General features: G+C 42.1%; 22 protein-coding genes, 6 long non-coding RNA genes and 1 pseudogene across 111 annotated transcripts; 12 read left to right on the top strand and 17 right to left on the bottom strand.

Annotated features, from left to right (window-relative positions):
* Window positions 1-29,196: 29,196 nt before the first annotated feature.
* On the bottom strand, window positions 29,197-31,254 carry LOC146543635 (cytoskeleton-associated protein 5-like; annotated as a pseudogene).
* Window positions 31,255-85,780: 54,526 nt separating this feature from the next.
* Window positions 85,781-87,361, top strand: HES1 (hes family bHLH transcription factor 1). Its single transcript, XM_085233109.1, has 4 exons — window positions 85,781-85,976; window positions 86,047-86,142; window positions 86,227-86,314; window positions 86,635-87,361. Exons 1-4 carry the CDS (start codon window positions 85,869-85,871, stop codon window positions 87,114-87,116), a joined length of 774 nt encoding a protein of 257 aa, XP_085089235.1. The 5' UTR covers window positions 85,781-85,868; the 3' UTR covers window positions 87,117-87,361.
* An 11,322-nt stretch (window positions 87,362-98,683) lies between these two features.
* LOC109369362 (uncharacterized) lies at window positions 98,684-104,558 on the bottom strand. The gene is given in 1 exon segment (XM_019618851.2): window positions 98,684-104,558. A coding segment is annotated over 1 exon segment (2,340 nt). The 5' UTR covers window positions 104,289-104,558; the 3' UTR covers window positions 98,684-101,948.
* Window positions 104,559-105,636: 1,078 nt separating this feature from the next.
* LOC104912532 (uncharacterized) lies at window positions 105,637-108,028 on the bottom strand. The gene is made up of 2 exons (XM_010716365.4): window positions 107,859-108,028; window positions 105,637-107,459 (listed from the first exon to the last, which is right to left on the bottom strand). Exons 1-2 carry the CDS (start codon window positions 107,973-107,975, stop codon window positions 105,834-105,836), a joined length of 1,743 nt encoding a protein of 580 aa, XP_010714667.3. The 5' UTR covers window positions 107,976-108,028; the 3' UTR covers window positions 105,637-105,833.
* A 654-nt stretch (window positions 108,029-108,682) lies between these two features.
* LRRC15 (leucine rich repeat containing 15) lies at window positions 108,683-112,870 on the bottom strand. The gene is made up of 2 exons (XM_010716364.4): window positions 112,547-112,870; window positions 108,683-111,465 (listed from the first exon to the last, which is right to left on the bottom strand). Exons 1-2 carry the CDS (start codon window positions 112,548-112,550, stop codon window positions 109,763-109,765), a joined length of 1,707 nt encoding a protein of 568 aa, XP_010714666.1. The 5' UTR covers window positions 112,551-112,870; the 3' UTR covers window positions 108,683-109,762.
* Window positions 112,871-120,853: 7,983 nt separating this feature from the next.
* On the bottom strand, window positions 120,854-125,611 carry GP5 (glycoprotein V platelet). The gene has a single exon (XM_085233107.1). The coding sequence runs from the start codon at window positions 122,825-122,827 to the stop codon at window positions 120,902-120,904; it is 1,926 nt and encodes a 641-aa protein (XP_085089233.1). The 5' UTR covers window positions 122,828-125,611; the 3' UTR covers window positions 120,854-120,901.
* Window positions 125,612-125,748: 137 nt separating this feature from the next.
* ATP13A3 (ATPase 13A3) lies at window positions 125,749-179,547 on the bottom strand. Of its 10 annotated transcripts, none has more exons than XM_085233074.1 (34): window positions 179,414-179,547; window positions 178,224-178,280; window positions 160,822-160,915; window positions 158,802-158,975; window positions 157,844-158,014; window positions 157,454-157,524; window positions 154,503-154,583; window positions 153,289-153,358; window positions 152,316-152,450; window positions 151,211-151,283; window positions 150,346-150,477; window positions 149,237-149,416; window positions 147,546-147,703; window positions 146,721-146,909; window positions 145,790-145,851; window positions 145,070-145,220; window positions 144,521-144,637; window positions 143,723-143,740; window positions 143,457-143,610; window positions 143,251-143,371; window positions 142,356-142,480; window positions 141,361-141,539; window positions 140,787-140,909; window positions 140,634-140,713; window positions 139,801-139,843; window positions 139,598-139,707; window positions 138,658-138,754; window positions 138,072-138,144; window positions 136,999-137,176; window positions 136,165-136,352; window positions 135,035-135,123; window positions 134,544-134,624; window positions 131,518-131,607; window positions 125,749-130,021 (listed from the first exon to the last, which is right to left on the bottom strand). In XM_085233074.1, exons 3-34 carry the CDS (start codon window positions 160,870-160,872, stop codon window positions 129,824-129,826), a joined length of 3,762 nt encoding a protein of 1,253 aa, XP_085089200.1. In that variant the 5' UTR covers window positions 160,873-160,915; window positions 178,224-178,280; window positions 179,414-179,547; the 3' UTR covers window positions 125,749-129,823. The 10 variants fall into 10 exon arrangements, with proteins under 10 accessions (XP_085089200.1, XP_085089191.1, XP_085089199.1 ...); XM_085233065.1 differs by having other exon boundaries at window positions 178,144-178,280; window positions 179,414-179,506; XM_085233073.1 differs by having other exon boundaries at window positions 179,346-179,483.
* A 122-nt stretch (window positions 179,548-179,669) lies between these two features.
* On the top strand, window positions 179,670-182,666 carry LOC146543634 (uncharacterized). The gene is made up of 2 exons (XR_014885541.1): window positions 179,670-181,063; window positions 182,337-182,666. It is a non-coding gene; the product is annotated as an uncharacterized LOC146543634 (long non-coding RNA).
* On the bottom strand, window positions 180,814-182,384 carry LOC104912533 (uncharacterized). Its single transcript, XR_014885540.1, has 2 exons — window positions 182,239-182,384; window positions 180,814-181,566 (listed from the first exon to the last, which is right to left on the bottom strand). It is a non-coding gene; the product is annotated as an uncharacterized LOC104912533 (long non-coding RNA).
* Window positions 182,667-194,360: 11,694 nt separating the features above from the next.
* LSG1 (large 60S subunit nuclear export GTPase 1) lies at window positions 194,361-206,014 on the bottom strand. Of its 2 annotated transcripts, none has more exons than XM_085233106.1 (14): window positions 205,662-206,014; window positions 205,470-205,587; window positions 205,183-205,271; window positions 203,939-204,025; window positions 202,921-203,007; window positions 201,363-201,423; window positions 200,668-200,844; window positions 199,229-199,654; window positions 198,849-198,950; window positions 197,924-198,067; window positions 197,490-197,613; window positions 196,966-197,045; window positions 196,204-196,377; window positions 194,361-194,884 (listed from the first exon to the last, which is right to left on the bottom strand). In XM_085233106.1, exons 1-14 carry the CDS (start codon window positions 205,997-205,999, stop codon window positions 194,705-194,707), a joined length of 2,187 nt encoding a protein of 728 aa, XP_085089232.1. In that variant the 5' UTR covers window positions 206,000-206,014; the 3' UTR covers window positions 194,361-194,704. The 2 variants fall into 2 exon arrangements, with proteins under 2 accessions (XP_085089232.1, XP_085089231.1); XM_085233105.1 differs by having other exon boundaries at window positions 205,183-205,303; window positions 205,662-205,817.
* A 3,115-nt stretch (window positions 206,015-209,129) lies between these two features.
* FAM43A (family with sequence similarity 43 member A) lies at window positions 209,130-211,352 on the top strand. Its single transcript, XM_085233108.1, has one exon. The coding sequence runs from the start codon at window positions 209,449-209,451 to the stop codon at window positions 210,535-210,537; it is 1,089 nt and encodes a 362-aa protein (XP_085089234.1). The 5' UTR covers window positions 209,130-209,448; the 3' UTR covers window positions 210,538-211,352.
* A 23,727-nt stretch (window positions 211,353-235,079) lies between these two features.
* Window positions 235,080-271,457, bottom strand: XXYLT1 (xyloside xylosyltransferase 1). Its single transcript, XM_085233272.1, has 4 exons — window positions 270,958-271,457; window positions 266,823-266,970; window positions 250,618-250,750; window positions 235,080-236,226 (listed from the first exon to the last, which is right to left on the bottom strand). Exons 1-4 carry the CDS (start codon window positions 271,369-271,371, stop codon window positions 235,830-235,832), a joined length of 1,092 nt encoding a protein of 363 aa, XP_085089398.1. The 5' UTR covers window positions 271,372-271,457; the 3' UTR covers window positions 235,080-235,829.
* A 2,629-nt stretch (window positions 271,458-274,086) lies between these two features.
* ACAP2 (ArfGAP with coiled-coil, ankyrin repeat and PH domains 2) lies at window positions 274,087-331,054 on the bottom strand. 4 transcript variants are annotated; one of them, XM_085233267.1, is made up of 24 exons: window positions 330,798-331,054; window positions 316,348-316,405; window positions 314,605-314,724; window positions 313,205-313,258; window positions 310,246-310,304; window positions 309,563-309,746; window positions 308,062-308,106; window positions 306,967-307,062; window positions 303,967-304,041; window positions 297,461-297,573; window positions 294,118-294,138; window positions 291,438-291,489; window positions 289,966-290,066; window positions 289,038-289,143; window positions 288,411-288,619; window positions 288,139-288,208; window positions 286,874-286,968; window positions 285,250-285,437; window positions 284,343-284,435; window positions 283,193-283,380; window positions 282,733-282,842; window positions 281,615-281,725; window positions 279,844-279,905; window positions 274,087-275,001 (listed from the first exon to the last, which is right to left on the bottom strand). In XM_085233267.1, the coding sequence occupies exons 1-24, from the start codon at window positions 330,848-330,850 to the stop codon at window positions 274,898-274,900; spliced, it is 2,367 nt and encodes a 788-aa protein (XP_085089393.1). In that variant the 5' UTR covers window positions 330,851-331,054; the 3' UTR covers window positions 274,087-274,897. The 4 variants fall into 4 exon arrangements, with proteins under 4 accessions (XP_085089393.1, XP_085089394.1, XP_085089396.1 ...); XM_085233268.1 differs by having other exon boundaries at window positions 285,268-285,437; XM_085233270.1 differs by lacking the exon at window positions 330,798-331,054 and adding an exon at window positions 316,925-317,063.
* Window positions 331,055-331,165: 111 nt separating this feature from the next.
* LOC146543633 (uncharacterized) lies at window positions 331,166-332,293 on the top strand. The gene is made up of 2 exons (XR_014885648.1): window positions 331,166-331,303; window positions 331,442-332,293. It is a non-coding gene; the product is annotated as an uncharacterized LOC146543633 (long non-coding RNA).
* PPP1R2 (protein phosphatase 1 regulatory inhibitor subunit 2) lies at window positions 331,682-344,014 on the bottom strand. Of its 4 annotated transcripts, XR_014885647.1 has the most exons (8): window positions 343,795-344,013; window positions 339,745-339,852; window positions 339,222-339,302; window positions 338,821-338,924; window positions 337,346-337,528; window positions 335,963-336,171; window positions 334,374-334,424; window positions 331,682-333,052 (listed from the first exon to the last, which is right to left on the bottom strand). XR_014885647.1 is itself a non-coding variant. In XM_085233276.1 (7 exons), exons 1-6 carry the CDS (start codon window positions 344,004-344,006, stop codon window positions 334,420-334,422), a joined length of 693 nt encoding a protein of 230 aa, XP_085089402.1. In that variant the 5' UTR covers window positions 344,007-344,013; the 3' UTR covers window positions 331,682-333,052; window positions 334,374-334,419. The 4 variants fall into 4 exon arrangements, 3 of the variants coding, with proteins under 3 accessions (XP_085089402.1, XP_085089400.1, XP_085089399.1); XM_085233276.1 differs by lacking the exon at window positions 335,963-336,171; XM_085233274.1 differs by lacking the exons at window positions 334,374-334,424; window positions 335,963-336,171.
* Window positions 344,015-344,772: 758 nt separating this feature from the next.
* Window positions 344,773-348,204, bottom strand: APOD (apolipoprotein D). The gene is made up of 5 exons (XM_003209101.4): window positions 348,052-348,204; window positions 347,481-347,626; window positions 347,091-347,212; window positions 346,118-346,206; window positions 344,773-345,709 (listed from the first exon to the last, which is right to left on the bottom strand). Exons 2-5 carry the CDS (start codon window positions 347,601-347,603, stop codon window positions 345,474-345,476), a joined length of 570 nt encoding a protein of 189 aa, XP_003209149.1. The 5' UTR covers window positions 347,604-347,626; window positions 348,052-348,204; the 3' UTR covers window positions 344,773-345,473.
* Window positions 348,205-355,790: 7,586 nt separating this feature from the next.
* On the bottom strand, window positions 355,791-374,252 carry LOC100545437 (D-beta-hydroxybutyrate dehydrogenase, mitochondrial-like). 5 transcript variants are annotated; one of them, XM_085232601.1, is made up of 5 exons: window positions 374,031-374,252; window positions 369,211-369,321; window positions 362,887-363,028; window positions 359,318-359,470; window positions 355,791-357,830 (listed from the first exon to the last, which is right to left on the bottom strand). In XM_085232601.1, exons 1-5 carry the CDS (start codon window positions 374,235-374,237, stop codon window positions 357,349-357,351), a joined length of 1,095 nt encoding a protein of 364 aa, XP_085088727.1. In that variant the 5' UTR covers window positions 374,238-374,252; the 3' UTR covers window positions 355,791-357,348. The 5 variants fall into 5 exon arrangements, with proteins under 5 accessions (XP_085088727.1, XP_085088728.1, XP_010714679.2 ...); XM_085232602.1 differs by lacking the exon at window positions 374,031-374,252 and adding an exon at window positions 373,764-373,901; XM_010716377.4 differs by lacking the exon at window positions 374,031-374,252 and adding an exon at window positions 373,161-373,730.
* BDH1 (3-hydroxybutyrate dehydrogenase 1) lies at window positions 373,870-387,720 on the top strand. Its single transcript, XM_085232606.1, has 7 exons — window positions 373,870-374,011; window positions 375,062-375,193; window positions 377,086-377,158; window positions 378,582-378,692; window positions 383,953-384,094; window positions 384,886-385,038; window positions 385,871-387,720. The coding sequence occupies exons 2-7, from the start codon at window positions 375,111-375,113 to the stop codon at window positions 386,338-386,340; spliced, it is 1,032 nt and encodes a 343-aa protein (XP_085088732.1). The 5' UTR covers window positions 373,870-374,011; window positions 375,062-375,110; the 3' UTR covers window positions 386,341-387,720.
* A 22,740-nt stretch (window positions 387,721-410,460) lies between these two features.
* Window positions 410,461-541,010, top strand: DLG1 (discs large MAGUK scaffold protein 1). 15 transcript variants are annotated; one of them, XM_085233211.1, is made up of 25 exons: window positions 410,461-410,803; window positions 410,965-411,096; window positions 424,353-424,519; window positions 457,842-458,006; window positions 488,409-488,507; window positions 492,532-492,585; window positions 496,137-496,187; window positions 496,397-496,521; window positions 497,663-497,832; window positions 498,463-498,602; window positions 499,338-499,482; window positions 503,414-503,540; window positions 505,483-505,639; window positions 506,810-506,912; window positions 516,319-516,433; window positions 522,002-522,178; window positions 522,650-522,719; window positions 527,918-527,951; window positions 529,284-529,325; window positions 532,467-532,517; window positions 534,047-534,148; window positions 534,397-534,569; window positions 536,248-536,357; window positions 536,746-536,837; window positions 539,274-541,010. In XM_085233211.1, the coding sequence occupies exons 1-25, from the start codon at window positions 410,785-410,787 to the stop codon at window positions 539,378-539,380; spliced, it is 2,727 nt and encodes a 908-aa protein (XP_085089337.1). In that variant the 5' UTR covers window positions 410,461-410,784; the 3' UTR covers window positions 539,381-541,010. The 15 variants fall into 15 exon arrangements, with proteins under 15 accessions (XP_085089337.1, XP_085089334.1, XP_085089332.1 ...); XM_085233208.1 differs by lacking the exon at window positions 527,918-527,951 and adding an exon at window positions 527,107-527,203; XM_085233206.1 differs by lacking the exon at window positions 527,918-527,951 and adding an exon at window positions 527,104-527,203.
* A 482-nt stretch (window positions 541,011-541,492) lies between these two features.
* MELTF (melanotransferrin) lies at window positions 541,493-559,105 on the top strand. Of its 2 annotated transcripts, XM_010716380.4 has the most exons (16): window positions 541,493-541,786; window positions 544,885-545,039; window positions 547,489-547,588; window positions 548,254-548,436; window positions 548,739-548,895; window positions 549,826-549,893; window positions 550,656-550,843; window positions 551,242-551,422; window positions 552,290-552,441; window positions 552,915-553,011; window positions 553,822-554,016; window positions 555,150-555,306; window positions 556,923-556,990; window positions 557,094-557,281; window positions 557,697-557,895; window positions 558,930-559,105. In XM_010716380.4, the coding sequence occupies exons 1-16, from the start codon at window positions 541,741-541,743 to the stop codon at window positions 558,998-559,000; spliced, it is 2,205 nt and encodes a 734-aa protein (XP_010714682.1). In that variant the 5' UTR covers window positions 541,493-541,740; the 3' UTR covers window positions 559,001-559,105. The 2 variants fall into 2 exon arrangements, with proteins under 2 accessions (XP_010714682.1, XP_003209160.1); XM_003209112.5 differs by lacking the exon at window positions 558,930-559,105 and having other exon boundaries at window positions 541,498-541,786; window positions 557,697-558,380.
* A 1-nt stretch (window position 559,106) lies between these two features.
* PIGZ (phosphatidylinositol glycan anchor biosynthesis class Z (Gwada blood group)) lies at window positions 559,107-562,414 on the top strand. 3 transcript variants are annotated; one of them, XM_085233222.1, is made up of 3 exons: window positions 559,116-559,376; window positions 559,698-561,022; window positions 562,278-562,414. In XM_085233222.1, the coding sequence occupies exons 1-3, from the start codon at window positions 559,259-559,261 to the stop codon at window positions 562,332-562,334; spliced, it is 1,500 nt and encodes a 499-aa protein (XP_085089348.1). In that variant the 5' UTR covers window positions 559,116-559,258; the 3' UTR covers window positions 562,335-562,414. The 3 variants fall into 3 exon arrangements, with proteins under 3 accessions (XP_085089349.1, XP_085089348.1, XP_085089347.1); XM_085233223.1 differs by having other exon boundaries at window positions 559,107-559,376; window positions 559,747-562,350; XM_085233221.1 differs by having other exon boundaries at window positions 559,698-562,350.
* An 823-nt stretch (window positions 562,415-563,237) lies between these two features.
* LOC100544974 (nuclear cap-binding protein subunit 2) lies at window positions 563,238-565,967 on the top strand. The gene is made up of 4 exons (XM_010716382.4): window positions 563,238-563,730; window positions 563,820-564,001; window positions 564,213-564,351; window positions 564,925-565,967. The coding sequence occupies exons 1-4, from the start codon at window positions 563,383-563,385 to the stop codon at window positions 564,994-564,996; spliced, it is 741 nt and encodes a 246-aa protein (XP_010714684.2). The 5' UTR covers window positions 563,238-563,382; the 3' UTR covers window positions 564,997-565,967.
* A 10,383-nt stretch (window positions 565,968-576,350) lies between these two features.
* On the top strand, window positions 576,351-953,086 carry LOC104912536 (uncharacterized). Of its 44 annotated transcripts, XR_014885658.1 has the most exons (37): window positions 576,351-576,681; window positions 577,064-577,242; window positions 737,176-737,309; window positions 749,589-749,753; window positions 751,004-751,157; window positions 773,096-773,225; window positions 773,734-773,954; window positions 775,765-775,922; window positions 778,357-778,549; window positions 798,747-798,872; window positions 809,885-809,957; window positions 812,335-812,437; window positions 812,690-812,778; window positions 817,120-817,276; window positions 821,756-821,879; window positions 829,284-829,450; window positions 834,200-834,258; window positions 834,979-835,137; window positions 836,572-836,655; window positions 847,685-847,904; window positions 866,077-866,193; window positions 867,142-867,331; window positions 867,424-867,672; window positions 869,651-869,804; window positions 871,489-871,549; window positions 876,414-876,498; window positions 878,223-878,312; window positions 885,779-885,934; window positions 889,671-889,788; window positions 896,094-896,182; window positions 902,427-902,558; window positions 908,065-908,221; window positions 933,692-936,263; window positions 940,952-941,121; window positions 942,124-942,312; window positions 947,686-947,749; window positions 948,840-953,086. It is a non-coding gene; the product is annotated as an uncharacterized LOC104912536 (long non-coding RNA). The 44 variants fall into 44 exon arrangements; XR_014885657.1 differs by lacking the exon at window positions 809,885-809,957; XR_014885659.1 differs by lacking the exon at window positions 809,885-809,957 and having other exon boundaries at window positions 829,281-829,450.
* Window positions 578,260-594,786, bottom strand: LOC100544821 (carboxypeptidase B). Its single transcript, XM_003209102.4, has 11 exons — window positions 594,716-594,786; window positions 594,537-594,612; window positions 592,476-592,600; window positions 590,747-590,846; window positions 589,911-590,012; window positions 589,070-589,171; window positions 587,538-587,648; window positions 587,352-587,442; window positions 586,535-586,737; window positions 578,726-578,810; window positions 578,260-578,539 (listed from the first exon to the last, which is right to left on the bottom strand). The coding sequence occupies exons 1-11, from the start codon at window positions 594,784-594,786 to the stop codon at window positions 578,352-578,354; spliced, it is 1,254 nt and encodes a 417-aa protein (XP_003209150.1). The 3' UTR covers window positions 578,260-578,351.
* On the bottom strand, window positions 614,988-639,279 carry AGTR1 (angiotensin II receptor type 1). 3 transcript variants are annotated; one of them, XM_085232420.1, is made up of 4 exons: window positions 639,073-639,279; window positions 634,266-634,370; window positions 633,486-633,537; window positions 614,988-619,876 (listed from the first exon to the last, which is right to left on the bottom strand). In XM_085232420.1, the coding sequence occupies exon 4, from the start codon at window positions 619,821-619,823 to the stop codon at window positions 618,744-618,746; it is 1,080 nt and encodes a 359-aa protein (XP_085088546.1). In that variant the 5' UTR covers window positions 619,824-619,876; window positions 633,486-633,537; window positions 634,266-634,370; window positions 639,073-639,279; the 3' UTR covers window positions 614,988-618,743.
* Window positions 908,708-963,040, bottom strand: LOC146543632 (uncharacterized). The gene is made up of 4 exons (XR_014885702.1): window positions 962,824-963,040; window positions 915,219-915,328; window positions 914,271-914,353; window positions 908,708-909,963 (listed from the first exon to the last, which is right to left on the bottom strand). It is a non-coding gene; the product is annotated as an uncharacterized LOC146543632 (long non-coding RNA).
* A 31,271-nt stretch (window positions 963,041-994,311) lies between these two features.
* On the top strand, window positions 994,312-1,028,725 carry LOC146543631 (uncharacterized). Its single transcript, XR_014885546.1, has 3 exons — window positions 994,312-994,635; window positions 995,223-995,287; window positions 1,025,186-1,028,725. It is a non-coding gene; the product is annotated as an uncharacterized LOC146543631 (long non-coding RNA).
* A 69,718-nt stretch (window positions 1,028,726-1,098,443) lies between these two features.
* ZIC1 (Zic family zinc finger 1) lies at window positions 1,098,444-1,101,901 on the bottom strand. Of its 2 annotated transcripts, none has more exons than XM_085232784.1 (3): window positions 1,100,128-1,101,901; window positions 1,099,155-1,099,318; window positions 1,098,444-1,098,743 (listed from the first exon to the last, which is right to left on the bottom strand). In XM_085232784.1, exons 1-3 carry the CDS (start codon window positions 1,101,350-1,101,352, stop codon window positions 1,098,546-1,098,548), a joined length of 1,587 nt encoding a protein of 528 aa, XP_085088910.1. In that variant the 5' UTR covers window positions 1,101,353-1,101,901; the 3' UTR covers window positions 1,098,444-1,098,545. The 2 variants fall into 2 exon arrangements, with proteins under 2 accessions (XP_085088910.1, XP_085088911.1); XM_085232785.1 differs by having other exon boundaries at window positions 1,100,380-1,101,901.
* A 9,943-nt stretch (window positions 1,101,902-1,111,844) lies between these two features.
* On the top strand, window positions 1,111,845-1,117,558 carry ZIC4 (Zic family zinc finger 4). Its single transcript, XM_085233122.1, has 2 exons — window positions 1,111,845-1,112,907; window positions 1,117,152-1,117,558. The coding sequence occupies exons 1-2, from the start codon at window positions 1,111,866-1,111,868 to the stop codon at window positions 1,117,556-1,117,558; spliced, it is 1,449 nt and encodes a 482-aa protein (XP_085089248.1). The 5' UTR covers window positions 1,111,845-1,111,865.
* Window positions 1,117,559-1,153,433: the final 35,875 nt, after the last annotated feature.

Below are 1,153,433 nucleotides of genomic sequence, written 5' to 3'. Positions count from 1 at the left end.
ATGGCTGTTAGTGTGTTTACTGGTTGGTAAACATCCAACTAACAGAGTCCTGCCTGGACACGGTGGGGAAAAACAGTTCTACAGAGTCTCCAAAGTGAAAACAAAGACACTGTGAATAGCAGATTTCACAAATGAAGCATTTGTCAAATTGTCTCACTTTCTGACTGAGATGTGGGCTAAGAAGGTTTCTGATGACCTTGTCCTGAGTCTGACGCTTCACCTGCAGGCATGAGCTGGCACACTCAGCACAGCAGGGGAGGGATGGCAGTGGGCTCTGTAGGTTGCAGTCTGGTTGTTGCCAGCCCTTTGAAGCTGAATCGGTAGAATATGCTCGATTTTGGTTTTAATTCACTGTTGTTCCATGCTTTGCAAAAGTGTGTCTGTACTGTTCACTTTGCCCTGTGACCTAGCATATAGAAGACTGCAGAAAGTCTGTCAATGAAACTACAGTGATCATTCTGCATTAAAGGGAAGGTAACTTTTTAGAAAGTTTTTCGGCCTTTTTTTGGAAAGGATATTTAAGGTATTTTAAATCCCCCTTGAAATTTCAGTCTGCAAGAATAGTAGTGCCTGCCTGACAAAACTGCTGCTACGTTTAGTTTGGAAGTGTCTCAACATAAGGGCACTTGTCTTTTGCATCCTGGTGACAACCAGGACAAGATTTCAACAGTTTTCTTGTAAATCTGACTGTAACTCAATAGCACTTACCTCCTTGGATGTGAGTCCCTAGCTATTGAAACTGACCTGCTGTCTGCTCAATATAGTTTTTCTGTAACAGATGCATCTAGGTCAACAAACTGACAGGCATTGCTCATTTTACTGCTTGGCAAATATTGAACTAAAGTCTTCAGCACTGTAACACTGTTGACAAAAGCAAGATAATGGCATTGTTCTCTTTTGTCACTGTGAAGTGCATCTTTGCATCTGATTCTGGCATAACACACTTTGTAAACAGCAAAGGATGTTGTGATTTGGAGCTGCAAGTGTTTGCTCTGACAATATAAACTTACTGCCTGCTCTCTGAAACCAAACATCCTGTCTCTGCCATGGTTACTTCCAACCGATAGTGAAACAAGCCACTCTCTTCCTGAAAACACTGGAGGGCAACGGCAAGGCTGCTGCTGAAGGAGCTTTCTTTTTTTTTTTTTTGTCTTTTCTATCCTCCTTTATTATGTTGCAAGTCTACATTGAGGAGTCCAGATTGGGCTTCAAGAGCCTGAAAGTAGAAAAAAATACTTGGCAGGAAGATGAATAAAACCAACAACCACTGTGAATTACTGCAGTTAACGTTATCCCCTCTGGTAAGGCAATACTTTGTTGTAAGCCCACCATTCGTTTTTCTTTTCCACGATAATGCATTAGAAGAAACAAAATGCAGCTGACACAGAAATCCATCACATGTGTACATACATGCCTTCAGCTGAGCAGGGCACCACGCCTCACCTCTTCCTTGTCCTCTCAAAAATCAGACTTTGCTCCTGCTTCCATGAAGGCCCAGAGTTGTTTTAATCCCAGCCTCCATAGTTTCACTTCATCACTTCTCCCTTCTGCTTCACTGAGCACCTCCGGCTCTTTTGCTAACGTGAGGCACCGCTCTGAATCAGACTGGAGTAATTCTGCTGCAAGCGTTTTAGTGGGAGCATGCCTCAGAGAATGGAGACACTGACACAGATTTTCTTCTGTGCTAGCTTTGGCCTTTGATCATAGCTTTATTATTTATTTTGTATGTATGTCCAGGGTGAAAATTAAAGCAGATCTGCTTTCCCTCTGCTTCACACCTGTGCTTTCACCCAGCGTTTTGTTTTGCATGTGAAGTTGTTCGATCTTTGTTTAGGCAATGACTTGAAAATGGTAGAGACCTTTATCAAAATGAGTCTTTTCAAAAAGTGCCTTGTTATGTTGTTAAGTATGAAGCATTAACACAAACAGTGTTAGGTGAATCTGCAAAGAAAGGGATCCTTTGTGAGTGATGGACCTTGCTATTCCATACAGATGCCCACCAGCTCTGTAACCGTAAGGGACACAGAGGGAGGTTGGCCTGTGCTGCTCACTGCCTTTTGGGGTTGAACTAATGATGCTTCCTTTTTCTTCTCTGTCTCAGAGAATAAGACAAAAAGAACAACAGCTCTGTCTTTGAGGTTAATGTAGTCACATATTAAAAAGAAGTCCAAGGTCAAAGAACAAGGAAGAAGCCAGCACACAGCACACAGCCAGGTGCTGAGATGGGACAAGTCCTGTCATCAGTCTTGTCTCCAGTAATTCACAGGCTGAGGGGAGGGGAGCTAGGATTGTAATTGTGTTCCCAGCAAAAAAGAGAGGAAAAGCTCCACACTTCAGGAAAGCACCACTGTAATTCTTCCTATATCAGTGCAGGGAGACTCGTTGATCATGAGGCTGGAAGCTTTTGTGTCTGATGTCAAGTGACTGCTTTTGGGAATGATTCACCTATTGTCTATTAGGTTCTTTTTTATTATAAAGCAGCTGCTGAAGCCTCTATTTACCCTAAACAAAACTGTCTTGAACTTCCAGGGAGGAACAAGGCCTTCACTGTGCCAGCTTTGACTGATATCAAAGCCAGGAGAGAGCAGTAAGACAAGTTTTCTTGCTCTTGCAAAAACAAACTTTTTTTTTTTCTTTTTTTCAGCAATAGTTTTGAAGCAGACAAAGCAAATGAGCAGCCATGAGCTATGTGAGAGAAAAGAGCCCATCCATCTTGCAAAGCTGCTGTGTTTTTCTGTCCACCTGCAAACATGCACAGCTGAAGTGGCTGCTGTTGTGGCTGAGCCTACTAATAGTGGGTACAGCACAAGCTCCCTTCCCAGCAGCTGTCCAGTTCAGGTATCTGTTGGGTATTGTTTTTTCACATATTCGAAGCTGATATTATCCCTTCTTCCAAGTGAGGCAGAGCCCAGCCTCACCTCGAGCACTGGGTGCATGGAAGGAAGCCTTAAAACTATTAGGAGCATCCAAAAGAGGGCTGCAGAGATGGGGAAGGGCGTGGAGGGCGAGGTGTGTGCTCATGTGCAGCAAGGCAAAACCACTGCCCCTTTCTAATGGCTGAAGAGAAACAGGCTGGCAAGGAGCTGTATTGATCGGACCTGCAGAGAAAAGAAGAAAGGCACAGTTTGCAATGTGGAGCACTGAAAACCCTGGAAGATACTACTGAGTTTTAATTGTACAAATCCGCATGGCTGATGAGAAATTCAGCGGTGGCTTTTCCACTCATTTAGAATTCTACAGTCAGCACTTTGGCACAGCCTTTCCCCCTGGAAATGCCTCACTGTAGAGTTATGCTGTGTTGGAAATCTGCTTTCTCAGAGTCCTCCTGGAAACAGCACTCTTGTATGAAAAGCTTAATTTGGAGTCAAGGGACAAAAGGATTCCCATGGAATCGCATCATGTTAGGTGACAGAGGACTGAGGGGATATGTTAAGTCTTCTGTAAAAACATTCTGGGAAAACTCTGGCATGAATTTCCACTTGGTTGTGAATTCCTCTCTAGTAATTTTGCCAGTATTCAGGTTTTCAGGTCCCTCAATGTCATTCCCATTAGTTAAGGTCATCGCTGTGATTCCACAATGCCGTGCAGTTTGCTTGCAATTACTGCAATGAACAATTGAGGCAAGGATTAATTCAGAAAAGACAGTCCCAGACAAACACCCACACAGAAAACTGCTTTTTTAGGTGATAATAAAGAGAACAGGGTTGGCCAGCTAGCTGTGTAACTTTTCAAGCCAACGTTTACAAGTTAGTACACATTGATTTGATTTATAATAATCTGAAAACCTGTGAGGTCTAAAATACACCTGGGGTGATGCATTTTCTTGGTCTAAAAGAGAGATCAACAGTGTAATGCATACGAATGGTCAGCTGGGTTTGTTTTGCCAAGACTGATCTTGGGTTTTAAGGTTTGCTCAGTGTTGCTTGGGTCCTCAGACTTATGTGCAGGTTTTCCTGCTGCTTGCTTCCACTGACACTGGAAATCAAAGGGGTTTGGTCATTCTTGGCAGGAAATATTTGATCCAATCACAGTTTTTTTCTTTATCTTCTTATTTTCTTGGGTAATTTAGAGACATCTGGGAAGAAATAAAAATCCCTTACCTGTTTGCATGCAATTTGTTATTTCTATTCCTACCATTTGATATTTACTGTGATCATCTGCACCAAGCTTCTAACTTCTGTCTTGGCTAAGAGATCTGTAAGAAAGAAACACTGAGGCTGATATAACAATTCTCTATGATGGATCTTGTCAACAGGTAAGTTTGCTAGGCTTATTACCCTCACTGATAAACGTTACCACTCTGCTCTAAGTTTGTGCTGTAGTTTCCAGTGTTGAGGTTTCATTCTGCTTTTTATCTGCTGAATTAGGAACCATCTTGAATTGAGCGTTTCCTCAGAGCATTAATTATGACTGCATGTTCAACTTAGAGGTTAGTAATTCAGTTCCCTGTGTGCATAAGCAAAGTTACTGAAGCTTGGTTTCTAAGTAGACTCTCTCAGCTTCAGCCATAATGTTCTGTACTGCTGCTTTTCAATAGTCTGGCTACTCTGTGCTTGGAGAGGGAGGGGTACTCTGCCTTGCTGAATGAGCCAAGCATACAAGCACAGCATAGGAATCCTTCCCCTGCCTGACTTCAGGCCCAAGATCCTGATCTGGAACTGAATCATGCTTTACACCCATAGAGGACAATCCCAGCCTGCTACTGTCCTCTGTGGAACAGAGCGTGCCGTGAGCTTTCCCAATGGCTGATGTCAAAATAAAAAGTGCAGTCAAAATAAAATCCTTGCTCCGAGCTAATGATTGCCCAGAGCCCCACCCTGCCCATCTGAGGGGACTGACTGGCAGGTGCACCCCTTTCATCTTCGACTTTTTCAACTCAACTTGCAGGACCTGGCCAAACTTTTCATTTGGCACTAACACAGTCAAAGCAAGAAAGTTTGCGTCTGGAAGAGCTGGTTGAGGTCTGAATGTGGAGAATATTAAGTCCAGGCGTGGAGAATTTTTTTTTAAAGAGCAGGAATTTCACGGAAATAAAAACAGTCTAGTCCGTTAAGTTCCTCTCGTGGACTTTTATGAGGACAATTATTAATACTGTTGAAAATTATACTCATGAAACCTGTTAATGTGAGCTGTGCTGGCTGCTGCCAGAACAACTGCGCCTTTTACGGCTCATTCGGAGACAGAAATATTCGACAAAGTAGCTTACAGGGTGCAAAGGTTTGCGCGGTGCAGGCTTAGACTAACTTAACATATGCCCTCTGTAGCTTTGGTATTGTCCAAAGCCTAATGCCCATAATAAAAGAGAGAAAAATTGGACCCCAAGTGGCAAGAATGGTAAACCCTGGGAATTCTCCTAATCAGAGATATTCAGCTATTTTTAGTTTATAATGTTTGGTCAAATAGCAACAATGATTTTTCTTCTTTTTTGCAACTCAGCTGCACGGTATGTTGGAGGGGGTCTAGATGGCCTGTGACCTTGCCTTTATCTGTCGGCCTGTCACCACCGGCCTTCAAAGCACAGCTTAAAGGATCTGAGGCTTCTGTGTGGCCTTGATGTGATCTGCTTTCCTGGTAAAGTTTTTCATTAGTGGGTGCTTTTTTAAGCAGGCTGGAGCTTTCTTGGCTTGCACTGTGGGTTGCTGCTGTCTCTCTCCCGACCCCACAACCAGGTTTAATAACTCTGTACAGCCTGCATTTGCAAGCTTTGTATGTGTGGTGGATGCTGCTTCTGCATGGCAGATACTGCTTCCTGCCCCGTTGAACGGGCTCTTTCTTCTCTCCTCTTGCCTCCAATATATCCACCAAAGACTCCTCAAAAGAGCAATTATTGTTGAAGTACAGTTGGTTAGATCTAATGACTGAGCAATGCCGCCATCGCTGTGCACAGTGCTTACCCACCTGTTCACGGTACTGCCCTTCCTTTCTACTGCTGCTGTTTCAGTCGTGCATTTCTTTTCCTCTAAATCTTGAGAGAGAGAACAAACCTAACAAAAGAGCAGTCATTTTGCTTCAGACCAGCGGTCTGGGTAGCCCAGTATCCTGTCTTTAATAGCTGCCAGCAGCACATGCCTGGGATATAGTGAAAAACAGGACAAGTATGCATGATACTTCAGTGTAGTCTGCCAGCAACACACAGTTCAGGAATTTCTTAAGCCAGAGCTCTTGTCTCTCTATTTAATAAAACGTAGCAAGGTTTTCTTTTATGGATTTGTTCAGAGGCTTTTCCTAGCGGAATTAACTTCCCTGCTGTCTTTTATATTTAACAAAGGACAAAAATCTGTTCCGGGAACATGTGGTTTCCTTGCATGAGCCCTGCATTAGCTTTTTATAGATACCTGAAAGCAACTGATGGTGAGGCTAAAGTACCTGTCCCAAGCAACAAGAGAGAACTATTTGCTTATGCATACATGTCTAGGTGCCCTGTGTAAAATGACTGGTGGGGCTAAGTGTAAAAAACAGAACAGAGATGTGACTGGGTGTGGGTGATGGCGACCTTTCACTGACAAGGCAGATGGGACAGGTTAGTTCTGAAGGGAACCACACTATTCCCACAGTGTGTTCCTGCAAAAAGACTTTTCCCACTTTGGTTTTACTCACTCTGATTTTGCTGCAGCACCAAGATGGACAACCAGTTCTGAGTATTTTGTCCATAATAAACACGTGGGACAGCAGGGACTGACTGATTGGTGTTCCTGCTCAGCTGAATAGGATTCAGCTTCTTCACTTAACACTGTGTTCAGTCTCTGCCAGCTGACTATCCCATGGAGCACTTCTGGAGAAGTTCCGAATGGTTACTGTGCGTTGGTGTGAGGAGACAGCCCCTACCTGTGAAAGAAAAATGCTGGGCTCCTCCTTATTGCAAACCAAACCATTGACACACAACAGCTCTTCTTCCTCGCTTCCAGCAGAAGGGGTACAACAAAAACTAACTGTAAATGCAAGGCATGGAAAGAAGGACACCCCTAAAATTGTTTTCTTTGCTTTAGTGAGGTTTGTGTGAGGGGTAGGCCGGAGCAATTACCAGCATGCAACAAGATGCCTGCTATGTTCATTGGAGTGTGTTTCTTTACTATGTGTCAATACAAACGTAGAGCCATTTTTCAGAGTTTGCTGATGGCTATAATTGAAAAGGCACGAATTGCCCTCAAGAGATTCCCCGTTGCTCTACGTTATTATCTGCTGGATGGCAGCTCTATAGGCCATGTATCATTTTTTTCAAATAACCAGTTAATTACTAAATAAAACAACCCAGCTTTCAAGCTGATTAGCCTAGATTAATGACCAGCAGCACGTTTCACTCTCCTCAACAATTTATCATGGAAAAGAACTACGTCTTTAATGATTTAGGTACCTGGTCTATTGAGGCTTGCTCCAATCTGTGCAGCCTCCAATTTGATTTAATTGCTCTTCTTAGTTTGTGACCTGGAAAAAACCAAGTGACAGCTCCCATTAGTGAAGCCCAGCTTGCAACTCGCTTGCAGTGTTACAAAGGCTCGCTGGGTGTCTTTCTATGCTGACTTCATTAAGAAGATATATAGAGGTCAAGTGTCACTTTGGCACAGAGCGAGTACCACGCTGTTTATCAGCTGAAACAGATTGAATCAACCTATGTATTTTATCTATATTCTTTTTTTTTTTTTTTAATTGTACGGTTTTTAAAAGATGTTTTCAGAAGTTTCTTATTTTCTTTAATATTGAATTTACAGACCGGTCCTAAAGGCATTAACTGCAGTTCATTTATTGCTACTTTGGCACGAAAACTTTGGCATTGCACTCCTCTACAGTTATTCAATAAAAGATCTTTTGTTATGAGCACCTATTCACAGCCCTTGAATTTGCTTCCTAATTAATATTAGACTTCCTCACAGTTGTGCTCTGGAGTACAAATGCTCTCTTCTCAAGGATGTTGCTGCAAAGGCACACTGAATGTGTCTTTAAGTGCATCCTGAATTACTGACTTATTATTGGGTAAATCCCTGAAGTCTTCACTTAGCCAAAATTTCCTCTTAAGACAATGGATCTATGGGACTTGTCTCATCATTAACTGAACTCCAGCAGTTGTCTGGCACTCAGTGGACTAAGTCATGGTCACTGCCCCTGAGAGTGTACCATCTACACGAGAGACAAAGACTAAACAAGGCTGAGACGATAATGAGGCAGCATGAGCTGGGCTCCTGGCCTCAGCACTGCATTTTGTTCTCGAGGTGTTTGTGAAGGGAGAGGGGGACCTCTGGAACAACACCAGTTGCTGTATTGGCATTAAAGGCGTATTTTGGCATGCACTGTTGCTGACTGGCTCCTTCATTGTGCTTTTCAGCAGAGAGGCCGAGACAGCTGAAATCCAGCTCTGCTGCAAGGAACAGACCCAACCACCATGTGAAGAGCTGTGGGTCACGTGACACGAGCATGCCCTGCCCTGCCTCCATGCTGCTGCTGACCCACAGGAGCCACGAGGAGAAGCCTGGAGGGAGCAGGAGCTGTGATTTGCACCTCAGGAAAAGCAAGGTGGGAAGTGTTCCGTGCTTTCACAGGTCAATCGTTACCTTGCTGCGGGGTGTAGCTGTCACTGCTGGAGAGGGAGCTCATCTCCATGCAGAAACCCTTTGCAAAGAAATGCATATTTTGTTTTGTGTAGTCCTCCCCTCTACTCCCAGTGTCTGACGCAGTGCAGAGACACATAGGTCTGTTCCCACAGACAGCCCTTGCCCTCGGGGTGTTGGTGCAGGAACCTCGAGCAGGCTCTGCTCCCGAGGGCTGTGCATGGGACATGGGACGGGTGCCTTGGGGTGAGATGCCCGCAGGGGATGCAGGGCATGGCCGCTTGTTGTGGGCCTGACACGCAGTCGCAGGGCTTCTCACCATACCCCCTGCCCTCTCCCTGTCCCTCCACCTCCTGAACTATTTGGTGTGTGTAAGAATCCAGCTGTGAGTGAATGCAGGCAGGTGTAAAGCCCAGTCCTAATCCCCTAGCTGCGTACCGGGGTTCCTGTGGTATACTTTGAACATGTGCTTCAGATCATTGTTTCAGTAGGTAAGACCTGCTTCTCATCTGTGTGAGCCAGTGTCTTATACGTGCTTTGTGGGTTTTCCTAAAGCAGCCTAAAATCTCTTAATCCTGCCTTTCTGCCTCATATCTCTTGCTGATTGCAATTCTGAGCCCTGGGGCCCAATGATGGCTCCTTTCTGTCACGAGAGAGGGGTTTGGGTTTTTGTTGTTGGTTTTTTTTTGCTTTGACAGTTGCTGCCAGCTGGAAAAAGGATGTGTGACAGAAGCAGCACGGGTCCCAGCTGCTGGAGTGGGCGGCATTGGGGGGAGGTCTGACACATGGGTGCACCAGCACAGCGAGTCAGCCAGAGCTGCCTCTGTGGCCTGCAAGCAGCCATTAGTGCTGAGCAGTGCAGGACTCTCAAGGGGGAAAGAGGAGAAGGGGAGGTTTCTCCTGTTTCAAATCCTCTCCTCTTACTAATGGGGACAGGTCATGACCATGGGAATAAGGCACGAGGTGTTGATTCATTGAGCTTTTTCTTGTAATGCTGTAGATCTTCATTAATGTTCCCAATTGTGCTTTCTGCTGTTCCCAGTGGGGCCACTTAATGACGTAAAGAGCTTAATAAGGAGAAGCTGCGGTCACAGCTGAGGGGAAGGGTCTGGAGTACTGCTGCCAAGGGCTGGGCTGTTTATCACATGTAGCATCAGCCTCTAAATATTTCCTACCACTGGGACTGAGAGAATCACTTTGCTGAGGTTATCCTGTAAATTTGGCAGGGCAGAAAGTGAGACCAAGGAGTGACCGTACTGCGCTGTAAAAGTATCTGGCAGGAATCTGGAGAGGGCTGTTTGTTGTTATGAGCTGTGATACGCGTTGTCTGTGGATGTGAAGTCTTAGATGGAATGCAGTTGGAGTTTCTCTTAGAATTTTTTTTTTTTTTTTCATGTCCCTTTCTCATTCATGAGGGATCCTGGAGCAAAGAACTTGCTGATGCTGATCCCAATTGTAATAGAGCTATGGGAGCCCGGAGTCCTGGCAAGCATGGAAGACTGAGGAGAGAGAGAGGAATCTGTTGAGTCTGTGAGAGCTGTGTGCCCAAGAGAAGTACAGATAGAGGAGGCTAGAACCCAGGAGATTGAGCAGCCATGCAGGCATAGGCAGGAGTCTTCTGGTAGTTCATTAAATGGCAGATACGGGGGGCTGACACTGGAACTTGAGAGTCGCCCTTGTGGTGTGTTGGAGTGCTGGATATGCCTTGGGCTTGACTTGCAGGTGTTTTGGTGACTTTAGATCTGCTTTTTAGCTATATGAATGTGCCATTATCCTCAGACGGAGATCTCTACATGTGACTATTCTGCAGTAACTGCAGTTGCTTTGCTTTGAAACTCCTTATGCAAGTTTACGAGGGATGAAAGGCTGTATCTGTAGTGATGCAGAGTCACTTGTTCTATGTCTGTTGGAAAAGCATTTTTACTTTCCAGCCAGAGCTTGGACAGGCAGGGCAAGCTCAGGCAGGTTAGCACAGTTCATACCTGGAGGTATTACTTTAGCAAAAAGTCTCTGTGTGAGGGCACAGCTCCAGAGCATGCTTTAGGCTCTTTCCTTCAAATGCCCACCCAAGAGTTACTCTAGCAGAGCTTGTTGAGTGTTCCCTATTATTCAGGATGCTTTCGCTAGCATATTGGTGTGTAGGTGGACAAGTTGCAGCCAGGGCAGCAGTAAGACACTGAGTGCTCTGGTTTATTAAGGGTAGCTACATGCCGAGCTCTGGTGTGAATTGATGTTCAGCATTCAGTGCAGAGCAGATGTTAATGGAAGGTCAGCAGAGGCTGCTCTGCAGCATAATTATGGGACTATTTTGAGCTTTCTTCTTTGGTTTTAATGCAGATCAATGCTGTAAATTGTCAAGAATCATGAAGTGAAAGTGTCTGTGAGGCATCTAGACAAGCTGCCTTCCAGAAATGATTCTCGCATACTGAACTTAGAAATTCAGCACCTGACACGCCGATTTCTAGGTGCTTGGAATACTTTCCCAGGACTGAAAGCTTTACCAGATTCCAAAGGCTGGGTCATGCCACTAGCATAGAAGCATCCTCCTCCCTGTTCAACCTCTTTGATGTCCAGGCTCAATAAATAGAGCAGTGCCCAGCCAGCCAGCTGTGCTGCCCCATGTCTTCTAGGAATAACGCTGCAATGCAGAGATTGTGAAGGATTGGTGCATTTCTCCCAGCTGAGGAATTCCAGGGAAAAAGAGGGACTGCCAGTGTCAGATGTGCAGGGGCTCAGTGCTTCCCTGCTGGCTCCTGTATGCAGCACAAGGGCAGGCAGCTCAGCCTGCAGGAGCCCACCTGGTGAGCTGAGATCGGGCTGCAGTCAACAAGTCAGCTGGACTCCATTCTTAGGACAGAGTTATAAATGGGGGTTCTGGTTTCTTGTACTGTCTGCCTCTTATTAATTCAGTCCCTAGAGTGATAGCTGTCCTGGCCCTTCTCATCTCCATTTCTTTGTTCACAGCCTGCCTGTGTGAGTAATATACCCAGGAATATCCCTTCTGTTTCCTACTGAGTGTCCAGGGGTCTGCAGAAACTCCTCCTGTTGCACCCTATGCACGTGGTTATCAGTTTTGTCTTTCCCCAGTCCTTGTAACCGTCTGATTCTCTTGTCTTCTGTCTCACCCGAGTCTCTTTCCCTCTCGAGAATGCTCCAAAACTTTTGTCCCTGTCCTAACATTTCATTAGGACCACCCTCCACACTGAGGTTATCAGTGATAACGCTGAAGAAAGACATGCCTTAGTCCTATTGATGAGATGCTCCATTAATTCCCTATCTCAGCCTCACATTGACCTCCATTCCCTCCAGTCACTTGCAGCCAACTCCTTTTCGTACCCACCTACAACTCTTACACCAGTCCCGTCTTCTGCAGTTCAGCAAGAACACTTCCCATTTGGTGTAGTATGAAGGTACTGTAACATACGCAGAAGAAACCTCATGCTCACCTACCTTGTCAGAGAAAGGTGATTGGCACTGACTGCTTTGGGCAAATTACGTAATACTATGTTTTCATATGCAGGGATTTCCTTAGATTGTTGTCTGAGGAGATCAGATCTCCTTTAATGCTTTGGGGAAGGGTTTCACAGGAGGTGTACCAATGCTTGCAGAATGACCATTTCTTCTTCGCTTTGTATCTTGTTCCTGCGTGCTTCATTCCACCCCATGTGCTGTGATGGAAGAGACCTGCCAGCCAGTCCTCCTGCATTTGCCCTAAAACATATCCATACCGTTCAAGTTAAACAAATGACACAAACTGCAGCTGTCCAGCTTTCCCCTTTGCTCTTGAACTTACTGCATGAGAACAGAAACCTTGTGACAAGGCAGATGGAGGTGCTGCTGCCTTTGCAATCAGTGAAACTGAGATGGAGGTTGCATTGGTTGATTTTCCAGAATGATGCTCTACCCTGTGCTTGGTTCCATTATCCACGCAATCTCTTCTCTCATGCTTACATCTCTGTATTCAAAAACCGGGGCACTGTGCTTCACTAGTTTGAGGCATACCTCAATTCTCAGTTTCCTACACAGTATACAGCAGATCAGCACTCTTGATTTAAATAATTAAGGGATATTTTGCAAGATCTACTTTAATATCCTCTATTCTACACAGCTCTCATTGCAGTGACTCTACTTTTTTCCTGCAGCTTTTGCTGATAGCTTTCTTTGCTTCTCTTACCATTCTTTTCCCCAGTACTTAAACACTTTATTTAATTTCAGTAACTTTTTCTGGAGGAGAAATAGGTGATTTGTGATTCTGTGAAAACTGGAACTCTTATCTATGCTTTTCCTCCTTGTTTTCAGGTGCAGCATCTGGATATCTTTTGCGCCCTGGGCTTTGCTGTGTGTGTAACAGCACCAGAACAGCTCTCCCTGTCCAGAGGCCTTCTCTTTGCTAGGGCAGCCATAAATTTTTGGCGGTGACGTTGCTATAGCGATGGTGTCCGATCTCTCTCTGTTAATATTGCCCTTTTGGAAGGGCCCTGAATAGGCACTGAGGTAGGTAAATGTATGCGGTGACACCGAGCGGGTGATTCTATTCTGACAGATTCCTGCTCCGTTTGTTTCCAGGCTTGTCTGAGGGCCGGGACGCGGTGTTGGGCTTTTTGTCCCACGTGCTGCCCTCGCGGGGACGGAGTTAATGGAAGCCTTGTTCGGAGCCGCTGGGGCAGAAATTTTTTTGCTGAAGGAGACAAAAGCGGGACGGGCCACCTCAGAAGTTGCTTTGGGAAGGCCGTCTCTTGTGGGCTCTCAAAGGAAATGGAAGATAACACTCAGCCCAGGAGACTCATCCCGTGTTTTCCGGCACCCTCCTACCCACCCCACCGTCTTGTTCTTGCACATCTGCCTCCTACGGCATCACATTGCACGAAGGCCAGATCCCCTCTGTGCTTCTAACCAGGCCCTTTGCTGTAACGTTTTACCCAGCTCTGCTTCTTATAGCCCTTGGATCTGGGAATGCAATAACAGCCACATGTGGTAGGGCAGCAGAACAACACCAGCAGACAGAGACAGGTTGTTCTCCTGTGGAAGACCTCCAAGGCAGAGATTTAAACCTGCAGTTATGCTGGTAGTGCTGAACGTCTGCTCTCTGGGGACAGCAACATTTCATCCAAAGGGAAATGCAGTCAGCATAAATTTATCAGTGTGGGCTCTTTAGAAGTGCTTCATCACAATAAAGTATGGCCTTTCGATTCTACCAATTTCTAAAACAGGAAATAATTTCTAATGAATAAATTACTGGATTTAGCCTATTTCTGCTCTGTAAGGGTTCTAGTTTTTCAGGGTACTGTGTAAGTCTGGGGGGTTATTTGCTAGAGTGCATAGAAGGGAGAGTGTTTATTGGCGAGTGGAATGTGGAATAACTGTTTTCCTAATTAGTCATATCAATTACTCTTATTGCTGTGCTTCTGACTAGGGCTGAACGTGTCCTGTAGTACAAATAACTGGATCCACACAGTTGGGTGGTAGCATTTTTGGCATTATATCAGTTGAGTACTGATGCAGAGATTATTAATCAAAGGCCATCCATGGGCTCTGATCAATAGAAGACCGCAGGCCAGGGGTTTTTTTCTTCTTTTTCAGGAGCCTCTTTTGTTTGTTTGTTTGTTTTTTGATTTCCTCCTTAAGTTTTCCTCTCATCCAAATCCTTTTCAGTGCTGCTTTTGTTTTTTCAAAGAGAGGAGCCATTTCTTCAGAGACAGCAGCACATAACTCGTATTCACCCAAGAAATGAGGGTTACCTCAGTTGGACAGGCAGGATGCTCAAATGGTGGCTGTGCTTTATGAAATGCTCTGAGCTGTGTCAGGAAGAACATGCTGTGGAATTGTAGAACATGGCTCTTGCTAAGATGTTATCTGGGGAAAGCAAGACCCCTCCTGTTGTTGATATCAACCTATCAGGAGCAAACCGGAAATTAGAAGAGAGGAATGTATCTGCTTATGTATTTGAAATGGCTGCTGATACAGAGTGGGAAACAAAGCCATCTTGAGTGTCAGCTAATCTCCACTGGACCGTGTTTTGTCAGCTGGATGCTGGTTTGGCAAACACTTGGGTCTGCGACGTGGCATGTATTCATGTGAGCGGTGCCATTGAACGCAGCGACACTTCTCACGTGCGGATGCTTTAGTGGGACGGAGACACTAATCCAAGGGATTTTGTCAGGGTTAAATAAGGACTTTCCCTGAGCCCAGTGTTAGGTGCCTACCTTAGTGGGCAAGGGGGTTCTTCTTACCTCAAATCCTCGCTGATTTGAGAGGGCTGTTGGTTTACTTGTTCCTTTTGGTTTTGTGAAAGGGTTCTTTCTCTCTAAATACACATTCATAACTTCCCTTTGCTCTCCTGGGACTGGTGGTCCACAGAAGCCTGCAGGGCCTTGTTTCTGCTGCAAAATGAAAGATTCTTTTGTCATGCAGAATCGGAGTTAAAACTCCAAACACAGATCATTTACAACCATATAGCTAAGAAAGAAACTTCTCTCAATAGCACACAGCAACACTGTCAGACCCTGTAAATAATCCCCTACACCCTACAGCACTCTTACCAAATAAGTCTGCCTGAATGAGTTGGGATGCTGTGCTTTATGGATGCCACTGCCCATTCTACAGCCTGGACGTTTTTAAAAAAACCCAGAAACCTTCTGATATAATACTGCCATTTAAGAGAAATCAGAACTGAAAAGCAGCTGTCAAACTTTAATTTCCTGGCTAATGAATGGCCACGATTCCATTCTTCAGTGATTCTTGACCCTAGAAACAAAATGTATTAGCACTCTCAGATTTTGCACAGTAGTGCTAAATGGGGCATGTAATGTACTAATTTAGTGCCTCTTTAGCATAATCACAACCTACGTGCACAGCTACATTTCCTTGGCAGGCAGCTTTCCTAAGACCTGCAAAGAACTTACGTAGGACATTTCACCCTATTATTCATTTCAGTGATGCTTGGGAATCAATATATGTGATTTTTTTCCCCTGTCTTGTCCTCCACAAAAAAGCATGAAATCATCCATTGATCTTCCTGGGGTGATTAAAATGCCAAGAATTCTGTGCTTTTCTCTGCCTGCAATGGGGAGCTATGTTTTTGCTCTGCGTCCAGCCTTTGAGTCTAAAAGCTTACAAAAAGGCTGAGTTGGTGTATAAATAGTACTTTCCAGAAGAAATACAGGGTCTGTGGGAGCCAAAGGCTGTATTTAGCTCAGTGCTTGGAACAAGTCATATATGACCAGTGTTCCTGGTAAGCACCTGTGACTCTGTGGCGTGCCTCGTTCAACAGCTGCTTCCAATTGTTTGTGATATTTTTGTTTTCTATTGTTTCTAATTGTCACCTTTACCCACAGAACGCAGGATGGCTGAGGTCAGGGACATTTCTGCAGGTTTTCAGTTCCAACTTGCTGCCTGAAGCTGTGTCAGGCATGGCGTGTTGCCCAGTACATTCAGTTTTGAGTATCTATAAAACAGAGATTCTTTGGGCAACTTGTTCTGGTGTCTGGGCACACTCTCAATTAATTAATTAATAAGTAAAAGCAAAACCACCACATTTTCTTGTGTTTAAGCGCAACCTGTGTTTCAGTTTGTGCAAGTGCCTCTTGTGCTTTCTCTGGGAATCACTCAAAAAAAGTCTGTTAGGTATTTATACACATTGAGCCTTCTCTTTTCCAGGCTGATCAACCACAGCTCTCTCAGCCTCTGAAAGTGCCTGAAAGTTCAGACAAACCAGAGAGCAGCTTTGACCATAAAATAGCAAATTTGAGTCTTGTTTTGCACTGTTCTAGCAAGGTACTGCTCTGCTCTGTCATCTTCCCTCTATAAATTAGTGCAAATGAGGGGACGTTTACAATACACTTTCAGAGGACTGTGATCCAGATGGAGATACAAAAAGAGAGATCCTGAATACATTATTGCGATGCCACCCCAGGATCTCTATGGTGGTTTGCCTGTTCTTGCCTGGTTTACACAGATGTGCAGGGGATATCTGCCCTGATTCTGTTACAGAGGCAGCCTCTCCACTTCCACAATGCAGTTGAACTACTTCTTACTTACTACTTCAGCATTTACTGGGTCTAAATGGTACTGCAGCCTCTGTGAGGAGTTCTGCTTATCTGTGTGATGTACAGTGAGCAGAGAGCTGTGTGTGCCATGCTCCTGCTTGGGATCTGTCATGGAATCAATCCTTTATGCGTGTGCAGCTCAGACAGAACTGCACACAGCACCGTGGGGGTTCGACACAAACTGACTGGGACAAGGCATCTCCCCAGCAGACCTGCCTTGTGCTGGAAACAGGCTGTCTTTGTGGTTACAGGAGAAGGTGTGAAGCTCCGCACCTCTTTCTACTCTTTGAACAGTCTCAGAGCTGCTGGAGGTGCTCAGCCAATTAGTGCAGCCAGTCCCTTTCTACATGTTTTTATTTCCATGTATAGGCTGCACTATAGAGAGAAAAAGCTGGAGACATGCCAGTCTCTTTCCAGAAATTCAGGAAAAGGAAATGGGATTGTTAACTGAAATGGACTGTGCTGGTGCCGCAGTTCCTTGGGCAGGCATTGTGTGCCGCAGCAGTGTCGTCCCAGCAGATCAGGTCTGCTGCTGCTCCTGCAGGACGGGGGTGTGCCACAACAGCTGGCATTGTAAATGTGGGACACAGGACTGCTTGGTTATCCAGGTGAGAACCTGGGGAACAGGCCAGATTGCTGTGTTACCCTGCATTTTGTGTGTGACTGAGTCTTCCTGCAGCAATGCAGTTTAAGCATCATTTGTGCTTAGGGCTCTGCACTGTGGAGCATCTGATTGATGTAGCAATTTTTCTTTCATCTCCGGTAATAATTAACTTTAATACTTAATTACAGACACGTTTTAGACTATAAGGATATTCTTTGTGATAGGTGCCAAATAAGTTACTATTAAAATAGTAATTAACTGCAAAAAAAAAATTCTTTTCCTTAGAATTGCTGCGTGACATGCACACAACTTGCTGCTGCCCCTTACTGTGGAGACAGAAACCTGCCACTTCCTACTGATGTCTGTTCTGCTCTGAATAGAATCATATCTGTCTGCTCAGTTCAGAAGCTGTTTTTCATACATTACTTTTGAAGATGGTTATCTTAAAATGCTATATTATCACATCTGCAGGCCTTAAAATGCGGCTGAGCCTGAGGACTCTTCGAGACAGCAGGTGTCTGTTCAGCAGGGTTGGGTTGCTGTGAGTAGGGAGCCCAGCTTCTCTGCAAACCTGGGAATGGGTGGGAGGTGCGAAGCCTTGTGTGAGAGGCCCTGCTGTTGTTTGGAGGCTGGCATGAGGCGTGCTGCCCCTTGAAAAGATGGGGAAGAGGCGGTGCTGTAAGGTAGGCTGTCAGATGTGTCGTTTGGGGTCACAGGTTGCAGAGTCCAAAACTGTAGGTCTCAGGACCATAAGAAAGTCACAGACTGTGCATTTAAGGTCAGGTTTTCTAGGTATACTCTTCCTCTTGTAGCTCTCTGTGTTGGATGTTTCAGAAAAGTTCTGCTCTTTAAGTAGCTGACTTGGCCCCACCACCCTAACTCCAACTATTTGCCTGCCAGTATTCCCCTTATAGCAGCTAACCCAGCTGACAGTTAATGAATCTAACTCTTGCCAGAGGTGAAAAAGTGCACTGAGGTGTGGTGGACCAGGAAGGCGTGCTGAATTCTCAGCCATTAGTGCAGCAAAACGCTGCCTGTGCCAGTGGCTGCGGGGTGAAGGTGGGAGCAGAGTTAGAGCAATGCCAGGGCTGTGGGTGAGGTTTCCTGCTAGTAGCACTGACAGCAGTTATTCTGTATGAGCCTGGGCACAATCCAGGGCAGTGCTCAGAGCAGCCAGGCACTGCTGCTGGAACACGTGAGCGTTCTGCTCTATGGAAAACGATGTGTGAATGGCAGCTGAGCTGGGCAGCAGAGGCTGAACCTTTTTCTCAGTAGAGATTACTCAGTGCCGCCCACATCATCAGAGCTCACCCACAGCAATGCTGCTTCTCCTTTTTCAAAGAAAACGTGGGTTGTTTTGCACACGTTGCACGTGGTTAGCAAACCTGGTCGTGGTTTGCAGAGACTGTTTCAGCTGCCCAGCACCTGCAAGCCGCAGAGCTGCTCTGCACCCAACCCTGGGTGGCATATCCCACTCGTGCTCTCAGCAGCTCCGTTATTTCTTTGCGACAACAGAGGGCACCAGCGGCCCTTGCTTAGGACAGGGCTCTGCCCTCCCGGGCTCCCCGGGACATGCAGGGCGGCTCCTACGCCTTCGGACTCGTGGGAGAAAGCAGCCCTAACACCATGCACATCCTGCTCCTCAGGTCTGGGAAGATGCGTGCAGTGAAGCCGGTGGTTTGTTCCCACTGAGCCTGCGTGGGTGTTTGTGAAAATGTGCAAGTCTGCAAAGAGCAGAGGTTTGGATACAGCTGGCAAAGCATGTTTTATTCTTCCAGTGGTCATTCTGCATCTCCAGTTCAGCGGGGTTCAATCCGGATGTCTGCACCCAAGCAGAAGCTACTGAAATGTCAGGAATCAGTTAATCTGCAATGAAACAGTTTGGATCTGAGGCGAGGTCTGAATCTGTGCTGCATTACATCAGTTTGGCCTCACTGACAGCTGTATAGCACGTGAGAGTTGCCTGCAGGGATGACCCTGAGCTAGCTCCAAGCTATTCCCTGCCAGCTTTCCCACCAGAGCTGGGAGGAACGCAGTGCAGACTAGCTGTTTGAGCCCGAGATCCCCAGCAAACCTGTCAGCCCTCAGAGCTGATAGGCGGTCCATCTAGAGGTAATCCCAGCAAAGTGCCCCAGGCTGCCCCAAGGGTGATCCAGGTATGTTCATTCCCCATGCAGTAGGAACGGGTCTGCTTCCAGACTGCTCTTCCACTGATGTGCAGATCCTCTCTCCTCCCACTTACCCCCTTATGTTTATCACTTCTGCAGGTGCATTCTGGTGTAGGCTGCCTGTGGAGAGATGCAGAGAAGTTCAAGCTGTATTTGTTATTCTCCTGAAGCACAGCGAAGCAGGTAAGCAACAGGCACTGTTAGTTAGGAGACAGATCCTGACAGTGTCAGGTCACAGAGCTGTACGTGTGAACCATAACCTAGAGTCCATACTGGGGCCCCATCCTATTCAGTCCTGCAAATCTGATATATCTTACTTTTTGCAGAAGGACCATTTGCATACCAGAAGGTTTACTCACATGAGCATGGGATGTTGGATGGTCTTTTTATTCGCAGCCTAGAAAAACGGAGGTCCCAAGCTTCTTCTACTGCCAGGGGACATGTGAAAGCTTTGAGCACGTGCTACAGAGATAAGTAGAGACATATGCTTTATGCCAGGCCAAGATGTTTTTATATAGAGCTTCTGGCCACGTCTGGTAAAACATTTAATAACATTTCTGCCAGCAGCCAAAAGGCAGTCATATATTTAAAAGCAGCAATAAAAGTTCCTATGTGAGTCAGAGTCCTACAGAAATCCTGCTAGTGAATTTCCCCATGGTAGCCTGCAGGACTAGCTGGAAAAAAATACCACAGAATTCTACTGGTATTAAGTATTTTTTAACAAGTCTTTGGAAGTGGCATGGAATGTCTCTGCAAAGCCCCTGAAACCAGATTCCAGGCTATGTGCAGCCTAAACAGCAATGCTGGTACTTTTTACTATAGCCACAAATCCTATTTCACTCCCAAGGGATCACAGAGAGGCTAGTTTCAGTGTGACCTTTAAGTGGCATCTCACTGGCTTACAGCAGACTATGCATTAGTGCATATTCCTTTAACCTGCAATCCAGTGTGCTCAAATGTCCCTACCGCAGATGGAACAAAGTGCTACCCTGACATGTGCTGTGGCCTGGCCTCAACTCTCCCTTCTCCTTTCCTGCTGAGCTCTGCTCTTGTAGTGCTAATGAAGTACATCTTCTTTTCCTTTCAAAGACCTCAGGTGATCCCTTTCTGCAATGAGACCCTGGGCTTTTTTGGAAATGAATCTCATTAAGATCCAAGGCCATGAAAGCTTCTCTGCTAATTCTTCCTGCTGCTAAAGCCTTGTCAATAGCCAGCATGCCCTGGTTTGGCTCTGCTGCAGGCAGCGGTGCTGGAGGCCCAGCCCTGAGCAGGCACTGGTATCTCAGAGCAGCTCCTTCTGACTCCTGTCACATGTGGTCAGGGATGCAAGCATTTGCCCTACTGCTGCTCTCCTGCCTGTGCAGGAGTGGTGCTAACAGAGGGAGAGGAGGGGTGATGCATGTATCTTTCGGTACTCCTCCATCACTGTGCTGAAGTAGTGCAAGTTGCTCTCTGATAGTATTTTGCAAGTTGCTTCCACACAGCAGTGCAGGTCTGGTTTAGATGCCAATCTTTGCAGCATGTGGAGCTGATCTGGGAGCACTGCTTGGCCAGAATTCCCCCCTCACCACCCCAGGACTCCGGCCTCCCTTTCCTGGGGCCTCGTCCCAGACAAAGATTCTACTTGGTGCTCCTGCAGTGTGGCTGCTTGGTGAACAACCGTCTTCTGACGGTGTCTGACCTCTGTGCAGCTGTGCCCTTGGCTGCACACAGGAAAGAGACAGCGACACGCTATCTGGTTACCAGCCTCAGCCATCGCCTTTCCTCCTCCAGGGCACAGGATCTCCTTCCTGAGTGTCAGGAGAGACTCATCCAGGAGAGCGTTTGACAGGGCAAATTTAATACCAGCCTGTTATGACTTGTTGTAGATTTGGGTAACACGTGGAGCAAACACTCTCTACAACGGCACACTTCTCTCCTTGGAAGCTCTGGAGAACCCTTCTGGTCTCAGCTTACTGTCCCAATTTGTCGTTCCCAGAGGCTGGGGGAGGAACTGGGTGTGAGCAGCAGATCCCATGGCAGCACACTGCCTGCATACAGCATGCCTCGGGGTCACTCCCACGAGGATAGCTGCAGTGCCCTGAGCGGCTGCAACCAGTTCATGTCAGCGCGGATTTACTCACTGTGGGTGTGATTATCCAGCAGGACAGCAAACGAAAGCAAGATCCCTCCAGCTTTGGATCATCATAGGGTCTGTTGAGCAATTCAGTGTGTTTATCTCATAATGATAGTGCAACCCTGAGGCTTGTCTCTTTTAGGGCCTCACCAGTGTGGTGCCTGGCTATTACATCAGAATTGATGTTTGGACCCGTGGGGTCATGCTCCCAGGAGGAGGGGAGGTGACAGTGCACATTGTCCTTTGCGTTTGTCTCCCTCTGTGATCGCATTTTTGACCAGAAAAGTGCCAGAGCTCTGGGCTACACAGAGGAATTCAGGCTAAACAGAATGCACGGAGCAGCTCTGTGCTTATCTTCTGTTAAAATCCTACAGATCTGGGATGGCACTGGTGACGTCTGCGCTTGCCTGTGTCTGTACATGCATTGCATCTTATGAATCAATGAGCATTTTCCAGCATGGGTAGCATGGAGCAAAACATAATTATTTTTTTCTCTGCCTAATGATAAGCGAAGAAAAACACTCCATTTGCCCATCAGATGCTGATGTACCCTGGCTGAGGCATAAGCAGTGGATCTGCTTGCAGCACTGAGAAAACAGCATCCATTCCCTGTGCTGGTTCTCATCCTCGGCCTCAGTGTCCAACCTGGGAGCACCAGCAGGAGGGGATGGTGTCCTGGGTGGCTGCGCAGCTGCTCCGGTCACTTTTTGTTGATGGGATGTACAGATGCTGGCATTACCTACGCAGTGGTGAATTCACATTGCACAGCAGTCCACGCAGTTGTGGTGATTCATGGGGAGCAGGAAAACCTACTCTTATCTTCAGGGAGAAAACTGCAGAGCTTCGGGTTTCAAAGCCCTCGCTTCAGTGGAATTACAGGTTCAAATCCTGAGAGGGTCAAACAAGGTCTTTCTTCCTTTGAGACAGATGGAGTGTCACGCAGTAAATTGCCTATGATTCTCTTTGTTAGATGCTGTGTTACTTTGAAAACGGCATCATGACAAATCTTGGCTTTCTGCAAAATAAATAACCGCATCATTTATCAAAAACGTTTGCTTTCAGAAATGTCGCCACTCTTTTAAGGCTTTAGAGACTCCTGGGAATGAGAGAGACCAGAAGAGCACAAGATGCCACTTTTCTTTTCTTACTCCATTGTATTTGACATTTCACTTTTTTCTGCTTATTTGAAAAAGCCCCGGCGAGGAGTGATCCCTGGCTGTGGCATGTTCCAGCAAACGTGGTGGAATGTGACAGCAAGGAACGCATGCTGCCTGAGCCTCCCTGGAGAGATGGGAGCAACAGTCGTGCTCACTTGGTGTCCTTGCTGCCTGCAGTCACCCTGCACAGGAGGAGCCCAGTGGTCACACTTGTCCCCACAGCTGCAGACATCACCCATCAATGCTGCTCCCAGGTCTCTGGTAATGGAAGGTTCAGCTCCCTGGGACTGGCGGAGTCACGGCATCGGGACTGGTAAGTGGAGAATAACTAGCATGTTTCTGCCCCCTTAGCTGATAGGAAACATCCAAAGCAGCACTGCTAGCTGGAGGTCCTGTGCTCATTTCATACAAACCATCGCTGAGGAGCAGCATGCTTGGCTTTGCAGTAGGTGTGTTGCACACAACACAGGTATGCTGTTCCAACAAGGAGGCTGTCAGATATGAAAGCTATCGCAGCCAAATTCCTTCTTCAGAGTTCCTCAGGAGTAGCTGTCTGCAAAAAGTCTGGCAAGGCTGGGGAACAGCTTTGAAACTTGGTATTTTTCTTCTTCTAAAGATACCTCTGATGTTCAGCTATTTCCCCACACTTATTCTTTGCCTAGGGTAGAATATAACATACCAAATGAAATGTTAAAAACAAATAAGCAGCAAGTGTATTCAGCAAAATCAGCTGTAGTTTATTTTATAGGATGTGTAACAGTATCTTATTTTGTGCTTGACACTGCAAAGGCTCCTAAAGTCCAGCTAGCACCTTAGAAATGTTTTTAAAGAGACAGATGAGGCAAGAGGCATTGCAAGCTGCTGCTGTGTCTTCTGCTGGATGCCCTCAGTGCTTTTCGAACAGGCAGGGATTGGCATCCCCTGTTTACACACGGGAAAACAGAAATAAAAGAGTTTATGGCTCCTATTTCCAAAAGCAGTCACTAGCTTTGTGTCTGTCTTTTTGGTGCCAAACTGTGAGAGTTTTTAAAGTTCTGGCATGTGTGCAGAACAAAGACCAACTGTTCGCTGGTTTAACTGGTTTGACTTGTACACTGCTCTGCTGAAAAGGTGCCTTAGTGTGAAGTTTGCGTAGCACAGTGGAGAAGCAGATGTTCCCTTCATCCCTGTTGCCCATCAGGGCTGGATTTTAGAAGTGCCCCAGTCGAAGCCAACAGTGTTTGCACTGTCCAGCACTGCTGAGAGCTGGGCCAGGTGTTAGATCAAATGTCTGGAGCTGAGAGTGTAACATTTTTTCAGATGTGCTTCTCAGTGATTTTTTTCCAGACAGATGCGGGAAGTCTGTGGTAGAGCTGGGAACAGAGCCTGTTCCTGTGCTGCAGGAGGCTGTGTGTCTGACAAGACACAGGCATAGCCCTGCAAAGTAAATGTGATTTCATGGTGGGAGCTGCACGGCACCTGGCAGTTGCACCAGGGGATTTTTCCTGGTTCCCAGGTTCATAGGGGTTTGCACCATGGCTAAAATCTCAAAACCTCTGAAATTCAGCAGGGAGAAGGTTGGTGCTTCATTTTGGGCCTATTGTCACAGTGCATCTTTCAAGAGAGTACTTGTATGTTTGTGTGTGGTGTGGGCTGGGTGGGCAGCTCCCTGCTGCTCTGTCTTTTCCTTATTGGATGTGTGCACTTGCACAGCACAGGTTTTCTGTCCTGCAGCTCTTATGAGTTCACATTCAAAGATTACTTTCTCAAGACGTTCTTTTCGTTAAAATGTGCTGTTTCCATAGTTGCACCTGTTCTCAAGGATACCACCCAAGGGTAAGCTCTTAGAGGGCGCAAAGCCAGCATCGCAAGTGCAGTTTCCATGGGAAATGCAGGCAGGTATATCTTTACCTGCAGCTCAGAGTATCTGCTCCCTTCTCCTCTTCTGCAGTGTGCCAAGGAACAACCAGTTCCTGCAGCAGACAAGGGCTGTGGTCTCCAGAGCAGTGAGACTGCAGCTGAGCTCCCTACAAAGAGGATTTAAAACCACATCTCAAACCCCCCTCTGCCAGAACAGGTCAGAAGTTGCAGATTTTCTTGTGTAACAGTCAGGCTTAATTTTCTCTTCACTTGTTTTTAAAAATGCTTATATTGTGCTGCCATTAGGTAAAGAGTGGAATTTTGGACTTAAAAGCAGGTTTTATACTCTTTATTTAGTGGAAGACCTGGAGCTTTTTTGTTGAAAATACATCCATGGAAAGAGTTCACTGAAGAACGTTCTGCTTAAAAGTATTTCAGCCATCTGCCATAGGAAGGAGTTGAAAACCTCTCAGGCCTTTCCTGCTGTGAACACGCAGGATTTTCTCTAGCCAAAGGCTGAATCTTTCACCTGTGGATGAAGGCTCCATTTTTTGATCGATGTCACTGTCACTGAAACATGTAAATGCAAAGGAGTTTGGATGAAACCCTAACCGATATGCGGCAGGGAGCAATCGTGGGCTGGCAACAGGATGGAATCACTGACCTAATCAACCATTTCCCCCTCTAATTGCAGTGATTCTATGGTTTAAAGAATTACACAATGTGTATTTTAGTTGGAATAAGACACTATTATTGAGTAAAGTGCATAATAATTGTGTTTCGGGAGGTGAAATAAATGTCGATCAGTAGGCACTTTAATCCATCATTGTACTTTGCTAAATTACTTAAATTGCACTACATTCAATACTAAAATTACTTGTAATAAAGTGATTGCCGAACTGACACTCACAAAAAGATGTCTAGCACCTACATTTGTTTTCCTAATTGACAATTTTAGGCTTCAGTCGAGGGAGGGAGGAGAGCCCACAGCCTGCACTTCAGTTGATAGGAATGGAGGGCACGTAGACCCGTGCAGAAGCAGTCTTTTAGCAGTGAAGAATCCTGCCTGCATGAAGTAATTCCAACTGCTGTTAGCTTTCAAGCCTTGCTTTGGTCACTGGGTAGGTCCATTTTGCCTGCATTTCCAGAAACATTACATTTTGGCACAAGGCTTCCTTGTAGTGATACTCCGCTTGTTTATATTGCTCTGCAACTTCTTCCCAAGCCATTCACTAATTAATATCCAATTTATAGACTGAGATGGGTGATTTGGTTGAGAATCTATAACATGATCCTTAACCAAATGATCCAAACTTGCTCCTGAGTGGGGAGAAAGATGCATTCCTCCTGCTCAATCTCCAGAGGCACTTTGGAGGCGACTGTGACTTTTGTTGATTCTTCTTCCTACAGTCCTTCCGCTCTGCAGGATTTTAGTTGATAAAAGGTAAACATAAAAGGAATCTTGGTTTTAGTTCCTAATATGACATTTAGATTCAGCCTACCTAGGGCTGTTTTTTTAATTCATGTATTACTCCAAAGATGTTAACAAGCTGTATAATTAACTGATGCTGAGCTAAAGTAGGTTTTTGGTTTTTTTTTAAACTTTAGCTAATGTCTGTGGTTACAAGCTTGGGAGAAAACACAGATTGTTTTTTTCTACAGACAAAGCAATACCCTTCTGCAAAGGTATGTAACTCCTTTCTCATGAGATTGAATGAGAAGCTGAGGATATACCTGTTCTGTACAAGGAAAAACATTTTATGGTAATGAATTTAATGGAAATGAAAATTCAGTTATAGCTTACAATAATTTTATTGCTGACCCTTACCTTTGGAAAACTGCTTTGCTTTCTGAAGACCAAAGTCTTTTTTTCTTTCTCATGGCTTTTCTCAGGCTTGGTTGGAACAGATCTTCAAGAAATGTAATTGAAACATGTTAGAACTTCTTTTTGGAGGAGAAACATGCACTACATCCAAGAACACTGGATTTCAGCCCTCTCTTGATGTTTCGATGGCCTCAGTTAGTGGGATGAAGCCTTTCTTCATGGCAGGTGATTTAATTTGTAGGGATGCTGATTGTCTTAACAAAGTAACAAACACTCATCTGATATTTTTTTCTGCCTTTCCTTTGCGTGAAAGGAGATGTGAATTTTTCCTTCATCAGCAGTCACTATATAACATATTCACATACTGTGCAGTCTATTAAAAAGTTTCAGTAAGTTAAGCAAATATGAGGAATTCTGATGGGAAGGAATTAAAACTGTCCAATTTTTTCTTCCAAAATAAATATGAATGTTAATCTGAAAAAGTGAAGAGTGCCAAATATTCATCCTATGTGCTAAAGTGACTCATGGTGAAGGCAGACAGTTTTATAGTGCAATTTCTTGTGCTGGAAATGGATAGCTTCCAAATGATACTTATGAAACAATTAGCTGTTCATGGATAATCAGATTTGTATGGAAATGTAAAGATAAGTGATTTAGCTATGATCTCAGCTGCAGAGTGACTGAGGGTGGTGGGCCATACTCCACACAAAAATCTTTTGCTGAAACCTCCCGGATTCAAGCACCTAACAGCTCCCTTGACTTTCTTTTCTAGAATGACACATGACAGATTTGCATCTTTAAAGATCCTTCCTGATTTTGCATATAAACAAAACCTGACTTAAACGGTTCATCTGGTGATTGTGAAGGGTTTACATTGATGGATCAGGTCTCCACCACCAACCTCAAAGGGAATTCTGCTGTGGGCTGCTAGAACACAGGTAATTCTTACACCTATTTATGTGAAGCTTAGGAAGGGGCAGAGGCTGAGTGACCAAATGACCAAAAAATGTCATGAAGTCTTTTTGTATTTTAAAGCTAAAGTACTTTTCAGTCTTACCCTTTTTCTTGAAGTTATCCTGTATGTGATGGAAGTGATGAGCTTTTTTACTTTCCACGTGTTGCACAGATCAGGGAAGTGATGCTGTTTCTAAGAGACGAGCTGCAGCACAAAGGACCCAGCCAGCCTGACTCCATCCTGTCCAGGACAGCCAGGTTTTGACCGCCAGTGTTCTGTGGCCCTGTGGATTTGCAGCTCATATATACAGCTCTGAAAATGCATGCACGTCTCCTATGGACCATACAGCACCAGATTGGTTGCATGGAGGGTGATAGTACTGACAGTGCAGAAGAGGTCTGTCCTGCATCTTAAGACACCGCCTGTGATACCTCAGCAGAGCTCTCCTCTCACTTCCATGACCTGTTTGTCTCCAAATTGCCAAGGGAGAGAAAGGCAGCAGACAGCCAGATGAGTCTGGCTGGTCTCCAATGCCTGTCAGTATCGGTCCATGGATAGTCTTCCATGGAGATGTTTGATGTTTGTCCTTGTATTCTTTTCACACTGGGCTTCTCTGTCTGGTTGGCCACATTTCTTCTTGAAGTGGGCTCTTTCTGCCCTGCCTTTGCCAGTGTGCTTTGTTGAGTAAGTGGAAGAAATTGTGATGAGGGCTTGCTGACCCCAGCCTTGAGCTATATGGGAAGGCCCCTTAGGAAAAGTTTTTTTGTGTGATATTTTCAGCTTAAGTTTCCAATTCCAAAGGCCTGGAAAAGACTGGTTGGCAGCCAAGCTTTGAGTGTGTATTAATCTGCCTGTATCCTCCCTGTAGGTTTGCCTGTCCATGAAACAAACCACAAGGGCATTGTTAATGATGCTGCAGAGATAAGAGAAGTTCTCAACCCAGAGGGAGATGCCAGGAGCCTTGAAACAGTTTGGATCCTTGTCTAAACCGTGAGAGAAGCCTGTTTTTCTAAAGCAGATGTGGCTGTGTCTTGAAATCCAATGACCAGAAAAATACTTGCATTCTATTTAATCTCTAAGGTATCACGGATTCAGAAAAATACTTAGAGGTCTTCCAAGAAAGCATTTGTAGATTTGAGTGTGCAAGCCTGTAAAAGTGTTTAGTTGTCTAGCAATGGTAGCATATGCAGGTAAAGCATCTTTATCTGCTTTAATAGTTGTTATTCCTCCACTGAAGCTGGAAGAAAAGGGAATGAGTGCTGTGATCCTATAATCTGTTCAAATAAGTTCCTGATGACACAAAGGCTCTGGGGTAACATCCTGCACTCTGCAGCAGGTGTTAAGTGCAGAGCTACTGATGGTAAAATGCTTTTGATGCTGCTTATTGTGGAGGCAGAACCCAACCCAAAACATCCTCCTTTCTTGAGTTGGGTTTGTTTTAGCTCTTGGTGATTTCTTAGGTAGCTAGTTAATTTTTTGAGTTCTGCTGTGACCCTGCAGCAGCATCAGAGAGAATTACAGTCTGCAGCAAACAAGTCATTTTGGCCTTTCAGAGAGGTTAATGACACTTTGAGATCCCTCAGTTGTATTTTTCTCAGATAATCGGACCAGGTATTTCTTTCTTTCTTTATTTTAATTAAAAATACAGATCTACATGCTCACCAGGAAGTTCGCTCACTCAGATGCTTAACAGCACTTTGCAATTGGCTGAAATATCTCTTTTCTCTTCTGGAAAACAGCAGTAGAGACATTGATCAGAAACTCAGACTAACTTTGGGGGTCTGAGTGCCAGCAGTGCCAGCTCACAGGTACCCCCTGTTACGCATGCTAAAGTTGTCCTTTATTGGCTAGCGCTTCTTACCTACCCACTGATGTGTGTGAGGAAGAGGGCTGACTCATTCTGATGCTGCTGACGAGACACCCACCTTGGCTTCTGGTCCTGCTCCTGTTTCTACCAGTTGCTCTTGGTGTTGTTGGTGACCTTGCTGTTGTGCATCCCCAGAATGGGAGGAGGAGGAGAACCTTTGTAAAAAAAGCTGGGTAACTGAAATGGCTCTGTACAGCACTGCTCAGCAACAACTAGAAACATAGGTGTGTTTTCAATATTTTTTTTCTCCTAATGCCTAAACATAGCATTATGCCAGACACTAGGAAAGAAAAATTGGCTCTATCCTCCTTCAAAAAACAGGAAACCTTGGAACACGTATTTTGGAAAATGCTCTCTAAGACATCACCCACTGTGTCCTTTGCTACCCTTCCTGCTTCCCTGGGGCCCAGTCTCCCTTGCCCCTTTCTTGGTAGTAGGACTGTCCATCTTTTGGAGGTACACTTCCACTTTGGAGCCCATTGCATCCTCCGTCAGGCCAAGGTGGTCCAGGACCCTCAGCCCTTTCAACTTGCACAAAGTGTTCAGCAGAGTCTTCAGGGACTGCACTGGGAGTTCACTTGCATACTGACTTAGTTTCTCCTTTGGGATAGACTTCAGGACTGGGTGGACATCCAGTAGAATTTTGTCCAGGTTAACAGTACTGATGGTGCCTGGGAGAAGACGTGGTCCTTGGAGCAGCTTGAGCAAAGTACAGAAGATGCTTGTCTTGTCAGATTTTATCAGGACCCTTCTCATGAGGGTGTTGATGGACCGTGTGGGTTTCTCATCTTTCTCTTGGTCCTGCTCTAGGCAGTCCTCCTTACCTTCTGCCTGAAGGTAAGAATGCTGTGCATGACATCCTTCAGTATATCCATCAAGGCCTGCTAAGCCAGTTTTATCTCGAAGAGAAGCATCCAGGTCTGGATGACACAGTTGTGTCGCAGGATGATTTCATCCTTCCACCTTTTCTCATCTCTTCGCTTTTGCTGTTGGATAAGCTTGAGAGGTTGTAAGCTGGGTACAAGTAACTCATTTATTGTGTCCAGGCACGGCTTCTGCCTTGTGCTTTTGTCTCAGCATCTTCTCCATGCCTGAATGCTGGTATCAGGATCACTACTGCTAATACAACAAATGAGGGAATTAATTGTGGATTTCATGCCACCATCTTTTGAGTAGACTTCATCTGTGTTTTTGGCTTGGCATCACCCTTGTCTTGCACCCCTTGTTCTCTGAGGGGCTCCTTGGAAGTCTGCTCCTCTTCTCTGCTGGTTTTGGGTGCTGGCTCTTTAGCCAACACTTATGAAGACATCTGCTTTCTGTTGCAGGTGCTGTGGTTGCAGTGGGAAAGGGTGTACTGTTGACTACAGAATGTCTGGAATGTAGGTCAGCAGAGGCTGGATGGGTCTGACAGTCTGGCATTGGCCTTCTTCAGTTTGTGGCCCTTTGCAGCACCCTTCAGCTCACTGGTGGCTTCTGCCATCTCCTGAAAGCCAGGGAGCTTAGGAAGGAAGGCTGAGCTGCCTGTGAGGCTATTCACACAGCCTCATTGCTATCCTGCAGGCAGGAGCAGAGGTGAGGCACACACGGAAACAGATCTGAGAGAGTTCAGTGAAGTTTATGGCTTATGTCCTCCTGGGACCCTTTGGGTCCTCCTGGGTCCTGTCACTGGGGCTTGACTTGGGGCTGGCACAGCTGGGGACTGGTGGGATCTGCTTGTGCACCTCCTTCAGCTCAGCCTCTATCAGAGGACTAAGGGGCAGCCTTTCACTCTCCATCAGTGCTCTGAGTCTCCCATGTACAGGTAAATAACTCTCAGCAAAGTGACGGCCAGGAGCCATCTTCAGGGTATTTACCAGTGTCTTGGTGTCCATTTCAGCAAAGCCAAACTCCAATGGCCTTTGATAGTCCAAGATCTTGGTTTGGATGCTGGAATTCTAAGGAGAAAAGACCAGTAACATGGCTGTCTTTGCAATCCATGCCAATGAACACAATTCTGCTATAGTTGTAAGGGCTTCTTGAGCACTCTTGCTGCATAGCACATCTCCTACCATTTCCACAATGTTGCTGATGACGATTTGTGCAGTTGTTTGGGAGAAATCCCCTTTTTGAGCTAAGAGGGTGATGGTGTCAAGCTTCATCTTGCCTGGGTAAGAAGCATAAAATCATAAAGTTTATAAAAGACCACGAAGGTCTCCTGATCAAGGCACAGCCAAGCCACAGCTTGGCCCAGCCAGTCCTGCAGCCAACCCCGTGCCATCATGGCAGCACCTCTGCCCTGCCAGGTGGCCCAGTGCCAGTCACACATCCATCACTCACAACAACCACACATCGATGTGCAATGGGCACTGTCTGGGTTGAAACCAGGGCATGGGGAGGGCACAGTGCAGTGCTAACTCAAGTGATGGCAAGTAGTTGTATGCATTTGGATACTTCGGCGAAACATAGTTCTGGGAACGGCGAAAAATACGCACCTTGCTTTCTGTTTTGATAGAGGAATGTGAGAACGGGGTTTCAAGATTTTGGTATATTTTCTATTCCATTTTCAGTCAACATAAATGCATTCATCTTCAAATTTTCAAATTGAATGTATAGAATTGCAATCAGATATTCAACTCAGAAATGTGACTGTATCTCTTTACCAAACTTTCATAACACCTCTCTCACCAGAGAAAGATATCCCGTGTTTCACAGTCGCACCTCATTCATGTCACTGCTTTTTGGCAGTACGTGCATTTGTGAGCAACTGTTGTCAGAGATGAAGCACAGGAGTAAAATTTCATCAGGAATCTCTGATGAAAACCTTGAGAACTCACTAAGAGCTGCTGCCACCACCGCCAAACTGGACTGATGCATCAGTTTCACAGAAACAAGGTCAAACATCCCAATAATTCTACGTTTTTGTTGCTCTATTTTGTGTATGTTTTAATAAAAAACATTAAAAAATAAAATCAGTTTTGTTACTTACATACATTAAACATGTTATGTATTTTATAAGGGCTGCTCCAAAAGTACTGCCTGCTATTTTATTATATTGGCCCAAAACACCAGAGGTGGAAGTTGGTGGTATGGCAGTAGAGGCTGAACTTTCCCACCAGTATCCTGGTACATGTTCTTGCCATGTGACAGATGGCAGCAGAGGGGTAGTCTGACAGAACAATGTCTGACATGGAAGTGCATATGGAGCAAAGGTGTATCATCGAATTCCTCTGTGTGCTCTCTCAGCACAGGAGAACTGCTTTTTGAAGGCTAAGTGGATCCTCAGGACCGCAGTGCATGGCCAGGGATGGGGTGATCTCTGCTTTGCTGAGGCCCTAGGAACCTGCTCCCTTTGAGATACACAGCAGCAAAGGAATGGGGTGGGACCTGGACACTTTCCAAGGGTGCCCTCTTCACGTCGTGTCTGCTTTTTGGGTTGGGAGCCCCACCGCATCACCTGCCCATACCTCTTCCCAAAGTCCTCCCCATGGCTGCCACCGTTTTTCCCCTCCCAGAGGCATGCTCGTGCCACACGCTGCCCAGCTGCACTAGTTGAGGTCGCAAATGGAAGAGGAAGCTATTTGGCTTTCAGAGCTTTGTTTACTTATAGGAGGCCTAACAAACATGGATGTTAAGGCCCCCTAGGGGGCCTTTCTTATGATGCTGGGGCCTGTTGGATTAGGCAAATGAGAGCCAGAGATTTGCCTAATAGCTTGACAGGCCATGAGGGATTAGACTTGTGGGCTGGTGTAAACGTGTGGTGCAGAGGTGCTGTGATGTGGATCTCTTCTTAGCCATGGCTAAATGCCTTGTCAATGTGGGTTAATCTTGTTTGCCTTGTCTTCCATAATGCTGCCTTACAGGACACAGCCTCTGTCGATTTAATCACTGCGGAATGGAGCGGTAGGCTTTGTTTTGTGAGTGCACCTCCTGCATTACACAGCACTTTCAGTATTACAGGAATAAGTAATTAACAGCAATTTTTAACTGGCATTGGTTCCAGCTCCCGACCTAGTTCCTCCTTCAGGACCAAAGGTTCCGTTCTGTTGGTTGAAGGCAGCTCCCTCTGTGGAGGTCCCACCGCTATCCCTGCACTGATCTGCTCCACACTCCTGTATCAAACATTTGCATGAACCGTGTCCATGCCCCCAGGTAACCCAACAGCTCCTTCCCCTGAGCAGGAATCCCACTGTGCCACATTGCTGTGCTCGGGAGCTCTGTGATGCCTGAGGGATGCACCCAGAGCACCCAACCCACACTGGAGCACATAACAAACTGGGAGTGGCTGGTGCCCATCCCCAAAAGCAGTGGGCAGTTAGCTGCTAAACTGCCAGGGCTGTGAAAGGGTTGTAAAGGTAACGCAGGTGGGATGCCTCTGTTCCTTGGCCCCCTTTGGTCCCTGATTCCTTTTTCTTGGTCTGATGGGGTACAGTGCTGTCAGTGCTCAGGGTTCACAGAGCACTAAGGCTTTTGCAGGACCTGCCACGAATGGAAGACTTCTGCTCTCAGCCAACTCGGAGAAGATCAGGCACCTCTGCTGCGCTAGGTTTGCCCCTCTCTGCACCAGGGCACAAGCCTTGATTGTCTCATTAAGGTGCAGGGTCCATCCCAACTAGCCCTAGATTTTTCAATTTTTGTTTTCACATTCCCCTGCTCCACATCTTCTGCCCTGACTTCCTTATACCTACACCAAAAGCCTGGCAGAACTGGATCCAGCACAAGAGCTGGGCTCCAAACGTTTATATCCACTGGCATGTGCAGCCACAAGTCTTCCTTGCCAAATGCTTTTTGGAGCTGTGGGAGCCAGGGAAGCTCACTGCAGGTGTCCCCCAGCACAGAGGCAGCCTACTCCGAGGTGATTAGCATCTGCAAGGCACTGGCAGGAACAGTGCAGATGGGAGGAAACGAAAAGCTCGCGCCAGTCCCGTTTGCCCCACAGTGGGCAGCCTCTAGCTCAGTTGTGCAAATTACCCATGCGCTCTGGCACCCTCAACCCTGGAGCTCAAACTGCTCCCCGAAAAGCCCGGCAACTACTAACCCTGCTCAGCCCTTCGCTGGGTGGGTGGCAGAGCCACAAGGAGCAGGCAGAGGAACAGCACCTGTCAGCAGCGCCAGGTGGCAGCTTCCCATCTGCTGCCTGTGCTCATGTGCTAATGGCAAGCACCTGGGCTCAAGACCAGCTGAGACGGTGGGGTGAAAAAGGGCTCCGGGTTTGGCTCTGTTACCTTCAGTCAGCCACTAGAGAAAAGCTGCAGGTGAGATAGCATCCAGACTTCCTGCATGAACAAAAAGGGGCTGCAAAACTGTGGGGGTAATACTGAGGCTTGCCAGCTAGCTGCATGCAGCATGGTCTTCTTCCCATTCAAGGGGGAGCTGAGGCAGGTAAAGCCCTGGGGCTTTCTTGGTTGTTCCTCCATGTGAAGCATCATCTGTCTCCCACCCAATTATCTGTGCCTTCCTTTCCTTACAGGTAGCGGGAAGTTTAAAACCATCATGTGAGTGCAAAGGAAAGCTTGCATTTTGGCCTGGGAGCTCCAGTAGCAGCCCCTGCTTTGCAAGGTAGGCCCAAGAGACTTTGGGGTTAGGGCATGGGTGTCCAGCTTTGCGGCTTGCCTGGGCAATTGACGCTGATGGATGTCAATGGGTGCAATTGTTTTTGTGGAATTGAACGCTGTGGGGAAGACTGCCTGGATATCATCTGCGACTTTAGCATATCCTTCCTCAAGAGTTTGAGTTTACCAATTGCTCTGTCCTGGAGTAGCCTTACTGTCTAACGGAGAGCTGCTGAGATAAAACTCCAAATTCCCAGTACATTGGGAAGAGAATCTATCACTTGTCCTTCATGGAATTCTGTGGGCTCTTACCTCTTGCTGTGCCTTCGGAGACCTATTTATTTTCTGATTCCCTTTCTTTATGGCTCAATCCAAACTTGTTGGAGTCCTTGTACTTAGGCAACATGCAAGTTTTGCATCATAAAGAGGTTTCTTAATAGCCAGCAGTGCATCCTACTGCTCCATGTCTCACCTTGCTGAAAATTAAACAGCTGTAAAATTAGGAGCTGAATGTCTCTGCATCTGGGGGTCCTTGTGCATGGCTGGAGATTGGAGTTTCTGCCTTCTGAAATAGTGATGTAAGGGTTTGAGAAAAAGACAATCTCTAACAAATATTTCCCCAGTCTCTTTTGCTTTGAATAGTTCAAGTCACAGTGGATGTGTACATTTTTGCTCATAGCTTTCCTTGCTTTTCATGCCTGCACGCTTCTGTGGTATCTCAGATCCACTACTGAGAAAGGTTTTCAGGTGCTCCATTCCCACCTGTACTTTTGGACCCTTAAAGGAGGGGACAAGAAAACAGAAGTGAAGGTTTGCTGCAGAGAGGATAGCCGTTTTCCTTTGCTGTAGGAAATTTGATGCAGGTCCTAGTGCTGCATTGCCTTGAGTATTTAATTGGTATAAATAGGATCTCCAGGCAGAACCCAGTCCCGCACCAAAGCGGTGCTCACCACTGTTTTCTTGGCATCCTTTAGTCCATCCCTTCACAACAGACTTCCCACTGCCAGGCTTTGTCTTAGGGTGGTGATTACAGCAACAGGCTATAGAAAGGGAATTTCTCCCCTGGTCTGGCAGCAGACCCTCCTGGGTGAATCGTCAGAACTCACACTTTAAAGCTCCCTGCAGAAGGTAGCATCCTTGGCCAACTGAGCTCATGGCATACCCTGTAAATCTGCACTTCCTGGCTGCACGTGAGCATGCTGGGTGTTGGGAAACCTTCAGAACTGTAAGCAGAGAAGGAGCCCCATTAATTCCTGTCTAGACTGGCTTCTGAGCCCAGGTTCCAGGGATGAAAGGGCACTTTATTAAGACAGGGCATAAATCCACCCTGCCAACAAGTCCGCACTCCTCTGGATTATTTACACCTCTCTCCCTCCTCCTGGTCAGTGCCTGTCCCTATATAATCTCCATTAAAGTTCTGACAGGATTAAGCCAATATATCTTAACCTTAACCTATCAGGCTCTGTGTGCTTTCGTTTCTACCGTGTCACAAGGAAGACTTCATGTTTTTACAGAGAGCCTGGAAAAAAAGTAGGTGTCTAAGGAAAAGGAGCTCATTGTCTGGGATGGGGTGCGGAGGGCATGGGTGTTCCAGGATGGAGCCTCTGAGGAGGGCATTTTGAATTCAGAGATCTGAGCATTATAACTGCTGTTGTGGCTTTGCTCCTTTCTTTCCTGTCATTGGAAAGTTTCTACTGATAGTCTGTGGTTTGTGTCGTGCTTATGGCAAGAGCCGCAGCCCTGCAGGAGCTGGGCAGATCCTGTGTCAGCTTGTGTCTGTATGAGCTTCCCCTCCTTCCCTTACAGCAGTGCAGCAAGGAGCAAACGGTCCTTGTGGCCACCAACCTCAAAGGGACTTTGGCACAAATGTATTTTTAGTCTGGATAAATAAAATACATTCAGTGTCTGTGCAAACGGTTTGTTTCAGATGTGCTGCTCCCATCCTGTGGCAGGCCTGGTTCATTGTCACTGCTGCTTAAAGGTGCAGTGTGCTAACAGCATGTGATGACAGAGCTGTGCAGTTGTCAGAGCTGCATGACTTGAAGAGCTGCTGTAGCTTTCAGCACACTGTGGCAGTGACAGGCTGTGGGAATGACCAGGCCTGTTGAAAGGACACACTTGAATTTTTGTGCACCCAGACAGAGACCTCAAGAAGGCATAAGCATTGAAGTCTGCTCAGGTCAGCGTTTCGCCTGACTGCAGTGTTTGCAGTCCTTTTGTATTTGCTTTTTTGTTGCAGTTTTTAGCATATGAGCTTATTGGCGTGGTCAGTTCTGAAGTCGTTAGCAAATATTTGCCTAAAATGAGTTTGAAACCTATAAAAAGGACCATTTGAAGTGTTTCCAAGGTTCGCCTTCATTTGGCCAAAGAAATCATGATCCCTGGCTCGTGTGTCCAATCCAAAATAACCAGGCTGCTCCAATTTTGAATACTGGGTGCTCTCATGTTAGCCTCTTATTATTACCAGCACTTCAGAGAGAGAGACTTGCAACAAAATGAAGAGATTTTATAAGGACCGAGTCATTATTTACCTGCATCACTCTCACCTGATGAGCAGTGAGATGAAACCCTTATGCTCTGTGCTGTAGGCAGCACTGTGATGGCAGGGTGCGTGCGCTCAGTGGGCAGGGGATTCAACAAGAAATAGATAGAAAAGTAATCCTTTCCCACAAAATAAATGTTGCTTTCTAATCAGTCATCCTCCATCAGATAATCTGGCTGAAGGAAGCGCTGTGCCAGCTGGCACCCATCCCACCTCTGATTTCCACCAGGAAGTCAGGAGGGGAGGAATCGGCTGTGATCCTATATGAGCTGCCAGCACGGGAAACCCCGGCACCTCTGTGCTGGAGTGATGCTGCCAGCACTCTACAATGCTAAATAAGAGGTGGACAAAGTCATCCGAAAGGCAGAGAATTCTTGAATACTTTTGCTATCTAGCAATGCAGAGAGATGTTGTTCTCCTCTGTTTAACTTACCTGTTGTTTCCTCCTTCTGGCATTTATTAATCTGGCTGGTTAAGCATTGGGTCCAGCCTGCAAACAGATCTCATCACAAATCCTGTTCTCCACGGTGTACTCGGAAATGGCTCTGCCTGAGCAAACTCGCTTCTATGTCTTCATTCTGAGGGCAGAACTAAAGGATGGAGGCAGATGTTTACCATGAAATTTGCACTGCAGGTTCCCACTTCAGAGCAGCTCATAGTGCTAGCAACACCAGCGCTTCCATACGTAGACAAGCTGCATTCGGACAGAGCCCTCTGCAATTCATCCACAGTTTGGGTGCATTCATGGCACCCATCCCAGTCCTGATAAGCCAAATCAGGAGCCCTAATCACAGGGGTAGTGTGTTCCATAACCATTGCTCTGTAATTGTTTCTGATCTTTATCTCCAACTCTCTCTCCCCAGAGGGTGTTTTTTTCCCATGTGGGAGGATCAGTGCTTCTCTTTGAACTGGGTTTTCCTTTCAGCATTTATCAGTTCAGGGCTGCACTCTTTGTAGCAGCTGCTTTTTTGGAGGTTTGTGATTTGCACTCAGTTCATCCTTGATGTTGGTAGCTGACAGAATTGCTTGTGTTTGAGGAGTCAAGACTGCTGTCCCTGTCCCTATCCTGCACACTCTGCAGCCCCTGTTGTTTAATCCCCATCCATCCCCACCTGAATGCTTCCAGAGGGGAACCCTGCACACCTGGGAGTGCTGGTGAGGCAGGATGCACCAGGGCAACTCAGTCAATATTGACTTTACTGCAGGCTTTGGTGCATGGCGATGGTTATCTTTCTCCCAAGGTAGGATTTAGCCTGTAAGCACTAGTGTCTTTGAAGCCATTAAATATACAAAGTGGGTGGACTTGAAAAGGGGGGTCCTTTCAAATGGAGGTATGTTACCATCCCATGCAGGTCATACAGACTAAGGCTGGCCCTTTGGACTGCACACCGGGTAAAAACCATAACTAGGACTCTAACAGAGTGATCTCTGTCCACCACATTTGTTTGCTTGTCGTATAACTGTTTCCTCTCCCTTGCACCGTGTGCACAGTGCTTTGCAGGGATTTCTTTCCTGGTGCAGCTGCGCAGCCCTACTTTCCCACTCTGGCATTTGGATGAAAACTTTCCAGCCCTACGTGTTTGCTTTATGGGAAGGAACTTTTTGCACAGCACGAAACTTTCCACTGTCTTCATGATTGGTTTGGTTTGGGGCAAACTCATTCAAGTTTAAAAAAAAAAAAAAAAAAATCCTGTCTGTGAGAGCTGAGCCCATAGGGCACAGCCTGCCCTGCTCAGAGGAGTGCTGCCAGCAAGGGTGGCACAGCCTGGCCTTGCCAGTCTGCCTGCAGGGACACGCTGCTCTGGGTTGGCTTGGGTTGTGCCAGCTGGAAATTCAGGAGGGAGCCCAGTGCTCTGCTGGCCTGCTGTGTGCAAAGCCGGTTGCCATCCCCAGCTGTGAGCAGAAAGCTGCAGGTAGCAGGATTTCTTCCCTGTACACACAAATGTTTGGCATCCCCTGGGCTGCCAGAGGGCTAGGTGCTTATTTCCTAAGTGAGTCCTGGTTCCTTGGAGGGTTCCTTTGCTCCTCTGGTGCTCCCTGAGCTTTTCTCTGGATCCATGGTGCTCACAAGGTTGTTGGCTAGAAGGGCTGTGTATTCACTGTGTTCACCCTCTATATGCTGAAATGAAGGTGGGGTTGGTCCACACGCATCTCTGGAGATGCAGAGCCTCACTATCCTCTCTCATACTGCAAATAGTCCTGTTCTCCTAGATAAAAGGCCTGGAGCAGGGGATGTGCTTGGGTGTAAATAAGAGCAGAAAACTCTTGTTTTCTCTGAGATGATCTGCACTCTGGTGGGCACACACAGTTCTGAACTACCCTGTAAGATGGTGGCATGGCAAATACTACAGTCTTCATTGCTATTCAACTGAAAGTCAGAATTGTTTGAGCTGGAAGGGCCCCTTAAGGGCCATCTGGTCCAGCTCCCCATAGTGAGCAGGGACACCCCCAGCTCCATCAGAGCCCCATCCAACCTGACCTTGGGTGTCTCCAGAGAATGGGTACCCACCCCCTCTCTGGGTAATCTGTGCCAGTGCCTCACCACCCTTATTATAAGGAACTTCTTCCTATATCCAATATACACCTCCCCTCCTTTAGTTTGAACCTGTTTCCCCTTTCCTATCACCACAGACCCTGCTAAAGAGTCTGTTCCCTTCTTTCTTATAGCCTCCTTTGGGTACTGAGAGGCTGCTCTCGGTCTCCCCGTAGCCTCTTCTCCATGCTGCACGGCCCCAGCTCTCTCAGCTTGTCCTCACGGGGAGGCATTCCATTCCTTGAAGCATTTTTGTGGCCCTCCTCTGGACGTGCTCCAACAAGTCCATGTCTCTCCTGTACTGAGTAGTCCACATCTGGAAATGAATTCTGATAGCTTTATGTTGCTTCCCTATATTATAAAGCAATCTTAAATTCATGTTAATAGCTTGATATGAGACTTAAATGCTCTAAATCAGAATAAGATACCAGTGCCTCTGTTATTAGGAGGTCTTTAGCAACCAGGACAGGTTTAATCTGAGTGGATAAATCTGCAGTTGGATTAAAGCCTAATTACCCTGCGATGAATCACTCTGCAATATTTCATATAAAGCACTTGGTTTACAACCAAGTCTAAGTGGGGAAGTCTGCAGTGCCTATTGTTGCACTCAGGACACTGATGCAAATTCCTGTTTTAATGCTATTCTAGTGCTTTAAAGGAAAGTAGAGAAAAGAAATAACTCACCAGTTCTGTCAAAGCAGCTCAAAGGTATTTCACTCTAGTTTTTTGGGTTTTTTTTTCCCCCAAGTAAAACTAAGCCCCTGTGTTTTACCCTCTCTGCCCACAGTGGGCCAGAGGCCGTTCCAGGACTGCTTTTACACTGCTTTCTGAAAGATTGGCTGCAAATCTGCTTGGCAAAGGCTGGAGCAGCACCAGGCAAACCAGCTTATGTGGTGACCTTAGTGCTGTGGCCGCCCTTGCCAGAGGTAGTTAATTTCCCCAAATGCTGTTGATAAAGGTATTTCTGAGGGGGTTGTTGCTAACGACCTGCTGGCTGTGAAGCCTGCCTCCAGCCACAGGATCAGAGGTTTCTCAGCAGTGTCCAAGTGTAATGCTGGGGGTTATGTCCTTGTTCAAGTTTTGAGAAGGAAATGTGGCCCTGGACTTGTCCTGTTTGCTAGGAGAGGCAGATTATGTTTTTCTGGGTTTTCCCATTAACTCCCTATCTCCTAATAAAATACTGCAAGGAAAAAAAAAATTCATTGGTCCTGCCAATTTTAACAGGAAATAGAGAATTTTACTTTAGCCAACTTAATTTTTAGTGGCCCAAACTTTTCCTGGAGGCAGGCAGGAGCCTGCTCCATCTGTCCTTGAAGCCAGCAGAGCAAGTTGCTGCAGGGCTGGGTACTGCTGCAGGCCATGCTGGGGTCGTGGAATCATTTCACAGACCCATAGAATGGCTGAGGTTGGAGGAGACCTTAGAGCCCACCCAGCCCCAATCCATGCCATAGGCTGGCTGTACCCACCAGCTCAGGCTGCCCATGGCCCATCCAGCCTGGCCTTGAGTACCTCCGAGGATGGGGCACCATAGCTCTCTGGGCAGCCTGTGCAGAGGCTTAAATAGGACAAGGAGATAAATCCCAGTTTTGCTTCCAAATGTGCAAGCAGCTTTATGTAACATCAGTTTGGGGCAAAAAGGGAAGGTTTTTAGGCCTAATTATATCAGTGCTGTAGGAAGAGGTCTGGGCAACAAGAGGGGGGTAAATGAGCTGAGACAGTAGCAGTCTCTGTATGGGTACAGCTCTGGGAGCAGCATCTCTGCTGGGATGTGGAGCTGCTCAGAATACAGCAGCGTTCCTGTTGTGCAGAGAAAAAGAATGGCCATTAAAACTGATAAACAGTCCTAGCAGCAAATAGAAAGCCCAGATAATAGAGAGGGAACAAAATGCAGTTTTTCTGCATCTATCATGGAGGGGGGGGGGGGAAAAAAAACACAACTTTGTAATCCAGAGGGAGAAAAATTACTAATGCAGCCCAAAAGCAAGGGAAAAGGCAAATGGTGCATAATGAAGTAAATAAGCTATTCTGTAATAGCCTCATTAAAGCAGCAAAAGATGTACTTTCCATGTGGATTTTGTTTTGTGCAGGTGGCAGGGTGGCTGTTCTGGTGGGGTGATTAGTGCCTGGGAGGGCAGGGAGAGGAGTTGCTCTGCTCCCCATCCAGCCCAGCTGGTGGAACAAAAGCTGCCCCTCCCTCCCCCTGGGAAATAGGAAATAAGGTCCCCAAGCCTCCATGGGCTCATCCAGCTGCTTCTGTGAGGGGAGCGGAGGCTGTGGAAGCAGCTAAGATATGGTGCAGGGCACAGAAGCTGGCTGTTTGCACACAGGGTGAGCGGGCTGGAGGAGGGGTGCCAATCCCCTGCAACAGCTGTATGTTCTGGTGATCAGGGCTGAGCCTGGGCTGTAGAAGTCATGTTTTTTTCCAGCTGAAAGGAAACTTCTGCCATGCATTCACCTGCATCTCAGTGCCTGCCAGCTCTTTTGCTAGATAGCCCATGCACAGGATTTTCACCAGCTGAGCAGAAGTCTTCACAGCAGCATTTCGGGACTCTCTAAGAAAGCTTCATTCTGGGGGAAAAAAAAAGAAACTGTAGTTTGCCTTGTTTTTGTTTCCTTGTCTGATCATTGCGGACCTGAGTCTGCTGTTGAGTTTCAGGGTGAAGTTTGAGGAGTCATCTCGAGTCAGCAGGCCTTCTGCAGGGCAGCATTTCATTTGCAGCCCCAGCCCAGGGCTCTCTGAGCCCACAGGATGAACCCCAGGAGTGAAGCCCTGTCTTTGAGCTGTGCTGCTGCCACCCAGCCCAGAAAGCCCGATTCTGTTTGGCCCAGGCTCCGGGTTAATTCTGCCCAAACTTCTGGAGGTGACCTTGGGCGCTCTGTGAGCACAAGAGATCTGTGAAACCTGAGTTTCTGCAGGTTGAAGTACATTCAGATTAAGGCTTTGGGGTTTTTTACATGAAGCTCATCTAGTCTGGATGTCCTTCAGATGGGTCAGCATTCCCTTCAGGGCATGAGGCTCTGCTGAGCGCTGAATATCTAACAAAGTCTCAGACCAGACTTGTCCTCAGTCAGTACCACATTTGCCATTTGCTCAGTTGTAAGAGAAGTGTTTGCAGTGGGAATGCTTTCAGCTCCAGTGAAAATCAAGCAGGTTTTCCATAGGATTTTTAAAACAACCTATAAATTCATCCACGGAGGCGAAATTCTGTGTTAAATGTGTAGCTTCTTTCTAAAACCTACCAGAAAATGCTTTGTTTTCTTTTCAGTTCTTTAGGCAGCTAAAATTATTCCTGCATGACCTGCAGGTTTTGTCCTGCTGCGTTCCAGGGGGACTTTTCCCAGACCAAAGGTTAGGATAGATAAACAGTTTCATATGGACACAAGAGAGGTGTCATTATAGCTATAAATGAAATGGTATTTCTCTTGTGTTCAACAGCAGTAAAATGCAAAAGAATGATTGAAAACCAAAGGGGAAGAATATCAGAGGGAATGAAAAGTGAGGAATTTAAACAAATGTACCTTCCTCTGGGGGTTCTGGAAATGCAACCAAGTTTATTCAGGGAGAATACAGAAAAGAAATACTGCAGTCTATAAAGGCCTGGATTTTTTTATCCCTAACCTCACATCAAGGATGATTCAGGCATCCTCCCCAAAGAGAGAAAATCCATTGGTGAATGTTGGTGAAATCCTGGATTTATGATACACAGCTCCGTAAATCTCCTTTTTCTGGCCAAGCCATCCTTCAGCTTGGCTATATGAAGAACATCGGGAATGGTGAGGAAAGCTGCTTGTAAAGTTTTTCATGTGGTTTCCATGGCTGGAAAAGCGTGGCTGGGTTCCCTGCCTCCTTGTAAGTGGTCAAAAGAGCTCTTTCAATTAAAGTGAGGTTTGAAGTCTCAGGTATGTTCCAGGAAACCAGTGTGGCAGGGAGGGAGACCAGACTGCATGCAGCGTACAGCTCTGGAAGCTTGCTTGTGTTGTTTGAGGGCCTTTGCAATGGACTGGCTGAGAAATCCTGATGCTGGCAGCCTATTGCTCACTACAAGCCCCGAGGTGCAAGTAAGAGGCTGTATGGATGCCTCGGTGATGCACACACCTGCTGAGATGCTTTTGTCTGCTCTGGTTTAGTTCTGCTGCCAAATGCAGCAGGCGTTGATTTGCTTCCAACAGGCAGAGTTCATTCCTCTGGTTCCTCATTAAGGCACTTCAATGCAAGCCCCCACCAAGATGCCCATAGAGCTGATCAGTGTTTTCTTGTCCTTGGAGAACAGCGCTCTCCATTTGTGGGCAATAAGTGGAATCCATGAGCTGAAACAGCGTGCATGGCTAGATATGTGGGGAGAGGGAAGTCCAAAAGCACATCGGTTCAGGAAACGTGAGCAGCTCTACAGAAACAAAAGCGGCATCCTCCAGAGTGTCCCTGCCTCTGGCAGCTACAGGCAGCCAAGGGAGTTGTGCTTATCCCCTTCTGCTTGCACCCCATGCTGGACACATCCAAGTGCCAACACCAGTGATAGCTCCTGCAGCCCTGTGCTGTCCCTGCTCTGCCAATAGGTAGAGCTATTCCAGTTCACTTGCTGCTCTCAATGTTTTTGGATTTTTTTCTTCTGATCACTCTTATTTCCCCATGCCCATGGCTGGCCCTGCTGGTGAGCGGGTCAACCCCAGCAGTTTTTCTGCTGACCTCAGGCTGGGGCTGTTCTTTGCCATGCTCCTCTAACTTTGCGTTCTTTCCTGCTCCTCGTGGCCATGCATGCAGTCTGATTTGTTCCAAGTGCCTTCCATGAAGAGCAGGAAGGGAGGGGAGGCAGGGAGATGTGTTCTATCCAGCTCTCAGACACGAAGTCAACAGGTTACTTGGCCGTCCAAGTCCAGCTTTCTTGAACTCCCTAGCAGCACAGGACAGACTGGACATGCCATTTCTTAAGCAGAGCACAATGCCCTTTTGTGCAGTGTTCCCTGGCTGGCCAGGTTAGGTTTTGTTTCACAAAGCCTCTTTAAATTCAATTTTTCCACCATGGAATTATGAAGAAAAAGATTTCTTTCTTCCTTCATCAAACCTTAGCCCAGGTTTGTTTGTAACAGGTCTGTGATCCTAGAGCTAGGTTTCAGCTTTGCAAACAAACCTGTAACCCTGGCATCCCAGGCATTTTGCAATCAAATTTGTGCATAACAGAGACGCTATAATTTCAGACCTAGAGAGAAAAGATGAGGCTGGGAGGCCAGAGGATTACCTTTTATCCCAGCATCATCTTCAAGCTGTGTGTAGAAAATTACTTCATTGCTCTGTTTGCAGCTTCCCCGTTTGTCAAGTGGCACCAAGCAGTTGAGAGATGTCTCAGGAATGGTGTAAACCTCTCCCCACATTTCCAGAGTGCCTGAGGTCCTTTCATAAAGAGGATGAGAGAAGTGAGTGGGATGGAGGGAGTTTCCTCTGGAAAGGGGAATCCAGAATGAGAAACACATTCAGCCACTGCGAACAGCAAAAAAACATACGCTTTGACTGCAGGAGCCAGACCATGCGTGCCTCACATGTGCAGCTGCCCAGATTTATGGCCTGTTATCCTCCTGGCAATTACTGGATTGTACCGTGGGGATCTGCATGGGCGATGTGCAGGTTGCCCACACAGCCTGGCCTTCTGAGAAATGACACGGCGTGCGCCATGTGCTGCGGCCAGCAGCAGCTGTGCTGGAAAACCACCACGGAGGAAATCACAAGTTAGTGAGTCACTGAGACCGCTGCCAGCCTGTCAGGAGACTCTCCATAACTCAGCTTTCATGTGCTTGTGCTTCTGCTCTAAAGCAGGCTCAGATGCCACCTTGAACAGCAGAACAGCCGCTAGCAGGTGGGAAGAAAGACCTGGTTTTCATTCTCCCATCCCAAATTTAGGTGAGTGCTGTAAAGTGAGCAGGCTCCCAGGGCTGCAGCATAGTCAGCACAACCCTGAAAGTCAGTAGAGATGCTGCACATTGCCCCTAGCCCTGCCCGGTGCTGCCTGGGACGTGGCTGGGAGCACACCACTGCCACAGCACTTCTGGCCCAACATCAATACTGAGGTCCTCCCAGAGCTGTTTATAGCTCCAATCCGACTGTGAGATCCAAGTGATTCAGGCTTTATCTGTGCACAGGGAGATCGTTTGCAGCTGCTCTGGCCCAAGAGCACACTCCTGTGCTTAGGACTTGCTTTCGTTTACATCATTTGTATCAATGAGAAGAGAGAGAAAAGCTGTTGACTAACAGGTTTGTTAAGCAGGCAGCAGATCTGTAGCATAAAATGCAGGCTCTTGTGCATCCAAACAAACCCCTGGGGAAAGGGCAGTGTTGTGCTGTGGGACACAGAGCTGGCGGGGTAGTGCTGCTGTCCCCACACGGAGCTGGGGCTGCTTCCTGGGCCCCCCTGAAGCCTCCCTTGCCTGCCCCCAGCCCACAGCTTTAAATGCCTCTCTTCCCTAATCCCAAACAAGTGGGAGCAGGATGCAGAGCAAACCAGTTCCAAACGCATGTGCTGGGGGTTCTTGGCTGGGTCTTGTTCCCCTTAAAGCCAGAGGCAAAATCCACAGGAGACGGAGGTGCTAAGATACTCTCTGGCTGAGTTTCAGATGCTATTTTCCTTGGAAATGCAAGGGGGTCCGTGAGGTGCAATTCTGTCAGTGAGTGAGACCAGGTATTTTCAACTTCAAAACAGACAAGAAAGTAGGAGCGTTTTCTATGGAAACATAGTTGGATAAAGACTACATCTGGGATTTGTGCGTATAAATGCTTTTACTGCTTTCTTTAACAAAAACGGAGCAATAATTCTTGCTTCAGGACTAGAAGATTTTCAAGCAATGAAAATACTCCCTTAAAAATCTCCATTTTAAAAGCAGTGTGTTCTGAGCTGAGTTTTTGGATGACTTCTCACCACATTTTTTCAGCCGGGTCTGCACAGCACATGTTCCCTCACAGCAGCAGGCGGAGTGCAGGCACTCAGGGCTGCCTGCTCTGCCCAGCGCTGCTGTCTCCATCTCCAGACGTGCTCCCACCCGGAGCAGTGCTGCACGCTGTGCTCGTCTTCAGCAGGAGATCCCCTGTGCTCTGCCTCTGGACTGGTGACAAGCTCCAGCAGATCACAGTGCCGGGAGAGGTGCTTGGGAGGCAGCTTGACAGCAGGGCAAATCCTTAGCTAGCAATAATGCATTCTTGCGTTTTTGTTCTTTGATCAACCGCTCTTTGCATTGACACTTGGACTTAACTTGCTTTAACTTCCACGTGCAAACTAGCTCAGAGCAGACATATCCCTCGGACTGTTTAAGGATGCTTCCAGATGAGTGTTGGTGTGTGGTGATGAGGCAAATCCCCCATTCTCTAGCAGCCGTAACAGGGCAGCAGCATGCTTGTCTTGGCTCCTCCAGCACCCTCTCTGCAGGACAGCCCAAAGCTGCCCAAAACTCTGCAGAATCCCAGCTTGAGCCCTCAAGTGTGAAATGTTTGCTCTCTTCTTGGCGCAGCAATGGGCAAACTTCCCTAGTGGTGTCCAGAATGCTCATGAAGTATAAGGTGATACGTTCTCTAAGCAGCAAGAGCGATGCTGGGTGGTACTGAGGTTGTAGTTTGTTCAGTGAAGGAGCAGCATGGCCAATGCTGATGGCAGCTGACACTGTTCATGAACTGGGATTGCATTCCAGTGGTAATCTGGGAGGAAAAGAGACAGAGAATGAATGCAAAAAAGCCAGATTCTAGCAGATGGATTTTGAATTGAAAAAGTTCCCTGCATTGTTTGGAGCTAGTGTTCCAACATGATATTTGCTATTTCTGAATGAATGAATTAGTTTACTATTTTTAAAAAATATATAAGTGAAAACAAGTTCTTTTCTCTTGGATTAAAGCAAATGTTCTGTTTGACCAGGTGCGGTTGAGGTTTTCTTACTTTAGCTTGATGCTGTGTTTTGGAAAGGGGAGAGGAAGAGGGAATGTTAAAAACATTTATGCTCAATCCAGAAGAAAGGAATGTTTTCCAAGCTAAAAAATGACTATTTCCCATCAGTCCTGGCTGTGACCTCTGATCAGACATAGGGATGTAGGACTCCTGTATGCATAGTTGGTAGAAAGGGAGCTGGCTGCTACACGTGATCTCTGTGGCAGTCTCACCGTAGCCTACGTTGAGCCTTGAAACATCTCCCAGTTCTGTGTAGCCATCATTAATGTGCACACTGCTCTGCCTGCATGGGAGTTTGTGCTGTTCCTGCAAATTAGGGCTCCCTCTCTGCAGTGCTTGTGCTGCTCAGAAGTGCCACCGACTGCTCGGGAGTGGCTGCCTGTTGGCAGAGGTGGCATCTGGAAACATCTCAGGAAACAAGCTGTTCTCTATGTGGGTTCGGAGGAAGCTGGGTGCCCTGGCACCCTGAGTCCTCCTCCTGCGTGGCTGCAGCCAGCAGTACAGGTGATGCCGGTTAAGCACATGACTTCTTGGTGTGAGTTAGGCTTGATCTTCTTACTGAATGCTTACACAGATGTCCTCTGGGTTTCATGAACACATGTCTTCAATTAATTTTCATCAGCAGAGCTGAAGTTAAGCACTTTTCCAGTTGGAAAATGAGATGTCTGATATACTCCAAAGTGGCAGATTTTCAGCCCTGCGCCCATTCAGACTCCTAAGGGCAAATTTTCCAGCATGCTGAGAGGCAGCTGTTGGGATGGCCAGCGTGGGGTTGTTTGCATTTAGCACCCAGAGGGCAGGGCAGGATGGGAAATGTGCATCCTGCTGGAGGATTGCTCTCCTGGAGCATCTGTGCCTGAAAACTGGCTTGACACAAATGTCTGAAAAGAAGAATTTCTCACTACAAGATGCCTTGAAAATGTATGAAGCAATGCGCCTCACACCTTGAGCCAGTCACTGTCACTAATCAGAGTGGTGTCTGTGGAGGTAGGTTACCTCACCTCCTTATTTTCTGAGGCTTCTTTCCCCTTCCAAAAAAGCTGAGCTGTTCTCTCAGGGGCAGGATGCTGGCTAGGAGGGCTGGGGGTCTGACCCACCTGGGAGATATTTGCAGGAGGCAGTAAAACTCATAGTTCAGGAAGGAGAGGGCGTGGAAGTAAGATTAGGACATTTTTGCCTAAAATGTAACAAAAGAACAAACCACCAACAGATTCAGGGCACCATGTTTTTATCAGAAGTGACAAATTCTGGAAGGATTTGCTCCCAGAGCGTCTCTAGCATTGTATTTTTCTTATCTTTCTCTTTCAAGCTAGAAATCAATGCAAAGTTTGGGAACTGTGGTTTTAACGACACCAAAGGCAAAAGAGCAGTGGAGATCTGGTGAAAATATAAACAACCTAAATCTCTCTCCAACGTGCATAGAGACAGTGTTAGCAATGAATAGATAGGAAGTGACCCCTCATTGTTCCCACTGTAATTTTTACTGTTGGAAATCATTGAGATCCATGTGGGCAGGTTAGATTTGCATGGCTGCTATTGCTCATTGCTGTCATTGCTCTGATTTCTAATGGCTGTTCCTGAAGCGCTGGATTCCCTTCAGCAGGGCAGACAGGAGGCTTTATAAATTAGGAATTAAGAACAAGCCAACCCAGGTTGGCAGCCTGTTAATCAGCATTTTTAAGCTGAAATAGGAAAGTTGCATAAAAATCAAAGTAGCCTCGGTGATTTGAAGTCTGTGCTCATTCCAAACACATCAAATCTGTATTTTATTTTCTTCCATTTACCTGAAGAATAGAAATCTTCCTCTGAGTAGTTTGTTTTCCTCCAACCAGGCCATGTAAGATGCTGTCTCTGGACTCTCCTGTGTGATGGCCTGGCTTTGCTCCCCAGAGCTGCCTGGCAAAGCTGAAGCTGGTGGGAATCAAAGTCAAAAGCTGCTCCTTCACAACTTTCTTCTTACAAAATTTTTTCTCCCTTCTTTTCTTCCATAATCAAAGATTTGATTTCCTTTTTGGTCCTATTCAGGCTTGGGATCAAACAGGCCAGGATCTGCTGTGGTTACTTTTTAATCACTTTAATGATTTAATAATTTGTAGTGGGGGGAGAGAGAAGATGGAAATGCAAATAATGACAATGCCAAGAAATTACACCATTTCTTTAATTCAAGCATAGTTGGGATAGCCTGTCCTTCTTCTTTCCTTTTTTTTTTTTTTTCAATCTTGAGAAAATAATCACACTGATAGTAGCCATTGTATGCTGGCAAAACATTTAAGTGCCTGTAAACATGAATCACATCTCTTTTCCTTTTCTTTTAGGAAGTTCACTGATTAAGGCTTCTTCATCAGAAAATGCAAACAAACTGTTGCAAACCCCTTATCCTTGTAGAGCAGGTAGACCTTGTGTGCTGGATGAGTAAGCAGAGGTGGAGACTTTGGGCAGCTTTTCCAGTGGGATGCAGGGACTGACAAACCTGGATCATATTTTTCACTAAAATTCCATTCATTTCTTCCACAGGCATCTTATCTAGGGGTGAATTACTACCAGAGCCTCAGGCACTCCATCAGAGGTATGGTCTCATACCAGACTCACCCTCTCTAAGCTGCACGATGTCAGGAAATGCCCACATGGGGCCTTTTCCCCTTTACTGTATCTACAAATTCATCTGTGTTTGTGAAGTAAGGAGATGGGACATGAAAGCTTTGTGAGCTGAGACTCATCTCAGGACACATGCAGCACCCAGAACAGTGGCAAATGTGGTTGTTCCACTCATCCTGTCCAGGTAACCAACGCAGGTACTTGAAGTCCTCCCAGTCTTTGTGAATCAGTAGGGCTGGGTGTGGGAGGCTGGCATGGGGCAAAGAGTACATGGGCCAAAGAGTACATGGGCCGTGTGCAGGATGCAGTCCCAAAGCAGTGATGCTGGCTTTGGTTGCAAATTTGTGCTTCTGTGCCATGGGGAGCCTGAGCTTACCATGAGGTCTCATTTTTCCATCAACATGAATGTTACATGTACCTGTGGGTTACATACCAGCACCAGGCCAAAAGATTATGTGCAAGGTCACCCATGCTGCTTGTTTTCAAAGAGCAGGGGTTCAGCATGCCAGCCGTCTCTGGGAAGAGCTCCTTCAGCAAAGAGTGATGGATGGTGGGAATTTAGGCTGTCATTGTGCTTACCTTATTTAAATTTAAATGCACGCTAAATGTATTCTCATTACAGAGAGGTCACTTTAACGTATGCACCATACACTGTCACCTTGCTTTTCATTTTCTTGCGTAAAAGTTAAAACTTCAGGCAGAAAAGTGGATGCAAACCATGTATCCAAATGTGGCATGTAATTCCCCTTATCTGCATGCCGTGCTCAAAACAAATGCACTAATGTATTCTATGTTTCATGGTTCTGAGCTGCCCTGGGGATAATCAAACCTACCAGCATGAGATAAGGCCACTGGCACTCCCTTCCCACCCTTCTCCATTTTAGCTGCAAGTTTCACTGCAGCCACGTTTACCAGTTTATTACTCTCTTAGTTTCATTGCTGTTTCCTTAAAGACTGCTTTTCCATATGGATAGATTAAGTAGAAGGTGTTTTTTTAAAGCTATATGCTCTGGAGAAATATGACTGACTGGAAAACCCAGCAGAGGTAGATGTGTAAAATGCTGTGAGTGAGAAGCAGCGCGGGGAGGTGTGCTGAGGTGCCTGCTGCTCCCCACGCCACCTGTCCCAGCCTTAATCAAGATCTTGTATCAGCTTGTGTGCTGTGGCCCCCCGGCTGATTTCAATGAGGGGAAATTTGCAGACAAATTCCTGCCAGCAGGACACTGCACGGTGGGATAAAGATCCCTGCAGCCCCGCGCGGGCCTGAATCTCAGCATCCCCGTCAGGACATGAAATAGGGCCGAGCTCCCAGTGGCTCTGCAGGCTGAGTGACCAAGGCAAACAAGTGTGTAAGTGGTCCCATATGCCGGGGGTGCCTCGAGAGGACATAAATTGTGCTTTGTGCTCCTGGTCGTGGCATTTTGCCCTGCTCCGGAATTACTCTCTTCTCGTGTTTATTTAGAGGGGAGCTGCTTCCCAGAAGCCGCGCAGCTCTGAGCAGAGAGCCGTCCCCAGCTGTTCACCTGGAGAGTATCTGAGCGGCCCTCGTGCAGGGGAGATGGGCAAGGTTTGGGGCATCGCTGCAGGTTGTAGCTCAGCCCTTGCAGCTGCCGTCTCCAAATGAAGACTGTAAGTGCAGGATAAACAAAGGATCTGTTCATACGAAGCAAGTTTTGGAGGCAGAAAGGACTGAAAGGCTCAAGATACGGCAAGGCTTAATGCCGTAAATCTGATTAATCTACCTTGTGACAATCGTAACAAAACAGTGAGGCCCGGAGCCTGGCTGCGGCCTGACCTTTAGCTCGTGCTGAAAGGCAGCACAACGGGGCCCGGGGCTGCTCAGGGGAATGCCCCAGCCTTTCGCTGCTACCTGCTGCTTCCAACAATGCCGCCGAACACAGCTCTCGGGGCGATGAAAAACGCCTTCGTAAGGAAGGCCCCTTTTTCTCCTGGCGCTGGATGGGGCCAGCCCCAGGGCGTTGGGCTGGGGCTGAGCCAGCAGTGCTCTTGGTGTCTGAATGGGCACGGAGCAGCCGGCCCCTCTGTCATCACTGTCAGCTTGCAGGGAACCTTGTCTAAGCTGCCCAGCACGGATCTGGAACATCCCCTGTGCATCCCATGAGAAGCACCTTCCTTGGTGAGCCAAAGAGCACAGGAGCTGGCTGGTACAGCAGGCTGAGCTGTAGTTTGTTGAGCTTCTTCAATGTTATGGTGAATCACTGAATGCCCCACGTCCTCATCCTAGAGACTGCTTGAGCTTGAGAAATGCTACGAGGAAAGGTTCCCCTGTGTTCTGTGCTCGTTGGAGGGGGATCACTGGAATCTGATAGATAGTGAATTCACTTCTTGACTGCTGCATGCAGACCCAGACCCTGCCCCTTGGCCATGCTGGAGGCAAGCACTCATGTTAGGAGGTGCTGCCTGCTCTTACCTGTAGTCTGCCCACCCTTCTGGGCAGGACTAACCACATGGAAGAGTCCTTTAAAGCCTGCCTCTAAATGCGTTGGCTGGTATCTCCTGATATGCATCAAAAATAGTTAATAAAGATATTTTGACTGGGACATCATCTGCAATTCTTGGTTGGTGAGACCTAATTGCTGACTAGAGCTTCAAACTTTTGAGTCAGTCTGGGGACAGAGATTGATTGGGGTCACTAGGTTATTCTGAATAAAATCCCAGCCCTTATCTCTGAAATGCAGTGTCCAATTGATTTTCTCTGGGCCATTACACAGCACACACAGTGCTGAGGAGCCCAGGCAGGGAGTGGCCAAGTATCCCACTTCTCAAAATCCTCTCGAAGTGAATCCTGTGTCTCTTTAGGGCTTTTTGGAAGTATGGCTCTTCCTGGTAAGGACAGAGGATGATGAAACCAGTGGGGCTGAGTCTCAGCCATTTTCCAAATCTGAGCTGTATCCAGAAGTCTTGCTACCTGCAAGACTACATTTGCAAGGCACCCAGCCACATGGGGCTATGATTAAAAATGCCAATTGTTTCTCAGACATATCAAGCATTTCCATGCAAATTACTGAATTCCATTAATTCCAGCATTCTGGAAAACTGGGAAAGGTTTCAGTCTGTGAGCAGAGGTGGCAGAGATGGGATGAGTGTGGTGGAATGCACTTAACACGAAAATAAAGTTGAAGGAAGCTCTTTGCACTAAAGCTGTAGCTCATGCTGATTACTCACCAACTCCCAGACAGCTAGGATTTGCCAATCAAATCATTTTTAACGAAATGTGCCAACACCAGCCCTGGCTGCCCTCTCCCACACCACCCAGGGTTTTGTCATCTATGGGGAAAGCTTCCTTTGGTGTCTCAGCTGCCTCCCACTGCTAAAACTTGGGGACATCCTGGCATCCTGCTCTGATGGACAAGTCATCCCTCTCATCCCTCTCTCCCTTACCTCCCATTGGGACAGCCTCCATGGGGACAGTTTGATGCAGATTGGGGCTGGGAAAGGCTGGAGCCCCTCCTCCCCCCGCCCCAGTGTGTTTTGTTCTGCAGCCCCTAATCCATCCTTGTGTGCTCCTTGCTTTTATGGTCTTCCATGCACTTCACTTTTGGGAAAAGCAGCCTTCCCTTGTGCCTCCATTGATTTACCAGCTTCAGGGTCTGGCTGTTGCCCTGGGTAATTGGCAGCAACGACATATTTGGGCTGAACTTTATTGTATGCATTAGGAAAAGTCAGCAAACAGAGTTGAGTGTGCTGTCAAGTATTGCCTTTGACTTTCTATTGCAGCCGTTTGGGGTCTGTTTTGTCCTTGGACTGAGAAGGCTTCTATTCTGGTCTGGGCTTTGTCTAAGATAGTGGAGGTTAGTCTGAGGAGGGACGTCTGAGAGACCCTGCTAATCCCTTTTTACTTTTTGAACAAGAAAGTCAAGTGTTTTTTTATAAAAATAATAATTTGAGCTAATAAGTAACATGCTGGCTGGAGCTGCAGCTGCCTGGGGTAGAGCAGATTTGTTTTCTCCATCTAATTAGGAAGCCTTAGCTAATGTCACACGTCTCCATTTGCAGTCTTTCTGGAGAGGTTTGGTGTCCTGCAGCTCAATCTAGGCTCATGGTGCAAGCACCATGCTGCCTTGCACCAGCCCAGAGCTTCACCCACTTTTTCTGTTCAGGTCGTGCCCTCACTAGGCAAAATAGGAGGATGAGGCTCTGGCATGGCCCTGAGGCAGGACCCCCACCCAAGAACCAGCCCCATGGCAGCTGGCAAGGGCAGGCTCCTCCTTTTGTGGGTAGAAATGATCGTTTCATTATTCCTTTAATTCCTCCTCACTGCGTTTCTGCTTCATCAAAATGCATTAGCAAGCTAAATCTCTGTCAGGTGGGTACGTTGCACTTCCTCTCTGGGGTAACCACTCTTTGAGTCTGTGGGAACATTCAAAGTGTGGTGAAAAATCATACAGCCAGGGAAGGCAAATTCCCCTAACTGTGTCCATTAGCAATATTGTGCATCACCTAAATGAAAGAAAAGCTTACAGGCACAATGGTTTCCTCCTCGCTGATGGGCGCAGCTCAGTGCCAGCTCAGACGATGAAGCCTAACCTGTTCTGCTCGTGCTCTGCTTTGACGGTTGTTTTGCCAACACTTTAGGAAAGTGTTCAAATTCCCATAAAATTGATTTTCAGTGGAAGTTGAAGGAAAAAGGTATTTCCTATTGAGTAATTTTTTCAATAAGATTAACTTCACGAGACCTCAACTTTGGCCCTAACTGGCCTTGACAATGCCTCCCTTTTATGAAGGTGATGCAGCTATCTATAATTAGCCACGGCTAGTTAATAACTCATCTGTTAATGTCCAAGCCCACAAATAGAAGGTTTCAATGTACAAGAAACCAAGGTTAGGCCAATGAGGATAAAATCACGTCTGTTTAAGTTTAATGAATTCCATTTCCATTGTTGCTGCATTTTATTTGGACAGTCAGATGGATTGCTCAGCGCTGGGCCCGGTTTCCAAAGGGCTCTGGTTGCCTACAGCTCAGGAGTTTCCTCTCCCTCCACTAGCCTCACTGAAAAGAACATAACTGTGGGAAATGGTGAACAAAATTCTGCATTCAAGCTTAACCACCAAACTGTTCGCAGGTCTATAGGTTATAGCTTGTTTAAACTTCATCTGACTGCTTTTTGTAACATGGGAAACAGTTGAACAACAAAACCCTACTGAATACAGTCCTAAGAGTCTTATTAAGAGATGCAGTGCCCTGCATATTACTGCCTTTCAAACATAATACCAAGGTCTTAGCACTGGTGCATCTTGGCCCTTGGTTGAGTGATGACATTCATTCTTTTTTAAATACTTCCAGACCTCTGAGGTCTTTGACACAGGATGGCTGAATGTTTATTGGCTTTGAATAATTATGATTCTTTTGTGTATATAACCCATAGCAAGCACCTGGCTTCATTCCTTGTGAAAACCAGCATGTGAGCCAGGTGATGGCATCACAAACAGTCCCAGCTAGTGCTAGCACTGCTTCTAGCTAGCAGAGAGCAAAGGACCTTTCTCCTGGTAAAGCTTTCGTGGCCAGACCCATTTCTGATCATCAGTTTCTTGAACTATCTCAAACTATTACATTCAAAATGAATGTTTAGCATAGATAGCATTTTAAATGTTTATATTTTTGACCATGATATTTTTAAACTATGTTCCTATTTGTGTTACAATCATTTGACACTAGACGTATGCCTTTTCCCATCTAAAAAACTGAAAGAAAAATTACATTTCAAATTGTACCCAAACTGACCCTTCCCTCCAAAACTTTCTGCTTCGGCGTTTTGTTGAAAAATTCCCACTCGACTTTAGTCATGGGAAAGAATTTTCTCCTTAATGTTGTTTTGGTAAGAAAAAAATAAATCTTTGTTTGCATGACTAGGTCTCAGTCATGAAAAACTGACCCCAAGAAATGCAGCTAAGAGTTTCCTCTGACTGTAGAGAATCATAGTGACGAGATGAGCTATTTGAGATGCATGTTTGAGCTGAGTGGGACACAGGGAGAGGTGGGGGAGAAGAAACCCCTTGGAAGAACCTTATGTCTTGTAGGTATGTTGTTTAATGTCGAGCACTTGAACCATGCAAGACCCAAGGGCCAGTGCTGTTTGCATGCTGCCCACATGCACACATGCTCTGTGATGCTGCTGAGCAGGAACTTTCCAAAACAAAACCTCTCCCAGCAGGAGCCAAGACTGCCTCTGTACAGGCAGTTTGGGGTTCTCTGCGAAGAATGTGCCACGTTTGTCCCACATCCCCAGTGTCCAACCCATTCCCAAGCCAGGCAGGCACTTATCAATAGTTTGGATGATTCCTTGGTATTACTCCGAGCTCTTGGGTTTGCAAAGCCAGACAGGAAATCTTGTAGAAATGGTTTTTCCTATCTGAGTTGCAGCCAGGCCCTTTCTGAGGGCTACCTGGAAATAGCTGGAAGACAGTCCTGGCAGGAAAATTCCCACAGCTTGAGCCCTGGGTAGGAACTGGAAGTTGGGCAAAGATCAAACCTGGCCTTCTCAAATCTTAGGAAGTTGTGGGTTAGGCAACAGAGGATAGAAGCACAAGTACTGCCCCACTGCTTTAAGCTGGCTTTTCCAGTGAACCTGAGTGACATACTAACCCAGCTCCCCTTCTAACTGGGACATAAGCCTGAGCCCCATTCACCTCCTCTGGAACCCCCACCACAACCTGGGGTTTGGCCACTCCTGCCTTTCCTACTCCTGCGGGAAACCAATTTAATTTCCTCATGTAATTGTTCTTCCTCCATCCTGAACTCAGGCTTTTCAGCAGTTTTTTGTTCAGCTTCCCTTTCAGCTCCTCTCTCTGGATGTGAAGGTTTGTCTTTTTGCCCAATAAAACCAAAGCAGCCTTCAAATTGCTCCCCAAACTCCTGCCTATGGTCTGACAGCAAAAGGTAAATCTTGTTCCAGTCACAGTCAGCCCTATGGAGGCTGCTGGTTGTTGCTGGCTTTCCCGCTGGAAAATGTTGCATGACTGATGAACAAAAGTCTTGGAGGTTTCAGCTGTTTGGCTCCAGTACCGTACCAAGCACGCAAAATAACCCACAGCACTAAGTCCAACCTAAGCAAAGCAAACTGCAGCCTCCGTGATTAATATTTGAAGCCACAGAAAGGAAGGAAAAAACAAGAGTTCCGACCTAAATGGTATCTGAACTTGAAAAACGCCCAGCATTCAAGAGCACTTTTGAAGCCGCCTGTAGAGAAAATAATTAAAGAGATGAAAGATACAGTGACTGATAGTAATAAATCACATGCGGCTGTCTTTGCCCTCTCAGCAAACGTAAATCACTTTTGCCTTTAAAATATGGCAGCAAGCATTCTTCCCAGATTGCTCTGAATTTATTAGACAAGGTCATTAGAAATGTATTAGGGCAAAATCTGAATTTATTAACTGAGTTACTTAATAGCTTAATTGCTTGGCCAGTGCCAGCTCTGCGCTGCCTGGTTGAGAGCAGGAGGGAAGTGGGAAGGTGTGTCACCCATCACTGCACCCCGCTGCCCAGCCCCGCAGAGACCCTGTGTGCTCCACGGGGTCTGGTTTGACAGTTCCTAATTAGCAGCAGGCAGATGTGCTTGCCTCCACAGTAATTGGCTTAACATTGGCCAGGATGTCTTTTGAGAAGGAAAAATGTTGCAGGGGCTGCAGCTGGGCCATACCAGAGCTTGACATGGGCTTTTGTGTTCATGAGTCTGCAGGGGTGGTCATGAAGAATCATGGACTCATAGAACCGCTTGGGTTGGAAGGGACCCTTAAAGGCCATCTGGTCCAACCCCATGCACTGAACAGGGACACCTGCAGCTCCATCAGGTCCTCAGAGCCCCGTCCAGCCTGACCTTGGGTGTCTCCGTGGTTGGGGCACCCACTGCCTCTCTGGGAAACCTGTGCCAGTGCCACCCTTGTTGTAAACAGCTTCTTCCTTACATCTAGTCTAAATCTCCCTTCTTTTAGTTTGAAACCATTTCCTCTTGTCCTATCACAACAGACCCTGCTAAAGAGTCCGTCCCCTTCTTTCTTATAGTCTCCCATTGGATATTGGAGGACCAGGCACGTTCAGCTCTGCTCTGATCCCTGCCAGCAGCACGCATGTCCCTGCACTGTAGAGTTGTCTTCTACAGACTGAAAAGTTTGAATTCATCTGAATTAGTGTGTGTGCAGGCAGGAGGCCGTGCTAGACTTCTGTGGAAATGGGGCTGAAACTGCTCTGCAAGGAGTTCTCATCGCATTGTTGGGATCCTGTCCCCACTGGGACTATCCACCAGGAGAGGCATTTCTGTTGGTAGCCAAACCCAGCGCAGTCACTGCACCTCTGAGTAGAACCAGGGAACAAACACAGCGAGACTGAGTTCCAAGGCTCTGGCAGTGATGGCACCACTGAGATTTTGGGTTCACAAACCATTGGAGGGTGAGGACAGGGCATGCAGCACCCATCCATGGGTGCCCAGGACAAGTACCCCAGGTGTTAATGCAAGAAGAATGGAGATGACTCCTGCTGAAATCACTAGGTATTTTGCATTGACGCAGATGCCGTTAGACCCCCAGATGTTTCACTGAGGCATGCTTTCTCTCTCTCCCTGATGACAGGTAGCTCCAGAGTAAGGAAGAAAGTGAGAGGAGAAAACATGAAGTTAATGACTGCAATGACAAACTTTATTGCAGCAACTTTATGGGGGGAAAAAAGTCTCGCAATTTTTGCTGCACAACAATGTCCCAACAGACATGATGTCATTGCAGCTTAAAAGGTGTTTGAGTTGGAAAATCTTTTTTGCAGTGTTTTAAGGAGCTGTTTAAATGATTAATAAGGTTTATGCGTGTGATTTATTATCTCAGAATAGAAAAGTACAGTAGGTATAAAATGTATTTGAAAGGGATGACTGTGTTTATTAATGGTACAGGTGTTATATTCCCAGACACATATCAAAATAAACATGCTTAGCTGGAAGAGAAACATGAGGCATCTGGACACATATGCCTGCATGTGCCCTGTCAGCTTGTGGCAGGAGGACGGAGTGGATATGCAGAATGTTGGTTTGGACCTTGCATCGTGAACTCATGCAAACATAAGCTTTCACCTGCGCTTCCCGCTCACTGGAGTATCACCCAGAGTGTGTTCAACGTGTCTTGTGATTAAGCTCATGAATTAAAGCTATGTAAGTGGTGTTTATTATTGCACATCTGAGAACAGTTATCTAATGGGCAGTATCTAAATTTCCTCCAAACATGGCTTGTTAAAGTTGAATTCTTGAGTCCTGTGAGTGTTTTGTTTGAAATACTCTAAGAGAAAGCACGGCTTCCTTAATTTCCAGTGGAAGTTTTGCTTGTGTAGAAGTCTTCAATGGCAGAACAGACCTGCTCAAACATGGCTTATTTTGTACATCTCTGAATGGCAGGAAATTAGTGGAGATGATTAGCAGTGAGATCAGGACCTCACACGCCAGCTGCGAGATGACTCCGTTGGCTCTTCCCTCACTGAGGCTGCAGTCCCCTGCAGCTATATGGATGCTCAGACATTGCTGGATCCTGCTGCTGCCACCATCTCTCGGGGTTCCACTTGCCCATCTCCTCCCCAGGACATACACATGACCCTCAGTGGCATGCTTCCTGCCCTCCCCTCCATCCCTCATGCCCCAGCCCTGCTCACCGCAAAGCACCATGCAGCGAGTCCTGCACATAACAGCTGCCAGAGCAGCAGAGACTGTAACAGAGGCTGTATTTCTATGGAACCATTCCCCTCTGATATTTTCCATCCCGTCCCTTGGGCATGCACAGCGAGCAGAAGAGTGGGTGTCCTGGGGGCCACGGTGCCTCCCTGTGCCCCAGCACTGCTCTGCCCCGGCACCGCTGTTTGGGCATCCCCTGGCATTTCCAACTCTTAATAAAATAAGCCCAATGGAAATTGCATTCTGCCTCCTCTGGGGTTTCCATGGAGCAGATCTAATTATCTTTCTCTAATAGCGCTAATTGGTGGGCTTAGAGCTGGCTGCTCACCCGCTCCTCTTTCCCTTTATCCCTCGCACTGCCACGGCCCCTCACGCCGCCTGGGATTTACGCATGGTCTGATGGTTTGAGAAACCACTTTGACTTCTTGCCCTCAATTCGCTCGTGCTACCTGAGCTCCCCAACCTGTTGACAGAGGAGCTTTCCTTTGTCTTTACAAATTGACACAGCTGCACACTGGGCAAATAGATTCAGATGTTGAGCTTTGGGCTGAATGGATCCTCCAGATTAGCACGGGGCAGAATCAGCTTTAGAAGGGCTAAGCTGGAGCCAGCAGCAGGAGAATGGAGTGAAGCTCTTTATCAGGATTCACTGCCATAGAAAGGGGCTCCCCGCTCTCCCGGAGATATTTACTTCCCTTCGGGGGATGGCATTCCTGGAGCAGATAGCTCATCGTGACCCTGTCCCGGAGTTAATTAGACTACTGTATAATGGGGAGATTCACCCGGAGATTACATGCGGCGATCTTTCACCACACACGCTGTTTGCCGAGCGCTTTGGGGCTCTTGGCAAGCACAAAAGCACAAATGCAAGCAGTGGTGAATTGGGCAGGGGGTGGGGGCTGAGTCCTCCTGCATCCCAGCCGTGCACACACCAGAGAGAGCAAATTTGGCCACGGAGGTGAAATTGGAAAAACTGGAACAAGGAGGCAGAACAGACAGGTGATGGTCACTGGTGTTAGCCGCAAACTGGTGTTTCAGCTCAACGCATGGCACAAAGATCAGGCACCCGCCATCACCCGGTGTCTTGTAGGGCTAATTCTGGTGTACCCCAGAGCACATCCTTGGCCTTTTCCCAGTACCAGAGGTCCAAGCTCCGCCATGAATTAAAGCCAGACTTTGCGTGCAAGGGGGAAGGCATCCCTGCCAGGCTGGGGGGCCATCTGCCTGCCCTGTACACTGGGATGGGATCCCCAGGAGGCAATTAATGCTGAACAACTTGTTAATGATTTTATAGCAGGTTAAAGAAAATGCCCCAAATAAAACTACGGGAGACCCTCTATAACTCTACATGGCTGTAAATATGTATTAACTTAATTACTATCAGCAATTACAACTCAGTTTGGGAACATTTAAAGTAGGTGCACACAAAAAGGGGTTATTATCCTTAGAAAATGAGTGTGGAGATGAAAGGGATTTATTTCTCACTAGCTAATGAGCAGAGGCAGAGGCGCAGGGCAGCATCCCTCTCCGCTTGGTGGTGCTCACAGGGGGGCTCACAAAGCAGATGGGGGTGAGAAGAGCGTGAGGGGTCAGGGCGAGGTGCACTTGTGCTCAGGGCCCCCCTGCTCACACTTCCTCTGCCATCAGGGCATCCATCCCAGGGTGTTCAGCCACCACGTCAGCTAAAGCCTTCCAAGTTGGTGCTTTTACACCACGTACTTTGCTTGCACTCTTTCTTCCCAGACAAGTAACATGGATGGAGAGGTTTCAAAGTTCACCTCCACTGTCTGCCCAGCTCTGTGCCACACATGGCTCCCTCTCCAAGCCCAGAGCTGCCTTCTAGGGTGGCATCGAGGGTCTCCAGGGCACCCTAGGCTGAGTCTGAAGCTGCTCCTGCTCTTTGGAGATGCAAAGTGCTAACAGCCTTTGAGACCGGGGAACATAGTGGGAGACCTGGTGAGATAAGGTTCTTTGTGATTTCCAGCGCTTTTGTCATGCACCGAGGCTGCCAGTACAATTGCAATATCCTTTATGGAGCACTCAGGCCAGCCTCAAGCTGAGGGGCAAGAGACAGATCAGGAAAGCACGGGGAGGTGGGATAAGGCTAACAGCAGCCCCAAAATGGAAAAGCACAAGCAAGGACACCTTCTTATTGCTTTGCAAAACACATTTATTTCCAGAGAATATGACTTTTTCACATATGATCTGCTTTAATTTTCTGATCTACTCGTGAGCGCTGAACTCACACAAATGCAGCCCAGCTTTGCTCTTCAATATTCCTGCAAACCACAACCTCTCCTAAGGCTCCTGCATCACCTCTGGTAAGAAACCCATTTGAGGAGGAGCCCAGGCTCTGGAATGGGCTTTGGAGCAGTAGCAACGTATGAATGTGATGGCATTTCCTTCTGAGCCAAAAGAAAAAGGACCCTTTGCATTGTTTTCTCTCCTCCACACCCCCCTCCCGGAGGAGATATTGGCTAAGACACACAGATGGGATCGTTTACAGTTTATTTTGGAGCTGCCCTGGCCCTTTCAGGTTTTGTTTATATGAGCTGGGCTGTCGGAAAGGCCAGGAGGGGACAGAGGGGACATCTCTCCACCATCCCATCCCATCCCCACCAGGACCGAGCTGCTGGAGCTCCCAACTGCAGAGCTGATGGATGGAATGGGACCAACAGCCTTTATGCCCCATTGGCAGGCCAGTGGGGCACAGCACCCTGAGCACAAAGTGGCAGTGGGAAAGTCCCATTGGAAGTGTGGGATGTCTGGAGGGACATTTTGATTGTTGCGCTTTGTTTGTATAAACACATGCCCATAGACATGAGCTGAGTCAAACTGTGCTTAAAAATGAAGGTTTGGAGAGGATGGAGAGACCTGCAGTAGGAAACAGCCTGGAAAGCTGCTGAGATAGGGGGCACAATCTAGGAAGAAGCCATTTCTATCTGCAGGGTTTTGGTAACTCTCCCAGCAATAAGCGCTGATGGAGAGCATGAAAGCAGCTGGCAACCATGCAGATCTCTGCTGCTATCTGAAAGCTCTGTTATTCTGCAGTGGGGTGCCAGCCTGGGGTGCCAGGAGGGGCGTGTAAGGGGTGAGGAGCTGCAAGGTTGTGCCAGGAAGGGATGCCCATACCCACACTGTAGCTATGAGGTCACCAGCTTCTCCTTTTCTAACAGAGCCTGACTGGCACCAACTAGCACTGCTTGTTGTTGCTGCCACCAAGCAGAGCCATCCGGGCATCATCCCTGTTGAGCTGTTGAGTACATAGCCTAGGCTGGGCCCCCAGAGCCTCTAAACTGGGGATCTAACCAAACTGTGAGATCGAGCTAAGAGAAAGCAGCCAGGGGTGAAGCAGGGCCGAGAACTGGGTGCACAGGAGGAGCTGCTCTGTCAGACTGGCTATCTGTGGGGCCGCAATGAGGAGGGGATTTCCCCTCCCTCTGCCTGCTCTGCTGGTCTCAATCCAAGCACAACAGAGCAGCAGATACGCATTCCCACCTAGCAGCTGCTGGCTGACCTGTGCACAGTGAATTGAGGAGCCCTGGCCACACAGCCCGCACGCAGGGCAGTGCGGGGTCCTGGGCTGGGTTCTGCTTCGGGGATGCACTGGGATGTGAGTGAGCTCTGCAGCACTCTGCACAGCCTGGGTTGCAGTGCTGGCAGCCGGCTCTCCAGCTCCAAGGAGCACTTAAACAAAAAGAAACCCACACTGGAGGAGCAGCAGCCTTGCAGCCCTCCATCTGGTGAAGAAGTGCAGACAAGGCTATGTTCCCTCTGCATTGGCTGCACAGCGAGAGCAGCTTAGATGAACTCTCCTGGCTGGTAATAAAATGATTTTACATATGTAGGAAGCAGGATGTGCAAAGCCCAGGAGTCTGATCTTGTTTCTGAGATCAAACAGAGTCTTATTGTACAGGGGTGTGGAGCTGATGTAACTGTCTGCTGTGCCGGACACAATCGCCGTGGTTACGCAGCTGGACCGGAATAAAGCAAGTCTGTATCTGAACTCATTAATTTTTACAACCAACTGAACAGCTCTGCCTTTCTCTTTGGGCTTTCGGTGGCTGTGGGCAGAGGGGTGCCCTGCTACACGGGATGGGGCTGGACCCCACAGCCCGGGATGTTCCGCAGCCACACGCCCATCTGTGGTCGGCTGGGAGTGACGGTGTTGGTGTGAGCATGTGGAGCTGCGGTTCTGCCAGCCAAGGGTTATATCAATGTTTCCATTGGAAACCCCCGTTTTTCAGGTTTATAGCTTGGCTGTGAATTTGCCCTCCAGGCTGGGCTCTAGCAAGCAAGGAAAACCCATGGTTTCCTGGTGCAGTATTCCATCTGACTGGTTGCACACTGCTTCCCAACCAGGTTTGCACAGTGCCCTTCACCCACAGGCACACCAGGGCACTTACTGGGCACACCACACGGGTGGCAGTGCTCAGTGGCAGACCTTGCAGCACACAGCACTGTGAATTAACCGGGAGGGTAAATTCTGCCCTAAGAGCTGCCTCTGCCTCCTAATGCAGTAATTGGTGCCATCATCCCATTAAGAATGCACCCCCTGGAAAGATTTCAATTAAGCAAGCTAAATAAAATGATTTACATTCCCTCCCTCGGCCGGGGCCCTGACCCCAACCTGGCAGTGCTTTGCAGAACATCTCTGCAGCCTCTGCATCCATATCTGAGTGCCCCTGCAGGACAGGTGCCTGAAGCCTTAGGGGCTCTGAGGCCAGCCCGGCCCAATGGGGCTCTTTAATGCCCCAAACCGCTCCTCGGCAGCCCTCAGGGATTGAAAGAGAAGCAGCCCAGCTCCACACTGCCTTCCCGGCATGCTGGAGTTACCATGGTTAGCTTTCCACTGTTCCCCTTGACCCCTGCAGATTTCCCTTATGAGTTAGTGTCCTGGAATGCCTCTTTATTAGGTGTCTCGAGAAGGAAAGCTGACCTGATGCCAGTGCCCCCACACTGAGGACTTTATTAGTTTTTTAATTTTCTGTCTGGGTGCTCTTGCTGCCTCAAACTTTCCACAGCTGTGAGGATTTATTAACGAAGGAGGCTCATTTGTGTCTTGCCTCCCCTTTCCCTGCTACTTCAGAAACCCACAACTCTGAGGCTCAGAGGGGACTTTGTCCTGCAGGGCACAGTGCTGCCCACAAAAAGGGACCTTTGTGCAGCTCTGCGGGGAACAGAGCCCTGCTCATCCCCACTGCCACTCTGTAGGAGGTGCTGCAGGACCTGGGTGCCACATGGCTCCCACCAGGAGACAAGAGCAGGTACAGTGGGAAAAGCAGAGTGGGACAAGCATTTGTCCATTAATTCAGGGGGTAAGGACAATTTAGACCCAATTGCACTCCTCAGCTGCACCTGGAAGCAGTGGAGGAGGACGCAGCAGGGAGGATGCCTTTAACCCTCCCCACCCGAAACCTAAAATGCACCAACCTGGGAACATGACAGCAGGCTGGTGGGGAGAAGGGGCTGAGAAGAAAGATGTGGGGAGTGCAGACATGTTGCATGGGTAGGATTGAGTGAGGCTGAAGGAATATAGACCCTGCAATATAAACATGCACAGGGATGCAGGAGGAGAGGGGATGGACATTTATGGCAAGAGCAAAAAGCACCAAATATTTATTTGTCTGTAGAACAAATCTCCATGGCAATGACGTGCCTCCCAGCAGCTTCCTAAACACACACAGCCATGCAGTTCGGGTTGTGCTGGGGGCAACATTTCCACGCATGGTGGCATGTCCCAGGGTGCACACGGTAGGGGTGGGCCCTGGCACACAGAGTGTCCGACCCAACACCTCTAAGGGAAAGTCACCCACATCGGGTCCCTCAGACAAATGTCACCGCAGCTAATCTGGCTCTGAACCTTCAGGGCCATAAATCCCATTCTTTTGCTGCCAGATGAAGGATTTGTTCCTGTAACAAGGTGCTTTAACCTCGCTGCGCGCTCATTGTTCTGCCCTCTTTGATTTTACTGTAAATGACTGAATGGGCTTTTGATGCTCTGCCAGTACTCATCGATCGTGGCACTGCGCAGGCCGTGCCGTGCGTGCCCTGCTGGGGAGAGCTGAACCCCAAACCCCTCTGAGCCCTGCAGCACTGGGGGGCTGCCCCTTCCCATTAACTCCATCAGCAGCCGGACCCCACTCCTGTTTTCCAGCCCGTACCACCACCCACTTTTTGTGGAGCACTTCCTGATGCCCAGCAGCGAGTTGTGCCCTGCCGGACAGCTTTATTCCTACAGCCACCTGCCCTGGAAGCGCACGGGACACTTGGGCTCGTGACCGGGAGGAAACTGCAGCCCCACCGCCAGCAAACAATGGGTGGAAACGCACCCCGCGTCCCAGGCTAACACGAAGCAGGCACAGACCTCCGCAGGGACAGAGCAGCCCTGCCCTGGCGTGTGCTGCTCCTGCGGTGGGCAGAGCCGTGGCTGTTGGCTCGGAAGAGTGGGGGGAACGCGGGGAAGTGCGCGCGATGCGCGTCGTGTGCCCGGCGAGGTGCGCAGTGCCTCACGTGCACGGCGTAGTGCACAGCGTGGTGCGTGGCACGCGGTGCTCGGCGCCGCACAGCGTGCCGCGCGGTGCTGTGCGTGCGTGAAGCCGTGCGCTCGGCGTGGTGCACGGCGTGCAGCATGCTTTGCAGAGCGCGCGCTGCGTGTGTGCGGCGCCGTGACCTCTTGCTGCCTCTGGCCCCGAGCGGGGGCCGGGAAGGGAAGCGCTGCCGGTCACGCTGCTTTCATCAGAGATCTGGAGCGCAGGAGCCTGCCCAGATCCTAATCAGTGTGGGAAAGAAGCGGCCGGGCCCGTTCTGGCTGCAGCCTGCTGGAGACGCCTTTTATTTCCATAAACTTTATCGCAGCCCGCAGCCCCTGATACACCGCCCTCCATCCGCGGAGGGCAGCGTGGCGGGCGGCCAGCAGCCGCTCACAGCCGCACGCGCTGCCGGTGCTCCCGGGGGACGCGCGGCCGCACGCCAGCAGCCCCGTCCCCGTGGGAAGGGCCGTGTTGGGCTCTGTGCCTCCCCCGGGGCAGCGCTGCTGCTGGGTTTGAGGCCTGCTGGGCTTTGCCACAAATGAGCGGTTTGGGCTGCTTTCAGTTTTCTTGTTTCTTTCTTTCTTTTTTTTTTTTTTTTTCTCTTTGCTAAAAAAGTTTGGGTTTTGTTTCAAAAGGTTTACATTCTTCTCGGAGTACGGAAAAACCAGGATCTGGGGGGTTGTTTGCACGCTCGTTCTGCAGACTGGGAAAGATAATTTTCCATTTCTGTTTTGCAGTGCCTGTGAGTGAGATGTGTCCCTGTGCCACATCCCCCCAGCATCCTCCCGCTGTGTGCAGGCCTGGGGGCATGCATTGCCTTTGTGCCATCTTGCAGTGATTTATGGCAGCTGTCGTAGCGGTGGCCGCCCATCACCTGGGCTTGATCAGGGCTGGGGACATCTCCCCTTCTGTGCCCAGCTGTGCTGAGGATACCCGGCCACACACTGTCCCTGCTCCCCTCCAGCCTGTCCCCAGCCCCTCCTGATGGCTTTTCACCCCATCCCTCCTGCTGCCACAATCCCTGTTCTGTCTGCAGCCTCGTGGCATGCCAACATGATAAATGCGTTCTCTGTTCTCCGGCACTGGCTGCTCATCAGAGCACTGGGAAGCAGCTCACAGAGAGCCATTGAATGCTGTCACCCTCAGTGCTGTCACCCATCCCACAGCACCACTGCTGCCAGCATGGGCAGAGCCCTGAGGCCGCCTAGCACTGCCGTGTGCCGCTGCCGGAGTGGACGAGGTTGGCCCAACGTGTTCATTCTTGACAAATACAAGTCAGATTGAGTCATCTCTGCTTGTTCCCTGCTCCCAACTCCACCTGGGCACAGCTTCTGCTGCAGCAAAGTCCTGCCCTGGTTGCTGCTAAGCGCTGGTGAAAGCTGCTCACCTGTTGGCTGTGTGCAGCCATGGTATAAGTAATTTTTAAAATAACATTTTGTAGCAATAAATGTTAGAATCATAGAATTGTTTGAGTTGGAAGGGATCCTCAAGGGCCATCAGGTTCAACTCCCCTGCAATGGAGAGGAACACCTACAGCTCCATCAGGTGCTCAGAGCCCCATCCAGCCTAACCTTGGGTATTGAGGGGCTGTTTCTCCTACTTCCACTCTACTTTTCCTCTTGTAGAACTGTGTTGGGTCGGGAGTGAACCCCTCAGCTATTACAGTTGAGAACCATTTTCTCTTCCAGGCTCAGCAAAAGAGAAGCTCGCAAAGACAAGCCATGACTTCCTGCCCCAGCTCCTGGAAGAGCACCCATTTCTTTCAGCAGGAATGCTTTGGTGTTGGATGGTCCAGTAGTGTTCCATACCACCTTTCACACGCAGATCTCTGGGTGCTCTGCTCCTCCTTGTGCAAGACCTTGGCTCTGGGTCCTCGCTGTGTTGAAACTGACAGAGTTGAAGGGCCCTTTTGGCTGGGAGGATCAGGCCAATGGGAGAGCAAAGGGAAACACCCAGATTTGGGACTGTGATTGTGCAAGTCCTTGGAGGGATGCCCAATGGCTGTGTTACTTACGTTGGGTTGCTGGGACATCAGCAGGAGGGACTGATGTCTCAATGCAGAGCTGAAGGCTCACCCCTCAGAGCCCTTTTGGGGTGGTGGGTGCCCCACTGCAGTGATAGGGCTTGCCAAGGTTGTGCCTGTGGCAGGAGCTACCTCCATGTCCCCACCCCGTGGGACATCTCCGGTGTCCTGCTGGCCTCAGGGAACTCCATGGTTTATAGCCGCGTGACCAAGGAGCGTCCTTGAGCCTTCCTCCTGAGGGTTGTATTCCTTAAGATGCTGGCAATGAGAAAACGTTCTCTGTGCCCTTCCCCCAGCTTAAAGCATCCTGTACAAAAATAAAGTGCCCAAAATAGCCCTAGACAGTGCTTGACATTTGCCAGACAGCTGCTCGCAGGAGTGCTGCAAAGATTATGGATTGCTGTGAGCTTCCCTCCTGCCGCCTGCATGTGCCTTGCAACAGAGCCAGCTTCCACCAGACTCTCATGGCCTAAAAAAGGCAGCGCAGGGACAGGGGGTGCAGGGGCAGGCACCCACAGAGGTGTGGACTTGCTTCTCCAAGGGCTGGAGCACAGCAGCCCCGGTGCAGTCAGGACATGTCACCTTATTGTGGGCCACCAAAAAGTCATCAGGTCAGCCCAGGAGTCCTGCAGGGAAGTTATGGCTCAGAGGGGACCTGGGAGATGCCTCAGGTCAGAGCCTTGGCTTGAGCCCTCAGGAGCAGGGCAGAGAGTAGGGGGTGGGGGGAAGCAGCGAGGACATGCCAAAATCAGCACCTGGGATAGGATATGACACAGTGGAGTGAGGCCATGGGGAGGGCATGGCATGGCAAGGGTGGGAGAAAGGGGCACATCATAGCAGAAGGAGGCCTGGAGGCAATTCCAACACCTGCAATTCAGGAGGACCAACCTTCAGCAGAGTCTGATCCTGAAAAGGAAGAGCACAAGGCATGAGATGAGGTGAAACACGTAGGGGCTTCGTGGTCTGAAAGTGAGATTTCAACAAGGCGTGACCCAGTGGTTTTATCAGTAACTTCTTAAGTGTACGCATGTATTCACAGCCAATGACTCAGTGGCCTTTAAATAGGAAAAAACGCATACATGCAAGCAGGAAATGTACTGCTTAGGACAGAGCATGGTCCTTGAAATACTAATGCAGTAAAATCTGTAAGTGAGAGACAGAGGCACCTGAGGAGCCTTGTGAGCCCCAGCAGCACTGTGGGAGGACAGGTGTGGAGGTGCTGCTGGCTGCCAGAGGCACACCAGGAACAGCTGCAGATTTTCCAGTGGATTTTATGACCAAAACTAACCATCAGCTCAGCCCAGCTCATCCATGGAGCACACAGGACATTTACCAGAAGTGTTCTGAAGCCAGTGACGTTTCCCCAACTCAAGGGATCGATCTCCACTCACAGCCTTGAGCCTCACACACAACCTCATTATTTTTTCTCCATTTTCATGTTGACCAAATCAAGGTTTCCATGGAAGTGCTGGGAGTTCTCTGCAGGATCTGTCTCATTCCCTGGGCCATGAGACTAAAGGCTCTTCAGATCTTTGAGGCACTTTCAAGCTGTTTTCCCGTGCCTGCTGATCCAGTCTGTGCACGGACCTGTCCCTGCTGCTCCACCAGCCCACAGCTTTGATGTCGGCAGCCCGGCGTGCTCACCTCCGAAGCATTTCCCAGCACATGTCTGGCTGTTTATACCTTCGAGGCACACAGCCGTTCTCTTCTGTTTAAGGACCGTCTTGACCACATCAGTAGAGTAAGAATCGCTAAAAATAGATGAGCTGGCAACCTTCACGATATGGAAAATGACTTGCTTTTGAAATCTCTGGAAAAGAATAGATTCCTTAAAGGATAGTTTACAAATACTGATTTCATTATTTATGGTAGCTGTAAAACACAGTGCATGCGGAAAGCATCGTCCCATTGAAGCCGAGTGTTACTCATTACAGTGGAGTTCGCGTTCCAGTGGGTTCCTCTGCTTTCTCCCCTTGCCCTGCCAACAGGTTGCCCCTCACCCTCTCCAGTTTTTTCATTCCTGAAGTCTCCGGTAGCCAAGGGAACGTGCTCCTTTCTGTGCCAGCTGTCCTGGTCTTATTGTTTCTTTTAAAAGATTTATTGCATCATTGCTCCCTGCTCCTCTCACTCTTTCCATTGGGGTATTTGTGGACACGGGTCCTGCACCTGTTCCCCATTCCTGCTCTCCTCCTGCCCTGCCCTTCCGTGGGGCTCTCCTGCAGGAACACCGTGGGTTTGTGTTTCACCCCCAGGCCGTACCTTGGGAACATTGAAGCCGTGCCCTGCAGTCTTGGCACGGAAAAAGCAAGAGGTTTCTCAGGAATGTTCTCTAGGGCTCTGGGATCTGCTTCAACTGTTACAGACATGTATAGATGTAGGGCTGTATGTACCCAGACGAAACGTCTGTCTGACACCTCGCTGCGATGGCAAGCAAGCTTTGCTCCATTCAAGGCAGACCTCTCCGTGGACAGGGCTGCAGCCTGTGTCTTCTGTGACATTTGCTCCATTCCAGCTGCCTTGGGTTCGGCCCGCTGGGGTTAAGCAGCGCTCCTGGTGCAGGGTTAAGGCTGTGCTCATGCGCTGCCCAATGTATTTATAACTTTTACATCCCTCTGACATTTTATGGCCAGACAGCATTACAAGGGACGAGTGCTTTCCATTACGCATTGGGATGAGCTCCCACTCGCGCCTCGCAGCTCCTATGACATAATGCACAGCCTGGTAGGGCACAGCTTGGGATGCCCCAGCATCAGCATGGTGTGCAGCCAGCCGGCCCCAGCTCGTCCTTGGCCTTGTTGTGAGAAATGCCACCTGGATTAAAATGTCCATGGGAGGAAAGGTGCACGTGGCACTGTGGCTGCCCTAGCTTCAATTTCAGCCCCAGGCTGCCCCTGGCTCAGCTGACACAGAGACAGCAAAGACTTTGCTCCATCTGGGCAGGAGGAAGGTGTGACCAAGGGACAAATGCCACCTGTGTGCACGCAGACGGCCAGACTGCTGCCCTGGCATAGGTGAAGGAGGTAAAAAGAGGTAAAAGGACAGCGCTTGCAGCTCCGCACGGGTCACTGCCTTGGCAGCTGCCCCTTGGGAAACATTTTACTCCCATCTTGTTCCTGCCGGACAGGGAACAGAGGTGGAAGCAGGGCAGGCCCAGTGGCCACCGGGACAGGCAGCCATGAGGACGCACGCTGCTGAGCGCACGCAGCCCGAGACACTGTACCCCACTCCTCTTTGCAAAGGCTTTTGCAAGCAATACCCTGGAGCAGAATGAATTAAAGCCTAATAAAGCAGTGGTAATTTGCAAACTGGAAATGCTCCAGAGTGCCCAGGACTAATTCATTAAAGCCTTCCTCTGCCCCTCCCCTCCCCTGGCAGACTCTGGGCGAAGGCTCCGAGCTCTGGCCCCACTGCCCTGCACTTCCTTGAGCCTCAGCCCCATCCTGTGTGTGGTGGTGCAGGGACTGACCCCACGGCTGGGACCAAACCACGCACTGCTTGGCTGAGCTCCTCTGGAGGCAGCAGGTGCCATGAATTTGAGCCTGGTGTCTGAGGGCTCGGGGCAGCTCTGCCATCCCAGCAATGTGCCCACTAAGCAGGGATCGGCAGTGAGCAGAAACGCTATCCAGAGCCATCCAAGGTGGGTGGACAGGGGCTGCCCAAGTCCAGCCCAGCTCTGAGTCCCATTGGCATTTTTTGTGCATTGCCAGCCAGGCTGTCTGCCTCCCAGCTGGCTTCTGCCACAGCTCAGATTGAGGGAGAGGCTAGGCTTCCATTTCCTCGCCCCTAATTTCCAAGCCTGCAGCTCCTTGCAGGCTTCTCCCTGCAAAACACAAACACTTGGCCCTCGTTGCCTTTCTCATGAGAGTGCAGAGCTAATTCGCCTTCCCCACATTTACATCCCACAAATGATGCCCAGCAGATACATCCAGCATGTAAACACAGTCATTAGCATTTAGGTACATGTACACCTGCACACACACACATCAAGATGAGGGGTTCTTCCAGTGCAGCTCAACCTCTGCAAAGTGTCCATTAGGCCAACTCTCATTTGAAACTGAGCCTCAAAATCTTGGAAGGATTTGGCTGATCCTCATTGAAAATTTTACTGATGTGTTTGGAAAGTGTAACGAAACCCAAATCAGAGGACGGCTGCACGAGCTGTTTGCTTTTCTTGTTCATTTCTTGCAAGCAGGAGCTGCTGACCCTGAGCTCCTAAGCTTGATTCCTCCTCTAAAGGAAATCCAGCATTAGCTGCAGGACCGCCTCTCTAATGCCAAAGCACCAGGCAGCACCTATTGCTGAGCTGCAGTGGGATGGCCGCACACCTCGGGGGACCTCAGGACTGTCCGCACCCTTCTCTGCACGGCCGTGCTCATGGAGAGCTGGAAGCGCTGCAGCAAAGGGCAGGGAACCTAAGAAGCTTTATTTTAATTGATCTGAGTTCACTGAGCCTGCCAAGTTAATGAGTCCCCAGCAAGCAGCTTTAACGAGAGCCCGTGGCAGGCTTAAAGGAACAAGATGAAAATGAGGGCAGAAATAGATGCTTGTCTGCAGAGCCTGATCTGCTGGGGCCAGCGAGGCGAGGAGGAGCCGGCGAGGGCTGGCGGCAGACGCGGGGGCACAAGGCGAATGTGCTGCTTCAGCGCTTTGCGTTTCTGCCCTCCCGCCAAGCACAAACCCTGTTCTGCCGGTCCCCTGCCGGCCATCAATCCTCAGGGCAGAGAGAAGCGTTGCTCCCACCCTCCGTACCCTTCACTCTTGCCCAAGTGAGAGTTCAGTATTGGGGGCTGTGGAGAATCCCCCCTGCAGCACTTGTACCCATGGGTGGTGAGCAACAGGGATGCTGCTGACCCATTTTCCTTCCGCCTACCATCATCTTTCTCCTGCCCATATTCATTGTGCTTTTCCTGCCCACCAATTACCCTCCTCCTGCCCACCTGTGACCCTTCTCCTGCCCGTCCATCGCTCTTTTCCTTGCCACCCGTTGCCCTTCTCCAGCCCACATCTCAGCCCAGCTGAGCACAAGGCTCAGCCCAAGCCGGGCTGACCAGGGCCGGCTCCAGGCACTGAAAGGAACCATTGTCTGCCTGAGGCTTTGAAGATGAAGGCTCTTGTACAAGTGCCAGGTGGCGGTGGGGTGGCCGCGAACAGTGCTGGGACAGCTCTTGGCTTGTGGGATCCTGCTGTCAGCACCCCACACCCAGAAAAAAAAAAAAAAAAAAGAGAAAAAAGCGAGAGGGAGACTGTGTTTTCTCAAACCAAATAGGACTGCAGCCCCCACCCTTCCCGCAGGGCCGTGGTCCCCGTGAGCCCAGCAGGGCTGCAGGCACCGGGGGTGCGGATGTCCCGTGCCACCCGCAGGGCCGGGGCTGGCAGCGGGGCTGTGCGGAAGCGCTGGGAGAAAACACATCGGGGAGGGCGGTGAGTCCCGGCTGCTGTTCCTCCCGCCGCACGGCCGGGCCGGGGCAGGGCAGCTGCTGTGAGTTCACTGGAGCAGCACTTTCCCACAGTCTGGAGGAGTGACACATGGCTCTCACACATTCCTGTGCCGGCAGGCTCGGCCGCGCTTGGCGAGGAGTCAAGGCAGACGGAGGGCTGCCGCTGGGAGCTGCTGATTAGCAGGTTCCGACTTTGGCACCGGCCCGGCCCTTGGAGCTCCGGGCGGCTTCGTGCGAGCTCTTAACCCTTCCAACGGCCGGGAGCGATGCCTCCCTCCTGATAGCATCGATTTCCCAACCCTAAGGAGGCTGCTGAGCTCATTCCCAGCGAGCACCCGCAGCCGCAGGTGGGGGTTGTGGGTGCACCGCGAGCAATGGTTACGTGTTTCCCATTCGTCCTCCAGATAGAGGAGCTGGTTTCGTGCCTTCCTCGCTGCCTGCTGGCTGCGCCTGCTTCCAGCCCAACCATGACCTCCTCTAAGGCTGCAAAGAGCTTTCTGCCAAACAGCCGGAGGCGAGCCCGGGATGTCTGGGGGAATGCAGACAATGCAAACGCTCTCTTTTATCTCACCTAGGTTTTTTCCGCTCCTTGCAATTAGCTGCCTGCTCTGTCTGCTCCCCATTTCCCTGCGGTTCCTCCCAGCAGCCCTGCCTCTGAATGTGTGGAAGGAAAGCCACATTCCCGTGTGCCCTTCAGCTCTTTCAACAGCTCTCCGGTGGCCGTAGGCACTATGTTGGCTGCTGTGGGCTAGGTGAGGCTCAGCAGCACCAGGACCACCCGCACCCTTCCTCCTGCCCCTGTCCCCAGGTGGGGAAACCACGATGCCTGGGATCACAGTTTCAGTCCTCCTGAAACAGCGCAGGAAGCAGCGCAGCCTAAAACCCTTAAGATATTTGCTTTGACAAGAAACCAGATAGCTGGATCCGTACAGTGCAAGTACTGCTGACCCGCCCTCTTCCCGCACTCAGCCGGTACGCGGCCATCCCAAATATTATTTTTTGGAAACCACTTCCATAGATCAACAGAGGCGTTGCGGCAGAGCCGTGCAGCCGGGGAACCAGAGTGCTGCCACTCACTGGAGCAGAACAAGCCAGTGAGTCCGCACAGAACGGGATTAATGAAAGCCAGACCACAAAGCCCATAAAAACATATTTCTTGCTTTTATTAGACCAATGCAGTTGTATGGAAAGAGCAGACAGCCCTGAGATGCCTAGACCCAGTAGCACAGACGTTGCCACCACCAAAGCTGCAGCGTGTCCCTGCTACACACCAGGGCATGGGGACACTGCTGCTCATCCCCATTGGTTTGGCCTCACTGGGACAAGCTGAAAATAAAATGTCCCCATGGGGTGAGAAAATGCTTTTCATGTTGTAGGAGATATGATCTCCTGAGTTAGCACTGGCAAAGAAAGACATTTTGTTTGGTGGGCTCTGCAAGGCAAGATGAAAGGGGAAACCTACATTTTTCAGCCCAGCCTGCTCCTGACATGGGAAAATAGCACAGACAAGAATAGATAGCTTGTTGGCTCATTTTTTTCCTTAACAGATTATCTGTGTGAATGTGCCATGCTAAGCTGGGAGTGAGGCTGGGATTCCCCCACCCAGCCGTGTCCCTGGCCACCCCCGGGCACCCTGAGCTGCAGGAGCTCAGCACACTGAAACCATGGAGGTGGCTTTGCTGTGTGCACGGCCCCACACACACAAAACTGGGCTGTGAAAGTGCTGTGCTGAGTTTTTCTCCCTGGAGACATGGGACCACTGCCTGCTGCGGGTCACTGCGTTGGTGACAGACACAGTGCCACATGTGGGACAGCAGCAGGGCCGTGGCAGCGCCTGCATAGGAGTGGATCCCTGCCAAAGGGCAGAATTAGGTGCTGGATTGCCCAACCCCAGGCGTGTGCATCAAAAGGAGGCCAGGAGCAGCATGCTGCTTTCAAACAATGCAATTACAGCGCAGTGTCTTTGGGGTCACTTTTGTCCCTTTTTGAACCATTTGGGGCACGTTGTCAGGTCGGAGGCCGAAAGACCCAAAAATGTGCTTAAGTGACCACTCCCCATTTTCACAGAGCCTCAATGTGACCGTGAGCCCCATCACCCCCTCCCCCCACATCCCAACCCCCACAGCAGGGTCTGCAGGTCAGCCCCATCGCCGCCCTCCTGGAGCCACCAGGTGAGGTGCGGCCGCGCGTGTGCATGCACCGGGAGCTGTTTGCATATGAAAGTGGCCGTGCGCTCGGCGGGGCTGTATCATTTATTGTATGATCTTATCTGGCGCGTGCCTCAGCCGCCCTTTCCCACACTCTGCATGCTCGGCTGCCAAGGCCCCGGGCTTAGCCTGTCAGCATTACCCAGGCTCAGCAGGCAGGCAGTAATTCCCTGAATAAAGAAAACATTTTAAGGTTTGACAAGTCCAGCATTTGCATGTCTGTTTTCAGAGAAATAACCATCTCGGGGGATTAAGCCCTTTTTTTTTTTTTCCCATCCAGCCCAAAGTATGAAAACATTCTTGACATAGTTGCCTGAAAAAAGGATTTCTATAGAGCAAAATACCTTGCGTCCTGTGTGAGCGCAGCGATTTGCTTTGAAAAAAATAAAAGAAAGGAAAAAAGAAAGAAAAGAGCCGCTGCAGCTCAGTGCCGTGTTGGTTTAGGGAGGGTGAAACAGCACTGGCGAGAGGGAGGGTTTGTGCCCCCACCCCAAAGGGAATCCAGGACTTGGGATTTACTCTGGGATGTGCCCCATGCCACACATTTCCAGTGGGATGGGGCTGGAGCTCCAGTACTGGGCACCCCCAGCAGCGCTGCCCTCGGGTGCCAGCCACGTGCCCGTAGTGCCCAGCTGCCCCCCCAGATAAATGGGGCTTTATACTGGAGGATAATGCAGCCTGAGCGCAGGGAGGCTTAAAAAGCAAAAGTGAATCATTTCTCAGTTCTCCTTCCCATAATCTCTCCTGGTAACATTAATTATGAGTTTGCGCAGTGTGCCCTAAGGCAAGCACCGCTTTCCCAGGACAATTAAAGTTACTTAATTATTAAAAACCGTGTGCGCTGTTCCTGTGCTCCCCCAGCCCCGCGAGGCGGGCGGGCCGGCTGGCTCACACGCTTTCTCAGAGCGGCGATTGGAGCGTCTGTGGGAAAGTCTGCTCCATTGTAATCCCTCTGGCATAATCCCACAAATCCCAGCCCGGCCCCAAGGGGTGAGCACAGCCCCGGACAACGGCTCGGACACTCCCCTGGCCTCTCACCCTATCCCCCGGTACACAATCCGCTGCTTTGGCCTTCCCTTCCCAAAGCTGAACCCGAAACCAAGCTCTACTCCAGCGCTGCGGGCGGTCGGTTGGACTCCTTGAAGTGATGGCTGTAACTGACCCTTGCAGGCGCTGAGCACCAAGGGACCGCAGCCATCCATCAGCCTGACGGGGCGTGAAAGCCATAAACTCTTTGGTGGAGCTGCTCCGGCCCTGTTGGGCTGCACTGCGCTCCTGAAATGAGCCCTGCGTTTGGGCGCTGGGATGAGTGCACACATAGGCATGGTGGCCCTGGGGTGCTGAGGGTCCCTATGTTGTGTAGCATGCCGGGCAGCCAATGTTTCCCCCAAAGCAGCTGTGTGTGTGTGTGTAAGGCCTTGTGGTGTGGCTCCTGCAGCCCCCAGCACACGAGGATGGATTCTAAGCTCTGATCCCAGCACCACATTTCACTATCCCTTCTGTGTCATCCGCACCCAGCCTCGGATAGCTGCCCTTCAGCATCCTGGGCGTGGGGCACATAGGTGGCATGTCCTTAGGTGAGGAGCTTCCTCAGGGCATGGGCTGATGTATGAGGTGACAAACACAACACAAACCACACACAAGTCTGGCTGTCCCTCCCTGCTGTGCCTAGGAGTCATACACTTGCAGCAAGGCACTGAGCAAGCCGTGTTGAAAGGGGCCCACAGGGACATGGCACACGCAATGCCCATCCCTCGCCATCCCTCCCCTTGCAGCCCCACAGCCCGTCCCCACCATACGTGGCTCTGGCTGCAGCTGTGCAACCTTCTGCCCATCCCACACCCCTGTGCCATGGTTTACACTGAGCACCCGAGCACATGTGCTGCCTCTGCTACCCTTTGCCAAAGATGTGGGCTCGGTGCTCTGTCCCCAAGAGGCCTCTGTCCCTGTCCTCTAGAGGCCGTTTGCTTTATGATCTGTGAACATCAGGAAGAAATGAAGCAGTGGTGGAGAATTCCCTTCAGCAAAGCTTTGATGGTGAAAAATGTACTGCTGGGCTGTCTGTTCCACAGCAAGGGAAAAAAAGAGAAGAAAGGAGGGGAAGGAGGAGGAAGGAGGGAAAGAAACCATCTGCTTTTTTTAGAAGCTCCTCACCCCGGCTCCAGACCTGCCCTAGGAAAGCTGCTCCTCTCCCAGCACTCCCGTGCAACTGGATAGTGCCTGCTGCTCTCAGGTTAACTGGGACCAGGCACCGTGCTCACGTCCAACATTACCGGCACAGAGGACTGTAGGAGTTCTGCAGAGGGCACTGTGCACAGAATGGGCAGTGAACGCATTGCGGACAGCCACAGCAATGCCCGCAGTCCCTGCTCCACGGGGAAAAAAGAGGGATTTTGTCAAGAAGCCATCGGAGCACAACGTGGCTGAGCGTGTCCCCATGGGAAGCAGCAGGTGATGCCGTGTGCCATGCCTGCCTTGGAAGTGCAGACGACTCATCTCGCCCCAGTGAGCCCACTTGTGCCACGGCTATCAGCGGCCCCGTGCGCTTTCATGTCACTGGCACAGCCCCAGTGCAGTGCAGGGGTTATCCGGGCTGTGGTGCGTTCCCACAGGAATGGCAGCGTGTGCTCCCTGCCCTGGTGCCCGTGGGGTTGCACAGGGCACACGTCACCATGCCACCACAACTGATGCTGTGCTTCAAATTGCTGGGCTGGCATGCAGAGCCCACACTGCTGAATATGCCGGGTGAGTTGCAGTCAGATGCTGCCCCAGCTCCGCCGCAGGGACACCTCTCCCATTGGCGTCAAGGGCAACCCTGGAGGAGCTGCTGTGATTTAAGACGTGAGAAGGTCAAAAGTTTTCTCAAGCGGAGCTGCTATCGTGGAGCCGAACACTTCATCCCCCCTTTTTATCTGCCCCAGTATTTATTGTCCATGAGCAAATACTTGTGTTTTTATAAATTCCTTCAGAATGAATCACCCTCCTGTTTAAACCAACAAAGACCACATCAAACACTATCACTCCGTTTAGAATTAATCATTAATTTGAAGCATTTAACAACATTTTGCCAGCATGATTTTGCTCTCTCCCCAATTAATAAGGGCTACATTTTGGTGCTAACACCTCTGTGGGAAACCCTGGGCATCACTTCACCTCTCGCCTTGCCCAGAGCTGCCCATGTGTAGGCTCACATTGCTGCCCACCCTATGCCCAGGCTGGAGTGGTTGTGACATGGCCATGCTCAGCTTCCTCAGCCCCCAGCCCAGGGGTTTCCCTCTGGGGAAGCACCATGCTGCTCAGGGCCCTCCGCTCTCATTGCAGCCTCTGCAGTGTTTACAATCAGGCCAGAATCTGATCCCAGATGCATGCACATGGCTTCTACACACTTTAGACTCCATCCAGCCTCTAAACGCCACGTTTTGTACTTTGGTTTTGTTTTATGCATGAGGCATGTGTTTCGCTAGGACACTGCATTTCATTTAAAAATCATTTCTGACAGCCCTTCTGTTTCCTGAATTCTTGCACGCCAGGTCCTGCAACGCAGCTTCCAGATCTGCAGCCTCTTTGTAGTCAACAGATTGGTGTGGTTTTGCTTCCTTCTCACAAACAAGCCATGAAATGACCTTGATTTTTCCTATGGCTGTGGTTGGACATTTCCTAGATTCTTTCTCTTGCGTCTGCTTTGCACCCAGTGATACTTTGTGATCCCACTCATTATTGCTGCCTTGCGATCCCACTTGCTGTTGCTGCTTTGCGTTTTATGGCAGGGCAATAGTGGGGGGAGCGGGACAATCACACTCCGTAACAATGTGCCGGGACACCCACATCCCCACTGCGAGCATCCATGCCCATTCTGCTGGCACCTCTCCACCGCCTTTATCACCTTATCAGCCCCTTGAATACACCTTCTTTATGGCGTGTGCCTTTCAGTGGCCCTTCTGCAAGACAATGATGTGCCTTTGATGCTCTGGCCGATCCTGTTTCCTGTATGCTTCGGAGCCTTGTATACATTTAAATTCGACTTGTTAACTTTATAAGGATACTTCAGGCTCGTATTGTACTGAAATTGGCTGGGATCTCTGCATCTCCCTTATTCCCACGTACCTTTTCTTAGAAACGCTTTGTAGTGGTGTTATTGCTGTTGGGATGTTTGCCTTTAACAGCCTCCAATAAAGATATGAGGCTGCGTGCGGGCAGCAGCTCAGCAACAGTACAGGTGCCTGCAGCATGCCGGGCTGCGGTGGCAGCGGGTGGCCTGGATGTCCCCCAGGTGCATCCCTACATGATCTCAGTGCATTTTCTAGCAGAGTGCTGCCCCATGGCTGGGCTCGCCGCTTGGCTCTCAGTGCTGTTAGTAGGAGGTTTCTGCCTTCTCCCTGTGTTCCCACGCTACAGCAGCAAAAAAGCGTTTTGAAGGTGACTGATGAGCACAGAGCCCTTCACTGCCCCGCAGGATGGTGCCCTTGGAGCCCGATTTCAGGATGTTTCAGGGTTTGGACTGGATGTCATTCCATACGACGCTCTAGATTACTTATCAAAAACTGCCTCTTGCTGCTGGAATCGCTGCAAAGTAAACATTGTACTTGCAAATGTATTTATTCATTATGCTCAGCAATTAACTCTTGATGTAGGTAATTAAGCTGTCAATTATCCCTTGTTTATAAAATAACAACATCCTTCGAGGGATAATATTTCTATTACAGTAATTAGTAACACATCTGTTCTGTACCAGCATGTAAAGGATTCTCACCTTTTTCTCCTGGCATTGGCTGCCTTGAGTAAAGCAGTTCTGCAGCACAGTGTCACACGTTTGGGGATATACACACACACGCACAGAGATGGGGCCACCAACCTACACAGCATGCGGCCATCCTGATGTTGGCATGGCTGAAGGGCTGGTTTCAGTCCTGTTGTCACCTTGAATAGTTTATATTGATTTTGGGAGTGCAGCACTCCCATTATGCACACATGCACATATTAGTTAGATAGGCTTATTCTCTTCACGATAGTGCCAAGTTCAAACAAAATTGCTGCTGAAGCTTTATGCCCACATGCAGCTCACACACTAACTCACCCCTGTGCTGACTCACAGCGTCGTAAATAAGAGAGGAGGACCAGCAGGTGGGTGCAGCGGGAGCTGCGGGCAGAGTGAGTTCAGCCTCCTTTCTTGGGCTGATTGATGGCAAGTAGAGGGAAGTGTGCTGGAAAGCAGAATTGATGGCTGCAGAGGAGCATGGAGCTGTGGGCAGGAGGATTTCAGTGCCCAGGGGAAAGCTGTGTTGCCCAGGGCAGGCCCGGGGCAGAGGCTGTGTGCAGCACATGGGGCCATGCTGGCATGCTGGGGGCAGTTCCCCACCACACTCCCTCCCTCCTCCTCCCAGCCCAGCGCTGTGGATCCAGCTGCTCGCAGCTGGCTGCAAACTGCACTGCGTGCTGGGAGTGCTCCTGGGACTTGGCCCTCTGGGACAGCTTCACAGCTCAGAAACACAGTGAACAATCTCCAGGAAGCGGTGCTTGACATGCAGCCTCCCCCCCACAGCAGATCTGCCCCACAGGCACCGTGACAGCAGCCTCAGGCAGCAGCACAGCGGGATCCCTATAAATAAATACATTGGCTCTTGCTGCCAACACCTTCCACCCACATGGGGAGGACAACAACCGAGAGATGCTCCTCCATGCTTTTATTTCTGGTTCTCGGAGCGACACGGGTTAACATAGACGTGCTGCCAGCTGGGGCTGCTATGTCTTGCAAAAGCACTGACTTGTGCTGGAGCAGGGCTGCCCTGGCACGGCCAGCAGGCTGCAAAGTCACGCTCCAGTGAATTCAGGTCATGTCCCAAGGAAAGAGCATCATGGAGTGAAGGATATAAGGCAGCTCACAGATTCTGGCTGGCAATGGCAGTGATAGAGATTCAAGCCTGGCAAATAGGCTAGGGACAAGGGGAAAAGCTGGAGCTGCACCATCTGGTGCCCATTAACATGTGCGGCTGCTCCAGCACAACCAGCATTGCGGATATCATGATGGTTATCGGGGCAGGAAGGGAATTCCCATCCACATGGGTGGCATTTCACAGCTGCCAAAATGCCACCCCCAGCTCCCAGGGCAGCATTTCTCTGGTTCAGCAGGATAGGAGCCTGCCAAGAGGAATCGGCTTGGAAAGAGATCCAGGTACCCTGGCTCTTGTCCCAGAGCCCTCCCTAGGGGAGAGCCATGCAGCAGCCTGTGCCGAGATGGGGAGATGAGAATTGTTTGCTCCCTGTCTGTAAAGACAGAGGAATTTCTCATGAAGAAGCCTGGGGAATGGGCCCCAGTGTCCAGGAGGGCAGGATCTGCTGTGAAACCGGACTGCCATCTGCCCAGGGAGCTGCTCCTGCAGCGATGCTTCTGATGAAAGTGGCTCTGCCCTTTTCACCTTGAGTACCTGCAGCAACACCCCTGAAAGCTTTGCTTTGTCTGGGAGGCTCCATCATGAAGTCAGCTGGAACATTACCTTGTCCCAGAGATCTGGAGGTGAAAAAATCTCTGAAACGTTCCCCAAAGCTACCAGAGAGCGCTTCTCTCTATGGACTGCTGCTGTGAAGTCCCACACAGCTCGTGGGCTGGGACCCTGGCATGTGTGTGGGGCTGCCCAGAGGAGAAATCTGCACCAGTGGCAGCTGTCCCCAAGCTGCAGCACTTGTTTTCCAGCCTTCAGAGTGGTGACAACTTGCAATTGTGACCGGGCTAGAATTTCAGCCCACGACCCGAAGGTGAAAGGCTTGGTATTCCTGGGCTACAACTTGTGTCAGGGCTCTTCCTGTAATACCCCAGCTCTTAAAAGCAATTTGCTTTCTATACTTCTTGCGAGCTTTGGATATTAGAGCTTTGGATCTTCAGACACCCACTTTGTTCTGGTCTGGGTTACACCTAAAGGACAAGCACAGCCAGCTCTGCCACCTTCTCACCTCCCATGTGCCACGCCAGCAGGAGCACCCTGCTTTGTTCCACCTCCCTGCCCCTGGGCCCAGGACCAGCCTAAATTTTCTTGCCAATGCCTTATCCCTTCAAGATGTTCTGTGAGTCAGTAATGTCCCAACGAGCTGTCCAAAGGTTCTTCCCAAAGCTGCTTTGGACAATTCCCAGTTTGTAACCCAAGATTACTGCTTGAGCAAAGAATATCAGTGCCAGAGAATCAGAAAACAGGGAACACCCTGTTGCACAGGCAGCCCCTTATCAGGGAATATCTTTCCCCGCTTGATAGCCTTCAAGCAGAGCTGGAGAAGCCCGGAGGAGCTGTTCCAGATCCCCCAGCAGTTTCAAGCCTCTTCACAACCTCCTTCCAGCTGGAGCCTGGCCTTGGCCACTTCATTTCCAGAAACATCCTCCCATGTAAATCCTCCCCTTCCTCTCCTGATCCTTGGGGAATTCACACGCAGGCACACTTCCGCTGCGGGATCACAGCCCTCGCACGTGCACGGCATTTCGCAGCAGGCAGGCAGAGACAGGGACACAGAGCAGGAACGCCCAACAGGATGCCCCATAGGATGCTACCCTTTCCAAGGCCTCAGCTGGGCTTCCAACAAACTAAAGCCTCCCCTGGGCCTGTGGCAGGTGGGGACATAGCCCCACAGCTCCCACTTGCAGATTGGGAGCTATTGCCGATGACCAGGGTGCTTCCCAGCTGCCCGACCGGACAAGATTTGGCCTCCCGTAATTACAGCCTGTGATCCCTTCCTGCCCTGCTCCATCCCCATGAGAAACCAACCTGCTGCCAGCAATTAGAGGTGGTTAGCAGCTCCTGGGCTGCCATAAACATGGAGGTAATTGCAGCCTGTTCTCACTCCCAGCCCAGGAGGGACTGGGCTGCCCGGCTTCACATTTCCTTTGCAAATCCCCATAGGAGGGAGAGCACTAGCTCGAGAACCCCATCATTCTATTTTTTTCCCCAAGTATTAAAAAATATTATCCCATCAGAGAACACCTTAGGCACTTCAAAAACACTGCAGCTTTCACACTAAGCAGTTGTCTCACATGGAGAGATGACCAAGAGGTGGTTCCCCAGTGCAGTCCCCACCTTTTCCTCACTTGAGTTTGCCTGCAGCTCCGGCTAATGGAAGCTTACATCAAATATTGCTCATCTGAAGTTAAATCCTACCCACTGAAGGCTGCTCTTTGTTTTTAAATCAAAAGACTTGTGACTCGACCAAGGAGCTGAAAGAAAGCCTGGATTTGTGCTTTTTTGTAGTTTTAAACATGACACTCTTTTATTTATTTCCCTTTTTTAAAACTCCGGTGGCAGGCAAGCCTCTGCGGAGATGAGGGCTTTGCGCTGGTGAGATCTGCAAACATATCTCTTCTTTCCTGAACTTTATTTTTCTCACGGTCTCTGAAAAGGCGAGATCAGGTGATACGTGTGGGATTGGCCCCGTACAGGTGCAGATCAGGTCCTGGAGGAGGTGGAAAAACATCGCTGTGTATACTCAAAGAAAAAAAAAAAGAAAGAAAAGAAAGAGAGACAGAGAGAAAGAGCGAGCGAGCACATTTCTGAATAGGCCAGGTCTAGTTCTTGGCAGGATGACTCAGGCTTAGCTGGCAGGCTATGGGAATAGGAGTGTGAGAAAGTCAGTCAAGCGGAGGGAAAAGAAAGATTCAAGTCCCCAGGCAAAATAATTTTTTTTTTTTTTAATTTTAAAGTAACCCCACGAACCGTCCAGCCCAGCCGGGGAGGCACAGGCACAGCTGCGCCCGGGCTGAGCAGCAGGCACTGCACTGTGGTTTTGTGCCTGGGTGCCGGGAGCAGGGCACACACCTGCAGCCACAGCGCCAGTCAGGCGTGTGCGCGGAGCTGTGTGAGCGCAGTGCTGTGAGCGCAGTGCACTGCAGTCCACAGACCGCAGCGCCGCTGCCGAGACCAGCCTCGGGGCGCCCGGCAGCGAGGGCCCACGGCTGGCAAGTGGGCACAGCACTACAGTTTCCTGACTGTAGCGACAGAGCCCAGGCGCCATTCATGGTTACGGGCCGCTGTGACAGGGACCGGACACCGGCACAGGGCAGCGCGACGAGCCCCAAAGCGTAGAGCACGCTGATAGGACCCGGGCCACCGCGACGGGGCCCCCGCACAGCAGCCGTGCGCGGGCAGCCGCAGCCGCGCCCGTGTCCCCGCAGCCAGCCCCGGGACGCCGCAGTCGGACGCCGCAGTCGGGCCCCGCGCCAGGCGCGCCGCCCCGCACCTCACCCCGCCTGCCGCGGCCCCCCACCGCGCGACTCCCCCACTTCCCCTCCCCGCTGCCGGCGGCCCCCCGAGGGGAGCGGGCGGGGCCGTGCCTGCCACGGGCGCCAATTAACTCGGTAATTAGCGCGGCGCTCCCGGCGGGAACCGGCCCTGCCCTCCCCTCCCGCGGGCGGCGCCCGAGGGGTTAACCGCGGCCGCCCGCCCGCCGCCCTCCCGCCCGCCATTGGCCGCCGGCCGCCGCGCGGCGCGCAGCCAATGGGCGGGCGCCGTCCACGAGCAGGGCCGCGTGCGGGCGGCGCCCATTGGCTGGGCGCGAGTGTGGGAACGGCGGCGGGGGACGTTTCACACGAGCCGCGCGCGTGCGGCGCGCGCTATAAGTAAGGGCGGCCAAAGGCGCGCGGCAGCCGCGCCGCGCCGCCTCCCGCCCGCCGCCCGCACGGGGCTCCGCGCCCGCCCGCCCCCGCGGGGCCGCCTCCCGCTGCCGCCCTCCCGCTGCCGCCCTCCCGCTGCCGCCCTCCCGCTGCTGTGCCGCGTTGCGCCGCGGCGGCTGGCGCTGCTGCACCATGCCTGCCGACCTGATGGAGAAGAGCAGCGCCTCGCCGGTGGCCGCCACCCCCGCCAGCATCAACGCGACGCCCGATAAGCCCAAAACGGCGGCGGAACACCGGAAGGTAAGGGCGGGGCGGGCCGTGCTGCGCCGCGCCGGGCCGGGCCGGGCGCTGACCGCCGCCTCTCTTGCAGTCCTCCAAGCCCATCATGGAGAAGCGGCGGCGGGCGCGCATCAACGAGAGCCTGGGGCAGCTGAAGACGCTGATCCTGGACGCGCTGAAGAAGGATGTAAGCGGCGGGGGGGGTACGGGGCGGGGGGCGCGGGGCCGTCCGGCGGAGCCGTGCCGGTGTGAGCCCCGCCTGTGCCCGCAGAGCTCGCGGCACTCCAAGCTGGAGAAGGCCGACATCCTGGAGATGACCGTCAAGCACCTGCGGAGCCTGCAGCGGGCGCAGATGACCGGTGAGCGGCAGGGGGGCGGCGGTGGTACTGGGGCTCCATGCTCTGTTCTGTAGTCCCGGGTGCAGGCAAGCACCGTGCTTCCCACCTGCGTCCGTGGCGCTGGGTCGGAGCCCTCAGTCAGTGGGCATGGGGGGTGGCGGCCCGGAGGTCCGCGAGGTCTCTGCTGCCTGCCTGAGACTTCGGTGTTGGGATGCAGGGTGCTCTCAGCCCAGATCCTCAGCACCCAGGAGCATCCTCCCTGCTCTCAGGGCTGTGGGAGGTGCCACCAGTGGGCAGCTCGCTGTGTCCCTGCTGACCGCCCTGTGACTCTTACCCCACAGCTGCGCTGAGCACAGATCCTACAGTGCTGGGCAAGTACCGCGCCGGCTTCAGCGAGTGCATGAACGAAGTGACACGGTTCCTCTCCACCTGTGAAGGTGTCAACACTGAGGTGCGCACCCGGCTCTTGGGCCACCTGGCCAGCTGCATGACCCAGATCAACGCCATCAACTACCCCGTGCCGCCCCCACCGCTGCCACCGCCACCCGCAGCCTTCGGGCCACCCCTGGTGCCGCCAGGCGGAGGTGCAGGGCCGCTCCCAGCTGTACCCTGCAAGCCAGGTTCTGATGCAGCCAAGGTGTACGGTGGCTTCCAGTTGCTGCCTGCCTCTGACGGGCAGTTCGCCTTCCTCATCCCCAGCGCTGCCTTTGCTCCTGGTGGGGCTGTGCTGCCCCTCTATGGCGGTCCACCCACGGCTGCCACCGCCGCCTCGCCCCCTGGCCCCTCACCCGGCACTGCTGACTCAGTCTGGAGGCCCTGGTGAGGGTGCCAGACACCGGACTGGACTGAGCACCGCGCCCCGTGCTGCTGGCACGGCTGTACATAGGTTATACGTTCATATTGGATTGTGCCTTTGTACCATAGCACTCCCTGCGACTGTGTTTCGTGTTTTACACGAGATCTTTTTTTCTCTTCCTTTCCCTTCCTTATGTGACACCAAAGATCGGGATTTTTTTTTTTTTTTTTTTTGAATGCTCTTAAAATAAAAGAGTCTCTTCTGTTTTGGAAGGCTTTTGGAGATACCTGGAGTGCTGGCTGTGTGCTCAGAGGGAGCCCAAGGATTGTGCTGCTGTGGGGCTGGAGCTGTATGGTAGACCCTGTCCCCTTTGTGTGTTGGGAAATTGCCTGGCCCTTTCCCCCCCTGAGCAGATGTAATTCCCGCTTCCCTGGGAGCAGCCCAGCTGATCTGACCTGCTAAAAGTGTTGTGTTTGCAGACTTACTGTGTGTGCTGGGGAAGGCACCTCAGCTGCTCACATGCAGTGAGGCAGATTGAGCACGGAGCCTCCTGCTCAGACCCCAGGTGCCTGTCCCTGGTGTAAATCACCAATGCCTGCAGCCCGGTGATTTACAGGAGAGTGCCTGCCAGCGTCTCGTGTTACAACTGTGGGACAGGCCGGACGCAGTGCTGTGTCTCTGGGCTGACAGGCTGCAGCAGGCGGTGCTGGGTACCACCTCCACCTGGAGCTGGAGGCACGGAGCGCGAGTCAGGCTGTGCCGGATGATTAATGCTCTGCATGTGGTTTTGATAAAGTTGGGCATTTCCTCTGCTTTAATATGGAAAACACATGTCGGGGGGAGCGAAGTGGGGCTGTGTGGGCTGCCTGCCTCTCTAACTGTGAGCTGCAGCTGACCCTCCTGACTTGGTCATGTCCCATTTCCAGGCAAGATGTGAGCCTAGATAGGGGCAAGTGGTGGTCTCAGGTTACAGCTCACATCGCCCTTCCTAACAAGTCCGAACTCAGAACGGGCAGCTTTAAATCGTGCCAGGATCCATCAGGGATTTCTTCCAGATCCCCTACAGAAGCGTGTCAGGTTCTGCCTGGCTCAGCCAGGTGCTTGGCTGCATCCAGGTGCTGGGGAAATGCAAGCTGTAGAGTGTGAGAGCAGGCAGGGTCTGAGGCCTCCCCTCTCTGCAGCTTCCTGATCTGAGAGCACTTCTTGGGGTGAATTTTGGAGGGGGAGAGGAGGAGATGTCTGCAATCCGTCTCCGCAGGGCTTGCAGATGAGGATGTGCTTGGTGATGGCTGTCTTCTGAAAGCTGCAGATGATCTCCCAAGCATCCGGGTGATGACCAGCATTCTTCTCTCCTTTTTGTATGTAGATTTCCCTGTATCTCCCAATGCCTTTGCTTTTACTACTGCTTTCACTGTGGCATCCAGCAGCCGGGCTTTGTGTGCCAGCTCTGTGTATCTGGGGCTGCGTGCCCTGGTGTCACCTCTTCACTGCTGTTGGTGACATGGCAGGACCAAGCCTGCTGTGCTCTCAAGGGGCCACTTGCAGGGCCTGCCTGCTCGGGATCCGTGTTGCCTGGTGCTGGTGGGAGCTGCATGCACCACCTGTAGGAGCTGTGGCTACTCCAGCTGAGCAAAGCCCTCCTGCTGGGGAAGCACATAAAGAGGAAACTCTGATGGGACAGCCCATTAGTATAGATCTGGGAGTGAAAGAAAAGACTACTGATCTGCTAATGGGAGTTCAGATTGCATATAGTGTATTTGCTGTATGCTGGGCTCTGGCTGGTCCCACAGCCTGTTGACATGAGAGATCTGCTTGATGTGCGATTTGAAGGGATCTGAGCTATTCCCAGGAGCTGTGCTCTTGGTGCTACTTCACTTAAACTGTGACAAATTTGGATGACAAATGTGGGCTGGGGGGTCTGTGGGCCTTTACACGTAGGAGCTGCCCTTTGGGTACAGCCAACGCTTTCACCCCGGGGATGAAGTGTGTAGGAAGCCCCGTGCGTGGCTCCATCCTGCACTGACGATGGCATGTGGGCCGCTGGTGTTGCACACCTGCCTATGGCCCCTGCCGTGCCCCGCTCACCTCCCTGCCTGCCGCAGCCCTGTGTTCCACCGGGCGCTACCGCCCGCCCGGGAAACCTGTCATTAAAGTCAATTAACTTTTCCCACACTCCTCGCAAGCGGTGCGCAACCCCTCCTCGCTTCCTCCTTGGCTCTTAAGTGCTACCATATGGCACGGGCCCCGGCCCCCCCGCGCCCGCCCTGCCTTTGATTCCAGTCAGACAGCCAGAGCTTTATGATTTAAGCCGAGAGAGCCCTCGTACCAAGCCCTGGGCCGCGCTGCGGCCAAGGTGGTTTTTTTAGCAGGCAAGGCTGTTTTCTGGCAGGAAATGAATAGCTCCCAGATGAGCTCAGGAACCTGAGAGGTCGTGAGAAAGGAGCGAACCCCCGGCGCGGTGGCGGGCTGCCAGGCGGCAGGGAGGGAGGGAGCACACCCGCGGCACACGAACCCGCTCCGGCCCCTGCTGCCAGCAGCCGCCACGGCCCCATGCCGGCCGCCCGCCTTCTTGCACTGCTGGATGGCCCCGGGCCTCGGCCACACTCATGCCAGGGACCGCCGGCTCTGGGTCTTGGGCTGGAGTCCAGGCCTACGGCCCCAGGGGTGGCAGAGTGGCGACCTGGCCTGGCAGCATGGTGAGGGTTGAGGGGATGAGGGATGGTGGGGGGGGGGGTGCACCTGGCTGCTGGGATCCACCCTGAGGGAGTGGGTGTTCAGGGCTGGGACGTGGCAGCCCCGTGGATCCCAGCTGGGGTGCACAGCCCTATGGAGCGGCTGGCATCTGGGACTGCCCAGCCCCACACGGCAGCCTGCTCCTTCCCAGCCCCCTTGCCATCACTCAGGAAACCTGCAGTTTTGGCTTACCCCAGCACCTGCCCTTGGTTGGTGGGTGCCCTAGGGTAGGGTGGGAAATGGGACCTGTGATTTACAGGGGTGACATGTGTTTTACTTAAAACAACTCAAACAAAAGCATGGTTTGTTTTGTGGAGCACAGACTTCCTGGTGGGGTCAGCCCAGACAAATGACTCCACTCTGTTTCATTAAACATTTGTGGCCAGCCACACCATCAGCTGGTGCTGGGAGCTATGTTCTCACCTGAACTGGGACATGGGGGAAGCCATGCAGCTGGAGGTAAGGGTGCATGTCCTCATAGCCCCTGCAGCAGGGAGTCAGGTCAGAATGGGGCTTCGGGAGGATGAAGCTGCCCCTCTGAACTGTCCTGTACTCGAATGAGGCTGGGACTGCTTGGCTGTGTGACAGGGACACACAGTGCCCTGGTGCTGGAACAGGGCTGCCCCGTAGGTCTCCCACCCCCAACAAACACCATCTGACTCTGATGCTGCTGCCAGAACCTTACGCAAAGTCAGCCCTAGGCCAGCCCCAGAGCAGGAGCTCTGCAGGGTCTTTCCACCCAGTAGGACTTGGGACAGAGCTACCAGGTCTCATCTCAGGGTAAATACTGCCTTGTTATGCGTAGGGTGCACTCATAGTCTTTCTGAAGACAACCAGCATTTGTTTGGTGCTTTTGGCTGCCATGAGCTGACAAACTTGGAGGATTGTCGGCAATGACCTGGGGCTGCAGAAGCTTTTCCTGCTCCAGAAGATGGGCTGCAGTCCTACTCTCTGGAAAACATTATGGGTTCTTGAAACTGTAAAACAATCTGGCTGGTCTCTCTCCTGCTGACGTTGGAAATCTGGACAGTGTTTGTACCAAGAGAGGCAGCAGGATGTGAGGACGCATGCTGAATCCTGCAGCTATGTGCCGTGCCTGGCTCTGCTCCACAGCCTTGCTGCAGCCCCGGTTCCTTGGCAGCGCCGACACACACTGGTGCCAGAGGGGAGGCCCGTGTGGGCCAGAGCCCGCTGCCGCTTCACACCATCTTCCTTTCTCCCACAGACAAGCTCACTCCTTGCTGTGGAGTTCTGCACATCCCTTCCCCCAGGGCTGCCTGCTCCCGGCTCCCCCTGAGCTGTCATTGTGCTGGGAGCAGCAGGGCTGGCAGCCGCACAGCCCAGGCTGGTGTTTCTGAGCAGGCTCCAAGCAGCTGTTAGCACTCGCAGGCGGTGCTGGCATGGACTGGCTCCCTGCTGGGCCCAGCTGTGTGGGCAGGGGATGCAGGGACAGCCCCAGCAGGACTGGGTCCCCATGGCCTCTGGAAGCTGAGTGCATCCCATGCTGCATGGAGCTGCCAGCGCTGGATTGTTGTCTTTTCAGGAGCACAATGAGGTTTATCTGGAGGTGCCTCGGCCCCGGCAGGCTGCGCACATTGTGTTTGCTCAGCCAGCGGCACGGCCGGAGCGAGGCCGGGTCACTGTGCGCCGCTCCCTGCCCAGCAGCCCCCTCCTCGCAGGAGGCCTTGTGCAGTGAGTGAGGGCTCCTCAAAGCTCTGGAGGAGCCCACAAGCTGGGTCACCACCACCTGCTGCTCCCCAACATCTTGCCAAGGGATGGTTTGCGGCCAGCCCCTCATGGCCACCCACATCCCTGTCCATAGTGGCCATATGTGGGTCACTGGTGCCAGGCTTCAGACAGACGTGTGGTAACCTGTTCCTTGCCCATCCCTCCCAGCTGCCTGCAGCATTCCCATGCAGGGAGGCTGAGCACACAGCAGTGTGTTCCGCTTATCAAGAAGATCAAGAGGCAGCTTGATTACAGCCAGAAGGGCCTGGCTGCATGAGTACCATGGCAGAAATAACAGGGCAGGTACTTCAGAGCACTTTAATCTAGCAGGGAGAAGCAAAACACGAGCTGGTTGCTGCACATCTCTCACAGCCTGGGTGATTAGCTCCCCAAGGAGAGGCAGGAAAGCAGAATGCCCTCCCATGGGCACCGTATTCTCCTCTGGAGCATCACCTGCAGCAGTGTATTTTACCTTAAATGTTCACCTTGCTCCAAAATGCTCTGTTTTATGAGCACACACTGCCCGATGTGATCACCGCTGTCTTAGGGGTCAAACTGGCCCCATTGTCCCCCCACACCTGGCTGCAGGAATCTTTATCCCGCTGTGCAGCAGAGCTCCAGTGTCCTGCTGGCAGAAATTTGTCTGCAAATTTCCTCTCATTGAGAGCAGCTGGGGGGGCTGTGGGACATGGACTGATATGAGAACTTGATTAGGGTCGGGGCAAGCAGGGTAGGGAGACGGAGGTGGCTGGCAGGGAGCAATGCTCCAGCCCTTAACCTCTCCTCAGGAGCCCGCAAATTATATCTGTTAATGGATCAGCCCCCTGGTATCCTACAAATAAGTCATCTGGCTAAGTGCGTGGCAGGCATTTGTTACATTTTCATCACATTTAATTTATCTTGTGATGAGTGTTAACTCAACGAGTCCCAGGAACAGCAGGTAAAGAGCCACACCGGCATAGCTGGGCGGAAGACTCCGGCTACAGAACAGTTTTGAAGAGCACAGAGAAGCATTTTTTCCTGCTTCCCTATGGAAATGGAAAACCCCGTATGGAATGAGGCTGGGAGCCTTTGTGTGTGAGACAAAACACCCCACAGCACTGTGATATAGTCCTAAACCTGAGGCTGCAAAGTCCCTTCCCAAAGCCCCATGGCTCTGTGAAGGACGTGTCAGCCTTTCCTGCTGCCTCTGGGCACTCACAGAACTGTGCCTTCATACCATAGCACTGCTCTGGTCACCGCACCATGACACTGCAGTGTCACTGTGCCTGCCCTGCAGGCAGTGGCCAGGAAGGCAATGCTGCCATGGGGCTGGGGCACGCCAGGCAGCTCCCTGGGTGCCAGGAGTGATTTACGCAGTGCACCCGGCAGCAGAGTCAATTAAGGTCACATTTCTGTGTCGCTAAACAACAGGCGGCTCTGGGTTCGGTCCCACTGAAAAGAAAACAAAAGCCACCCCTTGAAATGGGGTCTTTGAGGAGGTTCAAAGGAGCACAGCACAAAGGGCGGGCTTTGTGGTCACCCCTCATCCTGTGCCGCTTCCAGGGCCCTTCCCGACCAGAGACACTGCTAATGTGGCAAGTGGGAGTTTTTAATTGTCCGGCACAAACAATGCTGGCATATTTAGGCCGGCCTCATTACAGAACCATCCAAAATGCTTGAGAAGCATTCCCACCACTTAGCATAAATAGCAGAAACGCTCTTTCACAAACGGAGCAGGTCCCATCTGCTCCCAGTCCAACCTCACCTTGACTCCCAGTGGCACATCCTTGCCCACCACCACTGCTGGCCCCGCTGCTGACACTATTGCCGGTCCCATTGCTTCTGCCTCTTCTGGTCCCACTGCTGATCTCACTGTTGGTCTTCTTGCAGACCCACTGCTGACCCCATTGTTGGCCCCATTGTTGTCCCACTGCAATCCTACTGCAGCCCAAGCAGCACGCAGTCCGTGCCCCCAGCCCTGCCAGGCTCCCTGCAGTGCCTCCACCCTGCACACATCCCTAGGACACAGGCACGGGGGGGATCCTGTTTACCTGGGGTGGGCCCTGGCAAGGAGCCCCATCAGCACACAAGGATCAAAGCGTGGTGGCTCCTGGTTGATACCTGATCCTGGAGCTGGACGGGAGCTGGGAGGCTGCCGAGTGCCTCCTGCTTGCATGACGGTGTTCGGCTCTCCCTCTTCCCCTCTGCCTCCCTCCGCTTGGAGCCAGCACACTCCCCACGCCTCACAGTTTATTAAAAATCTGAGGTACCTTGGAAGAGACAACACAATGGTGAACTCAATACAGCTGCCTTGTATTAATGGACTGCCCCTTTTGATTTTCGAGTGGAACTTTTGGCAGAACACCAGTGTCAAAAAGGGAAAATGGCTGTAAAACTCAGCAAAAGGGGGGGGGATAAAAAAGGGCTTTGATCAGAAGGGCTTGAAGGTGAACGGCGGCGGTGCTGGCGGTGTGCTGGAGGCGAAGCGCAGTGCTGCAGAGGGAGCAGGGCTGAGGGCTGAACGGGTTCAAAGGGCTCCGAGTTGAGGAGCAGCACCGGAGGATTATTCACTTTCTATATTTTCACTCCTGCAGCACACATGGGAATCTAATTGGCCGGGACGAGAAATATAGCCAGACAGCTTACAAGCAGGCTGGAGAAGACAGAAAAATATTTGCAGCTGCAAGCCATTAAAGGCAAACCCAGCCTCGCTCCTCCACTTTAATTACCCTTCTGTACGCTTTCCTCTGCGTACCAGTGCTAACGTCAGTTCAAAAACCTTTCTGATCTTAAAAGGCCGAGCGCAGCACCTCGCTGCTCCCAGTGCTGGGCTGAACACAGCAGCATGGCACAGCACCACATGGCACAGCACGGCATTCCCTGTGCCAAAGCCACTGCATGGGGTGTTCTGGGCTCCATGGGTGCCTGGTGCACTGATGCCAGCATGGCCAGAGTTGCCTGCATTGAGCAGCAAAGAGGGATTTTCTGTTCTTGAATAGCAGTGTGCTGCTCCCAGCCCCGTTGCTGCTCATTTCCCTTTCCGCCTGCAGCAGTGGCACCGCAGCTGTTATTGCAGGTGCCTGCTTGTGGCTCAGCACCACTCTGCTGTAACCCAAGAATGGGACTCACTCTGTGCTGCTCCTTGTCAGTGCTGTGAGCTGACTTTGCAGCATTTTTAATCCAACTACAAACATGGGAGAGGTGCAAGTTGACTGAATGGGGCAGTTCTCCGTGGTTATTCTCAACCTTTGGTGCAACCCCTCTGCAAATGCACCAACAGGGGAAAGGGATGCTTGGGTCTGGGGAGATTTTACAATCAGGCTTAAAGCCCAACTGCATCCCTATAGATGAGGGACACAGTGCAGGGATCTGCAGGAGCAGTGGAGCTCACCCGGCTCAGCCACACTCAGCCACTTCCCAGCCCCGCTGAGCCCAGGGCTGAGGATCCAGATTGGAACCACATTGAAGCACATTTGCAACGAATTAGGCCGGCAGCCAGCAGTGCTTGCTTGGCCGTGTGTGCAGCCAATCTTTGGGGATTGTCAGCTCCTCCCAGGTTTCCACAGCGGATGTTCCCCGGCCAGAGTGCAGCTGGGCTTTGTGCAGAGCCCAGGAGGAGGGAAGTGTGGGTGGGGATGCACTGAGCTGCAGGGAGGCATGAAATGGGGGTGTCACCTCTCCCCTCAAGGTGCATCCATTGTGAAATAGCTTCCGGGGGTACCTGAGAGCAGGGCTGCCAGGAGGCGGTGGGTCAGGGGCAGTGGGTCTGGGCACAGGACTGCTGCGAGTGTCCAAGGCAAGGAGCAGTGCTGGCAACTTGCGTGACAACCTGCCAGGAAAACTGTTCAGATCCTAATTCACATTGTGTTTGTATCGTGTTCTCTTCCAGCTTAAAGAGGCAATATGGGAACCTTGTGAGGGGTTGTGTGCTGGTTTGCTGGTTGCTTTCCTGGTCACGCACATCCCCTTAGGAAGTGATGCCACAGTGACAGACACTAGTTCTAAAAATAGCTCCACCCCATCTCCAGTGCCATTTTTTCTAATAACATATTCCCACTTAAGTAATAATGCTTAGTGATTAGTGGTGGGTGCATATTAAGCTAATGGCAGAGCAGGAAATTGGGCAGTTTCCTAAACACTGCAGTGTCACGTTCCTGCCTGCTGTGCTATGCTGTGCCATGCCTTGTCGTACCATGCCATGCCATGCTATGCTGACAGCAGGCACATGGAGGGGACACCACTTGCCCTCCCCAGCTCGGCCGCCGCAGCCCTCAGACCAGAAGCTTTTCACCAATCCAGCCCCAGCCATGCCCAAGGGATACCCTGAGTGCAGCTGGAGCCCTGATGCACGCACAGCCATGACATGGTGCTCAGCCACGGCTGCATGCCGGGGGCCCCAGCAGCACTGTGGCTCTGTGATAAGGCCATGTCTGCTGTGAAATGACCTCGTGTTTCATGAGCAGGGATATTTATGAAATGACAGACAGCTGTGCTAATCTCTCTCTGGCAAGCAAGGCTCGCCCTGCTCTCTGGGGAGCATGCCAGCAGGGCAGTGCCTGGGCATAGCCAGGGCAGGCAGGCAGTAGGGGCAGCTGGCAGACTCTTTTGCTGCACTGGGGCTCAGTGCCCAGACCCGAAACCCACGTGCTCAGTGGTGAGGCTGCAACACAGCACCAGCACTGGGCACAGCCCCACTCTGATGCCCACACATTACTGCTGCACAGAAGGAATGGGGGGGGCTGCAGCCGCCTGAGCAGTTCCATCTGGGGGGTCTGAGCCACCCCTGGCGTGGCACAGCCCCCGGCTCGCTGCCACTCACAGCCACTCAGCAGCAGCCTTCCCAACACAGCTCCCCTAGGGTTTTTATCACCCGCATAGCGCTGGCGAGGGGAGGGAGGCCACCACCGGGGAACATCTGGGCTCCATTGCTCATTGTCTGGCAATTAATGTCAGCGCTGAAGACAGAAGGGACGTCAGATATTAAATAAACACGACCGCACTCTGCAGACCAAAACAATCCCACCGGGGGGAAGCGCACATGCGCACGCACCAGTGCTGCTGCGGCACAGCACGACCGGACTGCTGGCTGCACACGTGTGTGCACAGCCCTGCACGCTCACAGACTCCCACACAGCTCGGGTTTCACCTTGAGTAGGGCCAGCGGGACAAAAAAAACTCTCCTTTTCCTTTCTTTTTTTAACTTTGTGTTATTTTTTGTTTTCCAGCAGGCAAATTGCAGCTGCAAGTGCAGAGACCTTAGAGCTGCGCCTGTGGGGGGTTCTGTGCATCCAGCCAGTAAATGATGGGGATGGGATGGTTCCCCCAATCCACCAGGCTGCCTAAAAGCTGCACCCCGTGCTGCTCCCCACATTCTGCTCCTGCATGGATGTGGATGCTTTAGCTCAGAGTTGGACTGGTTTGGGCTCTGGGAGCTTTTGTTTCCCTGCAGAAGCCCCTCTCTCCTCTGCCCTCAGCCCCTTTTCATATGAAGGTCAATGGGCTGATGATTAAGCAGGAAAAGGGCATGAAGAATCAACCAAATTAAATCTTGTGTGCAAACAGGTGGGTGTGAAATTTCACTCAATGGATGGTGTTAGCGGGGACCCCTAGGATCCCGATTTCCCAGGGGAAGGCTGGGCAGCCTGAGGGGGATTTGCTACAAAAACCCCAGACATGGGAGAATAGAAAAAGCCTTCTCAAAAACCAATATTGACAAGGTCCCTGTGTTTGCACCCCGGCTTTCCCTGGGAGCACAATGGGAGGTGATTGTTCCGGGCACAGCGGGGAGGGGACGCGGGGAGCTCAAAGGTGAGCAGCCCCCTCAACCCCCCAGCCCTAGCCCCTCTGCTTAATCCCCTGCTCACCAGAGCTTTGAAGTTGCCAGAGGTCGAATATGGGATGGAAATCACGTTAGCCGCGCTGGGTGATCACAACGCACTGTGACACAATGCTGCGTCCCCCCGGCGCCGCGCACCCAGTGAGCACCAGGATGACCAGGATCCGCAGGGACAGGTTGGGACACACTGGGACTCATTGGGGCACGGCGGTTCAGCCCACCCCTATCGCACTGAGCATAGTGCCTCCAGCACCAGCACATAAGGAATGACAAGGAGCAGTCTGATAGCAGGAGGCTCATCCCTGGGGTTAATTAGCCAAGGCTGCAGTGCAGAGCGATGTAAAACATGAGGCCTTTTCTGTGGTGTGGGGCACAGGGGCAGTCCCGCAGCGCTGCACATCTTGTAGGCATTAGCGTCACGTCATAGCAGCCTGCACAGAAGGATGTGGGGTTTATGGGGTTGTAAAGTGCCTTGTTCCTGGTGTATGAACGGCACTGCTGTGTAGAAACGCTCTCTTGGTGCATGAGGCTCAGGGAGGAAACACGGGGCTTGGAGGTTCTGCTGTCACTCATAGGATGGCGTGTTTGTAGTTGTCCTTTTGCACCCCAGCACATGACACCCAGCATTGCATCGCTATTGCCTGTTTGAGGCCAGAAGAAAGATGGGGAATGTGATTTTGTGGTAGAACAGAAATGTTTAACCATAGGTTTGGAAAGCTGATCTGGTTGTGTCATTGAGTCTTCTTCCCATGTAGCTGGTGTCTCATGACGTGAAATATCAACGTGGCACATGGCAAATAACCTAGCACAGTTCTGTCAGCTGATACGGCTGTATGGTATCAACGTGCTTAGAGATCTCAGTCAGACCCAAACCTGCCCTTTAGTCTATCATTCTATGATTATTCAATAGAAGTGAACCTGTTACCTCCAACTCTTTGCCTTCAGTGGATCAGCTTTCCAAATGGAGAACCCCCAGGAAGGTGGTCCTGTCTGGGAAGGCATTTCCCACTGCAGTCCCAACAAGCCTCCTTATGAGAAAACATTGCCATGGTGCAGAATGTTCCCCAGCTGCAGTTCCTGGGCATCTGTGGGCACTCCTTGCCTGGGGTTAGTGAGGTGGGCACCCATGGCATGGCATGGCATGATGCAGCATGGCACAGCACAGCATGACATGGCATGGCACAGCACGGCATGATGCAGCATGGCACGGCACAGCCGCTGCACAGCCATATTCTGCATGGCTTTTCTCTTCCAAGCAGCCTTCTGAGAATGCATCTGCTGTGCCCCCATCCTGCATTGGAGCTGAAGATCTAAATAAAGAACTTTTGTCTTTTTATTAAGCATTTTAGGAAACGTGACTATTACATTCATATTATATTTCCCTGTTTTGTACAAACACATTGAAGTCAGCACTAAGAGGATTATGTTTATGGCGCACCAATCTCTGCCCAAATGGGCTGACTAAAGAAACTCTTGTTAAACAGTATTTTCTCTAATGCCTGTTGCTTTTCTTCCCTGCCACAGTGCTCTGACATCCATGCAGGCTTTCTAAATCCACCCTCCTTGTGAGCTTTCAGATCAGGACTCTTCCTCCCTCCACCCCCTCCGGATCCTTTAATACAGCTGTAGATGAACATTAGCGCTTGGTTCAACTGCACTGGAAAGGGAAAGGGCAGATTCATCAAAATCTTTATACCTCCATAGAAAAATGTAGCCTTTTGCCTTCCTCGAGTGAATGCCTTTTCTAGAGGGTATTCATTAGGGCTTGGGTCTGTTTTTGCAGACAGCTCCACAGATGTTGACATTTTTTTTCTTCACTGGGTTAAGACGCCTTCTATAGGCTTTCATTCTTCATTTGTTACTTCTTTATTATCGGGGGGGGGGGGTTACCCTTTTTTTTTTTCCTTCTTCCTTTCTTCCCGAGGAGTTGACTCTGCTCTCTGAAGAGAGCAGTGCTCGCAGCCTCATTATGTTCCCGGCCCTTTCTCAGTGCTGCGGGGCCATTGTGGTGAGCAGCAGGTAGCGGTGGCACTGCAGGGTCAGTGCTGCTTTGTGTGCCCACAATGGGAAGAGTCGGGCGCATGGCCGTACCTGGGCTCCTGTGCCCAGATGCTGGGGAAGGGTTTGGTGGAGGGCCATTGCTCAGCATAGGGGAGGAAATAATGCTGGAATAAAATAAAGGAGGGAATGATGTGTTGGGACTGCTGGGTATGGCGGGTTCCTGTGGTGACACCATTGCCTGCAAACTGAGCTGGGAGGTGCCTGCATCACAGTTCCCAAAGGAAGCGTGCTGTGTTTCTGGAGATATTTGCCCCAAAATATTGCCAGGAGTGACGCAAGCATTGGTAAAGGCATCACAGTCCAAGTGGCACTTCAGGGCCAGAGCTAAGGAGCTCAGAGGTAATGGTCCCAGCCACTCACAGATGGGCTCATTGTGTCACTGTGCATTATCTTGGGGAAAAGAATAGCTCCAGCTCTGAGAGCCTCCTGCCCCTTCCCACACTGTCCCAAATGACAACCGCAGGTCTGCGGAGCTGCATGAGGCAGCAGTGATCTTTATCCTGCCACGCAGCAGAGCCCCAGCATCCTGCTGGCAGAAATTTGTCTGCAAATTCCCCCACATTGAAAGCAGCCTCAGACATGGGCCGGGGCGAGGACTTGATTAGGGCCGGGGCAAGCAGCGTGGGGAGCAGTGCTCCAGCCCTTAACCTCTCCTTGGGAGCCCACGGAGCTGATGCTGTCACTGCTTCTGGGGCTCTGTTCAGAGCACAGCAGCTTAGCTCTCGTCGCACTGGAGCAGAGCTGTGAGCATTGGGGTTTACGGCCCAGAAAATCCGGGCTCCAAAGGGCTCACCCCCATGGGGGAAGGAGGCGTTCCGCCCTGCCCAGGGCCACTTTTATGCCATTGTGCCTTTTCAGCATTGCATTAAGGCAGCCAAAGAAGGGGGATTTTTAATGGTTCCGCGGGAACAAAGCGGGAACATTGGACCCAACTTCATTACAGAATCATCTGAAACGCTTGAGGAGCGTTTCCCACTAATTATCATAAATAGCCGAAAAAAATCTTTCACTCCCAAAGCAGGTTCCATCTGCCCCGCCGTGTTTTCTCACCTCCACTTCAAACAGCGCGGCTGTGCCCCCGCACAAAGGGGAGACCCCATCCCTGCTCCCCTCACACACGGGCACTCTGAAGAAATACAAACAGGCCGGAGATTAACATCGCTCCTTTGCACCTTAAACAAACAGGCAGCTTCCGCCCCTCTGGGAGAGCCTCAAGAAGATGTGCTGAGCTCGCCATCCCCAAAGCGCACACGCAGCTCCTGGTGCCCAGCCATCAGAGCTATGCTGGGTGCCTGGGAAGGCACGGTCCTGCTGGGATGTTATAGGGCACAGGAGGGTGGCTGTAGGGGTGCTGCTGTCGGACCCACGGACCTGTGGGCAAACACCTTCAGCTTGACCCTATCTTCATGGATAACAATAATGAATAGGGGAGCAGACATGTCTTGTGTCTCTGAAGAGCTTTTAAGATGTGATTATGTTGTGCTAATCTCACCTCCAAGCACTTCCATGTTTAGACTGCACCAGGCCATTAAATATCACCAAACCTAGGGAGCCCCCCTGCCATCTCCAGCAACCAGCCCTGCTTTCAAACCCTCTAAATCAAGCACAGAGCAGAGCCCATATGGGCTGCCAGGAAATACGCTCCCTTCCCTCATCTGCGTCTCATTAGCACAGTGCCAGGCTCCGGGGCTGCGCGCTCTGTCCCACACAGATGTGCTGCCCCGCACTTGCCTCCTCTATTTCACAGCTGTCGTCAGGACTTCAAGGAGCAGCTGAGGAGCAGTAACACTGCACAGGCTCAGCAAAGCGGATATCCAAGTCCCTAGTGCACAGCCACAGGTATGTGCCCTAATGCAAAGCGCCATCCCCTGCTTTGCTCTGGCACGGTGTCAGCAAGAAGCTGCCCCAGGGACTGGAAAACAAAATTTACAATTGCATCTCCATTTTCTCCCCATGCTGCTGCCTGCAGGACAATGTGCAGTCCTGTTGCTGCCCCATCCTGTGACCTCTGGCACTGGTTGTTTACCCTGTGCTGCTGGTGGGTGATGGAAAATCTCCACTGAAGTGACAGTGAGGACAGCCCTGGCATGAAAACATCACTTTGGCTGCGCGCAGTAGAGCTGCTGAGGAGGCTTTAATATTTGTGAGGTTGAAACTGAGAGTGCAGGGAAGAGGTCAGAGCGTTGTGTACCACTGTTGGCACGTCCCATGGCGCTGGGCAGGGAAGCAGTTGGGATGCCTCGCACCACACAGGCACTTGCCAGCAATGGAGAGATTCAACAGGATCCGCACCGGCCTCCAGCCCGTGCCCCGAAGTGGGCACCCCGTGGCAGACCCATGGAGGGCCCCAGCTGGCCCTGGGGCAGGGTCTGCAGCATCTCGGTGCGTTGTTTTCTGGCCCTAGCGGTCCCGGACGGCAATGGACAAGTTGTGGCAGCCACTGCCTGTGTCGGGATGCCACCTAGTGTCGCTTGGCAGAAGGTCTCATCGGGCCGTGACACCGCGCTGATTCCCCAGGCTCACAGCATCTCCAGGCGCCTCCTGGGAGGGACTCTAAAACCTCTTGGATCCTGCGATGCCCGCCCCTGGGGGACTGTACCGCTGCGATGCGCCTCTGCAGCCCGGCCTGGGTGTGCGGCATCCAGCACTTGGACACTCAGCAGCCTCACTGGTGGCACTGGGTGATCGTGGCCATGGGCAGCACGGTAGAGAAGAAGAGTGAGCTTCACCTCCAGCAGCATTGCACACACCTGCAGCACCAGCACTGCCAGCCCGAGGGCAAAGGAGATGCAGCAGTGCCATGGGTTGGCCCGCAGGGAGAAATCTCTGTGGTGGTGCCCACCTGGAGCCGTGGATGGGGAGGCTGGCTGGGGACTCGTGTGGCCTTGCAGTGGAGGAACATGGGATGCTGGTCTCTCTGTGAGTGCTGGAAGAGCAGGAGGCACTTGCTGTGTGATCGCTGCCCACGTGGTGGTTGGAATTGGTGAGGTGGTGTGAGCTAGAGTGGATAGTGCACGCTCTGGGTTGGTGATGGAGGTCTTGGGCAGCACTGCTGGTGAGACTATAGACATCTTGGGTAGCATGGATGGTAGTGAGGAAATAACGGAGGTCTTGGGAAGCCCAGTTGGTGATGAGATGGTAATGGAGATTTTGGGCAGCACAGATGGTGACGGGGTGGTGTTGGAGGCCTTGTACAGTGATGGAGCAGTGGTAGAAATCTTGAGTAGTGTGGTTGATGGTGATACAGTGATGGAGGCTTTTGAGAGCATGGTTGGTGAAGGAGCAGTGATGAAGCTCTCTGTTGGCATGGTTGGCAACATGAAGGAGGTGGCCACAGGCAATGGCATGGTTGGCAGTGCCATAATGGGAAAGGCCACTGATGACAGTGTAGTCTGTGCTGCAGTGGGCACGTCTTCAGGTGGCAGCAAGGATGGCATCCCTTGGGATGATGTGGAAGTGAGTAATAGAGATGGGATGAAAGAAACCGAAGGAGGCAGAGTAGCTGGGCAAATTAGCTGGTTTTCCCTCAGTGATATCACTGCTTGCCCTGCCAGGTGAGGTGGAGTCTTACAGGACACCTGGGAGGACAGTTTAACTTTCTCACTGTTGCCCTGGATCCAGCTGTGCAGGTAACAGAGATTACAGTCACATCTCCATGGGTTCCCACTCAGATACAGTGAGCTGAGCCTCTTCAGGGGGTCTGAGAGTCCTCAGGGGATACTCTCTAGCTGGTTCATTCGGAGATTGAGAGTTTTCAGATTTGGGAGAGGAGCAAAGACCTCATCATCCAGAGCAGAGAGCTGGTTTGTGTCCAGCTGGAGGTCCAAGAGCTTGTTGAGCCCAGTGAAGACCCCCCTTGGCAGGGCTGCTAGCTGGTTGTGGGACAAGATGAGTTTGCCAAGAGACGTGAGGTTGACAAAGATGCCATCTGGAAGTGTGGCTAAACTGTTCCTGCCCAGGTCCAGCTCCCAGAGGTGTGGCATGGTGTCAAAAAGGCAGCAGGGGAGCTGTGTAATGTGGTTTGAACCTAAAGTCAGCAGCTTCAATCTGTTTAAACCAAAGAAGCTCTGGGGTGGGAGAACCCTGATGAGATTGTTGTCCAGGAGGAGTTTTTCCAGGTAGGTCAGGTTCCTCAGGAGCGTAGGTGGCAGCACTCTGAGCCTGTTCCTCTGCAGGCTGAGCTCCAGTAGCCCTCGCTGAGCATCCAGCAGCCCCTCTGGCAGGTCCTGCAGCTCGTTCTCATACAGCCGGAGGACTTGCAGCTGGGGCAGTTTGCTGAAGACATCTCCAGGCAGAAATGTGATCCTGTTTCTAGCCAGATCCAAAAATGTTAGATTGGCAAGAGAATCAAAAATACCTTCTGGAAGAGAAGGGATCACATTGATGTGCAGGGACAGCTCTCCCAGATTCTTCAGCCCTTCAAACAGGCCTTTGGGGATGCATCTGATGTGGCTGTCCCTCAGCTCCAGCCTCTGCAAGTTTGGAAGGTTCTGGAAAGTGCCCACAGCTAGTTCTTCTAAGGAGGCACCAGAGATCTCCAAATCCCTCAGTTTCTCCAAACCATCAAAGGCCCCAGATTCAACTGTCTTGATATTGTTGCCAATGAATAAAATCTTGGTCAGGTTGGGCATGTACCTGAAGGCGCCTTTCCTTATGGCAGTGATGCTGGTTTGCACAAAGATCATCTCAGAAATGAAGGATTTCGCAATCTTTGGGATCTCCTTGACATCATTTTTGGACCCTCTGTAGACCTCCTGGTAATCTTTAGGCGTTTCATACGGATCTGCACCCAGGGTTTGACTTTGGCATTTATGGGGATGGAAGCAAAGGAAGAAAAGGAAAAGAAATTGCTGCTTCATCGTCCTGAAAAAAGGGTTCCAAAAGTTGGTTATGAAGAACAACAAAATGCGAGTCCACAGTTCATGAGCTGTGGCACCACACTGTTGTTCAGCAATCAGGACCCTTCTATTCACATATCACAGCAGTAGAAGGAAGAGGCCAATGCTTAGCAGGGCAATAGCTCACCCACACAACAGCAGCAAACACTTGCAAACCTTCACAAGCAAAGCTTCAGAGATCAGAAATGGTCCTAGGATGAGGGACACAGGGAAATAGATCCCCAGAACCGCCCTTCCCAGCACATTTTCAAGCATTTCATGTCATTTACCTGAGCGCTTCCAGACAAGTCCAGCTGTCAGCACTGCGCTATGCAGGGAGTGAGGCACAGGACAAAGGGTCCCATCACCTGGGGGGAGCTCCTTATCCGTGGCCAGGCACGGGGCTTGGCTTTGGGGCTGCCGGGGGAGATAACGCCCAGCACAGCATGGGGAGCAGCCCAGGCACCCCTGGCGAGGATGCAGCGTGCTCCCAGCGTTATCTGCCTGCACCACTTGGCCATTCACATCCAGGGAAAGCCAAACCTCTCCAGACCGGCAAGGTTTTCCTTCCTCAAGAAGCAGCTGATGTAGCTTAAAGGCGCTGCTCCAAAGCCTTTTGTTTCAGCCAATAGCAACGATGAGAGCTGTGGCCCTGCCGGGCGGATACACAAACAGCCAGCACTGGGTGTCCTGGCGGCTGGCCGTGGGGCTGGTGCTGGCCGGGAGCACGAGGAGGGGCCCTGCTGGGGACACCTGGGGCTGCTGGCAGGTGCGGGGGAACTTGTGGAGAAAATGCCCTGTTTGATTCGGGGAATCGCTTGAAATGACAAGCAACGAGATGCTTCCTAGGATGAACTGCAGTTAAACATTTCTTTTTTCGTTTTCGCTTGCTCTTATTTAGGTTCAGCTGTGCTTTGCCTGGCTCTGTTTCCAGGCAAATGGCAAAGCACTGCACGTTCTCCCACGCGCCCCACCGCGTTCCAGTGCCGACGCCGTGAGGCTCCCGCTCCGCGCACGGTTCCGGGACCGGGACGCGAGCAGCCTGCAGAGCCGGGCTGAGCGCCGCCGTTCCCGGGCCGTCCCCTCGCTGCCTGTGCCCGGACCGCCCCGGCCCGTCCGTCTGCCACGAGGTGGAGCCGCAGCACCGCACGGCACGGTACGGCCGCAGCGCCGTCGGGGCGAAGGGCTCAGCTGGGACCGGGCACCCGGCCGCCGCCGGCAGCAGCATCCGGCAGCAGCGCCCGCGTGTGTTCAGGCAGCGGGACATGTCCTCACGCGACCGCAACCGCTTTACTTGCGTCTTCCCACCCTCTGCTGCGGGAAATGGCTGCACACGGGTAATTAATATCTACTTTTTAATGATAGTTGAAATACACGAGGAGTGCACGGCTGGGCGAATAAATACCGGCAGTCCCGCTCCTGACACTGGTGACCTCGGTGGGGACATCAGAGCAGAACACGTCGTCATTCCCCAGGCTGAAGTCGCTGCACCGGGCCGGTGCTGACCCCGAAGCAGAGTGCCGTGCCCTAGGGCGCAGCAGGGTCACCAGGTGACACGTCCTTCTCTCCATCCCGCACCGTGACCAGGATGCTGACCCGCAGCGTGCCGCAGGAGGAGCGCAGCACCCAGTCACCCTGGTACTCGGGCCCCAGCCGTGCTGTCTCCCCAGGAGGAGGAGGAGGGAGGCGAAGGCTGAGCTGCTGACAGCCCGTGGCGTTGCAGGATATATGTAGGGTGCCCTCGGGGTCGCTGTAGATGCACTGCCCTGGTGTGCCCTCCCCAGGCGTCTCGTCCCAGCCCTGGTGGCGAGAACACATCTGCGGCCGGAGGGTCACCTCCAGGAGGGGCCGTCCCATGAGGGCAGCGGGGCCGGTGCAGGAGGCCTGCAGGTGGATTAGGGGCTCGGCAAACACCTGCAGCCAGCTCAGCAGGTAGGCGAGGCGGCAGTCACACACCCAGGGGTTGCTCTCCAGCCCCACGCGCACCAGCTCCTCATTGGCACCGAAGAAGCCCGTGGGCAGGTGGGACAGGCGGTTGTGCTCCAGTCCCAGTGATGTCAGGCGGGGCAGCTCATCCAGCAGCCCAGAGGGCAGCACAGAGAGGTTGTTGCGGCCCAGCTGCAGTGCCGTCAGCTCTGCCAGCCCATGGAAAGCCTCAGCAGGAAGGTGGGACAGGGCGTTGTGCTCCAACGCCAGGCTCTGCAATGCCGATAGGTTGGCAAAGAGGCCTCTGGGCAGTGTCTGCAGGTGGTTGCGGGCCAGCGAGAGGTGCAGGAGGTACGGGGTGCCCTGGAGGAGGGCGGCAGGCAGCTGGGCCAGGCGGTTCCCCTCCAGACTGAGGGAGGTGAGGTTGGTGAGGCCAGAGAAAGTGGCAGGGGCCAGGCTGCCCAGGGCGTTGTGCTGCAGCTGCAGCCGCCGCAGACCCACCAGCCCAGTAAAGGCACCAGGTGGCAGCTCCACCAGCTGGTTGCCATCCAGGTGCAGCTCAGCCAGCTGGGTTAGTGTTACAAAGGCACGGGGTAGCAGCCGTGCCAGCATGTTGTTGCTCAGTTTCAGGACGCGCAGAGCAGTGAGTGGGGCCAGCAGCCCCTTGGGCAGCTCAGCCAGCACGTTCTGCGAGAGGTCCAAGGCCTGGAGATGTTGCAGGGGGTGGAAGATATCATGGGGCAGTGCCTCAATCCTGTTTCCCTGCAGGCGTAGGTCCTGCAGGTTGCCCACAGCGGTGAAAAGCTCCGGGTGCAGAGAGCGGAGGGCATTGGAGCTGAGGGACAGCACGGTGAGACTGGGCAGCCCCTTCAGCAACTCTGGGCTGACAAATGGCAGCGGGTTGCCCGACAGCTCCAGCTCAGCCAAGCCGGGCAGCATGCGGAAGGCGCCGGGCTCCAGCTCCTGGATGTGGTTGTTGATGAACACCAGTTTGGTGAGAGCAGTGCTGGGGCCCAGCACACCGCTCCGGATGTGGCTCAGGGCCGTCTCCACAAAGATGAGCTGTGTGGCATTGCCAGGCAGGCCTGCTGGGATCTCCCTCATCCTCTCCTCTGAGCAGAAGACGCTGGCACGGCCATAGCACTGGCAGGGCGGGGGGCAGGGCGAGGGCAGCCCCCAGACCAGCAAGGCCCCCAGTCCCAGCACGGCAGGGAGCAGCATGCTGCACTGCAGGAGGAGTGTGGCCTCAGCCCCTGCTGCAGGGCAGCTGGGCCTGCTGCCCTCAGCTGAGTGGTAGTGTTCCTAATTGCTCATCCAACACTTCCTTTTGCAATAACGTTTTGGATCCTGAGCTCCTGCTAAGGCCACATGCCTGCACACGTGCAAGGGCTGAGCTTGAACACCCCATGGTGCTGTGCTCATGGTGAGCAGCACAGTGCTGCAATGGGGACTCTGCCACACCACGGTGATATATCCACGTGGAAATGCCTACAGCTGGGGGGGTTCTGGCCTCATGGCAGTGCTGCAGGGCAGTGTTGGGCCCAGCCTTCCCTCCCAACACCCAACGTGGTTCCCACTTGCCCTACACCCTTGTCTTCAGTCCCACAGCCTACAGCTGCCACTTACCGAGAGCGGCATCACAGGGACCACCACCGCAGGGAACACACAGCCTGCTGCCAGGAGTGAAACTCTCCGAGAAGGGAAGATGTGTCCTGGGGCGGATGTGGAGGCAGCTGACAACATGTTCCTGCTGGGGTGGAGCTGCCCCTTTCCGCTTATCAGCAACAACAACCCGTGTCCTTGGAGCACTCCAAAAAACAGCCCAACCCCTGGAGCAGAGGTGAATCCACACGGGGCGCAAGGGCAGCAGCCACAGGCAGGCATCCCAGTGGGGAATCATGGCCATGGCTCCAGCCATGCCCTGGGGTGATGGCACTGGGCCCACATCAAACGCAGTGTGCTTGCATGCAGCAGCCCAATAGGAGTGTCCTTGGGCTCTATTGGTCTCATTGAGGCATGAGACTGGCAAGAGTTCCTTGCCCAGGAGAGAGGACCAGCACAGCACGGTGAAGAATAGCAACACCCCGGTGAAGGGGAACACCTCAGGGCCATTATGGTACGGTTCAGAGGTCAGGGCCACTGGTGAAGGCACCCTTGGAAGACCTGCTCTGTGCAGAGAGCTGCAAGACTCCCAGCATTGTGTCAGGAAGCTTGCCAAGGTCTCAATGAGCCCTCCAAGAGCTGTCATGCTGCAGTGGAATGGCTAAGCCCTCCCTCACCCCAGCCCAGCTGGGCTGTGCAGCCACAACACGCTCCCCTGTCCCAGTAGCCTGCATGGGCTTATTCTCACTGTGAAGGAATCACTTCAGAGAGGCAATAAATGAAAGCTCCTCTCCCTGCTGGCTTGTACCAAGGGTGCTTCTCACCACAGAGAAGCAGACAAACAGCTCTTTTATTTGGACAACCGTGCTTTAATGGTCACAGAGCAGTACCGAACGGTCCCGAGGCACAGTCCTGTTTGCAGCTGTCATCAGGTCTCAGCCCAGAAGAGCATCCATCCCATCACATACACACAACTGCACTGTTGCTTGTGCCGGCACTGGCTCCTGGAGCACCACGAGCAGCACCACCCATTGAGACTCTTGTCCCATAGTACCGTACCCCATACAGCCCAGTGCCACACATGGAGCTGTGCCTGTGCCTTGCTCGCTGGAAGAAGCACAGTAGCTGCTGGGGCAGTGCAGTCCCACCTGCCCACAGCTGGACCTCAGGGATTTGCCCTCCTCCCCTGTGCCACCAGCAGCATTCAGGCTGGGAGCAGGCAGCAGGAGCAGGTACAGAGCGGGCACTCTCAGGGCTGGGAACAGTGAGAAGAGAGGGTGCAGCTGTGCTGGGCAGGGCTGCAGTTGGTGGATGCCCAGGGCACATGTAGTCCCACAGTGCTGTTGCCATGGGAAACACAAGCGTGTGAGGACAAGGACTCTGCTGGAGGCAGAGGAAGATGCTCCGCTCTCGCCACGCTGCCTGCAGGCAGGGAGGGCAGCGTGGACGCGGCCGAGTCACTGGGGTGTGCCACCACGGAGCACACCAGGCTCAGAGCCAAGCAGAGGCAGCCCAGCCCTGCAGGGCTAAGCTGCAAAGGCACACACAGCCCTGCTTGGGAGGAGGGTGTGTGCTTAGATCCTGGCCCCTCACACTTCAGCACAGGCTGTGGCTGAAGGCATGGGGTTTGGGGCAGCTCAAGGGGATCATGTGAGCTGAGGGTGGGGGAGTCCCAGTGCTCTGTGGCCAGGCTGCTGCTCCCTGCTCTGCTACTTGGCACCCTGTACTCTGGCTGCTGGTCCCAGGAAGGGATTGAGCACAGAAGCAGGAGGGGCTGGGGACAGGGCAGCCAAGGGGGCACCCGTAGTTGACACCCTGCTTGCAGAACAGGGGCACGGTGAAGCAGAGCAGCACAGGGGACTTGGGCACATGGTGTGATGATGTCCATCCAGCTCTGGGTCACCACTGCCCCCGGGGCTCATGGGGGATCAGGCTTCATTGGGTGCTTTCATCCTCATCAGCACCACATGGCTCTTCTTTCTACAGCTGTACACCACCAGTGCCACGAGGGCACAGAGCAGAGCCACGCACACCAGCACGATGACAGCCCCAACCACCGCGCTCTGCGTGCGCGTCAGCCCCCACCACCCTCTGCCTTCCTCCTCCTCTTCCTCCTCCCGAGACACAGGGGTGACCGGCAGCGTGGTGGGGAACCCCGACGGCAATGCTTCCTGGGAAGGGCGGGCAGGCAGCGGGCTGCTGGGCCGGGCAGTGGGTGGCTGGTCCTGCCACAGCTTGGCAATGGGTGTTCCCCGCAGCGGGGCCGGCTGGGCGCACACCGGGGGGGTCTCACCCACCTTGCTGGGGTTCGCCTCCAGCCAGGCACGCAGGGGCAGGATGGCCTGATCGCAACGCCACGAGTTGTTGTGCAGCTTCACCTCCCGCACGGCAGACAGCGGGGAGAAGATGCCTGCGGGCAGGCTCTCCAAGGTATTGGCTTGCAGCTGGATGTGCTGCAGCCTCGGAGTGGCAGCGAAGAGGCCACGAGGCAGCGTCTGCAGGCGGTTGTTCTGCAGGGAGATGTTCTGCAGCTTGGGCATTCCCCCCAGCGCCCCAGCGTCCAGCCGATGCAGGGCGTTGGAGTGCAGTGAGAGCTCCAGCAGCTCACCCAGCCCACGGAAAGCCCCCGGAGCCAGGGATCGGAGCTGGTTCTTGCTGAGCACCAGGAGCTGCAGCTGGGTGAGGTTGCTGAAGACAGCGGCGGGGAGAGCAGCCAGCTCGTTCTCATAGAGCCACAGCTCCCGCAGGTTGGGCATGGGGCCGAAGGCAGCCGGGGAGATGTCGCGCAGGCGGTTGACGTGCAGGGTGATCTTGGAGAGGGCACGCAGCGGCAGGAAGATACCGGCAGGCAGGGCAGTGAGGAGGTTGTTGGAGAGGTAGAGCTTCTGCAGGTTCCCGTTGTGCACAAAGAGCTCCGGGGACAGCATCTCCAGCTGGTTCTGGTGCAGGCCCAGCTCCTGCAGCTCGGGTAGCGCATCAAAGGCACCTGCCGGGATGTGCCGCAGCCGGTTCTCGTAGAGCCGCAGCACCTGCAGCTGGGGCAGCCGCTCAAAGGCGCGGGGCGGCAGGCGGTCGAGGTTGTTGCGGGCCAGGTTGAGCTTGGTGAGGCTGGCGAGCTGGTCAAACAACCCCTCCGTCAGCTCCCGCAGGTTGTTCCCGTGCAGCTGCAGCTCCTTCAGGTTGCTCAGGTGGGCGAAGTGGTCAGGCTCCACACGGAGCAGCTGGTTGCTGGAGAGGAGCAGCGACTCCAGCTTGCCCAGGGGCTGAAAGACCTGCACCGGGAGCTCCTGCAGCTTGTTGCTGGCCAGGCTGAGGTAGCGCAGGTCGGGCAGGTGCTGGAAGGCGTCGGGGCTGACGTGCTGCAGGTCGTTCTTCTCGATGCGCAGCCCGATGAGCAGGGAGGCGTTGCCGAAGGATGCCTCGCCCAGCACAGTGATGCGAGTGTTGACGATCTGCAGGGTCACTGTATTGGCGGGGATGGGGCTGGGGACAGCGGTGATGCCGGCGCCCGAGCACTCCACCTGGGCGGTGCGGACGCACTGGCACTGCTCCGGGCACTGCCCGCGGACCGGGTGGAAGCCCAGCAGCAGCAGCAGCAGCAGCAGCCACCAAATTCCCTGCTCCATGGGGCCTGCAGTGAAAAGAAAGTAGGAGGCTACCGCCCACCTTGGGATGGGTGCTGCCTTCCCAGGGCCGGACACACTCCTCTCCAGGAGTTCTGGGCCAGGCAGGGCAGAGCCGGCTGCGGTGTCTCACTGTCACACCACAGCTATTAGTGGCATCCCTGGCGTGTCCCGCTCCTCCAGCAGCTGGGAACATGGTTTCCTGTTTTGCAGTGAGCTTGGTGAGCTGGTCCTGGTGCTGCTAGCCTGCCAGCATCCCCAAAAGGTGGAGAGCCCCAAACCAGCAGTCACCAGCACCAGAAGAGCCCAGGGCTGCCACAGGAGCTACTGGAGGAAAAGGGCTTTGCTATGCCATCGTCTATCTGCGCACACCAAGGACATTCTCCCCTCCATCCTGCTCTGGGAGCCCACCCATGGGTCCAGCAGCAGTCTGTGCCTAGCTGGCAGCTCCCAGTGGCACATGGCAGGAGGAAACCTGCGCTTCCCAGGCACAAAGCAGGGCTTAGCAGGGCACGGCTGAGAGCACACAGGAGAGCAGGGAAGTGCCTGTTGCTGGAGGGGAGGGAGGAGTCCTCTGCAACCAGCACGGCTTATGGCTCACATATGGAAACAATCTGCATCCCAGAACAGTTTTGTTTATAGCAAGCAGCTTATAAACTCCACCAAACGCTTTGCACATCAAAAGCACAGCTCATGTCACTCCCTGTAAGTGAGCTCATGGAGCATCCAACTGGAGGGCAGTTCAGGAAAGACAGCTGAAAGCAATTTACCTCCCTTTCTCTTTTAAGGGACGAAAGCTTGCAGACCAAGGGGTTGAACACCCAACCCCTCAGCATCCAAGCAATTCTAACCTCAGCCCCCCTAAATTTCTGCCCCTCCTTTCACATTCTTTATGGGTTATCATTTAAGAAACTTTGCCCACCTAACTCAGTTTGTTGAAGAACCCTTGTGGGACAAATACCTCCAACTCACCAAAAGGTGCTCAGTGCGCACACCAGCTAACCATGCTCCCACCCCTCGGTGATGTTCTGGGGGCTCCCGGGGGCCTGAGGGCCACGTTGGGGAGATTACAGCAGAAGGGAGACTTACCCATGTCCTGCAGCCGTGAGCGCTGAGCGAGCACAGCTCCGTGCTGGCAGGAGCGCCGAGTGCGGTTCACGCTTCCCCTCCCAGTATATAACCCGTCCAAATCAATGAATCAGCACAGGGGCAGCGGCGGGGTTACGGAAATCACTGCAGTAGAGCGGCTTCCAGCTCGCACTTCCTTAGCAAACAGAGTGATTGACTGGGAAATGGAGTGGCTGGTTTCTTGCTTGTGAACCCTCTCACTTGAAGACAAACAGTCGGCCCTGAGAACACGCTGTGCACGTCAGCCAGCACGCTGCGTGCAGCTCAGCCCTGCAGCCCCCTGCACACAGCCAGGGACCGTGACTCATTGGGGCACCAGCCCTGTCCTTCTTTTGGCCCCACCACCCGCCTGGTTGCCCCGTGCCCACCTCTCCCCAGCAGCCTTGTCCAGGAGCAGCCACAAGCAGAGGTTTAGGAGATGTGACCATGGGAAAACCAACACGTGTGAGCCTTGTTCTGAGCCAGCAGCAGCCCTGTGCTAACCACGGGACAGCGGGACTTCCCAACTGCCTTTAATCCCATCTCAGCCCACCCACGTTTCCGCAGCAGCTCAGGTCCCAACACCCTAATGAGCTGCCTGAGATGGGAACAGCACAGTGTTGCCTCCGAACACACTCCTCAGCACAGCACGGGTGCTGGGTGCAGCATCACTTGTTCTTTGCCACTCTGTGCAGCGTGCCATGCTGGTAGGGCTGATGGCACGCAGGGAAAGGGGACCCTGCAGGCTGCAGAGATGGAAAGGGCAGTTTGCAGTTGGACTTGGACCGTGAGAAGAGTGTGGGAGCGAGACCTTTCCGGCAGCTACTGCCACATCACATCTAGAGGGTGTTCCCAGGGGGATGAGCGTGGGGCCTGGCTGCTGTGGGATGTGATGGGGGGTGTGGGTCCCCTCCATGCCAGGGGAAGCACTCAGCCTGACTCTGCCCTCGCAGCATCCCCTGCTGCTTGGCTGCCCATGCCCAGGAGAAAAGCTGGGATGGAAAATAGGCATTTTGAAAACACTGTCCGCAACTGCTTTACTTCACATGCTGTTGATGCAGCAGTTTTTTCCCAGTGATGCCATTCCCAAAATAGACTCCCTGCTTCCATGAGTGATGCACTGGGAGGTCAGGCAGCAGCTGGGAACTGCCCTGCACCCTGGTACTGAGTGGGGCTGGCCCAGGCTTATCACCCCTTGTCTGCCAGATCTGGCTGCCCACTGCTGGGCTGCTGCCCATTCTGAGTCACCCTCCAGGCACACAGCTTTCAGTGAAGCACATAGAAATCAAAATCCAGTGTGGCTGGAAAAGCACCACTCCAGACCGGGGCCGACAGAGGAATGTCACACTCAGCATCTTCCAAGCAGCGTGGCCCCAGCAGGGGCAGATGCAGCACATGGGGCTGGGGCAGAATGAGACCGCAGCCCTCAAACAATTTTGGCAGGAAGGCTGCTGCAGGGCATGGTGCACAGGGAGCAGCCCTAGGGCATTCCTGCAGGGACAGCATGGGCAGGGGCTGGCATCACTGTGCATTCCCTGGCTACAGGCAAGGGAGAGGAGCAGAGACAGGAAGGGAAGGGGTGCTCACACCCTGGCACCCCCAAGTCCCAATGATGTGGTGTCACCATGTTTTGCCTCATGGCCCAGAAATGGGACAGTCCCGGCTGCATCCGTGCTGGCCTCATCCCAACACATTCACACAGCTGGGGCTGCTGGGGTAGCGAAGCTGGTCGGCTCTGAATCACCAAGGGACTCGAGACAGCTTGGAAAAACACAAATCACTGCTAAACTTAGCAGCTTGTGGGCTTGGCCAGAGGAGAGCATTACTCATCTCCCTACCAGCTGAGTGCACCGCGCTCACCCACACAGCACTGGCAGCCCCACCACCATGCCCCCCCCAGCCCTGGGGTCCCCCTGGGCTGCAGAGGGATGTAGGGATGTGCTCCTGACAAGCAGAACCCATAGGAACCTCCTGCTCTGAGATGCATTTGCTGGAGGGAGTGGACACCTCCACACTCCCTGCTGTCTACAATGCAGGTCTGGGACAATCCCAGGTATTTTTGATGCCTGCAAACTGCCCTCCCTGCTGTGAGAAGCACCCGTTCCTCCCAGGGGCTTGGAGTGGGGCCAAACCCAGCTGTGCGAAAGAAGGGGGAGCAGGGTGGAGAGAAGCAGAGATCACAGAATCATAGAACCATTTGAGTTGGAAAGGACTCTTAAATGCTATCTGGTCCAACTCCCTGCACTGAACAGGAACACCCACAGCTCCATCAGATGCTCAGAGCCCCATCCAGCCTGACCTTGGCTGTCTCCAGGGATGGGGCACCCACTGCCTCTCTGGGCAACCTGTGCCAGTGCCTCACCACCCTTAGTGTAAACAGCTTCTTCCTTACATCTAGTCTAAACTTCCCCTCTTTTAGTTTGAAACCATTTCTTCTTGTCCTATTCAGACAGCAGCCCTGCTAACAGTGCATCATGCCAGGAGGAATGCTCTCTTGATGCAGAGAACCGCAGGTCCTCAACACACGGGAGCAGGTAGATATAAAGGAGCAGGAGAAGAGCAGTGGGGATGAAGAATATTTCTGCAGAGTGGGATTTTTTAGGTGCAAGGTGGAAGAAACTGGGCATTAAAGCTGTTGCCTGAAAACAGAGTTCTTGAAAAGCCAGCAGGAATAGGAGGTGCTGGAACAAAAACCACACAGGTTACTGCCAAGTTAAGCTGCAGGAGCTGAAAATAAAGCTGGGAAAGTCCACAGAGGAGAAAGCTAAACTGATAGTGTAGTGGAAATGCTGAGTCACGGCCTGCAGCACTGATTGAGCACCTGTGGGAAGGCAGGGCCAACCCAGGGAGCTCAGGTGCATGCAGTGTACCTGGGTGATGGAAGGGGTGGAGTCAGGATGCACCCCTTCCCAGGCCTCATTTAAGGGTTGGCAGTGGAGGTAAGAGCTTCTCTTACTTGGGATTCCTTCCTACCTGATGCTTTCCAGAGGTAAGCAGCTCTTTTCCTCCAGTTCTGTGTCTGCTGTATTTGGGCTTGTTCTTATTTGCTGTAGCTAAAGACTTTCCTGCTCTGCTCTTATTGTGGTACTTTCCATCCCAGTATAGCATTATATATATAATAATGGGCTCCAGGATATAGAGACTCAGAGATGCTCTGGGAGGCAAAGAATTCTGGTAGGGGGCCAAAAGGAGATACAACTAGCATTACAGAGAAAATTAAAAACCTGTGCATAAATGTCAGCCAGCTTATTTCACTCATCATCCCCAACCTAGAACTCCAGCATATCTACTTTGAGTTGAATCAGGTGGATGATGTCTTGCAGATGATACTGAGAAAGAACATATGTTACAACAGTCCTCTCTCTCCTGCCTGTGTCTTTTGCACGGTATCATTGAAAAATAACTAGTATCTAAAAGAATTGTTTTTTTAAATATCTAAAAAAGAGAAAATATCCTACCCTGGATCTGTCTTGGGTCTGGTGCTCTTCAAAGACCTGAACTGGGGAACTGAGTGTACCCTTAGCCAGTTTGTTGATGGCAGCAAGCTGAGTGGTGCAGAGGACACAGTAAAAGGAAGGGATGCCATCCAGAGGGAGCCAGAGGAGCGCCATGAAAATGACCAAAGGGCTGGAGCGTCTTCCCCTGTGCAGAGAGGAGGCGGGAGCTGGGGGGGTTCAGCTTGGAGAAGAAAAGGCTACAGGGAGATCTCACTACAGCCTTCTAATACTTGAGAGGAGTTTGTAAGCAGGAGGAGTATCAACTTATTACACTTTTGAAAGTGACTGGACAAGAGGGAATGTCTTTGTTTTTTTTTTTTTCTTCTTAAACTAGAAGAGGGGAGATTCAAATTAAATATTAGGAAGAAATTCATTACTCAGAGGGTGGTGAGGCTGTTGGTGCTCCATTCTGGAGCTGCTGAGGCCAGGGTGGGTGGGACAACCAGCCCATGGGAGTTGTTGGGGTTGGATGGGCTTGAAGGTCCCTTCCATCCCAAGTCATCCTGATACTGAGGGCTGGGCAGCAGGGTATGTAGGCTGGAGTGTGGCCAAGGAGTGGCCTCCTGCTTGAGAGGCACCTGCAGCCCTCTCCCTAACCCCCACCTGCCCTTTCTGAGAGCTCTTACCCAGGGCCAGGCACTCAGACCCCACAACCAGTTCAGCTCAAGCATGGAGGACCAGGGCTGCTCACAGGTAGGGGGACAGCCTATCTGCGTCTGCCCCAGGGGTTGGGGTCCTGTCTCCAGAGAACTCATGGGCACTGCAGTGAGGGTATAGCCAGGAAACAGATTCCTCCAGGACAGTACACAGCAGGGCTGCCCTCAGAGCAGGACTTAAAGCCAACATTTCTGCATACAAACTCCAGTGGGGCTGGCTGAGCTGGTAGAGGTGCACAGCACTGTTGCCGGCTGCTCTGAATGATAGCAGCAGGGCTTGGCCTGGGCCCAGGGCAGTGCTAGCCTGGAAGGAATGCAGGGACTGCAGCCAAATCCGCTGTGAGCAGCAACAACCAAAGCGGAAAGAACTTGTCCGATGGGGTGCGGGTGCTGCAAGCTGGGGCAGGACAGGCTGGAGCAGGGCTGAGGGGAAAGCTCGTTCTGCACCAGCCCCTTCCCCAACCCAACCTGGGAAGAAGGCTGTGGAGCTACTCCCTGGCTCCAGGCTCTTATCTTCTGAGAGAAACAAAGGCACAAAACACAAGGATCCTGCAGCAGCAATTGCTCAAGGGGGGCCCAACCTGGTGGTAGCATCCCCAGGTGCAGCTGAGATCGCCCTTCTCTGCTGCAAAGAAGGGCTGTGGTAGTGCATCCCACAGTGAGGCTGTGTGAAGGCTCATCTGAACATCCAGCAAGGGGATGCAAGTCCAGGTTTTAGTTGAGAAAATTGAGATAATTTGCCCATCTCTTAGATGCAGCCTAGGCCTCTTGGAGTTCGTAAATATTTGCAACCCCAGCACTTGTCCCGTGTGTGTGTGGGTAGGGGAGGGGGGGTTAGCTCCATCTCTCCCTCTGTTCTGAAATCCCTAGGAAATGCTGCATGCTGATAGCACAGCTGCTGAATCAGCTGCCCTGGGTGAGATGTGCTATCCCTGGGCTGGGGGAGACACTTGGCCAACTCCCCATAACATCAGCAAGAGGATCCCACGCTTCTGCCTCTCAGCCAGCTCCCACACCAGACCACTCCGCCGGAGGTCCTGTGGTCAAAGCCTCTCAGCATGTTTGCCACCACCCAGCTGCTCCTTGCCCCTGGGACAGGGAGGAGCAGGATGTGAGATGCAGCTCCTGAGGGTGCCAGAGGGCTGGGATGGGAGAGGTACAACTGTGCTCCAAGTTAGCAGTGATGATGGTAATGCATTAAGCTTCCAAACAAGCTGCAGTGAGACTCAGTCAGTCACTGCTGCAAGTGGTAACAAAGGTCCTCAAATGCCCCTAGCTCAAGTGGCTGAGGTGAGGTGGAAAGGGCAGAGGACACTAAGGGTCACAGGTGCAGCACACAGGGTTGGTGGCTTGCAAGGTGCAGGAAGGGACCTAGCAGGAGGAAAAAGCAATATGCAGGCAGACGCAGCTTGCACCTACCCCCAGTCCAGGACATGTTCAGCCACCCCACCACCTCCCAGGGGAGGTTTAAATGGGATGTAAGGAAGAAGCAGCAGGGCTGGGGAAAAACCTTGCCATGTGCTTTTCCTGAGGAGCCCTCGCTGCTGGGAAGACTTGTCGTGTTTTTCCCTAGTAGCTCTTATTGCTGCCTGCCACCTGCTGCATCTGTGTGACACTGACCCGGAGAACCCCTTTGTCAGGGTGAACAGAGGTGAGATCTAAATAAGGGTTTCCTCTGATTTTCCAGGTCGGAGATTTCCAGAAAGGACTGAGCCTGGGCAACAAGCGATGAATCAGAGGCAGAACAAAACATGACATCTCCATCAGAGGGAAGAAAGGAAGACTCGATGAAACATCCCATGCTCACATTGCTCCAGCCTTTTGTTGTCTGCTGACTTCACTTCCCCCGTCTGGCTCAGGAGTGGGGAAAGCCCGATGACAGCATGCAGAGACAGATCATCGTCCTCCTTATGCCTCACTGTATGCAGCAATGTGGCAAAGCCCCCACGTGCCAGAGTGCAGCAAGTGCAGCTAGTGAGCCATGGGAGACACGGCAAGGCAGAGCTGGCCTGGTTTGGGGCTGCGACAGCCAATGGAAGGTTCAACAGATAGCAGCTGCTACTTAGCTGCTGTTCTGCACCCTGCCCGCACAGCAGACCGGACACGCAGAGAGCCAGCTGTAAGTCAATACTACTGCTATATGCCAACCAAACTGTTGCTTTCTTAGAAATCAGCGTGCATTCATGTGTGAGCCCATTTGCTCAATGCCACACCAAGGGAGGCAATGACCAGTGCAGCCATACTGTGTCCTCGCTCACCCATCGCCTACTCATCCCGTGCTGTACACAGATGTGTGCGTGGCACTTACATGATAGCCCTGCAGCTGGCAGACACTGAGTGGTCAGTACGATTGTCCAACCAGAACTAAATTTGTACTAAGTGCCTCCTTGCAAGTGCTAACAATAACCCAGAGCCACCACTTGTAAAGCATTCATGTTGTTTCTGTGCTTCTCATTTAACTACACTGCAATAAACCGGTGCTTCTGTTCATGAATCCCATCCAGCTTGCTCCACGCATTGCTCCTCCTTTAGAGATGGCTCTAGCTACTGCCTGGCTCACTGAAGTTTAGTAGACCTCCCAAGCAAGATGGTGGTTATTTAACTCTACAGAGGTCCACTGCCTTCTTTCACAGCCTACAAGAGGAATTCCACACCAGCAGCAGTTTATTCTCATTGCCTGGAACAGCATACAACAGAGGACAAGCTACAAACTTGCTGTGAATGCCAATGTTCTTAACCTCAGGCCTGTTGAGCACCTTCTTCAGGCTACCCAGGAATATCCCTGTTTCAAAAAAACAGGTTCCAAAAGGACTCTGAGAGTACTGGGTCTCACACCCAGGAAGCCACATGGAGAGGCTCATTAATCCAGTCCCAGCTTCTGAGCAAAAGGAAAGAGCTTTCAAGAACAAGTCACACAGTTAAGAACTAAAAAGTGAGAGCTACCAAATGAGTACTGTCTCCAAATGAGTCTACCTGCAAGCTAGAATATTCATCTCACTCAAAGTATTTGTAAGTACTAAGACCAAAAGTCTCGCTATTACCTAGTATCTGCCTTTGCATATCAAAGGCTTGAAAGGGCTGGCAGCTGGGGAGCAAGCGTAGGTAATGAGAACAACATACTAACACTGAATATGCTGTTCTCACACCTGCATGCTGGAGTCTTCAGTGAAGCACAGCTCAGTTCCATGCTGAAACTGAGGACAAGGCCAGCAGCTGCCTGGCCAGCTTCTAAACAGGCGGTGGCACCTGCTGACCCTCAGCCACCATGCTGCAGAGCCCTGGGTATCTGCATGGCACACCAGTTTCGAGCCACACTGCAACACACAGCAAGTTGTCCCATGCTTTTCACATCACTGTCAAAGCTTAGGGATGAAAGCATTTACTACGAAGCTGAATCTTCAGGAATGTGACAAAGTCTTAAAAATAAGCAGTAGAATTCATCACAAGTGTACATTTCAACCAGCATCTATCTTACTTTCCTCTAAAATAGAGGAAGACTATCAGCTTCGTATGGTAGATATTACTTTCTTCCTCACACATCCTGCACTGGGGCTGAGAATAGAAACCAAAAACAAAGACATTTGCATCATACCATTTCCCCCTGTCACTTCCACCCCTCCTCCCTCTCCTGCCCTTTTTAAAAGCTATTTTCCAGCATGTTCTCCCGAAAATACCATTTTGTTTTCTCACAAAACACTGCTGGCAATGTGAGGCTTAATATTTGGAGTACTCCAGGCAACCTTTAAACAACAGTTAAAGCTGTGCTCCTGTGTAAACCTCCCCATGCTGTTTGCATTTTTCCTCGCCCACGGAGAGCTCTCTCTCCCAAGCCAGTCATACAGAGTGGTGTGAGCACAGCAGCCAGCAGTGCCCTCCCCAGGGCAGGGCAGCAGCCCAATGCACGCTGACCGAAGTGCAGAGCTGTGTGTGGAGGTGGACACGGATTTTCTTTCAGCTTCCCATCTGTGTTGTGTACACCGAGTGCCATCGCAATGTGCAGTGACTACAGTCACTTTGGGCAAACGCTAAGGTGGATAAAAGCACATTTTCGTTATACTGTAGAGAAAAGGTGTGGTCCTTGCTGCGGAGATTCGTAAGCTGTATCTGAACCAAGCCAACTGTCCAAACGCTCAAAATGCTTTCATTGCAACGTTTCTAATCCTTTCTTTGACTGGTAATCTCTACTATTTTACAAATTTTATGAGAACTACAGGCTGAGCAGGAATATGTCTGGAGTGCAAGAGTTGCCTGGCTTTAACCACCACATACAGACTGAGCACAACAATGACAGTCTGGAGTGCTAAAACCAAACTGTGAAGGCACAAGAATAGCTGACAACAAACAATTCTGGTACTAAAATAGGGCTGGGTACTCCTGTAAACAGGTAATTCGTCCCACTGGGCAAGAGTAGTCAGAACAGTTCCTCTGACGCTGTTGGTTTCTAAGATGTTGGGAGAAGTTTGGGTTGGAACATCTAAGAAATGAGAGCCGGAACCTTCAACATCTTGAATGTGTGAATAGGTAAAACCTGGAGTTGCTCTTACAACTGGAACTGATGTAGATGTGCTGGTATCTATGTCAGACACTGCTGTTACAGTCGTCTCCCAGGATGATTTCAAGTGCTCCATCATAAGAGAAGTCGAAGTCTGGAAATAAGTGGACTTGAACATCTGGTATGTAATGGCTGTGGTTGGCAGGCACTTCAAGTGGTGATCTGTTAGAGCCAGAAGAGAGATGTTCCTTAATGAGAGTGGGCTGTCACACATTAGAGATTGTGCTTCTTTTACGACCTCTGTGCTCTTCTGGAGCCACTCTCGGAAGCCAAGAATTTGGCAATCACATTTCCAAGGGTTGTCATTAAGGTAGACTTCTTGCAGCTCAGGTAAAGTGGTAAATAGATCTTCAGGAAGAGACTGCAGCTTAGTACTATTGAGGTAAACTTTCTGGAGGTGCTTGAGATTGTGGAAGAGGCTTCTTGGAAGAACTTGAAGCCTGGAACTGAAAAGGGAAACGTTCTGCAGCTTCTGAAGGCTCTGGAAGATGCCCTCTGGCAGACTGGAAATATTATTTGTATGCAGAGAAAGGCCCTGCAGTTCTTTCAGACCGCTGAACACATTCTCAGGAAGAACACTAAGCTCCGGATTAAAACTCAGCACAAGAAGCTCCAAATTTGTCAAGTTACTGAATACAAAATCTGGTATCGTTGAGAGCTTTGTGTGATACAGCCACAGGCTACCAAGATTCCTCATTTCTCCAAACAACACTTCTGGAAGAGACTTGAGTGGGTTCCCATATAAGGTCAATTTAGACAGATCATGCAAGTGCAGAAAGAGCCCAGGGGGCAAAATCTCAAGCTTGTTTCTGGAGAGCGTTAGGCTTCTAAGTTTATGAAGGTGATGAAATACATCAGGGGCAATAGACTGAATGTCATTGGAATGCAGAAAGAGTTCCAGCAGCTCCCTCAGGCTATCAAATATACCAGACTCTATTGAAGAGAGCCTGTTAAAGTACAACATCAGCTTCTCAAGCTTAGTTAATGCACTAAATATATTTCTAGGCAGCACTGCCAAAGAATTTCTTGACAAATTCAGTACTTTGAGTTTGGCAAGTTTCTTCAGCACACCACTGGGAAGTGATCTTAGTTGGTTTTTGTTCAAGAAAAGCTCCTCCAAACTGCCTAGTCTGTCAAACAGATTCTCTTGGATGGATTTCAGCCTGTTATTTTCAATGATCAGTTGCTGAAGTTGTACCGTGTCATTGAACACATCTGGAGGAAGTTCAACCAGATTGTTATCTAGCAGTTTGAGGGCTTTCAGCCTTCTCAAGCCTTTAAATGCCACCGGTGAAATCAGAGCGATATTGTTTGAAGACAAGATGAGATGCTGCAGTTCTCCCATCCCAGCGAAAACATCTTGCACATATGTTACATTAGTGTTTGTTATGTGAATTTTTGTCATATTGCAAGGAAGATTTAATGATTCCAGGTCTTTTATGCGAGGACCAGAGCAATGAATCGCATTTTTGAAAGAGCAGTCGCATTTCTCAGGACAAACAGATGCCTCCAGCTGGAAGAAAAGCTTGATCACCACTGACAAACGAATCACCAACATTCTTGCTGAAACACCAGAAACATTAGCTGTTACAAGAGATGAGAGAGTGTCAGAATTTGATCACAGGTAGCTAGTAACATAGCAGACAAAGCTGTATGAATATACCATAATATCTGAAATTTCTCTTGGCTTGAAAACCAACTTCAAAATCTATTGCTGCTGACTGCAAATATTTTGAAGGAGTTCAGCTTATACTGAGAAGTACAGATAAAGCTCTTCTGTAAATCAAGTACCCCTTATTACTATTTGTAGCAGCCAAGGATGACTAAAGCATGTGACAATCACAATGAAACCGCTTAAATCGTCAAAAGATGTATTTATTTGAACTGAAAGGTATCATTGCTAAGTTATATGGAAAAAGTCTTAAAAGATCAGACAGCCCTGAGCCAATAATATTTTTATTGTAGGTTACCTAAAAGTATAGTTTTAGCATGCAAAAATAGATAACAGAGGTAAAAAGGGCATCCTACAACTCTTGCAATATTATATGGCCAAATTCAACACACCTCAGAGCTCTGTAAAACCATTTCTCAGCACTTGGAAGCGATCACTTCTTGGAAAAGCTCAAGAACACACAAGAAGCAACAGGCTATTTTTGAAAAAAATACACAAGAGCTTATCTAACAAAGGATGGCCATAAGCGTCTGATAATCAGCAAGTCTCACTTCAACAACTTAACACTACTCCACATTACTGAAGTATTAAAAATAATGAAAGGGAAGGAATGAAGTGTTGTGACCTCAGCTAGAAAGCTGGACGAATAAAGGTAGATCTGCATGAAACATACTCAAAACTGCAAGTTGCATCAATTCCCAAACAGGAAAGCAATCATTAAACCATTGTAGCTGTAATGATAATATTTGAAAGACCAAGTCAAACAGAAACCCTTCACAGTTTACATTTATTTCCTTAGCAAAATCAACAAGTCCAAGTACATCAGAAACCTGAACATCAAGGAACTGGCTGAAGCACAGGAGAAGCAGCAGCTGAGATTGCCACAGACATGACTGGAATTGCTGTAACTGTGTCAGTCTTCAGCACCAGGAGCACTGAGATGGGAGAACACCATCCCAGCATACCCACATCTTATTTTTGTTTTTTAAGGGATATGGATGAAGCTCACCCAAACCAGCCTGACAAACAGATGTGGGTACAAACCTGATCACTTAAAAGGGAGTAAGTAGGGCTGAAAGAGGATAGCGGTCTCAAATTCTCATGTGCTTCTCTTGTGCCTGAACTGATGACAAGAGCATAAAACTATCGATCAAAACCAGCTGCTGCATCAAAGTAAAATTAACAGGGACAATTAAAAAAAAAAAAAAATTCTTGGTTTAGTTTGGGGAACTGAAGACTGGTAAAATTAGCATCTCTTCCTAGAGAAGGAAAGCAAATGGCACGTGGTGTTATCAACCGGCAATGTGTGCTGCAAAGCTCGCTCCCACTGGGCTTTGCAGACCTCTTGGAATGACACAGTAAGGCAGGAAAAAAAAAGCCTCAAGATACCAAACTTCCAAAGTTCTTTTTGTCAAACAAGAAGCTTCCATACAATCTGGGAATCTTATCTCACCTGGTAACTGCCATCATTCGTAACTGTTTATCATGGTTGCTAACTTTTTGTTCATCCTCAAATTAATTTGGAAACTTGCAAGAACGCAGTTTTGAACAGTGCCTTAGAAACTTCTCTGCTTTTTAGAGAAACTTCTTAGAAGCACAGCAGGCAATCAGGCTTCACCATGACTCTGCTCTTGAAATGGAAAGTAAAACAGCAAAATGCATCCTCTAGATAACAGTACTTCACTCACATCTGCTAACTGCTGTGAACAGCAAATGAACATTTCAAGCTTCAGAGCCTTTTTTTTTGCCTACACCAAGCTGTGGAAGCAACTAGTTTCCACAGGTTGTATGAAACTCCTAAAGAAGTCTGAGGTCATTCAGGAAACAGGAGAAAATTTGAAGTCTCAACAAATCCAACAACACAAGATACCTTTGACAGCAGAATGTGTACCCAAACAAGCACAAAACAAATTTGGTTAGTCAGAAATCTGAATTTCAACATGAATTATGATTGGAAAGAAATTTCAAACTTGTTAGACACTTCACAGAAGTCTACTAAACAGATCCATTAGATTCTGTAGGAATAAATGCAGGCATTTCAAACAATCGAGTGCAATTGATAAGTACCTTCACAAGGCTGCTCTTTTACCTTCACACAGGATTGGAGTCAAAGCAATGAGAGGAATGCTTTGGCTAAGCAGACCAGAGCTGATCCACTTGGCTTCCGTTCTTCCTTCAGGTCTTCTACAGTCATAGACCAACAAAACCTAAAGCCTGAAAGATTCTGAAGAGAAAAAAGGTGTTAGTTACCAAAATCTTCGTTTGAAATTTTTTGTAATTAAGTCCTTTGTTAACCAGGCATTTGAAACACCTTGTTTTCAACCTGGAAATAACATGCACTGTCAATAAATGTTTAAACAGAGCATGAGCTGCTGGATGGAAAAGATACCTTCACTTCAGCATGGTTTCTCTGAAGATGACTGTGACAACGGCAACAGCTCAGAGCTAGGAGCATTCATGCAAGAATCTCTTTAAGATAATGCGTCTCACACTGCAAAGGTCAGGAAGACCATTTGGATAGAGAGAGTGGGAAAGAATCTCTCACCTCTAGGTCTGGCTTTTAAATGGCTTTTATACGCCGCCAGGTGAAACAGATCACCGTTACCCTAACACAGATAGCAGCACTGTCACACGCAGCGCCAGCACGTGGCACGCTCACTGCACTGCTCCCAGCTTCAAGAACATGAAGGATCTGAACAGGATAATTCCTGACGTCAGTAGGAGTTAAGCCTACATTCTTCGCCACCCCCTGCATTAGATCTAATTGTATAATGAGTGATTAAAAAGAATTTCATGAAACTAATGAAAAGAGTTAAAAATATCTGTTTGTTTTAATTTTATTTTCAAAGAGTTTCAGTCACAAAAATGATTTACAAGACTATTTACAATTCTATTATACAATTATTTATGTATGCCTCTTGACAGGGTACCATTCTAGAGCAGCAATACATATTTTAAATACAAAGATGCAGAATCATTTCAGGTTTAAAAATAAAAAGGAGGCTGAGCTTCTAGAGAGTGCTGTCATGATGATTCTTTTAATCTGTATTAGGATTGAGGAATTCATGATGAATTGAGTAATTTCCAGCTCACATAATTATCAAAGAAGATGCAGTTTGTTGAAAATAGATCTAAAAACCTGAAGCTTTACTGTATAAAATCAACATATTCAAGACTTAAAAACTGTCAAAACCCCACAGCTTTCCCTTAGACATACAAAAACCTAAGTTTTACAATTCAGAATTTCATGGGAGAAATCCTACAGAACTTCAGCTCTTGCAATGATGACCAACATAAGCAGTAAACATTTGCAGCATAAAAAAAGGACTCCACATCTGCTTAGTATGATGCTGTATACACATACGCAGTACAGGAGTATTTACCCAATTTGGGATGTCTGCTCAGCACAACCTTCACAAAGGAAAAAAAATAAATAGAATTAAAAATTCAACAACTTCTTAAAAGTGCAACAGTAAAAGTTCCCAATTTAAAGTTACAATGAATGTGGAGAGTCAGTTCTGTAGGAGTTTGAGCTGCTTCTACTCAAACGTTGATCGCAGCATTTTCTTTCTACAGTAGATTTAGCTCTATATTATGTGAAACTAGTTACTGCTAATTAAATCCAAAGGGAAGAAAAAAAACCTTTAAAAATAACCCTGAGGGATATACAATTTAATGATCTTGCGATTTAATTCTAAAAAGTAACATTTATTACTCAGCAATTGCTTGTCTGGGTAGACCAGTCCTTTAAGTATGTGTATAAATAATATTCAAAAATCAGTTTATTTACAAATCCTAATACATTAAAGTAAAATACGTACAGATTAAAGTCTGCATACACAAATAATTTAATAATAAATCAAACTCCTCAACATAAGGCCCAAATATACAGCAGGAAGAAAATGTCTACTAAATATCTATTGGAGCTCACTAAATTGGTCTGTTCGTCCAAATTTAGACTTCCAAGATGAACACTAGAAGAGATTTTGCACTACAACATGAATTTCATCTTACATCAGAGCAGTTGCTTGCATTTCTGTAAACCAGAAAAATTAAACTGCTCAAAATGAGAAAAATTATAGGTGGCCAAATTCAGCTCTTGGGCAGAAAGGCATCGAACCCAGTAATTGTAGAGGATGCAAAAGCTTATTTTGTGGCTGCCGTTACAACAAGAGAAGTTTTAGGAAAAGCTGATTTATTAACCTTGACTAGATGGCAGAAGCAAATAGGTCAGAGCTCAAGCATGCAACCTCAAGACCATTCAGTGATTCCGAACGCAAACCTTGAAGAAACCTAGCTTCCGTTTGCAAAATGTTCAAGTGCAATAGGTTCGTGACCCATCAGCCACTCAATTAAGTAGAGAACACTTGGCAATTTTGGTTTTATTAATAAGAGCTCCTTAGCACGTTCTCTGGAAACAAGAATAAGTCATTCCCTCCTCACTCCCTACGTACATCTAACAAATTAGAATAATGATTGAAATACTAGCTTCATAAACCAAATAAGCTGAGAGAAATCAGTAGATCAGAGAAAGCATGAAGCAAATGCATATCAAAGGGAAAGACTTCTTTATCTTTCACTTCTGATGGAACAACCAATCTAAAGTGATCAAGGAAACGGAGCACAGAAGCTTATGCGTTGAATGGCTCCCAGGTCCAAGATGCATAGCTTCACAACAGTTGTAAGCTAAAATGGATTTCTTTAAATTTGAATACTACTTACGCAGCTTAGAATTATTCTTCGTCGATTACTCCATGCTACAGAGATTTCATAAAATCAGCACTGACAAAAATTGGCCAACTGACTCAGGTTCATGATTAATGAGCTTATCCATGTTCATGATCTCAGACCCCTTAAAGCTACCAATGCTGTCCGATGTTTGTGACACTGAGAAGCCAGGAAAATAAGACTTTTACATCGCTCTGCTGAATGAACGCTAAGAAAACCACTTCCCCTTATTCTTACTCCACCCCCAAAACCAAACAAAAATATCAGGAAAAGAGTTGACAGCTGGACAGGAGGATAGCACATAAGCATATTTATGACCAGTAAGTGCTAATAGCTTAAACCCCCAAGTTCCAGCAGAAGTCTTCCAAACCATTTAGCACCACTATAAATTCCCCATTGGCACAGTACATTCAACACTGCAGAAACTGTAATGTGAGCAGTGGGGGGATGCTGCCTATACTGCCCTACAGCACAGCGCGGGGAAATTAGGCACAACCTGAATAAAAAAATCAATTTATTAGAATAATTCTGGAATCATCTCCACAGGAATTTTAAAAAATCAAATCAGAATACACACAGCTCAAACTAATGCCAGTCAGTCAGGGATATTCAGGGCCCTCCTTCCATTTTTCACACTAGTCCTCTAAAGGACACAAGTTCCTTCTCTAAAGGATTATGACTTCTCTGGATCTGAGATCCCTTCTCAGAGGAAGGAGTATGAATCAGTCAGTTTCACCTGGCCAGAACATACTGATCAAAGTCAGTATTTTTATCATCTTCTCAAAGACACCATAGATTTCTCTGAAAGTTCAGCAAGCTGAAGATGGTTTGGAGATAAGTACTTTGTCCATTATTAAAAACAACAACAACAAAAAACCCATGCCTACCTCTACATTCTCGCAGATCTATTTTTCTAGTGGTCTTGTGTTGTGACACCACCTACTGGCAAAAAGATGCATCGCTATACCAAGTGCTTAAGCAGCATCATTAGTGACACAAGGTTTAGTTTTTTTGGTGGTTTTTTTTTTTTTTTTTTAATGATATCCATTATAAGCTTCATAGCTCTGCAGCAAGACAGAATTTAGCTCACCTATTTTCTCTTAATTTTGTTTCATACAGCTACGTATAGTGCTTAAGTTACTTTAAGTCACTAGCAGCCTCTTTGAAATGCATATGTTCTTAACATGCACAAATCCAAGCATGGGCATGTGAAAATATTCCTCCCTCCCACTACATCCATTGCAGCAACAGCTCTGGCCTTACTACTTCAAGATAATAGGAAAACTACTTTAAGATTTACAAATAAAACATGGTCCACAAAGTGATAATCTAGCCCATCTGCTGGAAAAAAGCAAGGTCTGTGGAGAAATGCATAGCTAAAGACACTAAAATATGAGACAGCAGTGTTAGATTCTCTGAAAACTTTGAGAGTATGGCCAAATGCCTCCTCCTCTGAAGTCCACTGAAGTCCTTCTCAAGGGTTAGCGAGGAAAGCAGCTAAGAACCCACTCAAAAGCAACACGCTTTCTTCTTGAAGACAGAGCATATTGCTTGTGTAGCATCCCCAGTTCCCGCTGTGGTAGACTAAAGAACTAAACTTCAAATCCAAACATTTACAGCTGGAAACACTCCTTACCAGCAGGGACAAACTTAGAGGTACACACACCAATACTTTAGTACCCTTTGGGGCACAAAGCTTTTCAGCAGTGAATATTAGAAAACAAAACAAATAAGGGTATGACAAAGTTATTACATGCCTCTAGTACTATCATGAAACCATTACATCATAGACCTTACAATTAACACGTGTCCCTGTAAGGAAATCAGAACAATGATTGAGATACTTCAGGCAAACAAAATGAACCTCTTCAACTGCCCTGCAGTTTAACTCTTCAAATACATCTCATTAAGGAATAATGAAGTTTGAAAGAAGGTGGAAGGAAACAATCATTTTTCTTCTGCCTAAGGTAGCCGCCTACATTTTTAAAATGTACAGCCATAAAATGTCAGGCTCTGAACTTTGTATTCAGAGAGATGAAAGAGCTGGAAAAAAATCGGCATTAGAACTTAAAGTTTAGGATGCTGCAATTTCAAATAAAGCCTAAAAGTTACATTCTTCTCAGTTCTAAAGACACATGCCACTAAGATCCACTGTTACGTTAAAGTGATGATTTGATATGAGCCGTTTTCTTGGGATGGTACTTTAGCTTCTGTTGTTGTTCTGGGTTTTGGTGGCCATTCTGGATCAACCAGCAGTTCCTGAGCTAGATGCATATACTTGGCTTTTGGTGTCTTCTCTCTATAACCAAACAGGGAAGAAAGGAAACAGACTCCACGACGATCCACAGCCTCCTGCAGAAGTGAACAGATTTTAAAATTAGAATACCATACAAAAAATTAATGTAACAATACAGTAGATCACTAAACAAAAAGCTGCGAGTTTACTGTGTGATTGCTAGACCTAGAAAGTACAGAACAGAAGCTCTTCTGTCAAGTCATCTCTTCTACACTACAGAAGCAATGACATGTTAAGCACGTTAAGAAATAACAATTGTTCTACATTATAGTAACATTTAAGGTCCACAGCAGCTTTCTGCATATTTTATAACAGTTTTAATAAACAGGGGTATAACAGTAACTGTTTAATGATGTCACCATTGAAGAATAAGAGAATAAGAGTCTATAAAATTTAGTAAAATTACTAAAGATTCTCCAGACACTTTCTGACAATTACTTGTTTAATTGAAGGCATCCAGCCAGCCACAAGAGGCAGAATTTAACTTGCTGATACTGTGAGACCTAACAGTGCATTCAGTAGTAGAAAAAAAGTCCTGCCAACAGGTAAAACAGCTGTAGAAACAGACACAAATTACTGAACTTAAGTTTTCTGTCCTGTTTTTCACCTCCCAGTCCTAAACATACATAACTTAAGTAGTTGGAGAAAAGAAATTCCACATTCTCAGGGCTCAATTCCTCTCACTTCTCAGCATCTAGAGTCTGTATGGATTACTCTTCTATGGAGATATATTCTAGATGGTTTTCTTCATGCTCTCAATGACTATAAATTGGTGAACTGAATCTGAGTCTTAAGGCACAACCTCCATTCTTCAGTGAGCACACAGCAATTTGTTCTTGAAGAGCCCCAGAAGGGCAAATGTACTCCTGAAGTGAATTCTTTAAATAAAATTTAATGCTGAAAATAAACCCCTAATTCTTAGCAAGTACACCCAGTTAAAAGCAGTCAGAAGCTTAAAACAGAAAAAGCTAGTTTCTACAGGATTCACACACATTTCCTTTTTGTATTAACAACAAAAGGGCAGACTTGACTAAAACTCACAGCCAACTGAAAAGCAGAAGCTTTTTTTCCTCTCAAGCCTATTAAACCATCTGTAGTAGTAATAATGGACTTCTATCTACTATTTTTTCTTCAATTTTTGCATGCTATAAATTACTGCTCTAAAGTCCTAAAACAAACTAGTAAAGAACTGGATTACACTCAGAGTCAGCAGCGCTGCTTCCAAGCAAATCAAGACACTGCCAGACCTATCATGCTAATCTATGACAATGCCAGTGAAATTTGCTAATAAGCAAACTGAAGATAAAATAGGAATAGTCTTAAAAGCAATTCCTCGGGTTTGCTTCTCAGTTCTTGCACAAAGAGCTAAGTTCTGTGTCAACAAGGACAGAAATGCAAAACCAGAAGCCTTTCCTTCTAAAATTCGAGTTAGAGCAATCTAAACAGTCTTAAGCTTAAGATAAGGCAACAGACACTTATAGATCATAAAAAAGACAAAACTGAGTTAATCTGCATGCACCCAAATGAAGACAGCAAAATACTCGTCTCCAACCTGAGGCGGCTGGGGTATGGTGAGGCGATATTCTCCTTGTTTGTCTCGATTGAACACAACCTTCCAAAGGATCATATCAAGGAGGACATTCTGTGAGACATTGCAGTGAGTAGGAAGAGTTAAGAAACTGATGACCACTGGTTATTAGTGTGCATATTACAAATAAAACCTGAAATACTGTGTTAGACATCATTCAGTGCCAGGCAAAACGGAGAGCTTATGTTATCTGTCAGTACTTAAGTGAGAAACATTTTCATTTCTGTGCTCAGAGGAAATTTAAGACTATGAACACATACTTTAAATCATCAATAAGTAGTAACGACCAAAACTGCATGCACTGATACAAACAAAAATACACATTCTTTATGTGTTTCAACACTAAAAAAAAAACAAAACACAACCTGTGAAGCACCACAGACTTTACTGCTTGAAGCCATTTTGCTTCAAACCATCTAAAACACTGGAACATCTTAGCACTGTAACAGGCTGCCCAGGGTGGTTGTGGATTCTCCTTCTCTGCAGATATTTAAGACCCACCTGACACCTACCTGTGCAGTCTGCTTAGGGGGCCTGCTTTGCAGGGGGGTTGGAGTAGATCTCTAGAGATCCCTTCCAGCCCCTACAATTCTGAGATTCTGTAAACATTATAGCATTCTTCACGCTGTAGCTGTGCTTTGTCTGTCTGTTTGAAACACCAGTGGCATGCATAGAAAAGCTTCCAGAGGATGCCAAATCTGAGCCACCAGCAGGAGCTGTTTCAGATTTTGGAACAGAGGGCAGAAGCTGAGCACTCTATTCTGTACATCTAATTATTCCCATATGACCAAACTCAGCTATGAAGGTGTGAACCCATGGCATTCAAAGCCTTCAGTCTATGACTCTCTCATCTCTAAACCGAATCTGTGTTTAACAGTTGCCTAAGTTCTGCCATTGAAAAAAGGGAGCTGACTAATTGGACTTTTATAACGGATATTAATGCCTGGTACAAAGAATGTGCAATGCTTTGCACATCTAGTCGGGCATCCACGTGGAAGAAGCATTTCAGAAAACAAGTTTGGTACAAGCACATTTGGAAATCAGTCCTGATTTAGAATCAGTTAAACTACACAGGATCAGAGAGAAGAGCATCAAATAGGAAGCGTGATAAGAGAAGACAGATACAGTCTTTCCCTGTACCTCATCATTATGAAGCATTTACTGGGCAGTTACCAAGGAATTAGTCTTAGCAGAACAAGAAACAGGTGTCTAAAGAAACTATTCAGCTAACAGTGAAAGTGGGATAAATAGGCTTAGAAAGTCAGATGCAACACATCCAAATAATGTCAAGAAAACTACATTTCATGATTCTATTCCACTACTAAGCACGTGCAACAAGAAAAACAGAAAAGTCAATTTTAAAGGAATGTGACACATCATCTTAAGAAGTTCTGCTAAGAGTAGTAATTAGAAAATACACCAACTAAAACTTGCAGAGGAAGAAGAGGATATGGGTTTCAGAATACTTGGTGAAAGCAAATGCTTTACACTACTTAGGTCGTGTTTACTAGAAACTCAGAGGTTTACAGACTGATGTGGCAACTGACAAAGACCAGGAGAGGAACCTTATGAACGTTTTTCCTCAAGAGACACATACAATGTGGAGGAACACACTGTGATAAATCAGTCTTTCTACCTGAACTCTTGTGAAACATCTACAGACTATACAGAAGTTGGAAAGATCTTCTGCAGAACAAAGCTTTTTTCAGCTGCAAGGTAAGTTTAACTTATTTCCTTCCATTAAGTTTATCATTGGGCTGAAAACTAACTAAGTTATTTCTATCTATCAACACAAAGCTCAGGTTATTACCACCTATGTGAAAACAATGAAACCTACATTCCAATAGGAGGGAATATAATAATATACCTTGCAATTTATATTTGGAAGAACATCCTGAACTCAAAGCCTTGATAAAGTATTCCAAGATATTCAATGTTACCTTTAATGTTGTGATACTTTTAATGTTGTGAATAGAAGGGAAAACTTAGTCAACCAGAAAGAATATTAATGCTGTAGTCATCTTCAAAGGCCAAAGCAGTATGATCCTAGCAAACATCATTCTAGTTACTCCTAGCAATCCCTCACATAGTAATGGAAAAACTGACTAGAAGCTGCAGAAAATGCTTTACAGTAAAAATGGATAATTGTAGTGAGTAAGATGATGTTTAAAGGTTTTTTCATCTTGCAGAAGAAAAATAGTAAGTACTGGCTGCAACCAAAAACCAAATGTGTTCAGGTTGGAAATAATGCGTCATTTCAACAGGAAGAACTAACCACAGGAGTAAATGACTGGCTAAGAATTCAGGCTATCTAGTAAATGTGCCTCTGTTAACACAGATTCTTAGAAACTACAGAAGGGTACCTGGATGAAAAACAAGGCGATTTTCTGATCACATTAACTATAGAATCAGGGCAGAGGAGGTAAAAAATCTCCAGAACTACTGATGCTGGACAAGCTCGGGACTGAAAAGGGCAGATCTGCTCAAACATCTCTACTTTTGCACTTAGATCAGATTATACAGTTAAACAGACAGACCTGCATTATTCTGAGCAGTAAGATGCATGTTTGATGCAACTGAATGAAGATGGGCTTCCTGAAGGATTTTATACAGCAATGATATGTTATTCTGAGTTCCTTTATCACAGCAAATATGGAGCATACTGTCCTACGAAATAGTTGAAATAATTTTTTCAACTTTTCACTCTCCCCTCCTCACTACTCTTTTTTTTTAATCTCCTTTTTTTTTTTTTTTTTTTTTCTTTTTTCTTTTTTTTGAATCACACGGGTTTTAAAGTTATGCTTTTAACACAGAGGACATTTGACACATGAAGTCCAGCCTGGAAGGACATTTTTAGAAATGCAAATTTAAAAATCATTGCTCCATTTCCACTGGCATGCTGTGGAACCTAAACAAACCTAAACCAAAAGACAAACCTACAGCCTAGGAGAAACACTTAACAGTAAGTATTTTCCATTTGAGTTTCTTACCTCCATCAGCACGGATACAATTGCATTGACAATAACAATGATGAGAATTCTCAGGCGCCACTCATATGGCACACACACGAGCTGTGAGAAGAATTTGCAGGACATTAACACCACATACATGAAGTAGTTAAAACGTGAACAAAACTGACTCCAAGTTATAAATTCATACATACATGCAAACAAATACACAAGTGCGTATGCACATGAAATTGGATGTAATAAATATTAATACTTATTGCAGAATCCTGCTTCTCATGCTTGTTATCTCTCTGAGAACATTTTAAGGTCTTTCATCACTCAACCGGTTGAACATTCAACATAAAGTTTTAACAAGAAAGAAGGACACTAGCATTTCACTTGTGCCTCTATACAGAGGTTTCAAGAAACAACCTCCCCTGTCCACTATCATAAGTTAAAACTCTGAAGGGTCAAGTTTCCCCAAGAGGCAGCCAGCTGTCCCAGGAAGTACAGACAAGTCTGCTGAATCTTACCTCAAAAGACGTGTCAATAAGTTCAGAGGGATGCAACATGATGAAAAATAAGAAGACATAAAGAACTACCACAGAAGTAACAAACAGAACTGTAAAAGAAAAAAAAGTATTGTAAGTATTTTAATCAGACCATCCCTCAAGCAGAGTTTTAGAGAGGTCTTGCGTATATCACAGGTTTATTAATCTCTGGAAATATTATTGACCTATAATCATCTACCAGGTATATTTTTGCAGAACAAGCTGTGCTATGAGTCATAAAGAGATAGAGCAAGAAGACGGAAGTATTTACTTGCTGGAGTTGGGTTGATTTAGAAACCTTAAGTCTACCAAGCCAGAAGGATTTAAAAGGAAATATACAGCAAGCTTTCAACTGAGCAACGTTACTTTATCTTCTCCTTATTTTTGGAATATTCACACATAGGTGTACAGACATACAGAGCCTTATATCTGTGTCTATACTTATAAACTCAGAGCCACAGGCAAATAAAAACTCTTCTTGCTAGATCACAAATAAGCACCCAACTTTCTACTGAGCATTCTTTCACAGTTTTCTACTACTGAGTTTAAAACAGAGTTATGACTTCAAATTTCTGCAGACTAATCAAGTAACAATCTACTACAATATACCAGGTACATTTTTGAAAATATTTTAACAGTACCAAATAAATACAGCAAACATACATGCCAACAAATTTAAGATTAGGTTAGGGCAAAAAGCAAGGAGTTCAGTCATAACAACTCATCAGAAATGCCACGAGTCAATGAGAAAACTTCACACAGTGCCATAGCTGACTGAAGTAAACTGGATTTTTCAATCACATCCTCTTTTGAAGTATATTTTACATAATTTACTTTGAAGACATAGATATTCTAGTCCTATGGAAACAAAATAATTATTAACACAAATTTCTCCATACACAGCTTGATACTTCCCTATTTCTGTCTGTGATTATCAGAGGATAATTGTACTATGTTCTCCTAGCAACCCTACTGCTGCTGAACTGGCATGTAGAATTGTAAGCAAGCCATGGATGAGTACGTGCAAAGAAAGTGACATGGATTTTTTTTCTCGACTACATACAATGTGATACCTTAAAATATATAACTGTATATAGTAAGAAAGGACTTACAATTTTTGTAGCACGGTTGTCTAAAGGGCTTTCCTTTTGAAAAGACAATTGCAACTATGAGGTACTGAAAGCTGGATATAAAAAACAAAGTTGTGTTTTCATAATTTTTAATGTTATGTTCATCATCAAGAGTCTCGTTCCCACCATGTGCAGAGCTGATGTTTGTGGCATCCAATATATTACACGCACTGCAACATAAACATTTAAGACTGAGTTAAGAAGAAAAGCCAAACAAGGCTGAATCCTATTTATTATCAAGAATAATGAAAGAAATCACTACAGTAGGTTAAAAAAAGCATATCCTGAAAACCTACTATAGATACTAAAAATTAGCTCAAGTCTGAGGCAGGGAGGTAGCAATTGTGAATTCTGTGCTTCAATTTCTTCTGTGCTTTCAGCAAGTAAAATGCCTTCATGAACTGCTTAGGGCCTGTCACTTTATACAAACTTGGGAGACAGGTAAGAAAATACTGCAAAGAAACAAAATATGAAATCGCTTTCATTTTCAGAAATATAACTTACTGGAACTCTAACAGGAAAACAAAACTTTATAAGTATAAATGAGTCAAAATAGGCCTCAACCATGAACTTCAAATTTTGATCTCAGACATCCCAGACCTGAAGAATCTTCAGACCCTGCAGTCTGGCTCTGACCCAAATGTGCATTTCAGTCATTGGACAGCACCTATATATTAGGAACATGCTTTTAGGTACAGACTAATGAGTAGCAATAGAAAAGCTACAGTTACAAAATGGTGGATAAAAGCAACAGCATTAGGGGTGATTCCTTTCTGATTGATACTGTATCCTTTAAAATATCACTGAAACACTTACTCAGATTCTGGTGTCCAACGTTCAAACCAGGGCTGCTGCTTGACCCAAAGAAACCCAACTGTTTGGAAAACAAGGCAGATGATGATCTGAGACAAAACGGAGCACAGAAGTGGACCTGAGATAAGACCTGACGGAGGCCTTCGCGCAACTAGCTCCTTCCAAGCAGGGTTCAGGCTCACTGCAAAAGGGAAAAAAATATACACCATCTATTGCATCATTATGATTACCAAGAGTTATCCTGTTTATACTGTGGAACTGAAATGGCTTCCTCATGACATCTCACACTTCACACTTAGAAAATTCACCTCCGTAGTCCCAAACTGCAAACGTGAAACCACCCAACAAAGGTTGTACCACCCTACATGAATGCCACAGTGCCATTTATAAGCTGGTTGCCCCTTGCAGCACAGGGCAGCTGGGGACAACACAGAAACCATGCGACAAGTAACTGGCAGTGTGCCCAGACCAATTCTGGATAGGGCAATTGTAAAGTTCTACAGCAAATTTCCCATTTATCTGGTGCAAGCAGTTGCTAACTAGCTTCCTCAGTTGCAGTCCTCCATTACTTCAAAGAAGCAGCTCCACTGAGCTTGAAAAATAGAATTCTATTGTTAATCAGTAAACTGAGAGCTAGGGTCATAAGTGAAATTAAGTACTTCACTAGATGATAATTTGCAAGCCTAACACTTTCTGGATAGAAGAAGTTCAACTAATAAGGCAAGAAGTCAAAACATTTGAGAAAGATCATGCTGGAACAAATACTGTTTTGATTCCAACAACACCTTCCTCACATCAGGCCAGATTTCTGACTTCCTGTACTGTAAAGAACTGCCTTTCTAAGCTTATGCCCATGACCTGCTTCTTGCATGAGGACATATCACAAACTGCAGGTGAATCTGATTCAGTACAACGGTTATTGTTGTTTTTCCAATACAAATACTGCAATAGTTGTAACTACTTAACTTTGCACATCACAGTGCTTATTCCAACGAGCAGTAAGTGGTTAAAGAAAATCTGACAATACAAAAACTGCTTCACAGAAGCCACCAACAGCAGTTCAGCATAATACTTACTAGTGAATACAACCACCAAAATGATTGCCAAATCAATGAAGAGAAATTGGTGGTCCCCCAAATTGCTCAGGATCTAGAAAGAAATCACAACTGAAACATCAGTAACTGCTTCAACACCAAGAAGCATCTTATAGTGAAACCTACTCTATAACAAATCAGTCTCTTTCCACTCTGGCTTCCTTTACCTGCAGATCTCAAGTACTGTACAATCCACAGATCAATTCCCAAAGTACGAATATATGAAAAATCCAGTTTCAAGAAACCTAAGGTGATTTTTTTTTGTAATTTAAAGCTGATCCTTTTTAAAATAATGTATTTTTATTCTTTAATGCATTTTTAGGCAACTTATTTGGATTTCCAACTGTAGATATTTTCAGAGACATTAACTATAGCTTTTTTAAAATACACACAGCATGTTTTCCAAACAGTTAGCTAACAGTTAGTTAAAATCTAACAGTACTTTTAATCTAAAGAAAGATTTTTGAATGTGATTGTTGTGTACTCAAAGAGACTTGCAACAGTTTCTAAGTATGAGCTTTCAAATCTGAATTACATTGACAATGCTTAATCACAACTAAGTACTTACAGAATATAGCAGAGTAACGCTGATGTACTGGATAATGCTGTATAATGCCATGAATTTAAATACACAGAAGGAAGTTATTAAAGCAGCACGGCCTTCCCTGTCAAAACAAATGCAGTCGTGACTAGAAAGCTTTACAAGCAAGCAGAAACTTCAGTTTAATTAACTGCAATTAAATACGTCAGCAAGCCTTTTGAGAAACGCTAGCATGAAGACGGAGTGCTCAGACACATGGAGAGAAAAGCAGGGTCAGAATGGTACACTTTCAGGTGCAGAGTTGTGAGTACACCCTCTGAAATGAGCCACCACCACACCACAGCATTCTTTGACTTCACGTGGTTTTCCAATAAAGTTTTTAAAATGAAAGTCTGCTGGCAAACGCTTCTATATAGCACAAGTTTACTATGTGCACTGAGTGAAAACGCATTCACAATTGCCAACCACAGACATGGTTCTGCATATGCATGACTTCGTCAGTTCCATGCAGATTAAAATAGATTTTTCTCTGGCTGACCTCTATCCAAAACTACTAAGTGGATTCCAATTCTAGAATCAAAAATTGGTCAAACTCCACAGAGGAAACCTATTTTCTACTTAATATGGCGCTGAGAAGCAAGGCTATCTCAAGAATTTTACCACTTGCAATTATACACGCCCTTCATACTTCACACGCCCTTACTACTACTCAGTGGTAACTAAGACATCAAAAGTACTAAACTGTACAACCCTCTCTTGAAATGAACTTTACATAGACAGGATTTAAAACAAAATAATCGTGCTATTGCAATTCCTTATTCAAATCACTTTCAGTAAAGAAATAACTACTAAAAATGTATGGCTTGTCCTTTAATTCAGCTGGGCCTACTATAACATCAAGCATGTTATTAACACAGAACATATAGAATGAGTTGCATGGATACATTTACGTTCATGGTGGCATTACCTGATCAGCTTTGGCACGCAGGAAATACTTGGTGTCCTGGAAGTGAATGGTGATGCCACAGAAGCCTCAAGTTCAGACAAAGATATACCACCATGTGCCCTCTTTAGTGCCTGCCAATTCATATTGAAATAGAGAACATTTTAAAACATGCTTTCAACTATAAAACCTGAGCAGTACCATATGCAAAATAAAAATGTACTTACACCACAGTCATTTGCACCATCTCCACACATGCCCACATAGTAACTACAGAAAACAAATACATGTTAGGGTTCTGGACTGCTCCCCAGTCACAGTTCATTTAACTGATTTCATTAAATGCTTTTATATGATTTGATATATTCAGTGTTTGTACAAACCTAAGCGATCCTAGATGCTAAAAGCACTTACTATTTACATTATACATATAAGGAAGCAGGTAAAAGTCATGTGACTTAGCCAGTTCAATAAATCAATAATAGTTATCAGCTATCATCCCAAAAAAGTCTAAAGCATCTTTATCTTAGTAAGTTGATACTTCTCTACTATTTTATACAGATACAACGTTTTCATAAGGATAACCCTAAAAGTGTCTATGAAAAAAACCACTAAACTTCTGAAAAAACACAAAGGTAAGAAACAATTACATAAGCAACAGCCTCAAAGTTTATAGTTTGAGCCTTGACACTGATTAACAACATAGCGACAGTAAGTGAACACAAGGCATCACCCTAGTACTTCTTCAGTACCTACAGGTCACTCAATAGACTTGTTCACTAAGCCAAGAAATCAGGTGTATAGATATGCTATTCAGTTTAGCTACTCATCACTTACAATTTCACGAAGTTTGTACAACATACATATTCACAACTAACCAGCAGATGGCTGTACTCTCATTCAGCTCAGCTAATGGGCTTATTCACCAACCCTAGGAAGTTATCTCAGCCCAATCTTTTTCATCTGGTGTAACAGCTATTAGCACACATCAGGTTTTTTTCTCATCACACAAAACATCCTGTTAGGCTGCCACCTCTTCTATACTTAAAGAAATACTTACTCTACATTTTGTAAAGCTTCCACCAACTGAGTTTTCTGATCAGGAGCCATGCGAGCAAACACAGTGCCATGTAATACAAGCTGAAAGAGAGACATTTCTTAGTGCCAAGCCTGCTCTTCATTAAAAATACCCAAATTCAAGTAAAATGCTCACCTTGGGTACCAGGTCCTGAAAATGCTCCAAAATAACTGCAAATGACTTTCCATTCATTGCAAAATGGTATTTGGTCATCTGAAGATCCTCAAGACTTTCATGGACCAATTTAACTGGAATATCCTATCAAAAGTAGTTTAATATTCTAGCTGTAGTGCATCAACACAGTATAATAATAATAATCTTGAGGATTATTCACTCTAGCAAAGGCTTCTATGAGCTTCACTTGAAAGAAAATCTCATTCTATTACAGCATTTATTTAATAACAAGAACATACGGTTTAATGTTTCCATAATGTAGCTAAAGCAGACTCAAATTGAAAACTAGAAAAACAACCATATCTGCACATCTAAAATGTCAAATCTTGCAAAGAAGTTAAAAACAAGTTACAAACTAGCTCCTCGAGTTGTTTTACCACTTTTCAATACTTTAAGGTCTGCAAGTTAAATAGTACAGCAGTTTAGAGTTGCCACTTAATGGCAGACATACTATTCAACAGAATAATAAAAAGTTGGGAGACAAACAGCAAAACTAAGACTTTAAACTCTAAGGGCACAACGACACTCAAATTACCTCTGAGTTTATGGCTGGTGATGAACTAGTGCATCTTGCGAGGGTATCTGCATAATGCCAGTTGATTCTGGCAGCCTGCCCATCCTTTGGAGGTAGTGCTTCAGCAATAATGACCTTATCCTGAGGTAGAATCATTCCACAATCTCTGGCCACAGAGATAGCAGTTAACATGTTATCTCCTATGAAAGAATTGCATTTTGAAAGATTTGAGTTAAATTATCAATACATCCATATTCAACACAAAAGAAAAAGCTAATGAAGCCAGTTTAAAAGCAGGAGGAAGGCTGTTTAATAAACCAGTGACATCCTTAGAGCCAAACAAGTCCACAGGCAGATGTCATATTATATCCCTTACGTTCGTCCACTCACTAGCATCACTCCCAGCTAAAAATGGTACATACAAGACAAACTCAGAGTTCTACTGCCACCCAATTACAACACTGTATTTGTCCTGTATATTACAGGTTGTAATACTTGTGACTTACAGAAGACCAACGTTACACAGAAAACACAGCACAGACAAACCCAAAGCCACAAGCAGGTTAAGAAGCCATTCTTCCAAAATAAATAAATAAAAATGAAGTAATATACTATATATATTAAATTGAAATGGTAGGGTAGGGATGGACTCTCAAGAGGGCAGGCAGTAAGAACTCCTGCTAAAACCTAGTTATGAGATTAGACCTGAACTTATGCCTGGTCCAAAGACGTTCAAGGTTTTTCATCCTTCAGTTCAATAAGAAGTAACATGTTGATATGTTAACTCTACGAAGTAGAATTAACCCCTTACTGGTTTCAGACCTCTGACTTACCAAAGCACCTCTTAACCAAAATGATGTGTAGTTTCATAACAGCTTCTGAACTTCATTCTTGTATAAACATAGCATAATCCCAGTGTATCAACAAGAAATTTTTTACTTCATACACTACATTCAAAATAAATCTGTTCAAAAATAACTTTTTCTTCTTCGTTATATGAATGTTTATGTGCTAACCTGTAACCATGACAGTGCGAATGTTGGCTTTATGCAAATCTTCAAGTACAGCAGGGGTTTCTTGCTTTAACTTGTTTTGCATTATAATTAACCCCATAAAATCCATGTTACTTTCAATAGCATCTCTGTATGAAAGGAGGCAAGGAAAAGAACATTGGAAGAATTACAATTATTTGATGTAGTTTAAAGAACCTGACTTTATGCCTACCAATAAAAGAGACATTTATTTTTACTGTGCAAAGTGTGAAGAATTCACTTTTTAAAAGCGATCCAAGAGAATACCACCATCTCCATTCATTTATGCTCATTCCCCCTGTTTACACTTAAAATAACAAAAGAAAAAGAAAAGTAAGTGTTGTTTCTTCTCATACACAACTGTATAGTTCTTCAAACAGAACTCTTTCTAAAAGACCTTACATTCCCAAAGAAAGGTTGCTCTTGGAAAAAATGCTCTGACACAGCATTCACAGTCAAATTTTAAATTGTTTAGAATGGAGGTCTAATTTCTTTTCAGGATTAGCTGAATCAGAACATACAAACTACCACACTAAATTGCCAAAGGGAGATTAACAGCCATTAGCTTATTAAGTGACTCCTTAACTTCATTTCATATGAAACTTAGTGCATTTACAGGTCTTGTGTATGCTACTGCCACTCTAAATTTTTGTAATGCTATTAGAGGAAGACCTTAAGTTCCTATGTATTGCTCAGGGTTCAATTAATGAACATATAGAACTGCATAGCAAGACAAAAACAAGCTAAGGAAGAAGAGTAATCGGATTTAAACCAAAGTAAGCATAACAGGATTACTCCAAAGCGTGCAGTTTTTAAAGCCTGCTGTTATTTAGCTAAAAGGGAAAGAAAAAAAAAAAAAAAAAAGCAAAGCCACTCTTACCTATTAATAGTCTGAACTTTGTGCCATGTAAGTTTAGACTCCAATTTTCTGTGAGCGAGAGCAATAACTCGGAAGCCTTGCTTAGTGTATTCTTCCAGGACACTCTCAAAGTCAACAGGAACTTCAAAAAGGTCAAGTTAAGAATTATTAAAATTAGTCTTACCACAGCTGAACTGCACAAGAGAAAAATCAGGTTGTTCCTTTACCTGTTTCCTGCTTACACAAGCTTGCAATCACTTCAGGGGCACCTTTCATATAAGCATCCATTCTCTTCTCCCCAAGAATTCTCGCTATCACACACATGCGTTGCAAAACTGAAGAAAATGGAAACTGGCGCACAATCCCAATTTCATAAGTGGTCTGTGTAACATGGAACAGAAGAACAAAAGGGTTACACCCACAAGTTCTGAGAAATACAAAAAAAAAAAAAAAGGGAGATGATTTATTGAAGAAGAAAACCAATAGCACTTACCGAAAGCTCAAATAATTCCTAAAGAAAAAAAAAAAAAAAAGAATTCCTGTAAATATTTAAATATTTTTCCAAATAAAAACTATTTAAGCATAATATTGGTAACATAAACTGGTAAACCAATTTATACAGCACCCTCAGTCACATTACATTTGCAATGGATTCCACAAACGATGAATATGGATATACTGTACTTGTTTAGTACCTTTTACTTTAATTGAGATACACAGTAATAACTGCTGTGTGTGTGCACTGAGATCTGAACAACAAAAAAGCTTCTAGCCACTGCAGAAGACTAACAAAGCAACCAACTTGCTGTACATCCTCCTGCTACCTTACTCTGATATTCTGGGTAGAGTTCTTGCTTGCATTCCTTGTGTATAATAACATCCCAAGTACATTTTATTTAACTCAGCACTGACATTCAAACACGTATCTCTAAAGGTACAACGTTGGCAAGAACCACGGTAAGCTCACATAAGCACTTTATAGCACACTAAAAATTTGGTAATTACACTAATATTTAAATGTCTGAACTCAAAAAGTGTTATGGCACTCTATAACCAGTCTATTGGGGTAACAATGCTGGCAGTCAGTCTGCTTATCTACTACAGTATCTTATGCTGAGCTACTTTTTGTAACAACATTAAAACACGGCTTCTCTATTTTTGCCATCAAGAAAAATCACCAAACAATTCCATAACTGTCTGAATAATATCTGCCAGATCAGCATGTACTAAAACATACTTGTGTAACTTAGAGGATTAGTTTAATTTGACAAAATGCTTTGAATCTGCATACCATTTCTTGATTAGTTGCTTGCTTGGATTCTGGAAATAGTTGTTTTGAAGGTCGCACCACCGTTGGCATGATTCTATTATGAAGTGCTGTTTCCTCTTCTGTTGCTTCTTCTAAAATCTGTATGAATTAGTAGATCATTTTTAATGCATTCATTAACTTCTATTTTTTCATAATTTTCAGGAAACAGTCTTGGAAATGAGCCCAAAGTGCAATGATTTGCTGTGAAAGTTCGATGTCTTAATTTAGCAGTTAACCTAAGGCTCATTTAGCTATTTTACAAGTTAATTGTATTCAGTAAAACTTTGCTGCAATCCTGACATCACCAAAAGCAATAAATGAGCTGCTCGCATATTTTTCATTTCTATGAATTGCTGCACAGTGTACATTTTAGAAACACTTAACACTTTAAGACCTCCTTTCCACGTTGACAGATAAGCATTATCAAAAGCCTACTTTTCCATTACAATGTCACATAATACCACAGCCTGTATTTGACACTTAAAAATGAATATAAAATGGTGACTTATTCTGAATCAAAGAAACACTTACCCAACCTATTGCTTCAAACATCTTCAAATCAAGTGGATCCCCAGAAAGCACCCCTTCAATTTTAGTAAGGGAATGACAAGTTGCCATGCAAGCAATAAACTCAGACTTCAGCAAGCTCTCACTGCAAGCCCTCTCTTCCGGCAAAAGGAAACTGAAACAATGAAGTTATAACATACTTAGCACTATAATTATTTACTATGAGCCAATTCAAAAGGTTTGTTTAGATTAACAGAGGATAATTGACTGCACAAGTTTCTTCACTTCTGTTTTCACACATCACAGAAGACGGATCTAGTCTCTGGGCTGGAACCTTTAGAAATAGTCAAAACTCCCAACTGATTCAAAAATATTAGTTCATACTCTAGCTTCACTCCCCTTCTACAGAGGCTTTGTCACTTTAAATGTAATTCAATTAGCTAAGCCAATTCATCTCAGCAGCCCAAAAAGTCATCACTAGGAGGGCAGGGTTAAAGAAACACGCTGTATTTTAACTACGTTGTTTCTGCAGTACAAAGCTAATGAGACGTCAGATTTTAACTGATTAAATTCTCCTTCATCCTCTTCTGATTTATAACTTTCAGTACATCTAAAACATTTTTTCAGTTGCATTCTTACAGCTTGTAACAGAAATGCAAACTTAGGAGCTCAAATTAAATCTTCCTCTGCTGAAGATGCTACAGAACAACTAAATATCAAATCTGCTATCACTGTTATCCTTACCGAGCATTTTCCACCCGCTGAATTCCCCAAAGGTCCAAGCCATCCTCAGTGAGCGTGCCAGTCTGCAAAATGAACCAATGGGAGGTGTAAGAAAAAATTCAGAATGAAGTTATCCTCAAGTAAAGAAAAAATTTAGAGTTAATGAGCTATATCACACCTGAAAAATACATTTTATTTCATCTTCACTTAAAAACTGAAACTACAAATAGCTACCTATTAGCTTTTTGCTAATAACTAGGCTCCAGTTTTGTTACGAAACCTTAAAAAGCATTGAAAGCAACCGGGCACTGGCTTGAGGACCAAAGTAACAGATCTTTAAAATCCTGAGATGATAGCTAAGTATTCTCTATATTTGGAGAGCAATGGCAGCAGAAAACAGATACTGAACTCTCAAGTACTACACTCCTACATGATTGAAACAGCAGCTGAAACACATTCACAACAAATATTTTCCCTGTAAATATTTTTGTAATAGTAAGTTCAGTGTGGATTCTTAAGATTTCAGGTAAAAATCTAAGAAGAAAATCAGAGGATTCTGGCTACACTTATTATTGTCTTTCAACTGTGCTTCTGTTAAAAAAAGAACAAAACATTGGTTTGACTCTTCATTTAAGTAACTTCATATCAGAAACAAGCTTGACTTCACAGTTCAATTTTCGAGAAGCCTTTGTGCAAAACAGAACCCCCATAATTTTGGTGTGTCAGTCAGGACTTGGAAGCCTTTAGATGAGACAAAATTTATGTATTATATAAACTTTTTAGAGCAAATCCTAAATTGAGTGAGGTAACTGGTGGTAAGCATTGAATACCTGACAGTTAACAGGTGACCTACACTCATATGGAAGTTATGCATTTCTCAGTAGTTGCTAGTCCATACAAATTCCCTCTTATTATACATTGCCTCCTCCTAGCAACACTAAGTTCAACCAACCTTATCAAAACACACAAGATTCAGCTGGCCACAAATATTTATCCTTTGAGGGCTGATGCAGAAGATGCCAATTTTTTTCAACCGTCTTTGTGCATAAACGATGCCAGCAGTCATGGCAGCAGGGAGTGCTGGAGGCACCGTGATGGTGATAATGTCAAGAGATTCAATGATGATGGTATGAGCTGGAACCTGCAATAGAGGTCAAAGTTAATGAACAAGAACTCAGTCAATATCTCATCGAAGTGTCCTCTCATTCTCAGAAAAGCAAAATTTGTGCTGTGCTTTCCCTAGAATAACAGGATCTGGAGTGCCTAGAAACCTGGCATAATCTCCACCCACCATAAATTAAACAGCCATGATAATCCAGTCCTAATATATCCTCAAGCCACAACTTCAAGTTTTCACTTTCCCCTGCTAAACTTTAAAGCACTGATGGAATAATGCAAAAATTTGAAAGAAAATAATTAGAGCTGTTGCTAGCAACTTCTTAATAGGGATTTTTCACACATAGCACATTTTAAATTTGTTGTATGAAATTTCTTTGAAATGAGAATCAAACAGATAGCAATTTTATGTCCAAAAGGCAAAAGAAGATTGGCTTGATAACCCACTCAAATTACATCATAAGAGATTCATACTCTGCTTTTTTACTGAATCTTATTCTCAGTAGGCTTGTTTTTCTTGTTCCTTTGACAGAAAATAAAGCAAAGATATTTTCATTTAAAATCTCATTGTTTTTCATCATCCAAAGTGCTGGAAATGATAATCAACGCTTTTCTAAAATAAAGTTGTTCTGGACACAAATACAGTGAGATGACAACATACCTCATTTAAGATGCTATTGACAATTGTGTAAATAAACCCAATGCCTGCCACCACCACCAGAGACAGGAGAAACCAGTAGGCATCTCTGTAGAGTTTAAAATCAGTTGGCTTTGGATACAGTATGGAACGAACAAGCTGTCCTTTAGCAGTATTAAAGCCTAGAAACAAAAAGGAGTGACTTATTAGATGCATACACAAGAACAAAGCTTTTCAAATAGATTAAAAACCTCAATGAAACCCTTAAGCTACTCATTTAATTAAGACTGTTTCTCAATAGACAGTAGCAGATGTTTTGCAATACTTAAATTACAGTGCTCATACTAAGTGCTTCACTCCTATGGCAAGAGCATAGAGCTGATTTAAATCTATCCCTCTTCTACAAGGGCAGTAAACACTCAAATGTTTTGGCCTGAAAGAGTTTGTTGTACTGTATTTTGTGCCTCAAAGTGCAGACTTAAGGGGGGTGTATATATTAGCTGGAAGTGTCAGTCCTTGTAAAAAGAAAATGAACTTATTCGTAAAGTCCAAATTTAAGTACTTAAATGGTAAGTCTCCATAAACTCCTTTAACAGTCAGAAAAAAAAGAGATTCACAAGAAAACTGCAGAGCACTGAGTTATCTTTTAGAGAAATCAACCACTCGATCACATTTAGATGCTTACGTTAGGAGACCAGACTTGTGGCTTAGAGTCAGATGACCAGACACCCTGAGATTTTCTTTGATCTTTTGCCTCAATACAAGGGAAGGCCAAAGTGGTGTCAAGTCTTGTATGCCTGAACCATTTTGTATATGCTTAGACTTCAAAGTCTACTACTAAAACCTCAATATAACTGTTGGGTCTACTGGCTCCTGAGAGCTTCTCTTAAGTCTCTGAGCATTACAGGAAACACTAAGCTTACCAAGCCAACATTTGGCATACAAAATTCTACCAAAACGAAGGAGCTATTTCAACAGTCCTGAAGAGGATGATGAGTTCATTACAAAACGAACAAGACTTGAAGCATCTGGGCTTTGAATTTGTTACTGCAGGAGAGAAATCATGCACCTGTTCAGAGTTCAGCATGCCATTATGTAACGGAGTATTTAATCACAAATGCTTTGTAATTCAAGACCACCTTCATAAACCAGAATCCCCAACTACTACAGTCGGTGTAGATGTTTGAATAGAAGAAGCTATCAATCAAAAGCCAAAGTTTTAAAATATTAGTATAAATAATCACTTCTGTAAACAAGCAAACAAACAAACAAATAAATAAATAAAGCTCAAGTTTCTTAGCCAAGTGTTAAGTGCATTGACAAACTGGGCAAGAAAAGCATTTGCATTGCCAAAATAGCTCCCTAAAATAAGTGATTCCCCACCATCAACCCAATCCAACACTATCCTAAATCTCTGAAAAGAGGCATACGTAGTGCAACATATTGTAAAAATATACATAAAGGGTTTGAAAATGCATACAGCCAGGTTTTAAATTAATGTTGAAGATTGATTCATTCTCTTGTCTGCCAACAGATTCTCACCACACCATTATCTAGCTTTCTTAGCATTGTAACAGGCATTTATCAAATCAGTTGGGGTATAATCATTTATCCATGTTTTAGCAACATTCAATGCAATGAAATGAAATATCACTTCATGTGCAGCTATAAAACTGAGTGTTATACTGATAAGTGACAAACTTAAAAGTCTATACCTGTTCTCACTACCAGAGCTTTAACTAATTCTCCAGTATAGAAACGGGTTTGGATCACATTGGTTCCACAAAACAAAGTATGTCGCTTATGAGCTTCTGGACTGTATATTTCATCTCCCGTTGCTTTCGGATATTCTGAAGGATTTGGTAGATTAATCTTCGTGACAGGAACGCTTTCACCTTAAATGGATAAACAGTATCTAAGCAAAATCAAAGAATAGACATTTTCCCTTCATGATATCAAGTGGAAAAGTACAATCTCACTTCAACACAGGTATTAGGCAGTCTTTCACCTATTAATCCCTGCTCACCAGGTTCCTTATCAAAATTCTACTTAATCTTATTCTCTATTTTCCAATACAGAATTTGTCCCTCTTACTTGAAGTCAGAGGAATGAAAAATACAGTTCACAAAGAAAACAGGACGAGCTTCCTTTCCTGCTGCAATGCATTTCCTCATCTTTACTCAGAAAAACTAAAAGCTGAAGGAAATTATTCTGATCTCCTTTAGTGACCGAGCATATTCAGATCAGGATAGCAAGCAATTTTATCCGTTGCTAGCAGCAGCAAGAGGCTTGGATATATTCAAGGAACCGAACATGATTAAATGCACCATCTCTGAACTGCCATTTTCTAAATGCTGCCAGCCTGCCATAATATCCTAGGAACAACAAGAAGGCCATTCTATTCATTGAAGCTGTCTGACAATGACATCAGGTTGCTGGTTTCAGAACATGCAGGCACAAACTTACTGAGGTAATCATCTCTTTAAGAAACAGAGTAGAACAGTCTACTCACTAACATCTGGAAGCAGTTAAAAAGTTTGTGCTAAATTCAGTCCACACTGAGAACACCAAGTCAAGAGGCAGGAGGACTCACTATTAAGAAGAAAACTTTTCAACAAGAAACTATTAATAATTTTTGGAGTTGCCAAGCTGTACCAGGTATCTGTTGCATTACGTACATAAGCACTGATGAGCAATTAATGGCAGGAACATACACATTTGAAGCAAAATAAATATACTCACTTCTGTAGAGCAAGCTGCAAGATAAGCATGCACACAGGTAAAAAATCTCTTCAGCCATACAAGCACAATAAGTTTATTTTACCTGTTAACATGCTTTCATTCACGATACAAGTACCACTGAGAAGTACTGCATCACAGGGCATAATTGTCCCATTAGATGGAATCAACATGATATCTCCAGGCACAAGATTGGTAGAAAGGATTTCTTCAATTTCTAAGTGAAAGAACACAAACAAGTTTACCTGAAAACAGTCACCACAGATCCACACAGCTCGTATCCAGTTGGTGATATTTAACACTGCATTCCATTTTACTAGTAGCATTTTGTAAATTCTTCAAAAAGAGGCAAAAAAATCCCAAACACGTTGATAAAATCAGTGCCATTATAGATTAGGTTCTACAGCATATGGGTATAGTTTATCTAACAAATGAAAATAGTCAAGCTCATACAGAAGATTAAATAAAGTTCATTAAAAAGACAGAAGTACAACAGAAAGGCATGTCTTACAAAACAGTATCACACACTGTAACCTAATAGTCCTCAGCTATTGTGGTATCCAAATGAGCAGAAGTCCAGAGATCAATTGCAGCCCCTGCTGGTTAATAAAATGCAATGTAAATCCAATGCATGCACCTCTTTAGACCAAGAAAGATATTACAATGATAACCACATACCTGATAAGGCAGCAGATATGAATGGTAGGTATTACAAAGAAAAGTACCCTACAAAACACAAATCTGACACTTGCTAAAAATGCTTTCTAGAATAATCCTGAACAGATGACTACCATATCTCAATTCCACTTTGCAACTTCTCCTCTTCTCATGCAATTTTGCTACAAAATGCAAACATCACAAGCAGGTGAAAGAACAAATGTGCATCAAGTTTAAGCTCATATTTAATAAGCTACTTAAATTCAACTGTCCAAAGAGCATGTGAAATTTACCTTGATTTCTTCTGCAGACAGAAACCCTTACAATGCTGTGAGCTGCTACCATGTCATGTAACATAACATATTGCTGCAAAGAGGAGAAAACAGTTCAAAATTTCAAAACACAGCTTCTCCTCCTCTAAATGCATACTGTACTTCTACAAGCAAAAATTATAAGATTCTTCTACAGCAAAATATTACTTTAAGCATTTGTATCAAAATAGTTTAGGAAATTTCTAGGCAAATAAAGTTCAAGTAAATCAGCCTGTACAGATTCCTACTCTTAATAGCACTCTTGGAAGAAAATACACACTGCCAAGCAAATTATAAAAACATTTGCTCAGTAAGATACATAGCAATAAGACTAGAGTGAATGGACTCAAACTGTGCTAAGTTCAGGTTTGCTAGGAAAAATTTATTCTCAGAAAGAGCAGTCAGGCACTGGAATGGGCTGCTGAGGGAGGTGGCTGAGTCACCATCCCTGGAGGTGTTCAAGAAACATTTAGATGTTGTTCTAAGAGACGGAGTTAAGTGGGAAAATATTGATGGTAGGTGGACAGTTGGACTGGATGATCTTGGAGGTGATTCTATGATTCTATACAAAAAACTGCAGTATTTATATAAACTTTGGTAAAGACTTTATTATTATTATTATTATTTATTTTCCCATCTCTGGTATTTATTAAGAGACTGCAATTTAAAGATAGTTACTACTTCATTTTCCATTCACTATAGCTAAGTCTACACAGAAAATTTAATAATCCACAAGTCTGGGTGGTCCTCAGTTACACTGGACTTTTTCAAAGAGGAACAATGCAAGAAAGAATCAATATTGTCACTACAGTCCAATACACGTGGTTGCATCTGAGTTTTATGTGAGGTAAAATTTCTGTTATCTGAGATGGAGGCAGGTCAATGTGACTCAAGAGTGTGGGAAGTCAGCAGAAAACCTTCTCAAAAAGAACTGTAGATCCAAATTCTTCCAACTCAAAGAGGGAACATCCGTAACAAGATTTTATGTGTATAGTTCTGAAAAATTCTAAAAGATACATAGAATTTCCACATAAAAATAATCTGGTAAATAAAAAGTTGAGAAGATACGTGTTTACTTTGAACTTACCTTTCTAACAGTGTAGAGTGAGCTAACAATGGATATTACAGACATGATCACAATTGCTAATGCATAGTAGTGATATTCATCAGTGATCCACAATATCACACTGAACAACTGAAAAATGTAAAAAGGATTGAGAACCTAGAAGAGTGAAAGAACGTTAAAGTTAAACCAAATGGCCAAATGCATTCTCGTTCAGAAGAGTCAGAATAATTCTCCTCTACAGAGGAGATAACACTTTCAAATGTTGTTTTCTTTTTTAATGTGGATTTTGCTTGTTTTGTCAAATTGCTCCCTCATTTTCAAATTCAATCCTCCAAAAGTAGCTCTCATTAAAATAACATGCAAGTATATGTATTTAAGATTGTATGCACTTTCCCCTACACCTCAAAGCAAAAATGATAAGTATATCTGTTGCATAATAAATTAGAATTCTTATTTTCAAAGCTATCATCTCTTAATTATTAATAAACACTCTTATCCGTTAGCTCAGTTTTGAGAATTTCATTGTTCAAAATGTTCTACCACCTATTATCACATGGATAACAAATTAGCTACTCAAATTCATACTATAAAAGGGAAATGGAACAAGCAAATCAAGTGTACATGCAAGAACACATTAGATTTTATGAGTATGTTGTAATGTATAACACCCAGGCCGATAAAGCCACTGACTGTGTTCACCATCAAGTTAGAAGTGAACCATAAAAACAAGATGCATAGCCACTCAAAAATTTCTGGCATGTTTTTTTCATGTCCTTACTAGGGCACCACACTGTGAACTCCAAAGAGTTTGTAGCAAAGGCCTTGTAGATTTGGAGCTCTTAAAAATAAAATTCCCTATCATTTTTCATTATAAGTGCTGAGCTCTCTGAGGTTTTCATTTCACATTAGTATTTGAATACTAGTCTAAGAATCACTGTACTTAAAATAACTTTTAATGATATACATTTTTATTCATTAAAAAAAATGATCTTACCTCCTTAATCAGAAGCTTAAAAATGGAAGGCACTTTCACAGCAATTTCATTTATTCCAAAGAACATTTTCCTGCATTAAAACCAACCAAAAGATATACTTAAAATTTTTAAAGATCTTATTCATTTTGAATTAATTCCATTAGTACCAGAAAATATAAAATATCATTTAGTCCATGGACCCTTTTATCACATTTACTGTTTCAAAAGGCATTTACCATTATGCCTGTCCAATAAGATGTTACATACATCTAATATGAAAATAATTACTTTTTATTTCAATTTAAACTGCATTTTAATTTTTAGGTTCTTTCACAGATTTCTCTAAGAACTGTATTTAGGTCCACTTTTAATAATCATATAATTCTGAAACCCTATACGTGGTTTTCACCAACTTAAGCTCTAACTTTAATTCTTACCCTTGCAGTAAGATGCTGTTTTCATGGTTCAGTATCTTAGTTTTAAGCACAGCACAAAGAATGGCAAATCACGAGAATGAAAGCAAAGAACTAATCTCTGATGGGATCTGATCTGGTTTAATAAGATTGACATGATTGACATTAATCCTGAAGAAAAAGCCACAAATCAATAGAAAAGGGATGGAGCAAGAATATGCTTCCGTATTTTAAACTGAGAAGGTCTGATACGGAGAAAAAAAAAAAAAAAAAAAAAAAAGCCAGAAATGCAACAAAATGCAAAGCTGTTCTAGTTTAGGTAATGTAGCAACAAATTCGAACAGCAAAGCTTATGTACATATGAACGTTTTGAAAATATATACTCCAGCTGGTTGGATTCAGATTCTACATTTCAGATTCTCTTCTCACTGGGCATCCAAAGCTTTGTTCCCTGACAGGATGCTTACACATTTAGTCTAAAATAGCATGCTACAAATCAAATACTTTTTCCAGTTACTTCTTGCTAACTCGAACTTTAAGAAGTGGAAATGTGTTTAGCTCCAACCAACCATAGGTAGATCCATGCAAACTACGGGACAAACCTCTGATACTAACTAAACTTTTAAAATGAAAGCCAAAACCTGGGAAGCTTCATTCGTATCTTTCTAAATTAAGAAACTAGATAACAGTTTAGGCCATGCCACTCTCTACTAATATTCCTCATTAGCTACGTAACAATCTGTTGTCTTCTAAATTTTGTTAACTTTATGAGGAGAGACAACTGGATCAAAGCAGTTCTTCCCTCAAATATTGTAACATTACCTATAATCGTGCATCTCCTTTGTCAGTCCTCTGCTGTGTTCATTATGAATTGAAGAACAGAATGTAGAGTCATCTAATCCTCTAAGTAGAGGAAAAAGTCAGTGAGTTATTTCAGAAACTTGATATTTAAAACATCAAGTATTCAGCAACGCAAGAGAGTCACACCCTTAATGCTTTTCTAGTTACTGTGTCACATAACTGTAGCTACAAATGCAATATTAAAAGCCTTCTTGTTGACATGTCTTACTCCAGAGGACAGTCATACCTTTATTTCAATAGCAGTAGGGACACATTTGAAAAATGAACTCAAATACTAGCGTAACTAATATTCAAATCCTCTGAAGTGTGAACAAGTTTTTTAAGACATTGTACGAAGTAAATCAGGCCTAGGTAAAATACAGTCTACATTCCAAGTGCTTCTCAACACTGTAAGATTCATCTTCATAGGACTCCTACGTGCTGTGAAAAGAAATGCTGTAAATTAGATGACCCTCAGATAAGAAAGAATTTGTGAAATATCATTGTTTATAGCTACAGGATTGTTTGGATTGTTTGAACTAACAAACTCACTTAACTGAACGTATCACATCCCATGTTCACATGTTTTTCTAGTGGACATAATTTGGATGCATAGGAAAGCATCATTATCTTTTAAAAGGCTTTCACAGATGACACGAAAAAAGAGCACTTCTTAACACAAGTCTTTTACTATATCGGAAAACTTAAGTTATCTACAAAAAGGATTCAGAGCTGTGTCCCAGTGAAGAAATACCCCTTCTACTGTGCATACACACAGTAAGAATTACTTCCATTCTCTAGAACACGGGGAAAAAAGTTTAATACCCTCACTGTTGCAAAGGCTGAAACTATGCTTCTACCAGCTTCAGGTGAAATCATTATGAGAATGTAAAAATGCTAATAAATAAACTTCATCACAGGTTTACAAGTTTTCCCTAAATTTTATCAGGTTCAAAGATTTTAAAGCATGATTTTTAGATCAGTATATAATTCTCTTCTAGTAACTGTGCCTTTCTCCCCTCTCTCCCAGTTCTCCCCCTTCTCTCCCAGTTTTGCTCAGAAAAGAAACTCATTTTAGTTTTCAGTCCACAATGAGAGAAATTAGCCTCACTCCACTTAAGTGTTGCAGTGCTGAATTCCCAAGACATTAAGAAAATCCCAGTATGCACATACTTTATTACATGAACTACTCATTAACTCACTCAAAGTTTCATTTGACACTAGCTAAAACAAAACAGATATACAGGGTCAAAGGTGCATCCTCTTTGGCTACACAGCCAGGTCTGATTTAGTTTAAGAACAATTGCACTTGCATTTCCTGTGTTTAAACTAGGGTTCTTAATGCTACATTATTATAAGAACAATGATAACGAAACTCAAGCTCTCACAACTGAATTAATTGCCCAAGAAATCTTTATTTGCTTCCCTTCTGAACTGTGATTAGTGTTTATGTAATCAAACCATTCTGTCTTCTGGATACTTGCATTACTGCCTGTGCAGACTGACTTATCTTCATTATACAGTATTATACTTAGAACACAACTACAGCTGTATTGCTTACCTTGGGATCTTACTACAAAGCCTTCAGTCTAAAGTCCCATCTCTTTGCAAATTGATTTTCTACCATGTTACTATAGAAGAAACTGAACAGCAGCTTAAGAAATGCATCCCAGTGAAGGCAACCAGTATGAATGTTTAAGAATTCTTTTCAGGATGTTTATATTCTTAAGTTCAATTACTATTTCCCAGGTGATATCGAGAACTTCCCTACATGATCATAACTAATTCACTGTACAGAGTAACTACACCATACTCTTGCTCTTACTTGACTTTGCCCAAAAGTGACTCTGTACTTTGCTAGTCTCACATGAGGCTCTTTCCCCACTTCAGCACCCAGCTGTTAAGTAGTGGATTCTAGATCAGGTACAGTACCTGACTAAATAAGTGGTTGGTCAGGCTGAGTGATTCCTAACACATCACAGCAGTGAAAATTTGGCATATTAGCAAGAATGCGACTGAATAAATGCTCACAACTTCACAGGCATATCTGAGATTTTTCAGGGGATTATAACTTAGCCGAGCTACCACAAGAACATCAAAAGGCACAGTCAAACAGCAAATGCCAAATTTCGAGTCGTCGCTTTCATGCTGAGGCACGACACTTATTTCTAACCATGTGGAGTTGTACAAATTTTCCCTGTACCTGTACCATTGTAACTCAAGAGACTTAACATACAAAATGTTAAAAATTGAAGCTTTTAATTATTTACAAATGAAATGAGATATCTCCATCTTCCCAGAGGAGTTCCGAATTTCATAACTGCCTGTATGATGATCACTTCTTCTAACTGTTGTCACTGCTGATAACTTTCCATGTTATTCATATGTCTGCAGGATAGGTTTCACAGAAATTTTTAGTTATTTTTCCTCCAGTCACTGGTCATGATTTTTTTTCTATATGTAATCCTTGTAACTTTTAATGAAACTTTGAATTATCACGTGGAAAAGTACGTTTCTCATTCACACTTCCTGTTTTAAAAAGTAGTCAAAAAATCAAAGCTTCTATCTTCAACCTTGACGCCACGGAACTGTGCTGCTGGGTAAGAGGAATTACAGCACATCACCTTCAGCACATAGCTTGTATGGTCCACTAAAAGGTGTTTTCCATCACTGCAAGAGACTTGATGTTACTAAGAGCCACTGCTTCCAGTTCAACTTGGCTAAATCAGCTGCACAAACCTAGGTGGATTAAACAAAAACTCTCTTTCCAGAAGTCACACTGTGTTAAAATCTCCCTGTTCTCACAGTGGTTCAAAGGCTCATTGAGCTAAAACAGCTGGTCAGAATACGATATTATTTTTCACCATGCTTTCAGGTATGTGATAGTTACAAAAAATGCAGTTTTAAGTAAAATAAGAAAAAAATATTCCTACCGTACAACATCAAAACTTTGAGCTGAATCATTCCAGAAATACTTCACGCTGTGATGTGTGAAATAACGAATCTGCAAGGGCAACAGACCAGGTATTAAACTGGCACCACTCGGCACCTCTCTCCCCACTGACTTTGTTGTGAACAGCGACAGAAAATGAACTTAGCAAAGCTACTGAAAACTGAGTGGTTTTCTTTCAAAATAATATTTCAAACATCCCACAGTGCCCAGTAGTGAGCTACTGTGGAAGAGATGTTTTCTACCCGAGAAGTCTGTGAGGCTTTTAGACAAATGAAATAACTGATGCGTTACTGCACTGTGCGTGTTTGCACCAGACACTACTTGCAGATGCTCTGAAAGTCAGCAAGTGAAGCACTGCAGCTCTACTTACAGGCAAATATTTTTTCAAATAATTTTTATTCTCTTCTGCAGCAGATTCACAGAAATGGACAGCGTGGCCATTTGAAACCTTGTGTACAATAGGGTCAGGATTCTGTAAAGGACTGGCTCCCAAAGAAGGCATAACGCGAACCTTTGCACAAAACCATATCTTGAACTCATCCTTATGAAAAAAAGAAAAGAAGGAAGCTATTACAACATTTCAACAGCATTTTACTACAGTAGCTGTAGCAACGAGTCAACAGATAACAGTCTAAACATAATTATAGAAGATAACTTCAAATTAAAGTCAGATGCCTTAAGAATGCATTTAATTCCACAATTCTGAAATAATGTTTTCCACACTAAAAGAATTTGTTATTGTTTGTTTCTTAAGCAATGAAACCTGGCACTTGAATTGTGACACATTTAGTCCTTCAGAAAATACTACATTTGTTCTGTAGCAGGAAGAACAATGAGATTTCTATGTGTGCAGCTTCACCCACTCTGCTACTTAGAAGAATTGAAGATGTACCACAAAATCAGAACGGGATATCACAAACAACAATTGAAGAGTAAAAATATAATTTGATATCACACCCTTGGATCTACACTTTCACCTTAATTCAGCAAACATAAAATGATGAAGAGTCAAAAAACTGAAAACTGTGTATCAGGTTATAAGAACAAGGTGTCTGATCTGCAGCTTTCAATGATAATGTAGTTCATGTATTTAATTCTTAAAATCCAAAAGCAAAGACTCTGTTTTCACTATGTCCTCTGCAAACAGCTCTCACTCTTCCCATACAGGCAGCAAAGCTAAACACAGTACTAAGGAGCACAGTACTTCAGCACTACAAAACAAAATTGTGTCTACCAGACAAACAAGGATCTATAATTCAGCAAACAGCAAGGGAGATGAGAAACAACTCCTAACTTGCATAAGCACACCCTCCTGTCTACAGACTTACAGTTGTTCTCAGCAGAACCACTTCACAGTCTTTAAGCGTAGTCCTTTTGCACGTTGCTTTCACACGCCACTGAGGCATCCAGTAGAGGAGGAGGAGGAGGAAGCCACCAGAACAGATCACTCCTACAGTAACTAGCACCAGCTTCCAACGACATAATTCATAACCATAGATCTCCTGCGTGGAAACAGAGAAACAAACAACAACCAATGAGCCCCTTAATGCCTCTGGCTTGGAAAACTGACATTAATTTTTCATAAAATGCAATACTTTAATGGAAATACATCTGAAATCTATTTTCTTTCTTTTACTTTTCTGGAGGAGGAAAAGATTTTGTAAAAAATGATGCGGAAGTAACAAAAAGGACTGTCTAGCTCAGACAGAAATACAAAGATCAGTTAAAGCCTCACAAAGGCAGCACGTACATATTGTTCAAAGCATTTCATTACAGAACCTGTCTCCTTTGCTGGACTTGTCCATGAAGACTTAGGCTGTAACACAACCTGCCTTAAGTCTCATCACATCTATGATCAGCATACAGCACAAGCCAACCAAGCATTTAAGAGAAAAAGCAAGTATTTATTTTAGTCAGGTGTCAGTTTTACCAAATAAGCATTTGATAAGATTACACACACAGTTTCAAATTATTGGTGCTAACATATTTCATACTATTTTCTAAACAGCTGTATAAAAATACTTGTAAAATACTACTACTAAATAAAGGAACCTGATTATTTTGTCTGCCAATTAACAAGAAATGCTATTGTGAAAAATTAGAGACTACAAGGAGCACTCTCAAGATTTTGCACCTTGCACCAGCTGGAAAAATCTTCTCAGTAAAAAACCCACGAAGTATCAAGTGTGCCTTAGTCAAAGGCATCGACCAACTTAACCTGATGAGAGCTGGGAACAGAACATAATTCAGTGGCTTACCAGATGCAGTGTTACATTCCTGAGTTTCACATTACATCATATTATATTTCCTGCTACAAAATGGCAGTGATGTTTCCCATTGAGTCCCACTGGCACTGTTCACATTAACACCAACTTTCTGCACAATTCTGGGGATTTTCATTAAGCAATACCACCTTTACTAAGAAAAGGTTTTTCAAGAGGTTTATTTTGTAGACTTCTCAGCTTACAAAAAACCAGACCAAACCCATTCTGTTATCCCTAAAACACTGGAGCCAATACTCCTCCTTAACAAGAAAAACAAAGAGGTGAAGAATAGAAGGAAATACTACTGCCTCTTTTGAAGAAAAAAAAAAGAAAAAAAAAAAGTGATCCCCTTCAAAAAGGACTTTTAATGATGAGGCCATATGCAGTGAAGTTTGACTTTTTGTTTTAGGTGCATTTTGCCTACTCTTCATATCTAAGGTGGTCTAACGAAGAGCAGGTTTTCCTAGCAGTGTGCTTAAAGAAAGAACAAGGAATTCAACATGCAAAACTTCACCATTAAAGAAAAGTCCCAAGTATTTTCTGCAGTCTGTAAGGAAGACTTGAAAAGTAAAGATCAGCTGACACTACTGTCAAATCTAGCTGCTGACTCTTCCCGGATGAACAGTAAGAGATATGTTTGCTTTAGTCAGAAGCAAAGTTTAAATGCTACCAAACACCCACAAAGATGCTCTCCTTGTTTTGGAAATGGAGTCTTAACTACATAAACATGAATATGAAGGAGTACGCAGAGCCAAATTTGTAATTAAACTGTTTTAACAGGGATTGGAGAAAAGAAAAAATAACCTTGTTCCACTTCCATTTTCCTTCAAAATATTGTTGAATATCAGCTTTGCTATCTGATTGCTGACCTCAACCAAGCACCTCTGCAAAGGCTTTCAGCAAAAAACACTACCTATCCCAAGACATTTCATAATTACAGAGAGAATGATGAAGTACAACTATATAAAAATCTTGTTTTAAATTGAGACAGGGCACTTCCTGATGGAATATGCCCCATATATAGACCAAAATTACAAAAACACATTTCTTTCACAGTATAAAAACAGAATACACAATTAATTACCATCTCTTCCTCCTCTGCCTTATTGACAAATTTCTTTTCTTCCTTCTCCATGTTTAGTATGATATGGAACTTCTCAACGTGAGATATGGAAGACCTTTAAAACAAAATAATAAAAATTTGAAGCAACATAACTGATAAGTATTAGGTTGTCTAGAGACTTGTTTTTAACTTTAAGTGTATACACATGAAACACAATGACAACATATTAACATAGATCTTGAATTTGCACCACAGTAGTTTCCTGTAGTGATTTACCTTGATCTACCTTGGTTACCCTCTACATGCAGCAAACCATGTTTTTTGTACATTCTAAAAACTTTATGAGAGAAAGCACAATTTAAAACTGTAAAAAAGCTTAGAAGTAAGTAAAGATTACACACTCTTATCATTATATACTGTAATGGCTTCAATGCTTTCAGAAGCTAAGCTATCCTCCTGAAGGAAAGGCACTGTAGCCCTGGGATGTGCACTTCTCAACTAAGCAGAAAAATTCATGTGTAAAAAAAAAAGAAAAAGCAAAAGCAGAAAAGAAGGGTAACATTAGAAAAATCAGTCTTCATGTACCCAGTCTAATGTTTCTAAATCGAGTCATGCTTAATGGTTAGTTAAGGCTTTTGTCTTCTTTACAATTCTTTTACTGCTACTCTGCAGCCTTACCTAGTGCAGGTGTCCCTACACACTGCAGGGGCACTGGAATTAGGGCACCTTCAAGGCCCTCTTAACCCAAGCCATTCTATCATTCTCTAACTTACATTAACACCTTTGCCTCTTACAGTAAATTCATTGTAATTACAAATCTTTGGGGTGCTCTAAGGACAGATTAGAAACATAAGTTACATGAGCACGGAAAAGCAAGAGAATGCCTAGATGTCTATGTGATAAATGTAATTCAATAGATTCCTATTCCAATAGGGAAGAACCACAGACATAAGGTTATCACCACTTACTACGAGGCTAGCCAGAACGTTCAGCATCACAAAGAAAATAAGAAATACCAAGTCCAAAAGCTAAATTTTGGAAATTAAAACTGCATCTAACTTTCATGTTAGCACCCCTGTACAAGTTAACTATATATAATTTATAATTCATGAGCCCCTATCTTTTTTCACAGGACCACTTACCACCAAAAAACACCAAATAGCTACTGCTTACCCGCCAATGCATGGATTAGATATCATTCTCTGTATTGTCATTAACCTTGTTTTCATTTACTGCACATACATCCATCTCTCTGAAGACTGCACTTATTACCATAGCATATAAGTAGTCCTAAGAATTCACTCTCATAGCATAGCTAATATAAAGGTTATTGAAACTGTTATTTTTCATACAAAAAGTGGTTCCAAAAAAAACCCAAAAAGTCACAGTAAAAGCCATCCACCTAACCTCACCTCAGCTACTTAAGGAAGACTAGGAGACAACTACTGAAAATACTTACATTTAGTAGCATTATGACAGAAGCACAACTGTTACTGAGTTCCTTGCTATCATTAAGTCCTCAGCACTTGTACAAATCACATCACCAGACTTCAAGTCAGCTCCTCTCAAATCCACCTCCTGGACTGAGACAGTTACATCCACCGACATCAACTTCAAAAGCCCTTTCCAATCCACTCCCCCAGTTTATCAGCGTATCCTTGCACAGCTTTTGCAAGCTGCTGTCACCTCTCTAGCTAAGCCAACAAGTGACACAGGAATCCAACAACCTTTTTTTTTTTTTGCCGTTCAAATCCAGGCCTCCTCAGAAATCTATTCTCACTCCTGAGAAAGGTTCTAGTGGAAGAAATGCACACTCAGTGCTAAGGACTGCACAACACACAGCTCTGCCACAGATGAGAAATGCAGCATTTCAGGAATTCAGTGCTTGATCAAGCTTTTATTTTGTTCTGTATCAAAGGAAGCTTACTGGTTACCAGCAGTCCCCCTTGATTCAAACACCAGCTCACAACTGTTGTACTCTTAAGCTAAAAATTTTCTATTACGGTCCAATACTGAACTCAATCTTTCTCAGTGCAGATTTATCTGGAATTAAAGCTGTAAGATATGCACAACTGATACTTCCTTAATTGTTAGGTATGCAATGCAAGTTCTGAAACACGTTTTTTTTTTCTTAAAACTGACACTTTTATTCACTAAGCAGCTTTTAATCAGGGAAAAAACACCCAAGGAAATCAAATAATGAAGACTGTCCAAAGTTACAACAGCTCACAAAACCCTAACACTGCATTCAACAGCGAAGAAAATGTTGCACCTTTTCCTGAGGTACTACACTGATAACTATTAGTTGATCTCTGCTGACTGAGCAAGCAGAATGCCAGGCACTTTTACCAAAATGTTTATAAGCAATAAACATTTGTAGCAACAATGTAAAGATGGTAAAGGTGAATTTGTGGCACATGTATTGAGAAAAATGATGTTAAAAAACTACAGTAAGTTTCAATGAAGGTGTAAGGCCTACAAGCTTATCTGAAGTCACCTTTCCAATAGGTGGCATAATTAATAAAATTAATAAAATCAATAAAAATCAATCAGTTCAAATGTCACCCTTCAAGTTTGCTTTGTAAGGAAAGAAGTAGAGAGGTTTTCCCAGTGTTCTCCACACACTTGTCCTAGTCCATAATCCTTAAAAAACTAACTCAGCTCTAGCATATGTAACTGCTATCAGTTTATTCTTCCAGGTATTTTCCGTTTCAACTGGAAAATTCACAATAGCAAGAGAAAAAAACATCCAGGTCTATAAAGACTGCAGATACAAAAACAGAAGTCTGAGACCTCCTGCAGTTGCTGGGAAACTTAAAATAAGTTTTGGGGATAAAAATAAAACTTACTGACAACTCAAGTACAATGCATACACATATATGAAAACACTAACTTCTTACACACACATTTACAGTCTGTGATCATTCACCAATTTAAAAGTCACCAGTAACTGAGCTTAAAGACTTGCTTCTTACATATCCCCTATTGTACTGTTTTCAGAGATCTGTACGAAACCCCGAGACAAAGGAAAATTTCCCTTACCACCAGGCAGTCCAGCAGCCGTCCCCTGCACTTGCATTTGCCATCATGAGTTACGAGGCCGTTCTTAATAACTGCGACCCTATCTAGAAGGGAAGTCCTGACAAATGAACTATTTTGTCTAAAATCTAAAAAAAGTCTCCAAGGGCTTTTCAAACTGTTATCAAAAGATTAACATATCAAAGAAAATTTGGCACTGCTTGGATTGTGCTTTTTTTTTTTCCCTCTGCTATGCACGAACAATTGCAATCCTGTAATTGGGCTCACAGACAGGCAGTACTTCCAGGCATCAGCCTGCCAGTACAGCTCATTCTATTCAAACCACAATTGCCTCACAAGGATCCTACAGGCAGTTTCAGGTCTGTGCATGAGCCCTGATACTATCTGCATAGCTGAAAGCATATGTGCTTCTGACCAAACAGTTCCTTGTATTTACAGCTGTCTTGAGTAAAGACAACAAAAGTCATTTCAAGCTGAAAAACAGAGATAAAGAATGCAGTTGGAAATACACACACGCTTCTCACCTTAAACATTTTGCAGTTTATCACAGTGCGTAACAAAGTGATTGCACATACCAAGCAAGAAGAGCTTTAGGAATCAAGCTCTAGAAAGCTGAATCAGGTAACCTGGTCACCACCTGAACGCTGCAGAAATCAGCAATGGTGCTGCACAACGATCAAGCAGCACTTGCCTTGGGAAGATGCCAAAGGGCAAACCCAGCCACCTAGCACAGCAGGCATGGAAAGCCACAGACACACATGAAAAAGGCCAAATGTAAGAAATGCACGTGCAGAGCTGAGTGCACATTATCTTCCTCATCTGCCTGCATAATCTGTCACTGAATAAGCCTAGAACCCACATTTCTACAAGATAAGAATTAGGACCAAAAAAAAATCACCTGAACAACCGACTCATCTAGAAGAACACGATGATAAAGTTCAAACATGAATCATTTAAGTGAAACTTAACCTAGTGTCTTAATAAGCAACCCATCGAGTTTTCCTGAGGCCAAAAGGATCAATTATGGTATCGTTAGGGGCCACTGAAAGACTAAACATTCCTTTCCAGAACTTAGTAACAACAAATACATCCTCCATTAAGAGATCATTTTCAAGTCCATAGCTGTGAAGCAAGTTTCTACTTAGCTTTATGTCGGTACAGGTCTTTCAGATCTCTAACTTTAAAAAGTTCCTTGACCAGTCCCTAACTGTAGGCAGTACCTGTTGAGAGCAGGCATTCAACTGTACCCTGACTAGCTGTGACAGCACAGAAAAACCCTGTATTGTTCTGAAAATAGGAAGCCAAAGGCTCAGAAATTAAGAGTTTCTGCACTTTACGGACATTCTCCCAAATCCTTTATCAAGAGAAGGAATCACCCTACCAACGTGGCAGACCTTACAAAGGCAGTGTTCATTACCAGGCATTATCCTTGCTCCAGCAGCATGCCATTTGCACACATTTACAGTAGTTACAAAACAGCTCTTTGGGCATTATGGCAAAGGCTTTCAGCATCCATCTGATGGACCTACAAGTGGTAGCAACTGCCTTACATACCCAAGACACCAGCTGATGCTCCATCTCTGCCATACTGGTAGCCATAAAATCAAAACTGAAGAGGTCCTCAAACTAGAATAGTAACAACAGGCCAGAAGAGGCAATTCTCTGAGAACACATTCAATTCCAAATACATCCAACTTCTTCGGAAAGATGAAAAAACCTGGACCGTGGCTGACCATTAGCAGTAGAGAACGGCAATAAGTTTTCCAAACCAGAAGAGAAGTGCATTCTTTCAGTCTTCCACTGAAGTCAGCAATTTCAAAATTTGAATCTTATAGTATGCTCATATGCATACCTCTTTTGCAGCTACTTGCAGTAAAAACAATCAAAATGTTCCTTCGAAGTTATTCCAGGAAGATTACGAACTTTCACAACAGTCCACAAAAATATTTCTTCACTGGAAAAAAAAGCTGGTTCTCATCCCAAGGTCCCCTTTGCCATCCTGCTCCGAGACTGCCAGGTCTACACAGCACTTGGCAGCCCTCCCCACACAAGTTGCATTCAGCAAGTTGTTGTTTCCAATGTGTGCGTAATATTTAACCTGATGTCAGAATTGCTAGAAGTAGAGGAAAGAAGTTCTAGGTATAATTTAAAAGGCCATGCTCGAGAAAAAGCACACTAATAAATGGGTCCACAAAAATAGAAGGAAAAGTCTTATCAGCTATTACTGCTAGAGCTTGCAGCTCCTGCCTATGCCAATTGCCAGTGAGTTCCTCAAACAATATCCAAAAAGCTGAGTCTGAAACACTCAATTCAGTCAGTTCATTCAAAATGTGCTGTATGAATAAATAAATGGACAAGTACACCAGGTTAAAGGTAAGAAAACAAACAAAGAATTTAGGAGCACATTTCTCAAACTGCAACACATAGCATACTGCACACTAAAATAACTGAATAAAGAAAGCTTAAAGGGAACATCTCAAGCTCTCAAGGGCTAAACCCAAGCCTCAGCTCAGTGTCTTGGAGAATAGTCCCATACTTACTCTCCAGTCCTCTCCATTAAGTAAGAGGTACTATTTTAATGTATATGAAAATAATGTATTATTTCCTAAAATTTCTCCACTGGCTGCTTTTGGAAAGACTGACATAACCTGCAAGCCCTGAAAATGAATGAACAAAGGACAATTTTTTTTTTTTTTTGACAGACCTGGAATTACAAATGCTCAGAGTTGTTTCTAAAGGCTATAAAACTGCCCAGCTAAAATCCATATTATACCTCCTTGCCTCTAAACCCTAAGTTTCACCAGGACGCATCCATCCTTCACTCAAGGCATCTCCTCTAAGGAAAGTTTCCAGAGCTCCTTGCTACAGCTTCTCAGACTCTAAGGAACTTCTGAACACAGATGTACCCACAGTAGGCATTCTTGCATCTCTGATGTGCACCATGATTGTCCTACCAACAGTGACAACTTCCACTCGGTTTCCACCACATTCTGCTCCCAGAGGGATCCACATCTGAGCAGCAAGGCTAAAGGCTTCTCACACCAGCTGGCAAGAACAACAGCATGCACAAAATCCTGTCTTTGCCTGCCCCTGGAACATAAAGCCATGTCACTTGATACCATTTCAAAACTGAAACAGATCACACACTTTATACCTGTTATACAACTTGCTCAAAACCTGGGGATATGGCATTTTTATGACCATAAAAAACAAAGCTTACAACATTCTAAACTCAACATATACTATTACATCTTAATTTAAAGTAATACCAAAAGCTTTAGAAATAAATTTAACATTTATTGTAGATTTGGAACACAAATTATAGAAGCAAAAGATGCTCTTTTGAAAGGCACCTTCAACCCGAGGAATGCACCTCATATGAAAGGAAGCTCCTGCCATTTACAGATCTCTCATAGCTTGTGGTTGCACCTGTAAATATGGAATTAACCACATCATGTATAATAAATAATTGGGTAAAACATTAGCTCAAAGAACTATGGAATACCAAAAATCCTCCAGCTATATTTTGAAGTAAGACTATAATTCGTACCACAAACAAAGCTTAACACTTTAGTCAACTAACCCAGCTCTAACAATAAGAATGACATAATAGTTTCATGAATACATGGAAATTTTACAAGTACACGAGCTAAATTTTAACAAAGCCCTCCACTCAATACCTATTTTATCACTTCCCATCTTGGGTTTTCTGTTATAATACAAGCTTTTGTTTCTGTGTTTAGGCTTAAGGAAGACCATTGTATCCAACAATCACCAAACCAAAACTGTATTTACATTTGTAGAGTGTATTCTTTGTGAAGTATACTTTCTGCAGGCTGTAATAGCAATTGCAATGTTTACAGTAAAATACATGCTACATTAAGGAAAGATAATTCTACAAGTAACAATAAACTCAGTATAATAATACATCATAATAACAAAGTGCCACAGCCAATACCATACTGAAAACTTACTTTCTAACCAGTCTTCAAATCCTTCTGGTACTCATTTTCAGATCACATAAAAATTTCTACCACTGTAGCACATGCAGAAGTTGAAGAGTTTGTAAGAAGAATTAGGAAAACAGTCAGTCATATAAAGGACAATAAAGGACATATAAAGTCAAGCACTTCATTTCATCTTTGTGTAATCTCATCTTACTTCAAGCAGCAGCTACTCCCATTAACGAAAATTTCCATCTCATAAATCAAGCACCAAAAGTCAACATTCTCCAGAGCTTGCTCCCACTCACAGAGACATAGAAATATAATTTTTCCTTGTTTCCTTTTTAAATTTCAGGATCTCTTACCTGGTTGCCATATGGGAAAGAGGGTCTGTTTCACAGTTCAGAAATCCAATAGAGCACACACTTATTTTAGATACTTACTCTTTCCTTCCTACTTTGGAAGAATGCACTAGATGTTAAGATAGTAATTTAGAGATTTTGACAACAGGGACAAAAAAAAAGTTTTATTTGTTCTTGGAAAAGAAAGCTGAAACTGTTTAAAATGCCTTGGGTAAGGCATGGTGCCATTACACACAGTGTTAGCCTTCAATAGCTGGGCACTGAAGCTGCTTCCAAAAAGACACTCCACTTTCAACAGGCATGAACTTGCCAGTCCTCCTAATTGGTTGTACAGCCAAGACTAGTATGGCTAGATAACAGAGATGGCAATGATGCCCTATCCGAGCACCAGAAGAACCACAAGCTCCAGAGGAGAACTAGGAGCCCAAAGACCCCAGTCCAGCAACAATGGGTCCTTTCAAGGAAGCATTTCCCCTCAGGGGCTGTGCCAAGAGCCCAGCCTTTCCTGTGTGGCTGCAGCCTTATTGTGCCGCATGGAGTATCTGCTTCCTGGGATATATTTGCTTTTGTGGTATGGATCCTCAGTAAAAGGAGGCAATGACTTTTTTTCCGCTTCCTCTGAATTCTTGGAAAATATTTTCGAGGTTAACATCAGAGCATTTGAATAAAATTACAAGGAGATCACCAAATAAAACCAGATCTATTACAAGGGTTGAACTTGCTGCTAGAAGTTTAGACATTTAACCTTCGTTTCTTTCAAGGTGCATCTAGCTGGCATAGTCATGACGATGGTATATTTAGAGAACCAGCCATACTCATTATTATCAAGCAAACTGCTTTGGTGCCTTTATTTTCTCCCTCGTCATAACACAGCCCAGTACCACCTGTTGTTTTCTGCTGATCATTCTGAGCAAGACAGAGCCGTTGTTCTTCACACTTTTCTAAAGCCATGATGTAAAAGTTAGTACTTTTGAAGTACAGCTATGCAACTGCTAAATGCAATCTTCCAAATTAATAAAAAACAACAAATTATACTTACTTCTAAAATTATTTTTATATAAAAATATATCCATACAAGCATGCTATATTTCAGCACTTAAACCTGTATTATCTGACGTTTACTGAAATTACAATCCTTCTAAGAAAAGCCATAAATCGATACAAAGCATTGAGCTTGCACCACATTCACTTCAGCTGAAATGCTTCAGCAGAAAGAGCTCTTGTTGTATGCAACAGGAATACATCAATGACACCACTGAAAGTGTAAATATCATATAACAGTGCTACAAATTAAAGTTAAAAGGTGTATCAAAACATAATTCAAGATGTCAAGCAGAAAACTTGCTTGTCTTGTTTGAATTCTAATAACTAAAATAATAAATAACAAAAAACTGCAAACAAGTTTTGTTCAGAGGCTAAACTGCTGTGGATCAGTATTTTCTCACGCACACCAGTTTATATAACTTGACAGTTTAGCTCCTGAAAATGATTAATTTACTCTCAAAACTACCATATGAGGTAAGATGAGAAAACAAAGGGAGGCTACACTCTCTGTCCATGAGCTTAATGACAAAAGCAAGAAGAGAACAGGAGTTCAGGACTGTAACTTAGAACTTGAATCTCTGGCCAACATTTATCTAGCTACTGTGATGTCCCGGGCAATCAGAAGAGTCCTAATAACCCAGAGGAGCTTTAGCTATTTAGTGAACAGTCATCCCCTCAAACAAGAACTGCTATAATCAGTGAAATTAACTGAATTCACAAAAAGCTATTACAGTACATTTTGTAGCTGTCCTTAAATAGCACTGTCTAAATGATACTCGTGTACCTCTTAGGAACATTTGGAAATTTCTACAGCATTAGCAGTGGGAGACCTCTCCTGTAGAACAGAAACAGACTGCAAACATCTGACACTTGATCTCCCTTCAACTGCTGCAGTCTCTCAGCACTGATTCTGACACTCAGTGAAGATCCTCTTCCACTAAGCAATAACTTCTGGCCATGACTCCACATACATGTAACTTTCAAGCTGCATAACTATCCAAAAGTAGAAAGTCTCCTTAAACACAGTACAATACTGATGTCAGTATTTGAGTTACCTTTCTCAGATTTCTTTTCCTTCCCAATCTATAAACATTTTTTAAAAGTTACTAGAAGATACAATAGAATCAGTCTTCTGTGTAGTAAGGAGAACAGCTTATTTTCTTTATGATAACTTTTCAGGCTTGGTTTTAAGTACATTAAATGTACCACTCAGCACTCTTCCTTCCTTAAACACTGACCTTTCTGACTGGAATATCACTGCTGCCTAGACAAATACTCAGAAGCAGCCCTGGCAGATTAACTCTGGTCCAGATGCTTTACTCAGATCTTCCCCATCAGCTTTCATTTTCCAGAAATGTTATATCAAAATAGAAGTCAGCTTTTTAAAGCACAGTAACGACTGCCACTATCCTCTGTAAACATTAAATACATAAACAGATTTCACTCTACGTGCTGTATTTAATCAGCACACGATAAGGCTTTCAAATTAAGAAATATAAACTTAGGTATCTAAAGCATAAATACAAAAGACCACACTTCAGGAATCTAGAATAGGTAAGAGGTGAGGACATGGAATGCTAAGATGATACACCGTAAAAATACCGTCACACAAATTTACCAACCAGCTGCCAAGGTGTGGCTTGCTGTCCACAATATCGAACCATATCCAGGGAAAATGAGCTTTAAAAAGAGATGGCAACCATTCAGCAACAAGCCAACAGAAAGCTCTTTCACAGGCTATGCACCAACATATTCCCAACCTGATACAGGCAGCTTCTCTTGACAGCTGTTGGCACACCAGCACAGTCACTGCCCAACTACCTAAGTCCTCCTAGCATATCTGTGTTACAGCCAAGCGTTACTTGGCTTCAGCTGGACAGTGGACCACAGCACTTAAAACACCACTGCCTCCCACAGTTCTGTGCTGTATGGTAACAGGAAGCAGAAGAAACTGAGGCATTCTATATTTGTCTGTTGATGCAGGCAAAGCCAAACAAAGTTACTTAACACTGAAAGATGAGAAAAATACTACTGTGATCCCATTCTGCCAATGGAGTTATATAAGCGAATGACTTCCAGCAGAGGCAGCAGCCACTTAATACATCAGATAATCACTACTGAAAGGAGCACATACCAAAAACTGGTAGCAAAAATGCTACTAGCATAGCAGGAATGGCTTGGGGCACCAAAATTCTTCATAATGCATGCACAGAATGCAATTATGCCAACAGTCCCACTGCTGACAACAGCTCTCTCTCAGGGGAAGCAATTAGCTGGATAGAAGAATGAGTGCAACGTCCAAACTCTCCCACAAAGGACAGGCAAATTTGTGGTGAAACATTACTATAGCAAAGACATTTCTACTGGAAAAGACATGGCCATAGGCAATCCATACTGCAAATGAAAAACAACATTTGTAGATAAAGTAACAAAACTCACCGAGGCAGGAGCCCGACTACGGCTTCAGACAAAGGAGACTGCACAACAGTGGTTTTCAAAGTGCTTCTGTTCACTCATAGACACTCCACCTGTCCCTGCTCCAGACTGGAGCCCTCTATCCACAGACTGAGCTTGCCCAAGCACTAGTTAGCTCTCACTGCAGTACAATCATACGGGACAACCAACAGGGTGAAGCCATGCTTCACACATTCACTGCTGGACACCCAGACTTTAAAAGCCAAACTGGAGTCAAAACCATTACAGCCTTTTCACATCACAGACCTTCAATATTGCCAGTTCTGAGGCTCAATAGTTTGCCTCTGGCAATGAAACATGCCTACGATGCAGGAAAGTAATGTCAAAACCCTCTCTTGAAAGAGTACCCAACCTTTTTGTAGCCCTTGCCAAATGGACCAACTGAAGATAGTGTTAATCCAAGGAATGCACTCTGCGAGACTGCACATTTGACAGCCCTTTTATGTACCTGTTTGAATTACCAGCTGGCCTTAAAAGAACTTTTTGCAGGCTTGTCAGACCTGAATGACTGCTACAGGGACAGAAGTACCAGTTTTAGACAGCAGCCAAAGACTGCTCAATCCAAGGGAACAAACCTTTTGAATTTACTGGGCTTTTGATCAAGCCTTTAATGTTATTTGCCATTGCCACAAAGTTGTAAGGTTCCTCTGCTTTCTATTATACAAATAGTTTTTCTATTTGAGAAGCAGAGATCAGAAAAACCATCCTTCAGCTCGAAGAAAATATTAAAGCAATTCAAAATAGGACATAAGGAAATTCATCTGCACCTAAAATATTCACAGCTCAATAAATACTGTTTTGGGGTGAAGGAAAAGTCACATAGGTGATGCAATGTAACTGCAAGGTACTGTACAACCTCTCTTATTGGAAGCCAACCCTTATCTACATCACTGAACTTCCAGGTCCTGCTATCTACTGCTGCTTTAAACGTATCCTCCCAAAGATAAGCTCCTGCTATTGTTGATTCTAATCGCTGTGGCAGATCTAAAGGACAGAGTTGCAACAGTAATCGTACTGTTCTTCACTGATTTGGAAGCACAGGATGACACCAAAATGTATAGAATCAAACTAATTTTTTTCACACATCCCAGTTACTGGAAGAATCAATCACTGAAAGAGAAGGAATACTCAGATCCTTTGTTTTGACAGACAATCTACTGCAGGCACTTGAAAGCAACTGTAAGAGTGCATGAAAATAACGATACATAAAACAGGTTGGCTACACTGTCAATTGGACTTTCCACTTTGGAACCTCTCTGTGCTCATTCAGGCTACCTGAACTGGTACATGTACAAAAGAACACGCCCTTCAATGATCTTCCAGCCAACAGTGGAACACAGTATTTCCAGACTAACTCAAGAAGCACAGTCCAGCCAACTGAGCTTCCGCAAGGTCTACACTCACTCAGTACACCCAGATGATGGAAAAAAAAGAATCTTGTGCATTTTCTCCTCCTCGTCCTGACACAAACTAAAACAAGTATCCACCAATTTGGGAGAAAAGGTACAGCAAAACAGAGCTTAGTCTTTTGCCCAAACTAAACCAACTGTACTTGCCTTTCACAACATACTAACTTTTTCTTAATGGCCACCAATAAAAAGACATCTTAAAATACTATTTTTGCTATAACAAAGTTGAAAGCACAACCAGTGCTTTCCTTAAGGAAATCTAATTCCATGTCAATCTGCCCGTAATCGTAATGGAAAAAAACATTTCCTTCTTACACATCTTAAATATTTTAAACCTCTGACATTCTCCTTAACCTCATCTCTTGCCAAAACAACTTGGATTTTCTTCCATGTTTATGTAGTTGTTTCCTCAATCTCCAATCATCTGCATTTCTCTTCTCTGAACAATTTCCTAATGGTCCAAATTCCTCGTCAATTTTGGCACTCAGATGCTGTCTGCACACTAAAACTATACCAACGGTAAACTTTACATCTCACAAACACTGCTCCAGTTTAAACATCCCAGCAAGATATTTGCCTTTTCTGAAAACAGCATGACAGTGACTCATGTTCAACTTGTGATCCAGTACACCCCCTGGTCCTTTTTCCAGCACCTAATCAGTCATTCCTCACTCCACATTTGCACAGCTATTAATTCCTGCCTAATGCAGTACTCCACATCTGCCTCCAGCATTTCAGTGTATTTTCAGGTCATTTTGAACTCTCATCGTGTCTTCCAATACTGCATTTAATAAGCACATTTAATCAGCCATTTGACCAGTGCTTTCATGAAAGGTTAGTACAACCAGGACAGAAATGGTCAGTATAATCTCATTTCAACACTGAATCATTAATTGCTGTTCTCTGACCAGGATCACCTGCCCAATTTTACGTTTCTCAAAGTCCACTTTCCTCCAGACTTTGTGTCCCTATACTTATGAGTCCATTAAAATGTAAAAAATCTCAGTTTAAAAAAAAGAGACAGCACCACTACTGCCTCACCATATCCACAAAGTCCTCTACTCTGAAATAAAACAGTATTAGACTTTTGATGCAATTAGCTCCCGCACACATCAGTTCATGCTGCTGTTATGCTGCCACTTATCTTCCAAGCACTTGAAAATACAATATTTGCCTGTTTATCTCAGTTTTTTCCATCCACTGGGATTGTCCACTGTCAGACATCAAGCTTATCTTCTTTAGCTCTCTTCCATCACAACTCTCTTAAGGGATGTCCTTTATCAGTTTTCTAGTACTTTGGTGTACTTCTAGTAACCTTTCAGCATTTTTTGAGCTTTTTAAAGCCATTCTGAGAATTTTACATTGAAGCTTACCAGGGCCAGCTGATGAGGAAACATTTCATGTCATTACACTCCAGTGCAAAATCACAGGTATTCACACAAGCCTTAAGATTAACCACCTGCACGGAGCTACATTAGAGGGGACAAGTAAATTAGGTAACAAGCATTTTAAATGGTCTGCATCTTCTGCAGATACATACTTTCTCCACTGAATCAAGAATGCATTTTTCAATCTTCCTTCTCCTATTAATGGACTTTCACAGGAACCTTGTTGCTTCTGTGCCCCCTTGCTAGTTGCTACTTCATTCGCATTTCGACCACGGATGCCCTGCCAACCTCACACACAAGGCTCCGCGCAGACGGTGCTGAACTTCCTTGCTTAAATCACAAAAGAGACAGTCTTCAAATTCTTGTGTGGACCACATTCATTAATATCAAGCAATAACTACAAACCACCTATCCTTTGCTACTTAAGGCTGCCTTTCAGCTACCAAACAGTGAAGTTTGCTGTGCTGTTTCACTGAGGAATAAGGGTGTCAGACATGAGGCTATAATACAGCTACAGTTTACTACAAACTGAGCTTTTGTTCTTTGCTTAGCAGATTACTTAAGAAAGGAAATAGCTTTTTTTAATGAATGAAAAACTATTTTTAGTATAGTATTGTATAACAGTGAAAGGGAAACACTTCAGTATTACCGTAACTTCAAATGTTCTCTAAAACATCCAATTAGGAAATTAGGATTCTTGAATTAGGATTTGTGTTGTATGGACTCCTCTACCATGCAAAACATAATCACACTGAAGCACTAATCAAACCACTGGGTTTCACTTCCTCACTGAAAAGCACCAAACAGACTCAACAGCACTGTGCCTACTACATTCCATGCTGTGATAATCTCAAACAAAAGCACACTGAAGTACCTACTCAATTCTCCTATGCCAATCTTTAAGCAATCCAAAGGATGAGTCCACCCAAATCAACGATGAAGAAGTACTCATGCATTATGCCAATGCTGTTTGCTTAAAGAGGAAATGAAATCTGAAAGTCCTTTTTTCTGGTTCCCAAGACGTAAAAATTTTACAAGAATTACTTAAAGAACATTCTTCCGCTGTGTCTTACAGGAATGCAATCTCTTCCTTTCATGCCAACTATCACCAAGCTCTTAACAAACAGACATCTAATGAGGAACGTGTTCTCCCCAGTCACTGACGAAGCTACTGGAGTGCACCTCTCAACCCAGAGCTAGAAGTCCCGGTTCCTACAAGAGATCCTAGACAAATCAAAATAATCCTTCGCTGGTATTCTTCAGAAATACGCTTAACAGTATCAGAACATGGAAAAAAGTTAATGATGAACATGCATGATGAACAGCTGGCCTTTCCGTGTCATTTCCCAGTTCTAGTACAAATTTCCTCTATGACATGGGCAACCACTGCAACATGACTTTGACAATAAAAACTCATTTCCATAGAATGTCCGTGGAATAACTGGAATTTGGCTCCTTGTTGCTAAGAATATGGGTTGTATTGACTGCTCTGTACTCCACACAGAAGACAGCCATGATGCTATAACCTCAAGGCAAATGATAGAAATTAATCTTAGGGGCCCATGTCAATAGTTTTTTTGTTTGCTTTTGTTTTTTAAATGTTTCTTAAGGATTCCTCAGATTCATAAGGATTCATAGAAGAGTTCGCCTGATGCACTACGCCTGTCACATGCTGTGCTAGCAGAAGAAGACTGAATAACAGTTTCTCAATCTCACTCAGCTACTGTGATGTAACTTCCCTCCGTGCTACATGCCCTTCCTCCAACACTAGGCATTGCATGCAGCTGACCCAGCATAGTTTGTGCTCTTCCCTCCTCTCTCTTCAGCTAGGGATGAATTAGTGTGTGCCCCAGACATCAAACTCTCTTGAGGGGAAAAGATCAAACAAAAAAAAAGAACTACAGAAACAAACACATACTCTGGAGGACAGCTAACAAAAAGAAAGACAGGATGAGAGCACGAGCTCAAGAAGTTTGCAAGACACTATTCAAGAAACCAAACAAAACACCTAGAATAATACTACTTCCAGAAGGCACTGAGGAAGTGAAAGCTGCTGTCCAGCAGCTCCACTGGAGTCTGAGTCTGCAGAGTTGCTTGCAGTCCTTTCACTAAGCTTCTTTCTCCTCCTGGCATAGAGCTTTAACCAAAATCAACATCAACAGGATCTCAGAGCTTTGTGGGATCTTAAATGGAGAAGGTATAAATGGAAAGGTGAAGAAACATGGACAGCCAGAACCCTAGCAAGTGATTCTGAGATGGAGGAGCAAAAAAAGATCTAGAAAGAGATATGCACAGCTCACCATGCTAAAATCAGATGTGATACCCTATATGCACATGAAGTCGGACAGAGTTGCTCTAAAAGACTGAGACACTCAGTTACCATGGTAATAGTAGCACTGTAGGGATGCAAGCAATGTCAAAATCAAAAGGAGTAACTTGTAATAGCAATGCACAGAGTGCAATAAAAACACACTGTTTAACAGTTCAGCCTACAAACTCTTTTTAAATCAACAGACACTAACCTAGACTGGAGATATATTGAAAAAGAGATATAAGTAGCAGCACATTACACACTAAATAGGTGGTTTTGATGACATGACTTCATTTGCAAGTTACCTGTGGCAATGCGAGTCTTCCTACTTTGTGTCTGGGCTGCACAATGCCCCAAGCTACAGAACACTTAAGCTGGCAGAGCACAGAGGCACAAAAGCTGTCAGGGCAAGAGTTCATTACTAGCCGCAGCACCAGCCTGAACAATAACTTGGGAGAAGGCCTTCAGTCTGCCCTCAGTTGTGTCACATTAGACACAGTCTTCTGAATCACTTATTTCACCGTATCTGAAATGTTTACCCATTTTCTGAAAGGTTTCAAAAGCTGAGTTCTTTCAATGACATCAGATTTCCCTAGCTGATCAAGGTTCTCACTCTGCAATGCCCCATGCTGCCAAAAGTCAAAGTTGTTCCTCACAGTTTTTCCTCAACAATGGTGTTCCACCAAGCCATCTTACCAATATGTTTCTCAGAAGTCAGGAGAGCTAGACTAGTAGCAATAAATCTTCAAAGCGATTTCACAGTTTCAAAGTTTACACAGTACATGTTCATCAAACACTGTAAAGTCTTATTTGTAGTTAACTAAAAGAAAAAGCAGTTTACAGAAACAGCATGTATGGGAACTGTTGATCACGGCCTGAACCTCTGATTGACCACCTGAGGCAAGCAATGACTCAGCCATGGGAGCACAGGTGAAGGGAATTCACCCGTGCTACCAGAAAGGGTGAAGCCTGGCTGCACCTCTCCTGGACTCCATTTAAGTGCTGACTGCCACTGAGGAAGGATTTCTTTCTGGAGATTGCTCCTTGTGGATTTCACTGTGAGCCTACGATACTGGTGAGCATTTCCATTTATTATGATTATCTTTCCACCATGATAATCTATACTGAGGCCTAACCTCTGTATACCTATTGATTGTACACAGCAGTATCCTTACTGCCACACCACACACAAAGACAAAAATCTCCTCATTGTACATGCAATTAAAGGTCCATTGCAGTTGCCTATGACAGCAGTACATGCGGACACTAGGTTCAGCAGTCTTGTAACATGCACTGTATTAAAATAACACCAAAAAGGCTCTTTATCTACAGGTTTAAGAAGTTCAGTGTTCAGCTGTGGAAACGTAGTACCTTGTAACAGATTTATTTTAATGAAAAGCAGCAACTCCTCCAAATATGGTGAAAACCGATGGCAGAAAAATACAGCTAACCTGTCTGAAGAGCCAGTGTGTGGACAAATCTCATACAATGGCTGAGTCACCTGCAAACTGGGGGGGAAAAAAAAAAAAGCAGTCAGAGGAATGAACAAGCCATGCAACATTTGATCTTAATTGCATTAGCAAAGAAAATACTACAGGGTTCTAGTGAGGGCACACAGCAAAGAAAACATTCTGAAGAATTCTAAATCCAGAACAAAATTCTAAACCACCACTCATGAAGAGAAAGCAGCCTCTTGAACTGCTCCAGGAGTGGAGCAGCCAACCACAACCAGGTACGTGGTGCTCACCCTGCCAGCTCTTCCAGAGCCAGAACAGCAGATATTAAAGTTCTGCCTCTTCATCTGAAGTATTTCAAAGAAATCCTACCATTGTAAAGAAGGGAGTTGTGCTTTCTATAGTTAACATTGCTTTGGAACTGCTCTAAGTTCTAAAGCAAAGAAATCCTCATTTCAGGTGCCAACATGACTGTGGAGGTAGCTGAAGCTGGAAGCGTTATGGCCGATTATGGAAAATACACAGCACAACAACGGGCCAATAAACCACACCAAACTTCACCGGGCAGGAGAACACAAAGCCAGCGTGTGCCTTTATACAGCAAAGCAAGCCCCTGGTATTTTCCGGAACCCGGCAATGCCGCCCGATCGATGCCTCCGCTTTAAGAATCGCCCCGTCAACGCTTCCAGCTCCGGCTCTCAACGCAGGCGGCAGTTTCCCAGAGCTCAGGCTCAAGGACGCATCGGCGGCTGTCAGGGGCCGCTGCCCGGGCCCAGCAGACAGAATCGCTCCGCTGACAGCAGCACGGCAGCGCCTCGGCCGCTCACACGCGGAGGGCCCACCCCGCGCGCCCGGCCGGGAACTTTCCCTCGGCGCACGACCGCCACAGCACCAAAGGCGAACCGCAGCCGCGCGGCACGGACACGGCGCCCTGCGCTGTCCGGGGGGCCGGGCGGTAGCCAGAGCCGAACGCAGGTTCCTCCCCGGGGCGGCCGGCGCCGGAAGGCCCCGCACGTGCCGCGGCCCCTCCCGCCGCAGAAGCGCGCCGCGGGCCCGTCATCGCTGGCGGCGGCCCCCGGGCTCCGCCGTGACCTCAGCGCCCGCCCCGCGGAGCCGCACCTGTCGGCGGAGAGGCCCTTCCGCACCTGCCGGGCCGCGCCCGCCGCCACCTGCGCGGCCCCACTCACCGGCGGCGCCTCAGCTGAGCCCCATGCCGGCGGGCGGGCGCGGGACCGGCGCGGGACCGGCTCTCCCCCGCCCCACCCCCGCCCGCTCGCCCGGCGGCGCGCGCGCGGCTGCCTCGCCAGGCACGACCGGATCCGCCGCCAACCGGCTCCACGCGCCGGCCGCGCTGGGCGGGGGCAGGGAGGGGCACGGAAGTGACGTCGTCGCCGCCGGAAGAGGGGTACAGGGCGGGGCTTGGGTGGGGGAATGCTGGGGTTGGAAGGTGGTGGGGGCGGCTGAGGGCTGTTCCGAAGCTGCGGCCCTTTAGGGACTGCTGAAACCTATGAGCAGCCAGGGCCGCATCAGGGACGTTGCGGCCTGAGCCTCAGTGGAGTCTTCTTTGGGATACTGGCTGCTGGGGTAGCGGGATGGGTTCTGCGTGAGCTGGGCTGCGATGCTTTGGGGCTGGGCTGAAGGAATTGCGGTGCCGTTTTCCAGATGTTTTTCCACAAAGGCAGCTGTTGCTGCAAGGATGTTATGTAGCGGTGAGATAGAGGGGTGGGGAAACGGCTCATGGAAACCTCCATGTAAAAGGCAATTGTCCTTTGGGAGAGTGTTGGGAAACTGCAGCAGAAGCACCACCTGCAAAGGGCTGTGTTGGCTCGGGCACAGCCAAAACAAACGGCCACATGTTGCCCAGGGCCTGCTGGCCCCAGCCCAATAGGAGGGCAAAGGGCTAGGGCAGCATGGCTGACTTTTCCTGCTGTTAATTACTACCCCATCACTGTATCCACCTTTCCAAGCACTTTACTAGAAATTACTTTAAAATATTCCAGGTAGTATATAAAATCCCTGTGGCTCCACTACACATACCTTCAGGTAACTGACAGGCTCATTTTCCAGATCATAGAATCATTAAGGTTGGAAAAGATCTCTAAAATGATAAAGTCCAGCTATCTAACCACCCCACCACACCCATTAATCCACATCCCTCTGTACCACACCTCTATGCTTCTTGAACGCCTCCAGGGACAGTGACTCCACAGCCTCCCTGGACAGCCTGTGCCAGTGCACCACTGTGACTCTCCTGCCACGCACCAACACTTTTGAAGAAGACATGTTTCCTAATATCTGATCTAAAGCTTCTCTGGTGCAATTTGAGGCCATTACTTCTCATCCTAAATGCGACACCTTTCCTCCCAGGGAATGGGGTAGGACTGAGACCACAGCACAGGCATTCAAGTTTCTGTTCTGTCTGCCCTGCAGAACTTCAAGCAGGAGAAGTACTGCTAGGCAAATGAAGCAATATTAACCTGGCGCAACTTGCCACATTTTCATTGTGCTGGCCTCTGAAGACTTCCTGAGACACAGGCATCTATGTTGGGATGCATCACATAAAGATTTTGAAGAGCACCGTAAGCCATTTAAGGGTCTGTAAGCCATAACAGAATTGTATTTATTTTCATATAATACTGTTTTCTTTTTAATAGTTCTCCTTCCTTCCAGATTAAGGGAATTGGTCACGGTTAAGTCCTACCACTTGGAACTGCAGCAGGTGCAGGAAGGGGAATAGGCTGAGCACACTATGGCCACTGCCCCAGCTGCATGCTCACAGTTCTTCCTCGGCACCAGCTCCAGTAATCACACATCCCCAGGATGAATCAGTCAGCAAGGTGAGCCAACAGGAAGCTGTGCCAATGTAATGTAGAAAAAGATTAGTTTTCTCTTGGCCCAATGAGTTGAAGTGATTCACCATGCAGGCTCATGACTCCTGTATCAGGGAACAAGAGAAAAAGAAAAGGAGAAACAAATCTGCCACTTCTGGAAGCCACGCACAGATTAGGTGTAGTGTTGAGCTTGCTTAAATCAGAATGATCCCCTTCCTCAACACAGTATGTGTTCTTACCAAAAAAACTTTTAAAACGCCATTTTCGGTTAATGTGTTAACTCTTTTTATGTCACAGTTTAATTACGTCTTGGCAGCATGCTTCATCAACTTCCTTACTGCTTTTGCCAAAGGTTGGAGTCAGATTAGCCATGTTTTGGTAACTGCTTACCTGGGACATAGCAGGTACTGTTCCAGGATAAAGACTCAACAGTTATTCCCATAGTTCTGTGTGCAAGCTTTCCAGCTCTAGTTTTAAAGATGGTTATTAACCAGTGTTTTTCATTCATCCTTGTTATACACGGAAGAGGAAAAAAAATATATCCATTAAATATAGGTAAATCATTCTGTCCATTTTCCACATGAAGAAAAATTCACTGAATAATTTTTTTTTTTTTTTCTCACTGGCGTGTTGCTGTCTGTGTCTGACAGCTAAATTACTACTGTGTTTTTCTTTCTGCCTTGTGGAAACACCACTGGGTGGAGATCTATCATATTGGCTATGTATATTTTCACTACATTTCCCTAATTAATTATCCCTCTTTACAAATTGTTGATTTACCCATTGCTGTCAGCTTTCCAAATTTTCATTTATATGCAATTCTTTATTGTTGCCTATGCCTCCCTTTCTGAGGAGCATGTTTTATCTTAAAACCAGAAAAATCTCCTTTCGTGACACTGAAATTGTGTCACAAAATAACACATTTGTAAAGAACTCTGCCAGTTTCCATTCAGATTGCACTGAAGCATTTCCTCAGTCTTTCTTACTCATAATTTTAGCAGTTTGGCACTTTTATTGCATTAAATGCCCAAACCCATTGCCTGGTGGAACTCATCACTCAGTGCATTGCACTGGATGAGGCTGCAGTAATTTCCAGAGAGTGACACACAGCGCAGTGCTGCCCTAAGCTTCTTGTTGGCTTTTCTATATGTGCAGTTGGTTGCATTACCTTTATAACTTACCTTAAAACTATTGCACAGCTGTCATTGCATCTCAGCACACTCAGATCACTTCTTGAGTTGGTTGGCAAAACAGGCTAAAAACTGCACTTCCTTCACAGACTGTGCAACGAGCAACAGAATTACATGGAAGATGCAGTGGAGAGCACAGGAAAAGAGGCAGCTACGTGGCAGTGTCCAGAACAGGCATATGAAAGCAGGAGGGCTGAAGTAGGCATTGTTCTGCCTGGCTTTTGAAAGAAAAGCAGAGGTAACTCATGTAAATGGGAGCAACAGACATCCATATGTACCCACACATAACTGTGATGAGGAAAAGTCAAAGATATCCTTCGAATTAAGTTCTGGCTGGTGAAAGAGTTTATCGTCTATTTCAAAGGAGAAATATTATGAAGTTACTTCTGTTCACCAGAAGCTCTTATTCTGTCATTCCCTGTTAAATAAGAGAAACAAGGTTTGCTTTGATACACACTTACATATGTTCATCAAAATTATTTTAGTCATTCTCAATTAAAGATTAACTTCTCACAATATTTTTCAACCCATTGCATATTCCAGGGTATTATCCTTATCTACCCTCAAAGTTTTCCCTTACACCTAATTGCTTTTCTTTTTCAGTCTCCAGCAAATTTGAACATGTTTATTGCTTCACAAACTTCAAACCACGCAAGCTTTTATTAATTCAAAAAATTAATTTTGTGGTTGGCATGTTCCCTCCACCCATCTCCTTAAGCTGTTTCAGCTGCTTTCCAGTTCTCTTGGCACGGCTCTGGTTTGTAGCACAGGAGATGACTGGCAGCCCTGGCACTCTGACAGCATTGCTAGCTATGCCTTTTCTAGGAAAGGGACAGGTCACAAGATGTAATGAATTATGTCTTACCAATAAATCCCTCTGTTCAGTTCTTTTAAAGCATCAGGTCTTCAACCTGCTTAGAAATAATAAATAAATAAATAAATAAATATAAATAGCAGTTTTTTCTCTGTTCTCCTTTGTGAGATTTGTTAACAAGGAAATGAGCCAGGGCACACACTCCAGTTCTGTCACTGCTTTTGGAAATGTTACAGCCATTTACAGCCAGCATAATTAAAAATTGTGGGAACACACCAGCAGCTTGTGGCTGGAGGACAGAAGTGGCTCTAACTGTATGCTCAAATCAAGTCCGGCAGCCTTTCTTAACGGGCTTCCCAGGAATATTTTGATTTCATAGCCATATGTATTCCACCTGAATGTACTCTCTGGTGGATCTGAACTGAGTACAGGTCCCAATAAAGCTGGGTGTTACCGACACCTTTATGACTTCCTTTAAGTAGAACAGTTTTCGCGTGTGACACTGAGTGCTCCCTTCCACAGCCTTTTCCTGGTACAGCAGGTTTGCACTCCTTTGTGACCTACAAAGTGACCCTACACTTTCCCCTTGGAGGCACAGATGTGCTGAATGATGCCAATTAGGTATGTAGCATTTAGTGAGTGCCATTTCTCAAGCTGACTAACTGTATTTTATATGTTTTTCCACTGTTATCTTTCATCTTCAGCTGTAGATTCTTGAGGTCTGTGTTACCTGCTGTGTAGTACCTAACTGCCAGGACCAAGGATTGTACATGCTTCTGCAGTACAGAGCACAAAAATCTTTTTGCTTTAAGAACATTTGCAAGGCTTTCCTCCTTTGTACATGATTTCTAAATCAGCAAACACAAAAGCCTAACTGGAGATCACATTTGTGTACAAAATCCATTTTGTGCCAAAACTAAGATATCCAAGTAGCAGAGAAAATGAATCAAAACCCACCGTTTATTTATTCGGTCTCCTTAATATGTATACATTAGTGTGTTCCACCCTGCTTTTTCTGGTAGGACTGTATAAATATGAGCCTTATCTCAGAGTAGATTCAGAGACCCACCTCTGTAATGCACAGGCAGACAGCTGGCCGCATCTCGTCCTCAAAGCTGGAAACACACCTTTACCAGCACTGTGCCACCCAGTCCTCCCCATGGATGACCACAAGGATTCCTGTGGGACGCATCCAGCCCCGTTTGTTTGACTTTCCTGGCAAGGAGAGTCTCTTCCTACCTTTCCTACCTTTGTTTTTCCTGACCTCAGCTACTTGTAGGCTGGGGCTCACTGCCAGCAAGGGGTCAGCGGGGCTGGCAAGAGCACCAGCATCGGGGCCATGCACTGGGTGCTCCCACACATACCTGGCACCTGGATGGAACAGGGGCTCCTGAGCCAAGTGCCCGAGCTTCTGAGGGCACAGCCAGATGTATAGGGTGCCCTGTGAAATGGTGGTGAGCAATCTGCAATTGCAGTTTTAGTCTTCTAGATGAGTCATAAACAGCCACAAACCTTTAAATGTCTCCTTTTAAAGCTTCTTAAACTACACTGGCAAGTCCAAGTCGTTAAACAATTTATGATCACTTCTCTGCCAGAGGATCTTGTGAAACAGCTTAAAGAGCAGATTGTACACAGTACCCAAGACTGTCACAGCTGAAGCCTTTCTTTACTCATGTCACCCTATCCCTTTTCTCCTTCTTCCAGACATTCAGTTCTTCCTGATTTTAAATATTTTTTCCGGATATTTTCATTACAACAGCAGCATATCTAGTAAGTCACCTCTTTACCAGCAGTCGCAGTGGAAGGGGAATTCATTACTCCATTTATTGGAGCAAGATCTTAAATAGTCACATTTACAGTAGATAAATATCACGCTTTCCCATTCCTGTTGCTAGCCCCATGATGCCATGCAAAGCAGCAAGGAGGCTGTGCCTGCTTCCAGCTTACTGCTCAGGTACGTACTGGTACAGCTACTGACTTCACTAAGAAGTATTCCAGTAAAACCCAAGCCAGCACAGACATACCATAATAAACAAATAAATAAAATGCAGGCAAATCTCAAGCACAAGAGTTGAGAAACATCACTTTTGCCTAAAGAGGTAAATTTTCTTGCATGTATTATTTGGCTGCAAGCGAAGAGACGGTTAAATGAGTCTGCCTCTGCCCAGCCACCACAGAGGAAAGATTCAAATTATCGAGCAGCTTTCATAACTGGAAAACCAGATATCCTCTCAAGTTGGAGAATGCACACATGCACTGCTAATGGACCTCACCATCTAGCAGCATGATGTTTTTATTTTATATTAGAATTGCTTGAAAGTGGGGCCTTTAATACCTCTATTGTTGTACATTTCTCCCTGAAAGTATGTTTAAAGGACTTTGATAATCAGACTCATTTCCTTAATTTCAAGCATATGTCTGAAAATGTATTATCCCAAGCTGATGGCATCAAAGAATGAATTAGGAATAAAGCCAAGTGAATAAAAACAAAGATATTTCCTTTCAGTTACTGTGCTGCCTTCACAGGCTGCAGAGCATTAGATTACTGAAATACCACTGGCACATTCTTCAAGATCTGCAAAGATCAGTGCCTTGCTTTCATATCCTCAGCATGGAACAAGAATGCAATCTTTGTTACACTCAGTCCAGCAAAGGCTCTTCTGTGATGAGCGGCTTTAGATACGCAACACCGGAAAAAAGTCTTTGAACTAGTGTTGTCTGCATTCCCGGTTTCCAAGACATATTTATCATAGCGAAGTTCCACTACTGAACTGAAAAATAAAAACAGCACCCTGGCTTTGATGACCTTTTTAAGGAAAGATCAGACAGCACATGCAACACTTGCATTCACCTTCTGTCCTTCTACATTGGTTGTGGAGAAGCTACTGCAGCTACCCCGCGTCCAGCTGAGGGCCTGCACACACCTGTCTGCTTCTGATGGGACCTGGCCCAGAGGGGACAGCAAGACTCGGGCAAGAATCATAGCATGGCTTGGGTTGGAAGGGACCTGAAAGCCCATCCAGTCCAAACTGCTGTTGTGGGCTGGCTGTCCCCCACCAGCCCACCAGGGCCCATTCAACTTGGCCTTTAACTATGATTTGAAACATCACCCTCACCTTCTGTGCAACCAACTGTTCTTATGATAGCATTCCTATAGCATATTTTCATCATCTCCTACTACTCCCGCCTGAAGCCTCTTCTGAGTGGGACCTGACAGCCTCACAGCCCTTCTTTGCACACACCCTAACTGCAAGGCCCACCCAGCTCCAAAGGCCAGCCACAGTATCAGGGAAAATGGCCATGGTGGGCAGGGCTGCAGCACAGCCAGCACCAGGCACTGCATAACACATGTGGACTTCGCATAGGGAGGAGGCACAGCCACAGGGACAGTGCTCTGAAGTGCAAGACAAAGCCCCGTCTCCAGCACAAATAACTCTCTCAAGCCACACCAGCTCGACTTTGTCCCCAAAGTCCCCATACCCAAAAGTTTCTGACATGCTTCTGAAGACAAAAGGAGGATTTAAGGCACCACTTCACAGCCCTTCAGCTGCAGGATGAGGAATTCTTGCCTGTGGGATACCTACAGTGTTTCCACAGTTCTGCCAACAGTAAATGTGTGATGTCTGAGTTGGGATGAAAACAAGCCTCTGGCAAGAAGGCAGTGTTCCTGCATTGGCAATAATTAAGCTGAAACCACAAAAGCACACAAGCTCATCTCACCAGCTAAGATTTGTTGCGGCTTTACTCAGACTAAATTCTCCATCCAACCTTAAGTTAAACCCTGTTATAGCAGAGCAGGAAGAGAGGGCTTGGAGAACATAAGCACAAGCTGTTAGCTGGGAGCTCAGGCCCACCTTCTGGCTCCAGCTCTGCTCCCATGCCTTAGCTTTGCCTAACTATGAGATGGGGGAGCACCTCCTATGAGGCTGGGAGGCAGCCCCTTTCCTTCCCAAGCACTCAAGTGAGGGATTCACTACAGCCCAACAGAAACCTCCCAAACTCTCTCCTTGCCTAAGCCTATGCCAGAAGGCAGCCTCCCCGGTGCTCTTCCTCCCAGGGTTCAGCAGCAACCTCAAAGCCTCCACTTCCAAGCAACAGTTCTTGCTGAATAAGTAACCCCCAGATCCCTTCTGTCATCCCTTGCTCCCTGAGGTCCTGTCTCTTGCAACTGTAAAGTATTAGTGGAAGAAATGACTCTTTGCAGCCCCACCCTGATGAGGCAAGCTCACCTGCATCCTCAGGATAGGTCATGCCCTGACAACCATCTGACTGCTCAACCGCTCCAGACATAGCAAGGGCTGTCCAGACAGCACAGGCCTCAGGGCAGGAGGAGACAAGTGGCTGGAGAACAGCAGTGAAGCAGCTGCTCCCTGTGGCTTTCAACCCCATGCATTTGGGCAAGCAAGTGGAAGCATGCTCACAGTAGCTAGGTAGGAATGTGCAAGAGCAGAGCTTGCGTGAGAGTGCTTCTCACCACGCACATGCATGTGCAAAGGTGTGCACCCACCTACACATTACTCCAGGTTCTTCCTGCCGAGAGGAAGAAATGCTGACGTAGAAGGCTAATGGAGAGCTTACCCAAAGGGCCTTGTTTCCAGATAATTTGTCCTTGCAACCATGGTGGTGCCAGCCTTTGGCCGTGCCAGAGTCCTTGGCTCACGCACCTCCTGCACCATCCCAGAGCAGCAAGATGCAGCAGCAGCCGCACAGGAAAAACCTTCTTCCCAGCTCTGCCTGCTCACAGCCATTCCCACCCTCACCATTGTTTTGGGAATAGGTGGAAAATGTCAACAGGGCGATGGGTGCGGGGGGAGGGGTCAGGAAAAAGGAAAAACAGATGATTAGATTTTTTAAATCAGCCAATAAGTTATATTAACTTTTCCACTGACCTTCTGTTGGGTCACATTATCAAGCTAGTGAATATGGTTCATGAAGATAGCATTATGCTCAGATTTCAAGCTGTGTAGAAAGTGCATCCCAAGCAGTTTGCCAAAATGGAAACGTCAGCTCTGCCAGAGGGCTGTGCTGCTGGGAGGCAGTGCTGCACGTTGCCCTGTGAGGGAAGCAGGATCCAGCCCCTACCAAATATCCCACTCCAATTCTTTGCGGCACTCTCTCCATGCTTACTTAAAAGGCCCAGATCCCAGGGAGGGTGAGGTCAGATTTTGCCAACTGTGCCTTTTACTGCTTTTTCCTTGACACTGCCTGCAGCTGTGACGGCACTAGGTGAAGGCACAGCTGCAGGTGCTGGGCACATACATGGAGTGGGCAGCACTGCATCCCCAAGCAGCATGACACCTTCTGCATGCCCACAAAGCTACCTGCATCGGCTTCTTGTGCAGCTGCAGTGCTGGAGCACCAGCAGGGAGGCTGGGGATGTTGGTATCTCCCAAAAGGCACAGATTGGTGCTGCGCTCAGTGAGGACAAAGGCGACCGTGCCTTGGCAGTTGGGGCAATAGAAAAGGGCAGGGGGAAAGTGTTCCCCAAGCTGCTAGGGCAGAGCTTGCCAAAGGCCTACGCTCATCATTGCAGTGGCACAGCTAGTACCATAAGCCTGTCCTGGTCTCCATGGAGAGCTGCTTGGCCTCTCTCACCCCTGCTAGCCTAGTGAGGCCAAAATTAGCTTCCCCTCCGCGTGCGCTGAGTAGAAGAGTCACAATTGTATCTCAGGAAGACATTATTGTACTCCGTGAGCCCTATCTTATCAGTGAGAGGAAAATAGGACTTTGACAAATTGCCTCTGCTGCAGCTAGGGTAAGCACATGATTCTCAGGAGTCGCCCACCCGCCAGCACCGCCATGGCCACTATTGTTCCCATTGCAGCACTGCGCGGGGCCTGGGCTGCGCGACCCTCCTGCTGGGAAGGAGCACGCAGGGCCCCGTGCATTGTGTTTGCAGCCGGCGCTGTGGTGGGGAGGCGGCTGGGCTTCGATTGATCCCTTTATCATCAGCTCTGAGTGCTGATAAGGTGACATCACCCGCCAGAGCGGGGACTTGAACCCTTTTGCAAGGAGATTGTTATCAGTGGACTCTGGCAGGGCTGTGCTCGTGCTTCAGCCAGCAGCTGAAAGCAGGGCCACCCCATGAGCCTTTGACACGATAGGAAGGGTTTGTTTTGCCTCACACAATGGCTGCTCAGATCCTGCCCAACAATGCTGCAGAGCGGCATGGGGAAGCCTCACAGCACATCAAAGGCATGACTTCTCCACCGCAGGGGCCTGGGGTCCCTGTAGGCATGAAGCACCCACTGAGGGAAGATGCGTGCCATTCCCTGCCTTCGGTCTGCTCTCACTTTGAATCAATTCCTCCTTTTGGCCCTTCTTCATTGTGGCAATGGCCATACTCCTGCTGTGTTGCACTCACCACCCACCACCACACTGGCTATGGTGCTCACTGTGGTGCCCCCACCTCCACTGCAAGCTGCTCCACTGCGTGGGGATGTTCCTGCACAGCCCCAGTTCAAGTGAGGATGAGGGAGCTATGCCCAAAGCACAGAATCATTAAGGTTGGAAAAGAGCTCGAAGATGAAGTCCAACCATCAACCCGTGTCCCTCAGTGCCACATGTCCATGGTACTTGAACTCTTCCATGGACAGTGACCCCACCACCTCTCTGAGCAGCCTGTGCCAGTGCAACACCAGTCTTTCCAAGAATTTTTCCTAATATCCAACCTGAAACAATTACTTCTTGCCAGAGTGCTGACAGGTTCCTCGGAAACATCCACAAGAGAGGACCTGGCCCTGCCCCACGAAGCACAGCCACTATCCAAAATTTGATTTATAATGGTGGAACACAAAAACAGTCACTGGAGCAGATCAGGGTCCACCTCATCCTGGCAAACCTGGGCCAGGCCACAGGCAGAGCAGGAGCTGTGTGGACAAAGCGGAGACAGCAGCACAGTGACCTTCTTTCACCCACCCTTCTGCTCCCTGCGGCACAGCCCTGGGACTTCCCAAGCCAGAGGTGGCAGCCCCAGCTTCTTGCTGTCCCCATATCATTCATCTGAGCTCTGCTGCCCAAAATATCCCACAATGATTTCCGCAGCTAATCTGGGCTGCCTCCGAATGTGCCTCCAGCCAGATCAATGTCAGACCTGCCTGTCTCTGTGCTCTGAGGCACAGTAATGCTGCTCCAACAGCACCAAATCCATCACATCCCCTTCTCAAAACTCACCCCACTCCCTGAGCAGACCCCAATCACACTGCCCCAGGACCACCCGCCAGACATTGCAGGGGCCCCAGCAGACATCTTCCTGCCACTCCAGGGAGCAGCTGGGGTGCCCACCACTTGTTTCACTTTGTGTTATCTTATCGCCATAGGAAAGGCAATACAGCAGAAGAATTTCCTCTCCTTTATCTTTCCAGCCTTTCCATTGTCTGGCCTCTGGAGTTCTGAGCCTCGCCACTCAGCAATTCACACGGGCCCTTGGAAAACTGGTTGCAGAGTTTTTATCAGCCTGAACTCTGCGAAGTCTCCTTCTGCCATGGCAGGGTCTGGCCTCCCAGTGCCCCATCCTCACCCTGCAGACATTTTCCACTGCCCAAGGGAAGTGCCAGCTCTGCTCCTCACTTGTGCAGTGCAAAGCAGCACAGAGCTACCCAGGTCCCCATCTCGGACCCTTTGCAGCTCTGACACAGCTCAGGCCAAGCACCCACCGCCTCCCACCCAGCTGCAGGGCCAGGGCAGCAGAGCACAGCCCGTGGCTTTGAAAGCTTCAGACAAAGCAGCACTTTGTGTGTCACAAATACATCAGCGTGGGCTGCGAGGTCCCCGGGATGCCACACACTGCAGCTGCAGCTTCAGCAGCATGCAGATGGCCCATGGCACTTGCACATGCCCAGTGCTGTAATGCAGTCTGGCTGCTCCCTCCCCATGATTGCACCCACAATCCTTCTGGTCCACACCACACATCTTATGAGGCACCAAGTCACCCTAGAGAGGAAGGTGCCCAGGCACAGTCCCTTTTTCAAATCCCAACTGATAAGGGAAGGCCTTTCCACGCCCACATTCAAGGGAGGGCACGGGCAGTCAATGCTGGACAAGAGCTACTTCTTCCCATAAAAAAACAGGAACAGGCTGGAATTGAAACTAAAACTTTCAGATTTCTCCTTAGCAATGCAAGCAAAGCTCAAAGCAGAACAAAATTAGGTTTCAATCCTCCTTGTGCACTCCCTCCCCCTTGGGCAATGTGAGGGAAGGGCTGAGGAGCCCAGGAAATGCTGGCTGAGTGACACTTAGGGTGTTTAACAGAGGGACCGCCTGGTTTCCCTGGGACCCATGGAGTGGCATTTCATGAGCATCATCTGTACTGCCAGAAGCACAGCCACTGAGCCAGGACAGTCAGTGCTCAGTGCTCATCCCTTGGGGACCTGTCACCTTTTGGAGTGGCCCATCACAGAAGACCCTCCCCACCCACCAGACCCTGGCAGTGATCATGGCCTCGATCATGGCCTCATGCTGAGGACACACTCAGCTGCTGTCCCTGAATGCCTAAGTTAGCATATCCCCAAAGCTGCCTGGGCCAGGAGCTGCTGCCAGGAGTACGAGGACAACCAGCTCCGAGGCAGCTGAGGGCTGCTCTGCAGGGACTTCCAGTTGCCCTTTTCTTGCAGCACCAGAAGCCTGGCTGGGCTGTGGCAGTTGCCCACTGGGACATAACGTTTCTTTTTCTTTGTCACAACTGTTACAACACCAAAGTGACAAAAGTGCAGGGGGACAGGGCTAGCTATATGCAACAGCCCAAAGCCAGGTTTGCTCCCCACAGCAAGCACAGGCCTCCCACACCAACACCATCCCAGGGACAGGCCCTTTTGCACAGTCACAGAGAATCAGTGGGACAGAGTTCCTCTGACTCAGGAGCAGCCTTTCTTTTCCTCATCCTCACAGTGACCTCCTTTCGTGTCCCAGGATGAGTGGGGCACTTCTTTTCTCTGGCTGGGCAAGGTTGTCCCCTAACGGCAGCAAAGGGGATTTCAGCATCCTCCAGAGAAATACTAAGCATTAATGGGCAGTGCTATGACCATACAGCTGTACAGCACTCGTGGGCACAGCACTCAGCACCACATCCCAGGGGTCCCAACTTCTGGTCCTCTCATCTAGGAGCAAACAGGTACTGAAGTGTTGGCACACCTCCTGTGCTTTCTCTCTATACCTTGAGCTCTCCACCACACCCCAAACCAACCCTCCAAGTAGCAGCACAACAGGCAATATTCGCAAGCAAAATGAGCCACTTCTACAGCAAAGCCAGCCCCTAGGAGGGGAGAGAGAGCTCTGGGTGCTGATATGCTGCAAACTCGCAGAACGAGCCGTAGCTGGTTACAGCCTGCATGCTCCCTCCATGTGAGCAAATGGCACTCAAAAATGGAAATTTGATGCCTACAGAAAGTACTGAGAGGCACAAGAGGCTCACCCAGCAGGTGGCTGCAGCAAGGCACAATGCCTGCTTTGTGTAGTCTCGTGGCAGCAGCAGATTTTGTGTTGCCTCATGCCTGGCAGCTGCTCGGCGATGCTATGCTGAGCTGTCAGCACTGCTGGCCCAGCATTCCCCAGCAAGGGTAAGGCAGGGCAGATGTGGCTCATCAACAGACCAAACCACCACAGGAAAGCATTAAAGCACTAACTGAGCCACAGTCCTTGCCTATTATTTAGTTTGCCCACTGCTCAATAGCAGCATAAAACATTAACAAGCTTTTGGGTCCAGAACTCTTGTTTATGATCCTTCCTCTATTGAAGTAAAAGCCTTTTAGCACAGCAAGCTGTCTGCATGTAATACACTTCAGCAAACACTGCTGGCTCAGATTTATGCTGTCCTCCATTCACTCATGCAAACACCACAAGTGGCTCAGCAGCTTCTGCAGCAAAAGGTTTCTGTGAGCAAAAAGCAGAATTTCTCAGGGCCTGCTGCTTTGGATGTCAGTCATTCAACAAGATTTGGGATGGCTCATCCAGCAGGGAAGCTCACAGAGACCTAAGTGTATCTTGCTGACAATGCAATAGGAACTCCAAGTACATGCAGCGTGAGCTAAGATTTCAAAATGATTTGACAAGAGAGAAGTGGAACAGAAAAAAATATGAAGGGTGCTCCAACGTTAGCATGATGGATAAATATGACAAGTAATAGCTTAAGATAAGGCAAAAAGAAAGGGGCATTTCCAGGCAACTAGGTCCCTGGAATAGCACTGGCCACAAAAGCACAACCCACTCCTACAAGGGTGGGAAAGTCTGGTAGGAGACCAATTTAGCTGAGGCACATTCTCTTCAGGAATGAAAGGCAAAAATGTTCTCCAGAACAGCCAGACATAATAATGTCTTCTGAGAATCCAATGTCCTTTATGGGACATTGACTTAAAATACCATCAACTGTATTTGTTCAGTGTAATTATGGCTGGCAGGGAAGTATCTTCCCTTCAAATTATGTAATTAAGAACTTGAATGCAGAGACTCGAGGGAAAGCAGGAGCCAAGGTGAGAGCTCTGCTATCGGGATCCTTTGCACATACAGTGCAGTGAAATCAGTTACAGAGGACCAGCGCACAAAGGGTCACAAAGGCAAAAGCAGTTTGGTTTCATGACTCACATCTGCTGTGGCTCTACTCAGCAACTGCTTTTGTATCTCCATCCGTGCTTAAGGCGAAGGAAAAAATTACAAGACAGCATTCCCTTTTTTAGTATCAGAGACCAGCATCCACATCTGTTACTGTGCTCCACCACCTAAAAGCAAAGCCCAAATTGACTTTGTGAGCCTTTCCAGTCCTATCATTACTCCGTGCTGTAGGAGGAATGAAAAGCACTGACCACATACACAAATATTTTCTCAGCAGGGAAAACAAGGAATATGTCCTGCTTAAGTCCAACCCCAAGTAAGCAGAATCTTTTTAGCATCAAATACTAAAGTACATGCTGAAATCTGCTGTTAATTATACTTCTGAGATCAGATAATGTATAACAACAGGCAGCAAGACAATATACACAACAATATGCAAAGTAAAATCCTCACCATGTTTTAGGATAAATGAGCACCAGCATATTTTTTGACAGCCACATGGAAAAGAGTGTTTTAAATTACCAACAGGAAATCACAAAAACAACTGATGCCAGCTCAGTGTGAAGGAAAGGCTGGTTTCACAGTAGGACTACATAAAATAGGGCTGAGTAGAAAAGGAAGATGGCAATAAAAATCTTTGAAGTAATTTTTCAGCACACTCAAGTGTCCTGTCAAATCAACAAGCAAGCTTTAAAAAAACAAACAAACAAACCAGGAGATGAGCAATACCATCTCAGAAGGTAACAAACATCACTCATTAAGATTCAATGGTTTATAAAGATTTTAGTCAGTTTTACAGGGCTTGCTTAAGGAAAAAACACTCCTGCACAGCTCCATCTGCTTCCGTTGAAAGGACATCTCAGCAGTGCCCAAATGCCTGGGCTGGCTTCCAAGTAATACAAGTGGCCAGGCCCAATTTTTTTCTCTCAGAAAAGATGAGCTCCAAAGTATCAGAACCCATTCTTATCCCCTGCCCAGGCCAACCCACAGCGCAGAGTTCCAAAAGTGAGCTAGTGATGCCCACTTAAAATTCTTCCCATAGTCCACGCCTGCAGGACAGTGATGAGCCTGCCCTGGCAAGGCAGGGTACTGGGGCCATGGCTAATTCTCCAGATGCTTAGTGATCCTGCGAACTTTCTCCTTCTTGTTCCTGTTGCCGTGTTTTTTCCAGGGCTTTCCTACCACACTCCCAGCATTGTGTGCAGGCACAGACACAAGGCCACTGCCAGGCCGGTATCCCATCGTAGCCCGGACGCCTTTCATCAGAGCACGAACGTTCTCCTGGAAGGGGGGACACAGTCACCAGTGACTGATGAGAAGATATGCAATCACGAGGATCTGTGATACATTAATAAAACCAGACACAGGCGAGCTCAAACCCTACAAGACTTGCTCAGTCCCCAGCTCCAGAGCTGCAGGAAAGGTCAAGTCACGCGGCTGAGTGAAGTCTGCCAGTGCTTTCCAGTTCTGCCTGCAGCCGTGCCTCACTGAGCCAGGTCCTCAGTGCTCAGCACCACGAGCAGAGGTGGAATGTTTAGCAGACACAGAGCTCCAACAGACATGAGCTACGGCGCTAAGATCGATTCTCACAGCCCCTGCTTTGCACACAACACATTGTCTTTACAAACAAATCTGGCGTCTGTGAAAGCCAGAGACTAAAATAACTTGCTCAAGTCTGTAGTGTGGGTAGCACTGCTGGGGCTCACAGCCAGACGTGCCAGCACTTTGGCCAGACAGAGGAAGAGTCTGGTAATCCTAAAAATTCTTTTCAGGTCACAGCCTTCTGAAAAGCTGTCTTTGAAAAAAGTCTTAAGTTCTTGGTTTCAAAATGCATGACTATCATTAGCTGTGCTGCAACAAACACTGTTCATACCCAGCTAATAAGCAGAACGGATCACACTGTCTGATACATCCTCATCACTGCTAAACACTCCACTCTGATCTTTTAGGTATGCAGACTTCATCAGTTATGGATTTGACATTTAATGCCAAGTCATTAATAATTCTTTTCAGTAATGTAGGGGCAAAATGGACCCCTGTGGGACCTAACAAGAAGCACACCAGAGAAATTTCCGTCTCCCACCTCACTTTCAGATTTCTTATCTAGATTTTAAGTCAGATTCCATGTTCTATTCTTTTCATCCGATCTCAGGTTCTGAATCAAAACAACCACATAGTACTAAGTCAATTTGCCTTAAAGAAGCCTATTATGTCCCCTAAATAAGGGATCTCAAGAAAGTAAAGTTAGCTTGGAGGACCAGATTGTCCGAAACCACATTGTTGGTTACTGCGTCCTTTCTTTGTCCTTCTCGTTTGCTCAAGATTGATGTTAGGCCCATAACAACAAGGGCAACCCTGCTGCCCTTTTAAAACAAACTTTTGTGTACCTCATTAGCTATCTTTCAGTCACCTGCGACATTCCTAGTGATTTACGAGATAATAAAAAGAACAAAGAGATATTGGGTAGAAGTTATGTGCATAGTATGAAAGAGCATCAACTTAACTCAGTAAGCCTTTGCTCTCAAAGCCATGTTTTTCCAGTATCTGTGACATATCAATGCTACTGTAATAACTCCTAAAAAATCCCCCCCCAGGTTTACCTGGTGGAAAAATGATTTGTCCACCACATTTTCAATTTGTTTTGCTTTGGTATTCTTTGTAGGCTTCTCTGGTCCACTGGCTTGGACAGTTCTGCTCCCTGGACACCTTTCATGCTGGTGCTGAAAACCATCTGGGTCAATGCCAGGAGGTGGATGGCAGTATAACAGCTTCCCCTGTGGAAATAATGGTACAGAGTTAACAAAAAAATCAGAGACCTATAGAAGAAAGAGAACAACTCCACAGCTAAGAAGGGCCCTGGAACTTCAGGGGACTTGTGCTGGCAGACTGTCTGGTCTCTTTTCCCAGGCATCTTCTGGCTCAAGTTTTAAGTTAAAGCATCATTGTAATCCAAAGCATGACCTTCAGCTGTTGCAGCTACAAAACCCAGTTCAGACAATACAGTACAGGATTCTCTGAGGAGTACTGCAGGATCCTATTAAAAAATACTCAACAATAAGTTGCTGACAGGTGCTATAAAAGCATGCAGTACTACAACACTCAGAATAGCAGTCCTCTGATATAAAAATACTGACTCAAATAAACAAAATGGTTCCATTTCCTGAAAAGATTCTATCTGCTTTAAAAAGATGATGATTCCATTTATTTAGAACATAAAAATGGCCTGATTTAAAGCATATTTTGATGTACATCAATTTTATCCAAAGGAATGGAATTCATTTTATTGTGATCCTTCACGCTCCAGTAAAAGTTTCAGTTCACCTCCCAGCAGGAAAGAAAACCCAAACGTAGTAAGAACTTACACTGACATAGTCTTTTAGCACATATCGAGCTGATCTCGGTTGGTCTGGCTGTCCATGGGCTGTCATAAAGCCTCTCATATCTGTAAGACAGAAAAATGCCACTAGGGAACCTGCTATTTCATCATTTTTTTTTTAGGCCCAGAGAAGATTAACTGCATCAAAGAATCAGACAAGGGAGATAAGCCTTCACTGCATTCTTCAATCTAATTCGAGATGCAGCTGATGGGAAGTATCTAAAACAATAGAGTACCAAAGAACAATTTGAAGGATACAGCATCGTACTGCAGACTGGCAGGACGTTTCATGAACCAATGCAACACAATCACTACATCTGTTGGATGAAATTGGCAAAGCACCATTATAACACATGAAACTAGCTGTTAAGAGAGGCTCTTTGTGGGAGGAGGGTAAGTCCTTTTGGGAAGCTCAATGCATAACAAACCTGACATTAAAATCTTCTAAGGCTGTTTTTCAGGACCACGCACATAGTACAGGAGATAGGTTTTAAAGGGATCATCACTCACATCCATATGCTGTTAGAAGCTCTTCAGCTGTTGGTTTTCGATCTGGATCCTCATCTTCCCTTGGCCTGATGATACTTATTCCATAGGTCGCTTCCAAAATGTTTCGTGGGATATGCTGGCAAACATAAACTAGTGAAGGAAACCACCTCGTGATTTTCAGCTACAAAAGTAATCTCTGCCCATGTCACTTAAGAGCACAGGTTAAAAATTGTTTGGGATCTTGTTGCAAACCAGAAAAGCAATGCAAGTCTGATAAAAGGATAAACTTAAAATGAGACAACAAAAGACAAACACAGCAGGGCTGTTTTACACAACATACACCCCCACTGCTCTCAATGCATAAGCACACATACGCCTAAAAGGGCTGTAACATGCTACATCCCATATTCCAGATCCTCTTGCAGCCATTCACACAAACCTCATGCAAAGGATATTAAAGAAATGGGTGGAACATGATCCCTCATCTGGTCTATAGGCAGAATTCCAGAACAAATCATCTCTGCTTTGGTGGAGACGAACGATGGCATCACCAGACCAGGGCAATCACAGAGGCACAGGCCAGGCTCCACATACAGAGTCTACACAACAAATAAGCAATGAGTTCACCAAGGCAAGTCAGTGTCCATGGAGGAAAAAGGAACAAGAGATCAAATGCACTCATGAAACAGAGATGCAAATGAGAATAAGCAGAAACTTTACTAACACAGACGTCTGCCCTGCTGGCCCCAGCCAGTGAATTAAGAAAATCCTATGCAGAACACAGCAGCACTTCCAAGGTTCCTAAACAAGGTGCCCAAATCTGGGTAGACAGATCTCCAGCTCTCCAGTCTGATGGGCCACTGTCAGAGGAGAAAGCAATCCAGAAATCTTTAACTGTGTTGGACATTTTGACATCGGTGGCAGACTGCAGAAGTACAAATGTCACAATGTCTACTATATCACTGGAGCTGCCAATTCAAAATTATGTGCTTGGTTAATATGAAGAAGGCAGCATAACTCAGCATGCTCACAGCAGTAAGAAAGGACAAGAAGGGATGGTTTGAAGCTTGACATTCAGCTACTTACAGGCGCATTTAGTTTTAGGAGGTTAAGCTACCTAAATAAGACGTGGAAAATATCTCCATGGCACAGCTGCTCTCTTGAGACACTCTCAAAGCATAGCAAGAGTTTGGAAACAAGGCCTGAAGTTGCAAAATGATATAAATTGAGACCACCCTCCCTAACCTAAACTCTGCTGGGCAGAGATCAGACTGGCAAAAAGAGTTCTCAGTAAGTTCATGTGGTAATTAATATTTCATTATGATGTTCTCTTCTACCATAGAACTAAACAAATACAGCAAAGCTCTTTGTCAGCAGTACCTGGAAGTGCTTCGTGTGGCCTGGTGTTGCAGACACCGACACCTTCTTATCTCCAAGAATTGTGTTGATTGTTGAACTTTTGCCAACATTAGGGTAACCCACCTAGATGACAAGTGAAGGATAACAGTGATACTAGGCAGGATCGTGCTCTGACACAAAAGCATTTTAATAAGTACTGAAAATATAGGCAAGCAGTGTGGAATACTGCATTCCAGCAACTCCAGAATTAATCTTTCCACAAAACCCTTAGTGATTTGCACTTGCTAGTTTTTCACTTTTACATGGAGACAGGCTACAGCATGACTGCTCCCCTTGAAAGTTGTATGGATTTAAAAACTTAGATTTAGCCAGTCCCACTTTAAGCACGAGTCCCAACTCACCAGTCCAACATTTACTTCCCCATCCTTCACCCTTGGTCCACTGTGCAGGGTTTTGAATATCTCCAGTAGCTCATTTCTCTGTACCAGATGGCTAAAGTTCTTGACATTCCTGTTCTGCTCTTGCACTACATGCTGCACTGCAACAATATCAGTTGTGCTTTCCATGCACTTTGGGGCAATAGCATTTACTTTGTCCCCACCTTCATCTTCAGAACAGGTTTGCCAGTTATCCTCTTCATCATCTTCACAGTCTTCATATTCATCACTACTGTCATCGTCAAAAAGCAAACACTGGTTTTCACTTTGCAAAGCACTGCCTGTGGATATGCTTTCTGCACTATCTTCTGCAGTGACATCTTCTTCTTGACTGGAACTTTCCTCCTCAGAATCACTCAGGTCATCTGCTACACTGTCAGCATCCAGTTCCTGTGTAAACAGTATTTCATAGGTGAAAGTTAAATACTGCACACAGAGTGCAGCTGTTTACTGCACTTGCTGCAGTGTAAGTCAATCATCTTTTTGTCATTCAGATCCCAAGGACTAGCAGTTAACTCTTAATGTTGCACTAGGGGATTTAGGGGACTGAAGAAGGACGTACCAACAACCAGTTCATTTTAGGAGACTGAAAAAAATATTCCAAGGGGTACTGTTAGCATTGTTGTGAAGTTATCAGAGATCTCCATTCTCAGGAGCACAACTGTGTTGTGTCTGCTTGTTGCTCATGCTGTATCTTTACATACAACAGCAGCAGAGCCCAGAAAATGTTTTTTTGAAAATTATCAAATGCTCCAGGCATTAGAATAAAGAATATTTTCAAAATATTCTAAACACAAAAACATTTTGTTTCAGATCTAAATATTTCAAAAAAAAATTTTCAAGATGCCTTATTCTCAGTCCAATCCTTTATATTTTTTCCCTGCAAGTAATTCACATTTAAAAATCAAGAGTTCTCCATAACAATAGTATTTTGACCTTTAAACTAGAAAGATTAAAAGATTTAGATTAGATATTAGGAGGAACTTTTTTATTCAGAAGTGATGAGGCTCTGACACTGCCTCCCAGAGGGGTTGTGGATGCTCCATCGCTGCAGGCATTCAAGACCAGGATGAACAGAGCTCTGGGCAGCCTGAGCTGGAGGGGGGTAGCCAGCCCATGGCAGGGGTGTAACTAGGTGATCTTTATGATCTCTTCCAACTCGAGCCATTTCATGACGGTTACGATGACTAAAAGGTGCACCAGTTCATTCTCCATTTTACCCTCCCCACTTTTGCCCCCAAATCAATTATTAAAATGCTGTTTTATAGCCACACAGCTTATGAGAGAAATCCTACCTTGAGACGTGCCTTTCCTAGAGAGGAGCTTAGATATACCAGAGATGTAACTGCAAAACAAGTTACTGGTGGCAGCCAGCACACGCCCAGTTTGAACTGGTCACCCACCTTTACTTCTCCAGAGAGCCGCCTGCTCTCTGCCAACGCCGACCAGAACACCACTTTAACACCCTCCTTCTCAAAGAACTGCGCCCAGGCAGCCCGCTGCTCTTCACTCAGCAAATCTGCTTTGTTTATCAGGATCATGTTCTCCTTGTCATTGCTGACTTCCTTAACATAACTTTCCTGGAGAAAAGGGAAAAATAAGCTCTCACCAAGGTTTCAACTCCTCACCCAGGGTAATAGAAAAGCAGCAGGAAAGTTACACCATCCAGCTCCATGTGAGTGTAGTTAGGTTTACTGTCTCTCTTGGGCTAGATGGATCTGGTGTTGTGCAGACAGCTACAAGCACAATATTGAAGCACTCAACTACTCAATACATGCTGTTCCTGGCCACAAGCACGAACATCTTGTCTGCTTAGACTGGTGGCAAGACATTAGCCAGAACATCAAGCAGGGATTCCTAAGAGCAGTTGTTTGAGCAATCTTATATTGCAGCGATGTGGTATTGTACAGATTTTCATTACAAAGTTGTCCCTTCAATAATTTTTAATCCTTTTTACATTACAAAGATAACTACCGTTTTTATTCCATCTCAGTGCTCATTCCATCATGTTACATGGCTTAACGTATACAAAAAATAAATCACACGCATAAGCTCTCAGAAATAAAAATGAAAACGATCACGAAGATGGTTTACTTACCAGATCTTGGCATCTAAACAGAAGGGGGTTTCTAGCATCCACAATCTGGACAACAATATCACTAAAAAAAATGAAAAGAACACTGTGAAATACTGCTCCTTATACTGTCACAAAGAAAGAAATAATGCTTTACTCGCTTTTCAGACTTTGTTATGAATTTCACTTATTTGAATTGCATTAACCTATTAAGTACCTTTACTGAAATAAGAAAGCATCTTAGCATTCCACATGCCCCAAAAGGATGTTTATGCTACTAGCCAATATTGCTGTACACTGCTTGTCTCACTCAGCCAGTTCCCCTTGTAAGCAAAGGGAAAGCAAGTACGCCGACTCTATTTGCCTCATGATTCTTCTTGCTCATTTCTGTTATCTCAGGACAGCTTCAGAACACAGCTGGTTGAATGGAGGAATTAAGTCACTAATCACTATGCAGTTGGATAAAAAAAATAAAACAATCCCTCCAACCCCAAGGGAGTCATCAAATAAGTTACATGGGTACAAAGGAGTACTGAAGAGAGACTGAAAGAAAGCTGGCACTAGGTACTCTGATAGGATACAGAAAATTGTTCAATCACACAGCTGGGTGACAAGAAAAGGCTGACAAGCAATCATATTTAGCCAGCAAGGTAAGGGATTGGAAGACTTTCCCCCCCACTAAGTTTTAAGACAGCATACATACTCACCCTACCCTAAACAAAAAGACACAATATGAGCAGAAAGGCATTAACAACACACTGCAGCCACCTCACAATACACACTCACAGTGCACACGGTGATACACTGCAGCAGATGCTCTCAACCCAGCTCTCACACACTTAGAGCCCCAGTGGAACCCAGTACAAAGCCACTTCTGTGAAAGAATAAGCACATCATGACCTCACTGCTGAAGTATTTTTCAATTTTAAGAAAATCAGAAGAGATGCTCTCAAACTTAATTACTAGTGAAATTAAATGCCTCCATCAGATTAACTTAGGAGATAGCACTCCTATTGTATTCCAGCTCTGCAGAGCAAACAAAGCTATTTCTGTGATGACAGGCTGTTCTCTTTTGTGCACTGTTGCAACTTCTCTGCATGACAAGAAGCCAAAGAGCAAAAGGCTCTTTCTTTCCAAATGCTACTTAGTTGTTCTTCCTTGTCTCTCGGCCCTGGGAGTCGGGATTTAGCTGTGTGGTTGAGGGGGGGGGGGGCAAGGGTTAATCTTGGCAAGAGACCTCAAAGAAACATCCTCAAAAGATGCTTCCCACGTGGTTACCGGAAGAGGCCAAGGGCAGCAGCATCTGAATAACCCTCAGAGACTCACAACAAACAGACTGCAGAGTTGCCATGCTGAGACCCAACACGCACTACAATCAGCTGCTCCTCCTGCCATCAACTTTTGATCACTTCAAAGCAAAATCACTTCAGAGCTGACAATGAAATATTACTTACTGTAATTGCATTTCCTGTGCTCAGACACTTGATATTTGATTCAAAGGCTTCAATTCAGGGGGGAAAAAAAAGAACAATACACAATAATTTTAAAAAGCAAATAATTTATATATATATATTTTTTTTACCTTCTTTCAATGACTCTCCAAAGCTGACGCCAAAATTCCAGATTTCTTTCAAATGGGGTTAGAATTAACTTTTTTTCTTCCTCAAGGCTATGGCAAAACAGAGAAAAGACATCATATTTCTTATCCTATGTATTATGTCTTATGTCTTATGACATATTTCTTGTGTTATGGCAGGCAAAGAGCACAACACCAATTCCTCCTTAGACCCAGGAAGCTTTAGCTGCAGAGAGAGCGATAATAATCAGACTCAAGCAGTGGGTACTATTTCTGTTAGCAGAACACTGGTTCAACAGGTACACAATGGCTCCAGACTGTAAGAAGGGAGAAGCAGTAAACTATGGAAAGCACAAAAACATGCAAAAAGAACACTTGTGAAATCTCAGAGCCACCAAGTTTCACCTTTGTGAAAATAATGTATTTTGGGACAGTACTTGAAACTGGCCTATGCAATCTTTAACTCACTGTTACTAGAGCATGAGTGACTTTGCTCAGGGTAAAGTGGATTCATTGTGTGCATGCAGTAACACAACCTAACCTGCCAAGCCAGCCAAGGCAGCATGGGAGCAGCACAATCTGCTCTAGACAGGGCTGGCAGCACCATGCTATAGAAATTCAGGGCAGCACTGCTGCTCTTAAACAAGATGTTCTTCACTCTGCAGGCAAGAGCAGAACGCTCCATTGTGAACATCAGGGAATCACAGGGACAAAGTTTAATGAAGCATTTTAACAAACCAGATAACAGAATCTGGAAAACAGGAAGCAGTGCCTATGGGTAGGCACTACAAGAATCTTGGCTATACTCAGTACAAGAACGTGCATACAGAAGAGAACTACACAGAACTCATGATAAAGACGTGCCTGAACTGTGGCTGGGATGTCCAGACTTCAAGAATAAGTGCAGAATACCACTGAGAATAAGTAATTTTTAGAAGTCTAGCAAGGATAAACACAATCCACCTCTGCCTGTATCTCAGATTCCAGCCAGCTCGTTTGCCACAGGCACAAGCAGCATACTCACTGGGCAAGCTGTCGCCTCCACTCAAGAAAGCTCTCTCTCTCAGCTTGCTTCAAGTCTTCAGAACTGGTTGTCCTATCCCAATATGGCCTGCAACAAGCACATTTTGGAGTGAATGGTCACTTTTAGCAGTTATACTACATACATTACTGCAATACACATTCATGAAGAATACAGGTACCACACACTCACCTACACTGACATGGCTGCAGTTCACACATGCACACACCTCTTTTCTGCAGCTTCAAGTACTCCTCCATTTCTTTCTTCGCTCTAAATCCCACCAGCTCACACAACAGGCTGCTGTCCCACACACAACAGACCTCACAAGACTGGTTTTTGCAGCTAACATTTGCAGGGTTTAATTAGGGTCCACCACACAGAGAGAATCATAGAATCATCTGAGTTGGAAGTGACTTCTGAAGGTCACCTACTCCAACCCCCTGCAATGAACAAGGACACCTACATCTCCATAGGTGCTCAGAGCCCCATCCAGCCTGACCTTGAGTGTCTCCAGGGATGGGGCACCACCACCTCTCTAGGCAACCTGGGCCAGTACTTCACTAACCTTAACACAAAAAAACTTTTTCTTACACCCAGCATAAATCTTTTCACCCCTATTTTGCGACTATTATCCCTTGTCCTATTCACAACAGACCCTGCTGAAGTCTATCCTCTTCCTTCTTACAGCCCCCCTCCAGATACTGAAAGGCCACTCTCAGGTCTCCCCGTAGTCTTCTCTTCACCAGGCTGCACAGCCCCAGCTCTCTCAGCCTGTCCTCGCAGGGAAGTGTTCCATCCTCTGGATCATTTTTGTGGCTCTTTTCTCTGTGGATGCCCTCCAACAGGTTCATGTTATTTCCTACACTGAAGACTCCACATCTGGACACAGTACTCCAGGTGAGGTTTCACCAGCACAGAACAGAAGGGCAGAACCTCCCTTGACCTGCTGGCCACAATTCTTTTGATGCAGTCCAGGATACAGTGGGCATTCTGGACTGCAAGAGCTCTGGAAAGGTTTGCTAGGTGGGAACAGCCTGCACCTCCAGCAGTGCCAGGCTTTGAGCTGTAAACACATCCAATCAGGGCAGATGTGCTGGGATTGGCAGCATTTGCACTGCCACTTACAGCAGGTTCGTGTAGGTGAGGCAATAACTTCACAGTACAGGTGAAACAACGTGCCATCCCCAGGCCTTCAGCTCAGCCTACCGCACAGCATAGTGTTGGCCCAACCCTGCAGGACCCACCTCCGAGGGATGCGCAGGAACTGCCGGTTCTCCTCATGCAGCTGCCGGACGTGCTGGGCCTCCTGGGCCGTGAGCAGGCCAGTGCGGCTCTGGGCAGACACAAACTGGATGTTCAGGCGCTCTGCGTAGCCGGTGGGAGAGACCATGGCAGCGTCACCCCGAGCCAGCCGCCCGCCGCCGCCACTCCCGCCCCTTCTGACCCTTCTCCGGCTCCGGACCCCACGGCCCACCCCGCGCCCAGCCCCGCTCCCCTCCCCGGCCACCTCCCGGGCTCCCGAGCCCCTCACCGGCCACGAAGCGAGTGCCGGCGAGCTCCGCCGTGGCCAGGAACTCCTCCAGCGGACTCTGCTCCACCGCCGAGCGCCGCTCCGGGCCGCTCTCGCCCACCACCTCGCTGGCGTGCAGCTGCCGAGACAGACGCCACCGTTACCCCGTGAATCCCGGCTCTCCCCGACTCCCCCCCGCACCCCGGTCCGTACCCATGACGCGGCCCCGCGCCGCTCCGAGCCGCGATGCCGCTGCAGAGAGCGGCCCAACCCCGAGCCCCGCTTCCTGCCCATGCGGCCCAATGGAACCGGAAGCGCGGCCGCCCCGCTTCCTGCGCCCCGCCCGCAGCGCTCCGCCGCTCCCCGCCGCCTCGGAGCCGCGTTCCGGGCGCTGAGGTTCCGGGCGACCTCGCACCTCCGCCGGGGGGCGCGGAGACTCTGAGCCCGGCGGTGTGCGCGGCGCTCCGCCTCGAGAAGTTCGCTTCTGCTCGCGCCTGGCCGCCCTGCCGGCCGCTCTGCCCCGGAGCGAAACCGCTGTTCGGGTTCTTCATGCAAATCCCGGGAGTCGTTCAGCAGCAGCAGGTCGTTTGCAAACGCGGTGACACCAGCGCGTTTTGCCTCAAGGGAACATTGTTCTTTCTGGACAGCTTCTCCTCCATTTTGCTCCCAGGCAACCCTGGGAGAGCTCAGGACTGTGTCCGAAACATTCATGTGACGGCCATTCATTATTCATGCAGTTTCACAACGCTCCTTTCAGCGGTGTCACCAGCCCCAGCCCCACGAGCAGATATGACACCAACCCCCCCAGTGACACAAGGACAATTCCGCTCTGTGCAAGGCTGCATCTGCCAGCCCCCCTTGTCCTCAGCTGCATCCCAGCCTGAGCACTGCGGCGGGGTGGGAGCCTCACCCAGCCGGTCCAGAGACAGCTGGGACAGAGAGGCCTGGTGTCGGCAGAGGAACCACACGATGTGCATCTGCCCAACGCCTGGGGTCACAGCGCTCAGGGAGCCTTCGGGAACGGGCTCGCTCCTCTCTGGAGCAGCAGCAGCACCGCAGGGAGCTGTGTGCTGCAGGCTGGGCCCCGGGATGCCAGTGGCCCAGCTGCAGCCTTCGGGTGAGTTGTTTAGACTGCACTTATTCTACAGCCGCAGAGACAATCGCCCTCCTGCCTGGTGCAGTGCGTGAAGGCCAACCACACAGCTGTGTGTTGCTGCGGGCAGGAAGCTGGTAGGGTGGCTGCAGCTCCCCACTGCAGCCCGCTGAACGTCGGGCAGAGGACGCTGCCCGGAGGCCACTCTGCCCCTCGGCTGCAGCGGGAGGACGGTAGCCCCATGATCATCCCCAAAGACATGGGGAGGGTTTGCACCCCGTCCCCCACTGCCTAATTATAGCAGCAGGAAGCGCCGGGGCCGCCCGTGCAGGAAGTAGGGTGTGCCCGCCCTGGGTGGCTGAAAAACAACTGCAGCAAGAGGTGTGCCTCAGCGCCGGTAGCAGCCCTCGGTGTGCGAGGGGACACAGGGCTGTCACTGCATGGTCCTCACTCCCTCCAGGCATGGCTCACTCCATACTCCGGTCCATCGGGATGGGTGATGCTGTCCTTTGGCGCTCATGCAGGTTGGCAGGAGGTGTCAGTTAAAGGCATTAAAGACCTTTTCCTTGAAAGCAGAGCATACCTCATTCTGTCTGTCCCCTGCTCAGCTGGCACACCTCATGCTGCCTGAGCACCCAGCAGATAGACAAGGCCAGAGGAGCAGTGTTGGCACAGGGAATGCAGCACCCATCCTGCCCCTGGGCCTGGTACCCCCTCTGGCTTTCCATTTAATGGGAAATCCTGACACTTCCTTTGTCTTACTTTGGAACAAAGAGCTGAAACTTCAGTTTATCACAATTACAGATCCACTAAACCACTTTGTTTTGGAAAAATACCAAAATGCCTGTTTGAAATGCTTCATTCTGTCTGTCTGTCTGCTGCTGCAACAAGATGACAAACACTGCTACCCAGGCTGTGCTCATAGCTCACACACTGACACAATCAAAATATCCCCATGCATATGGCATCATTGCATTTACTTTTCCCACAGGTGCACTGCCTTGGCAGAAGCATCACATTTCTGCTCCTCTCCCCAAAGCCATGCAGACCCTCACCCCAGCTCCAGCAGTGGGGCACCAATGCCAGGAACGTGGTCCAGCAGCAGTGAGGAGGAGGAGGTGGAGCAGGGCAGGAAGGGGGAGCGCTGCCAAGAGCCATGCGCAGCACTGCGTGCAGGGAAAGCCGGGTTGCTCAGGAGAGATTGTATCTCACAGACTTTCCCACGCCACCAAAAAGCTCTCCGGGCAGGTGCACAGAGGCAGGTGATGCTCAGTAGCTGCTGGTGTGTGACACAAGTAGGAAGCAGGCTGCTCTCCTCCCCGTGGGTGACATGGCCGTGCATGCCCTGCAGAATGCTGTGCTGCTGTCCTCGCAGCATCAGCTCCAGGCTGGGAGATGAAGCAGAAAGAGACTGCCATTGGGAGCATTAACAGAGCAAGGCGGGCTGCAGTGTTGTGGCACAGCAAGTGGAGAGGAAGTCTAGTGAGGAATTGAGCGGAGATACTTTCCATCCCCAGGTGGCCCTTAACCACAAGGCACCAACCTGCAGCTGTGCCTGCAGCTGGGCCATGGGCAGCTGTGCTTGGGCTGCTCTCTGCCCAGCACTGGCTGTAACCAAACCCCCAGCCCAAGCAGGCAGTGCAGAGCGGAGTTGCCAAGCACAGTGTCACGTGTCATCCTGTGCCCTCGGATGTGCAGTGTTTTCAGGAGGACTCCTGCTGTGCTCATGCATGTGGCAGCACCCAGCTGCTTGCAGCCCTGAGATTGCGGTTGTCCCACGCACTGCTCACAGCCAGACATGGATTTTCTAATGCTGCAAGTTCTACACCAGGCCTCCCTAAGACAGGAAATGCCCCGCACTGCGGGCACACATCCAGCAGTTTTCTGGAAGCACAGACACAGGTGTCCCCTACAGTGCTCTGGGGCCGTGCTCACAGAGCTGCTCCTGGTGCAGGGTTGTGTCTGGGATGGAAGCAAACAGCAACGCTGTGGCTAATGTGGCACCGGGTGCTGTGGAGACGTGCAGTTCCCGAAGAACCTGCTAGATGGCATAATGTCATGATAATAAATAATATCGCTTTATTGCAATTGATCCAGACTTTATAAATGACGTGGGAAACAAGTAAGTGTACTTTTGTACCTCTTATTGCACTCAGAAGCACTGCTCCCATTCTGCAAAGCATTCATTCAAATGTGACGAAGTGCCACTTTCTGCAGCTCCAGAATGGGCACCTTTTCTGACACAGGATGCGATACCCGCCCCGAGGAGCTCCACCACGACCCAGAGAGTGGCTTCCCACAGCACTCATAACGTACGTGAGCGCGTTCACATAACCTCAGCCAGAAGCTGCCAGGGAGCTGCTCGTGTTCTGCCGCTGCACACCAACAGCGCGAAGCATTACTCATCCGTAACAGCCGGGCTTCGCTGCAGGCACCGCAGCCGGACTCACCGAACCGGAGGGAACGCGGTGTCGCAAGAGCGGGGCCGGCAGCGCACGCTCACGCGTGGACGGGCGGCAGGGCGGGACGCGGCGGAACGGCCCCGGCTCCCCCCGGCTCCCGCCCCGGCTCCGGGCGGGGCCGACGCCGCCCTCCGCCCGCCTCTCGGCGGGGCCAGGCCCGGGGCTCCGCGGCGGGCGGCGCAGAGCGGCGGCGGCGGGCGGGCGACGAGCAGCGCGGCGGCAGCTCCGCGGGCCGCGGGCAGCGGGCGCTCCGCCCTCGGTGCGCGGGGCCTCCCCTCTCCGCGCCCGCGGAGCGCCGGCGCCCGCCTATATCTACGGCGCTGCGGCCCGACGCCCGCAAGGATGTGAGGCGGGCGGGCAGCGCAGCCGCCGCAGCCGCCGCCGTGGCATGCGCTCCCCCGGCAGGAGCCGTCGGCGCGGCGCGTAGCCGCGGCTTCGCAGGGCGATGCTGCCCTGGAAGAGGAGCAAGGTGGAGCTGGTCGCGGGCGAGGCGCGGCGGCAGAGCAAGCCTAAGGGCTACGCGGTGAGCGTGCACTACTCGGCGCTCACCTCCCTGGCCCGCGCCTGCCCCGAGAGCGCGCTGCACCGCGTGGGCAGCATGTTCCGCTCCAAGCGGCGGAAATTCCGCGTGACCAGCGAGGACCCCACGTACACCGTGCTCTACCTGGGCAACGCCACCACCATCCAGTCCAAAGGCGAGGGCTGCACCGACCTGGCCGTTTGCAAGATCTGGAGCAAGAGCGAGGCGGGTCGCCAGGGCACCAAGATGAAGCTGACCATCAGCGCGCAGGGCATCCGCATGGCCCACGCTGAGGACAAGGGGCTGCGGCGGCCCGGCCACCTCTACCTGCTGCACCGCGTCACCTACTGCGTGGCCGACCCGCGCCTGCCGCGCGTCTTCGCCTGGATCTACCGGCACGAGCTGAAGCACAAGGCGGTGATGCTGCGCTGCCACGCCGTGCTCGTCTCCAAGCCCGAGAAGGCGAAAGCCATGGCCCTGCTGCTCTACCAGACCTCGGCCACGGCGCTGGCCGAGTTCCGCCGCCTGAAAAAGCGGGACGACGCGCGGCACCAGCAGCAGCAGCTGGTGGGCGAGCAGAGCATCCCGCTGGTGCCGCTGCGCAAGCTTCTTAACGGGCAGTGCTGCTACAAGCCGCCGGTAGAGCGGAGCCGCAGCGCACCCAAGCTGGGCTCCATCACGGAGGACCTTCTGGGCGAGGAGCAGGAGGAGCGCGCCATGCACTGCGACTGCGAGGACATCCTGGAGGCGCTGGGCGAGCCCGAGGGCGAGCTGCTCCGTGCCGGCGCCGGCCGCGAGGAGGGCCCGGAGCTGGGCCGGCTGCTGCGCGACCTGGGCGAGCTCAGCCTGGGCAACGATCTGCGCTCGCTGCGCGCCGACCTCGGCGTCCGGCGGCTGCTCTCGGGGGAGAGCACGGGCAGCGAGTCCTCTTTGGAGAGCAACGGCCCCGACGGCGCCGCCCCGCCCTGCAACGGCGCCGAGCAGCCGGCACCGGGCGACCCGGAGAGCGGATGAGCTCCGGGGAGGGGACACGGCTCGGCAGCGCTCGGGCCCTTCCTGGAGCGCGCGGTTCCGCCGGGGCGCACCGGCTCCACCCCAGGAGCTCGCAGCCTCACCGGGGAGCTCCGGGCCCCCTCCGCCGGCGGCGCGCGGTCCCTACCGGCAGCCCGCAGCCTCACCGGGGGGGCATCGGATCCCCTCTGCCGGCAGCGCGCGGCGCTCCCCGGGAGCGTCCGGTTCCGCTGGGGAGCGCCGGGGGCCCTCCGCCAGCATCGCGCGGCCTCACCGGGGAACGTCGGATCCGTTCCTCCGGCAGCGCACGGTCCCTCCGGCCCCTCCCGGTCCCTCCGAGCGCGCCGTGGCCCCGCGGCGCCGCCGTGGCCCGCGGACAGGAGGTGTCTGCGGGCTGTTTACCTCCTTCCCGGCCCTTGAAGATCTGCCAAATTCCTGGAATAGCTTTCCCTGGGGAGGGAGGGAGGGAGGTGTTGCGCCTTGTTTACAGTTAGAAATCTCACATCCGAGGGGGGGGGTGCCGTTTTCTACATTAAAGTCACTCCATCGTGCTGTCGTGTCCGAGAGGTTTGCACTGTCGTGAATTTATTTTTTATGACCGTTTTTAATTTAGACCCTTTTTTTGGGCCCCGGTCCTGCCCCCAGTCTCAGTGCTCTAGATCTTTTGCTGTGCAAAAGAAAACTCTACTCGTGGCTGTTCACCTGTACATAGGGAAATGTATGCAAATACATTTGGTTATTTTTAAGAACACCACCATCGCGATCTCCTCTGTTTGCACATACGTGATGAAAATAAAGATGACAATAATTTAAAAGAAGCGGGGTGGCTGCGGCCGTGTGACCTTATTTGTGTGCGTTGCTGGAAGGAGCTGGGGGGACAGGAGCTGGGGGGCAGAGCAACGTGTCCTGCACGGGGTGGAGATGTTACAGTGGGGAAACTCACCGGGGGAATACCTAAGGTCAGCTCTGAGACACACGGCTGAGATTGCCTCTAACAATAGGGACGGCAACGTGCGCGAGGCCTCGTGTCTGCTGCACCCTGTCGCTGGGTCACAGCTCTTGTGCCATTGCCGTTGCTGTTAACACCACTGAGGCTCTCCAGGAGGAATCCCTGAGGCTGCCCGCACCTGTGCCGTCCCCACTGCAGGGTTTGCAGCCGGGCAGTGCCACGAATGGCAGCGCCGGACCTTTGCTGCCCACACCTGAGAATTTCATAACCTGCCCAGGGTAAGCAGTGCAATAGATTGACCACGGGGCCACCAGGGTATTTTTAGCTGTAAATCTGTTTGCAAGCAGCAGCTCCCAGAGCAGTAGAGATGTTTCGGTTTCATCCCCAAGTGGAGGTATCAATTAAGAGATAATTAATGTGGCACTTGTGACGTCTACGTGTTTTCCCCAGTGCTGCAATCGGGCACACTGCAGGAATGTTGCCCAGGAGCCCAACCACTGGGGCCAGTGTGAGTGCCTTGTGCAAGTTGTAAATATCTCATTAAAACACTGCAGAACTGCCACTGCACCAGCGAGCAGCTGCGGGAACTGCCTCGGTGTGAGGAGGGCAGTGCAGTGCAGTGGTCCGCAGGGAGGAGATCACAGGAGTTGGAGGTGGAGGCAAAGAGGGAGAAAGTGGCAGGGAAAGTGCTGCCGTGCTGCCCCTGGACTGAGCTGCAGACAGCCCTTCCCTCTGGGGACCTCGTGCACCCCTGCCTGTCCCAGCTCCCCCAGAGTACAGGTCATGTCCCAGCTGCAGCAGTGCAGTGCAGAGCCCTGCAGGCTGCTCTGAGCACACCGCGGTGTTTGCTTTTACACCCTCTGTGTGTGCTTAAGGGCAGTTAATGGCATTAGCTCAGTCAGTGCCTTTCCCCTCTCCAGAACAGCCTCTGTGCCGGCAAAAGTGAGGAAACATTCATTCAGCACACTGCACTGAGAGCAGAACTCCCTGAGCGACCACCTCCCTGAGCTCCAGCCAGGCCTGGAGCATTTCTCCCTGGAGCCATTAGCAGCCCCTGGGCAGCCTCATGGGAGGAAGAGGCCGGTACAGCTCATGAGCTGCAAATGCGGAGTGCAACCCCCTATGTCATATTTTCACACTGGAACCACTGAGAAAATGCAAGCAGCTTTCTGCAGAGCTGATGTGTGAGGTTCTTCGTGTGTGCTGTGCCCTGCCCCGAGCAGCATGCATGGACCGGCACTGCAGCACAAACGTACATGGGCAGAGAAAGAGCCTTGTGCATTCTGCACAGCAAGGTTGGGAGAGTATCTCCTCCCCTGATAAAGAGGGGGCCCAGCCCAACCCTGCAGCTGCCTGCTTTCCTCTGCTCTTAGCACACACTTCTCCAATCCTTCCTCATTCCCAACAGGAGAAAATATTATTTACAACCAGAAAAATCAGCCAATGGCTGAGCTGTGTGAGCCAGGCCATGGGACCCTTGCCAAAATCTTGGCCATCACACCAAACTCACCAAAGCATAGGGCCAGAATGCTGTGAGAGTGCACCCCCCCACACTCTGCTAGCAGGGGGGGATGTGTGAGACAGGAATGTGAGGGCAGTTCAATCCACGGTGACGTGGGGTTTGCTGTCAGTGGGTTCGCAGCAGGAGGAAAGGGGCTGCAGCTCAGGTCATGCCCCACAAGGCAGGGGAGCTGCGGGTGTGCTAAGTGTTGCTACAAGCCAGTGTGAAATCTGACTTATGCATGCATAAAAACATGACATCCCCTCTGCCGGTGGGAGCTCTGCCCAGCAGGCGGACATGAAAACACCAGGAAAAGGGTTACATAAGGAAGGACTCGGCTCCATCTTGCCCTCAGTGCAGAGCTCCTGCAGGTGCTGCAGCTGCCCAGCACCTCCAGGATCGGCCCCAGCCATGAGCTGGGCTGTGCTTTGTGCCAAGGACAGGAGAAAAGCTGCAGGATGCTTTGTCCTGGCCTTGGTTAGGGAAAGCCCAGCACCCACTGCATGGGTTTGGGCACAGGGGAGTCCCACAGGGCCAGGTTTCCACCAGGCAGGAGCTGGGTGAGGTCTTGGATGGGCACTGCTCCAGGAAACCGAGGGGTAGAGGCTGAGTGCTGTGAGCATCTCTCACGCTGCTGCCTTCGGCTCCGTCTCATGGGTTCCGGCCAGAGTAGCGGCACATTTTGGTGCCTCCTTATGTCTATCCCCTTGTCTCAGCGTATCCCCGGCTCAGGATGTGAGCTCTGCCCTGGGGAGCTGCCCCCACCAAAGCGCTATGTCGCTCTTCCTGTGCTGTTCCAAAGCGGGACTGTGACAGCCTGCCTTCTGCAGCCACCTCTGCACAGAGGGGGACACGCTACACGTCACGTCCACCTCCGGAAAGCCCCCATCCCAGGGGGTTGAGAATCGTGGCTCTTCCCGCAGAGCTGCTGGGATTCATGAGCCAGCAGAGCGGTGACACTGATTGCAGTTGACAGTGCTTCTGGGGGGAGCAGTGGTGCCAAAGCTGCTGCTGCTCAGGGACGGCGAGCATCCACACTGCGCAGAGCTGGGCTGCAGACACACGTGCTGAGCTCTGTGCGCTGGTCCCGGCATGGAGGCAGCTCCCTGCACAGGGCTGCAAGGGCTCCTGCGAGCAGCAAATGGTTAAGGGAATTAGGATGGAAAGTTGATAAGAATAGTTCAGTAGCTCCTGTAGGAAGATTGCAATTTAGCTTAATTATCATCATTACATTTTCAATCTCTCTGCTAATAATTACGAGACAATAGAGCATGATGTGAACACAGCCGCCTGCTCTTCCTCTCACCCTGAGGACAGCTGGCAGTGAGGGGATGTAGGGCTGGGGAATGCTTTCCTCCTCTGCAGCCCTGGCTCCCATCCGGAGTCCCAAGAGAGCCCCCAGGCAGGTACCATACCCAGGAGGCAACATGAGTAAGGGGGGATGTGCTGCGTTCCCATGGTGCACAGATCCCAGAGAGTAGCCAGAGCTGTGGGAAGCCTTTCCCCAACACACCACCTGCCTTTGGCTGGTCACAGTGTGACCCTATCACCCTGGCTCAGCTTCAGTAGTACAACTTGGCCCTGCCCTGTGGACCCCAGCACTCACATGGATCCAGCTCTGGTCCGTGTAGGTCTGGGGCAGCTTTATGAGCTCAGTGGATGCTGACACTCGCTCTTCCTCGTGGCACCTCTGTGTGCAGAAAGCTATTTCAGGATCCAACACAATGCTCCCCGATGTCAGCTCCAATTAGCTCTATCCCATAAGGGTGAAGTCCCCTGACACCTGGCTCCAGTGGGGCAATGACATTAAAACATCCCAAGTGATCACATGGTTTCCCCAGACAAAGCATGAGCATCATCCCAGCACACTTCCCAGCTGCTCCCCCCACAGCCACAACAATGAGAGATGGAGAATTTGAGGCATTTAATCTTTGCATTGTCCTCCCCCACAAAGGCATTCTCCTTCTCCAAATAACCACAAGCTGAAGACACAACAACACGTTGCTTCCCCCCAAATAGCTCCGAAGAAACAAATGGAGGAAGTACGGAGGGGTTGGAGCACAGCCTGCTGCTGGCTGCGGGACATAGAGGGGACCCTGCCAGGAACCCACAGCCCCTGCAGGCACCGGTGGGAGCCCCAGGACAGGAGAGGTGCTGGGAGGTGCTCACAGACCCCATGACAGCCCGGTAGCAGCCTGCACAGCAGTGCTTTCCCTCCCTGAGGAAAACTGTCTGCTAAAAGCAGAGGCAGGGAAATTGCACGACGGAATCATTTAGTAATTGTTAAAAAGAACAACTTGTTTTCTTTGTCTTGCAACCCACAATTGTACAATGCAGCTTGCACTATCTGCATGTTTGCAAGTAGAAGGCTTTGGGAAAATTTAAAATTCAGCCTGTAAGAGAGGGAATAGTTCTGCAGCCACTACAGACCATGTGCTGCCCATAAAGGGCTGGGATTGTTGTGCAGGTGCAAGGCAATGTGGCAGCAGAGGGAGATACATGGAGCAAGGAGGGCATTTAGGAGCTCATTTTTGCTGTGTTGCCATAAGAACAGTTATGACTCGGAGCTGTTTAACACACAGCCACCCTTTAGCACGGCACAGAAGGGAGCACAGGTCATGGAGCTGGCTGTGCGACAGTCCGTGCTCAGGGTTTATCACTGGCCTTGGTGCAACCCCTCTGGACCTCACGTATGGACTTGGGACATAGAAAAAGAAGAGGAGAAAATCCCAGCAGTGCTGGAGCAAGAACAACTGGCTACAACAGTGTTTCATTCCACTCATAAAAGGCTATTGATATTAAAAAGAAAATGGGGATTAAAAAAAAAGGAACCCATAAAAACCTTCAAGCCCAGTTTTGTCCCAGTTTTAAATGGTAAAATCTTTACTTTGTTCTCAGCTGTTGTTGCAAAATCGAACCACTCTCAGCCTCTCACCTTACTTAACCACAGGCTACCTCCATGCAGAGTGCTGCTCAGAACCAACGCCTGTGGCTGGCCCAGAAACCCGAGCCACCTGAACCTTGCCAAAGGGCACACAAAGAGCTTCAGAGCCAGTGAGCCTCCAAGGGACTGCTGGTGTGTGTCGTGCCATGCTGTGCTGCTGTGCCAAGGGGTGCCAAGGGATCTCAGCCCCCAGCTGAGACACGCAGCACCACAGACACATCCCAATGGCTGCCCCCACTCCCTGGGCTCTGTTTTATCTGAGGCACAGAATTGCAGCATCATAGAATGGCTGGGGTGGGATGGGACCTCTCCAGCCCACTGCTGGAGCTGGGAGCTAAGTGAGTTGCCACTTGATCTGCTGCCTCCTTTCCCAGACTGCATGCCGTGCCCGGTTGCAGCTTCCATAGCTTCATTATGGATGACGTATCTCATACCACAGGAGATGATATTCACACAGCAGCTCTTGCTGTCTGACATCTGCATTTAGATGACAGCGTGGTGAAGCCCCTGCGCTCTGCATGCCCAGGGCCCAGTGCGTTCCCTTAACCTCTGTCCCCTCACCCTGTTTGCAGGTGGGGATCCACAACCCCACATAGCCATAGGCAGGGATTTGTGCTTGAGTGTCCCCAGCCAGGGCAGTGCCACCTTCTCCCACCCCTTTCCTTGAGATGCCCCGGCATGGCAAACAGTAGTGGCTGTAGGTAGCCAGCCACAGGCTGGACTTGAAACCAGGCATGATGAGTTATTTATGAGCGGCGGGAGGGAAATGGCAATAAATAATACATCGGCACTCTCACATTCTGTGTGCGTGTGTCTGTGGATAAATATTTCATTCAGCAGGAATACGTGTAGATGCTTGTTGATAAATAAAAATTGGAAAATGTTCCATTGGATGGCTTTAAATGCGACTCCAAACTTGCATCCTAAGAACAGCGTGTACCCTGCTACAGCACAAAGATTCTAATTTCCCTCAGCAGAGGCTGCCTCAACCGTATCATTGCACAGCGCCTGGTGCAGCACGTACCCCAGAAACGTATGGCCCAGCTCTCCTTCCACACCGCTATTTTAGCATCACTTTCCTAGCAGTGGTATTCAGGCAGCTCCTCTAATTATACCTTGTACCGACTGGGCTGGGGACGCAGCTGTCAGGTTCTAAACACACGCAGAGACCCAGAAAGCAGCACGCTGCCTTTTTCTGCATGCCATTGAAGCTCAGTGCGCTCAGGCATGGCTGACGATGCAGACCTCGTTAGTGCCATTTAATTAGGCAAGTGGTTCTTCCCATAGGAAGAACATGAGATATGGGAAGGGACAACAACAAACCCATGGGCTTCACTGAGCCTGTTCTGCAGGCTTAGGCTGATATGCACAGCTCCTGGGCTCCCATTTCCTAATTTCTGTGTGTTTGCAGAGCTCTCTGCTGGCTCCATTTACAAGTGCTGAAGGTGGAAAGGTTGAGCGTTCCTAGTCTGACCTGTTCCCCACATTGCAGGGCTCCTCTTCTTCTAGCCTCTTAGCAGTGCTCAGGCTCCATTATATGTCATAAAGTAAATTCAGAAGGAAGATAGGCGCTCTCAAGCCTCATCTTCACTTTTCATACCAGTTTATCACCCCAAATAAACTGGAGTAATTGTGCAGAAAATTACTCAATCCTCATTATGCCCATGAGGAATTTCTGCTCTGAGTAAGTAGCAGCGGTGCCCCAGCACAGGGGGCCAGGTGAGGGGCTCCCCACTTCTGCACCAGGGGGGCACAGTGCGGTGCCCTCCACTGCTCTGGGATGAACCTGAGGAGGGGCAAAAGCACCATCCCTGGCAACACAGCTCGCCTCCAGGCTGGTCTCTGCAGGTGGGTGCCAACATGGTTGTTCCCTGCGAGCACAAAGCCCACATCCTTGTCCTGCACATTTGGGTGTGAGGACAGGCAGAAGCAGGGCACAGGGACAAGTGACTGAACTGTCCTACATAACAGCACAAGGATAGCCTCCACCCTGCAGAGTTGTGTGCTGCCTGCAACAAGCAGAAAGGCTGTAAAAATAGTGCCTATTGTGCAGCGTGCTGCAGGAGGGTTGTGTAACACGGCTCCATACAGGTGGCAGGAGGGCAGTGGGGATATGGAGCAGCTGGGCACCGGCCTCGTTCTGCATCTGTGCTCCTCTGGATGGCCCTGCTCTGTGCATTCCCAGATACTGAATGTCTTAGGGTTGCTAAATCCATCATAAGTCAACTTACAGATTTATTTATCCAGCAGTATCACCTCACCACGAGGGAGGTGGAGGCAGCCCAGCCACGGCTCCACATACCCCAGCTTTGCTGTGCCAGTGCTGCCTCTGCTTGGCAGGCACAGTGCAGGGCTTGGCCGTATCTCACAGGGCGAGGGCCAGGACGTAACCTGCCATTTTTCCAAAGGAAAGGAAGGCTCCAAGCAGATCCTCCTCCGGGTTTCCTTCCCCCGAGCTTTTTCTCACCCTCTGCCTCTCCCCTGAGATAACAATCAGTGATACTGTGGTTTAATTAATGTTTTTGACTTCCAGCACACGGATGGGATTTCTCCTCTGTACCATTGCCAGAAACCTTCTGCTCCTGCCAGGCAACCTGGGCCAGTGAGAGCAGCTCCATAGTGTTCCTGCAGCTGCCAGCCAGGCAAGGGGCTGTGTGCTGGTGGCTGTGACCCAGAGCAGCCCCACTTCACCTGGATAAGAAAAGAGGGAGCGACCCACGGGCAGCTGTCCCCTGCTGGCTGTGGGCTCGTGGACCACCGGCTCCATCCCTGCCATGCAGCCCTGGCCCCGCTGCGCCAAAATAACCACTCAGCTGTCGGCTTTGCTGCCCTGAAGCACCAAAATAGCCCTGCTAGCAGCCAGCACGTTGCTGTCATCCAGGGCCTTTCTGCTTTTGTCAAAGATGCTCAGACGATGTAAAATTAGATTTCCTTTAAAATGCAGCCCTACTGTTAAAAGAAATGCTAATAACACGTAGCCTCAGGGCTAAAGATGGAGCCAGGCCCACTGACGCCTTCACTGTCCAAAGCGGCACTCGCGAGCCAAGGAGAGCTGCTCCAGAGCCAGCTCCTGCCACAGCTCTTATCCCTGCACGCAGTGCAGGTGGCTGCCTCTAATTACAGGGAGGGCTTCTTCCCAGGCTGTTTAATTAGCGCCACAGGGCAGAGATGTGCTGTGAGAGCCAAGGCAGCCTCAGCACAGTCTGGTATGCAGTGTGGCCATGCCAAGGAGCTCAGTGTATGGCACCACAGGGAGCTCCAGCCCTCACAAGATGTGGTGTTGAGGCATCCCACTGGGACAGGCAGGAGCTGAGCCACACCGCGCAGCACAAATCCCCTGCAGGGCTCCAGCACCTTGAGGCTCCCCAGGGAGCATGAGGCTCTCACAGCACCCTGAGCTGCTCAGCAGATAACTCCTCGAGGCCACCAAAGAAGTCTTAAGAGCTTACATCAGGTAAAGGTCTAACCTGCACTAAGCCCTGCAGACAGGCCAGAGGGACGGCCCTGCAAGACAGCTGCACCGCACCCCTCTCCCCCACCACCAGTTTGATTTTTTGTCTAAACACAGTGGATTTGCCCTCCACACTTCAGCCACGCTTCTGTGCCATCTCACCAAGAGAGCAATAAAAGAAGTGGCTTTTTGTGGGCAGTTGCACAGTTAATTCCAGCTCTGCCCACTGAGAAGCCTGAGAGAAATTTCACAGAGCAGAACCGGTGCCCCAGGAGTGTTTTTATAAATAAATTGGGAGGTTTCAGTGGGATCTTTAATACACACTAAGCAGGAGCCTGTCACAGATGCAGCCTCTTGCTAAGGGACAGCAGAATCTATCTTGTTTGCAACAGCAGATCAATCCATGCAGATTTTTCCCAAGCAGTTTCTCAGTGCCATTAATGACTCGCCCCTCCCAGTTACACAGAACTCCATTTGCAGACGCTGGATACCACAAATTACTTCACTCGCTTTCAAGATGCCGAAGCTGACCTTAAGCTCAGTACTGCAAGTTACTGCAAGCATCTGCCATGCTTTCCTCTGAGGTGCCATGAGGAAAACCGTGCTGCCTGGCTCCCTCCCAAGTTCCTGCATTCCTACACTTTGTGGGATCATGGAGCTGCCCTGTGACAGCCACCGGAGCTCACTGCTGAGGCTTCCACGGGCTTTATCTCTGCATGCAACTGTAGAGGGGGAAGGTGGGCAGGCACTTTGGCGTGGGTCAGCACAGAACTCCCAGCATCCAGGCAGTCACCTCAGGCTCCAGGTGATCAGGAGACAGCTGCCTCCTCCAGCTGAAGGCCCAAGCTATGAGAAACTCCCTAAGAACCCAGCCACCGGTGAACAAGCATGAACGGACAGAGCATTTCCATGTGAAAGGAGGACTCCTCCATATGGAAGAGGAAGGACCAGGGAGACTGCAGTGTAAGAGCCAACGTGAAAAGCAAGCTCATGCTTATGGACCTGGTGTGAGAGCCTACGAACACCCATCTGTGAACAGTCTTTGTGCTGAAGGATTCCCACGTGTGCTTTACAGCTTCTTTACACACAAAAACCCAGTCCTGGACAGCAAATGGAGTCCTTTACCATCGTGCTACATTTTCCACAAATTTCAAACCCTAAAAAAAAGCAATTGATTACGAAACTATTTAGATAATAACCATGCAATTATATCATGAGAGAGGAAAATAGCAAGAGAATTTATGAAAAGCCAGGCTTACTCAGCTTTCAACACAGCACAAGTTTTCACTCAGGCATTTTTGAAATGATTTTAAATTAAGGTTGATGATAGCTTGAAATAATAAGCTCCATACTGTCTACAAGGCTTTTATTCTATTAACTCCTGCATCGCAAACTGGATGATAAATTCACTCGGTGCTGGCCGTAAGCACCCATAAGAGCTCAGATACAGCCATGCACATGCCCTTGCTGTCAGCTCCCTGCAGCATCCCGCAGGCTGTGGAGGCTCAGATCCATGTGACCACAGCTGGCTGATGCTTCAACAGCCTGGCTTTGCAAGCATTCTAAATTCCTTATGCTGGATATGTAACTGGGAAGCACAATGGCAGCAGCACCTCTGCAACAGCACAGAAAATTCAAGTCCCCGTTCCCTGCCTGGTGTTTTTCCATGGCCTGGTTACCCTTTGGACACCTCCCAAGTTCCTTCCTGCGGTGGTCTCTGAAATTCATTTAAACCAGGAAATTACCCTGCCTGTTTTTCTCCACCGACTCCATGTGTCCAGGCTGACAAATGACAGCAGGACAGGATGCCAGCCACCACTTAACTATTCACCACCAGTGTGAGACCTTCTCCACGACACCTGGCCTCCGGGCCCACGTGAGTGCCACAGGGACACAGCAGCAAGTATTCAATGGGACCAAAGTACCAAGGGGTGGTACCAAGGAGCTGGGCTGCAGTCAGGCCAGGCTGAGCCTGGATGGCCACACAGAGATGGCTGCTAGAACAAGAGTTGGAAAAGATGATTAATTGAGGCTGGGAAACAAAGCCAGCTTGATTTCTTTTGAAATGGAGAGCAGCTCCTCAGACAGCAGCAAGTATGAGCCTGTACAGCCTGCAGTGGGGAGGAAGATAAGAGCTTGCCTGGCCCCAGTCCAAGCAGCACGAGAGACACGCACCGAGGCAGCCAGGAGCTCCAAGCCCTACAGCACCAGGATGGGCTTTGCTGGGCATAGCCAGAGGCCTCACGGCTGTCCTGGGCTGCAGCATTCCTTGCTTTGTACCATGCAGGGTGACACAGTCACAGTCAAGTCCTGCAGCAGGGCCAGACAGGGACCCACACCTCCAGCAGAACCAGAGAGATGGGAATGATTCACAGCCGCTGGCAGGAGCTGGGCAGAGGGACAAGAAGAGCTGCTGGTTATTTCACAGCCTGCATCGCACTAGCCCTGTAAATCAGATGAGGAAGACATAGCAGACTCATCGCTGTGGGATTAAATGCTATTTTCTCTCTCTCTCTTTTTTTTTTTTTTTTTTTCCTCTTTCTTCTCTTTTTCACTGGTGTTATGCCAACACCATCAAGCATTGCTTCATCTCCCTCTCATTTCCAGGGGCTTTAAATAAAAGCTTCTTCCCTGTGCTGTTTGTAATGTGGGTAAACAAAGCACCAGCTCCTGGCCAGGGGGCTGGGGAAGGAGCACCACAAGCCAGCAGCTGCATGGGGACAGGATAGCTGAGTGCCACCAGCAGAGCTCCGGTCCCCAGCTCAAATGGCCCACAGCTGTCTGTAGCAGGTGGCCCATGTACAGACCACACCAGCTAAAGGAAGGATGGCTTTAGCTAGAAGCAAGCCTCCCCTGTTATATAGCCTGAACATTTAAACTGTTATCATTACAGAAAATGTTCTATTTCCAGGGAAATGGATCACTTATGTGACAGCTGTAAAACCCCATTAATGAGAAGATAAGAGCTCTGAAGCTGCTACAAAATCCACTTTTTTTTTTTTCTTTGCCTTTAGTATAGCTTACAATTCAGTTTACACTCACAAATATTTGTTCAGCATGGCAAAGTCAAGTTATGGACAGACACTCCAGCCCCAAGCAGGTAGGAAACACCTGGGGCAGGAGGGCTGCTGGCAGCACCCAGCACCTCCCATCAGGGCTGCATTTTGGATGCTCAGACAAGTGCATTTCGTGTTGACTGTTGCACAGAACTGCAGTGCAGTGTCTCCATTTATTTGATTTGTATCGCCTGAAGGAAAAGGCTTTTGCTGTCTTCATGCACTCTAAGCATTTGGCTTCAAAATAAAAGCTCCAGGGACCTGTCATCACATGTGTTCTTTCCCATAAAGGAAGGGCAAGATGCAGCCTTTTCAAGCTGAATTGCAGAAAAGTGCTCAAGCTCTGTGCTGCTGCTTTGTGTTGCTCAGAGACGACCTTGCAAAGGTTGCTTTTTAAAGCAGCTGTCTCCTCTTCCTACAGTTTTACATTAGAGCTGCCATGTCCTGACTTCCTTGCTTTACCTGGAGGACTTTGATGCCCTTTGAAGGAGTTAGAAAAGGAGTAACATCACTCAGGCTCTTTCACCCTGAAGAAATGCTCTCAGGACTTGATCCAACACAACCAACAGAGTGACCTCTTTCACCACAGGCATCACGAGCACTCACATGCACAGCACTCATGTGTAGCAGCCCAGTGCACCTCTGCAAAATGGAAACATGTTCTGTCTGCTGGGCTCTGGGCAATTCCCTGAGTGTCCAGTGAGCTTGGGCAGGACTTCCTCCTCCCAGCTGTGTGAAAGGCTGTGGCAGGTATGCGATGTGTGTAACACACTGTGGTCAGCCCTGCTCCTCCGGCCTCAGGACTGCGAGCACAACCCAGTGCTGCTGGGAAAGAACACCAGCTCCCCAGTTTCTCCCAGCACAGGTACTTGTTTCTATCTCTGGTATCTCAGTTCTGTGCAGTGTGCTTCCTGCAGCGTTTGCCCCAGGCACCTGTCCTGGAGCAGTGGGGGGGATGCTACTGCCTGTGGGGACCATGGCACTGCTACTGCAGCAACCCCTGCAGCAGGACAGCCTTAGCCAGCCAGACAGCTCCTTCCTCACTATTAAAGGGGACAAAAAGGTATCCCAACCATTTACTGTACAATATAACAGAAAGATTCAAGAGCCACTTCCAGTTCTGCACCACTCCCAAGCACTGTTTCGCTCCAGAAGCTTAAGCTTGCTCCAACAGCACTGCTCATTCTGTACCAGATCTCTCACTCTCTCCCCTCTCACTCTCCACCTCCTCTCCCTCCTCCTCCTGTTTTTTCCATTTCTGCTTGGAGGAGCAGCAGAGATAAAGCACAGCCTTCCCTGGCTCTTCCTGCAGGCTCTGAATTGCCCAAACCAGTCAATTTGCTTCATCCCCTACACCTCTTTTGCACACTGCTGACAGTCTGCAGAAATCATGAATCTTTACTCTTCTCCTGGCACAGTGAGAGTGATGGGATACAAGTGCTTGGTGCACTCCTATAGAAACCACCAGGAGAAGCTTTGCAGCTGGAGGATGCAGAAAGTCTGACCTGACCCATACACCGTCCAGTGGCTGATGCTGCCCACAGCAATCACCCACCAGCTCTCTGCCACCTTCTTCTACCACCTCTAAGGAACACATAAGCCTTAAAGGCACCCACAGGTACTGCAGGGAACTCTGGCATTCTGGGCACACGCAGAGGCAGCCTGCAGCAATCACAGCTCAGCCAGCAGCAGGGCCATAGGGCTGCTGACCCAGGAGCACTTGCTTTCTCCAGCAGCTCCCTGCCCTACTTCCCTTTCATAAACATGTAATTGTGACACAGCATTACATAATTCATCATGTTACATCGACATCGGGGCCGTGCTCACGCAGTTTATTCCATGGAGCACTGGAGCTGACACAGAGGGGACAAACTGTACTGCAGGAGGCTCTCATTCAGGGCCCAATTCCCAGAGGCCCTACACCACAGGGGCTGTGACCCTCATACAGCCCCATGAGACAGGGCAAGAACATCCAGGTGCCACCAATTTCTCCCCACAGCCAAACAGACAAGTCTAAATCTACAAAATGGTGTCCCAACATTATCACACTCTGCCACCCAGAGAGATGTGTAAACCAGCTGTCATTCCTGGATTTGTTTTTTTGGAAGGTTTGCAGACCTGCCTGACAAGTTGGTCTGATGCCTTATAATCCATTTTCCTCCAGGTTTTTAATGCCACCTAACATTCTGAGGAAAAACATTGCATGCAAACAGATTCTTGCACCAAATTTGAAGTGCGGGAAAAAATTAAAGATGCTATTTGGTTGTTATGAGCTGCTCCAAGGGATCAGTTCCTGGTATTGTATAATTTTGATCTTCAACCAATAACTAAGTGGCTAGAAAAATCTTTCCTGGTAAGACAAGCAGATGACAGAGTTAACAGTGCTATATACAGCAAAGAGCACGTGTTGCTAAAGTCAACAATCTGAGTCACACAAGGGGTGGCCTTGGCCCCAAAAGCACCTTTAAGCACAATGAGGGCAGGGTCAGGCTGAGAGCACAAGGATGCAGAGGATGAGAGGTTTGGTACAGGGAAGTAGCGACTGAAGACATGATACAGGGCCATCACTCACAGAAACCTCTTAGTTCTCAAAACTGGGCTGTCCTGCAGCATGATGCCATGAGCACTGCTAAATCACTGTCCTTCCAGACAACAATGAAAATACAGGCTGGAAAGGACTTCTGGAGGGCTTTGGTCCAGCCTCCTGCTCTCTGCAGGGCTATCACAAACACTGGAACAAGTCACTTGAGTTGTGGAGATCCTTAAGCATGTGGACCCCCACAAACACTTCTTTGGTGACCTGTTCCAACGCTACACCAGCCCCTGGAACAGAAAGATGAGGGAAGGGGGAGATGTCCAAAAGGAAAGCTGCCTTGCTGATACAGTAAGCCTTCAACAGCAAAGGGGAGGATGTTGTGGGTGCAGTCAGAGAACACAGGCACACAAGGTGGGGTTATAAACTCTTCAACAACATGCCTTGCAGATTTTCCCAAAATGAAATGAGTCAAAGGTCAAACAGCTTACCAGCAACTAGGGTCCTATTGCCACTGCAGGTCTTTAGCATCTCCCTAAAAAAGGAAGGTGGAATGATAAGCTATAAGTACTTGTGAACTAGCATGGCCCAGCCTCAGAGTCTGCAATGGAAGTCTCAGATCTCCCATCCTTACCTTACGAAGGCAAAGAAGGTTCTTATCTCCCCCCCCAGCACTGCTGCCCTGCCCCGGAGCTTCCCCCCTGCTCCTCAAATGCCCCAGAGATTTCTGGCCCCCTAAACCCAAGTTACTGATGCTTCTCCCAGTGAGCCAACTGCAGACAAGCATTATGGTAGCACCCACCCTGCCACATACCTGGGCACAGCCAGGAGCAGGTCATGGCCACCAAGCACAGGGTGATGCAATAAACAGAAAATCCTTCACTTCCTCACAGGCAAAGCAGCACTTGTGACCACTGGCATCACCTAAGTAGCCTAGCCAGAACCAGCTGGGTGAATCACAGAACAAAGCCCCTGGATGCCCAATAAAAAAGCCAGCAGGGCAATGCACAGGTGAGTTGTGTTAGGGTTGGGTGTTAGGGTAGCTGTCAGCTATACTTGCTTGTTAGCAGCTGCCTGGGGTAGAAAAGCTCTTGTGATAGCCGGATTTCCTTTCCATCACCTTAGCATTAGCTGATTTTGTGCTGTTCATACCTACAGACCTTCATCATCACAGCTTAATAGGGCACGGGGCTGTAGCCAGGAAGCAGCACCATATGCTCTGGGATGTGCTCTTCTCCTGGGTGTCTTCCTATTTCCTTCTTCACACTGAGTGAGCCCCTGTATAAGCCCAGTGAGATAGCAGCAAATGCAGCATAGGAGCTCTTGCTTAGTCCTGCTGGAGGCACCTCAGGGCCTAATGAGGACAAGGGGCAAACCAGACCTATCTGATGATGGGCAGCCCTGGCTTTACTGCTCCCTGCATGTGGCCTGGGATGTGCTGGTGGACGTGGAGGAGCTGGCACGTGTGGTTGGGGTATGAGGCAGCCTGTGAATCTGCTGGAGTGAGTGTGGCCACAGAGCTCACTGTTCCCCAGCCTCTCCAAATAGCTGCCAGCACAGCTCTCAGGTGACACACAAACTGCCCCACGTCCCAGCTATGCAGTGGCATCCTTCAAAGAGCGTGCAATTAAAAAGCAAGTTTCCTATTTGATCATTTGCAGAGAAGGAATTAAGTGATGCATGCATCTTGCCTCAGCTCACCCGCTCCGATGGCAGCTGCTCAGGTGCACCAGCAGTGGTTCTGCTGGAACCAAGGCAAGGAGATGTCCCTGCCTGCACCCTGCCCTGTGGGCTGTGCGTGGAGAGTGATTTTGCAAACACAAACTTACCAAGCTGTCATTGCTTGTGCTTGGATAAAAGGTCCGCGCCTCCATTAGGGTGCACGTGAGCTAGCAATGACCAAGTTGTAATGCTGCTCCCCGCAGCTGGGGTGATGACTCCTACATTCTTTGTGCGCTCTTCCTGCTGCTGGAAGCTGAATGTGTTTCCTGGTGGTGTCCCAGCGGGGTGTGGGGGGGCACTGACCTCAGCTCGGGCTCTGCAGGGAGCAGAGCATCATGTTGTTCTTGTGCTGAACAAAAGGAAACGGCCACGGCGGGCTGGTAGTGTGGGGCTGTGGTTGTGTCCATCCAAGCATGAGATCCATGCGGTAAGGCAGCTGCCCAAATAGAACAGGGTGAAGTGCTTGAGTTCACAACACAGGGGAGCACACTGCGCTGAGGGAAGGAGCGGTGCGCACAAGAAAAAGCCTCTGCCTGCCCATCCAGGAGATGACAAATCCCCTAAAAGAGAGGTACTCAATAAGTATTTCTGTTCAGTGTTTGGAGGGCAAAAGCCAAACAATACAGCGCGTTATAAAATATAATAGCTATAAAACACTTCCCACCCTACGAGGGCTTCAGGAAGATGTTAAACAATAGCTGCCGAGCTCAGATTTTCAAATCAGCAGCTCTGACACATGGCAGAGTGTAAAGGAGTGGGTGAGGAGCCGACTAATGGGCGTCCCCAGGTGCTGGGATGATGACCTGCCATTACCGCCTGCAAGTAAACAGGATGTCCCACATCGGTGCAGCCCCACTGGCACCCAGCTGCACTGAGGGATGGGACGGCAGCCGCCAGGGCTAATGGATGCGGTCCTGAAGTGAGGAAATGTAATCAGTGTCAATTAGTGCAGCTTTATGGAAAAGAGATCTTGGCTCCTGTGTTGTTAATATTACCCATAGTGGTCAAACTTGTGATGGTGCTGATGGAGGGAGTGTGTGTGTGCACGGTGCTTGGCAGTGTGAGCTGGGAGGGAGCACTGGAGCTGACACAGCTGAGGACTGATCCTCTCTCCTCACAGTCACAGTATCACTAAGGTTGGAAAAGATCTCTAAGATCATCCAGTCCAACCGTCCTCTTACCACCAATACTGCCCACATCCCTCAGTGCCACGTCTCCATAATTGAACACCTCCAGGGATGGTGACCCCACCACGTCTGTGGGCAGTCTGTGCCAGTGCATCACCACTCTTCAGGAAAAAGCAGATTTTTTTAAAATCCAACCTGAAATTTCACACCACTGCAGCTCGCAGAGAGCGCTGCAAGTGTCTGGGCCCTAGCAGAGTAGCTCTGGTTGCCGGGGAGAAAATAAATCATAAGGAGCAATAAGGAATACCTGGTTGATGAATATCCTGTCATCTTTGACATGCATGCCAGAAATAGAAGGGTGGTTAAGAAGGTGATTGTCAGGAGCATGATGAAAGACCCACCAAAGGAAATGAACGTGAGCTCCCAATGGGAAGTAGCTGAGCTCACATTTAAAGGCGATTGCAGGTGGGTGATGAACACGGCCTGGCACTGGCCACTGCCCTCTCTGTCATCTGTGTGTGACTGCAGGCTCTACATGCTGGTGCTGCAGCAGCTCTCTGTACGGCTTCAGGTACGGGCTGGGCTGTCTGCTGGCAGACCCCACATCGCTGCTACCACTCACCATCATAGCTCCACCATGACACCTCACACCACAGCCTCCCGGGCAGCCAGGCAGAGGCGGCTGGTGGTATGGAGGACAGCAGCAGGACACCGGGGACACAGGGATGGCCTTCTGCCGCCCACCTGGGGCACAGCACATTGCCCTCTTCTCCCTGCCCTGCAGGGGCCCACTTGGCGAGCACCCATGGTGTTTCCCAGCACCAGCTGATGCGTGGGCCCTTCCTGGCGGCAGGTCGGCCCTGCAGTGCTAATTAGCCCGGCTGGCTGCTGATTGCCAGGAAGCGCTGCTGCCGAGGTCACAGCCACTGCGCTCCAAGAGGGGGGCCAGGCCAGACTGTGGGGCTGACCTTGGGTGTGAGAAGCCTGGGCACAGCAAAGGGAAAGGCGTACATGAGAGATGTGCTCTCACCTTCCCACACTTGCTCACATCCCAAAGCTGCCTGTTCACTGCAGGGCAGGCAGGAAGACACCCAACACTATGTACTGTGTGCTGAATGAAGACAGTCCCCAAGAAATGGTGGGACTGTTTAAAGCCTTTTTCTTATGAAGTCTAATAATGATAAACCTCCCAAAAAGATGGCATACACCTCTTGGTACACTTAGGAAGCAAGAGTAAGGCAGGAACAAACACCAGCCTTAAATTACTGTGAAAGCTGATCCTGCCTTTAACATTTAATGTGTAAAAAACCTGTGTCCCACCCCATCTTGAGTGAAGCCTCTGCATCGTAAGCATGGCCAGTAACTACTGGAGACAATTCATGCCTCCTTCCGGCTGGTCCAAAAGCTGCCAGCAGCTATTATCTTTCATGCTATCATTTTTCCCTCCGGAGCAGTAGGTTCAGAGATGGTGAGCATAAATCCATGCTGCAGGCGCAACTAATGCTCTCCTCATGCAGCATGCACTGTGCTGAGTAGGACACGGCTGTGGCATGGCCTGGAAAACAGGAGCAAATGCTTGAACTTGCAGCAGAAGATGCCGAGATCCCAAAACACCCAAGTACAGGGGTTAAAGATGATAATTATCTAATCTACCTAATCAAGAAGGTGCTCCAGGCCAGTATGGCGTCACCTCGGATCTGCCCAGGTGCAGCCCATGCATTGGCCAGCAATGGGCTCTGCACCACTCCTTGCTTGGGTGACTTAGTTTTGTTTTGCTCTTTGAAAAGACTCTTGATGCACAGACTCCCAGACAAGAGAAGAGTTTCTTTGGTGCTGAAATTGCTCACAGGCATCAGCACAGACAGCACCAAGTCCTTGGTTCGCTCTCCAGCTCTCAGGATTGAACAGTGGAGGTGCTGGCAGGTAATTTCACTTCCCCTCATTCGGAAGGGGGGAAAATAGTGGAGGCCTCTGGGATTAGCTGCCCTTTCTGTGAGAAGCACTTATCACAGCTCACATGGCTCTCCGCAATCTTTTTGTCTATCATGAAATGTGTGTTGACTGAAGATCTCTGGCCTATCCAAATTTCTTCCCCAGTGAGCACAGGTCATGCAGTGAGCCTCTGCTCACACCAGTTATGTTTTGCTGGGAGCCAGCTGCTGTGTGCAAGGGCCTATCCTGAAGACATGGCTCTTATATAAGCTGCCTTGTTTGAACAGGAGAAAGCCAATGCAATCTGAGAAACCACTGGGGAGCAACGCTGAGCAGCATGGAAGGGGACCTGGTGCTCCGCTTAGGAGGCGGGATGGGAACAACGCAGCTTGGCATGAAAGCCTGCATGAAGCTTTCCTTCCGTGTTGTCCTAGCACTGCACTGAGCCGCGCTCCAGAGTGCTTCCAGCAGCTGTTTGTTACAGCAGTTTGAGAGGAGAAGGAACCTCTGCCTGGTTTCTTTCCCAGGCACAGCGAGACTGCATTAAGAATGCTTCAGCATATAAAAACAGACCACAGGCGAATGGTTTGAGCTTCAACTACGCTTGCAGCTGATAATGTTAATGCTAAACTTGTGGGACACCGCTCGAACTATACTCGAGCAAAACGAGGAGGAATATTTGCTTCCAGCTAATTGCCAAGCCTGTATGTTGTGCAAGGAAACAAAGAGCATTCTAAATAAATTACCATTTGATCTTGAACGTTGTGCAACAAAACTTCTCAGTTGCCTTCTCTCATCATCAAAAGAATTCGGGATGACAGGGGAGATTTCATGTTTTCGGCTCTGGAAAAGCAGAAGCGTGCCACAACAAGCCAGCTGTCTGTGTGCCCTACCATCTGCAGAGCTCTTCTCGCAGTTCCCAGCTCGGAGGTGTTTCCTGGTCTGCAGTGTGGGGCTGCGGGCTGGGCAGTGAGCTGGGACGTGGGGAGCACAGCCTCACCCCGACCTGGGACAGCCACCCTGAGCCAGAGTGAGCAGGCGGGATGGCACTGCGCTCCGGAGCTGACATCCACCGCTGCACACACAACCGTGGTGATTAATTACTCCTGTGCTCCCAACCTTGGAATTTGCTCGTTTATCATTTGCAGCCTCGTTTATCATTTCAGCAGAACTGCTGCCCCGTGTGCCGCTGCTGCTGCTGTGCCATGCAGGCCAGGCTGTGCTCACACCCTGTGCCGCCCTGCAGTCAGCTCTGCTCAGCTCTTCGTCATGGCCCTCATGCTCTTCCTCTTTATGACACCTGCTTAAAAATAATACAGTTTGATCTTCAGTGTGCAAAAGGCTGCGACATCTGTTCTCTGAGGGAGAAATTAGACAGAAGCAAATGAGCTGGGACCACAAGGGCCTTACTGCTGCAGCACAGGGGGATGCCTAGCTGTAGGATTTCTGCAGGCAGCACGAGCCCATCGCTTCATGCTCCTCAAATCTGGAGCTTGGGGGAACAAACATGCCTGTGACTGTTTGAGCTTGGACCGTGTGCGTGAGGAGCTGTGCCCAAGTCCCCTTGCACTGCCCAAGGTCTGCTCCCAGCTGCAGAGCAGCAGCGCTGGACAGACATTTCCTCGGCGGGGGCAGAACAGACAGAGCCTTCCTTGCCTCCATCCCATCGCTGTGCTGAGCCCCGGGCACCTCCGGTCGGGCTCACGCCTGCTCTTGCATCTCCACAAGGCTGTATTTTACAGGCAACTATAAAGGGCGCAGAGGGTATCAATTATGGTTTTCAAACAACTGATCCACAAGAAGCCAAGTTATTTCAAGAAGGATAAACGCAGCTGAGACCATCACGTATAATTCACATCTGCCCACAGCATTCCTGCCCTGCTGATTTGAGAGCCCGGTGGTGGCTTCAGCTCCCGTCCTGCCTCAGATGTGACTCAGGGGACAGCAGAGTTTGCATTCTAGTGTTGCTGCTTCCCCAGCACAGGCTGCAGGGACCCTTGGGCAGCAGGGGCTGCAGGATGGCACACAGCAGCACCCCCGTTCCCGGGGGAGCGATTTCCAGGTGATGCTGCAGGCACACACCTGCCCGGCGCTGCTCCTGCCCAGATTTAGCTGACACACGTATTCATTAACACTCTGGTGCTTGGTTTTTGTGACAAGCATATGACAGCCTTGGTGCTCCCTCCTCACCCCGGTGCTATTTAAATGTTCTCCCTATTATTATTCGATAATGCATCCTACTACATATAGCTCCTGAGGGAAGAGGAAGATCAAACACTGTGCATTTTTTATCACCTTTGTTCTTTGCTGAAAAAACTTCACCGCAGTGATGACTGGCAAAAGAAATTTAGCGGCATCTGCTGAAAAATATTTGAGGATTACAAGTAAATGTCTCAAGATAACCTATATCATTGCATTTGCTTTAATAGTGCTGACTTCTGGTATTTCCCGCTTTGCAGTCTGTGCTGCTCTGAGAGCATGCAGCAGCGGTGTGTTGGGGCAGGCACAGCATGCTGGCCCCCAGTGGCCATTTCTCCATCTGTGTTTCCTTCTAGGCCAGCTCTGCTTGGGAGCAGCATCCCCACCTGCTCAGTGCTCCCACCTGGGCTGCGGGGCTCCTTCCTAGCACCGCTGCCAGGCTCTGCCCTCAGAGCACAGCACCAGCACTTCTCCTCACCTTACTCCAGCCATCTCCCCGTTCCCAGTGAGCACCCCCCAAGCCCGCAGGCCTTTGAGCACTGCTGTTCTGTTTCTGCTCTGGTGCTGTGTGCGTTGAGCAGTGTTTGGCAAGCACATCTTTTCCAATGACCAAACAAAAGTTGCTGCTGGACAGCTTTGCCTTTTCTACAGCACTAACAGCTTCCAGAACTACCAAGCAGAAATGCTACATAATGACAGAATTTCTTTTGTTCCTGGGAGACTGTGAAACACTGCTTATTCTCCTCAATTGCATCTCCCAAATTGCACCATCCTTGTGTGAGCAAAGCTGCTTTAACCCTTGCAGTGTGGTGCTGCTCTCTGACCCAGGGCTCTGCAGCACTCTGAGGATCCCTGCCCATGGCTGTCAGCTGTCCTGAGTGCCCTGGGCATTTCCTCCAGGGACTGTGCTGGATGTCCCAGACATTCCCAGCACCAGCTGATCTGAGGGGCTCCATCCCATGTGCCTTTTTTTCTGTATATTTTTTCTCTACTGCTGCTGGTGTTTATAAGTGCTCAGAATACAGCTCCCCTTTCTCCTCAGCACATACCTGGAGGTATATGTCTTTGCTGTGTTACTGACCAGCTCCAAGGGAGGGATATGTTCTGAAGAAGGCCCCAAGCCTTTCCATATCAGCAAAACACACTCAGAGGAAGTGCTCTGCAGGAGATAAAGGCAGATTCTCCACGTGGTACCCCATGAGCATGTCTCTGTGTGCAGCCCATGCCTTGTCTGGTTTTAGGACCATCACCATCAGGTGACAAATCACTGCTGTATGATAGCCAAGCCTCTGATCTCAGGCAGAAACCCTTCGCAGCACAGCAGCTCTGAATTCCACTTTGTCTTGGTTTTCCTTTTATTTTTTGCTTCCCAACAGGCAAAGTGCCTCAATTAACTTTGAAATTTTAGGTACAATGAAGCTAATTCCCGTGAAATATCTCCATGATGTAATTTGCTCAAAGTGCTTCCCCCATTAACAGCTGCTTGGCAAATAAATAAGTTCCAGAGCAAGTGAATTTCACAAAGCCAACCCTGACAGCATTGAAAAGAATAACAGGACCAGGCAGCAATTTGTCAGAAGTTAGTAATTAAGCCATGGAGGCTCATGATGGTAAGGGATGGAGCTGCTACATAGCCTGGTTGAAATATCCCCAAGCCAGGTGCTTCTCTGAGGGGAAAAAAGTGTTAAGGGAAACCTCACAAAGCAGTGCAGAGACCTGGCAAAAACCCATGTGAAAAGGAAAAACGCCACATGCCAGCCTTACTGCCCCAAATACCTCTTTCCTCTCTCTGCTGCCTCTTGGGGCAGAGTTAAGGTTACCCACTGCTCTCCTAACGGTGGAAAAGAGGGTAAGAGCCCCTCTCTGCTGCGCTGCAGAGGGCATTGCGGGCATTGCTGAGAAAGGAGAAATAATAGGTTGGCTTTTTTGTTTTGCAAAGTCAGAAACTACATCTTAAGGCTGAAGCCCGTTGTTATGTTTTCTGTTATTCTTGGCATGCTGACCGAAGTGCGCTCAGTAGGAATAGCAAAGAGCTGAAAAGTAAATATTGTATCCTCTGGGAGCAGCGAGCAGGGGAGGGCTGTTATATTGCTTAATGGATCACCCCCAGCGCCTGTTTGGGTTAGGCTTACAGTAATTGCTCCCTAGGTGAGTTTATACCAACAATTGATCATTTCAAATGGGAAAGAAGTACAAATGAGTAAGAGAATAAACACTGACAGCGTTACGAAACGCAGAAGAGGCGAGCAACAATCCCATGCAGCTCGAGCACGACTCTGAAAGCAAAGCCGACCGGACAACAGGGGATACTGTTTGCTCTATGCGCAACTCCTCATGCATGCTGAACAACACCAAGTACAGAGAGACAAAATGCAGCGCTCTCAGCACTCCCTGGTTCCAACCCAACGGCACAGCCCTGTCTCTGCATGTGAGGCAGTGTGATGGGCTGGGGCTCTGCCCTGTGCTCCAACCCTCTCCCCAGGGCACTACACGGAAGAAGGGCTGCAGAGCTCTGCAGAATGCAACAGGAACCTGGTGGCATTTCCACCAAACCAGGACGCAGGGTTAGGGCTGCAGCCCAGCTCAGCCTGCTGCCCTCGTCACATTAGTTAGAGGGGAGAGAGCCTCTCCCTCATTAAACAAAAATACCTGTTCATTCACAGCACAGGTGGAGGAAGCCAGGAGCCCCCTAAGCACGCTGCACATGCTGTTAGTAGGTTCAGCTGTAACTACGGCCATGTCCCTCTCTTCCACACATATATGTCGCACACATGCACATGGCAGCTCAGTGACCATCCCTTGGGCACACAGACTCAGGACTAGTGGGTTTCAGCCTGGAAAGAGCTTTCTCACACACATGGCTGTAACACTGTCACCCTGGCACCACCATCCCTGCTGGCAACCGCCGCGCTCACACACACATGCTGGGCTAAGCACAGAGCCCGAGCAGGGTACAATTTATTGCACCACTCATTCAGAACAGACTGGTGATTAAGCACGGTGATAAGCTACTAGGGCACCATTTTCATCTGCCCAACAGATACATATCAGCTACTTATTAATCATGATAAAAAGAACACAAAACCTCCCATGGCACAGGACTTCAGTTGTGCCACAGAAAAACAGCAAAGTGTGTTTTATATTTGCAGCTTTATTACAGTACAAAAGGTTAAAGGCAAAGCTAGAAAAATGAACCAATTTGTACACGCTTGCTGAATGCTTTTAAGACAAGATACGGCAGTAAAGCTTTTATTGCTAAGAAGAACAAGTGGAAGGCTTTAAAGTTCATCTAGCATTCAATTTTTTGTTCATAAGTAACACAAATTTAAAGCAGCTTTTCAGTCGTTAAAGCCTTCTTGCCTTTCTGGAATGCTGAAAAAAAAGATGACCTGAGGACAGTGTCTGCTCTTGATGCACTGCGTAAGTTGCAGAAATGGGCCACCAAGGAATGCCTAAGCAAAACCCAACTGCCTGGCTCTGAAATCTGGCTAACAACATAGTGCTGCACAGCACCCATGGAGCCAGCACTCCCTGCAAGGTGCCAAAGCAAGGTCACCCAAAGGCTTGCCAGCTGTCCCTGTGCTCGGGGGCTGCAGCACAGAGGGGCACCATGCACTTGTTCCAAGCTGAGCCATGGAGCCAAGCCTAGGCATCTTGTATGTCCTGTGCCAGCTACTGGACTGTACCTTCTTCTGGACGGGTGGGACTACAGATGGTGGGAAACTGAATGCTTTGGGGATTGCCAGGGATCAGGGGCGTCCCTGGAACATAACTGACCGGGCTGGCCGTGCTTCAGGAGGGACCGCTGGTGCGGCCACTGCAGCCTGTGCAGCCTTATAGGGACCACTGCAGTCACAGCTGGTCCTGGAGAAAGGGGTGCCCTAGTCCTCAGGGATAGGGGTGTTGCAGTTCCCATGGTAAATTTTGACCTCACCATCGCACCGAAAGTACTGATCAAACACATCGCTGTATCCGTGGTCCTTCCACCACGTGCAAAGCTGACGGTTCCATGTGCAGTCGAGCACGTGGAACAGTTCTGGATGCTCCATCCCCACCATGGTGAAGAAATCCTGGTCCCCAAGGTGACCCTTGAAGTGGTACTTCTCCGTGAGCTTCTGCACCATGCCAGGTTCCAGCAGCTGGTTGTAGAGCTTGGAGCGCCTCATGGCTTCCAGGTTGAGGAGCAGCACACCGCTGTTGAAGCCAGGCAGCCCATCAGGAGGGGGCTCCCCCACTCTGGTCTGGGGGTTCTCGCGGCGGTACTGCCAGAACGTGTGCCTGGGGACAGAGGGAAAGTCATTAGTTGGAAGGTCATTAGTAGGGAGGTCATTAGAGTGGAGTCAGTGAGCACAGCTGAAGAGCAGCTACCACCAAAAGTCTGGGCAGGCTGGGAATGAGCCCTCCCCCGCCCAGCCTGGTGCCTCGTGGCTGCTGCTCTCTGCCTTCCTACATGGGATATTGTCCAGACCTCAAATTGTTCTTCCTGCTCTCTCCTAAAGCTTCTTTTGTGTGCATCAGCATCCTATTCTGAGTGAACTGGGCATGGGATTGTGTGGCTGCTCACATGGCTGTTCATGGAGAGGAAATCACATCCTTCTTTCTTAGGTCAAATGACCTCATGTGCTCCACTGCTGCTTAGCACCAGGTTTCACAGCCCCTCCTGGGCCACAGCCCTCTGGGATGCACACTGCAAATGCATGGCAAGGGAGGTGATCCCTGGTCCTGGCATTCTGCTGCAACACAAGGTGTTCGAGTGAGCTGCACAAAGTAGGTCAGCTCTGTCTGCAGGACAGTCTCAGGCACTGATGTGCAAGCTGCAAATCTTATCAGCACTTTTTGTTTCTCTCCAGAGCACTTGTAAAAATATTGAACAAAAGTGGGCAGAGTACAACAAAAAGAAGCCAGTGGTGTCAGGAGAGCTGCTCTCACCTCATCTACTGCACCTGTTACATCCACTACTCTCCTTGTAGCCCTGCTGCCCAACAACCTGGCAATGCTCTGGTTAGTGGAGTGTGACTGCAGCCCTGCCTGACGACATCCATGTGCTTCACAAATGTCACAGCAGAGCCAGTCCCTCTGCGTCTCTCACTAGCGAGACCAGCAGATGGGAAACGTCAGGAACAGAGTTAAACCCGACACTGAGCCAGGGGTTTTTGGTGTCTCTTAAGTATGCATACAGTGTGTATTTTCCACATTATCTGGTCTTATATATTGAGGTTCAGCCTCCTGGAGACAGTCGTCCTTATCTCTGTCACCCATCAACAGTGCCTGAGCAGGCTGGGGCTGTTGCTGCACAGGGAGGTGAGGACGGGGAAGGCCTCGCCTTGCCCTGGCATTCACTGTCTCGCCACAGCGTCAGCCGCAGCCCCTCCACATGAGCCCTGTGTGCAGTGCAGGAACCGCTCCCTACCGCTTCACACGGCAAGGAGCCATTAAAGCATCCCTCCAGCTCCAGGAAGGAACCGCAGGATAGGAGCTCCCTGCGGAATGAGCTCAGCCCCTTCTTGCTCCTGCCAAAAACGGTCTTGGAGGCCCAAGCTAACACCGTTCCCATGGAGACCTTCAAAGCAGCATCCCCCGAGTGCGGCCAGCAGCCTCGTCCTTCCCAGCAGCACGCTTTGAAGGTGGCAGAGCGCAGCCCCATGAGCGGCCCAGCCCGACTGCCCGGCTTCCTGCAGGGACATTGTTTGCAGCACATACAATGCAGGGCTTTGCGAGCGGCGACATCGCGGGCTCTGCTCAAACAAAGGCTCCAATCAGGACAAACACAGAGCAAACCCAGCCGCGGTGGTGCGGGGATGGTCAGCTCGGCCCGGCCCAGATCATGTGCCAGTATCACCATGCTGAGCTGCGGCTGGGGACAAGCTGCATCCACCTGGCAGCACTGTGATTTGGGAGGGCAGCAGCTGGGACAGGAGGGTCAGGGAGCCCAGGGACCACAGGGGAATGAGATTGCTGGGGACACCCAAACACCGCTCACCTGCCCAGTCTTGCTGCTGGCAGAGCAGCACACGGCAGCAAGGTGGGCAGCCTCCGCTCCGTAACAGCCTAACACTAACTGCAGGTAGTGGGGTCTTGGCACCATCGTTGTTATTATTTGATTACAGGGAAACTCCAGATCAAAACTGGGCCTGGGTTTGGGGCCGTGCAATAAGGTTTGAAATAAATCTCCCCAGGCAGTAGAAATATTTCTTCTCCAAAATGAGACACCCAATGGCAACATTTCGTTAGCTAAATAAGCACTGCCTTCAGCTTCTGCAGCCCTGGGAAGGCTCAGATGCAGCAGCTCTGGCAGGCATGATCTCCACTAGCTAATTTCCAGCTGCCACGGAGAACAGAGTGCTGCGAGTTTAGGAACACACAGAATTAACTTAAGAGGGTGATTCAATTGGGAAAAAATCAGACTACCTCAGTAAGCAGCACAAATATGTCTTTGGCTCCTTCCACAGCCCTGGGGCAGCGAGCACACCCCACCATATACAAGCTGTTCCCACTTGCAAGAATTGAATCCATCCCATGCTGTTACCCAAGCAGCTTCTGCTGGGGGTGTATCCGCCCCACAAATCACTGCCATTCAGAAGTACTGCTGCCCCCGAACAGCATCCTCTGTTAAAAGCCAGACAGAGAGCTCTTCTCTCACTCTGGCTCTAACACCTTAGGCGAAGCTACACCACCTTGCTGTGAAGCTGTCAGGGAGAAACACTGCTGAGGATACAAAGAATACATCAAGCATGTCTGATACCTCTCTGAATTTGTCAGGCACTGACCAAAGCCTCCATGCACCTACACAGAAAACAAGAATTTGATGGTACGTGGTTGGATTTAGTACCCAAAGGTTTAATATGCTTGCAGGCTTGGAAGCTGAACTAATTCAGCTGTAAGAAGATGCAAGGAAATCAGCTTCTGGAACACCTTAGGGCCCTGCTGGGTACTTCTGCACTGGAAAAAAATTAAATCAAAACTTTTCTTGTACTGAGCCGTGCTCAGCTCTAACGCTCAGAAAATCCCAGGGCTGTGCAGAGAGCAGACAAGCAAACCTCCTCTGGCCTCTCCCTGGGTGCCCAGGATCTGGAGCCCTGATCAGGTGTCACCATGGGGGCTGGAAGGCAGCAGTGTGCAGGTGAGTGATCCCAGTGGAAAAAGTGGTTCTATTAGTGATGTCAGCTGTGTACACAGTTTTAATTTTCTGAGAAATAAAGGCAGGAGAACCACAGCTGTAACATGCCATTCCTTCCTTACCATCTTCCATTCAGATGCTTCAGATTCAGAACTCTGAAATCTCTCATTTCATTCAGGGCGTTTATACCATTCCCTTTCATCTGATTCAGGATGGAATGGGTTTTTGAGAGTGCCAATTTCCCCTGGAAGGAAGGCTCAGCTTTGAACAGCTGTCTCCAGTCCTCCTGGGGAGAGGGAGCAGAGCACTTGCTGTGGGCTCACTGCTTCACTGGAAGAGCGCAGGCAGCACCTAGATCTGATGGGGAGAGAAGAGCTCTGCCTGTGCAGAGAGCAGCTACGTCCTGCAAAGCTGACTTGTGGGCACTCCTGGGAAAAGGAAGCAATATCTCTAGATGTAGCATTAGAGGGAATCTTAATGTGCAAAAGCAAGACCCAGCCTTGCACTCACGAGCTGCTCAGATCCAGGCTGGAGTGGTGTACAGAGGACTTGAGTGCAGTCCCAGGCTCTGAGCAGAGGTTGGCTCAAGCTCATCTCTGCATATTCTGCTCTCTCTCCTCACCACCAGTAATTCCCTGAAAGTAACTGTCAGTCCCAACAAAAAGTGACTGGCAGAGTGCGGTGCAGAGCCTGAGAGGGATTCCAGCTCCAGAGCACTGGAACAGATCATTTGCTGTGCATTCTCAATTCCAAAAACACACACTGTCCAAGCTGTTATCAGGCTGCCTGCAAAGGGACAAAATTACATCCTCTGCAAGTTGCTGGCTGTAATAGGGAAAAGGAGAGAGCTGTGGCCCCCAGCACCATCCTGCTGCAAACTGCAGCTTCCCAGCCTAGAGCAGGAGAGCAGATCTGTATCAAATGACTCAAGTTTTGAGCAACACCATTCCCCAGTGGATTACCCCGTGATGGCTAATCCAGGTAACAACGCGGGGAGAGGAGACAGACAAACAAGCAGCAATTGTTCCAGTGCTTCCTCCAGACCCCAGCCAGGCTGACACAAAAGCTGTGCTCTGCCTCACAGCACGCAGGCAGCACGGCACGATGCGATGGGGAGCTCGGGGCCCCTGGGAAGTGGACATGCAGGATGTGAGGAGCACAGCACGGCACCGACAGACACTGCCTGCAGCACCGTGCTGTCCTTCCCTGTGCTGGGGCCAAGGGAGTGAAAGGTGTTCTGGCAGGGCTGCTGTGAGCATTCCTTCAGCCTGAATTCACTCAGCTTTTGTCCTTCTAAGGATGGCTTTCCGTTGTCTCCTCCAGGGACCGGGGTAGAGAAGAACAAGGTTGAAAAATGCCTCCACCCACCTGGAAGCGGATCATGAGATCACAACTTTCCCTTAAGGAACCAGGCCCCAGACTGCCACATCCATCCCCAGCTCCCACAGCATGGCAGCAGCCTGGGCACAGGCCAGGACATTCCTGGGGGCACAGGGCTTGGGCAGCACCTGTTCTGTGCAAAGAACCCCTGTGAGAAAGGGCTGCCTCTGCTGTCTCCTGCGGGCACTGCTGGCTGCTACAACCTGTCCCCTGCTGGCATTGGGGACCACCTATGATTTTCCTTGGGCTATACTCTGCATGATGTTCCCTGTGGGAAATGAGTCTGCAGGTGCTTTTCAATGGGGAAAGCACACATGGAAACATCTTGATGCTTCTGGAAAAAAATGTATTAGCAGGTGCTCTGCAACAATAAGACAAGCTGTGTAAAACACACAGTTCCCCTAACACACAGGAAAGGCAGCTGGTAGCACATCACGAGGCCCATGTGGCGGGATGGTACCTGCCCAGGGCAGAGCTGGCACTGCAGCAGGACAGATGGTGCATGAGGGATGGGACTTGCAGGGCTGCTCTGTGGGAAGCCCCCAATCCAGCACAAAGCAGAGTTGGGGCCATCAGTGAGCACAAAGCTACCCATGGTGCTGGTGCTCCATGTGCCCACCCAGCAGCAACACTGCTGGTCTTGGCAATTTGTTGCTCGTGCCCCCTGCAGAAAAAGCTACCTCCAGCTAAGGCAGGAAGGCAGCCCAGAGACCCCAGCCACCGTGGGGATGAAAAGCAGCAGGAAACTGCTTGCAGGAGGAGGGGAGGAAAAAGGAAGAGAAGGCATTTTAGGCTTTTGTTAACCACTGAGCTGACCGTGGCCCCTTCAGACAAATTCTTCCAAATGTGACCCTGTGCCCCTGACACAGGGTCTGTGGCTGCCAGCGTCCATCTGCAGCCCGATGCCCTGGGCTGTGCGGAGGGGCCGTGCTTTGAGGCGCTTTTTATAAACAGAGCCTGCATGTGCTAGGAAACATCTGGAGAGCAGCACTTCCAAGCATTCAAACATGGGGCCCAGATAAAAAACACTTCCACCAGGACTTCCCCTGCTGGCCCAGCACATGCTCCTGCAGCCAGCCCCCCTGTGCAGACAGCCTCCCCTGCCACCAGCCCTGACAAGGCAGCCTCCATAACAAGGTCACAAAAAAGTAACACTGCCATGGCCCAGCCTGGGGGCCCAAGGTGCTGGCTCCTTTGGTTATGGGAATGCTGTGAAGTGACTAAAGGCCTCCTGACCAAATGTGAGGAGATTTCATCTGCATCAAGCATGGCTGCAACAGCCACCTACAGCATGCTGTGCTGCAAGACAGGGCCCTGGTTCTGTCCCCAAGCAGTAGCAGAGCTGGTCCAAAGCCACAGGGCACCGGAACAGACCCTGCTGCCAGGGGCTCTGTACCATGCTGTGGGAAGGCTCTTCCCTGGCTCACACAGCCCACAGACAGTGCCTGTCAGAAGGGAGATGCTCACAGAGCTGCAGACTTGCCACACCACCTAAAAAAACAAGCGTGAAATCTTACTACTTCTAACTATGCAAAACACTGCAAGAGTAAGAGGTCAAGCCTTCCTAAAGGAGCCCAGTTTTTGCCATTTCAGCTCCAAACTGGGTGACACCATGTACAAATGCCAATGCTGTTTGATTAGAGCCAGCCCTTTGAATACTATTTGTTCCTGAGCAGACAGATGTGCCTTTAACCCATCCCCAGTTCTGCACAGAATTGCCATCTCCCTTCTGGTTGGTGGTGCTGCTGTCCCTACTGCCAATCAGAGGCAGCTTTCCCAAATCATCCTCCACAAGAAGCAAGAGCGTGGCCAAGAAACCTCTCCATGACCTCCTCCTGCTCTTTGCTGCATGGAGCAGCCCCACAGCCCCTCCTGCACCAAAGGATGCTCCCCTTTCCTTTGGGGCACCGCCAGCACAAGCAGTCCTTCTGGAGAAGGTTTTGTAACAAAGTCCCTTTGTTGCTAATTGCTGATTTCCCATGTGCAAATGCTAAACCCTTTAAGGAGCTGAGGAGACAGGTTCAGTACCAGCCTGGTCCAGAGCGCCTTAGCTAAAGCTGAGCAGCTTGTGTAACCAGGAAATCCCAGCTTCACTGCCATGCAACACGGCTCATGCAGGGATGTGCCACAGGGTCCAGCACTCGGGGTACTGCCTGGGCGCTCCTCGCCCTCTGTCCAGTCCATGCCTCTCCATCACCTGGAAACAATGACAAAATTAAGGACTGAGTCCCTCAGTGAGACTTCAGTAATTTCCTGATAAATCCCTCATGTAGCGCACAAATGATGTCTGTACAGCAGCGGCCTCTATCAGAATGCAGTCAGCATGCTGAGCGTCTACAAGGCTGTATTTGGAGCAGGAAATCAATGCTGGGTGATTACACTCCCGCATGGACTCAGCAGTCTGAAAATGGCCTTGCTTAAATGGCTGATTAGTAACAACTTGCAAACATGGATCATTATTTAGTGATTAATAGAGGCAAGTGCAATGCTTTTTGCTACCAACATGTAAAGCACACGCTGCCCTGCTTGGAGGACTGCTGACCAGAAACAGCTCACTGCGGCCTGCTTGCATGGAGAGGGGCTGCCTCTGAGCCCCGGGGAGCAGCGGGCACTGAGGGACCCTCGAGAAGACACTGCCAAGCAGACTGCCTGGAGCTGGCCCTGTGCACCATTCCAGAAACATCTCAGCTATGCAGCAGAGCCTCTCAATTTCCTGCTTTTTGTTTGTTTGTTCCTCTATCAAAGGGCTTCAGTTCTTTGGAAATTCCTTCTGCACCAAGCACCGGTAAGGAGCCTGTAGATGCGATCTGGCACCAGGCCCTGGCAGCCAGAACAACCACATCTGCTTCACCATCTGCTGAGACCCTGCAGGCATCATGGCCCTGCTCCCTGCAGCACTGCAAAGCCTTTCTTGGGGTGCACAGAATCACAAATACCTGTACCATGCAAACCTGCTCTGCTACACTCCACTATGGAAAGAAATGCCTGTGCTTGCAGCAAACAACAGAGCTGCCCTCAGCCAATGGAGCTCCGAACAGTGCCCTGCTCCCTTCCAAGTCCTCAGCACAGGACTGAGCTGCACCCAAAAACCCCATTCATAACAAGTGGCACCAACAGATGCCCATGGGAGAAACGGGCAGCATGGGGGTGTCTTTGTGCTGGATGGTGGCAGCTACTGCACCTAAAAAGAAGAGCTGGAAGGCTGAAGGAGCGTGGAGCTGCAGGGACACTCCGGGAAAGTCTCAGAGACCATTTTTGAAGGTCCGATGGCAAGTGCAGGAAGCTTCTGCAGCAGGACGCTTTGTCTCCAGAAGGAGCAAGCTGCTCCCACCCTGGCTAAGGGAGTACAAGCAATCACTGCAGACCATGCTGGGGGGGTGGCCCTTCCTTGTCCTTCCTGATCCTTGCTCAGCCCAGTGCTCCTGCAGGTGGGCACTTCTGTGGGAAAGGACAGATGCGAGCAGTGTGATACCTCTAGACACTGAACTTGAGACATTCAGGAGCAGAAACTGAGAAACTCAGGAGCTGAAGACAAGCACAGGTAAAGTAACCACTATACTCTCACCTGACACACTCTGGTCTTGTGTGTGATGACCAACAAAGAATCCTACAGCAAAACCACAGCAAAGTTCTCAGCCAGGGAAGAATGAGAAGCATGGCCCCAGCCTTGGAGAATCCCAGCTGCCTTACCCACACACACAAGTATTGTAGTTGTTAAAAAAAAAAGGTAAGACTCAGTATCTCGAAAGAGACTATCATAGTGCTGATGTTATTAATAGCATTCATGCTAATTGATGCACATTTGTGGTTGTTAGATCTCGCCAAATTTATTCATTGTTTATAAGTGACATTGCAAGTTCAGTTGGCAATGGGAGTAAGTGAAACAGGTGCTACATATTCATGATGTGCACAGATGTATGCAATGAAAACCTTTGCCTTCTTGGATTTCAGATATCAGAAAGTAATGCTGAATTCCTTAAATCAGTTCTGCTGCCAATTCCTTACAGGTTCTGCATGTTCCGTAATTTTGGCTTTTTCTTGGTAGCAATTGCCAAAGAATTCCTAGAATCGTTTCCTCCTCACATCAAGCAGCAGCACTTGCTACAGATCAATTCAATCCTCTAAATGGTTTAAAACCCAAAGTGCAGCGGGTTCTTGGCTCTGCCTCCCAGCTGTGAGCAGGCTGTCGGCAGCACAGGCGTCACTGTGCCTGGCAGAACACAGAAAGGCAAACTGCTGCCGTCTCCAACAGGACTGAGAAAGGCAGAGCTCCCTGCTCCCCAGGGGAAAAGCAGCTGGAAAAGAGCAAAGCCTCCAGTTTGGGGCAGCCTGCCTGTATGAGGGGCCCGTGGAGCCAGGAGAGAATGCAGGCAGAAGGAGCTGCCCTCTGGAGATGATTATTTCCTTATTCAGAAAGCTTGATCCAAAGCAACACTCCTGCACTCTGCTACAGCTCCTCTCTGGCTTTACTTGGTGACTGCTTTTACGCAGCTGCAAAGCCCTAAATATCACAAACACCACCACCACTTTAATTGATAGGTAGGGAATTCAGCAGCTCCACCTTGCTGGCAGCTGTCAACTCTGCTTTTTCTTTTTAAATCCAGAGAGAAGGTACAGGATGTACTGTCTCAGCGTAGACATCTATCAGCCCAGTTTGACTGCAGGATCGGCATTAGAGTGCTCACAGCCCAGACTAACTCTTTTTCTCTAAACATTTGACAAACTGACTTAATCCAGCTGTCACTAAGCTTCTAGTAAACACTAAACACCAGAGGTGATGGGCTCCAAGGTAATGAATGTCTGAGGGCTATTTTACCCCTTGTGGCTTTTGGCTGAGCCCTGGTTACCTTCTTGGTTATTCGTGTGGCTGTAAGCCCACCTGGCTTGTAGGAGTGACAGGCTTTCCCTCTCTCCAGCAGCAGAAGGGGCTGCAGGAAGGGCAGTGTGGTCTGACTCCAGTAGGTGCAAGCACATGCAGAAGAACACAACCAAGACCTGTGAGACTGAGCACACAACGCAGCTACAGCAGCTCCCGCATGACCACAGTAAGAAAAAAACAAAGAAAAAGTGCTTCTCACCCCTTTGACTCCTATGAGAAACACCCTATTTGCTCTCCCTAGGTTTTAGGCAGAAGGAAAGACAAATGGCCTTGCAGCTATAAAAGGATTCAAGTGTCAGTCCTTTGTAGTCAGTAGGTGTCCTTTGATGTAGACATTCTTTCCTGCAAGAAAAACTTCTTTAATTTCCAGCACTGCTGATTTCTAAGATGCTTTCGTCTTTAATATCTTTTTGTTATCAGGGCCAGCAATGATAATCCCACCAAGGAGGAGAAATGGAGACAGCAGTGATCTCTTCAGCCCCAGTGGCACCTCGGACTTGGGAAGGTCTGAGACCTCTCGAGAGGCAGCAGAACCCAATACTCCCTCCCAGGCTATGCCAAGTGGGGACCTCAGCATCTTGGCTACTGGGGCATTTGCAGCACCAGTTCCAGAAGACAAGCCCTACTCTACCCTGCAGACCCTACCACCTTCTCAGGGGTCTCATGTGTGCTGCCAGGCTGCTCTTCAGACCACAAACACATTCAGTACATGTCCTGGGAACAGTGGCTTGCTTGTCTATCTGACAACCTGCTGGCAGGATGCATATGTAACATCTGCCTGCATGTTTCTTAGCAGGGCTGCCAACACCAGAGCACAAGAGAGTCTGGGCTTCAAAATTTGTTCAGAATCTGGCATTGAAGCCCCAGCGCAACATAAATATTTAAGAAGAGCATCATCACCTGCCCTTTGCAGTCTGGTGAGCAGGTCGCTGCCAGCATGCTTCAGTAGCTGAAATGCTGCAGGGGACAACAGGATTTTAAATTAAGATTATGATGTGCAGAAGCACTTCCTTGCACAGAAAGCCTTTTGGATTACACAAACATCAGATGCAGATTTTAATCTTTCCATCAAAACCTCTCTCACTGAAGCATGAGGTCCCAGTCCTGGCCATGGCCTGGATCCCATGCAGGCAGGCACAAGAGCTGAGGTTTGTTAGAGGCTGTGAAGAGGCTCTGTCTGCATCCTGAGAGGGAGCAGGAGCTTGCAGACATCCAAGAGCCTAGAACACCAGACCACCACACTCGATGTGCTATACTCCTTTGGAGCAGTGCACAATTGCAGGTGCTCAGCCCTTTGCAGGCTGAAGCTCTGCCTCTGCAACAACTAAATCCTAGCATGTGCATTGCAGGAGGGCCAGGAGATCTCTTTGCTCACAGAAACACATTTGTCCAAGACAAACAGCACCCGGGCATTGTTTCAGCATGAGTCAACCGAATGGAAACACTCCAGTGCCATCCTGTTTTGCTGTCTGGAGGTTTCCCCTACCTCCAGGATGTGCTGGCAGGCTCTGGGACATTTCCTATCTGCTGTTCTCTTACTGCCCTGTTTCCTGTAAGCATTTGCATCCCGTGCTTCGTGGAGCCCAATCCCAGAAGCAAAGCAGTGTGCAGTCCCAGCCACTGCCTGGAAAGCACAGCCTGCACTGGCAGCAAGCAGGCAGCTGGATAAAAAAAATTGCTTCTCAGAAGGTGCTGTATCATTCACAAAAAATGCCTCTGTGCACACATCTACATCCTCCGGTGGGCCAAACACGTAACAAGCATTAGGACTAAGCACCAACCAGTGACCCAATTGATCTCCATCCATCTTCCCATCACCATGTAAGGCTGGGGAAGAAGGCAGACAGACCTTTCACAGGCAGCAAATGGCTCCCCAGGCCTAGAGGTGTCAGTCCAATGCTCTGTCAGCAGAAACAGCTCAGGGAAGCTCTGAGCTCTTGCATAGGCAGGGGAAAGCGGCACACAGGCAGAGCTGAGTGCACAGAAAACTGCATAAATGGGGAGGGAAAGACAAGATAGTCCCAAGGACTCCCAGCTGCCCTGCAGTGCTCCCCCACATCCCGGCTGATGCTCCCAGCCTGTATGGTAAATCACAGGGCTGGAGCTGGCACCTCTGCCTCATACCTAGGGCACGTTTTTATCTTGCTAGAAGTGTAAAAATAGCAGTTTTACAGAGACATTCACGCCTTGTCAGCTTGCTTTGCTTTCTGGAAGCTCTTGGAAGAAAGAGGTGTGAGCCCCCAGTGCAGAGGACCTGTGGGGGAGGCTCACCCCTCCCAGGGCGACCTACTGACACGAAATACCAGGGACTTGTTTGCACATGAAGAACAAAACAGCACAACAAGGAAAACACAACAAACTGACCCAGAACATCAAAACTGTGCCGACAGAATGTTCAGTCGCAAAACATAGCCTGGGAGGGCTGTTGTTCCTGGGCTCATTTGTACCCCCTGCTTGCAGCAGGGGTCGGGGAGCACGGGGTCAGCTCAGGTCAGGTATTTGCTAACAGCATGGCTCAGCCCTGCATTGTCTGTGCTGTGTTGCTGACCCCCTCCTCAGCTGAGCACCCTGCAGCTTAACTCGGCACCCCCAGGGTTACCCTTTGTACATCCCAGGAGCTGGCCACCATCCCCACTCAATAACATACAGAAATAACACAAGGCTCATCTGTACACAGGCAGAAACGTGGAGCAATAACACCTCAAACTAATTGCAGGCAAACAGATGCTTACTTTACCCTGCTTGCTTAACTCTTACAAGCTGTGCTACTAACAAAAGGGACCTGCCCTGTTGGGCAAGGCAGGCTTAAGCTCACAATCCAACGCAGCCCCACTGTAGTGCTCAGCTGTAGCTGTTCTCTGTATTCTACTTTAAGCTCTAACAATTGGATGTAATTAGCTGGGACTGGATTTACCATTCTGGGCACCAAAATCCTACCAGGGCACCCAAAGCGGATACAGGAGCCCTCTGTGCTCTGGGTGTGGTGTTGCACTGTGGAGCACTCAGCACCTGCAGTTCACTGGTTCTAGCTCGCTGCCAAGCCCACAAGCAAGGAGGAGCACAGAGATGTCTTCTTTCTGAAGTAGAAGCAACCAGAAATGCACTTGTGAGTATGCTGATCATTTGGCTTGGGCTTCTAGGAAATGACTGCTGGTGATGAATGGCTACACGGGACGCCAGCAGCTGAGCAAGGCTCTCAGAATGGAGATGCTAGGATCAAACTCATATCCCAATAACAGTCTCCCACAGGGCCCCAGCTTCCTCCATTCTGCGCAGCTCAGTGCAGAGGGATGGCTTTCTGTTTTGCAAGCAGGCTGTCCCACACCAGGCCTACAGAGCACACTGCATCTTCTGCTAAATCACATTTGCTCCAAGCTCAGCCCTTGCCCAAGAGCGATGCTGGACATGTCTTAGGAGGTTCACTTGTTGATCTCATTACTGGGGCTTCCAGTAAGGAAAGAAAAGTCAGAGGGAGCTCTTAAGCTTTTTTATCTTTCTCTGAGAACATTTCCATTAGGATTAGCAAATCTAGCTGAGCCATCTCAGACACTCAAACTCAGCTCAGCTGAAAAGTCATTAAGGCACCCTGAGTTCAAGATCTGACTCACTCTGGACTGAAATAAAACTGAGGTTCATCCTTGGAACAACACATATTAAGTTAAATCAACTTCTTTAAGTACCAGCCTAGAAATACCCACAAGGAAAACACAAAGTAGCCCAAACTGACCCAGAACATCAAAACTGCACCAACAGAATGTTCAGCCCCAAAACATAGCCTGGGAGGGCTGTTGTTCCTGGGTTTATTTGTACCCCCTGCTTGCAGCAGAGGTCGGGGATCCCACTCAGCACAGCATCTGCGCAAATATGAACCTCTCTCCTGTCTGGTCTGAGTACCAGAACATCCCGTGATGTTTGAAGATGACTCCACATTCACCCACTCCTCTAACTCAGTCTGACTGTGCTGCATGTGGCTCTGTGGGGGACAAGTTGAGTGGCAGCAGGTGGGGTTAATAAGAGGCACCATGCTGGGGCAGAAGGCTGTGCCTGAATTCTGCTGCAGATGTGCTCTGGCAGCAAAATGCAGTGTGAGCCATCAGGAGCCACACCAGTCCGTGCAGGGCACTGGAGCTCCTAGCAGACCTAGGAGAGCCCCTTCACCTCTGACTGCCAACTATCTGTGTGTGAACAGAAATTCCCCCTCCAGAACTCCTAGTTGGGATTTTGTCTAGCGCACGTCTCACACCAGACACAGACAGCACTAAATAAACCCTCAAACACAGCTGGAACAAATCCACTGTGAGCACGCTCAGAAAGCAGCCTGCCTCTGCCAGGCAGCTCCGGAGCTGTGCATGAACTATGGAGCAGCACCAGAACACTGCAAATAGCTGAGCCAGAATTGGCTACTGCTTCTGAGAGGCTGAAGGTCTCTTCTGGGAGTGATGAAGTCCTAAAGCCTCCTACAGCTCTGAGAGAAATCTCAACATTTGCACAGCACAACATGTGGCTATCTGCATGCTCACAAGCCCAGGTCATCAAGAATTATCCCCCCTAGGCTTCTCTGGGTGAACAACTCTTAAATAAAATGTGCACTTCAAATGAAAACAGGGTCAAACACTGAAGGACCTACAGACCTACAGCTGCACCATTTGCTATCTACGTGGCAGGACCCATCTCTCCATTGTGCAAGTCATTTTTGGCACTTCCCAGAAGGTTTCTCATAGGTAGCTCAAAACATTGTAAAGGACTTCATGATAGAAAAATGCAGGCTGCTCCACCTAAACCTCACACCAGAGGGATTCCCCAAACGCTATTTCAGATATTTTGTGGAAAACGTGTGCGGAAATCTAAGAGTATGGCTGAAACGTGCTGGTGCTGGGTCTGCCTGCAACAAGAGGTGTCCCTGCTGGTTGGGCAGGGCAGCAGTACTCACAACCCAAACCTCTGAGTCCCAACACACAGACTAATGTGCCAAGCTTCAGACAGAGCACCCGAACAGGAATAGCTGGCCAAACACACCTCTAACAGGTATGTGATGAATCTATTTATGGATTAGACACTTGTTATCAGGAACTTGGCTCTGAAAGCCTTGTGACAGTGTGGGAGAACAAGGAAATCACACCACATTGCACAGTTTGTTCAGACTGGCCTACAAGATTCAAATTAAATTCCCCTGCAGGGATTACAGCAGAAAGACTGTTTCACCCCAGATTTTGTTCCAAAGACTGATCAGAGTTGAACAGAAAATGCGAAAACCCCCCTCCCCACAGTCGTGCCCTTGGGCACACGGCTGTACCTGTACACTGGCTGCATTTCCCTGGCAATCCCAATGACAGCTCCCTCCTGGAAGTTGTCAAACTCCTCAAACAGGTCGCGGATGTTGGCCTTGTACTTCAGGTCCAAGTCTACCTGGATGATCTGTGTTATTTCTGAAAGCACAAAGAGGAAAAATGAGTAATGTGAGACAAAACCTTAACCAGCAATTACCAATGGTGGTGCAATGAACTGCACCCGATGAGGATTTGGTGAACTCAGCACAGACTCAGCTGATTCAGGGCAGCAGTAATCCAGCCATAACCTCTACCTCAAGTTACCAACCTTCTGCCATCACGGATGCCATGGCATTTACTGCATTGTACTGTAGGTACGTCTTACTTCAGAAACACTTCTGGTGACTTTCTGCTTCTAACAACTCCTTCCTTTTTTCCAGAAAAGCAGTTTTCCACATGACTGAGAAAAGCAAGAGGTAACTTTAACAGTTATTGTCTCCTTTTCTAGAAGTGCTCCTGCAGACAGCCATGCCAGATCCCACGCACACCTTACACTACAAACACAGTGAGTGTTTCCCAGCTCCAACCCACACAGCCACCCCAGCTCAAAGTATTGGAGTGATTCCCATGGCAGATAGTAACACTAACTCAGAGATCCTCAGTGCACCTCAGGGACACCTGCACAGTTAGCTCCTCTGGTTTGGCATGGGCATCCCCACAAGCACCACCCCGTCAAAACTGTCTGCCATTGAGTCTGGGTTTATGGAACAGGCTGCAGCAGGCCACTTGAAATGCACCAAATGCAAAGGCTGTGAGAAGTCAGAGCCTGGGACAGGCTCCTCCAGCCCTGGGCAAAGCCATGGTCACTCTTTGAGCCGCAGAGCTCAGCACTGCCTGGAATCGCCAAGGGCAGCAGCAAGGTGTGCACAGTAATGGGAGCAGGCTGCTAGGTGGTAGGTAACAGCAAGCTATTTCTGTGTTGTGACAGCCAGGAAAACCTTGGTCAGGATGCTCTGCACTCAGCGTTAACTGGATTACAGCCTGTCAGCATTTCTCAGCCCCACTTACCATGCAGAGGTGCCACAACAGCTTTCTGCAGGCCAGATGGGCCTTTTACCACTGTTTTCCTAGTAATTAGAAAATAAAGGCCTCATTCTTCCTCCTGCCAAGTACTTCCAGATAGGAGGATGTCACCCTGTGTGTCACCATGTCAAACGCCCTCCCCCCACCAGGCTTGTGGGTCTGCACCATCTGTGAGCATCCCCCAGGCCAGGGCAGCTGGTGCTCTGGGAGAGCAGAGCACAGACATCTCCACGAATCTTGTGGCTCTGCCCATGCTTAGCTTCACACAATGTGGTTCTTCTCCCGCTGCCTCCCAGTGTGGGGGACAGGCTGCCTGCTATCACTGTGCTGCTGGCAGCACCATGAAATGGCTCTGTCTTCAGCCTCCAAAGCAAATGTTGGGACTGGAGACTGGAGACCATGAGAGCAACCAGGCATCCACTGCTATCTTCCAGCACAGGAATGTAACTCTTCCATCTCAAATGCATTCATCACTTCATGTTTGTGTTTCAGCCAAACACTGGGCTGTACAGCAGCTCTGAATTTTTTGCAAATCCTGCATTAATCCCAAGCTCTCAGCAATTGGCCTATCTAACACACTGTCTGCATTTAAGATGGAAAAAGCCCATGAGGTTAAGGAAGAAATATACTGCCTAGTCTGTGAAGTATCAAAGCAGAAATATAAATCAAGGAGAAACAGTATCTAAGCTACAATCCAGGCTGTATCTCAATTCACTTTTTTAACCATTCATCATTTGCTATTTGTTGAAGGGGAAGGCCATGCTCACTTCATCCCACAGAATGGCAATCCCCAGGCCTACCTCATGTTTACCACCACCATAATCCTCTGTTTGCAAAGATTTAAAACCCAGGCATAGTAATTCACCACAAGCTAAAGCAGGTCTTGACCCGAAAGCAATTTCCCTCAGCCTTCCTAACTGCCTTAGAAATTGCTAGCACAATTTGAGCAGATGAATAGGCAGAGCAGAGGATTTCTGAGACAGGGAACGAGATGTGGATCCCAAATACTCCAATCTAATTCCCTGGTAAAGCTTTTTCCAAGCTAAGCACGAACTTTCTGAGCAGTCCATAGCACAGCAGTGCAAAACCTCAAATCCATGACACCGCTGCCCTCAAGTACATCCAGACCAGGTCACAAAGCCACAGCTTGCAACTTGTTCTCACGTGAGGGGCAAAGACAGAACTGCTGGATGGAGCAGGAGCCCCCAGATCTCACCTCAAAGCTATCAAACCCGTGGCTCGAGACCAGGAGAAAGACATCTCCAGCACGATATGGCACAAGTTCAGCCTGAAGAGGGAGGAGAGCCGAAGATGTCCAAGCACTGCAGGGCTGAGGGAATGCTCTGGGCACCATTCCCAGCCCTGGCTGTGGCAGGGAGCGTTCCAACACAGCTCACCCCAGTGCGCAGCAGCCTTCAGCTGGCTCATCGGGTTTCAATTAAACCAACCACAAGGCACGTCATCTGATTGTTCTCCAAAATTACAGATGAGCACTAACTGCAATTAATCACAACCGAGAATGAAAGCTAAGCTCGGGGGGAAACTCTCAGTCCCTGTCTCCTCCATTTTCCCATCCCTGCCTGCTAAAGCACCAGCACCCTGCTCTGGTCCCCATGCTGGGCTGGCAGAACCCCGCAGGGAAAAACTAACAAATTAGACAGAGAGCACAGAGTACTTTTCCTTCTTTTTCTTCCTCACCTTTTTTTTTTTTTTTTTATTTTAAGCAAGCATTAACTGAGCATTAACTGCAACCGAGACAAAGATGAACGTAGGCAACACTAACCGCTGCGTTGCCAGATGCAGCTTGCACGAACAGATTAATGGCTGAGATGAGTTCTCTGCGAGTGCTGCCTGTGACTGGCAAGGGGCCAGGCACTAATATTCATGATTTATCACTGTGTTTTGTCCTTACACCAAGCACTTCACCCTGACTGCTACACGGGGGTGGAGGAATCACATGCTCTCCCTCTCTTTGGCACAAATTGCGTGGAGGGGTCCAGCTGGAAATGTGCAAAAACACTGACAGTGTTTTGCTCGGAAACTGAGTTTTCTAACTTCGCCACAATATATTTTACCCTTTGCTCCATTCAACTGTGGCTCTTCCAGCCCCTGTGCATAAAGGGGAGTTAAGCTACTCACAGCAGAGATCTCCATTAGCAGAGACAGTTTTATGATACAGGCTGGCCTCAGTTAAAGCTTGTAATATTTTACTGCAGCCTCCTAACAGTAGCCACAGAGGGCTGCAGCCTGCAGGCTTGCTCACACTCCCACCAAGCCATGGCCTTGCAGGTTGGGACGCACCGCCCCAGAGGATGGCTGCAGAGCTGACTCAGCACTGACGCCTGACTTTGCCATGCCGACTGGAACCTTCCAGCTCAGAGCCTCTCTCCAGTTGCTGGAAGACTGGCTTAAGGAATGCGTGATCCCAGAGCAGGGCCTGCTGTACTGGAAGCTGCTGCTCTCCTGCTGTGCAGCAGTGAGAGCCAGCAGCAGTGCCCAGGACATCTCATACTGGAGCTTGGCTGACAGAGGAGAGCGGGAATCAGTGCTATTCCAAAGCAGAAGAGATGTTGGTACAGAGCCTCTCTCATGTGTGCGCTCCCTCTTTCCCCTGTGAGCCTCAGTCCAGCAAAGGGACACAGATAGAGGTCACTTCCAGGTCTGCTGGCATCCAGAATGCTTCCCCAGGACCTGGCAGAGGGGTGTAGGCATGAGGACAAGTGCTGGGTGTGTACAAAGGCTGGGTGAGTTGCTCTGAGCAGTGTCAGGAGCACCTCTGGCAGAAAGCAGCTTCTGGAACAAGTCTGATGCAATGCATCCCTCAAGAGCAAATCACTCTCCTCAAAAAAAGGCAATTTACCCTGAGTAATTGAGTGAACGTGCCTGGCAGCTGAGGTGCACAGGAGGAGGAGCTGCTCTGGCTGATCTAGATGGAGCCTGAAGGATGCTCCTTGGCTGTGCCAGTCCAGCAACACACGCTGCACACGAGGGCAATGCACCCTCCCAAGCTGCCTGCCCAGCTTTGCACATAAGCCTGTGAGCCCCTTTCCCTTGGCTCCTCTGGGAGCACCAGCAGTGGGCAGGAAGCCTGATGGCACAGGAGCTCTGTTCGGCAGCACTTTGCCTTTTCCTGCCCCTGTGCCTCTGCTACCAGTAAGTGCTGTCTGCCCAGCGCTGCAGCATCCAGTCCGGTAGCAGGCAGCCACTGTGGTCACTCCAAACTTGTCTTCCACCCCAAAAAAACCAGATCTGGAACAAGGGCACACCACTCCTGCAATCACCTTAATCACGTCACTCTGCAAAAAGGGGAAATGAGTGAAAGGAACAACAAGTCGTGTCAAGTAACAGATAATGGAGAGCTGCCACATCACAGCACAAAATCCAGCAGTGCCTTATGACAGCTTCAAACTAGAAGACACAAGAAGACTGAAGCAGCCTGGAATTGGTGCTGCTCTTCAGCTATCGATGGTCTCTTTGCACGATTCCAGCTCCCTCACTGCAGTACAACATCCCAGCAGGATGCAGGGGTGAATGCTCTCCACACTCCATTGCAGTAGTGTGCCTGAGCAGGACCATGTGGCTACAAAGTCTGTTTATTCTGAAAAATCTGTTTGGGACTGAGCCTTATTATTCACAACCCCAACTGCTCACAGACAAGACCATGGCTCCACCAGGCTGTGGATGATGACTTCTAGTGATATACAGGTCAGGCTCACAAGGGAATAATCCTCACTGTGCAGTGATGCAGGGCACTGCCTGTAACATACCAGATACTACCAGCCAAGCACATAACCATGGCAGCCTGGGGCATGGGCTCTCATCTGAAAAGCCTGGTCTGAGTACTCCCAGATCTGCCCAAACAACCATGTCCTCCACTCTCCTTTCCAATACCAGCAGCATCACCAATAGCACACAGCCCCAGCTGGTACTAGCCAGGTACTCCTAATATATGCTGTAGGGCCTAAGACATGCTAACCAAGAGATAAATGTGCAGAAGGGGCACAAAGCAGCAGCACACAACAGTCTCCCTGCACCTTTTCTGTATCATAGCAGCAACTTATAGTCAGAGACTGATGCCCTGTCCTGCTGCTGCAAAGCAGATGTGAGATCAAGCTGACATCCTCGATTCCCAATGGTGCCCTGCCAACCAGCCCTGGCTGGTTGCACAACCCAAGCGGATATAGTGATGGGCAGGGATAGACAGTGCTGGCTGCAAACAGCTCAGACCTCTCCACAGTGAGAGCAGTGGCTGCAGCCAGTAGTGACAACACCCAGTCAGGGGACAGGAGTGTCCCCTGCTGGCTGCCCTCGTTCTCAGAGTAGGGGTCTGCAAATGCTGGACACACCGGGACAGATTCCTCTTCACTATTTCCCACTGCTTTGAGTTCATCTCTGACTCTGCTGATGATTTTTGTCAGCCAGAAGTTACTCTCCAAACAGACAAAAGCTCCCTGTTCCTGTGCAGCTCCGGGCACACAGTTCCGCACACTACCTGCAGGCACTGCACTGTGCCTGCACACTTGGTTCAGGCCCTGGCATGCTCAGATGCAAAGGCAGACCTTGGCTCTGGATGGGTTGGATGAGCCTGTCAGCCCAGCAAAGCCAAACCTTGGGCCCAGCCTCAAATGAGTGCAAGCCCTGCCTAGGCTGGCTGCACACTGAGCGGCAACACCAGCTGCTGCCAAGAGTGTCCTGTCATAGCTGCTGCAGGGTACAAGGGCAATGCAGTCCCAAGCAGAGCCACAGTCAGCCAGATGTGGCCACACACTGCTTGCTTACACAGCCACGCTCCACTCCTCTGCCCACCTTTTGTTAGAAGCTTCCTTTGTTTTGCTCACCCTGCACTCCCGCCTGCTCCCAGCAGCTTTCCCTCTTCTGTCACAGAGCCGTGAGCGCTTCCTGTTTTGTTGTGTGTTCCCCTTCCAGGCCTTGTTTTCTTGGCAGATGAAGTCTGCTCCTCCGCTTCCAGTCTTCATCACTGCTGCCGCCCCGATGACCCCCAGCGACCCTCACCCTGGGGCAGGCGGTGAGGTTGGGGTGAGTGTATGTGTGTGGAGACGTGACCTGCTGCCATCCCCATCGCATCTGGGGTACGAGTGCACCGAGTGCTGCTCTGCAGCTCGTCTCCCCCAGAAATACACAGCCCAGAAAACTTGCTTCAGTGGGGCTGGTCAGCTTGGCTTCTGACCTTCTGGTTCAAGGCTGGACCCCCAGCCATGCCAAGAGCAGGAGCACCTCTTCGCCTTGCAGCATCCTTCCAGTCTGCTCTGCCTGCCAATCTCCCTGGGGCCCTGTCTCTCAACAGCCTGGCAGCAGCTCCCAGCCACATCCCTGCCTCCCTTGGCTCAGAGAGCAGCAGGAGGACGAGGGGCAGATGCACACCTGCAGGTATAGAGCCACGAGCCTGCAAGTGTCAAAGGAGGACATTTCCAGGCAGGCAGAAGAGCCCCGGCTGGCTAACAATGTCATTTAGCAGATTTCTCTAACACCTATTATGCACCCAGCGGAGCAGAACAGCAGCTCCTTCACAGCAATTCCTGCCTATCAGCTAATTAAAAAATTAGGCTGTCTGCCAGCGAGATGATAAACCTCTGCTACACAAACGGCAGCACTGGCACGGCACAGCAGCTCAGCAGCTCCAGCCAGCAGCCCCAGTGCCAGGGCAGGTAGCAGCTTGGCTCAGCAGCCTGCAGCTTACTGTGAAAGTTCTGGGGCAGCACATACATGAGCTGAAGTGTTGGGTACAGCAGCAAGGACTCCAGCAGCATTGCTCCACTTGCCCAGTGCCTCCGTCCCTGCTCCTGCATCCTGCCTGGCTCCAACTCAAGGGACAGCATTTACGTCCCCCAGATGGGCAGCAGGGCCAGGGGCACCCCGCAGCTCTCAGGGTGCAGCCGTCACACTGCATGCTGTGTATTTATTACACAGTGCCACTGGAGGAGGAGCGTGAAGACATTTCTTGGAGCCAGAGTTAGAGCAGCAGGAAACCTTATAATCAGACAAAATAAGGTTTAATTCCAGGTTGCCATAGATTATAAAGCAGCGCGGATGGCAAGCTGTAAAGTAATGGGCGGGTGAGATGGAAAAGGAAACCAAAAAGATACAAGAAAATAAATGCAGTAAGATAAATGATCTCACATCTTAACGGTGGGGGAAGGGGCTGCAGAGCCACAGGTATTATCTGCGTCTCCTTGCAAAACCCTAAAAATCTGAGGCAGAGCCACCAGTGAGATGTGAGGGCCAGCAGTGCCCTCTCCCCAGCTGGCCCAGTTCTGAGCAGGGCAGGGATTTCAGCACAGGTGAGTTCCAAGCTTGCGTGCTCTTTCCCTGCATATCCGTCTCTCATACCGACCAGGAGGAAGCTTCCAGCACCCCCCCACCACTCACCAAAACAGCTGCCCCAGCCAGGCCAACACAAGCCCCTGTCTCTCCACAGGAGGTGAAATCACCACACACTCCTGCCCTGGCCTGACAGATCTAGGACAGCCCAAATAATGGATGCTGGCACTACAGCGAGGGGCAGCCGATGGAAGTAACGAGAAGTGACACTCCCTGAGGGACTGTGCTTGTGCTGGGCTGAGCGGGGATGGTGCTGTGGGACACAGGCACTGGGGCTGCCCTGCACCGCTGTCCCAACGCCAAACCATCCCCAGGGCAGCCTCCCTGTGAGCAGCAGCATGCTGCCAGCATGGCCCCAGCAGTGCCAAGCACCCCATAACACTTAGAGCAGATGGGCCCTGCAGCCAGGTGCATGTCCTGCAGGGTTAGCACTGCCTGCCTTTGCCACACTTGGGCCTCCAGCCTTTACCTGAGAAGGTCATTGGAGGCGTGCTGATGCCTGCTCCCCAAATGCAACACACAAACAACTGCCAAATCGCAACAGGGTTACCTCAATAGGGAACAATGGTTGGCACTGCCTCCCTACTGCTTCTAAATCCATTTCTTCACTCTCTTTTCCTCACTAGCACAGTCACACACAAGTTCATGCAGAGACCGAAGGAATCTGACTCTTCCACACATGGCTGAGATGTGAAGCAGGGAGAGAGGCTGTGAGCACACCAGAAACCATCAGCTCTCCCTCTATGTCTGTATAAATTGAAACATTTTGCCAGAAAACAAACCCTTCTGCTACTTCAGCACCCCATGGGAACTGCGGTTTGGGAGCATAGGGCTGTGGAGCCATGGAGATGGCTCCAACATAGACCAACACTTTCTATGCCTCTTACCAACATCTCCACTCCCAAAAACCATTGTCAGGCCCAGAGCATCTGGGACGCAAGCACTCCAGTGCTGCTCCCTCACTGAATGCCCTGACACAGCACAGCTCAGCAGAGATAGCAGCTCTCCCAGTAGCAAAAGACCAGTAGTGAAGTGCTCTGAAAACAGTGATTTATTAAAATTTAATAACCACTGAATTATGCAGGTGACTGGACAGCATACAAGGCATTGCTGCACAGCTGACAGAAGGAAGAGAAGTTCATAATGCTGTCTGCCAGCCTCTATGTTACAGACTTTTGATGCTTATCGCTGTGTGTGACGCAGATTATCACTCCATAACTCCCTGCAAACAGGTGCTTGAGCGAGGAACCAGCACCTGCATGGAGTTATCTGCATTCCAGAGACAAAGAAAGACCTGCAGACCCACTTGGGCACTCCTGTATTGCAGCTGCGATTGCAAATCCTCACACATGTACAAATCTATTTTTTACAAATGCAAAAAATACCTTTTACAAAGGTATAACATTTTCAGGACACTATATCCCTGCTTTCACAGAAGTGCATTAACAGAAGACAACTGTGTTTGCTATTCCTGATGTTCTTGCTTAGAACATTCCTCCTGGTCCCTGTCCTCCATGGCTTGATGGAAAGGCTGCTCACATTGCCCACTGTCTCTCACTAACTGCAGGGAGTGCTCTGAGCACCTGGCCAGGCTTGTGCCTTACTCTGGGCACTGAAATGCTACCAGTGCAGCTGCAGGATCCTCTTGCTGCCTATCTTCCTGCAGGGGTTGCGGTCACTGCTGCCACCAGATGATGCAGCACAGCTTGGTGCAGCATTCCCACCTTGCCCTTTGCCCTCCCCCCAACTCAGCTCTGTGGGAAAAGCACAAGCTGCAGCTCACAAAGGCTGTGGTGTCCAGTCTGAGACTCCCAGAGTACTCGCAAGGCAGAGAGCAGTTTCGTGGGAGACTGTCCCCTCCACTGAGCTGCAGCCAGCAGCTGGAGCCTGTTCCAAGCCACACCAAGTCCCAAGCGATTTGTGGCTTTGTCATTAACAGGCAGTTTGGACAAACATCGTTGCAATCTGGTCTGCGTTTAATAAGCAGGATGACTGTAGATAATGAGCTGGAGAGATGATCTGCTTCAGAGTCCAAGCCCAGGGGAGACCACTGGCTCTTCTACTTCCAACCTGAGCTCCCAGGCCACCACAGGTGCCCGGCACCCACTGCAAAGCCAGCAGCACAGCTCCCTGCTGGGGCCATTTCCCCACACTGAGCAGTTTGCTCACCTGCCAGCGCTGGCTCTGCGTCACCCCGAGATACACGGCCCTGTTCCCCATGACAACATCTATCACACAGCAGCCTCCAGTGATTTTCTTTCACGAGAGATCTCCATACGCCCAGATAAATTTTAGCACCTACAGCATGTGGCGGCAAGGAGCTCCACACATCACTACACCACTGTGAACTAACAGCCCATTCTGTCTGCCTGCCTCTTGCTAACCTGATGCCTCTGGTTACAACTCTGCTTCTGCAGCTCGTGGCTGTGCAGCCCCAGCTGTGAGCCCTCAACCAGCCTGTCTGCAGAGCAGAGGGGCCCCTCCATCACTCCTTCCTGCACAAAGCCACTGCTTTCCTCAGAACTTCTCCCAGCACACCACATTGCGTGCCATAAATTTAGGCAGTGCATAATGGCCAGCTCACTTTGTTCTTCCCCAGAATTTCCTCACTTAATTTAGCCATATGAAAACTTACCAACCTTTCCCACTGCTGCTTGGTTTCCTTATGAGCCTTTGATTAACAGACTTTATCAGATGCACCTGGAAATCAGGCTCCTGGGTGTGCATCCAGCAAGCATCTCCTTGTGTCTTCCCTGCAGAGCACCACCCAGCTCCTGCTTCCATCCACATTTCTTAAACAAATGCTGCAACTGGTGATTTCAATAGTTTTGTCAGAAGCATCACCCCACCAATTTCAGTAGTAATAATTATGTCAGGTGTTTTCTCACCATATATTTCCTCTCAACTATTTCCCAACACATCTAGCCTCTTACTCAGATTTCTACCACTTGATTAAAGGAAGCGATTTAGCCTCTTCCCCTCCTTGGCCCCCTGCTTTCCAAGTACATAAAACTGAGTGAGTTGAATGGTGTTCATCCCCTGGCTGCTACTTTGACACCCTTTATCACAGCTCTCACACCTGATGCCTGCTCTCAGAGCCTCCCATATGCACATGGGTCATGTCTGGGATGCAGCAGACATCAAAGCAGTAAAGAGGCTGGGCACAAGGAGGAAGGAACTATCCTGTTGAGCTACTTTTCCGGAGATCTCCAAGTCTGATACATGCTTGTAAGAGATTCTGTTAACTGAATTAAACAACATATTCACATTCCATCCTGCTCTGAACTGTCCTTGTGACAGAGCCTCATTAGCAGAGCAAGGACCCATCCTCTGTGGCACCCTGCTCTCCATGCAGAAATCCTAGCCACAGCTCTGCTCAGCTGCATTCTATCAGCTTCGGAGAAACAGTGCTGCCCTCCTCCCTTGCCCACCCAGAACACCAAGATTAATGAGTCAGGGCTTCACCAGTGCCTGGAAGATGCCACACGAGGGATAACCTCTTGCACTGCAGAAACAGCATAGCCCAGGGGCCCTTTCCACTCCATGCTCACCTCTCAGCCTTTGTCAGGGCTTCCGCTCCATGCTGAGCTGTCAGTGGGAGAGGAACCCTGAGGGCTTCCCACACCCTGCTGGGCAGGGAGGAGGGAGCTAACTTACAGAGATGATGCTAACCCCCTCAGGAGGACCGCCAGCTGTTCTTAAAGCCAGGAAACCCTGCTGTCTCCAATTTGTCAAATGCCATCTTCAGTCAAGTTCTGCTAAATACCCTAACTGCACATGACACATTACCTCCAAGCTGAGTTTCAGAGATTTCCTGCAGCCAACAGACACAGCTCCTTTGGTCCAGTCAACAGAGATAAGCCACAGGGATGCTTCATTGGGAACATTAACCAGATAACTGCAGAAGCTTCAGACAAAATTAACTTGGATTTCACTTTTTCATCCAGTCCTATTTCCTCTTTGCTCCTTCCCCTCTCGTCCAACACAGTGATTCTGTTGCCAAACAGCCAGCAAAACCAAGGCAAACAGGCTCTGCCTATGGCTTCTTCCACTACATCATCCTTTCTGGCTCCCAAATTAATTGCTGTCTTCTTGTTATTTGGACATTCCAGCTCAGCTGTGGAGTGCTGGCAGCACCATGCAGAAAGCCTTGGGTAGCTTAGCAAGGATCAGTTCTGCCATGGAACAGCACCTCCTCTTGTTGGGAGGCTCACTGCCAGGCACCTGTGCCTAAAAACCCTCCCCAGAACACAGCTGAAGCAAGAGCCAGCAGCTCTGAATGGCAGAGCCTATGTGATCACTCAACAAAGAAGAAAGCTGCTTTTTCACTGGGGACAGCAGGGAAGAGGTTTCCTGGACGACACTACGAGAGAGCTGAGCAGGTAGAGAGAATGCAACACCAGAGAGAAGCAATACTTCTCGTGCTGTGCTACCTCCAGTGGCTGTGTGCCCACAGAAATCACAAAGCACACATGCTGCCTCAGCTCTGATTGCTCTCCCCAGACGTTCTCCTCAGCCACATGGCACTTCGGCATGAGATGATCTCATCCGACGCCAGAAAACCTGAATGGAAATGCAGTGGGGCAATGAAACAGAAGGACTGACATCTCTTTCTCACACACAGCCAGGATGTGGCTGCAGCTTAACATGTATGAGTTGAAGAGAGGCAGCATGAGGAAGGTAGATGCTACTAAGACAGCTCTCCCTGAGAGCTCTGGGGCCAAGGGCTGGGGTCCTGCTCTAAGGCTCATCGAGACCAAGCCCTGTAGTATCAGGATTACAGAGACATCAACCTAAGCTGGGCCACAAAAGGGCTGCTCGACTGTGGATTGCTTGTCTGCCTTACTCCCTGCCAGTCCAGTTTCTCCTTCTAGCTCAGAGACAGCCTCACCAGCCTGAGCTCTGCAAATCCCAGGACCATTTCATTCTGGCATAGTCTTCGCCTTAGCAGCTCCTCCCAAGACTGAACCCTGCTTGTCCTCTCGGTAACTTTCCCACCACTTCTCCATCTCAGAATCACTGAAATGCACCAGCCCCTCCCCCAGCCCCTCAGGCCTGGCCACGCCGCATTAAAACAGGATTTATGAGTCGCAGGCACAGATGAGAGTTATGCAGTCTGCACTTCTGCACGCTGCATACCAGCTCCCCAGCTGGTTTAAATCAGGTTAACTCCACCGATGTAAGACGTTTAAGGCGAGAGAGTTACATGATTTACAGCAGCTAAGAGGCTGTTATATTATACTTTGGCAGCTGCAAGTTTTAGATGCGAAGTTTTGTGGGCAAGGATCCAAAGCAGCAGTGAAAACCAGAACAGCTGAGTGGCACAAAACATTTACTCTCATTGCAATACACACACTGCCATGCATATGTTCTACAAAGATCTTTACAAATAAAACAACTGCTGTTCAGCTTTTGAGCGCCATCAATCTGCAAAGTCACTGCACCATCACAAACCTGCAGCTTCAAACAAAGCACTAAGTTATGGTAGGCCAGAAATGCCATGTCATCTCAAAATGATGAACCTGGGAACCTAAAGCCAGGCAACTTACATACAAACGTTCTGAGCTCTCATAAAAACGTTCAGACATTGACACAAATGCAAAGAAACACACAAGAGAGAATTTAATATTAAAATCACAGCTTTCATTTCTGCTGGAGCATGTTTAAGCTTGCAATTAAGTCCAGCTCCCACAAAAACTGGTGCTGAAGCTCAGGAGCCAGCCACGCCTGCAAAGACGCAGGGTGAGGTGGAACCAAAATGCACCAGAATAAATAAATGCTAGTGCTGCAGGAAAATGAGCTTCGAACACTTACCCTCCACCTTAGCAAAGCGGCTTCTACCAGGGATTGGTTCCCCAATTTTCCAGAGAAATGAGGCAAGGCCAGGAGAGAAGTTGGGAGCACAGCACCATTCCTACACCATGCATGAGTTTTCAGGGTATGCCCCTGCGTAGCCCTCCCTGTCCCCAGTCAGAAGGCTCTTACATTTGCACATAAAAACGGGGGTAAAAATACAGACACAGTAGAATTGCCAGAAGCACCAACCTTCACGCAGTTCACATCTAAGGTGGCTGAGCTGCAGTGGAGATGAAGAAGCAGACACCCAGCCCAGCCTGCAGACACAGAGCAGCAGGAGCAGCCCTGGGGCACTGCCAGCCCTCTGTACGCCTGCTGCCTCCTGCCAAGCCCCACTGCACAGCCAGGAAGCAGGGAGCAGGATGGGAAGCCCTGCCAGGCCGTAAATCACTCAGTGCTTCAGGCACCCCGCTCTGCATCTGACCTCCCTTGCAAGGGAAATATAAATCAGCTTTACTAGCAGCTTCTGAAACAAAAACTAAACTCATGAAACTGTAAAATGCCTCTTTATACATCCTGTGTGCCAAAGAGGCCATTGCAAGCCCCTGTCAAAATGACAGACAGCAAGCAAGCTTTTCAGGAGACAAAACTGCCCACAGTTGGTGAACCAAGGGAAGACATCTCAGTATGTCTGAACAGCTTTTGGCTGGCAGACTGTATAATATGGGTGTCTTCAGCACACAGTAAAGATGCAGCAGAGGTACAGGGCAAGTGAACTAGACAGAACTAATACTGTCATTTGTATTCAACAGACTTCAAAGCACTCATGATGCAGACATCACTAGACAAAAAAATTACCAACGGCTAATAAAGAGCTGGGTACAGCACATTCACTTAAAACCAGAGAATAACAGCACAGCCAAGGTTGGATGGGACCTCTTGAGGTTGCCCAGTCCTACCCCTGCCCAAAGCAGGTCACCCAGAGGCCAGGTCATTGCCCACTTCAGCTCTAAGGACCTCCAAGGAAGAAAACACAGCACTCCCTGGGCCTGGTCCTTCATTATCTTCACTGAAAAGTAATTTTTTCTTATGAGTAAGCAGAATTTCTCATGTTTCAGTTTGTCCCCTATGCTCCATGCCACGAGTGACACATGGCCACAAAGTCGGCGTCCTCCACATTTAGCTCACAGCTTAGCAAGAGAAGGGCTTTGCCTGAAATTTGTGGTGGCAAGATTGCAGGAAATGTTATGCCTGGGCAGCAGCCAGCACAAACTTCTGCTCCGGCTGCGGAGGAAGTGGTGGGTGCCAGCTGAGAGAGTCGAGGGAAGAGAGATGCCACCGGCATGCAGCAGGAGCAGGCCGCTGCCACGTGCCCAGCTGCACTGCTCGTAGGCTGCTTCAAGTGCCTGCAGCACAATGCAGCCTGCAGCTGTACCTGCAGCGTGCCAGGCGTGGGGGCTGGGTCACCTGGGGGCTGCTAGGGTGGCCAGAAGCAATCTGCTGCCTTCAGTACATGCTCAGCAGATGTTTGGGAAGCTGCTGCTGGATCCTGGAGACAAGGAACGTGGGTGAGCACGAGGCCTCCCAGGACTCCAGAGAGAAGGGTATCTGTCTGCTTCTTGGATGGACACCACGCAACTCAGGAAGGAATGTGATGAATGGGGAGCACATCTACAGAGAGAGAACTTGACTCCCATTCTCAGCAGCAGTGAACCTCTGAACTCAGTGGCTGTTCTACCCCAGTCTGTGCTAGTGCTGTGCCTTCCCCAGCACAGTGGGCAGCCTGCTTTAGCAGCAGGGTGCCGTGGGGAACACTGACACCAGAGAGCCCTCAGCACCCACCTGCCTGTGCCCCCACAGCAGCAGGGCAGTGGGCTGCAGGCCTCGCAGTGGGGTGACCCAGGCCTCTGCCAGTGCCTCTGCAGTGCAAGATTGGCAAAGTGACCCTCCTCAAAAGGATGGTCTGGGAACACAGGAAGGAAAGGAGCGTCTGCTCCGCTTCCTCGTCTGACAAGCAAACAGTGTTTGTGAAACCACAGTGGCTAAAGGACATACCAGGGCCCCAAGAAGGCCCTCTGTTTTTAACTCTCATGGGGAAGACTTCCCAAATGGCTCCCTCTCAGACCAGACTCCACGCGGAGGCGGCTCAGTGAACACAAACCACGTGCACCATGCTGGGAGGAGCTGTGCTCCACATAAGGGCTCGGCTGTGCGACCCATCCTGCTGAGCAGAGTGCACAGACCCCTCACGCTGTGCCCCAGAGCTCAACCCTTGCTGCACTGATGCGTGACTGCTCACATTCAGCACTCTGCTTCTAAGGGAATAAACGCCAATAGCAACGTGACCGTTGGCCACCGGTCTTAAGGAAAAGCCTCCAACCTTTCTCCCAGCCCTGACCTCAGTATAAGAAAAACAATCCTGACCTACAAAATGGGAGAGACGGGGAAGGCAGCAGAACTGCTGACTGATCCAAGGCTACAGAGCACGTAGGTCCTGGGAGAAATAACTGCACACAGCTGGGGAGGAAAGTGGGGCAACTGAGCCGAGCTCCCTTTGCCAGGTGCCTCATTTTCTTGCAGATTTATTGTTGTTTCCTCACTCAATAACAGTGAAGACACAATAAGGAAAGTAAGTGATCAGTGGCTGTTAACCAGCAAAGCCTCCTAAGAGCTCATCAAAGCCACAGGAACGGAAGGTGCGCGCAGTAACCGCACTGCTGACACTGGCGAGCAGGCAGCACCCTCACTGTGCTGCAGCACATGGCACCTCTTTCTGCTGACACACCAAGGGGAAGGGAGGTTGTAAAAACACACATATAAATACACAGCTGCATGTAGCCAGGTCAGCTCCAGTCCTGCTTCTCTAGCACCTTGAGGTGTGAGGGTAGTAATAGCCTGCTGTATGGCACAGAAACCTCCTGCCACCCCCCAGTGACTTAGCCTCTTTTCATAGATGTCTGTTAACTCTGCATTTCACCACACAGGCTGTGCTTGCAGCTCAGCTGGGCTTTACCTTTGGGCATGATCCGATGCATTGCGACAGACAAGAAGAAAATCGAGTCGCTGTAGTAGGTTCCTGATCCAGCACTGAAGTGTTTCTGCATGGCTTCAACGATTGGAAACAGCTTCTCAGTCAGCTCGCTGACATCGTGGATTATCACCTAGGAGAGACAGCAGGAGCACGGCTCAGCTACGACACCCAGCCACCCCCAGCAGCCTCAGCTCAGCACACAGGTGGGAGGCTGCAAAGCCCCGGTGCAGCTCGCTGCCGTTCCAGCTGCACAGTGTGCACACTTGCCACAGCAGGCAGCTAGGTGCAGCAAGGACAGGAGGGGAGGATTTTTACGGCCACACCGTAAATGTGAGGCAGGCGTGGAGGGGCTCCATCAAATCTGTTGGACTGATATTTTCTCACAGCCTCTGGTCCCAGCTGCTGACTCCGCAGAAATGTAACCACATAGCTGGCCTCCATATGGAGTCAATCAGGGAGGTGACAGCTCACCCCAGGCTCTGGCATCCTGCAGCTCTGAGGCGAGCCAGCCCACGTCACGCACCCTGAGGACCGAGACTTGCTCCCTGCCATAAAGGCAGGCTGTGACACGGCCAGGAACCGAGCCCGGATTTCCTGAAACTCAGCCCAGCAGTGAAGAAAGCTGCACAGCACGTCTCCATTGGGTCTGGGAGGAACAGGAGGGCAAGACATGGCAAGCTGGGAAAAATCCAAACATTGAGCAGTTCTGCAGAGCTGAACATCTCTTCTAGCTGGAGCTCATGCCCTGTGCCATGCTGGAGCCAGGCGGGTAGCAGTGCTATGGCCAGAACCAGGACCCCAGGGCACACGGACGTCTGGCGCTCCATTACAGCCTGTGTTGTGTTAGCACACTCGACAGAATACAGACCAACTTCTAAAACAAAACCAAACCTTTGCACTCTGGCTACAAATGACCAAACCAAAAACCTCGGCAGCCCACTGCACTTAGTTTTCAGGAGTCACTTGAAAGCTCAGCAGTGAGGCAAACCACATCTGTTCCAACCAGGATCAACTGTAAATAAACTGTCAGCTAATGACATTTTACAAGCTCATAATTAATTTCAGCCCAAGTCAGATAAATGGGAACTTTCTTGCGGGCCGATGCTCATTATTACACACACAGAATGATGCAGGTCACTGAATCACACCAGATAACTGGAAGAACTTTCAGTGTAATGAACAGACCCAAGTGACCATGGTGCAGATTAGAGAGTTCAGCAACTCTGAGTTGGAGACATGAGGTCATGCTGCCTTCTTCAGGCAGTAGAAAGCAGGAAAATTCCAGCAGGAACTGAACACCAGTGAGGACACAACACAGCACCGGTCTTTTATTTCCGTTGAGGGATGCTGAGATATTTCCCCTACCTGGCCCTGCCAGCCCTATGATCCACACAGCTCTCTTCCAAACTAAATTATTCAGTGATTCTATGGTTTCGCTCCTTTTCCCTAATAAAACTTCATCTGACAAAAAGCTAGGAAGAGTGCACTATACATGCAAATACATAGGTTAGAGTATTGCTTTTTTCTTTTATTTCAAATTCTCAAAGTCAACCACTGCAGCCTGAGCTGGTGTGGCAGCCATGCTGTGCGTGGGATGCAGCAGGGGATGTTCTGATACCAAGAGGCTGGTGCAGCAGCAGAAAGCTGCCCAGAGCTTTGTGCTTCCACACTTCATTGCTGAAATTTTGCCCCGATCACAGCTGTTACCAGGAGCATCTCACCCAGGACACAGTGCCTTGGCAGAGAAAACCAGCTGTTCCCTCAGCAGCAGCACCGGGATCTCTGCAGAAACACACAGCACAATGGCACAGCTGCAGTGCCATGGTGCTGGCTTCCCATGGAAGCTGCCAGGCTTCAATCTTCTCCCACCTGAGGAAATGACAAACAGCATAGCAGGGGTGAAAAAAGTGAGTTCAATCCAATTCTAGTCATCTCTGAGATGAGCACAGTGCCAAGCACCAGGGGACAAAGCTGTGGGAAAAGCACTCCTGAAACTCCAGACACAGCAATGTCTCTTCCCTCTGCTTCCAAAGAAAACAATGGAAAATGTGTTCCTCTTGCCCATCCTTCGGTGAAGCATTTCTGCAAAGCAAACTCCTGACACAAGGAATCTTCCTTCCGCAGCACTGCAGAGGGCTCTCCTCTCCCCTCACTTGAGTACAGCCTGTTTATCTGTTACTAATTTTGTGCTTCACTATTTATTTGTGGAGCAGCTTTCAGTAAACCTCTGTAGCTAAATCTGAGTGAGTTCACTGAGGACATCAAGAAAACTGAGTTCTGCGGGTTTCCTATGGGTTTCCTACACAAACACATTTTATAAACACATCTCACACCGACAAAGGACCTTTTCAATTGGTTCTCCAGTAAACAACTGCCATACACTCAGTTTCTCTTTTTGCTTCCCTCCTTCTGGTGCGAGGCACCTTTGCAGCAATCCCATAAGAGCAGGGCGACAGCAGCTTGGTGGTGTGTGCCAGACCCACAGAGGAGGAGAGCTCAGGCTTCCCCCACAGCCACACTGCGGTTCCCACAGGCCCTCACTGAGGTGGCTGATAACCACATCCCACAGAGGGGATGGAGCTGTGAACACAGGGCTGGGCCTGCCCCAGTGAGAAGCACTGACTTGTAGAAACCAGAGCGAGGCTTCCTGAAAACCAGCCCTCAGGACTGTGCTGTAGGGCTCCAGCCTCCTTCTAGAGCAGCTGCTGCTTGCTGCAGGACACCTCTGCTCTGTGACCAGAGGCAGCTGCAAACCAGATCTCCTGCCACTGAATTGCATAGGCAGAAAAGCAGCGGTCCCAGGAGAGGGCTCTAAAAATTAGCTTGGGAAGGGTGTGGGTTGGCACTGTGTGGTACCCATGGAAGTAACCACCTAAACAAGTCGCTGAGTGTAGCAAACCCTGAGAGCAGACACCGCTCGGGGCACACAGGGCATGGCACAGGCCAATGCTGTTGGCAGAGCCCAGTCAGGCAGGCTGCAGGCTCTTCGTGCAGCAGTGCTGCTCGCTTGCCACTCGTGGCTCCATGCAGCGCCGTGCTGTGTAGCTCCGGCTCCATCTGCTGGCACGGCTCGCATCTGGGACACATCTGCATGCTCTCAAGGCAATTCAGACCGCAGACCCGGTCCCTGACGATTTGGGACAGCTGAGGCCTGCCCTCAGTGCAACACAAAGAGTCCTGTGCAGATGCTGTCCAGTGCACACTGCTATGTGCACCCCAAAGCACCCCTGCTCTCGCTGTCTGCACACTGTGGGGAGGCTGCAGCCTGCTGCTGTACTCTCCAGAAAGCTTTGTAAGTGCCTGAAGTTGCAAATGTGCCCAGGGAGTGATGAGAGCTGATGATTCCTTCACTTTATCAGAGATTCTACCTGATCCCACCTCTGCTGGGAGGGCTGGGCCAAGACAGCTCCAAAACCGCAGTGCTCCCCACGAAGTAGAAGCACAGCTTGGGGCTCAGCAGCCCTGCCCTGAGGCTCCAGCTGCTCTCCAGGCACTCAGCAGGCCTCAGCTCTGCACCTGCTCTGGGAAAGCTGCATGAAGGTCAGGAAAGCACCCTGCGAGCACCTGAGGGAAGCCAGGAGAGGCCTGAGGGCAGAGATGGTTACTGCTGGAGCCAGCAGAGTGCACTGAGAGTCTGACTTCTTCAGAATTGCAGCAGCACAAGAGCTGCAAGCTACACTGGTGCTTCCTGCTATTTTCTACCAGCTTGTCACTGCGAGCCGCTGGCACTGAGGGCACAGCTGCACGTATAGGAGCTGACATGGAGACTGTCTGTGCCAGTACCTACAGCCGGGTAACGGACCCACAGCCCGCTGCCGGCCACAGCGACTGCACCGCAGTGCTAAGCACCTGACTGAGCGCTGTCAAGAGACGGGATTATTTTCCGAGAAATACTTTGTACGAACAACACCGAGGTTACGTCTGCGGACACACACCCGGCTCTTCCAGCAGAGTTCAGCCATCATCAAAGGAAACGCTCCGTTAGGGCCGCAGGAGGGCTCCAAACAGCGCAAGCCCGGCAGGCGCACAGCTGCAGCGGGGCGGGCACGCACAGAGCTCGGGAACGGGGCGTGAACGCGGCCGCCCCTCCCCTCCCCCGCCTTCCCCCCCGCCGCACCTGGTGCCGGAAGGCGGCGCCGCGCATCGCGTCCCGCAGCAGCTCCTCGCCGACGGCTCTGCTGGCGCTGTCGGTGACGAGGTGGAGGTGCAGCCCGTCCCCGCGGCGCAGCCGCCCGTGGCGCAGCAGGGAGCGCAGCGCGGCCTGGCCCTTAGCGCGCAGCGCGGGGCTGCGCTCCGCTTTGGTGAACATCATCAGGAGGTGCAGCGCCCGGCCCGCTTCTCCTCCTGCCGCCGTCCTCTCGCGGCGGGCCGGGCCGGGCGGCGTGGCGGGCGGCGCGGCGGCCCGGGTGGCGCGGAGGCGGCGGGTGGCGCTGGAGAAGGTCTCTCCGCCGCCGCCCAGGTAGTAGAAGGCGCACACGGCCAGGGCCGCCGCCAGCGCCAGCGCGCACGGCTGCGAGCGCGCCCAGCCCATCCCGCCGCTACCCGCCGCCCGCCGCCATGCTGCGGCCCCGCCCCGCCCCGGGAGGCGGCGCCGGGGGCGCGGAACGGCCGCTAACAAAGCGCGGCGCGGTGCCGGCTGCGGAGATCGGGTCCCCTGCTGGGCTGATTCCCCTTCTCCCTTTTTTCCTTGGGTGATGCCAAGTTATCCTTGGTAGAGCAGTAATTCAGGTAACGTGCACTGATGTCGCTGCAAGGCAGGGGAGTCCTCCTTTCCTAGGGGGAGGTGCTGGCGTGTGGAAGGTCAGGTTACATTTTCTGAAACTACTTCAGCTCAGCGTATAAATGGGTCGAACACACAACTCCGGGGAGTGAAAAAAGCACCGTTAATACAGGATCCCTTAACACAGCTAAGGGATGACACGTGGCATTGAAGCCCTGAAGGCTACAAGCCAAAGCCTCTGAAATGAGGGCAAAGCCCACCCCAACGAAATGAGGGCACCTGGGTTAGGCCCCAACGGGAAGGAGGCTGAAGGCTTCCAAGGCACCAGCCAGCAACCGAAATGTGCTCAGACTGCAGTAGGGCAGCCTGCACAAGCAGGCAGGATGTCTGCAACCCTGCGCCTTCACCCGAAGTTAAGGGAGCAAAGCCCAGTATGTCTAATACCATTCAGTAGCATTGTGCAGAAAGAGGATTTATAAGTTTGTTTACATGCATTGTACCAACATTAACAAAACACGAAACCTTATGAACAATCAAAACAATAGGAGACACCAAAGATACCATCTTCACATGCAACGTAAGGAAATTATACCCCTGAAATTAAGATGCATTAGAATATGTGCTCATTCTTAGAGAGAAACATGAACTGAAATTGAAGTTTTCCATTATCTGGTGTAAGGTACAACGTGCTAACCAGCAGGGGAACCCTACTGCCTACCACTGAAGTTCTGCTCAGATTTATATTGTTATAAAAATAGAAGTTTCCTAGAATTACTGAACAGAACACTCAAGCCAGAACTCAAGGAAAGCCAGATCTGAGCACAGGAGTTAATCACGCTTTCTCTTAGTGAGGGCTGAATCCTGCAAGGCAGAGCGCTGAGCCTACCAGCATCTGCTGGGACACCCTCACTGCACTGCATGCAGCTTAATGACACATTCATTTTTGCTGATGAGCAAGACCTTATTGTATGTATTGCACCTGACCTGAAAAGTGTCACTTATACTGGACTTCCTAGTGTACCTAAAAAGATCAGGGATCAAGGCTGCGGGGTCGGAAGTGCTGCACCTAATCCCTGATCCACTGAAACTTCAAATCTCCTGAAAAAGTGTCGTATGACCTAAAGATCAGGTATATTTCTAGCTCTTTAGCACGAACAGTCTGATATTGCTTTCCAGAGTCAGAATGCAAATTGATCTGCAGAGCTACCAGGAAGAAGCTTTTGTTGACAGGAAATTATCCTGCAAAGTTTGACAGATTTTTGTGGCTGGGAAGAAAGATACCCATGTGCCTTGGGTATCTCAGTAGCAAGGAGCGAGACAGAGATTATGCCACTAAGCTGTAGGGAGCTTTGCTTTACAAGCAATCACACTGCACACTGCCTGTCCTGTAGGCAGCAGAGGACACACATCTTTAGAAAAAAGAAATCTATGTGTAAAGTGTACACTATACATAGCCATATCTTACATGGTCTGTCTGTACATGGGGCATTTAACTTCCTCTAAGATCTACTAACAAAACATCCATCGCTGTTAAATACAGATTAGAAAGTACATTATCATTTCATAGGCGATTATTTAAAAAGGTTATGAATTATCTATAAGTGGTAATTTCTATTAAGTTGCTTATTATTCAACTAAACTCACCCTTGAAGTGGGCAGAATCTGCTTTTCCTAGCATAATTACACCACACATGAAGCAAGAACTGTTTTTAAGATTCTTTTGCTTGGAAAACTTACTGCTCACTTTTCAGATGTTATTAACTTTGCATCAAGAATCATTCAGATTAAATGCATGGCTATACATTTTCTGCAAAATAATATATATGTGAAAAGGTTCGTTAGATATTAACATGCTAGAAAGTTTAACTTTACCATAACCTACAAAAATTCTTTGCCTGATTTTGGTTATTAAGCAACTTGGAGAAAACCCCATTCATTTCCTACGTATACAGAAGGTTAGCATAGTGCTGTGGCTAACAGAATCACAAAAACCACACAAGGATCTAACTAAAAATTCTCCTGAAGTTTTCCTTGGGGCAAATACAGCATAAAGAACTGCACTGACTGCTTTATGGCTTCAGGTGACGATGATCTAAGCACTACCTAACCTGAGACATAAGCACATACCTACAGACACCATTTATGCATGCACATCAGCAGAGTGGAGCTCACTGAAAAAAGCAGTTTGTGTAGCTGCCATCAATCCAGCAGCAGACTGCACTCATTTGTTATTTTGCAAGAACGTGCAGCAAAATTCCTAGATTTCCTTCTGCAAATGTTAGCTTAGACATGTAAATAAAATCTGCAAAGACATGTATATTACACCATGCTTGATTGACCTGAATTTAGGATGGCTGTATTACAATATGGAGTTTTATATACACAGCTTAGGGCTAGCAGTGAGAACAGCAGAGGTGACAAACAGCCTTTGCATGATTGTTCTGCACAAACACTTTCAGCTTTCCATTTTTTACTTTAATGTTTCAATTTTCATGTCCAGATATCAAAATACTGACAAAACCCAGATAATGTCCAGCAGGATTACATTTATTTTTCCTCATGAAAGGTTCCAAGTGCTCATTTGAAAGTTACTTCCTTCACAGCAAGTCTTAATTTTAGAAAGGGAAATAAAAAGAAAAAAGAAAAACATAAACTACTCTTAGAAATTTGGTCCTTCGGGATATACACCTACTGTGACTGACCTGCAGTCACCAGCATAAAGGCCAGCCTGGTGTTAAAGCTTCTACTGCCAAAGAGCTTGAAAAAAGAGAAAAGCTCCCACACCTTGTTATTAACAGCCTGCCTCTAACCAGTTTCAGCGCAGGAACAAGAGAATGCTGTAAGTTACAGGCCCACAGGCAGAAGGACGATTCAGCAATTCATTACCTGATTTCCCTTCCAAACAGTCCAAGAAAATGCAACCTAGACCTTCTTGTCAGAGGTGCATCTTTATGGCAATAGTGAGACAGGTGACAGCAGAGGATACCGACGAGCAAAGCTGATCCGAACCCTCGGTCACCATCTGCAACACACACAGCTGTGCTCTGCTAACTTCACATACGAGTCACAGATGAACGTGGTACTTGCTAACAGGTACTATTTCTATACAGAGCTAGCAGGTATTCCTTTTTTTTTTTTAATAATAAACATATTTTTCAGCTGCTGAGGTATATGTACTGTACAACATAAAAACTTGTATACAATTCCTCAGCTACCGCAATCTACAGCTACATTTAGAGTGGTCATTTTATCCAAACTAACAAAACACATATAACTCATTCTGTTAACATAAAGATGACTTGCACTATAAGGAGCAGGTTCTTTTCCTTCTTGACACTTAAGGCTTCTGGGAATCTGACTGCTGGAAACGGTTTAGCTTCTCTGGATTATTTGATGCCATTTGAGAAAAGTCACGAAAAATGTCCTGATAAATTTCATCTCCTAAAAGAAGAGAAGAAAGGAAACAGTTCATTATCACAAATGTTTGTAACATCATCCATCACTACACAAATGCCCTACCATGCTACCAATCACTGTAAAAACATATATTAATGGTGTAAGGACTGCTTATAGATGGAATGATGCTGATGTGAACTCTGAGATTGTTTAATTGCATGCACGTTCTGTAAAAGCAAATTAAACAAAGCCAAACTATACCTGAAATTGTACCTCAAAGGCAGCCGCACAGAGGAAAGTCCAGAGTTAGAAAGGAAAAGTGCAAGCATTTTAAAGCAAAGTAAAACAAAAAATGTTTATTAGCTATCGAAGAACAAAAGTCATTTTTGGAAGGACGTGTTAACCAAGCCTCTGCTCAGGAAGTTGGAATTACGGCATAAATGAAGCTTTGCTGGGAAACGGAGGCCAGAAGTCTAACAGCCAGACAGAACTCCCCATGAAAGAAACAATTAGCAAGCAGTTCTATAAAAAGCAATCCTAAATACTTAGTTGTTGGTCATAAAAGCTTTTCAACTACTACTTAAGCAAGTATAAATTTTTACTGCATCACTGGACGTCCATTATATCCTCTAGGTTTATCTCTAAGAGTAACAATACCTTCCTTAAACATTTTTCAGTGTTTCTTATCTTCACCCTTTGTGTTTAAGAACAGCCTGACAACAAGAACAGCTCTATTCCAGAGTAAGGCAAGGCAGTGATTTGCACTGCTCTGTCTCCCCATCTCTCTCCAAACTGGAAAATCACATTCAAGAGAAATTACTTCTTGAGCCATTGCCAGGTCATACTTCTACCATTTTAAAGTGGTTTGTTTTCAATCTGCTGCAACATTTTGGGCCTTGAGTTCTCATTTCATTTTAAAAGATTAACCACACCCCACTGACTTCAAAGGGAAGTAAATGCGTAAGGCATTCAGCCCAGTCAGGAAATATTCAGCCATCCAGATTTTCCTGTCTTCCCACAGCAGATGACTGCATCGGACAAGATCTCAGCATTACTGCTCCCTGTTGACAACTTGATTAATATTATGACAAAGAACTCAACCTAACAGTATCTATTATCACGTAGGTTGAATGCAATTCTCAGCCCCTCCTTTTCCCCTCCCCTCCCATCCCACAACAACAGGACTGCACAGAAATCACAATTCCACCTCTCCTTTCAAAAGGACAGTTTTAAAAAGGATTTATTGTGTGAGAAGTTACACTGCTCTGTTTTCCATCTTTTTAAAGCACATTTCCAATATCAGAACCATTCTAGGTTTCAAATATTGGAGATGAGGCTGCATTCACTTGAAAACACTTTCAGAAGTGATAACTGACCTTCTGCAAATACTTCACACGGTACGTGGGGCTACACAGAAGGGCAGTGACAATTCTGTGCAGACTTTAAAGGACAATTAAATTCTGCACTACTGTGCTAGGAAGCTCTCATTCTAGTGAAATCTCTTTTGGTATTCAGGTTTAGTTTCAAGTACATTCTAGAGATGAAACGGGCACACAACACACTTTATCACAAGTTTCTGGTAACTGCTTGCAATGGAGAATAAACACAGAACAAAAAGTTGCAAGATCCATCCCAAGACTAGGTTTGAGGAGCACAAATCAGAATCAAACTAGTATGATGCAAGAAATGAGGCTTTTAATACAGACACAGGTTCCATTTGTGAACTACTACTGCAGTTCAAGTTGCCATATTTAGTTCTCTTAAATAAGCTTGAAAGAAAAAAGCTATTTTTGTAAGATACGTTGTGGCTCTGATTTTTACTATATTACATAACAAAAATATTACATACAAAAATAGAATAAAATAAAGTGCCCCTTTAGTTTGTATGTTGCATTAAAATATTTAATGCTGTAAACCTTATTCTTTTAAAATCTTACATTAAAGTTCAATTCTGGAAATCCTCTTTCCAAGCAATGTTTTCACTAAAGTGCAGTTTTATGTACAAAAATACTGAAACACTGCTTTACCAGTTAACACCAGAATAAATTAAAAGGCACACATGATACATTCAAGAAGAGACAGGAAGAAAGAGTAGCAGTTCTAATATCAAATAGTTAGCAGACATACTGCAGCACCAGAAGATGAGCACTCAAGTATCTTATGAGAATCAGTACAATGGTGTGTATGGCTTCTACCACTAGAAATGAGCCAAGCTCACTTGGCTCATTTCAGCTAGTTCCCACTCTAAGAATATTATTCTGGAAGACCAACTGTACCTTGCAAAGCAACACAGACATTCCCTAAGTAGCTCAAACCAGCCAAGCATATTAAAATCTGAAATGCTGACACTATCAGCTACGTTAGTAATTGCTTATCAACTGCTGAAGCAGAGGAATATGCAGTCTGCTTCACTGTGATGCAAACTCTTACAGCGATGTTTACCCTCCCATGCATGAGATGTGTCCATCCCATCCATGAGACGTGTCCCAGCAAATGTACAATTACCTTGAAAATCCTTATCTTTTAGGAACACAATTTTGGAAAAGAGGAGTTCTAAAATAAGCGTAGCGCAGGTACTTAAGCATGTCTGTGCAGTGAAAAAGAGCTGCTTTGTCTATGGCCAAATGAGGGGAACATCCATCAGAAAGATTCAACTAGATGACTCTGGAAGGTCCTTCCAACTGAACTACTCTATTCTAACAGCAGAGAGGGGTTTTGTGCTTACACTTGCACAGTTTCACAATCCTAGCAGCCTAGCAGACGTTAACATTTAAAACACTCAAATACTTATTCAGCTTTCTAGGAGACTTCAGCAAGTAAAGAACTGCTGAATCCAAAGAGACAGTCAGATCTTCTGGCCAGGACACTGCCCTGTACAGCTCCTGGTCAGAGTTATAACAGCTACTCTAATGCTACCCTCCCTCTGATCTGGGGCAAGCTTTATGCCTTGTGCTGGCTCCACTTCCCATGATCAATCTCGCCCCTTTACAGTTATCAGAAATTGTCTACACAAAAATGTCTGGTGCAGACTGCATTGGCTGCAGTCTCCAGCTTCTACTGTAACTGTTAAGAAGGCCCAGGTACCTTTGATAAAAGATGTACCAAGCTTTTTGTTTTCTCTACTTATTTGAAGAATCTGTCTAGACCACTTTTAAACAATATAACACAGAAAACAGACTCCCTTCATCTTCAGTTTAAAGACATGGACATTCATACTTGCATGTGACAGAACTTCTTATGAATTCAGTCAAAGTAAGCCTTATAATATTTAGGAACCAACTTAGGCTTTTATACAAACTACAGAAATACATTTTCTGTTTTATAATAGCTTTAGATTTTTTCATGTCAATTAAGTGATCCAGAGTGTTCATTTACGACCTAAAGCATAACTTTCGAATCAAAGTTATCACCTCCCCTAAAAGAAATGCATTTCACTATTTGAAACCAGTAGTTATTATTTTTAACACTTAAAAAAAGAACTAGGAAAATCAGAACTACTCCAGTAATTGTTACCTCCAGCCTGTCAGTGAAGTAGCATGCATTATATCAAAAAACAGCCTCAAATTCAATGTGAGCAAACAGGCAACAGATTCTTTCTTTCACATATGTAACCTGCTGCATTTTGGGTGGAGGATTCTTCCATATTATGCTCATAATTGAGTACTTATTTCTAATTTATTTGTTGCTACTCCAGAGAGAGCAAGTAAATGTCTGAGTGATCTTTGATACTTATTTTAATTTGAATTTCCTAGGAGTTGTGTTTAAAAGATAAATTTGTAACACAACCATTCTTCAGGAGAAGCTTTATGAAATATGGAAGTTCTGTTCATTTGATACCATCCATCTGGGATGCTGGACACTCAACACGGCCCCTTGAGTATATCCCAGCCCCAAGCTGGTAAGAGGCGTAAGCACACAGTCCTTATGAATCAATGACAAATACAAAGGTTTGATGGGCAGTGTGCCAAGATTACCTGGCACTCAGCCTTAAAAAGGTTTTTCTTTCACTACTGCCTGGGATAGCATATTTTTATGATTGCCTTGAATAACCTGACAATTAACCATACATTCATTATTGATATTTGCATGAAATTAAATTAGCTTTCTATGGAAGCATATTGTAACGGAGGAAATGGCTGGCATAAATGTCATATCAGAACACGTTATAAAACGGGATAAATGCCTGAGAATAAGTTGCACATACTCATTAAATAATGTTATTTTCTGGGATGAGTGGACTCAAATGCCTGATCCATATAACTTCTTTAAAAATCGAATGGTGAGATACTATGCCTACAAAAATACATAATCAAGAATGACTGTCTTGTTTAAGATATTAACTAAAAATATTTTTTAAAAGGAAGAAATAATACTTTCAGAATTGTCTGGAGATATTTTGAAATATCTGATACACATTTTTACATTGGTGTAGATTTTTTTTTCCTAAAAAAATTAAGAAAAAAAAAGAGGTCCATTCTGAAGGAAGAAGAATGGTATCTTGTACTAAGATGAACTTCTCAAGTGTCTCTGAGCAACCTGGCCTATAAGGCTGCCAGTCAGTGTCAGATAAATCCTAACATTACATTCAGTTTCAGAGAAATGTCAGTAGGAGAAAACCAAACAACCAGCAGCAAAAAAGATTGGCAAGAGTTGTACTAACAAACTACCATAACTATGTGCTTTAAACACTCTCCTGTTGGGTCTCCTAAATAATCTGACAAAGCTGCACCATAATGAAGCTTTAACGTGTAAATACTGTTTAAAAAAAATGCTGTGTGAAGTTATCTTAAATTTTCTTCAGACCCTAAGAATCTAGCTGTAAACTGATAAATTCCTGAATACATTTCTTGTACTGCATCTCAGTATGGTTATTAGTAGAGTATTGACCTGGCTGTCCATAGAGCCCTTCTGATTCACGCATTTCTTCATTCATCCTTGCTAAACGCAACCTGTGATGTGGGAAACAGAAAAAGAACAATGTCACCTTTAAAGCAGTGAAAAAAGGCTGCCACTCCAAGACCTACAGCATGCTCTTGAACTTCACAGCAAGGTCATCTATGTTCAGTGCACTCAGTTTTATTTTGCTCTCCCTGTTTGTATGTATATTTGACATAACATGTATTTTGACACGTAATTTTCACAGAATCACAGAATCACAGAATTGTAGGGGTTGGAAGGGACCTCTAGAGATCATCGAGACCAACCCCCCTGCCAAAGCAGGTTCCCTACACCAGGTCGCACAGGTAGGCGTCCAGGCGAGACTTGAATATCTCCAGAGAAGGAGACTCCACAACCTCCCTGGGCAGCCTGTTCCAGTGCTCCGTCACCTCACCGTGAAGAAGTTCTTACGCACATTCGTGCGAAACTTCCTGTGCTGCAGCTGATGTCCGTTTCCCCTCATCCTGTCTCCACGTACCACTGAAAAGAGACTGGCCTCACCGCTATGGCCGCCACACCTCAGATATTTATAAACCTGGATCAGGTCCCCTCTCAGTCTTCTTTTCTCAAGGCTAAACAGACCCAGTTCACTTAGCCTTTCTTCATAGGGGAGATGCTCCAGGCCCTTCACCATCTTTGTGGCCCTCCGCTGGACTCTTTCCAAGAGATCCCTGTCTTTTTTGTACTGGGGAGCCCAGAACTGGACACAGTACTCCAGATGAGGCCTTACCAGGGCAGAGTAGAGGGGGAGGATCACCTCCCTCGACCTGCTGGACACGCTCTTCTTAATGCACCCCAGAATGCCATTGGCCTTTTTGGCCACGAGGGCACACTGCTGGCTCACGGCCAACCTGTCGTCCACCAGGACGCCCAGGTCCCTCTCTGCAGAGCTCCTCTCCAGCAGCTCATCCCCCAGCCTGTATTGGTGCATGCAATTATTCCTCCCTAGGTGTAAGACCCTACACTTGCTTGTGTTGAACCTCATCCGGTTTCTTACTGCCCAGCTCTCCAGCCTGTCCAGGTCTCGCTGAATGGCAGCACAGCCTTCAGGCGTGTCAGCCAATCCTCCCAGCTTCGTATCATCAGCAAACTTGCTGAGGGTGGCCACTATCCCCTCATCAAGGTCATTGATGAAGATGTTGAACAAGACCGGACCCAGCACAGACCCCTGGGAGACACCACTGGTTACAGATCTCCAGCCAGACTCTGCACCACCAATGACGACCCTCTGCGCTCTGCCAGTCAGCCAGTTCTCAACCCACCTCACTGTCCACTCGTCTATCCCACACTTCCTCAGCTTTGTTATAAGGATGTCGTGGGAGACAGTATCAAACGCCTTTCTAAAATCAAGGTAGATTACATCTACCGCTCTTCCCCCATCCACCCAGCATGTGACAGCATCATAGAAGGCCACCAAGTTGGTCGAGCACGACCTCCCCTTGGTGAACCCATGCTGACTACTCCTGATAACCTCCTTTTCTCCCAGTTGTCTGGAGATGGTATCCAGCACAAGCTGTTCCATCACCTTTCCAGGGACGGAGGTGAGGCTGACAGGCCTATAATTACCCGGATCTTCCTTCTTGCCCTTTTTGAAGACTGGAGTGACATTGGCTATCCTCCAGTCTTAATTAATTAATTAATTTTGATATAACATGCATTTTAAAATAGAAACAGTATGAAAAACTTAGACACCTAATTAGAAATGAAACATAGAACTTACAATGTTACAATATCTGCATTTGCAGCCTCTACAGCTATACTCAGTGGATCTTTCCCATCTTCATCAGTAGCATGCTGGTTTGCTCCTCGTTTTAGGAATAAACACACTTGCCTGTTTAGAGATATAATTTAAGAATAATTTCCATCACAATAAAGGAAAAAAAGAATAAAAAAAACAAGCAGGACACAATATATTTTACTTAAATCACCAAAAGCCTCTTGAATACCAGTGTTCACCTATAATAATATATTAACAGATAATCAAGCAAAGCTTTTAGCTAGCTTTCCAAAAAGTATTGAACAGTATTTAAACTGCCAAATCATGCTAATGCAGCTATGAGTTGAACCCTTCAGAAGGCAAACCTTTTCTTTCCTGTGTCATCTGAGGTCACAGAACCATAAAACTTCACCTCTTTTACTATGATAGAAGAGAAATACTGAGCAGGATAAATTAATACAGTACAGAATCCCTAGGCACAGATGCATGTTTTACCAAGTAGAAGCTGTCCTCATTTTTCTTGGCTATTTTTCATCTGCATACCTGTCTATATGCACATGTGTGTACGTAAATCACCTACACAAGCAGGGCATGATGACTAAGCTTAGACTTTAAACTCTCTCAAGCTGTCAACTTAGCACTCTATTCAGAATTCATGTACGTAAAGACAATGGGTGCCACAAAACAGATTATGTCCTCATTTGAATTAAGCTGGCACATGGCTGCAGTTTAAAGCTCTGATTCCAAAATTCAAAATGTGATGTAGTACATTTCATTTCAACATGAAATACCTGTGTGAGATGAACCAGAAACAGCTCTGGTCCACACTCACCACTATTTCTCTTACTTGCATTTCATGAATCTTCACCAGAAACCCACATTATTTCAAAAGTATTATCAAACATTTTTCCAACATGGACTGAAGTTTACAGGCATGTGTTCTGCTAGGAGATGAGTGGGGAAATAATGTTTTAAGTGCTCTCATCACAAAAGTTTAAAGGAAAAAACTCTATGATCTGAAATAAATTAAAATGTCCGAATATGTAGGGGAAATGAAGAAGCTTTGCATCAATAAAGGCAGTAACCAGTGACTACTGTCAAATTCTGGAACAGTGAGGTACCCCGTGTGTCCTAGAACTGTGGCGTGGTGTAGGGGTCCTCTTCCTTTCATGTCCCTGATGTTTACGTTGGCACCATTCTGCAGCAGGAATTCACAAGTAACCAACGAACCCTATGGAAGAAGAGCAAAAGAAACAATTTAGCACCAGATCTCTAGAATCAGAGTGAAAACCATCCTGCCTTATTACTGCTGAGTGTTATGGTAAAGGAAAGGGATTGCTTCCATATCACTACTATACACTACCAGGTTGTATAACCACCAAAAAAAAAAAGTAACCAACCATAATACCAGGGGAAAATAGTTCAGAAATAACTTTGAAAGAACTTTGTAAAGACAATTTCAGTACCACATTATCATTCAGGAGCAAAGCAAGTAGTTCAAAAGAAGCAGTGACACAGAAATATCCCTATTATTCCCCCTCCCCTCCTCCCACATCAGTGAGGGTGCTGTATATCACATACCCCTCGCACTGCCTGAATGAGTGGAGTTGCTTTGTTTTCTTCCATATTGACCCAATTTACTTCAGCTCCATGGGCCAATGCTTCTGCCATATCTGGAAGATTCTTCTCAAAGGCAGCTCGATAAAGATGCAATCCTGGATTAAGCTGTCTGGAGTCATAGAACACGGAAGATTCTTGCTTTTCTCCTTCTGAAAGAAGTTTTTAAAAGAAAAAGCTTATTTGTAATCTCTGTTTTTGTAAGGTACATCTTTGGCATAAGGTAGCTCAGACTTCACAGAAAGGTCTGCATTGGTGCCCCATTCTACCAGAAATCTTCACACGTCTTTAGCTTATTCCAGCACTCGAGTATGGACACTTCAGAATTCTGCCCAGAAAACCTTCTCTTCATGTTACTGGCATTTGTGAATATCCTTCAACCTACCTAACCTTCAACCTATATACCATATAAGTGCTAAAAAAATAAATAAATAAGAAGCAGCAGCAGTAGCTTGGCTGGTTGCAAACAAGATATGAATAAAACTAATTTCCTGCTGAGATGTAATCATACAAATATATCTAACTGCAACAGTTTAATACAGCTGAATATAACAAGGCTAATTCAAGGCTATAACAAGGCTCTTAGAGTTTTCATTTAAAGATATCATTCTTACATATAAATTACTTGCTGGGGCTGTAATCCTTTGGACTAAACCAAATCCTTTTATCTCAACAATAGTTACATAAAGTGTGGGAAGATATTTTATACATAGGCTTTCATGAGTTACTTCATAACTGCTTCTACAGTGCAGTCAGAAGATCTAAGGCACATACTGCTTGCCTACAAACCACAGCTGTGAAATACTGTACTTGAAACGTACCTCAGAAGTGTGCTATGGTGTAGAAGTAAAAGCTTGCTTTGCTAAATAGAAGTTCTGGCTCAATATCATGGACTAAAAAATTCTCTGAACTTATTTAGGAGGATTCTATGACATTCTTGTTACCAGGCATGGAGGAGAGAAAGACAACCCAAGCAATTATTACCCTTATTAAAATGTTTCAGCATATTGGGATAAAAGACACGAACTTTACCATTAAGTACTAAACTCTTTGATGGAATGTGCAAGCAAAAAAAAGATTAAATTTTTGTCTTGAAACACAAAGCCAAACGCACCTGGTTCATACAAGCTGTTAGCTGATATAGTAGAGGCAAGATGTTCTCTGCTGTCATCAACACTCTGCTGGATCCCACTGTCACTGCTTCTTACTGTTTTGGGGAGAAATTAACATTATTATGCAGACTACAAGTTACCTACTCTTCACAGACACCATGATAATAAAGCAAGCTCTTATACTTGGTCCTGAATTTTTTTTTTCTTCCCAGTAACAAGTACTTATTATTTTTCTCACAAACCCACTAAAATAAATCTGAAGTCACACACTTCAACTACAGAATTCATAACAATAGCATCAAAGATTATCATAAAGGTGGAAAATCAGGATAAGTAAAAAAGCTTAAATTATTTCATGAAAACACTAAGCAATGCAGTAGCCCGGAGACAATGGATTAAAGGCAGGGAGATGGCCACAACACACAATGGATCACTAGTGCAAATACTGAACATGCCACTGCTGTAGTACTTACTACTACGTAGCTTTGAAGAGGTATCAAAGTAGGAGAAGAGTGAATCTAGTTCATCAGGACAGAACAGAGACTCCCGCCTCGCCTCGTCGCTACTTACAGCAACCGCTGGGACATGCAAGTTAGCAAAGCACAAAGCAGGCAGTAAGGAAGGAATAGGGCAGGAAAGAACATTATTGGAAAAATTAAGGATGAAATTACGGAGGAAAGAAGGTGGTTAATATGTTTCTGAACGGTAAGCATCCCCAGTCCACAAACTTCCCACCTAAGAAATGCACATTTCTCAACAAGCCTTTTCTCCCCTATACCTCTGAACCAGGCTATGACCCACTGCTAGGACTACTCTGCTTGGGGCAGGAAATCAGTAAATACAGAAAGCTTTAAAAATACTTTAAAAAGAACACGTGTAAGGTAGCTAAGGAGAGAAATGTGTAGATACCTCTTGGAGATGCCACACCTTGTTCTACTGCCAAAAGGGATTTTTCAGGAGCACTGTGCCTTTTCTCTTCCTGACTTTGAGGTAAAACTTTTGTTCTGGATTCAAGTGGAGATACTGCTGCTGCAGGCTGCTTTTCTACAAATTTTCTTTCCACGTATTTTGCTTTGATGTACGCCTCCTTCTCTTGTCTGTCATGTACAAAATGCCTGGAGTTAGTAAGCTCAGATTTTATTATCTTTTCTACAAGAACATCCACTTCATACTAATGCCAGTAATCAAACTGCACTTTGGCACTGCACATAGGATACTCAATGACATTTTCAGAATGATGCAGAGGACATTATCCAACTCTCTCTGGATTCCTGATGAAATTTTATATAAGCTTCAAAAGAATGCAACTTATGAAAATTTTAGGAAGTTAAAAGAAAATGCTATGATTGTATAGGTACATTTTCTGTCAGGCAGATGCTTTAGAAAGTAGTATGTGGAAGAAAAAAATTAGATACTCTACATAACTTCTACATAACTCTACATAACTCTTGATATAAATCCCTTAGGCACATTTTCTATATTGCCAATATCCAACTAATATCACACATTTAGATTCTTCAGTAAAAACATTTGTTAAAGGAACACCAAGACTGTGTGAAAGAACAAAAATGAAAGCCCCAAGTAGGCACAACCACCAGCTGCAGAATGCATGCTATGTTTTTTTTTTCCTGAAGCCCAGTATTATCTTCATGTGACAAGCCAACTGGGACAAAATGATGAAAGAGCTTAAAAAAGTGCTGCTATTGAAATTGCTGAAAAGCAGTTATCACTAGAAGGAATATCTAGCAAATCCCCTACAGTATTAATGATATTACTACATCACCAAACTGTCAGTATCTTACGAATCATAGTTTTCTACTGCATGAAACTCTGACAGCAAGCAGCACAGAATTGGAAAGCCACTAAAAATGTTTTAAAAGACTTATACGTTATGGTGGAACAAAATGTTAGGAAATATCTTCAAACACATTAACAAACAGAAATTGTAGGTAGCAGGAAGAGAGAGAAAACACCATGCCAGGGGATTAGGGAACAAAAATAAAAGAACAAAGTCACTGTAAACACAAGTCAGAACCACAGGTTCCTTTCAGGGCACCTTACACAAGAGCTGGCTGAGATGGTGCAAAACAAACAAGAAACAAAACAACCTGCCCACACTGATGTGGCAGAGCAGGATGCTATAGGGTTGTCATCAGGAGGAAGTGAGATCAGAAAAAGAAGTGTGTTATAGAAGCCAAAGGAGACTAACAAAAGGAATACCCATAAGAAGCAGGAGAAATATACTGCTTATATGGAGAAAAGAAGAGGAAAGTGTTAAATACAGTTAAGTGACAGCACCTTTTTCCAGGCTGAAGGCAGAAGAAAGTAACAAGACAAAGGAAATAAGCACAGCTATTAGTTCATTGGAGTTGAAGTCATTCAAAGAAAGACTCAGAGGAAATGAAAAAAATCAGATACTAGGAAGGGGAAGTTTAGTTACATTGGTATTAAATGATGACACAAGTTGTTTAATTTAATATAATTTATAGCTATAATGAAAGGATGAACAAATGAAAGTGAAGCACATTACTACCTTTGGCTTCCAGGCTGAGGCTTCTTTACTCCCACTTTTTCCAACTTTGCTTCATATATTCTATTTATAACATCATTTCCTAATTCACACATAAGCTATGAAGAAAAATAAATAAATTCAAGTACGATTGCAAATGGCTTTATCTCCTTATTTAGTAGTTTTATCTTAGACTATTTTTAAAGCTCAGTATTTTCACTAAGTTTTGTGAGTTCCCTTAGAAAAATATGCATGGGTTTATTTCATGATAAAGAAATATCAGTAAATAAAGGGACCAAACAGTGTAAGATTACATACAATAATTGTATTTTTGTTAAGTACAATTCCCTTTCGAAACAGGATTAAGCAAATGAATATAAAGAATCTTGTTTTCCTGCAATCATAATGACAGCTGTGAGCCTCAAAAGCATTACTTTCCACCAGCCTTGCTGTTAGTTCCTCTTATGCCATCTGGCAAGACAATTCACTTAACTCTGATCCATCTTGTACAAGACAAGAGTGGAAAGATTACTTGCTCCTACTACCACATAGAACATTAAGGTCTTATGTACGTGAACACAGCAAGTATTTTTCTGTTGATTTTCTTTCTACCCCCTCATTATCAACACATTAGTACTAAAATTATTTTGGGTCAAACAACATCCCTGTTCATATTGTCTTCCTGTTCTTCAGAATAGAAACGTAATACGCACGTATGAGAACGTGAGCTACAAACAAGTGGAGTGCATCAACTATCCAACTGCACAGGTGCAATGATTCCTATTTCTGTATTTCAATGTCATATGACTTTCATTTTTAAACTAGAATTCTGGCACATATACAGCACGCAGTAGCAGTTACACATAAGTCTCCCAGAAGCGTTTGAAATCAGGATCTCATTCTAACAGGTGGCATTCAAATTTTCAAAAATACTCAAGCTTTACTCTGACATAGAATTTTTTCAGCCCACTATACTATTTATCTGTATCATTTTCGTATGTTGAAAGTATCAGATCAAACTTAGTACTTAAAAATGCATTTGTGCACCTAAAAGTGTCACAAAGTGTTCTTTGTATCAAGTTTGTATCAAGAATGACTACTAATCCAGCAAGTTGTTTAAAAGCAGTGTGAGCTAACAAATGCATCACCGTAAATATTTTCTACTCAAAAGCAGAAGAGATACACTGAGTACAAATGCAATTTTTTCCTGCATGAACATTCAGATGCCTTGGCTTTAGACAAATAACCTACGTAGCAGACAGAAACTCGTTTCAAAAATAACATCCTACCTTCAGAAGTTCAGGTTCCCATGAATCCAGGGTCAGAGATCTTACTTTTGAGAAGTGGACTCCTAAGCTCCTAACCAGCAAAAGAAACAGTAGCCTGTAACAGTGTGCTCTGTCTTATTTCAGATCACTTTACATTGGTTTATGCAAATAAAGCACGTTACTTTCACTCTGTTTACTAAAAGGAGTCTCTAACCTTGCCTCAATGTCCATTTTAAGAGGCAAACACCGCATTTCCTATTTGAATCAATTATACTTCTGAAGAGCCCACCAACCTGTGTATCCCAGAGCACTCGATGCACAGCGTGATTCCAAGGTTGATACTGGCCCAGCGAGGATCTGCCAGGCCACAGTCACAGCAGGCAGCATTACCAGGAATGCACTGAACTCGCTGTAGAGCACTTTCTCCCTTTAACAACTTCTCTTTTGTCTCGCTGCCAGATTCCAGGCTTCCAGTAGAAGGGGACGATTTCTTTTCCTGTTTCTGAAAAAGAAACAAAAAATGCACCACGTTAAAGAAGATCCTGTGAATAACGAAATACTGACAGTACGCTAGAATTCTAGAAAAAAAGCTTCTGCATTTACAGCCAAAGAAAGCCACTGAACTGGAAAATATCTTCAGCTTTTTAGAAATAGTACAGAATGGAGTGTGGAGTATCCAATAATCCTACAAATTATGATGACACTACAGAAAAACTTCAAAAACAGGCCAAAGCAATGCTAGTAAGATGGAAGGAAAGACAAATTAGACGATTGGAGCCTTCAAAATTTCATTGCATTTCCACCGGAAGACAAATAATGGATTTTATTTTATTTTTAGTTCCCTTTTCTCCAGAAGTTCTTGCTATTTTTACTCCTTAAGATCTAAAGGTAGTTGCTGTTTGGTTGATCTTTAAACTCACCTCAGATTCGTCCCCTTTCTCTCTGTATGCTGTAGCAATACTGGTCTGAACAGCCTTAATCCACGCCTGCCGCAGCTTTTCTGAATCAGCTTGGAGCATGCAGCTTCTGTGAAGAACCACACAATGCCCTCAGAGACAAGGCCAAAGAAGCAGCTTACATCAAACAACACGCTGTTCAACCAAACATAGAGCCTTGTCAAAGTTTGTTGCTGTCAACATATGTTTATTGCTTATTACGCACCCTGTAATAAATCCATTTGTTTCCAGATAATAAGGCAGCTGACTTTATGAACTACAAACTCTTGGTTTCAAAACTATTTATAGGTAACCTTAAAACACAGATATGACTCTTCAAATAACCCAGAGAATTGCTTAATCTCCTATTTCTGATTTTTTTTTTCTTATTCCAAGTCTCTCATTCTCATATACGATGATTTACCTCCATGACTGTCTACACAAGGGGCAGCCATCAGTCCCTAAAAGCTTAATTCATTCACCAAAAACAAGAGAAAATGACTTGAAAGCTCTGAGGAAAACAAAAAAAAACTATTTTTCCATATGGAGTCAAAGGAAAACTTATTCTTTCTTTGTTTCTGATTAGCTACTTTCTAGGCTACTAAGCAGCTTGATAATTAATACCAGCTACTACTACTAAACCACAACAGCTCCATGACTACAAGACATTTATACATAAAGCATAGGAACACATGTTTATTTTAATGCCAGAAGTAAATTAAATACTAGGAATACTTCTCACAGCATCACTTTCTCCCAGCCAAAGTTTCAGAGAACAGAATTGCTCAGATATTTTTCCTGTTTTGATTTCTCCCCAGAGACACATTCATCCTGCGTTTCAAGGCAACTGAAGCTAACAATGTTATTTATCCATTTAATTTTTAAATAGACACGCTCCATCACTTCTCCTTACTTTGTTGGAGAAACCACCTCAAAACAGAAACGCCTTTCTATGTCTTCGCAGTGTTTAACTGTGCAAAGCCGCAAGTCTTCAACAACTACTGTGGGATTATCCTAGGAGAGAAAACATAAAAGGCAGAGATGAAAGGAAGTAGCTGATACCCTCAAATTATTTCTCATTTAATTTCACTGCTTCACATATATTTTTCCTTCAGAAATGAAATTTGAAATAAGTGATATTGGACATACTTGGCAGGAAATATTTATTTCAATTTCCGTGCTCAGTCATATTCTGTGAGAATTATGAGGTCGTCTTGCCATCTAGAATCCAATCAACTAAATAATCAATGGCTTAAAGAACAGCATTAAAGGAGCTCAAAGACACTAAAACAGCATTTAAAGGAGATCAAAGATACTTTCTGAGAAGATGTGCTATTAACTCATACAGAAATCAGACAGCTTACACCTAAATAAGCCACACTTTAAGTGCCAAGTACAAAATTCAGGAACCACGATGGAGTGGTTTTGAAAACTTGATTCACCTCCAAAGATATCCATTCTAAAATAATGCAATTTTAAAGGTGCTTTTTGTAATATAAAAATGTATCAAAACACAACTGCAATTCACAATCAGAAAGTGCCCAAAATGTACTAACATGAATTTCACCACTTGCCTCCTATCCAACCACAAAAACAAAGACCATACTGTCTGATAGCGTATCAGTTAACAAGCAGTAGGCTCTGAACCTGGGCTGTTAATGCTGAAGAACAATGAATAACCATAAATTTCCCTTTATTGACTTATTGCCTTCTCCATTCACTTCTCTACTTTTATTTTCTTTTTCCACTAAGAGCAGTTACAGCCATGTGGTGCACAAGCTGATTCTAGAAGAGTAAATCAGAGGAACACTTGCCCAAATGCTAGCTGACAAAGCTGACTTCTGGGCTTGGGGTAGAGCTGCTCTAGCTGCTGTCACAGCAGATGTGAAAAATTGTACTTTGCCACAACAAACACCAACAGCTGAGTTGCCTTACACTTTCAATATTAGGTATGTGCACATAGCATCTGTAACAAATACTTTCAACGTCATTTTCTCCTCTCTACGATTGCAAAACTGGGTTTGTGAGTCCAGCCAGTAACGGGAAAGAGCAAATCCTTATGGACTTGTCCAAAGAACACTACGTAGCACTCAGTCTGCCAGCAAGTGTATACAAGCCTTTTGTTATCAGCAGCTCTCAATGCTCCTTGTGAGTCTTCTCTGCAACAAGGTAACAAAAGCACAACAAATAAAGCACTGCTTACAAGACTCTACATCTTTAAGTACAACCTTTATCTCATTTTACAAAGGGAAAAACTAATTTAGAAAATGAAGTAGGTTGTTCAAGACCATGTAGGACATCCATGCCAACTCTATGCTTCTCCCACCCTTATGAGGAAGACAACATTCACATCCAACTTATCCCAAGACAGCTTTCCATACCTACCTTAAATTTCTTCTGGTATACGAGTTGGTTGTTCTGTATGGAGAACCAGCGCCTGTTCAAACAAAGAGACATCCAAACAATGTGAAACTGATCTTGCAGTTTCACATTTGACTGAAATATACTATGATACAGTCTACAGAGAGACTGTAAATGAAAAAGAAATCATGGTATTAATTCTGCAGTCAGTTTGGACAAGTATTTCATGAGAAAAAGGGAGAGCAGAGACAAAACAAAAAAAGAAAGCAAGGTTCAAATAATTTGAATCCTGAACAAATACATTCATGTTATGACATTAGTAAAGCTAAGATACAAAACATTTTCATTTCAAAGAACATTTACATCTGTATTTCAGCAGCAAACTACGACTTCAAGTAATTCAATAATAATAGTTTAAATAATGAAAGTATTAAAACATTTTAACTACTCACTCCTGAAATATTTTCAGGAATAGAGCTATCAAATAACTTACCTAGCCCTTAGACAAAACTAGGCTATTGCTGTGCCTATAGGTCTCTCTACATTGGCATTTCTTAAAATTTTAGATAGAAAATATTGCATATAAACACAAAGCAACAATTAAGTAGGATCTTACTCATTAGTTTTATAGGAAACTATTAAAAAAAGAAATTAAGGCATCCAATAAAATCCAAAAGATAACACTTAAAGGAAAAAAAAAATCCCCCTTCCTTGTCCAAATTCTGCTCAGGTGGGATACAATTCACAGCAAATGGAAGAATAGTTCATGTTTTGGAAAAAATTCTGAGCATCTCGGATCTAGAACTGCATCTATCAGGTCACCAAATATGAAAATAGAAGCAAACATGGCCATCTGCCTCTGGCTCTCCTGGGGATGCACAAAAGAAAAGGGAACCAATCCTCACTGGTTTTGAACTGCACAAAAATTCGATAATACAAAAATTAATTCAGTCCTGCAGTGAAGTCTGTATACATTGGTTCTGTACAGGTTTGTAATACGAACCTGTGCTCACTGTAACACAGCAGCTCAGTTACCACAAATAAGCCATTTATACACACTGCACATCCCTGTTTTCTGCACGGCCAACTAGTTTGAGTGCCAGCAGTGCACAAAATACTGTGAAGAACAAGATATGCTGCAGTACAAACTTGTGAATATCAAGCTACGGTTCACTAAAATTAGTAACAAGAGGGCTCCATAAATGTGTTTGATCACCACAAGCCATTCATAGAAAGAAGCACACAAAAATTGTTAAGAAAATAGAAAAGGAAAAAGTAAGATATATGAGACAATTAGATTCCAATCAGGAAAGCTAGTATTTGTTAGAAAAGTTAATATTTAGTAGACAGATGAGATTCTACCTTTTTACAAGTATTCTTTCAAATGCTGTGCAGATGTATTTCATTTTAAAAACAACAAAAGAATCTCCTCTCAATATTGGATTTTCACCATAACAGCCATTAACTTTTGCATTAAGGTAATGGAGCAGAATAGTGCGTAACAGGGACCTGCATCAGGAAAATGCAGTCTCTAATGGACCTTGCCAAGTTCAGTCAAAAAGCATTTGGGGATGAGGCGTGGGGGAGATTTTTGTTTTTTTTTAAGAAACTTTCACTGAACGGGATCTATAATTTAGAGCATAGTATGACTTGTAGCTCCCATTTTTTGAGGGTGAGAAGCTAATATATTTTACTGTATGCTTTAAAAAACAAAGGTGGCAGCTTCCTTTCTGACATATCAGCACCACAGTCATTTTATTCAGGTCAAAAATTTGGTGTTGTTTTGTAAATTCAAAATAATTTGTTAATAAACTACTGTAGCAAATAGAGTGCTGGGAGTTTGCAGCATTAACAGGCAGGAACTTTTGAGCTATAACATAGGGACTGAAGGGGCTGTTGTAGGCTGTATCTATTTGTAGGGCGTATCTATCTCCTCTTTGTGCACCTTTGGGCAACAGGTGCTGTCAGGCTGAAAGTCACCAAAGTTTCTTCAAATGTGACCTTCTGTAAAAAGGCAGGAGAAAAGCACAGTGAAGCAGAAAAGACTCTTCTGGGGAAATCTTACAGCAGTTGGTACTGCCCCATGGAGTTTATAGGAGTACTTCAATACAGCTGTTTGGGTTTAGAAACTAAATGGGTTCCAATCATTCTCACCCATGCAATCAAAAAAAGAAGTGTTTCATAAATAGAAAACAACACCATTAATTGAAAAGCATTTCAAATTTCTGAGAGCTACAAGAAGTACTAAAAAATAATGTTAAATTATTTGAATGTTACATTGGATTGCGCTTATTCATTTTCAGAAGGAAATCATTTTCTTAATTGGTTGCCATCAGCATTCACATAAAACAGTGATTAAGAATGCACAACATTCAAAAGTTACATTTCTATTTCCAATGTAGTTGGTGAGAGAAAAACCATCAATCTACAGAGGAAAAAGTCAAAACATTGATCTCATATGCTCAGAAGTCTGAGTGCATAAACTTTGCTTTAATTCCTTTGTAGCTAAAACTAGCTCCATCTTACTAATTCTTTTACAAGTGTTGAGCAGCAGGTTGGCATCCCAGGCAGAATCCTTCTGTTATTTTCTTAGACTGAGCCACTTTACATCCATTGCAAGTAATCAAAATTAAATGCAGGGTTAATTAGAGCTTTTTGCGTGCCAAAGAAACATTGGGAAGGTATAAAAGAAGCTGGTTGGTACCTGATGTGATCTGGCTTTTTCCTGTCATGTGAAAAAATGGGGTAGGATTAAAACATAAGGGAAAGGAGGAACAGGAATGAAAAATGCAAAATGAGCAAAATAAGCAAAGAATTAGCATGATCTGAAAATACAGCCGAATTAAAAAGGAAACACCTACCTAATGCATCCAACCTAAAAATTATTCAGAACGTACTGTTTCATAAAGGCTTTTCTTACTCACACATACATTTCTTAACACAGACCCATTTTAAATCTGAATTTCTAAGAACCAAAGGCCTTCTATCTATTGTTGCACAATAAATTCAATCGATTTCATTTCCTGATACCCCCAGAAAAATCTGTGTGCTAAAAGATATGATCTAAATATCTATACATTCCAAAACCAGGTCTCCATGCCAGTTGCTGTGAGACTTCCCAGTACTGAATCTGGCTTCCACTAAAGCATCCACACATACATGCAGATACAGTATAAAGATTCCCAAATCTTAAGCTCTTTCAGAACAAAGCAATGCCAAACAACAAACAGCTCTTATAGTTTACTTCATAACCTGCTCACAAACTATTTCTCAGGTGAGCACCATGCAGAATTATCCCAAATCATTTTGCACGCTTGATACAGAAGTGCAAATTAACTGCAGTCTTTGGACAAGTAAACCAAGATGCCAACTGCCAAGGAACAAACTACACCATCCTAGCAAAAACAAATTGGGATTTGAAATTTTTCCCTCCGGGGCAACTGGAATTGTCCAAGGATAATCCACAACAGAGTCCATAGATGCACAGAAGCATCACAACATTATCTGATGGAATCATAGCAATGTGTACAAGCCAAGACCATTCCCTGATCCATGTTTTTAACACTGGCAAATGCAGTGATTTTTATGCCTTTTCATAATATTGTTGTCAAGGAATACTTTAAAAACTCTCAAACCATCAAAACACTGATACTGACAGAGAAGAAAAGTGAAACAGCCATATTACAGCTGGCATTACAGACAGCAGTTAGCTGGGATAAGCGACATCGCCATCAGTTCAGATCACCAGGAAACTCCAGTATTTCCCTCTCGAAGAGTTTTGTGTGGTTTCTTTTCAGCTTCTCCATCCCTTGCCTTCTCACAAAAGACAGGCACGTCATGAAGAAGCAAACTACCTACCTGACAGGGAGTCTGAAAATAGCCTGACACAAGGGCCTCAGATTTCTGCTCTGAATTCCCTCGTATAAAATACATCATTCTCTACATGTTTCCTCCTCCAATATTTCTTTGTACATTTTTATGCTCAGAACTATTTAAACTGGAGACAGTCCCTTCCTGTGGCTGGAAGCACACTCCAGCCTTTAACAAATGTTTGGATTTCAGTCAGTATTGCCTCTGTGAAGGTGAAACTGCAATAATATGGAAGTAAAGCACTCCGTCAGTGGAAACCAGCAACAGAAAGGCAAAAGCTCCTTCAGCGCCTACAACACAGCAAGCGGTAACAAATCTATTCAGAAATAAAAACAGGATAAAACTTTTCTGTTTTATTAAAATGTGAAGAATGGGGATAGATCAAATAACTAACAGTTGTCTTCATTAAGAGGGTTTTTATTTTATGTAGCTTAATAGTAATAGTTTCACAGCAGACAATAATGGTTTGTGACTGTATGAAGTACAAAATTAAAATCATGGCTTCAATTTCTAAGCCACATTTATAGATGGCTTATCAAATGCTGCTCACTGCCTCTGACACATCCAACTAGCCTAGGATGATAAGTTATGAACTTCAGATTAAAAAGGATTAAAGGCTTAGTTTTATTGAATACTCTTGTGACAAATGAAAAATTGCAAGCAAATACGAACTATGTATTAAAGTAGGTTAGCTCTGACTCGCTACTGAGCTGCTTACCTTGGCTCTCTTAAATGACATTGTTTAAACATCTTAATTGAATATGCTCAAACATGTAAACTTACACTATGACTTTTGTTAATTATGACTTCTCTGTTACATTCCCAGTGAGCAAAGCCTTTATAACACACAACAGAAGAACCTGAAGCAGGAGTTTTGCTTTCAGTCACTTATCAAGAGCTGCAGATAACCCTGCAAAACACCCCACAAGAAGGACTCTCTGAACCTGTTGTAAATTCAGTGAAAGACAGTTTCCTGCCCTGTTACTGTTGAGTTTTCTCAAAGTGTGCTTACACTACTTACACTATCATTCTACCTCTGACCATGAATGTGCTTTTGAAACATATCTGCTAGTTTTGTCCTTCTTCATTCTTAGGCCTCACAGAGTTGTCTTGGAGAACCCTAGATTCATGTGGGTGAAACTAACACAGAAAGTACATCACAATTACAAATAATCAGACCACAGGACTAGAGGTAGTCCAAGGCAAGCCCCTTAGAGGAACTGCACAACACTTGCTAACATAAACACGGTCTCATCAACTGCAGCAGACCTTACATCAGTTTATGGACTTAGGTGAAGCAATGCCAATTTCCTATCGACTTGTGAAATTCCAAAATGCTCAAAGAATTAGAGAATTAAGGTTGAAAGTGGTCACGGATCCAAATGCAGATTCTGTCCTTCAAAGCACAGCAAACTGCTTAACAGAAGTGCTTCTGGAAAACTGCGGAGTGATAGACAGTAAGAGCAGCTTAATATCAAACTATCTTTACAATTTAAGAACTGCATTCAACTATATTGTAAATGCTCAAGAATACATTTCCTTGAAAAAAAGTGCACACCACTGGAAATGCAAAAGAAATTCTGTTCACTAATAAAAACATTCAAACAATAGTAAGATAAACATCTTTAAATACACAAGACTGACAGTGAACTTTGAATTCCCAACAGGACCATCAAAACTACTACGCAGAAGTTACTGCTCTGCACAGGAATTGTAAAGAACAACAATGCTTATCTTTCAGGAAAAATAACAGCCCTCGAGTTCTCTGCTATGTTCCCCTGCTTCCAATAGCTGTGCAGCTTCTATTCTACATCATCACTTAACACTTATTTTTCCAGCATATATGTTCAAATAGCAAACTACATATAATAATAATTGCTCTGTTTCAAAATAAAAGATCAAAACACAATTACAGAACCAGACCACAGACAATAAAGCAAGCCTTCCATACCTAGGACTTCTCCAGACTTCAAGATACATTCTTACAAAGGGCCTGCGAAATTCTAGGAGAGACAGTAAGGAGAAATGGCTAAGAAGCGTTCTCTACATAAACTCACAGAGTGGTACAAAGGTTTTGGTGGATCTGTGGAATCAGTAAGCTGCACAGGTTCCAAGTCAGACCAGAACTGAGCTTAACAAGCAGTCTCTTAAAAAGCCAGAGGATCTGAGTAAATTACCTGTTCCACGTCTTGAAGGCATTGCTGGCTCGCTTGAACAGATAGCCTTCCATGACAATACCATTGGCTGCATCTACGTTGTATTCTAGCTTCGTATCATCACCAGAGTAATCCTAATACAAAGGAACGAGACAAGAAAAAAAAAAACACATTGTAGATTCAATGAGAAGTTCAGGTACTGACCACGTCAAAAAGAGTAATTATTTAGGATTAGTGTTTAGCTTGTAACACTCACGAGTCATGTCGTGACTCTAAGCCCCACCAACTTTTTCGGAAAGTATTTTTAGGAGATCAGATGCTGGAGATTATTTTAAGAGGTCAGAAATCTTTATTTATTTTACTAACCATCTTCTCAAAGTGCATGAAAGAACAAGGGAGGACAAGGAAAGTCTTTGAATCAGCAAGGCTGCATTTCAAAGAAGAGGTGCACACTTACCTATGTTCTAGAGAACAAAACTAACATTTTCTAGAAGCTAATTATGTTAAGAGTTATCATTTGATTAATATCTAACATATGTTGTTAATACCTAATAAATGTTGACAGCTACTAGAAACCTACAATGAGCACTTTGTAGATAATGATCACCTACATTTTAAATTTTTGTCCTCGTATCTTTCCTGAGCTTTGCATACATAAGTTATGAGTGTGGGATTTCCAATACTGTCAGATTTTCTTTTTTTCCCCCACAATCATCTGCTCAACACTTACACATGCAGATTTTGAAGAGACAAAGGAGGAATGGTTTTAAACCAGGAGGGGAGTTTTATATTAGTTGTTTGGAAAAAATTCTTCGCTCAGAGGGTGGTGAGACACTGGCACTACTGCCCAGAGAGCTGTGGGTGCCCCATCCCAGGAAATATTCAAGGCCAGTTTGCACGGAGCTTAATGGGTGGCAACCCTGCCCTTGGCAGAGAATTGGAACTGCTCTATTCTGTGACTCATTCTATCATCCTGTGATCTCATTCATATCAGGACAGGCAGTAAGTAGACATTCAAATGCATTAAACTTCCAGTATCTCCCTAAAGTTCTGTGCAAATGAAAGCTCAGAAATAAATGCATGGGAGAACGAACAGTGATCTTCTCATTTACTGAAAGGTTACAGTATGAGACTATGAAGTTTACTATTTATTATTTATTTACACCCCACAAATAAATAAATAAATACATTTCAGTGCAAGATTAAGAGAAGAAAACTCACCAACTTGAAGTGGTGGAGCTCTGCCAAGAACAGAAACAATGCTGCTAAAGTATATATCTCCCTATAGATTTGGGTTTTAAGCAAGTATCTCCAAGACTTATTTCTGTAGCTCCTTAGATAAGAGAAGAAATACACCAATTTTCCACTTTTTTCTTACATGCATTTAGACTTGTCTAATTAAGACAAGGTGATCTCAGCTGTTCATTGAGCAAGGAGCTAACTGCTGCTAGGGACAGAAGAAGCACACATGGAATTATATCATTTGCTACAAACTATTTCCAGAGGTCAAAACAATGTTCATGCTATTACTAAATCTGGTGGTTAGTAAAATATGTCCTTAAGATAGAGGAGCAACATATGGCTTCTCCTCAATGAGGGCATAAGAGGCATCACTGAGAATAGTCTCATAACTTAAAAATCCTTTCAATATTAGGGAGGCAGAATATTTCATAAACTTTTTTGAAAAAGCAGGCGCTTTTCCACGTAAACTGCACAGCAGCAGATTTCATGTCGTGACTCTCATAAGTATCTTACTACCCATCTTTATAGAGGGACCAAATTTGAAATGTAAAATTTAGATTTTTATTAATTCACTGGTAGAAGATCACTGCAAAAATTCTGAAAGACAGGTTATAAACAAAAGCTTCATAAAAATTACAAATTTGTGCATTATTCAGTATCTCATGACCTTGATTTTCTGCCTGTTTTCTAGATCAGAACACACTGAGCATTAAAGACTTCACAAAGCCCTTATCGTGGTAGTTTTAACGTAGCATTACAGCTTATATAATATACAAAAACATTCTCAAACTGCTTTAAGTTCTTTTCGGAAAAAGAAATCCTTTCCTTTCCAGGGAGAAGAGGGGGGGGAAAAAAAAAAAAAAAAAAAAAAGCAACAAGGCAACCCTCTCCCCCATCCCCACCCAAATCACAAATTCCTCCAACTTACCAGCTCCCAAACATAATGAAACCTGCTAAAGATTTGCATCTTCCTGCCTCAGTGACTCCTGGACTCCTTGACTAGTGAAAGATAATATGCATTCTCTCAGTCTTTTCTACCCAAAATACCGTGTAATCACATTTTCCTTCAAGTATGGAAAACTTCTGCAGAAAATGCAACTGTCTCTTCCAACAAAGAGACTTCAGATTTAACCTCTGAAGACACACACCATCTTAACAGGATCATTTATCTTGCTACCTTCTCAGCCTAAGTAGTCTAAAATAATAAGCCTTCCATGAAATGCATCTGGCGTTATTTTTAATGGCTTTCCTGAACGACTCGCACCTTCACAGAGCAGATAAAGACACACAAGTATGCAGACATACAGCTCTAACACTGCACACACACCAGCTTGGGGGAGGGGGTTAAAGCTCCCCCGTGCTTTATGCATAAAGCTTCACTGAAAGTTGTAGTCGGTAAAACATTTAACTGCCTTCATTCCAAGTAAAGAGATTAAAGTAGAAAAACTAGATAACCTTAGTCTGATCTTAATGTCTCTTAATTCGTAATTAAACAACAGGGAAAAGAGGTCGCATCATAATTTATTTTTATCTTGGATCATGGAAAAGCTTAATGAATCACAAAAAATAATCAGGGGTGGAGAGAAATACATCCTTCTCTTTCCAGTAACCCGCATACGAGAATCACATGTTAATAAATCCAGTCGCTTTGTGTGACTCAGAATCTAATATTCCCTAAACAAACACACAGCCAACAAGGAGCGTTTTAAATATCATTTGTTTGTTCATTTCACTTACTGAGGACTAGAGTACGCTTCATCTGATTGGAATTTAAAAAATTAAACTAGTATTATGAAGCTTACACTGTAGTGTGATACCACACATTTAATTAAGATTAAAGGAATGAACATCTGTGGTTTATATTCTGGTATCAATTTTTCAAGGCTGGTCACCTACTGGAAGACATAAAAGTGAGTTACACAAATGAAATATACAGCATGCTTTTATGGCAGTTTTTGTTGTTGATGTTTGTTTTAATTTAAAAAACAAATAAACAAAAAAAGTGTCCACCAGGAGTAGGAAATCAGTTGGCAATGGAAAAACTTTCCGCATTTACAGTCAACCTGGTGGGTCCCAGCATGCTGCACTTGACAGTGGTTCAGTGAATGCATTTTTATACCAACTTCGAAATTTATCACATACACTGGAGTCATTTCACAGCTCATGTTTTCTTTGTTTCTCTACACATTATTTTCCTGTGAGTAAAACATCACCAACCCTAGATTTCAGAGGCAGAGGTGACTGCCAGCACATCACAAAAGCCACGTGAGTCATTTTACTCAGAAAACATCAGGAACATATCAGTATTCTAAACTTGAATTTGTAAGCAAAGATATTATTTGACATTTTGTATACTGCTTCTTTAAAGAAAAGCAAAGTCTTCTTCTTATAAGGCAGTAAATAATGGAGAACAAATACCAAAGAAAAGAATAATCTGAAAAGTTGCTCCAGTATATACCAAAGCAGAAGACATTCACCATGCAAATCCCCCCCTTTTGGGAAGTTGCTTCCATTCCCATCCCATCACACAGGCAAACTGAAAGAGAAGGTTGTTATTATGCTCAAGATGAAAGTCCCTTGAGGAAGAGCTCAGAACAACACCACATTCAAGTAACAAAGTTTGCAATCCAAGACAAAGGGCCAGAAGTCACGATCATTACTGAACATACAAGCCACTTGAATTACTGGCACATCTTCACTTTTGCAAAAAGCATTAGTCTGTCTCAACAGCAGTTCTGGTTAACGACTGCTTTAAAACTCTGGTAGCAACTGGTTTCCTATTACCTTGTTTACTCAAATCACTCTCACTACAGCTGTTTCCTGAACACTTCTTTACAGGTAGGGTTTTTTGTTTGTCTTTCAAGTGAAAGTGGGATTTGAATAGAACAGAAACACTACTTGGGGTTTGATGCAAATGCTTCCTGTACCATTTCCCTGGTTTTAGAACAAAATGTTACTGTCACAGAACCAAAAGGTCATAATGCTGCTCACAAGTGATTTTTAAATCTCATAAGTCAACAGTAGTAGGTAATCCCTAGTATGTGTTGCTTCAAATAATGAGGAGCAAAAAAGCATTTCTAACACTAAAATAATGGCTTCTTGCATAGCTGCTGAGTAAATACAGCACAAATTTAAAATAAAAATCAAACATCAATTATCTTAAGAAAACAAATTATAGTAGTGACCAAACTCTTCCATGACCATTAGCTACTCTAGTAACAGTCTATTTAAACGATGATTATAAGGATGTGATGGATTATTTAATTAGTGCAATTATTCTGCATGCATATGCACACGTATGCAAACACAGGTAGTGAGTGGGTAGGTGTGCACACATGCACTTACCTATAGATTTCAGAAAAGGAACTGCTGTCTATCCACACAATGAAGAAAAGGCATCATTCTGAAGCATCAGATTAAAACTTCAGTACATTAAATCCATAAACACTTCATGAGATATTCAACTCAAGAAGTTTCAGTAGTTATAAAACACATACGGATTTGGTACTGGAAGATTTGGGAACATATGCCTAAGGGGAAGCATAATAGCCCAGTGGAAAGCAACATGACAAGAAAATAGAAACAGGTTGACATCCTGGTCAGGTCAAATGGATGACAAAATGCTGTAAAGAACAAGATCTGAGGTCTAAGGTAGTTTAACATTCTGAACTCCTGATGCACTGGAAACAAACTTGGTGGGAAGGCTGGGAAAAGCAAGTGGGAGATAAAATAGACAGCATGGTTTAAATAAAAAATGAAAAAAAATAAAAATGTAGGAGCTGCAAGAGGAATTTCCAAGGCATGCCTTCCAAAGCCTAGTTGCATTAATCTATGCATTATTATAAAACATATCAGTAACTCGACTGATGATAACAAAAGGCAACATTTATAACACGAAACACAAAACTTTAGAAGACAACATCGATACAACTGAATATACTGAATCTATTTTGGTGACAGCACAAAATGGTCATTCCATTAAAATATTTAATAAATTAATAATCTGATATTGAATGCTGTTTGCAATATATATATTTATATATACACACACACTGCTATAGCTTATCAAGTTTTACAAAACTTGAAAAATTCAAGAACTGCTAATACAATCAGAAACACTTTACCTGTAAAGCAGCCTTAAGCAGCATTTGAGGAAAAAAAGAACATAAACACTACTGCCAACAACAACCATAATGCATGGTAACAAGTTATTACTTCTTTGGTCAATTAAATATAACTGTCCATAACTAAATTCCTTCACCAAGCACTGCTCTCTAAGAGCAAAAACCCCAACCATCGCCCACTCCTAGAAGTAGCAAATTTGAACACAAGCATTGACTTCACCTGTTCCCCATTTCCCAGTGACATTTATACTGACTCCTACTAATGATACCTAAAATAGGAATACAAGCATGTTTCCATTACTGAATTTCTTTATTCAGATTTCACTTCCACTTTTTAAAATTTATGACACTTGAACAGACGAGAGTAAGAAGTGCTCCATTACCTTTAAACTGGTATCTAATTCATTTCAAAAGCACCTGCACTATTAGCTCACTATCAGAGTTCAGTAGAAAAATATATATACAATACATATTTAACTTCTAGCACTATACCTACAAAATCAATACTTATCTAGAGCTTCTGAATCATCCAACCAACAGTTATTTCCCCCCTAATGTGAACAATCTACATTTTGTCAGTAAGCAAAAATAAGAGCTACCATACATACAAATAGGTTCAAAACAACCTCATGTTACCACTTTCATATTTGCACATAAGAGAAGACCCTATGTGAGAAAGTCTATACAAAAGTTTACTTTGCCTCTTTATAGGCAACAGCAGCTGCCAGACTATAAGAAAGTGCTGTACTCATTTGGCACAGTTCAGGGGGAGAGCAATACATAAGACTGTATGACTGTGCAGTGTATCTCTCACTCCTACAGCATACAGGAGAAAGAGATAGCTACTTTTTACAGACATACTGAATCCAAGATGTGATTGGAATTAAGAACTCTAGTGAAAAGTTTAGGGATCCCTAAAAAAACCCCAAACCAACCCTAATATTCTATTTATGTTCCAGTCAAAACTAAATATAATACTATATTCTGTTGCATAAAAATGAATAACTACAATTCCATCTTATAGTTAATGACGTGCAAGTCTAATTCTCTGTGCTGAAGATAACATCTTTCACAGTTCCAATGCAGAGATGAACCCTTGGGCACAGATGTCAGAGACATGAAAATGGATGTGCAGTGTACCCTTTACATTCTCTGAAGTACCTTTTGTTGAATAGTGGAGTGCTTTTGCTCCATATCTCTCTTCTCCTTCGCAGCATCTACAGCCAACTGATCCAGCTGTAAAGAGAAACAGAAAACGGGATCTTTAGATTTCAGAAGAAATTTGGTTCTGTAGATTTCATAACACTGACAAAAAAAATAGAACACATTACGTCTAGACATTGCATGATTTGTTTTATTTGCATAGTAAAAAAAAATCACCTCTCTGGTTCAAGTGTTTACCTTTAATAACCACTGAAGCCTTGTTTAAAGCACCGCACCTATCATCTTGAATTAACATCTATGAAAGGTGTACATTTCTGTAAGCCCTAGGAGAAATGTTTCAAAGAACAGCATGGTGCCAAGCATATGCGACTCCTATACCGCATTGGTGCTCAGTCTCTGAAGAGAATGACTCATGCTTTAGCTGCTCCTGCTGGCTGACTGGCCTATGCAGCAGCATTGGATTCAGCAGCCAAAACTAGAAAGAGCAAATGATAGTGATTTTTCCCTTTCAGAAAGAGGAGGGAATTGCCCCAACCAGGCTTTTGTATTGGTGGTTTTGATTGAGTCACCAGAACTACTTGAGCAAGGCTTCATAGCATCTTACATAGGACCATTCAAACTGCTTCTTGTTTCAGAAACAACTGATTTTGCAGAGGGACTATCACAATAGAGAGGATTTGATTGAAGTTAGTATCCTTACCAAATCAGTGATTTAAAAAAAAAAAGAAAACTAACGAAAGCTTGCTATATCCATGTCTATAATGTCACCATAAAAAATAAAAGTTTTGAAACCATAAGGGAAAAATAAGGCAGGAAATTTAAGATACCCTCTTAGGCAGTAAGTTTGTTTGTTCAGGTCTTGATGTTTAAACAAGGAATAAGGTGAAGAAACAGGCGTTGCTTGACATTTCAGCTACAGTGGTAGTTCTACAAAATGCTACAGAGCCCGATGAGCTCCTGTTTTATCCAGCTGTTAACACAACTCCACGATCCCCAGTCACAGTGATACTGAACAGTGACACAGCCACACTACTTATGGAGCACTGCAGCCTGCAGCTCTGCATCTGAGGGGCAGACACTGTTCCATTCCAGGTCTAAATGCAGGAAACTGGACAGCGTGCAACAGAAATCAGTCACATGGCAGAGGGCACCCTGTAACTAACAGAGCCCCTAATTTACACACCACTTACATCACCTCCATCCAATCCCATAACCACAAACAGAAACCTCTGACAAATCTGGTCATGTCCCCCACTGCTCTCTTTCCCTTGCTTGAAATGATAGAAATGAGAGCAAAAGGAAAAAAAAAAAATAAGGGACGCCACAGGGTCTCACACCCTTACATGGGACAGCCCAACAGTTACGAACCATCACACAGCTGGGACGTGTTTCTAAGTCCAGGCTCTGCCAGTTTTTCAGATTCTCAACCACATCTCTTTCCATCTCCTGCTTTTCACTACAAAAACAGCACTGCATCATTCCAGTTCCAAAGCTCAGACAAGAACTTATTCTTCTCACTGCAGTCAGAAGCACAACAACCAAACAGCAACTACTGAGAACTGTGGCAATCACATCACTCAATCAAAATCCCAGTCCTTCTACCCATGACTGGTTAGCCTTAAAAAATCAGATTTCTCAAAATACTGCATTTACTGGTGAATGTATACCATACCAATTCAATGTTTTAAGTGGTATTCTATGCAGAACTAAGAGTAAGATGTTTTGCTTTTTGCATCTTTACCCTAGAATGAAAATTTAAGTCAGTTCTGTTTTCAAACTAATACCACATTTCATGTGAGAAGTGTCAAAATTTCCATGCAAAAGCATATATCACTCTCGTGTGTCATTAAAGCTTCTCTTACAACGATCTGATCCATGAGTGATACTGCACTGACTTAAAATATTCAGAACACAGAAGATGCTCAGTTCTGTCATATAAACCAGTAGTTTTGAAAACATAAAAGAATTACACACAACTGTACGTCTTAAGATGGCTTAAATTTTACTATTTCATGTGCTATTAAATGTCATATGAACACAGGATTCATCTGAGAATGAGAATTTATTTACTAACAAAAACAGCCAAGAGTATTTTCAGAAAAATCTAACAAATGCCCATTTCGTGTCTCACCACACCTCCTTTGTCTCACCATACCTCCTTCACTACCTGTCAAACACAGATAATTCAACTAAAACAAACTGCAAAATCATTTACAGTTACATTCTCATGAGCTATTTACAAGTTTGTATCTCTTAAAAGCCAATGTCTGCCACAGGAAAATTCAAGAAATTGTACAATTTCAAGGATGTCAATCCAGCTTTGTTCCATTTGCAAAAAAAATTAAACACTCTCAGCTTTGGGTTTTCTATATTTAACTCCTTTAGTTGCTATGATACCAGCACCAACGTGAGTGTTACAGAAAACTGTGCGAGATAGATAAAAAATGGATGATCAGCCATTCAAAAATAACCCTGTATTCCTAACCCCAATGATATCAACAAAAAAGAAACACGAAACCTAACTGGCAGCATAAAGCGCCACCAACTGTACAGCTTTTGTTTGCTTTCCTCATCTACTCTTCTAAACAGGCACAGAACACACTCTATACTATCGAAGCACTATAGTTCAACAACTACAACTCAAAATGGATGGATGTGAAAGAATGAAAGACACACAGCCAGAGCTGAGGACAGTCACACACACCTGAACCTTTAGCTTGCTGCTAGTGCACCAAAAGCCAAGGGCTGCAGCTGAAGCAGCTCTTCCTTTCTTGGTGGCAGGACAGAACAAGGAAATTTCATAAACACTGCACTCCATCTGCTTGAGACGAATGCATCTGTTTGCTCTCATTTATTTGCTTTCATACATGGATAGACATTTAGAATTTGGGCTGGTTTTATAAATCTACAATATGCCTCACATGTGTACATAGATGACCGTTCTTCCACACCAGCATATGGTTGTTTATTTATAAGGCATTATTTTTGAAGTCTTACCTGTGCACCCAGATCTTTCATGTAGGGCCCAAGCTCACTGAACAGATCGTAGCCTTGATGGAAAAAGGTCAAATGGGCATACATAAATGACAACATCTAGAGGGGAAAAAAAAGTAGATATTTTAAAAAGGCTCAATGTTTATCAGATATTGCATAAATGTCCCTTAATTAATCCATGTGAACAGAAGTTACAGGAAAAAAAAAAAGTAAAGCAAAAAACCTGGAGTTATTTTCTGCTGTGTTGTTCCCTGCAATTCTACATCAATAGCTTGTGCAGCTTTCAATGTTGTAAGCAAACATGCAAGGTAAAGGTAGCAAAGAGCCACACAAAATATTTCAGAAGATGTTTGTATTAAGGACAGAAAATTACAATAATTCCTGTCATCTAAAAATTTGTTAGTGCCTGTTTAACTAGCACATCTACAATAGAGAGACTACATGATATATTTACCAACTATCCAAAACAATAACTTTTATGAACACAGCTGAGATAAGACTGTCCAGTCATAAAGGAAACAATCTGGGAAGATTTAGAGCACAATGACAAGCAGCTATACTGCTGTGATCCAACAGAACTTTGTGCTATTTAAAGAAAGTAAGGAAAACACAGATTTAGAGCTTTGAAAGAAAGGCACCATTTAATTTTGTGGTCTATTTAGCAGACAGCATACTAAAACATATCGTATATTAGCTGACTCTAAGCTATTTATATAAAAAAATACCATTTTTGTACAATTAGCTTAATCCATCTTAGAATAGACTATGAAAAGTATTCATTGTTTATAAATGAATATAGCAGACTTAAATAGCAGAATTCTTGGCAAACAAAGTTCAATTTTTAACCATGAAGCACATCCCAAGGAACAATGAAAACCTTGTTAAAGTGTTCAACTCTGAACCAAGAGATTGCTAAAAGTAACTAAGTTTCTATGCCAGGTTATAGTAAAGATCAAGCTGACTACCATCAAAGTGCCAACTGTACTTGTAATGTTTAATGAGTAAAAGGACAAATTCATTTTTAATGTACTGCTTTGCAGTCATTTATCATTTTGATGTATTCAAATATATCCATACAGAAATCAAAGCATATCTTACCGATTTTAAGATTTCTGATCTTCTTTTAGATTGAAGAACATTGATCTAAAGAAAAAAGAAAAAGTTGCTGATAGCTGCTGATTTTATTCAGCTTACAAATTTTCCCCATAGAGGTAAACTTCAAATTACTTCCAAATAATCATATCAAAGCTTAAGACAACAAAAAAGCGTAACTCAATATCTAATTTCACATGGCACTTCTAAAATTGCAGAAGCTGTGAGTTTTTTAATGATTTTAAAGTGATGCAATCATAGAAAGCTTGCAACTATTGATTTCTACACTAACAGTCACAACTTTCTTAGGCAAGAAGAGAAAATTAAGACACTAACACATTGTCCAGAAGAAATACAATAAGCCTCTGAAACAAGGAAAATTTGTACCCATTTTCAAGAAACTGAATTGAATATTTCAAATCCTCTTTTTGACAGCATGAGCTAGTCCTGCTCACCAATCTCTTAAAAATGCTGCTGGCAGCATCACTGCCTTCAGTGCTTAGAGACAAAGAATAGACTGGGCCATACTTATTTTTCCTTTCAGCTGACACTTTCTAAAGTGTTCCAGAACTGGGAGACACCTCCAGTCACTGAAACAAAAAGATCACAATAACTTCAGTCACATTTTGCATATAGTTCTACTTTTAAGCTGGCTGAAGTAATTGGCCAATGGTGTTGCCCTAGAACTTGAGATATTTCACTTTATATAAATAAAAGGATGGATTTAATTTTTGACATTCACTTAATTTTATCTTCTTTGTCTCCTAATCCTCAAAGTTGCCATCCAGATGTGCCTTGGCTTTAAAGGCCCCATACAGCAGGAAAAAAATGTGTAATTTTGTAATTTAACACCTCTGTATCAGTTCAAAGATTCCAGCAGCAGGAAAGCTTAGTGAAGCTATAATCAAAACCAGGCTGTAATTCTACACCAAAACCAGAATGTAGTTCTATAGTTCCACAGTTGGTATTTTGGAAAACTGTCTGCAGTGAAAATAATTAAATTTATACAGAACAAACCCCCAGCTCAAGGGAGAAAATAAGAGGAAAGCAAGGGATTTGAAATGCAGTTCAAAGTCAATACAGCTGCAAAGAGACTGTTATTGTGAAGCCACTCTTCCAGCAGAAAAGAGTCATCCAAGCAGAAGGGATTCCTAAGGGTGAATTCATTTTTTGCCTGCATTAATTAAGAGATGCTGAAACTTTGCCTTGCTACTATAAAGGCACCTTTATCATAGGAACTGTACGACGTTAGAACACACAAATTCCAAAAGACAAATGAGCTGCAGGTCAATGGGCACAAGGACCCAGTCTACAGCAGTGGCTGCCAATCTCCGTACACCTCTCTAATAGGTTGCACTGCCACACTAGAACGATTCATGTCATTTGTATTTGCTAGGCTAGGCTACAGTTTATACTTTAAATATTTAAGGAACTACAGCATAGCCAACTTATAAAATACACTTAGGTCAGAAATATCAAGTTTGAAAAGCATTATTCCTGCACTTACCTGAAGAACGTAATCCAGAGCTATGTGCCGAAAACATTTCCGTGTTGCAGTCAAAATATTGGTTGCTTCCTCTACTTCATGTTGCTTATTTCTTTGAACTTGGGCATTTTTTACTAGAGCATTCTCTTTTTCTTCGCTAACTTTTTCAAACTGCTTCTTTGCATCTTTAAATTTCTTAATATCTCTGCAACAAAGGAAAGATAGACGGCAAGTGAATTCCAAAGCACAAAGTAAGTGTTAAAAGATTCATTGAACAGCCTGTGTTGTGACTGTTACACCTAGCTTCTTTGCTTTCACATTCTTTAACAAATGCTGAGATCAAATAAAGAAATCAAAGGATTACTGCAGCCTCTCTGTCCTCTTCTGAAGACAGGAAAAAATTGAAATTTACATCAGTGTATCTCCTACTTAGTGGGAAAAGCTTTAGTAAGCACTTTTCTTCCAAACTTGGAGAATGACAACACATAATTTATGGTTAGTAATTTGAATCATTTCCATTTAAACGCTTCTGCAAGCTGAAACAAAAGCCTCTCAGATTTTGAGTGATTTTTGACAAACTCAAATACGCTCTTCTCAACTTACGGCTGGTGAGTTTCAGGAAAGATGTTTCACCAACTCACTCACATCAGATGCTTTTAATTCAGTTTTATCTATGGTTTTCCCATGAGTGCAAATTAACTTACTCTTTAACAAAAGTCTGAAGCTGTGCTTTAATTGATCTTTGAGTCTGGTCAAACAGGATCTGAAAGAAAAGCATTAATACGTAGTTCAGTAACTGCAGGATATTCATAGCTTTCCATTTTTGAGATGCACACCGACAGTGTTTAGGAATCCCTACAGCCTGCAATCCATTCTAAGCCACTGCTTTCCTCAACATGTTGAGAATCTAAGACAAGAGTTTCTGAATTTATTCTGTGTGTCAAACTGAATACTTTTTCACGTTATATATCACTTCTGGAGTTAAAAACATCTTGCTTGAGAAATCTTTGCCAAACTTCACTGTGTAGAAAGAAAAAAAAAAAAAAAGAAAGAAAAAAGAAAAAAGCAGTATAGCAATAAACACAGGCTGATGACATTGGTCCATACTCACATAAACGTTTATACAGGAAGGTATAAAGATAATCAAATTAATTTGCACAAGTTGTTGTTTGATGTAGCACCCACGTAAAACAATAACTTTCTAAATTCCTCTGAAAGAGGCATCACTGGATTTTCAGTGATTGGGCACCTTTGGAAAAGAGGTTTGAGTCAGTGTGCCAGAACTAGCATTGCTGCATGTCTACCTGCAGTAATACACTGTTGGCATGGCACAGAGATGTTGAGATGTATGCTTAAGATTTTCAACATACAAAGTCAAAAAGTAGACTGGAATCACATTCACCAAAACAACAGCAAAAAATCTAGCAAGTGATGTCAGAGCAGAAGTGTACCTCGTGTTCCAGCCTGTTCTGATGGAACTTGGGCTCAAGTCCAAGTGCAGCACCGATGGCATTACAATCTCTTCACACAGTGTCACTAACACAACTTAGCTTTGACCCACATTTTAACTGAAATCCAGTTTTTGCCTTTTAAAGATGACTAGCAGACTCTGTTTTGCTGCTATGCTGAGCTATATCCTTGATTGTGACATCATGATTAAGTCAAAAGAATACAGGAAAGAAGTGGTTGTCCCAGCTGAACACAACCTGTTCCAAAATGTAATGATTTAAGTGTGAAATAATCTTAGTGAAAGAACAAGTCAAAAATTCAGTTTGAGTCTTTGTCTCCCTATACACAAAATCTAGGATTAAAAACAAACAAACAAATGCAATACCAAGTACTGCAGAGCAAACCCCTTAGCAGCTTGTTTTTTCCTCTTTCGAGAAAATGCTGAAGGACAGAAAATACAACTGAGTTCAAGCCACCCATTAACAGTGGTACTACACTCACTGTTCAGTCTCCATTTTTGATGGTTTTCAAGACCAAACAGGATAAAAACACTCAGTAGCCTCACAGCTGACCTCGCCTGAGGCAGGCAGACAGACAGACCAGCAATTCCTGAGGCCTCATCCAACCTGAATTATCCTACATTTAACAGTAAGACAAGGAGCATCTAGAAGATAGCGTTTGAGTTTTCACTATGGAAAAAGCCAAAAAAAAACCCCACCAGATAACAAGAACAGATAAAGTGCTTCTTTACAAGCTGGAAATCACAGTGGGACTACTCCCACTGCTGACATTTAAGTGTGCCAATGCCTGAGGAGTGCACCAACCAAGATCAATACACAAAGAACGCAACCAGATGGCAACTCCACTGATGACTGCACTCCCAGAAGCATCAGCCTTGCAATTCCACTTGCAGTAACAAAGAAGCAGGAGGAAAAAAATGTTAGGAGAAAAAATAATAAGTGAATGTTTTTCCCAAATGAACAGAAAACACTGCCCAGACCATCATTTCACTAGGCTTACAGCCTTCCCAACACATTACCTTTACCACATTACATCAGTCTGGGTCTCAGCCTTTTTTGTAGCAAAGACACATATTGAAAAACTGGCAGTATATACATCTCAGTGGGACCCTCTCCTACCCCTTCCCTCCTTTCTCTGGACAGTGCCTGCTTCTCCTCTTCTTTTCTCCTCCTGCTTCCCCCTCACTCACAAGAGCTCTCCTGCCAACTTGGTCAGCAGCAGAGCTGGCACTGAGCTCATAAGTCCTGATAAACTAAGTAGATTCACACAAAGCTAAGCAGGGCTACAGAGTAAATCTGGCAAAGCTCTACTTTAAAATCCTATGCCATGCCTCACTTCTTATGTTTGTGCCTTTTGACAAGAGCCACTGCTCTACTCAGCATGCTTGAGCACAGCAAGGAAACAGAGGGGAAAAGCAGGACAGAACACACAGGTAGCTCTACTTCCATCTGCAAAGCCTTCTTATGTCTCCATGTTTGCTATCTGCACTCAAACTGCCCCAGAGGAAGAGCTGGGATATGCACGATTTAGCTAAAGTACTGCAAGTCACAATCATGTAGAACAAGAATAAAAGTAGGAGCATGGGCATGTAGGCCTAGGGCATGTGTGTCAAAAGAAACATACCATAGAGCAAAGACATGGCTAAGAGGGCAACCAGCAGCAAGAACAATGGATTAAGAGTCAACTGGATTCACCTGTTCTAATCTGAAGAAATTGCTGACATGAAAGGAATCCTTTCCTATGTCTGCTGCTTTGAACCTTTGCATTGCTTCTCTCTGCCAAAATGTCACTGTCCACTTATTCTCCTTCTCAAACTATCATTTTATTTCATTATACAAGATAAAGACATTCAACTTCCATTGTTTCTCTTCCCTTCTAAGCTTGCATCTCAAACAAAACACACACACACACACACACACACACCACAGCTTCATAGAACAACTTTAGGTTGATGCTAACAAGGTGAATTTCAGCTAAAACTATTTAAATTGCATTTTAAGTTCCTAGTGCCATAAAGAAAATCCTACATATCTTCAGCACTTGGAGATACTTCAGTTGCTTTCCACCATGTTTCTGGAAAATAGAAGAGAAGCAGTAGGGGCCAAAGGAAGAAGAAGAAAACAGAAAAAAAAAGAACACCAGTGTAACTGGAGTTGAGCCATCAGGGTTATGTTCCAGCCAAAAATCACTTACATTGTGATAATTGATCATCTCCTGTAAGGTGTCAGAGAACTTTGACAAGTTAGCCTGTAGAAAGTGAAAAAACAAAGTGGTTTTAAGTTCAGTCCTACTAAATGTACAACACAAGAGCAATGCTTGCAGCTTTAAAGTAAAGAACTTAGGAAAAGGTTTCCCTTCACATGATCATTCAAACTAAAACCATTTTGTTAGAAGGAGAACACGGGGATATCACAAAGTAAATCTATTGAAGCTACAAACAATCAAAACAAAATGTTTTTGCTACCTACCTATATATAAAGGACCAAACTGAAGCAAAGCAGGAAAAATTCAAGTTAAGCTGACTAAACTGTGCAAAGTCTACATAATTTAACACAATATAAACCTAATATAACTTATAAACACAACATAAAAACTTAATATTACACCACTTCATATTTTTTAAAGCTTATAAGTAATCCCAAAAGCTTGGTTAGTATGTTGCAATCATCCAAACGTACACATTTACTGCATGAAGAGCTGCCTCACAGCTGGTATGGTTAGCACTACCAAAATGAATATGTAGAAATTAAGTATCAACTAGAAACAGAAAATAATGCTCTCTAACATCCTTGGCTAACAGCTTTTCTAACAATAAAGAAGAACCACCTAGCTGGAATAAAAAAATGTAACAACTGATTAGAAGTAAAACTGGGCCAAATTTAGGGGATTTTGTCACTGTACATCTTAAACAAGTAAGCTTCAAGACAAGTCTTCAGCAACTCAAAGCTATACAGGAGCCCACAGGCATTACATATAATCAGTGTGAAGATGCATACTTGCAATCAATGCTGTTACATAATATGCACTAAACATGCATGATGTACAGAGATGTGCACATAATTATAGCTGCACATTACATAACTTCATACTCACTTCACACCAGTACATGGGAAATATTAAGTTTCCCAAATTAGCTTGACAAGACATCAGTCTGAGGTTACAACTTCATCAGTGTGAGCTTTGTACATTTAAAATCTAAGTGTCTATGGATCAGAACATGTGAGGCCCAGCTCCCCAGAGATCAACTCGAGGAATTCAGCTGTACAGAACTGGCTTTTACACTTTGTAGCTGGAACAACTACAACAAAATAAACAGGGCACACCTGTTCACTGCTCCACTCCTCCCAAGATGACTATTGCTGTCTTAAGATGTTCTGGAGTTTGAAAAACCCTCATCATTACAGGGTAATGCTGAAGTGAAACATGCATTTGCAATGCACCACAGCTCAGAAAGCTCACTCTTAAGGCATACTCCAAAGAAAAATGAGCAGCAGTTCAGTAGCATAAGCCTCAGCTACCTCTCTTGCTGAATGTTACACTATATGCCCTTTTAAAGTCACATTTTTCTACACGCATTTTGACCACTAACTTACCTCCACCAATGCATCTTTACAGGAATATTGCGCGAGGTCTCGAATCCCATTCATAAACTGCTTGTTGGCCAAACAGAAAGCTTTCCCAGTATCAATCATTGCAATACAAAGCTTTACCAGCTAAAAAGAGGAAAAGTGATACAGTAAGACGTTTGTTTTTATGAGGTTTTGCTTGTTTTGTTTTTACTTTCTCTAAATACCATCAACATAATCTTTCTTTTCCTTTCACTTTTTTACTTATGGCTCCTTATCCTGACTACAGTGTCCATCTTCCAGGGAAGAGGAAGAAGCAGATAATTTAGTCCAGCAATCTGTGGGACAGTAAGGCTGAGCGTAATGTGACTAACCAAGCAACAAAGTTGCCATCCAAGTATAGACAAACCATCACCTTCAGGCCATAGTTACTTAGCTCACAAACAAGGAGCTGGCTTTAGATTAAAGCATTAGACTAAATCACTAAAGCTTCACATTACAATTATGCTGCTTAAATACTTACCTTGTGTACTAGCTCTCTTGCCAGGAGAGTAAAAGGGTTTTTTTTGGTTGTTTCTGTTTTAAAACGCTAGGACACTGTCCCAGGGTAAAGAGTGAAGGGATTTTGCATGAAAAACAAAAAAACAAAACAATTGTATTTTTGGCACAGAACTCCTGCACGAAATCTGGAGGAGCAAGGCAAGATCCTGGAGAACTCTCCTCTAGCCCTCCAAAGGAGCCTTCTACACTGGTGCGAAACACAAACTTCCAAGACTGATGCTGGTAGTCTTTAAATACTTGTGTGCCTCATCACCCCTATGGCAACAATGTCCCTTGCAGCCATCAGCATCACTATCACTGGCACTGGACAGCTGAAATTAAGTATCCTTGATTTATTTTGAAAAGCAAATGGTTACACTATTAACCACAAACCTAAAAACAGTGTTACAAGAAAAGGAAAAGCCTCTGGAGTTACCACACCTAACACGGACTTCATTTATTTGCCAGCAGCCAACTCGCAAGTGCTGGACAAAGGTTCATATGCCAAAAGTTGCTGATCTCCTCAGCTGATGGCACCTGCCTGCCATACCAGATCACTGGCAGAAAATAAATTCAGACACTTAGCAAAAAATGAAGAAACAGTTTTCTTATAGATGTGAAAGTAAAGCAAGCCACGCAAAATGCTGCAAAGAAAGAAAAAAGCCTCTACATACTGCTGTTTATAGAGAAAAAATAACACAAATGGATTGTAACGCGCTGAAGGGGTGCTGCACAACGTACATTTTACATACGTGCACAAAGCAGGACAAATCTTTCAGCATGAAGTCCCCTAGGCTGCAGGCTGGATGGATGCATACACACACAGCGCCTATCAAGCTATAACCCTGCCTGCAGACTACGAGGGATCCCCAGACGTGATCAGCACGCAGTTCTCATAAAACCCAAGTTCTCAGATCAGAGATAGCAAAGCCTGGGGAAGCTGATGGAGCTCTCCTGCAGCTCACGGGGCTGTCACATGCAAGCAAGGGTCCTGGCCAGAGGGCGGGCAGGGATTGCACAAGCCCAGCCCCAGCTGCAGGATGCAGCCGCGCTGCCTGCTGCCGCCTTACCCAAGCTGGGGTCCCCGGGGTCCCGCTGTGTGCTCGGCCCACATCCATCCCCTCTGCAGCAGCTGCTGCCACTTCCCAGCTGCAGACTTCAATTACACAAACCTAAACAAGGATCCTGTGTTTTCCTCCAAAGCAGATACTGTTGAATTAAAAAGCTTACCTTGTCAAGTTTCAGTTCCAGTTCTGTCACATCTCCTTCTACTTCTTCTAAAGCTGCCCTGCATGGTTAAAATTGCATGGTCAAAAAACTTGATTGAAAAAAAAGAAAAAAAATACTCTGGGAGGTGGGGGAAGGGATAAGGACACATTCAGTTAACCCATTTATTGGCATTGCAGTTTCACTGAAATCTGTGCTGTCTTACACCTGAAACTTAAAAGAACTACCAAAAATGCAGGGAAAGAAAAGACAGTAAGAAAAGGGAAAAAACACATTACAGAAAAACAGTAACAAGTCAGATGGCTTACTAAGAAGGGTTTGAGATCCAATTGTGTTATACCTTTATGATTGCCACATCTAAATGTTTCCTCTACTGCTCAACAGCCAATGACCCATTATAATAATAACATAGGAAAGAAACTAACTCTGAGTGAAATTCTGTAATCCCTTGGTGACACTCCTGGTGCCAACAGTCCTCTCACCCCTTTTTCTACAAAACTACAGCAATAGGAGTACGAAAAATACCACACTCACTATCAGCTGGCCTTACAATACAGCTCACGACAGTTACAGCCCTTACCTCTAAGTCAAGGCTGATCCCATCTTCTGGGCCAGCCAAACTCGAGCTTCCACCAAATGCTGCATTCATAAAGCATTTCTAAACAATAACTTTCTTTGGTTTGAAGGCTGAATTTTCCTTTGACACTCCCTCCCTTGCTACCTGGATAAAAACCAACCGGAGACCAAGAAAGGAGGGCACTTTGTTAGAGGTCACGAGGTAAGTTTCATCGGGCTGTACTGCCTGGAGGATTTGCATGTATTCATTTCTGGCAATGACTGCTACACAACAAAAGCTACCCAGTGGAGCTGTGCTCTCGAGTTACAGAACACTCGGTAAGAACAGCTGTATTCCCAGCCCTTGTCCCATCCCCGGGCAGCTCTGTCAGCTTCTCCCCCCTAACAGCCCACAGAGGCACACTGCTCACCCGCTGCAGCGAGTCCTGGGGAAAGCATGAGGGCACAGGAAGCTTTCTGCATTGGTTTTTGGAAAACTGGATTGGATTAATCTCACATTTCAGTCGTCTTCCCCTCTGCTCCCCCCAAAAACCTCCTCCTGGAAAAAGTGAGACGGGCAGAGAGCTACAATTTGGAGCAGGAATTCCTTCAGCCAGCTTTAAACTGAGGAGAGAGCACACGGGACCACAGCTTTACTGTCTCTTCTTGCTAATTCCATTCCAGTTCACATGAGTTCAAGCCAAGAATTAAAAAAAAATTTAAAAAACTGGCTCAGCCCCAAACTAAGGGAAAGCAATTTTATTTATTTATTTTAAAAGAACAGATCTGAAAAACATAACCAGTTGCCTGCAGTGCTCCAATACTATGCTTGACATTCCCAGCCTTTTGCAGGTCACCCCAATAGAGAATTACATTCCTGTCCAGTATCCAAAGGCATTCCCACAGTGACATCCTCCTCCTATAGCCAAGCACATTCCCCAGCAGTTACATTCTGGCTTCTGCTGTTCTCTAGCTTCACACATAAAAAGATTCCAGGCAATTTTACTTTCTTCTCTTTCTTCCATAAACAGTTAACTTGCATTTCAGTCTACAAAACAGAATTTTGTTTCTGAAAGAACTACGGAATGGAACACAAACAAACAAGCAAAAACTTCAAGAAAGGGGAGAAAAATGATAAACATCTCAATATTTAAAATATTAGCTTGCTTACAACCGGTGCAACCAATTTTATTTGTCTCTCTGGCATTGACATGAAAAGCATGATTAAGTCGTTTGTTTACAGAATCGCTGCAAGATCTGATAAGAAAAATGTTTTGTGTGTGCTTAACTAGCAGGGAATTCTAGCTCCACAGGACTTAATGAGCTAAAAAGTTTGAGAGAGATTTGAGATTAAGAGGGGAGATAAGGGCAGTTAGAGCAGCAGAATGAAGACAGCACATCTGCTCAGCAATTACAGTTGTGCTCAGGGGTGGGCAGACACACAGCCCTTCCACCACCCCGTTCCCTGCAGATGGGACACTGCAGCCCCCAGCTCAGGCTGGTCCATCCCACAGCCACAGGACAGAGGGACAGGACAGTACATCTGGGCACGGATCGGAGGGCTCCAGAACCCCGCTCTCTATTTCTCCCTGTTTCTCTGCACTGAACTGGCATCTTTCACCATTTCCATCACATTAAAACAAGTAGAAGAGTTACTTTCATGCTTGCACACACACTAGATTGTGATCTTAAGAATGGAGAGCATGCCCTCCTATCAGAATAGAGATACAGACATCTAATAACGCACTAACGTGAAAGTACCCATCTATCCAGACAAATTAACTTCATGCTGGGTTAGGGAACACATTAAAAACCCTTTATCCGAGCTGTGCTACATCAACATTCTTTTTTCTTAATTTAATAGCTCATGAAGCCACAAAACACAAAGGTGCAGATCCTTCTCTAAAACATCTGCGTCAAGGATCCAAATTCACTGAAAACTGTTATGATTGAGTAAACCCCACGTCTTCAGCCGAGACAAAACCTCCAGCTATAAACACAGGAAACGGCCACAAAACAACACTGAGGACCCAGTGCCAATTGTGACATGTACCAGGAATGCTGCTGCTTCAAAGTGGGAGCTGGGACCAGGGTTTGCGTCAGGCTAATCTTGGCCAAAAGGCTCTGGCATCAGGATTAAGGATCAGCTCCTCAAATCTGCCTGAGCATACGAACCAAAGGCAAACATCTGCGGCTGTGGGATGTTCAAACACTGCATGGCAAAGCACAAAAGCAGAACAGCTGCTTAAGGGTGGGGGACAGCTCTGTAAATGAGCAGTCTCCCGATTTCTTCATGCTCCATAAGAAGGACTCCCAGGAATGTGTTTCTCTCCACTGCTGTTCCTCCTCTCCTTGCCTCTCCTAAAACACAGCCATTTGTTAGAATACAGCTTCCTGCACAGCCATATTGCAATGTGGAAGGAACATGAGAGACAAGGGAAGGAAACTCAAAACCCAACTTGGTGGCTCTGGGCAGCAGGACGGTATCACAGGATGGTGTCACTGGATACCTGGCTCTGCAGGTGATGAAGGACAGGCTCAGGAATTGGGGGGGGACGACACCAAAAACCCCAGGAACCAAAGGAAGATGACAGCTGAGCTCTGCTCCAGGAGAATCAGTCACCCGCAGGCCACGAGCTGCAGGCACATCTTAAGGAATTAACTTAGCCCAGATGTGAACACCATGCACTGCTGAGCACAAGGCCGAGCAATCCACAGACACACTGCTATGACCCCTCCTTATCCTTACAGTGGAAAAGATGGCAATGGTCAAGGCTCATAAATGCAGCTGTTCTTCAAATATCTGTGTGGCATCAAAGCCACAGCTAGCCTTGTGCCTTCCACTCATTCATCCCATCCACTCATTCTATCTTTTATTTTAGCATTTTAATACTGCATTCCTGGAAGCAAGGAGGCAGGATACTCATTATATGTCAGATGCTGAACGCTAGGCAACAAATTGGAGAAATCAAATGTGCTGTGGATGATTAATGATCACTGTTAATTCAAGAATTAACGCAGCCCAGTATCACAAATTATTCAAAAGAATAACAGCCTATTAATAATTTCCCATGGGTTCCCCCCCTCCCTTTTATTTAAAGAAAGTTGAAAGCCTAAATCTTAATTCAATATTCACCTCCTAAATGCACTTTAAGAAGAACAGAAACACACAAAAGTAAATGCTATTCAGACTGAGATTTCTGCATACCTTCATGTATAAGGGTTTGTGGTGGAAACAGCAGATTCTCACCATTATAATTCCAACAGTATTAGCTGCAAGGTTATCCATGCATCCCACTGCTCTAGGTGTGCACAGAAATGCATCAAAATTACCAAGCACTCATGCTAACATTTTATGATATCAAACTGAGGTTTCAACCTGTGCTGCCCTGATCTGCAGTGCCCACTGAGATTCACATTTAAAGGTCATGAAGACAATGACTCCTGACCCCAGTTATCCAACTGGAACAAAATCAGCCATGGAGTTGTTTATGAATCACTGGTAACAGTGACCGCATTCTGCATTCTTAAAGACAAAGGAAATAGAAGCAAATAAGTCCCTACATTTTTCCAAGACAGGGTAATTCACACCGAGAGAACTTCAAAACATCTTAAGGACAACTTGAAGAGAACTCCTACTGACTGTGAAAAGTGTGGCAACAGGATAAGATGCAGAAGGGCAAGATAAGGGTACGCACCTGATGATTTCAGCAACATCTCCTCTCTGACCTCCCTGTCAGAGTCCACCATAACAGCAGAGAGGCCAGCAGACATTAATCAGAGGGCAAACTGCAAGCTGCAAGTACGAGCAGTTGCACCTTGCTATCACACTTGAAAAGCTAAGCAACTGTTTGCACACAGATTTAGAAAAAGCTACACAATAATTGCTGGAGGTAAAAATCAGGCCTGGGGAAACACGCTTCACAGGGCTTAGTGCCACTGCACAGAGAAATGGGAGGCTTCCACCAGTTCTTTTCTTCACCTCATCCCTCTGAATGGCAGATCACAGAATGGTTTGGGTTGGAAGGGACCTTTAAGACCTAGCCTCAGGTTCATCAACTGTTCCCTCCTTCCACTGTGTATTTAATTTGACCTCTTTCATCTATAACTGGCTATTAAAAGGTACATAGAATTAACTTACTCAGCAAGGTAACATGGAATACTCCTGGTGAAATGGTATAAGAAAATCACAGATTAAAAAGAAGCATGTTACACTGAGGGACAGAAGTCACACAATGACCATCAGGCCCAAAAACATGAGTAACCAAGATGCACACAGAAGTGGCTGAATGACTTCTGGCATGACCCTCAACCATGAGTGTGGGCTGAAGAAAGCAGGCTGTAGCAGCCTGTCACTGAGCCCATTGAAGCTCTGGTTTGGCACCACAAAGATTTTTCCCTGCTGGCATGGGGCCTCTCCATGCAGGACAGATGATGAATGCTCCAAGACATGCTGAGATGAGCTGCCTCAGCCACACCAGTATGCCTCGCATTATTAACTCTTCAGTTGTTACCACAAAACGTTTTATCAATAGCTCAGAAAAGCTTCACAACCCGAACCAGAATCAGAAACAATGTTCACTCTATTTCCACTGAAATCCCAGGGATTTTCTATCAGCTTGCAACAAAACAGGACAAACCCCTTTAAGATGCATGCTTCACCTGATTTATTCTTTACTGCAGGACTACACATGATTCAAAGGATAATGAATATGATAAAGTAATTGTCCAAAAGGAGGAAATTTTCTTGCACTCAAAGTACACATCACAATCTCTGTCCTGCACAGCTTTGACTGGTAACACCAACACCAAGAATGAGTCCAAAGCTTTCTAGGAGGCCTTACTATGAGATAAGGAGGCAGTTCTACCATTTCAAAATAGTAAAACAACAAAAAAGGCAGAAACAAGCTCCAGATACTGAGGTGCCGAACAAAAACTTCCCATTGCTAAAATCTGCAAACATCACAGGGCTGCTCCCATCTTTTAAATCTCAGCAGCTCAGAGCTCGTACACAGAAGCAGCAGAAGAAATGAGGGTCTTCAGCATTGAAAGCACAGCTATGCAGAAAGGTGAGCAAGAGATAACACAAGCATTACCATTGAGCAGCCAACTGCCAAGGAGAAAAGATAGGACAGCTCACCATCTATGTACTATTGGCCTCAAGTTCTGGAGTTCCAAGTCAGATGCTGGAACTGACATGACTCTAAAGTCAGAAGTAATAAAGTCAGCGGAACAATAGAGGAATTAATTCCTGATTCGTAAAGGTACCCCTTATGCAGCTCAGGTGCAGCTAATGTAAAAGACAAGTTACCAGTGCCTGAAGAACAGAAAAAGGAAATACCACCAGGTCCCCTTGGTCTAAGATCCTCAGTGCCAAGACATTCAGAACTGCTCACAGCATGACTTACACCCCCGCACACAACACCTCCTGAAGATCAGAGAGCTCTGAGGTTACTGAAAGGCCACTACTTTCAGATTTCCTATAATCTCCGTACGGGTGTTGCATTATCTTAGATTTCAGGTGAATAAGGCAATATCTGTCCCTTTCACCTTTAATTTCCCCAGCTACTAGCTTATACACAAGCACAGTTGGAAAAGTACTGTTGTGTTCAAACCACCATAAGAGGCCAATGCCTTCATAACAGAGCTTATGGGGTATTAAAAGGGCTAAGGAGCATTAGCTCTGTAGAATTTAGTTAAATCAGGTGGATCTTCTGTACTGAAACCAGAGGAAAGTTTTAGCTGCGTCGTGCAGACAGTTCTCAGCAAGTCAAAAATACACATATTTTGCAGTGTGTTTCCTCAAAATCGAGATGTCTTGTTTAGGTCAGATGGGAGGTTGCAGCAGTTTTGCAGTAGATGAGCTCTAACCTGAAACTTTTGTTCAGCTCTTAGGTGCTGACACATACAGACTTCACACACACATACAGTAACCACATTTGACATGCAAATGAGTGTTTTTATTGTGGTTTTATCAGATACCATTACTCCAAAGTGATGATCTTTGTTTGCCCTTTAAGGCTCAGCATTTGCACTAAAGAACACAATTGAATCCAATCTCAAGATGACAGAAAGCACAAGCATGAGGAGAATAAACATACATGATGGATGGGTGCTTTCCTCAAGTTTACTGTCTTCACAGTCAGAAAAGTGAGTCTCTTGATTCCTCTCATTGACAAGGGGCAATAGATTCAAGGAGAATAAACATCTGGAATGTTGTAAAACAAAAACTACAAAATGCATATGGCACACCTGCAGCCTTGGGAAAGGTTTAAATATACTTTGGGTACATTTAGTTATCTCTTCCCCCACAGCTTTCAGTTACCAGGAGATTAGAGACCCCGGGCCCTCACTCCTCCACTGAAGCTGATTGCAGGTATGCTGTTTCTCAGTAAAACAGGAGTTTCCATACTCTTTATAAACGACACATTAAAGCTTTCTCATCTCACATCATCTGTAAATATTTTCAGGCAGAATCCTGTGAGATCAATATTTATAACGCAGTGGATATTCTGCAATAGAGGATGCATTCAGTCCTTCAACTGATGAATTTTCATCATTCAGTTATAGAGACCGACCAAGTAGGACAGAACAAACAGGCTGACAAATTCACAGTCAGTCTCCTAAGAAGAAGGTATTCCAGGAATTTAAATGAGTACTTGTAAAAGCAATTCTACCCAAAATTGGAGAACCTGCTGGAGAGGAATCCCAGAGAGAGGGTATCCATGCATACTTACACTTCCTAAATAGACACCTACCTCACACAACACACACATCTGGCTGCCATTTGCATCCTCAGTGATACATCAGAGACTCCTCAGCCCCTTAAGCAGGTTTTATCCTCGGTGGCCCTGACCAGCGAGGCCAATACTTCTGGCCTGCTCTCACAGCACGCCTTACCCAACCAGAGCAGGCTATCTGCACACAGACACCCAGGTTAGTCACCTAAACCTCCTCGGGAAACAATGGCATAGAACACATCATTACCAGGGTGCAGTTCACCTTATCTTGACATGCTTGGCTAAAACAAATCAGGAGACACTCAAGATACACCTCTTGTCTTCATTAAGAATTCCAGGAGCATAGCTTACGTTTTCCCTTAGTAAAGCAATGGCTATGCTGAGATGAGATTAAATCCACATTTTTTTCTTCAAGGAAATGAAGAAAGAAGGGGTCTATTTCACTCATTAATAAATTATTGAGGAAGACAGGAGCTCCAACAACCTCACACGAGCACTACAGAGACTGTAGATACTGCCCACATTGCCAGGTGAGCACAGTGGGTCTTGAATGCCTTTTGACAGCCCCAGCTCAGATCATATGGCCCAGAACCTTTCCATTTACAGTTCATTATTTTTCCTTCTTCATCCACTCAGTTCTTATTTAGGTGGTCTCACACTTAAAGCATGTTAGAAAATACTACTAAAAATCCAATAGAAAACAATACGGTAATGCTCAATACATTCCTCACATTGAATTTTGCAGAAGAATCCAGCAACATGCTTCCAGAAAGTACTCTAAGCAAAAGCCAAAACCACACACAAACCACATCTTTCTGCCCCAACACACAGCATTCTCTGCCATTGCCACTGGCTGAAGAAGGGAGATGGTGACGGGGGGCCCTGGGAGACGTGGTCTGGCCGGGCACAGGGCAGTCGAGGACACTGCAGGCAGCAGGAGGGGGCTGGAGAGCTCTGGCCACCCAGGACCCCACTGGGCAGAAAGCGCAGCCCAGCTCCCAGCCACATTCCTCAGCCCTCTGCCAGGCAGAATGGATAACGCTCAAGGCCAGAAGCCTGGAACAAAGGAGAAGCATGGCTCGTCTCCCTTTGTGCTAGGTGGGGAGCTGGAAGCAAACTTCAATTCACAAAACGTCATTCTAAACATCACTGCACAAATTTGTGATTTATTCAGTGTTACCTGAGCTGCAAGTCTTTTTCCAAATAGGTACAAGCTCACCAGTGATTGGAAATTAGGATATTTGAAAAGCACAGAAATGTGTGTTTGATATCCTTAAACAAACATCTGGCACTCAGAAAGATGGAAATCTGGAGTTCTCTGAACAGAACCCTTTTTTAATTCCACAGATGGGATACATTTCACTGCATGTGGCTTCTCCAATTTCTCTCTATATTATATCCAGCATACAATACAAAAATACACTTTGGAGGTTCAGAAACTTCAAAATTGCATCATGCAAATGGATCGCTCGCTCCACTTCATGTTTATGCACACGAAAACGTCAGCAACCAGGGCAGGATTTGCACTGCCCCACAGACAGCTGAGGGAAAACTACAGATATTAAAATAAACACCACAGACCGTGTGCTGTTAATCTCTATTTCCTCCAAGATCTCCCATTATGGGCAACAAACAGCAGCAAATGGAGCTGCCCGATCTGCCACTGTCCAAAAAAAGTTTCTTGTAGTGACTACTGAGCACATATTATTCTCTCGTAAGAAAATCAAGAGCTCTCTGCATGTGCACTGAACGCCTCTGGGCTGCATATCCTGTGCAGAGCCACATGCGACTATTTTAAATCCCCATTACTATTAATACTTTAACTCTAAAAATTATTCAACAGCACCGTGCTCGCACACTGCAGCATCCAGCCACGTGAATGTCAAGCAGCAAGCCTCAATCCCAGAAAAAGCCCTGCCACATCAGCAGGCACCCAGGCACCTCTGACAGGCCTCTGCTCCGCTCAGATCATCCTCTCGGGCATAAAACACCCAAAGAGAACGCTTTGCAGCAAATTATTTTCTTAGTCTATGCTGGCGTTCAATTTGAAAACAGAGAGGGCTCCGTTCCATAAACGAGGCAGCTCTTGCCCTGCAGGGGAACACTTGGCAGTGTAACAAACAGTACGTTTACCCCAGATCTGAGGCCTGGCTGCTTTCAGTTTTCACAGATTTATTTTCTGGATAGCATTCACTGTTCTACTGAATATGTGAGGACTCCTCCTGAAGAGATCACGAGGCAAACCAGCGTTTAATCTGTGTTACTGCACTCCTTAAAACTGCATGCTTTACGATCACAATGACACTACCTGCTATTTGCTTTGCTCTCCACTTCATCCTTCAGCCACATAAAGGAGTGGCAACCAGGGCAGGATTTGCACTGCCCCACAGACAGCTGAGGGAAAACTCCTACAGATATTAAAATAAGCACCACAGACCGTGTGCTGTTAATCTCTATTTCCTCCAAGATCTCCCATTATGAGCAACAAACAGCAGCAAATGGAGCTGCCCATACCACTACCCAAGCTCAGAGGGACCCCAGCACACAGCACGCTGTCGGCTCAAGACTACTTCTGCAGTCACCACATTTTAACTTCTGGTCACACTTTAACATTGAGTTCTGCATAGACAAGTGAGTTAAAACAAAAGTCTATCAGAGTTGATCTTCTGCTTCCTGCCCACATAAACATAAGGCTGTGAGACATCGCATTTAAATAACCACACGTCTGTATTTTTGGACTCCCCGGTGACACTGCTGCACTCACAGCTCCTCACAGCACTACAGCAAGAACCTGACCTCTTCTGTGCATAAAGCTGACTGACTGACCCTCCTGCATACAGTAATGGGCTGTTACTGCCTCCACTCGAAGCTCACTTCTTTGTTTCTTTAGGGAAAAAGACACAAACCAACCCTCCCAGAACAAACAGCCACCAACCAACAACAACAACCCCACCACTGCATTCCCAGATGAGAACGCCAAACCAAAACTAGGAAAACATCTAAAGTTCCTATCAGCAATTTGAGATACGGTTAAGTAAAATCAAATGGAAAAATCTTAGTAATTACAATCAAACAAAACAGAATTGTAATTACCACAGCAAAACTAACATTTGTAATACATAATTATAACGGGCTCTTTAAAAATAAACAACCAAACAACAACAACAAAACAGAACTATTTAGATGTCCTACCTAACCCCTGCAACCTGACTTCCAGACACAGATTTCTCCAGTCTCCATTGGGAAGGACTGCAAGAACTTAGCAGTAATGATTTCAGTGTGAGATATTTAAAAGAAATGTATTTGAAAAGGTGGTCTGATAAAAATCTATTGCTCTGCTATGACTGCCCTGGATGAAAATGCTATTTGCTGGATCCCCTATTCCAATATATATATTTTGTATCAATTATTTTCTTTGTGCACATTTGAAAGATGCAGTCCTACCTGAAATACACACAGATGGCTGGCAGGTAGCTGAGAGTAGCATTCACACAAACAAAAGATGAGCGGCTGGAGGCACTGCTAAGTAACTCCAACAGGCCGTGAACAGCACCATTCTGCTGGGCTGCTGCCATTCACCAGGTATTACAATCACAAAAACAACTGCATGAGTTTGCTATTACCTGCCTTATATTTACAAAGAAATTTTCTATTTTGAGTTACCGCATCTTTCTTTCTTCCTTATCTGCAATATTTTCCAGACTGCCCTGCCAAGTTAGTCACAACATGCTTTCCAGTCCTAACAGTGAGAGCAGAGAGCTCAGAGAGAGAATTTCTTTCAAAATTGCTTTTGGAAGAGCTAGGTGGGATGTGAATCTGCTCAGCCCTTCCCTCCCATGATGGGGGAGCTGGACACCACCCTGCTCAGTGCCTGGAGGCAGCGTGCCCTGCACAGCAGCCCTAATGAGAGGCAGGCTACGTTCTGTGGCAGGTCAATGTGAGTTGAGCTCAGCAAGGCACTCTGCTCTGCTCCACATCCCCATGTGACAGAGCACTTCCGTCACGTGGGCAACAGATGCTTGTTGACTAAACTTCGGTTATACACTACAAAGTAGAGAAAAATGATCCTACATTTGGTAATCCCTACGTGGCACAAGTGACCTATTCAGATACCCACCCTAAATCAGCCTCTCGAAGCAGGATGCGCAGTGAGCTGGTCTCCCAATAAGAATTAAGTGATAATTTCATGCAAAACGGAAAGCTACTGAATTTAGAGATTATTTCTTTCAAGCTATTGCCTTTTAAGCATTATGAGCTCGTACCTAAAAGGTCCATTGATCTAGTGGCAGAAGTGATCAAATGCAACACCTAAAAACAAAGCTCATGGGGCAGATTTACAGCAACAACAAAAATCAACGGTTCTAAAAGCGTTCATTCACATTTGAACGTGACACATTTACAAACATAAGATACACTAAAAACAAACTCAAGTGAATCACGTCCTTCATCCTAGAGACGGAAAGCAATCTTGTCATCTACACACCCCATTCTTCCTGTTCTGCATGCGAGACAAGGGATTCAATCTTATCTGAAAGCAAATGAGCTGCATCAGATGCTGCTGGAGGTGAAAGCAGATCTTTATTTCTGCAGCAGGAGCAATCTGACCTCCCCACCCTGTGCTGCTCTCACAGAGAGGCCCAGCCTGGCAGAGCCACCCTCACCCACAGCTTCAGTTTCATCTCACCCAGGGCCCGTTGAAGAGGATACGCCATAGCCACCCCTTCTCCTCGAACTGCCCATCACGTATTTTCTCTAAGAATGAGAATTGGCAACAGTTTCATTTACATCCTTTCATCTACCTCCTAGATCCATCCTCTGCTCTTCAGCTGGGTCTCAGGAACTCAACTTTCCCCTAAGAGCACGTGCTCACCAAAAGAAAAACAAAAACAGAACCTTAAAATTCAGTAACACTGATAGAGTAACAGATAAGGAGTGAAAATTATCTTAAAACTTCGAACACTTCCCTGATGTATTGAAGAGACTGGAGTAGAAAAAGCTTTGGTTTCTTTCTAACAAGTTCTAACAATTGCACACATCACAAGGAATAGAACTGAGCTGTTTCTATTATTTATCAAGACTGTTAACTGCCACAGCAGATCCACTCCCATGTCACCCAACCATACTTGGCCTTTCTAGAAATTTTACGTTCAAATCAATCAAAGTGGCTGCATGCTTCATTTATCAAGAGATCTGATAATTGTAGTAGCAAGAGCTCGAAAGACTGTTCCAATAAACTCTGAAATTCTCGTTGTTTAATGATAAGGAGAGCATATTATTTCACAACACTATTTGCGTATTAAAAAGCACTCCAGGAATTCCTGCTTATACACAAGGAACTTGTCAGCACAGCTAAGATCTTGCTGCCCAAAGGCTGCTCCACGGCCCCTCCCTCAGCAACTTCTTCATCTGATGGGAAGTCACCACCATGCTGCAGAACTGCAAGCACATTTCCTTGCTAACTCAGTGGTTTGTCCACACTTTGAGAAAGGGAGTCGTGGAGGAAAAGCACATGACTTCTGTGAGATTATTTTCAGAGCTCCAAAGGAAGAGTGCAAAACAAATACGATTGCCAGTTTGCAAAGATGAGCTTCAATTCACAGCCTTTTCTACTGTCCTCTCAGAAATCAGTTTCTCAACCCCAAATTCCCAAACACAAACAGATTTGGTATGACTCAGCTCACAAACAGCAATAAGCTGTCCTTGCTTCAGGTTTTATCACTCACAGATACCTTTATCCACTGGGAAAAAAAAACACGCCTTCCCAAGACACAATACACCACGCATCCAATGCGAATCCTCACACTCGTTATCCATCATTGCATCAGCCACAACTCATGTTATTTTATATGCATCTGATGTAAACTAATCGACCTCCCTTTGATTCAAGCAACTACAGCATTCCCAATTAATAAGTCAAAGCCAATGAGAGAGCAGCACGACATTTGTGAGAAGCTTATCTAAGCAAGGAAGCTGGACATCCCCAGCTGTAGGTTGTAGTATGATTTAAGAGACTCAAGTTGTGCCCTGCAAAAAGAGGGATTTGGTGACTCACCAACACTGATTCACCCACTTCCTTCCAGTTGTCTCTACAGCTACAGATGTCAGTATGCTGTGACACCTCCGTGCCCTGTTCGCCTCCTGACAGCTTCATTTAACCGCTCCAACAGGTGTAGCGGTGTCAAGGAGTGGGACTGCACCCACCTGTTCAGCAGGGCCAGGAGACAGCCGCAGCTCTGCTTTGCTATGAGGAACACAGCGCGGGGACGCTGCTCCCTGCAGCAGCACTAAGGCTCCTGCTGGCCTTTCCTATGTCAGCGCACACACCGACACTCACCGCAACTCCACAGCCAATGTGCAGGGAGGGTTTCTGAGCACTCGTTAGGTGAGCCACAGGAACGCTGAGAACGACCAAAGTTATAACATAAACACTAATTAATAACGAAAGATACAAATGTTCTTCCCCATGTGAAATACTGCAGGATTGCTGCCCCGTGGTTTTAAGCACATGGCTCAAAGGTTGGAAGAACATTTTGGTGGCATCAAACAATTTCATCATAAGGTTGTCCTCAGTTTCTCCAAAGGCAGCAGCGTCTGAGGCTCTCAGAAGGAGCACAAGACTGATAAAAGGGGCTTCCCACAGTTTCTCTCCTCTAAAGAAAAGGATCAAGAGCAGAGAAAAGGAGAATTGAGGAGAGAGTATGATGAGAACCCAAGATAACCTGAAGAGACAGCACGCTTCTGCTCACAAATCACAGCCTTAGTTTCCTGCTTTCTTAAGTGTGTTCTATACCTAAGAGCTATCAGTAACTAAACAGTATTACGGCCAATCATGCAGTTCCATGATTCAATCAAGTTGCTCTGCGATCGCATCGCCACCAGATGGGACCCGGACAGGAAACATCAGCAGCACGGAGCGCACAGCCGTCACGGAGCAGCGGTCAACCGAGAGGAGATAACAGGGGAGGGCACGCCCGGGCCCGACGGCGGTTAGGGTCAGCGGAGCCGCGGCACGGGGTGGGCTGCTGCTGCGGGCAGGGGCAGCACGGGCAGGGGCAGCGGAGCCGGGCGCGGCCGAGAATCCGGGGCCGCCCGGCGGGAGCCGCACCCCGCCCCGCCGCCCCTCCGCGTGCCCCCCGCTCGCCCCCCGGCCCCGCACACCTGAAGCGCGGCGAGTCCTTCAGGCACTCCTCGAAGTCCACGGTCACCTTCATGCTGCCCGGCGGCGAGGCTGCGCTGCGGAGTGCGGGGCGAGGCCGCGCCGAGGCCGGCGGCCGGGCGGGGCGGGGCGGGGCTGGGCTACGCGGGGGCGGTGCCGGCTGTGGCACTCATGGCGGCGCGCGGGGTCCCGGCGGCTGTAGCGGGGACGCCTCAGCGAGAGCCCCTCGGCCCGCCTCTCCCGGCCGGAACTGACGGCCCGGCCGGCCGAGAGGAGGCAGCCGTCCCCAGGGGGCCAATCGCGGCCCGAGGTGGGCGGGGATTCGCCGCATCGGCGTACGGCGGGAGAGCGGCGACCCGCAGGAACGGGAGCGGCTCGGCCAATCGCAGAACGGAAGAGGAGGGCACAGCAGCCAGAGCGGCCAATGACCGCTGTGCGGGAGGAAGGCGCCAACCACTGCGGTGCCGCAGGGATCGCTTCCGCATCGGGCTCCAGAAGTGACGGCCATGTAAGCCAATGGGAGAACGGCCAGCAGCGCTTGGCACGGCTCGTTGCCGCGACGACCCGAAAGGCCAATGGCAGCTCTCACAAGTAAGGAGGGGAGGGCCGCCACGCTGCCATAGGCTGAGCCGCCTGTCACTCACAGCAGCCGGCGGGAAGGGAGCGGCCACCCCTAGGAGCCTAAACATCCCACAGCTGGCAACTCTGTCACCTGCTAAGAGGAAATCCTTGGGAAAGGCACGCTGCAACACCCACTCGGCACAGCTCCGTATCTCGGCAATACATCCGTTCTCATCGTTCCTGTATCAGGGTCACCTGAGGCAGCGCTCGCTGCTTTATTCACTCAGTCTGGGGTTTCCAGAAAGCTCACACGTGAGAATGTGGGTATCTGTAAAATAACTTTCATTCCTTTATTCAAACGTCACATATACAGTGGACAAAAACATTTTAAAATAGATCCATATTTAATTATATGGATTTTTGCAACATATCAAATTCGGACTAAAATTAAGATATACACTGTATTTCATAACCAAGCTTAAGCTTAAGTGTATACTTCGTGTAATAAAGCCCAGGAACTATTCTGAGTACTAGAACATTCACCAGTCAAATTCCGTCGCTGCTTACAGCAATATGGAGGTTCAGAGCCACTCTTTGCAAAGGCTCTACGACTGCACTGTAAACAAGTATCTGAATTAGGCAGTTTCCCTTCTGTATCCTTTCAAACACCCTTCACTGTACAAAAGCAGCTGCTCTACATCTCACCGGATGCAGAAAGATGTAGACCAGTGGTTTTCAGTATTCAGGTTACAAACCCCAAGTAAGATAGATCACCAGCAGTTATCCTGATATAGAGAACAGAGTCTAAACACAGCCCAACTTCGGTCCTGATGTGGATTTCCCTCCATGGCTGTTTCTTCACAGGTGCTAGCAGCACAGGCACTCTCCATGCAACTGGAAAAGACTAAAAGCGTGAAACGAGCCCAAAGAATAACAGTTGGTGTGGTTTTAAGAAAAGAAAACATCCAGTGGAAGAGAAAGTGACAGTAAAGTTCAAGTTAGCACATTTCCAGTGTAAAACACTCCCTCCACCAGATGTTAGTACTGCCTCAGTCAAAAGCAAAAAACCGATTCCAAACACTGCTCTGAAAAATTACACAACTCTTCTTCTAGAGTCTAGGAAAATACAAGTAACAATACACTGAAGTCTAGTTTAAGAGGTCAATATTTTATAAAAAAGCCGTAAAACTTGAATCCCTTTCTCAACTGCTTAACAAACCTGATAAATAGCTTGCGTGTCAATTTGATATATGCTGTACCGTTAAGCTCTTGAATCCCAAACTCTTCCATAAGAGATACCACACTTAGAGCACTGTCAAATAAATAGTGAAAAAACAGAGACACTGTCTGTGTTTCAAAGCATGAAGAGTAACAGTACATTACGCAAGATAATCAGCATTATACATACAGGGAACGCCATTCTGGTTGAACAGATTATGAAGCAGTATTCTCCATGAAATACTAGGCACAGGAATAAATCAATTAGACAGCTTTTCCTGCCTAATGGACAAGTCTAAAATTAACAACCTTGGCAACACAACATTGTAACTGATATGCTTCTTAATATTTAAGAGCCTTATTTGCGAAAGTCATGAAGCAGTGCTTATGTTCGTGTCTCTGACAAGCAGTTACAGTTCTGGACAGATTTCTTCTATGCTGCGTGCTCTGCTTTCCAGCTGGTCATGAGTAGCATGTGCTGCATAAGAAAGATTACAAAAACAGTTAACTATTCACACTTGTTGTATATTTAAAAAGCAAACCCAAAGTTAGCACTGAAATATACTTCGGAAGTCACTTTTGCTTCCTCAAAGGTAATGTTTGCAACCTATTTTAGCAACTTTCAGTTTCAGAGTGCAGAAACCTTCAGAGTAATTATTTCACCCTCACATTCTGAAGAAATAGCGCTGCATACCAAACACCGACTGCTTGCCATCCCTGAAATTGAGATGATTTAACCCAAGACTTGAGAGATCAATTTGCAGAACTAACATACAAGGTTCCTGAAACACCAGTAAGCACAGCACCTTTCAGGTCAAGTTTCATTTCCAGATGAGACATTTCAAAACAAGACAAGCTAATAAATGAGGTAGCACAGTCTGATGCATCCTTCCACTCACAGTTTTGAACCAAAGAACATTAATAAGTCAGAGAAAAAATTCCTTTTCCTTACCAATTTTAAAATGAAAAAGCCTACTGACTTCAGCTATTATTTATAAATAAATTTGCTGCATAATGCACAGATCAGAGAAAGCCATGTCTGGTCCTTCTTAAAGAAGGCCAGTTAGGTTTATGCATAGAATTAGACTTGGTTCCAAGTGCAATTTAACAAGCAAATAGCATGTCTGACAAGCAGAAATAATTTGCATATGTTCCCAGTCTTCTGACATAAGTCATTTTTATGGTGATGCTCACTATAGTTAAGAAAACACAATGTATCTGCCCAAGTCCAGCAGAACACACCCAGTCAGATGACAGCTAAGTGGGTCAGCAGTATCTGAGTGAGGTTATCACAGCAATGAATGCTAAATGAACCACAAGCAGAGAACAAGGGCTGTACTGCTTGTCAGTGGATCTACTAAAGATCACACCCTTGTACTTCCTGAAGAGAGATACTGTTGTGTAGTAGAAAACTTGTCTGCACTGAAATCCTTATGCTTAATCAATCTACACGTGGAACCTTTCCCTTCAGTGATTTCAAACAGAATTTTTAAAGGAAAGGTGTTTCTGGAGAGGAACAAAAGCCACTGTTTTGCTGGCAAAGTCCATCATATTGTTCGTGGAGTCTTAAATAAGGAGCAGCCAGAGAAATGCCACAGAGAAATGCCAGAGAAATGCTGAAGCAAGCAACCTTAACAGTCTACTTTAACCTTCCTGCTCTCCAAAAAGCGTGGCTGGCGGAATGCACACGTATGAGATAAAGTACAGCTACTTAAGGCAAGAAAGGAACGACCCATCTATTTAAAATACTTGGTAGCCTGAGATGAAAACAGCGGCATAAATGTACAAACAGTTCTCACCATTACTGACTGGACTGGCCATCTTCATTTCAATCAGCAAGAAATCTCAGTCTGTAATCAAGAAGCGCAACTTAAATTAGCAGATTCTGTGGTACCTGACAGAAAGCTTCTTAAAATCCCATCTCAAGTCTGTAGCCCCTTCCTCAGCACAGATATAGCAAAAAGGAAAATTTGCAGTCATCAGGACAGTACTGTTAGTTTTACTGGAAACCAAAAAAGGGACGAGTTAGAGGGCAGTCAGGAGCATTGGATAAGAGATGCAAAGAACCGTAAAGGGATCTTCATTGATTAAAACCTTCCAAGTGACAAGGGGGTCCCAAATTGCCCCCAAAACTTCTCAGGAGCCAGCAGAGCCCTAGAGTCCAGCAGTTTCCAAGAAACGCCTCGTGTCACATTGCTGGAGTTATCTTTGGTACAAGGGAAGCCATGCTATTCTACTGGAATAAACAGACATTGCATGCCAGCTCTAAGAAATGGTAGCCATATCACCAGATGATCTCTGCAAATTCAGAAGTCAATGGGAAAAAAAATTATTAAACTGTATCTACAATACGACATGCAGCATAAAACAGATGTTTCCTCTGCAGTTAAAAGAAATGTGAGAGCTGTTAGTTTAACAGAAGGAAGCCAAAACAAGCCATTACAAGAGTCATTGCCTGCAACACCCAACACACTGAGTGATGGAAACTCTCTTCTGCTCTATAAGAAAGCATTTTAAGACACAATTTTAAGTCAAAGAACTTTTTAAAAGTCATCCAAATGAATTAAAAACTTCCCACGTAGCTTCAGAAAGATCCAAAAACATCCTGACATGCTTACAGTCCTAGGGAGGGAACTTCAGGAACAAGAACATTACTGGCATTTGATTCTCTTCCATGAAGGAAGCAATGAACCTGCAACAGTGTTTAAATATCCAATTGCCTAGCATGATCAAAAGTACAGATTAGCAGTGAATCCAAGTAGCTAGTTTTAAAATTTGCTATTTGAGAAATGCTCCATAGCCAAAATAAATAAATAAACAGTAACTAACTTTTGAGAGATCCTTTAGATTCTTTTGCACACCTTGAATAAAAGTCAGAAAATAATCAAAAAGTTACCATCTCAGAAAAAGTGATTCCAGTAAATTTTGCCATTACTTTAACAATTACGTTGCTGAACACTTATCAGCTCAATGTAGGAATTTCTTAAAGCATGGGCAGTGGCAGAAAACAGTTGTTTATTAACAACTTTTACCAGATTCCACTGTCCTTAGAGCAACCTTGCCACAGAGAAATGGCATGTAATCAGTTTGAGGGCATACAGTTTACCAGCCATTACAAAAGCCCAGTACTTGACCTGTGAAGACCTGATCAAATACAGAGACCAGAAGTTATGATAGCTGATGTAGAGATTAGGAGATAACAAAACACCAGGGCCTGTTAATCAGAGTATCACAAAACAGAAGTGAAGAATTGAGAACCACATCAAATTAGAGTATTTCTATATGCCATGTTACTGAGGTGAACCAGTTAGTTAACAGATTGATAAACTGGTGTGCAGTCATACTTATAGAATCTATTGGCCACAAGTAGCCTAAAATTGATAGTTACCAGTTGTGGCTCAGAAGCTGCTTATGAGCCAGGATGGAATGGACTTCAACAATAGAGATGGAAAAATACTGCAAAGGTGTGCCTTCTGTTCCCTGGAGAATGCAGCTGGAGAGCGGAGTTGCCTCTGTTTTACAGCACAGTGCAGACAGATGGCAGCTTCAAGCCACGGAGAAAGGTCATAATGTTGCCTACTGGAGTACTCCTTTCCCCTGGAGAGTGAAGTTCTAGTAAATAGCCATTATAAGGCGTATGATAAATTACCATAGAACTTTGGTCCATGAATGGGTCTCAGACTCACGTACCAAAAGACCCTCTCCAAACCACTATGAAGGCGTGAGCCTTCCTGTAAGATACAGTGAGAGCAAACTGTGCAATCCACAGAGCTTAAAATATAAAAAGTCAACCTGGCAAATCACCTTTCTATTTGGTGAAATTTAAACTTATTTTGGAAGAATTTCTAGTTCACATGGTTATGGAAAGCAAATGTGAGCAAAGCTAAACACATGCAGCATCTTCCCAAGTCTGCATACTGTTCTAATATCTCAAAGCCTTGCCAAGCAACAGATGAATGAGGTTTACAGATTTCAGATTCATCATCACTAGTCTCATAAACAAGAGATATCTGTTTTTTTAATGCCAAGAAACATGGTTCAATATGCTGCTCCAAACAGATGTGGGTACTCAACAGATGTAGTTATTCACCAGAAGGCCACCACAAAAACCAAACTTCTGTTACATAGTCCCAGAGAAAAGCTTAAAGATGGCAGAAAAGGCTCCAGAAACAGCTCCCAACCAAGGTCCCAGACTTTCTTCCAGCAGCTGTGCTAAAAGGTTCACATCCCATATAGAAATTAATATTACTTTTTAAGGACAAAAGCACACCAAACTCTTAAACAGTTTTAAGTTATAGCAAGACAGGTAAAAGCTCATTAGATACACTGCTCTCAACAGGAAGCATTCAAGCTAGTTTCCCAGTGCTGATTACAGCATGGCTTGGGAGGGGAGAGGGAAGTGCACCATGACACAAGGACAGGCTCTCTCACGTGGCCACAGCTTTAAGCATCCTCTAGAGGACAACTGCCTCTTTAAAAAGGATGCTGGCAACTTCACTACCAAGAGTCAATTATACTGTGGAGACAGTACTGGCCTGAAGCAGAGGTGTCTGTTTTTCTGCTGTGCTATAACAAACAAAAGCCCAGATAATTAACAATACTGCTTGTTTTGGTATCACACTACAAATCAAGATAGCAGGCAGCACTGCACATCAAGCATTACATACATACTTCACTCTTTCTGTTTGTTCTCACACTTCAATGTATTCACCCCAACAGATGAAAGGACAACCAACACTTATACGTGGTATTTGATCAATCAGCACCTCACCATGTTCAATAGCTTCTGTATTCATTGTTTCTACATCTGGAGCATCACGCATCTCTTCATCTTCTTCCTCCTCCTCTTCATCCTCACCATGTAGTTCTTTTGCAATTAGCTGTCTTGCAAGTTTGATGTTTCGTCCTTCATTGTAGTGCATTTTCCTCTTCATTTCAAACTGTTTCTTTTTTTCTGTGGATAATAAAAACCGAAAGCCAATATATAAATTTATTTCTAGTTCTACTATCATGTTTTTTTGTTCAGAGAGGTACCAGTATCAAGTGCTTTGTAGGCCTGTTTTATTCCTACCACGAAAATGTACTGTTTATATGACCAAGAAATCCTTGTTCATAAGTGAGTTTGACTTTCAAAAAATGTAGTAATTAATGGACTGGAATGACTGAAGGGCTCTTAAAAGAACAGCCTGCAAGCACGAGGAAGTCTGAATCAAGAGAAGCAAGTAGTAACGGTGTAAAAAATTCTGAAGTTTCACAAACCTTGTATCTAAGGAAACTGAAGGGCAAACCAAGACATACTGGTAGAACAGAAAATCAACTTCTGCACACGTCCAACATGGCTCCTGGCCAGCTATCAAAAGCTAGTTCTAAGAGATACATCTAACACAGGTAGAAGAATATATTCTTCTCTACCCTGTAGTCTGAAGTTTATCTTTGCTTCGTACATCCAACATTCCCAAAGTAGATTTTATAATTAAACTTTGTTTATTGGTTACCCCAACACTGTTTTTGTCTTCCTCTAGAATTGTAAGGTTATCTACTCAAAGTTGACAGGGGCCAGGAAAGGTGAGAAGCAACAGCTAAATGACACGCAGCCGAAACTTTAGAAGCTTTCTTGTTTAACTTAGCTTTATTGCTTTCTAAACTAATGTAGCATTACTGCTCTGTTGAAGATGAGAGAATTTTATTAGGAATAATTGTTGATACCCTGCTGGATCCATCTACTAGCAGCTTTGAAAATAATAATTGATTTAAAAAAAAAAAACAAACCAACCAACCCAAACCTGTATATTTGCAAGCAATTAGTAGAGTCTTAATTGGAGCAGTACTCATTAAATCTACCTGAAGTACATTAAGTAGTAATATATATATTATATATACGAAGAAGTAATACAATTAAGAAGTATTTCCTCAGTCCCAAAAGAGAAAAGCTTTCCATTTGAGAAGTCCAGGTTTCAGGAGGAATTCCTATACATTATGCTTGTTACATTCAACTCCTCTTCACGTGTAAATCCCAAACCAAACAATTCTGACTGAGCAACAGATCACTTGTTTCTAATCTTTTCCTTAGCCTTCAAAGACTACGTACCTCCATTTTCAAATCATAAAATCTTTCTTAGTACTTTTTATTCAATAATCCTTCCAACTGAATGGCAGAAACTGCATGTATAAAAAAAGAATCCAACAAAAACCAACCAAAAAATATAAATAAAGCCACCCAAAAAAACCCCTCTGACTTATGCCTACCTCGTTCTTCAGGTGTTAATTCTTCTTCCTCTTCCTCCTCCTCACTGCTTTCCTCTTGCCTCGCTATAACCTTGGGTCCTTTACCCTCAGCTGCAGCAGCCAGCCTAATGAAGATAAAAATACAACGTCATGAACCATCAAGTTTTTCATTGTATAAAACACATGACATTTCAGAACACTCATACAAACTCGTTTCAGTATTTTTGGTACACTTGCTTAGATTAACAATCTGCAAGAGATTTTAAGTACCAGTGGGACTATCAACCCAGAATACTATTTTGTTTGACAACAGCCAAAATTTGGCATCTAGATAAAAGGGAAATACCTTTCCAAAAAGCAAACCAACCCATAAAAAAGAACGTGATCCCAACATTTAGTCAATTTTCTATGACAATACTTACTTCTTACTCAACACATCTGCTCTTAAGGGCTCATTTGATTCCGAATCACTCACTGCATCTTCATCATCATCACCTACCATGCTTGGAACGCAAACAAAGAGAGCAGCCTCTATCAATTATTTGTTGTATAAATTCAATTGATAAAGCAGTCAAAGTGTTATAGTGCTCCATTAAAAGACTCCTGTAAAACTTTAAAAGCTTTCCAAATCTATTTAAATATTGATGAGTGACAATTTATATTCTAGAACATAGATGCTAACTATAAAAAACAGTACAAATGAGACATCAATTACATGAGTGAAACCTGAGAGGTATCTATACCTTCCAGTACTCACAGAACTCCAAAATTTTACTCTGATGGTCCTTCTTGATAGCCTTTACTTAAGAGCTTTGTAAACTAAAATATGTTGCATATATTTAATAGGATAGCACAGTAAGTAATATATCATGCAGAAAGTCTACTTCACTGCAGAACTACGCTGTCACCTGCCTCATGTCATTGTGTGGCAACTCAGAAACCTACCTGTGATAAGGAGTACTCGGCTCATCTATTTTCATCAAGCCATAATCTTTGCCTGCAGGGTGGTACGTCGCTATGATGTTCATTTCATCCCACTTCTGAGATTTTTTACTGAAACAAGAAAGCAAAGTGGTTATGTTTTAATCTCCTAAAATCAGTTCATTCTGTTTGGCCACAGAAAATGAATGCTGAGAATGAGCTGTCCTCAATTCTGCACTATGGAAAAAAAGCACTGTTAAGGCACAGAGGCACGTTCGAAATATAAAGGTGGTTATTAAGCACCGCCTCATACACACTTCTGTTGGGTCATGACAAATGACCACTGCGACTTACCTTTCCCTAACAAGTCACACTATTTAAATGAACCAGTGCTCACAAATACGTTCATATACCCGTGCATATCTTCAAGAGACTGCCAGTCATGCCCACTCACTGCCCCATTAACCAGCTGCTCGTTACAAGTTACTGCAACAATCATTCTTCCTGTCATTACAGCCCACAACACCTGATGCAAAGAAATAACCAACTTCCACTTCAGCACAGCTCGGTGAGCTGCCAGCACTGTTTGCAGAACCGCCGCACAAACAATAGCAACCAACAGATAACTTCCTGCAGTAAAACTAATTGGGCTGAACAAGGTGGTTATTAATACTGCTTTTGTCATCTTAAATTGAAATCATAAAACAGAACTGACTCACTGCTGTAACTAAGCACAGAGAGTTTCGTGTTTTATTCAGCCAGCCACCAGCCATGCTGCTTAATTTAGAATTTCCTCAATTAGTCACAGAACGTATCATTTTATGTATATTTGCAGGAACAAAAGCCTACCCAGACTGACACAACATGGAAGCCACAAGGGAAGCAACTGCCTTGTGGAGAAGTCCCCACTCTGCTGGTCTAGAAGCCACTGAAAGGTTCCCTGGGCAACCTGATCCAGTGCCTGATTTAGTGACTGGCAACCAGCCTGCTGCAGGCGTTGGATCTTTGAGGTCCCTCCCAACCAAAGCCATTCTATGAAAGATTTAGTCAACAGAACCTACCAAGTTCCACATTTTACCTAAAGCATTAATGCAGCCTTCCCAAGAGGTGGCCTTCTCTTAGATTAAACCAAGAAACGTAAACCTAGAACACCACTAAATTCCACTATAGATTTCTTTTCCCTGTAGAGGGACAGTTGGCTGAAAGAACTTAGCTCACGTACTCTTATTTAGGTACAGACTGCTCCAATAACAAATTGCCAGACTTGAAATCTGAACTCAGTCTCAGTAATACTACTGCTTTTAAGCAGAATGCCATCCGTAAAACAAAATTGATAATGCAAAATTCGAAATACAAGCCAAGCTTAGCCTTCATGGAGAGCTCTCCATAATACAGTGGAAAGAAATGGAAGGGATAAAAGAAATAGAAGTGGCAGCTGATGCAGAATCCTATGAGCCACAGACCTGTACTCTAGAACTGCAGACAAGTGAGCTGAATAACTTCAGCATAAACTAACCAATGCCATAAGGTTCCATTTGAAGTTCCCTATCTATTTAATCACTTGTGCAAACTGCAACACCAGGACTGCAAGCTGAGCAGACAAAACACGAGTCAGAGTGCCTGCTTTTGTGGAGAGTCGTGAGCTCCACGATGACAAAGCAAAAGCTCTAGTGTAGGAATGTCCACTACTCAAACCTACCTCGTTAAGGTTCTAAAAATCACTGTTTCAACAGCAGCTGAACAGCTGCTTCAAGCTCCCGTGACTAACGTACCACAAGCACGTGGTTACAGGGAGTGCATGACAATTTTTACTAGCCATAGCAGTTGGATGACAGTACAAAGGGCAAGCTCAGGCAGAGAGGAAATATGACAGATGGGAGATAGTCCCACCACACACCTTAGTGCTCACTGCACTGCCCAGAGGACATCCAGGTGTAACCTGCACGAGTTCACAACACAATCCCCAATCTGTCTCATATACCAGTCTGGAAATTAGGTGGTCCACAGCTAGCAATTCAGTAACTCGCAAATATAACACGGAAAGAGAATTCAGTGGCCTTGTTTTTCACATTCACATATTTAAACTTACATTTCAACACAAAAAGCCTTGGCTGTGGAACCCCAGAACACAACTTAAAATTCAGCTGGGAAAAAAGTGATCATGAGTGACAAAGAGACAAGCATGTCATCTCACCCTTTGGTGGAAAACAGCATCGCAGGAGGGTGACTAAGTGCTCTAAAAACACACACACCTCCCTTGGCTGCCTCCCATTCAGCATGCTTAAGCACACCATAGCAGCCTAGCATTAACAACAGAGCTTAGGACCATCACCACAAAACACTTCCTGACATCCCTTCAGAGGACCAGGTTCATATTCCTATACGTGAAACACATTCTTCCTTAGCAAAATCAAATTTAAAAGATGAAGCATTCCACAAGTGCTCATTTGTATTTTTTCACATCTTCAAATGTCCGAATCATTTATTTTAATACCACAAGCCAACAGGTCAGAGGCTGCAGCATTACTCAAAGGAATACATCTCCTCGCTCCCTCACTCCTGCCAGTTCCAACACAGCTGCCTGCAGGACTACCCAGCAAACAAGGCCAAGGAACAGCTAAAGACAGCCAGCTACTTTGTACAATGCCATGTCATGTCCTACAGAAACTCTAACGGAAGTGTGAAGGCAAAAAATACTTTATATCTGGTTTGCTAAGAACGTATCTACCATTAAGCCATAGTCTCAGCTCTTCAGATGCTGTGCCACTGATGTCTCAATTTCACCAATTTCTCTCTTGAATCATATCTTCATTAAGGATATTACCATCGCTAACAATAGCACAAGGCTGACGATGATGAAAGTATGAGAGCTCTTCTGAACACGGTACTTTGAAAGATGACAGCTGACACAATGAGCTCCTTTATCTACAGCTATTTTTAAAGGCGTTCAGATTTGAATTTCAATGTTAGAAAGAAGCAGGGAGGCTGCTGACAGATGTGCACTAAGAAAACAGAGGCGTTAATTTATAAACCCATTTTTTAGTCTTAAAGGAAAATAACTGCAGTACTGCTTGCCATTCTTTCAGAGTACAAAATGGTGCTACTTCTGACCAAATAAAATCACTTTAATGAAGAACTACCATCCAGAAAATAATAGCTGCACACAGCCTAACTATAAATATCCTATTCTGATCTTTCCAGGAGATTTTCTAATGCAACGTGCCAGGTCTAGACAGCGTACTCTAACTTGCAAGGCAATTTCAGAATTAATCTAACAATGCATTTCTTGACTCTCATCAAAAAACAAGTAACAGAAAATGGAGTCCTGCTCACTTAACTGCAATACCAGCTACCCCACATACTCAGCTCGGCAGCCTGTATTCTAACTTCTGCTCATCCTGCAGGGTGGTGGAAAAAAGACTCCAGAAAAATGAAGTTGAGGCTCCTAACAGCCAGTTTTACTTTATGCCTGCTGTCAATCAGTTCCTTGTCCTTATATTAAAACCAGAGAACAGAAGAAAAAAAAAAATTAAAAAAAGAGACAACTTGTGTGCAGCACATCCCTACTTACATCTGATTCCACTCCCAAAGCCATCACATCACTGCTTCCATGCAATACTTTCTCCCTGGAAAGCAGGAGCCCTTAACACAGGCAATAAGGCAAACCAAAGGCTTTCTGTCCTACCTCACAGACTCGGACTGTATTAATGACTGACCAGCCAAAGGGAAAAGGAATTACTATGATATAGAGAAGACTACGCGCCCACTTTATTTTATTATTATTCCTCTCCTCGCAACACCGGAGTCTCAGATGTAGAAAACTGCCTGAATCCACGTTATAAATACGGCAGCCTGGGAGCGGTGCCGGCGCTCAGACTAACGCGGCGTTACGGCATCTCCAGGCTGCTCTGCTGAGCGCCAGGACCTCCTCTGCGCTTCGGCCCTCAACGCCCTCATTGCCCTCAATGCCATCACTGCCCTCAACGCCCCGCGCTCCCCGCAGCGCCGCGCTCCGACCCGCCTCACGGCACAGCGCGCCCGGCCCCGCGCCGCCACCCCGGGCGCGGCCCTCACCCGTGCTCGTCGTCGTCGCGGGCCGGGCTGGCCTGCCGGGCCCCGGGCCCCGAGCCTCCTGCGGGCTGCTTGCCGCCGCCCTTCTTCAGGATGCCTTTGATGGGCGCCCGGCCCGACGCTCCCGCCGCCGAAGCGGCCGGCACCGAGGGCGCCTCCATGGCCGCGCCGCCCGCCGACTTCCGGTCCCTGCCTCGCCCCGCCCCGAGCCGCATCGCGTCAAATCCGCCGGCGCCGGACAGGTAGCTCTCCGCCTTCGTTGCCGCGCCCCCTGGTGGTCGGAGGACTGCCGCCCTCCTGCCTGCAGTGCTCCCGCGCTACCGCGGTGGGGCGCCGTGCGCCGACGGCGACCTCTTCCGCGTGCACGGAGCTCCGTGCGCGCGTCGGGCTCTGGCACGCGCATGGGGCCTCGCGCACGTGCCCTGTCGCTGGCGGCGATCGGTGTCACGTGGGGACCGTGTGCGATTTCTCGCAGGAGCGGCTCACAGTCATCCCTTCTCTGTCCCCGTTGCTGTCCCCGTCCATCTCAGAGCTCGGCAGGGAGACGCCACGCCAGGCTGGGTGAATGCTGCCTTAGGAACTGGGAAGATTGAACCCCTGGGGAGAAACGAAGTGATCTGCCCCCGAAATGTCACCAGTGGGAAGCGGCCGTGCGGCTGTCTGCATCCCCACGTGTCCCCGTGTTACCCCGAGGCTGCAGGGAGAGCCTGGGCTGGCCGTGGGGTTATGGTGGAAGCACTGAGAGTTGTGAAAGGATGATGGCATGAGCACGGCAGCTGCATGCAGCCCTACACGGCTGTGGGGTGCAGCCCTACACGGCTGTGGGGTGCAGCCCTACACGGCTGTGGGGTGCAGCCCAGGGCTCCCAATGTCAGGGGCGGAGGTGGGAGGCGGGGGCTGGCCGAGCCCCTCACAGTCCAGAGGCTGTGGGAGGGCTGCACTGGGCTGGGAAGCGCCGCAGAGAGGCACAGAGGGCTGGGAGCAGGTGCTTGGTTTTGTTTTTAATGAGTTGCTTCAGTGCTATGCAAGCAGAGCTGCAGCGGGAGTGAGGTGCTGAGCAGGGCAGGCTGTGGAAGCAGGACAAGGCACATCCCAGGCGGGACCTGGGCTGGCCCTGGGGCTCTGCAAGGCCTCGCTGGGGCAGCTGGGGGCACATGCAGATAGTGGGAAGGAGCTGTGGTGAGGTTCCGGGCATTTGGAGACTTCTCAGGCTTTAAATACAAAAGACCAAATCTGAATTCTAGGGTGGAGATCAGATGTGGCAGCAACCTGCAGAGAAAGCACACTCAAAATGCCTGGCCCCAGCTGCAGCACTGTCCCCTGTGTTTCCAGCAGGCCTAGAAGCATCAGAACCAAAACTGGGTTCATGATGAGTCTCCCCTGCATCTCACAGCTTTTTGCATCCACATGCTGTGGGACCTGTGGCAGCAGCAGAGCCCCATGCCTGCACATCAGGGCTGGTTGTCTTCCCCCATCAGCTTGCAGTCAGCCACACTGCAGAAGTCAGGTGGGGTGAGATGGACTGGGAGGAACAGCGACAGCGGGAGTGACACACAGAGTGCCCAGGGCTGGCAGACTACTGTGAGCAAAGGGATCATTGCTTTGCTCTCTTTCACAGAAACACTACTGGCTAATAAGGGAAGCGACCCAGTTCAGAGCTGGCCTGCTGTGCGTGGCAGCAGTTACATCTCGGCGGGGCAGTTGAGCTGATCCGTGGGCATCATCTTGTCGGTGTCGATCTTGTAGGACTGGAGCATGCTCTTCAGGTGCTCTACTGTGTCTGGGTGCATGTCGGGAGCTCGAGACATAATCCAGGCGTAGTCAAAGTGGAAAAGCCAGAGGATGTTGGTGCAGGAGTACACCAGCGAGTAGTTCTCGTAGTCAGTGGAGATGACCCAGTATGGGGCAGAAGGCATAACTGGGGGAGAGAGGCTCGGTTATGCTGGGGGCAGCCACTCCTGCACCGTGGGTGGCCACAGCTCAGACTTCGAGCTGCCCCCGCTTTTGCTGCTGCCGAGCTGTGAAACTGCAGATCTTGTTGACAAAACCCCATCAGGATTCCCCACTCTGCCCAGAGGGACCGAAAATTGCCACAAAGCCCTGCATGGGAAGCTGTAGCAGGGGAGTTAACGCCATGACCCAGCTTGCTTGCCCAGTCCTCTGGCAGAGCGCTATCCATACTCATGTGCCTCAGGCCCTGCCTGCTCTGAGCCCCGTGCCCTCGCCCCACTGTGCTGCCAGGCCCCAGGGCAGGCCTGGCCCTTACTCTGTGGCTCTGCCCCTCTGCTGCGAGGGAGCTCAGCCCACTCACACCAGCAGTACTTACACCAGTTGAAGCGGACACCCAGCTTGGCCGGCTCCTTCACATCTGTGTGCATGATTTCTCCTTCAATTTCGTTTATTTTGCCACTGGAACTAAGGGCAGAAGGATACAGGGAAGAAATCATATCAGCCGTGCTTGAAATCACATTTCAATTTCCTGACTTTGTGGGCAGGACGTTACCCCTCCAGATACCCTTGCCTACCAACAGGGGCAGACCCCTCCTACCGCCTGTGGGAGCTGCTGGCCTCCCTGTGCAGGACAGGCAGAGCCCAGCACCTTACGCAGTATGCCAGGGCTTGCCAGACCCTGCTGCTTGTGCGTGTGTTCACCTCTGTTTAATCACCTGTGTTTTTTCCAGGTCAGCACACTCTTCCCGTCCCTGCTTGGTGAGCTGGGGTTTGTTCCACTGCAGGTGCTGAGTACGGCCCTGCTGGCAGCAGGCTCTGCCACTTGGCCACCCATCTGATAATTGCCTTTATCCACCACATGCCTCAAGACCTCCACGCTGCCCGTGGGGCAGGAAAGTTTCACTGTTTCTTGTGAAACAGGAACGTCCAGGACAGCAGTGCACAGCCCCATTGGCACGCCGCCTGCATCTCACAAACAGCACACAGCTGTTCGCCAGCGTGGGAACTGCAGGGACAATGTGGCGCAGCCAGAGAGCGGCATGGGCACAGCTCCCCACCAGCCATAAGGTGCCTGGTGCCACGCTGTTGTTCTCGTGAGGCAGAACAAAGTCCCCATGCCATGCCAGGGAGCGCGGGGACGGCGCATCCCCCCTGCTTGCTCACGCGCTCCTCCTGCCACTGGCACCCCATGGCACCAGGGCTAGCACAGAGCCTGATACATCAACATCTGTGTTTGTGCCTCCCCCAGCAGCCAGAAATGGGATGTTGAGAAAAATTACCCCCTGGGATAGGAGGAAGGGCGGTGGAAGCCCCAGAAATACAGGCACAGCCTTCACACTGGTACTTACAGCATCTCCTTGTTGATCACTTTAAACTTCCCATTCTCCTTCAGAGAGTAGTTTGCCTGGACACAGCTTCCTTTCTCGAAATTGGAGGGCAGCTTTTCTATCTCGTACCATTTTCCCAAATACTGAGAAAAGAAAGTCAAGAGAGAAGCTTGGAGCACAGGGACTGGAGGTGGAACGACTGAGCCCACTGGGTTTATGTGAGCCACGGGCACTGCAGCAGGGTGGCTGCTCCTGCACAGGGCTGGGTTGGACCTAGAGCAGGGCACCTGTATCACTGCTGCCATTGGGCATCCAGGTCACCACCGACCCACATCTGAGCACTGGGCTACTGCTCCTGTGCTACCCAAACCCTCTCACTGCCTGCTGTGAGGCTTTAGAATCACTTCACACCTTGTTGATATCGAAGTTCTGCTGCACTGGTGGGTCTGGACATGGTCCCATGTGGAACATCTGTGCGTTCCCCAAGCCGAGGAGACCAAGCAGGACTGAGAGCTGCACTGCCGTGCCCAACATGGCTGTGCTGGTGGGAAACAGACCTGGGAAGGAGGAAAAAAGCTGCATTTGGCCCTGAGAGGTGACAGGAAGGACAGCACAGCTTCAGGTGCTGGGGTGCTCGCAACTTCATCAACACCAAATGAAGCGTGATCTGACCCCTGCGGGGTGTGCTATGAGGAGGCAGAGGGCATGTTTCCTGCAGCACAGCCCCCAGCCTCTTGCCCCAGGCACGATGCAGCATCCTTCGTGATGTGCTGACCAGTGCAGAGCTGGGTGAGACCTGTGCCTCCCATCCCACATAGTCCCAGCACCAGGACCCTGCCCACACGCTCCGGGCATGGAGCTGCTCTGCATCCAGAAAGGAGCAGCAGCAGCATTTCCCCAAGTTTTGAAGACGAGCCCAGCCTGCCTCCAGGGCATGGCTTCTCTGTGGACAAACACAGCATCTCCTAGCTCATACACATACCTTGGCTGACGAGACACAGCGATGCTCCGTGGAGGACCAGGTCTGTAAGGACAGCTCTGCAGGGAGATCTCCACCCCTCTTTTTATAAGCGTGCCGGGGTTCTCATTATTCAGCACCGGCACAAGCCACTCCCTGGCCTTGGACGTGTTTTGCTTTGCGGAGGGCCAGTCGGCTGCCTTGGATCTGCAGCTGGTATGGGGCCAGGGATGGGCCGTGCCTTGGCTGCTCACCCATGCAAACAGCACCCCTCATCTCTGCGCTCCGCTCCCTGCTGCTGGGCAGCCTGGGCCGGCTGCTCACACAGCCGTGGCTGCACACAGCGGGAGGGAGAACCCGCAGCCCTGCCCTATTGCACTGGCCCATCACTGTGCTCCTGGGTGAGATGTGACCGTGTCTCGCACAGAGCCTGTCCCCTGCCCCCTGCCCCACGTCCCACGTCCCACAGACCCACAGTGTGCTCAAGGGCACTGAATGGGGTCTGGGTTATGGCGTGGTGCCGCCCCATGGCCGACCCACAGAGGGGCCTCCTGCTGGGGGGCTGCTCACAGCCACCTCTGCGCAGGGTCTGCCCAGTGACACAGGCTGGCAGTGCGTGCAGCGCTTGTGCAAGGCAGCTCCCAGTCATCCCGGTCAGACCCAGCGCATGGGAGGATGAAATGCAGGAAGCACTGCAGGAATGCTGAGGAGCCGCAGGGTCTTTTGGCACTTTGTTTTCCAGACTTGTCTCATCCCGAATGAAAGGTGTCAGTGTAATTAGCTGTGTGCTGATCTGACAGCCCTTCCAACAGTGCCCGGCAAATGGCTCTGACAGCAGCGCAGTCATCTGTGAGTCCGCCGGGCCCGTGTGTTATGCAAGGAGCTGGGTGGCAGCCAGTTGCCCCGTGCGGTTAATTGCTGTCTTTAAAACCTTATCTCTGCTGAGACTTTCACTCTGTGTGCCCTTATATGTGTGTGCACATCCTAGAGAGCCCCTGGCTGCCCACATGATGCACCAAGAGCCACCGATATCCCTCCCAAAAAGCCCATGCAGGGACAGTCAGGCCATGATGGGTCCCCCCCAGGTGCACTAAGACAGAACCTAGGTGAGCTGACAGCCGGGTCCTGGCTGTTGGTCTGCCTGGTGCCTGGGCTGTTCCTCTGTTTCTACCTGGCCACACAGAGCCAAGAGTCAGGGGGAAGCCGAGCCTCTCGTGCAGCTCAATTGCAGGGTGCCGAGAGCTCATCTCCAACTGGCAGGTGGCTCCTGGCCCCGGGCAGAGGAGGGAGGCACATCAAAGGGCAGGAAGCTGAGGCAGGGCTGGGAGCACAGGAAGGAGGAGAGGTGGGGGGAAGCTGAGCCAAGGGAGAGCAGGAGGTGCCCGGAGCGCTGCTGCAGGAACGGGGCCTCCACCCGTGTCAGGGTGACAAAGCACGCTGACCAGATGCTGCTGCCCGCTCTTCACTGTGCACTCCAGCAGAACCCCTCCTTGCACTGAGACCCTGAGGCAGGGAGGGGTCTCCTTCAAAATGCATCTACCCCGTCCACCTCTGCCATGGAGAGCACCGCAGTGTGCATACTGACTGTGGTACAGGTTAGAAGCTCCATGTGAAAGCGCTTCTCAGGGAGCGCAGGCTGCGGTGGATGCAGGGCTGGATGGCTCCTGGGGCTGCTGCTTGTGGCAGGGTGGTGGAGCTGCTCTAGGATTTCAGCACTCCAGCTGCAAAGGATGGGAGAACAGCTGGAAAAGCCTCATTGGAGGCACTACAGTGACCAGGAGCTCAACCTCTGGTGTGGGACACCAGCAGCTCTTGCCTCAGTGCTGGAGCAAGAATGTCCCAGGGCCAGGGCTGAGATCCAGCACAGGGACAACACTGTGCGAGGATGGCTCTTCCTCATACAGAATGTTCCTTCCTTCCCTTTCTCTGTCTTTGCCCCTGCAAGTTCATCTGGAGTGTTTTTCTGCCTCCTCTAAAGGAAACGTGGCTTTGGAAAGGCCAAACAGGCCAAAACATGCATAGAGACAAAAATGAGCCCAGAGGGGAAAAGGCAGAGAAAAGAAGGGCAGGTGGGAATTCTCTGTTTCTAGGAGTGGCAGAAAGTGCTTTGAAATCTGTTTGTGCAAAATGGTGTAAAAATTCCAATTGCAGCTACAGAACCAAAGGAAGTAAACAAGCTCTGGAAGCAAGTAGTGGCCTCTGGGATGGAGGAACGTGGTCCAAGGTGACTGCATGAAAGATGTTTGTGATTCATGTGTGTACATTAGTGAGTAATTTTCCACCTCGGAAATTATCCAATTACATATTCAAAACACAAGAAGGCAGAGAGAGATTTAAGGAGTTGTGAAACTGAACAAGATGTTATTACGCCAAAGCAATCCTGGTGGTGAAGGCTGCAAGGGAGGCTGCCCTGGTTCGGGTGGACAAATCCCTGGGGAGAGAAGTCAGTGGGGTCCCTGCCTGCCTGATAGAAGAAAAAATGAAATAGAGCAAATTAAAATAAGGACAGAGAGGTATAGCCAGGCAGTCTCCTCAGACAGGACTACATTGCTGAGGTGGCAGCACTTCACCCCTGTGGACTGGAGCTCAGGCACCGCTTGATCCTGGCCTTCCAGCCTGACCCAGAGGTGCCCCACACCACGCTGTAACTGCTAAATAAGGGTAGAAAAATTTTATTTTGCATTTCACTGCTGCGTTATCACTCCCTGTGCTGGGTACCAGGCACAGCATGTGTTCAGTCCCACTTGGAGAAGCAAGGAGGAGTGCTGTGGAAGACTCCTCCAGGGCTGTGCAGCAGCTTCCATGTGCCATGCCACATCGTGTCACAGGGGTCAGCGCTGCAGCCTGGTCCAGGCACTCCTTCCCACACACATCCAATTTTGTCAGAGTCCTTAAGTGTTCCCAGCAAACTGAAGCGTTTATCAAATGCTTGTTGAGCACTCTTAGAGCTGTGGTGGGACTTTGCACAAGCTGCAGATCATTGCAGCAGAGGCGAAGGCTGTGCTGTATGTGAGTGGCTGCGGTGAGGCTGCTGGGCTGGAACTCATCTGCTGCAGTGCAACACAGGCCTGAGTGTTCCCTGGCTGGATCTTACACTGTACAGAAAATAAATAGCATACATTCTGCACCCAGTGCTCTGACTTTGTTTCAGTCCACAGTTAGGCTTTGAAATAGCACAGAGATGCCATTCATGGTGAGCTCTGTACTAGTCAGGGGATTTCAGGAATGATTAATTCACTTCTGCAGCGTTGACACATAAGTCTGGAGCAATGTCTTCTGCTACAAAAAGTGATTCAGCTAATGGAAGAAGTAACAGTGATTTGGACATCAGTTGTAACAACAAAGTAGATTTGGATTTCCACTTTCTAACACCTTCCAGACAGCAGCAGAGGTGTGAGGAAGCTGAGCACAGGCAGAGGGAGCTGCTCGGACGCCTCACACACCAGCAGCAGTGCCAGGAGCAGAGCTGCTGCATCTCAATCTGTGTTACAGTATTAAAATGGAGCAGCTCTCACTCGGTTGCATGCCTAAATGCTCACTTTACAATCAAAGCAGCTATTTTCGTCAAACTCACCTGTTTCTACTTTCATCAATGTCTTCACACACGGTGAAGGAAGATGGGTCAGGCTGCTCCAGATCACTCTGCTGCTCTGGCTGTGTGCTGGAGCTGCCAAGCACTGGGGAAATGCCTGGTTCTGCAAGAGAACCTGGCACAGCACTTGGGAGTGGACAACCTTGCAGGTGCAAAGCAGTGCTGCAAACCCATAGGTGGTGGGAGACAGAGACCCGCTCTGCAACTGTTCTGCTTGCAGTCAGTACTGGGAGATGAACCCCTCGAGGGAAGTGAAACTATCCACCCTGAGAGAAATGAATCACTGCACAGCAGACATGACAACCACACCTGACCATCGGTGCCTGAAGCTGCCCCCTCCCAGGTGATGCTGTCGTGGCTCTGAGCAGGGGATGTGCACGCAGGGGTGGTCAGACTGAAGAACAATGTGAAAAACCATTCGCTATATCATGCTGCCAGAGAAGCATTGCACCATTGTGCCTCTGGAGCTCCTATCAGGGAAGAACTGTTATTCCACATCACTGTTCTAGGTGAAGGCACAGCTGTGCTATGTCCTCGAACACATGCCAGGGGAGAATATGATCTGGCCATGTTGGTAACATCCCTGAGGCTCTTCCAGCTCTGCTGAGAATTAATGCACTCCGCCTGGCTCTGGGCCAGGCCCCAGAGGTGGCACTGGCTCTGTTACAAGCTCTCATGCTATTTGTAGCATCTCTGTCATCCCCAGCACTCAGGCAGCTGGCTGAGAAACATGCTGGTATTGGTTTTGGTTTGTTAAAAAAGCATTTCTCAGCATTGTGGTTACGGAAGAAGCTGAAGACTTACTTTTGAAACCCTAGCCAGAAAGACAGGTGCTCCTGCTGCTGGTGTCTTGCTATTTACAGCGTCATTGTGTCCAGAGCAGCCCCCAGGCTAGGAAGATCAAGCCCTAGGAATGGTTTTGAATTTGTAAAGCACAAAATGAGCCTCCAACTGAGACGCGCTGGGTGGCACTGTTGCAGTGGATGCAGCTGGGCCAGCAGCAGTCAGTGCAGGGCAGGGCTCAGCAGCCTCACAGAGCTGATGTAGCTGTTGTAGTAATCTTGAGTACAGCCTTCTAACCTTCATTTAACATGTTGAATACTTTTTTCTTTTCCAGATGATAATGCTGATGTTCATCTTTGATCTTTTCTCAAGGGCAAGATCCAACTGAATTTCTGTGTGGTGGTTTAACTCAGTGGCTCCAGCTAGCAGAAGTGGGTAGGGATAGCACGTGAATTTACAGCTTCTGCACCTGAAACCCTCAGCCTTATCTCCTTGCCAGACCACATGAATTTATTTGTCTAACCTCAGTCTTTCAAACTGAACTTCACTCATCACATAAATGGGAGGCCACAGCTGCCTGCACAGCGCTGCACTTCAACGCTCAAAAATGACGTGGATGAAAAGGTTTAAAGATGGAGGTTCTTTAGTCAAGATTCAGTACAGTCTTCAGATATGTAAAAGGCAGTTATGAATGGAACAGGCTCCTTTCTGTGTCTCCCACTAGTGGAGGAGATGTTTGAGGGTTGAAGTCAGAAGCCCTGGCTACCCCATATAGACCTTTGAAAACAGGACTGCACTACAGCAACAGATGTATGGTGCTGAGGAGAGCAGCCTTGGGCAATGTCCCATGCTGGTTTCAAGAACATTGCTGTGTGTGAGAATACTGCCATCACTGGCCTCCTTCCCAGTAATGTTTCCGGCAGAAATACGGCTCCCCGGCTACAAGTTCAAAGCCAGATATGCACAAAGGGCATCTTAAATCCAACACCCAGCCACCTCCATCCCAGGTATCAAAGCAATAGGCTCCACAGACTGTTGCCAACACAACATGGGTTGGTCAGATGCACCCTTTGGCCAGGAAAAAGAGTATCTGTTAATTTGGGCCTGCTTGGCAGAGCAGAGCAGCTCACATCCCTTGCCTTTTTTTTTTTTTTTTTTTTTTTTTTTGCCAGTGCTCAGTAACCAGACAGTGCCTATGAGGCCATCATTTGGAAAAAAAAGTGGCACATAGAAATATTCCAATTGCTAACATTATCTAAGAGAAATTACACACCATTGCCTATGAACACTTCTCCAGATGCTGGCTTTTCTCTCAGCCAAGCAGACTGCAGATTACCATTCCAGTGCAGCAGTTAACATTTGGTATCGCTCAGCTCCTGGCCAATTCTGCAATTGTTTGAACTCTCCCAGACATACATGAACAGCAGACCTAGAGTGTCATTCATTCACAGCTGTGGTAACAACTTCTGAAGCCCAGAGGAAGAAGCATGCGTTCTTATTCTCTGTGTGTCTCCCTGTACAGCGAAACACGTACAAGACCATCAGTGAGGGATCTCCATAGCAACTTCTCACCCCTGCCTGAGATGAACCGCTTCCTCTGCAGCTCTTGCTGCTTAGAAGAGCTTTCTGGTTTCTCTGGACTTTTAGAGATGATCTTTATTTACTCCACCCCCAATGAACCTCACCCTGTAAACTTCCCTGTGCTGCCAGTTGAGGATTCATGTTGGGTGTAAGCCAAATACCACGGGTGCTCTGAGGTTAGGGACACACACTGAGACTTGTCACTATTCTGGGTCTTGCTTTGTGGTTCAGACAGAGATCGTGGAGCTATTTGGAGCACCCAGACAGATTCACAGAGTTCATATGGGAGGCTGCAGAAGTTCCCTTGCTGTGTTAAGTTGGACCAGAGCAAACACAACATGTAGACAACCAGTCCTCGGCTCCCAGAGGCATCATAGAGAACTAACCCAATGTGAACAGGAAAACAGAACTATTTTGCAAAGACTGAAGGAGCTGTATGTCTTAAAGCGTCATGAAGAACACGCAGGAAAAGGCAGGACTGCCATGGTCTTAGCAGCTGGCCATTTGTAGGAAAGCCACAGCCTAACTCCTCACAGCAGAAATGAGCAAGGATTTCCATGGGATATCACTTAACTTCTGGCTTATCTGTCCTTCAGACTTGAAGGTCATTCTCAAAAGGAATTAAGCTTTCTTCCCTGTTATTCATTAGCAAGACAACGATCTCCCTCAATGACTGCATAATGCAACATGCTACAGTGATCTAACTGCCTCGGGGAGCAGATTTTAAAACTGTGTTTTCTCTGGACAGCAAACAGCTGCTGGAAGATGGGAAGGGACCCACTCAGTCAGCTTGGCTCTCCCCTGCTGGATCAGAGCTCACGTACTGTACAGAAACATCTGATGCTGCTCTTCCACGTCAGCACTCTCACCCCCAGCCATCATGCAGAGCTCCCAGCAAGGCAGAAATCAGACTGGGCTGTGGCAGCTCACCCAAGCACTTCTCAGAGGGACAGACGAAGGGACTGGGGCTCACATGCTGTGAAATCCTAATACCAGCTCTGGCATGAGGTCCTCGCATGGCCTTGGGCACTTTTTGACTTGCAAGTCTCAGTTCTGCCTGTAAGAAGAGCTAATCCTTATTACCTGACAGCTGTAGCATTTGGATTAATTACATGGAGAATGCTGAGGCAATGAATAACTTGCATCAACACTCTCTCACCAATGTCACTTGAGGGAAACCACATAAAATACAAACAGTGGTAATGTGTGTGTTTGCAGAGGCCTTTCTCTGGCTGCTTTCTGCTAATGAAACACAGGACCTGTGAAACTGTAAGTGCACCGTTGGTCTGGAAACGGCCTTTGCAGCACAGGCAGTGTGCTTGTTGAGACCTCCCGGAACTTAATAGCTGAGAAGACCTAAGCAAATGCAGCACAAGTTAAGAGGCTTTTTGCTTTACAGCCAAGAATGAACACAAACAGCCACCAGACACAGCTCCAAAATAGGGATCTTCTGGGGAACTTTTCTCCAATTGCTTCTTCCCTTCCACTCGTTCCTACCAGCAGTCCAGACTGGGAACTGCTAGAGGAAGGATCTCATTCCTGTCACTGCCTTAGTACAAAGCCACTTTGCAGAGAAGAGCCGGCCTGGTAACTGAAGCCATTAACTTGAATAGCAGCTCAAACTTCTCACAGCCCATTCGTCCAAGTAAACCCAAGCAATTCCATTGCCTCTCCTTCTCCTAGCCCCATTTTTTACTTCAGTGCTAAAAAAAATGGGTATAATCAACGAACACAAAACTGCTCAGGACACTGAGATGTTCAGAGGGGGAAAGAAACGTTGTAGAAATGAGCACTGGAGACACAGACATGTGCTTTACAAATCTCACAGTTTATTTTCCTCTGTGCAAATTAGTGCTACTTAACATTACTCACATTTCACAGTGCAAGGGGCAGAAGTGTTTTCAACACTGCTTAAACAAGCTGCAGTTCAGTAGGACTGTGGAATCATTCTGGGTACTGGATCCCAGACAGCCTCCATGTGATTATGGTCTGAAATAAAAAAAGAACTGCATAGCCAGCATTTTCAGAAATTATTTGTAATACAAGCTACCTCCACAGCATATCCAAAGGAAGCCTGCTGCCTCCTTTGGCATCACAGCATTCACAGCTGCATCCAGTCTCCAAGCAGTTACAAAGAGCAGCATATAAAAGTTTAAGGCACAGCTTCAAAGTCATAGCTACCCGAGATAGATGAGGAAAGAGCAAATTATAAGCTCTTTTCATATTCATTTAATCTCACATAAGACAAAACAGAACAAAATTTAGCAGCGGAATGGGAAGCTGATCCCCTAGAATGACAGGGCAGATCACCACTAGCTGCTTTGCTGGTGTTCACCACTTGGAAAGAGGACATAAGGTGTGAGGCTTGGCAGCCTCAGCACTTGGAAAAACTATTGAATGCTCCAGATATGGCCAACAGGAGAGATCCTCAGGGGTATTTTGCAAAAGTAGCTCGTATCAGTTGTCATGAAATTCTGAGGAGACAATCATGTGTGACGTAGAAATTTCATTGTGCAGTATTAATTAAAAAGAAATGCATCACCTGAAACATCCTTCCAGAGCTCGTAGTCAGGCCGAACTGACCGCACACTGCCCTTTTTCACCTGGTACCTGACACAGCAGTTAAAGGAGCCTATCTCACACAGCTCATCAGCAGTGGGTGGAGAGACCACTGGCTGAGGGGCAGCTCAGGTACCACGAGTTATTACAAGGGCTTTTCCCTGCCCAGTCTGTCTCTGGTTGCTGGTCACAGTGCTGGGAGGGAAGAACCTTTCTTTGCAATTAGGTAATGAGGCTGTTTAGAGGCAGTGCTGCTGTTTATGTGGAAAGAGCAAACAGTTACGGAGCAGCAGAGCTTCCTACCAGTACTGTGAAAACAAAATAAGGCTGTGACTGACCCATTTTTAATCAAATAGAAAACTGTTTTTGTTTCCCATTTTAGCTTCTTCCCTTTGAGACATCTCACAGCAACAGCTTCACTCTGCTATTACCGGCCTATCCTTGTAAGGAAAACCAAGAGCCCAGTAATGAGTCCAATTTATCACTAGGGGAGCTCAGCTGACCTAGTTACACTAGCCACATATCTGATCCGTTATGTTAACCTTCCTCTGTCTTCTCCACAGTTAAAAGCAAAACACCTTTCAACTTTAATCAGGGCAGCAGGGGATACACAGACCAAGTTAGGAAAGAGACAGTAAAGACAACTTTCCTCAGCATCCCATAACACAAGATGCGAAGCCATAACCCAACCAAACTGAAGACACAAACATCTAAAGAGGAGATGCACCAGCAATTAGTATAGGACTAAGACAGCTCTAAACTGTCCGTACATACAAGCACTGGAAGGATGTTTGAAGGATGGCCATTTACAGAGTGGCTCCAGGAATGTAAAGCCAGTCAGCAATGGCAGTGGGCAGATGAGTCATGACTTGCAGTCTCATCCACCAGTAGGTCTCCATGGGATTGTAGCGGTTGTTTGGGTGTGCAGAGATGAGCGCGTTGGTGATGTCATTCAAGACAAGAGACATGTCCTTCAGGCCACTATTAACGAAGGACTTCATGAGGGCCACGTGGCGAGTGAAGTACTCCCTCCCATAGTCCTCCCGCACGGTGTTGCTGGTTCCACTCCACAGCACCTCGGCCTGCTTGTCGATGCCGTCCTCTGTCAGGATGCCGGTCGCTGCCACGAAGTTACTGGGCTCAATGAGGATGACTTTGACCCCCCAGCGATACATCTCCTGCCGGAGGCAGTCGGAGAAGGCTGCCACCCCAAACTTGGAAATGCAGTAGCAGGAGCGAGATGGACTCACCATCCGTCCTAACATGCTTGTGATATTCACTACACGGCCTGGAGAGGAAAGAGCAATGAAAAATGACTGACTGGTTGTTCCTAGTGAGGTCAGCATGGGCTGCAGAAGCAGCAGTGACAACATTCTGGTAAAAAGGTGCTTTGTTGGGTGGCACTGATTTGTGAAATCTGCATCTTGAAGTAGTGTCCAAATCCTCAGGAGTCTCTCTAGACTCAAGCAGGCCAGCCTCAGCTCTGACCTCTTCAGTGGGTGGTCCACATACCTGCCTCTGTACAGATAAGGATGTAGAAAGCATACAAGACATCTTCTTCCTTCTAATTTCCAAGTAAGTCTGTATCTGTATCTTCTCAGGTTACTAGCTGTATGTTCTTAACCAGCGTGCACCAGCAGAACCAGTGGAAGAACCTGCAGCACGAGAGCTGTAATTTTCTCACCCCACTGGCTGGTCAGGACTGCCTACAGCATAACATGCATTGGATAAACAGAGAAGAGACTTGATGTGCTTCTGTCTATGGAGCAGCAAAGAGCATTTGTTCAAACTCCTATGAGCAGCCCATGTCAGCCTAATGGCAGAGCCCTGCAGCTTGTGCTAGATCACTGTCTGAGGGCAGTGGTAATAGCAGTCACCCCTCCGTGGGGAACTGTCCTTCCTCAACAAGTGTGGGATTACAGCTTTGGCTACGCTTACAAAACAGGCCCTTGAAATCTCATCAGCTATTCCCACAAAGAGGATTTTCACGGCCATGGAGTACGACACCTTTCTGCAGCTTGAAATTTTAGCTGAGGAACAAAGGTGGCTCTGCTCTCTCATTACAGAGCAAGGCAAAGTTAGGAGGGACTGTGAGAACCACTTACTGACCTGATGGATAAGTGGCATTCTGTAGTTAGATGGGGCTTGCTAATGGGTACTTTCTGGAAATGGATCTGAGCAATCTGCTCAATATAGCCTCTTTCTGTCCTCACAGAACACATAGCTGTACCAGCATTCTCCCACACACACTAAATAAAGAAGTTCTTCAAAGCTTTGCTCATAGGTATCGTCCCCCCTCCATAAAATAGAATTCTGATGGTAACCACCTTCTTGTATGCTATCTAAAATGGCTGTTATGGAACTCATTTATTCCATGACTACTCCTCTGCAATCATCTGTGAGCTGAGTAACAGGAAGGGAAAGATTCAGCCGTCTAAACTTAAGCACTCATTGTGACTTTGGAAACCAGAAGCATCTTTTTTATGGCCTCCAGACACTTTTTCTAAAGGTGGCCCAAGTTCTCCAGTCATCTCTGCCAGCAATGCTTGGAGGTCTTTGATATCCCAGAACGTTTAAGATCACACCTGCTGTGTAGTGCTTAGACACACCCCCTGTTTGGAACACAACACATCAAACAGTGCTGCCTATTTTGCCTGCATGCCACAGACATCCTTCTTGGTATTCTTCGAAGCAATTTGGTTCATACATTTTAGCTATGCTTCTTTGCTGTGTGGCAAAATATCCACGAACCTTGCCACACTACCCAGCATATACCTTTAGCTCTGCGAATGAGGGGCAGAAAAGCCTTCGTCACCCTCACGGTGCCCCACAGGTTGATATCTGTCACCTCCTTGTAGTTGTCCAAACTTGTAAATTCCACCTCTCCAAAAGTTGAGACACCAGCATTGTTCACCAGGCCCCACAGACCTGCCAACAACAACAAAAAAACAACGTTAAAGAATGGAACACAGAAGAATGTCAGAGAGAAGCAGCTCTCTTCACAGTAACTCAACATCTTGACAAAGAACTGGACACTTTCATAGAAAAAAAGTTATAGACAAAAACCCAGCAAGGAGAAAAAATACCCTAAAGATACCAGATATGAAGCCTGTAGGGCTTATTTGAAGCTTCTGGGACTGTGAGAGGGGTCCACAAGCATAGCAATCCTGAATGTCTCCTCTAAGGCCAGAGGCTGTGCTTTGTCTCTGTATGGTTGGATCCTGGTGGCTCTCTTTTATGCCTCTTCTAAGTCCCAGGTTTGTCTTCTCTCATGGACTTTATCACGCCCTCCTGCATTCTGAAGACGGTTGAACTTTCCCTCAATTAAGCAAACAAAAAAAAACAAAAAGAAAACAACTATCTTAGATTTCTAAGTCTACTTCACAAGTCTGGGATGAGATGCACTACCTGGGAAAGCGTGCAGTATTGATATGCAGGATCATGGCCCAGTTACCAGCTCCTGTACTTCAGTCCAGATATTCGGACTTCCTCAATCCCAACTATTGCAGTACATGGCAAATTTACAACCAACCCTTAAACTACTAGAATTAAAAAATGAGCTTCTATTGTGCATGCAGTCCCATCAAGATTAAATAGACTGCACGTACCACGAGCTCCTGCACTCAGCCCCTTACATGCCCAAGATTTAGCAGGTCACTGAGCATTTGACCCTTTGAAGTTATTACTGTAGGAATTCCCATGGCAAATACTTTAGGGCGGAGCCCACACTTTGTGAAATTGCTGAAGCACAGGACTACGCAGCCATAAACTGCAGTAAGAACAAACAGAAAAGCTGGAACAAGATAAGAGTTGTCCTAATTAGCTCTCCTGATGTTGTTATTTTTTTGTGTAATAGCAAGCTTGAATTGGGGCTCCATTCTACTTTCTGACCCTCTTCTTAGTACTAAGAACACACTTAGAAATCAGAAACAATATTTGTGTACAGGGAGCTCAGACACTGCTATCGCAAGTACCCATGCCATACCACTCTGACATAAGCTTACCAAACTCTGAAAAAAATTTGGGCAGTTTGCCCAGCCTCTGTTCAACACCTCCTCTGCTCTCATGTATGAAAATCTTCCAGCCTAGATTTATTTGTGGTGAGATAGTAACCACATCTTTTACTAAATACAGTCTAAGCAAATTGCAACATTCCCCTATTCACCCAATAGAATGTATTCTCCTGGTTCATTTTAAAAGCCCAACCTGCCCTTGCTAGGTTAGCTTTCATGATGGTGATGGTAGGCCTCCCTGTCCTGGTCCCAGCTGAGTTTACTTCCTCTGAAAGCTTCCGGCCAGCCCATGTAGAAGGGAGGAGAGGAAGGCATCTCCTACCCAGTGATAACCACGCATTCCCTCTAAGACTATCCCAGTCAGGCCACACAGAACAAAGAGCTAATACTTAAATGGTCACAAGGCTGTTTGCAGGACAGTGGTGTGTTTATAGAGCATAGCCTTATCGCTATTACTTCTTTAATGTCAATAATACAGTGGGAACTACATAACTCCAAAGACAAACAGTGGCACTCCCAACATCAGAATGAGTTTAGCCTTATGTACACAGTGGAAGGAGGTAGAGAAGTCTAACACAAGAACTGTTCTGTGCTACCTCCTGCAGGGCCACACTTGCTGTGCAACACACCTCAGTCTGAATACAGACTATATTCCAGTACGTTACTGAGCACTATTTATAAGTAAGCTCCCAGCCTCAGTCACATGCCGCCTAAAAAGAGGTCTTTACTGCTTTGCAGTCTGTGCTGCAGCAACCAACGACAAGGTAAGGCTCTCAAGAGCAGGAGGAACCGGTCCAACTTGCTGATCAAGGGCACAAGCTCTCGCTGTTCATTCTGCACACAAGATTTTGTGAACAGTGCTGCATTTATAGGAGCAACAGAGCTGCCCCCTTACAAGTTATCTCACAGTGGGAAATGGCACCATGCCACCACTGCTGTTGCTGGGTTCTTCAGGAAAAGCTTAAGAAGCTATGAAATGTGTGACGAGGGCTGGATGATTGCGTAGGAAGAAAAATCATGCAAAGCATGTGTGGGAACAGAGCCTGTATGTAACTCAGTTTCATATGCTTCTTTTAGGAGGAAGGGTGTGCTACATAATTTGCAAGAAGATTAGAGCTGTTATTTACTATTTATGCATTTATATGAATTAGGGCAGGCTCACGGTAGCCTCATCCAAGCCTCAGGAGCAATCACCATCCAGCCACACAACCCATTAATGCTGGAGACACAGATGTGAAACTTCACTCTCAGCCAGGCACTGTAGCTGCTGCCCAGCTTGTTATTCACACAGAGGCTGCACAGAAACCCAGAAAGGGCAAGAAAGCCTCACAGCCTCATTATGTGGGAAGAGGTGAGGTGTCACACAGGCTCTGGCTGTAAGCTCATATCCCATTGCCAAACCACTCACAGAAGCTGTCTGAAGCCCAATCCAGGAACCAAGCTGTGCTGCAGCAGCAGTGCAGTCAGTCACCCTTACCCAGGTACTTCTCCTCCATTCAAGCCCAATGCAAGGTTAGACATGGAGCATGTCTAACACATCCTGCCACCTGTATCTTGAGCTGTTTGTGCTGTCTGTGCTCTCATGGGCTACTCTTCTCCTGCCTTCCCAGCCCCACACACATTCCCAAGAAAGAAACATGAAAGAAGAAACATGAAAGAATTATCTTCTTTCGCATGCTCCTAAGGCCCCTGAATTGGACTCATGTTCGAGGCTGCGTGCAGATTAAGGTGGTCTGTGCTGAGCCCATCCTGAATTCTGTCTCACATCACAGCTAGAGTGTTGCATGGCAAACTGAAAGCATGGACTGGCACAGCTGAAAAACAATCTAGATTTGGGTCCAAGTCAGTTTTATGGACCAGATCAGCACCTGATTACACAAGCAGGTTGTATGAATATAGCAATAAGCAGCCAGGGGCCATGGCCTCTCCACCTCTCCACAAGCAGGATTGCTACAGAAACATCTGTGAAGCTGTAACAGGAGCATCAGAAGGGAATCAAGGTCTTGCCATCGTATGTCATTATGGTCACTCAGAGAAATAAGTTCTTAGGGACAGGCTGCTACTCATCACTTTTTACAAGATGTAAGGTTAGAGTCTTAACATCTAAGCCAGTCTTGCTCTCTTGTTCTGGCACTGATGTGCTGGCCACATGGGAATTCCCACTGACCCAAATACAGCTCTGCCTGATCGTCAGGCCTTCAAGCTTGTTAATCATGTTTTGGCATTGCAGTACAGGAACAACCTGGCCAGAGTTGGGCTTGATCCATAGGAAGAATTCTGTGAGTGCACCAGAGAATCATCTGGCCCGGAAAAGCAAAGATTCCCACACACCTTCCTCTGGGTCTTTCAGGGTCATCTTCACATAATCCACAGCCTCAGCCACCTCCTGGTCGCTGCACACATTCATCTGTAGCACTTTCATGCGATCTGACTTCATGTCCTTCAGCTCCCTGGCTCCGTCTCCATTCTTATCCTGCTCAGCAGAAAAGAAAGACGCCTTGCTAATGCAGGCATATTCACAGAGACAGAAAATACCACCTATTGAAACTGCATGCAGAGGTGTAAACCTGGTACAGAACCAGGCACACAAGACACATGACCCACTGTGCAACCCATGGCTATAATCTGTTCCCTGCAGCACAGGGAGGGAACATCTACATCACGACCCACTGCTCTGAAGGGCCAAAGCCCTTCGTGTTTGCTCCTCATGTGAAGGGTTTCACAATCATAACAATGTCAAATACTGCGTCAGCTCAGGATAACTGCAGGTGGCTCCCTGCTGCCCCAATCCCCATGCTCCATAGGTAACTCAGCAAACATTCATACACAAATCAGAGGCTGCTTTTCTAGGCTTAACAGCAAAAGGCTTATTAGGTACCTTACTCATCTAATTCCAAAATATTGTTTAGCTTCTAATGAGATAGTACTGTCACAAGGCAAGACACTAAGGTCACCTCTGGCATGCCTACCAACAAACAGTTTGATGCTACAGGATACAGCAGAAAGCCTATAACCTATATAATAGTAATATTTTGCACTAAATATGCAGCAGAACAGGATACACAGGAAAGCATGAGCAATGAAGATGTCTATAATTTTGTCTTGTGTGGCTGAAGCATAAAAGGAGGAAGGTCTGTCCAAAGAAACAAGAACAAGGCTCTACCAGTAATATGATGGCTTCCTTTCTCTCCTTTTCCTTTCTTTTGCCTTTTCTACAAGGTACTTCTCACCTTCTCAAGACTTCATTATTGAAGAATGATATGAAAATGTTTGAGAAAAGTAACGTACAATTAACTTAGAATAATGAAGATAGTTTTATGAGTCCTTAATTTCTTAACAGCTTACTGCTGTTACCATCAGACATTGTTACTACTTGTTGGTTTGTTGTGTTGTTGGCTTTTTTTTTTGTATACCAAACCTAAACGTGGTTTGCGTTTCAAATTTTATCTGGTCATTTCCAGACAAGATAGGCAGCCAAGTTCAGCTATTATACAAAAAAATGAAACTGAATAGAGCACAGATTAGCCACGCAGTTCCTCGGCAGGCTCGAGATATAGTTCACCAAACTACTCCCTGAATTACAGGATCTGCCTTGTTAGGGAGGAAAAAGTTATGAATAGGTGAGTCACATGCCTGGCTGCCACTCTTCCTTTAGAACTTGATACCAACACCCACCCACAGCACAAGGGCAAACAAGGAGAGCAACATGCTGCCTCCACAGCAAAAAACTGTAACCACTTGTTTTTCTACATGCATCTCAAGCTACCTATTCAATGAGCACAGCATAAACCACCCTGCCTCTACCTTCAGTTCGGTGAACAGTGACATGTTATGAAGGAAAAGAGCTGAAATTCCATCCAGGCATTGAGAAAAACAGGGTGCCCCTGTTAATATGAGCATGTAATTACTCCAGATTTATGGCAATAGTAGGAATCTGCTTCTGTCCCTATGGCTGCAGATCACATCACAGCTATTTCAAGGTATCACAAAAAGAAAGACTTGAAGTTTTCCAGCGCACAGTGACTCTTATCCAGCCATGAAAGGATTCTCTAGAAGTGACATTACAGGTAGTTAACAACGCAGTCATCAAAATATTATATTCCCTTTGAAATGAGTGAAGGTTGTGTGATGTCTCACTGTATTTCTGGAAGATGCTCTTGTATGTCAGCTCTGAATTACACAAAGTTCTGAAGTTTATTGTATCTCACTGCAAACAAACAACCACAGCTGTAATCACAGAGCACAGAACACACCTTTCCCTGTGTTGTTTTTCTTTTTTCTTTTTTTTAATCTTTCATAATCTTCATGATATAAAGAAATAGTTCCACTGTTTGGTTGATTAGTTGTTTTTTTTTGAGAAAAAAACTTGCAGATCGTGAACTTAAAAATCCAATATAAGTTGTATTATTCACACTGAAACATATTTTCCCCTATTCCACTGCAAAGTTACCTTCCCAGATACAAGTTAATCGCTGTTGACAAAATACAATGATCTTGGCAGACTGATTTCAGCAAGAAGACACCATTCCAGACACTATTTAGCTATAAAACCAATAGTTCAGGGCACCTCAGGGACAGCGAGCACACTGTACAGTTCATATGCTCCCATAGTTCCTCCTCATTTTTTGAAGGCTGGTTTTGAACCTGGCATTTGTTCTTCACACACTGCCTGGTTCCTCTATCCTTGCAAGCAATCCTATCCAAGCTGCCACCAGAATGGGGGGGGGACAACATCTTGGTCCCAATGGCAGCTCTGACCCTGGCAAGGCTTTGGGCGCTTGCAGTCATTTCTGGGAATCGAGAAGCAACAAACCCAGCGCTGAGCACAATCCCTGAGCTGCCACCTATCCCTCTGGCAGCCCTCCCACACCTCATCACTGCGCTCCTTCTCCTCAGATGTGCCTCAGACCTACCCACATCACACAGCAACTCAGGCACAGCTTTGCTGTGATTGCTTCCCAGAGCGAGATGTGACACGGCACAGCAGGACATGGGCTGACTCATGGGGTTTGCATCCTTCTGTCACCTTCAGTTCCCTCACTGCTGCCTACCCACCCATTCCTTCTCCACATTTCCTCAGGAAAAAATGCTTGTATTTGTCATTACCAGATTCCAGCTATTTGTTTTCAGACTGCAACTGATTTGTTGGCATCATTTTGAATACTACTCCCTCAGGGACCTGCAATCCTCCCTGCTTGGCACTACACACATATTTATTTTTCCTCTATGTGAACTCTGTTCCAGGGCACTTCCAAGAAAATTTCACTGGGGCTGAACAGCAGTCACAGGCTTAGAGTGTAAGTTTGCTCGTCAGACTACGAGGGACTGCATCAGAAGCCTTATTCGAGGTGTATTTATTCCTTCCCCTTGAACCACGCTGCTGCTTAGCCAGAATGAGATTAGGCTGACATGGCACAACCTGTTCCCAGTGAACTCGTACAGCACACATGACACTATGATCTAGGCATTTATCACATTGACAGTTCTGTGTGTTGCAGCTTCATCTCGTGTTGGAAGGTAAGCTGCCTGGTTGATAACCTCACAGGTCTGCCTCCTTTTGAGAGACAAGTACAGCATCTGCCCTTTTTCAGCCATCTGGAAATTCCCTACCTTCAAGAGTTCCTGAAGATATCACCCACGGTAGAAACCACTTTGGCTCACCTTCTCAATGCTCTTTTGGTACATTTATTACACTAAGAAAAACTTACTTCCCCATGAGGGTGGTCAAACACTGGAACAGGCTCCTATGAGGTAACTGATGCCCCAGACCTGTGAGTGTTCAAAAGGAATTTGGATCACATCCTCAATAATGTTAACTTCTGATTAGGACTGAAGCAACCAGGCAGTTGGACTAGATGATCTCTGAAGGTCCTTTCCAGCTGAACTATTCTATTCTATTTAATCAGGCCTTTCTGTGACTGGTAGTACATCAGGGAACCTTTATTTCTCAGCACAAAAGGAAGTAAGCAATGGTGGAGTACTACATGTGAACTAACAGGCTGCCATCTACTTTGTGACAACTGCCCCCATACCCGCTCTGACCCTGCAGTGAACCTACAACAGCTCAGGTGTTCTTTGATGACAGGGTAAGTTGCTTTGCATCTGCCATAAGCAGTTATGTGTACGCTGCCAATTCTCACAGGGTGGCTGCATCCTTAACCACACTGCATACGCACAGCTTGACTTACTAATAATCACTCACATGCTCCTATCTTACTCTTTACTAGTGATCTTACCTAACAGCTCTCCGCCTTCACCACTGTCTCTTACTTCATTTGGATCCATCACCCTTTTCTGCTCTGTGCTTCCTTTTCTTGGAAGAGTCAGCTCTAGATTTCATCCCAAACACAGTCTACCGTTAGGTTTTCAGCAACCTCCTGCTCAAACCTCTGAGGACATTTTCCCCCATCAACCATCTAAAACCCAAAGCTGTTCCCACTCTCTACCTCTTCAGGATCAAAGCACTCAGTTAACATCTTAAAAGTCACCTGCAGACCAGCCATGATTGCTGATGAATTTTCCACTTACACAGTTCAAGCAGAGATCACAACAATTTTGGCTGTGAGTACAAAGCTGCCAGAACCAGATCAGAGAGGATGCCAGCAGCTGCCAGGCCACTCTGGGAACAAGTAATAGTCTATCAGAAATATATATAATTTTTAGTGTCAATAAAGTGAGCAAACAAGACTCAGATTGGGTGCACTTCATTTCTTTATGTGTCTTCAAATCCAGTCTGTTCCTCTCTGCTGTGCAAAAGCGTGCAGCCTTCTGAAAGAGCCTCCTCAGAACCCCTCTGTCACCTCTTTTCTGTTTCCTACATCTGCTCTTGTAGAAAGTGAGCGCCTGACTTGCTATCACTGCAAAGATAGACACCCCAAAGTAGCAAATGACATGATTACTGAAGGATTTACAGAGCCTCTGCATGGAAATTTCCAAACAATGGCAGCTTTCCAAGAGGACTCGTTTGTTCTCGAGTTACACAATATGTCAGCTGATAACTTTCCCTGCTGGTTCAGAGGAAGAACGTAACCTCCGCTGAAATCACACAGCCAAGGATGGCCACACTGCTTTTCTATTGTTCTTGCCCTTCACAATTTTCATCAACCTGTGGTCATCACTCTGACCATCTGGACTGGAACAGAAATATTCAAATAGCATCTATTCCACTGAGAAGTAGTAAGAGAGCAAAAATAAAGAATTCCACTATCTATTTAATGTCATCTATTAGCACTAGAAGTGATGATTGGTACATTGCCAACTGAATTTACTTATTACACTTGATTTATCCCTCTTATTTTGGCTTAGTGAAACAGGTAAGTCAGTTTTCCTCTCTAACTCTCCGGTGTGTGTACTGATGTGTAAGAAGGAGCACCTGCACCAAAAGAAAATAAAACATCTAAAAAATGACTGAAATAAGGACATAAAGTACCCATTAAGAGAGATGGCAATTGACAGTACTGGACAATACTGGAATTAAAATGCTCTTTCTGGTTAAGTGTCACCAGCAGAGTTCCCAAAGGACAAACCTCATTCACTATTTTTCATCAGTGACTTTCATCCATAACACAGGAGTGTGCATGACAAAAAATCAGAAGTACAGAAAAACACGGCATAACGTGGATGGCCATGAAGAACAAAGTAGAAGAACAGGACAAAAATTAGAGCATGAAATAAACCATAGAAAAGCCAGTTATGAGCCTGACATTCATTTTGATTGGTGTGTTTAAGGCAGTGGAGGATACTTAAGAGAAATTATATGGGCAACTTTGTTTAGACTAGAAAACAAATGTTGAGAGAAGCTTTGAGCACACTGTCGTTCAATCCAGTGAAGAGATAAGAAATTAAAGATCATTTGATAGACAACCGAGAGGTCATGAAATGATTTTAAACAATTAATGCTGGAAATTACATAAGTTTTGATAATCTAAAGAGGAAAAGAAAAAAAAAAAAAAGGATAAAACTTCAGATGGAAGTGGACCATGCCCAATTTATAGAGGATTACACAACATGATTACCTGCAGGAGCAGGGACTGGACTGACAGCTCTGCAGCCCCTTCTGATTCAGTGTGCCTAAACTGATCTCTTACAATTGATACTACCTACCAAGTAAAATGACAGAAGGTGAGACCTACAGGTATCAGAAGGGTACAGTTAGTTGGTTTGCTCATCTATCTAAAAAGCAGACAGCTTCCAGAGAAACTGGAGAAGCACTTTGGAGATAAACCCAACCAAGGCGCATAGAGAGAAGTTTGGGTAAAATGTCCTTAGAGGACTGTGATAGAATGAGGAATAGCAACAGAGATGACTGAAAAGACAGAAAAGCATGGTGCCATAGCAATTTTGAATCACCAGATTTATTGTGTATTTTGCAGCATTGCTGAGACGTTCCAGAAGCAACCTCAAACCCTGCACACTATTGTGCAAGCTACTGTACAGACATGCAGCTGACAGACAGTCCCTGCCCTAAAGAGCTCAGAATTACAGGAACAAGATTCAACAGGTGGATGAAGCAACACAAGATACATAGAATCTCTCCCCACCTTACCTCCCACGGGTTTTGGATTAGGACAAATGGAGGCTGCAGATAAAAAGGCTGTTACTTGAGAAAAATTTTTCTCCAGTCCCAGAAGAATTTTGATCAATATTATTACTCACCGCTAGCAAGCATCCAGCAAAAACAGTAAATCCCCTTGCATGAAGCTGTTTTGCCAAGGCATGTCCAAAACCTTTGTCACAGCCTGTTATGAGCACCGCCTTCCCTTCAGCCTGTATGGGGAAAGATAATATGTTATCATCAGACACTGCAATCCTGCAGGTACCAGCAGCATTGAGCTACACAGCAAAAGAGCAGCTTGCAGACCTGCAGCCAGTGTTTAGAAGGTACAGTTAGCAACTAAGAGGCTGTATGGCTGATATGTGGACTCTGTGTGGGGCTGAGCTCACCTGATCTAAGCTACCTGAAAGATGGCCGTTCATGTTAGCAGTCAAACACAACTGTGAAATCCACAGAGAAGGAAAGGCAGCCCCTACAGAACACCTCAGCACATATCCAGAAGAGCTGGGATAACTTCCCTCCAGACCAGAGGGAGCTCAGATAACCATCTGAGATCTGGTGCACCATTCTGGACAAGCATCACTCTGAAAGCAGCAATAACCTAAATGCAACAAAGCATTGTTTGGTCATATTTCTCTGCAGCTCAGCTCTCTTTCCCTGTGCATGGCGGTGGGCACAGACTCCAGTCACAATGACCACTGACCTGTTTCACTGCAAACTAGATCCAGCGATTTTATGGAACTCCTGCTGGAGCAACCAGCGTAAAGGTGTAGACAAGATTTCTGCGTAGAAAAATAACCAGCTCCCAACTACCATGAAATCCTAAGTTTATTTTATCACTGGTCTGTAACAACTTGTGTTATCTTGATACCCTAGCTAAAACTGCAGCTATCAAGTATCAGTGGCCAAAACTGCACAGAGGTATTTTAAAATAAACGAGTGACCTATCAGCTCATAGGCTTATAAGAAAGAACAGCATAGAAAAAGTTACAATGACAGTATGTCACCTGTCCAATCAGCACCGCAGCTCTTTTAACTGCAGTGACTATTGTCTGTACCCTTCTGACTCCCACTCTATGCAGTACTTTTCATGCTGTATTTTAGCACGCAGGAGTGTGACTACAGCTTAGGGCTTCCTTTTGAAGCACTGAACTCTTAACAGGAACCATTTATCAAATCCCGCAGTTCTCTCCTACATTATTAACTTCTGACTGACAGCTAAATTGAGAGAGAAGATTTGATACTACATCTGCTTTGACATAACAGGCTTGTGATAGTTCTGAAAACAGAACTCAAAATCCCGAATAGAATTCCATACCAAAACATTGCACATTCATCCTCTTTCTTTGCTTGAAAGCCATCTTACCCTCTCTTTGGCACTGCTGTGAAGCAGCGAACTCTTAAGATGTATCTCAACCAGCAGCCACCCAAATGCAGTGCTCCAGACTGCTCCAAACAGAAACTCTATCTGTCAGGTGATAACGTGACATGGCAATAAATGCCTGGAGAATGCAGTAAGGAAGTTTGGGCAGTAAGAAACCGGATGAGGTTCAACAAAAGCAAGTGTAGGGTCTTACACCTAGGGAGGAATAATTGCATGCACCAATACAGGCTGGGGGATGAGCTGCTGGAGAGGAGCTCTGCAGAGAGGGACCTGGGCGTCCTGGTGGATGACAGGTTGGCCATGAGCCAGAAGTGTGCCCTCGTGGCCAAAAAGGCCAATGGCATTCTGGGGTGCATTAAGAAGAGCGTGTCCAGCAGGTCGAGGGAGGTGATCCTCCCCCTCTACTCTGCCCTGGTAAGGCCTCATCTGGAGCACTGTGTCCAGTTCTGGGCTCCCCAGTACAAAAAAGACAGGGATCTCTTGGAAAGAGTCCAGCGGAGGGCCACAAAGATGGTGAAGGGCCTGGAGCATCTCCCCTATGAAGAAAGGCTGAGTGAACTGGGTCTGTTTAGCCTTGAGAAAAGACGACTGAGAGGGGACCTGATCCAGGTTTATAAATATCTGAGGTGTGGCGGCCATAGCGGTGAGGCCAGTCTCTTTTCAGTGGTACGTGGAGACAGGACGAGGGGAAACGGACATAAGCTGCAGCACAGGAAGTTTTGCACGAATGTGCGTAAGAACTTCTTCATGGTGAGGGTCACGGAGCACTGGAACAGGCTGCCCAGGGAGGTTGTGGAGTCTCCTTCTCTGGAGATATTCAAGTCTCGCCTGGATGCCTACCTGTGCGACCTGGTGTAGGGAACCTGCTTTGGCAGGGGGGTTGGTCTCGATGATCTCTGGAGGTCCCTTCCAACCCCTACAATTCCGTGATTCTGTGATTCTGTGAAGTGAGGTCATTTCTATCTCAGCAGAAGCATTTACAACTAATATGCCCCACTACCATATTAATGGCATCTGGAATACAAACATTTGTATTTTATACTCCCTATGTAGGAATTTCACCATCTTGCCCAGCCACTGTTTCAGACAGAAATCAGGCAACCCCCAGTGCTCTGACCCCTTGTTCTGCTGATATGTGGTAGTGAAATGGCAATAAGGGATAATTGCAGGGTGATAGTGATCAGTTACTGCACATACCTAAATGAGCCTAAGCAAACAGCAATAGGCAAACGAGCAACGCCCTCTCCCATCCACAACTTATTGTTTCAAAGGACAGTCAAGACGTGAAACTGAAGTGAGAACTGATGAAAAGTCTGTCCTGCATTTATCACATCAACACCCACACGAACACTGACTCCTATAGTCAGACAAAAATGCATCCAGCTACAGGCTAGTTCTACTGAACTGTTAAATATAGCTACAGCTAAAGGACAAAGGCTGAGTGAGAACCAGATGTAGTGCTCAGTCTTAACCTACAGTGACACAATTTTAAGAAAAACAAGGATGAATAACTAACCAGATCACAGGTCTGCCAAGGTTACTTCCCACATTAATTCAGCAAACTGACCCTTAAAGAACACACCTTTCTTCTTTTTACTCTGTCTTACCATTTGCTTTTGAGACCTGAACACAAAGAACTTCCAGAAAGCAGAGGAAATGAGCAGGACATAAAGAGCTCTGATCACATCCAAAGACCAGAACAGGCAAAAGGAAAAGTGCATCCCTCAGCCAGAGGCAGCTGCCTCCTCAGTCAGCTTGGTAAGGGCAGCTCAGGTACATGAAATAAAGGAAGACCCATCTATAAATGGCTGGGCTGTGTTCTATCTCCATCAAGTTTAACTCACAGCAGCTGTTTGTTTTCTCTGGTTAAAACAAACAAACAAACAACAACACAACAAACCAACCACCAAGATGTATGCAAAAAACAAGGATGGGAAAAAATCCTCCCAGCAGCCTACAGTGACCAGAGAGGTTAGAAACAATTTACAGTACAGAAGGCTCCTGTGATTGTTAATTATTTGCTATTATACTCAGAGGCACACAAACTCCATAAGCTTTTCCTACAGGGATACGAGTGCTTTGTTAAACAGTAGAAGCTTTTACCTACATAGGTGATCTATCCAAAGTGTACACATTTATTGCAATAGAAATTAAATTACGCAAAGCTTAATTAGAAATGAAATTAAGCAAAGCTACTTTGTCAGCCCCAGTCTTCCCACAGTTTCAGAGCTTGCCCTCTTTCCTTTTCTACTTTGTGATGTTATTTTCTGCATGCTGTTGCCTTGGATGACCTCCCTGATCATTTCCTTGTATCAGGTACGTTAATTTGAAGATAAGAACAAGCAGTTACATTGTAAACTTTCCTTGTTCCTTATTTCCAGAGTTAGGAGCTTGGAGCTTTCAAACCCAGGAAGAGAAACTGAAGATGTTCTCTAAAGGGATCTTTTTCCCAACATGCAGAAACCCCTACCTGCAGAACAGCCACCAGACACAAGATTCCTTTGCTAGAGGAATTTCAGAATTATTAACTTTCCTGCAGTTCTGGCTAGCACGGATCGCCTGGTTACGATGCACAGGCACTGCCACTGCTTCAGTACAATAAACATTCACGGGTCAAAGTTGTATAGGCACGTTAAAGCACAAGAAGCCAGGCACAAGTCATCACACCTGGAAGGCCTCCAAAGGCAAAGGCTGGAGGCCAACTCGTGCACCATCCATCACCTTCGTGATGGACAGACACCGAACTGCTCCTTGGCTCTCTGGAGAAGGCCGCGGTGCTGCCTCTACTCAGGTACTGCCGTGGCCAGGGGTTCCTCGTGGCACAGAAGGCAGAGGATGGCGGTGGGAAGCGCCACGTGGAAGGCAGTGAAGCAGGAGAACGGAGCTGAATCCCGGCTGCCTCAGAGCGGCAGGATCTGCGGATCCGTCCTGCAGCACAACCGGGAGCCGAGCTCACCGCGACCCACCGAGAGCACCCGGCTGGTTTCTGAAAGCACGCTAAAGGAGGCCGGTCATGCAGTTATTCTATTCACGGGGCTTTTTTCTGCGTTACGTTCACTTCCTAACGTCAAAGGCCGTACGAACATCCGCGCATTCAGCACTCGCGGCGCAGCCGAACGGCCGACAACGGCCCGGGAGCTACGGCACGTGCCGGGCTTCGGCTCTCAGCAGCCCGGCTCCCCCTCGCAGCGCCGACGCTACGCCTCCCTCAGCCCCGCACAGCGGCGAGAGGAGCGAGGCCGGCCCCCCGGCCCCCGCCGCGGTACTCACGGGCAGGGCGCGGCGGAGCCGCCGCAGGAGGCGGGGAACCAGGCACAGAGCGGCGCCCAGCGCCAGCAGCACGGCGGGGCCGCGCATGGCCGCGGCGGTTCGGCCTCAGCCTATGGCCGCCGCCTATCGCCGCCGCCGCCCGCGCCCGCCCCGGCCCTTCCCCCGGCCCGCCCCCAGCCGCGCCCCAGCAGCCGGGTTGCGGCCCAGCCTCATTCAAACGCAGCGCCCGGGACGCCCGCCGGCCGCAGGTAAGGGGTTGCCGAGGACCTCGCGTGCCCGCGGGGAGGGAGCGGGCGAGCCGCGCCGCTTCTCCTCTTCCTTCTCTTCTTCCTCCTCCTCCTCCGGGCCCCGCAGGCCGCGCGGGTAGCGGCTCCGCCGACATCTTCCCTCGCCCCCCTCGCGGGGCCGGGCCGCCGAATGACAGCCGCCCGCCGTGCCGCTTCGCCCCGCGCCGCCGCCCAGGGACGCGTCCATCGCCCTTGTGGCGGCAGCGTTTCGGGGGTTCCCGGAGCCGCCCGGTGCCTCCCGAACGTGGGGCGACGTAGGCGTCTTTAATGCACGCTTTCTAGACCTTTCTTTGCTGAGTTGCGGCCAACAGCAGCTCTTTCATAGCAATTTCAAGTTTAGGCCCGTTTCCAGCAGGCCCTAAAACTGCGGAATTCACCAGAGACATACATAAAGCCTAACAGTTAGACACCATTTTTCAGCTACGATGAGGGAGACAATGCCCCAAGCTGGGGTGCGTGTGCTGGATCAGTTTTAAACAAAAAAGAAACGAATGCAATGGACTTTCTGAGTTTCATTCCTGCTCTTGAGCCATGTTCTCCCCCGGTCACAGGGATTCCTGTGCACAGCCCAGTATCACAGCTGCTCCATTACAAGGAAATGCATTTTTAACCACGTGGCTGTATGAGCGGCACTGCTTCGGGAACATGTAGCACAATGTCACCTGTGCCTCCAGCATCTGTTTTACATCATCTATTGTACCCAAAATAATAAGTTCCATGAGTAAATAACTCAGTTTTCAGTTGTTTCAGAGAATAGTCTAAGATGCAATAAACAAAGAGAAACGGACATTTCATGTAGCGACTTCCTGTTTGTCAGCCCATCTATAGTCTTTTCCTTGTTTAAAAGCATGTTGAGGTGGCTGAAGGTTGAGCCATTTATCTCAGCATGAGGAACTGCAAGGGGGAAAGATGAGTTCCTTTGGACTTTATTTTGTCTTTAAAATGTACAGCGTCAGCATGACTTACAAAATAATTGAGCAACTAAAGGTGAGGCACTGTCTTGCCTTGCAGAGCTAAGGAAGAGCAGGCTTGCTGTTGACAGAGTGTGTTGATTGGAAGCATGTTGGCAACCAAGCTGTCCCGTCCTCTCCTGAATCTCCCTGTAAAAACCCTGACTTTCAAGAATCCAGGGAACAAGTCCAGGTAAGTAACTCGGTAGAGAAGAAAAGCGAGATCTTGAGTAAAGCACACATCAGGGGTGTACTTGATTTCAGTGGGGCAGTTTATTTACAGAGTCAGAATGGATGAGGTTGGGAGGGCCCTCTGGAGGTCATAGGGTCAACCTTCCTGCTCAAGAAGAGGAAGGAGCTGCTTGCCCAGGACCACATCCAGGTTGCTTTTGAAAGTCTCCAAGGATGGATATTCCACAACCTTTTGGGGTATTCCTGAACATCAGCAACTAGGCTTTGGTGCAGTGCAAGGAACCATCACATGTTTCTATAACTTTAATAAAGAGATAATCATGTAAAATGGGAAAGTTGATGAAAATTTTAGTGAGAAAGAAAGATAGGTTGAATAACAAAGCTACTTTTTTTTTCGGAACATAAATAGGCAGAAAATTATTTAATTCTAATTCCTAACTCTGAAAAAAACAAAAACAAAAGCAAATCTTTGTACCCATCTGTGATGAGAACCCTGCTAGTCCAAACCCAGAGCAAACAGTACTTTCACTGGCTTTAGAACAGGGTTCCCACACAACAGTGTGCGTGCCACTGATTGTAGAGTGGTCCGCTAAGCAAGAATTTACACCTTCAGTGTTATTCCACTGCTGTTGATAATGGCATCACACTATCAAGGTTGGCTCTTGAGACAGAGTTGTAAAGAGCAAAGATAGCTAATCTGTTAGAGATTTCCTATACTGATCAGCAACAGACATCTGTTGTATCATATGACTGTAGATCAGCTCCCTTTCCACCTAGTTCAAAACTTCTGCTCTATTAGAATCTTTCTCTGGCCTTGTTTTCTGAAAATGCAGTCAGAGGCCAGCGTCTGCAGATTGCAATTCAGTGTTGCATAGGTCATCCTGGGAGTGCCTGCGATGTCTGAGCAGAGATAATTGTGAGTGATTAAGCCAATTCAGCCTCGAAGAGGAGCTCTGTTGAAGGATAGATGTTATCAGGGGAGCCAGAGAACAGCTGAAATACAGTATATCTGGAGGAAAGCAAGGTAGCAGGCCATGGCAGTGCTCAAAGCAAACTGTGAAAAAGCTGATAGAGTCCAGAGAGGTGGCAGGCAAGGCCAGAGTTAGCCTGGTGCATTCTCTAAACCCAGCTTCACTGGATTATAGCAAGGCCTAAGATAAGATGCTACTGGTAACAAAGCTTTTCCAAACAGATCCTCCCCTGGAAGGCATTGTTGCTTTGCTCTGATCAGTATTTTTGAACACACTGTATATTCCTCAGAGTCAAACATACTGTGCAGAGTAGCTTTAGATCTGTGTGGTACATATTATGCAAAAACATCTTTGTTTTAACAGCTCCTAAGAGGGGATATGAGATCTAAGAGGATCTAGTGGGCACACACTGCAGGAGTGTCATAGATGACAGAAGGATGGAGCTGTGCGTAAAAACAGTGAGATAATTCCAAGCAAATCAGCATTAGGATGGACATCAGAGACAATGCCACAGTGGCATGCTTTCAGTAGACGAACGTATAACTTCCACTACCCCTGCTTTGTGCAACTCTAAATGAGAGCATCGTTGCTGTTGAAAATGAAAGCACTGTACTGCTCATTTTGCAGGTGGAGGCAATTCTGTGCATTCAGACCAGGAGTTATTTTAGAATTCTCATTTATATCCATATAGATCCAGCAGACAGAAATAGCATCAGAGTCTTGGGAGAAACAGGTGTTTCCTACTGTAGGAAACAGGTTCAGACTAAGGAGAGCTGTAGATGAGATTGTCTTCTCAGATGACAGTCCACATTATGTATAAGGGCAACACAATATTCTTTTTCATATGTATTTTTTCCATACATAGCACCAAGGTATGATATTCCATGCTTGATTGTTCCATGTTGCTGTTTTTCTTTAACAGACCCGTGCAAAAGTTTTGCTTCCCTCTCTTGTCCTCATGTGGCAGCCGCTCTTATGCAAGTGAGGTTGATCAGGTGAGTATTATTGTAGTTTCCAAGATCTAGTTCTGCTGAGCTGAGTCTTTAAACTCTCTGGAGCCTGGTGACTAAATTCTTCTTTCCTATTTGCCAGAACGACTCTGAGCTAGACCTCTTCAACATACTCCACATTCTTTCCTAGCAGAGAGATTCCATTGACGTAACATGGTACATGCTACTAAGGATAGCAATAAACAATCAGACTGGTGGTTTTTTTCCTTCTATTTTTGGAACTTACTCAGCAGATGAAGTCTTCCACCTTAGAGTGGAGGGAATTTGCATGACAAATTCTTAATAAAGCACTCTTTCCAGAGTATAGTTGTATAAAGTGATGTAAATAAATTGGAGTGTCCTCACATCTCACTCTGGAGACTGACCCTCTTCTTTAATAGCTTTTTCCTTGAAGGCACTAACTTAACAGAAAAAAAGAAAAAAACAGTGCAGAACACCCTCTTTCCTTTTGCCTGGCACTGTAATGTGGCACAGAACTCAGCTCTATGACAGTACCAGAGCATGCACATCTTGTCTGGGACAGAGCCTCAAAGGATTTCATATATGGCCCTCGTGTTGTCAGGCTTCTAGTGCAACTCTCATCAGTCCTCTTGTATCTTGGGAAAAGCCAAGCTTCTAGTTTTAACGGAGATAAGCTGAATGAGTTGCAAACAGTCATTACCTAATCCCACCCACAGCAGCACCTTGCTGTGTACACACCTGGCGTTGCTAAAATGGTTGATACATGGTGCAGTTCTTAACACAGAACTTAACTGCTGCCTCTTTGTGAGATCAAGGTATTTGGAGAAGGAAAGAAGTGTACTACTTATTTTTCAAACCTGTAATTTAAATAGAAAAGACTAATCACTGATTGATCTTAATTTCAACTATACAAGCTCTGTGGTCCTACTTAGATTTTAAAATGCAATGCTAGAGGGTTTACGTGCTGGAAGGAGAAAGATACACAAGCAGTCAGTAATATTAACCTGTTGTCATCTTCTTCTGTCAAACTATACTCCCCACACCCTGCAGGCTGCAAGATAGGGAAGAATGGATTCCTGCCTGCTCTGAAAAATATAAAACAGTTCCTACTGAAGCAAAAACATGTTTTGAAATGTGAAAATAAACCAGACAGTTTCCAAAATGGATATGAACTGCCAGAGAATGCTGGTTTACTCTGTCTCTTTGCCTTGAAAGCCTGTTGCCAGAAGTGCTGGGAGGACAGCGATCCTACCTCACTGGAGTGATTTTTGGTATGAAGCCTTAGTTTCCTGTCTTCAGGAGGCACTGGGTGGCAGTAGCTGGCAATGAACATAGAAAATGTGCCTAGAACAGGTTGCTCCTAGCCAAGGACACTATTTGTTCAGTGCTCACAAATCACTGTTTTTGATTACTCAGTTCTAGTGCACTTTTTTTTTCTTTTTTGCAGATTGGCAGCAGAGCTGTGCTTATAACAGGCTGTGACTGGGGGTTTGGATTTGCCTTGGCCAAACCCCTACATACTAAAGGCTTCATTATCTATGCTGGCTCCCTGCAAAAGGTAGTAAAACCAAAAAATTTATTCTTAATCTGAAGCATATGAACAAAACCCCAGTAAAGTCTGTCTTTCCCCTCCACAACTTTTTCCCAAGGGGGGGGGGGGGTTTTGGTAGTGCAAAAGAAAAGACACATGTGCTTGAATTTCAAAGAGTTACCTGGTCTAGACCATAACAAGAGCTCATTGGGCTTGGAAATGGTCCTATCTGAATTAGGACATCCTGGTCTTTTTCAAGTACAATTGACTCAAACCCCAGATCCGAGTTAATAGGCTTATCTGTAAGCGATTTGAGGATCGGTTTAGTTTGAACCTTTGGAGCTGCACTCAGTTTATACATTATTATGCAGAGTTTTTTTTGATTAGTCATGCCATCCAAAAAACTACTAGTGTTTTATAGTTTGTGTTATGAGTATTTTCTTTCACATTCATGAGTACAACCATGCCACAGTGCACACTGAAGTCACTATGAAAGCAGTGGTTTCAGTAGTGGCAGGACTATACGAGGCAGAACCAGGACACACATGCTCAGCAATGCCGTCTTCAGTTTGCTCTTCAAGAGCAGTCCAAGTTACCTGGTCATGAAGAATGAGAGCAAGCTTTAGCTTTACTTAAGAGGGGTTCCTTCTTTTTCAGCTGCATATTCATTTCCCAGCAGAAACAATCTTACTTCTCAGGATATCCTGGGGTGAATAAGTTATTTTGATCCTAATCTTTTTAGTTCACTTATCACTGTGAATGTCTCCTAAATAGTTATATTATTTAAAGGAACTTTATCAGGTGCTTTTAAAAGTTTTATCAATATTCTGTTTTTAGTCTTGCCTTTATCACAACATTTTGCTTAAATTATTACTTTCTACCAGTTTGAAAAAATGTGTTTAGGTTGCTTTGTCTCTTTTGGCCTCAGTTTTGAGTTGAGGTTTTGTTGTTTTTTTTTTTTTTTAAAAAAAAAAACTTTGGCTCCCTCAACGGGCTTAACAAAAAAACAGGGTACCTGCTATGAACTACTACTTTTCTAAAGCCCATGAGAAGAGAAAGAATAAAAGTTCTTCTTTGCAGATTTTTTCACCATGCTTTAACTAGAAATAAACATTGAAGAAGAATTACTGTTCAGAGTAATAGCCTGCCTATACATTGGCAGTAGCCAAAGACTTCAGAACCACAGGCTTACTTCCTTATTTCACTTCCTCAGTCTGAGCTGCCAGAAAAACACAAGCACGTGTTTAACTGTTGCTGAAGCCTCCCTTTTATTTTGGTGTCTTCAGTATGCGTGCTGCTGAATGCATGTGTAATGCTATAGTGTGATGGAAAGTACAGCAATAGTCATGGAGTAGCACAATCCTAGGCTACAGCAAATTAGAGCAAGCCCAAAAAGAACAGCCTAGACACAGAAACAAAGGAAGAAAAACTACTTACCATTGGAAGACTTCCAGTAGGCAGGGATCTTCACTGAGGTGCCCTCACCTCCACTGCCAACCCTTAAATGAGGTCTGAAAAGGGGTGGATCCTGGCTCCACCACTTCCAGTCTCTCAGGTGCATTATGTGCACCTGAGCTCCCCTGGGTTGGCCCTGCCTTCCCACCAGGTGCTCAATCACTGTTTCATGCCATGACTTAGCATTTCCACTACAGCACGTTAGTGGAAAATATTGGCCTCTGACAATTTCAGCATAAGCTGGCATGAAGCAGCTTGCCAGAACTCTTTGATCAACATTTGTTTCCTCTCCAAGAATCAGCAAAAATCTTTATTGTATCCCTGTGTAATTGACTGTTGATTTTTTAGCTGGATTCACATACCATGTTGCAAAGTCTGTGTGACCATGGCAAGACTGGTAACAGCAGCTGTCATCAGAAAAATGCTATGAATGGCACAGTCAGCAAATTGGCGTACTATGTGTCTTAAGATAATATTCATTATGGAAAAAAAAAAACAACAGGCTTTTAACCCTGCAGAACTAAACTCCAAGACACTGAGCTGATTTCTGTTTATGTCACAGGTTTCATTAGCAAAACTGTGAGCAGAACCACATGCTATAAAATCAGTGTTACTGTTGGTGGTGCTGATTGTAGGGGCAGAACAATGCTAGCATTTATTTTGGCTCTAGAGAGAAATAAAGGTGAAAATAAGAAGCATTGTGTTTTGCTGTAAACTGGATATATTTGACCTTGCCCTGACTGAGAGGAAATGAGTATGAAACTTCAGTGTTATTTTCACATGACTACTTGTCAGAGCACAGCTGCACATCAGGAACACACTCCATCTCAGGGCACTGTCACATCCCCAGGGTATGCACTCTCCTTGCAGATACCAAATATGTGCAGTGCTGACTCTTTGTTAGGAGCATTTCCTAGAGTGGGCAGATCCTGAGCACCCGATTATACTTTTTATTGAAGGAAATCTGAGGGGTTTTTAAAGTCATGACTAAGGGCAGCCCAAGGGTGCATCTGTGCTAACAGTGCTATTTCACTAGTTTCACTATTTTCACTAACAAATGTTAGTTTGAAAGTTATATTGATTCTTCATTGCCAAAAGACAGTGGATTCAATGAGCAATCACACTGCAGCTGTCTTGTTTTTCCTCTTTGGTTAATAGCTGGAGGAGCCAGCTGACACAAGATGAAGAAGGTATTTTTCCATCATAAACTGTTACCAGTGGACATGTGATGTTTGTCACTACTATCAGGAGTGCCGTGGGATCTCTGCTTGCTTTGCATTGTGGGCTCAGGTCTGTTGGGGCTTGCAGAGGGTGGAGAGCCAGAGGTTGTGTGGTCAACCCCGCGTGTGAGTTACTGGAGGGCTCAGAAGGAGTGCTCAGAGCCACATGCCACTTCAAGGATGCAGTGATAAAGATCCAAGCTGGAGCTGTGGGCTCCAGAGAGTGACCAGGGAAAGAGGAAGATGAGACAGTGATGCCAGAGCTGTGACCTCTTGCCATGGGGTCAGTGGGGCTGATCAGTTGGGGCTGATAGCAGAGATGCACTGGCCTCTTGGCATAGCGTGAGAAGGTCCTTCCACTGCTGCTTATGGGCCAGAGGGTTGAGTCCTGTGCCAGGATTGCATGACAGCATCACAGGGTACCTGAATGAAACACCACCCATTTGCCCTTCCTGAAGAACCAAGAGAAAGACCCTGTGTGCCTGGGTTAGTGTCCAGAGTTCAGCACTCAAGTCAGCATCCCATCCCAGGGTGTCCCTGTACAAGCACCTAGCTGCATGCGGGTGGGAGGCAGGAGGGATGTTGGCTTGCTGAGACAGCTCTGTGAGGGAGGAAGAAGATGCTGTGAAGCTCCCAGTAAAGCTTGTGAGGCCTCTGAGGCTGCTGTGGTTATGCAAGGAGAATTGAATGCTTAAGAACCAAGTTCACTGCTGCACATCTTTTGCCAGAATTTCTGACATGTTGAGCCATGTGCCTTTTCCACCTTGTGCTCTCATGGTTTTCTTCTCTGGGAGGTGATTTCGTAGACATGGGACAGGGGGAAGAAGCACACTGGCTTTGCTGTTGTCCATTGTCTCTTAGATATAGCTGCTGATTCTAAGGGGCTTGCATGCTTTTAACTCCCTCTTGGCATTCCACATGTGCCTTTGGTATGCTTTTCAGTGCTTTGCCATGCACACTGACTTGAGCACCAAAGTGGGTTTGAGTGAGCAAGAAACAGAACAAAACTCTATTTTCAGTCACCGTAAAACCAAACATTAAACTATGCATGGAACTTTTAGTGGCTCAATTCCGTATGCAGTATGCTTCCGTATGAAGTGAATGCAGTAAATGCCTTCTCTTAAAGAAAAGCACAAAACAGTATTAACGGTCTGCTTTGGAATAAGGGGGGTGGAGAAGAATATGCAGGAGAGACCAGGCACTTAAGTTAATGAATTCAGGATAGTGCGTGTGAGCACGGCAGATAAGCACAGCAGCAAGAGGGGCCAGGAGAAGGTGGTGTTGAAAGATAAGGTGGCACTGAGAGCAATCTATGGGCACCCTTGTGGCCTCATCTACACTTCTGCCTTGTAAAAGCTGAGGAATGAAGAGCACTCTGATGCTTACCTACTGATGCTAACAAAGTAAGCAGGGCTACCTGAAGGAATGAGAGCTCAGCTAGGAAAGCAATCATCAGATTGTTCTGTGGAACATGCTTCATGGCTAGCATGTTAGTGGGAAGTAAAAGCTTCTAGTGAGGGATGATTTTGAGGGACATGGGGCACTTCTTACAGTAAAGACAGAGGAGTTCCAAAAAGTGTTTATTTTCAGATCCAGATAATCAGTCTCCTGTACAAAAGTACCCCAGCATGGCCAGCTAGCTACAGTCCAGTAGCTCATAATCATGAAAGCAACTCAGGAATAGTTATGAACTCCTATTAATATTCTCTGTCTGTGTCCTTGTAGCACCATAGCAAAACTCGGTTGCAGGACCACTGAAGTAGCACACCTAGGGCATGGCAGCCCTGTTGCTTGCTCATGTGAAAGGTATCTGAGGGGTTGGCTGCAGTTGCATGGCTGGACTATGAGCAGATATATATGTGTAAGCTGGGGGGTCTATTGCTCTGAGATGAGGAAAAAAAGAGTGGGGATGGGAAGCGGGAGTGAGAAATAACTTGTGGAGAGAGAAGAGAGTAAGATGCTGGAGAAGACTCCTGGGGTATTACTAGCAGGCAGATTGGCCAGACGTTTGGTGACTGTACTCTGTAGGAGTCCATTGGAGGCAGCAGATATGTCTCCAGGCAGCAGGAGATGGGTGTACAGATCAGCTGAAGGGAGAGAGCAGTAGGCAGGCAGTCCCTCTTATAGGATTGTTGCTCCCGGAGCTGGCAGGCAGTGTGATTGAGAAACACATGCAGTGTATGTGTGCAGCCACTCACCAGCTGTTTTGTACCACACCACTGCCCCGCTATTTGTTGTGGATCATATGCAGGCAAAAGTGGCAGTGGTACCACGTTCACATTGCTGTGGTGGATCATAGCTTGATCTCAGGAACTTGTGCTGGGCAGGAGTTACGTTGCTGGGGCAGATCCAGCTCTGCCTGCTTCCCAGGGTCGAAGCAGTTGGTACCAGCTGACTCAGTGGCAGAGCTGATGGCCAGATGGCTCAGGGAATGGTGTTCTTCTGCAGAAACATCCCTGTTCGGCTCCTTTCTCTTTGAACTGCAGGAGGACTGTCCTGATAATGCTGTCTGCCCTGCATACTCTCTTTTGCTTGATTTGATGGTTGGTGTGTGTTTAATCTTCTACGCAACTCTTTGGCCAAATTCAGACCAGCTCTTTCTTCCCCTCTAGAATAAGGGAGAGGGTGGCTCCAAGGAGCTGGACAACATGAACAGTGACCGAATGAGAACTGTGCAGCTCAACGTCTGTGACAGCAAAGAGGTGGACCGAGCAGTGGAGCATGTGAATAGCAGCCTGGAGGACCCAGAGAAAGGTGCGTGCATTCAGCGGGCTGTAAGGTCGTACGCAGATAAGTGACAAGAGCTCCCTCAGCTGGGCTCTGAGAGCATTTTCAGGGCATGCTTCAGGAGCTGTGCTTGTGATTGGAGGGCAAAAAGCTTTGAGGAGCAGCAGCGTGGAGCAAATGATCTTTTTAAATGTGCCGTATCAGAATGCAGCTTCCCACTTGCACCATAAGACGACATCTCCAGAAAACAAAAGAAAAAAACCACTCTGCTTTTTCTCAACCAGCTGCTATAGGGGACATTAGCAGAAATTGGGGTGCTGTTTCAAGACCCTGGGATTAACGCTTTATTCTTGTGACCTGAGATTTCTTGTGACTCCCATTATGGCATAAATCCTGGCCAATGTTCAAAAATTGGCAAAGGAAGCAGAGAGGTTATTCAAAGGATTTCTCATGAAGCTGGCTATTGTTAATGCTATTGTAGATGTTACCATGAATGTCAAGGTTCAAGGGGTAGCTGCACCTGTCTTTCACTCTGATGAGCAAATTTTGCTCCAGTAGTTGAAAATCCCAGTTGCTTATGCATTCCTGAAACCATTCCACCCTTTGTCAAGCTACATTTTCCTCAATACTTTCTGACTGATCCTGATCGTGGTTTTATTTGCTCAGAAGACTTAAGTCTCATTCTTTTCTGTCTGGCTTCATCATTACAGGTCATAAGTGCTCTGTTAAATGGTTCAATAATCTGTTAGCAAAGGTTTTCCCAAGCTGATCTCATTTGTCTCAGAGAGGAGAAGATTTATGTTTGATTTGTCTTCTAGGGCTCTGGGGGCTGGTTAACAATGCTGGCATCTCCACGTTTGGGGAGGTAGAGTTCACCAGCATGGACACCTACATGGAAGTAGCTGAAGTGAATCTGTGGGGGACCGTGCGAACCACCAAGGCTTTCCTCCCACTTATCCGGAGGTCAAAGGGTGAGTGATCTCCTTCTGACTTGCATTCTGTGAAATGGATCTCTCCTTTGCCCCATGTCTTGCTTGGACACCTGGGCTATATGTGGCCCAGGGAGCATTTCTTCCATCATGGGAATGTGGCTGTCTTTGTGGTCAAACCTCTTTTTAGTGCAACTCAGCATAGAGCACTGACAGTGCTGTGGTGTGCAGCCTCTGATTAGGCTCCAACATCCGCAGCCTCCTAGCACTCTCCACTACCAAAATGGGTGGCTTCTGGTGAGGAGAGGGTGCCCAGCTCTATTTCTGAAGCCACAATTCAGCTGTCATGTAGGAAAAGAAGCATTGGACTTACAGTGCTTTTCCCAGTTGTGGTACAGGAGCAATAACTTTTGGAGGCAGGCAGTATAAGGCACCATTGAGCTCCTGAATATTGTGCCTTAGCCTTGCAAATAACCAAGCTTAGTCTTGGTGACAGAGGTTTGCTTTGATGCTGCTTCCTCTTGTCTGAGCTCAGTTCTGATTGCTGCTGAGCAATCCTATTTCCCACTATGCAGGTTCTGTCCAGCCTCTTCTGTGTTCCCCATAGCTCTGTGCTTTCTGCATCGCCATGTGCGTATGCCCGCATGTAAAGGGAGCACCCCGCAGTGGGCTTGTTTTCCTGCCTGAAGGCAGCTATATAGGACAGCAGTGCTCAGACACAGCTCAGACAGAGCTCAGCAGCAGGTCTGTCAGGCAGCTCTTAGCGATATGCAGAGTGAACTGGATGCACTTTCATGAATCCGGTGGGTGGTGTATGTCAGGGATCTGCTCTACACTTGTCAGCTCAGCTGTGCTTTCCCTGGCCTCTGCCTAGGTCGTGTAGTGAACATCAGTAGCATGATGGGTCGGATGGGCAGTCCTGCCCGGTCACCATACTGCATCACCAAGTTTGGTGTGGAAGCCTTCTCCGACTGCCTGCGGTACGAAATGCAGCCCCAGGGGGTGATGGTCAGCATCGTGGAGCCTGGCAACTTCATAGCTGCCACCAACCTGTACAGCCCCGAGCGAATCAAAGCCATAGCCGATAAAATGTGGGACGAGCTCCCCGAGATCGTGCGCAAAGACTATGGCAGAAAGTACTTTGATGAGCAGGTCAGCAAGATGGAGACGTACTGCAACAGCGGCTCGACAGACACCTCACCTGTCATTGAAAGCGTCGCCCACGCGCTCACCTCCACGGCCCCCTACACTCGCTACCACCCCATGGATTACTACTGGTGGCTGCGCATGCAGATCATGACCCACATGCCTGCAGCCATTTCAGATCGGCTCTATGTCTATTGAGGCCTGACACTCTCAGGCTACCCTGGGGGGAGCATTTTGTTTTAAGGAGAGCATTGTACACAATTCCCATTTTTTAAATTTTTCTAACCTCATTTCAGAGTACTGTAGCTCTAAAGGGTTCATTTGAACATCTGACATAACCTAAAGGGCAATAACTTGCAAGGGGTGCTTCGTAGGCAGGAATGTATTATGTTCGCAGGGACATTGTTTCTTTGCTATTTATTTCATGTGATCTTTTTATTTTCACCTCAAATCCTGAGATAAAATCATTATTTAAATTGCAATTGCTCTGAAATGGTATCAAAATAATTTCTTCTGTTGATCATCCACAATCTTCAGAATTCCTGCTTAAGACGCAGCCTTCACACCGTATAGCAGAGGCACTCCATGCTGTAGTGGCAAACCACTGCCTCCTGATGACTGTGAGTGTCCAACAGGCTTTTTCAGGCCTGATCACAGTAGCCCAAAGCAAAGCAGAGGCTTCTTTAATTTGGGGATCAGAACTCAAAACACAGTGTTGCAACCAAGCAACTGACCATTTCCCTTTTTCTCTTAGAATTATACCAATAATTACTAGAGAAAGGAACCAGACTGCTTTTTTTTGCGTGCTTTCTTGCCAAGGAGGGAGTTCAGTGATTGAGGGACTCAGTCTGGCAGGCCTCACCCACAGGAGTTTCTTAATCATACAAGCATTCCCATGAGCGTGAGAAGCTTTAATGGCAGGACTGCAGTCATCAGGATTGGCCCATTGTAACATTTCTCTTCTCTTCAACAGTAGTTGAACATCAACTCCAGACTTCATTTGGAGTAGAGTTTCACTCCACCTCCTGTAATTCGAGAGGGTCACCGTTGATCAGAGGGAAGCAGAGAGGGTTATGGTAGCATCAGTGAACGCCATTTTTGCCAGAGACCTCAGTGTGTTACAGCAAAGTATTTGTGCAGCACCTTGCACAGAAAGGCCTTAACCCTCTTCAGGGTCTGTAGGCACCACCGCAGTGCAAGTGCTGGTCATAAGAACTTCCATTGAAGGATTCACCAAGCTTAAGTACCTCTAACAGGATATAAATCTAACAAAACGTCCATAACATAAGAAAACTTTTAGAGCAGTTTCATTTCCGTGATGGTTATGTTTACATATCTGTGAAACATTTGTTTTGTACTGAAAGGAAAGGATAGGAGAAAGAAAAAGCCACAAAAGAGCCTTTCACGGGGAAGTGTTGAAAGAGTTAATTTGTTTAAGCTCAAAAGGCAAAAAACAAAGTAATTATAATAACTGGTGTTAGCAAGTTGAAGAGAAGGGATCTTGTGTGCTCTAGTGACATACCATGACATGATTGAACTCCTTTGGCTTAATAAACGTGTACATGGATGGTAACAAAATTCTCAGGCTCCCTCTCTATTTTTTGATCTTTAAAGCGAAAAGCTTATGTACTTCAGTTCTTTTGTTTGTTTGTTTAATTTGGACATCTGTTGTTACACATGCACAATTCATTCAGAGGCTTATTTGCAGCCTGGAGTCTTACACATCCACGTTTGTGCAAGGTTTCAGTACGAGTACCAGACGTCTCCCCTGCTTCTCATGACAAATATGTCTAACCCCTGGACTCCATATGTTCACAGCTCCTAAGCCTGCATCTGTACCAGGCTCCCACGGATTACAAAGGATTATTATGGATTATTCCCACGGAGTGGGAAGAGACACTGAGCTATGAAGAGGGGAGGAGGGGGACGGCAGTGATTCAGCAGGGCAGCGTGCAGCAGGACCCTGGCAAACCTAAAATGAAACCCTGGGTGTGACAAGCCAGTTTCCAGGCCTTTGTGATCCCCCGAGTCCTGAAGTGACGTGGATGTGGTAGCTGCGTCTGGTGCCACAGGGAGGAGCATTGCCACATTTTCCAATACGTGGCCTTCTCTCTGGGGCAGAATGTAAGATAAACCACAAGAGACTCAGCAGGCACTAATTTACAAGGCAGAGCAGAACATCTGGATAACAGTGGCTGCACTGCAGTATGGTTTACGGAGGACTGTGCTGCCAAATATGTGGGAGGCAATGGCCAGGATGCTCCTCTGTGTCTGGGCCATTTCTAGGTTTCTTTGTGACTTTCTCTGACACTGGGAGAGTTTGATTGATGGCCATGAGGGCAGCAGGCTTGTTAGTTTTCCTGCTGGAATCCTGGCAATCCCACAGTTTAAGGGTTTGCCCTGAGAATCGCATTAAAGGCTAATCTTCAGCTTTGCTTGACTATCCTTGCAACTTAGTGCACACTGGGTCCAGCCTGTATGGTGCCGCTGGGACTCCTGCAGTAGCTTCAGCCCACCAAATTTATTTGAAAGTAAAACAAACAGTGCTGGAGAAACAAGTGTGTGTCCAATTTAATCCAAAAGTAGGAGAAGGACCTTCAGAGCAGGCTGGGCTGAGACCACAGTGCTGCTGAGGAATACATCCCTCCTCTTCCTTTTTCCTTGAGTTATGGGGAATCTGCTGCTTTTTCTTTGCATACCTAATCAAATGGGAGAAGAGTGGTTCGCTGCTCAGTGCATGGAGCAGAGGCTGTCAGAAAGCCACTGGCCAGCTTGCAGCACTGCTCTCTGTGCAGCCACATGGCTGAGATCTGCCTCAGCTCCCTGGGAGATGAGCAGATTGTCACCAGTGCTTTCCGTGGTAAGACTCTAATAACCTAAAAATAACTTCTCTGGTGTGGTGGGAGGCAGCAGAGATGGGGTAATTTTAACTACAGCTGTTACATCTTGTTCTAAGTCTTAGTGAGGAAATCTTGAAGCCCTAACCACTTAAGATCTTGTTGTTCCTTGTGTTGAGGGCGGTAAGCGTGGTGTTTGAGACAAGCATTCAGTGACCGCTGGTTGCAGGGATTTGCCGATAAAACAGCAAATTATCTCGTGGCCAGGAATCTGACTGCTGTCCCTGTGGGTTTGTCTGAGACTCGCTGCTCTGGAAACAGAAAGTGAAAGGGGCCGATGCAGTCCTGGCAGCGTTACATAGCTGAGCACAGGATGCCTGCCCCAAGTGAATTGAGCGTAAGAATGAAATAGTTACTGAATTAAACATGCAAATGGATCGGCTGCTGAGCCACAAATTCTGTACTGAGATTTGACTGAAGCAGAGACCTTGCTGCAGAGCAGATATGCAGCTGCTGGCACTTCAGGGTCTGTGGCTCTGAAAAATGAGCAGCTTCCAGCTTGGTCCCAAGAAACCAGGAGGAGATCATATGTATAATTCATGAAAGACCCAACAGCAGCTCCCCAGGAGCACCTCCCAGGGGACGGAGCACTGGTGTCACCCACAGCCACACTGAGAGATGTGCAGTGGCACAATGCGTTCGGCAGCTCCTGCACAACAGGTGAGAGGCAGGTGGAGGACTACTGCCTCCCATTGTGCCTTGGAGGGGTCCCAGGACTTGAGGAGAGCCAGGAAAAATTCAGACCAAGTTCCTGCACCCAGACAGCAGCTCGGGGCAGCCTGCAGGAAGCGGAGGGGGCAGGAAGCTGGGTAAGATGTAGGCTGTTATTTTGAAATCATGTTTGCTAACAGAGTGTTTTGTTTGCTGTTTATGTGCTTGTTTGAAGATGACTCTTTGTCAGTGTCTGTCTCTGATCACAAATGAGTCTCTGTGCCTATGGAGCCCTACCATTGGGTATACATAATGATCTGGAAGAGAGATCAGACTGGTACGTGCCATACAGCTGCCCTGACAGCAGGCTCACCGAGTTTTTCTCTCTCCTTCCTCCTCTAGCACAAGGTTGTGTAATTCCTGGTGTGATGTGTGTAATCTTTAGCAGAAGAGCTTAGCAGAGCTGTCATCACCCACCACCTCAGTTCTGGAGAAGCAGTGCTCTCCTGAGGCGGGACTGGCCCTGTTTCACAGCTATGGGACATGCAGGTCACCTCACCCACAGCCCGGCTGAGCTCAGATGGTGCCAAGAAACTGCACCCTGGGAGCTGTGGTTCCACTGCAGCCATCCCAGGAGTGCAGGGACTGCATTTCTGACCAACTCCATCGTGCTGGTTTCCAGGGTGTTTGCTCCCCTCACTTCCTCTGTCACACCTTTACTAATGGAAAAGTGGAAATAGAAGGAAAAAAGCCCTAATTCCATCCCTGGGCTAACCCAGGTACTCCTCCCTGAACACAACCTAATCTTATTCTCCAGCCAGAACTACGAGTTGGGAATAGCAGGACACTGCTGTCATTGCCCCATGAACCAGCACAGCCCCCAGAGAGTTCTCTGGGTGGAAGTATAAATGTTCCTATCATCATTTCTCCCTTAGCAGTATGTGTCTAGCAGTGAGTAGCAGTGTAGAAATGTGGCAATATCAGGAGGGATCACTGCAGTGGTATTTCTGACTTCACCTGGAGCAGGGTGGGCCATAAATCTTGTGAGATAACGTGTTACCACAGAGACCTGCAGCCAGTTTTTCAGGCCTTAGGAGTCTGAATGCCGCCAGCAAGCACAGCTGAACCAGCACACCAGGTCTGCACATCGCTAGCACAGGAAACAGCAGGTTTGTTGTAGCAGGAGCTCAGTGAGGACTGGGAACCCAATGCTGCAGGCTGTATGAGCGCACAGCCATGTGCTCCTGGAGAGTGCAGCCCCAGCACTGCACCACCCTCACTGCTCCCAGCCCACGCAGATGGGGCAGAAGAGATGCTGATGTCTTTGAAATGGGTTTTTCAATGGGATTCGTCCCCATTTGATTCAGCAGAGAGAAAGGGAATCTATGAGGCACTACCCAGGGGCCTGTAAATGTCTGTTAAACTGCAGTGAGGATGAAAGCAGATGGGATTTATTTAGGACTGAGCTGCAACTCTTTAAAACCACTCTAGCAGTGCCTTGGGCTGGCCAGCTTTGATCTGAGATGCAATGGGAGAGCTCACAAGAGCCCATGCAGTGCTGCAGCAGTGGGCAGAGATGGGGGTGCAGATAGCAGCATTCCTGAAGAGACTTCAGCCGTCCTGGGGGATTTCTGTGAAGGAAGGCTGCAGTTGGATAAGAGCAGACTTTCAGCCGAATCACATCCCAGTATGTGATTCTGCCTTCCCCAGTTGGTGACAGGCCTGGCTGGCAGTGCCAGCAGCTCCTTGTCCATATGAGTCCAGGAGGCTGATGGCTTTCCTCTCCTTGGAGCTGCAACCTCTGGGCTGGGGCAGTGACCAGGAGCGTCAGTCTTCCCTCACCATGGAGTGGGCTGCAGCAGCTGGGAGCAGCCTGGCTGTGTCCTGAGCAGCCCTCAAATCAAGGGAGGGAGCGGGAGTCCTTTCCCCTTTCTGGGGAAAAGAGGCCCCAAGGTGGCTGGGGGAGGGCTGGGCTCACAGGGACCCATACACGGGGCACAGGGAGATGCCACTCTCCCTCACAGGCAGTGGGGTGCAGAGCTGGCCTTGCTTGCTCTCACACCTCCAGCCATCTCACTCCATGGCAGGGCCTGCACTGCACTTGGGGAGAGGCAGCTTTCAGTTTCCAGTAGTGCCACAGCTGGGGATGTTGCCATGGCTGGGGCCATCAGCACTGCACCACTGGGGTGGACTCACACTTGCTGGGGTCCATCAGCCTGTGGCACTTTGTCATCTCTCCTGGGAGCCTTGCCCTCACTTCTGGGAATGGGTGCACAGAGGGCTCCTCTGGAGTCTCCACAAGAGGTGGGAGGCGAGGGGCAGGCTGGTGGCTGTAGCACACCTGGGCTCAGGCTCTGCCCACCTCAGGCTCATGCTGCCTTCCCTGTGGCCATTCCCAGCTTTTGGTGAACTGAAACTTCACATTGCCAGATGTGGGCAGCAGATGGGAACTGGGGCTGTCAGTTGCATTAAATGTTCTATTTCATTTTTCTAGCTTCAAAACTAGCTTGGAAATTGCTATGGAAGCTTGTCCTGCGGCAGCACGCAGTACTTCGAGGTGAAGCTTTACAGCCAGCTCTGCTAAGCTCCAACTACCCGCAGCCCAGCACCTCTGTAATGCCCACACCGCCCTTTGGGCAGCAGCAGCTTGCCGTTTCTGCTCACTTGCTGGTCTGTTTGTAAGATCTCTGAGCAAGCCTGTTCTCTAAGGGGATGGAATTGACTATTCGGAGATGGTGGAGTAAGACAGTCTCCTTCCTACAATGGCTAGCATTTGCTGACTGCCTTTGAAGAGGGAAAGTTCCTAAGAAAAATATAATAAAAGACCTTGTTTTCCTCCAGGCTTCAAGAGCCTGATAAAAGTCTGTGTTCATTTGTTATTTATTGCCATAAAATGTTTTTCTGACATTTGTAATCACTGCCAGTACCCTCCAATGTGTCTTAAAGCTTAATTGCCTGAACTTTTCTGTTAGCGATGAGCTAATGCTCTGACCTTCTCTTGCACTGCTTCATTTACAGCAGAGCAGCCCGCGGCACCGGCTGCCTTCCCACCACCGCCCTGTGCTGGAGAGAAGCCGGGCAGAGCCAAAGCCCCGGGATGACCGGGTGCTCACACGGCTCCCGCGGTGTCTTGGGCACGGGAGCCCCCTGCTAACTGCAAAGCTGGGCTGGCAAAGGGGGCTAAGGCGACATCCAAGCCCTGAGATGAGGCTCTTCGGCCCAACATTAGCACTGAATGCCCAGAGCTGCCAGTCAGGGGCTGCCTGTGCCCCCTGTGTCCCGCACAGCTCCACTCACGGCTGTGCATCATCCTCAGCCCCACCGTCCCTCGCCGCCCTGCCCCACCGACGCCCGCCGCAGATCAGCACTCAGTTCACGGCTGCTTCGGGGGGGGGCTGTGGCGGCCGCCTTCCGCTCCCATCCCCGCTCCTCAGTGAGTCATCGGGATGCAGGAGCTGAGCTGCGGGCCGGGGATGATGTGCCTTGCGGTGGTGATTCAGCCTCTGCGGGGCGGGGACGGAGCGAGCGAAGCTATTGTTCCTCCCCGTCATTTGATGACAAAAGGCTTCTTAGCCTTTTTATGTAGAAGAAGAAATGCGAACAAAGTGATGTGTAAAACAGCGGTGATTAATGTCCCTGCTTCAGGGAACACCCTCCGGTTCTCGCAGCCTGCGCAGAGCACCGGGGCTGTTTGGTGCGACCCAGCCCTCCCCTCCTGTCTGAGGATGGCTTTTGTCACGCTGCTGGTCCCACGAGCGGGGCGGCACGCAGGGACAGGAGCAGCTCAGTGTGTGCGGGAGCTGAACAGCAGAGCAGACCTGCCCTGGCAGCCTGGGAGTGCCACGTTGCCTGCTTGCACTCTATACATCGGCAAATTCCCGCATCTGTGTGCCACCAGCCACCTTACGGCACGCCCCAGCATCGCTGAGTGGCTCATGAGGCGCACGGCGCAGCCACTGAGCTGTACTAACACAGTATTGAACAAGCAGCAGTTAAAGGTCAGCTTGCCCTCAAAATAGGAAAGCGAGTCACTGTATGTACAATGATTTGTACCCAAAAGCCAGCTGCACATTCTTCTGTTCCTGCTCAGTCCTCCCACCTGCACCAAACTCCCCCTCCAATTTTAAGCAGTCCAGCAGCAATGAGGATTCATGTTTGCAGGGCAACATCTGCTGTACAACAACCAGCCCGGCCCCACCGTGCTGCTGTCTCTGGGAAAGGGCACGGAAGCAGTGCAGGGAGAGCAGGGCTGTGCTGTGACGATGGCTGGGGGACGGAACAGCTCCTGTGCAAGGGATGGGACAATGCTAGAGGTGCAGCCTTTCAGCAAATGCTGCCAGATCAGTTGCTACTCCAGTATCAGTAATGTGAAAATCAATAGGAAACTGAACCAGGAACCCCTACTTCAGCATTTACTGACTAACTTTTTCTTCTCCTGGTTCTTTACATTTTCCATGTTTCCCATCTGCATTTTAGATGAAGTCCCGGGAGCTGCATGCAAGATTAAGGCATGATTGATAGCAGCTTCGGGACATCCAGGCAGCAGTAATAAGTGTGCCATAGACTGTGAATATTCATGGCGATAGATCAGCTCGGAGGATTAGAAGACTGGAGGGGCGGATATAATGGAAACACAGGCAATCAGGGAAATGAACCAAAAAGGAGCAGCTTTCCTAGCCCTTTGCAGTCACTGTCTCTGAGCCTCATTCAGCCCATAATCGCTGCTGCTGGAAGATAGCAGCTAGTAGCACTGCTGCAGATCTCCGGCCCTTTGAAGTCCTGAACAATGGACCACAGGAGGTGCCACGGTGTCTTCTTCATCTTCACCCCAGTCTACGCCATCCCCGTGTCTGCACACCACTGCTGGCTGTTTCCACCAGCAGCATCCCCGTTCGCCTTTGATCACGGCTGCACTCTCAGTAGCTTCAAGGAGCAGGTTTAATTTGGGTGCAGTAAAAAGTCATTTTTGCTGATCAAACCCAAACGGCCATTGAGGGGCCTGGTAGCAGTGGGGGTGAGCAGAGCTGTGCCTGGCAGACCTCAGACAGGGCAGCAGCTCTGGGCAGTGCTGTTTAGCCAAGGGCCGGCAGCACCCGGTGCCTCAGGGCTTGGCCACGGCCGTGGCTCAGCTGGGTGGGAAGCCAAGGATGGGGTCATGTGCAGCTCCAGTGGGATGCATAAGGTGCAGAAGGCCAGCGCTTCCCTCTCGGTTAAACACTAATAATATCTCAAATTTAAACTGGCAAGGCTCTTTATTTCAAGTATGTTTTCCCTAACTACCCTTACAATGTACACAGCAAGAGCCACAGATACATTTAATTGCTCCGTGAGATAAGAAAACTGTTTAACTGCTTGCTGTGTGGCTTTGTCCTAATACCAAACCATTAAGATGCCAGAGCACAGCAGTGCCATTTTAACACGTGGGATGGCTACAAACAGATGTTCGTGGGCCTGCCCTCTGCCTGCTGAGCTCATCTGTTTTGTCTGGGACTTTGCAGTCATAAATGACTCACTCTGAACATGGGGCTTTGGTGCATTCCAAAGGACAGAGCTCCCCACAGCCAGCACATGCAGACCAGGTGTTCCTGCACCCTGAGCACAGCACCCTCACTGCATCCTTGAGGATGTGGAGGTGGCCTTCATTGCTTGGGTTACCCAACCCAGCCAGCTCTGAACAGGAAGACAAAAGCGCCCTTGCCTTGTTTTGAAGGAGGCTGTTTGTGCAGCCCCCAGATGAGGGCCTGCTGTCTCAGGCAGCCATTGCATGTAACTCCTTCCATTAGCAGTAGGGTGTAGCCTGGGCTGTTTCTGCATGGAACCAGTGTTCTCATAGCACCTCCTTATGTTTCTTAGTCCAGAAATCTGTCTTTACCTAGAGAATCCAATGATGGTCCTCCATGCCACATGGCTGCTTGTCCCTGCACACTGATGTTCTGCTCTTTAGGTTCTCACTCTCCCCAGTTCCTGATGCACAAGGTGGGAGAGGAGGGGGAGGTAGGAAAACATCAGAATAATGAGGAAGGAAATTTTCTCCTTTTGTATTCACTTCAGAACAGCCTATATGAAAACTCCTTTGATGAAACCCAGAGCGCTTGAGCACTCATTCTTAGCCATGAACAGTATTAATAGACAACTGCAAAATTTTCTTTCCACAGGAAAGGACCTTGCAGCCTGAGGCAATATTTCCACAGTTTCCAATGGTTTTAGTCACTCATAATAGGTTTTCTCTATTTTGTGTAGCTATGGGCTGGCACATTTTGTGACAGGGAACATTTTCAAGTTACGGTTTGCAGACATGGGGTTATTTAATTAGTCCTGTATAGACAGAATAATAACTGCCTGTCTTCTCTGCTTTAGAACAACTTTCTTCTCCCAGCAGCAGACTTTGCATATCCTTGGCTTCACTAAATGCAGGGTGGTTATGCCCTCTCTCACATGTGAAAGTGTACATCAAAGCTTTTGACTGCTGCTCACAGGACAAAGTGTGAGGTCCTCTGAACTCTGTTTTTAGCTGAGTCCTGCAGAGGTCTGGAAAGCCAAAAGCTGCCTCTTCCTTGCTATGCTGGTCTGAGGAGGCTGATGTCTGTGACCAGATCTGTCCTGAGCTGCTTTGCCAGGCACTGGCTCTCACCAGGTCTGTGCCTTTTCCAACAGATTGGGACGGGCAGTGGAGGTAACTTTCACATCCATCCACTTGCAATGACAGAGCTGTGCATAAAAAACACTGAAAATCCAAAGCAAAATCCCCTCAGGATGCCAAGACCCATCCGATGTCAGATGGGATGTTTCTGGATCAGCACCATGACTCCACGTTTAGAAAAAGAGTGAGTTAATCACTCCCTGACACAGAACTGGTTTTGCATGATTTGCAGATTCTTATCCTTGTCTCCTTATTCTGCCCTTTTTCCTCTCACCGCCCACACAAAGCTTCTTTCTTTCTACCTAATTCTAGCTCCTTCCTGACGACAGGAGTTACTGCCTCCACTTGCTGTGCCAGGCCCCAGTTCCCTGCTGACACCAGTCTGCCCCTACCCAGTGAGGAGCCCCGTGTGCTGGAGAGCAGCCATGGCCAGCTGTGCCCCAGCACTCTGCCCAGCCACCAGCACTGCAGGATGCTCAGGGCATCGCACGGAGTTCTGCAGGCAGCACAGCTGGATTTGCTTAGGCAAAACTTGCACAAATAAAGTTATTGATTAGTAGCCCAGCAGAAAGCTTTCCTTTGTAGGTACTGCGCAAACCTCATCCTGGATTGCGATCCAACTTTCCAGGAAGAAATTATTTTTGTGAAACTTCTGAAGCAGCACAGTTCACTGCTCCTTTCTATCACTACCTGGAGTGTGTTGGTTTCTCTGCCCAAATACGCACAGCTACAGCATCACAGAGATTTCAGTATGAATAACATCCATACACTTTTGTGTGTGACCTTTTGCCAACCTTATTCCTTTACCAAAGACATATATGATAGGCCTTGGCAATTCAGATCAGGCAGAAAAAAAAGCCCTTACTGTGGGTTCCATAAAGACATTTTCCATGAGAAAGGCTATGTTGGAGGAATAGGAATAGTGTTTTGGCATGAGAGAAGAATGAAGCTAAACTGGTCTGCACTGTGAAACCACATCTGGAAGGGCTGGCTCCATCCGCCTGCTTGCAGGCAATGCGGTACAAATGGCAGCCTCTTGGCCTGGGTCTCCATCTGCCTTCATACAGCCCCTCGGTGCTCCCCAGAAGCACTGCTCTTCAGAGCCGATGAACTCGTGGACTTCCAAAGGTGCCAATATAACACTTTATTCACTGTGAACTGGTGTGGTCCTATTTGGTCTTTTTAAAAGTCATCTGGGAGGAAAGCTGCCTGCGTTCCTGAGGTCCTCATCTTCAGCTCGTTTCCAGTAGGAAGTAAATCAGGAAGCTTTTAATGATTCAAATCAGAGCTGCATTCCTACCTCATGCCTTCTCGTGTACGCTGCAGACCAGAGCTGTGTTGCACTGATTTGAGCTAGGTGTTCTGGCAGCAGTCTGACAGAGCAGAGGTGCTGCATTTCTAGTTACTATTCAGCACTGCTCTGTAACAGCCTCACATCATGGTTGCTGGGGTACCAGAAAGCAAAAGGACTGCTCCTGCTCTCACCTCTGCTGTGGTAGATCAGCCCTGGTACTCTGTGGGTGAAAACACACACGGCCCCAGTTTGGTTCAATCCCCTTTCTGCAGATGAATGCCCTCTGTCAGGATGTGCTTTTTAGGCACAGCGCTGCATTTCTGAATTGCAAAGGCATTTCCACATCTCACTGAGCTTCCTTGTAACGCTCAGTGACAGCAGCAAAAGGCTTTTCAGCTGGCAGCGTGACACAGAGCACTACACCTCCAGCAGGCAGCAGCAAGCTTGTGGGGATGAGGAGATGGCTATAAAGGGTACAGCCTGGGGGTGAGGAGTGAGCTGTTGGTGACCGCATCTATTTAAATAGTGATGGGGAGCCGCTGGCAAATATCCACAGCAGCCAATGGAGGAAGGCCCAGGTTGGCTGATGCTAAGAAGTTTGGGCTCGGCAGGAGGTGCAGAAATGTCTGTGTGGTTCCCACGCTGATGATCGTTGAGTTTTCTGGCTGTGCAATTAGCCTTGCTCTGAAAGCTCCGTGGTAGATATTTCACTGTGTCCCTTGGGAACCTGATTCATTAGTTTATAATTTTAATTAAAATTAAACTCCTTAATTTCTTTGAACTGCACTGACTTCACTGGAGTTGTGCCTTTATCTAAAGAATAGGAGCACCTGATGCTGGCTGTAAGCACTGCTGAACACGGTCCCTAAGGAGAACCAGAGGAGAGAAGAGCCAGGCTACTTCCAGCACTTGCAGGCACTCGTGCAGTCCCACAGTGTGCTGCTGGTGGTAGAAATTGGAGAGAAAAATGGAGCACAGAGGTAAAGAAATCCCCAGGACCATAACTGGTGGTGCCTGGCTGGTATCCATCCACATCAGTCGGGAAATTTGCTGGAGATTACCAGGGGTGAGATGTATTATGTGCTGTGCAGAGGCTGAACAATGAAGTTAACCTACAAGTGAGGAAAGAGCGCGCGCCAAGAGATGTTATCTTCTTCAATGAGCTGGATCTGAAGGGCTCCTGACTTGATGAAAGGCAGGAAACCCAAGCTCCTATTTTATGAGCCAAAGGCTCTGACCACTGTGAAGCAATGCCTGTGTCATCGGCTCGGTGAACGGCCCTGAGTGTGTGAGGACCGTGGAAGGGGCTGGTGCTGCCAGGAGCATCCCTGCTCACCTGGGAGCTGCCAGCACTTCTTGTGCCACACGTGGAAATACGAATCTCAGCAGCCAGCCCTTAAGGCCCCGCATCGTTCACTCTTCTCCAGGCTCACCCTCTCTCCATCAGCACTGCTTTTCACCGCTGCCTTTGGAGCTGGTTTGGTTCCTTCCTGCTTTGTAATGCGTTTTAGCAGAAGTGTCTCCAGTTTGCTGATCTCCCTTTGATGCCATGTCAGCCGCTTCTCTGAAGTCCAAAGAGATGAGCTCTAAGGGGATTCCTTTGACTTTCAAAGGAAGAAAGAATAAAGTCTGACAACATTTCTCTTTGTAAAGTCCATATTTAATGTTCTTGTGTTTCCCATTAACTCTGACTCTTTCCCAATTTAAGACCTAGCTTTCTGCTGCAGCCAGAGCACTGGAGCTCGAGCTTCCCTGCTTCTGCCTTAACATTATCTTTTCCAAGTCATATGGTAATGTCCCAGACATGAGAGACTCATTCAGATACAGCTGTTTCTGAGGTCATGTCAATCCACCCCGAGTACTGAAACTTCTTTTTACACAGTATTTAGTTATCCTACTATCTATTTTGCCTTTTCTTCGTTATTCATCGTTATTGTTTTCCTATTGAAAACCAAGCAAAGGGTTAACTTAGCCAGTGGTCATCCTGCCTTGCCATTTATCCCACTTTCTCTGTGAAAGGGATCTCTTCTTTCTCATAATCTGAATGCCCCTTTCTGTTTCTTTGCTGTCCCCAGTGATACACAGGTTGCTCTGAGGGCTGCCAGAAGTGACAACCAAATGTATTTTTCTCCATTCCACTTGCTGTTTTACATGCGCTCTTCTGTGTCAAAGTCCCAGAATTCAGAATCAGACCTCTGTTTCTTTCCAGTTTAATCTAAAATAAAGAAGTTTGTGCTGAATTGAGTTTTTCACAAGCCATTTCCAGGAGCAGCAGTTGGTGTCTGCCATGTCCTTGGAGGAATGGGAGAGTCACAGCTGTACCTTCTACCTTCAGGCCCTGGCTGAAAACCAGAGTGTCACACAGCTCCCACAGTGCCCAAAATTGGGCAGCCCAATCCTGCCCTTGTGGCAGCTCGCAGATATTCGCATTCTGGTTAACTATATAATTGAGACGTTTCCGGTGATTTAAAGGACTTCTGACTAAGCTGTTGGCATAATGGGGAAAACTGAAAGCCAGAGTCAGGGGGAATCAAGAATTCAGCAGAAGCCTTTGAACCGGCTTTGATTTACATATGAATAACGCTGAGCTGCAAAGGGAATTGTGTCCGGCCGTCTCCAACAGAGGCGCCGAGCAGGTTTCTTGCTGCGAACACTCCCCCATTTCCTATTAGGATTACATTCACTCCTGTGCGATGTATTTCAGCCTAGTTACACGGAGCTCATCCAGATAAAAAGTCCCTTGATCTCAGGGATGCTGAGCCACAGTGAGGTGCGACCGTGATGCGCAGAACAGGGACAGCCGTGCAGTCCCGCAGTGTGCCCCGTGCTGATGGAGGAGCCGACGCCAAACACACGTAACGAGGAAGGTGCAAACATGCCGTGACTGCAGCCACACTCTGCTGCTGGTGCTGACCCGGTGACCCGTGTGGCAGTGCTGCCCCAAAGGGTGGGGGAAATGAGGGACTTTGCAGGTTTTTGCTTTACATAAAGGAGGCACGGAAGCATAATGTTTAGCCTATAAACTGCTTAGGAGACTCTAAGTTTTGCTTTCTGCTCCCTCTGGGGTAACTGGCATTGGGTACCTCGTCTGACTATTGCTTTCAAAAATGCAGTAGCTGAAAGGTGAGCGTGTTGTTTTGGGTTTAGCAGTGAGGTGACATATTTCACACATAGTCAGGGAGGATGAGCACTTCCCTTTCCAAAACATGCCTGTCATCCTTGAGTGTAACGCTGATTGAATCTGTGCCCCCACACTGGTCTAAGCAGCACATCTCCCTGCTCGTCCCCTAACCACGCTGCTCCATGGCGTGCTGCAAGGCAAAGCTGTGAGTCTTCATGTACAGGTGTGTCTATGTTAAATACCTGGGCTATGATATTTCTGAATGTGACCTGGAGGCGGAGTGAGTTGGTTCTGTTTGCATTGCTGCCTGGCCACAAGAAAGGAGGGATGAGCCATGTGTTTTGAGGGCTGCATGCCAGAAAAGATAGCCTGTGCCCTCCGCCCACCTCTTCCCCTGCCCAGGCTGCTGATCCCTAAGGGTGGCATGCTGCAGGATATCTCATTGGAGCTGGTTTAAGCTAAGACCATATTCACAGCAATATATATTTAATTTGCTGCCCAGTTCTAGCGCTTCTGAGCCACTTCATTCTGTATGACTGCTTCTCCTTCCTATTCTGGGCTCCTGGGTGTGCTTTGATGCTGCTTCTGTGTAGCTCAGCTTTTCCAGCTTCAGCTTACGTGAAACCCCTAAGACAGCCAGCTTATGTCACCATCATCCATCAGGGACAGTCGCACAGAAATCCTCAGCTCAGTAGACCTGCTCTCTCTCCCTTCCAACTGGGAAGCGAAAATACAAACTGAACTGCCCATGCACCATGGTCACATTTAAAAGGGAAAAGCAACATAAAACACCATGTGCTATTCAACAGGTAGCTGTTATCTGCTGCTCTGTTGCTTTTGGCCCTTACCAGACCTACATGCTAGTTTCTTTCTAAACAGCCTCCTGCCATGCTGCTAAGAAATGTGGGAATTTCACACTTGAAGGAGAAGGATGCAGGGCTGCTCTCTGTTGAACAGCTCTTGTTGTTCTGTGTTGCAAATTAATGAGATTGTATTGGGTTTGCAATCAGCAGTGATTAACCTACCACAGAGGTCAAAAGACAAATCTTCATCTCACATCAGACTCTTCTGATTCTTCTCACAGAGCAGAGCCTGTACAGAGCCCTCCTGGGCCATGTGCTGCAGGATTCCCCTCCTAGCTCCATGCTGGATTGAGGAAGGAGGTTGCCAGGTCCAGAGCAGAGCACTGCCTCTCTGCTGGAGGCCAGACCCAGCTGGCCAGGCCTGCTGGCACTGTTAATTGCATACAAATTAGATGTAATTAGATGGAATTTATTTAACTATTTGGGGAGTTCAAGCTCTCACAGAGACATCTTTATTGCCTTAAGGTTAAATTAATTAATTCAATTGCTTATTTAGACAAGTGTCATGTACAGAAGAGGAGGAAGATTACCATCCAAAAACTGTAAGGGTTACAGAGCTTGTCTATTTGATAGCACTGCACTCTATGCAAAGGCCTGATCTCATTAAATCAAGAATGAGGCACGAAGTGCATCAATCACCAGTGAATAAGATGCAGGACCCATGCTGGAGCCCCCGCTTGCTGCCTCCTCTCTAGAGGCTGACAGCAGACGAGCACCCTGACTGGCACACAAACATGGGGCTTGCTCTTTAGCATCCATTTTTTCTTAAAGGTTTTTGGAAGTAAACTTTCATGGCTCATCACTGCTATCAAAGTCCTCTTGTATCCTGCTTTCCTGCTGCTGTCTCCTTTCTTGCTCCCAAGGCAGAGGAGATGTTCTGACAGCTCGGAGACTGGTGTTTTTTTTCTGTCATTCCATTTTTTCTCTTGCATTGTTAGATCAAGACGGTTGTCTCTTCTCCTTCCCTGAACCTGCTATGATGCAAAAGCAGCGTTGGCAGAAGGGTCATATCTTCATCTACTGATACTTATTGGCAAAATTCTCACCTACTCCCAGAGCAGAGCAACTCAATCTGTGCTATCTAAGGATATCCTCTACTATGGTGAGAATTGCATTTTCCATCTCTGTGAAAACCACAGAGAGAGCCTTAGGTGAAACGCTCCAGTGTAAATCTCTAACACAGATCCTTTTACTTGGATAGCCTCATGGGCTCGGATACTTTTAGGTAAAACAGTCCCATTTTTGGAAAATTTTTGTGTGGAGAGGGATTCCAAGGAACATTTCTGCAATGCAGAGAAAGTTTCCCCAGCTCCACGGCAGCTCAGGTTGCTGTGGCTGGTGTAGTCAGCTTCCCCCGACCGCGGAAACAGGAAAGGAAAACGGAAATAAGCTCTTAATGCTTTTGGTTGGGGTAAATTTTTTTATGGTCGTTTGTTTGGTTTGGGGGTGTTGGTTATGTTGCATGGGGTTTTTTGGGGTTTTTTTTTTTTGTTTTTTTTTTTTGGTTTTGGGTGGGGGGGGTTCTTTTTTTTTTTTCGGTAGTTGGGGGGGGGTTAAAAGGGGGTGTTGGTTTGTTAGTTTGGAAATTTTGGGGTTGCCTTTCGTTTTTCTTACTCTAAGGGGAAACCCCGTAAGGGGAAACCTAAAGTTTAGGGGGGGGGTTATTTTTTTTTACGGTGGGAGCTCGTGTTGGAGGTTTGGGGGGGGGTTTTTGACGGGGGTTCCTTTAATTGTTTTGGGTTTGTTTTGGGGGGTTAAAAATAAATTCCTTTTGGTTAGGAGTGGCGGGGGGAAATTGTTGGGTGAAAAACAAGGGCGAAAACTTCCGTTTTTGGGTTTTTTGGGGTTTTGGAATTTTTTTCGGGGGAAAAATTTAAAACCGTGTTGGTTTTTGAAAAAAAGGGGCAGGGGGGTTTTTTGGTGGGAAGAAATTTTGGTTTTGTGGTGGGGGGTGTCGAAATTGTGGTTGTGCGGCGAGTTTCGGGTTTGGTGGGGGGGAGGGGGGAAAGGGGGGGTGTGGTTTGGGGGGGGTGGGAAAATAAAATTTTAAAGGGTGGGGGGGGGGGGGTCTTTTGGGTTTGTATTTGGGTGGGGTGCAGCTTTTTTACATGTTAGGGGGGCAAAAGGGGGCCGGGGGGGGGGGTCTAGTTGTTGGATTGTGGGGCCCTTTTTTGTTTGGTTTGTGGTTGTTTGGAAATTGTTTGTTAAAGGGACATAAGGTTGGGGGTTTTAAAAATTTGTGGATTTTGGTTTAATGAAACTTTGTTGGAACCCTTTTGCTTTTATGTTTTTTTTTCCTTTTTTGTTTTGGGTACCAGGGGAGGGGGGTTAGGGGGGGGGAGGTTTTAGCCATTTTATTTTTGGGGTTAGAGGGTGGGTGGGGGAAATTTTTAAATGTGTGGGGGTCCCGGGGGGGGGGTATTTTTTTAAATGGGGGGGGGAGAAAGGGGGGGAAAAAAAAATTTCTTTTTTTGGGGGTGAGGGAGTTGTTTTAAAATTTCCGGGGGGGTTAAAAATGGGAGGTTAAAAAGCGATGTTTTTTCCCTTTTTGCCCCGGTTGGGGACAGCAGGAAGTCCCCCAAAAGGGGGTGTGAGCCCGGGGGTGTTTGTTGGGTAACTGGTTTTGCGCCCCGTGGTTATCCCGGCCCTTTTGTGGGAAAAAGGGGGTGTTTTTTGCCAATGGAGAACTTTTTGGAGAGTGGGGGGGGTTGGGATTTAAAAAGTCAGGGGTTTTTGGCCCTTGTCCCCCCCGGGAAAAAGGTTTTTTTGGTTTTGGGGGGGGTTTTTTATAGGGTGAAAAAACCGGGGACAAAATACGTGGGGGACCCCTTTTATTGGGTTTTTTTAAATTTTGTTTTGGGGGTAAAACCCCTTTTCGAAAAACATGAGTTGGGTCCCGGATGCTTTATGGTGCCCCAGGGGGGGTTGGGGTGGGTTTGGGGGGTGGAAAATTTTTTGGTGAAGAGTTTGGATTAGGGAGTGCAGGAAAAATGTTTTGCTTTAAAAAATTTCCTTGAGAGGGGGGTGTGGGGAGATTTACTGGGGCTGTGAAAGGTTTTTGGGTTTTTCCGGCCCCCTGGGGGGGGGGAAGGGGTGGGGGTGGGGGGGAAGTTTTTGTGGGGGGGGTTCGAGTTGGGGGGGGTTTTGGGGGGCGGGGGGTTTGTTTTACTTTTCTTCTTTCACCCCCCCATTTAAAAAACCAATGTTTAAAAACGAATGCTTTGTTTAAATTAATTTTAATTTGGCGAGTGTTTTGTTTAGGGGGATTTTTGGGAGGGGGGGAGGTGTGGGGGGACGGGCAGCTTTTGGGAGGGTTGGGGGGGGGGGGGGGGTTTTAAAAAAGGGGTTTGGGGTTTAAGCTGGGGGTGGGTTTTGGGGGGTCTTTTGTTATGGGGTTTGTTGTTTGGGTTTCAGAAAGGGTAAATTAAACCGCCCGGGGGGTTTTTTTAAATTTTTTGAATTTTTTGGGTTTGGGGTTGCGGGGTAATGAAAACGGGGGAGGGAATAAAAACTGGGGGGTGCTAGGAATTTTTGGGGGTAACCAAAATGTTAAGGGAAAAAAGGTGGTAATCTGGGTTTTTGGGTAGCGGTTTGGGGTTTTCTTAAAGAGTTTTTGATGAGGTTTTTTCCGGAGTTTTCCCGAAAGTGTCTTTTTGGGCTCATAATTTTGGGGGAAAGGGGGTTTTGATGGGATGGTTTTTAACCCAAAAGGTTTTTTTTGGGGCAACCCAGTTTGGATCTGTGGAAGCATTTTTATAACTAAAAAACTTTTTTTTTTTTTTCTCCCGGTATTTTTTATTTTATTTTAAAATCTTTTTCTAAAATTTATCCGAAAAAAGAATTTGGGAGGAATGGGTTTGAGGAGGAGGTTTTTTTCCTTAAAAAATTTTTTTTTTTTTAAAGGGGGAATAAATTATTTTTTTTTTTTTAAAATTTTTTTTTATATTTCTTTAAAAAATTAAAAATTTTAGGTTTTTTTTTTCTTTTTAAAAAAAGTTAAATAAGGGGGATTTTTCCCGTTTTAAAAAAAATCAAAAAAAAAAAAATTTTACTCAAAATATTGGGGGGAAAAGGGAAAAAAATAAAAAAATTTTTTTTCTTTGTTTTTTCTTTTGTTTTTTTTGCCCCATGTTTGCACTTGCTTTGGTTTTTTAAAACAACGGACCTGGGTTGGGGTTTTATTTTCCCCAAACTGGCCCTTTATGTGTTTTGGGGTTGGAACCCTTTTGGGGGGGATGAAAGACTTAAAAAGGAAAAATCTTTAACCCGTACCAGGGGAGATGAAAGGGTGCCAGGGGAGGGGTTTGACATTTAAAAATTAAAAAATTTTCTTGTGTGATCAGGGTTTTTTGATAAATTTTTAATATGTGCTCCCCTTTTTCAAATTAAAAAATTTGGTAGGAATTTCTGTCCGAAAAAAACATTTTAAAAATTTGCCAAACCTGCCCCAAATAAAAAACCTTTCCCCCCTAGTTGGTGCCCCGCCTGTTACGAGGGGAGGGGCATTTTGGGGGTTGTGGACCCCAACCTTTTCAAGCAGGGGCCCCTCACAGGAAAGCCACAATTAAAATCCTTTTCCCCAACTTTAAAGGGGTGCTTATTTTTTTCATTGTGGTTCCCCCCTGGAGTAAAAATTTTTAAAAATTTCCACAAGATTCCCCATGGGTTTCCTTTTTTACCTTTTTATTCTTTTTTTTTTTTAAAAATTTTTACACTCACCCCTTTTTTCCCAAATTCTCCCTGGGGAAATGAAAAAAATTTCTGATAACAGACCCTGAGGGATGGAAAACCTTTAAATAATGTAAGAGTTAAACTGACTAGTTTTTACTGTAATTGCCAAATCCCTGGTCGGGGAAAAAATGCCAAACTAGATTTTTAACCACACTTATTAAAAGTGATCAGTCAAAAAAAAAAAAAACTGCGGCGCTTTTCACAGCAAAACGCCCCTGAGGGGGGTGTAAGCTTCTATTGACAGATTTATTTCTCAGGTTGGGTTTTCCCACAGGCTCTTTCCACACAGCACCCTCTGCTTCTTTTGACTCAGAAATTTAAAATGGGCAGGTTATAAAATGTTGTTTTTTTTTACATCAGGAAGTCAACTAAGAAGCTTTTAAGCTGATATTATATAACACAGTCCTGGTTACAGAAAGTGTGGAGGAAGATGATCTGGGTTGATGTGTGTTGTATTGGCAGTAATTGTTAAGGCTTATAACTAGTATTGTGTCATAGGCTTTTGTTTTTCCCCTTTTGTAGCGGTCCAGAAAGTTTTGGGGCTTTAGCAGTTTGGAACAGAATTTTACATGTTTATAGAAATTTCGGTTACACTATTCTATATGTTAGGCAAGAATAAACCCACTTTATTTTTAAATCTAAAAAGTGAAGTCACGTATTACTGCATTCCACATAGTTTTCTAGTTCTTGATGCTGATGGAATAACAAAACTCCATCTTTTGTAGGATGGTGAGTTGTCCCAACATTACTAGTAATGCTTTATTACAAGAGCGAGAGAAAGGGCAGATGACATTATACAAAAAGCACCAAATTCCCAATTTTGCAACAAATCAGGCAACTTTGGAGAACGCAACCAGTACACAGGCAGGAAACTTAAGATTGGAGAGGAAACAAAATCACCCCAAACCAAAAAAACACAATACAAAGCAACAGTTCTCTCTCATTTTCCTTGTAATCAGGAACATGCTTGTGTGCTGCTCATGCTCAGCTGGGCCCTTGAACCATAAGAACAACACATTGCTAGATCCTTGTGTTCAGGCGCCCATATAAACTGAGAGGCATTTCACTTATGAGGACAAACTTTGGACGTAGAGGTAACAACTTAAGAGCGTGAAGTTTGTATTACTGGGAAACGATCCTCTGTGTTCTATATTCTTCTCTACATTCCCTGGTTAAAATCAAAGAATCAAAGCTGTGTAAGATGACCTCATGAGAATTCTACTGAGTAGACTTAATTAAATAAGATGAAATTGTTTTTTATTAGAGCTTTGATTCTTAATAACTGGAATAATTTCAGGTCAAAGGGCGCTGGGAGCACAGTGTATTGATTACTGTAATTATCTATATCCTTCTGTGAGTGATAGGAAGCAAATTATATTACTCACCATAGAAAAGCTGATATGAGTGAGCTGGTACTTTGATAACTGAGTCTGTATGACAGCCACACAGCCACTAATGGCATGTTGCAATGAAAAGAATGGCTTGAATTGTTAGTAGCCTCATGGAAACTGGATGTATCCAGAAAGTTTTGCAGAAAGACACTTGCTACTATGGCATGCTTTTCTTTAAGCAGAACTCATCCAGAAGTTGTCTGTATCTTTTTAGCCCATGAAATTATGGGATCACAATTAAAAAAAAAAAAAAAAAAAAAAAAAAAAAAACTGCCCTGAAAAGCAGGAAGCTAAGGCTGCAGCCTATGATCCAATCTTACCAGGCACCAGAGAATCCAGATCAGCATAATGAATGAGCTAACTTCACTCAGGCTTTATTCCTTAACAGCCAGAGGAAATTAGGCTTCATTAGTTTCATTGCTTCCCCAGTTAGCTGTGAAACGTTGCGCTGACTTTGCAGGAGAAGTGAAGTGAAATCTCTCTGCAGCTGCAGGAGGTCTGCTGAGGTGTACTGCTGCCACAGCTCAGCACTGTGTACTGTATGGCAGCTGCTTTTAGGCTTAGGGCACTATGCAGATGACAAGCATAAGACTGAAAGGATCACTGTTACTGTTATTCTGTTTTCTCTTATTAGCAACCCTGATAAGAAAAGCTCTTTCCTTCCTCTTCAACAGCAGCAATTTTATTATTTTGCTGAAATGGCATATTGCAAGAATCGATACTAACCTTCTGTATGATTGTCCAACTTGATGCGAGTAAATGTCACCAGGGGACTGACCCAGAGTACCACACAGGCTGCTGGCAGCAGTGGCAAAAGAAAGGCTTTAGTGACAGGGACTGTCACACTCTAGGTCATATCTCTGGCCAGGAGGGCAACAATGGAGGCAGGAGGCTTCTTGGTGTAATTGTTCTGGAGTTCCTATGCTGAGGGTCATTCTGGACAAGAGCCAGGACTTGCTGTGCTCAGCATAATGCGACTTGTGCGTTCATCGCATCAGTCACAATTGCAGCACAAGCCTTTCTGTATGCTGCCTATAATGGTTTGTTTTAAATGATGTTGCTTGAACAGTGGCATAAATTATCCTTTGGTTATTGCCCCACTTCCTCCTGCTCTGTGTGAAGGGACAATTTCCTTAGGGCTGGAGCCCCAGCAAGAAGGCATGCAATTAAGTTCTACAACAGACCCTTGCTACAGTGTAGCTGTTTGGATTCATAGAATATCTTCTATACATGCTGGGATTTCCACACTGTATTTTAAAGTTTCATACCATGTACTCTGGTTCAACCATTTGGAATCAACAAATATCCCCTGGAACTGAAACAGCAGTGCTGGGACCAGCCCCACTTGGAAGTGCACTAGGGCCTACCTAATTGCTTCCTGACTCACTGATCCCTCATCCTGACCCTCCTTTGATCTTTCTTTTTTTTTTTTTTTTTTCCCTGGAGCATGAGTAGCAAGTGAGAAATGCATCTCAGGGTGTTACATGGGATTGTTCCTCTATCCCTACCACAATGACCTTACGTTATGGGATTATATCTTAACATTTAAAAAGCCTTCAAGCCCCGATTAAGAAAAAAAATGTTTCTTTATGGCAGTTTGTTTAATTGCAAGTTTTTACTCTTATTTTTGCTTTGTAATAAAAATTTTTATCAGTCAAAAAATCAACCTCGCTGTATGGATGTCTCCTTTCTGCTGGATAACTCTGGGCTGCTCTTCTCCTCGTGTACGTGTATTCCTCTGGCAACAAGGGGTATGTGGGCCCTTTTAGAGTACATGCAGTATTGTAAGCACTGCAAACAGATGAGGTCAATGATGGAAGCCAATGTCCCTCCTTACTTAACATGGTTTCATCTGAAGATATGTAGACCAGCACCAGTGAGTGCCAAACCCCTGAGGCTATGGAAATAGATAATGTTGGAAATGGGAATGTAATGTCAGTAACACAGAACGCGTGCTCTGTTTTCTTCACGGAGCTATGTGGACTGTTTCATGGCAGAAAACTGTGGGAGGAACTCCTGGTACAAACTGCACACCAAACACGGGGCTGGAGCAGAGCAGAGGTCTGTGCTGGGTCTGCTTCTGGCTCGGGCTGGGCTCCGACTTCCAGCTCTGCCTCCCGGACCCGGGCCGTGCACGCGGGTTTTCAAGCGCTTTAGTGAGAAATAAGTAACGGCCCCGCGAATCGCGCCGAGCCCCCACGTTAGCATCCTTTGCCCCGTTAGCGGCGCACAGAACGCTCAGCAGGGACTCTCCTTCCGCCCGGCGCTGGCTGCCCGCTCCGCTCTCGCGCCACGCAGCGCTCCGCCGCCGGAGAGCCGCACAGAGCCGCTCCCGCGGAGCCGCGGCCGAGCTCAGCCCGCCGCTGCCGCACGCGGCGCGCACGTGCGGTGCCGCTGAGGGGCGGCGCTCGGCACCGGGAGCCGCGCACCTGTGGCGGCGCGCGTGCCCCGAGAGCGGAGGAGCGGCCGCGACGGAGGAGCTGCGCCGCTACCGCCGGGCGGAGCGGTCCCCGTGGGCCACGAGGAAGCCGCCTCGGACGCCGGCGGGACAAAGCGGCGGCGGGGCCGAGGGGGGCCGGGCCGGGCGGCCGCGCACCGCCCCTTTAAGGCGGGCGCCGAGCGCTCACCTTGCCTCCTCCTCCCCCCCCGCCCCGCCGCCTAGGTACCGGCCCCGGGCCGCTCCGCGCGCTGATTGGGCGGCCGCCGGGCCCGGTCACGTGGGAGGGGGGGGGCGCGCTCCCCCCCAGCCTCCAGGCCGCCATTTTGGCTGGAAAGTTTGGAATTTCTGAGCGGCGAGAGCGGGAGGCGGCGGCGGCGCGCGCCCAGCCCCGCCCGGCCCGTAACAGCCGCCCCGCGCCCGGCCCGCCGCGTCCCCGAGCCGTCCCGCTCCCCGCGGCGGGAGCCCCGAGTGGAGCCGCCGGGAGGGTCGCTCGGTCGCTCGGCGGGGCGGTGGGTCGGGCGGGGCGGTCCCCCCGCGCCCGACCGGCAGGGGGTGCGCGCCGCCGCCGCCGCCCCGCGCCGGGTCGGGCTGAAAGTTTGCCGGGCGGAGCCGCCATGCCCGTCAGGAAGCAAGGTGAGCGCCGCGCACAGCCGGGCCGGGCGCGGTCCCGGCCGCGGACAAAGGAACGGGCGCGCCGCGCGGGGCGGTCCGCGGCGCGGGGGTGGTCGCGGTGGTCGCGGTGATCGCGGTCGCCCACCTGTGCCGCGCTCAGCGAGTCTCGTGTCCGCCCGCAGATACCCAGCGCGCCCTGCGCCTCCTGCAGGAGTACCGCTCCAAGCTGAGCCAGGCGGAGGACCGGCAGCTGCGGAACTCCATCGAGCGGGTCATCGGCATCTTTCAGAGCAACCTCTTCCAGGCGCTGATCGGTAAGCCGGGTTCTCGCGTGCTGCCGCCTGCGGTGTCGGTGAGGGGAGGCGGTTTGCTGTGTTGTCGGAGCCCTCGTGCCGCCGCGCTCGCACACGTGCTGTTCCGATCGGCCGGTTTCTGTCGCTTACTTTGTATGAGTTTTCTGCCCGGCCTGGAAGCGACCGGCGGTGCGACGTCTCTGTTCTGGGCTGGGCTGTGCTGTGTGTGCAGCCGGGTTTTTCACGTCTGTTTCTATGGATTTGAACAATTTATAGGGAATGTGTTCTAGTTGTGAGTCCGCGTGTAAGTGCATAACGAGTGAGCTGAAGCGGTTTTGCTCTTAATTAGAAGTTGGGCAGATCTCCCTGCTGAAGAATCCCTAAAAACGCTGCAAAGTGTGTGTGTCATGAGCAGAGTTAAAGTGAATGGAAGGAAACCTCTAACGTTGCAGGTGGCTGCACCAACTTTTTCTCTTTGCTTGTATAGTGAAATGCAGTGAAAACCTCACTAATTCCCAAGTTCAGAGTGCTTTTGGTGCTTTTTCTCTGAAACTGTTGGTGTAAATATTGCTGAAATCCTTCTGTGAAGCTTTGAATATCCTGTGCATCTCTTAGAAAACAAACAGAGCAAAATGAACAAGCAGATTGTAAACACAACTTGCAGAATCCTGACTTGGCAGTTTCTGTGGGTTTCTTCCTGATTGGTCGTCACTGCATGTGTGAGTAAAAACTTCTTCCAAGTTTCAGGTCCTTCCTTTTTAACAAAGTAACTTGCATCTAAACTGTGTTGTTAACATTGTAGACAGTATGGGTTTCAGCTGTGACTTTGCAGTTACACAGTTTGCAGCGTATGTAGCATATTTCACAGGTCCACGTCTTCATGGCGCTGTGTCTTCAAACTTGTGTTGTAGTGGAAACATCAGGAGGGGCAAAGCACTGCTGCATGTGAAAGTGCTTTCTCCTGGAGCATTTGTTTAATTTTCAGGTGGGTTTTTAGAAGTTGGTCATCTTATGGAACATCTCCTGTATGCGTTCCTGAAAGGTGGTTGTGCAAATAGGTCTGTTCCCATAGGACGCCTCCAGAAAGGGCTTACTTGCAGGAGCTCTGTGCATTGCAGTACTCAGTTGATGCTGAGCAGCTCCATGATGAGGATCTGTGTACCTCTGTGTGTGTTGTGTTGCTGAATGACATTGTTGAAGTTTTGTATTGGAAGCTGAATACTGTGGTTATGCTTCTTACTTTCACCTAGAAAACCTTGACATTAGTTATTAATTGAATGAGGTACGAGTCAGTGGCATGGAAATGGCCTTTGGTATTGTAACCTGCAAGACAGACTTTATTCTAAAAGCCATATCCGGAGCCAGCTTGTCTCTGTAACTTAGCACTTGGCAGTAGCATTCTTCTACTGGGGGCTACCGTGTGCCTGCTGGAGGGCTGCATGGCCTGTTTTCTGATCTATCAGAAGTTTCTGCTGTAGCCATGGGGTCTTTGCTTCTGTCCCGTTCAGCTGATCTCAGCATGCACAAATAGGTGTTGCGCTTTTTGAAAGCATCAATGTTAATTTTACATTTAATGGCTAACTGTGTGATTGCTTGTTAAGGAGCATGTGTTTGTGCTCCAAACTGTTTCTCTGAAACGTGATAGCAGAGAGTAACTTCCCAGCAACTGATGCTGTCAACTTCACTATTCTTCCCTTAACCTGCTCCTTTCCATAGAAATGAGTTGGAGAAGTACTTGCTCTTGGCAGGCTGCTCCTGGCTGTTGTGCTCCTGGCTGCACCTTTATACAGCGTGGCTACTGCTTTGTGCCCCCTGGGGAGGGGTCAGCGCCCTGCAGGGAGTAGGGGGCTGCCTGGAAAAGGTGCTGCATGAGAGATGGCTGCATTGGCTGGGAAGTCTTTGAGTCAGTTCCTCCTGTCCTCTTGCGGTGGAGATTTGGGAACAGCCTGGATGAAGCTGTGCTGCAGGTTGGGCTTACTTCGAATGCTGTGCTTGTCATCATCTCGCTGCCGATGTTCAGGTGTGACTTTTACAGGAGTTGTGATGTGTCTCCAACTTAAATATCCACAGCTGCACACTGACAGAAGCTTCCAAGCTCAACTGTGAATTTATTTTTCATGTAGGTGCTTATAGAAAGCTACTTCTAGTTTCTGCTGTTTTTAACAGTAGAAAAAAAGTAAAACAAAACCTCCAGTGAACACAAATGAAATTACTTTCATTCTACTTTTCTTTTTGCTTTTATTCTACCTGGTTGCTGCTGTATCTCCAGGACCCTCCTGTCTGTGGTAGGTAAGAATGTTTGTGATGGCTGCAGTCAGGATTTGCTGTCAAATTCATGCATCTTTTTTTAGTGTGGTTCTGAACTTGGCAATCAAATACTGTTCTTTCAAGCAAAAAATAGTCATTATTTTATGCACAGGAATGTATCTTCAAATCTGTAATGGAAGACATCAGTATTCTTTTCCAGGAATACTGAATATTTCATCTATTTATTTTAACAGGAAGGAATTAAGTGGTAGGTTCTTTGTGAATTTCAGTTTGGATACTGAAGGATAAGTGATATTCTCACATCTGAGAACCTTTTTTTTTCTCACATTATACTTTCCTTTAATTCCTCCAACAAATTTTAGTTCAGCAATCTTACAAACTTGACCCGCTTCTTAAATATAACAAAATGGTTTAAAATGACTTGAATTAGGGCAGTGACTGCTCAGCGTGAACCGTGTTACAAAACTGACATTAGCACATCAGTGTTATTTCTGTAAGTGAAATAACTGCAGTAATTTTAAATTAGTAACAATATCAGAAACCAAATGTCAGTGACCTTCCTTCAAAGAGTCTGAAAAAGCCAGTCTTTGGTTTTCTGTTCTGTAATGTGGTGTTCCCATTTTATTTGCTTCAGCCAGCCAAGTATAATGATGTCTGGTGCTTTAATTAAGTGGATACTAGCAGCCTTTAATTAAAATCAGCTTGAGAAATAGTGTTGTTTTTTAAGTAAAACTCCTGTTTTACTGTCTGAGGATCAAGTGCTACGTTTTCTACCTGTTGATTTCTTTCTTGCTAAAAATAGCTTGTTATTGATATCCTGATAATTGATACAGTGAGTTAGGTTATTAAGTGGCCACAGTGAGGCATCCGCGTAAGGAGGGATGGCATATGATTTCATTTCATTTTGGAGCAGAATTTGGTATTTATGTTGAAATAATCAGATAATACTTTCGCAGTTAAGTCCTTAGGGTTATTTAGCATTATTTTTATAACTATACATCTGGAGGCCTTTTTTGTTTTTGTTTTAATGATGAAGTTGACTGGGAGAAGCTGAACGTGATGAGTATCGTTCATGTGAGCCACCTAATTTATTTAACTTGGAGCCTTTCTGTGTGAAGATGTCTGGTGTGATTATGTGCTGAATATTCCTGACATTAAATATCTAGCGTGGGAAATCTTGTAGATAAAATGGAGTGGTTTCTGTAGCCTTTGCTGAACCAAGAAACTCTTATCCCAGTGAATGTGAGGGTGTTCTTAACCACGGTCTGGATTGATGGACACTATGAAATAGTGTTAGAAATACCACTGTTGTGTTTACACACCGGAGGAATAAGTCTCATCTCTGAAACGTGATGACAGCTGGTGGTTGCAGTAAGGTAAATGCCTCATTTGGGTTTATCTGATTGGGGCTGAAACTTCTAGGAATTTAAAGCATCCATAGCTCTGTCCACATTGCCTTTCTTGACTGGTTAAGGGAACGGTCTGATGTTTTAGGCTGATGTAGGTTCAGTGCTCCTCAAAGTTGGGACCATCTGGTGTGGTCTGACCGTGGGTGGTCCCACACTGAGTTCTCTGTGACTTTGGGGATGCCATTCTTGTTCTTTTACCTCCCTTTCAATTATTTAACTGGTGTGGAAATACTTTACTTACTAGCTAAATTCAAATCTGGTGCAATTAAAGCTGAAGCTTTTCTTCATAACTGAAACCAAAAGTACTTGCTCCTGGGGAAACTTCAGTATCAGCTTGTATTTCAGTGATATGGTTAGTTAATAGAACACAGGGCATGATGACACAGTCAACTTTTCAAACTTGCGCATGCCTGAGAGAGCTTTAGTGCTGGGTTTGTGCCACTGTGTAAGGCTGCTCTGTAGGTAAGGTGAGTAAGGCTGCTGGTGAGCTGCTTCCTGACTGAAGTGCAGCTGAGGCACTGCATAGGCTGGTTCAGGCTTAGCTGAAGAATATTTTCATTGCAGATCTGGGAATTCTTGACAGTAACTCAGGAATCTGGTTAGATAGTGAATAGTGCTTTTTTAATAGATGGAAGTTCAGGGAAAATTAAATCATCACTTATATTGGAGACCACTGAAATTGTAGATGCTAAATAGGGTATTTTTAGAATGGAATCTTAACCTTGCTGCATTTTTGTGATTTTTTTTCTTTTTCTTCCCCTCCCCCCCAGGGCTGGCTATCTCTTTGCTCCTAGCTGAGACTGAAACATCCATGGATGCAGTTCTTACAACTTGCAGGTGTTTATCTGCTGTCCAGAGCAGTCTCTTGAGGATGCGCTGCAGTTACTTAGTGCCTTCCTTAAACTTCAGGGCAAGGTGCTCTGTTTCAGCCTGATTGGACATAGAGTTACCTCTTCAGAAGTAGTTAAGGACTTGATTATCTGGATCTGGATTGAGAGAGTACAAAATGAAATTTGCTTTATGCCTGGAAGTGCGGAGCATGAACTCAGCTGTTACTGTACTTTTTCCACGTAGTTTGTAGTTGCCTAAGAACTCATTTTTTGGAAGAACTTCATGCTGTCCTTTTGAAGGAATGCAGTGATGAGGGAAACAGACTCTCATTGCTCCTCCTCCTTAAAGAACTGCCTGTCATTCTGTATGTATGCAATACAGCTTGAGCGTGTGGAAAGCTTTGGGGGTGTTGTGTAAGTACGTGCTGCCTGTATTCCTTCCCTTCTGATGTTTCAGTGCTTACTGTCCTGCGTGTGTTTGTGACAGTGCAATGGGATTAGGAGCTGCTTTTGGCAGCCCAAAATAGCACGGAGGACTAGTGTAAGTTGAGCAGTTAAGGGTGTGCAGAGAGAGTATTGTGGCAAAAGATTGTCCCTGTGGTTATCCCAACTGTGTATTCAGAATCGCTGCACTGTAGAACCTGTCAGTCACAGTATTACTCTGTTTGCTGAGCTAGCATCAGAAGGGGTTACTGACCAGCAAACTCCGTCAGTAAATTGGGTGTTTTTCTAGAGGCCGAGAAGAAAGCTGAACTTTAGAATTATTGCTACAGTTTCCAGGTTCTGGAAAAGTTTCTTCTGTCCAGTGCTGCAGCTGGAGTGCTGTGAGCCTGGTGATGTGGGGGCTCGTACTGGGCATCCTGTTGCCTGTGTTTTGGGAGATGGCATTTGCTTTGCAGGTGGGATGAATCATCCACGAGGCTCAAAATCTGACAGCTGCTGAGTTGTCTCCTTGCACAGATGGTTCCCTGAATCATAACTAGGCCGAACTTGGAGGGATTTTAAGATACTGTAGAGGGCTGACAGTAGAATAACCTCCTTAACTTTGTTTGTTCTCTAAGCTAAGGGAGGCTGTAGGGTTGTTTGGTGAAGCTTTTATGGAGATCTTGTTATGTGCAAGTATCTTCCCAACCGTGTTCTCAAAAAAAGTCAGTTGCTTTGGTTTGAGATTAAAAAGGCAGTTGATTTAGGAATGAGGAGGACTTGTGGACAAACGGTAAAAGTATTGAAAATTCGAATCCCAAGTTCAGAACCTTGTTTTAGAACTTGGCTGCAGGGAGTGTACAGGTGTTGCTTCTGGGGGAGATGCTGCCACTGTCAGTTACCTTCAAGTCTATTAGCTATTATTAGTGAAAGAGGAAAAGGCAGAGCTGTGCACCTGTGTGAAAGCTCAGTTCAGATGTTTGAGTGAGTGTATCTCCTATATCCCTCAATTGTTTTTTTTCCTCCCCAGAGTTCATTCCTTTGGAGGAAATCCTGGTCAGTTCTGTATTGGCCCATCCTACAATTAAAAGCTACTAATAGCTCTTCCTGTGTTAAGTTTCTATTAACCTGACAGTGGTAAATACATCCTTTTAAGAAAAAAGGCACAGTTACGTTGGTTGCTAATAGTTTGGAACTGCAGTTAAGTTATTTGGAGAGAATGGGTAATTGGGAGTTTGTTTTGGGTTTTTTTTTCTGGTTTGGGTTGATGAGTAAGTACACATGAGGTAATGTTAAATAGAAAAGAGTGTGGAGAACTGGAGGGCTTATGCCAGCTTTTAGCTGCGTGATGACCATTTTAAATTCTTAAAGTTTTTCCTACCTTAGTTTGGATATAATCCCTGTGGGATTCTTAAAGAAAACTGGAAAGAGACCATCTGAAGGTATGCTGAAGGAGCAATTGGAGAGCAAAGGGGAAAATGTGAACAGTTCGGAGGATGTAAGCTGACAGGCTGCTGAGGAGTTGGACTCACTGCAAACATCAGCCAGAGGAATAAGGGCAGAGAGCTGGATCTGAGGTTAGATGAGAGCAGTTTCAACTGAGTGCAAATTAAGTTGCATTTATGGTATTGAAGCAGAAAATAATACCTTCTGGAGTTTGAGGATTAGAAGTTAAGTGTGTGCAGGAGAGTTAAAGCTTTGGGCACAGCCACCAAAACAAGCAGAAGGGTTGAGGAAGAGGAGTTGGCTGCTGCAGCTCAAAGCCTGTAGAACAGAACGTGTGTGGTGGGAAAGCTGCACTACAACTTGTATTTTTCAAGATGTGGTAGTGCTTAGCAATAGTCAGCATGTGTTTAAAAACAAACAAACTCTGGAAAGGGCTTTACAGGGATTACCATGAGTCTGGTTTTCACTTTTTGTTGTATAAATATGAATGTTTCTCCTGGGGAGCTGGGGCTGAAGGATGAATACATAAAGAGAACACTCACCTGACTCTGGTTATTGGTTTGGCAAATGAATGTGAAGTTTCTGTTCACATTTTTATTTTCTTGTCAGTTATTAATAATTCATTTTTCAGGTCTTGCATTTGATTTACTTAGCTTGAGACATCAGATGAAGTTAGGATGCAGAATTGTGTCTCCCTTAGAATTAGCAGGAACTACCTTACACCTGAGGAATGAAAATCTGTAGGATTGGTGGACTCTTTTGCCTAATATGACAGTAATCATTACTCCACTCACATTTTGTCTATCCATTATGTAGGGCTGTTAAGCACTTGGCAGAAGCCATACGTCTCAAATAGCTCTGAACTGAAATAACATTTTGACCTTTGTTTTCCTTTCTGCTTGTTTTAAGTCCTAAGTTTTAGGTGCTTCAGCTGCTTTAGCAGGAAGCCCTAAGGTAAGGAAGACACCTTTATTTTTTTTCCCCCTAGGGAGGGGGATAGAGACCTTTGTAATTTATAATGGGATGACACATCTTCTTGGACAGCCTACATAGATGGTCAGACTATTAGCATACTTGTTTGTTTTTGAAGCATATATTTGGAATCTGCTGTACTTGGATGAATAAAGGTCTGATAAGAAGCAGGCCAACAGGAGATGATGGAGGAAATGTTCACATAGATGGATTTTCAGGTGGAATACTAAAGTGAAATACAAGTAAGTCAATCTGTCAAAGAATTCGTAAGCTCCTTGATCACTGCAAGCCTGAGGGACCATGACATTAAAATGCTATGTGCTATGAAATCTCTATGTTGTTGCTTTCTGACCTTCTTTGGCCAAAATGGGTTTGTTCTCTGCTTGATTGTCTGCTAGGAAGGAAATACTTCCTTGATGTCAGTGCAGAGTGGAACATACAAATGCTCGAGAACAGATTTCAAGGCTCTCATTCTTTTATGCTGCTTTGTTGAGACCTAGATTGAGTAGCTCATTAAATGCCTGTTTTGAGCTCCGAAGACTTGATTGTGAGCTTGTAGGAATGCTGAGTGTTAATGCTAGGCTGTAGGGTATTGCTGGCCATTTTCTAAATCTTAGTGGCTTGTGTTTTTGTAGTTGATGTAAGTCTCTCAATGACTGGGCAAACAGAAAAAGAAGTAGGAAACCAGACATGAGAGAAAATTATCAGTTATTACTTGGAAGGGAGGTTCAATAACTTCCAATTCATGCTTGGTTTTCTGTTACTCAAAGTGGTTATGACTGACCTTGAAAGTTGATGAACACTGAGACGACAATCTTCAGATGACCATTTGCTTATTCAGATTAATAAAGATAAGTTGCAGAAAGGCAAGTGAGACTGGGGATCTAAATAGCCTCTGAAAATCAGTGCAAATAAATCTGAAGGGATGCACAGCAGAGCAAACAAACCAAACTTACTGCTAGAAGCTCTGAGTTAACCATCACCCACTTGGAACTGATATGGCAACATAAAGAGCTCCATGAAAATGCCAGCTCAGGGTTCTCCAGCAGTTGAAGTCAAACCAAATCCTAGGCACGTTTAGGAAAGCAATTGAAGATAGACTGATACTGATTATTATGCCCACTGTAAAAATCCAGATTGTGCCCAGATCTCTCATACAATACAACGCTTTGGTCTCTTCCTTTTTTGTGGCCTTTGGAAGGATGGAATAGAAATAGAACAAGTTGGAGAAGTAACAACTTGGTGACAAGAGGTAGGAGGTGGCTCCTGCGGAGAGAACGGCAGAGAATGCAAGTTAGGACAGTGTAGCCTAAAAAAGATGTAGAGGGATGAATATAATGTCTGTAAAACTGGGGAGCATGTAGGAAGGTAATTAAAGGTGTACTGTAACTGGCATTAGGCAAGAGCTAAGTGGATTCAGATGAGTTGGATGCTGAGTATGCTGCCTGCTCCAGGGGGTGCTTTCAGTGCAGAATCACAGAATCACCAAGGTTGGAAAAGACCTTCAACATCATCCAGTCCAACCATCCACCTGTCACCAATAGTACTCACTAAACCATGGCCCTCAACACAAAATCCAAACGTTCCTTGAACACGTCCAGGGTCGGTGACTCCACCACCTCCCTGGGCAGCCCATCCCAGCGCCTGACTACTATTCCAGAGAAGTAGTATTTCTTAAGGTCCAGCCTAAATCTCCCCTGGCGCAGTTTGAAGCCATTCCCTCTACTTCTGTCATTATTTACACGAGAGAAGAGGCCGACCCCCAGCTCACTACGACCTTCTTCAGGTAGTTATAGAGAGCAATAAGGTCTCCCTTGAGCCTCCTCTTCTCCAGACTCAACAATCCCAGCTCCTTCAGCCACTCCCCATCAGTCCCCATCCAGACCCCTCACCAGCTTTGTTTGAAAAACAGAAACAGAAAACAAATATGCACTTGTTAAATAAACTGCTGTTTGTACACAGTGGTGTTAAGTATATTAAAATTGAATCTTCAAGTGGGTATATAATTAATATTGCAAATACAGATGTCATTAACTTGTGTGTATTGTGATAAGCTTACAGCTCTGTGCAGTGTATGGCATAAGGGCAACAGCTGGCTGTTTTACCTGCACAGTGTCCAGTGTAGTCTGTTGTAGTACTGTGTGTCAGTGTTTTAGTCCACAAAATGTTAAGCTTGTGTGGAATTTCCTGGTGTTTAGTTAAGGAAAACCACCTATAACCCACAAATGGCCAAAATGCTTAGAGGGTGAAAACGCAAAGCCTAAGAACAGTGAGTTACTGTGATCATTAAATGACTTTCTAATTTAAAAAAAAAAGAAAAAGCTCACCAAAAATAGCTCAACACATTTTTGGAAGTAGTAAATGCCTGTGATGTTTTGGCTCTCTCCCTCGTACCATAACATAAAAGGTTTGCTATTAGGATTTTTAAATAAAACCTGAAGAACAACAATAAATAAAGGATTCCGGCGAGTTGTCAGAAAGCCAAAAACATTGTAGTGGTTCTTGTGCTCCTGCCTGTAACGCGCTCAGTGAAGCCTGGAAACAAAACTGACTTTAAACTGTACGGTCACCACTAAAATGGTGAATTTTAGCACTTATTTTGTGTTGTGACATTTCTCTGAAAGCAGAGACCGGCCTCTTCTCAGGGAGAGTCTGCAGCTTCTGAGTACAGAGAATGTCTGTGGTTGCAAATATCTACTCTGCAGAACTTCCCTAAACTCACAGTTATGAAATCAGTGCTCAGCCAGTGCAGGGGGCTGCTGAGCTTTTGGGTGTCTTGATCCTTTAGCAGGAAAATTTTGAAGGCTGTTACTGGCTTGTTTTTGCATGTGCTGTCTGTGGATTTTTGTGAGTGTTTTAATGCTGAGATACTGTAATATTGTCAGATTGTTTCTAATCCTTGCTGTAGTGGTGCTGGCTGTTGTAGAACTTGGTCTGCAGGGCTGTTCCTTCATTTGTATGTGCATGCTGCTCTATGTAAGAGTTGAAGGAGGTATGAGGCATGCTATTAATTTTCTTGCATTTTGCCTGTTAGATCACTTCAGAGTAATTTCTACCTGCTTTCAAAAGAAAAGGGCGAACAGCTAATCCTTTTCTGAAAGCTTTATGAAAGCACACTTATCCCAAAAGCTTATGTTACAGCCCAGGTTTCCATCAATGCCCTAGAAAGAGAACTGTAAAGGTGAGCTGTCTGTTGAGGAACCTGGCAATTGAAGTCTCAGAAATGGGTGCTGACATCAGGCATACTACAGTTAAATTTTACCATAATCCAGTGTTATATATGGCTTAATTTTGGGATGTTTAGGCAGTTACCAATCCAATTATGATTTGGTATGTCATTGCAACATCCAGCTTTACTGTTTATCACTCGTTGGCTCTTTGGCTCTTCTGAAACCGTGCAGCTACTTGTGTCACTCAGCCTCACTGGATGTTTTCCTTCTCGTTACAAGTTGTGCTCACTTCTACTGGTCTGCAATCTCTGACTTGAATTTTCATTTTTTCTGTAATTTAGTTTTTGTCTTGTTTGATTTATAAGCACTCTTGGAAGTAATATGGAAGGGAATAAGACATGATAAGACATGAAAAAAACATAGCTGGAAGGGGGAACCTAATAATAAATGTAAGTTAAAAGTGAAGTGTATTTTGCTAGCTACAGTCTACAAGAACAAGGAAAACAGCAGAACTTTTCATTTTAAAAATGCATCTTCAAATTAAAATGACTTCATTGGCTATGTCAGGTGTGTTCACACAAGGAAATATCTTTGTGAGCTGACGCATAGCAGTAGGCCAAATAAAAATATTGAACAGCTTGGATTTAGTATTGCCTGAATTTCTGACTTCACGAATTACAAGCATCCAGCATTCGTTCCTTGTGCTCTTAGTGCACTGAGGTGCACAGACTGCCAGGCTGTGCTCAAAAGCGCTCACCGTCAGCATTCTGAATAGCCAGTGTAAATTGATGGTGGGATTTATTTAGTTTTTTAAGAAAAAGAATATTATTTTGTAGCCATTAAATTCCTAGGAACTTTTGTTACTTACTTGGAGCAAGTTCAGGATAAACAGAGACTAATCCTGATATTAGGTGGTGTATGTATGTCTGACATATCTTGGTAGTAAATATATGGTGTCCTTCAGAGATGGAGAAACAGTGTATGGGAAATAAGGTGCTTTCTGAAGCAAGTCATTCTGCAGTACACAAATGGCTACCTCAGCTGGCAGTGAGACTTAGAAGTACCAGAATCGAGAGTAGATGCCCTAGATTTCTGCTGTAAAACACTTGCACAAATAACCCCTTCCCATAAATAATGTAGCAGTCTTCATGTCCTGGTTGATGTGGATTGCTGCTACGGAATCAGCTCAAAACATTGCCTATTTTAATGTACAAAGCAGCATATTGGGGGGGAAAAATCTTTACTCAGTACACTTGATTGATGCATTAATGTTAATGCAGCTATGGGAGCTAATGTAAAGGACAGAGATTCAAATTGCCTTTAAATCTGAGGTTGGTTTGCTCTTGTATATCTAGGTCACTTAATGTCTTCTGTAGCCCTTGCTTTCTTCCAGTCAGCAGTGCAAAGAGCAAGTGTAACTTTAAAAATTAATGTAAGCAGTTGGTAGGAATTTCTCTTGCTAAGAGAGAAGCTACAAATGGAATTTGAGGATTAGAGTTTTCTGAACATGAAAAGAGCAGGAGCGCAATGTCTGTAGGAAAACCTGTGTGTGGAACACCAACAAAACAGTAAGAAGTCTCTCATTTATGTGGTGTTTTTCTTGTGGTGCTGCTCCATCTGTAAAGGAATTTGGTTATTGTGCCTCTTTTAGTGTCTCTGGGCAGCTGCTGGAAAGCAACAAGATTCTGCAGATGAGAACCCTCCTTGCTCTTTGCTGGGTCCTATTTCCTGCTTGGACGAACCTTGTCAGAAGTGCTTGTCTTCTGTGAAGCTGTTGTAATGAAAAACATAAATTGTAATTTCTGTGTAGTGGCTTTTCTGCTTCCAAGAAAAGAGTAAAAGCTTTATAAGTTCTTTGTTCCCCTGTCCTTCCCTTAGCATAAACTCTTTAGACTTAAGTTGAATTTTAGATTTAAATGTATTTAATGTGAATGATTACTGTAGTGATAGCAAGTTTTGGGTACTTAAATTTCCCTAGAAAGACCCTTGATCCTTGATCCTTCCTTTTTTTTGCTTTTCATTTTTAATTAATGCTTCATGCAGTGGATAGGATGTCAATAGAAAATAAAAACAAAAGCTAATGCTGCCAGATTCTTTTTCCCCTGAAGTTTCCAGCTGAATCTTCATAAATAACAAAATTTACTTATTAGTTCATAAATAAGACTTAGAATTCATACTAATTCATACCATTCAGTTTTCGTCCTATTTCTGTTGAGTCATCAGCTGTTTATTTATTTGTTTTTGTTCTGTATAACTTGATCAATTTCATTTTTCTTAACTCCTTTTAACTTTCTTGGCGCTGATTTCATCGATAGACTTGTATTTCTGTGGTCATTTAATTTAAGTACATACCACAGGAAGAGACCTTCTAATATTGCCCTTGAATAAGGGTTTCAGGTGACCAAAGGCTGCATTCCCTCAGGTTAGGCATAGCATCAGCTGAAGCATAGATACCCATCCCTTCTGCTGTTCCACTGAAGTTATTTCACATGTTTCTGCTGTTTCTGCTGCAGCCTGTGCTTCTGGTAGCACTGCTGCCAGTGACCAAAGCCTGAAGTGAGTGGGGACACACATTCTGAGATACAAGGCATTGTGTATCCTGTGGGAAGGTTCAAGTGATCTTAATGATAGGGCTTCATCTGTGATGTGTATATCCAGTAGCAGGTATCTAATTTGTTTTGCAGGATGAGAATGCTTGTTAAACTCAAAATATCATCAGAACTATGGAACCCAACTTCACAATTTTTTTGTGTCTCTAGATATTCAAGAATTTTATGAAGTGACCTTACTCGACAATCCAAAATGCATTGATCATTCTCAGCCATCTGAACCAATACAGCCTGTGAACACCTGGGACTTCTCCAGCCTTCCAAGCACAACAGTGACATCAGAAACACTGCCAAGCAGCCTTAGCCCAAGTGTAGAGGTATGTTGTCTCTGCTGTTTTTTTTTTTTTTAACCATTGAAATGTTAGGTAACAGATGTGTTCATTTTACTTAATGTGTTTAATTTTTTTTCATTAAATGTGCCATGAAGCGACTGTTAAGTGGTGAGAAAATGGAGCAGGGAAGTAAATGCGTGATAGGGTGTATTTTCAATAAGCCAGGATCTCCATCCCTCAGATTTAGTAGTAATGTTACTTGCATTTTTTTGTGTAAGTCTTGTTTGTATGTCCTCAAAGAGGTGAACTCTGTTTCAGGTGTGCCTTAAATACAGACAGTATTGCAGAAAGCGTGTGAGCTTCTCAGTGGTTGAAGGTAGCAAGCTAAAATGACTTGTTTTTATTAAATAGCAATAGAGCTCAGGAAGAGCAGTGAACAGACCTGCTGAGGGAGTAGTGCTGTGTCTTGTAGGGCACCTCAGGGGTGTGGGTGTGTGTGCCACCCAGAAAGATGAAGTCCTCAGGATGCCTTACGAGTGAACCTGAGCAATTCTAACAGCTTCTGATAAAGGAAGTCGACTTAGTTACAGAACATGAAGGAGTATGTTGTGCTAGTGAGTTTATGCAGTAAAAACAGATTAAAAATACCCACCCCAGAAGTGTTCGTGCTTATTGAAGCTCTTCTAAAATTTGTACTATTGAAACTATTATGGAATCTGTCAAATTCTGTAGAGGAAATCTGGATTGTTGAATCTTGTCAGAGTTTGGAAGATGTCTAATTGGGAAGAGACCAACTTTTTAGCGTAGCCAGGGATAAATGTTATATATTGCTAAGAATCATTGTTACAATCTCTTTGCATCAAGAAACTGCACAACATTGGTGTACTGTGTTTTTGTCAGGATTGCAGGTAATCAAATATCTCAAAGATTAGAAGTTGAACTTTCAATGTAGCAATGAATTATTTTCCTTTGATTTTTGTGAATATTGACTTTTAGACTGGGAAACATGAAATCACTTGTCTCTGAGGCATTAGTTGTATAGAGTGAGCCACTGCTGTAGTTGCTTTAATGAAAATCATATTTAAGAGCTATCGCCTATGGAAAAAATCCATAGTGATGTTGGATATATGGGAAATAATATGGAAAAAGCTGTGTTACCTGTAGGCCTGACTCAAGAAGTGCTAAACATAGTTATTAGTGAAGTATCTCAGCTGAGCTCTTTGCTAGGTGAAGCAACTGTTTCTCCTGTGCAGTACAGTGGTAGTGGTGTATAATTACAACAACTAACCTGATACAATGTGGATCACTTTGTTATTCTTTTAAGTGTCCCAGATTTGGACATTTGTGACAAAGCCGCCTGTCTTCCTCCAGACCTCAATGTCTCAGGTGTCCTATGGAAGGCAAACAAACGTCTGACCTTCAGTATATGAACTGGATCTTGCATTGACTTCCACTATTTAAAAGCAAGGTTGTACATATTGGTGTGGATGTTAATTAATGCAAAACCAAACTAAGCTTCTCTCAGTCTTTGTCACACACAGCAAAGCTGACCTGACTTTATTAGAATACTGCTAATTAGGAGTGCTATTTTCCCACATTGTGGTTGGATAGATGGAGAGTTTTGAAGTGTGGAATTTCAGTATTAATTTCATTTGCGTTTTTTGTATTTTGTATGCCTCTTATTTTTTTTTTTTGAAAGATAAGCTATATATAACAGTTGTTATAGTAAACGTGGTTGTACTTATTTTCAGTCTTAATTTTCTTCTTTGCTGACTGTTTTTTCTTAATACCTTTCCCTCCATATTTTGAAATTAAAAATCCAAACCCTACCTCCAACCAGGCAAACAAAGAGAAACAGGGGGAATTCTTAAATATGGGCACCTGCTATGTGTAGTAATAAAAGTTAACATTTTTAATCTGTAAAATTTGATGCATTTTGCTTTCAATAATATGCTTTTTTCCTTGGAACTTTTTTTTTATTATAAATCTGGTTTTAATCAATGTAAAGGTGTAGTGAGCCTCTAATACTGCTACAGCATGTGTGACACCTAATGATTTGTTTTGTTCACTGAAACTTATTAGAGACCAGAGGGAACCTGAGTTTAGCATGCCCATTTGATTCATTGGCAACTTCTAAACAGAAATGGTCACTTTTCAGACTTGCAATTCTGCTGCCCAAATGAATGGTAGCTCATTAACCAGACCAATGTACCAGATGCACTTGGAAGTTATTTTAGGTGGCAGGACAAGAGTGGATGAGATTGGGACAGTTTTTATTACTTGCAGATTGATGTTCTTGAATGCCATGCCTTAAATCACACTTCTTTTGCCTTAGTGATATGTTTCTGCTGTAGTTACTCTGGAGCAACTGGGTTTTCTTCCCGCTGACACTTGCTCTATGTGAAAGTTGCTTGAGAGTGGGAATAGAATGCTTTCCTGAAGTGAATGAGGATTGTATTACAAGAACTTTCTATGCAGCTGACTTTGGAAGTGACTTTTTAGCAATGTGTGCTTGTATATACATGGAGTAGTGGTATGCAAGTTTAGCTTGCCTAAGGGCTTTTAATGGAACGTAACAGAGTTCTTTGGCTTTACTACTTCTGGATCAAAGCAGTAGATTTTGTAATTCCCATAGATACTGTATTAGAGGAAGTTAGAGCTACAGACTGCGGTTTTCCTGCTCGCAGCAATCTGGTTTCCTTTCTGTGCTTTCTGACAGCTTTATTTGTTTTAGCTTTCAGTACAAAAAGATGATGGGACCAAAAAAAAAAAAAAAAAAAAAAAAAAATTCAAGGCAGTGATAAGCGGGACAGGAATGTTAATCCCTGCAGCGCTAAGGACCAGTAGAAGGTGTATCTCGTTTCAATTGGAAAAGGTTAATCTATCAGGTGCGTTAAATACTGAGCTTGGGTGCGTTGGTAATGTAGGTTAAGGAGTGTAAAGCTGGCTTTCCGTGCTGGTCGTGGGTGAGGGTCTGTGCTGCTGAGCGCTCGTAGAGCCGCGATCTGCAGTGCCATCTGCAGGTGGGACGCTTCGTGCCTGGGAAGTACGCGGTGAAACTTGAATCTCTGGTGGTCTGCCTTCACCTAATTGAGGAGTTTATTGCTAAGGAGACACTTTTTTTTTTTTCTTTTTTTTCTTTTTCCTTTAACTCGGTGAGGTACTGGTTGGTTTAATTCAAGCCGAATAGCAAATGCTTGTTAATTTCTCTGGTGTAAAAGTAGCCCCAACTTCATCTTAGAAGCTGGGAGGGGGAGAAAAAAGTTACCCCATCTGAAAGTAAACATTTTGGCTTAGGTGGTGGAACTTGATCCAGAACATTTACTTTTACAGCTAGGCTAACAGATCTCAGTGTTTAGTGAATAATGGTGGCTGATCTGTGGTTTTCCCTGTTCAAACATATGGGGATGTGCAGATAGAATCAGGCATGTAGGGAGTATCTGGCTTAGTATCTTCTAAGTCCTTGCCAAGTTCTTTTCTCTTGTGATAGAAAGAAAGCAGAAGAGGAAATAATGAAGGAAAAGAGCTGAAATTACAGACCTGTTAGCTAAGTGTCCAACCAAGGCAAGGTAGAAATGAAACTTTAATTGTCTTGCAATCGTGGAATCATCCAGTCTCACTAATGGAAAATGTTAGATTGCTAAGGGTTAATGAAAACACAGATTATAAAAGCTCTCTGGGCAATCTGTTCCAATACTAGACTATCCTGACAGGGAAAAAGATTTTTTTTTTTTTTTACTTCTTGATATCTCTTTCAGTTGATTTCTGCTTCCTAATTTCCTCGTGCAGATGCTCTTGCCCCTGTTGTCTTTCAGGTATTGGAAGACTTCTTTTAGGTCATACTGAAACTTTTTCTCAAAGCTAAATCAGGAGCAGTGTCCTCATCCTCTATGGAGTAACCCTTCCAGCCCCTCACTGTATTGATGGCCCACTGCACAACTTGCTTCAGGTTATCTACATCTTTCTCATGCTAGGGGGCCACAAGCTGAATGCAGTATTCCAGGTGTATTAATAGAAGTGCCAAGCAAAGTGGAATGGTAACACATTTAGATACTGTTAGCTGACTTTGCTATTTAAGCTACCGCAGGCTCAGGCTGAGCGTGCTCAAAATCCATACAGAGAAAGATAATGTGAATATTTTGATAAGAGATGGAATTAAACTAACTTAATTTTCTTGTACAGCATGAGAATTAGTTGTGCCTACAAAGCGAGCAGTGATGTCTTAACTTTTCAAAGATTTTTTTTGATAGCTCTATGCAACATCTTAAGATGAGATAACGTTGTGTGGAGAAGGAACTTGAGGTATATTTTCCAGGGGGATGAAGAAAACTGCTCATTTAATGGATAGTCTGTAGTTTGTATTCATACTGGAAATGTGTGTCAAATGGTTAATCAGAATCTGAGAGGAAATCCCTGGAAGCATTACCTGCCTTCCTAGTGTATGGTGTTAAAGATGCTGTGCTTCCGTTTCTCTGTTGCAGTAGGCTTTGTTGACTGCAGTATCTTCATCGGGCCTTGGCAAACGCAGTCAGTTGTACCTGTCCCAAAAGCAGGTGCTTCCTGGAGAAATCTAGGCCTATCATGGTGATCATCTTCAAATATGTCCTCAGAATTTGTACAGACTCATTGCTGGCTACCTTGATGGCGTGCTGTGTCTGATAGTTCTGCAAACTGTTGTACTGTTGCTTTATGCTTGTGTTGCATATGCTTGTGTATTGCCTGGTATGTTTTACAGCTACTTTTACTGCAGAAATAGCATGCTTGTTTTATTTGGGCATCTGATAGTGTAGATTCTGAGGTCTTGCAGTGAGTGTATAGTATATAGTCTGAGGAGCCTCATTGCTTTCTCCATGCCAACTTAGTGGGAGGGAAATGACATTTGGCTTGCTATTATTTTCCTTCAATTCTTAAAATCTAGACAGTTTGTACAAACAAGAGAGTGGAATTCAGTTCAGGATGCATACGCAAGCAGTGAATTTCTACTATTTCTAAAATTTTACCTTTAATTGTTGTTGTTGTTTTTTTTTTTTAACTTGTAATAATAATATTGTGCACCAGGTTCTAAGGTTAGCTGGCTTAGGCTGCAGCACCTTAAAATGTTAATGCTTTCTTTGCTAAAGGAGCTGAGATAATGCTTGCAGTGATGCTACTGCTTGATCTTTGCCGGGTCTTTGAAATCTCTTCAGATCTGCTGAAGTTGAGGAACTGATGTACTATCAAAAAGCTTAGTGAGCCTGCTTCTCTGGTTATACCTGTGACAGCTGTATGTTACACAAGTTTTCTCAAAGAATTGGAAAGCAAATTAGCATTTAAATAACCATATGTGCTTTTATAACTTGTTGGTGGATGAAACTATTTGCAAAATCAGTGTTTTTCCAAAGCATTATTTAAATTTTTGTGATTTATTCATTGTATGGTTTATATATGCATGGGTTTTCCTTTAATTATCTGGTGATGTATCTGGTAGATAGAGAATTTCATGCTGGAAAAAGAATGGATCCATGAAGAAAAAAAAAAAAGGGACTGCTATGTACAACCTGAAAGAATTGGTAGGTAATTCAACATGAGAAAATCCCATCTCTTCCCTTTGTATTACTCAGATGAGTATCATGCTTTGTTTTTTTTCAGTGTTAATGGCACAGGTAGCAGTGAATGGAACTGGGTAGAACAGATGTTGGTGATTGCTACTGGTGTGACATAGAACTGACAGAACAAATGTTTATTTTTCAGTAGATATGAATATGTGAACAGATTGTGGTGCTGTTTACAATTTCAGTGAAATAATAATGATCTTACTGTCTAAGAAATGCTTACTGGCTACACACAAGTGTCTTATTCTTTGTGTTAAAAATAGAGCTTTTCTTGCATGTCATGATGTTGATTCAGGTTTTTGGTGTACTTCAGGATCTTTCTGTTGCTCCTCACATCACATTTTAAAGTAAAGAAGTTTCCAAGTTAATGTATTATGTTGTTTATCCTTCAGTTCTGTGTTTTTTTTTTGTTTGTTTGTTTTTTTTTACATGGTTATTTTTCTTAAACAACCCTGTCATTCTGAGCTCCAAGGTGTAACATGTGCTTGGTCATTCAGGGAGTTCTGAAATTTGTCTCCAAGAAGCTATGTTCTTGTTTCTTCTGAAAATGCTAAGCCTCAGGAAAGCTTGACTCATGTTTTCAAATTTGTTTGTTTGATGAGCAGGATTTCCAACGAAAAGCATGCAGATACTATGTTTTTGGACTGGAAACTGCTGGTTTATGTACTCTCTTTGAGAGCTTATCCATCTGTGTATTGGATTTATGAAAATGTGCACTGGTATTTGTTACAAAATGTCTTGCTTTGCCACTACAGTACGTGTGATTGGTATCTTTCCATTGTGTGTGGACTTGCCCCACAATGGCATCCATTTACTGATAAATAATTTTTCATCCATTTGAAACCTCAACCAAGCAATGCCTCTTCATGCTCTCTGAATTGCTCTCTTTAGCACAGTTCATATGAATAGTGGATCTAAACAGTTTGGTGCCTTTTGTGACAAGGTTTATCGGCCACTGGTCTTGGTAAAAAGATGACAGTGGGAAGATGATGATCCTTGGTTCTAAAGGATTCCCGGAGAAGACAAGAATTTAAAGAAAAAAAAGAGGAAAGCACCTTTGAATAAAACAGCTGTAGCCACGATTAGGTTGTATAAGCTTAATCTTAGAGTGGGATGGCTGAGAGAAATTTGAGTGATGAGAAAGGTCATTGATTTGTGCCCTTGATACACAGAGCGTGACTGATGGACAGGCAGAGCTCCTGAATTGAAGTTTGTGCAAGAAGCACACATGTGGGCTGCGTGCCTTAGGCCAGGCATTAAGAGACATCAATAGATGTGTGCCAAGCCACCTAAAAAGACATTTGCTCAGTTTCTCTTGGTTTTGTATCCTTGTGCTTTATGAGGTTCTCTGCTCAAAGCACATGAGCAATCAGTCTTCTCAGAAGACTTGGGGGATTCAAGGATATTTTGTACAAGGAGTATCTTGAATGCACTGAGCTACGTGCCTGTTTTTCCTTCTGACAAAGAAGGGTTCCAGCTGCTTGGCTGCTGCTTTGCTTCTCTGTTTTCTGAACTCAGAATTTTTATACTTCTTCTGTCTGGGTTGAGTCTTACATCAATCTGAAAGATGCATGTTTATCTCTGCAGAGGGAAACCTTCACCTGGTGTTCATACTAGAACTGCTTCCAAGGCAGCAGAGACCGTGTGAATCTCTGCCTTGATTTCAACATGCAAGGTAGAAATCCTGGTCTTGATGCTGAATGATGTAAGATAAAACTTGACGTTCCATTTAAGCTGAGCTGAGTATTTTTTTTTTTTGCTTGCATGTTAGCAAGCTTTTCTTGCTTAATGATTTTATGTTAGTAATTTAGATATGGGAAAATTATTTTCTATTGTCCTTCTTTTCTCCCATGTCCTATAAAAGCAGTATTTCTGGGGGGGAGAGGGGGAAGTTTAATCTTAGGAAAAATAGTTTCCTTATTTCTTAACTTCTTTCTCTTCTGGCTTTTTTTCTTCCCCCAGTATATAATAGGGCAGAGCCAGGGAGTCCAGTGGAGTAAAACTGCGGATTTTTTCTACTTGTATATCTGCTGAGGGGAAAACAGAGTTGCTGTTGTTTGGCTTCATACCTCTCATGAGCTGAGGCCTGCCAGCCTCTATTCGATACTATTCAGCATGTGGTGCTCCTGTTGTAACGCCTGTGCTCCCTCAGCCCTGCCACTTCCATGAGAGCTAGGCTTTGGTTGAGACACTCAATTGAAACGAAACTAATTCTGTTTTTGGCTATAAGACGTGGGTGTGCATGCCTCGCTCAAAGTCAAGGTCTCATCATAACACACCCGTGGCCATGATATCACAGTGTGAGCAGTGGCTGCATTAACCCGAGGTTTGTATGAGCTGGGGGTGACTGCAGCAGCAGGTGGGCTGCTGCCTGGTGCAGTGCTCCAGCTAGCAAGTGTGGGGACAAGCACAGCACTGAGCCTGGTAGGTGCTGGCACGGCCTCTTGCGGGCATCCAGAGGGCTCAGAGTGAATTAAGCTTTATTGTTCCAGATGATGTGATGTGAAGAATGGCTCTTTGAAGGATGAGAAAGGAGAGAGAACAGTCTCGTACTAATGCAATGCATACCAGGGGCTGCTTGGACTTGATTCTGGAACCTGTTTTTAAAGCGAAACGGTATTGTGAGAATGCCCTGGGTGGATACCTGGAATGTTTTAGACTTGTTTGGTGACACAAAATACCGTTGGTTGTACATCGTAGGCTAAACACCAAATAATACACATGAGAATTTAAGTTTAAATTTCTGTTGATATATTTTTTTCAAAATGCTTCCCTGTATATGCAGCAAAGGGGGGAGAGACCTAATGAGAGAGGTTAACTGACCTGAAGGTTAACTGATTGCTTCCAATGCTTTGTGTGCTAGATTAATATAGCAAGGTTCTAATTTGTGCATGAAACTGCCAGGTTAGTGTTTCACAGTACAAACTGTTTTTTTTTGTGTGTCCAAATGTTTGACTGTTCCCAGCTGTGTTAATCAGGCTGAGAAGGCTATGCTTCTGCATACAAACTTTGCCTTGTCATTGCATTACAGCATTACAAAAGAAAATGAAATTCTAGGTTAATTCAAGGCTCAAAATAGCGTTTCTCTTGCAATATGCATTACTCTTTCCTTGCCACTTTCTTCTCTCCCTGTTCTACGTGGAATATTCCATTCATTACTGCTTAAGAAATCAGTTGTTTTGCAGCTAACAAATGCTGAAATGATGTTACAGGAAAAATGCTTGCTTGTAACCTTAACTATTTTTGAGCAAAAGCTTAATTTTAGAAATTGTAACAAGCTAAGAGAAGCTGAACTGAGATTTTTTTGCTGTAAAATAATTTCGTAGTGCATTTCATCAAATGAATCCCTATGACTCTTATGTGTTAGGTAATCCTGAAAGAGGAGTATGTGAAACAGACTATGAGGAGGCACTTAACTGGTATGGAATGAGATTTGACATCTTTTGTAAGATATTTTCAAAGATAAATTCGAGTTTTTCAGACATAGGTAGTCAAAATAGGTTAAGAATCTTTCATGAAACTTCCAGCATTTGTATTTTAGCTTGCTCTTTCTTTTTCTTCACGTTATTTCTACCTCTGAATGAATCCAAAGGGGAACCTGGCTCACATTCTACTGTTTTGACTATTCAGTAAGAGTGCTTCTCGTTTGAGATGATCTTTTGCTGGGACTGAAAATAAGCCTCTTATATGTTTGGAAAAATACCTGCTATGCTGAAACAATGGATTGTTTATGCATTGTGACGACCAAGGTAAGATCATAAAGCTTTTGATTAATACTTGTGATCTTAAGTTCTTGAACCTCTCTTTCAATTTTGTCTCCCTGTAATGAGAACATCTTGATGGTATTCTAGTGTTGTTGTTTTTTTTTAACTTTAAATGCACCAATTGTGAATGTACATTCTGTAGTTGTTGCTAAGAACAGTCACAGAACATAATTATTGTCAGAGCTGATTATGCAGGTTGAAAAACTCATATGAAGAAGAATGATGAATTTGTTTTTGTCATTTTGCAGTAAGATTCTTTCCTATAGAACTCACTCTTTAAATGTGCTAATGTAATAGTTTGCTTTTTGTTCTGTAGTGTGGAATTCTAAGTGATGTTTTACATAACCATTATCAGGACATGTTTAAAAGAAAAGATGCTGAATTTAGGGAGTCCTGCTAGGGATGGATATATTCCCATATGTTCTCTAATTTGGACATCTTGCTGCTTTGAGATGGAGGCACCCAAATAGCTTAGTGCCATTACTTCTGTGCTAGAAAGAAGTTTTGTTTGTGATTTTTTTTTTTTTTTAATGCAACCCATGTAACTGGTAGAGGTAAAATCTGATGCATAAATGGATAGTATATTAATGTGTGCTTGTGAAATGTGGATAGGGTGAGAATTCTTATTTTGTTGTCTTTTTAAGGGTTTTTATTTTTCTTGTTATTGGTAAACTGTTGTCCTGTGTTGCTCCCTTTTCCCTGGATATTTGAGTAATTGCAGGGTTAAACTTTTAGCACTCTAGTCTGGCTTCTGGTGTTATTTGTAGGTAATTTGAGGCAATGCAGCTTGTTCGGAAGCACGTTCTCAAGGAATAGAATGAAACTAAACATCTTAAAGAATAATGCATGGGTTTGAGGATAGCTCTTATAAGAGCCAAGGTAAAGGTGCTTAGGAGTCTGTTTGATGGAGGGAAGCAAGGCTGATTGGAATGGGTGAGGTTACCTCATCTGTCACCAGCAAAGAAATCTTTCTGGTATCCAAGCTGTTGGTTTTTTGGAAGTGAAACCTACCCTTTAAAATCACAAGTTTGGTTGATTACAATAGTTCTTAGTGTTGCTGCTTTACTCCTTTAGGTACAGAGAGATTAGGATCAGATAACGATCCCAGTGAGCAGAAAAATGATTCATACAAAAAGTTCAGACATTTGAAAATTGATTCTGGCAAGGCAGAATTGTGTTTCAGCCAGCACTGCCCTATGAGAGCAAACACTTAAACAAGTCCAGTGTTCACAGCAGTGCTGCACGGAAGAGGAAGAGATCGTCCTCTCTCCAACAGAAGCCTTTAGATTGGCTTAGGCTGATCGTGCATCTCCACCTGGAGTTACCTACCACCTCTTAATCCTTCCTGGCTGGTTAACATGAGGTTCTGGCCTCACTTAGTTAAATGTTACTGTACTGCCTGGCATCTTCATCTGAAGCTGTTTATTTAAATTGAAGCTTATAAAATACTGTGTACTTCTCTGTGAACATCAGAGTACTCGAAAGCTGTAATCTAATAAAAAATACATTCCTTAATGTTGTGTGCAGAACTACTTCTCTGATGTAAATTAATGCATGTGACATTTGAAATCAGCATTGAAGAAATGCATGATATGATTAGAAGTACTGTTAAATACTTCCCTTTCCTATTAACAGTGAAAAAATTTTGAAACAATTAATTGTTACTTTTTATTTCAGTGTAGCAAAATAGAGAATTTGGCCAGAGAGATAAATTTTTTAATGAATTTGAGAGATCTTTTCTAATTTGATCTGTACTGTATTTAATTAAGAATGAAGCTCTGTTTGTGATGGGAAAATAAGTCCTTAAACTACTGCTTTTCTTCACACTCAACCAGCGCAAAGAACACTGATTAATGCAGGGCTTTTTTTCTCTCCTTATGTGGGCACATTTGGTTTGATGTAGGTAGGCAAATTTGCATCACTGCAACCATGGATACTATTAAGAGCAGGCACGTGGGCTGCGCTTACAGTAATGACTTTATTTAAGTAACAGTTTTAAATGAGTACATGACACTTAATGATTTTTCATATCTGTATATTTTGTTTTTTCCAGAAGAGCAGTTTTTGAGCAGTCTTTGTTAACTTGCTCCCTCAGTTGTATATATTCAGTAAAATCATCTGATTTTAAGTTACTTCAAATAATATTCCTTATAAGCCAGTAGTGCAAAAGAATGGTCGTTGCATACAGTTCTTGTTTCAAAGCCCCAAGAAGTGTGCTGCTTGGGCAGCCCCACAGTACTGTCTATACAGTCCAGCACCTTGTCTCTGACAGGAGCCAAAATGTGGTATCTTCAGAAGGGGGTGAGCGTGTATGACCCGTTTGCTTAATACCAAAGAGAAAGATGAAGGTTTCTATTTTTTGTTTTTTTTTTTTATTTTGTTCCCCTCCCCACGTTGTTAAATCAGGAGTCACTGAAAATGCTGGTCACCTGGGCCAGCAGCGGTGTGGCTGTGCATGGCAGGAGGCTCTGTGGAGCCCAAGCATGGAGCACATCTCCTGTTCCTCCTCACCTGCTGCCTACAGGTATAGGATCTCCTGTGGAAGTGACCTCACCCAACCATCAAACTCAAAATGGGTCACTTAGGGCTTTGGCTGGTTAGAGCTTGTAAATGTCTAACAACTGAGATTTGACAACTTTTCTGGCAGTGTGGTCTGAGAATTAATTCTTTTTCATAAATATAGGCTTTTTTTTTTTTTTTTTAATGCCTTTGGTAGCTTCCTCATTTACCCCCACCCTATCTGTTTGAACATCGTCTGTCTTCCTGCAGTGCACTACGAAAAGCCAATTTTGGTTTTCTTCCTAAACTCCTCTTAGGTATAGGAAGGCTGCTGCTAGCTCTGCTTGAAGCTTTTGTTTCTCCAGGTTCCCTGAACCTTTCCTCATTGTGCTCCAGCTTTTTCACTTTCTTGGTGGCTTTCCACAGGACTTGTCACAGTATTTCAGCAATGCTACGAGAAGAGGTGAGGAGAAGTTGCATTGTGAGCTTTAAATTTTTGGAGGTACTGTGAGTAGACTCTAATGATGGAAGGAAATGTGAAGCGATGCAGGCAAGACTGTAAAAATGGAAAGCTTTCATGTATAAAAGTGATGCAGAAATTCACTGTCTGGGCCCAAAGGAGAATCCTCTTAAAATGGAGGAACAAATCCCAGAACTTCTTGATTTAAAACTGTAGAGATAGAAACTCAGTTACATGAGAGATAAATACACCAAAAGCTTAAATACTGTGAGTGTTAAATAGTCCACAACAGCCCTTCAAAGTTGGCATCTGTAGTTTGATTTTGCAACCATTTCTTGTCTTCTCTAAAGAACAAATAGATTTCCAAATGTGTTGGGTTGCCTATCGAACATGGTTGTCTGCTGAGCCAATTGAGTAGTGCAAATAAGATACCACTTGGCTTTGATATGCCATCTGGTTATAATGTTGAAGAAATGGGTGCAGAATCAGTCATCATAAAAACTTTGGGAAGTGAAAGAAAAAAAACCTGTGCATCACAGTAATGTTGGCAGTGTTGGCAGATGGTATGAAACTGCTACTGTATGTAATCTTGCAATATAAAGCAATGCCAAAGAAACAGCTGCCTGCTAGGATGGCTGGTAGGTGTCAGAACGAAGGATGGCTGCCTGCAGACTGAGGGATTGGCTCATTGGCATTCGGAATAGGAGATGAGGTGTGCTGTTAAGAGTGAGGAATGTGTACTGTAGGTGGACTTAAAGGGTATCTGACAAAAAAAGATGAGAAATACAAGGAGAGAATACTGAACTTGTAGTCATGCTGGGAAAAATTATATCGCCGCTGCAGGTATTTGTTGTGTTTGTAAAGACTACTTGAACTTTTATTGCTCAGGTTGGACTTTGGCCAGGATTTGTATTTCTGACTCTTAATAGCAAATAAGGAAGCCCAGGGTAATGTGAACCAGTGGGAGATTGGTTAAATCCAAAAGTTGGAGCTAAAGATCTTAAAAACAAACAAACAAACAAACTGTATTTCAGATTCCAGGACAGAACTGAAAGGTGACTTGTGTGAGTTCTGTGGATGAATAGGTTTGAAGATGATGAGATGACCGAAGACACCAGGAGTGAGGAAGAAATTGAAGATGACACAGAGTGACAGCAATGGAAATGATAGAGCGACCTGAAACATAAAATCTGAAAAGCACTATGAAGAAAGCATAAGAGAATATGCTAAAGCAAATATTAGGAAAATGTCTTACTGTATATCAATTACAAAGATACTGTAAGCCTTGTCCACTCAACTTCTCTTTAAAAGGTTTTTCTTACATCATCTTTCTGTTGACTTGATATTCTACCAGCCACCCACGCCATGGCCCAGAAAACCTGTGTGAGAGGGAATTGCTCTGTATTTAGTAAACTTGGGTGGCTCTCTTTTATATGGACTTGTCCATCTCCCTACAGTGCACATAAAATACAGGATGAAGGTATCAGTCTTGTTCTTCATATGCACATATCCTGGTACACGTGTTTCCTTATTCTTTGTAAATGACTGAAGTATGTAGAAGCTTTAACTTGATCATTTCATTGATAAAGTTAATAGAGTTGCATAATTCTTCAGACAGGCATGCATCAGCAAAGTTTGTACTTGCTCTAGTTTGACTGAAGACGTGGGGTAGTTGAGCCAACTCTTGGTGTATTTATATGAAGCTGATGAGTGTTGCCAGAAGATTTTGAGTCTTTGTCCTCAAGTTGGTACTTACTTATCTGTAATGGAAATTAGTTACATCTGGTTACTGCATAAGTTTTAGATGTGTTTGATTAGCAACAAATGGCTATAAAATACCAGTGTGTACTGTCTGAGATCGTGGTGTGGAATATATTTGGAGAAGATGCTGAATGCAGCAATAAAAAGGGGAAAAATCTGACCTATATTAAAGATTCCTTCTAAGTATTTTCTGAACTCACTTCTGGAACTCTGTCAGAGGAGCTGGTGATTTTCAACTTGAGTGACTTTTTTTTTTTTTTTTTCAGGTAGGATTAATGGAAGTAACAAAATGAAGTGTTTATTCCTAATCAGTTTTGCTTTGCTGTCTGTCCTTATTGTGGGAGAAGAGCTCAGTCTGTAGCTTCAGGTGTGACAGTGTCCTGATGTATTGGATTGCTGCAAATGAGAGTGCTTCCAGCTTCTCGCTCGTGTGCTGGAAGCCCAGTAGAGTGCAGCATGCTTTTCTGGTGGTTAGTGAGTTAAAGCAGCTCATGGAGAAGTCTGCTGAGCACTTGGATCTATGAAAAGGTATCTGCTGGAATAGAGAATGTAGTGCGCAGAGCAGTTAAATTGGCTCAGCTGCAGCTGAAAAGACAGGTAAAATGATAGGGTTTAACAGATCAACATTTCTGTAAGGAGAAGGGAGGAGAACAGCTATTCTCTCTACAGGAGAACTGAAATGTTTGGTCTTTTTGGCTGCTGCTCGTGAATCTGGACCCTCAGAGTGAGCAGCTCTGGCACAGTTTTCTGTTGTAATGAAAACTGGGAGAAAAGAGTGGGTGAATAAATGTAGGGTTGCTCATAGTTGGGCATATGGTCTCCAGCACGATTCCTTCAGCAGGCAGGGTATTTAGGTTTCTTCAAAAAATAAATCCACCAAAACAAAAAAAAAAAAAAAGGACAGCCCAACCCCTTGCTCAAAAAACCCTCTCAAAAACAATATCCAAGTAGGGTTTTCTCTGTATTCAAGTGCCATTTCAGGAGGCCGAACTCACTGGCTGATTTTTCTCATATGCCACCGTTGGTTCTGTTTCACAGGTGGGCACAGCACTTGATTTGCAAACGCAGTAAGTTTCACCAGGACTTTTTAATGTGAGGTTTGCTTTTCTTTTCACTTTATTTATTTGATTCTTAATCACAGCTTGATCCACTGTCAGTGAATATTACTCAATATTAACGCAGTGGTAATTTTGTTGACCAGTCGCTGCTGCGTCTGGGCTTGGAGGAGGGAAAGATGTGCTTTAATGAAACTCTAATACTTAGTGAAAGTGTAACTGAGGGCTACTGTCTTAAAGTTCATTGTGGGCAGGAGTCATCAGCATTCTCTGAACCCACCTGATTGCCCAATGGAGAATGAACAGTCCATAGGACATTTTAGTGACAAACCCATACTGCCTGGAAGAGAGACTGCCTTACATCCTTTGTATGCGCTCTAACAGTGGGTTTGTTTGTGCCTACATACCTTGTAATGAATGCTGAGGACGCTTTTTGTCCTTCTTCATCTGTGCAAGGCTGAATGTGCCAGCCATGTGGTTTAGGCTTCTCTCAAGTGTGCTGTTGCGATGGAACGCTCTGCAGTGAATTTTTTCTTACCAGCGTGGCATGTCTTTCATACTGGAAAAACAGGCAGTGTGGTGGCTGCTTTTTGCTACCTGTTTGTGGTGCCTTTATTGCCTTGGTGCAGTTGACACTCACAAGGAATGCTTTGCTTGCACGTTGTGAGGTCTGTGCAGGGGGTGCAAGCAGGGTAGCTTAGGAGCTTTCCTCTTGGACACATTTGGTTTCTTCTTTATGTAGTAACTCTGAAGTCCCCATAATATTATAATATTTGACTTAGGCAATTTTTCTTCTGTAACAGACAACTTTTTACTTTACTTTGTTAGTTATCTCTTGGGAAATACACAGTAACTCCCAGTAGTGCAGGGTAGACTTGTAGTATATTCCTGTACCTCTCTACAGATGTCTTACCAGAAAGAAACTTTTTATTCTTCAGTCTTTTTATTAAAAAACAAAAAAACAACCAAGGTGTTTATACACTCCTCCCTCCCCCCCCCTTTTTTTTTCCCCACTGCTTTCTGTAGTTAGAATTGATAACAATTTAAGCTGTACATAGGACTGTCTTATTACATAAAGCTTTTTTTTTTTTTTTAACCTGCTGCTTTCATCTTCCTTCAGTGCAGGTAGACAGGCTGTGAGTGCTTCAGCCACTGCACTGCTCTTTGTTGAAGTGGGACTCTGTACTTCAGAACAGTTCCAGATGAGGAGGGGTGGCAAATTCAGCGACTCATTAATAGTAAATGCAGCTTAAGTCTTCTGCAGAAAACAATCATGATCCTGGAAATAATCATGATCTCTTATCTGATAGGCATCAATTTCCCTATTTCTCCCTTCCTACTGGGCTGTTGATAGGATCACATGTACGTAGCTGATGTTATGAAAGTAACAGAAATTCAGGAGAATGCAGGAAAATATGAAGATGAGCTAGAAGTAGCATGGTCTTTTTAACTCTTCCTGATTTTAATTTTAATTGGTTGTGAAATACTCTTTAGAGACCATCTGGGCAACTTAGGAGATGGGAAAAGTGGTGTTTTTACGCAGTGGTCTATAATTGTGGGGGGGAAAAGTGGAAGAGCTTGTCTCGACTACAAAGGGAATATACTTCCAAATACAAAGATAGCAATGACTTGTCAAACAGGATGTTAGAACATGAACAATGTGAGTTAAACCAAAATAAATTGAAGCTGCAAATCAAAAGATTCCTGTTGCTAAATGTAATTAGTTCAATGAAAGCCTTTTCTAATAATAATGTAGATAATACTAACTCATTATGATGGGTGATTTCGAAGATCATATTAAGTTGTTTATTAGGAGTTTGTGTTGAGAAACTCAGCAGAAAGATTTGTCTCACTTTGAGTAATATTGAAGGATTGAATGGGGGTAGTAGACCCCAATATCAGAACCCCAGTTCTGAGGTTTGTATAGCACATGCTGTGAAAGTGTACTGCTGTAAAATGGAGAGGTTAGAAAATGAGATAGTTTACTGTAAGGCTGTCTTGTTTAATGTCCTTATCTTTAATTGCTGCTGGTATCAGGTGAAGAAGTCCGTGTGCATGGAGAAATGCTGCCCTCTACTGTTCTTACATTTTTTCCTCAAGAGAACAGTCTGCGTTTTAGGGAACTTGGCACAGCTTTCTCTGCCTACTAAGATTGAAAGTACGAGGAGGTGCTTCTGAAAAGTGGGGAAGAGTGTAGAACTGTGGTATTAGATTACAGAATGCAGGTTTGCTGATCCCAAAACTCTAAAATCTTGGTTGATGCTTTGCATTATTTTGTTTCCCACCAGGAGGGGTGGGCATGGCCCAAAGCCTGTTGATATTCAAGAAGCATTTGAAAAATGCTGTTAAAGTATGCTTTCACTCTTAGGTTGCCCTTTGTGGAGTCAAGAGCTGAACTCTATGATCCTTGTTGAGCCTTTGCCAACTCAGGATGCTCTGTCATCCTGCATTCAAAGTTCTTTGTGCCTTTTCTAATTGAGAGGGTCTATGTTCACTGCAGAAGGCTTTGCTTTATTTAAACATGTGTGCACACATATAATCTCTCTCCCCCCACCAACCAAACAAAAGCTACTTCCCAAAACCAAGTCACTTTCAAGTAATTTTTAGTGAATTCTTATCAGCCCAGATATACTAACGGACAAGCACAATGAGTTAGTTTTGAATCAAAAGCAAAATGAGCTTGCCCAAGCTGAGAAGGACTTTTTTTTTTCCTACTCTTTGCTCTTTCCTATTTAGTTCAGTTTTACCTTGTATTAACTTAAGAGAAATTGGAGAAATGGCTTTTTATCTGATTTTGTAACAGATATAATAAGCTTTATACTTCCAAGTACTTTAATGTTTTTCGTCAGAGTTACTATTCTCTCAGCGCTGCTTTTCTGATCGAACAGCTTTCCTCCATTTGGTTATTTAAAAACTCCTTTGTCTTTTTAGTTAAAGTATGATATTCTAGGTGTTCTAAAGGAAGGTGAGAAAAACCTACATTTGCAACGGATACTAACTTTACAGTAAATTCAAAGGTATAGCAGGGAACTATTTTCTGTAGGAATATATTGCATCTTGCTGAAACATTTCAAAAAGGAAAGCTCAGTTTTGAAGAACTGTGCCATCAGTTTACCAATAGCAGCTGAAGTTTTACAAGGGCAGGGAATGGGCTTTTCTTGAAGTACTATGGCTTAGAAACTTGGTTAGGCAGGGCTGATGAGTGGGATTTAGTCTAGAATCATTATTTCTAAGTTTTATTTGTTAACTGTGGATACAAGTCAAACCACTAGTTGCTGAAATGACATGACACGCTCCAAGCAAAATGACAACACCCCTCTAGTTGAAGGGGCTAACGGAAGAAATTTAGGACCTTGGCACAGGGAGATCTCAGTGACTTGGGGAATTGTGTTAGAAGGCAATTCATGAAGCTCAGCAAGGAGTTGTGCCAAGTTCTGCAGCAAGCGCAGAGTAAAGCTGTGTACTGGAACTGGGAAGGAACTGGCTGAACTGCAGCTGTGCCAGGGGAATCTGATGGTTTTGGGGGACAGAAGCTGAGGAAAAAAAATGGTAAGTAGTTTAGGGTAGAGTTAAATGTGGCAGATAATTGAGCATCAGTAGAGTACTGTTGGTGCCCAGATTCTCTCCTGCTCTCAGTATACTATTCTGTAATTGAATTATGGTCTGTTCTCACAGGTTTTAGGCAGTGGGACTGGAGAACTGATTTGTTTGCCTTCTGTCTCTGCAGTGAAGGAAAATTAAAATAATAATTAAAAAAACAAAAAACAAAAAACAAAAAACCAAAAAAATACCCTCAAGTCATTGTTAGTATTGTGCAAGCATCTCATCTGCACTGGCTGTGAGTGGCTCTTAGAACCTACTCTGGTGCTACAAAACTGCAATCTGCATCAAAACAGTGGAGCTGAAACATGGCAAATGGCTCTATTTTCTGAATGTTGAGTTGGGAAGCGTGAACAGCCATTGAAATGAATTTGGAGTAGCTTGAAGCTTCACTGGACAAAAAATATATACAGTTATATTTCCTCTCCCTGGTTTTTCACTTTTTTTTTAATCACCCTTGTGCCCTCATTTTTCCAGTGGAGGCACAGATGCTTGGTTAATAGTTTGAGTCACTCAAGAGCAGTGCTGCTTTTCTTAGCTACATTGCACGAATCACGTAAAAGACACTCCACAACTGAAAACTGCTGCTTCAAAAGGAATTCTTTCAAAAAGGTGGATTAAATGAGTCAGATTCTGAGTAGTTCTTCAATAGCTGAGGGATCTTCAGTACATTATACAATAATCCCTGAGAAAATGTTCTCTCATTCCACACCTTGTCATACCCCTCCCTTACCCCTCCCCCCCCCAGCAAAACAAGTGTTTTAGCCGTATCAAGGCTTCTCTATTGCATCACTCTGCTGCTTCTGTAAGTAGGCAAGGAATGGGCAAGAGGTTGCAGGGGACCCAGCTGACCCAAAGGGGCCAAGGAGATGTTCCATACCTTTTAATGTCGTGGGGAGGAGTTGTTCTATTGTAGCTGTTGACTGACTGGGTGTCAGTCCCACCACCCTGTTCCTGGGAGCTGGTGAGTGATTATCTTTGCATCATTCATTTGTATTTTTTTTCTCTGTACTTATTACACTTCCTTCATCTCAAACTTTGTGTATTATTTTTCTTGCCCATCTGATTCTCTCCCTCATTCTTCCAAGTGGAAAGTGAGCATGTGGTTGGGTGATGGCCAACCTGCCAGCTAAGGTTTCTTCCACCACAGGCAGTTTCTGAACAGGTTTGATATTTTTGAAGTAATTTAGTACTTCTTGACTTCAGGGATTTCCTAAGTTGTATTCCAATCAGAATACAGTCTATTCAGAAGAGAGTCACTGTTTTGTTTTTTCTCACAAAGATGTTACTGATATATTGAAATTCTCTTTCAGCAGTGACTTTAATCGAGGAGATCAAATAGATTTCATCTGGCAGGAAGTAAAAGGCCATAGTGTTTCTATTTGCTGTATTTACCTCTTTATTATTGGATTAAATTTGAAGTTTGCAAAAGGGTCAGTCCTATCTTGTTACAAAGATTTCTCTGCTTTTTTGGTTTCTAAGTAGGATGGAATAACACTGAGTTATGGATTCCGTAGCAGTCCTACTAGTCAGTTGTGTAGCCTCTAATTCTCAAGAACATCTTGGGTAGAAACCAAAAATGTGAAGGCATGCTCCAGGAAGGTTAAATTTCTTTGAAAATATCAGGAGGAAGTGGAAGAGGTTCTTCTCTGGGCCTTTGAAATTCTGAAGCATGAGCTTCTGAGGGCCTATAACTGCCATGTAATGCATGATTTTGTCAAGGGTGCTTTTTTTTTTTTTTTTTTTTTTTTACAGGAGGAGAGTGAAATTTTATTTCTGAATGTTCCTCAGTCCATCAGTGCAGCTCATGTCTTGCAGCCTGATTATTTTTGCATATAAATGACGTATAATTGCAGACACTTCTGGGTTCTTTCTCTGATGCGACATGAGATTTTTCTCTTTTTTTTTTTGTACTTAAGAGAACTCTAAAAACAATTTATGATAAAATGCTCATACAGATGGTCAATCAGTGGGGAAGGAAAGTATTCTTATGCGTGTTTTGGGTTGACTTATCAAGGCTTATGAAGGACCTCATCGAAGTGATGTCCCAGATCTGTCTTCCACTTAACCATTTCAGACTTGGAGTACACTGGAAGAAAATCATAAATGCCCACTGAAAAACATCTATTCATTGGAACTGTTCTGGGCTTAAGTGCCACTGCAGGGCAAATTAAAAAAAAATTGGTGCTATTAATCAATTGTCTCTTTCCAAAATAGCATTTCACCTTCCTTCTGAAGTTAATGGGGCTGTGTTACTCAAGATTTTGGGAACCGAAGAGACAGGTCAACTTCTTATTCTCCCAGGAATTATCTTTTCATTGTTGATGTATGTGTTTTATTAAAACAACGCAGAGGATTCTTTTTTTTGTGTGTGTGTGTGTGTGTGTGTGTGCATATTCAGTCATGTTTATTTTTGGGCATATGTGGGTCGGGTTGAATGGGCACTGCAAATTTTGTGCATGAGAGTGTGTGAAGCTCCTTAAGAAGGGCAGATGTAAGTCAGTGTTCTAAACTGAAGGTGTCACAATGGCTGCATTTTAACTCCTGCAGATGTGTTTACATGCCAAGCCATCAAAAAGGTGCTTCTGAGATAGAAATAGCTGCCAAAGTTAACTTCTACAAGAGGAATAAATCTTCAGGTCATGGTGTTTTCAAGAAATAAATCCCTTTGCCTTAAAGTACCATGCAGATGATTTTTCTGGCAATATAGAGCATGCAGGAACAAACAGTGCATTTCTTGACTGCTTCCTCAAAATCATTTGAGTGGTCATTTTGCATTTTGGGGAGTAACAGTAGCAAAGCCAAGGAGCAGTTAGCACCAAACACTGGTGCTTATGAAGCTAGTGTTCAAATTTCATTTAACCTTATAGAAATTGCTTACAGAATTACTGCTCCTTGAGTAAAGGATAGAGTTACAGCCATTGCTTTAGAGCTCTCTGTTAGTATGAAGTAATCTTAAGCCAGTATCATAGCTTCCTTATGTAAACTAATTTTGGAGTTCTGTGTATTCTTTCAATATGTATATGTGTTAAGATTATGAGGAAAAGAGATTAAAATAAGTTTATTGGATTTAATTAATTTGAATGCTAAAAAGTATCTTATTTTTTTATTGGATTATGCTAAGTATCCTGGAGGTGTACAAGTTCAAGGTGTACTTGAGGGAAAAGGAACCTAAACTAGAATCCCACCAGACTGACGGGTGCCTGCAGTGATACTTGGGAGACATGTTCTTTTTAATGCAATGTGAAGGTTAGTGTAGTCTTTTTCCTTTTGATTTGGCATTCTGAGGAAGTGATGTGTTTGCCAAATTAGTCCTGCACTTCTTCGTGCCATTTAAAAATTCCAGGTCATCTTACGAGGTTGTTGATTCCTTACCTATATTGTATGAGAATATGGGTGCAACACATGGATTGATGAAACAGGTAGAAGTACATGCAAACACTCAAGAATTGTGGGTAAATGCTCAACAGGAATATTAGGTTCCTGAAGGGATTGTAGTTCTTTTTTGATACTATATAACTCTTGATTCTCTTATCTCAAGGACTCTTGGAAATAACAGCTTTCTTATCTTATGATAATAACAATTACTTTTGCTTACTAATTAAAGTACTTAATGATGTTGGTATTTTTATTGAACACGTGGGAACCATAAATGAAGATGTGTTATTGCCAAGTAAACATTTGAAAGAAACTTGAAATAAAGCAATTCATTTTTTATGTAGTCTTTTCAGAAGCATGAAATGTTGCTTCAGTGGTATCACTTTAGAGTAACTATCAGTTTTTAAAGTTTTTTGAGTTTGTTTCCTCAAATTTTTAAATATAAAACTGTAATTTTTACATTTTTATGGGATCAGGTGGAATCCTGTGCAGGAAGAGAGAGTTTAAATTTTTGTTCTGTGTTCAATGAATACAGATTTGTTCGTGACCTTACAAATGGTAGCATTAGATAGAAGTGGTAACGCTTTATCTTGCAGTCTTCCCTTTTAAAAATTGTTCTGGATCATCAGCATGGAAACCAAAGGCTCAGACTGAAGGAGCTCAGGTTTGGCCCTCTAAATTGGGAAGGAGTATTGTTAAATAAGGAGTTAAGGCTGCGTTCTTCTCAACAATGGCTTCATGTGTTAATTGATTGTTTTTTGTCTTTTGAAATGTTTATCTAACTTTCAGTTGCAGTCGGAACAGCAGTTATATAGGGAGGTGAAGAGTTCAAAAGTAGATTTGAGATATTTTGAGTACGGGTGTTTGTATGATTTTGTTCAGATCTCTGGAAGCTTTATGTTCACAGCTGCATATTTAAGATGCCTTGGAGTGCAAATAATTGTTTTGAGCAAGTGAAACCATTGCTGTTAAATTTTGGGATTTAGTCAACAAACTATACTTAAACATCACAAATTTAAGTATTTTTAAGCTTGTGTAACAAGATATGATATTCTTAAAAGTTGTGATTTATGTAAAGACAAAGGCAGTTTTGTCGTGTAACCAATTTGTTTGCCTAGAGCTGTGAAGACATGGCTGAAAGATTCAGATGTTATGTGGTCTTCATCAACAATGTAGATGTAATTGCCTGAAGTTACTTAAGCTTTTTCTTCTTTCATATCTTACTGACCGAATCCTTTGTGGATGTGTAGACTGTATTTTCCACTTATTGATTCTTCTATGCCCATGGCACATTAGAGCTTATTTTTTTCTGCATTACAAAAAGCTATTTGTGCAACACTCCAGTTGCTTTTCCTCTTTGACTTTGTCATGAAATTGCCATGCATTTGGCTATGTATTTCATTAGAATACTGTTGCAATATACGACTGGAACTACAGAAACAAAATAGACTGTTGTGTATAGAAAAGGTTGCGTTGTGGTATAGCAACAGTCTTCTGCTCTTTGTGGAATGGGCAGTGCTTTGCTGTTTTCTTTTCCCTTGTGCATTTTTTTTCTTTCTTGTGTGTGATGTTTAAGCTTATCATTCAGTGTGCTTTGCCCTAGTTCTTCAGACAAGAGATTGTATGCTGTGACCCCCAACCACCTGAAGGGAAATAGAGAGCTTTTCTAGATTCCTCACTGATTCTATTATGCTCAAGACTGCCCTTGGATTTAAATGCATATGCGAGAGAAGCTTAACCCAACATATATACACACAGAAGATGCATCTGTGTGTGCATGTAACACATTTTCTTGTTCCACTTAGGATTTTTTCTTTTGGTTTGCTACTGTTGCAGATGACCTACTGTAGGAAGCGATGCCTCGGGTTTTTTGGTGAGCAAGTGTAGGTCATAGCACGTGCTGGAAAGAAAGCTATGCTTGTTAATGTAGCATCTTCTGCCAAGGAGGAGGGCCTCATGAAAATGAAGTTCATTTTGGGTTTATTGTGGGCAGAGTTGCATTTTTTTCTCTAGATGTTTTGCCTTTAGTTTTGGTTTCATCAGTCTGCACGTTTGTTAAGATGACTGTCTACAGTATAATTCGTGAAGCTCCTTATTTCTGAGCTGTAAGTGTGGATGTCCATTTTTCACTATATTACACTTCTTACTCATCAGGTAAACCAGGTGAAGTAAAACGGAGATGACAGCAGGCTGCTTGAGACTTAAACTTAGAGAAGTTTGCTCTCCTTTTGGTTGTGACTGTTCACCTGAGTGTGTTCAATGCTTGCTTTAAAAAAAAAATAAAAAATCAAAAAAATTATTCAGTACAATTTAAAATTGATGTTATGGCTTATAGTTATTGAATTGATTTTTATTTTTATTTTTTGTAAAAGTTTGTCAGCTTCTGGGAGAGAAATCACAGAGAATGTGCTCTTGATCAAAATCTGTAATATCAGGTTAAAATACAGAAATATATCAAAATTCTGCACAGACTGATGCCTCTGGGGAAGGGGGGGGAAGAATTGAGCCTTTATAGGTTATGATTAAAAAAAACCTCAATAACCAATTTTCATAAGTGTCTTATACAACAAATAATAAAAATCTTAAGGAGACTATGACTGCATTTACTTCAGTTCTAAGGAAAGAACTTTTTTTAAAAACTTTTTTTTTTAAATATTCAGTAGTACCATTGCTTGTAATGGAATACTTAACTCCGAGAGCGGCTCATAACCAAACTGATGGATACACCAAATTATTTCTGACTTCCTAAAGACAATGGGGGGGGGGCGGGGGGGAACTGTAGCTTCTGATTTCTGAGTCAGAGAGACACGGCTGACTTCTTTTCAGTGGTCTGTGGAGATAGGGCAAAGGGAAACAGCCATAAACTTGAGCATAGGAAGTTTTGCACCAGTATGCAGAGGAACTTCTTCACAGTGAGGGTGATGGAGCACTGTAACAGGCTGCCCAGGGACGTTGTGGATTCTCCTTCTCTGGAGATATTCAAGACCTGCCGGACACCTACCTGTGCAGCTCTGTAGGGGGCCTGCTTTGCAGCGGGATTGGACTCTATGATCTCTGGAGATCCCTCCCAGCCCCTACAATTCTGTAATTTCATTGTGTTGAAGCTGGAGAATATTTGTGTCTTTCTGTTGCTATTTAATTGCTTCTGTAGACCACTAGGAGTTTTACTCAGCAGTTAATGTTTCTTAACGTTTCATTAACCTTGAATTTTTAATGCTAGAAAATGAAGATTAAATATCCCATAGCCATCCATTCTGTGGTCTGCTGAGAGCTCCTTGTCAAAGCTGTGCAAACTGCAGATCAGCAAATACCCTGCTGCTAAGCTTACAACTTGCCCGGTTTTATAATTACGCACATCTGATTTTAAAATGGGTTTTCACATGCTCATTGGTGCAGTGCGAAAGCACCTTGCGGGAAGCTTGGGCTGATCTCTGGCGGGCCGTGCGGCGAGTCCCTTACTGCAACATCTTGCCCCTCCCCTAAGCAACCAGCGCACACCGAGCCGAGCATCGTGGCTCTGCTGGAGTTGCTTCTGTTTTCATGGAGGAGGAGATCGCAGACCTTGCACTGCAGCAGGTGGAGCAGCAGCGGTGGATCTAACCCCGGGGTCTGGTGCGAGGATCCGAGTGTCACTTGGGGCTGCCGTACAGTTGTCGCTCCAGGCTGACGCTAATGTAATTACACGTAAAGCTGACTCGAACGTTTTTAAAAATGGACACGGGATTTTTTTGTTTGCTTTTTTTAAGATCTGGTTTCTAACATGGAGCAATTTTTTTCCTGAAGGATTCAAGCTGTTTTATATAAAGGCTTATTTCTGAACACTATGGACTTAGAGTAAATGTCAAAGACAGGCAGCAAGCAGCGCTTACAGAGGCATTTTTCTGGAATCTCAGTCGTGGATCGATTGAAGTGCACAGGGTCTGAAAAAATGTCTCCTAGCATAAAAAACTTGGATTGTTTTTCTCCGATGCTATGCCACTGTAAAGTAGCATGTACCAACAACACAATATCTTTAATGTTTGGATGTAAGGTGGGTCTATAATAGGACTTTCCTGGAAATGTAAGCTGGATTTAATAGGCTGTGAATGATTGCCAGGATGTATAATGTGGCTGTACCTTATTTCCGTTTAAATAGTGTGTATTTTGTTCTGTGTGTTACTCGGTTTTCGGGGCTCTTGGTGATTCTGACTGAAGTAATGAATTATCGTGACTACTCTTTAGAGATCCCTTTGAACAGCGTTTTGAATTTACTGAATGCCGCATGTAAAATGTCGTCATTCCCCATTAATCAGCATTAATCATCGTGTAATCAGTTTATGGCACTTGGCTTTCATTTTCTTCAGCTGTGGAGAATTAAATACACGGGAGACTTGCACTGAGATGCGGGGCTGGAAATGCCTCCTGACATCATATTGATAGAAGCAATCGTTAGTGGCAGGTTTGGGTTTAACGGTGCCTGTGGGCATTTAGTCATTTTAGGACTCCATCAACTGTTTGGATTTTAGAGTAATAAAATGTATAATTTCCTAATTCACAGAATAGGAAGCAACGTATTCAGTGCTGTTCAAAGTGCTTTTTCCAGTGAAATTAACACACAAATTGAGGGATGTGTGAGAACCTAGCTGCTAGAAAGCCCCTTTAATTTTAACGTGTGTGAAGTTGCTTTTCAGACTGAGATTCAGCAGTCTTTGTCTCCAGAAGTTATTTTGCATGTTCAGTGTTTCCAAGTTGGTGTTCATTGTTCTAAACACACACACAAGAAAACGGAACTGATTTTTTATAAATTAGGAGCAGATGTGCCTTACATATGTACACACGTTTAAGTAATATATATGTGGTGATGCTGAAGAAATGCCAGTGCTTGGGAAGGAAGGGTCTGATTTTTATTTTCTTACGGCTCTTTTGATTGTGTGAATGATTTTTGTGGAGCTCCAAGCTGAATCCTTATTCAGTAGGCAGGAATTTGCTGCGTTTTGTATCTGTTTGTCTTTCATGTGCCCAAAGCATTTTTCAGTCATAAATGTGTGTATATTTATTGATGCAGGTTGGAAGCTATTTGCTATAAAATCAAGAGTTCTTTCATTCTTTGTGGAACTGCGCATCTCCTTCTTATTTATAACAGCAAACTTGTGAAGAAAGCCCTAGGATGAAAATAGAATTGAATTTTGCCGGTTATGCTGCAGCTAAGAGATGCCGGTCCCTTTAAGAGCAAACTAAAAATACCCAGCGAATATCCAGAATCCACTTTAGGCGTTTTGTGCCGGATTTGAGTGACAGCGTGTTTCGTGCTGCTCTCGCACGTCAGCGGCCTGTCTGGCTGCATGTGGGCCCGGCTGGGCCTGGCACCCTGCACCTTGCGGGGCGGCTGCAGGGCCCCAGCCTGGCCCCAGGGGCACAGGTCAGCCCGAGGGTGTGGTGCTCGTGCCTCTGCTGAGAGCTGTACAGGAGTGTGTCCTGCAGGCTGATAGTTTCTCAAGTATGACTGAGCAGTGTTGTACTTGAAAATGTTTTGTTAGGCTATTCTGCATGGGCTTTAATTATAGCTAAATAAACTAGCTGTTCAGCTTGTAGAAGAGAAGGCTCTGGGGGATCTCATCAATGTCTATAAATACCTGAACGGGGGGTGTGAAGAAGGCAGAGCTAGGTTTGGCTCTGTGGTGCCCAGCGCCAGGACAAGAGGCCATGGGCACAAGCTGGCACACTGGAGGTTCCCTGAGAACATTCAGCAGCACTTCAGTGCTCAGCCACCCACACAGCACTGGCACAGGGATCAGGGAGGTATGGGGACTCCTCCTTGGAGGTCTTCCAAAGCCGCTTGGGCATCTGCTGTAGGCGGTTCTTCTGGGCTGAGGGCTGGGCAGAGGGATGCAGACATGCTGCCCACCTCAGCCTCCTGTGCTTCTGCGAACACACACCGCAGTTAATACAGAGCAAGTGCTCTAGCTTTGCAAATCCCAGGTGATCTGAAGATGAAGTTTGAGTAACTCTGACCTGCTGGTAGTGCAGAGGGATTTGGCGCTTGGCACTTCTAATTTTTTTTTTTTTTTGGAAGGAATGTTGTAAAGTTGTACTATACTGAAATACAATTGTGATATCAGAAAAATCCCTTTTGAAAAATCAAAGAGCCAATACTTGTGAAAATGTGAAATAATAATACTGTATAATCTTTTCAGTACTTTACATCAAGAAATAATCAATTTCACGCAAGTTGTTCTATGAAACAGTAATTTCTATTTTCCATAGAAAATAGTTTTTTGTTTTGTTTTGATTTTTTTTTTATTTTATTTTTATTTTATTTTTTTTTTTTACTGTATAGGAAAAGACCATTGGCAATCTAACTGCTCCTTGTTTGGTTTCCTTTCCTTGGCATTCTGGTACAGGTGAATTTTTTCACTACGTGTGCATCTTCAACTGTCTTATCATTTCTGAATATCCATGATATGAAGCAATGCATAAATGTTTGCATTTAACACTGTGTATTTTTGCATATGGTGGAACACTGTGACCTAATTAGCATGTTACATCGGTTTTGCTCAAGATACAATGTCAAACTGAAGAGGAAAATGAATTCCAAATATGAAAGGCAGCTCCCCATGTCTATACTGTTGAAATGCCTTAGTTTTTTCTCTCAGCACTAGTTATTAAAAGAAAATTCAGTGCTTCTACTTTGAGAGAGAAGGGGTTAGTTATTCAGTCCTAAATGTGTGCTTAAAAAACATATTTGTTCTGTTTTACTGTTTCAAATCAGTTATTTTATCATATATTAAGACCTAAAATGTAAATAAGTCTCAATGTCCTATGCTGTGATCAAGGAAGAAGTTTTGAAAATACACACTAATTTGCTTCAGTTCCATTACTGAAGTTTCTTTTGCTATAGCTGCAGGCTTTCAGCTTCTCACTGAGTTGCTGTTCACCTTCAGTGAGACTTTTTTTGGTTTTTACAGTGCCTAGCTATCAGAAATGAGAAGTTTTCAAGGTGACTTCTGTTCTGCAATAGCTGAGCATGCTTCTTGTTTTATATCCTTTCCTTTTTCTCAGTGAGAAAGCAGTGTGTTTTCCTGACAGTTCTCTCCTGATTTAGCACCTCCACTAGGCTGCAGGTTACTCTCAGAAATATGCTAGCATCTTAGTGGCTTTGTTTTAGCATGATTATGGCAAATCTGGCTGTGGTGTTGCTTTTGATGCTGCAGTTATTGGAGTGTATTTTCTGCTGATAGGTACCCTCAAGTCAGAGTTGTGAAGGCAGGTTTTTTGAAAGGGAGATATGGAGATAACTGTAGTTATTTAAATTTTACTACTTACCTTCTTTTGACTTGCTGCATTGTAGTCCTTTTGTGCAGGAGAGGAGATGCTGAATGTAAAGGAGTGTTTCCCAACAACTCTGCTTGCTGGCATGGACTTCTGATGGGTCCCTTCAGGTCAAGCTTCACTTCTGAAGTGGAGCAGTGACTGAATAGGGACAAGTATACACATTTGGGTCATGAGCAAATGGTTTAAATCCATGTTGCTTTTTTATGCTGTCTGTTCATGCTGCAGTGGAGATATTTGACCCCGTGAACTTCTATATATTTATCACATTGAAGCAATTGTATCTCCTTTTTTAAGTCCTCACTTATTCTCAACCTTTTTCAAAATATTGATTGGACTTGTACTGTGAAAATTAAACCCAGCCTTGACACAGCTGTATAAATCAGGCTGTGTGTTTTTCTGTTTTATTTATTTATTTTTTTTTTGGTGGTTATTTTTATTTGTAGTGTTGCATTGACTTGGGAATCATGTTGTAGCATGGATGAGGGGCATTAAAGCTGTGAGAGAAGGGGAATACAGGAAAGAAGACTGGCAGTATTTTTTTTTTTTAGGCACCTTATCAATCTTATTCTAACATTAAAACTGCCTTAGCACTGAATTTTTGTGTGCATGTGTATGTTCAGAAGTTGTATTACTGTGCTTTCAAATTTGTTTCTGTGTAAGACATCGGATTAATGTGTACTTCTGATATGATTGGGCTTTGATACACATCTCCTCCTGAAGAGAAGTGTAGTTGCTGCTGTCTTATATTTTGTCATCAAATTATCTGGTAGTTGAGGGTGTTCTTGCACGATTAATTTTCAGTCCATGAACATGGCATTCTGCTATGGCTTGAATCTGTAGATTAACAGAATTGCATGCTGTTGTGGATGTGGGTCACCAGTTTAAGGCATGGGATTGTTTGGGAGTTCTTAATTTTCTTTTGGTTCTCTTTCAATAAGATCTCTCATTAGGGTAACTTCTTAAAAATATAAAACCACAACTTAATTATCTCTGGAGAGTAGATTATGTATGAATTTGTTTGAAATACCTTCCTTCTAAAATACAGTATTTCCAGGAGCTTTTCTGTGTTTTTTCTGTGAACAGATGATCTGTATTCTGAAAAACGGTGCTACAAGATGTCCACAAAATCCTTGTTTATCCTGTGTGTTTTGCAGATACTGTGTTCATTTTTATTTTTAACTCTGCTAGGCTTGTGAATTTAGGCAGGGAGGCTGCAGGCTTGAGCACTTAGCATAATGAATGATTTTACTGTGGTGAATATGGAGCAACTTCTGGTCTCACACAAAGTAGCACAGGTTTATTAAAGTTAATGATTACTTCAGCAGTTTACATCAGCAAATTATTTAATCAGTGGGTTTTGAACTGTGAATGAATACTATAAAATGTGCAATCTGTTTTGAATAAATCTTGTTAACCGTGTTACATCAAAAGAGAAATGTTTGGATTCCATCTTAGCATATAAACCTGCAGCTGAATTCTTTGGGGGGCAGAATCTGTCAGAAATGTGCATTAAATGTTCAACACTTGCAGGTTTTTTTTCACTTTGAAATGATGATGATAAATTAGAATAGTCTATAAAGCTTCTTCAAAAAAAAAAAAAAAAGATAAAAACAATAGTTTAAGGGTCTGGGTACTATCTGAATGGTGTGGGAAACTTTCTAGATGTGCTGTCAGCAAATTCAGAGCTGCTTTGCCACACCTGGCCTAATTTCTTCCTTTGATCTATCTGCCTTGCCCATTCCTTGGCTGGTTCTTCCAAGCTGAGGTCTCCTGGTGCCTGGGTTGGGCAAACGATTGCATTATTTTAGCTGTACGCAGAGAAGTGGTCTTTGCCTATCTATGTGAGATGGGTTGGTCCTGCTCCCTGCCTCTCTTTCTCCTTGTGCTGCCATCAGTGCATGTTTCATCTGGTGAGCCACTTAAGGAATTAAAATTCTAGTAGATGAATATTGCTGGAACAGGAAACCAATGCTGCTGGCTCAGCCTGCTGAACTTGCTCCCCATTAATCCAGGTGTGTGCTGGAAGCAAAGGACAGCAAGATGTGGTTGCAGAGCAGCACTGGGAGAGGTCCAGAGGGCCCTGCTGCTTTGCACAGCCACTGCCCGCTGGATCAAAAGGCTGTACAGTGAAAATGCGCCTTTAGGCTCATGTGGTTTAGGTTGTATGGGATTTAGATTCAAGTCTGACAGCAGAATTAACTTGACTGAAGGAGATGAGCGAATTCCTGTCCCAGTGGTGGCAGCTCCGGGAGAAGGAAGGAATGGGCTGTTGGGAATGGCACTGTTTGAGCAGGCTGGTTCCCCTGAATGCTCCGTGTCCATCAGGAAGCCTGGGAGTTCCAGAGGTGATGTACAGCAGCAAAGTAGTACCAAATACTTCCACTTCTCTGGAGTGCTAGGTGTTAAAAGAATGTCTGCTTCACTGGAAGTTGAAACACTTTGCTCTAAAGTATTTTGTGCAAAGGACAGCAGTAATCTTCAATATCACATCAAAATCCAGTTAATATGTCACGTTTATGATGCTTTCTGAGAAGTCTATTTCATCACTGCGTGGCAGAATCCTTTACCACACTTGTTTTTAAAGTAAATTGTAATGCACATTGGCTTGTTAAAGCTTCGTATGTAATGCATTGTTATGAGTAGATGTGTTACTTAATGAAATCTAGAGCCTGTTTGCTCTCTGTCTAAATACCTGCTTCTGATAAATGTCTGGTTTCAGGAAAAAAGCCAAGCAGTTCTGTGCTTTGACAAAAGGTATTTACTTTTTTTTGTAAAGTAAGTTGGTTTTGATTCACTTGCCTTCAGTTTATCAATTTTGATTTTAAACTTGACTGATCCCCTTGTAGCTTTGAACAGGATTTTGTCTGATCTGAGTTGTGAAGTTGATTGACTTTCAGGTCCTATCTTCCCATGTTTTCACAGCATGTGGACTAGCAGGATCTTCAGGGGTCACAAGTTCCAGTCACCCTAGAAATGAGTGGCTTAAGCATTAAGGGGTTGGTAACTGATGCACCTTCTCAAGTGGATTCTTTATAGTTTGTCCTGTAGAACGCATAACTTTGTAATACTGCTTTACTCTTTTATGAAGGGCAATAAAATGCATGGATGACCGAGCATGCCTCGGAATTGGTCGAGACTGGAAAGTTGAATCTGAGGTTTTTCTTTAAGCACATTTATAATGTGAGCATTTGTTCGGAGCTGCTGGATGAGCAGTTAACCTGCAACCCAGAGAACAGGTGAATATTATGGCCCTGTGTGTCCCCAGCTTCATTCATAGCTTTTAGCAGGAGTCTGCTACAGTGGCTACAGAACTGTCTGGCTAGTATTCATCCCTGGTGGATAAATAAATAGGGTCTGGTTTTTAAAATTGAATGAAAAATTAATAACATTGACTGAGTAATGTCTTGTATTCGTGTGGAGGCTTCTGTTTTGCAGAAGCTTACTCTGTTTCATAGTAAAACCACATATCATAGCTTCAGGCGGAGTTAGGAGCAGTGAATTGCTGTGTTGATACCTGGTATAAAAGCTGAGACTTCAGCTGACAGAAAAGGCTTTTAGCAGGTGCTCTAAATAGGAAGTGTAGAAAAAGATTTTGAGGCTGATGGAAAGGCAGGGCACAGGGTTTGTGTTAAACGTGCAAGCAAACGCAGTTAAGAGGAGCCCTTGGAAAAAGAATTTGGAAGCACTGCTACTGTACGCAAACAGCCAAAAAAAAAAGAAAAAACAAAACAAACAACCAGGTAGCTTCAAAGCATTTTGGATGAAACTAAAATGGCAGAAACCTTTTTAGATGGATTTAGATGAAAATAATAATTTAAACTTGTTAGATTTTATTACCTTGAGATTAGCAGAGTTAGAAAACAACTACGTATGTTTGTCCTGAGTTTTCTGGATAATCCTGTCATGTTTTGATAGTGGGCTGATCTTTGTTTTAAATGTTTTCTTCAGAAATACCGCTATCAGGATGAAGATACGCCTCCGCAGGAGCACAGCTCCCCGCACATTGCCAACGAGGTGACGGGTCCAGAGCTGGTTCATGTATCAGAGAAGAATCTGTCCCAGATTGAGAATGTACATGGATTTGTTTCTCATTCTCATATTTCACCAGTAAAGGTAGGCAGTTCTTTACATTACAAGTTTGAACTGTTCAGATATACTCTCTAGGGTTAAATTTTTGTGTATATCAGATACACCTGCTTATGTATATATTTCTTTTTATGGAACTGCTCTTTTGTAAAATTCACTTTATAGACATTAAGGAATTGATTTAGTTCTGCACATTGATTAAAGATGTATGGTTGTAAAACATCCAGATGACTTAATGTCTCAGAGGTCTTTTCCAACCTCTGTGAGTCTGTAATTCATAATTTCGCAGACCCTGAGAGTATTTAAGGAATCTTAAGACTAAGATGCCTTTGAGCTTACAGTATTTATTTTTGATCAGAAAATAGTTTGCTAAAGCTATTGGAATAAATGCTGTTAAAATGTGGACTTTATTATGTCAGAGAAACCCAAGGCTGTTCTTGTGTGCTTAGTATAGCTGGTCCTCTGTTCTTTTGTCCTAATGATCTCAAGATGCATTTCTGGTTTTGGCGTAGCTCATCCTGAAGATCTATATAGTCACAACAGCTCTGAGTTGAGAGAGCTTTTCGTAATTCATTTGCTATGTTGACTTGTTGGACTATGTTGTAGGGACTAGTCTTAGCTGGTGTATAAGATTTTGATTAGATTTATACAATAGTGCACTTGCTTAAAGGAACAAAATATAATAGAGGGCACTGGGAAGTTTTACTAAGGATGTTTTCATTACACTAATAATACAGTAAAATAACTATTTCAAGCAAAAATGCTAAACATATCCAACTTCTAAAAAACAGAGAGCCTATCAAATGTAAATACTGCTTTATCATATGCTGCTTTTTAGAAAAGCTGCAGAGGGCAGTAGAATCAAATTTTCTGAGGAATACCTTACCTTTTTTTTAAATTATTTAATTATTTATTTATTGCAAGTCCACAGCAATTTGGAGCAATAATGCAGAACGTGGATAAAAGATGATAGGAAATTGATCAGGGTTTTAACTAGCTTGTTTAGCCCTCAAGAGAAGCTGTCAGATTTTCTAGGACTTAGAGAAGCTGTTGTACCTTATTTGGACAAATGGTTTTCAAAGAGCATTTTCACTAACTAGAAAGGCAAATATGTACCCTAAATGTTTAGAGGGTGATAATGCAATTACTGTTTGTCAAATGTTCTTCATTAAATACTACAGGAATTCAACATTGTTTCCTGTCTAACAGAGGGGTGATCTACCTCAAGTGTTTGCAGTTATCGTGAAATAACCCATAATATCTGTACAGATTTAAATGTTAAGCATATGGATTCTTGTTAGGGTAAAGCCTTTTCAGCCTTTTGTGAAGATACGTGTACCTTGTACCTCTCAAGCATCAGAGAAGTGAACTTAACCTAAGAGATTTCTTATTCTCTGTTTAACAATGTGTCAAGTGGAATTCTTCATCCTGTAAAATGGTGTTGCTTTTTTGTTTTTTTTTTTTTTCTTGAATACTTGGAGGTAGAGAATCAAAATTCCTTCAGAAATATTCTGTCCCATATGTATTAAAGAATGTTTTCATGTAGGCAGGCATTGAGAACCGGAGTTTTTTCAGTATGAACTTTCAACACTTTTTGTAGGACTTTGAGATTACAATATGAGATTCCTCAAGTTACTACAATAAAAAAACAACCAAATTGAACTGACTTTGCTGTAACGGAACGGAATACATTGCTAACGAGGCTGACCACTAGATGGTGATGCTACAAAAGAAGTTATTTTGATTTTAAAACTCCATTTAGCTTCTCTATCATACCTTCAGATTTACTTTTTTTCCCAACTTAGTATTTTTGTAAAGTAGCCCTGACCAAATGAAAGCAGTCACAGATAAGGTATCAAACAAGTTTTTCTAACTGTGGACTGGAAAGTCAAGTTTTCTGTCAAGAAAAAGAGCTTTGAGGAAGAGGTTATTGCAAGGGTTTAAAATTGTGGGTCATGATGCAGCACAGTGGGGAAAAAAAAAGAATATTTTGAACCATCATTCATTGAAAGCAACCTGTGTGTGAAAGGGCTAGTATTGTATTTATAGCTCCCATGTTTACAATATATTGGTACATAGCTTCAAAACATTTTCCAATAGTATATCTCAGTGGTAGCCAAACCCCACATGACACTTCATAATCTTCCTGGCAGGATCATCCAGTTGATTACATACTCTACAGCTTTATGCTGTGGAGTAAATGCCTTGTGCCACTCAGTGCATACCTGCTTTTGTCACTTGCTAAGCCATTCGTAGAAGTATTTCTAGGATCGAACGATATTTATGCTTAGTAGTTTCGAATGGACTCGGATATGAAACTGCTTATCTGTTAGTGCTACAGTAATGTATATGTACATCTGTCTCAATTGGCTGTGTATCACAGGAGTGAAGCACGGCAAAGTGGTACTTGTTCTTGGAAAGGCATTCAAGAGGGATACTAGAAAAGAGAACCTGATCTTGCTTTGGATTCGAGAATCTGTTGTAAAGCATATAGTCATGGAGAAGGTGTTAATGAGAAACTGATGAGACCATTATAGAGTTGATCTTTGTGTGCATGCTCTTAAGAGCTTTGTGCAGCAGAGCATCTTGTTGGTGTAGGTTTTTAGATTTTTTTTTTTTTTCCAGATACTAACAATGGAATCCTTTGAAAAAAGAGTCATAAATAAAATGGGGATGTCAGTTGTAGGAAAGGAAATCAGTAATCATGGTGGATGGAGGATACCAGAAGGATTCCACAAGGTCATGCATTCCCAGCAGAACTTACATTCTCACTGCATCACCTTAGAGGAATGAGAGCTCAGGATTATAACAGATAAATGGAAAGTGATCTCAGTGCTCAATTGCAGTTAAAAAGCTAAATTGAATACAAAGGAAGCAAATGGGAATAAAACTGCATCATTGTATCTCTGCAGCAATCCTCAGAGTTCCTGTATCTGTGTGATTTTTCAGATCAGAAAAGATAATAACCTAAAAATGGTTCACAGAACAGAAATAAGAATAGTCAGAGGCAGGATTCAGCTACCCTACAATGAAGTTGCATCAGTTTGACTTCTTGTTTGGGAAAGAGCTGAGTCAGGAGATAGCAATAAAACTGGAGTCAGTATGTTTAGTCATTTGCATACATTAACTGACCTAAAGAATGGTTATTTCAGTAATGTAAGTTGATGTTGAGATGTATAAACTCATTCAGAAGTACAGATTCGCTGCTGACAGTGGCTATAAGAGGACGAAACAGTGTTACACTGTCATTCTCTCATTTTGAAAATCTTTGAGCTGCTCTGGTTTCTGGCTACATCAATTAAAGCTATCACAGCATACATCAGCATACATTCTGTCTCTTCTGCCCTTTAACTCCTCACTAATCTATATGAGAAATAATTGCTTATATGCACACATGCTGCTTTGAAAGCAGGACAACCACCTTTCCTGCTGATCCAAAATCTTGTGCTGCTCTCTCGTGGTCTTTATTCCCTGCAGCCACTCTGCCCTATGCCTCTATCCTTTTCATTATCTCAAGTGCTTGCCCAGATGGCCTTTAGAGCTTGTGGATCTTCTGTCTTCATTAGGAGACTGGAAAAGCTCTGCATACTGATAGACTTTTATGACTTCATGAGCTACAAAGACACGTTCAAGGTGAACTAGTAGTCAGAGTAATTTCCTACTTGACCCAGTACATTTAACCACTTACACGAGTTTCTAAATCCTTGTTCTCCTCTGAGACAGGTAGGCAAGGTTCTCCTGAAGATGATGATTCTGTTTTCAATTAATAATTTAAGATAGGTTGAGATGCATTTTGCACGATAAGCTGCCATTTTTGATTGTGATAAATCTACAGTCTCAAGATCTACGATCTCATATTGTTACCTGTTAATGAAGTTAATGAAGACTCTTCTAAAGCTTTATAACCATCTTCTAGTACTGTCAGAAAGATAGAACCTCTGCTATTAAGAACGTATATAGGAGACCAATGGAAAGTACTTAAAACAAAGTAGTAACAATTAAATTTGAATAAACCCTCAGGAACACTCAGTTTCAGACGAGTTCAGAAGAGTGTGCTCACTCTTGAGGAGATGCTCTTCAATCTTGCCCTGCCCAAGTTCTTGACAGGTTACTACTTTTTGAACTTTCTGTATGTGAAGAAGATACAGATATATGCAGGGGTGTTAGTTTGCATCTTCTGTTACAAAGCAGTTGACCAAATCTGCCCCTTTTTCAGTGTGGGTCGGCTCAGCGTTTTCTTGTCAACAAAGATGAGAGAGAAAAACTGTAACAGGTGGAAGGCGGATTAATCCAAATGTTGGAACAACTAGGGTACAGTAATCAACATCTAGTCTTCTTAATAACTGGTTGCACTCTTTTCCCCTGAGATTTCTCTTGAGATCTCAGTGCAGCTGGGTTCATTTTGATGACTGAAGAAAGCCTAAAGAAATTTGCATTAAACGTAGGATGTTCCTATCAGTCTGGAGTGCCAGAAAGATGGGCCAGAGATTCATGAACAGTGTGCGTAAGACCAGGCAGCTTAATCTGCGCAGATTGGTAAGTTATCAGAGCTGTAATATGAATGCTGTTTAATAATCTTTGATGCTCAATATTTCTACTAGAAAGGTATCATTCTAGAGAAACTGTGTAGTTTAGCACTAAGATATTGTTTGGACTATGCAAATAAGGCTTGATGAAAGTCAGTCCTTTTGGGCTCCTCTCTCAACGAAACTCAATTAAACTAAGATATGAGCAGAAGGGGTTAAATTCTTTTTTCCACTGTTCAATTTGAGTAGTGTAGTCTTGGGCGTTGGCTTAGAATATTGAACAGGCTTGTTACCAACACTTCAATTTGTTATGCCAGCAAACATTTATCGTACAAAGAATTATGAGAAATTTTAAAAGGAAACATAAATTTGTATTTACTTCTACAGTGTTTCTTCCCCACCTAGGGAGTTAATTGCGTAGTCTTATTTAAATTTAGTTGTATGTAGTATCTTTTACTTCTACTTTTTAAAAAGTAATACTGAAAATAAACACTTGCCTTACTTCTAGTTTCTTCAATTTGTTCTGTGTTATCCAGTTTATACTACTTAGCAGCGTGTAAATAAAACTAACAGAAGGTGCTTTTTAAAGAATTTGGTTGGTTGCTTCCTAAAAGGAGTAATTGATGTATTGCTGCTGTTTGCCTGTACAAATAGGTGAGATCTCTGGCTTCAGGTTCCACAAGCAAACTCTTGACAGTGTGTTTGACTTCTCCATGTGCTGGTAGCAAAGGACGTAAGTCTTTAGACCACAGCACTTCAGAGCACACTCCAGCATGAAGTATCAAACCATATCATACCATCAAAACCACAGGAGTAAAAGGTCTTAATTAGCCAAAATCTATAGACATACATAGTTCAACAGTTGCACACAAAGCAAATAATAAGCTACTTAATAAAATATATTTACTAGTCTTGCATTGCTCAATTCTGCACGTGATGGCAATGATATGAAGCCAGCAAGTGTCAAAACACATCCCATACACCCCCTTTACTGCAAATAAGATGGATTTCAAAAAGGCATATTGCATTTACCCATCTTGCCCTTTTGGTTTTCAGGCACATGCAGGGGGTCAGATTATAGAAACTATTGCAAGACTGCAAAATCACATTCATAACTCAAAACTGTACAGAACAGCATCCTGATGACATGGTGAAGCTGGCTATGTTTATGTCAGTCCATAACTAATTGGGACCTGATCCTGATGACCCTGTGCAGAGCACTGGGTACCACAACAGGGCTGGGGACCCAGTGTCTGCATGGCTGCAGAGCAGTGCCACTTCTGGCCTCCACTGACCAAGCACCGTGCAAAGCTCAACGCAGGTTGTACTCATCTTTATTAACTTTTGAGTGTCTAAGCCTGGGGAGGGTGGTTTGAAAGTTTACCATTTGGGCTCATTTCTTTAATGAAGAGTTTTACTGAAGGCAAGTGATTGTTTTATCCTATCTCTTGCTGCATTTGAAACAGTTACTCAAAGATTTAAACATAGTCCTGTTAACTTTGCGTTGCTAGAAATGTATTCAATATCTGAGTTAATCTCAGTAAACACTGAAAATATATATCTACAGCCTTCTGTGCAAAGTCGCTCAAAATTTAAGTCTGGTCTTTATTTTCTAGGGCACCTGTATGCTGAATTTAATCATTCAGCCTGGGATGACAGAATTACAATTAAGGTTTTTTTTCTGAAATCCTTAAGCTAAATAGATAGGATAATTATTGCTTGTGTTAAATGACAGTAATCCTACAGCCACCCATTACTGCAATTTTTAAAGCACAAGCTGAAAATCAGAGGAGAAATATATGAAAATCATTATTTTGGCTGTGACCATTTCTCAGAACACCAAGTGTGGGGGGCCAGACCACAGTGAGTATCTCAGAACATGTAAGAGGGACAAAGCCATCCCACCCCAGTCTCTGAACAATCAATGTGTAAATGACAGCAGTAAAAGACACTTCCACTTTTAACAGGTGTGATTTATTCACAACAGGATACAGACATCTGGTCATGAGAAACACAGTTGACCAGTGTCATTCAGTTAATTATTATTACTATTATTTTTTTATTTTTTGTGAGGAGTTTGAACTCAGAGGCAGAGTCATATAATGCAAATGAGATAATCAAATATTTTTATGCTTAGAACAGCAGCTCTAATGCTGGATGCTTACTAAAGGAGCTTGACTTATGTTAACCGGCATTCCACATACCCTCATACCTTCAGAAGGAGCCTCTACCCTCTAATGCAGATCCTAACCCAAGTGATTTCTCCAGTGTGTAAATCTTAATCTTTTCCCTGCACAGAACAAACCCTAGGAACCAAAGTGTTCCTCTCCCATCTGCAGCCCTGCACAACCATGACAGGTGGGGCATGCACAACATGGGTGTAAGAGAGAGGGCATGAGAGGTTCAGAGTGCCATGTGGTTCACATTACTACTCAGGATTTCATCAGAAAGATACAATTTACAGAATCGTTCAAAATGAGTCACTTGCAAAAGCCAGTTGGCAGCCTGTGTGTCAGCATGCTTGTAATTGTGATTTGAAAATTACTTGTTGCTTTCCCCCCATGTAAAGAAAACCTCTCAGATTATGCTGCTGGTTGCAGTCGGGTCTGAGCTTTGGTCCTACAGCTTCCTCTGCATGCAGCATCTCGTTGTGCCAGCACCATTGGCCCAAGAGGTTTTTCTTTCCTTTAAAAAGCACTCAAATACTTGACTTTAGCAAATAAATCTACTCAGCTGGAAGCCCAGGTTTACCTGTTACAGTGTTAGAGAAAACTCATTATCTTCATAACATGCTTTGTTCTGTTTTCCATTTGAGAATGTTACTGTTCTTTATGTGAACAGCTATTTGTTAACATTGATTAATGTACTAATTTTGTACTAACAGGTATTTACACTAACAGGCCCAGCGTGATGGTCATTGCCCTACATTTTTAGGACACCCCCTCCTACCACCCAATTCCAGCATCTGACACAGGCTTAAAGCCCAGGTTCAATAATGTAGAATTAGTGACAGACACTGCAGGTGAATGGTCACACAAAAAGACAGGAAGTGCTGCCTGATGAAGACTATGAGTATATACCCATTTAATGTGGCTTTTGTTAACTTACACAAGCAATTTTTAAATATGCACAAGGAAATTCACTGCCAAACCAAGCCATTGCATTCTCAGCATTTTGCTGTAGATCATCTGTGAATACAGATGCTTTAGAATATATTGCATAGCATGTGAGTGGCACACGTGGGCAGATCCTGGAGCTGGCTGGGACAGAGCAGAGCTGTGTAAGGACAGCACACAGAGGAGTGGAGGCCAGAGCAGAGGCTTGGGGAAAGCAGACAAGGACAGAGGTGTGGGCATTGCCAACTAGGACAGGAAGCCCATGTCTCAGCAGGAGCTGGCTGAGCTTTCCCATTTCCCTGCCTCCTGGGGGGGCTGGTAGGTTGCATGCAGCTGGCAGATTTGAACCCAGAATGAACAGACAGATTCGGGAAGGTTGGGCTCATGCTGGTTTCATCCTTTGTGGCATCAGGAGAAGCACAGTGTTTCCCCAAGCCCTGGAGACCCCTTCTCTCAGCCATTATCTATCAGCTGTGTGCCCATGGGCAGGGTTGCTTAGGGTCTCTGGGTGCTGTTCTTCCCCAGCAGTGTGCTGGGAGGGGTGGCAGGGGGAAACTGCAATGCTCCTGCACTTCCAGGGAGTACTTTCACCTTGTGCAATCCAGCACACAGTGCGAGGCTAACCATCCGTAGCCAACTGCTTTCTGCAGAGACTGCAGCAGAGGTCTGCAGCACATTTTGACTGCGACAGCTGTGGTTTACTTTTCATGCTACCAAAGCGAAAAGAAGAGGTTAAACTGAGCTACTGCCATTGTTGTTATAGGACTTAACCCTGTTAGAGCAGGAGTACAGGTGATTTCTTTCAAGGAATAAATGTAGCTTTGAGGCCTGTATACAAACCAGCGCAGGACTGATGCTTGAAGGGAAGGCTTAAAGCTTCAAGCATTAACAAATTAAAATGTTGCATAATTATTCATTGATTGCTAACAGAAAACACAGTACGGTCTCCATCAATTTATCACATGAGCCACATGGTGCTGCTGAAGGTAAGGGTGTCAGCAAGCTGAGGCTATCCTCCTCTAAGTGGTGGATGGCAACCAGCACTGCAGAGCCCAGCAAAGCCCAGCAAAGCAGAACCCTCCTGTGGCCAAGTGCAGGTGGAGAACAGTCACTGCTAAAATTGGATTCAGGTCAGCTTTTTCAGTGCTTTCTCTGTTTTTTGTCACTGTACATTTGAATTTCAAGGTATGCCTTCTGCTTGGAAAAGTACATGCAGGAAAAAGGTTTAATTTTGAGACTGGCTCCAGTATGAAGTCAGAGTAAGTCTATTCTGAGTCCTTGATGCTAATTTGAACTACACATAATCACAGTGGTTACTATATCTCTTAACTGGCTGCAGAACAAATAACATAATTCTGCCACAATAGCGGATGCATCTTTCAGTAATTTTATTAAGCAGTACAGAAAGGTATGTGTACTGTTATGTTTTATTTATCTTCAAATTCTTACTTCTTGCCTCCCAGTAAATCAGATAATTTTTGTTGTTGCTTTAGCTGTGGTATTTCTAATCCCCATCAGTTCAGTATCCAGAATATGGAGAGGAAATTGTGGAAGCACTCAGCTCCGTTCCCTTAGGATCCTGATGAGCTCCCCTGCTCTGCCCCCACCTCCCAGCCACTTAGCTGGTTGAGAGTGCAGTTTGAGCCACCACCTGTGTGCTGATGGTCTTTGGTTTGTCTCTTCTCTCTAGATGCTTCTTTTTCTGTCTGTACCAAAGCACTGCTTTCTGTGATTGTTGTTAGACTCTGTTGAAATGCACTGGATCAAGGCAAGCCCTTACTTAACTCCTGCTTGTCTTTTTTCCAACTGTACAAGCTAGTTTTCTTCCTGCTCAGATGCCTTTGCATTATCTTGGTGTTGGATCATTTCCATACCTATGCTGTACATTTCTCTTCAGGTTGCTTTATCTGTAACTTGTGAACGTGGGTTTGTCTCATTCCTGTAGAATAGACTTCTACAAATACTTGCAAGTCTATCTTTGTGGGCATGAGCAGTCCTGCTCAATACCGTTGATATCCATGTAGAGAGTGCCCACGTGGATCACTTGTCTTGTGTCACAAGTTGAAGTCCTTTGGATTTCTGTCTATCTGTTGCTTCAGGAAGGAAGCATCGTGGTTTCATCACCAGGAGTTTTTGTTGCCACGTGTAACTTTTCAAACCAGATGTATGAACAATGTATTTTTTTCCCTAGATCTGGCCTACATTGGCCTGTGAAACAATTAGCTTAATTAAAACTGGTGACAAAACTGCACATTTGAAGATGACAAGTCATTGTTATTTGTTTTGCAGGAAGTCAAGCTAGGTTATCACAGCAGTCTTTCTTATCAGATGCTCAAGTATATAAAATTCAATGTTCTGGCTTAAAGGTAATAAATAGCTTGTATATTTTTACACCAGCGAATTACACACTGCATAGCAGTATCTCTAGCAACTCCTCATTTGTGTGCAGTCATACAATATTAACAGGTGTTTAAAAAATTGTGTTTTATGACTGTGGAAATTTGTGTGGGTAGGGCGTTGTTCCCCTAAGGCTGCAGTCTTCCCTTCTCCCAGTTTGGAAGAATTAACATTGTGAGAAGCTTCTCCATTTAAATGAATCATTGTACCTGGTGCATCTCAGAGACTTCTTTACTTCCATCGTCTACTTTATGAATGTAGCTCTGAGGCCTGTGCACAAACCAGATTTGGCTTCGTATGATTTACGCTGAAAAGCCATTGTGTTTTCTGAAAATTATTAAGGCCTCTCTGGGAGATGTTCTCAAAATATTAGAATATGGTGTGGATTTCAGATGTACTAGTAAGGAAAAGTAAATAGTGCATTGAACTTATTACCAATATCTTGCTGAGCAGTAATATGCTATTGTTTTGGCTTATATTGCAATTGTCTGTAGATTTGTTATGTCAAAGGGTGTAAAGTGTATTAAGGAAAAAAATATATGTATGTAGGGATTTGATGATTCCTATTAAAATGAGCTTTGTGAATCTCTGGATTTGTAGAATTGTGTTCCTTTATTAGCATTGTAAGCCCATACAGGGACTTTGCTGCCTTTGTTAATCAAATTGAGATTTTTTTTCTTTAAAAGAAAAAAAAAAAAAGTTTTCCCTGGTGTATGATTATGACCATTAAAGCACTTTGTTCAGAAATATAGGACAGGCAGTTTTGATAATTCTGTACTGGATATCCAGAGGCAAGCTTGTTGAAAGCCTCGATACATAAGTGATTTCCTAAGTAGTCTCTTTGATGTGAGCTAGAAGATTTTTAAAAAAATATTTGCCAATACAAATGTGAATAGTGAATTCAGTAAGATGACTTGAATTCCAGATAACCTCTGGGTTGTTTACAGGGAGACTTAGCCTTTGTGCTGTGAAGAGAGCAAAGAAAATAAACTCCTATAGCGTTACTCATCTTGTGATTTGCATTGAAAATCAAAGTAATTTTATGGAAAATTCATTAGGGCATTTTTTTTTTCCTTTTTTATTTTTGCCGCTTCTTGTCCTTCTGAGAAATAACCTTGGCGCACTATATATAGTGATATAAGATCATAAGAGCAACAGTGTTGGATTCTGGTGTTTGACGTTAATATCCCTAGTCTTGCTGATTCAAAAAACCCCACTTGCCACCCCACTGATATGCAGTGTGAATTATTGATGTGTTAAAAAATAAATAAAAAATTAAAAGGATGTTGAAGGAGGAGAGGATTTTTATTTTATAGGGACCAGCAAACAATTTTCTAGAATATTTTTTTCTAAATGTAGTCTCATTGAGTAAGTGAAATTATGCTGCATTGCTGCATGTTCCCTGCCTTGTTCGGTTCATTCTGATAATTTATGCAAGCAGTGAAAAGATGCTATTGGATCTTACTACAGACCGTGATTGAAACTTGCAATTTGTGATCCGTGCTTTCTCCTCCCAGAAGCTGTCACCATGCACCACCGTCCTTACAGCTGTGGATTTCTGACATAGTGCTGTACCTGCTCCCCGGTTTCTCTTAAAAATCTGTTATCAGCTAAGAAAAGGAAACAAGCTTTTGATCCTGTGTGTTCTGAAAAGGGAAAAATAAGAAAAACCTTTACTTGTGCTTTTTTGTTTTTAATGCAGTAACGAACATACTGTCGAGCAATCACAGGTAGAGGAAGGGTGTAGGTGGTAGGAAAGCTTGAAAGAAGAGCAGCATCAGCTATGAAGAATTTTGTTTTCCTGGTCTGTAAGCGATGCTGCTGTAATTCTATCTGCATTTTTTTTTCTGCTCATTCACCACTCAGCAGCTGGTAGGGAAGTAAGACTGCCTGGCAACCACCTGCAGAGCTGCAGAGATGAATTACATTTTCGGAAATAACACACTCCTCTATTCTCGCGCCAACCGAGGCAACACGGGCTCAAGCCATAGCTCCATAGGCCCAAAGCACAAGCAGTGGGCAAAGAAAGGCTCGGCTGATGAGTTACGAGCGGAGCCTTCCCGCTGGCAGCAGATACTTGCATTTTTCACTCGGAGACATGGTTTCATTGACTGCATTTCTGTTGCTGCCAGCTCCACCCAGGTAATATGCCACTTGTTGAAATTATTGTGTCTGCATGCGTTCTGGTTACTTGCTGGTCAGAAATAGCTGTCTGTTAGATATTCATGCTTCTCTGATTTATGAATGGTGTTTTCTGTCTGCTTTCATTTTCGTATTTCACAGAGCTCCGTATAATTTTTATCATCAAAGCGTGAAAATGGAGGCACTTAAGATGAGGTACAATTTCTTTTTATAGTCCTTTTGCAAGTGGAGAGCCTCCAACAATTTAAATATGAGGTATTTATTGAAATATTGGAAAATGCAGCTTACGTTCTGCTGCTTGTCCCTGAGGGGAACAACGCTGCTAAGAAATACCAAATCCACAGCCGTAGTAAGATGACAGTTCTTATAAAGACCACATATTTCCCAGTTAAGGAATTGAATTTAAAGGAAAGGATTAAACAGTTAGAGTCTTAATTAAAATATATAGCGGGACAAATTCTAATCTTTGTCAGTTTGGTTGCTAGCAGTCTATAAGTAAGATTAAGGAATGCCTTCCTTACGTACAGAATATACATGTAATGGTGCAGTCTGTAAGACTGTATTTTTCCATGTCACTGTTGATCTGCTCTAAGTACTGTTTTATTATCAAAAGAGATCAGGGGAAACAAGTCAAATTTCAAGTATGTAGATTTGAGGAGAATTCTGAAGTTAAAAAAACTGATTGATGTTAGCAGATGACCATCTCTGGATAGTGAAACAAAGAAAAAAGTATGGAAAAACGCTGAGTGCTCTTTAAAAACTAAGGGTTAGATTTGGTTTGTTTACTTTTAAGCTAAATTCAGTGTTAGCCAGGAGTAATTGCTTTACAGATTTTATTTATGCTGGAGTAGCACACACACTTGTTCGTTTTGTTTTGTTTTGTTTTGTTTGTTTGTTTTTTAAAATGTCCTCAGACACCACTGTGCTGTTCAGGTAATTCATATCTGTTAGTAATTGTTTCAAAGATGATAAACTGCCACTTCCTCTTACTGTGACATCTGCTCAGTGTTACCTGTTCTTTTGCTTGTGAATGTTGAGTAAACAAATATGAGACTTTACAGGGGATTTTCAGTTCTTGTTGGAAATATGTGTTTGGAAGAGGGATCCTGCAGTTTCTGTAATGGGTCAGTATCCGGCCCTAAGTGATGCATTAGGTAGACAATCAGCTTTTAAGTACTGTCAGTTTTCTGAGGCCAAAATATACAGCATTGTTTTACAGAATAAATATTATGGTTACACTTACCTGAAGTGTTGAAATGCATGAAACATTCTGCATTCTGACTAGTGAGGACTAGGTGTTTGCTGATAAATAAAATACTAAATAGCCCCTTCTTTGAGAGCGGGTTGGAGCAGGTAAAGGTCCTGAGATCCCTTCAAAGTTAAGCTGTGATTCTGTGAATATCCCAGAGTTCATTCTGTTTTTCTGCTATGAAAAAACTTATTATATCTGTGAAAGCTTGCATTTTTTTTCCCCCGAGTTTACATTTCATTCTTACACTAAAAATGAACAGCTTACCTATGTTCATGGCCAAAAGGAGGGAATAAAAAGCCAGAATGGTTTTAAATATTTGTTAAAAAAGATAAAAAGTAGTCAGCTTACTCAGAAGTAAGCACTGAGAATGGAAGAGCCTGGGACAAAGCCTCTTCCTCTGGAAAGCTGCAGTCCTTCCCTGTGCCTTATCCACCCATTGCAGCTGTTCACACCTCATGGAGGGAAAAATACAGACGCTTAAAGATTGCTCCTTGTGGTGCAGTTTTGACTTTCCATTCACTTCAGTTTTGTTCTGTGATGCAGCGTTCTGAAAATGGCTGATGACTTTGTTCTAATAACATACTGTTACTAACGGTGTCCCCATTACCTGGATTTAATCAACATTGCGGAGTCCAAATAATAGGAATGATGTACTTCTCTAACCTAGTCTGTTGAAATGCTGCTTATGATGAGGGGCAATTCCTTTTCAAACTGTTAGAATGCGGTGATTTGTAATTTATGTGGAATTAAGCTAATAGTTTTTAAGCTACAAGTCTCTTGTTTCTCTTGTGAATCCTCCATTCTGCAGAGAACCTTCTACATAACAGCCATGTTTGGTGGCCCCTTCATTGCTTTAGCTTTCCTGGCTGGGATGGCATAGCAGGGCATGATGCTTGCTTTGGTCCTTCTGTGAACATTAATGTTGGAGATGGGACTGCATGCTCCCTTCCTTCCTTGGTGCTTGCGATAGGTTACCTCCCCAGCCAGGTGCAAGGAGGACCTTTGTTAAGGAAGCTGTCCATCCCTGGGGATAAAGCCCATTCCCTGTACAGCAGTGAGCTGTCAGAGGTAGCAGTGCCAGCCGCCCTACTCCTTGCACTTGGCTCCTCCATGTATCCGGGAAAGCCGATGGAACGTGCTCAGGCATTTGAGACCTTTGTTCTTTTTTCCATCTTCCTTCTGCTTTCTCTGTGATGAGGAGTTGGTTATTCACTTAGAAGAATTAAGGGATCTAATTAGAAGCTGATCTTTCTGTTCGTGTTTACAAATACATGCATTTCTTTAATAAAAGCCTGAGCTCTGAGAAGCGCCTATTCTTGATGGTGAATACCACTATCCGAATGCCTCAGAATGCATTTTAACTCTAAGTGGTTCTTGGCCTGCACTGTGCTACAAATTCAGAAACTGACTTGTCTGAAACTTACAGTGCCGAACTTGTTCTAATAGCAATGCACTCAGGCTATTCTGAGCAAGTAATGTGGTATAATACGCTTCCAGCATTTGATACTGGAAAATTGTTCAGCTCTTTGGATTTGCTGTGCTAATTCCTACCTCAATTTTTTAGGACATGTTTTAGGAGAGGGAAAAAAAAAAGACAGAAAAGCCCATAACTCCTCTCATCCATTTCACTCATACCATTAGTGTACAAATTCTATATCTTAACATTAAATTTCAGAGCTTACCAAACTGCTTCTGCCAGTTGTTTAAGCCCAAGCATTTCTTCTCTTTGGATCTCTCCCTTTCAGGATACGTATATCAAGTTTTACTCTATGCCGTTATTCCAAGAATATTGCTCAGTAAGGAGAGCTCTTTGAAATATTATGAACATAGTTGTAGCGTGTATAAAATGCTGTACTGTAATCAGAACTTATCTTTATCCACATCACCTTTTTTATTGTACTTTTTACAGCTCATGACCTGCAAAAAGTTGATTTCTTACAGCAATATCCTTTCTATAATTTTGGCATGTTTAACCACACTGTTATATTTCTAGATATAGAAATCACAAAACTAAGGGGCCAAAAAGAAAAGGCAGGGAAGGTTTCACGTGAAACCTGGAGTTGTGCCTGGAACCTATAAAAGATACTGCAACTAAAGTTTCAGGAGGTTTGATAGCAGTGTAGGTATTGAGTGTTTTAGCCAGACATATCAGGATGAGTCTCAGTGGATGATGTGTTTTAAGAATGTTAAACTTCAGTGTGAATGCACAACTGGTATAGCTTCACTTCAAGTTTACAAGTGAAGCTGGGATTTGATTATGGCAGCCACCATGAGACATTAAGTTCTTTACTAGGAGGATTTGTTCAGCACATTGTTTGGACTGAAATAGGAGATGTAGTAAAGAAAAAAGGAGTTACAGGACTGGCTGTAGAGAATTTTATACGACTATACAAAATGGTTGTCATTATTAGATTCTTATTGCAGACTTTTCCCAGAGTTTAAAATCTCCATGTACTCTGCCTATAAACTGCTGCTGCTAATATTGTGATTAACACATGAGAAAGTAGCTTTAAACAGATTGCTTTGGTTGACTTAAACTATGAGAGCACTATCAGAGGCGTAAATGTGAGTTCTACTGTAGTGTTTCCTTATCCTTTATTTTTAGCTATGTGGTATCACACATCTGTAGCAGGATGAATTTACTTTTTGAAAATATTAATTCTGTCGCTGGTCCAATTTTACATAAGGTGGATTTATAGCAAAGATAAAAATGGTATGAATTCATGCTTTAAAGGAGACATATTAAGCAAATATGTTCTACTCAGTAATTTGAGGACTGGGCAATTTTTGACAAATTGACTGAGATTAAACCTCAGGTTCATTCAGAAATGATGTGCAATCAAGACTGTGAAATTTTCTTGATGCTGAAAAAGAAAATACAATTTGAAGAGCACATTAAAATCAATAAATCTGAGGAATACCTAACATGAATCATGTAACATCATGTAGATTGTTAGTGTCCTGCTGGTTCCCTGCTGTAGCCACTATCTTTCCTCTTACAAATGACTAGTATGCAGGTGAAGAAAAGGGGCTGTGCTTTTTCCTTCCCAAACCCATACAGTGGTTGTCATGTTGGCACATGCAGTGCACTTGCTGGTTTCATCACTTGCAGCACAGCAGTGATGATGAGAAATGGTGACAGGCTGCCTTGCTGCCAGAGGGCCTGGGATTCTGCTTTCTCACACCTGTTATTTCACACTTGCTCTGTCTCACTCAGAGCTGATTTTACAGAATTTCTTTGTATTTGTGTTCCATTGTATCTCAAGAAAATTAACTTTTCCAGAATGAATCAGAAATCTGCTAAGTGAAGGAGAAGGGAACACAATGTCATGCTTTTGAAATAGCGCTGCTGCTGTCAGGGTCTGTCTGTCTGCATCAGCCCTAGATTCACATTCAAGCAAGATAGGCACTGGAGCCCCTTTTAATCCAGTATTTTCAGCAGATAATGCAGGTGGACTCATGGAAGTCTGTGAAAGGGGTAGGACTCTAGGTTTTTCATATAACTTTGCAAATTTATTTCATGTTGTGATAGTTGTCCTCTCAGCTGAGGCTTGTATTGACATATGAAGTGTTTTGGAAATCAAGTACAGGCCAGTCTGCTTTTCACCAGCTGTCAGTTTACTAAACAGCTCAAGCAAGCTCCTTCAGTATAACATTTCTGTGTTGCTGCCAAAGCTGCTGTATATGTTTCAGTTAATACAATTATAAAGTAAATGACTGCCTGACAGAACCCCTGAGTCTAAAGTGAACGCCATCTTCTTCCTGTTCTTCTATTTTGGTCTGTGTTATCGAGGATGATTTTTATAGTCTGAAGAATGTAACACAACCAAAATGTCTCAGATATATTTAAAAAACATGACTGTCTTTTTAGAATGATCTGCACCCACATTTGAAGGTTGATATGATAGCTTAATCTGCATTATCCTTCTGAGAGACTTTTAGTTTATAGCCAAGTCAAAGTCTTGGTAAACCTTGTGTCCTCAGGCTTTCTAGGATTTATAGAAACTCGAAGAGAGAGACAGTGGTGTTGATACAGCAAGATAAATCAAAATCTTTGTGCATGTTAGCTGCACGAGGAATTTACTTCTCTTTTCCAGAATGCCTACTGAGGCCAGTGCTTTCCCATCTACTCTATTTTAAACTAAAAGAGGGAAAATTTAGGTTAGCTGTTAGGAAGAATTTCTTTACTCAGACATGGTGAGGCCCTGGCACAAGTAATTATCTTTCTGTGTTAATGATTAAATCATTTTTTCTTTGTCAGATTTTTTTTCCGTTTCTCAATAACGACGTTACCACGTGAACTACTGAATGTGCTGAGTGAACTCCCAGTTCCTGGTTGGGAATTACTTTATATTTCTCAGTTCTTTCCCTATCCTTGTCTTAGGTTCATGGTATTTTGTGATGACACTTACTATGGACTCTTGTATCAAATGTATTATTTTGCCGTGTCTTGAGAGAAGTTTTCTTCCTTATTCTACTTTAACATTTTGAGACCTGCATGGTAGTGTGTGTTGCTTATGCCTTGACCCTGAGTCACTGTTACTTGTTGACATGGAATCCTCCATGTCTGCTTCACATCTTGCTACCAGTTTGTGTTCCTTCAGTAACTGCTTGGGCTCTGATACAAAATCCCAGTGTGTTCCCTGGCTGTTTGAAAGTCTCAAAGCTCCATGTATTAGGATCAACATTTAATAGATAAAAAATTAAATAAAAGTTTGAAGGCCTACATTTGTTTTTTAAATGATCAACTCAAGTACTTCTGGACTTGTTTTCCAGTTTTGTGTTCCTCAGGGTGCCTGTGTGCTGCCTATTGCTATTCCATGTGACCTCAGCTGTTACTGAATTTCATCTCGCTGCACGTAACCATGAGTCATTTTGTCTCTTTTGTAAGCTGATATTGCCATTTCTGAATTTTCTCTGTTTTCATATTTGTTACTCTTTTTGAATGCTGTGAGGGAAAAATCTGTATAGAGCTTTTAAAAATTTCAGTTCATTGAGACCCATTACAGAACAGCACTTAAAGTGATTTCATCAAAAATAAAGTGAAATGTAAATTGACTGTGAAATACTACTGCTCCCACTGCTGATGGTGATAACACTTTCCCAGGTAACTATTCCCAGGTGTGGGATGCTAAAGCAGATGCTTTTATCCAAGCCAAAATTACAGCTGGGGCAGTCCCACGTTTGAGCTTGGAGTAGTTACTATGAGTCATTTCCTGTGTTTAAAAAAAAATAATAAATCAGGTGCCAATAGGAGAGAGTTTAAATTAATTTGGCAAGAAGCACAGATGATCAATATGTGATGACATTTACACAGGATTTCTTGAGGAATTTATGTTTATTATGGATGAAGGGCCCACCATATTGTATGTGACCTTTTTGTTTAAACTGAGTATTCCTAGAAATAAAAAAAAATGAAAAGCAAATACAGTGCCCTTTTTAAAAGGTACTGAGTTGTATTCTCTGAGGCTGCAGCTGTGCACTTTTGATTTCTGTGGGAAATGATTATTAAAAGAGAGTTAACAGATGGATAAACAGATACCTTGAGAAGAAGTCAGCTTCTCTTTGTAAAGGAAAATGAGCATTCACACATCTTCCAGACTTATGGAAAGCAGGGAACATAGATAAAAGCATACATGGGATCTTTTAGTCATCAGAAGGTCATTATAATTATAGAAATATTTGAAAGTAATAGTTCTTGGATCAAAGGCAGTTAAAATTAGTGATGTTATGAGATAAGGGGGAAGAATATTTTGTAGGTTTTCAATTGCTTAAAACAGGTCCCTTCAGCTGGGACTGGAGTTCGTGAGTGATCTGGGGTAGGGTGTTTGTAGGGAGCATTCTGAGGGACATTTGCACTCAGTTTGGATACAAGTGAATGTACTTAGCTCCATTTGAATTTAGGTTGTCTGACTCTGTCTGTTTCCACTTAATGAGTTATACAAGCTGCTTTAATGTGGAAGATGAGAGAATTTGGAATGATTGGCTCAGGTTTCCTGCGCTGTTTGAGAGGTTAACCAGCTTGTGCACGAGCTGTCTATGGAAGGGCCATGATGGTGTTTGTCCAGCATCACATCCGAAATGATCAAATCTGAGCCTTGGTGTCCCTGAGCTTAATTAACCTGAAATCCAGATGAAATGCCGATGTATAATTATGGACCACAAGTCAGTCTCTCTTGTAGACCTTCTTTTTAAAATATATTAGTTTTATTCAACATTGTAAGATTAGAATTATACAGAAGTGTTTATTTTCCATTGTAAGGCTGAAAAAGATTATGTTCCTTTCTATGCAGAGAAGTACTAAAATGTTATGGAAATTCTTTAGCAAACAGCATTATTTACTTTTTATTTACTTGTGGAGTTTTCACGTGTAATACTAAGCATTACACCTGTTGTGTAATATCTTCATTTGCTAAGGACCATGAGTGTTTGGCAGTACAGAAAAGGTGCCCATTTTACTGAAAAGTTGCAGGGCTCTTATGACTCATTCTAGAGGCTGAATGTGTTGTATAATGGTACTTATTTGAGACAGCATTATAACTGTGTGTTGTCATGGAAGCAAAAGTGAGGCAGCTTCCAGTGTTTCCATGGTGTAAGAATGAATAAAATGAAATGTGGTACCTAGCTAGTGATTGCATGGTAAGGATTTTAGCTTTAGCGCTGAGCAGTGATAGGGCAAAACATCTGCATAGTAATATAAAGCTGTCAGATCTGTAGTGAAAGTACATAATCGTCTCTGTTTGGGAGGAATTCAGCATGTGTAAAGATAAAATGCTAATGCCACTTGTTTGAAGCTTTTTGTAAACGAAGTAAGGAGTGGCTTCAGTATAAAGAAACTTCATGTGTAAATAAAGTAATTGACTTATTAAAATTTTCGGACACTTGCTTTCTGAAGTAATTAATGAATTTTAATTAATGGATTCTTGAAAGTGTTTTTTCTTGTGATTTTCTTTTTGCTGTTCATTAATGTGAGATAAATTATATTCTGCTTATGCTCAGTGTTCTAGGGCAAACTTCTGTATAAAGCAATTTTTGTGCTGCTAACGGTTTTCTCACAAAATAGTACAATTATCAGTAAAATAAATAATAACTTGTCCATGCCAAACTTGGATTTATTCATTTCCTTCAGACACTTAGTCACTGTTTTAAGGCTGCACCTTCAGGGGCAATGAGGTACTCTAAGCAAGGGAACCTGAAGTTTCTTACTCTAAAGAAAAGGATTGTGCTTTATACAGGATGTGGTTTGTATGTGTCATTTTAATATTTTATGAGTAATATTTCTTACAGAGTAATTGAATTTTAACAAAGGACCAAAACAAACAAATGAAAGCTCTGCAAAATCTTGAGAAGAATAGTATGATAGTTTTTAAAGTTAACTAATGTATTCCTATTATTGAGAGTTGTTGTTTCCTAGTCTCAGAGCTACATGTAGGTAACCTTTTTCTACTTGAATGAATTATAAAGAACAAAATAAGTGTGCTGCCTTGAGCGCCTCCAGGGTTGGGGTATCCACAGCTTCCCAGGGCTTCACAACCTCGGAGTAAAGTTTGTCTTCCTCCTTTTTTGTACTCCTTTTAAGTATTGAAAGGCTGCATCAAGGTCCCCCTGGAGCCTTCTCTTCTCCAAGCTGAACACCCCCAACACCCTCAGCCTTTTTTCATAGGAGAGGTGCTACTGAGCATCTCTGAGGCCCACTCCAGCATCCTTACTCTACTGGTGGCCTGAGATTTGGACATAGCACTACACCTGGGGTCTCATAAGGGCAGAGCAGAGGGGGACCCTCCCTTGCCCTGCTGCTACTTGTCTGTTGATGCAGCCTGGGATACTGCTGGCTTTCTGGGCTGCACACTCACACTGCTGACTCATGTCTGGCTTTCATCTACCAGAGCCACCAAGTCTGCAGGACTTCTCTCAGTCCATATGCATATCTGGGATTGCCCTGACCCAAGTGCAGCACCTTGCCCTTGGCCTTACTGAACCTGATTAGGTTCTTGTGGACCCACTTCACGAGGCTGTCCAGGTCCCTCTGGATGGCCTCTCTTTTTTCTATTGTGTCAATGGCAGTACTCAGCTTGGTGTCATTAGCAAACTGGCTGAGGGTACACTCAGTCCCACTCTCTAAATCATTGGTAAAGATACTGAGGAACACGGGTTTCAAGACATTTTAGAGTGTTGTTGTTTTTCTGTTATGAAGCCTTAGAGTACATTTTTTCCTTTGCTTGGTTTCTTTCTGATGCTGAAACACTGCCTGGACTTATTTGTGGGCTTTTCAGAGTAATAATGGAAGCTGCAGTTCTTAAGGGTGATGTTGTTTAAATGGCTTTGTGTCAAATAATAAATTAAATACATTAAATTCATTCTCACAGCACTTATGAACCTTAGTGAGGAGCTTGTAATTCTGTTTTGAACTTCAGTTCAGGGCTGCTTGGTGATTTAATGATTAACCCTTGGTGCAGGGCTTGGTGCTGGATATTAGCTGAGTTTTTTTGTTTGTTTGTTTTTAACTTTGAAGTTTTAAGTTCATTTGAGTTAATTGTAAAGTGCTGTGGCATCTGAGTAGAAAAGTAGGTTAAAGAATCAATTTCTTGCTTTGTTTTTAAACAAAGAAAGAAAACAAGTGCTACAGTCTAGTCATATCTACTGCGCTGGCTGGGTTTCTTCAACATAGAGTGCTCACAGAGGTGCAGTTTTTACTGCAGTCCTGCCCAGGCTTCAGGATGGCACTGATTTCAGGAGGAGCATGGTATGGATGGTGCAGCAGTGTTCCTGTCCCTAGTCTTCAGTGTTCTGGGCAGCATACATTTAACGTAGCTTGTAAATAAGGATGGATGGCAGCTGTGCCTCCTTCTTCCCAACTTTAGACCCCACCAAGCATCCCGTCTATCCCAGACGATATGCTTAGATGAGTACTGACTTCTATTGCTTTGAGCAAGATTGATGTGAAGTTCTTCAGGTGGCAACTTCAGGAAATGTCCTATGGCATTCAAGGATGTAGTTCACAGAAGGATATACAATTAAACAATGTATCTCTGGAAATAAAATATTGCATTTATTTTCAGCCCTGTCAGTGGATTTTGAATCAAAATTATTTCTTGCTACTTCTTAGGTTTTGTTCACTTTTGTAGATACTTTATTTTCTATTTGCATGAAATTGTAAGGAATGTGGGCTGGTCTTTATCTGTCAAGTTCTATTAACAGAACTTGCAGTGTGTGTGGTAACTGCTGAAAGGCAATGGGAGGAGTGAAGCACAGAATTATTTTTGGAGAGTTCTCTTAAGCATTGCAGTTTCTTTTTGAAGTAACAGAAGCTGGCTCTTGAAGGTTACCTGGACCTGAAAAAGACCTTTGCAGTAGACACTGTCAATCAGACATTAGTTCTGGTTTCCCTGTACACAGGTTTTGTTGCCAGCTGTGGGGTGATTGTTACAGAATATAGAAAGAAGATGATTCTTGAAGAAATACTACTTGATGTGTTATCGGCATTTTAACAGATTGCTGCAAAAAACTCGGTGTTGTACATTTTAAAGAAATTACAAAATGCCTGGTTGAAGTGATCAATGCAAATTGTTTCTGTAGTAATTTAAAAGAATGAATGTGATTCACCTCCGTGTTAGCAACAGGTAGTTCAGTTTGCAGGTATGATTGCAGCACAGCCTCATCCTGAACCCCCGCTAGTTATGTGAAATCACTTAGCACTTGGCAGCAGAGTGGAGCAGCTCACGCTAGCCATTAATGCAGTCTGCAGAGAACACTCACAGACTTTCTGCAGTCAGAGGAGGATCTTGTCAAATCTGTGCTGCTTTTGTTACATAACTGTTTTTCTTTCTTTGAATCATCCATATGTCCTTCTGCTCCCCCACAGATTTTTCTTTTGCTGGTACAACCTCAAGGCAGGCGTTGCCTTACATCACTCGTGTGAATGTAATTTGGCAGAATAATCTCTGACTCTCAAATGTCTGATCTCTGTGAATAGCATTCCTCTTACCTTTACTGCTTTCTCTTCTTCTTTGTTTTTTTTTTTTTTTTTGCTATTATCCTTTCATTTTGTTTACATCAAGATTGCTCTATATAAGCCTTACTTTTTTGTGTTTATTATACATTTCTTTCTTCTTCTGCCCATGTGTCTGTCACCGTGGTTCTCTTTCTGTACCCATAGAGCACTAAACTTCATTGCTCCCTCTATTTTTCTGTTTTTTTTTTTTTTTAATCACTGATATCTTACTGTCATGGTCTTAGGGACCAAAGACACATGGACTTCCAGAAACCTCCTTGTATTATTACCAACTATCTGCCATATCACCTTTATTCTTTTGCTACTAAGGTCAGTGTGTCTGAAGCACCGGAGGTGTGAATTCCCTTGTGTCTTCCCTTTTGTCTGGAGGAGTGTTCCAACTAATACAGCTTGGTTTCCAAGAACACGGTATCCAGCAACTCTTCACATTTTCAATTAGTGCATTTCAAAACTGATTTTCACTTGAAGCAAGAAGGTAGTTAGTCTGTGTTTTCTGCAAAGTTGATACCTCACATTTGCTCACTATGAATGTATGTGGGGAATTTTCTTCAAGGAGGAAAAATTAGTTGTGGTGTGCTCATTTTGAACTGTTAGCCTCTGTGCACATTCACAATGTGCTTATCTTTCTCTCTGCCTTTGCCCTTTCAGTAGTGAAATCTGGAGTCTCTCTATGATCAGTGTGCATCTGCCTGTTAGTGTTAGCAGGATGCTCTCATCCCTCTTTCTGCTGTTGCAGAGGTAGAAGACATTACCTGCAGTGCACAAACCCACATCTGTGGGGCTTTGTATGACCAACATGTTCCCAGCTTTCTGTCACTGGCAAGAAACCTTTCTGTCTCTGTATTTTTAAGTATCATATTAATGATCTGATATGCAGCTCTTGATTACATCCATTCTGGGTAGAAGATGAGACGTGGCAGCTCTTGGTGATTAGAGGAGCATCTGTCACTTCTTATTTCTCTCTTAATATCTGTGCTATAAATAACTGTAAATGTTTGTACGAAAGTCTGTATTTCTAGTTTCTCTTTAATTCTCTGTGTAATTATGCTGACTCATATTGCTGTAGCCAGGTTTATTGTAGAAGACTGTACGATGGAAAGGAAAATACTATTTTAATGCTTTGAACAAAATCTCTCTGCTTCATCATAGCACAGCTGACCTAATAAAGCTTTGTTTTCTGTGAGCTACCCACTTGTCCATTCTTACCATGCCCGGTGCCAGATAGATATTCAGATTCACAGCGTATTCCTATATCAGACCCATAGGCCATAAGGCTGATAGTATGGGCCGTGCTGCCCTGGAGCTGTGTGGGTGGGAACCCACCTCTTCCTGCAGTGAGCCTCAACATGGAAGTGGCCCTATTTGGATGCCAATTTTCATGTAGTCTTTGGGAGCTTAACTTTTAAACCTTATCTCTTTTTAGAAGGATTGATTTGCAGTGGGCTGGTAAAGTTAAATATACATCAGTATGATTGTATCAAGCTAAATCCTCTGTGCACGCTTTGTTTTTTTTCTAGAGGTGAGGGTTTTGTTTTGAAAACAAGGGTTAAAATGCAATAGATAATGCATCTGTGGCACTAAAAGCTGAATAAACAATGGAATTAATAAAGAACTTTTTAAAAAATAATTGCTATGATTTTTAAACTAGTATTTTAAACAGTGAGTATCTTAAAATTGTGGTTTCACAATGCTGATGTATTCATGGCAATGTGAGCCTTTAACAGATGAACACAAAGTAATTCAGCCCCTGTAAAATTTGCCAAAGAGGAATAAGCATTTTAAAATATTTTCTAGCAGCAAATATCAGAGATATTGTAAAAATACAACAAAGTTTAGGAATAGTAGGATTTCATGTAGGAGAAAAAATGACTATAACCTTTCATAGCTGCTTTTTAATAGTCAGATGAGTTTTGCCATCTATTCAATAATTTGTGCATTGCATTGATTATTTATGCCTAGCAAATTGACTGTTGTGTGGTGGTTCAATGGTGCTCTTTAAATAGCGTGAGAGAGTACACTACATGCAGTCCTAGCTAAAACAGTGTTCACTGTTGGTTTTTTTTCCTACGACCACAATCCAGGAAACAATATTTTTAACTTCTTCAGGAGGCAATATTTTGGTTTATTTTCCCTCCATTTTCTCCCAGAAAGGACTGTTGTGTTGCTAGTTTCATGACTGCTTACTGTCATGACTACAAACACTATGGTGCTACAGATGACTGTGAAATGGGAACGCTCAAGCTAGCTGATTTAACCAAGAACCCCAGAATGGAAATACATCAGAATCGCCATGTGCAGCCAAAGCAGCCTTTCCAGCATCAGCAGCAGGCACTGGGCTTTCATACATCTTTTAGTTCGTCCACACTTCCAGTCTCTTCCAAACACAGAGGAAAATTTACTAACCTGCGTGATAGTGTAAAAAAGAGTCCTACAAAAAGCACAGCAAAAGTTAAAGCTGCTAGTGGTTGGGTGTCTGATGACTCGTGCTCTAACTATTACTTAGAAAAGGTACGTATTGCTTTAGGCTCTTAGAGATGTGCAGTTTTGCAAGATGTGCTCTTGTAAAATGAGATGAGATGTATATGATGCAGACTGTGGATAATTTGTCATACTTCCTTCTGTAGTTTAATCCTGCTGTTGCCTTTTTTTTCCCCACGTGTTTTATGTTTAGCGATCAGAGTAGTAATTAATGAAGTCCACTTGGCAAAGGAGTATTTCTAGTCACTATTTTCCCCTTAGGATTATTGCACTCTATGCAGCGTTCTTTTCAGATAGTAACTTCATGAAAGGGAGGAAGGTATGGTTTGCTTTAGTTTTATTCTCCAGAATGTTATCTTCTGGTACTTGAAGAAGAGCAGCATCATGGAATTTGATCTGGTGGTCTGGTTCCAGGTGTGTTTGGTGCTTTGATTCATTTCAGGTTAGTTGGCATTTCCTCATAGAAGGTCTTACTGTGTATGCTGGTTGATGAGAAAATGGGAGTTTTATTTCTTTTCACAAGGTCTGGACTTTGGTATTAGATCTGGAGATGTTTAATGCCATAATTTTAATTAGCTTGAAATGCATTATTAAATTAGTTTTTCTTAAACGTGCAACTTGTAAAGTTGGTTATTTTTTAATTTGTACAATTAGAATGTCTATCACATTACGCTGGTACCCTACAAAATTTCTTGTGACTGTTGTAATAAAATAACTTTTTAATGCTGATTTTCATTTCATTTATTTCTGCTGTCAGATTCACTTAGTGTATTAGTGTTCAAGTCGTGTACTCATATATATAATATATATAATAAAGTCTGTCATAAATGTGCTACTGTTTGTTTTACACATTTTTAATTAGCACATTACTGTTTTTATAGCGTAAGTAGGTTTCTGTCCATTTAAAGCAGAATTATTCAGTGTTGTAGTCAGAGTTAATTTTGAGTTATTTTGAGGATAAGCTTTTGTCTTTGAGAATAATGTGATGTATTTATCTGGCAAATTCCTAAACATTGGAGGAACATTATTAAATATGTTTTCTCTGAAATTCCTAGGAAGGAGAGCACTGAGAGTGATGCCTTGGGCTGTTGGAACCTATTCAGCTGCTCTCGCGGATACCATTAACACAAAATCATTTTCAGGCTGATTATGTGGCATAGTGAAGTAAAATTAGTATTCTTCTTCTCTTATTAAGACTTTCTAGGTTAGAAACCATGTAATTTCTCGCACTGTCTGTTACTAATCAATAATCCAAAGTGATCAGGTGATGTTTTTTGGGTGCAGTGTTAAGGAGCAGGGCTAGTTCTTCTGTTGGCCCTGCACTTTCCCACCCCCAGTTCACCTTAAGTGATTTGGTCTTTCTTGGTCTTTCTCCAAGGGGACGTAAAAAAATATATGCTAATGTAGAAAAAACAAATACTGAGGCGTTCCCCACTTTCTTGGGTTGTTCTGTCTCTTCCTTTCCTTGCAGCATCTCTCTTTCCTCTTCATACATACAGCTTGCGGGCCTCATACCTGCAGAAGTTCTGTTCTGTTCTGCTGCTTCACCTTCATGTGCATTGAAGGCTGTTGGTGCTGGGAAGGGGAAGGAAGGGAAGTGCAAAGTGTCTGCATGCCCACTCTGGAAGAGGCTGTATGCTGAGCACTAGCCCTGCTCTGGGAAGGAGGAGTAGACAGAGGTGTGTCTGGGGACATGTGCAGCACATGCAGACGTGAGGCTGAGTGCCACTAATACTGTGGAACATGAACGTCTTATGACCTGCCACGTGTGTGCAGACTGGATGTATTGTTTCAGTGCGTAAGCAACTATCAGTGTTGCAGCCCACTTTGCTAACTGAAATGTGCCAGGTGCTGCTTTTTTGTCTGCAGATGTCTGCTCCGCTAATTGCCCTTGTAGGGTTCTGCTGCTCCTGTTCTAGTTTGGGCTCTGATCAAAGTGATGGAGCATCAAGCATCTTGGATATGGCATGCTATTGTCTTGTAAAAAGTTGCAACAACTTTCTTGTCTCTACTGCCAATGCTTTACCTGTATGCATTTCAGAAAGTGTTCCCTTTTAGGTGATTTTGGTGGGTGTTTTATTACTAGCTTCTTGCTTTTCTGAGAATGCCTGGCATCCTCCATAGTATTACAGTCCCCAAAGTTAAATTTCATGTAGCGTTGTGGTCTGTATCAAAAGCTAGGGTAGTGGAATTGTGTGCAAAGAGGGGGTTCTAAAATATGTAGTTAAATTAGCCTATCTGAAGTACTAAATGGCACTAAAGAAACTCTTTGTGAGTCCTGTAATTGAATAATTAAAAGCTTTACTTAAATGGTTCAGATAATTTTCCACTTGTGTGAATTATAAGTCAAGGAGTAAAATTCAAGTAATTCAGCATAAGTGTGTTTCAAGGCTGGGCTTTCTCTCTTCTGCCCTTTCCTGTCTGCCTTGTGCTAGCCACAGGGCCTGCATCAGCTCCTGTACTCCACAAAACTGCTCACATTTAAATGAAGACAGTCTTATCTTAGCCTGGGTTTGTGCATCACACACTGGTGGAGGAGTCTCAGTGGGAGTGTTGTCAGGCAGCTGGGTTGAGCAGGGCAGACTGCTAAGGCAAAGTGGATACCAAATCAACAGCATCAAGGAGAAAATGGTGACCGTGCTAACAGCTCTCACAAGACTGGAGCCTTAAAGCACAAAGGATTATGAACAACATAATGAACAGTTGAACAGTTTTATAAGATTAATAACAACAATTAGAATTGGAACTGTTTGGGAGAGTTCTTGAAGTGACTGGGAATTAGAAACCCAGAGAGACAGGGCATTAGGGACTGAGAAAGAATGAAGCACAGAAGTAGAGCTGCCATCAGTACGATGGTAGATGTGTGGATTGGTGTACAAAGAAAACTTCTACTGTATCAGTCAGTTACTTTGCTGAGCCAAAGAACAAGTGGTTTTATGTACTGAGAATAACGTGGGCTTTTTTTCCCACCTTCTCTTGTTCCAGGAGCTGTAACTGTAAAGAAGAGTATTTCTAACTTGCTCATGGTTAACTTTTTGCCCCTAGTGTTGTATTTTAATATCTGACTGTTTGGTTAATGGAGTTTTACTCTGCTCACATAGGAGCAAGACAGACTTGAAGAGGAGGTTTATTTTTGTGTATGTGGGCTAAGTAACTACTGAAGCCATTTAATTTGATCTGTCCTCTAAAGGTTGCACCATTGATCTCCTGATAACTGGAGGTTTGTTGCACTGAGCATGGCCCACATCTTTTGGGAAATGTGTTTTTCTACACCAAATTAGATTCTGGTACTCCTCTCCTCCGTTACTTAAGCACACAAAATATTTTGCTGCAGTCCTCATAAGCACAGTTAAATGACATTAGTTATAATATCACAAGACATCAAAGATACCTTGTTCTATCATCTTTCAATAGCTGCAAATTTTTCACCAACTGTTAATTTTAGATTAAGCTGGAAAGAAAAAACAAACATCGAAATACCATGGCTGTTTTTTGTAAGGGTTACTTCTCTTGGGTGGTGTTTGGTTTCTTTAACCTTTGCTATTACTCTTTATTTTAATTATGCTATTGATGTATGTTGCTTTGTGTTCTAAGAAAACCTGAACTTTTAAAATGCTTTGTACATATATGTTTGGGGGATTTGTTTACTTTCAGCATACAGTAATTTCATTTTGTCGTTGTACTTCAGCATATTTTCATGAGAATGTCTTGGAACAGCTGAGTTGCAAAGAACTTTGATCTGTTGTTCAGCTTGGGATTCTGATGGTGGTTGCCATCAGTTTATGTTGTTGACAGCTTGTTGACAACCAGAATGTTAGCACCTCAGAATGATTTGAATCAACATTTTGCCCAGAATGCTATTTGTAGTCTTGTTCCCTCGTAGCTTATGTGTTAGTAGCTTTCCTGTTTGAATTAGAATGTCCCAACCCAAAATCCTTCTCAGCCAAAGATGTTATGCTGTATATGCTAAACCTTTATAAAGATCCTTGAAATGATGAAATGAATCACCGTTAGGATCTTCCACCTGTTTGAGGGAAAGATTTTCTTAAACTTGAGCTTAGTTTGGAAAGCCCAAAGTACCTTTGATTTTTTCCCATTTATCAAAAAGAAAATTTAACTTTGTTCTGCACTATCAACTTTAGTCATTGCATCCTTTTTTTGTTTCGTTGCTGTATAATTCTGAGGGGCTTATGTTGTGAAACCAGCCCTCAAAAACCTTCATTCTGTCCACTGATGTGAGCAGTTTTTCTTTTGTACCACTAAAACCTTAGTACCCTGCTCTGCCAGGTGAGTAGCTTGGTATGAACAAGTGACATGGATGTGCCTCACTTCCCTGGGCGCTTTGACATGAGCACATTGCTTTTTCTCTTCTTTCAGCTATAGTTATAATTTTCAAATCATTTTGTTTGTTCAGTTTCTTTATAAATGTATTAAATTCAAGTCTTGCTTGTTTGAAAATGTTTTCCTAGCTTTCCTTGTTTTTGACATGTTATTGGTGATTTTTAGCCCACAGAAGCTGTTCCTTCCTCTTCTCCCATTGTCCCTGTGATCCCTGTCCCACCAGTCCCTGCTGAGACCACTGTCATCCCATCCACCATACCACAGGTTTTTATTCTTTTTTGTTGTTTTTGATAAATTTGTTTTGCTCTTATTTATGTGATTTATTTCATTCCTTTGTTTAAATTAATGTTTTGGTAATCTGGCTCTGGTCTTAGATGAACTGTGAAATATTTAAATTAATAATGCATTACTGTTTCATCCTGGTTTTTGTTTTATAGCAGATTTTAGTCCATGTAAAAATTATGTATTTCATGTAGAGGAATACTGATAATTTTGTGAAATAGCTAAAGACAACACCCCAAAAGAATGGGAAGAAAGTAAAGAATTGGGTATTTTGTGTTCAGGTAGAATGATTCTAGAGCCAGTCAGTCACCCTGACTGATGTATTAGTTAAATTATCATTTCATCTCATATACTCAATAAATGTCTTTCATTGATTGATTTTTTTTTTTTTTCTCCTATTCTCTTCAGTTCTATTTCTGTTGTTGGTATTAATATGATTGGGGCACACTAAGATATAAAAGGTGTTTTTTTGTTGCATTTTTAAACTCTATTCCTAGTGATTTACTTCACAGACTGAGCTTCACTTCTTGGGTGTCATCCTTTAGGTCACCCAATGGCTACACAAAAACAAACCACAAAACGCATATCACCACCAAAGTTACCAGAATGTAAGAGTAATTTGTAAACATGAATTAACAGTAAATTCTTGCATATAATTTTGAATGTGTCACTGCAGCATGGCTAGCTGTGGAGTAATTTGAGATAAGCAGCGGTACATTTTTGGAAATGAAGACCATTCTGCTTTTATTTTATTTGGATTTTTATTGTAAATTTTAGTCCAAAAATAACCAGTGACAGGTGCACACCCTTGAAGAAAATGTGCCACCTCTTGGAATTGTTTGGTGACAGATATATGTTAACTTTAAAAGAGAATTAAGCTGTGAAGAATAGTACTGGGATATTTCTGTAGTCTGCACATTAGTAATTTTTCCTTAAAAATCCACTTTCAAGCTGCATGGCTGAACTTGCAACAAGTGGCAATCTTTTTCTCTGTATAAATTTTACCCAATCCAGTAACTTATCAGAAGGTTTGAGTCTGTTCTTAAAGTCCAGTTCCTAGTGGATAGGTGTTTACATGAATCACCTGTACTTTTCCTACTAGGCAGACCAGAAATGTGATTTCTGTCAAATCTATTTCCTTCTTTTGGAGGGATTCTATCCACATCACGTACAAGACAGACAGACCAGGGCACCCAGTGGGACTCTGCTGTCAGATTTGATGAGTAAAGATAGTTGAGTCTCCAGTAACATTTACTTTCAGGGTACTGTCAGCTAAATTGAGTTTAAAATCATCGTAATAATAAGCACTGCCGTATGTACTTATGTGTGTATATATACTTGGAGAACATAAATATATATATAGTTTTCTTTGACACTACTTAACTGCCATTGACAGTCTTCTATCCTGACTGGTGCTGGCTTACAGATAGGACAGTGAGAATCGAGTGATCAATGCCTTTGTCTGCTGGGTGTGTATAGGTGCCCGCAGGAGTTAGCTATAGAATCCTGCATCGTACATAACTCTAAGCAATTAGAAAATATCCTAGGAAGTTATCAACTTTGGATTTGGCAGATGCATTTTTGTGAAACAGATACATTTCTTTACTTTGTTAGTCACTTCACCCCTTAGGCAAGCCCAAGTCTGCTCGTAAACAAACTTGTCAAATGGCTTTTAAATATTTGAACAAGCACTGGCACAGTAGTTCGGAACTGTTGGGTAATTTGGAGAAGTCTTGCATAACAGACCGAAATGCCAGGTCTTCCTTCCAAAAACATTTGCTATTTTGAGTTGGATGCTGCTCTGTGTCTTTGCAGTGTCCACCCCTGCCTTTGGAAATGGATGGCACAAATAAATCTTTTTTCCTTCCTGCTTGGAAGTCTTGGTAAATGGTTCCCTCTGACTGAGCATGTGGATAAGTGCCAAAGGAGTGCTAAGACCAATCACTTAATGGAGGATATTTTGTATTTGTTCATTGATTACTCTCTGAAACCTTTCACTGGCACTTCTGTTGGATTACTTTCCTATTGCAGAATTGTAAAATTAAAATAAATTCTGAAATCGAGTGCAATCTAAAAAATGTTGTTAAACCTTCAAAAATAGACCTGATTTTGTTTTTTTAATTATCAATTGAAAACTGATCGATGCTGCTTTACTACAAAATAAACATTATGTATGCTGGTCTCTTGTAGGTCCAGTGGAGATTAGATTCCTAATTAGTCACTGAATACACGGAATAGTCAGGTTCTTTAATACAATAGATTGTTTTGACGAGCTTTGTATTATGACAGTGGTTACTAATACTTGATTTAGGTACTGAATAAGGTCTGTCTCTGTATATACTGAAAGAACTGTTATGTGAGAAGGGTATTCAGTGGCAACTGGACAGATTCATAAGTGTCATCCATTTTGTTTCCTTTTTTAAAATAAGCTCTGTTAACTAGTATAGATACCTTTTGATTTTAATACTTACTAAACACTATAGGCCAAGCTTCTGACACATCAGCATAATAGCAGACTGATAACCTGCCTGGTAATGACCTCAGTCTGAGTCAGTCCTTTCTGGCTTTTGGGAGTGGAATTGTATCTCTCAGAAGTCTGTTGTTGTAATGGTAATGAGGCTTGCCATGTTTTTGTAAGTCTTTGAGTGTGTTTAATACTAGCTTTTATTACAGACAGTTAAACTGAGACACATGCTTAGATATGTACATACGTGTATGTACACACAGAAAAATGAAAAAAGATTAAGAATATCTTAATTTTAAAGATGAGAAATCTTCAAAATATTTAATATTTTATATTTAATTATGTATATATATTTTTATATGTATATATTTATACATATAAAAAGATCTTTATTCAGCTTTAATGGAGTTGAGATGAACTTTGTGTTGTATCACTGAGGTCGTGTATCCCATATTGGACTTAATATTTCAACATTATTTGGGGTCAAGAATATATTTCCACACCTTTGTGTATTTTTTTTTTGTTGTTCTTAGATCGGACTCGATGTCAGCATTTCCAGTACCACTGCCTGTGGATCTTGGAAGCTCTTCTATCAGTGGGAAGGGCCTCTAGTTATATCAGAAAGAATGCAAACTCTTGTTTCTCTTTTTGTGCTTGCTGTTAGGATGAGGTCTAAAAAGTGTTTATACCCTACTCACTCAATCTATTAAAGATAAAAATTAAAAAAAAAAAAACAAAACCTGCAACAGATTTTAAGGGAGCCAGTCAGTGCAAAAGTAAAGAATCTATTTCAGACTGTTTCAGGTGAATTCTTCCAATCTGTATGGATTTTCTTTCAGCTGAAAATGCATTTTCATTGGAATGTTCTCAATAACATAAGTGAATGAAAATGTTTCTTTATTCTACCCTTTCCCGGCCAGCAAGAATGCTATGTAATTTCCTATTTCTATGGCAGTAATCTCCAACTTTCTTACAGCCTGTGAATTGATAACGAATTTCCAATGGAAGTACATGCTGCCATGAGTGAATGCCTGCTGATATGGATTTGCTTTCATGTCTGTTTTGTGGATCTTCCATAAGTTTCCTTTATAAGTTTGCTCTTTTCAGCTTACAATTCTGTTTTGAAAGAAACAAACCAAAAATAATACAAAAACTTCTTGGTAGAAGAAAGACGTGATCAATGCCAACATTTGTATTCAGGCTGGTTGCTTATAAAGCAGTTTTGAATATTGCATCACAAGTAACTGATACTGTGTCAAATTATGGCATGTTTACTTTTTTTTTTTTATCCTCTTGAAAAACAACATGAGAGACAGAATTTATTTACAAGATAAGTAAGCTCAGAGTATGTCTTTGGCAGGCAAGCACTTTCTTCAGGCTAGAAGCAAGTGTTTCAGAAGAGTCCATTTTAGAGACTCTTAAGCTGAGGTTGCCTTTTAACAGTCCTCTGAGAAACCCAGCAAAACAAATATTGTGTAATCACTGTTCGTATTTTCTCCTATGTTGTATAATATATATAACTTTTTAATTTTTCTTTTAAAGGCAAATCCACCTCCAGTTCTGGTGAATACAGATTCTTTGGACACTCCAACATATGTAAGCATACACTTCCTTTCAATTACAACTTTATATAATGCTAGTAGTGTAGATATTTTGTTACTGCTCAATGATGTTTATTTTACTTACAGTACATGGATTTGTTAACTCCACTGATAGTTGAAATCCTTAAAAAGCTATTTTACAAAAAACAAGCAACAATAACAACGAAAACACCCAGAAAAAAAATATCTGTAGACTGTAAGGGGAAGGTTCTGTATGGGTACTGCTGTGTGACAGTGCAACACAGTGCAGAATGCAATTCATTGGATGCTGAACCCCTGAAATCTCAGAACAATATATTTCTTCAGCTGCACAGGTAGATGCTTTAATATTAAAAGTGCCATCTCCATTGCACTTTTCATAAAATACTTCTCAATGCAGTGGCTATACTTAAGCTTATAGTGCTCTAAGTGTTCTTAGAAATTGTTGGATCTGTGCAAAAAGTAATAAGTATAATTAGGTGGAGGCTCCAATCTGTGTTCTGCAGTATATGGTCTGTGATAAAAGCAATACTGGCAAGTATAGACTTTGGAAGCATTGGAATGCACGTGTGTTTGACATGAGTGTCAGTTTTTCCTTCTGTACCTTTCTCCTACAGCTCCTTGTGCCCTGCTTCCTTGTTGTTTTTTTTTAAACAGTGTTAATATCTGCACTAGCTTATATTTTGTTTTCTTTCTAGGTGTTAGCAAGAAAAGCACAAATTTATGCTTGCTAAGTCAAGGAAAAAAAAAAAATTAGAAAAAGAAAACACCAAAACAAACAACAACCAAAACCAAACAAAGAGCCTTGCTCTTGTCAGAAGCATTCATGATAAAAATTGTTAAAAAGGAGCTGCAATAGCCAACACAGGCAAAAGTGTGTGTTCGTTGAAGCAGAAGACAAAAGATTAGTACTGTGACATAATTGGCTCATAAATGAGTCCTTAGTATGAATTACTTGCCTGAATAAAAGATGATAGTAGCAATCTGCAGTGTGTGGCTCTTCTAGTGATGTGGCACAGATGGTTTAGGAAAGAATACTGAAAGTGGGGTGTCTACACACACAGACTACATTGGGAAGATAAGTGATTAATAAAAATGCTCTCACATTTCAGAAGACCTGGGCAGAGCAGTAGGTAATAGCAACAGAAAATAGGACTAACAGAGCTTATAATTTTGAGTGTCCATTTGTTATCTAAACTACCAGTTTACAAACCCATAGCTAGCTATAGTCTAACCAACTGTGTAAGTATAGGAGATAAAGAACCTGGACATATCTTTCTAGGTTCCCACATAGTTACAGGGTACGTAACTTAAAATCTTATCTGTGGGTAACTGCATCGTGCTTCTGTGAAACTGTGAAAGATTTACTACTAGTAGGAACAAAACCCACCTGAATCTGGAAAGTCATCAATGAATAAATGTTCAAGAACACAGCTCTTGTTATCTGAATTATAGAGCTGCTGAGAATCACAGAATGCCTTGGGTTGGAACAGACCTGAAGAATCACCAAGTTCCAACCCGTTTGTGTGTGCAAGTCTGAACCTCTAGATCAAGCACCAGCTCAGGCTGCCCTGCACCCCCACCCAGGCTAGTCTTGAGCACCTCCAGAGATGGAGCAGCCACAACCTCTCCGGGCAGCCTTTGCCAGAACCTCACTGCCCTCTCAGTGAAAGACTTCCCCCTGACATCTAATTGAAATCTTCCCTCCTTTAGGTTAAAATCGTTCCCCCTTATCCTATCACTATTTGCTGAAGTACCAGTCGATCTTCAAAGAAAATTGCTAGTCTTCCATTGTGGCATAATTACAGCATTTGCATAGTATACTGTGATGTTTTCTTTCATACAGGGAAAGACCTTGCAAATATTGCTTGCCTCAGCAATCCAAGATCATTTCAAAACTTCCAAAAAGTAGAATAGGACTGTGATTTTTATCACTTCACATACCCTTGCTCTTCCTGTGCTAATGCTTAGTTCACTAGATAAAACCGATTTGACAAACATATTGACTGGGGAATTGAACTAAAGTAAAAGATAAAAAATGATGGAGATTCTTCTTTACTCCCATTATCTAGAATATATTTTAAATTTGAGTTGGGGTTTTGCTTAGATCTATTAGGCTTGCTTTTTGTTGATGAACAGGGAAACGATTAATCATCCTTGTTTATTAAAAAAAAATAAAAAGAAGTCAGGTGCTGATCAATCATCGTGAACCGTTTCCCAGGTGCTGTAATACTAGACAACTGGTTCAGTTAGCACATGGCATTTTTGTAGATAATAGTTCAAGGACTAAGCTAACATAAAAACATCTTGATCACAGTGGCTTCTTTGGTGTTGTTGTAGTAATGGATCTGGTTTCATGTATTCCGAAGGTCAAGACCTTTTCCTTTTTAATGGAGAAATATCATGTGTTAAAAACAGAGTATCTTTTCCATTGAATAAACTATTAGGACATATCATTTTTGAGGTACTGTGCAAAGAGGAAGATAATGATCTGTTATGTCTGCAATGGATATGGGTTGTATTGCAGTAAAGGGAGATGTAATTAGAGGTTAAGAAAAAACTGTAGTGAGGCGTAAATGAGCCTGATACTATGCAGCCTGAGAAATGATGGAGTCTTCAGCTCTGGCTGCTGAAATAAATATGAAATAAATTAAATTAAATATGTTTTACAGACATGAGGAACGCTGTAGATGTGATCTTAATTTTGTTCAGGGTGAAGTGGGAGATACAGAGTAAGAATGGAGAAGATTCTTTGTAAAACAATTATAGAAATGTTATTTCTTATCTTGCTTAGTATTGCTTCCTAAAGCGCTAAGCCATTAAAAATGGTGAAGAATTTTGGCATTTAATTGTGGGTTTTTTGAAACTGAGATACTAGTCACTTGTTCTTTGTGTCCTACTTCTGTAGGCAGCAAAGAATGGGGATATCCTTTCTAAATTGTGGGTAACAAGCCTTCTCTTTTCTTCATGGCTTGCTATGGCTTACTTCTAGGAGTTTTTCTCATCTAGCTTCATAAAATATTATTTTAAACTCTTCTAGTTTTAGTCCTGTTGTGATTTGTTGGACTACAGTATATATGTAACATAATAAACATTGGCATAAATTATTGTTGAATGTTGCTTTAGAAGGGCTTTATTCATTTCCAGTGAGAAATAACGTAAAGCATCAGTATTTGATTTTTCTCTGGTCTGTGAGGAACAATAGTTTGAAAATACTGCTTTCTTTTTTCATACAATTTTTCCTTCACAATACAATCCCTTCTTTTTTCTCACTTCCAATTTGCTATATGGCCTAAGGAACAGCAAGAGCATTTTATTCGGCAAGTCAGAAATAGGTTTCTGCTTTGCAGGTTCCATGTAAAACAGTCTGCTCGTGGAACTTTACATTTAAACTAATACAGAAAGTGTCTTGATAATGCATGAACAGAGTGGTGTGAAAAATCACACTCCTGAGCTCACTGATCAGTGCCAACCACCCGAGATTTGGTTTGGAATGAGCTGTCAGCATAGCAAATTGTATTGTAGAATGTATAAAATTCTCTAAGTCTTGATTTTGTTTCTTTTTAGGTCAATGGCACAGATGCAGATTATGAGTATGAAGAAATTACTCTTGAAAGGGTAATATACTAAATGTCTTCCTGTACTTTGTTGTTATGTGGGGTTTATAACACATAAATATGAAAAATCAACATATTTTAATACCACAAATTGACAGTTCTTTTAATATTTTTTTCAGTTAAATTATATAAATTTAGTTTTATATTGAAATGGATACAATATTTTTCTCCAAAAAAGAAATATGTAATTTTTCCCGCTTCTACCTTTAGGGAAATTCAGGACTTGGCTTTAGCATTGCAGGTGGCACAGACAACCCACATATTGGGGATGATTCAGGTATTTTCATTACAAAAATTATAGCCGGAGGTGCAGCTGCACAGGATGGAAGATTACGGTATGATCACTTTCTGTATCGGGTTGCTAAATGTTTATTATTTGTCAGACACTTGATAGAACATTTTCTCTTTGCTTCAATTATCGTATTACATTGCATTTTAAGCAAGTTGAGCTTAGCAATTGCTCTCTTGTATGCTTGGTTTCATTCTGTGTCTTATTTTTTCAGAGATACTGCATATCTCCAATACCATATTTTTTGTTTAAATTGATGAATGAGGGGTACTTCTATAGTACCCCTCATTTTCTTATTTACTTAAGGGATGATACTACTACTTAACTACTAGAAGGGAAATGTTGATTCATCATTAGGTAGTAGAAAATGATATTTGCAACTTGATTTGAAATTGCATATTAATAACAAATTGCATTTATGAATTATTTGAAATTATTTATAAATAAAGAGCAGTCTCTCCATAAAATCTTGTATAACCGTGTAGAGGAAAAATAAAATAAGAAAAGCTGGTTGTAAGCCTCGCTTTTTTGTGTCTTGTTCTCTTCAGGACTTGTTCCTACCTTATTTTGTGCAAATGCCTGACGACTTAAGTGTTTTAGTCTTATTAAGCTTATTTCAAGTCTTTGTTTTAGCCTGTTTGGCACTGTCAGAAGATACATCTGGCAGAACTTAGGGACAAGTGGGTCAGACATTCTACTTACTGTAATGAGAGCTCAGTGTTACTACAGCAACACATTAAATGGAAAGAAAAGCCAGCACTTAAATAGCTTGTGGAAAGCAGGAAAGGAGCTTGACTTGTTCACATCATGGTTTAAAACTAGTGAATTCTCATTGTATAATGCCTAGCGCCTGACTTTCTTAGGTTCTTTTTTTTATAGCTCTAAATGAAAGGTAGTTTGTACAGAGTCATCTGCAAAATTCTATCTCGTGTTTCGTCTAAAGAATATCCTCTGAAACTGTGGACAAAATATTCCATTTATATATTTTCTAGTTTTATATGTCCTTTGTTTTATTTTTTTAGCATTAATTTTATAGCATTGTTTTGAATTACATAGATTCTGCTTCAAAATTAAAGTATCTGACCATGTTAGCATGTGTTTTAGTGTATTTTCAATAGAATGTTGAACTGCTAATGAGTCTGCTCTGCTATAACACAACAGCTGAACATGAATATTGCTGTCTCTAGGGTTAATGATTGTATCCTACGAGTAAATGAGGTTGATGTTCGTGATGTGACACACAGCAAAGCAGTCGAAGCATTAAAAGAAGCGGGATCAATTGTGCGATTGTACGTCAAAAGAAGAAAACCAGTGACAGAAAAAGTAGTGGAAATAAAACTTGTAAAAGGCCCTAAAGGTATGTAGGAAGTATAAAACTCCTCAAGAGATGGATAGAGTTGATGATAGATTTCTGCATTTAGTACTTAAAGAACACAGAACCTTGCATGTGAAAATCTAGGAGATGCAAAATAATGCAAATTAAGCCAGGCATATTTTCATCCATGTTTGTTCCGGAGCTGTTCTTGTAGAATGTATCTTTCATCGAACTTTTAAAAATGTGTGTAGTCCAATTGCTTTGCTGATAGTATTTAGTAAACTTCAAGTACATTATAAACAGGAGTAAAGTATTTAATGTCAATTTCTTAGATCTTTGAGAGATTAAAAAAAGGTTTAGCGTATTCTTTTGTTTCTGTATGTGGATGTGTTGGAAAACAGTTTTTAAAGTATCAGTTATGATGTTATAGCTTTGCTTTGTTTGTCTTTCACAATGCATGAAGAAGATAATTAGATTTTCAGAACTTCTGTGAATGTTGTAGCTTTTTCCAAAATCATAGCGTTTACTTGAAAGGCATCCAGTATTTCTTCAGTAGCAGGCTAGTGTTTTTATATGTATTTACTCATGTATGATAGAGGTAGCATTACTATTAATACAGTTTGAATCTAGGGGATGCTATAAGGTTTCTTGAGTAATGACTTTATCTTTAAGCAGGTCTTGGTTTCAGTATTGCTGGCGGTGTAGGAAATCAGCATATACCTGGAGACAACAGCATCTATGTTACCAAAATAATTGAAGGAGGGGCAGCCCACAAGGATGGGAAACTTCAAATTGGTGACAAACTTTTAGCTGTAAGTAAAAGCAGCAGGTTTTTTTGTGAGTACTTACTTTTAGACTCAGTAAGGACACGACTCAGTTTTGATTAAGCTATGTGTTAGCGGAGAACTGTGCAAAAATAAATATTAAAAAGAAGATTTTGAGTCTACATTATAGAAAGTGCATATCTGTGTACCAGTGATAAAACAAGAATTTAAGAGTTTGCTTTTGTACAAGTAAATTGACAGTCTAATAAAAAGAGAAGTTGTAGATTTCAGCAAATGTCTGAGGTAGCATAACATAGCTTGTAGTAGGAGCTTAGCTTTGATTTGAATTGCTTTCCAGCTAAGAGAGGGGATTAATTAAAAACAAAAAGTGAAGAAAAAGGGAGACAGCTTTGTGTATGCTTGTGAAATTTGTGATGTCATATTTGCTCTATTTGTTTTCCAAAGTAATGTTTTCTGCTTTTACAGTGTTACTGTCAGTACTATTTACTATAGTATCTGGAGCTTTTTATATTATTTCCATTTTTTATAATATTTCATACTATATCATTATAAAATATTTTATATCATTTTAACATATTCCATATTTTATAATATTTCACATCACTACACAGTATCTTTTAAGTAGTTGGGTCAGTTGTGTCTTTGGTACATGAATCATAATAAAGACTCCCAGTGCTACATTGCTGCAAGAGACTTCAGTGAGTGTCATACGAAAACCTGCATTTTTTTTGTACTGAAAATTTGTTTCTTTTTTATATTTAGGTGAATAGTGTTTGCTTAGAAGAAGTTACTCATGAAGAAGCAGTGACTGCCTTAAAAAACACTTCTGACTTTGTTTATCTGAAAGTTGCAAAACCCACCAGCATGTTCATGAATGATAGTTACGCCCCTCCTGATATCACAAACTGTAAGTTCAGCTTTTCTTTGTGGCATTTTTTTCTCTTTAAGGCTTTAATATACTTCATTTTAGTACTTTACGTTTTAAAGCTTTTTAGCAATGTTATGTAAATTTGATCAAAGATGGTTGAAGCAACTATGGCAGCAACTGCAGAAGCAGCTCACCTCAAAGATACTGGTGTTTGCTGATGCAAATTCGAGTACTACTGTTAAACACTTAAAATATCAGAAGGATTTACTCTTCAATAGCTTATAATAGATCATACTAATTTTTTTTTTAATATTATGAATACTTTTTACTGCTATATTGGAAAATAAGATTTTTTTCTATTAATCCAGACTGACCTTTTGTTCAGTTGCTATTTCATTCACTCTAGGACTTTTTTTTTTCCCCCCCTATAACCGAAACATTCTAAAGTCGGAGTGAGGAAACCTTTTCTTACTAATGGGTAGAAAGAATTTTCAAATATGTTATTTGCCATCTATTTATTTAATTTGATATTTATCCAATAATAAAATGAAAAATATGTGAACTCTTCTTGAGAACCACTTTTTTTTAACTAATTTTAGAGGTTTTATTTGTTCATTTCACTGTTAGATGCAGATAATAGATATCAAATACTTAGCACTGATATGTTCAGATAGTCTCATATGGAAAAAGGAGCACTTGGAATAAAGCAGTGATGTAATCTAAACCAGTATGTAATGAACAATAACAAAAATACAACAAACAAAGGCTTTAAGTACCTTATAAGCCTTATATCACCTTTGTTGGTGATAGCTACAGTAGCTTTAAGTCTATTCGTAAGCCTACTGAATTGCAATGTGGAGAATTAAGTTTTGTGTCTTGACTGTCTTATTAAAATGATGTTCTTGAAGGTTCCATTCACTGATACAAAACTAATTTTCAACCTTCATTTATTCATCCTCTGTTTTATGCTATTGTCAGTGATTAAAGAGCAGCCATTTTCCCTTATGGGATCTAGTGTATCTGGTAATTCAGCCTTTCCCACTGTTTCTGTTGGAAAGAGAATTTTTTTCTCTCTCTCAATTGTAATTGACTTCTCATATGTTTCACTTTGAATTTAGATTTTCTGGAACAGAGAGAACCTGATTTGTGGTGTTCCTGGTTGTATTGCTATGATACGATTACATTTTTGTGGATGGTGGTGTGACAAATGTAAAAGTAACTTACCTAATACTCCTGTTCCTTTGATCATTGGGGTGTTTACTTTATTAATCTATTCTGGGGGGCAGAGGCAAAGAGAGGAAGGTAGAGAAGGACCTGGTTCCTGATAAAGTGGCCAACTCCTGATAACACGGTGATACCCTGATGTTACTAAGTATGATCTTCATACTTACTAATTCCTCAGTGTCCCAAATTATTAAAAAAAAAAAAAAAAAAAGCACACAAAAAAAGCCCCTACCACCTCCACATCAACAAAAAACTGATTTGGTATAAGGCTCACTGACTGGAAATTTGTAGTCTCCTTGGGGTGATAATTCTGTTTTTATATTCCTACTGTCTGTATCAATAAGTACTTTTAAAGAAGTATTAATTGTAGCAGCATGCATAAGGCATAAGGGCATGCTGCAGGCTCTCTTCTTATGCAGAGAATAAATTTCTCCCAACTGGTAGATGAGCTGGTGACTCAGTTCATTGAAGTTAATTGCATCATAGCATAAAGTCATGAATCCCTACTGCCCAAATATATGCCTGTGCTGCTCACTGCCCAGATCCATCTTTGCTTTTGCTTATGTAGTGTTTTATTTTGTTTTTTGTTTTGTTTTGTTTTGTTTTTTTAAATAAATACTTTATCAGACACATAGGGTAGCACAATGCTCAGTACCTGCTGATATGGTACTTGTACTATCTGCACAACATGAAATATATTACTCATAGCAATAGATTTTGGGATCATGATCACTGATGCCATCCATCTGGCTGGTAGCACTGGCAGCTAAACTGATTTGTGTGTTCCGTAGTCATAACTAATGGCCTTCTGAAATAAGTCTTATCAGTAGGGAATGTAAATTACCTCAGTAATCTGAATATAAATGTTGATTGTTAAGTGGATCCTGGAAGAAATGTTGAGTAACTTATTTGTATAATTGAGTATGAGTTCAGAATATTACTGAATAGATCTAGAACTTGCTATTCAAAACCACCAAATTTAACTGCAGCGTGCATGTTGTACAGGAAAGTGTGTACTCTTTTCTTGAGTTCATAGATTATTTCATGTACAAGCCTCCTTTGAAGACATTATTAATGATGCACTTTTGACTTCTAGTAAATGCTAAATTATTTGTCTTGTGCCTGTGCACACATGCGCTTGTGTGCATTGGTGCAATACTTCCTCTGTGCACTGAGAAATAAAGTAATGCAAGATAGGGAGTAATCAGCTTCCTCACTGGAAACATAGATGCTTTATGATTGCTTAAATAGCATAAATACGGGAAGAGGAGAATATGTAATGACAGTAAATTGCAGTGTAGTTTTAATTTTATTTCCATTTTGGAGATCGTACTTGGAGATCGTGATTAGTGTGAGCAGTTTGCAGATATTCCATTTTCCTGTTGAATAGAATTGTGTAATATGCAATGGGGGTGAATCTGCATCTGGGCACAGAATTTCTCCTTAAGTGTCTTTAACTTTTTCTGTCAAAACAAGTTAATTTTATGTATTCTTTTTATTCAAAACACAATTTTGTTATCACTTATGGCACTAATAACGTTTACTTTGAACTTTTGACCTAATTTGGGATTCAAAAAGTGATGGCTTACTTTGTATTTCTATCATGTTGCTTGTGAATGTTCTTCAGGTACAATATCCAGCTAAAACAGTTTGTGAAAAGGCACAGCTCTGTTTTATTTCCTCTGGAATTCCATAGTGAGCCTTCTATGCCATGTTAGATTAGCTTCCATAGCACAGCACTAAGAATGCTACCTTTTAAAAAGGTATATTGGAATAACACACTTAATTACTTGTAAAAGCACTAGCTGATAAACTACTTAGGCATTTAATAGTGCATTTTAATGCTTGCTGAAACTCAGTCTAGAAAATTGAAAACTCTACTGCTGTGACAGAGAAAAGAATACAAAGCAATCTGATATCAGATTCTATGCAGGCACTAAGGTAGTATATGTTTCCCTCCCTGAGAACCTCACTTATCGGGGCATTGGTCAGGGTGATAGAATGTCTGTATGTGGAATTTACTATGCAGAATCAACCCAACCACTCACTGAGTGGCTTGAAAGCTGGCTATTTACCAAATCTCCTACAAAAATTATATGAAGAAACTTGCATATAACCCGGGTCTCACTGGGAAAAGTTTCTCAAAATTATAGTACATTTTCCATCTGCTGTAAGGATGAAGCTGCTAAATTTTTCTAGTGTGGGTTTTGTGGCTCAGGCAAAACTTAGGCATGTCATGCAGAGGACTGCTCATGGCCTGTTGAACAAGAAGTTAGACTAAATATTTATAACACTCCATTTAATCAATGCAGCTGATCCTTGCAGTACAGTTGAGTTTTTTGCACAAGCTTGTATATCTGTCTCAGTAAATTGATGCCTCTTACCTTGAAGAACAGGAGGTAGAATAATCCTGCCTTTGTTTCTTAATGTGGGCTGCTGGCTGAGCATCTCTACCAATACCTATGCTTTCATTTCAAGATGACTGTCTTCAGTGTTCAAGAAACGTAACATCTCTTCTTGTTTAAATCTGATAGTAAGAATAGCCTAGAGTTTCTTAGAGATGCTGGGATACTCCACATCAAATCTCTAGAAGAAAAAAGCAAGCTACTTGCCAGTTTGGACTAAGTATAACATTAAGTCTTACGTTTTGTTTTTAGGAGTCACTCCACATAATATTTTGTTTCAGTTCCAACAGCTTTCTCATTCTTGTCTTAATGCTTATTTTTATTTTTCTTCCTCTTTGAAGCTTATTCTCAACCAGTGGACAACCATATCACTCCATCTGCCTACTTAGGACAGTCCCTTCCTCCAGCATCTCCAGGGCGATATTCACCAATTCCAAAGGGAATGCTTGGAGATGATGAGATTACCAGGTAATGAAGAAGGAAAGCTACATTAGTTAATGGAAGCTCAGAATATGTGTTCGTGGGAAAAATGATCATAAAGATATTTCAAAACATAAATGCATCTATTTCTTACAATTTAAATACTGTTTTAAGAATCGAATTGGATATTTTTCAAAAAAATATACACGATGTATCATTCTTGGAGTAGTATTAAAATCAGAATGGCCTGCCAAAGTGCTTCATGAGTTGACTGAGCTTTTTAGGATGGTAGAATTAACAGACCAGAGATTATTAATTATTTTAAAGCCAGCAATATATATTTTTCAGACAGGGGTTTATTTTATTTTGATGGATTAGTAAATCCAGAATGGCTAGAGAGCTCTTAACTCTTCCTATTAGCAACCGCTCATTACTTCACCAATTCAGAAGAAGGCTGCAGTAATCTTTTTGTTCATCAATGCAGCACATCTGATTTTGTTACTTTTCTCTCCTGCAAGTTGGGAATGTTAAACTGTGTTTTCAGTATGCTGTTGCTGAAATCTGTGCCACACTATTGTCTAATGTGGGTAATGTCATTCTGTTTCTGAGATGGGGTCTACCCAGATTAAAGCATAAGTGAGGTGATTAAGTTGGAGAATGAGTTTTGGGACAGCTCAGATATGTCTTTATATTTTTTAGCTTAAGGTTAGGTGGACACGTATGCCGCAGAGATTCTGTCCTTCTGATGGTATTGCTGATGTTATAAGTGTACAGCTTTTCTCAAAATTACTGAGATTTTTAGGCTTCCTATGAAATGTAAAGGCTATTCAAGGAGGGCCTTAGGTGTTCTTGAAATTATCTTCTCCTTTTCCACTGCTTTCATCCCAGAAAGGGGCTTAGATATGTTGAATAACATGTAAAAAGATGCCATGTACATATGTTCTCTAACTGCAGCTTATCTGTTGTTATTGCGATCCAGAGGTTTTCACAGTGTCATACGTTTGTGATAAAATAGCGCTCTGAAAAGATGAACCCGACATCTGATAGAGAGTAGAATTTAGGAATTTGATGCTAAATTGATCTAAAAGCTAGTGCAGAAATGGAGAAGTTTAAAAAAATCGGACTAGATTATATTTTTTGTTTTGGAAAAAGGCAGCATCTTAGTTCGTCCTATAAATTAATAATTTATTTTTCCAAATATTTAAGAATGTCCGTTAATTGTTCTTTAGTGCTCTCTAGTGATTTTTAAATGTAGTGCACATTTTCTTTTTTATTATTAGAAGTTTTCTGTTTCTGAAATCATCCATTCTTTTATTCTGCTGGATAAAACAGCAGATTTTTGGAGGGAGGGTTTCTGCACTAGATGTTGACTGGCTGTGTCTATTGAATTCACTCTTATAACTTGATCAGCATTTCTTCTTTCATTTCCTGATCCAAGCCAGGAAGCTAAGAATTAAACAACTTGGTTTGGATTTAACCTTTTCAGTAACAATTTCTGCACATAAATTGCAGATATATGTGAGAGTGCTACAGTTTCTTTTTGGTATATATATTTTTTTGTCCAACTAGAATGGAATTAGAGCAGCAAGGACATACGTTTCGTTATTAACTTTTCCATTAGAATTTAATTGATAAGTTTCAGAAAATAGTGTTTTTATTACCGTTAGATTGTTCCAGCCTCTTGAACGACATGGAAAGTATTAAATATTGTCATGTAGTGCTGAATAAGCAGCGTAAGAGGAATTTAGAATATGTACATACAAATAGTTCAGTTCACCTAGCAACGGGGTTTTTTGTATCTACAAGCAAAATAGAAGGTATACAAATAATAGAAAATATTTGAAAATATAACTGGTTAAACATATAGTTTTTGATATGTGAATTTTCAATACTTTCTCTCTCATACGACTTAGCTTTGCTTTTCTAATTATTTATTTCAATTTCATTCACAACTTGTGACTAAGCTTTGTCATTCCTCTCTTTCATCTAGGGAGCCTAGAAAGGTTGTCCTGCATCGAGGATCAACAGGTCTTGGTTTCAACATTGTTGGAGGAGAAGATGGAGAAGGAATTTTCATCTCTTTCATCCTTGCAGGAGGACCAGCTGATCTCAGTGGAGAACTTAGGAAAGGCGATCGTATAATTTCTGTAGGAATCTTTGCTTCTTTTTTTAAACACCAGCAACAAAAAAGTTTTCCCTACTTTTGATACTAATGACTGATAATACAATTTAAATGTAAATAATATCATTAATTAACTGAGCTGAATTTGAGGCAATGGAACAGTTGCCAGTATATTTCTGAAGTGTCTTGGAGGATGTTAGTCTGCCTCAGTTTCTCATCTCTACCTCAATGAAAATGACACTATCTCAGATGTTATTTAGAGTGGAAAATTGTAAGACTTGAAGTTATTTTTACTGATATCTGAGGTGTGTGTGTGTGTCTAAATGGAAAGAATGCAGGTTTCAGAAACAAGCCTTCTAATGAGATGGAGACATTTAGCAGTAATATCTGAAAACTAATGCTTTGCTTCCTGGATTAACTGCGGAACTTCCCATTAGTTTTAATTGCACCCATCTCGTATCTGTCTGAGGACTTTTCCTGTATTAGTACTGGAGGTCATAAAGATCTTGTTGATGACTTAATTTATGAACAACAATTTCTCAGAACAGCTACATTGTGTTTTGGTAGATATCTAAGAAAAAAAAAATTTGGCTCTACTGTCATTAAAATTCTGTTAGTAAAGTACATCTTTATTTTAACTTGTAACAATGAGAAACACTCTTGGTCTATAATGTGAGACATTTCTGCTTCAATTTTTTTTTTTTTTTTTTTTTTTTTCTTTTTAAAATGACTGCCTTGAAAGCATGGAGGATGAAGTCTGTCACTGAATATTAAGCACAGTGGTCTGTAGGTGTGCTTTTACTAAAGAGCTCTCTTAAAGTCCTTTTGTGGAAAGGTGAAGTGAACTATCACAGAAGGCAGCATTCAGTGCATGTCCTTAAAAAGAATGAAAAAGATCTTAGACAAGAAAATTGACTTAGCAATAATAAATTCATGAAGTGATATACTGTGATTATTTGTTTAACTGATGGTTATATGCGAGAGAGGATTCACTGCCTTTTGATTTCAGTAAAGATCACTAATTTTCATTTATATTAACTAGTTCATAATAAGGAAACAGGGAAATCTCACAAGATATGGAAACTTGTTTGTATCCAGTTAATTCTTTTTTATTTATGAGTCTGTATTTGTGATGATGATAATAATAAACACAAACATTTATTTTGATAAAAAGGATTTTTTGTATAATTTGTAGGTAAATGGAGTCGACCTGAAGGCAGCCACCCATGAACAAGCAGCAACAGCTTTGAAGAATGCAGGCCAAGCAGTAACTATAGTGGCTCAGTACCGTCCAGAAGGTAAGATAGTTTCCATACACATTTGAGTTTCACTTCTATAATTTGAAAATCAGATAATTTAAAATGTCTTCCCATCCCATCTCCACCTAACCCCTTTTGAGCATAACAGAAACAAGTAATGTAACAGATGTTGATACATACCTGTTAGGGTAATTGCAAGTAGGTGTTAGTGCCAAAGCTTGGTATGTTACTTGCTCACTTTGTTTTTCAGAATTTTGATTTCTTTTCTAAATGATAACACTGCCAGGATGTGAAAGTTAAGCCAGTAAATCCACAACCAAGTAGAAATACCACAGCATTACTTACATCCTACTACTGGCTTTACCTTTTAATATGGTGTTTTATTTTCTTTATCGGTAGGAGGATAAAAGACTAATTCCTACTCTGTTGTGTTGACCTAAAGAAACCATCAGATTTTCATTCCTCTGTCTCATGCTAAGCTGGTATTTCCACTTATCTAGCAATTTCTTCTGATCTGGATTAGACTGTAGTGGATGCTGATTAACCATCCTTCTGGACTCTGCAGAAGCAAAATAATTTTGTCTCATCACAATGCAATATTGTCCTCATGCACTTGTACAGCAAGTTTCAAATGCCTTTGTCTATTTGAGAACTTCAACAATTCAGTAATCTAAAATGATGTACATACCTTGAGTCTGTAAGGTTGTGTATTATTGTTATGCATATGACAAGACATTCCTCAAGGCTTGTTATGAACTGTTGTCAACAGCTTGTTCTGTGGCTTTACTAACTTGGAAGGCACACAACTAAATCTTGTTTGCACTGAATTGTCTGCTTAAAACTTTTCCGTTAGCAGTCCTAGCAAGAAGTAAGTGTTTATGTGGACATTAAGAACTGTCATATTCATCTGAAATTGTTAGGGAGCTCACTGCCGCACACTCTTCTTCATTCTCTTTTTCTGCTTTTCTGTCATGTTTCTTTTACCTTTCTTATCTTGTTCTTCTGAACCTTTAAAGTGTTAGCTTTCGTATTTCCCTCCTCTCCACCTGTGTCAACATTGCATCATATATTCACTGATCCAGGAACTTTTGTCAGTAATAAGGCCAACTTATTTGTTTGCGTCTGCTTCACAGTCAAATCCCTGCAGCCAGCCCATATGGTCAATGCCTGTGTTGTCTTTTGAGTGTGTGCATCCTGTTCACATGTTGAGTCTGTAGACTGTTCTGTTCCAGGACTGGAAATAGTAGAAAGGTCAGCATTGGTTCTGAATTGGTTTGCTTAGGCTTTGTGTCTTTGTATCTGAATTATCAAGTATTTGTGTTGATATGCATTTGGCCTATCCTCCGTTAATTCTACAATGTTCTCGTAGGTAAGCCAAATTGTTACACCCAGTAGCCCCAAACGTAATGATCTTTCTACTTATTAAGAATTAAAACTTGTGCTTTTATTTACTTGTGGTTTGTTCTTTTGAGGATCAGGTCACTTTTTTGTACAAAGAGGGCATTCTTGGTCACTGTTTCTTCTGCCAGAAAGATATTTTGAGAAGTGGTTCCTAGTAGCAGAACAAATGTTTCTCTGCTAGAACATATTCCAAGACACAATCACTTTATTTCTTCCTTGCCAAAAAAATGTGTTCAGACTTCATCAAAAAGAAGCAGTTTTTCAGTCCTCTTTTTCTGGCACTCATGCTTATAAAAGCAAAGGATCCCTTCATACTCCAAAGGTTGGAACTAGAACTAGTGGAACTCTAGCTGCCAGCTTCTTTCAGATCTGGTGTAGGAAGTAATTTGGATAAGATATTCACTGCTTATTGCTTAGGAATCAGTAAAAAGAGTATTTTCTTAAAGGTTCCTGATTATTTTTTATTATAGGAAAGCATTCTGCCTGAGATACAGGTTTCCAAGTAGAATATTTTCTACTTGGAATCCCGCTAATATTGAGTTTTTATAATCCCACTAATATTGAGTATTTAATAAAAATACATATATTTTCTGATTGTCTTGAAATTTCCTGGATTATAACTGCTGATGGTCTTGTTTTCCCCTAACTTGATTCAGTTAAGTTGGGAATGATACACTCTATCTCCGTTTTTTGTTTCTGCCATCCAAGAAAAGGTTAAAAAGTATTTAAATGAATAGAGCATGAAATTATTGTTTGTCATCAGTATTTCTCAGATGTCTTCCTAAAGATGAAGAATATCAGTTCTAACTGCTTGTATTGCATATGTGTCTTATTTATATTTATGATTCTAGTAGGATTTCAGTAAAAGATGCTGACAGCTAGGACAGATCAAGGAGATTCTAGACATCCATCAGTACTCATTATAACTGGGTAAATAAATTCAGTATGATAGGAGCATTTGGAAGACACTTGGGACCAGCTCACTTCACTGCCTGTAACTGCATATGACAGTCTGTATGTTCATAGATGTGGTTGAAAATGCTAATTTGTATTGTAGCATCCTGCAACATTTGGTCTTTCAGAAGTTCCCCTCCTGTCTTTCTGCTCTGGTTTCTGGGAAGAATAAAACCAAAAACTTTGCAGACAGTTCTCTCCTATAAAAGCCTCAGTAGGCTGTTTAATGTAAATAAATAGAAATCATTGGAAAACTCCTGCCATGGAAGATATTGAATTTTCCATATCCCAGTCTCCTCAAATCCAGTTAGACAACATAGTTTAGTGAGCAGTAGTTATTACTCCCTAGATAGGCTAACATGGCTGAATGGTACTGCTGTTACTATATTTGGGCTCAGATTATGTAACTGACTCTCTTTTTCTTTGAAATCTCTAAAATGTTCCTTGGTTATAGAATCAGAAAACAATGAAACTGTGTGAAAACAAATGTGGAAAACAATGTGAAAACAAATGTAGTCTTATACCTTAGAATATCCTTCTGGGCATGCATTTTATCTTCAGCATCATTCAGTAATTTTAGTGATGCCTTACAAAATTTGCCTCCTATACTCAATCACATTTCAGACACTTACCCATGCTTTGGAATAGCTGAAAGCCAAAGAGGAAATGCGTAAGTATTTTCTTGTTGACTAAAGTGGCTTGTACATCATGCACCACTTCTGTACATTTGTGCCACAACTGTAGCCAGCTGGCTTCTGTCTTCTCCTGGCACATTTTACAATTTACCTTAAAACTCTCCTAAATTCAGATGTTGTAAGACATTGAATCATACTGGATTGTACTAGTACATACTTGTGTGGTACATGCTCGCACACATGTTGTGTACATATCAGAGAGAGCACTTGGTTTTAACCTGCTGGGGCGAGTGCTGCTGAAAGGTCGAAAAGAACAGGAGCTTGGGAGATAGGAATTACCCCATAGAGCTGGTGAGTAAGTCAGGATGTTGTTCTTATTTTCTTCTTCCTTTTGAATTCCTTTTTGTTATTCTCCCTGTGGCACTGCACATTTCTATCTCCCTTTAGGACATCATTTGTGAATAAAATGGGATTTTGCTTTATAGTGAGTTCTACTGAAAGCAAAGAACCATTACCCAAAGCAGTTTTAAAGAAGACGATGTTCCTCCAGTGCACAAAAGCATTTGATGAACCATTCTCATTTCTAGAGGTTTCTGCACCATTACATTTTTCTATTCTCTAATTCTGCAGATACCTCAGTGCCACTCTGCCTTCTCTCTGTTTTTTTTTAATTATTTGTATCTTCTTCAGGTTTTCCACAAATGTAGAATGGTAAGGAAAAAATATGATAATAGTGTGAAAGAACGAATGGAAGGTTTAAGCCATTTAGATTTCTGTGCATCTCTTGGAATGTCTATTCAGAGCTGGTCGCTGAAACCATTGTGCTACATAGCAGTGTGTGAAGGGAATGTAGTAAGGAGAGGAGCAGCAAGGGGGAGTATAGGACTGTCCAGAGATGTACAGCCTCTGGAGGGATCTATTTTCCTCTTTCTGCCATTTCACATGGACACCTCCACTTCCATTATGTCCAATGAAGTTAAAAGGTCATCTGAAACACTCACTTGTGTTTGGAGGACAACATAATAATACAGGTTTACCTCAACATTTCTGGAAGGTTAGATTTGGCCATTGTGACAAGGAATGAGGTGCCATTATACAACCACAGCTCTACGTAGGTTGAGTGCATGCAAACATTTTAAAATAAGAAAAATAGCCAAAGAAGTACAATTAAAATATGAAAATACTTAAAATATGGAATTTGGGTAGGAAATAATTTTGTGGATTAAACACTTTTTCTTTCTTAAATTCTACTAGCTCAAAACTGGTTGATTAAGTCCATGTTTTTTTATTAATGTCAGTTACATGCACATAACTGTGAGGAATGCTCTTAGAGGCCATGGAAAACAAAAGCAGGCATTCTTTCATTGGTCACTTGACCCTTCCTTCAAAATAGTGGCAAAATACAGGTAAGCCTTTTACAACAGGAAATGATAGCAGCACTTTGTTTCCCAACAATCCACCTGAAGTTTAAAACATAAAAGGTATTTTAACTAGTAGAACAGGGTTTTGCTTTTTTTTCCACATCAACTATCAGCTGCCTGTTATTTAGAATTTAAAATCTACGCTTTTCTTTATATTTCACGTGATCAAATCTGTCTCTGTATATCCACTTCTTCTCTGAAAGAATAGTGAGATGGTTTAGTGATCAGATTAGCTCAATATTCTTAGGTGATTGGGAGGATCAGAGTAAGATTAGCAGGTGAGGCCAAGTCCTCAAGAGATGATTTTCATGTGCTGTGAAAAAAAAAACAAAAAAACACCAAAAAAAACCAAATCACCTCTTCTGAATGTATGCTACTGATTCATGCATATTCTTTCTAGTTTGATTAAAGTAAATGTAAGTGATTCATGGTGAACCATTGCAAAATGTATTTGAGATTCAAACTGATATCTAACTAGCCAGTTTTTTACTTCCATTTTCCTTGTCTTTTTTTTTTGCTTTGATGGAATGTATACATTGACTGAAAATAAGATCCAAGTACAACATTTTTGTAGTCTTTCATTCTTTGTCTTTAAAGTGAATGAGTCAAAAGAGGAAATAATGCTTTGTTAAAGCTTACCCTTAAATGGCCAGGATTGAGCCAGTTTTTCTCACTGTGATGCTGCTACTTATGCACTATTTTCTTGTGGCATTTAAAACAGAATAACTAAATTCTGGGAAGTGGTAGCATTTTCATGTCCATGAGCAAAGGATTTTTCTGAACATTTGTCTTGAAAATACAAGTCTCCCGTTTGTAAAAGTGGCATATTGGTAATAATGTTTTTGCAAAACTTACATTTCAGTATTTGTTGCATGTCAAGAGATTGAGCTTCAATCACATTTTGGTGGAGTACATGAATTGCTGAAACCAGTGTTGGTTTAAAAGCATTTCCCAATTTCAAAAAACGAAAACTATTTTAAAATATTTTAGAAAAAAATGTTTTATCATGTTGTGAGGTATGTGATCTCTACTCATCCTTTTTTTTTCCTGCTTGTTTTTACCTGGTTCTACTGATTTGTGAATAATCCAGATTAGTCAATTAAAGTACCTTTAAAGCCTGTCTCATTAAGCTTAGAAGAAGGGTTCTGCTATAAATAGTCCTGATAGATAACACTGTAAAGCAGCTTACTCATGTTTTAATCCTTTAAATCTTCACTTCTGCTCTTTAAGATAATAAATAAAATTGCTAGTCTTTCTTTAAGAAGTGTCCAGCCTTTTGCAAGTTGTAAATGCGTGTTCTAGGTCAATTCATTTCAGCATTGGCAGTGGCTGGATGTAGTCTCATTCTGAATTTTGCAGGTTCTGTAGGAAGAATTTTTAACTAAACACAAATGCAATTTTTTAGTCTGTTTTGAAATTGCATGGCCGGGGTCTTTCAAGCGGTTGGCGAGGCGTGAATGTGGGAAAGCCACCAATAGCACATGGAATGCAATTGTGGTTGCTCTCAGTTCACTTTAATATAGAAAGTCTGGTGTTGAAGCTAAGTGTTATCTCTCCCCAGATGATGTTAAATGCTTTTACTGTATATTTTCATACGTAACATCTTGGCACATGTTTTTGTGTGGTCATAGTAAGTAGCATACACCCCACAGCTTTCTCTACCACCTGAAATTTATACTACAGTCTGTAACAAGCACATGAATTGTACCTATGAATTTATCAAATATCAGTGTTGATAGTCAAGAGATAGAGGTAGTTCATTACTAGAGCACGTAAATACAACCTCACTGCACTGCATGCTGTGCCAGTCCTGCCTCACCAGCCGAGAACTGGAAGCACGTGGAAGGTCAGTACAAGGTGGTTGTGATGGTGGCTGTTCTAACTTACTGCCAGGCTCTGCTTCTCAGTGTGTCTGTAGGCAGCACGATAAAGGAGAATTGTGAGTATCCTGAGAGTGGAGGGGAAAAAAACAGCACAAAATTCTCAGCGGAAGCTGCTTTGACAGATCCAGTGGGGCTCACTAAAGGAGGGCTTTCCACAGACAGATGGTAAGAGGGATGCAAGAGGCATACTTTTTTAAATTAAAGTGAACTTTTTCAGCTCTTAGTGGGTTTAGTATATGTAGGAATCTCTGCTTCTGAGTGCTGTGCTGCCATCTGTTCCCAGTGCATACATCCATGCTTCCATGAATTGTTTTTCCTTCTGAATTTTCTATCCCTTGTTGTAGTCTTCTGTTCTTTTATTTCTCTTTCCTAGGTTGTGTGTTCCAGACCAAATTAACTGTCAGAGCTGCCTCTCTTTTTTTTTTTTTTTTTTTTTTTTACCTTCCATAGCCGATACAGACAATTCACCATCTTCTTAGTCTTATCCCTGTGGCTCACCAGAGTGGCAGTCCAGGAGAGTTTCACTGCTCAGACCCCTTGTCTGAAATTCTGATTTCTTATAAATCATTGAAAATGTTCGGTTTTAGAAGCAAAAGAGTTTTGCAGAATGAATAAAATGTTTTTCTATAATGCAAGCAGTCCTAACAGTATGAATTTAACTGTGTAAAACTGTGTTTTGCTTTATTATTAATTTATTTGTTGTTTTAATTAGAGCAGATAAATAATTTTGAGATAAGCCATGTTTTAGTCAGTAGACAGTGTGTTTAAAAACTTTTGTTTTTAATGATGCACTGATTTGAATTAATTAATGGGCAGGTTAGAAATGAAAAAAAAGTGCGTCCCTTCACAGGGGACTCAGATGAGTGGATAAAACTTCAGAGAACCTCATTCTAGCAGCATTCAGTCTCCTCGTAAGGACTAGCACTGCATTCTCCCTTATCTCAGGAGCTGGCTCTCAACTGTTCTGAAATGTGACCATGTCTTGTCTGGGGAGAGAAGCTAAAGAGGAAAATGAGCTTTTTGCCTGCCCTACCTGAAGTGTCTCATTGTGTGAAAAAGTTTGGCATGTCTCAGATTCATTCCTGTGTTTTGGTTCTGTCTCTTGATAAACATAGTGCTTGCTGCCCAGTTGTTATTGTAAAGTGAGACTGTTTCCCATTTAAGTCATTATTATTATATAATTTTCACCTCTGAAAGAGACAAAGGAGCTGTTAGTGTTCATATAAATGAAATGCAGTTATGCAGGTGCTGTCTAAAATCCTGTTTAGATTAGTCCTTGTGAAAAGTGGGTTCCTGTCTCAGGGCTTACAGTCTAAGTAGATAAGAGAAGCAGCAATGAGGAAGGGGAAAAGCTGAGGAAAATGAGGTGACTTACCCACACCATGTGGTGCAGCAGTGGCACAGCAGGAGGAGGTTTTTCTTTCTGTATCTGGGTCCTTCCCCTAAGGGATGTTTCTTTCTAAAAAATCCTGTTTTCTCACATTCCTCTTACATTGCCATCTTGTCATGCTGAATTCCTTTGATATTAGTAATAACATCAGTAGTGTGGAAACAGTTTTTCTCGTCAGGCATCATCATCAGTTTGGTTAGTGCTGGTAAATTATTTGATCTGGACCTCATTTGTACAAAGACACCATTGCTGATTCAAAAACTAAGATGCTATCTTAATAACTACTGGCTTTTGGGTTTAAAGGACAAGAAACAAGATTATCTAAGAGGCTGTTCTTAAGGTCACAGTCCGCACAGTGTTAGTTATGGCTGCTATTGCTAGAATATTCAATTTGTAGTTAGCTGGATGAATGAAGTGGTATACCAGAAACCAGTTCACAGAAAGTTCTTCGATAACTTAATTTTGTTTTCTTCCTCTCTTGGCTAACCTGTACGTTTTGCTGCTTATTTGCCTGACGAATGTGTGGGGAGAAAGTCCTACAGAACATAATAGGATAAATTGTGGTATTTAAGATGGCTGTTGAAGGAAGTGCAGTTCAGAGATTTCCTCAAGATTTTTTTGCATCTTAGAGCCCTTTTAATCAGTCTCACGTATCTTGAGTAAATTTGATGCCCACGGGGAATGAGGTGCAGCAAGGGAGAAGAGCACAAATTACCCAGCTCAGCAGCTGCTGGCTGTGCACACCCTGGCTCTCCCAATGTTGACTTGTTATAATCTTGCATCACATGGTCTGCTGGCGAAGGTGGTGGCTGTAGAGCATTTCCCTTAACTAGAAAGGTTTTAGAAGTGGATCTGTTTATCCTGAAGTCCAAACTATTGAACTGAAGGAAAAACTTACTTGTTCTGAGTTCATATTTTATGCTGGCAACATGTAAGTACCTTGCTTTTAGGATATGCTTGTCCTCAAGAAACTATTGCTATTTTACTGTCTGCCTTTGTAGATAAAATCAACTGTATTTATCTTAGTTTTATTAGTACACAGTGCTGCTTAAGAACACAATCCGTTTTTCCAGGATTAACATTGTACATAATTATATAGAGGGAGTTCGAATGTCTTAATGCTGTTTACAATTGGATTGAGATTTGTGCCAGAGTTCTGGACTTCTTTTCCTTACTTGAAGTCCCATGGGAACACTGTTTTATTCAGATAATGTTCTGCGTATTCCCCACCTTGTAGTGCTAAATCCTGCATCTTACTCAAGCCCAGCAATACTGAAGTATCTATTCAATTCCAACTTTTCAGAAACTTGTAATTCTCACATTTAGCATTTTAAAAATATAATTTAGATTATAAATATGTGCATTTCAGATACATATTCTAAGCTTTATTTTTGGTCATGGTGTAAAATTTCTGTGTTTTTATTACTGTGAAGTGATTGATAGAGTTATGTTTTAATTAGGAAGGATTCGTCACTGTAAACTGTAGAATGAATGGTGAGATCTCTGTAACAGATATTTGCTTTTGTTCATTTGCTTTATTTCAAATTGTATTTCAGTTGATAAATGTAAGACTTTATATAGCTTTTAATTACAAAAAAAAAAAGCTTAATTAAAACATTAGAACTTTGGAGCTTTTTCTTGCATTAAAAAAAAAAAACACTCTAACAAATACTTATTTTCTGAGATTTTCAGTATTTTTCTGAGTAATTTAATCCCCAGAGGTACAGAGAAAATTAATAGCAGTGCTTCCCTCTCTTACAGAATACAGTCGTTTTGAAGCTAAAATACATGATTTACGGGAGCAGATGATGAACAGTAGCATTAGTTCAGGATCAGGATCTTTGCGAACCAGCCAGAAGAGATCCCTATATGTCAGGTAATCATCTTCTTTATCATATTACAAGTGTATTTTTCTGCTTTTCTGAAAACTTACTATTTCTATATTTTTGTATACTCATTGCTGAACTTGATGTTTTTGTGATTGCAACATATTAAAAACAAAACTTAATTCAGTTTGATTAAAGTAATACAACTGAAAAAGTAGTAACACAACTGGGAAAGTAGTATTAGCACTGAGAACTTTGAGAAGTGGTGCATTTACTTACTTTTTGTCCTGAGTCTAAGATTATAACCCTTCAGTAAACACATAGTTATTCTTTTTAAGTCAAAGTACGTGATGCCTTAACATCTGGCTTAACTCATTTTGTGTTTTTGTGACAAAACTCTGCATATTCTCCTCTTTGTTAGGTTTTGACTTCAAATCTGTGCTTAAGCTTTGACAAGTTGCCATCTGATTTTCTTCAGCTTGCCTTAGTCATATTCTCAATTTGTATTAAGAAATTCAATAGAATTGTATTACAGAATATTTTCCATGGAAAACAAGGGATCAAATGCATCAGAGTGAATAAGTTGAATATCCTTCACTATTTTTTTTTTTCATGCAAAATCAAACATAAAGAAGTCTGAAAGGAAGTGGAAATATAAGAACATGAAATAATTAAGAAAATAAGTAGTTTCCCCAGGGAATTCTGGCAAGGTGCAGCCTTACTCCTAGATCAGTTATGACATACTGATAAGGTGTAACATTTCAAATGTGAAGTATGGATTGAAGGGTTGAATTTTAAAAAATAAATTGATCTTTGAGTTTCCTAATCTGACTCATCTCTGAGTTGAATAAGAGCCAGCAGTAGCTTCATAAAAGAGTCCAGAATGTATTAATAGAGCACACAAGACTTTGTTAGTGGTGGTGCTTGCTTTAAATTTGATTTAAAATGTTGCAGGTTTACCTGCTAAAATCTTCGGCTCAGGCTCCACTGCCTTTCCCCCTTTAGAAATCCACCTCAAACAGTCTTTGTCTCCCAGTTGTGCTTTGTTATCTGTTTGCAGAAAAATGAGCCTGATTAAATGCACTTTATCTGAAGTAGTTCCCTGATCACCATAGTCTTGTAGAAGCAAGGTCCCTTTCAGAAATAGGTACAGCTTAGGAGAGAGGAGTCTTAAGATCTGCTTTGACTGATGTTGCCATCAAGTGAAATGCTGGTTGAAAATATAGTGTTAGCTATGAGCAGTGAAACCCTACTTCTTCACTACAAAAGTCACAGTAAATTGGTTTATAATAGTCAATTTTTATCTCCATTATATTCAATAACAGGTTGTTGAACAGAGTTGATTTTTTTAGAAGCCAATAGGGGGATTTTAATGCAGCAGCAGATCTTTTAAGGAGTTTCTTAACATGGTGACTCTGGTTAATCTTTCACCAGACTTCTGTCATTTGCTGTTATTTCTCCCCTGTCCCTGCTTTCTCCCCATTGCACTTCCTTGACCTGCTTCTGCATTTGTGAGGACCCAGAATAAGAGGCTTAAATAAAGTGATAGTAACTTTAACCTCCAAGAAAAAGCACAGTATTTCACACAGTTCATCTCTCTCTGGTTGTACACTGTACGTGCACTGCACAAACATAACTGCTGGTTCAGAGAGGTCTGTCTGGTGGTGGTGGGGCAGCATGGCTGCTCAGGTTTGGATCCACTTAGGCAGTTGTGCAGTTTTGCCATCAGACTTTAAGTCATCATGATATTACAGTATTGATGATTTTTCACCTTGGCAAGCTTTGTGCAATGCACATGTGTTACGTATGCTTATGGAAATGATGGTGAGACCTTAATATCCACAATCACAAAGTTTATCACTTTAGTGCTTATGGTGTAACTAAGCCTAAACAATCTCAACCACTTTCAGTTTGCTTTGTTAGCTATAGCTTATAGCTACAGATTTTAAACTACTTACATTCCAGTTCATGCATTCATCTAGTTCTTCAAGCCCCTGACAAATGTTTTGTATCTATGTAGCTTTTATTCTCCTGATGGAAATGACCTGGGAATGGTTGAGGCTGGGCTTCTGACTTTGTCAGCTGCCAAAAGTGCAGCCTTCTCCAGAATGTTGGCAGCAGCCCCGTGGAAACTGGTGGTTCCATTTCCAAGAAAGATTTTTGAAACTTGCTAATCAGCTGTGTTAGAAGTTGGAAGAAAAATCTAAAATGCAAAAATTCCTTGTGAAAAGTACTTCTCCACCCACGTCCCTTTTCAGAGAGTGCTGCAATGGTTTTTGAGACCTAATCTTGTCATTCTATCTAAAGATGCCAAAGTCTGGTAGACAACTTGGCTGCACACAGGGTGGGTTCACATCTGTTCTCTGGTTTCCAGTGCAATTTTTGACCTCAGTTAAATAACTTTCTAGGATCTTTGAACATATTGCTAGATATTGGCAGAACATGTTGGCTGTCCCACTTATGTTCTGTAAGTTACTTTGATATGTTCTGTACTTTTACTTGAACTAGTTCAAAACTAGTTTCAGTAACTGATGTTGAACTTATTCTGTAATTTTTGGGTTTTTTGGATATGCCTTCAAGATCATGTAGTGTAAGCTAAACTGAATAATAAGTCCAGCAGAGGTATGTTTATAGACATTCGATCACAGTTGCAGAAAAACTCTGGAATAAAAGACTTTGGGAATAATAATCTGTGGTAATTTCTCAAAGTCACGTTACCAAAGTAATGAGTAAAATGAGCTGCATCATTGTATCCATGCAACTGAAAGGTGATATCTTCATGAATAGATAGCTTGCAAACAGCATTGTGGGGGTGTTGTGTAATATTAAGGAAAAGATGGTTGTGTTTGGTTGAGGATGCAACCGAAAGTAAAAGGACAGATTTTTCTCCTTAATTGCACGTATATTTGATAAATAGCAATAGCAGTCCTTGGAGGGCAGCGACTAACTCCTGAATTTGCACAGCTAATTCTCTCTCTCTCCCCTAATTAAGATGTACTAGTTTAGTGCCCTTCTCTGATTGCTGCTTTATAATTCTTCTGATCTTTATTTTAAGAGGAGAGGGATTCTCTTACACATTATTTGTGATTTTACATCTGAGCTGCACCTCTATGCTGTCCTCCTTCATCTGCAAATTCAAAAAGCAAATGTGAAGAAGTGAAATTCTTTCATGGGATCAAATTTCTGTGATAACATATTGACAGGAGTAAATTTGTTCCATGCTTTATCTAATCTTGTGTGCCAAATCTCTCTCTGTGCAATGTGTGTAGAATGCAGATTTAAATAGACATTCACCCCCGTCCATTTTTCCAACCAGCACGATACATTACAAATTCAAATAATGGTGCTGATTTCTCCCCTTGCATGAGAGTAGAAAATAATTGCATCTCCAAGTGGAAGACACTGCACAGTTTTGGAAGCATTAGGAAATCTTAATTAGATCCATTGAAAAATAAGATTGATGTTAGCACCAGGCCTGAAAAGTGTGCTCAACTGCAGGAAGAATTTAATTGGGCATCCTTATGTTGTTCCGACACTTCAGACATTTAGTTTCAAACAGCTTTTCCAAAAAGTCAGGGAGAAAAAGAGAAGCTCCTGTACAGGCTGACCTTCATTCATTCTGAAGAGGTAAGTTTAGTTTGTGTTTCATAAAGAAGTACAGAAGGATACTTCTGCTGCTCCAGGGATGCACTCATTACTTTGTTCATCAAGGACGCTGCAAAAGAAATGCTTCAGCAGAACTTGATCAGCAGCCTGTGGTATTGCAAGTAGCAGCCGGGTAAAAAGGCAATCTGGAAAATGTGACACTGTTAACACAACTGTTAAGTTTTTGGCTTTGAAAGCATTCATGAAACGTGCAACTTGCCTTCAGTTTCTGTACACCTCTAACTGAAGGAACCGAATTAGCATGTTAGTGGTGTTGTGATTCTGATTAATGCAGGTGAAATAGCAGGGAGGACTGGGTGCTTTCCCCTTAAAGTAATTTTTAGGACTTGTCAGTTAACTTTAGCAGGATCTTAAATGTAAAATGAATATTGTGGGACTATGTATAAAGCACTGGTTTGTCAGAAATGCTGAGTTTATTCTAAAGTAAATTTGTATTTGTGTTATGACTTACATTAAATACTTGTATGCAATGTTAATCGGCAATAAAATTTGCCATCCAAGGAGTTCATCAAAGAACTATCTTAGATATAACAATCTGTAGATAAATAGGTCATCTTCAGTGTAAATTAAGTTCTCATCTGATAACTTTCCAGGCATGCAGGAAACACCATGTTAATTGGTTGGTGTGGAAAGAGATTCTTTTTAACTCTAGGTGCTGTTTGGCTCGTCATACACAGAGCCCTATGTATTTCTAGCTGTTTTAAAATCTTTATCTTGCTCATGACTCTTAAGAATATATTTATTAAAACCTTTATCCCTTTCTTCTGATCAGTTGACACTGCTCTGCTAAGGTTGTGATGGACTTGCTATCAAATCTCTAAATTGAGACAGGCTGCCATTTAGTAGGTGTGTCACTGAGAAACGATTGAGCTGTCAGATGAAACACATGATGATTTTGTTGGCCTTTTTCATTACAGGCACTTCACTTGACATCTGTTCATGCACCTTTTTGAAAAGTAAAATGAGTCCTTTCTAAAGCATCCTAGGAGTCTCTCTTAGCTTCTGTGAGAGATTCCTGTCATTCAGTTCCACATCCTCACTAAATTCTTGGCTGTGGTGCGAGAAGTGAACCGTAGGTCTGTTCTGTTCCTCAGGGAACTGATTGAGATTTAAAATGATTCAACAGGGAGAAATTATCTTTAATCTGTATTGATTCCTCAGTGTGGTGTACCGTGTCCCTTTCCAGAAATTTTGCTTTGTAACTAAGACAGGGGAAGGAAGTAGTACAAAGCAAGAGTAGCAGTGAGCTTGAATAAACTTACTTTGCTAGTGAAGTGAATGTGAATAAAACTGCAGCCTGCAGCTAGTCTGCTGGTAGTGCTGGTGCCTATTACTTGAAAATAGGCTGATGTTACAAAGAAGGATGGGATTCCTCTGAAATGGTACGGAATTTTCCAAAAGAGTTCATATACTTTTTTTTGCCCTCTGATACTATAGTAGCAACATTCTGTCCAGACCGTATTTTTGAGCTTTTTATTTTTTGCATCCCTATGTATTGTATTCCTGTGCAGTATTTGACAGTAACTTTTATTTACTGAAATATTTCCAGTTTGTAACTTCTAACAGAGTGCATTGCAGAACTTTCAGCAGGGCTGCATGTGTCAAATTTACTTTTTCATCCTACACTGATGTGTAATTTGTTCTACGCGAAGTATTGATTGAATTGCAGGAGATATCTTCTTGTCAACCTTCTGCCAAGTACTGGGGTTTTGCTCTGGGCCATGTTTATTCTCACTTATTAAAGGTCTCAAATGTACTATATGTGAATACTATACTATACATTGTCTGTGTATGTGTGGGGGGAGAGATTGCATTCAGCATTCGTCTTCTGAGCACCTTTCAGAATGTTGCAGTCATTTCTGAACACACAGGCAGCTTAAATAAATCTTGTGCTATTTGCAGCCCCCTGTTTCATCTTTTTCAGTAGTTAATTTTTTTTCTTTTTAATGTAGAGCTCTGTTCGATTATGACAAGACTAAAGACAGTGGCCTTCCAAGTCAAGGACTGAACTTCAAATTTGGTGACATTCTCCATGTCATTAATGCTTCTGATGATGAATGGTGGCAAGCACGGCAGGTAACTCCAGATGGAGAAAGTGATGAAATTGGAGTTATCCCAAGCAAACGCAGGTATGTTGTGAGGTTTTATTGACGCTGAGATGTCTGCTATTAAATTTCTGATATGATTAATATGTATACCTTTGTAGACATTCAGTTTTGCTCTTTGTTGTTAATTCTTCACCATAGCATCCAGTCATTTAACAAAAGTTAAAAATCTGCAGTGTGATTGTAATTAACTCAGTGAGGAATCATATGTAGCCTTACGAGCTGTATTCTCCTAAATTGACAAAGGTTGTTTCAAATTCCTCTCGTTATCCTCGTGGTAAGCAAGTTAGCTGCTTTTACTAGAAATGTGATATTAGTTTAATACTACACCATTTGTGTATAAGTAGGGCAAAGTAAATTTTGCGTAATATGATGTTGATGGTTGTGACTGCACTTGAGCACTACGCTTATACTATAACAAATACTAATTTAAGCTTCATGAATTTTGCTCATTTAACTGTTTTATCTGTTTTTTTTTTTTTTGCTTTCTGGTAGAGTTGAGAAAAAAGAACGAGCCCGTTTAAAGACAGTGAAATTCAATTCCAAGACAAGAGGAGAGAAAGGGGTGAGTTTATGAAGTGCTAATTAAACCTGGTGTTGTGAATGGTAACGTTCCTCTGTGGTTTATGTATTAAGGCTCCATGTCAGTTTTTAGTGAAAAGATTAAATTCTGTCAAATAGAAATAAAATATTTCTGAAAATGAAAGCAAATTTAAGTAGTAACCCATTGCAAAAACACTGCAAATTAAAGAATTAGCTTAGAAATAGATACTATTCTTAAGTCTGTAATATAACAGGAGGTGTATATAGTGATCACTTATTGACTAGAGACATTTCTACTGGCACTGCAAGTTCTTCTTACACATCTGTTTAACCCTTTGGTCTGGATTGTATTCTTGTTCTCCCTTTTTGGAAGAGGGTTACTGCCAATTTTCAGAAAAGCTAGAATATTTCTTTTGTTAAAGTTTTTGTAATGCATGTAGAAAACAAGAAAATATTGCTCATCAGGGTCCCTATGATAAAGTGAGGTTTTATACTGTGCACAGTAAGAAGGATAAAATATATTCTTTGTTACACCTGTGGCTACAGAAGCTTTAAGGGACTCTTTAAGTCTTCCCCTGTTGCTAACCATACAGTCTCCATCCATCTCTCAAGTGTTTTTGTCTCAGCACTGCTCTCTGTTGGCACCAACACTGGTGTGGCTGTGCAGGATTATACAAAGTAAGCAGTGCTGATGGAAGGATAACTCAGTCCCAGAGAAATAGCAGTCAGTCCCTTAGTGCAGGTCACTGCTTGGTATGTCAGCTTTGTCCCAGTACATAAGGGACAGTGGGAGGAGTGGTGAGGAGGCAAGGTAACTGCTTTTTTAGAGTAGTCTGCAATGTGCTTTTGAGCTCCCGAGGAAACTATTTCACATATATATTTTTTTCAGATGGTACAAACATTAATTATTTTAGATCCAAATTATTTTTTTGTCTTTTATTTTAGTTAGTGTTTTCCTTTCTTCAAAAATCAAATATATAAAGTACTAAAACCTTAATAATGTATCTGTATACTTTAAATATATCAAAATCCAAATATGTATTCCTCTCCTACATGGCAAAGATTTCCTTTTTAGTTTACTAATTAAGAAAATGTCAAGTTTTTGTAATTTTTAAATTTTTAAGTTTTTAAAATGCAAACTGTTCAAAGCAAAATCAGTATCTTTAGTTATTTTCTGATTAACAGTTAGAGTCTGCCTTGAGGATCCCTCTGATAATTTACATTTTGCTTTTATCTTTTCATTCATTCGTATTTTCCTACTGGGAATAAATTGTTATCAATCACTGTGGTAACTTTTAACCCATCATTTTTGGATTTTGAGTTCACTTTTTTAGAAGTTGCATAAGAACCGAATGGCTTAAATACCTCAGATTGTTTTACATTACACAGTTTTTAAAATATTACCGTGTTCTTTGAGAAGATAATTGCATGTTCTTGTAGTCTGCCTACCACCAAACTGTGAACAGTTACTGATCTACCTGAGGTAGCGTTTTGGCAATAGAGCAGTTAGTACACAAGCACCGTGTACTAACAGAGCACCAAACATATGCATGGGATACTGAGTGGAAAAGCAACTACGCTTGCCATTGATACAGAACTGCAGTTTTTTTAGTAACACTTGATTTTGCAAACATGCTTACACTTATTCACAATCTGTTGCTTCAGCTGTAAATGTTTTAACATGGCAATTTCTCCTTTAAAGTATTCTTCCTGTGTTTGTCATGGGGGTATTTTTCCCAGTAAGTTACCCGCAACATACACATCCTCACGGACTGTGTGCATTCCTGTGTCTGTATGTGATAAATCTCCATGGACAGTATGAAATATCAATTTTGATCAGTTCTTCAAAAATTCTGCATCAAAATCCTAAAGAATAACCCTAGTAATGGCAAATAGTAAAGTCTGCCTTCCTTTACATTTAAGTAACACTAAGAAACTGGAGTAGAAATGATAATTTTTTTCCCGTTCCTTTCATATACACATTTACCTAACTTTCTGTGCTGCTTCTGTTTTAATATATTCTTGCTTGTAGTGCCTGATCATGATTTGCGGTGGGCTTGTGAAGAATTTAATGTAATTACTATGCATTTTCAACTAATAAGCAATTCTCTTCAGCTTTTTATAATCATGGCATCTTTTAAAAGTAATCTTTTGGCTAATCTTTTGTTCAAAATCAGTCCAATATTCTTTTAATTTCTTTGGTTTTTTTTTTTTTTTTTGGCTATGGAACTGACTCTGACCATTATACATGCAGTATATGAATTTTCATATTAGTTCAGTAAGACTTTCTGTAGAGAAAGTTAAAACCATTAATGTTATGAAATATTTTCAAAACTAAAATGAAAAACATGATTATCTTTTGTGAAGCAAAATAAATTCAGCATTTCCTTTAATCACTGCAAAATCTCACCACCTCAGTAAAAGAGTACCATTTTTGCTTTGTTATCATTTCCCTTATTTTCATCTTCTTTTGACCTAACTGAGGGTCTTATCCCAGCAGACAATTGGCTAGCTGTGAGCCATTCCCTTTCAGAGGGCACGTTACAGCATTCTTCATCATGCTCAGCTAAGATCTACTAATTTGGGCATATTTCTTTGTTGCCTGTCTTACGTAGATCCTAGTAACATTTCTGGTTATGAGAAGTCAAGTCCAGTGAGTTCCTCTGTCCGTATGTCAGGTTGAAAGTTTGCCAGATCTAACAGAGGAATGACAGTTTTAGTCAAACACAGATGCCAGCCAATTAAAGGTTTGTGTGTTTCCTACTTAAAGCATTATTGCTGTATCCAGAGCTCAGTGCTCATGTCACTGATGGTGCTCCTACGATACTGTGTGCCTTTGTAACACCTGGTAGATTTGATGAAATATTTTTGTCTTGACAGCGGTAATGAAAATATCACTGGATTTTTCAGTAGGTGGTACTGCCAAGCAAGCCTGTATTAAAACAGATGGCCAGAAGCTTTGTTAGTAGAGTAGCAGTATGCAACTTGTGTAGCACTATAGGCATCCTCTTTAGGAAGGCCAAATACTCGTTTTGTACTTGTACCAAAAAAGGTGGCCAGTGATTTGAAACATGAGTCCTTTTTGACTCCTGCTTGTTGCTATATTTCATTCCATGCTTAGGGCTGATAACAAAGGTAGTATAACTTTTTACTACTGCATTTTGTACATAGAGAAAGAAAGCTCAGACTGGATTAAATAAGGTCAAACGATCTTTGAAAATTAATGTGGTTTAAATTTTAGAAATAGCTGCTCATATAATTTTATTGACTTAATGAAATATATTTTGGTTCTTTGTAAATTTATGTTTTAAAAAAGTGTTCTGTGGAAGTTTTATTACCTCCTGTGGCACACTGACTGTGTTTGGTTTGCAAATAAACAGACCCCCAGCTGCATAAGATCACAAAACCAAGCTGAGCATTTTCCTGCTTTTACCATTCTCCCAGTGATAGAATTTTTGCAAACCAAATGACACAAGCATGGCCAATTACATAGCTTGGCAAAACTGGTTAGATGATTCACTGATTAAAAGAAAAAAGAAGATATTTCAACTAGCATGAAGTTAGCTGTACCAGTTCTGTGCATAATTACTGATGTATTTATGCATCGAGGTTCTTTATTTACTTTTTGCAGGATGTAAGTTAGAGATGCTGCAGTCACAGTGTCTTCAACTAGAGACATGACAGCAGGTATTACTAAAACACAAATATTTCAGTAACTATACCTGTAAGCTCAGGTATATATGAATGAATATACGTTTGTGCTCTCCATTGCTTACACAAGAAGAATCTGATTTTAAGGCGACACATTTTTTTAATCCATTTCTACTATTTCACTATTACTTTCTTAGTTTTACCGTTAGAGAATTCAGTGCAGTTCCAGGTTGTAACTGTGGTATGTTATTTAGCAGCTGTCACAAAGTACTTACAGTTTGACTTTTGCAGAGGGGCATCTGCTCTTTCATTAGCTGTTTGTAGGAACATATGTAAATACCTGACTTTTTTTTTTTTTTTTTTCCAAACTACCATAGTTCCTGTACTAGATAATATCAGTGACTTCATTGGCTTTGTTTTTTCATTTCATTTTGGGTTGGCCGCCTTCTAGCAGCCTAGATTTTCACATCTCATTACACTCGCAAGAAGTTGAAGTTTGTGATATGCAGGTCAGGCCTTCCAGGGTGAGCCAGCCTGTCACTTCTCTTGCAGTAAGCGTGTGAAATACTGAGGGGGTGAGCAAAGCCATGATCCTGATCTCTCTCTATTTGACATGAGCTGAGAAGATGCTGTTAAGTTGAAATATGCACTGCATAATGTGGTTGTAGGAGTCAGCTTCCACAAAGCTGCTGGTCTGGGCCTTTGTTCACACAGAATTAGACATCCTTTGTTTTGCCCCTCCTTCTCTTCTTCAGCAGTCATTCAATGACAAGCGTAAAAAGAACCTCTTTTCCCGAAAATTTCCCTTCTACAAGAACAAGGACCAGAGTGAGCAGGAAACCAGTGATATTGACCGTAAGTATGGGCACTCCATGGAGAGAAAGCACAGTAGAAGGGCCTGCTAGATTGCAGTAGGGTGTTACCATGGAGACAGTTTCATGAGCTGCAACAGGCTAACGAGCTTGGCGTGCAAACGACAATCCAATCTGTAGGATGAATGCAATCATTCATTTGCTCTTAAGGTAAATTTTAAACCAAGAGTATATCCCAGTTTGCAGTAAACTGGTTAATACAGATGAATAAGTGCGTATGTGTAACTGGAGGAGATAACAGCTCTTCGGAGCTGTCAGTAATGGTTCCTCAGTTGTCATTCTGAGGAGAGTGCAGAGCAGCAAGGAAAGTGTGTCTGAGCTTACCAGGCTCTCCAGTCAGTCCCTTTAGATTAGCAGCTTCGAAATCATTCCATTCTAATTTGGTTTCCTTAATGAAAAGAGGTGAATTTGATTATTTTTGCCTGCATTAAAAAAAAAAGAAAAAAAAAGTGTCTTCTCAAAAACTTGATTTGCAGATTCAGACCAGATCTGCTATAAACCACATCCTCAGCCATTCTCTGTCATTTGCACCAGTGATTACACTTCAAGTGCCAATCTGGTTCATTCCTATAGGCTTGTCTTCCCTGTGATGTTCTGGGAACTGTCTCCTGTCGTAGCGCCAATTTTATATATTACTGACAATTATTTTCTTTGTGATTGTCTTTTTATTGCTTGCCCTCTGGGGACTACTCTGCAGGAGGTCCCTGACGACATGGGATCAAAAGGCCTGAGTAAGTGATCAAAATACTCCCAAGTTATTTTAACCTCCATCTGAAAAATTACTTTTTTTTTTTTTAACAGATGAGACTGGTGCTCTACTGGCATAAGGAGGTTGACTCTAAAAATGTTTCATAAGATTTTTCTAGTTTGTAATGTTTTGGGGGTTTTTGCTTTCAGGAAGATTATGACATTAGTGTGTTTTAGTTGCTGTCCAGAAGCTTACCAGCACCTACTTGTTTGTCCTTGGTACTGACTGTGTTTGTAAATTTGTTGATACTCGTATATTTTGCTAATGTCATTTTTATATTGTTTTTGTGTTTTTATTATTGAAATTAACCTATGGATTTTCACAGCCATAGCAGAACTATTGCCATAGCAATTTCAGCAGTTGTCAATCCTCTCTCTAGGTGACTGATGTTGGCAGCTCTTTAAAAACAAACGAACAAAAAAGCTTGCTTTAACAGATGCCGTGAGAGTTTTTCTGTCTGACTTGCTGAACTCTTACGGTGCTCATAGGGCACTGCTGGCCAGGTGGTGGGGGAGCTGATAGAGGAGGCACGTAAGCATTTGTTTTGCACAGCAAGATTCTACAGTTGCTGAGTACTCCATCAGATTTGTGTACCCTGACATCACTTCTGTACTTACAATAAGAGTCATGACTTTTCTTTCATGACAGATACTAAACAAGTAGAGTGCTAGGGGTTTATGGGATAGTAAAATTAGTCACTGAAGATAACCTTTCTTCCCGGATCATAACTGTTCCCTTAATTCTAACCCACAGTGTTTCTGAAATTGCATGTAGGAGGGGGGAAGATACTTCTATGTGTGGCCTCAACTACTTTATAAATAAATAAAAATCCTGGTAGCAGTAGCATTAATTTTCCATTTCTGAAACCACTTTCGAGGAGATCCTTGGTCTAGAGCAGAAGACCAATGATAACCAACTTTGAATTTTGATTGCTAGATAGTAATTTAACCCAGAAAAGTGGCTAGGTGGTTCTGTTATAAAAGTTCTTGCACAAAAATAATATTCATATGGAAGTGAAAACCTAAAAATTGCAGGGTTGTGTGTGAAATACGAATGTGTACTTTTCATAATCTTATTTTGATGTGCTATTTAATGTTTTTTCTTTTTATTAACATCCATTCCTTTTGTGTGAAATTAAGCTTGATCCTGAGAGCTATGAGAAGTACCTTAAAACTTTTATATGCAGTATGTATTGATTTCAGCATTTTGATATCACTGTTGTCTTTCATCTGGATTATTTTTGTCATTTTCTTTCCTTTGGACTCATGTCATTAGTGTGTGTTCCTTATTTTTCTCCATTGTGTTGCAATTTCAGAGCATGTAACCTCTAATGCCAGCGATAGTGAAAGTAGTTACCGTAAGTGTTTTTAAGTTCTTTATTTAGAACCTTTGTTTAGTAGCTCTTCCTTTGCTTTTGTTTGTCTGTCTTTCCTGGGTATTTACATGTTAAATTGAACTTCCCAGTAAGCTTCTACTGAAGTCCATGTTTGTGTGTTAATTGGGTACTGCAAAATTCCAATGTCTTTTTTTTTTTTTTTTTTTTAATTGACAAGAGAGAATCATTGCAAACCTCCTTTATGGATATTTTTGTTGTGATTTATGATTGTCATTGCTCAGCTTAATTTGAATTAATTCCTTTTTACTTAAGTTATCTATGTTAGCTAGACCTGCTAAAACCCAAATGTAAATTTAATGTTGACAAATATAATGGTTATTGTGCTTAATACAGGGAGTGTAACCGAACAGTGAAATCTGTTACGTAGCATAGTACCTATCAACGATGCTCAGATAGAACATGTAGATACTTCTAATGAAAGTGAAGATGAACAAACATGTATTTACCCTTGCTTTTCAGCTTTCATTTCTCTATTTTGTCAAGTGTAGGTGCTTTGTCTGAGTTATCTTGCAACATGACACACATTAGGTGCTGGAGCTAGCTGTGATAAATTAGCATGCTAGATGCACAGTTGTGCTTGTGCATGTCCCTCATCCCCACCAGTATATCTTTTAAGTACTAGACTGAATTACCCTTTTCACTAACCTGAGCTATAGTGCTGTTTACTTCTGCCCAAGCTGCAGATGTACACGTTCCCAGTGTGTAATATGCTGTATGATGCTGTTCTACAGACGTTTCTGTCTCGTTGGTCATTTCCAGTGAACAGTGTCTCAGTGAGGTTGTTGAGTCCAGAGCAGGAACCACGGGTAGAGCAGAGCAAGCAGGCTAAACACTGAGGATTTATAGAGGAGCAGAAAAAGAGGGAACAATAAAAGTCAAGCGATGTGTCAGAGCTGCTCACTGATCTGCTCCTGGGTGCCTGTTAACCCAAGAAGAGGCACTTCACAAACAGATGCCACTTGTGGCAGGGTAATAAGGAAAGTTGTTCACTAACAGCTACGCCTGTTTGGAAGCTGCAGATATTGTCAGAAATAAGGAGCCCCGAGTTTGCATGCAGATGGTTACACTTGAGAGAATGTGTACATGCACAAATTCCTCATTTACCGTGCTTAAAACTCGCAGACCAGTTGCAAAAAAAAAAAAAAAAAAAAAAAAAAAAAAAAAAAAAAAAAAAAGAGCAGGGGAGGCATTCATGTTCATTGAGAATAACAGAATAACATAGATTAAATGTGTATGGAAGTTACCTTTGCATATATGACTAATTTACAAATTTTAACTGTTTTTAAGTTAAGTACCATTACAACTATCTAACTCTGACTGTTTCTCCATAAATTTGCTGCTTTCCTCTTTTTTTTTTCCCCAAGGTTTTTCTCAGAACTTGCTTTATTTATGTTTAAAGTTCATCACTGGTACTACTAGTTAGTTTTTCACTCCTATATTACTTAAGAAGCCCTGATTTTACTACGAATATTATGGATTTACTTATCTCAATGTGGAATTCGAAGCACTTTTTATTAAAATTATTTTTTTAATTTCTTCTTACTGCTGTCTAAAAGTTATCTTGATTACAGATGAGTACGGTTGTTCAAAAGGTTCATTCTATTAATATTCATTTTTCAACAGTATTGAAAAAGCAATGACAATATATACTTTTTTGGCCTCAATTGGGGGATGCTTTATAATTCTTACTGTCTCTTTAATAGTTTGCTTAACTAATCTTTAACCTTATAGCAGTGTGACTTCTCCAAAGAAGTATCTAATTATCTGTGGGCTGGATATTTCATGGACAAGTTGATAGTTGGTGATTCCCTGTTCCTCTCCCTAGCCTAAAAAGGGTTCTGAAAGTATATACTGTCCTAAAATCCATTTGCATGAGTGCCTTTTTGAGATATTAAAATATTCAGGTTGCATGTTTTCATGTCTGTCTTAATGTATTACTCACTTGCAATACCTTAAAAATTTAAAGAAATCGTTCATGTATTGCTGGAATGCAAATTTATTATAAGTCAGTCTTATTTCTCTTAGACATTGTAAATTTCAGATTTAAAAGATCAGTGGACTATGCTATTAAATAAAGAACGTGTATATCGAAGCAATATATGAATATATAAAAGCCTTCATCTGCCATCTATTTTTTAAAAAGCTGTGGGATAGCATTGGTGTGTTCCTTTGGCTGTTATGAGTATGGCTTATGAACTGAAAAGAATGTTTCTAAAAGCTACACAAGTGAGTTATTGAAGCACTGTATTTTATTGAGAGTTCATAGTGTTGTCATGTAATTTTAGCCTGTAAGTTCAGAATTACAAATTCTCTGCTGTCATGGAGTTGATTTTTAGTGATTCCCATGCAAGAAATCTTACTCAGACATTTTGTTGGACTAGAGATGTTCTTTTAGAGAGATGGCAACTGAGGTATATTTCAGATGCTTGCACTAACCTTTTAAAGCCTGCAGCTGTTAAAGGTCAAAGCCTAGTTATTTTAGTTTCATTCACTGCTGATATGCTTTTTGGAGCTGAGAACAATACAGAACATTCTTCAATTTCAAGTTCATCTTTAAAAGCTTACCAGTGAAATAACAGTGAAATATATACAATCATAATATTTTTTTGTGGAATTGAAGTGGTTGAAGGTCTTTATTTAAATGCCACTTCATGAAAAACTTACTGGGAGAGATTACACCTAGCCATGCATGACTGTCAGCTTCGTATGTAGAAGAATGCTGCAGAAACATTTAAAGTATGGAAAGTGCTCATGAAGAGGGTGGCAATGCCTGTAGCAGTGAATGACACCGTGCATGCACTTCATTCGGGGAAACGCAAGAGCATTTCAGTTCTGCTTTAAAATACTTCTTGTGCTTGATGTCAGTTTGACATGCTAACATAGCTGAAGAAATTGTATACGGTATGCATCTTATGCTTCGAAATTTTGTTTGGTGCATCTCTGTGAGCTTTGTAATTCATCGCTCTTTAAAAACGTCCTCCATCAGTGTCGCTGTAACATGTATTCTGATGAATGTCTGTATTGTTGCTCTTCATTAAAGGACTCGACGTAAATTTATTGCTTTAGAAAACGATAAATACTTCTTTGCGTTTACCTTTCTAGGTGGCCAAGAGGAATATGTCCTGTCTTACGAACAAGTCAATCAACAAGAAGGTTTGTGGAGCTTGCTTAGTGTAACGTGACTGGACTCTGGTATCAGAATGGTTCATGTGCACTTATGTACCCAGTGCTACGATAAACTTCTTCATTGATTTTCAACTTGTATTATCTCTATTAAAATGAACAAAGCATAAAGGCATAAATTATTAAATACAATTGCTAAATTATTTAGCATGCAATCCAAAGGTGTGCTAATTAATGTCTCACCACTGTGTGGTTTATTCTGCATAAGGAAAATAGGGTATATTTGTTTCATCCGTGTGAGCCTCAGAAATGATAGTTTTCTTCTGTTTCACATTGCTGTAGCATTCCCAATGTTGCTGCTCCCTTTTTGTCACAGGAAAATTCATGTCAGTAGATAATTTGTTTGTTGTAGAAAACCTAAGTTAAAATGTTTCCAAACCATCGCAGTCTGGCATTCCTGCATGCTGCTTCTTGGGTGGCTGTTTTGTTAGTTGTTCACCATGTGATTTTTCTTCAGAAAATAAAGAAATTTTGAATACAGAGGAAATCAGTGGGAGAAAGCACCCTACCACACTTACATTTAGAGCAAAATTCTTTTCACTGATTTTTAAGGGGATCCTATTATTTCCTTTTCACCTTCTCCTGATCCTTTTTCTCTGTATATAATAGATGTATGTTTAGCATTCCCATTCACCACCACAGGTGCTAATGGTTCCTTTATGTAATCTGATAAAATAGTATATATATAATCTGATTAAAAATATGATCTTCAAAAAAGGAATGCTTGGTATGTATTAAATACAGAATACAGTAAAAAACAGAGTAAATGTATATCATGTGTATACACAGATTGAATTAATAAGATTCAAGACATTCCTTTTGTGAATTGGAATTACTTTCAGGAATTAAAGTGTATTTTACAAGTCAAACCGTATTTAATTTAGACTTGTGTAATAATGACAGAACTTAAAACTAAAATTCATGTGGCTGAAATGATATGCTTATGACTAGATATTTAGATATTACTGTTGTTACACTAATTGCAGTATAATTTGGTATCTTCTGTCCATAAATTCCAACTAAAAAGTCTTTATAACTCTGTTACAAATTAAGCATGCTTTAAAAGATGCTATACTTCACTTTATGAAAGTGATAGTAGTTAAGGGAGCCATAGCTATGTGAGTATGTAAAGCTGGGAGTTTAGAAATAATGCTTTTCCCCACGGCAGGTTTGAAATTTAAGAAATAAGAAGTGAAGTGATTTTCAGACTTCCCATTTTACTGTTTTCATTAGAATGAAGGATGTTACTTTATGAAAAGGTTTCAGAATTCAAGAGTCATCTTCAGTTACACTGAACAGGAATTTGAGAGTAAAGATTTGACATCTTTGACTGCAGTATTAATTGAAAATACTTGAACATGTTTTTTATTTTCTCTTCAGAAGTACATATTCTTTTAGGTATTAATACAGTTACCATATGGTAAAGCTTATTTTGCTAAACTTTAAAGGTTGGTGATGTCATTGAAATGTAACTTCAGTTATTCCTTTATGTTTAACAGTGAACTATACTCGACCTGTGATTGTTTTGGGACCCATGAAAGACAGAATTAACGACGATCTGATTTCAGAATTTCCAGACAAATTCGGCTCATGTGTTCCACGTAAGTTTCAGCAGATACTAAAGCACTTATAAGTGGGTTTTTGGTTTTGTGTTGTTACTTCCTTTATAGACCTAACCTCTGTATATAGAGGTAAAATGTTAGGATACCTTTATAAAATTTATTAATGGTTATTCTTCTCTTTACTTGTTACAGTTTTGCAGTTTAAGTGGAGGACTATTTTTGAATGTTGTGGGGAGGGGGAACATTTTTTGTTTTTTTCTTTAAAAGTCACTGGTTTATATTTAAAGATACTACTAGACCAAAACGAGATTATGAGGTGGATGGACGTGATTACCATTTTGTCACTTCTCGAGAGCAAATGGAAAAGGATATTCAGGAGCACAAATTCATTGAAGCTGGCCAGTACAATAATCATCTTTATGGAACAAGTGTGCAATCAGTGCGAGAAGTAGCAGAAAAGGTAAGTCAGTGCCAGTTTTTGTTTACTGAGGTGATTATTTGACTGTGCTGTTGGGGATAGGAGAATGGCAAGAAGCCTCTGGGAACCCTCTGACCTTAAAATGACTTTGTAGAAACCTAGAAACAAAGAGCACTGTTACAAATGCATTTAAGAGAAACAATTAGAACATCATGATCAAACTGTGAGAGAAGAGCAACTTCTTAAGTGCTGACAATCTAGTCTTCCACCCATTGTTCAAGATCCTTCAACACTTGGCATAATTGTTGGGCCAAATACAGCAAATACTGGCTGTCATATCACAAACGGGAACAAAGACCAGTTACTGCTCTTAATTCTCTGTTCCTAGGGCATGTGCCACATTTGAAGAGAAACCACATGAAAGATGTGGACAGGTCAGCGTGAATAGAAAAATACTGTGCTGGAACATACATAAGCTTCATTTAATGTTACTGCTTAGCGTCCGGATCCATGGAGTAGATCCTGGAAAAATTTATCATCAGCTAAGCAAACAGTTGTGCATTTTTTGTGTGGGAAGAATGTATCTGTCCTCTAAGAACTCCTGAAATTGATTACAGAATCACCAAGGTTGGAAAAGGTCTCCAAGGTTATCCCATCGTTCACCTGCCACCAATATTTCCCCACTAAACCACGTCCCTTAGTACAACATCTAAATCTTCCATGAAATTCTGTGGTTTTGTTACTCAATAGAACAGAAGTAAATGACCCTGGCAATCCCTTCTCTCAGGAAAGGATAAGGAAAATGCATTCAGGAAATGTGTTTTAGGATATATGTAACCTATTGTCTTTATGGTGCTTGTGGGTTTGTATCCTGGCTTGCAGAATTCTGCTTGGTCTCCCGCTAATGAAAAAGATGTCCTCATTTCAGACTACCAACAAAGGCCTTCCGTTCTACTTCCCCTACACTGCCCCTTGCTAAAATGGTGATATCACAAATTGTTCATATGCTACTCAAAGGAAATAAATAAACATATGTGGAGTAGAAATTACTGTATTAGACACAAGAGGTGCTGAGGAATAGGAGGAATCTTTGAGATGAGGAAATGCTGGCGCAGGTTAATAATACCGGGTGAACAACACTGCTGCATTCTTCTTTAACCCCCTGAGGAATAAGCTGTATTTGTTTCCTAAATAATAAAAAGTAATCAGCCCAAATAAATGTAATTCATGGTCTCAAACCTGGTGTTCCCCAGTGTGATACCTGACAGTGAATGAGAAAGATTATGTTCAGTTCCATCTGACTGTTATGAGGTGACAGATTTGCTTGGCATCAGAGGCAGTTATTCCCTCAAAAATGTTCGTCAAGGCATCTGGCTCTTTTCTAAACTCTGTCATGGCTACATCCTTAAATAAACCCTAAAACAGTGGTGTGGTTTGATGTACAGCTGCTCTGTATTCTGCATTGTTGATTGGGCTGAAGCTTCTGATGCAGAGAGGGTGGAAAAAGAGTCACGAACATCTCAAGTTATGCATGATCCCAGAGGAGTGAGCATTGTGGGACCAAATGCTACATTAGTGCAATCCTGATATCACTGATGCAGGTTCTTTAATTTCGTTGGCTTTGGTGGAAACGTGGTTTCTCTTCTAAGTTATTATTCTATGCATAGCTGTGACTTAAACTTTGCTTATTGCCATTTTTCCTTTTCTCTCTTACTTTTAGGGTAAACATTGTATTCTTGATGTTTCTGGTAATGCGATCAAAAGGTTGCAGATTGCCCAGCTGTACCCAATCTCCATTTTTATTAAACCCAAAACAGTGGAAAATATCATGTGAGTAAAAGCAAAGCACCTCAGACTAAATTGTTTGAGACTGTGACAGTTGCAAATTATGTGAAAATAATTGTAATACTTGAATTTTTAAAAGTGTGTAAATATTTGTTTTGCTCATGAAACTTTCTGGATTGAATTTTTAGGGACTACTAAACTAAGTTTCTAATCCAAGCCACGAGTGACTGAGAATGACAGCCATTGAGTATAATTCCATATAACATGGTGTCAGAACTGCTCATTCCCTCTACAGTCTCCAGTTAGACGCATATCTGCTTAGATATGTCATTTAGGAGACTGCCTTTTATTAGGTTAATACTCACACGCTGGTTTAAAATTATATTTCCAAAGATTACAGGTAGCTTCTTTATGTGTATGTTTTCAATCTCAGGGAGATGAATAAACGCTTAACGGAAGAACAAGCCAGGAAGACATTTGAGAGGGCAATGAAACTGGAGCAAGAGTTTACTGAACACTTCACAGGTTTGTTTTGCTTGGCCAGAGCTGAATTTTTATTGCTTGCTGTATGATAGTTGCCTCACCACTGAGATAACGTCGAGCTGTTTTTCAAGCTTATCTGTGATTGTTCTGAAGCATAAAACTACACAGATGCAAGTGCAACTGTGCTGATACCAACTTGATCAGTGAATTCAATATCTATATAAGTTTAACAGTTGCTCAATTTACTCTTTAAAACCATGGAACTTTCTACTGTATTCCTTGGTATTGAAGGTGCAGATGTCTGCTTTGTTGATAAATTTTACACCTAAAGCTTTTTATTTGCTTTCAATTTTTGAAATCAAGAAATAAAGAAGGTTAGTAGTGATAACTCTGTAAACTGGACAGCAGGGTCTGCAGCATGCACAAATGCAGTTTGTTAACTGTAGCAGCGAGAGGTAGACTACAAGCACTGATGCTGTGCTTACTTTTTCATCATGGCATGAAAATGAGGAGAATAATTAAGTTAGGACCTTCAGGAGGACAGGAGCGAGCCTTTTCTATTTGTATCCTAGATAGACAATCTCTCCTTTCTTTTCTATTACATTCTTTGGCAATATTTTAATCCATCTCCATCTTTGTGACATGTCACCTCTGCCCAATTCCTTCTTCCACATATTTTTTGTGGGCAGAGCTACAAATGCAGACCTTCCTTAAACAGTCTGCTCAACCTGCTGGCTTCATATGGGAGGATGTTGAAAGACCCAATAGACTCCCTGCCTCAGTCTTCCTGCTGCCTCATTCCCCACATTGAGTGCTGCCCACCCAATGAGCAACTTAAGTCTCTCTCTTTTTGTCTACCTCCCTCTTAGTTGCTTTGCAGCTGTCACTGTTTATCCCTACATCAAGCTCTCCCACTCTTCCCATAACTCTATAACCATCTATCCTCAGAAAGCTATCGGACTCTCCAACGTATATTGCAAATTCTTCATCTTAGAGAGTCATTTACCATATGATTTGCGACTATGTCAGGTTTTGTTGTTTAGGAAACTGATGAGTTTATTTTAATAGATGTTAAGTATTTAGTCAGCAGCTGGTATTCGCCCAGGTTCTCTTAGGGTATTATATCAAGCAATTCTTTAGGAAGATAAGGGCCAAAATTGAAGATACCTGAAAATATGGTTCTTTTTTTAAGAGCTCTAGTGCCCATGACCATGTTTCTTCTAAGAAGTGTAAGGCTTGTTGGCTGGGGCAGATAGCAACATCCCATGGGCAGATTTGTCTTTGCTAAGTTTAGGCAATCTGTTAGAGATATTTCAAAACATTCCAATCTCATTTACTGCTGCTGCCTGTATGACTCACCTGCCTCAGCAAATTGTGTGAGCATTCCCTAATCTGTTAGAAATACTGCATCATGTGGAGTAACTGAAATCAACTTCATCAGCAAATTAGGCTTAAACTGACTTAAACTTCACACTAAAGCATAGGGAGAGCACATCCATATTGTGTTTTGAGGGTGTTGGGCTTTGGAAGGAGTGTGGTTGAAACGTCTGGGGAATTAAGATGTTTGCAATGTAAGGATGTTTCTACATCTTTCCACTGTGCTGTTGTGCTGAGGATTACACGTGAACTATTGAAAAGTGAACCACCTCATCCTCACAGACACAAAGGCTTGGAAGCAGCAGTAATAAATTAATGCACAAAGAAGTACATCTGGCCCACCTCCAATATTTATCTTTCACATTAAACTTTGTTTCTTGGCTTATCTCAATGCTGAGGTGATGATCCCAATTAGAAAGAGGTTGCTATCTCACGGTGAATGCTTTCTCAGGCTGAAGTGTGGTAAGAGCAGCTCAAACTTCACTTTGCCTTCACTCTCACCAGACTATATGTTAGTTTGATATGTCAGAACACATCGTGGCTCATTTCTAATTATTTTTTTTAGTCTTGGAGAAAATGTATCTAAGAATCTGAATATTAATTGTATTTTAACTATATACAACTTGAATCTATTTGCTGTACAACAAATCCCATTAGTTCACGTTCTCTCTTGCCAAAACCAAAGTTAGTGCTCACAGACTGCATGAGGACACAGCCCTGTGCAGTCTTGTCTTTTTCTCTTGGAAATGCAAATGAGAGCTGGATCAAAAAAGAGCACCAGAGTCTGTGGAATGACTTGGGCCAACTCTAACCTGTATTTGGGAAAGGCAAATAAACCTTCTTAGCTGTATATACATAAGTCGAAAAGGAAAACCACAACCTAACCCCATGCTTTTGTGTGTTCTGTAACAACTGTCAGCAATGTCTGTCCATCTAGAAGCACAGGAATCCGAATTCTCAGTAGGCATCCATTCCTTCAGTGATCTGATCCAAAATCCCTTTGCTGCCCTGTGAGAGAAAGTAACATCTTGGTTTAGAGCATCTTGATTTCTGTAAGGAGCAAAGAAAGATGACTCCTGATTGCCACATTATGTTTTGCAGCTATTATCCAAGGAGACACACTGGAAGAAATCTACAACCAAGTGAAACAGATCATAGAGGAACAATCTGGGCCTTACATCTGGGTTCCAGCAAAGGAAAAATTATGAAAACGGATTTTTGCTTTCCATTTTCTAACTGATATCACCCACTACATCTGACAACTCTTAAGCCCTTCCAGTGGAGCCTGCCTCTAGTTCCTCCCAGCGTGGTTCATACCCTAACCATCACATTCTGCAGTTCCCATAACGCTTTAAATTTGATGTCTCTCTTAGTTTAAATAATTTGTATTATTGTGTGTTGTTGGTTTGCCATTTTTCAAACATGACAGTGGAATGGCCTGACCAGCTATTACTTTGGGGTGGGGGTGGGAGGGGATTGCTTGGTAAAATTCCTTAATGTTTAAGGGAAAGTAACTTTCAAAGATTTTTCAAAAAAGCTTTATAGACATTCTTTTAAAGTTTCATAACAATTGAAAGAAAAGTTGTATTCCAGGAAGCTGTAAATCATGAGTAACTTTGCACGCTTAACTTTAATAGCATGGTTTGGTCAGCGCAATCAATTTCAGGTTTTGTTTTCTGAGTTAAATTCTATTCTCACAGATTTTTTTTTTCTTTCCAGGCAGTTAAAGAGAAACTTTCAAATTTTGAGTTAACGTTTTCATTAACTCCCATCACTCCTTCTCAAGGGATATTCATTTTCATAATTTCATATGGATATTCTTATAATCTATTTTTTCATTTTTTTGCCAATAAAATTGCTAGGGATAAAGATGTGTAATGTTTTTAATCTTCCTCGTGCAGCACTATTTATAGTGTCTTACAGAAATTGTTTATAGATAATGGTCATCACACTTTTTGAGCCTAAAACATGTCTAGGTGCTAGGAAACCTTGTATTTTCAGAGGAATGCCAAATTTCCATTGGCACTAATACAGAAAACAGCTGCAGAGATGGTTGTTGGGGCAATGAGAGAGCGATTCGTAGCCTAAAAATGAGTGTTCTTAGGGGTCAGATTTTAATGAATATTTTACCCACAATAACTGCCTATTTTGTTATAATAAATATATATATATATTAAACTTTCTTTAACTAAACTCTGTAACTATGGGAATTATTTTCTTTACATAGTTGCGCACACGTATAAATATATATATATAAAAATATATATTTTTCTTTTACCACCTACTCCTAGCTTTTTGTTTTGAATAAAAATACAAATTAGAATTTACCTTCCTTAATCACATGAAGTCAACGGGCTGTGGTGGCTGGGCAAAAAGTCCAGGGAATTATTAGTTACAAGAAAAAAATATGTGCAAGTTCTCCTCTTTTCTACGGAATTTCAGGTGTTTGTCTCTTTTTGTTTTTCTTTGTAATATGCATGTCTTAACCAAAGGGAGAATTCAGAGTCAACGATACATTTTATTTTTCTGTATATGTTCATCTTGGATTGCATAGGTGCAAGATCTTCCATTTGCAAAGCACAAACTTCTGTGCAGAATGTTATAAATATGTTGTAGCAAAACATACTACCTTCAGTAATGAAAAATCTCTATTTCTTGTATGACGTGGTACCTGCCATTGCTTATTTGAAGCTGATTGTTGATGAGGGAGGTGTACTTATGGCAGTCACAATGCAGTCTCACAACCAAATTCGCTTTGGTTTGTAAAGAATTATTAACACTATCCATTCCATTTGTTAGAAAGAGGAGAACAGCTAATAAACTTCATTGTACAATGTATTTGTCAAGTGTGTTTTTCATCTAAAGAAATACAGGTGGTGTAGTATTTTAAAATAATTGGCTGAGGCTTTAAATAAAGATGATGTGATAGAGGAATACTGGCAATCAGAGTGGGGCAAGTGAAGTTGTTACTCTGAACACTGGACAAAAAATGTTGCTGGTGTTAATTGGGACGCTTGAAGCACGTGTCAGCTGCCAGCGTATGGCCTAAAATCATTTGTGGGTTTGTTTTTGTTTTTTCTTTGGTAAAGTAAGCGTGCAGTATTTCTGAGAATCCTTCTGTATTTGGAAATGCAGTATGTAGATGAATTGCTTAGCTTGAATCTACTCTTACTTCTCGAGCCCCAGCACAGAGGGAATTCAGACAACTCGAGGTGAAGATTCCCTTACACAGCCTCACCTTACCCCTGTGAGTCAGTGTAGCTGTTGATCTAAGTCTGTAGGTGGGGCTGAAGTGGAAACAACTTCATTGGTGCAGTGAATATTTTGTAATTTCCTAGTCTTGACTTTTTTTTTCCAAGCTTAAAAGCAGCGTGCAGAGAGGTAGGCTGTTTTTTCCCTTTGGTGACGTGTGCCAAAGTAAGCAAGATAACTTGTTGAACAAAGTGCACCTGCATTTGAATGCTGCTGATTTTCACCAAGAAGCACACCAGGGAGAGCATACTTGCAGAAGCACTGATCTGTGGGAGTTCTGAAGGCTGAAAAAGGCACAAATCCCAACGTTTTTAAGATGAAGATCTCTGAAAATGTCTTCTTCCTTCTCTTGGTTCACTCTGGTAAGTACCTCCACAAACAATTTTGCCTTGGCATGGTATCTTTGGGATTGACTAATCTGTGATTTGAGAGTCAGAGGGAAACTAGAACCACTTGAGAAACCAACTTCAAGTGGTCAAGAAAAGGAATAGAAAGAAAAAATAGGGAAAAAGAAACCCAAAAAACTAAAGAATATAAAGGTTGTATTGAATGTCATGTGTGTGTCTTGCCTTATTAACTGTACTAAATCTACTTCTAGTTCCACACTCTCCATTTTTCACAGATGTGAACAGTTCTGTAACACTTCTTTTTTCGTGTGTGTAAATAAATAAATAGCAAATTACCTTATTCTACTCAACAGGGCATGTGTGACGTGCTGGCTTTCTCCTGTCACTCTCAAGTTCTAGTGGTGAATGCTTTAAATTTCACTGGAGGTACAGAAGCTGTTTCTGAAGAGACTGCAATCTATTAAATTCAAAAAAATGTTCTGGTTCTGAAATTATCACAATATATTTCTTTTTTTTTTAATTGTTTCTATTGAAGGCCTTCGATAGTATATTAATAGATCTTTTGAGAAGATGTTACACAATGCAGCAGTGTTATTTTCAGCAAAGGAGTTTGGACCAAGATTGTGTATTAAATTGGGTTCAGAGTCTCGCCCGCTATTTCAACATGTTCTTGTCTGGCAATAGAAGGATAGTCTGACTACAGACCTTTCTGTGCTCGAGCTCACTTCAGATGGGTTAACTTGTATGGGGATTTGTTGTTACAGGAAAGCTTCTGTTCAGATCCTGGGTGATGTCCAGCAGTTTTGTAAGGGGCAGATTAAGTGCATCTCTCAGGTGACGTGTAGGCAGTAAGGAACAGATTCTTGCTGTTTCCCTACTGTGGCTGAAAGGTAGGGCCAAATGAGCTTTGCTTCATATAAATGTGCCTAATGATTTCTTCATACAATTCATGCGTTACCTGCAGTGTGTTTGTATCTAAAGCCAGAATGTTGAGGCTGAAGAGTGGCACTTATCTATATATGCTGAGATGCTGAGAGGCAAATTTCAAGTTGGTTATATTTGGGAGGAGTCAGGAGGGAACTTTGATCAGTGAAAACCTCGGTTTTTCTTCCTGTCCCAGGAAATAGATGAGGAAGATTTCACTCAGATAAATGAGGCAGATGTTGAGTTTCCATAAGGTGTCTGTTTTCCACGACTGTAGTACATTTCTTCTTTGCCTCTCAGTTCTCAGAATTCCTACATTTCAGAGGTAGGATCTTGTTTCTCCTTCTGCTAGCACATACTGTTTTGAAAGCGTCTTGTAAGCTTTACAAGTCTGACTCGTGACTTGCAGCAGACCATGCCCTCTATCTCAGTACCTGATGGAAAACAAGGTTTGTGGCGTCAACGGCCTTGTTGAGTCTGCAGCCCTAGAGTCAGCAAATATACACAGCTGCTATTGGGCACTAATGGAATCACATTAATTTACAAAATGCTGTATCTCAACTGTGTGACAATAGTGAGGAAGTGGAGGGCCGGGTAGAGTTGATAGAAAACAACCTGACAAATAAATAACTTAAAGTAGACTCCAACTTACAAGTCAAAATTGAAGAAAAAGCAATGGAATTTGGTGCCAACTGCTTACCCATTTTTTTCAGCATAAAACATACTGACACATATTCGACAGAAGGCTGAACCATTTGTGCATGGTGTTATGTCCTCACAACAGTAACAAAGTGATTTGGTGCTTAGAAGACTGCTTTTTGGGTCTCCTGAAAGGCACCTTTCTCCACTGACTGTGGAGTCTCTGCTGCTTAACCTGAGTCTGTTCACTCGTGGGACTGACCCTCCCTTTTGGTGACTGCGGAAACAACCTCTTATGAAAGAGTGCTTTGAAGAGACAAGTTTACTTTTCTAGTTTTCATAGTAAGCTTAGTGGCGAGGTACTTCAGCTCCTAGAGTTGTTTTTTGTTCAGACTAACGATAAAAGCGACAGGACTCCAGGTTGTAACCAGGAACACTTGAGACAGAGTTGTCTCTGGTCAACCTCCTTGGTTTTGTAGCCTGTCATTTCAAATAACAATTTTAAAACTTCTGGCTCAGTAGAAAGATTCTCTGTGTGTCCCAGGACGTCTCGAGCAGACTGTTGCAGACGATCGCTCTTGCAGCACATAGTGCTCTCAAAGATTATTCTTCTGCAGTATATGTGGCTTAAGTGTGTCTGCATCTGTCTGACAACACATCTGACCCTAGTGTTTGTTTTGGAGAATTCTTCGCAGCTGCAAAATAAAGAATTGTCCCATTTTTCTTCATAGTTAAATGACCATTTTGTACAGATGTACCATGCACATCTTCAGGGTGGCTCCAGAAAGCAAACATGAATTTCTCAAAGATTGTGCCCTTCTGTAAAAAGAACACTGGCACAGAAATTCAGAAACCCACAGCCCCCAGTGGTTAATAAAAGATTTCACAGAACCACAGAATCCCATGAGTTGGAAGGGACCTCCCAGAATCATCCAGTCTGACCTCCTGCTAAAGCAGGTTCCCTACAGCAGGTTGCACAGGAAAGCATCCATGTGGATCTTCATTATCTCAGAGGAGAATCCAGCACCTCTCCAGGCAGCCTGTCCCAGTGCACTCTAACCCTGAAACTAAAGACATTTTTCCTTCTGTTCGTATGAAACTTCCTATGTTCCAATTTGTGCCCATTGTCCCTTGTTCTGTTGCTGGGTGCCACTGAAAGCAGCCTGGCACCATCCGCTTGGCACAGGCCCATTAGGTATTTGTAAGCAGTGATAAGATCCCATCTCAGTCCTCTCCATATTCTTCAAGGCTTTAAGAGTAAGCTGGCCTCTGTGACCTTCAGAGTAGCCATATTTCTTGTGTCATAAATGCCATCAAGTTTCGGTATCAGACTTGAACCTATCCTTTTTCTAGTCCAAATAACTAGTATTCTTGTTAAACTGAATGAAAGCAGGAGAAGTGTGAAAGCTTGCTTTTGAATGATCCCTGATTTTTAATTTTTTTCATTCTTGAAGGAATAAAATGAAAGGTTGGTCCTTTGAGAACCTGTTACCAAGGGGACCTTTCTCTTTTTTTTTTAGTAAGATTTTCTCTTGGTGTTGTGTTTGCAGCTCTCGGCCTGGAACGTGTGCGGTGGTGCACCGTGTCTAACCAAGAGCTTTCTAAGTGCAAGGACATGAGTAACGCCTTTGCTGGGGCTGGCATCCTTCCCCCTTTGGAATGCATGGAGGGAGAATCAGCTGCTAACTGCACCCAGATGATCAAGGTGAGTTGTAAATGATAGATGTCAGTGATTTAATTGCCCTGCGTGCTTAATAATAAATCACATCACAATGTACAGAGCTCCAATGAGCCTCTCATCCATACAGCTTGATGGCATTCATGCCTTTGGAAAATCAAAGCATATATGCATTTCTTTTTAAGACATAAAGGTGTACATATGGAACTGAATTCCAGCAAGGCACTGTGTCTTCTCTGCAGCTGGTCACATATGACCAGTCATTAGGAACACAAGCAAACATCTTAAACGTTCTTTCTGAAGCACTAAGCTTTGATTTGGGAATTGTGTTAGATTTATTTAGCAGATACTTAAGAAGGGGTGGAGTAGTAGGATGGAGACTGCAGTTAAAGCTGTGCTGCTGAGCCTTTAAGTAGATTGTCTTCAGGGAAACTCATCGTAATTCTCCTTTTTCAGAGCCTCACCGTGGAAATTGTTGTCTATACAAGTGAGTGTCGAGCCAAATCTCAATACAAAACAGGGTACATGAGATAGACAAAGCAGTGAGCAGGGGGAGCAGAGGGCGTGCTAACCTAACTGTATTAATTCAGCATGCTCAGTTTGGACAAAAAGCTCAGCTTTGCAAAATGGTGTTTGGGAAACAATTCCCTCCTTGGGAGGGAGTGAGAAACAACAAGTGGAAATTGAAGAAAGTGTGGAGGTGGGTGATCACAACTGGCAAAGTGTGAGGGAAGAGGAGGATGACTGGATATGTTCATAAATTATACTCTTTGTGCTTGCTGTTATAAAACTTGAGTAGCTGAACTCAGAAACCTGCGGGTGGATAGCACGAGTATGTAGCTTTCTGATAAGATGGATCTTCACTATAGGCAAGGCTTTGTCCTTGACACCTCTTCTTTCTTGTGCTAATAATCTACTAAATGTTTAAGCTGTTCTGCTCTTTGTAGGGCTGCATGGGACACCTGACTGCATCTGTGCTGAACTCTGCTCCTTGAGGCCAAAAAGGGGGGTGGGACACACTGGCTCAGCAGGCAAAGATATGCTGTTTTATAGCACTACCCAACTTGGACTTAGTTCTGTGAACGTGTTAGCATATGGATAAAGTATTTTTCCTTGAAGATACTTAGAAATTGAGAAATGTCTAAATATTAAACTCAGAAACCTGATAATGTTTAATTTGACCATAGTTATTAGCAGGTGTTTAAACACCTCTAAAGGTAATTCTCAAGTGTTATGACACACAGAAATGAAGTCCTTCTGAAAATAATTAACTTACATTCCCATTGCATCTGTATCAAAAATCACACGTGGAATTGTCCCATGCTTCTGCTAGATGTATGAGAAAATCTTTGCTACAAACAGAAATACTCACACTGTTCTTGCCATTCCACTTCAGCTGCTATTGTATGTATTTACAGGAGCTAAGGTCTGTAGCCTGTAAACTGCTTAAGGTTAAATACAATAATAGGTATTTTTTTCTCTTGTGCTGTGACTTATACACTGAAGTTTAGCCACAAGCGGTTGCTAGGAGCCTTTTTGTTTAATGGGTGCTCAAAGGCTCAGCTTTCCAATCTGAGAAATGCTGTTTTCAATGGAAAAATATACACATAATACAGCCCAGGTCTCCTGTGGGCAACCCTTCCCATTCTATCTGCTCTGCTTCCTGTCCACCACCACTACCAGAGGCTCATTTTGTTTTCCCTGGGGGTCAGGTCTTTCTAACTCCCAGTTCCTCTTACTGTCAGGTATCTCTGCTAAACAACAGACCCTGTTTGGTTCCCAAATTGTTGTCCTGGGCCCTGACTCTCCCCAGTGTAATATTGGATCAGGTTATTCCAGACTGCATCTGTTCTTTAAGATGCAAATATCTCCCAATCCCAACTCTTCTTCTACAGATTTCCTTGGAAATCGGTTCACCTTTCATTCATGAGAAACAGCTCTCAACACATCTAATGTTTCAGCTAATCAATAACTTTTTTTCTCATTTGAGACAAATCAGTTATATATTTCAAATTACATGACATCTTCAAATCTGACACAGGTGCCAACATCAGTATCTTGTCAACACTCTCAGATGATCCCTTTTCACATTTTATGTGGATCAGCCTGGAGAAAATGGCTTTCTGCTAGTCCTAGCCCTACCCTAACCAATGCATACTGCTAAGGGATACTGTCTACTATCCTCTCAGGTGCTGAACCAGAGGTAAAGCATAATGGTAAGAAGCTTGGCATCACCTTAGAAATGCAAAATATCAGTTTGCTGATTGTTTTCTTGGCCATATCTCATCTTGTCAGAGATGCTGTCTCCTGGGCACTAGGCTCAGTACACAACAAACAGATAACGCAGGTTCAGCAGATCAGAAGGATGCATAGCAGTTCTTTCCTTCTTGCAGCTGTGGACGGTCCTGTCTGTGCCTACATAAAATCCAGTGTAATTCTAAGCTTCAACATGCATTCTTACCTTGTGTCTGCACAGAACTACTTGGCAGATGCAGTGACACTGGATGGTCGTTGGATTTACCAGGCTGGAAAGGAGTATGGCCTGAAACCTGTGGTTGGAGAAGTATATGATCAAGGTATAATCAGACTAAAAAACTTCTGGGATACTTAACACAAGTTTTTTTCTGATGTATTTCTACTGTTTCTATTTTATTCTGGGATCCCCTACTTGAAGACTCTGAACTCCAGGTCATTGGTTCACGCATGGGTATTCCTGTCCATAATAGAGTATAGGGGGAAATGGGGGACAGAGGGCAGCAGCCCAGCCCCACCACTAAGTACATCATGACCCTGGGTGCTCAAAACCAAATGTCCCCATGATCCAATGGCCAGCTGTCTTTGTTAAGTTATGAGCACAAGTCAGAGATGAATGGACTTTAATGGTTTCTGATCACGTAAGTCAGATTAAATGAGTTTACAGTATCTTAAGACCCTTAAGTCTTAATGCTATGAATTATCTAAAACTATAGACAAAGAGAATTAAACCATCTATGAGGATAATCAATTTTCTTGGTATTAATCCAATCCAAATATATTTACAGCCACAGAGAATTTCTTCTATGGATGATTCTCTGAGTATCTTTCATCTCACCTCCTGTTCCAAGTTGCTTTTGGCCTTTTCTATGATACTGCACACCACAGGGGTACTGGGGGACATGTACCCACAGTCAGGACAGGGGCAATGTGACTGCCTGCGTGTGGGGGAGCCAATTAATTGCTTCTATTTCTCCCTGCGCTGCAGAGATTGGAACTTCATATTATGCCGTGGCTGTGGTAAGGAAGGGCTCCAACATCACCATCAACAGCTTGAAGGGCATCCGCTCGTGTCACACGGGCATCAACAGAACTGCAGGTTGGAATGTGCCCGTGGGCTACCTAATTGACAGCGGGCGCCTGCCAGCAATGGCGTGCGACCTCCCAAAAGGTAAGAGCTGAGAGGACAGAGATCTGTTCCTTGGCAGTGTCTTTCTGCATGTTCTTGGGACATCTGCATGTGGGCAGAAATGTGTGGCTCTGTGCTGTTTTGTTTCTCGGTGGTTTTTCTGCTCCTTGTAAGATGAAATAGACCAAACGTAGGTCTGATGGAAACGGCAAGTTTGTTTGAAACTTGGAAACTCCTTCAAGAACAGAATGGCTTATCCCTATAGAGATGTACTGTTCAGATATTCTCAAACTAGATCTTGTTTATTCACAGCTAAGGATGTCTCATTCTGGTTTCACTTCTAGCTGTTAGTGACTATTTCAGTGCTAGCTGCATTCCTGGAGCCAACAGTGCCAACTATCCCACATCCCTCTGTCAGCTCTGCAAAGGGGATTCATCTGGGCAGAACAAATGCCAAGGAAATTCACAAGAGCAGTACTATGACTACAGCGGGGCTTTCAGGTAAAAATCACAGCTCTGTCCCTTTCTATCTCTGTGCTGTATCCACAGCCATAATGTCCAGTGCTGCAGGAAACTGCAGCAAGACAATTTTCAGTTGATCCTGTTAGAAAACCTGCTGTAGTGTTAGAATAACCATGATTTAAACCTAGAGGCTGAACAAAAGTAATTCTGAACCCACTATTTCAGGTATTGACACCTGATTGTTAAAATTAGATGTCTAGCATTTGTACTGGGCAGGGCAATCCCACTGCTGTTGCTTTGTTCAGTATCTGTTGACAAAAGTCTGTGTGTTTGTTTCAGTGGTTTGCATTTTTCCTTGTAAAACAGGATGGTCCTTGGAGGTTGACAGCTGACCAGCCACCCTACCCAGCTGTTTGTTATCTCACCTCGATTGCACTGAATTCTCTTATCAGTTATCTGCCACCCTACCCAGCTATTTCAGTTATCTCCCTTCAGTTGCACTGAATTCTCTTATCGCTTTGCTCTGTTCCCTGTTTTTGCATGCTTTGCTGTATTTCCCTTCTTTCTGTCTGTGTGCTGCATTGCAGTTCCCAGCCCCCAAGTAATAGCACTGACAGTGCAGAGGTATAATTTACTCATGGGAAACACTTGTTTCCCTCCATGTATTCCTCAAAAGATTGTGCAACTGCATTAGATAGAGAGCTCTGCTGGACAAAGAAGGTCATGGTGTTTGTCCCAAGCAGCACAGAACATGTTGTCCACGTTCACCAAATGACAGCAGTAGTTTACTTCATGCTCTGTCAGCCACTGGTCTCTGCCTTGAGCTAAATTCTCAGCACAACGAAATAGGTCAGTGTCTGCTGGCTGATGGAACGTAGCGTGCAGCCCTCTGGCTGCCAGCCCGCAGTGCTCGATGCGTGGAAGCTGTGCTTTATAATGCATCTTTGTATTTGGGTTTGCATTTATTAGGTGTTTGGCTGAAGGTGCTGGAGAAGTTGCTTTTGTGAAGCACAGCACAGTGCCTGAAAATACTGATGGTAAGTGCTGAACAGTGGCTGCAGCTCTGCAGAACGGTGCCTGCATTGCCAGTGTAATGCCAGATATTTGATTCACCTTCAACTGAAGAATGAGCAAAAATGCTCTAATAGTGGAATTAGATGCATGCATATATATATATATACATTTATATATATATATATGTATATATGCGCTAGGAGTTAGATGAATCCAAGTGATTCTTTTTTTTTTTCCCCCAAACACTTGATAGTTTCAGTAAGGATGAGAGATAGGATCCTCAGCTGCTTTTGGAAGGAGAGTTTAAGCAGCACTAAACTTGTGGTTTTGTACCTGGGCTGTTATGAATATGTTGCTTGTGCCAAGCCAAGTGGGAAATCTGTTGACAAGATGTGGCCTCCCCTATCTGGCACTTTGAGAAATCTACCTTGAGCATAACACGTTTTAATGTTGTGGGCCTGTTCAACCATCAGGTACAGCAGGGAAAAGTAATTAAAAAAATGAAGTATTAGATCTAATCTTAAGGATGCTCTGGGTACCACTGCAGACCCTGGTATAGATCAGTGCAGTCTCACAAGTGTTAGGCTGTGTATCTTGTTGGAGATATAAGTCTGAAGGACGATGTACATGCATAGGATACGTTGTACAATCAGCAGTATTTCAGTGATGCTCAGGAAAGCTGTATTCTGCTCCTCATGTGAATGTAATGCTTGAAGCAGACTTGGAGCCAGAAATATCAGCCCTGCCTAATATCCATTTTGTCAGCATTTTCTGTCTGTTTTCAGGAAGAACTCTTTCTACTTGGGCCCAGCAGCTTCGCTCCAAGGACTTCCAGCTTCTGTGCCGCAACGGCAGCACGGCTGATGTAACAGAGTGGAGAACCTGCCACCTGGCCCGAGTCCCAGCTCGTGCCGTGGTTGTACGGCCGGACACAGACGGGACAGCTGTCTTCCAGCTCCTGAACCAGGGACAAGTAGGACAGTGATTTTTTCATCAGTCCATTACAACTCACCCACTGGCTGAGCTGAAGATATCTGGGCACCTTTGGCCCTGTGGGGTCTGAAACAGCATGGGAGGCACTCAGCATCAGTAGGGCCCTGATGGGAGTTGCAGAGTGGGCTTTGGGGTTCATTTTTGCCCTCAAAGTCTCAGGGACACTGAAAATTACCTGGGAGGGGTGATTTTGTTTTGTCTTTATGCTTGTCTTTTCTTCTGTCAATTCTTAACCTGTAAGTCTTCCATAAGGAAAACCTTAATTGTTTGTCTGTTATGTAGGCAGGAGATTTTCTCCTGCATGTAAACAAAGTCATCACAGAAGTATGGCAGCAGGTAGAGGGGTGTGTGACAGGTGTTTTTTCTTTAACATTACAGCAAAGATTTAATGGTGTAGGCACCCAGTTTCAGATGTTTGACTCCACAGCTTATGGTGCCCAGAACCTTATGTTCAGAGACTCCACCACAGAGCTCGTTGCAGTCACGTCTCAGAATTACCAGGCATGGTTGGGTGATGAGTATCTTCATGTCATGCAGGCCCTGAGCTGTGACCCCAACAGTAAGTTGTCTTCTTCTCTTCAAAACCATGCACAAAGATAGCTGATATTGGAGACCATCTTTATTCTGCTGTCATCTTCTGATTCTTTGAGGCTTACGGCAAGATGCCAATCTGATCTTCAAGCATGGAGGAAGGGTGCTTTTACCTACAAATGGTATTACACTGCAGAATGCTTTCCTGTGCAAATGAGCCTGTGCTGTGTCACAGGATGCAGATGTTTCATACTCTTTTGGGTGTGTGTGAGAGACATGAATTTAGTAGGTTACTACTGCTAACTAGAACTCAATTTCTCACCTGCTAGAAAAGGGAAATTGCAGTAATGTGTTGCTGTGTAAAATCCTCAAATGTGTTTATTGTAATCTTCTCTGCCATCAGAAGGATGTAAAAAGGAATTGCTGTGCATTCTGGCACACTTGGAAACACAGGTTAATTAATCATCATGGCAGCTGAGCCCCTAGACATAGCCTGTGCTGTAGCAAGGTCCCCCACCTCCAGGACTTGCCTCTTCTGAGGGCTGTTTAGTGACTGCTGGCTGTGAAGGAACCTGTGTTCAGGGTGTATTTTTACTGCACTACTCTTGTGACAGTAGACTGCAAATAATCAATAGCTTATAGCTGTGATTAATGGTCAGCAATCATAGGAGTTCCTGCTCCTTCACGCCAAGGGATTTGTAGTGTGGACATACCTCTAGTCTGGAGACCTCTGTGGTACCAAATCAGGTGTATGTCTGAGCTAGAGAATGGGAGGAAACATAGAAGTAAATATTTTGATAGCATATATGGCACACGTGATGGGGGTACAGTTGTGTGCCTCCTTTTCTTTTACAAAGGAAGTGAGCTGTAGTATTTGCTTTCCATTTTCATGCAGCATTGCCAGAAAGCCTGAACTGGTGTGTTGTTTCCACTGAGGAGATTTGGAAATGTGGTGAAATGGGGACTGCCTTTAGGAATAAGGATTTAAAACCAGAAATCCAGTGTATTTCAGCCAAGACAAAAGAAGAATGCATGGAGATGATCCAGGTAAGCTGTAGGATCCTTGTGCAATAAACCAATCAACACAAGCTGCTCTCTGCTGGGTAGGTAGGATTAGAGGGATGTGCTCTTAGGTGATCAGCAGGCAATATTGGATTTCAAGGAGGTGATTTGCAATTCATATCCTGTGAATGGACCTGAACTCTGGTGCTTTTTCCATTGTAACAAGTGTTTTGCTCCATTTCTGGAGGCATTCAAGGCCAAGTTGATGGCCTTGAATGGGCCTTGATGGGATCCTGGGCAGCCTCATCTACTGGCAGGCAACCCTGCCCGTGGCAGAGGGGTTGGAACTAGATGAACTTTAAGGTCCCTTCTAACCTAAGCCATTCTGTGATTGCTCTTTGGGTACCAGACCTGTCTGCTGAGATGCAAGATATGATGCTGGAGTTGTCATTGTAGCAGGGAAGGGAAGATGTCTGCTGTTTTTTCACAAAAATTGTAAAGTTTATTTTATTTTTCAGAAAAAGGAAATTGATGTTGTAGCTTTGGGTGGAGCTGATATTTACATTGCTGGGAAGACATACGGCCTTGTACCAGCTGCTGGAGAAAGTTTCTCTGGTAAGAACGTCAGAAAATAGAGATGTTGTTTTTCAAAACAGCTCTAAAAGCACAGGCTCTGTTCCCTTGCCCTGCTGGGAAAGCTGCTTGCAGAGGAAATGAGTATTATTATCCTCACGTCATGGACAGAGGAGAAAATAAGGGTTGGGCTCCTGCAGTGAATTAGTGAGAGTTCTGTCTGTCCTGCTCCTGGACAAGGTTCATTCTTTTGCAGTCCTGAGTCTTACAGTTACATATTTGTCTTTTCAACTCTGCAAAAAGTATTTTAAATGGAAAAATGAATATTCACAAAATCAAAACAATTTTAACATGCAATGACACAGAAATTACATAGCGTACTCTAGTTTAAGACAAATTCTTACTATAATTGTGTTGGTGTTTCATAGTCATTGATGAAAAGATTGTTTGTAGGTGTAGGGCAGAATTTCAATATGCTGCAAAACTCACAGAAGTTTTTGAGTTGTCACGTAAAAACAACTCCTTACAACAGGTCTAAGTCACTAATGACCCAAACATTGCTTTCAACGGATGTATATATAACAGCTAGAGTTAATGAAATCCTTTCATGTCCTCTCTAGTTTACATGGTCCAAGTGTACAGGCCATGAGTGAATGCAACACTGTGGAGTAGTAAGAGTGAAGAATTGTGTGTGTGTGTGTGTGTGTGTGTGTGTGTGTGTGTGTGTGTGTGTGTGTTCAGAGTTCCTGACTGGCTGATTGTTGGTGCAGTTAAATTGGCACCAGAGAAGTCATTAAGCAGTGGGAATGCTTAAGGAAAACCATCATGGGTTTTTTTGTTTGTTTCTGCAAGCTGAAGACAACAATAATGCATACTATGCTGTGGCATTAGTGAAACGGAATCCATCCAATGCATTCACCATCAGTGACCTGAAAGGGAAGAAGTCCTGCCACACAGGACTGGGGAGAACTGCTGGATGGAATATCCCCATTGGCATGCTAATAAAGAAAGGCTTTATTAATCCCAGAGACTGTAATATTCCTCAAGGTAAGAAGACATACAGTAACTGTCCAATTATAAACTTTCATTAGGGAAGTACAGTCTTGATATTGCAAAGCTCTATATTAATTTTGTGAGGGATTGTTGCCTTTTTAATGTCACGTTCTGAAACTGTAAGCTTGCTGATTAGGCTAATAGAGGGGCCATGTTGAGAATGTTACCTCTAACATGAAAGTCTTCCTTTCACAAAGTCATTGCTTAATTCAGGTTGGAGGGATTATCTAGAGCAACCTGCTGCTCAAAGTTAGATCTCATTGTCCAGGGTCATGTCCAACCAAATTTTGAGTAACTCTGAGGATGGAGATTCCACAACCTCTCTGGGCCCTTCCCCAGTTTTTGTCCATTTTTGATATAAATAATTCCTTTCCTTATATCTAATTAGAATTTTCCTTATTGTAACTTCTATTAGCCTTCATTGGCACAAAAGTATGCTGCCAACTCTTGGTCAATGCGTTGCCCACCGGGATCTCCAGGTTTTTCAGCCTTGCAGCCTTTCATGATTTATTCCTACTTAAAGCAGGATTTTACATTCACCTTTGTTGAATGTTGAGATTCCCACCAGTGTGGAGCCAGCCCTGCTCCATCTCAGCAGCAGCCGTGGCCTCCAGTGTATCAAACTGTGAATGTTTATTCTGACTTTCAGAAATGTAGATGAAGTGTCTTTTTAAAATTGAATCAACTTGGTTTATCATCTATTGCTGAAAAACCTGCTTCCACACCTGTCCATCTCCATTCTTGCTCGAGGATGTTGACTCCAGTCAGTGTCACTGATAGGACAGTCACTGTAACACATGCAGTCTATACAGATGTATGTCCTCTCGAGGTGGTACTTCCAGCTCTGGGATGCCATTGCACTAAATGATGAATTGTTGTTTGGAATTTTATTGCATTTATTTTCAAACATTATTTAGTACTGGGCAATATAGTAATAATACAGTAATAATAATCAGTTAGGTGGTACTTTGAAAATATTTTAATTTGTGAATTTCAGTAAGGCAGCTACAATATATGTTTCTAGTGTCCTGCAGAAACTGGTGTTTGTATAACCTCATGAGAATGTAACTACCCTTTCTTGTGAAGAGAACTTCCACTTACGCTGCTTTGTCTTTTTTTATTTTAAGCTGTGAGTGAGTTTTTCTCTGCCAGCTGTGTGCCTTCGGCTGAGCAGGATAATTACCCATCAACGCTCTGTCAACTGTGTATTGGAGATAATAGTGGAAACAATAAATGCAGTGCAAGTAGCCAAGAACGGTATTATAGCTACAGTGGAGCCTTCAGGTAATCAGCACACGTGGTTGTTATTTAGTCTGTCAGTTTGTCGGAGCGCAAGGAGGTACCGCTCTCTATCTTAGTCAGCAAGAAGCGTAATTCCTTTTAAGAACAGCCCACTAAAAACAGTAGCAGCCTTCTCCTTTGCAAGATGCTGTGACAGTCATAGCAGAAGAGGGGTGTCTGTGTGTACGTGCATGTCAAAGCCTCTTGCCAGCTTCCTGGCCTACAGCCACACAGATGAGGAACAGCCAAATCCCCGTTTCTGTTTACAGAGCAATGGGCACTCACCTAGTGAGGAGCACATGGGTTGTCATCAGTTTGCAGCCTTGCTTTAATTGAGTGTGACAGCCTGCCACTCTAGTCAGGTCATCCATAAAGAGCTTAAGCAGGGAAACGGGCAAAGAGTAGGCAGTAATGAGTGGCTATGGGTGTGTGCTGAGCATGGCAGGCTAGGAGCAGGGAACTGGGGCTGGGTCTTCTCTGTCCTCACCATTTATGGTGGTATTCAAAAATAGGTTTCATAACAGCACAAACAACTATGTTCAAATATCATATCCTTTTCAAAACAAGATTTGGTAAAAATATAGGAGGCAAAAATAGTTTAAAATTGAATAAATACTTCATATAACAGTGAATATCAACATTTGGGGTCATTAACTGGGTAGATATGGAAGTTTTTTCCTGGCCTTCATCTGTAAAGGTAAGGGTGCCTGCAACAGAGCTGGCAGTGAGTGGCCATCTTCCTTCAGAGGAGAGCCTTGAACAGCAGCTGCCTGATAAATACTCAAGTGCTGACTTCATATTTCAAGCCTCATGCAAGTCTCTTCATAGACTGTAATGACTGCTGTATTGTGTGCTGGACGGCACCAGTTACAACATGGGAAACAGCAAATGATTGTAAAGCTGTGGTGTTCTACATATTCGTCCTGAAACTCACTGGCATGGGATGCCACACTCACAGAAGAAAGAGGAAAGTTTTGGGTGCCCTTGGCAAATGGGGCCTCTTCTGCTTCAGGAAATTAGGGAAACAGAACCTAGTTGAGGAACACACTGTTAGAAACTGCAGTTACTTTAGCTGTGTCTTCAGTGTAGAGGGCTGTAAAGCAGCATCTGTGCATGCAGTAAGATCACTCCAACCTGGAAAAAAAAAAAAACACCCCACAAAAGTGCTTGTGTATGCACACATATGCAGAACCTGGTAAACACTTATGCACTCAAGGAGTCTTAATGGCATATACTTAGTGTGTGTTTTAAAAGGTGTGAAAGCTGCCGTTACCAAATGGGGAATAGAGCACTGAGTATCATTTATCTGCTGTTTCTTTGCTTATCTAATACTGACCTTTTTCTGTCCTTTCTCCCATTGTTACTAATACTATTTCCTGTTCTATTACTCTCTTGAAATTCTTAAAGTATTATTTAAACTTTGCAATAACGTTGGTTTTTCTCTCATTTCAAGATGCTTCCTTTCTTGGTTTGCTTTTTCTCTTTACTTTGAGGTCCAATGGATTTATTTGCAGGAAAGTATGCAAGAAAGGTTGATTTCTAAATCTATCAGTTATTAGAAATGACGTGGTCCAAATAAAGATGCTCTGAATTGAACTTCTGTCTCACATTTCATAAAGGTGCCTGGCAGAGGACGCTGGGGATGTGGCCTTTGTGAAGCACTCAACAGTGTTTGAGAACACAGATGGTATTTGGTTTTACTTGACTCTTTATTACAATTCAGTTATTTTTCTTCAACCTTTTAGCTCTAAAGCATTCAATGAGTGACATTGACTAGTTTCTTCTTTTAGGTAAGAATACAGAAAGTTGGGCCCATGACTTGAAGTCCAGTGATTTCCAGTTACTGTGCCGGAATGGGGCCCGTGCTGAAGTCACTCAGTTTGCTCAGTGTCACCTGGCTCGGGTGCCAGCTCAGGCCATTATGGTTCACCCAGACACCAACATTTTTGCTCTGTATGGACTACTGGACAAAGCTCAGGTAATAATTATACATTTATTCTGTCGGTGAGTTATGTGTTTAGGCTGACCATGCCAGGCTGCCACGGGCATTTAGCTTCTGTATTGATGGAAATCTAGTTTTAAAAGCAATACTGAGCATCTCCGTGCTATGCTTCAGTCATTTCCTTAACTCCTGTGCAGCCAAACCCTGTATTGCACAATAATGCTTACACAGAAGAACTTAATAGAAGTATAAGTCTTTCCAGATAGTAACAAGAACCAAAATTCTTGTAATTGCCAATGGCAGTAGTCTGTATGTTATCTACTGGAGTGTCTTAAAATGAATGCAGGGTTTGCAGTTGTGTGAACTTCTCGTGTACTGAACAGTTCGTGTTGTACTAGAAAAATGTGGCACTTAATCTTCCAAGATACTGAAAATTTTGCATTGTCTTCAGGACTATTTTGGAAATAACAGCAACAGAAATGGATTCAAAATGTTTGATTCTTCAGCTTTTCAAGGAAAAGACTTGATCTTTAAGGATTCTGCGGTGAAGATAGTGCCAGTAGAAGACAGGAGAACATATGCAGAATGGCTGGGGAGTGAATATATTGAGTCCCTTGAAGGGATGCAAACACCACAGTGCTCTGGGGCAGGTAATAAGTTAATACAACAACACCTACTAGTGATTACTTTTATTCCCTTCATTATTTTAGGTCAGTTACAGGGCCTGGGCTAACATGGTCCAAATGGCAACTTCCAGGCCACCCCACCCTGGCCTAGCACCTTTTCTTCAGATGAACTGCTGTCTGGATAATATGTTGTGCTAACATTTTAAAGCCTCTTCCTGCCACTTTGCAGGCAAGGTGCTTATACCATTTGCTCATTGGGAAGTGGGGTGGGACTGGAAGCTGCCGCTGTTCATGTGGATGGGGTGGAATTTGAGGCAGAAGCCATCAGTACTGTGCCAACATGGCTTACAAGATCAGTCCAAATTGAAGTACTTCTGTCATCATTGCTGATGTTGAATGATGCTGGGCTGAAGGACTCCCAGGTGCTGTTAGATGGATACAGGTTTTTTGATCTGTAGAAGAATTTCTGCATCTTGGAAGGCAGTATTAAAGTTTTGTCTAGAGATCCACTCTGGCCTCCTTGCTGGTAATGTTCTGACTCCTTCATCCCTGCTTATCCTATTCTCACCTTGCTGGAGGCAACAGTTTCTCCTGAGTTCTGCTGCCAGAAGAGGTAAGTGCACAGAGGATGGACAGGCCATGGACTGGGAGAGCACCTGCAGTCCAGAGTACCACCTCTGCCATGTACAAGGTCCTCAACCTCCCAGAAGAAAGCAGGGGGAATCTCCAAAGTCACTGGAGGAAAAGTTAAGCCAGAGAGACTTGGAGGGACTGCCTGCTGGCAGAGGAGAAAGAATGAAGTTCAAAGTCTTCCTCCACTGAGCTCCTCGACTTTCCGCAACCAGTATGCTCACTGCTTCAGAGAGATGTCCTTTTCCCTTGAAATCTTTGCTGCCATTTCCACCAGGAAATGTGGCTGTCCTCCTTCTACAGGGGGTTATTTGAGTGCCTGTGAGCAACACTTCTGTTTTCTGTTAGTGAAACAAAGTAGCTCACTACTGATTACCTGTTTCCATGGCAAGAGGCTTGTAGCACTCAGTTTTTATTTTTATCCATAGCTGCACTAACAACACGTGCTGCTGCGCTGCTGGCAGGCAGCATCCTCCTGACCACAGCCGCCACCTCATGAGCCCGGGATGTAGAGAGATTCAGCGTAATAAAATATATATATATATATATGTAAAAACATACTGTAAATAAATGTAACCTGAGAAATAAACAAGAGAAGTCAGCACCCGCTGCCGTCTGTACGCGTGTAAATGCAGCGCGTTGCACTGCGGTGCTCAGATGCGTGACTCGAGGCATTCTGCGCCTGCGCACTCAGCCCGCTCTGCGGCGCTCCGGCCGGCGTCGTGCGCCCCCTCGTGGCCGGCGGTGCGGGGCCGAGATGGCGGCGCGGCGGCTGTGGGCGCTTCTGGCTGCGCTGCGGGCGGGGTGGTGCCTGCTGCCGCAGGCCGGCTACCTGCATCCCGACGAGTTCTTCCAGTCGCCCGAGGTCATGGCAGGTAACGCGGCGGGAGGGCGGGAGGGGCCGAGGCACGCAGAGCTCGTGTCCTCACCGCGGTTCCGCCCGCAGGCGGCTCCTGGCCGTGTCCCGTCCCTGCGGCAGCGCTGCCCGAGCGGCGGCGCCGGGAGAAGGGTAAGAACGGAGGGCGTGCTGAAGGATGCCGGCCGCTGCTCTGGCGGCGGCTGTGCAGCGCAATGCCGAGTTGTACCCCGACGCTGAAGTACTGAATAAAATAGATACGTCTGCTTTTTCTTTCTTTCCTTCCTTCTTTCTTTCTTTCCTTCTTTCTTTCTTTCTTTTTTTTTTTTTTCCTTTGTAGGAGACGTTTTAAACCTACGGGTCTATTATCCCTGGGAATTCCTTTCCAGCTCTCCCTGCAGAACAGCTGTTTTCCCATTACTGACCTCTGGAGTTGCCTACTGGGTGCTGAAGGCGTTGCAGCAGCTGGATGTGTGCTCGCGTTGTGTCAGCAGCTATACCCTTCTCGTGTCTCCTCGCCTTCTCCTTACGGTCTTTTCTTTTGTACTTGACTACAGCGTGCACCGATTGGCTCCTGCCTGGGGAGCGGATCCGTGGGAAGCGCTGCTCCTCCTTGCAGGATCGTATGTCACTTTGGTGTTTTATACCAGAACGTTCACCAACACACTTGAAGGATTTCTCTTTGCACTTCTGCTGGTATTAGTTTCCGCCAACAAATCTGACAGCGGCATCACAAAGCCTACACACAGCCCTCTTCTAGGTGTTGTAATAGCTGCAGGGTTTTTCAACAGGCCGACTTTTCTGGCATTTGCACTAATGCCCCTGCTCTACTGGGCAGGCTTAAATGCTGACTCCCAAAAGAGCATTAAAACTCTCGTAAGCCCCTTTATAAAACTTATCACCTGTGCATGTTTCACTGCCGTTGTCTTCATAACAGCTGACACCATGTATTTTACCTCAGTGGGCTTGGACAGCCTTTTCAGCTTTACAAACAGCAGCCTGTTCGATGTCATAGCTCTGTTAAATCACAGAGTGGTGGTGACCCCTTTCAACTTCCTCTGCTATAATCTTGATTCTCGTAACCTTGCACAGCATGGAAGTCACCCGCGAGTTACACATTTTCTAGTTAATGGAGTAATGCTCTTTGGGATCTTACACCTTCTGGCCATCGATGCTGGGTTTAAAATGCTAAAGAAATACATCCATCAGTTAATGCGGGTCAGATTGTATTACCGTGGGCCACCCAGGTTATCAGTGCATTCTGATGGCCAGCCAACGCTGCTGCTGTTTTATTTTGTTCCTTTGGCACTTCTCTCCCTGTTCAGCCACCAAGAGCCTCGATTTCTCATCCCTCTCATCTTGCCATTAGTCCTGTTCAGCGCATCACAGAATAGAGCTGTGAAGTGGAAACCCATCATTATCATTTTTAATGTTCTCGGGGCTTTCCTCTTTGGATGCCTGCACCAGGGGGGACTGATACCATGTTTTTTTCACTTAGAGCACGTCTTGCATTCTTCAGACTCCTCAAACTATCCAAGACACTATACTCTGCTCTTTGCTCATACCTACATGCCTCCTAGGTCTCTGCTAAACATCAAGAAGAAAGACACGCACGTAGAAGTGATTGATATGGCTGGGTCTGAAGAGGAAACCCTCTGCCGAATGGTAGGACAGCACGCAAACAACTGTACCTGCAGTGACTGTCACTTTTTGGTTATAATCCCTGGTACAGTCAGAGCCACAATTACAAAATGTGGTGTCTCGCTCAAGAATGAGACTTTGATATTTCCACACTTATCAATGGAAGATCCACCACAAATATCCTTCCTATTCAGTGGAGACTGGAAAAGTCAGTTAGGACTATACATCCTTCAGCTAGGCAGAGCTCAGCAGAGACTTTAGATCTCAGAACATTTTAGGTTTTCACTTTGACACTGCCCAAATGTGCTGTCAGACCTTCCTCTTCAAAGTCCTGTGCTCAGCACAGGCAGTGCTGTTGTGAGCTCAATTCTCCCCCTTTCTTCATGCTCAGCATAGCCACCTCTACCAAGATTTGAATCATTCAGTCCCTGTGGTGTTCCTGAGGAGCTTGCCTCATTTTCCTCATAAGAGAGGATGAACCCAGAGACCACAGAAACCAACCTGAGCTTCGTTCTTTTCGTATGAGATATACATTAGAAGTTCTAATCTCAGATAGAAGGTTTGTGGGCTGTGCTACTGACAATAGGCATTTAGCTCATCTGCTGGAGAGAGGTTACTAGACTAGGAGGACTTCATCTGATTCAATATGGTTTTACCTTCATGCTCTTGAAACTTCAGACCCTCCTCTCTGTCCCTATACACCATATGGACACCAGTGTTACAATATTGTTTGAGGTATTTCTGTCCTGAAAAATCCCCAGTACTGATGTAACAGAAGCAAATTTAGAACATGGAAGATGCTTCAGCACAGGCATTTATGCTAAATTCTAAAATTCTGCCTTCTCATAAAGCATTTTGCATGGTAAGTCTCCCCTGTGTGCTCACCATGAACCCCTCCATCCCTCATTGCTGATACCTGCATACTAATGGTGTGTGCTTTTTGGTGGGGTAGCAGCAGAGTGGCTGTACCAATGACTCACCCAGTAGCAGAAGGAATTACAAAACCATCACGAATGTATACTCTAAGTCAATTTCTTTTTCGCTCTTTTAAGTTGGGACAACAGTATTGTGCCAAAATTTGTATTCCATGTCCTGCTTACTGTTTTCAGCTATTTTAAACAGCTATAAAGTTTCATAACTATTTTGAAACTTGTGATCTTATGAACTTATGGTAACTGTTGAACTTATGATCCCTGTACAAATGGGGTAGATCTTGAAACTCTTCCTGGTTGTGACGAAGCACCAGTTCCACAGCATGATGAATTTGTACCACTCACAGGTCACCTGGAGCAGAGCCAGACAGAGACCCCAGACTACAAATACTGACTCAGATTGAAAAGCACTGCTTCTGAATCATCAGATGGACTTTTATTGAGTACATCATAGATTCAGTTTTTCCAGTTTAATTTTACCAGCAGCACCAGAAGCCACATATCTTGCCCAAGGAGACTGTGGACGCCCCATCCCTGGATGCACTCAAGGCCAGGCTGGATGTGACTCTGGGCAGCCTGGTCTGGTGGTTGGCAACCCTCCACATAGCAGGGGTTTGAAACTAGATGATCATTATCGTCCTTTTTAACCCATGCCATTCTATGATTCTGTCTCATAGGGAGGGTTTTTCACCTGCAGTGATACCAACAATGGCAATCTCCTTCCCAGGTCACCTCAGCATGCAGTCAGCTGCACCCAGAGGTGTGTGGCAAAGCTATTTAAGTCTCGTGGATGTTCACACAGTATTGAAAGCAAAGCCGCCCAGCCTATCAGGACGATGGATACATTTGTTCCATTCTACCCATCATCATCATCAACATCACTAGAGCTCTCTTTGTCTCAAAGCTGCCACACAAACACAGGCTATGTAAACTATCGCTGCTGCACGGATAGGAATCGTTACAGCACCTCCGGTGAGAAATGGCTTTATTTGAGGTTTCACATCACGCAGTGACAATCTTCACAGTATTCTGGATGACGCTCGATGTAAGCCTGCCCGCTGCCTGTAGCTGAGCGCCGTGCACAGTGCGAAGTGATGGTGACACGGTGACAGACACGGTGACCGGCCCCACCGCAGCGCTCCTTGGTCGCCTCCGTGCCGTTCTGTGCCGCTCCTCGGGTCACCCCGCTCCGCCCGGTGCCATCGCCGCGCTCCGGCTGTCACCGCCGAACCGTCTCCACGGGGCCGGCCACGCGCACGGCCGCCTCCCGCCGCTCAGGGCCGGCCGCTCCTTCCCGGTCCCCGTCCCGGTCCCGATCCCCTCCCAGGGGATTCCGGCCGGCCCCGCGGCCGGCCGTCGTCCTTCAGCCCCCCCAGGAAGGCGTCCCGCAGGCGGGTCAGGCCGGGCCGCAGGTCCCTCGCCGCTCGGCGGGCGCCCAGCTGCCCTCGGGTGATGGCGCTGGCGGTGAGGCGGGCGGCGGCGCGGATGGGCCGCGACTCGGAGAGTTTCTCGATGAGGTGCGGGTTGCTGAGCAGCGCCAGCAGCACCCGCCGCAGCACCATCCTGCGCGCCGCTCTCGCGAGAGTCGCCGCGAGCCGAGCGTTCTCGCGAGAGCCGCGGAGCGGGAGGGACCGGTTCTCGCGAGAGCGGCGCCGCGTCCCGCCATTGGCGGCGGAATCCGGGGCGCCGTGTCGCGCCGCTGCGGTGCAGGCCAGCAGCATGTGCTCGGGCGGCACGCTGAGCATCCTGCGCAGCGACTCCTACGTGGACCTCAGCCAGTACCGCGACCAGCACTTCCGGGTAAGGGCCGCGGGGGTCTCGGTGTCTGTCCCGATCTCAGTCTCGGTCCCGGTCCGTATGCCGCCGGGTAACGCTGTGGTTGCGCTTAGGGCACGCGGTACGACCAGGAGCGGCTGCTGAGGAAGAGCTGCACGCTGTACGTGGGGAACCTCTCGTTCTACACCACAGAGGAGCAGATCCACGAGCTGTTCGGCAAGAGCGGCGACATCAAGAAGATCATCATGGGGCTGGACAAGGTGAAGAAGACCGCCTGCGGCTTCTGCTTCGTCGAGTATCCTTCTGCCGGCCGCGTTCTGGCGCTGGGCCTGGGCGGTAAAACATTCTCTGAGCACCAGAGTAAGAATGGGCTTTTATTGGTATCGTGCTTCCCTGCGATGCACGGCCTCTGTCGGTCCGGGTGTTGTCCTGCTATCGCTCTCTGTTCTCTCTGAGCTCTCAGGCCTGGCAGATCTGTGCACGGTTTTCTTTAACAAATTCCTGAGGTATTACGCAAGAGGAGATGCTGAGAACGCAATGCGGTACATCAATGGGACCAGGCTTGACGACAGGATCATAAGGACGGACTGGGATGCAGGATTTAAGGAGGGCCGGCAGTACGGCCGGGGGAGGTCAGGGGGCCAGGTAGGTTGTCTGCTTTCTGAGGGGCTGGTGACTGATTGCTTTTTGAAGGGACGCACCCAGAACAACTTAAGAAACAGCAACTTCAGAGGTGTTGAAGATCATAATATACATTAATCCCTAAGTGTTTTATCAGTGGTGTTATCTGCTGAGAATAAGTAATTTTTTTCATGTATTTCACTGAAAGTATTTTCAGAAGCCTGATGATTGTTTGGGGAGGTAATTCATATAAATAAACCCAGGAAATGTAAAGCTGACAAAAACACAAAAGGTAACACTCAACTTACCAAAAGTCAGGCAGATAGCAGATGGTTTTACTACTGAGAAATGAGACAAAGTGATGATGGCCAGTCTGTCTTGATTGATAGTGCCCAAAGGGACCATTTGACAGGAAGGCTATTTGACCTGGCATTCTGGGCTTGTGCATGATGCACTTTACCTTCCCTTTTGTCAGACAACTTTTGTGCAGACTCAGTTTGACTATATAGTCTGATGGTGTAGTAGCTCTTGCTAAAATACCTTTCTGTATATATTTACCAGACTTTTGTTTTTTGTTTTTTTTTTCTCCTTTGTAAGGTCAGAGATGAGTATCGGCAAGACTACGATGCTGGAAGAGGTGGCTATGGTAAAACTGTTCAATGCCAGTGAATAGTGAGTGACTCATCGGCCTCACAGGAGAACTAAATGCCAGTCGTAAATGTCACGAGGTGCAAAGTAGATCTTTTGCACACAAGTTCATGTAAATAGAAATTTATAGGAGCTACTATCAGTGTTCCTGTAATCAAATAGTATATTCTATTTCTCTTCTGTTTTAATACCAGGATGCAAAACGTTGCCAAGTACACTAATACACAGGACCTGGGAGCAGGGTTTTAAGCAATAGTATGCATGAGACTGTGGTCTCAGAATGCTGCTGCAAATCTACTGAAACAATCAAAGGTTTAACAGAATGGTGCTTCTTTTTTTTCCTGGCAAAAACTTGATTATTCTGTCACTGGATGTTGTTTATGTTAGTATTACAAAGCAGAGGGGGGGGGTATAAATGTATGATTCAGAGACTGAAGGAAAAGTCAAAATGCCCAAAAGGAAAATGAAATTCCAATTTCTAGAGTAGTCTTAAAGTTTTAGACTTTAAGTTTGGTGAATTAAACACTGATGCTTTTCCTTTCTTAGTTAGCACACATCTGTGAAGAGCACAATAAAGCAAGCCAGATTGAGCCCAGGAATCATAAAATGAGAAGCAAACCTAGCAGATAGGAGAAATCAGACCTTGCAGTGTTCTTCAGAGTATACTGCTGTTGTATGACATTGTATGGTTCAGAACTATCTTGCTTTGTGAGGTATGGAGTGCAGGAATTACAGTACTAGTTATTTTCATGGTTGGAGTAGTACTGTTTTACTTCAGTCTGGTAATGCTCCATAGCCTTAATATTTGAGGAATGTCTGCAAGGGTAGCATGGGGCCAAGCTTTGCAGTTAATCCCTTTCCTGCTCCTTCCTTGCCTTAGTCAAAATCCGTATGAGGAATTATCTGTATAGTGAGAAAGTTTGTTCTCAAAATAGATTTTCTGTTTGAGAAACCTGATGGCAAATAAAGTTAAAAATAATTTTAAAAAATTAGCTTTGGAGAAGCTTTACTTTATATGGAGTGTGTGGTACTGGTAAAATAATTGTGGGGCTCTTCGCATTTTTTTTTTTTTCCTCTGGATCTTAGGACAAGGGGGAATATGTTAGGCAAAAATTCCATATTCAGAGGTGCTGAGGCAGTGGCCCAAGTTGTCTAGAGTGCTGTGGGTGCCCCCTCCCTATAGGTGTGCAAGGTTGGGCTGGGTGGGGCCCTGGGCAAACTGAATTGGTTGGGGGCCACCATGTCACTGCAGGGGTTGGGACCAGACTGACTTCCCAAGCCATTCTATCATACTGTGATTAATACTGCAAGTTAATACGATGGGATATTGTTGTAATATTGCATCAGGAAAGTGTGAAATGAACTGCTGAAATGAACTGGGTTTAGAAGAAATTGTTAAAGGCTGATGGATTTTTTTTTTTTCCTTTTGGATGGACTTTTGAGTTCTTTGGAAACTGCAATTTATAAAGCTTTGTCCAAATACCTTGACTTCCCAAAGGTCTTTAAAATCTAAAGTATGTAAAACTTGACCTTTATTCATGGAATATAATATTGGAAATCTCGATATGTTTCTAATATAGAGTTAGTCACAACTGTTACTGTACATTGGAAGTACAGAACTGCAGTGAGATGCCTTTCCCAGTAAGTGAGGTTGAGGGGGGCCTTTTGATTTTTTTTTTCTTGTTTTTCTTTTTTCCTGGCACGTAGAGTAAAGCTGGATTTTCAGGATCACTTGATGCTGATCTGAAAACAAGACGTTGAGCAGATTATCTTTTTCTGTGTAGAAAAATCATTTGATTATGAGCTTGCAGCTTGTAATCTGCTGTAGGAAAACTCTGAAGTTTATTTTTTTGCAGTGCCAATTTTGTGTAAAAGTCTGTACTATCAAAACTTGAGGTCACTTTCAAATAAAGCTGCAACACTGAAATGATTTTTTTCCCCATTGATTCAGTTTAATAAATAAACAGAAATAGAGATTATCTACATTTGGTAGCCCTGAGAAGGACTTAGGGCTCCTGGTAGATTTAAAACTGGACATGAGGCAGCAGTGTGTGCTTGTGGCCTGGAGCGCCGTTTCCTGGGCTGCAGATCAGCAGACAAAGACTGGTTCTGTTTGATGCTGTGTTTAATGGTAAGTATTGGAAATGGTGACAGAGATATGAGGTAAGGCTCTCAAAAAATATTCACATCTATTAATATTGTAACAATAACGTCATGAATTGTACAGCCTCAAAATGAGAAGCCACTAGTAAGTATAGAAAAACACCTGTGCATGTGATACTGTAAGACAAATTCTTGTTTTAATCAATGGGTCTGTTCAGATCAGGGCAGTATTCTTTAGGAGTTAGGTGCTGTCTAGTAAGAAGATGCTGTGCATGTAACTGGTTTACTGAGTGCATCATAGTGCAGTTCCAGCTGTGGTTGGTTTGTAAGGGGGCTGCACTCGTAGGACTTTCATTTTTTTTAACAAACTGGATAAACCAGCTGTGCTATGCATCTATCTCTGCACTGCACTGAATAGCACAGGGAGAGGTTTTACAACTTTTCAAGTTGTCCTTTTAAGAAAAGCTGGGACTTGTCTTCAGTAGAGGATCCTGATCCTCTCTTGTTCTTCCCATTGAATGGGAAGGAGGCTGGTTGGAGATGACTTGCTTTATTAATGACCCATTTCTAATGAGATGAGGAGTTATAATGAGTTAAGTGATTTTATGTTTTTGGGGTTGTTTATTTTTTTGGGGGAGGGGGTTGTTTTTGTTTTGTTTTGTTTTAGTTATTGGTATGATGATGACCAGCTTTCAATTTCTTTTAACACAGAAACAACAATTTGGAAAAAAATAATAAAAACTGAAAGGTTTTTTACTGTGAGGTTTTCTATTTTTCAGTGGGATTTAAAAGCACATGGACATACATAAAGCCTTAGTTTCTTAAAAGGGGTTGTAGAGGAAACTGCTTGAGCCTGGTTTGATTTTAACATTTTCTAGTAGCAGTCTGGCATGGCTCTGCTGAAGCAAGGGCTGTACCAAAGCAGCTACTAATTTCATGGCCTCTTAGAGCATGGAAAGTGTATGTCTGCATAAAGTTAGGGCTCAGTGCTTCAGGGACCAAAGTTTCCTGTGTAGTGTGTTGTTATAAAGGTAAGCCATGATGGTCCAGTTTACAAGACGATTACGATTTGGGAGGAACACAGAGTTTTTCCTTATCACCTACCTACATTATTTACTCCAAGCTTGGCCTGGAGAGGTCTTGAGCAGGTCCTGCTTAACATTCCAAACAGTAGCAAATTACGGGATAAGGGTTGGGCAGATTTCCTGTGTTCCACTCTAATTTCTGGGAGATTGAACTAGGACAGGAGAATATGTGAAAATATGAGATTTATGTAGTAATGCTACATAACTTAACCCAATGCCTGTGCCACAAAGACAGCAAGGTTCTGTTGTGTCCTGGTCAGATGAAGATGGTTACAGAAGGAAGAGAGTTTGGTGACCTTCAGAAGCCACATTCTGAAAGCAGAAGTGTGTTCTCATTTATTGGTTCCATATTTCATGGTGACGATCTGCCCCTGCTCTGCTTCCCAGCCTGCTTCCAGAGACAGAGGTGTGCTTTACCTCAATGGGATATCACTCTTCACTTTTATTTCAGCTTCTAATGAGAGATTGAGCATCTGTTATGGTTATCTACAAGGGAGGAGGAGAACAAGTAGACACAAGTATCCAAACTGTTCTTTGCAGCACTCACTCACTAACTGGCATATTTAGATCTGATGCAAACCTTTCCCTTGCACAAAGCCATGGCGTTTGAGCTTCAGACACAAGGAGCAGCTGGGAAGTGCCAGCTGGCTCCCTCTCCTGACTGCAAAGCAGTGTGTCTGCTTTCTGAACTATCAAAGCCAGCTGCTGGCAGCAGCTCGATGCAGCATGCGATGCATGCTACAGGCTCACAGCTTTGCTTTTTGTGTGTTGTAAAAATGAACCAAAGAAAGCCAAAACCCACCCTAATTCTGTTCTGGATGCGTAGTAAGAAACTGAAATACCATTGGGGAGGAAAGAGTGTGTGTGTTAAGTGTTACTCAGGGAACAGCTGGGAGCATCACCTTTCCGCTCTGCCCCGAGGAGAGTACTGTCAGCTATAAGACTATAGCTTAAGTGCTTGTGTTGTTTTTAATGTTATTTTCATTAGAGCTATCTCTGACCCATTAGTCAGAGTGGGATGTTACAGATTCCTCTGTAAGGATGCTATTGGATCATAATTTACCTCAGCCATGAATAAAAGATGTTTTTCTCTCAATGCAATTTGAGGACAAATGGGAAATAAAATTTGCCATTTTTATATTTATCCAATTACATGTAACATAAGCATCAGCATAAATTAGCCAGATGCAGCCAGCTTGCAATTAAGTTTCTGGATAATGAAACTTCCTCTTTCTGCACCTATCTTTCCCTGCAAGGCAATGATTTGAAAAGAGATGCAGTTTTTGTACTCACAGTAGATAAGAACATGTTAGATATAAAAATGCACTTGTCTTTAGATCTGTAGCTCACACGTAGTTTGAATTGCATCAAGTTGAACTTGTGTCAGCTTTCTGACTTCCTTCTATTAGTTTGAAATAACGATCCTATTCCTTCGTGCTTCGTATTGTTATGTTTTTGGAATGGCTGATTTTTCTGAATTAAACGCTTGTCTGTTTACCTTCATTATAAATCATTGCCTTTTCATTGGGCAGTTGGGTGTTTGGTTTTCTGAAATACCACTGTTCTGCAGCCTGTTCGATTGCTGTTAAGAGAACCAGCCGGAGCACAGTCAGCATGTCGTGCTGCCACAAGATGTCATGAGAAGCCGTGTCTGACTGCAGGACTCACACACTGCATCCCTGGCACTCGGCGAGGCTGAGCAGTGCTTATGGAGCAATGTGCTCTGGGGGCGTATCGCTTTGCCATGCTGCTCCTTGAAGAAATGCTTTTTTGTGTTATTTTTGCATTGAAACAAACATCTGGTGACTGAATTGCCTCCGAACACACCCTGAAGTGACAGAAGTGAATGTGTGCTGACAGTGCTGAGATGTAGTATAATGCTGAGCACCATAGGGTGGAGGTGTTCTTTCTGTATGTTGTAACCAAGATTTTGCAAACTGCCAAAGGGTGGTTTTGGTTTTTTTTTTTCATGCTCTGGTATGTATACTTTGGAAGGAGAAGGAATGTGTTTCCAGGAACTGGGAATGGCTTTTGCCCATTAAATCCCAGAATGTCCTAATCTGTTCCCTCTTACTTTTGGTTTTAAATTCCCAGCTGAATCTCCTCTTTGAAACGTCCACGTTATCTTGGTCAAACCTCTGAGCAGCAGCCTTGCAATGTTCCAGACTGCATAGCAGCAAGGATTTCTTTGCTGCTGCCTTCCCTTGACAGAGGGAAACTGAGTGGAGACTCTGTAAGCTGCCTTGGTATCATTCATATACTCTAAGTCATGGCAGGCTTTTTGGTGAATTGTTTTGTTTGCAAACCTGTCAGGAACTCAGTTTTCTCTTCCATTTTGTTCAGTGAGATCTGCTTGCATAATGTTTAAGCGCTGAATGTGGCTTAATGAGCTTTATCAAACTTATTTCTCTGTCAGGTGGACACAAAACACACACAGAGGATGTGGGGCTTACTTAAAAAATGTGCTTGATCTTGGGGATAAGAGCAGGTCTCAACCAAAAGACATTTGTTCTTTGTGTACCACCCTCTCCAGTAAGCCTTGCTGCCTGTGATGCTGTCTGGGTGCTCAATGCATTTCATTTCAGGGCTTTGCACAAAATACCTATACACCTAAAGATATCAGGAGAGGGACTGGTTACTATATCTGTGCATCGCTATTTTGTTATCCAGGTACAATCAAAGGGAATCTTAGGATCTGCCAGCAGCAGTAAGAATGCAGGTAGCTGTAACGGAGCCGAAAGGCACCGTAATCATTGTGTTTCTCTAGAGGAAATGCTGCCAGATTTGTGCTACGATTTGTTCTCTGTGAGAAGTTGGTTTCTTTTTAGAGTTTTAACAGATGGAGTTGGGCAGGGAGGGAGGGTGATGCTTTGACAACATAAATATTCACAAGTGAAAAGATTCCTCTTCATGTGATTTCAGGGTAATCTTGGAAAAGAATGATGTGTTCAATTTGTATCGTATTTAAATTGAATATCCATGTCATCAGCGTGGTTCTCCTTGAGGATAAAAGGCTGGGTTCTCAGGCAGCTTCATGGATTTTGGATGAGAATATTGAATGAGATCAGTGTAACTCCAAATTGCAGTAGAACACATTTACCCATATGAATATGAACCGAAAATATCTCAAGGCTGTCTTGCCGGTTACTGAAGTCCAAGAGCTATGTGCTAAAGATCTGAGGAACAGATGGGTAAATTAACATATATGTCCTGTTTCGGGAAAACGTTCCCCACTTGTTCTGCTGTCTGTCAGCACGTGGAGCAATAGGGACTTGAGCTTTTCTAGAATAGAAGCGTTTGTTTTGTAGGTGTGCGACCACGAAGTCCAGCAGCAGCAGATCCTTGTCCACATTTCTGTATCAGCATGCGCTGTAACTCATACCGCTTTTAGTGCCAGCTGAGAGAATCTTCACATGTGTTTATGATGACCACATCAGGACTGAATCAGTTTCTCACAGCCTTTGGTTGAAAGTGAAGTGCAGTTATTTATTGTCAGGTCTGAAAATGCTCTTGTCATGGCGAGTATTCGAAAATATGAATAAATGGATGGAGAGCCTGTGTGGATTACATACCTGGTGACTATACTTGTTCGGCCCCATTTTGGTCTGGCATGTCCTCCATGTGATTGTATTGTCGAAAACCAAGAGCATTGCTAGAGGAATAACAAACTTCAGAGAAGCTCTGTTATGTTGTCTCTACCATTTTACAGCTCTTGGGGAAAAAAAAAAACCCTTTAAATCAGCTTTAATGTGGATTATTCTAAAACTTCTTCAGACAGATGAGTGATCTCTTATCATCTTTATATTTATGAACAGATGAATTTCTATGTGCAACCTAAGAATATTTCAGGTGAGCATCATGCAAAGGTATTCCAAGAAAATTGTATTTCTCATTTTGAATTGTTTTGGGTATGCCCAAAGATGCAATAAGGATGAGGGACTCTAGTAGCAGCCCAAGGTTTGTGAGTGCTTAATGCCACTGTCGAGAATGAGCCTTAGGGCTCCAGGAAGTGCTACAGATACTGGAGAGTGAGAAAGTGAACCAGATGTTCACATAACTCTTAAAGCTTCCAACAGCTTTATGAGAAATGGCTGTGGCTGATATGCCAGGAGAATTCCTGAAAGGGAACTTGGGAGTGGTATTGACTGCTGAATTATTTCAAAGCAGACCACGGAGGCTGAGCAAAACAGCTTCACAAAAAGGAGAGATTCAGTGTCCCTCAGGGTAAGTGTCCAAGATCAGCTGCAAGACAGTATTTATCTCAGCATCCCAGGCGTGAGGGCCAACAAACATTAGTCAGTGTATGAAGGCTGGCAGAGGAAGGCCTGGCTTCAGAAGGGTGCGCAAGGCTGGCAGGGTGCAAAACACGAGGGAAGACATCGACTGATCTGTGCTGACCCAGTAACGTGGTCTGCAAGGCACGAGGTGGTACCAGGTAAAGTTAGTGAGCATTAGCTGGTCCTGTAGCATGAAGAAGTACATCAAGTTCCTCAATTTTTTAATTTAGAAAGTGTCATGCAAATTTAGTTTGTGCTAAGAACCTTGAAGATATGTATATGTATTCATTTCTAGACATTGTTAGTATGTTTCTACAAGTGTTGTCTGTGACAGCATAGCTTACAATGGAGATGTGAGCTCGAAATAGCAGTGGCAAAAGCTAGAAATAAAACATTCTCTATTCAGCTTTCCTTTTAAAGGAGGAATACATATTCCACAGTTATAAAGGCTATATTGTTGCTTTTCAAATAGGATTCAAAGACACGGACTAAAATATGTCATTAGGAATTCTAGTTCCGTTGGAGTAGGAGCTGTTCTATTTATGATCCTAAAGAAAGCCTTTGGGTCATGAACAGCAGTTCCATTTGCAGCAGGAAAACGTAAGAATCGTTTTTCTGAAATTCAGTACAAAATGAGCCTGCTGCTCCTGCCCTGTGCTGGTCGCTGGGGAGGGGTTGCGGGGAAGGGGTAGAAGGATCTCCGATTTGGGATCGCATTGGTGAGAAAGCGACTGCTCTGGTAAGTGACTGTGCAATTTATATGGTCAGAAAAAAGTCAGTGCTGCATCACAGAGTATTTGTCTTTTCAGTTCTGTTTTTTTTTTTTTTTTTTTTTTTTTAATTTACCAGCTTTGCTTGATTGTGAAGCAGTTCAATTATGGATAAGAACTGGGAGGAGTGGAGGTGTTCTGAGCTGGTTTGCTCCTGGCCAGGGCCTGGCTGCTGGCAGTGTTGTGGGGCTGTGCTCTGTGGCCTGATTCATGTTGGCAGCAGCTTATGGATCTATGGGATAATGGCCATTGCTCCCAAGATTTTCTCTTTTCTCCTTCCTTGCAGTCTTTATGCCAGTTCTTATAGCTTATGTTATCAGTGTGCTGAAGAGAAACATGAATATTTATTTATTTTTTCCCCATGAAGCCAGGAAATTGGGAGTTGATTTTATATTAAAGCAATGTGATTCATACTTTCCTTGAGGAATGCCAGAGTTAAGCGTTTTAGGCCTTCTGTTAAATACAGAAATGAAACATTTCCATGTGTGCCAAGAAGCTGGAGTACTTTGTTCAACAATCTTTGGAGGAAAAGTTTTATATATTTTGAGATATTTCCCTGTCTCAAAATACATTTCCGTATTTCCCAGAGACACAACTCCACTCTCCAAAGCAACATTTGGCAGCTGCCTTTCCTCCCGTTGTAAAAAAAAAAAACAAACCATGCATGCATCTGTAGCACAGCTGTGGGAGTGCATTGGGGAGCACAGAGACAACCTGCTGCCCTGCACAGCCCGCGTCTGGCCTGGGGATGGTTCAAAATGACAGGAAGCACACTGGGGCCACATGTCAGCAAAGCAGTGTTCAGAGCAAGCTGAACTGAGAGCATACGCACTAGGAGATTCTAGTGCACTTGAGTCTTGTTTGAGGCACTTGAGTCTGAATCATTAAGAAGTACCTAGAAGGAGGTTGTGGCGAGGTGGGGGTTGGCCTCTTCTCCCAGGTAACAACAGTAGGATGAAAGGTGATGGTGTCAAGTTGCACCAGGAGAGGTTCAGGTTGGATATTAGGAAAGGCTCCGAAAGAGATGTGAGACTCTAACACAGGCTGCCCAGGGAGGTGGTCACCATCCCTGGAGGTGTTCAAGAAGAGGGCAGATGCTGTGCTTAAGGACACGGGATAGCGGGGATGGGTTAGTAGCTGGACTGGATGATCTGCACTGGTGGGATGTTCCCTCTGCCTGTGGCCTGTTCTCTCTGATACTGCTGCTGTGAGAGCTGGCACGTGGGCAGTGCCTTGTCTTCAAAACTCTTCATCAGTTCTTAATCTCTTCTAAAATTTGGAGCGCTGAAATTAATTGATTGTTTGAATGTATTGTGCTGAATGGTATCTTAATATGAGAAAGATGGCAAGTTCTTGATGCATTTATTAACCAAGAGATCAGAATGTTCCTTTTTTAATGAAAGGAGCAACCTTAAACAAAAAGGGAAAGCTCTTCATCTTGATCCTTAGCTGACCTGCATCAGACAGGGAAGATGGGAATGAGTTTCATGGGATCACAGGACCTGTCAACAAAACCCTCCTTTCCTGAAAAATTTCTCATTCCCTTGGCCCTCAGTAAGTGGCACATGAGGGCCACATATGTTCTTTCAAGACTTTTTTTCTTAAACATAAGTACAGCTAAAAATATTCTAAATGCTGCAAAATTGCAGTGTGGTTTTACAGTGTTCACCGCAAAGATTCATCCTGAAATGCAGAAAGAAAAACTGAAACCAAAGGTTTTTTGTGAGGGTTCTATTTATATTTTTGCACTGTTGGAATATTCACTGCTCTTGTACAGATCAGTTTGGTTTTAGAAAGCAAGAAAAGGTTCAGGTTGGATAACACTGTAAATTTTCTTTAAAATTATTGAAAAAATATCAATATATTTATATTAAATATATAAATGACTCATGCGGCATGTTTTTATTTCTTCTCCTGTATTTCTTTTGTTTCTCTGAAAGAATGATTTCAAAACAGGAATTGGCTCAGAGTATCTATGATGACATCTTTGAAAATCAGTTTTGCAAGTGATTTTGTATGCTTTTTGAAAGCAGTGCTGAAATCTGAAGCTTGTTTATTTGTTGTTTCCACTCTGTTTGCTTTCAGTGTCTCTATTCCAGCAGCTTACGTGCTGGTAGAATGTCTTTCTGGTCTTAAATTTCTCCCTGTATGTTCTTCCTGTCCTAAGCTGCATGGATCATATATGACAGATCACATTTAATTGCTGTTCTTTTCTGCATGTCTGTAATTTGACCAGAGGTGCCTGTGGTGAAGGCACAGCAACTTTACGTACTGCTGCCTTGTTGCAACGTGGCACTGTGAGCATCAGCACTAACGTGTGCCACGTCCTGCCTCGTTGTCATGGGTTTGAGCTCGCTGGGGGCAGTGGCTGACCCCTCGTCTGTGTTGCCTGTGGTGTCTTTAGTTGCCTGAGGTCTTCCTAGGGATGAATGAATGGTGCTGAGCATCAGCAATTCACTCTGCAGTCAGCATAAGACCTGTGGCGTTTGCCAAAATTATACAGTTGTAGCCTGGGTAATCCGTGGGTTGTTATTGCTTGGTTAAAATTAGGCAAAAGATGTTGTACTCTAAGGACAATATTTTCCTGCCCTTCATGAAATGTTTGGCTCTGGTCAGCACGTTCTGCTTGCACTATTATTGGTAACGCTGATTATTTTCCCCCCTACTTTCTATTGCAAAATAGAATGACGTGTCTTTTCACTGGTGAGTGCTACTTTTGCATGTGGGTTCTATTTCATCACTGGTCCACAGCAGATGGACCAGCCGTGCATGCAAGGAGTGGGGCTGGGCCGATTGGAGTGGGCTACTGAATGAGGCGTGCCTTTCGTGGCCTGTTTTGAGCACATCAGATAGGGAAATGCCAAAAAAACAGTGCTAATTGCCAGAGTGCCAATGGACAGAAGAAATCTCTGTTCAGAGCCTCCAGCAGCAGGGAGATAGGGCAGGTCCCATCCTGGCACAAGATTTTTCTCCATCTTTCCGCAGAGTGTGTCCCATGGCAGCCAAATTCTAAACAGCACCGGTAAATGCCAAACACCTTTTGTGCAGCTGTGTGAAAAAGCTGCTGAGGGTAACTGTTTATCACTCTCACCCACTTTGACCCAACCAGACCCATGTTACTTGTATAGGAAATGGATCAGGAAGGGATAATTCTTTACAGCTTTTTTTGGAAAAGAAAGTTGCTCATTCATCATCAAACTAATTCTCACGGCTGTAATTCTGCTAATGATGGTGGAAACGTGTGGGGGCCCCCCGGATATAGCAGGACTCAGGTTATTTTGACAAACGCTACCGTTGTGAGTGTGAGAGTTTTACATAGAGTAGCTCACAGCTCTGCTTGCTCAGTTGTTAGAAATGCTATTAACTGTGAGCTCAGCACTGAGCTCAAATGGGACTGTCCAAGACCTTGGATCTGTAGTGATGGGGCAGATTGAGGTGGGTTTTGAGACAGTTCCCAAGAACATATCCCAGGTATCTTTCTTTTGGAAGTATGTAATAAGAAATTTTCCTTCTCACTGTTGCCATTAAGGCAAAGTTTGGATGAAAGTGTATTTATGTAAATCACCTAGATGTTTTCATTATGCTTAGTGCTCAGGCTGTGTAAGTCCTAATGCTCTGCCCATCTGCTCTGTGTAAATATCATTTTAATCATTCAAGCAACCTTTATCTTAAGTTGCTTAAGCTTCTTGTGCAGATTATTACAAAGATGAAACTGGTCAGCTCCCCCCAGGACATGTCTGGTGTCCCATATCCATCTTCACTATTAATGCTTCATTTAACGTGAGTCTTCTGTGCCTTATTCATTACTGAGATAAGCATTTAATGAAGGGATTTTGTCTCTCTTTTCTGATAGGTCTCAAGTCTCCTTCATAATAAGGGGAGGTAAAGTCATCTTGTTGCGAGTTTTAAACGCACCACCTCACTTGAAAGGTAAATTAATCTCCTGGATCAGAGCATATGGTCATATTGACCTAACTGAGCTGCAGCAGGGAAGAATCTGGCCCGCAGATGCTTTTAAAACAAAACAAAAAGGTATTGTCACACACTTCCTTTCAACTAGAACTTAGATTGCATTATAGTTGTTCACACAGTGGAGAATAAATTTACTGATTCTTTCTGCTAGTTGCAACCGTATTCATTTGATTTGCAGACTGCACGTATTAACTCAGATGTAAGGCATTTTCACTTTTTCTGGTTACCACGGATGAATCCTAACAGCTTGAAATAAGGTATTAAAATTTCACTTATCTGTGAAAAGACTGCGAACACTGACCATATGTAGCTGAAGAGCAATTTTGAGCAAGTTTTAGGTTAATGAGCTTAAACTGATTCTGATATCAGTTCAGGAATGAAAAAGGAGTGATGTTTCAGGATCCATTCCATTTACTTTATAATCCGTATTATTAAAATATTAAACTTGTGATAGAAACTGTCTAACAGGGTATCCCCTGAATCTTTCACTTCAGGAAGGCTACTGTTCTGAACTGAATAAAAGGGAGAAATTTGGGAAAGTTTGCATAGTTTGTGAGAGGAAGGAGTGCCAGAGGAAAGGGAGAACAGAAGGTGGAGTGAGAAATGCGGATTTTAACAGGCAGAAACAAATATGTACTACATTTGCCAGAATAGATAATAAGAATCTGAGTGAGAGATTCCACCTAATAGTTACAGGAGGAAGTCAGTAGCTGCCACGCTCCTTGGAGGTCAGACATTAATAGCCCATTAGTCTTCACCATCCAATTTTGGGAGAGAATTAATATATTCCTTGCTGTATCTGTGCAATTCCAGTGAAGCCAAAGTCTTTTTCTTTTTTTCTTTTTTTTGGCTGAGAAAGCCATTCTTTCAAAAATGTGTTTTATTAGTCAAGATATGAAGGATTATTTTGTTTATATGGAGAAATTCTTCTAGCACTCTATATGTTGTTAGCATTTTATTAGCGATTGGCAATGAAATACCTAGGTAATTCCTTATGAAGATTAAATAAGAGACAGAGCTGATAAGGAGGAGTGATTTAAAACTTGAACTTAAAGATGTGGATCTCAGAAAAGCAGGTGTTTGGGCATGTTTATTTTTCCAGCAAGGCTTGTCTGCCATCCGCCCTCTTCAAGGCTTTTGAATAACTTTAATCGTTTCTAGTATTTCCTTTAATACAAGTGATCAAGGACATAACTGGCAATGTATTTAACAGCAAGCAGAGTCTCCTCACAGGTTGGCTTTATCTGAGACTCGGGCAGAAGAAACCCATAATTACCGGTGTCACGGAGCTCAAAAGTGAAAGAGTACTTGATGCCTTGATCGTAAGCCCAGTCATCAGAGCCTCCTGCAGCAGGGTCTGTTGATAAAGAAATAAAACATGACTGTAAAAGTGGAAACGACAAGCTGCAAAACCAGAAATACAGAACAAACAGTTAAAAAAAAGGATACATAGTGAATCAGTTGATTTCTTCTTCTGGTGGAAAGGTGACATATGCAATTACTGAGATCCATTTCAGGTTGTCATACTTAGGCCAGTACTTACAGATTGTTGTAGCTCCTGGGCCGTATACGTATTTGGTGTTGTACAAACTGGTCAGTTTTTCGGTTGCAGCACTAGCAATGGTGTTCTGTAGGGAAGGAGCAAATATAAATGCAGACTGCCAGAAGCATTCTGGGTGAATCTTGGCAAATTTGTTGAGTAAACTGCAAAGCTGTGCTTGAGAAGGTAAACTGTTTTCCACCTCTCAGAATGATTAGATGCAAGTAGTTGCCAGTAGATACCCTGTCAGTAAAAAGCTTGTTCTCCAAGCTTCAGCGGTGCATAGTCTGCCTGTGTAGAGCTGCCTTAGTGTATAGCTGGTGCATAGTCCCATATAGCTTGGGGCAATAGCAAACAGCATTTTCTATACTTACAAGAAACCTGTACAAGATATATAAATAAATAAGGAATCCCTGTGAAGAGTAATAACTTGGTACAGTAGACTGGGAACACAATAGCTTTCCTTTTCTTTCTGTTCATGCAGCATTTAAATTGAGAGTAGCGCCAGTTTAGTCGGTGGAGTTGGACACCGCTGGAAGTGGAAGCAGTATAATAAATGTTAATAGACAGAAAAGGCATAAATTACCTCAGAACCATATGTAGTCTCATTAATTTCATTTCATTTCCTGTGCTCAGAGGGACTCGTTCAACTCCCACTGATTTCAGTGAGGGCTGGATCAGCCCATCAGTGCTACCATGAAGCTTTGTATGTTTGCGTTAAGGAAAATTACAGACTTTGGAATGTGTGACTTTTCCACTTCTTCATTATACAGCATGTTGGTAATGAAACATGAAAACTAGTACTAACAGATAATGAATGTGAACGATTTTTGAAAGCAGATGTTTGGTATAAATGTACGTGATGGGTTGCCTTATCTTTGTTTATAGCTTACAGCTGAATGCTCACTGTCCCAGGAATTTCCTCAAGCCCCTTCTTTCTCTATAGGTTGTACTCTGGCCTATTTCCCAGAGGAAGAGAGATTGTAAAATATTCTGTTTACCCTTGTGCTTTAAGTGTTTCTGTGATTTACTCAAAAATGCATATTGGAGCGTGTGTTTTGAAAAATCTTAGTTTAGCGAGAGAGCTTCTGCAAAACAGCATTAAAATATGTTTGCATTAATGCTGGTAACCTACTACAGGACTGCAAGGGTTTCCCCACTCATAAGTGCTGGATTTTGATTCAGAGCAGCAGGGGTAGCTGAGCTCTCTCTGGCATTTGCTAGTAGTGCCATAGGTTTTTTTGGTTGTTTTTTTTTTCAGTCTTTTTTTTTTTTAATAAATAAATAATATATACATTTAATCAGAAGCTGAGATTGAGTCAAATCTGTAAATAGTAAATTCATTATTAAATGTAAATAGATTCTTCCTCTTTTCAAAAATGTGCAAAGAGGAAACTAAATTTGGAAAGATTAGTTTTACACTACTTAGGGAACTGCTGGTTATTAATATTTGATCTCTTCTCAGTGAACTGCGTTGTAGAGACAACAGAATAGCAAAGCTGCTTTTAGGGAAGAGTGGGGTATATCTTTCTCTCTGCCAAAATGCCTGCTTCAAATCAGGCCAGAACAGGCAGAAGATAAAGGATGTCAGCAAGTGTATTTACCTGGGGTGTATTTTGTTATTGGCCAGGAAGTTATGAGAAGGATTTGTAGGAAAAGAAGTTGAGATTTCCAGCTGTAAGGAGACTGGAATCCAAATATACAACTTTCTCAAGTTCTGCAGCTTGGAGATTGATGTGGTATTTAAATGACCTTCTCCATTAACTGGGCAACATGACCGAGCATTTATGAATTCATCTTGAAATGAACATTTATCAAAAGGTTTGAAATCTGATTTTTTTTTTTCTTTATTAAGTGACTCTCTCCCAGTTGCTTTCCTAATGGGTTTACAGTACAACATCTGAAGGTCAAAACAAAATTTCAACTTCTTAGGAACTAAAGTCACCTCTTTCTCATGATATAAAAATGAGGAACAGTAAGAATGAAGCTTGTGAGTCTGAAACAACATTTTTTTTAAAAGGGGTTGTGATATTTAGCTTTTAAAAAATAGTTTGGATTTTCATACCCGTATGCTACTTGGAATACAGCTGCCAGGAGATGCATGGCTATCTCATTGACCTTAGAGGATACTCTTTTCTGTTGACTGATTTTCAAGATTTCTTTGTTTAACTGGCTTAACTCAATTGCTGTGGTTTCTTTGTTTGTTTTTAACTGTCATGAATGTCTCTGTTGCGAGGAAAACTCTGCTCAGAGATACAGCAGCAGAGAAGCAAGCGGCGCCCTGAAGTCCTTGGAATAACTCCTAATTAATACCTTGTAACTGGGAGCAGAAATGGCTTTTCAGATTCTGACTCAGAGCTGAACTCGCAGAGCAGGTCATTTCAGCAGAAGGTGTATTCCCTGCACTAATCATCCACCTGCGTTTACACAGCAATTACTAATATCTTGCCTAATCTTGTGTGCCGAGTGCAATGGCCAGTGAGACAGCAGAGCTGTGTTCTCAGTTGTCATTATCTTACATAATTTTCAACCTTTAAACCTATCTTTATTGTTATTAGTGTTTAACTGGCCACCCTTTCTATCACATCTGGAGCTTTGAGCTAACAACATAATTTACCAGGAGAAGCATCTTCTGCCTGTTGATAGGTAATTTTGGGGGGGCAACTCCCTCATTTCATTCTTCTATCGTCAGGGCAGATTTACCAGCAAACTGTAGCTGTTTAGAAACATTTCAGGGATGTTGATTACGCAGCTGCTGCATGCAGACAACTCCCTTTGCCTTCACAGAATCATAGAATGGCTTGGGTTGAAAAGAGCCATAATGATCGTCAAGTTTCAACCCCCCTGCTGAGTGCAGGGTTGCCAACCAGTAGGCTGAAACACCTGTTCCCTGAGTGACTGGGCCAGACTCTTCTCTCACTGCACTGCAGATTGATTTGCCTGAGAATGAAAACTGTATTTTCCTTCCGCCTCTGTCTCATGTACTACTTAAGCTTCCTTTATAATGGAAGTTTGAAGGGTGCTATTTGCAAAGTTGGCTGTAGCCAAGTGAAGCTGCACTTCCGAGGCTTCTTGTTTTGGCAGTAAAACCAGACTCCCCTCAGGAGTCCATGGCTGATGTGTAATTTAGTGCACTGTTTTGTTGTTGCTCGTGGTTAAGCATCTCCCCCAAGAGCCTAGGGAATCCAGCCAAGTGGAAGACTTCACTATGATGCTCTTTTTCCTTTGCAAGCCAGTTTCTCTGAGGCAGTCTTACAGGCTGCATAAGAAATTGATCCCTGGTGAGAGGGTTTCCAGTGTGATTACGTTAAGGTGAATGTGCTCTACAACTGTAGGAGACTTGACTTTGAGCCAAGCTCATGCACAAGTATCATCTGTATGAAGCTGCTACTGTAAGCATCCTTTTCAGAGTAGTGACACTACCAGTACAGAGCAGGTCTGTTTTGACAAACTCAGTGCGAGAGCTTCCAAATATTGCTTTTCTGGCTGCTTCCATTTGCTATGCTTCCCAGTTTCTCTACCAAGTATTTACTTGTAACAACAGTACAATCTAAGGAGTTTTTAACAGCACAGATACAATAGTATAGGTTGTGACTTTTCTTTGATATGTCTGAGTCCTTTAGAAAATAGAATTTTTGTTGCTCAAAAATTTGTAACTACAAGTATTCCTACATCTTAAACATATTCTGGAATTAAATCAGGGATGAAGAGACTTTGCTCCCAGGCATCATGTTAAATAATCAGACTAATAGTATTCACCAAGTCGTGTAATGTATTTGAAATTCTCTCTTCTTAGAGACTGCACAGACTCCATGCCTATCTCCACTTTCTACTTTGTTCTATTTTAAGGGCTCAGAGGGTATGAGAAGTGAAATGGTAGAGCAACCCAACATAGAAGATGAATTTCAGCGAGCTTAAACAAAAGAAGTGGAAATCTTGTGTATAGAAAACTATCTTCAGCTGTGAATTAATACAATATTCCATAGCCTACCAAACAGTAATAATACAAATATACTAATCTAACATGAAGACATGGATTTGGTGCTGAGTTTGTTCAGCAAAGAGATGGAATTGAACCTGGAAAGGAAGAGAGAGCATGGTGGACATAACTCTGCTCTATCAGTTCAGAACCAATTCAAATACAAGCAAGAATTGATAGAGATAGATATGTCTTTGCTGAAAATGAGGAAAGTATAGGATGACCTAGTAGGAAAGTAAGGTAAACATTTGAGCTGACTAAAAATATGGGTTGAACGGTTTATGCCGAATGTGATTAAATACAGAGGCCTGTGTTTCAAGAAGACAAAAATGTGAATGGTAAAATGAAGATAAAAAGAATCTTTTTGGGGTGGGGAGAGATATTTGTCTTGCCAATCACATGTTTTAATTGTGAAGAGCTAATGCTTCTGTTCTCAGTAGGCGATGAATTCAAGTGTGTATTCTGTGTACAATGTAACTCTCAAGGGTACAGTAAATAATGAGCCAAGTGAAGATTATGAGGCAGGCAAAATGAGATCCAGCAAAAAAGAGTACATTTTTCTTTCAAGGAGTCATCTCCAGAATATTGTGTAACTTCTGAGAAGTTTCTGACCTAGATTTTCCTGTCTTGGGTGTTTTTATTTGTTCATGTATTGTTTGGATAACAGTGAAAGTTCTGTGCAGCATCTCAGAAGTGAGAAAAACAAACAAATTATCCTATGCTGAACACAGGAAATAAAACTGGGGGAGAATTGTTGTGTTCTGTGGGATTGAGTCCCTCTTGCCTCTGAGGAAAAGGAGGGAAGTTGTGGGAAGGAAGAGTCATGCAAGATTTTCATCTTCTGTCATGCTGCATAGTCCTGGGGTGACTGGGGATAGCCCTAATCCTATACTCAACCCAAGTTACAATGTGAGGTTGCTATGATTAGTTATAGCAGTGAAGAATGAAGCATAAAGGTTGCTGGAGCTCCTAGAGTGCCCTGTTTTACCTGAGGAACAAAAAGCAGACCAGTTTTTTGCCTTCTGATTTCTTGAGGTTGTGAGCAAAAGAAAAAGTCTTTCAAGCCCCGAGGACACTGCTCAGTGTTCTTGCAGGAAAGGAAGGTACAAGCTTTCTCTAGATCTTTCTTTTGTGCAGACCTACTGATTTCAATCTCAAATTACTTAATTTTTGTACCCTTATGTGTCTCAGACACTGGAATGTGGCACAGACCTCAGTGTATTATGCTACCTTTAATTAAATATAATGGAACAAAATATTATTAATGATAAGCAGACATGAAATTTTGTTTAACCACATGTCGAGCTGCTCACTGGAAGAGATAAGAAATTGCAGCTATATTTCCTTTAATTTATTAGATCTGTCAGAGTAAAAATAACATCCAAGATAAGATAATGGCACTATAAATTTTGCTCCATTTGAAAAGTGATTTATGGTCCTCTGATTCACCCAAACAATCTCCATGAAAGGCTGAGATTCTGATTTTTCACCATTTCTGTAAATTCTAAATCTAGACAGAACTTTTTGTCACAGAATAATGACTGGCATACACCACAATGTCTCTTTTTCTAAGTGTATCATTTCAAGCAAATACAGCTATTGATGGAAAGTCTTAAATTTCTTTAGTTACAGCTCAAATGAATGTGCTTTACTTATCTCAAGTAGCCTGAAAAGCCGCACCTTTGAACTTGACCCAGAGCCTGTGGAAGTGAGTCTATTTAATTCATTGGTGTTGGAGTGAATTGGGCCTTTTCTGTTTAATTACCCCGACTATAGGCAGTTTTGATTGGATGATACTCTGATCTCATTCTCTGAAAGAAGGATTTTTGGCAAGAAGTCTTCCCTTATTAAAGTCAGGTACTGCTCAAGTAGAATATCTCTGGGATCCTGCTGTCTTTTTGTTGGGATCACCAGTAAAAGAAGTATTTTCCCTTAATTAACACATAAAAACCACTCATCGGGTCACCTTGTCATTGGTGGTGAGGTTTGTAATTGCTTTGTACTGGAAAATAATGGAACCCCCTCTGGGATCATTGTACCCAATTTAAAATGTAGGATAAAATGACGGTGAAAAGTCTAACTTATGAAGTGAAATCAAATAGGTGAAGAGAAGTATATGGGTTGTATTCCTGAGCTATTTATTTCTTATGCTGAATAGTAATAGTAGGCTTGTTCTCTATGGCAGGAAAATAAGGCTTTTATTAATTAAGAGCTGGAGAACCATTGTAAAAGTAATTCATGAAATTACATTCCATACTGGAATATATTTTTTATCATAAAAATTTAAATTGATAAAAGAAAGTGAAAACCAAGAAATTTGTAAGTTATTTCTTATTTCTAAAGATTGTTTTAATGGATAGGATTTCCTGTATTTTTTAAATACTAGGCCATTGATGCAAACTTTCTCAGTTCTCAGTACACTGTGAGAAGCATGCTGGGGTTTTAGTTAAGTTTCACATTTGCTTTTGATTCAAAAAGTTGAGCGGAATGTCATGAAAATTCTTAGCACAAGTGAACTTTGTGATCTTGACAACGAAGCAGCTCAAGGGCTTTATGCTGTTTGTTGCCTGAGACTGAACTGCGATGTGTAAAATGTGAAAAAATGTAAAAACTGAAGACAAGAAATCACTATAGTTCCATGGAATAATTAAAATCAAAGCTTTCTGGAAAATAAATTAAGAAAGCAAAATTTTCATCTGGATTTCATCCTCTCTTTTAAGCTGTAAAATATGCTGCAGAAAAGTTCACTGTTGGCCCGAGTTCTTGTTTGTGCTTTGGAATTGTGACATCTATTTGGGAGCACTCATAAATCTGTCAAGCCCCCCCAGCAGACCAGCACACTTAGTGTTGTTGCCTTGGACTTTTGGCAGCATCCAGGAAAGAGAGGGAATCAAGATTTGTTTGTTTTGTTTTGCTCTGTTGTGTTCCCTGCCAACAGCTTCTAATTGCTAATATGCCAGAGAACTGAAGTAATTTTATTATTCATGATTGTTGATTCTTGGCCTTATGAAATGTTTGCAACTTTTATGCACACTTAATATTTTTAACTTTTTTTTTTTTTTTTAATTCCAGATTGTTATTCAAATGGTGTTAGGGTGTGTCCTTCATTTTGGATGAATAAAAGAGGAGTTGTTGTTTAAAACATGACATTTACCTTCTTCTCTTCCAAGTAACGGATGTATTTGAATCAAGGCCTCTTTAGAAAGGTCTCAGAACTGATTGTTTTCACCTGTTTTGTGCCTGTTCTTAATTATAGTCCAATATAGTAATTAATACCATATATCATATTTATTATCAACAAAAACTGCCTCATTGTCCTCAATCTGTATCGTTCTCTTTAATAGGAGTTCACCCTTTTCCTTCAGTGAGAAGTAAGGTTTGGTACAAAGTGTTAGGCAGATTTCCTTATTTGCTGGTGCTGGTACCAGTTCAGTCATTTCTGTCTAGCAAGCTGTTAGCATGGCTTACAAAGGTAATGTTTCTGTGTGATTTTCTGCAGCCACACACACTGCAAACTCTTGCATCAGGAAGAAGCAGTGCTGCATGATGTAGTGAATTTCTCTATGGCGTGACTGGAAGGCAATCCTGACCTTGTGGCAAATTCATTGTAATACTGAAATTAAGTAAGGTTCTCGAGTTTATCTTGTGCCTGAACTATGTGGAAACCATCATGGTTTCTCTGGTTTTTGAAGTATTTTCAAAAACTGGCAACATATACTCTTTATTCATAGCTAAAGATGCTGCCTGAAGTTAAATAGACCTAAATAGTGCTCTTTCATTATATCAAAAACATTCTTTTCATTACATCAAAATGACAAAGAACTTGTGCTTACCAGTTCGTTGTAATCCTGTGGAAGTGCGTAAGTGTATGAATAAGGAAACAGTAGCAGCTGGGAATAGGAGTGAATAGTCAGGTATGCCTTGATTGTAGAAAGATGTTCACGAATAAAATCAGCCAAAGCCTTTGTCTCCTTTTCAGACTCAGGTGAGGAGCCACAGTAAGTGGAATCACAGGGTCTATTTGAGGCCCCAAGTTCTGAAAAGAACAGTGAACGTAATGAATATTTAATTAAAAAGTTGGTTGTTAGGAGAATGAAATTCATATAATATCATAATAAACCTTGGAAATCCTACTGCCACACCTGTACTGTATTGGAAGAGAGAGTCCTTTGTTGCATAGTTAAGGTACTGGGCAATATGACACAGTGTTAAGTAAGTATGATCTGTACTTCTGTGCTTGTTTGGAGGGACTTGAGTTTCTTTGCAAAGCCCTATGTTATCTAAATGATTATTATTTGCATCCCTACTTAAAAGTCTTCTCCTTGCACATCTCCCCCATATCGGGGATGCTTTCAGGAACCAGCAAAGAGGGCACCCCTCTGCAATGAGTGAAACAACTGAAAGAAAGGTATTTTGACTTCTCTTCTGAAGGCTGCTGTTCATAGAAGTAGCTATACTGATGAAATTAGTAACCAAAGTTTGTTTTTTGCATAAAATTTGAACACCAGCTATTCCACAATGCTATATTGGTGGTCTTCAATCAAAATCATGATAAACCAACCATAATAATATAAGGGGAAATCCATAATTAAGTATTTTGGCTATTGCATTTCTGGGTGATTGATGCAGCTTCTATTAGGAGACACTTACTGCACCAGCCAGCATTGAAATTCCTGTTGGGATCGGTACCAATGCAAATGCTGCCAGTGTTTTTAGAGCGTGTCTTTCTCCACATACGGTCCTAAAATAGAATGGTGAAGCTTAGAGTAGAAGTAAGAAAGAGTTCTTATAGTTGGTTTAGCCAGCAATATTTTTGAGAAAGAGGAACATACTTACATTTGTCCAAGTGTAAACGTAACCATCAATATTAACAACTGGCAAAACATAGAAGTCCAAGCTGTTGAGAAGTTTGGTCATGGTACTATCTGTTCCATAGGTCTCAACAGCCTAATGAGAGAAAAGTAGAAAGAGCTGATGATGCCTTCATGGAGTGAAAACATCTCCAGCTTATATTTGAAAGCCTGGATCTAGATAAGGAATTACTGAATGTGGAAGGTGAAGTCATCCAGATCACTGCACCACATGAGGTGGTAGCTCTGATGTTATATAAGCTCAGAAGACTTACAGTGACTGAAACCACGTTGTTGTGAGAGTCATCTTTTTCTGGTAGATAAAATGTATTTTAAAGCAATGTTGATTTTGAACAGGATAATAAAGGAAAGGTTTCCATCTACTAGCTTATCAATGAAAGACAGAAGAAAGTTCTGGTCCAAATATTCTCCCTGTATCCTGTCGTCTTAAACGCTTGTTTATAGTTTGAATTGATATTAAATTTTGGTTTTGATATCTGTTATGCAGATAAAATTCATCACTAATCAAAACTACAGAGAATGTTTCCATCGTTACATCCTTAGACATTTGTAGTCATAATACTTTGGTTGCACATATTCATAGAGAGGCGGATTTTTCCATGCAATTTTCCAGGTATGTACATCATAAGAACTCCTGCCTACATATCCTATTGTTTATGAGCTAGCACTTTGTATGCTTGTTCAGAAATTTAAGCCAGTGTTGTGTGAGCTCCAATTACAATTGACATTTGCTCTAAAGGCCTGGTTGCATCCTTGTTTCCTTTACTTTACAAAGATGTAAAGTGCAATGCAAGGAGCAATGCAGTAGAAAAAGACATCTACTGTCCTGTAGCTAGCAAGTGGACAGGTTAGGCATAGAATTCGGAAAAGAAATTTTAGGTCACTAGAACTTCCTTTTTCCTGTGTTTTTTGTTTGTTTAGTTCTTTCGATGTTTGTTTTTGTTTGTTTGTTTTTTGCTTGTTTGTTTGCAGATACAAAGAATGATCTACATTGTTTTTTCTGTAGTTTCTGACTTTTACGTCTAGAAGCAATCTCAGCTGAACCTCCAGTGACTCTCAGAGGAGTGCGCTTTAAAGTTACTTCTACCTATCCACACTTGCATTCACTGAGCAGAGCCACTGCTGGTGTCGGGTACACCCATGAATTAAATGATCAGACAGTGAAAATGACAGCCGTAGTGACGTGAATTGCTGAGAGAAAAATGGTAGCACATACTGTCTGCAGCCTTATTGGGAGATAATGAAATAACATTCCCTTTGACTCCACTGAGATGTCACTTTCAATTTCCACTGCTCCTTACACAAAACCGCATGGCTGTCTGAGAAGATAGAGGTTATACTTGCCACCAGTGCCGCCACAGGCATACCTCATACACATGCTTAGGTAATCTTAAGCTGCTCAAAGATTACAGGGCAGCCATTAAGATCTAGTGTAAGTGGTTGAAAAAAAAATAATTGTGTTTTGTAAAACAAGTTTTGATCATTATGCTTACTGACTTCTTTCACAAACCACTGGCAGAAAGCAGGGGAGATCCACTCTCTTGCATGGAAACCACAGTCCATGAAGATGGCCTTCTTATTCGTACCGCTTTTTCCCAACTACAGAAACAAATAAAAAAACAAACCCAGGTTCTGAATGAAACAATTTGTATGCAGAAGATGTCTGCCAGCTTGTTGACCTAAAGAATAATACTATAATGTTCCCTGATTAAATGGAAAACTAGGGAGTGCTCTCAGCTGTAGTTGACAATGATATTCAAGCTAAAACCTTATAATCTTAATAATTTTATTTTTATTAATGTAGGTTACTCTCTCCTCCACCACAATAATAGATTGTTCTGCACTGTTGATATATTCCCTGTGGTGTTTCTAGTAGTCATCTTTGTTTGGATGGGTGATAGATGCTTATGCAATTTTAGGCGAGTAACCTTTATTCTCTCACCTTTAATTATGGTTAATGGTATCTTATTTACTCATAAGAGTTATTCAAAAAACCTGTATCTGATGAAGAAACAAACATATTGCCTTTTGCTAGAGAGACTGACATTTATAGATCCTTTTAGAGTAAATGTGCTTACAGGTGGAGAGAATATAAAGGTAGGTGATAATTCACCTGGCCCACAAGACTGTTGTTAAATTTATGCCTGAGCTTCTAATAATTCATTATGGCCCTTATATCTTAAGGTAAAAAAGATCATAGTATAAATAGTGCAAAAAATCTATTTGATTTCTTTCAAAATGTATATTAACATCTTAGCATCATCATTCAGTAGGCATCATAGTCTTGCATAGATAATAGCAGACAAACAGTCTGGCACAAATGAATCACTGCACTTACTTTGAGAAGGTACAGTGGCCGTCCTTCGTATGTTTCCCCAATTACACTGCGAGAGACCAGGTTTGGGTTCTGAGCAGCAATGTCAGCAGTCCAAGCAGCTATCTGTTTAATAAGGAGAATAAAGATGTTGATGTGTCTGTCCTCAGGTCCAGAGTAACTTATTCACAGCTTTCAAGCTGGAAGGGTCCTTCTGAGAATTGAACCAAATATTTAATACCATTGATAGATTTCTCAGAATTAACTCTTACTTGTGCTAGAACTATGTACCTAATCTTAGTTGTTTGTTTTTTTTTCCAGTGATAGATAGTGGTTCACTGCAGACCTCATCAAACTATTGCTGAACTAGGATTTTCTGATATGAATTTATCTAAAAACTCCAATCATTGGAGCCTGAGTTTTTTTGAATGCTAACCGTACATACTGCTTAGAGATAATGATTTTGTCATCCTTTTAATTCTTCTAACAAAAGAAAACTTTTTTCCTTTTACAGTAAGTAGATGGAATGCCTTAAGTCTTCTGCATGTTGTCATGTTTTTCAGTTTCATAGCTCTTCTATTTATTATAATTCTTGAACTGTTTACAGAAGCACTGGGCAGGGATTTATGGGAACAGTCCACCAAAGTCAAATACAAAAGAAGTAAATATGTGTAGGCAAATGGGTTATGCAGATTATCTCTGTAATGAGCAGTGAAGGAGAGATTTTGGAGAGAAGGTTATCAGGTTAATGGATGTAACAGAAGAGGAGAAGGGAATATTGATGGAAAAATATCAGAAGCCATTTTGACTACGGAGGCTAAGATATCAAGTTGATACAATGGAAAACTTTTGGACTTTACCTTATCCCAGGTGTTGTATTTTTCATAGCTGTGACCAGTGCTACGAACTTTGCTGTCGAACTGAGCATGCAGTGCAGTCTGCAGGTTGTCAATCAGAACTCTGCAATATACCACAAAAAGCAGAAAGAAATGTGCAATTTGTTAGCAGAAAATCACGCACCACGTGGATATCTTTGGATTTGCAGAGAACTATTAAGGCCATTAATTATGAAGAGACATGTGGGGGACTGGTTTATGCATTTGAAAATAATGTAAGTTTTGTTCAAGTTTCAATCTCCTTCCTGCCTCGTCCTTGCTGACAGAATGATCACAAAGCAATAGATTCTTTACTCACACCTGCCCACTTAATTCCCATACTAGCAAACCTCCAGAGTGGCAACAGTTTGGTTCAGGAAGAATGGCAGCACTAAAACAGGGTGCATGTAAACTATATTAGTTCTGTATCCAAGTAAAACACTCCTTTGCCTTGAACTGACCTCATGATGCCAGATAGCCTCTTCCTCAAAAGGAAAAGGGCATTCTCTTGAGCAGATGATGCTGAAGAACAATTAGACTGCAGTAATGTAACACCTTCCTGTTATCCAGGATCTCTAGCAACCCAGAGATGTTTGCATGATTAAATTCTTTATCAAACCAAGCTTCCAAAGTTTAGGTGCAGTTTGCAGATGACAGGATCCTACTCCAATCTGCTTTACTGCTTGTGAGAAGAGCTATTAAAGTAGCAACACACCACGGCAAAAAATAAACCGACAAAAACAAAACAGAAAAAACTATCCTAACATCCTTACTGCATTGGCTGAATCTCTCCTGTTCATCTTTCCCTGGGGCTGATAGAAAGGCACAGCTCATCATTAAGCATGGTCTTGAGGACCTTTTGCTTATATTTCAGCCTTGGCTATAAAAAAAATGATGTTTCCTTGTTTTTTCCAGTGCTTGTCTTAACATCCTTACAAATTCTCACTTGTTCAGGATATGTCCTCAATCATTTGGATAGAAGAGCAGGAGGCCACTTTGTGAGGCACCACCAGCCTTCAGAACAAACAGTGCAAATGAGCACACTGACATGATGTCACGGCACTGCAGCTCCACTTCAAAAGAATTTTAACTGCTTGGGTTGTCACAAGGACACTCCATTGAAGTTTGTCAGGGACACCTTCCAGACATTTGTTGCCTCTGTTGCAATCAAAAGATTTGTGCATGGACCTGAGGGAGTTCATAAATATCATAGGGAAAGATAGCACATGTAACTCTTCCTTTGCCAAAGAAGTAATTCGAATGAAATTGGATTCCTGTGCTGTACGTGGGCTGAGGTACTACTGAGAACAATCTCTTTTAGAGTATTTTTAACTCTGTTCCCTCCTGTGGCATCCAAACAGGACACAGTTAACATGGGGATGGCAAGTTTAGGGAAAGATAATCCTCAGATTTAGCAGAACCTAACAGCTATGTTTCATGAGAACTTCAACAAAGGAGTTTGATCTGGTGGAAATAAATCTGAGTGATGAAAACTCTCCACTCTGCTGAATGAAGTCATGAGAGTTTGATCAAGTAAAACTGAGTTTTGTTCTGTATTTATGCATACACTACACATTGAAAAAAGCCTGCTAATCAAGCTGGACCAAGGAGGATGCAATGGAGGATGTTTGTGACAGGAAGATAAGTTCAAACAATGATTAAAATGTTCAACACATTTTCTCCAGTATTCAGTCTCCTCCTACTCAAAACTTACTTATAATCCATTTTGTTTTCTTTCAAGAGATGTTCAACCTCCAAAGCCTTGTCAGCTTCAACTCGGAAATCAACTTGCATTTTTGGCTTTACCAGATTGACGTAGTCTGGCTGCCAAAAGTCAACCTGAAAGAAGGCCAAACGAATATATGAACAAATATATACATATACGTATGACTGAGTTTTAAGTGAGTGCATGTGTGATATAGCGATGCTGATTGTGATTAATACAACAAATTTCATTCCGGTGTTACACTGAACTGATCTTGCTTGCCAGAAAAACTGACTTCAGTTTTAAATGGAATTCAATGAAGATGATTTTATTAGACCCTTGAACTTATATGAAAGATTTCTGGAGATGGCAGTAACAGTTTAACAAATACCAAGTATTAACTCAGTTTTTGAGTACATTTAATTTTTGACTTATTAAATTATATTACTTAATAGGGACTGCACTAGTCTTGCACAGTGCTAAAATCAGTGCTTGGTATTTTTTCTTTTCAAAATTGAAAAAGGAAAAAAGACAAGTATCACCCTAAATCAAATGACAAGTAGCCTTATATCCATAAGAATATTCTGAACTTCATTTAAAAGAATCTGATTTAAAAGAGACAGGAGCTTTGGAACATAAGGAACATTGTCTGCTCGGAACATCCCATACAATTATGACAGCGTCTGAACGCGTACAGATTTGTGAATGCTGTGCAAAATTTGTAACTCTATAACTTTTTTCATTCTTTGTTCACATTTCATTGGAGATTTTTCCTATAACTATTAAACAGAAACGGTCTCCTGACTATAGCAAGCTACAAACATTCTTTACATACATCAGCTGGAAAGAACTGTTGCATTTGTAAGTGTCTTTAAGACTCATTTTGCTGCAGTTTGTAGGAGGAGCCTATGTCTTTGGAAGATATTGTTTAACTCATAATGGACAAATGACAGTGCAATTACTACTTCACATATTCTTTCTGAAATCTGCTTTAAGATCTCTTGGATTTAGAGTCCTGTTAAAGGTTAGTGAAAACAAAACTGGTTTACCAGTCTAATGCCTTTTCAGCCTTTCATGTCCTGAGCATAAAGGAAATTGGGGCTGCTGGGCGTGTTCACAAATGATGTATCTTCAAATGAGATGACTATTACAGTGTATATTGCTACCACATGAGTCCTGGCAGATTGCTTTGTATAACAACAGTATTTTAGAGATCTTTTCTTTACTTTAAAGAAAACAAGCAATCCCTTTATCCTGCAGGCTTAGGAGCAAACTTGTTATATTCATTTTCATAGAACTAGCAGCAACATACCAGTAGTATATTCTTTCTGTAGAATACTGTTTCAGCATACTGTAGTACCCTGCTGCTGCTACTTCTCCACATCTGTACTTCATTAAAAATACCATCCTTTTATCCTACAGATAATGGTGTCTTTTCCACCAACAGCTATTTTACAACATCAAAGTTGAAAAGAAATATTGAAAACACATTTGCTGTCTTTATTGTTTTTTCTCATGTCATTATGTCATCATATATCTACATCAAGGTCAGTAAGAAACATGCAGCTTGACTGGAGAAAGAAAATTTTAAAGGAAAGTCAGAGACAAAAGGTGACACAAGAGGCTAGAGGCCAAAACAGTGTTCAGTTTGTTATGAATATGAATATTTAGATTGTTTGCATGAACAAAATCTTTTACCTATAACATTAAACATTCTGGTACATGGAAGTTTCATGTTTTGTCTAATTCTTAAAGGCACTCCACAATGACTATATAATTTCAAAGTAACTCAATAAATAAGTTGCAATGCACACTTTCATACTCAGGCTGGGGCATCTGGACTTTTCAGGAAGACATTAACTTGTATTTGAGTAATTCCAGCTTTATCACTTTGTCCTCTTCCCTCTGAAAAAGCACTCTTGATGAGTTGGCTGGAATCAGGATTAGGTCTTTAATTTAGAAGCTGTTATTGTTTTTGTTTTGTTGTTTTTTTGGTTGTGATACATTAATTGAGGAAAAGGAGAAATGTTCCATTTGGATTCAATAAAGCTCCTTCCCCAAGTTTTTTACCTGCATTTTGCTGGCAAGGGAATGGATGATTTCCACCTGCTCATCATTCTGTGGAATCACGCGAAACACCTTGTGGCTGAAAGGAGAGAGAAATTGGATTTTAAAAAGATAAGTCAGCTGGAAGGCTTTTGCTCATGGAGAAACAACCATGAAAACATAAACCTGATGTCTGTACGTACCCATCAAAAGTCAGATCTTGCAGGTGAGCAGAAGCCACTGCAGCACCTACGAGAACTAAGAACGCCCACATGTTTTTTAAAGAAGTAAACAGGCATTCAGTTTTGGGCTGCTTTTATAATCTGTTTTGGTTTTTTTTTTTTTTTTTTATTAAATCAAATATACACCAGAACAAACCACTGATCAGCTGACAGGTTATCCCTTTGGCCTTGTTTGGTTTGCGTATTATTTATAATGTGTGCTTTACTCCACACCTGTGAAAACAGCAGAAAGTCTCAAAGGTGGTTGTAGCAGTAGGGGTGGAATTTTGTTGCTAGAGTGGGATGAACTTGTTATGTGAGAAACTGAGTTTAATCCATTTTGTTCTTTTCTAATGTTTTTGTGTGTGTGAATTTTGATGAAAAATGTAATAATTTTTTTCAATTGTTTGGTTGCTGGATTACAAACTTCATAATAATTAATTGTCACCTTAGGTAATGGCTGATGGCTTTCAGATGTTGCAGCAGTGTGACCAGTCTTCTTAATCACACACCACTCTCTCTTTTCCTGAATGGACTGTGGCAGAGTCAGAGCGTCTGAAGAGGAAACACAGTTTGACTGTATGAGTTATCAATCTTTTCCCAGTAGGGAGGAAAGGTACTGAACTTTTCATTGCTTCAGTTGTCTCACTTGAAGGGAATCAGATGCCTGCAGAACTGAAGGTGTACATATTTCTAGTCACAGTGGAGTTGTACATATTCTTCACATAACATATACACAGATTCATTTGTTCTCTCTAATTATACCATATGAAAATCAGAGGTTGAATTAACTCTCTTGTGGGAATTAAGTATAGGCCAAGAAGATCAAATGACATGTAGTCATATAAATGCATTTTCATTTTTGTCTTCCATGTTGTTCTTAAAATATCTGAGAATAGTATTCTCTCATCACTGTGCTTGCATCTGTTTAGTTTTCATTAATGTGTCCTAGGCATTAAATGTTACATGAATTGTCTGCTGATGCTGTGTCCTGAGGTGATTGATGCTTTTGGCAGGGAGCCTGTAAATGAATCAGCATACATATATATGAAGAATGGAATGTATGAGCTCAGTTCTGTTTTCTGCTATGGCCAAGTGATCTGACAGATTTCAGAGTTTCAGACAAAGATCATCTTGAAGATGTTCTTTGACTCCATATCTGCTATTTTGCAGAAATCTGCGTACATGAATATCATATATATCATATATGTATTATATATATCATATATGTCAAAATGCATCAGAAAATTGAATGCATTCATCTTGCAGAAAAAGGAATAGCAAGTTTCAGAGGACTATCTTAAGAAAGAAAGTCATGATAGATGCTGCACTTAACTTTTTTAGAAGTTCCCTAGAGACAATAAAACTGTTCAGTAAAACTGTAGCAGCCTTATAAAGGGAATGCCCTAGAAATACATTTTTAAAATCTATGTACTAAGTATGCAGCAGTTTTACATAACAAAATAACATAATGGATATGCTCTTAAAAGGATGCTCCCAAACTGAGCCTGCTTATCCAAGAGTTATGCTTGCCAATTCAGTTTGAACATTGTTGCACTATGGGCACTTGCCCTGCAATAATCTTACCTTTACTCAAATCTCCTAAGAAAGATGACAGCAGGAGTTATTCTGACAAACTGCCAAAACAATACTGCAAAGTTTTCAAAATTTTAATTTTTAATTTGTTAGATCTATGGTGTTAGATAAGATAGTCTGGTCCCGTGAACACTGCAATGACAGTAATGCACTGATGATCAAGCCCAGATCTTGCAATGAGTAAATGATCATAAGGAGTAATCAAACAAATTGCAGACATCATCATTCCCTGTTGAGCACTGTAAAACATTTTGGAAATAGAAGAACGCCAGATTTCAAGGTCAAGTTTACTTTTAAATGTTTTTTTTTCATGCAGTTGGAGATCTTTTGCTTTTGCAAACAATCACTGACATGGTGTTATTGCCATCAACTACTGAGCTGGCAAGTGTTACCAAATATTATAATTTCTGATGGCAGTTTTTGCTGTTTCCATCACAGACTAGGTCAGGAAAAAAACTGACCTGGAATCCTATTTAAATTGCTCATTTTGCATCTCAGGATTGATGGTTAAGTGTAAGATTAGCTCATAAACAAGCTCTAACACAGCCTTGTTTTTCTAACTGTACAATATAACTGTTCAGTATTTGTATGATAAAGAGGCAGCATAAGGATTAATAAAATAAGAAATTAAATTTGGTTAAGCCATCTGTTCTTTTTATTGTCTGATTACAAGCCAGCAGCACATCAGTATGCCGTGGCTGAATAAACCTTGGGCGTTAGTACTTAAAACTGAGAGCAGAGGCTAGTGCTACCTATATTATTTCAGTTTTGGGAAGAGAAATACTCTGCAACTCAGCCTTGACATTCTTATGAAGGATAAGTGTAAACTAATAAAGGGAAAAAGTACATGTTGGTGTTTCAGAAGCATCCTTTATCACATAAAAGCTTTTGTTCCATTTATTACCAAACTGAGTGAAAGATCTAAGATTAAATAACTTCTCTTTTTCTAGAAGTTCTCAGCAGTTACACATTTTCTGAATCAGATATTTTGTTATCTTTAAAAAAGGTGTATTGTCTTTTAGTCACAGTATATTGTCAGAACTTCTAATCCCTGAATGACAAATTTACCTTATTATTCTTTGATATTTATTAAGTTCCAAAATAACATTGAAAAATTCCTCAATGCCCAAATATTAATCCTATATATGTCTGTAATGTAGGAAAATCCTTACTGTGCCTCAGGCCAGCCGTATGTTTTTGGATTATGGGGATACTGTTATCTCTATTTATTATATCCTATCATTATTGTTTATTTGATCATCATTAGTTGTGTGTTCTAGATATTATTAGTTTTGAAGAGTTATACTATTGAAAATATTCTGAAAACCTTTGAGTATACTTTGAAGATGCCAGGATCAGCAGAATCTGCTATCCAACATGTACTTCAAGCTTTGCTGGTATTTTCTTTGTATTTATATATTATTAATATTGCATCCTGTAATTCATCAAAGACTTTTTCAACTTTTGTGCCCTGGAACATGCTTATATCCTACCATTTTGGTAGTATGTGTAGGTATGTCCCTCTCCCCCCCATCCCCTTCTCCTCACAGATGTAGAATAACATGTGAATGGGAACTAGGTTAGGGAGAGGAAATAGTGGCTGGGATGAGATCTAGGCTATGGAGCAAAAATGTGAGAAGGAAACAACAAAATCTGTAGTTGTTCTTTTATGAAGTCAGTGGATTTGTATCTCCTGTGAAATATTTTTAATGTTGATTAGGATTAAGAATGAATGTATTGCAGCTTTCTTTTATGATGGTTGTATGAACTGCTTAGTGTTCAGAAAGTATTTTTTATCCTGAACTACAGAATATTGTACATACCATTCGCATTTGAATTCCTACTTGCTTGAAAATGATGTGAAATTTACTGAAGTGGAAGGAGCAGATAAATATAGTGGCAGTGCCAGAATTCTCTGAAGCCAGATGCTGAGAATCTAAAAGCTGAGTATCAAGCAGAAGAAATACTTTTAACAGAACAATAAGGACTGACCTCACACTCATTTGTTATGGATGTCTTCTGCTTAATTATCTTGCCCTTGGGATGGGCTTTCTACTATGATCAAGAGTGGTGGGTTCTTGTACTCAAGCCTATTCTCTGGCACGTAAGACTGGCTGGGTCATGGCAGGGCTCAGCAACAGCTCAAAGATTATAAAAGCGCAAAGGTTCCTTCCCTTAAATTCTTAAGGCACTGAAATCAGCATGTGGTGTATAGTCAGAGATCACTGAAAAGATCCTAATCTGAAAAAAGTACAAAAATAACCAGGCACTCAGCACCCTTACTGACAGAAGCCAGCTCTTTCAATTCTCAACTTCTTGCTATATCTGATAGATGTAGGAGTTTCTCTTCTGGCGTAGTTCAGCACAACGTTAACACCTATATAACGTCTCCAGCAATGTGAGAAGCGGATGCTGTGGAGGCAGGTGCTAGAGTTGTGCTGTAAGAGATACAGGGGTATCTGCCCACTGCTGAGGTCTCCCCAGGATAACTAATGTGGGTTGTTAGCACATTTTCTTTCTCAGTATTCCTCAGTTCCTGTTCCGGGATCCTCAGGGGGAGAAGGGTAAATCAGGCTGTCAGTGTGCTATCATTCACTTCCAGTTCTAACAGAAGGATTTAGACAGACAGATGAATCTCCATTTCATCCAGTTAAATGTGATCCAGATAGTGATGGATTGGAGTTAACACAGCACGGCAGGGTGACCACGAGTGGGAGGGAAGACAGATGATACATAATGGGAGAGTCCAGGCTGTATCAAAAACATCAGCAGGAAAGGTTCAAGGAAGAAAATGGACTGGGCACAGCGGCTAGATTCCACTCTATGGCTTAAGTGAAATTTCTTCTTACAGCTTGCTGGGTAATTTACTGTTCTGTTTTGATTTTTTGCAGTATTGGCCTTCGTGGGTGATGTAAATCATGACCATTTTTCTCCTGTATAGCTTTGTCATCAGTAGACTTGGTAATGTTTGAAGTCCAGTGCTTGGATAAGTCACCTTCAACTCTGAATGATTTTGAACTCTGTTGCCCTTTGCTGGAAGAAGGGCTCTGTCAGCTGGTACTAGGCCTGGGCAAAGGTCAGGGAGCTCTGCCATTTCAGAAAAACAAGGTCTGTTAGATATGGACAGAATTTCTCACTTTGCATTTATTGAAATAAGACAAGTTCACAAGCTGCAGAAAAACGTGGAGTTCTGCTGAAAGCACGAATACTTCAACTATTTCTCTGTCTCCAGTTAGATAAGCTTCTTTCTTCCTTATCATCAGATTTTGGATATGTCATGTTGTAAAAACAAAAACATGAAATGAAAATGGCCAAATAGGCTAGGTATTATAAATGAGGTATTCTGCATATCACTTTGCTCGTGTAACAATATGATCCTTTACAGAAGAATCATGGTTCTTAGTTAATGAGAAGCATTCACAAAACTCTTTCCAAAGTGATTAACTTGACTAATAATATATACTTGGATAGCATTGCTAAAGCACACTAATTGCAAAGATGATAGTGATAACTCACTCATTATAAGAGTATGAGGTAGCAAATTAATTCATTCCGATTAATCTTGGCACTGTTTGTTCTTCTGTGAACACGTAAATAAACAAAGCTCAAATCAAGAGGAGAACAGGGCTGATTTAAGCAATTTTATTAGGTCTTTGTGAGACATGATAGGAAAAAGTAACAAGAAATCAAATTAATGCTACTGAAGTATGTGGAACCAAATATGGATTTTTGCCTAGATGAAAAATTCCTTTTATTCACAAAAACAAGTCAATGGCTAAAGATAAATCTGGACTTCTCACAAAATGAATAATTTAATATTTTCCAGTAGCAAGTACCTTTCACAGAACAAAGGAAAAACATAAGGAGTGCAAACAATTTGTGTCATGTTGCTATTCATTTGCATAAATTTGTTTGGAAATTAATTCAGCTAGACACCTTCCTGCTAAACTTGAATGAAAAGGGCCTTGACAGAGAAAAAAATGAAGCAAGCAGCAGAATTCAAAAGATAGCATTCCTGGGAAATATTCTGGTCTGTATATGTGGAGGTGTTTAGAGATTATAAGACAGCTGCTTTAAATTCCGTGTCCAGATTCTGTTGTATTACACAAGTCTAGATGTTTAAATTGTTTGTTTGTTTGTTTGTTTTTGGTTGATTGGTTGTGGGTTTTTTTGCATAGAAGAGTACAATTGAAGCAATATTATTTTTACTGCCTTGATTAGAAGTAGTCTGTAAGAGTCTACCTTGTAATACAGCTGACTCTGTATTACTGGGACCATGCAGATCCAGTGTTAGACAGAGGCTTTTTGCTACTAATTTATCTCTGCTTCTTACTTGAGTTTCTCTGCATTTCTCAGTTTCCAACCCTGAAATCAGATCTGCTGGGAAGGGGTGAAGGAGGAGAGACCATGCTTTGATCTGCTACCTCCTGAAACATCACAGCTACCTGAAATCTTTACATTTTCTGTGAATTATTTAAAACTTTTTCTCAAAAAAAAAAAAAAAAAAAAAAAAAAAGGGATGTATTTTGATGTGGAAATGTTGCTGTACTGCTTCATGGAAATCGTATAGAAGGTATCCCAAGGCCCTGTGCTGTATCCTCCAGCCACTGTATCACACCTGCGATGTTTTGTGACTGAGGACTCCAGCCATGCAGTTTGGTGCATGGGTCATCAGAAGAGATGGTCTGGACAGATAAAATATAAAAGATAGACATATATATATATGCACACACAAAATTATATGTAAGTATAGAATATACATACATACATACACACATATATATCTCTGTTAAATAACCAATTATAAGAAAGAAGTTCCTTCCCTGGTATGGTTTCCTGACTTGTGTCTATTCAACAGCAGTGTGCAGGTAGAAAATTTTAGGAATTTTTCCTCTTTCTGCCAAAAAGTTTCCATGCAAAATGTATAGGTTTGTTGTTGTTGTTGTTGTTTTGTTTGTTTGTTTTTTGTTTATTTATTTTGTGTTGAGGGATTTTAAAATCTAATTTCATTTAAAGTAACCATTTATTTATTAAGATCTTCAGATTGGGAAGTAATACATAGGCAAGGACAGCTATATATTCATTGGCAGTGTAATTTGTAGATGAGGGGGATGATTAAAAGCATTTTTTAAAGATGTCCAAGAGGGGGAAAAAAATTCCTTATCCTTCCATTGTTTGTTTGATTGTTATTTCTATTTTGAATGATAAATTCTATGAGGATTTATTAGTCCTGCTGTGCACAACTTGATAATACTTCATAGAGGATTGAGTCTATAGACTTTCTAATACTGTGTAAGAACTACAACTCACCTTGGAGACAACTGAAATCTTTCTGTCACTCATACTTTTATCCTGGTAGATTTTGTAGGGATTTGTTGGGATGCTGACATTTCCAAATCCATATCACACCTTTGCACTAATAAATGGAACGTGAAGTTGCAATGTGTAGTATTTGAAGCTCTTGAGCTCATGAGGCCGTGTATCACAGGACACAGCACTGCAAATTTGCCATCTTAATTCCTTATGCAAACTTGCCACAGAATTTTCTGCAGATTCAGGGTAATTTAATGTGCCTTCTGAAACTGATATATTACTTCTGTAATATGCTCAAGGTTTTCATTGTGTGGTCTGGTAGAAGCTTTCCTGTCAGCAAAATGATGATATCTGAGGTGAAAAACATGCTGTATGTGAAGCACAACATCTTATGTAAGGCTTGGCATCAGTGTATCAACAGGTTCATGGAAAAACAATGGTTCAAATGGGTTGGCATAGCAGTTGGCTACAAGACATGGACCACCAGTAAGCCAGGTTGAGAATTAGAGCTGGTAGGGAAACTGACATGAGGAGAGTCCCAGTTCAGCATGGGATGCAGTTCCATCTAAACAAAAATGGCTGTCACTAGTGAAAGTTTTGCATTTGCATGATCAGATACCCTGCAAGTTATAGGGCAAGAAATAAATGTGTGGAATTGTATATATTTTTTGTATGTCTAAATACTATTTAAATAAGTACTCCCTGAACATAGTAACATAGTAGAAGCAGGAAAAAATGTAATTTACAGACACAGAATCTTCACTGTACAGGAAAAAAAAAAAAGGCCTCATATCTATTTTCTGGATTAAACAACCATTTATGACAGGCATGCAGTGTGTTTCTCACTGTCTTGCTCTGTCTTGCGGTGATTCAGACTCAACTTTTGTTTCTAACCGTGGCTTCTCAGACCAGCATTTCAGAGAAAGAACCACTAGAGACTATGCAAATAGCATCAGTATTTTCCTAACTCCTGACAACACTTCATGTCACACATAACACTGCATTGGCTTTCCCACAATGGCATTTCATCAGAAGCTTATGATCAACTTGTGTCTGACCACAACTGAAATAAGCATGTTTCTGCAGACCAACAGCATCTTGATTTGCTGATAAAGAACTTGCAGAGCTGAGTGTTTTAGTTGATATCTACTTTTTTTTCTAGTCAACTGGCTCTTTGCGTGGCTCATTATTTCTAAACACCACTGATCACTTTGTAACTTCCTTTTCAAAAACACATGGATACACAAAAGGAGTTTCCTATAAGTGTTGGATCTAGGCTTGAGAATTTAAGTGCAAAAGGACCAAAACTTTCAAAATAATTAGTGCCAAGTGACAGCAATAGGTCTGCAGTATTTCCTTTCTCAAATGTCTATTTAAAAGCATGCATGTGTTTCTTTGTGAAAGGGAGAAAAGATGTAGTATTTATGAGGATTTTTTTTATTTTTTAAATTCACATTCTCAGCTTCAAAATCTGATATAGGATGCAATCAGTTTGGGTTACTGGTACACAGACCGTGTAAAATTTTGTGCACTGATAGTGGAAAAATGAAAAATAATTGTAGTAAAGGCAAGAAGAGTCTTGGTTTCTGCACTGAAGCAAACATAAGAATACTTCATCAACTCAATAACTATGCAGAATGAAAGCTGGGAGAATGATTTTTTCACCAATGCTTTCTTCTTTGTCATATTATAAAATGTCATCCTAACATCTAAAATAGTTAAAACTGTGATCTTTTTTTGAATCATTTTGCAGCAGTAATTCTTTGAATCTCATTCTTGTCTCTGCATAGCTACAAAAAGGAAATACCTACTTGCTCATTCCCTTCACTCACTGCTATGTAACCAAGCCCTGGTTGCAGACACACAGGAATGTCAGGGTGAAGCTGCTCACTTAAATGGCTATTCTATTTCTACTTTTTCTGGGACCAAAGAACCACAGAAAATACTGGGAAGATAGATTGGAAGTCAGAGGCAACCCAGACCTACTAGCAGCAGCAAAATGAAAACTGGAGACATTGAATGATAAGAAAACAACTGAGTTGGTAAAAACTCAACTGATGGAGCTCTCTTGTGGAACATATTGTGTCTACAGTGTTACAGGTCATTTCCTTTGCCTTTCTCTATAAACATGTTTTCCAAATTGGTTTCAAGTTGGCCCAGCTGCTTCAAGCATAGTATATTGAAAGCATATTAATATGACAGATAACTAGCAGCTGTTGTTGGAAAACTGACAAAGCAAAGGGTAGATGTTGCTTCAGAGGGTGAACTTGTGTTTTCAGACGCATCTTCCTTAGTGATTTGCTTCTCTATGAGCTTTTCTTTGCAGAGGCTGGGCCAGTGACATGAGACCACATTCTTTCCAAATGTAACTCTATGAAACACTCATGCCTTGTAAGAAACATATATGCAGATATACATACTGCTCAAAGCAATGAATGATAGAGAAAAGTGTTCTTGATCTCTGCAATTGCTCCCTCTGTTAAAAGTATTTCTGTATCAAAGATTTGGAGACAGTGTAAATAGTAGCACAAATGCTCCTGACTGAATGTGTTCTAGAAGTATTCTAAGCCATTTAACCATGTCCTTTCTCCTAGCTCTTCAATCCAGAACTTTGTCTTAAAACTTTTTTTCTTTTCTTTTTTTTCTTTTTCTTTTTTTCCCCATCAAATATAGTTTGGTTAAAATATGGGAAAACAATATTTTTCATGACTGGAAGAGATACCATTTTTTCTTTCTAAACTTAGTTTTTTTACTGTTTCTTGTCTGAAACATTGCATGAATGGCTTGAGAAGGAGAGAAAAACACCACAAACCATTTAACCGCCAATGATACTTTCTTATTTTGTATTTAAATCTACTGGGACATGTACAGCTTTAAGTCTGTTACTGTTAAGATTCTACAAGTTTTACATAACTCACAAGGCCCGTAGCTGTCAAACACTGTGTAGCTTCCTTAATAAGAGAGAATAAACACAAATGTGCTTTGATCTACTTTACTGCTTCAAAGTTTAAAATGCACTCTGAGAGCTTGTCATGGGATTTCAAAAAACAGTTATTGAGAAGAGTAACTATGAAAGTAGCAATTTTTCACTGACATTATTTTTCTGTAATTGAGATCTGGGAGGTAAGAGCTTTATGTTTTCTTATGTGTGTGTGTATATATATATATATGTATATTCCCATACTGTAGTCTGCAATAATTGTTGATATATATAATTTTTCTTTTATAATTCACTCTGCCCTGAGGAACCACAGTCAAGCAGAAGGCCAGGAGTCTGCAAGAACACAGACAAACCGTATAAGCATTTATAAGCAGCCTGGAGAGCACCAGGCATTAAAAAAATAAATCTACCTTTCAAATAGACTTACATCAGGAATTCTTGAGCTCATTTCTGGGACAGACCACATGGTTAGAGAAAGACTGCCTGCTTCCATCCATTCACAAACTGCTGATCTTTCATAATAATAATTTTCTAACATTACAGCAGCAATTACACAGAAAAATGTCTAATGTATGTTGTACTTCTTTTAATGTAGTTTAGCATCTGGAAACTTGGAGGAAACAATCTGCTTTCTAGGGACAACATTTTCAGAATTGCTGACTTAGGCCACAATCCCATGCAGTTGCAGGGATGCAACAGCACAGAGATCTTTGCAGATCATTACAGAGGACTATAAACATTTCTTTCTTTTTTTTTTTTAAGATGCTTTAAAACTATTTTGGGTACTTATTTACTTTTTTTTTCCCCCTCTCTTGTCCCAGATTGCACATTAATGTAACAGTTGTTTGAGATTTATGCCCTTTTAGCAAAAATGTAATTAGGTTGCTATGAAATAGCCTAGTGCTGAGAAACGTTTGTTTAAAAAGAAAAAAACAACAACATTGTTCTCTAAATAACAGAAATGAAACCTTTTATTTATTTTTCTTTGGCTGCTCTTAAGTCTTGTTTCAGTATCATTCAGAACTAAATTTCAGTCCTGTACTTTCAGATTGTTCTTCTTATTCTTGAATGGACCTAGAAAGGAGATACTTCTGATTTGTTTATTGGCTAGACTAAGTTTTTTAAGGCTGAAGATGTGGAGAAAGTTAGTATTGATGTGTAGGGTCAGGGTCAATTAACAGACAGGTTTTGTAATCTAAGAAACTTCTTCCTTACAGAATCCACAAGGTTTACAAGGCCTGAAGAATTTCATACTAACACCTTTTTTTTTTTTTTTTCTTTTTCCTTTTCCAAGATTTTACAAGCTATACAGGGAAAATGATGAACGACACAATGTAGTTACAACACAAAAGGTCTGTCGGGAGTCATGCCTCTTACAGAATTTGCTAACAGCATAAAGCAAAGCTTCCACTGCCTTCTTTGAACTGTATACACCATCATCAGAACTTCTAAGCTGTATTTTGGAAGAGCTTGCAATTTCTAAGATTACATTGTAGCCCAAGAATGTTGATCTTCCAGATTCCTGCAAAACAGCTTCTATTGGAAGGATACAATCCCAAGCTACAAGAAGGCAAAAAGCATCTTAGATTGTACTGAGGCCAGCAGTGTTCACTCAGAAATATCCGAGGTGATACCAAATCTTCAAAAGCAGCTAGATAATAGAACATGACTGAAATTATTCTGGCAGCCCTAACCAAATGAATCCTTTCTCTGAATTCTGAGGTGTGATTCAGGTGTTCGTGTGGAATATAACCCTAGTGTTATCTAAGCCTGCATGGCTAACCTATATCCTAGTCTCCTCTGTGGCCAAATCTTAGCTTCAGAGATTGCTACCAGAATAATTCCAAACTTCACAGAATCACAGAATTGTAGGGGTTGGAAGGGACCTCTAGAGATCATCGAGACCAACCCCCCCACTTGTCAGCATGTTTCTTTCAGTCAGGCCTAGTGGAGGGGCAGCTGGGCCAAACATGGCGTAGGTGGGTCATGCAGGGCTAGTACCAGCCTGTAAATCAGCTCTAAAGCCATGAGAGCCTGCAGCTAAGCAGGACTGCGTTACCAGTGTCCTTCAGCTGGGCTGAAATGGGGTCTCAGGTGGGGCTGCCCAGTTTGTTAAGTGCCCTCAGGGCAGTTGTGGTGCTCCCTTGGGAGTGAGGCAGATTGGTCAGTGTGCACCTGAGGGAGGAGACCCGTCAGGAGCAGCTGGGGGTGTGCAGTGCCCAGGTCCTCACTCTTTTTTCTGTGATGAGGTACTTCTGTTTGGGATTTGGTTTCCCCAAACTTTGAGTTGCAAGGGAAAAAAGCTTTTTGGGCTGTGGAAAATGTAAACGACTTCTGCTTTGGCTGGGGCCTTACAGCAGGCTGCAGGGATAACGCCGCAGGTGCAGCAGCCATTGGTACCAACAGCAAGAGGACTCTGCTGTCCTGGAAAGCTGTTAATTTTGTGAGTTTTGACATGGCAGGATTACTGAGAGTGTGGTAAGTGGACAGTCTTATTTCATGTTTTATTGGTTGCTGTCCTGATGCAAATGTAGACGTGACATCTGTGAGTTGTGTTTGGAGCTCGGAACGTGAGGTCTGCCAACAGTGAAGTTACACCATGGCTGGGTTTATCCGTGCATCTGTAAGAATTTATACTGTAAGGATTATGCTTGTTGGGTTGGGAAAGAGACTACATGGCCAAATCCTGATCTCAGTTGCACGTGTGGAGCTCCCAAGGGAGTAGAGCTGCATCCTGGCTCAGCACATGGCCTAATGAGGTCTTGCATGATTGTGAATAATGTGGATGGCACACTGGAGAGTCAGCAAACAACTGTTCTCGTTTTTGTTGTGCTCTCTGCACTGCAGCATCTGTTTTGCTACATCATTTTTAAAATTTCTTTTAAAAATATTTCTTTTAAAACCACAAATATTTTTTCACTAGGGAGCTGATAGATAACAGTGCTGATGTTTTTAAAAAAGTTCTGGGGAGAGGGAAGTGATTCTTCTTCTGTTTAAATTCTTTATATTTGGAGTTGAGCATTGATTCACAATTTGTATCTCATTGTTTTGCTCCCAGATCAGAAAATCTTATGAGGTATTCTCCCCTAGAAAATCGTGCAGGATGTGATTTATTTTTATTTGTGTATCCAACTTTGCATAGAATTCTCTTTCATGTCAGCATTTTTTTTTTTTTTTTAATGGAGATTTGTATTTCTTTAAAAAATTGGGACACTGGGAAAAGTACTTAAAATTTGTCAGTGAAAACTTAAATGAAAAGAGTTGCAGCTTTTGGATACACTTGTAACTGGTGTGATGTAATAAGCTGTCTTAAAGGGTTGTGGTCAAAAGATGATGTTATATTGCTTCATTTTTAAAACGGTTGCCTGAGAGGAAATGTGTTCTAACAAATGGCATACCCTGTGCATAGCTGGGGTAGTGTTAGCCTGAGTTTAGTTTTAGTATTTCACTAATATTTTATATTTCTGTAGTATTGCTTCTAGATGCATTTCATTTGATAGACGACAATCTTTTAGAGAAGAAGTTTTAGTTAGCATTTCTGTCTTACCTATTCTCGCGGTGACAAGAAAAGGTTTAGGAATTATCTATTGGAAAGGGTATTTAATCTGTGGTGGAGACTGTGTAAAGAGAAATCTTCAAAGGTACACGTTACTTCAAAGATGCATGTTATGACTTCAAAGTTATGGCTGGATAGGTTCTCAGGTAAGCTCAGATACTTTTGTAATAAGAAATTCTCTTTTTTATATACAGTCTTCTAATGGTTCAGTGGTTTTGGTATTTCTGAAGCAGGGTTTGCTAATTTATATGGACTCATTTCTGAGTTTCTCAGTACGAAATCTGTCATTTATTTATTGTTTATCCAACATCAAAAACATATACTTGAACTTACTGAGTAAATTTTTGGACTCCTTCTCCACAGCATTGCATTTAGGAATTAGGCATAACAAGAAGTTCATCAACAAAGCAGGGGAAGTGTGTGCAAATGTGAATTGGAGGAGGTCCGGGAATTCATAAATTAGATAAAGTTTGTGTTCTTAGAGTGAAAAAGAATAAGGTTGTTTGGCTGCTAAGCAAATTTTGTCTGAATGCCCAAGTTCTGAGCTGGACAAGTCCCAGCAGTCAGGTTGAGGAGACATTGAGTTTAGCCTCCTGTGAGTGTCAGCAGTAGGCCTAGATATTAGTATGGAGGCACTTCTGTATGCAGGGCAGCCAGTTTTGTAAAGACCATGTGGAGCACCAGGCATACCATAACATGGGTCTCTCTGCTTTGATGCTTCTCTCTCCCTTACAAGTCTATGCTCTCGCTTGAAAGAGCAGAACAGGAAAATCCTGCTGCTTCTAGAAATCAGTGGCATAAACACAGGATGATGAACGTCAACTCTTCTGTCTAGAGGAAGTGGTCTGTGATGCTTACCTGTATGACACACTTGGGTGGAATAGAGGCTGCAGCATTTCTGCCCATCTTTATGGTTATGTGCCGCTGATGGGCTCAGAAGTGGTGTTCTGGAGTAAGTTGATGTCTGTCTAAAGCTCTGAGCCGCTTCTAGATAGATTAGGGTTAGGAGCAGACCTTACAAAATTTAGTAAACTAACATAGTCACTAATCAAAGACAAGATTCTAATGACGTTAAAGGATACCAAGATGCAGGGCCTTCTTTGAGAAACAGAAACAATAAAAAAATAATAATAATAATTTCAAGGGTCGTGTGTAGCAGATAACAAAGAGATAGTGAGAAGTGTGTTTTTTTTTCTAAATCAAAAAACAATTGTCAAACATGCTGCCTGTTTCTGGGTATTGCTTTACTGCATCAAGCAGTGGGACAAAGCAAGGTATTGAAATCTTGCAGTCTAGTTGCTGCAGGGATATTCTGTGATTTATTTTTGAATAGATTAATGACTGGAAAACGCTATGATTATATGATTACATGTGTCAGAAACATGATCATTGATATGAAAAATTATTCTATGTTCTGTGTAAATCTTGTATATAGGAGAAAAATCTAGGAGAAAAAAAAATCTCATGTTCCATGACTGAAGTAACATTTAGCTACTAGTAAAAAGGTATGTCTTTATTTAAATAGTGGAATTACAGTTATAGTTGAAATGTAGGTTAGACTTCATTGCATAACTGATTTTTCTTTTTATAATACATATCTTTGTCAGCATTTCAGGCTGAATTTACTGTAATTTATTGTAACAGCTACTTATCTTTCTTATCTTTTTCTCCTAATAATTCCTTAAATCATATGTTTTCCATTTCTGCACATCGTGATATAAGTATTGAGTACTGAAGTGCATAATATTACTTTAAAAAATCTAGTTGGGTGACAAGAATTAATTACAATTCTAAATTATTCCATAGATTTTCTATTCTACAGTGGGAGTTCTAGTGAAATGCTGGCACTAAGTAATTAGCTGGTGCTAAACTCTGTCTTCAGTTTTGAGCAGTCCAAAGAAGATTTGATGTTTTCTTTTCCGCAATAAACAAAAATAGCTTCCAAACTGTCAGAAAATAACTGTAGTTCTTAAGGGCTAATCATTACCAGCCTTTGTCATGGGCTTGTAATTGTTTCATGAATTCTGCTTCGATCAGGGAAAAGTATGCTTAAGTGCCAATAAAAGTTTTTATGCTGCTATGATTTTCTCCTGCCTCATCTTCCTCCTCCCACTTTATGGCTTTATTCCACTGTCCCTGTTACTAAGCAACACTGCACGTAGTGTTCATGCAAATTACTGCAAACTCCCTGATAGCAAAGCAGAGTAACATCAGGTTAATTTCCTAGTTAATATGTTCTGCAAGAAGTGCTACTCACAACAATAGAGAAGCGGCGGGGAAAGGCAGCTAGGAAGCAGCTTTGTAGTATAAGGAAATCTCTTTGGTACTTTTTGGGTTGTTTTGTCTGTGTCTACTACAACCAATCCAAGCAGATGGGTTGACTTTTTGGTTCCATCGTTTTGGTCTTACCTGTTTTGCATTGAGCAGCCCAGCTGATTGCACTGTGTATATCCAATGACAGTGCAAGTGGTTTTCTTGTGGTTGAATGCTATAGTTCAATCAGTATGGAAAGGGAGATAAAACAATTGTTCACATGCTGATCTTGTCCTGATTTTAGGATTAAAGGCAGGACATGAGACTTCTCAGAACTGAGTGTTGTCTCTTATTTCAAGCCAATGGTCAAATTCCAGCTGACACCACTGTGAATGGACTCCAACCAGTGTTCATGTTTGTTTGATAAATGTCTTTGATATGCCATAGTACTGCTCCCCATAGCTCTTGCATGACAGCTGCCTGCATATTTTTGTCTTTTCCTCTTCTTAAAAATGCAAAGTCTCATTTAACAGACTGGGGACTATTGCCATGTCCATGCAGCAACACCAATTTAGATGAGAATAAAGCAAGCAGATTTTAGCACGGTACTACAGAAATTTGAGGAGCGATGTTCAGACTGCCCTGTTTGCTCACTGGAAGAGCTGTGACAGATTTATGGTTGGTGTTTTCAGAACTGCTTTGACTTTACTTCTCTAAATCAACATCAAAGTTTGCTAGTAAAAGGTAGAAACTGAAAATTTAAATATAGAATATTAAAGGGTTTAATATATAGTTAAAAAAGTATGTTTGCAGTTTTGATTACTATAAAGCCTGAGGCTTTATACTTCTCAAACAGCCTAACGTTATACAGAGCCTCCAAGTAACTTCTGCTTTTTAGATAGTTTCTTGGTTTGAAACCTACCCCTTTTCAATGTAACAAAAGTAATAGCACGTAATGCAGCTCTAGGCACTATATCTGCATTGACCCATCTTCAAACACTTCCTGTTTTTTACTCTCTTCTCCTCCACTTAAAACACATTTTATCTCCTGTTTTATTTCCTTCTGAAGGAGAAAGAAATACTGAAACCACTGTCAGTAAAAAGCTGTCAAACGCACAGTCAGCAGAGTTATAGACCAGATGTCATCTAATTTTTTTTTACATGATTCAATTGCAATTCAAAATTTGTGTCTACTGATGTTTCAATATCTTATTTTTTTCCTTATTTGTTAGAGTTTTCTTAAGAGAACTGCACTGTGCTTTTGGAAAAGCAAGCATTTCCCAAATCTGAAGCATACAAAGTCTTTGATTCCTCTGTTTTCTGTGAAAGCAAGCATTTAAAGCAATATAGGATTAATACAGTTATGCAGGACACTCTTCATACTGCTCCATGTGTCTTTCTTCATTGCTATAGTGAACTTAACAGCTGTGCATGAAGTGCTGTATAATGTATTATCAGTGAATGCAATACTGCTGGCACTGCATGGCAGGAGTTTCACCGTAGGTGAAATGGTGATGGGCTGTCCCTACTTATGGCAGATCTTTCAAGAGGCTGTGGATTCTGTGGGTTTATTGGGCCAGATAAATAAAGTTTATCTGCAGTGAAACTAGGTGCTAGTGAGCACAGTGCTACTCTGCATGAGTGTATGTGGTGGTGGTGGCAATCTGCTCATAGCTGGAAGTTGTGGAGCTTTGCAGTGTCGATTGGCTTCTGCTTTGACACAGGCATATCATCAATCAAATGATACGACAGGAGAGATAAAGGCATATTCCATCATGGAACAGCCTTGTCAGAGTATTTGAATTAGCTTGGTAGAAAACTTGGCCTTTAAACAGCTCCAAGATAAGCGTATCTTCATGTGAAGTGTAAGGAAAAAAATTATCTTGCAAATAAGCTTTGCAATCTTCTTTGGGTTGGAGGTAAGAGATCAAAATCAGAATACGCCTTAGATAATTTAGATAGTGGTTTTGCTTTTTTTATTTTTTTTATTTTTATTTTTTTAGATGTACTGTATATTTTCTAGCATCTTGACAGGATTTTGCCTGAGTGCTCTGTTTAAATCCAGCACCTGTTTGTGTGTTACAGCAATGAATATTGGTATTTTGGAGCTCATCTGCTAAGCTCTCAAAGCATATTCAATACACACGTAACAGTGAGCCCTGCAGGAAAACTGAAGTTAGATGCTTAAAGAGAGCATAGTTATTTATTGTAGGTGAAGAATATTACCCAGGTTTAAGCAGTAAGTACAACATAGTTTTACCAGTTAGCTTAAAGTTTTCTTTAAATAACAGGATATTGACTCACAAGCCTTGTTGAGCAAAACAAAATCACATTGCAACTTCAGAGTTTCTGGACTATGAGCTGTATTAAAGAAAGAAAAAAAGAAAAAAAAGAAAAGAATATTCTCATTGGGAGTCCAGTGTTCTTGTCAGCTCCTGTCCTTCCTAAACTCTGCTACCTCTGTTGGGAAGTAAAGCTAAAAACACCTTTGTTTGGAGGTCTGATGAAAAACTGAATTTGAACGGAAGAATCTAACCATGTGGTGTAAAGAATAATTTGAACCAACACAGTTAAATGTATTTTAGAGTGATATTTTCAATATTTTAAAATACCATCAACTTGATGTAAATGCTTCTGTGAGAAAATATTACTTCTTTACAAAATTACCAGTTTGACCAAAACATAAAATTTGATAATTCTTTCTAAAGCAAAGCACTACTGCTCACTCATCTAAGAATTACAGACAATGGCATTCAAAGTTACCACAGATAAAGAGAGAAATGCAAGAATAACAGAAGTATCATTTTGCTGTATTTAAGATATACACTTCACTGTGTAACAGTCTAAGTTAGAAAGTATGCTATGAAGTATGCCTTGCTGCATATTCCTTTCTACTTCCACTTAGAGTGATCAAATTACACACACAAAATGACCAGGTTCAACATCAACAGTTCTCCATTAGGTGAAATTACATCTCCTGAACCTTTTATTTATACCCTTTCCTTGAGAAGTATCCTGCAAATCATAAACATTCTCTCTTTTTTTTTATGGCTGCTTTTATACAGAGGGCTTTGGGTTTGCAAATTTTATTGTGCTTGAGGATTTTTTTTACAATGCAAAACCAAATTCTTAGAGAAGGGTATAAAAATAAAAGCGCTTTGATCAAAACTTAAGAAAATAGCCTTATTTTAGCTCCTTGAATATTTCATAATTGTTCAGCAAATTTAATTATACATAGTACTACTACAGTATATATTTTCTGTTCTTTTGTATTTGTACAATTTGTACGCTGTGCTCTAAACTAAGCCTGGAGTTCAGGCTAGGCAGGCCAAGCTGATATAGATCTATATGCAGCACATTATCTGCCTCTTCTGGACATACAGTTATCTGATGGGTTTCTAAGACACTGATAATACTGAGTAATTCCAGTAAGATAGAAATAAATCTCTTCTTTGAGTGGACTAACACAGCAACAAAGATAGCTTTCACAAAGATCTTACCTATTGATGACACGTTTTGTATCTTTTCATAATACTTCAGACAAGAGAAGCTTTTATAATAGTAACTTTTTACAATATAAAACTACTTCTATTGAAGTAGAAAACACTACAGCCACCACTTCACAAATCATGACTGCACAAAAATACTGAAATGAAAATAGCTAGTTTTTGATACGTTATTCATAAGGTATTTTTAAAGCTGAAGGACACAGCACTAGGCCACTACAAAGACTGCGGGATCCTGGTCTCAAACATGGTCTGTACTTATTTCTTGTATAGCCACGTCTGCAGAACTCACCAGCGACAATGAGCTTGACAGCTCTGCTGTGAGCGTAGCGGATTTGTTAACTCAGCCTTGGTAGCGAGGTCATTGATAAGATGGACTTAGTGATTGATAGAACAACTTCATTGCTTTGCACTACCTTGTGGGATGATACGTTGGCCAAGCCTGTGACACAGAAGAGCAGAGCTGGAGACCCTGACCTTGTGAGTTGGGTAGGAATGGTTTGATATGTTCCAAACTGAGCAGGATGTTCTAAAGAAACTTAAAAGAGCCTCTCCAAATTTTCTGAAAGTTCTTAACCCTTAGCTGAAAGGTTTCTTCTCAGGTTCTTTAAAAGCAAACAGAAAACAAAATGAAAATTTGTGAAAATAGAATTGATTATTTACATACAGCAGTAAGTATTTCTGAAATTAACAAATTCCTTATTAGGCCTTCTCCATGCTCCATCCATTTCCTCCTAGTTTGTTTTTTTTGTTTGTCTGTTTCCACAGCAAACTCTTCTCCCTGGGAATACTTGCACTTTAAAATACTTAAAAAGCAGGTCAGTAAGATAAATCTTTGCTGAAGCTATGCAAGCAAAACCAAACCAAACCTGGGAATCCTACTGTATTGTCTGCTGCTGTTGCAGTTCCAAGATGGTGGTTCTCATCAACTTAACAGTGATTCTGGTAAAGGAAAGGATGTGTGGCCTCTGCAGCACCTCAATTAACAATATGATTATGAAACAATTGTTTGAGCTAAGAACCCAAATTAATCCCCACTGTATCTGTAAGGGCTTTGCTGAAATTAATGTTTTTCAGCACACAGTATGATTCAGACTAGGCATTTAATGGGCCAGCCAGTACAGAGTGGAGTGTGAAGCATGAGTCATAAGGGACAACTGCACAATAAATAGAAATAGATGTTATACGTGTACATGTCAAGTATAATGTCATTTAGCAATTAGTCCTCCAGCACAGAGACAGTATTCATTCACACAAGTCAACAGACTATAACTGTGATAGCCCTATATTTAGGGCTAAGTGCTGTACCCACTAATGTCTTGAGATCTACACACCAGGAGAGTACGGGAACAAAAAAGCACATCAAGGATTTTAATTTTGGATACCCTAAAAATAGAAAGTACTTTGGATACTTGTTTTTAAAATGTAATATTGTTGCATCTTAACTAACTTTGTGTTCTTTAGGAGAGTGAGAGTTTGTTCTCAAGTACATGAAACTAGTTCGTATTTTGATATTAAGTTAAGAAGGCTCAATCCAAAGATATCCCGAAGTGGCAGAGTCCTACAGGGCCAAACCTTACTCTTCTCTCCTTTGTTGGCAAGGAGGAGGTTCTCTGGCCTTCTGCCTGCTCCTCAGTATGGACCATGCAGTCCCAAGCCTATCACAAAGGCCAAGGAGGAACTGCTCTTATCTACACCTAACAGATGACCAGACAAAAACCAAACTTGTATCGAGTCTTCGCATCTTGCGTGCTGAAGATCAGAATAATTAAATTGAGGTGCTTCAAGGGGACACTGTGACTAGAACGGCCTGACCCTGCACCCTGTGGCACTGCTGCTCTGCACGCCTCACTCACAGGTCTCCAGCAAGGATTCTCAGCAAGTATGTGGGTAGGGGATAGCAGGGCTCAGCAACAAATTGTTTCTCAGTACCTGCACTGATTACAGCAGGATGGGTGAAGAAAATGGTGTGAGTTTACTAAGGGGATCCAACTGACTCTTGGTTTGAGGCTCTGTGGGAGCATCTGTAGTACATGGCTGCATGCAGTAACAGCTGTGCTCTGGAGGCATTAGCTCTGCTGCTGCCCTGTTAGATTTGCTGGAGACTTTTAACTCCGGATATAGGTGGTTTTCAGTATCTATTGATTTTTGTTTAGGAAACACTAAAATAGGATTCTGTCCTTGACAGCTGCTTCAACCCCTTAGAGGAAAAAAAAAAAAATTAAAAAATATCTGAGTGTTGTTTATTTATTAGCTATCTATTCAAGGCTAGCATTTCGTTCAAAGCACAACAGCTGCAATCCTTTCCTGCCTTTCCTGGAGCAACCCAGAAGAATGTGCATGCCCTAGCTTTTTCCCACGACACAGGTAGCACCAGCAGCTAGGATACACACTCTTGAAAATGCAAGATACAGCTTGAAATGATGAAAATCACTATCTAATGGCTTCTAGTCTGTTTTGTCCTGTGATAGTTTCATAGTCACTACTGACTCTGCTTCTTTGTCTTCCTGATAATGTGAGTCATTTCAGTTAAATACTTAGTTACTGCTTGCACAAGTATGCTTTTTTTTTCTATTTATTATATATGTATGCAAAAATAATCAAAGAATTTATGTGCTCTTTGAGATATCTCCTGTAGTAACACAGTCAACACTTTGTAAATGAGCTATGCATTGTGGTAGTCTGGGACACTGGTATTTGGTGACCAAAGGAATCAGCAGGTGTTGAAGAAACGCTTGCTTTGCTCCTTCCCAAGGGAGCTGAATACAGAATTGTCCATCCAGGAAGCAGTTACTTCTACAGGAGTTTTGCCAGCGGCAAGGATCTGCAGATCTATCAAGAGGCAGAAAATATTGCTGCTTCTTCCTTTAGTAACTTTTAAGATGAAAAATTTGTGGCTGCGTCCAGCAGGTGGCAAGCACAGCACACCGAATCATGTCTGAGAAAGAGCTACTTCTTCCATTGGAGACTCCTGATGCAGTTCGACTTGTATGCATATACATGAACAAAATGTCATACAGATAGATGGCGAGCTCTGATAGTCCTTCATCAGCTTACTGTGTGCTCTAGATGCTATTTATAATGCATGGCACTGTTGCCATATTTATTTTCAAAGAATGGCTATTTCACATGCCTGTGTAAGGATATAAGCTGAAAATAAAGTGCCATATGTGAGAATAACTCAGTGGTCCCTAAATGACACATTCAGGTATCAGATTTTTTAAATAGCTTTCAATTAAATCAACCTTCAATGAAAGAGTATTTTTAATGAAGTACAGCTGTAGAAGTTTTACTTCTTTACTGTGAATCATCACAGATGTAAATAGGAATTATAGAAAATCCAGCTGCTTGCTAACTAAGCAACATTAAAGATATCATTCAGAAGATTATAAATACCACAAATTCTCCTGGGTCGTGTATTTGTCTATGTGACAAATATGTGAATTTTTGGAATTTTTTTTCTTAAGTTTTATTATGTTGGAAAGTATTTACGAGCTCATTTATCTTTGAAGAAAATAAATGGGAGTTAATCAGGAGCAAATATTTTCTGGAGTTTGTTATCTGAGGTTATAAGGATATGTGAGGATTTCAGGAGTTGGAACTTCTTATCACCTTTTCCCCTTCATTTGTGTGGAGAGTTTGAGCCAGATTTTTGTTCTGATTTATGCTAGTACAAATTTGAAATTATGCCATACAAATAAAATGTAGGTCTACATAGAGCAAATAATCCTCATTCCAGGATCAGTTTCATATAAGTGAACAGCAATGAAGTAAATGCCAAGGACAAAGTTTGGTCCTGCTTATTTAGTGTTATTTAGTGATATGACTAAAAGCATCACAATGCTTTTGTCAGAATCCAAGCTTAAATGTCCGAGAATTCTGAAAAACTGAATGGATCTCGTTAGTTGGTACTTTTCTCATAGACTACTCTGGTTATTCTACAAAAATAGCTTGAAGATTTCTGATCAGTTCTGTCCTACAACTTCTGTTTTCCAACAGTTGCATAAAGCACAGAATTAGCCCACTCCATAAGCAGTGTTCTTCAGTCAGCATGGCACACCATTGAGAAATGTGAGGAAACCCTATTTGTGTGTCTTTTACTAGTATAAAAATACCCACTGGGATAAAAATGTTTGAAGAAATGTTTGAAATCTCTAATTAGGAATATAAATCTAAAAATATATTTATTCTATATTTAATAAATAAACCTGCATTTTATTGCATATATTATGAGATTTTGCTATTTAAAAATGGAAAATAGTAGCACAAATCAGAATGAGACCAGTTTCATGGTCCTTAAATTTCAATTTAAGTTGGGCCTGTAGATAAAGTATATATTTGAAAAACAAGTTATAAATACAATGACAAATGACTCATTAAAAAGAACAACAACAAACAACCTACAAAATAACAACAAAAAAACCCCACAAACCCAAAACCAAGCAGTGTAGTTCCATCAGGGCCTGAAACAAAACTTAGCGAAACTTGGCTCACATGTGCAAAACAGGTTCTTCATAATTCATGTCACTTACAGAAGCTTTTCCTTTAAGTTCAGAGATCTTCTGTAGTTTTGAGCAAATGGCAGAATGCTGACAAACTCTGATGTACCTGTCCTATCATTTATGCTGCTTTCAACAAAGTAAGACAAAATGAAAATCAGGCAGTCCTCTGCACAATGTAAAATAGAAGGGCACTGCTAAATCTTTGTACTGTGATTTTGCTGAGGTGATTTGATGTTTCTGTAATAAGCAGTAAGCTGCGATGTCTGGGACTGCAGATGGATTTCGTCATTCATGCTGCTTCGTTCACAACCTTGTTCAGGAAAAAAGTATATAGCAAAATGCATCACTCAGTGTCGAAAGACCCAGCAGTCTTTTTGGTGGGCAAGCGTATATTTTCTGGTGGTCGATACGAGAGGGAGCTCATTTTTGTAGTGAGACTTGGATGTGTGCTGACATTTGGTGGAATGTATTTTATTAGCTGAAGGAAGTATTTTTTAAAGTTTTTTCCAAAGAAAACATAAAAAAAAGGATTCAAACAATTATTAAAGTAAGCGATGCAAATAGTAAAGGGCATAGCTGTATCCACAATATCAGTGATTTTGCAGTCTGTTATTACATGTAATTGAATTAATACATCCAGAAAAGTGAACACTTGATGAGGAATCCAGGAAAAGAAGAAGAAAAATACTATTGCCACAATCATCTTAAAAATGTCATCATTTCTGGTCTTATTTCTTTGAATTTGATATGCCTTCTTCAGGGTCTTCCAAATTAGGGTGTAGCTTGTTAGTATGATAAGAAAAGGGATCAAAAATCCCAGTAAATTCTTGGATAAACCTAACCCAACCCTCAGTGTTGTGTTATTGTTGTCATATCGAAAGCCACAGACTGTCATGTTCAAGTTCTCTGCAAAAAATATATTACGATGAATGATGACGGGCAAACTGGCCACACCAGCAAGGAGCCAGATGACAATGCAGGTTACTCTGGCAACAAACATGGTACGCCGGATTCGTGACTTCACTGGATGTACTATGGCCAGATAGCGGTCGATACTAAGGCACGTGAGTAGGAACACACTGGCATACAAATTGAAACTTATTCCTGCTGATGCTAGCTTGCATAAACAGTTGCCAAAAGGCCACTGGTATTCCATGGCCGTGTAGGCTGCCCAGAGTGGCAGAGTTATTAAAAAACACAAGTCAGCCAGTGCCAGGTTTAGCAGAAAGATGCTGGCCACTGTTTTTAATTTCATGTAGCAGTAAATGACAATAACGACCAGGCTGTTCCCAAATATGCCTATGATGAAGATGATACTGTAAACAGTTGGAACCATAATGTAGATGTAACTGTGCCTTCCTGAAACAGGACAGTCGACGTGAATTCTCTTAACAGTTTCTTCAGTAGAATAGTTTGGGACCATCTTGATCTCTTCTGCTGTGGCCTTGTTTCAAGGAAACAATGTGAAGATCAAACCTATGAGGAGGGGGAGCAAAAAGAGGAAATAAAAATTGTTCATGAGGGATTTAAGTTTTTGTTATTTATTTATTTATTTTTTAAGTTTCAATTAAATCTCAAGATTTTTCTGCTTAACTGGGGATACAAATCATTGTAGCAAATTCCATTTCTTACTCATCAGACATGGAATAGTCAGCAATTAACCTGCTTTTCATTAACTGACTTCTGCCTATGACTTTCAGTTGAAAACTAGGTTGTAGGCATCCCATTACTAATCACTACTCTTCCTGAAAAACTTAAATGGAAAGCAATGGAAACAGATTTTTTCCCCTTTTAATTTTTATTCATAAATATATGGTATTATCTCTTTACTAGTGTTCCTTTGCTTTTCTTTCCATGTGCTTGTCTTATATAGCTAATGCTACTGGTGTTTCATGCTTTTCGTCAATTTTATAATTCCTGGGCCATATCCTGCCCTCATTGTCTGCGAAATCGGAATTTCCTTCCAAAAACATGAACGTAGGGTTCTTTTCTGGCTTTGAATAGAAGCAGTAATCAGGTCTGCAATCAGCAAGTTGTGAATATGCAGTTCATTCTCTGCAAAATTTTACCCTGACACCATAGATAGCAGTTGCCTCAAATACAAAGCGCTTGTTTGTCTGGAACTTGCATTGACTTGAGTGGGAAATTCAAAATGCATGTTTCTCTTGAATCATTTTTTGTTTGGAAGGCAGGCGGATGGAACCAGCAGTTTCTTTTACTTTGCTCTTTGCTGATTTGGAGTGAAAAACTAGATTATATGTTACAGCCTTGCTACAATACCTATAGCTGGAGATTTAATCTGACTCTACAGGGACCTGGAAGTGAGCCATGCAGTATGTAACAGTTTAGCAATAAATAATAATAATAACAAAAAAAAAAAAAAAAAAAAAAAAAAAAAAAAAGCCCAAATCAACCCAAGAATACTGATTCTCAGCCCACAAAAACTGAAGGGAAAATTCTTTTTCTGTAACAGATGTGTCTTCATAATCTGCTGATCATTACAGCTTCTTGAAAATACTGAGAAAGCAGAGAGCCACCATTTTAAACTGATCAACTTATATCCACTAAGACAGTCATGGAGTCATTAAGGTTGGAAAAGACTTCTAAAATCATCTAGTCCAAACATCCACCTACCACTAATACTGCCCCCTAACAATGTCCCTCAGTGCCGCATCTCCACGGGTGTTCAAGAACCGTGATGGTGTCTCTACTGTCTCTCTGGGCAGCCTGTGCCAATGCATCACCACTCTTTCTCAAAGAAATTTTTCTTAATATTGAACCTGAACCTTCCTTGGTGCATCTTAAAGCTATTCCCTCTAGTCCTAGAAGTCAAGGAGAGCCAATACAAAAGTATTCAATGCCTTTGAAATAAACAAATGGAGGGTAGGGAACAGAGGGAGGGAGAGCCACAGAGCTATCTTTCATTGTTTTCTCAGCTGATTTCTATTTTAAAGTAGACCTTGCAAAATATAGCAGATGTAATAGTGCTAGGAGTTGGTTGTACGTTGCTAATTTTCATTTACACTAAAAGAATCCAACAGATTTCTTTCAATTTTTGAACAAGGTTCCAGATTAAAATGCAACAATGTGTTAGTGAACGTATGTTATAAAAATAATAGAGACCCAAAACGGCAGATAGCTGTACATCCAGAGTCTTTATTTAGATTATTTTTTCCTATAATCAAGTGCTGTATCTCTATAGCAAAGCTATCTGGATATCTCAGAAACTATGCTTTAGCACTCTGACTATCATTTTACTGTGTACGTTAAAAAAAAAAAGTACAAAGAAAGAAATGAATTCAGATAAAAGTTATTTTGATCTCTGATGGGAATAGTCTTCTGTTGGACCTTAAATATTCAGAAGCTACCTAGATTCTGTCTGGCTTAGAAATATGATGTTGAACTATGAATGACTAAAAAAAAAGAAAAAAAATCTGTGAAAATCCAGGCTTGTGCTTCTTTGTTGTTAATTAATAACCTCAGCAATAGCGTATAAGGATGTTAGAGAAGGCACAATTCACGTTACTAACTTACGTACCAAAGTGTTGAAGTCGTAGTCTTAGGGTAAGAAAAATTCTTCTAGACCACATCAATTCTATGTACAAATTGTACAAATATGGCACTCATTTGGTTTGCCAGGGCTTGTGTGTTTTGCAGGACTAATTTTCTTATTAATGATTTATGACTTTAGCTGTGAGTCTGATACTAAATCTTTTCCAGAGTGAATAAACAGCCAGTCTTCACTTAAAACAAAACAAAAAGAAAGAAAGGAAACTTAGAAAAATAAAAATAAAAATCAATAGTTATTATCGCAGAGTAATTTTTGTTGCTGCATGAAGGATCCTGACAGCTGTCAGCCCAACCCAGTCTGTGCTGCTTGAAAACAAGATTAAGTGAAATATACTGGCTTTAAAACAAAAAAAACCCTGTAAAGTCACTTCTGTATAAACAGTATATATTCAGAAAGATACTTGTTCTTTCAGCAGTGTGGGCTGTGCTGTTACGGAGGCAGTTGCTCATTATTTTCATTGCTAGCTCTGACGTTCAAGGGTGGGATGTGTGGGGCCCTGGGCAACCTGATGTAATGCCTGATTTAATAGGTGGTAACCCAGCCCACGGCAGGAGGGTAAAAACTAGATGATCTTTAAGGTTCTTCCATCCCAAGCCATTCCATGTTTCTGGTAAAGGCAGAATGCTACTGTGTTAATGACTGATGCGCACCAGCTAGGAGACAAATCTTATTCCTGAATAGTTGACTTTTTCATCTTTGTTTTTAACAGGAAAGTGACACACAGATACACATCTGCAAAGCCCATACAGGAGGTCAGGGGAAAAGCCATGCACTGAACACAGAATACAGGTTGCAGTCAGGACCTTTTGAGCATGTCTCTCTTTGGCCCTTATTTAATTATCTTTTAATATTCTTTTTTCCCCCTTAGCTAGTGTTCTACTATAAGGTCTGCGTCAGTAAGTTGATTCAATAAATCAAATGGGGCAATCTCAAGACATAGGATCTTGATATTTCTGAATACTGGAATACTTATAACTAGCCAATGACAAATCTTTTGTCAAGATATGTAATACCTACCAGGCTTTCTGATTTATTCTATGAATTAGTCTCAATGCTTCAAAATGACACCACCTTTTTCTACCATGTTTAAGATATTAAAAAGTTAAGCAAATACATTTGACGTTACACATATTTTGTACTCCATTTTGATCACATATGACAATTTGTGCTTATCTTGTTGGCTCTCTACAGTACCTGGTGTCTGGCTCTGTGGAAGGTCATCCTATTCATAGGACAGGGAGCACCAACACAAAAAGACTGCAAGATAAATCCTCTTATCTCAGCCCTTGGTTGTGGAAGTGCTTGACAGTAAATAATAGATTCTACAACACTGAAGTCTGGCAATATGTACCTTCCCCACCTACGTGCTGGTGCTGTGTGCTCTGTTCACTACCACAGGCAGCAAATGGGGCTTTGAGCAAACTGGTCTAGAGAAAGGAGTCCCTGCCTGTAGCAGGGGGTTGGAACTAGATGATTTTAAAGGTCCCTTCCAACCCAAATCACTTTAGGATCCTATATCCTTTGCTTATTTACCCACTGAGATAATGGCGAAAAGTTAGTACTATGAAACTGAAGTCAGCATTGCAAATCAGGCCTGCAGTAAAGTATGCAAGGCCCATTTAAGGCTGAGCAAGACATTTCTCCAAGGCTAGATAAATGGTTATAAACACTTTATGTAAGCAGATACTTCCACGTAGGATGTATTACAGACTGCTTGAAAGTGTTGCAGAAATAGTGATTAGTGCAACTTTCTTCTCTTGGAATTCACAACAGATTAAACCACTGTCCACTTAAATGCAAGTATTGAAATTGTGCAAAGATAATTCCATTTAAAGATAATTCCATCTTAAATGACCTGAGCTAACATAATGATAATTGGATCATTTGAAGGCTGATACACAAGGAGCTTTTTCTACAAAGACTGAATTGAAGTGATTGTGAATGGCGTGGCAACATCAATCTTAAAGCAAATTATCTGGTGAGCAGCAAACCCCTGTTGTATGTTACTGTCCTGTTTGACCTTTTATCTTTTTTAATTACAATGATTATAATGAGTCACTGATAATGAAATGCTTCAGACTGCTCTACCAACTATTATTTACCACTTCATTCATTGCTTCTGTTGGGTGAACATGCATCCTAATTAAACTGCTTGTCGAAACAACGAGGAATGCTAGGCCCATACAAGGTAAACAGCACTCTGCCTGCTGAAAGATAAGATCACACAGACGGTGGCTTTCTGTGAGAACTTCATCAGCTATAAATAGGTAAGCAGATGTCAGAAGTCAGTTTTTAAACAAAAAAATGTGTTTTTAATATTTGCTTTGACACAAACTAAGTAAACTCTGACTGAGCAACCCTGCCACCATTAGGAAATGTGGTGGTGTTTTTTTTTTTTTCTGATGATGATAGGTTATTTACTTTTCTCATAAATGAGATGATATTACCATGTTGGAGGATGATGCATTCTAATTTTATATAAAATTATTACACAGGGAGAAGAGGCTGTAAAATGTTTGGAACAGTATGTTCAGTATTGAACTATGTTTACTTTCTTGCGGTTCAAGCTTTTTCCCTCTATCTTGAGATTTTAGCTCCCACTCCTTTCCTAATTTCTTGTATTCTTTTTCTAATTGCTGAGAAACTAATGATACTTCCCAAATGCTTTATCTCACTGCGGTTTTTTTTTCTACCTAGCATTGCAACCCCCTTGTTCACAATATTTTTAAAAATGTTTTTTTTTTCCCACTTAATGTGCCTACTTAAGCCCCTCCCTTGCCTTCCTGGAGCTCCTGAGCAGTACCAAGCTTATATTCCACAAATACTTTGCACCAAATGGAGTAGGAATCCATCCAGAGAACAGAATTACTGTTTAACAAATATGGATTTAGAAGATAAATGAGCATAAGAAACAAATTGAGTGCAGTTCCTGTCTCTCTGAGCAAATAGTCTTGCAGAAAATCTGTGCTCATGTAATAATGATAAATCCATTCTCCAGAACTGGGGGAAGGACAATTGCTTGGGAGCCCTGTGACTAATGTCACCAGCGTGAAGAGACTGGACGTTCTGCAAAGCTGTATATTTACCTTTCTCCTAGCTCTTACTTTTGTTGCTTCTTCTAACAGCCACTTTTCCTCACTCATAGCTTAACAAAGTATTTTTAGTCTACAGTTGATATGTGAATTGAGCAGGGTGAGAGCAATGCAAACACTTAAGCAAGTAAGGACACTATCGTGGCCTTGCAGTGTGCCCAGGCCTCCTGTCATCACTACCACTATCTTCCACAGAGGTCAGTATCTGACTTCGTGGTGAGTGACAATAAACAAACATACTGCTGAAACGTAACTGCAGCAGGCAGTGTGGAACTGGAAACCTGTCTGTGCATTGGCTCAGGAGCAGCAAGAACAGAAGTAAGCTTCAAAAGATCCTTATTTATTACTGTCAAGTTGGGTGTTGCTTTTGCAGTTTTGGAACAAAAAGTGATTTGATATGAGAACAAGTAGAATTTACAGAATCTTGTAACTTGCCCTCTGCATAGATGTCCTCCTATTCAGTCTTGCATAAAGCAACTGCCACTCCATTGAAATTGCTGTCAGTTTCGTGGTGCTTGCTTTCACTGCGTGCCTGAGTCATAGTGACGAACTTAACTTTTTACTTCAGAAGTATGCTCTGGTACTTTTGAAGAAAAAAAAACTGTATAAATGTGTATTTGTATGACCTATGCTAATATATTTCCAGTAATCCTACTGTACTCAATTATTACTCTTACTTATTCCATAAGGTAGGTGGAGTGTCATCCATATTCATGTGTTTTGCAGCAGTGGGACACTGATCTGAAATAAATTTTAGTTAACTTGTGTTTTGCTTACACTATCTTAACATGCAGCAATTAAAGTTTTATTTGTGCTTTATTACTTTAACAACTGCTGCTTTGAATCACCTAGAGGAGATGTGTACTGGTGTTCTCTTGACAGTCTTGCATTGCAGAACTGTAAATATATATGTGTATATATACATATATAAACTATACTTAAGAATAAAATATTTATCTTTTTATATGTAGATTCTTTCTCCTTGCTGGAGCTGACAGAAAAATAATAACTTTGTTTGTGCTAGCTTTATGTACGTGACACGTAAAGTGCTAATGATCTTCATAGGGTTTGTTTCCTCAAAACTCTAAATTGCTTATCATTTGTTTTTTAGCTAGCAGAAGACTAGCTATTGCTACCTTGTAAACATAAATTGTTTATCTACTCTGACCTTCTCTGTAAGAACTTTTCTGTATTTATTTCTTCTTGCACATTTCAAGAGTCTGTCCTTCTGTATGATGGCTTTCATAATTTATGCTGAAAAGAATGAGCATCTCTGCTGTGTGTTTTCAGAGGTTACTCTCATTAATTTTCCTAAGTATCTCTCAACTTTACTCAATTTTAGACAAATTTTATGTGTGAAAAGGGCAGATAAAAAGATGTTTTCATCTGGAAACATCAATGCTTGAGGAATGAGTGAATAGTGAAATCAGGCAGGAGGAGGCTACTTTGAATGCTTTGTTTTGGGTACGGGAGGAGGAAAACGTGAAGGAAAATAACACAGTTTAGCGCAGTGATATTTGAATTGCTTTGGAATTTAACTAGTATAATATATCTTTTGACCACTAGAGGTCCATATTTCCTATTTAAAAATAATTATTTCATATTCAAGTATCATCAGTTTTCAAAATACCACCTTCAAGATTATTCAAGATATAAATACAAAACAAAATTCTATCAAAAACATCTGTATTTATGTAAAGTATTACATACCAGTGTGAACCATTTACTTTTTCTTTTATTACATACTAGTTTATATCTAATTTCCTTTATTCTAGTATGTTCCTGGTTCTGCAGACCTTCAGTCCAGTTCTTGCACCAGCAAGTCATGGAGGAGGGCCCTGGCACTTTTAGACATATGTAGTTAAACTATAAAGCTTTCAAGCCAAACAAAAAAAAATAAAAATAAAAAATGAATAGGAGAGTAGAAGTATAATTTACCTAAATAATGTAGGAAGAAGAAGTGGCACCTACTCAGTAAACCACATTTCTTTCTAAACTAACTATGCCTGCTATTAGTCAAAACATAATTTTTCCAATATTAGACAGAATATTAGTGAAAGCAATTCTAAGTTATTTTGACTCAAATGTGTATTTCAAGGAAGTTTTTATTGCTGAAAAAGCAACTTCAGAACTACTTTTGTGATGAAATGGCAATGTGATCCCACACAGCTTTTATTATGCAAATGGTGATTTTTACACTGCGTAGAACGTATTTTTTTGAGTTGTAAACAATTTCATCATTTGCAAATGTAAGTATCTTTTCCAACCACACCCACCCAAATCATCCGTTCTACAGTATCTAGAACCCATAAAATGTTTCAAGGCCTCACTCAGTTGAGGCTATGATCGCTCCACACTGGTATGCTGTATTACCAGAGCACCTTCTGACCACCTTTGTTTGAAAGGGAGATGGAACAACCCAGAGGGCCAGCCTCGTCACTGCAGCTTGTTCTTAGGCAGCCCTAAGAGTCTTCTGTTAATCCCCAAAGTTTTGGAGGCAGTTGAGAAAAGTGCCATGTTCTGCATGGAGTGCCAGAGACTTGTTCTAGTTCTAGGACACTATGACCCAGTTTGAGTCCTTACAATTGAAAGACTTTTAAAACAGAAAAATATGGCTTCAGAAAAACAAATCTCTATTAAAGCTTTGTGGTATTATTAAGCATTTAGTAATACTTCTATGTAATATGTGACAAACCTTCTGGATGCCCTTTCCAACAGTTTACACTGCATTAACATCACAGATGTTAATGTTAGCTGCAGGGGAAGTGAAAGCTTGGACAACTTTTTCACATACTCATGTAGTACTTGCAAGGTCCAGGAACACTGGAAATTTAGCTCTTTGGCCACAGTTAACTACCAATTCCCTCCTCATCTGTTTTTTTTTTTTTTTTTTTTTTTTTTTTTCTCTCCTACCAAGAGTTGGGAAATCCTGATATACATACTTCTACAAAGTTGTATTCCTTCAAGGAAGGATTGCTTAACTCCACTAGAATTTCTCAACCTCACTAGAACACTAGCATGGTGATTATAAGCTTTTTTGTTTGCTTGTTTGTTTTTACAATAGTTTGTTGACTAATCCACAGATCGTTCATTATGGATAGCCAAAAGTATAGTAATTGACTTTTAGTAAGTATTTTAGTTCATAGATTTCATTTTTCTAGTCTTCTAAGTTAGGGCTTAGCACTAAATATTGTTCTCTGGGAGTTTTTCATACATAAGCACGAAATTTAGTTTCCTCCCCTTAACAGCTGAGAAAAACCATTCTGAGGTTCAATAAATGTAGATGTGCACTCCAAAACACTGCAGGACTAACCATTCTCACCATGCACTGTGTTTGTTTATCTAACCACTTGGGAAATTTTGGTGAGGTGGAGGTTTTATAGATCACTTGTTCTGGCTTGATGGTGTACCCAGTCTTCTGGGTAGCTTACAGCTTTCCATGTAACTTTCTGGTCTCTTCCTTCCTTGTTTATTCTTGAGAGCAATCTGTTCTCATTTTTTGACCAAGACTGTAACAAAGCAAACTCTCTGGTGTTTAGTATGCCTTAAGGAAATAAAATACATACAATACTTAAGTGATAAGAATGTCAAGTTATCCATATAGCACTAACTTTAAAATTGAAAAAAATAAATAAAATGAGAATGTAAAATAAATTCTTAGCTTAAGACTTCTAGTTCAGTGTTCCTAAACTAAACATCAAAAGGCAAAGCTTCAGAGATGATGATGTCTGAAAATGGAATCTCTAAGTGATATCCCTATGTCCCAGTCCTGGGACACTTGCTCAGTCTTGTCAGAAATGAAGATCTTCTTTCTCTCATTTAGGTTATTAACCTATACCCAAATTCCTTTTTAAAAATGAGTTGAAGCAGAAGGTGGTCTCTCTTCTTGTTTATACCACAGGGTGGAAAATGGCCACTTTTTTCTAAAAGACACAGAAGGCAATTGGATATATCAATATTTCCAAATGAGGCCATTAACTATCATTACCCATCAGCATGGATTATTATTTATTATTATTATTGCATCTCTGTTCTATCAGTTAGTTTTACCAGAAAGGAAGATTGGTGATAAACAAGGAGAGAAAAAATATTTATAATCACTATGCAAACAAAGATTACTTAGCAGGGACTTATCAGCTCCTCTCTTTTTTTTTTTTTTTTTTTTTAACAGCCCCATTTAATGCATAATGCCAGAAAGAGAAAAGTCTTTCAAATCATGGCAGTTCTAGAACTTCTAAGATTTTCAAAATTAACCTGTAAAAAATTTTTTGAAGGGCAACATAAGATTCTGTTTTATTCTAAACATACAGTTCAGTGTACGTTCATAATTTCAGATGTGATGTCTCGTTATGTAGTACCCTTAGGGTATTTGGAAGTACCCAAAAGAGTCCACAGTTAACAAGAATGAAGCCATCAAGTCCCAGAACGAATAAAAGTGAGATTAGTTTGAGCTGTGAAAGGTTACGTGATGCACGGTTACTTTCTCCAAATGATAGTAAATGAGTGGATTAACACATTTCCTTTATTGCAGCCAGAATTGCCTATATAAAATATAGTGTGCCCCATGTGATTATTTTTAATAAAAGACAGAAATCAAATTCAGGTTTGCTAAGAGCAAGTGAAATAACTTGATGAATTTTAAGTTTCTATTTTGATAGCTTAGTTCCATGGAATAAGAAGTTTTAAAGTATTTTTTTAATTGCACAGCAGTGCACATACTATGCAAATGTAGCTTCTGGACACCTAACACCACGCTTCTATTAGCATCATTATTTCCACAGAGAATGAACTATAAACTTCTACAGTGAACTCCACCAACCTGAGGCATAAGGGAGCTGTTATTAATTCTTGGCTTGATTCAATTCTATGTTCCAGCCTTACATTAAAAAGGCTGTGGATACAAGGTGGGGGAGGACTTACTGAAGTAAAAAAGCACTGCTGAAAGCACTTATCCAGTCTCCTATTAGAAGAGGGCATATCACATGTGAAATATCTTACATCCTTTCAGGTCACATATAAAAATCACAGTTTGACTTACTGGGTATATCATATACCTATTAATCAGTTTATGCCTTTAAAGCTATGTGGTGCTCTTCACTGGATCTTGTGGGTATCTTCATAAGCATATGAGCTTAAGCTCATAAGCACTAACTGCCATTTTTACTTCCCAAGTCATGGGAGAAAACCTGCAGAGCGCTCAAAGCTTAATAAGGAGTTATAGTTTTCCTTGTTGTTGGGAATATCATCAGTCTCTGATCATTCACTCTTGATGAAGTGTATGTCTTAGTGCGTCCTTAGTTCTGCTATCGAGATATTTGTATTACTCATTGGTTTCACAAGTTTAGTGGAACACAGCTATCACCTGGAGGCAGTCATATTTTGGGAAGGCCACTTTCACAGCTTGCTCTGAAGACAAGAGCCTTTCTCCTCTACTGTTGCTCAAGGATGAGACAATGTTATGAGCAGCATAGAGATATCTACCGGTTTAGCCTGAAGATCTGCTCCTCTTAACAATGTTTGAATATATAAAGACAACACTTGCAGCTTAAGGTACAACTTAGAGGTACCAATTGTTCCAAGCATTGCTATGACCAGAACTGGACCTGGCAGGAAGAAACAGTACCCACACGGCTACCTTCATGGAACTGAGGAATGAAAGGCAACATTGATGAAATGATGGACATACAATTATCAAACTGAGCTCACATCAAATGTTTGAGGAAAGGTGAGTTTTCTGGTTTTTTTTTCCTCATTCGTATGATCTCATTTTTCAATTTAGCCAGTCGATTTGTTTGTACTTCAGCCACCTTTTCCCTGTCTAGTTTTATTGAAGAAACTTGCATTGTAGTAGTAGTGGTCAAGCTAGTCTGGTGATGGCACAATATTCTCACTGCAGATCTTTAAAACAAAGGTAACGTGGAGTTTAAAAATGTCAAAGGTCCTGTGACAAAAGTGATGGAACTGCGTTTCTGTACCTCCTTGTAAAACAGTAAGAAAAATGCTACAAGACTTTACGTGCATAATATTCCTCTAAGTTGTAGAGCACATCAGCAACACTTGACCATATGGAAATACTGTGCTGTGTGTGAGGCCTTACTTATATACATCAGTCCTCAAAGAGACTTCTTCCTGCCATTAAGCTAAATACAGGTGGAGCCTTGGGGGATCTAAAGCTATTTATGTCTAAGAACACAGTCTTATCTGCAGATTATACTTTGTAGTTCTACTTTTTTTTCCACCTGAAAATATAGAAGATATATAGTAATATATAGAAATATACATAAAAATGTAAATTAATAAATAATAAGCCAGAGGAGACTTCTCAAGTTTGAGAAATGCATTGTGCAGAGCAATACAAGCATTTTCATCTGCAGCAACAGCTAATTTGTCAAAGTGGAAGAGACAAAAAAAAATTTGCACACTGTTATTTAAAAGGCTTTCCTTCACGAAAAAGCTTTAATGAACTGTACTCCTGCTTTTCACCTATCACCAGTGGTTAAAGTGACTGATAAATTTTAGTTGCAAAAACATTGGCTGAAAGAGAAGCACTCGTGCAGATGCAGCATCATACGTGGACAAAGACATCAAACTCACTAAAGCACCTTGTCATGTTAGTTAAAACTTCCACGTTAGCCAGTGCAGCACTGCATTTCTAGTAACCTGGCTGGCGACTCCTATCAAACTTCCTGCTAGTCAAGGCATTATGGCTCTGGGGAAAAACAAATCTTATGCTGAGCATTTTTTCTTTTGACTTCATTGTGAAAAATATTGTTTGTCTTACTGGAGAAGTTCTAAAGCAAAAGCAAGAGTATTGTGAATTTCTGTGTAAGGAAATGAATGTTAGATTTCAACGCCCATGTTCAAAAGAAGCTTTGTTTTCCATGTGTCATAATTCAGCCCTGCATATCAGGACTTGGTTCACTGGGTCTGATTGAGGCACTTGATTATTTTTGTTACATAATTAATTTAGATATTCTTATGGTGGGAAAATACGGCATTATGGCAATCTGCCTCAGAAAAGACTTTTTTTCCTTAAATGAAAATGTTAGTAACAGCCTGGAGGGAAAAGTTAAAAGATTAAAAGCAAAGGATCAGCATGGAGGCTTCTTAATGAATACCTCATTAGGGTCAGAAAAAAGGAAACCAAAGGCAGAAAGGAAAGAAAATAGTATGGGTAACTGCTGAAGTACAAGAGTTATTCAGACCTCTTCCCCTCCTTCCTTCCCCCCCCCAAATCTTTTAAAATGGTAATGCAGTTAAGCCCAAGAGAAATTAGTGGCATTGTAGCTGTTAGTAAGTATAACATGGAGAACATAGAGGCCCAGTCGTGCTTTCACTTAAACAAAACTCTTGTTAGGGGACCAGGAGAAAATCTGATGAGCAGCCAAACATGAAGATAAGCAATGCACCTGTGATTTTTTTTTTGATACAAGTCAGTTGGACTACTAAGGTGCTAAGGGGTTAATCAAAGAGAATGAAAGCTCAGTCAGATACCTTAATTTAAAACAGTGTGGAAGGTGTTACTGCCCATGAAAAAAACAGATACTGTGATCCCTAGTGCTTTGTCTGGAAAGCTGCATGCTTAATAGAATGATAGCAAAATAGATGTTCTGCCAAATATGTATAGCTTGTTTCCTGTTTGCTTTTTTTTCCCCAACATAAAATTTATTCATTTGTCTTGAAAAGAAAATTAATTATTGAAATCTCTTTACCATTATGGCTCTGAGAATTTTCCCTTAAAGGTACTGAGTACCACCAAGAAAGATAACAAAACCAAGAAGGATGGCACAGCCCAAAAAGGTGAAATGCACTTGCCCTACCCTGCTTCTCCCTCCCCAAATAACCCAAACCTGATAAAAATAAACAACAACTAAATCCATTAAAAACAAACAAACAAAGAACACCACAAGGGTAAGCTCATATGCTGTGAATCATTGCACCCTGAATAAAGTGCACTCTTGATTTTCAAGCAAACATAACTGAGAAGGATAGCACTGTGCACTCCAAAATATGCCACAGTAGCTCTACTTTACTGCTAGGAAAACTATTAATTGAGGCTGTCCTGCACTGATGTGACTTTTTTCCTGATGATATGCATAAGAACTCTTGGTGAAACAAAACAGCATGATAACAATGTACTTGCATTCAAAATATTTTTAAGCCCTTTTTAAATGAGTTTTTTTGGAAAGCACATGCATAAATATATATATATATATAATAACAATATTATATATATATATATATAATTTATTTTTTTTTACCCAAATAAAAGCTTGATTTGAGAAAAAACTGCAACTATCCTAACATAAGTTGCTGTTGGCCAGTTAACAAAGCCAATAGTAAAATAGAGACAAATCTAACAGAAGAGTTACAGTCCTACTTAGAAAACAAGTGTTTTGTTGACTCACGTGAAGTACAGTACCTGAGGAGGAAGAAACTTCTGGGCAGCTACCAACACTAGTAGTTGACTCACTCTTGGGTTCATAGGGAGGAAAGGAAAACTGTATAAACGTTTAGTTTGAGGTTACAGGAATTAGGTGAGAAAAGAGAAAAGCCAAAAAATAATTTTTGTGAAGAAAAATGAGAAGGAGACACACGTCTTATAAAGTTAGATTGAAAAGGGGCATGCATGGTTTCTAAATAAACAAGTTTAGACATACAAAGATGCAGACGTGCTTGCTGCTTTGAGCAAAGGGTCTGCCCAGGCTGTGATGATGCTAAAGGAGGGTTAAATTGAGGATAACTGCCAACAGAACATTTTTAGGGAAGTCAGCTAGTGCATTTTTCTCCCTTGCGTAAGCCCCCCAACATAAAAGTACAGCTGTTCAGTGGTTTTCTGGAATGTTTTACTATTTGCATGAGTCCCTCTGAGCTAAAAACGCTGAGGCACAGGGCTCTCATTTGGTGTAACCCTCTCAATTTTCAGAAAATGGAGAGGACTCAGGAATGCTGTTTTATTTTGTATTTTTGTTCCTATTTTTCATCTACTGACTATTAGACTCCACTAGCGAACTATTGATCAGAATTTGACAATCAGAAATAAAGGTACAGATGATTTAGCTGAAAACAAGCATTTGGTTAAATCACTCTTTGTTCTGGCCTTAACTCTAATATTAGCCTTTACCTCAGACAGTGAAATACTGTCTAAGCATTGACTCTGCCCAAATTCAGTACCAGTTTCTTTAGATACTGCCAATGTTACCTTGTGCTGAAGCTGGCTTTTTGTCTTCAATCATGCCATTCGTTGCCAATCTGATCTCACTTTCCTGCTGGGAGGTAGTCTTCAATTATTACCCATTTTCTGTGCCTATAAGAGAAATGCTACTCAACTACAATAAAAGCAGATAAACACCACAAATAGTAACCAAGCATTCTAGCTAGTGTTGTTATATAGTGGATACCTGGACAGTTTTGCTATCAAGCAAAAACCAAATAGAATGAAAATTGTAAAAGATGCCTAACAGCCCCAAATCTGTAGTTCTGTCAGATGATGGTGCAACGGAGAATAGTTAACAGCATGTCATTTTAAGCATGGTATTTTCCTACCCTTCGTTGCAATTCAGTTGAAAGCTCCAAGTAATTTTAGCCTAATCCATCATTTATCTGAGGATGTCAGTAAATCATTAGACCAGCTATTTTATTTCATGTGCACTTTGTCTCAAACAATCACAGCTGTTAGGATTTACAGTTAAGATCACCTCTTTTCACTTGCTTGTTACAGTGCAGGTAAGAAAAAGTGCAGATATCATAACTCCTTGTATTTATTTGTCAGATTTGTTAAATTCCCCCAAATGTTCCAAAAATGACACATTCTTCTAGATAACATCTGTCAATTGTTTTTTTGGGGTTTTTTGGAGGGCGGTGGAAGAAGCAAAGGATAAGTCTTAGAAGATGGCATACAACATGATGTAAGTGTTCTAAGTACAATCACTTTATTGGTGAAAGTGATTTTAAGTGACACATTTGTTGATAGAAATTGAACTTAAATACTGTGGTTAGCAAAAGCTTACTGGCTTGCTTTCACTGCAGGGTTTTAAGACCAGAAGGAGGCGGCACAAAATAACAACATTAGTAACTTTCTGTGCAATAGGAAGAGCATATGGAAAAACAGCTTCACTGGAACCTTTTTGACCTTCAGGATGCGATGTTTGGACCTCCTGTGTGAGGTCCGTGCACCTTTATACTTGAAGTGTAAATCCTTCTGTGTCTATTTAAAACTCTCTAATGTATTTGAGCTAGTGTCTACACGCAAAATGTTCAACTTGGTGTAGAATTTTAATGCTAGAACTGCTCTGATTCACCTGTGAAGTAACATTACACCTTTAGAGTATGACCTGTCTGCATGTCTTCATAACTAGCTAGGTTCAATTCTCACTAAGTGCAACCCCTTTATTCCTGTTAGCCTGATATACACTAACCATACAAGAGTAAGAAATAAGAAAATGTCTTCCCTTCACTTTCCCTTCTTTTGATAAGCAATACATATTTTTCCATTTGTCTTCAGAATTCTACAAAATATTTAACGTGTCTCTGTGATGCTCTGCACTCCTCTCTCCTAGGTTATCAAACTTGATCCTAGCAATGCAGAGGCTGATTTCTTAAAAATAGTATAGCTTCCTGAAGGAGAAACTGTCAGAAAACCAGAACTACTACCCAAGAATGCAGCAAAATTGCTAATTAAAATTTGAGAGGAACATATGGCAGAACACAATGTAAGCACAAAGGGCCAGTAGAATTGTTGCACAACTGAGAACATGAGGTGCAGACATCAGCAGTATGCCAGGTAAGACTTAAAATTGCAGTGAGGGTACTGAAAGTCTGGATTAGCTGAACAACACAAAAAGACTGTTATGGGCCTGCAGTGACCGGGTTATACCATGTTCCAGCTCTCACAACTGTAAGCCTTATCAGGCTTGCAAGTCTGAAAGAATTTTGAGATTATACTCTCTGGAGAGATACGATGGTTTGAAATGAAGATGTAAGAATTTGCAAGGGGTCTGATGTGAAATTAATCTTTAGCTAGCACTGGAATCAGGGTGAAATATTGCTGGTGCTTATTTCACTTCCTCTTTTCCTCTTTGCTCTGTCATTTGTTGGAATAAGTATGATCCAGTTACCCACTAAATAAGCAGTCTCCATTCTGCCTGTGCTGTTTCACTTACCTGCCCAAGCTCCCTTTGTTATAGCTTTGGGTGTTGGGGTTATTGTTGTTGTTCAGACCTCTTTAGGTTAGCATTTTGGTTGCCAGAGGAGATAGGTTGCTTAGTTGCCAATATTCTTGTTGCAGACAGGTGAGGGTGAACTGCCTAAGTAGGTCTACCCTTAATAACCCATTTCCCCAGTTCAGCTCTATGTATAATATATTGAGATATAATTTTAGTTTATTTCACCTCTTATTGGAAAAAAATAAAATAAAAAAAGCACAATACCAACCAAGTAGAAAGAGTCATAGTAGTTGATTAAAATAATGCACAAATATCCATGTCTACTATCCAACTCATGACAAAACTTATACTTTTATGAAGTCCCCAAGAGAGAAAAGGACAGTTGAAGTGTAGGAGGAACAGATGTGCCAGCCAGTAAGAAACAACTGGGTGGCTCTCACAGCGTGCTTAGATGCCCTAAGACTTGGGCAGCAGTGGTCCTAAGACAGTTTATGAAAACTCCTTGTAACACTAGTAGCTTCTGGATAACAGGAAGGTCCAAAGATAAGAAGAGAAAGTGATCAAGTACAAGTAATTTGTGACTGTTTAAAACATTTTCAACCAAGATTACAACTGCATAAAAAGTTTAACTGGGAGTGTAATAGGAGTTTGTAGTTCATGGCAGATTTAAACTACCACATTAATAAGCAGAGCTGTAGTGAAGAACCACAGGAAGTGCAAGTAGACTCCCTAGATGTATTCCTTTATAGAAAAGAGAATAAGTAGCAGTGGTAACAAAGATGCATTGACTACCCGCTCTCTGAAATTTTTCATGTGAGGCTCTCCAACTCCTATCTGCATGACTGTAAACACAGCCCCTATGTTTCAACAGAATTATTCTAGCAAGTGTAAATAAATCACTGTCTTTCTTCAGCATGTGTCAGCTTCTGTAGTACTACAACCAGTAGCAAAAAGATGCTTCCGGATACTTTTAGATATTGATCATAACTAAAGATTATAATATTCAGCAGGTAGCACGTGCAAATCTTGCATCTTGTTCTCAGCAGGTTGTGGAATTGTGACATTTTAAACTGGAAGGCAGCGCTATCCTTACTTCTGCTGCACTGGGTTTCAGGCTGGCAATTACTGTATTTTAAGCCAGTAACTTCTAATTGCGTTTCACATATGCCATCCAACCCAAGCAAGGTACATTTTCCAAGCAATAAGGCAGGAAATAGTTCTATTTTTGCCTTCCTCCAGTACAAAAATTAACTCTTTCCATCTACTATCTTGCTAAAAGTAAGGAGAGAATGAGACCGATGATTTCATGATAAACATGACTTCCACCTCTTAATTGTACTCAACCTCTCTATTTCTCAGTCTAGCAACATAAACTAGTGAGGACATCATAGAAATAACTGAGATTTCTCTGCTCTGCAGTTCAAGTAGTAGAGGGGAAAAGCAACAGAAATGCTATGTTCTTGATGGAAAGGCACACAGTTAAAATTCTTAATAAATGAATGAAAACTTAACCTGCAGACACTTCGTATTTTTTGAAAGATACTATAAAAGATTATGATGGCAACAAGCAAAAGGGACTGACGCAGTCAGGGGTGTGAAACATTTGTCAGACACTAAAACAGAGCGGAAAGAGCCCTTCTAGATCACCATGGTAATTACCTGCTCCAGGCCATACTTAGTCCTTCTTGCTCAGGCAAAAATCTAATCACTTTAGTGGCGTGTGTGGGTTCATGAAGGTGAAAAGGTATGACAGCCCCCTCTTCTCCTGCTCCCTGCCACCAACTAAACAAAAAGCCTTTTTTAACATAATCCCTTTTTGGGGCTTGTAATTTGCCTGAGTCTGTTTACTAAACTGCCCCATGCTATGTAACACAACAGTCAAAATGAGTACAGCCATTAATGGATGGAAATTTACAGTGAACTGGAGCAAGCTCTGGACAGAATCCTGCTATCATTTATTGCCATACAACTCATTAACTCCAGTGTGTTTGTAGAAATAATAAAAATTAGCAAAATTAAATCCTGAAGTTAGTGCTTGTCCATACCGTGATCTGATTGGTGGATTTGATTGGAAGAATACAGAGCTTCAATACCAGTAAATAACTGGTGTTTTAATGTACGGAGAGTAGGAGGGCAGGAAGTGTTACAGAATTTCACCCACTGATGTTGAAGGATGTTCTGTATTCAGTTTTAAAAATCAAAGCTGAGTTTGGAAGCAGGGTGAGGTCTAAGTCTGGTTGTGGAAACTGCATGCTACTTCAGTTTTGATGAAACCAGCGCTAGTTGCTAACTGGTAGAAGTTGTACTGTCTGACTTGTTTGTTTCTTTTCCCTTTCTGAAAAAAAACCATACTTGCGTAAGTCTAGAAAATGTTCTGTACTGCCTTTGGTGATTTTTGATTAGCTTACATCATGGGTTTCAGCACTAAAAAAATACTTGAAGTGCTCATCTGCCCATGCCTAGGGGTAGGAGGGCTGGCTGCTGGGGAGTGCCCTGCTGGTGCCATCTGGCAGAGGGTGCCTCGGCTTTATCTTCAGGCTGCTGACAAAGACAAGAGAGCTCACACACGTGGCATAGCTGTGAACGTGAGGGACGTCTGTCTGTCTCCAAAACAGATACATGTGGGCTTAACAAGTGGTTCTCGGTGGGTAAGGTAGGGCGCGGGATTTAAATGCCTGCATTTTGCCAGTATAAGGTGCTTCCTCTGCCAACTCCATCCTCAAACGCAGCCGGGCCCGACCCTACCCCACTAGCCACAGCCATAGCCGCCTTCCTGCCCCCCGGGTCCCGGCAGCGCCCTCCCGGCCGGGGTCTCTCTGACAGCCGTGGCGGGGCCCCTCTTACCTGGCTCGGCGGAGGCCGTACACTGCCGTAGCCCCGCCGCACGGGCACGCCGACGGGCGGGCGACTCAGCCCCGTCGGCTCTGGCACGGCGCCGGGCTGCGCTGCTCAGGTCACGCTGGGCTCTCCCTCCCCGGCCGCGCCGCTCCTCTCGCTCCGCTGCCCGGCCCCTCCGTTTATAGCGGGGGGCGTTGCAGCCCAGCCCAGCTCGCCCGCTGTCTCTCCCCACCCATCTCCCGGGACATCCTCCCTCTGACCCATCTCCCTCCCACTCTTCCCCTTCCGCCCTGCCCGCTGCGAGGTGCCAGGGTCCGGCTTGGCTCGGCGCGGGCTCGGATCGGTGCTGGGCGCTGGCGGAGCAGGGCAGGCTTTGAGCAGTGTCACGGAAGCGTGCTCGTGAGTTTGACCGCGGCTGTGTGAAGGAGAGCTCGAGAGCGCCGTGCAAACGCTTCCAGTTTCTCTAAGAATTCCACGGGCTGTCTGTGAGCACACCTGAAGCGATCCGATCATCGCTAGTGAGGCTGCGATATGAATACAATAAATGTCAAACTTAATTCTATGGGAGTAGATGGAAGGAGATAAGTCCGTTAACCCGGTTAGGGCACAGATCCTAAGGACTTCCTAAGGGAGTTTGCGTGATCGTTTCTCTCTTTTTCTAAACCTGGATGTGGTAAACAGGATAGGGAGCTCCCTCTCCCAGGCAGTGTTTCTGAGGCTGATATGCTCACTGGGAACAGCATGTCACAAGTTCTGTTTTATTTTAAAGTCCTCTGCCCATCATTATAGAGAGAGCAAATGCTTCCAATGGGACCTGCACATTGCAAATTGCTTTGTAATCTTTTTTACAGTGAGTGTGTTTTTGATAGCCCACTTAAGGAAGACACAGTGACCTAGGATGAGCTGGCCGTGTAACTTGGCTATGGCTAAGAGTAATTAGGACCTACAGCAATCTTAGTGCTAGAAGGCAGCACATAGTGAGAAAACATTTGGATCCTGCAGTAATAACAACTTTAGCTAGAGTAGTAATTGCTCTCTAACATCTGCACAGGAATAATCAGTAAGGAACTATCTGGTTATAACTTGGTTTTAAAAGTCTGTTAGCAGAAATAGAGGTTCCGATAGAGAAGCAAGGTGCATTGCGTGAATTATAATTGTTCCAGGCTGTCTCTGATGGATCACGGAGATACAAATTCAGCAGTGACATAGTCCTTTGCCCTCGTCTTGTTTGTGTCATGTCAAGAAAAAGAATCTGCCTTTTCATCAGAGCACCAGTCAGGATCGAAGCAGTCTGTATTGGCTGCTTGCTGCCCTCCTGCCACTTGGGGAGTTTGTAATTGGCTTCCTCTCTGAGGAGATCGTGCTGAGATATTATCTAATGATGAGCTATTTGTGTGTTCACAGCTTTACTATTACGGGGACTGGAAGCCACTGCCAGTAAGTATTGTTCAGGCCTTTGCAGTCCCTGAAGCCAACTAACACTGTTTGCTCTTTATTCCCATATATGTTATTGGTTGTGTTATATGGGGCTCCTGACATGTGGGACACATTTATTCAATCCAAATGTTTCTTTGTACATATGTGACCGATTACACAATATTACTGAGTATGGATGTATTTGGCAGATATTACTAGGGTAACAGGCACAGTTCTGTCTCAGTCCACCCTGCTGGATGGAACTGATAGGGAGGAGATCTCCGTAAGGGGGTGCTTACAGGAGATTGTCCTCAAGTGATCTTTCAGTTCTCCTAAAGCTAAGCTGAAGGAACTGAATCCAAATCCAAATGCCAGTATCAAACCCTGGCGACTCTGAGTCACAAAATGCCCCTGGATGTTTGAATCACTGCCTTGGACCGGTCGTATCCTTTGTTACCTTCCATCATCCTTGTGCTTTCAGAAAGTCATGGAGAAAGTAGATGATCACTGCTCTTCTACTGGAATAAAATCAGATTTTTTTAAAAAGATGCCTGTAAAATTGAATGTGGATCTTTGTTTAGTTCACCTCTGGAGGATATTCTCGTGATACAAGATGCAATTTTGTGTAAATTAGGGAAAATCTCCTCGTTACCAGGAGTTTTGTGTGTGGAACCTTAGTAACAGGATTTTAATATGATGAGTACTGAAACATGTCCTTGCTATAAAAATATGTCTTTAAGGAACATCCAGTGAATAATAGATTTGATGACTGGAATTCAGTTTTCATTGAACTGCTGTAAATAAAGAGCCTTCTTCCTACCAGAATGGATTGAGATGTCTATAATGCAGAAAAAGCTTCAGGGAGCTGGCTTTATTTCACTCCTCGTGTTAGATCAAACAGCTCTCATTACAAAGGTTACTGGATACCTCTTCCAATTGCAATATTTATTAAGATCACTGGTACTGTATTGAGAATAAATTGTTTAAAACTCTTCTTTACTTGTACCACAAAATAATGTTCCTTTAAAAGCCTCCAATTTTTAGTAATATGACTGCAAGGTCTTGAATCTGAATCTTTTAGTAGTGTGGGCTTCTTCACATTTTCATACATTTAAAAAAAAATACAATAATGAGAAATAGAAAATAATTTTCTTTGTTGAGAGCTGATGTTCCAAACATAGATCCCTGTATCCCGTCCTGTGAGATTGGTGAGGTTGCTTCTACTCTCTGTATTCTTTTGTATGTATTGCTTATTTGTTTTCCCTATGTTGCTTATTTCAGAGAATTGATTGTGCTTTTCACATAGAATATAGCTCTACAGAAAGCAAGTAATTCAGACACAGATCTTCTGCTGTACCAGAAACCGCTGTGTGTTCTGATAGCAAGATGATCTGAGTAGCTGAGGATTTGCAAATACTTTTTTAGGAACACTTCTCACCAAAGGGCACTCCTTTTACCATTATGAGTTTTTCATTCACATCCTGTTTTCAGATCTAAACATTTCCTCAGAAGAGGGACCAGGAATTGATCCCAAGTTGCTGCATCTATTATTTAGAGGTTGTAATTTTCTTTTGTCAAGGAACTGTGTTTTCAGTGTGTGTTCCCTTGCTATTTATCACAACTGAAAGTTAATGGGAAAGATTAAGAAAATAAAATTTTGAAGAAAAGATAAACACTGTGAGTCTTGCTGTCCTCCTCTTGATCCCAGATCTGTACAGATGCACAAATAATGTTAATGGTCATCTTTTAGGAAGAGGACTGTATGTTGGTGCTGTCATCCATTCTTTGTGTGAGACTGTTGGAGATCATAAGGTTTTGCTAAGACTACAAGCCTCTGCTTAGGGCACCATGTATTCATGTATGGCAGACAGTGAGAAAGTGGGAGAGGCAGAAGTGTCTTTTGGGACCAGAGATAGAGGTCATTTATATAAACTTTTGAACAGCAGTGCTGCTAATATCCGCAAGGTCTGCCTGTCCAGAGCTATGGAAATTTACATTATTTTTTTTTTTATGATGAGGTCCTTGAATCGTTAAGATAGTTAATCTCTTTCCAGGAAACTATACGCGTTAGCTTCTAGTCATTCTCAGCTGTATGCTTTAATTTTATCTCCTATAATCATTATGGAGTACTGAAAAAGGGAGACTGAAAAATGCGAAGACTCCAAGGAAGCTAGTTAGTGTTTCAAAACTCAATGTTTTCTCAATGCTAGAGTTTAACTCGTTTTGGTTTGGGAGATAAGTAGTAGATTTTTTTTTAATTAACTTCTACTGTGAATGTAGGAAGCTGAAATGAATTGAAAGTAACATCTTAGAATCATAGCATCATAGAATGGCTTGGGTTGGAAGGGAGCTTAAAGACCTGAAAGTTCCAACCCACCGCCATAGGCTGGTTGCCTCCCAGCAGATCAGGCAACTCAAGCTACCATTTAACCTAGCCTTGAATGCCTCCAGGGACTGGGCATCTTCACTCTTTAAAGCTTATAAAATACTGTGATGATGTACTTATTTTTTCTATCTAGATGGGATTTTGCCGGGTTGTTAGTTTGATAACAGTAACTGCTTTGAGGGTTTGGAATTTTGAGTTTAGAGACAGATATAATGTGTAATGGGCAGGGGTGCAGGGGTTGCAATTCAAGGGGCATCAAGGGCAGAGTGCTGGGGCCTTGGGTCTGCATGGACGCATGGAGTTGTGGGTGTACATCAAGTGCCATGTGGCCAGCTCTGCACAGGGTGCTGCCACTGCTATTGGAGAAGTAATCATAGAATGGTTTAGGTGGGAAGGGACCTTAAACATCATCTAGTTCAAACCCTGCCTTGGGCAAAGACAGACCAGGTTGCTCATAGCCCTATCCAAACTGGACTTGAGCGCTGCCATAGAATATTAGATGGCACTGTGGGCAGGGATGGCATGGAAACTTAGACTTTTCTTTGTGCCCAGAGTAATCTGTGTTTGATGAAACTGTCAGGTCACCAGAGTATTGCAGAACCCTGGTCCTTCTCCCAAAATTCTTTCTGCAGCAGAAGGAGGTCACTTGCCTCAATGCAAACTTCTCGTCCTCCTTCAAATCTCAGGGCTTTCAGAGGACTGAGACAATCTGTAGGATGCTGAGGTGGCAGAGCCCTGTTGTTTTTCACTGATGTAGGAATAGAAAGAGGTAGAGATCTCTTTCTGAAACCGGGGCCTACCTCAGCAGCAAGCGTTGGGTGCTGTGCTGTGGCTGTCTGGCCACTGGGTGCAGGCATGGGCCAACTGTGCGGGGTGTGAATAGAATGTAGGAAGCCTGGATCTGCTGCTCCAGCACTGCACAGTTCTGCACAGCTGCAGGAGCTGGTGCAGGGTTGGCAGCTCCAAAAACCAGATTCCGCTCTTCTCACGTGGTTTGTGACCAAGTGGGATGTAAAACTGACTCTGGTTTGCTAGACTCATGATTTATGTTAACACTGAAGTGGATAGGAATGAAGATATTTTAACTGCAGGATGTGTTTCCTTCCTGTATTTCCTTTCTTTTCTTTATCTTCCTTATTTGTTTTTCTTATTCATGTCAAAAATCTGGTGTTTGTTTAAATGAATGAAGTACAGTCTTGATAAGGAACCTTCTATTCTTGCTGCCTTCCACCTGGCTGGGAAGGGAAGGCCAAGACAAGGCATCTTTTGAGAGCCCCACAGAAATTTTACTCTGGTAAAAATGTTCTGTTTTTGAGGATCCAGGTATTCAGAGTCCTTTATTTATCCAAATGTTTTGCTATACTTTTGGAAATCAGCCTTTTCCCCTCAGACTCACAGGACTTACTTTTTCATAGTGTTTCATTGCAGGCACGTGTATTGTGTAGCTTGGCTTCATTATTTTTATTTGTCCCTAAGGACGTTCACCCATTCCACATGGTCATGCGAATGTTCTTTCTGTGAAGTGTCAGCAAAACATACTTTAAATGTTTTCTAAAATGTTACATGCCATAAAAACAAAGTTGCACAGATCATATCATTCAAAGTAAGGTTTTTCTACAAAATGCAGCATGACACACAGTGAACACTGAATGCGAGAAAGATTTAAAAGCCTTTGAAGTGTGACTCGGCTTTATCAATTATTCTCATGTCTATTTCAGACTCTATTTCAATCACCACACAATATGCCATTGGCATAATTTAAGTTTTAGATGAGTGAAGGGCAGAATTTGAGCCAAGAAGTGTTCCTGTAGAAGGAAATAAGTTTAAATTCCTTCGGGCTGGAAGCAGTGGTTTGGAGAGGTTGTGGAATTTATTTTCAGTATGCGATACTACGTGTGAACTGAATTGAGTTCTGTTAACAGAAGAGCACATTTTAGCCATTTGTTTACTCTTTCTTTGAGTAAATTCACCTTATTGAAGGAAACTTAATGTAAAAATAATGTTAGATATGAGTTAAAATTTGAAAGGAGCATATTAAATATGGAAATGGAGAAATCTAAGCTTTAACGTTGGTAGCAACTTTGGAGTATGTCTGGTTCTTTAGTTGTGCACTAGAAAAGGATAGTTGGAAACCTGCTGTGAGCACGTTAATGATTTAATGTCCTAAGAAATATCCCATTTAATTTCTAACTCATCATAAAATTATCAGTTTCTGGAAAAGGCTGTGGTTATGGTAAAGCAAGCTGTTGTTTGCATGGCTTAATCATCCCCGAAAAATGGGTTTGGACTAATGAGTAATTAGTAATTTTTAAAATGTTTTTTTTTCCAAAACAACAAACAAGACTTCCCATTGTGGTAAACTTAAAAACAGTACATATTCATAAAAACACATTTATACTTCAGAATGAGAGGAGAAACAAAGATTAGCATTGGAGTTGGCCTCCAATTCTTGTTGGACCTAATCATTGAGATTAAAATTTAATGGAGAGGGTGCAGTGTTATCAGTGATAATTACTGTGTAAAAAACCTCTCCTAACTTGGAAAGGCTTAGAACTCAATTTTACTCTGAAAATTTTTAATTTGCAGAGAACCGCACCTAGAAGACCCTCTTAACATTATTAGCATTATTTTCTGTGCTCTTTGAGCTAAACAGAATTACATAAAGATGAATTTTCTTTGTGCAGATTGCTTGTAGGAAACACTGTATTTTACTACAGGAAAGTTTTGCTGCTTCTGAATAAGAAATTCAAACAATAGGAGAGTAAAAGATGGTATTTTAAACACGGGGCTATTAAAGAACCTCTTTTTGTTCCTGACACAAAACCACCTTTTTTTTTTCTTTTTTTTTCTCCTCATCAGAGTATTTAACAGCAAGGATGATGATCGTCATAGTTGTGTCTGAATATCCCGTGTTCCAGGCACTTATCAGTTACCAGCCCAACTCTTCCCGATTTCTGTGGGATAAAACTGGACAGGGCAGAAGTAGTTACCGTCATCCCACTGGGGAGTTCAGCCACTTAATTGCTCAGTAACTTGCTGGACATCCTGCTGTCTCATGCCGAGAGCAGTGCTGTCTGTACACCGTTGCGATCTGAGAATCTGTACGTTCTAGTTAAATTACTGTAAGCAAGAATTGTTTGAAATAAGATAAGAAATAGCTAAATTCCATTACTTGTCAGCTTGATATTACTTAAACTAGATGCAGGTTTCTGAGTTTTCTACTGCAGAAGTAATCCTTCCTCACACATCTGTCCCTTCTGTGAAAATCTAGTTGAAAAACCCAGTATGGTACTGAAAACAATGTAGGAGCTGCAGAGCCAAAGAGCCTGGCATTGTGTTGCCTTGCATCACTACTTACATTGGCATAGACTAGGTGTATTGTCCTAGAACAGAAAAAAAAAAAGAAACAATTCCCACTGTACACACATGTAGAAAGTGGGAGCTACCATTTTGCACGTTTCAAAATGTATGTTTGTTCCGAACTTAGGCAAATAGCTGGCCTCTGTTGGAAAATACTGGCCTGCAAGGACTGGGTTGATTTGGAAGGTGATAATGTAGAGCTCTTGCCTATTACAATAATTATAAAATAAAATCTGGTGTAATATAGGATAATATGTAAAATAAGGAATATTTTTTAGCTTTAAAAGTACATCATTTCTTTATTGAAGCAACTTACCTGATTGGAATGATTCTACCATTGTACCAAGATCATTAATGAGAATTTCCTTTCTAGTATGCCAGTGCATGTGAAGAGACTTGACTTTGTTTACATAGCATATGTGACTAATATAAAATATGAACTCTGACTAATTACCTTGTATCAATAAGACCTTGGTGCTTTTATGAAGGTCCTTGACAGTTTTCTGACTTCCCTGAATAGCTTGATGGGTACCCTTGCTGTATCACCTTCTTCTGGGACACTCAAGATGGCCTCTACAAAGGGTTCTTTGTAACTTCACAGTGTGTTGCAGTGATTTTGCAAATCCATTTTTCTAAAAACTGTATATCTTCATCAGCTTGTAGTTTTCAAACACTCCAACAGTTTTGAGTATTTCCATTGAAGCCAGAACTTCAGGCTTAGTCTGAATTTAGAAGGTGTAAAATCCAGCACAGATATCCAAAGATTTGGGCATTTGACATACATTGTGAAGTCCCTCTGGTACAGAGTTGGAAGGGCACCTGGCTGAACAAACAGGAGCTCCCCTCTCGTTTACAAGACATTGTGTGACTACAGATAGGAGAAAATACTTATGTTGTGCTTCCTATCTCTGCCCCACCACCACAGATTGAAGTACTGCATTAAATATTTTGGGAAACACTGCTGGGGCAAAGAATGAGGGGTTAAGGTTAATTAATGTAGTTAACTACTCCCCTTGGACCCATTTTTCTTCGTGGTTAATGAAAGACAAGAAGACCTAGTAATTTTTTTTTTCTAATGTTGTCTCTTAATGATCCAAAGAATCATGATATTTATTTATATGATTACATATGTTTTAAAGGCCTAATTTAGGAGGCTGCTTTCTTTACTTAATTTTGACCAGAACACACTCTCCCCCCTATTACTAAGTCATTATCTCCTAATGCTTTCAGGCAGCCCAGCCAGGGCGAGGTGCACCTTTGACACTCCTGTTTCATAGCTTTCAGATATTTTCTGTTTGTACTGTGTTTGGGAGCTGGGTTGTTTATCCTGTTTTTCAAAAAAGTAAAATTAGTTCCAAGGAAACCTTAATGAATGGTGAGAACATATTAGCTTGTACATAATTCAGATGGTTTTAGCTTGTTTACTGTGATGCTAATTTGCAGTGGGCTGGAATGATTTATTAAGTGAACTAGGAAAATAGGAGAATGAGAACAACAGGCCACTAAGAGGAAGGTAGTACAGTTATAAGGCTTTTTTGTATGTGTATGTCTGTTTATTGAACAGATTTATGTTATTAAGCCTTTAACACCAGTGAGTAGCAGCATTTAGGATTCTTTGATATTTAGAAAATATGAATTCCAGAGAGTAAATGATGGTTTCTTAAAGCCTTTCTTAGTGTACATACAAAGGAACAGAAATATGTTTATATATGCTTATATTCTTTGTATATTTACCTGAGAATATGTAAAATATATAATTTTTACCTTTTTTTTTTTTTTTTTTAATCCAAAGAATGGTTTTATATTTTCATGTAGTTGACTTTTATAGCAGGATCCTGGGTTAAGAGGAGGATGATCCTGATCCAGGTGACTTGTGTTCTTAATTTTCCCCTCTGTGTGTAAAGGGTCAGGCTCATTCCACGTTATGCAGTCAGCAGTTATTAGATGTTGAAATCACCTAATACAATATATTCACATATTGAAATACTGCTAAAATCAAAATACTAGCACAAAGATACATGCATATCCTTTTAGAAATATATTGGATGAAATATGTATACTTCCTTCAGGTAAGCAAGGAGTGTGGCTGTATTTGTGAATACTTTCAGTCATTCAAGTCAGTTTTCAGAGGAGACTGGTAATGAGATTATATTTCACTTGTTCACTACTCCTATTCAGTCTGGAGTGAGTATTTCTGACCAGGCTGTAAGGATTTGGATAACTTTTGTCTGAAGGAAGAGCTGCAAAATGCCCACTGAAGGAATGCAGAATACTCTGAACAACTGGCATAAAAGATACTAACTCCTTGCTGTGATGTGCAATTCTAAACCTAAATTCTCTTCAAAGCATGAAATAATTGTGGTGAATTAGAACTATCTTATGAAGCTTTGTTTGGGAGTGATAGGTACATGTCATTGCTCATATTTCAATAAACAATTGATGGGCATGAGGAACCTGCACACTTTCTGCAAGAACTATTATTTCTTCTGCAGCGTTTAGATTTTTAGCTTTGAATACAAGCCTATAACCTCAAGAAATTTACCTCAACGTTAGTGCAATTTGACCAGAAACAATTTCTGTTCTCGTATAATTACATTAAGCCAAAAAAAGAGAATCCATACAGGAAAGTGAAGCTATTTGATATAATAATTCTTTATCAGCTCACAGAATCAGCAACAAATTCTTGGTAATTTTCCTTGTATCTGAGCAACATGAAATCAGCACAGTACTTAGTTCCAATGTTTAGAGCCAACACGTACCAGTACTTTCTCTCAGAAACTGCATTTGTTTCCTAGCTCATCCATTCATTTCTGTAGGCGTGCTGAAGGAAAAGCTAGCTCTCATTTGGAGCCAGGTGGAAAAGCCTGGTCCTAGGAAGGACTGAGTGCTTACTTAGAAGTTACAACTGTAGCAAACTGTCCGCAATTGCAGGTGGAGAAGTGAGCTGGCAGAAGGGCTTTCTGGCACCTCGTTAGCAGGTCTCATTTTCATTACAAGCACTTCAGAGAGGTCAGAACTTAAGGAGGTTCTGATTTTTCTTCCTTTGCACACTTCCCTACCCTTTCTTCATTTAGGGAGGTCTTGCAAGATTTGTCTGTTTCTGTGCATTGTTTTGGGATCTCCTCTGCTTGTGTGCTCTGAAGAAAGTGAAAGCACTGTAGAAAAGTATATTAAAAAAAAAAGTATTGTAGAAAAGTATAATAAGGAGGAAATGAAAGAGAAGAAAGAACATCACTAACGCCTATCTTCACATACTGCCAGTAAAATAGTCCCTTGTGTTTTTCAGTTATTCTTTGGAACTCTATTGCCTTAAAGTTGAATGGGGATCTATTACTCTAATGCAAGTTCTTTTTCCTCATCATTTTTTTCTGTATTATAGCTGAGAGAAGAGAGAAACAAACGCCAAACAGCATTTCAGGGCTGATGGGGTTGAAAATGAACACCCAAACACCTGTGTCAGGTGTTTTTGAATTGCCCCCAGACGTATGGATTGAATTAGGGAAAACGAAAAGAAAGCAGTTTGTGTTGTTTCAGCTGAGTGGCAACGTGCCCTCCCTTGTGGATGTGCTGCCTTTGAGAAATACAGAGCTTAAGGAAAACGTGAGCAAAATAAAAGGACAGAAGTGCTATTCAGAAGGTTTCTCCCTGTTTGTAGTGATGTATGTCCACACTTCTGGAACTGGGGAAACTCAGAGTAAAAATGAGAGCTTAGCTAGCTGTGGTAAGATGTAATTGAAAGAAACCTATACAAAGAGGCTAAGACAGCTGGTTACAGAGGGAGATGGAAAAGACTGCCCTGGGTAGGAGGCTCCGCAAACTGGAAATTATGATTATTTTTTCTCACTTCTGCCATTTTTCCTTTGTTTTGCTGCAATCACTCAAATGCTTACAACATTCTATCCCCAGACTTTCTAAGATTCGTTTTGAGCCTTTTTTGGGGGAGACTTGTTAAAACAGCAAGTGCTTGTAAATGCAGTGGAATGACACTTGGTATTTTCTCATCTGTGACTTGCTTTTTTTTTTTTTTGGCATTCCTCCGTCACCTGAAATATGGTTTAGAAGAAACAGGTTTGCTTTGAGGGAAACTCTTAATTCTGTTTAGGTTAAGTAAATGTGGTATCATGAGATTTAACTGCCTTTGCCTAGTGAAAGCCATAAGTCAGAATTGAAATGCAGCTGTAGGCAAAACTGAATTTAGTAGAACAAAATTGGCAGAAACAAATAGCAACAGGATTTTATTTAAAACGTTATTTTGTCTTGAAAAAAAAGGTGGTGATATCGGTCTGGAATAAAATATGAAGGAAAAAAAAGCCCAAACTATCAAAACATTGCTAAAGAAAATATCTGCTTAAAGAATCAGTCATTTGGACATCTAAATTCTGTCACGTGTAATTGCCATTTCCTTAAATTTAGAATACAGAAGTTGCACAAACATATGGCGTGTTCCTATTTCTTATGGCAGGAGTCTGGAAAAAGAAATTGAACCAGTACGTGTTTGTTTCATGCTGTTCTGTGTGGTCTCTGGGATGCCTGCAATTGCTGACAGCTCACTGTTCTGGCTTTTTGTGTGTGTGTGTGTGTGTGTATGTTGATATGTATATCTTTTGTTCATTTTACATGCTGCTTTATGGAAAATGTGGGAGGTTCCTGTAGTATTGTTTTTAAAGGTGCCTCACTTACTAGTTTGCTGGCCAATTGCTTGGATGAAAAGAAATAACGTCATAATGGAGCTGCAAATTAACCCTGTGGGGGTAAGTGTGACTAGAGAATTGAACTTAACTCAGTTGCCACTTAAAAAAGGCAATTCACGTGGCAGATTTTGTTTGAAGTAGGTTTTTCTTTCAATCTGCAAAATTGTTTAAAAATCCAGAGGTGTCAGGCAGTTCTGCTTAAATACAACCAGAGGACATAGAGATGGCAACTGGGGGACAAAAAATGTTTTAAATGCTTAAAAGGTTACAGGAAGGTTTTGGAAGATAATGCAAAGAGCGTGTCAGGACCCCACGCTTTGACCAGGTGGTTAATATTCTCTACCCTCACTACTGACTAGACAAAGGGGTGCTAAATGTTTGTAAGAGTCTTTGCACTGGAAATGCTGAGTCACAGCTTGAAGCACTGATTGAACACCTGGTGGAAAGGCAGGGCCAACCCAGGGAGCTCAGGTGCATGCAACGTACCTGAGTGATTGGAAGGGGAGGAGCCAGGATGCACCCCTTCCCAGGCTTCATTTAAGGGTTGGCAGGCGGAGGCAAAGGGATCTCATCTGGAGGTCTCTGCATGCTTTAGGCCTTTCAAAGGTAAGAAACTTCTTTTGTTTGTTTCTGTGGCTGTTGAATTTGAGCAAGTCCTCACTCGCTGTAGCTAAAGACCTTGCTGCTCTGCTGTTATTGCTGTGTTTTCTGTCATGTTACAGTCATGGGTAGGGTTTATCTGGTATTTGGATTTGACTACTGAAATTTTACTCTGGGCAAGCTGAATGCTCAAATTTTATGTTAGTAAGCAGTCACAAAAAGACTGATTTAGATAGAGTATGATGAGCTGTGTTGCACAGTAGGAGTTGCCCTAGCTGCTGGGGTCACAGGGCACAATCACTTTCTTTTGAAAGTGACAGAGCAGTGTGGTCTGAATGCTTAAAAAGAAGCAGAGGGAATTGATTAATACTCTTTTATGAGAGAAGGAGTAGAGATAATAGAATATCCAAGGAAACAGCTGATGTGGCTACAGGAAAGCGACAGGAATATTTTACAGCAAGCCAGCCAAGGTGCAGCCGTGTGCCTTGCTTTAAGAGTTAATAGGTGGAAAGGGAAGAAAAGAGAGGAACGAGATGAGTGTCTATTCTGACAACAGAAATAAGAGGAAGTACAAAAAATGAAAGGATCTGGTCAGGTCAAGATCACCATCTCATGGGGGGCTTGAGTGGGCTGAACTCCAGCTGGGTGGAGAGGAGCTACAGCTGCAAGAAATTTGCTGATGGAAGCAAAGAAAACATGATTTGGATGTCAAGAGACTGAAAAGAAATAGGCTTTCTAAAAGTTGAGTTTATGAAATGCCAGGTCTGCGGGGGAGGGGGAATAAAGAAGTAAAAAATAAACATTAAAAATCAAGGAGGTTGGAGGAAAGGTAAATGTATGTCTGACTTCAAAAATGTTTGATGCTACTCACTGCTTTGTGTGTGTGAAAATGGCTCCCTCAGCCAGGTATAAACCCATTTAGGCTCAGGGCAGACTTTCAAATATGTGATGAAGCTCTTTCCTGAAGTGCAATCCGTATGAGAAAAGCATTTTAAAGGTGCATGAGCACTTGGAGGAAAATGGGAGAGTGATCCAGTTAAGAAATGAGGACATTAATCAAAAGTGCTGTGATTGCTATTGTGGTTTGGTTTTAATGAAGTTATTGCACTATAACCCTTATGTGTCTGGAAGCTTAAAGTATAGCTAGTGATTAAGAACATAAATTTTAGTTGTTCTTTTTCCTGAAAGATAGCTCAAGAAAAACTGGCTAAATCCAAGCATTTTCTATCAGCCATTTTAGGCATTTTGTTCTACCTGTGTAGTGATAACGATGTGGTTGAGGAGTATATAAGGTACTACATAATGTCTGAACCTTCGTGTCGGAGGAACCTTGGCTGTACATTCTTTTAACAGACTAATTGTGTTCCTTTGTTCACACTTAAAGGCTTTTTTTAATATTAATTATTCCTGTTTTCCTACTTTATATGGTAGTATCTTTCTTCCTACAGCAGCATTAAGTCTGATTTCTATTTAGAAGAGAGGTTCTGGGTAGTGTTTGTAGACTTGTCCTCTGTGTTTGAATTTAGGAGCTCTGTAAAGTTGTGAGACTAGTGTACTTTGTGTATACTGATGTCACTCACCACCTTTTTAGAAGAAAATAAAAGCTCTGAAGCTGTAGCAACATCACTATTCCTTCAAGTGCTCTCCTCTTCTGCTTCCTAACACTCACCAAAGATTTTAATAGATCCAGGAGTTTTCACCTCCTGTATTTTAGCCTTCTAGAGCTTGCTTTTATTTCTGTGGCTAATAGCTGTTATTCAGGTAGGCAGGAGAGCAGGGACTGCAATATTCTGCTATTTCTTCTTGTGCATGGATCCCGTATATAGGCTACAAACAGATTCCAAAGTAGATCCAAGTTAACGCAATAAAGTTTGCTTCTAAACAAATCTGCTCTTACTTGGAGAGTCCTGAACAAAAATTCCGGATTTGGTCAGCAGATAGTTATCCCAGACGTTTATGATGTGAGGTTTGCCATAAGCCAGATGCACTGCACTTTGTCCACTCCTTTATTTTGGTCAAATGTATGTGTGCTTGTTTTACTGACTAAAATTTACAGTCAAGTTTATGTTCCTTGTATCCTCTCACTTGATAAGTGTCATGTAATCAGCAGTGCTTTGTTTGCTTTCCTCTCACATGTAAATGGAATGAAATATGTCTTCTGAGGGTCTTCTGTTTGCTTTTTTCTATTTTTTACTTAAAAAAAATAGCAACAAACCTTTGTTTAGTTAATGTTCTAGGTGTGCTGCTCATAAACCTGTTAAAGTCTGTTTTACATCCCTTGATTGCTCAGGTTCTGTGTTTATGGCATCAGTCTGAACCTTGCCTTCCAGATTGACTACTGGTATGATTTTGTGGAAGAGAACTTTACAACTAGGCTGTCTTGAGGCAGCAGCTGTCCATTCTGTCCTTATGTGGTGCTCTAAAGTTTATCCAAAACACATTAATGTTACCAAAAAGGTTTCCTCCAGCTTTGGGTCATAGAAACGCTTGAGACCTGAGAAGCAGATCAGCAACGTGTATAAACAACTCGTATGGATGTGGCAACAGCTCACAGGCAGACAGTGTCAGCGAATGTGGAAAGAGATGTTACCACTGTGATTAGTTGGTGTGATTTCTGTTATCAGCTGTTATTTCAGCAATGGTAAGTGGCAGGTCAAATTTTTTCAGTGGAATCTTCTTTCCTTCTTTCAGGCAGCATTTCCAGCATTTCCCTCTCTGAAAAGGTGATTCAATCAGTGCTTAAACTTGTGGATGCTTATGACTCTTTCACTGCTCTTCCTTTGAATTGAGGGTACTGGAGAACTTACTGATGTTAATCAGGCTGTGCAAGAGATCTGAATGTAGGAAAGAATGTTCACTTCTAACTCATTAAGTTCTGAGTAGAAAATGACAGTTCTTTTAGAGGTACTTGTAATGGTGTGGAATAATCTATGGAAGGAAGCTGCATGTATTGTGACTACCAAAATGTCAAGAAAATTGGGAATGAGTGCAGTAATTAATTGGGGGGCAAGGGGGGAATACTGGAATGTGGGGTTAAATAATGTAAATTTCCGAGAGAGTACTGTAATTTTCAGAGTGACTGCGCACAGAACTGCCTTTGAAAAAAAAAAAACATACTTATCACCAACAAGGTTTCTATATATTAACAAATTGTTTCATAAATTGACTCTGAGATGTAATTAAGAATGTGGTATCTGGTACCAGTAACTTAATGTTGCCTTATAGCACTTGCAAATGCAAACAACTACCACGTTAAAAAACGGAACCAAAATTAAACTGTGCTGTTCGTACAAAGTCAAATGATTATAAATGTTGTGTTGGCTTAAGGCAAAATCCTTCTCTTCTATCGTTGTGCAGTGTGCTAGTGGCTGATCAAAAGGTGCAGGAGAAGAGGGTGTTTTGTGAGGGTGGGGGTTAAATATTATACATTACACACTTTCATGCTAATCCTAAAAGAGGCAATTAATGTGCTGTCTGCTTCCACCTCAGCATCTGCTCCCTCTCCTAGTTAGGGGCCTCAGCTGAGATGAGGAGAGCATGAAAAGGTGCATTAGCTCATGCTTCACCACAGCAGTGAGCATGGTGCATAGTGAACTACACCCCATTTCATTTATGGGCTGCTCTAAAGTCTGCTGTAAATGGAGAGATTGGTTTTAATTTCTGTGAGCCGTGGGCCAGGTTTCCAGTGTTTAAAAACAATATTAGCTGAGTTTTCCTTTCATTTTTAATACATTGAGATAGATTAAAGTGTTATGATTATCTTCTCTGCAAATTAAATTTTGTTTCCAAAAGGTCCTAATCCTAGCTGGAAGCTTTCTGGAATAACAATATTGAATGAATGTTAATGGTACTTGAAATCCATGCAATTAATATACTTAAAGACTTAACGTGATAGATATTGTCCATAAAGTCTGAAACTGTGGGAGGATTATATACACTTCAGTCCATGTTTAATTGCTTACATTTTAATAAGATTTCAAATTCCTTGTTTGTTATTTCTTACAAATAACAATAACAAAACAATTATGTCCAAAAGGGATTTATAAACTTAAAGAAAAAAAAAAGCATAAAATTCACGATGTGCAGTAATGCTTATTATGCTAATTACAGTGGTCCCTTTTGAGTCATGCATTGCTGTGAAATAATTAATTTTGATGCCTGCAGCTTAAGATATGTAACTCGCTTCCGCTGATTGTCTTATTGTAGAGCCCACAAGGGTGGAAGCGGGTGCTTAAGTATATTTTTGTTATTCTAATCAGTCTTTACATGTCTTTAGAAGCCCTATCACAGCATAGCTTTACTCAAGGTTAAAATGGATGTTTCTGGTTAAAAAGAAATGACTTATCTGAATTATATAGGAATATAGGAGTTTGGATTGAGTTTGCCAGCAGATGTTTGTGTTTTGATCTGTAACTGTCACTTGCAAATCACAGCTAGTGTGTCACATTTGGCTAACTGTTGCACGTCTACTCTAAAAAACCTTTCCAAGTCGTTCTTTGAAAAGCATTATCAATTTGAAAAGGGCTTCAAGGCACTTGCAGTGATTGTGATTGATGGAGGGAGGAGATGATTAAAAATACTTGAATATTGGAAGCAGCTTTGAAATAATTAACTTCTGCCTGCCCCACCTGTGGAAAAATGTCAAAAGCTGAAGGTCAAGACTGAAATGAGATGAGGAGATGCAAACCAGTTAGGTAGGTTTCTTCCTCCTAGCATGGTGATTTGTTGGCTTTTTGATGTGTTTTGGCTCATTAATAAACTGGGAAGCTGTAAATATGACTGACTGCAGCTCTAATATTGAGCACTGTGCAGCTCGGGCTGTCTGGATGTTGTGAGCAGAGTTAGATCATCCAGTACCTGATGGTGTACTGGGAACTCTAAAATTAAGGCAGCTGGCAGGACAGCTGATCTTGTTTAACCATGATGCATTTGGTAGCTTTGTTTCACAGTTCTTGTACTCTCCAGAAATCCTTCAGTGGCAGAATGTTTTGTAAGGCAAAATTGTCCACTGTGGTTAGCTTTACATTTGGGAGTTCACAGTTATTGTTGGTGAAAGGAAATAAGAGTTTAATGCTGGCAGAGAGAGAGAGAGGAAAAAACAAAGGAGTCAGAAATAAAATGAATGATAATGTAGCTGTATATAAGAATGAATTTGAAGGAGAATATATGGGGAGCATACACATGCTTGTAAAATACAGTTCTCTAGGAGAAACTGCATTGTTTGTTCATGTGTTTTTCTATTAGTGAGGAAATAAACATCATAGTTTTTTTCATAATTCAATTCATCTGTGAAGATGCTATCATTTATTAGTCTTTGAGTGTAACTAGAGTAATTGTCTTCCCTTCTTCTCAGAGTATATACTTTCTACTACACCTCTGTATTGTAAAACTTGGACTAAGTTATAGGGAGCTAAGTGTATATATGAGATCTCAGTTGTTTTTAGCTTTATTTTTTATTGTCCTTTTCACTTTCCAGCTATGGGGAAAAAAAAAAAAAAAGATTAGAGGAGCAATTGTATTGGAAAACACATTGCTTTTAACCAGACCTGCAAAATTGTAGGTCCTGGTAAAAATCAATGATGTGTGACAGTTGAGATGATTACTGGAAAACTTTCAGAAGGAAAACCTAAGCAAAGTAAAGTTTATAGGTAGTTTCTTGTTTTGTTGTTTATTTCTAATCTTGGTGTCAGATTTAAGTAAGACTTGATAAAGTTCTTCTGGATCTTTGGAGGTACTTTGTTCTTCTGGGGATTAGGAGCCTGGTGGCAGTAGTATGTATGATAACTGATGCTCTGCGTAATATCATCATCTCATTGCTGGCTCCTTGCATTGGTAGTGTTGCTATCATGGACAACAAGTAATCATAGAATGGCTTGGGTTGAAAGAGACCTTAAAGTCCATGTAGTTCCAATTCTCTGCTGTGCACTGGTTGTCCCCCACCAGATCAGGTTGTCCAAAGCCTCATCCAGCCTGACTTTGAACATGTCCAGAGATAAGGCATCTACAGTTTCCCTGGCAAGCCTGTGCCAGCATCTCACTGCTTTCTGAGTAAAAAATATCCTCCTAATATCTAATCTAAACATCCCCTCTTGTCCAATCACTACCAGACCATGTAAAAAGTTAGTCTCTCTCCCATTTATAAGCTCCCTTCAGTTACTGGAAGGCTGCAATGATGTTTCTCCAGAGCCCTCTCTCCTCCAGCCCGAACACTTCTAGCTCCCTCGAGCTTTCTTCATAACAGATATGCTCCAGCCCTCTAATCATCTCGTGATTCTCCTCTGGACCTACTCCAACAGGTTTACATCTTTCTTGCATTTGCACCCAACAGTGCTCCAGGTCGGGCCTCACAAGAGTAGAGTAGAGGGGGGCAATCAAATTCCTTGTCCTGCTGGCCTCCCCTCTTTTGATGCGGCCCAGAATAAAACTGGCTTTCTGAGCCAAGGGCACACTGGTTCATATCAAGCTTTTTATCTACCAGAACCCCCAAGACCTTCTCCGCAGGGCTGCTTTCAATGAGTTCTTCTCCTGATCTGTATATTTAGCTGGGATTGCCTCAACCCAAGAGCAATGCTTTGCGCGTGGCCTTTTTGAGTCTTATGTTGATGTGGGCTCGCTCTGTCGGACTATCCAGGTCCCTTTGGACTGCATCCCTTCCTTCTGTTATGTGAGCTGCACCACTTAGCTTAGTGTCATTGGCAAACTTTCTGAGAATGCACTCAATCCCCCTGTCTATGCAATTGATAAACGTGTTGTAGAGCACTGGTCTGAAGATAGACCCCTGGAGGATACTGTTTGTAACTGGCCTCTGTGTGGACATAGGGCTTTTGACCAGAACCCTCTGGCTGTAACCATCCAACCAATTTTTTATCTACATAATAGTCTAGCTTTCAAATCCCTAACTCTCCAATTTAGAGGTAAGGATGTGGTGCAGGACCATGTCAAAGGCCCTGGAGAAGTCTGGGTTACATCAGTCATCCTTCCTTTGTCCATTGATGCCATCAGTCCACCATAAAGGCCACTAGATTGATCAGACATGATCTGCCTTTTGTGAATCCAAGCTGGCTGTCTCGGATCACCTCCTCATCTCACATGTGTTTCCTTCCAGGAGAATCTGCTCAGTGGTCTTCCCTGCTACAGACATGAAGCTCCCCAAGTCCTCCTTTCTTAGGAATTGGGGTGGTGATGCCCTTTTTCTAATTGCTGGGAACTTCACCTGACAGCCCTGACTTTTCAAATATGATAGAGAATGCCTTGGCAACTACACCAGCCAGTTCCTTCAGGACCTTGGGATGCATGTTGTATGGCTGCATAGATTTGTATGCATTCAGTCTCATGAGACAGCCTCTGTTGTTCTCTATATTTACACCAGGGGAGATTTTTTTTCTCATCTGCAAGCATGGCATTTCTTGTAGCTGAAGTTAGAAGGCCTCATCAGCATGCTCATGCTCCCCTTGAAGCTAACTTGGACTTGAAATGAAGTTTTTGACTTGTTATTTTTACATGCTAATTTATATTAATGAAAAGATGTGAGGTATTACAGCTTACTTTGCAGTATAGGGTAAGGGCTTTTATCTGCATATTGTGTTTTTTGTTTTAGTAGTGGTAGGCAAGGTAAGAGTCAACCTCTTGGAGAACCATCAGTCCCTGGAACCTTGAAGAAGCTGATAGAGAAATGATGCTCTATTATCAACAATTTCTAATGATAATAGAGAAATCTATTGAAACATCAGTTATTTTCTGTTACTTATTGTAAAGTCAATGTCCTTGTTTATAACTTCAGATGAACAATGGCTTCAGACTAAATAATGGAAAAAACATTTTCAATGACTCTCTAGTACAAAGAAATACTGCTTTGATAAAGCCATCAAGCTCTTTTACAGACACACAGTGATTTTAGGTGAGCAGCTTTTTACCTAATGTTAGTCATCAACAAGGACTGTTAAAAACTTGAAAACAGAACTGCAGTTCCCCATATGGCCATTTCTTCCGGAGCATGTACTTAAATTGTCTGTGAATGGGATGGTCTGGCACTTCTCTTGTCATTTTTTGTTATAACTGCAAATGAAATAACAATATATATGTAGTGTCATGCAGGAGAAGGAGAGATGAGGATGTGTTTCCATTTGTTTTTACTGGAATAGGAACACACAGAAAAACCCAGACTAATGGGACCTTTTGATAAAATCTGAGGAGTTGCAAATTTGGGGCATTTAATGAAAAACTTGTTCTAGAATGACTACCAGAAGGAAACGAGTTTGTATAAATGTTTGGGGATGCTATTGAAATTAAGTCTCTTGAGTTATATATTTGTGTGAGGAAAAATTTCTTGATTGATGGTCTTATGGTATTTCTACTGATTCTTTTAAATACTGAAATGTTTCTTAGACAGTAATGTTAGAAATTTGTCCAGGATAACATTGTGCTGTCTAACAGTGTGTTAATTGTTATATGTCAAAAGTGTGGCTTTGCGCTGGTGCTAACTGAAAAGAAACAGGACAAATATTCTGTCTATAGTAGAATTTCCTATGTTTTCAGCCTTGGGAGGTAGCAAAAATGTGAGAAGCATATACTCTATTGTAAGTTTTCAGTCACTTATCTCGTTTAGTCGCTTGGTTGCACTGTTAGATTGTGGCTTTCTAGTCAGTCTTTGAATGGAAAAATGAAAAGAATGGATACTTTATAGACAGCATCTTTTTATTTCTTAACATTGTTTTTCTTTCGTCATCCTGTGTCCTTGGAAAGTGTTTGCTATTTCTGGTGTTAGACTGATACTTTCCTTAGTGTGTGAAAATCACTTTCCATGCCAAACTGCCCCCTACTTGAAACTACGTCTTTGGTTTTTTTTTTCTAAGTTGCTTTCTTATCAGCTGCTGCCATCTTGATCAAAATGAACTTTGTTCTAACTCAGTGCTAACAAAATGCTCACCTATTTTATTTAATTTGAAGAAATACATTTTGCATGTAAGCAGCAGGGTTTGTGTACAGCCTTGCCATGTTTTCTTTCATGTGTGAAAAAGGTACACATCTGTTGATTTTACAGTTAGTGGTAAGAAAGCTGCTTATTTGTATCCTAGTTTCTGACTTTGTTTCTCAGTTTATTATTTAAAATGTTCTTCCATCCGCTTAATTTTTCTATTTGCTATGATAAAACTGATAGTACAGACTGCAGGGGTCACATTTCTCCCTGCTGATTCTTGGTAGCAAAGATGAACTGCACACACTTTGGTGACCCTTGTGACTTGCACTCCATCTCTGGCACCTCATATATGGTTTCTTTTCCTTGTAATACAAGGCACTTGGTGGAACCTGAGGTATGGAATCTGAGTGGAAGAGACATTCTGTTTCTCTGGGCAGTTCCAGTGATGCTGCACATTGCTAGGGGACCCGTTTGGAGTCTCATGCTGTAGATGAGCCAGTAAGTGAGTCTCCTGCTGTGTGACAGGATGCCCTTTGTGGGCAGCTGCTGTGCCTGAGGTGCTAATTGCCACACACAGGGACTGTGTGCCAAGTCTCCCTGGGGGAAAGCAGAGTTCCTCCCAGGTGAGTGGGTTACTTCTGTAAGTGAATAGGCCTTGGCTAGGTTTGTAAATTTTTCCAACTTGGGTTCTTTTCAGGAAGCTCTCACCAGAGAGAAGAGATAATAGAAACTATGGCAAGTGCTCAATGAATGCATGCTCCTCTTCTACATTGGACATGTCTGTTGGACTTTCTGGCTGTAGATTTATTTGATGCCTTGTTCTTGTACTCCAGTGGAAGCTGTCAGTGCTTGTGCTCTTGCTCTTATCTCATGTAGTCATCCCAGCTTTGCTGCATTGCCCAGTGCACTTGTCAGCAACAGCAGCAGCTTTCAGCTAAAAAAGAAAACAGGCTCCCATTAATATACTTTTTTACTTTACTCAAGTTGAATTAAATATGCTGCTGGTGTAAGGAGGCTGTTTTAGTACCTACCAACAGCAAGAATCAGCTCTAGCCACTAACTATACTGCTCTAGCATTGCTTGTAACAACGCCTGCACCCTGGTTTCCCAAAACCCAATGTGATGCATTTTGTGCATCAGGGTATGTGTTCTGGGGCTCCCTGAAACTCTGCATCTTCTGTGCTTGCCTGGCTGCAACTCTCATAGCCTCTGAGGACAGTATGTTGTCATTGCGGTCACGTAAACTCTCTGTGCTGCCAAACAGCTGTTGGGAAGTGAGACCCGTGTTCTGCTACATTTATTTCACACTTCACACATTTGTTCTCACCTCCAAAGTACTTTGTGAGGTTCTGTCTAATCACATTTTCATTCTCAGGGAAAGGAGATCTGCAAATAACTCAGAGTGAACGATTTAAGTTAGCCTTCTGAAATCTACCGAGTTACTGTTAATAAGCTGACTTTATTTTATACTATCAGACCAAATAATAATTCAATAAAGATTTGCACATCATGTCCTTCCATGGAAAAAGCCTAATATATCAAAAGTTTAGGTGCGTTATTCATACGTATATAACCCTCTTGTTATATTCACTTTCCATGTATGTATACACACGTTCACTTCCAGTACAACCTGCCAGCTACCGTTTGTGGAATCAGCTACAATTCATGTAAACAAAATTGCAAATGAGAAGATGATAAATATAACTGATGCTGGAATGGTTGCTTTCAATTGCAAAGCATCTTATGTACTAATGACTGGAGTCCATTCTACTACATGCTGTGCTATAATCTGATTTTCTGATTTATTTAATGTGTTGCTAAATAATTTGATTTTGAAATACAGGAGACTTTGTACAAGTAACATTTCAGAAAATGGAAGATTTAATAGCATTCAACATTCTGCAAGATAGGTCCCAAACAGCAAAACCTAATGGTAATTGGACATTATTTAGGGATGTAAATCGGGACATTTTTATTGTGTAATCTGTCTTCATTTGTGTGAACAGCTTCATTGGTAAATAAGGACTTAACTTCATTTAACACCCATAAAATTGCTGATTGCTTTGAAGTTGAGTGGAATTAATTCATTACCAGTATGGGAAACGGGGAGAATGTATTTTGGTCCTTTTTTTTTTTTTTTTTATTATAAATGACTCAAGGAACAGCTCCCTACTAATTGGAGATAAATAATCAGGGGAAAGTGTTGCGGGAGGACTGAGAGATTTCCAAAATGGATCAAAGTTTTTCAGAACTTTGGAATAAAATCTGTTTGTGCCCTTCATAGCTCTATTCTGTACATGGTCGTTTTGAGAGCAGGGTTAATGTCTTTTCAAGAGAAGAGCAGATGAGGCATCTTCCCTTAGGGATGAGAAGGCCACATTCGCTATGATGATGCTTTTCTCCATTGGTGTGGCTCTACCTTTCCAACTACATGTGAGCCATGGAGATAGAGCAGGTAATGCTGGCAAATCTAATGACCGTATGTTACATTCCTCATACTTTGCCTATTGTGTTGTAGGAGTTGTATTTAACCTTGCTTGGTCTTAGAGGTACTGTGTGTGAATTGTTGCCCTTGCTAACTTCAGTGGTGTGGCAGAAACATGACCAAAAATAAAAATGCCTCTAGGTACTCACTGTATAGGCAACTGTGAAATGAGTGCTAATGTTCTTTAACAGAATGCCATGAATCTTCAAAAAAGTTGAAGTTTATTTTTCCCAACGCTAGCCAAATCAAGAGCATGATAGTAGGAATAGATAGGCTAATGCCACAACGTCACCCAATTGATTTTTGTGGTTTCTAAGCCTTTTGGATGTAACAAACCTAGTTTATTCCTTCAGCTGCAAAACCCAGTCACTTACTACAGAAGGAGAATGACTCATTTATCTTTAACTTGATTGCTTGCTACTCTGACATAAATAACATCTATTATCACTCAGAAGATTCTAATTCTTAACTAGGATAATCTTTGGGATTTTTCTTTATTCATTTTTACGGCTCAGATACTGAGTATGTCTTAATGTGTCTGTTATGACCACAGTGTCTGAGTTCACTTGACTTCTAAAGCATACAGTGAGGATCTTTGTAAACTGTGTGAGTGAACCAAGAGAGAGCAGATAAGCTTTAATGTAAGTAGTGCGTTGCGGAGGGAACATGCCCGCATGATACTAAACTGTCAGATATAACACATTATAGAGTTTTTTTGAGCTATCGTTTTCAGATCCCTGAAATGATATTGGTGTGCAACAGCCAAAAAAGCCAATGTAATCATGGGCGTCCTCACAAAGACTGCTGAGAAGGAGGCAAAAGCCATTCCCCATGTCTATAAGGATGCTAAAGGGTCTAAGCAGAGATACAGAGATGTTTTGTCAGGCATTCCTAATCACAGTTAGCCACAGATGCTAGGAAAGTTAGGGAGACCACAGAGAGCATGCTCGTGTGCTCTTCCCAATAGCTTTTCTCACTGCCTCTGCTGAGTCAGGGTGCTGGGCTAGACGTACCTAATATGTGAGCCAATTTTTGGTAATTCCTGTGACATACTTGTTCATCAGGGCCTGGCAAAGAGAAATCTACACAGGGGCTTGGTCCGTTCCCCCAAGTGATCAGCATAATTCTTCTCTCATAAGAGGGCTGAGATGAAACAGTCTCTCTGCTGTCAGGTAGAATAATTTTGGAGTCAGCTTGTCCATATCTTGAAGATAAGAGTTCATGTAAACAAACCAAGATTAATATATCACCTTTGACTGCATTTCCCACAGTAAGCCGGAAACATATCCTAAATGAGAGATGCCATTTATATTTCTGAAAAATGCTTAACTGCTTTTCTGTATCATCACTAACGTTCTCCTTGGATAAAATCCAGTGATGAACAACTTCCTAATGGAAGAGGTCACGGCTTTTCCCTCTCCCAGAAATATTAAATGCAGTGATGTTTGAGAGTAGTGATGCAGATAAAGATTTAGGGCCATGGAACCAGTGACATTAGAAAAGTAATGTTAACTGTCTGCTGAGACTGCTCTTAAGAGTCTACAAAACATATTTTGCCTTGTTCCTAACAATAAAAAAGACTTTAGTTTCTTGTTGCTATTAAAAATACCCTAGTCTTTTACTTGCATACGTAACCTAGCTAACAAAATTGTTTGTGTAGTGTAGCCACAAAGAACAGTGGAATATCAGATATGAGATGTTAAGGGTGGGAAAAATTCACTAATCATACAGTCTTTTTGTTATTTGAAGTGTGTAGAAGTTTAATCAATTTACTGACCCTGTCAATGACCTGAATTATTTGGGATACTTCTACGCTGCTGTTGGTGCTGCCTTGAAGCAAGTGTGTATTCACAAATATGTACTTTGTATTTCCTTGGTTGTAATCAGAAGGAACACCTAGTGCATGTAATGTGTTAATAGAATCACAAAATAGTTAATCCTCTACAACCTTGTTTACAGTTACATCATTTATTTGAAATACAATAGGACTTACCACTTTGATTAGAGTAAGAAAGTTCTTTACTGATGTGCTTCTTTAATAAGAGAAAATACAGTATTTTAAGTTTGTATTTCTTGATCCTTTTTTCTCTGTGATGCACTTAGGTTCCTAAAATAACTAATTTTGACCTGCCTTGACAGGTCAACAGTTCATACCTGAAAGACAACCCAGTAGTAAGTTTTTTATTCCTGTATTTTTAATGGAAACAGTTCTTCTATTTTTAAATGAATCCTCTGGTCTCTATTGAAGCCTTTGAAAGAAGGGATTTGGTTTCAGCAGGTGCTGTGATGTTTTTTCTTTGACAGTCAGACCTGTGTAGTCATTTCCCTTTGGCATCAGAGCTAATTCATTATGAAGTTTAGGCTTAAATGTGTAGAAAATGAAGAAACGAATGGGTGATTCAGGAGTCATCTCTGTTTGGGGCAGGAAAAAAAAAAAACAGCTTTCAAGAAATGTATCTGAATTGTTTGCAAAATCCATTATGGAAGGTTTTATTTCAGACGCTGCCTAAATTCAATTCAGAAACTAGTAGTTTGTCTTCTGTATCCCACAGCAAAATAAAGCTGCTGTTTCTAGAGCAGGCTATCTAGCTCCTGAATGGATATATGTGGTAGATGGCTTTTATTCTATATGATTAATTTCAGGTGTTGCACTGAAGAGAAAAATCTGTGCAGCTAATAAATATATTGAAACACTTGAACCTTTTCTTGAATATTCTCAATCTAACCTGTGGAGACCTGTGTGATTGCAGTCTCAGAAGTTTCGTCCATTCAGCAATAAGTACCAGGTGCATCACTACTGAACAGAAGATGTTGTTGTTCTTGAGTGTTTTCCAGTACAGACCAAAAGCTGAAGTCTTCATTTTCTGTGTGGGTTTTTTTTTTCTTTGGATGAGTGGTTGCAATCTTGTGTTTTGATGAGATTGGCTGCTGTTTTCCATAATGGCTGCCTGTTCAAAATTGGGGCAATTTTTTTTTAGGTTTTTTTTTTTAGAGACTTTAGTCAGACCTGTGTAGTAAACTTTGATTTCTTTCATATATATCAATATGTATTTTAAAAAAAATATATTTTACTGAACTCTTATATTAGAAACCCTGTGCTTTGCAGCAGGAGCATGTGAGAATTCTGCCAGGAAAAAAAACTTGTCACTTTCTGCATGTGCTATTTTGTGGAAAAATAATAATAAAAAAAACCAACAATCTTGCTCCTTTATCATGTGTGACATCTTGCATTTGGGCATTGGGCCTGAATGCAGAGTGATCTGATAGTTCATGAGGAGAACAGGGAGGCTTTGGTTATTGCAGCTATCTGTCAAAAGTGCCAGTGTAAGGATTTCTCTGTAGAACTACAAATTCTGAGTTTTGTATCTGTGAACTTCTTGCCCTTTGTTTTGTAATCCACAAAGTGTTTTTTCCTCTTATTTACACATATATCTGGAAAACAATGAAGATAAAATATTTTGTTGGTTGATGGATCATATGGAAAAAGATCGTCATGAATAGCTGTTGCTAACAAACATTGTTGAAAGAGTGGCTCCAAGGGCTACTATCTGTACTTTGGCCTGACTTTATAAAGCCAGCCTAATAAATGCCAGAAGGCAGTGTGGTAGCTAGGTGTTTTAGCTTCATTTCTGCTCTAGCAGTGAACAAGGTTTAACATTTCCACTCTTTCTGGGAATGTACTTAGTAATAAGACTTCTGAAACACTGGCTTTTGCAAACATTATGTTGGCCAAAACCCACCTTGCTGGAGGAAGGCTCTGGCTACACTCTTACGTGGGAAGTGAAACGTGGGAGTTGCATACTGGTCCCAGAAGATGCAGTTTACCCTGTAGTCCTTCAGTAGAGTTATCTGTTCTCAATAGCGTGCAAGCAACAGAATTTACTGGCTATGAGACCTTTTAATCCATGCTCACACTTGTTAAGATAGGTTCTGCAAAAGCTTTAAACAGAGATTAAGAGGTGTGAAGAGGCATTTGAAGGTAAGTCTTCCTCAGAATTGAATCATTAGTTTCCTTGTCATGATAAGGAGTCAATATATTCAGCCTCTTCTGAAAGGATTCTTCCTTAATGTGTATTGTGCTCTGTATCTCGGTCCTTGTTGCTGTGCAATAAAGCCAAATAGTAACATCTTAAATCTATAAAAGTTAACTGAAACGTTTTAAGGATGATGTTGCATCTGTTGCTCTCCAGGCTTTGTGCTTTATTGTCTTGTTTTCTGAGGTAAATCTGTTTGTAGAGATTTTGTTTTTAACTACAGCTCTATAAAATAATGAGATGGTATCCATGAAAGAAACTTAAGTTTATCAGTGAATACAAAAAATATAAAAAAAAAAAAAAAAAACCACATTGTAATTTCAAGGATATATATTTTTCACTCCTATCCCCAGTTCCTCTGTTTGAAAAGAACATCCTTTGCAGAATGAAGTAATGCACAATAATTCTTCAGAGTCTTCTAGCCAGAGCTTTCATGGTGTTGTATTGGAGGGTTATAACCCCAGTGTGTCCAGCCAGCTCTGTCACTGAGTGTGGACGTAGGGGAAGTTGTGGGAATGTATGGATTAGGCCTCCTCATGTGTTTCTCACAGAAATGCTGGGATTCTGAGCTTACTTTGACCAAACTCATTAGGGTGATTTAGAAATGGTGTTCTTGATGAGCTAAGTTCTCTGAACCACTGTAGTAGCTGTTTTTATGAAGTTAACTGCAGTTCTCTGATCAGTGGTATATTTTGAGATAAACTCTGTGTTTTGTTTGTGTTATTTTGTTTTTTTCTTTGTTTTTGATTTTACTTTCCTTGTTCTGAGGCAGTAGTTAAGACAATTTTGAGCCGTAGAATGAGAAACCCAACTTGAAGCTTGATCTCAAAATAGGAGTTCTGTACAAATCCTCACTTCACTTTGCGTGGTAACAGCTAATTTAGTGTTTGCAAAGGCACTGTTGTCTTCTAAGATGTCATGTCCAAAACGAAGTTGGTTTCATAATGCAGTTCACTGGTGAAATATTGATCAGTGTGTTTTACACAGTGTTATAAATTACTGTCACTTAGTCATTACTATGAGTTGTGTTTAGTACTAGAAATACAGCCATTCTGTGTATATTAGGAGATTTTTATGCCAACTGTCTGCAAGAGTTAAATCTACTTTCCTTTGAAGTAGCAGAAAGGATCCCTGAATTATTTCAAAAACAGAAGTAATTAAGAGGTCATTGCTAAGTGCCTTACTTTAATTTAGTCAGGATGCTTTAGTGTTCCAGAACTTTTTTGTTTGCTTTAAAAAAAAAAAAAAAATATATATATATATTTTTTAGTGAAATTTTGTGGAATTTTGATTATTATGGTGGGAAGAAATACAACAAAGACTCTATTCATGTTAATAAAGTGCAACTGTGTGCTGCTTACTTGAAGAGCAGAAAAATAGGAGAAAATAAAGTCCAGATTACTAGTCTTTTCTACCATTTAATAAACAAGAAAATTTATTTCAAGCTGATCATTGTCTGGTGATTTTTGTCTGTAGTTTCTACATTTTTCAGAGATCTGTTTTCAATTTTTGTCGTTTGTTTTTTGGGGTGGGGTGGTTGGAGTGAAATTGTAAGTGTTAATTCATGAGGAGAAGAAGTGTAATGTGGAAAAAAATTATCAGCAGTGCCAGTAATCTTGCTTTCTGTCTGTATAGAAATAAAAATATGGCAGGTGGATATGCCTGTGTAGACATTAAGGTCTCTATATAGACCTGGTCAGTTTTCTGTTCCAGATTTCCTGAAGTTAGGGTGCTTCATAACACATTATCCATTTTCAAGGTTATGGGAGGCTTGGATGAATCAAGTAAATGCTTTAAAGGAGAAGAAATGATGTTTACCACTTGTTATCCTGTCCTTTATCACTGTGAACAATAAAAAGTCTACAGTGCCTGCTTCTCCTTTGTAGATTCCTTTTTCCACATGTAGTTTATGAGTAATAAAATTGGTTACAGTATCACATGATACCACATTTGTTCTGCCTTTAGACAGGAGAATGCATTATGGAATCGTTTTAGCTGAGAATTTGACTCTAATATTTTCAACTGTGTATCTATGTGTCTTTACACTTTTCTAACAGTTTTGTGTCTGTCTAATGTATCTAGCTTTATTTAAATAGCAATCAAATCATATTTTTGTAGCAAAACTGACTTTGGTAAATTGTCTTGTATGGAGATCTGATCAGCTGGATTGGAGCTGTGGACTTTGTCCTAATGACGCGGTGCGTTACGCTTTGAATAGGTTGTCCTTCTTTGTGTAGTCCTAAAGAGGCTGAATTTTATTGTGGAGTTTGAACTGACAAAATTTAGGATAATAGTAATGTTGTTCCTAGTGTTATGTCAATGAATTTTAGAGAAACAGAGATGGAGTAACAGGCTGTGCCAGAATCTATTTGAACATGGCTTTTCCGATTTCCAGTTCTCGCCTTGCTAAATCACTTAATAATGATATCATCTGTTGAACTGTTGTAGCTGAAGTGAAAACAGACCAAAATATTGAAAGGAACATCATTCCTTGGTTACAACACAAACTAAACTCAAAATAACGATTCTTGAACTATGCTCACACTATTAATGGAAATAATAAAATTACTTTCTCCCCTGCTATCAAACAAACTTAATACTCAATTTGTACACAAAAAATATTGTGCTTTGAATATGCTCAATTTTTAGCAGTTGGCAACATTTTTCTATTAATGTAACTTGTGTTGAAAATGTTTTTTTTTCTGTCCCAGGAGGTTCCTTCTGACATGGGAAAATTGAAAAAATCCTTTGAATGAAAGTCTTGTCAAATCAGTTAGAATAAGTAGAGATTTACAATTTAGATTTATTATTCAGTTGTGTAGGAGGAAAACATCTATGTTATCTCGTAAAAACATAAACACAGCAAGCACTTCTAAATAATACAAGATATGTAAGCAGTTCTCAGTATGTTAAATGTTGTGGTTTGATGCATTTACCCAGTATAGCAGGCAATTTCATAGAAATGTCCAGACATATTCTAAAAATCTGTTACATTTGTAATAAATGGAATTCTCTTTACCTATTGGGTGCTGATCCCAGGCTGAGATGGTTTCTCTATTCATTTGGCTAATGTTAGCATTTCATCTGTGCAATTAGGATAAGAGAAAATATAAACAAAATAAGTATGGGACTAACATATAGTCAGTATGACTGAGTCAAATAGAAATATTTTTCATTATAAACTCCAGAGCCTTAGTTAAACATCAGACTGCTTTGGATCTGGTCCTAGTGAAAACCTTTGAGGTTCTAAAGATGAATGAATCTTCCCAAAGACCTATCTTTGTAAACCAGAATCTAGCTTTAAAAAAAAAAAAAGTAATAATAATTACAAGTTAATCAAAGATGTATAGAAGATCTGAAAAGTATGCAACAAATAAGGTTTTACAGATGTATTGTCATGTGGTGGTCTTTTCTTGTCTCCTAGCTTCTATAGAAACAACTTCAGTTGTAGTTGTATAGAAAACTTCAGCATATTTCAAACTAGGTAGATTTTTTTATTTATAAAAGTTATATCTGGTGGCTGTTCTTGAGAGACAGATATTATTGTACAAACAACTGGAAGTAAAAACAAGGATCAGAATAAGAAATTTTTGAGATTTAATTGGAAAAGAAAAATATCCTATACTGAGACATCAGTGTATCAATTATTATTCTTAGCTTCCCTTAAGGATTGTACACTACTTCATGTGTTGGATCCATACTTGAATATCCTTTCAGAGGTAATAACATTGTTCCTTGGTATCTGCAGAGGCTATGTGACATCACAGTACTTGCTTGTCATGAGTTTAGTACTAAAAGTTTGTGTTGGCTGGGGACCGTATGTTTTAAATGGAACAAAGTTCCTGTATATGGCAAAATTGTTCTAATATGCCTGCTTTAATGTTGAAATTCTTAGCAGGATTCCATTCCTTTTTTAAATTATTCTCTTGGTGTTTTAATTTATACTTAGTATGTCTAACATCTAGCACACGCAGAATGTAGGTGACTCAAGTTCCTGCACAATGCTGAAGACGTGTGCAGTCAAGTGAATAGTTTTGGAACAGGTTTGAGATCCCATATTTGTTTCTAGATCTGCTCCAAACATGTTAAGTCTCTCAATTTCTTTCTACTTTGCTTTCCCTACCTGCAAAAATAGTTTTGGTGTGATATTTTTTTTTTTAATGAAAGAAGCATTCTAGATCAGAAGATAGAGTTCTTACTCTCTTTCACAAAGGCATATCATCAATTTATTTTGCATAATTCACTCTAAAAGGGAAAAATTGGATGGTGCTGGAGCAGTGTTAGTTCTATTAGTTGCTATGTGCTACTTGTCTGCATGTTTGGATATTAAAGTATAAAGGATGTAAATAGGCTTATGCAATCACTGACTCTTCTGGCCTGTCTTTGGCAAGAATGGAGACAAGAAGGATGTTGAGTTGTTCTGCTCTGGATTGAATAAAGTATCAGGCAGTTTACTTCAGTCAGAGGCTGACTGCAGCAGTTTGTGGTGTGCTGCCAAAATCCAATCCAAACTGTTGTGAATGAAATCACAGTTGTTTCATTTGTACTTTTGAAAGTAGTTAGGAAATTACAGTAGCCAAGCAGTGAAGCCTGGATAAAGTAAGGTATCAGCTTCTACTTGTTCCAGTTTCTTAGTGTACGAAGGCAGCCTGCAGTTGAGGTCTTGAACTTTCTTCCGCTGTGCTTTTTTTTTTTACTTTCTATTTTCTTGCTCAGATGCAGTTAACAGTAGAGAAGTTCTTGTTTACTTCAATACGGTTCACTTGGATCTCTTCTAAATGCAGATTCAGAATTGTCGTCACTGCACTGATGACCTCTGTATTTAAGCTCTTCTGGAAACTGAGGATATCAGTGAACTCTGACATAAAGTATAGAAAGATGTAGCTCTGTATAAATATGGCTTAATAAATTGCAGTGACTTTGTAAATTATTTCCCATCTTTGTACCTTATGTTCTGTGGAATACAGCTACTAAAATCGCTTGTATGAACCCATATTTCTTTTTACTCTAGAAATATTTTAGAAGTTAATATTTAGGATGCTACTTGTGCCATTAGGTGGTGCTTTCAAGCTTCTGTAGCACTGGGAAAGTAGTAAAGAGTATTCAGCCTCGAGAAGAATGTGCTTTCAGAGAGCTGTTGAGGGTGCAATAATGAAGCTCAGCTGTGCTGGTAACAGGATACAGCCTAGAGGGGCTGTGGGGGAAGGAGGTGGCAGAGGCTGAGATTCATCTTGTGAAAAACTCTACAGGGGAAGTCATGTGCAGTGTATGTGCTGTAAGTCTAGAAGATGATTCAGAGCCAGAAAAGTTAAGAAGGCTGTTTTACATTAGCTGAAAATCTGGCTGATTAAATGCTGACTTTGGATCATGTAGATGTCTTTAGTTTCTCACTTTACTGGTGGATGCCTGCTTTGGTATGCTGCCTTATTTGTTTAGAACGAGATTAAGCTCTTAAAAAAAAAAAAAAAAAAAAAAAACCCACAAAAACCAACTTAGCATCTGGCTACAGGGAAAGATTTTAAAGGTATTTATAAGCTTTTGTGGATGGGTAGGAGTACCCTGTGGTCCCAGTTTTACTAGCTGTTCTTTATCAATCCAACTTCTGGCTCCTAGAAAAGAAGAATGAAAAGTTGAATTTGAATTTGAGCCTGTCAGGGCAATTGAACAGTGAACTTTATTTACCTAGATCCTTTTCCAGGTAGATTTACTACTCATGCACCAGTGAGAAATGTAGACACTTTACATATGTTGTATATTATATACTTAACCCATTAACATATGAAAGGATGTTCTGAGCATTTAGCAAGGAGTATGGATGCTTGGGAGGTCTAGACATGAGTTGGAAGATGTACTGAAGGACTTTGCTGAGATAGTGTCAGTGAGTCTGAAGCTATTACTGGGGAACTGTTCTCTTGATTCCTGGGTATCGGTATCTGAAGCATGAATATTGTGGTCTAATCTGGCAAGTTGCTAAGCACTGCACCATTATTTCCTCACTCTTGTCCCCTAAAAAAAAAAAAACAAAAAAACTTGAATGCATGGGTTGGGATGAAACTTATTACTTAGATAGGGAAAAGGGGGGGGGGGAATATAAATGTATAAAAACAAATAATACACAAGCAATTACCACACTCTAGCTGATGCCCAGCTAGCCTCCAGGCAGTGAAAGAAAGAGAGATGAACTCCCACACCTTTTCAAACTCTCCTGCGTGATGTCATTTGGTATGGAATTATCTGTTTGGCCATTTTAAGTCAGCTGTCCCCTTCCAACTCCTTGGCTTCCCCCAAGTCCTTTGCTAATAGGAGCTGAGAAACTGTAGTTGCCTTGGCTCTGTACAATACTGCTTAGTAACAAGTGGAAACATTGGTGTGTTATCAACACTGTTTTTCTCCTAAAACAAAACCATAACATCATACCCGACACTTTGGGGGGAAAAAAAAAGCCAACAATTGTCTCAGCTGGAACTAAGACAATGAATGATCACAATCATAGAATGGTTTACATTGAAAGAGACTTTAAAGATCATCTAGTTCCAACTGCCCTGCTGTGTACGGAGTTGCCACCCACCAGTTCAGATTGCCTGGAGTCCCATCCACTGTGACATTGAATGCCTGCAGGGTTGGGCCATCTGCAGTGTCTCTGGGCAGCTGTGTGCTTCACCACCTAATGGTGCATGGCCTGAACAAACTGCTGAGCACCCTTCACCCCCTATCTGCATCATGTCAAGGAGAAGAATCCCAAATCCTCCACTCACAATACTCTGGCCTTTTTCATTAGCACGGATAGAGAATGAGTACTGTGTAAAAAATGTTCTTTTGATGCATCTTAATCTGTGGTGAAAATATAGCAGTATGAATCTAAGTAATGTTACTGTTGTTGTTTATATCTCATCCTTGTCAGTCTATGATTACTGTTACAGAATTTACAGTAATTCTGTGGCTAAAATTTACTAATTTGTTCTGTGTTTAGCTGTTCATCTTTGAATATTCTGGGTTTTATTCAAGTTCCAACTTTTGATATAGCTAATGCCCTCGTTATCCAGCTACTCCTTTGTTTACAGAAAGCTTCTGTTGGCAAATTCCCAGAATATAATAGAAATAACTACCCTAGTTACGCTGTTATGTTCTTCTTTCCTTATAGGCTTTTGTGCTTGGGCACCTTCTGTTTTCATATTTTCAATGGAAAACATTCACTAGTGTCTTTTCTAATAGCCCTTTTATGCTACTAATGTTATTTTTCTTTTCATAGTGAGTTTTAAGTTCCTTGGTTAACATTACAAAATACTGTCATTCTATTTTTAAACCTCTGTTTAAGCAAGTTTGATACTCATTTGTCCTGGGTTATTTTTAACCTAACTCCTGATGTGCTATTTCTGAAGATCACTTATTGAACTGTTTTTGTGGTATTTGTGGCTGAGTTACCAGGGAGAATATAAGACATCATTGAACTTATGGCGTTTCCTTATTTATTAAGTACAGAAATGTTTTTGCTTTTCCACCAGTTTTCATATTAAAATAGTACTGAAATGATTTATCCAAGTTTTAAAATCTTTTATGTAATGTGCTGTAAACATGTGGTAGGAGAAATGTTCTGTGAGGCTGTGACACTCAGAAATGTGCCATATTAGAGTGTTTGACCTCATAGAGACCAGTTAAGGAAAAAGAGGAGTATTACGTTGCTCTAGTATCTTTAATGAGAAAGCAAAACAAAATAAGCGATGTATGTAAGAATACACAGAAGTCTAAATATTCTGTTATGTATTTTCATATGGAATTGGTGGAATTCTGTTATTTACTGAGCACGTTAAATTTTAATGAAATTGTATTGAGAGGTTGCTGTGGTGTACAGTACTCCAGAAGGCTCATCGCAGGAGGTTAGTAACAGCTTTATCAGTACTTCTGAGAATAGTGAAGAAGTGTTTGGATTTGTGAAAAAGTTATTAACGGCAAGAAAAAAGTATCAAAATAATTTTAAAATGTCTTTGAAAGAGATGTTGGCAGATATAATCTTGGATTGCACTGCTTCCCAGTGATGGGAGAGAGGAGAGGTGGCTTTGGGAGGAGCACCCAAGAAAGGAAGCAGTGTTATTCTGGAGCTGGAATGGACTCCCAAAGAAAGACGAAGCAGAAGGAAGCAGTAGCAGTAATTTTCAGGTAGTTTGTAATATCTGATTTTGTGCACAAAATTGTTTCTTGCAGTAAAATCTATATTGTAGATAACACCTGCTGAAACTCTTTTGCATATTTTAAATATTTTTGGGAGTTCTGTTTCCATAGTTATTTTTGCTGTCTTCCTTGAAAGTCTCACTGCAAAAGTAATCTATGTTTATTTGTACACAAGAGAAGAGTGAAAATTCATCTCCCATGGGCTGAGCAAGAAAGTTAATAGTTTCAATACAGGAGTTTGCAAAGAAATTATAAATACTTTGTACTTGACTATTCTCTGAAGTCTTTGCACTTTAAATCTACCACTGGGAAATTATTAGTTACAGAACAGGAAGAATAATGTCAAATTATTAGTAATGACGGTAATTGGTAGAAAATGTACACAGCACATAAGGAACTGTTTAAAATATGTCAACACTGAATAGTTATGAAAGAGACTTCTGGATGGTGATTACATCTTATTTCCTTGAGGATTAACTTGGAGAGAATTACTTTTGTTCAGTGTTTTTTGTTAATGACTCTGGCATAAACAATGAGATTATGCTGATGAAACCTATTGATGACAGGAATTGAGGAGGGACTGTGAAGATGGAGGCTTTTCATATTATAAAAGAACTAGACAACCTAGAAGACAGAATTAATAGAAAAATCAATAAAACCAACTCTAGGCCTGGACACCTGGGAATCAAAGCATCTTTTCCAGAGGCTTGCAGCTGGAAGGATTCAAAGAGGAAGAGGCTATGTGTGTGTTGATTGGTCACAGGAAGGGTATGAGCCATTAGTGTCACATGGCTGATGAAAAATGGAATGTGTGTCAAATAAAGTGCTCCCAACGGGCACATACTGATGCTCATGTTCAGGCATGCAAGAGGTCTTGGTATGTTTTGAGCAATTCTAATCAATCATGGTCAAGAGATACAGATCCAAACTTGAATGTCCAGCCAGGATCATCCGAGGAATAGAGAACTCCCTGTACAAGGGGAAATGTAAATGCATGACTTATTCAATGCCAAAAAAAGAGCCTATGATAGCTGTTTACATAAGGAAGAAGAAAAGCCCTTTTTTTTCAATGCTTAACTGTTGTACAAACGGCTGTGCATAAATTTAATTTTTCTTAATTAAGAAAACACAAAAGTTCTTTATAACATGAAGGTTTTGGAGTTGCATAGTTACTTTGCTACTTTTTTGTTTAGAAAAAAATAGAAAAAAGAATTGAAATACATTTTTTCCAAGTTGTATGTTATACCTTTCCTTTCAGTTACTTTCAGTTAGGAAGTTGCATTTTTGAGACAACAGCAGAGTAATGAATTTCTAGGTTTGGGATTATCCCAAATTCATGATAGTAGGTGGTAGATCAAGTTAGGCTTCTGAAGCAGCAGTTACTTAGATGCTTTTTTTGTGGGTAATGGTTGAAGGTCCAGATTTATGGCCAAAGATATCTCATTATCTGATCTTTATCTATATAATAAAGTGGGGAGAAAAGCTTTCATTCAGACTGAAATAAAACCCATAAATTTGGATAAGTGGTAGTATCAATTCCTGATCTCTGAAGTTCTTCACTTCAACTTTTTCCTCTCCTTGTATGTGAGCACTTAGGTCTTTGTGGATTCCTTGATATAGCTACCTCTGTGGACTTAGTAATATATGGCTTCAACGTAGCAGTTATAGTTATGATTTTCTTTTTCAGCTGTAGTAGTATACATGGAGAAACTAATGGCTTAGTTCAGTGTGTTTTCGAAAACAATTTCCTCTTCAGAATATGCTAGCTGTGGTCAGCTGTCCTGATATTTTTGGCAGTTTACATTCCAGGTTTAAAAAACTGCCAGGAACAGGGTCTGGGACAGAGTGGAAGATGTCTGTTCAGACTTAAAAACAAGGCATTTGCTGCCTTTTATTTTCCTGAATTTACTGTTAATCAAATTTAATCAACTTGTGAAATTCAAAACATGCTCAAAATCCAGAGGGGAATGCATAATGCTCTCTGCATCACATTATATGTGTAGAGTGCAAGGTCTTCGTGCAGATTTTCTGTATATAATTTTCTTTAGTATCATAATGTGACTTGCAATTGAAAATGAGATTTTTAAATTATGAAAATAATCAACAGAGTACCTGACACATTTTGAGGATTGAAGCCTAGCTATCTAAGTACAGACAAACTGCGGTTAGTAGGTACCTATACTCAAACCATCTCTATTTTTATCAAAAGTTTATTTTCTAAAATGGAGATGACTGGCTTAAAGGAAGTGGGCAACATTGAAAAACAAACCAAGCCAATCCATTAGGATCAAGTGAGGCCTTTGGTGATCTGTTTTCCTAGTGAATCCCAAGAAGGCCTTCAATAAGATCTACTGCACTTGGCAAGATGAAATAGTGTCAATTTGCAGGATAGTTTTTTATCTCTTAATTATAGAAACCTCCAGTACTGGAGATACCACTTTTTTCCAGGTACTCTGCTCTAACTAGAGTCTTTCTTGCTGCTGTCAAAATGTATTTGTATTTAATTTTTTATGAATTATTTCTCCTCTCTTTGTAAGTACCTTTTGCACCCATAAGCAGACTCTTACCATGTTTCCCTCAGCCATACCTTTACTAAATGCAAAGTTGGTGTTCCTTCAGCCCATTTCTTCCACACTTTGTTTTTCAGACTACTGATATCTATCACACATCTTTCTTCATAAGCCACACAAAGCTGGTCTGGACAAGCTTTGCAATAGCTAAGGAACATCAAAGTTTTATTTTATAGACTATGCTTATTATGCATGTATGATGTTTGCCTTTTAATAATAAACTGTTGAGTCATGCTTGTTATCCATTGATGTCTCAAACCATTTTCTGGACACTTGTTACTTAATGTGTTTTTCCTTTTACCATCTGTGCTGTTTCATCTCTGAATTTGCTTGTTATTTAGTCATGGAGCAAGAAGTGTTTGAATATGGATTGGTATGAGGTCACTTTTGAATATCCAGGTGTGAAACCATGGGCTGTCATACAAATAAATCTTTGATTTATCCTACGGTTTTATTACAAGTCTGTTACAGAAACTGTATAAAAAAAAAAAAAAAAAAACACCTCAGTGAGTGTTTTGAACTTGTTCCTTGCAGTTTCCAGCTTGCATTACCTTTCACATGTCATGCTGCAGGTGATGTTAGCTCTTAACTCATGCACTATGCTGCATGGCACTTTTTCTGACACAGTGCACAAATATGCAAGCAGCACTTGGTTCAAAAACCAGCAGGCCAAGGTGCATATCCCCTCAAGTAGTTCATTACCTGCTAGGTGATAAATTGTATAACCTAGTATGGCCACCTCATAGGCACTGTGGAAGCATGGTCTGCAGCTCAGAAATAGCATGCTGTCAAGATGTGAGAGTGCTGCACAGATGTTTATTCCAAAATCTAAAGTCAACTGAATCTGTGTGTTTTTTTTTTTTTTTTTTTTTTTTGGCCAGACCTCATAGCCATGTCCTTGGTAATCTATTGCCATGACCAATAGTTTTGTTATTCACTGTCTTTCAGGTGTGGTTTATGTTTTTTGAGATTTTTTTTATGAGATGTATGTGATACAAAGTTCTTAATGGTGAAATACACATATCAAGTTTCCACTGGTAGGCTGTTGGACCAGTGATATTGTTACTGTGATTCACTACTTTTTTCTGTTTTCAGGTTGCACTCAGCTTGAAGTGTGGAATGTTAGACCTTCTGCCTGTCTTTCCTTGCTGTGTGATCTAATTCATTCTGGATAGTAAAGGTCCTGTGGGGTTGGAGGGTATGCATGTGCCCATGTCTGCATTATAAAGACTTTATCCTGGAAAAATACAAATGTTTTATGTTCAGAAGTTAAGTTACAGACACTTATGAGCTCAGAATAGTGTTCATGTAACATTTTGTTATTCTAAATGCAGGAAAAAAAATAAAGTACTGGAACTGTTGAGGTTGCTTTAGATGATATCTCTCTTCTGCATGCAGACTTTACGAATATATAACTTCACGGAACTTCTACCTCCTAAGCAGTTTTTGTTTATATTTTTGCATTACCATAAATAAGTTTGAAGATTCTGAATAATGTAATTCATTTGAAGAGTAATGGTACTGGAAAACACTGAAACGAAATTGAAAGTAAAAGAAAATTGCAGAAATAGAAATTGCAAAGTATTGTATTTTTTATGTTGTCAGCAAAGATTTTTCCCTTTGAGCATCTTCAAATAGTAAATAAGTAAATCTGTGACTATTTTTTCATGTATACTGGTGCATTCTAATTCTTTTGAATAGAAACTGCTCATGTTATGTACTGCCCATCTACTAATATATTGCCTAATATGTATGCAATGACTATATCATGAAATGGTTGTATGACTTTTTATGGCAATTTACAAGGCAGATGTTGATTTTGATTCTCATCACAAATGATATATATCATCTGTACTTACCACAGTGTAAGAACTGCTATAATTTAGGAGCTGAAAAGAAATTGTTTGAAGATGTCAGAACTGAGTCTGTTTCTTCTATACTCTACAAGACCACAAATATATAATGGGATTTCTATTCTGAAGCTCAGGGTGGGTCTCAGCTTATCTATCCTCAGTCTCCCACAAATGAGGAAACAACCTTCCCCACCTCTCCAAACTGTAGTTTTGGCATGGTATTTTATGTCTTTGGGAATCTCCCTGTTGGGATGGTGCTTAAGCTCTTTAGATAAATGGGAATCCTACTGGCTTTGAAAGATTTTTGGACTGGATCTGCAGAGTTAAAGTTTTTGTCATATAATTAGTTGTTCATCATGTATCCTTTCAAAATTTTAATCAGAGGGCTACATTTTTATAGTGACCACTTCTCATTTAACTGCAGGCAGATAAGACAGGGTTCTCTTTGCCAAGCCACGACTTCTAAATTAGATGTTGAGGGCTGCACAAAGTAATTAATTATTGTGGCCAAGATGATGAGCAGATCTGTTGTCTGTGCCTGTGGGCTGTGGTGTCTGGCGGAGGGGCCAGCATTATGTGTGATTATAACAACTTAACTACAGCTGCTTCTCAAATCTATCTGTTATTCTGGTGCAGATCAGAATAACTTTACCAATATCAAGTGGATTTTATAACCACAGAAGGTTCAGACTTGAAACCAGCAACTTTCTATCCTATTTCTGGTATCACAGTCCTAGTTCCTATACAGATCCATTGCAGGCTAATGTGAAAAATCTGATTTTTGGATTTCATATATGATCCTTGATAGACTTTTTTTTTTCCAGTTTCCGCATGTTTAGCCCTTCTTTAACCAAGATTTGTGTAATTTGGTCAGATTAATCTTTAACATATGTACTGTCCTTATTTTTTCCATGCAGTTAAAATAACAGCTGTAATCCCTCTTTCTTTTCTACGCAGCTTTATATTACTCTGTTTGTTTCTACAAATATCGTGAAGATTTCATTTTAGTTAACTGATATTAGGCCACGATATTTATGATGTCTTAATTACTGTTCACAACTAGGTTTTGTGTTTTTTTTTTTTTTTGAGTGTGGAAATATATAAATATATTTATAGATGCCTGCTGTGTAACCTTCCTCTCCCCTAGAAGAGGCATGCAAAGCAGAAAAGCAATCTGCTTTTTTGGCAAAGCAGTTAAATAATCCCTTACTCTTTTGTTGTCTGGGTAAAATGGTTCTGTTTCTGTTTGCCATCCTATTATTTCCTCTTAGATGAATCCTCATTTTTGCTGGATGATGCACTCTGTGCACAGTTGAGTGGTACAGAAAAGAGGATGTATTATTAGACAGTTTTACAGTTCTAAAGGGATTACTTGCTATAGGACCCAATACTGCCAAATTAGTGCTATGTGCCTGATAAATGAGAGAAGAGTCAACAGGAGGCAGATACTTTTATTTAACATGAAACTCCTGGAGGTAAAGTTCAGTTTGAAATTTCTTTGAAATCAAGGAGTGTCTTCATATCAGTGTACTACTTAAGCAATACATTTTTCTCATGATTTAGTGTTATGTGTATATTATGATCTGTTGATGGTGAATCACTTTGAATTACATTAGGTTTGGTTTGCTAAGACAAGCTCCCCAGCTGGTGTAAGGTGTCACAACTCCATTGCTCTTCTTTTCTTCCCGATTCTTTGAAATGCTGAGAATTTCTCTGCTCCTAGCTTCTTTGTCTTCTCTTTTGGTGGCTTTACCTTTAGGAGAAAATCTGTTCTGCAGTGAGAATTAAATTGCTTTATCTTTTTTTTTTGTAAATACATGGTATAACAAATTGCAATGTCACTCCAAATGAAGCATTTCTGGCTTGTGTTTGCTCTTTATCTTGTTATAATGATGCCAGAGGTCCAATGTAAATATCCTCTGTTCTGTCCAACGACCCATACTTTCACTTAGTGTAATCAGAAAATAATAACTTCTGTAAAACAGCCTGTCAGGGAGAAATAATAGGGCTGTTATGCATTTGGCAAAACTCCATTGTGTACTGCAGAGATACAATATTCCAGTTTTGCAGGAAGTTTGTTAGGCTCGATGGTTGCTGTAATGCGCTGGGAAGATGCTCCTGCGACCAGATGGCACCTGACAGGACTGAACATCCAACTCTTAAATGAGCAAACTTGGGGTAGTAATCCCCTCAGGAAGGGCACAGTGCTCAGATGACCACCTGTGGAACCAGTGCTGTATATTTTCTCTTTTCATATGGCCCCATTGTTGTTTTTTTTTTTTTTTTTTTTTTTTCCCTACTGGAAAATTATTTTTCATGGCACTAACCATGAATCAAATGGTCTCTGTGGAGAAATAACTTTAAAGAACATTTGTACCTCTCTTTTTTGTATGTATAAAGTGTGCTACTTTTTCTGAGCAGGTTTTCCTTCTTTATTTGCAATACTTGAAACATCAAAAAGGGCTTTAAAGTGGTGGTTGCGTGAGGGTATAACTTATTTTCTTCCATGCTGTGGTGTTTGGCGCCAATTCAGTTTGATGCCACCAGCGCTTTTAGCATGTGCGATGCACAGCCATGTGTGTTTTGTGCGGGATCCCTCGTGTTGGGAGCTGTGCTACTGCCTTCTGCTGTGCCCTCTTGAACACAGTTCTGCTAAGAATCATAGCTGAGAAATGGAAGGGTAAGGAAATCTATTTAAAGAGTTGAATGGAGGAACAACAACTCAAGGAATAAAAGGGAAAATTAAGCCAAATCCATTCATTTATTTATGCTCAAGGAGTAAATGGAAAAATTGGGTGAGTTTTTTTCATAAAGAAGTTGAGAAACACTTCTGTAATTTTTTTTTTTTTAGTGAAAAAGGTGCTTGTTTTTTTTTTTTTCCAGCTTTCTCAAAGAGAGCAAGCCTTGACATTTGGAGAGAAAACTTTTACTTTTCAATTTGAGGAATTTTAAGAGGGTTACCTGTATCTCCATTCAGTTTCAGTACCGTACTGAGAACAGAAGTATGAGCTCTCTATGCCTTATGGCACTGAACTTGGTCCTTGTCTGCTTGCATAAAGCTGTGGAAAATAATTAATAGTGAGTTAATAATTCAAAAGTTAATAATTAACTTTCTATGTAGTTACCACTGGATTTTTAAAGAATCTTTTCTGCATGTCATTTTCTCCCCAGCAGTCTATTTGCTTTAGGAAAGTCAGATAAAGTTGAAGCTTTCCAGGTATGCTCAGTGTTGGATAGAAACCCTTCATATGCATTTCAGGGATTCAAATGATATCTTTGCATGTATTCTCATCTGAAATGTAGTAGGAATTAATGTGAAATGAAAAAGTGGAGGTTTTCAGTTGATCAACTTTTAAGCTGCTCTGTTCCATGAGTTTTTCATATATTTTTTTTAATCTTGTACTTCTGTGGGGATGCTTGCTGTTGTTGCTTTCAGTTCCCTTCAGTGTTATTCTTAGTATGTGCTACTTCTAATTTTGTTACTACTGAGTAGAACCAAATCTGTCTTGCTCTATTTCCTGATTTTTTTTATTTTCTTTTTTCCCTGTGGTTTGTTTTCTCTAGTATTTTCACTTTGTAATGTTACTACCCCCATCATGCTTTATTTCCTGGAGTTTTTTTTGATAATATGCTTTATTTCCATGGTTAGAGCTAGCTTCTCCTTGCTTAGTTACAAGGTCTGACTCATGCAAGCAGCTTTCTCATTTGCCTCATAAATCTCAGTCAACTGTGTAAAGTCTAGTAACATTTGGGTATACAAAGGAAACTTTATGATGTAGTAAAAGCTCTAAACATGACATCTCTTAAGTATTAGAGAGATTATGATGTTTGGAAAGTGGTGAAATGGTCAGCTATCTTCTTTTGCAAGTGCTGCTGCAGGAAAGTGTTATTTTTGAGAATGTGTTATGTATTTAACACACAAAAAATGTGTTTATTTAAATGTTTATTTTCCTGAATCTTAAAATTCAGATTTTTATTCAGATAAAGTTTTGAAAAAATACATAAAGACAGTCCATTCAAAAAACATGTACTTGATCTGCACTCCCATCACCTGGAAATTGAAAGAAAGATCCTAAGATGTCATCCTACCCTACTTCCCTTTTTAAAAAATACGTATTAGTACTTCAAACACCATCCATTTTATTTACAAATAACATTCTTATTTCAATAAAATTTCATATATAGGACATAATATTAAATTTTCTCATTATCTTATAGATACCTTTTTATATTTCATGCTCAGTCACAATCTGGTGTGTGTGTGTGTGTGCTTATTTATACATATATGTATACACACATACATACACACGTGTGTGTATTATGTGAGACAGTCCTTTCTACTACGATGCCAGTGTGTCTATAAATGTTCATGTGTCCTTTCTAGATACAATATTGCAGTGATATCGATAATTATTTCATAAAGAATCTGAATTGAAAGACCTTTGTCAGAGTAGTGTCTTTCTTCCTTGGAAGTAGGGGATTATTAAATGAAAGTGAATGGCATAGTTTGGTTAGAAGATCTATCAGCCAAGCTTTTTATCCTTTAGTACCAAATATTAAATTATTCCTCTATAACTAAACATAAGTATTTGTAAGTGTACAATGTTTAGTGTTTTTTGAGACTGGGAGTGGAGTTTATCATCACTTTCAAAGAAAAGTTTATTAGGGGAGTTGGGGAGAGTGAAACAATTAAAACTGGGGCATCTTAATTAAGAATTTAAATCTGTGTTTCTGTTGTGCGACTGAAGCATTTCAAATTTTTGTCTTTGGAAGGATGGAATTTTCTATTATCTTCTTCAGACTTGTATATTTAGGTGCCTTGGGTTAAGTTTTGCTCAGTGAGTTGTTCTGTTGGGATAAATTATCAACTTCACAGTGTGAAAAATGGACTATATAAATCTGAAAAGTTCTCTCACATGATTCCTAGCCATTCTGATTTAAAATAGAAACGTAGTGCTATGAACAACATAAGTATTCCATCCCACGTACTTGTGCTAGCTGCAGTCAATGGTTTGTGCATGGAATTTACCCTCGATACACAGTAGACTACTGTTGTAGTTCTGTAGTCCTAGGCTAAGAAAAACGTAACCTTTAGGCACATGGAAAATAAGGAAAAGTGGGTGGGGGGACATGTAAGGGAGATCTGTTTATTCACGTACGTGTGATCACACCCACTTCCTTCTGCCGGACAAATAATCCCCTTTTCCTCCTCCCTCAGTTTTGGCTCCACAGAATGCTCATAGAGCCAAGATTCATTTTTCATATGGAAAGTGAAAAGTCACGTGGGCCTCATCTGTAGCAACCCTTGTCCTATTTCCTAAGCTAAAAGTTTTAATGATGTGTGTGTAAGTTTTTTTTGAAACTGATTTCCTCCTTGCTGTTATGGGAAAACAGCATTACTAACAATCTGTCTGAGCAACATGTTGTTTGAACAGTCTTATTTGTGATTTCTGTGCATTTCATTACATTCAAAGATGAGTTTTTTAGTTTAGTTGGGCTGTGATTGCAATATGTATTTCAAGTGAAGCATGAAAGGTGCATATGAATTGCAAGGACATTGCATGTGTGAAGGCATTTTTACTGTTGTGATTTTGTTCATTAAAGATATTCACAGAATCAGGAATTCAGCATGACAGAAGACAATTCTGTGTAGTTGCAGGTGACGCCATGTTAGCCTTGTGCTAAACTGATTCATAGGTATGGCTCATTAAAGGGCTCTGTAAAGGTTTCTTCATTAAAATAGTAACAGAAAAAGAGAAATAACTGCTGTTTGTTTTTGTTTCGAATATATGAATTCAGAACTCTGCAAAGAAGCACTTCTTGAACACTTATGCTGGCTCAAATCCAGTATAGCTTGAGGTTATGAAGCTTTTTCTACATTTCCTATCTTGGTAGAATGACGTTAATTTTAGTGTCTACATCTGATAGGTATGTTTTTATTGAATGCACTTCTCAGAACCTGAGATGTGTCTATGTTCCGGGGGGTAGCTTCTCAAATACTCATTTTCTTCTCTCTGCTCCTGGCAAACAGTGGATGTGAGTGTTGAGTATGTCAGCTGTAGCAAAGTGTTGTCTATTCAGTAGATGATGCTGTGATGTAGCCACTCTTTGCTGGAGATGCTGCCAGAACAGCTTCACCACACCCATAATATTCCTTAAAAAAACAAAGCAATCTTGTAGCCATTTGTTTTTATTGTGTTCTTTTAGGCTTTCACAACAGCCAGATGGCTGAGCTTTGCAGAAGATAAATCATCTTCCACATGTGTTCCACACGTAAATAAGCAAACAAATGATTAATTTAACAGTATTTGTTGTGGAAGGTTTCCTTTCTTTAAAAACATATTGGTGGCCTATATATGCTACTTCTTGATTTCAAATGCTTACATAGAGGTTTTTTGCTTCTGTTTTTAATAGAAAGCACAGTTTTCTTTCCTGAAAATTTGCAACAGTGAAAAGCACTGGGAGAGTACCTGAAAAATAAAAGGAAAAAAGTTGTTACTGTGGCATAATCAGTGGGCTGAAGGAAAGAAATTTTCAGGATGGAGGAGCCTGGACTATTCATATATCTTTACAAATCTATCAAAATGAGAATAGTAAATAAACTGAGTGTATTTATGTCTTTTGAACTCAATAAGTATTTAGATGATCTGAAGGACAAGAAGTAAAATCCTCTCTTAGAAATGGATTAGTGGAAGCTGATATTTCACTGAAAAAGAGTTTGCACTATTGTTTGCTTGTTTTTTTTTTTTTAAGTGTGATAAACTGCACATTGGTGCTTATGTTTAAAAAAAAAAGCATTGCAGGAAGTTTTACAAATTTTACTACTATTATTGCCTCACTTCATAGCGTGATTGATGCTTCTAATTGTAGTCTAATTAAAATGCCAATCGGTTCGGAAAGGAAGCAAAGTAGCATCTTTATTTAATTTGCCAGTGTGAAGGCTTAGGGATGGAGCATGTCAGACACCCAGTGCTCCACAGCCTCACGCAGGTGCTCCTGGCTCCTGGAGCTTGACCCGCTGCTGGGCTGTTCAGTGCTCAGTTGCGTCTCACGCTAAAAAGCAAGATCTAGGAGACTGATCTGTACAAGGAGCTGTACAAGGATTTGTGTTGGCTTACAAGCCTTCAACTGGATTTGTTCCATTGCAATTGTTTGGCAAGAGAAAATATTGCTAGTATTTTCAGACTGGGTCCAATCTGTAGAGTTTTGAAAATATTGGGTAGAAAAGGTCATGAATAGAATAAACCTTTGCCTTTGTAGTGAATGATTGTTATTTCAGACATTTATTTCTGTAACTTTGACATTTACAACTATTTCTGATATTTTTCATCTTTTTAAACTGAAAACTGAATCTTAGTCTAACAATTGTTCTTAAAGAGTATTTGTAAGGTGATAAAACAAGTCTGTGGTGTTATCTATCCATTCCTCATTTTCACTGGTTGTGTGAATTAATAGCAGTTAGAGCTGTTTTTTTTTTTTTCCCAGCTGAATTATTTACACAAATCCCATTAACTTCAATGGGGAGCAGACCTGGGCTCTACACATTGTCAGAGTTTTTAAAGTTAGCCATTGGGATGCTGGTCAGACTTTATTGCTGTTGGGAGCTGCAATGTTCTCTGTTATTCTTAGCTTCTGACTGTTACTGAAGCTGAATGTTGCTCATAGTTGTCTTTTATCTATTTTTGCTTTGGGTTGTGAAGTCATCTTTGCCTCTAGGATATCAGGCAGCGGACGGTGAATTTATGGAACTTTTTGTCTTTGTGTAAAAGTCCTGTTCTGGTCTTGAGGACTGTTGTGAGATTGCATGTCTGCACATATTAGATTTTTTTTCCCCCTCTGTAGCATGATGTACCCATAGTCTTCTAAAAAGTAATTTATAAAGTAAAGAGGAATTTGGGGATTGGTTTGCCATGTCAAACAAGTCTGCTCTTGCTGAAAGTATGTATTACATTTTATGGCACTCTTGTAATTCATCTTAAGTAACTAGGTTATCATTTTTATTCTCTTGACTTCCTTTAGACCCAGAGCTGACTTCATCATATATAGTAACACTTCTGTGTAACTGACTGGTAACATAATTAATTTTTAATACCTTTGTGTTCAAAAACTAGATGCAATCAGAGCTTGAAGAAAATTACATCTGCTGTGATAAATGCTCACGCTGTTGCTGTGGCTTCACTAGAGTGAAACTGTTCTATTTAATGCTATGAAGTGTTTGCTTTCATAGTATTATACTGTAAACAGAACCTTGTTGGATGAATAAGAACACAGATTTGGTAAACTCTACACTTGCCTTTTTCCTGGTAGTACTACATAGCACTGAACTGCTCCTCCTGAGCTTTGCTGTGTATACAGCTACAAGCATCTTGCAAATGGATACTTATGTAGGAAAAGTAGTAAGATAGATTGCGTTATGTTTTTCTTATTGGATTAGATAGAAAAGAACATGACTTGGCAGAAGAGCTGTCTTCTGAAACAAGGATATCTATCAGTTCTGTGATTCAGCCACACACCTTCTCCATAAATGCCAAGGAGATGCATATGCATCTTTCAGTGTCTTCATCTTAGAGTTGTACTAGTCGCTGGGATCAGCTCATTAATCTTCAAACATGCTGTCTTTTGAGAAATATTTATGACACAAAAATAAAATAACCAATTCCATATGTCTATTTTATTTCTAAATGACAAGAGAGTGGTTCAATATTAGGATAAGTTGTCTTTGTAAAATGTGACTGATTTACGTTATGAATTTATGAATTCATCAAAACAACCATATAGAATCAGCCTACTCTCTCTTGCGTTAGTATGATGCCTCTGACTGGGACAAGGAGAAGAAGCCTTGGAAGAATATGGCTGGTGTATGGTGACTGCCAGCTTCTGGCAATCAGATTTAGATGCTTCATTGCTAAACAGAGCAAGGAAACTTTTCCCTCACAATATGCAGCTCAGGGCATGACTTAAATTGCCGTCAATCATAGAGCTGCATAATTTCAACTGATTTTTACTTGAGAAAGATATTAATACACCAAGACCTAGATAGGTAATGAATGTATATAATCAGATACAAGGCTGATTAATCTGCATTTTCTCCCATTATTGTCATATATTGTCATAATTAGGGAAGTCAGGTAGAAATTTGTACAGGATTGATTGTGTATGTGAAGTATTTCAGAGGTTAGAAGGTAGAGTAAGCCTTACGTGGTAAGCAGTGAAGTCTCCTGTGTATTGCAGTAGAAGTCCTTAAAGATGCTGTGATATATTACAAATGATTGTATGGCATTACTCCTTTCTGATGCAAACACAAAATATTTCCAAGAGGTGGGATTAGAGTAGCCAGCAGATAGTATGATGCATGTGTTTCTGGGGTCAGTATTTTCAAAAGATGTGAAGAACAGAGCTCTGTCTATAGGAAAAATAGAAAGATTTGTGATTCAGAAAAATACAAGAGGACTGCTCTAAAAGTAATGCCTTCTATTTTATTACCTTGGTCCGCAATGACAAAGGTGGATGCTGGTGGATTGGCAGTAGAGGCTGAACCTTCCCACCAGTATTCCATTACTTTTTTGTTGCTGTATAAGTTTATATTAGCCAAAACTAAGTACAGTTATCCTGTTATACTTAATTGGAGAATCAAATGTTCACTCTAAGAATGTATATTGTTATATTAAAGCAGAGTGTATTTTTGAGTATTAATTGCATAATATAAGCAGCTCCTGGTATTCTGCTGGAAAAATGAGGCAACATTCTTCATTTCTTCAAACAGTCCAGGCAGAGAACCCAATTTAACTAATTCTTCTTGTGACAAACCATTGCAAGTAATGAACAGCTATGTTTTTTCTGTATACAGTTGCTTTAGTTAAGTATTATTCTGAATGAGACTTTAAAGAACTCCAAGCTCTTATGTTACCTCTGTGTAGAAGAACAATATCACAGAGAGCCCCAGGGACTACGTTGTCTGAGCAGACTGATGGGAGTTTGATAGTGCTTTCTAATAAGGATAAGAAGTTAGTGACTAGGAGGAGACATATACCCTCTGCAGAGAAAGGTGTTTTGGTGTTTGTTTGTTTTTTTTTTTTTTAACACAATCTTGCAGCATCATTGCTCTTTCATTGCAGAAGAAACACAAGTCTGGTGAAGTTAAAAGTTTGGGAATGTTTGTGCGCATGATTGAATGTGACTATGATAAAAAAAAAAACTGAAATGCTGTTTCACTTCTCTTAACACTGATTGTATGAGGAAATGGAGTTTGTACTTGTTAAAGGCTACGAAGGTAAAAAGCAAGGGGAGAATAATGCATCTTTAAACATACTAGTGAAGTTGAGGACAAAAGAAAATAAACTTTGGGACAACTTAAGATTCCAGAGAACATGGCTGTGACCGTTGTTTATATCTCGGTATGATCTGTAAAAAGAATCTTGAGTATTTCTTTTTCAATTATGTCAATCAATCTTCATGAATGTGGATGCACTAAAAGCATAGTGGCTAAGAAATGCTGAGGAGCTCAGAATAGAGGCCAAATTTGGGTGATATAAATGGTACACCAACCTGTAGCAATGTTACACAGTTATGTTATCTGCTTGAGCATACTCATAATGATAGTGAATTGCCAAGGTACAAATAAAATCCTTCATCAGCAGTTGCCAATTATAATGTCTGTTTTATGTTTATGGTGGGAAAAGAGCTCATTCCCACAGCAAAACCAAGCATTGTTGTAGAAAGCATAAAATCCTCCAAGGTGCCTTCATCTCCTGAAAGGACAAATAGGAGGAAGGAGAGGGGAGACATTGAAGTGTTTCTCGCTCACATAGGAGGAAATGATTTTCTGATCAGATCATTCCTATTTCATTTTCCTCACATTATTTGTTGTGGTGGGGTGTTCTTTTAACTAAAAAGATGTCTAAAAATTCTGAATACAAATTGTATCTGAATTATCAGCTTTGTGACAGAAACCTCACAGCAATTTTAACCCTTTGATAGGCTGAAAAATATGAACTTTCCCAGAGTTAGTCAGTGAGTGGCTTGCATTCTTCAACTCTTTATCTTCTCCTATTCTGATCACTCACAATATGAAATGGCTTCAGCATGTAATAGCTGGAACTACAGAAAGAAATGAGGTGTAAGACCTGTATCTTAGATTTCAAAAGTAAATAGCTGTCCTCAGCTTTCTGGGAGGCTTCTTGAGCTTATCTACCTTTATCAGAATTGCAAGAAAACATAATTTCCATAATTGCAGAGCGCATAGTTGCAGGCCTCAACATGGACTATTTGTCTTGATGTTTTTACAATTGATGGGCTGAATTTGCTATGAAATTTTAGCTTTTATTTTCTTGTTTGTATTGTTTTCATAGTTTGAGTTGTAGTTGCCAGTCTAGTAATGTCACTGAGAAGTTGCTTAACAGTGTTTGCATATATATATATTTTTCAAGTTGCAGTGCTGACAGATAGAATACTTTAGCATATCACAGTATCCAGTTTGAAAGACAATTTCTTTCTCAGAAATAGAGGCAGACTCAAATTCAGTGCCGTGGAGGATGTGAGGTCCTGGCCTCAGTCCCTTACCTTCATGGACATCTTTGTACAAGCTGCATTTAGCCTGCACTCTTATCAAAGATCAGAGAGTTAGTTTCCAAATTGTCTGTATAAACAAGAGAAGACCTTGAACTAAATCATGGATTTATTTTAAAACTAAATTACCTGTTAACAAGGTTCTTCATTATTTGCTTTTGCACTTACACTCTTAGTGAATGTGTACATTTTTGCACGAAGGCTTACAGAACTGTTTTATGTAGCATTATTCCTGCTGTTTAATTATTCACAGCCTTCTATCAAACTCCTCTGTTAAGTAAAAAAAAAAAAAAAAAGTTCCAAAGTGTTCCTTCACTTGAAAGCACTGTTTGTATAGTCTTGTTTTAAGAAGTTTTAGGTTCATCAGGTCTCTGTAAATGTAGTTTGAGAAGCCAGTCTGCAGGCCTGTTTTATTTCTGCCAACATCGCTTTCAGAGAGAAGAGGTTAAATGCTCTGGAGACATAAATGTTTATCACAAATAGGTAGTCAGAAGCAATTCATTATTTGCATTAATTTTAAGCCTCTCAAAATCTAGAGAGGTGAATGTCAACGAGTACATAGACTGATTAATGTTAACAATACAATTTTCCCTGGGACTACACATTGTGAGAAGGTAAATTTTCTGAAATCCAAACTTAATTTAAATTATTGTAATGATGGATTCTGCCCTTGAATAACTTAATTTAACCAAAAATATCTACTAGTCCATGTGAAAAGTAGCAAATGTGCTGTGGAATGACTTTGGATATAATTAAATACATATTTAGCAAATGCTTTGCTAAGAATTTGGTATTCCGCTTGAAGTTTCTCAGAAGTAATTTATTTGTTTTTCAGTGTGCTGGTAGTGAAATTTAAATGTCTTCACAAATTGAAGTTAAAAGTTTTTCAGTGTGAAAGGAAGGTTACCGTGTTATTTCTCTTATGAAGAGAATTTGGACCTTAGCCTTAAAATTCTGAATAAAAAGTGTAGGCTGGGGTATAGAACAATTAATTAATGGTTGCCTGTAACACAGTCTGTTTAATCTGTGTAATTAGAGCAAATTGGCAGAAACACCATTATCAGCTGTTAAATGCTATTGTACTACTTGATTTCTTTATCTCCACTTGAATTGAGACGTGACACATTAACTGAATGCATCTTGAAGTTGGTGTCAAATTTTGAAGCACATACAAGGGTGTTGTCCTTTCACCACATCTTGGTGAACGATTTTAAAGTAGCTGACACCATCATCGTGACAGAAGAATATACATCCCATGGTAAATATATGAATCAACACTGGCTAACTAGCTAATGGTTTAAGGTCACTGGTGGCTGGATACTCTTATGGCTTCATTGTTGTTCAGGCTTATTCTCTAGCTTTTGATATCATCAAATACTAAGTATCCGTGGCTTTACGGATGTGCAGGTGGATTCTCATGGGGAGAAATGAGATCAGCCCTTCTTCACAGAATGGCCCTTGAGGATGCTAGTGACCTGTGTATTAAATAAGGACTGTTGTATACAGTCCTCTTTTCTTTCATCCTGGTTAGTCTGTGAGGCAGCAGGGGTGAGGGATGGAAGGAGAATGGACTTCAGAGTGGTGAATGATGAAAAATTGTACAGAAGTGTAGAAATTGCCTCGTTTTGAAGACATGGCAGATAATGGGCTCAAATTTATCCACAGAAGAGGATGACAAAGTTAGTATACTAGGTTAGAATGAAATATTTGTGGTATCTCACTGGAAATATGCAATTGTAATTTCTACATTATAATTTTTCCTCTCTTTACAAGTGTTGGTAATAATAAATATTAAACTACAATGCAAGTCAGCTTTATCATCATTGATTTTTTTTTTTTTTTTTTTTCCCCCTGGACTACCTGCATTTAGCGAAATAGACTCCAAAGTGTCTTTTTTGTGAAACACATTTTTTGGTGAAAGGTCATAAGAAAATTTGCATTCATTGTCTTGCTATGTGTTAGCTTCTTTGCTTGAGGACGTTTGGCAAGTTGCATACCCACAATTGAATTTACCCACAGCAGCAGAATCTGTTATGTATGCAAATCATAGTATCTAATGACTTTCAAGGATCTTCATGTTTGTGGTCAATTACCATGACAGCAGCAGTGAGCATGATGACAAAATGTCAGGGTTTGCCTCTGGGATACCCTTTGACACACTGGGTCAGAGCTGTAGGGCCATCTTCTTTATAGCAAGCTTATTGTCTACCCTGCTTACATGAATGTTTAATACAAAGAGAAAGTCAGGAGTGTGTGCGAAGAAGAGATGAATTCATAAGAGGATGGACTTCAGGGGGTAGAGTTTCTTCCATCAATAATCAGAGCGTCAGAGAAAAAGGAACTCATTGCCTTCCTTAAGGCAGTTGGAAAGGAGTTGCTTATTCATTATCTGCACCCACACTGCTCTCCCTCACTCTCCCCAAAAAAAGATGCACAAAAAAAAAAAAGAGATATTTGTCTCATTATATTCTTTCAGTCAGTGCACTAAAAACAGATAAAGACAAAAAAGAATTGAACTGAAATTAAAGTTGCTCAGTACATAATTAATGTGCAAGGGAAAGAAAGCCAGTGTAGGGCCAGTGTAGGTGTAGTATCACCTGTCTATGTGTAAATATTCTTTATGAGCTAATTCTGGTCATCAGGAAAAGGATGAAGGAAAAACTGAAATGACTTAGGCTATGCCCATTCACGTATCTGCCCAAATGATATTTATTATCCTCTTATGTGAAGTAATCCATAATGCTATCTTTTATCTTGGCAAAAAGGATAAAATTCAATTTAGAAACTAAATTGTTTAAAGCACGTATTTGTTAGTAGTAAATAAAGATGAATAAATACATCGCACTGTCAGCTTCCTTCTGTGCTTCCTTCTGTGTTTTGTGGAGGTAAGTCCTATAGCAATAGATCCCAACTGCCAGTATTATATAGCAGTATTATATAGCAAAATCCTCTGAAATTATTGGAAAACCATATGTTGGTTGTGCTATGTGAAGATAGGGTGGAAAACTTGGAGAAATAGGAGTATGCCATACTATTCTTGTGGAATCTCTTAAGACCACTCATTTTGACTTCATTTGCAGACAGAAGGTTGTATGCTTCTGATTTATAGCACCTCAGAGTTACCTTCTCTTGAGAGCTTAGAGGGAAGTAGTTGTTTCCCTTTGAAATACTGTCAATAGAGAAATGCTGGTGGTAGCCCTTCAAAGAGAGACATGAATTCCTCTTTAAATCTATCTATGCTATTCTTCAGCAAGGAGAGGAAAGAATACTTCAAGCCGAAATCAGCTGCAGAAACATCGCTTGCCTGTTTATAAATGGTATTTGTTAGTTGCGGAATGGCAAAGCATGTAGTTGAAATGCCACCAAAGATCAGAGTCACGTTGTGCTAATTGGTGCTCTATAGACTGTAGTTCTCATCCTTCTGCTTGAGATGTTCACTTTTTGTTGTTGTTGTTTTTTTTTTTTTCTCCCCCCCGGCCCTGAGGGATTTCCCTTAGGCATGATAGAAATCTATTCCTGACCTGTAGTACCTAGCAATGTAAATAGCGTTGCCCTGGGTATTTCTTCCCGGCAGAATTCAATTTCTCTTACTGAAGGTTGGCGTGCTACTGTGGTTATTTAATTTCAAAGTAGGCAGCGAAGCATTTTTCGTACTTAAACCATTTCAAAAATACGAATGTATCCCTCTATTTTTCAAATAAATAATATAAAGAATAATAACAGATATTAATTGTTGGGGTGGGAAAAAAAGTCCTCACCTCATGTCCTGAATATTCTAAGTAGGATTTTTCGAACTATTCTGAAATTTGAGGTTACTGAATAACTGATTTTGCTATCACACATACTGATGGAGGTCTACTGACTTTGATCTTTAAGCCAGATGATATTCAAAGTATTGCTTATTTTTTAGAGTGTACAAAAGTACAATGGAACTTGTATAAAAATAATTTAAGATCCTTCTTTTTTTTTTTTTTCTTCTCTGCCTGTTTCTAGTATATCTCTGTGAGGAACTGTACTGAGTTGCCAGCAATTTTCATTGTTTGTAGACTGCTAAGTTCCAGTCAGGCCTCATTGTGACATACCTGCTTTAGTCTCTCATCAAGAATAACTTTCTCATCACAACCTCATCTCTAATCACAAAGTTATATCCAATAAAGCGCTGTGCTTCTGCTGTTTCTTACTCTCCTTGAAGGAGTCAGGAAAATTTCTTGTGGTATTCTGCACAGAGGCCTTCAGGTTTTGGGTATCTTTCTTTCTTTTTTAAGTTATGAAAATGGAAAAAAAAAAACAAAAACAAAACAAAAGCATGAACATAATTGTAATATAATGAAATATAAGTCAATTTTGACTTTCTTATGGTTTTAGACAAAACTTTTCAGTGGTTAAACATAAATGCAGTCACAATGAAAATGCATGTTCTCCGTGCTCCTTTGTTTTCTTCTGATCATGAAAAATTTCTCTTTCATTTCCTAGTATGCTGAAAGAAACTATGAAAGCCATATTTAATATTGCAACATGCAAAGAGACAATTAGCTGTTTGGCTTGCTTATTTAACATATTCTGGGGACATGACAGGTCATTAGGAAGTAGTAGGGATATTTATGGAGATTGTTTTCCTTCTACCAAACCCTACAAAACAAGCCTGTAAATATTTTGGTCCATTTGGAATAGAATGCCAATTCTATTCCCCTATTTGTGTTGAATGTTTGACTTGGCTCAGGACAAGAATCATTACTGTAAATATTATTAGAATCTGGTAGTTCTATTTTATTTCATGTTTCAGGCAGATATCCATAGGGCCGTGAAATGGGGTCTGCGTTTTTCTTGTCTGTGCAATTCTAGTTTGTAAGCTGTATCGTGTAATGCTTTGTTAAGCAGAACTCTCCTCAGAATTAATGGAGTAGTCTACTTAAAATCAATGTCACAGGATGGTCCTACGTATTTGCATACCTTAATTATATAATTGAATTGTGTATCTTAATTATTACATGATTACGTGCCTTAAATATGTAATTACAACTACTTATGCTAACTGCATGACCAAAAGCATGAAAATAGACTGTAATTACATTACATATAGTAGTTGAACAAGTGATTTAGTTTTTTGTGTACTAAATATAACTTGAAAATATATAATAAATTCCACACTTTGCATAATTAATCTCTCCAAAGATTGTACCAGGAAGTAGTAACAATAAAGCCTAAAAATGCTTTATTTCACTTCATTCAGGACAAACGTCTAAACTTATGCTGTATTTCCTGCCAAAGCAAAAGCTATGTGAGACAATGACCCTCCCCTTGCCCCCCGAAAGTGATACTCAAGTAAAGTAGTTACACAATAAAATCAAAGAAAATCTTGCACAGTCTCCACTTGTAGCATATATTCAGTAATATCAGTTTCATGAAGCTTTGTTTATTGAGCGTGTACTCTGATGCTAAAACAGATCCAATAACATCAGTATTTACTACCATACATTTGGAGTAGTGGTAAAGCTAAGAAAAACACTTTAAATCCAGCTTTCACTGAACAGTCACAGCAAAATAACATAACTGATCCACACTGATTAGTCAGAAATGCTGGTGATTGTGTCTTAGTAAGCTGTACACGTTGGTGAAATTATCCTGGTGAATTAATAGACAACACAGAGACGAGAGAGAACGGGTAAGGAATTAAGTTTGTCCGTTTCGCATGGAAACTCCACACTTCTTGGAATATGCTTATCTCTCTGGACTCTGTTTCAGTCAGGTTTTCTGTAAGAAAGCCATTTGAACTTTCTACTTCATTCTTCTCTACTCCACCTTGAAATACTCTGTCCGCAGAGAGTGCTCTACTAACCACTATTTCATCAGCACTGATCAAGATGGGGTTGTAGAAAAGGTTTTCCAGAGATTCTGTAGAGGAAGATAAATCCACTCTTCTCTGCCTGTCCTACTGCAAGATGGCTGGCTGATTTTTCAGCTTAGCTGTAAAAAGTACTTGAAGATGAAGAACTTCAGAACTATTTTAAGACGAAAGGCACGAATGATATTCTACAGCTATAGAATCTGGACTAAAAGACAGTTGTAGAAATGGTGTTTTGCAGACTTACTGACTTTGTTACTGGCAATTTTCTGGGGAGTTTGGATAAACAGTAGGCTTCCTTATGTTTTCTGCAAATGTGGAGTGTTACAAACTTTTTGCTATCTCAAGCAATGCAATTTTTCTATACTTCAATTTCTGATGGACACAAAGATATGATGTGCTTTTCTGTAATGCAGAAGTCTTGTAAAGGCAGTGGAGATTGCAAGGCCTCAGTAGGGGCTGCGTGAATACCTCTTATAGGTAGGGATGAAGTAGGGGAGATTGCTAAGGGCAAAACAAGTGTTCCTTCTCTTTCTTCACGCAATCGGTGGTGGCTGCTGTTCCTGTATGAAGCAGTAATAGGTTTCTGTATTCTCTCTTCAGGCAACTGCCATCAGCACTACCTCCCGCTGCTGACCCAGAGAGCTGCTCACAGCAGGGATGGGCCTTCCCAGGGAGATAGGGACAGGGCTGGAGCCCCCAAACGGCAAAAATCAGTTTAAGGAAAAAAAGACCAAGATTGGTCATTTATTCACCAAGGCCGTCACTTTGCTGAAAAGAAAAGGTCAGTAGGAAAATAGTGCCTGCTGTGCTTTAGATCTGAAATGTTCCTTCATTTCTCAGCCCTGTGTGAGGGGATCTATTTGTGTCTGCTGTCCTCTGATTGTGAGAATTGTATGTTGAGAGTCACATAACACTTCTACTGATTTTTATCCCGAGCCAGACTGATAACTGAGTAGCAAACTGTAGAGTCAGTTCAAATTCCATGTCTTCAGAGCATCTTAGGAATATACTTTAGATGTCATGGAATAATGGTAAGGTTAGATAGTGGAATGGTAGCAGAACAGGTTGTTCCATTTTCATTAGGATGATTTTTTAACTTCTAATGCAGCTGCAGTTAAAAAAATCTTTGGGTTGAAGATTTTTTTTTAATCTGTTGTCCTGAGAATAGCTGTTTACAGAGATTTCATGTCCGAAGTACAAACTATTTCAAAGAATGTCTACTGCAGTTTGTTGGTGACTTGGAAGAGTAAGTATGGGATTTCTGAAAAAGCTCATAACTGGTGTCAGTCAGCATTTCAGTGATATTTATTATGCTGTGATTTAACCATAGGAAAGTGAAAGGCCATGACAATGTCAAAGGTGTCATGGGGAGTTATAATTTTGAACTTGTTGGACTTGCTGAATTTTCCATTTGGGATATTTGTGGTTTTTTCCTCCTTGGAAATGTGATAGGACTGTAAGATTTTTCAAGCTTCAAAGGAGAAGCACTGATGGTGAAGCATGTGCAGATTACTGTAAGCTGGGCAGTGTGTGTGTGTCAGTCTGAGACCCACAGTAACATGTAATAAGTTTCTCCTAGAACTCATCACATGATAGTAATTTGCCTTTGTATATTTTTCTTAATTATTGAGAAACTCTATCTAAGCAACGCTTAGAGCTGTATGAAAAGCTATGGTTGTTTAGAATGGGCAAAAGTAAAAGCGTTTTAATTCTCTTTTTCTTTTAAAAAGATTTAGTGGTTAAAGAAATCCAGATTGTCCAATCACCACTCAAACTTTACAAAAATGTGGATTAATGGTCAAAAAGAAGAGTACTTCAACATACTGGAAATATCTGAGGGTAAGCCAGGGTCTTGCAAAAGGATGTTAGAATTGAAAAGGAAACTGTTCTATGATCTTCATAGAAGAACCTTCTTACCTCTATACTGTAAGGAGCTTGTTCTATTTTGTTCCTATCCCATGTTCTACAAGCACTTGCAAGTACATTACTGTTTAACAGCAAAAAGGGGGCAGAAGCTGGTGGTCTTGCATCGTGGTATTTGTGCAAATAATTCTATGGTGGCAAAATACCTTGAGTTAGAAGGGACTTGCAAGGACCATCAAATCTAACTCCTAAGAGGACACTTTAATTCTCTTTGCCTATCGATACTATTTTTTTAATTATGTTTACAAATAAAAGTTGAACATCTCTTGCGGAATATGGCATAGGATTCTTCACTGTGTGGGCTCCCAAGGTGGTTTATGTACCCAGTGCATACAGAAGCACTGATGTGTGACTGTCTTAGGCTTGTGAAAATCTCTACTTCATTTATGCTGTAGTTTCTGTAGTAGGAGAACAGTCTTTTCTTGTTCTCAGTGAAGCTGGTTTGTGACTGAGATTGCGAAATATGAAACACTTATTAATGGAAGTTAAGAAAAAAATGAAAATAAAAGCAATGAAGCCTAAAAGCAAAAGGTTCTTGCTGCATGCTAAGCTTTGTAAGAGGTGGATTAAGACACTTATAATTGCTTGATACTGGAAATCTCCATCTCGGGTTTAAAAAAAAAAAAGAAAAGATTTGGAAATTTTTATAACATTGCATTTCTCCATTAATTAGGATGTGAACCATGTGGTCCAGCAGTTAAAGCCAAGGGCTTGGCAATAAGAAGATCATAGTGTTCTAATTATGCTGTTTGGATAATTTTCCATTGTCTTTATTATTTGTTTATTTTATTCACATGTACAGTGGATGCCTTAAAGTGTGAAAATCAGATTTGAAAGCCTGAGCTACCTAAAATTCTAGATTAAAAACTCTAGATGGAGAGTTTATTTAAATTTTATTCATAATATTTTTCACTCTCTCCTGTTCAGCTCTTTCAATTAAAATAATGCACATTTAGAGATTTGTTCTTAGTCTACTGAACCAAGATGATCTCTAGGTCAATGCAGGAAGAACTGTTCTTGGCTCTTATCATTCTGTGTTAGCTACAGGCCATTGGGAAACAGGGTTCTTAGGTGATGTTCTTGGGATTACAGTTCTTGTTGCATTTCCTTACTAGACTGAAGTGTAAAGCTTACTCTGCTGTCTTCCTCTTGATAAATGAATTGCTATTAGCAAGCACAGAGTTACCTTAATACCACCCTTCTCACTATGATCTTGCACCTTCCTGATTTTTTTTACATGTGAACTCTTCGTTCTCTTTCAATAAGAGTTAGGGTTAGGGATGCTAACATCTTTTTCTCTGTTTTGAGATATCTTCCTATTTGTGCAGACCCCTCTTTATGGAAATTACAACTGATAATTTCTTCTCTGGTTCACATCCTTTGCTGGATCCAGTGACACTTCAGTCTTCTGCTTTAGGAAGTGCTGGCTGAATAGAGCAGGAAATGTGAACCAACAGCAGCTAGAATAAGAGATGCAATCAACCAAAGTCATTTAAAAGTGTAAGTACTATGCTTGACATAAGTAATTGTGTAAGAACATTAATTCTTATCTTCAAATAGTACAGGTCAGAAAACTGATATGTCCATAGATATTCTGTGCAGCACCCCATGGTTAGCTGGCTCCAAGAACATGCAGTACTGTTCCAATTAATTGAGAGAATAGCTTGATACTTCACAGGTTGAAGCAGCCAGATCATTCTAAAGCAGTGATTATCTTCACTGCTACAAAGTGTGTTTAATTTCAAACGTAATTGTATCTACATTTCCGTTTCTAATTAATCCAGATATAGAAATGCTATAGTAACCGAACAGTGTGTTCTTTGAGGAAATAAAACATGGCACAATCCTGTGGCACCAGAGTAATCTGATTAAAGAGATGTTTATGTAGCACAGGTCTGTAAAAGTTATCTAATTTATCATATGCTTACTATTCTTGTGATGCAATTCAATTTTAAAGGAGAAATGAGAAATACTCATCTTGCTCATTTTGTGCTTTGAGATTTCCACTCTATTTTGTTGTGGAATTTACAAAGGTGATTGAAAAAGCAGTCAGCTTCTTGGTAGCATACGCTTTTGAAAATGGCAAGAATCCAGTTTTCAGTAGGAAATTTCCACCACTGGTGTCTGTGTGAGAGATGAGATGCACTGTCCTTCTTGTGGGCAACAAGTTGTGCCTCTTCAGTCTATAGCATGCATTGCTGAGATGGTATCTACAAGTGGCCAGTATTTGCATCAGCCTGTAAGAGACTGGGGGCAGGTTTTGTGGTTTTTTTTTTTCCACCCATGATTTTGTAATGAGCTGAAGGACTGTGACTGCTCCAAGGTAATGCATAAGTTTCCATATACCTGAGCTGCACTTAAAACACAAGATAAACCGGAGTGGCTAATTACAGAATCACAGAATCACAGAATTGTAGGGGTTGGAAGGGACCTCTAGAGATCATCGAGACCAACCCCCCTGCCAAAGCAGGTTCCCTACACCAGGTCGCACAGGTAGGCGTCCAGGCGAGACTTGAATATCTCCAGAGAAGGAGACTCCACAACCTCCCTGGGCAGCCTGTTCCAGTGCTCCGTCACCCTCACCGTGAAGAAGTTCTTACGCACATTCGTGCGAAACTTCCTATGCTGCAGCTTATGTCCGTTTCCCCTCGTCCTGTCTCCACGTACCACTGAAAAGAGACTGGCCTCACCGCTATGGCCGCCACACCTCAGATATTTATAAACCTGGATCAGGTCCCCTCTCAGTCTTCTTTTCTCAAGGCTAAACAGACCCAGTTTACTTAGCCTTTCTTCATAGGGGAGATGCTCCAGGCCCTTCACCATCTTTGTGGCCCTCCGCTGGACTCTTTCCAAGAGATCCCTGTCTTTTTTGTACTGGGGAGCCCAGAACTGGACACAGTACTCCAGATGAGGCCTTACCAGGGCAGAGTAGAGGGGGAGGATCACCTCCCTCGACCTGCTGGACACGCTCTTCTTAATGCACCCCAGAATGCCATTGGCCTTTTTGGCCACGAGGGCACACTGCTGGCTCATGGCCAACCTGTCGTCCACCAGGACGCCCAGGTCCCTCTCTGCAGAGCTCCTCTCCAGCAGCTCATCCCCCAGCCTGTATTGGTGCATGCAATTATTCCTCCCTAATTACTGTCACTGAGATGTTGCTGTGTTAGTCGTGTAAATATGTCACCTTAGAAAATTAAAAATACGGCAGAAATATGTGGTTGAAATGGGTCTGGGTATTTCTCTTTATCTAAAAGCGAAACGTTTTCATTAAGTGAGTAGGATTGCCATTTTTTCCTTTCTCACCTGGAAGTGCTACACATGAATCATGGATAGTATTATGAGTGTTATTTTTGGGGCTGACTTAGAAATTCTGGCAATGAAGGCCTACAAATGATTTCTTAAGGTAAAGAAATGGCAAAAACTGTAGTTCTGGCACACAGCTGCCAGTAATACCAGTATGAAACAAGCTGGTTAGGTCTTTAATAGGGGTCCAAACTTGGAGTTGAATCTAATTTTTAGGTTTTTGTGGATGGAAGCTGAGTGCACTGAGGAATCCTCAGCTACCACTTGGTATAAACCCAAGAAACAGATTTTCATTCCCTCACACCCTGCCACAGTCTCAGATAAATGAGCTTGGGTGTCCCCTTCCAAAGCCAAAGCTTTGGTGTCCCCAAGCCAAAGATCTTGGCATGAGATGGTGGAAGGGAGGGAAAATGATATCAGAAACAGCTAGAGAGAGATTAAATGATGGAATGAGAGATCTAGAGACAGAGCTATGATAGGAGATAAATGCAGTGAGGGAGTCATTCAGTAAAATAACTTTGGGGAAATTAAAAAAAAAAAAATTAAAAAAAAAAGTGTGGGGGCGGCTTCAGTGCTTACTCGGCTGATACTGAGATTCTGGTTCTTCTAAAACTACTGCCTCTGAAAAGTGGTCAGAGTTTCAGGGAAGCCTGACCTTTTCCTTTCGGGGGTGAAGCAGGCTTAAAGCTTTTTTGTTTGGTAAGAAGAGAGCACCACCTTGTGTTAGTCCCAACATCCAGTAGCACCCTGTGATTACTTTCTCACGTATCTGAATTGATGAATAAGTATTTACTTTTCTTAGATAGTGTTCTTGTGCTTATGCTGTAGAAAACCAAGAGAGACAAAGATGCAAGCGCAGAGTTTGAGATCTGGATATGTGGGCTGAGCATCTGAATTCACGTATCTGTACATGCGCTGCCTGAACTTTGGGATTAACTGTAAATTCAGCTTCTCATACAAAGTTAAAATTTCTGGGCTCTGATACCCTTCAGAAGATCTTACTCATTAAGTAAAATTGGGATATCTGCATTACCCATTTTGAGATGCAGTCTAATGGGTGCGTATCTCTAGCAGGCAGTAATGAGGCTGACAACTGTACTGAGAGATTGCTGCTTGCTGTGTGTGCACTCAGTAGTATCTTCCACTGTGTTTGCCATGTCTTTGCTGAATCAGGTATGTAAGAAAATATCTTTTAATTCATCTATGGTAGTGAGGATGAGTAGCTGTTCATATCTGCTAATATTAATTCAAAATCTTTTTAAAATATAAATTTCTGATGAAATTCTTTTCTGCATACTCCCCTGTTTTATGTTTCAAGCACTATATTTTGGGAGAACATACTGCACAGATTGGACTGTTGGTGGTTAATTTTTTTTACTATGAGTTTGTGCTTATGAAAAGTAAAACTGAAATTTGAAATATTTAATGGTAGGAATTCTCACCAGAGTAGGATAGAGTTGAGACAATTCTGTCTGCAATGCTTTAAACAAAGAACAAACTTTAAATGCATCTGACTCTAAACTGAAATTGGATTGTGAGTGGGGAAGCAGAAAAAGAACACAAAAGTCTCTGAAGCAAAAAGACTGAAAGAAGCAAAGAGAAACTTAATGTATTTGAATTAAAAAATATTCCCCTGTGAATGAAAATACATGGAGAGAGAATGAAAAATACGCACATCTTCTGCTTCCAAGAACAAGGCTAGAGATCTTGGTACTTAAAGTACTTTTTGAATACTTTAAAAGGGTGGCTAATTTTCAGAATTAATGGTTTGATCTTGGAGACAGAGACATGATATATAACATGGTGCCCAGCAGAGAATACTGCATGCACACGGGCTGGATCTGTAGTTAGTTAGGCAACTCTTGCTTTGAGTATTTTCTCTGAACCATACAGACTGACTGCAGTGGTTGTCAGTCTACACTTGTGTTCCCTGCTGTTCCCAGAATCTCGGCATGTGTTCCCAACATGTGTTCCCAGAATATCCCAGCTGTATACTATCAGTTCTGCTCTGAATCCTTTGTAATACATCAGATAAAGCCTGTTTTCCCACCATGGAGGCACAATAGATTGATGCTTTTGGCAAAAGGAGACAGAGATGCTGTGGGTTTGTCTGAACATTCATAGTTGATTGCGGTGCCCAACTTTGTTATTATGGCTGCATCTTTAGAAGTGCTGAAAATTGAAGGATCCTCTACGACAAAACACACTGGACAAGTGCACTTAAATTTGCAATGCAGAGATGTCATGGGTGCATATTTTCAGTAAAGTAATTGAAGCAGGTAGATTAGTTAGTTCAGTAGGATTGTTTTAGCTCAAAAACTTTTCAAGAGCTTAGGTATACGAAAACACTTCAACTCTGATCCATAGTTATTCTAGAGTATTAAAATTCATTTTACTTTTTTGCTCTAGTAATAGGTTACCTCTCGTGCTCTAGAGTTTGCTACGTTGATTGTGAGAGAATACAAAAGCAGTGATAAAAAGGGAATCTTTATTACTTTTGTGAATTGTTTACACCTATATACAGTAAATGCTCAGAAGAGGAGCTTAAAAAAACTTACTGTAATGATGTAATGTTCAAAGGTGTATTAGGATGATTTGAATACATTACCTGATACAGTGTTTTGTTGGTAAGGAAACTAGAAGAGATGGATGTAACAGCTGATTCAAAGTATTAGCCTTGAATTTTATGAGGCCTCTGCACAAGAAAATCCAAAGAAACAAATGGCTGAACAAACACCTTGTCCTTTGGACTTAAATATGAAGTTAAAAGGAAAGTAAAACAGAAGACCATATTTATTAATTCATTTATTTATATTTCAACATATATATATATGCTTTTTCTCCCAATAAGGCAATATAAATTCTAATGTTTTCCTACGTGTGCTGAAGTCTCTAATCTACTTTCTTTCCAGTATGAGAAATGTGGAACAGTATTTGGAAGGTAAGCTTTTGAAATTAGAGCTGTTTGGATATTTCTTGCCTGAGATAGCTTTAGCTGTGCACTAGACTTCCTTTGCAAGGGTTTCTTTGGGTCTAGCATGGTCTGAGTCTGAGTTACAGTATGGCAAGGTGTCTGTGCTATTCCCTGGGCATGCTGCAGACAGGGCAGCCTCCTTGGGGAATGCTTCTTCTTCTTGTCCTCCCCGCCTCCTTTGCTGGGGTGGCACATCTGTTTCTTCAGGAAAAGCACCATGAAGACCCATTATGCAGGGAGAAAACATCTGGGGGGAGAATAAAATGGAAACTTAAGGTGGGAAAAATCCATTTCCCATGTAACTCTGTGTTAGGGTATCTTCCATTACTCAACTTTGTCATAGATAAGCCAGGAATGTAAGCAATGAGTAATGCCTTCCTCGTGGAATTGTCTCGTCTCTTGTTTCTTGCAAAGAACAGCACAGGAAACATGGAGCTTATTCCCAGTGTTAATTGCTGTCTTTTCAGTTGTCCCAGCATGTGTTCATGACATGCACGGGTAGGGAGATATCAGGAATTTCTAGGATTTATTTCTGATCGAAGCTGTGCACAGAGCTTGATGAGCAAAGGTGAGAAGCGTTGCCTGTCTGAGAACAGTGTGCTCTCAGAGTAGTGTCTCCAGGCTGCTGGTGAGGGCAAAGCACTGGGCATGTCACCTGGGCAGTCCCAGCTCTGTACACTCATCATGTGGAGATGTGTTGCTGGCTTTGCCTGCTCCACTGCTCCATGAGGGGAAGGGCTGCTCACGGCATCCCCAAGTTCTGTTTACCATGGCAGGGTATGGGACAACTTGGTTGTGTTGTCCCCAGATGTCTGGATATCATCTGTTGCCCATACACCCTATGTCTGGACTTGTGCACCCAGGAAGCAGATTGGGGCAGAGTGGGTTGGCTATGACTGCAGCACATCTGTTCTTCCCCTCCTTTATACCTTGTTTATTCTTATTTTTGGGGACAAGAAAGCAGTTTAATTGTTCTCCCTCTGCTCTTCATTGTAGTCACTATTCTGAGATGCATCTCACCCTCCTGGCTCTCAGAAGCTGCATGAAGGACGACACGGTGCAGCAGGAATTTGGTCCCAAAGGTTGTCTTTCATTGCAGGGGTTTTGTCTAGCTGGCTGCTTCCTGGAAAGATGATCTTCACTGTTTTAGCAGAATGTTTTCTTACCTGTTTGCAATGCTAATGCTTCTCTAGCTGCAGTTAGTCAAACAGCTTGGACAGTGGTCACAGAGTTACTTTGGTTTAGTTTGTCCTGCTAAAGAAAGATCTCTTCTGACACTCAAAACTGCAGTGTAAAGCCTTGCAGTTTAGGTTATCTGGACTCAGATACATTTTACCTTTCTCACATAACATTCCACTTTCAGCCTTCCCTTCCATTTTGAAAGCGGAAAAGTCAGCTGAGTCGATAGCACTAGAATGCCCAGCTTGCTTTCAGTAATACTTTCTTGTTCCTGCCTGCTATTTGCTTTTGTTCTCCCTGCCTTTACATGCTAGCAATGGCTGCATCCGGCCTTATGTTAGTTCTCAGAGACCAGATCTGTGGTGGCCTTTTATTTGATTCCACCAAAGGATTTTTTGCATATCCTAGCCTCTGCTCCTGGGAGTTGCTGGAGTGAACAGCACCAGCTATCTCTCATCATGCAGGTGACTTCTGGCATGTATACCACAGCCTTCAGAGGAAGAAAACATTGTTTGAATGGGGAAAAAGTGGGTGTTACTCTGCACTGCAGCAGCTCAATACACAAACAGTTTATGAATGCTGTTTACAGTGCTCACAGACCTTCCGACACATTAGGCTCTTGTCCTGCTGTGTTCAAGACAGTCAACAGTTAAACAATTCAATGCCCACTATCTTTCTCACCTGTCAAAATTTGAGAGATTCCCTTTAAAAATATATTTGTTTAACTGTTTAATGCCTGGAAGGTGTGGACTAATCCTGAAACATTTCTTATTTTTCTTGTTCCCCTTTTGGATTCAAAAATTTGTGATAAATGTGCTTTTAGTGACTGTCTTGGTTCATGGGCTACATCCATTTTTGTATGATTTCAAGAGACACCCAAGAAACAATAATTTGGAAATTCATTACAATGCCAGGGTTTATATGCTCTCATTAAGCATTAATTGGTAGTTGATGGCTATTGCTATTTTTAACACCATTAGTTCATAGCGATGTAATTAGTGATGCTAAGTACAGGATCCACATTAATAGCATTACTAATTGTAAATCTGGAGATAGAAACACAAGATGACTGGTTAATTTCTAGGCAATATCTCATGATAATTGGCTATGGGACGTTTGTGCTGAAGTAGAAAGGTAAATAATTTAAAATCTTTTCTTGTAGTTTACGCTGTACTTCACAATAGTAATATACTCTGCCCATGTTTTAGTCTCATGAAATACAATGCCATTAGCACCTCACAGCTTCTGCAGTTATTAATATCTGTGCTTCTGTACATTTTCATGTATAGTAGCAACTGAGTTTAAAAAAAAAAATAGCAGAAGCAATAAATGAATAACTTTAAGGACATCTATGTGGGTACTTACTGGTTTCTTTGGCTTTTTTTTTTTTTACAATGCAATATGACAGAGAAAAGAGGAAATTAAAAATAGGCTTTTAATTATATAATGGTTAGATGGCAGATGCTTGCTGAGGCTTTTTTTTTTTTTTTTTTCATGAAATTTGTTAGCCAGCAAAAAATTAGTTCCTACTCTGGGCATCAATAATGCGATGACTGCAATATTTCAATTCTACTGAGCTAGGTTTTAAGTAGCTTTTGCTTAGAAATGGTGTCATAGGTCTTTAGGCATAGAAGTTCCTTTGTATAGATAGCCAAATTTCTTCTGGGCACCTCTGTACAGGCCTTCATGGAGCCCATGTCCCCAGCGTAACTGAGTACCTCCTAAATATTAAAAGAGAAGAAACAAATCAGCATGATCTTTTCAGCTCCCAGCAAGTAGGAGTACATGTCTTGATTAGATCCTGAGTTATATAAATAGTATAAGAACTGATATTAGAGAGGGAATGGATGCGTGTGAAAGCGAGGCTGAAAAAATTAATGATGCATCTTTACAGCCTTACTGAGACCTCATTGATTTCCATGGAAACCTTTTCATTGACTTCAGTGGGTCTCTTTAGTCTGATGCAGGAAAGCGGTGGCTGACAGATAGCGAGGTGCATGCTCTGGTCTCAGTGCCATTGTGTGTGCCAGCAGTGCCTGCTGATCAGCGCTGCTTCACTCTCTGAGGATTTTAACTGCTTTGTGATTGAGGGAGGCTTTAACCTGGAGCCATTTTCTGTGCTTAGGTAATACTGATATATATGCTTCCCAGGCCAGAGCATGTAAGGTGGTGCTAATGCTGCAGGTGTGGATCTGCTACAGTTAACTGAGAAATCAGAAATATATAGTAAAGGCTAAATTGTCAGTCTCTGGTGCTGTTTTCTGGGATTATCCCTGCCCATTCCCCAGCAGCATAGTTACAGATAGCCTATAGATATCCTCGATAGGTAGCCTATGAGTGATATATCAAGACAGCCTTCCCCACTGAAACATTCAGTTGTTTTTTTCCCTAAGATTCCAAAACCAGAAAATAATTTTTCTGATAATAGGAGAAGCACTGTGTGTTTCTGGCTCTGGTTCGTACCTCTTCACAACTGTCTTGTCTCACCTGATTTGCTGACTTCCAAGGAGAGGCACAGAGAAGAAGAGAGAAGCCTCAGTTGGGTGGTTCAGTGAGAGAATTCCTGCCTCTGGTCAGCACAAGACCTGTTTGCTTTTTCTCAGCAACTTTACCTTATGGAGAAAAACCTTCAGAAAGCAAGAATGGTGAAGTAAAGGTGCTTTGTGAACAAATAGGAGATATAGAATATATTATTCTGTCAGAGATGTGAACGTGGTGTAGGAACTGAGGAAATTGCAGTTCCTCTTATCATTTTTTTTTTTACTTCAACAAGGACACCATATACCTTTTTTTTTTCCTGATCTGTTTAACAAGTATCACACGCAAAGAATATAGATATTAGTTGTCTTATTTCTGTGTGCTTGTTTCTAAAAATCCTTACACAGCTAGCTTATGAGAAAGCTCTTCAGTGGTGTAGCTGTTCCACACGTGCCTGCTGAGAACTACTTATTTTCCCTCTTGTCCTGTACTTAAATATTTTGCTCTGTAACTCAGACTGCAGAGCCTACAGGTACAGGAAGGAGAGCTGATTTCCAGTTCTGCAATATAAGGATTGTTAACTACGTTTTCGTTACAATGATCCCATCTGACTTTTAGATCTATAGTGGGTTACCAAAAGCCACCCTTTTCCTTGTCAAATGACTGCTTGGATCTGGATACAGTGAGTCACAGTAAAGAGGAAACTCAGCACTGCTGCCCCAGTCCTCTGTCAGCTGGAACTGGCTGTTCCCTGCCAGCTGGGTACTGCCCTGGGCCCCTTATAGATGTGGCAGCTCTTGTGCCTGATGGGACCGTTGTCCTCGGTGTGACAGCTGTGAACTTGGTGTATGGCACTGCAGACAGACATCTCAGATGAGACTTGTGGATCTAACACATGTAGACAGCAGACATATGTTTAGCATTCTGTGACATGTTTGTATGTTTATTTACTTTAGGGTATCTTTATTTCTGTAGGGTTTACTTGTTTCCACTTACTCTTTTCCTAGATTTACATCAGACAGGCATATCTCAAAACACTGTCAAAACAGCCACCTAAATATTGCGGTGCTGATTTCTTCGCTTTGTTACTGATGGATTGTGAAACCTTTTGTTTTAGGGACTTAAATCCAAATGTTGTTCTTTTACTGCAGACCTGTATTCCTTTCTTTTAAGTGGTATGAAGGAAGGGAAAAAATAGAAAAATCTGTTTTTTCCCATGATGAAAACAGCAATTTGTGAGCAAAAGTCACCCAATTTCATCCTTTAACTTACTCTAAGTTTTTTATTACCTCTAAAACCTCTCTCCTTCCCTGCCACAGTACATGGGCTGTGTGCTACTGTGCAAGAGATAGGTGCTGAGGGAAGGTGCCTGCCTTGGAAATCCTGAGCTGTTCTAAGCTGCCAGGTTTTCTAAAAGCCAGTGATAGAAATCAGTGCATGATAACTGAGGGTGATGCCTCACTCTAAGAAAGCACATACACTTATATTTAAAAGGATAGTTTTTCAGCAGGAGTTTATATATGCATTTAATCACTGTAGGAGATGATTTTTTTAATCATAACTTAAATGAATAAATTGTCCTTTGCTTTACAAAGGCTAGGGAACAGCTAAAAACCCTTTTAAACCAAAGAATTAGTTCTTGAGACTTCTTAAAAAGGGCGGAAGTAAAAGTTGGTATTGTTTGCACTTATTTTCACTTTTCTTATTACATGAGTGGATTCCTAAGCCCTCCGGGAGTCTCCGATCCGATCACCTGTTAGAAGTGCGCACTGCAAGGACACAGGGCAGAACGCGAGGCGCTGCCGAGCAAGCCCGGAACGGTGCCTGCTGTGCGCGGTGTGGCCGGCAGGGGGCGCTGCGGGGCCGCTCCTGGGCTGCGCTGTCGGGGAGCGCCGCGCACCTGGCGACCGTCTGCAGCTCTGGGGCCGGGTTTCAGTCAGCGCTCTTTCTTTGGATTTCTCCCTTATGCCGTACTGATAGAAGTTTCAGTGTCCTTAAGTTGCTGGTCTGAAAGGGAAAAGTCCATCTAGGGAATCTCCTGATTTTCTTGATACTTCTGGTCTGATAGTGGAGCTTAGTCATTCGCTCTCTTTGAATTATTCTTTTTTTTTTTAATCCCAATTCTGAAATGATCTTTGCTTCCTGATGTTTAAGTGATTTTTGCATTTCGTGATTTAGTTAACTAATGCATTTCTGGGCCAACATCCTCACAAGTGCATGTGATTGCTTTGTGATAGCTGTGTATTCTAAGCGGTTGTTCTGTGTGGCAGAAGCTAAAACAAGTACTTAAGTAGGAATGAGATCACTGCAGCAGTGTGCCATCATTTCTGCCCTTTTCTCCTTCTCTTGTACAGCAACTTCCAGGCCCTACAACAGTGACACCAGCTGATCCACACTGAGGCGGTTTGCGGTAGAGCACTGTAGAAACTGAGTTGGAAACTGATTCTTTAGGAGGTCTGGTTGGTTTAAAGGAGAAAATAGGAAAACAAAAGCTACTCTAACCTATATCTGTTTTGGTTTTTGTTGTTTGTTGTTTTTTTTTTTACTTTTTTTTAAGCAGTGGTGCATGGTGCAGTGTAAAACAAAAAAAAAGGCTATTTTAAAACAAGTACTTTTGAATGGAATGATGCATGTGCAGCTGTTATTGCCATCTAGTGTTCTCATACCTTTATGGCATCACTCAAGAGAATGAGAATCGTCGTTGCAGCTTCCATTCACCCCTCTTTTTGCTTAAGCATTTCATCAACACAGCTTAACTTGGACTGGAAAAGTTATCAACGTTCAGTTTGAATTAACTTTCTCTACTATGAGACTTGTGTTGAAACAGTAAATTTCAAACTGAAAGAGAGAAACTGTGTGTGTGCATACTGTAATTCAAGATAGCCTGGCTGAATGTGTGTCATGATTTAACCTGGCAGACAGCTCAGCACCTCACAACCTCTTGCTCGCATCCCTTCTATGTCATAGGGAAGAACTGAAAAGAGAAATGTAAGACCACGTGGATTGAAACACAGTTTAATAAGGAAAGGAGAAGTGGGAAAAAAACAAACAAGTGATGCACGATGTGATTGCTCACCACTTGCTAACCAATGCCCAGCCAGTCCCTGGTGAACGGCAGCCCCCAACCAACTCACCCAGTTTTAATGTTAAACATGATGCTATGTGGTGTGGGACATCTCCTTGACTTGCTTGGTCCAGCTGTCCTGATTCTGATAGTTTCCCTCCTTGTGCACCCACAGCCTTCTCTCTGATAGGGCAGTGTGAGAAGCCAAAATTCCTTGACTTCATATGAGCGCTGCTCATCAGTGACTAAAACATCAGTGTGTTATCAATAGTAGTCTCATCCCAAATCCAAAGCACAGCACCTTACCAACTAGGTAAGCTAGGAAGGAAAGTAACTCTATCCCAACTCAAACCAGGACAATAGCCACCCTGGGATAATAAATAAATGAAGACAGATGAATAGATACTGTGTTTGAAAATTTTATCTGAAAACCTCTGATGGAGAATGTAAGCATGAAGCACTTGTACTTATCAAAGTAAATATTCCATGAATTATTTAGTGAATTCTCCTAAGAGTTCCCAAGAGTACTCAACTGTTAAATCAATTTTGAAAAGTCCTCTGGGAATAACTAGTAAATTTTTTGGTGTATAGGAAAGAACTGTAAATGAGATAATGAAGTGGACTTTTTTAGTCCCTAGTTTCAGGAAGCATGCTTGTGCATAAACATACGTGTTTTTTTTAATTATAGAGTTATTGTAAGAGATGCTATTTATATCTCAGTGGCACTTAGCTGTCCCATGAAGACTTGAGCTCCATAGTGCAGGATGTAAGGTAGGAGAGCAGTCCAAGCTGTCACCTGTCTCTTCTATACGGAAAGGGAAGGAAATGAGCATGAATCTCTACTAGTGACAGAGACAATTCTTAGGACAAATAAAGCTTGTATTTGTATTAGGAACATAAATTAATCTTCTGCATCCAAGCTTTTAGCCAAGTTCATTAGTCTGTACTTTTAATTATTGTGTCTGATCTAAAGCTTTAACTGTCATGTTGGTCTTCATACTGCCTCAAAAATGTTTCAATGAATCATGCTTCCTGACAAATTGAATTTGGGCGTTCTGTGCATAATCTGTCTTAAATTATTCTGTTCCTGAAGTCTGTCTTTTAAACACTACCTTCTGGTATGCTGTCCGTATGGCTCAATTCACAGCTCTACCTGAACAGCTGGTAAGGAGACCTGTGCTACTACAAGCATATACAGTTATTTAATTGTATGCTAAAAATGACCACAGGGGAGATGGTTTCTCCAACTTATGTTGGGAAAGGACGCTGCACTGATCTCAAGTACTCCTTACTCTAAGTCTCTCTATCTTGTTACATTCTATTACGCAGATGAATTCTGAGAAGAATTTAACTCTCTTTTAGGTTTCCTGGAGGTTTCTGTAGGTAGGAAAGCCTTATAGTCTGGTTGAAGAAACATCACTTCCTGTGCTGATGCTTAGAAGCAGTAGTACTGCTTGTTTCAGTTGCATGGTCTTGCATTTTCATGGCTTCCGTCAATGAATTTCATAGCACAGATCCACTGGAATGCTGTGTGGGGAAACTTCGACCCACACTGCATATCTGTAAATGCTTGACAGTGTGAATAGAATGGAGTCTCACCACATATCCCGTCTACCCTTGCAAGAAAGGCTCAGAGTTATACAAGGGCAGCTAGGCATTACAGCCTATGCTTGTGCAGCAGGGATGGATGTCATCAGCTGCAGGCCCAATATCTCTGGGGAAGTCTATGAATATGCAAAGGTGGGAGATGCATCAGCTTTAGCCCATTCCCTGGCCTAGTTAGCTTTGGTAGTGTTGTTGCAACCTTCCAAAGAAAGCAAAAATAAATCCAGAAATATCACTATCATGAAGTACAGCTATTTTTTTTCCCTTCAGCAATTAACATTAGATGCAAAAGCATTAGTGTCTGCTTGAGGATTCTTTTCTCCCCTCAAGAGCTAATTCTGTAGTGCTTGGTTATTTCTCTTGCTGTTGCATTTAGACAGATGAGGGTATTCATGGAACTCCAAATTAATAGAAGAGTTAAGAAACAAATGACTTCAGAGGTGAATTGTGCTTGCCAACTGAACATCTTATGCCTGTTTATGCTGCATGAAGCACTCTGGTTTGGAGCTCCTTATTTTTGTAAAATCAGGTGTGCAGGTGTGTGAGCATGTCAGATTAGAAACTGACTTTTTAAAAGTGAGTCAATTCTAGACTTTCAACCCATCATTCCTAGATAGACAAACTTGTCTGGTGAATGATGAACTACAAGTTCTGTGTACACTAGCTTGCACATGTTCTGTTAATATGTGAATAAATTCCTTCTTGTATACACCGATGTCTTCTGTTTTCCTGCAGCAAGTACTTTCTTTGATTGATGTACTTGGAAGCAATCCTTATCCTCATTCATTTTAATTGAGAGTAATGAATTTAGAGCTTTTATATGCACAGGTTGGCTCAGTTCCATTTCTGACTTTCCTCACCTTTGCTGGGAACGCAGCCTGCTTGGGGTTGTGTTGGAAGAGGTTCAGGACATAGTGCAGCATTCCTAGAGAGGACAGTATCCCACAAGGAGCAACCATCTGTTAATGGACAGGCTGATATTTCCAAAGAGCTCAGATTTTTGTAGGCAGGCTCTCCCTTTCCACCACCACCACTGAGGAACTGTTAATCAAGGAAAAAAGCTACTTTCCTGCCCTGGTTTGCAGAAGATAGCAGTGCTCACAATTGTGTTTCATGTTGTTTTGAATTTTTTGAGTGGGTTTGAAAGCACTGCTGAGTTGCTGGCATTTGGGGAAAACCTTACAGGAGGAAACTTTACTTTCATTAAAGTGAAAGCCATCGGCGTAAAACAGAACTTCTACAGTTGTTTACTGAAGTTACAGAATCACAGAATTGCAGGGGTTGGAAAGGACTTCAAGAGATTGAGTTCAACCCTCCTGTTAAAGCAGGGACCCTACGATAGGGCGCACAGGTTGACATCCAGATGGGTCTTGAATGTCTCCATAGAATTGTTTCTAAGGCTCAAGAAAAAAAGAAATTTGAGTGAATGTAATATGATGTATAATACTGAAGTGCATTTTAACTTCACAATGTAATTTTCCTTTTCTCTTTTATTTTTGAAGGGAACTCTAAAATGAACACCCAAGACTAGATGTTTAGCTTTTCTGGTTTTGTATACATGGCTCAGTTTAATGTGTGCTTGTGATGAGAGAAGTCTGACCAACCAATTTTATATTCATGTGCAATGTGGCTAGTTGAGCACAGGGCTAATCTGGCAAGCACCACGAGCCTGTGCTTGTGCAGAGCTGCCAAGCAGAACCTGCTGGAGAGAGCTTTGTGGAAGTAATGAGGATATTGCTCCATTTTGGAACCGATCAGTAAAATTCAATGGGAACCTGCTGGTGAATCTAATGATACCAGCCAAAGCAATCTGTGTGGCTCTAAGTACTTCTCTCTACAGAAGTTTGCTTTGTTTCTGAATGGTGCAAATGGAAGGATGTGGCTTGCAACTTCTTTAGAAGTTATCTTGTTCTTAATGCATGACCTGGCAATGGTGGCATAAGGACAAGGTTAGTGGCAGTGCCTGCTTTGATGGGCTGTCCTCTCTAGCTGGCAGATTCTGAGCCCAGTGATGATGCACAAGGAGGAGATCAAATGTAAAGCTTCTCTTCTGGAGTGCCATGGAATTTCAGGTGTGACAGGGAAGGTGCCATCAGGGTGAATACCTCCACTTGTTCTCTCTTCAGCAAAGAGGTTGATTGGATTAGGGACAACAAATTACACTTTCAAAGAAAAATGTGGGGACTGTGCCTAATTCCAGCTATTTGAAATTATTCTTCTGCTGTGCTCCTGGATTGCGTCTCTGATGGATACATACTAGGATCCAGCCTCCCCTCATAGGCTGGGGTTGGTTCTGCCGTGCTATCATTAGGAACAACTTGTTTTGTCAGTAAAGGTATCAGCCATGACTCAGAACACATAGGAGAGGCAGCTCTCATGAGAAAGAAGGTATTATTTTTTCAGAGTCGCACTTCTGACCGTAACAGCACTTAAATGCTGGGTGTTGAAGTCCAACAGCTGTGATAAGGCTGAATTGTTTATTCAGTCCCAGAAACAGCATTGTCAAACCATTTATCATTATCCTACAGTAATAGCACGACAGTTCTTCCGGAGTCTTTATTAAATACTCCTACTATTATTATTACTGTTATTAAATTCACATGTGGCTTCCTCATGTATGCGACTGCTTGCACAGAAAGGTTGCTGGCACTACCTCTTTAAATTCCTAGACTGTGCAGAAGGCAGAAGAGAGTTTGCTTCATCCTGCAGCCTGTTCTGAGCACTGCTGGTTTCCCTACTTCAGCTGGCAGTTAGCAATAGGGCTGATTTGTTTCCTTTGCCTCCAAGGGGGCAGGGGAGCAATGTTTTGCTGCTGCAGCACGGGGCCTCCCACGCTTACCCTTGTGTTCCTGCTGCTTAAGCACACACCCTATGTTCCTGGCTCTGCTTTAAGGTACAATCTATCTCCAAATTAGAAAGGGGGGAGAGGGGAAAAAAAAAAAAAAAAAAAAAAACCACCAAAAAACCCTGAAGTTGAGTGAAGCACAATCAAGCCTCTTAGAAATTAGTTAAACACTCAGAAGGCTGTATTTAAAAGAAAACTTTCTGCAATCAACGGAGTGCAGCTTTCATCATGTGTTCCTGGTCAGAGACTTCCTTCGCTCTTGATGGCCATTTAGCTTTTTCTGAGGAAACTGTCTAGCACAAATTTCCCTCCTGTAAGTCAGTGCTTATTAACTCTTCAGCTATGCTTTTCTTTGATTTTGTTTACCCTGTCAAAGCTTACTGGCTTTTGTACATAGCTGCCATTCAGCTGCTTCGGGTTTTGCAAATGTCTGTGCACAATGTTACATGCAAAGTACAAATACATTCTTCAAAGAAGATGTCAAAACAAGTTTCAGCTCATTTTCAGCAGTGTCTAATTATAGATACATAATTAATGAGCCTGACATTTATCTTTCCTAACACAAAAGACCATACTTACAAATAAAAGCATTTCCTATGGTACCTGTAATAGCTTAAGCCTTAGTCTAAAGGAAATAGGAATATAGTTTAAACGAGCTATATTCTGAAGAAATAAAATAAATATTTCTTGGTAAATAAAATATAGGCTCTTCCTGTAGTTGCTTATAACTGGGAAGTGTTACACCTTAATATTTAAAAAGAACTGCTTGTGTTCAGTTACCAAAAACAAAAGGTAAATCTGTACAAACAGTAGAACTTTCATTAATGTAAGAGTCATCCTTCTTAGAAAGCATTTAGGTGATACTATGATTGCAACAGTTCTAGGTGAATGAGGTGTTTCCTCTGTTTCTTGTTTATGCACTGTGTTTGACCTATAGACAGTGGCATTGTTTGTTGGTGGTAAGCAGTATCTAATTTATGCTCTTTTGATATGCATTATCAGCTCATGTTAATAACATATTAATAACCAAGTGGCCTTGGCCAGGTTTCTCTAGAACAGCTAATAAGGTTGCTGTATTGCATACCAGTGTGTTTCAGCTACTTCAGGAAGCAAGTGCTACTTAAATTTCTTTGCTTCTTACAAAGCTATTTCATTCAGAACCAAGAAGACTCTGTAGACTGTAATTCTTTGAAGTATATTTCTACAATACATTTTTTACTTTCTTACCTTGGAAATGAGTTGTAGGTGAATCACAGTCAACTTTTTGGCTGCCTGGTCTTTAACACAAATGGAGATGCATGTCTTGTGGTTCACAAAAAGGGTGAGCTGGTGATTTTCTGGAACCTTATTTTATATTTGTTATACTTCTTTCTTTAATTATGAGCATAAAGTGGCAACATTCATATTGGTATGCAAAAATGGCAATAACAGGACATCTGCATTTTTAATTTATGAAAAAGTAAAGGAGAACTTGGATTTAATAACACTGACAATTTGTTTTGTTTAGGCTTTGAAACTGATGCTACATTGGAGTGGATGAGTAGTGTGGAGAGAAACAAGTTGATATTTTTTACTGCTTTTGTCTTTGCAGAGAAACTGCGAACTGATGGAAAAACTCTCATCTTGTGAGACAATGGATATATTTTGATACTTGACAAAAATCTTATTTCCTCTCATTCCCTGGTGCTATTCAGGGAGGCATATGAAAAGCAGCTGGTGAATATTAATTGTCTGGCATATTTTAGTGATAGCATGAAGGTTCAAGGCTCTCTATTTCAAACTTGCTTAATTTGAATTATTTTTTAAATTGTTGTTCACGTACATCCAAAATAATTAATAAGTAAATTATCGTCTTACATGACAGAAAAATAGTATGCTTCTTGGCAAGATTTAGAAACTTCAATTTTATAAATTTGTGACTCAAACAGAAGCAAGTAATCTTCACCCTGGAGCTACAGACATTTGACATCTAGAAGGCAATGCCTCTGTTCTGAGCAGCACGCACAGTGCTAGCATTTACGTGATGTGCTACTACTGAAGTGAGACAGAAGCTTTTCTAGTATTTTCTCCTCTACGTATTACAGGCATCTGGGCTTGAAGATATTTGAACAGAAAGCAAACTGGCCTGATGTATTGCAGAGACAGGGTGAAGCTCTAAGCATGCTTTGGGGCTTGTTTCACTGAAAAGTCCTTGCCCTGAAGATCTTGCCGTTTGAGCAGTGGCAAGCGGGCAGCAGGAAGAAAGGCAAAAAAAAAAAAAAAAAAACCAAACAAAAAAAAAAACAACCAAAAAAAGAGTTGAAACAACTTACCTGGTTCCTAGTATATCTTAGCATGATAGCCCAGCTCTCCTTAACAGCTGCTTGGAGAGAGGGCTCTAGACTTTCTGTGCACCCTGATTTCTACTCTGTAGCTCAGGTTTTTAGTGTCCTGTTTCTTCAGCTGCCCCTACAAAGAGAGCCCAAAGCAAGAGATGCAGCATGAATGTATGTTTGGCAGAGGCCTGGAAGGGGCTTGGCAAAAGTAAACCAAACCAAGACCTTCATGTTGGACAGTCTCTCAGGCTGACTCTGTAATTCATCACAAATGATGAGCACAAATGCTGTTCCCCTCATCATCCCTTCCTTGTGAGTTCTGCTCCAGGCTTGGTTTTAAGATTTTCAGTGTTTTCCCTTTGTTCTCGTTCTGTAGTACACCTGATAGAAAACCACTCCTTCATGGTGCAGATTTTCCAGCTTCCTACAAGCTGGCATTTTAGGTTTTGATTAGTCCTTATCTATTGTTCTTTCCATTTGTAGGTGGCTCACTCTTTCTTTTTTATTCTAGATGCAGGCTTAGTTAAATGCCTATTTAAGGACTGATGAGTAATTTAGAGGATTTAGGGGAACATTCTGTGCTATTATATGCAAATACATGCCATGCATGTCTCCCTATGTCATTAACCTGGCAGTCATTTCATGCATGACTCCCCATCTTATTAAGGTAGCAGTATGGAATATTTGATTTACTAAACTGCTATGAACTACTTAGTGTGCTAATATAGGAATATAACTTTTAAGTTTCTCTGGAATAACTATCTTTGAAACATATTCTGGAAAACAATAACATTATTTTGACAGCTGTGCTCAGTTTCTGAGGTCTGTTTTAGTAAGCTTCCCAGAACTGGCGGAGAAGTACCTGTGATTTGAATGAACCATGCAATGACTGAAAATGCAAGTTGCCAAATTAATTAGAGCCCTTCAGAATTCTGCAGACATTGGAAGCCTGGGTCTGTGGCATACACATACATGTTCACTGTGCAGAGCTCTGTGGAGTTACCTTCCAGGCATGTGCAGTTTTGAATCCAAACTCTTCTATATCGTTATGGAACTCTGCTTATATTCGAACTCTTCCCCCTTCCCAACCTTCTGTTACCATAGCAGCATTCACTGGCCATGAGATTTACTGGGGGGGAGAGGGGGGTAATGGAATGGGGGAAGGAAAGTATATTTGTTGACTTGGTTCAGTGCCAAACAGAGTAGGAATTATATTACAGGATGTTGGTTCCTTCCTTCAGTGTCCATTTCAGCTGGCACCTAATGTCATCCAGATAATTGCAAGCCACTCTGTCATCATTCAGCCAGCTGCATAGAAGAAAACAAAGAGAAATTTAGGATCAAAAGGAAGGAATAGCAATTTAAAAGGCTTTTAAATGTTGTTTTCTCTTTCTCAATCAGCAATACTTAAAAGCCTTTAATTCATCCCACCTCTTATTCCCCTTCACAAACATACACGCACGCATTTGTACTACTTTGAGTGCTGCTGGCTTAAATGATATGTGAGCACGGAGCTGCCTGTCACAAGCAAGAAATGAGGTCAGATAATGACATCTAAAACCACAGCAGAGGGAATCATTCAGCATCCTCTGGTAGTTTGATTGCAGTTGAGAGTGTGAATCAGCTCTACTTTTATACTCCTTTATGTTGAAAGTTCTCCAGTACAGTGTATGCCTTAGATTTGGAGCAGGCATCAGAATCACAAATGCAGCATAATGCCATATGTGTGGTATGGATTATCAGAGGCTTATTTACCCAGAAGGATGGTGATTTCAGACGGCTGTGTAAGTCTGCCTTGAACATGCCTGTGCCCTGCAGAACTTTTAGCACTGATGCAAGCTTTGAATAAGCATTTGAGTGGGAACTGTGTGGAAAGCAAATGTTAGGTGTGGAGGAAGAGGAGATGACAGGACTGCTGGGACTGACTGGAGAAGTGTGTGTACAGCTGGCTTGGGCTGAGCAGGCTGAGGGGGGTGGGTGTATGCACATCAGGGGATGCATGGATGGTAGACCATGGCTATAGGAAATAAAAGCTGGGAAAAGTGTTCTACTTAGCATGGTCAGTACTCTGCTTGGTGGAGGCTGTGACTAGTGGGAGGTTTAGAATACCTTCTGCGCAGGCTGAAGGCAGTTGAACTGAATGATCTTGGAGGTCCTTTCCAACCTTAGTGATTCTTAGTGATTCTATAAAAATGTGCTTGATGGTGTGATTAAAAGCAGACTGAGGAGTGTGGTTCAAGTCTTTCCTGATTTGAATTTTGGAGAAAAAAATCTCTAATTTTGGCAGGAAATTGTGGAAGTGCCTTGTGTGGTGCAGATCTATCAAAGGGATAGTCAGTAGTCCTATCTGTAACTAGATAGATACAAGATTATTTAAACATTTCGTCAGTAAGACCCACCTGTTTACGTCCAATCCCTCACCGTGTTCATCAGTTTCTTTTCTGTCTGCATTAACAGTTTTTTCTTGTTTCCATAGACTTTCTCCTACCTTCATTCTTTTGAGAGCAAAATGTTCTGATTTTTCTTTCAGTATATTTTCCTTTGGTTTGCTGTGCTGGCAGGTTAGCTCTTGATGAAAGTTTTCCATTAAAGCTTGTCTCTGCTTACCTTGCTGATCTCTTCTGGTTGTTTCTATTTTCATTTAGGTGATTAAGTCTCTGGTTTGTAAATGCCTTTTGCTTTTTTTCTTCATGTGGCAGAGGGTCTCATTTTTTGCCCATTTTCAGCCAACCCTAGCTAATAAGTTGGAAGTGAGAGAGAAACTATTTCTGCTGGTTAGTTCTGTGGGCAGTTGAGATAAGTAAGGGGGATTTTTTGTTTTGGTTTGTTGGATAACTCAAGCCTCACCATTATCACTTCCTCAGTCACTCTATTCCTCATATGGTTAATGCTTATATTATACTCTACTAGAATATTATACTCTACTAGAACCTTCTTGTTATGCATTTATAGTACAGAGACCGGCAGCCAGACTGAGATTTTCAGCCATCCATTTGTGTTATGAAGTAATTCCCCAGAAGAGAGCTTGGCTAAATGTTTCTGAATCATTCAAGCTCACAGAGAAGCAAATTAATGGCCCTGAATACCACATGATTACTACTTATGTCTTTGTCAAAGTCAAGCTCTACAGCTAGGTGTTGATTATTCAAGGAACCTCATACTGACTGTGATCTGGGAGAAATTATCTGTCTTTCTGCCATACCCAGGTGTGCGTGTCAAGAGCTGTCAGTAGCTATCAAGGCAAGGTCAGTCACAATAAATGTCCTCTGTTCATTTACCTGGGTGAATAAAATGACACAAAACTCCATGCAGGTGGAGTTCCTGTGTAAGCAATGCAGTTGTCTCAGTTGATACCCTGCTACTTTTTTTGCTGTAGATAGAAAGATGTTTGAAGAACAAAATGACCGAAGGTGATAGTGTTTCTGACCAGTAGACATTGCTCCCAGTGGGGAAACAAGGGTCAGTGATGCAGTATGTTGTGGAGTGATTGTGAGTGAGCAGGAACAGCGAGATGTGAGCTGTCAGTGTGAACCAAGTGTAACAGCATAAAAGAGGTGATGTGAACTTAGGTGTTAAAAGCCATAGGCATTATAAATGCTCCTAACCTGGAACGTACCCAGCTGTGGTTTTACAGTCAGGTTTTGTTGCATGGTTTTTCTTGTTCCTGTGTGAATAGCCCACATAAACACGGAGCACTTACTGGCCAATGTACTAACTAAGCACAAAACAGAGCAAATTCAGATGGAAAACTGACAGTAGTGGCACTGCTAATTGACCCAAGCCCTCCCTGAAAATAGTTCAGTTTGACAAACTTCTTTCTGGAAACCTGTGAAATTCCAGCCTGGTTTCCTGCTGCTTCACCCGTGCAGCTCGCTGGAAGCATGCCAGCTACAAAATGAGATGCAAAAGCTGCTCAGCCAGGTGGGAACCCTGGGCCTGGGCTTCCAGGTTACTGCCTGTGGTCCAGGGCAGGTGGCTGTCAATGGTGCTATCTTTTTACAGAGTTTTAAGCACAGCAACCAGAGGAAGGTGAGACAAAGGTAAAGGCTTTTTGGGACATGACAAAATTGCATGGATAGCTAAAGGTATGCTTTTAAACCAGTTTAGTTAATCCAGAGAAGGAATTATTATGAACATACTTTTATAGGTTTAAACTGCAATTTTACTGACTGAAAGCCAAGGAACCAGGATAAAAAGCCATACAGTCAGAAACATGGAAATGCCTTCCTGGGCATTCTCCCACTTTTTTGACCAGTAGTCAAGCATGTATCAGCCAGCCACAGCCATCAGCAAGCAGCTGTCACACCCTTTGGCTGAACTGGTGCTGCTTCTGGCCGTGCAGCATGATACACAGCTTGCTGTTTTATTCGCTGCTTGCATTTGCTCAGTTTTGTGAATTGAATTATTCATACGCTAGCAATTGTCAAATTATCTAGGCCAGAGAAATTCGTTTTCTTGCAGGACCGAACCTGATGTGGCAGCATGCTGTTATGTACTGCACCAGAATTAGTAGTTGCTGCTTTTTAGAAAGGAAACGCTTCACTGATGCACTGCTAGAAAGGTTGGTGCCAAGAGACAGCCTGAACATTTCAGAGGCAGCTGTTTGCCTGGAGAAGGTGGGGACATTGGTTTGTAGAAATGAACAGAAGTTGATAGCAAAAACAGAACTGTGCCAATTGAATGATAATTGAATGTCTTAATGCTGAGTTTTGTAGCAGATTCTCCCCTCACCAGTATTTCCCCATGGTTCTCTTTTCTGCCCTGTTTAGGTTAAAAGACTACAACTACATATGTGTGGATTCCTCTAGGAAGTAGTCAAGCCACAGAGGTGACTGAGCACAACTGCAGTTTGCTCATAATAGCAAAATACAGTCATTCAGTGTCCACCCTTCACCTTAATTTAGTGGTGGCCTTGCAGTTAATCAGGGAAGCTGTGGGTGTGGGAATGCAGGTCATGAAGAGGGACTTCTGCTCACTCTGCACAGCAGCATGCACGTGTGTACCCACTCATCTTTGGAAAGATAACAGCAATTCAAAAATAAAAAAAGTCATATCCTTCTAATTTCTCTAGAGCTGCTCCTGCTTCTTCTTTCTCCTCCTCTGCTCCCTACTTCAACCTACTTTTGCAGAAGAAATATTTCTAAAATTAACGATTGGTGGGAAGTGGTTTTTGCTCTGAAGCCAGTGGAGTCTATCAGAAGGATGTATTCAGACTTTTGGACTTGGCCATGCTCAAAATTGAAGTCAAACTCCCAATTGTTGCAGGAAGAGTCACTGTCAGCCCCTCGGTGCCTTTAGGCTGCAGAAATGTGATTGAGCCATAGGCTCTTGTGGTCTGATCTGTGCAGATGACATAAGGGAGAATCCTAGAGCAGGATTGGAATTGGCTTTTGGGATCAACATGAAAGGAATTGTTCATCTCAACTGTGATATATGTAACCTATCATTATTGCTGTAGGAGAGCGCGTTCTGGTACTAGATGGGCTCTTTAATCTAGCAGAAAAAGGCATAATGAAACTATGCTATTAGAAACTGAAGGCAGACGAAATTGGTTTGTACAGTGAGAGTAATTAATCACTGGAACCAAAGGAGGTTAAGATTCTCTATTGCTAGCAATCAGAGTGGAATGTCTTTCTATACCTCAATTGCAAGTAAGGGGCTTGAGCTAGAAATCATTGTGTTCAATCTTTAGCCTGTGCTATGCTGGAAGCCCTGAACAACATGTTTCCTACTGAACTGTGAGTCTATGAATAATTGCTGTTAATTTTTGCTCTTTTTCTGCTCTAGTGGTTACTTTAAAAGGCAAAAGAAGAGGGAAATCCTACTGCTCAGTTCGAAATTTGAAATCACAGGCCAGATTTTAGATACAGATATGATTATCATTTTTTAATTAATTTAATTGCAGTAAAAAACAAGATAGGCTTTTTTCTTCAAGAAAATATTTGTTCCAGATACCTGAGCAAGGGCTATTCATAACAGAACAAGCAGAAGCAAAGCAGATCACCAAAACAGCCCTTCGCATCTCCTTCCTCTCATTCATGAGGTACTGTTTGCACTCAGTGTCACCTAAAACGAATGTGATGGGCTAGGTGCTGTTACATTCCTTGTGATCAGAAGCAACTGTAATTGGCAGTTCTGCTTTACCCTCGGTTTTAATAATTTATTTATAGTAAAAACTAGCAATTCCATTTCAAATAGCTCTAAGTGGCACTACAGATCAGACCAGTGAAGCATTGTTTGCCTTTCAGATTCTGAATTTGTGAAGGGTTTCTTGATTATCCCTTTTCTTGTTAATATCATATAATTAACTTAGCAGCATTCTGAGTTTTAATAAAGATTTGTGTATTACTGAATTATACAAACATGTTTCATTTTTCCAGGCCTTGCATGTAGGAGAAGTGTTAGCAAAAATAAATATTCTAATCACTTTTGTCAAACAAATTGCTAACAATGTCTTTGCTATTCTGTATGTGAGAGCTACTTGTAGCATTCATTAATCTAACAGTTTATGATTTTGATTTCCAGATGGAATGATTTGCATTTCTGAGCTTTTTATAATTCAAGCAGCAAAAATAAGCCTTTTTCAGGGGTCACTGCAGGCGGATAATTTAAGTCTGACTTTGCTCAGTTAAACACAGTGGTTCCAAAGTAACTCATTTAGCATAGTCTTTCTGATGCCTTTCTCTCAAATATTATTTTAAAACTTTATTTACCATTTGAAATAATACAATTGATTTCTGTTGTTATCACAACATCTACAGTCTTAATCTTTCCTTTTGTCTTCAAATCTCCCTGCCTTATCAGGGGTAACTCCATCTCAAGTTCTGCCAAGGTATCAAAATAGCTCCTGGAAGGGATATATTGCATTTTTGTTTTTATTAGAGGTAGAATGCTCCTTTGAGCAACACTTAAATTCCTTTGAATTGTACTGGAGGTTTATAATAGTGATGAGACTTTCTCCAAAATCTTTTCAAAGTAATATAAGTGGGAAGAATTTTGCTAGGTTTTGTGTGCGACCGGGATGCTGGCATGGTGTCTGCTCGCAAAGAGGTATTGCTTCATTTCTATCAATAACACTATTTTATAGAGCAAATTCTCAACTATGAAGCACATAGTCACCTCCGTTAGCTCTGCATTTTTGTCAGTGATGAAGAGGAGCCTGCATGCCATGCTCGTGAATATCTGCACCAGTGGAGGTGACTCAGTGTATCTGACTTCACTGTTGAAACACCACCCACTGCCTCACTGTGCTCACCTCCACTGTTCAGTCTCCATAAACATTCAGCAAACATGGGTAAATGTTAGTAGGCACCATTTTGTGTATGGAGGAATTCAGTGGCACACCTTTGCTCCATATGCACTTGTATCAGATGCCATTTTGTCAGACTGCCCCTCTGCTGCCATCTGTCACGTGGCAACAGAATGTAATGGGATAGTGGTGGGAAGGTTCAGCCCCTACTGCCATACCAGAAACATCCACCTCTGTTGTGGGCCAACATTACAAAATAGCAGGCAGTACTTTCAGAGCAACCCTTGGTATCCCTTTAGATCATCTGCTAGAGGGAAAAGTGACATCTGTCATATCTCTTGCTCCAGTAGTTTTGTTTTCGCTTACAAGTAATATGAAAATTTTTCTTCAATTTGAAGAGTTGAACACTTGTAGCCTTTATTGCTTGTAGCATTTCATTTTTGTAATTTCTCAGTTTCAAATTCCTGTTCTTATCTTGTTCATTACAAAACTCGGCAGTCATGCTGGTGAATGCATCCCTGTTGCCATGCTGGTTGTCTAACAAAAGAAATTGCTTCCTTGTCCCAAACAGTTCACTTGGAAAGAGGTTGGTGGGTGAAACCCCACTGATCAGTTGCTGCTCCACCACAAGAGATTTGTTTCTTTGGGACCTGTAGCAGGCACCATTACTTCAAATCTGAATTTTACCTGTACTTAACTGTTGCATGCTAGCCACAGCTGCAAACGCTGTTGAACAAGCCTGTTAAAATCCAGTATGTTGGCATTTTGGCAACTTGAGTAGCACTTTGTGAACTTAGTTGAGCCTGACAGGCTGAAGGCCAATGACAAACCAGCCTATGCAAAATGCTTAGTGGTGCTGCTGAGGCATTGGGGAGTGCTGCAAAGCTTCCTCCTTCCATGAGTCAGCACTAAGTTAGTAGTAAAGCTGCAACCAGAGCCAAATTGCTGTAGCTGGTATTTCTGTAGCCTGGTGCATACCCTGTGGGTATGCCAAAGGAAGGATGCTGACTTGATGGCTCAGGAACTGAACTGCTAGGAGGGAGATCCTGCTGCTGCTGCAGGTTTCATAGAAAATTTTTTGTGCCTTTCTTTCCCCCTGCCCCATTTTTTTTTTTTTTTTTTTTTTTGATGCTTTAAATGGGATGCAGAAAGTTTCCAAGAGCTGAGAGTTCACATCAGAAATTATCTCCAACTCTGCTAGGTAGTTGAAAGATATCCGATAATACTTGAAAACTTTTGAACATGAACTGAATACTGCATCCAAATATGTGATGTATAGAAGAAATTTGACAAAACTTGTTGGCAGAGTCCCAAATTTGATTATTCCCCGTTATGTGTCTGTAAGCAGTCACTGTTAGTGAGTGAGTGAGTAAGGGAGTTTTGTTGGTATAAAATTTCATCAGTGGAGAATTGGATCCCAGATCTTCACCACTTCCAAATTCTGTGTAAAAGAAAGAGCCAAAGTAATCTGCCAAAGCAGTTAGAGGAGAAGTGTGTGGTATTAATTTTTTTTTCTGTAAGCTGTCAGAAGGGCAGGGCGTTGTTTTGTAGGAATGAGCAAATTCTCTGTCAGTTGAAGAACTGCAAAGGCACCATGACTTCGTTGATATAAGTGGGGTCTGTACATGGTAAACATAGAAATCTGTCCCAGAACGCTGCAGGCAAAGGTATCCCACAGGCACTGATAACTGATCAGTTCATATTTTGCTTTGCACAGTTTATTACTTAATTTTTCTGTGGTTCTCTTCCTCTTTATTGACTTTAATTACATTTTTCATAGGGTTTGCAAGGCTTGCAAACTTTGGATGCTTACACAAGTAATCTTGTTTACTCATCACATTACCCCTGCTCCACTTTTGGGCTGAAGTGTGTATTTTCTTAAGTTCTTTTGGAAGCGTTGCGATTCAGCAGTTTAATGATGCGAAGAACTGTTCTTGTAAAGTGAGGCAGCAGTTTACAGTTTAGTTTGTTAAGTTTTAGGCATTGGGATTATTTTGGTTTGGTTTGGTTTTACTGAGTGATGTGGAAATGTTGGTGACTTTGGAGGAAACCCAGTAAAGCACTGAGAAGTTCTGATATTTTCAGTTTAATAAGGAAAATTTTAGCAACTCTTTTTGAAAAAAGAAACATTTATAAATTTAAAGTTATTTCCCTTTCTGGTGGTACCCTAAAAAACAAAACCAAAAAAATTATATAAAGTCAAGCAAAATTAATAGAAAAACTGTTAATGTTATTAACTTCTTAGAGCTCTCATGGGAAAAGGAGCTGTGAAGAACTCTCTAAATTCTCACGTTCTATAAAATTAGCATTTTAAATTAAAAAAGATGAAGAACACACCCTTCTGGCACAACAGATGAGCTTTAAAGATAAAACATTTGTTCGTGTTGATCCGTGTGTATGTGCACAATTATTCATAAAAGCTAAAAGCCTTAAGAAAGGGAATGAGGAAAAATGGTGATAACTGAATTTTAAAATGAAAGTGAAATCTATTTGTTGTGAAGACCAAATGGAAAACAATTTTTTTCATTGCATGAATATATTGTTTTCTTGTATCCAATTTGGTGATCTGGTTTTAACACAAACTCATGAAATTAGGAGACAGAAGTAAAAATACATCTTTAATAAATGCAGTTATTAATTTTGTGGAATCCAAATGAGAATACAGTTTAAATACAAGTATAACATATACCTCAGTGTGTATAGTTGGAGTTAATTTGCGGAATGAAGTCCTGAAAATTAGTTCACTGATGTATGAGGAGTAATTTAATGAGTATCAAGGCAGTTACTTAGAGTTCCTGGTCATTATTTTGGTAAGAAAAATAAGTTTGCGTATTTTAATGCTTTATTTTTAAAAATAGCAAGTTATGTTAATAGTTGTGCAATTCAGCCATTGAGTTCTAGAAAACAGCTTTATCTTTTTGTTCATTAGATTTCTCTTATATTCTGTTGTAACTCTAAAAGTATTGCTCCATACTTGTAAAATTCTTGCTCAGTTGTCAATACCTGTCATAAATTTAAATACGTGCAGGTAAAACGGATGGACGTGAACATGAAAGCTAACAGTGACTTGAGAATCTCTCCTAGTGGGTGATCACTTTTACGTTTGGGGTTTATTTCTGTGCTAGGGGAAGACCAGTAGGAATTGCTTACGGTGGCAATATCAAGCATATACGTAAACGCTTGCAAAATCAGAGGTATAATGATATAAGTGGAGTAAGTTCCAGTGGGAATGGGAGGACTGTCTTTCTAAGCAGGATGGCTTTGGCTGGAAGTTTCAGTGTGATTGGTATTCGTGTGGTTTCATCTGAGAATGTGTTAATTTCCACCATCACTTTCTCAGATGCATATTTCCTTTGTGGGATTACTGCTGACAACATGAAGTAAATTGTGATTTTTTTTTTTTTTTCATTCTGTTTAGCCTTTGAAACTGTTGCTATGTTTGACGAAGTCTCTACTCCTTTATTTTTCTATTAATGAATGGATCTCCTGGTAAATGTTTACTTGAGTTTGAATCCAGCTGGTATATTTTAATTTCTGTTGCTAAGTATGTTTGTATGCAATATCAGACTAATAACAATAAATAAATCAAATGGCTGAATTGCCTTCTTCCAAATCCAATAAACAGAAAATCCTATTGAAACTACTCACCATTTTGAGATTGTCCTAGTTGCACTTGCAGACAGAAAGAGGAACAAAATAGTAGCTTGTTTTATTCTGGCCTGCATCATTTACAGGGCTTTCATGAGCTCTGCTGTCAGCTAACATTAACCAGAAGTCATTGTTTCCACTGGAGACATTGACAACTAGTAGCATTTGGCTGCACTGGGCCTCATTACTTATGTTTTGTTACCTTGTGATAATACTGTAATAGGTCATTACCGTTCTTGTTATAGAGAAAAGGATTTTGTTTGGTGATGCATAGTGGCTGTTTGGATTGAAAATGCTTGCACCTTGAAGCTGCAATGCCTCGTCACATCATTAAAGTGCAGCTCTAAGGAGAGGAAAGGCATATTTACTGGAAATGACCAGGATGGAATGACATCTGTGTGTTTGTGAGTAGGTATTTAATATGTTGATGGCCATATGACAAATGTGCAGCTGCTGGCAGAAGTGATGATGGTGAGGGGGCTCTGTGAAGCACTGAGCTCCTTGCTCCCATGCAGAGGGAGGTTTTTCATTTCTGTTGCTGTAGAATTAACAAACAAACAAACAAAAAAACCCACAACAAACAAAACAAAACAACAAAAAACAAACCTAAACCATGAGAAGAGGCTGAGATTAAAATAGTGCCCAGAGTTTTGTTTTCCTTCTCAGCATTTAACAGTACTCAGACATGTTTAATCTCTCTTTATTTTTAGAACAATAGTTTAAAGAAATCTCTCATAAAAGTGTCTGAATGACACTACAGAGCATAAAAGCTCCTCAGAAAAGAGATTTTTAATGGAAACACTGCTGCAAGATTTATTATAGTGCTTCTGAAATTGTGCTGTTATAATAAGGGTTAAGGCTCAATTGTTCACTCTCCTGCAGCAATAACTTTCTCATTGGCATCTGAAAATAAACCCCTCTGAATAAAATGACACCGAAGACTTAAGTTGTTTTCTTGAGACAGCTTGCCTTTCTGAACAGAAGCTATTCGGAGGTCTCACACTGTAGTTCTGCTGAAAAATTACACTGGCTTGCCAAATATCTTAATGACTTTTCTCTCAGCAGTTGGTAATGGTGAAATGTTATTCTAGTAACCATAATGCCTCTCATAAAACAATTGCATACAATATGTACTGTACTTCTATTTTAGTGAGTACTTCCATCGGGCTTGGATTGCCAGTAGCCATTTAACATTTCATAGCAAACTGCTTACCAGTCCTTCAAGTGTAATATTGCAGAAGCAGTGAAGAAATGCGTGATTAAAAGCATTGACTGAGAGTGGACCATTTAGTACTACCCTATCTTGCAAGATAAACCAGCCTTCACATACATAGGCGCTCATCATATAAATGACAGTTCTATGTGGTCATTTAATTTTATGATCTCAATTCTCGCATATATTGCTAACATAAATATAGCGTTCTCCTGCAGGGAGGTCTGCTGGGTGTTATAAAATCAGTAAGACCTCAATGGGTTCAAATGGACATCTTTTATAATTATTGCTATAAAATTTCTTGACAATGCATTTTGTTGTCCAATGGGTAAAGAAAATGATTTTCTGAAAGAATAGGTTTCGACAAAGAGAGCAACCAAGCTCAGGCATTTGTTCCTGTGTTCAAGCGTATTTAAATTACCTCTCTTAGCCATACCTTTTGGATAGAGGCCAATAGCATGGAATAACTTTTTGCTGTGAGACTCCACTCGGTGCATGACTGTATTTTCAGAGTTGTTTTGTTGTTTGTTTGGTTGTTTTTTTTTTTTTGGTGGCAAATATAGAATATCTGTGGGGAAAAGATCTGCTATTTAATGCAATTAAATTCTATTTGCCAAGCAATTCTTTTTGTGTGCCCTTGAAGAGACTGGGGAATTTTAAAGAGGATGAGGGCAATAAACATATTCCCAGAAGCCGTTTGGAATAGAGGAACAGACTCATCCTTGCTGGAATTCAGGACAGCTTTATTGATTGCAGGAAGGACTTGCTTACATCTTTCTTATATTTCTCAAAAATATTTACTGTTGGCCTGTGTCTGGAGAAGAATCTATCCCATTTATTCACATTTCCATGGTAAAAAAAGTATATTAATTTTATTCTGGAAGGCTGAACACCAAAGTTTCTCTTCGTGCTCTTGCACTGGCTATGGAACGTTGAGATCTGACAACAGTGAGATGCAGTTGGATGCAGCTCCATGTCCCAGCCCAGTTGACCCCCTGTGCTAGGAGCTGGGCCTCTGGGGAGGCAGGGACACTCCTAAGTAACTCAGCAGCTTTGTGCCTCTGTTTATTCAGCTTCTGATTCAATTTCATGTAAGATTTCTGTAGCAGTCATTCTAAAATATTAATAAATTTTGCATCTGTCAAATTGAGTGGTGTCTATACCTGGATGGTAGTTTGCACCGATATCTCTCTCCTGTTTCTTTCCATATCAAGATTTTTGTTTCTTTTAATATACATCATGTAGCATGACAAGACAGTTTTCCTATGGGTTGATGATACCTCATGGATTTAATTAAAATTACAGTGATTTATGCTAGTTTATGATTTTGTTCCTCCTGATTAATCCATCCTTTGAATGAATTGGGAAAGTTCACAGCACATATAGACTCCTTTTCTTGCTCCCTCTGACTGTTTCATACTAAATCTCCCTCTTATCTAGCCATAAGAACTTAAAGCCACTCATGCACATGCAACTTATCTGATTGCCCAGTATCAATAATGGGGGAATTCGTGTCTCTGAAGGGCCTTATAACTGCTGGGAACATACATAGTAAGAACAGAAATTTAAAGCTAAATGTGTGTTGGAGCAGGAAGTGCAAGAGCAACATGCATTTACCCCAGGAGTTAATTGAATGGTTACTACATAATTATAGTAATGAAGTTGTAGGTTTGCATTTGATAAATAACTACACAGTAACCTCTGTAAAGATTTAGGTAGCAGATAAGTTAACTTGTTGCCTCTGCTGAGTTTGCTAGGAAAAAGTCTAGGCAAAAACAAAGCAAACAATCTATTTATTATGCATCTGTTTTTTGAGTGTCAGTATGTTGTATTTTAGATATTTTTTCCTATGCTGTTTTATAACCATCATATTGTTTTTCTTACCTGAAATAAGAGCCAAATGCCTTCAAATGTATTTACCTTTGAAATAATTAAAATGGAGTGTCTAGTGACCATAGCAAAAAAGCAAACATGCTCTGCATGAAAATGAGCAATGATAAGGAAGAAATTGTTATGCAAGAAAACAGTAAGGGAAGGAAAAAAAAGAGATTGCAGCTGCAGTTTCTTAACCGGAACCTTAGCAAACCTAATCAATTATTCTGAGCCATCTTTCACATAAATATGTGTTAGCTGCTATAGCTTGGAGGTATTTGTTAAGAAGATTGTCAGATTTTTGTATAAAGGGTCAAAGCCATCATCTTCCATCCATGTTCCAGGAAGAAATAATTCACAGGAATTCCCAGCATTTTGGAAAGTTGCTTATTATACAAAAGGTTTACATGCTGCTCACAATCATTCCCAGTTTTTGCATGTTCTGGTGTGGATGGATGGGTGAAAATAGTGATGGGCAAATGTGTAGCTTCTAAACAAGCACAAAATAGAAAGAATTAGATAAAAGAACAAGGAACTCACCTGGAGCTAACTGAGAATATGTAAATAATTTGACTGAAATCCTAACTGATTTATTTATTCTACTGAGAAATGTCCTTCTACTTTTCAGAAGTGTGCTCTACTGTATGCAGATAAAAGCTTTCCAAATACGTAAGACTGAGATTGGATCACCTAGGTCCAATCTTCAAACTACATAAACTGGTTTTATGATAGGACAGCAGCTCAATTTGTGCTGCTTGGGTTAATGCAGTTGCCTTATTAGCAGCTGTCCCACAGCAAGAGTTTGCCAGTTCAAGGCTGGAGGCATACTTGATCACTCTAGATACAACTTGCTAAATACTTGTGTCCAGTTATAATACTCATTAGTAATTGCACAGCTGTTCACAATGCATTCTCTCTTTAGAGACCCTCACGAACAAAACAGTATGCTGAATGTTTGTAGAAGTCAGTGATATCATTAATTTATATTTTGTAATACTCACATATAGAGTTTCTCCAGCGCTTGTGTCAAAAACACGCAACTGTAAAATGAAGCTAATGAAAAGCCAAAAGAGTGGGTCTGCTTTCAGAACCAAAGGATACTTCTACTAATGTTTTCAGTTTTAAAAATTTGGTTTGTGTAGTAATTGCTTTCTGAAGAAGCTTAATTCAAATTATGCAAAAGCATGTAACTCTTTTTCCCTTTACAGAGTAAATATGCATTAGTTGTGAGAACAGTTGCCATGATAAACTGTGTGTGCTTTCTGGGCAGTGCTTGGTGGTAAAGTGGATTTTGCAGATTTCTTCTGAAGATGAAGAGGTCCAGATTCCAGTGAACCAAAATACAAACTTTAGAATTTATTTTGGCAATGCATTTATTTTCATTTTGGTGATGCTAATTATGCTTTGGTGAACTCTGTTAATTTCAACAGTGACAATATGATTTTAGGAGCTGGGTTTACAAGCCTGAGGTCTGATTGCACAGACATTATTATTCTGGAAACTCTTTGATATCCAGTGAAAATTCCTGTGCTGCTGATCTACATTCTACAATGCCAAACTCCATTTAATTTTTACTAAATACTTCTGTTTATTGTCTTTTAATTTTTACTTTGGTGTCATTTCATAATAAAAAGAAAAAGCTCCTTTTAGAGCAGGGGCTGCTCTCAGATCCTAGACTTGCAGATTTTTACGAGAGCAGCATGAGGCTCTTGTTCAACACTAGTGAAAATGCATAGCTAACAGTAGTGACTGTTGAAAAACAGTATTTTGTAGCTGAGAATTTACTCCCTCAAACAATGTTATTGTGCTCTTGTAGTTGCTGTGGTTTCCATGGAAATAAATAGGAGGTATTACTTTTGGAGTGACCTATGTAGGATTGGGTATTCCATAGGTTGTAGTACTGCATCAGTCTTCAGCTGTATGTTGTCCTAGGAGTTTCAGTCTGTTAAAGTGCTGTTGGTAACAGGGAGGTGTTGGAAGGCCTAATGATTTTTTTACGTTTAGAAATCGCATATTGAGGAGCAGCATTGAACCTCTCTTAAGTCAGAAGTGAGACTTCAGTTGATTTTGATGGGCTCAGATTGGTCCCATAGGGCATTATGATGATTTTCTGCATGCACACCACTTTTTGGATGACTTACTTTTTGGGTCTCTAGAGACATAAAATATTCCCTAAATATCAAAACATCCCAGCAGAGGAAAATTAACCAATTCTGTTGACATTTCACTGGTCTTATTTGTATTTTAATGTAATTTCATAAATGACTTTGGCAATAAAGATGCTGGTATTTTTTTTAAAACTTAATAGAAAATTAAAAATATAAGAAGCATTCTGTAATGCAGCAACAATTTTTACTCAATTCTCAACAAACCTTGATGTGCAGGTAAAGTGAACTTTCTTCACATTGAGTCTATCTTGAGGTGTAAATTAGACCCACAGAAGCTAAAGCTAAAAGAAAAGATGTCCATAAAGGCTCCAGAGAGGAATCCTGTGCATGTTTTCATTCAGTTCAACATGTCTTTTGTAATGTGTCTTGAATATGCCTAAGATTATAGGAAAGACTAAGGACGTGCTTCTCAGATTTTGGCAGTTCTGCTTGGAGTAACTGTACAGAAGTCAATAGCCCGTATCCTGCCACCAGTTCTTAAATATAACTTCCAGTGGGTTTTTATAAGGATTTTTGCTTAAAAGTCACAACACAGCATGATTCCTGGAAATTACAAGGCTTAAAGCAAAAATTGTAGCTTTTTTTTTCCTTTTCAGATTACCTGGTGTTGGGTTCTATACAATAAGATTATTTGAAGCAATTCAAATTGGTATGGCATCAGACTTGGCTCTTGGAGGTTTTACTAATGTTCCTAAGTTTCACTGACAGTAGAACTGAAATAATTTTGAATTAACACAGAGTTGAGGGCACGTGAGGGAAATATCCTCATGTTTCTTTCAAGAAAGTCTTCCTTAGGTTTTGTCAGCTTGGAGATAAGTCATTTTGCTGCCAGGACAACCTTCTTTTTTACTGCCTTAGCTGAAGAAAAAGTTATGTTGCTATGTACAGCTTACCAAGTGTTTACTGAACTCTTCTCACCAGCACTGATACCTGTGGGCACAAGTAGGAAATAGGAATGTTTTCTGGGGAGGACATCAGTGTTTCAATGGAGAAGGTCACTACCTGGGCTGTGAAATAGCACTGGGAGCAGGCTGTCTATTGGGAGTGGGACTGTGTTCTCCTGATGGTGTGTTGTTGCACCTGTGCAGAAAACAACAGGGTTGCTGCAGTGTAATGGTAGTGTAAGTGGAATCATGAGCGAAGACAGGAGGGCATTTCTCACTTTTTCCTTGGCACTTCTCAGCTGTGTGTCCTGCTTGTGACTGGCAGCAGCTACAGCAGAATGGCCGCCTTTCTTACAGCTCGATTTTCTCCAGGTAATGTCATCTTTAATACCAACCAAGAAGTGCTTGCTTTAGAATGAGGGAGTTTACACAGGGAGAGCAGAGCTACTTCCTTCAATAGAAACATGCTACAATGGCAACCATGGTGTTGCATGAGGGCATTGGTGTCAAATGATGAGTGCAGTGTATGTGGTAAGGAACGAGGACTCGGTGGCCAGTTCTAGCTGCATAAATAATTTATTTCTATTGTGTAGGAAATGCCATTTTCTCTTTCCTTTTAGACAATAGAACTAATCCTATTTTTGTTAATTTAATAAACCATATTTTGAGGGGTGCACTTCAGACATTTTTCTGCATTCTGAATTTGAGATGCGTGGCTGAGAAGCTGAAGACCTGATTTGGAGTGCAAGTGGAGCAAGCGTGTGCCATTCCAAAGATGTGGTTCTAAATCACCCGCCTGAACCTTCCAGCCCCTTTCTAATCTGTAGAAAATGAATGATATACAGTTATTGACTGTCACATTGGTTGCCCTAATTCGGTGAAGCATTTCTGCTCCCATGTGGAGGCACTCTTATTCCTCCAAACCATAATTGCACAGTTGTCCTGAATATTATTCATGTTCCCTTCACACTGCTGAGAGTCAGGAATACAAACAGCGAGAGGGAGCCATCTTGTGGAAGACCACTTTAATTATCTTCCAGTCTCAGTAGCCAGACAGCTGAAAACTTAATTCTGTAGCCTTTATTTTTTGCAAAGAGAAACCTCTGTTACAAATGAGTGTCCTATAACATTCACACAGATGTGTCAGCTTCTGCACAAAGATACATTAAGTGAGCAGGGAATGATATTGCTCCAACATTTGGCTGCTGGTACTTTATGTGTAGCAGCATAGCGTGTTCTGTCACCCAATCTTGAGATGAAACTTCTGACTATGTATCTCTTCTTTCCATATTGCTGCAGTGCACAATTTTCATATTAAATGTAAGTCTTGATTTGCTTTGCAGCAGACTGCAAATGAAGCTTCAGTGCCTCATCTTGGAAATGTGCAGTGAAAGTAGTGTTGAAAATAATATTTTTCCCTTCATCATTACTGCTTTCAGTTGAATAAATGCACAATTCTTTGAAACTATAGCAAACATTAAAAAGCTGTTCTCATCTACAGGTTCCAGCCAGAGATATGCAAAATTCTTGTAATGAAACTGCAAGCCAAGTGAAAACAGAGCGACAAGATATTGCATGTAGCAGAGAGTGGCTCCTGCTTCAAGTAGAAGAAAAAGAAGAGAGGGCAACCTCCTGGTAAGAACATGTGATGTGGGTTTGGAAAGGCCTGAGCTTTTGGAAAAGGGAAATGAAAGTAGTGCTTAATGTTCTGGCTTCTACTCCTGATTTAAGGGAATGAGCTGTAATTCTCATTCTCTGTCTGGGGTAAGGAAGAGTGGTGCCAGGTCACTGAAATATCCTGGGAGTGCAAAAGGGCAGCCAGTGGATGTTCAAGTTGGCTTCTAGCCTGTTCTTAGTCATCTATCTAAACATTCATGCATCAATTAACGTGAGACTATCTGGTACCTTAAATATTGCAGTCAGTAGCTGCTCTGAGGATATCCAAATTCCTTTTAATCAAAGTTGTAGAGGCTTTTCAATGTGTTCGATTTCATTAGCAGAGGGAAACTTACCCTTGATTTAGCTAAGATCTGTTAATAAAATAAGCCTTTTTTTTCTGCCTTATTTTATGGAGGGTTCACAAGTTATGGAATGGTTTTGATATGGGGAGAAATGAAATTTAAACTCAATATAATGTGATCTCTTGACAGATCAATAGTAAATATAAATTTAGATAAATTTTTGCATTGAGAATGACAGCATATTTTTACTTTTGCTGTAGAAATAGCTTTTGGGGTTTTGATTTGTTTTGTTTTTCCCATCAGTGAAATACATGTAAGTATCTCAAGAATTGTATCTATTTGAAGGAAGTTAGCAAAACTGTATGTTAGTGGAGCATGGGATCTGAAATAATCAAGTGAATAATTGTTGCACGGAGCTGGCAAATCTGTAACAATGTGATAATGTTCATTTAAAAATGAAATTAGACATAATGTTGGCAGACTATTGCTCTTTTTTTTTTTTTTTTTTTTCCTCAAAAGAGATTAGCCATTCAGCTAAATGAAACATTTTCTACCAAACAACAGAGCAAATGGAAAGGAAGGTCAAATATTTAGCAGTGCTTGTTAATTGCTGGCCATCAGTCAGTGTTCCAGGAAATAACATTCCATTCCACTAGGTGGGATGCTGCTCTCTAAGAGTTACTCAACAATGCTTGGAGATCCCTTGTAGCCTTGGGTAGGCCACAGATGTCCTCCCAGGCTATGACTGCTATTACTGGAAATTCCCCAACTCCACTAGTTGTTTTCCTATGTAGAATGAATCTTTCAGAATAGTCCAAAACAAAGGATAATGCTACATTGCACTCTGGCTTTTTATGATCTTCCATTAGGAGCTCAAAGTGTATGTTTGTTAAGCTGTAAATGTCATTACCTGCTTCTCATGAATATTTCAGATTTGGAAATTTACAGGCTATTGTTCTCATCAGCAAACCATGTTGGTTTTGGGTACCTCATTGAAACAAATCTATTCTGAGCATAAAGTACTGTGTAGCCTGCTTTTATTTTATGTTTTTATTTTTTTTACTTGAACAGTCAAAGATGAAAAATGGTGTAATGTTTGATTTAAATATATTTATTAGCCCGTGTCACATACAGATGCCGTAATATTTCCTTACTTTTTGTAGAAGTCAAGGTACCTGAACTTCTGGCAAATGTTAATGTCTTAAAGATAACTTTTACAAGCAAAATATAGCAAAGATGGGTGGAAAAGTCTCTGCCTCACTTCCACACTCCTCAGTACTGCAGAGCAAATAAGGTCTATTCCATTTGTTTTGCCAGGTTATAAGGGGGCTGCAACCTCTGGTTCTGTGGCTATGGAGGCTCAGGAAGGCTTAAAAGTGGACTTAAATGGAATGCCTGCTGCTTGGGCCAGTGCTGGACAGGTTGGGAAGGACCTGGGAGGATCCAGTTCTGGCTCTGAATACAAGTCAGACAAGACTTGCACAGCCAATTGTCACCCAGAAAAGGCACTCAGGCACTGTTCACTGATATTATGCAGTTCACGAATCTAAAACTGCTTTCAGTGAATGCCAAGAAAGTAAGAATGAGTCGTGATGAGCTCTCTGCATTATTCTGATGTTTTGTGGGTTTCTTCAAACTTGCGTATTGCTACCTGAGTGAATGCAGCTTTATGTCAAGGAAGGCTATAAAATGGTCTTAGAAGTTAGAAGAAGGAAAGGGAAAGTGCTGGCACAGGGAAGATAACTTCAGATGCACAGCTTTAAATTTTCACAAAAGCAATCCAGAATAGAGTGGATCTCTCTTTCCAGGACTTATTCCATGTCTGGGGACAATTCACGTTCTTCTGTCCTGAGGAAAGAGAAAAGGATGTAGAGAGGTGTAGTAAAGAGGGGAAGAGAAAGAGGAGCTCAGACCCAGGGAATAATTACAGCACCAAGGCATTATAAGCTGAAGACTTGCTCTCCATCCAAAGCTGAGCAGAGCTGTGTGAGGTAGGAGAATATATGTATGGCACTGTCCTTTGGCTGTCTATCTTGATACTAATGCTTTCACTACGTGGAAGAATAACAGATGCTTTCTTTGTGTTTGTTAATTTCTCTAACCTATTGTTGTCGTGGTGCAAAGCAGGATAAATTTTGTGAAGAGTCGGTCCTTTATTGACTGGGGAGTAATTAACCATGTCTGGTGTGCAGGGGTGTGCAGTGCAGATCCTAAGAGCTGGAGAGATGTCAGATTTCATTTTGGGAGAGGTGAAACCTTGCAATGCCCCACCACAGGCGTTGGGTCCAGAGAAAGGGCTACAGAGCACATCCATCTGGTCCAGTGGTGGTGGCATGAGCTGTACCAGGAGAATAGGGAGGGCAAGTGCTCAGTTTTCAATAATGCAGAATACACTATTTGAGGGAGCATCTTCCAGTAATGTAAAATAAATTATAATCCAATGTTTTGTTTTCTGTAGCATCTTAGTTGTATATTAAAAACAGTAAATTATCCTGATAGAGTGAGTGCAATATTCAAAGGTTTCAGCAGTCTTTTTGAATCTCCTTTTCTAAGTGATACATGGGAATGATACATATCCTGCACAGTGGGTATTGTTATACGGTGAGATTGTCTGAGTAGTTTATCACTTGAAAACAAAACAGAGTCCATCTTTTTTTTGCTTCCATCGTAGTGTCTCTGTGCTTTGATTTTTGACTGGTATGTCATTTGGTAATTAGTACTCCTCAGCTTTCTGTAACATTTTTAATAATGGTGCTGCCTTCACCCTCTGATGACATTAGTAAATATGTTGATTTAATTTTTTATGCACCTGTCAAATTGACAGATTGTAACCAGACAGTGTGATAACCGTACAACAAACTATTATTTTTGTAAGGCTTTTGTTCTATACAGGGTGATGCAATTTCCTCGGGATAACTAGGGAAACAGATCATGAAAGCTCAGGGATGTTTGCATCATGTTACAAAGTTTCTCAGATGCCATCAGTTCACCATCTCACTGACTGGTATCTTGACCCAGTGGGACTGAATGGAAAAAAAATGCTGGTGTTTTATGGACAAGATTCTTAGATGTCTAGCACAGAAATAATTTCAGAAGTATCCAGGAGTCTTTCTGCATCATGCATATCACCAGATTGCCATGGTCTGTGTTCTGATGCTTAGAGCTACAAACTGCTGCTTCAAAGCTCCCCATGCTCACACGCAGCCACTCTTACTGAGGGCACTTTGGGTTCCTCTGGCAGACATGTTTGAGAGTGGCAGAGCCTTCCTGTGGGTCTCTCCCCAAGGGCTTTTCTGGCATCCTTAGGAGCCCTCTAACATCACCAGGAAGGAAGCTGGAATTTTTTTCTTTTTTTTTTCCTTTTTTACTGATGTCTTTTTCTCTTGGATGTTCCCAGGTTGCTCCTGAAGAATAGTTATGGGAAGAAACTTCCCTACGTGGTGGGTGTTTTCTGAATATTTTTGGGGGGCAGTTTAAAAGAAGAAATGTTCCCATGCATCTGTTTCCCTGCTCCCTGCATCTGCTGAAGTTCTGCTGGTTGTTTTGTTGTCAGTGTAACAAACAGGACTGCTGGAGACAATGTAGACACTCTCAACAAATGTACTTCAGCCCAGTAGATCCGTGAGCAGTGCTGCCTTTCTTTTGTGTATAATTAACAAGGGAACTTGATTTGATTCTGATGTTCCTCTCTGCCTGCCTCTGTAGAAGTCCAACAGCATTCCAGGGGGAAATAATACATGGGAATGATCTGTGCAGGCTCTGCTGTGTGTTTTATAGTCTACCACAGCTTGTGAGGATAAGGTGTTGCCTGGAGTAGGCAATTATTGCATCTTTAGTGTTACAGAAAATAGATTCTTTGGGCCAAAGTGACTTTGCAGTGCAGTTTTCTGACAGTCTTACAGCATCCTACAGCCCAGCAGTAATGTCTGCCATAAAGAGCTTTGCATATAGGCCAAGGTGAGATCAGGACTATCTTGCAATAATGATGGAGGTTTTAGGGAAGTTCTGTCAGCATAAGAGCTGTGGAAAACCCCAAGATGAGTTATTAGTGTTTAAGGTGTACTATAAGAGCTTGGACATGCTCCTGTTTGTTTGTACGTGCTTGCCAATTATCTCACGATTCTAGCTATGAAGAAATCTATCTGAAACCTGGGTCAAAGCCATTACAGGAGATATCGGACAAACACCTCTGTTATTTATGCTGCAGAATAGAGGTAATGAACATCCAATTTCTTAGTTCTTCTACTCTTGAGCTTGGAGCAAAGAATTTTTTTCCAAGATATCAACTGCTAACCTGACTACTAAGTTGTTGTTATCATTGAAAGATGAAAACATTGACAGGCACCTTTCTTTTGAAAGAGTCACCTATAGTGCTGTAGCTGTTAAGTGATTGCAAAATAGCTGCCTACCAGAGGGAAAATGCAAGTTAGGCAGCCTTCAGACTTTTGGTATGTGCTAATTATGATATGAATTGTATGAATTTCATTTGTACTCATGTATTTATATATAAATCATTAATTTGTTACAAAGAGGGGAAAAATCATTACTATAGAGTCAAATTGCCTGTAAATGACTAAAGGAATATGTTAATGATCCTGCTCCAAATGAATAATTATAAAGCAGGTGCACTTGAGATGTGATCATTTAACTGACAGCAAGCAGCTTCTAATATCTTGAATATCCATGATAACAGTGATGTCATAGCCAGAAAAGATCATTGCTCACATCCTCCATTTGATGCACAGGAGAACAGTAGGTATAATTCCCATATAGAGCTGTTGTCCTGCTTACTTAAGGCTTGGCTAATTTATAAACAAATCAAGAATTCACTGTGTTGCTTTTAATGCAATATATTTCCAGCAAAATGTCGTGGTATTGTCTCAAACAGAAAATAAACTTTGATAGAGAAGGCATTAGCACATCAAATTGACTTTACAGTTTAAATAAACTTGGCCTCAAGTGTCCTGGTTAAATAGAGCTGTGAATTCTGTTTCACTTGCTTTGCTATTAACATGCAGCTAAACTTTTCTTCTTTTGTGTTTTAAAGGTGCATGTTAATTCTCTCAGAAGTTGATGCCTCCAAGAGGCAGTGTGTATGCTGAGCAGTGTGTAAAGTGTCACCTGCCTGCAGATAAACTCTCATTATGAAAAGATCTGAGTTTTTAAAGGCTGGTCTTTTATTGGGCTTAGGTCCTGCTTCATTTTGCATAGCTGTGCAATGTGTTAAACTTTACAGCTTTCATTGCGGGCAAGATCAGATTTTAAGTGTCTACTGTTCCAAAACACTCGGCTTTGAACGTGCACGAGTTCACAGAGGGCAGCAATGTGCTGCCTAGGGGTTATCTCCATTATGATAGTGATGAAACTAGAGCAGTAGCTAAATATAGAATCGTTTTTCTGCATCTATTTCATGTGTTGTCATGTAATTACACGTAGATGAAAAATTAAATCTCTGAGCTGCAATGAGGTTTACAAGAAAAACCTACAGAATTTCTAATGTAAAAAGGAGTTGCTTCTAGATATGCTTTGCACTGTCTGCCTTGAATGCTACCACCTTATTTAGAATAATAGCACTTTACTGATGCAGGTTATTTTAGCTGCAAGAGTCTGTACTAGGAGGAGGGAACTCTTCTGAAGATATTGATTCCAAAGCATAATAAAACAGGTGCACCTTAATAGGTCTACCAGGAAAGTTTTAGCTGTTAGCATCTTTTAAATGCTTCTGCTGTGAAACTCTGTTTTCATAACAAGGTTGGTGAGTATTAAACCTGTGATAGTTCTTTCTGGGATTACAATAATTTACAAAAACAATAAAAACCTGCTAAAAACCATTTATGTATTTATAAATGTTGTAATCCAGGGGTCCCACTGACATTTGTGGTGAAAGATACGCCTAAGGGCACATAACCCTGCTTGTACATTGCCAGGACTGCAATCTGGTTTATGACAAAACAGATTCATTTATCTCCAAATAAATAAATTACTTTTGTGAACATTTAGAAACATTTGCATAATTAGGCTGTAAGATCTTAGCAGTCTTTTTCATAATAATTAAACTAATCTAATCTTGGACAGGGTAAACAGACTTACCAGGCTGAGAGCAGCCTTCAGGCAAGGAACTTACTACATTCTACAGGAACTGTAAGGCTGATGATGTTTGTTAATTATGCAGAGCTTTTACTCCTTAGTAATAGCAGTGTTTGTATTGCCTGAAGCTTAGATAGCTACTCCCAGGCACATAAAATTAGACTCTGTTGTGTTGGGTTTTTTTTTTTTTTTGTCATTCTTTAAAAAAATAACAAAACAAAAACACAAAACAAAGAAGATACTTCAGGATGATTATACGCTTTCAACACAGATGCATTAACCATAGAGTGTTGGATCTTAGATCTGCACACAATTGTCTCACACTTCAGTCATGTGGTCTTGATTATCTTTGGACCTGGAGTCTTTCATGCCATATAGAGCTACAGAGTTGTAAGGCTTGGTAAAAGAATAGCAAAAGGCACCGTTTTGTTTTCTGGGGACTTCAGGATGAAAAGATTGAGGATATCAAGTGGAACTTGTCCAAGAAAGTCCTCAGTCAAGCAGTCGATCAAAGCTTGTTTCCATAAATAAAAACATGAAGACCAGAAACAGCGTCTGAGAAATTCTGAAAATACTTTGTGAAGAATCTGTCATCTTTGTCTAGTTCTGTGAGAGTCTTCTGTCCATGGAGGCTTCAAGTGACAAGTTTATTCAAGAAGAGGGATATTCAGACTCTACAGAAAAAACAAAACAAAACAAAAAAACAAAAAACAACCAAACATCCATAACACTATATACACAATTTTATATCTGAATATTATTTTCCTATATGTAGATTATGCAAAGAAATTCTCCTGATACTTTCTTCTGCTTTATTTCATTTAGAACACCTCTGTAAATTCAAATTGATTTGATTAGTCCCTCAAAAATCTGATTTATAATTAATTTATCTCAGAACTCACATACAGCCTCACAGTGCATTTCCTCTTTTCAGTAAGGATTTAATTACATCTACATGGCAACAGTGATGCCTGACTCCAGCAAAATAGACAGTTAAACCATATGAAAGTGGTATAACTTGAAGGATTACTGCTAATTATCAAGGTCTGGATTTTATTAACCCAAGTAGTAGCTCAATTTAGGAATTTCTTCTGTTAATATCAAGGATATACCTGCACTCGCTCAGTGAACAAACTTCTCAGAATCTAGCTCTTTATGTTGCATCGGCGTTTTCTCATGAAGTGGTGGCATGTGAGTCTGAACCATCAATCTTTTAAGACCCCATGGTCAGGAAGATCTATAACAGAGGCTTGTATAGATCAGGGGTTTGGTGACCCTTAGTGACCCCAGAAGCCTGTGTATCCCTCCCCAAAGCTCTTTTCCTCCTCTATTTGCAGTGTATAGCTGTACTCTAATCATTTGCCAGGCACATTTAGGGTAGAGTAATTGCCAACTTGTTTCTAATTCAGAATCTGTAAGGTGGACTAACAGAGTTAATTATGGCAACTTTGCTGTTGTGTTTCTTTTCCTTAGCACAGATTCCCTTCATTGCTAAGCTCTTGGACCAGACATGACTGGAAGAGGCTAGAGGAGTAAGTAGAGTGTGAATCTCTCATTAGGAAATCTAGGAGGAGTAACATTCCTTATGCTTGTAGCGTAGAACACAGACTTTAGATTATATTGTGGAAAAGTGTGGATTACATGTAATATCTGGGGTTAGTTAATAGCCTTGGACAGTGTCAAGTTTACTGCTTTAATACAAAATTATTTTTCATCAATTTATTTTTACTAGATATGTTGCTGTTTTAATTTTTACATCACTGTTTTACATGTTACTATGAACCATATTTTAGTATGCGTTTGCAGTTTAATGTGCCTTCATACACATCACTTAGCAACTGAGACAAATGAGCATCCTCTTTTTCTTCTGCCCTTCTCAAATTGAGGAGGATGTATGCTGGACTGTTCATTTATTTTTTTTTATTTCCCCCCAGTGGGGATCAAATAAAACCGTGTACAAGTAAATCTGGGTCCATTCCTTCTGCTCAAATAGACCTCTTTGGTTTTTAAGTCACGTATCTTTTTTCCCCCTTTGTCTTTTCAGAAGAAAGAGAGGAAGGTAGATAAACTGTCACTCTGAGTCAAGGTTATTTCTTGGGTGCTGTCTAGGTAGGTCCTGTTATGTGCTGTTCCTCTTTCTGGGCAGAATGTGAGGTTTGGGATAAACTGCCCCATCAAACACGTCTCGACTTCTATTCGCAGAATGACATTGCATGCTGAGAACATCAATTGCATTCCAAGATGGGCTTGAGTACGTGTATATAATTACAGATAATTAGAAGAACAAGTTGTTTATAATCATGAGTTTGGGAGCAATACAGATATTTGTGTTATTTGATCATTTGCAAATTGTGGAACAGGCAATAGCTAGTGTTATTGTATTTATATCTGTAGCTTATTCTCTTTTCTAGCTTTGCCTTGATGTTAAAATGTCAGTTGGGTGAAATCATTTTAGGTCTTGAACCCTGAGTAGTTGAAGTACTGAATATTTTTGTTAGCTCATTGTCAACAATCACTTGTGATCAAAGTGTTCTAAATTATGTCTACCCTGTGAACTTTTTGAAAAAGGTGTTTTAGGAAAACTTGGTATATGCCAGGTATTGTTCTCTTATGAGTTTGAGGGGAAAAAGAATAAAAAATGCCAGCTTTCTCATTTCCAGCACTTCAAAGAATATTTACTAAAGATATGCTGACTGAATTTCATTATAATTTTGTGAGTGATTTGTCTTGGCTGGTCCAGAATGTAAACTTTCTAAACATTGTAAATTAATCATTTTTATGGGTGAAAAGTGCTTACTAATCTGCATGAAAACAGCAACCCAATTCCAAACAAGCAATGCTTTTATACTGGTAATGTTACAGACAGGGAGCACTAATAACTTGATAGTACAGAGATATTTTCAAAGGTAGCTAAATAACAAGTGTACAAGTGGCATACGTGATCTTAAATTACTTAGATTATTTTGAAATGCTGAGGTAGTTGAATTCTCTTGCAATTTCTACACTGAAATCTTTATAGATTATGAGGATTAAGTCTTGGTCCCTCTTGTTTTTAAAATCACTATTATCAGTCAGACTTTTGTTCTTGGATTGTATTATGGATTGAAAATTCTCATGCTTTCATGTTTGCTCTAAAAGAAGTTTTAGTTCAAGTTATAAGCTAGGGATCACTTCAAAGTAACTCCATCAAAAACAGTTGAATAAAACTTTTAAGAGAGAAAAAAACAACAACAACAAAACCAAATGGATGCAGATCTAAGAGACTGACACACTTTAGTCTTGTTGCGTGCCACACTTATTGCTCTCTGTACTGTTTTTGTTGAAATGCTAAAAGATACCACCAGCTCTTAGAAATCTTGGGAACACCAAAGATCACAATATTGACCATAATGACTTCAAGGAAGAGATGAATAGATTGGATGCAGGAATACTCAATAGAGAATATTAGAATCACTTGACTAGAATCTAAAGAAAATAAAGTTGCATGGTTATCACCTGTAGGTATCTGCATATTATTTTTACTGGAGGTTATGAGCAGTGGCTATTTGAATTCTTTCATTGCTAATGAGCTCTTTATCAATCAGTTTAAGATAGTTTAGAAGATGTGGAAGAATGTAGAGAGAGTCCCCAGCCACTCCTGAGTAAAGAAGAAATGTTTGTCGACAATTCAGTAACCCTGTGGGGAAAAAAAAAAAAAAAATCTCTCTCCCTATATATATATACAAAATACTGTACACTATCATTTATACTACATACTGCCAATTGACTTTTTTCTGATGTCCTTGTCAAGATTTATATCAGTGGGCAGGTGGTAAATATGTCTGCTGTATATGCAGTGGAGGTAAGATTTTTGGGAAGCTGGTCCAAGTGAAAGGATAATAAGAGACCTGGCAGTTCCTTAAGACAGTTCTTCAAAGGGCACTGGAAATTTTTGCATTGAAGAGAAAAGACAGGAAGTACAGCAAGAGCCTGAGTTAGCTAAATCAAGAGCTCTTCACATACTTCAAACGTGAAAAGGAAGATCACTTGAAGTGGAAACTAGGTTAGCTTGCTAAGGCCAGCTGCAAGCATATAAATCAGAAGTTATTTGAGAGAGAGGAAAGGCTATTGGAGGGTGAGAGTGGAAGGATTTAGTGTTTTATGTCTTTTGTGTCAGATTTCAATTAAAAGGTCAATTGCCATAAAGCAGCTAATATCAGCACCAGCAGGAAAGAGTAAGGAAACAGGTTATATAGTAAATGCAAAATTCAAATGCTTTCAAATCAACTGGGCAGGTGAACTTTTTCCTTGGTATGTCGTGTGCTGGTTGTTAAAAAAAAAATAAAAAAATCTCAGTCTGCAACAGACAGTTACAGGAAGTTTTGAAGTAATTTACCTAGATGTGAGTAAATTAAAAGGTACTGATTATGTACAAAGAATGGGAAAGGTGAAGAATTTATAGAAAATTTAGAATTTAGAAAATTCAGTTTTATTTCAGTTACTGAAAATGCGTTTGAATATTTACATTTGTATCATTTAATTGCCACAGAACTGAGAGTTGGGGAACTCATTCCCAGTGGGTTTACAAATATTTGTAAACTACCAGGAGAGCACTGGTGAGGTAAGAGTTTTGCAGGAAATGATATGGTAGTCATGGTGAACCACAGTTTGGAAGCAAATGAAATAAATAAAATGACTAACATTTCTTTCTTACCTGCTTCACCATGTACAGTGTCTCCCCTTATTGTGCAAATGTCCCCCAAGCAGATTCAGATTTCTTGCCTATGCAAGCTAATGACCAAGACAAACAGAAAATTAATGACAAGCTTAATGCTCCAATATCCAGGCAGAAGGGTGCCAATATTTTCTCCAGAAGGGTGTGCCTTGGAATGATGGATGTATGACATTTCATGTACGTGAGGAATGGTGTCCTGTAAATCATTCAGCTTATAAAGCATTCATTAGATAAAATCCTAACTCTAAGATGGTTCTAACTGGTGTAAGAGAAACATACCCTTTCCTTTTAAAAATAAATCCTCAAGACCTTAATTACCTATTAGACAGAACAGTGTTAATCAAAGAGATTTTAAAAGAAAAAAAAGGGAGTAGAGAGAAAAGAAGCAGAGATAATATTCTATCCTAGATAATACTGATGCTCCTGGAGGATGCAATATGGAAAATATTAATTAGTGAAAACCTGTGGACTGGATCCACCTGACCTAACAAATCTTTACCTGGTCTAGACTTATTTTTTGCAATCTTAAACTTCAGATCAGTGGGAGTAAGGCTTTGTCAGCAGGTCGAATCAGATACAGGTAGAGGCAGAGTACTATAAGCAATACAGTTATGTCTTCCAGGAGAGGCAGGAAAGAGCTGGATCCCTCTTCATTTGGAATAAAGTGGTTACACTGAGGTAATGAAATATTTAGATAATACTCTTCTGTGCTTCGGACTCATTTTCCTAAACCATGTATTCTTTGGCAAAGAGCTAAAACTTTTCTTTTGAAAGAGCCATTTCTTGTTTCCCTAGATTTACTGACAGGCTGTGAGGGGGGTGAACTATTTGGAATGCTGAGCCTCCCTTGGTCTCCTGACCGGAACCAGGATCATCCTAGAGAGCAGCTCTGGGTTGGGCTGTGAGAGGATAAACCTGTATGATCCTGGCAAAGGGAAGGAGACAAACAGGTCTACTTCTTGAAAATATTGTGGTTATGAAAATGGAAGGGCTTCTGGGAAGGGCAGCTGACCACAGACTGAAATTGCTTGGATGATAGAGTCATAAAAAGGATGTTTGACGCAGAACTTCTTTCGGGGCAGAAGTCTGCTGTATCTTTCACATGACCATAGTCTACTATGAACATGTCATCTGTTAAAATGGTTATTCCAGGCTCTCTGGGAATAAAGAGAACTCTTACAACTTCTGAAGTCTCCAAGAGTGAACTGAAGGCAGTCTTGCGCTAGCCATGTGCTCCTGCTGTCCACAGAAGAAAGAAAATGCTGCTCAGAGTCTAACACTGCACTGATCTATGTCTTTCGAACAGCCTAAAAGCCTGTGAGTTGTCCTTGTCTGTAGTTGGCTAAAGCAGGTATTTTTTACTTGATACCACATGCTGTTTCTGCCTCAGCATCTCTCTACGTTTATCAATGTGATCTTGAGCCCCAGTTCCTTCTGTGTTATCTCAGTCTTCCTTTTCTGTGCTAAGCAGATGCTAAGCAGACAAGGAGGATCCTATGTAGTGTGGACTCTGCTCCCATTTCACTGAATTTTGGCTGCCTTCTTCAGTGGCCCACTCACTGTAACTGCTGGGTAGCAGGGAGCTTAAGGCCGTGTGATGGCATTGCACCAGTCCCAGGCTTGATATTGTCAGTGAGCAGCCATGGCCAGTCCTCTTGGGTTCATGCTGGAGTTCACATGCTGTAGCTTTTTAAGTAATTCAGAATTTTTAAAAAATGGTCGTTTTTAGGAGATACAACTCCAGTGTGCACAATGGAAGACAAGCAGTAGCAGTCCAGAGCTCAACTTCTTAGCTCGAGGGAAACAGAACTGCTTCAGAGGCTGGATATGTTGCCTTTGTTACTGTTCTCACATCACCTGCTGCTTACTACTTTATTGCAGCAGAGAGATTTCTTTGTACTTTCCAATGAATGAATTTGAATGTTCTTTGTTAATTCTGCAGTAGAAGGTCATTTTCAGGAGGATTTAATTTTCTACTTCCTGGTAATTTTCTAGAATTATGCATTGTTTCTCAAGATTTATTTTCTGATCTGGATTTTTTTAACAAAGGATACATTTTAGGAACACAACATCCATTTATCCCAGCCATGAACAAGCGAAGTAATTTGAACGTCGTGTCCACCATCTCCAAAACACCAGTTGCTCATCACTGACAGTTCAGTTTCTGTATTGTGCTTAATGTACAATTAGTATCTCAGATAATTAGTCTCCCCTTGGAAGGGTCATGTGCTTCACACCTCACAGCATGTAGGTAGAAAGGCAACTGCAAGAGAAACTCATGGTATCCCTGAGCTGGGAAATTTCTAGGTCCTTCAGTTTTCATACAGAGCCTCTCATCACTTATTTGTTGTGGATTACTTCAAAGAACACTTCTTCATCCCCTGGTTTCTGTGAAAACCCTGTTAAAATTTCCTATCTTTTCTGTACTGTCTTGTATGTTTTATGCAATATGTAAAATCTTGCACCTTCTCTGAAGGGGATGTATGTTCAGTGTATGGTCTCTCATCATATCTCTCAGACTTGCTGAAAACAACTTTCTTAGCATTTCTCACCGGTCCCTTCAACAGCCAGCAAGACTCGTGCTTGGGGTACTTGGACAGAATTGCCTGAACTGGCTTTGGATGCAGTGACCACTACTAGCATAAAAAATTACATTGCTTGAGAAATCAGATTCAAGTAGAATGGGAGGACTGTTTCTGTAAAGTAGCCACATTTTAAAAGGTAGGTAATGGCTCTAATATTTTGTAGGACATCTAATTATATAAGTTATGTAAATAAGTCTTCCAATTTCTACTCACTGCATAGTTATTTTGGAGTCTGTCTTGAGCTACTGTACAGAGACTTAACATCCCTACATCTCTATCCTCCCTTCCCCACCTCCCCTCTCCCCCGCCCCCCCTCCCCCCCCAAAAAAAAAAAAGGAAAAAAGCTAACAAACAATAGAAGCATATTACAAACAGTTCACTCTATGGATGGGATACTGGTGGGTCAGGTTGTGGACTTTTTTGTTCCGTTGCTGTTGTTTCAAAGCATTTGTCCCCGTGGATAAGACAGATAAATGTTTGCATTTACTTATGTTCTGGGATCTTGGAAGAGTTCAGCCCTAGTCTCTTATACTGTTCTTATGGGAAAAGCAAAACTACATTCCTGGCTTGACGACAGTGCAGTTTCCAAATGTTACCATGGTGATCACCTATGTAACATCACTACCACTTTTCACAACATCTCAATTTAAGATTCAAGTTGAATATTTCCATGATTATGGGAGGGTAATTATTTCATTACTCAAGGGAAGAAGATTTAGGAGGTAAATAGCTCTTCATTAGTTCTTAAATGATTTCCCTAGCCTTTTTAGGCCACAGAAATGCCAAATATTAAAGTGACAAAAACAGGCGGTCAAATTCTTACCCCTATATTCATCTTGAAAACATCTAAGCCCCATCTGAGCAGCCAAGATAGTCAGAATATCTCTAGCCATTAAATACTCTTTAAACTTGGAGACCTTTGGCATAGATCTGTTTTCAAAGATGCTCAGTTTTTCAAAGGTGCAATCAAGTTGGAATCAGGAAAAGTTGCAGTTTGGATCCCTGACAACCTGAGGTAACTGACTTAAATAGCATACAAGCAAGGTCATGGGAAGAAAGTATCCAAAGTTCAGACCCACAGCTCTACAATTTCCTCTTTTCTTTGACTGCAGATGTCTTTCATGATTAAAGCACGTCAGAGACCATTTTCTGATTTCCTTTTTCTAATTTATTTTTCTTCACAAGCTGAGGGAACCAATAACTTTGAGTACAGAGGGGGCTGTCAATACCTTGTGCCATTGGTGGCAATCTGTTACGTACTTTGCAGGGTTTATGTGCATATTTTAATTGAAGAAAACCATCTATTTCTAATTAGGAGTGAGAATAAGCAAACAAATAAATGATATGATAAATTCAACTGGGAGCTTAAACAAAAAGTTAAACTTTTTTTGTTTACCATGAAGGGACTGTTTTCTAATTAAATCAGAGGCCTTTCAGATAACTTAGTTGCTTATAAACAAATAATTGCCACAACAAAATAAGCAGATAGAACAGAAAGAAAATAATTATATTGTATCACTGTTAATAATTTGTTCCTTCATATTATAGAATATGCTATTCTTAGGAGCCTTTCATCAGAGGAAAAAGCTTGCATAGACCTTTCGAATCATAGTGTTAGTTAGGAACTGCGGGAGAAATGATTCATGATTTCTTACGTCCGCATTTTTATGTTTTCCAGTGAAAATAAATGAGTAGGTTTACATAATCACAATAAAACATTTCAAGAATAGTGGTATAAATTTTTTTAGATTATACCACCAGGCCGCCAAGGTTTCGGGACACTACTAATATGTCTAGACAAGCAGCTGTTTGTGATATTTTGTCTGACTGTCATTGTGTTCCCTCTTTTTTTTTTTTTTTTTTTTTTTTTTAATGGGCTGGGGTTCAGGAATGATGCAACAGTAATCAAGTGATTGGAGATATAACAGTCATAAAAATACTGCAGCGTTATGCTAAATCAGACTGAGGTAGAACATGGAAAATCAACATGTTTCTGTTTTGCATGTTATTTCTCAGGGATATCTGCCAGAGAGTAAGAAAGACTAGAACAGTGGTAGAAAGAACTGGCAAACATTTCATTTGTTTTTTCAGAAAAAAACTCATTTATGGGAAGACATTTTTCAAGAATGTACCAATGTTGTTGATGCTTCCTTATTTGAAAGGTCAAAATGCATATCATGAGACAAGTACTTCAGGACACTCTTCTGGAAACCTCTAATTCCTGTTCTACCTTGTTCAAACTAGGAACTTTCATGCAAGTGTCTTGGATGTTGTACAGAGAGTTCTCAATAACTCTTGTTGAGTTTTGCATTTTATATAGTTATGACTTATTTGCTTGCTTGGAGAGACTGGAACATGGCCAGCGTCTGCCTCTTATAGCATTTGAACATACTACAGCTCTTCTGAAGAGTTGTGTTGGCTTTATGAAGCTGTAAGAAGAATTTGAAGGATTCCTTAAAATCAAGGACGTGCCCAGCCCTGAACAGCTCTCTGAGGAGCAATGGATCTGCACAGGGTGCTATTGGTGTGTCCTGTTCGAGAACCACCTGTGAAGTTCCCAGTCATTTCTGCTCTTGATGGTGTCAGGAATTGCTTAGGGTCTTGGTGCTTCTTTTAAGACAAAAGAGTAGTGGTAACTGGAACTTTAAAAGTAAGTGTTAGCAAAGGGGAGAGAGCTGTTAGTGTAACAAGGCACTGAAGTCTTCTACTCAATTTTCCAAGAAAAATCTCCAGAGTTAGAAAATCGTCATTTACAAACTTAATTTTCTTTGGCTAAAAGGATCAAAACAGTTATTCAGAATCACATTCTGATTCCTCCTAAATGTTTACATATGTTTTTACTGATTACCATGCAAGAGTTAAAAATAGCAGCAAGATATAATATAGGTTACTGTGCTAAAATAGAGATTAAATTAGAGATCAGTGCTAAATTAGGAAATCTTATGTGAGATATATGCATAGATGTGTACAGATTGGTGAAACACACTGTGATGTGTGTATATGCAAGAATGTACATCTTTTCTGTCAAGTGTGTACAAGTAATGAAAATTTTAGAACTGTCCACCATCTATCAGCTGTGATTCATTGTTGGCTAGCATGATAATTTCATTACAAGATTTTCTAGCATGTCAGAAATAGATCTCTGTTAGAAACTACAATAGGATAAAAAAAAAAAAAGAAAAATCAACAGACAACAGTGCACCTGGGACAGAGAGGCAATACCTGGTAGGAGGGGGATATAGTTCATTTGAAGCGCCCATAGAACTGAGTGTTTTTTGTTTTCACTTCAGTGTAAAGTAGAATTTTGGCTGCTTATGCTGTTTTTGTTCTGTAGAAGAATGATTTAATACGCTGCAAGGGGTTTAAGCTGAACAAGGTGTGATGTCTAAAATTAAAGAAAGAAAATGAGAAAATAGTTGTTCTTGGCTTTGAACTGCCCACATCTTAATCTGCCTTGGGTTCAGTCAAGGAACCAGTTTGGAGACAATTCACCAAAAGATTACTCTCATGGGTAGTACTCGAAGATAAGGAGAGAGATTAAACTTTATTTGGCACAGTATTTCTTTTTCAAATGACTCTGACTTTAATAATGTCAGTATTGAGATAGCAGTGAAATCTCACCATTATCTTCACCTGAGAACAAAGTTTGTATTAGTTTGTTAGGCCTTGGATTCCTACGAAGTTTTTATACTTCTCTATAGCATGAGTTTTCTTCATGAGTGACCACATAGACAGGCCAATATTTTATAACGTATGCTTTCCTATCACATTTTATACTATCGTCTTCTTTGCGGATGCTGCAAACTGATGATTCCATTTTGTGTTCCAGGGCTAATTACCTTTTCATACAGAAAAGAAATCATGACATTCACTTAGCCAGATTTTGTAATCCATAAGAATTCACAATAGTCATAAAGTATTTTAAATAACATTTTTCATTCTTTATTAACTACTTAATGTTCAATTGCAAAGATATTAAGATATTCCGTCCTTTTCAGAGTTTCCAGACTTTTGCAAAATTCATTCACTTAGTTTTAAACAAAATCTTCTTTGTATGCCCATAGTATCATTGCGAGATCATAAAAGTTGTACTAATACATTAGAAGTTTGTCTGACTCCTTTTGCACTTTGTCTGCCTAGTCTGAGTCCACCTGCAACAATTCTGTAAGATGACAAGATTTAAAAATCTGTGCATTATTGAGATTTATGTGATATGAAAACAAAGCTTTTTTCTTTTTTCTCTTATAGTAAATGTAATCACAGATTTTTGTAGGTCAAATTTTGCTGCTTTTTATATGATTAGGTTCTTCCCCCATGTATAGGTGATAATTAGCGTTACAATAGACAAATGTGACAAAATGAAATCTTTTGTTATTTTTGTTAAAAAAGCTCTTGTGAAGAAGGTGAAGGAGATGGCTCCCCATGACTTTTTTTTTTTTTTTTTTTGAAGTGTGAATGGCCACCAAAGTCTTCTGTGTGTGAAGACACGAAGTGTACGCTTCTACTTCTTCCTCCACAACAGAGGTTGCTTTAGGAGTGCTCTGTAGGGAAAGTTAGAATGAGAATGTGTGCTGCCTGACAAATAGTGCTGAATAGCAGCTTTGCTGCTCGTTTACTTTTTTTTTGGTTGACCTTCATCACTTTCAAAACTAATAGGATTAAAGCACTATTTAAAATATTTAAATGTTCTTCAATTTTAAAGCACATGCTGGTATCTTGGCAATTAGATGCAAATTCTCTTCAGTGTTACAACAGAAGGACACTTACTCAGAAGTACAGTTTTAATAATTAAAAATCATAAAAACCCTTAAGTAGTGCAATAAAACTGTATTAAATGATATTTGGAAGATCTGTGTTAAAAGCTCTAGGAGAGAAATAGTGATTTTTAACTTCTCTGTCACTTAAGTATTTTTAAAACTTTTCACATAATTTTCCAGTCACATAAAAATGTATGCTTTAATAGTGCACAAAATATGATGGTACTGGAAAAGATTTCTGTGATCTCAGAGTTGTTTAAAACTGGAATATATTACGTACATAAGAAATCTGCAGTATATCATATGTAGAATAGAAATTTTGCGTGGTTTTGTGAACTCTGAATTTAGTAGAAGGGTAGGTGCTCTGGGTAGAGCTGTAAAACACAGCCGTGGCACCCCCAGGCTTGTTTGTTAAGTGTAGCAAAGGAGAGCACAGAACAAACATGAAAATCCACTAACTGATGTGTTTCCCCTCACCGCTCTGTCTGTACCTTCATGTTTTTTTTTTTCTTCGTCAGGGTTATGTAGACCTGTCCTTATATTTTAGGAAGCTATTCATCAGGATTGGATGTTGTATGCTCAGGGAACCCAAAGGAAGCATCTTTATGCTCAGTTATGTTATCACTGCCATGTGGTCTCTCTGAGACTGAAGGTGCACCTCAGCAGCTTTAGTTAGGTAAGTGGGCAGTATGTGATAGGTTTGCCTGTAGGAAATTCCCCTTTGTGAATATTTAAGGGAAAAGGACAAAGAAAATCATTTTTGAGGAAAAAAAAAGAGACAACTTTAAAATAATTTTTTTTCAATTCAATATGTGTTTTTTCTCTAAATAAATACTTAATCAAGATCATTAGATTAAGTCAAAAGCCCAACTTTCTATCAAAACAATTTGGAGATAAATTTGTAACAGGCCCTCTGATGCTGGCACCACATTATTGACCTTGAATAATTGTTGTCATTGAAACTACTTAGATCTTTTTGTTCCCTTGAAGAAGAAGGAATGCTCCAGTGTGAGTGGTGTTCTCAGCTGATGGTCGGACAGTTTGGTACTTTCTCCAATTGCTCTGATATTCTTGCCTGAGATTTTCTGTGGGAAAATACATGCCTGTATGCCATGAAACTGCGTGGGGAACATTACACAGTCCCTAGCTCAGTTAATTTGCAGAGCTGAATGTCCTCTGTAGCCCTCAGAGTTTTTACTTCACTTTTAGTAAATTTTTGAAGAACGATTCTGAAACTCAAAAATGGATCATGAGTACGGAGTGTTTTATGAAGCGCAAAGAATTCTATTTTCTATAGCTGATAGATCAGCAAAGCACTAATAGGTTGGTTGATTTGTAGGAAATTATACTTCTGTTGAGATTAGTATGTTTGCTATTCTGTCGTTAGAAAATAAACAATTAAGATGTAGGCTGAAAGGTCTGGGGAATTAGTTCTGTAAGCGATTAATTAGCTTGTTTGCTCCAGTTTATTTCTGATCAAATAGAATATGCTGAAAGGGTATAAAGTAAGGTCCTTAATATACTCTAAGGGCCTGTTTCTGCCCCAGTTGACATTAAAAGCAAGTTCCCACTGATGTGACTGATGCCCTAATTGCCTGGCTTGACATTGATGGTTTCTCATTTCTCAAATCCAATAGCTTTGCTCTAGAAAGGATGTTGGGAGCATGTCAGTTTTCTATGCACTGATCACATGGAAAGTAAACAGAAGATTAAAAAGCTGAAAGGAGAAAATTTTGCAGCAAAGGAGCTGAAGGGTATGATGCCACTTTGTTACAAATGAATGCATAAAGGAAGGCTGTTTGCTCTGTGACCGCTTCTGCTGCTAGGGAATGTGTTTACATTTCATAATTTGTTGCTTTAACTTTCCTTGCTGGGACTCACAGAATTTCTTCTGGTCTTTTTAAAAGAACAAAGCCATCTGGAAATGACCTTTATTTTTAACATAGCACACACTCATAGCAGCTTTTTAGCCTGGTCATTTAATACATCTAATTTTTCACCTTGTTCTGTTACTCTTTTTTTAGGTTCAAATGCAACCTTGCAGCGCTGTGATTCTCCCTTTCTTTTTTCCACATGGCTGCTTGGTTTGCAGAGGATGCCTCCTTACAGATGTATTCTTTCCTGACAAACAATTACCCCTGTTCCCCTCTGCAGGAGGCCATTAGGACATGATCACGGGTTCTGCTAAGTCATCTCACAATCACAGTTCTGTGCAGTCGCCTCTCATCTGAGTCTTATCGAGGCATATGCCATGCGGGGAAACTAGCAGTCACAAAACGCAGCACCTCCAGGCATATTATTTGTTATTTTGGTCCAGGAGTGTGGCAGATAATGGTTACTTTGCGAATGTCTCATTGATGGCAGTGGCTGGCATCATATGCAGAAAATGCGGAAAAGCTAGAGTGGGTGATCATGTCCTTACTTTTAAATAGCAACAGAAGGAACAATTTTGTATTTTCACTTATAACTGCAGTTATAAGCACTAAAAAGGGAGATCAAAAAGGTAATGTTTGGGGAATTATTCTGCTGAATAGACCCAGAAAGCTAAGTTTACATTGCATCTGTTCTTTATTACTTATTGTTTATGAGCTGTGTGTACAAAGTGCAAATGTGTCAATAATTCGCTTCGTATTTAGCCTGGTTATCATAACAGAGCTGAGCATCTAACACGATTTTACTAATAAAATACCATAAAGCTGAAGGCATTTCTAAGCCTGCAATGTGCTGATTATTGGGAGATACTCCCTAAAATACTGATGTAGCAGGTGGATCCTCCCATGCTAAACTGACAACTGCAGAGAGCTCCATTACTGATATACTGCTTGAGAATGTGTTCACACATTTCCCCTAGCTGTTCACACACTTCTCTTGTTTAAAATATCCTTAATTAAATGGTATGATTTTGAGGATTGTGTTAGGCAACAAAATAAAAGCACCCCAAACTGAGTTATTTTCTTGATAGAAGGAAGCCAGCTGTTTTGTGGTAGACTTTCAGTCTGCATAAATGTTACAAACTACTGAATTACTAAGAGGCCCCTTGATATATGATCTCATGTTGTTTAATAGGCCTCCGATTACTTTGGGGAAAAATGGGTTTTATTGTGTTAATCATATGAAAACGAAGTTACTAATCCCTATCTAATTATGAGAGGTTTTTAAACTTGTAATAATATCCTAATTATTTCCTCTTATTGGAGCAAGTTGCAATCTAAAGGTAATGCTCAAGAATGAATGTGACACACTGTCCAATGAAATAGCTTGGTTTATATTTATATGGGTTTTGAATCTTTTGTTGTTGTTCTTTCAAATCTTATTACTGGACAATATTTGGCACTGCACCTCTAACAGATTTCTCCTTCCTTGATAAGTCTGATCAGAATCTTAATTCAGGTTCTATACAATACGTTCAGTATATAGTGACATTAATCAAGTGCGTGTAGATTCACAGCAATCAATATGAAACAAAACACAGAATAATGCAATTTAAGGTTCTGTGGTTGCCAACAGGCAGAAGGTGAGGTAGCGTAATCCCTTACTCTGCTCCATCTGACTCTTTGAAAGTACTCTGGTTTTGGGGAATCTTATACTGTGAGATGCAGACGATTAGAAAGATACGGAGGTGGGGACGATGTGTCTGCTGAAAATAGACACCACTGAGCAGTATCTTAACCTCACAGCCAAGTTGAAATGCTTTTGCAGCAAATGAAATGGAGAACCGCAAAGTGAACCTTGTAGTCAATGGAAATGGAAAAAAAAGACCATCACTTTCCTGCAATGAACTCATCAGGGAGCTCCTCCCTAATTTAGGCTCTAGCTTGCAAAAAAAATTTTTTTTTTCCCCTCTGACACTATTAGATCAAAACAGTACCCAGACATTAGACAGTATTTATTAGCTTGTAAGGCCAGAGATAATGATCCCATTCAATCAGAACTCATGAATTATTCAGCAGTCCCAACTCCACATAATTTCTGGCTTTACTTTTAAAACCAGTAAAGCACCATTTGCATTGCCTTTTTGAGGGGAGGGGGAAATGACAGCTAGTAGAAAATAAAATGGATTTTTTTGTTGTTTTTGTTCTGCTTTGCAAACATACTCAGCTCTCTAAAAGGTTATCTCCCTTCTTTTTTGTCCCCTCCCATCTCTCAGAACAAAAACAACATCAGAATAAATATTAATCATGATACTATTGAGGAGATGCTGTACACTAATTATTGTCAAGAATAGTGCTACCCATATTTATAGAGGACTTTGTAATCACTGCAATTTGTTCAGTATTGTTACTTATACTAGCTGCTATGAAGTAATTACACCTTTTTCCTTTTTTTTGTTGTTATTTTAAAAGAACACCCACGCTTTTTCTTTTCTTTCAGACAAACTTGCAAATAATCTTTTCCCTGCTACATTATCAGAGCTATTCTGTGAAATTTACTTCCCACTGCCAAGCTGAATAAGCCCAGTCCTATGTGGTACCGTGAAATCTTTGGAAAATTGCTATGCTGTGTATCCCCCTGAATGAGAGGCACTGAATGTATCTGAGATATTCAGGATCTCAAAACCTTTCTCTACCTCATCCTGCCCAGCTCTGCTGACATTATCACTTACTATAACAGTATTTTACTTATACTTCACTGAAGATTCCAAGCTACTTCAGACGTCCTTACTTAACTGATTATCCCTTCACTTCTCCAAATGATGCTGAATAGCTGATAAAGATTCCTCCAGTTGGATTGTTCTGTTGCTTTCTGTAGACTCTTTTGTATTTAATGTCTTTGAAGCTGTGATAGCATTGATATGATTGCTATGTGGCTTGGTCCCTTTCAGTTCTAGATTGAACTTACAGGAGAGAGGAGGTTGTCCTTTGCAGTGATGCTCCCTTTGTGGTTATGAGTGTCGCTCCTGAAAAAAGTTGCATGCTCCAAACACCGTCTTCAGCAAACTTCCAATTGCCTGTTGGAATATTTGTTACAGTGCTTACTGATGTGAGCCTCCGTAAAAGGGGACCAGAAATCTCTTATGTTTTGTTAGAAACAGCCTTCCTAAATCGTGGGAAGGGGGAAGTGGTATGTATTAGGAAGAGTGAAGGCATTCTGGTGCTGTCTTTAAAAGAGAACATATTCTGACATCTTCGTTAACACAAATAATGTAGATGTCGAGGAAATCATCATATGCATGTGTAATGGTGCAGCAGAGCGGCTGTACACAACTGAATTAGCATCTATGATCCAGTGGGAAATATGTAAATTATTTTTCCAGTTTAATATGGGACATTGGCCTGTCTTTCCATACGTGTAATATCTTACCCTTGGAGAAGGGAACAATTTGGTATGAATTAGGAGTTTTCCTATGAAAATTCTATAAATTGAGATTTTAACATATTGGAGAATGTGTCCTTGATGTATTTGGCATATTTCTTTGGTAAGCAGAACAGAAAAAAATCTTAAAACATAATTTTCTTTCATAAAATTATAACACCGTTTAAAGGTGAAGGTGGCATTCTGGCTGCTTTGGACCAAGAGGTTTTGAGGATAAATATGCAAAAGCTCTGTAAGCAATAATTTAAAGAAGTACTGTCAAAAAAAAATCCTGAGGGGCTTTAGGCATAATGGTTAACATCCAGTGTTAGCCTGAGTGAGTGTGTTTGTGAATTCCTGTCAACCATTAATTAAAGACCACTTGGGAGACTTTAGGATCTTCATCTTGCATTAGTGAAACTAAGCAAAAGAATGAATGGGGCAAATTGCCATAGAGTTTGGGAATAGTGAGTAAAAAAGATGTTTTAATTCAGATATCTTTGGTATCTCAATATAAGAACAGCTGTTGTAAGAGATTTAAAGAAAATCAACAACCAAATACTTGCAGTGGTAGTTAAGAGGCTGCAATACTACTTATATTGAAAGTTGGTGCTAAATATCTTGTTAAAAGAACGCAACAAAACAAACAAACAAAAAAAAACAGAAAACCAAAACCTAGAGAACATGCTTAGAGTGAAGCTACGTTTAACTTAGCAGTGGCAAATATAAAACTCTAATGTGCTTTTTCATCAACGTTTTATTGCATCTTTGAAACACAGTTTGGAATTGGATGTGTGTAAGAATTAATACATGTGTAACAGTGTTTAGACTTTTCCTTGTTTAGAAGAGGACTATCTGATCAGTCTTCCTATTGAGAGAAAGTACCAATATGTTTATGAAGGTAGTGGTAAAGAGGAATATAAGGAATATAAACGGCAAAAAATATAAATGCCTCTGTTCTGGTAACTTCTAAAAGTTGAACCTAATCTGTAGAGTATTACATCTGGATCTGAGGAGGCAAAATACATCACATGGGTGTTGGGGAATTTACTGCATCTGTTTCTCTTCTAGGCCCCTTAGTAGCTGATGCACAGTTGATATGCTGGGAGCACATCTTCTAGTGCAATTTCATCCAATAGGAATCTACTTTGTGCAGTCCGAGAATTCGGGTAAAATGCAATGAATGATGATGAAAACACATTCTTGATTAGGAATAAAATGCTGATATAGACATACTCCGTGACATTTTGTAACACAGGTAGTGATTTTGAAGTGATAAAAGGTTTAGGTAGTTGCCATTGAAGTCAATAATGGGGTTTTACTTTTACTAATGCTTCTGAGAAAGGGGGTCGGATGTTAGGTTTTGTTGAAAAAGTAGATTCTGGCTTGCATCTGTGTAAACTTACATGTCAACATATGGCTGTGATTGCCAAAGTGGATTCTAAATGTGCAGCCACCAGACAAAATTAAAACCATATGAAACAGATTTCTAAAGTAAATAGCCTCCTATGTTCCACCCAGAAATGAAATAAAGCAGTTGCATCATGTGTTGTAGGAAGCTCTGTAGTTTAAAAATCACAATAGTAGTATAGGAGCAAAATCCAAGTGCTCTTCTTCAGCTATTTTGAGATGCAGTTCTCTGCAAAGTTATTGTGGTAGTGGTTGTGACTGTGGATTCTGTTTAGTAAAGGATAACGATGTAGCAGTAGTGTGGCACAGGGAGCTTACAGTCGAAGAGAGAACCCTGCACAGAGTTGTATCTTACACACATACCTAACTTCATGTGGGAAGCCAGTTCATTTGGAGCCTGTGGGGGCACACAGCTGCATGCAGTTGATGAAGTATATGGGCAATGGTTTCCCAGAATGAGACTTAAATTTTCATGCTGCAAAGGTTAATTTTAATATACCCTGAAGGCCTGTATGTGTGTCTTTTTTCCTCTTTGCCTTATGGGTGAATAATGTCATTTTTACTGTAGTGGCAGTTTTGGCAGAACAAGTAAAAGTTTAAGAAGGGTTTTAAAGTCTTGTTCCTGACCCATCTTTTGCCAAAAATACCTCTCCTGTTACCCCATTTCCTTCTTAGAATGCCCAACTTGTCTTGCTGTGCTCGTGAGAAATTGTGCCCAGCACCAGGCTGTGCTCCAGGAGTTACCTGCAGCAATTCCATTTCTAGCACTTGCTGCAGCAGCTGCCATCGCTGATATACAGCACAGAATGCAGAAGAAATTAAAAAAAAAAAAACAACCAAAAACCCCAAACCCTTCAGCTTTATCTCAGTGCTCATTTTCTTAGCACCATGGTTCAGTATTTGAATGTCCTGATGTTTTACAGGATGTCTGAGGTAAGCAGAATTGTGTTGTAAGGTCCAATTAAACTCTACTAATGATTACTTAATCCTTTGGAAGCTAAAAGCCTGATCCTACTTCTCTGTGTCCTGCCACTGAGTTCGGTGGGAACGGAATCAGGCCCTAAGTCACTAAATAACATTTTCCATGGTAATAATTAATAACAGCAGTTTTGAAGCTAAAGAAATTCATAATTTTATTTGTAATGCAAGTTTCCAAAATTGCTGGTGGATTTAAGAAGAGAATCATACAATTATCTGAAATATGTACAGGGTTGACAAGCTCTAAAATCAGGACACATCCAGAGCTGCAGGCTGAGTGAGATACTGCAGGATGGATTAAGAACTATCAAATGCTGTAAGAGAAAGGTAAGTATTATTGATTGGGGGTGGGCTAGGAAAATAATATGCTAATAAGGAGCATTGCAGAGATCTTAATCCTCGCAGATGCGTTTTTCTGGTGGAATGTTTATTGTGCAAAGGGTTGAAGAAGATATGTCTGAAAGGAAACCCAAGGGGAAGTTTAGTCAATCTTGGACGCTTTCTAAAAATGTTGTCTTGCCTTGTGGTTAAATAATGAATGCAAATCTCTTTTCATGGGTTTAAAGCTCTGATTGCTGACATGGGAAAACCAGTAACTTTTTTTCTTCTTTTGTAAAATAACACCAAATGACATGCATATCTCTTTGTTCTTGCATACGAATTTATCTTTGTTTTAGGATAAAAGGAGCGCCATATGTGACCGGGACTACATTAGCAGAAAAGAGCTGTGCTAAGCGCTGTGGTTTTCATTTGTTAAGGTTGCTGCAGCCATTTCCCTGAGTGTCATTCACCGGACAACAGTTTAGCTTTGAGTTTGGTGTTCAGGAAAATTGAAAATATAATTAAGCGTTTCTGATCTAGATATTGAGCTATGCTGGATACAAAAGTGCATCCTAGCTATTACTTGAGTTTCAGTAACTCCAGTAGTTCTTCTACATGCTAGCATGTAACACCAAGTGAAGTCTATCATATATGACATAGTTTCATTATGTTCTATTGCAAATATTTCATACAGTTCAGAAGTGGAATCCACTTTAATCCTATGTGATACTTTACTCACTCGTTATTTTTTTCCATTCCTAGGATGGTGTTTCTGGCCTTTCTGAAGTTCCATAGAGCACATGTATTTCCATGAGATTCTGGACAATCTTTTTCCCTGTATTGTGCTCATACTGAATACACACAGTATGAACTCAAACAAGAGATGAGAGAATCAGCATTTCTGTGGTTATTACCTATTTGGATAGAGTATGTCTGAGACAACTTACTCCTCTCATTTCAGGAAATAAATTACATCAGATTATATTTTCTGTGGGGTTAGAGGCAGGGAGGCTGCAACTTACCACCCATCAGCTGGCCATTAGTAATTGCTCTGTGTATTCCCAAACCGGTAGTAACTGTGAGGTAATTTAGGTGACAGCCTCCACTGATGAAGATGACCAAGTAACCCTGGTTTCTGCCAGAGGAAATCTGTCTCCCTAAGGAACTTGAAAATGTAGTACAATAATACTTCACCTGATTAAAATAAGTAACTGACTAAGACGTAACTTATATTGCATGAGTTAAAGAATCTGTCTATTAGCTGCTCTGTTATATTTCAGCCCTCATTAGCAAGGTAATTCGTTGTACTAGAATGTGTTCTATGAATTTGTGTAATAGTATTCTGCACCTGATAGATATTAATTTTAGTTCAGTCTGATTTATCATAATATTAAACTATTCAATGTTTGAAGAGACAAATAGAAGTTCATTTTCATGTTGTTCTGAGATATGGTATATAGAATGTTCCAGGATAATAATTAGATGTTGGATGCTACTATATTTTCTGAGAGAGAGCTAGTGATTGCTTGGAAATGATATTTAAATGACCCTGTTCTGCTTAGAAGCTATATAACCTAAATTGTGCCATCCATTGCTGCTGGATGAAACTCTACAAGAACATTCCTTTCAATGAGAAATGACACTATTTCTGCACTGACAGTTGCTGTGTAATAATAGTGTTAGGTTTTGCCAATGAGACACAATTGTTGCTAATATGACAGTTTGTTGAATTGTTGAATTTTGAATGGAGAGTAATTGAAAATGTACATTACTGAGGAGTTTGCTGGGTGAGGCAAGGGAGGGTGGAATTAGAGTCAGCGTCTGGCTTTATTCTTGTTTAAAATGTACATGATGCAATTGTGACTGTGTGGACAATTTTTTAAATCAGTCTTAGAATGCAGCCATTTACCAGCAGTGAGCAGGAAGATTGTGCTACAAAAAAATATTGATATTGGCTTAAATTGAAATAGATTGCTTTAGCTTATTCTATATGGTATTTTTAATAATATTGAATATTGGTAACCGTTTCCCTCTGCAAAACTTAGAGTTCTTTTATAAGCATTTAATGAACTTTCTTTTATAAAGCAAAACGTGACATGTTGGTGTTGCAAGTGCAGGAACAAACAATCAAGTCAGCGTTAGAGATGGAAAAGAGTCTGGGTAGTGCTAATTCTTTCAGCTTCTCTGTTGGGACACCTTCAGCCTGTGACAGAGTCAAGTTAAGGTCTGATCTGCAGAAATTGGAATATCTATTAAAACAACAACACTTCCTGATGAGATGGCAACATTAAGTATGAATGTATCAGGTGGTAGAAAGAACTGAAGTGACCTGAGTGATTCCTGCTGTCAGGGACTAGAGGCAAATTCTCCACTCTTTCACCAGATTTCACATGCATGTACACCTGTTGGTTTTAGTGGCCTTGGTCATTATGAACACCCAGAGACAAGAGAAGGGGAAGAAATGCTGTGGTTTCTCATTTGTCTATAATACAGAAAATAGAGTTACCTTACAGTCTCTCCTGAGCACAGTGGTTCTTGAGGTATAAGCACTCTTCCCAGGTTGTGTGGTGTCCATGCTTTTTGTTCATGCTATTTTCATCCTGTTTAAAGCTGCTTTATGTAGCTGTGTATTTTGATCAGGTTTGTGCCCAGGACTATAAGGGAGCAGCAGACTAGGATATTATGTTTGACATGCATCAGGGGATTTCTTTCTTCCATTGTTTCAGAATATCATGGCTCTTTTTTGCATTATAGTCTGAAAAATATTTTTCAGGATTTATTTTTGACTGTACTGCTAAGTCTTGCCAGCTACGTAGGTAGAGGTCTCTCACGCTAAGTTCATTCACGGTTCATATCATATAATCTTTCATTCATTTAAGAATTTGTTTTTAAACATAAATACAGATCGTTTTGTTCTCAGTCGAATTTGGAATGGGGTTTGCTGTTTATGTATATTGCATTGTTTAAAGGGTAATCACTTCTACACACTGGAAATACATAGTTTTTGATTGTATTTCAGATGATTCTGAGATTAGAGTGAATATAAGAATCTTCATAAACGGTTCTGAGTTAGAACTGTGAGAAGAATGGATTTTCAATTTGCTGAACAAAATGAACTGCCAAACCACTTTAGGTCAAATGAAACATTTTTTTTCCAGCCTAAAATGGATTTTTAACATCTTTTCAGTTATTAATTTTTGTCCATTTAAAATATTTTGTCTGAAAACCTCTTATGCTTCCAAAGCTTCCAAAAACACTCAAAGAAAATGTTTCAGAATTGTGTGTCTTCTGTATTTTATTTTGTTGAGCAGTGCAACCTGATGAGGTTTGTCCAAGTTTAGAGATAGTTACATCAGACTTCTGACTGCACTTCTATGGGAATGATTTCTCTGAAAAGTTTTAGCTTGTTGCACTCCTGGCAGAAACTTACCTTGGTGGCTGCTTTCTTTTCTTTCTTCCAATTAGGATCCAGGAGCGAAAGATTGGTTTTTTTTCCAGTATTTATTGACTGCACACATTCACCTCTTCAGCTGGTCTAAATCAGCACAGCTCTGGTGGATTTATACCCGCTGAGGAGATGTCTCTTTCTGTTCATTACTAATTCCTTAAAGTCGTTCTGGCTTGATTTTCACTTAGTTCACCTTGACTTATTGTCCTTCATTATTTTAATATTCATTTATGTTTTTGATCACCTGCTGACTCAATCATTTTTGAGTCCTTGTATTTCATTGCAATAACTAATTTCTAACATTAATAGTCTTGACTTTTCTAATCATTGTTTATTTTCTCTTTTTTCCCCTTTTTCCATTGCTGTCCTCATTAATTTTATCTCACCAAAAATCTTTTTTGACATTTAAACTTTTTCATGATTATGATTATCAATTTACATTTTACTTATTTAAACTCATTCCATTTCTCCCCCTTACACAATGAAAATTGCTGTAGAGTCCATTAAAATCCCTCAGCTAATTCCTAATGGGTTCAGACAGTCTGTGCGAGTTCTCATTACTAGAGCAGCATTTCTTGAGGATAAACAGTCCTCATCAACTTTCTTTGTTCTAAAACTGGCAGCATCCATCTACCAGTAGAATAAAGTTAACATTTTTTGAACTGGAATTTAAAATGAAAAAAAGTCTTATTGTCCCTGTTTGTTTTAGTAGTTTGATGTTGTTCTATTTCTCCAGGGATATACTTGGCTTCAAACCTGTGATTTTCTGGAGTCTGGTAGGGAGATATTGAATCTAAGCTAGTCCCACATGTAGGATGAATCTTTGCTTTATGCAGTATTTTTCTGCACATAGATGCATGGATGCTCTGAAGAAGAGGAAAAGCTTCACTTTGAGTTAACAGTTGACTGTGGAAAAATTTAGAAATGCTGTTATACTTCTAGTTTTGTGAATATTTTATGATAAACCTTGTGACAAATCTGTAACTTCAAGTGTAAGATCAGCGTGACAAATGGCTTCCACTTAGGCTTCTCCGTGATTATATATTGATATTTTGTAGCTGCAGTCTTAATCATCTAACTCATGTGATGCAGTCAGTAAGAAATTAAGAACCAGTTTAGTCATTGCAGTGTAGATTTCAGTGGGAACATGACTTCCTGAGAGTTATTAGCAGTAACTTGACAGACATCTTGATAATTTTGGTCAAGTAATTTAATTGCCAGTTATTTTTGTTTATCTGTGATAAAGTGGTGTGAGGGGGAAAAATTGAAGTGAAAGCTTTTGTAATTCTTCACCTGAGAATGTTATTGCATTTAAACTGCGGCACTTGTCTTAAACAGCTCCGCCACAAAGATCAAACTGTTTTCTGAATTATTGATCTCATTTTCCTTTTGCAAGAGCTGATTGTTTGATACTTCAAATATATCTGCAGCTTATAAGTGCTTGAGAATGCAAAACCCAGTGTGCTGAGAATCTGGCTTCAGTGTCTTTATTGGCTAATATTTTACTCTGTGTCTAATTTCTCACTGTGGATCTCTCCACTGTAAAGCTGAATCAAATCCTACACTGTGTGCTGCTTTGGGATTAAAATGCTGCACCAACTGAGGTATGTGCAGAGGTTGCAGCCTCTGGTTGTGCACAGTTGAACTTCTGCTGGCATTCACCTGCTAGCTGGAAACAGTGAAACAGTGCTTTTTATTAACGGGTACGCTATCGTGTAGGAAAAGCAGCCCCTTCCAAGCTTTTACCAAATGGCTTTTTTGTTCAGAATATTTCTGTTGTGAAACAATTTGAAATGATGAACCTCTCCTTGGAGTGAGAAGGGAAAAATCAGCTCTGGTTTGGATCTCAGCAGGAGCCAGAAGTCTCTGCTGGCAGAGGCACCATCCTGCATTTGGTGAGAAATGGGGTGTAGGGGCGTCCCAGCTTGTGACATTAGCTTGTCTTATATGTTGGCACTGCTTGGGTTGCAGCAGCCCCCCTGAAGCTTACTAAGAAGTGACTGCATGCCACTATGGGAGACAAGGCCTATTTTCTATGGATCTTCAGGCTCTAATTTGGACTGAGCTCACGTGGGGACATTGGTATCCAGCAGCCTGGACCTGCACAACCTCTCAGCTGACTCCTGGTATCCCTTTCCAGCTGGCCAGCCTGCCTACACACTGGGAAGTATAGGCTCATGGCCAGTACAAGTTTGGTAGGGTCCACAGTGACCAAGATACCTTCCTTCCCCAAAATTCCCAGCAGCTGATTGATTTGATTGGATTTGTGAGGGGCAACAGCTCTGGCCACTCCACTTTACTTTCAGAATCCTGCAGAGAGCAGTGCTCTCCCCAGGGAGCTGCAGCTACAGCTTCTTCCACAGAACTGCCAACCTGCCTGTCTTCCAGCTAAGGCAGAGATAGAACAGCACATCATGTGCTGTGTGCCACGTCCCTCGGAGGATAGCAAGGACCTCAGAAAGCAGTAGTAAAAACATAACTTTCTAATAAGTTGACTGTCATTGGCAGTGCTTAGTTTCAGGGTCTCTGATGCTGTGTAGCAGCCTAAGTAGTACCTGAGCTTATTTCAATAATGACAAAAAGGAAAAACAAACAAACAAAACCCACCTGAAGACATTAGCATGTGCCTGTATATATATGCCTAATGGACTGAAATAAAACCTCAAGAAATAGCAAGTGTGCCTTGAATGTGTAGGTCTTTCTGTTTGTTAGCATTGAAAAATGAGTTTATTCACTTCTTTTTTTTGGTAGTAATAAATCTGTCCTCATATGCCAGTGCAGAAACTATTTGGTTAGGGCATGCTGCTTTGTAGTTGAAATTGTTACCAGCAATTTTCAAATATCTTTCTGGCAACTACATGAAATCTAAAGGCTCAGTCAGAAGCATCTCCTCAGTAAGGGAAGTAGCTGGATATGAAGTTTCTATCACGATCAAATGCTAATAAAGATTCACTAGCTTTCAGTGAAGACTTGCACTGCCTGCCCTGAGAGTGATTGTAACTTTAAGCAATGTTTGAAAGGACCAAAATGGGAGCACAGAAGTAATTTTGCTTTGCTGATCCAGTAACAGGAGAGGCTGTTTTAGGGAAGACAAAGCACCACTGATATCTGAACATAGTGAAGGCCAGATACAGTATCTCTATTTGAGTACCATTTACTCACCTGCAGGAATCCCAATTAACTGGAATTACCACCCCAATTAAGCAGCAGTCCTTGCCATTAAGTATCATTAGGTTTAATTTGGTTCCCTGGGAAATGTCCCGATTAAGAGAATTTCATGATTAAGCACCTGTAATAAATGTTTTAGCTTACATCTAAAATTATTTATTATTTTATATCTGATCTGGTCACTAACCTGAATAACAACTAATACACCAGCTACTACTTTTGTGATTTTATTAATTGCCTTGTGTATACTAACTTTTTATCATGGCTTTGCAGAGTTCTGACAAGGAAATCTTTATATTTTAGGATGGTGTTTTTTAAAAAATACAGATAGATTTCTGTATGTATCACTGCTGTTTCAGTCTGTCTGACAGCCTGACTAATATTTTGTCAGTATTTCAGCAAAATGCACGTGAACTTCAATCACATTTTGAGGAAGCCTCCTATTTCCTGTATTCTAGAGGAAGCTTACTTGGCCAGCCTTAAGTTTCTGCTTGAGGCTGAATAAAATTGCATGACCTGAAGCAGGTACTGAAAATATCTTCAGTACCAAACTGTTCAAATAGCATCAGGTCCCCCCTCTCTCTTTCTGAAAATGAGAGGTGTCAGACAATCTGTGTTACAGGAAGGGTCTCTTGCCTGCATCTAATGCCAGGACAGTGCAGATGTACTCAAAACATCTGTAAGTAAGGGATCAGACCAATCCAGCCACAGCAACCCAATGCTCTGCTTTGTTAATTCACTCTATTTCTCAGGAAGAGAAAGCCCTCCAGAGGAATTAAATGATATAACGACAAATGCAGTGGGTAACTGTGGGGGCTAGTACTGTAAATCCATGCAGATCTGATGTTAACTAGAAGTAACAGGCATGGGCTGTTGAGATGTGCAAAGTACAGACAAAGAAAACCAATGTTCTTTGCAGTGTACAATGGCAATTTCATAGAATCATAGAATCGCAAGATTGAAAACGACCTGCAAGATCATCTAGTCCACCTGTCCTCCCATTACCATTGCTACCACCTGCACTAAACCATATCTCGCAGGTCTGTCACATCTTGTCACGATGTCCATTCTGTGCAATTTGACTTGAATTGTAGCAAGGGCAATGCAGTTTCTAAAGAAAGATGGTATCATTGGAAAGTATGTGTTGGTAGATCCCAGGATTTATTTATTTATTTTTTTAGGAAACATCTCTGGTTCACTGACATTCCATTGAATACAAGACTTGTTTCGAAGAGTATCTCAGTGGGGATTTTTGTCTTTATGACCAAGAGCAAATTTATGATCACTTCATAGTGATAATTATTGAATGGTCACAAAAGCACCTTACTTCTCTAAAGAAGGAGCTTAAATTTTACTTTTTTTTTTTTTTTTGGCTAATTTTAAATTTACTCACATAAAAGAGAATATGTATGGGGAAAATCCATTAAAAATAGTCAAGGGAAAGAAGTAGGGAAAGGAAATTATTTATCTGAGATTAAGCTGGAAAGGAATAGAATAGAAGAATAAGGGACTCCTTTAATCAGCTCTCTAATGGGAATATATGACCAAAGAATCCTTTTTCACATGTGTGAAAGATCAAGGGTTCTTAATCAGAGTATAATGATGGGAACATACATTAATTTGTAGGTTTTGAAGACGCTGAAAAAAATGGAAGCTAGTACAAGTATTTCATGGCATTATGTACACAAGGCTTAAACATCTTGAACTTGTGCCACGTGCAGGTGGTTCCTTAAGTGAACAAAAAGCAATAAGATCTTTTAGGAAGGCTAACATACTTGGATGTAGTTATAAATATAAACAAATACGGATTTGGTCTCCAAAATGGTAAGGAAAACATACCAAAAATAAAAGAAAAGGTTATAAACAGTTTTCAAATTGCGGCAGGTAGAAGTATTTCTCTCTGCCCTCTCACCCTCTTCCATTCTCAATCTCTCTTCTTATTTTTTCCCTCAGACATATTCAACAGCAGAAATAATATGACAAATTTTGGCACTTTGGCACTTTCTTAGAGATAATCCTTCATTTGCACTGGTCAGAGAGAGAATATTCAGATTCATGAATTACTTAAACTAGGTTTTTCTTTTGATTTGTGCATAACTGCCATAAATGTTCATGCTAGGTCTAGGCTTCAAAAGAAGAATATGCCCCTTGCTGGAGTTGAGACATAAGAAAATTTTGGAACTGAAAAAGCCAATCTAGCTCAGCATTTTTGCTATTTATTTGGTTTTGGAGTTGTGAAGAGAGAATTAAATGCCTCCCATCTATATTGTTTGGCCTAATATTCCTGTACACTAAAATGCAGATAAGTATATGAAATTATTTTTGTTGTTGTCTCCTCTTGTTTTTTCATTAACTTTGGTATCAGTTGGTATTTTCTCTTTCACCTCTCATCAATTACATGTAAAATAGAATTGGCCAATTCTTGTCCAGTTGAATTGTTAACCTTGCTCACTTAACAGACTTTCAGGATGAATTACCAAAATTACCTGACCTTTTATCTTCTAGTGCACTGTGTGCTTGAAGCATGCTGATGTAAAATTAAGAAGAATTAATTGTAAACTTTGGTAGTAGTTTTTAGGTTCTATGAGCATGTGTATCAATAACTACAGCCTAACTATGAGAATGATTAGATCCCACAGCTCTCACGAGTTTTCAGAAAACAAAACATTTAAGCTAAATAATACGTGTTCTTCCTCCTAGAGCCTGAATTAAGAGCCAAGTGAAGTATCGTCCAGAGCTGTGATAACATGTTTGGCAGCTGTATGGCAGTCAGCTGCACACGCAACAATGATATTGTCAACAGGACCATGAGGACCATGAGGCCCTTAAGGTAAGATGAACAGTCTGCTGCTAAAGTGACAGCAATCTGAAACTGTGGAAGGGACTTCTTCATTTTACTCTGCAGATACACAAGTTTCAACTGGGATGATCCAGTTTTGCTGCCAAAGTGCAAGGGAAAATGTTTTTGGTAGATGGGTGTTTTCTTCTGGTCTTCACCTTTATGAAAAATAGAGGCTGACAAACATCTGCAGACTGCACATTAAAAGAGGTATCACAAGAGTGCTTTTAGTACCACAGGTGGATAGGAATTGCTGAATGAGTTTTGAGAAGCAAGATTAAAACCTCAGCAACTGCAAGTATGTAGACACCACTCAGTCCTGTGTAGAACAAAGTGGAGAAAACTCCTCCATTCTCATTGTTAAAAATTACAGACCTGTTATACATTTGTGTATGTCTACTGCAGAGATGCATGTTTTCTAGACCTGAGACAATTAGGTAATAAGCTGCTTCCAAAGAGTAATTTGCTAATTATTTCTAACAGATTTGATCTTTCATAGTGTTTATCAGCAGCAACTTCAAACTATGTAAATGAACTTGCAACACTTTCAAAGAAGGCATTTGTTTTGTCATCCGATATGTACAGATGCTTCCTACTTACTCCTTAAGATATCTTTTCACGACAACAAGAGGTTAAGCATTTGTTAAGTTTGTGAAACTTCCTTAGCTGGAGCCTTTGTCTTCCACTGATGCAAGAGAAGTTCCATCTGCACAAGTAATTGTAAGTAAGTGACATTTAAGTGGGACATTTCAGACTTTTAAAACAGTGCTTAACGGATAGGGCTTTGAGGGGAAGATGTCCGTGCCTGTAGCAGGGGGGCTGGGACCAGATGATCTTAAAGGTTCCTTCCAACGCAAACCATTCTATGATACAATGCTGTTAAGTTGTCTAAGCCCACAGAAAACAAGTAAAATATTTTGCCTGGTTATCTAGCATTTCGGCCTGCAAGCCCTGCGAGGTGTTCTGACATTTCCCGTGAAACCACTAATAGGGGGAACTTCATATATCCTTAGGAGATCTATTAAACAGAAAAATTCAGCAGGATTCTGCATTCAGATACGAAGTCAGGCTGATTTCTGGGACTTCTGCTTGCACTCCAATTGAGAATTTACACATTTGCCATCAACTAAAAGAGAGAGAGAAAAAGATCATTTCACTCATAAATAGGCTTAGTGATCAAAAGAAACATACCCAGGTTACAAATATTTTTGCTAAATGTTAGGTAATAATGTACTCTTTGTTCTTTATTTTATTCTAACTGTTGTAGTTTAATGATCTGAGCAGCATGATGTTAAAATGCTTGCATGCATCTTTTCCCTCACTGATGAAGTGATCTCAAACAGTCATTTGAATTATGAACAAGAAGTTCCTTTATTATTGTTTTTGTTCTTTCACATGATCAGAAATCCTTTTGAGGAGAGAACTGGTATCTGTGGAAAGCATCTGACATCTTAACAGATTGTGGGTTAAAGGAGTTGCTTGGACAATACAAATAAGTAGTCATTCATTATATGCAAATATAACAGGTTGACATAAAACCCATGACTTCAGTCAACTAGAAAATAATACTGTAACACAGATATGTTTTTTGAAGTTGCTGTTTAGCTTCCTATAAGGGGAGAAAATCTCCTGTAGCTCAGATGGGCTTATTTGAAACCAAAGCTTTTGATGTTATAATGTGCAGTCTAAATTCATTAATCCCTCTGTTTAAAAAAAAAAAAAAAAAAATCTCTGAAATGAGTAATAAACATAATAATGAAAATAACTGCCAGGAAGAACATGAGTTACATCACACTTAGTGTTCCAGCTAAAGATGAAAATGAACTTTGGAAACACAGGTTACGCTAAACGAATTTAATTTGTGTTTTGATACAGAATGTTTAAACATGTTGTTATTTCTGGCACCAGGGCTGATAGCTATTAAATGAGAACATCTAAGAACATCAAAGGAACTGGACCTTTTATACTCTTCAGCACCCCCTTGGAGATGTTTATCTGGGCTGTTATCTGGATCCCATACAAGCATCGAACAATGTGCCAGTCTCACCAAGTTACTCTCTTTTCCCAAAAGTTCTGACGCATGCATTTCCTGCGCAAATGTTCCATATTTTAGAGTTCACTACAAGTGCACAAATAAAAGTAGTTTGTACTAACAGGGTTGACTGTAGATACTTGAAGATTTTCTTCTATAAAGTATTTGAAATAGAAAAGAAAACTTCCTTCTGTTTGACTCAAACTAAGTTTCCAGATGTCAGGGTCAAAGGTTGGAGATAAAAGTATCAGGTTTTGGCCTACTCTAACTAGACTCAAGGTCCAAATGTGTGAGAGCTTCCCTAGAGGGGGTTTCCTTTTGTACTGGTTTGGTTTTCTTCTTTAGCCTCTCCCAGTAAGAGGTCCCATTCCATGCTGCTGAATTATGATACTTCATCTCAATTGTTAAATAGTAAATACAAGTTTTAAGTGTCTTAACACTTGGCTGCGAGTCAAGCCTTTTAAAATATCTCTTTTTAAAACTTTTCCATTTTTTAAGGCTGTTAATTCTTTTATTCCTGGGGTTGTGGTGACCGTGCGTGGCTCCTCTCTACTGACATTATGAGATTCCTGCTCCAACTAATGCCAACAGCGTGCAGTAAAATGAGGGGCCTTACCATTTACACAGAGCTTCAGAAGATATATAAATGCTAAAAGGTATTACCCTTCTCTTCCCTTGGCATTTTCTTTATTGCAGCTGAAAAATCTTTTGCTGTCTGAGGAAAAAAAGATACAACTGGCACACAGATGAACAGAGAAGCCTAGAAAGTGGTTGAGTCTACTACTTATTGATATCAATATTAAGGTTTAAAGAAAAAAAAAAAACAAAACAAGGCTGTGAGGAATAATTGTAAGTGTCCACATCTAACTCACCCCTGGTCACAAGATCAGTTCTTTGGCTAAACTCTGAACATCTACACGTGTGAAGAAAACACCCCTGTGGTCATGGTGGGACTGTGAAGACATGACCATGGAAGCATTCTTCTTGCACTTGTTCTCCATCACAAAAAAGGTGCCGCTTGATTACAAATCATGACCTCTATAGTTATTCTCCTCTGTGCTTCCCTAAGCATCTGCATTCCCATGTGGTACACAAATGTGTATGCTCCCCATGCCTTCCCAAGCAGTGCTCTCCTGTTTCTATGCATGGAAGCATGCCAATTCATGTGCATTTTGGCAAAGGCAGAAGAAGTGACAAGCACTGTGTAGTTTGGAGAGATCAGATTCTTAAAGAAATTAAGACTTGAAGTGGCTGCAGAGCAATGTTTTTGCTCTCATGACCTGTGTTGAATTCCTGCATTATAGAAAGCAGGAAACAAAAGCAGTTCCTCCCCAGGTATTAAAGGAATAACTAATAAAGCCACTAAGGATACCTGAACTGACACTTGCCAATGGATAACTATGATATGGTAATAAAGGCACATAATGTAACGTAGAGCTGTTGTTCACACTGGAAGAAACGTGCCCACTTCTTGCAGTAAAGCTCTTCAGGATATCAGAAAATGCAGAGACAAAAAACATCCTATTGCTGTGTTTTGTCCCTTGCCAATAATGAACTTTCACTGTGTGTGCTATAAGATACTTTTTAAGCAATTCAGACAGTAGGAACTTGACTACTTACTTTGGGTTGCAATGCTATGAACAGTCTGAAAGGTGTTTACTTATCTATAACAGCACTATTAGGGATGCCAGTGGCACAAAGGTTTGTAAATTCCCAGAGGAAAGAGGCAGCAGGATAGTCTGCATATTATGGCTCTGCAGAAAAAAGGCTTCTTTTTGTAAGCTGTCAAGAAGGGCCTTGCATGAGGGCAGTGGGCACAGCAAGGCAAGTGAACAATGAAATCAGTGGTGGAAACAGCTGCTGACAGAACGTTTTGGGAATCTTTAGAAATGGTAGATCTGCTGTAGGCTCAAGGCAGCAATAATTAACAACTAGGTGTAGTTGTAGGACTTCCTGTGGATAGGGGACTGTCACAGTGGGACTGTGATAAAGGCAAGCTCAAAGAGGCACGAAAAGGCCAGACGTATAGGAATGAGAAAAATCTCCATAGTAAAATCCTGGGGTCAGGATGTGCTGGAGTCTTGCTGGTAGTAAAGCAGCAGTAGTTGTAGGCTGGGGCAGAGAAGAAAGTCTGGGATGGATGAGACACAGACAAGAAAGAAGGAAGGCAGCTTTACAGTGAGGCTTAGCAATATTTGACATTCTGTACTTGCATTAAGATTTGTAAACAGTATTATTCTAAGTTACTTTGATATTGCCGGAGCAGAGAGTTCTTGTCTGTTTTGCTCTGTTGCAAATGCACTAATCACTCTTGTGTGTTATATATATAATAACATTATTATTAGACTGTTAATTTTGATGAAGTAGCACACAATTATTTTTGCACCCATTATTCTATATTTTGCTTCTTTACTTTTTATTCAGGCATTTTTTTGCTTCAGATTTCTGCTGGTTCATTTTGTTTTAGTTTCAAGTGAGCCCACAGTGCGCTAAATAGTCTCACTTGTGTACCTGCGATGTGTTCGCTGGATTTTATTTCTCTTATTTCAGTTACTCTGACTTATTTTATCCCTGTTTATTCTAAAATTAAATAACTCACTACTAATTAATTATGCCTTTCAACTACTTATTGACTAACTCTTTAGGATAAAATGTTGTCTTGACCTTTCAAGCCCCAGAAGTCAGATCTGGTGAAAGATTTGTGAGATCAAATAACTTGCAATGAAAAACTGTGTGGTTTCCTTCGTATGTACAACTTACACTTTTGAAGGATTTAACGAAGAAATCAGAGAACTCAGAAGTTTGGGAATTAAGGCAGAGTCCTCCTGAATCTCAGCTAAGAGCGCAGTTCAGTGCAATGCTGCTTGCTGCTGTTCACTCAAGTTAAACCAAACTTTATATCCTTCTAGTTAACGAGGTCAAACATCCATAAACTTCCAATAATATTTTAAAAATTAATCTGGAGTTCTGGAAGTGTTAGTTCTTGATTCCTTCCGAGGCCCATGTGACTTACATTATTTTAAAAGGCAATGTCTATTTTTATATTAGGTTTAATAAACTCTGTCCCTTTTCATATTTTTCTGTTCTCAGGTCTGCTTTCAGTCTGTTACTGAACACCAAGGCTAATATTCTTCTCCTAATGTGACATTGTTGGGACAGAGATTTCAAAGCAAGCAGCCTCTGAGAACTACCTGACAGTGCAGAATGAATAGAAGACACCGGGAAACTCAAAACATCTGAAATGTTTGGGACTGCACAGTGCATAAAACAAGTTGTGTGTTAGGTAAGAATGTAGCTCCCTTATATGTATGGAAGAGATTTGCATGGCAGTTGGACAGGAGCTTGCCTTGTAGCTGGGCTGGGGCAGTGAGGAAACAGGATGAAAAGCAAAAGCATTATTCAGAGAGCCACTGCTAATGCTCAGGGACATAGCAAAGGCAGAGAGAGAGCAAAAAGGCAGCTGTGAGCTGAGCTGAGTACTGGTAAAGAATGACTTGGTCTGTGAACAAAGAAAACATTTGCTGTTAGATTCCTACTCTGCTTGCTCTCTGTGTCAGGGACTGGGGGTGATGGGATTTACGTACAGTCTTGGTTTTGCATTTGGTGTTTGGCACAGCTACATTTTGAATGCTTCAAGTGAAGTATTGTGTTGGTTTTCTTTCTAGTTAAATTTACATATTACAGAGAACACGTGATATTGTTTTTCCTTCTGTTTCTCCTTTATTGCATCCTTTATTTCTAATTGAAGTTGGACTGGTGAAACATTAAAGAATTGGTTTAGGGTCATACGCTGACAAAAAGGCAGACTATACTTGGTAACTAATATCACTAAATTACTGGGGGAAAAGAACAATTCAGCTCAGGATATGTATAAGATTGTGCTAGTAACTCATTATTTTATTTAAAGATTATTTCTGTTCTTTTATTTCCTCTGTCTCAGCTTTTGTATGTAGCTTTAAAGTATGTTAAATGTAATTGAATACGGTGGCTATAAGAGAGCCATTGAATAAAAGAAAATCTACTGTTTGATCATCTCAAATAGAATAAGGGAGAAATACATCCAGCAAAGTCTTTCTGCAGATGTGTTTTTGCTTTTAAAGCCACATATTTCCCTAGTTTGTTTTTAAAAGAAAGGCACAGACTGTTGAAGGTTTGGAAATAAATCATCAGGTCACCTGAAACAACAAAAAACGAAAAACAAAAAACTCTCTCAGCTCTTGCTTCTTTTCACAAACTGGACCAAATTAATTGCACTTGCAGGAACATGACCATTATGACTGTATGTTTTAATGACTGAGCAGGAGTATGTTTGATTATGTTTGGAGAGGCTGTATAGAGTCTATCTAGAAATCTGAAGGGTATTAATCACAGTAATTTCTCATTTATATCTGAATTCGGGCTGTAGTTTTACTGTTCCAACTTTGAAATCCTGGACAATGAGCTACTTCAGATTTTACCTCCTTACTGACTTGTAATGGCTGGGCTTATAATGTTTCTGTAGCTCACTATAATTGTGCATGGACTGTGGTAGTGGCCAGAAAGGTTGTCACTGACAGCAATTGCTGTTTGTGATCGTCTTGGTGCATGGTACATGCAGGACCTATTTACTTCCTGCAGTATGTGCTCACTGGACCAATTCTGTTAAAACTTCAGAGTATGGTCTCTAAATCCTTTTCTGCTAGGTGCAGTTCTTCCACACTTGTCAATATTCAGTATCAATCAAGTGTAATGTCAGTGTCAGGACTCAGAACATGGGGCAAACAGGGAAAAAGTATTGCCAGGAAAGTTTTCAGAATTTTAAATTTGACAGTGCTGCACCTGTGAACCACAATGAATACATATTTAGGACCAGCATTGAATTCTATATCTTAAAGAAATGTTTGAAATAATTTGCTCCAGCTTTCTCAAAACTACGCCCTAGAGTTTGGCTTATTTTTGTTTGTTTGTTTGTTTGTTTAACTGCATGAGCTTTGCAAAGACACCTGAATTTTAATGACAAACTTCTAATGGCAAGGAAATTGTCCAGATGTATGACAAAAAAGGCTTTTGTCACTTCAGCTATTCAGTGACTCCTATAAAATAACTTTTCCTACTGCTATCTACAAACTTTTCTTCCTAAGCTCTCATAAACTGTGGGTGAAATCCTGATTCCACTGAAGATCTGTAAAGACAGACGTGGATCTGAGATGTCACCTTGTTATCCCAATTTGTATTAATCATCTCTTCAGCTGCTTCAATCTTTCACTGGTAGCAGATTTCCGAGCTCCTTCTTAGAGTTTAATTATTTGCCGTCCTCCTTTTAGAGCATGATAACAAAATATTTGTTCGGTTTTATACATTTTGTTGACAAATATTGCTGATGCTCGAACAGAAAACTTTGTGAATCTAGATGGTTGTATTTGCACGTGCTTTTTAAGTGCACATATGGGGAGTGGGTCGATGCCCAGGGAGGTGGAACAGTCACCATTCCTGGAGGTTTTTAAGAACCATGTAGATGTGGCACTGAGGTACATAGGTTAGTGGTATGGTGGTGATTAGAATAGATAATCTTACAAGTCTTTCAAATCTTTATGATTCTATGATATAACTGTGCAATATTTGATGGACAGGAGTTCAAAGAACCCAGCAGCAATTCAGCCTTTTCTCTGTGTGCTGCTGTCACCCCCTCACGACTCCTCTGTGTCCTCATTTAATCTGTGCCATAAGTACAAGAGTATATATTTCAGAAAATTGAATTAATTTAAGATTATTTATCATGAAAGTCATATGGAGCTAATTCAAGGAAAACAGTAAAAATGTGTTTGTATCTTTATTTGTGTTTTAGCTGTATTTACAAGTAAATGGAACCAAGCCATTTCACTTAATAATTTTGTGCTCAATAATATAGTGTATCCATGCAAATAAACTCAATGGGTGACTTTAGGCTTGTGTAAATGGGTACTTTCCAGACAGTGCTCTGTAATAATTATTTTCATAATTTATATATATTTTCCCTTGACATTAAGTAATTTTAAACATAGCCTTTAACTGAATTTTTAAATTAGCGTGGGTTATACTTTAATTTCATTAATGATCCTGATAGTTTCTGAGTGATCCCATTATATTAATCCTTCTATAACACTGAGTTATTTACTCTTTATTTCTGTAATTTTCTCTGAATATTATTATTCCTTACTCATTCACAGCATCTAACTGATTCTGCTGATACATTAAAGAAACAAAAAGAAAATTAAATTGCTGCCCATTTCAGGCAAAGAAAATGCTTTCACAAATGGGTCTGTAGCTAAAGGAGATGACAAGCAAAAAGTTGTGGTAACAAACAAAATCCTTTTTTTACTGAGTAAAGTCTACAAGCTATATAAGAAAATAAAATGCTATAGTTACAGTTTTACAGCTCCCAAAAGCGGAAGTAAATTAACAACCCATTGGCTTAAATCCGAAATGACTTTTTAAACTCTTTATAAAAGGATCTCTGCAGGTTTCAGCAGTGTTTACAATTTACCACCAGTTACTTGAGTGTGTAAAATAACAGAAAATTTAAAGGAAACATTGTACATGGAATTTTTACATCTAAATGTGGGCCAGCTTCAGTGAGTCTGGAAATGTAGCTGTAGTTTAAAACCCTTGTGGTTTATAATGGGTATTCCTCTCCAAAATAATTTGTGAGACATTCCTAAATGCTAGATGTTCTTAGAAAAAAACAGCAAAATACACTGAAGACAGCACTAGATTGGATGACCAAAAAAAAAAAAAAAAATTAATAATAATTATTTACAGTATTTTTCCTAACAGAAAGAATGATTTCCTTAGTGTGTGAATGCTGCATTACTTTGTAATATATGCCCATAGATTGCTGAGAATAGCAAGCTCCCCTGTGATGGTGAAAGGGCAGGAAAGATTTACATGGAGAAGATTCATAAAGACTGGGATGGGAAAGAATTGATCCTATGGATGTTTTGATGTTTGTCTTGCATTGCAAATACAGTCTGGCTCACAGCCTTTCCAGCTCAGACATGAGGTGTCCTTCCAGGACTTGCTTCCCTAGGAAGCATTTTCTCTTTCCACTTCAGCAGTGGCCATGTATGTGTTATGGCCCATTTTCAACTTTGATATTTGCTCTCTGGTTGTCATCTGCACTCTACATAGTTTCTACATTGGAAATGAGACTATTAAGTTTTGGAAAGCAGGCAATATCTGCAGTCTAGTGTTGCCGTAGCAAGTATTAGCTTTTGGGTGATAACAGCACAGTGACTCGCATTAAGTAGGCTGTCTTATCCTTCACTGTCCAATTACCGCAGTCCTACGCAAAGTATTGGACCATATTCTTCAAGGTTACACTATATGTAGAGCTGATACTGTCTTAGATGATTGTCTAAAGGTAATATACAGCCCACTGTAAAGATCTAGCTGCAAAGCGGCATCCAGGAGTACACTGCTAGCTCGTTGGCTCTTTTCACTTGCACTGAGTTTTGAAGTTTTTTAATGATAATAAAAGTGAAAATGACTCCATCTGTTAAGAGGAATGTTTACTCTTCTGTACTAGGAAGCTTGCATCTCTCTGCTGCTTATTGTCAGTTTTACTTTGTCAGTTTTACATCAAGCAGCAGGAAAAAGGAAGCATAAAAATCAAAATGAGCCGAAAAATACCTTTCAAGCTGATTTACGGAATACAATATATTACTGAAAAGGATCTGCTTCCTTTGATGTTATCCAACCTTCCATACAGTGCATAGTTTATGGGTACGAGTAGTAGGTGATTCTCAGAAAAATGCGTGCTCTCCAAACAATAACAATTTGAATAGATTAATTCGGAATGCTCTAATAGTCCCTCTATATATTGTATTATAATATTGGTAGAGAAATCAAAAAGAAAGTGAACAGTCTCAGAGGTATCTGAATTTCGTGCTTTGCATTTGAGGCTGATGCAGTCATCAAAATTGAGATAGCATAGTTTGCAGAATAGCTAAGAAAAATACCCTTGAAAATTAGACAAGGTCAAAGACCTGTGCAGTTCTGGCCTTGATTTCTGCAGGAGGGCTTGAGCTAGTTGCTCAGTTTTCCTGCAACATAACAATCCCTGTTGTTTGCAAAGAACCTGGACCATATAGAAGTAAGGGCAATCTTGTACTGCCTTGTTTCTTTCCTTTTTTCCTGTGGATTTTGGACCATGGGGTTTCCCTTTACAAAAAAATAGGGAGGTGGGACTCTGAGCAGCTGTCCTTTCTTTAGGATGACGTTCACCTCTTCCCCTCCTGTTCTGTGTCCTGCTATCCTTCAAAGTGAAGAAGTGTTATCTCTGAAGTCTTTGTCATTTAGCAGCTGTGGGAATTGAATTCATTTTGCCTTGAGTCACAGAGAGCCCTTCTCACTCCAGTAGCTAACACTGCCTAATTGTTAGGGTCTGTGCCCACCCCAACACACCCAAGGAAGGGCAGTTGATGCCAACACACAGAATGAGCACAAGAAGCTCTCTGAACTACAGGACATCAGTGTGTGTCTGGCTGCGATCTCACTCTTGCATGATGTGGGATTCAGGCTTTCATCATGTGGTGGCTGCGTTTTGAGGGAGCGGTGACCACACAACCAGGGCACAAGGAGTTGAACATCCTGGTTTCTATGTGTCCTGTACCACTGCTGCCACCTCCATGTGCTGAGATACCCTGGGGACATAGAGACATGTTTAGCCCTGGAACTGAGCCCTCAGTAACACTGAAGATAAATGCAAAAATCTGCATAGTGGAGACAAGCTTCAAACCTATTCTGTTCTAGTTTTTCTAAAGTGTAGCATAGTATATATACCCCAACCACTAGTCAGGTTGTGTTTTGTGCCTCGTCAAGATCCTTCTGTGAGTGTGAGGCTTTTATTTGCTGCATATTACTTTTCAGAAAGGGTGGTCAGGCACTGGAATGGACTGCCCAGGGAGGTGGTGGAGTCGCCGACCCTGGGAGTGTTCAAGAAAAGACTGGATGTTGTGTTGAGGGACATGGTTTAGTGGGAGCTATTGGTAATAGGTGAACGGTTGGACTGGATGATCTTTTAGGTCTTTTCTAACCTTGGTGATTCTATGATTCTATGATTCTATGATTTTCACTACTGAATAGCCAAGTATCCTTTTCCTAGGTGATGTACAAAGACCGGGATGTCTTGATGCTATGACCTTTAGTCTTACTCTTTCCCATTGCTTTTGCTATCAGTTAACACATTTTCCTTTCACAAAGAACATTCAGAATGTAACCAACCCAGAAACAACAAAAAAGTTCTAATTCAGCTGTATTGATTAACATTTTCTGTTGTGTTGACTTTTGTCCTCTTCTTTGTGTTCGGTTTCATGTATCAGGCCAATCTTAGTAAACTATTAGTCAAAAGTAGATTTAGTGCTACTGGTATTGATAAAATTTAGTTTTATAATTAGTGACTTTGGATTTCACATACGCATCACTGCATGCAGGATAAGGCTGTGTGCTTGCTGGAGCAAGATTGTCCCCTTTTTACTATTTGCTGCATCAAGAATAATAGAGGTCTGACTCATGCCCTTATTATTTAATAAAAAAAAAAGAAGAAAAAAAAGCAAACAGAAACAAAACATTATGGAAATTGCGTGTGGATGTTACACAACAGAAGTGAATACAATGGCTTGGTTCGGTTTGGAATCGGTTTGGAAAAGTTTCAGAGTGTTTGTGGGGTTTTTTGTTTGGTTGATGGTTGTGTTGGGTTTGTTGGTTTATTTGTTTTTATAGATTTATGTTGTCAGCTGCTAATATAACATTTGAACATGTGAACATTATCATTATGCACGGCACAGTTTGGAAAAGGCTACTTAATGAAGTAGGCAATTGTTTGATGGATATTTGAAAAGAAGGTAAAAGTCTGTTTTTGTCTTTGAGCTATATCTAGGATCTGAAAGGTACTTGGGAGCTAGAAAGGTACCTGAAATCCAATGGGTATAAGAAGAATTACTGAGTTCTCAGCATTGGTCCTGTCTCAGGTTAGTTTATTATATTTGAAGTTTAGAATTTAAACAATACATTATCATATTTTGATGATTCCCACAGACGAATGAAAATAAAAAGTGCTTAAAAACAAACATATACTTACATTTTGGCAGGTAAGTCCTTCTTAGTTAACACTTCACAGAAATTACTTGTATGTACTTGACAACAGCATACATTTTTCATAAATCTGTTTCTTGTGTTCTCAGGCAAAATATAGGGAAAGAACAGCAAAAAGGAATATGACAAAGATGACATCTTGGCAAACTCACTGAACTTATTATCATTTACAGTGGGGAAAAAAAGAATATCAACCAAATATAACTTTTGGTCATTCTTTATTACTCTATCTCCTAATTCTGAGGCCATGGCTATATCTGAATTTTTTTTTTTTTTCCTTTCAATGAATGGAAAAGGTATATCATCCTATCTGCTAACTTACTGACTCTTTTCCAAGTTCCTTTTATTTGTAAGATAAGTGATAGCATTCACCCACCCCTGATGCCTTTCAATAACCAGAAATATTTGTAATGGGTCTCCCAACCTCCCCATCATAAATCATACTACTGTCTGCTCGTGTTTTATTTTATGGTATTAAATTCATAGTATTTGGCCCTCACTTTTAAGGCCTTTCTATAAGTCTCTTTATGTATGTTCATGCAGACCCCTTTTTTACCATGCTACGATGATAATCATGTGGGTGTAATTAGTGCACTAACATGAGGATGGCAGTTAATTTTGTTTTACTGTGGTCTCATTTATAGGTAAGGCATTACCCATAGTGCTGTGCAGTGACCTCTTCTGCTCTTGTCCAAGAAGCTGTGCTCTAATTCAGATCCTCAGCAGGGAGCACATCCTCACTCTAAGGGGGAAAGCATCTGCTCCTAGAAGCCTGGAAGTTTAGGATCTTAGAAGTCTAGGATTTAGGCTATGAGAGTGAGGAACAACTACTAAGGGATCTCAGTGATAGGGAAGAAAAGGAGGAAAGACAGATAACAATATGTGCAGGTCTTCACACATAATTTCGCGTGCTAGAACACAGTGAACGCGGTGTTGCAAAGTATGCAGAAGGATTGTCATGCAACTACCGTGAGGAAGATCTCCTTGCTTCTCAATTTGGAAAGGCCCTTACATTTCCAACTTCTTTTTGTAATGATGTCCAGCTGTGAATTTAAGTTGCATATTATATGAAAGTATTGACTTTAAACAGATAGTATAAACAGTGCCATGTACCAAAACTTCAGTTGTTCAAATCTTACCAGTGCATATTATGCAGCTAGTGAGCACTGCACATCAGAAAACAATTTCCACTGATCTGTCGCATTTAGGGTATTCAGATTTTGTTGAGTATATCCTGTTTGTAGTCTAACTTTCTGTAGCACAAAATTTACATTGTGTATAGACACTTCAAAAATAACAACTAAATTTGTTTTGATTTTGTTTTATTTAAAAGCTATTTCAAATTGCCCAGACATATTTTTGTCCCATATCACCAGCAGGACTCTCAAGCTCGGAATATATTATTGGTTTCTTGATGTGTTATGTGTTATCTGACATCTGCTTTCTTTGTCATGCCAAATCCTCCAAGCAGTATCTTGAAAGACCTGAAAGATATTTTAAGTAGTAAACATCTTCTGGCAACAATACTTAATTTCATCACTACTCTTAAAATTTTTGTCTGCATGTTAATTGCCTTCTGAGTTTCCATACGGTCTCTGCATTGGTATTTAGGATTTTTTTCTCTGTTTACTAGGCGCATCATGTAGCTGATGCCATAACTTTTAGAAAGATAGTTATAAAAAGATAATAATCTTTGTGATTTCCTTTCCCTTATTTCCTTCAGGCCAACCTCCTGAATAGAAGAAAAACTAAATTGTTGATGCATGAGAAAACAAATACAGTGCTTTTATATGTACTGTAGTTTACATTTTTCTCTATAGCACTTTCTTTAAAATGTTACAGCAGTTATCCTAATTACATAGTTGCTGTTTGACCAGAGAAGAAAAAAAAAAGAGTTCAGGAAAAAGAAACCTTCAGCAATTCTCTAAAAACTGTGTTGGACTGTGATGTTATTTTATCTAGTTCTGTCCTTAACCTGAAACTGAAGGTTGTCTACAGACAGAAAGAGACTCAATGCTGTCTACCCTGAATTTCCAACAGTAATAAACTTTAGTATGCCTCTGCTAAGGTTTTAAGGTTTTGCTATAGAACCTGCCTGAATGTAAGTCCAGGATCTCAGTTTTCCCATTCATAAACAGTGTTAGTCGCTGGATTTGAGATCTGCAGATGCCATGAGCCTGTAACAGGTACCAAGCATCATGTTACTTGTTGTTCATTTGAGTGCTAAAGAGATCTTCTACCACCCTTTGCTTACAAGTGCTCAACTATACAAGCCTGAAGGGGGAAGCACAAAGAAAAGGAAACCCTTTTCTCCTTCTCAACAGTATAATTTTTTTTCCTGTCTGTATGGATTTAAGGCTCATAGGCAGAGCTATAGCTCTGGAGTCCTTCTCACACTAGGACAGAAAAGTATAGATGCCTTGAATGGAAGACCTCTTTCAGCCCTCTGTAAGCAGTTATGTTGCCTGATACTGGGCCAGCTGTACAAGAAAGTCCGAGTTAATGAAAATGAGGTGGCTGATTTACTTACTTGCCTTTTGTTTCAGCTTCCTGGAAGGCCTTGGATTTCATCAGACACCAGCATTTTCCTGTAATGTATTTACTTTTAGTGTGTCCAAGAAAAGGAAAGGGTTGAAAAAAAATAGCTAGATGTAGCTATGGTGATCTTTGAGGAAGAACCAAGAGAACTGGACCTGTGCTTGACAACCAGAGGCTGTGGAGATAGGAAGGAAAAGAACAAGCATGTTTTACTCTGTCTGTCTGCTGGGCACACTATTGAGCTCAATACCATGCTAAAATGACTGGTTTTGAGCTTGCTCTGGGCAGAACATGGTCTACTCTGAAAATAACGTACAGACATACCTTGCAGTTTGAGAAGAAGCCAAAAATCCATTCCTATGAATTACACTTTGATATTTTCACTTTCAAGTTGTCAAAAATTCAAACAACTCCAGAATCCATGCGTGAGTTTCTTTCAGAATATCTTTTTTAATTTCTCTGTATTTCTACATTGCTTTATTGAAAAATAGGGAAAGGGGAAAGTAGGAATTTCAGGGAGGTGTGATACCCGCATTGAAAACCATTGAGAAAAATATCAGTAAATCTGAGTACCCCACTTCATAGTGCAAGCTGGTTTCCAGGCTAATGGACAAAATGAGCCCAGCTGTCCCCTCAGGGGAATTATAGGCTGCAAAGCAAAAACGGGCTGTGTGGTGATGTGTGTGCTGGAATCTGGGGTGGTGAGAAAAGAGAGAGATGCCTTGTTTAATCAACATATGCTAGAAGTGTGAAAGCTGCATTAATTTGGTGTCTTAAGTCCTATCCACCTCTCCATTTCATAAATTGTCTCTTTCATATGGATACAGAGTTGACCTTGCAGGCTTTTAGGCTTTGGGTGGACAGGGTCACTCAGGGCCCAAGCCACCGCTCAACCTCCCCCACACATACCCCAGTTATATCTTTTTACTATCTCTGCTGGACACCGCACCTTTCTGTAATTATAAATGTCTGCCTTCTGTCACTTCAAAGCTTTCCCAGCACTGGGAGTCCTTCTTCAAAGACTTTACATTGCTGAAGAACCTCTGTCATTGACAGGAGGTCCGTCTTTGAAGTTTTTCATGCCATTTATTGATTTCCCCTTTTTAGGATGTTCATATTAGAAAATATTTCACTGTGTTTGAAAATCTGTATATTTTTATGTTGTTGAGGGGCTGCCTCTTTGAAGAAACAACACTCTTGCTGCAGTGCTTCCGTATGAAGAAATCTGATAGTGTGTGTCTGCTGTATGCTTTGCGTTCCTTCAAGGTCTCATTTTTAGAAAATTCCTCTCTGTTTCTTTTCTACTTGTAGGTGCTTGTCTAGGTACTTAGGTAATGGAGCTTGACACAGACTTATGTGAATAGACTTAATTTATGTTCTATATATGCACTTCAAAAATTTTGTATGCTTAATAACCTATTGAATTAGCAAAGAAAAAGTGAAAATAATACCTTTGGTTTGAGCAAATGAAAACAGTGTATGCGTAATTAAGTGGCAACTCTGGAAACGTCTCCAAAAATTAAGCAAGTTTGAACATTTCAAAAGGAGACGCCCCAAACCAGTCAGAACTTTGTTCATTTCAACCTTTGACACTGCAAATTTTTCCAAGGACTTCTGAGCATGTTTACCTTGTGAGGTAGCTTCCTGAGTAAGTTCACATTGCTTATATACTCTTAAGAGGAAACTTTTGACCTTGGTTTACTTCAAAGATAGTAGACTCTTTCTTCTCTTCCACCCCCCACCCCCCATTTTGTCATCTCCCCTTTCTTTGCATGTAGGGTAATACAGGCCTGTTGTTCTTCAGGATCAACAGTTATGGAGTACTGTCTTATTCTTTGTATGCCCTAAAATATCATCATCTGTTTGGACCCATTGCAAAACAATGAAAAGCTCTGCTTGGAGTATGTATGTGACTGTATGGAATATTCTTGAATAGGCATAATATGTTTTAGAACAGAAGAGCGTTTTACCCTAGTGATGTGTTTGATGTCAGGTGCACTTAAAGGATGTCTTCCACTTTGTCACTCGAGACTACTGCAGTAGTCAATTGTATCTGCGAAGAACATGACTTGAAAAGGCATAATTTATGCAACACCTGGGCAAACAGCCAACCTTTTTTTCCTCACAAAGTTTTAACTGATACATTCAAAACTTGGATAGGGCAAAACCTCTGAGAAAATTGACTGATATGGCAGGTGGCAGAGTGCCCACATACAAGCGTGCCATGAAGATAATCCAAAATCAAAAATGAGCTTGAATAAATCCTTGAAGTTCATGTATTTATATTGTGGCAAATATGAACCAAGACTGCATTCTGTGGCTGTGGAAGTGTGTGGGTAAATTAAAAATCCAGTTCTTCTACTGGAGACTGCAATCTACAGACGAAGGCACGTATCATTATGTTATTAGGATAAGAACATTCTGTTTAAGAAGCCAATGTTGCTTATACTAGAAAAAAAGAACAAATCTCTTTTATAGGTGTCACACCAAGAGAACATCCTGACTTCCTGCTCAGGGACAGTGATGTGAAAGACAAGCCATGTTCTGGGTTGCCACTCACAGCTGTCACACTACAAAAAGAAGAGCATCTCCATCAGCTTGTCCATACAAATCAGCTAATAATGGTAACTATGTTCAAAAAATAATATTCTGAGATAGCTGAGAATTGACTCTATCAAATAGTGTTATTGTACTCTTTGTATCTGTTTAATTTCTGTGAAAATAAATAGGAAGCATTATTTTGGAGGTTCCCACATATATAATAAGGTCTTTGGTCCTTTCTTGTCTCCATCTGGGAAAAAGGGACTCTTTCTGCCTTTATTCATTTACTGGCTTGTGTAGTGCAGAAATATTTGGTCTCTGCTGGATGAAAAAGAAATGACCATTTCTCTGTCATCAGTCTTCTTAAAAAACCTTGACACCAGTTTTTAAGAAAGAAATTTATAAAAATGAGATTAATATATATTGTTCTTTCTGGTGAGCTATCATAGATATTCCTATAAAATTAAGGACAGGAAGGAAGGTACAAAAGTTTGAGGTATATATTTATTCTATAAGTTTACAGTTTGCATAGAATAATTATATAATGGATGGCTGCTTGTAGTGTTTTCCTCTGTGCATCATTAATGTGATACTTCTTTCCTTGTCACTAGCTTTAAACTGTAGCATTGTAAGACAAACATCCTCCTTCAGCTACTTCCATTATACTGCATACTATTATGAAATGAAAGAGATGTGTTGTACTTTATATATTATAAAAATAATGAAGAAGATAATTATCAAGGCTGTAGTGCAATTTCATGGCATTGCTGTCAGTTACAAACTGCTTGAGCTGCATTCCTTTGGTATAAAATGTCAAGAAAACCCCATGATTGAAATACAGTCATCTAATTAATTTCTCTCTGTTATTAGTTTCATGGATTGTGTGTGTGCAGAACGCTCACTGATGGTTAATAGAGAATGAAATGTAGACAGTCCAGTTCTAGCTTTTAAGTTCTAAATATCTTTTCATGCCCAACCTTTCATTGTGCCAATAAACACAAATTAGCAGACTTTCAAAAAGCTGAAACTTTAAGTCTGGTATTCCCTGCACAGCCTTTGCTGAGTGTCTGTTTTATCAGATCTCTCTCCATTAATTCAGTTCAAAGCTGAGCATTTATATTTGAAGACTTACTGTTATTGCCAGTTTCTTGTGTGCATCATTTCTACCACAGCCGTAGGGTACCATGCTCTCTGAACCTCTGCCTTCTCATGCTGCTGGACCTTAACGTTTGTTTCTTTCTGTAATCCCTGCAGATTATACATTGGGTTTTTATACAACAATACCAATCTTGCTGTTTATAGGATAAGCAGCCACTTTCCTTATTTTCAGTTCTGTAAATTGCATTAGTAAAAATGCCAAGAGAGATCTACATCAACTTTATCATGTTAAAATTTAGAATGTTAAAATGAGGCCATTTATATGGTATTATATGGTAGTGGGTGGAAGCTAACTTGTCTGAGAGTGGTCAAAGAACTAATAGCAGGGGAACAGCACAAGCAGGAGCTGAAAGAAAGCCCAGTCTTATGTGGTGGGGAAAAATCTGAAAAATAATACAGCCTGTAACTACTCCATAACTGCTATTTGCAGCCAATCCCTGAATTAAAATTCATCTTTGCTGCATGATGATGTGGGAGATCCCACATCACAGTAACTAACCAAAGCTGAAGCTCACTTACTTTGGTACTCGTGTTCAAATTTACACAATCTCCTTTGAGATATGTGAAACTTCCCCTTTTCACAAATAATGGAGATTGTCATAAATTTTAACTAAAAAACTGTAAATCTCTCTCCTTTTTACTGTTCTCTTTCTCAGTCAAGCTGATACAAGTTTTCATGGCAAGAGCATTACGATACCTTGTATTATCATAGATTCAAGCATCTTGTGTTATCCTGTGGGAAAGACCTGTTCATACAGTGGAGATCTGTTTTACCCAATAATATCTGAGCCTGAAGAGAAATTAGGTAACATGTCCAAAGCATGGAAAAAGGCTGAGGTGAAAGAGTGTCCTTAGCTCTTAGATCCCAAGTCAGAGCTCTAACACTGGCATGGTCCTGTCTGCTGACATATTGATACTTCAAATCCCAGAACATCTGGAGTGAAATCATGGTCCATTTAGACCTAGTGGTAGTTTCTAGGGAAGCTTAGAGGAGGTCAGGATTTTACGATTGGTGATTTGGATATTTACTGTGACAGTACTGGTTAATGCAGTGTATTCAACAGGAAAATTGTCTAGTCTCCTGCTTTTGTCTTTTGTCTTAACCAATGCTATCAAAATGTTCTAGTAAAATATTTCTTTTTGTTGAGAGGAAAAAGTCTCACCAAACTAAGTGAAAATCTGGAAATCTTCAGTGCAAAAGTTTGTGTTTAAAATCTATGACACCCTCATAGATTTTTACCCAGGACCAGAAGCTCTTACTAAACTTCTTGCCATTCTGCTTTTCTTTTTTTTTTTTTTTTAAGAGAAATGATAGTATTTCAAAATTCTCTGCAAATGTTCATTAGTGTTGACAAGTTCTGCTTTCCACATATGACACTGCCTCCTGCAGGCTAAGATGTAAGTGCTCAATATAATTATGGCAGACCATAAATAATGAATATACATATCAAGGCTTTGCAGGATTGCTTGTGACGGGAACGTAAAATGTTCTGAGAATAGGAGAGGCAATTGCTTGGTATCAGCTGTTTAATTCTCCAATTTATAAAGAGAGAGTTAAGCTTTGGTTTGGGCCATAGAGGACAGTTGTTAACACTGCAGGTTTGTGCCTTTGTGGGCTTCCCTCCACTTTGGGACTGACATTTGTGCAAAGAAATCAAATGTTTTTGTTCATCCACACTACTGCTGCTGTGCTGTGAATCCTCTGAGCTCTCCTGAAATCACTGGGTTAGCCGGCTGTGTATCTAGAATGGTTGGCAGCATGGCAGGGAGCTGCTGCCAGGTATTCTTGGTACGTTTGGCAGCTCAAATGAGGAATGAGTTAATATCTTTTTCCAGGAGTCAGTGTTGCATTTAAGCAGAACCCTGCGCTGGAGGGAGCCGCATCCCTTCAGTCATATTGCCTTGAGGAATCATGCCTCAAAATTCAGAAGCCCTACTAGGGGTCCTGGCAGCACAGAGAAGTCCTCCCTTTGCTGCACCACTTCAGGGGATGAAAAATCTTTCTGTTTGTATAGGCAGCCAGCTATGGTGGCCAAAACTTTGGGTGAATTTCAGCCATGTTCCCACTTTTCCCTCACCTCATCTGTCCTTCTGCATTTGTGTGCTGTAGAAGAAGGGCATAGTAAAGAACCTTGTTGCCTCCTTATTCTCTGGTGATAACAAATCTGTGAGTTATGTGGACATCAGCTGATCTTTAATTTGGACTGTTCACAGAATTATGGGCAGTATTAGATGTCAAAGGGAAGAATGTAATTTTACAAGGTCATTCGCTTCTTAGATCCGTAATCAGCCATAGTGTATAGGAGAATCCATTTTATTTCACAAGTAGCCATTTAATCCAATAACTGGAATCAGAAGCACCTGCTACAATCAACCTTTATAATTACTGGCTGCAGGATAATCTATCCAGAGAGAATGTTTTCCTCTAACATTTTAGAGACAAAACCTGGATTCCTCTATGATCTTGAAGGCTTATCTCTTTCTCAGACTTCATACTGACACAATCTAGATGTTTCTTTAAGTTGCATCTATCAAGTTCAGTAACCGCTTCAAGATAGATGCGTGTGTGTGGCTAGGACCACCTGATTTTCCAAAGGCTGAATGTTTGTTTTGGTTAAACAAGTGAATGTCTGGAGTCGTGCTACTGCAGTTTCTTGGGTTACTTCTTTGACAGTGACGATGTAGAGGAACACTGGTTTTCAAAGGCATGGCTTGCTTTTGAATGATGAAGAGGAAAATCCCTTTATTACAATAGAGAAGTCTTAAAACCTTCTAAATCTTAGGCAGGAAGCTGGGTTTAAGAAAGAAACCCAAATAGTAAAGGAGCCTAAATTGTAAGCAGAGGTAGTATTAGGGTCTGTCTGGAGAGTGCATTTGGAAATTCATTGTGAGTCTATCGTAAAACAAATCCCGAATCTGTGAGGTTATATGGAATAGTTCCCTGATTTGAGCTTGGTGTGATGTTTGCAAATGACTGTTCTGTGTATTGTGCTTTGCCAAGCTCATTTTGTATGATCTTCAGTGTGTTGCAGGCTCAAAGTGCTCGGTCATTATTTTTATCTCAGGGAGTCTGTTGATTTTATGATCTGCATTCCCCTTATGAACTCTCCAAGTCTAATTTCTTTGCTTACCTTCAACTGAGGCATTTCATAGTTATACAAATATGTGTTTATCTCTTTCTCTGCTTGAGGCTGTTCTAAACTGCCAGGATCTCATGAAGGGCTAATTTCAGTAATGCGTAACACTGTGAATGCATCTGCAAAGGTGGCAAGGGATAGAACACAGAAAGCTTTCTGTAATGCTTTGGAAATGGAGTATCAGTGAAGAACAGTGGCAATAATGTCAAAAACAAACAAATATCGTCATAGTGAAAATATCTCCAACAAATTCAGTATAAATTTTATATACAGGCTAACTGTTCCCCTGGCATGAAAAGCTGCCTGTTTTCAGGACTTGCTCTGCATATGTAACTTATAACAAAATTCACTGACTAAACAGCTTTCCTTGGCCTTTTTCACTCTCTTCTGATCTCAGCTTGCACAGTGATCACCTTTGTGGATCCTCTTTGTAGTTGTCCATTTCACTGATTTTGTTTTACTGTTTTCTAGAAGTCAAGGACTTTTAATTTAAGGTACTGTTAAATGTGTTTTCTTGAGCTCACCATCTGGCAGTTGGTTTGCCTGCCCTTGTCTTTGTGAAAAAATAGTTTGTCAAGAATGAAAATAAAAAGAGAGAATTTGGTGGATTGTGGATAGCTTTTCTCCTTGTGAACAACTGGTGAGACAGACAGTTTGGTTTTGTTTAGGTTATTTTGGAACTATCTCTAAGTATCATTTAGGTCTCTTTTTTGGGGGGACCAGTTTAGACCAGTGAATAATCCTTTGACCTCAGTCAGGCAATTACAATGATTGGGTTGTATTTGGCTTCAGATTACTAGATGCTGGCTTGGATTAAAAACTAAGTATTTCTAACTGGCTTACTCTGTCTTCGATATATACCTTATAAGAGTGCTTAACAAATAGCAAAGAATTAAATAGTAAAAATAGAAAATGCTGTCACTTACCCTTGATGCACCAGAAGGAGCTCTGGTCTTATTTATTGTGTAAAACCAAAGTTGGTACCTTTGTTCACCCTAGAGCCTTTACTACTTTATATGTTTGTTATACTTTATTATCTGTGAAGCAATGGTGAATAGAAGTGCTGTAGTCTGTAATGTTTGTAATCTACATTTTAGATGTGCATTTTAAATGCGTATATGTACATAAATGTATATGAGAGGAAGGGGAGAAGAAGCAATTTAAAACGAGGTATTCTAAATTCCTGGCACAGTTTGAGCACAAAGGTTTGTGTGTTTATAAGGAAGGAGGTGGGTCATCACAAAGCTTTCATTTTAAAATTCTTTGTCCAAAACAAAATAAGAATGATCCTGTGCTAAAGCAATAGGATAGTGAAATTATGTGAACACTTGAAACTTCAGCATGCTTTCGTACAACAGTAAATGCAATCTCCAGAGCCTGTATTCTCACTTTAATGATTATGACAATAAGATCCAGAAATTTGATGTGAAACTTCCTCATAAGAACGACTGTAAGAGCACATCTCTAGCTGTAGGATGGCTGCAGTTGGGGACGTATGTCTCCCCAAGTTCTGTGCTGTTTTAATGCTAAAAATTTTTCTTCTCTCACTGTATCTTCTGTGCTGCTGTGCTAGAGTTGGCCTTAATAAATACAGATAAAATAAAATTAGATCCTTTAAAATCAGAGATAAGTGCAGAACTTATCCCTTAGCCAACCTATTAGAAATGAGAAAGGGGCATTTTAAAATTTCATCTTAGCATTTCTGCTCTGATTCCAATAAAAAACTTGAAGATAGAAGAATTTGGTTTTGTTTTTTATCCCGATAGTTTGAAATATTAAAAAAAAACGACAAGGCTGGAGTCTGGGATTGCTGTAGTCCAGGTAAAACAGCAGGAGCTATTGTAATACAGTGAGAAGGTTTCAATAAATCTGAAACTGTTACAGCAGCAGTGGGGTACTTTCAACATAATTCCTATTTCTTCTAGAACAATTTTGTAATTTAAAGTATTTATTTATAAAGTAACGGGCAGCAAGAAGTAAAAGCGGCAGTGTTTTCAGTTCTTAACTCATAATTTAGTTCAATTCAGAGTAGACCTGCTACATGAGAAGCATGGGATAATAACAGACTTAGCTAACAATACAGAACATCTTGTATTTCTAATTGCATCAATCTTGTAAATGAACAGAATCTCTAATTTAGGAAAAACTTATTATGAGAATTACTAGCAACTAAAAGCTGTCTTATGAGCATTAAATAGAATAGATGATATTTGTCACAAATCAAATTTGCTCTATTATTTTGGTAATCCATCAACAGAGCTTTTTGGAGCTACAGATGTGTTGTATTTTCTTCCACTAGGAACTCTTTAATAACATTTTTCTATGCAGAATTCTGGGCATATAATATGATAAAAGTCAGTGTAATTTAGTCAGTTTCCAACAGATTGCATAACATTTTATTACAATAAATTTGGGACAGGTAATGGCAAAGAGTGTATCTTGGAGTAAATAAACTTCTAGATCAAAGTCTGTTGAATGAATTGCAAAATAATACTGTGAGAAGGGGCTGAAAGGTTTGAGGCGATGAATCTCTTTTGAGAAATATCAGGCAACAACTTAGAACTTAGCCAGACAGTGTAAAGATCAGTAAAACCCTAACAGATAACATCCCGTGACTATTGAAAATATGTCCTGAACAATAATGCCAATTATTGTGAAATTAATCCCAAACAGCATTTGTTTTTATTCTGGTGAGGCAAAGGGAGGGGATGGATGTTGAGACAAGGCAACCTGTATAAAACACAGAAGTAGAGTATTATTTATTGCATGCAAATATCTTGTATCCAATTTCACAAAGTAGAAAGAGAATTTAAAATAAAAGGGTGGAAATTTAAATCTGCCTTTGGTTGTACTCTGTGATGCTGATGGGCTCAAAGGAGAGTAGGCCAAGGCATTGGCATTCTCCTCACAGTTTAGTAAAACCTAACACCAGCATTTCCTTCCTGTATCTTAAAAGTATTTGAAATGCTTTGTGGGGTCACACTCTGGGCATGTTGGTCTCCAGTTGAATTGTCTTGCATCATGAAAAACTGCTACAGCAGTGGTGTTTCTTGATAGGTAGACTGGATAAATCTACCCCATCAAATTAGCTAATTATACAATATGCTTATCCAATTTCAGCATTTCACAGTTTGCAAAAGAATGGAACATCTCATCTGCCCTGTCACCTTCTGTATGCTAGTCATTAAATAAATGTGGACTCAAATATGAATGAAAAGTTTTTATAATGGAAAAGCTTGTGAAAGAGGAGCTCATTGACTGCCTTGCAGCTGAATCCTGCTTTCACAACAACTCCATATATTTACTTCCTTCAGCAAATCAGCATGAACGCTGGGAGAGTCAAAACTTGCCTATGATTTGCTTTGCTCCTACAGTCCGAGGGTGCAGTTATTCCGGCAGCACAGAGCACGTCCTTACACATGGAAATGGAGCAGTGAGCGCAGCTACTTCAATAGCTCCCCTTGTGGACAAAGTGTTTTGGAATAAAGGACACTTTAGTCTGGAATAATTAGTGCACTGATTATTCTAGAGCAGAATAAGTGCACTAATTATTCCTACAGTGTCCACACAGGGACAAACAGAAGGCTATTGAAGAATGACTTATTCTGCAACAGCTATTTTGGTCCGTTTCCTCATATGGGCAAATCCTACTGCTGTTGTCAGCAGGTAATGAGCGTATAGATGGAGAATGTGGATGGATTGCATTAATGATCTCCTCCCATTAGTGCTTCTTTGTGCTTCACTTTTGTTCACTTGTGGAGTTAATTGCTTAAAACCCCCTCTTAAGTCAGGCGCATTTCTAATCCTAACTTCCCATTCTTGGAGAGACCCTCCAAACTCCTCTGCAGGTGACCCACCCCCAGCCAGCTGAGCAAAGCACTGCACGTACCTGACCGTTTAAGTAAAGTTGTTGATTTTCACTGGGACCTGTTTGTTTTCCTCTCCTAGATGTGAAAAGTTGTACTGCATTGAAGCCCTTTTATATGTTTTCCTCAGGATAACTTTGAAAAATAATTTTGTGCTGGCTTGAAAAGTTCCTGGAAAATTCACCCGTGTGATTGTTGTTTTGAGAAGACTGAAGATCCATCTATACGGAGAGCTGTGGGAGCTACTGGGTGAAGGGTAAGAGAAGGTTCTGTTAAGCACTAGGCAATATTTTTTCCTTACAATAAAGTAATGCTTTGATATTCAGGAAGCACTTCATATCTTTAGTTCTAAGCTCACTGTATTTTCACCAAGGTCGTAAAGCCATCAGTACTGACACTAATGTCACTGGCTTACTTGGCACAAACCTGGTTAAACTTAGTTCTGCATGTGTGTAGCAAGTTGATACAGCCTAGAGGTGGAGCATGGTAATACAAAGGTTTTAATATAGCAACTGGCAAATCTTTTATGGAGAAAGAGTTTAACCGTGTAAAAGTATAGAAGTTGCAACTCAAGAGATAAGTGAGAAACAGAGGGGGTTGTAATATAGTGACTGAGGTCTGTTTGTAATCTAATTTACTAATTTATTTACTTCATTGTAAAAAAGCTGCTTGCTAAGTACTGACTACTATTAAGGCCTGTGATAGAATTGTCTAAAAGATAGTGCTCTGTTTCTCTAGACAATGTGACTTTTAAAAGCAACTTTTCCTCAGTGAATAAATTTCTAGAACTAGACTGTCTACTGCATTCCCACTTAAAATCAAGTAACCTTCTCTTCCTAAGAGTGCATCATAAAACTGTAATTTAGGTGATACTGGCTTGCAAATGTGAATTAGCAATGTGCCCAAACTATGATTTCAATAGAACAAATTCCAGTGCTTACTCATCACAAGTGAAGAGCAGCCTCTCAAAGATAATATTTAGAAATCTGTTTTCATAGATGAGAGATAGAAATACTAAGAGTATGGGTTTTTGTCTGCTTGTCCTTCCTCTGTTATTGCGTAGTTCTGTTTCTCTTTCCTTTTTGCAGTAACAGTAGTATAGGATGCAGATGGGACCATAACTAGAATAATTCTTAAAAATACTCTTTCAGTGCCAAACGCCGGAAAAATACCCAATGAGCTGTTTCATTCAACAGGATTTCAGACAATAGAAAACTATTCTATTACTCTGATCATCTGAATATAACACAGAAATACCACCTCAACATAATGTCTCAAGGATACATTGCCACTTTGTCGTTAAAAGCCTAAGATATTATACACGTTTACAGCTGCAGAACAGCTCAAAGTTTGTCCATTGAGTCTCCAGCTGAAATAACATTCTGAAATATAGTGAACCACTGGATTCTCCAGTGAACTGTCTCCTTTGATTTGCAAGGGTAAACAGAGATCCAAACAACTGGGAGTTAGCCTGGATTTTATCCAGGCAACCTGGGGAACTGTCCTGATCTTTTGTACTCTGTTCCCCTCCAAATCTTTTATGAGACTCAAAGAATGATCACTTTCTATATTTTTGGCTGTGACACCCACTGAAGCCCACTCCTAGCCATGTGTTTAGATTTAGACTTTCTCTGCAAAACCTCACTGAGCTATGAGAATGAGTTTTGCATTTCCCAATGCAGTCACTTTTATCTAATTTTAAAGGATGGGAATCCTCCCTGTGTTTAGGGCAGCACAGACAGTAAAGGGAGCTGGTTGCACTCTTCCCTTGTTGGAGTTTGCCATGTGGTGCTTTGTGTCTTAAAGCCTACTAGATATATATAACTGGATTTATAATGTTTTAAATCCTGCAATTTAAGTGTAGAAATATTTATACTTTTGTCCCCATCTGGAATATTAAGATCTCAGAACAGAGCAGAGGATCTGACTGTGCAATATTCATAGATATGAAGCTACCTTCACACACGCCAAGTAGTTGAGAAACCCTGCCAAGCAGTCACCGGTGTGTTTCCCTGCCCCACTCTCTTGGTTATACTATCAGGCCTTAGGGTGCCACGGACTCTTCTTCCATCATGCCACAAAGCTCAGCAGCACTGTTTTGTTTCGGGTGAGTTTTAACTTCGAGAGAGGAAAGCTGAAGAAAAGAAACAAAAGTGACTTAGGGCATCATTAGCCTTGTGGCTAATGTGGCTTGTGTGTAAATATCTTACCAAGGAGCTGTTAATGATCAAAAGATCTTTACCTAACTAATGATCTGCTGAGTCTAGAACTACAGAAGAGAGAGGGTTGGGTTTTTGGTTTTTTTTTTGTTTGTTTGTTTGTTTGTTTTTTGTTTTGTTTTTTGTTTTGCTTTCCATTGGAGATCAGTATTTGCAGCCAAATCTGGATTATCTCAAAGGATATTCAAATGTATACTCAAATATATTGTTGACAGGGTTAAATAGCTGTTCTTCCTGAAGAAGGAAAAATCTATAATGGATTGAGCAGAGACAAATGACATTATACAGCTCAGGTAATCTGGACCCGACCTTCTCATCTAGCTTGGGTAACAGTCTCAGCAGTCCCTGAGTTGCTTGGATTTACAAATGTAAAGCTTAGCAGGATCAGATATTCGTAAATGATTAACATCAGCTCTTCACATATATTCTTGAGATCTTTGTGAACAACAGATCATGAAATGTGCGTACACTGGTGACTGTCATCATTCTACTTGAACAAACGCAGGCATATTTGAATTGGCGGTTTTGTTTGTTGGTTTTTCTGTTTTTAAATGGTCTCAGTAGATGTCACTACCTACCTGAGCCCAGAATTCAAACAAAATTTTTTCTTGAGTATAGTATTTTGTGTGTAATAATGAGAGTAGCTTGAACCCTTTCAGCCATTGAAGTTTGCTGCATCTTTCAGGTAATGGACATGCCCTCTGGAAGCATGAGTGGCACGAGGGTGACTCAAACTCTGTGCAGGTCTGACAGTGCTGTGAGGGAGAGGGGCTCCTGACTCTCCCCCCTGCACCCTGCTGGTTGAATTGCAAATGAAGTACAGCCAGGAGGACCACCTGGTGACCAAAGAGTGTAGGTGAGCGAGGGTCACCAACACAAACTCCTGGGCATGGGATTTTACACACTTGGAGAGTGTTTTCCATCTGAATTTACCATCAAGCAAGGTGAGGCAGGAAGGCTGAGGAAACCTCATCCCACACAAAATAATGTGAATCCTAGTGCTTTTTTTTTATTTCCCTTATTTAAAATATCTCAGTTTTGGAGTTAGCTTTGGGTTATTTAAATTCTTAGCTGTGGGCCAGATCTGTGAATGATTCTCTTTATGTTTAGGCTCTTTGTGCCTATACTTTTAGGGTGGCACTTTTTGCTTATTATCTAAAGGGCCAAATTCTGCTTCAAATTGCTCTGGCTAAGACTAAGAAATGTTCTACTGAAGGCAGTGCACTTCCTTCAGATTTATTCAGTTGCAGACGAGCTGAAGTCAGCTTCAAAATAACTTAGACTCGTGATATTTTCTGAGGATTTCAATGGTATCATAGTCTACATTTACACTAAGAACCCAGAAATCTGTCCTTGGCCAGGCCCCAGCTCCTCACTGGAGCAAGACCTTGGCATCCACCAGTCTTTCTCCCCTCCTTTTCCTTGGAAGGGAAAGCTGGAGAATGTGTGCTGGACAGAGCTGAGGCACATTTCGACAGCTGCTTGGTTTGATGAAGGAACATTGAAGACCTCAGGGCACACAATGGCACATGCTCAGGAATGCAGTCATAAAATGAAAGTTGTGATGATAAAACTGTGTGTGCAGTATAAGGCCTGTGGAGTGTAGAGAAGTTGGGCGGTTGTGTTTTCTTTCAAGCCTCTACAGCATATGCAATATGGACATCAGCTCCCAGAAGTGAAGATGGAAAAGGGCTTTAGCCGCCCAAACTGTGCCCTTCCCTTCTGAGCTTGACAGGGCAATGACAACTTCTTGGTGATTGTTTTTCCTGCAGAAGATTCCTCATCCCTCACCTGCTTTACTTAACAGTATGAGCAGTGCCTTTTGAGTCAGGCTGTATAGTCTCTGTAAAATTATGGACAAAAGTCAGTAAGTAGGCATTTATAAAATAATGAATTTGTTTAACCCCTTGTGGAGTGGAGTTCTCAGTGAAAGCATTAAAATGTGTTTCTAGGTTAACTAAATGGCTTGGGAGTGAGCTGACTTATTGTACAGGATCACAGAACTTGCAGGATCACAAAGTGATCTTGTCAAGTTGTTGAAAGAGAAAAATGTAAATGTAATGATGAAATACAAGGAAACAATTTGGCTGTGATGCAGCATGAGGATGCTCCATCTTGCCTGGAAAATAAAGGTGAGGCTATGCCCATTTCCCTCTTCCATGGTTGGAAAATTGGTGTCTGTAATTTCAAGTGATCATCCCAGTGATGTCATGTCTTGATTTCTTTCCCTACCTCTTAAATTCTCCCTACAGTATAATCTATTTAACTACTTTAATGTGTTTCATTTGCTCACTGTGATTTAAGATGTTCGCTAACTCCGCAGTGATGCAGGGTAAGCTGAGACTTCATGCTGTCCTAAGTGAAAATTCTTCTTGTTGAGCATGATGACTAAAATTTTGAAATTGGGATTCTGACGTTCTATTCCATAGACATGGACAAAAGTTTGTTGAAGCTTCATTTGTGGCAAACTATTTGCTTATTACAATATAGAGTAATTTTGTTTTTGAAAGGAAACACAATGCTGCACTAACTTGGGAAAGGATCTTGCTCTCTTGCTTTCATGCTCTTTAGGGAACTGGGATGTTTCTAGCATGATTGTAAATAACCTGTCTATAAATGACAGGTTCAAGTTCTTATTCACCTTTTCTTGTCTCTGAGGGGTCACCTGAAATACTTGGGGAATATGATTGCATCACTGGAAAGGGAGACTTCCATAAACATTAGAAAAGAGAAGATGTTTATTGTGTTTATCTAATAAATAGTTCTCTCTTGTGCGTAAGATAAAGCTTGTAAATGTAGGGAATGCATAATTTCCATAACAAAATGTCCCAATTATTTTGGCATGGTCAAGGTGTATTTTATGAAGGTGGGTGTTGTTCCAGTTCTTACTCTGTTTGGTTTAATTCCAGGAGACACACAGTCTGTGTCTTTTTGAATTTCAGTGTTACTCTTTCCTTTTCATAGCCAACTTTTTTTCTCTTTCTGAAATGTGTAGCTTGGAAACGAGGTCCTTTTAATGAAGCTTTTGAGTCTCACAAAATATGATTAATCTGATTAGTGGTTCAGACTCTTTTTATGCTTACATTAACTAACACAAAGAGCCCCCCTACAGGTTAAAGTTTAAATGTGGATTACCAGATAAAGCTAGTCCTGACGAGGTTTCTATGGTGCAAGGAAAAATTGAATTTGCCTTTCACCTCATTTCAGCCTTTGTCATCCTGGTTTTTGCCCTTCTCTCTCATTCACAGTGAGGATATTAATTTTGCAGTAAAATCTTTAAGCAATTATGCAGATAGCTTGGAAAAGGCAACACACAACACAATAAGAAAAGCTTAACTGAAAAATGGACCCCAGATATTCATTAAAACCAGATGGCAACATTCCTAGCAGCATAACTTTAGATGTTTGGACTAAATTTGTATTAATGTGCCAAAATCAGATGACAAAAATGAACCACCATCATATGATTGTACATATATACCGTGTGTTATATTTATGAAGTAGTGAAGTATATAGTAACTAGTCCATGACTGTCTTTTTGATAAACAGCTAAGAAAGGCTATCCTTTCACACACAAACACATCCATCTTTAGATAGCATTCCTCTGTGGGAGGCTTGCCTTCAATTTAACAGATAATGAACTTCTTCAGATGAATCAGAAAATTGATAGTGAAATGAAGTTTAGTATTTTTCAGCGTCTACTCATACAAGGACATTTACAGTTTTAAAAAGTAGTTTATTAAAATTGCTCATTTTTTTAATTTCTCATCAGTCTAGTAACTAGCTAATTTTTATCCCTAATCACTTTATTTTTTTTTAGATTATTTTTTGTTATTGCTCTTTTAGAAATGGCTATAGGAAATTGGAGAGAAATAGCACCTGCAAATAGCACTTAATTAAAAGCATGATTGTGTTCGGGGGCTTCCTACATATTTCTCTGAACAATGAAGATGGAAAAGATTTTTTTATTATTTTTTTTTTCATGCTCCATATGATCCAATAAAACACAGCTAGCACAGCGCACCAGCTAGGGTAGACTACAGTCTCCCCTCAGTGAACACACATAATTCCCATTACTGCTAATGGGAGATGCAGGTCCCTACACAGAGGCAAAAGGGATCTATGTACATGACATAAATATGAAAATATCTAGCAAGGAAAGAGATGTTTAGTTGTGACAAATTGCCAGGAGGTTTTTTTTTCTTCCTGTTAATTATAGTAATTATTTATCTCACATTAGAATAGTCCCCTACATTTGCAGGGCACTGTGTGCAACATAAATAACCTATATTCACTGCTGAAAGGAACATACAATGTAAAGATGACAAAGAAGCACAATGTGAGGCACTGGTGCATCATCCGGAGGAACAAGTTGTGATTCAAGGAGTTGAAGGGTGAGAGACCTGGCTGAGGACAGGGGGCAGTGTGAGCCCAGCTGAAGAGCTCTGACCTGGCAGAAGGGAGGTTGAGGGGCTTGGGGAGAGCCAAGGGGGAGTTGAAAGCAGGGGCGGGGGGGGGGGTCTGCCTGCTCTGCTGGAGTGACCGTGTGGGCTGTGAATGCCATCACTAATGAGAATTAGCGAAGGGATCAGAATAGGCAATGTGTCTGCAGTGCAAGGAGAAGGTGAGCTCTCTAGCAGCTGAAAGAGAGAAAGAAACAGTATGCAAGGTGACAGATGAAAGAGCTTTAGCTAAAGCAGATGGAAAATCAAGCAACTATTATAGAGGGCAGCTTATCTAGGAGCTGGAGAAGACTTTTTGTGGCAGACAGGAACACCAATGGTTCACCACCAAGCCATATATCAATTTCTGTTCACGTACTTTGGCCTTCCCCTATTGTTGGCTTTCACTGTGCACAGAGAACCTAATTTTTAGCCTGTTTTGGAAACAGGCTTTTTATGATCACACATCTCTGCATGATTTTCATGTCTGTGTCAGGCTATGCTCTATTGTGGTTCCACTGGTCAAGTTGTTCTGTTGACATTGGTAGCAATGGAAGATGGGCTGTTGTTCTCACTATGGGAAAGGCTCCTTAGGTATTAGCAGTCTTTGAGGACAGAGAATGTCCCACCTAGGGCATCATGTTCAGGTGGAGTTTGTATCTCCTTAGGTCCTAGGGAATCTTGACTGCAAGTGCAAAGCCAGAGGAGAGCAGTATCTTTCATTCTGCTGCTCATGGAAGTGCTTGCATTGTAATTGAAATTTAATCTGAGTTCATTAAATGTTTATGAACCTGAAGCAATTGTAGAAAGTTTCAGTCAGTTGCACTGCAATTTCATTTGCATGGTTATTTTGAGAAAGGAATACTGAATATTGCAAAAAATATATTACTATTATTTGTATTTTTTTGAGTTTTGAGTTGGTCTCCAGTAGGTTACTGGAAACTTTTGGGTAATCTCTAGGATTTAAGAGGAAGACTTTGAGAAAATTCTGTTTTCTGAAAAGGAGTAGCTACAAGCATTCAGCCCTTGTGTTATCACACACTGTTGAATCAGTTGAAAAATAACTGATGGCAATAACCAGTGGCAGGCCTCCCAAATTGTCAGCTGAGGGGTTCGTTATGTATTCTTTCCCCCAGAAGAATTACCCAGGAGAAAGCAGGGGAAGCGCAATTGCCTAAGTGCTGCTCTAGAGACACTGGAATGTGTTTAATTCAACAGAAGCTGAAGGCAGTTAGAAAGCTACATGTTCATTTCCATAAGGAAAAAAAGAAGACAGCAGAGACACTATCAGAGGACTTTAGATTACATGGCTTCTTGAGCTACTCCAGAGATAGAGGTAGTTTAGAAAAATTTCTTGACCTTTTTGGGTTTCCTCCGCCATGATGGTTATGTGTAGCCATGTAAAATGATAGGTAGTTTACAGCTTTGCCTTCCCTGGGGTGAAGCTGATTTACAACTCGCTTTGTGTGTAATTTGGCTACAGAGATGCAGTTTTACACCCAGCTTTTTCTTTTTGGCTATCGTGAGGACTGTAAAAGTGCTGTGGTCCTGGAATGTGAATGTTCTTAATTTGTTCCTTCTCGGAGATGCAGGATTTATGGAGACTGGCGATCGGCTGAGGTAATCCACTGACCTAATGCCTAGACCTAGACTGATTAGATAATCTTTCTGAATGAATGTATATTTATTTTCCTGAGTCAATGGAGTTATTGTTTCTGAGCCAGTCTTGACTTCCATTCAGTGGAAAGATCGGGCAGCTGCTTCCCTTCCTCCTTCTCTTTCCTTCAGGTCACTAATGCTTCAGCTAAATCATGCATTGAGAGATCTTGAAGTAGCAGACCTTGGCAGGATCTTAATTATTTTCTGGAAAGTGGACAGGCCTGCATCCATACTATTCTGCTTCATTTGTGTAGTAAATCTATACAACTAACTTTCTCTTTTTCTTACAATCAGCACTAAGTGGAATTCACTTATGCAGCAAAGCCCCAAGGCCTAAGTGCTTTGGTCTGGGAGGATTATTCAGGATTCCTTGATAGTCCTGAATTGGTCTCTGTTGAGGCTGGGACTCAAACAAGGAAATGCTCTAAGTTCACACCTTCCAAGATGGGATTTGCCCTTCCCAGCAGGAGCTCAAACCTGCCCTTTCTAATTGTGGACATGCGAGGTTCAGCTTTGCATGAACACACCAGTGGGCGCAGTGCAAGTAAAACAAGTCCCCTTGCTGCACCCATCTGTGTGGCAGGTACAACAACGTCAGCCCTGGACTGTCTCTGCTTGTCCTCTGCCAGGCGCTTTGACCTCTTGCAGCATGGCCCTCAGCTGAAAGTTTTTATGGCTCTGACAGCTGCTTACATCACTGATATCAATACTGCTGTACTGCTGTAGCTCCTTGCAGCCCACTGCAATCAATATCCATTATCCTCTTAAACTGGAGGGTGTGGTGCTGGTCCTGAGCTGACCACACATGGTTTGAACTTCTCATTTGGTCAGGATAGACAACATAGGAAGTAATGCCCCACATCCCGTTAGCTCAAGATACTATGTTTTGTATTGTGTGAGCTGAGCATACAACAGCTTGATTTGTAGGTAGGCTTGGAATGGGATCACTGTCTACTGGGGACCAAGAAGGACATAAAGCAGGTTGAATTGCTTTTCTTTCCCCACATATACCTTTCCTGTATCAAAACTTCTAAGCTTCTACCCGGGGAACTGATGTGGTGGATACCTCATGGGCTATCCCCAAGAATCCCACATGGCAACTATAATGATGGCATGTGTTACCATGCTTAAATTTAATAATCTATTTTAAAATATGAATGACAAGTCTTATTAACAGGTATGGTCACAACAGTTAAAAGGAAATGTATTGATTTTGGAACATAGCTCTAGCACATCAGTGATACCAGAGTGAGTATACGTAGAAAATCCAATGTTCACTGTCCTGAATATGCATCACATTATTGCATCAATTAATAATAGACATTTGAAAAGTGGTTTATACTTTTTGAAATAGAACAGAACCTACCACAACAACTTTAGTTTCCTTCCTTCTTATATTTGTGTGCGTGTGTATACACAGATACGTGCAAACATTTTGAATATATAATGACAAAGAAGTGTGTGTGGATATATATCTATCTATTTTATATATATACATACAATTTTATATATGATACAAGGAGAGTGTGAGAGTCCATCTGCCTGTTCCAGAGGAGAAAACTGTCGGTAGATTCATTCATCCTCTTCTGGTCATTAATTTCAAAGAAATGTCAATCTGGCCTTTACAAACATAATGTGCAATATAATTGTTTTTAGAGGGGATTTTTTTTAGATGACTTTGAAAGCAAACTGTTAAAACCTGTTTGAATCTATCATATGTTGTCAAGATAATTGATGTTGATTCTTACTTACAATGATTTCAGCTATAATTTAGTGCAGTGGGCACGTTTTATATTTGTTTCTGCATAGATAGTTAAAGTAGAGAGCAGAATTTAAACTTTGTGACTGGGTTTTGATATTAAAAGTGGAAAAAAATTATTTATCTGTGGGAAAGCTTGTCTAAACGAGCTTTATATAGCCAGCAAGTTAGCAGTGTATGTTTTTTTGGCCCTCCCCCAAAACTGTTGATCGCTTTCTGTGCTTTTTTTTTTTTTTTCCTCCTGGTCAGTTTGATATACATTCTGGTGCCTTGCTTGATGTTTTCTATTAAATTATAGGCACATACTGAATAGCATTGTTAAATCTCACAAGTTGGAGCCCAGTTTTCTTACATAAGGAAAATCTCTTTAGATTATTCAGGACAAAAAGCATCATATATTTGGGCTCTTGCAAAGCGTTTAATAAACCATGAAAAGATATGACATCAATCCCACTAAAACACAAGGGCAAATGAATGATGTTACTGTAAATCTTTACATCAATCATGCCCTGGACTTTCGAAACAATATAGTTTTGTTTGCATTTCAGAAGTGACAAACAACTCTTCTGACTGGCTTAACATAGTCACTTTCCATTAGTCAAGACCAGAAGCAAGTCAGAATTAAAATGTGGCCCTTGGTTGCCAGGCAGCCGAGTTGTCTTGACATGGTGGTTAGTTTCCTTTTCATCGAGTGACAACAGTGAAATGAAAGAAGTTTTGAAAAACTTGATAATGGTTTTCAAAGGAGGGGGATAATTGGTGGGGCTAGCTTGTGCGGCTGTGTGTGGAAACTTTCGTCTGTCGTAAGGGAAGACTGTCACTAAAAATTTAAACTCTTGTACACAAACTTGACCTGGAATCTTCTCCAGGTTTTCACTGGTTCATTTGTAGAACACTTCTCTCAGCCTAAGGGGTGCTGGGATGAAAGCGTTAGGACAGATGGGTAAAGCCCCAAAGGAAGAAAAGAATCAATAGTTGTGATTTAATCCATCAGTGAAAGGGAGGAATTAAGTAAAATCTTTAAAATGGGGAATTTGTAAAAGATCTTTTGATAGTACCTATGGCTGAAAATAATTTATTATCTGATCGCTGTTGAAAATTGATGGCATTTGGACTAAGAAAAGCATATTTTGAACACATTTTGCCAGATATAAGCAATTTTCCTGCTGTTATTTTTTATATTCTCTAGACAATAGATAATTTAATTCAAACAAATTTCCCTGAGATGACAAAAACCTAAAGAATAACAAGATGATCGCAAGGTAAGCTTTTGCTGCTGAAGTTAATAATGCAAAAACTAATGAGACATTAATATTAATAATTATATAAGTTGATATGGAGTAATATTTGCGTTAAGCTGTTATAAAAGTCAGATGTATGCAGAGCTGTCCATATCATTCATTTGTTAAAAGGAGGGGGAAAAAAAAAGCTCAGTAAAATGTACCCATAATGAAAGAAGGGACCAATTAGGGTTGGATTAACATTCATGGTTATTTACAGTTGTTTTTGTACTTGTTCTTGTGCTCTGACTTCCTAAAATTTCACAACCCAAAGATTTAGAAAAATGGGGTTGTTTAGACGCGAGGTGCAATGAAGTGGCTGCAGCCATTGTGCAGACACCACCTCTCTCATTATACCCTCTCAATCAACACTCGGCACACAGGAAACCGCAATAAAGCCCATCTGCCACGGTTAATCTGCAGGCAAACCCACACCCATGTCTGTGCCCGTTACTCTCCAGCCTTATTATTCTCAGATCCAAAGCTTCATAAGGGATCAGCCAAAGTCCATTAAAGTAAATAATAGCTAGAAATGACAGGCTTAGCAAGGATTGGGAGGAAGTTGAAGACCAATCTGAGCTGTGAGCTCTGATTAATAGAGAAAAGCATTAGGAGAAAAGGGGAGAAAAATGACCTCAGCCTGCTCCAAAGAATTCCTGAACCTTGGTTGTTAGGGCAAGTGCTACCATCTGAGACGTTAGTGATCCTTGAATTTCCTTCACTTTGATGCAGCTCAAATGGGAAAATTTTGAAGGTTCAGCAAGGCCCCAGACCTCAGCTGGAAAGCCGTCTGGAGTCAACCCTGTCAAAATTCTCTTGTGGAAAAGAAAGCCTTTATTAGCTAGATTGCAACAAAAAAACCCCACAGCCTCTAATAAGAAGAGAATGCATGCTGTAGATTGCATATACATTAATTATTAGAGGGTATTTAATTGTTCTCATCTGTATCCAAATGTGTGCCAGAGATCTTTTCAAATAACATTCTGATTAAAAAAAAAAAAAGAGCATAAACAAAAAACTAACTTAAACACCTACTCTTTGCTTCTCATTCTGTTTTTCTTTGTTCAGCTTCATTTTTATAGACAATTTAGTTCACTGACTAATGACGGCATGCCCTGCTTGGGAAGGCCAGCGGATAGCATCAGTGTTTGCAGGGATGTTACATCTGATGTTTACTCTACATTGTCTCAGCTGTTGTTGTACTTGAGCAGATTGTAAAGAAACCCACACCAAGCCAACCTGTGCAAGGGTTTCTTTTTCTAGTGTTGAAGAAAATTACTTCTCTAAAATCAGAAACATGGGCAGTTTGAAAATATTTTCTGTTGTTTCTTTGCACAAATTACGTACCTCTCATCTGAGTACATGGTTGGTATGTGATTTATTTAAATTATCAGGAGCCCGAACGATCATGATTAATGCAAGTATTTATTTCTTTTTTAAAATCCACTGTGCAATTATGTTGATGCGTATTCTACAGCACCTTCGCAACTTTAGCTGAGCAAAGCCTGACAAGAAGGCTGTAAATGATTTCAGACCTAGCTAAGAAATCAGCGCCAAACTGGTCTGTCTCAGACAGCAACCCAAGCAAAACTATTCACAGGCACCTGGTGCAGATGTACGGGCGTTTCTCTGTCTCTGATGATTTAGGGGGGTAGATATTAATGACCTTAGTGAGGGCTTTCTGTCAAGGCAGCTCATGTGATAATGCATTCCTTCTAAAAGTTTATGTTGCCCTGTGCAGTTTTCATACACAAGATGGAGAAGATGGAGGTTAAAATGATGATGCTGCCATGATATTGCTGATAGCCTAGCTGATGCTCTGCTCATGTGCACGTGATGCAATTTTCATATTTTAATCTTAAGTAGAACTAGAAATGACAATTATGAAAAGACAAAATAGATACCACCAACAGCTGTAATTGCTGTCTGCACTGCTCAAGGATGAGCAAAAGACATAGTAAATCAATATTAAGATCTCTACATATGCAGGTATCACAACAAGGACATCATATAACATCATTATAAGAAAATCCTAATAAAATTTGGACAGTTATTCCAAAGAATACAGGATGAACGTGGAGTGTGTGTGTAGCTATCTAGTTCACTGCACTTTTAGCTTGTGTCTTACAAGAAAAGAAATGCTTGCCTGTATAAAAGCATAACTGTCTTTCATAGGGGGGAAAAATCATAGGAAATAGAATTCTTTTCTTTTCCTAGGGGAATACGTATTGCTTACTTTGCTTGTGAAAATTTCAATATATATTTTTTGTGGTCACGTAGAAACTGTTATAGGTGAAAAGGCACTAATTTTCTTCTAAAATAAGTAAAATAAAATGCTTCTTTTTGTTCTGAAATGTAGGTGTCAAATTTTATTTGGAACATTTGGCCTAACTGCTCAAACTGTGTGCCTTCTTAAGCAATTCTACATTAGCAATTAAAAATGTTCCTGTGTCCATGAAAAGGTACGTGATTTTCAGACGAGTGGAAGCAAATAATATTACAGTGCAGCTTCTGCAAAGGCTTTTGTAGTAATTAAAATTGAATGAAATATGAAAATGTAGAATGTAAACAAGATATGCATGCCACTAAATATTGAAGAGAATTCAATATAACTGAAAAAAATAAAAATACAATGAATATAGACAGAAAAAGTAATCAAACTATTCTGCTGTTAAAATCTTTTTTTTTTTTTTTTTTTTTTTTCAAATTTTCAGGTCAGCACTACGTTACTGCAAGATAATATGTAGAAAATGTGCGTATAAAGCAGAGTGCATCGCTTGGCACAGACATCAGGTTGCCCAAGGTATGTTTCATTTTGACCATGCTCAGAGCAATCAATCTTCTGTACTCATCTTTCCCAAGTATTGAAAGCACACAGCACATCATGGGTATCTCCACTAGTTTTTTTTTGTGTGCTTTTAGTCACTAAAAACAATGCATTTTCACATACACTTTTTGTCTTGTTTCCGAGTACAAGGATGTTTAATGCCGACTATATGTACAGTACCTTCTCTTAAAAGCTCAGCCCCATGCTGGAGTTTTGGCTTTGAAAGTAGACCTTGCCCAATGAATCAGGTGGAACCAGAGCGCTTCAATGTAATTTTTCTCATTTGTTTAATGAAGGTGTAAATAATGCTATGAATTTGAATGGGTTTGGAAAGCCATTAGTTTGCGCAGAAATAGAAATAATGATCTCTCAGCAATATTCAATCAAATAGTCCATTAATCAGAAAAGTCCATTGCGGGAATCAAATACTTTTCTGTCTGTGGGAATTTAAAAAACAAACAAACATAACCAGATTGTGATATTGATTCCATATTGCTCTGTTTATTATACAGGAACTCCAGCTTACAATTTCACGTTATTGATAGTCTCCCCTGGATATTTTCTTGCTGGTTATATTCTTAAATATATTTGCAGCCTGCAGATATTCCTATAAATTTTGTTTATTTTTCTCTGAGCTCCTTATTCCTTACCAGAAATAATATTTTTAATGAAAGATTTAGTGTAGCCCTCTGCTTATAAACATGAATTTGTGCATGCAGAGATAGAGATTTGCCCAATTTCAAAAGGTATACAGGATATATATGTATAACATCTTGTATTCTTGAGCCATTTTATATGTGGTTCACCAAAAAGCACTGTGATTTTTTTCCTTGTAAACCACCGGGGGACTGTATTTTCTAGAACACAATCCACAGAATGATGTCAGCTCATGTTTTGTTTAACACCTGGCGTGTTGCAGAATCCCGTATGTATTACAAGTAACTGGACAGTTTTAATGAGTGGCTGTCTAGGTCTGTTTCAGTGTAGTGCTAATGGTATTCTTGCTAAAGTTAACTTCTTTTATTGAATTTCTGCAGGAGAAAAAGCAGTTTGTGCTGGTGAGAGGATCATGGTGTATATTTTTAATAGAAACTGTTTACCACATTCAGTGAATAGATGCTGCGTGAAAATGGAAACCTATCAATTTGGACCAAAAGCTAATGACTGTAAAATTTTCTGAGCAACCCTGAGCATAATTTGGGGAAGTTCAGGCCAATTCACTAGCCAGAAGGCATCTCTGGCCTTTCATTCCCTAGCATTTTTGACACCTATCATCTTAGAAAGCCGGTTCTCCCTTTGCCCTATTTACTTGTCGCAATAGCCCTATTTCTCCTTCTATTACACTGCAAAGTGCCAAGCCAGACTCTTCCTTTTCTCTCCTCTCCTCTTCCTCCTTTCCAGTATCAGAGATCATGAGTAGAGCATTTTTCCTAGGACCATCAGGAACTTTTCCATCTGCTGCCTTCCTGAAATAGAAAAAAAAAAAAATTAAATATTTGGCCTTTAGATGGTTTTATTTACATGAAAACAGAAATTGGTTTTAGAGCATCCTTGTCAAGGACTCCCATGAGCATTTTACACACCCCAGGATAACCTCCAAGAGAGCAGAGACTCCATTCCTGCTGTAAACACGCCTGCAGTTCACCACCAACATGTCAATAATGGAAACAAATAGCCCCACTACGTCTCATACTTTGGGAGCCAAGGGAAGTGTACAAAAGCTATTTTTAGAGATGAAGCAGGAAGGTTCGTTTCACCTCACGAGTAACACAGGACTAAAAAATGCATACTTGAAAATGTATGTTTCAAATAGGCACACAGAAGTTGGGGGTGTCAAAAGTTTGCAGGAGTAAGGGGGGAGAAAATAAGTGCTATTCATCCTGCCATTACCGTACCAGTCTGTGTTCCTTTGGACAGTAATCATGGGACCCAGATGTTAAGGGTAAGTGATATTTTCCCACAAGCAGTTTCTGGCTCGTTGGCAGCTTTTGTCGGCAGTTGTGTTGGCAGCCTTGGAGCTGCCTCTGGCTCTGTTCTGTGCCTTTGCTCTTGATGGGCTGCTGGGGCTGCCCTGTGCCGGCTGGATGCCATCTCCCTGTGCCAGCCCCTGGGCTTTCTGGAGCTTTACACGGCTCAAATCCCCTGCGAATGGATAAATGGGCTCTTCAAAGGCAGAAAGGGAATCTCTTCTCTGGCTGTTGTAGACATTAGGTGAATTGCTGCTCCAGGTACTTGGGAAAACTTCGTCCATTTTGCAATTTCTGGCTTCCCCAAGCTTTAATATTGGTCTCAAATGTGCAGCTAGGTACCAGGCCAGGTGTTAGTCCAAGCATCTGCCTTTTTTTTTTTCTTTTGTTTTTTTTCCATTGTTTTTTTTTTTTCTAATCATTGTTACCATATCCTGCAGTCTTTTGCAAACCCTTTTTAATTGTACCCAATTTCTCCCGAATTACCAACATAACACTGTCAGTGAGAAAATCATTATTTCAAATATGACTAAAGAAATGTTTTGCAGAAATAGGGGATTTTTTATTTATTTATTTATTTTTTGCTACAACTTACATGTAATTCAGTAATGCCTTAAAAATTAAGATATATAAAATAATTGTATAATTCTATAATAATCTTAGGTCACTTCACATACTCTGCATTGAAAATGTGAATACATCTCTTAAAGTGTCCTTAAAAAATTGGTCCACTCATTAAATATGGATGTCACTATGTCAGAAGTATACAATATTTCTTTGATATCATTATTTTGTTGAAGAAAGTCAGAAGAGATATGTTTACAAAAGATATTTATAAGTATGATGCTTAGGCTTTTTAGTAAACCAGGCAATAACAATGTATATGTTTCTACTCTTTCTATTTATTTATTTATTTTTTTTACCCACTGCGTTCTTCATTTATAGCTGAATCAAAAAGATGTGTTCTGGAGTAGTTATTAGCTTCTCCTCTGTGGTGTTCTAACTTTCAGTTTATTAATTCTGGATTTTTCATTATAACCAGAAAGTTGTGTATTTATCAAATTATTACAGTAAAACAGCAGAAAATTCTCTTGTGGCTTCACCTGCAACAGCGGATCTCAGGGTTTGTTTGGTTTTCTTTTCATTCCAAGTGCTCTATGTGCTTCCCAGTGAGCAGAATTTGGGAAGATCACTTGTTAGATTTCACTGATATTGTGCATCATTTTGTGATTACTTTTGTTCACAAAATCATTTCCAGGAAATCCATTTACTTAAAATGTTTATTAATTGGCTGTTCATGTGCTGTTTGTTTGGATTTTGAAATAGAAATCATGAACTCACTGGATAAAAAACCAAAAACCTTCTCAACCAATTTGTGAGAGATCTTTTGCACTTTGATGTCACCAAATCTGTGTAATTCTATCTCTGCCAGGAAATTACCACATGCCAGAGATTCTTCTAAGAAATGCTGATAGTCCATATTGCTGAAAATGCATAATTCTTAAAATCTATTTTTACAAGGCTGACATCAAAGACCACTGTGTATCTTTTGGCCCTTGCGAGCTACTTGGTACTATTTTTATTCACCATTAGTGCTGCACGAATCTAAAGGAAGGGCTTTTGCCAAGAGATGGTCTTGTTGGTTTTTTTTTGTCTGCATCTGTGTTGTTGGTTTTTTTTTGATTGTTGCTGTTTTGTTTTTTGGTTTGGGGGTTGTGCTGTTTTTGTTTGTTGGTTTGGTTTGGTTGGTGTTTTTTTGTTTGTTTGTTTGTCTTAAATCAAACACACTAAGAATGACCAGTAAAGGCTATGCTAAATCTAAGCATATTTAGAATACATTTATCCTCCAGTTTGTTTCCATCAGTTTCCTTTCAGGACATCGTGGCTCGCTCTCACACAACCTGACTCCCATGCCCTGTCCTCACCGGGTTCCTGTACTTCAAAGATAGATGCCTATTATACAGGGCTTTGTGGGGCTGCACCTGTAGATTTTGAACAGTGTGGCCTGTTGTTTTTTAACATCCAGTATGAAATGGCGTGTATGCAGATTGTCACGTTAAGTGTATCCAGGCTGCACTATAAAATCATAACACGAAAAGCCAAAAATAAAAAAAAATAAAGGAAGGAAAAGAATACAGCAGCTCACATTTGCTGTGAGCACAGTCACTGGGCATAGTGTTACGCTATTTCTGGAACATTTTTCAAAACTGCATCCCCCCCTTTTTTAATGAACTACCTGAAGGGTGGCATGAGCGTGTCATATTGCCCGTCCACATGGCTGCCGGCTCCTTGTGCTTTCCTCGCTAAACTGATGTAATTAAGCAGAATTGTTCCCTTGCCTCCCCTGCAGCGCTTCAGTCCCGCAAAGTTTCTTCAAAGAAACCCCCAGCCTGGAACTGGTGCGGCTCTGCAGAGGGAAACGCCGCACTGTACTTCAAAGCGGAGGAAAATCTGCAGCTGCCGGGAGCCCGCCTGCCCCAGGAGGTGTCACTGTTGGGACTGGCAGGGTGAGCTCGGAGCTGCTGTTTGTTTTCTAAAGCCTGCTTTGACCGTGAGATAGGAATTGACCTGTGCTACACCTCCCCTTCCCACCCCAGCCAGCCTGGGGAAAGGGGATCGCAGGTAAAACGAGCTGGTGGCTTCTATGGAGGTATGGGCATGTATGTAAGTGAGATAAGATACTCAGCATTCAGTTTTTTATTTTAAGAAATACCAGTTAATCCAGGCTGGTTACGATAGTTGCTTTCCCTGTTCTCAAAGTGCTGATAAATCACACCAAATCAGGGAGAATATACCAGGATATAACTTCTACGTTTTTTCCTTTTAATACTCTTTGAGGTGAAGAACAAATTAATTTGTGATGTGATATTTGCTGAGTAAATTTTTTGTACTAAATAATGCTCTCTTTAAATTTACTAAATCATATGCTTTAAGAAAAAAGTGCATACATTTAGAGCGCTCAAGGATTGAAAGTTTTCTAACCATAATAATCTGCAAATAATCTGCGATGCAGGCACACACATAAATATACACACACAGAAAGTAACTTCAAGATTAGGAATTATGGTGATGACTGTTCTATTTCATGGCAAAAAAGAAAAAACATCTTTGAAAGTTAAACTTAGTTTTTGGAGTATACTGCATCCAGAGGTAAGTTGCTTCCGTGGTTAATTATATTCACCATCAGTGTTTTGCATTTTATTTTCTAGTATCAGTGTCATTTTTTTCAGCCTTCAGCTTGGGGATTTGCTTCACTAGATCTTCCAGTTTGCCCATTTTCTGTGGGTTTATGTGTCAAGAAGTTCCATACCTCCAGAGCAGTAAGGGAAGGACTAGCAAGTTGCATCTTCTGCTTGGCAGCTATTACTTATCCTGATGGTTTGTGGTTTATATCTGGACATAAGAATTTTAGGAATTAAAAAAAGTCAATTTAGTTTTAAATATCTTCAAACTCTCTTCATATTTTTGAGTAAAGGACAAAGCAGAAACTCTTATTTTCTCTCAGACAAACTGCTGATGTTTGCACAGAGCACACTGACCATTGCTTAAAGTATGAAATTTTACTTCCAAAAACACAGAAGGGTGATTTTAAAGTTCTTTGTCTTTGTGTTGTCGCTCTGGAAAGCCCAGAGAAGCAGGGTTCCTCTATCATTCAGTAACTTCTTTTTCTTGTGCTCTTGATTTAATTTCTCTGAGCTTTGATGTATGTTTTAGTCTAGTTGGGAGAAATGCATGTATAAAATGCCACATACATACAAGAATTTAAAATTTAAATGGCCTTAAATCCTGACTTTAAGAGGAACCCTATGTACAAAGAAAAATGATTACCCATTAATTTTTAGACCTATAATCTTAAAATGCCTCAAAATGTCATAGAAGCAAATACATCACAGCCAGGATAAATCTTTATAGTCTTCTTACTTTTTAAAAAAAGCAAAGTTATACTGTACATGGTAGCTTCAAAAAAGCACAATTATCCTATGTTTTGCACAATATATTTATCAGTAATCCGTTCTGTGTGCGACTTTAAGATAAAAGCTTGCAGTTACTTCACTGCTTGCTTTTCCATGTCACTGACAAATGGAAAAATTGCACATTGAGAGAGTGGCCAGTAGAGGCCTCTCTAGATTTGCCTTATGATTATGGACTCTCAGACTGCCTCGAATCAGATGCAGTTAGCAAAAGTACTTGAAAAGATTCTGCTGCGTGGAGCAGGGGGGAAAGATCACTTTTTAATGCCCTTTTAAGTTGCAAGATGTTGATTAATGTTGCCCTTTACATTAATGATGTTTCAAGTAAAAGAAAACAAATTTAAAATGGATAAATTCTATTGAGGATACATTAATTAAACAGAGACTTTACCATATGCTGTGGCTGGAGTGCTTGCTGGCCTTTCTGTTGTTGTTACCTGTGTAAAATCCACCCCATCCTCTACATGAATGCCCAAGCTGAATAGCCATTTGAATGAAGGCTTTAGTTTGATTCGCCATACAAGGGGTACTGTGTCACTGTGTTTTCTTTCTAGGAGTCACTAAGTGATTTCTATATCTGTTGTCATGGTGATAGAGCAAAGCAGGGGAAAATGGGGGCAACTCCAGGCTTTCTCTACACCCTCTGCACTAAGAACTAAGATGTTGTTAGCAGGCCTATAAAACATTGGGCTTTATCTGGGCCTTCTTTTTGTTCTCTGATTGTCAATAAAACTCATTTTAAGGGTAACAAGGACATCTAAATGTCATCTGTCACAGTGTTAGAGAGATTAAGTTTGTTTAGGAACTTGTGCTGGACAAAAGGCCACTATTTGTTCAGCAGATACAAAGCAATGTTGGCCATCAGCAATCTTGATTTAGAAGGAGGCCACATGGAGCATCCAGGAAAGATCAGCTCAGTTGCAGGTGATAGTAAGAGGCTCCTTGACATCACAGCATTTTAAACAGAACCAAAACAAATATGTTTTTGAGTTAGGAGTGGTTTCATCGGGGTTTTGTTCCTTTGCGGGTTTTTTTGTTACTGTCTGCATTGTAGGCAGCACATTACTGGAGAAGCTGCATAGACCTGAGGTAAGCAAACAGCCATTGACAGCAGATGACCTGTTTAAAAACATGACACACACACCTGATAGTCCTTGAATGAATAAAAAAAAAGAAGAGGGAAAGGAGGTTTTTTCGTGGAAAATCCAACAATAATAAGTGCTGCATTAACTCAGCATTTACTCAATAATGAGGCTAAATGGAAAGTACAGATTAATGAAGACATTGGTGTTATTAAAATCAAATCCTGTGGTTCATATGCTTTTCTTAATAATGAACATTGTGGCTATTGGAGAGGAAGAACAGGATTTTTTCTATTAATTTGGCACACATCCCAGATCTCATTCAACCAGAACCTATCCTGTGCAAAATGCAACCCATGGCCTTTATGTTCCACAGTCTTTCCGTTTTATATTTGTGTTAATCCTGAAAAAAAGGCTTTTCTTTTTTCAAATTAAAGAAAAGCAAAGAGTGATCTTTGAGCCTAGATATTAATTAAATAACATAGACCAGCTATGTTGAGTTTAGCACAAAGGTTGCTTGAAAAATGTCCCTAGAAGGGACATTTGATGGTGTTTATTGCATTGACACTGTTTTTACTCCTAATGTTTGTGTTTGAATACAAACATGATGTATAATGCTGATTGAAATATTATATGGCTTGTTGTCTATTTAATGAGATTTATAGTAGAATATCCAGATCTCATACTTTGTGAGGTAAAAAATAATGTAATCTCATTTGGTAAGATTGCTATAGTTCCAACACCAAACAGCAGGGTTTGAGATGCAGCTGAACAATGGAGTTGGCAAAGCTGAGCTCTCATTTCACAATACACACAAAGAGAGCTGCTGGTTTGACATGTGGAAGGAAGCTGCCTGTCTTACTTGGTGGTTGGTTGTATGCATTGCGGCAGCACCAACTCCTTAGCGAAATATTTCCTGTTATTGTTGACCTAATGTTTTCTCCAGAGGTCTGCAGAGTGAACATATGTAGAGCGTGTAGTGTGGCATGGGAGAGAGATGTGGCCCACGGGAACGGAGTCCTTGTCCTTTTGGGTCACTCAGAAGTGAAAAGCATAAGGGAATGCTGCTTCTCAGTGCATTAGACCTTTATCTGTAGCAAGGTCACCAAAATCAACCCATCAGTTTGGTTCTGCGTGTGGAAGAGAGCAATCTTGGCTGAGGAAGTAAGAGCTCTTGTAGCATGTTCTGTAAGTTTCCATTCTCCCCATATTGCCAATCTGCACTCATCAGTGAAACTAATCGTAAACACTACAGTAAATCTCCCAGACAGAAGCCTTGTCCAGTACTGGAAGGTACCTGTTTCATCCACGCTCTGGGATAGTGTCAGAAGAACTTATACATGTGTAACTGTGTGCACAGTAAAACTCACTGTAATATATTCAGCACTAGGACCCTGCTACATAAAATTTGTGTTCATAGTAGCTGAAAAGTTGTGTTGAAGTTGCTGCTATAAAGGATAGAAACCACCCTCAAATTTTACCATTTTCAGTGTCATTTATCCTCATTTCCAGAGGCTGGGGCTCCATTCCTGCCACAGAGGGCAGCCAAAGGGTGCCCAATGGGAGAAGACAGTGTTGCTGTCTTGTCTCTTTCTATATCACTATGTCCGGGGAATGCAAAATTGTGACAGGGAGCCTCTCTACCACCTACTGCTTCCTCCTGTGAAAGCGGCTTTCCCATCCAAGCAATTTACATGGTTTTCTGACCTCTCTGTGACCAGGCTCTTGCAAATTACTTATTACCAGGAGGCCAGAACCCAGGCTTTAGTATTCAGTATTGGAATCAGTTGGCAGGGGAAAAAAACATACTGCAAAGATGCTGTGAGAGGAAAAAAAAAAAAAGAAAAAAAAAAAAAGAGGCTTAGAGGCTTTTTCTTTGCAGAATTCTCTATGTTTATGGCCTACCACTCTTCTGTTTTCTATTGTTTTTTAGGTATGTAGTTCAACCATGCCAAAGATTCCACAGTCCGCACTGAGCTACAAAACCAGTCCTGGTGCAGAAGATAGGAGGTCTTGCTCATCATCTTCTTGCGCTGACGGCACTTGCTGCGGAGAAGGTATTGCCTCAGTTTCCCTGTCTAGAGCAGGAATTTTAGCATTCATGAAACATTCATGAGACTTTTTGGAATCTGTGTGCAAAGGGCAATTTGATGATGTGAAATGCTTTCTTACTGTGGAGGAAGCTTAAATGGAAGAATGAGTGAGTTATATTAATGCCCACCCAGTTCTATGTGTAAATTTAATTTACACTGCCTTTGCAGTGGCAATTCTGTGCAAGTTGTCTCCTTGACATCACTGGGACAGCTAAGCCCTACTCAATGTGAGAAAGGGGTGCAGAATTAGGCCTCAGTTAGGAAATGTTTTAGGGCCATCAAAAGCCTGACCCCTTCTCTGCCTTCAAAGGACATGTTGCTAAGTATTATTAGACTGTTCAAACTGGGACACTCATAATAGTGCTGGGAGCAGAAAGTGCTCAGCTTCAATAGACATTTTGCATCGGTAAGGTCTCCAGGAGCAAGCGAGCAGCCTTTGAGCTTCCCACGTGCTGTTGGGAATAAGTAGGCAAAGGTGCCTGCGAGTCTTTAGGTGCACAGAACTGTTCATCAGGGCCTGGATGCTGATACCTTCCTTGCACCGAGAAGCAGCTGTGTTACATAAGGTGTTTTTTTTTTTAATGTGAAGTAAAGCTCGAAAGAGTCAGTCCTGTCAGTTGGTGGGTACCTTCAGCATCCATTTAAGTGAGCAGGAACAGAGGGCATTTGCCCCTGGTTGGCAAATGTAGACCTTTAATGTTAAACAGAGAAATTATCTGGTTGTACACCAGAGACTTGAAAGTTGCCTGAAAATTCTACCTATTATTAGAGCAGCTGCTCAGAAAGGAAAAGAGGAATAATAAAATTACTTCCTCAATTTCTTATCTGCCGCAGATATTAGATGTGGTTATATTTGGTAAGATGATTTCTTTGGTAATGCTTGTTTCAATATGATTTCTGCTTGTGATTTAAATAATAAAACAGCAATTAAATAACTATGCTACAAGGAGAAAAGTACTGTCATTTATTCGAACATAATGGAGCTGGAAAATATTTTAGTAGTAGTATTGCGATTTAGGATTGTGTGGGATACATGACCATAATGAGTTTAATGTTGCATTTAAAAAAACAGCCCAGTTAAAGAAGTCATTGTTATTATAAAGTTAATTCTTACCAGTAAAAAGAAAAAATTAGCAAGACAGCAAAAAAGAATTTTATTATATTTTTATAACTGTTCAGTTACTGTGAATTGTTAAGATTTGTAAAGATCTTTGAAGATGAAAAGCTCTGTGTAATATTATTATACTGGCTTGGAGAAAGTAAAAGGAAAAACCCAATTCATCCTGTTATAATCCTTTTAGAAATTTTAACAAATCCAATGGCTTTCAAGTAGTGGAAATATTTCAGAAAGTGCCACCACCACTACTGCTGTTGCTCCAAGCTATATTATCATATACCATAGCATGCATGGAAGCAAAGCTTAACTAAGGTCATTCTAATGAATTTTGAACAGTTACGTGGACCTAATTTGACTTTCTGTCCTGTATGAAAGGCAACCTCTTCATGTTGCAGCACCCAACAGAAAGCCCTGAGTTGTCTTATCAACCTCATCTTCATTTTTCATCAGCTGAAAGAGCTGCAAGTAATGCTCAGTCTGTGAACTTGGTGCACATGGGCTTTTCCCATGTATCGAGAATGAACAATATGGTGGGTGTTTTGTTTTTTTTAGCCTGAAAGAAGCTAAAAATGTACTGTCTACACTTTCTGGTTTCATTCTTTCATTTTTCTTACCAGATTTGATTTGCCAGCTATGATAGGATAACTTTTTGCCAAATTCCTTTGATATCCACTCCCTCCTCCCCTGCAGCACAAGAGAGCTGCGAGACTTCAGCAGCATTCCTGGAAGCCCTTGCCCTGCTGTTGGTAGAAAAGACACCTTGAAATCCTGATCTCAGGAATTCCCACCGACTGTGGGTATCTGGGAGCTGGCCTCGAGCCCTCCACATCTTTATTGTAGGAATTCTACCACCGGGAGCTGCTTCAGAATCATAGAATCACAAGGTTGAAAACAACATTCAAGATCATCTAGTCCAACCGTCCTCCCATTACCATTTTTACCACAAGCTACTAAACCATATATCGTAGCTCCTCATCCAGACAATATTATTTTAGACCCAGATCCTTTCTCCCACTGAGTTCTCTACTGGGTACTATGGAAGAGGGTGTGAAGCCTTATTATCTTATAATCATAGAACCTTTAATGTTGGAAAAGACCACTGAGATTATCTAGACCAGCAATCAACACATCACCATGATAAACACGATGCACAGCCTTGCGAAAGAGGTTGGTGTGCCTGAAGCTAGGATAAGTCCTGATGATTTAACATCCTTTCCAGGTATTAATTCTTTCTATTTAGTGTGAATATTCTTTACTTAAAGAAAGTTTAATTGTAAATTGTTGCTCTCAAAGAAATCCGGCACTGGTGAGCTCCAGTTAGTTGGAAATGAGAACTTCTGTTCTGCGTGAAATGAAATACAAAAATAAAATTATCATAGAATTATAGAATCTTTAGAGTTGGAAGAGACCTTTGAAGGTCATCTAGTCCAACTCCCCTGCAATGAACAGGGACATTGAAACATTCCTGAGATTTTTTTTGTTTGTGTGTGTGTGTGTGTGTGTGTGGAATATGTTAATTCATGATAATTAAAACTCTTTATTTTGATAGCGTTCGAGTGTTTCTTATCTAATATCTGCCATACACAGAGAAGGAACTTGAATCAACACTACAAGGTTTAAATTAAGTATTTTCCTTTCTTGGAAAAGTTTGTTGGATTTTTACATTTGTAAATTTTGTTATAAATACTTTGCTTCCATTTTGACTGCATGGCATTGTGATGGAAAACAGAAAAAAAAACACTCTCATCCGTCTACCATAGTTTAATTATGAAAGCAAAATAATAAGTTTCTCTTTATCACTGTTGCATTTGCCATCTTTTCATTTCAGTAAATCCCTTGTTCTTGGGTGAAGCTCCTAACCTTTCCCAGCTATTCAGTTTTCATTCTTGGATCATGCCCTTCTTATGTGTCTCCTTTCTAATGTAAATAACCCTATGCTTTCAACTTCTCTTCAGGTGAGGATTTTTTTCTAAGTTCTTGTCTACGCTTAATTATCTTTTTTATCAGCTCCTCTTTATCTCTGCATTATCCCTTTTGAAAGAAAGTGATCAGAAATGTTACTGCATTCTTGAAATGGTTTTAACGTTGTCAAGTCATTTCATAATTTTATTTTCACCATCACGTTTTTGCATCATATTTGCTGTTTTTTCGCTGCAATTCAATATTATTATTGATGTCTGTGGCATCCATCTCCCTGAAGGGACTTGAAGTGAAAACAATCTAAGGTTCACTAGAGGGGGGAAAAAATTTAGAGCACTGGGAAAATAAAAAAAACACAAAATGGATATTTTTGTTATAGTGGTACCTGATCACACATCTAGCTTACATTTCTCCAAGGGTGAGCCATAGTCACCCTTGATTGCTGGAGGTATTTAGCAGCTTCTGTTTTTGTTTTAAATTCCAAAGCTTTTCCCTGTTTTGCCAACAGGTTTGCAAACCTTTTGACAAACCTATGCCAAGGTTTGCATAACGAATCCAGGTGCACTCTGCATTGCTTTTGATTCTACAGCAAGAGCGGCATGTAGCTGTAATTTTATTCAAGTCCCCAGCACCATTCTGTTTAAATTGCTCTGCATTTGTGTGCTAGCTTTTTGCAGTTCACCTGTCTGCACATTCTTCAGGGCATACTGAATATTGCCAGGCTGCTAGGATGCTTAATGAATTCTTATCAAAATGTGATTGTCTTCCACTGTCTCATAGGAAATTGCAGCAAGACTGAAAGTAGTGTGTTAAGGCACCTGTATGTGAGATGTGTAAAAGTTTTGCTTAAATGTTCAGTTCTGTTAGGAATCTGGGGAGAAGAAAGGTTATGAACAATGCACTGCTCTGCCCATTTGGTCCCTATAAATCCTCCTAGGCCTTTACCTTTTAAGATGTTTGAGGTGTCTTATGATTTGCACAGCAGAACTACCAGCACCTGTATTTGAGTCAATACAGCCAGCCAGTAAAAATAACCCTCATTCTACCCCTGAGTAGTCCCAAATGAACAGCATAATAGATTTTTCTTTTTTCTTTTTTTTTAGTATTGTTTACAATCTGGTACACTGGATCTTTGAGGACATACGCAGCAGATGCATGATGTACCCTTTGGTAGTAATGGGGTTTCTGAATTTGGTAGTTACTACACCTTTTTGTCTGTTCAGTGCTCAAGTTCACAGTCAGCATCCAGTGAGGTCAGTTTGCAGAGACAACATTACAAGTTCTTGTGAATAAACTTCTATGTTACAGACATGACCCATCTTAAATTACTCCTCTGGATTCATTTCAGTAAGTATTAACTTCAGTGGACTTTAGCTCAATATGTACCATTGTCAATCATTGTCAATGATATGTATCATTGAATCATTAAGTTTGGAAAAAAGTTCTAAGCTCATCCAGTCCTACCATCCAATATTGCCTTCTAACCACATCCCTGAGTACCACATCTCCACAATTCTTGAACGCTTCCAGGGACAGTGACTCCACCACCTCCTGTGGTGCAGCCTGTGCCAGTGCACCACCACTCTTTCTGGGAATAACTATCTTCTAGTATCCAACCTGAACTTTCTCTGGCATTGCTGCACGGTGTTTTGGCTTCCTTTTCTGGACTGACGGAAGAGAGTTGCAAATCAACTCAGACATTCATCAATGGACATTTCTCGTTTCCAGAATGAGCATGAATAGCTTTAGGTGTGAATACTTGGATTATTTTCGTTCTCAGAGCCCTTTGCTACTTTCTGTTTGCATTCAGGTTATTCAATGAGATGGTTTTTTATTTCTTACCAGCTCTGCTAAGGTATAGCCACCCTGATTCTTTCCTATGTATTCTGTGGCTTTTTGAGTGACCCCTTTTCTTTAAATAATGAATACTTCCCCCCTCAATCAGGGACTTGTCTGGGATTAAACACAGTGTCAGACCAGCACCTAAAATGTCTACTGTTAACTATTAAGTCCTCAGAGCTGTCCAAAGAATTACATGGCAGCACATATCCCCCACTTCTAAACAGCAACAAATGTTGAGCAAGAAAGATTTGAGAGAGCTAAATTATCTTGTTAAATTAACTGGAACATTTTAATTTTTACTAGAGTTGAGTGAGCTTGAGTAAATATGACGAATTGGAAGCTCACTTCATTTAGCAGACATCAAACACACGCAGAATGTTGCCCAATTTAATTTAGCCCTGCCAAGCCAGGAAAATGCTTGTGTAACATCAGTGAACAAGAAAAGAGCTAAAATTTACTCTCAGTTGAGAATGCCTGCATAAATTCTCTTGACATAAGCTGAGGTTGTATATGTATGTATGTATATATATATTTCATAAAGCTTCCCTAAGGGAAGATCCTCCAAATACCTGCAACCAGAGAGAATTTATGCTCCTATGAGTTATTCCCAATGAAGTCAATAATAGCATTCCCTATTGTTCTAAATGGAATATGTAAACTCCTGTCTGACGCCCCGAGGTTTATCTCCTTTCCCTGTACTGTCTCTTATCAAACACATACCAGCACAGTCACTTGTTCAGTCATGCTCAGTGTAGTGGCTGTTTCTTTCTTTCTTTCTTTCTTTCTTTCTTTCTTTTTTTTTTTGGGCTTTATACCTTGAGCTTAATGGGCACATTTTGTGAAGAGTGAGCCAACCAGGTAAATAGCTGCTACTATGGAGCTTAAAAGCTACAGTTCTCAAATTAGGAGATGCTTTTTGTCAAATAGGCCTCTGTAGCTCTAATATTAGTAACAAAACAAGGGCTTTTCAGACAAGAAAAAAATCTTTAGTCTGACTCTGTATCACACTTAACTCTGTTGCCTTGTCAAATATGTCAATGTTCATATTATACAGCAGCATTCATCTGTGGATGCAAAATTGCTTTACAAATATTACCTCTTGAATAGTTTTAATTTATACTTAACAACCGGTTCTACAAGATACTACTCAAGAAGAATCATGGTGAACTATTTTAAAAGTTTGTATAAATAAATTATAGTGATTTATTTGCTTTCCTGTTGCTCCTTAGAAGAGTGAGCTCCAGAATAATGCTATCAAAGCATGCTTCGAACAGCTTTTTCTCTGTTCTAATGTCATGTCCACACACGTGTCCACAAAAATTTACATGTTTGTTCTGTTCCAGTTTCAGCTTCTCTACTGCTGTACTTGGTAAGCATCCTCTAGTAGAGCAACAGGAATGAAGAATGCAGGAGCTGGATAATGCTGAAGTCGGGGCATTATGATCTTGTATGCATTCAGTAGGCAAAAAAAGTCATCCCTTTTCTCCAACTTGTTTATGAAGTTTTATTACTTTTTATATGTTTTAAAAACATGAGCTAAAAACATTACTGAAAGAGTTTCTTGCCTTGGGGATATGCAACTTCTGCCTGTGTTTTAAGGCACTTTTATTGAATTTTTAAGCAAATTTGTTTTGAGCACATCTTCCATTTTATGTTTTCTGAGGACAATGCTGTAAGTTTGCATGGAGAAGGGAGATGTCACAGACACATACTGTGAGTTTTGAAGTGCTCTAGGATGGCTCACACCATTACCTGTCCGGAACCAAATAATAACAAATTCCTTACCTGCCAGCTGATAGCAAACTGGACTTTAGTCATTTGTTACCTTAGTTTATCAGTTAGCTTATTAGTTATCAACTATTAGATTTTGTGAACATCCCTTTTGCTCAGTATGCATGTAAGAAAAGTTATAATTCTTGTATTAACAGAAGGAAACAGTGAGGCAAAGAGAGATGAAGTTTCAGGGAAGCTGTCTTTGGTGCTTCTGTTCTTGTGTTCCTGATGGAAGTGTTCTGGGTCTTGAATATCAGAGTGGGCACGGACTCACAGACCTGATCTGGTGTATCTGAGAACTGGTGATACTTAGAAAATCAGGATTTTGGAGTCCAAAGCTGACTTCCCATACTGAAACATTTAAATCAGAGGCACTTGGTTTTGTCAGGAAGGTGCACAGAGGCAGCGAGTGGAAAGGAATTTGGACTGTTCACCAAGGAGCAGTTGAGCAGAATTCTGTTGGACCAATGTTAATCTTGACGGTGATTTGGTAAGAGTGCTTTTGTGTAGTGGGAAAGCACAGGGCCTGTGCTTTCATCTTCTGAGACCCAGGTTGCTGTTTTGGACTGGTTTTCTTTTTGGTCTTCTTCAGGGTAGTATTTCTGCAGATAACTGAGTGGTTTAAGAAAGATCCTACTCAGATGCTTAAGCCTAAAATAATTAGATGTGTTTCCAGGGTGATGTTTAAACATTAGTCTTCTATTTTTTGAAAGCAGAGGACCAGAGGACCTGCCCCAATACTCCAGGTTATGCCCTGTCTTATGGACTACTACAGAATCACTAAAACCGTCGCACACAAAGGCACCACGGGACTCCCACCATCACCAGAGCTCTCCTCCTGCCTCTGGCGCTAGCTGTCAGAACCGCTTCAGCTGAAATCAAGGTAAAGAATCAGCAGCACTAAATACTACAGGACAAAGGCATAAACTAGCTTTGTAACCCTGGGCAACCTGGATGTTTGCTGACTGACAGTGTGAATGACAGCGCAGTTGTCAGTCTAAAATATCATCCTCTAATCATTCCAGATGTCACCCGACAAGATGATGGCTACTAAAAAGGGGAATAATTTGGGAAAACTCATAAAGCCCATTATCTCCCGCTGAAACCATTTCTCTTTGCCATTTCTGAAGTCTCTGCAAAATAGATCCAGAATTCCGTATGTAGCATGTGACTGGTTTATTAAGGGAGGGCACTTAGAACTGCACAGAGCACTGCATTGCATTCCTGGGGAAACCCGGCTTCAAGCTATGTCACTTCTTCAGGTCTTGACAGGTGATTCCAATCTGTCCATGTAGCAAAGGAGAAATATTTCACCTGTTCTAAAATACAACAGGAGCAAAAGTCTGTTGATGCAGTTGCTCACATGCACAGCCTAGGAAATCAGACAGAGAGGCATCAAAGTGCAGTTTCTGGCTAGGATTCTTATTAATATTTTTTCCCCTTAATAAAGAAAGAAACATCTGAAGATGTTGTTAAGGCATTTCAATTCTTGCTTCATTTATTCAATTGCATTTTAATTTCAAAATGAAAGCTGGAATCTAATGTTCTGTCTGAAGGCAAGGATATACATAAAGGGAAAATAACAAATAAAAGGAGAGAATCTCTTTCCAAAAGGGTGGCAAAACGTAGCAGTGATGTGGAGGAGGGGAAAGCAAGAAAGGAAGAGAGAAAATTACACCTGGGTCTAAGCCTGATGTTTTGTAGGCATAGCCTGAAAGTCAGAATATAGTTTATTGAGAAAAAACTGTAAGGAACCCTAAACTGATTCATTGTAACCGGCTGTATTAATGACGTGAATTAAATCTGGAAGACTTCTGTTGATCAGTATCTAGAAGGAGATTCCAGCCAGAAAATTCTCTATTTCATTCATATCAACTATCTCAAAGAAATGCAATGAAATAGAACTGCCAAAGTTTGGCAAAGGAGAGGGAAAGTAAATTTAGAGCAACTGTTAAACATCTATGTTGTGTGGCTGTATTGGGCCCAGTTCTGCCATTTGCACTCATACTGGCTAATAACTCCAATTAATTGCAATGAATGCAGTGGAATCACTTAAATAGTAATAAAATTGGGAATAATAAAGGCGCAAGGATGTAGTAACTTGTCTTAATAATTTCAGATTGCTTGCTAATTCTAACACAGGCATTGTTATTATGGGAGGCATGGAAGAATTCAACCTAAGAAAATGTAGATTTTCTTTTTATCAGTTGTATACCCTGAAAATAGTTTGTTTCTGAACTGATAAGTTGCCCTTGCCAAAACTTCACTTTTTTTGTGTGTGTTGGTAGTTACTTTCTCTTCCAAATAGTATCTGGAACATAGCAACAAACATCCAAGGAATTACTTAGGTGTACTTAAAATCATTCGAAACTATGAGCACTGTATAGCTCTATCGAGCCTGAAACATCAGGCTGCTAAGAAGTAAAAATAAACAACAGATGTTGGAAAAAAAATCTGCAGGGAACTAAAAAGCTATTTTACACAGTTGATTATTAAATTTATTGTTTTATTGTGTAAATTTATTTCCACTGCTAGTGGAAATTTTAAAATTACTTCTCTTCCCTCTGATATTTCCACCACTGTTTCTTTTTCTTTTGTTTATATCACTAGAACCGTAGATCTAATTAAACTGTTGTTAAAGGAGCTATAGGGCTGGCTTACATTAGTTGTTGATTTTCTTTTACGAAATTTCAAAGAAATTTGTGGAAATAATGCTGTTAGTTCTCTTTCTCCTTAGAAGGTCATGTCCTTAACCATGAATTTGTTCCTGTTACTATGTCTTTGTGTGCTGTGCTTTGAACAGGCTGATGTGCATACCACTAGGTATACAAATTGCATCTGCCTATGCTTCTGCAGGATCAATTCAGCAGCCTTCTAAACGCAAAGTAAAATGAAAATAATAATAATTTTAAAAATCACAACTGACATAATGATAACTAAAACTACACTGCAGTTAGTTATGCCTTGGGGCTGTGCAGCTCCTAAACTTAGGTAACCTTTAGATCAACTCTTGGTGGCTGAGCAATTGCATGGTGCGTTGTGGTTCCTTCTCTGGAGTTATAAACTTCTCTATGTTGGTCCTTGAGCAAGCACAGTGCAGTGAATGCTATTCTGAAGAATTTCCTCATACTTTTTCTTCTCATTGATAGGCATCTCTATTTTGTCCCCTACTATACTAGTGACAGGTTAGTAAGCATAAAGAGAGGGCCGTGAGAGCGCTACTGGCCTACAGCAACCTCTGCCAAAGGAATATTCAAGCATGTTACGTAGTGGTGGTTGGGAAAGATACAGCCAGGCAGAGAAATCTCCAAACATAAGCTGGGTTCCTCTGCTCTTCCCATGTTCCTGCCCCTGACTGCTGCTGGAGGCAGTACTCTGCTTGAGAGACCTTTGGTCTCATCCAGCCTGGTTGTTCTTATGCTAAAACTTTTATGTGCTTTGATTTTTCTTCTGTTTTCTCTTGATAGGTAGATTTCTAAAGGATAAAAGGGCCGGAAGAAAGTTTCTTATCTCTTTTCACACTTCTGTAGTTCTTATTTTACAGTCTGTTCACTTCCTAGAGGGAGGAAAGAAAATGTAGATGATGAGAACAAATATTGTGGCATCCCTGCCTGGCTGAGGCTGGTAATCTAGCCAGTCACCATCCCAGCCTTACACCAGTGTTTTCCCAATGGTTTCAGCAGCATTTCCTGCAACCTTGGCTGATGGATATCAGAACTGATAGAGAGTTATGAGAAATGAGTTGGTAACCTGCAGTCTGTCTTCATTTTTCCAGGACCTTGGAAATTTTATCCAAATTTCCCATAAAATAAGGTTTCTGTAGAGCATGTTGGAGAGAAAATGTTTTGCAGGTTCTCTGCTAAAAGTCTATTTTAGAGAGTTCTTTTCTGATTCTGAAAATAAATTTGCTATGGAACAATGCTTTCTTATGTTGTATTTATTGTGGGAATTCTCAGAAATGCAAGGAAAGAATTATCGCAGCATTGTAGCTGAAATTCTCCACAGTTGTGTGCTTAGTACTTCCTAGTTCAGGCCCTGTGGCAGCATATTCTTTTCCATTCACTTATTGACTCTGTGAAGCTGAAATTAATCTAATCCTTACTATCTATTTGAATAAAATTAAGTTCAGATCTGACAAAATAATTGCACTTATCCTTATGTTTCTTAATTTTTGCCTATTTGTTTAAGCACAGTGCTCTTCTGTGAAGTTTGGATAGGAACGTACTTGAATGTGTTACTAACCTAAGTCTTAAGAATGGATCCATTGCTATACTCGAGGGTTTTTTTTTTTAACTATTAATTAACTGTTCTTTTTCAGCATTATAGCATTGCAGTCTGTGTTTTAAGAATAAGCAAGTGCTTTGACTATGTGATAGCTCCCATTATATTATATTTTATATTTAAAGGTTAAAGTATGTCTTGATGAAAAAGTATTTGCCTTTATCTGTCCAATGCCATTCTCTCAGTTGCTTCAGATAAGAAAAACGTTTCTATTTTGGCTGCATTTTTTCATTTCTCACCACTAAACTTTGCTGTAGTTTGCACTGTTTGTCACTTCGGTATTATGCATTAAAATCAGGTTTAAATTTTGGCTTATCTTTATATTATTTTACAAGGAGAGGGATTTTACACACTAAAATGCTTTCTGTTAGAACACAGCTTTAAAAAAAAAAAAAAGACTAAAGTAACTGAGTCTGTACTTTATGTCTCCTTGAAACACATTCTCTTTAAAAAAGGTTTGTGTAATTTTACATAATTCTTTTGGCAGGAATGTTTATTACCCAGCTGTGTGAAATTATTAACGTACCGCTCAGGCTGCATTTTCAAAGATCAGTAATATATATATATAAAAATCTCCTTGAGGGTCCTTGGTATATACTTTTTTTATTAGAGACCCTCATTCCACTTCAGTAAAAGGATGACACAAGATGTTTACTTAAAAAAGAGTCTTTAACATCCTCCTGAGAATGTTGTGATAGAATGGCATACATTTGGTTACAATTAGTAAGCCAAACAATTTGCCGTTGTTATCTCACTGTGTTTGTCTAGAGCCTGTAAGGAGCTTTCAAAAAATATCCATCTCCATCTTTCAGTTAATTGACTGCATGTTCAGCAGCATTTTTCTGTTTTATAAAACTCCCCGTCCTCTTAGTTTAATCATAGAGATTTGAAACTAAGGCATGTGGTAGAAAGCAAAAGGGAATACTGGCACAGCTAAGCATAAGGATATATTGTACTTCTATAAAGGGTAATATTCCCATGTGTGTGGAAAAATACCAATGTATTACTGCTACTTCTGAGTGCAAGATGTTGTACCCGAGGGCTGAAAGTAATAGTTGCTGGTGTGAAAGTATTCACCAATATCAACTGCAGATGAATGCTCCTGGAGCCAGCTAAAAGCTGAGTTAATCATATTTTAGCTTAATATTTGAACATGACCTCTGTTTGGTATAATAAGTAGTAGTGTTTAAGTTATTCAAACTATATTAGTGATGTAATTAAAAGATTCAAATCTCTATCAGACACCTCTGCTATATATGTAATTTGTTTTTTTTTTTTGGAATTTCACTTTTGTTTTTATATATTAACTAAAATGCATCTTTCTCTGCGGAATATTTTACTTTCTAAACAGATCACGAAAAGTCTTGGCTAAGATAACTATATGCATTTTTAGACTGAAGATGTATCCTGGTAAGTACATCCCATGTTGTCACCAATTGTTTGGTGGTTACATGATTAAGGTAGCTGTAATGTGAATTAATGACCGTGTCACATAAGTTCTCTGTGCAATTATCACCCACTGGAATCACTGCAGTGCTGATTTTTGGCCTGATAACAAGACCTGGTGGTTCTGTGGCTTTAATTTTTTGTTGTTGTTGGGTTTTTTTACACTTTTATTTGGCAAACTGCTGATCACAATTCCTGTAACTGTAGCTTAAAGTTTTCTTTGGTAGCAAAGAAATGCAAAACTTGTAGTGCAGTTCCTCTTGATAAATCTGCCTCCTTGTGAGTCTTCTGCATCCCCTTCCTCATAGGCTGGTAGAGTCACGCTACTTTTTTGAACTTTTGGTAGGATTGGTCAGTATTGAACTGAGTAATTCCCTTTTGAATTAGATCTTAAATAAAGCAATCCTTGATTGAAGAGCAGTTTAAATTCAATTTAGTTCACTACTGAGTTACTTTGTTGGAGTGAACTGGAAGCCATTAGGAATGTTTGTTCAAAGGGTTAACTTAACCTTCCCCAAGGTTGTAACAAACAATGGAAGATCAAAAGCTTTTCCAAACTCTCTCAGCTTTTACAGATTTGAGTCAATGTCTTCCCTCTGTAAAGAAAGCCTGTTCAACATAAACTCAAGATACAAATAATTTTTTTTTTCTCTAATTGTAAACATAATTTGTCTGGTGTTTCAGTTCTTCAGATTTATGCAGTAGCCATGTTTGTCAAAGTATTTGGCACCAGTGACATCATCTTTGTTGAAACGCCGGACAACGTGATGAGTCCCAGATGTTAATGCACACTGAGAGTGAAGAAAGTGTTGATCTTTGAATTTTATTCTAACAACTATGGAGGTAATGAAAAGTGATTTTATTTTCTTCTAGTGTTCGAGTATAAGTTTTTTTATTTGTTTGATATTTGTTTGCATAAACAATCAGTCAGGGACTGAATACTCTGCACATGCGGTACAAGGAGAGACTAAGATGAGAATCCGGGTGAATGCTGAATGAAGGATTTGACTTCATGATTGCACTACTTCCTTTGTGTGGTTTTCTCTATCTTTTACATTTCGCATGAGTAGATTATAATATATGCCAAATATGTGTACTGAGAACCAAATGTGCCTCTAACTGAACTGCCAGGATTTAACGTGTCTTTTGGATAATGGTCATGCATGGTTATGTCAGCACATCATGTTTTCTAATGTACTATAACATGACATGCCCACGTAACCGAGAGTTACGTTTCCTAATGACATATCATTTCTGCAAAACGCAAAAAGGATGTGACTTGCTAAGAATCAGGCTTGGAAATGAAAAAAAATATTTTATAATACAATTACTCTGTGCACAGTTTTTCTGTTTCTAAAAGTAGTTTTCATGAAAGTATGTTTTAGGTGCTTCGAGGGGAAAAACAATCGTAACAGTATGTAAGCACTGTTTCCTGTTAACTGCATACATGCTCCAGTGTTTCCTGTTGCATGCATATGGTAAAATAAGCATTAACAAATAATGTCTACCTTGAGCATAATCAACACTGCGTGAGATTGACCTGACCAATATTTTCAAGGAAGATCAGGCCTTACTTTCATATCAGCAATGAATGCTTCCTTATAAGCATTTTGCTTTCTGGATCCTAGTCAGTGTCACAGTGGATTCCCATAGCCACAGTTAAAAGTTTGGCTCGGAAAATGATTATCCAGTTTTAGAAATTGTTTTCTTAATTTACTGAGTAGTTCTTCAGGTCTCATAGATGTTAAGACAAGTTGTACTAAAGCCACAAAGAGGAAGAGAAAAATTACAGCTTTCATATTGGAAGAGTGTATCCTATAAACATGAACAATTAGTTGGATGTATACAACATATGTCACTGCATTCTCTTAAAGAACTTCACATCGGGAAAAAAAAAACGCCAAAAACAGGAATGCATCAAAATATTTGTCATTGTTACAGCTCTTCTTAGGAGACCATTCTTCATTTGTTTAGTTGGGGTGAAATTTTTGAAAATACTTGACGTTAGCATGATTATATTTCCATTAAAACAGACTGAGATTTTATCAAATGAAATCAAGGGGAAACACGTTAAACTACAGTTATGTATGCAAAAGTTCCTAGGGCTGTAAATGTGAAGCTGCAGTGAGATGGCATTGATGCTGCTAAGTACGGGGGGGTTATTTTGGAAGTATTTCAATTTCTCTCACATTTCCTTTCAGATTTCTTGGTAATTTGGTAAAATGCTAAAAATGATCAATTTACTTTTTTTTTTTTTTTTTTTTTCTCTTTTTACAGGAGTGCACTCACTTTACATTCTGGGGTTGATGGATGAATACGTGTTTTTTTTACAAGGCATCCTAAAGCTGTTAAACCTCAGAGGTAAGTCTTTCAGATACCCTTACTAAAACCAACTATCTACAAGATTTTGCTAGATTTCATTTTCAAAATACTTATGTCATTTCAGAGTCTAATTCACAGTTCTGAAAGAAGCTTGGATGCTCAGTATATTAGATCTCCCTGACCTTCAAAAGGACATCTAAGCAGTTATGGTCAGACACTGAATGTAAGAGGAGCCCAGTAGGATTTTTTTTTTCCGTAGTGCTTCATCACCTCAGTCCCTTTGAAATCACTTTAAACATTTTCCTTCAATTTAAAAAATGGGGCATGGAGTTCTAAATCATATGTGTACTTATGAAAATATTATCTGTAATTTATTTATACCTTGTAACTACCCCAGGAAAAATGTGTGTTGTGGATGGAGTGCTTTAGTAGAAAGTGTGTTCTATGAGTTTAGGGACAAATCTTATTTTTTGTCATTAATGTGTCATTTTAGTCGTTATTTGCTGAGCTGTATCATTAGAAATCTAGGTCACGTAGGCCGTGCTTGAATTACATATCAGATGACCCAAATGTTTAAGGCAAGCTGGTGTAATTCAGCATCATTTTAAGCAATTTATGCCACTGAAGATCAACTCCCTCAAAGTCCTGCATCTTCCTGAGTGGAATTACTTCACCTTCTCAAGTCTTTTCTTACATCTTCTCATATTAGTCAGGACCCCCTGCCTTCCTGTCCCTGGCTTATCTGACTGGCTGGTGCTACTGATGCAATTACTGTCTCCACATAGAGTCTTTTATTAGTTTTAAAACCTGAAACACAAACATACCCGTTATAGATAGTGTGTGGAAATACTGAAGGAGAAAATTGCAGGGACAAAAAAAAGCAGAGAAAACTTTGCGGAAGGGCAAGCAAAAGGTACCTGTTTGTTGCATACATTTGGGATAATACAGTCATGTCATGTAATAAAATACCACACAACGTAATATATTTTTGCACAATTTAGTATTATTTGCTGAACGATTAATATGCATGCAAACAGAGGAGCTAGCTTTGACAGCTGTGTTTTCCACTTTTCTTTTTCACTCTTTTATCCACTTTCTAGCAGACACTCGCTTTCCTTTCTGTTCTTAATGCCAGAAAGCTGTGCTGGTAGAAACCAACAAATGTGTACTAACGTGATTAAAAGTCATATTCGGAGCTATTGATCACACCCCCAACAAGGTCTTGCAGGACCATTGCATTACATGCCAAAATCACCTTACCAGACTCTCCACTAATGCAGCCTTAGTGCAGTGGCTTTTCTTTGGTTTTGTTTAAAGTATGTGGAAAACCATTTGCCAGAAGCCCTGCGTGTGATGTTGAGCACAGGTTTTGCAGCTGTCTGTGTAATTCTGAGAAAGGTGAAAAAGTGATGACTTGTGCTCTATACTACCCGAGTCTGATTTTTTGTGTGTGTGTGTGTGTGTGTGTGTGTGTGTGTAAGGTCACCTTACATTTATAGATCTTCAAGAATTGTCATGAATATTTATGATGGCATAAAAAATCAAGCAGCTGCAAATTGTTTACAATATTTTTAAGGATATGAAACCAGCTTCTACTGTAAAACAAATACATCTGTTAGAATTGAACTAAAACTGACAGCTCTGCTTCTGCTTTTTCTTCTATACAGACCTGAAAGTTGGAAAATTTTTAAATCACTAATGTGTGCCATCAAGATGAAAGGTAAAAGCTGAATAAAAGTACCAAATTAATCATTCTAAGGATTGCACAGAGATACTTTAATCAAATATTAATTTGAAATAGACACAAAATCCACAAAACTTTGTGGATAATTCCAAATTACAGAATTGTAGTCCATCTAAAATATTATCAATTTCTGTTTTTCCTTGCCTTTGGAAAAACAAATGCTTCTGTAGCACAACTGCTCAGTTGTGCATATTTGAAAAAGTGTACATCAGAAATCTACTGCACAATCATGATTTACAGTCTGCCACTGATTTAATAGCTAGCTGGAAAAGTACATCAAGAGAAATAGCAGTATCTTTATTTAGGCAGCAGTAATCAATTCTAAATTTTGGCACTGGTGGTAAGATGGTATTTAGGTTGCATTTATAGCATAAAGACCCCAAAACATTTGGGTCTGTTCAAACTGGAGGAATACTGTGTGTGCTTTAGATGAGACACTCTGTTTCCTGAAATAAATATCTTGCATGAAAGGGAAACCTGTTCATCTGTTAAGACTATGATGATTTTCAAACTTTCCCTTGCCAAGCACTGCCATCAGCAACAGTGGTGACAGCAGCCTCAGCCCGCAGCTCTACGAGGGGTCACAAGTCACATTGCAGACACTTGCGTACCACTTGTGGTATGTGGACTGCAACTTGGGAATGCCTGTGTTGGAGCTCTTAATCCATTTAAATACAACTGTGCTAATAAATAAAGGATCCAATTTAGAGACTACAGTTTCATTTTACCTCTCTTTAGGAGGCTTCATATTTTCTGTATTTCGTTTCTCCAGTTCTTCCTAGCAGGAAGGAATGTTACTTGCACTGTCATTCAGTATTTCATTGAAATACGTTCAACTCAGGAAGTTTAGGATTTCAGGGTATTCCTGAGTTGTGTTTTAAATATAATTCAAAGATCTATATGGAAAGAAGGCATCCTCTGCTTTGCAGAAGTATCTTTCTCAACTGCCATATAGTTTACTCTGCGCAATAAGCTGAACAATAAACTCCCTTTGTTTTCATTCATCCTTTTTTCTTTTTCCTTTTTATTTTTTTCATTTTTTCCTTTTTCCCTATTTTTTTTTCCCCTGCTTGCTTTCTTTTCTTTTTCTTTTCCTTTATTCCTTTTGTTTTTGTGCTGTCCAGTGTTATACGCTGTCACAGAGTATCAGTCCCTGTGCAGCACTGCATTACAATTCAGTGAGGCTCCTACAACCAGCACGCAGGACTTCATCAGAAGGCGAAATGCTATTCTGAGAGGATAATAACAATGAGAAATTCTTTTAATAAGGACCATTTTTAAATGTTAAGGATGACTTGTTTTAATTGAAGGAGAGTAAAGGAACTCCTACCAAGAGTCAAAGAGATCCCCTAGAGCTCTCTGAAGTCTTCAAATTGTCTAGTATAGAAAAGCCCAAGAATAAGCCACGAAGAGAGGTTGTGAACAACATCCAACCATCTTACTATAAATTTAATCTGGTAAGGTTATTGTCATCTGCAGTTGAAAATCTGGCCTTAGCTTAAATAAGATACGTGACCATCCTAGTAACTGCAGGCAAATCGGGAGAGACTAATTTGATGGACCCAACTTGTCCTGGATTTGTGTAAGTAGGGATGGAGAACAATTGCTATTCAAGCCATTCTTTTCAATCTACTATACAATATCCACCTGTTCTGACAGCAGCAGGAACTTATGCCACAAATATAGGCTACTACCGTGACAGCAGCAGGTGTATGGCAGCAACAACTAATCAAATCAGCTGAATCAGAGGTGTGAATCACATTGCACTTCTGCACAATGAAAATGAGCAGAAGGGGAAGAGCTAAATGGCTGTGATTTTTTGTTTTGTTTTATTTTTAAGAACTTGTTTTTAAAAAAGGCTGTACAGTAGGTAAGTGCAAGGAAAGAGTAATGAGGAATTCAAAGGAAAATGACATTTCATCTTTGTTGCAAAGGCCGTGCAGAGAGAGATAGGTACAGGAGACACTGATTTTAATCATTTCAAGAAAGCAAAGTATAGGTTTTGATTTTCCTAAAGAAGCAAATGCAAAAGAACTCTTGTCTGTACCATATGACTCATGATGCTTCTTTACCAGGCTTAAAGAGAATTGAACTTGAGTAATAGCACCATTAGCGCTCTTTACCAGGAGCCAATTCCTGTGGTTTCACTGGGTCCAGCTGCTGATGACTCACAGAGGAAGTGGTGGAGATTAGGTGCACAGGGAAGAAATCAGAACAGTTCAGAAATAAAGCAAATCAACCAAGCATTACCTTTTGTGCACAACAGAACAATGGCTTAACAACTAAGGTTCAAAATGATCCGTCTTATTCCCCTCATTTGTGCTGTTCCTGTTGGAAAGACCACCAGGAAACATGTGAACCACTGTGGAATACACACTGTAATCCATGGAACATCTCAATTAATATTCCCTCTTGACTACAGCTAGAACAATACATAGCATCAAGCAGTTTAATCTCCGGCAATAATGCCTTTTGTAAGATCAAGAGGTCTTTCCCTTGAATTAAGTTTTAAGCAAGGATTTTGAAAATTAGTTAGGTATTCTGCATAATGTATAGTGGTGGCTGCAGGTTCCGTAAGTAGTAGTAGGTAAAATTGCATAGAAATTAGCTGCTTGTCATTAATAATGTTGCCATCAGTCATTTCTCCTTTTGCAAACTGACATTGGGTTCCCTTTAGAAGAGAGTTAATCCTCCGACAGGATTTGTTACGAGATAATGTATCTCAGATTGTATGAAATTTAAAACACTGCCTCTTATATTCAGCTCTGTGCTACAGAAAAATTATGTCCCAGCAGCAAATCATTAAAATACCTAATTTGAAAAGGAAGATGAAAAGGAAGACATTTTTTATTAAATTACTGAAGTACAGTAGTAGTGCTGCTGTTGTCTTACATCACAGACTCGGTCACAGAGTTCAGGCAATGTTTGCTTCAAGGAAAGTGCAATTTTGTGGGGCTGTAACCATTTTGGGGAGGAGTCCTATCTGAGTTTTTATAGATTGATAAAGTAACTTACTGCAAAATCCTAAGACTATTTTGACTAAATTAGACTATTTCTTTTAAAAATATTTAAGAAGAATAATGTACAAAGAACACTGTGGGAAAAGATTATTGCAAGTTCTGCCAGGTCAGCAATTTATCCTTGTTTTTAAGAAGGAATTGGCATAGAATTTAACCTATGTTCCACTTTCTATTTCCTGTAAGAATTGCAGAGGTAAGATCAGCTGGTGATTATACACCGAGATGCATTTTATAAACATTCGCTTTAGTAATTAATGTAAAATGATTCACAATCCTCTCTTCAGAATATTAAGTAATGCACTGTATCTCACATGTTTACCACTAGCCAGCATTTTGAACTGCACAAGGTGACTGTTTGGCACTGGTACATGGCCTCTTCAGCCACACTACTCTTAGCCTTAATTGTGCTTCAGTGTTAGAAATAAGCACTTAACAATATTGGCAGTGAAAAAGTTGCTTCTGCTGGTATTTTCCAGCATGGAAATTCAGTTCATGGGCTGTGAGTTCCCCAGATGCTCAGCTCTATTAGCTGCATTAAGCAATAAAGATTGCTTAATCATAGAATTGTAGAATCGTTGAGGTTGGAAAAGAGCATTAGGACCATCATCTGGTCCAACCATCAACCTCTCCCTATCATGCCCACTAGACCATGTCCCTCATTTGAGTCAGGAGCACACTGCATGCATGGGGTATAGCTGATAAGGGGCTTGGGTGTGGCACAGCCATCAAAAACATGATGGGAAGCCCAGACAAGCATAGGAGGCTACCACGGCTGTCCTGATAAACTGGGATGCTGTGAGCTTTGGAGTGAGGCATCAAATTCCTCATCCCTGCATGAAGCCACACGGTCTTCATGCTCAGAGAAACACGTGGATGGAGAAGGTACTTTCCTCTATTAAAAGTCAGTTATTTTGTGATGAAATATTTCCATTCATCTTATCTACCTTGATTCCTTGGCACTTATGTGAAGATGAAAAGGATGAAACTTTATTCCTAGCAGTATATTAATTATGGATTCTGAAGGGGGGAAAAAAAGGCTAAAATGAAGTTAATATGGATTAGAAATTGTTTATTTGATACTGTTATGTTATCCCTTTAAGATATGTTAATATGAACTGGCTGTCAATACAACATCACTTAGTTGGTTTTCGTCTGGACCTTAGAGCACAACAAAATTATTAGTACATAAATCTCTACTAATTTACTCTAGATTAAGATTCTTTCATCAACATGCACATATAAATTATACCATTAATCATAATGATTTCTTTCAGTATTCATGTGGATGAAATATGTAATTTCATGGGAATCCCACTGTAATTTAGCGTGAATTAATGTCCACTTATTGAAAAGCACTACCTACATTGATATTTCTAGAGGAAAAAAACAACAGTCATGATGCATTTTAAACTAAATGACCCGGGTGATGATAAAAAAACCACCAAAGGAACATCACTGCAGGTAAAAGAAAGTTATCTTAAAGGCAGTTTGTTTCAAAGTTCATTAGACCAGATGGCAGCCTGGCTTCTATGAGCATGGAAAGCACATGTGAGAGAATGAGGGGACTTCTCTGTCCTCTCTGCCCTAGGGAAGAATGGTGTGAATATGCAGAGTGAGAGGAGAACAGGCGCAGAAGTGCATTCCTAAATGCTCAAGAAAGCAGTACAAAGCCATCTGCTGCTTCTTTTTGATGGAGTGTCTGAATGGACATGCCTTCCAATTGGCCTCAACAATAAATTTCACTGAGAGAAGCAGCACTATCCATCCACTTTTCTCTAGGCAGTATTTTAGCAATGGATTACATGTTTGGAGATAGTTGACCCAAAGATTGAGAACCTGTGGATGGGATGACTTGGCCTCAGTTTCTCTGACCTAAGAAATGCAGCTTCCTCCTTAAGAAGTGCTGTGCCCTTTCTGGAGGTGAAGTAGGATATCACTTAATCTAGCTTTCAAATATATAAATGGAACATACATATATACATATGCATGCTTCATAAGTGAGACAGTGAGGGGGAAAAAAGGAACTTCTGACTATAACAAAAGATTCATTAGGAAAAATGAACTAATCAGTGCTCTCCAAGGAGAAATTCATTCTGTTTAGGAGGCCGTACCCTCTGCTGCTGCACATACTTAATATAATTTATATTATTATTTAAATCACTGCGTAAATTTTAGATACTTTTAAAAATCAAGTTAATGGACCATACTTTACTGCTTAGCATCATTTATATCAAGAATTAGTGGCTGTGGAGATAAAATATGTGAAGACAGTGGAGAAAATGCAAACAAGCAAATATCATAAAACTCACGTGTAGCATGGGTATGAAATACAACCACAGAAATGAGCCTTTGGGAAAGTTCAGTGTTGTGTGGTACAGGCTTTAAGCAGCGTGCACTCTGTATTTCAATATAAGGTGTTCTTAAAATGGCTTTAAAGGACAGGTGCACCAACCTCCCAGGGCAGAGCATTTCTTCCACCGGGAAGTGTCCCCCTTTCCTTGCTTTGGATACAAAGACAGGCAAGAATACAGTGCAGCCTTCTCCTAGCCTTAAGTGAAAGTAAAGGCAAATTAGGGAATTCTTGGGGAGAGCACAGACACCTGTAAGGACTGCTTAGGAGCTGAAGAAAGGAGCTTGAGGTGCTTTAAGCAGGGACAAACTAGAAACGAAGAGAGAAAGAAATAGAGAAAGATAATAAGAGCCTGAAAGAGTGAGAGGATTCTGGCAGCTGAGATAAATTCAGGGCCTTCTGCTGTGGGCTCATTAAAAGGCAGAAAATATTCCCTAAAAATGTCTTACCTGTACCAGGCAATAAAACAGCTGTGCATCATTGTTTCCTTCAGGTTAGCTGTGCTGTATTTCATTCCTCTGTGTGCTTGCAGCCGAGAAATGTTGACAGGAAGCCCAGTTTGTGAAGCTTTGACACACAGTCTTTCACAGCCCCCAATTCTTGTCAGTGTCACACTGCAGCTTGCGTCACTGGAGGGAGCATGGTACAGACAGGACAGCACAATGTCACAGCACAGTGCCACAGCAGCCTCAGGGGAGATGAGCATCGAGTGGGCAGCATGCAGGACCAGGGTTAGCACTCACTTATAATTTATTAACTATACTTGTCTAACTTATTTTATGACTGCTCTGATAGAGCATGGATTCAAATCTCAGGAATCTAGGTAGAGAGAGTGCAGTGTAGCCCATGGAGTAGTATGTTATGGAACAAAAGACCTAGAGTAGAGTCTGGGAAGTGTGAGGGGACCGTGGGAGGGGAGGGCTGCGGTGGGAAATGTGTCCCCAGTCTCAATGATCGTGGATCCCAAGGCTGAGCAGTCAGCCTTGTGGAGAGAAGGTGGGAAGGTTTCTTCAGATTTGTGCATTACTTTCTGATCAGTTAACTGCATGCCATTCCATAAAGTGTGGTCTTGAGTGAGAAAAACAGTTTGGAGCTGAGAACTCTTCGTTTTGGCATCTGGTAACTCAGGCCTAAACTCATCTGTCTTTCATATTCCCTCATTTGCAGTCTGTTTTCTTTCTGCCTGGCTTGTAAACTTTCTGCTCAGGGAAAGAAGTTGTGAGTTATTTTCCTCTGGCAAATGAAGCTCCAGGCATGGATCCCTTGCTGCTGCCACAGTGCAAAAGATAAAAAAGTAAGCTGTTATTAGCAGAGACAAACTTGGGCCTCTGGCATCTTACAGCAAGCCCTGACAAAGTAGCTGCAGTGAAAGCCCAATTTTAAATAGAGCAGAATTCATAGGCCACGTATTACCACCTCCTCTTTGCATTCACTAAACTTATGTTCTGCCAAAGGAAGAAAAGCTATTTTACTTGTGTGCTGGCCAAATGATTTCCTCTTGTTGTTTTTTGTTTTTTTTTTCTCTTTGGCAAATGCAAATCATATTTTGTAAGGCTGCATTTTACCATGCAGTTTGTAACCCACAAAGTTACTTAATTCCTGAATACGATGTTGGATAAAATTGTTTTCCTTTCAAAGGAAAAAAAAAACAACAACTAAAAATGATGTTTTGGTCTGCTCATTTCAGGTAACAGTAATTATCTAAATGATTACTGTGCTCAAATTATTAGTTGCTACCCAAATGGCTGCCTGCACTGTTAGGTTACCTGGCACTTCTGTATGAGCATTTTTATTGCCTAAACATAAATAATTGTCATTCCTGATGAATTCTCAAACTGCTGCCTCACATGCTCCCTATGCATCATCTGTGTATTACTCAGGCTCTGCAGTTAAACAGGTAGATTGCTCACAGCAACACATTTCATCCATGTCCTTTGGTTTCGGATGCAGTGTGCACCTCCAGCTGTCCAGGAGCTCCTCCATTACCCAGTGTTGTGGTACAGCAAATAGCATTCTGGCTTCAGTGTTCAAGCAGTAGATTAGAGACAGCAGTAGGCAGACAACTTTTGTCTCCAGGGAATATTAGAAATCTAGAGCTAGAAATAGATGGATTAACTGAAATGCAGCCCAACCTCTGATCTACATTATTGCCTCTCTTCTTTATCTCACAAGGGAAGCAGAGATAAAGAGTGATAGACACTGATAATGATGGAAGTCCATGATAATACACCGAAGTGATAAACTTCTTTGTGGCCCTCATTGTGCCCAGTTGTCTTCAGCTGGTTATGAGCTCTAGCCTCAAGCTATTTACACCATGATCAGGCTAGTAATTAGCAAAATGTTTAATATAATATAGAAGCAATTAGGAGGTGATAACATGCAATTAAGATGTGTTTTCAGATTAAAGATTTTATAGTGCTCTCTTTCTTGAAAAGATAAAGTGCCTATCTCAAAATGTCAAACTGCAGTGATTTAATCTGAGTTATTTTCAATTAATATGCATGTATTCTTGCGATGTGTTCACCGTTGTTATTGACATTGATAAATTAAGCTCATCCCAGCAGAATTTATCCTTGAGTCGCTCTATATTTCCTGAATGTCAGTTCTTTATTTGTATTTTTTTATGCCTACAAGCTGTGCATGATCTAACTCTAAGTCCCTTGATTCATCCCTGGGATTACAGTAATGTGTCAGTCTGAGTGGAACAATAATCTGAAAGGGCATTGTTATAAATAGTGTGTTAGAATATAATTGTTTGTCATGTCGTTTCTCCCCTTTAAATCCCTCTGAGTCCTGTTTAAGTAATTTAGACAGCTAGAATGACAAGAGTCTTGAGACCTCACTTATAGAGTTGTCCAACCAGTCTTCAGCCTACTCTGTCTTTTGAGACTGTCTCATCTGTGAAGTAGGAAGTGCAAACAACAGATGAGTTCCGACTACACTGTGGATTTGTTATTAGATTTTACTCAGGCCAATTATAGAACAATGTAAAAGCTCCTGATTCTAATTTTGCCCTGACTAGTCAATAGAAGTGCTTAGACAATAGTTGCTAGGGTATTTCCTGTCATTACTGCGGAAGTTACAATCCCCAAGTATTGCAATTCGTATACTGGTGTTCAGCATCTGAAAGGGAGGATATATTTTTTAAGATTTTTTTTGATACATTTTCTAATTATATGGAAAAAGTATCTGAGGCAGGAAGGACAGGTAATTCTCTGTATGGAGTCAGCTTTTACCAAAAGCAATGAATCATTTCCAAGAAAAAATTACTAGAAATGACATTTTCCTAATAAATCATCCAGTACAGTTTTTGGATCATACAGAACTTTAACTTGTGACATGTTTTTCTGGTCTTCAGTCTGCTCTTTCAGATCTTTTAAACCGTTCCAAGCAATGAGGTGTCCAGACATCAAAGAATTTGCATACAGCACGTTTCAGATGTTTTTTCTTAATTTAACCGTACTTTCCTTCTCTGCTAAATATTTCCACATATGATTAATGCTAACACTTTTAAAATATTTGCATTTATCTTTTCTGTTGCTCTTTCTCGTACTCATTTAGAGATTTTGTTTGTATATGGTTGCAAAAAGGTAAGTTAGCTGGCAGTCATTGCTCAGCAAGACAGATTAGATTTTATTTGGTTTGTGCCAACCACAATTAAACTGTGGAGACCATGGATTTAGTAAAGCTGATGCAGCTCTTCACTTCAGCTTATGCTGACTGACCAGTGGCTGTTAGTGTGCAGTCAGCCAACCCAGTTCTTTTCAGGCCTGTTTGAGCATATTGCCATTTGACAGCCCATGAGTCATTCTTGGTCAAACTGTGCATACTTGATTCTTGCCTATAAATAAATATAGTGTCTCTCAAGTATGTCACTAATGACAGAATGAAATGATGCTCTTGAATGTTATCTGTGAGTGTTTCACTGTCCTGCCCTCCACCTTTGCTTTGCAGGCCTTTTAAAGGATGAGCAAGAACAAACAATGTGATTAAAGGGAGCTGCCAAAAGCTGTACAGGTGTCAGCTGCCACCACTCTTCATTTCATGGATGAAGCTGTCAACTTTTAATTTATAGACAATTTAAGAAGGGGTACGTGAAGGCTTGAAAAGAAGGCTTTCTTTTGTTAAAAGGAAAAAGAGAATTGTTATGAAGAACTTCTGCTGGAATGCACTGGTAAGTAGGCAAATATCTCACTGTCACTGTCCCAACAGGAAATCCCACTCTAGGAGTGAGATTTGTTTTATTCAGATGATTCAACCCATCAGCACTGAGGTCAGATGGAAAGCATTATAATGTAGCTGGCAATTCCCAATAGCCTGGTTTGTTCTGGATCAGCACCAGGGATGTGACGATATGTCCTGGGGGGGGGAGGAGGGGAAGATGATGTCTGCAGAGAGGAGATCGGATGGGATGAATATCCCAGCCTCCCAGCCTGATGCAGCCTGGGTGCTTCAGCCAGCCTCCTGGTGGAGTGGGTCATCTGGACTCCAGCATGTAAGGCTTTGGGTGGGATTCCTTGTATACTGGGAAAGTGATGGGAATGCCAGAATCTGTGGATTTTTACAATGATCATTCCATCTCTCATGCTGAAGCTTGGAAAAGCCTTTCACTTACTTTGTTTCCTTTCCCAAATAAGTAAAGCAGAAATCCAGAGGTGCTAAAGGAGGTAGTAAGTCAGGGTGGATAGGACTAAAAAAAAAAAAAAAAAAAGAAAAATTATATAAAACACAAAGAAATATATCAGGAACACAAATGTGTTAATGCCACTGGGATATCAACTAAGAGGGGGTATTTCTATTCTGGATTTGCCTCTAGCTACAATTACAAGACCATTTGTATAGTATATTTTTGTTTAAAATTTTTCTTTACAGGCACTCCATCAATGTCATATACAGAGCTTACTGAATTACACCACTCACATATTTAATAACAAATAATCCTTCCAGAAACTATTATGGATTTAAGTGTGATTATAGTAAGAATATCCAATAGCTACTTTAACTTATACGAGTACCAATTTTGCAGAGCTGTAGACTTAATTATACTGTAGCCTAGATATGTATCAGTTTTAGTTGTGCTTCCAACAACTTCTTTTACTTTTGACCAGAAATGATGTGCATTACAAAATTTTCTCAAATGCTGTGTATGACTATTACATTACCCCTGCACAACTGAGAAAGGAAATAATGTTAGGAGTGTACCAAAGTGATTTTCACTTGCTGCTTGTCTGGGTTAATTTCTACCTTAGTGAAATTAGAATCAGTCTCAATACTTCACGCAAAGTTTCTTTCCTATGTGACATAGCAGGAAAATTCTAAATTTCCACTTGATCAGCAGTGTCAGCTGGTAAAAGAAGAGATGGTATTTCTCTTGTGTTTGTTTCTCTGTTTCCGCATTTATGTAATGCACATTTAAGAAAAGAGGAAAACAGATTTTTGCAGAGCTACCTTTGAACCTTAGAGTTGCTTTACAACACTTATTGCATTACTAACAAGCCACAGGTGTACACTACAGGAGCGGGTGAAAATGTAATTGAGGGGTATGATGACAGTTAATTGTCCATAATGTATTTATCCCAAGATGCACTTATGCATCTGTTATATATTTAGGTATTTGTTACTAGTAGCTTTGGTGATACTTAAGCAGAGGGGCATCTATATCTAAAAGACAATAAAAAAGGAAAATGCTATCAAGGGGCTTTAAAGTGGCAAGACAAAGAAAGTTCGTCTCTTTTTCGCTGTCTCTGAAATGAATAGGTCTATTTATTTCAATGGTTTTTTTTTTCCACATATGCCATATTAAGGTTTGAGTACAAAACAATTGACACTGTTTCTGGGTGTGCTATGTGTCTGAATTACATGACTACCTGCAAATATTTTAGTAGCGAGGTATTTTGATATTTGCCTTTCTAGTGTAGTTTCTTCTCTGCTTCAGCTAATTGTTGTTCTACATCAGTTTCGCACAATAGATCTAGGTAGTGTCTATTCACCCACTGACACATAGAGGATTTATGTGTGGGAGTAACGCACAAACTTCCCCTTCTCTTTACTGCCTCCCTCCATGCATGCCTTAAGAATAGATGTGATAGTCATCTACTTCTATCTATATTTGTATGCTATCCAGACATTTAAGAGGAGAACATCAGGTAGCTGTATTAAAGCAGTGTCCTGCATCCAAAGCATGGTGGCACAGCTTAGATGACTGAGGGCGATTACCCATTTTCTGGGCCTGCTTCTACTCTCTGCAAAGGCAACAGCAAAACTCCCATGAGGGTCAGCAGGGAGAAGAACCAAGCTTCATAAAATGACGTTATTTCTTTTTGAGTTCGCTCAGCAGGAGTCACACAATTGAAACCAAACTGCATATCTTTAAAACCCAGTGTAGATCAGGTTAGTAACAACATCATGTCAGGGCAGCGATGGGTTCCGAGCAAATGCTCAGTGATAGTTCATGCACTCCAAAACTGATGATGTAAACAGACAAGCTATATGAGATACCATAGCAGAGATGGGATCCTAACCCCTTCTGTAGTGCGTTATGTTCCTTAAAAATTTAACTTTGCCATCACAGCTCATCTTGCCATGGAGCTGGTGCTGCATACTGATTTGCTTGACTCCCATCAAGCGTTACCAGCATTTTGTAAGGGGGACATCAGTCCAACTCTATATAAGATCTGGGCCTGTGTAACCACATTATCTTAAAAGCACAGAACTCAGTTCATATCAGAAGCTGTTTGCTACATTTGAAATTGGCTAAACATTAGCATCTTAGAAATATTATCTGAAGTTGCTGAACACTGATATTAACCTGCTGCATGCTTGGAGTGCTATGATAAAAATTCAGTTGCTGTGGTAATTGTTATATTATGTTCAGAAAAGTGCCAAGAATATAATTGCTTGCAACATGACTGCAGTTCAGCTTTAATCTACATGGCAGAATTGTTTACTAAAATAAAAAATTAAAAATAATAATCTGAATTTTTGCATAAACAAATATATCCAGAAGTAGACTCTTTATTAAACTTTTAACACCAAAATTATGCTTATACTTTATTAACCAGACGCTATTTGTAACACCTACTGCTGGTTAAAAGCAAAAGCAAAAAGCATGAAACACCCAAGAAACCCCAACAAAAAACAAAAGCCCAAAACACAACAAACCCAAAACCACCAGAGGATGATTTCCTTAAGAATGTTCTCTCAGGTATGTTCAGAATATTAATGAGGCCCATCTATTTCTCTAGGATAATAACAATGTCCAAGAACTGAATAGAATCTGTGACCTGTGAAAGGGCCATTCACATGCTTTAGTCTGCCTTAGCGCATTCCTTAACAAGTGAACATAGACCTTTTTCATAGTCATCCTAAATGTTTCAACTGTGTGTTTCATGGTTTGGTTCTTGTGTCTCCAAAACACATAGCTTTTTTCTTTCTTTTCTTTCTTTCTTTTCTTTCCTTTTTTTTTTTTTTTTTTTGGTCTAGTGGGAAGTATTCCATGCTTTCCTCATTTAAATGCTTATGTCTTTATGGTTATTTTTACTGCCATACCTATGGGGCTTCTTACTATATTGCCTGTAGCTGAAAGAGATTTTAAAGGAATGAAGTTTATTCTGTTTAAATCTTCAGGGGCATACAACAATATCTTAAACAATGAGCAATAATTAAAAAGCATCCATTCGAACTGTGTGAAAAGCAAATAGATTTAATTTAAATACAGTAGTCAGGACTAAAGATTTTTTTCATCAAAACCAGGAGAGGTCTTCCCCTCTTCCCCTGCTGCTTTTATTTTAGGAACTTTTCAGCCACTACTTTGCTAAAGTATTCCATCTGTAATTTGGCACCTTCCAACGCATGAGATGAGTTTGTTGGTGCAAAGCATTTCCCAGGGGGTTTGTGCCAGGGATTACCAGAGCCTCCACAGAGTTGATGCAGATACATTTCTTGGTTGCTGGAGCTGAGGCCAAAGGTGATCAGACTTGGAAAATTAAGTCTGCCCTGTTAAATGTGACTTGGTCTGTGTTAGGAACAGTGGCTGCAGTACAGTAGTTTAGTGGAGAGGCAGTAAAATATATTCCAGTAATAGTAATTATTATAAAAAGCAGTAAAATGTCATTAGAAATATTCTAAAATCTTGCAAACAGCTTTCTGTTCAATCGGTGATTGTTAGTGATTGCTGTAACAATTCTCATTTGACACAGGGCTGTTTGTGAGCACAATGATCCTTGCCCATGACATGTGTCAGGAGCGCTTTCTACAGCTACCGGTCACCACTGATGGTGGAAGGTACCTTTAGGTGGGACACCAGAAATTTGCTGTGGCCAGGTCTCAGCTAATGCTCCTTCCTGTGGCAGACCCAATCTGTCTCTCATTTGTTCTAATGCACAATCAGAAATGTGAAGTCATACATTAGATGCAGCTTTTATTTTGTACTCTTAGGACCCACATAGCGTATTTGTGCAATCCCTTGCTTTCCTGCACTCTTCCTTTTCTTTCTCTGTTTAAAACCATGTTCAAAATTATCAGGAGTGCTATAGCATGAATAATGCTATTCGAGTCACAAAAGTAGTTTTTTACAGCAATGATCCCACGGAACAGTTCATTGACTGTAATGAGAATGATCAGGAGGACACAATAGCAGCTGCTTGTGCCAGCAAGGACAGTGTCTGCAGAACTGCATCCTTCCTGTGTTGTAATCACCATAACATAGACTTTTAGACAGAAACTGAAGAGATCTTACTTGCATATCTTATCAAGGTTCTTAAAAACAGTTGGATTCAGTATTCTTTTTTTTAATTCAGCTGAAAATGTTTTTTTTTTATTAATGTGGCATTTTTCTCCAACTTGGAGACTGAGAGTATTTTCATAAGAGGATGAAAGGGGAAGGGATAAATTCTAGATAGTTTGTTGTAAATGCCAAATAAAGTGACATCTATCTATGGGAGCAAAATTTCTAACAGCGCCTTGTGTCCACTGGAAAATGCTTAAGAGCCTACAAATAGAAAAAAGGTTAAAAACTAGTGACCTAAATAATTGGTTCAGTTTTCAAGAGTGCTGAGCACCCAACTGTTCTCATTGATTATAAACAGATGATGATAACGAGTAACAGCTTCCATAGTTGATGAAAGGCGTTTCTTCTGGGGAACTTGTCCATAGATGTATTAGATGTATCCTTCTTCTAAGCAAGTCTTTGATAAGGAGGAACACTTCTCCCTTGGTTGTCTATTTTGTATGCATAGCATGCATAAATATTTTTGCTTTCGCACTATCTTATTTTTTCTTAGAACTCATTTCAGAATGAACTGAAGCGGATATGAGAAAGCATAAGACGAGATCTTAGTTTCTTATGTGGGTTGTATGCTGCTTCATGCTTCAGTCCTGAAACTGCTTTCATATTCACTGTTACTGTCTGACCACCTCTTTTAAACTTCGTAAATTCCACATCCTATAATACAGAGGAGTTAAAGAAATAAGTGAGTGATGTGTTAAATTTTGTACCAGCTTCAGATCTTTCTTGGTTTCCACATCTAACAGGCTTTGTGTTTTGATTCTGTGTTATTGTGGTAACACAGAAGAGCTGTGTAGTTTACTGGGAGAAAAACTGTGCTAAGTGTTACAGAAAAAAATTCAATCCTGCATTTTAATTGGTAATTCTGGGCAGGCTTCTTAAAGTTTCTGTCTTTGATGTTGTCATTTATATACTTTGTATCTCCGAGTTTTTATAGCTTTGTCTTAATTAATCTTTTGACAGTTTCTGGAAGATTGATATTGGCAGTGAATTTTATTGGTGTTATTATGAAATACTTGTGCTTGTAACTGACAATAATCTAAGCTGAAAATATATGAAAACCTCTAGACTGGGAGGCTCATCGTTCTATTCAAAATATTTGTGTTCTACAAAATAATAGCCTTGGTCCATTTTGTCAAATTCAATACTGCTCTGATCTATGGGTATTTTGGGTAGCCGTATCGCAGCACTTGTCAACCATCATCCAATCTTCTTCCAAAAGGATGTTTTTCAACACTTTTCATCCTGAGTGTATTATGCTATAATAACAACATTAGCTGGAGCCAGTTTTAGTCATAGAGAAATGGAACCATCTGATCAGTACCCTACCAGGAAAGGATTTGTCTAAGAATTTGATTAAATCAGTAATCTGCTGTCAGAAGGATTTAAAGGTATTGAACTGAACCCCTTCTTCTGAAATTTGCCAGACCACTGTTTAAAAACAGATATCCTAGTCTTAACATTTTGGGAGCATTTATAGTCATTATACTATTACTCTACCGGTTGCTAAGTGTGTCTACATGAGCAACACTGAGCACAGCCCATAGTTCCTTTACTTGCTCTCTACATCCCGGACACATTGAGTAGTGAAGAGGAATAGGATCTTGAAGATCTGAACAGAGTGGATTTGGAAAATAGATGCTCAGGTAGTAAGGAGTCCTCACGTCTATCAAGTGAATGAAGCCATGGTATGGGTGGGGCAGCAGCCATCATTCAGGTACTGCATTGACCCACCTCACTTCTGCTCACTCTAATGACACTCAAATGCAATTAAAGCCATCAGTTTCACATTGTGACTTAATTGTAAAGAGCAATTGTTTAATAAATACATACGATCATCCTTTCCACTCAGAAGAGGGAGCCAGAAAGCCAAACTCAGGGAATCCTGGGGGCTATAGAAATAAGAAGGCTGCTGAGAACACACACATGCAAATGGCAAATTTGATTACAACGATGGGCTGACTGCTTTGCAGCTCCTGGAAGCCCACCCTCAGCTATAAAAATGCAAAAATAGTGCAACAGGCAATGTGGCAGAACAGGGCGCTCTGTATTCATTCACAATTAGGTGTTCTATTCTGTTGTCACCAGATGCTGCCACGCACATTACACAACAGAAATGGGATTAGCAGGAATAACAAAAACCTGTCAAAGCACAAAACCATGGCCTAGTAGTCCTGACAAATTAAACAGTCTACAATGAGTGCCAGAGCATGAAAATCACTCACCCTTTCTCTTCTATCTCTCAGAGGTAGGCAGTAAATGCCCTCTTAAAGGCAGGCCACCATGTAGCCAACGCTAGAAGAAGGGGGAAAAAAGGCATTTTTCATTTCTCATTGAGTGTAGAATAAGGACAAACCACCTGACTAACACATATCTGAAAGTAAATGTCTCATTCTGTTAATTACAGAATAATTGACATGCTCCTATGTCCTGAGTAACTCTTGTTAGAATGCTGTTATACCTATTTCTGAACTTAGAAGCTTCCATGTAGTGCCGTTAGCTTAATTTGTGTCCATGTGATACAAGATAAAATAGACTCAATAACTCTGTGAAACTCATGTTTTGATCATTATATTCATTCTGCTCAGTCATCAGCACAGGATACTGGAAGATTCAGAGGGTGACAGAAGACTGTTTGTACAGAAACTAGATCCAAGGCTGGAAACCAGATGAGTTTTTTGTATAGTGCTCTGGGACAACTGCAGTGTTTTCAAGTTTTTAAGATAAGAACATTAAGATCAAGTCTGCTATGGCCTGTTTTATTTATATTGAGTTTAATAACAATGTCATTAAGCTGGGCAGCCAACTGTGCTTGAAATTTCTCTAGGGCTCTGCGACAAGTTGTTCTTCACAACTCAGTTGTCCATACTGCATCAGACTCATGTCAGAATCAGTGACTTGTAACAAGCTTTTTCAAGTCCTTTTTTGAAGGTATCTTTTGGTTTTGTGGGCTGCCTGCCTGTGAATTATCTTAGTATTCTCTGTAGATGTTGATAATTGGCCACTCTTATTGCATCTATGCAGCACATTAACTTGAAAGTTTTTCTCCTGGCCACCCTCAGTCATTATTTGCTGGTCCTAAACTTGATGCACTCATATCTTTACTATAACCTAAACTGTATGGTTCTTCACTTTTGCTGTGTGATTTATAATAATAGAAGTGAAAGGACATCAACTGTGGGAAAACAGGATATAAGTAGCTGGAAGAACAGAATCTTTAGACAGGTTTCCGGTTGACTGGGAAACATTCATGGGGCTCTTTTTCCCCCATACACTTCTGTATTCTCACTTTTCTTCTTGCGTAAGGAGTGGCAGATAAGTCACTGGTGCTACTCTAAGTTTAGATGCCCAATTCAGCAAGGGTGACAAATGTAATTTTCTTACCTATTTCCTGACCCCATAAGATTTCCAAGATTTCTTCTGGGAATTACTTACAGAAGATGTATTTCTTCATCTGTGGCACAAAAACCATTTTTCCCTTTTATTTCCACCTTCTGAAAAAGTCCTTGGAGTAACAGATAAAATGTCAGAAATAATTAAGAAAAATACTGATATATACTGTCGCAGAGAATTATACCTTTTGAGATGGTTGTTGTCATCATCTGTAGTTAGTCCCCTGATAGATATAAATACCAACTTTATCACCTTGTTTTAGATGATGATGTGTTGAATTGATGTTGATGAAGACTATATTTTGGTAACTTCAATTAGAACCAAAGAATGTTTCCAGTGTGAAGCAGAGGATGTGAGATCAAAATAGAGTAAGTATTCATAACAGAATACAGACGTTCATTTATACATTACTTACTTGATCCTGTTCTTTAAAATCCTTTCTTCTGTTTTTCATTCTGAATTTTTCTTTGACTTATTTTTATCCTAAACACTACTATGTATGGAAAGTAAACATCTCCCTACATGCTTTTAGTGCTTAGACTGCAGCTGGTGTTAATATGTTCAGTATATTTAACAGTCAAAACAGCGGTAGAGAGGTGACAGTGGCTAAATTCAACGTGCTTGTGTCAGCTGGAGGATAAAATAGGTAGGTGCTGGTTACAATTTAAGGAATTTCTCGTGATGAGGTAGCTCCATAGTATATATACTAGTACTGTAGCATCCATGTGCATATACAAAAAAAAAAAAAAAAGAAAGAAAGAAAACCAGTTGACCGGAGACTTTTCCTGTGGCATATATAAGGCAAGGATAGTTTACCTTGGGTTTTCTACAGAAAATTACAATCAAATTTGCCTGCAATCAATACAAAGTAACAGGTAAAGCTGGCATGACACTGTGAGCTGACAAGAGATTGGCTCTATCTCACAGACTTTCCTGCATAAAAACTTTTTTTCTGTCTGGTGTGGAAAGCACGTATCTACTTAGTATGTGATTTTTACTTTGGGGCTAAGTGGCTGTTCAGATTATTAGGTACTTATGTGTTGAGAAAGAACCCTTTTGCCCTGGAATTTTTTTTTAAAAGGTCATGTTTATTTTTAAGGGAAATGAATTGTGACTAGATTTATTGTACCATGTACGCAAAGATCAAATCGCATGACCAAAAGCATTTATATTTTTATTTATAGGAAATAATATAAAGGAGCAAGAAGCTTATGTGCAGCTTAAGTGTTGAGCATTTATCTTTTTCAAAATGCATTAGAAAGGCAAATGGACTTGGAATTCCAGTTAAAAAGCAAGGATCACTTGCTATAATTTATCACTTTTTGTATTTAGTTAGATTTGAAGGACGAGTTATAATGCCTGCAGATCAACTTGAATTCTCTACTATATTTTATTAGGTACAAGGTAGCAATTGGTTGCATAAGGGACTAAAAATTGGTCCTAAATCCTCTTCAACTTTTAAGTGATACTTCTATATTCTTTGATTTTTAGAAAGCCTGAACAGCTACGTCTACATAGTATTGGGACCCTTAACCTGCTTTGGGAAGGAGCTCTGTATAAAAAGCCCCATGCGCACATGCAAACCTGTGAAAGTCACTCATTATCTTTTCTGCAGGCCTTTGAAATTCTGGGCCATTGTGACAGTGCCTAGGGCCAGACATCTCATGGTCTACATTAGGCACTGATTGGTCCAGAGTCCTCAGCAGGGGAATGTCTCAGGTGTGCTTTGTTCACATGGTTTGTTGACAGTCCCTCAAGTCAAAACACTGTAAACAATGCCTTCAATTTTATTTTGTTTTGATTGGCCCACGACATCAGAAGTGGATATTGGTGGCATGGCAGTAGAGGCTGAATCTTCCCACCAATGTCCAGGTACATGTTGTTGTGTGACAGACAGCAGCAGAATTGTCTCTGACATGGAAGTGCATATGGAGCAAAGATGTGTCCTTGAATTTCTCCATGTGGAAAAAAATCAATGTTTGCTGAATATTTATGGAGACTAAACAGTGGTGTGAGCACAGTGAGGTAGTGGGGTGGTGCCTTTCAGCAGTGTTGACAGTGAGTCACCTACAGTAGTACGTATTGTTATGAGTGCACCATTCAGGCTCCTGTTAATTGCTGGCAAAAATGCACCGCTAACAGGTGATGACTATGCTGATAAATAGTGTTTTGTATCTGAGAATTTACTCTATCAAATCATGTTGTTGTACTCTCTGTAGCTACTGTCATTTTCATGGAAATAAATAGGAGCCAATACTTTCAGAGCAACCTGTGTGTGTGTATGTGTGTGTGTGTTTTTATTCCAATGCTCATAATGTAGGTTTCTGACCATACCGTTGCAACTGTATTGCTTTGTAGAATTACTTCTGCTGGTCTGCACTATTTGCCAATTAGATCTTTCTGGTTGTGTCAGAAGGTGTTCAGTCTGTGGTTCAGATCCTTAATATGTGAAATAGGGAAGATAGTACTTGACCATCTTTGTCAAACAGTACACATCTCAGATGAAAGTCTGGGTAAGTCCAAAGTTATAGTAATAAATATTACAACTCTTAATACGGCACTGAAATCCTCATACAATTTTCTCTACCATATGCAGATGTTTAAAGGGTCTGAACTGTAAAATAAACAAAAGTTAATGGCAGTGCAAATACTTAAATCCTCATAATATACGCCCTGCTTTGTATGCCATATGACTTTTGGTGCCTGGCAATTGTTTATGGACCAGTTTCCCCTGCAGTGCTGCATATATATATGTATATATATATATATATATACACATAAATATATATATATACATATATATATATAAAAAGAAAGGAGAATCACAGTATTGTGCTGAGCAGACAGCTGCTAAATAAATCTGTACCAAGTGGTGTCACCCTCAATGAGGCAGAAATCATAAATCAAATTTTAGAAATAATGATACCAACCAGAGCAGTGTGGCACTGTGAATCTTTTGTGAGAGAAGAAAAATTCTTTTTGCTGTGTTTTGTTTCATCAGTTTTAATAATACTCAATTTTTTTCACTGAGAAATTCATGCAATGTGAATTTTTTTTCCATTGAAATATGAAAGCAGTGTACTCACATCCAAGTAAAATTAAATTTAAAGCTTTTTTTCCCCCTCTTTTTGAGAAATAAATATAGTTAATACATAACATAAATATCAATTCTGACACTGGAATATCAAGCCATTTTTATGGAATTGCATGACAACATTATAAAACACAATCGTTTGCTATTAGTGCAGTTGGCATTGCTTTAAACAGATGCAAGGGATACTTTCCTTGTTATTCAGATGTATTTTGCTATGTTAATATATGATAAATACACAGCTGTTTCTACAGGTCCTTTATAGGTATGGTACCTTAATATTTTAAAGTAAAATTTGATCCATCTTAAGTTTCAGCATGAGTTCTCATTGGCAGTACGATGTTAATAAATCATCAGAGCACCATTGATCAACTGACTTCTTTAACACTGCACAAACAGCAAGAATTTATACTGGGCCACAAACTCCGTGCCATGCCTTTGCCATTGAAAGAGTTAATAACTTCACACTGATGGGTTATTAGATTCTGTGTAGCCCCAGAGTTAATATGAAAAATATTTAGAAGGAACCTGTGGGCAAAGCATGAGTCAGGTTTGTCTATTTGAAATCTCTGAGCTGTTGAAAGTGAGACATTCAATGCTACACCTGTTAGAGCCTCAGCTTCTACTGAAGAGTGATTCTGGTCATTATAACATGATTATAGATTGACTGAGTTCATTCTTTGCAGTCTATTTTCTACTTCTGTTGTAGGCTACCAGTTCCCAAGTGCTGTAGTCCTTAACCAGTTATCTTGGACTTTACTCTGACTAGGCTTATTACATGTTTCTCTGCATTCCATTCCCTGCTCATCTTTCTTTGATGTTGCATTTTCAAACATTTCATTCCTCACATACACATTCAGCCTACAGTGGCCTTATTATAACTTTCATTACTTTTGTAATGAACTGGCTCTCATTTTTCTCATTTCATGTACTGAAAAGAAACTACTGTCAAACTGGAGCCATTAATAGCATAACTCTTTCTCTCTTGCTAAACAAAAATGCTCCAACCTTCACTTGATAAATTTAGTAAAATTTGATATAATTCTGCCATCTTCAAAAAACCAAGCTGGCATCTAAATTAGGTCTTAATAAGTAGAAGAGCCACAAAGGCTCACTCTTCTCTACAAGAAAAAAAAAAAAAAAGTAAGAAAGAAAGAAAGAAAGCCACCAGAAATGTTCAGAGAATAATTCAGCCTGTAGCAGATGAATCCTAAAATATGAGGTGAAGATGTCTGAACCTCCTCCCGTCTCTTCCATGGAAGATCAGCAGAAGAGCAACCCTGGATGCATGGAGTTCTGATTTCACATCCTTTACACAAGGAATGGCTGCATAGGCCAAAAAGCCAAATTCTTCAGCCTGGGAAATTGGGATTGGTGCATAAGAAACATTTCAAGCACCATGACTACAGTGGAGAGGGAGAAGTGCCTGTTGTTTTTTTTCTGATACCAAAGGCATATGTTTAATGAAGGCAGCATTTGCAGACTCAGAGTAGACCACAGTGTGCCACAAACTCCACACCATGCCTTTGCTGTTAAGAGAGTTAATAATTTTCCACTGATGGATTATTACTCTGTGATGTCCTCACATGCTGTGGGGTACTGACCATTAATGGGAGAAGTTCATGGAAGACAAATCTTCCAAAAACTGCCAATTGGAACTCCCTACAATGCAGATCTTTGGAGGATGGAAGAGTTTCCTGGGAAAAAAATCACCAAATGTTTGTTTCTTTCCTGCAGTAATACCCAAGCATCCACTACTGGACACTGTAAATGGCAAACTGGACATCTTCCATGAGCTGGTAAGACTCTTTTACAGCCTTCATAACCGCAGCTATCTACCTAAAGATAAGGGGGTGAATCTGTGCTTCTGCTTGCAGCACATGATTGTGGGTTCCCTATATAGGACCTTCTAACGGGCCTGCTCCTCCAAGCCAGTTTGCACATACACACTGGTGTTTGATAAGGGAAAATTGCTAACGTAGCATTAAATTGAGTTTTAAATGAATGAACTGATAGAAATGCCATCTGAATGATCACATCTGTGTTCAGCAAGACTGGATTTCCTTCTATTTAAGGGAGCTCTGATCTAATTTTGTGTCTTCCCAGTGGATTTTTATTTTTCCCTGTTGGCAGGGTAATGGGTTACTTTCTTGTAAAACACACAAATATTTTCTAACTGCAAACCATCATGTTTCAGTGGTTTCAGCTTTTCAGATTGTTATCTGCAACTGTTATTACTAGGCTATTGCAACCACCACTTTTTTCCAGATTGAATGCACTGCTATTTGAACTCTGATCCTACAGACAGAGCGTGAACAGCACCTTTAGTAGGACAGCAAATCGTAACTGTTAAACCATGGCCATTTAATTGGCTGTAATCTCTTTGTATATATTGAATGCTCTAAAAAAAAAAAAAAAAAAAAAAAAGTGAGCTTTGATCTTTTACTAAAGGGTGAATTCTGCAAATTAATATTTTTAACCATACTACTAACCATGTAGTATGTATATACTGAGTTTGTGGGACTGAATTTCTGATAGTTTTTCTAATTAGAGGCTGAGTTTGGGTCCAAATGGGCAGGCAAATCTTAATGACTGTGTAAACCACTAATCACGTCACTCGTCAGATCTTGATGTGTCTTCAATATTTAATTCAGTCAGAAATCCTTAAATAATTCAGTTCTTTTTAATTAAAGAAAATAGGGCATTTAGCTGATTTTTTATCATTTATTTATTTATTTATTTATTTATAGACGAGGGAGTATTTATCAACATTATTCCATACTTTCACTTTTCTTTAGTATATATATTTTTCCTTTCTTGGTATCTTAGTTTTGGATTCTTACTTAGTTACATATTTTTCTAAAAAAAAAAAAAACACTATGACTTTGATTTAGAAATGTGAATGTGATCAATAAAAACCTATGGCTTCAAAGTGTTCTTATTTATATTTAAATCCTTCCTCTCACCTGCTGTTTGTTGCTTTTTAGTTATGTCACCAATCCCACTGGAGCTCAGGAAATCTAGCTAGTCCTCTCTAAGCTGCCAGACATATTCTTTTCCCATGTACTCCCCTGTCCCTGCAGCTTCTGATGTAAAACAGATTTAAGTTTGTGTAGAGCAGAGGTCAACATGAAAGCTTAAAACAAAACAAAACAAAAAAAAATAGCTGGCATTCAACTTTTAGCTCTGGTTTCTATTATAAGTCAAGGCTCTATTTTTGTAATTTGAAAATGGTGCTATTGTTCTGCTGCCATCCCTTACCTCTCACTTTCACTGATTTTTTTTTTTAATGACTATGATGTCCAGTTTAGATAAACTTCTAGCCATGTTGATGATCATTTGTTTGAACTGCAGCTCTTTATGCCACAATTGTAAAATTGACATGTATTTTGCAAATTGAGCTCTATTAAGTTTTCATTTATTTTGCAAAACACAAAGCTTTAAGCCATTCCTCTAGTTCTCATGTAGTTATTTGCAATCATGATTTTGAGTCCTTGCTGTGGGATGTGGGAGTAGTGGCTTAATGGGATCCCTTTAGCAACACATTTTGTAAAAGTTAATCTCAAAGAACTTCAATTTTTATTTATTTGTTCTGTAATGTTCTGTAGCTTTGTAGTAACACATCCCTTTCTGAATGCCTCAGTAAATAAGCATGAGTTGTGTTTAGTGAGGGTTAAATAGTACATGCTATGGCCGGACCATTTACCAGTGTTGTGTGTATGTATTCAGCCTTTTGCATTTCTTGGTCCTTTATCAGATGGAAATTACAAGTGGAGATGCAATTCAGTGTTGCGCTTAATGTCATTAAACCCTGTGGCAGTGGGTAAATCCAGATCCCATTGTGGTCTTACGAGACAATTTGGCAAGGAAACTTGTGCTGTTTTACTGAGACGATTAGATTTGGCCAAGGACTGTGTCCCCATTAAGGAATGAAGCCCCACTGCATGAATCTGCATTTTAGCTTACATGGAACATCTCTACAGTAACAAGGATGTATGCAGTGTGCCTGCTGACTTGTGAAACATTCAGCTTCTCCTGGTCTTGGAGGGAGATGTACCCTGAGCAGCCCTAGAGCTGCTCCATGCTGCACTCCAAGGTATTTGTATTTCTGCTGTTCTGTTCAACACAAATTGGTCAGTACTCAAGCACGAGTGTAAATTGCTGTGGAAAAATACGTACTTTTTTTCAGCTGGAACTTCATTCAAACTGCAGTAATTAATTACAAACTAGAATTAAGTTCCTTATATTACAAAGACTTAGGCCTTAGTCTGTAGTGGGTTGGGAATTGAACCAAGATCAAATGGATAATAAAAGTATATTTAACTTCATGGAAGCTCATAAAAGATTGCATTAATGAGGATGAGTAAGTAATGAGTAAGGATGAGCCCATAGCAAAGTCAGAGGAAGAACTTTCAGCTGTGCGTTTGGTGTTAATTTAGCACCTCATTCACTTCTGGATAAATGTGATAACTCTTCCATCATTTGTCATTTATTGCTCTTCTGGTAGCGATGGTTTCTTCATGCACATGGAAGATGTGATGGAAGGTGGAAGGCAGATAAAAAGGCATGGCTGAAATAGAGCCCTCTGAAAAAATTTTTAATGCATGTTATGCTAAAAAATTGTCACGGCCCTAGGGCCTTCAAATGGTTTTGATTCTTTTATTTATAATGAGAAATTTGTACACTTTGAGCAGTTTGGGGTTGGTTATGTGGTTAATTTTGAAGTTGCTTGCTATAGTTGTGTAAATCTGAGAGGACGCTCTGAGACCTTGTACACTTAGTATAAAATCAGGAGTTCTGCGATGGACATTGTAAGAAGCAGTACTTTATCACAAGAGAAAAGTTGCCAGTAAGGGTCATTTACTGGTAATTCTGAGATAAAAAGAAGGAGACAAAGGATCTGACATGAGACTTGGATCTAGGATGCCATAGAGAATTCAAATAGAGAGAATCTACGGAGGAATCCACTGGAGATTTAACATTATTGTAATACTTCTCATTCCTTGCACAAAAGCTCTACAAAAGCTTGCCAAAGTGGAGCAAATTTTAGAATTTTCAACAAATGCTGCTATTAACCCACATGCTTAAAGTCATGACTTTCATTTTGAAAAAAATTTTAAATAATAAAAATAATAGAAATATCAATGTGCAATGCATAAAGGCTAGTGTCTTGTTTTCAAGCATCATTTGATATTAAGGTTTATGAACATTGGCTTTTTGTTGTTAGACTTAATATATCACGTATTCTCTGTTGTTGAAAACAAAAACTAAATAACAGACTTGCATATAATCTTGAGCTGGCAATATTGTCCAGATGGCACTCTTTCTTCCAAACTGTGGCAATCCATCTTCACCCTTGTTTCCATATTAATTACTCATCCGCGTTATTGTATGCTGATTAAAGCTAAAAAAAGTAGAATTTCCAGGTCCTGTTCCTAACCCTCTTGCACTACAACACCGAAACACTGTTGTTTGTAATCTTGACAATTATTTTTTGCGTGTGTGATAAAATTGCCACAAAGGTATACTGTACATTCTGGTTAAAATTAACAGTAAGAACGTTCTGCACAACTTCACAAGTTAAACTTTGTATTTCAATAAACTTGCAATTCTTCCTCTGGAAATACAAGATGGAACCCCAAAACTACTACAAATTTTCATTTACTAGTCTATTGTCAGTTGAATGAAACACTGTCTGAGGAAGGTTGTCTGGAGGCAAAATTTCAGTTAATACCAAGGCATTAGGTAAGAGCTCATGTGGAAGTGAAAGCATTAGAACTTCTTCTATTCAAGGCATTATTGCATACAAGTACTGCAGTGCCATATTTTGTTTGCCAGTGTGTCAGACTCTATCCCCTGTATTGTGTCGCCATAACTACTCAGAGTGGTTCACCAAAATAGAAAGCGTTGTTTACAGAGCATTGGTTACTTCCAACAACATGCAGGACCAGTAAGACCTTATTATTTACATGAACTTCCTCTAAATGTTTCAAAAGTTATACTATAACTACTTAAACCTCTTTTTTCTTGCTGCAATCGGAGGTAAGTAGATCAAAATTCTGTCTTCGAGTTTCAAAAGAAACATGACTCCCCGGATTTTGGATTGTCTAACTTTCTTTCCCAGTGTGTCAAGTCCGGTATCTCAGGGTGAAACACTGATGTGACAGACTGCCATAATGCAATGTGTTCAACCACCTCAACGATGCATCAACTGGAAGGAGTTCCCAAAGATTCAGTTCACACATGCACACACACAAAAAAACATGAGGGAGAAACAGTTTGGGGAAGCGGAACATTAATCTTTTTCACATAGTTTGGCACAAATTTAATTATGAAGTATTTGTAAATGTTCAATCAATTAGACCACTTGATTGTCAAACTTATAACTTTGAAAGCAGATTATCTTTTGCAGAAGAAAAGCTTCTCTTAAGCAAGATCTTTTATGTTAACTATTCCAGAAGGAAAGTGCTACGTTTTCCACAGGATGTGAAGAAAGCGCAGGAAAGAAGTGTCTAATCTTTGGCCAAATTTCAGGATTTTCATATAAATGGACTAGTTAAACCTTTAAACTCCTAAGTTTTGGAGAAAAAATCACTTTTTTCTTTCAGTTAATAGTTAAATTTAATAAAATAGTTATCTAGTAACTCTAGATTATTTATTTTTATAAGGGAAACTCAAAAATAATTGCAGGTAGATTCACAAGCTGAAGAAACTTCATGAAAGCTATTAATTTTTCCCTAATTTTTCAAATACTTCTCCAAAGACTCACTTTCATGTCTCTTTTACTTGTAATATTTAAGTTCAAAATTTGGCAGTTCCAGTGCAAGGTAGTGTAGTCTTTATAAATTATCAACAATGGAATCCTAAATTGACTGGAAACTAAACTGACCAAACTGAATCTGTTTCTTTGTACACAACATTGCCATCTCTGGGAAAAAAAATCAAGTTATAAATCTGCAACTAGAGATCTTAATATCCACATTGTGTATCTCTTCTGTCAGGTTCTTTATTTTTCTCCCTGGATAATCAATTTTTTTGCTCCTTGGGTTGTAACTACTGTGTCTCATTTTCTCATAGCACTGTCTTCTTGGGCTTTACTGACTGCAAAAAGAGAAGATATTCTGCTGAGTGATGACTGGTTTTTGTCCTGTCAAGTCCTAAGCTTCCACATCCCCCTGCTCAAAGAAATGCCAGGTAATGCACAGCTCTGCCACAACTAAACCTCATCGAAAACTATGCAAAACTGAAGACCTATCCCTGCACAGAGGTGAATGGAATAATTGTATGCATGTATAGAGTCTCCTAACATTGTATGGTACCCAAAAGGCTTGCAAAGATGTCTTAAGTGTTTAGGGTGATATTTCCAGATTGTCATACTCTGTCACAAATATCTCAATGGGGTCATGCCGTAAGACACTGAGAGACATGACACTGAATTGTTCTGATGTCTGTTGGTCACGATGGCAAAAGCAAGAGGTTTTCCAGCTGATGTTAGGTGGGCAGAGGATAGGTGACACATTTTAGGAAAGTTATTGTATTTATTAAGGCAAATCATGTTGTGAGCTAATGTCACATGACCCTTTTCTATCACACTGAATTGACAGAAAGCTTCTAGCTTCATGGAGGGTATTTGGAGCAGAAAATCTGTCATATTTAATGGGAGAATGCTTGGAATATGTCTTTGTCAACCACAATATAGCTTTATGACAGTACGCTTTTATATGTGATGGTAAATTTGTGGTACTTATACCTATTGTACACCTGAATGAATGCAGTCAGTACTGTAGTTAAGGTATGGCATAGATTGAAGTCTGATCCGTCAAAGCTTGTGCTGACAAAATCTATGAAAGAAAGTTGGCCAACATGCAGTGATGGAGAGGAGGAGAATACGTGCAAAGGTGAGTGACTCCATGAACACTGAGAACTACAAACGGGTGACTGGATGGTGTCTGGGCATGTCATGGGGGGAAGGTTTGTTGCTATAGAGAGAAAGAAAACCAGGAGGGGAACTGGGACAGAGAATGCACCAGGAGAATGCACACTACACTCTGTTGTATTTCTTGAGTACCACTCTCTAAATCTGTCACTGGGAGAAAAATAAATAAATCATGTATTTAATTGTTTTCTTTTTTCCAATTTAAGGGTAGAGCTTGCCTATCAGGGCGAAGGAACGCTGGTGGGATGGGCAGCCCCATGATGGCACCAGAAACAGCAGTGAGCTAGATGCAACGTCCCCTCTGAGGAAAAGAAACTTGCAGGGCAAACGCAGTGCATACATTTTTCATGGACAATCCAAAAGTGTTTACAGTCTGGGAGCAAATCAGAGCAGAACGTGAGTGGTTGTGCTCCATTGATGAAACGACAACCCAAATGTTGTTCAAACAGAAAATTGATTGCAGTTGCTCTCTCTTGTGTTGAATGCAGACCCTGTGTTGGCTGCAGAAGGACTTTGAGCATGCAGACCAAGACTAAATCATAACCAGAGTCTGTCTGAAAACTTGTCTGCTAGTAAGAACAGCAGCCGAGTTAAGATGTATCACAGCAATGAGCTGCCTCATTAAAGCTGACTGAACAATGAGTCTTCACTGCCTGCTTGTGACTGCACATAACCTTTTCAAAAGCACCCAAATATCTTAGGAGCTTGATTCTCATTGCAAGTTGGATAGCTGAAGGGTGAGTAACATAAACAACATTCTAACTGCAATTAGATAGTCTGAAATGGTCTCATAAATCTCCAAGCGCTCCTTCTACCCAAGTTTCTTCTGTTTGTCCTCTGTGGAAGTTGCATAGCGGCTGGACAAGTGTTAAAACAGTGTTTTGTCAGCCAAATCTGACTGATCTTTGGAACAACCAGCAGTTCATTTTTTTTCAAGCCCCTCCTCACCCATGTCTTTTGATTTTCTCTAAGACACTGCACTGAGCACTGCTGTTGGTGTGTAAGTGCAAGATGCTGGGCATACGTGTTCTGCTACCTGAGATGGTAGAGAGTGTGGAGTGCTCCCACAAAGCATGCAGCATGCCAGCTCTCAGTATCTCAGTGAGGACTAGAGGGTTGTTTTTTTTTCCCCCGTGGATCTTTTAAATGCAAGTCAGGCTTCACATAGCCTACAGTCAAAAAAAAAAAAAAAAAAAAAGGAAGAAGGAAAAAAGAAATCCTCCACTACAGAGAGACAAATAGCAACATGTGGCTGAAAGATAACAGAAATGTACATGCAAGTGCTAAAATTAAATATGGAAATATGAAAATGAGGTGGTTTTTTGGTTGTTTTTTTGTTTGGTTGGTTGGTTGGTTGGGTTTTTTTTTAGCAAAAGAACTGATTCACTTGTCATTGATGAAATTACATGGGAACCTTGTTTCCTTAGCAGCCCATCTCAGAAGAACAAAATAGAAAAAGAAGGTCCATAGATAAGAAGTACCATCTCAGTACCCAGTTGTGTTGGTTGGCTTTGGCAGTGGGAGTCTTTTGCAAAACTTGTATGAAAAAAGCAACAGGAAAAAGAAAAAGATAAAGGCAAAAGAGCATATTAGAACAAAATGTGCAAGATGTACATGTGTGGTCCTCCTCCCTTAATCTTGTCTTCAGTCTTGCTGCAATGTCACACCTTCCTATGAATCACTGAATTTATTTTCAGTGGCTTTTTCTTCTACTGTCATTTGCTGCATCTCCTCCTTCCCCCAGTGTCCCTTCTTCCTGCCCATAGTCCACATCTTTTCCAGATATTTAATGTAAAAGTGATTACCTCTGCTCCCTGCAGGCTCTGCCCCTGCTTCTGTGATGGTTTGAACAGGCTGTAAAAAAATCACAGTGCTCTGCAACGGGGCTGGTTGTTTCTGAGCCACATCCTTCTGGAGTATGCAGCTAAGAGCTGCTCAGGTCTTCAGAGCAAAGTGAGCACAAGAAAAAGAACCTGTCCCTTCCATGTTTGAGTTGCAATATCCAGACTCCCAGCAAAGCAGCAGACATGGCAGCCTAACATCCTCGGTGGGGTTCCTCCTGTTGCCTGGCTGTTGTCACTGTTATTCTCCTCTTTTTCTGTTTTGGTAAAATTCTGAACAATTCTGTCTTGAAGGTTGCTGAGGTAGCGACATGATACATCCAGAAGATGCTTGTGCTGAACAGGTCACCCTGATAAGTATATCCTGGTTAACAGGGTGCTTGTGCATCTGAGCAGTATGAACACAGAAGGGGGTAATCAGAGGCAGAGGATTACTTGCTTTTTTGTGTTTCACATAAGTGTAAAGAAAATAGGTTTTCTTCTCTCTTAATATAGTAATATCATTCTCCAAATGAGATAGGCATCCTCTTTCTTCAGCTCATGTGTCACCTACGCACGCTGTTTCTAAAACTTGTATTCTACTTTGTGCAAATATTTTCTATTGTCTGTTTTCTTTATTTTGATACCTTATTTTCTCTGCTTCCCTCTGTGTTTACTTTTTTCCTTATAATGCTTCTCTTATTAAACCTTTTGTTCCTCTTGGCCAGCTCCTTTCCAATGGTTCCTGTTTTCAAGAAAGTGCCTGTAATTTTATTTATAGGCAGAGGTCACAAACCTCCAAATGACTATTCCTTAGATTTAAAATGTGTCCTTTACTATCTCAGCGATGCAGACTGTCAACACTAATTTATCTTCGTTCTCTTCCAACATGCAGTTCCTCCAACCATTTCTATTTTCCCGGATACCTGTCAACTGTTCACACTCAGAGACCTTGGAAAGCTAACCATCTTTGAAGATTTTGTAGCCAGCTTTTTGCCTGAATGGGAAACTGTTGAGTTTCATCTCATCCCTGTCGTGGTTAATTCCAGGTATTTATTAAGCATTTAATATTGTATGAGTCAAAAGGAGGAGTTTATGAGATAGACTATTTCTTGTCTTTAAAGAATGCTCAAAATGTGATTGCTTCTCATTTTGCCCATTCTGGATTGGGTCCAGAGAGGTGGGAAAATGGAGGCACAGACACCTCCATGACCACCTTCTTGAAAGATTTTGGTGGGGAGATTAGTGTGGTCTGACCTACACCTTCCCATGACGCTGAGTGCAGGGAACAGATAGGCATGAGTCACTGTGAGTGCTGGAATGGATTACCCTTCCTGGGCTGGCAAAGAGTTGAGGGAGACCTAGGCAATGTAAGTACTGTGCACACTATGAAACCAAGGACAAATCAGACTTCTTTAATATGCTGAACGTTTATCACTGCGTTTCAGATCATGTGTGTCTTGGAATGATTGCTTTAAAAAGGCATAGATAGAAAATACAGAAGTCTAGTTCACTTGCATAATGTACTCTTTGTATATGGCTCCTCTTTTGGAATATGGGAAGGTTGTAAAAAAACTGCACAGAATTAACGTGCAATAAGTTCCTGTATTAAATAAATAGCAGCTCTGATAGAGAAATACATAAACACATAAAGTAAATGTTAACTTTCCAAAAATATATAGATAGGAGGCAGCCTCGTGCCTGTAAAGACATTATTGTCAGTAGATCTACGGAATAATATCTGCCATTCTAGAACAGAGAACAAGGATCAAAAATGTTTTCACAGTTGCAAAAGAAAGAAAAGCCTGCAATCTCTGCCTGATTGCAGTGGTCACACCTGTTCTTCCATTTAATGAAGAGAGAAGAGTGTTTTAAATCTCCATAATACAGTCTTTGATAACTTGTGGGAGGTCTTCAGTATAGAAGTTTTCTGTGGATGCTATGACTGGAAGAGCTTTACCTGCTTTAATGATAACAAGTCAGGCGTTGTAATGTTCACTTCTTGTTGTTTTTGGAAGGAAAAAAAAAAAACAACTTGGAATTATCCATCATTTAAAACCCAAAAATCTCCTGTTTTGTTATATTTCTTGCAGCTTTGATTAGAAAAAAAAAAAAGAAAAAAGAAATGTGAATCAATGATGATTTAAGGTGAGGGATGTTGTAGGAATGTAGCAAAGTATAACTGTCATGCTGTACTAGAGGGGTGGTTTAGATATCACTGCACTGTATCTCAGGCAGACACCAGGGTCTGAGGACTCTGCTGAAGACAGGATCTTGTGATACCAGGTGAGGACTTACATTCTAAATGCAGGCCCCTTCTTATTTGGCAGTAATTCACGTTAACTATAGTAATGTTGGAGATTCTTGTACTATACAAATATCTGATTTCTCTTTGTAATCTGTTGGATTTAATCTGATTTAATTTAGTGAAATATTATGATATTGTGTATCAGCAGCCTAATTATCCAAAATGAGGAAGAAAAAAAAAAAGGCTTTCCTTTGATTGGTTTTGAATTTGCATCTCTTTGTTATCACTGCTTGTCCTTGTGTTACAAAACAAGGAGAACAGAAGCACTAGATCTATATTCCCTAAACCAGCCAGGGTTTCACATACTTTTAACGTGTTCCAGAAGAAGCTGTGCTATTGTTTTATACAATGCCAGTAGTACCACGGTACTTCAAACAGCTTTCTGAAATGCAGTTCTTTCTGTTCCCGCTGTTATCATTTCCTAGGACACTGGGAAAGACCCCGAGCTCTAAATGTTGGATTAAGATCTTCACTTCAGCAGCTGAGGTCAGTGGCTCCTGTCGTTCAGTCTGCACTTCTCCTCACTCACAGACTGGTTTCAAATAGAGGCCCTCAGCCTAAGAAGCAAGTAGGACTTCCAGGCAGCTGTTCTGCTGTTGTGATCCTTATGAGTAATTTCTTTTCTCTTAATCCATTGTGTAGCATCAAGACCTGAATTCAAAACTTTCTGTGGTTTAAAGAGATCTTCCCCATTCCTAGTTTTGGAGGGTTTTTTGAAAAAACTATGCGCCTGATGTGGCTGAGACCATAATTAGTGTAAGCCAGGCACTTTCTCTTTTTACAGAAAGCTCTTTTGCTTTATTAAAATACAGAAGCATCTAACTGACTGACTTCCATATAAGGGGGGAGGGGAAGAAAGGAGTCACACATAACTTGAGCTACTCGAGCATAAGGTATTTTTATTCAGTTGAGCCCTTTAGTTCAGATTAGGATCATAGCTGCTTTTGAATGTACTAGTTACTTTGAGTTCTTAGTTCGGTGTTGAAAAACTAACACTTCTAGACATCTCTGACAAGTTCAAATAAAAAGCCATTAGGATCTTTAAATTTAAATCTCACTGGAAAGTTGAATTTACAAAACTGCCTGTCTACGGTGTATATAGATCTATACAGGAAAACAATAACACAGGTTAAGTTAGCATAGGACAAGTCTTATTTTTATTTTCTATCTTAATATTGGGGGATGAAGAGCCATATGTGACAATAAACAACTTTGTAAATGATTCTGAGGATACAGTGGGAAGATTGTGCTCATGCTCATGATGAGTTGATATAGGCATTTTTTTCTCATATCTGTGTAATAAGACACAGTTGCACTAGTGGCAGACTCACAATGAAGGCTATATTGATCCGTTAATTTATCTGTACATTTATGACATGAGAAATATAAGGATATATCTTTGATTTAATAATTATATAATAATAAATGGCACCATTTTTACACTTCTATTCTGCTTGCTTTACAAGAAGGCCAATGTTTTTACAGACGGATAACTCAGAACTGACCAGGAAGGAAAAGAAATAAAAGCCCTTAAAAAGAAGACATTTCAAGGAGGCTGTAATTATTTCCTTCTTTGTGACTTACAGCAACATACTGAAAGTTAATAAAGATAAATGTAACATTTACAGGGTAATAAGAGATTGTGGAAGGAAATAAACAAACCTAGGATATAGTGCATCTAAGTAAACACAAAGGTTGTAAAACCTTCAAACTCAAATATCAAGAGCACTGCAAATTAATGCTGCACACAATAGACCCTTTGGAAGCTAACTTAATCCACCCCCATGTATCTACATGAGGGCCATGCATAACAATGCATGAGCTGGATTTCCATTAGAGTTTCCTCTGCAGGCTGTCAGTTGTTTGAAGAAATAACAATTTCCTAGGCATGAAAGCTTTTTCAGAATGTTCCCACTGATGTGTAATAAAAGTGACTTTACTTTTTCCTCCCCCCTTCTTCCTCAAGCCCCTCCCTCTGAGATGTGACTTTGGGGGGAAAGAGGATGGACTTCGACCCCCAGCCCCCTACCAGTTTACCTTGCCTGGATTATCAGTGCAGGTGTTAAAATAATTGAAGGTGTGGTAGGAGATACAACCCCTAATAGCCTTTCCTATATGGAGATTACCTAGGTAGAGAATGCCAGAGTACCTGAAGAATAGGCATGTGAGTACCTTATTAACATAGCACCATTCAGCGGCAGCTGCATATCTGGAAAAAAAACCCTTTAAAGAGCCTATTCATCTATGTTAATGGGCCCATTGCACAGTACATTGTGTGGGAAATTAAGTCTCTGGCTGTGAACTTCCTGTGCTGTGCAAGCTGCCTTGACTCTTTTTTATTGCTTCAGTGTTATTATCTCCTCCTGGAAATAAAAACAATCATGTTCTCACATTTGAGAAGCCAAAACATTCCCAGATAACAAACTGGTTGAAAGTTTCTTTTGTTTCCCTTATTAAGTGAAAAAATATGTTTTGAAATTAAAGTAAACCCTAAATTAACATCAAAGCCCATCAAATTAGCTGAGCTGTCATACGCATGATAATGTTGGGTTTTCTTTTTTTTTTTTCCTCCCCTGTAAAATACACAATTTAAATTGCTTTCCTATTTATTGTTCCTTCCTTGGAATTAATTTTTGCCACAAAGTATGTTAATTTATTCAAATGAGACATGATTTTTGAATGTTTAACTGGCAAAAGAACTGCTTTCCTGCTGAAAGATTGAGGTAGAAAATAACATTTCTTTAAACGTTTTCCTAAAATATAACGCCTCTCCATTTTAGCACTGAGTGGACAGATTCTTGAAACGTAGATCTTGAAGGGTGTACTAAAATGAGTAAACCTTACATGTGCACGATATTTTTAAGCTCTGTGATATCAGTTTGTGGGTAATATATGCTATTGTACAGTCTATGAAACCTTTCACCAAAAAAATAGTTATCATCAAATATTTAATCAACTTTCATTCTTAATTTAAGATCCAAATTCGACACGTTGCATCATCATCATCTTCATCATGGTGCCAAAAGAAAGGATTAATTATCAATACTACCTGGTTAAAATTCAATTAGGGAGGATTTTTTTTATTATTATTATTTTTTAAATCTTGCCTCTTTCAATCCTTCCTTTCAATTTCAACTTAATTTGTTCAAATATTTGACACATTTAATGAGCATACCAGAATAGAAATAGCCATTGAATATGCTGTACCCCTTCCATGGTGCACATTCAACTTCAAGTGGACAACAGTAAGAACAGCCAAAAAAAGTCTTAACTTTTGCTCTTATTTGAAATACTGATATAAATTGCAATATAATTCCATTCTTCAGATAAAAGAACTGTTTAGCACTGTAAAGATGGCTCACTCCATACCAGTTATCAAGAAGTATCAGTAGAGGAAGGAAGTCAATAAGGAATGAGCCTTGTAATGCAAACCATCACTTTATCCAGTCTGTTCCATGCACTCCTCCTATAATTTTTCTTCAAAAATTTAACTGTGAAATCTCTGGAGCAGGGATGGTGGTATGCACATACCTTGCTGTTTTCTCTGCTTTATAGTTCTTGACAGTATTATCATAATAAAAATCATTATTGCTGCTGGTAGACAGCACTGAGTGTTCTTTGGGTGTGTACAAGTCTGACAAGTGATGATACACTAATATCAGGGAGGAAATCAATATTTCATCTTAGTTAACGATTCAATTATGGGAATTCTTCCCTTAATGCCATTTGTTAACTAAAGTCACCATAAACTGAAGTCCATTCAGTTCATCTTTCAGTGGCACTCTAAATTATACCTTCCTGAAATTTAGATATTGGAATGTTAGACAAATTTCTCTTTTCAGTCTATTCCAGCACTTTTTTCACAACACAAGCCATCTGGGAACATGTACCCATTAATGCTCTAGAAGGCACTGTTAAGAGTTTGCATATTTTAAAAAGTTGGAGAAAATCAGAACTGCAGAAAGACCAACACATGGCACTCTTTTACATCAGTAGATTTGGCTGTTACATCATTATTATAACATTTTTTTTCAATGGTATCATAGAATCATATTTTTTTTCCTTTGTCTTACATAATCTATTTAGTTTCTAAAATGACTTGTAAGTTTGTTTGTTTGTTTGATGACTGGCATTTTGCAGGTTTTATAATATGTTTTAAGAATTTAAAAATATACACTGGACTTCCAGACCAGCCATTCCCATTTAGTCCCTTTTCCACAGCAATACCATTTTTATACAGCAAGTGTGCTGATGGCATTTCATGAATAACAGGGAGGCTGGTAATCTGGATGCAAGCAAAATTTTTTCAAACAGTTGCTGTAAACATAATTCAGATTAATGGGCCATTTACAGTCTTGCTAACTTACTAACTGGCTCTGTGCTCTAGGTAATCAGGGTGACATTACTGCCGGCACAAAAATGACATCTCGTCATCAGAAATTTTCTTCATTGGCACAGAAAATGCCAGGCACATCACCTCTGACTGTGTGGCCACCACATCTATTAACCTTATTGATTTGGAGTCATGCTGTGCCACACTGGAAAACTACTCCCTGCTGAAAGACTCAAGTGGATCAATCCTGAACCATGAACAAAACTCAATAACAAAATGTAGTAGGCACCTTTCTCCATTAAGCATTCCTCAAAGTAAATCGCATTAGAGGACGTCACCTTGAGGAGCTTCCCTTAGGATTCTGTGATCTCCCAGAAACTAATAGAGAAAAATATCAAAATTGAGGGAAAAATATATTTATAATGCCAATAGTATTTTGTATTGGTGTCCAGGAATATCTTACTATAACTAATTTTCCCTTTCTAGACTTGAAAAATCTAAACTTGCTGTTTGTTTTTAATGATGATTATCCCTGGTATGTTATCCAGTGACAGATGTCACAGGCTGGCAAACAAAGTTTTCTCCTTTTATCAACCTTTCAGCATTTTCATGAATTTATCAGCATTTATTTTTGAGAGCCTCAATGTGATGGGTCTTGAAAATGAAACAAGGCCTCTAACTTCTTTCAGCCTCATACAGTTAACAAAGAAGGCAACAAAAGGAGTTCCAGAGCTTCATATTTCCTGACAAAAGATAGAGGATTGCAGCAAGCCCCATTCATATTTAAATGTTCATGGCTTTGGAATTAAAAGTCCATCTTTCATGTTACCATTTCCGTTCCTTACTTTTTTTGTTGGTGTTTGCCAGCAATGAAAATGATGTCCCAAACATTAGTGTGACTCTTCAGTCTACAGAACTTCTGTTCTTAGAGAATATTCCTTGTTACAGCCAAATGAAGCTTTTTTTTTTTTTTTGCTTTTTTTTTGTGTGTGACTTTTTTTGTTTGTTTTTTAATAGGAGTTGCACATCATTCCAGTTTTTAATTGTCTTGGAAAACTTATTTAGGACAAGAAATGTGTGGGTATAACTGATCTGTGTGCATGTGAGTAATTATAGCTGAGTAAGTTTTATTAAAGCTAATGGGACCCCCAACCTCAGGGAAAATTACTCACATGAGTAAGGGGCACAGGACAGGATCATTTCTGTTGCTCTGTACTGTGACAACAGTATTTTTTCCCAAGGGTCTGATCTGAAAACTTGACAGCTAAAACCTACGGGCATAAGGTTGAATTTTGCACCAGTTTTGATGTTGATGAATAGAATAAGTTTCCTTAAAAATACTCCTTGTATGATGTTAAACCACGCTCAACATCTGTATATTTATCTGTATTAAATATTTTTATATTTTATTTCAAAGAAATTTCTACATCATAAAAAGCAAGGAAAAACAAATGAAATGACATTAGAAAATATTATCAGTGGCTTGGAAAAAAAAAAAAAAAAAGTGATTTCTCAAAGCCACATAGAAGTCTGGAAAATATTATTTTTATTCCTTAGGAAATAACCCTGGGTTTCTAATTAATGTCATGAAATTAAGGCCATTTATCTGGAAAACTGAAAGAAGATCTATATATGCTCCAAAGTTCAGTGTTTGTCCCTGAGCTCTAACATGGGATATACTGTGTGAAAGTCTAACATGGGATACACCATATATCATCTCTATTTAGAGCCCCTAGGCAGGAAGTATGGATAAAAAAAATAATCAAAATTACTGTTTTTCTTTACTGAAAGCCCTCCGAGGAATTCATTGGAATGAGTTCTGTCTGCCCATCTAATTGATAATTATTTAATTAGCAATTTATAATGATAATGGGATTTTACCCCCCACCAGTCCATCTTGTCGGTAAGAAAAATATAAGTAGACAACCTTATGTATTACTTTACCACTTTTGGCAGTTGGCACAAGATATTGTGGTCCAGCGTTGTGATTCCCCACAGTTAAACCATAAAAGCAGTGTATTCATATATTTCCTTTGCCCACAGTGTTTCCTTTTCTCATTACTGTGGGTGACTGGCATTCTCACAATGTGTGTGGGTGCACAGGCTTGTTGTGTCACCATGGACAGTTCTAAGAGCAGCTTCATTAGTTCTTTTTACAACAAAAGCTAGGTTTTTTTTCCTGCCTTCTCTTTCTTTCCCTTAGTTGGCATGCGGGTTGAATTTTTCTTGGACCCCCTGCTTGACTTTTTTTTTTAGAGCTCCTTTTGAACAGTGCAGCAGTGTGAACACTAGGAATTGTAACTGATAGACTGTTTGCAGGAGAACTCATGAAAGTTCTCTTTGTTCACTTCACATCAACCAGGTTTATGCGGACCCTCCCCCACCTCAGCCAAACAGGGAAAAGGAAATCCACTTTTAATTATACATTGATGGGAATCACTGTATAGTGAAATTGCATCAAGTGGAGAATGCCCACTTTATACTCTTTTATCTAAGAATCCAAAAGAAGCACTGGTGTAAAAAAAAAAAAAAAAAAAAAAAAAAAGGATATGTAAGCGTAGACTCCCCAGTATATAGCTAGGCCTGACTAATTGAAATCAGTTTGCCAACTCTGTTTCCAGTTCTGGTAAAAAAAAAAAATTTAGCACTGTAAGAGTGATTTATCCCTTAGTCCTTGAACCCGTCATGTCTTATCTTTGAAACCTTACAAAAAATATTTCCAAAGCTATGTATTTTTAATGAGGGGGAGAAGGGGAATTTGCTATTTTCAAAATTTGAACTGGTGGTATTGATGTCTTTCCTATTTCCTTCCTCAATCACACGCAGGAAACTGGGAAAAAGAGGCCTGAGGGCAGGAAGAAGGAAGATCTACCTGGTGGTGGCAGAACAAAAAGATTACACAACGCTGCAAGAAAAGTAAGTAAACAAGAGTTGCACTTTGTTTCATTTTATGCTTTTGCCTAGTGAAAGGAAAAAAAAATTAGCGACTTCTGAGATTATAAATCATTTGAGTAATATGCTAATAAATATGTAACATTAATTTTTGTGTGCTTCTTAAAATTAGTTTTACAAGATATCATTAATATTGATGACTGTGCAGGATATTCAGTGTTATTATCTACTGTTAAAGTTTACTATTGTTCTATTTGCCTTTTGAATCTTTCAGTACAGAAAGGAAATTTTAGTGGTTTTCTCAAATATTTCGTCCGGAAATGAATTTCTTTTTGTTTAAGTGTTCTTAAAGTTCACTTTTTACTTTCATTGGCTTAGTTGTCCCAATACATTTAGTAGCTCTGAAAGAAATGCCTCCTTTTTATTTCCATGGAAACTATAACAGATACAAAGGGTACAATAACACTGTTTGATAGAGTAAATTCTCAGCTACAAAACACTATTTTTCAACACAGTCAGCACCATTAGCTGTGCAATTCTGCAAGCAATGAAACTGAGCCTGCATGCTGTGCTTGTAAAATTCTTCATGGTCATCTGGAACATGGCTTGTCTTTCACAACTCAGTTGCCACTCACACACCAACAACCACCACTCTGCACTCGTATCCACTGTTTGGTCTCCATAAATGTTCAGCAAGTGTTGATGAATATCAGTGGGCACCATTTCCCCCACATGGATATTGGTGGGAAGGTTCAATCTTTACTGCCATACTGCCAATACCCACCTCTGACATTGTGGGCCAACATATTAAAATAGGAGGCGGTACTTTTGGAGCAGCTCTTTTCCAATTTAAGCATCTGTATTTTTTTAATTTCATTTAAAAAAGGAATTGTTAGCACCTGTGAAAGAATGGCTGTGAATGCCAAAGAAAGACCAGTCTACCTACAAATAGTTTATGATACAACCTGTACAAGCAGCTAACAATATTGCTAACTAGAGACATAATTAAGCTGGTGACATTTAAGTGGGCTGGGGTGGGAAAAACATCTCCGTGGAATTAAGAGCTATTTTGATGTAGGAAATAAAAGAAGCTAAATGGTGTTGATAAATCCCACTTCAAAGACAAAATACTGATTGCATCAAGGTCAAAGGCAACAGTGCAGTTGTGTCTTGCAGAAACAACAAGGATGTGTTTTGCACTGATGATGGGCCTGTTTGTTAAGAACCCCATCCTAGGCATTATTCCTGTGTAGGGCCTGAAAGAACTAATCCACTTTCCACTGCCAATCCTGGTATACACTCCTCTGCTGCACGACAAAGTCAAGAATGTGTGACTGTGTGACTGCATAGTCCTTCTGCAGATTCAGGCTGTATCTGCTTCTAACCCTCTCCTATTTCATCACTGTCCCAGATTTTCTTCCAAAATTCTATAAAAAAAATAAGTTCATTCCTTCCTAAGCAAAAGAAGGAAAGCATCTGAGTTGCACAGCTAAAAAAGATGAGGAGCTGAATGCAGCAGAGATGAAAAATGATGCTGGCTTAAATGAAATGAAAGGGTCTGTAGGGAGGATCTAGAATATGTGGTAAACTACAGAAACACTCATATCTGATAAGACATTCACTGAACTTCATTACTTTCCTCACCTGCAGTTCCACCAAGTTGTTTGCAGAAGTGTGTGTAGGGACAAGCTTTTAAAAAGCCCGGGCTTCTTCCTATTTCTTTTTTCTTTTTACTTATTTATTTACCAGAGCCAGAAGGTGTCATGAGTTTCCAATTTGAACGTCTAGTCCAAATCCAAATGTGTGACATTGTATAAGTCAGTCCATCAAGGCGTTGCTATACCAGAATGTAACCAGAGCGTGACTTCCTAGAGATGCTCATAGTTTCAAAGAAGCAATAAGAAAATCAGGAGATGTTTAACAACCGAACACTAATTCTTTTGGATATATACCTTTTTTCCCTGACAAAATAAGGCACCTTGTGATATATTACATGAGGCAATTTGAAAAGATTGATTAGTTCCCATGAAAAGAATAAATCTTAAAACACAAGATCCTATTCAGAATTCAGGACTGAATCTGAAATGATTCAGGATAGGCAGCATGTCACCTTCCAACAAAATGACCTTTCACTGTGACCAACTACTAAACGACACAGAAACGTGGTAATTATTAAGGCTAAAGCAACTATGACAGGAATAAATGTTTTTTACATCTGGGTAGGCTGAGCCATGCAAGGGAGCCTCAAGAAATAGTCCACATGGGAGCAACTGATGCACAGCAGGAGTTGCCTGAAAGTGGTACCTCTCTGCCTGCTGTGAGGGAATCATCCAGGGAAAAAAAGACAGGAATAAAACTGGCATGGGAAGAGGGTAAAGGAGACTGTGAGGAGTGGTCTGGGAATAAGAGAGAGGCCAGAATTAAGTGTAAAAAGTAAACGTTGGATTTGATTGTTCTGGTCCTTTTCCTTTATACGTCCATACTAGATGTTATTTAAGAGAATCCTCAAAGGCCACTGTAAGGATTGCTGCTGAGAATAAAGAATCTGAGATGGATAATGTTCTTACAACAAAAGAGTTTAAAATAAAAGCTAGGAACATTTTCTTGTAATAACTGCGTTGTATGGATTCTCTACCTGCTTTCAGTGAAGTTACTCATTCATTTACCCCATCTTTCAGCTTAGAACCAGGACTTCCTTTAAAGTTCAGAAAGATGTAGTTCAGCAAGTTTCCTTCTGTGGAGAACTTAGGAGCACTGTTTGAGAGAAAAGCCCTTGAGGCTAACATGCTTTAGTTGGAGTTCTGCTGAACTGAATTTGCACATTAAGTACTGTACCTTGCTCTTGCTCGCTAAAGCGTCCCTTGTTTAAGAGGATGTGAATCTGTAAATAAGGGAGAGTGAGATACAGTGTCAGGACTTATGCTGTGTCATCTGTGAACAGGCCCTTTGGGCTGCTTGTGATGCCAAGAATTGCTGAGCTGTGGATCTGCAAGCCCTATCGCCATTTCTCAGCAGTATGTTCCTGCAGCTGATTGAGAAGGCAGCCTCATAACACTAGAAAACTCACCAAACCATGCTTCTCGCGGTTGAATTTTCCTACTTCAAGGTTACTTTGGACCCAGGGCTAATATAAAACATATTTAACATATGTAAGATATAAACCCACAAGTTCTTCAGTAATCTTAGATCTCTCTTCAAGAGCATTCTATTCCAAATAATGGAATATTATTATTAATAGAGGGGACAGACTTCCACTGACGAGTCAGGTTGATGAAATATTGCCCAAATGGGTGATCCTGACAAAGGTAAGGATGTGTAATTGGACATTAGACTGATAAATTAAAAATAACGTTTAAATGCTTGTTTAATGTCTATAGGAGCTTAAATAGATAGCCTGGGTACAATCACTTCAGTTTTTACTGAAGTATGTCCAGATTTGTGGACATACATAAAGGAGATCAGAATTTGTCCATTTCTGTTTCTATACTCTGCTTGGTTTCATACGTCTATTAATGAAAAAGCCTGTGACAGTGACGTGTCTATTTTCTCAGGAATCTGAATAGCAGTCACAGATCAGGAACCCGGTTTTGAATCTCACTGTATATTTTTCTTTTCTCCTCAGTTCAGGTATACTCATTTCATTAGGTTGGGTCAGTTAGGTCAGACAGCTTTATAATTATCTCCCAGGACTAAAGCTGTAGCTGAACTTTTAGTTTAGAACATTGTATCTTTGCCGGGACCTGGTGGTGTTATCATCTATTTCACTTCAAAATTATGAGGACCAATTCTTGTGCTTGTGTGTACTTTGTGTACCTGCCAAGTCCCCTCCTTCCATTCCTTCAGGTAGTCTCACAAGTGACTGATTATAAATGCTGATCTGACTCTGTGAGCTTTCAGCAGCACACCTGAGGTTCCCATTTTCTTTCATGGTGAACAGTTTTTCTTTCTTTCTTTGACTTTTTTGAGGAACTGATTCCAAAGATTTTATTCACAGTAGTTAACAGGTGTGAATTGGTGTTTTCTAGCATAAGTGTCGTGCTGGGTAGCCTTTGTTCACTTCCTGCTGCTTCCCTGCTCTATTATGGCAAAACTTACTTTAATAGAAGTTTTTTTAATGGTTTGTACAGTGTGTATTTTTAAAGCATATTATGGAATAAAAGTGAATACCTATCAGAACAATGTGTTCCTATGAACCTTTAACAATTGGGCAGATCCCTTGATTTCAATGGACACAGTCCAGAACAAGGGACTTGTACCACCTGAGCAGGAGTGCTAGAATCTGGCCCTCAACAGATGCAGTTTTGTTTCCACCAGCATGTGCCAATTAAAATGATTCTGCTGTAATAAAGTATCAGGAGATAGAAAAAGAACCACCGTGAACTGAGGTAATACTGAAGAGTTAGACGCCTTTTCAGCTAACACAGATCCCCTGCTCCATTGGTGATCAATGGCAATAATGACATCCACTTTCCAAGGTAGTGCTGGGCTGCTGAGGGCTGATTCTGAAGCCAGTGGCTGGTGTGAGTTGTTGAGGAATATTCAAAGACCATGTTAGATGGGCGGCAGGAAGATCTGAAGCCACTGGAGATGTAGAACAGAAATAATAGGAGGTGGATAAAAATGACACTATTTCCAGAATGTCTGAATTAAGAAGGAAGGCAGGAAATGTTGAGCTGTGTTTGAAATACTTTGTCCACCCAGTACAAAGTAATTGTACAGCATATCAGTCATTAATGCCTCAAAAATGAATATGAAGAGCTCAAAAATTTAGTTCAGTGGTTCGTAATGGGAATTGTTTTAGATGGCGAACAACAAAAGTCTGACAAACACTTTCAAATTTCTCTTTGAACAGAAATATATAACTACTGAGTTAGGCCTCCCATTCTTTACACCTCTTTCATGCTTCTTGACATGACCCACCCTAGGCATGTTCCTTCTGATTTCCATAATTAAAGGCAGAATGAAACAGTTACTGGTACTTAATAAAATTCTTATCTGTGAACATTTAGGGAGAAGAATGCCTGCCTACTTTGGGTACTTTACTTTTATTTGTTTCTCTTTACTATGGCTAACACTGCTTGTTTAAACAAGAACCGCAATGCTTCTATTTGCTGACTCCATTTCTGTGCTGGTTGCTGTGGCACAATTTCAAGCTGCTTTCAGTGTTACAGTATTTTCAGGATTTTATTGCTGCAATTATGACATTTGCCCCTCACTGTTCAGTTTATGTCTCTGTTTTCTGCTAGAGAGTTGTAATTCTAGGGTTAGATTTTTTCATACGAGCCCATTTAAAAACTGATAGGGATGGGAAGAATTCAGTATCAAGTAGTATACAAGGAAAAAAAAAAAGGTTTCGCCAGAGCAAAGAAAAACTGCACACAGAAGATGAGAAAGCTCTTTGCTGCATCACCTATGTGCTACAATACAGCACTTCTATAGTCTTCAACTGTGTTCCCTTTTCTCTCCCAAACTTCCACCTCTGTTAATAGCTCTCAGGCTTATTTTTTCCCATAGACTTTATAACAAACTTGGCAAAACACCTGATGCTGGCAGAGGCTGGAATGAGACCCTGGTAAAGAAAGAGGTTTCTTCTTTTGAAGTAGAGAGCTCTTCAAAACTGAAGCTCTTTGTGAACCTGCAGAGGTTCACTCACAATAAAAGAAAATCAAATCTAGAAGTAACTTTCTCTGAAGTTAGGCACTGGAATTTAGCCAGTGACCAGTGAGATGAAGAGACTTGTAGAAATATTTTGCAGAAATACTTCTAACAAAGAAGCAATCTTGCTTGAAAGTGAAATATTTTGCAACAAAATCTCCCATTTTTACAGTTTGGCTCATTTACTTCTTTAATTTTCAGTATGGATACAGAAAAGGAGAAGAATATGGTCTTGCATCCCCACCCCACATACAAGCTCAAACTTGAATGTGTAGAATCATTTTGCCTGGAAATAGACATTGTGACTCTAAGCATTCTCTTAAAAATAGTCATATGGTTGTTTTCAAATAGTTAGAAGAAAAATCAACATTTTGAAAGTTGATGCAAAGTAACTTGGGTCTTCCAGATAGCTCTATTCGTGTATTCTTTAGCTGCCACAAGCAGAACAGTAATTCAGCAATTACCTGCGTTTCATTCACATCTTCCTTTCTCTGTTAAATCATAAACGCACGTTTTCAATTTATTAGCATTGGATAAGTGGCCAACTATGTCTACAAGCCTTGTAATGTGTAAATTACCCTAGCCAGTTCTAAGAAGGGATATGTGTCCATGAAAGTGAATTACTCACAGATCACAAAGGAAACCGCCTGTTCAAAATTATTTCAGAAGGTCTAATTATCTCCAAAATGTAGGATTGGTTTTTGCTGTTGAAATTTGTTAATATCCCCCAAAATGCTTTTGGCGTTCTTGTATGCACAGCAGGAAAATCAGTATGGAACAGGAACTAGTTTTTAATAAAACTTGAAAAGCACAGCTTAAGGTCCTTGCTGAGCTATAAGTGCTGCTGAACTATAAACATGAGGTTGTAGGCCTCTCAAGCCTGCATACTGACTTAGGGTATTAATATATGGAAAAGGCACATGAAAAAGCAATTATGGGAAAAATTGGGTTTAGACTATTGGTATTATTAATTAGAGGTGAATAACACTGATTTAAAAATTTGACACTTCAGAAATGGCAAAGCAAAGCAATCACTGACATGTCTGGAATTCATATTACCTGTCCAAGCAATTTTCTTTCTTTTTCTGTAAGTGCACAGTATTGTTCATTTCAATGAGATATTACAGACAGACTCTAGACACTCAATTCCCCCTTCTTCAGACAACTGGGATTTAAATATCCATTCAGTTCAGAAAATGATACGTCTATCACAAAACTCCTTTTTAACTCTATGTCTATAGTTGAAAACATATGGCTGATATATAATTAATAGGCATTTTACATCCTTCTGAAGAGCAGAAATGTGTACTTACTTTTTTTTAATTTGTGATACAGACAGTGGATGACTGGCACTGAATATATGTAAAAATGATAGCACTACATGAGGAAGGAAAAAAGATCTTTTACAGAGGGTTAGATCAAAGACAATAAAGTTGGTGACATACTGAATATTATTATCTACTTCTGTCTTATATTAAGACTGCGTAGCTTTCTCCATCAATAAAAAATGTTTCTTTGTTATCCACATATCTTGTTTGATTTCATTTTTCTTGGCTTGTACAGAAGAAATATCAATCTGGAGGACTGTGACCTGCATGTTGTATTGGGCAGGCGTGTTAAACCCAGCTGATGTTTTTATTCATCTTCAGTATCTGTACAAGGGGTGCAGCAGAGTCTGCTGAATGTCCTGAATGGGATTCCTGGAGTTCAGTGTTGAAAATATAAATGGAGCATTTAAGTAGCGTAAATTCACAGCAGAAAAGTTAAAGTCTTAAATCAGTATTTAGTACTAACAATATCAAGATACCCTTTTCTTCCATGTTCAATTTTGCAAGATGTGAATATAAGAAGCTATTTTCAACTGAAAAGTCCATAGAAGAGATTTTGGAACAAAGAGGAGAAAATCAACAGGATCTAATTGTGAGAAGCAGATGATACTTCTCCAGATGGAACTCCAGTGTGAAATTGCAGAAGTTTGACTTTGGTACCAAGTAAGTAAGTATTAATACAGTTTTGATGAGAATAAATACAATTTTCTAGGAGCTCAGAGAATAACGTAAGTTAAGATTGTGTGATCAAGGTACCACATCTGCGTTTTCAAAAAGCCATACAGAGTATCCCTCACTCAAAAGGTCTTTAGGTGATTAAGTTCTTAATAAGTAAATAAGAGAAAATGAGTTGGGTTAATGCCTGAATAAAATAGGAGACGGTGGGTAGGAAAAAAGTAACTATTTTCACAAAGAAGAGAGTATTCATAAATACATTTTATGAAGGGTGGAGGATGATTCAGATGGTATCACTGTTTGCAGATGGTATAAAAGTATTTGATATTAATAGATCTATGAGAGGCTGTCAAGGCTTGGATAGGATTTTGGTGACAATGTGATGATATAGGACATGTTTCTGTTACTTGCAGATAGATATCTAGAGTCATTTTAGGGACTCTCTGACATATCCATACAAGAATTTGATATATCCACGTGAGACTAGCAGAAGTAAGACGTTATGTTTACTCTGCTGCAACTTTACGTGCCTGAAACTGGAAACAACCTCATCTTTAGTGCTCAGTAATGTATCCCAATACTCATGGAGAAAAATAACCCTATGAAAAAAATATCTTCCAAAACGTTTAGGTAAGAGGTCTTGGAGTCTATACAAATGATTCTCTGAAAACATTAGTGGTCAAAATTGCAAATTGGTAAGCATTATTAGCAAAGAGAAAGAGGGGAAGAAATCCAAAGGACTGTGCTTCTGCATAGACCTTCTGTATAACAGCAATGTTAAGGGCACTGTGTCTGATATTGATCATTCCATCTCCAAAAACATATAGGAAAACTGGGAAAGGATTTCAGGGACGACAGAAAGAATGAGTTTTAGTTGAAGACTCTTAACCTTGCAAAATCCATGTCAGAAGAGAGATAGAAAACTATAAAAACATGAATAAAACCATAATGTGAACTGGGAATAATCATTCGCAGTACAAGATGCAGAGCATCCAAACCAAATGAGCCTTTTAGGTTTAAAAAGGAGAAAATGCTCTCATTTGTGGATTTCACTTCTCCAAGAAACTGTAGGTCTTAAATTAGATGAGCAGGAGGCAACATGGAGTTTACTAAGTTCCTAAGTCAGTAATAACCAGAGCATGGGAGGAGGAACTGCAGAAAAAAATCTTTTTCCATATCACTGTCTCTGCTTTCCTCTATCAATCACCAGTGCTGGAGCCAAGAAACAGAGCTATGGAAAATTTGGCTTAGCCAGCACTATAGCTTCTGTGCTTGATCCCTCCCCTTGATCTGTAGTGCACTTAAGAACCTGCAGTAAGTGTGCAGGGTCTCCCACATATATACAAATGAAAGCCAAGAATAATAGTAAAAAGATCATGTGCTTAGAGAAAGATAAGAGCCCTTCAGGAGTCTCCCCTCAAAAAATATCATTGGCTCATATTTGGCTATATTAACTTTGAAACAGAACATGACATTGTATGACTTATACTGATAGTTTTGACTGTATACAAGCATAGAATCATCACTGAGTTAGAGATACCTTTGTAAGATGAGGGCTTCTGATCAGTGACAGAAATTTTATACAACCATTCAGGACAGCAGCTATATAAAGGAAACTATCAATGTGTGAGTGCATACTGTATTCAAGTCTGCAGAAATTAATTAAGAAGATAAGGATTATGCTACTGTGGGGAGAGAGAGGAAAAGAAAAAGAACAATTCCAAAGGCCAAAATCTTCATGGATTTTAATGACCAGCAGTATTGGATGTTGTTTTAATAGCTCCTACTTCTGGTTGGCTCAGTAAAAATATTTTAAATTTGCATACGTTGTGCATGCATGTATGTGTTTATCCAATTTCTTTTTATATATTTTTTTATATGATAAACTTAATTATACATATTATCTCAATATATCTTCTACTAATGGAGAATATGTTCTATACGTATGCATAGCTCTATTTGAAAAAAAAAAAAAGTCCTTTTGATATTTCTTTTGTATATTCTTATATAGAGCATATAATTTTTTCTTATTTTGCCTAGCCTGAGCAAGGGAAAGATGAGTCAAAGACGTAGCTGATATCCTTGTGATAGTGTTTAAATCCCCACAGCACTGAAGCTTGACATACCTCTCTAACAGCTGCATACTGCTGCACCAAAAATACTGCCGCTGCAGCAACCTTGCCTGCTGACAGTCCCTTTGCCATTTTTGGCACTCAGATTTTGGTGCGTTACTGTGTGAAAGCTAGGAGAAAGGAAGATGTATGGGTAGCAATATGCAACAAGTGTGCGGGTGAAAATGAATGATTTGGTATCACAAGGATGGCAGAGGAGTCCCTATTGGAAAACCGGTATGGAGCACCAGTGGTGGAATTAAGTAGGCAGAGGAGTCCCTACGATACATGCTAAAACCTGTTCCCCTTTTGTGGAAGACTTTGCCTAGCCTAGACAAGAAAATGAATGTCACTAACAGGAAGGCCCAATTATTTATCACTCAAGTAAAATCTTTATCAGGCAATTACTAAACCAACATGGTGATGTACTTCCAGCCAGGAGGACTAATGTGTGGGACTACATGTCTTATGTCTTAGGTAAATTACTGCCTCAGACATTTTAAAAGAAATAATAAAAGCTCAATAAGGAATAGTGGTAGGGGGAAGAAGGCCAGCAATAAAAAGATACACATTGGTGCTTCATAAGGATTAACGATTCAGAGAACTGGAAAAAGTCAAGCAGAGTTAGGCATAGCAAACCAAATTAAACTGATGGCAGAAGCTTTTTCAGTCATACTGGGAGGGAAATGCACAAGACAATCACTGTGCACTGAGGATAGAGTAGAAATTAAAGATAATCTAGGTGTGACTCAAAAAATTAAATGAAGACTTTAAGAATAAAAAAAAAAGCTCAAAATGGAAAAAATGAGATTGAGTGGAACATGAATTTATTTTTAAAAAATCATGAAAAACTTGTTATCTTACTCCTTTATTTTAATGACAACTTGATTTTTGAGATAAAGCAAATTCGACCTGTCTGTGTTTTAGTCAAGTGTTGGGTACATTACTACATGGGGAATTATTAGTTAAATTGGAAAAGATAAGGACAAGTATCAGGACTGTAATATAAGTAAGGAAGTGTCTGAAAAGGAGATGAGAGTGAGTCAAGTTGAAAGGATTTTTTTCTCTCTCTGGAGAAAAGTTACTAGTGGAGTTCCTTTAGGATTGGTCTGGGGATTAATTTTATTTAATATTTTCCTTAATGACCTAGGCAGAAGAAGTAGGAGTGTACTAATTAATTTGCTGATGATACAAAACTGGGAGATGTCACGAATACAGAGGAGGATTGGAATATTATACAGGAAGAATTAAATGACCTTGAAGTCTGGGGTAATAGAAATGGGATGGAATTTAAGGTCATGCTCTGCAAGGTCATGCACTTTGGGACTAATGAAAAGTATCTGCTATGAACTGTAGACTCATCAGTGGGAAATGACAGAGGAAAACCACCTAGTTCTAACAGTCAATCATAGAATTACTATGAACTAACAGTGCACTTAAACCACGGAAAGGGAAAATGCAATTTAAAGATATATCGAGAAATATATTTTTAATGGAGCAAATGGAGTATTCACACCATTGATCAAGATGCTTGTTAGACATCACCTTGAATTCTGATTATCTGTGTCTGCAGTACAAATATATATATATTTTTGTTTTATTTTTTAAAACAGGTGCAAAGAGTGAGTAATGTAGTGATCAGAGGAAAGGCTCACTGTCTGAAAAGAAGCTGGGCCCAGCAAAACAGAGGTTGAGAGGGGACACAGTTGCTATCTATAAATATATTATGAGGTAAACCCATGGGAGAAACAAAAGCTCATGAAATTAAACGATAATTTTGACATGAGAACAAATGGGCATAAATTGGCTATGAATTCATTTGGACAAGAAGTGTACAGGAGGTTTCTAGACACCAGAGCCATCAGTACAGGAGTGTGGGAGTAAACACAGACCTGGAAAGATTTATTAGCTGGGCTTATGCCATGTAATTCATGTGCTGGCATGTTCTTGAACTTAACTTCTGGTCAGCTCTGTGCCTCTTTTTCAGGCAGTCTTGTTCTATAGACCCCTCCTTTGTTTATTATAATTTCTAGCAAATTTTTCATTTGGATGTATTTTATAACATTATCTCCTTGATACAGTAATACAGTACCAATACTACACAATATATTTAGTTTGTCTATTCTCTTCTCAAGCAGCAACAGCAGCCCATGTCCTGCAATGACCGGAACAATGGGATGAAAAATAAATAAAACTGCCATGTTTCTTTATAAGAAATGTGTTATATAACAGCAAAAATTAATTAATACTTAGGTAATACACAAACACCTTGAGTCACATCCACTCAGAAAACACATCCAGAGGTAAAAACAAGTTCACTGAAAGACAGACTGACTTATTTTTAATTTTTTTTCTTTCCATTCAGTATATTTCTACAAACTTTTCATGTTTCTTCAGGACCAAACAATTGTCATGATAGCCCATCATGATTGCTACTAAATTCTTATGTTCATCTGTTTCTTCTCAGAAAAGAATTGCACTTGCAATAATGATAGGATTGTTTGTTTGTTTGTCTGTTTGTTTTGTGTGGACTACAAACTTTGATATTTTATAACAAAAAGCTCTTTTTTTTCCCCTCAAAATATAAATATTCTCTTTTCTTAAGTAGACCACAATTGTTAGGTTATAAATCTGCAGTTTAATGTCATTGCTTTCAACAAGAACAATGAGGGGAGAAGGAGGGGGATTAGAACTCAGTTTTCTCTGTGTTGAATGACATGGCTTAATCATAATGAATGGAGATAGTCCCAAGGTTATGTACTGTATTTGTGCTGTAAAATCAAAACAGTCATATTGTGCCTTTAATGCTGTCTCAAATGGATATTCTCATTATTGCGTTCTGAGAAACGCTCTACCCTAGTATGTCTCAAATCTCATTCTAATCATTACAAATTAACAATACAGAGGTTGAAAAGCAGCAGCAGCATACTCTGATACCAAGTAAATAATGACAACCTTGTGTTTCCCAGGAGAAGGGCCTCGCTTTCCAATAAACCAGTAATTTGAGCAGACTACTCAGTATCTGATTGAAGTGTTACAACTATTAAAAGTTCAAGATTATCTGCATCTAACTACTACTGCATCTAACAGATATTGAATTACAATACTTACTCTGTACAACCAGCAGCTTATTCCTTTTTGTCATGTGCTGTTGTGTTGTGTTTCATCAACTTCAGAGACAATGATGCAAAATAATGCAATGTGACACCATGAAATACAATAAGATGTGACATAACACATTAGAAATTTAAAGAATGAAAAGCTTCAGTCAATTCAGGAAACAGGAACCCTGTCCAAATTTATTGTGACAAGTAAGAACAGTGCAAACACTAAACACTGTTTTCAAACCAGAAGGCACCATTGTTTTCTGACCACCCAAATTGCTCGCAGATACTGCCATCATCTTTATTTTTAGTTTGATTTAATATGCACGGGGCTGGGAGCTTTCTCAGTTTGGGTTGTGATTTTGTTGTTTTGGGGTTTTCCTCTCCCTTTCGCCCAGTCTGGCATTAGTATTTAAATATGTAAATTGGCATCCAAATGGCTTGGAGTGATTGTCAGCAACTTTCCATTCCAAACAAACCCCTTTCTTGACATTTCACAAGGATGCGTTGCTAACATGCTTCCAAGGATTTTGTAAAAATCCAGTTCTGTGAACAGAGGCTCAAAATAGGTGAACAAAAAAGCATCTGTGTTAGCAGAAAAGAAGCATTTTCAGTCCGTATCTATGGTATGCTAATTGAAATTGTAGAAACAGGCTGCTTTCCTGTAGAGTACTAAAATGGATTGGAATATGAAACAAGTCTCTTAAATCTGACTACTCCAGACCTTTCTTCCTCACATTTTCACTGTCTTCTATTCATATCTGTCAGTTGATATTTAGGTCTGCATTAATGGATTAAAGGCCACATTGATCTCAGTTGGAAAATATGAGTTGCTGTTGCTGATCACCCTATGCTATTGCCAAAGCCTTCTCCTTTGCTAGTAAAGTCAAATTCTATTGAAGTCTATCCCAAATAGTCATCTGTATAAACAATGATATGTGATTCTAAACTTCAAGCACAATTTCTGACCAGCTGTACTAACCATTTTTATGTATGTTTCATTTAAGGGCAGCAATACCATGCCGTGAAGTCAGACAATGAAGAGATTAAAACTATTTTTGTAAAGCCAATTTAGGGCCTAGATGGCTCATTTAATCGGACACTGGCCTTTCATCACAGGGAAAAGCAGTTCATATCTAGCCTTGGCTGTTGTGTTCAGAAGTAATCTTCATGGGATGCTTATAAAACGAGTACAGAGATTCTTGGTTTACTTGTCAGCAAAGTGAAGAAGAATAGGGAGCTGCCAGCTGGTATATATGCAGGTGAAAATTAAGTCTCCTGAAAAGGATTTTAAAAAGTGCAAAGCTCATAGAGCACCTAGCTAAATGAATAACAGACAGGTGACTGCTAAATATCCCACATCTTCCCCAGCAAATCAAACATTAAGTAGTACAGCAAATCCTTCTAAATCAATAAGTGCAATAAAGATCTCTGTGGAGATTTATTTTTTGTGCACTAAAGGATAAAATCCAGTGTTCATTGAAATGAATGAAGAAAAAAATGAATTAAATGTATGCACTCATGCTACTACTGCCAATTAAAAAAAATAAAATGATTCTGGGACAGATCCTTAGATGAATGACACCTCTGATTAGCTCCGGTAGATGAGTTTTGTGATAAATCAGATAGTAATGTACAGTATTATTTTCCAAAGCTGAAACTGTCATTAGCTGAGTTCATCAACTAATTAATTAATTATTGGTCTGAAAAAAAAACCGCAGATTCACCTACTTTTTAACATGAATTAGGATCTAAATGGGTACAATTATTACAGGAAGAATGGGATCTGAAATGAATGTAAGGCTGCTTAGATTTCTCAAAGTCATTGCCCATGAAATTTTGATGTGATTTAAAGCCAGCTTTTAATGTATTTGGATAACTAGCCACTTTTAAAATTCTTTTGAAATGTGGCCTGTAAGTGTTATTGGCTATTTAATTACTCACAATCATATGATCACATGATACCAAATTTTCAGTATAGCCAGGGAAATATTGCAGAGGAGAACAGTTTCCAAGTTTCCATGTAGTCAAAGAGCAACTTAATTTGTGTTTTCAAAATCTGATTAGAATGCAGATTTTTTTTCCTCTTTATAATTCAGTGAATATTACGAGCTTAGCAAGTTAGAACTGAGTAGCAAAAGTTGATAAGCTTTCCATGAGTTAATTGGTAGACGATTCGTTAAAGATAATATTTCCTTTAAAAATGCAATAACTTAGTTTGTAGTTTTATGGAGTAGCCAAATTATTGTCAGCCAGTGAGATTCTTTATATACCCATAGAGTATTTCTATACAAACATACATAAGGAACTCCATATAGATAACACGTATAATGTATACTCAGCTTTAGCTGGTGACTGAAGAAGGCTTCAACTGGTTTCTGGGGCTGTATCTTTTAACCCACCCTACAGCATGTGTGCAGACACACCACAAAGAAACCTCTGCTGTACCTGTGCACTGCTTGTTCCATGCTCATCAAAGCAGAGGAACAAAGAGCAATTTGCAACTGGCATGGCCTACTGCTTATGTATTGTAATTTATGAATTCTACAGTGAGTAAAACGGCTGTGTATTCCCTATTCTTGCTGATTCCAAGTGCAAGTTCCTTTGTAATACCCTGCCAGTTGAATAAAAATGATGGTTTGGGGGAGGAGGTGATATGCCCATTTATTCCTTGGTTTCTCAGCTACAGCTGCCAAGAAGAGAACAAATTGTAGTGGTGTGTTCTGCGATATGGACATCTGCCCAGTGAATCTGGATAAGCCCACTACCATGTTCTGTTTAAGTCACCGGACAGCCATCAGACGGCAATGACTTTCAGTCACCAATGACCTTTACACATTTGAACCTGTGGCCCAGAGGTGGAAAGTTTTGTATAACTCAGTGCTTCCTTGAGCTCACCAGCTCACGCCTTGATAAATGCAGTTAGAAAGGAATAAAAATATTCTCTAGACAATACTGGCTATATGCAGACTCTTGAATCAGTTTTTCCACTGGTTTCTGCAGCTATATTTGTGCCATAAGCACAAACATAACTTAAAAGTACAGCCAGTATTGAAATGATTTACACCAGCTGTTGGTAGAAACTATTGAAATATACACAGGTTGACGGATGGCTGGATCAATAGATTGCTCTTTTCCATTAAGTATCTTCTAACCATTGGCTTTTGGAAGAAGTTGTCTTGCAATTTGTAAGACCCATTAGATGACAGAGCTGGCTGTTGCCTAAGATGGAGGATCAGTTTCTTAGTACTTGCCTGTGCAAGAATTAGAACAAGAGCAGGAAAGGTGTATGAATCATGTGGGATTTTGAAGTGAAATGAGAAGTATTGTCTGCATCTGCACCAAAATAAATATGGATCACTTGTTCTGAAAGCAGCAAAAATGCTGATAAAAGAGCTGATCTGGTCCATTATGAGTGTTATTTTGGCATATTCATGTATTTTTAGTATCAGCTTGAAATCATAAAGTGATTGTGAAATAATTTGCCAATTAAATAAATGCCAAATATAACTTCAAGCAATACTTATGTTGCTAATTTTTAGGAATACATTTTAAATTCAAATTCAAAGAATTGAGTATTTTTTTCCTCTTATCCATTCAAACTTCCAGACAGGAAATCAGATGTTAAGAAACTGAGATGCTTCTCTTCCAGACTGAACAGCCAGGAGTTCTGAGAAAGCAACATGCAACTCCTAGTACTTCTCAAAGTATCATTGTAATGTATATAGCAGTGTAATGTGTATTGCCCACAAAGGCAAACAACCTCTTGACTTCACACTTTCGTTGGCTGCTGAAAGGTTATATGCTGCTGAGGCTGTAATTTGCCATATCACTGATTCATATGTGCAGCATCCAAGGCAAAGTTACTCAACAGGGGGAAAAAAAAAAAAGAAAAAAAGAAAAAAAGAAAGAAATTCTAATTTGGGAAAATATCCACCCTATTTTTTAATTCTTTTTGTGTTGAAATTCTCAGTTAGGACTCAGCGTTGGGAACTGAGAGTTTGATCAAAAATACTTTAAATTGTGTTATTGTGTGTCGACAGGGTGGTTTTAAAGCATTTAAGCTTTTCCAATTCTCATGTGAGTGCCTTAGTATATACAAATAAAGGCAAAATAAAAATCAGATAATAACTGATCTTTGCCGTAGTGTCCAGATTAAGAACCATGTTTTGTGCACAAGTGATGGGCATGTAAGCCCTTCGTATCAGGAGATCTGTCTGGCACTCATCAGGCAGTGTTACTTGATCACAGCTGGATAAAAATGCACACCCAGGGCAAATCTGTAAACACCAGCTTAATCTGCATGGGAAAAGTTACTGTCATCTCCTCCGACAGAAAAAGCCTCCAGGACACATTCCAGCAGTAACAGTCACCAGTTTGTTACAAATGTTGTCAGATTTAGACACAAAACCATTATAGATGTCAAAAAGCTACAGCTGGAAAAATAAATATATTGCTGTTTAGGTATTTTATTAAAAAAAAAAAAAAAGAAAAGAGGAAAGTTAGTAGTTTTATTAGTGTGACCAAAAGATCTTATAGGGAGAGGAGGTGGATATCTGTATCATATCGTCCTAGCTAACAAACTGTGGTTTAGACTGCATTTCACAGTTCTCTAACAAAGCTTCTTTTTCATATATCGAAACACCTTAAAGAGATTTTTCTTTTGGCAAAGGGCTGTAATTTGGATAATGTTTTGCAGGAATCTTCTGCCAGTACCTACTTTTGGCTTCTTATGCTTCTGTCAATGGTCATATTTGCAATTGCAAGACCAGAGCCCATTACACTTGTAATCAGCCCTGGAAAACACCCTGAATCACTTAATCATCAGAATAGCTCTAAAATAATGGGGGGAAAAAGGCTTTAATCAACTCTAGATGGTTTATCTAAAGTAATGTAGTTATAGATTCATATCTTCTTGTCTTTTTCAAGCAGATATTCCCATTTCCTTCATAGAGGTTGGGCGCACGTGCAAGAACAAGCAAGGCTCTGGGACCTGATTCTTCTATCCAGTACTGGCAATGGTGAGCTTCAATTTAAATTTAACGTGAGCTGAACCAGAGTCCCCAGAGTGAAAATCCTAGTGCTACAAATTCCCTTCCCAGCCTTGTATCTTCCCTTCTACCCATGCCCACACTCATGCATAACAGAGATGCAGAATTGCTGGTTTCTGCAATGTGTTAAATAGGAGGAAAGGGAACATTCAGAAGAAAACTAGGTGTTTGGGGCTTTCTTCAACCCAAGATTAATGTCAAGAGATTTTTCTTAGCATTAGTGTCAGTGCTAGCCAGAAAAAATGATCCCATTAAAGGGCCCCTCATGAATAAATCATGAGCCCCAATTTAGTGTTAGTACTGAGGGTGAGAAATAAACAGGTGATAGAGTTTGTAGAGAAACCGTTGCACTTCGTATGGTATTTTGGTGTTATTAATATTGGGGGTTTTTACATCTGTATGTGTCTTGGGGAGGTGGGGGAGAGGAAGCATGATATGATTTTAAAGCTGTTCAGCTTTGAATCAAAGATCTATGTGGTTTGTATTTCCAAATCATTAGTGATGAGCTCTATTCCTCCTAAGTGCATTAAAGTAGAAAGCTTCATAGACATGCCAGTAATTTAGGGGCTGTGTTTGGCAACAGGATTCCTCACTTCTTTGCTGTTCTCTTCTAAGTCCATTGTGAGTATAAAAGAATAGTTACTGAATGCAGCAATTAAGGGAATTTTTTCCTTTTCAAATTAAAAGTTACATTTTTGCAATAATTGCAGTAGTTGAATAATTTATGTCCATTTAAATGGAATAGCACTTAGCACTGATGTTTACTGAAAACCCTTTTGTGTTTAATGTAAAAAGGTGACAACAAAAGTGGTATAGGAGAAGGCCTGTGCGTATGAGATTATTACTGTGCCTGTGCAAATTGTCAGACTTCAAACTGCAATTGATTTCTTTAAATTACAGCACTAGTAGGTGTATTCCAGACAAATGAGAGTTACTGGAGATGATGCTAGGGCTGGCTGAGTCACTGTCAGCACAGTAACAGAAAGCTCCTGGTAAGGCTGCAGTAAGGAGCCCTCAATTTCAGCCTCCTTAACATGCGTTTAGAAAACCAAAAAGAGTAGAGGTGCACAAAGCTAAAGACATGTAGGTGGGTGAATGCTGTGTAGTTTCCCTTGTAAGACCAGGGAATATAATTAATATATTTGCGCCTGTGTTGTGCCATTTCTCTGTCCCTTTCCTTCTGAGCGAGCTAATTATGGGGAATTGGCTATCAGCCACTCAGTGGTTTTGTTTTATGCTATATATTTTGCAGCTCTCACTTCTAGTTAGAAACGCCAATAGAAAGAGGAACTTTAAATTCCTGATATCTCTGAAAGTATGAAATGAGACACAGCTTACTATGTGTCTGCTGGGCCTGTGAAAATGATTGTTTCCATCTTTCCATATCCATGTTTGCATCCAGCCATAGGATTTTATACCATTTTATATTGGTATAATTCTGTTGCTACTTCCAAATTGCAAGGAAAACAAGTGAGTTCAGCATCAGGCCTCCTGGGTTATTCTGATAAATATTTACTGAAGATTGAATTCTACCAAAATGCCACTAGAATTTTACTCTAAATAAAAATTATGCCATTGGACTTACGGCCTCTATTGCCAAGATCTGTGAGCTGTCAATCCCAGATGCTCATTCCCATGCAGTAGCTACAGTCTGCATGGTTGAGCTGGTTTAATCCAAAACTAGGATGTCTCCACCAGTGAGTGACTGGCCTAGAGGCATGAAGTGACAGGACAGTACTTCAAAATTAATTTACTTAAGTGATGTTGCTGGTCTTTCTAGAGTGGTCACCTCTGTGGGACATTGGTTTTATAAGCTAAATGCACATTTCTCAGTGTATAATAATCACTATCCCCTTAAGCCCCATAGGGCGACATAAATCCGCTTTAAAAAAATTCTATACTGACATGTCCATGCATGTGATGGTTCAAGTTCCTACTGTAAATACGCTGCCAACTCCTCAAATTTCTATTCTCTAAAACACTACCATTATATTATATATAACTAATAATATTAGTTAAATAAGTATTTTTATAACTGTGTCATGAATCATTGCAAAAGTTGGACAAATAAATTTTTCTTTGCTTTGAAATATCTGTTTTACCCAAAAAGGGAATAAAAAATAAGTAAAAAGCAATTTTGTGATCCATATAATGAGGTGAATAATGATACAGCACACAGAACATAGGTTTAAAGCACTAGGCTGAAATATGTTAACCTCATATTAAAATTCTGTGCCCCGATCAGACGGCGCCCAGTTGTAGAAGATACAGCCTCATCCTGATGCTGAGAGAATGGTTTTCTTTTTACCTGTGCTCTTCAAGTTGCCTTTGGGATACAGGTCACTGCTCTGCTGAAGTTAGGATAGGGATTCCTCTCTCTTCTCGAGGCTTTAAAGGTTTCTTCTGCTGCAAGAATCTTGGGGTCTCAAACTTAAGTTTATGTGGGGAATCTAGTCTGTGGATTTGCTGAGAAGCTAAAGCTATGAGAAGAACACACAGTTGTCCTTCTGTGCCATGCTATTGCAAGTCCTCACAGGGCTCATGCCTTTATCCAAGGAAAAAGTGAGGAATAAGCACGGCTGATTGCTTCCTTCCTTCCTCAAAGGGAGTACAGGATCTTGCAAGAAGGGAATAAGGATGATACAGATTTCATCCTGAGAATGGTCTGTCTTCATCCCTCCCTCCAAGACATTGCAGGCTGCTGGGAAAGTATTTTGTTCTTTCTCTGGTGAAACATCATTCCCAAGAAGCAGGAATGACATTCAGACATACTGGCATTTGGGCATACCTTTCACTCCTACGTCAGTATGTGACCCAGTTGGGCAAACTCTGTGCATGTAAATATACATTCACTTCTTTACCTAGTTAGTAAATAGTCATTTAGGCTACATGTTGCATGTGTTTTTCAGGTATCAGAAACATGCACTTTGGCAGGTTAGGGAGTGTCTGCTTTTTCTGTTGCAGTTTTTGAGGTGCAACATAAGTATTGTTCTGCAAAAATGCTCCTACCTTTGATTATGCTTGGCACCAATTTACATTATAATATTACTGACACTGCCATTTAATTTGCCTACTTGCCTATGGTCTAAGAGTAGGTAATTTACAAACCTTTAACAATGTTCAGCTTTCCTAAATGGTAGGGAGAACTGCAATTATACTTAAAATGCACTGGTGCACTATGTGTCAGCAAAAAAAGGTCCTACAAAAGACATAATTACAATGTAATTGCCTACAAGTTCATGAAGTAAACATACATTATTAGAAGGCACTCATCTATTCAATTTAAGTGACATTACAGATAACATATTGCATAAATAGGAAGCCATTTTGTGACTAGTTAGTATAATAATAGGAGTTGAAATTAAAACGTGGTATATGTATTCCTAAGAGCACTTCAAGCTTGGCATCTGCTCTATAGTGGCTTGCATTATGCTCAATTTCCAGTTTTAAGCATTTGAATATTCTCTAAAGAGGTACACTAATAAATAATGACACTATTGGGTAAAAAAAAAAAGAAAAAAAAAAGAATAAGAAGAAAGAAAAGAAAAAGAAAAAAAAGTAAAAAAAGTTTCAAAACAATGTTTAGGCTGCCTCAAGACCAATTTTTACCCAGTGAAAATTTCAGAAGCAGGAAATGGTCAGAGATGACAGGGAAAATTTTCAGGAGTTGTTATTGATGAGTAAAATTGGCCAAAACTATGCAAAAAGCAGTATTTAGTTCATTTTTGCCTATATGAACATCACTGTAACAAAAGCAGTATTACTGAACTCCATACTCCATTACATATGTTTATTCCAGAGTAACCAGCAGAGATACAGCATCAGCATCCTTTTGCTTCTGCTTGGTAAAGCCTGGGTGCTTATGGGGGTCAGTGGTCATCCTACATTGCACCAGGCAAAGAATGTGGTGTCTGCAAACTTTGGTCTTGGAAGACAAAACTGCACCCTGAACTGCATGACTGCTCTGGATCAAATTAACTCTTAACTTGTCCCTTTGAATCATAAGATTTCTGACAAGTATCCAGTTTATTCTCATGAAATCTCAGGAAAAGCCATTCCTCATCTGATGACACCATATCCTTCAGCATCTCGTGCAAAAATAGACATTTTCTTGTTAATGCTGCTCGGTAAATGAAGAGTGTGTACTTCAACTCCTGAATGGGAGGTTGGATATTAGGAAATACTTCTCAGAAAGAGAAGTGGTGCATTGGCACAGGCTGCTCAGGGAGTTGGTGGAGTTACCATCCCTGAAGGTGTTCAAGAACCGTAGAGATATAGTACTGAGGCACATGGTCAGTGGGCAGTATTGGTGGGAGGTAGGCAGTTAGACTAGATGATCTTAGAGGTCTTTTCCAACCTTCATAATTCTGTGATTCTTCATGAAAAATCAGGCTCTGTCTCAGCAAGGAGGTAGAGCAAGAATGGTGAGACTGGGACCTATATCCATACTAAAAGCAAAATTGTCTCTTTAAATTATACTTGTGCTGTTAAGAACCTAATTAAATGTGTGGGTCTTTTTTTTTTTCTTTAAAGCTTTGTTTTCAATGTTTCTTTTTAATTATTAATCTTTTTCACTGCTCTTCCAGTGAAAAGTACAGTTCACTTTGAAAATCAGGCAAATATCTGGAGGCTGCTGGTGCCAGAAGTACAGTGTTTTACTTTTCTTCTATTACCTTACAAGCAGTCTGACACAGTATAGGTCCAGAGTGGATTGTTTATTTATAATTTGCTCATAGCAGTGCTCCTTGCCAACTTTTATGAACTACATGATATCATGGATTTCTGCTTGGGATTCCACTCTGCTGAACATAGCTCAGGGTTTGTTTTTGTTGGGTTTTGGTTGTTGTTGTTGTTATTTTTCTTTGTTTATTTTGTTTTTAACCTCTTTGTATAGATAAATATAATAGAGGATTACAAGCTTGTTAAGTATTTCCTTTTGGAAAACATTGTCTGATACTTGATATTGTACCAGGGCTCAAACTAAATTGGTTTAATTCCTTGTACCTGCTGTGTAGTTAGATGAGATCAACTAGACAGACCTTTCCCATTGGCTAAAGGTCAAAAATAGCCTAAAGACACATTGTTTACAGCACATCATGTTGAGAAATACACTTTTCATAGAAAGCATGACCATATTATCATTAGCGGTGATAAAAGGCTTAAACAGCTCTGTGGATATAATTACAGAGGATTATTTTTAATCACAAATCTATTTCAAGGAACAGTAGAAGAATAAAATTCACCAGAGAATAATTTCATTATTAATTTGTAATCATTATTACTGGATTGTAGAAAACATTGTTTTATTTTCCAGTATTAGGATACATTTTAGAAACTCCAGACACTTCTGAGTGAGCAAGAGTCATATCTTTATGACATTTATATAACTGTAAATAACTTCACTAGTGTCTGGCCCTATGCAAAGTTATGATGCAGCCCCTGATGACTGAAATGATGAATGACATTGTTTTGTGTTTGTTTCTTTTAATTATTGTAAGATGCCAAGATGGAAACTAATCCCTTTATTTCAATATTTCAAATTATTTATCTTGAAAAATATTTAAATTATTACTAAGTTTTTAGATTTTTTTGTAAATTACTTTTGTGAATACTTTGAAGTCTTTGACTTGTAGAACTGAATAAGAAATGAAGATTAAATGCATCTTCTCAAAGAGTATGAGATTTTAAAAAGCACAAGTTAAAACACAGGGAAGATTACAAAATGCAAAGACTGGGTTGCTGTCTGGACATCTGCATCATGCTGCTTGCATAATGGCCTTGAATATTACACTGACCTAGTTGGGATTCAGTGGTGTCTCAAATATTGACACCATCGGATCTTCAGACACTGCTATTACTATTTACTTTTTTTTTTTTAATAGTTTTCAATATTCCTTGCTAGTTATTATAAACTTATAAAAATACATAGCAAGAACTTTAGCATTGGATTTTTTATTTAGTAAGCATAGTTAAGAGGAAAATATTTTTATATTTACTATGAAAGAGGATCAGGATAGGTTTTTCACTTTCTTTTACACTTACTATATTTTACTTTAAAGTGGTTTATATGGACTTAGCAAAGCAAATGAGAATCATCTCGACTCATTCAGGCTGGAAAATGGTGTTGGTTTTTACTTAGCTTCAATGATTCGTGCTGTCATTTTCAAAACAAGGGAGTAATATTTTTAATTTCAGAATTCCTGTCCATTGGTAGGTGACTACTTCATCAAGTCGGCTTTTCACTTGGATAGAAGAACCAGAAAATGAACCTGGCACTAGAAGAAGGTTGTGTTCCTTTCACAGCTGGGGAAAGCAATGGGCCTCTCTAGAGCAAGGTTCACCTAAGGTAAATAGTTATAGGATTTTTCTATAGGGAGAAGGGCTGTTAGAATGGACTGTGCCAAAGTACATTACTGGTGGAGTGAGAGGTAAATCAATAAGATATAAAAACAGGATAGAAAAAAGAAGGTTCTTCAGTAAAGTATGAGTCATAGGGTAGATAGCATATAAATGGTAAGTTTGACAGATGATAACCTGTACTGCCAAGTGCAACTTCTGAAGTAAAAATGGGCACGCAGACATTGTTCTGTGGTGCTGACATCCTCCTAATAGTCATATCTGTTCACAGAAGTCGTAACTGAGAAAAGAAAATAACATTTTTGTTTTACATGACTTGACGTCTTCGAAAGACTCAACAGGAAGATTTGGTAATTCTAAAATTTACATTTTAGAATTGTACAATTAAAGCACTAAAAAGGTGGAAAGTGTTGAGTTTAGTTGAGCACTAAAGAGTTGAGTACTATATAGTGATGAAGTGTGACTTTCAGACATTTGTGATGACACGTCTGCCTCTTATATGAATTTCCTCAAGTTTCCATAAAAGATGTGTGCTGCAGCCTTGAAAAGACTGATTTTATTACAGATCATTATCATTACTTCTGAGCTGCTTTTAGGAGAACTCTTAACTCCAGTGATCTCCAGCCAGCTAACTGAAAAAAACACCCCTCACATATCGACTTTCAAGGTGCTTTGGCAAATCATAATTGGCTAATTTTGAAGTGCTTTTATTGGTATTGGAAACTACCAGTATTCTGACATATAGAACCAAAATCAATAGTAATGTCAGATTTCATATAATGTTTGAATTAAGCACCATTGTTCTTAATTATTCTTGGTTAACCATTTTAAAAGATCATATAACAAGAAAAAAAAAGAGTTACATATTCTGTAAGAGTTCTTAAATGGGATGAGTGGATCTTAACCATTCAGCTGGTGGAGACTATGTGTCTAATATGGACAGCAGAGTTCATGTTTGTATTTTATATGACAAGAAGCAGCAACTTGTTAATTAAGTAAATATTGTAATAAGTATGGCTCTGACATCCACTTGAAGCTTATAACTCCACAGGGAACTGATGCTTAATTTGTGGCCATGATAATAACAACCTAATGAACCTCCCATCTTACTGGATAGCTTAATAAACTTCAAAGAAAACAAAACAAGAATCTGTGAGTAAAAGTACATCCTTAGCTTTTCATTAAACAAAATGAGCATGAGTCAAGGCCCAGCATGGCTTCCAAAGTTAAAGCTACCAACTACAAAGCAAATGTATGCAGAGAAATGTACAACAAAAGACATAGCTTTTAAACCTCCAGTTGAGTTTCCATAAATGTTGCTTACAAAAGCTACCATTCTCTATGTTAACAAAAAGTTGTGGATATGTTCTTCACTAAATCCTCTTTTCCCATATAATCCACCTTGTGCACTTTATCTCAAGTGTGTTTTATCTGATCTAATCCCAGGCTCATTCATTCTCAGATAGAAGCAACAGGATTATTTCACACTTAAACTGAGCCCAATCTTTCTGTGTGTCCATAAGAGGACACCTGGGTAATGAGAAATTATCTACGGAACAAAAGATTAAGCAGGTGCTAGGAAAAAAAATAATTCTTTCAAATATGGCAATTTTTGAAGGAAAAGATAAAACATTTAATTCAGAAGAATGTTCATAGGAGGCACTACATTTTAAAATACGTGATCTTATGCCATACATAGTACCAATATTACTTGGGATGAGTTATTTCAGAAAAAAAAAAAAATCCATCATTCTAAAGCAACTTTGATTCCCCTGGAAATAATTCAAATTTCTGTATAAAGTGTGTGGGTATAAAGTGTGCAGCATACAGGATGTATCAGAGAATTAGTTTTAATCGGGTTGAAGAGATCAGTTCGTATCCAGACATATTTTATTTTCCTTATTCTACCAGCCCTTAGTTTAAAACACTTGCAATTTCTGGGACAGGGTGGGAGAGAGGCTTCAGGACTTTGCCTGTGCATCTTCTTTGCCTCTTAGAGACCTCAAATAATGTCTGTTGTTTCTAGCATATACCAGACTCTTGATGCTGGATGTGAAGGCAGAGAAACAATTTACTGTTTTAAAACAAAGAGCCTGTTCCTCAGGAGACACAGACTGGTAAAGTGTGTCATTATTTTCCAATCATTCCCTCCTTCCCTTTTGTCATCAGCCTCCTCCTGGACCAGCATATAACAGCAGAGAATTTGTCCCTTAATTCTATAGGCACAGTGAGACTGTGGACTGATGATTTGACTTTCTGAGTGGTAGTCCTTTGAGTTTTCTTCTCTCTAAAGAAATACAACAGAAGTACAGTATGTAAATAGTTTCACAGGATTCAGATGAATACATTACTGAATTATTACACTAGAGATTGAAAACAGATACATGTTACAGAGGAAAAGAAAAACCCAACAAAATCTTCAGATCTCAGGACACAGATTAATTGGCTAATAGGGAAGTCCAGTAGTTTATAACAAAGTGTAGGTTTGGGAGTTTTCTACCTTTGTAATATCTGGTACTGAGCAATGTCAATCACAGAATAAAAGATTGAGTAGCAATGAAATGTAGAGTTTATATGGTCTGTACCTTGTTTGGGTATAAAAATGGATCTGGAGTTTACACTGGGCTTGCATTTGGAAAGGGAAGATCCTAGAGGTCCATTCCTTGGATGTAGCAGAGAAGTGTGAGGGCTGAACACCTTTGAAGTATAAGAATTTATAATCTGATTGTAAGAAGCTAGGTTAACGGGTTCAAAATTGTTATTTCAAAAAGCCATTGGAAAAAGTAATCCAGCTTTATTATTTTCAAATTATTACCTAAACCACAATGCATGTTTTGTAGAATCAGTAGCATCTTAGAAATACAAACCTTCAGTTGGAGCTTCATTATCAAATTGAAATGTTGAGTGTACATATGTATAAAGAATATTTGCAGATAAGCTAAAAGTATTTAAATAATTAAATGTATCATTGCATAGATGGGAAACACTCATTGTGGTTTGTTTGTCCCAGATAAGAGTTTTTTTTCCTTTATGTACTTGAAAGTACATAAAATTAAAGAAATTCTTAAGTGTTTGTGACTATACTGAAGAATTATAATTGGAAAATAATTTTTTTCCAAATCTTGTAGAGGCATTTTTCAAACTGGAACATTTCACAAATTAATAACAGTCTTGAAGCTGAGTTTTCTCAATCTAAGTTTGAATTTTTCAAGAAATTAAAATTTAAGCTGAAAAAATCAGAGAAGTCACTGTTGAAAACTTGCTATAAAAAGTCACCAAGTATGACTGTTAAAATTTTGCCTTCTTCTGCATGGAATTTATGCACTATTTTACCTAAAAATTCATGCATGTTATTTACCACAGATGTCTCTGGTAAGATCCTGTAGATTCGGGAAATTCAAACACGTGGAGAGGCAACATCAGAACAATACTAACACTGATAAATGAAAAGAATGTCAATTTGTCCCAGGAAACTTTTGACAATGTGGAAACAGTCCTTTTTTCTTTCAATAAGGTCAGCTTTGCTCATCTCGGCCTCCCCAGCTCCTCCCAGCTGATGGGACAATCCTAGTACGCTGACCAAAGGATGAAATACAGGAAAATACAGTAAATATGTAAACATCCAAATCACAATGGTGTATCCTTAATAGTCTTTTTAGATATGACTGAATGCGGAGCAGCAATTTTGCCAGATGCAAGAATTTCTCTAAGCAAAGACTCATGCACATTGTTTTAATGAATTCTCCTTTTCAACAGTGGGAGCAGTAACTCAGTACCTGCAGGTTTAGTTATTCAATCCAGAGATTTGTATGCAGAGTTTTTTGCTTTGTTTTTTTTACTTGCCAGACAGCAGCGAGTAACAGAAATGCAAATTATGTCAATATTGTCAGCTAATTAAGATGAAATCTTAAATTCATTTCCTGTGTACAATTTCATATTCATTTTTAAGTTAACAGCATAATGTTACTTAAGACTTAAATATCAATAGACTTTGAGGATGTTAAAACTTTCAAAAATGTTTCTTAAAGGCATATTTTGCTCTTTATTAATCACCTGGTAAAAAATGCTTTGTCAATATAAAAAATGTTAATTATTGCTGTGGGTATTTGAATTTTCTCTTTAATATAAAACATTACTTCAAATAGATCTACCTTCTTAGAAAATCTTTAATTTGTATATACAAGATATGTGACTGTAAGTCTCTAGACAGAAAGATAAACACTGAAATGGCATGAAATTCAAGCTAATGAATTTCATAAAATGTAAGTTAGTTTTCTTGTCTTTTGTCTTAAAGTTCCAATAATATAATAAATGAGGATGGAAAGTCAAATAATGTTTCATAGGGACAACAATCATCCTTAAGTCAAGTCTCAACAAAAAACCAACAGCGTGCTAAGAGCAGTAATTTGTGCATCAGTTGCATTTCTCTTTTAACTCAATAACGCAATAAAACAATAGCTGTTTCTCTTGGAACAATGCAACTATTTAAAGATAATCCTCTACAGTACAGATGAAGAAAATCCTTTAAAAATGATTCAGAACAATCATCACAAAAAATATTGTGTTGAGACATTTAATTTTTTATTATTCTGCAAAACGCCTCTCCAGCCACAGAAGCACCCCCTACTTATTGTTTGCAATTGAACTTTAAGAAATAATTTTCAAGGTGATACATGGATAAATAAGACAGGGAATTGCATATCTATATAATATAGATAGACAGATATAAAACGCATATACATATATATACCTATGTTATACCCTGTCTATCACTATGCTGTGCTATTTGCTCTTCTGACCAATAGATAGTGGTAATTATCTGCATATATGTACATGTATGAGAAAGGGAGAACAGATGTCCATGATTATGTAAGTTATGGTAATTAACAGTTCATAAATGAAACAAGTTTGTTTTTGTTGATGTGTCACTTGCACACTGCTCCTCTTGAGCATTGGGTTACATCCTGTACACGATCGCCTTATTGTTTACTGTCATAAAAATTCCAGTTTTGTTTCTGAGCAGTCACAGAATGGGACTTGCCAGCTGTCATGGAAAATGTATTCAGTTTCATTTCCACTTAATTTATCTAATCTTAATTCTATTATTATTTTATTATAATTATTTAAGTGCTTGGGGCAACAATCTAAAGTAAAAACAAATAAACAGTAGGAGATCCAGATAATTTGTAAGTGATCTGAAAGGTCTAATGGAAACCACATCATTATTGCAGTTTTATTTTTTGAAAGGTTAATATTATGGAAGTTTCATCATTGCTGATATAGTTAACGGTCTGTCAACATTGGCATGTTAAATTCATGTTTCATTAGATGAATGCTAAACTATAAAAACTAACTTTGGACAGGAAAAAAAAAATTGTGAAATAGTGTTTAGATGTTCAAAACCTTGTAACTACAGGCCTGATATCCTTATTTCCAGTGCTTGAAACACAGGAGATCAGAACTGTGATTATGCCCGTTTCTGTTCTGCTCAACAGATTCATGTGAAGGCACGCACTAGCTTCCTTGACTGCAATGCAATCCAATCTCAGGCTTGAAGACCCAACAGTCAGAGTATTGTGTCAAGCTGAGAACTTGTGGGTTGCTGTCCTGAGCTCAGCTGCTTGTGTTGTCTCAACCTCTTCAGCAAAAAATGTGAGTACCTGCATTCAAAGCAGTGCAAAGCCATTGTCTGTCTTACATTTGAAGCATGATTTTGCTGAGGTTTAGGTTTAATTGTAACCTGTAGCTTCCATTTAATCTCTGAACCCAGCCCCAGTTGCTCTCACGAAATTGACAGTCGCCTTGCTTACTGTCTCTGAAACCACAAAGCCTTCAGTACCGTTACTTATCATCACTTTTTTGCCTTGTCTTGATTCTCCCCATAACTGATAAGGGTGGCTTTCAGCATAATTTGTGTTCAATCTTTCTCTTTTCTAATGAAATGAGTTATTTATTTCTTCTGTTTCAGTCTTAAGACCATTTTTCTCTATTTCTTTTTGCTTTTCATATTGAGCCTTTAGATAGCATGATATGTTCCAATTCATTGATGTGGTTAAATCACATAACAAAATATGTAACATCAAATTAAAGATTAAGGAATGTTTAATGTATAATTTTAATTCTGTTCTTGAACTGCCATGTAAGAATCATGAAACTATTAAATTCATGCATTAAATTCATCACATAGTTTTGTACGTTTATCCAGTGTGTAATAAGGCATTTGATTAAGTAAAAGATAGCTGTAAGTATCCTTGGCCTGATCCAGCCATCACAGAGGCTGACACACAGCTTTCCATCATTACAGGATGAGGGGGATTGATTCCTAATTATCACCATACACATAAAAATGAATGACTGAATTTGGTTCAACAAGAATTCGAAAGGATAGTTCCGGCTTATTTCTCAGTTTCTAACTTTGGGGGAATTCCAGCAGCATTCAAATTTTTTAAAGACATATGGATTTTAACGTCATGTAAATAGCTGCAGATAATTGTACTTCTTTAAGACGATTTCATCTAAGACACACAGTTACGGTGCAGGAGGGGGAGGCAAAATTCCAGAATGATGATTCCAGAAGTGATTTATTTTAGAAATTGTAACTTGACTTTGTTTCCTGGCAGAAACTAAATGTGTTAGTTTGGTTTGGATACAGTGCATTGACAAAGGGCGGGTTGTTTTTGCCTTTTTATCTTAGTCTGATGTGGAAATAGAGAAAAATAATCTGTCCTGAGAGCAAACAGCGATCCCAAACTCATTGTTTGCTTGAAATGGCTGACCTTGCTAGGAAGATATATGCACACAACGAGTCTCAACGAGTAGTTAGGAAACCCTGGCGAGTGACAGGGTGCCTGTGCGAGCAGATCCAAGGCCCTTTGCTCACACTGTGATGCAGAAGCTGTAGGCTAGGGATGTGCCTGGGGAAGTCTGCTCTACAAAGTCTGGCTCACCTCTCCTCCTACTGAAGTTCTTTTAAGAACTGACATCCAGTCTGCCCAAAGGCAGTAGGGAAAGACACAGTGAGACAAAGTCCTTACCCCCTGGAGTGGCAGAGCCTGCTGTCTCCTGAGTCGTAACACTCTTGTGGGTCTGGGTCTTAGCACAGGGACTGGACGGGCCAGAGCCATGCTGACGGTCTCCCTGCTGATGTGGCTGGGGCTTTCATCCCCGACCCCATTTTCTCGCTGTGGATGCTGTGTTTCTTCCTCTGGTTGGCATGAGAAAGCTGTGAGGCTGTGACACAGAAATCACCTTGTAACTTGATATTGGGAAAGTTTAGAAAATTGCTGCTAAAATAGGAGCTATGAAAGTGCCATCTGCAGTTCAGTCGCACGGGGCAAATCTCACAGGCCTTACGCAGTCGGAACACCCATGGAGCAGGCACGGCGGGAGCTGACCTGCAGGATAATAGAGATGCATACTGTATGAATCGGAAGTAACACCTGGCCTTTGTCTGGAAAATTACCATTTTTTTAGGCCAGTCTTCAAAGCTAAACATTTCTTTAGGACTCTGGAGCCATTGAGGAGGCAGACAAAAGGAATAGAGTCATGGAGAGACATGTAAAAGCTGTAGACCCAGCAGAAAAGGCGAGAGGGTATGGGAGAGGGCTAGGGAAACGGGAGTAAAAACCTCAGTAAAAAATTCTGTGCAGATCAGTTTTTCCAAGGGTGAAAGGAAAATGCATTTCCCAATAGATTTAAGTGATTTCATTACACAATTACGTGCTTGCCTAAACTTCAGCCACATACTGTTACCCATCCTTGCAAGTAATCAGTTTTTGATCTGTTTTACAACATATGCTTAGCTTAACCATAAAATACATTCATGTCTGTGTTCAAAAAGACACAACCATCAGATTTTTTACTTTTTTTCTTTTCATTTTAGGGGTAGGGAATGCATCGTTTTTGAGTAAATGCACAAGCCATAGAAAAAGAATGTCTGATCTTTAGAAAGACCCAACATACATTTGCTATATATTTCTAATTAAGGATAAATGTTGCTCTTCTACATTAGCACTCCAATTTCCAAACAGATGCACAACTCATTATACTCAGGTACAAAAGAAACAATTGCGTGGCATATGCAGATTATTTGAAGTTGCATTCTCACAGATATCTCTCTCTGGTCTGAGACTGATTTGACACAACACAAGAGTAGGTTGAAGTCAGTAGAACTACTCAAATGCTTAAAATTTCACACTTTCTCAAATGGTTCCATTTCTGGATCAGGCTCTCATGAATAATCAGACCTTCGGCTTCTTGGACTTTTCTTTGGGTGATCAGGTCATAAAAATGAGAATGCCGTCTTTGTAGAGAGTTAGCAGACACAAACTGCAAGCTGATCATCAGCCTAATTGTGTGACATCCTTCCCTAAATCAAATTAGTCACAAATGATTATCAGTTGCAGCCCTAAATCCTGACGTAGTTTAGAAATATATGAGTTTTCATAAAGGTTATTTTGGAGGACCAAAAAAAAAAAAAACCAAACATATTATCCCTGAATATATCTGGTGACACTTCCTAACAGCTACAAGAAAACTTTAGGGAGAATTTCTGTATAAAGTTGCACATTTTTCAAGGGCAAGTCAGCTAGCTGAGCCACGGTGCTGGAGCCTGCTGCCAGCAACCACCCTGGATATTTTTGCCTGGTCTTATCCATGTTGATTTACAGCTATTAATATTTTGAATAAATTACGCAATTTGGATTTGTGCAGTCAGGAAAAAAGTCTTCTCATTGCTGGTGGCACTGGGTCCACAGAGCCTGAGTTTTTCTGGACAGTCTGTGTGAGATGTAGCGGTTATGTCAGTGTTGAGGTAGGGCCATTCATCTCAGAAAACTTCTGCAACCATTTTACAGACAGCAAGTTGATACTGTCCCTGGAGAGCACACCTGTGCACAGGCATTTCCTCAACTATGTACAATATTCTTACATTTAACACAAACAAGGAGCCAAAGCCATGTCCCAGTGACATGCCATGTTAAATCAGATAGATAGCTATTTCAGCACTTTCTCTGCAGTGCTGTGATCACAACTGCATATTACACCTTTGCAGGCAAACTTCTCGAGACATTAGGTATATACTATGTCCTACTACAGAGCAGTTTCAGATGTATATACATTGGCTGAACAAATAATTAATGGTTTCCTTTTCTGTTCATCTCTCTCTTCTATTCTCAGTTGATTTTTCCCCATATTAGTCTTTCAATCCATAACTGAAGGAGCAGATCTCTCTATTTCTTTTCTGAGCACCTGCTTCCTGTTTTCAAATGTAGGGTAAGTGATAGTGTATATTTTTTTTTTCCCGAGGGGAAAATTCTTTACTCCTAGAGCACAAATAAGGTTGTTTATATTTGCCTCAAGTGCCAGAACTTAACATACTCTTATGCTCCAGTTATCCAGCTGACATTCTATATTTATTAGATTTTTAGTACAGTATGTGGCATTATAATCAATGCATTATTGACAAAAGCACTTGGATCATACACTATTTATTTAATTTACTGCACTGACTCTTATGCAGTACATTTAATGCATACACTGTGTTTTCCTGGCACATTCAGATACATTATTCAGAAAGGGCACATGGATTGTGCAACAAACCAATATAATGTCTTAGTTATGTCAGAAGCTTTTCTGTAAACTGTTGATCATTAACTCATTCTCTGCTGCAAACCTAGCTTGCTACACACGTTTTGGGCTGTTTTTGGTGAAGTTTGCCCATAGTTATACAGCATTTTTGATGTCTAGTAAAGTCATAACATAAGCATTTTATTGTAACCTGCAGGCACCATAGATACTAAATCTCCAACATTTTTATAACCAGTTGTATCAAAGGCAATCTGATTGTCACTCTTTTAGGATTCTTCCGTTAGTAAGCAGCCTTATATTACAGGCATAAAACACTGTTAAGCATTTTAGCTCCGCCAGACTAGCTGCAGCTGTGTCATATTTGTGTTTCCTTATTTTATGTGTGCCAGTTATCTAGATTAAAGTTGGAATAGCATAGCACTCCACTAGATGACAGGCTTGGTTTAAAGCCAGACCACTTAGTGATGCTTATCAAACAATTTTCAGCTACCTACAGTAGCATAATTTAAAAAGCCAAGACTCTAAATTATCAGACATGCCATAAGAGATCATTTCTTTTTTGGATGGAAGATTAAATAATTCCCCTTACAAATACATGGAGCCTCCCTAGTCAAAGGCCTCAGTAAAATAATTCAATTTCATTTTTTTATGTTTTGATTGTTTATATACGGCCCTCATCACAATCTTACCTCACACTATCTTACCCAGTCTGGGACCCAAGATAGAAAATTTGTCAAACTAGTGGCCCATGGACTTCAGCAAATCCTGCTTTCAGAAACCCATTTTCCTGTTTCCTTGGTTGTGATCTCGAAGGTTTTAACTATTGGCTCAGCTCCAGTTAATGGCTTGCTCCAAGGCAGCTATGCATTGACCTGCAACCCCACTAGATGTAAGTTCAGTTTGAGCTTCCCATCCATTAAGCTAGGATAACCAGTACTCATGGATTGCACACATGTGCAGGAAGAGTGTGATTCCTGGTTCTGGCACTCCCTTGTCCTAAGAGACATAGCAGGGAGCAGTTCCTGCTCTGATGACTATCTGGACTGGTATCATGGCTGGTCTTTTGTGAAGGCTGTTATAGGTAGAAAGGTTAGCCCAACTTCAGAACAAAATTGCCATCTGTCTGGACTACCAGCCTGGGGACACTGACCACTGCTCTGCCCACCTCCAATGCACAGTGTTTGCCCAGATGAAGGGGCTTGGAAACAGGAGTTGTGCAGAGAAAGGAAGATGTTTCAGTAGGGAACTGGTTAAGGCTGCAGTAGACTTCTGCATGGGAAACCATGCTTCATTGTTTTTGCTGTGTTTATAGTAAACAAGCTATAAACAACAGCAAAAATAAATAGCATTTAGTAAAAGTTTATAAATGAAAGAAGTTAAGAAATGCCAGGTAACTTGAGCATCTGTAACAGTAACATTACAGCTGAAACCTTCCTGTGATAAAAGCAAAGAAACTAAATGCATACTGATGCTCAGAAAGGGTAAAGAGCTCATGGTATCCTGTGTGTAAAGTCTGATTGATTCATTTTTCTCCCTTCAGAAAACTAAGAAATATATTTACAAGAATTTTAGGCTTATGCTGTGTGCATTTGTATTTTAAAGTCCAGACAAAAATGTCCTGCACATTTCCCTTAGCAATACCTGCCAGTGTTTTAACACTACAGGGTCCAATTGTTCACCTGCAGGAGTCAGTGAAATTTTCCCACTGATATCAGAGACAGCAGGATCAGGCCCCTAATTTTGAGAGAATTGAAGCCATCCTTAGAACAGCACATGCTCTGCTCTTCACTTTCTTTGATGACTTCTAACATTCTTTTGATGTGGACTCCAAAAAAGACATTTTCATCTTTGGAAATGTGTTTTTTAAAAGATGAAAAACGTTGAATAGCAGAGTGAGAACATTTTGTGTTTCAGGCCACAATCCTATTTAAGCTAAAACTTGCTAGTAACTATTAGATGAAAGAGACGAAAATGTAGAATAAAAATTGTTGGACAAACAAAATGAATAACAACTACACAGACAGTCTTCAGACTTGTGGAAATACCATACTGTTTGAATCATTGGTATGGACACACATGATATGCACTGGCATAGCATAAAAATGTCACTTACATCCTGGTGTCTGTCTGTGATTATGAGCAAGATATTTAATCATCGATCTTCTTGTGAGCATCCTTCTTCTGCTTCTCTGCACTCTGTAGAAAAAGTCAAGAAAAATGGGTAGGAGGGTGTAATACCTCTTATAAATAGAAGCCCAGTGCTCTGGCATGATGGTGGTGGAAGGAGGGGTAGAGGTATGTCAGGATTAGATTTGCTTAGGGTTTTCTTCTTTAGTGTTTTTCTTTAGAAAAAAATGTGATGAAGTCTGGATTGAAAAATAAATCCAGTGGTTAGACAATTGTGGAGGATGTTTTGCACTACTGCAGGGTGTTGAGTTGTTGGAAACAAGCAATTGATGGAATGTGTTCATATTGCTTAACATAGTATGCTGGAAAGATGCTCCAATGTTACAATGATACATGTAGTATAAGGAATGGAATGGAATGGAATGGAATGGAATGGAATAGACAAAATTTCCTTGCAGAAGTTAAGGCTTTGACCTCAGTTCTGAACTGCCACAATTTCCTTTTAATTTTGTTTTCCATCTGAATGATTAATTATTACCAAATATTCTTTAAGAGCATCTGTTAAACATAATTATTTTCCCTTCCATGTGTAAATCAGAGTCTTTCTTAAAAAAAAAAAAAAATACAGTTTATACTTAAATTAACTACTTTTATCTGCAATTTGCAAGTTAAGGTACATGTAAAGCCTGTGGCTATACTCAAGGCTCAGTTGTGCCTCCTAGGCACAGTGTTAATTAAAGGGTGATGTGGATTTGTACCACTCTGAGAGGAACTCTGGAAGGGATTATACCTTAGAGAGACACAATGCCTCCAGTGCACCACAGCATGTAAGTAAAATGCACATGCTGTGCACCACCCGCGTTGATGTTGCTCAGCATCTCTGTGGGCCCATCTCCTTCCCACACCTCTTCATCCAATTCTCTGGGATTCGTACCTATGGGGCATCAGGAAGAAGCACTGTTGGTCGATTCCTTCCTGCATGCCCAGGAAGGGATGATGCTGACATCCTCATTGTCACTGGGAGCTTTTCAATCTGGATGCAGCCTGGCCAAGGATAAACAGAAATTGCCAAGTGTCATTTCCTAATTATAGTTTTTCTTTTTATTCATTGACAGGTCTTTTAAAGTCTGACAATGCATAGAATGCTTGACAGCTTCTTACATCTTACCTGCACTCGTTCTACACAGCTAATTTTGAATAATTCTATATTCAGCAGCTGATTTTGTTCTAGATATTTTTCATCAGGCATCATTTTTCCCTGGAGTAGCTCTCTCGACACCAATGAAGTTACATGTGATTTGCCCAGCACAAATAAGACCAGCATCAGAGCCTTAGACCTCTGTTTTAAAATACTGACAGTATCCAAAGGACATATTCCAATCTATATGTAAATAATATCCATGATTAATTTAATGCACATTTAAGGGGTTTTCAAGACCATATTACTCACTGGATTAAACGTACATTTTTGTAATGTATTATTGTTATTGTACATCCAATAGATCTATTTCAGCCCAAGGTGATTTTTTATGACCAAGTAATAGACCACTGAAAATAGGATTTATTATAGAAATGCCAACTCACCCTTATTTATAATATAACAATACAAATTGCTGCTGTAATAAATGCTCTTCAGTTATCAAATCATTAGTCTTTTATGGCAACAATGACAAATGACCACATAGGCAGTATGATATGACTAATGTAATGAATTAACTTTCAATTTTAAGTTGGTTATTGGATCTGGAACAACTGTACATTACACGGTGCTGTTTAAATTTTGCATATCTGTATCGCAAGATGTGATTGTACATAGTCCTTTTGAATATCTACAAATGCAACATGCAAATGGTATCACCCTCAGCCCACAATCCAACGCAGATCATTAGACTGCGTCCACTTAGAGGAAACTATTAGCAAGGAATGTGTACAAGCAAAAATTTTTAAATCGTGCCAAACCATTTTGGTAAGACATTATTAGTCCCAAGAGAAAACAGGTCAGTTGTTAAGAGATTATTAAAATCAAACAAAATAGAACAATTTAGAAAATTTGGCTGTTGGGGGTTCTTTCCCTACCAAGTGTTTACTTCACGAGAATCTGCTCAATGGCAGAATAAAATATATATATATATGTATAAAATTATGTATATTTGATCTAGAAAAAGTGCAGAACCAAGGTCCTCTGTAGAGATTCTACATTTGTATCAAGTAAAATAAAATAAGCAGGCAGGATTAAGAAAATTATAAAAGTAGGCTTTGCAAGGAGTATATATTTGAACATTGAGAAATGTTCCAAATTTGAACATTTGAGATTGGCAAGTCTAGTAATACAAGAAATGAACACTTTGTGACTTTTGATAGCTCAGATCTGCAGACGTATTTTTTTTATCCTCACAACAGCCAAATATTTTAGTATAGAAATCAAAATAATTGAACAAATCATTATTGGTTGCAGAACGAGCAATTGTCCAGTACTACATAATTTTATCAATTTTATGCTTCAACATCAGCAGTAATTAATTCAGAACTTTAACTGCTGCTTTTAAGACATCAAGAATTGATTGGTCATAAATGAAAATATTCCTTTTTTCTTTCTTGATCAGTTAGAGAAGATGTATTTAAGAGAAACTTTGCACATATTTTCCAACAGCTGGTTAAGTGTGGTCATTTTTGCTGTCAATATAGTATGCAGATTTTAAAGAAAGCTGAAGAGATTAGATAATTAATTTGAAAAAACAGTAATTGCGATAGGATGAGGTGAGGATTTTTTTCTGTCTTATACTATGCCTTCTCCAACAAGATACACTCAGCACAGGAAAACTTTCTCCTTCATGGAGAATCATAGCTTCCTGCTCTTGGCTTACTATCCCTGCTTTTGGTCCCTGCCCCAACTTCAAGCCTCCCAAGTCACCCAGAGGAGCTCACTGGTGATTTTCCACCTGTAGTTACTTTTGGACTTACTTATAATTGCTATCTCAATGCCAGAGGCCAAGTCAGAACTCATTCTAGGAATCAGATTGTAAATAGGTTGCAATGATGCAACAGCTTCAAACAGCTGCCCATGCTCCGTTCACACTTGATTCTAAGCCCATTCAAGTCACTATGAATCTTTCCTTTGACGTCAATGGGCTTCAGATCATGTCCTGAGCATTTTTTAAAAACCTCAGACAAATCAAAACCATTTCCTTTGGAATGAGACTGTTCACACCCTTTGGTGAAGACTATTTCCTTTCCAAAAACAGTGTTCATACCAGTCATGTCAGCTGCGATTTTTTTATTATTTTTTTATTTTTAATACCAAAGACTCCATTCTTTTAAAGAAGCAGGAAGCATATTTTTTACTTACATTTCATCTGTTAGCAGCTAAACTGTTTTCGTTCAAACTTTCAAAAATATCCCCAGCTGAGCAGGCTAGATCTACGGCCAAATGTGGGGAACATTTTCAGAAGTTGCAACCTTTTAGAAACTTGGAGATGGAAACCCCTTGCAGACCCAACCATAACAGTCATCGCATTTCATTTGGTGTGGGGGGCTTTTCCTGCATGCTGCCACCAGTAGACTCCAGTGGATCATTTATTCTCATATGATCTATTACATTACAGTAAATGTAGCGTGTGTAACAGAACCAACATAACATTAACTCTCACACAACACAGTGCACTAAAGACTACATACATTGATTCAAAAATGCTTCCAAAATGGAAATTAAATGATAAGAAACAGATCTGGAGAGAATAGATGCTGCAGTAGTGGCCCTAGTAGTTGCAAGAAAGTTTAGCCTTGAGAAAAGAAGACTGAGAGGGGACCTGATCCAGGTTTATAAATATCTGAGGTGTGGCGGCCATAGCGGTGAGGCCAGTCTCTTTTCAGTGGTAGTGGAGACAGGACGAGGGGAAACGGACATAAGCTGCAGCATAGGAAGTTTCGCACGAATGTGCATAAGAACTACTTTAGGTGAGGTGACGGAGCACTGGAACAGGCTGCCCAGGGAGGTTGTGGAGTCTCCTTCTCTGGAGATATTCAAGTCTCGCCTGGACGCCTACCTGTGCAATCAGTGTAGGGAACCTGCTTTGGCAGGGGGGTTGGTCTCAATGATCTCTAGAGGTCCCTTCCAACCCCTACAATTCTGTGATTCTGTGAAATGTCAATCTTGCTGCCAGACACACTCCTGCCAGGCACTGTTTCTGCGTAATAGTTTCCTGAGAGAGAATGGAAGACTTTTGGATCATTTTGCTTATGGAAAGCAAACGACAGAAAAATAACCTTACTGAACCCTTGCGCTGACCACCAGGAGCATCACTGACTTGTGGTCTGCAGTAACTATTTCGTAGATGTTGTGTCTGTTGTTGAATGCTGCAGTAGTAGCCCTAAGTAGTTGCAAGAAATGTCAATCTTGCTGCCAGACATACTCCTGCAGGGACACTGTTGTGTGCACTGTATATCCTCCTGGAATGGAGTGCCTGAAACTGTATTTTGTTCATTTATTCAATGTGCAGTTTTCTCCCTTGTATCTTTCTACTTATCTGACCATTTCTATATTGTTTCATCAATACAGTAACTCTGCTAAGGATATCTGTTTAAGGGTATCACTCTTTCAAGGGAGAAGTGTGTAAGCTCTCTTTGCTTCCTGTTCTGAAATTACACATTATGGTACTGGAGGGACCATCTCAATCAGATTAGGTGAGTTACCATAGAAAAAGTAATGAGACAGGCTATGTTTTCAAGTCAAGTGCAACCATAACAACCCTGCCTTAGTGATGGCCATTACCTATTTTATTTGTGACTACTCTGGGAAACAGCACTCTTTAAACTTTACTTCTTGAAGAATCTCCTAGGAAGACTTCTTGGCACATTCACTGGTGTGTTTCTGTTGTATTGGTCCTCCATCCCTTGTGTGTGTAAAACAGATGGATAAGGTGATCATCTGCCATCACCCCCACCCCCCCCCAAAAATAATTTTCTGAGTATCCTGAAAAGGGAGAAGACGTACCTCTCAGGGGCCCCTGATCTGTGATTGATTTTGGTGCAGAAGCAAAAGCACATGTTTTGCAGACGAAGAATGTAGATCCTGTGGGAAAGCTTAGGATGCACAGTAGTCTCGAGTAGAAGCTGAGTAAATGAGATAAAGCCCAAAAAGATGGTTCCCTGGAGCCCACTATTAGAAGAATTGTCCAAGCTATATGGTAGACAATCCTGGGATGAGAGAAAGCAAAAAGAACTGAGTACAGAAATATAAACTAAGAAAGTGCTCCCAGAATGAAAACAGCTATGAAGCCTGGAAATTTTTGTCATCTGCTGCTTCTGGACTGCATCGCTTTCTTCTATGGTAATGAAAGATCAGCTCAGAGGAAAAATTATTGTCCAGAAGGGGTTGGGTCTAGCACTTCAGTAGGGGGAAACAGAAGGGACAGAGATGATTAGGTTGCCGTAATATGTGAAACGGCCTACAAAATATGTACCACACCTCAAATAAAAAAAAACAAGCAAACCATGAAGTATAAAATGAGCCTTGAAGGCAGTGTAGGGGGTCACAAGTCTTTTTGGTGTGAGGGTCTTAGTGGCTTCAGCTGATGTCAATTTAAAGAGACAAATTAATACACCAGAAGCAGGAAAATAATGTGGTGTGATTCCCTGAGGTACGAATAGCTCATCAGACAGTTTTTGTTTTTTTTTTTTCCAGTTAAGGGGAGAAAAAAAAAAAAATCCCTCCTCTCAAAACAACAGAAAAATCTCCAAGCAAAAAAAACACCACAGTTCCTCTGAGTATGAATTTAACCAACTGGTTTCCTGGCTCTATTGAGTGTTTTTAATCCCAGCAGAAAACCTGACTTGCTTATCCAGCTAATTGGGACCTTGCTTGTATTATGTCAGTTCAGGAATCCTAAAGAAAAAGGCTACAAACACACACAAAAAGAGAAGGAAAAAACAGGCAGCCATCCTGTGGGTTTTAGAATTTCCCTAGCAGATACTGGATTCCCAGTTCTAACTCATTTCTTTAAACAGCACTGGTGAACATCAAAGAGTACAGCACAGAGCATGCTGAGTCCCAATTACACACCTCGAAAGTAAATGTTACGTCAATGGAAAGTCTTCAGAAATTCCAAATGAAACACAGGCTGAGATGTCCAAATGCTCCTTGAAAATTGCAGACCCTTTCTTTACTGATAATGGTTGCTTCATTAAAATGCATAGTTTTTAAAATACAGAATTACATCACTCCATGAAAAATTTTTAGAAATATTTTAAAGCACGTATGGATACTATTACTCTTTGCAAGATAGTAGGAAAAGAAGTGTCAAATAATTAATTTCAGTGCATTTCTTTTGCTTTTAACAAGCCATCTTTAGAGACAGGAAATCTTTTCTGAACACAGCTCGTGTTTCAAAGGAGAAATAGAGTTTGTACAAATAATTGGTGCATGTTGGAGTCTGAGGAGCATGAGTTGTGTTATTAAAAAAAGAAAGAAGCCTTTAAAAGCTGTATAAACTCTCTGTAGCTAAATACAAGTTCAAAGACGTATCTCTTTCACATCACTTACCAGAAAAATCATGGCCACAACAGTCTTTGATTGCTGGGTGGGATTTTTTTTTCCTCCCCACAGTAATGCACAGATGCAATGAAAAAAAAACTATCAATGTTGCTATAAAATTAATTCAAATAAGTAATGAATTAAAAAAAAATAGGCACAATGATTGGTCTTTTGTTTCCATTGTGCTTTCTCATTAACCATCATGCCAGTGCTCACATGGTATTAGTGTCAAGTATATGTAACTTCTTGCAAATGTATCCAATGAACTGAGTATAGCAGAAGAAAAAAAAAAGTGGAAATATATTTTAGTTACGTTACAGTAGTGGAAAAACTTCCACAAAAACTGATATGCTTTGATCTATGTGCTAATATGTCGCTCAGGAGAATACAGATCAGTTACATAGGAGTGCTTGTGTATATGCTTCATTAATCCTCTATACTAAACTGCCAATAAAGTTTTCTATCCCCAGATACATAGACTACTGGTATTTAGCTCATTTCACCTCATCTTCCTTCTGGAATAGGAAGTTCTATTCATCACATAGTTCTGGTCTTCTAAGAAAGTAGAACAGGTCTTTCCTAAAGAACTGCAATGTAAACCAGAAGATTGTTGGAGTGTATTCCACCTCTTTCTCTTTTATTATCATCTTTATTCAAGTCTGAGTGCATCGCAACTGAAAGTTTTAAGGTATAGGAGATGTATCAATTCTAAGAAATAGCAGACATTCCTAATAAATACCTTTTCTGATAGCATAACACAAAATTTTAGAGGGCATATATAGTTGGAATACTTGGAAGTGTCACAGTACTTAGAGTGTAAAATAATCATCTTGTTCTTACATCTAGATCTTTGTCAGAATTAAAGTGTTTTTCACTTGGTCTTCATTGCTTTCTAATTATCTTCCTCTCATTTCTATTATGTTACATTCCTTTGGATTCCACTTTCAACCTCATTTCTTCATTTCATAGAATATTAGAGTAGGAAGGGACATTTGAGGTCCATTTAGTCCAACTCCCCTACAATGAACAGGGACACCACAACTAAGATCAGGTTAAAAAAAAAAAAAAAAAAGTATTTTCCTCTTTCAACCCAGGACCATTATATCTTTCTTCATTGAATGATTTTCTCTATTTATTTATTCATTCATTGCTTTTCTTTTTCAATAGCTCTGTCAACCAAGATTCAATAAATTTCCTTTTGAAAAACATGAATGATAAAAGAGAAGGGGTAGAATTTACACTGGGTTTCATACTAAAAGCAACAACTGTAAACGTCATGAAATTCATTGATCATTCATTAAGAATTTTTGCTTTTACAAAACAGCCTATGATAAATACCCTTTGATGAGCATGGCTCTATTACGTGAACACCTCTGTCTGTTGTGAAAAATAGCAGAAGGTTGCCCAGATACGCCCATGCTGCCTGACCTGAGCATTGGCGCTGCTGGCACCCAGTGCCAAAAGAGACAAGTGGGGAGCCAGCAGCTGGGAGTGTAGCACAAGTGCTCAGCAGTTGCTGCACGCTCTTTTAAAGAAAATATTTAGGTAAAGAAGTATTTTCTATATTTCTGCTTGGCTCAGCAGGCAGTCACTAGGAGGGTTCTTATGCATTTCAGTCAGGTGTGGCCAATTAGATATGGGCAAATGCAGGTTTGGTGGACCCTAAAAACTTCTGCATCAAGGTAGTCAGGCAGTTGTACTGAAGCTAAAACAGAAATCACACAGCAGGGAGGTAATGCACAGTAAAACGTGAGGAGCTCTGAACTTCATGTTCTTTTCTTCACCCCTCTCCCCTTCCCCCTCCCCCACATGCTCTCAATGATTTCTGAAATTGTTCAGAACTATCAGTAAATGCTGAATCCAGACAACTGGCAGAAGTTCCTAAAAGTCTTAGAACACTGTCCTCATCTATGTGGGATGATGAGGGTTGCTGTAGGTATAGGCTTTTGTGGATGGGTTTCCTACCATGAAGGCTAATTTTTTGTTTTGTTTGGGAAGCCTTGAATTGCAAACCCCAACTCAATAGTCATTCCTTGTGGCTCAGTATCACCTTCAGCACAATCCAAACCACAATCCAAAACGTGAGATTAATTAGCTTTCTTCTTTTTCACTAGAATGAAGCATTTTTATGATTGTGTTTGTTTTTAAGTTCTTCACTGTAGTTCTATCAGGTGCTCAAAAAGGAGAAGTTGGTTCTTAATCGATATGTAAACATGATGAGGTTTTTTTGTGTGTGTCTCTAGTTCAATATTAATAGGACTATCTCAATGTCTCTGGCTGTTTTACAGTTTCAGGACTGTCATGTCAGGAAAACTTGCTTTTAAAGTTGCACTGAAAAGGATTATTGAGCTTAGAGTTAACAGGATGGCCTTATGCCTAGATGATATCAGAATTCTTGCTACTACCAACGTATAAGAAATTTTCCCTTAGCACACTGGTACTAGACTAGAACAGCCAATTTTACATTTTGGGTTACTTGGTTCAAACTGCAGTATGTGGAACTTCTGGCAAACTGCAGTGCACTCAGCTCATTTGTAAAAAAAGGAAAGATCTAATACATTTTATGGATCACTAATATTAAAAAAAAAAAAAGATATTATTCAAGGTGTCTTTTAAAACTCTCTAATTTCTCATGACAGTTTTACCATTCTTTGCACCAACACTACCACAACAAGCTCAGAAACTCCATTGTGGTTAAGATATATCCCCTGAACCGACAAAGTATTTCTGCATTATAATCCTACAACTCCCCCAAATTATCCATGTACATAGAGAACTATAGACTTGCCTTCTTCATTTCCAATGTGCCAAGCAGAGACTTCACATCAGTACTTCCACATTTCTGCCCAGGATTTCCCAGACACAAATATGTGTTCACATACCCTTAAAATATTTGAGGTATGCACCATAAATCCATTACTTTCATAGCATATCAGACATACTTGTGAATGTGCAGAAAAACTGGACACCACATGCTGCGTAGTTACGGTGCCTCCTGGAAAATGCAGCTGCGCTGGGAGATCAGAACCACCAGGCACTACCTCCTCAGACCCACCTGCAGCTGCACTGTAATCCTGCAAGACAGCAAACCTGAGTCATTCTGACTGAACAGAATAAGACTAGGAGCTGAGCCAGCTACTTCTGTTCTTAAAACAAGACTTTGGTCTTTGAAAATGGGTGTTACCATAGATCAACAAACAGACCCAATGAGCGATTGAGCACGCTTTAGGATAAGGATAATAACAAACACATCAAGAGACCTATGAATGAATTAAGCCAATAGAAATAAGCAGAGCAAAAATATGTACGTCTCTTCACAGTCAGTATGGGGAAAGATAATATTTACAACAGATGTTCAGCTCCTTTTCTGCAATTCCAAGTTTCAGGAAACAAGCAGTGTTTTGGCAGTGTCACCGTACACACTCAAGGTGTTTAGAGTATGCTCTTTAAAAAGCTGAAATTAATGTTGTGACGAGGAAAAAAAATACAAAACTACGTGTAAGAGGAAGGTCTTGGAATTGGCTCTGCCAATGAGACAGCTGCTGGAGACACTTCTTCAGCCTCTCAGCACTATGTGCAGTCAGACCCAGCGAGCTCAGCAGCAGGCATGAGGAAGCAGCTGAGCCAGGAGGAAACATGCATAGGGCAGATCTCAGGATGTCAGAAGACTGTCCTTTTGCATCTTAGGAAAGAAGTTTTGTTATTTCAGGAGAATTCTATGTTATTATCCAGAAATGAAATACTAGATGTACAATATTTAGTTTTTTATTTTAGCCCCCTGAAAGCTGATGTGCAATGCAAAGTTCTGAAAGCAGTATTACTCATTCTTATTGGACATCTCTGATAAAAGTATGGATGAAGAACATCATGCATCTTCATTGCTTTAATACACAGTATGAAGGAATAGCTCTAGAGCTCAGGACACAAATGGAGCTTTAGATTAGCTGTCAACAATGTCATATCCATGTTAATAATGCCCTACTCATGCCTGAGGCTGACACTCTCTTATTTTTATTCACAAATTCCATTTAATAACAGCAATAAGTCACTCTAGACAGTGCATTTCTAAGGGATTTTTGCACTTCTCAGGTGGTTAAAGTCACTTGACCTTCGGCCTCATGCCTTAAAAACTCCCTTAGAGATGTGCTAAATTGCCCAGAAATACATTGCCTGTCATGTCTTGTTGCTTAATTAAGGGCCAACCTAGATGGCCTATAAGGACTGCCCTTAAGTAATTACTAATTGATCTCCTACTTGAGAAAAATGAATAAATTCCACAGCAGCCATAATGTCACATGGCATTTACTTAAATTCATATTCCTCCAATGGAGAATGAAAAGCACATAGGGAGTGGGTGGATTGAGGGCAGAAAATTTTTTGAGCAGCTAACCCCCACGCCAGAGTTTGTCATGTTTCATTGACTGCTGCAGCCAACAGCTCTCAACCCTTTGCATCTGTTGAGACAGAAAGTATTTCTTTAAAAATCAGAGATTTTTTTTTTTTTTAGAAACTACAAAATATCTAAAAGTTCTCCAGCTGTAGCTACTTTGAAAGATAGTTCATCTTCATTACAAATATCTAACTGAGGAATCGCAGGCGGGATGATAAATTGTCACCTGCTTCTGAAAGCACAGAATTATAGTCTACCAAAATAGCCAGAGGAAAACACATTTCAAAGTTCTGTGAAGAAAGGAGGTGCGATTTAGGTAGGAATAAGAAAGGTTCTTGCAGCTTTTGTTAAATCTCATTTATCAGAGTCTGTGAAACAGACTTCCTAGACTTCTTGTATTTTGTATCTAAAGCTGAAAATGGTCCAAAAAAAAAATAAAAATACTGGTATCTTCTAGTTTTCTAAGAGAATGTGAGTTCTTCGGACTTCACCACAAATGTTGAACATGCACATGGAATTGTTTTCTAGTATAAGCAATATGAATACTATACTTTCATGATCTGTATATATAACATCATTTATCGATCTTTCACTACTCTGAGCAGGAGTGCACTTAACCTATCAAAGCAGTTTGTACCAAAAAGAAAAAAAAAGACAAGAAAAAAAGACATAGAATCAGCTGAGGGAACTGGAGCTGTTTAACCTTGAGAGGAGCAGGGTGAGGGGAGATCACATCATTCTCTACAACTCCTTGAAAAGAGATTATAACCAGGTGGGTGTTGAGCTCATTTTTCAGGTGAGAAGTGACATTGCAAGGCATTAGCCCCAGCAAGTTGTGCCAGGGAAAATTTTGACTGGATATTAGAACGAACATCACAGAAAGGGTGATGAGGCAGTGGAACAGGATGTCCAAGGAGGTGATGGAGGCACTGTCCCTGGTGATCGAAGAGACATGTGGACACGGCCCTCAGGGATGTGGTTGTGTCAGGCTGATGGTTGGACTTACCAGTCTTTTTGAATAAAAATGATTCTGTGCTGACTTCTCACAGTTACATCAGTAGTTCACACATCACAAAATTACTCAAAGAATAAAAGACCTCTCTGAACCATTTCAGTTCCTCGCTCTGGGTAGAGCTGGAGTCAAAGCCAGTATTTCTCTTCACTTCAGCAAGGCAAAGACTTTACTCCAGTAAACATGAGTAACACAAAATGCTTAGCTGCTTTATCTTCCATATCTTTTAGTATGTAAAGCATTATGGATTTAGCTTTCTGAAAAACTGCAAACGATATAGGGACCTGTCACATAAATATATCTGCTTCTCATTATGATTATGCAATTGACTGGTATTTCGTTTCAACATATTGTACAAATCATTTTAAAATATCATTGAAATAAATGCACTAACCAACAGCAATTCCTTAAGCTTTATGATTTGAAACAGAAATAAACAGCAAGTTATGAAAGGTTGCTTCACCCTACCTGAATAAAACCAAAGATTTGAAATGCAGAGTCAAATCATACAATTGCCCTTTCAATCAATCCTCTCTGTAATTTGAGTAAAAATTGCACCCTCTCATACTTCTGCAGTCGATTCAGTTCTGGAGTAATGATTGATTAACCTAGCTATCAATAAGATATGTAAACATATGCAGTGTATGATAATGTTTGGTTATAACTTATTTACAGATCCTTACAGGCAGCAACGAGCAATGCATTTATAGTGTCTTTTTTTCAGAACCTCAGAGCTTAGCTAAAGTTTTATTGTGTTAACATCATCTTAACCAAACATCAATGTTAATGCATCATTTTGGTATCTTAGAAAGAGCACATTTCTTTTAAAATAAGGGCATAGTGATGCTGATATTTTTGATGTCTGAATGTGCCTCGTTTCTTGCCGCTCACAAGGCCTTTGCTGTCATCATGTTCTGTGCAATCATTTTTGTGTTTTTCTATAACATTTTTTCTCCCTACACATGTGCGTTTTATAGCCTCTTCATGTTGGTATAGCATGAAGACTTGTGTGGAATTTAGAGGATCTGAACTAAATGTAGCTAAAAGGAACTTTTGGATGAACTGCCTGGGATTTGTTCAGATCTGTTAAAGTAATGGGGGAAAGCACAAAAGGATAAAGAAAAGAAAGGCCTTAATCTTTGTTCCATGAGTGATAAAGCAGCATCACATGGGTGAAAATTGGCCTGACCTTCACCCACATGATGCTGCTTCTGCCTCAGCCACTCTTTCTTTGCTCTGATTAAGTGAAGATAGCCTCTTTCTCTGCAAGAAAAAGTCAAAGAACAAAAAGAAAAAAAAAATCCTGTCTTAACTATAAAAGATTTATTTTTTTAATCACAGTTGGGCTCATACAAGCCAGTTTCTAATCTTATTTTTTAAGCTAAAAAAGTGCCTTTTTAGAATTTCTTTGGCTCAGTTTCTTTAGCTTCCCCCCTCCCCCCCCCCCAAACCTCAGGGCCTAGATCTTAACTTGCTTCCCTTGGATGTGCTTTGTTGCTCGTCTTCACTTTTACATGATAGCTGTTTGACTTAAATGGGCTGTTCGCCAAAGGATTGCCCCTTGGGGAATGGAAAAACTGGAGGGAGGGAGAGGAAAAGCAGTACTCAGCTGGCTTAAATGACATGTACAGTCTATCTATTGGCAGGGTATTGCCAATGCTCTGAAGAGACCTTTAGCGTTCAGCTTTTACCACTGGATGCCATCCACCAATTGAGATGTAGTTTTATGTATCAGGTTATCCACAATCCTACAGACAAGATAAACTGTGACACTACTCTCCAACTCCTGTGGATAATATTTTTTTAAATAGCATGACATGTAAGTTTGACAAGGATATAAGAAGTCATTCTCCAGATAGTCAACATACTCTGAGAGCAGGTAATGTTTTCAAAGCCTACAAAAGGGGCCCACTGAAATCTATCTCCTTTTTACGGGCACTGCATAGCCCATTTTCAGCCACAGTGTTGCGGCAGAATCTAAATGCACTATTAATCAGACATCTCTCTACTAAAAGAATCTGTTAAACTCAAGGTTATATAGGTGTACATATATGTTTTTGTTTGAAAATAGTCTAGCTCTCAGCTGAATGAGATCCAGTGAATTATTGGTTAAGTCCACAGGCTAGCTTCAATTCCCACTGGTCATTTTTTCCCCTCAGGAGCTAAGACTATATGATGCTGTGCACCATAATGGAATGTCACTGTAATGTGTAATGTCTGTTATTGCATTACGTATCTGAGGTAGGGAATGAGGAAGGTAAGCTCCTCAGCTTACCTTCAAAACCCGCGTCAGATAGCTTTTAGCTGGAAACACTGTATTCTGTATTACACAGCCATTCTATTAAAGATGGGCAAGTCACTTAACAAGTTCACCATAGTTTCTAGAAATGAAATCAGACATACGGAGACTAGCATGCTCTCCATCCAGCATGACTTCTGCTGATAAGTCCGTGTTTGAAACGATGCACACAAATTCACTGCCTTTACAAACTTTGCAACAGCCATCATTTAGAAGAATGACAATCTAGAACTTATATATCAAAATTAGAAAAGTAATATTTTAAGCAAATACACTGATACTAGCAACATTATCTTCCTCTTTGTCAGTGGTTTCAGAAGCATCAGAATGAATCATATTCTGTCCTAAGCAAATATTGCCACCCAGCCTTGCATGCGTAGATAAATTGATTATTTATATTAACATAGCTGACACTCACAGGACCAGATTTTTGTGTGCAATAAAAAACAAAGATCACACCATCAACACCCCTTTCCTCCCCCTCCCCCCCCCCCCCCCCCAAGTTCTACCATCATGCCCACAGAGAGTACCACAGAAAATGTTGTGGTTGTAAAGATGTTCAACAACAGTTAAAATTTGGACTCTGATTCAAAGCCCATTGAAGGCAATGAAAAGACTCTCATTAACTTCAGCGTGCTTTGGCTCCAGCACTTGTTTCTTTATTTAGAACTTGTAATGATTATTTAGTGGAAGAGACAAATATTCTGAGCTTTACATGCTTCAGTCCTCTCACTAAAAATAAAATTAAATATGTAAAGCAATATTTTTCAGGAAAAAAATATAATTTGTATCAACTTGTAGCAAGTTAAAATTATTCTGCTAATGAAAACTGCAATGCAATGGAAAGCACAGCAATAATAGCAAAGTGCAGCAAGTGAGGATAAGCCCAAACACAGCAGCCATAAACATGGAAACGAAGAGTGGAGACAGTGGAAAAAAAAAAAAAACTAACTAACAAACAAAACAAACAAACAAAAAAACTGCTTACTTTCAGAAGGCGTCAGGAAGGGATCACCAGTGAGATACCTTCATCTCTGCTGCCAACCCTTAAGTGAGGTCTGGGAAGGGGTGCATCCTGGCTCCTCCCAGTCACTCAGGTACGTTGCATGCACCTGAGCTCCCTGGGTTGGCCCTGCCTTCCCACCAGCTGCTCAATCAGTGCTTCAAGCTGTGACTCAGCATTTCTGCTACAACTACATACATATATATACATACAATCAACATACATCTGTGATCACATATGGAGAACCACACACTGGCCCAGACAGGAGTGTCCAGTGCCATCTGGGATGCAGTATGGTGTCTGATACACCCATATGAGACTGACAAACATGTCAGAAGGTCTGTAAGAGCTCTATTTTTTTCTGGATTGGCATTTGGAAGTCAGGTGTTATCCTCAGCCCTTGTCAAATGGCAACAGGGTCCTGATTTGGGGCAATCCAAGGGAGCCCTTACCATTAGCAGTTTAATAGCCAAGAGTAGATTATAAAGGCTCTGTATATTTTCCCCACAGTCATCTTACAGAGTTGTTTTTAAGCTCAGGATTTGACAAACCAACTGGTTTTAATTTTGTGGCTTGAATCACCATTTCATTAACGAGAGGACAGCATTCATGATGGCATATAAAATATTGACGCAAATTTAAAAAGATGGAACATACTGAAAACCACATTAAAAAAAAAAAAAGAATGTGTTTTTATTTAATGCACTAAAAATACTTTTAAAATACATTTTTGGCTGAGTTGTCTGGTTCTCTCAAAGTTTCTCAGTACTACAGCATTGCTTTCACATGCCCATAAAAGCTCACATTAAGCCAAAAATGGCATCACCCTGGTCAGCAGAAAGGGAAGGTAGTTTGGTGACTTCACTTGTTAGTTAGCTATCCACAGGTCTAATCTGAAGCTTTCCTCACTGTCAGACGATAATGAGGACCAGTACCTCCTTTTATTTAAAATATCTTGTATGTGCCATCATATCTTACTGAAAATGCACATTTCTACATATTAAATTGCTCTGTATACAGCACATTTTGTATGATTTTTTCAATTTATAGCAGCTGCCTCAAACAAGCTTGAAAGGCTCTATTATGGTCTACTGGGTCAAAAATTGCTTTTTTTGAGCACTGAAGTACTTAGTTACAGTGAGTTGGTAACACAATATCCACGCCATAATATGCATATTGTGCGTGGCAAAAGGCGAATAATTTGTAATCTCCATTTAAACCAAAAGCATAAATACCTACTGTATTCAGCAGATCTGAAATGTTCTATCAGTACATATTTGAGAGATCAGCATGTTTGTGTTGAAGACCAAAAAGATCTATGATAATAAATCATAATAGATAGTAGATAAAAGTTGCTATGATAATGCAACTTATTGAACAAAAGTAGGATTTACAGCTCTTTTGAATTTTTGTTTACTCTCACTTCATTATTAACATGCAATCCACTGAAATGTAGTTCGGGAAATTCACAAGTGAAAATCTATGTCCATTAACATGCATCACACATGCAATCTTCCACTGTAACAGAAGTTCAGGTAAGATCAGCTCTCATCCCTTCTTGGAAACCCCATTTCTTGCTCTGTCATTCACATTAGGAGTATCTTCCCCTTACAGAAAACAAGGAATAACACAAGAATTCATGAGTGTTAGAAAGCAGGCTAGGATTATTTATTTGCTGTTTTCCTTTTGCTGTGCAAAATCAGATCCTCTCACTTTTGAGAACCCTTCTTCCTCCCTTGTGATCCTTATTAACTTTGTGCAAGAGAAAGTCCATTAGGCAGAAGAGGGCATTGCAGGGGGAGAAGAATATCAAAGTCAGATGTGAGTGATGCTGGTGACTGTTGGACTGTGTCACCACTGTCCTCTCTGTCCCTCCTGCAGTCCTCATTTGCCAGGAACTCCCTTACTCTGACTGCTTTTTTCTCATAGATATTGCTGATAAGATATTTACATATCCTCCTCCTTTCTCTTAATTGTTTAATGATCCACATTTAGTACATATAATACATGGATTCACTTTCATCTAGAAAGCCTGAAGATATTGTTCATTATGTTTCATGTGCCAGAGTAGATCAAAATTATTCCCAGAAGGGTACGTGTTTAAACTGGCAAAGAAAAGTGACTGACATCTACCATAAGTACTTTTGTCAAAGCTTTGGCACGTTATCGGTTTGCAGAACTATTCTAATGATCAGTGTCCGTACCCACCAGATGTGCTTTGAAGAATATGCCGGATACTTGTAAAATTCGGCTTCGCTCTTAACAGCAAATGTGTAAAATACAAACATGTTGGGCTACAAATTCTACTAGAGAAATTCGATTGGTTAAAAAGCTGAGCCTGAGGGGTCAGAGAATGTAAATAATTCGAGGCGGGAGCCTGCCCTCTTGGCTAGTTTCAGAAAATGTGGATTATTATCTCTATCCTCAAACACTAAACTGCCTTGTATAAATTCACAGCTCCCATACTGATGCAGGCAAAAGTAGGAAATATTTAAAATAAGACTGTATCTCTGTATCTAAGGGGGGGTGGGAGGGAGACGAGGAAAAGAAAAACAACACAGCATTGCCTATTCCTGTTTGTTTATCCTGTTATTCCCAAATGCCCATTCCTAGTTCGTAAACATTATTGTTTTCAAAGGGTACAAGGACAAGCACTGAAATGAAGTCTGTCACGAACACATGGAGGGAGGATTTAATTCTTTCAGGCTCTTAAGGCGCCAAGAGCTTGGCAGAGGTTGTTTGCTATTCCTTCTGGTCCCGGTTTTGGAAGAACTAGCCTACAGAGAGCTTGCTAGCTATAGTGGTGCATGATAGATGCATGATCTGGATTCACATCTGCTCGGAATACCTGAAGTCAGCAAAGCTGGTAGAGGATATTTGTGAATGGGATCTTGGGCCAGGTTTCTCTTGTGACTTTTCCAGGTATCCAAAGTAGGGTATCTTTTTCCTGAGCTACTTATCATGGCATTTAGACATTTATTTATGAGGTTCTAAGGCTCTAAGTACTGCATATCAAGTAAATTCTTTTAATAGTGAATATCAATTTTTTTTATTAAGGTTGAATAACTTACTCACACTCTTGGACTTTGTTCCTACTGGGGACAGACATTAGTAACAGAACACCAGGCTTTTGTTTGTTTTCTCTCCAGGAAGAAGATTACAAATATTTGTGAATTCATGTAAGAGCTCCTACACGAAATGGGTTTTTTTACTTAGATAAAAACTCAATTTTACCACTTTCTTATCCACTTCTACCACTCATTCAAACACAGCTTATAGATCCTTGATGGATTGTCTTGAAAACTGGCCCAACAAAATCTGTGTGTCTACTTAGTGGTATTTATTTGTAGTGATTGCTCCCACAGTGGTTTTCACAAAGTAAAGCTAGAGAAGATTATGGTGCGCTTTTTGGGTTTGTTTTTTTGTTGGTGGTGGTGGTTTGGGGTTTTATTTTGTGGATACTCTCCCCTTTTCCAGCTGGCATAACAGTGGTTAAAAGGCTGTCAATTCCTTCTTTGGCCTTGCTTAGGAAAAATCTCAGCTGATGCAGGATCATGTATGAACTCCACTCCTGTAGGTGTCTAGAAGTACTATTTGTGCATTACTGTAAATATCTGTTGTTCATTACTTCAGGTCATATGCTCTCATTGTGTGGAACAGTTATTACTTGGCTGGTTTTGCCCTGCTTCTCATTACAGCCTGGAAGGCACAGTGACAGTCCTTCCACAAGCTGGTTCTTCCACTAATTTACTGTGATTCAGAGAGGGTGACATTTCCAGAGTGCAACCGAATTAAAAAAAAAAAAAAAAAAAAAGGAGTTTATTAAGATATATGCCAAAATTACAAACACAGAGGTTTGTATATATGCATGCTGATCATTTCTAGTTACGCATGAAGTTAATTTACAGAAGCAGATTTACATTATTTTAATGGCATTCTCTACAAATAAGATTCAATGATTTCAGTTTGGTTTTGATGCCCTTTTTATGTTTTGCTTGTTTTGAGATATGTTTTAATTTGCTTTGTCAATAATAAGAAAAATTAATGGAGCTCTTATTAAGGTTAAAGGCACCTCAGAGAAGCCATCACTTGTCAGTTTTTGTTTTATTGCTATGATTACAACAAAGTTGTGTTTTTATCAGTGGCAAAATAATAACCTATTTTTTCCTGGCAGGTTTCTGGTTGCTTCTGGAGAGAAGTGATGGCGAGCTGTCCTATGAAATGACAGGGAAGCACTTGCAGAGCAGCACAGAGGTTAGGGGTACTCCTTGGAGGAAGGCATTCATGCTCTGTGCCAACTCGTGGGCTCCCATCCAGCTCCCATTGCCCACCACAGCTCCTCTGTCTCCTGCCAGGAGACACCACCAACCCTCGCTGTCCTTGGCCCCACACTTCCCAAGCTCAACAGGACTCAGTTCACTGGCCTGAAACAGCGGAATAAATCTCACAGATTTTCCCTCAAGAGGTCTAATCCTTCAGTTTTCATGATGGCAGGTTTCCTGTTGATTTCAGCAGAAGTGGTATCTGAAGATGAATGGCAGGATAATACCATTTGAAATATAAGTGGACAGCAGCACCAGATCAAATGGGTGGTGAAAAGAGACTGAATGGAAAATGATGACAGGGCAAAAATATCCCTTCCTACCAACATCTTCAATGTTTTCATTTCCAGGCATTTGTTAAGCAATGAAGAGGGTCTCTCTCTATTTAATGTAATTTAGTGATAATTCTTTGAAAAGGGAAAAGATCCTTTCACAGCTGTATCAACAATATCTTCTCTCTTAAAAGAAAACAGCAGCTGACTTGACATGTCAAGCATCACGAATTTGACCACGGAAGGCAAGCATAAGCCAGACTGGCCAATAGCACTGACTTGGAACAATGCCACTGAAAAGTTGGTCTGTAAACTGATGCTACCTTATTTCTTGGATTGTAGAAGGGCTTGCTGAGATTTAGCAGCAATGCAGAATTACCACATTCCTGGTAGATATTTCTTTTCTTGTTACATGAGATCCATGCATGAAGTGAAAAAGAACAAATGAACATCAGGTTTACATCACCACTGATATGTGAATGATTGATCACCCATTAAATCACATACAGAGCTGGTAACAGCACACGGGGTAGCGTTAAAGTAAAATGTTTGATATTCTCTACTCTAATTAAACATGGAAATAATACGATGCAGTCTGTATTGTAAATGTTATTGCAGATTATAGACCTAAAGGAGAGGTGTTATGCCACCTTTATAGCCTCCAGTTCCTGGAGACTGTGACTTAGAGCTGCCTCAGGGCTGCCCTAAATTACACCAGTTGGTAATGACTCCCATAGGGCCGCTATGCATCCAGTGGTTGCTGGAGTGTAAAGTACTTTGGCTATGCCAACAGCCCATCATTTCACAATGGAGGCTGAGAGCAGCTGGCATAGTGCTTGGAGAAAATCCCCAAGTAGTGGTTTAAGACATTTTTCGAACTCTTTTTTTGTCATGAGAGTGATATAAAATAAAGGCCAGATTTCACAAACACACAGGGGCTTTTTCTTTATTATTTAAGCATCTGTAGTCGTGAGTTGATAAACTGAGAGATGAGGGTTTCTGTAGGATTTCAGAGCAGGTATCAACCCAATACTGCTTCAGCTTGGCAGCATTCCAGCTCTCTGCCCTGGCCCCGATTCCCTGCGTGGTGCACTGGAGCACCACTGGCTGTCAAAGGCATACTCCTGGTTTACATCTCTGTTAGTGAAAGGAGAACTGGATTCTCCCTTGTAAGTGTCAGTTTTTCAATTCAGGATCATATTCCGTTCTTCAATGGAGCTGCCAAAGATAAAACTTGACTTTCCACATGTAAAATGTTTTTGTAAATATATGTGTGACTCATCCAATAGCTCAGCCCATCCCCACTCAGTGAGTTCTGTGCAGTGTGTGGGTGGGCTGACCATTCTTAATCAAATCTCAAATATCAAAAAGTCTTCTCGAAAATTAGGGCATAATATTGGCAGTTTGGGGATTTTGTTTGAATGTGATGCTCACTTAAAGCATCCCGAAGATAACAGCTGACTGCTAGCAGCAGAAACTCGTAATGCACAAACTGAGCTGATGCAGTCAAAAATTCAGCTGACTGTGTTTCCACATCTCTCAGACAACAAGCCACTGCTGATGATCTTACTGTAAGTTCTATGAAACATAATAAAAAATACAGTAATTGACATATCACAGGTAGGAAACATACAAAACCTTTGGGCAGGTACAGGTTGGTGTTGTTCTTAGTTAAATTTACTAGGGAGAAGACAGTATTTTTTCTTTTCTAAAAAGAGCTTTTTTAAAAAGTCACTGAACTCCAATATCACTGAGGAGAAGAACCATTTCATGGAGAAATTTTTCTGGATGTGAATTCATAAAGGACTCGTCATACTGTATGGAGGAAGATCAGTGTTAAGACAGAGGGCTGAGCTGTAACCATCCTAACAGGAAGAAAAAACTAGTATTCCCTTCTCTTTTGCTGAGTTCTTCGAACTAGCCCTGCTAGCAGATCTGAGTAGGGTGGCAAAAAGTCAGAAGAAGGACTGATTAAAGAAGCTAACATTGCATCTTGTCTGCTCCCTGACTGTGCATCCTTCTGTGCATGTGGAAGAGAGATGGTCTGGCATTTCTGTCTTCCCCTGCAAGGCTAAAATGGTGGTGAGAGAACTTCTTTAGTGCCTTGTACATATCTGCTCACAGATGGACACATGAAGATTTCCCAAAAAAGGTAAGGAAAGTGGATCATCAAATGGTAGAATAAAACATAATAAAAACAGTCATAAAAGGAGATCATCTGGCCCATCGTTATGCCTGAAGGCAGGATTGACTTCAGCTAAGTACATTCTGATAGCCATCTGTCACTCTATTTTTTTAATTATTAAACGATTTTTAATAGTTCTAACACCTGTTATTATCCTCTAAGCAATCCATTGCAGTGATTAGCTATTATTTCTGCACCCTGGAATAACATTGCTAAACTAGAACTAACATGAGCCAAATACTGGAGGTCCATCACTTGTTACACTCACTTCTTTCACTAGATCCTTTCTGGAGTTTGGAAAGAAGCCTAATTAAAATTACATGACTTGCACCCCCCCATATCAAAGGATCTGGGCCATGATTTCTGTTGATGCAATGTTTTAAACTTGACAAAATTCCTTGGCTGGCGAAGGATTTATTTTGTATTTCCTTGGGAGCTGGAATACAATACCTGAGGACAGGAAAGTGCTTTGTTAAAATATAAAAGCAACTGATTTTGTCTCCTGTATACTTTTAAAATTTGTTCTGAAGACAGAAAGAGATGGATAACTATGTAATTAAAGAGAGCTAAAGGAGGGACAGTAATGAACAAATACCATTATTTTTGCCATAGTTCTTGAGAAAGCTAAGGTAGAGCTGCAGAAAATCTGTTACAGTGATGCACTTTACTTAGCATGGGAGTTCATGCAGTGCAAAGAGCTTAATGCGTGCAGCTGAGCTGGGCCTAATGGGCATCAGTTGTTATCTGTGGAAATGGAGTCTGTTAGAAGGAGGCTGGCTACTATACCCATCTGAGATGGCTAGTGGGATTTTCAACGTACTAGTGACCTTTTCTTACTCATTTTGCTGAATTTTTATCCAATAAAAGCCATCATCTGCCCAATATACCCAAGTCTGTATTGTGCATTCTGAGCCCGTTGGTGAGGGTGTTGTGAGAAGCAGATGGAGAGGAGGGGAAGACCGTAGAGATGGAACAAGAGCTGGAGAACAAGGGGAGCTGCTGAAAGCCATATACACTCAAGCACTCTCACATTTTTACATATACTTTTAAGTATGCTTTTATACATACATGTATATGCATGTATATACAAAGTGCATTCTTCACAGTATTTCTCTCCCAGAAATGCAGAAACTGCTGTGAATCTGCCAATAGGCTTTACATGCTTTCTTATGCTGGGAAGATTCTTAAGGAAAACAATTATATACCTGTTGTAAATTGATCCAGTTTGATAAGAATTTTGCTTATTAATTATATGCCTTATAAGGCTCCTGGCACATGAGGAAGTTACAGATAATTGTGAGTAAGTACAGAAGTGTAAATGGCAGAAAACTTATTACAGGTTAACGCTGTTCCCTGTCCATTTTGATGGGCGCATACTGGTTACGTTTACACAAAAGTCAAACTCTCCAATACTGTATTAAATAAATGTAAGTTTAACAGAAATGTTGCTGACTTTGTTTTCATTGTGCAGCAAATTATTGCCCTGCAAGGTTTTAATATGGCTAGTGAAAGTCACAAAGACCAAGTGGTATTGCTCCTTAGGGCTGCTACAGCAGTGTAGTAACCTAATAGCTCCGATTTTCAGAATCCTGACAAGTTACTAAGGCTTTGATCAAACATGAAAGGAAGTACAGTTTTGTTCCAGTCCATTTAGAACAAAAGCTTTGTTTACTTTTTTTCCCTATTTTTTTGAAAATCTGTGGGTTTCTCATCAAATAAGATCAGCTTCAATCTTAGGTCAGCATGACATCCCGAATGTGTGTCTTTGTGCAAAGATAGACTACTTTTTCAGTAATAAATCAGCTCTGTTTTTAGAAGAAAGTGGGTTCTAGAGGTTGAAGATTTACTGACAAAACTCCAATTGCAATTTTAATGTCATGTAAACAAGTGGAGTATCTACAGTGGGCTGAATGCTGACAGGCGAGCAGGAGTGCTGGATGCCTCCAGGAGGCAAATAGTCTTGAGTTAAAGAGCTCTTTCTCAAAAGCACGAGTACACAGGATTCATTGGACAGGTTGCTTCCTCCAATAGGAAAGTCATTTTTGGAAATGCTAGTCCATTTTCTAAGGTCTTTGATAAGCTTTTATATCTGCGTCTGATCCACAAATAAATAAACTAGAGGCATCCTGGCTCCTCTTTGTGCTAGTGAGCCTAGTGAGGTTGGGAATCCAACCCTGTCCATTTATAGATAGTGGAGTTTGCATGTATCTCTCCTTATACCAGTTTACAGTTGTCACTGATGAAGATTCAGTATCATTTCAGTATCACCCTGTAATAGTGGAGCTGCTGGGGGAGGCAGCTGGGGGGAATGGTGGGAAAAGTTGTTTGCCATTCTGAGTGAAGGAAAGATGCTCTTATTGTCTTGGGAGTTCTGCAAAAGGCTCCTTGGAAAGTGCAGTGATTTTTGGACAAATTGTCAAAACTCTCTGAGGTGGCTCTGATGTTGTCAGAGCATTTTTTCTCTCACCTCACACAAAGCTTTTCAACTCCTCCTACTTCAACAATTCTAACAATAAAAAATCATTGGATATTCTCTTGCTATTTTAAATGGCTATTGTTCCACTGTATTTAATCATTAAGGAACCAGAAGGGACACATTTCATTGAAAAATGTTCATTTGACCCTCTATAAACAGCAACTTGAAGCATTTTAACAGCCTCTTCAAACTGTTTGGACAGAAATAAAGCAGCATCTGGTTTGAAGCATGCTTTCATATTGTATTGTTTATGTTGATAGCTTAAGTTCTTTGCTGTGCATGTTATTTATGACAATTGAATGTAGAACATTTTTGATTCAGTGTGCTGAATCCAGAGTGCTTTCATTCTACAGCATGGGAATAAAGCAATCAAAGCTGAGGTGACTTGACTGATTTCATTTAGAAGGTTGATTCCAGCAGCCTATTAGTGTTAGAGCAGAAGGGAGGGGGAAAGAAAGGATGGAGCAAGTAACTAAGGGATACAAATTAAAAAGAGTGAAAAATCTGGAAAAGAATCCTGCTGATGGTATGTCCTATATGAAAAATTTCCAGGAGTCATTACACCTGTAGGAAGAAATTGCAGGAATCTGCCCAAACAAAAAGGCAAGAATTCTATACAGACAGGATATTTCCTTCTTTAACTTTTTTTTCTCTTTCTTACTATGGTTTTGTTTGTTTGTTTGTTTGTTTACTGGAGAACTTGCAAGAAAACATTAAAGTTTCAATCATCTTGCCCACTGAGCCAATGAAAAATACAAAACTACACCTACTTAAAATATTTTCATTGTATTTTCTACATTACTTCAATCATAAACAAATCAAATGGGGCTTGTTATAAATCTAAGTAAATTCCAATGCCAAAATAACCAGAAACACAATTTGTACCACCATTAGTTTCTGCAATGCAACATTACAGTGAAAAATACAAAACCAGAGACAAAACAGCATTTGTACCAGTGGCAGCAGAACTGTCCCATGGCTGAGAACATTCTTCAATAAAAGAATAAAATACCACTTCAGCCAGACATTATCTAAATATTCAATACATCTATTTACCGTCAGCAACATATAACTGTCCAACATACATAGATTTCATAACATAGATTTCAAATATATTAATACATTAATAGATCTCTTAATGTTGCTCTCATGGTACTGTAAAAAGTGAATGATATGCAGTTCACTATTTTTAAAAACAATATTAAAGTATCTCTATGGTTTGAAGTAAGTGAACACGTCATCGAGTTTGAAGGCAATCTGCTTTCTAAATATTATAGGGAGGATTTAAAGGACAGAAACAGGTTTCTAATCTTTAATAATCATATCCAAAGCAGCTGAGGATGGCATTTTTAATTATTGACTTTTCTGTTTAATTTGTTCTGTGTGATATTCCTATTTACTTTGCAAGGTGCTGACTTTGAAGCAAGACCAGCTAGTTTAGTTTGACTTCAGAGCTATTTCCCCTCTATCACCTAGTAGGCCTGAGGTCCTGTAACAGCAAGCAGAAGCTTGGCAGCCTTCGTGTTTGCTCCCAGGTGTATCTGGTATTTTTTTAAGACTTATTAGAATTCCTGGCTACAGTCATGTTCAGCAATTCGATATCAGCAGTGTTTGAATCAAAGGACTACAATACAATACTTCCTCCTGTTGTAATGCTGCTATATATGGTAGCATCTTCTACTTGTGGTTTGACAGACTAAAAGTCAGGGTGAATTAAGCACTGTATCCCTCCTTTGCCTGTTCTCCCCTCAAGACTTTGGCTCTGCTATTTACTTCCTCTCGGGCTGTTTTCCTTTTATTTGCCTTATTAGTAGGTAGGTCAGTAACTGATACCACCTACTGCGAGCATCTAAAGGCTTTTCTTTTGTTGCTTTGTTTTTTCCTAAAGCCTGAGAAGTTGCCACTTTCTTTAGTAGTTCTACACAAAAGATATTAAAAACCATTTAAATCTCATCTGATTAGGAGAAAATATATACTGCACCTTCCTTTACAGTCATGTATACAAATTCCTTTACAAGCTACAGAAATTCAGCCTCTCATCTGAGTTTCTTAGGCTGACAAAAGTAGCCACAAATCTAAATGTGTTACAGAAATATGACATATTAATCAACATCTTTCCATTTTTGGAGCTCTTTTCATTTATAATAGTCTGGTGATTTTTTGTTCTTCCTATACTCAGAAAGCCCTGGAAGCTGGGGGAGGTCAGACCTTGCCTGCATTGCTAAGACATGTGGACAAATTGGCATCCATAGAACAGATCTGCATTGCCTCCCTTGAGCATTTTTCCAAGACTGAACAAATGCAGAAGATGATATTGTACTTCTGGGTCACGCTAAGCTATAAAGGAATGTAAGTGTGTACGTGTATATGTGTATGCATCACAGTAGGAATTAACAAATCATTGTAAGGAAAGCCAGATTCATTTCTATGTCACTTTGTACATTTTTTTTTAATGTTTAGCATTGCATTTTATCCTCAAATACTGGAGTGATCAGGCAGGTCCTGGATGTGCTTTATTTTACTTTCCCATCTGAGGTAACTAAGAATTTTCTGATAGAATTCTACCATTCTTGTCTTTGACTCTCAGCTCTCATTACATCCTTCCCTTTCAGTCAATCAGTAGCTTTGAGAATGGTCCCACTAATGCTCTTCTTTATGTTACATCCTTTTCCCTACCAGCTACCACCTTCTCCTTTTTGGCTGCAAAATCTTCTGTCTATATTTGAACCTTGCTTCACCAGCTGGCTTTCTTCTACTCTTGGGTCCTCTATGCAGGTGTTACTCTATGTGCACATCCTTCGCATACTTACGTTCAGAGTTATTGCCCCTTCTATGCAATATTCTTTACTCATGATGCTTGTCTCCTCTTGTACCTACTGTTTTGTCTCTTCTGATATCTAGTGTCTGTTAGCTGCCATTGTCCAAGTGCCTGTGTTGATACAGACGTATTTTCAGAGTATAATGAATAAGTATTGCAGATTGAACAGTGAGTAGTCAGGGATATATATCACACACTTTTATTCTCTGCTATTTAAAAGGAGGTTATTGGTTCCAAAGGGTTAGTAGTATTCAATAGATTTTTAATATATACTTAATAACCAGATATTAGTCTCTAAAGTTCATAAAGTTTCTGAACTTCAATCACAGATCAAAAGTCTAGGGTAGGAATTCTTCAGATGATAATTACAAGACATTTGTTAGTAAGTTTGAGTCCATGCATAGTGCTGGAACCATAAGATGCACCACACATAAACAGATACATAACACATAAACACACTAAACAGACTTTGAAGAATGACTGTGGACATTTCAAGCCTTCACAACTAAATTCTCTTCTCATTCTTGCTCTAGAAAACAGCTGCACCATTCACTACAGATGCCCAGTGGTGTGTGGCTTCTGGAAGACTTTCACAGTCATAATTAGCTGCCCTGGATGTCAAACAAACCTACCCAAGCAGCTGCTCTGCTGTATGTCCAAACCACCCACAGCAAGAGCCTATGCACCAGGTCCAAGTGTGCAGCACAAAGCAGTGCACAAAGGTAAGAAATATACTGAGTCAAAATTGGGCTAGTAGGCCAAAACTGCATCTGCATAGAAAATGGAAAGAATTGATGAATACTTGTAATACAATACAAAAATCAATTCCTGTAATGGCTTGTGTACAAGGCATTGGTTACTCTTCTGCACTCTCTGCATTAGTGTTTTAGCTAATATATGTCCACAAACGTGCAAGATATACTTCGTTATGTATATTTATTATATATATATTATTAAGTATATTATATAAGTGAAAAGATATACATGAACATGTATGCAACTAACTCAGTTGCAATATGGCAAAACTGAATCTCCTGCCCTGCCTAGTATCTATTTCTCTATGAACATTACAGGTCCTAGGATCCTCCCTTCATTTCTTACATTGGCCCATCATTTTTTTCATGATGGGACTATATTCACGGACTGTTTTTACTCATACTCCACATTTCGTATGAAAATCTCTAAAAATAAATTTTATAAAATCATGATGTTCCATTTATAAACACAGCAGTCCTATTTTCAAAATCATTTATGCAATAAATTTATGTCTTCAGCTGATTCTGGAATTTCCGAGAGGCACTTATTTTGGCTTTTGGAAACTGCCTCTAGCTTCCAGCAAAGTTATGTAACTAAATGATTGCTGATGACTGAAACAGAGGATCCAAAATCTTAGTTTAGAGAACTTTGCTTGCAAATTCTGAGCACCACTAGCTGCCTTATCATTTCCAATGTGGGAATGATGCCAACAAGAGGCCAGTTGTGCTTGTTGTGAACATGAATAAGGAATTTAACTGAAATGCAGGGAATAGAAAAGTTGTGCATCTGATTCACTGCAAAAAGTTGACTCCCTGTAAAAGAAAATTAACTGGCAATACATAGTTCTCTTCTGGCATACTTGCACAAACACTAATGACTACTATCCTCTTTCTACCAGTACAGCAGTAATTTGGATGATAGGTGTTTGTATTTCTTGGTTTTGGAATCTTGACAGCTGCTATTGCCTGATCCTGCCTTCTTGCATTTGCCTTTCACACTGGAAAAAATAACCAGAGTATGATTAATTTTACTGTCTTATAAACGTTAGGGGCAAAATCACTGAAAATTACTTCTGGATTTTCATAAATAAGCTTAATAATCTCTTAAGAAGTCTTTGGCAAAGCAACCAATAAGAACGAAGGGATTACAAGCTTTAGATTTTAATGAGAATTGGTTGTTTGTGGTATTTCTCATTCTGCCACAATCCAACGTCAAAAGAATGTGTATTAAGATTTCTGTGCCTAGAATCACAAAATCAAAGTGTCCTATTTGCATTAGTCATGTGGGCTTTGAATTGGACTAGTCAGATGAACAGTTTTAAATGTGCACATTTGATTTTGTTGGCCATTTTTCCCTTTGTTTATAGACAGCACGGATTTTTAGGAAGGAATTCAGTGGCCAGCTGCCCAAATTAAAGAATAGTGAAAAGATCAAAGTAGTGCATATCGCTACTGTGGTAGTTATTAGCATTTGTGATACCTTATTCTCATGACAGAACAGAAAGTGGCATAACATCAATCTTGTTTTGTTACAAAAAATAATAAAAAGGGGAATTGGTACAAGTACAGCTGTTTTCATTCTAATCTCAAGAAAGTAATGTCAGGGTCCTCTTCAGGGGCTGTAATGAAAGAACCTTTGAAGAGCTAGTGTATTCTTCTGTTAATCACAAAGGTACTGTACGCAGTAATTCCTTTTCTTAAGAAATGGCTGTTCCGTTAGACCAACAGGAACTGATCACGAGGGTCCCACTATTGCTGAGATGGGGTCATGTAGAGTGGAAATATGAGCTCTATAACCCTTGACCCCTTTCCCTCTTTATTTCGATTCCTTTAACAATGCATGGTTGGCAGACAAAAACAATGGAAAGTTCCAATCTCTTTTGTTTGGCTTGGGAAAAACTCAAGCCAGCTCAGTTTTGTTTTTACCTAAAAGTATGTCTGGGTTTCAATTAAAAGGAGCTACTTTAAGTTTTCTAGTCTGTGAAACTTTGAAAAAAGCCATTGTTGCCCATCCATGATCTAACCAACGAGATACAGATTCTCACAGTGTCACCATAAAACTACATCTTATTTCTAACTGTAGAGGCTAAGAAAGGCTGGATTGCTAGGAGACTGGATTTTTGAAAAACAGTGCACCCATTTGTGTACAATTTTTAAACCATTACTTTTAAAACAGGACATAATATGTTATAAATCCAAGAAAATCAAGAAAATAGTCAAGAAAATACTGGCAAAAGGAAGAACCAAAAATAACACAAGCACTGCTGCAACTGAGGAGCTTAGCAGGTGATGCCATCCCCTAGAACTCTTACAGAAACATTACATGTTTTATTACAATGGGAAGTTTGATTATTTGAATGTTAAAAGTAGTTGATTCAGATGTCCTAAAGAATTACAATTTGAATACATATTATAAATTAAAATTAATGGTACACATTTCTGATCTGCTTGGATTTTTATGCACAAACCCACTTATTTTGCAAGTCTAGACTCGTTTAGAGATACGTTTAACTTCGTATTTTCTCATATTTAAGGTTTCGTAAAATTTCTGTTTTTTAACATCATTGTACAACAGCTCAGTGTCTTCTTGAAAACAAATCCAGCCAGGTATGTGAAACTGAATTATCTTTCGAAAGTCTTTTCATTGTCAACTGGTAAAGAATTGATCCCTGGTAGCTTGCTTTGAGTCACTCTGTTTGAAAGAACCTTGCATGACATAGCAAAATTCAGCTGTCGATAGTTTCCAGTGTAAAATTCATAGTAAAAATACGTCTTTTATATTATCCACAAAGAATTGTATTAGCTGTCACAAATTTGTCCAGCAGAATCATATGGTGAGTGTTGCTGAACAGAGGGAAGACATAATTGAAATCCTCATCCCATTGAAACAACCATATTTTTTATAAGGTCAGCAGTTCGTCTTTGCTCATTTGGATGTTTACAATTTTCAGCTTTGGATCAGTTCCCAAGTAAATGGGCTACATAAGCAGATCCCTTCCTAAATACAGGTCTTCCCAATAGAGGAGACATTAGAGGCCTTTCACCTGAGCAGCTGAATTGTCGTATTTTGGATATAGTGCACCCAACTGAACTACCAAGCAACAGAGAAGAGACAGTCACGGGATGTACAATTACAGCTTTAGAAGTACTATGGCCAAAAATTCTTAAATATTTCTAGTTTTATTTTTATATCTCCAACAACTGTATTTGCCAGGTACTTCAGTTTCACTCGATAGGAACAGCTAAACAAAATGACTCATTTTCAAACTTTAGATTATAATTGGTTGTTCTTCTGTTAATTTATTTTATTTTTTATTTATGTCCTTTCTGGAAAGTTTATTTTTGCCTTGTATCATCACTTAACACTAAAATAAATGATTCTTATAGATCTAAGTAGTTCTTAACATTTAGTTTATAATACCACAGCATACTTGCCATGGGGCTTTAGTTACACTGAAAAGTACTTTTAAAAAACAGCTTTGATGAAGAAGTCCAAAAAAAAGAAGCTTTTGAATAAACTACAAAATATTTCTTTTCTTATCACCACCTCTGTTACAACTTTGCCACTGGGGTACAAATAATTAAGAGTATATACAATTAAAAAGAAATATTTGCAAGACGGATTATTAAACTTGGCATTGACAGGAGTTGTCTCAGCCTCAATACCAGCCTGACATGATTAGGATGTTACAGTCAGACCTAACCTAGATGAAAGGCCTTTCTAGGTTCTCGCTGAGTAGAGAAGGCAGAGAAGTGGTCGTTCATTGCCAACCACTTGACTGGCTACAAGAAAAAAAGGTGTTCTCATTAAAGACAGAGCAAAATGAAAGAAAAGGTGATATGATCCACTTTCTCTGTGGATCCTGAAGGGAAACTTTTGTTATTTTTTCCCCAGAAAATTGATATCCAGAAGCAAAATATACCACAATTACTCAAATTTCCATGGTCCATGTCCACTAATTTGATCAAAGCCAATACATTTATATCCTTCTTCTAAGTTCTCTTTTTTTCCCCTTTTTCCTTCTTTTCCTTTTGTCTTTTATTTATAAATTAAATAGACTGTGGACCAAATTTTGCTCCTAGATGCGTGCATGGTTTCCACTGACTTTCATGAAAACTGTGGATATGCCTCTCAAGGCAGAATTTAGCCTGGTGTATAGTTTTGATTCATTCTGTCTTCCTTTAATGTTCAAAATCTTTGAGATTATTTGGATAAAATACATGAAAGGGAAGACAATATCTGAAAAAGGGCAGAGAACAATTATTCCCTGTTTCAAGGGTGAACTGCCTCAAGTGAGCAGAAATCAGTCACAGGAGGCTACTTGCTTCACTTATTTTTTCTAACTGCTCTAGGCAAATAAAGATTAAGCCATTCTTTTATCAGGCAGGCCCTCTCCCCAGTATAAAGACATAATCAATCTAAACCGAAAGCAACCAGGAAATGTACAGAGGGTTTTTGGCCAAGTGTAGACTGTATAATGACATAAAAGTGTAGGATTAAATTTGGTTTAGATTTTACTCCAGTATATTCAATAGAGGTAAAAGATGCTGAAATTAGATTTCAAAGTTTTATCATAATTTGCTGAACAGTTGATAAGGGAGTGTTGTACGGCATCTGTATAACACTGTCTTCAGAAAATTATGTATATATAAATTCATTGTTGAAAAACTTCAAAATCTAAAGTGCAAGGTCAGCTTAGTTTCACAATGCAAGATCAAATCAGAGTGGATAAAAATAATTTACTTCATTTTACACTGAACCACTGCAACTCTTAATGAAATTTAATCCTACTTCCCCTCTTTTGGAAATCTCAATGAAGTTATGGTTCAGAGAGAAGGCAAAAAGTTCAGGTACCCCGGGATGTCAGGAGGGATTAAAAAGACTAAATCTTTATTTGCGTGCACATCTATACAAAAGCTCGTGATTTTGATAATAAGAAGAACGTTTTATCCAACATAATTTTCTGTAAAACCAAAATTTAACTTCTGAACTATTTCCAAGCCAAACTCAAAATCATATTCATCCCAGTTTGCTCATAATAGAAATGACAAAAATAAAACCTTTTTCAGAGCTCAGGAAAAAGTATGATTTTGCTCACCGTCTGATGATAAGAATAAAAGAGAACAAAGACTCAAACTACCCACAGTCTGAGTTTAAAAAGAGAAAGATGTGGCTTTTCTGCCCCTCTTCTGGTACTTTTTGTGGTTAGGAAAGTTTTGCTGAATCTTAGGTATGTTCATTTCTGAAACTGGGGCATTGAACCAGGAATGCTCTCTGGTAAAAGATTTTATTTGCACTTTTAAAAGCCTTGAGTCTTGCTGATCACTTCATTATTACAGGAAGGAGAGCTACTAGTAAGGATGGCAGTGAGTACAGCAGACACCATACTGGATAAATCATCAGGTAAGTTGCAATGCATATATATGCACTTGCGGATTTTACATGTGTAAGGTCATTTCAATGATGCGTTTTACAGCTTCAATAGGGAGGGTTAGAGTAGACTTTGTGATTGACTTCTAAAATGAATGGGAGTTTTAAGAACACCTGACAAAATGGAGGACAAAAAGCACTCAGGAATACTGCTTGCAATTTTCTCAGTTCTGCTAATAAAATTACATGATTTCTTGGAGCCTTGAAGTGTTGCTTAGGGCTGCAGAGGGCTTCCAGATAGGCCTGGAGAAGCTCCAAGGAAATTTCTTTAAAGTCAGCATGCACCTAGGAGCTGAAACCCTTGATCCTATCCTGTCGTGGTGGAGAATTTCCTCCTGAAAGTGGGGATGGCCCCCAGAAGCTGTGTCAGCTGCAGAAATTGCACTGATGGATAGGTAGCCCTCCACAGCAGCTGCTTTGTCTGGAGGCTATGTACAAACCTCCCTGGGTCCAGAGATCCTCCTGCTACATCTTGTCTGTGTATTCCCAGATAGCTGCTTTTGTATGAAAATGAATTGTTTCACAATAACCATTGAGCTCAGTCTAAAATACGCAGCGTTGCAGATAAAGCACAGCATCTCAAACACCAACAGATTCCCCTACATCTCCTTTCATTTTTAATTGCATGATCCCATTTTTCTTGACTCGGCTCTGATGCTGAGCTTTCACTGTGTTATTAAACTTTTTAAACACTGAATTGCTCCTGTTATGAGTTGATGTTCCTGTTCAGCTCATAACTCGAGCTCTGCATTTAACTCCTCCTGTGTGTAGCTTTAATTTCGGTGTGTGCTGTAAGCCTGCTACTAATGCCAAGCCAAGACAGCCAAATGACCTTGCCTCTTCTGCTGTGATTAGAGATTACAGTGCAGATTTTCCTTCGTGAAAAGCACTGCAAAGTTAAGCATTCTGTAACAAAAAAACACCCAAACAAAAAGAAATCAGTGAACTGAAACACTGCTAAGGGTAAGATCATTTTTCACTGAAAAAGACTAGCGTTATGCAGCCTGCATTTGCCAGCAAGCTGGTGCCTTTTGAAACCAATTATTGTATTTTGTTCATGTAGCAGATGAAGATGGTAAATTAGTTCAATTGCAGATGAGAACTCAGAGCCCACTGGAAGTTGATTTGTTTGTCAGCATCCAGGATCTTACAGCATGAAGCACATCTGTCCCAGCCATGCTCTGTCACGGGAAAAGGAGCACAAGGATGCCTACGTGTCAGTTTGCTAGCCTGAGAAATGCCCTTTCCTTCTGAATGGCTCTCACTTTGCTTGCCTCAATCTTCTACAATTACTTCAAATTTCAAACATTTACAGACAAATTGGCAATACGCAAAGCTGTGACATTCCAAAGACAATGCTTGCTGACAGCGAGAGACTCACATCTCATATGCTTCAAAACTCAGGGAGAAAAGGAATGAGAGAAAAGAGGCTGCCAACCCAGGATGAAGAAAAATGGCAGCTTTATCTTTTTACTTACTTGTCAACCATATTTCCTGCTGCTTGTGGAAGATGGGAGACCCCCTTTTTTGAATTATTTCATTAAATCTGACAGAAGCACGAGCAGCCCAATACTGTGCTGTAGTGGGAAAGTGCTGCTTATTGCAGACTGTCCAGGTATGATTCAAGAAAAGAACTGCTGTGTGTAGAAATGGAAAAATAAGGGAAAGCTGGAAAGGAGCATCTTTGCACCTTAGCTGCACTTTTAGGAATTGAAAAGGTAACTGTAGAAACACCAAGTGCTGGTAATCTTTGACACTCTCATTGTTAGGAGGTTTTTAAATTTTATTCATGTGGCTCATATTCAACCTGACAAGTCATGTAGCGATTAAAAATTGGAATGCTGCAACAACAGTGTTAGAATTAGGATCAGTGACTGGTTTAACTCTCCCTGACAAGGAAAGCCTGGCAAATGACTCGGTTCCAGCCAGTAGGGAATCTTCAGGCTCACTGCGCACTACCAATATGTCCTGACAAGCCTCGTCAAGACAGCCAACGTGGGTTTAGCAGATGCCCTCAGAAAGTTTCCTCTTCTTACCTTTCTTGTTCCTGTGTAGTTTGTCCCTGGACTGTGGAGTACATGTTAGGAGAGGCTTAATGGAAGATAGTTGCATTTTTTGAGACCTTACATAAAGCCTGGAGGTAAGCAATTGGGGCTCAGGATGCACTTTTTCCTCCTCAATTTTCAGTAAAAGAGTTCTTGCAATGATTCAAAATCAAAGATGGGATGTTTCAGAGTACAGGATTTTCCATGACGAAACATGATAACATGAGAAGCTGCTAGAAGGAATTACTGTGGTGCAATTACATGATCACCAAGGACTGAAATTTCCATTAAAGCACATGGTCTCTACCATGGGTCTCGCAGCACTCAGCCTCAAATATGTTCAGATAATGATTTAGGCTCCCCTGGTATCTCTCTCTCTCTCTCTTTCTTTCTAATAACATGCTGCCCTTTCTGCAGTACAGTTTCAGGACAGATGTCTTTGACTGATGTGTTTGAAACATGGGTGGTTTAGTATCTGTGTTCTAATAATGACTGATTTTCGGTATCCTGGGAGAACATCTCTCTTGGCACTTAAGATATAAAAAACAAGTGACATTTTGAAATAAACAAGGTCTACAGGTGGTAGAATTAGCACTCAATCTGTCATCCTACATGCAAGGCAGAGCCTCAGCCACCAGATAAATTAAAAATGTCTTCTGAAGTAAGAAGGCTAAAAGTTTGAGTTCATTATGAAGAAACTTACACACAAACCTTACTCTCCCTTCTTCAAAAGTCATCACAATTTCCATGTGTGTATAGCAAGTGGCATTTCCCTGAGCAGAAGGGCAGGGATGAGAATAGAGATCAGAGTGGAAACCTTTCATCCTCAAGGTGCCTGGATTCCTCAGCAGCTCTCCTGTGGGCAGTCTGCAGTATCAATTATATCAGGTGGGCAGACAACTGATGACTTTTGTTGTCTTCACCTCATGAAAAGGTGCAAGGGTTCAGTCTAGCTTTCAGATTAGCACATCCCTAGCTCCTCTGTGGCCCTTGGGACAAGGATTCCTTCCATAAAATGCAAGCATCTTAGATTGCCTGTAAGATTTTAGCCCAGTACAGCACTAGCAATACCAGTGGCTCTGATGGCTAGAATATGTGAGTTAGAGGAAACGACAGTTTTACCTAAGAAAAAAATATTCAAATATTTGACTTTTATAAATTCTGTTTACTAACTTAATAACATTTACTTATAGACAAGAAAATTTTAGTGGACGACTTCAGAGTCCATACTCAGTAGAACTCAAGTGACATTCCAGTACAGATTTTAAATATGCAATTGCAGATACAATCTGTCTCTGATAAAATATTATTGTGTGCTGCCAGAAGAGATAGTAATCAGCTCTTGATTAATATTCATTGTATACATATATGTATTCAGAAAATTAAAAGGTATTTTCAGAAAGTCAGAGAGCGTACAGAACAAAAGACATTCCTAGATAAAATGAACATGCAGTGGTCAAGGCAATCTCTTGAATTCAGAGTTAGTGAAAGGCCAGACACTTCATTTTTTCATTCACCCCAGAGGATTAAGAAAAACTGAGCAGATAGAATCTTGTGATCCCACCCACTTTGGGTGCATGTTTTCTAATTAAAATGGAAATTTGATCAATTATCAAAACGCGCTGGCTGATAGAGATGTGCCATTCATCTTCTGTGCAATCCTACATCTGCCTTGGAAGCAAGAGGAGTGTTTTCAGGTTCTGCAATAATTTAGACATTAAAAATACCATGATTATTATTACATTCACTTCTAAGGCAGTCATAATTTGTATCTGAAATGAGCCAAACCAAGCCACTGTCCTGCCCTCCACCAACATCATGCAAAATTAGCTAACACATAAATGTATAGAGAGAATAGCATACATGGGGACAGAGATATGTATCTGACATTGACAAAGATATCAGTAAGTATCCTGGCATTTGGAAAAGCTAATCATGTCATAGAACTATTTGCAGAATTACGTACTTTTCTGTGAAGTCTCAATGACCATTAAAGTGAATGGAAAATTTTCTACAGTGCTTTCATATTCCTGAATTCACATGAATAATGCTGAGTTGTGCATATTCCAAGTGGTTCTTGATACACTCTGGGCACATAACAGTCCCCATATACAAACATCAAAACTGATTGAGTAAGGAGCACTGGGCAAATTAAAAAAAAAAAAATTACCATTAATGTAAGTAAGTGCTTGTGCTAGTCTGATAAGTCATGGCTCTTCTGTCATGTGCAGTTTCCCATAATGTGTTTGCCAAAGACCTGGATTTTCCCAGTGAGCAGTGAGTGGGCATTAGGGGGAGGACTGCAAGGTATTCAGATACAAATTAGGAAGGCGGAGTCCAGAAAATGACTGCTGATGATGCAAAGAGGAGAAAGTTCAAACCATGAACTGAAGAAAAATGCTTATTGAAACACTTCCAACCAAAGCATAAAGAGAACGCAGTGTCCGCCACTGCTGAAACTGAGAGAATAAGAGCACATGAGGTGGCTGGTTATGGTGCTTTGCTGTCCTAATCCTTCTTCGACTGTTATAAAGCCACATAAAAAAACTCAGAGCTCATATACATTAACAGCTCAAAGGCCAGTCTTAATGCACTAAGAAAGCAGAATGTCACTAATAATTTGCTGCCTTGTGTTAGAGGAATCTGCTGGTTCCCACCAGTTAGGCCCTGGCAGCTCAGCAAACCAAAAAAGTCTGGAAAACTGAGGAGAGACAGAGCCTGCAGTGAAACAAATGGATGCCTCAAAAGCACCAAAAATACAGGACTCAAAGTGTAACAGCAATTTTCTTCCTATTGTGCATTGTCTGAGAAGTCTCTTCAAAGTGAAAATCTTATGGAAGATGAAAAGAGAAACATCAGAAGGCTGAAGTACAAATTTCCTGTCTCCTCTCTCTTACCTACGCTTACTTATTTGTAGACTATAGCTAAAAAACAAGAGCTGTTGCAAGCCATGAGTATGTGCAAATCTCCAAGACTATACCACAGTGGGCCAAGAACTCTGTCAAAAGCAATGAGAATAAGATTATCTGGGCTCAGAAAAAGCAGAACATCCTGGTTTGCTGGTTTACAGTAAGAAGACTGCGGTATAGGACGTTTTTTTACATTTTGTTTAGCACAATTCTCACTACTATAAAGTTCGACTTTAGGAAGTCGCTGCAAATCTTAAAAGTCTTAGAAGTGGTTGTCCACAATGGTGGGTTGCTGAAGGTTTTTTCTGTCGCCATTGCTCGATGTATTTCTAAAATCAATAAATGTCATTTAAACACTTGGTGTTCAGACTTATCATAGTAATGCTAATACTGCACTTGCTCCCTTATGCAGGGTATAGCTGTTCAGCACTAGGGCACTGAATCTGCCTAGGACCACCCTGCTGCAAATGCTTTTATATTATTTAAGATGAAGAGAACAAGAAAATGTGAGTGACCAGACTAGATGCCCATTTCATTTTTTGTTCTAAAGACCATTCTGAGATTATAACACTGCTTCCCATTGTAAAGGCACTGTTATTTGAGATTGTTTTTGTTTCTTGCTTCTCTGTGGGTGAGCAAGAAAGCTAATAAAATCTTGTTTGTTTGCGAATTACAGTGAGTTCATCCTGATTTCATACACAGATGTTTTCCAGAGTTTAACTTATTTAGGCATCAGTCTGTGTGAGCGGAGTGGGAATGAAAGGAGGAGTCATCTCATTCTGCAATTCCTCCCCCTTTTGTTATTCCTTTGTCATCAGTGAATTTGGTGGGGAGGGGAAATCTAGATTGGGCACTACGTTTGGAAGTTGAATTGTGAAGTGTAAATCCTGACTATCTTGATCTCAAACTAGGAGTATAAGTAGCATTTTATATTTTTATCTAACTTGGAAGAAAGGATTATATCATTCCTCTGGCAATAACTTGAGATTTGTTTTTTAAATATCAAATATCAGTTTGAATCTCCAGGATTAATGGGAACATGTCTGAAAGAAACCTTAAATCAGATTACATTATTTTTTGATAATTCAAAAATTATTTTTCTGTCTGACACTGACCAATAAATAAAGAGTTAAATATAACTTTGGAAGGTATTTTAGTCATAACAGTAATCTCTTTATGTATCAGTGGGTCAATAGTTCAGTAAAAGAAGGAAATATAACTTGAATAGACACTAATTAAAAGAATCAATTCTTATCCTACTACATATGTCCAGTCATATTAACACATTTCTAGATTTCTTACTCAGTGGACTAGTCAAGATTAAAGGATTTGCTAATATGGATGAACTGAGTATGCTTCCAAACTGACTGAGCAGATTTGTGAACAAATTAGTTCATTTAAAATTGACAGTGAAAGATTGATTTTGCACAGAATGAGTTACCTAAGGTATTCATCATTTCCTCTGCTTCCATGCACAAGACAGAGATCTGCTTCTTTTTCTTTCTGATTGTAATAGGACTGCTTACTGAGCACCTTTATTTTACAGCCATGATTGCAGCCTGTCATTCTTTTAATTTAGACATATTTTAGCCTCCACAGACCTTCAGAAATAACTTCCTTAAAAGCCTTAGTCTAATGACTCATTACATGAGTTGCTCAATTCAACCACAGTACTTTAAATTATAATGCAAGGGGAAAAATTGCTAATTACACAGAAAAAGATCCAATTACTCCTGAGACCATTTGATTCATTATTCAGATTGTTTTGGGGGGTGGGGATGGGAGGGGGGGTATCTCTAAACATAAGGTTATGTATCGATGTATTGTGAATGGCATTTAGATGTCACATTTGACATCAGTTATCATCATTCAGCGGTATCCAACATCTCTCTATTTTCCCCTACCAATCAAAGTAGAGTTTCCAAGACTCTGATTCATACATATGTGCCAATGCCCCATTCTTCATTTTTTACTATTAAATGACATTAGAAGAAAGCTATAACCAACCCCTTCCTAATGCTACTACATGGTAAGTCACTCTGGCATTGCCAGGGGAATATATGTGACCACATATGCGAAAGGAAGTGACCCACAAGTCACAAAACTTCAGAGAAAAGAGTTTCTCCAGTGATTAAATGTGGTTCCTGCTTGATTCCCTGCCATACTTGAGCTACAGAGCATCCAGATATTTTGACTGGGACCTGTCTGTGCCCAGGTTCCTCCCATCATGTAACATGACGTTTACAGTTGGGTGGGAGCTGAAATCAATGGAAATGATGTACCTGTCATTGTTGGCCTCTCCTGAGCCAAAAATGCTGAGATTTGTGCTCATACATAGCCATAAAAACCTTTGGACTCCTTCAAGACAAATCACATCCAATCTAAACTTGGCTTTTGTTCATGGGGCATTCAGTATTCCCTGAACAGGACTAAAGTCTCCTCCAACCTGGCTCATATTTCAGGGTAGAGGGGAATCTGAAATCAGTTAACTACATTCTGTTTCCAGTCTGACAATTCTAGTAACTAAATAATCAAAAATTTTCCATGTATGTGTGCTTTCAACTCAGTTTGCCCAGATGTGAAATGAGATCAAATTTTGGTTCAAAGAAGAATGTTTTAATGTCATTGTCTGAGTGCTTTTACGCCAAAATTAACAAGACAAATGAAGGTGATTGTAATGTAGAAAAGTTGATAAAATTCTACTGGCAGACTATTGTTTGCAGCTATACTGATGTGAAATTGAACTATTATAAGAGCTCTCAGAGATAATAGTTCTTTCTAAACCCTCCAGACTGCTCAGTCATGTCTCCATTTTTCCAAGGGCTTTGCTAACTGATTCAGCACCCTGCAATTGTTCCCTGAAACATGTGTTCTTCCATACCCATTACTCTTCTGCAGTATATCCAGTTTAGTCATCATTAAACCCATCTCATCTATGATGTGCGAGCCAACTATTCCTTTTTTTTCTGCAGAGTGTCACTTTCTACTACACACTTTCATTTTATGCTTCACTGTAATCATTTCATTTTCTCTCTTCCCTTCATGCTTCTTACTTCCTACTTCATTTCCTTTCCTTCATCTAAATGCCTCAATATTATCTGCTATTTTGGATTGTGCTACAGCTCACCTTCCATTTTCTTAAATTTTGTGGAATTTCTCCTGTCAGGGATGTTACATTACTCAGGATGAATTATGCAAAAGCAATAAAATGCAAAATATGTAGATGGCACACGACTGTTATCTTGCTATTAAAGTGAAGCAGCAACAAAATTTGTAATGTATGTGAACAACTTGTTCATATTTTTAATGTAGATTAAAAGAATCTTTGGGCTTTTCAAGACAGAATGAAGACACTCTCTCCACCTTCAGTGATTTGTCTTTCACAGTTCAATTCTGCCATTTCACAAGTTCGTTGGCTCTAGGGTTATGTGCCCTGGCAAATAGTTGTCTGTCACCTGTTAATGTATTTCCTCACTTATCTGATTGACAAAATCCGTGCCTTGGTCATTGATTTGTGCAGATACACATGAATGTCTGATGAATTCAATCAGAGACCTTCAACACTTTTAGCTAGTTTATTCTGTAGGGGTTTATTTTGAGAAGTAATCCATAGCTGTTGCCAAATATTTGTATGTGTCAGGATCAACAGTGAGAAAATAAATATCACAATTAATTTGTACAGTTCTTATAGTGATGACCCTGCCACGATGCCCTCCTGGATCACATTGCCTAGATTTTATACACCGCCGGACAAACCTGAGACAGATAGCAAGCAAGTTTGCCAGGAAGGTAGGCATTTTGTGGATGTAGCAGCACCAACAGCAGCCTCCACTAGCTGCATGAGTGTCCATGATTAGATCAATTTAAGCAGATGAGCCCATATGCATACCCATCCCTGCAGGAATAGAAAAACAACATGGGTTTTATTAGTCCAGGGGGTTTTATATTGCACCTGGATGGGGAGTACGCAGTAGCATACTTCTGTGCCTCTGCCATGGAGGAAATTCCCCCCTTCCTTGCATGACGGACAGCTCAAACGGGTTGAGCAGAGCTCACATTCCTTAGGTTTCAGCTCTGAAATGAAGGTCAGTGCTGGAGAGCACAGCCGCAGGCTAAGAAAGGACAAGAGAAAGGGGAGAATCCCCCAGCGAGCCCTTATGCCTCCCATGCACTGTGCTTCTTTTTAAAATATGCCTACCTTCTATGCTAAGAAAGGAAGCCCAATAAATTAAGCTAACATTTCTGCATCTGCCTGAGACTGATTTTCTGTATTATCTTTCATTCAGATCATCTGTCTGAGAATACAACATGCCAATCTGAGGGACTAGCAACAGCTCAAACCAATTTATACACTAGTCGATGCCATCCCTAAAGTATTGCAGACATCAAATTCTCCCCCTTCTAACTCATTACGTTGCTCAGGAAGCCTCACATCATGCACAGCAATATAAGAGCCTGGTAACTTCTGCCAAAATAGCAATCCTCTTGGCACATCATTTACTTTGAATTATTCTGTCTAGGGAATGATTCACGGATTCCCTTAGGATTCTCAAAGCTCTTGTTTTCCTGGCTGAGCTCAGTCTGGCCCTGCTCTAGCCTGGGTCAGCTCTGCCTCTTGGTCATTAGTCCCAAACTGGGCAGCTTCCATCCAGCCATAGCCAAGTCATATGGTGACGAGCTTGAGCAATAAAACTACACTAGAAAAACAGCACTGTACACCAGCCAGGATTTAACTGTCTGAAATTATTTTAATCAAAACTAAAACCCATGTAACTTCAAAGGAATTACCACTTTTCTGCCTTCCAGCCTGAATTATTTTCTTTTGTTCCTTTTTTCTCCAATCAGCATCATCAAGAGCTTCTTCTGCTCTCTTCAGGTCCTGCAGCTTTTATGTTAAAGAAACCTCCCAACTCAGTCAAAGAGATGAAACAGGACCTAACCTAAGCCCATGGATAACAGATTTGCTAAACCTGGAAGGACACAGAGTAAGGTGCTGGAGTAAAAATCAAGCCAGATTTTATGATCTGATCAAACAGGAAGAACAAAACCAGGAACATTAGCTTGTTTGTTTGTCTTCTGTTTAGAGTGTTATTTTATATACTAATAGTGAGAATATTAACTGAAGCCAAACTTAGTGTGAGAGCAGCTGCTTTCCAAGCCTTCCCAGGCAGCAATGCCAACTCTTCACTGAGCAACTCTGGGTTGCCACACTTCTCTGTTTTGGGCCTCTTTTCAGCAGCATGAGCCAGTTAGGAGGAACTGAAAGATAGCTTTGTGATTTATAGCAATAATCAGAAATAGCATGACCAAGGTTATCAAGCGTATTTTCTCCAGTAGCACAGGCAAGAATGAACTGCACTACAGAGTGAACACAGTCAGAAGATAAAAGAAGGACAGTTCCAAATTTCACCAATTTTGTCAGAACATCAGAATTTACTGAAAAATGCTCTCAGCCCTAAAGTGGGATTTTGTGATTAAGACTTACGGATTTCATGCTACCTACAAAACAGTGATGTCTTAAAGTTATGACCAGGGGATAGGATCTTCTCTAGAATAAAGGGAAGCAATGAGTTTTGTTGTGAGAATGGTGAGTCAATGCCATGAGTCCAGAGAAAGGAACTTGTGCTTAGCAAGGACTAAGAAGCTGCTATTTTTGTATAGCTAGAAAATGAGTCTGGTTAGAAATACAGTCTCTTAAGCTACCATTATTGGGCTTTCCATTTTTGACTACAAAAGTAATGGGTTTTTAAAACACATAGATGTCCTTGATTAAGTTTAATTTATGTCTGGATAGGTACAAGAACTTGATTCAGAGATTGCATCTGAAAATGTATAGGAATGGCACTCAAATCTTCTGATTAAGCCAGCCCTTTTGAGGAAATCTCCTGCTCTATTCCAAGAACATTTGCTAAAACCTCACTGAGAGGTAGAAGTCCCAGACTAGCAGAAGTTTGCTGTGCATACCAGACACTTAAAGTGTTTTCTCTAATAATAAATAGGCAAATATTTGAGCTGCTGCTACCTCCAAATACTTCTGGGAAATTCATCTGCTATTTTCAAAGCATACAAACTGCCTTTATAGGAAAAAAAGAGCAAGGGCATTTCAGGTATAAATACTTTCCTACTTTCTGGCATTTGGAAAAAAGTACTAAGCCACAAACCCATCTAGACGCTATGTGATGTTATATGGTAGCAATTGGCCCTAAAAATATGGTCTATTTTGAATGTCATGAGATTAACCCCTTATATAGATGATACAGGTATGGATACCGACAATTTTTACATATTCTCTTTTAGTACCATCCACCACTCATAGTATCGCATGAGTGATCCACTTCATTTCATTTGAACAAAAATCCCATCATTTTTAAAAGCAAAAATGGATAATAGTGTCATCTTTTTTTGATATATTGTACTTAACTGACAAAAGGTAGGTTTTGCCAGCTGATGCTTCAACCTTCACTTTCAAATTTGTTACATTAAAGTGTGAAAAAAAAACCTGTAAATCTGTTGGATATTGTTGCTCATGAACTGTAAGTTGCAAAAGATGCCATGCCATGTAAGTTATATAGCAGGGATAAAACCTCTGATATGGATTTTCGTAAATCTCAGCATCAAATTATTGGACTATAAATATGCAATACACAGATTATTGTGCTCATTTTTTTCCTTCAGTGAGGCTTTTTACACGTCAGGCAATCTCATCTAAAAATTTGGCTCAGTCCTGATCCTTTAAAATTCCACCAGCTTTTATGCATTAGCATTTTCATACTTTCTATTTATCACTATGCTTAGAATTGTTGCAGTGTGATAGAAAGAATTATTTTTGAAGACATAAGTAAGCCTGTTATCCACATGAATAAGGAAGATAATACGGTGAATCTCTCTGAAATGCACAGCCTTAGTGTACAATCAGTGTATTTCTTTCATGTTTATTCCTTTGTCACATATTCATTTGAGAGGGTTCCACAACATGCTCAGTACATGCCATGAATTGGTTTGCCACACATTTATCCTTTCAGAGCATTTTATTTCACTGGTAAGGCAATCATTACTTTTTGGCAGATTTTTATGCATTTAATAGCTTCATTCTCTTATCAGATATTCATTTAATTGGATTTCAGACTGGTTTCACATAGGATTTGGGTAAATGGAAGCATAGGTTGCAACCTATGTGTTCCTTAGTAGAAATTCATGTAAGTTACATCAATTGCCATTTTAATACACAATTACTGCTGTGTAATTTATCTGTTTGAGTGTTGCTTTTGACAACAGGACCAGTTTAGGGTATTAGCGTCCCTGTTACTGGAGTATGCAGACAGTAGGCTACAAAGGCACTTAGACTACATACCTCAGCAAAGTTAAGCAAAACAGTTAACAGAATCTTATTAAACTTATTTAATCATCTGTTGGTCCTTGAATCTTCCAAGTGGAAGGCGCTTAGCCCTTGGAGTTTTGGAGTATCTCTCTTTGCAATGTCAATTGCATCCTTTAACTCCCCTATTACCAGGAATAGAAATACGCCAGATTCCACCTTCAATGACACTCATACAACTCTGCTATCTTCTGTTAATACTTTGGATGGGAATAGCTTTTTTATGTTCTCTCTCTGCATTCCCCCCTCCCTGCTCCTCACCCCTGGCAGAATATCTGTGCAGGGATTTTTAAAACTGATTTGATTTTGTTTGGGTTATTTGCTGCTGCTTTTTATTTATTTTTTAATGAAGTTTTTATGAAATCCTATATTGCACATTTTTCTGCTTGTTGCAATTCTAAGCACATTTATTATTAAAGTTGAATAAGTTACTAATGAAAATAGACAAGTGGGAGACCTTGCATTTAGGATATTCAACTTGCATGGCTCTCCTTAGGTTTAACACATGTTCACACCCACATTGATGAAGACAGTACCAACAGACAGTATGTAGTAGAACACAACTTTAAATTTTTTCATTTCAGAAATTAATTTCTGAATGAGTCTTACTATATCTCTCTGATCCCAATGGATACTTTGTAAATCAAGATTCAGCCGTGTAGTGAATCACTACAATTAAAATCCTGCGAAAACTGTTATTTTTTCTTCTTTGGTGTTACACAAATGTAACTGAGGACAGAATTTGACCTCCTCTGTCAAAGAAGGATTAGGCCTTCCATGGTTTGGTATTGATTAAAATCATCATTGTTTAGCTGTACAATATATTTATGAAGGAAAAAAAAACATGAAAGAAAAGAATATATTTTCAACATTAGGAAATCGAGGCAAATAAAAAGGTTAAAGAAAACTATTTCATAAAATGGCATGTAAGCATGTGGAATACGTTACCAAAGACAAGAGAGGTAACTTAGAACATATGTTTATGAATCAGTATGTTCAAAAGAGAACAAGATGAGTTTCTAGACAAAGAGAGAATAGAGTGTGAGGAATGCAGGAAATTAGAGATGGAAAAAAAAGAAGAAAAAAAAACCAGAAAGGTCAGTTTTATGAGGATTAGTATCTTTTAACAAAGCAATGCTGGGAGCAGGTGGAGCTCCCATCCAGCTCTGGACAGTAAACTCACAGCCGGTTTGTACTTCCAACTCATATCCTTTTCTGGAAGGGCAAAGAGATTGGTAAGGATCCAGCAAGACTTGAAAATATAATAGCAAAATACAAACTCCAGGTCATGAGAGTTTTATTTCTCCTAGAGCTTTGCTGTCAGCTTTTCTATCTGTGAGAGCATTTTTCCTGTTGCATAGGGTGCTTCTACTCTTACAGCTCAGTAAAATTTAGGAGTTGCAATCACATAGCAGAACTGACTTGACAGCTTCACAGGTAATAAACACTTGGTAATTGAAGACCTTGGCTTCCTACCTTCCCTTTCTGCAAGAAAACCAAACATAAGCCAGTCACTTTAGGTGTTCTCTTTTCTTTCCAATACTTCAGCCCCCCAGCCCAGCACCTGTACTGTGCATCCAGTGGAACCTACGTGGCAATTCTAATGGCATGTCAAGCCTTGGGATCATGACAGCATTATTCTCAGAGGAAAAATGGACATTTATGTTAGAGGAAAGTCATAAAGACAAAGCAGAGCTCCAGAATACCCAAAAGTTACTTCCGAAAAGCCCCTGATAGGCTAGTCCTCCTGATTAAGTTTGCCACTCAGAAAAACTCATTTCTGGGTGATCCTCCCACTGATATCAGCCCAGGTAGACCAGCCTGCTTCCTGAAAGTATCAAGCACTCTGGATATCCTCTGAAAAGATTCATTTTTCTAGGTGAACACTGATGTCAGCAGGCACTATTGGTACAAATTGCAGTTCCATGTGCTCCTATGTTCAGCGTGTACATCCTTTTACCTAGTCTTTGGAAGTTCTAAATCCTTTAATTTTTAACAATTAGTTCTTTGTTTTTCTTTGTGATTGTCAAGTCAAAAGGCAATAAATGAGCATGACCATACTACTGGCAACTTCATATCCATATATTTCTTTGCTAGCCATATGTCCTAGACCAATTTTGACCAGTTCAACATTTTTAACTTTTCTTCAAATCAGAAAGGTCATGTTAAAATAGTTATACCTTTTTATTCTCTTCAGATATTGTACAAGGAAAAAAAAAAAGACATTTTTCCCATAGCCTTGATTCAAAATAAAGATTTCAAATTTCTTTGTGAACCAAAAAACAAGAAAAGTCTGCAGAAAACAAGCTCATAGTGTGTAGGTATGAAATCACACAAATCTCTGGATGAGTGAAGTTCACAGTATGTGTTCACTATTCCTTATTCAGGCAGCAATGCAATATGGCATGTGAAGTTGTATGTGGACTGACAGAAACACCAAAATACCACGCACAGCGCACAGAGGATCACCAGGAAATTCTGCACTGTTGAGGAGTGACACTGCTGAAAGGCATCACCCTGCCTGCTCCTACCCTCGTCTCTCTCAACATCAAATCTAAAGACAGCAGACGGGTTTCTATGCAGATGAGGGAGGCCACAGTCCCTCCCTTCACCCTTCCACCATCCTCACTGCTGCTTGCTCCCCTTTGTACTAAGCCTCAGAATAATGTCCTTGTATCTGTTGATGGCATCCAAGGGAAACCTACCCGATAAGCTTACCTAGAGTATTTGCTGCACGCCCTTCACTGTAAATCATATTTGCTGTAGTAGCATTTCCCTTAGCCCTCCATCTTGTTGCAGGAGGTGTGATGCTGTAGGAGTGGATGCTTTTGTTCAGTGGTGGTTTCCTGTGCTGTTAAGTGGCAGCAGATGGTCACCCTGCAGTGAGATGAGCCCTGGCCATGGTCCTACTGGCAGGGGCAAGAGCACTCAGCTGTCCCTTGAATCTAAACTGGTTTTATCAGGAAAAGCTGGAGAACAAGATAAAGAATCATATTTCTCTAAAGCAACTCCCCCATCCCCCCGCAGCATCTGTCAGGACCTGCCAGCTGAAGCATCGCCGCCCTAGCAGGGCTCCAGATAACAGGGAGAGGGTGTGTTGGGCCACAAGATGCCTATAACTGCTCAGAACAGTATGGTTTTTTGCCTTATGTTGCATTGCTATAGAAGCACAGTTTCCATGAAAGGATTTTATTTTTTACAGCCACCTGTCCTCTGCAGGTCTCCTGTATGCAAGCTACTGTTTGCTGTGCATAAAGTGGGATTTGAGAGCTGTGAATGCCTGATTTCATTTTGCTTCAAACTTTCTGCAATTCACATTTTTCTTTCTCCTATTCTCATGCTAGATTTACTCTCTGCTGAAAGTTCTCTAACATTTTAACAATAGTTGAGTTCAAGTTTGCTCTCTGTTCCTCTCCTGAGTAAATATTTTTATTCCCTGGCATGTGTTCATTCTTATATAACACTCAATGCTGAAAGTTTTTATCTTTGTTTCCCATTTGGTTTCTGACAGCCTTATCCTGGGCACTGTGTTGGCACAACAAATTCCTTCCACTGGCAGTCATTAGATAACATTAGATCTAGAGCTTGCCATCTGACACTGTGAGCTCAGTTCTTCCTGCTACACAATGCATTCCAGTAGTATGTTGTGTAATACAAAACACAGTTTTCCTGGCATTTTCCCAAGATGTGTTACTGGCTCTCTCATTTGCTCATAAGGTAACCCCTCGAGCAGGTTCTCCTACCAGAAATATTGCTAAATTGATCACAACTATATCACTATCACAAAGTGATCAGTTAGGATGACAGATGGCTAACTGTCAAGTATGAGTGGTGCTTCCAACTGTTCCCTGGAAGGGTTCTGTTAGAACCACCCCTCAAACACCAGTAAGCTTGAATCACATAGCTAGGAGTGACTGCAAGTTTAGATAGGATGCACAATCAAATAAATGATAGCATTTCATGTTTTTCTTTGTTATGGCTTGATCATTAATATTTCAAGCTAACTGTAGAGATGAGTGGTTAACAAAGCTACCTGGCCTTGCTCTCTCCTTGTACCAAGTGTGCCTACATACCATGCATCTATGCCACAAACAGCTTCCCCCTCCCATACCAGTGTGCATTCTGGGAGCACAGGCAAGTCAACACACCCATGCTGCAAATTGAGACCTGACATTTTTGATGACAGCTTTTAACACAGCCCTTTGAATTTCATTTCCTGAGAAGGTTTCAGTCAGTGAAGCTGAGTTATTTGTGCAAAACATGTGCAAAAATGAGGCAAGCCCAGCAGATGTAGTCACTTATCAGAACTCAAGCAAACTTTGGTGGAAAAATTTTGCCACGAGGCTTGTTAGTACCTGGAAGTTAGTGCTTCTGAACATCAACAAGAATCTCTCAAATTGAAATTGAAGTTACTTTTCTTTTTTTTCCTTTTTTTTTTTTTTTGGCAAATTCCAAAAAGCAAGACGAAGCTTTTATGCTTTACTTGTTTATGTAGATGTTACTTTAGTTGTGAAGTTACTTGTGCATTCTTGCTTCCTGAAGCAGAGATACTGAGATAACCCAAAAGAGGCTGTCTTCTACTGCTTGTGTCCAAGTTCAGTCCATTAAATTTTAGAGAAAAAACATGCTCTTATAGTATCTCAAGCACCATTTTTACCTGAGTTCGTTATGCAGCTTTTCTTTGTGGCAATTGAAGATGAATAGCTGCTTTTGAAACTGAGTTGTTAAAGTTTCTCTCAAAACTGCGCCTGAACTAATTCCTCTGTACAGTAATAAAGAAGGAGCTATTGATTCAACAGCTAGTGCAGAAAAAAATGGCACAGTAAAGTTGTGGTCTATTAAAACATTTGTTCTGGGGTGTGCAACAAATACTGTGCTAGAATGATTGCGTCTTCCCCAAACGCTGTTCTGATTTAAAGAGGAAGGAGTGACATAAATCCAGAGGAACTTGTTTGTCTGCACTGCAATTAGTTTAGATTTACATAAGGTTACTGAGATCAGAAGTTGGCCCATTCTCTTCATGCGTTTTTTCTTTCCAGACACACCAGAGTTGCCTTTTTTTATTGTTTTCCTTTGAGATATATAGAGAAACAGCTGAAATTCTTCAGTAAAGTTGCAGTGGTACAAACAAGTATGCCATTTATCAACTGACAGAGTGAGTTTCGCTAATCACAGATGATCAGAATCTGCTACCTCCTCGCTGCCACAGAAACTTATGTTTTATGGTAAAAATAATGTTGTTTTATAGGGAGCAGAATAAATACATATAATAATAAATAAAAGAAATATAACAAATAATACATTTCCTCTTGAAAATGGAAAAATGAAATTTTGCACATACTGCAAAATACCAATTTATTTTTGCAATCAAACCCAAAGAACAAGGATTCACATAGGAGGCAAAAAAAAAAAACAAAAAAACAGAAAAGACACCAGTGAGGCCTTGATTTTAAGAAGCAGTCAATTTAGCTATATTCACTAGCTTATTGGAAGCGTGTAAACCATAAAGTGAATTGGGAAACTGATACTTCTCCACCCCAAGGAAAATACACTGTAGTAATTACAGCTCTAGCTTCCCACCAGCCATAAGCTTTCTTAGATTAATTGATTCAGTGCAGTGAAGGCTGCGACCTTTAACAAGGGTGTGGAGACACTTGAGCACCCTGAGCAGTAAACAACTTGCTCGCCACTGCCTTACCCACAGCACTGTAACAGAAAGCTTCCTGCTGCTGCTCTTTGCAGGCACTTCTTCCACATCCATGAAGGAGAAGGTGCTCATGAGCAAAGGAGAAACCCAGCCATTCTGTCCACTTATGTCAATTAGTCATTCACTTAATAGCTTCTTTTCCTCTCTTTGGTGTGCTGCTGGGAAGGTTGTCTAATACTATGACATGAAGGAAGCTGTGAACAATGCTAACATTCAGCAAGACTGTGGCTTACATTACTGTGGTCTAGATGAGGTTCTGATAAACTCTTGATGAAATGCCTCACTGTAGTGTCAGATTATTGTGGTATGTCCACATTACTTCTATTCTAGGACATCTGTGTTAAAACCTGCAGTGAGTCTCTAATAACCTTCAGTCTTGCTTTCGGAGTGTTACTGAATTAATTTCAAGTACAGTCGTCGTATGTTAGGAAAGCACATCACTTTAATCAATATAAAGATTGAACTGTTTTACTCAGCAGTTTGTCTTTTGCATTTGGGCAGAAAAATGTGGACATGCTCCTCCTAAACAATACCTACGCATGCCATGCTGGGGTGCTGACAGATGGACATTCTGTATTTACCAACTGCCCCCCGTGGTTTCTTTGCTGTTGGATGTGACATTCTTCAGATGTCTGTTTTATGAATGTCAAAGACCACATGGCTATTTTGCAAAGAGTGGAATTGTTAAAACAAAATCTTGGCCGGAGTCCCTATTTTAGTTTTCATTTCCTAAGTCCTGTTACTGAGACCAGAGCAGGTCTTTCCAAAAATGAACATTCCCTGTCAACGTGACACCTTTTAATTCCAATAATGAATAAACCTGGTAGTTGCTCTGTTCTATACTTAATGTTTTCACCTGATCTAGTTTCTAAGCAGCGCTGCCGCAACAGGAGCAGTATAGGATTTTACTTGATTTATCAAACTAATGAGTTAGTTTTATTGTAAGTGATTAAATGTGTTTTACTTTTTAAAGCACAGGAACTGAAAAGAAATGCATTGTTACAATCTGAAAATAACTAGAAAGATAAGTTCATTAACTTGCCTACACTTGTGCATCATAAAAACCTTGTTAAAAATTACTCCCTAGCCTGCTGTATTAGCTTCTTTATGAGGTAATTTCTCCATACAGTAATAAGATTTTTCTTTTACTCTCCAGTGCATATTAAACCCACTAATCTTCTTTTATAAACTATAGTTTCAGTCACTTTCTCAATTTACTCACTTTAAAGATATTCTCCTATTAATATTAAAGGTAGCAAACACAGATACAAACTTTGCAAAACAGTCTTTCAGATTTATGGCACAATCTTATAACTGCATTGCAATAGCACAAAAGGGACAAAGCAGTAATTGTCAAGTATGTCTCATGACAAACTAAACAATGTTTGTCCCCGTAGAATTATTTTCCCATCACATTTATTATGCGAATGAACTGCGGGCGTATTTTCCCCTCTCTGAGCATAAATACAAAGTCTGAATGCACAGTGCACCGAGGCCTATAGAATTTGCACGGATGCAGGGGATTAAGGACCTGTTTCACTACAGTGTTACTGCAGCTTTACACCAGCACCCATACTACTGATTTCAAATGAATACAGACTAATACCAGGGAGGAACAGGTTCTAGGTCAACAATTCCGTTTCCATTAAAGTAGCAGCAAAATTTCCCTCGAGTCTCAGTGAAGCAGTACAATTGGTTGAGCACGGGCGGGAGCAGGAAAAATATCAATGAGCTATAAATTAACCTTTGCTTTGTTTCAGCTGTGAAATAAGACAAGTCTCAAACTTCCAATAAATAGTCTCTGCACAGAATACTGGTAATTTATTATTGTCCTGATTATCATTATCATTTTTATTCTCATTTGAAGTGTGGCCATCCCTTCCCATGGCTCAGAAAGCCCTGAGGTTAGAAGCTGTGCAATCATCAAACAACAAATCAACCCTTGCCTTGCAGTACTTAAGAACCATATTTAAATTCACTACTACATTTTGCAAAGTGCAAGAGCCAGTTTTCCCGATAGTTCTTTTTCTTGTTTTTAAGGTCGTCCTGTTTTCTTTGTTTATCTAACAAGAAGCTCCCGAGACATCAGCATTGTTGTCAGGTAAGACATGAGGCCAGGCAGAATAAGGGGTGTGCTGGGCAAGCAGCTGCTGGGTGACACCATAGGGAATAATATGCAAGCACAGGTCCTTCATACAGGTGTAATTAGTGCAGTTAAAAGATATTTGACAATTAAGTGGTATGCTATTATAGTTATCAAAAGATGTGACCAAACCAATGATCCCGGACAAATATTTTTCCTCCCTTCAGGCTGTATCATTCACAGTGCCCTCCAACACAGGGCCCAGTGCCCCTCCAGAATATTGTGCTCTCCTGCTACAAGGAGCCATACCACAAGCTTTGGGGCTTACATACTGTCGAAGGAGTCAGTAGCAGTGACAACAAAGTGGGAGAAAAACCTGTGGCCCTCTCTTTTTCTCTGGGGATTGGCACTGTCAGCACTGCATGCATTTACAGGAAGAGTCTAAGGCTATTCTGTGGTGAAGCTGGTGGGGAAATAAAGGATATCCAGGAGTTTTGTGCATCCATTACAGGAAAGAAGGACAGATATTTTTGGTCCAACATGAATACCCACATTTTGGTTACTATCATTTTTGAGGTAAGGTACTTTTTCTTAACCAGACATCTTCATTGTGTCACACCATTCCTATGACCGTGAAGTCAAAACGTGACAGAAATGCAGACCTCTAACGTGTATCAAATAGATGCTTGAACTCATTTTAATCAGCATGCCCCTAATGTCACTGTAATCACTGCTCTGAGGTGGACTGAAGAGTTAAACTATGACAAGATTAAGAAGACAACCTCATGTTAGCATACTTTTGTGTAACATCTCTGCTGTGATGGAAGGGGAGAAAGGCTCAGCGAAGTTCAGCCCTTTCCCAAAAACACTTATGTGGATAATCTTACATACTGAAAAAGTCACTGGACTAATCTACAACATATTTGTTCAAAGTTCTTCTCTGGCAAAATTCACATAAATGACATCATCACACCAGTTTCTCTGAAAACAGAAGTGCATTTAGTATTTTAGAGGCATAAGCCTCCTGATCACCATCGGAGAATTTTTCGTTGTGAGGTTTTATTTCTATCCTGTTTTCTAAACATGCAGCCTTGTAATTTGTTCATGCATTCAGTATTGACTTCTTATAGCAAAACACACATGCAATCAGACTGGTGCAATTTGATACCTTACAGCTGAAAAACTGAAAAAAAGTGACTTGTTGAAAACCATTGTTTAAAGATGTTCCCAGGAAAGGGGGGCAGGGAGAGAACCAACCCAAGCCTATGAAATGAACATTCAAGAGTTTGCAAAAAACTCCAGCACATATTTGTTATTTGATATTTTGTGGAAAAATATTGCTTACATTTAATTTCCAGCATCGTGTCATTCTGGATTACACACAGCCATATATTGACACATGCCTTGTTTCCAGGAGCTGCACTTTATGGGGGGGAGGAGGGGATGTAATTTCCAAAAAAAGGACTTTTTTCACAGCACTTGTTACTTCCACACCCCAGGGTGTGCTCAGTCTCCAAAGCACCTTTAGTTTTAAAGGCTATTGGATATCTTTTGACTATTCATATGTTCTGATGTGAATATAAACAAATGACCTAACACCGGGAAACACAACTTGTCAAAAATAAAATTTAAAATGTTTGTTTTTCCTACTACTTCTCAGAATATCATTTTCCTTTTGCAGTACTTCTTGAGTGACAACAGAAGCATTATCCTTAGCAATGCCCATACCATATTGCATCTGGTAGTGAAAAGGAAGTCTGTTAAAATTTTCTGATTTGGTAGAATAACTGCGCCCACTTATTTTAAATCTGTGAAGACAACTTAAGAATGAACTCAATTAATTTGAGTCCCCAAAAGCAAAACAATCTACAGATAATTCTCTTAACTCTCTGAATATTTAGCATGACATGCACAAGGAATGTTTCTTTTGAATGTGTTTGGAAGAGATTGTCATTAGCATTCCTTAAGGAAGATTTTGCCAATGTACCAATTTCCAAGTGCCCAGGTAAAAATGAACATTCATTCTTACATTACTTTGGAAAAAAGTGGCATTGAGTTAACAATAAACTTAAATGGAAAAGCCTCATGCTGCTTCAGAGAGTTTTCACTTGCACCTTTTCCATTCCACACAAAGAGCTGAAGCTGTTCTGAAGCAAGTAACAGCTAATTTGCTGTATTTGTGTCACATTGATATGATACTGACAGTATTCACACAATGGAGCCATTATCCATTAAGACATATGTCTTCCTGGTGTCTGGATATGCACAAGGGTAAGAGGAGAATCTGGGCTTTTACAGACAGTTTGAGAAGTTCTGCATCATAGGAAAATGAAGGTGGTATAATAGGTAGAATTATCTTTGCCCACTCAGCGGTCATTAAAATTATTTTCAGATATTTAGACTCATTTACACACACACACACACACACACAAAGGAAAAAAAAAAAAGCATAAGTGCTCAATTTTATTTCCATGTATGGGAGAATCTTTAGATGTCTATCGATTCAGGCAACAATGAACAAGCTTTGCTTTGGTCTCTTCCACTGAAACAGGTATAAATCGTAGCGAAACCCGTATTCCTGACAAGCACCCAAGCCAACAGCCAGGTATAGGACAAAAGCAAAAAGTCAGACACAGAGATGCATATACCATGTAGTGAGCACCACAAGTGAACCCTCGCCATGAGGAGAGGAATTGCACAGCTGAATTTGAATTGCTATTCTCCCCATAACCCTTTGTTTCCATATTCAAGCTGCCCTTCTTTGCTGACATGAAGTTCTCACAAAGTAGTCTACCAGACTAGCACTATGTCTCAGTGACCTGTAAGAAGTTAGCTGAGTTACATTAATGGGTGATGAGCCTTCTTGACCTAAAGCACAGATGTTACTCGCTTTCATACATTTAATGTCATATATGGACGTCTTTTTAAAGGACCAAACAGTTCCCAACAGAATATTTGTACCAAACCTTTTAAGGTTCATTCACATTTATTTTCTTTTATATTTTTTTCACCCTTAAAGGTCATTTCACAAAAGAGATCAAAAGGAAGCTCTTCCATTCCTCCTCTGCAGGTGGCCAGCAGCAGATTAACTACTCACAGAGACTTCAATGTATAAATCTGGATGACTTGTTTTACAGAGCATAGCAAAGCAATGTTATTGTCATATGTTGTGTTTGCTTCCCACAATTCTTTCTCCAAAGTAGTTATTTGGAAGAAATCTTCTGTTTTGTGTTTAAAACAAAGTACCTTGAAGCTGAATGAGTAACTTATTTTAGCCAAGAAATAAAATCTGTGCTAATAATGTTCCATAAGAACAAGATGTACATCCAGGGTTGGCTGCCTTTGTCCCAGACAGAAGTTAGTCCCTTTAATACTTCAAGACTCCACCTAAGCCAAAATTGAGCCTGAGGTGGTAATAAGTCAGAATCAAATGTGCTTTCCCTTAGTTATTGAAGCAAAACTGTTTAAAACAAAAACTTACTCAACTATCAAATAGGAAACATAACTCTCAAGCAGAAAATGTGTCCACGCTTAGTGGAAAGTTCAGATGTTTTAATTATTTTTTTAAATTCAATTATTCTGCTAGTAAAACGATTTATTAAAAAAAAAAAACAAAACACATTTTTAACTAATTGGACCACCATTAAACAATGTCAGCAGCTTCTAGCAGGGCTGAATTCCTCTGACTACTGTGCCCTTCAGCAGGTAAAACTGTGAATCTTTTTAGTTGTGTTGCCCTATTTCTTTTAAGGTAAAGACTGGGGAAATGGTGAGGGTTTCTCTTAGGAAAAAAAAAAAATAAAAGAATGTCTGAGAAGTATTCTGTGAAGAAATCAGCTGCTTATAGCCATTTGGCTTCAAAGCTGCAAAAATAGGATGTTCGCTTTCTGACCCAAGTATGTAGGGCAGAGAATAGAAATGGGAGACTTTTCCACACTACAAAGAACAGTTAAGAAACAGGTTGGCAGTCTCAGAAGGTAAAGTAGTTATCAAAACTTGGAGATAACTTTCCAAGTTGTTATATACCTAAAGAGGGTCTATCAAATGATCTGTTCCTGCCCTAGACATTTCAAATTGATCTTTCTCATCACACTACCGTGGCACAGGGAGTGAGCCTTCAATACATCACTTGGAGCACATATTATCCCTTGACTTCTGAGTATTTAGATAGTCCACATTGAAGGTATTTTCTCACTTTTCACCACTGCTGTTTCAATTAAGAGTGCACCCCCCATTGCAAGGTCTGCAAGTGAGTCTCCTGATTTATTGTACAGCTTTGATGCTGTCTCTCTTAAAAAAAAAAAAAAATCCCATTTTCTGTAATGTAGCAAATGTTTCCTGTGATATAAGCCATGCAAGTCCTTTCCTTGAAGAGTCAGCATGTAACGTGGACCGTGGACACAATCACTTCTATTCATTAAGGATGGGCTTCAGGGTCACAGCATGGCCAAACATGACTTCAGCTTGCACAAAAGAAAATAAAAGGTTCTCTGAACAATTTTTATATATAAACTGTGGTTTTAAGAGAAGTATTCTAGGCTGGATTCACTCTTGGGGAAAGGGCAAGGGGAATGAAAAGATGAAGAATAAATGGGCCGCTCTCTCCACTCCCTACCATGAAATAATATCTAAGATGTTTTGGCTAGGCTTGGGAGAAAGTAGTCTCACAGTTGTCCCACTGAGAATCTGTGGGGAGTAAGGCTACAGTATGGTTACACCACAGCAAAATGCAGGTGGTGCCCTCACTAAAGGAGAAGAGCTGGGAGAGCCACACTGGCATCTAGATGGAGGAGCAGGCCCAGTTACTCTTCTCACAACACGCCAAAATAACAATGCTAAATTAAACGTCCACAAAGGCTAGATGTTTTCCAGCTGGGCAGGAAAGCACATCTTTTACCTGAGCTCTAGAGGTCGGATTTCGGCTAACAGTGTAGTGAACAAGAAAAAATTGTAGAATGAGGTTTCCTTATAAGTGGCATTTTGGCTTGCCACGCTGTAAGTGGTGTTCAAAACCAAGCTGCCTGTCACATGATGCTAAATTGCAGCACGCCTGTATTGTGCCAGAGCTTTCTGGTGTGTTGCTTGACTCCCATCTGCAGCCCCTGCTACTCACTACTACCAAAGTGACACACAGATTGTTGGTTCTGGATTTCTTACATTTCATGTGATGTGGTTGAACTCGATCTATTAAAATTAATAGGAATACGGATCCCCCACTCTGTTAGTTGTTCTCCGGGATTTTAGTCCAAAGCAGTCCCACTGAGCTGCAGGTACCTCCAGCCCCACTGCTGGAATGTGAGAAAATGAGTGGTTTTGACTTTCAGTGAATGTAGGTCACTAGGAAATCTGGCAATTTTTGACACAAGCTGCAGAGTATATTGTCTGTGTTGTAAGTTATGTAGACTTCAGAAGTCACACGCATGCTGGTGCTTTGTCATGACATTATAACACAGCTTAGGCTAATCTAGAAAGTCCATCAAGCCAACGCATGAATGCTTCTTCATCAGAATATTGCAGTCAGACTGCAGTGCCCACAGAAACACTTCCTGCTGTCTGTAGTAGACAAAGGTCATGGTTAAAGAAGGCCCTGAAGCAGTTTCTGCTGGTGAAGGTGCTGAAAAGCCTTGAATGAGAGTTAATTTTTTCTTATTTTTGTCACATGTACTTTGTGAAGGATCACACCAATTAAATACATTTCCTTTTGTAGCTAGACTGCACCTGAGACATCATCTGGTATTGAATTACAGAGCCACAAATCTCAATGGAAAAGAATAGACAGCATTTGGACAGAAAATACCTGACCTTATCAAACTGGCAATAGGACTGAATTTTCAGCATTTTTTGGACTTACATATACAAAATGACATTACTAAGAGATCTGGTGCTTCTACTGTAAATAATATTTGGATTAAACTAGCATTAATAACTCTAAAAATACCTCACTGAGGCGGTGGGAAAACGAGACAAATCCCTCTGTTGCAGAATGGACAATATTCTTATCCAATTCAGCAGAAGAGGAGGAGATACTCTCTCATACTAGAGAAGAACTATTTTTAGGAAGCATGGGGCCTCTTGGGAAGGGATAAAGCACAGGTATAAGTGTAAGAGGTTTAAGCTTATTAAGAAAGAGTATTTAAGATGACAAACATGAAATTAATGTGGGTTTTTTTTTTCATTTTACTATTTGAAGACTAATGCTTTCGCATTCTGTGTACAAATTAAATATGTTCCCGCTAAAATGCACACAAGCATTCTTGTAAGTATGCAGACACACCAGCAAAGCCAACACACACAGATTATTCCAACAGAAAGGGTACTGTTTCATTTAGACCTTACTCTGGAACTACTGGGAGATGCAGTTACATTATGGCCATCCATCCCACAGACAGAATCCTGTAATCTGGTTCTCCAGCAGCCAGCTACCCATCTTGCCCTTAGTGAGAAGATCTGGTGCATCCAGATGATCAGCATCTACCCAATCACTCAGATCTCTGCTTATAAACTAATCTAAGACAGCGCTGACTGCATCTGTCATGATGCCTTAAAGACATGCCTTGAGAAACTGATTTTTCACTGATTGTCTCAGCAAAGAACTGAATCAAACTTCAGGGATCTAATGTCAGCCAGGGCGTGCTATAGAGGAAATTGATCTAAAAGCTGGATCTTGTATTTTTAGTACTTAGTTGCACTAATAAGAAAAACTTAAGCTATATTAGTGAATATTTTCATATCAGACATCAATGTTGCTGTTTTGAACTGTCAACCCCAATAGATATTGAGAGTGTTAAGAAAAACAATATTAAAGCAAAGATTTTTTTATTTACCTTCTCAAGTTGGACCTTGGGATACGTACTTTGAAGCCTTTCTTTTTTTCTTTTTTTTTTTTAAAGGTAAGATTGTTTTATACACACATAGCTTCAGACATTGAGGTTTTAAGAAAAACACTGAATATCTTTATATTTGCAATAAAGTCTACATGAACAATGCTTTGAAAATCTGTCTCCAACTCAGAAAGTTTAATGCTAATTTTTCTCAAGTTAGAAGTCACATTACAGAGGGTGTTCAGTACAGAACGTGACCCTGTACTTGTTGCCAATTGTTGTTTATTCTGTAGCCCTTTCTAATTAGCAGAGTTTCTTCAATTAGTAGCTGGAATTGGTTTGCATACATTCTCCAAATTGCTGTAATCAAGCTTTAAACTAGGAGCCTGAAAAATAGAGGGTAGCAGATTGATAGTAGAGTGATTGCTGGTGCCTGGTTGCACATCCAGCAATAACCAGACATGAACCTGCACAAAGCACCTTTTGCATCTTGTGTATGTTCTGTTGTATTTCTTCACAATGGTACTAAAAGACAGTACAAAGCACCTTTTGCATCTGAGCCACGTGCATACGTTCTGTTGTATTTCTTCAGATGGTGCTAAAAGACAGCACTAGGTCTACAATGTGATAGATAATGTACATTAGAACAAGCCATCTTTTCCAAGTAGTAATTCACAAAACAAATATTCTGTTCCTTTAGGAACAGTAGTAGATGTGTTAGTAATGATTCACCTTCCTCAGCCCATTTCCAGGATTCCTAATGAAGTGCCACACTTGGTTCTCAAACGTACAGTTAGGGCAGAGCTGGGAACTCAGTGTCTTTTCATTCTAAACTCCCTTTGATAATAACTGAACTGTTAACTAATTAGTATAAACTTTGTCGCCGTGGAAAAGTATGATCAAAACTTCAAACAGAAATGTTCAAATGTAAATACAAGCAAAGGCAGATTTACTTTTTTGGGGGGGGGGAGGAAAGAACAAATCCTCAACCTATGGAACAAAATGCTTGACAGGTCCTTTCCATTACTTCAATTCAAACTGGACACACTGCAGCTTTCTGTGAACAATTTCTTGTCCAGCAATATAATACATTATACTTGTTAGATCATTACAGATGTCACATCAGTTGGTTTTAATATTCTCTCATAGCCATGTTTCTCCTATTCAGTCTGTTCATGAATGACAGCCAGATAGCAGTTTTGTAACAGTTTGCACCAAACAGTTCAGAATAACTTTCCCCACTGGCTGGTTGGTCTGCTTTTAAATCTGGAAACTGGCAACTATGAGCACAGTTGAGAAGAGCTCAGCTATCATTCAGGCCTACGTGGGCTTTGCAAAAAAGCTCAGGAGTCACCAGGTCCAATAAAAAACACCAGCAACTTAGCATCGCCCAGACCTTAGCAGTGTCAGTCATTACATAAAGAGAAATGTATGCAAAAGCACAAATAAGACAGTCACTCCTGCTTGGATGATTAAGCTTTTGAAAATGACAGGAGTATCAGATGGGAAATAAACCAGGGTTAGATTCTGCTATCAAAAGAATAAGCTGTCATGGTCTCTAAAATTCATAATTGTTCATCTTTGTGAATATTTGTCTCATCCATAGCAGACCTGGGAACAGCCACGAACCATGACAAACTAAATTCAGCATGGAAATTGTACTGAAGCAAGGTTTTGCTATTTGACTTTGTTCCTTTCCCATTGTTATACACCAAATCAAGAGCAACTGAGCAAGTAGGGAGAACCAAGACAGAAAAGAAGAAATTCAAAATATCTGAAAAACTAAGTGTACTGTAGATCCTCAGCTGTTCTAAATTAACTTAGCTGCATCGGTTCAATTGTTCAGTATTAAATATAACAACATTTCCACCGACTTTGTAGCAGGTGAGACTGCCTACATTCTTCAAAAGGGGCACTTTCCAAATGCAGTGTTTGATTTAGAGCACTTAGACAGTTTCTGCTCTCCTTCCAAGAAGCTTGCTGGTCTGATGAACGAACACTGCCTGCACACGGCTGGCTGCCCCAGTCCCACAAAGCCATCCATGTTCTCACTTGGTCTAATTCCAACAAGGTAAATGGAGTGGGAGTGATTTAGTAGCAGTAATGATATGTGATCACATATCGCAGCCCACAGAAATTTTCATACTGTATCTGCATCGATAAGGCATGCACAACTTTATAATATTGAATGCTTGCAAACAGTAATCACTCTGACACCATAAGGAGGCTCATCCTTAGAGATTTGCTACAGATTTTGCTCTTCAGTGTTGAAATGCCACGAGTCCACAAGGAGGAAAAGAACAGTGGGAGTAAAGTGTGTTGGACATGCCAATAAATTAATGATAAATTATTAAAGCATGATTGGAAATATTGCCATTTTTCACAGCTGTCAGTTTAAGTATAAAAGCATCAGCACATTAAACTAGTTACTGCTTTTTCATAATTGAGACTTTAGCTTCTAGCTGTGCCCTGCAGCTTTTCATTAATCACTGGGACTGAAGTTCAAGCACAATGACAGCTTAGAAGGCATTAAATGGGCAAAGTATTTTCCAGGTACAGCTAGTGAAGGCCTTTTAGTCCTATAATCCTCAGCTAATTGTTTTTCAAAGTCTCTAAATAAAATCTGCTCATGGCGTCTCCTAGTGACAGAATTAGCAGCAGACTGGCTCTTTTTATCTTCACACTCTTTCTCTCACTAAAATCTATTGAGTGTGTCTATATGTTAGCTGCATATAACAGGTGCAAATGGGTTGCGATATGTAAAACTGTAACTGATACTCAACCAAGGAAACATTGATTAGATTGCCTGGGAAAAAGTGCTTCCTGAATGCTTGCTGTAATCATACCATTTAATTTGTCATAAAAGAAACAAGATGGCATGGAAGATTCCTGCACACAGTTAGTTTCCCTTTAAACACAGGAGAACGAAACATGAAAATCTTAAAGTCCAGTGGAATTTGCATACTCAGTGCCCTGGAATAGAATAATAGAATGGCCTAGGTTGGAGGAGACCGTAAGGACCGTCTAATTCCAACCCCCCTACTATGGGCAGAGAATACACAGACGTTTCCTCATCCATAGCTGGGAGTGTAGGTTCCTGTCCAGTCTTCCACCCCTTGCAAAGATTTTTACATCACAACATAATAGATGTGCCAAAACATTCTTTCCTTTGTGTAACAAATTATCAACTGCATTGAGATTCATTAATTATGTCATCTAATTGGATTGAGGCAGGTGCAAAATACCTCGGATGAAGTGGTCACTGGCAAGAAGGCCTAAGCACAAGTTTTTCTATTAGAAACCAGCATGTCTCCAGACTCCTGGAATTACTTTGTACTTATTGATTAATGGCCATAATTTATTACAGTGCAGAAAATCTTGCATTGAGTTAAATGTGTGATTAATCAATTTTCCATCAAATTATGAACAGCAGAACAGTTGCAAGACAGAAAATACCAAGTGAATTTTTCCCATGGCATAGGAATAGGAGGTATGAGGACTTCTTCTTGAGGAGAAGTAATAACTGTCTAGCACTTGTTTAATATTTCCTGCCACTCTGATGAATGCCAGCCACATAAATAGGCCACAGGTAGCAGTGATTGAAAGACCACCGAATAGGTTTTACAGCCGCCTCTGTTACATAATGAAATATTCTTTAAGCCCATCTCAAAACAATTTATTAATGCAAAATGCATTTCTGCCTTCAGCCTGAAATATATCATTGTTAAGTCAACAATATTATATTAAACTGATAACTGATATTGCAGGGGAAAAAATCCCTGGGCAATGGAGAGATGAATTTGAGATCTTTGTGTACAGAAGCTCATTTTTATTTCCATCAGAAACACAGAAATGTGACTAATTGATGTCACTTCTAATCAGCTAGTAATGCACATTACAAGTATAGCATGAGAACATTTGGGGCCCAATTGGAGGGAAAAGAAGTCCCATGGTAATTCTTTGTTTTTATTGAGAAAAGTGGTAAGCTTCCTTTCTCCGGTGAGGCAGTGTATGCTGTAATACTTTATATTACCCTATGTTGTGTATAGGCCTTTTTACTCTGTTTTGCATCTCCGTCACATGGAAGATGATGGTGTAAAATTCAAGATGACAGCAATTGCTGGGAAAAAAATAAAATAGCATAAAATAATTGACAGGGAATTGTGGAGCATTTGTAAATTAAAAGCACAAAATAATTCATTTAAATCTCTCTGTGATCACTCAAATTCTTATTTTCAAATCACAGTGCTGAAGCACACAGTGACTTACAGAAGGAGCCTGGTAGCAGCACCACTTACTTTCCAAGGGAGGCAGGAGCAGTTTGTGCTGTCTTTGCTGCCTTCTCCTCATAGCTCCCAGTTGCCAGGATATAAAATAGGATCAGGATCCCTCTCGCTACTGGCTATGCTACTGGAGATAGTTCCTTGAGACAAGTACTCACTCCTTCAGATACACACATTTCCTTTTCACTGTACTCAACTTCCCAACTGGAGAGACCTTTTTTCTCTGCTAGCTGCTGATAGCGGTAGTAGTTCTGAGGCAAGAACTTTCTTTGGTTTATAAGGTTTGGTGGCCTTCTAAATGTCCTACCAAATCCTGCAGATGGTGCAAGGAGGCCATTTAAGAGTATGCTAATTTTTTTGGATGGCCAAATGTGCAGGGTCAATTTCTTGGAAAACACTTTCTTCTAGCTGGGTTATTTTAAATCATCTCTAGTTGAAGCTGCCTGTACTGCTCAGAGAATGGGGTACCCCAGGGAAGGAGATGGATGCTGGATGGCAATACATACTCTGTGAGGCAAGAAAGCTTTGAACATGTTACAAAAAGTGAAGAATGAATGTTGCGGGTGCCCGGGGAAGGTCAAAATTACATTACCTAGATGAGTGAAAAATTGCTGAAACATACAGAAGAGCAGTGTAAAGAGTACAGCAGTTTAGCTGTGCAATGCCATTAACACTCCCACCACAAACAAACACGTCTCTTCTAGGTGAGAGCTTGCATGTGTGTGGTCACACACATACTCCAAGATGGAATGCAGTAACTGCATATTTCTTTTAAATATTACAAACACCTCCCGGCCCTACTGATTCCAATGCAGTCCCTTCTCATATGCATTCAGGAACGTGAGAAGAAATTATCCTTATGTGCAGCCTAAGGCCACTGCTAGGACACTAGTCCTCCATATCATGTCTGGGGGCTCAAACCAAGGACCTGTCTGGAGATCCAGTAGCTCCCTGCCACATTTTCCTCTTCTTTCTTCCCAAACACGAGGTTGGTGAGAACCTCTTTTCCTCACGCAATTGGATGCAGTATATCCATGTTCCCAGGCCCATTGGGATATAGGCATAATCAAGTGGTCTGCTACTGCATTCTAGCACCATTTTGACTAGTATTATCGCATACTACTTCAGATAAATACCACTGCACAGTCCTAAACATCTTTCTTTTTTAATTAATTTTTCTTCTAATTGGAAGACTTCTCTCAGTAAATTCAGTCCACAAATAAATCCCCTGTGAGAAAAGTCTTTAAGAGAGGAGCTTCAGTATGCAACTATTAAAACATGAAGATGGGGATAGCCCAAAGTGCATTACTACAACATACGCCTAAAGAAAAAACAAGGGGAAGAAGATTAGAAAAGTTCTGTTGCTTCTCTAATAAATTAAAGGTTAATTTAACCTTTAATTTATATTAAAATTAAATTAGTATATTACCAATAAATAATTTAAGATCTATGATTATGAGCACTGACTTGAAATTCAGTTTGACAGCTTTGGGCATTAGTCTGTAACATGTTCTGAACACACATCAGAGTTTGCCTTTGGTCACTCAAAGGAACAAACAGATGTTTCTCTTGGAGAGATTAACTCCAAACGTATTTATTTTATTACTTTCCTCTTAAATTCTTTTATAGTTCTTCTGAAAAGCTCTCTTTAACGATCATTTAGATAATGTGGCTACAAATGTAGAAAGGTGTTGAGGACAGGGCTGGTGCTCAGATGTTCCGCATGGATTTCACTGGCCACATACGAAAACCTGTGGGGAATGCTTCAGGGTTGTGAAAGCAAGAGAAAGATGACCATGGAGAAAAAACCTGGATAGAGAGTAGCCAGAGGGAATAATGCAGGGAAAAGAATTATGTCTAAACTGGGAATGGTTTTAGGGGTGGAAAGCAAAATCTGGTTTGGGGATGAAACATGAAAGAGGATGGGATAGGTTTCTGTTTGAGTGACTGAAGCTACTTCTATAAATGTCTGAGAGGGTTACTTCAACCACATGAGTCTATGTGCTTTTTTGAAGCAACAGTTGCAGAAATAGACACCATGGATACATGGCCAGATGGGGGAAGCAAACGCTTTTACATCAGGGAAAAAAAAAGAAAAAAAGAAAAAAAAAAAGAAGAAAAAGAAGAAAGAAACAAAACACAAACCTACTCATCAAGTATAATAATTCAACCAAAACTTCACAAAATCAAAACTTTAAATAAATACTCAAAGTCATAAAAAAGCAAACTGTGTGTGGTATCCCAGCAGAGTTATATCAGAACAGCTTCAGTAACGTAGATAGAAGTGTCTTGACTCACATAATCTGAGAGGCTTCTAAATAAAGTCAGTACAACACCTGGAGTACATGAAATTAATGTACAGATATCATCCAAGTTAAATTAGAATTACATCTCATAGAAGACTTCAGCTTCAAAGAGCAAAATGCATTTTACATATAACTTCTTATACAGTTTTCCAGATCTTAAACTAAAGTTATCTTTACTTGAAGAAACTTTATTCTTTAAAGAAAGTAATGCATGCTTCTTCTCTCATGGTCTAAGAGGCAATATTTTAAAACCAAAGAATGGTCCCTCAGGAAATTTCTTCTGGACCTGGTCTTTGCATGCTATTTACCTAGTAATGTAGTTCTAAATGTCCATTCCCTCTTCAGATCAAATAATGAAGACTTAGCATCTATATATCAATGAAAATTATGTATAGTGATAAGACAAATGTCTGATCTGTAGCTTTTTCTAAGCTAATCTATACTTGTTACAGCTAGTTTATCCTTCCAAAATTTGCACTACATTTGTCTTTGCCATAGAGTACAAAGCCCTTTTCCCTCCTTTGCCCCTTGCCTAACAAGCTCTCGGAAACCCTGCAGAAAGAGCTCCTGTGTAAGGCCATAACATTGTCCCCAAAACACAGAGCAGGAGGGCGCACAGCCCTCAGCTCTGCTGATGGCCACCTCTTGGCAGGATGAAGGTAGCTCCATCCACAGCTTCTTCACCATCTTTCTTATAATTGTGCAACATCACAGCTGGTAGAGACAACTAGTAACTCCATCATCTGTAGCTGCTTGGAGAATCTTGTCTTACTTTTGCTTCAATCACTTAAGAACTTAAGCCTGCGCTTAGGGCAGGTCAGATTATCTTACTGCTCCTAGGCTTACATGTACTGTTAAGCTGCAGCCCTTACACCCTCAGGCTCTTGCAAGGATCCCAATGAAGGAAACATAGCTCTGCAGGCCTGACCATGGTTCCCAGGATGGCTGCCAGTGGAGGCTGTCCAGGCAAAGGGCTGTGGCAGGCACTGCCCCTCTCCTTCCCTTCCTGCCCGGCTCTCTTCTGGCACAGGCCAGCCTGGCTGCCAGCCCCTGGCACAGGACAATGGGCAGGTGGTTGCTGCTGCTGTGACCTTGCTCCAAGCAGACTTCCTAGCACCAGGGGGCGGCAGCCCAAGGAGCAGAGCCGGTGCTTGAAACGTAACCTCTGACATTTGACGGAAGATCATGCCAACCGCCAAGGATCAGAGCAGTCTGTCTTTGGGCGTCACACTCACCCTGGGATGCACACAAAGGGCACATGCCAATTTTAGAGCCAGCAGCTCCATCCTACCACTCAGTCAATTAAACTACCATTTCTAAATATCTATACAGATACTGAAGCATCCTGCAAAAATTGAGGGAAAGAAACTATCTGCAGAGCTCTTAAAGGAGTATTTTCAGAGAGCATGACTAAAGGAGATAGGCCAAAAGATGGCGCCTATAATGGCAACAAACCACAATCATGACAATATGGGAGACAATAGTCAGCACTTGGTGAGGCCACATCTCAAATACTGTGTTCAGTTTTGGGGTACCCACTACAAAAAAGACACCGAGGCATCTAGCATGTCCAGAGAAAGATAACAGAATTATGAAGGGTCTGGAGCACAACACAAGTCCTATGGAGAGTGGCTGAGGGAACAGGGATTGTTCAATCTGGAGGAGACTCAGGGGAGACCTTTCTGCTCTCTACAACTGCCTGAAAGGAGGTAGTAGTGAGGTGGGGGTTGGCCTCTTCTCCCAGATAACAGTGACAGGACAAGAGGGTATGGCCTCAAGTTGCACTATGGGACGTTCAGGCTGGACATTAAGAAAAAATTATTCTCCAAAAGAGTGGTGAGGCTCTGAAAAGACTTCCCAGAGAAGTGGTGGAGTCACCATCCCTGGGGGTGTTCAAGAAACGTGAGATGTGCAACTTAGGTACATGATTTAGTGGGATTATTAGTGGTAGATAGGCAGTTTGACTAGATGATCATAGATGTCTTTTCCAACCTTAGTGATTTGGTGATTCTGTGATTCTAATATGCAAGACAATCACTTGAAGGGATAATTAAACTGTGTTAGTAAATGCTTTTTCTAATACTCACTATATTTACAGAAGACAATATGGGACAATTAACCAGGCAAAGTACATTGTGCTGTCAGTGGCTGTACTGTGTGCTGTTCCCTGTTTCAAAAGGCTTTGCCAAGCAGTAGGACCTGGACCAACTGTTTGGGCAGCAACCCAAGTGAAGCTGAGAGGAGCCTTGTCACTGACAAGGCTCTCGTGACTCTATGACTCCCCAGTGCTTGCAGAAACATTCTCAGCTTTGTGCCATCCTGGCTCTCCTGGGGTGTGCTATCAGAAAGCAGGGAGTGAAGGCCTGGAGGCTTCCCTGAAACACATCTTTCTGCATCTGCAGGGGAAAAAAAATGCAGCCTTAGCACAGAGGATATCTTGTTATAAAATTATTTTTCACTTTTCCTTTGGCCAGCGGTAGCATTTAGGGAAAGCTGATTTTTTTTTCCCCTGCCATCCATGAGGTGTTCATTATTGCAAACAGTGGGAACTCAGTCTCCAAAAATATATTTGGATCGTAAGAAGAATAACATAAGAACTTTAAAAGTTTGGACATCCATTTTTAGAGAAAAATATGAGTGGGTTTAACTGTAGTTCTTATGTGAAGTTTATATGTCTCATACATTTTTTTATATGGTTAATATCAGTCAAGCATAGCTGATATCCTAGTAAGGCAGTTTCTTGTTATTTTTATTCAAAATACCCTCCTGAAGGTAAGTTAAATGCTCCATAGTCCCACATCTAAAATTAAATTTTAGAAAAAGGTCTTTTAAAAATGGTCTATTGTGTTAAGTCATACCTGCTAAATGTTATTCCTGGCACGCTGCATCACCACAAGTAACAGAATTAATTTTTCTTTTACAGAAATTAGTAATTAAATAAACATAATATAAATACTTGCAACTAACTTCTCCCTGTAGTAGCAGAATTTGGATGGGGCTAAAAAGTCTGAGAAAAATTGTTATCATAAAGGAGTTTTGTTTTCAGTTGTACCCAAGCTTAGCTTGGGCCAATTCACCCTCCTTAGGAAAACCCAAAGAGCTGGAATGATGGTGGTGTTTCTTGTACAAGAAATCCATTACAAAATCGTGCTAGACAGGAAATGGGAGAACAGCTTCCTTATGGCAAAGAAAAGTAGGCTAGCCCAAATGACCCCAAGCAAGCCAGAAGAGCCCTGTCCTGCTCTCAGACCCAGACATGCTCCAAGATTAGCCTCAAGACTTTTGGAAATGAGGATGAGTCAGTAGCCTCCAAACCAATGGGCGACTTGTTCATAAAAATACTTCTTGTTCATAAAAATACTTTCTGCACATGTACCTAGGGAGAACTGTCCACCATCAGTGAAGATCAATTAGAAGATACGTTTGAATGACCTTTGGACAAAAAGGTATTGATACAGTGCTTACATGACCTTGTGGTCCTGTGGCTTGCATTTTTAAGATTGCCATTCAGCTGTTTCATGCCTCTTAAACTTTCAACTGACTGTGAACCACAGACAGTTTGTCCTTCCTTTATCAAATACTCCATGGTTACATTTCAGGTCAGATCTAAGAAAAGATATTAATCATCTGTCAAATAAAATTGTCATTGTACTCCATCCTCATTCTCTTTCAATAAAGATCAATTGAAACAGTGTAAAAATGTCAAAGTCAAATCTTTTAAAAAGAAAGCAAAATGAAAGAACTATAAGTTGTGGTCCGTCACACTTTAAAGTAACTTTTAGCTGTGGTTTTGGATTTGGACATATCTAAGCCAATAGGGGTGGTAGTTGTCATTATTTATTGCTTAAATGTGAATCTTTGTTTTCTGTCTAGTATGCCTTATGGAAGGAAAAGAGACATCTGTGCTAAAGTAACCAATATTTCTGGGTGGGGATGTAACCATCTGGGTTAAAGTAACCAGCCCATGTATCACAAATGCTACGCCAAACTACAACTACATGGGAAAACAAACATATATATATATTTAAAACTGTCTTCTTAAATTTCCATATTTTAAAATGCACATTCTGATTTTTGGTACTACATTATGTTCGTTCACAAATATGTATGTCTTTGTACCAAAATTATATAAAGTAATGCAAGGTTGATGTGTTCTTATTTGCATTTATTACACAAATGCTAAAGTTCTGGACATGTAAAAATCAACAAGAGTGGCTATTACAATTAGAGTGTTGAAACCACTTACACTTCCTATAGCAGGTCAACAGCATTTATTCACTGAAATTTAATAAATTCAGTATTTTTGAAAAAGTTCTGTTAGAAGAGTTGCTTTTCAGTTGTTGTTGCCTAATTGCAAGAATCTTGTTCCCACCTCCTTAGATCTAAGCGTGTAATTGTCTTTGTCTCATAGGGTTACCTGCTTGCCATCCACTCCAGCAGTAATTCCCTAATCCGGGTGTCAACACTTCATTTCATTCTCCAATAAACAACATGTACATGATTGTACTTCAAGATCTATCAGAAAGTCAGCATCCCTTTCTGTAGCTCATCCCTTCCAACAGTCTTTTTCCAACTGTGCCTACAGCGGCTTATATTCAGGCTGAGGAAGACTGGGGGAGAAAAGCTCTCAGGACATGTAAGCACATTTCCCAGCCCAGACTGAGTTTTCTTGTAGCACTATCATCCACAAAGGGCACTTGAGTTTGCCTCCAAAAAGTATTTTCTTCTGTCTCGAAGACCTTTATGTCTCATGGATTAGTATCTGTCCCATGATGCTGTTAAAATATCAGCTTCTACCCAGTACTTCCAACTTCTGTGACCTTAGTTTTCCCTCTCATTTCATTATTTTATGACATAGTTTACAGAGTAGAGAATTAGCCATTCATTCATGAAAGTAAGTGCCAGCAAACTACCCCATAGCTGCTTTGGAAATGAAGAGTAAGAGCAAAGAAATGTTCTGAAGAGGTCTAAGCAAGAATGACATGTTGCCTTGTCTGTGCTGTGAGGAGAAAAGACAGGGGAATACCATAGTAACTGAATGGCATGGATATTTAACCTGCGTATTTCAAAGCCCTGACTGAGGACCTGAGGATCTTTCCAAAGATACTCTGTGGTAGTGGCAGGAGATCTAATTAGCTGCCAGATAATACTAAGCTAGTGAAAATCTGTCTGCCTTTTGATGGCCCAAGCTATATCTTGAGTTCTTCCTTCTCCTGAAATCAGAACCAACATATTTCTGTACAAGTATACACTTCAGTGAATTTCTGCTTCTTCCCTCATCTAAGAAGCCAAAGCCAGAATTTAGATCTAATATTTATTACAACTGAGTGCTACAAGATTTTTAGAAGGGACAGGCAAGGCAAGAGGGGTAGGGCAGTTTCCCTTTGTGTTAAGAATTGGATAGATTGTGAAAAGCTGCCTCTAAGAAACAGCCATGAACAGGTTGAGAGCTTGTGGATTAAAATTAGGGACCAGACCTATAAAGGATATCTAGTGACTAGGGTCAACTACAGGCCATCTGATTAAGGGGTGCCTGTTGATAAGGCCTTCTTGCTTCAGCTACAGGAGGCATCATGCTTGCAGGCTCTCATTCTGATGTGCCCTTTCAGCCACCTGGATACCTGCTGTTAAAGCAACATGGCAGGCTGAAAGCCATTCAGGAGACTCCTGGAGTCTACTGATGATAACTTCCTGATCCAGGTACTGGACAGACCAAAAAGAAGTGAAGCATTACAGGACCTGACACTCACCAATGCGGAGGAGATCGTTTAGAGGTTAAGAGTGGAGACAGCCTGGCTATGGCAACCACACTCTGGCTGAGTTTGTGATCTCAAGGCTTGTATGGGCCTGAGAAAGATCAGGGTCAGAAACCTGACCTTCAAGAGAGTGAACCTCCAACTGTTTAAGGAATTGTTGCATGAGATCCCCTGGGAAACTGCCCTTAGGGACATAGGAACAGAACAGGGCTGGCAGCACTTTAAGGTTGTGGATGCCCATTTCTGAAGGTATTCAATGCCAGGCTGGATGGAGCCCCAGCCAATCTGATCTAATGCCTGATTCAGTGGGTGGCAACCCTACCGGCAGTAGGAAGGCAGGAACTAGATGATCTTTAAGGTCTTCCAACCTAAGTCATTCCATGACTTTATAATTTACTACTTGAAACAAGCAGCAAAGTGCTTTTCCATCATGCTTCTTGAGGCAAAAAAAAAAAATACCATGAAATGGTATTTATTAAAATGGCTTAGATCCAGAACTAGGCACAAAATAAATATTCATACCATCATTATTGCTTGGTTTTGACTGCTGTTCTCAGGAGGCCATAACAACCTAACTATGAGGAACCTGGCACAGGCTTTTCATTGACAGAACTGTATGTTTGTTCTGTTTTATACTGTCAGTGATGTATAATCACTGCTGCTGCTTGATTTGTACTGCCTATGGCACCAAGGAAAATTAAAATTAGCATAAATTATAACATTTAACCTTTCAGTACTAGCACAGAATGATATATAGGCAAATGACAGAGTAAAAGAATCATTTCCACACTGCACCTTCTGATGAACAAAAATGGATGCAACTTAAAGAGCTTGTGACAATGTTAATTAACATTACAGCATCTTAACGAACACTTCTCAATTTAAAGTTTTAAAAAATGAAAATAAGCTTATTAATCAGGTAAAATCCAACTGAGGAAAGTGTTATCTGTCTGTCTTCTGCCACATCGAGCTATTGCCATGAATCCGCTGCCCGTGTGGTGTGGCCCTCCCTTTAGCTACATATCAGGAGGCAGCAGCTTCAAAGGGCTGAAGAAATAATTTTCTTCTGTCTGGAAAGGACAGAAAAAGACTGTCCTTTTCTGATGCTCTTTGGTCCTCATATTTAAAGCAAATGTTGGGTCAGAGTTGGCCTTAATTAAAAATAAATGTGTTTCACTGATGCTTCCTGAGCCATGCTGAAAAGTTTGGCTAACATGGTTGCACTCTGTTGTCAGGAAAACACCTAGCTTTGGAATGAACGCTGTTACTGTTTATATACTTCACATTACTGTTCTCTTTTCTTTTTAAATTCAACCTCTACCACTGAAAAAACATTTTCTTATACCAACTGTTACTTTTAAATAAAGGGGAAGAATAATGCAATTTAACCCTCTCAGTTTTTAACGAGTGAAAATGTGATTGAAAGATGAATATAAATAAATATAAAATGTGTCTAGATCTCTACATAGTTTATTCTTTTTGTGAATGTATACAGCAGTTAAAATATACAGCAAGCTATCTAATCCCATTTATTTCTGGAATCTATAAAGGATAGCCATAAACGTAGAGAGAGACAGACAGATATATGGATACACAGACAGGATAACATTTTCAAGGTTTCTGGTGAGAGAATCCTTGCAACAGATGTATTTTTTAATTTAGGATTTTCACTACAAGCTTAGATCATTCATAATTATACTCTCAGACAAGGAGGGGGTATAAATAAACTTTAATGGAAAGGAAACGGTCTGTAGAATAAGCATTTTCTTTGAATCTTAACAACCCTTTGAATTTATTAAAAAAAAAAAAAAAAAAGAGGCTTTCCTTGACAGATTGGTGAAAACCATTTAAAACACAGCAATCTTTCCTACTTTTTTCTTTGTCTGAGCAGATAGCTGCTGGTCAGCAAAGGCTGAATTTGAAAAATACTAATTTGTCAGGCTGATTTTGGCCCTCAAAACTAAAACAAGTGACCAGAGCAGAAATTACAACAGCAGAGGGAGGCAGAAAATCAGACTGCTCTCTGAGATCTGGTGCTCCTGCTGAAGAGCTGAAAAATTACACAGAAACTTTAAAAAAAAAGGAGCACTAGAAAAATAGCTCGAAGACTGCAATCATAGGACCTTACTGTTCCAGGCTCTGGTCATACACAGGCACTGGGACTTCCTTTAAGCTGTAAGGATAACAGCTTTAAGCCTCAACAGAGGGAAAAGGGGTGCCTGGATTCAGGCCTTTTTGCTTGGGGCTCTGATAATCCAGAGACAAAAGTCGATAGTGAATTCCAGAGCAGCAGCTGTGATGTTTCCATCTGGGGACCAGAAAACATCTGAATGAATGAGAGAAATGATCTAACAATCAATAACTTTTTTCAAGGCATCACAAGAAGCCTTTGAACAATATCACAAGAAGGAGAAAAAAAAAAAGGGAGAAAAGCTGTTCTAATGGAGGGGAAAATGAACCCACAAACAAGACCAAATTGACGTACAGTATACCACTATATTCACAAGTGTAAAAGGAAGAGTCTGGGAACTGAGAGTTTCAGTCCAGAAAAGAACATAATTTAAACTGTTCTTAGCCAGCTTGCCACTGGAGAAATTCCACCGATTGTGGAGAGGAAGAATTAATAGAAATTATTAGATCTTCCAAAGTTAAGCCTCACAGTTCACTAGACCAAAAATTCGTTCTGTCTTGCAGGAGACTGCACCTTGATCGAGGAGAAAGGTAAGATGAAAGATCACTGTCTATCTGAGGGGAAAGGGGGAAGGGCTAAGAAAGAAAACGTCAGTAATAAACCCTAGGTCCTGATTCTCTTTCCCTACAGTCTTTACTGGGAAAGAAGTTCTATGTACTACACCTCCAAATGCAGTGCATGGAATGCAGGCACTGGTGAGCTCAGAGACCCCTTCTTGTCATCTAAGACCTTTGCTCATAGAGAAGGTGCGAGTTGATAAAGCAGACAAAGAGGAGAAAAAAAAAAAAATCTATTTCAGACCAAAGGCGGCTCAACAGCGCAGCAGCCAGTGATAGGAACAGAAATCAGCTCAAGGTTGAACAGAGTTCTTTTATAACTTACAAATGGCTGAAACGATTTGTAGGATTTAAGAATTTGCTGGTTCTGGTTAGAGTCCAGAAAGTCAGGAAACAATAAGGAAAATAGTTTTTAGATGTACTCCTGGGTAAAATAGTTTCCAGGGAGCTTTTTTATATGTTGCCTAGAGAAACTCGAGCACAGAGGAACAATGCAATTGCTAAGTATGCATCTCACCACTAAGGTGATGTATTAAATGGAGGTGTTGTGGTGGAGTAAATAGGACCTGTAGCATTTCCATTCAGTGTCACCACCTCACTGCTTCATGAGAATATCACAGAATAGCTGCCAAGCCTTCTGATTGGCAAGATTACTGCTAAATGGGCCTTGGTGTCATGGAGCAAAAACCAGCAGGCATTAAGAAACCTCAACCCAAAATTATTTGGTTAATCTTAAAAATTCTTGCTATGTCTAAAAATTGTATGGTAGAGCTAGTCATAAATTATCTTGGATGTCTAGACAGGATTTTTTTTTATATAAGTGTCATGCTCCTGTAAGGAGAAATGCATTCCCTGATTATGCCATGTTGCTCTAACATATTTTATTTAAAAGTAGAACATATATAATGTCTGGTCTTACTGTGGCCCAGAAAAATCTCAAAAGCAAGTGAAATTGTGAGTTCTGCCAGAGTTTGCAGAGAATGTGAGGAATGGCTTCTTCATTTTATTCATCTGGAGTCCAGGGAGACCAACTCTTCCTTCACTGGGAAAGTGCATATCCCCAGGGCACTCCAGATTTGCTGCAGCCCTCAGTCTCCAACACACTGGCCAGAATTCATTGTATCCAGCGAAGCGATAATTACATTATGGTGTATAATGACCTCTTTATTATTTTGCAGAAGTGTAAAAAATAGGAACAAGGACTTGGAGAAGTGAGAAAGTCAGCTCGCAGCAGGTGGGTGCTGGCAGAAGGGACATGCTGATGTGCCAAGCCCCAGGCAAACATGGGTCCATGGGACGATGGCATGCAGGGAGCTCAGCTTCTGCATAGGGTAGTGGGATTTACAGCCCAAAGACCAGAACTGTTCTGCCTAATAAGCACACTGGAAAACACTTCCTTGAAACACAGTTGAAAATAATAGTTCCTCATATTTTATGTCAAATGGTAATTTCAAAGTTAAGCTACAGCTCTCTGTGTATTTTTATGAGGGTAGGAAGCAGAGAATGAAACATTTTAGAGCACCAGAAGATGAGTATTACTACAGGATGCAAAAGTTGTGCTGTAGAGTTTAAACACTATTACAGTGAAGTTTGGTCTCTATGCTGCAAAGTATGTAGGAGCTAATTACTTTAAGACATTTCTCATACAAACATGACCCCAGAATACTTTATCACATTTAATAATTTTAAAAGACAGGGCATATGAAACATCATCAAGTCAACAAAGCTTAAATAGATTCATGAATCACCTGAACTTGAAACCTTGCAAGTTCTCCCTGCTATAAAATGAGAATTAAATAATATCAGTTTTTAAAAGGTAGGCAATTAAGAAATGCTGACTTTTATTGCATGGGATTCTGCGATCTTTGTAGAATGGATCCAATATTGGATTTACAAATTATATCTCACAACTAAAGATATAATTCACATGTTTAAGGCTCCTTAGATGTTTAATCAATAACACTCTGAGTAAATGTGTTTTTAGAATCTATGAGCCATTAACCCTCAAAAGCTGTAAGTTTGTAACAGGAATGTTTCTGTCTTCGTGTGGAAACTCATCGATGCCTATTGACATCTCTCTGTTTAATTGCAATTTAAATCATGGTGTATTTCATTAGATCTCAAAATGGATTACAATGCTCCATTAATTTTGTAGTTATGTATGGGAAAGACCTAGTAGTGACTCTATGGGTCATGTATGGGCCTCAGTTTGTGAAGGGAGCTCCTACTGACATCAGTGTGAGATCTGCACATGGACTGAAGGCATGACACGGCCCATTATTCTCAATTTTCCATAGCACAGTCTCTGAGAGAACACATCACAATAGAAATTGCTTATCTGGGATGTACCAATATGTATGTTCCAGGTTTATTTCAAGACTGCAGAAATTCAAACATTCTCTGCACTCACACAGCGACAATTTTCCTAAATGTCATCGTCTCCTTTTCCATTCTTTTCACATATAATGTATACAACCAACCTCTCCAAAAAGAGCTGATGAAAAGATATGTATGTCATTTGTATTACCAGAAGATGAAATCAACAAAAGATCTTAGCTAACTTCAACTGGGAGTTCTGGCACTGCTTTCAGATACAGACAAATTATTTGACAGATTTTTACTGGTATTCTATTTCCCAGTGCTGAGGAAAAAAAAAAAAATACCTTAAAAGTCATAGTTACACTTTGGCCAAAGATAGACTAGCAAATAGTGGAATTTTTAGGGTGCATATGTTAAAGAGAAGTAGAGCACAAGGGTATGGAAAGAAGCAGAGTATAGCTAGGAACAACAGTGTAAGATACAGTAAAAAAAAAATATAGACAGAGCATCAAGAGGAAAAACGTAACACTGAGACCTCTTAAGCTGTGAAAGTAAGGAATAATAGTTGTGATTCTGTCCTCTGTACTATACTTGTGGAGCAACTGTAGAAGCAACTGATGTTCAGTGAATGTCCTCTAGCCCTACAGCTTTGCACGTCATAACATCCAGAAACAACTCCAAGCAATTCGGGCTCATCAAGACCTTAAAGATACAGAGCCACAGAAATGTTCCTCCCTAAGCTGGACTGCATGCAAGAAGTGGTTACAATAATGCTCAGTGCTGTACTCTTCGTTGACCCCACTGCCTACTTGTGGCACAGAAAAGAGAACTTATATTCAAAGCAGACTATACAGAATCTTAATAGTATGACTTGGGGCTCTTCCTTGCTCAGAGTTCTCCATATCATAGGCATCTCACGATGCTCTGGCATTGTGGCTCTTAGTTCCCTGCAGCACTGCCCAATACAGCTTCTTCTCTGCCTGTTCCCAAGACCACTCCCAAGCTCATCTTTTCTGCAGAAGTCCAAAGACTCTCAAAATGTACAAATCAAGGTACTTGGCATGAAAAGTGCTGATCTTGTGCTTGTTTGATTGCCCTGTTGGAAAACCAAAACTGAGGAGCCATAGAAGTGTCTTCAGAAACATCAGGGAAAATCAGTAAAATTGTTCATATTTTAGTCAGCATATTCATCAATATCAAAGACATCTTTGACCTTCCTACTCTCTTCAGAAAAGCATTTACACTAAGACCTTCCAGTAGATATTCTTCAGAAAGGAAAAGTTGCTCCTTTGATCTCAGTATGGATCTGAGAATAGGAAAGCAAATCCCTGAACCACTTCTGAGTCCTCTTGGACATCACTGCCCACACCATTCTGAGCCTCATTTTCTCTGATTAGAGCAGATCATTATACTGATATTCATCACCCTGAAGGCCAATGAAACCTGAAAGTAAAGCTAAAGTGACTCTGACTCCCAAAAAACTTTTGAAAGTCCTACTGTAATTTTCTCTAAAACTTGAAGATGGGTTCATCAGGAATTGAGAAAGACCTTGCTTAGGTAAAATGTACATATTTTAAGAACTACATGGAAAGAAAGCAAAATAGACCATGACAGTTCCAAGTTATTGCCCATGCATCCAATTTGTGTCTTTCAAATTTTATACAGACAAGAACTTCACTGTTTATAAATCACATTGAGTGTGTTAGTCATTTGGATCAAAGAAATTGCCTAGCCCTATTTTTGGCTCAGCAAGTTGCTGTAAAGGTTTTTATGTTTTTACACTTGGTAGACTAGGTATTCTTGTGCTGAAATATTGTTCCCATATCTTGAATATTACAAGAAAAAAACAACCAACACCAGAAGCAGATATCTTTGACTAGCATTCTGACTCCTGCAAGAATTTTTTTCAGTAACCAACTCCACTGTCATCATTAACTGCATCTGTAAAATGGAGGTTTTGAAGATAGGCTCAAGAAGATTGGAAAAGTCACTCCTATTTAAATCCACATAGTCTCATGCAATCCATTTTTACAGAGCGCATGCTGAGTACTGAATATGAACCAACAGATACAAAGTGATGAGTAAGACAGGAAATGCAGAGAAACCTGATATTGGAATAAAGGGAGAATTGAAGCTATCAGTTTACTCTCCTTGTGTAGCAAGAGTGAGGACAATGCTGAACATTAAATGCTTAATACACTTCCTTATTAAGGATTGGACTTAGACACCAACAAATCACCACTGAAACTTCAGCCCTGTTTCTCGTGTTGCAAAGAAGGCAGGAAGTATTGAAAGATGATTCTTGTTACTGCCAAGAGCCCCTCTCACCATCACCTTCCTCCAAGCCCCATTGTCCCTGCTTGTTCTCTGTGCTGGAGCCTGGGAACGGTGCTCCCTTCTCAGCACACACTGCTGGCAGAGCTGGCTGGGAGGAGCACGCTGCTGAGCTGTAGGACTAGCAGATGAGTGGAGCCTCTGAAGAAGACCTCAATTCTCTTTCTGCTCAGGTTAGTGGCAAATTTCTTTAAAAATGATGGCTGGCAGCAAAAACGTCCTATCTTTCAGTTGTTTTAGTATGGCACACTGGCTGTCTTTCAGCTGCTGTACTGATGGTTATAAGGTAAAAGTCTTTTCCTTTCTGGAGTGCCTTTATTTAAAGTGCAGATTCTGCCTTTGTGTTAAACCAACATCATTTCAGAGCACACAATACACCTGGGAGCACCAGAGTCCGCCTCTAACTTAAGGCAGAGGTGAGCTTTATACAAAGCCCAATCAAACAAACTAGTAGGCAGAAAAGGGCCACAAGAGAGTCTGCCGAGTCTGCAGTAAATGTGTTGGTTCACACAACCCCAAGCTTCCTCCTCCCCTAGTAAAGGGACCAACCCAGGAAGCTGGCAAAGAAGGGTCCTGATTCTGGAGATGTTCTGCGTATTTGGATTGAGAACTGGAAAAGCAAGTGGGAAAAAGAAACTGTTTGCAAAATCTCCACTTTTACATTAATATTAGCATTTCATATGATGTAGCTGTGGCACATGAGATAGCATAATCGTAGAGAAACAAATTGTCAGGTTAATTTCAATTTGTTTTTTCACAGCCTGTGCAAACATACATGAGCATAAATCACACAGTGGATGGAATCAGAAGAGCAGAACCTTTCAGGTGATAAAAGCTTACACAGACTAAGTTTGCATTTTGTCATGTATTTTTTAATTATGTGGAATTATTTATAGAGTTTCTCTTTCAGGAAGAAAGTTTCTTCTGATTTTTTTTTCTTTAATGCTGCTTTCAAAAGACAGTCAATAAATACCCTTTATTGACTGTGAAACAATAGGGTAGTTAGTACTTCTGATACACGCAATTAACATGAAAGGACAATCTGTGAAATGTACAAAGTAAACGCATCATGAGTGAGCATTGTCATCAGTAGTCTGGCTTTTTTATACTGAAAAAATTGCTTGGGGAAGTTGGTCAAACAGCTATTGCTATTACATACACACACTGCTGATTTTTAGTGTTTTTTATAAAGATCAGTAATGATATTCTATTAGAGTGATGAGACCAGAATTAATTTAAATAACTCTGTGCCTGATTCATGAAAAACAACCAAAAAATGCCTCCACAGTCAGGGGCCATTATTTCTGTAATTTTTCTATGGAAAAGTCATGGTCTGCATTCAACTTCCAGTTCAAAAAGAAAAGTTTCCAATTTATACAGATGGGGTTTTATCGTTGCAATCAGTTCCAGAGGAATGACTTAACTACTAAAAGGAAAACCCACTCCATTGTCTAATTCAGAAATACACCAACCCCTCACCAAAATTCAAACAGACTTTCCTTCCAGAAGTTATTTAACTATCCCCCGCTGCAACTGCAGGCAGAAAGAAGAGCAAAATGGACACACAAAAGAAAACTTTTTCATAGGGCGTATTAAATGGCCCTTTGTTTTTCAGACATCAGCGTCATTTCCATTCTTGATTAAACACAAATGCTAAAAAGCTTTTGAAAACATGAATCTAACTAAAGGTAGGAATGGATATAAGACACACATACGCGCTGTGCTCCTGTAATGTTCAGAAGTGTTTTCTGTTCAACAGCCCATATTTACATGCTTCCTCACAGCAGATTTCTAAGCAAACTCTACCCGTGCCGTAAATAATGCTTTCATTCTACTCTTATGCTCACGCATATTTTTGCTGTCGTGAAAAAAAAAAAGCTGTGTACCTTGGAGAGATATCCCAGGCAGCCGAGACAAATCGCGTGCCTAGCACAACTTTATGAAAGAGCATCGGTCAGAGGAGGTACGCGAGAGAGACTCTGCCCTAACAAAATCAGATGAGTACTGCCTGCTGCTTAGGCTATTTCTGTGAAGGCCTCACCATATATTTCAAATTTACCACATTATTTTTACATTTTCTTTTATGATTTTTATTAAAGCGTATATTTGCTCAGCGCAGAACCGACTCAAACCTCCTATCACAGGGACGGTACCCACGTTTCTGATGGAGCATTGCTTTCTATACTCACAAGGAATATTTTTAACTGATGGAAGAAAAACAAGAGAAAAAAAATCTCTTCCCAATTTGTTTGTTGTGTGCTTTTGACAGCGTGTTCTGCGTGGCCAGCATTAGCATTTCCTTTCCAGTTTCCCTTGCTTGGCACATACATATTTCCCAGTCCCAGAGAAGAGCATTTTTAAAGATAGAAGTATTTAACAAAAAGAAAAAAAAAAAACAGCACAAACACAAAACCTGGCCAAAAGATGCAGCGCTGGGGCACCTCACTGAGCTGCTTTTAAGCCCCTCTTGAAAGCAAGTGCACTGTAGATTGGTAGGGTCGACAAACTTTTAGTAGATTAAATAACAATCTGCAAACCATTCTTTTCCACCTTTTTTGAGATAATTTCTTCCTACTCCACAAATTAAACTCCCATGGGGAAAGTGCTTCTCTCAGAGAAGGCTCCAGGTGTAAACTGCTGCCTAAAAACAGAACCTCCTCCCTGTCTTACTATTCCATAGCTCAGGAAAGTAACACTGATCCCAGCTAGCAGGGAGGCTATAGCTAGAAAAATCCCTCATACATCTTTTTTTTCTTTTTTTTTTTTTTTTTAATGGATTTTAATCATTTCTTATTGCCTTTTCTTTTTTTCCTGCCAGAAAATACATTTCTTCCTATATGCTGCACTCAAACAAGACAAGTGAAAAAAGAAAAGATCCTTATTTGAATATGGGTAGCAGGATCAGGCCCATTGATCTTTGCTTATTTTCTGCTAAGCTTGCACTATAGCAAAAAATTATTTAAAACTCCCAGGGCCTATTTTCTGGTATATATACTACAGTTTGCTACAGCTATAAATCCTCTTATTTTAAAGAATTTAATCCCAAGTGTCCATCAGAGCATCCGGGCCCAAGGTGAACTCTTTCTGACTTCTTCGTTTGTAATTTTAATTCTAGCTTTGCTTCCTAAATAATTTCATTAAGAACTTCAGGCAGTTTTATAGTTCACTATTCATTTTTAATGTATTTTCTGATTTTTTTAGGTTTCCATCTAATACTTGTTTCTGCTTTCCTCAATAATTTTAAAACATAATTTCAAAAATAAAATAATGCACTTTCTGCTAAGAAACCCTTTGCCTTAATACAAATACAGTGATTTAAGCACTCTTCTGGGGTTTTGTAGATGTTAATGTTCCTGGTCTCAAATTTTAGCATCATTCTTTAAAATGAAGGAAAAAATCAACTTGCAATTTAGACAGTTACCAAATTACCAAAACTAGTGCAGCAACTCTTAATGAGTGAAACCATTAACAATTTTCTGACTGCAGCCCCTGTTCAAATACCTTGGACACCTTGTTAGCACAGAATGAGGTGTTCAATCAAGAGACTGGGAATTGGAAGTACCAAGGCACAGTTTTGAGTGGTGATTACAAGGGCATGAGTGTGAGTGCCAAAGTAACAGTCTTCTACACTGCAGGAAGCTGAGAAACCTTCAAGTCTACATTTGTAAATCAGCCTGGATGATTACAGCAGTCACAAGCAAAGAACATATGAAACAATTATTTGCACCATTCTTTCACTCTTTTAATTTGCTCTTAAAATGAACACAGTGATACTGAGAGCCATTGGTGCTTTATTCTTGAAAATGCTGTGTGATTTCGTAGCTTTCTAAGCAGCACCTTAAATTGCTTAAAAGTAGAAATATAATAAAGAAATATTGTTTTTGGACTGTTCAGCTCCTTTCATGTCAATAATCTAAGCTTACATTAACGTTTGGATATGTCTGTGAATTTACTTTAAAAGTATTTGGTTGATATGCTGAAGCAGAATGAATTTCAACTTTCTACCTCTCCTAAATTGCTTTGAAAAGGCAATTTGCCTTTTTTAAGTGAGTAAATTGCAAAAGCATTTTTGTTACATTAAAATCGTGTTGTAAATTTAGGTCTATGTCCTAAGCAAAAGAATGTCATTCCTTGATGCTAATTTTACTGCTTTAATTTTATGAAACAAGTCCTTTATAATACAGTTTCCGTATATTTCACTCATTTTTTTCCCTAAATCTATAAACTCCATTCCATATTGAAATAATCCTGAACATTTCTAAAACTCATACTTCAGACCAAAAAAAAAAAAAAAAAAAAACTTGCTGCTAGAAGCTCATTTCATATTAACGATAAGGAATTATTGACTAAGGAAGTGATGAGAAATGGCAAAAAGAATTAAATTATTAGCACTAAAGGACTACAAAAAGATAATCTTTTTCATGAAATTTAGAATATTCTGCTTCTTTCCTGTACTGTTTGGATATGTAACATATATATAGTTCTAATATTTCACAGAATTAAAGAAATAAATTATCAGTGTAAAATATTATAAATCACTGAATTTAATTTAAGAAAAATATGATGTTTATAGAGCAGGTTCTTTTGGACAGCTCATTTTATGCCTTTTATAGGAATAAGCTAAGAGTATTACAAGGTTAATTATCATCTCAGCTATATCAATTGCTAATATAAACAGCAAATACAAATTATTTTCCCTTCTTTTTGATCACCAAGAAATATAATGCAATAACTTTTCACACAGGACCGTTCCATCTATTACTGTAGGACCATAAAGCACTTATTTCAAATTCATCTGCTTCTATAACAATTATTTGCTTGCAGAATTCTGTGTGACTTGCAAAAAGCAGTTGGCTGCTCAAGTGGGAATGCAGCGTTTTGCCTTACAGGTCCTGAAATATTGTCATGCATCACTCCTCGGCTTTGCTACCCCTTCCTGGAAACTCCCCAGAATATGTCTCCAATCACTAAAAGAAAAAGATAGTTCTGGTTCTGTATCTCATATTTAAATAGTAAAAAGAAAAGAAAAAAAAAAAAAAAGCCAATCTCCTGGCTGTGATATGCTTTGCTGTTAACGACATACCATGGGTCTAAATTATTCTGAAGGGAATTCCAAAGCACAATATCCTCGCTTTATTTTGTGCTTGTTTATACAAGGTAACTTTAAAACAGATATTATCACAATTCTTGTACCTAAGGGTGCCGGAGCTATCAGGAACACAGCAAAGTTACATATCACTTAAAAATACACCAGAATATTTCCCTTTCCCCAGCTCCTTGCCTCAGATATACCTAAGAACAACCGCGACTGAAATCACCAGGCTCCCTCTGCAAGCTGTTCTCTGGTTTCAATAACAGGAGGATTCTCAGATGCAGAGGGCGCTGTTGCTCATCTATTTTGCAAGCATTTCCTGATGCAGGCTAAAAACATTGATCTAATAGTTTAATGTTTATATTTTTAAGCTTTCCATGAAACGCCAGTGGAATTGCTGACATATAGATGCTACCTTCCGCACTATGCGATGAGTTTGCTGAAATAAATCCTTTCTGTGACAGACTGGAAGGGAGATGCCAGCTATCGTCACCCAAGTTTTTCACTGTTTCCACTTTACAGCCCCACTTTATATCCCAGCCACAAAGTTCCTACCATCACACATTTTCATATAAGGACATTTTAGTTGCTTTTATTTTAAAAGCACACTAGATGTGTTTAAGTGTAACTTGCAATGCAATATGTGAAAACAATTTGAAACCCAGCACTGCAGTTCTATTCTGTAACATCTCTCTCTCTCAAATATTCTCTTTAGTTTAGAACAAATTATTTCAGTTGTTTTACCCATTAAAAAAAAAAAAAAAGTATTAACTAATTACACAAGAAAAACAGAGGAGAGGAATATACCATTTACATCTTAAAATGATCTTACATGCAATAAATCCTCTTCACAGCTTTATGCATGCATGTAGTAGCATTGTACCTCCACATGCATAAGTAACAGCTTTAAAGACTGTCAGTAATTTGAACTAAACTGTTTCCTAAATTCCTTTGTAATGTGCTACATTTTCTCATGCATTCACATTTTTAATAATTTTCTTTTTTTCTCCCACTGTTGAAATAAAAAATCTACTAAACCTCAAAATGGAGGGGGGGGAAAAAAAGTGGGTAAAATAGAAACAAACTTACAGTTACAGCTGAAATTTTATGTGTAACTTGCATAATTGTACATAAGCAGTTTAGTTGGGTGGGAAAGAATGGGCATCCTGCAGTCATCTGAAGTCATGAGAGTTCTGCCCTGCAAGAACTGCAGGATCGGGCTTGAGACATCTCAGAGCTGCTCCAGCCCTGAGCTTCCTGTGCTACCTAAGCCCCATAGGGTGCATTAAAGCCAAAGCAACAGGCTTTGTGCAGCTTTAGCTTTAAATCAGACTCTATAATCTCCACCAACTTTATAAATGTTAACACTTATTTACCCAAAATAACTAACTTTACCCCAAAAAATTATTACTTCAAATACGGAACATGAAGAAAAATATTTCAAGACACATCTTTTTATTTCTTTTCTCTAATTGATTTTATTGATCTCTGGCTTATACTACAGTCAAATGCATCTGCTGATTAAAGTGTCTGCAAAGCATCTATATGGCAAACGTGAGCCTGAAAAAGGAAGCAACTGGTTTAAAATGTAAATATTGGGATAAATACATTTCTCATATGTCAGACCTGGTGTGTGGCTCTACAGCTTTCAAAAAACAGCTTAAAACAGACTCAATTCTTCAGAGTGGCAAACAAGCCATAGTACTATGTGGCTGACTAAAATTACCCCTAACGTGATGTTTGGAATTCATCTTAACCAAAACTTTGCCTAGTTAAAGCAGCATCCATGCTCTCATAAAAGTGCCCATTGTTCGTGTCCCCTCCTAGAACCAATGCTCATTGAAAAGTTTGCCACCTGATAAAGGCTTTAACACCGCCGAGAGAAAGTTGTGGGTTATGATTGGCAAGTTCTTTGCACCCCAGCTACCCCCCAGCCTGGTGGAGCGGGGCTCCGGGTTGCATTTTGGCCCTGTCTTTATGTCAAATCACTGCCATCAAAACAATGGCTCATATTACATGAAAATCTTGTGCAAATGAGCCATAATGGGAGTGAATGACAATCTTGTAAGACCGTGCAGCAGGATTCTCCTTTGATCTGAAATATTGTTAATCTTTCTCAAACATAACACTAAGTATACTTGGCAAATCCTGTATGAGAAAGTCCCTATAGCGCAGCTTTGCGGACAGCCCACCAGAAGCAAAGTACACACCGCCCCAAAAAGAGGCACAGCCAGAAGTGAAGTACACTTCAGCACTTTGCTGTGAGCTCTGCCTTCGCTAGAAAATTATTTACAATTAAAAGACCTCTCTTCCCGTTTCTTCTTCCTGAAAACAACTCAAACAGTATGTTTATTTATTCTTAATAATGGATATTTGCTGCTGGATCACAGCTTCGTTTAATTAAGAAGCTGCAGTATTTAAGATATTAAAATCTGTGTTTCAAAAAAGGTTTGCTTTTTCAAAACACAGGCCTTATTTATTCATGGCTTAAGAATCAGCCTCACTCTAAATTATAGTTTTAATATGATGTTGCAGGGAGTAAAAAAAAAAAAATTCTAGCAACGCTAAGGCACAATTTTTCATTGGTAACAAAGGCGTGATATAGGAGTTTATACTTTCCTAATGATGCTTAAAGCAAAGATCTGGAACGGTATGTCTCAGACAAGGTCATATATCAACTTCAGGATAGTAAAAACCTCTCCTTAGACTATATTACAGCCAACTCACACCTTTTTGTTGTGCAGCCAAATATGCAAGGCGTATGTAGACGAACGCAAACAGAGTAAATCATGTTGATTCAGTGCTAGTAGGAAATATGCCTCTTCAGTTGTGTGCTGCTTTTGAAGTACTGCCTAAAAATCAGTCTTGGGCTTCAAAGAGAGGGGATTATAGCCTTTATCCAGCAATTAATATGGCTGAAACTCAGAATGTCAGCACCTGACGACTATACGGGCTGGACAGTAGCCTAGTAGGGGTTCAGTCCCCCTCAAGAATTGGAATTTATAAAAGAAATTAGTGCATAAATAGACCAAAATATTTGGGAAAGGGGCATAAAATTTTAAACTTCCAACGACCTGTCTATATTTTGATGTGTTGGGGAGAGGGGGAGTTGTGGTGTCCCTTGACCTTTAACCTGCCTTATCCACCTAGATCATTTTAATCTCCCACCAACTGTTAAGCAGAAAAGAGTGCTATTAAAGAGAAAGCTACTCCTTTTGCCTCCTTACATAGATCAGATGACAACCTCTCCAAGTCCCTCCTCTCTGTCAGAGTTCAAGGGTTCAAAAATGGTCAGAATATCAAGCAACAGAAAGCCAGCAGGGCTGCGGCAAAAGGAGTTTAAGCACTTTATATTATGCAAAGTGGCTAAAAAAAGAGAGGATTTTGTTATTTTGAAGTCTTACTCCCCAGTTTATTATTTCAAATAGAGGCTCTGATATCAGAAGATCATAGAGCTTCTAATTTGAAAGGGGGGAAAAAATTATTCTGGTTTGCTCCCCAAACTTACAGTCACCCAATAATGTTTTCCATATTAATTCTTCATATGGAATTCTATGGTTTAGGTCATGCACACATGCAACTATCAGTAGTGTACTGTAAATAAAATGTGCATTTCGCAGTCTAATTCTAGTCAGTATTTCATGGAAAATAAAGTAAAATAAGATGAAAATGAAATAAAGAAAAATGCAGCATCCAGACTTGTTGGTCCAAAACCAACTTCAGATGGCATTTTCACAATGCTACATATAGCACCCTATTCTTCAGAGAACATCCAAGTTTTTTTACTACTATTTCTCATTTGTAACCATAGACAGTTGTTATAGCACGTTTCTTCCCAGAATTTCCACTTCCTTTGAAGAAAATATCCCCTGAGTATCCATGCTTAATGTACTTATGGAAAAGCAACTCTATATCATGACAAGCTAAACAATACATTTCTTTAATAAAGAATGTCTGATATTAAATGCAGAGTTCTTATTTCAAAATGGTAAAAAATCAGTTTGAGGGAAGGAATATAATTGCTCAACATAATATAAATGGAATGAGTGCAAGCTGAATGTAATTTTTAACAGAGCCTCATTTTCTAAATATACATATAATGTGTTTGTGCGTCTGTATACAGAGACATGATAAACAATAGAATTTAGAAAACTGCATTAGACTTTGGCTTTTGCATTAGGCCCTTTCCATCCTGTGTATCCTAAAATGCTTGACAGTGTTTCCATTGTAGTTAACTGAACACAGTAATGGTGGAGAAATAACACAATGGCTCATGCTCTGTCTTAGCCTGTTGAGCCTGCCATCGTGTGACAGGGAGTTCTGGCCGAGATGTAGGCTCAGACAGCCGCTTTTTACAAAAGTGCCACAGTGATATTGCCTAGACAGGCAGCAGGGATAGGCAAAAGGGATTTTGGATTAACATCTCATCTCATGAAGGACGGCACCTCAAACAGTTCAGCGCCTCCCTAGTGTTGCATTGCCGTGTCAGCGTTAAGAATCAGCCCAAGTCCTGGTGGGAGACTTAAACTTATGACCTCCTAGCCAAGAGGTAAGAACCCTGCCGGTTGAGGTGTACTGTCATTACTGATGTGTGCTTGCATGGGCTGACATCTATGTTGACTACAGTTTGACCTCAAAGTGGAAAATTGATGCCCCCATAGATTTTTAAAGTAACCCATATCTTGTAGAACAGCTCTGTGGGTTTTTTTTCCCCTCTTGGAAGTTACCTCTTCTACCAGACAACAGCAGCTTTCAGCAGAAGCCTAATCTCTAAATACCAGTATCATAGACACCTTGAAATAATGTGAATACCTTTCAGATCTACCTGGATTCACAATATTTAATTGGAAATCTTTAGCTTGCCTTACAATAACCAAGATAGAGTGGATTTTAATAGTAAAAATAGGGGGGAAAGAGGTTGGAGATAGGCACAGTGTTTGCAATAATTAAATATATAATTACATTTACAAGGGAATAAAAAAATTTCAGAAAACCTGGTATCAATGTAAGGAAGGACATTTCCCAAAGACAGTGTAATATCACAGCATATAAAACACATGAAGGGGTAAGAGAAGCATTCAACTTGTATTGTGTGCTATACACAGCAACAAATTTCCTTGGGGAATATTTTCATTATATTATAATGTACATAAATTTGATATTATGGGAGAAATTATCAGTCTTGATTCAGCTTCTACTGCAGTTATTATTACCAGATTAGACAGTTGATGACTGCAGATTTGGACCCAATCACTGAAGAATCGTTCCAATTTGACGGTGATGCTAACCATACTTAACAGGTGTTAAAGTCTAAATATCTGAGGACCATCTAGATTTGCAAAGTAATGGTGTAAAAAGTGTTGCCTAATTTAAGGCTGAGGAACACTGCAGATGTAAACAGACTTTGGGATAAATCTTTAACTGGTAGGCCAGACTGCAGTTCAGATTTCTAATTTATTTTTTATTTGAACTTCTAAATGGTGCTCATCCCAAGCTGCTAGCACCATTCCAAATTTAATTTAGAAACACAAATCATAGCAGAAAGCGAAACTTAGCCAGACACTAGCAACAACTGTGCCAGCTAATCCTTAGACATAAAAGAATATATATCTCTCAGCAGATATCTCAGGGCAATCAGATGTTCCTAAAGGTACACTGAAAAGATGAACTGGTGATTTGACAGTAGGTAATATCCAGCAATCTTGTTTAATCAGATTTTTGCTCCCAAATCTTGCACAGTCAGCTAGAGCTTCATGAGCTTCTGATTGCTTCAAAATCAGAAGAGTGAAACAGTAAATTAAAGCTGGTCTTCTACAGTTCTAATTCAGGACCAAACACAGGGAGAAAAAATTCCAAAATGAGAATGTGCATACAATCTTCAACCTCATTTCTACAACATAGATATGAGGTGTTGAACTACAACACCTTCTTTCTGTCTGCTCTCTTTTTCTGTAAAATGTCTTTTCTTGTTTATTAAAATGTCCACTGCTGTGATCCTGCATTGTTTTTGTTTTGTTTTGTTGTTGTTTTTTTTTTTTTTACCCAGGGAGATGAGTAGATTGAAAGATGACACATAGCTGTATAAATCTTGTGTTTGTTATGCCTTCTATAAAGAACTGCTTGGCTGACCAAAAATAACTTCTACAAGCAAACAAAAAGTAGTGGAAAGGCAGAGTGAGGGAGAGTAAGGGCTTTATGCATCCTGCACAAAGTGGTAAGTTTGCAGGCTGTGCTGTGGAGCTGAACCTCCATGGGAAGCCAGCTCAGCCCTGCAATGCAGAACAGTAACCATGGACTTTTGCTACTGGATTCTTTGCACTGTGCTCTTACCCAAGCGTAATTCCAGTTACTCAAAATAATTTTTCCCCATTCAGATAGGTTTAGATCACAGTCACACAGAACACATCTTCCAGTCAAAATTCAACAAGACTGCCAAAAATATGATATCAGCAATGACTTGAATGGCTGGAAGTCTTTGGAAGTTCAGTTCCTATATATTTATTTTAAATGAACTCACAGATTCACTTGGGATAGATAAAATTATATATACAAATCTACAGATCTAAATGCTTTGAACAATTAACTGATCTGTAGTTTCTAGCTTATTGTGGATTTCATGTTGTGTTTTGGGGGTTTTTTTTGTCTGGAACTTACCACACAATTTAATTATTATTATTATTATTAAAAAGTTATTCACATCTATGATTCTAGGGATTACTATGTAAAAGCCCCAGTTGTTGGAATTGGTTCCCATTTTCATTTGTAGTAAGTAGTAAGAGGTAATATTTTTTGCAAATGCACAAAAGTTATCTTTGAAAGTGGAGACCAAGCAAAATATTGAAGCACATATCTCAGATATTTTCTTTACACCAGTGCACATAACTGGAGGCACTTGATTTTAAGAATAGTCTCCTCCCTATCTATCTCTCACCAATGTTTTTTCTTCTGGGGATTTTCCTACTGTATCCCGGGACTGTAGGCCTGCACCTGGCACTTTTAGATTTGGCACATGAACATCTATGTCAATAATCATTCTGTGACTCTTTTCTGAGATATAACAAGTTATGGAAGCTGTCTCCAAACACTGAGTGATACATGAGGATCCCTGAAATCCAGCCATCTTCATTGTCTTCCATTCCTGAAAGAACACTGCATCCCCTACAGCAGGCTAACAGCAAAACCTCACTTTTCTCTTCAGCCTTCCCTTCCTTCTCTCCAGCTCACCTCACCAACCCAAACCTTCTCAAACTCACACATCTGCCTGAATCCATCTAGGGCCTCTTGTCTTCACTTATTTAGTAGTTCACTTCCACCTGGTACTGTCTCTATCTGCACACCTTTATCTTCCACACTGCTTCTGCCATTACCACTACCTCTATGCTGGAGATCTTTCATGTCAGAGCCAATTGCTATGGTTACAGGCAATCTGCTGTATGTTTCATCTCCAGGAGCTGTAAATGAGGGAGTTTTAACAGCATTTGAGTAAGCGCTGCCTCTTCTTTACATGGGCCACACATTCCCATTCAAATTCATCTATCCACTAGTTGCTGCTCACATCATATATATTACACTAATAAGAAATTCTACCTAGATATACCAAGTGTGAATGAGTTCACTCCTTGTGAGAAACAACAGCTACAGAATTTTATGACGTTTTTCATTTTAATGGCCTAAGCATACTATTTCAGTCACACATCTTTTTGTTCTGTACATGTAAGCTCACATTCTGACTGTGGGATGCTGGAGAAAGAGAGCTGTGAGGGAGAAAAAGATTTGATCTTTTTAATCTATCTGTGGTAGTATAAAATATCAGTGAAATTGAATATACACACCTTGCATCTTGAAAATAATTTTTAAAAAGCCCTACAATAAAAATTAGCCAGTGTTCATTCTTACTTTATGCCCAAAGTACACTGGACTGTTACTCCTGAAGTGTAACAGAGGTGAAGTTTGTTACAGCTGAGTATCAACTAAATACATACTCTTAAGCCTGTTACTCATTTTTTCTGCGTGTGTTATAAGGATGGGAGAGTAGTGGAGCTCTCAGCTCTGAATATATGTGTGCCAGTTCTAGAAGCCAGCATTCTCAGTTTTATCTAATATTTTAATATTTTAACTCAAATGTAAATCATACGAGCCAGAAAATAATGTTTTCATAAATGCTAATTAAAAGTGCGTTAACCTGATGGCGTGATTCTTCTTCAATTCTGAGTGAAAACCTGACAAAAATGGCTTACAAGATTTTATTGCCAATGCATCCAGCCACCAGTTCTTCTACAATTCCATCTAAACACAGAGCCCCAGACCTCTTACTCTGATCCTTCAAACTTTCAGCTCAACACAGGTATCCACAATGTTAAATCCTAATCCTCAGGGCTGGAGGAAACTGTAAGTCACCACTGCCATACCTACTCACTCAAATTAATCCAGGCAAGTTTCATGGCCTACTTTATACAGAATGGCCTCTTCCAGCTTTGTAACCTGCGACTCCACCAAATCCACACAGAGCAACAGTCCATAATCAGGAAAGCAGCCTTACGTAAAGCTTCCTTTCTGCACTGCAAGAATTGCATGAGAACGATGGGGACCTGAACAAAAAGCACAGCCTCTGCCTCCTGCCTGGAAGCAGAGTGGGTCAGCTTTGGCTCCCTTCCATTTCCTACCACCAGGGTCATGCCAAGTCTTCCCAGTGCTGCAGACCAGGAGAGAGCTGCCACCCCTGGCTCCATGCTCAGGCACAGGCTGCTCTCTTTTCTTCTGCTGTCACTTGCAGCCCTCAATTCTTTCTTACTCATAGCTCGGATCCAGTCCGGTGTGAAAATGGAGCAATTGGCTGGAAAACAATTCTTTTCTGTAATCACAGAACTGTATTTAGATTTGGTACAGTGCAAAAATAAAATGAAGTTGAATAAATCTAGACCTAAATTTGGCTCTCTGTCCATAACATCTTACAAGAAGATGGTGACAGCTGAATGAAATCAATATATCCCTTAGGCAAATGACTTTTCCTTCCAAGAATAAATCTTTACAAAAATAAGATTGCACACAGTCATTTCAGGCCTCTGAAAATAACACGGTCCACAAATAAAACAATTATTTGATTATATATTTTAATAAACTCTCTCCCAGTTGACAATGCATCCTTTTAAATCCCTCCTTTCTTAAAGTTTTAACACTCACCATCCACCCCTAGCTTTTCTTTGCAGAATTTTCACTAGAGTGTGTATAAGGAGCATATAATAAGCTATTGTACACGCTGAAAACTCCTGGGACTGGCCAGAAAGACATCTGCACTGCACAAGAGCACATCCATTCAGTACATCCAAAGGGATGGTAAGGCATTGGAACAGGCTGCCCAGAGAAATTGTGGAGGTGTTCAAGGCCAGGTTGGATGGGGCCCCAGGCAGCCTTACCTGGTGGGTGGCAACCAGCCCACAGCAGGGGTTGGAACTAGATGGCCTTTAAGGTCTCTTCCAACCCAAGCTGTTCCGTGATTCATGTGGAAAGTCTGCTCCAAGCTCAACACTTTATATTGGCCCCCAGGGGTGTCCCAAGGAAACAGCACAGGTCTGGGCACTACTCTCTGTCCATGAAGCCAATACTTTTTTTTTTTTTTTTTGTCACGAGTTACGGAGGGTGATGCTGGTTCTTATCACAACACAAGTTTCAGTTTATCTGAGCACACATTAATCCCTTTGTCAGCTTTAAATCTACATTTGTTACTCAAAGTAGACAAGTGTAACACTTTCAGTAGGAATTTACCAATTCTGGAAATTCTCAGCTAAAAATCTTAGCCCACTTTTTTTTTTTTTTAAGCATCACTTGATTTCTGCATATAAATTTACGGATCATTTTGCTCCATTTCCTGCGGTGGTCATCATCAGGTCTTTACCTGATCATGAATAAGTAAGCCATGAATGGCAGAAAACTCCATGGCTGTCCTTATCTACAGAATGGCAAACATGAGCTGAACTCTGTGCAAAGTCTGCTCAGCTGTCAAAAGAAAAATTACAAAAGGCCTTTCTTATTCCACTGAAGTAATATATTTCTGACTTTGCAAAAGTCTTTTACTTAACCACAATTGCATCATATCTGAAATGATTTTATGACCTCAGGCATGCATAGCAGGCCCATCTGTTCTCTCATATTGGCTCTGAGATGGCCGCCACCATTTCAGTCAGTGTTTGAAAATGCCAAAAATTAAACAACTTCCATATTTGTTAATGAGATTTACCAGTAAAAGGACGCCACCAAAAGAAGTGAGAGCAAAAATAATCTCAATTTGGATATTTCAAAGCCAACATTTTAACTTTCCAAACATACTCAGTAAATGCATTACAATTGTCACCAAAAAAAAAAAAAAACAAAACACTGAAAACCAGCTATCAGTGAAAGGAAACATGGCTGAAGGTTAGGATGTATTCAGTAAACCACAGCTAGCTCTTACACTTGTGATTTTTAAGAACAACTCTTTAATTTCGAAATTCACAGTCTCTCCACCATTACAAGACCCTTCAGGGCAATGATCTATCAAGTTCTGACTGTTTCAAACTGTTTGTGCTAGATTCAGCATCTATCACTCCTCAGACTTGCTACACATTTAGCCACAGAGCCAAGAAACAATAATTTTCAATTAAGAAACCTGGAGAAGACTTGGGGACTTGATTTATGGTGCATGACTAATTATCGAATAGCTAGCCTAATGAAAATTAAGCTGCTAGTTACTACAAAGATTTAACTTCATTTTCTTGAGAAGATGCTGATATGACCCAGAATAAAATTTATTGAAGTTTTATTATATATTTTAAAACAGGCAAAACAGCAGAAATGATCTAATTAAATTTTTAACTATGATTTAAATTTTTTCTTTTTCACATTTTACACTATAATGGAGATAGCTCATGTAAACTTAGATCTGAATTAAAAGCTTCTTATTGCCTGAAGTTAAAGTGTTTCCTTTTGGATGGTGATGAAAGAGATAAGAATATGAAGAAGGACATGACAGAAATTGCTTTTAAGGCTCAGTGCATTTACAAGCAAAAGATTCAGTTCAGCACAGAGCTGGTGCATAAGAACTGGGTTCAATATCAACAGTATTTTATATGTAAAATTCTGCTTAGAATTCTGTTTCAGAATGAAATTTGGTAATCTTCAGAAAATAACTAGGCTTATTTATTTTAACTCCTTGTGTGCTTGGTTCAAGGCCTGAAAAAAACAGCAGATTTTCTTCTCTCAAGCAGTATTTGCTTTCTACTAGTACTGATCTACTTCAGGGCTATCACGGTCCAACTGTGGCTGTGAGCAGTATAAGCTCCCTATGAAGCAACACCATTAGGAAACTTAATGGGGGAGTGAAGAGTTTACAGTGAGGCCCTAAGAGTGAAAGTAGAGGCCTATTAATTACTATTTTTGCAGTGAAGCATTGTGTAGAAATTCATAAAACTATACTTCCATACTTTTTAAATACTATATTATTAAGCAGGAGGAATTAGTGACATTGGAAAGGTCCAGTGCAAACAACTAAGTCAATAGCCACTACATTTTCTAACTGTACATTCACAGCGACTTCTACTGGTCGCTGACTACAGACAAAGGAAAATGAAACAATAAATTCTCAGTCGCACTCTTTTGCAGAAGTTAAAAACCTCAACTTTTTCTTTCCAAGAACAAATCTATTCCTACACGAGAAACTTACCTTAGCTTGATATGTGCCACCATAAACAATTCATTTTCTACTGCAAGTCCTGTACACAGCACTCATAGGCATTGTTTTGTACATATAGGGGAAACAACGAGGAAGGAAATATCAAGGTGAAATGATGAAAGCCCTAGATTAGAGCAGCTGGTAACAAGACTGTTCAGGGTTGTCACCAAAGATACCAGTCACTGAAAGGGAGAAAAAAGGGAAGAAGGAAAGGATAACTTGATTTATTCAGGAAATTGCTTGTTTCTTCAGAAGGCCTTTATGGAGACCATCACTTCATGTTAGAAGAACAGCTGGTAACCAGAAAGGGAGTAGGAAATAAATTAATTTCCTATCTAACTCTTTAAAGATCTGGGTCCTGTTCAAGTAGATGTATAGATACAGACTGTGAGCGAAACTGATATTTTTCCTTCTGCTTCCCAATTGCAATCTGTACTAAAAACAGCCTAAACAAATACTGCACATTTTATTATTTTCCTGGTAAGTTCCAGCTTGGGTAGGAAAACCTCCACCAACCTAAATTTCCTTGGCAGTTTTAAAAATCATATGTGCTTGCTTGTATGCTTACAAAACAAGCTACTTTCAGTCAGAATGGAGGACATTCCTGAGAAGGGCTCGGTGCAGTGTATGTCTGTGCAGAGGGGTAAAGACAAACAATCCCACACAGGCTACTTCTATGCGGTGACTACTCTCCAAATTTCCCCCAACTTTGGGTTCTTCTTGCTGAAGCTAACAGTGGCATGATGGTTCTCAAGACAGCCCCAGACACTTAAGTAACAGTCATTTGCACTGGGCTGGGTGGGAGAAACTCCTCCTTTCCTCTTCCAAGGTGTTCTCCAGTGCCCCTCTGAATTATATGAGCTGGCACTGAGAGAGCATGTTGTCTTTGCTCTCCTAAACCCATTGTGTCGTACCGCTGTGTGCTGTTAAACAGCTGCCACAATTCATCCCTGGGCTGGCCATACTTCAATAGTGGGTGAAGTGATTCATGCATGTATGGATTGTAAGGTTTGTAAAGCACTTCAGGATCCTTTGACATAAAAGCTGCTACATCACTGTAATTTATTAGCAGAGTGGGTTAAGTCTTAACTACAATACTCTCCGAGGTAATGCAGCTCAGACTATTAGTCTGAAATGGTCTTGAAAAGTTTACATACAAAACTAACTGTATACTGTAAAAGCATTCCTCTGTCTGCAGTCTGGGGCCACTGTCTATCCATAGAAAGACTTCCTTGTCATGGTTGTTTCTTTAAGTTTTATGGCATTTAGAAGCTGGAAATAAACATATGTCCAGTGCCTTCCTTGTGTTGTATGGCAGCACAATACAAGTGGTTGTTGTACTCATTACAGGAATATTATCTGATTGATAAAGAGGGGGAAGGAAGATCTGTGCAGTCATACATAGTTCAATTTCTGTACAAAAATTATGAGCATCTCAGATCAAAACTTTGTTTTGTCTCCTGATATATTACTGTAGATTTTTTTTTCCCCAATCAAGCCTCATAATAAATGCTTACTACAAGTGAATCCGCTTTCTGAGAAGAATAAAAAAAAAATACAAGAAAATAGTGACCAAGAAAAAAAAAAGTCTGAACTTTTTTAAGGTCCAGGACATGGCATCTGTATTTCTAGCCTACCTTTGGAGAGCTAACATAATTGCAACAGTTAGATCAATGGCAGATAAAGCATCAAATCCAAGATGAAAATTTTATATATGTATATGCACACAGCGCAGGTTTTCTGTAGCATGTTGGAAAGAAATTTATTGCAGGAAAAGGAAGATGATCTGTACAGAAAAAAAGATATATGGTCCGTTATTAAAGAGGCTTTTCAGAAAGAACTTGGAAATTGTTTCCCCTTCCCTCCCCCCAGCTCTGCCCTTCTCTATATTTCTTGCTGTTAATTTTTAACATCTTCTTATTTCAGTAACAGAGGAAATCTTCCAAGAGGCACTCTAAGACAAGAGGGAGCGCAACAATCATTTAGTTTGACCCACATAATTCAGCAATGGCTATGGTATCTGATGCTGGATTTCATGGAGAGGTGATTATCTGGGCCTCCAGCCTCTTTTACTGAAACAGCCTTCGAAGGCAGAGTTTACCATCCTAAAAAGTCTTTGGTCCAAGATGTAAGATCTGGCATCCATTCACGACTATATCCATGCTGTCATCATTTGTTCCATAATAGGTAAAGAGCAGGTTCAAGATGTGCACACCTATATACCAATTCATTACCTGTCTACATGTAGATAGTGAGTTTGAATCAAGAGCAAGTTCACTGACTGAGCAAATCTACATGCGGTACACAAGTAAAATGCAGCATAGGGCATTATTATACTTCAAAGTTATCAGTAGACTTTTGAAGTCCAGAAAAAAAAAAAAAAAAACATGGTACTAACTTCGACACCTTTTTTGTTCCCTTTCCCATTGACATTTTGCTATGGGCATTGAATTCTACTAGAAGACTCAGCATTTCTTGGAGCAACTACACCCTAAGAAGTATAAACACTGCAGGTGTATTTCTGTTATCTGGGACATACCCTCTGTGTTTCTTTAGAGGAAAAAGACTCAACTCCTGCAAACGGGCACTAACTGAGCAGTTTCTTCCTATTTCTTCAGTCCTGAGAGCAATGCAGATGGCCAGTTGGAGTGGTTTAGGCCCAGGCAACCGTAGGCAAGGCACACACAGTAGGCAGCTCACAGTGGAAGGCCAGACCATGGGGCCCAGGCTGCTGAGCCCAACACCATCCGACACCAGGGAGAGCCCAGGGCCCTCCAACATGGAAACAAGGACCTATTGCAAACACTGAGGCAGGCAGCTAAGTAAAACAACCTGTAAGCCAGGTAGATAGCAACAGGGCAGGGTAAAAAAAAAAAAAAACCTCTTAACTAGGCACCCACCACAAGATTCACGTCAGAAAACAAGAAATAGAGCATCTTATTTGTTCTTTAATCCCAGCTGGACCTAGTGGCCAAGTGAGTTAAGAAGCTATGTTTCGGTACGATCATTCAGGATGGATCAGCCTAAAGAAAAACAAAATCAGCAGTCTCAGATCCTTCCTCAGAGTACCTCCCATGCCACTGCTGGCAGGAATTGCCTTTCTTCTTGGCCGGCTCAGTCGAGTTGAGGACAGAGTAGGTCTGAAGTTTTGCCCACATTTTCCCTGATAATATTTTGTTAGCTCAGAGGACATTGGAGGGATAATGAGATGAGATTTGTACTTGCTGTTAGTCTGCCTCTATTCATTAATGCTGAACTCTTGCACATGGGCAATTGCTCTACCTATCCATTACCAAAGCACGAAAACAAAATGAATTCCTTTTTCCCCCCCAACAGGACATGGTTGCATGAAGGACTATGTTTTGAAGTGAATCTTCATGCTTTGTATAGAAAATCCAGTGAACATCATCTTTACCTCTTGCAAACACAGAGATCACGTTCAAAGAAACTTCATGAGGAGTGTAAAAGCAGATGTATTTTTTTTAATGCCAGTTACTACCTTTTAGATCAAAATAGAGCAGAAAATAAATCTCTCTCTTTCCAAGTAAAATAAGCTGTATACTCAAAAAAAAAAAAAAAAAAAATTTAAGTATGGTTATAAAAACAATGATTTTACTGAAATTGGCTTCACTTTCTAAAATGGTTAAATTTTAAAAGCACTTGTGATTACTTCCAGTTTTCCCTAGACACTAAATTATTACTATGTGGGCTTAGACCTAGAGCTATCATGAATTCCAGGTACATTTAAACTAAACAGTTACTGTTTCATGATATGAACAGCATGTTTTCCCACTCTTCAGACCATAAAATGCAGTTTAAACAGAAAGGCTTTAATGAGCTGAACCGAGACAAAGTCCAAATTTGACACCTAATGTAGATCACTGTGGAACTCTCAGCAGATTCTGCTAGACGAGGTGTTATCAGAGTAATCTTATAGCAGAGCATCCAACAAAGGAAATCAGTAATTTCAAGCATTTTTTTCCTTCCCGTTAGGAGATATATCAGATCTCAGACAAAAGCATTAGTAAGCCCATATACCCTTCACAGGAACTGTTAAAGTCATCCTGGCCTGAAGCACAGGACCATAAAAGATAGAAGTTTATCTTTTTCCTGAGCATATATACCTATGCCATATAGATGTGACTTTTATTCCATATCTGATTTAAAGCATGAGTTAACTCTAAAAAGCTTGCATTTTCTCTACAGTTAAAGCAAACTTACTGAAAACAAAACAATGAAAACAAAGTAGAAAAAATATCATATTAGTACAACTATAGAAAGCTGAATCATCAACAGTCTTCTCACATTTGACTGCAATTTTTTTAAAGTCCTAAGTTTCTCTATTAAAAAGACATGGAGATCTAGTTTTACAACATATTTGAAACACACAGAAATGTTACATGCTGGGCAATGAAATTGATTTTTTTTTTTAATTCTTGAAAGAGATCTATCCATTTCAGTCAGTTCTGCCATATTTTTAAGTAAAAAAAAAAAAAAAAAAAAAAACAATAGGAATCTACAAAAATATTTTGGTAAAGTTCGTGAATAACTGCAGGGGTTCTGAAACCAAAAGTAGTATTTCTTCCAACCTTCATATGAATTACTCAACTGCCAGCCCTATTCTTATTTTTTCATTTGAGCTAAATAAGAAAGACACAGAAAATAGTTTCTCTGCTCATACAATACTTCATGCTTGTTATAGAACCATTAATATAAGTCAGGCACTTTTTGTGTTAAAAGATTGAAGTGATGGAGTGTCTATGTGTACTTGTAGCTAAATATTTACAGAAGACAGTCTTCATGCTGAACAAGTTACTCCGTCCTTACAAGTAGCTGAGTATGTTTCACCAAGGCAGGTGCGCCATGGGAAGGCAAAGACAGGGATAAGAAAACCAAAGCAATGCTCTGATTTTAACGCTGGGACAGCCCCCCAGAAATGCAGCCAGGTATCATCACACACACATAGCTAGTAAGATAACTCTCCAAAATCCACAAAGATAAACAAGCATTTTTAAGGGAAAAAACAAAGAGTAGTCCTATACTTGTAAGTCAGACAAGAAACAGTCAGTATAGAAACTCCACTGCTGATTTTAACATAAAGTGACCATGTAACAAAGAACACCTTAGGCCAGCTTCTACAAATTCACTTTGTCTCAGGCCTTGAGAAGATGGAATTTTCTTATTTTTTTATTTTTAAAGTTGGGTCTATTGTTGGTTGAAATTGCTTCCAATAAATTCATTACAATACCAGGCAAAGCATTGTTGAGAACAATAATCACTTGAAGTAAAAAATAAAAATAAAAATTAACTCACCAAGTCAGTAATCAGATCTCCAGCTACAGAATATGCCCTCCCAAGAAAAAGCCTTCATCCAGAACATGCAGTTATTTTGGCAGATAGCCCTTAAATTAGCCCAGGGAGGGGTGAACCCAGGGCTCAGCCCTCCCAATCACCTGGGAAGCACAAGTGAATTGCTTGAACCCGTGCTTCCTGGGGCAGCCACCACCTCCTCAGTTATCAGTTCCCTTACAGTCTTGATTACTAAAATAAAAGCTGGCTTTGTCAGCTTTTCTGTTTAAAACTTGTCACCCTCCTAAAAAAAAAAAAAAAAACAGTTCAACTACACTTGCTAAAGCAACATTGGAAATGTTGCATGTCAAGTATTAGTTTTTCCTTTTCTTCAAATTTCATTCTGTCATTAATTTCACATAACTCAGCCGAGGCATTTCTTCAAGACCTCACAATTAGCATATCTTACAGTGGATGAAATCAAGCTTTACAGCTATTAAGAAAATAAATTTAAGTAACAGGATATTATGAAGATATCACAACACCTGAGGTAGGCTATGAAATGGAAAGCCAAAGGCTAAGTAGCCTTTGCTATGGTTACAGTAATTATATCATACTTTTTGTCATGACGTTTCAGATTAGTTTATCGGATGAAAAAATTAAGAGTGGTTAACCTTCACAACCTCTGCTCCAACCCCCTCAATCAAACAATGTAGTGTGAATGAAAAAATAAAATGTTTGCTCTGGTTTTCAAACTTCCAGTCTCTTGAAAAACTAATATTAACATGCCTTCATCTCTAAAGACTGCACTATGCTGTGTTATGTTTGTTTTTGTCACATCCCACCTTACATTGTGAATCGTCTTTGAGAATTACCTTGATAATTCATTTTCAACAGGTCTGCAAGGGCCAGACCAGGATTTGGCTTTTGCTTCTGAAAATTATATGTGAACATAATACCATATAAACAGTAAAAAATGTAAATACTTTTCATTTGCTGGAATATCCCCAGGTCAACCAAACACTTGCTGTTCTGTGATTAGTGGTCTATTAATAAGCACCGAGAGTATATCATCTTGCTTTCCCATGATGATATTATAAGCCTATCAAATGACAAAGAATATATTATATATAAATGTTGGGGTGGAGTAGGAAAGCGTTAAGACATAAAGATAAGATCTTTTTTGCTTTTTACTTTTTTAATGATGGTGCTTTTTCAGTTTTCACTGCAGTTCATCTTCCTCACCCTTAAGCAACTCCTCTAGGAAGTCAGAACAAGCATCCATTGCAGCACAGGACCCTCACTTTAACAAGCTTCTTGAAGACTCATCTGTTGGTCTGCCTACATTGTCCAGTCAGAGTATTCCTTGCAATCAGGAACTGGTGGTAGACAGAAAAGGAAATCTTCTAAATTCAGCAGCAAGGCCTGAGGTTAATCTTTCCTGGGTTTGCCAAACTGTGTGTGCAGCAGGATTACAGCCAAGTTGGGAGCACTCTGAGTTCATGGTCTACCACCGCCTCATGTTAAAGGCTAAGGAGACTGCCTTGATTTGTTTAAAAGAGGCTCCATCCACCCCCTTGCCACAACTGTTTGGTCTGCAATGCAGACCTCTACAGTATCATAGAATCATAGAACATCCGGAGTTGGAAGAGAGCCACAAGGATCATTAGATCCAGCTCCTGGCTTCACAGTAACACCTCACTGATCTTCTTCTCATCCTGATCCTCGAACCCTCACCAGCCTGATGCCCATCTCCCAAAGCTACTCCATTCATCCAAGCTGTTCCTTCACACACAGGCAGCCCTTTGGCCTGATCTGTTCCTGCCCCTCCCAAAGAGCGTGCGTCCATCCATCCACTTCACCTACACAACTCTCCCAACATGTCTCAGTTATTCCAACAGTTCTGAAGTTCTGTGACTAGATACGCAATTCTGGTTCCTCCAGCTTGATCAGTAACTTCTCTTGCCACTAATTCTTTTACTTGAAAGCACTCTTCAGCTTACCATTTGTGTTATTTTCACAATAAATCACTTAAGGCCTGAGAGTTTTTTGCAGGACGATAGGCAGTGCAGGAGAAGGAGGCATCATTCAGCCTACGCTTCCTGGTGTCTCTCCAGGAAAGCTCTTTTTATGCCACAAGCAAATATCAAAGCTCCCATCCCAAGAAAACCCTGGCAGAGTGTTGCCTGCAAAACAACCACGCCTCTCTTTGCCTTTTTGGCAAATGCCTGAGGAGTAGTTTTCTCTGTGTCTCTGGGAGGGAAACAAACTAAGCATGCAAATGGAAACCAGAATATGATCACTGCTAATTTATGAAATATGAGTTATTATAAACAATGCACATTTCCCATTAATCTTCCAGAAAATCTGTTTTGTGTTAAGAAAGAAGAGTAATTCATAGTTTCTGGGGTGGCAAGTTTAGGGAATTGAAATATAATTTGAATTCCTGTAGGTTTTATCAGATATAATTTACACAAGTTACTTAGTTAAAGTCACATTTTCTTGTTTTTACTCTCTTATTAGATGACTAAATTATGATGTTTAGTAAATTAACCTTTAATCAGTAAAAGCTGTGTTCAGACACTGTACTACTCTGCCTGGCAAATGCTATTCAGGAAGAAGAGCTTTGTTCTTGTTTTCTGGAGCTTTCCTGTGGAAGGCTGCCTCTTCCGCAGCAGTAGCATGCCATTCGTTTTAGGCAAGGAAGTATTTCTCCTTACATAAGCCTGGAAACACCAAAATACAGAACTGTGCTATGAATCCTCGTGACAGAGAAACCTCAAACTCCAGATTTGGAAATCCTGACTTCCATATGTCATACCCTGTTAAAAACAGGCATCTTTTCAGGCTCTCCCTTCTATAATGTGGAAGGTATTTATTATATTTTTCAGAATTAATCCAGCCCACAGCTGGTTTAATGGTGTCATATTCTGCTAATTACACTGTCTTAACATTCAGTGTTCCTGGCTGTGAAATCTACCCAGCCTCAACATCTCCATTTGATGGACTTACTTGATGTTTTGGCTGCTGATGCTCAGACCCATCTGTTTGAATGGCATTATGCCCACTCATCAATTGGTTGGACCTTTTCATTACAATATAGATGTCTATCATTTATGAGTTTATATTAGTTCTCCAGCTACCAATAGACTCAACAGCCATGTAATGTTTTATAGAAAGCAAAAGATGCACATACTGATGTGCATACATACATCATACATACTACAAAAATATGAATTCTGGCTTCACTAAGAACACAGATAATATATCTGAGATATATGCACATTTACATTATTAATTATGAATAATTTATCACCTATATTTAACTCCTTTTCTTATTTGGGGAAAAAAAAAAAAAAGTTATGCACAGGCAATATTTTCCCTAGTCTATTCATCACTGAGTTGGCAGTATATATATATATATATAAACATATACATACATAGAGAGACTGTATGTGTTTGTATATGCATATACACACAGCTACATGACTTTCAAAGTTCAGTCTGTAGGTATTTCATAGAATCATAGAATCTTAGAATGGCCTGGGTATTTGTATGTTTTTCATTATGTATTTATCTAAATTCACATTTTCCTGTTTGTGTAGTCATTAAAAGAAGGGAAATCTAAAAAATGAATGTCTGATAATGAGAAAATGGGTTACGAGACATCGTACTAGGACATATGTGAGAATTTGGGCTTTTAGCTAAAGAATATTTATTCCTGAATGTTACCTCCAGCAAAATCCCTCCTGAATAAATATTCACAGACAAAAAGAGGGATGAATGTAGTCAAACTACACAGCCACTTGGGAGACTTTAATTCAAGTTTATGAACTTCATTAAAGACAATTTACACCATCTGTGGATCTACTCAATGTTTTTGCAGAATTCATTTTACTTTATTTAAAACTAGCCCCCATTTTTCTAAATGGGGGGGATCAAAATTTTATATCAACATCATGTGTTATGTTAAGTGCTAGCCAGATATAAATCTTAAGATGAAATGGTGATGTGGAATAAACTAATAAAAGAAAAGCAACCAGACAAGATATTACTGAGGATATTTCGGATGCTCCCACACTATTTTCTGCAATGACATACTTCAAAAGCTTTTAAATAGCTAATTTTCTCTCTTTCTTTGTTACCTGTCAACACAACAGCATCAGGAAAGGAGTTTCAGACTCACAGTGTCTGTGCTGTCTCGCAAACATAACAAAATCATTTCAAGCATGTTTGAAGATGGATGTCCATACTCAAAGATTTTTGAGAAAATGGCAATGATAAGGGAAGGCTATACAGAAAAAACATTAAACTATTCAGGGAGCTGAACAGTGATGCAGTTCCTTTCAGGTTTGTCAATAGCACTGTGTTAGCATTTTGTTTGCTTAGTATTTTGAGTCTGATGTAACTCCTGATATTCATGGAGAAATCTAGCTTCATAACTCCTACATCACCGGACGGGTCTGCTCTGTAACCAAGTCTCTAGTTTTATCCCTTTCTATCTCTTCTTTTCTTTTTTTCTTCACACGAAACACATGTAACATATTTTAGCCATTCATCACTTCATTGGGAAGTTTTTTATTAAATGTTCCACACTACATGCTGAAGCCATGGGGTAGAGGCCAGGCAGAAGCACCCAGGCAGGGGTAGCACATTGCCACATGTATTGCCAGGTGCACTCTGCTCACCAGGCAGCCAGCAGTGGTGTCTGTCCTCCCATGGCAAAGTCACACAGGACCCGATCGATGTGCTGTCGGGTACTTGTGATTGCAGCTTGTCAGATACTGTCAGCTGCTATCTCATGCGTGCGTGTGTCATGAGTAATGAACACACTTGTTTTGCTCTTTCTCCCCCAGTGCAGACATGGGGAGGATGCAGGCTATTGTTTGCTATTCCTCCCTAGGAGCTATGTCAACATGCACTGAAACGATTTCATGAGTGGTTATAGAATGATTTTCAGCCTGTGGAACTGGGGAATTCTTTGGCCAAGGGTATATTTTGTGGACTACAGACAGGGAATTATCATTCCCTCAGTCAGAAAGTCAGTCTTAAGCCGACACAGAATTCCAGTAATGCTGGTTTTGGGGAACAGTCTGTCTAAAAGTGATGACGCTGTCTGCTCTGGAAATTCTCCTCCGTGCTGAGATACTACTGGAGAAGGAACACTAATTTCTTGCTTATACTCAATCAGACTTGTTGACATTTAGATGGAGAAAAAAAAGGCAGCTCCAATTAATGGTGTAGAAAAGAAAGATACAGATTACACGGACCCTCTATAAAAGCATATCTCGCATGAAATTCTTGTCATTTGATTAATATCTTAAATCAAAAGTCTTACCACATTGCAATCTGGGAATCAAGCCAGCTTAGAAGTAAAGCATGTATTTGCAGTATAACTGCATTCCTAATGAAAGGTCCGCATGGTCATCGCTTCAAATTGAATAAAATATTTCTAACAGTGTCCTATTTCCAGGACACTGGAAGGCTTCACCTTTAGAAATAAAACAAAACATATCAGCTTGTAGAAAGAAAGGTTCTCCCTGAGGAAACTAATTGCGGAATCCCACAGAGCGCTAGTACCAGGAGTAGAGTGAGGTTCCTTTGAGATTTCCTATCTGGTGGGGCAAGGAAAGAATTACTTCCATTAACTTTCTACTTTTGTAAAATTTGAGTCACCTTTTCCCCACCGTCATTTTGAATAGATGCATGTTAAACTGTTCTACTGACAAAAATGGATCTGGCCAACTAATCACATGCCTGTGCAAACTGGCCTAATACCCCACTTCTATCTGCTCACCCGCATATCTGCTGCTAGGCTGGACTTACAACAGATTTTCTTTGCTGTGGATCAAGAAAAATCTCTATAGCCACAAGCACTCCTGTTTTAGAAAACATTTCTTTACATAACAAGCCTTGTGCACTTTCGCATAGATGATGATGATGATCTTATTTAAGACTGCTGTAGGAAAAGGGAATTCTGCCTGCTGTCCCTAAACGCCCACTCCAGCATCACGTACCACCCTGGTAGCATCAGTTCTGGGCAGCAAAGGACCCCCATTATACGCTAAGGTTTATGCCAGGAGCTGCTCAAACACAGCAAGATGGTCTTTTCTGTAAAGCGCTTACCCTGCTCGTAATCACAGTAAACTTTGAATTTCTTTCATCTTCCCATAGTCGTGTTTTATTCTAGGAGGAATTAGTCTAGGAACTCAGAGCAAAGGACCACAAGGTGCACATGAAACATCAAAACCTTATTCTAATTTTAAAATATTTTGTGAATATAGGACCGTGTGTAACGAAAAAAAAGTTTTAAAATAAATATTGGAAAAAGAGAAAATATGTGACATTATAGGATTTTTTTTGCTTATTTAGCATTATATAAAGTATGAAAATTAATGTGACATGTGGATAACTTTTTCTCTCCTGAATGTGCTTTAGAAGTCATAGATTCTATATGATGTTGCTGTTGCTATAGTAACTCTTTTTTTTTTTACAGCAGAGCAAATACTCATACAAAACCTTTTGACTTTTTGTAAGAAAATTAGCATTTTCTAAATGTTTTCAAGTTTATTACCTAAAAATAATAGATTCATTGTCTTTCCCATCCCCCTAGCTCTCTCAGTTAAATGTAAACAATTAAAAACATGCTTCCTTGACCAAAGGCTTATTTTGTCACCTAAAATGAGATCTCAACTTATGGCTACAATTTATGCAATCCAGCAACTTAGAGTAAAATCAAATGAGACTTCCTATGTTAAGTACTGTAGTAGATTTCCCTCTTTTTTCTTCTTTTTTGTTTTGTTTTGTTTAAAGGTGATTAATTACTCAAATGCAGTGTGAACCATTCACTTAATACATGGTGTGTAAGCTCAGTCCTTTTTATCTTCTCTGTTTTGAACACCCAACCAGGCCAGTTTTACCCCACTGAACTAATGCAAGACAAAGAAAAAAAATCAATGGCACACACTTTGGATAAATACCTCTACACTGTACATTTGCCAAGAGAGCTTCTACGATCAGCTCTGTAAATGTCATGATCCTTAATGCTATTGTGGTATAACTGAAGAGCGTTCCTTGAGCCCATTTGGCTAGGCTGACTAGCGCGCTTTGTTTTCCCAGGAGAAGAAAGCAGAGTAGTAAACCATTTTTGCAGAATGTCATTCTCCCACAACAGTTTATGAAAGAAACATCTGTGACAAGAATCTTTAATGCTTTTCTCAAAGCCAGGCTGACAGTAAAAGAGCATTGCTAAAAGTGGCAAATCAATCCCATTCCACTCTTTCTAGAGCAGGACACCTAATTTGCTATGTATCACATGTATTTTCTTCACATGTGCTGAGAGGCTGTGACATTGATGTGGTGGCTGTCGTCCAAGCTTCTGTTGAATAAACACTCTGGCCATATAGCAGGCAAGCTGGCACGTTTAGCAATGTCTGCTGTCCGGTGTGAGCTTACTTCACCTCAGGGAAAGGTTTGTTTAAGTTACAGATTGTAATTTGGGGATATAAACAGTATTTTTGAAAGCTGATTTGAAAACACCAAACGATCATATTGAGTGCACTCTGTAGTTTTGTGGTTTGGGTTTTGTTTTTTTTAAACTTGTTTTACTTACCACAGTGTGAAGGGCTTTGTACTACCTGCAAATGTGGGCAGATCGGGCAGAAGGCATAGCAGCAAATAGTTCCGCGATTAAAGTTAATTTCATCACTGGCCTTACGCTGATTGTTTTATGAAAATAAGATAATTTAGAAGAAATCTACCTCACGAAGTGTATCCGGATCAGAGAATCCTTTTTATATTTAATTATTTAAAACATCTGCCTTTACTGGCACCGTACAATGAATCAAAGCCCTCATCAGCGGTGTGCGAAAATAGAGAACTCTGCTGCGCATCAGATGGATTTTTTGTAAGTTGCTGTTATTTTTTAAAAGATGTGACTGAAAGGTTTTATTATTCCCAAATTAAAGTAAATTGTTAAGTAAACTTCTGATGCCTGTAGCATTTATATTAGCTTATTTCAAAGGCTTTAAAGAAGAAAAGAAGATAGAAAGGGGACCACAACTTTTGGCATTGGTCCTACATACTATATAGCACTCCTCTTTCTTGTTAAGACGTTAAACGTAATGCTTCTCTTGTCACACTTCCCAGCATGAGCACGTGGGCCAAGCCATGTAGTTTTTCAGCACTATCAGCTCTCCCACTGAATCCCATGGGAGGCTTGGCTGAGCTGGAGTACAGAGTATAATGAAATGGATCTAGAGAGCAAATCAATAGCTCCAAGGGCCTTCACTGGCAAAGAGATGAATATCCACAACTATAAAACATGAGTGAGATTAAAGACTCAGATTGCAGCATATACAGACATGGTGCACAGGAATGGCGAATGAGTTGTACCTCACTCATTGCTCCAGTGAGAGTCCTAGGACAGAAACGCATAAGCTGAATTTTCCACTTAAAATAAAGGAGCCCTTTAAAGGGTAGCCATAGGAACATACTATATACACAGGGTTTTCCGAATTCAGGCTATAGCATTGAGGCTGTTGTGTATTAAAGAGTGAGAAAGTTCTGAGTTCCAGGGAAAGCAAGTCTATTTATTCCATTAGTTGCCATGGATAACACTTGTTTTTCTATGTCTTAGAGCCAAAGGAGTGGAACTGCGTAAACAGTGGGACTGGAATTCAGAATACTTTCCAAACAGATGTAACTGGCATCTTCCTAGCTGCTCAATTAGTGGCACTTGATTGGATAAGCAAGTTCATCTCTGGCCTCCTGAATCCCTCCATGACTTGTAAATCAGCTCAGTGACCTGTGGACAGTCAGAAGGTATCAAGCAAACTCCAGTACTAATGACATTTAGAGTGATAAACCACAGCTTCTAATTAACACAGAAAAGGAAGACAGAGGCATCCTGGGATTGTGTGAATCATGAGTATGGGTTGTTTTCTAACCAAAATGCTGACCTGAATGATTTTATGTCAGTGAGAACCTGTCACCACAAACCCTATTCATGTGCGTTTTCTTCCCACTTCTCTAACCATCCACGATACAGAGGAGGGAAAGGCTCTTCAGGAGGCAGGAGATTCACATCTTTTTTTTTTTCTTCAGGAATGAAGTCCTTTCACAGAGAAATCATCCTTGCAAGTTGCCAGCTCTTCAGAATCCTCTTATTTGAATTCAATAGGACAGTTCTTCAGTTGGACATATTTGGCTGATCTGCCAAAACCACTATCTGTTACAACCTCTTGGCTGCTGTGCCCACTTCTGAACATTCAACTCTTTGAGGTTGTGATTCTGTCTCTTCATCTGTACAGTTCTGAACAGAGTGTGTCCTGGTGGCAATGTGAGGCTCACAGGCACAACACAAACAAGTGCATAATTGGAAATGCCGCAATGGCAGCAATAATAAAAGCAGACAAGAAAACAAAAGCCCACTAGATTTATCCTGAGCCCTAAATTTGCCAAAAGTATAGTATGAGCAGGTAGTTTGCACGTTGCTAGGATTTTTAAAGGAAATTAATATAGTGCAATATGTAATAAACTGTTTTTCATCCTTGCTCTTTGCTTCCTGTTCTATGGCCTTGTTCCCATATAGTAGATACTCAAAACATCAAAGCACGATCTCATTTTATTTTTCAGTGTTCATTTACTTACATTTGAAGGCTTCTGTTACAAAGAACAAAGCGTGTGTGCCTAACAGTTTGATACTTCCTCCATCTTTTCCTTGGAGCTGCAATTAAACTTTATTTAGGTAATTTCTGGTGTGTGGGATATTATGCTCAAATAGTTTGAGCTGCTGGCTTTCGTAAGGCCCCCAGCTGCTCTATCCACAATACCCAATAATGCTTCCGAACGGATTAGAAAGACATTGCTAACATTGAGTATGCTTGGGATGAATGATTATTTAGATAGAAGAAATGAAAATAGAAAAAAATATTCTGTTTAAGGAAAGATGCTGACTGCAAAGGACAAATAGCGTGCGTATTATGCATCTGTCTCGGTCTTGTCCATCACTTTCTTTTTGACATGGGAATACAGCACAGTATTGGCTTCCTGTGAATCAGGCACTTATTCCTGACTTGGGACCTTGTAGATTCCATGTGATTGTGTTAAAATGTCCTTATAATTCTCATGCTCATAGTAGATTTTTGATGTGCACCAGCACGTTTTCATAACCCCCCTTCACATACCTCTGTACATGCACAGAAATAGAAATGTGGGCTTCCTGATCAGATTTGCAAAGCAGATTCTTTAACAAAAAAATGGCTGATTGATCTGATAAGAGGGAAAGTGTCAGAAATTCCCTTGTTCCCACCTATATCAGCTCTCGTCCCCCTGCTTTTGTCATTCATCTCACATTTTGGAAGAAAAAATAGTCAAGTATCTTACTGAATGGTTTCAGAGTTGTTCCCCCTTTCTTGCCTCACAGTTTGGATGTTTTTCTTCCTCATCACATTGATTCCCATTTCACACCAGACTTCATTCACCAGTTCACAGCTGCCAAACAGATTCCTTTGGAAAAGCCTAAGCCTAAAGCCATAATCCAGCACCAAAGTGGTTCTCAAGCCAAACCAAAAGGAGGCTGTCTTCCAGTGCACAACAAATACATTATTTTCAGAAAGTTTTACATCTCATGTGCAGCGATGGCATTCAACCTAGAGGTCCAAACTCTACTTAATTGAAAATAAATTCTCTGAACCACATGAAACGAAATTGTGAGGAGCCTAAGCACGTATTGGTCTGGTCTATAATATCTTTTTCCATAACACTGGATAGCGTAAGGTACATATTACAAACAATGTCTGCCAAGTCTGCAACCCTCTCAGATCACTAAGAATCTCTGTCTTTGACAAGGCTACTTTCACAATGTATACAGAGATCTTGAGACTTCTACCTCTATAGGGAGAAAATTTCTGGATGGACAGAAAGACCAATACTTTCATATATATTTGCATGTCCTCAGAGAACTAGTTAAAACTCCTGGCACTCATGTTGAGACATAAATCCAAGTCTGAACAATGATATCAGTAACAGCCCTCTGTAATTACGCCAAAATGTTTTTGCATTAAGATGTTGTCAGCTCATGTGTTTCAACTAAATGCATACTATAGGACTAAACTGAAACTCTGAATTTGGAATTTCCTAAACTTCCAGGGGCAGAAAGGAGTCATTTGAATCTTGTGTGTTCATTCCATGAAGGGCTTAATCAAAATCAATTCCCACCTCACCAACTTTAGAAAGGGATTTAAATCCAGTACCAGATTTGGATCTGAATGTTGTGCCTAGGGGCTCATTTCTGTTATCCATTAGTAGTTGCTCTTGTGATGTATCAAAAGGCAGTAGCATATAGGCTGTTGTTTAGAGATGTACATAATGTAGCTTTAAATTTCATTGGGAAACTAAACAAAACCTCTGGCCTTAGGGCTGCATGTTCAAATACTACAGTCCCATAGTGCATTACACCAGTCAACACTCCTTTTCAAATACCACCCGCATAACAATTAACCTCACTTCAACCTTGAGGTCTCTGATTAGTGATGGCCTATTGTTTAAGTTACATTAACATAGCCCCTGTGTTGCCCCATTCTCACTCAAATGGACTAATCAAATCAGTCACCAAGGACTTAAGCTAAGTCCAACTTCTTTAGTAAGCAGCGATTTTCTATTTAAGTAGAATGGTGGATGTCATCAACACGGTCACAATTAGTATAGCTCTGGCATGGAAAACATTCATAATGATCTCCAGTTTGTGAAATATCAAGGACCCTGCCAACTCGCAATATGACAATTTCTATGTATACTAGAAAAATTACAATATCAATAGTGTAGTCACTAATGCATTACCTTGTACAAGTTTAGTCTATGAAAGGACAGAACCTGAACTGGATTCCATGTAATTTCAGGAAGCAAATACTGTTTTGAACCAGTAGAAATAAAAACATGTTACAGCATTTTTTAATGTTATTTTTCTCTACCCACACTGCATTTATTATGTGAAAGGAAAGCATTGTTTATTTTTCCAAATCTAGTTACAGATTTGTTATTCTTGACATTCTTATTTGGATTGTACAACTCTGTTTTCATTCGCATTAACTAATTCTTGCTGTTTCAGTCATTTCTAATTAAAAATTGTCTAGTGTTCTTGCTTTGAATTATTTTTAGCACTCTCTCCTATTTCTGTCAAGGTAACGGAGGATTCAAGCACAACATTCTAAGAAGAAACTGGAAAAGTCATGGAAAACTCAAGCAAAACTTCACCAGTAGAAATTCAGGGCCAAATTTTCAAAAGGACAATTATGCACATAAGAAGAGTTACTGCTTGCTTATCAGCAGAGATACCCACTGTGCACAGGCAAGCAATTCTGTTATTTTCATGCACACCCCATTGCTGCACAAGCCGCATGTGCATTTTCCAACCATTCAGATCTTGTTTTCCTATAAAAATGCAGCAAAAAGTCAAAGTGGGAGCCACCAACCATTGTTGCAGGACGTAGATGACACTGGATTTTCAAAATGGAGCCTGTCTTAGAAATTAGAAGAATTTGATCTGATTGTAACTGTTAATTCCTACCTAACAAAAAATAACCTTCTCTCTCCTTTTTTCTTGTCTTGTTTTCTTGCCAAACTGTATCCGCTTTCACAGTCAAATACTTTTTCACAGACTGCAGCAAAATCATACTCTCTTCTCCTCCAAATACGATGAAGTTTCTAGATAATGTTCACACGTAGCTTTTCTTTTATGATCAGCTAGAACACTGTGCACAGAATAAACACTGCCAGATGCATTAAACGTTTTATTTCTGTGCTTCAGAGAACAAAATTTGGCAGAAATATTCCCTAATTTAAATCCAGCTTTTGTCTGCCTCATTGCTTTACACACCATGTAGTGAAAGAACTGGCTTCACACTGCTCCCACAACACCAGTCCATCTGACTGACAATAGATCCAATCTGCATTACATGGGAGGCCATGTGAGCAGTCCATTCTGCTCCTCCATCTCCACCAACAGCTGGAACCGGACTTGGACTAAATGCCAAGAGAATTTTCATGACAGTCCATTTGGAGCAAGCACTGCTGCAAACTGGCAAACCATAGGCCTCATCTACACAGAAGTTACATGAATTTAAATTAAAACCAATTTAGTCTAAACCAGAATGAACTTCTGTGTGAACACTTATGATAACTCAAAATCATCTCATTTCAGTTTATCTTGCACTGGTGGCGTCTCCCAGAAAACAATTACTAAATGCAAGAGAAGTAGAGATATTAAAGAGCAGTAATCATTTTTAATTAAACTCACTTTGAGGCCCACCTGTAGCCCCTTCACTGACAGGGGCTATGTTGAGGATATTCATACTTGTCATTCAAGGCTAGATTTTCTTGCAGACCTCTTTTCTTGTTTGGCTTACCAACACTCAATCACTCCACCCTGGAGGACTCCAGAAGTGGCATCAGCACGTTACCCAGCCTTCGGTCGGGTTGGATCCTTCCAGCCTGCCAGCGAACACGCTGGGGCAGTAGATCCTGGAGTGGCAAAAGCTGCACATTCTCCAGCCATTGTTTTGGTGACATTACCCCTGGGCATGGAACCCCTGCCTGCACTGCCTCCTGTTGCTCTTTTGTTCAAGAGGAAACTTGTCATTTAGAGGCTGATTATTAGTTTTCTTTTCTCTCCCCTCCCAAGTCCCCCCTTTAACTGGATCATCACCAGTTTTAGAAGAGTTGCCCCTTTCTAAAGAAAACAAAACAGAATAAACAACCCCTTCCCAGTCCCTGTCAGAGCTCTCTTCTTTTCACCAACATCCATTTTCTCCCAAGCAAAATGAAAGGACAGAGAGAAAGACAGCTTCTTCCCTCTCCCTACAATGAGACAACAAAGAGCACAAACAAAATTAAAATTAGGCATTTAAGCTGATTTTCACCACTTAACTTTTGACATGTTTTTTGCAAATTTCCTTCGAGTCCCCTCTGAAGATTCAGCCAATGAAACCCACTGCATCAAGTGGTATTACTAAGCCTTTTTGCACTTCTGTGAAACGAGGTACGTGTTGTTTGGGGCAGCAAAGGCACCTTTCTGCTAATCACAGAACTGGGAGATAGTGACAGAACAAAGTAACTGTCCTTTTAGGGAGAAATCAAGAGTGAAATGCATAATTTTTCAACTTTATCTAACTCTGAAAATATTTTAGGTCTGAGGCATCCAAATACAGTCTAGAAAAGGCTCTCCAGGTGGGTGATTTATTAGAAGTTAAAGCCATTGCCCAAAAGTTCTGTTCTATCTTATGCCCGTGTAGCATTAGTTTAGTTCTATTGTCTTGCTTTCAGAAGTAATTGTTTTTCTCTCCAGAAATATATTTTTCTTCCAGTAAGTCTGTTCATTTTCATCATCTGGAATTTATTGGGAGCACTGCACTGGGCTGAGTTTGCAGCTGCTCCTAATCATAACCGATGTGCTTAGAGCAGACCTGCAAAATGCTCGGCAGGCAAGGGTGGGACTGCCTGTCCAGCACGGCTCTTCCTTCACCGTGCTCCAGAGACTTTGCTGATCTCCACTTCATTTTCAGGTGTAATTCAAAATGGCATTTTTGATCCACAAAGCCATTTGTGGTTTAAGAGCTTGTATTTCTTCAAGACTGTTTCTCTGTTTCAACATCATGTTTCACCTGGCAGCCAAGACTGGCTGCAGCGCCTGAGATGAATAGCAATGTTGACTCTCTAAAATACAGGAGAGTTTGTGGAATGACAGGCCGTTCTCTTTGGATATAAAGCATAGGAGCAATGGAAAGGTGGAGAGTATCTCATTTCATAGAGGAGAAAAGAGAGGACTTTTTCATTAAAAAAAAAAAAAGCCTTTTTTGTAATTAACATCCAAAAAAATGGAACATCCCCTGCATTCTTGTAAAATTACTAAGAAATAAGTGTATGATTTATACCCATGTTTGTATTGTGGTTAACATCCACAGTAGTATCTTTTCCTTAGAAGCTATTAAGAATTTTAATTGCACTATTTAGATTTTGAGTTAATTTGGAAAATCTGGAGGGGGGGAAAAAAAAAAACCACATATACAAATACAGGCTGTTACCAGAACAGGAGATTGCATAAATGAATCTTGATTTTGGGAAGCAGAAAAGTAGGATCTTGTGTAATACCCTAAATACAACCCAAAGCATGCAGTAGTGCTAGGCAGGTGGCTGCACATTTCCTCACTGAGGCATGATCCCTAGGTCTAGAAGAAACCTGCTCTGATCTGTGTGTGTTCCAGGAGATGAGATTATGCCTGCATGGCTTTGCAAACATCCAGCTTCTCCTGGGATTAATCTCTGGTTTACTAGCCTATCTGACCAAAGCAAGACACAGAAATTGTTCAAGTACACTCACAGGATTCCTCCCATGTAACCTCCAGTCTCTGCTGCCTCCAACTAAAATACCCTTCCAAGGAGCATCCAGGCTTCTCCACCTGCCCTCATTTCCTCTCCTCCTTCCTAGCTTCCCACATACTCATTCCGAGTCTTCCCATCTTTCTTTAATGTAGCAGCCAGACAAAATATTTTTCTTGACTTACCCAAATTAACTGCTTTGAGCTTAGTTTAACTGCTAGTGTTATAGTATGCCAATGGTTTGACTGCAGTTTCCCTAAGGATGGAAGATCTTCACCACTCCATCCTCTTCTCATAAAAGGAAATGTTTAACACTTAATCTGTGAAGAAGCACTGACTAGATGAGTTCAAAGCATTTCAGAAACAAAAGCCACACTGTAAATCAGAAGTTCTCCTATTTATTTTTCCCCAAAATCCCTTTAAAATCAAGTGTTACTCAAATGTGGTGGCAACAAGGCATCACATTACTTTTTGTATGTTTGGTACTGGCAGAGCTGCCCACTGCCTTGTGTTGGCTTGAGATCAACATCTCATGTTTTGCAATAAGCTATGTTCGTTGCTATAGTTTCAGTTACATGAAGCTAGCTCAGTAAAGATAACTGAATTGAAGAAAACACTTTTTCCTCTCCTAGACAAGACTTGAGTGGAAAGGGATTGTGAACACTTAGCACTATGTACAGCAAAGGAGTAGGAAACTGTCTGCTGCACCACTGCTGGCTTCCCTGAGCCTAGGGACCTGAGAAATGCCCCAGACTCCCCAGCAGCAGTTGCTAAGGAAACATTTTAGGGAACCTTTTTCATAAATTCATAGTAATCTCCATTTCTCAAATGTCAAGGCTAATGACTCACCCTTTGATTGCAAATGGGATTTACTACCACAGAATTGCTGGCAGCCTTCAAAGCTAAATTGTATTTGTCAGCATTTGAAGACTTTTAGTACGTTGGTTACCACTGCTCCCCTTGAGTGAGCGGAAAATGTAGATACATGAATATCTGGCAGAATTCCCTCAGAAATGCTCTTCTTCCTATGTTTCCACTTAGGAAAGAAGATGGGGTCTGGTGTCTCAGGGGCTGGCTGCAGTGGGAACCCTCACAGTGTAGCCATCACCACTGGGGGTCTCAGTAAGGCAGTACCACCACACTGTCCTGGGGAGCAGGGACAAGCGGCGGACGCTCAACCTGCCTTCTACTGGAAGGCAGCTGAACATGTCCATGGATTCCCTGCAAGTTACACATAAATTAGTGTATTGGTATCCAGGGCTTTCCTCTGATTAACCGCTCTGCAACCTAACAAAGCAGGTCTACCACTCACATGTTTGGGAATATCAGCACCAACCAGAACAACTGATGCTCCATTACTTCATAATCTTCTTTCTGCCAAGTGCCAAGCTTGCAGATACTTTAAAGAAGTAAATTGCAGGGCGTCTGTGGTGAGACCAGACTTAAAGGATGATATCAGTTGCTTTGATGGCAATACATATTTAGAAGAATCTCTCCAGAGTAATACAGACCTCATTGTAGGTGGATCTATTGCCAAGTTAAAAGCTTAAAGGCTGGAATACAATTTAAAGAGTGGATACTTTTATGTGCTTTTAAAGATCCAGGTGTTTAAGAGTCCTCAGAGATTTGTGGATCTAACCACAAAGTTCTTGTAAATGATTTTATGTAAACAATTCACATTTATAAAAATGTATGTTATAAGCCAATTTGAGCATTGGTTTTTATTTTACTTAATTTTCCATTTAGTATAAAGTCTACAAATATAATTTAATCAATTAAAATTGTATAATATGTCCGTGTGGCTCATAGAAAATTTTTCTCCCTGGACATGTTGATGATGGATATGTGGAAAATAGCACTGCTGAGACCAGAAAAGTTGATGCACATGGCATCACATACAGTTCTGTGTCACAATACCAGTATGGACCCATTCAAGAATCTACGCTTTAAACAGGTGGAAATGACTACAGGGGAACACTTATACAACTTTGAGATGCGTCCAGGTCACTTTGAACACTATTTTCAAAAACAGGCAAGTGGAGAAGAAAACTCTCATCCAACTTCTGCTTTCTTTGTCTATGGAAAACATATCCTTCAACTATATTTTTCCACCAGTCTGCCTGAAAACAATTTTATTTTCCTGTTGTGTCTGGCTACTGGATTTCAGAGTTCAGCTTTTTCATTTTTCTGTTAGTGTACGCAGCCAAGCTGCCAGAAAATACATGTCCTACCCCCAGATCCTGGTGCCAGGAGAAGGCTTCGCTGTTGAATCCATTTTGCTCCAAATATGAAGAGAGGAGTTTCTGCTTCTGAGATGACGACACTGGTATTTCTAAGGCCATTCTTCTTGTTCCATTTACTGGCTTCTACTTCTATAATAGCTCATAGGATTTTACTTTTACTAAGACTGTAAAATGAAGTACTGTAAGTTCAGAAACCTCTTTTAGTCAGTTCCCCTCTTTCCTAGTTTCCAGCTGACAGTATCTAACATGATAGCCAAAAAATACACTTAGCTCAGAAAATATCTCCAAAACTTGACTGAAAATATGTGGCCTCAAACTGTAGGAGAAAAATGAACAAACATCTGCATTATTATACTATTTACCAAATGCTGAAATCAAAGTCCGGTTTATACAATATTTCCTACAACCAAATAATTTTCCTGTTCTTAGGCAATTTAGCAAAGAAAAGAAATCATTATTTGATTCACATTGCATCTTCTTATTCACTTAACGATTATTGACATCATTTCTGACCAAAAAAACACTGCATATGATTTGAAGGTTCTGGTTTCTTCTAGTTTTAGACTCATCACTACCTGTAGCTCTTTCACCCAGCTGCCTTATTTCATCCAAAGTAATCTGCCACATGCATCAGGGCATCTCTGAAACACAGGCTGATCCTCACTGGCATTGACTCCAGTATTTGTAAATACTGAGATGGGCTGCACTCTCTCAGAAGCAGCACAGTTTCATGGGGCAGCAGCTCCTGTGATTATGCTGTTAACCTTTTAAGAGACACAGGCTGCTGGTTCTCTTAGAAAATGGAGATACTGTTTCTGGGAGGTTATGACCAATTTTATTCCCATGTCTGAAATGCAGAGGGCTCTGGTGCGTTCTGTAATTCAAATAAAGTTTTACTGTTTCCTGAAATGTAGTAACTATCTGAAAATCATCTAGGTAGATTAACATTTTGCTGTCTTTCTTGCTAGGCACTAACAACTTGTTTTACAAGCACAGTAGATGTGTTCCTAATGCTCCCCGTTCTGTTAAAGTAGGGAATTTCCTCTAATTTTGGCAAATGATATGCTGAGAGAAATGTTACTTTACTTGCTGCACAGCCATAAATCTGCTCTGTAAATCTTGCACTTTTTGGGAAGCTTATTGCTAAAAGTTTTGCTTCAGAAGCACATTTAAGGGGTTTAGATTTAATAAGGTTAAAAACCATCTAAGCATTTTGAGTCTGCAAAGAAATAATATATCTGTAGCGTCCCTTGCGATAGATTAGAGACAGGGTTTGGTTGCAGTAATGAATATAAATGGGATTCTTTATTAAAGCCACTGGACACAGGCAGGGCTGCAGCGCTGCTCTCCAGCTCCCAGGCTAACTGCACACAACCTATGCTTTCTAATAGCACACACAGATCTGCCCGAAGTCCTGGCCTAGATCTGGCACTTTGGAAGGGATTGCCAACCTCCACAAGAACTGGCTGCCTAAATCCCTCACTAGTGAGAACAACTTCCAGAGCAGCAGCTGCCAATGCTTTCATAATCCCTGAATTTGCACATGTGAGTTAAACAATTAAAAGACTGTCAGTTCTGCAACCTGGAATAGACAGATCCTCTGCACAAAAATCTACTTTCCTTGCACATTTCTGGGTAGAAAGAACTGGGATGTGGAAGCAGACTTTTTTCTATGCCTTTTTACTTACAATATATGTAAACGTACAGTGGAGAGAGGCAGCTACCACCTCATATGCTACAGCCAGCCTTATGAGCTCACACCAGGTGCTTTGTTCCCCATAGAGGATGAACAGAAGACTGTTGATAGTCACACTGTAGTGAGGCCAGAGCAAGCTCAAGTCACCAGCATAGGTAGCCTCAGATATCTGCTGTGTTCAGGCCTGGACAGAGCAGACTGCTTGCACTTATCCAGGGATACTCGCACACAGCCTGCAGCCCTGCCACCCGAGGCACTAAGCTTGGAGGTTAGAATCCCCTTTGAAACACACTCGTGTTGCTGTTATTAGGCTTTGCCATTAAGGATACTTTTAGCTGAGGAGCAGCATACAACAGGACCTTTTCCTCATTTTCCAAAAAGTAAGAACAGCCCTTCCATTGCTCCTCACTCACAATGTACAAGCCACCTGACTCCAGCCCAAGCAATAACCGCCAGAAGCTCTGAGATTCCTCAGAAAAGATCTCTAGAGTCAAACACCTTCCACTCAGCTTTGACAATTTCTGAGAAGAGCTGGGGCAGATTTTTAGCTTGTGGCACAGTTTCTCTCAGCAGCACCATGCCTTTCCTGATGCACATGGACACACCAAGACACCCAGTCACCTCCCTGGGACCAACCTCAGACCCCGCTCTGCACCACCGTTAACCCAGTGAGCAGGAGGAAGCTGTGGAGGTGTGGGCTCTCAGGATATCCAGAGGTGAAAGGGTGACACCACTTTCTGATTTGAAGAAAGCCTATGATCACAGCCGTGAGCCACATGTGCCAAGCAAGCATTGCACATGTTAGTATATTAAACATATGTGGTTCTCATTTCCTATGAGAAAGGAATACAGTTTGCAAGCATCAGGGTGCGTGGTTATTTCAAGTGCATGGTAGATGTGGATTAAGGGCACTAAAAGATTCCCGTGGTCCAGCGATTATGAATACCTGCAACACCAGCTTTGATTTTAAAGTTTCCTGTCATCTTTTAAGTGTCTGCCTTGCCACACTCACATGGGACCAAGGTTCATTTTAAAGGCTCTTGGAAATGGCCAGGGCAACAGGAACAATAACAGCATCCTTTTAGGAAAATACAGGAAATCTTTTCAGCCAGATGTACTGCAGCACTGGGGCCACCATGGAAGTCTCACAGTTAAAGAATCCTCACAACAGCTTCTAGGCAAAAGCCAAAGGGATCATCACATCTTCCAACACTTCATCCTGCATTAGAAATAATTCTTGCTCGTGGAAGAAAAAAGCACCAATAAAATGTTCAAGCTTCAATCCTTTATTGGCTTTTTGTTGCCTGATGTTATTAATAAAATTTACAACCTTATTTACACTGTTAGCTTTTAGCATGGACTACATTTGTATGTGAATTTTTAAAGTTCTGAATTAAACAAAATCTTTTAAGAATCAGTGGAGCACTGTCCGGGAACAACTTAAAAAAAAAAACAAACACATTGAAGTGGACCTCCTTATTTTTGTGTGAAAGGAAGTAGGGTGTCCTGTGCACCGTATGACTAGGGTCTTGGATACGAAGATGTGGGGTTTGCATGTTGCAAACATTGCTTGTGACAAGGTGCAGAGCAAAGGGTGAGCTTGCAGCCATTTTGAAGCAGACTTCCTGGATGAGCTCTTAGATGCCTGTTAGATGAATGGGGGTGCTGGAGGGATGCTCTGAGGTTTCATTATCACAAAATAGTGGCATAACCACTGTTACTTATCTAACAGATAAGCATTCAGAAGCCTTCCTGGTACAGTCTTGAATATTGGTAAGGTTATCCTGCCAAATAAGCAGCCAAAAATCTGAGTCTCCTAAATTAAAGAATACACATTAAAATGTTGGCCAGAGGCTTCTGATTTGTATATTCCCATCTCCCCCTTTCCTTTCTCTTCCATCTCCAGTATCAGTGCTGTACTGAGTTGGAAATGTATAAATGTTACATGTAAGATGCAGCCTTACTGTTGCATCTTTATTCAACATCAACTTCCAGATGGGAACTATTTTTCATGGTTCATAAAGCCAAATCCAGCTGCTACATTTGGACCTACATAAGGAATCCACATTTTATTGCCTTAGCAGTGCTTATAAAACAATTGCTGTTGTTTCTTTAGTACTGGTGCACCTCACATTTCTCAATACATTTTAGATATTTAAATTTTAAAAACTGTATTTTATAGTTGCTCATTCAGCTGTGTACTGCGACAAGATCCCTCTTTTACAAGATTTTCCAGATATCTAATATAACTGAAAGAAAAACGATCTTGGACAAATAGCATTCACTATAGCAGCCATCTATTCGGTTACTTACTGAGTGTTCAGACAATTTCCTATGTAAACCACAATGATATTAAATACTTCTGGAATCTTTATTAACAGACAGGAAGTGCAAACTCAGGAGCCTTTCCCCTCCCCCTGCGCTAATCTGACTCTTTGATAGTCATGTGTTAGGAATAACCATGGAGTTTCTCCGAATGCAAAATATTCCCACAGCTAAGAGAAATTAACCCTTGTGAAGCCTCAAAAGAGAGAGTGGAGTCCATGTGTTCACAGAGAGAAAAAAGAAATCATTCAGAGGAAGTTTGTACCAGCAGCAGATCTACACAACACTGCCAGCTATTATATTCAGGCATAATTCATTTGCATTTTAGATGGGATTGTCAAAGCAACTACGGCGCATCCATTGCGGGGGAGAATTACCCAGCCTCACAGAATTAGCCATCTTTGTGCCTTTATTCCTCGCCACGATGGGGAGTGCTCTGCATTCACTCAGCCATGTGTGCCAGGGCTTTTCTCCTTAACTCCCAACTAGCAGATAACAGTCCCTTTGCTAGAAAGCAAACAAACCCCCCCACAACAGGCAACGAGGTGGGACAGAGAGAGTTAATGCACGAGTATGACAGGGAAGCAAGTTTGCTGTGAATTGGGAAGCACAAACTATAGTAATCCCCACCCTGCTGAGTGGCTTCCCCAGAGGTCTGATACAGTGCCAAAGCCTCTTACGCATACTGAGACAAAGCTTATTTCAAGCAGAATTCAGCTCCTGAAGCCACCATACTGCTTCCTGACAGCCTCCAATTGCACTGCCTCTGTATTTGTGTTTCCTGCTGTTTATATTTACTTGTTCCCAGAGCCACAACAGCTACAAAACAAATAGTTGCTGTTTGTAGGGCTCCGTATCAACACAGGTAAAGTGCTCTGCTTCCTTTTTAGTTTTACAAAGATTGTGCAAATAGGCTTTTAATACCTCAGAGAGATTAATTTGGTAATTATAAACCAGTTTAGGAACACATGCTAAACAATTGGTCATATAATCAGTATCCTTGTTTCAGAGCATTAGTGTGGCTGAGGCAAAAGGTTTTTAAACTGTAAGGTATACACAAACACTCCCTTGATTATATTACTATTATTTCACCATTCCACTGAGACACGAGCTTGAAATATTACTTTTTTGTTTGTTAAGTCCCTGTGGATACTCTCCAGATCTGTGCTACTGTCTCTTTGGCTCTCTGTACAGCTATTGTGATGGTGTCTGATTTGGGTAATGGAGATCTTGCTTGATATACTTATTTAAAGGATCAGCTTAAGGAAGCTTAAGAGCCATCAATTCTTTTAATTAACTGCAGAGAAATGATTAACACTATAAATACGGAATTGATCAGGAAAAAACGATAGTACAGAGCATTTCACCCAAGTTGTTCAACAAATATTTAAGACATTAAATACGATAAACCTGTTCTTGGACAGAATAGTCATAAATACCAAAGTGATTTATGCATCTCGGACAATTCCTACCACAAATCACTAGGGATGTCTGAATGGAGCTGGGAGATGCTTTTCAGGTAGACAAAGTTACTTTTTCAAAATGAAAACCTCCTCTAGGAGCGCGTCCAGCACTCTACTTCTTAAACAACAAAAAGCAGAAGAGTTTCAAAGCATTTTATTCCAGCTTTGTCTGAAAAGAACATTTTCATTTCAAAACAGTGCTATTTAAAATTCATTTTCTTCCATGTACACCGATGTCATTTTAAATAATGCAGAAGTTTCCTTTAGTAGGAAATTAAAAAAAAAATTTTGAGATCAAGGCCAGAAGATGGGCCTCCAAGCCTTTCCTTTCAGAAGTACTAAACAGGAGACCTATCTGGTTGTTCCCCATCCTTCAGTGCTTGTCCATGAACTGAATTAAAAGCCGAGACAATAAATCTAGTGAGACAATAATATCTCTGACATTTGCTCACATCCAGAAGCCAGTACTTTCAGAGCTCATGCATGTGGCATCATAAAAGATAGCATTTTTTTTTTGTTGTTTGCTTTCTATAATTTCACAAATCTTCCCAACCCCTTTCTTCTGATCCCAAGGATGAGAGTTACAGAAATAATATCTCCTGAGCTCATTTCTCAAGAATTCCATACTTTGGTCCACTAGAAATGCAATGCTGAATCCACCCACATGCAAGTGAGACATCTTAGAGCACCGCTTTCAGAAAGGATGTTGGAGAGACAACAACGTCACTGCCTTCACAGACAGCTAGATCCACCTACAGAGAACCAACCCCCAGGAGTCCTCCTGAACTCTGCCCAGCCTCAGCTCCACATTTGCTCTTCCCTAGAGATTTCTTGTGACCAATATGGGCTGGAAGACTATAGCAGAGAACAACCCCCCTCCACCCCCACAGGCAACTATACACAGGACAAGAGTTCTTAGTGCCTGCATCACCAGCAGAACATTCAGAGCCACAGGAAAGGCCACACAGGTAGAAGGGACCTTAGCAATCACTGACAGCTTCAGGGACAGCAGCATTCTATTTAACTGGCATGAAATGAAAGTAAGATTACCTGAGAAACTTTCCAGTCTCAGCCTACAATCGCAATAGATCTCCACAGAAGCTCCTAGGAGCTTTGGACATGCAGTAAGACTGCCTTCATAAACTACAGAACTAAGGCTTCCTGTACCAACCAGACTCTCATCAGCTAACACCCTGTGAGCAGAAAGCTGTGATACTGGTCCTTGGAAACAGTGAAATCATCTCAGATAAAGTGAAATCACCTCAGATAAGTTCTTCACAACATCAGGCAAAGCATCATTAGAAATACCAGTATTCATACACAAGAAAAGTTAACTCACCCAAACCTGGTCTCTAGCTACAGAACACTCCTCTTTCGGAAGCAGCCTTCATCCAGGAGACGTAACTCTCTCAGCGGCTAGCCCTTAAATGAGCTCAGGTGGGGATGGGTCCTGGGCCTACCTCATCTGGTCACGTGGGAAGCATGGGTGAATTGCTTGCACCTGTGTTTCTTGGGCCAGCCAGCCCCTTCACCAGGTGCTCAATCATCAGTTCAGGCCCTGACATAACGGTTCCCTTACACATGTGTTGGGGATTGCTCTCTGTAATGCTTTCTTTTGTCTGTGGTGCTTGGTATCATGAGAGTGGGGGCATCCAGGGAGGACAAGAAGTAGTAGTAGGGCACAGAAACAGTGGTATAATGCCTTTCTGTCCTCCCTGAAACCGAGGTGCTCAAGAATTGATTTTCTGATTGGATCCTCAGGCTTGTTATAATTTCAGAGATGAGACCAATTTAATTTTTATAGAGATGTGTAATCCGCCATTTCAACACACTAATTGAAATAGGCTGACATGCAGCTATGTGCCCTACGAGTCTTCCAAAGCACATATCTTGGCACTTTCCACTAGAGGGTAAATGATGTGACTAGAAACCCTACCAGAGCCTCTGTTTACAGGGCTCTGCTTCTACGTTATTATTTTGATTGCTGGCTTTACCAACAAACATCCAAGCAGCAGAATCCACTTGGAGAAAATAACAGAAAGGAGAACTGAAAAAGATTTTAGGAGGTCAAAAATCAACTATAGCTATGCTATTTTTGACAGATGTTTATTTAACTTGTTTTTATAGTCTCTCACCAGTGAAAATGCACACCTTTTTCACTGTGCAATCTGATCTGTTCTTTAATCGTGACTTTTTTATAACAGCTAGCCTAGATTTCTCTTGCAGTTCTTCAAGTCTATATTTTCTTGCAACGAAGAGAAAAAGTGTTAAGCAATTCATTACTTTCTTCTCTGCAGTAAATTTGTACAAATTTGAAAACCATTATGTTCCCTCTTTGTATGCCCTGAACAGCCCTCGTTCTTCCAGTTTCCCTGTCAGCCATTCTGACTCCTTAGTTCTGTCTACTCCATTGCTCCACATCCTTTCTGGAAAGTAATCCCGTAAGTTTATTCATGCTAAGCAAGCTATAAAAATACCTACAGCTGCTTTATAGGATATGCTTATTTTAAAATTTAAAAAAAAAAATCTCAGTAATACATTTATCTTTTTCACAACACCCCTTCATTGAAGCAAAAGTTGAGTCTATTATAACTTCTCCATCCTTTTTTTTTTAGAACCAGTTATGTTGCTTTCCCTCCAGCAATTCTGCAGCTGATTTCTCCTGTATATGCAATATGTACCTACTTCTTTCTCAACCTGTTGAACTGTCGACCTGTTCAGCCATTTCTCCTGTCTGATTTCCAGTTCTACCTGTGGCTTTCCCTGGATGTGGCAAGCATTGTTGTTTTTCTCATGCAGGACACTACCAACATTAAGCAGTGAGACTCCAGTCTTCCTGCCTGGTGCAGATTTCTATTTGAACTGTTTCCATGGATGGTTTTCCAGCCAAGAAATTATCCATTTTCTGGTAGGTTTTGTCAAGACTGACTCCTGACTTTTGTGATAGTGGCTGTTTCAGACATGAAAACAAATACAATGAAGTGGGGCAGAGGTGGCACTCAGTCTAAAAGATAATTAAACAGATAACTAGAGATCATTGTGCACAGCTTAGAATTTGCATTGCTCTGTTCCAGCTTTAATTTTGCAAATAGGTGCTGACTTCTTTTCCATCAAAAACACAACTCTTCTCTACAAGCAAAAGGGTCAGTGTTTGAAATCAAGAAGAACACAGAAGAAATGATGAATCTTGAAAAGAGTGTCACAGTCACCTTCAAGGCGGTGACTGCAGCCATGAACAGAGCTATGTATCAAAGAAAAAAGGGAATGAACTGAGGGGAGCTGGTGATTTGGTCAAAGGCAAACAGCAACAACAACAACAACAACAACAACAACAAATTAAAGCATCAGCTTGAGTTCTAGCTCAAACTTCGTCCTCATTATATGAATTTGTCAGGGATGCTGTGACTTGAATCTTCATGTGATTTCCAGCACTGCATTCCTCCTGTTTCTATTCCTCCTTTCAGGATAACCCATGGCAGAATAAAATAGGAGCCAATTTAACAGTAACCTTCAAGATATTTCAACGAGATTTTGTATTTGTTTGGTGCTTCACAACTAGTAAAAGCATGAGTACGTGCGTAATCTTTGCTTAACATTAAGCTATGTCTACCCTCCCAAAAAGAAACTATTTGTCCATCTGGTAGGGAAAGACAATGATTTCATTACTAAAATTGTAACTTATACTGCTCAGAAAGCCAACACTTGACAAATGGTTGAACCTATGTTGAAAGAATAGTATCACAGAGATAAACTGTGTACATTTGGAAATAGTTCAGTAACTAATGTGAATTGTAAAATCTTGCTTCTCTCAGTGAGAGCAATTACCATTAAAATTTTTGATTATTCACATTTAAAATACTGGTAATCTGACAGGCTCTTAAAGCATTTATTTTGGTTGTTATTTTAATTATCTTTTCAGCTGATATAGTCATTTGTTTCAAAAATTAAAAAAAGAAGAGTTTACAGGGGAAACAGCACAGTAGCATATTGGTGGAATTTCTTGGGTTGATCCCCAGCCAACAAATCTCAGTTCATCGCTCAAGCTGCCAACCACTCTCAGATATAGGATCCCAGTTTCATGTGTTGTATTTCTGAAGACTCAGCCATGAACTTCAGATCCAGATGTTAATTTGGTTTCTGTATGGTCAGGCTACACAGTACTCCATTCAGGCTGCAAAAAAATTCTGGGAGAACTGATTTAAGTCACAGAGAAGAAATGTAGACAAGAATCCACAATTCACAATGATGCCTTATTCAGGAAACCACCCCATCCAGTTCCTGGGTCATTTGCTTGGTTCTTCATTTCAGAAAGAATCAATATTATACTTTTTTCCGGTTTCCCATCCTTTCATCATATAACTCTTTTGTCTTACCTCGTGTTTTGATACACACTTCTCTAATAACCTCAGGGGGCACCACCATGCCTCGTATCAGATTCTTCACAATTTTCAGAATGACCCATTTTCTTTCCCAAAATTAATCTGATGGTAAGTGCGAGAGATTATCAGTTAAACCTTGTCAATTTGATATGTGCTAGCACATAAAAAAGGGTCTGTGTGAATTCACGGAAAATGAAAGCAAGTAAAACACTATATCTACATAATAGCTCCATGAGTGGAAATGAAGGCCTTATTTTAACCATAATGCTTCTTTAACCCTGCTTTCATCCACGATTTTAATTTCATTTGAGTCCTTCAATACATCTTGCATTCCTACATGTCTCTCACACTGTCAAGAAAGCCTTCTTTGCAAAGAGAAGTGCATGCCAGAAATGTTCTTTTCCCTCCACTGGGGATCCGCCAAAGTACATTCATTACCTTAAATTAAAAGGAAACACTCTAAAGTAATGTATTCGGGGATATGTCTACAGCAATCCAGGCTGGCAGATCGATTTGAACCTGAATGTGCAATATTTCTACATGTGGAAGATGCTGTAGTCCAGTGAAGCAAGCAGACTTCTGAAAGCATGAGGCACATTGTGTTGGCTTTGTAGAGAACTTTGGTCGATGTCAGTGGGAGCAGGTGGCACTGGGCAGTGTGTGCCTTGGGTCGGCACTGACCAGTCCTCTCCTCTGCCTCCCATTGCAGAGTCTCCCATACATGCGGGGAAGAGGAGAAAGTAGTAAAGGAGAGAAAAGAGATTCTGACCATCTGTACAATCAGTGCGGTTGATGAATGCCTATCAACTGATCATAGGTACTGTGTGATTTACTGAAATAAATGCTGTTTTCTGTTACGAAAAAGAATATAGAGCTAAAAATGTGAAATATCAGTAGAGAGCTTCTAGCAGCTGAAGAGAAAGGCATGACACAGAGTGACTGACACCAAAAAATATTTGTTGAGTTCCTACATTTTGTATTTTCAGCCTTAGTGCTTCATTTCTCCTAAGTGAGTGTTTCAGCTAAAATGGAGCCCACGGCGAGCCACAAAGCCGGGACCAGAACACCTGGCTGAGGGAGGGCACGCTCCATTACGACAGATCCTCAGAGCAAATGCAGGTTTCCCTCCCCAAAGAAAAGTCCGAATGGTGCATTAATAGTACAACAAACATCCACAATAGCCCTCTATCTTCTGCTTTAAAAGAAATAAGGAAAGACCTTTATGAAGGGAGGCAGAGAAGAAGGGCAGAGCAGCTTCCCTCCCGCTTCTCTGACTGATGTCACAGTTCCTGTGGCCAAAACATGTTTGTTGCTAAGCAACTATGTATATATTACACCCTTGTGCTTCCATTTGGGATTTAACATATGCATTTTCACTTTCATCTTTGATGCATAGTTACATTTGTTTGCAGTGGGTGCCGGAGTGAATGGAAGCTGTCCAGTACGGGATATGCATAAGAACTGAAAGGCACACACAGTGATTTACCAATGTGCATCATTGTTTCGCAGCACAGTTCAATGGGAAACCTACTGAGTGCCATTCACCAGTGGTTGGGCCAATTTTTTCATTCAGGAGTGATGCTGGTTGCTATATAACGGCTATTGGTTCAAGGAGCGCAGCAGTTCTCAGATGTCATGAAGTAACATAGGGTGCAGATAGCCTGACTGGTAATTATTGCAGATGGATTCTTTCTACAATGATAAAAGAGGTCCGTTCTTTCATCTGGAGTTTTGCGTTTTATGCATAAATCCACTTTTTCCTACACCTCTCCCACTTACTTGGCAGGCAATGAAAAAAATCACCTTTTCCTTTTGAATTGCGTGCAGATGACCCAAATCAGTGGCACGCATCACTTGCATTTTTCTATGAATCAAATCTAAAAAGAAATGAAAAGAGGCTAAGGAGAGAAAGAAAGCAGGATGTGAGAGTTCATTTATATTATAAACACTCTGTAACAGAAGAAAAAAAATCTGTTTTATAAACCACACATCTATTACCCTGTAATGAAATTATAAGAGAATACTATTAGTCATGTCTGTGCATTTATCCACATTGTGAGTTCAGTAATTAAATTAGAAGATCTGACATGGAGTTTACTAAACAAAAATCCATGCTATAGCAAAAAAAAAAAAAAAAAAAAAAACAGGATATTGCTGGCTTCCTTTTGGGTTTAGCATTGTATCTATTAATAAGCATTAAAGAACGAAACACTGGAGGAATTCTTGCAGCCTAGATGATTTGGATTTTGTTATGCTTTTCAGTTTAGCTTAATTTCCCACTGGAAGCTTCTCTCTAAGTGTGGGCCTAGGATTATCATCACATAAGGATAAGAAGGATCTTGAGCTCAGTTTGCTGCCTTCTCCTCCTTGGAACCCCAGACAGGAGAGGGAGCACAGGGAGGGGTGAGGCAGCCTCTCAGCCTGCCACGGCGCTTACACAACTTGGAGGGAAAACTGACATTTTTTATTTCCCCTGAAGCTCAAGAAAAATGAGCTTATAAAAAGGAATATTGTATGAAAGCAACTTGCCCATTCCCATATACATTGATTCAGGGCAGTTCAGATTCACAGTTGAAAGCAGAACTTCTCACTGAGTGTGCAGAGCCAGTCGGGGCTCAGCAGCTCCGGTGGCCTCATCCACAGAAAGCAGACGATGGTGATTTGGGCAGGGTTATTTTGTGCACCAGCCCACGTTGCCCCATGCATCCAGCACTTCCCTATGCATCGCATTGCCACATCTGCAGTGGTTCAGCTAGTTACTGGAGATACTGCACACACACTTTCCAAATTTTGAAATTCACTGCACAGCCGAAGGACTGACAGCAACTTCACATTTAACTTTTGATCTCTGGGTATTTTGCCACCCTTCAAAAAGCACTGCTCTCCTAATTCACATTCCCGTGGCATTTCAGCCTACCCAATATTAAATAGAGCATAGCTTAGAAAATGGTTTATGATAATACGTACATCCATATTTCTGCCAGAATCTGTAAGATGATGATCAGTAGTCGACTTATTAAAATAAAATATATTCTTGATCTCACAAAATATTTTATATTTTTGAAACTTGTTTAAAATATAATAAATAGCTGTACTCTGATATATAATCCAATGGTTATTTTTTAACCAGTTGAGCTGCATCTTAGAGGGCAAATCAAGCGATGTAACCTGCTCACAAGGACAGCAGCTGAAGCAGCTCCACGAGGATGCTTCTAGAGACACATCAGCGGCTCCCACCCATGGTCAGTGAACACGTTCGCTCTCTTCTCCAAATTAGCAACTCACCTCTTAATAAAATCATAGAATGGCTTGGGTTGGTAAGGACACTAGAGATCATCAAATTCCAACCCCCCACCACAGACAGGGCCACCAATCTCCAGATCTGGTACTAGACCAGATTGCCCAGGGCTCCATCCAAATAGAATAATAGAATAAAATATAACAGTACTATGTAGAAAACTGATAGAGAGTGCTGCATCTTCCATTTCAGAAGTCACTCTGAAGCATTCAGCTGAATGAATGATTTTTCATCCTTTCCCACTGGAGTCTACATTTGGAGGATATTAAGGGAAGCTGAAGCTAACACAGATGCACACATTCCAGGGATTCAAGCAAAGTGCTGCCACTGCGAGTGCAGCCGAGGCGAGGAACCTTTGTGGACCTTCCAGGAAGCTTATGAATTTTGTTGTCAAGTTTAAAGGCTCTAAACTATAAAAGGAAATGAGATCCCATGGTATTTATACAAATTCCCATGTCAGACATAAATGAATACCTTTGTCTACTGTTCAACCAAAAAAACTTCTATGAATATTTCCCAAATGTAAAAGCGGTTATATCATTACAGTGCTAAATCTGGCAAAAGGCATACAAAGTATATGCGCTGAAAATTGTTAGGGAAAGGGTGGGGGGAGGGTTGTTATATTGTATTTGTGGCCTGTTGTATCTATACTTACCTTCATTTATATGTTTGTGGCTCTTATATTTAAGACAGTCACATACAATTATTAAGTACACCGTACTCTAATATTACTTGCAACTCAGCAGATATGCTATGCAGAATAGAATGTTTTTTGTTGTGTCTTGTGCTTAACATCAAAAAAAAAAAAAAAAAAAAACAATTCATCCTGCCTTTTGGAAAATATTCATGAAGCAAAACTGGCAATAGAAAAATAATTATTTGAAAAATATTATATGAGGTGAGTTGTTGCTTCCCTACTGGATGCCAGTTTAAATTGAGCTAATTTGTTTTACCAGTAGCTTAAGAAAACCCCAGCACAGCAGCATGACAATTATATCCAGGTGCAAGGACTTAATTCAACAAATTCTAGGTGGATCCTTCCAGTCGGCTCCGTGGGCCCCATCCTCAGCTGTGGCTGAGAACAGATGCCCTTAAAAAAACTCTGTAATCATGATCCATTCAGTCCTTGAGTAGTGAAGCTGAAATGTGTCCAGAAAAAAAATAGAAAGAAATATCATCTTTATGTCCAGAATATGAATTGAAACAGACCTGAGAAAAAAAGAAATTTGAGGTAAGAAGCAAATCTAAGTAAACATTTAGATGCTTTTTTTCACTACTATTACATTATATATGCAAATGGCATAGCTTCTCTGTAACACATAAGAGTATGTTTCACCACTTTGCAATGATTTAGAAATGACACCTGAAAAATCAAAACCCTAAGTCTTAATTTGAAGAATACATTAATAAAGAGATCCAATTGCAGGGTTTGCCATTTTAATTGGCCTATGCTGTAACATAGTAAAGCATTCTCTTCTAAGGCAATAATTCAGGGAAGAATGAAAGATAAACAAGCACGTTATAGGCATATATAGTAACACAAAAAGTTTTGAAAAACTTTACAGGTGTTTGATCTCTTGCAGCCAATAACTCCACAATTTTAACAACTGTCAATCTTTATTGTTTCACATCCTCAGTAAGGCATTAACTGTTCCTAACACGGCCAAACCTACATTAATTTCAAACAAAGATGATAATACTTCATTTACCTATAATTTATGACAAAGACAAGGAAATAATTTATATGAAGATGCAACAAAAATATCACCTGCTTATTTGATAATTTTCTGAAATACACCCAGATGTGTACAAGTTTTTACAATCCATGCATAGTGTACAGTTACAACCAGTTGTTAGGTTATCAAGACCAGCAATTAACGCTCATTCATGATTCAGATCCACACGTATATACAATATGTGTGCATGCTTTAATGGATAAAACAGATGAAGATTAGCTTTCATGACATTTGTCAGGAGCTTTGTCTTACTTCTTTTCTTCGCCATTGTGTTATTGTCATCATAACTTGTATGATTTTTTTTTAATGTAATTGCACAAGATTTTGCCTCCTACCTTTTTGTGTTCATGATTTTACTAAGTTTTACATGTTATGTTTTAATACGCTTTGTTATTATGAACTTCAACTTTAACTAACACTAATTAGAGGTGTACCAGATGACTCTGATTAAACTAGTGGGTAGTGCTTATTCAGATTTAATGTGAGCAATCTGGACATTTTGAAAAACAGCCAAGCTGGGCTCAAATAAAAACCTGCCAAAAATCCAAAGTCTGAATTCAGCCAGGCATGTAAGACTGGTTCCCATGAACATTAAAAATAAAATTAAAATCAGTTGGAAGTCTTGGTTTCCTTCAAACAAGAGAACGTCCTCCCCATATCCTCAAGAAATATTTCTGCCTTAAACACGCTGCCCTTTCAAGGCCACCTCTCGGTAACCAAAACAAAGCAAGGAAGATGAACAGAAGAGAGGTTATTGTTTTCGTTGAGAATATCAGCTCCTACGTTGCTGGATACTGGTCCCCTTGGTGAGGGTGGAATAAAACAGGACAAGGGCAGCTACCAGTTGAAACACATTTTCCAAGACTGTCATCCAGAAATCAAGAGATGTGTTTTTCACTAGCTTTTAATTTAAAACACACTATACAGAGACATATCTTATCCATCTGAACCTTTAAACATCTGATATAAGGTGAGATTCAGGAATCAAATATAGTAGACTCAGTTTTCTGCTGGTGTAAGATGACATAACCACTTCAGATAATGGATCTGTGGCTGCTTATACACACACATTTGTATTTTATAGAATCAACACACCTTCCCCTCCCTCCCCCCCCCCTCATTTTGTTCACTTGCAATGCATGTTTTCTATTTACAGTGGTGTTAACTTGGAAGGAAAAAATCAAAATCTAACCCACTGTGTGTTACTATATTTTAACAAGAATCCAAGTAGAATTAAACCCATCAATCTGTACAAATCTAAGCACATTCAGGTCTCAGGTCACAGTAGTAATCTCTTCCTTTACACATACCTCCAAATGCCATGTTTTTTGTTGGTTTGTTTTTGTTGGTTTTTTTTAAAGGAGAGTATTAAAGATTTAAGGAAAGAGCTACTTTTACACTTCCCATTGCTGTATAGTGTGAAGAGCTGCAAAATGCTCCTGATGATCTTATTTTCAGAAGCCATATTTCCTTAAATCAACACATTCTGAGAAGGGTAAGGACAGGATAGCTGTTAACCCAATCTATATTGCATAGTACAGTTTGCCAAAGTGAAAACGTGTTTTGTAAGGCCAAAAGGTCAAATATTTAAGATGCTTAAGATGTCTAACTCTTGTTGGGGAAAAATGACATTATTAGGTTTCAGGAATACTCTCATGAAACTATGATGTTTGGGAAAAAGAACTTTAAAAAAAAAAATCAGGCCCTCAGTTGAGATTTTTCTTTTTTTTTAAGTTACTGATTTTTTTTTCCAATTTTTAAAAATAATTTTTCTGCCAAACAAAAGGTAAGGTCTTACTCTATTAAGTTGGAAGCTTAAAGTATTGTGTGTGGTTTTATGCAAAAAAAAAAAAACATGTTAGTCTGCAGGAGACACGCCACCATTAAGCCAGTTGGCTATTTGTGTAAAGCCAGTACAAAACTGTACAGATATGGGTGAGGTTAGTTTGATCTGCAGTATTTTGTCTTACATCTAAAATGAACAGAAAGTTTTGGTTTGAGCTTTTCATAATCACTTCCTTACAAATTCACTTGTAAAATAAAAACAGGTAACAGACTGTAACATACCTAAAGGCGAATTTCTCAAAAGTAATCATAGCTTGTATAGGTTTGTTAACCTGTCCATTTATCAGCCTGTTGAAAAAAATTTTGAACTAAATGAAAGATTACTAATATTCCATAATATATGATTAGATGAGAACTCATTATGTTTTTCTGATCAACTGCTAAGACAGTGTTAGTATTGTTTAACAATACCACTTTTCAGTGCCATTTGTTTTAAGCTTTCAACACTGTTCCTAGTGCTATTTTTGCTTATATTTCATGACGGATAATTACATCTATAATGATTATTGGTCATTGGTCATTAATTTATTTCGTGTGTACCTCTGTGGGCAGTAATTACTGCATAGCCTTCAAAAAGATATCATTAAGAAAATGAGAAGAGAAAACAAATTACTGCAAGTGTTTTCTCCCTGGAAAAAAAAAAGAAAGAAAGCACAGATTAAGAACACATATTTTTTCCATAGACAACATCATGTAAAAAAAAAAAGAAAATTTTTATATGGCCAGAAATGAGAACTTTTTCTGACCATTCCAAATTTTATTTTAAAGTCTTATAATAATGTTCAGGAATCAAATTGAAAAAAAAAATCACTGAGTTAAATTTTCAATACAATACTTTCATGAGAAATTACAGTGTTGTAGAAACGAGAATTTTTAAACAGAGCACCAAGAGAAGACAGTGCCAGAGATTTAGCTCAAAAACTGGTCATCACCATGGCCATGGAACTCTCCACGCTTCCCCATGAAGATGTTTTATTTGAAATCACCTGGGAAAGTGAGTGTGTTCCCTCATCAGCAGAGATGCCAAGGCATAATGTGGCCTTGTACCTACAATATCCAGCTGAAAGCCACAGTCATTCTGGATTTACATGCAGGAGACTACACAGGAACTGGATGTACGAATGCCTCTTGAAAGTAAGCAAATAGAAAAGCCTCATGACTGCTGATGTGGATATACAGGGTTTATCTGAACCGAGACTTGCCAATGTAGTTTTTGACATGTTTACCCAGCTCTGTATGAGACCATTGAGTGAACTAAACTGAAAAAAGTCATTTCCCATACAGCAAAAATAAATACTACATGGATATCTGTCTAACCATTGTGACTTCCTTAATGCCCTTAAATCCATAAATTGGCTACTTAACTGAAACCGAGATAGATCAAAAATTTGACTTCATCCTAAGAGTCCATGTTCCCTTCAGAACTGAGCAGATTAAGCACCATCCGCTGGTGTCCTTTCTGACAGCTCCACACTTGAGTGGATCATATTGACTAAACATCACAGGCTAGACAAATTCTCAGCTTGTGAAATAACTTCAGCTCAGTTTTTAAGCTCTGACATCGCAGTCAAAACTCTGCTAACATGATTTACAGTGAAATTAAACATGAAAACATCATTAAAATAACAGTGATAAGGTTAAGACCCAATGCCACACATGCTTTCTAAAGGCTGCCAAATGCAAACACTCTGGTCGGAGCGCCCATCAATACAGATAAATGTACGCTGTGCTAATACAGCATGTATGAGTTTCCAATATTTAATGAAACTCTTTTTCTTCAGCTTGACTCCCTTTTTACCACATTCACAATTATTCATGCACACTCTCTTGATGTTTTATTTTAAGTGTAAAGCTCTAGTATTTTCTGTGCCATTTCTAGAAGTAATATTGCAAGAGACATAATCTGTAAAGTATCTTTATTTTTTAGAGTACTGTGTATATAATACAATCAGTATTTAATGGGAGTACTAACAGTATTATGTGCAAAAAGAGCTTTTGTAATTTTTATGGAAAAATAAAATTTTTCCCTAGCAAACATTTCTTATTCCAAACAAAGGGTTATCAAAATGTGAATATAGAAGAATTTAATGTCTCTTATTCACATCTCACCAGCCACCTGATATATGATCAAGGCAACTAGTTGAATAACATTGACAGTATCGTTCTAGTGGTTCAAATCCTTTTAAAATATTTCATTGGCCTCACAGATATTCCAAGTCTCTTCTGAGGAAGAGTACTAAAACAAAAGCAAGAGCTCTGAAAACACATTTAACATTAGAAGTTATCTTTTCACTAATACATCAGTACATTGACTTGTATCCTATCCATGTGGTGAAAATATGCTTTTTCTCCTATTATATCTTGACAAAAACTCTAGTTCTTCTTACATCATTATCAAGGAGGAATGACCAGACTTGGAATTGTTCTTTTCCTTCTTTCCACTGCAAATCTTTGCCCATTTTCAATAGGTGAAATGGGATATCCTGGAATGCTTATGGACATTATCAGTATTTTATTATCATGACAGATTTTTTTGCCAGCTAACTTTTTGCATGCATTTTTCAAAGCATTTTACAGGTCGTGCCATCATTCCCAGTTCCTCTAACAGAGGAATCAAGATGCAGATACCATAAAGAACATGCTTACAGGTCTTTATCAATATACACTAGCTGAGAATCTCAGATACTCTTTAACTTCTTTAACTGAAAGCATAACTGGAAATCATCAAATCAGAATAAGGGCTAAGATAAGCCCCATGTACACAGGGTTTGAGGAAATAATTGAAGTCAGGGAAGTCTCTCCGAGAGCTTTCTCCAGTAGACAGGGAGAGAGCTCCTCCACAGCACATTTTTAATGAGTGACAAAGATGAGGACCAGTTCTGATCTACTCTCAATGTAAAGAAGACAGACAAAAAGCTCACTAAAACTCTGCCAGAAATTTTATTGGATGTTTTCTGAATCAATCAGCAGTATCTAGCTTATTGAATGGACTCTCTTAAGTCCTCTTCATTTCTAGCAGGTGACATTTTGTAGGTGTCTTCAGATTTCCACAGCTGAACTTAAGCACCAAACCTTTCAGCATTAGTATCACAATTACCATGAAGAACTTCACACAACAAGATATGCACTATGTTTTAGAGCTGCATTTTTATATTCTTGTCTGCAGTATGGAAGAACTTGGAAAATACCTGGAAAATTATCCTATATCTGCCTCTTTCCTGAGAAAACTAAGAGCTATTACCTAATCTTTTTCCACTTCTCAGCACACAAATCCCCCATTGAAGTTCCTTCAATGGCTTCCCCTTCACCTTTTTTTATGTTAGCATATTTCATCTTCACTTCAAGGCACCACACTCTACCAGTCCTTCCTGTGTCAACCCTCCTTTCCTCACAGTGAACCTCCCGCTGACTGTGCTCTTCTCACACTGCTCTTCCTAATGCTTCTTCATAACCTTCTCTCATGACTTTTATTAAATGCTGTCACTTTTACACAGCAAATCTGTTCTAGATCTTGAGCACCAACTACTCCTTTTCACTGATTTATTTCTATCAAAAATTCTCTTCAAAGCTCAGGAAAAAAAAGGATTAAGGGTATACTGCAGAAGGATAGAGGCTTTTTGTGTGTTTGTGAGTACTGAGCTTGATAGGGAGTTTAGAACAATTACGGAATTACTGAACTTATGAAATATGCTGAAAATGAAAGGCAAAGAATCAACATCAGGCAGAAGTAATCAATAACCAGGGAGAATGGCATTGCTAATACACAAACTTAGATAAAGTAACATGATTAAGATAAATTCATGCATGTTAAAAAACTATTTACTCAATATATAAAATAGTTGGCTCTGAACTAGTAATTTTCATAAAGAAATCACAAACTGGATTCATGAGATTTTCATGAAAATATCAGCTAGTGCTTGATAACGCTTTAAGATAATTTTCATGTTAGAAACAATTAAGAATGAAGCAGGAAAACAAACAGCCAGCATACTATTTCCCTGTTCATATCCATGCTTCTACACTTTGTAAACTGTTTACTTCTAAGCCTTACACCTCAAATGTCTTAGAAATGGACGAGTTGTTTCCATGCAAGAAAAAACTGAATAAGCTAAGACTTTTCATTCTGGAAAAGAACAGCATTGGGGGAAAAAAAAAAAAAAAACATGGAGGGCTTCAAAGCTATGAGTGGCCAAGAGAGCAATTCAGAGATTCATTGCTTCTTTCAATACAGAAAGTGAGGGCCATCATGGGAGGCTAGCTGATCCAAGTTCAAAACAAACAAGAAGTTCTTCATTCATATGTAGCAGAATTTCTTAAGTCATTGACAAGAGAGGTAATAGAAGCAATCATAGGCTTAGTAAATACTTGGAAAAGATACCTAGAGAGTGTTAGGAAATAGAAAATCCACAGTGGTCTAAATATTCTGGTTAAAGGCTTTTAAAAGAATACTCTGTGGAAAGATCTTAGACGTTTCCCTTGTGCATACTGTATAATTGTCCCTTGACATCTAGTTCTGGCCACTGTTGGAAAAAGAATAATGTTAAACAGCTCTTTGCCTGAGCTGCTGTAGTTGCTTTTTTGAAGTAACTTCTGAACAATATAACAAAAGCAGACAGAAAACTTCATGTTTCCGTGCAATGTCATCTCTCGTAAAAGTGTAATCACAAGAGAAGAGAGGATAGTACCTCTTCAGGTTGTGCTATGATCCAAGGGCAACTAAGATTTTAATAGCAGGAAGCAAACTCAGAATATACTTGGTTTAGAGATAATCTCACATGTACAAGACCGCTTATCTAAATCATTCTTATATGTTAGATCCAATTTGGGTTTTACACAGTTTAAGGCTGACTGGCACTCTCTCAATTTCATAATGGATTATGCCTGGGATGATTCAGAAACACACTGAATCTAGGTGAACAATCCCTTGGCTCTGAGCGGAAGCTGAAGGGCTGTGAGCCTGTGCTTCCCCTGCATCCTCAAACATACCCCAGAGACTGCAGTGTCTCAAGGTGCTGCCAGTGACCTCTTTGGAAGCCTTGGCCAAAAAACAAATATAGGTCTCCACCAACTGCCATGTCACTTCCAAACGTTCACTTAAGTGGCAAACAGAATAAGTACTATCTTCTCCCTTGTCACATACTTCAGCAAGGCCCCCTGTCAGGGATTAATAAAGAATAATCCAGTGATAAATTACAGACAGAGTCTGGAACAGATTTCATGAGATGAAACTTTGGCTAGCATACAGCACTCACAACACTCGGAACTTCTCCTGCGTCAATGATTTAACACTTTGCTGAGCATTCTGAATACTCAGAGTACTTCATATGCAATAGCTGAGCTTAATGAGGGCAAAAGATATCTGAAGTTTTGCAATCCTAGGGAGAAAAAAAGTGACCAAAAAACTTTCAACACATTGACTCTGCAGAAGCAGGACTTGCTACAAGAAAGAAAAATTTTGTAAAATGCTTCAAAATGCTACTAAAGGCAAACTTATGTTCTTTCTTGATACATTACCCTTATTTAGAACATCCTTGGAGTGTGTTGCTTTGAGAAGATGAACACGTTAACTGCAATCCCCATTAAGTTAGGAGAAGACACCTGCAATACTAAAGGAGGTGCTACCTGGAAGCTGTTCAAACATGACACGTATTGCAGCAACATCTGAATGCCTTGCAGAACACTCACGTGACACCTATGGCTCTTTCCTAGGCTTGTGCAAAGCATCCCAGAGGCCCTTATTACTTGTACAACTGCCAGAATGAGGTGCAAAACAAGAATGGCTTTAACCATGAGCAATCCTTTCTCAAAACAACATGCTATTTAGAGCAGCATAGATGTATGAACCTATGACATCCCCTCTCTGGAGCATGGTAAGAAGCTGATTCACATTTCAGCAATAGGAAGACTATTGCCAGGGAAGAAATGGGTAGATGTAAGTAATGGCTGAAGTACGCAGACCATTTCTAAAGCATAGGAAGAGTAGAACATATAGCAAGTAAATATGCTTTGATATTTAAAACAAGATGCTTCTTGGTATTAGTATTTTACATTCATTCACAACTTCTTACCTTGACCAAATCCTGTTCCCTCAGTTAAATTATCATGCTAAAACTTAGAAAATCCTGAAGCAGATAAAAACAACCAATCAAACATGAGGAGGAGAAAAACATCTTGACGCTCAAATCACTGCAGTCAAAGCTAATTCTTAGGGAAGGTGCTACAATGCTATTTCTATCCATGTAGAGCAAGTTGCACAGATTTCTGATAATAATACTCTGATTCAGAGATAAACAAAGAAGAGCAAAACCCACCCTAAGGGCAGGCCAAGCACTGATAAATCCCAGTGTTAAAAGCATCCAGGGAAAGCAAGAAATCCTCTGTAATATATAAGCCACATTCACCTGAAAAGTATGCTAAAAGGTGGTACACTGCAGATAAGAAAGACAGGTCTTCTTAGTAGACTTTGGAGCTCATTCTTCTGTATGTATAAACAGATTTCTCACAGCCTCCTGCCCATACCCATCCATTGGTCTTCATCTGCAGTATTGACTGAAGTATACATTCCACTCAGTGATCTCCCTTCCATCAGTTACACAGCACTTTGGCCTTACAACCAAATATCAGACAAGAGGCTCCATTAAAATTTAGAAAGATAAAGTAGAACAGGAAGAGTAAGAAACATAAGACCTTCTTTTCCTCACTTGACATTCAGAAGAGGACAAGAATATTAAGCACTTATTCCTTTCAGCTAATCACTCCTGCCTAGGTCTTCTTACAGCTACAATACCCACCTCCAAATTGCCTCCTCCTCCCTGAATCACAACAGGATTTAGAGCTACCCTGTGGTACCCCCCCCTTTATAGACTGGCGGGTGAAACAATTAAATCCCCACAGCTGGCTACCCTGAAAATCCCCCTGCTCAGTTCAGGCAGCTGTGGCCCTTCCTCTAGCAAAAGGGAGAAGATTAACTCCTTCCCTACCATCTCCTGCTCTTAAATCATATCACCCATTTCATACACCATCACTACCAGTGTGATACTCAAAGCCCTTAAAGCCTGAATAAGATGAAAGCTGAAAAAACATATTCAAACTGCTATGTTGTAGCTGATTTTTTTTTTTTTTTTACTGCAGAGACCTAGTCTATTAATTTCCATTAAGAAACTAAATTTGATAAATAGATAACATTAAAAAAGAAAATGTAATTAGCGTGTAGCCTTGGTAGATGTAAACTTACTGGTACCCAGGAGTAATAGCAGTTTATGTGAAAACTAGAATGTTACTATAATTATGAAAATGAATGTATAATTTATGCATAGAAGATGGAAAATATGCAAGGTGTGTAGAGGATGTGATTATATTACATTTTCTTATTCTATTGATAGATTATAAATCTTTAGAGTGTGTTGAAACCATGCATTATTCTGCATGATTTTTGGATGGTCGTGATTTCTGATAAAGTTTTTTTTCTTTTGTTTTTAATTAAACTCCATTTTATAACAGCAGCCCTTCGCCTGCTTTATTATGCCAAAGAAGCATATGGAAATATAAACTCTGAGATGTTACTGATTTATTTTGATGTTGGAGCATTTTGCTCTTGTGTAAACATTTCTTGTGACATGAATATGGATAGTTTCAAATCTTAGAAGAGTTCATTACTAAAGGTAGCATATGTTTTTGACTCCTGAACCATGAGGGAAATGAGAACACCCAGCTTGCCAAACAGTAAATTGTAAACAGTTGGTACACCCCTAAGCAAAAGACTGAAATAATTACTGTATCTGTGTTTTAGAGTAGCCAACTCGTTTTTATGTCTCATTTTTGTTTGTGTTTTTTTTTTCATTTTGCTGATTTAATGTTTTTCTGCTAGGTTTGTAGATGCAGTCTAAATACATACTTTGGGCCTGCAGCATTGTGATTCTACACATGCAGATGTCAGTAACATCTCAGATTCATGGATTCCAGGATACCCTACAACCATGTATGAAAACTAGTGCCAAAAGAATCAGTCATCTGTGTCCCCTCCAGACCTACTCATGAAATGCATGTGGTTTTTTTAGCCTGGACTCAATCTTGCAAAGTGCCAGGCTTCTCCTGCCCATCAAGGAATTCTGAATACTTTCACCACTTTGTAGGGACACCTCCCCACACACACATACTGCCTTTCTTCTATGAGACAGAAAGAAGCGGGGTGTTATTAAGGCAACAGGTAATTCTTCAGAGACCCATGGATGTGGCAACTTTTAACAGAAAGCTGCCTTTCTCCTCCTTATGCTGATGTCTTTTATTATTCCCGCTGCAAGTGGCCACCCACACTTGTCCCTCGGGGCAGGGAGCTGCACACACACACCCGTCTGAGTGTGGAGGCTAATAGATGACGTGTGGTTACGTCCATTATCTGCCCTGGCGCCTTCTCAAACTCAGCCATAAATGCTCTACTGTGGCTGCGTTCCTATATTTGATTTTCCTTCCCCTTAGCAGTCCCCTATATTTTTCCATATGCACAGCACAATTGTTGGTGCCCTTTGCAGCATTATCTTTTGATGTCTATTGAATGGAGATGAAATGGTGGACACAGATGAAGCAAAGATACAGCAGAAACCTGCCCAGTCACTCATCTGCAACTTCATCACGTGGTTGCTTGTAAGTTGCATTCAGCACTCCCGATAAATCTGTCCTGGACGTCAGCATGTAAAGAAGATCTTAGGTGCTTATCTATTTCTGGGAATCTGGGTCAAGTGATTTACCTTGGTCCATGCAGCAGGATTAGGAATCCTGGGTCCTGAGTCATAGGTTAGTGCTCTTTCTAGTGCCTGACACGCAAACCCAACTTACACATTCATACTTGCTGTTGGCTGAAGTGAGGACTTGAATTTAAGGAGACACTGCACTGCACATAATACTGTAAGTACACGTGGGTTCACAAAGTTAAAAAGAACCTAAAAAAAGGGTAAGGCACCTCTTTACATGTCCTTCTCCTGAAGAAGAGAAAGAAGAACATGCTACAGATGTAATTGGTGTTGTTTAACATACTAAGGGAAAACAGTCAGACATTATACTAAAGACCATCATATGAGAGCAGAAGGAGATGCCACTGCTTGCTGAGCCCCTGAGAACCATACAGAATCGAACAACACCACCTCACAGGGACCTAGTGAACAGTCCTCTTGCATCTGCATGGATTTACCCAACATTGTATTACAATACAGCTGTCAAGAAGCACTTCCAATGAGCAAGTAAAGCTTTACACATGATCAAAGCAGGCATAATTAAATCATTTTTTCTCAAACCTAGGCTCAGTGGTCTAACACTTGGGCCTGGTTTCACACTAAGTAATTTTGAAGAAAAGCAAATGTGTTCTGATGCTCAAATTTGTAGCAATATACTGTATCAGGCATGTATAATAAACCTTTCACACAGCCCTAGGAAGAATTCATTTTGTCCCTACAAGAGTTATATATTTGGCAAATTCATCTCTTGTGTAACATTATTGTCTTGCACTGTAGTTACATGAAGGATGAATTAATCCTGTTACCAAATGATTTTTTACAAACAAATAATTGAGGCTTACTAAATGAGAAATAAAGAGACACTGCTATTTAAAAGCAAAGCAAGACAAAAACTTGTTCCCATATTAACTCCTTTAAATCTCTGAGAAAAAAATTGTCAAAGGTCAGGAAATATAAAGCAACCCTGCATTGCAACATTGCATGCTCTTTCAGCAAAAAGAGGGTCTCAAGTACCAGTGAAGGACAAGGAATTGACCAAGCAGCAACAAGTTCGTTATTCTGACATATAAAGAGTAGAACATAGCTCCTTTGTTCCACATTGGTTCCATGCAGTTATGAACAAGAATTTATTTAGGCTTTCATTCAAGTGTCACTGTATGGATTCATTCCAAAAGTGGACGAAGTGGTGGCACAGAGATAACTGCCCCATTTCTTTCTCACTCCCAAATTTCATGAGCTTCATTAAACTTGATCCACCTCAGGGTTTTAGATAAAGCAAAATGTAAAGCAGAAGAGAAGAGGAGAAGATTCAAGAGGAATAAGATGGTTGTAAAATATCAGGAAGGTTAGAGTAGCAAATATGGGGCTATCTCAGGCAACACAAGTTTGAAAGATCCCCGGAAAAGATCCAACACACATGAATGATGTTGGAATTATCTGAGTGCAGCAGATTTTATATTACTAGGTAGCATTTGGTGACAGCTGAGGCTCAAATCTGTTGTAACGGGTGGATACAGCACAGGTATAGCTTGAGCAGTGATATTAAAAGACATTGCTCTTCAAAGAATGCATGCTGATGTTCATATCACAAGGCCTTCACTCCTCTTTAGTTCTTTTGCACTAACAACGGCTTTTGTATCACATACCGATCATTTCAAGGTCTTGCAGCAGAATGCCATTTCCTCGCTATATATGTGGTACAAATAACATCACAATTTCATATATTACAAAGTTATAACACAGCCTTATAGCCCAGGCAGCTGGCAGGGTCTGCTGCAAGCACCAGCAGCTGGGGCATGACAGAGCACAGGAGAGAGGGAGGAAGGGAGACGCAGAGCTGTCCATCAGTGTTCCCCAGTTGCTATTCATCATTTGCTCCTCCTGACAGGAGGAACAAAAATTCTGCCTATCCCAGGTGCACCCCTTCCCAGCATCATCCTTTTGTGTTCAGCCAACACCAGTGGGGCACCTTCCTTGCAAAGCTTCTCTACAGACAGAATTTCTTTCTCTGTGGAAAAATGCATTGTGGAGAAAGATGGTAAGAGCTGACATTGCTCAAGCTACACTTGGCTTGGTTTTTGTGGTACACTTTTCCTCCAGTTAGAACAAAAGTTATCTGTCCAGCTCCCCTTTTTCTAACTTGAAGAAAGTTTTCGTCTTCATTAAAATGCATTGTTTCCCATTCTCATTGTTAATTTTATCTTCACTATTACAATATGCACTTTAAAAAACTCAGCTCTGCTTTTCCACCTCCCTGTATTCCCTCTGTTGGCCTGGTCACAGCCACTTCCTACTACTTGTGTTTTGCTACTAAATAATTTGCCAATTAAAATAACACCGCATCATTTGAATCTCACAGAGAGCATCAACAGGACTGTGGCCACCCCCAACTTTCATTGACCTCTGTTCAACTGCTCCACAGTTCCTTCAAGCCTTTTCTCTCAGAAACCTCTTGCATTCAGGCTCCTCCACCTTATCATCTCACCTTCTGCTTTTCATTTTACAGGTGAAAAATGTCCACAGAGACCAAGAGCACGCAGACAGCTGCACCCAGGTTTTCCAGATCCTTGGCTGGCTGACTATAAATTAAGCCACTCTTCTTTCTTTTGTAATTCCTACACCACATGGATGTTCTTCCCATTTTTCACACTTCAGCCTCATCTCCCTCAGAAACATTTTTGTTCTTAAATCTCATCCGAAAACTTTGCAGTTTGCTTTCCCTTTGTGTTTTTTTGGTTGGTTTTTTTTTTCAGTTACACTGCTCATTTCCTTTCTCTTCTTTTCCTGTCTCTTTCACTTCTCTCACCCTGAGATTGAGGTTTAGAGAACAGTTGTTTTGCTATTTCATGTTTATTTCTGATTTTCTTATGTTCATGCTATTCTATCCTCAGAAATTGTTTTTCATTTTTGCCTCTTTGAGAGTCACTGTGGCAATCTAAGAAGAACACTCCTTTTCTTTATCTCTCTCCAAAGCATTTTGCACTACTTTTTATGGAGGATGCTTTTATATAAATAAATTAGATTCTGATTGTATGGAAAATAAAAAGACTATAGTAAGAAAGCTCTAAGGACACTGGAAGCTTCATAAGTACCAAAAATTATTTTTTAACCATTCTTATTTAAAAAAATAAAAATAAAAACAATAAGGAAACGGAGATAACATATTTGAAAATTTTGGTACGCAAAACATATTTTGTGTCTCTTCCTAACAATTGTTGTAAATTCAATTATTTATTTAGGTAGCCCACTTTGGGAAACCACTCCAAGCAAGTCATTAAGTAAAGTCTCAGAGTAAGTTGTAATCCAAATCTACGTTCTCAGAGAATGCAGTGGTTTTCCTACATCCTCATCTTAGCTTCCATTGTTGTGCCTCATTGCATTCTGTCTTTAGTATATAACCTCTCAGGTATTGGTACTTTTTTGTGCTTCGGTATCACCAACAGGAAAAGAAAATAATACTTAAATCCATAACAGCTGCATAAGCTTCCCCCAAAACCAAACACACTGTAGATGTGTGAGCCTTCACCATTAAATATTTTCAGCTGCTTATGTGATATACACATGTGGGAAGTTAGCAAAGTGTTAGCTTGCAATGCTCCCAGCCAGTCGTATATCTTTTTTCTCCATGTGTTGTTGTCTTCTATCTTATGCACATCAATATAATCTTTACTACCTATCTCCACTTTTTATAATGCGCCTATTATAAATCTACCTGAATGTTTGCATAATAGGGAAAAAGATGTGTCCTGATATGGAGATTTAGACAATTAGATGCAAAAATCTTTTTTATGAAATTTCAGCAGTCTTCAATGTAAAATGGTATGTGGGCTTAATGTGGTTTTGTAAGGAATGGAAGATTTCAGTTCCTTATCATGAATTCTGCTGTTTCAGAATTACGACAGTCCCATCAGCTCTCTCACACATGCAGGGAAATGCTCACATTACTCTGAACCCTAACAGACAGTCACCCTTGCTGTGTCACGTCAGAAGACAAAGGGTGATGGGATGCTCAGGATAAATAGGGCTTCTCCACCATTTGGACAAACCTTTTGCCACACTGTCTTGTGCAGCACACGGATCACATCTCCTTCTGAGGACATTACTGGAGACATGATCAAGCCTGCTCTGCCCCTATTCAAATCGCTATGCACCAAGACAAACAGATTTGTAGCCTTGATTCCAGAAACACAAACACCCAGATGTCCACAGGGATCATTCATACTACAGAATTCATTTGTGCTGCTTTTAAGCCCACTCTGCAGTGACGCCTTTTCTGCTACACAACACCTACAATAGTACAGTGGGTTAGCATGATGGCTTAAGGATGTGAAGAGTGAAAAATGAGGACAGAAATTCTCCTTCTGTCAATTTAACATGACAGTTGATAAAGGCAGATAGGCTCCTGGCACACAGACCTTCCACAGTTCATGCAGAATTGAACCTTGATATTTTTCTTCATGTTGTCACTCAGTCTACAAGTGATCATACTCCTTTCTACAAAACTGATCTCAATAATTTATCACTCTTCAATATTAAAAAAATAATTAATAAAAATCATTAACCAGCATTCCCCATATGCAGAGATCCCTCAGAAATGACCACATCAGCCTGGTAGCTGTGCAGGCAGAGAGTGGCTGGTGACTTTCACTTGGGACCACAGAGCTGATGACATGGATGCACTGGCCTGTCCTATTGCTTCATGCCTATTAACACTCACAGAACCAATTGTGTTTCCTGTCACAGTTCAGCTATTATCAAGTTCCGCTATTCATATGTGGACCACAGTGAATTTGAACCAAGTCCAGCAAAACGCAGAGTTACTTTGGATTTCCATATGTGATGTATAATTTGTCCTGTGTGAGCCACAGCTCTTACTCCTTTACCATGAAAAGCCCTTGCAGAAGTCAACATGTAAAGCTGTAGGTAGACTCATTAAGTTTTTCCTCCTGGTATTATATTAGACAAATCAGACTCTGTCATCAAGAAGCACAGTTAATTGAAGTACAGAATTTCTTATTGATAGTAACTTGGATAATTTCATGTGTGAGTCTAACTAGAACAAAATTACAGCTCTCTGTAAGAAGATCCCTGGTTGGCCAGAGCTTTGATGTTACTTCTTCTGGACTCAATTTCTAAAGTGACCTCTCCGAATAGGATTAAAGTTTTTAAGCATAAGAGCCAAATTTTGTTACAGTATAAATTAGAATAATTAACTTCTCAAATAAAAGTACATAGAAGTAAAATAAACCCTATCATATATGCCCAAATCTAAATTTAGGCTTCAAAATAAAATTGCTTGATTCTTCACAGGCTGTGACCAACTGGGTGCTCTGTCTTCAAAGAATTATGAGTATTGGGTACATAGCCATGCATAATTAGGAAACCCAATGCCACTTTGAGACCAAATTTTAATCTTAAACATTTGATAATTTTAGTCAATGTGTCAATTTTAGACAACTATGCATGTTAGGTTTTGCCTCAGTGTGTCTTCAACAATTCTGCAAAAAATGTAAATTCAGTCAGGTTTCCCCAGTGGCTTACCATGTTTCTCCTGTTAATAACAAACAGTTTTAAGACTTACCCATATGTTTTTTGTCAATCTTCAGCTTTCTAGGATTACCTGTGTACCATGTCTTGAATGACAGAAATATCATGATCTCATAATTTATACATTGTTGAGTCACTATGTATTGTGCCTATGTGATGTACCTTAAAAACCGATATTTATGTTTTAAATCAAAGCAGAGCTATCCTGTGCCTTTCTCCAGATGTAGCAATCTGAAGAGAGATGGCAGTATTAGTACAGCTGTACTACAGAAAAGTAAGGGGTTGGGTGGAGAAGTCACAATTGTGCCTCTTAGATACAGCTCAGCATCAGGTTTCTCTGCTGACCCAAGCACACTGCTGCTGCACAATTCAGAAAGGACTTCCCACTGCCTGTTTCTTAGACACTACTTTTCTTATAGCAGCATTTAAATTTACAGACTCAGTAAAATCATAAAAGTGGCACAGATAGTGTTGAGATAACATTTACCTTCATGCCTATTAATTCAATCAACCTTTTGTTGTTGGCATCAAAGTGAAAAAGATGTAGTCATAAATGAGGAATTAATATAATTATAGGAATCCTGTAAGCATAATGTTCCATATTTAAGAGGGATGCTCTCTCTCTTATTTCTTGTGGTTTTAACTGAATATCTTCCATTCACCTCCTACAGGGCTTTTATTCTGTCATATATATCAATAGGTGATGTTCAATGTCAAAAAACAGTGCCATTGTCCAAGGGTGAATGATGGTGTAAATATTGCTGTTGTTTACACAACAAGAAAACAAGTTTCTGTAGAGATCCATACAATGGTTCAGAATTATGTGATATTTTGTCAAAATTCATGACACGTTTTCAAAAATCACTAGTGTGTTTATGAGTGATTTTTAAAAATGCCTGTTCCCAAATTCTTTAAATGGATCTTAGCTTGGTCACCACACATCTTCAGGATGCTGAAAATAATCCCTGTTAGCAATTGGGAATAGTGACATGACTACAAGCCAGTTCTAGTTTTCTGAAACATATCCACAGTTCTTAGTATTCCTAAAAATACTGTTCCAAGGGTGTAGACTGGGACTGCACACAAAGATTTTACACTGGTCATACCCACAGTCAGTTCTCTGCGAGGAGGGACCCGATTCATACAGCATCGCCTCTGTCCCGTGGCAGATTGATTAAAACTTTTTGAAGAAGTGGAAATTAGTTGTTCTGTACAGAGCAAGTAGTGTGTATTAAAATCTTTGTATGTATTTTCAGACACTCCAGTACCATTTCTGAAATATTTGGATTTCTCATAAGCCTTCACAAATATTGGCAGAGCATGTAAATATCCAGTAGAATGAATAAAATGACCCCCAAATTGTATTGGGACAGTCCAACATTTTTTGCAATTGAGTTCTTCTTTCCTTTTGCATATTTTTCATCTGATATGATTAAAAATAATTATTACTCTTCTAAGTTGCACTTAGGATCAAGGTTTCGTTGTGCTGTGTTGAATATTCAGAAGACATGGTCTCTGCTCCAAGGAGGCTGTTAGCATAAGAGACAGAAAAAAAAAAAAAAAAAAAAAAAAAAAAAACAGAATCCAGATGGGGAAATGTGATATAACATACAAGCACAGTGGTTAAGGTGATGATAGCTTCACATCTTAGCCAAGAGCCTGCAAACTGCACAGAACTGGTTGATATCCACACCCATACAGTAACCCATTGATTCCAGTAGAGCTCTGACAGGCAGCTAGAGCTTCCTTTAAAGCACCAACATTAAAATGGGGTCTTGTAATTCCTCCACTAGGGCTTTTTCCCATTCTATTAGTTCTACTGATCTTGTTGCTAATTTTTACTCACTTTATTTTCACTCTCTACCTACACTCATGATCAGCCTAGGCTGCTTATGCTTTCATGTAGAACTAAACATATTTTATTTTACCTTTGCTTTTTAATTTAAAAAAATAAGCCATTTTCAATTTTAATTTTCAAACTTTCCCTTCATTCTTTCAATTAATCAATTTTCAGCTAGTTATGTCTCTAAGTTGCCAGTTCTTCCTGTTTAATTCCAACACTTCAGCCTCCCCCAGTCTCAGAGTTGCTTTAAAATTTTAGTTCTTCTTCCCTCCCCCTCGTCAAATTCTCAGAGAATCAAATTACTTCTTCTACAGTCAGCACAATGTCTTGATTATCATTAAGTTGTCTAATTTAATCTTTGCTAACTCATTCAGCAATATGAATTCCAAAATAATGCACTATATGAAAAATAGTGTGAAAATAAACTATCTAGTAATGATTAGAACTCCTGCTGATTGCCTTGCTTTATGTGAAATGATGGCAATCACATGTTCAAAGCACGCCAACTGAAGTGTGGTTGCCATACTTAGCAGTTCAGCTTCTTATGTGACAGTAGTATGAAATACAGCTCTAACCAGGGCCCTAACAACATATATGGTGGGAAAGTTGTGTCAAAATTTAGAGAGAAGATGGAACAGAATTTGTAGTGAGGAGAGAGGAGGAGAGGAGAGGAGAGGAGAGAGAGGAGAGGAGAGGAGAGGAGAGGAGAGGAGAGGAGAGGAGAGGAGAGGAGAGGAGAGGAGAGGAGAGGAGAGGAGAGGAGAGGAGAGGAGAGAGAGGAGAGGAGAGGAGAGGAGAGGAGAGGAGAGGAGAGGAGAGGAGAGGAGAGGAGAGGAGAGGAGAGGAGAGGAGAGGAGAGGAGAGGAGAGGAGAGGAGAGGAGAGGAGAGGAGAGGAGAGGAGAGGAGAGGAGAGGAGAGGAGAGGAGAGGAGAGGAGAGGGGATAAAGGAAAGCACTTTGCTCCATTATGAAAGTTTGTTATTGTATGAAAACTGGTTAAACCAGACTGCTCCTAAACCATTTCTGATACTCTGGTATCAGGAGGGGTCAGATTTTGTTTCCAAGGTGAGTTAAAAAAATGCAAGTTGAAGAAATTAAATGGCTGTCTGTTTAAAACGTGAAGACATCTGTATCAGGTTGACCATGGATACCTCGAAGAGAAAAGTTAATATTATGGATATCACAGGCACTATCTTAGGTCCTACTGCTCTATATAAATCTTGCCAAAACCCTTCTCATAACGTTCAAGGAGCTTTGAGTGGTTCAGACAGGATCATGATTTGTGTCAGCTGCCTTCTCTGCTCCATGTCCCTCCTCCTCCAAGGAGAAAGAGATGTCAGAGGGCAGGAGTTGGAGTTGAGGACTTTTGTTTTCCTCTGATTTTAAATAAGCAGACAAACAGTCTTAAGTGTTAATGGCAACAAAGACTACATAGAAAATGTGTCTTGGGGAGGAAGGTTGTGAAATTCTTCCCAGTTCCAATAGCAGCTCATAAGAGTGTTGTCATTTTAGAAGCTGTACTTCTGTCAGACAAGACTTTTAATTTTGGTTGTATCATAAGGGCAAATATTCCTATTGTCAAAAAATATCCTTTAGTCAGAATAGTTTTCCACTTCGGGAACTAGTAAAAACTACACTGGCAGAAGGACATTTTTGTAGGTAAAAAGTGAATCTACCTTGGGAAGTTCTGTTTATAGAGCTTCTCTAACGCTCTATATATATATAGACAAAAGCTTGAGCTGGCTCTCAAGAATTTTCTGCCTTTTGCAGAATGAATTTCTTCTAGTGGGTGATTCCACTGTTCTGCAGGAGCCACAGCAGACACAGCTTTCAACCCAGAGATTAAAATGAGTGTACCTGAATATGGTATTCAGACTGATTACAAAAGATCTCATGGGTGAGTGGATTTCAAAGTTTCTGTAGCATAATGAGAAATCAAGAAGCAGAAAAAAAGCCTCAAGTGACACAGGTGATAGCAACACGTGTCCATATTGATACTAAAGCACGGTGAGATGTCCCTAGGTAAAAAGGTAAAACCACAGTCTGTGGTTCCACAGTGCATCCAGTGTATCCACAGAGCCTCAAAAATTGCAATTTTTTTGCATGTGGGGAGGCCCAGTGAAATTCTTCAGGATCCACTTGCCTAGAAGTTGACCATGTAATGAAATGCCTGGCAATACCTGGAGGAATCTGCATTTTCATAATGCTTTATAGCTATTCCTCAGCAATATGGTGATAATCTTTCTAAAGTAAGTATAAATATCATGTTGTACTGAAAAACAAGGACTACATGGGATAAGAAACATTTTATATACACTGTATGGAAAGATTATACAAATCTCTTAAAAACTGAGTTTATTTTATTGGTATATTTAATAATTCTTGATCATTGTCCTATACCATAATTAAAACCAATTTTTTAATTTCCATGTTGGAATATTGCAGTTTGCTTACAAGTAGGGAAAGCCATGTCTAACCCATCACTTCTAATTTACCAGCTTTAGTGGCTAGTATAATTATTGGTTCCACACCAAGATCTTCAAGAGCCAGCTATAGCCATGCAACTCATTAAAAGCAGCTGGAAGAGTAAATCCTTGTGTGACTAAAGCACAGGGATACATGTTTGCTAGTAATATGCCTCTCAGTCTTTGTGACTAATCAGTCTCATCTGTGATAGCATGATACAGGTATCTCTGGTGGACACGCTTTCATTTTATTTAAACATTTATACAGTTCATTAAGCTGTAAATCCATCACCGTTTGGAAAGCACACCATCATAGCAATGTATAAGAGTTCTACCTCAGATGTCCCATGGTTACCCATTTTGTACAGTTTATAGATGGCCTTAACCATCCTGAGGCTCTTTCCTCTCTCAGAGGATGAAAAATAGAAGGAGAGCTGAGAAGCTGGAAGAAATGTTTTGTGATGTAGTTGATTTTTGCTAGGGAATCCCTCATATTACTGAATGAGATTCTCCTCAAGGATACTCCATTCTCACAGTGTCTGTCCCAGAAATTCATACACTGGTTTTTAGTAGCCTGTGAAATTAAATTCATTATTTTATTGCAGTCTTTATGGTGTAAGAACATACATCCTTGCAAAATAATCGCCAAAAGGAGTCACAAAGGAAAAAAAAACATCACAATTACTGGAAATGACTACATAAATCCAGAATTTTCTAACATTTTTGAAGTTTGACCAGGACATACATCTTTACATAAGAAACTGGAGGTTTACACAGCAGTTCCTCACTCATTAAGGAGCACAGATAGTCAATCTTTAAAGGTATTTTGGTCTTCCGGTTTTGTAAGGAGTTAGGAATCTAAGTAATCTTAGAAGTCTGCCCTGAATTCTAGGACACCAGTATATGTGGGTTCACTCATGTATTTGAAAGGTGTGCACAGCCCGCACTTAAACTGGGACAGGATTTGGGACTGACCGCAATGGCAACTGCATGTTTGGATATACTACACGTTCCATCAAAGCTTTCATGTCATAAGTTTTGCTGAGATCTTCGCACTGCTATATTTTCTCAAATGCAATAATCCTACTGTTAGATGTTCATATCTTTTCTGGGCCCTCTGTTGGCTATTTTTCCCAGGGTGTATGTTTATAACCTTAAGTTGTAAATAATTAACACGATTTAATTTTCAATACTCCTGGAAAGAATACAGTTGATGTATCTTAATAAAATCTGTTACAACAAAATTTATATGTGAACTTTGACTTCATGGAAGGTTAAGATAACCTGTGATATTTTCCAAATGTTCAAAAAAATACATTGGCTGGCTAGTTACTGTCATATGATGTAGCTATTAATTTCAATGGGATTATGCCACAATAGAATCCTCTCAGAACTTTTAAATACTTTTGCACAAAATGACCCCAGCAGCTGAAAGAATGATTCACATTTTGTTCTTACAAAAACTAGTCCAAAATTAATTTCTGTGCAAAAATTATTGTACTAATCAAAACTCTATATTTAAATATATGGCTATAAATATTTAAATATAGGTTTCTATTTGTAATTTCCAATATTATTATAAAATGACATAAAGTCATAAAGTCAAGTATATATAACTATGGCCAATATAATTTGAGTAGTTTCGTCACGATCAATAGTTATGCTGATTAACACCAGCTGAGGATCTAGCCCAATAAACAGCTAACTACATAATGAGCAGAATAATCCACTCTGTTATTAATTATAAAAAGAGCTAACAAATACTTAATCCAAATGTTAGAGTTTGCAGAGAGTGTTCCAAAGCACGTAGGCAGTGGAGGGCAATTTGGGAGCAGATCAGTGTGTCAAGCTGTGGAGTTCCCACATTTCTCTGTTCTCGGCTATAAAGCCTTTGCATATTTTGGGAGTAAAGGAGGAGTCTACTTTTTTTTTTTTTTTTTTTTTTTTTAGATGCTGGAAATATGCCAAATCCTCCTATTACAAATATTTATATACAATGCCAAACACTCTCACTGGACACACTCTTTGTATCCCCATACCTACTTGTTTTGCTCAGTCCATTACTCAATAAAACTAGCCAGCAGCCAGCTGGAATAGTCTGGTCAGAGAAATTGGGCACCAGAAATTCAGACACATCTAGCTGAAGAAATTGGGCTGTTAATAAATCCAACGTGCTGAGATTTATTACATAATTTTTGCATTAGAAGAAAATAAAAAGCACTGCCTCACAGGTGCAAATATGTTTTACTAAGGATCATGTAATGACATGACTTGAAATGATAACAGTATTTAAAAGTATGATGTGAGAGAAATAGACTAGCGATAATAGACATAAATTCCTTTTAGATCTGTATTTTCCACTCATTCATCTATCACTGACTTCAGTAGGGCCAAGAGTTCAACCCTGATGTCCTAATGATTTGGGAAAAATTGAAAGTACCTCAGCTTTAAAGAATTTTATTTTCCGCCTATAAGCAGTACTTGAGATCGAATATGTTCTCCCTAGTGAATCTGAAAAGAAGGAAATTCATGTATTTGCTACCTTCCTCTTTCTATGTGCAATTTTTCTATTTTCTTATCATTCTGTAACAATGAAAGATGCCACATTAGTGCATAGAGCCTTAATCTTAACCTGTCAGATGCATTCATTCCTTTCACTATAAAAAATTGCATTTCACATTTTCTTTCCTTAGACCCCAAATTTGCAAACACTTAAGCATGTGCTTAATATTAAGCATTTGGTACAGAATAGGAAAGCAATGAACTATACTTAAGAGACATCAGTTCTCTACGAAAATATTTTATAGCTGTTCTTCTAGACAACATTTAATTATTTTAATACCAAATTGAACTGTTTCATCTCATCGGCAGTACACTACAGAAATCTTGAAGCTGCTCTTTAGGCTTCTTTTGATCTGGTGAATATTTTCTGTTTTTGAGAATTCTTTGAATAACCCATTGATTTAATTGCAGTTCTTTTTCCTCCAGCCTAGCAACTTATCCATATAGCAACTATAATGTGCGTATTCCATCGCACATTAAAGGCAATGAAAATAGTCCAGATTGATTTATAATAAAAATATTTACTTTTTATATTAGTATTTCTACAGTAGGTCACTAAAGGAATAATAAAAATGGTAGGCTGTTGTTAGTGCTTTAAAAAAAGGGATTTTTATTTTAGCAAATCATGTCAGTGTCTGAAGCCTACTGGATTATCTTCTAACATATGGTAAGTATTGGTTATGTGGTGTGCTGGCTTGCATTTCATTGTTGGAAAAGCATAGAAAACTGATTTTAGTATGCCTTTGCTCTTAGCAGCAGGGTATAATCATTTTTAAAAGAAATTATGGAATCAAGCATTAGCATACTGTGTAAATTTAGGATTTATGGAAGGATGTCATATATCACACACGTATATTGCTTTGGGATGCTTAGGAAATCTTCAGTACCACATGTCACTGTTTTGTAGTTGTTTAAAATGGTAACTAATAAGCACATGCAAAAAGATAGCAATGCTAGGATAGTCTGCTAAAAAATTACATTGTTAAGTATTTAATAAACATAGCAAAATGTTAGTGTATTATCCATTTTACACCCAATGAACTTTACAGAATTTTCTACTGCTAATGTGTCAGTTATCATTATCCCTGAGAGTATTAGTTAAGCTTCAGGTATTTAGCACCTTGCAGCCTTGCCGCTTTTATGGGATTTCTTTTAGGTGCCTGGAGGTGAGAAGCTGGAGAGAGGATCCCAGGAAGCAGGGCTCCTAGCACCCACTCCTGGCACAGGAGAGAGAATTGGCCTCTCATGAACAATGGGCAACTCCTGCTCTTTCTCTGCGCAAGTGGAGCACATGCTGAGTCAGCAGGTGACACTGTCTTGTTGGCAGCCCAATGGATGCAGAATGAATGCAGAAGACATTTACTCAACAAAGCCCTGCAAAAGGAACTCTGCTCCACCACTCACTGCTGTCAGCCTGATCTTCTCATGCGACCAGCACCCTGTTACTCTAAACAGCAAAGTTGCAACTATTAGGTGAGGGAACAGAGCATATTATGTACTCACCAGCACACAGTGACTGCTGATGGTTGAATTGACTTGAGCCTTTAGATTTCAGGAGTTTAATTAACCAACTAATGCCAAAAAGAAAATAATCTGTTCCAATCATTTATTCTAAGTATTTGGTGCTTTGAAAAGTCATCTCAAAATTGATCTCACCTCCATTGAAATTAACATAAGACACGGAGGCGAGGAAGCTCCTTGCTTGTGACTCTCCACTGCGACCACCTTGGTTCTAGCAAGCCTATAACTTGCTACCAAACATTTGACCATTGCTTTTTATTCCAGATTTGTGTTTGAATAAGTCTGTACGTATGTTAAGCATCTACATAGCTGAGCCACAAAACCCCAAAATTAAGAGGATTCGTGGGTATTGGCTGTTACAGGACTTTTTTGTTGGATTCTGGCTGTATGAGGGTTTGCAGTAAAGCCACTGTGGTGGCAGATCCTGGCATCAGGCAAAAAAGAGTGGGCACAAAATCAAGATAAATGCTTATTTTTCATTGCGCCATGGCCCATGTTTTACCAGTGGCAACTTACCAGTGAGTCACCACAGTCCTTTGAGATATGGGACCAACACATGTTGTGGGTGTCAAGTGCTAGGCAGAAAATTACACTGCATGAAAAATGAACAGTGCTAGTGCCTGTATTACTCCATTTAGAGACCAAAAAGACAGAAGCTGCTCTTGACATAAATGATAGCTAATAGTCATTTAGGAGAGACCATGTTGCGGTCATGTAACAGCTATCCAGAGGTGATTGTTTAAGAATACTGCATCCTGACATTTCTCTAGGTGCCGGGTCTGGTCTCCTGCCTTCAGCTCGGTTCTTGCTTGGTGGGAGATAGAAAAGTAAATCACAATTCACAATGCTGACACATTGGATGTCTTAAATTTTAAACTACTAACTGCTCATGGAAGAAACAGGCACAGCCAGAAGCAGTATCAATTATTTAAAATTATAACATACAATGCCAGAATCAGCAATCACATCAGCAACTGGTCCAAGCTGCTTGAAATTTGATCCAGATATGAATGCTTAAGCAAAATGTCTCATCCTGTGCGACTGCAGCCCACCACATTGACTGTAAGTGTGACTCACATTTGTAGACAAGAATTCTGCATTCCTGACATAGCCCATAACTTAGTGCTTAGAGATTTCCTTGCAAAAACCCTGTTATTCTGTAATAACCTAAAGAAATCCTAACTTTTGCTATTACTCCATGACCTGGCAGCCTGACCAGTGTCCCAGCCACGTTCTTGGGTCAGCCAGGCTCTCCAGAACAAATATTTGGATGGACCATGAGACTCATTGGACCTGTGTGAGGAAGGGACTCTGGGTGAAACCAGGAAAGCCACCTTTGAAGCCAGATGTCAGCCTCCAAGTTCTGCTTTGCTGGAGAAGAAGCTTTCTCTCTCCTTGTTTCCCAAAGCTACCCACTGGTTGCTCACCAGTGTTTGCAAATCCTGGGGACCTCCGGGAGAACTGACTGCCTCTGCCCAGCTATCTGGGAGAGCAGAATGGTTCTCTGACTCACTAAATCATTTTGAAAACGCGGTTATATCTAATTAGTGTGTAGCATTGGCTGACTTCAGTGTTTATATTGGTTAGTTTCCATGAAGTGAGATTTCTGGAGTATTTACTATTGCTAATAACTTGTGTCCTGCATTGACAGTCACGCTACATTCAGCCAGGGTTTTTTTTGTCAATTATCCTGATTTCATGTATGACTCCTGATCTTTATCTACACTTTCTCTTCGATGAGTCTTCTCAGGACAAGTGTTTGTCCTTGTCGCAGAGAGACTGTAAGAGCTGGACTGCAGAGTGACTGACTGCACAAGAAGAAAGGAATTTGTTTACAAACAGCTTGCTGGGATAAGTTTGCCCAAGCATGCAAGCTATCCAGATTTCACATAAAACATGCCTCTTACACTGAAGGAGAGTAAAGAAAAGCTGTGGCTCATGGTTGGGTTTATATTTGCATTTTCCATCAAGGGGGTTATTTGATCCTCTCTGCAGGGAGCATTTACTTGAAAGATGGGTCTCAGCCACAAAGTGTAAATTCCATTTCACTCTTCCAAAAACTTTGGAGCTATTCAGAACTCCCAAGTTTTGATCCTCATCCATTCCAAACTTAGTCTGTGGAACAAGAGCTACCTTCCTTTACAGTTCAGCTGTCTCTTTAATATGCACTCTTCTCTTTCATTCTCAGTTGTGTCTCAGCCTCTTGCTCACATGTGACAATGTCAGCTCAAGCATATGCAACGAACTCACAGTTCAGAATTACTTGGCTCTGCAACACAAGATAATCTTAAGGAACAACTGCAAATTAAATGCTGTAATACAATATCCACATATATGTTATCTGATAATGTACACTGTGATTTAAATCCTACTACTGTCAAATTCTTTGAATCATTAAAAGCACAATACCCAATGGACATTATATTCATTCTAGAAGTGTTTTGACATTTTGGATCAAAATAATTTTTAAAATGGTTAGCTAACTTTCTTAGCAATTATTCTCTGGTGTGCTGTGTAAACTGAGAACACTTTACCAGTTATGGTGAACTATCATTTCTATCTCAGAACTTTGGATAAATGTAAAAACTCACATTTTCAACAGAGGAAGTTATCTAGAGAAATATAACATTTATGACTCATTAAGAACCAGTGACAGTTGTGTCTTGATATTACAGAGGACTGGAATATTGTGAACTCAAACATCCACCAATAAAGATATTTTCTTTTGCATTAGAGTTAACATTATTAAAAAAAAAAAAAAAAGATTTGTCTTTCTGAAGCCACCAAGGCTGCTGACATTCCAGTGCTATGAGCTGTGCAGCTGGATTAGATCAATTAGTCCCCAAACAGAGTATTAAATAATATTTTACTACTATGAGTCCGTGCAACTTAATTCTGTTACAAAAGCAATACTTCAAGGGTGAACAACAACACATTTTCAATCTCCTAGTAGGCACTGAGTACAAAGTCAGATTCTGGATTCTGCACATTTAGTAGTGTAATCAGTTCATCCTGCTTATTTTCCTGAAAGCTCCAATAACATCTTATTTTTACTTTTTATATTCAGATCTAGTAATATTTGTTTAACTGTTGTTATATCATCTACAGAAATCTCTTCAAAAAGATGAGGGGAAACGTGTAGGGGAAAAAATGCAGCTTTATCACTGTTGTGTAGGTAACAATTGTGTTATCAAATATTTTAATTTGGCCTTTTTATTAAAACAATCTAGTGGCTCAGACGTGCGTTCAGCTATATATTATGAGTTTACAACAACCTCCCAAGAAAGCTGTTGTTGTTTAACCACAGCCTCCCGGGGCCAGCTGTGACACAAGTTCTATACCTCACTCACTTTCAGATGGAGCCAAGTGCCATGAGTTGTGCCTTGCTTTCTCTGAAGACAAACGGGAGCTGCCTCAGGTACACAGCAGTAGAGCTGGTTTCTCTGGACACTACCAAAGAGTCCCTACAAGGAGCAGAGCTGGTGTTGGCCACTTGTAAGAGGCACAGAGAGTAACCAGTTCTAGAAGGTTCACCCTTTCTTCCACCATCCTAAAGTCAATCAGTGTCCTTCTGCCTCAGCAGCAAGGATATATTTGTTTACATGTAGATTGCGAGAATATAGATTTTAGTATTAAACATTTTCAGAAAAATATTCCACTTTGCTGTTGTTTTCCAGGACAAGTTTTTTCCTACATATATTAACATTTTGCCTCACATTTCAATGACTTTTATTCAAACTTACTTCAGCTGAGTTGCAAAATGTTGTCTTTGTCCTTAAGATCATGACAGAGAACTTTATCTGCATTCAGATGCCTACTGGTTTGTGGTATTTCAATAATAAAACAGCAGGCTTGAAGGCTCATGATGAGAAATCTGACTAATTACCTGTTAGATGATAGATGGTTGTAACTCGGCAGTGCCAGTCACTGAAAACAAAACACTTCTAGATATCAATCAGCTCCCTGACAAATTCAATTTCCATCACATTCAGTGGACAATAAATGTGAATTTTACCTCAGCAGCTATATAGCTTTGACTTTTAACTTTCCAATATGCATAATGATATTTTAATAAAGTAGAGATTTTTTAAAAGTAAATTAGTATTTAAATACCTGACATATTCATATTTCAGGCTCAAAGCTGGTGGAAATAATTAACGTTGTAAATCTGTCTTGTGTTCTACTGCAGAAAGCAAAGGTGTACTTAATAGCAGTTTTCTTGTTTTCTCCATATATTTTTATTTGAAACCAATTATTTACAACACTTGAATGTATTCACCCTCTTTTTCCAGCACCTTCTTCATTCATATGTCAGTGAGTTGGGTGCAGATTCTACAAATGATTCAAAAAACAAAATGTCCAATTATCACCACAACATACCAGCATGTGGGCAAAATTAAAGCAAAGAGGGCTTGAAACCTGGAAATTGAGTATGGGCTTCAAGAAACACCTCTCCTTCTTTACACATAGAGAACCAGTGCGTAGCCAACATCTGGAAGTTGTGGATAAGCTTGTCCAACTGAGAATGAATCTGAGTCCATTTACTCTGCTATAAATCAAGAGAGGTCAATCACAATGTGTTTAATATCCAGATCAACAGTGTGAGATGAGAATTAGGCTCTAGAGGTCATAACCTTTCGTTACGTTGGACGCAATGAAGTGGAAGCTAAGAGGAAACACTAGCATTGCCCCCATGTTGTTATTTGCACCCTGATATCACTGCAACAAATCAGCCCGATGAGTGATCTCCTGCCCCGTGCCTGGAACAGACAGACTGTCCTGAACATCTGAAATCTTCACATTTCATGGGCTACAAACTCAGACAAAATCATTGTGGCATCAACAAAACAGAAAGGAAGGGCAACAAAAAGACATTAATACCCATTTTATTTTACCTAATAAAAAAACTCTGGCAAAAAAAAAGAAAAAAAAATCATCCCTTAATACAATTGTCTTTCCTGGAGGTGGGGACCTGAGGTGCAGCCATTTCAATGAGCCCCATCAGCAGCCCATGGTGAAGCAGAGCTCCAAGGAGCAGTCAGCAGCCCTCGGTGCAGGAGCTGCAGGGAGCTTTGTCCTTGGGAAACAGGATAATTATTAAGCAAGTAACATCTGGGACCTGCTTCTCTCCAAGAACATCAGGGAAAGATAACTGTGTTAGTGTAAATGACGGCTGAGTGTTTGCAGGGCTGGGCGCTGGTCCGTGTGCTCAATGTGATTGATTGGCAGGTGCTGGGAGAAGCCTGTCTGCTCATTTCTCCTGACCAGAAGCTGCCTCAGCTTTCACCCAGAGCTGCCCTCATGATCCCCAGCCGCACGATGTACCAGGGCTGGCAGAAGACATGGGGCACCCTGGTAGCAACCTACCCAAGGGTGATGCCCAGCAGCACGGGGAGGCTCGAGCTGGAGGGGGCTCTGCCAGAGGCGTAGCGAGATGCAATACATAGAAGGGCTGCGAGTGTTTCAGCAGTGTAAGAGCTGACCCAGGAAACACACAACAGCACAGCGCTTCTCCTGAAGGCAGGTTTCTTCCTGCAGCCCTCAACATCTCACCATAGTGCTCTGGGAACAGCTGCCCGAGCACCAGCCGCAGCACGCGGGGTTCCCAGAGCACTGCAGGTTGCGCACATATGGATCAGATTTGGCTGCCTGGTGTTAGGTTTGGTTTAAATGGTTTTACAGTGGAAGCTGTGGCCAATTTGCCCTCCAAACCACATCCCTCTCTGCAGCCTGGCATTTTGCAAGTCACTGTTATTTTCTGTTTTGCAGGGATTCATGGTGTTGTTTCTGAATTTTCAGGAACTATTTCTACATTGTGCTAAAATCTTTATTAGTACTATCAGGGTTTGTCTCTTACTTTGAACACTGGCTACAGCTGTAAATCAGAGCTTTAGGAAAGCAGTGAAGAGTTATATTCTTTAAAACAGATTATTAAAGATTAGGTCACCAAACTGTTAGCTTGAACATATATGTACAGACACATAATATATAAAACACCTAACAAATACCGCATAATATATGCAGATGTCCCTGTTCATTGCAGGGGAGCTGGAGTAGATGACACTTAAAGGTTCCTTCCAATTCAAATAGTTCTGTTTCTGTGGTTCCGTACACATATACCGATATATGTGTGCATGTAATCAAACAAGAACAGCTTATATTACGCCCTTTGGAAAACAATAATGGTTGTATCAACAAATTCTTCCATTTCTGATGCAGGCAATCAATGACCAGGCTCACATCTATATACTACATGTAATTATATACATATTGAATATTGTATAATGACTTTTTCCTAATCAGCAACTATACAGAAGAAGTGTACGTAGGCTTTTCTCAGAGCAACCTGTCATCAAGAAATTTCAAAAGGACAAATGCCACCATTAAAAGCTAACATGCTATTTATGATTTTAAATGGCAGAGGTATGATTTAGCCTGCTTTATTACAGATGTTATTAATGATGTTTCATATAAGAATATAATTTTCTCATGGCATTCCAGGTAGAGTTTCTGCTGGCTTCATTAAAAGGCCTGAATGTAAAACAGCTACAGAACTATGAATTGGGTCCTGGCTAGTGAAATTGCTCTTTCTTTTTTTTTTTTTTTTTTTTTTTTGTAATCTCTTGACATGGCAGCTATTTAATTACAGTCATACAAGAACAATAAATAAAAGTCACATTAGTTATGTTTCAATAAAATAAAATCCACTATTCTTTTTAACTAAATTGTCATTTCCCATTTATTTTCCTGCGATGTGGTTGCCAGTGCCCAATTTTTAGGCTCAGTGCACAACAGTGATAAGGTCAAAACCTGAGATGGGGTGATGTGATTAGCCCTGTCCTAGGCTACCTCATAAAAATGTCTGCCACAGCACATGTTCTGTCATGCAAGAAAAATTGGTTACCAAAAGGATCAACAGAACAGAGAGTTATAGGAAGATGCAGAAAGTGCCACCATCACTTTTTACAGCCTCCTCTCAAATGATTTGCACAAGGGAGATTTTAAATGCTTAAATAGAAGATAAAAGTAGCAAATCAAAATTGTGGTGGGTGGTCTGACGTCTCCAATAACTGTTGCAGATGACCTTAATGAAGCAGAGGTGTGGTTCATCAGTCCCATAATACTTCAGATATGAGATATTTTCCCTGCTTCGGAACAGGCGCAAACCCAAACAAAACCTGACCTGATGAGGTTTGGTTCACAGAAGTCTCCTCTCTCCACGAGAATGGGTGGGCGTTACAGACATCAGTACTACGCACTAATATGGCACCACAGACAGAGACTTTATTTATCATGCGGAGAGTACAAACAAAGCATCCTAATAGATTTATTAGTAAAAGGGAAAAGAGGAATCTAGCATGGACAAACTGCATGTTCCCCACGTCTCAGCTGCCAGGACTTCCTGCCCTCAGGCTTAGATATATTTATCTGGTTATAATTCAGTAAAGTCGTGTGATTTTGGGCCATTCCAAACAAACAATGCACGCAGGGTATCAGTCAAGGATGTCCTGACAATGCAATACTTCACATTTCAGTTTGAAATAAAAGATGGAGATGCTAATTAAACGCTTTTGCAAAGATGAGCTTTCTTCTCAGAAATGGATAGTATTAATTGTATCTTTTTAAACGGTTTAAGGACTGTAAAAATTAAATTGATGGCAGTTTTATCTGGATGAAATTACTAAAACATGTACGTCAGTGGGAGTGAGAGAAAAGCATATGGAATATATATATATATTCAGAGCTTGATTGTGCTGTTTCTTTGTATTCAAAAGCCTCTGTGACTTCACTGAAAATTTTACATATGTGACAGTTGCAGAAATGAGTCCTCAAATTGTAGAGAAATCAAATTTCCATGTTAAAGAGACTCTGTTTCTAATTTCACTTGGAAATTTTTCCTATGTCCCCCCTTCTTGTTATTTTTCCAGCCTTTTTAAACACTGAGGCTTTTCACAAGTGAGGGACACTGTAAAAAAAAAAAAAAAAAGTAAAAATATATATTTAAAAAATAAAAAAGAAAGAAAGAAGGAAAGGTAGAAAAACTGTGTCTGTATCTGCCAGGGGACAAATATGCCACTGGAACAAGTGTCTGGTGTCAAGTACACTGTCAGGAGTAAAGAGGAACATGGGTAATGCCATTTGCACCCCAGTGCTCAAAATAAAATATTGATGGCAGCATTCCCTGAGAAATTGAATTACAAGGAAAAAAAATCTAAAAAATATGCAATTCCACTGCCTTGTTGAAAGCCCTCACATAAATTATGGTCAAATTAAAGTCCTTTTGTCTTTGGCACACTCGCTTTATGACCTTGAGGGATGCTCCCCATATAAACGTCTGAGGTTTTCTTCTTTAGAAAGAGTTGTATTTCACATGTACTCAGTGGCCAAGAAGAAAAGCACAACTATTATCTGAGTTTGAATGGGTGAAAGTCAGTTTGTTTGCAGGAGTCATGAGATGATCTGGGCTCTATTCTGCCCCTATCTAAACCTCCAAAATGATTCATCTTCAGTGAATCTCAAAGTAACAGAAGTGTGCTGATGACAAAGGGTTAAGCCCCACCAGCTAAGCCAGTTTGTTCCCAACTGCACTGACAGACGGTGGGATTTAGCAGGTGATGAGAGTTCCCTTTCTGTTGTCTACTCAGCCATCAGTAGGTAGTGGCTGGATGTTAGATAGCTTCCCTTCTCACTAAGCTGAAAATAAAAAATGAAGGTCCTTTCAAATATATGGGATAAATTTTGTCTACTATAGCTCTAAAAAAAGTATAATTGTTTCAAATATTTTTCATTACCTCAAGTTTCCAATGCATAGTGTATCACCAATGCAATTCAAACAAACAAAGAAAAGAAAATCTACTTCCTAAGTTACTACTGCTTCAAAAAGACAATCTTGATGTGAAGGAGGGAAACATGATTAACTCTATTAATTTTCTATTACCTGTAATCAATTCTATCTGGGAAAGAAAATATGAAATAAAAATCAACACCCTGCCAGCAATTAAAAACACTAATATATTTTATACACACTGACATCGTGTTTCAAAAAAGTCAATGATATCCCACCAACCCCTTAAGCAGGAAGGGATGTAGCCTTCACTCGCTCCCTATGTGACATAGGCACAGGCCACTGAGAGTATGAGGAGGCTAAAATTTTCCTTTGTCTGAAAATATGGTCACCAAGAAATACAGATATTCAGGATATAGACCTGCAGTTGGTTGAATGATGTCAAATACGGGAAATCTGAGCACCTCACATGGTGCTTAGCATCCTGTAAAACAGTAGTGCTCTCAGATAGGGTCTGGCCCAGCATCTGCCTCCTGCTCTGATCTTTACAAGGAGACGATCTCTAATATTATTACTGACATAGTACTATAAAAAAAAAATCTTCCTCAGTCATAAATATGATTTTCAGAAGGCTTTGTAACTGCTGTCCCCCAATTCCAGATATAATCCACTCTGCTAAATTTTAAGAACAGTTCTACAGAATTGATGCAAACATGCTTCAACTTAAGATCCCACAGCAGTATAATAAATATTCATCAGTACTACATTTCTCTTTATTCACTTCCCAAGATACAAAATAGCTAAATAACACAAATTTGTTACAGTGGCAACAGCAACACAATTATGGTTAGTGGCCTGCTGCTGCTACCATCCAAAATCCAGCTCGCAATAATATAAAACTCTTGACAGGCCATTCATGGATCAAACTTAAAATACAAGGGAAAAAGAGAAATGGTTTTAATGACTGAAAGCTTATGGAACTCACAAATAACAAATGCACATATGGGAAAGAAAAGCAAACATACAGTAAGAGGAACAAAAACGTGCACATTGCACATACATCTCATACATACACGCAATATTTACCTGGGCACTTCCAAAAGGCCACATCAGATGGGGCCCTGGGCAGCCTGATCAAATGGTTGCCAAACCTGCCCATGGCAGGGGTTCAAACTGGATGGGCTTTAAGGCCCCTTCCAAACCAAGATATTCTGTGATTCTATTGTAGAAGGTAGATGGTGGATGCTCTCCACCGAGCCAGGAGACCAAGCTGAGCTCGGGATGGACAGGTGGAATGGAGGCTGGCTGCTGGCCGCCAGTCCTGGGGAGACCCACTGCCTGCCCCATAGGGAGCAATCCCAGGTAGGATGCTCTCACTCCTTGATTTATCAATGGACATTTCACTAGGAACAAAATGAGTAAAAGATACTGTTTGGTGTTATTTCCTCTCCTGCCCTTAGTGCTCTTGTCTGACTGGGTTTTTTCCATGAACTGGGGAAGGAGGAAGAAGGGGGGGAAGTTTTCTTCAGTGAGCAGCTGAAAGCAGTCGAGCAGAGCCCAGCTCTGGCCTAGCTCGGACAAGGTTTTCCCATCACTGTCTGAGGAGCTGAGGAAGGAGCCAACAGAGGTCAGCATCCACCCGACTGCTGTGACCTTCCCAAGGAGATGGAACCCCTCCCGGCCCTCACCAGCCCACGGCTGGCCCCAAGGCTCAGGACTTTCGCAGGGATTATCTCTGAAATCAGGTCAACCACTCAAAGAAGGAGCACTCGTTCATCTCCTCACGAAGGCTTGCACCTCCCAGTTCAACAACAGGAGCTTCACTTACTGAAACTTACTAAAAAAAAATCTGTAGCTCCATGTGCTAGCAGCAATTGAATTATTAACAGAAATAATTAAAACTAATATATGGTTGTAAAAATAAATGAATAAAGTACATTTCATTACGCAGTATCCTTGTTTTTTATGGCGCTTTTTGATTACTTGCTAATTTGCAAAATGTGGTAATGTGCAGTATGCATCCTAGTCATTACTGAAATCATTCTGTTCTTTAGTCAACACGCTGATGGACTGACATGTTGCACCAATGCCTCTTCTATGAGAGAAGAAACAAATGGAGAGGGCCTGATTCACATTCCTATAGAAGCCAGTATACAGCACTCAGGCAATGAAGAGTAACCGCTGTTGCAGAAGGGCCTTTGGTATTGTGGGGGATATAAATCAAAGTAAACAGTAATGATCTCACCAAAGACTTCTGATTTTGGTTTGTTTGCACACATTTTGTCTTCTGGAATCTCTGATTCAAACTAGTGAGAATATCTAGGTGCCACCCAGAGGATAAATATGAGGCGGTGTGGATCAACACTAGTTCCGACACCCAATTTTGAGAAACATATATTCTCATCAACAGATATATGGGTGTTATCACTGGCACTGCTATAAATAAATACTAAATCATCTGCAGTCAAAATAAGGAGTACTCTAAGGTTTCATTTTCATCAGTTAACAATAACACTTCTGGAAAAACATTAAGCCTAAACGATAGCATATTTATTATTCAACAAAAAACTATCTTACAAAATATTGTGTTTCAATTCCCAGATGATTTACATAATAGATTATTACAGCTGCTATAACAATCCCAAAGCTGGATTTTTTTTTTTTTTTCTGAGATGCCTTTGAATCCTCTAAGACTTTGAGTGTTTTTCCAGGTTTCACTTTATTAAATTAGCATGTCATGACAAAATACCTGCATGTCTTTTCCTAGAACCAAACCGACTGCTATCTCTGCTCGACGAAAGTGGGAGAACTCGTAGGTTATTTCACAGTCACCTGTTGAGCCAAGTTCAGAGAAGAAATGTTCCTTCTTCCCCAGCCCAGGCTCTGTGCAGCCTGGGAGGCAGTGAAGAGGCTTTGCAGAGTACGGATGTGTACAGTGCACGGCCAGAGCAGAGTCTCCTGTCACATAGAGCTGCATTTCAGCCTTTTAATCAGAGCCCTAAAATAAATGGCTCTGTCCTGAGTCTCCTCTCCAGCAAAACTCCTCTTGAAGCATGTTGGGTCCATTGTTTAATTCCATACACTTGCAAATTTTATTTTGGGATGAGCAAATAATTAATGCATTAAAAGGTTCCATGGGACATCCAGAAAGTCGCCATGAAAAATCTGTCAGAGCAGAGCTGAGACACTGCTTTACAGAATTAGCCCATAAAATAGTATCATGTGTAATTGCATTCATGTTGTCACTGTCTCTTTGCAAATCTCCAGAGATTTACAGCACCGCACACTGGAGCAAGACTATCTAATATTTACAATGTTTCATTATTTTCATCTACTTGGAACAAAACCTATAGACTTATATGAAATCCAACATGATGTGTCAGAAATAGCTGGATTTATGTCCGTTCACACAACGCAGGCAGACACAATACCGCAGTAATTGCAAGCTACCAAACAGCTGCATGGCATTTACTCAAAATACTTTATGCATTTAGCACACTTATTGAGCGGAACTTGAAATAGGCTCATTGTTTATTTGGGCATGACAGAGGGGAAATTTTGTTTCTTTACTAGACCTACAGAATATAAACAGATCTGGATCATAAAACCCTTTCATCATGCTTCTACAGGTAAAAATAATATTTTAACTAGTAACAACTTTGGCTGGGGAAAAGTTTAAAGTCTGCAGAACTTTGCTTATGGTTTAACTCGGTGTCTTTCTTGCAAGAGGACAGTCAGGTGGTTTTTGCACTGCTTTCATATCAAAAGTGAGTTGTTTACAGCTTTCTGAAACATTTAGGATTTCATGTTAATATTTCCTAATTTATGACCAGAACAAACCATGGGCAGGCAGCTTTCTGCTTGTAACTGTCAGCCTACATACAAGCACCACACTGACAGTAAGACAATTTTCCTGTAATTGGTGTAGCCTTAAAGTACGTGCTCGAGCTCCGTCAAGAACATAGTGTTGATGTCAGTGGGAATTTTGCCAGATTAAGAAAAGAAGAATTTGGCCCTTCCTCTGTGACTTCTGACAGCACTGCACAATTTTGTGTCGTTAGAATTTTTTAATTAAATGCGTTGTTCTTCTGTATACAATAGAACTTAAAGGGAGAGAGTGTCTAAACATGAGGGTAAGTTTGTGAAAGTGTCTGTAAGGGCTTTGCAGCTGAGGGGAGAAAATGTAAAATTCCACCGATAGCTTTCCTAGATAAGCAAGTCCATATATTTTAAAAGGGGTGGAGTTTTTGAATAGCTGAGCTTTTTGCTACAGTCAATAAATATCATGAGAAGGAGAAATATGATATTAAGCAGGATCTGATCCTAAACTTATGGCTCCAGTGGGAACAGAACAAAACCCATTTATAGCATATCCCAATAGAAGCAATCCATTTGCCATAGCAGTGTTTACTGCATTTGAATTCTCCCAGCAGAAAACAGCATTTTCACAGTCAAGTTCCAATATTAGCAGGGAATTAATTATTAAGTGATATTTGTAGAACAACACTGGGGAGTGAGAGGGGGTCCCTTGTCGCTGTTACTCCTTGGCAAACAAGCAGACAGATTTGGTATTCTGGTCAAATTTCAACTTGTGGCCATGTGGCTGAAAGAACAGATTTACTGAAAAGGACCAGAGCAGTTCTTTCAGGCAGTTACTGCATTCATACAGAATTACACCCTTCTGTAAAAGAATGGGAATTTTAGAAATATCCTAAAGGCTCTCATTGCTCTTATAAGGTGAACCCCGTGTGTAATTTCCACCAGCTCTGCAGTGCCAGTCCAGCCTTACTGTGGGTACTTGCGTCCAAACACAGATCTTTTTACCCCGGAGATGAATCAATAATTTTAATCTAGCCCAAGAATGTTACCTGTAAATAATGTGCAGTAAACCAAAGCAAAAACTGGAAAGAGATGAACGGAGCTGTACCTGTACCGTCATTTATTCTGAGCCCAAAGCCTGTTCCAGCTCAACAGGAGTCTCCCATTGATTTCAATGTGTTTTGGTTCAGTCCCTTATTTCAGATCTCCTGTGTGGCACTGGATAATGTAGTTACACCTCCTGGCCTCTTTCCACTGCTGCTTACAGGAGCATTCAACAATTTGCTATATGGTAAAAAATGTTTGTGGACGCATGAACCGCATTATATTTTGGTCAGGCGTGCAGACTGAGTAACTCCCATAAAAACCACAGAAGAAAACTAATCCAGCGCATACAAATATTTTTTGTTTACTTCTTTAAAACACCCCAACCCTTTTAAACAAACCAAGCAGACGATACTAAGTGATCACGTTAGGGATATTCACCTCAGTTACAGTCTTTCTACAAGCGGTAATGGTAAGAACAAATAAAGAACTGCATCTATTTGGTTAAAAACTCATGACTGACTCTAACATTGCCATCAGCAGATGACATGCTTCACTCACCTGTGGGAAAGAATAGGATGTTGGGTTAAAGAGAGACACTCACATTTGCAATGTAACCGTGTGTATCATAAACACAGCTCCTAAACCAAGCGTGCCGGTAAGCACAAGTAAGCACAAGTCTGAGGGCTGGGCAGCTTTCAGCAAAGCAAAAGGTCATGGCAAGGAAATCCAAACTAGAATAATTAATCATGTACATTTATGAATATGAAAAAGATATTGTAAATGCTGTGGCGCTGAATTTACCAATTACTGATTTATCAGTCATGTGATATCTGCAGTGTTTCCTAATCTGTATCACAGAATTGGTGAACATACGTTTCTGCTCAGCACTCGCATTGCTCACCAGATGAATATTTTCAGAGCGTTTTCTAGATGGCGGTTTTTTAGATAGCGAGCCAAAACTACGCCTGCTCTGTTAGGGTATTTTCTCTGTCCTACACTTTAAAACCTGAAGTTCCACCGTAACCACCCTCCGTGCAGTGTTTCCTGCTGACTGTGGTGTAAATGTTCACCATACAAGCATCAAAGAAAGGTGAAATTCTAAATGGAAAATAATACTTTTCAACAGAAAAATGTTCTTCTAGGAATATTCCAACTCATCCCAGCTTATTGCTAACGTTTGAGCTGCCTGAGCTCGCTTGGCCTGCAACCTGCTGAGGTATCCTGGCTGGGCAGCTCTTCCATTTCTCTACTGCAAATTGTTAGCAAAACCTACATGAAATAAAATGGAGGAAGGGATACGCAGTGAGATCTGCATGAGGTTGTTATCAATTTCCGCAGTGACTGTTTTACATTCTGACTGTAAAAGGTGCACACACACACACAAAAAAAAGGGGTCGGATGGAGAATTCCGAATCTCACAGCATTCGGTTTGTATTTTTTTAATAGAAGTGAAGTGTCTGACATATCACTTCTTTGCTCCTGGAAGGTGCAGATTTGAGGACATGTTGAACCGCTCTAAGTTTAGAAAGTTTCAGAATTAAAAGGCGCTATTCCCCAAGTCCTTGCCCTCTGCTCTGCCTTTTAGATAATGAAATATCCGAAGGCATTGCTCAACACGGAGGGCAAAAAAAAGAGGCGGGGGGGCTGCAGACGGGGAGCAGAAAATGACAGAAAAACATATGTTTTTGCCTTTCTTTTGAGTTTATTCAGAATCATATCCATCTGGGTAAAGCAGCCAGCTCCCCTGCAAATTAATGGTCTGATGATTCAGGGAAATGTCGAGCTGGGTTCTTAGCTATAAAATGCGTGTAAATGAAGAAAGGAGTGCATGGAGGTGAATCTAGTTTGGTAGTGTGCACATTTATCATAGATTAAGTATTAATTTAGAAACGATCACCTCCTAATAAAATGTCAGCGCTACAGCAGTTTTATTAAAACACATCTTCAAATAAAGGATCAAATTCGCTCGGACTCAGCTGCAGAGCGCCGAGGAACCTGAGCAGGGGCATCATTTATTAGCAGAGGCGACTTATTAGAGAGGAGGAAATTGCAGCCGGCTGGAACCCGGTCCCGCTTCAGATGGAAGTTGTGCCTGAGGAGCTCGGGACGGCCCCTCCACGGTGCCCCTGCCCCTTTCCCCCGCTGCAGGGAAGGAATGGCTCTCACCTCTTCCAGCGGGGGAAAAAAAGGACTTTGGGCTGCACTTGAAGAACGCTCCGCTGTCTCTACAACAGCAGCTAGCAGCGTCTGCAGATGCTCAACAAATGATCGGTTAAAACCCGAAACGCGATTTCTTTTTTTTTTTTTAATTTCTTTTTCTTTCTTTTTTCTTTCTTTCTTAATTTTTGTTGGGTTTGGGGGAGGGGGGGTTGGGTTTTTTTTTGTTGTTGTTGTTTGTTTTTTTGTTTGTTTTTTTTTACAGCAACTTCTGGGGATTAATCCCTTTTCAGAGTTTGCCCGTTCCTTGTCATGTGAGCAACGCCCTGCCAGGCTCCACCAGATCAACTCCGACGATCCAAGCACGCAGGGCGGGGGCCGGGGACCCGCGGAACCGCGCCGAACCCCGCGGGTCAGCCCCTATCGGCCGCGCAGGGCCCGCGGAACGGAGGCAGCTCGGAGCCCTCCCTGCCGGGCCCGGCCCCGCCGCTCTTACGCGCCCGCGGTCCCAGCGCGGCTCTCGGGCCTCGTGTCCCGGAGGCAGCTCCCGGCGGCGGGGACGCGCCCTGAATTTGGTGGAGCCCGAGCCCCTCCGCCGACACAGATCCCTTCTCGGCTGCGGAGCTCGGGGTACCCCCGCACCGTTCCGTGCGTAGGAGCCGAACGCAGTGCCGGAGAAGCGGAGTGCCTAAATTGATCCGCTTCTCACTTGCTAAATTATGCCAGCCAAAGATCAGCCGGACTCAGAGGTCGTCTTCATTTTCTTAATTTAAAAAAAGAAAAAAGAAAAAAAAAAGGGGGGGTGGGGGGGAAGGGTGATGGGGGAGGGCGGGGGGAGAGAAAGCAGCAACTTATTCAAATTCAGCCTCATCTGAATAATCGTGAATTTGATCCAGTCAGAGCTGCAAACTGTACATTAAAAATAAATGTCCAGGAGGCATTTACTGTAGTTGATTTATATATATATATATACAGAGGGTCTAAAAACGCCACGTTTCTCCACCCCTTCCCCCCAATATGGAGTGAGTTTCAGGTACTGCGCGGACCTCGCGGAGTGGCAGCGGCGTGTCTGCAACACTTACGTTGAATGCACGAACTCCCAATCATAATTGCACGTTCACAAAGCACATATGGCAGCTGCATTCTTTGTATAGTTTGTTATGGTCTGGTGTGTAATGTAAATATCAGGAACAGACCCAAAACACAGGCTCCTTCTCCCAAAAACAAAACAACAAAAAAAGTTGCTTTGCAAACTTAAAAAGAATGACATTAGTTCCATGCTACTGTCTGAGCCAGCAATGATTATTTGGTCTGTTTGCTCCCATTCAGAGTTAAGACACGACAATAGTTTTAGTCTTTGCTGCTTGACGTGAAACCAGTGGGGTTGGGCAATTCTGCTCCAAACAAATACAACTTCTACACCCGTCCCTGGGACAGCGAGCCGAGAGCTGAGCGAGTTTTGCAATGGAGAAAAGCATCACTTACCACGGCGGGGATCTAGATCTCGGCAAATGCTGCCAGTAGGTCTGAGAAGTGAAAAACTGGGAGGGAAGCGCAAAAGGCAGAAAGTTGGAAAGGGGATTTGTGTGTGTGTGTGTGTGTGTGTGTGTGTGTGTGCGCGCGTGTAAAAGCCGGAGGGAAATGCGAGCACAGCGCTCCCTGCTCTCCCCGCTCGCCACCAAAACAAAGGTCCAGGAGTGAAAGGAGCAAAGCTGTGCCAGATCCATGCACACAGCTCCTCGGGGCCAAAGCTCAGCTCCTCTCTCGCTGCAGCTCGCGACAAGGGTTAATGCTCTGGGGGGACAGGCTAACCGGCCCCTGCCACCATTGGCTGGGATAGAAAGCAGGTTTAAGGTGAATGTAGTGGTGCTTTGCAAGTTGCAAATTGATGATTTCAAATAGAATATCATCATAATAAATTATAACAAGCTGTAATGGTAAATAAAGGCAGCAATTGCCATAATAACAATAATAATAGCAATAACAACAATAACAAGAATGATAACAAGAATAACAATAATAATAATTGAGCCCATCCTCGTCCAGTTGGCTGAGAAGCAGTGTCGCTCCCTGACACCAAACGTTACCGTCCCGATGCCCGGCTCTGCTTCTGCCTGAGCCCCGGGGCAGCTCGGGGAGCCCTGGCAATCCCAAACTGGGATGAATTCGGGAAAAAGGACGGGATAGAAGGAAGGGAACAACGCAGCCATGAACACTAAATGGAAAGGTTCAGCCTCGCACTTGGAGGGGATCAACAGTTTTTTGAGGAATGAAGTGATGCAGGGGGTTCCCGGGGTGGCTCGGGAGTGCTGCGGGGCTACTGTCCCTTCACATGCGCTCGCAGACACCTGGGAAACTTTCTTTTGGCCAAAGGGGAGAAAGTAGAAAATAGGAGAGGGTCTTTAAATGCATATTTCAGTGCGTTCAGATACATCTGTGTAAAGATTGGAGACAACCTTCCACGTGGGGAAGCGAGGTCAGGACGTGCCCTTTTTGAAGCGAACAGGCGACATGATGGACACCGGCTTCATCACCGCCTCTCGGCGTGGGCTAAGGCAATTCCCGGCCGGTCGGGAGAGGCTCAAGGTGCTGTCAAAACTATTGTCGTGTCTTAACTCTGACTGGCAGCAAACAGACCAAATGGGTCCGCGCTGCCCCGTGCGCTCCGACGGGAGCGGGGAACGGACCGCCGCGTTAGCGATGCTCGGGAGGGCGGCTCTGGTACCCGGTGGTGCCGACCTGCCGCCCTACAAAGGCTTTGTGGCCACTTTGCGCTGCCGAACACTGAGTGCTGGGAATTATTTGTGTAAAAATCCTCGATGCCTGCAAACAGAATAAATGCGTGCGTGTGTTACTCGAGTCCGTCCTGTGATGTAGGTATCTCAGCAATAAAATGTGATGGGCCGTGGGATTCTGCTAAGGGGAGAAGTGCAGAAGAGAGTCCACGACAGCCTCTCCGCCCTTCCCACGGCCCCGGACTGTTCCGGTGGGTGCGACTGGCTGACACCCGGGCTGAGCGATTCGGGAGTGCCGCTAATTGCGGGGGTCCCAACGTGCAGGGGAGCGGTGCTGAGCGCAGGGACTGAACGGATGGTAGAGACGGATGGGACGGGACGGGAGGGACGGGGGGAGCTGCTCCAGCCAGGTCGGACCGGGGCGCTGCTGTGCGGAGCGGACAGCACGTGCGGCGCTGCCCTGCGCGGCCGCGGTTCCCTTCCGCGGGCAGCTCGGGGGCGACGGAGCCATAAATATTCAGCAGCACGTGGAGACGGGCCCTGCGCGGGCGCGCATGCGCCGCCGGAGTGCGCGGCGGGAGCGCGCAAACACCGCCCCCGCGCACCGCCGCCTCTCCCAGGGACCGTCCCCGAGCGGGCGGCCCCGCACCTCCCGCTGCCCCCGGCCGCCCTCCGACAGAGGCGACATCAAACAGCGAGCACATGTCCGGCGGTGCGCAGGGGGGCTGCCTGATGCGTCGGGCTCTTTCCCTTTCCTTTTTTTTTTTTTTTTTTTCCCTTTTCTTCTGCTCCGTTCTTCGTGGGATTTTGGAATTGAGAAAGATCGGAAAGGATCTGAAAGTCTCAGCCCGTGCCAATGCACAACTTTCGGGTCGGGCTGAGAGCAGCCCACTCCCTAGGACCGCGGGCGGCGGAGTGTGGCCGTGGGTCGGTGCTCAGCGCTCTTGCCAACGCCGCGCCGGGTCCGAGGTGTAAACACATCCCCAGCCCCACAGGCACACACGGAGCAGTTCTTAACAGCACTTTCATAGAGAGGTAGTATGATCCTATATATCTAAAAGGTAATTAATTTGATTTATTGTACTTGAAAAATCCTGTCTGCAGTACGGGCGTCATCTGGAAACTTCATGCTATTTTATACTATCGCTCTAAAGCCGAAATAAATGTTACGAATTGATGACAGCTTCCAGCTGCATGATAAAAATAGCCCCTTCGCCTCGCAGGATCGTGTTTCTTGTTATCGAAGATGAACCAAAGCTGACCCGTGGAGTTGTGCAGAGAAAAAAAAATATTTTGATATAAAATAAAAACCTTGGCTACGTTTAATACACAGTGAACCTGAAATCGCAGCTTGGTTGTGGTGGAACGGAATCCACTTTGGTGTGCTCAGCAAGTCAGAGAAATCCATCCTGCGCTCAGCCCCAACCAAGAACCTCGGGTATTAATCTCTCCGAATGAATTTGGAGAATATGTCCCTTTTGTTACAACCGCGATCCATTCTACACAGACGTCCGCACGAAATAATTGAGGTTACGTGAACCTCCAGCACTGCACCTCCTCGTGAAGCACACCGATGTGTGTCCTTCTGGAAACACTGCCGTTTCTTTCCATATAAATACAGATAGATAGCGGTGAGCGTATAGACACATATACATATATTTAATAAAACCAGGAACACGAAGGGTGATTCTGGTGAGCGCGTGTGTAGCGTACGCGTGCCCCTTGGGTTACCCCAGAGCAGAGCCCGCATCTCCGCGCTGCGGGAATGGGGCTGCGGGGCCGCAGCGGGCCCAGCCGGGCCTCCCAGCTCTCCCGGCCTTTCGCCGGCAGCACAGCCGCGCACGGGGCCGGGCCGCTGCTTTTGGAGAAGAAAGCAAAGGTTTCTCCGCCGAAACGCCGCACCGCGGGGCTCGTCGCTGTGTTTCGAGGTGCGCGGCGCCCGGCCGCGGGGCTGCGAGCGTGCGCGTGTGGATCTGTGCGTTTTGGAACCGTGTCCAATAAACGGTACCCCGTCGCCCGTGGGGATATCGCTCGCAAATTCCTTGCCCTCTGAGCTTCAGCGGTAACACGCACACCGCCTCCTCCGGCATCGGGTCACTCGAAACGCCCTGCCTCGTCCCGGCAGCCTTCTGCTCCCGGGCGCTCTGTGTCCCTCCCGCTGCTGCCGTGCCCCCGCCGCCACACCGCGGCTCCGCGCCGGGCTCGATCCTCGGGCGCGCCCAGCGCTCCCAGCGCGCAGCCGGCACCGGCCCGCGGCGGAGCACCGGAGCCTCTGGCAAAGGAGCAAACGCTCCGGACGTGGAAAAGCTGACCAAGTCGAGGCCGTAGAGTAGCGTAGCCAGAAAGGCAGCGATTGTAAGTCTCGACTCTTCGTGCAGCACTACAAGCACTGCCACTTCCTTACGGCTAAAAAAAGGGAGATAAACAGTGGAGGCCAGCGTGGAGCTTGTGTCCCCATTTAAAGTAGGGTCCGCTTTAAGGAAGCTAACTTTGTCTTATGAATGCCGGCCTCGCCTTTTTAAAAAATTCAAGCGATCATTCACAAGCCATTAAAGGGACCTGAAAGGCGACTCTTCGGGGGCAAATGGAAGAGCCCTATTATTGTTTTGTATTTAACTTTCGGCATTCGAACAGCATCAGTACTGCGGGGGGGGGGGTGCTGCGTGAGCACTGCTCTGGCGGGGACGGCACCCCCGCACCTCACACAGCCCCTCCGGGCGCTGCCTGGGCGCTCGCAGCTTCCGCACGGCGGGGCCCAGCTCCTGGCTGCCGGCACAGCGAGCTCGGGAGCGAGCGACCCGCAGATGAAAGCATCCCGAGCAGTCTGACATTAAGGACAAGAGCAAATAACGGCCCCCGTCGAGGCTGGAGAGCCGAGATTCGTTTTTCTCCCCGCAAACCTTCGGGAGGAGTTCTGCACAGGGCGCATCGCTGGGGAAAAGTTGGCTTCAGCGAGGAAACCAACGCGGAGAAAGCCGCCCCGCAGCCTCTCCTTTTGCGCTATGCCCCCCGCTCTGCCGGGCACCTCGGGGCGCTGCTCCCCTCCTCACGGCCGAGCGGGCAGCAACCACCTTGCCGTGGGCTGGTGTTCACAGCATTAATCGCCTCTAACGCAGAACACCTATGGGTCCGCACCGTGCCCCCAAGACAGAAAACAACAACAGCAGCAGCCAGACAGCCGAACACCTCCTCGTGCTGCGGGGTGCTCGCACAACCCTCAGCCCAAAAGTTGGCCGACTGCTCGGTCCCAAGCGCCGAGACACACACAGGCACAGATCAGCGCTCAGCGACCGCCGCAGACAGCACACAAGTTCAAACCAACTCGCCATACACATCTTTAAAACACCTCTCTTGCACCGCGCTTCCCTCGCAGCCCATTTCTCGGTGGGACAGGGCCGTCCCTCTTCCCTATTCCCACCACTTTCTCCGTTAGCCGAGCTCGGGTCTCCCTATCCGAGTCCCATCAGGGACTGCGAACAGCGAGCCGCACTCTGGGCGCCTTAACCCCCATCTCCGTGGGGCCGTGCCCCGCGCAGCGCGCTCCCCCGGGCAGCAGCGCTCCGTGCCGGGGTCCCAGCGGGGCCGAGCAGCTCCGGTGCCGCCGGGCCCTGCAAGGTGGCGCTCTCAGCATGGCGCGGCGCTCCGCCTTAGAATAAACGCTGAGGGAAGGGAAAGTTCGCGTCGAGCTGCTGGAGCGCTGCTCCGAAACCCCGCGCCGAGAAGTTTTGCGCTAAAAGGGAATGGGTTGAGGGGAGAGGGGAGCTGACAAACCGCTCGGGAAGCTGTGGAAATGTTAGGGACAAAGAAAAGCTCTCGCGTGGGTTTGCCGCAGGACAGCCCGGAGCGCTGGAAGCGGCTGCACGGAGCCGAGAGCGGAGCTCCGCCGCCCCCCCCACCCCCACCTCTCCGGCCCCCACCCCCCCCCCGCGGTTCATATCCCCATTGAGTCGCCGTACACATAATATTTCTTTAAAGAAGCTGTTAAAGTGTCATCCTGGTCTACTGGAAGGTCAGTCCGTGCAATTCACTCTATGACATATCACAAGCGCTCGCAGCTTTAGCCAAGCTCATGATTTGTGTTGTCTGTTGATATGTTGTCTGCTTAATGGGGCGATCATGCAAGCTACAACCAGGAACAAAGCCCAACAGTTCCAACAACCGTAGCTAAGTTAGTGGAAGCAGTACAGCTTGCAAATCTATCAAACTAAACTGCAAGAAAGACAATCTGATTTAGAGAAAAGGCGTTCTGCTACAGTCATTAAGCACAAGTAATTTAGATTTTTTATATTGTCTTCTCATTTACAAATTTACTGTATCAACGCCAGCCAATGGAACGAATTTCTTAAGTAAATGAGAAATAAATAAAAGAGATAGAAAGATAATCAAATTACATAAAATAATTCTTACCCCCTAGATTTATTTTTTAGAAAGCTATTAACACTGGCAAATTTATAGTAATAATAATAACATAGCATAAGAAGTAATTGATTTAAATTAACATCACGTCTTAAGGAATATCAGCAAAAAAAAAAAAAGAAGAAGAAGAAGAAGAAAAGGGAAAAAAGGAAAAAAGGAGGAAAAAAAAGAAAAAGAAACAAAAAAGAAACAAAAAAACAAAAATACACCCAACAACAACAACAACAACAACAACGGCCTTCGTGACACAGTGCTGCATTTCTCGGAGTGAAAGGCCCAAGGAAAGTCATGAATCCACTGCCTGAGAATTAGTTATGGTCATAAATGCTCTAAATTAAAATAGCAACCGAAATCTCCTCTGTTTTAAATCTCCTAATATATGTTATCCGAATTAATTTAATTTAGGGACCCGGTCCATGCAGATTCATGGGCAGTGCTGGAGTGGAGTGAAGCACTTCTCGTGTAACAATTCCCCACATTAATATTTATGTAGCATATGCAATCTATTTCTGTTATTTTTATGGTTGTTATTCTATGTCTGCAAAGGTCATTTAAATTATACTGCGGCCGAAAATTTGTTTCATAAATTTTGATATAAATACTAATTACACACTATAGTAATGCCAGCAGGGATCCTTTCATTTATCACATTTATATCACCTTCGCTGCTTTAGTGATGACATAATGGAAAGCAGTGAAAAACTGGGACAGTTTTATCCTAATATCCTAAAGCTAGTCAGAGTTGCAGCAGGTTGGCTGAGCGAATAAGGATTCCTACCACCATTCGTGGGATTTAAGAATCTTTAATAAGGTACGAAATGTTACCAAACAGTTCTGTAAACTAAATTTTACATACCAATTCTTCTAGCCATAAATATTGAATATCTTGTAACATGTATAACCGGACCTTTACATGCGGATAAATATGGAAATTAGGATTTATATACATTATGTTCTTGTATTTGCCAAAAGCAACGGACAGATATAGTTTATCTCTTTTTTTTTTTTTTTTAATATCACTTTACATAAACAAATGTAACAGTTTGACACGCAGATCCAGGCTTTCACTATACGAATTTCTTGACAGGACGTGTAACAACATTTTACTGCACTACTTAGACTGGACTTTGGGACGAAATGTTGCACTTTATACAAAAAAGCACATTAATACCAATAATATTCTGTTAGATCGACGTTTAGACTGTAATAATACAAAGTAATTCACATTTTGGTACACATTTACTAGAACATTCTTGCCATTCAGTACAAATAGTTGGATTTCTACCTCTCCCCTCGGCCCCCCCACCTCCACCCCCCGCTCCGCTCCCCCCCCGCCCGCCCCTCCCCCCACATAGATGCAACCACAACTCCACGGCTCCCCGGCTTCGACTGCGGTATAACTATGTACAAAATCAAACAGTACGTTCGTGTTTTTTGTGTTTTTTTTTTTTCTCTGTCTCCTTTTTTTTTTTTTTTTTTTTAACTTTTTTGAAGCTAATAATTCTGTATTTACAAGAGGGAGTGGGGGGAAGGCCGCTGCCCGAGCAGACATGCAGTTGGAGAGCTCTAATCAGTGGTTTCCAGTACAGCCCTACACGGTTGGCATTTGCCCTGGTAACCTTGTCTTCTTATGCATCCTACTAACCCCTTCGCCTACCAAGCCTTGGAACAGAGCAGAGCTGAACAGTCCAAAAAGTAAAAAGGAAAAAAAAAAATTAATAATAATTAATTAAAAAAAAAGAAAAGGAAAAATAAACAGGAAAAAAAATGAGAGAAATAAAAGAGAGGGAAAAAAAAAGGAAAAACAAACAAACAAACAAAAAAATGAGTCTTCATTTTACTCAGTCCTGGGTCTACTGGCAGCATTTTGTTTTTGTTTGCTTTTTTTTTTTTTTAATTCTGATTTCAGAGTGTTCATTATTTTTGGAGTCTTTTAAATAGGGTCTGGATTCGCTCGCTTGGGGCTTTTTTGTTTTGTTTCGGTTTGTGTTTTTTCGCTGTTTTGTTTTAGCGTTTTAAACGTACCATTCGTTAAAATTTGATGTAAGCGTGCTGTGGCTGGACGTGTGGTGGACTGCGGAGGAGGAAGGGGATAAGGAGCTGGCGGTCTGGTTTTCTGTGGATGGAGACACGATGGTTGGAGGGGTGGAGGACTCGTAGCCTGAGCTGGCGGCGGGAGAAGGCTGGGACCCCTGCGAGGACGATTCATGGACCTGCAAGAGAGAACCCGGGCAGAAATAGAGCGCGGCGGCGGCCCCAGGCCCCGGTGGCGGCGGCGTTCCGCGGGGACGCGCCCAACATCGGCACCCGGCGCCGAGCTGCGGCCCGGTGCCCCCCTCGGGGCTCTTCTCGGGACCGGGCCCTGCGCGCCGGGTCTCCCCCCCTCCCTCCCTGGCCGCTCAAAGGGCGCTGCCCGGCGCGGCGGGGCGGGGGCGGCCCCGAGCGGTCTCCGGGCCGGGGCTCGGCTCTCCTCGGCGGCCCCGCGCCTCTCTCCTCGCTCCGCCCGCGGGCACCGCTCCCTACGGCCCGGCGGGTGCTGCCCGCGGCCGTCCCCGCAGCCCCTTCCCCCGGCCAGGCCCGAGGCGGAGCCGCAGCGCCCCGCACAGCGGGCGCCCTCCATTTACCTTCATGTGCTTTCTGAGGGAGCTGGGGTGCGTGTAGGACTTGTCACACATTTTGCAGAGATAGGGCTTGTCGGAAGTGTGCACATGCATGTGCTTTTTGCGGTCGCTGCTGTTTGCAAAGCGCCTGTCACAGCCCTCGAATTCACACTTAAATGGTTTTTCACCTATTGCAGAGGGAAGGAGGGGGAAAAAACGGATCGGATTAGGCAGGGCCGCCGGATCTCTGTTCGCCCCCACCGCAGCGCCGGACGGGAGCCCGGGGCTCCACCGCAAACACTCGCAACTTTCTAAGTTCAGCGGGGCTCAAAGCCCCAAACCTTCCTGCTCTCTTCTGTCCTATCCGCACCTCCGACCCGCTCTCGGAGCCCATTTCCAAATGGGGGGAGGGGTAGAGCACCCAAGAACTTTTCTTTTTCCCTTCTCTCTGTTCGCAGGGGCGAATTCCAGCTGCAGCCCAGCCCCGGGCGCAGCTCCCGCTCCTTTCTCGCAGTGCTCGAAGCGAGAGGCAGAGCCGGCGTGCCGCTATTTCCACCCGATCTCAGCGTCTGCTCGCCGTTTTCACGCCTCGCTCTCGTGATATTTTACCCTCGGCCCCCTCCCCCGTATTTTTCCGCAGTACCGAGCGCGGCCCGGCCGGACCGAGGCACGCACGGCGGCCGCAGCCCCACGAACCCTCGGAGCAGCCCGGCGCGGGGCGGTGCGGGGGGGAGCGCTCCCGGCCCAGAGCAGCGCGGCCGCCTCCCGCGGCGGGGAAAAGTTCTCAGGCCCCCGGCGCCCGCCCTCCTCCGCACAACAATAACACGCGAACGCGCTCGGCTCGCTTGATTTCCAATCGCTCCACGGAATTAAATATTTACCAGCCCCTGAATCGCACAGGGGAGACGGATGAGCCGCCTGCAGTATTTAGCACCGTTTCTCATCGCGCCACACTCAAAACTGCCGAAGAACTATTAATTAAAACCTATAAATTTACCAGGACCAGGTCGCTGCGGTTTTTTTCCCCCCCTGCCCTCACCATTCCGGCAGCAAACCGCGCCTCTCTCCCCCTCCGCCTCCCGGGCACCGCTCGCTTTTTGTCGCGGCCGCCGCCGTGCCCGAGCTCGAGCCCGCACCGCCGTGCAGCTCCGCGGCCCTGGGAGCAGCGAATGGCCCCGGAGCGGCCCGGCCCGACCCGGCCCCACGCGTCCACGCGCGGACAGAAAGGCTACAGAGAAGGTTACCGTACCTGTGTGAGTTCTTTTGTGTATTTTGAGATTCTCTGATCTAGCAAACACTTTGCCACAGCCTGGGAAAGGGCAGGGGAAAGGTTTTTCACCTGTGTGGACTCGGATGTGATTTACGAGTTTGTATTTGGCCTTGAAAGGTTTCCCTTCCCGCGGGCACTCTTCCCAGAAACATATGTGATTGGACTGCTCGGGTCCTCCAACGTGCTCCACGGTGACATGAGTCACCAGCTCGTGCATCGTGCTGAAAGTTTTGTTGCAGGACTTTTTGGGGTTCGCCAACTGCTCGGGCTCAATCCACTTACAGATGAGTTCCTGCTTGATGGGCTGCCGCATGTAGCGGAAGAAGGCCCCCGCCCCGTGGTGCGCTGCCATGTTCATGTTCATGTGGCCGTAGCCGTGCAGCTGGCTCGAGGCGTAGTGCTCGGAGCGGGGGCTGGTGACCTGGCCGTACTGCTCGGCTCGACCGTACATGTCTCCGGAGAAGCCCAGGCGCATCTGCCCGTTCACCACGTTGGGCGAAGCGTGGCCGGCCGCTTGCTCGTGCAGCCCGGGGAAAAGTATATGTCCCGCGGCATCGCCGTGTCCGTGCGGGCCGCCGAAGCCGCCGGCGGCGGAGGCGAAGAGGCTGTGCTGGGCGCTGGCGGCCGCGGCCTCCCCGAAGCCGCGGTTGCGGAAAAGAAAGTCCCGGGTGGAGTTGAACGCGGCGCTGGAGTAGGAGCCGACGTGGGGCGGGTGGTGGTGGTGCCCCAGCGCCGCCGCGTAGCCCGGAGCCTGCGAGGTGAAGGCAGTCTGCCCGGCCGAGGCCAGCTCGTGGCCGCCGGGGTTGAGTTTGAAGGCGCCCATGCCGTCGGCGAAGGGGTTGATTCCCAGCCCCACTTCTCTGTCCGTGACATCGGCCGCGGAGTGGTGGCGAGACGATCCGAACGTAGTGACTCCTATGGCGGGATACTGCGGTCCAGCATCCAGAAGCATCTTCCCAGCGTCGATGCAGCAACCCAAAAAAAAGCACGCGCGCACGCACACAACGCGGAGAGAAGCAGCAGCAGCGGCGGCAGCGGCGAAAACACCCTCTCTGGAAAGTCGGCGACGATCACCACCAAAGCAACCACATCAAAAACACCCCCTTCGGCATCAGCGCGGGGGGGAGAAAAAAAAGGGGGGGAGGAAAAAAAAAACAAAAACAAACAAAAAAAAAACCAGAGGCTGATGGGAAAGGGGGGAAAGAAATCTTCGCAGTCGCAAATAATAATAATAAAAAAAGGTGCCCCAAAAAAATATTCACTGTCTCTCTGCTTTGACTTTTCTGGGAGGCTGAAGTGGGGAGGGGGGTTGGGGTGGGCGCAAAAAGAAACTGCCCGCAAATAACAATAACGGCGAGAGCTCGGCGCGGGCAGCAGAAAAACAAAACAAAAAAGAAACTTCCTTCAGTGATTTTTTTGGCTATAGGAATGTCGCGAAGTGGCCGAGAGATTGTTTCTCTCTCCTCTTCGAGCTTCCCCACACTCTCCCCTATTTTTTTTTTTTTTGCCTTTTTTTTTTTTTTTTTCGCTTTGCAAAAAAAGGCGCAAATCATGCACAATATTGTCTTTTGCGGTTTATCTTCCTGGGGAGAAACTTTCACCTCCTCAGCCGGGCGGTGAACGCGAGACTGATAGCGGCAATCATTCCTGCAGATAAATGAATTGAAAGGACGACACCGGCCCCCCCCTTGATGAATGGGAGCCGGGGGCGGGGCGACGTGCGGGCGGACGTGGGCGCTGATTGGCTGCTGGCGGCTCCCCCTTCCCCGCGTAACTCCCCCCGGCCCCGCCAACGAGGGGCGCGCACGGCCGCCGCCCGCCGCTGATTGGCCGCTCCGCCTCATCAATCGCAGGTATTGTGAGCGCCCTGACAGCCCTTTGGACAAACAGGGCTTCCAGGAGTAGCAACTTTTTTTTCTTTTTTTTTTTTTTAATAATAAACCTTTTTTCCCTCCCCCCCCCCCCCCCCCCCCCCCACGAAAATATTTGCAACGCATCTTTTTGTGTCTATGTGTGTTAAGGAAACAACAACAACAAAAAATCTTTGATTATTCTTTGGGTTCCTTTCTCCCCCTGTCTCCCTCTCTTGCCCCTCTCGCTCCAGCACTCCTATAATGACGGTAATGATGGTTTCGTGGTGATCCCGATTTTTTAAGATCACTGAGCAACTTTTTAGGCTCTGAAAAGAGGAGCCCCGTAGTGACTCGCTGCTTTTGAAGTTGCTGTTTGCCGCCTGGTTAATACCGGAACTCTCCGAGAGTAGGTGCTGGGTGCGCTGGGCTTTATTTGTAGCCAACAGGCGTGATTCTGGGGGGAGCTGCCTCTGTCCTCCACCACTTTTCTGAAATAAATCTTGTTTTCTGCCCCCATCAACACGCAGGTGGGTGAGAACTCTTCACTTTCTACTTCTGTTGTTGTTCTTTCTTCCCTTTTCTGTTATTTCTTTTCTCTTTTCTCTCTCTCCCCCTTTTCTCTCGCTCTTTTTACGGGGTCTCTTTCATTCAGGTAAAAACTGTGGATTTCCCAAGCAGACATCGTTCCTCGCTCTGATGCATGAAACTCCCGCATCCTTTTTTTTTTTTTTTTTTTTTTTCCCCTTTCCCATCTATCTTTATTTTTATTTCATTTCAAACCATCGATAGGAGCAATGTAAATTTTCTGACATCCAAACCTTTTCTAGTTCACAAATCAGTCACCCTTGTCACAGTTATTGAAATTCCTCAACTTGCCACACCAGGACGGTGGAAAAAGCAGGCGGTGCCTTTGTTGCTGACCAGGCTTTTGATCGCCAGGGAAAATTTACTTACCTTCAGATGAGTGAGCAGAAAAAGAAATAACACTCCCTTTGATTTAGTTAGAAAAATGCAGACATTTGGATTCAGTGCAAACATACAACACTTGGTTGTTTTCTAGATGCAACCCTCGATTAACCTGTCTTTCCCCAGCTCAAAGTCTATTGAAAATCTGCGGATAGTTCTTTTTTGTTCTCGCTACAAAGAGCCATTGACTATATATTAAAATGATTGTCGAGAGGTAGAAGTGTGATATTTAAAGCAGAAAGCCTTTGTGGCTTAATCAATTAAGCCGAGCAACATTTGTACAATATTTTAAACGATGCTTCGCCTCTGAAAAAAAAACAGACCTCGCGAAACTTTACAATAGATGCATACGTGTGTGTATATACACTTACGTGCGTGCACATGTGTGTGTACGCGCACAGAAACCCGGCAAATTGTTTATTTACTCGGTCGCCTGCATATTCATTAGGTCTAATTATTTTCTAGTAACGAAAACACAAAAAGCTCGCTAAGACTCGGAATCCTTCAATTTCGCCTTTGTTCAGCCCTTCACTTGGCTTATTCGCAACTAAATCTGAGCCCCTCCAATTCGTGGTGGCAAACAAAGAAACTTTCAACTCCCGGTGCTAATGAAGGGCGCGGGCAGCCACCGCCGCGCAGGTACCGGAGCGGGCGGCAGCGGCACCGCCAGCAGCGCTGGGAAGCGCACGGTGCCAGGAGGGGTGGCAATGGATGCAGCCCAAGGAGGAAAGCAACCAACGACCGAGCAACAAATAAACTTTGATATGCCTTCAAGGAGCGCTCCGCTGCAGTTTATCTGCAGATGCACTTTGCCTGTGCTCAGTGCGTGAGGATCGCTTCCAGAGCAGATGTATTATGTAATTTGTCTCTTGGAGCTTGGGAGGCTTTGCAGCTTTTCGGAATAATGAGGGGCTGAATCTACACGTACGCGTTCATTCTGCAAAATCCGCTCGGAGGAATTGCAGTAGCTTAGAGCAACAGGTACACCCGCCCTGCGCGCCTCTGCGGGACGTGATCCTGTGCGGACGTCCCATTAATCTCTGCGTTTGGTTCTAAAATTAACCGGAGCGATGGGACCGAGTTGTCAGCGTAATGGGGAAATCTTCAGGGTGATGGCATCAGGAGAACCTGAAAGTTGGGCAGCGTGGGGCGAGGATGCCTCCAAGTGCAGGGGGAGCAGTGACCGTGCCAGGTCCGCACAAAGCGTGCAGGAAGGCGGACGGGAGTGTATTTTTAGGAAGCGTATCTAAATATACGGTGTAAGAGTGAATGTAAGGAAAAAAAAATGTTGTGGGTTGTAGAAGTTATCAAGTGGGATTTGCGGCGCGCTCTCTGCAGGAAACGAAAGCTGCTCCAGTTCAAAGCCACATGCACCAACGTGACATATAAGCCATTAAAATATCATCCTGACGGCTCATTTCTGCTTCATCATACATTCCCTAACTGCTTCCAGAAAGCAAGAAAAGAAGAAATGAAGGATGACCGCCTCGATGGAAGCGCCAAAGAGGTGGTGGGTTCTTACGGGGGGGGGGGGGGGAGAGTGGGGGAGGGGGGAGTATTGTTTTCTTCTTCTTTCTTTCTTTCTTTTCCCTTCCCCTTTCCCCCCAGTCATACCCCACCCCCCTTACGCACCCCCCAGCCCCCCCCTTAATTTTTGCCAGTTCAGATATGAGGGGAAACCTTCAACAGGTCGAAGGGGTAAGTGCCGGGGAGGAGGGGGTGCCTTGGGTGGCTGCCCCCACCGCCTTCCCCAAGACCTGGGAGACAGCTCCCTGCCTTCGGGGGTCTCGGCAGGAGGAGGCTCGGCCACCCCTGGGAAGAAGGGTAGGATCCTCGCGGGGCCCGGAGGCAGCGCATCGGTGGCCCCGAACCCACGTGGGGCCGGCTCCCGGCAGCACCTCGGTGTGTGGGGCGGGCTCACGGAGAGAGAAACCCCAGGGTGCCGTCGAGGGGGGCACCGCCGGCTCCGCGCCCACACCCTGGACCCTGAAGGGCGGACTGGGCGGCTCTCCGCAAGGCGGAGCGGGATGGGGGTCTGCGGACAGGGGCGGGGGTGGCTCCGGGCGGGACGACGGCAGCTCGGTGGAGAAGGGCAACGACGGGGCCGGTTCGGTCCCGCGGTCGCCTAGGTGGACGGGGGTATCGAGGAGAGGGCGAGGGGCTCCGACAGTGGTGAGACTCGTGGTACGGCGTCCCAAGGATGCGCTCCCCGCCCAACGCCTCGCCCACTGCCGCGCCCGATGCCATGGGGCCGCGCCGGGGGAGCCGGCACTTCGGCACAGCGCGCCCTTCTTTATAGGCGGCTGCAGGAGGGACGGAGCCCGGCCGGCCCCCTCCACCCCCATCCACATCCCACTCCCCGGGGCAGGGCCGGGGGAGCTGCCAAGAAGCTGGGTGCTGCCGCCAGCATCGCGCAGCGCCCTCGGGGGGGCGGGACCCCATCCCTGGAGCTGCTCGGGAAAGGGAAGAGGCTCCCATATCGCAGCTGAGGGTGACCTATGACCCGAGCCTGGCTCCGTGTGCGAGCCCCGGGCACCGGGAGATCCGTGTCCCGCGGCTGCTCTGCCAGGCACGGCCTCCAGCCTTGGGCAGCCCGGCCGGGTTCGATCTGTGCCGCCGTTCCCATTTGTGTAGCCCGACTGCTGGGCTCGGGGCTTTCTCCACCTGGTCCCGAGGAACTTTCTCTGCATCGACTTCTTCCCGGTTTTCCCGCGGGCAGAACAGGGTACCCGGCCGGACTGTCGCACCCCGAGGCAGTGCCAACAAACCCGGACACCGGAGCTCCCGCGGAGTCTGCGGGCAGAGGCATCTACTGGCCTCTCAGTGCTGCATGAACGGCTGCACACTTCGCCCCGTGCTTTGGGGAAGAGCGGCCGGATTCCACCAGCGGCTGGCCCGAGGGAGCCTCGAGCCCTTCGGCGGCAACGAGGGCCCTGGTGGGGTCTGGAACCCCGCAGCAGTGCCCCAGGGTTCGGCCGCTTATGGGACAGGGTTGCATCCCGCAACAGGACGGTGGGGCATCCCGTTCCCTGTTCTGACAGTGGCACCTTGTGATCAGAAAGGCTGTGAGGTCGTCCCAGCGTTTTAGTCAATATTTATTCAGTTCCACAACTGTTTTGCCTTTGCTTTTGTCATCTGGTAACCATTTGAAATATTAAATGCAGCAAATTTGTATTTATTTATTTATTTTGTCCAGTTTCAACAAGTTTCAGAGAACGCTCAGGATCTGAGCTCTCCCAGCTCCTCCATCCTACCCCATACAGCACCACTCTTGCAGAACTCTTGCCAGTAGGGCAGTGCTTACTGCTCTGGCTCTATAAACATGTGAGTGTGAATGGAAATTGACAAGTAAAATAATTCCTGAGTGTTTCCTTTGGTCCTTTTTATTTCGGCAGTAATTTTCATCACAACAGCGAAAAGGTTGAAGGCATCAAATAATTCGTGATGGAGTATGCCTGTGATAAACCGACAAAGTTTCATAATTAATATCATCAATTATTTGTGTTAGTATAGATTTTTATTCCCCAGCCCTGGAGTCTCAATAATAATAATATCAACAGAAATAGTAATAATAATCTCCTTCCGAAGGAAAGAAAAGGGGGAAGAAAAAAAAAAAAAAGAAAGGATTCTCCTTTGTTTTTCTGTATTGTAAAACACTCGAGAATTTCAAAGGTATCTGTAAGAATTCGGCCTCGGACATTGTATCAAAGCGCAGATCTGCACTACTGCTGCCGCTCAAAGAGATGCGCGAAGTTCTGCCTGCAGCAGTGACAGTGCTCTGCCTCGCAGAGTGCAAAGAGCAAGCTGAAAATTATAGGCAGGGAGAAGTGCCAGGGTGTTACAATGCTAATCCTTGCTGAGACAACAACTTGCGTTGGAGGCTCGCGGAGAGCCCGAAATTTAATTTCGGGAAGGAAGGATCTGTAAACAATATAGTCGAGTTGATAGAAACCCGCCTCACAACAGTCTGCCAGAAGGTGAATGTCAGATCAAAGGAGAAGTTGAAAAGATGCCCTTTCATAATTTTTTTCCCCCTTCATCAGCCATGGAAACTTCATGACTCCATAAAACATGTGATGCTTTGCTGGGGAGACAGCCTCCAGTTTCCCCTCGGAGAAAGCTCCTCTCGCCCACCCCTCGCTGTTAACTCTTGGGGTTTGTTTCTCTCGGCGGTTTTTTCTTTCCTGCTTTTTGCCTCCACGGTGCCCAAGCCACACATAGCCGTACTCATTTCATATCACACACAAACTGTTATGCTCTTAACTTTCCACCCCTCTTCCTTAACAGGAACCAAGTCAGGAAATGAGGCACAAGACTCCCCTTGTAATGAGGAAAAGAAAACGACTTTACAGAAACATCCTGGAAAAGTCAAGTAAGTCAAAATACGTCTATTTTTCAGTTCAAAGGAGACAATATTTTTTTTCAGCTTAGTGTTTAACATACTTGCATAAACACAAATCAGCGACACAACGCCCCACCAGCAGCTGCCTAATCCCGCTGAATGCCTATTCATTTGGAGGTTCTAGAATTAATATTTGACGACTCTCTCATTGAAACAACAACCCCTGACCCCATGTGATTGCACTGTCACATTATTCTATGACATATTCATCTTGAATTCATTTACGGACGATTTGATTGGAATGAGGTTTGACATGTATTGGATCCTATTAAAGAAGAAGACTTTGATCTTGTTGATGGGGTTTACATGATATGTATCATCTTTACCAGGGCTACTAGGCTTCTACAATGTGGTGTCTAAGTAGTTAGTGACTGACGGCTTATCTGACAGGAATACCTTAATCTTGAGGTGCTGAATGAAATATTCTATTTAAAATAAGCATATGATTTGCTTGTCCTAGGGTAGCTCTAGGTCACAAAAAGTGAGAGACAAACCTAGGCACAAGTCCTTGCTCGTCTGATGGCTGAATTCCCTGAAATAAAGAAGTCCCCGTGTGTGGGAATGGAGTGAGGAAATAGAAACAAAGGGAGACTGCGATCCCGAGCCGTTCGGTGCCCCTCTTGAAGAGGAGATGCCGAGGGTACCGGCAGGCTCTACCGAGCCATTCTCCCCGAACAGCGGTGCCTTCTCCCGGCTCAGCCATTGCTCACGCGACCTCCCGGCCCATCATGAAGCTGATGGCTGAGGGATCGCACAGGAACACAGCTCAGTCCTTTCAGTTTCTCTTCATTTTTTTTTTTTTTTTTTTTAATTATTCCTCTAAGTAAATATTAGGATTTTCAGATTAATCCTTTCCTCCAGCCCAGGAGTTGAAGCCTGTAAGGTAACTCCTGGAAGCTGCTGTGTGGGGATTTCAGGGCATCCCCTTAATGCCCAGATCGGAGGGGTTCTGGCCGGCTCATCGGGCAGGGAACTGTGCTCAGGGGTGGAAGGGCACAGCCGAGGGGCCGGAGGTCAGAGCCCGGGGCAGGACCTCTCCTTGCACCGAGCACAGCTCTAGGGGGGAGCAGCATTTGGCCCCAATTCAAAGAGCACAACACGAGCAGTCCCGGTTCCCTGGGGCTTTGCCTGTCGCCTTCACAGAAAGGTAGCAATAGGGAGAAGCGGCTTGCTACATCGGGCAGATTCACAGCAAAACCGTGATAGCTCTGTAAACAGCCGGGACGACCCACCCCCAGGGCTCTGCGGTGCTGGGCTGGTCCTGCAGGACGCGGTGCGGGTAGTGCCGGGGGCTTCGTGTAGCAGCCACCCCCCCGTAGGCAGGGGCCGTAGGGCCGGAGAGAGCCGTAGTCCTGGGGCCAAGAAAAGCAGAAAGGTGCCCCGGAGTCATCTCAAAGGAAAAAAACCCGGGTGCATTGCCCCACAACCTGTCAGCTCTCTGGAGTAGACCTCCAGCACAGGCAGACTTGAGGGCAGCTAGGAAAGTCGTACCGAGCACAGAGCTGTCGGGAGCACATGTTGATTGCCCCTGATCTGTCACCGAGAGAGCACCGAGGTTCCTCTGCACTTCATTCTATCCTAAGGTCTACCCTACAGATCTCATTGTCCTAGCACTGGACCTACCCTGATGACTGGCTCAATCTGAACTGAATGTTTCTATTTTGCTGCTTGAACATTGCTGCCTTCTGCCTGGAAGTGCTCAGGTTCATCCAGCTTAGCAGTCCCGGGGGGGGGCCCAGAAGGGGATGCCCATATCGTAGCCAGGTGGGTGGAAAGGAAATAATAACAATAATAATAAAACCTTGGCCACGCACAGGCTGATGTTGACACAGTTGAGCATTTGCCGAGCTCATCTGGTCACACACAGCTCACAAAGCTGCCAAGAGCAGGAAACCTCTCTCACCCCTCGAGAGGCAGCCAAAGGGCCGCCTAACGGCTCTCGGGATTCCAAGCATCCCTCGAGCAGCGCCGAGCTCCGGCCCCGCTGCCCCCCGCCGTACTGCCCTACTCTGCCGGCACCGGGAACCCCGCCCGTCCCCCGGGACATCGGGATCGGGGCTTATTCGCTGTTGCAAGCGGGACTGGGAGCGGGGTGCGAGTCGAGAGCCATCGGTGTCCAAACAGAAAAAATTGCAGTAACTGAAGTGAACGCAGGGCAAATCCGGTTAGAACATCTTTAATAGATAAACTGTTCCAGATGTATTCTCCCCTGCCCGAGAAGTGTCAGAATTACTGGATAACAAGTATGTAGAGGTGGAAGGTTTTCGGGAGGTTAGGGAAAGCAGCTTTGTTTGGAATTCACGCTCTCAGTCCATTTGTAAGTAACAGATTCGTACTTCCTAACGTCTATGTCTCTGAGCACTCCTATTGAGATGCTCATGAATAGGACCGCCAAAGCCATTCCCTAGAGCTAGTAGTTGGAGGTTAAGATACTATGAGGATGGCTTGTGCTGTAAAATGCCTGTGTAAACATGCTCTGTAAGGATGGAGAGCTGACAGCGTCATTTGCCACTTTTCATCATATCTCCACTCAGAAAGATGTACTCGAGGATGTTCCTACAGCCGGTGACCATAATATCACCCCTGTGTTACGGGGGAAATAGAGCGAGAGCCAAAACTGCAGCCAGGCAGCGTGCTAGGCTGTGCCAGGAACGTGTCCTGTGTGATTCTGGGTGTCTCATGTTTACATCCCATCGTTTCCACTCATTGGTTCGTAGCTTCTGTTCTGAGAGCAGCCTTGACCATGCAGAACATTTTCATATTTTGCCACTTATTGTAAAGCCGATAAACTTGTGTGGAGGCGTGGAAACCTGTAATGGGAGCTTTATCTGGCGTGACAGAGAGCATCCATGGGGAAGTGACAGTGAGACAGGTACTGAGCTGTGGGAGCCGGGCTTAGGGAACTAATTGCTCTTTCCCTTGTTCATTGGCAGAGTCCTCTTTGTGGTAGGACCCCAGATCTGGTGCTGCTGTAGGCAGCTACTTACAGTTGTGTTTCTTGTTCTCAAAGCACGCACTGTCTTTCACGTGTCTTTTCCCATGCTTCACGGACTTTGTTAAGTTCACAGTCCCCTTTTTACATTGAAGTGGGAGCTTCCTTCTACACCCCGAGCTTATCTAAACCTGTCAGGCCTCAGTGCACGGAGCCTAACTCTTAGCTTTCACTGCTGGCAGCTTGAGACCCTCGGTCGTGCTCTCTCCTCCAGGTGAGAAGCACAGAACGGAGGCATTACAGGTCTGTTGCGATGCTTCTCATCAAAACGAGGATGGGGATTTACTTGTGAGTGTCAAAGAGAGACGGGAAGGAGATACTCCCTCTTCTGGGTTAAGCACTCAGACTCAGCCCCAAACACCACGATTTCTCACATTGCCCGACAACCAACAACCAGATAACGCCAAAACTTGCCCAATGCGGTGAGCGGGGCTTTTTCGAGAGCCCTTTGAGCGGCCGAGAGCCGCACTACCAACCCGAGCACGGGGACGCTGCACAACCCCAAGGGGCGGCTCGCGGGGCTGCGCTTGGAGGCGGCCGCCAGCAAGTGCCGGGGCCCCAAACAAAGGAGGAGGCCGCGGGAAGCGGACGGGGCTTTCCCACCGGGGCTCCCCCTGCCCGTCGGGGCTTTGTTCACCCGCACCGGAGGCCTGGCCCGGCGGCGGGACCGGGGGCACGCTCCCGTCACGGCCCCGGCCCCCGGCAGGGCTGCGGGAGGGCGGCGGGCCGGGGGCAGCAGGCGGCGGCGCATGCGCAATACGCGGCTCCCCGCAGCCCCCCGCCCGCGCCGAGCGATAACCCTCGGTTCGGCGGCGGGATCTGTCAGCGGTGACGCCACGACGGCGGCGACCAATGGGAGAACGCGGCGATTGTTTGGCCGCGGGGCCGTGCGCGGCAGCCCGGAGGCGGCGCGGTCCTGTCCCGCGGCCGCGCGGCGCGGGTCTGCGGAGGCCGGGCCGTGCGGGGACCTCCCCGGCCTCAGCCGCCGCCAAAAGCGAGCCCCCGCCACCCCCGCGCAGCCCACCCGCTGGCACCGTGCGCCCTGCCGCCGGAGCAGCGGGACGGGAAACTTTTGGGGGGAGAAAGAAAAAAAAAAAAGTTTTCTTCTCCCATTCCTCCCCCCCCGCTTTTTCTTTGCTTTTTATTTATTTCCCCCCCCCTTCACCCCCCACCGTCTCTCTCTCCCCTCCGCCATCAGATGGCTTTTTAGCGTTAACAGCTAAAGAGCGTGGGTGCTCCGGGGATCCCAGTGATGGACCCCGCTGCTCTCTGCGGGCGGAACGCGGCGCTGAGATTCGTTGACCCGGGGGGATCTCTACGTCCCCATCTCCGCCACCCCCCGCAGTCCGTGCCACGCTGCCCGGGCCTCGCCGCGCACCCCCCCGCCGCCGGGTCCCGCCTCGGCGGGTCGCACCAACACATGGGGCACCGCCACCATCCTCATCTTCCTCCTGAGCATCACCTCGCGGCCCTAAAGCTCGGCCCTGCCCCTCAGCCCCACCGCCCGCGTCCGGCGGGCCCGGCCCAACCGCTCTCCGGTCACACAGAGGCGTTCGGCCCGGCAGCGGCCCCCTGCCCCGTGTCCCACACAGCTGCTGTCAGGGACTCGGCCATGCCCGGGCTGAGCGAGCAGCACCCCGCTGCCCGATCTCACCACGGACTGTTTGTCTCGACAACAGGTAGCTGCCCCGGACACCGCGGGCATCACCGCCCCTCGGAAGCCGGGAATCCCGCGCTGTTCGCTGGACTCCATGAGCAGCCGCCCCATGCAGCTCCAGGTGGCCATCTAAACGGACAGATAAGGCTGGGGTTACCTGGAGAAATGTACGCCAAGGCTGAACATTTCACTCCAGTGCCAGCCTCCAGGACAGAGCCTTTTGCTGCTTCTTCGCTTCATAGCTACGGTGGCATGAACCTGAACGTGAACCTGGCTCCGCACCATGGCCCGGGGGCCTTCTTCCGTTACATGCGGCAGCCCATCAAACAGGAACTCATCTGTAAGTGGATTGAGTTGGAGCAGACTCCCAAAAAATTATGCTCGAAAACTTTCAGCACGATGCACGAGCTGGTGACTCATGTCACCGTGGAGCACGTTGGAGGACCCGAGCAGTCCAATCACATATGTTTCTGGGAAGAGTGCCCGCGAGAAGGGAAACCTTTCAAGGCCAAATACAAACTCGTAAATCACATCCGAGTCCACACAGGTGAAAAACCTTTCCCCTGCCCTTTCCCAGGCTGTGGCAAAGTGTTTGCCAGATCAGAGAATCTCAAAATACACAAAAGAACTCACACAGGTCAGTATGGAAAGCTCTCTTTACTCTCTCTGTATTATTCAGCGTACTGTTTTGCTTTATTTTCTTTTGAATGTGTCCTTTGCGTTGTTGTTGAATGCACGCCAAGTCCTTCCGGAAAATAAATTCTCGAATTTGTTTGCTTCTGTGCCGCTTGGAGGGAGGGGGAGAAGATGGGGGGAAAAAAAAGGTGAGCGAGAACAAATCTCGGAATTCTCGTCCTTTTTTTTTTTTTTTTTTTTTTTTTTTCTGTTTTTTTGCGGCTATGAGGTTTGTGCGGGGAGAACTGTGACCATACCGAGTGGTAGAGCTATTGCTGCTGCTTCACACGGGCGTGAATTTCTTTCTTTCTTTCTTTCTTTTCTTTTTTTCTTTCTTTTTTTTCTTTTTTTTTTTTTTCTCCTGTTGGCAGTTTAATGTAGTTGGGGAAAAAATGAAATCATTGTGCAAGCTCCCAAATTAAAAGTGAACAATAGGACTTACAACTTGTCTAGTCAGTTTTGAGCGATGTCGCTGAGATGCTGCTGGTCGGACGTTGTGAGAATAACACAGCTGCGACCTTTTCGTTCAACAGTTTTGTTTTGGGCAGAGGGAGTTTCAAATGTTTGATCTGAATAACACTGACATATTTCATGAGCATTGCCATCCATGGACTCCGTGCGCTCGCAGATACGGGGAGCTGCAAGTTCTGAATCTCGGGAGGGAAAAAAGAGAAGAACCCCCGGTATTGTTTCGGCCTGTACGGTTTGAGATGTCATTTGCAGATCTGTGAAGCGAAATTGGGACATGTGTTGGGAACGTCTGTTGGTTCTGGCTAACAGAAATAAAGTCACTCGCTGGACGATCTCTCAAAACTGTCTTTGAACTCTTCCGGCCAGGAAAGCATTTATAATTAATGAAATGACACGTAGAAAGTTTTCACACTTTCAGGAGCAGCTTGTGAAGTTGTATTAATTAGTTTAGCAGCCGGTGTTTGTAGTCTGTAGCGTTGGGTTGTGATTTTTTTTCCCTCCTTTTTTTTTCCTCTTTTTTTTTTTTTTCCTAGGGACGATAAGAAATAAGCCCTTTTTGGAACATTTAATCTGTTCCAGTGTCGAGTTTTCCACCCCCACCCCCTCCTGTACTGCCTTATGCACTGCGAGGGAAACTCCATAATCCTATTGTAAGATCTGCTTACAGCCAAACGATTTTTTTCGCCCTCCAGTTCCTAAAAGTCCCCTTCCCCCCACGCTCGCTGCGGCCCGACCTTCGAGGAGCCGCGTTTTTACGATACAACCCGACGTGCTGTAATATGCATGACATCTATCCTAATTTCGTATCGTATCGCCTAAGCATAGCGCGGAGGTTTTACAGCGAGCATCACTCGTCACCTAATTATTTTTCCATCGCTCTGTGAGTAGCTCATCTGGGCGGGGGTGGGGAGTGGGGGGGCAAAGCGGAGCTGGGTTCCTCTCTTCGTTCTCGGCCTCTTTGCGAGAAGAAAGGAGCGGCCCCGGGTCATGCAGCTTGCAGCCGGATCGGAACAGGTACAGCCTTCGCCCGGCGGAGCTCATCCCCTAATGACGGCGTTTTTCTTAAGTAAACAAACTTTTACTGCTCTTTAACGGCCTCACTGTTTGAAGTCTCTGAAGCAGAAAATGGTTAAATTCTTGGGGAAAGTGACCTACATCGGCGAGGCAGGTTCAGGGCAGAGCCGCGATCGGAGCCGTGCGTTTATTAAACATAATTCCGCGCGTCTGTACTTTTCACTTTAACGTTCCCGGTGATTAATTGCTGTATTGTGAAAACTCCTGCGGGGCCTTTATGGTTCCACCGTTTCTATTAAACACCCAGAAGTTGTCAAAAGCGAAATGTTTCTGAAACCCTCATAGAACTCGCTACAAATTATTCATGAAGACAGTTCTAGATTCAACAGGAAAATTATTGCCTCCTCAAATATTAATGACTGCCGCTCTCTGCGGGGCCGGGGAGGGCTCTCTGCCGGGACTCTGCACCCCAGACCCGAGGTTCCCGTGAGCCCGAGATTGGGCGGGAGGAGGGGGGCCGGGCCGGCTCCCGGCGCTGCCTCCCGGGACTCTCTGCGGGCCTTGGGGCGCTGCCCGCCGCCCCCGTTCCCCGCCCGCAGCCCGAGGCCGCCGCCTCCGGCCCCCCGCCCCCCGGAGAAGTTGGTAAATACCTTAATCCACTCCCGGAGACGGGGGATTATGCCACAATTTCCGAACAGAGGACGGTTTTGCGCAGCTACAAGTGGGGGGGTAACATGGCGGGTTGGGTCCTGCGCTTTCCCGTCGCCCGGAGAACTCTCTGAGCGTCCGCATCGCCGCACCTCTGTGCCCGGGCCGCCCTGGGAGGACCGCACCGTGTCCTCTTCCCTGCGGGTGGGGTTTCCACGTAAGAAAACCCTCTCTCGGGAAAGGAATACAGCTCGGCTGGCTCCTCTTTACCGAGGCGTTCCGAGAATGCAACCCGGGCGGCTGCGGAAGCTCTGCCCTCTCTCCGCTGCTCTCTGACTGCACGAGGGCTGCTCGGCGCCTCTCTCACGGGGTTAAGCGAAGTTTAACGTTTTGCAACTCCGGAGGAAGCAGAACGCGCCGCAGCCGCCTTTACCTGATTGTAACTCACGTTGCACAACCGAAGCGCTTATGAGGATGGCTTTCCCTGGGGCCCCCTAACTTACTGCTTGCTTGTACTACACTAATATCCTTGATTTGTTGTCTCAACGTAGATGCTGAAGGTCAAATTGTTGCCTTACGTGAAGCTGTAATTAGATTATATGCGTGCGTGCATATGCACCGCTGTATACCGACAGCATTTGGTTACGGACCCACATCAATTTCTTCGAGACCTTAATTTTAACCTCTCCCCCTTCTCCCCGATGCCAGGTGTTTACCAATCCTCTGTGCAAATGTTAGCGGACACCGTCAGTGGGTATTCCGGAGGAAAGGACACGCTCGAAGCGCGGAGCCGTGAGCCTTTTCCCACCCACCTTGCATAAAGTGCATTCATGTGAAATATTTGGAATGCTTTCCTTTATGTGACCGTGCTCAAAGCCAGCGCGAGGTGGGCTGCACCCCTCCGAAATTCGATCGTGACGATCCGCGAGGGGATAAAAACCGCCAACAAATTAAAAACCCGAAGCCCGGAGCTTTTACAAATGTGCCGGGTCCCTTCCGCCACACACGCCATGATGGGAGCACAGGGGCTTTGTTTGTACTTGACGATTAGGGTTCGGCTGCACATCTCGTGGTGTCTCCCTAGCCCCGATACTTTTTTGCTTACGGGGATGAGGTGTTTTTTTTTTTTTTTTTTCCCACCCGGAGCTGCAGGACCTGAGCGTTCCTTGCCAAGCTGGGTTTGCAGTGTGCCATTGTCAGTGACAATAACGCAGTCGTCATTTCAGCCCGAAGCTCTCCGTGGCACGTTTCCTGGAAAGCTGCCTGTATATCGTGTACCGTGCCCGGTCTGCACCATCCCAACTTACGCATGACTTTGGCATCACAATTATATTTCTGTTCTGCTTAACGTCACTTATCATATTACCCGACAAATTAATCCCGATTGCGATTCCTTCCATGACTGAGTAGGTTCAAATGAAAAGAGAATGCTACCCCAGACAGAGCCGTGCCCTGGCCTACTCTTTCTCCTGCTGAATCCCTCTCGTTTCGCCCACACCATCGATGTCTTTTAGAAAGATTTTGTGCTTTGCCCTACTGTGTCAGCGACTGGGGAATGGGGAGGGGAGGGGGGATGCGGATCTTCCGCGGGATCGTAATCAGTGCGAGAAAGGAGTGCATGGGATGTGATCTGGTGAGGTGATGAATAATATTTCCATGTGCACCTCCGGGAGTGTGAGAAATGTATTTAACGTAAAAACGCTTCCAGAGATAAATCACTGCCCGCTCTTTCTGCAGGACACCGGGGTCCGTAGGGACAGCGTGCATTGTTTACCCAGAACGAACACTTCGCCTCGAAGTTTTCCTTATCTGGGGGCTTTGTCTTGCGCACAAAACCCCACGTTGACACCGAGGGCAGGGGCGGGAAGAGCGGCCTCGGGCCGAGCGCTCCCGCTGCGGGGCCGGATGGGCAAGAGGAGAGCGCGACTGGGAAGGGCCGGGGCCGGCGGGACCCGAGAGGAGCGGCCCCGGGGGAGACGTGCAGGGCCGAAGAGGGTGAAAGCGGGGTCGGGGTGCGGGGGCTGCCCGGAGGCCCCGGTGCTAACGGCTGTGCTCTCCCTTTGCCACCCGTAGGGGAGAAGCCGTTCAAATGTGAATTCGAGGGCTGCGACAGACGCTTCGCCAACAGCAGCGACAGGAAGAAGCACTCTCACGTCCACACCAGCGACAAGCCCTACAACTGCAAAGTGAGAGGCTGCGACAAGTCCTACACCCACCCCAGCTCCCTGAGAAAACACATGAAAGTGCACTGCAAATCCCCTCCTCCCAGCTCCGGCTACGAGTCCTCCACGCCCTCCTTGGTGTCCCCCTCCTCGGACTCCGGCCGGGATCCCCCCGCCTCGTGTTCTCACGCCGAGCCCTCCGCGCCCGCGCCGCCCGCCGCCAACCTGAGCGAATGGTACGTGTGTCAGGGCCGCCCCGCGCCCCCCGCCGCCCCGCCGCCCCCGCGCCCCGCCGCCCAGCCCCGGCCCCGCTGCTAGGGAGCGCGGCGGGCGACGGGAGCGGAAGCGCGGCCGCGGGCAGCGAGAGAGGAGGGGACGGGCCTTGGCTTCGGCCCCGGGGAGGCAGAGCCGCGCTGCCGGACCCCGCTGCTCCCGCTCGGCCTGGCCAAGCTGCCTCCTCCCTCCGTGCGCACCGCCCGCTGATCGCCTCGCTCCTGCCTGGCCACAAGCGCACTGAGTTGCAGCAGCCGTTTCCTTTTCCCTTTCCTTTTTCCTTTATCCCTTTTCCTTCCCTTCCCTTTCCCGCTCCCCACCCACAGTGGTTTCACACAGATTCGCAGCTGTACAGGTTTTCTCTTGTCAACAGTGTCTCGTGCTGACGTGTTCTGCTGGTCCTCTACTTTCTGTGAGAGCGTTGTTTTGTTTTTTAAAAAGAAAAAATATATATAAACAGTTATTTGTTACCGAATTGTACAGAATTAATCCATTAAATTCTTTCGTTAATTAACTCTCTCGATGGACGTTTCTGTAAAGAATCTCCCACCGTTCCCTGCAGCAGTACGGAACAATACATACAGCTATCTATTTCCCCCAGTGGCTAACACAGGCGGCCCAGGCGGTGTGGGGCTGCACGTTCCTTCGGCGCTGACTCCCCCAAATCCCCCTCCCCCCCCAGGTGCGGTCTCTGGTTGGGGTTGTGGGGGCTGAGGGCAGAGCCGCCAATGACGTCACGCAGCGGGTGGGGGCCCGGAGCCCCCCGGCAGAACGGAGCCGGGGCCGCTACTGTACGGCTGTGCCCCGCGGAGCGCTCCCGGTGCCGGTGCTCGCACAGCGCGGCTGGGGCATGGCCCGGAGCTTCAAGCTAGACCCTACACAAACATACACGGCTCACTCCTCTAGGCGAAATAAAGGAGGAAGGAGGAGGAGAAAAAAAAACAACAAAAAAAAAACAACAGCAACAACAACAACAAAAAAACAACAACAAAACAAGTACACAAAAGCCTCCAGTGGGGTAGCTTGAAACTGCCGAATGGTACCGTTTTAATTACTTTAATGATGTTTAAGAATAGCAGATAGTATAGGCAAATAAATAGCACGGGCTGCTGGAAGGGTTTCCCACGGCTTGCTGGGTGCGGAGGGGCTGCTGTGAGATCTTCCCCTGTGCCCTGCACACCCCCTCCACCCAGGTGGCTGCTGCTGTGTCCGGCAAACACACGAGTACGTACACACGTGTGTGTTTTTAAATGTCAAGATAAAAGCGAGAGGAAAACAGATAGCCGGTTAGTAGCAAACCCAGCCCTTACTGCTGCAGCCTGATGCTGTTCCCAAGGCACCACGTCCCCACTTCACCAGGGCGAACCCGCCAACTTTTGGGGTTTGTGTGCCTCGCTCCTCGCCGTGTGTAAGGGCGAGAATGCACCCCTGGGCCGGGGGAAATGGGTGCGGAGCCCACGCTGGTCGCTGCTCCCTTCTGCCACGCAGCCCCAAAGTCACACTGCAGAACCGGAGCCGGCTGCGGGCAGAAGGCTGTGTCCATCCTGTCCCCGGCTCTGTTTAGTTCTTTATTTCTCTATTTCCAGAAGTGTTTGGATGTGCAGGCTAATCACCTTTAATTTTTCATTTGCTTGTTACAGATGTCTGCCCCGTTGCTCTCAAGGTAATCTAGACAGACGCAGCTGAAAGCCTGAATCTTATGCCTTAGACATCAAAGAAAGCTCGCACAAAGAAGTATTTCTTCACAACGGTGAATCTTCATGGTAAGTTAGGATTTCTATGGCAATAGGCAAGTCATACTTAAATAGTGAAAGGCGAAGTCTGGAGCCCGTCCAGTCTTTTCATTAAGGACATAATATTTACGTCTAACGGGCCCTTTTTCTTGTGTATACAAGTATATATTTTTGTTTGACGCCAACTAAATCATTTTCATTTAATTTCCGGTAAACAAAACCCACGCGAACGGGGCACTTGTTCCAGATCATAATAAAAATGGATAAGAATGTCGGGAAGAAAAGGCCCGCCTGAACCGCCGCCTCGGCTCACTTTTGTTTCTGCTTTCTGCCGGGATCAGAGAACGCGTTTGGGATTTGAGGGCGAGTTTCTAAAGGCAAGGAAATGGTTTTTAAGGGGGAAAAGAAAAGGAGAAAGGTCTAATCAAGCTCGGGTTGTTCAAAGGGCCTGATTTTGGGGTTGAAAGTGTGAGTTTTATGGTGCATCAGCATGCCACGTTAGGATCGCTATGGTAATGAGGAGAGCAATAGCAAGCGGCCTTCAAAGGAGGCACACTCCATTTGAGACAGTCTATTAAGATACATTTGCACTGACCTTTGGTTTCATGCTAGCTTAATACACTCAATCTGCCCCTCGCTACGGACATGCTTCTTCCACCCAAGGCCCTTCTGCGGGGCTGGGCTCCGCCGGCCTTCGCCCTCGACCCGAGCGGGCTCCGCTCCCCTCATCCCCCAAAAGGGGCAGCTCCGGGCTCTGCCCGCGCTCCCCTCACCCCCAGCCCCTCGGTAGGACGGGGAAGAACCCCTCTGGCGACCGCCCCACGGAGGGGCTGCGCCGGGGATGTCACCGCGACCCGCGGCTCCGCTCGGGGCTCGGCCCGAGGGACCCCCCCGCAGCCCCCGGGGGCGGGGAACTTGACACCCGCACGGCCGGGGCCATGGGCGCTGGGCCATGGGCCCGGGAAAGTTAGAAGTCCATGTTCCAGTAATTGTCTTGTTGTTTATTTTATCCAAGTACCCTGGTGAATAGAGGAAAAATAAACACGGTGAAAAAAAAATTCAAACAGTTGAGTCGTCTTTAGTGCCAGCCCTTGTGGTTGAATAAAAAGGATGGTCCAATTTCTATTGAGCTGAGAAATCTTTGAAGTGGGAGTTATTATCTGAGAAATTCCTGCTCGTCGTCCTAACAACGCTGATGAAACGTAAAAGGTTCTTTGTCAGCGATTTGTTCTCCTCTCTGTCAAACTCACCCTGCCCGTTGGCTTTAAACCGTTTCTAAAGAGATAAAATCAAACTTTTAAAGATAACTTTGGGGGCCCAGAGGGTGCGGAAAATACCAAACTACCGAATCCTGTGTATAGACATACATCTGGATCTACGTGGCTGCGTCTGTGTGAAACTGTCTGCCTACAGATGTCCGTAGATGTCTGTATGACCTTACTGCTCGAAAGTTGAAATGATGTCCATTTTGGCATTTTATCCTCTGAACTTATCCGTCTAATAAATTATTCCTCCACATGTGCTGCGCAGAATGCAGCTCCTGAGAGAAGGCAGAAACGTTGGGTCTCGTTGCCACCAGTATGTGACCAACAAACGTGTTCTTTCACTAGAATGAAAGCAACAGCAAAGACATCAGAGTGAAAGTCTTTGATCATTTCAACAGTCCGAATACCTATTAAGCGTGTATATACTGCGATGTATCGAAGTGGTTAACGCATTCAAAGCGATGGCTTCCATATGCTCCCATGTTTTATTGTCCGTAAGTGTAAAGATAGCCCAACCGCATCCCTTTTGTATCTTCATTTGATAAACATCACCGTGCGTACCGATTCCCCGGTCAAGATTTATTTAGGAGTTTCCCATCGGAGATCGTTCAAAGCTCTGTTTGTAAAGCGGATTCCTCGAAGTTGTAACTCATCGGTGTACTTCTGTTTTAGTTGCTACAGAGTGATCTGAGCCCAATTCCGCCGTTCTAAGTAACCCCAAAAATTGAATGGAACTTTTCCTGAGCAAAGACCGAATCAAACTGCGGCGGATGGGGTATTATTATTACTAATATTATTGTTATTATTGATTCTGGCTCTTCTCATATTTATGGGGAAATCTACCACACTCCTCGTGAACTGTACAGAGAAGAAACACCTCTGAAAATGTAGCTCGCAAAAACATTTGCAATGTTGATATACTGTATCTGACTTCTTAAATTCCATCTTTTCCTTCATCACATGTTTGGTAACGGAGGAACTTTCTGTTGTGCGCTTGAACATACTATTTATTTTTAATATTTGGATTTTTTTACAATAAATATTTATAAGCGTATCAATTCTAGGGTTATTTTTACAAATGTGCACTTTTAAAAATATGTGTTTGTACAGACGATGCCGAGTCGCTCCCAGAGCGCTGTAATTCGTCCTTCTGTTGGTTTTATATTCGTTGAAAAAGATTCCTCGAAGCGGTGTACTGTCAATGTGGTGTACGATATAAGGCGTGTTTTTTTTTTTGTTGGTCTTTATCCTCTCCTAATGTTAATCGTTTTAGGTTGGCATTTGCATTAAAAGAACAAAACCAAACCAAAGCACCTCTTTGGCTTCATTTCGGGGATAGCTTTTTTGTTTTGTTTTGTTTTTCAGAGAAGGAGATTCCAATGATTCTTTAAACATTGCCCGAAGTGCAGCGTGCAAACGCAGAACCCGGTGCCCCGAGTTTTCCCCAACGAGCCCCGTCCTTTTCTCGTCTGCCCCGCACTCCGCGGTTCCGGGCGGGCAGCTCCGCTCTCGGGAGGTCCCCGACAGCCGGGGATGGGCGCGGGGCTCCGGGCAGAGCCCTCCCAGCTCCGCTGCTCCCGCCTCTGTCCCATGGTGTGTGTCCTCTTGGCAGGAAGGTGTGGGATAACATTTGAGGAAATATCCCCCCAAAGTGAGCCCTGACACAGTGCCACTTATTTTATTTGATGAGGATTTATAAGTATATATTTAAGAGAGGAAATGAATTCATCAGCTGAAGTAGCACGAAGATAACCCTTCCGGCCCTTGCGTATTGCACGGACTGATTTTGACGCCTTGCAGCTCCCAGCTCGCTCATAATCCCCTTGGCAGGGTTACTCAGAGCCCAGCTTTGCCATTTGGGTGAATGCAGCCCTGGGCACAGCAGCCCCAACCCCGGCCGGTGTGGTGCGCATGCGCGCTGCCTTTACCTTTTTTATTTTTTTCCTAATGGAAAACTTGAAAGAAGTTGACTAACACAGAGACATGACAAAAAGTTGGCTTTGGGTGGCACGAATATTGTCACTAAGAATGCGTTTGATTACAGAAAGGGAGGGAATGAAAGAAAGTAAAGAAATACAGGAAGAAAAGAATGAAAGAAAAAGAGAGGAAAACATTTTTGCTGATGTGTAGAAGACAAAAAATGGCACAAAAAGGCAAGGAGGGCTAGCAGTACATGCTAATTAAAGAATACAATTCTATGGTCTCTAATGATTGAGCGAAGACATGTACTTATTGCACTTGACTGTCAACAAGGGAAGGAATGTCCCCTCAGACAGCATGGTGAGAGACGTGTGGGCATTATTAGTGGCTCTTTAAAGACATTGCCTTTTCTTTCTCAATGCTGACAAACCATTTTGGAGGGAACCATCCCCTGTTGCTTCCTATCATCGATCCCCGTGCAAGCCCCTGCATTGTGCAAGTGCATTAATTAAAGACCATTCATTTAACAAAAGCACATTGTATCCTCAGGAAAGGAAGATTAGAAATATGAATCAGTAACCAAAGCCCATTTCCGCCACGATATCGGGAGAAGCGGAGGGGCGGGAGGGGCTGTCAGACACACCGAGTAGGGCTGAGCAGTTTGGGACAGAAGCCCTGAACTGGTTTACATTGCCATGAACCCGCTGTCGATGTCTGAACGAGCAGCGTTCTGCCCGGCCCTCCCCTCTCCTTTCCGAGGGATCGGACCCGCAGTGACCAGGGGCTGAGCCCCTGCCCGGGGACCGTCGCCCCAAATGGGATTTTCCAGCTGTCTCCGTGCACACACACATACGGGCACAGACACGCACACACACACGCTTACTCATCTTTCCCCATCCCTTCGCTGCCCAAAGGGAAACCCAGCTGGTCCGGCCAGGCCGGCCGCGACAGGCGCATGGCTTATCGCGATAAGGTGGAAGAGGAGCGCGGAGGTTACGCGGGGGAAGGAGAGAAGCCGGCTCCCCAGCATCGCCCACATGACTGCTAAGCGGCTCCAGCTCCGCTAAAACCTCTGGGCCATATGTTAGTTTATTTATACCCTTTGTCTTTTCCCGTGTCGCCTGGTGCAAGGATATTCCTGGGATACAAATGAAAGTAAGCAAGAGTGAACAAACAAGGGAGCGCCTGCTAAAGGGATGTGTAACATCGCACGGATCCCAACAGAGCACGGCGTTCCCATGGTTATAAAAGGGCAAGAATAGCAATTAAAGCTTTTAGTTAAAACTCTCAGATTTTTAATGCTGAATGACGCATTGACTCCATTTTCTCGTGGATGATTTAGAGTTTTTCACGATTACTCTGGGGAAGGAGAAGGAGGGGGGACGACAAAAGTCACCGCAAAAATAACTCTTTCACATAAGAAAAAGAAAAAAAAAAAATCCGCACGAGTGATCAAGGTGTTCCTAATGATGGCAACTGCGTACAAAAGCCTCCACAGTTCCTCGTCGTGTTCTGAGCGGTCCGAGGAATGGGAGAGGGTCGGAACCCGCGGCTCCGGGCATCGGGCTCCTTCCTCAGCCGCGGCTGGGGGCACGTTGGGCAACGATGAAATACTGATACCTTTTATTTTATTTTCTTTTGATTTGATTTTCACTAAAATAAACAGGACGCCCAATAAAATCGGCTATTTATCTTTCCACCCTCAGGTCAATGCCACCCAGAGGATCGGCTCCTCACTGCTGCCAAACCTTCTCAGGGTCGCTGTGTCGGTGATGAGCGGACGTGGAAATTCACCCCGGGGTGCGCGGGGAGAAGGGTGGGGGTCCCGAGAGCGTTTCTCGACGGCATTGCTCTGCCAGCGGCCCCTGCCCCCTTCCCAGCCCCTCGGGATACCTGCTTGAGCCTTCCCTGAAGCCAAACAAAAGCTCACATCTCCTCCTTTCCCCCCTCCCTCCCTCCCTCCCTCCTCACCCAGCAATTTCGGGAAGACAAAAAAAAAAAAAAAAAAAAAAAAAGTATTCTCCAACTTTTGACTAGCCTCTGCTGGCTTAAATTATCCTTTACCCTGGAGGGCAACAGTGTAGCAATGGGAGCTCCTGCGGGAGGTGGGGAAACGGGGTGCAGCTGAATTAGGGCTGCTCTGCCGCTGCCCTGCTGCTCCTCCGGGGCCGGGGGTGGTGGGGGCTGGAAGTCCTGGAAGGGAACTCAGAGGGAGGGCTCGAGGGGGAGGTTTTGTTCTCTCTACCTGAAGACGGATTAATCCTCGCATATAGCTGATAAAGATGAAGATCTTGCTGGGAGAATGGGGAAAAATCGGTAGGAAAAGAAGGAAGGAGTCACTGGATTGTTATTGTCTGGAAAGCGGGCCACCTTTAAAAACCTGTTGTAGAAATACAGAGACTCCTTTAAGTGTGAAATATCATTTCATTGTAAATAGCCAAAAAAAGAGTCGGTAATCCAACTTCCGGAAACTGTTCTGAATTATTTCAGCAGACTCTTTTAAAAGGGGATTAGCAAGGCTTTAGGGGCAAAATCCTTCTGTTTTATTCAATCTCTGATTTTATGTTATAATTACTAGATGTAAAGACTCGCGAATTAGTATGCAGGCGTCGTCCAGACATTATGCAGGTGCTATTCTAATCATTCAGCTTTTTAATTAAGGAACGAGGTAAGAAAACAGAATCATAAAAACACTTTTGTGAGAGCTGAGAAAATCGTGAGCGACTGCATGAATAAAGCCTTTATACCTTATCCTGACAGGTCAGACACCAATTGCCTGACTTACGACCTTTTCTTGCTGAAACAATGGTTAACAGCTTTCTCACCTTGTTCCCATTATAGCCTTTATTCTCGGAGAGAATTTATGGAAATGGTCCCCAAATGCTTACACTAAAGAGGGATGCAGAAAGGTATTGCAATTTTAATTGGTGCGCGTCCCGAGTAAAGATACTTTCTTTGTGGCTCGCTCTGAAGCGGAGGGTCTCAGTCCGGCACGGGAATTTGGGCGGACCGAGGTGGTTTGAGGGGGAGCACAGCAGCCCAGCGCCGCTGGAAGTTGCCGGGATGCCAGGGCAGCCGGATCGGCGGGGCCGGCGCCGGTCCCCCTTTGTTCAGCGCATCAGAAGGCATCGTGCTCCTTGATCCCGCAATGCAAACTTCAAGCCTTTGTGGTCTTTGTTATTATTATTTAATTTCTTTCCCTCGCCTTCCTCCTCACCCCTCCTCTCCCCCCTCCCCACGCCTGGCACTACTGCATCACGTGTATTAACATATGAATGAAACGAGCAGAGCCAATGCACTTAAGGTAATACCTATGCTCCGTTCTCGCCTGATTATCTTTTTATAGAAAGTTACATTAACTAATGACATTTACATAAATATGAATAATTAGTAAGGTAAGTAATTCTGCTCCGACGGGGGAAGGCGGAGCGGGAAAGCGCCTGAGCCCTCAGCCCAATTTTGGGCTCTTCAGAGCCGGGCGCAGCCTGGCACCGGGACGGGGCTGCGTGCGGGGAGGAGGGGATCTGTCCCATTTATATTGTTTTCTTTTTTTCCAATGTGAAACTTTTATCCTGTGCCCCTTTTATCTTCCCTCCGGACCTCCAGTTCTGAGCAGAGTTCAGTGGCTGTAAATGATAGGTTCCCAAAAGCATCAATCCGCGCTCCTCTAGTACTTGGCCGAGAACAATGCAAGTATTAGGATATCAGCAGCACTCGAAATGATCACGCGTTAAATTATTTTGCTTTCACGGATGAGGAGGCTTTTTTCCAATGTAAATCAAGCGCTTTAGTTATTAAGTCTGAACACTAATCTCCAACAACCTTTACATAATGTGGCAGAATGTGCCACACCACTTCGCACCTGCACTCTGAATAGAGCCGCCTTTTCAATGTAAGACACGCTTGTTGCCCCTGGGCTCCAAAGGAGTTGTGTGAATAAGTCAAGCTTTTTGAATACCCCTACTCGCTTTCTCTTCCTCCTTTGATCACAGAAAATGTCTTCTAATTTGTCCTTTTTCATTGTAACAACGTTTTCAAGTCTCTTTTTATTTTCCAAACCACATATTTATAAAGAACATAAATCGCCCCAGAAAACAAAAGTTCTTTCCTCGCCAACTGGCCGAGTAGCCTATGATCACTTTGTTATTCACGAGGAGAAGAAGGGGGCAACAAGGTTCTCGCGAAGGCTGTTGCTTCTCTAGTTTGTCCTAAACAAACGTTTAACTCCGGGACGGGACGAGGGGGGAGAACCGTGTTCGTTCTCTCCAGCAGTGGGGACGGAGCCTTTGACTCGGGGATGCGCTCGCTCAGCCTGGTGGCCGGCCACGCTTCAGCCTTTCGGTCGGCAGCGACACATGGCGCGGCGGAGGGCGGAAGGACGGCCGCCTGTCCCTGCCCGCTGGACGGCCGCAGCCTCCGCCCTCTTCCCGAGCCCACCAGACAGAGCGGGACGAAGCCAGCTGTAGCGAGCCGGCTGCACGCGTTCATCCTTAGCGGAGCTGCCTGTATTAGCGACCTCCGAGGATAATGAACTCTAATTTAGAAACGCGTAAGACGCCCGAGTTAATGGGGAGCGGACCCGCATCGTTCTTACTGACCCCGCGGGCTCCCCCCGACCCCCCTATTCTCGGACCCCCATTTCCCGACCCGGTTCTGCAGACCGGAGCCGGGCAGCGGCTGCCCCGCTCCGGGGCGCGGGCAGAGCCCGGTGGGGCTCCCACCTCCCGCCGCCTCCCCGGCCCCGTCGGAGGCATTTCCGAGGCGTTCTGCCCCACTGTCTGCTAAGGAGCAGTAGGTTAATGGCATTTCAGTGAAGTTGGTCTCTCGGTGGGCTAAGCCCAACCTAGGAGTTTCTCACTCCTCCTTCTCACAGACGGGTTTCCGGGCGGCTCTTTAACATCCCCATTCATTAGCACGCTAATCAAGGCTGTAATCCCTGCGAAGAGGTGCCCGTGCGTTTGTGCTGCGGCTCAAACCTCCTTCCGAGCGCGCACCTTTACGCGGAGCCGCGCAGCGCCCGCTCCCCCCTCCGACGGCCGCCTCCACCGGGAGCCTATTTTCTGACATTACCGTAGGCTCCGGGTAAGAAAACTAACAAACCCTTCTAATACAGTTTAAAACACTTTGATGTCTTGCCAAGAAACACACTTCCTTCAAGAGACAAGTCAACATTTGTTTTTCACATTAAATGGCGTTTAGTTGCCACTGAAAAAATGATACTGAAGGACCACTTTTTAATTCGATGTATAACAACCGCGGGGGTCTAAGAGAAAATAACGGCGAAAGCTATAGACACAAATAACTAAATTACCAAAACGTTAGTATATCTCCTAGGTTCATTAATATGTAACAGACTCCCCAGTTAATCTCCAAAAGCCAGTGTTCCCCCTCTAAAATAGCACTCTGGGACGAATTGTACAGGAGATCAATCACTGCTAATGCAGTAAGGTTTACTGCAAGGGGGGAAAAAGCTATTTACACCTTCAAATAGAAGCTTTTGAGATTTAAGAGTAAGGGTCATACATCACCAAGAATAAATGATTATGAATTGGTAAACGCGCCCTCCAGCCATTAGCTATGCGACGCGATTTATCATTTCTGGGTGTTTTTCTTTTTAAAATCATCTGTCTGTTTGAAAAGAAAAGCATGACGGAGAAAAAAAAACACCGCGGGAAAGTTTGTTTTTGCATATACTATAAGTCATCAAAACACGGCTATTCAGAAATAAACGGGGTCACTTATGAACCGCTTAACGAGGGACAATAAAGTCCCTCCATTGTACACTTTTATGACTGAGCGATCGGTGGGCTCCTCCGAACCGCGCCTGCGGCCGCTCCTGCCTTTTTTCTGCCTTTTCCTTGGAAGTTACAAAGCCGCGAGCGGGCTAAGAAATCATTCACGCCCTAAAAATGAATCTTTCTGTCGTTCAGTCGCCTGACAGACATTGAACTTGAGCTACGTGGGACATTTCTCCAGCGCTCAGCAATCGCCGGTCGTTAGCCAAGATGCTGGCAAGCAGCGGGCGGGGGGGAGAGGGGAGGGCAGGGGGGCCGCCCAGATGCTGGGTGACAGCAGACCCCCCTCCTTTCTGACTCCCTGTTAGAGAAGAGCCGAGGGCAGCTTTGGGTGGGGAACCTTACGACTCAGGTCCTTGGAAGCTTGTTTAGCCCTCAAGCGATATGTGGAGAGCTTCTTCGCTCGTGTGCGTGTAGTTGGCTTTTTTTTTTTTTAGCTGAAATTGGTTCGCAATGCCAAGCAAACCTTTTTCCACTTAGCCAGTGCTCAGGGCGCTGGGAATGTTGCTCATCAAATTCAATAATCTATAATAAAACGCATACTTCGGAGCTGGGAAAGAATGGCAGCGTGCTCTTGGAGGGCGGGGGCCGGCTGGAGGCACCGCTCCCCGCTGCCGGGGGCTCGGCCTGGCACCTACCGTCGTGAGGAACCGAAGAGGCGGGTTGGGGGGTGGCGTCGCAAAGGGCTTTTGGGGGGGATTCACCTGCTCCTTCGTCGGATCATCCGCAAATAACCGACTGCAAGGCAAGGGGCGAGGTGATGGGGCTGGGCAGGGAGGACAGCGAGGTGGACTTCTCAGGAGGGAGACGTATCTGGAGGAGGATCTCGGGAACGCTCACATCGGGGCAGCTCAGACCCTGCAGGCCTCTAGTGGAGGCGAGCGTGGGACGTCTGCTCAGAAGGGCCTCTGGGGAAAATGTGAAGTCCCCTAAATGGTTACATCCCGCCGTCCCTGTACGTCAGCCTTCAACTGTGGCAAGTGCCTGTTTTCTTCGGGTAAAGGATTTAATATGTCTGGTGAAGAGGACTGTGGCAGCGAGGGTCACAGCAGGTAACCATCTCTGCCAGGGGACTTTTTAGTCCCACTTCTAACACTCCCAACATATTTGCAAGATTTGGGAATGAAGCGGCTTGCTTGTGGACTTGAGGAAGAGCTGAGATTTCTGGTTTGTTTTACAAGCTCATTACGGGCGCGTTTGGCCAAAGGGCACAGTTTTATGTAAAGACAAAGACACAGAGCCCGTTCTGGGGAGTGAGGGGCTTTTACACAGCTCTGCCCAGTCGTTCATTGTCTACTGGGTGGCCAGGCGTTCGCACACGATGAGTTTCATGCCCTTCTCCTAGGGGTGCTGTTTTGCTCGAGGCACCTAGGGACGTTCACCAGGAGAAAGAATAGAAACGTTGTGTGGAATTCCCTATGGAAGAAACACGGGGAAACCGTAGAGACCTTGGCCAAGTATTGGTGCAGAGGGCAAGGGCTGCCTGGCTGCTGCCTCGGCCTGACTGAGTGCCAGAGCTCTGAGCACGTGGGCAGACCTCTGGATCAACACAAAGCGTCGCCTCCTCGGGTCGATTCCCACTCCATGGAGGGCTAATTACTCCTTCGTAACAGGAGATGCTGCTCGTCTCCTCCCCAGGACACCCACTGGAAGGTCCACTTCTTGGTCCACCAAAGAGCACCGTGAGATGTTTCCCTCAGAAATCCACTCTTCCTCTTGTCCAAACCGCTCTCCTCTTTCCCTCAGAACCTCCTCTAAGAACCCCATTTCAGAATGCAGAGAAAGAAAAAAAAAAATGTAAAAAAATCAGAGATCTAGTTCTCCGCAATAGATGAGATTGTCTCCTTGAATATCTAATGCTGCAATTCCACTTCGAAGTAGTATACTCATTTCCACTTTATTACATCATTCAGCATTTTATTTCTATGATTTTATGTTTTACTGCTGTTGCTTTTTTTCCCCGCTCAAGTCTATATTTCTGGCGTTATAGAAAGTCTCTGAAGATCCATAAGATTATTATTTATCTGACTTTGTGTGTCTCCGAGTGCTGTATACATTATATAATTGCTTTAAAATGTTTTCATAAATTACATTCAGAAATGTGTCATAGTAAATTACCTTTGTAATAAAATGTAAAAAATGCAAATGGCTGTTGTCTTTATTACGTTTTAAACCATTGGTTTATCTGCACTATTTCACTTGTCAGTTGCACAATATGTTGTATAAAGGGAAAGCACAGTTTGATAACAGATAGATGGAACCTCGTGTGTAATCTAGCAGGCACGTACAGTTTGGGTCATTTCCTTATCTCCCGCAGAAAAGACATTATCCCCCTCATATTTACATACTTTTCAATATTTGTCAAACAATCATAAATTATAAATTAATGAAATGTTCGACAGTCTTCAGAGATCAGACTAATGAAGACATTTACCTTTTTGGTGATTTGGAGTCTCATCTTTGTAAGTTTAATGACATTTAGACTCTCACGGTTTATTAGGCTTTATTAGATTTGTCCTTCACTCCTGCTGTCATTCAGATGTCTCTGCATAAACATCACCTGCTTCAGGTACGGGAACAAATCGACTTCTTCCAGGAAGGCTCCGAAGCACCGCCAGCCCTAGACGGGGGCTCCGGGAGGCACGGGAGCTCTGCTCACCGCCCCGGCCGGTGCTGCCAGCCCGCTCCCCAGCCGCCTCCCGCAGTCGGGAGTTATATTAAGTGCCCTCCCAAGCCAAGAAACCCATGTGCGTTTGATTACGAGCCCGGCAGCCAGGCGCACCCACCCGCCCCAGCGGCCCCTCGGGGCCCTCCTGTTCGGGCTCCCGAGCCACGGGGGCAGCTTGCCAGGGCCACGGAGCTGCAGCACTTTGGACGTGTTTCTTTTGCCCGATGGTTTCGGATGCTCCCAGGCGCCGGGCCGGGTGCGGGGGTGCCCGGGCCGGACAGGCTGCCCTTCCCCGCTCAGCGCCGTACGGGAACTCGCGCTGACGGATGGTGGCCGCCTCCCCAACACGATTAGGCTGCGGGAATTAAGTTGCTCCCGGAGAGACTGGCTCTCATCTCCCTCCACCTTTGCTGGGAGGCACACGCTGAGTCCCGCCGGCCAGAGCCCGGCGCCATCTTCCTGGGAACAAAGACGCGGGGATCCCCCGGCCTCGCCCTGTAATCGAGTTTCCTAATTGCATTACCCCGCCGGCAAATGGCAGGAGCATGTGTCGGGGCGCCGTGCCCCCCCGTCGGCCTCCCCCCGGGGCCGCATGGGGAACCGTCGGACACCGGGCTCCGGCCCCGGAGCGGGGAGCTGGGACGGCCGCTGCCTTCATCCTCCGCTTCATCAAATATAGATGGGGTCTGAACCTCGCGCTCAGAACCTCTAACATTGTTTGCAGAGGCTTCCAAATATTTCCAAACAACGCTTTTTTAAAACACAATGGAGAGTTATTAAAGCGCTTGTTGGTAAAGTGAGCATGTGTTCTGCAATCATCAAAAATTGATATGTACCGCCAGTAAAGTAATTATGCACCATCCTGAGGATACGAGAACAGTACATTGTTAATCCACTTGCACACCCGTTGACTTGCAGCATCAGGCTGCAAATAGCTTAATTAAGTCATACACGTGGAATATAACCATATTGTTACATTGCATTATGCACAGTATATCTCAATTTATTGGGACAATTAATGCAAGTGATAGACCTCGGGCAAAAAGTATTAACCGCAAAGCACTAAAGTTGCATTCTGGTGACATTTGCAATGCGGGGAGTAAACAGTGGAATAAGGCACCGCGGTCCGAGAACCGCGAGGACTTCCGAGGTGCCCCCGGCCCCAAGTCGCCCTCAGCGGGCACTTCGGGAGAACGCCTCTGCCACGCTCCGAGCTGCGCCCCGACGTGTGAAAACACTGCTCCCGGCACCACGGATGTTGGTGCTGGATGGGAACTCCAGGGTCGCTCCCAAGGAGACGTGGAGCGTGGAGCAAGGAAGCTCGGAGCCTAAATGTTTCCCCGCAAGGTTGAGGAACAACGCGGGGAGAATGGAACGTCAGCGTTCCGCTAGCAATGGTGGGATTGGGAGGGCACAGCAGTGCCTTGGAGCCCGTAAGCTTGTGACTCTACCCACAAGCCGGGATCTCGCCCAGGGAAGCGGTGAGGTTGAAGACAACAGAGGAGGTTGCGGGCCCCGAGCGAGTTGAATCACCCGACGCGCCGCACCCCGGCACTGCGGGCAGCGCGTTCTGGGCCGGGAGTGCAGCGGGGCCGGGACACCACGCCCGCTGCGCCCGAAATGCCCGAACTTTGGGCCCTCCGCCCGCCGGGGGCAGCCTGGGGCCGGTCGCACGGCGGAGCCCCGAAGGCGGTGGGAGCTCCTGCAGCCCCTCGCTCTTTCCTTCCGCCTGCCCGGGGTCTCCAGACGCGGGCACGGTGCCGGGAGAGGTGCGAGGCGTGGGCAATGCGGGGCGTGTGCCGCCCGGTTACTCGTGCGAGCGGGCGCGGTACGATCCTGGCAGTGAGCGGCTGAAATACGCGCTTTTAGCGCCCGATTTATCCCTTTTTCCACAAAACCGCTCCGAATCCATAGTAATTTTCTGAGGAACAAATTATACCCAAACCAAAACCAAAACCCCTTTGTTTGACTGACTGAACTGCCTTTTCCAAATTGTCTAAACGCCTCTCTATTGTGCACTGTCATTCCCATCCGGATGAAGTCTCACCAAGTTTCCCCAGCCTGTGTTTTTGAGGGATGCGTAGGGCAATTGCCAACTGCTCGAGGTCTTTGATTTAACGGATTTCCCAAACATTTGGGGAAAAATACGTCCGGGAGGTAACCGAGGCTCCCCAGGACGTGTCCCCTGCCCACGTTGGAACGTCCCCGTTCGGGACAGCCCCGCAGGCGGGCAGGAGCCACGGTCAGACCCGAGCGGGACTGAGGCGGGGGCTGTGGCGAGGTGAGGGGTGCCCAGCGGACGTATTTGCCCATTCCCATCCCGGCGGCCGGCGCTGATCAGCCCCGTGCGCACACGGGTTGGGGCTGCCTTCGAGCTGTTTATTTCGTAGTTTCCATCGGCATTTCCTTTTACCCACTTTTGCGCTTCACGAGAGCGACCGCACCGGCGCTGGAAACGACTGCGAACAGGTTTCTGCTCCTGCCCGCGGGCACTGCTGTAGCCGTGGTCAGCGGTGCAGGGGCTGTCGGGGAACAGTCCCAGACACGGAAGTCGCCAGGCGTTAGGAACCTGCGGAGTCGGTTTTGCCATGAAAGGTGGCCGTGCCGGTGCGTGATTCGCACTTCCGTCCGGACACGCAAACGCACACTCCTGCCTTCTATCTGACTTTTAGCTTGGTTGCGCGATGTTTCCCACCCATTTCGTTTAATCGTTTGCAAATGGAGCCCAACATCTGGTTTTTAATGTCCCCCTTCCCTGGAAGCAACCGGCTCACAGGGATCCCCCTCTATCCCCTGCGCCCACAGCCCGGACCCGGGCAGGACCAGCAGTCAGCTCCTTCCCTCCGACGGCGCGGGCAGTACCTGCCGTCCCCGGTCTCTCACCCCGCGGGGACAGCGCTGCGACACGCGGCTGCCCGGCACGGAGTCCCCGGTCCCTGCCGAGCACAGGTGGCTCAGGATTGTGCCGCTGCCACCGCCCGGTGCTGGAGGGCAGAGGCGAAGGGCGCGGGGTGTGACCCGGCGTTAAGCTGCCGGCCGGCAGTGCGGGACGCTGGGATGGCAGAGTGGGGACAATGGGGAAACAGAGGCGAGGGGACCCGGGGGGTGGACAGAGACTCTTTGAGCTCGCACCTCTGGAGAAATTTCCCCTTCCCCCAGTGCGCAGCACATCGACACCTCAGAGCGGGAGCATCGAAAGCTGTCTGCTGACAGAGCAGGTGGACACAGCAGCCCCGTGGACACAGCGCCAGATAAAGGCGAAAGGGCCAAACCTATGAACTCTCTTCCAGACAGGGCTACTTTCTGGAAGCCAATGGCAGCTCCTCCCTCACACCGAAATTACGGGAATTCCACAGGGGGAAGAAGAGTTTATTCGGGAGCAGTTTATGGATGTTTCCTAAAAGCAAACAAAATTCACACCGAATTCATACCCTGCTCCACAGAGTCCTTGGTCTGGGGCATTTATGATTATTATTGGAAACGGTTATTATTTAGAGCTAATTATTACTGAGAAGAAGGAAGGCGCAGCCTGCGGTTCAATCCCTGCGACCCTTTCGGCTGTCCGCTCAGGTTGCGGCCGGGAGCCCTCCCAGGGGGCGAGAGATGAGGTGCTGGAAATTAAAACCTAAAACCTTGCCCAGGGGCTTTGAGACCACGCATCCTTTTAAAAACCAACCCCCACCTCCTCGCTCCCGTCCTCCCCCCCCCCCCCCAAAAAAAAAAAAAGTTGCCTTGTCCTTTTTCCAGGGGCGGAAAGAAGAACGGTGCGTGACAAATGAATCGTAAAACTTCACTTTTGTTTATTTATTTGTTGAGATATCTTTAATGGGAGAGAACAAAGCACGATAACCAAGAAAAAAAGCGGAAAGTCTGGAGGACTGTAACTTCGGTGGCTGGGTTTGAGGCGGGTGGATTCTGGCTACCTTTGGCCATCTGGCTGGTTTAAGCTTTTGCCCCCATGCTGTATGATTTTAGCTTAAAATCTCTTCCGTTGCAGCGCCGCTTTTATTGAATTCATCAAAAGCAAACTTTCCCTGAGTTTTTTTTTTTTTTTTTTTTTTTAAGAAGGGCTAAAATAATAAGTCGACCACTGTGACATTCTCTGGGCTTAGGCCATTTTTCATAACGCAGCTGATACGCTTTTGTGCAGCTAAGGCGACCAAACAGATGAATAACGAGAAAAGTCTCCCGAAAGCTAGAGCTTCCAGCTTTTCTCATCTTTAAAAAGTTAAGCAAAGTGAGAGGTGCGTGTCGAAAAACTTCCCAAATCCAAAAAATAACCCCCCTCCCCCCCACGCCAAAGATCAGGGCAACACGTTAATACCTCCGCATGGTAACGATGCCTTTATAACAACTTACTGCACACACGCACACACCCGCACACACACACGCACACACACACGCACTCACACAAAACTTTAAAGCTTGTGAAACTGCCCAGGTGGTGTTTATAGGACCGTAGCCAGTGGGTTGTAAAGAAATCCGAGACATTTGAAGGAGATTAGCCTATTTAAAAAATAAATGACAAAACATTTTTTTTTTTTTTTAATTTTATTCCGTTTCACTGTATCAGCAGTGTTTAACGCAGGGTTTGGAGGACCAGGTTGTGTGCAGCTCTAAGGAACAGTCCCACAAGTTGGGAGGATTTGGCAGGCGGGGGTAAGTTCATTTTTTAAAACGTGTTTTCTCGTGTGTATGCTCGTGTGTGAAAGCTGCGCTGCGAAGAAAATATACCCTCGTGATTTCATGTCATTTTAGCCAGAAACCATTTTTGCTCTTAGAATCACGTCCCTAACGTTGTTGATGATGTTCCTGGAATTTTGTCAAAGAAAAAAACAAAAAAACAAAAAAACAAACTAGATTCTGTCAGCAGCAGAACCCCGCAGCACTCAGACCCCACACCGCTGGGCGGCTGCCTCCATAGCACCAGGCAACAAGTACGGATTTCACCAACTTTCGCTTGGGTTCAGACGAATCGTTTTGAGTTGGAGGTGGCGGTGGGATTTTCTGTGTGTTTTTTTTTTTTTTCCCCCCTCTGTGTGTGCCTGTTTGTTTTTGTGTTTTTTTTTTCCCCCTCAATTTTACTTTATTTATTTATTTATTTATTTATTTTGCACGTGCAAACGCCAAACCTGTGCACTTTCAGATCACAAGTGCGAAAGCCGGGTTTATGATGAAAACTACTGTACGTACAGACTGGATGGAAGCACAGCCATTGGTTCAAAGGAAATGACTATTGATTCAAAGTGCGAGCCCTCCAGGCTGATCCGAGAGGGAAGGAATTCTTTTTTTTTTTTTAATTTTTTTTTTTTTTCCCCCTTGAAAGAGAGAGACTTCTAAGCTGAGAGTGTGACAACCACCATCCAGCCCTTTGATTCCTCTTTTTTTTTTTTTTTTTGGACAGCAGGAACAATTTCCCTATGACAAATAATAAGGTTTTCTTGGAAAATTCTGCAGGCAGATCACCCTCAGAGATAAATTCCAACCTTTCCTATTCAAAACAAGGCTTTGGTTTATTGCAACGACGTGGGGAAGAATGAGGATAATAAAGTAACTCAGTCCCCCTCCCTCCTCCTCTGCACGCACTTTCAATGGGAGCATTTCCCTGCACTGCTCTCCGCTCGCAGTTTCTCGGGACGTGCCCGCATCGCCCTTCTCCCGGTGCTGCGGGCAGCGAGCGGCAGCGCTCAGCCAGCTTCGTTGCGCGGGGGGAGAGGGGGGGGAAGAGAGGGAGGGAATGCAGGAAAAAGATGCGTAACGAGGAGAAAGAAAGAAGGAGAAAAAAAAAAAAAAGAAAGAAGGACAGAAAGAAAAAAAAAAAAAAAAAGAAAAAAAAAAAGGAGCGGGGGAGAAGATCTCCCAAAGCCCCAGCTCGTTGGGAGCAGCTCGTTAGCGAGAGGAGGTTGGTGATGCACCCCGGGCACCTCGCAGCCCGCAGCCCCTCCGCCCGGGAGCTCCCTGCGAGCACTCCCCGCCAGCTCCCAGCTCATAATGCCCTTTGCAGAGGTTTGGTCTGCGGTGCTCGCATAAAATGCAACTTTTGCCCCATTGGTTAGCTAGGTGAATTAGCACACACTGCAACTGAACAGTACTTGACCTTTGCCTTTATGTTTGCTCAAATGTTTGCCTAAAACACAATCACCCTTGACAAGAGAGCATGCTACCGTGTGACACTGCCTATTCAATAGATAGATGTTCCCTGCCACACACAACCCAGTTCAGCATTTTAAATAGCTTAGGTATTTGTAAAAGCCGTATAAATTAACGTCTGATGATTGCTAGTTGCTGGTTAAAGAGCCGACCATTTAACACGTAGAATAAAAGTCAGTTAAAAAAAAAAAAAAACCCAAACCGGACCGAAACCGACAACCCGCGGGAATAGAATAGAAGGGCAGAAAACCAAACTGGTGGTGAAAGGCGATCGGCGAATTCGTGCTCAGCGTCCGGACCCGGCGCTGCACTCGGGCATTGCCCAGAGCTGCCTGCGGCAGAGGGACGCGCACCTGAGAGATCCATAGGTGACACAGCGACAGGATGGAGACGGGCACATTGTCGCGAGATAAATCTGCCCTATCCTTCGCCCCAAGAATGTATCTTACCGAAACTGAGGGGGCCAAAAAGTTCAGTTGAAAAAAAAAAAAAAAAAGTTGCCATCTGATGGCAGCGTTTTGGATGTGATGAGTTTCCCCGAAGCCCCAGCAGCCGACAGCCGGCTCTGGGCAGCAGGCAGCAGCAGCTCGCCGTCGGGGCCGCCCGTCGGGGCTCGGCGTAACGGCGGGGCAGTGCCGGGACGGGCGGCGGTGCGGGGCGGCTGCAGACCCGGCCGCGGGGAGCGGGCAGAGCAGCTCTCGTTAATAACCCGCCGCCTGAGGTGTGGCTTTTGTTTGAAAGGCTACTTGGGTGTTTGGGAGCGTGTGATAAAGCTGTTCTCCGGAGCAGAATATTTATACCGACTGCAGTTTATAATGTAAGCGGATACCTGCACATCTTGCCGGTGCTTCCACTCGGTAAAAAAATACTGCGCAGCCCAATAGGAAAAGTACAAGTGATATTGCAAACAGTTGTTCTGCTTTGATTTACCTTTACTGTCTTCATCTGGATATTTTTGACGACCTTTATTTTACTGTCTTTCAGTTTTGGGAAACACAACTTCCCCTCCTTCTCTCCCTCTGTGTTTTATTTTCACGGCACGGTTTAGTGAGGAGCCTTTTGAAAAGAAAAGAAAAGAGAGTTGATTCATATTTCTGTGAATAAGCAGCTTTAGCTCTAAGTGTAGCGTAGCACTACAACCGAAGGGACAGGCAGAAGTCAGCAGTGCAGCTCACACAAAACGTTTCTTGTAGGAGTGGGACTGCGCCTCACCGACTGAAATATTCCACTGTTACTAGTTGCCATTTAGACAGAGATATTATTTAGATCCATCATTTCATTTTTTTATACCAACAACGACATTATCTCGTTTACGACGGTGTAGCAAATGATCACGAGAAAAAATAGCGATCGGACTTCGCAAATAATCTATTTGTAAATGAAAGGAATCCAGATCTAATTTATTTCGAGACTGACTGCTCCCTGATGGGTGTATTTCTGTTCACGCAGATAAGCGTGAAGTGTGTCCAGCGCTGCAACCCGGCTCGCACCGAGTTACAGCAAAGCAACGTTCTTTGCAAAGGTCACAGCAGCGCAGTGTTCTGCCCAGACATTGCCCCGAGTTGGTGACCAGGGCTGGGAGGCTGCACTGGCCACTTCGCTCCTCTCTGCTTTATGACAGAGTCTAAGTGACCTGGTGGGAAAAATTTTCCTAGAGTTGAAATGATGCTTTACGTTATTTGCTTCTGTGTGGCTGGTTTTGATGCGGACACGTGTTCACTCGAGCATACAGGTCACTGGTGACCTGGAATAACGAAGCACCTATTCCTGGAGGCAAAGAGAACTCCAAGGCCGGGTGATAACTCACTGCGAAGCGGAGTAGGATCCTCTGCTGCTCCCCTCGGGCAGGGAGAGCCGGGACGGGGCTGCGGGACGGGGCTGCGGTGCGGGACCGCCGCGCACATCCGCACGCGTCCCTCTGCCTCGGCTCGGCCCCGGCAGCCCGGGGGGAGTCCGCACCTGGAAGGAACGGAAATGGAGGGAGCCCTCACGTGAAATGGGCACCGACACGGAGAGGAGGGGGTGAGGGTGGCTAGAAGCGTTGTCCTCGGTTTTGCTAGGGGTTAGGGTCTGTTAGGAGGATTGCTAGTGAGAGGAAAGATGGATGATTCTGTGCAGGGAGAGTGATTTCAAAAGGAAAACATTTGTGTAAAGGAACAAAGTCTGTATCAGAGATATATATTTGTATTCATTTAGGTGCCTTTTCAATTTTTCTTAAGTCAATAAAAATAATTCCAAATACGAAAAACTCCAAATGAAACAAGAGCTGTGCGATGTTCCCCAAGCGATTGTTGTTTTCGGTGCATTTTGGCCAAACTCTCGTTTATGTTTATTAACGTCCCCTGTGCAGAGGCAGTTCTCTGCTCACCTGGAGGACAGCTGCTTTGCCAGCAGCCCCGCTGCTGTCCGAAATGCCCCCACGGAGCCGCGCTCGTTCAACCCCGCACAGAGCGCGCTCCAGAGGCGCAGGGCACATCTCGGCATCACCACCCATTTCTTTGTCTTTCTAGCTTCATTTTTTAAGGGATGAGTTTTACTGGCAGGAAGAGTAAGGATATGCGTGTCACATCTATATTTGCAATGCTGTGCAGGTATCTCTCATTAGAATAAGACAACCAGCACAATGAGTAGCGATTGTATGGGAGTTTGAAGCACTACTGTTCCTCTTCTGGTTCAGAATCGCTGCTTACAGTTATTCTCCGATTTCCGATGCCTATTATGTGTACAATCGAGCCCATAATTACCTGCTGATTTCTTTGTGGTAGTTAAAGAGACTTTGTACTGTTCGGGCAATATTGTCCAGTCGTTATGTCTCCAGAAGCTGTCGTGAAAGCTTGAATATACTCTGTACAATCTGCAAGTAATCAATGAAATTTACGATCTCGACCCACGCCTCCCTTCCACACACATATTTCCTGTCTAAGGAAGAAAAATTGAGATATGAAGGTGTCCGAGTCTCCTTCACAGCACCCCTTACACGGCGGCTTTGGACGGGAAACGAGCCCCAGGCTGTGTGCCTCCATACGGGCTCGGGAGGAGGGCGGGGACCACTCTCGGGAGCGGTGCGGCTGCTGAAGCCGGGGAGCTCAGAGTACCCGAGGGGCTCTGCCCGCACACCGCTGCCGGTTACTGGGACCCTTCGGGTCGCGCTGCCCCGGAGCGTCGGGCGCTGCCCCCGCCGTCTCCGCGCTGTGTCGCGCTGAAGCGAGCGTGGAGACACCGCCTCCCTGCGCCCTCTGCTCAGCCTGGAGTTGTCAGAACCTTCCCTTGCCTCTTCCACGCCCGTGCCCGCCCGCCCCGCAGCCACCGGGCGCTGCTCTCTGCAGCGTGGGTCTCCCAGGAGCGAGGGCGAGGCGAGGTGCGCGCTTACTGTGTGCTCACTGTGCCCCCCTGCCCGGGAGCTGCCCACCTCCAGGGCTGTTTCTGCGTGTGTGCGAGGGAAGCAGCGAGCTGCTGCAGGCATCTGTCTCACGGCTTTGCTGAACACCGACCCGCTGCGGCTTTTTTTTTTTTTTTTTTTTTGGTTTTCAAACGCTGTTATTAAAACAACATTTAGGGAGTGTGCATAATTGTACAGTTAAAAGGCATGGCTGATGCCTCTCTGCCCAGAAGGTCGGAATGGGGTAGCAGCCCCCGCCCTAAAAGATGAGGGAGGAGGGAAGAGAGAGGGGCCCGAAGTTTGACAGAGGCTCTCTTAAAGAAAAAGAAAAAAAAGAAAAAGAAAAAAAAGAAAAAAAAGAAAGAAAGAAAAAAAAAAAGAAAGAATGGCACTTGCAGGCAGACACAATGGTGAATCTGCCCTGACCTAACGATTAATCTTGGGGAGAGAAAGTGACCAGATAGGATGGGAAGCCTCTTCTCTGGGGAATCAGAAGGAGGAGGGGAGGGGGGTTGATCCTGGGCCCCAGGCCTGCTGCAGTTCATCCCAGTGGTTATCTCTGAAACAGGTGAAACAAGGCCCAACCCACTTCTTCCTCACTCTGTGGCCCAGACGCTGCCTATAAGATGATGTTGTGGTTTCCAAGTCCTCCCGGTGCCATGCAATCTCACTGCTTCAGCAACCAAGATTACAGCAGCATCCTTTCTGCAGTCTCCTGGCACAGACTCTGTGGCATAGAGATACCCCAGCCAGTGAAGGGTCAGCTCCTGGGCTCAGAGCTGAAGGAGTTTGTGGACTGGGGATGGGACTAGTGGATCAGAAGTCCCATGCTGGTTATAGGAAGATGCTAAGGGGCATCTATAAGGGTGAAGTGATGCCAAGCAGGTGCAGCACTGGAGACTCAGCTGCCTCCAGGTGCTGGTTGGTGCACATAGACCATCCTGCACACATGAAGTTCTCCCATTCTGCAAAAGGGCTGAACATCATCCCTGCTCTTGGCCGTTTGACTCTGAGGCTGCAGTGAGGCACCTAAGCCCTTTGCAGCCAGCCCAGCCCCTCTCCCTGCTCACAGCTCCCTACGAGGATCCTCTGCCTCCATGTGCAGAGCAGAGTGGGTGTTCACAACTCAGACAGGGGGGCAGATGCCCATGTCCACGTTCATTAACGTGGGATTTTGAAACTAGGGAGTTTCTCTAGAAAGTAACTGAGAAAAGGCACTCAGGGACAGAACAAGCTTTCTCCAAGGATTTCTGATTTTGGGAAATCTTCTAATTTCCATTCTCTCTCCAACCTGTTGTATTGCATTGCCCAGAAATCGACTCCAGTCAAGTAGAAAAGCAGTCTGTGATAGAGTCAATCACTGAATTGTACAGGAACACGTTTTAGCAGAGGCACCAATGCGGGTGTAACTGATACAGCACAGACCAGCCATTTCTGGTGTTTCCTTCACTGGTGTTTTCATGAAAAGGAAGTGGCTGTAATGCAGTCCTTTTGGAGAAATCAACACTTCCCACTGCTTGAAGTGAGGCAAGGAACTAAGCCGTGTGATTAGGGTTAATTCCAGGGGGTTACGTGCCTAGTGTGACATGTGAGCCCAACCAGCCACTTGTCCTCATGGAAGGAACCAAAGCTGGACTCGGTTTTCCTCCCAGGGTTATTTATAGCCTGCCCTACACACGTGTGACAATGCCTGTTGCTGCTTACTAACAGAGAAGTCAAATGCATGCTTGTGGATTTGAATGGGCACTCCTTTTTCTTTGCCTTACTGGTGTGTAAAGCCAAGATAGCATTTCAGGGCCACATGCTGTCCAGATTCAACTGATTTCTAATGAAAAAACGTTAGTGACACGTTGATTTCTCTAATATTCACACAAAACCATTAATTGGAAAAAAAAAAAAGCATCCATTTTCACCTTGCATTAAAATGTACTGCAATGAGTGTGCTGCTGTTTTTGCACCCATCTCTGTTATTGATACCAGCATTAAGCAGTAGGCTTGGGCAGTCCCACCGACCCAGGCAGGGTCAGTGCCTTCCAATGGCAGCCTGAGCCTGGCGGTGGGAAGGTCCCAGCCTGCAGCGGAACCCTTAGGGCCAAGGGCAGCACCCGGCTGGACTCAAGTTGCTTTGGGGAGGAGGGAAAAGGAGGGGGGGCCTTTGGCACACGCCATGAGGTTGGCAGGGCCGGAGGGAGCCCAGCACACAAATCAGCTACTCTCCTTCCCTGCCCCTGCAATCCTCAGGCACAAAAGTAGACCCAAATTATAAAAGCCTGTTCTGTGCATCAACAACAAAAAAAGCCCCCTATTCTCCCCTGACTTTGTTCTTTTGATTTTTTATAGATCAAAGGCAGGATAGAGAAAAAAAAATTGGCAGGCGAAGATAGACATTGTTCTAGTGACAAGATGAGGGTCCCGAAAGGAGAATGCTTGCTCCATCGGAAGTGGCTGCGTGGCAAAGGGAGAAACCTCACTTTTCAAGCCCCTTTGCGAGGCATTGTCTTTGGGGCTGGCGCTGCTGCCATACAGTAGGGTCCCCATGGCAACGCAACCTGCTGCTGCTGCTGCTGCTGCCCCTCTTCCAGAGTTGAAGGCACTGAAAGGCAGCTGAAGTGACTGGGCTTAAAGAGCAACAGAATAAACAATATTTTGATTCATTGGGAGAAGAGAGAGAGGCTCCCGCCCCCCCACCCCCGCCCCCCGACCCATGAATGCTGGCATTGTCCATGCTTTTCTGAATCTGATTTACCATATCATAACCCCTAGGAAGAAGAAAACATCAATATCCCGAAGGAATGGAGATGTTTCTATGGAAAACCTAGGAATTTTAGTCCATAACAGATCTGGTGTAAAAATCAAAGAGATCAAAGGCGGCGCTCCCAGGAGTATAGATGCGTCTCTGAATTAAAGATGGACGATGCAGACTACAAAGTACTTTTTTTCCACCCTCCTTTATTCAGGCCTCTGTTTCCATTTCAAGGGAGGCGCTGTCCCAACATCATATCTGAGCCCAGACAGTCACCGCGAACAATGCTTGTGAAGGGGGAGAAGCGCTAAAGAAAGAAAATCATAACAACCATCCGGCCTCGCAGGATTGTTTCCATTACAAACCCAGGCGCAACAATTAATTACGAAATTGTTAAAAAAAAAAAGAAAAGAAAAGAAAGAAAGAATGGTGGTGGTGGGGGGAAAGGCTCAAGGCTCAAGTGAAGGAGTTGATACAGCGAATAAAGGCTACTGGGTTGGGGGCTGGGTGATGTGGGAGGCAGCCCTCTGTACCCCAGTCTGGCGGAACGGGACCATAAGGATCCACGTGCATCCGCGGAGGGCACTGCAGGCGGTGTGTGCTGCTCAGCCCCTGCACCCGGTCCCATTGGAGGCTCTGAGGGTGGTGCTGGGTCTGCTCGGGCCGGCATCGCTCCACTGGGTGCCATAAAACAAAGCAAAAACACATTTAAAAGAGCTAGGGGTAGCCAGCTCGCTTATCTGCAACACGGCTGTCCCTCGGGGCCCGAATCCCAGCGAAGACACCTGTGTGGGAAGGGGAAGCTCTGCCCGTGCGGACACCTCTGGACCTTTTCTTTTCCTGGGGGCTGGGGAGCGGGAGTGGGGGGAGGGCAGAAACCCGTCGTTATAGAACCCAAGAAGATGAATATTGGAGAAGTCAATTAAGTTGTTTGGAAACACATGCAGAAAAAAGTGCTGGGACTAATGTTATGAAGAAAGCCAATTAAAATGGTTTGATAAGCATATGTATTAGCAACAAGTGTAGCACAGAGGTCAGAAACAACACTAAGTAAACAGAGTTGACAGAAGAGTGAATCTTTTGTGGCGGGTGCGCAGCTGTCCGGCCTCCCTTTGTCCGGGCTGAGGCTGGGTGCACGCTCCCTGCTGCCCTCTCCCCAACTCAATGCACAAAAACAGATTGGGATGTTCTGCATGCATAGGCAACATTGCAGCCCCAGTCCTCTTTTTTCTGTTCCTTCTTTAGGAGACAGGGCTCTCCAGACATTTTTTCCTGACAGTAACAAAGCGGGGCTGTAAAACAGTTCAGAATAGGAGGGGAGAAAGAAGAGAAAGGAGTCCCCGAGGGGGAAAAAAGCGCCATGTCATGGGACAAAAGAATAGGAAGTTGAAAATAGAAATAAAACTGAAAGCAAGAATTATCTTGTTAAACAGAGGTGCTTTTTGTCCAGAGTCGTCTTTGTGAAAGTTTTTAAAGTATCACGATGTGGAACAAGTGTGTAAGTCCCCACACATACCGCAGTCAAAGATTCATGAGCTTCCGAGAGCCTTGATGGCTTATTTATGTGTCAGCAACTTCTGCAGCCTAAGTGCGTTCTAAAAACCAGACCAGGGTCAATGGGAGTCCCACAGACATGGCTTAAACGGATCGGGGTGGGCAGGGGGATGCCACCTGGGCCGGGGGAAGGAAATAGAAAGATCACAAAGATATCGAGCCGGTGTCTTTTCATTTAAAGTGCTGAGAATGGACCCGAGCCGGGCTGTTTGCTGCCAATCCGGTCTCGTTGCACATAGCCCATAAGAGCGGTTCCGGATGGGGCCGGGCTGTGCAAGTGAAGGGAAGATAACAGTCTTTTGGGACAGGTGGCGGAAGTGCCGGGTCTGAGCAAGCAGGGCTGGGCTGGGCCAGGATGGGGCTCACAGCAGGCCTCCCCTCTCCATTCCTGCTGAGTTTCGCCCCTCGCACTCCGAGGGAAGGATGTGCTTTTAGCAAGCGGTGCTGTGCTCCTTACTCAGGCAGAGCCCAGCTGCTGCCACCTCAAACTCACCCTGAGCTCTGCACTTGTCTCTCCACGTTTAACGTCACTTAAGACAATATCTGGCTAAAGGGGAGAAACCCAAAGTCAAGGAGGGAGCAGGAAGATGAGCAAACACCCTTCTCTTCCTTCCCAAGATTTGTTCCTCCTGTATCCCTCCCTAAGGTACGCGAAGGATGCCAGACATGAGCCTCGCTCGCCTTTCCCAGCCCGGAGCACAACTTTTGTCAGAGCAGAGCTGACAGGGAAACCTCCAGGGAAACCTCCGTCCCGGTTCTCAGGGACAACACGTGTTACCCAATGTTGCCCAAATTGGCCGCAACATTGTCAGAATAACTCTGCGGCAAGTGGCTTTTGCATTCCCCAGGGAAACCAATAGCTCTTGAGTGCTTTTGATCCCAGACTCCGGTTTAGTCAAGTTTTGGGTTGGAAAAGATAAATAAATATGAAAGCCTGAGTTTTATGACTTGGGGATCTGAATATGAATCTTCAGTCTGGGCACGAGAACACACCAACCCACTGCAAATCAGGAGGGGAAAACCAGCATAGGCTGTCACTGAGACTGTTGTTCTGGCTTTGAAGTGGAGTCCAAGCTCAAACTTTTCTGATGAATCGAAGTCGTTAAGTTTTAGCGCAGATGAGTTATGGCTCAGCTTCGAAAACTGTACAAATGTTTAATAAAAATCGTCTCATAAGTGGCCTTTTAGAATTGTCTTGTTTCACTAGTGAAAATTAAATCTGGGACATCTCTCCCCTTTCTAAATGCCATCTTCCCAGTACAGTCCATTTATTAACGCTATCAATTCTCTCTTTCAAGTCTGTCGTTATCATGATTTAGGGAGACTCTTTCTCTTAAAGCAGAGATTTCCCAATCGGAAAAACAGCCGACTCCAGTCACGCCGCTGCGTGATTTCGGAAGTGTGTACAAAAGGCCACGGGGGTACTGAGAACATATGGGTGACAGTGGCCCTGCCAAGGGGCTGCTGCGGACCCCTGCTGTGCCCAGGTGCGAGCAGGGCAGGGCAGGGTGCAGGGTCCCACGGGGGATGCCCGCTCCGGGTCCGCGTGTGCGCGGGTTTTGCTCACGGCTGCGCTCGGCCCCGGGCTGCACCACATCCCCGCTTCCTGCAGCCGGGATCGCAGGGGTAATGTGCGCATTCGACATGAATTTCAGTGAAACCAGATGCCAGCGTCTAAATTAATACTAGTGTTTTGCAGATTCTATAACCATTAAAGCATCGAATTAATTAAGTTCTGCGGCTTTCTTTAAGTCGAACGCTATCGCTTTATTCCCATCGATGGGAGGCGGGTCAGCGCACTTGGGCACAGTCACCAGATACTTTCCAGAAGTTTATTTGCACATCAGAACACGTTCTGAACCGATTCCAGGAACACTCTGCTTCTTATTCACGAAGCCTGCAAGCTTTGGAGAGCTCGGTATAAATAGTGTGCACCAGCCCGTAACTCCAGCAGAGCAGCCCCCAGCCCTCCCAACCTGGCCATTGGAAGGCGGGTTTGTATTTTTGGGGGGAGAAGGATGTAGGTTTTTCTTTTTTTTTTTTTTTAAACTTCTGGTTTACTGTGTTTTTTCCTTTTCTTACTTTTACTTATTTTTTTAAATTACTGTTATTTTTTTTTGGAGAGGCACTTTCCTGTAACCCCTCCCCAACACAGCCAGGTAAAGACAGCAGACAGCGCCTAAGTAATAGATGTTCACGTATGAAAGGGGTTGACCGAGGAACTCTCTCTTCACCCCCCTGCAAACAAAATATAAAAAGTTTCCCAAAGCACAGGAAAGCCCCAATGACCTTACAATTCACCCTGCACATTAAAACAGTGGCTGCACGGCTGCCTGCCTGGGAAGAAAAAGCAATAGACTTAAGAGGAAATTGAAACAAAGACATCGGAGTTGATCTGGCACATCTTTTGGATCAGATCAAAACAACTGTGTTTGATTTTGCTTGGCTTTACAGGGAGCATTAGGAAGAGCAAACCGCATCAAGGTGGGGCCCGGGGCTGCCAGAAGGGCAGGTTCGGCTGAGCCTGCTGCTGAGCATTGCAGGAATGTCTCTGATGGGCTGTGAACGCATCTCCCGGCAAAACCCAGTCCTGGGGCCACGGCTTGGATCCCAACGTCTCTTCTGCCCTCTCCCGCCGAGCTTCAGGGCTTTCTGGCTGTCTGTGTCTGTCCGTCCTTCTGCCGGGGTCACCCCGGTCCCGCATAGCCCGCTCGCCCAGGACCAGCATTCCCCACTGCTGTGTGTGTGTGTGTGGGGGGGGGGGGGGGGGGAGTCCCGCTCCGCGGGGAGCTGCGCCTCGCAAAGGCTCGTTACAGCCCTTTAGCGGAGAGGATGATGGGTTTACAGGAGGGGGACAGAGGTTATCCCACCTCCGAGGGTCACAGCAAGAAGAGCGCGTTTTTGCGCAGACTTTCGAAAGAAACCAGAGGAGGAGGTCGAGCCTTGCTGCGCAGGACAGCAGCGCTATGCGCAGCGACGCCTGAGCAGCGGGAACGAATGCGCAGAACCTATTCTTTTTTCTCCCCTTTAATCCCACAATTACCATTACCACTGCATGCCTTCCCCTGCGTGTCCTCATTCAATTAATACAAGGAAAAAGAAAAAAAAAAAAAAAAAGAAGGAAGATAACTGTACCAGAGGCCTTTGAAACACCGAGCGCATCCAGGGGTTGGCGTTAGGAAAACGCTCCGCGCCGCGCCGCGCTGCGCGCCCGGGGACCGGGGCTGGGACCGGGGACTGCGGCTGGGGCGGTCCGGCCTCCCCGTGCGCCCCTCCGTCCCGACACCGTGTCTGTCGCGACAGCCGCCCAAGGAGGAGGTTGGAGAGTGCTGCGGTGCGCGGCGATTCCCCGGACATTTCGGATGTGGGAAGGTTTTCTGGTTTTGCATGGCCAGATACGGGGATGGGGCTCGACCGAGCTCACCAAGACTCTCTGAGGAATGTAAATATTTCATTTTTATTTTTTTTTCCCATGAGAAAAAAATATAAAAGCTCTCTCTGGGGTTGGTCCCTGCGCGGGAGTTTGTTGACCGCATTCCCTAGCTAAGGGTCGTCAGCAAACTCTGACGGCAAAGGTTTCTCCCTTCGTTGCCAAGGGCCACATTTCCAGCAGCAAAGTGCCGTTAATACTTTAATTAGATTTAAAGAATATCCCGAGTATATGCGGTTTATTGGAATATTGCGAGCGTATTTCAAAGAAGTCAAATACGGGGAGTTAATCAATATTCAGACACTCGAGGCTACAAAGCTAGGTGAAAACAAAGCCTTTTTCAGCAGAGTAGCAGTAATATGCGGCACCTGAAGTAAGTCACTGCTGGGGAGCTCTGTCAGACACTGCTAATTAACCTACTTTTCAACTGACTCGATGTCAACTTTTTGTAAGCCGGGAGAGAGACGCACTTTCTCCGGATTCCATCGTCGCCCTCCGCTATCCGGCCCCGCGCATCGCTGCGGGGGGTGCCGGCCCCACCCGGAGCCCCCAGTACTCTGGGGGCCAGACAGCGTCGGTGCGGCGATCCGAGCGGCAACCGACTTTTTATTTTTTTCCTCTCTCTTTTAAGTGGTTCTTGGAGCGTGTTAGTCCAGTGCTGCTGGTAATGACTTCTTTTTTTTTCCCCCTCGAGTGACCCCTGCCTCCTAATTGTTACAGGAGGGTGAGCAGCCGTGGGACGGCCCCTTTCAAACATCGGTGTCTCAGTAAAAAAGCTCGTTTTCCAGGGAGATGCACCACGATGCTGCTTGTTTTACTTTAAGAAACCTCATCCGAGCAGAAAGACAATGCCGAGCTGTCCTTTACAAACCCAGGAGCGCCACTCATGGATTCTTTAATTCAACAGCACGCGAGGCTCCTGAACGTTGCCCCCCTTTTCTACGTAAACAAAACAAGAGTCCAACAAAACAAACAAACAAAACAAAACAAAACAAAACAAAAAAGGCAACAAAAAAGAAACCCAGACCAAACAAATTAACCACAGGCAAAACAGACCTAATTTTTATTTTTATTTTTTTCCCTCTATCTTAAGCTACCAAAGAAGAAAAAAATTCTCCTTTCCCTTTAAATTTATTTAATGCTTTGATTAGGCACAGCCCTGTGCCAATTTATACCACCTGCAGGTGTGGCCCATGGCTATATATATAGGAGAGCACAGTCTTACAGCCTTTCCCTTAGTAAGTGCTTCTGTGAAGTGAGAAGGAACAACTGGATAGTTGGTGGCAGGTGAGCTATAAATAAAGGGAAATGAGGAAACCATTTAAGAAATCAACAGGTTTGATCACAGCTGTAGGGCATGATTTGTGAGGAAACACTGCCTAAATAAGATTTGGTCTAGAAAGGATGACAGCTTAGGAGAGTCTCTGAATGTACTAAAAACTCTTGTTAAGAAGACAGTGCAAATGCTTTGTAGGGCACTATAGAGAGCAGAAGAAAAAATAGGCTTAAATTGTAGTAAAGGGCTTTGGGTGGAGATGTCCAGCTGAAAGGAGAGCTGTGTGCTTGGGCTGACCTGGGAAGCTTCTGAATTTCCATCCGTGGTGAAAAGCCAGCCAGAGCTTTAGGAGTGATGTGAGCATGGGGATCCTGCCCTGAGGAAGGAGTGTCACACTGAAATCTTTCTGGCTATGTGCTATACATCTTGGGCAAGAGAAGTGTCAGGTTCAGTACTAATGAAAAATCAGAGAACTTAATCTTGTAGTATTGATATACTCAAGGGGAAGGAGCTTTCATTCTGTGTTCAATTCCTCTGCTGTTACTTCCCAGCAAGTAGAGCTAGTTTTGTGGAAAATAAAGCAGGCTTTGGCAGCAGAGGGAGTATTTTAAGTATTTAATCATGGATTTACCATATTAAACAATTAAGAACAAGGCAAGTGAAAGGGAGAGCTTTGTTAGGTGAGAGTATTGTGAAGGTGTCCAACTAATGCGTGCTTCATTGGGGATGTTTCAGACAGTGTCCCAAGGTACTGAGACGTTCCCAACTTCAAAAATGCATTGCTATAGAGGCAACAGCTTTCCTGAAGCAAGTGAAAGTCTGTCTTTCAAAATCAGTGTGGGTGTTCTCGTTTGAAATGTCCAGGCTTCTTAGTTTTAATTCTTCAACCCACCAGATGACAGGGGAAGGGAATCAGCACATGGCCAGACGCTGAGACCTAACTGATTTTGCACCTGTGTGACTCCGAAATCAAACAAACAGCTCTTTCACAGCTGGGGGCTGAGGAAAAACAGTGTGTGTTATCTTGGGTCCTGGTTTCTCAGCGTACTGGAGGAAGTTTACAAGGGGTGGTGGGAAATATGGAGGGAGCTATTCATAATGGAAAGCAGAGCACAGCTCAACAGTACTCTTCCCTGGAATTTAGTTGTCATCCAAGTGTTTCCCGTAAGCAATCCCATTCCAAATATATTCACCTGGTAGCAACGAGTACAGCTTTAGAGTTTAAAATGATTTTTTGCTTATCTGAACCTGAAAACATTCTTTCTACTGAGAGACAAGCTGCTTGGTGGTGAACTCCCACTCTTTCCTCTGCTTTGATTTAAGCTTTTTATTTTTTTTTTCCATTTACTAACATACTTATGGAAATAATTTGCAGACATATTGTATGTTTTAAAGTTTGAGATACTGTGCCATTTGTTCTTACCCAGACTCTCAAGTGAAGTCATTGTGGAGAGGTCTGCTCTAACAGTGGGTGTGAGGAAAGCTTCATGTATTTCACAGGTTTGTGGGTATGGGTTTTGCAATGTTGCACAATCGTGCTTTCACTTTTTACTTTTCATTTAAAAAAAAAAAGTAATTCTAGCAGCCCTAGTCAGAAAAAAATAAAAAATGAATTTGAATCCAAGATCAATACTTTATTGCCACTTCAGGTTGAGGAGAGCATGCGATCAGCTGTAGGTATGAAGAACCCCATGTATTATAGCGGATAGCAAATTTGGAAGTGAAAATCACATTGGGACAAATGTGGTATAAAATAAATACCAGATGTGTGGCTCATCAGCATGTTTTTTCTTTTCACGTTTAATTATAGCAAGGCTTTGAGATCTGTCATTTGTCTTAAACTACTGGTAAGCGTCCAGCTTTAACGAAACACAGTCAGATTCAGGGATTTCAGCCCCATCTTCCTGCACGAGATTAGCCAGGCCATGTGCTACACGACAGAAAGAATAAACTTCACCTGTGATAATTTCATTTGGAAAAGTTTACTGTGCATATGTTTTGAGAAGATAAACAAAAGCACATGAGCAGTGCAGCAATTATGATGCCAGGCAGTCATTTGTATTGAATAGGCCGTTTAGAGTGGAGTTCTGGTGAGTGTAAATGTCTGCTGTGCAGCTTACAGCTTCTCTGGGGCACAATAAGATTTGTGAAAATGTTTCCTACTTTGTGTTTCTTGAGCAAACATTTTCTTTGGAGGAGTCAGGGATGCGTGTGTTTTTTTTCTTGTTTGTTCTCCCTGAGCACAAATGACAACATAATTATTACATGCAAGGTGGTGATGGTGTTGAGGGACTTTCAGCATGTTTGTTATTTTCTCTTAATTAATTTTTTTTCCTTTGGCTAAATTTTTTCAGATATGTATTAATTGTCTGTATAGCACTCGTCTAAACCCTACAATTTATGAAATTACTATTATTACAGGGGATGGATACTGTCGCTTTTGCTCTCATATTCTGAGAAATTGTTTGTTCTCTTGTTGATATCATGAAATGTCAAGGCTTTTTGTTTAGGAAAAGTCTTGCAGCTTGGATTTTGGTTGCATGGACACCCACAGAAAGGCATTTTTATTTTTGATGGATAAATGCTCTTAAGTGAAAGTAAGGTGGAAAATCTGGTGCAGTGACACCTGTGCAAGCAGCACAATGCAGGATGCAATTGTGTATTGGGAATAGGATTCCTTCTGTCACAAGATGTTTATGGAGATTTTCTGAACATACAAACAAAAAAGGTAACCTGAAGATACAGAGAGGTGAAGCTCTCATTGCACAGAACTCTCACGTAGAAGAAAAGTGTTTGCAGCAAGAGTTCTGTTCTGCTACAGTCAACGTCATTTTACGGTGTCACGCGTAGCTGGGGCAAATGAGGTGGGATGGTTGAAGGTGATGGGAAATGAGCTCTGAAGAATTACTACAGCAGCAACAGATAGTCACATCCAGTTCTTATCATGTGCTACCAATTCCTCATGAGCAGTGACTCAAAGGTTAAGCCCAATTTATGAGGCAAATATTCCCTGGACCCTGGTCCTTGATTATCCAGAGAGCCAATGTGGCTGATGTGTGCCATGACAAGAGCAGTGGGCAGCAGGTGGGAAAGCCTTTGTGCTGCTACCAAGGATGAGGCTGTGGATCTTGTGCTTGCTTCCGAGTCCCCCAGGCTGCAAGCAGCAACTTGTCCTTGCCAGATCTTATTGCTGACTCTGAGGCTCATACCCAGTTTGGTAGAGAAGGTAAACTCTTGATAAATCAATACAGTTCTGACACATCAGAGAATGCTTATGTTTTTTCTTTTTTTAGCTGCTACTGGCTTCTGTGTTGCATGTAGCTGAGTTTGGTGGAAAAAATAGTTGGTACATCTGGTTCTGTTAAAGAGCTGGTGATGTCTGGTGCAAACAGCCTTGCTGACACCTGTGCTGTTAATCTTGTCCTGCAAGGGGCTGGTCTGCTTTCTTATTCACAGATTGAGCCTGACTGCTCAAGTATTTACTCAGTTACACATCTGCAGCCTGGCAAGCAGGAAAAATAGCTGTCTGCTGGTAAGTCAGAAATGTAGGTTGGCTGATCACATCCTTAGTGGTTGTGGCACTGGACTCGACTTATTTTCCCAATATGAGTTGTTAGTAATGCAATGCCTGAGCATTTGAAAGATATTTGGTGTCCTCTGAACCCCACAGAGGTTGGTCTAATCCTTACTGCTTGTGACAGGACAAGGCAAAATGACCATTCTAGACACCACAATTCTAGAAGCATTTCACACATGTTGGCATTTAAGTATTTTTTTTTTTTTACTTGGCTTACTATTGCCCACCTTCAATACTTCTGGGGAGAGTGGTTGTATCTCTTTAGGAAAAGATGTCCTTTTTTGCACATTGTCACTTTTCCTAAGCCTGAAAGTGAATCTCCAAGTTACTGCATCATCCTGATGTGCCCTACTTGTTCCAATTGCACAGCTGCGGTAGAAGGCTGTTGTTTTGATGTAGTTATTTTTTGCTTTGGCTTGCACATATTTTT

The sequence above is a fragment of the Meleagris gallopavo genome, chromosome 11, assembly GCF_905368555.1.
Source record: "Meleagris gallopavo chromosome 11, MGAL_WU_HG_1.1, whole genome shotgun sequence".
Lineage (NCBI taxonomy): Eukaryota > Metazoa > Chordata > Aves > Galliformes > Phasianidae > Meleagris > Meleagris gallopavo.
Note: the sequence above shows the minus strand (reverse complement) of the source record. Positions and strands in the feature narration are given on the sequence as shown.

What these genes read in the sequence shown, in the direction of transcription:
- HES1 (XM_085233109.1), top strand. Translation starts at nt 85,869, where the DNA reads ATGCCTGCCGACCTGATGGAGAAGAGCAGCGCCTCGCCGGTGGCCGCC. An exon ending in TGGACGCGCTGAAGAAGGAT is followed by an intron (nt 86,143 to 86,226) that starts GTAAGCGGCGGG and finishes CTGTGCCCGCAG; the next exon opens with AGCTCGCGGCACTCCAAGCT. An exon ending in GCAGCGGGCGCAGATGACCG is followed by an intron (nt 86,315 to 86,634) that starts GTGAGCGGCAGG and finishes CTTACCCCACAG; the next exon opens with CTGCGCTGAGCACAGATCCT.
- LOC104912532 (XM_010716365.4), bottom strand. Translation starts at nt 107,975, where the DNA reads ATGTTGTCAGCTGCCTCCACATCCGCCCCAGGACACATCTTCCCTTCT. An exon ending in TCCCTGTGATGCCGCTCTCG is followed by an intron (nt 107,460 to 107,858) that starts GTAAGTGGCAGC and finishes CTCCTCCTGCAG; the next exon opens with TGCAGCATGCTGCTCCCTGC.
- GP5 (XM_085233107.1), bottom strand. Translation starts at nt 122,827, where the DNA reads ATGTTGGTGATTCGTTTGTCAGTGGTGATCAAGCTTTTCTTCCAGCTG.
- ATP13A3 (XM_085233064.1), bottom strand. Translation starts at nt 163,889, where the DNA reads ATGATGGCAAATGCAAGTGCAGGGGACGGCTGCTGGACTGCCTGGTG. An exon ending in TTAAGCTTCTGATTAAGGAG is followed by an intron (nt 152,451 to 153,288) that starts GTAAGATCATTT and finishes TCACTCTTCTAG; the next exon opens with GTTCTCAATCCTTTTTACAT. An exon ending in ACAACCGTGCTACAAAAATT is followed by an intron (nt 135,124 to 136,164) that starts GTAAGTCCTTTC and finishes TTTCTTTTACAG; the next exon opens with TTCTGTTTGTTACTTCTGTG.
- LSG1 (XM_085233106.1), bottom strand. Translation starts at nt 205,999, where the DNA reads ATGAAGAACCCGAACAGCGGTTTCGCTCCGGGGCAGAGCGGCCGGCAG. An exon ending in TGGAGAGTCATTGAAAGAAG is followed by an intron (nt 201,424 to 202,920) that starts GTAAAAAAAATA and finishes CATTTTTTTTAG; the next exon opens with TGATATTGTTGTCCAGATTG. An exon ending in GGCTCTCTGGAGAAGTAAAG is followed by an intron (nt 199,655 to 200,667) that starts GTGGGTGACCAG and finishes CTGTTTACACAG; the next exon opens with GAACTGGATGCTGACAGTGT.
- FAM43A (XM_085233108.1), top strand. Translation starts at nt 209,449, where the DNA reads ATGCTGCCCTGGAAGAGGAGCAAGGTGGAGCTGGTCGCGGGCGAGGCG.
- XXYLT1 (XM_085233272.1), bottom strand. Translation starts at nt 271,371, where the DNA reads ATGGGCTGGGCGCGCTCGCAGCCGTGCGCGCTGGCGCTGGCGGCGGCC. An exon ending in GCGCCGCCTTCCGGCACCAG is followed by an intron (nt 266,971 to 270,957) that starts GTGCGGCGGGGG and finishes TGTCTCTCCTAG; the next exon opens with GTGATAATCCACGATGTCAG. An exon ending in GAAATGCAGCCAGTGTACAG is followed by an intron (nt 236,227 to 250,617) that starts GTACAGCCGTGT and finishes CTCTGTCCCCAG; the next exon opens with GCACACGTTCTGGCAGTACC.
- ACAP2 (XM_085233267.1), bottom strand. Translation starts at nt 330,850, where the DNA reads ATGAAGGTGACCGTGGACTTCGAGGAGTGCCTGAAGGACTCGCCGCGC. An exon ending in TGAAAGATCTGGGTGCACAG is followed by an intron (nt 304,042 to 306,966) that starts GTAAGACTTCAA and finishes TTCTCTTTACAG; the next exon opens with CTGGATCAGTTGGCTGTAGA. An exon ending in TCATTCAGGCAGTGCGAGGG is followed by an intron (nt 282,843 to 283,192) that starts GTATGTGATATA and finishes CTTCTTCCATAG; the next exon opens with GGTTCGTTGGTTACTTGTGA.
- PPP1R2 (XM_085233273.1), bottom strand. Translation starts at nt 344,006, where the DNA reads ATGCGGCTCGGGGCGGGGCGAGGCAGGGACCGGAAGTCGGCGGGCGGC. An exon ending in CGCGACGACGACGAGCACGG is followed by an intron (nt 339,853 to 343,794) that starts GTGAGGGCCGCG and finishes TTCTTGTTTCAG; the next exon opens with TAAAAAATCTCAGAAGTGGG. An exon ending in ATTAACACCTGAAGAACGAG is followed by an intron (nt 337,529 to 338,820) that starts GTAGGCATAAGT and finishes TATTATCCACAG; the next exon opens with AAAAAAAGAAACAGTTTGAA.
- APOD (XM_003209101.4), bottom strand. Translation starts at nt 347,603, where the DNA reads ATGTTGGGCACGGCAGTGCAGCTCTCAGTCCTGCTTGGTCTCCTCGGC. An exon ending in GTGATCAACAAGGAGATGCT is followed by an intron (nt 346,207 to 347,090) that starts GTAAGTACCAGT and finishes TTCTGCCCTTAG; the next exon opens with TTCCAGTGGCAAAATAAACG. An exon ending in GGGTGTCCGCTTCAACTGGT is followed by an intron (nt 345,710 to 346,117) that starts GTAAGTACTGCT and finishes TCTCTCCCCCAG; the next exon opens with TTATGCCTTCTGCCCCATAC.
- LOC100545437 (XM_085232601.1), bottom strand. Translation starts at nt 374,237, where the DNA reads ATGGACGCGTCCCTGGGCGGCGGCGCGGGGCGAAGCGGCACGGCGGGC. An exon ending in TTGCTGGATGCTTGCTAGCG is followed by an intron (nt 363,029 to 369,210) that starts GTGAGTAATAAT and finishes TCTGCTGAGCAG; the next exon opens with GATAAGAATGGAGACGGAGC. An exon ending in CCTGAAAGACCCAGAGGAAG is followed by an intron (nt 359,471 to 362,886) that starts GTGTGTGGGAAT and finishes TGTTGTTGGCAG; the next exon opens with GTCTGTGGGGCCTGGTGAAC.
- BDH1 (XM_085232606.1), top strand. Translation starts at nt 375,111, where the DNA reads ATGTTGGCAACCAAGCTGTCCCGTCCTCTCCTGAATCTCCCTGTAAAA. An exon ending in AATCCAGGGAACAAGTCCAG is followed by an intron (nt 375,194 to 377,085) that starts GTAAGTAACTCG and finishes TTTCTTTAACAG; the next exon opens with ACCCGTGCAAAAGTTTTGCT. An exon ending in ACTTATCCGGAGGTCAAAGG is followed by an intron (nt 385,039 to 385,870) that starts GTGAGTGATCTC and finishes GCCTCTGCCTAG; the next exon opens with GTCGTGTAGTGAACATCAGT.
- DLG1 (XM_085233206.1), top strand. An exon ending in TTGGTGACAAACTTTTAGCT is followed by an intron (nt 498,603 to 499,337) that starts GTAAGTAAAAGC and finishes TTTTATATTTAG; the next exon opens with GTGAATAGTGTTTGCTTAGA. An exon ending in GGAGATGATGAGATTACCAG is followed by an intron (nt 503,541 to 505,482) that starts GTAATGAAGAAG and finishes TCTTTCATCTAG; the next exon opens with GGAGCCTAGAAAGGTTGTCC.
- MELTF (XM_003209112.5), top strand. Translation starts at nt 541,741, where the DNA reads ATGAAGATCTCTGAAAATGTCTTCTTCCTTCTCTTGGTTCACTCTG. An exon ending in GGCGTGCGACCTCCCAAAAG is followed by an intron (nt 548,437 to 548,738) that starts GTAAGAGCTGAG and finishes TTTCACTTCTAG; the next exon opens with CTGTTAGTGACTATTTCAGT. An exon ending in GACTACTGGACAAAGCTCAG is followed by an intron (nt 557,282 to 557,696) that starts GTAATAATTATA and finishes CATTGTCTTCAG; the next exon opens with GACTATTTTGGAAATAACAG.
- PIGZ (XM_085233223.1), top strand. Translation starts at nt 559,159, where the DNA reads ATGCGTGACTCGAGGCATTCTGCGCCTGCGCACTCAGCCCGCTCTGCG. An exon ending in GTCGCCCGAGGTCATGGCAG is followed by an intron (nt 559,377 to 559,746) that starts GTAACGCGGCGG and finishes ATTCCTTTCCAG; the next exon opens with CTCTCCCTGCAGAACAGCTG.
- LOC100544974 (XM_010716382.4), top strand. Translation starts at nt 563,383, where the DNA reads ATGGCGCTGGCGGTGAGGCGGGCGGCGGCGCGGATGGGCCGCGACTCG. An exon ending in TGCGGCTTCTGCTTCGTCGA is followed by an intron (nt 564,002 to 564,212) that starts GTATCCTTCTGC and finishes CAAATTCCTGAG; the next exon opens with GTATTACGCAAGAGGAGATG. An exon ending in GGGGGAGGTCAGGGGGCCAG is followed by an intron (nt 564,352 to 564,924) that starts GTAGGTTGTCTG and finishes CTCCTTTGTAAG; the next exon opens with GTCAGAGATGAGTATCGGCA.
- LOC100544821 (XM_003209102.4), bottom strand. Translation starts at nt 594,786, where the DNA reads ATGTGGGCGTTCTTAGTTCTCGTAGGTGCTGCAGTGGCTTCTGCTCAC. An exon ending in AATACAACACCTGGGATAAG is followed by an intron (nt 590,013 to 590,746) that starts GTAAAGTCCAAA and finishes CTTATTAAACAG; the next exon opens with ATAGCTGCTTGGACTGCTGA. An exon ending in CCCAGGAGCTACAACAATCT is followed by an intron (nt 578,540 to 578,725) that starts GTAAGTACTGGC and finishes CTTTATCAACAG; the next exon opens with ACCCTGCTGCAGGAGGCTCT.
- AGTR1 (XM_085232420.1), bottom strand. Translation starts at nt 619,823, where the DNA reads ATGGTCCCAAACTATTCTACTGAAGAAACTGTTAAGAGAATTCACGTC.
- ZIC1 (XM_085232784.1), bottom strand. Translation starts at nt 1,101,352, where the DNA reads ATGCTTCTGGATGCTGGACCGCAGTATCCCGCCATAGGAGTCACTACG. An exon ending in ACCGCAGCGACCTGGTCCTG is followed by an intron (nt 1,099,319 to 1,100,127) that starts GTAAATTTATAG and finishes CCTCTGCAATAG; the next exon opens with GTGAAAAACCATTTAAGTGT. An exon ending in CCCTCAGAAAGCACATGAAG is followed by an intron (nt 1,098,744 to 1,099,154) that starts GTAAATGGAGGG and finishes TCTCTCTTGCAG; the next exon opens with GTCCATGAATCGTCCTCGCA.
- ZIC4 (XM_085233122.1), top strand. Translation starts at nt 1,111,866, where the DNA reads ATGGACCCCGCTGCTCTCTGCGGGCGGAACGCGGCGCTGAGATTCGTT. An exon ending in ACACAAAAGAACTCACACAG is followed by an intron (nt 1,112,908 to 1,117,151) that starts GTCAGTATGGAA and finishes TGCCACCCGTAG; the next exon opens with GGGAGAAGCCGTTCAAATGT.